The sequence below is a fragment of the Balaenoptera ricei genome, chromosome 11 (genome assembly GCF_028023285.1).
Source record: "Balaenoptera ricei isolate mBalRic1 chromosome 11, mBalRic1.hap2, whole genome shotgun sequence".
NCBI classification, from domain to species: Eukaryota; Metazoa; Chordata; class Mammalia; order Artiodactyla; family Balaenopteridae; genus Balaenoptera; species Balaenoptera ricei.
This window is the reverse complement of record NC_082649.1, coordinates 73,268,508-74,391,537: the sequence shown is the minus strand read 5'-3', so window position 1 is coordinate 74,391,537 and position 1,123,030 is coordinate 73,268,508. Positions and strand designations below refer to the sequence as shown.

Genomic DNA, 1,123,030 nt, shown 5'->3' with positions numbered 1-1,123,030 from the left:
CTTCCTCCAGGTTGGTTTGCACTTCAGTCAGCTACATAGATCTACCCAGAGGAAGCAGTTCATCAGTTGACCTGGAGGATTAGCAAGGAATTAGAAATGGCACTCTGTATCTTTGAGAGCTGATCATCTAGTTCAGGAAACTGGACATGCATTCTAAATAACTTGTCCACTTACGCATACATGTTCACACACAAACACACCTAAATATTAATGAACTGTGTTATCTCATCTGTAGAATTTTGAAACATGTCATCCTTGATGTTCTGTTCATCCCATGTCTATGAAATGGGGATACTGTAAACCCTCAGGACATTTAAAAGGTATGATGTTGTATGTGAAATCACTTTGAAAACTATTAAGAGCTAGCAGTTTTCATTTTTGCTATTTAATAATCACTTTTAAATTTGCACATGGTGTTATGAAATTTCTTGAAAGTATGGCCTTGGCTGGGATCTTTTTCACTCATTTTCTGCATCTTTGGGGGGTAGGGTGGAGAGGGCTTCTCAATCCAGAGAATCTGGAATATTTTCTTGTATTTTTTCATTGGTATATTCCTTTCCACAATTTTCTGTTTTCTCTTTCAGGAACTTCAGAGAGAGTGATGTTGAACCTCCTGGATTTTGTGTCTTCCCTCCTGGATTGGTTTTCATATATTCTTATCTATTTATTCCTACTTTTTATTTCCTAATAGTTTGTTCTCTCTCATGGAAATTTCTTCACCTTTATCTTCTAACCCTTCTATTAATTGGGGGAAAGGGTTTTTATTGCTAAACTTTTTCTATCATTGTTCCTTTTCTTAGAGCATCCCTGTTCTTTTTTTTTTTTGAATTTTATTTTATTTATTTTTTTATACAGCAGGTTCTCATTAGTTATCCATTTCCTATTCTTACTTAGTGAAGGCATTATCTTTGCTAAACTCAGGGTATCATAGTTTTGTTGCATTTTTCTTCTTGCATTGTTCATTTATCTGGGGATAATAGTAACTTATGGGATTGTATATTTTCGCTTACCTCTCCAAATTGCCTCTCTGTCCTGATCCATCGTTTTATGTGCCTGTGGTATGTATGTACTTCATCAATGAACTCTTGCTTGTAGCTTCTGGTTTTATTTGACCAACGGGGAGTCCTTGCATGATATCAGAGAGAGGGAAAAGAGTGAGGTTGGAGTATTTATTCTCCTGGCTCTCTCCTCGAAGAATTGCCTTGGGCTGGCTACCTCTCTTGACATGAAGTCACAGTTCCTCTCAAGGAGTTCTCTCTGAGTTCCAGTAACCCTTCCATCCTAGGATGGTAACAGCCCCACTGTCACTAGCCCCAGGATATTGCCTTGCCTCTACACCCTGCCCACAACTTTGTATAAAGTCCCTTTTTAAAGCTTCTTTGAATTAACGTAATTTGAATATGCTGCTGAGCCTGCTGGGCCTCTGATAGATACCGGTACCTGACGTGATAAACATTATACACATGTGCTCTCAGCATCATTGTCACAGGGATCATTCTACCACCTGCTTTCTATTTTCCTATGTTGTGGTTCAAGGATACAAAGATCTTTTGGAATTATGAAAGATGGATTTCCTGTTTCTGTTTCTTGTTGTGAGAGAGAATTTTCTGAGAAGAGACATGAAAATATCTTTCAAAAGAAAGGCAAAATAAAGACTTTTCCAGGCATAAAAGAGCCTGAAACAGAAATCAACAAGTTCATTACCAGCAGATCTATACTGCAAAAACTGTTAAAGGACTTCTTTTGATAGAAAGAATGCAACACCAGATGGATGTGTGGATCCACACAACAGAAGGGCACCTAATGCAACATGGGGACTTCCCTGGTGGCGCAGTGGTTAAGAATCTGCCTGCCAATGCAGGGGACACAGGTTCGATCCCTGGTCTGGGAAGATCCCGCATGCCGCAGAGCAACTAAGCCCGTACGCTACAACTACTGAGCCTGCACTCTAGAGCCCACGAGCCACAACTTCTGAGCCCATGCGCCACAACTACTGAAGCCCATGCACCCTAGAGCCCACGTGCCACAACTACTGAGCCCACATGCCACAACTACTGAGTGCACACACCGCAACTACTGAAGCCTTCGCACTCTAGGGCCCATGTGCCGCAACTACTGAGCCTGCGTGCTGCAACTACTGAAACCTGGGCTCCTAGAGTCCATGCTCTGCAACAAGAGAAGCCACCACAATGAGAAGCCCACACACCACAACAAAGAGTAGCCCCTGCCCTCCACAACTAAAGAAAGCCCGTGTGCAGCAACAAATACCCAATGCAGCCAAAAATTAAATAAATAAAATAAATAAATTTATGACAAAATCATTGCCCTAAAAATCAAAAAAGAAACAAACAAACAAACAAAAAACTAGTCATGATGGAGTAAGAAGGACTGGATTTACCCTTCCACCTGAAACAACCAAAAAATAAAAGGAAAGACAACATATGTGAAACTATGGTTTTGAACACACTGGACATCAGGCAATGAAGGACAGTGACCCTGAGAGAAGAGAATAAATGACTGAGCCCTGTGTTTGCTCCAGCTTACAGCCTTGAGAGGGTTGTCAGGCAGCAGGGCAGGGAGGGGAAATGCAGCCTAGTCCAGTGAAGTCCCTGAGTGGAAGAGATATGGCTGAGAGTTGAGGAAGAACAAGGCAGCTACAGTTTAGAGGACAGAGGAGAGCACTGCATGGAGAGCAAACCTTGTAGACCTGCAGAGAGGATCCCGCCCCCCCGCCACCTGTCCAAGGTACTCAACTGAATACTGATCAGTGCACACGTGAGAAACTACCCGAGGGCGGGGAGAACTATCCAAAAGGATTAGAAGGAGCTCACACAGTGCTGGAATAGTTCCTGTTCCCACAAACCACACTAGTAGAATATCACATTTGGATAAAGTACTCAGAAGGGCCTGAAAAGTTGTGGGGAATAATTAGCCTGAGCATAAACACTACTTTGGTTCCACCTAACAAATCTTTTTTTTTTTTTTTCATTTATTTTGTTTATTTATTTTTGGCTGCATTGGGTCTTCATTGCTGTGCGTGGGCTTTCTCTAGTTGCGGCGAGTGGGGGCTCCTCTTCATTGCAGTGCGCAGGCTTCTCATTGCAGTGGCTTCTCTTGTTGCGGAGCATGGGCTCTAGGCTCATGGGCTTCAGTAGTTGTGGCACGCAGGCTCAGTAGTTGTGGCTCACGGGCTTAGTTGCTCCACGGCATGTGGCATCTTCCTGGACCAGGGCTCAAACCCGTGTCCCCTGCATTGGCAGACGGATTCTTAACCACTGTGCCACCAGGGAAGCCCCCACCTAACAAGTCTTAAAGACCAAAAAGGATCAAACTATTTCCAAGTAACTTAACTGCATCCCAGAACAAAGCACAAGCATATTTATAGGAATATAAAAATATCCAGCACCTAACAGGGTAAAATTCACAGTGCCTAACATCCAGTCAAAGACTACAATGCATGCAAAGAAGCAGGACAATAAAACTCATGAAGAGGAGAAAAATACAAGAACAATTGAAACCAACCCAGAACAGACACAAATGTTAGAATTAGCAGACAAGGGCATTAAAAGGTATTATAACTGTTGGGAATTCCCTGGCAGTCTAGTGGTTAAGACTCTCTGCTTTCACTGCCAAGAGCACAGGTTCAATCCCTGGTTGGGGAACTGTGATCCCTCAAGGCGCCTGGTGCAGCCAAAAGAAAAGAAAAGAAAAGTTATTATAACTGTATATTATAATGTTAAGTGGAGAAGTGAAAGATACAGAAAAAAGGGCCCAAATCTAAAAATGAAAACTACCATGTGTGAGATGAAAGATACTCTGTGTGGGATTAACATCAGATTAGACAGTTCAGAAGAAAAGATTAGTGAACAAGACCTAGCAATATAAACTATTCAAAATAAAACACAGAGAAAAGAGAATTTTGAAAAGTGAGAGGAGCATAGGTGACCCATTGGACAACATTAAGTGCCATGATATGCAAGTAATTGGAGTCTCTAAAGGAATGGAGAGGAGATTGGTTCAAGATGGCAGAGTAGAAGGACGTGCTCTCACTCCCTCTTGTGAGAACACTAGAATCACAACTAACTGCTGAAAAATAATCGACAGGAAGACACTGGAACTCACCAAAAAAGATACCCCACATCCAAAGACAAAGTAGAAGCCACAGTGAGGCTGTAGGAGGGGCACAATCACAATAAAATCAAATTCCGTAACTGCTGGGTGGGTGACTCACAAACTGGAGAACACTTATACCACAGAAGTCCACCCACTGGAGTGAAGGTTCTTCACTGAGCCCCAGGTCAGGCTTCCCAACCTGGGGGTCCGGCAATGGGAGGATGAATTCCTAGAGAATCAGACTTTGAAGGCTAGCGGGATTTGATTGCAGGACTTCGACAGGACTGGGGGAAACACAGACTCCACTCTTGGAGGGCACACACAAAGTAGTGTGCGCATCAGGACCCAGGGGAAGGAGCAGTGACCCCATGGGATACTGAACCAGACCTACCTGCTAGTATTGGAGGGTCTCCTGAACAGGCGGGGGGTGGCTGTGTCTCACTGTGAGGACAAGGACACTGACAGCAGAAGTTCTGGGAAGTACTCCGTGGCGTGAGCCCTCCCAGAGTCCGCCATTAGCCCCACCAAAGAGCCCAGGTAGGCTCCAGTGTTGGGATGCCTCAGGCCAAACAACCAACAGGGAGGGAACCCAGCCCCACCCATCAGCAGACAAGTGGATTAAAGTTTTACTGAGCTCTGCCCAACAAAGCAACAGCCAGCACTACCCACCGCCAGGCCCTCCCATCAGGAAACTTGCACAAGCCTCTTAGATAGCCTCATCCACCAGAAGGCAGACAGCAGAAGCAAGAAGAACTACAATCCTGCAGCCTGTGGAACAAAAACCACATTCACAGAAAGACAAGATGAAAAGGCAGAGGGCTATGTACCACATGAAGGAACAAGATAAAACCCCAGAAAAACAACTAAATGAAGTGGAGATAGGCAACCTTCCAGAAAAAGAATTCAGAATAATGATAGTAAAGATGATCCAGGACCTCGGAAAAAGAATGGAGGCAAAGATCAAGAAGATGCAAGAAATGTTTAACAAAGATCTAGAAGAATTAAAGAACAAACAAACAGAGATGAGCAGTACAATAACTGAAATGAAAACTACACTAGAAGGAATCAATAGCAGCATAACTGAGGCAGAAGAATGCATAAGTGACCTGGAAGACAGAATGGTGGAATTCACTGCTGTGGAACAGAATAAAGAAAAAAGAATGAAAAGAAATGAAGACAGCCTAAGAGACCTCTGGGACAACATTAAACTCAACAACATTCGCATTATAGGGGTCCCAGAAGGAGAAGAGAGAGAGGAAGGACCCAAGAAAATATTTGAAGAGATTATAGTCGAAAACTTCCCTAACATGGGATAGGAAATAGCCACCCAAGTCCAGGAAGCGCAGAGAGTCCCATACAGTATAAATCCAAGGAGAAACACGCTGAGACACGTAGTAATCAAATTGGCAAAAATTAAAGACAAAAATTATTGAAAGCAGCAAGGGAAAAATGACAACATACAAGGGAACTCCCATAAGGTTAGCAGCTAATTTCTCAGCAGAAACTCTACGAGCCAGAAAAGAGTGGCATGATATACTTAAAATGATGAAAGGGAAGAACCTACAACCAAGATTACTCTACCCAGCAAGGATCTTATTCAGATTCGATGGAGAAATCAAAAGCTTTAGAGACAAGCAAAAGCTAAGAGAATTCAGCACCACCAAACCAGCTCTACAACAAATGCTAAAGGAACTTCTCTAAGTGGGAAACACAAGAGAAGAAAAGAACCTACAAAAACAAACCCAAAACAATTAAGAAAATGGTCATAGGAACATACATATAGATAATTACCTTAAATGTGAATGGATTAAATGCTCCAACCAAAAGACACAGGCTTGCTGAATGGATACAAAAACAAGACCCATATATACGCTGTCTATAAGAGACCCACTTCAGACCTAGGGACACATACAGACTGAAACTGTGGAGATGGAAAAAGATATGACATGCAAATGGAAATCAAAAGAAAGCTGGAGTAGCAATACTCATCTCAGATAAAATAGACTTTAAAATAAAGAATGTTACAAGAGACAAGGAAGGACACTACATAATGATCAAGGGATCAATCCAAGAAGAAGATATAACAATTATATATGCACCCAACATAGGAGCACCTCAATACATAAGGCAACTGCTAACAGCTATAAAAGAGGAAATCGACAGTAACACAATAATAGTGGGGGACTTCAACACCTCACTTACACCAATGGACAGATCATCCAAACAGAAAATTAATACGGAAACACAAGCTTTAAGTGACACAATAGACCAGATAGATTTAATTGATATTTATAGGACATTCCATCCAAAAACAGCAGATTACACTTTCTTCTCAAGTGCGCACGGAACATTCTCCAGGATAGATCACATCTTAGGTCACAAATCAAGCCTCAGTAAATTTAAGAAAGTTGAAATCATATCAAGCATCTTTTCTGACCACAATGCTATGAGATTAGAAATAAATTACGGGAAAAAAACGTAAAAAACACAAACACATGGAGGCCATACAATACGTTGCTAAATAACCAAGAGATCACTGAAGAAATCAAAGAGGAAATAAAAAAATACCTAGAGACAAATGACAATGAAAACACGACCATCCAAAACCTATGGGATGCAGCAAAAGTAGTTCTAAGAGGGAAGTTTATAGCTCTACAAGCCTACCTCAAGAAACAAGAAGAATCTCAAATAAACAATCTAACCTTACACCTAAAGGAATTAGAGAAAGAAGAACAAACAAAACCCAAAGTTAGCAGAAGGAAAGAAATCATAAAGATCAGAACAGAAATAAATGAAATGGAAACAAAGAAAATAATAGCAAAGATCAATAAAACTAAAAGCTGGTTCTTTGAGAAGATAAACAAAATTGATAAACCATTAGCCAGACTCATCAAGAAAAAGAGGGAGAGGACTCAAATCAATAAAATTAGAAATGAAAAAGGAGAAGTTACAACAGACACCACATAAATACAAAGCATCCTAAGAGACTACTACAAGCAACTCTATGCCAATAAAATGGACAACCTGGAAGAAATGGACAAATTCTTAGAAAGGTATAACCTTCCAAGACTGAACCAGGAATAAATAGAAAATATGAACAGACCAATCACAAGTAATGAAATTGAAACTGTGATTAAAAATCTTCCAACAGGGCTTCCCTGGTGGCGCAGTGGTTGAGAGTCTGCCTGCCAATGCAGGGGACACGGGTTCGAGCCCTGGTCTGGGAAGATCCCACATGCCACGGAGCAACTAGGCCCGTGAGCCACAATTACTGAGCCTGCGCGTCTGGAGCCTGTGCTCCGCAACAGGAGAGGCCGCGATAATGGGAGGCCTGCGCACCGCGATGAAGAGTGGCCCCCACTTGCCACAACTAGAGAAAGCCCTCGCACAGAAACGAAGACCCAACACAGCCATAAATAAATAAATAAATAAATAAATAAATAAAAATTAAAAAAAAAAAAAAAAATCTTCCAACAAACAAAAGTCCAGGACCAGATGGCTTCACAAGTGAATTCTATCAAACATTTAGAGAAGAGCTAACACCCATCCTTCTCAAACTCTTCCAAAAAATTGCAGAGGAAGGAACACTCCCAAACTCATCCTATGAGGCCACCATCACCCTGATGGCAAAACCAGACAAATATGTCACAAAGAAAGAAAACTACAGGCCAATATCACTGATAAAAATAGATGCAATAATCCTCAACAAAATACTGGCAAAAAGAATCCAACAACACATTAAAAGGATCATACACCATGATCAAGTGGGGTTTATCCCAGGAATGCAAGGACTCTTCAATATACGCAAATCAATCAATGCAATACACCATATTAACAAATTGAAGGAGAAAAACCATATGATCATCTCAATAGATGCAGAGAAAGCTTTTGACAAAATTCAACACCCATTTATGATAAAAACCCTCCAGAAAGTAGGCATAGAGGGAACTTACCTCAACATAATAAAGGCCATATATGACAAACCCACAGCCAACATCATCCTCAATGGTGAAAAACTGAAACCATTTCCACTAAGATCAGGAACAAGACAAGGTTGCCCACTCTCACCACTATTATTCAACATAGTTTTGGAAGTTTTAGCCACAGCAATCAGAGAAGAAAAAGAAATAAAAGGAATCCAAATCGGAAAAGAAGAAGTAAAGCTGTCACTGTTTGCAGATGACATAATACTATACATAGAGAATCCTAGAGATGCTTACAGAAAACTACTAGAGCTAATCAGTGAATTTGGTAAAGTAGCAGGATACCAAATTAATGCACAGAAATCTCTTGCATACCTATACACCAATGATGAAAAATCTGAAAGTGAAATTAAGAAAACACTCCCATTTACCATTGCAACAAAAAAGAATAAAATACCTAGGAATAAACCTACCTAGGGAGACAAAAGACCTGTATGCAGAAAACTATAAGACACTGATGAAAGAAATTAAAGATGATACAAATAGATGGAGAGATATACCATGTTCTTGGATTGGAAGAATCAACATTGTGAAAATGACTATACTACCCAAAGCAATCTACAGATTCAATGCAATCCCTATCAAACTACCACTGGCATTTTTCACAGAACTAGAACAAAAAATTTCACAATTTGTATGGAAACACAAAAGACCCCGAATAGCCAAAGCAATCTTGAGAAAGAAAAATGGAGCTGGAGGAATTAGGCTCCCTGACTTCAGACTATACTACAAAGCTACAGTAATCAAGACAGTATGGTACTGGCACAAAAACAGAAATATAGATCAATGGAACAGGATAGAAAGCCCAGAGATAAACCCATGCACCTATGGTCAACTAATCTTTGAAAAAGGGGGCAAGGATATACAATGGAGAAAAGACAGTCTCTTCAATAAGTGGTGCTGGGAAAACTAGACAGCTACATGTAAAAGAATGAAATTAGAACACTCCCTAACACATAATAATAAACTCAAAATGGATTAGAGACCTAAATGTAAGACTGGACACTATAAAACTCTTAGAGGAAAACATAGGAAGAACACTCTTTGACATAAATCACAGCAAGATCTTTGTTGATCCACCTACTAGGTGGAAGATAAAAATAAAAATAAAATAAAATAAAAATAAACATAAACAAATGGGACCTAATGAAACTTAAAAGCTTTTGCACAGCAAAGGAAACTACAAAGAAGACGAAAAGACAACCCTCATAATGGGAGAAAATATTTGCAAACGAATCAACAGACAAAGGATTTATCTCCAAAATACATAAACAGCTCATGCAGCTCAATATTAAAAAAACAAACAACCCAATCAAAAAATGGACGGAAGACCTAAATAGACATTTCTTCAAAGAAAACATACAGATGGCCAAGAAGCACATGCAAAGCTGCTCAACATCACTAATTATTAGAGAAATGCAAATCAAAACTACAATGAGGTATCACCTCACACCAGTTAGAATGAGCATCATCAGAAAATCTACAAACAACAAATGCTGGAGAGGTGGGCTTCCCTGGTGGCGCAGTGGTTGAGAATCTGCCTGCCAATGCAGGGGACATGGGTTTGAGCCCTGGTCTGGGAAGATCCCACATGCCGCGGAGCGACTAGGCCCGTGAGCCACAATTGCTGAGCCTGCGCATCTGGAGCCTGTGCTCCGCAACAAGAGAGGCCACGATAGTGAGAGGCCCATGCACCGCGATGAAGAATGGCCCTCACTTGCCGCAACTAGAGAAAGCCCTCGCACAGAAACGAAGAACCAACACAGCCATAAATAAATAAATAAATAAATAAAATTTAAAAAAAAAATGCTGGAGAGGGTGTGGAGAAAAGGGAACCCCCTTGAACTGTTGGTGCGAATGTAAATTGATACGGCCACTATGGAGAACAGTATCGAGGTTCCTTAAAAAACTAAAACTAGAACTACCATATGACCCAGCAATCCCACTACTGGGCATATATCCAGAGAAAACCATAATTCAAAAAGACACATACACCCCAATGTTCATTACAGCACTATTTGCAATAGCCAGGTCATGGAAGCAACCTAAATGCCCATCAAAAGAGGAATGGAGGGCTTCCCTGGTGGTGCAGTGGTTGAGAATCTGCCTGCTAATGCAGGGGACACAGGTTTGAGCCCTGGTCTGGGAAGATCCCACATGCGGCGGAGCAACTGGGCCCGTGAGCCACAGCTACTGAGCCTGCGCATCTGGAGCCTGTGCTCCGCAACAAGAGAGGCCGCGATAGTGAAAGGCCCGCGTCCCACGATGAAGGGTGGCCCCCGCTTGCCGCAACTAGAGAAAGCCCTCGCACAGAAACGAAGACCCAACACAGCCAAAAATAAATAATAAATAAATAAATTTATAAAAAAAAAAAAAGAGGAATGGATAAAGAAGATGTGGTACATATATACAATGGAATATTACTCAGCCATAAAAAGGAACGAAATTTGGTCACTTGTAGTGATGTGGATGAATCTAGAGGCTGTCATACAGAGTGAAGTAAGTCAAAAAGAGAAAAACAATATCTTATATTAACACGTATATGTGGAACCTAGAAAAATGGTACAGATGAACTGGTATGCAGGGCAGAAATTGAGACACAGATGTAGAGAACAAACGTATGGACACCAAGGGGGGGAAGCGGCGGGGGGTGGTGGTGGTTGTGGGATGAATTGGGCGATTGGGATTGACATGTATACACTGATGTGTATAAAATTGATGACTAATAAGGACCTGCTGTATAAAAAAATAAAATAAAATTCAAAAATTCAAAAAAAAAAAAGGAATGGAGAGAGGAGACAGAAAATATATTTGAAGAAATAATTGCAAAAAATTATCCAAATGTGATGAAATTATAAACCCAGAGATCCAAGAAATTCAGTGAACTCCAAACACAAGAAACAATAAAACTACATGAAGGCATCCAATCAAATTGTTCAAAACTGGTAATAAAGTCTTAAAAGTCCAGCTGGAGGAAAAAGACATGTTACATACAAAGAAACACAGGTAAGGATGACAGAAGATTTCTCTGTGGAAACAAGGCAAGCAGGAAGACAGCGGTATCTTTAAAGTACTGAAAGAAAAATAACTGAGCCCAGAATTCTATACCCAGTGAAAATATCTTTCAAAAGCAAAGCAAAATAAATTATTTTCGAACATAGAAAAGTTGAAACAATTCATTACCAGGAAACCAGAACTACAAGACATGTTAAAAGACGTCCTTGAGGCAGAAGGGAAATGATATCAATAGTTGACTTAACATTAAAAAAAAAAAAATCAGCCAATGGGGAATTCCCCAGTGGTCCAGTGGTTAAGACTCCACACTTCCACTGCAGGGGGCACAGGTTTGATCCCTGGTTGGGGAACTAGGATCCCACATGCCGCATGGTGCGGCCAAAACCCCCAAAAAACAGCCCAGGTAATTCATCAAATTAAAAAGTGGGGAGGCACATGGTCATCTCAATAGATGCAGAAAAAGCATTTGACAATATACATCCCCAATAAAAACTTTCAGCAAACTAAAAATACAAGGAAGTGTTCTCAACCTGATAAAGGTTATCTATCACAAACTATGACTAACATCATAATGCTGAAAGATTGAATGCTTTCTCCCCTAAGATGAGAAACAAGGGAAGGATATTCATTCTCACAACTTCTATTCAACATTGTACTGAAGGCCCTAACCAGCACAATAAGGCAAGAAAAAGAAACAGAAGACATCTTTATGGGAAAGGAAGAAGTAAAACTGTCTTTATTTACAGATAACATGATCATCTATGTAGAAAATATGAAACATACAAAACTTATTAAATAAGTTCAACAAGGTTGCAAGATACAAGGTAAACATGCAAAAATTTATTGTTTCTATATGATAGCAATGAACAGGACATTGAAATTTAAAACAATACTGTTTATATTATCATAAAAATACAAAAAACAGATAAATCTGAGAAAAGATGTGCAAAACATGTACCCTGAAAATTGTAAAACACTGTTGAAAAATTATTATTATTATTTTTTTGGCCACAGCACACAGCTTGTGGGATCTTAGTTTCCCTACCAGGGACTGAACCAGGCCCTCAGCAGTGAAAGCGCAGAGTCCTAACCACTGGACCACCAGGGAATTCCCTTTTTTTTTGGAAAAATTTAAGAAACACCAAAATAGATGGGAAAATATACCACGGTCATAGATTGGAAGACTCAATACTGTTAAGATGTCAGCTCTGCCCAAAATTAATCCACAGATTTAACACAATCCAAATCTAAATCAAGGTGGACTGTTTTCTAGAAATTGACAAGCTGATTCTAAAATTCATATGGAAATCTAAGAGACCTAGATTAGCCAAAACAACTCTGAAAAAGATTAAGTTGAAAGACTTACCTAAAACTTACTATGAAACTGCAATAACCGAAACAGTATATTATAGTATGATAGACAGTCAACAGACCCAAATAGAGCCCAGAAATACAACCAGACATATGGTCAGTTGATTTTTCAACAAAGATACAAAGGCACTTCAGTGACAAAAGATCTTTTCAACAAGTGATGCTAGAACAACTGGCTATTTATATTCAGCAAAACAAACCAATAAAGTAAGACCCTATATCACATCTTATACAAAAATTAACACAAATGGATTGGAGAAAAAAATGTAAAACCTAAAGTTGTAAGGCCTCTAGAGAAAATCAGGAGAAAATTTTTGTTGCCTTGGGTTAGGCAAAGAATTCTGCAAATAATTCTTAGATATGACACAAAATCATAATTCATAAAAGAAAAGGATAAATTGGGCTTCAATAAAATGAAGAACTTCTGCTCTTCAAAAGACATTGTTAAAAAACTGAAAAGACAAGTCACATACTGGGAGAAAATTTTTTGCAAATCACATCTCTGATAGAGAAGTTGTATCCAGTATATATAAAGAAATCTGAAAATTCAATAATAGGAAAACAAGCAACCCAATTTAAAAATAGACAAAATATTTGGACAGGTACTTGACCAAAGATGATATGTGGCTAGTAAATAAGTATATTAAAAGACACTCAACATCACTAGTTGTGAAATAAATGCAAGCTAATACTACAATGAGATACCACTATTTACCTATTATATGTCTAAAATTTAAAAGATTGGACTTATCTGGTGGGACAGTGGTTAAGAATCCATCTGCCAATGCAGGGGACACAGTTTCGAGCCCTGGTCTGGGAAGATCCCACATGCCGCAGAGCAACTAAGCCCATGTGCCACAACTACTGAGCCTGCGCTCTAGAGCCCTTGAGCCACAACTACTGATACCGCATGCCACAACTACTGAAGCCCACACTCCTAGAGCCCATGCTCTACCACAAGAGAAGCCACCGCAATGAGAAGCCTGCGCACCGCAACAAAGAGTAGGCCCCGATCACCGCAACTAGAGAAAGCCCGCGTGCAGCAATGAAGACCCAACACAGCCAAAAATAAATAAATATATAAAATTAAAAAGATTAACTGTGGCCAACGACCATGAAAAGATGCTCAAAATCATTAATCATTAGAGAAATGCATTCCAAACCACAACGATACCACCTCACATTCATTAAGATGGCTACTGTTAAAACGAAAATCAAAAAAAAAAAAAAAAAGAAAATCAGAAAATAAGTGTTGGTGACAATGTGGAGAAATTGAAACCCTTGTGCCCTGTTGGTGGGAAAGTAAAATGGTGCAGCTGATGTGGAAAGCAGTATGGTGGTTCCTCAAAAAAATCAAAATAGGATTATCATATGATCCAGCAATCTTGTTTATGGGTATATATCCAAAAGAATTGAAAATAGGATCTCAAAGAAATAGTTGCACATCCATGTTCATAGCAGTGTTATTCACAATAGCCAAAATGTGGAAGCAACGCAAGTGTCCATCGATGAATGAACAGATAAACAAAATATGGTATATACATACAATGGAATGTTATTCAGCCTTAAAATGGAAGGAAATTCTGTCACATGCTGCAATATGGATGAACTTTGAGGGCATTATGCTAAATGAATAAGCCAATCACAAAAAGACAAACACTGTATGATTCCACTTATATGATGTACCCAGAATAGTCAAAATCATAGAGGTAGAAAGTAGAATGGTATGGGACTTTCCTGGTGGTCCAGTGGTTAAGACTCCACACTCCCAATGCAGGGGTGCAGGTTTGATCCCTGGTCAGGGAACTAAGATCCCACATGCCTCGCAGCGTGGCCAAAAAAAAAAAAGATAGTAGAGGGACTTCCCTGGTAGTGCAGTGGTTAAGAATCTGCCTGATAATGCAGGAGACACAGGTTCAAGCCCTGGTCTGGGAGGATCCCACATGCTGCAGAGCAACTAAGCCCGTGTGCCACAGCTACTGAGCCTGTGCTCTGGAGCCCATGAGCCACAACTACTGAGCCCGTGCGCCTAGAGCCCATGTTCCGCAACAAGAGAAGCCACTGCAATGAGAAACCCACGCACCACAACGAAGAGTAGCCCCCGCTCGCCACAACTAGAGGAAGCCCGCGCACAGCGACGAAGACCCAATGCAGCCAAAAATAAATTAATTCATTAATTAAAAAAAAAAAAGAAAGATTGGTAATTGCCATGGGCTGGAGGAGGGGAAATGGGGAGTTGCTGCTTAATGGGTATAGAGTTTCAGTCTTGCAAGATGAAAAGGGTTCTGAGGATTGTATGCACATAATGTGAATGTACTTTACTAAACTGTACACTTAAAAATGGTTAAGATGATAGGACTTCCCTGGTGGAGCAGTGGTTAAGAATCCGCCTGCCAATGCAGGGGACACGCGTTCAATCCCTGGTCCAGGAAGATCCCACATGCCACAGAGCAGCTAAGCCCATGTGCCACAACTACTGAGCCTGCGCTCTAGAGCCCGTGAGCCACAACTACTGAGCCCATATACCACAACTACTGAAGCCCGCATGCCTAGAGCCCATGCTCCACAACAAAAGAAGCCACCACAATGAGAAGACCGCGCACTGCAATGAAGACCCAACGCAGCCAAAAAACAAAAAAAAATGGTTAAGATGATAAGTTTTCTGTTATATATGCTTTGCCATAATTTTCAAAAGGAAACAGTGTCCCACTCACTTTATATTTCTTCTGTACAGCAACCCCTTGAGGTGTAGGTATAATTATCTCCATTTTACAGGTGAGGAAACCTAGGTGCATAGTCTGAACATATTTTTAAAAGAATCCCACTGTACCTTAAACTATGATTCTTTGTAAAAGAGCTGGCAAATCACCAGCAGGTGATCCCACTAAGACATCTAGACATTGTGGCCCACTTTTGTTCCCTCTGGCTATTTCCTAAGGTCCTGTCCATCTAAGAGCCTTCAGCAGTCTCAGAACTTTGCAAAGAATTCTCTTCCGCCTAAACGTAAGTCCTGCAATTCCATTATTCCTAAAAGATAAAGTAATACATATACACACAAATAACATGTTTACATAACTCTTCCGCTGAATATTTTAAAAATACTTTTAGAAAGTGGTATAGAAAAGCTGCTGGGTTTTAAAAACCTGTTTTGTGAAGTTTTGCTCCCCTCTGCTGGAAAGTTTGTGTATATGCTCCTGAGGGTCTGGTTTCTGGCAAAAAAAAGAATCATACAAAGTCAACTTTGGTATTCAGTAGCCAAGTGCTAGATTCTGTTATCCGAACCTAGAGTTTCAAGGAGGTGTCTCAAATATTCTGCAACTGTCTGATTCAAAATTTTCTAAACACATTTAAGCTATTTTTACAATAAAAACAATACTGTGTTTTAAAATCTTACCTGGCTAGTTCCCTGTTGGCCTAGTGGTTAGGGTTTTGGGCTTTCACTGCTATGGCCCGGCTTCAATCCCTGGTCAGGGAACTGAGATCCCACAAGCCGTGCAGTGTGGCCAAAAAAATAAAAATAAAATAAATATTACATGGCTAATTTTGACACACCAGATATAGCCTGAATCTAGTTTGGGGATGGAAAGAGAATGTCTTCTTAAACTAGTCTGTCTACTTATTATCTGCTCTTATACTTTTGTGCTCCATCACTCCATTTCAAACCCTGTGGTCTGTTAAACCATTCCACTAGGAATAATAGTTATAATGTTTTATAGGGGGTGTTTCTGTTAGCTTGAAAATTGTGAACTATTGTAAGGTCTTCTGCATCTGAATTATGAATTGGAAGTGTTTTCGTCCTTTACATGGCTTATTTTAAAACATCTGACAACATCCTTTCATGGTTTACCGTTTGGTCTTTTCAGAGAATTCGAAATTACACATTTTTAAAAAACAATTGTGGTGGTGGGGAGAACAGCAATAGCTTTCTTTATTAACTATTATTAATTTCCTTCATCTCTTTACTTCTTCCCTTTAAAATACTCTCACAAAGTAACAGAACCTTGGTTTGTATATAGGCTGACAATGACCAAGCATGCTGAAGTCCTAAGCCATCTCTTACCTAGATTTTTGTAACAGACTCCTAACTGATCTTCTTGCCTCCATGTTATGTCTTTAAAACTCACCTTCTATAATGAGAACCAGAATGATTTGTCTAAAACGTGCATCTAGGACAGGAATAAAGATGCAGTCGTAGAGAATGGACTTGAGGACTTGGGGAAGGGGAAGGGTAAGCTGGGACGAAGTGAGAGAGTGGCATGGATATATATACACTACCAAATGTAAAACAGATAGCTAGTGGGAAGCAGTCACATAGCACAGGGAGATCAGCTCCGTGCTTTGTGACCACCTAGAGGGGTGGGATAGGGAGGGTGGGAGGGAGACGCAAGAGGGAGGAGATATGGGGATATATGTATATGTATAGCTGATTCACTTTGTTATAAAGCAGAAACTAACACACCATTGTAAAGCAATTACACTCCAATAAAGATGTTAAAAAAATAAAGATATATTAATATGAAAATAAAATAAAATGTGCATCTGACTAGGTCAGCCTCTACCTAGTCTTTTTTTTTTAATTTAAATAAATTTATTTATTTATTTATATTTTTGGCTGTGTTGGGTCTTCGTTGCTGCACGTGGATTTCTCTAGTTGCGGTGAGTGGGGGCTACTCTTTGCTGCAGTGCGCAGGCTTCTTGTTGCGGTGCTTCTCTTGTTGCGGAGCACAGGCTCTAGGCACACAGGCTTCAGTAGTTGTGGCACACAGGCTCTAGAGTGCAGGCTCAGTAGTTGTGGCGCACAGACTTAGTTGCTCCGCTGCATGTGGGATCTTCCCAGACCAGGGCTTGAACCCGTGTCCCCTGCATTGGCAGGCAGATTCTTAACCACTGCACCACCAGGGAAGCCCTCTACCTAGTCTTTAAATTCTTATCTCTTGCCTCAGGATTAGGTCCAAGTTCCTTAACATAGCACAGGAGGGATCCTGTGATTCAGCTCAGCCTGCCTCTCGGCTTCCTGCCTCACCACAACAAGAACCAACTTTGCTTCCCTGCTACATAAACCTTTTTACTTCTCACTTTGGTGTCTTTGTTCCTTTTTTCCCTCACTGTCCTCTCTTCCCAGATTCCTATCATGCCCCCTGCCACTCAACTTCCTCCCCTCTCTGGCTTTTGCTGACTCAGTGAATCTCTGCTAGACAGTGTCAAGGTTGTCTCCTTTGCTTGTCTTCGCCAGTGGGAACTATGTCTTACGTTTAATCCCCTGCATCAGATACAGTTCCTCAGAAACACAAGTTGTTCAATAATTAATTGCTAGGTAATTGAATGAGTTTAGTAAATGAATACCGGTAACAGTGTGGTAAGCTTCAAGTTATCAGTGTCCAAGGGTAAGGGTATGAGACATTTTCCTGTCTTGCAAATTTCCTAGCTTATTGTAGACATGCTGTGTGTGGTTGGAAGTTGATTGAGGCATTGAGACAGACTTGTACGTTATTATGTATTTTTTTTAACCATAAAACTTGAAATTTGACTCCCCTTCAGGTAGGAAATAGGGACATGGAAATTTGCTTGAACAATACCTGAAGTTTAAATACTTGGGATACATTCTCTTGTATGCATTTCTGTAAGAATCTAATTTCTATCTAATATGCTTTTCATAGAAATAGTATCTTCATACTTATCTGTATGAAATATTTGAAAGAAATATTTGGAAAACTTTGGCAGTATTAAATGTCTTAACATTGCTTGTTATATTTATAGGAAACAGGAACTCAGCCAAGGACCATAGGACCTATGATAGCAGATTGATTAGAAGTGAAGAGTTTATTAGCATTTAAAGAAAGAAGCAGCACATAATGGTGAGTGTAACTAATCAACATCTCTGTTATGAATGTGGATAAACATCTACTAAAGGAATTATTTTAATACTATTTTATTAAAGAAATATATAAGAATAGTTTTTATATATTTTTGAGTTTTTTCAAAGCAAAGTGAAACTGATTTTTTTTGCTGTTTCTATTTTTATTTTATTTCATTTTTAAAATTTTATTAGAGTATAATCAATTTAAAATGCTGTCTTAGTTTCAGGTATACAGCAAAGTGATTCAGTTATACATCCACATAATATTCATTCTTTTTTAGATTCTTTTCTCATATAGGTTATCACAGAATATTGAGTAGAGTTCCCTGTGCTATATAATAGGTCGTTGTTGGTTACCTATCTTATATATAGTAGTATGTGTATGTTCATTCCAAGCTCCTAATTTATCCCTCCCCCCCACCCCGCCCAGTTTCACCTTTGGTAACCATAAGTTTGTTTTTGATATCTGTAAGTCTGTTTCTGTTTCATAAAGTAAGTTCATTTGTATCATTTTTAAAAATTAGATTCCACATATGAATGATATCATATTATATTTGTCTTTCTCTGTCTGACTTACTTAACTTAGTATGATAATCTCTAGGTCCATCCATGTTGCTGCAAATGGCATTACTTCATTCTTTTTTATGGCTGAATAATATTCCACTGAATATATGTACTACATGTTCTTTATCCATTCCTCTGTCAATGGACATTTTAGGTTGCTTTCATGTCTTGGCTATTGTAAATAGTGCTGCAATGAACATTGGGGTGCATGTATCTTTTCAAATTATGGTTTTCACTGGATATATGCCCAGGAGTGGGATTGCTATGGTATCATACGGTACCATATGATCATACAGTAGCTCTATTTTTAGTTTTTTAAGGAATTCCCATACTGTTCTCCATAGTGGTTGTACTAATTGACATTCCCACCAACAGTGTAGGAGGGTTCCCTTTTCTCCACACCCTCTCCAGCATTTATTGTTTGTAGACTTTTTGATGATGGCCATTCTGAGCGGTGTGAGGTGATACCGCATTGTAGTTTTGATTTGCATTTCTCTGATAATTAGTGATGTTGAGCATCTTTTCCTGTGCTTTTTGACCATCTGTATGTCTTCTTTGGAGAATGTCTGTTTAGATCTTCTGCCCATTTTTTGACTGGGTTAAAACTGAATTTTTTAACATTACTGTACTCTGTCCCCAGAGAGGCACATTTAGATTCTCAAGAGAATGGACTAATCACCAAATGGCACAAACCACAAGTAGAATTCCTCTGTTTGGGTAACTGAACACCACATTTTCTTCAATTAGATAAATGTCTGGTGTTATGTTTCTATAATTTATGTAAATTGCAACCATAGACCTACCAATTACCCCGTTTAAACTTGGTTTGTTCCCCAAAGAGTTCTTAGAAGAAAACTTATAATAATTATTGCCCATCCTTTCAGAACCACTGGAGGGTACTAAAACTCTAGGTCGCATTTTTTGTAAAGATCTATTTTTGCAAATTTCTTCTAACCAGGGATTTTTTTTTAATAGAGAAATAATTGGGAAAAACATGTTTTTTGGTGTGTGTGGAAATATGGGGAAGGACATTTGAAGTAAGGTGTTTAGAGGCAAACAATAGTGTTGTATTTTAAATAGTTGAAGTGGATTTTTTTTAAAGAATTTGGAGTATTTTATACTGATAGTTCATAATTCACTAGGCCTTCTGTTTAATATTCTTTTTTAAAAAGGGATTAATATTAACTAAATTTAAAAATCTTTAAAATATAAAAATCAAGAAAAGACACAGCAAGCACTCTTGTTACTTATACATTTACATACTGTAAAGGCTGGATATAGACGTATATAGGGTGTTGGTGTCAGTTGCTGCTGCCTTAATTGACTAGGGTACATCTCAGCTATAATATTTAAATTATGCTGCTGCAGTGTAGGTAGAATCCAGTGTTTTTTCTTTTTATTTGAATAAAAAAATGTTTATTCAGTTCTCTCTACATGTTCAACACAAATTTAAGCAGTGGTTGTAGGTCAAATAACTTTGTGTATCACATACCCAAGTTACTAGTGGAACACTAGGTCAATTTCCTTTTTTAAAAAATAGTTTTATTGATACAATTCACATACCACATAATTATTGAAGTGTACAATTCAGTGATCTTTAGTATTATCATAGAGTTATGCAACCATCACCACAATTCATTTTAGAACATTTTCATCACTCTAAAAAAACTCTTTAGCTTTCACCGGTAAATCTACCCATTCCTCCAGTTCTAGGCAACCATTAATACACTTTGTCTCAATAGATTTTCTTATTCCAGACATTTCATATAAATAAAATTATACTGTAGGTGGCCTTTTGTGACTGGCTTCTTTCACTTAGCAAAGTTTTCAAGGTTCATCCATTTTATAGCAGGTATCAGCACTTTATTCCTTTTTGTGGCTGAATAATATTCCATTGTATGGACAATACATTTTTTTCATCCATTCATCAGTCAATGCACACTTGCTAATTAATGTTCTTTTTTTTTAAATGAATATTTTCTTTTTTAAAATTAATTAATTAATTAATTTTTGACTGCGTTGGGTCTTCATTGCTGTGCGAGGGCTTTCTCTAGTTGCCGCAAGCGGGGGCTACCCATCATCGTTGCGGTGCGCGGGCTTCTCACTGCAGTGGCTTCTCTTGTTGTGGAGCATGGGCTCTAGGCACGTGGGCTTCAGTAGTTGCAGCACGCAGGCTCAGTAGTTGTGGCTCGTGGGCTCTAGAGCGCAGGCTTAGTAGTTGTGGCGCGCAGGCTTAGTTGCTCCGTGGCATGTGGGATCTTCCAGGACCAGGGCTCGAACCCGTGTCTCCTGCATTGGCAGGCAGATTCTTAACCACTGAGCCACGAGGGAAGCCCTTAATGTTCTTTTAAAATCAGTACTTACTATGTAGTTGTTAAGGATTCCTGCACCCAATCCCAACATGTGCATGTGTGCATGCAGGCTTCCTCATACCAACAAGCAATTCTCGGACACCAGCTGGGTGTTCAAGAATTCAACTCAATTCTGACACTATCTATTCAGAGATAGAATCAGATTCCACAGCTAAAAGGCTCAGTCCCACAAGATCACCCTCCACCTCTGATGCCAGTAGCAAGCCCGGTTGTTACCTGTGCTTCTGACCAACTGACTACAAATCATAAGTTCCCATGACTCTCTCTTTGGGTTTAATTGCCAGAGCAGCTCACAGAACTTGGGAAAACCTGTTTACTCACGAGATTACTAATTTATTATAAAAGTCTATTAAAAGATAAAAATCTATAGCCAGATGAAGAGATATGTAGGGCGACATCTTGAACAAAGAAGTTTCTGTCCTCCTGGAAATTGGGAGCTGGCAAGATAGCATGCAGAAGCGATCTGGGTCCCCCATGTAGAAGCTCTCCAACAAAGGGTCGAAAAGCTGTCTTTGGAGGATTTTATGGAGGCTTCATTACATAGCCATGATTGACTAAATCATTGGCCAACAGAGATTGATTCAACCTCAAGCTCCCCTTCCTGCCTTGAAATCAGGGTGTAGGACTGGAATCAGGAAAACCAACCATTCACATGGGCTGGCAACCAGTCCATACCCTGGGGTAGGATCCAAAAGCCACGTCTATTAACATAAACCCAATTGTGATGGAAAGGAATTGTTACGAATATCAAGATACCCATTCTGTCTGCAGCATTTTCAGGAACTGAGGACAAGAGACCAAACACTGTATTATAAGAAAAGATGCTCCCATTGCTCTTATCAACCAAAAAATTCCAAGGTTTTAGGGAGCTGTGAACCAGGAACTGTGGATGAAGCCAAATATATCTGAGAAATATATTTTGGTTATCTGAATGCCAAATGTATATATTTCTTATAAATCACAGAATCACAGTAGCAAAAGGTCACATCAACTATATCCTTTATTGCTGGGATCTTTTTTTTTTTTTTTTAGGAAATTTTAGTTTTTATTGCTGGGCTTTTATGAATTGGGGAGAAAATGTCCAAAATTAAAGTAAGTCTGAGTACCTTTCTTGTATTCTGAAGCACCAGATAATAAAGCCATAACCTGAATCATGTGAAGTCAAAGGGAGGCAGGCTCTCCGTTCAGCTGTTATTCAGCCAAGGAGACTGGATGACCGATTTACTTCTGTCTGTCCAGAAATCATCTACAAATTGGTAGGTGCCGAAGGAAATAGTAAAAATGAAAAAACTTGTGTTTGTAAGGGAGTTGGTGGGAAGTTTCCTATTCACTCAGAAGAATAGAGGGACAAAACAAGGGAGAAGAAATGACACACAGGGGAGTGTTTGAAATGTATAGTGCTGTAACTTTGTAATTTTTCTTTATTTCTCTTGAGAGCCTTGATTTACAAACTAGAGATCCCAGAGGCCTACAAGCAAGTAGAATTTCGTATAGTTGCCTGAAATTGGAGTTAGAAGATGCAAATCTGAGTCCTGATGAATCACTTATTGGTGGTATTTCTTTGAGCAAGACAGTTAAGCCACCATTTCTTCCTCTGCCAAAAGTGGCAATGTTTCTCTGGCAACTGCTGTGAAGATCACAGCAGGGTCAGGATGGATCTGTTTGTTTTCACCTGTATCCCCAGAAGCCCAAACTGGGGCCTGGTAGCAGATAGGGTCCCAAGAAATATTTGTGGAGAGAATGAATGGTAAATTTTCTGTATTATTATTCCTTTTCCTTCAACTTATTCACAGTCTTCCAAATTGAGTAGTGAGATGTATTACCTTCTGAATTCCTACATGAATTCCTACAACTTTCTTTTGCCCTCCTTTATTATAAAAGCATAAAATCAAAAACGGGTTTTTTTTGTTTTGTTCTGTTTTGTTTTTGGCTGCACTGTACGGCACGTGGATCTTAGTTCCCTGAACAGGGATCGAACCCACACCCCTTGCAGTGGAAGCACAGAGATTTAACCACTGGACCACCAGGGAAGTCCCAAAAACACTTAATTTGAAAATTTTTTTCACACATTTCACCTCTGTTTGCACTTTTGCAGTACATCACTTCCTCTTGAGCATTCTTTTTTCTTTGTGTAACTCATGTCCTTGGCACCACTCTTCTTACTTAGAAAACTTCACCAACCAACATGTGAAGTTAGTATAAACCTGAGTTTTTCTTCAGGTGGAAATGGCGGTGGTATAAATGATCTTATAACCGGGTCTGTACTGGTTAGCCAGCTGAAGAATCTCTCCCCATTGTTAAATCCTTTTTATTTCAACAAGCGTTGGATTTGGCAAATTATGTTCATCTGTCTTCTCAAACGCAGTGAAAGGCATTTTGAATTTGCATAACTCATTTAAAAGGCATTTGGCAGACACACCCTAATTTATATTTTGGGGTGTGATTTCCATATAATAAAGTTTGCTTAAAGCGAGATAAACCAGTAAACACTTAATGGGGTAAACGCAAATCATGTTATGTGAGACAGCGATTTTCTTGCCAGAAACTATCAGGTAGCCACTCTGTCCTCAGCAGTCAAAACATATTTAGTAAACACCTACTGTGTTCCAGGCACTGTGCCAGGCCCAGGGTTATTGTGGTAAGCAAACCCAGACATTGCCCCTCAGCCCATGGAGTGGAGCATAGGTTCTAGTGGGAGAGATAGATATCATTAAATAATCCCACAAATGAGGGAGTAATGACAAATTGAGAGAAGTGAGAGGTAAATAGTCTGAGTGAAAAGAAGAAGGTTCTATGAAAGCACCACACAGGGAAAGCCAACCTCAAATGGGAGGGGGATGATCGAGGAAGCTTACACAAGGAAGTGAAGCTTAAGCCAAAGGAAGTGCAGGAGCTAATGGGGAAGGGGTTGTCCAGGGAAGATGAGGACAACCATGCTGGGGAAACAATATGTGCCAAGGTTGATCATGTGGCCAGGGGAGCTCGGCAAGTGTGCCAGACATAGGAAATGCCAAGGAGGAGCTTAGGGAAGAGAGGTGGAGATGGAAAGTAGAAAAGGGTCAGGATCAGCAGGGCTCTATAAGCCATGTGAAGAATTCTTATCTTTAGCCCGTGAATAATGAGAACATGCAGAAGAGTTTTTGTTGTTGTTTAATTGAAGAGTAACATCATACAGTAAAACGCACAACTTTCAAGTGTAGAGTTCAATAAATATTTATGTATGTATGTATATATGTATGTATGTATATACTGTCTTTGTATATACATATAACTATCACCTAGATCAAGATATAGAACATTTTCATCATTTCAGAAAGTTGTTTCATGTCCCCTTTGACTCAAAGGGGGCCCTTTCATACCCCCTTCCTCCCCCTGACAGACACATAAGGGAACCACTATTCTGACTTTTATTACCATTTTTGTCTGCCCTTGAACTTCATATAAATGGAATCATACAGTATGTACCCTTGTGCCTGACTTATTTCACTTAACATCATCCCTGTGAGACTCATTCATGGTATTACATGTAACAGAAATCTTAGAAGAGTTTGACTCAGAAATGACAAAAGTGGTGATCACTTTGAAACATATAGAAATAGCAAATCACTCTGTTGTGCACCTGGAACTAACATAGTGTTGTAAGTCTATTACACTTCAATTAAAAAAAAATTAAAGAAAGAAATGAAACCAAAACTTAAACCTTAGTATCAGCTCTTGACTCCTGGGTTTAGTTGAGATTTGTGGTTACCCGAGTCAGCTGTGTAGTTGAAGGGCTACTCACATGCTGGTTCATTCCTAACCTTATTATTATTTTCAGCTGAAGATTACTTGTGTGCCTTCTCTTCTCTTCCTTGCATGGAAGTTCTTCCTTCCAGACATCAACCATGATGAACTTCAACCCAGTTTGTTGTCAGGGTCTTATACTTCCTTGGGACACGCCCAAGAAATATCTGCTCAGTGAGTAATAGAACAAGTTCTTTGGGGGAAAGAAGATGACTCATGGAAGTAGAATTATTGTATTAGCTCAAGCATAATGGAAGGAATGGCAGTTTCATATATTTTTAATGCATCTGAATAGGCCGTGGAGTTGTAGTCTTATAGTACTGTCCTTATTCACAAAATGAACGGGTTGAACTGATTAATCTCCTTAAGGTTCTATGCATTGGATTAGTGGTAGTTTTGTTGATTGGCCTTTATTATCTTTCCCTGCTGCTGATCAATGGAAAGGTTAAAAAAAAAAAGCCTCCTAGCTATATGGTTGAAGCAGGTACCTGTGAGCATCAAATAACGTCGTTTACCTGAAAAAAAAAAACACGCGAAATTGCTTTGCAAATGTTAAAGGCTGTTGTTACTGTTGAATCTTTTTAGTGACTTTGTTCACTTCAAAGGTACTATTATGCTTTTGTTTCTATGTGCGAATCCTGTAACTCTAACTATATACTTACCTAATTGATTTGATCAGCATGTGGGAGCCTATAATTCCTATCTATTGAAACATCGGGATCCTTCTAAAATCTCTGTATTGGATTTCTGGATGATTATTAAGATACTACTGTTTCATTCTTGCATGAACTACTGAGTAATCACAACGACAGCTTCTCAGCATGCTTTTCTATATCTTTTTTCCTTTCTCTTTATTTTTTTAATTTAAAATTTTTTATTGAAATATAGTTGATTTACAATGTTGTGTTACTTTCAGGTGTATAGCAAAGTGATTCAGATATATATGTATATATATATTCTTTTTTTAGATTCTTTTCCATGATAGGTTATTACAAAATATTGAGTATAGTTCCCTATGCTATACAGTAGGTCCTTGTTGGTTGTCGATTTTATATATAGTAGTGTGACTATTTTAATCCCAAACTCCTAATTTATCCCTCCCCACCTTTCTTTAAAAAAATTTTTTTTTTTTTAGTAAGTGATGCATTCATATGCTTTAAAGTATAAAAAGATATGGACTGAGAAGTCTCTCCCACCTCTGCCCTCCAGCCCTGGTTCCCTTTCCACAGGCAACCACTGTAGCTAGTCATTTATGTAGCCTTCCACAAAAGTTTTATGCAAATAGGTGTATATATACATAACTGTATTTGCCCTTTTTGGGGTACAAATGCTAACACTCTATCCATCCTGTTCTGTACCTTGGTTGTTTTGTTTTAGCACTTAATGAGCTTCTTCATCAGAAAGATGGGGAAAATATGAGTACCTACCTCACAGAGTTATTTTTTTAATAAATTTATTTATTTTATTATTATTTTTTGGCTGTGTTGGGTCTTTGTTGCTGCGCACGGGCTTTTCTCTTGTTGTGGCGAGCGGGGGCTACTCTTCTTGTGATGCGCGGGCTTCTCACTGTGGTGGCTTCTCTTGTTGCGGAGCACAGGCTCTAGGCGCCCAGGCTTCAGTAGTTGTGGCATGCGGGCTCAGTAGCTGTGGTTCACGGGCTTAGTTGCTCCGTGGCATGTGGGATCTTCCCAGACCAGGGATTGAACCCGTGTCCCCTGCATTGGCAGGCAGATTCTTAACCACTGTGCCACCAGGGAAGTCCCCTCACAGAGTTTATTGTGCAAATTAAGTAAATTTAACATATGCAAAGCACTTAGAAAAGCCAGGCATTTTGTAGCCTCTGTATTAGTTTTCTATTGCTGCATAACGAATTACCACAAACTTAGTAGCGTCAAACAATATCCGTGTATCATCTCACAGTTTCTGTAGGTCAGAGTATGGACATGGCTTAGCTGGTTTCTGTGCCTGGGCCTCACACAGCTGAAATCATGGTGTCAGCTGGACTGCATTCTTACCTGGAGACTCACTAGGAAAGAATTTGCTTCCAAGATCTCTCAAGTTGTTGGCACCTGTAGAATTTATGGCAGGCTGCTTCTTCAAAGCCAGCAATGGGAGAGACTCCCTGCTGCTTGGAATCTCCATCCTCTGGTAATACCTAGGTCCTCTATTTAAAAAAAAATTCAGACATAATTCATATATCATGAAATCCATCCTTATATACTTTAAAGTGTATAACTCAGTGGTTTTTAGTACATTCACAAAGTTGTGCAACTATCTTCATACCTAATTCCAGAACATTCTCATCACCCCAAAAGAGATCCTATACTCATTAGCAGTCAGTCTAGCCTCATTGCCCCCCTCTCTCCAGGTCCTGGTAACCATCAATCTTCTCTCTGTTTCTATGGATTTGACTATTCTAAACTTTCATGTGAATGGAATCACACAGTCTGTGGATTTTTGTGTCTGGCTTCTTTCACTTAGCATGTTTTCAAGATGCATCCATGTTTTGGCATGTATCAGTATTTCTTTTATGGGTATACCCTATTGATAGATATTTAGTTTCCAATTCTTTACTATTACAAACAATACTTGATATCCCATTACAAACAACAGTGGATATCCTTGAATAAACCTTTCAAATGTGAATGAGCATATCTCTACTACAAATTTCTAGAAGTAAAATTGCTAGGTCAAAGGTTTATGCTTCAGTAACACTGGCAGTTATTGCTGAGTTATAATATTTATATCCTGTCTTTTATAGTACTGTTTGAGGAAGGGAGGTGAAATGGCATAGTGGAAAATGCACTGAGTTCTGGACTTTGTTTTGCTACTAACAAGAGAGGTTAGCCTAGGGTGGTTATTAAGAGCATGGGCTTTGAAGGCAGACTGCCCGGGTTAGAATCTTGGTTCTGCCACTTAAAACTGAAATGACCATAAGAAAGTTAAATAACCCCTCTGTCTCAGTTTCCTTATCTGTAAAATATGGATAGCATTAATACTTTTTGTGGGGATTAATGATTCAATACATGTAACACTCCTAATACCAGTGCCTGGCACACAGAAAGTGCTCAATGAATGTTAACTCTTCTTACTAGCCTGCTATGTGATCTTGGTCCACTGTCTTTTCCTATTTTTAAAATGAAGAGTTGAACTGGATTATTTTTGTGTTTCCAATTTAAAAAGGCAATTGTGGTCCCTGCATATTTAATTATATACTATCTCACTGTTCTCTAGTTTTCCTTGTGTTGTTGTTTTGTCCATTACTTAGGGTAGGGGACAATGTAGGTTTTATTTTATTTTTTAATTTTTAAAATTATTATTTAATGTATTTTTGGCTGTGTTGGGTCTTAGTTGCGGCACGCAGGATCTTTCATTGCAGTGCATGGCTCTTTGTTGTGGCGCATGGGCTTCTCTCTACTTGTGGTCTGTGGGCTTTCTCTTCTCTAGTTATGGCGAGCAGGCTCCAGGGCGCGTGGGCTCTGTAGTTTGCGGCACGTGGGTTCTACTTGAGGCGCACAAGCTCAGTAGTTATGGCGTGCAGGCTGAGTTGCCCCCCGGCATGTGGGATCTTAGTTCTCTGACCAGGGATTGAACCCGAGTCCCCTGCATTGCAGGGCAGATTCTTTATACCACTGGACCACCAGGGAAGTCCCCAAGGTAGCTTTTATATCTTTAACCTTTGGTAGCTCTTGCTTCAGAACCTTGTGTATCAGTGGTAGCTCCTCCCCTTGAACCCCCATCCCCATATACTGGATATCTATATGCATACATGTATATAAACACATATCTGGATACCCTCTGTATCTCACTGTGTGTGTTAGTGTTCCTGAGATAGCAAGTTTATGCCCCCTCTATCCCTTTCCTGTAGCTGATTCTTAACTTTTAGGTCTCTGCTTAGCCATCACCATAGATTCTAGTTTTAGACATATTTTCTGATGAACTGTAAACGTGAAAGAGGTACCCATGTCCCTTGGCTTCAGAATTATATCTTCAGCACACAGCAGTGCTTAGCCCCCAATAAACAACTGAAAAATATTTCTAATACTGAATAGTAGTAATGTTATCCAGCTGAACCTAAACTTTTTAATCTACAATAATTGAATATATAGTTAAAATTATATATTAGAGCTCCCCAATCCTCTTATACCTTATAAGGAATAATACTGAATTCATTTAAAATTTAAAAAAAATAAATGACTTGGAATGAAGAAAAATTTTATCCTCACCGAATTTAAGATTCTATTTCTGTGGAAGACTAATGGTTCTCTCTGGCCTTAGTTTTAGGTACTCTTTATCACCAACTGGTGTGTTTGCCTTATACATATCCTAGGACTTCTACCTTCTGAGTTAAGCTGGCTTTTGCTGACCAAATGAGGAAAGCCTTAGCTGAGTAGTGGCACCAGTATGCAGTTGTTCCTACTTATCTTTAATCTGATAAAAATGAGTTTTTAGAAATGCCTTTAATGAACCAACAACAGAGTTACCCTTTGGAGACCCCAACACCTGTGTTTCTGATAGCCTCTACTATCAAGTAAAGCCTCTTCCTCCAAATTTCGAGGGTAACTTTTAACTTAAAATAATGTAGCATTTTGCCTCAACGTGGCCCTAGTGTTTTCATCAGTATTTTAAAATGTTTTTATATTAACTATTTACTAAAAGGAATAATTGTTTTATACTTTCCTATGACTTACTGAGCTGATTCAAATAGGTTGGGCAAGTCATGATTAGCTTTTCCTATTAGCTGTTAAACAGGTATGATATTTATCACAGGACACTGGAATCCAATTTTGCCATTGCCGTTGGGAATGCTCTTTAAGTAGCAGCCACGTGGCAACGCCTAGGGTTTTATTATAATTATAGGTTTGGTCAGTCAACTCCTGGAGTTTGAAAATTGAGGTCTGGGTCCCAATCCTTATTCTACTGCTTAGAGATGGAGCAAAATGTCAATCCTCATTTCTCCATACATAAAATGCATAAAGGTACAGACCTGCTGTGAAGATTAGGTCTTAAGAGAAGCAGTCAAGGGCAAGTACTTTATTTGGAGTTAAACAGACCTGGCTTCAAATTCTCATTTTGTTAATTTGTTCTATATCTTGCAATACTTATTTTATTTTTTATTTAACTATAGTTGGTTTACAGATCCTTTTCTATAATAGGTTATTACAAGATATTGAACACAATTCCATGTGCTATACAGTAAATCCTTGTTGTTTTACAGTGGTGTTTCTATTAATCCCATACTCCTAATTGCAACACTTATTTTAAATTGTTTAGAATAGTATCTTCCTAACATCTGTTATGAGGATTAAATGTACATAGTATACGTAAATCGCTTTGTCCAGTGCCTAGCGTATAGAAAGGACCCAAGAAATATTACATTTTCTGTATTCACCATAACCCAAATAAATAGTTTCAACCTAATCAGTGTAAGCTATTTTAAAGGCCTTCTACTTGACTGTCAAGTTGTTTTAAGAGAAAGCGATCGCTTGCTGTATATTTTTTAACGTGGCTGCAGACGTTTCTATTTTTCTTTAATACACACGCACTTGAGGAAAACTGAAACACCAAAGGAAAATCTAAAAGCCAGCAGCCCCTCTCTCCTCAAGCTCCCCAGAACCAAATCCTGTTAACATTAGGCTATGAAATCAAATCAAAGGACCAAGGTATCGACTGTTTGCTGGAGGCGTGCCACTGGTTCTAACCCTTCTAGATAAAAGAAGGGGGAGGGTGGGAGTAATCTATTGTAAAGATGCAAGATCCGGTGGGAACTGCAGGTCGCTGAAGCGGGCCCCGACGCTTTCACGCTCTTATCGCTGCAGCCCACTCTCTTATCGCCACTCCAGGCCTTTATATGCACGTAAATATTTCACAAAGCCGAGATCGTCCCACAACCACTGCCTCTGTCCTGTCCTGGCCGATGTGAATCGTGCGCGGAGAAGCCGGGTAATCTTGCCCGGAAACAGGCGACGCCTGCGTTCCCGGGACCTGGCGCAGCGCGCCTCCCTCGCCTGCAACACTGGCCGAGCGTGCTCCGGGAACTCGCAGCTCGTCCTGAGGCCCATCCACCCCGCAGCCGGCCGCGGCGTCGAGGTACTCTCCGGGCGTTGCGGTCGCCCCTTTTGGCGGGCTCCGGCGCCCCAAGGCTCCGCCCCCCGGCGCTGTCTGTCCGCACCCGCGGAGGCGGGCGCCGCGCCCCCATTGGTGGAGCTCTCCGAGATGGCCCCGCCCCCTCCCGGCCCCGACGCCAGCACGTTGAGTGGTGGGGGCCGGCAGAAGAACTGCTCGAGCGAGGAGCGGTTGTTGGGGCCGGGCCGCACGGTTGGGGCGCCCGCTTTGGGGCCCCCGAGAGGCTGCTGGGTCGGGATAGCGGCCAGCGGCCACGGGGGGGAAGGGGGTGGGTGGGCTGAGAGCAGCTCGGCGGCGAAGCTGGCCCGCCACCCCTTCCCCCCACCCCCGTCGACCTTGTAGGCAGAAGCTTCCCGGCGCTCCTCACGCCGGCGCGATGGCGACTGCTGCGGAGGCGGAGGCCTCTCCGCCGACGGACGCGAGCTGGGAAAGTGGCGGCGGCGGCGGAGACGACGAGATGAAGCAGGCGCTTCCGGAGCTTGAGTCCTCCCCACAAAATGGCGGCGGCGTCAGCGTTGCGGAGCCCGGCGGCGGCACCGGGCCTGAGGAGACCGCGGCTGCCGAGGCCGCCCCGAGTCTCTGCCACGAGCAGCCTCAGGACTCCTGTGAGGCGGGCGCGGCCGCTCTGCCCAAAGGCCCCGAAGAGCCCGAAAGACCCGTTAGGAGGAGTTTTCAGATCCCCAGGAAGAGCAGAGAAAAGAAAGGTGGTGCTTCCCCTTTTTCCCAACCCCTCTTTCTCTCTCCCCTCCATCTTTTCATTAGAACCTCTCTGTCTCCTTCCCACACCCATCCGAGACACGTAAACACGCATGCAGCGCCAGCCGCCTCTCCCCGCACTGCCACGGCCGCCCAGCTGCTGCGCTTGGTGCGAGAGGAAAGCGGTGGAACCACGCTCCCTGCTCCCCCTCTCCCCGTGGAAGTTGGAAGTAGCTCAGGTTTGAAGCTTGTCCGTAAGGCTGCAGCTCCCAGAGAGGAAAGATGGTGCTCGGCGCCCCTCCCTCCCAGCCCCTGAAGGCAGAGAAGCTGATGTGTCCTCCTAAGGATGCTTCTGAGAAGTCTCACTGTGGAAATAACCCGTGGCCATGGATTCTGGGGCTTTCTCCAAGGCCACTGCGTTGAGAGGACCACAAGTGCTTCTCCCTGTGGAAATTCTTCAGCTCTATGCGTCTACTTGAAATTTGCTCGATGTCAGCGTCTTCCCTTGTTTAGACATCTCCGTTAGATGTGATTCATGCACACTGCTGTTTTCCATCACACTTCATTTCCATGTAGATTTTTTTTTCTCGTTTTTGAAGCGCTAGATAGGGCTCTCTCTAAATCCAATTTTAGTATGTTTTTTTCTTGTATTTGAGAAGCTTGGGAAGGTAGGTTCTTGGTGCAGTAATTTCCCTATGGAAAAAAATAGAGGTCAGCTTATGCCCAAGAGTCACCAACTTGATCTTGCAGATGAGAGAACTTCAGAAAAAAATTTAAAAGTCCAGTCTGGTTTTTGGAACCAATATGGGAACAGTTAAATGAAGTACGTTACCTTTTTAAAACTTAATGCCATATTGTGACACCTTTCTAATGGAGGAAATTATCGTTTTCAATTCTTAGAAAACAATTTTTGACTGTCCAGTGATTTGGGATACTCTGGATTTAGTCAATTTAAAGCCTCTTTTTGTTTTAGTGCGTGGTTCCGTTTTTCAGATTTACTTTGGAAAGTAAGGAATTTTCTTATTTGCGGAAAACGTTTTTTATTTGTATCTTGAATCTTGGTAAAGAGACTCTTGAGTGAAGCATGTGCTTCCTCTTGCCATGTGCATAACCAGCTACATTTGCACACCTGAAATTGTTAGCCTTCTGTCAGTAAGATACAAATAAAGTCAAATTGTTAATTTCTATTTGGATGATAAAGCCAGGGAAATCCTTGGTGTGAGAAACCATGTTGAGAAAGATGAAGTTACCTTTTGTCCACTGGCATGCAGAATGTTTCTAGAAGTATCTTTTAAGTGAGTTAATGTAATACATTTTAGGGTTCAAGAGAATTCTTGTAAAGGTCAAGTTTATCAATCCTTTTGGTTTAGTTAAGATATATAGTCTATATGAGGAAAATTAGATTTCATCCTAAGTTATCAATTGGTAGAGAATAGGTTGGAAGTAGATTCAGATGGGCTCTGGTTATAGGATCAAAGTAGGAGATTGAATTTTTTTCTTTTTTAAAAATTTTTTAGCTTGATACAGTTTTGAAGTCCGTTTTTTTAGGGTTTTAAGCAAAACAAAGCATGCGGTACCTCCTTTTAATTTTTAATAGGACCAGGAAATTGGCATAAAACCCATTTGGGTTGAAATGTGGGAGGGCACTAGGAAATGTTGAAAGGCACTGTTTGCATATGTGTTGTTTTTTTTTTAATTAGATAAATCCAGAGGTTGCTGTAAAATAGACTTCATTTGAACACATTAAAAGTAGATAATAATTGAGGAATTAGGAAATATAAAACCTAGTTGTTTTTGTTTTCTCCCCTGAGCCTGTTGCTTCTTTGGGGGAAATTTGTTACCTTTCTCCTCTTAGGGACGTTTTGGTAAGGAAAATATAACACAGTGGACTTTTTTCATGTTTAGTGAAAGTGAGTAATTTTTAACTTGTCTAAATATTTGTACACTGAGCAGCAGCTGTTCAAATAGTGCAATAGCGATCTAAATAGCAATTTTAAAACTTAAATAAGCAGCTTTTTACCATCATGGACTTCATCCTGTCCAACCTGAAAGGAGTTAATACTTGGTGATAGAATTTAATAGAAAAATATAACTTTTCATTAAAAAAATGCTTTATCAGAAACAGTGCGGCAGGTACTGCTAGTTTCACACTTGATCCCAAGATAATCTCCTCTTGGAAGACTTGAAAGGTATCACTATATGTATAATCTCCTCTTGGAAGACTTGAAAGGTATCACTTTATGTATAGGATTTGGCTAGGTATTAGTGGTGTGGTCATCTGAGTCTTTTATCATGAATATTAGATCATTTTCAGTAGATAACTCTGCTTGAACTTTTCAGTATCAAAGGTTCTGTTGCATTCGTATTTTAATATGGCAGACCTTTGCTTGTGACTGCTTTTCCAGTGAAATTTAAGATTAGGACTCATATGTTTTTGGTAGCTTAAAGGTAAACCTTTGTGAGTATAACTTGACTCAGTTCTTTTATTGGTCTTCACAGTAGCATAACATCCAAAATACTGCCATTCTAATTAATATTGGCAAACACTTTATAGTGCTTAATAAGTTATAGGCATTGTTCTAAGCAGTTTATATGTACTAACTAAATCTCAGTAATCCTATGTGGTAGGTACTATTCCCATTTTACAGATGAGGAAACTGAACTACTGAGGTAAATAACTTGCCCAAGGTTACACAGCTAGTAAATCGTGGAGTTGGAATTTGCACCTAGGTGTAGAGTACTTCTTATTTTTTATTGTAGGAAGGTTTTAGTTCACTTAAAAAAAAATTTTTTTTGACAGCTATTAAATTTAGTGATGTTTAGTATGTCTTCATCCCTGGGGAATTTTGAGATTCAGAAATTATATTCATTAGAAAATTAACACATTTAATCAGTACTCACAGATTAAGTGATCTGTTGACTGGAAGAGTAAGATTTTACTCTTTGTGATCTATGTGCTATTCTGTTTACTTATTGGCTGGGCTACTTTCTGTACTGTAAGGAGTCACTGTTACATTTAACCAAATTGTGGAATTGCACTTTGTCAGTAGATGTTTCACCATTGCCTTCTTTTACTCTAAAATCTGATAGTGTAAGTCATCAAAAGTAAATTAAAATCAGTAATTGTATTTGATATAATTTTTCCCTCCAAAGGTCTTGGGAAATGAAGTAGTAATGATTCACTTTCTGGAAAATGTTTATTGGTTAATACTTTATGTAGGGCACAAGATTAATTGCTCTCATGCATCTGCATCTCATGCAGGTGCATCGCAAACTAAATGCTCTTACGCACCTGCATCCATACTGGTCTAGTTCAGGAAAATTAAAGGCCAATTCTCCTCCCAAATCCCCAGCTTTTCCCACAAAATTTGGAGTTGTCTTTTTGAAGACTTTGGGGTTGAGTCTCTTTCTTAAGGAAATTTGCATGATGTTCTGGTAGTGGTATATGAATGGCTTGGTTCTAAGTACCACAGTTTTCACTACATAGAAGTAAATCTGAGCAGGAATGTACAGGCAGAATCCAGTCATCCACATAAAACGTTTGATAGGCGCATATAAATTCTAAGTAATGGAGGTAAAACTTTCTTTGACATATTCGCCAGTCCAAAAAAAGTCAAGTTTCATATTTGTTATCTCTCTAGATCTCTGCTAGAATGTTTATTCCTGATTCTGCACTATGTTCAATCATGAGTAGAGATGAATCACCCATTCCTACAGTATTATGTCTGTAGTAATTTTATTAGACTGAAGAAAAATGATTTTTAAAATGTCTAAATTATCATGAGGAACAAATGGATATTCATTGTATTTTAGTCATTAATATCCATAGATATCAGAGAGATGGATTCAGAGAGAATTGCAGACCAATGAGATCCGCAGTCTACTCTTTGCTATTTCCTTTTCTTCCGTGAATTACTTTAAATTGGAATGTATATTTTGGAATTTCCCTTGGTATATTTTGATAACACTGGTCCATCTTTTTTTAAAAGTTTAGCTTGTTTTTACACTTATGATTTTTTTTTTTTTTTTTACGTATACACATAAACAATACAAACACAAAGAGTGGCATTGACACTAAATGAGTTGGTAAAAGTAGTTGAGGAAAAATGTTCCTTTGACTAAGAAACAAAGCTACTATTTGGTGACCTTAATTTTATGTCTATTCCAGCTGCTTAAATTTAACATTTAATTCTTAGTATATTTTGTATGCTACCAGTAATATAAAATACTCAGTTCTAGTTGTGGTTCTGTGATACAGTCAGTTTCCTCATTTGAATTATAAATCTCCAAGTGCCTTTCTAAATCTTTTCTTGAACCTCATAAAAACACATCTATAAAAGGGCCCCCCCATGATGGTCTAATGGTTAAGACTTCGTGCTTCCACTGCAGGGGGCACAGGTTTGATCCCTGGTTGGGGAACTAAGATCCTGCATGCCATGCAGTGTGGACAAAAGAGAAAAAAAAAATGATGAAAACACATCTATCATCATTTTTGTCAATAGAAAAGCCTTGTGAATTATCAGAAATCAACTCAGTAACTATCTTTCTGACATGAATTTGATGGAAGCACTGTAAATAAGCAAAAGTATATATTAACGTCTGGAAGAATTATTACGACTGCTGTTAACCTTTATAAACCAAAAAAAGGGTGTGAGTTATGGCTTTTGGCCCTGTTAAATGCACTAAATGAGAAAGAAATACTAAGAAATGAGATTCAAAAGAAGACATAAGAGGGTAGAAAGAGCATTCTAGACATCAAATTCTTTTATTGCTAATTTCCATATAGCTAATATAATTTCTTGGTCTAAAATAAGGAAACAATTCTGTTTTTCCAGCTCTTGTAATGATTTGTTTCAGCACTTATACACCCACATACATCTTTTACTTATAGTTCAGGAAACAAGATTTGCAGCTAGGGAGCCTGATTTTGAATTCACACCTGCCCTATTCACGTATTAACCTTGGGCCAAGTTAACTGTTAGCTCAGTTTCATTTGTGAAATGGGCATAATGAACTTCATAGGGTGGTTTCGATGATTAAATGAGATAATGCATATAAAGCTTTTAGTACAGTACCTGAAAAGGAATAATGAGCCACTAATTGTTAGACTCAAAAATTGTCAGAATCCAGAGAACAAGATTCTGACTTCCTTATGTGAAATGGATGATAAATATATAAAATGTTCTGTTCCCCTACGGGTAGTTACAGGTTTATTTATTATTATTGCCTCAAATGATGACCCATAATACTGTGATGTGTATATGTGTTCTTTAAAAGAAGTGACAGGATGTGTTGTTGATCAGGTATGTCCTTTAGAGGATGATTAAGGACAAAATAGACCACCAGGGAATGTACATTCAGAACATGAACTGGTTATATTTCTAAACTACTGTTACCAGCACATTGACTTGAAATCTTTAAAAATAGTTACAGCATAATTTTATTCTTATAGAAATTGATAATTGGGAAGAGAAACTAGAAATTATAACTTTGGCCTAACTAGTAAAGCCAACTGAGGTATTTGAAATATAAAATACCTAATAGGACACAGGTATTGTTAGACCTAAAATCTTGCACCTTTTTCTGTATTTTTATTCACAAGAATTTTTTTCACACTGGCAGTCTACTTGAGTACTACTTGAGGTGACTCTAGGACATTGCTTTGGAATGAAACAGAAATGTTAAGTACTTTTTTGAGAATAATTTGAAAGTTAATTTCTATATAAGTTTATATGATTTAACTTGAATCTTTCACTTTTGGTTAGATTGACAGTGGAAATAGTGTTGGAATAGCTTAGCTAAGGAAAATGATTTCATTTTGTAGATTGTAAAATTTCATAGAAATTTAAAGCTACTTCTTTTGATACTTCTTTTTGGCACATCTTTAGATACCTGAAGTCACTTGTTAGTTTAGACACATAAAAATCAATCATACATAAAACCCAACTTTAAGAATCATGCTTGGCTCATTTTGGATGTGAAAGCCTATGAAAACTGTTCCACATGCTGTTTTCCCCTCACAAAATTTTCCAGTTTAGTTGGGGACAGACACAAAGATAAAACGTTTTCTCCTACTGTATTCTATAAAACAGATTTGAATTGAGAGAATGGATTTCTCTGTTTTTTGAGCTTTCATTTTGTTTTATATATCACTGAATGGTTGAATTTTTGACACCTAATTTAAAATGACAACAATCATATTTTGGTAGTTTAGAATATATTTGTATTCAATATAAAAAAATCTTGACAGAGTTTATTCTCATCTTCACTCACTCAGTCATTCAACTTGTGGCCAGTGCCCCAAGAAAAGATAGAGTAATGAACAAGGCAGATATAGTTCCTCCTCTCATGGAGCTTACAATCAATAGATTATTGAGTATATCCATCTGCTATAAATTTTATTATAGAACACTCTGTGTTTAGTAGTTCTTTAGTTCTTTTTGAGTGTTTTTTTTCCTGCTTACTCCTACTGTCTTTATTGCATTATTATAAGTATGTTGATTTTATCCCCACTGCCACCTTTTTTAGTGTGCAATTCCAAAGTAGTGGGAATCATTTGTTCTATATACGTTCTCTCATTGAAAGCTACATTTTTACAGGCACTTTTGTAATATATACATGGTTTGGTGGATGAATGGATATGTCATTTGACATTATAGGGAATACAGTAAAAACAGCTGCTCTCTAGTACCTTTGAGAGTATGTACAAGTAGAACACTGCTTTCAGTAGTGGCCTAAAAGTATTTTGAATGACATTTATTGACTATATATAGTATCTTGAAAGAAATTAAGGTAATAGCATATAACATAAGTTCTATGAATACTTCTATCTACAGTGAAAAATAAGTGGTTCCTTTTGGTTTGGGGAAGGTACATATATAGACTTGATGTTTGAAATTTATAAGTTAAATTATTTCATGCGTAAAGTGGAAATTTGAGGTTATTAGGCTACTGTTTGAAGAACAAATTGTATATTTGACTTAAGTATTTTAAAAATTAAAGGGAGTGTGCAGTAGTTGGTGGAGTGGGGAATAAAAACTTTTTTACTTTGCACCAGGTGCTGTGCTTAGAGCCTTTTCCACGTGTTGTCTTATGTGCCATATGGCATATAGTGGTTATTAGGATAGCTGGAGTTCTCCTTTTTACTGAAGAAAGTACTGAGCTTGTTTTGTTAAGTAATTGATTTACCCAAGGTCTCCCACAAAGCCAGTAAATGCTAGACCTGATATTTGTGTCCTGGTTTGTCTCCAAAGTTCCACATCTTTCCATTTCACCAAGTTTTCATAGTAAATATCCTCCTACTTTATATTGGTAATACAAGAAGCTAATGGATGCAGCATATCTTATTCTAACTTTAGTATTAAAAACCAGATAGAATCATTTTATTGTATAGACAGCTAAGTGTCTTAAATGTTTTTATGCTTTTACTTATGGCATAAGCATTTCATTTGCTGAAATAAATGGTCCTAGACATACTACCTAAATGTAACGTAAAATAGGAGTTGAGGCAAGTTGAGTTTATGCACAGGTTCTTATGAGCGTCTTTAAGCAGTTTAGGTTGCCTAGTGTAGCATCCCCTAAGTTTTGCAAAATTGTAGCTTCCTTTTCTGCATGTGTAATGCCAGATGCTCACTGCTGAAGAGTTTTTTCTTCAATGAATTAATAAGTATCTCTTTCGCATATCACAAAATAAGATAGCCTTGATGCTTTTTTTTTTTAACTTTATTTAAAAGTTACATTAACAAAGCCACAAAAATATAAAAAACTACCTTTAAGATGGAATCTTAAAATTAATACTGTTTTTTATTTTAGCACTTTTTCAGCCATTAACTCCAGGCTCTCGGGAATTTGAAGATGTTTTAAATATTCTCCACTCATCTTACCTTGAACCAACTTCAGTAACAAATTTTAACTACAGACGTGCTTGCTTGATACATAATGAGCTTTTGGAAAAGGAGGTATGTTTTGTTTTTGTTTTAAATTTATTTATTTTTATTTATTTTTGGCTGTGTTGGGTCTTCATTGCTGCACGCGGGCTTTCTCTAGTTTCGGCAAGCGGGGGCTACTCTTCGTTGCTGTATGCAGGCTTCTCACTGCAGTAGCTTCTCTTGTTGCAGAGCATGGGCTCTAGGTGTGCGGGCTTCAGTAGTTGCAGCATGCAGGCTCAGTAGTTGTGGCTCACGGGCTCTAGAGCACAGGCTCGCTAGTTGTGGCGCACGGACTTAGTTGCTCCGTGGCACGTGGGATCTTCCCGGACCAGGGCTTGAACCCGTGTCCCCTGCATTGGCGGGTGGATTCTTAACCACTGCGCCACCAGGGAAGTCCAGGAGGTATGTTTTAAATTGTGCTTTTTGTAAGATTCTTCAGAACCAGTTAATAGCCTGGAATTTGTTTTACTTTCTTCCTTTTCTTTAAAAATGCTAAAGTTCTTAGGAAAGCCAAATTATGGAGGGGAAAAACAAGTTTTAAATGACATGTTGTTTTCCCTAAACACTGTTGATATTGCACTACATTTATCTGTTCTGTTAAATTAACGTGTGATTGTGTAAGATAACTTCTTTTACTAACAATGAATCTTAAGCATAGGGCTAGCTTATTGTATAATGGCTTAATTGTAAATTCATTACAAGGCTTTTTGCTCTTTCAAGCGTATGTTAGTTAGATGGAATCTCTAAGAGCATATTATGTCTAAATTGGAAGGTTAATGAAATAAAATACGTATTTTTTTTTTTTTAGGATATGCTTAATTTTTTCCCCAGTTATTGCCTGGTAATTGAATTATCTTAATATCATTAGTAGAAATTCTTAGTGAAAAAGTGAGAACAAAGGGGAATAGTTGAGCCTGTTAGGTAGTGAATTTAAGTTTCATATACAAATTAGAATCTTTTTTGAGTTTTGATTTAGGAAAAGCCATAATAATCCTGAGGTAATACAAATGAGATGTTTAGAAATATTTGATGTGTATATTGCTTTCTAATGTACATGAAATACTATTAATTTTGTACTTTTATAGGTTGGTTAATCTAGTGCTATGAGAATTTAACTTTGAAAGGATCCCTAAAGTGGATGAATGTTACCGGCTCCCAGAGGATATTAAAACCTTGGTAGTTTGATGTGGTTTCATGATATGATAGGGATTATTTGTCAATTTTATATGAAAATTTAAAGATTCATTAATTATATTATTGAAGATCAGTAATAGCCTGAACATGGCATGTAAATCTGTTAGGTATGGGCTCCATATCTATTTGCTTGTATCTAAAAGTGAAAGCCAGCAGTTTAGGGTGACTTACAGTTCAGATGTACTTAGATCAAGTCACTCTTTTATCCTGGAAATGGGTATGGAGCATGGCTTATGTACTTGGCACTGAAAATATAATTGTAAAGAAATGAAACATTTTTCCTTGTCCTAATTGAGTTTATAGTTTAGAAGTTGGTCATTAAACAGAGATTTATTAAACCACCTATATGCAGTGTTCCGTGTTAGGTAAAATGAGAGATCCAAAGATAATCAAAAAATGAACTTAAAAATCTAGGGGAGAGTTGGAGTGTGGTAAGATTTTAATAGAAATTTAGTTAAAATTGTTTAGCACTAGATGCTTATTTGACTATATTGTAAGGATAAAGAGCCAATTATAATGGGAAAAAATGAAGTGCAGAAATTACAGGGAGAGAAAAGATAATTTCCACTTTGGTAGATATGGATTTTTTTTTTTCTTTTTTTGCCATGCCTCGTGGCTTGTGGGATCTTAGTTCCCTGGGCAGGGATCAAATCCAGGCCCCCAGCAGTGGAAGCGCAGAGTCCTAACCACTGGACTGCCAGGGAATTGCTGATTTGGAATTTCTTTGAAATAAAATTCCTGAAACTCTTAGCTTGAAAAACATAATCACATACTAAGGAGTTGTTATAGATTTAATTTCATTTAGTTTACAGAAAAGCGAAGAGAACTGAAGTTTGATGGTCGTTTAGATAAAGAACTTTCAGAATCCTATGCATTTCTGATGGTTGATCGGTATCAGGTAAGTGAACCCATTTTATAAAAAACAATTTGAAAGTGCTTCCATTGTAAGTTACCTAAATTTGCAATTAATCAATACACTTGATTTTTTTTTTTTAACATCTTTATTGGAGTATAATCGCTTTACAATGGTGTGTTAGTTTCTGCTTTATAACAAAGTGAATCAGTTATACTATACACTTGATTTTTATAAACTAACAATTTTTTGATGTATAAATGGAAAAAATGACTTAGTGCAAGGTATTTCATTGTTTTATAATTTGCTTTTCAAATATGTTCATTTTTTCTTTGATCAAACCTAATTTTCCCCCCTGGAATGTGCTTGATAGTAAATAATTTTTCCTTTATTAAAGTAGGTTATCTTCTATATTACTGATTCTTCTATATTACTGATTATATGTGCTGGGAACTATTTTTTCTCCTTTGATGGAAGATGTTTTGAGGTGGAGTTAATTTCTCTTTAAATACTTTGCCAGTACTAATTCTTTCTAAAAGGGGATATTTATATATATGAATGGCATGAATTCTGAGTGTATGTCAGACCTGGCATAAACAAAAATAGATTCCAACTATGGTTACATTGGAAGTGTAAGTCAGTTTCACATTAATATTTAGTCATAGACTAGCATGTATATGTATAGTTTCTGTAATGTAAAAAAAATATAGTTTAGAAGCTTGGATTTTACTTAAAACAAGTTTACAAACTGTCTTTTCACATTTTTAATGTATTGACTGTAAGATGAAATGTTTTGTTTATGTAGGTTCAGAGCATATGTGAAAAAGGATTACAGGTGGGCCAGTCCAAAATAACAATTCTTGGCAGTCCTTCCATGGGTAATCTTTTTTCATTTACCTACTACTAAGTTGCCCTTTAAAAATATATTATCTAATTTCGCTGTTGTCCTTATAATTAAATTCATGTATGCTGTGTCATGTTCCCAGAAAGAGAGACTAGTTTCAGGTTCTGCAATGAAAACCAGTTTTATCCTTTGTTTCTGATTTTGCATAGTTCCAATTAAACAAGGGTTATCTTTTTTTTTTTTAATGTCTTAGTCTAGTCCTAGTGATTTTGAAAAATTTGGTTTTTCATGTTTTTTCTAGTTTTATTTTTTGCTTTGGTTAAATATCAGCTATCATTACATTTTTTTTAAAAGGTGTCATACCTTTTATCTCTTATTATGTTAAATATTTGGACTTTTTATATTTGTGTCCATATTAAAATAAAACTTTAATTTTTCCCTCTTTCCTAGGTGTCTATCTTTCTAGGTATGCTGATTTATTACAAGCTAATCCTTTGGAAGCTGGGGCAGTGGGCGATGTTGTTATTTTTAAAATAATGAAGGTAATTTCAACTTTTACATTTCATATATCAAAGACAGCATTTGACTTGGATTTCAGTCGACCCTGTCTTTAGGGGTTTGATGGAATTAAAAACCAGTGCTTGCTTGTGTTTGGTGTATAAAGATACTTTGAGAGTGGTTTGCCATCTTTAATCTGAGCTTTCTGAGCTTTAGAGTTTGCTTTCTTTTCCAAAGAAAATACTGAAGAGAGGGAAATATGTTGGTAATGTTATTTAAGCTAGTGAAGTGTTGTGAAGAAAATTTTTATTTCCGTGTATTAAATTCAAACAAGCCTTTTTTTTTTTGGTTAACTTTTTCTTACTGCTTCGATATTAGTAAGAAGTGTTGGGTATTACTTTATTACCAGGTATTAAAGGAAAAAAACTGTTGTTATAGGTAATCTATATTCAAAGAGTTATTCTATAATGTTAATGTCATACAGTCAGTAATTAGGTTTTGGTGGACTTAAAAGGTTTTCTGTATTTTAGGGTAAAATAAAGAGTATATATGACCCCATGGGTGTAAAAAGTTTGGAATCTATATTAAATAAAAGTGCTTTGGACCCAACACCAAAGCATGAATGTCATGTGTCGAAGAATGCCAATAGAATTACATCACTTTTGGCTTATAGAGCTTATGAGCTTACTCAGGTAAGTACCTGGATCAATTTTAGTGTTATGACCTCGTATCAGTTTGTCACTAAATCCTTTAAAATGTCTCCCTTTCAGTTCTCTCTGCCACCACACTAGACTCTGGTTTCCACTTACCACTGCTAGACTCCAGTGTCTCTCACTGCTATTTGTTCAGTGTTTCCAAGATAGCTCAGAAACATAACAGTGGCCCCCCTTAGACTTACAGTGATATTCAGATTCCTTAGCCTAGCTAGCTCTCCCTGCCTGTAGACTGTGACCTCCAGCCTGTTTTTTGTATAATTCCTGCCCTCAACGATCTCATTTCCTCTTGAAGCCTTGGTTTCTCCTGGCCTAGAAAGATCCTGTCTAATAAAATATTGCTCATTCTTTAAGGTAAAGTTAAAGCCCTTTGAATTACCTTAATTCATATCACTTTGTATTATTGATTTGGTAGATATTTTCTATTTTTATTAGTATTTTTCTAAAATGCAAACTTAGAATTCATTCTTTAAATTTTATTCAGATGTAATTGATTTATAGTAAACTACACATATTTAAAAGTGTATTTAATGAATATCAGTCATTGTGTTTTTATATGTTGTTTGACTATAATGTTACTCTTTTTAACAAATGTATAAAAAATGTGTATATCTAAACGGATTGTATGTGAAAAGTGGTGGTGCTAACCTCCCTGGAAATGTTCTTTCTTTTTCTTTTCTTTGATTTTTACTTTATTTACATAAAATAAAGTTTATTCTTGCTCTTTTCTTTTTGAAGAATCTCAGTGGGCAAGACCTATTGTTGGGGGCTTTTAGCAAAAATTATATTCACCAAAGTCATCTGGGCTGACTCATTTGATTACCTTCTGGACAGTAGTATTAGTAGATATGAAATATAACTCTAAAGTAATTACTGGTTTTTCTAGCAGAACTTGTAAATTGGCTTGATGTTTCCAGAAAAATTCCAGGCGTTTTTAGAGCAACAGCAACATTATTGAAATCAGTAGTTTCCCAAGAGAATGGACTTTGAAGGACAGTGCTTTGTTTATAAACTAGGGCATTGTTTTTAATGAAAACCCCTAGACTGCAGGTCAGAAAACCCTAATCTAATGAATGTTGTGAAGGGGCAGGCAGATAGATAGGGTAATAGGAAGAGGTTCAGCTGCCTTTGTCACCTATGTTTGTAATCTCTGCCACCTCCCCTTTGTTGCTTTGTCTGCAGTTGGAGTCAAAAATGTGTTTTTCTTTTGAAATAATGAGCAGAATGCTAGGTTTGCTTGAGATTGTGTTCTTAGTATTTTACTTTTGTATCAAATTGGTTTTTCTGGGCTGACCTGGGAGCTTAGGCTCCATTTGTTTCATTTTCATGAGGAAATTTGTTGCGCATTCCCACTGGTCAGCTCTTCAGAAGTAAACTTTTGGAATACCTATTAGTATCCTGGCATCTGATATATATATAGAAGCAGAATATTTTATATCATAAAATAAATATAAAGTACAAATTATTTTAATTAAATTGACAAGCAGTGCTTAAAGATATCTTTCATTAAAGGTACTTAAGTGGTATTGTGTTTCTCAGAAATCAGGCAGGTAATTGTAAGATTCCACTGTCTACTTCTTGCCTTCTTAAGGAAGTTAATTTTGCATTTTCTTATTTTTAGTATTATTTTTATGAGTATGGCTTTGATGAGCTAAGGCGAAGACCGAGACACGTGTGTCCATACGCAGTTGTGTCTTTTACTTATAAAGATGATATACAAACTCCGAAGTTCGTACCTTCATCAAGGTAAGACTCATGAATTTTAGACGTCATCCAGAATGGTATATAACACGTATCCTGCACTTCTGAGTTAGGAGGAACACTTTGTATTTCTTCCCATTTTCTTTCCTTCTCTTGAAATTAATTAGATTCATGAATGTTGATGATGACTTTTAAGAAGTCAGTTAGAAGGACAGATACTTAACTGTGTGGAAATAAAAACTAAAATTTACTTAAACCTCACTGGTTAACCTTTTTTTCCTGATATTGAAGGTTTGTGTAGCTGCATAAATGCAGTTGGTTTTTTGGGGGTTTTTTTTGGCCATGTCATGTGGCATGCAGGATCTTAGTTCCCTGATCAGGGATCAAACCCGTGCCCCCTGCAGTGGAAGCTCGGAGTCCTAACCACTGGACCACCAGGGAATGTCCAAATGCAGTTTTGTTTGTTTGTTTGATTTTGGTTTTTTGTTTTTGGCTGTGCTGTGAAGCGCGTGGGATCATAGCTCCCAGACCAGGGATCGAACCTGGGCCCTGGGCAGTGAAAGCACAGAGTCCTAAGCTCTGGACTGCCAGGGAATTCCCCAAAATGCAGTTTTTAAAAGTGAAATTTTGTGTATTAGCTCTCCTGGAAATGGGGAGCTTCTACAAATCCTCAGCCCCATCTCAAACCAGTTAAATCAAGTATTTATGAAGGAGCCTAGGCTTTGGTAGTTTTTACACGCTTCCAGGTGATTCTGATGGTCAGTCAGAGTAAATTGCCATTGATGATTTCTTACAAGCTCTAATATGAGGTGACCAAGTACAAATCAGTTTCTTTCCCCCACCCCCCACCATGGGGTGATTCCAGAAAATGTTTTGGCAAAATTGAATAAGTAGATTTACAGAGATGTAGGTGAAACAGTTAAATATCTACTTATTTTTACTTTGAGTTCCCAGATTTAAAGTCATGCATGATATCTAGTAATTTAGAAATACTGCAGTTTTAAAAAGCCACATTTCATGAAACAGACATTTTTGAGGTCAACCTTTTAATCAGTTTTCAGATCAGATTGTCTTGTCTTCATTTAAGTTGTTTGAGATGCAGCACTTTTTTTTGGTCAGTGAATAGCCCTGGAAACCATCCACAGCCACAAGTACTGATTTGCATAATATCCTGACAGTTGTGTTTTTCTTTCATTCTTTTTTTTTTTTTCCGGTGGCTCTATATTTGTGATCTCCATGATACATTTACTATAGTGCCTTTCAACAGTGATTTTTAAAAGACACCCAGCACTTAACTATAAGGTCGTACCCCCAGGAATAATGATTGTCTGTTAATTTTCTTTGCCTCTTTGATTTTATCTGTTGACCCTCCATATCATTTAAAATAAACATCCTTGTTGTACCTTGAATGCTGCCATGAATGCTTCTGCCTCTGCATTTGCTATTCCCCCTGATTCCTCAATTAGCTGCATAGTTTACAGTGTCAGTGAGACCTTCTGTGATTTTTTTTTTTGAAACCTATGTACCCTTAGTTTCTTTCTTCCTTTTCTTCCATAGCACTTAAAACGATCATCATCTGGTAAACTATATACTTACTTTTTTTTTATTTTTTATACTTACTTTTTGATTGTTGTCTGTCTTCCTTATGAGACTGTAAGCTCTATGAAGGCAGGGGTTTTGTTCATCGCTGTAATTGTTACCCAGAACTGTGCCTAGTAAATAATAGAAGCTTAGTAAATATTTAAGTATGATTGAGGCTATTTCCTCAAATCTCATCACCAAAATAAAGTAATTGACAGAGACTTTAAAGGACTATATTCTCTCCTGATGGATATTTTTGGGAAAAACAGCTCCCTTAAATTTGGGAAAATATGGTAATTTGAGCCAAGTAAGTGATTCTGATTTCTCTGAGTAGACTTGGATTTATTAAATGTTGTAATAAGTAATTTGTTCTTCATACTGGGAGGGAAGGATTTAATTCTCTTGTACAGTATCCCATTAAAAAATAGCATTTCTGTCAATGCCCTGAATGTTAACTTTCATGTTGTCAGCAATCAGTAATATTTCTTTTTTCTTTTTAAAAATTTATTTGTAGATCTAACAGCTTTAATGCAGATAGAAACACGGGTAAGATTCTTATATTTCTTTCTTTTAGTTTTATAAATCGAAAGAATAAGTATGTAGAGTAAAAAAATTAATAAGTTAAGTACTTTGTTTTATTTTTATAATGAATGAGAATCTACAAAGTATGAAAAAGCTCGAGGCCATGTTATGATGTAGCATCAACATTTGGTCATCCAAACATAAGGTCTCCTTTGAGAATCTGCTGGTACTGTGAATACACCAAAGAATTTTAGCACTTTGATTGATAAAGGTAAAAAATAGAACAAGTTTCACAACTCAGCCTTTTAAAAGTATTAACTTCATCAGAGGTGTAGAATTTAGAAGAGAGAGAAGATTAAAAGCAATATTGACACTTTCTATCTTCAAGTTTCTCTGCAATGAGAAGAGCGCAAGTGGAAACTGTAAGACGTTGTGAGGGATTCATGTAGTTAACTGGATTTAGTATGGTCTCCTTTGGGGGAAATAGGAGGGCAGTACTGTATTGTCTTTGCTCCTCAGCTTTCTGATATGAGGACATTTAGGCAAATAAATTTGTTATTTTCATCTGGAATAATTTTGTAGGGGAAAAGATACCTGAAACAAAAATCCTAGTATTTGAATTCCCTGTAAATAGAAATGTCAAGGTTTCTTTTGGTGGTTCTACTTAAACTGTGTTTCTGGATGTTTTTCCCTTTAGTTCTAGTAAATATTTGCTTCTGGGCTGCCAAGAGGCTGAGTTGTGTCATTATTCTTTTTATTTAGATAAATTTAACTACACGTTGTGGAAAGGACAGCTTTTAAATAAAGGAAAGCTTTTGTGTTATATTTCTCTGAGGTCAGCCACTCGTGCTTTTTTGCCTATCAAGCTGTAAGTATGTTATATTACAAGAAAATAGCAGTTAGTAGTTGCTAATTATTCAGTTCTTACTTACAATTAAAATTCCTTTTTCTAACTTACATTTAAATTTTACTTTGATCCATAAGAGCTTAAATATAAACAATGGTTTGTTTTAAAAAAGATTGATTTGATAACTTTGGAAACTTAGTTGGCAGAATGAGCCCTCTGCTTTTCTGTCTTGATTTGCAGATGGGCTAAATAGTTATACACATTTATGGCATAAGATTTTTTCTTAGTGATTTTAAATATTAAAAGTATTTTTCAAAGTTTTGTCCTAATTAGATATATTTTTCATTTAGCAATTTGAACATGATAGACTTAAAAGATATCAGTTCTTTGTTGGAAACAGCTTGATGTGGTGAGTTAAGTTAAAATTTATATGCTGTTTTCAGTCCTGTGCAACATATGTTGGAATAGAAAGGTTTAAAATGATCTTTTGCTACCACCACAGTAAGCATTATGGGTCCCCATAAATGGTTGAAGATTAATTTAACTGTTCATACTTGAATTGCATTTAATAAAATGACAACTTTTTATCCTTTGTGGTTAGTAAAATTGGTATAAATAACGGTTAGCTTCTGGCTTAAAGATGGAAGGTTGGTAATATTGCTGGACAGTCTAGCTACCTATACATACCTATACATATATCTGAACTGCCCAAAATGCTCTTCTGTATTCCATCAAGATACTTGTGTGTGTGTGGGTGGGTTTGCGTGTGTGTGTGTGTGTGTGTGTGTGTGAGAGAGAGAGAGAGAGAGAGAGTGAGAAAATTGCTAGAGTTAAAAATACAGGTAAGGCAAATACGCCTTTTCAATTTTCTTTCAGTCCTGAGAAGTTAGATGTTGAAACAGTTATGAGTATTGATCATCTGAAACAGAAAATCCCTCCAGCGCTGTTTTATAAGGAAACTTACTTAGGTCCATATGAAGGTAAAGCAGATTAATTTTACTAAAATATATAAGAAGCAGACTTGATTTGAATATTTACTATGTATTTTTTCCTATGTCAGTTTTGAAGAATGGAATGTATTGCAGCCTCTATGAAGTTGTAGAAAAGACAAGAATTGGAAGTAACATGGAAAGTTTACTGCAAAAACTAGAGAAAGAAAAACTTGTGAGTGAAAGGTTTTAAAATGTTCCTCATTCTCCCTTAGACATATGCATATTAATAAGAGATTATGATAATATTTCGGTTTATTTCATTTTTGCCTCTGAAAATAACGTAAGGTCTCTGTCTTTGTTGCTGCCATTTGATTAACAGTGTTTTACTGTGGCCTTTGGTACTTTTCTTTTTAGCCACGACACTAGATCCTCTATAGACCAGTCTTCCCCATGAAGTATCTTTATTATATTTTGTGACAGTGATATTCAACAAATATTTATTCATTATCACTTTTTTATGCAGGGTATATAGTTTGGTAAAGAATGAGGCAAGAGACTCTGTTTTCCTGGATTATGTGATAAATGGAGTTACTCAGATGTGCTTTGTTCCAGTAGAGACAGTGACATATTTGAAGATTCAAAAAGAACAAGGCGCTTGGTGAGGTTGAAAGGATAAAAACACTAGAGTAGTTGGGGGAAAGTGGTAGAACATGAGGCTAGAGAAGTGTGTAGGGGGCTGTGTTCTGCAGTGTCATTCAGGCAGTGCTCGAATGTTTGGACATTTGGACTTGATTCTATAGCAATGGGTTTTAAAGAGTGGGATGAGGTTTTAATCGTGCATGCAATGTGATCAAATCTGTGTTTTGAAAATTTATCTTGGTTACTCTGTAGAGAGTGAATTGAAGGGGGGAGATGAGGTAGGAAACTGTTACATTTAGAGGGTAATGATAGGTTGGATGAGAAAAGAAAAAGGAGACTGATTTAAGAGATATTTACTAAGTAGTATCTAATTTAGTAGGTATTGAGTATATCGAGTTTGGGTAGAGGGATTACTAGGTCAGGCAGCAGATTGTGATGGATTCAGGAATGAATGGAAAATGAATACATGATGCTAATATGTATAATTTAGCTGAAGGAGAGGAGGTGATTGCAGAGGAGAGTGGCTATTCCAAGGTTTCTGTTAACATGAGGTAGGTGAGCTCATGTTTAAGTGTTGATGGGACATTCCAGTAGAGAGAGAAGTTTTTTTGCACAAGTATGCCATTTAATACAAGTTTTCAGCTGTTGACTTCTTTTTACTCCTCATTTTGTTGAGCCTCGGTTTCCAGGTAGTCACATGGAGAGCTGTATCCGTGATTTTCAGAACCTGCAACTTCATAGATGGCTACGTAGAATTTTGTTGTATGCATATATATTTGCTTAACCAATCCATCGTTTATATTTAGATGGGAGGGTCAAATTATATACAAAACTCATAGGCAGAGTTTGTACACTTGTGAATTGATGGACACCTAGCAGTAACTTTTTGAGACCAGCTAGAAATCTTTAGGTAGGCATCTTAGAACACACACACATGCACATTCACCTACATGTGAACATACTTTTTTATTTATATTTGCGTTTCTTGTTTTCCTCCCAAAATTTGTCTATGATACAAGTATTCCTCATGACCAAAATCTATTCAGTTCTTGAGTTCATAAAGTGAAAGTTTAGGTAGTAGGTTTGGATATGGTGGGATATTGAGTTATCCAAATCTGTTCAGTTCTTGAATTTCAGAGAATGAGTATTGTGGGTCTGGGCAGTGAGGAGTTTATCAGAAAAGTACAGTATCTGTTGAGTGCCTAATAGTGAGAATCAGGATAGGAAGGATACTGGCATTTTGTTTTTCACCTGAGCAAGTGTTATATTAGGTTTGTGGAGGACTGGGTCTTCCCAGAATCAAGAAGTAAAGTAAGATCCTAGATCTTAGAGGGCACAGGCATTCCATAAGGATACACTACATGAATCTAACGAACTGACGTATTTTGTGCGGCTGCCCCCTTTCCTGCAAACCCCACTGGGAATTATTCTAACTATAGCTACTTTCTTCATAGTTGTCATCATAATGGGAGGTGCATTGGGGACTGTTGGGTTCTTAATAATTTTATCCTGAATATGCACAGGAGATGTTCTGGATCAGAGAGAGACTTAGTCAGTACCTCACAGTAATAAATGTGTTGGTTCTCCTTTGCCCTATTTCCTACCCTTAGGGCAATGCATCGAGACTCAGGTCAATTATCCTATGCAAGTAGTTGGACACTCAGTAGGCAAGGGATGAGGAAAATGATTTTTCTTTGCTCATGAAGGGAAGGAGACATCTATCTCCCTCCCCTCCTGGAAAAAGATATCCTTGAAAATGTAATGAATATTAACTCCAACCCTTTGATGAATAAATGAAATCTCTTCAGGAGCCAGTTAGCCCTCTTGGACCTAAAGACATCTCCAAGTTCCTGGGACCCATTTATTCTTCCTTGAAATGTAATACCTACAGAGATAGCTCTCCAGTCTTCTGGAATTGTGGGAGTTAACCTAGGAACCTAATCTGTACTGTAACCTTTTGTGTACTCACTTGGCACTTTCAGGGAGGTAAGAGAAATTTATTCTTTTAGATCAGAGCAATTAACTAGGTAATTGGCTATAGATATAATTCTTAAGGTATGTGAAGAGTGAAATATTTCTGGGGGAAATGTAAACAAACATTTCCTATCTTTATATCATATACATTTCTGCATGTCAGAAGGCTAGGGCTTTTTGCAGGAACACAGAATTCAGGGAAGTGGTATTTTCCCACAGGGGTATTTATAAAATAAGTAAAATACTGAACTCTCTTTCGGTTGGTTGTTAGTCAAATTAACTTTTTTTTTTTTTAATTTTTATTTGAGTATAGTTGATTTACAATGTTGTGTTAGTTTCAGGTATATAACAAAGTGAAGTCAAATGAATTCTTAAAGCTAACTTTAGTATAAGAAAAAGTATAAGAGAAATGTCCCTAAATTTGAATATTGTCTCTGCTGTGAACATTTTGAGTCTCTCCTGATGTACATATACAAGATAATTTTCTCTCAGGTGTAGATCTAGTATATTAGATTTATTATCTGTAAGTAGAATTACTGAATCATAATGTATGACTGGCTTTACAAAATAATGCATTTTATTTCAAGTGGTTGTACCAATTTATACCCTCAGTACCAGCAAGTTCCCATTAATTCACGTACTCATAATTACTTGGTATAGTCAGACTTTGGCAAAATCTTGCCAATCTGGTGGGTATAAAATAGTATCTTATTGTGATTTTAGCTTGTCTTTCCTGAAATATGATGAGTTGATCATCCTTTCGTAAACTTATATCTTTTAATGTTCAGCTGCCTACCTATTTTTCCTTTTGAGTGGCCTGTGGTTTTTTTTTTTTTGCTTTGAAGTATGGTTGATTTACAATATTGTGTTAGTCTCAGGTGTACAGCATAGTGATTCAGTATTTTTGCAAATTATATTCCATTATAGAGTGGCTTGTGTTTTCTTACTAATTTGAGGATCTTAATATATATTTTGGGAACTAATACTCAGCTGTGTGCTACAATTGTTTTTCCATAATTTACACTTGCCTTTCTACTTTATTCACAGTGTTTTTTGAAGAATACATGTTCATAACTCTAATGTAATTTAATTTGTCTGCCTGAATGTTAAGTACTGTTTGTGACTTAAACTTAAGAAATCGTTCCTTGCCCCTAGGTCTTATAGATACTGCCCTATATTTTCTTTTGAATATGTTATGGTTTTGCCTTTGGCACTTAAGTTTTTAAAAAATATATGTGTGTGTATTGTTTTGTTTTTTATTTTTGTTTGATATAATATAGGAATCCAACTTCATTTTTTCCCCAATATGAATAACAAGTTGTTCCTGAACCATTTACTGAATAGTCCATCCTTTCTCCACTAAGAAGTCTTGATACCGGGTAGGGCAAATTGCCCCACTTTTTTCATCCTTTTTGGAGTGTTCCGCTATTTGAGATTTAGCTTCCCCCCACCACCCCAGATTTAAGAATCAGCTTGATTTTTTCAAAAAAATTTTAGGATCAGCTTGTTAGCTCCTTACTCCCCTCCCCCCTAAAAAAACCCTATTGGAATTTTAAAATTGGAATTGTATTAAATCTGTAGATCAAATTCGATACTGTCTTATCCATGAACAAGATTATCTCTTCACTTCTTTAGGGTATTCTTTTAACAGAGTTTTATAATTTTCTGGATACAAGTCTTGCTCATTTTTTGTTAGTTTTATCCCCAGACATCTTATTTATTTATTTATTTTTTTGATGCTGTTGTAAACAGTATTTTCCATTTCAGTGCATTTTCTGTTGTGTATATAGAAATGTAATTGATATTTATATATTGATTATGTCAGATCAGTATATGAAATATGAATAATTTGTTCAGTTTTGTACATTATTTGGGATTACTATATAGATTTCATTATCTGGGAGCAACATTGTTTTGTTTTTTCCTCTCTAATCTAGGATCTCTAGTATGATGTTGAATAAAAGTGGTGATTGTAGGCGTTCTTGTCTTTTTTTTTTTATAAATTTATTTATTTATATATTTTTGGCTGTGTTGGGTCTTCGTTGCTCCGCACGGGCTTTCTCTAGTTGCGGCGAGCGGGGGCTACTCTCTGTTGCGGTGCGCGGGCTTCTCATTGCGGTGGCTTCTCTTGTTGTGGAGCACGGGCTCTAGGAACGTGGGCTCTAGAGCGCAGGCTTAGTAGTTGTGGCGCACGGGCTTAGTTGCTCCGTGGCATGTGGGATCTTCCTGCACCAGGGCTCGAACCCATGTGCCCTGCATTGGCAGGTGGATTCTTAACCACTGTGCCACCAGGGAAGTCCCATTCTTGTCTTCTTGATCTTCAAAAGAACACTTCTAACATTAAGCATTAGTAGGAAGTTTGTACTAGGTTAGAAGTTTGCTTTAGGTTTTTCATAATTAATCTTTATCAGCTTAAATTTTTTCCTTCTTTAGTTTTTAACTGTGAATGGGTTTTGAATTTTATTGAATTCTTTTTTTTTTTTTTTTTTGTATTTATCGAGATGGTTACATGGTGTATTAGTCAGGTTTCATCAGAGGAACAGAACCAGTTGGATATGCAGTTGATACTTTAACAACATTGGTTTGAACTGTGCAAGTCCATTTGTATGCAAATTTTTTTCAGTAAATATGTACTGTGGTACTATATGATCCGTGGTTGCTTGGATCTGCAGATGCAGAACCACTGATATGGTGGGCTGACTGTAAAGTTATATGCAGATTTTCAACTACGTGGGGGTTCCTAACACCCACATTGTTCAGGGGTCAGCTGTATACATATAGAAAGAAATCTATTATAAAGAATTGGCTTGCACAGTTATGGAGGCTGAAAAGTCCCAAGATTTGCAGTTGGCAAGCTGGGGACCCAGGAGACGTGATGGCATAGTTCCAGTCTGAATCCAAGTGTCTCAGGACCAGGAGACCTGATGTCTCCTGATGAAGTCTGGCAGGCTTGAGGCCAGGAAGAGCTGATATTTCACTTAGAGTTCAAATGCAGGAGAAAAACCAGTGTCCCAGCTCAAAGGCAGGCAGGCAGGAAGAATTTCCCTTTACTCCAGGGAGGGTCAGCCTTTTGTTCTAATCAGACCTTCAGCTGGTAAGACTCACCCACATTGGAGAAGGCAACCTGCTCTACTCTGTCTATCCACATGTATATATATTTAACTCATCCAAAAATACCTGCAGAAACATCCAGAATGATGTTTGACCAAATATCTGGATACCCTGTGGCCCAGTCAAGTTGACACATAAAATTTACCATCATGCATAGTATTTATCCTATAAACTTAATAAGATGAATTATATTTATCCTTTTTCAGTATTAAACTATTCCTGTGCTTCTGGTTTTAGAATACCCTCCCCCATTTAAAAAAAGTACTTGGTTTGTTGTGTGAATGTTTTGTTTTAGGAATTTTGTATCTGTGATGATGAGTGAGATCGACCTACAATTTTTCTTTCTCATTATCTTTGTCCTTATCTAGTTTTTATAGCAAGGTTATACTAGCTTCCCAGAATTGTTAAGTGGTGTTTCCTCATTTTACAGAAGATGGATGTATATATGATGAAAGGAATCTATTCTTTGTATGTCAGGTAGCACTTAGCTGCAAAACTGTCTTTAAAATGTTTATGGGTTTATGATTCAAATTTTTTAATAGAAAACTCAGGTTTTCTATTTCTTCTCAGGTCAGTTTGGATATATTATGGGTTTTTTTGTTTTTTTAGGAAATTGTCCATTTCTTCTATGTTTTTAAATTTATTGAGCTAGAATTACTTTTATAGTTTTTTAATAGCTGCTGTATTTTTGCAAGTAGTATTTTCATTAGGCTGTCTCTTACTAGTACTTTTCACCAGAGGTTTGTTGATTTCATTCATCTTAAGAACCAAATTTTGGTTTTGACCCTCTGTTGTACCTTTGTTTTCCTGTTTTATTAATTTCATCTGTCAGTTTTAGTCTACTTGGGGGGGGTGTTATTTAGCTATTTCTGACTTCTTATGTTAGAAAAATGGGCAATGAACTTGAGTTCTAAGTACTACTTTAGCTACATTCTACATGTTTTAATATGTAGTATTTTCATTATCATCCAGTTCTAAGTATTTTTTAGTTTCCATTATGATTTCCACTTTGTCATATGATGTACAGGTGTATTTTGAAATTTCCAAATATATGAGAATACTTTTTTCTTCTTCTAATTTAATTCCATTGAAATCAGAACAGGTAATTATTTGAAATTTATTGGGATTAAAAAAAAAACTCTGTGGTCAGTTTTTGTACATGCCCCCTCTATATTTGAGAAAAATGTGTTTTTTTTTTTTAATTGTTAAATCCTAGGGACATAATTCTGGGTTGACAGCTATTTTCTCTTAGAACTTTGACTGTATTTACTATGATATCTTCTGGCTTCTATTTTTGTTGAGAGGTCCACTCTTAGTCTAATGATGTTTTCTTTGTAGATCATCTTTTTTTTTTTTCTGGTTGCTTTTTCAGTTTTTTCTTTGTCTTTGGTGTTTTGCAGTTACATTAAATATAGCTAGGTGTAGATTTCTTATTTATCTAGCTTGGTATATATTGTCTTTTCATATTTGTGGATTTATAGCTTTTTTTCTGGAGTATTGTTAGTCATTATCTCTGTGATTATACTTCTTCACTCTTTTTTGACTGCCTTTCTAGGACTCTGAAGCATCATGCTGTTCTCAGTGTCTGTTGACCTCTTGTGTTTTCTGTCTTATTCCTTTGTACTGCATTCTGAGTGATTTCATCATAGCTATCTTCTAGATTACAAATTCTGTCTTTAGCTGTGTCTAATTTGCTGTTGATTTTCGATTTCACAGAAAATATTTTTAATTTCTGAAAGCTATATTTGGTTCTTTTTGAGATCTGCCTGACTTTTTTTTTTTTAAACAGCTTCTTGTTAATTCTTTCAGAAAGATTTATTGAGTACCTGTTGTGTGCCAACACACAACTAGGGACTGTTCTAGGAGGTAGAGATTATATTCTGATGTTCCTTGCAATTTTTTGTAATTACATCACATTTTAGCCGTTTTAAAGTGTACAATTCTGTGATTTTTACTAGATTTACAATGTTGTGCAACCATTACCACTTATCTTATTCCAGAATATTTTCATCACCCCAGAAAGAAACCACATACCTACTAAGCATTCACTTCACATTCCTTCCTCCCCCCAGTCCCTGGCAACCACTAGTCTACTTCTGTCTTATGGATTGGTCTATAGTGGACATTTTATATAAGTGGAATCATGCAGTATGTGGCGTTTAGTGCCTTCTTTCACTTAGCATAATACTTTTAAGGTTCATCCTTGTCGTAGCATGTATCAGTACTTCATTTCTTTTATTTCACTGTATGGATAATGCCACATTTTGTTTGCCATTCATCAGTTTGTTTCCACTCTTTGTCTATTAAGAATATTGCTACTGTGAATATTTGTATGACGGTTTCTGTGTGAACATGTTTTCAGTTCTGTCACATTATTTCTTTAAACATTTCATACCTGTTTTATATATTGCATCTTTTGATTCCAGTCTGCAGCTCTTGGGTATTTGAATCTATTGTTTTTGCTGAATCTCTCTTAGGTTAGCTTATTTTCTCTGAAGCTTGGTAATTTAAGATTGTGAGCTTAATATTTTACATTTTTAAAAATACTTTTTGTTTTCATACCATATTACCTGTAATGTTATCTGCAAAGCCAAAATAGCAGAATCAAGTAATATAAATCCACAGACTGGGTTAGTATTGTTTTCTGAGGGAGAAGGAAACAGTAAGGTGTAATAAATAGAGGCATCAGTACAGAGTTCACAGGTGTTTCCTATTGTACAGGATTGAAAGTGTTTCTTTGGCTTAAAGCCACAGATATTACTGCTAGGGCTTCTGTCTGCCTGAGTGTTGTTTCTGGGTGTAGATTCCCTGTGTTCCATGAGTCTCTGGGGACACTGAGTCCCCTTAGGGCACTAGGGTCTTTAGGCCACTAAGCCAGTCAGGTTAAAAAATCTGTTATTTGGAGTGGGTGAGAAGTTAAAATAATCTAATTGTTTTTTCTGAGCAACCACAAAACATGAAGCTCTTACTCATGTCTCCCAACTTTCTGTTCTGACAAATCAAGAGTTGGGCAAAATATTAAAAGAGGTATGATATATAAAACATTTTGGATAAAAGGGTTTGAGTCTGAAACAAAAATTTTGCAGATGCATTGTCCACCTTACTTTTGGGTGTTCAAACAATGTTTTTATTAAGTGTAAATTGATAGTGTAGTCACTTTAGTCCTTTAAATTATTGGTTCTTACACAGACTTTGTTTACTGGAATTGCTTAATAGGAATTTAGGTAGCACAAGTTTTCTTTCAGAATCCAGATATCCTTTTGTGTTTAGCTGCTATAGTCAGTTCTTCCTTTACTTACCCTTTCTTTAATCCAAAAAAGATTGTGAACTATTGCAGTAGTCTGTGAACTGAGTTCTCTGCATTACATTGTTTTCTTCCTCCTCCAGTGCTATCAAGTTTCTTTGGGTTTTTTTTTAGGGAAACACTTAAGCTCAAAAGGGTATACTCTCGAGGGCATTTCTGGCTAACCTGGCATTCTTGTCTTTTTACAATCTAGCCCATGATCTTTCTTTCTAGACTTGTCTTACATGTTTCTCCTAGTCTCTCCTCACCCTTGGCCAGTCGTAAGTACTCTGATGCCTGCAAACTGTCCATTACGTTATAACTCTGCCCTTTGTTCATGACGTTGCCTCTATTGAAATGTCTTTCCCACAACTATAGGCTCTTGGCAACGTACCTGTCCTTCAAAATCCACCTCCCTTATACTCTCAATATGTTTTCCAACCATAGACTAACTGTATTTTTTCCTTTCTGTTGCTTCGTAAATCTTTTTAAGACCTTTCCTGTCTTATCTAATTATTGATATTTCTTGTGTTACTTTCTCCACCCAATTATAACCTTCTTTTGATCAAAGGATCTTGTGCTGCTTGTCTTTCAAGTTATCTCTGGTAAGGCAAATTGCCTTACGTGTGAAAGATGTTCGTTAAATATGTGAAGAATTAGATTACAGCAACACATTTCATTTGAGATTAGCCTGAACTCTTGAAAGGTAGCATTTGTGTCATATTTTGTATCTCCAACATCCAGCACACCACCTTGGCAATTAAAAACATGTCTTTTGAATTGCTGAGGAAAATATTTGAAGTTTTTGTTTGGTTCTTGTATTTTAGCTTCAAGGAAAAATCAACAAGTTGATTTAATAGTTAGAATTCTTTCAGTAATATTTTCTCATTAAAATTATGAAAAGGCATTTCATAATAAAGGCATTCTTAATTGATTGGAATCCTGTTAATCAGCAGAGAGTTGGTGGAAAGAGTTTTTTAGCTAATTCAGTAGCAGTACTTTTCCTAAAAAGATGATCAAAAACTTTTTGCTTTCCTTATAATTAGTAGAAACTGCTATGTTTCTGCCTTATGGTGAATAATAACGCAAATTCAACTTCTTCCCTCTTCCAAAAATGTAGGTTCTTGTTAAACCTTTGGGAGACCGAGGATACCTTTTTCTTCTCTCTCCTTGTCAAATGGTTTCTCCATATGGTAGGTGATCTTCTCTATAATTTTTATAATTCTCCTTTAACTTTTTAAAAGTTAAAATATATTGCTAATGAATTTCACTTTTGTTTTTTTAGAACATCATACTGCTAAGTCTCGAGTCTTACATGCTTTGTTTCTATTTCAAGAACCTAGAGGCATAGTTACTTGTAAGTTCTTTGAATATCTAAATCCAGTTACATATAGATACCTACATTTTATTGAAAATTTCCAGATAACTCACTAAGCACTTTGTCTTTCTTACGTCATGTTTTGGGAGATAATGGGGGTATTAAGAGGTGTTAGCAATATAAAACACAAATTATACGACTTGTTTTTTTAACTATGAAAAATTATCTTGGTTTTTATCAGTGTTTTCACTAAGTAAATGTTGATTGTAATTGTTACAATACTATAGCTTAGTTTTTCAGGGTTTCTATTGTTATATGATTTTTTTTTTTTTTTTAGCTTAGTTCATTTTTGCATTCACGTTTTAGCGACTGTAAGTGCATCATGTGCTAGGTTAAATATTAGGCCATTCACATTAATAAGAATTTTCATACTGTTTTAGAGAACACCATTTCTATTCACCATTTCTAAGAATGAACTTTAATGCTGTCTTAAGGTAAAGTTCTCACTGTTAGGGAATTCCCAAGAATTTCATTTTTAACCTGGTGGTCCGGTGGTTAGGATTCCATGCTTTCAGTTTCAAGGGCTCGGGTTCAGTCCCTGGTCGGGGGAACTAAGATCCCTCAAGCGGCGTGGCACGGCCAAAAAAAAATGAGATTCTCAGTGGTAACCATTCAGTGCCTACGTATCTGCTTATGGGGATAGAGAGATAGAGACAAAGTTGTTACAACAGGGAGGAGTGACATTACTGTCGTTTGCTGGACAGTCTTGCTAGGAGCCTCAGGTCTTTATTTCTCCTTACATTTTGCTTGCCACCAGTTGATGCCTAGGGACATGAAGAAGATCTTCAATGGGCAGGTGTTTTTCCCTTTAAAAATATGTTCTGCAGTTTTCATGTTTTAATTTCTTATTGGCCCATTTTAGGTTCCTGGGCTTAGAAGCATGCTATTCATATATCCCTATATAACATATATGTATTAGGGTACATACTGGTTTGGTCCACCATTAATGTATGGATGTTGTTACATTGCTTTGACGATATGTAGATCTGTACTTGACTAATTTCTTGATTGCTAACATGATTTGCTTTTTTGTTTGTTTACAGCACAGAAAGGTTCAACCAGTGCAGCACCACAGGAGAGACATGAGAGCATGCCAGATGTATTAAAAATAACTCAATTTTTACAGTTTGCTTTGATTCAGTGTCGAAAGGAATTCAAAAATATAAATACTATAAATTTTCATTCTGTTGTTGAAAAGTATGTAAGTGAATTTTTTAAGCGAGGTTTTGGTTCAGGTAAACGAGAGTTTATCATGTTTCCATATGATTCACGATTAGACGATAAAAAATTCTTATATTCAGCTCCAAAAAATAAATCCCATATTGATAATTGTTTGCATACCTATATTTTTCGGCCTGAAATGTATCAGTTACCTATTTATAAGTTAAAAGAGCTATTTGAAGAAAACAGAAAACTTCAACAGTTTAGTCCACTTTCAGATTATGAAGGCCAAGAAGAAGAAATGAATGGTACAAAAATGAAATACGGAAAACGAAATAACTCAAGGGGTGAAACTATTACACCTGGAAAGCAGAAGTCATCTCACTCTTTGGATTATGATAAGGATAGAGTCAAAGAATTGATTAATTTAATTCAGTGTAGGAAAAAAAATGTGAGTGGGGACTCAGACACAGAAGATATGAGAAGCAAAACTGTCTTAAAGAGGAAGCTTGACGATCTACCTGAAAATATGAGAAAGCTCGCCAAAACCAGTAATTTATCTGAAAATTGCCACCTGTATGAAGGTAAAATATCAGAATTGTTTTTATATAGTATAAAAGTAACAACCAAAAACATAGTAAAGTAGTTCTGTCCTTTCTCCTCATACAAGGGTTTGCAAATTATAACCTGAGAGCCAATCTCGGCAGTCCCCTGTTTTTGTAAAGGAACTTTTGCTGCCAATCTCAGCTTCTGTATTCGTTTTTCAAGGCTTTGTTACAGACTGGCCATGTCCAGCCTGGGTAGCCATGTTTCCCACTCTCCTTGGTTAAGGCACTTTTCTCAGAATATGTCATGGTCAGCCCTTTACTTCTTTCTTTTTTCCTGAAGCATCTTTCATTTCTCTCAAGCCTCATATCTTTACAGTTCATATCCCTCCTTAGCTTTCTGGCTGTTCTCCTCCTTGATGGTTTTCATCTCCTTTAGCTTATGCTGGATTTCTGCTCTGTGCTGAACCTGATGGTGCTTACTGATCCATACTGTCTAATACTGTTGACCTGCGTCTTGAGAGTTAAGTGCTTACTATGTGCTAGCTGCTTTACATGTGTGGACTCATTTAGTTCTTGATTGGTAGACATTATTATCCTTATTTTATAGATGAGGAAACCATCTCAGAGAAGTTAAATAATTTTACCTAAAGTTATGAGTTCACTGATCCATGTTTGAACTCACTTCTGACTAACTCCAAGCATTGTTCCTAAAGTCAGCTATATTTCCTAGCACTGAACACATAATAGGCAAGGTACTTAAATTTTGGCACCATTTTAGCTGATAATTGGCAAATTTGTATGTGTGAAAAAATATTTGTGGGTGGAAATCAGGCTTTTTCAGTAATTAAAATGGTGGGAAAGCTATGCTGGTTATAATAGATCAAAGGAGAAATGGGGCAGGGGAGAAGGGGTAGATAGGTTAAAGTAGAACTAGTGATAGTCCGAGTTGCATATCTAGGTGTTTCTCACTTGTGTTTGTTTCTTGTCATTTTGCACACTTTATTTCTGATCCTGAAAGTAGAGATTTAAAGGTTAGATTCTAACTTTTAAAACATTCTGATCTTAATTTGGTGGTGAGCCCACTCATTAAGAGGTAGCCTTCTGTCTCCCCTACTGCCTTTAACATCAACTTTTTAAGGTATGATTTATATACAATGTACTCATTTTAAGTGCACAGTCTGATGAGTTTTTTATAGCTGTGTTACCACTACTCCAATATATAGGACATTTTTCATTACCCCCAAATGTTGCCTTGTTCTTCTTTGTAGTTTATCTCATTCCACTCCACTGCTGATCTGCTGTCTCTATAGATTATTTTGCCTTCTCTATAATTTCATATAATTAGAATCATACAGTATGTACCCTGTTGTTTCTAACTTTTTTTTTTGCCTGTGGTACATATACACTACCTAAATCGGAATCCTGACATCTACCCTGGCTCTACCCTCATGTGCTTCAGTATTAAAGCACATGCCTTTCTGAATGTCTCCTCCCTTTGCAAGTTTTTAAATATACTGGTGGTGCAGATAACCCAGATTTATACCTGCTTGGAGCCATGTCTAACATGTTTTCTCTCATAGTCCTTTTTGTTCTTAGTGCAAGATTGGTGTAGATTTCTTTGGGGTGATTTTGTATCTCTAATATCTCAGCTTTGTTATGAATTAAGTAATCTAGTCATTTAAGATAAAGCTTAGATTATGAAAAGGTTAGCCAGTATTTTAAGTACAGAATGTTATGGGAGAGATCAAAATCAGATAAAGTCATGGGTTTTTGTTGTTTTTATATTTTTAGAAGATTTAAGAGTAATCTGCATACCCTTCTCTAACATTTTGCAAAATCGTTGTGTAGGTATTTTTTCTGTTGTCAAGTACCTCACTGATTTTAGGATTTTGGTGGTAGAGTTTAAGGTAACTACAGTACAGTTATTTATATATTATCCATATTACCAACATAATATTTGAGCTCATTTTTAATAGAATTTTCAAATTATGATGAAAATAAACCTTCATTTAATGGGAATTTTGACCTATGTGCAAAATTTTAGAACCAGTCATATTTGGAAAGTAAGGGATGGATATACTTGTAAACTCTAAGCAGGTGGTTTGATTGAGTTCCTGCCTATAAATGTTATATGATAATTAATTTTTAGGTATGTATATATATATATATTATTTTTATGCTTGCCTTCCAGACTTTAAGAGATGGCTCTTTCTCTTTTCCCTTCAGAGTCTCCACAGCTTGTTGGCTCACTTGGGCATGATGCTGACTTGAGACGGCAGCAGCAGGATACCTCTAACTCTAGCATTGCTGACATCCATAGGTTGTTTAATTGGCTATCAGAAACACTAGCAAATGCACGTCATTCTGATGCATCCCTGACAGACACAGTCAACAAGGCCTTAGGATTGAACTCTGATGATGCCCGTGAAGAGATGAGGCAAAAGCATGAGTATGAGTTGAACTCTACCCTGGATAAGAAAGAATATGAGCAGCCTACTTGTGCAAAAATTGAAAATGCACATTTTAAGGATACTCAGAGCCCACTGCTAGAAGTTGATACATCATCTTTAAAGTATCCTGTTGCTGTTTCTACCAGTGAAGTAGGCACTGACCATAAACTACATTTGAAAGAAGTAAGCCTGTATCTTTTGGTTATCTTTGTTTGCTTTTGTGAATGTGTGTATGAAAGGGAGGATGTGGGGGGAATTCCCTGGTGGTCCAGTGGTTAGGACTCTGCGCTTCCACTGCAGGGGGCACGGGTTCGATCCCTGGTCAGGGAACTAAGATCCCGCATGCTGCATGGCACAGCCAAAAAATTTTTTTAAGAATTAAAAAAGGGAGAATGTGGGTGTGCTTGTTTTTCCTTTTCACAAAGAAATGATACACATTTCAGTAATAGTGTCTGTTCAGGATAGTATTTCTAAGTTATTCCTTGTTAGAGATAAATGCAGAAGTGTTTTCCTTCCTGCTCATAAGCTTTATGTGTAGTCTGAAATTTACCATTGTGATAAAGTGAAGGCTGGACAATCTATTTGTCAGGAATGGCTTACTGGGAGTTAGTTCTCTATCATTTCATAATAAAATTGAGTCCTCAAAACACTGGCTTTCTGCTGGCAGTACCAGAACCCACAGGTGAGGCAGATAAGGTGACCAAAGTCAGTGTACCAGTTAGAAACAAGGTTGAATACTTTCTATTTCTCATGCAATGGAAAATGAGTGGCCTTTAGGATTACCTCTGAGGTGACCCTCACCCGTGCTTGACAGGGCATCCAGTTTATGATACGTGCTTAGAGTACTGATATCTAGCTGAGAAGTAGCCTAATCTCCCCAGCTCCCCCCTTCCCAAGAAGTGGTTGCATCACTTGGGGAACTGTACCAGGATGGCACCATGTTCCTAAAGACTTGTTCCTAATTTAGTTTCTTCCATTTTCTCTTCCCTGTCTTTGAGTAAAAGTCATATGCATCATGGGACTTTCCTGGCGGTCCAGTGGTTAAGACTCTGTGCTTCCACCGCAGGGGGCACGGGTTCAATCCCTGATCAGGGAACCTAAGATCCTGTATGCTGCGTGGCTCAGCCAAAAGAAAAAAAATTTTTTAAAAAGTCATATGCATGTCCCCAGGCTTTCTACATGTAGTTTTGGGATATTTATTTTATGGGGAGGATGATGACAGGGATCTCAGTTGGGGGCATGTGTAAGGTAGGCACTAAGAAACTAACCTATATTGTTACCATTTCCTGACATATTTAAAACTCTAAATTGTGTTGATGGGGGCATGGACCAAACCCAGCCCACTGCCTATTTTTGTAACTAAAATTTGATTGGAACACAGTCATGCCCATTCATTTAGGTATTGTTTATGGCTGCTTTTGCATTTCAGTGGCAGAGCTGAGTATCTGGCCTGCAAAGCCTAAAATATTGGGTGCCTTACTGAAAAAGTTTACCAACCTCTGCTGTAAATCAACCAATTACGTTTTGAGAGAAAAAATTATATTCTAGTTTGAGATTAGAGTATTATAACTTCACCATGTTGATTTTACTTGTTTGTAATGTTTAGGTTGAAGTTTGTGAATTTGCTGTGAAAAAATAGTTGTTTTTTCTTGACATTAAAATTAATTAAAAAGAAAGGTATTGAATCTGTACTCTAATTTTTAGGATCCAGATTTAATTAACATGAGTAATTTTGAAGATTGCAGTTTGTGTCCCACTGTTCCCATTGAACATGGATTCCGTAGACAATCTAAGTCAAATAATGTTGAAGAGACTGAAATACATTGGAAACTGATTCCAATTACAGGTAAGAACAAGTATACTGGGACTTAGGTTTGCTTGGTTTTACTTAGGGACCAGTTTCCTGAAGCGTTTTGTCTTTTCTAGATTCCACTCTTGGGTCTTGCTTGACTCTGACATCTTCAGTGTCTTATTTTTGAGCAATGTGATATTCATCATTGAGTGTTGCTGTTCTTGGTCAGTATCTGCAAAAGAACCTATTAAAAACAGAGGGATTTAAAATATCGTTACTCTCCCTATGGAGTTGAACATGCAACTTGCAAATGAAAATTGTTGTCAGAAATTGTGTTTCTAATAAGGTGAGGTAGCTACAGAGATGAAATGAGGGTCTTTGGGCAGCCAATTAAATGCTGTCTTCTCAAATTATTAAACTTCACAAGCTGTCGTCTAAGAAGTGGTCATGTTAAGGTTCATCTATTTGAAAGAAATTTGAGTTCTTAATATTGGATAATTTGAGAGAAATTGGATCATTGTAGAGAATGGCCTGAAATGATTACATGTAAATATCCCTAGAAAACTTATTGAACGATGAGGCAAGAATAGTTTAGCAGATGTTGAAAGATCATTTTGCAGTATTCTAATTTCTCTGTACAAACACATACACACACATATGCAGATACTGTTAATATTCCAAGTTCTTATTCATCTTCGTTAGCTAAGCATTTGGGGAAATATTTCCAGGGCACATCTTTTCCATTCTTAGATCTTTATTTAACCTTTAAAAAGAAAAAACAAACAGTTTTTGCTAGAAAGTCAACTGAAATATACTTTCTAGCTTGTGACCTAGAAGCTACTGAGACCTCCAAGGACTCTGCAAAGAATTTCTAAAACTTGATGAGTTTCCATGGGCTTCAGCACCATTCTCTACTTAGTACCTTATCAGAGAGGGCAAGAGGCCTAGAAGTGATCGTAGAGCGGCAGCTGGTACTCCTGACCTGGAGAAGTTGGCTTGAGTTGGAAAAACAGAATAAGGAAGTAGTCTGTACAAGGTGATTATCCTAACTTTCCTCATTTAGACACCTTCATAGCTGGTTTCAGAGCCATTTGAAGGCACAACATCTAGGTGTTGATATTCCATCATCACCAGAATGGAAAGGGAAGCAACTTCCCATTTCTTAATGACCCTTCAGGATTATTTTAGGCAGAAGAGGGAATACTTGAATTTGTTAGCATTTGGGGTTATCTGAAAGGTGCTTTAAAAGGTTGTCACCAGTACCTGAAGAGAGTCTACAAATCTAATGGATGCTTTCCCTCAGGAGGGAATGCAAGAAGCCCAGAAGACCAGCTGGGGAAACATGGTGAGAAACAAACACCAGGTGAGAAGGCTCTCTTTGCTTTTCCTCCCAATGTGCCCTTCTTCAGAATTGCTACTTGCAGTTCTGGTCCTCTATCTGGAGGGCATCAGTTTAAGTCTGTTAATTACAGAAAATTTGGACAATATCATATTTGTATTTAAATCATTAATTGATTTATATCAAATATTCTTATACAAAGAATGTATTCAAGGGAGTCACTGAATATTCATAGAGATTAAGTTTTTTTCACCTACAGTAGATTCTATCTGATATGATGACTTTGGAAGACCAGAATATTTTTCTTAATCCATTTCTACAGGACATCTTATGAGAAGCAGTCTTCAAGTTTCTCTTAAATTTAAAAAATACGAGGAGTTGAGGCCATGTATCTTTTAGGTACATTATTCCTAATCTTGAATTTTTTTGACTCAATTCTTCTTTTGCTAATTGTAAAGCTAATTTCTGCAGATAGTTTAAGAGATTAGGAAACTTTTGGATTCCAGAAACATTTATAGATATTACTGATTAGCTAGTTGTAGTAGGTGCCTAGAAGACAGTCTCTTTTGTCTAAACTCAAGTCAATTCAGCATCCCTGCAGGTGGCCATAGGCAGATTCTTCTTGCTTGGAGTTTGGTCTGGGTCTTTTTTGCTTCCATTTCATTTTGTCTTACTCTTTCAGAAATCCTGTGTTGTTGTTTTTTTATTCAGAAGAAAAGCTAAATGACTAATTTTAGTAGATCTTTATGGTTATTCCTCTCTTTTGGGAATTAAAAAAAAGACTTTGAGTTAATAGTTTTCTTCAAGATGATCTTTGTCTCCTCCTAGGAAAAGACAATTGAAAAAAAACAAAGTGGGAAGAACAGATGTATTGATATGACATACAGGAAAGTGCATAAATCTTTAGTAGACAGCTTGATGAATTCTTAACATATGTAAACACTTAGGTGACCACCACCCAAATCAAGATGTAGAACATTCTCAGTACCCCAGAAGGTCTTCTTCTGCATCCTCCCAGTCAGTATTCTCCCTGCTCCAAACCGTAACCACTAATCTGACTTCTCTTGCTATACATTAGTTTTTACCTACTCTTGAATTTAAGATAGATGGAACCTGCTACATATGTCCTCTTTTGGTTTTGGCTCTTTCACACAACAATATGTCGAAGATTCATGTAAGTTTTGCTTCTATCAGTGATTCTTTCTCATTGGGAGAATCAGGTATCTTGTTTATGCTTCATAATGCTCCATCAACATCTTCAGTCTTTATTTGGCATACCATCTTCATATTTTGTGGTTAAAAGTATAAAAATCCAAGTGATGCTACTTTTTGAGAACTCGCCACTCCCCTTGCATTTAAAAGTCAAAGTACCACAATGCTTGAATGATAGTTAGTAGAAAACATGTATTATTATAGATATTGACATGTGTTTCTTTTAAATCATTTATTGAAGACATTTTTAAAATAATAAAGTTGTCCATCTTAATAATAAAAATTATATGGGGGAAATCTGTACAAAGTAAGATTAGATAGTGATCATTTGCATTTTCAAAGGGATTTGGTTTAGAGTTTTTTAATATGGAAAATTTCCCATGTGGATTTAAGTTATATTTCAGCTTAAAAACATTTCCTTCATCCATAGCACTTCAGGAATAAGCTTACTGGGGGACTTCCCTGGTGGTCCAGTGGTTAAGACTCCACACTTCCACTGCAGGGGGCACAGGTTCAATCCCTGGCTGGGGAACTAAGATCCCGCATGCCTCGTGGTGCAGTTATTTAAAAAAAAATTTTTTTTAGAAAAAAAAATTTAGGACTAAGTTTATTGGTCTCAACTATAGCTGAAATATTTGGGAGAATGTATTCAAGTATTTTTAATAATAAACCATTCAGAAGTTTTAAAATTACACGTGGTCCTCCCCAACTCATTTGTTTTACAAGATGCAAGTAAGACATTTTATTTGACATGGTACCTAATTCAAGAAGTACAAAACTACTTCAAAATATAAGTCTTCCACCCCTAGGCCAGACACTTAGTTTCACCCCATTGATCAACCTCTGTTACAGATTTTATTTTTTCGTGGTTTTTTTTTTTTTTTGGCCACGCTGCACAACTTGCAGGATCTTAGTTCCCCAACCAGGGATTGAACTTGAGCTCCAGCAGTAAGAGCGCCAAGTCCTAACCACTGGACCGCCAAGGAGTTCCCTGTTACAGATTTCTTATGTACTCATCCTGACATTTTGTATGTGCACTAAACCCCATGTTGCAGATTTACGAAGGGCATTCAGTATTCCTGAATTATTTTATGGAAGTTGAATTTTCTGGTTTATCAATTTCATACAGTTGTAATTCTTACCTTGGTACATTGGATATTTTGCTCCCCTTCTCTTCTTTGATCTACAGACCTGCTGTATGGTCTTACCATGCTGACAGGTGCCTTTGCAGTACTTAATGGTTGCAGTGGTTCATGGTAACCACTGGGGTTGGTAGCAAAATGTTATAAACTAAATGCTGGTTAGGCTGTTTAAACCTTTAGAAAAGTGTGAGTGTAGGGAAAATCAAAACTGAATTTTTTGTAGAGGGGTTACACTGCTATACCTGGGTGTAGACTTGAAGAGGGAGTTCACTATATCTTAAAAGTACTATATTTTTGAAAACTATACCTATGTGTGGACTTTCCGATCTAGAGGTAACATTTTATATACTACAACAGCAATTTGTTAGGGAATGTTGGCTAAGATTTAAGAAAAATTAGTACTTTTTTAAAGGATAAAATTGTGTAATATGAACTTGTAGGGAAAAATAATGAAATTTTGTTTTTTCGTGAAATAAAGTATTACTCTAAATTGCTGTTAAATGTATTTTCCCCATGTTTTTTAAAAAGGGATTTAGGGTTCCTGTTTTGAAGTGTAGTTTCAAGAACATACTGTGTTTGAATTTAGGATTTGTGAGTGGAAAAAAGTACGATCTTATGGATTGAGCTAGTTGTCAAGAATCACGGGTTATCGTAGTTTCATTAGCATCAGCTAGCTTGATGATCTCTTCATCTCATGGGGTAATAGCTATTATGATTTCTCTTGGAATGATTTCCAAACAAAATAAAAATACTTAACAAAAGTGCTATCAAAAGTATTACTGTTAAGTTAATGCAGCTATGAAATGTGTTCTCTTTCTATATGACTGAGACTTTCTTTTCCTGATAAATTCAAGTCCCTAACATTGTAGCAAATCCACTAAGCAACCCCATATGTAAGAGCAAATCTGAAAACAGATAAAATTAATTATCCTAGATCCTGAATGCAACTCTTGACGACTTATTCCCACAGCATTTCAGCTTGGCATTCTTTCAGTTGCCTTACACTCAAAATTTTCCTATTAAGAGGGTATTACCATAGTGGTAAAGAATTGGCAAAGAATACAGGGGTTGAGCAAGCCATTACAACTGACCATTCTGCTTAAAGCATGTCTGTTAAGGTCAGATCTACAGAAAGGTAGGGAAGCAGAAATAAACAAGTGACTTAATTTGTATTGATGTTAAATTGGCCCTTGTTTGAATACTTCAAAAGCAATCAAAGAAAGTAACATTCAAACTTGTCACTCTAGCTATTGAAATACAAAGACCAGCCATAAGTAAGTAGGGCACATAGGAAATAGGTTCACACCATTATTTGAGGTTTTTATTCTACCTTCTGATGCATAGTTTGTTCTAAATATATACTTGACCTGGCATTTTTTTCCCTTATTTATGAGTTTGTATTTTCGGATGTTATTATTTTGGATTGCTTTTGTAATAATAAACTCTTCCCATATAGGTATGAAATCACCAGAAGAACAACTGGTGTGTCTGCCACCACAGGAGGCCTTTCCTAACGACCCTCGGGTAATAAGTAGACAGAGAAGTTCTGATTACCAGTTTCCATCCTCTCCATTTACAGACACACTAAAGGGCACCACTGAGGATGACGTGTTGACAGGTCAGGTGGTGACAGTGGAGGAGCAGTGTGTGCCAGCAGCAGAACCGCCTGCAATGAGTGAAACCACAGAAAGGACAGTGTTAGGAGAGTACAGTCTCTTTTCTAGGAAGATAGAAGAGATTCTGAAGCAGAAGAATGTTTCATATGTCAGCAGAATTTCCACACCTATCTTTTCAACACAAGAGAAGATGAAACGGTTTTCTGAGTTCATATATTCTAAGACTTCCAAAGCTGGTGTACAGGAGTTTGTAGATGGCTTGCATGAGAAACTAAATACTGTTATCAAAGCATCAGCCAAGGGTGGGAATTTGCCAGCAGTCAGTCCTAATGATTCTGGTACTAAGACAGCATTGAGTCCTTTGGGAAGGCATGTCATACCAGTTTCCTCAAGCGACTTCAACAATAAACACCTCCTTGAGCCACTTGGTAGTGATCCTGTGAAAGACACCAACTCTAATGAGCAGCATTCCTCTTCGACTTTGGGTTTAACTGAAGCAGAAGTGAACCAGCCACACCATGCCACAGAGCCAGTGGTGACTTCTGATCATACTGTACCTGGTCATACTGCCCGGGAACCAGTAGAAAAAGAAACAAAATCGCCCAGTGATGTAAACATTTCTGCCCAACCAGCTCTTTCAAATTTTATAAGCCAGTTAGAACCTGAAGTATTTAACAGTTTGGTTAAAATCATGAAAGATGTCCAGAAAAATACTGTGAAATTTTATATTCATGAAGAAGAGGAGAGTGTGCTCTGTAAAGAAATAAAGGTAACTAACTGAGAAGGTAATTGTAATGCTGTCTAAACTTCTCTTGTTGGCTCTGACCTCTATAAAATGGATTTTTGTTTGTTTTTAGGTGTTGACCATATTATTTTCATAATTTAATGCAGAGTGGAATAAAAGACTAGTAAGTTTAATTGAATTTAGAACTGGTGATCTAAATATCTTAGAATTTTTAATCTTGTTTTGGATAGTGTCATTTTAAAGACCAGTTGTATACATATTGCAGATACCTTTAAATTGTTGATTTAAAGATTTTCAATGTTTCTTACTGGGTTTTTAACAAAGGGGAGGGAAAGATGCAGAGAAATAAAGGAAGTTGTCAGTGTTTACCTCAGGGGGTTTTATCAATCAGGTAGAAAAAAAAAACTGTCCAGGATGACCTAATGATGATATCTTTTGGCATTTCTTGATGCCCTGGTCATGCCAGATTTCCCAATAGCCCTTATTATCAAAAAACATGGTGATCCTGAAACACTTGCCCAATCATGAAAGATTCCTCCTTGCAAGGTATGTTTTTTGTACTGAAGCTATGGAGTAGACAGGCGTTTCAGGCATTTGGTTTAAAAAAATACACACATAGAGACAGGTATGTAAAATCTGTAACAATAGATACGTAATTTATGGGACAATTATATTAGTGGTTTAATGTTGCCAATTAGTATTCACTAAACTGTGTAGCATTTTAATTCCTTAAGGGAATGCCTTAGTTTTTAAAATAAATGCCTGCTCCTATTTATGGAATTTACTTACCATGATTAAGTTTCTGCTTTTTTAGTTAGAGGAAGCAGAGGGGGCTATAAATAAGTGGCATATAGCCAGAGTGGCCCAGAAACTCCATGCTTTGACATGTCCTGAGCCTTTGTCAGTTTGAGGATCTCTTTGACGTCAGCATGTTTCATGTGATGTGCTCATGAGGACGTGAAGAGCATGGAAATGGGGGCAGCAGAGTGCTCAGTGTGCTGCCTTTACCAATTCCCTGTAGTTTCTTGGGAGGATGAAACCAGACTTACCAGGAATTTCTTGGTTGCATTTTTGCCCTGTATGATTGAACATTGAGCTTCTCAACATTCTTCCACCCCCAGCAACATGTTTCCAGCTCTTTGGGGCATAGCTGCGTGGTGGTGTAGGGCTAGATGAGAGAGTGGGTTGGGCACAGTTCCCAGTGTGCTCACCATTACTCCATCTCCTCCCACTGCATTTTAAAAATTGATTGTAACACACTTGTGGGAAATGTGTTTACTTACGAATGGTGCTTTCAATCCATTCTGGCTTAGAATAGATCCTATTTCTGCTATTTATTTTATGTAGAAGAGGAAAAGGATGCTGTGTGTTTTATAAATATGATAGGAAATCAGATCAGAACTTTAATTCTTTTAATCAATATCCATTGGAAATTTTCTAGCAGAAATGTTACAGTATAGTACAGGACTTTATGAATAAAATTTTAAACTTCCTAAATATTTCTGGAGTCAAATTGATTTGTTACTTTATGAGTTAAACTGTCTTATTTAACACAAACTTGCATTTAAAATTTCTTAATGTAAAAAGACCAAAAATTACAAGCAGGCCTATCAGACAGTAATTTACTTTTTCATAACTTGATTGTAAACTGCTCTGAGATTTGCCCAGAGGCTTTAGAAGTTAGAGCAAAATCAAACACTGCAGAAGATGCTTCTTTAGGGCTGCACAGAAACACCCTCTTTGGGTGTGACACTTGTAGACAGCTCTTGAAAGACTGGTTGTGAGGCAACCTTGGTTTAGATGTATGGTTATCTAACCAGCGTGCCAACCTTGAGAAAATTAATCTGCTCCTGTATCTGTGAAATGAGGAATGTGACCTTCAGAATCCTGCAGTTTGCTTCAGAGTTCAGGATTCCCCCAGCAAGCAAAGAGAATTCTGCTGGGACTGGCTATCTTGTGTCCTTTGAAAGGTAGTACCGTGTCACCAGCATGGAAGGATGTGTTAGATGGGAGAGTGTTTTGTTTGAAGGTGTAAACTTGACAGGCATGGCTAATTAATATGTAAGTAACGTTGTACATATTGAAGCTCTGTATGAATGATCCTGGGGCTGTTGTGAGTTAAAGGAGCTACAGTAGTCGTAAAAGTGCTTTTTAACTCTGAAGGAGTATACTGGTAACACTGCTGCATATAATCAAGGGCCTGCTTCAAAAGGAAAGGAAAATGGGAGTGAGGGAGTGGTTCATGACTGAGCTCTGGATTGCCCAGAATAAGTAATAAGAGTTAAGAGCCTGGGCTAATCCATTGCTTTTCTGGTTCTGTTACCCCAAGCTAGCATTTACTTGGCTTTGACTGCATAGCATCATAACATCGTGACTGTGACCATTTAAGGTCTGAGCTTCAGAGTCTTCTCTAAGAGTGGACTTGATGATCTCTGAGGTCCCTAGTGTAAGGGCATCATTAATAGTGGTCTAGTAGTAGTTAAACTTAACCACTTTATCTTGCATTTCTCGTGTTAAATGGATGTTTGCAAAAAAGCTTTTAAATGTTGATTTAGTTTTTTTTCTTTAACAGGAATATCTTATCAAATTAGGCAATACAGAGTGTCATCCAGAACAGTTTTTGGAAAGAAGATCAAAATTAGATAAACTATTGATTATTATTCAAAATGAAGACATTGCAGGTTTCATTCACAAGGTAGACTGTTAAGTTGAATTCTTTACTTACTTTGGTTGTAAAAAATCCTTACTATCTTTGAGACTAAAGCTGTTTGTTTTTAAAATATCCTCATAAGCTTTAAAGGAGATAAAACTTCGAGGTTGGGAGGTTTAGGACTTGAGACCTAAACTACCCTCCGTGAATCAGCTCATGAGATTCATATTTATACCTCTGCAAAATTTTAAATTGTGGCATATCACAGATCTTACCTATTGCTTAAATAGTGAAGACTAAGAATACTGACTCCTTGAATGCCATTGGGTCTGCTGACTCTCTTTATATTGTTATCACCTTCATTTGTATGTCCTAGGTAAAACCTGTTTGTACCCCCCCCTTTGCTGAAGCAGTCCCCCTTTCCCTTGGATTTGGAGGTACCCCATCTAGTCTTAGGAGCCTATCTCAAGTCCTACTGCTCTTTGAAGTCTTTCCTGTTTCAGTCCGTAGGCTGTTGCCTCATTTGAATTCGGACTGTACTCACAGGGCCAGGCAGGTTAGCATTTGTCATTCTCTGTTTCCAGGTCTCTTGTTAAGTGCCTCTTCCTTAGAGTGTTCTGTTCAAGGTAGATAGATAGATGCCCAGTACATAAATGTTGGTTTGTATATTTGGAAATAATGTTGGAAACATTGTTTTTGTGCTTGACTTTGCAGAGGCAACACACTAATATAGGTGAGCCATAGTACATCTCTTGTAGGTTACTTCACACTTGAGTCTGTCTGTCCTTATTTCTATTTTTATTTTGGTATTTAAATAGGTACCTGGCTTGGTGACTTTAAAGAAGCTTCCTTGTGTTAGTTTTGCTGGTGTTGACAGTTTGGATGATGTTAAAAATCACACATACAATGAGTTATTTGTATCTGGAGGTTTTATCGTTTCTGATGAATCCATTCTAAATCCAGAAGTAATCACAATTGGTAAGATTTATTTATTCTTTGTAGCATGTAACTTATGTCTTTTCAAGGTTTTTCTCATTAGTACTCACTCATACTTTTTTAATGTATTGTCCATTCTGCCAGTGGCAGATAACTAGTACATTTCTATCATTTCTTTGAGCTTTTATTACCTCAGATTTCTTTCCCATTCTTTAACTCTTTACGAATAATTTCCTCTTAAGTCTGGTATAAAGCAGGGCTGTCTGCATCTACTTCACTTGGATTACTTTTGGTTTGTTATTGTTATCAACATGTTTTTGTTTTTTTGTGTGTAGATGTTATGTTCTTAGATCTCAAAGAGGATATATAGATCTGTCTCCCTTAGAGGGGAAAAAAGAGAAAGAAAATACTACATAGGAAAGTAGGTGTTCCTACATAGTATCAACAAACACTTCTTCCTTAATTCAGTTGTGGAGTGGGTGACTTGTTTATTGAATTTAAAATGAACTTCATTATCTCTAACAGAGAACCTTAAAAATTTTTTGACATTCCTCGAAGAACTTAGTACTCCAGAAGGAAAATGGCAATGGAAAGTCCACTGTAAATTTCAGAAAAAACTAAAGGAACTGGGCAGGTAAGGTTTGAAAAATAACTATATATTGGTTGTTGATTTTAACATTGTGTTCACAGAATTTTGCTATTTTTTTGTATGTTTGTAAATTATAGATGCTGCTCAGTTTTCACAGATGTCTTTTGCCAGCTGTAAGGGAATGTAGATACTGAATTATTCTAGCCTGTTTGAAAATGGTATTCTTGTTTATGTAGAGGTTTGCTTAAGTTCTAGTTATGTATAGAGATAAAATTGGTTTAAACTTTACCACTTGGGTTTAGAATAATAATCAAAACGGGATAATCAGCATTCTTTATTTTTTTATGGAACTGTATATGCCAAGTAGATCAGGCCCTCTCCTAATTGTTAATCTAATAATATTACACATATGAGAGAAGGATTAATCTTGACATGATAAAGGGATCTATGATTAGGACATTCATTTATGTAATAAGTGATTTCTAACATGCCCAGAAGTCACTTCTCAAAACGTGATTCTTAGAGCACTAGTCCCTTGAGAGGCTCTGCAAATAACTATTGTAATCAGATGAGTTTGGGATACTATATCCTACTACTAGAGTCCATATAATGTACTTATTTACACATTTGAAGATCTGAGAAACTTTGTAGTTAAGGATCCTGTTTTACGTTTTGTCAGTCAGCATTTCCGAAACCTAGACCACAAAACATTTTTTTCTTCTAATACCTATGATATTCCATGGGACACACTTAGGGAAATTCAGGCTTTAGTAATTTTAAATTATTTAACTTTTTATTGTATTTCATTTTTTAAAAACTTGTTTTATCTTCAAATCATGTGAAGGAGGCACTGGGGAAGTCTTATCTTTATATAACAGATAGCAATACTGAGGCCCGGAGGTATAACTTTTACAAATTAGTACTGTCATCTTCCTGACAATAGCCAGTAATTTCTACCACATGTTGCCTTGCATCTGGAAGTATAGAAATAGCTCAGAGCCATGTTATTTTTTGAAGGAAAGACTTATATTTTTTTGTCCTTTTACACCTTTCATTACAGTTCTAAATTAGTGAAGCTGAAGGGAAGTGTAATTTATTTAGTAAGTAAGAAGTTGAGATTTTTGTCTGAACTGAATAGCTGGCCCTCAGGCTTTGTACCCAGAGAAAGCCCCTGGAGTTACCCGTGGTTGCACAATTCCTGCTCTCCCTCTACTAAGAAGCACCTGTACATCAGGCAGTGAGCTAAGCAGTGCGGTTGTCGTTAGTTGTCTCAATTGAGAAATTATGGCTTTAATTTCAAGTGAAAACGTCCATACTAAATTTTAGAAATGCAGATACAGATACTGAACTACTTAATTTCACAGATTGAATGCTAAAGCTCTGAGTCTGTTGACCCTTCTGAATATCTATCAGAAGAAACATCTGGTTGAAATTTTGTCATACCACAACTGTGATTCACAAACTCGGAATGCTCCGGAATTGGATTGCCTTATCAGACTTCAGGCTCAAAACATACAACAACGACACATAGTCTTTTTAACAGGTAAAGAGAGTGAGTGCTCTTAAGCTTTCTACTGTGAATACAGGAATGTGTATGAAAGGATTTTGTGGGACTGTGTTGGGTGTTTCTGAAAATGTGGAGGAAAGGATTTTGTGAGGGCTGGAGGCAGGCATTATCATTTTATATAAGTGTTTTATACTCAACTTTTTCTTTTTTTTTTTCAATTTAGAAAAGAGTATCAAGATGCTTTCCAGTTATACTGATAATGGAATAGTGGTTGCGACTGCTGAAGACTTTATGCAAAACTTTAAAAATCTTGTGGGCTATCACAACTCAATCACAGAAGAAAACCTTCCTTTGCTTGGTGCTAATGAGAATCTTGAGTCACAGTCAGGTAACTTTTCAGTAGTTCTCATTTTCTTTAAGGCAGACAGAAAAAGAATGGTTTTGCTTTGATATCATATAATGAAATGCTAATTTTGAAACTGCTCACCTCAGTGTAAACTCAGCTTCAGGGGAAATGTTTCAAGGCATTTATCATTCTTTTACTTAGCATACACAGAATCTGCTCATTTATTATACTATAGTCAATATAAGCTGTTCGAGTTAATGTAGACTGCATACTATAGAGTAGGCATTTTCTTTTTGAGGGTATGTAAGCTTTATTGGCTTCTGTTGTGAATTAAAGCAGTTTAATTACAAGGTAGTAGAAATATCCATAGCTTTAGTCTTTTGTGAGATGGCCTCTGCTTTGGTTCCAGGTTTTATGTAAAATGAAAGATGTACTTTTGTTTTTGAGAAAAAGCAGAGATGTTCGAACATTTGATACAGCTAACCAGTTTAGTAGTAATCCAATGAAGCTAGATGTCAGAATTTTTATTTTATATTTGTCTTGTCGAATACTGAATTACCGTATAACTTTAGATGCTGTTTTGACATTAACCCCTTTGGAGCTGGGAGTTGGGATTTCCCAACATTAAACGTGAACACATTTCGCAGAAGCTTTTAGCATCGGATTATCTGGACATTCACACCTAGTGTGAGTGTTGTGACTAAGTGAACTTGTGGCAGAAGACCAAGCTTTAAGGGATTGTGGACTTGCAGACCCTGACGCATTATATTGTGTGAGTAGTGTATAATTTTAAAACTTAAACAAATTGTGTATTTCAATAGAGGAGGACTTTTTGTTTTTTAAATGTAGCTCTTTTAGAAAACGATGAAAAGGACGAAGAGGATATGTCTCTGGATTCAGGGGATGAAATCTCACACATAGAAGTATGCAGCAATTTTCATTCAGAAATACTGGAGAAAGAGACCAAAGGATCACGTGGAACAGATCAAAAAAAGAATATTCAAATTGAGTTGCAATCGTCTCTTGACTTGCAAAAAAGTTTATTAGAAGAGAAGACTTATCAAATTGATTCTGAAGAGAGAGCTTCTATTGATATAGTATGCTCTGAAGGAGAGAACAGTAATTCAGCTGAACAGGATTCATATAGCAACTTTCAGGTTTATCACAGTCAATTAAATATGTCCCATCAGTTTAGTCATTTTAATGTTCTCACTCATCAGACATTTTTGGGGACACCATATGCCCTTTCATCAAGTCAGTCTCAAGAAAGTGAAAATTACTTTTTATCTGCTTATACTCAAAACTTGGATAGAGAGAAAACTCCATCTCCATTAAGTTGGTGGAAAAGTGATTGTTCCAGGCCGTTTTCAAAAGAGAAATAATTAATTACAGTAACTTTTTTTTTTTTAAAGTAGGTTGTTGTTATGGACTTTTTTCTGTTTCTTAAAAGTGACTTAACAATTTATATTTCATTCTCTAAACAAAAGGTTTCTTTTCCTTTCGCAAATGTTTTTTTCCCTCTTATTTAAATCATGATGGCCTGTAACAGTTGAAGCATCTGAAAATTGAAATAAATATATATATTTTTAACATATATTGTACTTGAATTATCTCATATTGGCACTTTTAAGTTTTACACTTATATGTCATCTGTACTTTGGCTTCAAATTGAAGCCTGTTTTATATATGAAACTAGATAGTTGCAAAAGGATAGTGAACAATACTGGCTTTACTTTTTTTCCCTCCTCTAATGTCAGATGATCCCAGCTACTTTTGCTGAAATGACATTATCAACTAATGCATTTATTTTAAGCTTTTTTGTATAGTGTTTTTACACAGGTATAAGCCAGTGATGTTAATATTTACAGGATTTTGGCTCTCAATACCTCAAGATTTACTGAACAAAGCCATTTCATTTAGATGATAAAACTATGTACATATAGGACTTAGGACTTAACACCAGGCAGCATTATTTTTTATTTTTAGACTTAACCATGTAAAATCACCTGTTGCTAAAATTTTGGTCAAACTTTTATTTGAGAATATTTGATAATTACAATTTTCAGTGCTTGTGTGGTCCTTGACTTAAACAAAAACCTATCTATCTTTTGAAATATGAAACTGAATTTGGTTATTAAAGGCATTAAACAATTTGAAACAAACTTTTTGCTATAGATTTTTAAATTGTTAGAAAAATGTAAGTATATTTTTCAGGTGGTAAGCACTTAAGTGCTATATACTAAAGCTAACTTTTTAAATTCCCAGATAAAAGTACATGGTGAAGATAAATTTTAAATCCATATGTATTGCTAATTAACTGCCTCTCCATTACTAATACAAACTTTTGTAAATGTTTTTGAAAACTGTGGTTTCTACAATAAAAGAAGTCATTAAAAAAAAACACTTAAAAAAATTTCCACGTAAGCCTAAACTGAATCTGGGCTATTTTAGTAAAAGTAAGTATGTCAGACTTTCCTTTGGCACCTCAAAAGAACTTTGAGTTCTACTCTTTAAAATCTTTTTATAGAGCAAAATATGTAAGTGGTATTTTTAAGCTACATGTAAAAAGTGTGGAAGAACACTGTAAACTCCAGACTCTGTTAAGGTAAGTAGATAAATACCCACATTGTGATGAGTAGAAAAAAAAAAATTTTTTTTTTAACTACTAAGCTTTTTTACAAAAGTGTCTTGTTTTATTGTTTTTAAATATATATATATACACACAGCATTTTACTACATAATGTACAAGTTTTAAATAAGCATTTTAAAAAGAAATCTAGGCTATTTGATAAATACAGTTAAGCAACAACCAACCACATTTTATAATTTGGAAGACAAATCAAATGTAAAGGATTTGATTTTCTACATTTAAAATGAACTGAAATTCTCTTCTTGATTTGCAGCTAAAGGCATGAGATTAGTTTCCAACTCTCTTTGCTTCTGGAGAAGGCCCTGAAATCATATTGATATGTTAGTACGGTGTGCAGCAGAGGGGCAAATTATTCCTATTTTACCTTTCTGTCTTGTTGTTAATCCAGAACTATATTTACTTTGAAAACACGTATTATGCTCAGTTACTTGGCCATAGCTTAAACTTTATCTTTGTCATGTTTAACTCAAAAATTTTCAATTTTTACACCAGACTTTCTCACTTGGATACTGTGCAGCTATCACACATTTGTAAGATTATATTTTTAGCCATACCAATAGAAATGACCTTTCTTAAAACCGTGTCTCCTAACTGTGGGGCTGAACACCACCTCTTTCCTTTTCCCCAGATGCTCTTAAAATGGGCATGAGTCTCCCTTTAACATCCGGTGTTTATCCTGACTGCATTAACCTTAGTGGCTAGTACAAGGCCCTGCTGAAGTAAGATACGGTCACTATATAGGTGAAGGTGTATGTACATCACATTCCTTTCTCTTAGACTCACAACTTTTGTCTCTACTAAGCTAGAATATGCCTTGTCACTTTAAAAAGGGATTTATGTAAAATCTTCACTGTGTGAATTACCAAGCTTGAGTTACAAAATTCAATCTGCATCTAACCAAAGCTACAGCATTTAAAAAACTAAGGGACACTTCATAATCCTGGGTTAGTGGGGGTGATTTTCTAGTTCTACAGAAAGAATTGTTTAAGCAACACTTGAATCAACAATTTGAAAAGCAGGAGGCATTCATAAATGACTGGACATGGAAAAGGGTACTCATAAAAACTACAGTTTATTTTCCCCAAATACACAAAGTATACTGTGAATCAAAGCTAATCGCAAAACCAGTTTTGCAAGTCTTTTTTTTTTTTTTTAAGGCCAGCTGGTAGAGCACAGTTATAGCCTTAAATATTGGATGTGTTACCTGATTTTATTTTTATCTGAGCAGGATAATGAGTCACAATTGGTCTGGGAGAAAAAGTAGTCTGGTAAGATTATACATGTAATTTCACACTGAGTTATATTACTCTTTGGGACTTGTGTCAAGTTCTACTCCAAATACGGCCAACACGTTCATTTAAAAAAATGTGAACTGCATTACTAAGAATTAAAGCATAACTAACTGCATTACTAAGAATTAAAGCATAACTGTATTTATTTTCTGCCTTTGGTTTGAGGGCCTTATTGATCATACTTTGCCATTTCAAATGTATGCATTTTTCATTCAATAAAGTTGTCTTAATATTCAAAATGTCTCATGATTTCATGCTGGAAAGAAACAGTCTTTTAGAGATGGCAATGTGAAAGAAATAGAAGGAAAGTTGTGTTTTTTAAAAAAGAATCAGCACCTGTACATTAAACTGACATGTGGTGAAGTCACGTTAAGTCATGTAACCAACGATGCTTAGTAAAACTGGTAAACACAGCCCTCCACCAGAAAATGGTCACATCCACACTTTAGAAGAGCTCATACCTGTCTCAGTTCTGACAGTCCCTTAAGGATTGCTTGCTGTCGATCCCTGTTTTTCACCAAGTTAGGATTAAGAAGTGGATCCCTGAGATGGTCAAAAAGCTGTTCTTGGTCACAGTCTGAAGCCAGATAAAAATGACAAAATTCAAATACATTTATAATAATATGAAATAGCCCTATGCTATAACATTCTATGGATTCATTAATAAATTTATATCCTAGGAAAGCACCAAGTAAAATTTAAGTAATAAATATTCAATAAAAATTTTAATAATTGACTCTGAAAGAGAGAAATTCTTACTACCGCTCCTGGGGCAATTTGGATTTTTAATTGGGGGGGGGTACACTTATATTTACTTACCATGTGGATTTTGGTACTGAGGATCCTGGGTTAAAGGCCTAGACAATGGTGCATCTGGATCAAGGTAATAGATCTCATTGGTTCGGACATAGGGAATAAAATGAAATGGTTCAGAAAACCCAGGTGAGAATTCTGTTTGACTATCTCCTGAGATCAGATTCTCTCTTTCATAAGTACTGTTTTTTAGTGTCTGAGTTTGCTGCGTTCTGTTCTTCACTGCCGGAACTGGTGGTGATTGAGACCTGTATTTTTCCAAAAAGCACAATAAGGGACTTCTTAAAAAGCATGAATGAAAAATTGTGTATTTTATTTTAGATTAAGCATATTCTATTCTTTAATCACATTTCAATTTATTCTAAATGTACCTATAACACCTTTAGGAACACTATATGTAAGAGGCTTGAGTTCTATGATACCATTTCCTAAAACAGGGCAACAAAATGGGATTAATTTGGGGTTTACTAGTACTTGCTGAGGATATATATATGCTAGAACAGGGAGAAAAATTTACTAGCTTCTGAGGATCAATGCTACCTAATTTAAACCTAATGTTTCTCCTTAGATAATTCACCATAAAATAATATACTTACTGCCTAAACTAAACTTGCTATTAGAGCCACATTCAGAGACAGCTTAAACCAGCTGGTTCGTGCACAAAAGCAGAGAATAAAAATTCTAACAATTTTAAATCTCCCATTGGTTAATTTCTCATTATCCCTACCAGTCATTTATTCCCTCCCCCCTCAACCCAAGCAGAATGTCTATTCCACTGCTGACATATCTGGAAAATCAAAACTGTTAAAGTCTGAAGATAACAAAACGTCACCCACATTCCTGCTCAGGATGCCTAGGTCCAGTCCAATTTGGACCTTCAAATTCTAGGTAAAATGCCGACACCCTTTCCCTTAAACCTCTACTCACCTGAAGTCACAAACTTTCCTGTTACTGTCTTCACAGACATGCATACATGCTTCATCTCACCTATATCTTGAGCAAGTACTTTATATCACACAGAAAGCACTAAGTAGCTATGGAATCCATAACATACCTTTCCTTGCTGAAAGAATTAATTCTCCGAGGTTCTTCTTCCTAAGTGATAGACAGGAGTTAACAGTGTTTCCATACGTCCCCACAAATGTTTTTAGTGGTTACTTGTTGAAATAATCTGAGGATAATATTTGAGTAACATATACTGGATAATAGGATAGGAGAGGCTTGGTATTTCTCCAGAGTCAGAGAAACCAATCCAGTAATTCCTGACCTTGTAAATTATCCTCTGTCTATATGGACTATAAACAAGAGTTTTGAATGGGTATCTGAATAAAGAATAGCATTAATCTATACAGGGTTTAAGTGTAAACTTTTTCTGTAAAGGACAGATAGTAAACACTTGGCTTTGTGAGCCATGTGGTCTCTGTTGCAACTACTCTAAACTCTTCTTGCAGCATGAAGCCAGCCACAGACAATAGGTAAAAAAATGAGCATGGCTGTATTCCTAAAAAACTTTGCAAAAGCAGGCAGCAAGATGGATTTGCCCACTGGCCATAGTTTGTTGACCCCTGGTGTAAATAAACTACAGCAAATTTCTAGAACTCTTATTCAGACCCAGAATAGCCTTGTCAAAACATGCATGTGTGGAACTATATTCTCATTCTAAAAACTTCAATACATGCTTTAAAATATTTTTTAAGACAGAAGAGCTTTACCTTTTTGACTAGCTGCCACCTGAAACCTGGTTCAGTTTCTTGATGAGATGAATGAAGAACATCTGGTGAAGTGACTCTATTTTGAGAAAGGTGTCCAGGATTATTTCTTTCTACCAAATGAAGCAGTTCCATCTGCCTTCTTACTCTTTTTTCTTCTCTCAGCTTTTGAAACTGTTTAGGGTACTTTTCTGATGCTGGAATATACCGTCTCAGTGGTTTATTTATATTCCAATCAGGCCTTTTAGGACACTTCTTCATATGTTTTGTTTGTTTCTCTGTTCTTGTGAACTGATTACACTGGTCATTATACCAACTGTTTTCTTTTTCTAAGCTGGCTCCGTTATCATGATTTACTAGTTCTTGCTTGTTCTTCTTAGTGTTAAACTGTTCATTAAATTCTGCAGGAATCTCAGGAGATGAACAGTTTATAACAGTTTCCCTCTCTATTACCGAGCCACAGCGTGATTCTATGTTGGTAAATATTCCTGCATTTAAGTCATCTAAAAAAAAGTTTCAGATGAATAATTTTTAAAAAATTGTGGTAAAACATACATAATGCAAAATTTACCATTTTAACCATTTTTTTCAAAGGCATTAAAACTGCCCTCTAAAACTTTGGTTTGAAAATTGAAAAAAAAAATTCTATACCCACTAAACAACTCCCCATCCCCCGCTTCCTGCCAGCTTGTAGCAACCACCATACTACTTTGTCTCTATGACTGTCTCTTTTTGTGACTTATTTCTGTTAGCATAATGTCCTCAAAGTTCATCCAAGTTGTAGCATGTGTAAGAATATCCTCCTTTTTAAGGCTGAATACACACACACATACCATAAAACATTCCACTGTATGTATATACCACATTTTTGTTTATCCATTCATCTGTCAAGGGACACTTGGGGTGCCTCCACCTTTGGGCTATTCTTCAAGACCTTACTTTTTTCAGTTCTTCTGACTACACCCAGAAGTGGAATCGCCAGACCATATGGTAATTATAAATTTTCTGAGGAAATGCCATTCTGTTTTCTTTAGCAGCTGCACCATTTTACATTCCCACCAACAATGCACAAGGGTTCCAATTTCCCTAAATCTTCCATTAAACCAGTTTTAAGTGTACAATTCAGTGGCACCAAGCACACTCATGATGCCACACAATTCCAGACCCCATCATCACCTCAAGCAGAAACCCTGCACCCACTAAGCAGTAACTCCCCATTCCACCCTCCTTCCCAACCCTCAGCAACTTCCACTCTACTTTCCACTTCTGATTTGTCCACCCAACCCTAAATTCCTTACACCAGTGGAACTATACAATATTTGTGTCTCCCTGCACAACTGCCCCCTCCCCTCACGTCCAGCTTATTTCACTCAGCGTAATGCCTTCAAGGATCATTCAAGCTACAGGACACATCAGAACTTCAGATGATTCACTCTTTTTTTTTTTATTTTATTTTTGGCTGCGTTGGGTCTTCGTTGCGGCGCATGGGCTTTCTCTAGCGGCGAGTTGGAGCTACTCTTCGTTGCGGTAGTCGGCTTCTCACGGTGGTGGCTTCTCTTGTTGCGGAGCACGGGGTCTAGGTGTGCCAGCTTCAGTAGTTGTGGCACATGGGCTCAGCAGTTGTGGCTCGTGGGCTCCAGAGCGCAGGCTCAGTAGTTGCAGCACATGGGCCCAGCTGCTCTGCGGCATGTGGGATCTTCCCGGAGCAAGGCTGGAACCTGTGTCCCCCGCACTGGCAGGGTGGATTCTTAACCACTGTGCCACCAGGGAAGTCCTCATGTACTTTTTTAATGTCTGTATCTCATATACCATCATGCTGTGCCTCCAGGCCATCCCTGAATCACATACAACCTTTTACTTTTTTCCATTTTGAAAACAGGAAAAGTTCACCATTCGAACAAGACATCTAAAATCTCCTTAAAATTTATATAATGTTCATGATTATATATGTATGTGTTCAGCTATCACAACAATTGAGCAACAAAATTACTTTGTTGCTCAAAAGGCTTTTTTTCACATATGATTAAAATTTTAAATTCACAATTAGCTAATGAAAGGTCTGGGTTGCCCATTAAAAAAAAAAAAGTCCAATTATTGCTGTAAGTTTGTTATTCCAGACTAGAGCTGCTCCAGGACTAATCCTAGTAAGGCTGCCCAGCCTACATCATTTTCATACTGGATATCCTTTTTTGCCACTCCACACCCACTTTACACCTTTCTCTCCCCTGCTCTCTGCCCTAGCAGGCTGACTGGTAAGAACCTTATCAATGGATTCCTGGGTCCTCTGGCTTCTGTTTCTGTCAAGAGTGTTCATATGCAGATTATAGGAAGGGAAAAGAGTGAATTCAGGATACTTATCCCACTGGCTCATTCCCTGTGAGCTGACCTCAGGCTGACTCTGTCCCTTTACCAAAGGTTCCCCTCAAAGTTATCTCTATACAACGCTTGTCTTCTAGGTTCTGGTAACAGGTCAGTTGCTACTAGCACCAGAGTCAAAGCACTATTGCTGTATTCCCTCACAGCCACTCCTTTGAAAATACTCTTTTTAAATAAGCCATCTTTAATTATTCTACTTTGGGACCCTGACTGATTAAATTCCCTTAGAGTCACCCAGTGATAATATACATAATTTCACGGTCTTAAAGACCTAGTTTGACTTCCTCTTTTTTTTTTTTTTTTTTTAGTTTGACTTCCTCTTAAGTGATATGTAGGATTTATATAATTTTGTTATTTATCTGGACATAGAAAAGGGACCAAACCACATTCTTCAAGCTTACGAGCAAACTATAAAAAAAGTTTTGTTTTTTTAATAAACTAAACAGATTGCTTTACCCCACTTCCCTTTTCAAATTCCCTTCTACCTTCCTGTCATATTATGTAATTTGGTGTTGTATTGAAGATCTAAAATTAACTGGCAGAAATAGAGGTATGTTAGAGGATGGATTTCCATTAAGACATTCTGGGCTTGGGGCTCAGTACTAGCCAACTCCAGAGTAGCTTTTTGATAATTCTAAAGGAACATTAATATTATCTCCTAACTTATGGCCAGCCAAATTGGTTTTTGTCTCTTTTTAAGTTACCAAGGGATCCCCAAGACCACAAATAACTGACAGGAGGGTCCATTGGTAATTAGTTTAAAAACTGAAGGTCTGGTTCAAGGTGGTGACCTAGGAAGATCCTGAACTCGCCTCCTACGGACACACTTGAACCTATAGTGACACAGGGAACAATTTCCTCTGAAAAAAACCTAAAGAACTGGCTGGGCGACTCCTACACATTGTGCAAGTGTGTAGACGCACACCATCAAAGCAGGTGGGAGAGGCTGAGACACAGTCAAGCCATAAACCCCACCCCTGTACTGCAACCCACAATTGGGAGGGAACTCAAAACCCAGAGCTTTTCCCCAAGGAGTTAAGGGTTTGAACCCCACATTGGGTACTCCCACTTTTAAGATCTGCACAGAACAGATAATCCCCCAAAACATATAGCACTGAAAACCAATGCGGCTCATGTCCACAAGACCCACAAAGCTATAGCAGAAGGGAGAAACAGCTCTGAAAGGGCTCACTTACCCCAGGGCCCAGTGCAGAGGCAGCTGATTACACCCAAATGTGAAAGAGGCTCATTTAAAAATATGTTGAAGCGTTGGCCCAAGGGGCAGGAATGTAACTTAACACATCTAGGGGCAGGAATGTAACTTAACACATCTAGGGGCAGGAATGTAACTTAACACATCTAGGGGCAGGAATGTAACTTAACACATCTAGGGGCTTGCTGGAATACTCTTGGGATGGGGGTGGGGATGAGGATGGGGGGGCACCACCTGTTTTTTTTTTAAAAAAAAAAACCACTAGGCCTTTTATTCCCACCTTGCCGTCCCCACCCCAGCTGTTACACTGCCCCCCACCCAACTTCAACATGTACAACAAACCCTCAGCAAACATCATTCTCAATGGTGAAAAACTGAAAGAATTTCCTCTAAGATCAGGAACAAGACAAAGATATCAACTCTCGCCACTTTATTCAACATAGTTTTGGAATTCCGAGCCATGGCAATCAGAGAAGAAAAAGAAATAAAAGGAATACAAATTGGAAAAGAAGAAGTAGAACTGTCACTGTTCGCAGATGACATGACACTATACACAGAAAATACTAAAGATGCCACCAGTAAACTACTAGAGCTAATCAATGAATCTGGTAAAGCTGAAGGATACAAAATTAATACACAGAAATCTCTTGCATTCCCATACACTAACAACGAAAGAGCAGAAAGAGAAATTAAGGAAACAATCCCATTTACCACTGCAACAAAAAGAATAAAATACCTAGGAATAAACCTACCTAGGGAGACAAAAGACCTGTATGCAGAAAACTATAAGGCACTGATGAAAGAAATTAAAGATGACACCAACAAATGGAGAGAGATACCATGTTCTTGGATTGGAAGAAACAATATTGTGAAAATGATTATACTACCCAAAGCAATCTACAGATTCAGTGCAATCCCTATCAAATTACCAATGGCATTTTTCACAGAACTAGAACAAAAAATTTCACAATTTGTATGGAAACACAAAAGACCCCACACAGCCAAAGCAATCTGCAAAAAGAAAAATGGAGCTAGAAGAATCAGGCTGCCTGACTTCAGACTATACTACAAAGCTACAGTAATCAAGACAGTATGGTACTGGCCCAAAAACAGAAATATAGATCAATGGTACAGGATAGAAAGCCCAGAGATAAACCCATGCACCTATGGTCACCTAATCTATGACAAAGGAGGCAAGGATATACAATGGAGAAAAGACAGTCTCCTTAATAAGTGGTGCTGCGAAAACTGGACAGCTACATGTAAAAGAATGAAATTAGAACATTCTCTAACACCATACACAAAAATAAACTCAAAATGGATTAAAGACCAGACACTATAAAATTCTTAGTGGAAAACATAGGCAGAACACTCTTTGACATAAATCACAGCAAGATCTTTTTTGACCCACCTCCTAGAGTAATGAAAATAAAAACAAAAATAAACAAATGGGACCTAATTAAACTTCAAAGTTTTTGCACAGCAAAGGAAACTATAAAGAAGAGGAAAAGACAACCCTCAGAATGGGAGAAAATATTTGCAAACGAAGCAACTGACACAGGATTAATGTCCAAAATATACAAACAGCTCATGCAGCTCAATATCAAAAAAACAAACAACCCAATCCAAAAATGGGCGGAAGACCTAAATAGACATTTTTCTCCAAAGAAAACATACAGATGGCCAAGAGGCATATGAGAAGATGCTCAACATCACTAATCCTTAGAGAAATGCAAATCAAAACTACAATGAGGTGTCACCTCACACCAGTCAGAATGGCCATCATCAAAAAATCTACAAACAATAAATGCTGGAGAGGGTGTGGAGAAAAGGGAACCAACCCTTTTACACTGTTGGTGGGAATGTAAACTGATACAGCCACTGTGGAGAACAGTATGGAGGTTCCTTAAAAAACTAAAACTAGAACTACCATATGACCCAGCAATCCCACTACTGGGCATAAACCCTGAGAAAACTGTAATTCAAAAAGACACATGGGACTTCCCTGGTGGCACAGTGGTTAAGAACCCTCCTGCCAATGCAGGGGACACAGGTTCAAGCCCTGGTCCGGGAAGATCCCACATGCTGTGGAGCAACTAAGCCCGTGTGCCACAACTATTGAGTCTGTGCTCTAAAGCCCGCGAGCCACACTACTGAAGCCCGCGTGCCTAGAGCCCATGCTCTGCAACAAGAAAAGCCACTGCAATGAGAAGCCCGTGCACCACAATGAAGAGTAGCTCCCATCGCCGCAACTAGAGAAAGCCCACGCACAGCAACGAAGACCCAACGCAGCCAAAAATAAATAAAAAAATACATGTTTAAAAACAAAACAAAAAGACACATGTACCCCAATGTTCACTGCAGCACTATTTACAATAGCCAGGTCATGGAAACAGCCTAAATGTCCACTGATAGATGAATCGATGAAGAAGATGTGGTACATATATACAATGGAATATTACTCAGCCATAAAAAGGAACAAAATTGGGTCATTTGTAGAGATGTGGATGGACCTAGAGTCTGTCATACAGAGTGTGAAGTTAAGTCAGAAAGAGAAAAACAAATATCGTATATTAATGCATATATGTGGAATCTAGAAAAATAGTACCGATGAACCTATTCCCAGAGGAGGAATAGAGACACAGATGTAGAGAATGGATGTGTGGACACACAGGGTGGGGAAGGGGAGGGTGGGATGAATTGGGAGATTAGGTTTGACATAAATACACTACCATGTGTAAAACAGATAGCTAGTTGGAACCTGCAGTATAGCACAGGGAGCTCAGCTTGGTGCTTTGTGACGACCTAAATGGGCCGGATGTGGGGGCAGGGGAGGGAGGTCCAAGAGGTGGGGATATATGTATACACATAGCTGATTCACTTTGTTGTACAACAAAGTGTACAATATTCACTTCGTTGTATATTGTAAAGCAATTATACTCCAATAAAATAAATATATAAAGTGATAGCTCATAAATTGGCTTTTATGCAGTTTTGGACTATTCCAAGGATTACAAAAGCTTGAACTCAAGACAGGCTCTCCTCACCGAAATGAAGCAGTGGGATGAACTCACCTTGCAGTGACAGTTTAAAAATTTAAGTCAAGTTCCTCCAAAGTTTTAAAGTCAGCAGGTGAAAAATACCTTAGATAAGTTTGAAATAAGGAATACCTTACATTGTACTGTAAGTGTTTATTATATAAGAATGAATAAAAATGAGGTGGGAGAAGTACAGGTAGATGCATACTAAGAACTACTGCCATTTTGAATACTAGCCAAAACTATTTTCCTTACAGATGTTTCTGTAAGGATTTTCTCTAAGCACTCTGTAATTTTAAGAAGTACTTTAATAAATGTTGTTTATACTCAAAAAAATATAAATAAATAAAATTTAAAAAATTTAAAAACACTAAGCCTTTTATTACCAACTTGCTGCCCCTGCCCCGCTGTTACACTCCCCACCCCCAGCTTCAAACGGGCAGGGGGGAGGGTGGGGGGAGGTACCATCTTCACACTCACCCTCTGCCTTGCTATAGCTGGTGCACGCCATCTTCACCCGCTCCCTTTATCCCATTTCAGAGTGCGAGTATCTCCTGAAGGGGAACTTTTAGCGAGTATCTCCTGAAGGGAACTTTTACATGCCTCTGGTGCCCTGGTTTTTGCAGCTGTTGCCCAGTGGATGCCCCCTGATGGCCTGGCTCTGGAGGCAGGGGTTGGGGGGGGGGAAGGGCGGGTCACATTCCTGGGTCCCATGAAACTGTTAACAATCAGAGAAACAGTTCTTGGCAGATTATCACCCCCAGGGCACTGCATGGATAGCAGGCTGAAACAAACCCCAGTCTTTCTGAGAAAGATTCCTATTTGCTTCTCCAAAAGGTTTGGCCTTAAGGGTAGGCTTCTAGTTTGGTACACATCTAGGGGCCTACGGACAAGCTCTCAGGGAATGGAAACCGTTAGATGCAATCTTTGCATTATTTCTCTGCCTTACTCCAGCCTTCCAGTATTTCCCAAAAAGCTTATACCCTTGCAAGGTGCCCCAATTATTGCAGCTGCCACCAGGGGACACTTCTACATCACCTGGTTATAGTGGCCCAGCGCTTATGCTTACAGGACTGTAACCAATGGAGAAAGAGTTCTTAAACAGCTACTACTGCCAGGGCACAGCAAAAGAAAACAGATGCAGGAGTTTAGTCTCTCTGTGAAAGAAGCCTATTAGCTTATCATAGCTACAGCCTGAGGGGAAGGCTCCTAATTAAACACATATCTAAGGGCTGACTGTAACCCTTTCCAGACACCTTAGAGGTCAAGCACCATCTTCATACTCTCAGCTATGCTCTAGTCCTCCATTATCTCTTGGAGGGGAGCTCTTACCTGTCTCTGGTGCCCCAGGTTTTACGTCTTGTGCCCTGGTTTCTGCAGCTGCTGCCTGGGGTACGTCTCTTGATTGCCTGGCTCTGGTGACCAGAGGGGCTTGTGTTCCAGGGTCTCATGGGACTATAACAATTGAAAATTATTGGCATGTTACCACCCCCAGGGCACTACACAAACAGGAAACTGAAACACATACACCCTATCTTTCCATGAAAAAGGTCTACCTGCTTATCCTGGAGCTTTGGCCTGAGGGGCAGGCTTCAGGTTTGGCATGCATCTAGAGGCCTACTGAGGTGCTCTCAGGGACGTAGGCTGCTGGACGCCATCTTTGCACTTATCCTCTGCCTCACTACATCTTGCTGACGTCTCCCAGAAAAGAGCTTATACACTTGTCTGGAGCCCCAGTTTTTGCTACTGCCATCCAGGAGACACCTCCAGAACGCCCAGCTCTGATGGCCAGTGGAGCTCATGCTTGCAGTCCCACAGGACTGTATATACTTGTATACTTTAAAAGACTGCCTGCAAGTCTGGCTTCCAGTCAGCCTGAATCTAGGTGCTTAGATTTGGGACACTGACAAGTCCTGGCACCTCCTCAACCACTGGGAGCTATTAAAAATAGAATATGCTGCAAGGACAATCACAAAGGCTTGAGATACAACCAAAAGCTAGGGTAAGATTGAATGATAAGGTTCATTTCCTACACAAGGCCACTCCTTCAAGACTGGAAGAGGTGGCTGTTCATTTAATGCAAAGAAACCAACAGAGTCAAGAAAAATGAAGAAACAAAGGAAGAACATGTTCCAAATGAAAGAATAAAAGAACCTTAATGAAAAAGTGATAAGTAATCTACCTGATAGAGTTCAAAGTAAGTAATGATCCTAAAGATGCTCACCAAATTCAAGAAAGCAATGGATAAACACAGTGAGAACTTCAAAAGAGATAAAATATAATAAAGTACCAAATAGAAGCCACAGAGCTGAAGAATACAATAACTAAACTGAAAAATAGAGGGGTCCAACATCAGACTAATAGAAGCAGAAGAAAAGTTCATGAACCTGATGACAGGGCAGCGGAATTCATCTAATCAGAGTGGCAGAGAGAAAAAAGAATTACAAAAGTGAAGACAGCTTAAGGGATTTATGAGACAACATCAAGTGAACTAACATTTGCATTACAGGGGGCCCAGAAGGAGACAGAAAAGGGACAGAAAACTTATCTGAAGAAATAATGGCTTAAGACTTCCCTCACCTTGGGGAAGAAAGCTCTGTGGAAACCCAGAGAACACTAAACAAGATGAACCCAATGGACCCACATACCAAGGCACAGTATAATGAAAATGTCAAAAAAGTTAAAGACAAGGAGACAAACTTAAGAGCTGCAAGAGAAAAACAACTTGTTATCTACAAAGGAACCCTCATAAGACTACGAGATTTTTCAGCAGAAACTCTGCAAGCCAGAGGCAGTGGCATAAAATATTCAAAGTGTTTAAAGAAAAAAACTTCCATCAAGAATACTCTATCCAGCAAAGTTATCATTCAGAATTGAAGGAGAGAGAAAGAGTGTTTTCCCAGACAAGCAAAAGCTAAAGGAGTGCATCACCACTAAACTGGTTTTATAAAGGAACTTCTTTAAGCTGAAAAGAAAGGGTACTATAATTAGCAACAGAAAAACATATACAAGTATAAATCTCACTGTAAAGGTTAATATTAAAGGCAGTGGATTATTCACTCATAAATCTCATAAATCACTCATAAAGCTAGTATGAAGGTTCAAAGACAAAAGCAGTAAAAATAAATACAATAAATAGTTAAGGGACACACAAAGTAAAAAAGATATAAAATGTGACATCAAAAACATAAAACATGAAGGGGAAGAGTAAAAATGTAGAGCTTTAGATTGCATTCAAACTTAAGTTGTTATAAAGTTGGTATACGTAAGCCTCATGATAACCACAAAGCATAAACCTATAGTAGATACACAAAAGATAAAGAGAAAGGTATCTAAGCATACTACTAAAGAAAGTCATCAAAACACCAAGGAAGAGAAGAAGGGACAAAGAGGAACTACAAAACAACCAGAAAACAATTAACAAAAGTACAATATATACATTCCTATCCTTAATTACTTTAAATGTGAATGGACTCAATTCTCCAATCAAAAGAGAAAGAATGGCTAAATGGATACTTATATGCTGCCGACAAGAAACTCACATCAGATACAAGGACACACCACAGACTGAAAATGAAGAGAAGGGAAAAGATATTCCATACAACTGAAAACCAAAATAAAGTGGGAATAGCTATATTTATATCAGACAAAATAGACTTTAAAACAAAGTCTGTAACAAGAGACAAAGGAGGGCATTTAAAGAGGTCAATCCACCAGAAAATATAACATTTGTAAGTATTTATGGACCTAACATGGGAGCACCGAAATACATAAAGCAAATATTAATAGACCTAAAGGGAGAAATAGATGGCAATACAGTAATAGTAGGAGACTTTAATACTCCACTCACATCAATGGATAGATCATCTGGAAAGAAAATCAATAAGCAAATAGCCTTTTATGATACATTAAATCAGAAGGACTTCACAGGTATATACAGAACGTTCTATCCAAAAGCAACAGAATCAATATACCACATTAACAAAGTGAAGGATAAAGATCATATAATCATCTCAACAGATGCAGAAAAAGCATTTGCCAAAATTCAACAATGGTTTATGATAAAAACTCTCAACAAAGTGGGTACAGAGGGAAAGTATTTCAACATAATAAAGGCCATACATGTCAAACCCACAGCTAACATCATGCTCGATGATGAAAAGCTGAAAACTTTTTCAAAGACCAGGAACAAGACAAGGATGCCCACTCTCACCGGTTTTATTCAACATAGTATTGGAAGTCCTAGTGAGAGCAATTAGGGAGGAAAATGAAAGAAAAGGCATCCAAATTTGTAAGGGAAAAGTAAAACTGTCACTATTTGCAGGTGACATATCATATACAGAAAACTCTAAAGCCTCCACCAAAAAAAAACCCTATTAGAAATAACAAATGAATTCAGTAAACTTGCAGGATACAAAATCAACATACAAAAATCTGTTGCATTTCTATACACTAATAATGAACTGTCAGAATGAGAAATTAAGAACAAAATCCCATTTACAACCGCAACAATCCCAATTATAAGTGCATAAAAAAGAATAAAATACCTAGGAATAAATTTAACCATGGAGGTGTACACTGAAAACTATAAGACATTAATGAAAGAAACTGAAGACGACTCAAATAAATAGAAACATATTCCAAGCTCATGGGCTGGAAGAATTAATATTGTTAAAATGACCATGCTACCCAAAGCAATCTACAGATTCCATATAATCCTTATCAAAATTCCAATGATATTTTTCACAGAAACAGAACAAACAATCCTAAAATTTGTATGGAACCACAAAAGACCCTGAATAGCTAAAGCAACTCTGAGAAAGAAGAACAAAGCTGGAGGCATCATGCTCCCTGATTTCAGACTGTAATACAAAGCTGTAGTAATCAAAACAGTATGGTACTGGCATGAAGACAGACACATAGATCAGTGAAAAAGAATAGAGAGCCCAGACATAAACCCATGCATATATTGTCAATGATTTTACAACAAAAGAGCCAAAGAGAAACAACAGTTTCTTCAATAAATGGCATTGGAAAAAATGGACAGCCACATGCACAGGAATGAAACTTGACCACTATCTTACATCTTACACAAAAATGAATTAAAAACAGATTAAAGACTTAAATGTAAGACCTGAAATCATAAAACTTCTAGAGGAAAACATAGGCAGTAAGTTCTCTGACACCGGTCTTGGCAGTGACTTTTTGGATTTGACACGAAAAGCAAAGGTAGCGTTAGCAAAAATAAACAACTGAGACTCCATCAAACTAAAAAGGTCCTGTACAGCAAAGGAAACCATCAACAAGATGAAAAGGCTGAATGGGAGAATATATTTGCAAATCATGTATCATGTATTAAGAAGTCATACAATGCAACAGCAAAAAAAAATCCAATTAAAAAATGGGCAGAGGGGGCTTCCCTGGTGGCGCAGTGGTTGGGAGTCTGCCTGCTAGTGCGGGGGACATGGGTTCGGGCCCTGGTCTGGGAGGATCCCGCATGCCGCGGAGCAACTGGGCCCGTGGGCCACGATTGCTGAGCCTGCGCGTCTGGAGCCTGTGCTCCGCAACAAGAGAGGCCGCGATGGTGAGAGGCCCGCGCACCGCGATGAAGAGTGGCCCCCGCTTGCCGCAGCTGGAGAGGGCCCTCGCGCGGAGACGAAGACCCAACATAGCAATCAACCAATCAATAAATAAATAAATCTTAAAAAAAAAAAAAAACCAAAAAAAAAACCAAACTTAAGGAAAAAAAATGTCTTTCCTATATTATTAAAAAAAAAAAAAAAAAAATGGGCAGAATATCTGAATAGACATTTTTCCAAAGACAACATCTAGATGGCCAACAGGGATAAGTGAAAAGATGCTCAATATCCCTGATCATCAGGAAAATGCAAATCAAAATCACAATGAAATACCACCTCACACCTGTCAGAATGGCGATTATCAAAAAGACAAGAAATAAGAGCTGGTGAAGAAGTGGAGAAGAGGGGACCCTTGTGCACTGTTGGTGCGAATGTAAACTGGTGCAGTCACTATGCAAAACAGTATTGGAGGTTCCTTAAAAATTAAAAATAGAACCACGTGATCCAGCAATCCCACTTCTGGGTACTTATCTGAAGGAAATAAAAACACTAACTCAAAGAAATATATGCATTCCTTTGTTCACTGCAGCATTATTTACAATAGCCAACAAATGGAAGCAACCTAAGTGTTTACTGATAGATGAAGAAAATGTACTGTGTGTACACGTACACACACACACACACACACACACACACACGCGCGTATATACACAAAATGGAATATCAGCCATAAAAAAGAATGAAATTTTGCCATTTCCAACAAAATGAATCGACCTGAAGGACATTATGCTAAGTAAAATAAGTCAAAAAGACAGACAAATATCATATGATCCTCAGGTATATGTGGAATCTGGGTGGAAAAAAAAAACTCATAGATACAGAGAACAGATTGGTGCTGCCAGAGAGGGTGGTTGGGACGTGAGCAAAATGTACAACCTTCCAGTTATAAAATAAGTAGGTCTGGGGATGTAATGTACAGAATGTTGGCTATAGTTAATAATATTGTACTGTATGTTTGAAAGTTGCTAAGAGAGTAAATCTTCAAAGTTCTCATCACAAGAAAAAAAACTAACTCTGTATGGTAATGAATGTTAACTAGACTCATTATTGTGATTATTTTACAATATATACAGATATCAAACATTATGTTATACACCTGAAACTAATGTTATGTGTCAATTATATCTCAATTTTACAAAAAAAATGAAAAGATTTATTGGAAGTTATTTAAAAAAAGAAAAAATATTTCCTAGACACATGGGTGGAGGGCTGAAAGGATTCATAGTAAGCATGGAGACCTATGATAATGATACCCAACATGGATATTACCTAATTAGTTATGTAAAAATTTAAAACAAGCACATGAAAAGATGCTCAACATCAGCAATCATAATGAGAGAGCACTTTACAACCATGAGAATAGTAAGTATGGGCAAGGATGTAAAGAAATTAGAATCTTCATACATTTCTGGTGAGAATGTAAAATGGTACAGCTGCTGTGGAACACAATTTAGTAGTTCCTCAATATTCTAAACATACAGTTACTATACGACTCAGTAATGCTACTCTTCTCCCCCAAGAGACTAAAAATTTATGTCTACACAAAAATTTGCACATGAATGTTCACAGCAGCATATTTCCAACAGCCAAAAAGTAGAATTAACCCGAATGTCCTCAACTGATGAAGGACTAAACAAAATGTGGTGGTATATCCATAAAATGGAATATTATTCAGTGATAAAAAGGAATGAAGTACTTATTGTTACATGCTACAATATGGATGAAACTTAAAACATACTAAGTGAAAGAATCCAGACAGAGAAGACCACATATGATATGATTCCAATTATATGAAATGTCCAGAACAGACAAATCTAGAGAGACACAAAGTAGACTGGTGGTTGCCCAAGAATAGAGGGGAGAGAGGAAATGGAGAATGATTGTCGATGGGTACAGGGTTTCTTTTTGGAGACATAAAAATGTTCTAAAATTAATTACGGTGATGGTTGCACAACTATGAATATAAAAACTGAATTGTGCTCTTTAAAAAAACACTGAATTGTACCCTTTAAAAGGGTAAATTTTATGCTATGTAAATTATATCTTAATAAAGCTGCTATAGAGGAATTAAAAACCAAGAAATACCTTTATTTCCTAACTCTTACTGAAAACCTCAAATTCCTTTAAACTTTAAATTAATTTAACTTAATTCTAATTGTGACTTAAATTTTAAGTAAATTTTAAGCCAAATCACAATTTATACAATACCCGTTTGCACACCAGTGTCCTTCCTGGGAGAGGCTGTAGAGCTGATATATGTATTCATTTTACCACTGATTTTATCCAAGCCATGTCTTGAATTTGCAATGTTGTCAGTAGATGCATTATATTCCACTTGTATTGTATCAACTGGCAAGAGAAATAAGTTATGTGATAAAATGACATAGCAGCAACTAAATACACACAAGACTCTTAGTTTAATCAAGCAGTGTAAACACTGCAATAAAAATTTAGAAGGGCTAGCCTAAAGTTTCTTACAAAAGCTATCAGCATTCTTATCCCGTACTGAATTTAGGGAGATCACTTAATGGATATCTCTGTAAAAATGGGTACAAAAGTATACATTTTACCTATTGTGAGGAAAATATAAGAAAATATATGTGAAAAGATACTGAAAATTATACATTATTTAGTTCTACCCTTAAGACAATTTCCCAAGTAAGCGTTATAAATTTACATTAGTTCAAAGTCTGAAATTCCTCAAAAAATATTTAGTTAATAGGTGTTTAAAGGTATTAAAAATAGGCAATTATTTAAAATTTTCAAGAAATATTACAAATAAAATTCTAGTCCAGTGCTTACTGCCAAGATTTTTAATCAATCTAGAAGTGTCATGTCCCTTTTGAGCCAATTCTCGGATTCTCTGTTCTTGTTTCAGTCTCTGTGCCAGCTCCTGCGCTCTCTGCATCGTCTGGAACAGCTCAATTGTCTTAAGAGTCATGATTTCCTATCAATATTGAAGTGCACAAAGTTAATTAAATACAATTATCAAACATATACAGACTTGAATATTTTCTCTCAGTAGATATTTTCTAAGCTCCTACTATGTACCAGGCACTATTCAAGATACTGGGAGTAGAGAAGCCAAGAGAACAAAGTTCCTTCCCTTTTGCAGATTACATTTTAGTATCTTTCTACAGCTGTATTAGACCACAAATACAAACACTCTTTTACTCATTCTATGAAGTTTTCAAAACTTCTAAAACCAATGGTCAATTCCACCTGAATTTTATTAAGATAAAAAAATAGATAATAAGAGGTAATACTCAAGATTTATGGCCATTTTTTGCAATTCAAGCAAATGACACTGATTTTTTTTCATGTATGTAGTTATTTCATAGGTGTAGTTGGCTCAGCCTATTCAACATAATGAAATCAGAACCTAAACCATTTGTACCTTCATCAGCTAATTCTGAAGCAAAGGTTGCAAGTGGGAAACGGCAAGAAAAGACAGTCTCTCAGCGCCACCTCCCAGCTCCAGGGGGAGTGCTGTATGGTCTGCTCTGTAGACCTCATGAACCTTTAGCAATCCAATGTCATTGTATAACTTGCTCTTTGTCAGGTCCACTCAAACATGGCACTTGACATCACCGTACCTATGCAGTCTGTACCACTTAATATAGGGGTTCTCCTAGCCAACCAGACATCTACTCTTTTTAATAGACCCTTACTTAGCACAGAGGAATCCTCTAACACAGCAACAAACTCTATCATCAATCCCAGCCAATGACTCTGCAAGTAAATGCTCCTGTTCACAAGTGGATACAGACAGGAAGGCCAATCATTTCTCTTAACGTATTTAGAAATTTATTAATATAATAATCATTGCTTAGAAAACATTTAAAAATCAAGCAAATGGATAACTTTTGTTTTATGCTGTAATAACTCATCCTGACCTCCTTCTTAGCAGGGAGAAGAAACGCAAGGAGTACAGCATTTGTGAATCAATCATTTGAAACAATAAAACCTCCAGCTTCCCTCCTACTTTCAAAACCTTCTTTATGCAAAGCTTTAATGTTTCTGCATACAGTTTCACAATTTCAAAACACATGCAAATGTTCTCGTTATTTTTTTCTTTAAAAACACACCCAGGGACTTCCCTGGTGGCACAGTGGTTAAGAATCCGCCTGCCAATGCAGGGGACACAGGTGCTATCCCTGGTCCGGGAAGATCCCACATGCCGTGGAGCAACTAAGCCTGTGCGCCACAACTACTGAGCCTGCGCTCTAGAGCCCGTGAGCCACAACTACTGAGCCTGCGTGCTGCAACTACTGAAGCCCGCGCGCCTAGAGCCCGTGCTCCGCAACAAGAGAAGTCACAGCAATGAGAAGCCCACACACCGCAACAAAGAGTAGCCCCCCACTCGCCACAACTAGAGAACGCCCACGCACAGCAACAAAGACCCAACGCAGCCAAAAACAAATTAAAAAAAAAAAACCAAAAAACAACACACCCATTTTTACTCTAAAATGTTACAGTTAGGATATAAATACCTACTTCCTTTTGTTTTTGCTTAAGTATATCTTCTTCATACTGTTTCTGCATCTCTTCTTGTTCCCGTGCTAAGCGACGCTCCTCCTCTTGTTCCTCCTTCTTTCTTTGCTCTTCTTCGAGCTGTTTCTTCTTCCGCTTCTCTTCTACCTGAGCAGTGATGGCTTTCTAGTCATAAACAGTAACATAAATTATAGTCATAAATTTTTTAAAAATCCATAAAGCATCTGGTGTTTCAAAAATGTTTATCAATATATAGAGAGTAATACATATATGAGTTAAATTAAAATGTCAGGTTTCCAATGTATTTTTCCCATCTCCCATCAAGTTCTACATGCTTTTTCTTTAACCCCAGGAGGGCTCGTAGAAGAACTAAGAGAAAAACAACTGAAGAAACAATCTCAGTGCTTAGCATAGTGCCTGGTAAAAATAGCAGATGCGCTATAAATGTCTGTTCACTTAACCGACTGCAAGTAACCATATTAACTAAGCCAAATTCTTCATATAGTAGAGGTTTTGACGAGTTATTAGACATTTAAGTCCCTTTAGTATTAGACTAAAATTAGGACAAAATTTTAATCTTAGTTTCCTTTCTTATATTATCCATTAGATTTCTTAATCATAATTCTACTGCAATCCCTTGTATCTATTTCCCTTTCAAAGAACTAATTCTCATCCTGAACAGAATTCAGGAGAATTGGAGAAAAAAATATCCAATACCAACTTAAGATTTAGTGTCATTTCAGATACACAACCTAAACATTAAAGACCTTCTTCCTTGGAAGGCAGGTGGCTGTACTACATGATACTGTCTGGTTCTCAACATAAGTATAATTCTAATATAATGCCAGCTGGAGTAGGGATTAGATTCATCACAGGACTGTGCAGGGCCTGTGCTGTAAGTTTATACTGGAATTTTAATTTCCATTTACTTAGGTATCTAGGCCATGACTACTAATGATTAAGGCAAAGAACAACATTCGACAATGCAATACCTGATGTTCTAACTGTTTTTGTCGTCTCCTGTCTCGTTCCTCAATTTGAGCTGGGTCCAAAAGAGCAGTCATAGAACGGAGAAAGCTGGCAAGACAGATCCATTAGCTATTTAAAACCCCCAAAAGGTGGGTTTAACAAGGTGCTAAGTCATTTTTGTTTGAAATGTATCTACTAGTCATTTCTACTGTAAAGAAAAACACCAAACATGAAACCAATTAAGATACAAATACAACAACAATCCTAAAGTGGAACACAAACCTCCTTAAACACCAACAGGTGCTGAAGGAGGCACTTACTTCCTTTTCTTACTGCTTTCCACAGCCACGTCTCTAACAGGTCTTGCTACGCGCTCCTCCTCTGAAGGTTCAACCTGGCTTCCCGCTGCAGGTGTATAGAGACTGCTGATATCAGCCAGGTCCTGAGCGTCCGGAGAGACACAGAAGTACTCTGGTTGTGTTTGCGTTGACCGAGAGGACAGCTGAGACTGAGAACCAGGACAGCTCTTGAATGAATCAAAATGTACTGCCCATCTGTCATGTTCCTCACCCTAATCACGACAAATAAGAACTGCTAAGAACTCTTCCAACTCTTCTTACGTTTAAAATCCCAAATGACAAATAAACATGATTTCTAAAAGTCACCACACAGCAGAACAAGCATCATAAAGACTAACAAAACTGTATCCTGTATTGATTCCATATATATTTAGACAACTAAGCTTGGAGAATATGAAAAATTCAAAGAATTAGGACATTTCTAAAAAGTTAGTTACAAGAAGCTATGCAAAATCACACTTACTGAATTCATTCAACAAAAGGTTCACAAAAGCAAATATGGAATAATTTGAATAGTCTTGTCAAATAGTTTCAGGATACTTTTAAGTTTATGATTAGTGACTCTGAAATTATTTTTTTTCCCCTTTATACCGATAAAACTTCATAAATTACCTTTGAAGATATAATTTTTTCCTCTACTTTTTTTTGGCGGTCATCCTCTATTTGCTTGTTCAACTCTTCAATCCATTTTCTCTGCTGTTCTTGTTTCACAACACTGAAAGGGCACTCCATCAGTACTGCTTCCTAAACAACAGTCATCAATACCATCAAAAGTTTACCTCTTTTTCTAACCACTTTATATTTACAAATCTTTCCAAAGAATTTATATAGATTTAACATGGTAAGGTATTTATCTCTAAGAGAAGCAATAATTTTAAACAAAAAAATTCGAGAGACTTCCCTTGTGGCACAGTGGTTAAGAATCCGCCTGCCAATGCAGGGGACCCAAGTTCAAGCCCTGGTCCAGGAAGATCCCACATGCCGCAGAGCAACTAAGCCCGTGTGCCACAACTACTGAGCCTGCACTCTAGAGCTCGCGAGCCACAACTATTGAGCCCCCGCGTGCCACAACTATTGAAGCCTGCGTGCCTAGAGCCCATGCTCTGCAACAAAGAAAAGCCACCACAATGAGAAGCCCATGCACCGCAACGAAGAGTAGCCCCCCCTCTCACCACAACTAGAGAAAGCCCACACGCAACAAAGACCAAACGCAGTCAAAAATAAATAAATAAATAAATAATATATATATAAATATATATATATATTTATATAAATAAATAATAATACTTTAAAAAAATTTGAGTATACAAGAATTAAGTAGATATATTCTAATTTTCAGAATCATATTTGTAACATATACTAGCAGAAGGATATAAGATAACTAAGTAAGTGTAAAGAAAGGAAATTTTCTAATGAAAAATAGAAAATTTTCTCCAAACCAACTATAAGATTTTCAAATTTCTATCCTAATATAGTCTCATTTACTTTGAAAGGAATCACTGGTAACCTGAAATAGATGAATACTGTTTAACACCTGGCTTCAGAATACAAAACACTGCTTTTGGACCAAGAGCCAGGAGGATGTAATAGAGCCAGAGGCTTTCTCTACTGAATCATAATGTCTCTTTTAGATACCTTTTTTTCCCATTTCTGCTGCTACAGCCCTAGCATGATCTGTGACATTTCAATAAGAAAAATATATTGTATCCAGATTAAGTCCTTGAATTCTAAGAAAAATAAAAACAGTAGCATAATAATTCACTGTTCCTTTAACTTATGAGAGTTTAGTATGCTTTAACAAAAAGGAAAGCATAGGGCTTCCCTGGTGGTGCAGTGGTTGAGAGTCTGCCTGCCAATGCAGGGGACACGGGTTCGAGCCCTGGTCTGGGATGATCCCACATGCCGCGGAGCGACTGGGCCCGTGAGCCACAATTGCTAAGCCTGCGCGTCTGGAGCCTGTGCTCTGCAACGGGAGAGGCCGCGACAGTGAGAGGCCCGTGCACTGCGATGAAGAGTGGCCCCCGCTTGCCGCAACTAGAGAAAGCCCTCTCACAGAAACGAAGACCCAACACAGCCATAAATTAATTAATTAATTAAAAAAAAAAAAAAAGGAAAGCATATATTCTACTCAAACTGTCCTAAAATGCAAGAGCTAAGCAACAAAACATTTTGTTACATGATGTAACTACAGGACATAATTTTAAAAATAGTTTGACAGAATAATATAATGGCAAAGCTCATTAGTTTTCAACCAATTGCTTTGATCAAAGGAAATACTTACACAAAAAGGAAAAATCTTAGTATCTCAGGTGCTCCCACACATTTTTAAACAGATAAAAACCAACCCTATTTATTTAAGCCTAAAAGAACCACTTCAAAAGGAGCATTATCTTCAGGTAAGTGATTTAACAGTTCTTCTATTTTTAGAAATGTTATTTTAGAGTTCAAACTGGGGGGGAAAAAAAAAAAAGACCCTTTGAACTCCTTATAAGAAATTCACAGGGAATTCCCTGGCAGTACAGTGGTTAGGACTCGGTGCTTTCACTGCCAATGGAGCAGGTTCAATCCCTGGTTGGGGAACTAAGATCCCAGAAGCCACACAGCATGGCCAAAAAAAAAAAAAAAAGAAATAAAGAAAAAAAACCAAATTCACAATATGGCATTGAATCAACATAGAATTCTGTAATCTGTTTCTTAAGTCTGATGTAACCAGATCTGGTTTCAAATTTTGGTGGGGTTTCAAATTATTCAAGGATAAGACACAAGTCAAAATACCCTTGAAAATTCCTAAAATCCTCATCAAATGTTTTATATAAATGTCTTATATTTACAACCCTGTGGAAAATTTAATAATCAATTCTTCCAATTCAGTCTTCAACTTCTTACTCAAGGATGTCTTACATCCTTGTCTTACTTGCTTGCCACCTGAATAAGTCATTTCACTTCTCCAACCGACTAGAAAACTCTTTAAATTATTACTTTCTTTTTCACAAGTCTTCCCCGCCGTGCATTCAGTTAGAGGAATGAAAGTATAAGGATCTGGGGGATGGGAGAGGTGGTAGGTAAATGTAACCTCCCTTTTGATTACTGAGCTCATTTTACTTGAAACCTGAGTAAGGCAAATGTGTGTAAAATGCAAGACTCACTGTGTAACAAATGTGTTCTGATGATGATCTAGCACCTCCCTTCTGTTAATGCTTCAATATGGCTAAGGAAAGAGCCCTCTTTCTCTAGGTTCACTCACTTTTTCACTTTCTTTCACATTATTGACCTCAGACGTCCCTTCCCCTACATAAAAGCTCCTTTTCTAAACACCTATTTTGAGCCTATTCTCAAGTGACAGCCTTGAGTGAAAACTCATTTTCACAGGTACTCAATACACACTTCCCCACAAACAGTTCCCAATGTTACAGGTTCCTAATGTAAATTTTTAGCTACCTTCAAGTTCTTCTATGTTAGAAAATGTTAGTCTTACTCCTAATATAAATGCTGTATGAATGGCAGCTGCTGTATCAGAACTGAAAGTAGAGGCTTTTCAAATGGTCACCTAGACATGCTTTAGTTCTGTTTCATTTAATTCTCCCCTTAAAGCAGTCTAAAAATGCATGTCTGTGAAAGGAGAACACTCAGTGGTGACTTTGCCATGGTCCAGAATAGTCCTGCTTGCCAGTGCATGATTCCCAAGTCCAGACACCAAGAGCCTCCTCACTTTAGACAGTCTGTCCACCTACTCATCTTGTCCACTCAGCAGGCATAAAAGGCATTCTTCTGGGTGGTGGGTGGTTTCAGGACACTGGGCTAGAAAAAAACCAGATCTTCCAAGAGGAAGAGCAGCACAACTAAGAGCTACAATCATTTTGGAGGGTGGGTTGGAGTACTTTGAACTTGAAAGTAACTAAAATCTCTGGAACCAGGACTACACAGTTGTGCACGTGGCTAAAGTCCTGGTTTTCATGTGCTTATTGGCCATATCTTTGGAGCCATATCTGTTTAGTCTTTTCCTTATTTTCCAATTTTACTAACACAATCGTCCCTTGCTATCTGTGGGGTATTGGATTCCAGGACCTCCTGAAGATACCAAAACTGGCAGATACTCAAGTCCCTTATATAAAATGGTGTAGTATTTGCATGTAACCTATGCACATCCTCACGTGTATTTAAAATCAACTCTAGGTTACTTATAACACCTAACAGAATGTGTATGCTATGTAACTAGTTGCCAGTGTGTAGCAAATTGAAGTTTGGCTTTTTGAAACTTTCTGGAATATTTTTTCCCTGATATTTTCTTCCTTTTTTTTTTTTTAAACTGACTAAATAATTACTTTATTATATACTTTTATAAAGAACTTTATGTATGTTATCTTTTTTAGCCCTCACAATAATAACAATAATAATACGAATTGGCTGACAACACTCTCTGTTACAGCACTGCTGGGCATTTTATGTACATTAATTTCCACGATAAAATTATGGGGTAGGCATCATTTTTATAGAAATGAGAACTAAGGCACAGAGGTGTTAAGTATCTTATTAAAACTCATGGCATCTGGAAGTTTTTTCCAAACATTTTCAGTCCGAGATTGGCTGAGTCCATGGATCTGGCACCCACGGATACAGAGGGCCGCTTGTATCCAACTATTCTGATCTTATTTCCTTCCTTCTACTTCCTTTGGGCTTAATTGTTGCAATTCTTTCTCTAACTTCTTGAAATGAATACTTAGATCATTTATGTTTTGCTTTCAGTCTTTCTCTTCCAAGAAATGCATTTAAGCCTATAAACTTCCCTCTAAGCACAGGAAGCTCATATGTTCTCATATATAATATTTTCATCATCATTCGGTTCAAAACACTTTCTAATTCTGAGTTTTCTTTCACTTAGAAGACTACTGCTTAAATATCAAACATTTGGAAATTTTGTTATTTGTTACTGATATCTAGCTTAATTCCACGGTGATCAGATAGCATATTCTGTGTAATCTGAACCTATGAAATTTGTTGACTTTATGGCCTAGCAAATTATTAATTCTCACTTTTAATTTCTAAAATATTTTGCCCATAGATTCTTTGGGTTTTCTATATAAATGACAAATTGCTACAATTTTATTTTTTCCTTTCCAGTTCTTAAGACTTTTGTCTTGCTATACTGGCTAGGACTACCAATAACAAATAGTAATAATAATATGGGCATCTTATTTAATTTTTAATTTTAAAGGGAATACTACTAAAATTTCTCATTTAGTATGATGTTTGCTATAGGGTATTATTTTTTTTTTAAATACTCAATTGGAAATTCCTTCTAGTCTAATTGCCTGAAATACTGTCCTTAACAAACTGGCTTTGAGTTTTATCAAATGCTTTTCCTGCATCTATTGAAATGTTTTTTGTTTTATTGTGTTAAAATGGTACACTATACTGCGGATTTTTAAAAATTCCTTTAACCCATTATGAACCTTAGTCATGATATATTACCTTTTTACACATTATCAAATTTTACTTGTTAATATATTTTTTAGAATTTTTGTGTGCATATTCATGATTGAAATAAACCTAATTTTCCTTTTTTGTTATTTTTCTGGCTTTAATACCAAGTTTATACTGGGCTTGCAGAATGAATTGGGGGCCATTTCATATTTCTACTGCCTGGAAATCTGAATAAATTTGGGATTTATTTCTTTAAAGTTTGGTAGAAATTGTCAGTAAAACCATGTGGGCATTTTATTTTCCTTGTGGGAAAGTTTTTTTTTACCCAGGTCTACAATTACTTTAACAGTTACATAATTATTCAAGCTTTTTACTTCTTTTTAAGTCAGTTCCTGTAAGTTATAACTTCTCCAGTAATTTACCCACTTCATCTAAGTTTTCATAATTATTGGCATAATATATTAACTTACTAATGATTCACTCTCTACCTGCAATGCCATTTTCACTCATTATATATTTCATCGACTGGTGCCCTTATTTTCTTTCCTTTTTTTTTAATTTTTAAATTTAAGTAAAACTGACCGGCAACACTATGCTAGTTCCAGGTGCACAACATAGTGATTCAGTATTTCTATACATTACAAAATGATTACAATAAGTCTAGTTACCATCTGTCACCATACAAAGTTATTACAGTATTGACTATATTCCCCATGCTGTACATTTATCTCCATGACTCATATATTTTTTAACTACAAGCTCATACGTCTTAATTTCTCTCACCTATTTCACTTATCCCCGTACGCCCCTCCCCTCTAGCAAAACCACTTGTTTATTCTCTGTATCTATGAGTCTGTTTGCTTCATTATGTTCTGTTCATTTGTTTTGTTTCCTAGATCCTACATATAAGTGAAATCATATAGTATTCTTTGTCTTTCTCTGACTTACTTCACTTAGCATAAGTGAAGTAAGTGGACAGACTTCTAGGTCCGTCCATGTTTTTATAAACAGCAAGGTTTCATTTGTTTTTATGGCTGAGCAACATGCCATTATATGCATATACCATATCTTTATCCATTCATCTATCGATAGACCTTAGGTTGCTTCTGTATCTCCCCTATTGTAAACTGCAATGAACATGGGATGCATATATCTTTTCAATTTAGTGTTTTTTTTCCTTTGGAAGAATACCCAGAAGTAGAACTGCTGGATTGTATGGTAGTTCTGTTTTTAATTTTTAGAGGAAACTCCATCCTGTTTTCCATAATGGCTATACTAATTTACATTCCCACCAACAGCTGGTGGGAAAATTCCTTATTTTCATGATCTATTTCTTCTAATTTAGGTTTATTTTGTTCTTTTCCTAACTTAAGAGAGATTTATCTAGGTTTAGTGTTATGGGTAATTGGCGTACACAACTTACTCTCAGTGTTCTCCTCCACCTGTTTAGTTGTTAGTCAGTTCTGCCTCTTATTCTAAAAGGGGATTCACAGGTATATGAAGTATTTAGTACACTTCTTGGATCCTAACAGGCCCTCAAACAAATCAATTTCCTTATTTTATTTAATTATTAAACCTTTCTGATAAGGCAAAGAGACCCACTCAGTTGTTTGCTTTTTTTTTCTTTTCTTTTTTTGGCCCTGCCATGCTGCATGCGGGATCTTAGTTCCCTGACCAAGGATCAAACCTGTGCAGTGGAAGCACGGAGTCCTAACCACTGGACTGCCAGGGAATTCTCCCCCACTCAGTTTTGAATAGGAAGAGGATTTCCTTCCATAAAGTTTAATTTTGGAGGACTGAGATAGGGTTCCTCTGATTCCAAGACTGCCCAGTATAGAGAGGCAAAGGGAAGCTTTAGCTAGGACTGATTCATTTTGGTCAAGCTACTGTATTTCTTTCTTCTGAAATTAGGGCATCAGTGGACTGGTACTAGTTTATAACTTAGTCACAACCCATTTCTGTTGTGGAAAGGGCTTCATAACTCACAAACACTCTTCTCAGAATTCTAAAGTAACCTGACAACAAATGGAATATAAAGGTTCTAGGCATTCCATTTTTATTCTACTGGGTTGTGACCGGCTATTTAAAAAAAAAAAATCCTGTCCCGTAAGTGCTATAAATCTAGAGAAATTCTTGCTGAACTCTGAACCATGCTATAATGAGCTCTTTTTGGTACATGACATGGATAGAAATGTTTTATGGATTATCCTTTATACCTGTGAAAAAGAATAAAGGAAACCTCATTTAAAATGGAGTCAGAAAGCCCTGAAGGGGGAGCTCTCACCCATATATGACTCACCACAGCTTACAGACCCTGCCAAGATTTCCTTCTGACTAGCAACAAGCTTCCCACCACCTGCAGCTACCACAGCCCTCCCCAGTTTCCTCCTTTCCTCTACAAAATCAAGTTCCTCTCCTCTGTTCTCCAAACTTGCCTAAGGTTTGTCACAGTTTGCTTGTCCTGAATTACAACTGTCTACTATTCCCAAATAAACTCATGTTGCTGGTAAAATAACCTGCTCTTTTGTTTTTTAAGGTCAACATATCCTTTTGTGTGTCAGAAATAATACATAATATTTTTAAAAGTCAGAAAGTTGAAATGCCAAAAAAAGGAAAAGATAAATATACGTAATTCAGTGATGATTATCATATATGAATATCTTGGGCATTAATGCAGACTGGTGTTTGTGTATCTACTCATTAAGAAAATATAATACCAAAAGGATCCACATCAAACTCATATTCTGCACAATAACCACCACCTTCAAGAGTCTATACACACACACACACAACGGTTAGAATAAAACAAATTCAGCAAAGTTGCAGGATACAAAACCAGGAGAAAAAAATCAGTTGCATCTCTATACACTAACAATGAACAATCTGGGAAAAGAAAATTAAGAAAACTATTCCATGTACAATAGCACCAAATATTAAGAATAAAATACTTAGGAATAAGTAGGCCAAAGACATGTACACTGAAAACTACAAAACATTGCTGATGGAAATTAAAGACACAAATATCAATAAATGGAAAGATCCTACCTTCAGGGATAGGAAGACTTCGTATTGTCAGGATTACCTAAAGCAAGCTACAGATTCAAAGCAACCCCTATGAAAATCTTGATGTTTTTTGCAGAAATGGAAAAATGCATCCTAAAATTCATATGGAATCTCAAGGAACACTAAATAGGTAAAACAATATTGAAAAAGAAAACTGGAGGACTTAACACTTTCTGATTTCAAACCTTACTACAAAGGTATGGTAATCAAAACAGTGAAACAGTGGCATAAAGACATACAGAACAAATGAACTGAATGGAGAGCCCAGAAATAAACCCTTTCATATACAGTCAAATGATTTTTGACAAGAGTGCCAAGATGATTTGATGGGGAAAGAACAGTCTGGTGCTGGGAAAACTGGATATCCACATGCAAAAGAATGAAGCTGGACCATTACCTTACACCACATATAAAAATTAACTCAAAATGGATCAAAGACCTAAACTATAAAACTCCTTTAGAAGAAAACATAGGGGGAAGCTCCACAACGTTAGATTTGGCAATGATTTCTTAGCTATGACACCAATAGCACAGGCAACAAAAACAAAAAATAGGTAAAATGGACTTCATCAAAATTAAAAACTTTTGTACAAGAAAGGACACTATGAAGTGAGTGAAAAGGCAACTCATGGAAGAAAATACCTGTAAATTATATATCTGATAAGGAGTTAATAACCAGAATATGTAAAGAACTCCTACTACTCAACAAGAAAGAAAATCCAATTCAAAAATGGACAAAGGTGCTCGCTTCGGCAGCACATATACTAAAACTGGAACGATACAGAGAAGATTAGCTTGGCCCCTGCATAAGGATGACACGCAAATTCGTGAAGCATTCCATATTTTTATCCCAGGAATGCAAGGATTCTTCAACATACGTAAATCAGTCAATGTGATAAACCATATTAACAAACTGAAGGAGAAAAACCATATGATCACCTCAATAGATGCAGAAAAAGCTTTCGACAAAATTCAACACCCATTTATGATAAAAACCCTTCAGAAAGTAGGCATACAGGGAACTTACCTTAACATAATAAAGGCCATATGTGACAAACCCACAGCCAACATTGTCCTCAATGGTGAAAAACTGAAACCATTTCCTCTAAGATCAGGAATAAGACAAGGTTGTCCACTCTCACCACTGTTATTCAACATAGTTTTGGAAGTTTTAGTCACAGCAATCAGAGAAGAAAAAGAAATTAAAGGAATCCAAATTGGAAAAGAAGAAGTAAAGTTGTCACTGTTTGCAGATGACATAATACTATACATAGAGAATCCTAAAGATGCTACCAGAAAACTACTAGAGCTAATCAATGAATTTGGTACAGTTTCAGGATACAAAATTAATGCACAGAAATCTCTTGCATTCCTATACACTAATGATGAAAATCTGAAAGAGAAATTAAGGAAACACTCCTATTTACCACTGCAACAAAAAGAATAAAATACCTAGGAGTGAACCCACCTAAAGAGACAGAAGATCTGTATGCAAAAAACTATAAGACACTGATGAAAGAAATTAAAGATGATACAAACAGATGAAGAGAGATACCATATTCTTGGATTGGAAGAATCAACATTGTGAAAATGACTCTACTACCCAAAGCAATCTACAGATTCAATGCAATCCCTATCAAACTACCAATGGCATTTTTCACAGAACTAGAACAAAAAATTTCACAATTTGTATGAAAACACAAAAGACCCCAAATAGCCAAAGCAATCTTGAGAAAGAAAAATGGAGCTGGGGGAATCAGGCTGCCTGACTTCAGACTATACTACAAAGCTACAGTAATCAAGACAGTATGGTACTGGCACAAAAACAGAAATATAGATAAATGGAACAACAGGATAGAAAGCCCAGAGATAAACCCACGCACATATATGGTCACCTTATTTTTGATAACAGAAGCAAGAATATACAATGGAGAAAAGACAGCCTCCTTAATGAGTGGTGCTGAGAAAACAGGACAGCAACATGTAAAAGAATGAAATTAGAACACTCCCTAACACCATACACAAAAATAAACTCAAAATGGATTAAAGACCTAAATATAAGGCCAGACACTATAAAACTCTTAGAGGAAAACATATGCAGAACACTCTATGACATAAATCACAGCAAGATCCTTTTTGACCCACCACCTAGAGAAATGGAAATAAAAAGAACAATAGACAAATGGGACCTAATGAAACTTAAAAAGCTTTTGCACAGCAAAGGAAAACATAAGACGAAAAGACAACACTCAGAATGGGAGAAAATATGTGCAAATGAAGCAACTGACAAAGGATTAATCCCCAAAATTTACAAGCAGCTCATGCAGCTCAATATCAAAAACACAAACAACCCAATCCAAAAATGGACAGAAGACCTAAATAGATATTTCCCCAAAGAAGATATACAGATTGCCAACAAACACATGAAAGGATGCTCAACATCACTAATCATTAGAGAAATGCAAATCTAAACTACAATGAGGTATCACCTCACACCAGTCAGAATGGCCATCATCAAAAAACCTACAAACAATAAATGCTGGAGAGGGTGTGGAGGAAAGGGAACACTCTTGCACTGTTGGTGGGAATGTAAATTGATACAGCCACTATGGAGAACAGTATGGAGGTTCCTTAAAAAACTGAAACTAGAACTACCATATGACCCAGCAATCCCACTACTGGGCATATACCCTGAAAAAACCATAATTCAAAAAGAGTCATGTACCACAATGTTCACTGCAGCTCTATTTACAATAGCCAGGACATGGAAGCAACCTAAGTGTCCATCGACAGATGAATGGATAAAGAAGACGTGGCACATACATACAATGGAATATTACTCAGCCATAAAAAGAAATGAAACTGAGTTACCTGTAGTGAGGTGGATGGACCTAGAGTCTGTCATACAAAGAGAATAAGTCAGAAAGAGAAAAATAAATACCGTACAACGAACATATTTATGTGGAATCTTAAAAAAAAAGGTTCTGAAGGACCTAGGGGCAGAACAGGAATAAAGACGCAGACATAGAGAATGGACTTGAGGACACAGGGAGGGGCAAGGGTAAGCTGGGACGAAGTGAGAGAGTGGCATGGACTTATATATACTACCAAATGTAAAATAGATAGCTAGTGGGAAGCAGTTGCATAGCACAGGGAGATCAGCTCAGTGTTTTGTGACCACCTAGAGGGGTGGAATAGGGAGGGTGGGAGGGAGATGCAAGAGGGAGGAGATATGAGGATGTATGTATATGTACAGTTGATTCACTCTGTTATAAAGCAGAAACTAACACAACATTGTAAAGCAATTATACTCCAATAAAGATGTTAAAAAAAAAATGGACAAAGGACTTACAGACATCTCTCCAAAGAAGATATACAGATGGCCAATAAGCACATGAAAAAATGCTCAACATCACGAATCATTAGGGAAATGTAAATCAAACTACAATGAGACACCACTCCACATCCATTAGGATGGCTATCAACCAAAAAAAAAAGTAAAAAAGAAAAGAACAAGTGCTGGTGAAGATGTAGAGAAATCAGAACCCTTGTGCACTGCTGATGGGAATGCACAATGGCGCAGGAGCTGTGGAAACAGTAAAATAATTAAAAATAAAATTATCAAATTAAAACTGGTAAAAATTTAACATAAAAAGATAAAACATAAAATTACCATATGATCCAGCAATTTCACTTACAGGTGTATACCCAGAAGACTTGCAAATACAGACTTGGAGAGATTATCTGTACATCAAGGTTCATAACAGCATTATTCCCAATAGCCAAAAGGTGGTAACAACTCAAATGTCCATCAACATTTGGATGAATGGATAAACAAAATGTAGTATCATAAATAAAATGGAGTATTTTCAGTCTTAAAAAGGAATGGAATTCTGATACATGTTTACAACATGGATGAACCCTGAAAACATTAAGTGAAATCTGTCAGACACAAAAGGACAAATATTGTGTTAGTCCACTTAAACATACTGAGAATAATCAAATTCATAGAGACAGAAAGTAGAATGGTGGTTGCCAGGGGCTAAGGGGAGGGAGAAATGGGGAGTTACTATTTAATGGGTATAGTTTCAGTTTGGAATGATTAAAAAATTCTGGAGATGGATAGTGGTGATGGCTGCAAGACAGTGTGAATGCACTTAATGCCACTTAACTGTACACTTAAAAATTATTAAAATGGTAAATTTTATGTTATGTATATTTTACCACCAAATTTTTACCACCAAAAATTAAGAGGAATTTTTTGTTGGCTAACTGCAGAACTATGGTCTGGTGGTAGCAATAAGAAGCTAGCAGAATGATAACCTCACTTTCTATCCCATGTTAGACAGTATGCTAGAATATATTCCCTTCACTTAAAAGAGGCTTCCCAGGGAGGGGCAGTCATTAGGGAAAGCCAAGGTTTCATGGAGGTGAGGTATTCTCACAAAGGCTGAGGCTGTAAGTAAATTTCTTAGAAACACAAAAAGAAATTTTAAGCTGCACAGTGTAAAAAAATGTTTGGGCTGAACAATACAGGAAAGAGAATACAGGGCCATTCAACTGGGGGAGGGGGAGTAAGACTGAGAATCAAGAAGAGGAGAGAGGAAAGGAAGATGGTGAGAGAACTGACTCTTAGCAGCCTCAGGGTTCAGAATGGACCTGTGCTTTGTAAATTATAACTAGAGCAAACTTTCATTAAACACTTGTTATATGTCAGCCACGGTCTTATGCACTTTATGTGCATTACCTCATGTTTTAACAAAATTGGCCTTGATGATTCTGCTTGCAACTAAATTTCTCCTCCTCTCAATTACATGAAGAGGTTAACTTAATATTCAAATAATATAAATGGTTGTGGCTAGTGCTGGGATTTATGAAACCAACTGCTTTCAGGTATTTAAAGGGGGATTTTTTTTTGTTACAGTTCATGTCCCCCCAGTAGCACCTCTCCATTATCTTACAGCATTCACACATAAATACATAAAAACTACATTTAAACAGTAAAAATATGCATAGATAATCATACTCTAACCTTGGTTGTCCAACCCTGGATTTAGTATATGATTTCCTTTCTAGTCTTTCTCCCATCCCCAACCCCTATCTCTGACTCCAAAATATAAATAACTTTACTGGTTTTCTAGATTATTAAAAAAAAAAATGACACATGCTATCATTAAAAAAAACTAAAAGTCACCTTAAATGGTTAATTCTTTATTTACATTAACAATCATAGTATGGATTACTCCCAGATAATAAATGACCTAAAAAGCCATGCAAAATAAGCAATAATAAATGATATGCTAACACTTCAACTGACATTTCGGTAACAGAAATACCTAATACTTTTAGCATTAAAGTTTTTTTAATCCTAATGTTGAAAAGTAAATAAGCTTACAACTGATTCTCAACAACATCATGAGCAGTTTTATTTGCAGTTTTTAGTACTATGTGCATGCATCAATTTCTAAACTCTAAAAACTTAGAATTATCATCCAGAACTATAGAGTTTTCCAAAATAACTTCTAGCAAGACTAATTTATTGCCTTTTAACATTTGGTCAAAGTGCTTTTGGGAACATAGAAAAACGTAATTCATATTTCATTCCTTTTGTTAACGTAAAGGTATCAACAGACTATAAACTGATGTAGGCTAGTCAGTCCTCTATGGAGCAGAACAAGCTGCCATGCAAGCAATCTAACTGGCGGGGTTCTATAAGAACTCTACCAGTACTGAAAATGTCTACCACCAGAATCATACCTTTAGGTTACTGCCTTATTTTCAGAATACATTTGTTAAAATGTAAATGTTCATTAGGAAGGAAAAAAAGAAATAGTTAATAACTTTTTTAAAATTTAAGGAGCGGGGCTTCCCCGGTGGCGCAGTGGTTAAGAATCTGCCTGCCCAGTATTTACAATAGCCAGGACATGGAAGCAACCTAAGTGTCCATTGACAGATGAATGGATAAAGAAGATGTGACACATACATACAATGGAATATTACTCAGCCATAAAAAGAAATGAAATTGAGTTATTTGTAGTGAGGTGGATGGACCTAGAGTCTGTCATACAGAGTGAATAGGTCAGAAAGAGAAAAACAAATACTGCATGTTAACACATATATATGGAATCTAAAAAAAAAAAAAAGGTTCTAATGAACCTAGGGGCAGGACAGGAATAAAGATGCAGACATAAAGAATGGACTTGACACAGGGAGGGGGAAGGGTAAGCTGGGATGAAGTGAGAGAGTAGCACTGACATGTATACACTACCAAATGTAAAACAGCTAGCTAGTGGGAAGCAGCTGCATAGCACAGGGAGATCAGCTCGGTGCTTTGTGACCACCTAGAGGGGTGGGATAGGGAGGGTAGGAGGGAGATGCAAGAGGGAGGGGATATGGGGATATATGTATACATATAGCTGATTCACTTTGTTATACAGCAGAAACTAACACAACATTGTAAAGCAATTATACTCCAATAAAGATGTTAAAAAAAAAGAATCCACCTGCCAATGCAGGGGACACAGGTTTGAACCCTGGTCCAGGAAGATCCCACATGCCACAGAGCAACTAAGCCCGTGCACCACAACTACTGAGCCTGCGCTCCAGAGCCCGCAAGCCACAACTACTGAGCCCGTGCGCCACAACTACTGAAGTCCGCGTGCCTAGAGCCGGTGCTCTGCAACATGAGAAGCCACCACAATGAGAAGCCCAAGCACCATAACGAAGAGTAGCCCCCACTCACTGCAACTAGAGAAAGCCCGTGCGCAGCAACGAAGACCCAACGCAGCCAAAAATAAAATAAATAAATTAAAAAAAAATTTAAGGAGCATACTGCACTCAATAAAAATTAACTGGTAATTTAAAAAAGAGTATTTAGATTCACTTCTTCAAGGAAAGTACATTATATAGTCATCAAGTACTAAAGGGCTTATATATTCAAAGTAATGACATTTAGAACTTACCTCTAAAATCTGACTAGCTCTAGGTGGTGAGTGCCCATCAGCCTGGATCACCATTACCTGACTGGGAGACTGTGACAGAATGCTAGAATAGCTAGCAGAAGTCTAAAAACAAAAAGAAAAACAAGGGCACTTTTTTGTCTAGTATTAAATACATGCAAAATTTAAAGGTCCCCAAAGCACTACCCGAGGGACACATGGTATATACTTATGTTTGATAAGCAATCACTTATGTTTGATTTGATAACCTTGTAGTGGATACCACATGGTCAGTGCTAGAGTTTTGTGGTCATCTATAACATCGTGGAGCTCTTTTATAGGAGCCTAAAGGAGGTGCCAGGGGCCTTTACACTCACCTACTAACATAGTAAGACTATTTACAGAATGCAAACAGAGTAGTTGAGGTCATAATTTAATTCAAAATAATGTTGTTTTAAAATACCATATGAAAAGTGAGTTTTAAAAAAATGAATAAGTTTCAAAACTAAGCTTTATGAGGGACTTCCCTGGTGGCAGAGTGGTTAAGAATCTGCCTGCCAATGCAGGAGACACGGGTTCGAGCCCTGGTCGGGAAAGATCCCACATGCCGCGCAGCAACTAAGCCCGTGCACCACAACTACGGAGCCTGCGCGCTAGAGCCTGTGAGCCACAATTACTGAAGCCCGTGCGCCTAGAACCCATGCTCCGCAACAAGAGAAGCCACAGCAATGAGATGCCCATGCACCGCAACGAAGAGTAGCCCCCGCTCACCACAACTAGAGAAAAGCCCATGTGCAACAACAAAGACCCAACGCAGCCATAAATAAATAAATAAATAAATAAATAAATTTATTTTTTAAAAAAGTAAGCTTTATGATATGAACAAGGCTTAGCATTAAAAAATTGCAGTTAAGGTATCTTATATTCCATAAGTGTCTGATTTTGATACTTTTACCTTAGCCTGATCAAGAATTTGAAGTTTTTCCCATACTATTTTATCACTTTCAGATTTTTTCCATGGATTATTCCATTTTTCAGAAGCTTCTTTTTCTTTCTTCTTTAAAGCAACCTGTTCATCTGTAAATAATGTCCTTTTTAAAAAAATATACAAAAACTGTAAAAAAAAAATGACGTAAACAAATCATGACCTTCTTAAAGAGTGCAGATTCCAACACAGATCAAAATTTTTTTAGGAAGGAGATTAACTCACAAGACAGAGAAGAATTTTAAGGATATGGAATAAAAGAAAATGTTTAATCAGAACCAAATTTAAGTATGGCATAAATGGATATAAAAATGTTTGTTTTACTACAATTATAAATAAGGAGCAATTTTTTCAGAACATATTTTATATTATGCTAATTATTGTGAGGTTCTACTGTACAATAATGTTCATTTAATTATTACTAAAAGGCTCAAAAGCTAGAACTCTGGAGTCAGAGAACCCTGGGGTCAAATTCAGGTTCAACCACTTCCCGGCTGTGTGACTGTGGGCAAAATGATGTTCATCCCTCTAAACCCCATTTTTTATTCTATGAAATCAGAGTAATAATAGCGCCTATTTTCAGTATAGGGCCTCACACAAAGTAAATATTTAATAAATGTCAGCCATTATTATTTATAACTGCTGAAAGTACATAAAATCATGTGTCCAAATTTGTACTGAAAAAACATTTAAAGCTGCAATTATGATATAAAACACATCAGATCTCCAAACCTTCTGACACTGCTACCATACATTTAATTTCTTTATTATTCTATTACTTTGACTTCCAACATCAATTCATTCCCTATTTCTTCACTTACCTCTTTTTCTAGATCACCTGTCCTGGAAGGGTTGTGACTAACTGGCAGGACTTTCCAGTTCAGTGGACAGTGAATCCCATCTTCATGCTTTTAGTACAACTATTCCTAAGTACAACTACTACCTCGTGTATTTTCCAAACTCTGATACCTGGACCCTAAGTCTAGTCCAAGAAGTAACAGGAGTTTCTTAGTTATTATCTTACTTACCTTAAGACCCTACTTAACAGAAATTATAACTTTTTCTGTTATGATGTCTACAGACTGAAAAAAAGAAATAAGCTTCTTTTTGTATGGGATATACTGATATCATATTGATGATTCTTGATTAGAATGTTTTAATTTTTAAAATGAATTATTTTTAAATAAAACCATCTTTAACCCATAGAATTTCTGTAATGGAAAAATATGAAAATGGATTCTCAGGAAATGAGAAATGTTTAGGAATTTTGAGCTCCAGAAGGATCCTGATGATATTAATGTTCATCTGTGGCTTTTGGTGCAAATCACAGATCAGCAAACAAAAAGATATAACATAAGGGAATGTGAAATCACAAAGTTTCTTACGCCATTTGCAGAGAACTACTCTAGATGGTGAATGTTATAAAACAAGGTTTTTGATATCATACTGCAAGATGTACTTCATCCTCAATATATATTCCTTAAGCCAACAAAACTATAATAAAAGGTGCAATAATTACCTACCAAGCTCTTTCCTCCACTGGGCTTTTTTTGCTTCCAACAAACCTCTATCACGTTCTCTTTCTCCCAGAGTACTGAATATGTCAGCTGGTTTCCATATATTCTCTCTAAGACAAAACACAAAAAATAACAGAAACCTTATCATATGTTTCTATACAACTTACTCCATAAATATTAAGTAATAAACTTTTAAATAGCTCTAGTCTTCAGAGTAAATATTTCACATACAAGTCAAGGAAAAGTAAAACCATATTCCCAAGATGACCCCACAACAACAGACGTGAGTTACATACGTGGCAATTTTCTGCTCATACTGATTAGATGTCACCTGATTTTCATTTAAAACAGACTTTTTTTCATCCTGAACAGATGAAATGGCCTCAGTTTTCTGCGTAAGTCCCACGATGTTCTCATCCTTTGACTGATCAGGAATATTGTTTAAATTTAGACTATACTGACCTAGAAGGTAAAATGCATGTTTTAAAATTAATACTAAAATTACATCTATTGTAATACCTTATCTTGATACAGTTACACAGTTTTAAAAAACACGGCTTTACACATCATCTAATTAATCACCTCTCACAGCAGCCCTTGCAGTGCGTATTATGATTCCCTTTTTGTCAAAAAAGGAAACTGAGCCTCAGAGGTTAAATGGCCCAGAGGTATGGCCATAGCCATACAAACTTTTGTTTCAAATAAGAAAACAACAACCAAAAAAACCTCTATTTACTCTTGCCAACAACACTTTTACAAATAATATAAATGATAATACAAATCACAACTTAAAGGAGAATAAATGCAAACAGCTTTATAAAAAACTCATTACCTTGCCCTTATTTTTCTCATTTAGCTGGGAAAGCAATCAGTGATGAACTTTTCCATGGACCATTTTCTCTATATCCCACCTATATCTATTCCAAATGTTTTACACAGGGCTCAGATGCTTGGCTCAAAAATCCCACAATGTGATAGTTCTCCCAATGGAGAGAAAGCATATCTAATATGCAGGTCATTATATGATTAGGCAAATTCTGCTTTTAACTTTGTTGATACCATCTCTCATTACACCTAGTAAGTTTTTAGTTTTTGTTCTCTGAGCTAGAATTCTAGCCTTAAAGATAAAAGTTAGCTCCCTGACTTTACAAAGAATAATCTATACCAAGAGAAGGCAAATGACTCCATTTTGAGCCCCTTGGGAGTGCTAAGGAGCTACCTGGTCCCCAGACCAGTTGTGGGGCCTCTTCCTGGTGACTGTTAATTTTATTTTTATTTATTTCACGGTTGCTTAACAAAATTTTAATAATATTTCTATTCATAGTCACAATTCCTTAGATCAAAGCTGAAACTAGAAGGTTTTTAAAAACATAATACAATACCCTGACTAGTAAAACAGAAGGCATATAATACGCCACTACTTCCAAGTCAGTGTTTTACGTTGGTTAAGAAGATAGTGCTGCTAATTCTAAGCAAGGATTGAGAGTCAGGAAGAGCAAAAGCCGGGGCCAGGAAAATAATCCTTTTCAGCAACTCAAGTCAAATCTTCATAGCAAAATTCCCTCGTTTTTCATTAGAAATACAATAACAATTTTTTAGAACATTTTACATAATTAGTTTTCATGTAAGTAAAGCCTCCTACCTTCCAAAATTAGTACAATAGCTTTCTGTACTAAAATCTAGAATCCACAGAAACTGGGTTTCTTAAGGCCATGGTACATGAGAATAATATTCTGAACATTAACCTTAAAACATGGCATATTTTAACTACAAAAGTAATTCTGCCTATGAGAATGTTTTCTAAACGAGTATTTATTTTAAAACATTGTTACATGTTAAATTAGAATTTAAGAGGTACAGTTATGTAAAATCCAATGAAACTCAAATTCTAAAACTTACATATTGATAAAATTAATATTAAAACTTCAGAAAAATCTTACTTGTTTCCTCCCTCTTTCCGTTCTCAGTCAGGGAAACTGATTTATTTCCTTGGTTTACAGTCATCAAAATCTGTTGTAGTTGGTCTTGTGTTAGACACACCAAACTGCTCTTCACATTTTCAGCTGTGATGTGCTTTTTGCAAGGCTTCTGTTTAGCTACTACAAATGCATTTATGCTGTTTCTAGTCTTCTGTATATTAGGGGTTGCAGGTGAAATTTCTTTCTGGATATGAAGATGGTCTTTATCTGCATACTGCTTGCATAAATCCTTAGTGGGTGAAAAAGTCATACTGTTTTTTTCACTTTTTGCCAATGAAGTTTCTGAACAAATTCTCTTCTTTTGTGAAAGTTTTTCACTCCTGACACAAGTATTTTGTGATTTCAGAATGTATCCAGTTTGTTTATTTCTTAAAGGACATTTTGCAATCTTGGTCTTATTTCCCATCTGCTAAAACACCAGAAATTTATTCTTTACAATAGCCCACGAAAAATCAACAATTATCTTTATATAATCAGTGATAAGTCAGGCTTCGAAACTTTTTTTCCCCTCATTTTGCTAGTTAGATAATATACCCATAAGAAACTAACACTTAACCTTTGCAAATCTTCACTTGAAAGCTTCATTAACAACTGGAAATTATTATTTTATTTCAGGATAATGAAGATTACAGAACAACTTTTATTCTAGGTGTTTACAGTTCATTCTGCTTCAGCTTTGAATCTCATGTCATGATTCTAACACCCACACTACCTTTCTTTACAGGCATTTATACACCCGTAGGTTACTAGCCCTTATTCCTTGAATAACTTAGCTTGTGGGTCACCATCCCTCTCTCTAACCTAACTCCTGTCTTAATTATTGGTGCTTTCATATTCTTTCAATACCCTGGCCTCATTTCCTTGACCTCTGTTCCTATACTCTTGTCTTCCATGCTACCTCAGTTACTCATTGCCACAGTGATATCATCTTATACTGACCTTGTAACTACCCATAACTGTAATCCCTCCATAATCTCAATTTCAGTAAGAACCTCCAGTCATAGGCCTTAGCACTAGTCAGTGCCTCTACTTGGGACATTATTCCTTCAGATTTTACATGGCTCATTCACTCACCACGTTCAAATCTTGGCTCAACATCACTGGCTCAGTGAGGTCTTCTCTGAACACCCTATTAAAAATTGCAGGCTTCCTGCTCTAACTTCACTCCCACCTCCCTAGCACTCCTCAGTTTCTCAAGCCTACCGTGCCCCTTCCCTTTCTCTCATGTTTCTCTATAGCACTTTTGTCCTGTAATATTCTATATTTATTTTGATTATTTTCTGCCCATTCCACCTTTTTTTTTTTAATTTATTAATTTATTTTTGGCTGCATTGGGTCTTCGTTGCTGTGCACAAGCTTTCTCTAGTTGTGGCGAGCGGGGCTACTCTTCATTGAGGTGCGTGGGCTTCTCATTGCAGTGGCTTCTCTCATTGCGGAGTGTGGGCTCTAGGTGTGTGGGCTTCAGTAGTTGTGGCTCGTGGGCTCCAGAGTGCAGGCTCAGTAGTTGTGACGCACGGGCTTAGTTGCTCCGCGGCATGTGGGATCTTCCCGGACCAGGGATGGATCCCGTGTCCCCTGCACTGGCAGGCAGATTCTTAATCACTGCGCCACCAGGGAAGTTCCCACCTTTTTCTAATGTAAACTCTACAGGGCAGAGATTTTTGTTTGCTTTGTCTACTGCTGTGTCCCCAGTATCTGAACAGTGAGTGGAACAGGGTAGGTTTCAGTAAATTTTTGTTGAATTACTATCTTCAACCATACCATTTTAAAGACTGAATTCTTTCTCTCTCTCCCCCAAATTAGCTCCCCTTTCCAAAATATCTCATTTCTGTAGCACTGTTGTTCTAATCTTTCAGACCAGCAACCATGGAGTCATCTTTGACTCTTTATCCTCCTTCACAGTCTTCTTTAGCTTACCAGCAAGTACTGGTCATTTATTCCTTCCAAATTATCTTTTTCTCCCCTTTTACATGACAATACACCTAAATTCAGGTTTTCATTACCACACTACTGATTACAGCTTATCTCAAATCTATCCCACTGTATATTTCTGCAAACCCATCTAACATAAAATAATTCAACAGTCATTCAATAAATACTAAGTGTTGCTTTTTAGGTGATCAACACTATGGGAAAAATGTTGGAGGTATAAAATGAGTAAGACAAGATTCTTGTTATCAAGGAGTGGGGCAGATGCCACATGGCTTTCATCTGGCTTATCATATCCCAAACGTCCTTGTCTTTCAAAAATGACATAACACACAACCACACTTTGACCAATGAATCAACCCCATTTTACCTTTCTTTTCAAAATGTACCTGTATTATCAGTAGTAAAATCTCTTTATTACCCTCTTCCCCTCACCTATACCCTTTTATTCCAGGCTTTACACTTTTGATAATACTAATACCACAATCTAAAATGCCCTTTTACCCTCCTATCTCTGTGGCTATTTTTATATAACTAACTCTAAATGAGAGGTGGCAAATTTAAATACCTACCGTAAATTAGCCTGGGTGGGAACTAGGATAATTGAAGAGCACTTTTCTGTCTAAAGGAGGCAGCCATCCTTCAGAAGCAGCCTACATTGCCAAAGAGGAATCTGAGTCTACTTGCTAGATCATCCAGTATTTCAAGAGAACCAAGAATGCCATATTTTACCTTAAAAGTTCCATTTTTTAGACACTCACAATTCATTCTAGTTTTTGAAAACCATTGTGTGGATTAGGTAAATTATCAGCAGACTGCACATAGGTTACAGAGCTAAGCTCTACCACCCCAGTCTCCAACGACTACAGGTATTACTAATCCTACCCTTCTTTGACTCATACTGACATTTTCGGGATCATTAACAGCTGAGTATTTTGGTTCTCTAATCAGTTTCTCACTCAAACTGCTAAGAAGTGTAGTGTATTCCCTTAACGTATCTTAAAAGTCTCTCACTTTTGTCCCCTTCTTTCCATTCTGCTAGCCACCATGCTTCAGGGTCTCATAAGACTCTCCCTGGACTAATATAATTGGCCCTTAAGTAGTGTCCCTGTTATGATAATCTGTCCTTCACAGAATTGCCTGAAGCTCTTTCCTACAACACAAATCATATCTAGTCTACTTTTCAAAAATTCTTTAATGCTCCCTACATGCAAATCAAATAAGTTCAAACCCTCTGTGTATACATTTAAACTCCTCATGATTGTAACCACCCTCCCTAAGTTTTATGTTCTACTTCTACTTTATTGGAGTATAATTGCTTTACAATGGTGTATTAGTTTCTGCTTTATAACAAAGTGAATCAGTTATACATATACATATGTTCCCATATCTCTTCCCTCTTGCATCTCCCTCCCTCCCACCCTCCCTATCCCACCCCTCTAGGTTCTTACCTAGTTTTGATTGTACCAGTACTTTTCCTAATATTAAAAAAATATATAAAGACAGCGTCCAATGCATTTAACGCTGGCCGACTTTACAATTTATATGGGGCCAGGATCCCAATGCCAGAAAGAATCAGAGAAGATTAACATTTTAAAATATAAAATGTGCTACCTAGCACTAATATTGTATACATCTTTTAGTGTGTTACTATTCTCTCACACACAGAAATACCTGCGAAAATTTTAAGATGCTTTATATTTCAACTAATTGTGAGATAATTTTGAGTTTAGAATTTATAAATTACCCATGACACTGAATCATTAATATTTATCTTCCTATAAAAGCTTAAGAAATTAGACTGGTAACCATCTTTACTTCATATTTACTACCACAGATTAAAGAAAAGTACAGGAGAGATTTTGAAAGAATTAAAGTACTCTGACAACAGTTTGTTAAACTTGATGATGATGAGACAGAGTTCACAGTGTTTAAAGAGCACACTATGTACACGACAGTAATTCAACCTATGAGGAAGAGGAAAAACAGAAATGTAGGTAGTATAGTCACTTAGGAGCTTACCCCAGTAGAAGAAAAGCACTATGATGAGTGAATTCATGAATAACTTACAGAAAAGAGAATTCAACATATAGCTACAGAACTGTGAGATTTTGGAAACTAAAAAACTGATTAAAACAAAAAAAGGAAGACAGCACTACTGTTTTTGGTTTTTGTCTTCTGTGAAGAGCAAAGAAAGAAATAAGCATCTCAGGAACCTCTATAAATAAGAGAAGAGAAGCTCCTTGAAATAAAGTCAATATAGAAAGGAGATTTAGGTTGCATCAGTATTTTTTTCCAGCTTTACTGAGATTTGACCATTAAAAATTATATATATTTAAGGTGTAAAATCTGATGATTTGGCATATGTATACATTGTGAAATAATCACCACAATCAAGCTAATTAACATGCCCATCACTTCACACAGTTACCATGCATCAGTATTTTGGAGTCCCAAAAGCAAGAGGAATAAACCCAAACAATCTGCTTTAAGACAATAAATAATTTAAGATCAGCATCAGCACAGACTTATTAGTTACCCTGGAAAGAAGAATCCTAGAATAAAAAAATCCCTAAACTGCTAAAAGAATTTTGTAATGATTCTACCAAAAGTCCAAGACTAGTAACTTTGTTTATTACAGGCATAAAAGGGGATCTCCAGATGTTCTAAGTTGGTTAAAAAGATAATGAAATGTCTTCACAGATGTAGTGACCATAGCACATCCATTAAGGACACAATCGAAGAGGGAACGTGTGCAAGAGAATTGAGGTCAGGTGAAGATAAAAAAAAACTATGTGTAATACTTGATTTCTATCTAGGAGCATGAAAAGGAGCACTGTATTTGTTAATGTGACTCAAATAAGAACAGTTAGTTGCAATATTTTAATAGGGCAGGGCTAGGAAAAAACTATACAATCTGTATTCTGTGATTAAGGGAACACACAAGGTATGTATATACTGTGTATGTATGTGTGTGTATGTAATAATTTTTATAGGTAGCTTGTGGAATTACTCTGATCAGCATTACCCATTTATCAAGTAATTGATATGTTGGGTTCTCAAGCAACTTCTCCACCTTGATTAAATCAGGAAGAAACAGCAAAGCCATCAAGGGTTCAGAGTTGAAGAGAAAAGGGCCACATCACCCAAACCAGTCTCTATTCAAGATATGGAAAGACAGACTTTAAGATGCTGCAAAATAAAATGGGCTACACTAAGTTATAGAGGGGGAGAGTAGAAATTTCTGCTGCTTAATGGAAAAAGAAATGGGAAACAAGAAAAGTAGTGGTATCAAAATTTTGAAGCAGTAATGTATTTTGTAGAAAAAGGCACTGTGGGTTCCTGATAAAGAAAAATAATTTAAAAGGAAAACTATTATTTAGCTCAAGTGTAACCTCTTAGAGGAGGAAGCTAAATGCATGTAAGACTTTGTCAATCAAATACATCTTTTTGGTGTGGGAAAATGCAATTTGAGTATGGAAAAAAAATTTTTTGCTTTAAAGTTTGACTGTTTTTAAAGATGTCACGAGGTGCACTGTCCAGTACAGTAGCTACTAAATTTAAATTAAAAATCAAACAAGTAAATTAAAAATTCACTTCCTTAGTCACACTGGCCACATTCAAATGCTTAATAACTACACATGGCTAGTGGCTGACTATCATATTGGATAGCACTAATTTTAGAACATTTCCATCACTGCAGAAAGTGTTACTGGACAGAACTGATCTAGAGAAGTGAGTTCTAGGAGGCTTTTTAAACTGAAAAATTATGATTCCATTTCTGTAAAAGGACCAGCCTGAAAGCAAGGGTATAATAACTTTTCACCATCATTCCAAACACTTTGTAACAGTTTGACAGGAATTATTTTCAAACCATTGTAAAGTAAACTGCATTTTACATTTGAAAACAAGTCAGGTCAAAGTCATTTGGCTTACCTTTACAGAAATTTTTGATTTATGTTCTACAAAAGAAAAAAAAAATTACTAAACTATCAACCGAAAACATACTAAGGCAGTCACAAAAGAAAATTTTAATTAACATTATTTTAAGAAGATATTAAGTAAAAATATTAACCCTCAAAGCATTAACTTTAGGTCCTGTCTGAGTGTTCTAACTTTTACAGTGTGGTTCAAGTATTTATATTTCATTTTTCTTTATTTTCCAAGGTAAAAGTATAAACAGATCAGAGAAAAAGAAAATAATGTGAATGAAAAGAGTACCAAAGCATACTCTGAGCTTTAAAACTAAAACTAAAAATGACTTTAAAACTATGGTCTTATTATAAATTGAATTTTCTCAAACAACACATTCTCTACATGCACAGAACATAACTGCATAAGTTTTACCTAGATTATTCATTAGGCAATAAGCATATTTGCTATATACAAATATAATAATGTTACAAATGAAATATACTGGAACATTAAATTATATGAATAAATACTGACAGTGGTAAACAATGATGTAATCTGACTTTACTTGGCTAAAAATAAATTTGAGGAAGTTAGGGAAACCAGCTTTTTTTCAAGGTGTCATTTAAATATTCCACTACAAGCAAAAAATCTGTTAAACAACTACACATTTTTCGTAGGAATTTAGAAGTTAATATTTTAGATTTCTAGTAATATAGCATACCATATGGAGACAGTATTAGCTTGGTTTTTCCATCCAATAATTCAGTTTCAAGCTTTAAACCATCTCTGCAAAATAAAAGAAAGTTTTCTGTCATTTTTAAGAAACAGCAACATTTTAAATAGACAGAAATGCTCAGTTGAACCTTGAAAGTAAACTTGTTCTCCTGAATTTATAAAGGAATCTTGTAAATATTAAACCGTTCTTTTTAAAAAAAATTTCTATAGATGTTCATTTTTCTTTTAAAAATTGATGTATAGTTGAAACCATTCTTTTAATTTAAAACACTTTTCAATTCAAAATAAAATTAAAAACGTCATGGAGAAAATTACTGAAACTTTCCAACAATACCAACAATTTATCATGTTTCATCTGAAACTTCATTTTGTTACTGACAAGGAATAAATTAATCTGGTTATCGTAACAACATTTAGTTCTTCTAACTCTAGACTGGAAAAAATAATGCTGTTACAAAACTCCTCACCTATGTTAATGGAGCAAAACACATCTAGCTACCATTTATTAGCTTCATAATGGTCTCATGACTAACACATTCTATGGCCTGTTAGACCAGTACCTGAAAATGAAGCTATAAGATTGCCACCAGGGTTATTAACTGCTTGAGCATGGAGTTCTACTCTATTCTGAATATTTCAACTAATACATATTCACACTTAGTGACACTTTTGTAACTATCACAGCAATACATCTATAATAAACTTTGCCCGCTACACTTTATCTGTGCCTGTCAAACGCAAGAGCACAAAGTTAACAGTAGATACTACCAACGAAACTTGTACGTCTGTTAAGGTCCTAATAAAAATTCCACTGAAAACTAAAACAGCAGTACACACAGGTATTTTACTGTTTTAGTGAGAGAGAGAGAAAAGACGTACGTCAACACATATCAACAGGGACAAAAATGACGTCCAAGAGACAAAATTAAATCCCGCGGGCCAAAAAAAGGGAACACGAAATTTGCGGTGATGCTAAGGTTGGGGAAATCAAACGATTTCAACTTACTAAGATAAAAACACCACAAAGAATGGGTTTTAAGGGTTTCCCGGTAGCACGGTTACAAACAGTTCATGTTTACGTCGGTGAAACTTAAGCAAAAGAAAGACCTTGAATGAAACCGTGAAGTACGTCTATTCAGCACTACCGCGTTGCAAACGCCTTCAGGGGCAGACTGTCTTGTTTCTTACCCCTAGATTCTAGAACACAGAAGCCATTTGCTAAACGAGGTGCACGAGTGTAAGTTTGGTGACTTTTCATCTTCTTAAAATATCAAACTTTCCAGTGATGATAAACCACGCAAAAGTTCTTTTTATTTATTCAACCACTACTTAATGAGGGCCTATCAGGTGCCAGGCACCGGTGATACACGACTCCTCGAGAAGCCTCGGCTCCCGGCACGTAGGCCGCTAAGCTCCTCTGGGCGCTCCCACACTCTGCAAAGAACCCCGAAACAGGGTCGCAAAGCACCAGGGCCCGGGCCAAGATTTCTCCCCAGGAAGCCGCTACGCTTTATCTCTCCACCTGCCCTCACCTTTTACCTCCTCTCACGCCTCTCCTCCCTCTCCCTCCTGAGGTAAATGAGGAAGCGTAAAGGAGGCACGGACAGTTTTCACGCGAGTTATTAACTGGAAAACGGAAGGCTGCGGAGGCTGTAAAGGCCGACCCAGCCCCTCGCCCCTCTCAACCTCAGGGAGTCGGGTACTGCTGCTTGGGGCGCCGCAGGCCTGGAAGGCTCTCCGCGAAGGACTCCAAGAGCCAACCCAGCCTCACCCCCTCGCCACGGACGACCACCTTTCTCTCCGCAGCTTACCCCAAGTTCATGGCGCGACCGGCCACACTCTCCACAGGCCTCTCAAGCCCCTTGTATACGTCGGTTGCCGCCGCCGCTCAACAAGCGCTACGCCGATTGGATACAGTGATGCCGGCGAGCTGGGAGAGCGGGCCAATCAGGATTGAGCGTACTGGCGCTTGCGCTCAGCGGGGCGGGGCTGCTGGGGAGACCCTCTTGGTTCTCCCCACCTGGTCCTGACTCTAGAATGTTGGGGGTTTTTCGTTCCTCGGAATTGTAGCCCTTAGAGTTCACAGGGAGCTCTCAGAGAAGTGCCTCAGCTCAAGTGGAGGTGGCTGGTTAAGCAACTTGCCTGAGGTCTCTATCAAGCTATGTAACCCCAGAGCCCATGTTCCAATCTAGCGTTACATGAGTCTAACTCCTATTCATCCTTCAAATCTCAATTTAAACGTCACTTCCTCCATGAAGCTCCTCTGGAATCCACTAGTGGGTAAATTAGGAACCCATTTTCTGGACTTCCCAGTTCCTGCCCTTTCAATCAGGGTACTAATACATTTCAGATCCTGTGTCAGAGTGAGCTTCAGAGGGGCAGAGTTGATTTTTGACACCTATATACCCACAGCACCTGGAACTGAACAGTACAGACAGTAAATATTTGTTAAACGAATAAACAGCAGAAGTTTTTAATGCCAACAAAAACCTTATTAAATTTGGCAATGATATTTCATGATGAGGATGCCCGTAGATATAACGCAGTTACTAAAAGTTTACGAATTTTCATCTATTTACTCTTAAATGATTTTACAAACTATAGCTGTAATAAATGAGGCACACTGAATTCTTACGGTACATTCAGTGAAAACTCAAAGATATCTTTTAGTATTTATTTATGTACCTGGCCTGTGGAAGATATATTTAAATAAACATTTGTTAATTTATGTGACTGAATAAATGAACAGGTACCAATGTATATTTGATCCTGTATATTTGTTTTCGTTTTAAGGAAGTCATCTGTGCATATTAAAAAAAAGGCTAAAAGGATTTAAACCAACATGTTAGCAGCAGTATTTCTGGGAGTAGTGTGACTTAAAATTTAATTTTGTTTCTAGCTTTTATTATTATGAAAATGTTTAAATAAACAAAAATAAGAATAGTCCAATGAACGCCTATATACCCTCTACCTAGATTTGACAATGGTTAATGTTTTGCTACATTTGCTTTCTCTCTCTCTACACATAGGTGGGCAGGCACACCCATACATCCACATCCATACACTCATACCCACGCCCATGCACACACCCACTTTTTTTTGCATCACTATTTGCAAGTCAGTTACAGACATTACAACACTTTGCCCTTAAACATTAAAGCATGTATCTCCTAAGAATAAGACATTCTCTTATATAACCATAGCACATAAAATTAGCAATTTTATGATAATATTGAGTGTTCCATTCCTATTTAATTTTCCCCACTTGTTCTAGGAATATATTCTATATAGGTGAAGGGGATTAAGAAGTACAAACCTCCAGTTACAAAATAAATAAGCCATGGGGATATAGTATACAGCATAAGGAATATGGTCCATAATATTGTAATAACTTTTTATGGGAACAGATGGTTACTGGATTTATCATGTTCATTTCATAATGTATGCAAATATAAAATCACTATGTAGTACACCTGAAAGTTACAAAATGTTGTATACCAACTATATTTCAATACAAAGTGAATACTTTTAAGATGTTTTTATGTGGTCGACCGTGCATCACATCAGGTTGTTCTACAGTTACTGTGGTCAAGTTTGAAGACTTTTGGTGGTGGCAGTCCTATCTCTCTATTGTAAGCATCTATTTTCCCCTTTGCAGTTAATAAGTAATCTGAGGGCTGGTGGTTTAGCACTGTGCAGATATTCTGTTCCCCAATAACCTTTCACCTAATAATGAGGAATGATTTTTATTTTGTGTTTTCTGTATTTTTCAATAAGTCATCTTTTGCATGGTTTTAAATCCTCCACATACCACTCTTCTCTGCCTGCTTGTTTACCAGGTGCAAGAAATTGGTGCAAAACTATTCCATTTCCCAAGCGTATTGTGAGATAGGAATCGAAGGTCAAGTTTCCAGTTGTAGCATCCCTTAACACTCCATGCTTCTTTATAGTCTGCCTGAGGTCCATTCCCCTGGAAAAGAGAGTTTAGTTAAAGGCTTTGAATTGATTGTTTAAAGGTATGTGAAGGTTGGAGGTACTACAAGCATACCCTTCATTTATATGCAGTGTAGTTTCCTCAGATCTTACTACCCTGTGGGTGCAAAGAGTGTCACCTTGACAATAATCTTGCTCCAAGCTGCACCTGTGGGATCTTGGCCCATGCTAAGTAAGCACTTCTGGATCCCACTCCGAGTGCACTGGAGCCCTTGAGGTATCCAGGCTGCAAGTCATCTGTAAGGAAAGAGAAATGCATGCCTTCTGTGTTCTCTTCTGTTCCAGTGCATAGCGTAGTTTTCCAGAGCTTTGGATCAAGGCTGCCTGGGGTCAGATCCCAGCTTTCTTGCTTTCTAGCTGTGTGATCTTGGGACGTTATTAACTTAACCTGCTTCAGTTTCTTCTTTGATACAATGAGGATGAATACTAGTATTCCACCTCATAGGGTTGTTGTGAGAATTAAATGAGTTTAATCACATGCAAAGTACTTAGAATAGTGCTGGCACATAAATGCCATGTAAGTATTAGCAATGATCAATATTGTTACAGGAGAAGTGCTATTTGAGTCCAATAATTTACAGAGTTTTAGATCACTTGATTTTTTTTTCCTTTTTAAAAAATTAAGGTAAAAATTACAGACAGCCTCCTTTCACAGATGAGGAAACTGACTCACAGAGATGTAACTTGCCCATGATCTTAACTACTGTTCTGTGCTCCTTTCTTTTATAGAACTATGCTCCTTGAATTCTACGTAAACAATTAAGAAATGTTTCCCTACAGATGACAGTAGGTTTTGAAATTTTTTACTGAAGAAAGAAGAGAGCTTGTAAGTCCTTTCATTGTCTATGACTCCCCTGAATTTACTTTAGATTAAGCCAATTTTAAGTATCTAGGTACTGCAGAGACTCTCCTAAGATCATAAAATTTATACATCTTGCTCATCCTAAAGTAAACAAACATGGTTATGATTATTATTGAGTAGAAAAGCATAAGAAAAAAATCTCTATATGTGCTTTATTTTTCTTAGCCAGTTCAATCCCAAATGTGTAAATCATTTCCATTTCTCTAAATACGGTACTTCATTTCTGTATGAGTAAACACTTTTTGTCGTAGGAAACTGCTGCTTTTATCAAGTACCTGATAAAGTATCTTTAAGTTAAAAAGGTGTTTCATTTTCATTTTGCTTCTAAGAGTTTGTATCAGTCTGGGTCCAATCAGGAGAGAGATGCCAGCCACACAGTCATTTCAAGAGTGAAAGTTGAAAACATAGTGAGATACCATTTCACATCCACTAGAACAGCTAAAATGGAAAGCTGACAATACCAAATGTTGGGGAAAATGTGACACTGCTGGAACCTTCATCTTCTTACACTGGGAGTGTAAAATGGTCCAATCTCATTGGAAAACAGTGTGATAATTTTTAATAGAAACTTTTAAACATCTGCCCTATGATTCAGCAATTCCACTTGGAAGGTTGCATCCTTTAGTTTGCTGATCTCTGAAGCTTTGCCTGCAACTGTTCAAAGACTTTTTCAGGAGCACATAAGTGGGAAGGCCTTCCTACATCCTCCATTTATGGGTTTAATTTTTCCGCCTTACAGACCACCACTGTGAAGCAGTGTTGGCCCTCCGTTTGTAAGTGCTGCTCTACAGAGCAAGTTAATTAGCAGTCTTCTCTGGCTCTGGGAGCAGATGATACAAACCATAGGACCAATACGTTAGACAAAAGCAAAATTACATTAAGTAAATTTTTCAGGTGTGATGGGATGAAGGTCTCAATTGGGCAATTCTGAGAAATGTCTTAAGAAATACCAAAAGAGCAGAGGAAGAAGAAAAAGAAAACCACTACAAGAGTAAGTCAATTAAACCTCTCTGACCTCTTCATATAAAAGATTAGACAAGCTGTCTAAGGTTTCTTTCAGTTTGTAAATGGTTGATTCTAAATTATCCTCAATCTCTCTCCATGCCTGCTCCTCCACCAGAGTTAGGGCCCCGCCCATCTCTCCCCAAGGGTATTCCAACAGCCTCCTAAGCAGTCTCTATTCTCTAGCCAGAATGATTTCTAAAATGTGAGTCTGCTTAAGTCACTATGCTGCTTAAAATCTCTCACTAATTTAAGAACTCTGTTGCCCCGATATAAAGTCCAAAGGACTTACTGTGTTCACCAGCTCCATTTTGATCTTTTAAATTTCACCCCTCACCTCGGCCCCTCAAACTTTAAGCCTCCTTTTACGCTGATCTTCTTTCACTTCTTCAGTGTAGCCACATTCACTCCTATCTCCCACCTTTACATAGTCATTCATATCACAGATTTTATTGAGTACCTACTGTGTCCCAAGAATTGTTTTAGCACAAGGGATAAAGCAGTAGCCCAAACAGACAGAATCCCTGCCCTCCAGAGCTGTTTCTTCTTGCTGGAATGCTCTTCCCCATGGCACCCCTTCATTAAGTAACTTGTCCTGCAGGTCTTCCACATGCATGCAAACGTAAAAGCACAAACACCCACATGACTCGGAAAGATGTGGCCTGCTGCAAGTGTGTCTAAGGTCCTCTTTAGCAATAGCGTCCAAAGAGATGGCTTTCTCCTCCCTGTAACCCAGATTCTACTGGCTCCTCTTTGGTCGTGTCTTCTGTTTTCCTTCTAGTTGGCCTGATATTCATCTAAACCAGTTTATTCTTACATAGAAGTATTGAAGGAGGTGGAGAAAGGGTTGCAGATGGTGTGATGTCTCAGGCTCTGTGTCTTTCCTCCTGGGATTGCCTCCATTTGGGTCCATTAGAAGAGAAGGACAGTTAAGAGATAAAACCAAAAGAAAGAGTCTTCAGTTATAGCCCATGACAGCCATCAGGGGCTGGGGAGAATCATAGAGGAGTGTTTTTTTCATTCGAAGTGTGGTGTTTTGCAGCATCTCATTACTGACTCCTTCAGTTTTATTTTCTAACCCCCGTGGCCCCTGCTCTTTTCCTAGGCTCTTGGCTCACCTCTCGCTCACCTCATTCACAGTCTCACCTCTATAAAGGTGGCTCTGAAATCGCCGGTCTCTACTTCCCTCCTTACCTACAAAATCCCCAGTTGCAGGCTACCAGTTCTTTTCTGGCTGTGTGGAACGGCTTCAAATACAGTAGAGGCCATGTCAGATGTCCCATCCTTTCCCCAGCATGACTCTTGTCATCTGAGTTTCCCTTTTTTAAAAAAATATTTATTTATTTTATTTTTGGCTGTGCTGGGTCTTAGTTGAGGCATGCAGGCTCTTCGTTGCAGCACGTCGGTTCTCTCTAGTTGTGGCTTGGGTGCTCAGTAGTTGCAGCACACGGGCTTAGTTGCCCCACAGCATGTGGGATCTTAGTACCCCGACCAAGGATCGAACTCACGACCCCTGCTTTGGAAGGCACATTCTTAACCACTGGACCACCAGGGAAGTCCCTGAGTTTCCCTTCTTTCGTTAAGGGCACAGTGGCTTTCCCAGCCCCTGGTAGTTGGTGTGCCAGTGGTAGGACGTGTCCTCTTTCCCCAGTCTCCTAATGCTCCAGCTGTGACAGTCTATTTATTCTTCCCCAAATATACTTTTTATTCTCTCTCATTCCTGTGTTTCTTCTTTTGTACTCCCCTTACCTAGATTGCCTTTCTCCCCACATGAACTTGTGATGGGAAAGCAGAAGCTCATAACTGATGTAATATCTTAGATATACCAAAAAAAGGGAAGCTCCATGATTGGTATAAGACTTAGTGACAACCAAGAAGATAGCTGGGCAGCACTGAGTCTTAAATTTGAGGAAAATACTCTTGGGAACAAGGGTATCAGAATAGAGTGCTCTCCACTAACTTCCCAGGATGAAGTGCTGCTAGCACAGAGACGCCTTCACTGGTAAACCTTGAGAAAGGTTTACAAAAGTAAAAAGTGAACATACTTACGTATTAAATGTATACATTTGCCTGTTGAAACATTCCCCAGTGATAAACATGACATTGGAGAGTGATTTCTTTGGAGTGGGCATGGGAGTGGTGGAGAATGGGACCAGGAAGACAAAAAGGGAACGTCAATAGCATTGGTAATATTCATTTTTAAATATAGGTGGTAGGGACACAGGTTTTGTTTTATTATTCTCCATTTTTTTATGTCATATTGAAAATACACACACATGTAAAGTTCGTCCCCACGCTGCCAGTACAATTTGAAATATACAACTGCAAGCATGTATTTTCCCTTACACTCATTTCCATAAAGCAAAGTGATGTAAGCTTTTCATATGTATATTTTGCATAACTCAAGTCCAATTTATGTGGGTGATTTTTCACCTAATCCTTTTTTTTTGTTTACATCTTTATTGGAGTATAATTGCTTTACAATGTTGTGTTAGTTTCTGCTGTATAACAAAGTGAATCAGCTATACATATACATATATCCCCATATCCCCTCCCTCTTGCATCTCCCTCCCACCCTCCTTATCCCACCCCGCTAGGTGGTCACAAAGCACCGAGCTGATCTCCCTGTGCTATGGGGCTGCTTCCCACTAGCTAACTATTTTACATTCGGTAGTGTATATATGTCCATGCCACTCTCTCACTTCGCCCCAGCTTACCCCTCCCCCCACCCCATGTCCTCAAGTCCATTCTATATGTCTACGTCTTTATTCCTGCCCTGCCACTCAGTTCATCAGTACCATTTTTTTTTTAAGATTCCATATATATGTGTTAGCATGCAGTATTTGTTTTTCTCTTTCTGACTTACTTCACTCTGTATGACAGACTCTAGGTCCATCCACCTCACTACAAATAACTCAATTTCGGGTTTTTTCTGGCTGCGTAATATTCCATTGCATATATGTGTCACATCCATGTCCTGTCTACTGTAAATAGTGCTGCAATGAACATTGTAGTACACGCCTCTTTTTGAATTATGGTTTTCTCTGGGTATATGCCCAGTAGTGGGATTGCTGGGTCATATGGTAGTTCTATTTTTAGCTTTTTAAGGAACCTCCATACTGTTCTCCATAGTGGCCGTATCAACTTACGTTCCCACCAACAGTGCAGGAGGGTTCCCTTTTCTCCACACCCTCTCCAGCACTTGTTGTTTCTAGATTTTTTGATGATGGCCATTCTGACCCGTGTGAGGTGATACCTCATTGTGGTTTTGATTTGCATTTCTCTAATGATTAGTGATGTTGAGCATCCTTTCATGTGTTGGCAATCTGTATATCTTCTTTGGAGAAATGTCTATTCAGGTCTTCTGCCCATTTTTGGACTGGGTTGTTTGTTTTTTTGACATTGAGCTGCATGAGCTGCTTGTATATTTTGGAGATTAATCCTTTGTCAGTTGCTTTGTTTGCAAATATTTTCTCCCATTCTGAGGGTTGTCTTTTCGTCTTGTTTATGTTCTCCTTTGCTGTGTAAAAGCTTTTAAGTTTCATTAGGTCCCATTTGTTTATTTTTGTTTTTATTTCCATTACTTTAGGAGGTGGGTCAAAAAGGATCTTGCTGTTTTCACCTAGTCTTGACACAGCAGATGGCAGTGTAGGTCCAGTTTCCTATACCATAATAAGATGGACATGTTCATAGATGAAACTTATTTTAGCTGGAAAATTTGGTTTTAAATGGTTAATATAGAAAATATAAAATTATAGAAACTTATGACTCTCTTCCTGGGGATTTAGAGACATATTTTCTAATTATATTTAACTCATTAAAAATACTTCATTAATAAAGTAAAAGCTAATTCTTAAGCAGAAATAGGAATCATTGCCTCCAAAGAATACTAAGCAACACTCATTCTCACAGGATTTGAGAGATTGTCTGAGCTAGTACTTCAAGTTTGACTTTGGCAAGTAAACCCCCTTCATAAAACTATTTATGACTCTTCATGTTTTGTTACGCATGGTATAGGATTACATTTTTGGCAAGAGTTTTAAAAAAAATCAAACACAAAGAGATTTAAATTAAATCAATTTTTATTTAATAACTGCAGATATGAGATAATTGCCAGTACAATTTCTTTGCATTCCCCCCTCCCCCCACCCCTATTTTCCAGATTCTTTTGAATCTGCTGCTTCCCTTCCCTTAGCAAGAACTATAGGGGCAGTACAGCAAGCTGGAGGAGAGTCCAAGCTCTAATTAAACAGAACCAGATTCAAATTACTGCTTTGCTGCTGATTGCCTGTGTGATATAGTGGAAGTTCATTGGCCTCTCTGAGTCTTAGTTTCTTTCCTTGTAAAATGGAGGTAATAATAGAATTTAGCATTTAGGGTTATTGTGATAATATGTTCACAATATTAACACAGATGACTGTTCTTGAGGATTGCCAGACTCTACTCTCTACGTTACCCTCTTGTATATATTCTCTCTCTTTCTCCCCTTCTACAGGATGTGTAGAAACCCCCATCATGGACATCTTTCCTTCACAGCCTTTGGAGTGATGTGTCTCCAATATGCTGCCCATCATTAGGCCCTAATTCTTTTCTTTCCTTCTTCTCATTCTCTCTTCCATTCGGAAACTACACTGCTCTCTCATTTTGCTCACCAGAGTTCTTCTTCATTTACTTCTAATTTCCAAAGAAAGTAGTGACAGACCTTGTTTACTCCTTCCCTACTGGGGACACAGCCATCTTCTCTTCAAGTCCACCCACCTTTCCCCAGGAAAGGCTCAGGAGAACTGAGAATTCCTTGCTTCAGCTAGAAGATTCACCAGATGGGCTTTTCTCCCAACACTAGAAATATTTGATAAGGGGCCATGTTAGAAAGACACTTGAAAGTGTTAAACCATTGTTTTCATGTTGTAGGAGAGATTTCTGTGATAATTTAACTTTGTTAAATTATTTTGATATTCAAAAATTTGATATTTTTGAGACCTTCATGGATTTTTCTAGAACACAAAATATATCAGAGCAAAAATTACCTAACTTTATTTCTATAGAGAATCACTGAATATGAACAAAAATTTTAATCATGACATTCTTCTTGAACACAGAACAAAACAACCAATTAATTAATTGTTTTACCAGTCATATGTTGAAATAAGCTCCAATTTATTGAATATTTACTATATATTAGGCATAGTAATAAGTACCTTAATAGCATTATCTCAGTTTATTCTTAAAAAAGCTAAAAACTCAACTGTAGATACTGGTATTATCTCCATATTACAGATGATAAAACTGAGGCTTAGAGAGTTACAGAACTTGAGTGGGATCAGACAGTAAGTAAGGATAAAGCCAAATCAGTCTAATTCTGGATTCTAAACTTAACGTTACTATTCATTCTTTAAATTATTGACATATAACATTATATTAGTTTCGGGTGCACAACATAATGATTCTGTATATGTATGTATTGCAAAATGATCGCCACAAAAAGTCTCATTAACATCCATCACCACACATAGAATTCTTTTTCTTGTGATGAGAACTTTTAAGATCTACTCTCTTAGCAACTTTCAAATATACAGTACAGTATAATTAACTATAGTCACCATGCTGTACGTTACATTTCCAGGACGTATTTATTTTATCACTGGAAGTTTTTACTTTTTGACCACCGTCACCCATTTTGCTCACTATCACTATGGTAATTAGTCAGTACAAGGCAAATATTCCTGGTGAAATTGGCCAGTTACATTCTGAATAAAATCCACAGCTTCATCTTTTTAAAACTAGTTTTGGGGGCCTTCCCTGGCAGTCCAGTGGTTAAGACTCCGTGCTCCCACTGCAGAGGGTACAGGTTCGATCCCTGGTCGGAGAACTAAGATCCTGCATACCTGCATGGTGCAGCCAAAAAGCAAAAAACAAAAAGAGACTAGTTTTCAGTTGCTAAGGAACTTATCCATACGTGAATTTATTAGGCACCTATCATCTGAAAGACATCCTTAATTTCTCTTTTTCCCTTCCCACTCCCAAGAAATCGATCTACAAACCCTGCTGACTTTATCTCAAGTGGTCTGGTTCTCTTCCTCTTCTCCTCCCTCAGCCTATACTAATATCATCTCTGTTCCCTGTATAACAGCCTTCTAACTGGTCTCTCTTCTGATCTATAAATATGCTATACTCTTATATGTTTATTGCTGCCTCTTTCACCTCCACGTAAACTCCACAAGAGCAGCAGGACTCTGTCTTGGTCAAAGCTGTATCCCCAGGACATAAAACATGCCCGGCACATGGTGAAGAGCTCAGTAAATATTTATTGGTTGGAATTTAACACTGGGCATGCAAAGATGAAGAAAAGCACAGTCTGTACCCTCGTGCAGTGTACTATATATTAGTGGAAACAGACACATAAACAGTACATAATGCAGTGTGATAAATGTTATAAAAGGGGACATACACAAGATTTAGTTCATAGTGGTGCAAAAAAGGCAGGGGAGCAATTCTACTTGGAGGGGATGGGAAGATCTGGGGAAAGTTTACAGATGCTTAAAAAGATCTTCTAGGTTAAAGAAGAGTTCACTGGGTGGAAGAGAAGAAAGAATATTCTAGGAAGAAGAAACAGTGTGTGCAAAGACAGGGAGGTAGGTATTGGTAAGTGCTGGTTAGTGGGTTGGAGAGGATAACTAGAAATAACTTGATATGGTTGGAGCCAATGGTACAACGTACAATGAGCAAGGTCCAGTGGTACAATGTACAATGGTACAATTTGTACAAAGCCAAATGTGCAATGGTACATATGCGTGAATGGTAGGGGATGAAGGTAGAGGGATGGGAAGGGGCCTCATCGTGAAGACATGAAATATGCCATACTAAGCTGTTCAAATTTTATTCTATAAATAATAGGGGTGCTGCAAAAGAGCTTGAAGCAGGGGAATAACAAGAGATTAATATTTTAGGAAAAAACTAAACTCTGGTGATGTGAGAAAATGGATTGCAAAAGTCTTAGATAACATGATCCATTAAGATTCAGTTACAAGACTTCCTCTTCTGGTCAGTATGGAATAACAGGCCTGGATTTATTCTCCTACCTGAACAATAACAACAAACTTCAGAAAGAGATCCCAGAACAGAGATCTGAAGAATGAATGAAGAGCATGGCCAACAGTGTAAACATAAACAGCACGTGCAAAGGGTCTGTGACTGCAGGGAGCCTGTGTTATACCGTAGTAGCCATTCATTCTGAAAATAGGACTTTTCTCTCAGCACTTGGCAAGTTTGACATAAGCACAGGTTTATAGATGACTCCACTTGTTCCTATTTGTGACCTTGGTACACTTCAATTAATGAAAAAAATTTTAATGTAGGTTAATGAGGTCGCCTACTTTTGTGAGGGCACAAATGATTACGAATTTTTACATTTCAGTGATACATATCTAGAGGTTGAATATAAATTATTCAGCAAATTATTATTTTTTATATTTCAGTGATACATATCTAGAGGTTGAATAAAAATTAAGTCAAATTTTATCAATCTGTAGCTTTCTATGGTATGATAATGAGAATCATGTTATACAACTCACAATAAAAAACATAATTTAAAGCAAGTTTAAGAATTTTATTTTAGGACTTCCCTGGTGGTGCAGTGGTTAAGAGTCTGCCTCCCAATGCAGGAGACACGGGTTCGAGCCCTGGTCCGGGAAGATCCCACATGCCACGGAGCAACTAAGCCCGTGCGCCACAACTCCTGAGCCTGCGCTCTAGAGCCCACGAGCTACAACTACTGAGCCCACGTGCAACTATTGAAGCCTGCGGGCCAGAGACCGTGCTCCGCAACAGGATAAGCCCCCGCTCGTCGCAACCAGAGAAAGCCTGCGCACAGCAACGAAGACCCAATGCAGCCAAAAATAAATAAAGAAATTTATTTTTTAAAAAAAGGAAAGGAATTTTATTTTAAAGGGACTATTCTCTGTGGAGAATTATTATGTGAAACTTGTATAAACTGAAAGAGCCAAAATAGATGTTTTCATATCTGTGCATGTAGTCATTCATTAAATATGACACCTTAAAACATGTCTACTAAATAGAATTAAATGTTTACCACAGACATAATTATTTTACTTGTGCTTTAAAAAGTCTAACAATACTATATTGTTAACTGTAGGTAAAACAGTCATGAAAACACAGATCAAATTCTGTAATTGTTCTTCAGGGACATTTGTCATGCAAAAAAACCTATTTCACATAAAAGTTGGTACACGTAAGTATTTTTAATATTAGAACAAAGTTTTAATATCACATTGGGCCTTATTTATTTATTTATTTTTGGCGTGCGGGATCTTAGTTCCCTGACCAGGGATCGAACCCATGCCCCCTGCCTTAGAAGCGTGGAGTCTTAACCACTAGACTGCCAGGGAAGTCCCTGGGCCTTATTTTTAAATTCATAGAATTTGGAGGAAACCTTTGAAAAATCATTTATCACCACCTTTCAGTTTTAGAACACTACCATTACTCCAAAAATTTAGCCCTAAAATTTATGTGTTTTTCTTTTTAAACAACTATAACCTGAAAGAAAGAGTAATTATATGTAAATGACTAGACTGTAAAATGTTTGTTGCTGATTAGGCAAGCCAATCAATCTCAAAAATCCAATTTCAAAAATAAATGACATCCAATCCACACTCTCTTCCCCGCCCCCAGGCAACCACTGATCTACTTTTTGTCTCTATGGAGAAATTTTTGACCTAGTTAAATTCAACTGAACCAGAGAAAAATGTGGGAGAAATTGCAAATACTGTGGTTTAACATGTAGTCCATGGCACATAGTAGGTGTTCAATAAATGGGGTCGTTGGTATATACCATGTATAAATGTCTGCTAGATGTACATATTGAAATTACTTTTAAATATTTCTTTCCTTCTTATACCAGTGTGCAAAGTACTATATCCTCAAGAGTTACAAAGGGGAGAAATATAGCCCGAGTCTATCCTTCTAGATGCTTTGTTCAAATCTTCTCAAATAACGTTTCCATTGTCAATGAGAGCTCTCTGTATCTGTTACCTCATCTACTGTTCCTTTCTGGAGGTATAAATACCACCAGCTAATAAAGAAGGAAAGCCTTCTGGTTATCTCTCTTCAAGTTTGCATGAGCCCATTTGATTTAATATTATTGCAATAGCAAACAAAAGTAGTTTCATTTCATTATACAAAAGTCTTAATTTCTCTTTTCTTCATAAATTTGTTTTTTTTCCCCTGAGTATAAGAATTTGATGCACTTTTTTTGATACTGATTGGATTGCCAATTCAAGAGTAAACATTTTATCATCATTTACACATAATTACTTTTTTTCAGGTTAGCGAGTTCTCAAAAAAGAAACAAATGTAAATTTTAGAATCTGTTATCTAATTGTGGTAAAATACTAATTCTTAGAAGATGAGCTAATATGGAAGTTTCACAATTAACACGTGTTCAGGAATTCACTCTCTGCATCTTTTATAAGTTTAGCTACATATTCCAAAATGACGAGTATGAACTCGAAGATCCTACCATTATTCACTATTTTTTTTTCAGAAATATCATCTGAAATGAATTAACTATGGAAATAGGAAAACCATAAATTGAACCTGAAATGTTCTCTGTTTATAGACTTAAAAGCATTGGTGAGGTATAAGAATTATCCAGGACACGAATTTACTATTTCATTTTAAAGCAATTAAAATAATTTAAAGGGGAATGATAATTTAACAATGAAAAATCTTCAGGGGAACCAAGCACTTTTTAAAAAATTATTTTATTTTATTAATTTATTTTTTTAATTTTTATTTTTGGCTGCGTTGGGTCTTCGTTGCTGCATGGGGGCTTTCTCCAGTGAGCGGGGCCTACTCTTCGTTGCAGTGTGTGGCCTTCTCATTGCAGTGGCTTCTCTTGTTGTGGAGCATGGGCTCTAGGTGCGCGGGCTTCAGTAGTTGTGGTGCGTGGGCTCAGTAGTTGTGGCTCATGGGCTCTAGAGCACAGGCTCAGCAGTTGTGGCTCACAGGCTTAGTTGTTCCGTGACATGTGGGATCTTCCTGGACCAGGATCAAACCCGCGTCCCCTGCACTGGTAGGCGGATTCTTAACCACTGTGCCACCAGGGAAGTCCCAGAACCTAGCACATTTTATGCTCAAACCCAAAGGAATTTCTTTAGCTTCTCTTTCTGTGGATGGAAGGAAGGAAGCATGCATGAGAAGAGAGAGTGAACAAGGGAGGAACCTGATGACAACATTTGAGTCCTAGGAACCATCCATGTTTAAGCCATCTTGACTTCTATATTCTCAGATATTGAGCCAATAGATTCCCCTTGCACTTCAGCTACTTGGTTGGATTTCTGTTGCATGCAACCCAAACTCTCCTGACATATGTATCTCCTATTTTTCTTTTTTAAAAGAAGTTTATTATTGCAAAATTTTCAAGCACACAAAAGAACATATGTAAGGGATACAATAAATGAACACCAGGGTATTCACATAAGAAATAGAGCTTCATAAAGACCATTGGAGTCTCCCATGTGCTCCTTTCTGGGTTCATCCCTCTCCCAGCACCCAAGAAGACCAACTATTTTGATTTTATTTATTTATTTTATTTTTTTGCTTTTCGTTATAGCTTTACCCATATGTATGTACCTATTATTGGGTGAATTGTGTTCCCCCCAAATCCATATGTTGAAGTGCTAACCTCTAGTACTTCAGAATATGACTGTATTTGGAGATAGTCCTTAAAGAGATAAAGTTAAAGCAAAGTCATTAGGGTGGTCCTGAGTCCAGTATGACTGGTATCCCTATAAGAAGAGGAAATTTGGACACAGCCATGTACAGAGGAAAGACCAAGTGAAGACATAAGAAGACAGTCATCTACAAGTCAAGGAGAGAGGCCTCAGAAGACATCAATCCTACTCACACATTGATCTTAGACTTCTAGCCTCCCAAATTGTGAGACAATTAATGTCTATTGTTTAATCCACCCAGTCTGTGGTACTTTGTTATGGCAGCCTGAGCAAACTAATATAGCGTTCTTAACAGTGTATTTGTTAGTTTGTTCTTCAACTTTGTATAAATGGATTCATATTCTAAGTAGTCTTCTGTGACTTGCTTTCTTCACTCAGTGTCATGTTTCTAAGGTTCATGCATGTTGATATGTGAACAGTAGTTCACTTTTTTATCGTTGTATAGAACTAAATTATTTGAATATGCCACATTAAAAAATCCATTTGGGCTTCCCTGGTGGCGCAGTGGTTGAGAATCTGCCTGCCAATGCAGGGGACACGGGTTCGAGCCCTGGTCCTGGAAGATCCCACATCCCGCGGAGCAACTAGGCCCATGAGCCACAGTTGCTGAGCCTGCGCGTCTGGAGCCTGTGCTCCGCAACAAGAGAGGCCGCGATAGTGAGAGGCCCGCGCACCGCAATGAAGAGTGGCCGCCGCTTGCCGCAACTAGAGAAAGCCCTCGCACAGAAACGAAGACCCAACACAGCCATAAATAAATAAATTAATTAATTTTTTAAAAAATTAAAAAGAAAATTCATTTACCTATTAATGGATAAGTAGGTTGCTTACATGACTTTTTGTCTGTTTGTTAGTTTTTATTTTTTCTCTCATAAACAATGCTGCTATAAATAATTTTATACCTGTTTCTGGTCATGCGGACTCAACTTTACCAGACAGGGAAAAACTTTAAAAAATTTTTTCCAATTATACGTCTACTAGCATTTGCCCAGGCATTCCTGTTGTTCCAAATCCTTACCAACATTTGGTATTTCAGATGTGTTAACTTTTGCCAATCTGGAAGATATGTAATGGTATCTCATTAGTTTTAATTGGCATTTTCCTGATTACCCATGAGGATTTTCATTTTTAATATATTTATTAATTATTTATATATCGTCTTCTGTGAAAAGTCATTTATATTGTGTTCCTTTCTATACTAGATTGTGTATTCTCTTATTTGCTTGTTTTTATATGGGGATGTCTTTTTCTTAGACATATTTTTATATATGTTCTGAATACTAATTCTTTGTGGCTTACATGCTTTGCACATATCTGCTCTCAGTTTGTGACCTATCTTTTCACTTTCTTTATGGTGTTTTTTAATAGAAATTCTCAATCTGAATGTACTAAAATAAGTAAATATTGTTCTTTAGTATTTGTATACATTGTGTCTTAATTTAAGAAAAATTTCCCTACCCAAGAAAGTTCCCAAGTTGTATTTTTTTTTAATTTAAAGACTTTTTAAGAGCAGTTTTAGGTTTACAGCAAAATTGAAAAGAAGGAATAGAGATTTCCCAGACATACTCTCTCCCCACACATGCATAGCCTCCCTCACTATTATTAACCTCCATTGAAATGGTACATTTGTTACAATTGATGAACCTACATTGACACACCATAATCACCCAAAGCCCATAGTTTACATCAGGGTTCACTCTTGGTGTTATACATTCTATGAGTTTAGTCAAATGTAACATGTAACCATTATTATAATATCATACAGAGTATTTTCACTGCCCTAAAAATCCTCTCTACTCCACCTGTTCATTTCTCCTTGCCCCGCAAGTTGTGTCTTTCACATTCAAGTCTTTAATCCACCTGTAATTGATTTTTTGTGTGTGTGTGGTGTGAGTTTGAGATCCTTCGACTGCTCTACAATGCCACTTTACTCACATACCAAGGTTCTGTATGTTTGGGGGCCTTTTTTTTTTTTTTTTACCATCAGTATATTTGCTTATCCTGTGCTAATACTTCATTGTCTTAATGACTAAAGCGTTAAGTCTTGATTTCCAGTATGACAAGCCTTTCCAATTTGATTTTCATCTTGTAAGGTCTTTCCTCTTTTGTATATACTTAATATTAGCTTGTCGAGTTCCTTGATTAGAATTGCACTGAGTCTATAGGTCAGTTTAGAAAGAACTGAAATCTTTATGATACAGAGGCATCCTATCCATGAACAGGGCATATACCTTCATTTGAGTTATTTCTAAATGCCTTTCAAAAATTTTTGCAATTTTTTAAATAGAAGTCTTGGACATTTTTTCTCAGATTTATTTTAATAAATAATCTATCTTTATAGTTGCTTTTGCTTCTGTAAATAGTATCTTTTTAAAAACAATGGTGAATGTTTCTTACTCATATCTATTTATTAATCTTATAAGTTGTATCTTGTAACTTTATTAATTTTAGTAATTTGTAGATCCCTTCGGCTTTTCTATGTAAACAATTATATCGTTTTCTTTTTTTAATTTTTATTTTATATTGGAATATAGTTGATTAACAATGTTATGTTAGTTTCAGCAAAGTGATTCAGTTATATATTTAATATATTCATGTAGCTATTCTTTTTCAAATTCTTTTCCCATTTAGGTTATTATAGAATATTGAGCAGAGTTCCCTGTGCTATATAGTAGGTCCTCGTTGGTTATCTATTTTAAATATAACAGTGTGTACTCGTCAATCCCAAACTCCCAATCTATCCCTCCCCCCACTTCCCCCCGTATATCATTTTCAAATAAACACAGTTTGTTTTTTCCCTATTCAATCTCAATAACTTGTTTCTTTTTCATCTCTTACTCTTCTGGTTAGGAGCTCTGGTATAATGCTAAATAGGAGTGGTGATTGTGGTTAGACTTGTCTTGCTCTTGCTTGTAACAAGAATGTTTAAGATTTTGCCATTATGAAGGGTATTTTGTAATTATCCTTTTGCAGATTAAGGGAGCTCACTTTCATTCTGAGGTTGATGAGAATTTTTTCTGTGTGTGTTACATTTTATCAAATACTTTTTCTGAACCTATTGAGTTGATTATATGATTTTTTTTCTCCTTTAATCTATAAATGTCATTAAGTACACCAACACATTTTTCTAATGTTAGACCAATCTTACATTCTTGGATAAACCCAACTTGGTCATGATGATAGTGTATAATTTAGTTTATTTTGATAGAAAATAAACAGTATTTTGTTCAGGATTCTTGTTTTGGTGTACATGAGTGTAATTGGCCTGGGACTTTCTGTTCTTATATATTCCTTATTTTACTTTGATACCAAGGTTATATTAAGTTTATACAAGACGTGGGACTCATTCTTCATTTTTTTATTCTCTGGAAGAGTTTGTGTAAGATTGGAATTATTTAACTTTAATTAAATAATTATTAATTATTTATTAGTTAATTATTTAACTTTAATATATGTATCTTTATCTTACCTATAACCTTCAAAGTTAGGTGTGGAAACAGAGACACGTGGGGACCGACATTTGCAAAGCGGAATAATAAATCAGGATTGAAATAATTAGTGTTAACAACTCAGCCTTACTACAGTACTCACAACATGTAATCAACAAGAGAGAAAAGAGAAAGTAATTATGAATTGCGAGAATCTTCTCTAAGCCTAATGCTTCCTTGGTGAGCATTCATGTAGACAGGAAAGACAAAAATGAAAAGCTTTGAATTTCCATTGAACGAAAGAGAATCCTAATTTACAGAAGACAAATTGAAGCTGATTGGCACCTTTCTCCAGATATACATTTAGTTCTTCTCTTTTGCCATCAGATAGTACAGATTGATGCGTCCTGTCTTTACTTAGAATGTTGTGTTGCCATAGACACTGGTCCAATTCTCAAATCCCCTTCATTTCACACATTTCCTTCACAAAAAGAGTGCTGATTGAGTTCAAACAAATTTATTCCCAAAAAAAAGCATACATAAAAAGGAAACAAAATTAGAATCTGACTGAGTTTCTTCCCTTCCTAAAACCACAGCTCCAGATTCTTTTCTTAGTTAATGGAAAGAGCAGCTTGCTTAATGGCATATACATATACATTTTGCTACTCTTTCTAAATTCATTCAGTAATTCTTGAAATAAAACTAAGATGTAAAAGTAAAGGCCACATAAAAATTAATTGAGAAGTTTTCTGTCACAATTTTCTTATGTAATTGCATCACTCTTCATTTGTTGAACTGGATGGCATTAGTAGTTGTTTCACCTTGTATTAATGTTGCATTTCATAGATTAGAACTACTATTGTTATGTATTATTTCTATGTCTTCCCAATACTGTCGAGTGATATAGACCAGATAGGTATCATTCCTGTTTTACAAACGGTGAATCACACTCTGAATAGTCATGTAATTCCCAATAGGAGTAAGTCTGTAGGTCACCTAATTTTCACCTAGTTAAGTCTACAAGGCACCATGTACTTAAAAAGGGCATTAAAATTACTGAGACCCTGATTAAGATTACTCCATTGATAACTAGGCCTTACTAGAAAAAGGAAAATATTAGACCTTTGGAAAGCAAAAGCATCTTTATGCTATTTAATTTTTTTTTCCTCTTGGCTACAGAAGCAAAATGGGAATAACATCATGAAATTGCCTATCTTTGCCAGTGGTGAGGTTGAGTCTACTTTAATGTTGCACTATTATTTGAAACTTTTATAATCTGTTGTATAGTATAGTTTTGATACTGCCTGTTACAGGCTGAATTGTGTTCCTCCCACATTCATATGTTGAAGCCCTAACCCCTAATACCTCTGAATATGACTATATTTGGAGAAAGAGCCTTTAGTGAGGTGAATAAGTTAAAATGAGGCTGTTCGGGTGGGTCCTGATCCAGTGTGACTGATGTCCTTATGAGAAGAGGAAATTTGGACACACAGAAACATTAGGGATGTGCGTGCACAGAGAAGAGACCGTACGAGGGCACAGCAAGAAGGCACCATCTGCAAGCCAAGGAGAGAGGCCTCCGGGGAAACCAAACGCTGACACCTTGACTTTGGACTTCCAGCCTCCAGAACTGTGAAAAAATTAATTTCTGTTGTTTAGGTCACCCAGCTTGTGGCATTCTGTTATGGCAGCCCTAGCAAACTATTACATTGGCCTAAAAACCTTGGCTCTGAGGAGGAGGAAGGATCAGTCATCAATGAGAAGCATCCCTAGGCTCCTTCAGTTACTCAAGTCACAAACTGGGACTTTCAAAAGGAGTCTCCCCATAAACTAAAAAACAAAGATTAACATTTAACTATAAATACTCCAAGAATCATTTTATGAATATCATCCTCTATTTTGGAAAAATGGCTCCAAATAACTGCTCATTACCAAACACTTGACTGAACCACATTGTGCAAAAGCATGGCAAGGATTCAGCAGCATTTCAAGTTAACAATGAATTATAAACAGCTCCACATTCTTTTTCTGGGCATTTCTCCTGAAGGAATTATTCAATTTGGAATTAATTTTTGTATTCAAATAAATGTTTAATAAAGTATTTTTTTGAAATGGCACATTCACAGGAAAAATATTTTTTAGGTGCTATTTTAAAAAATAATTTATTGAGGTGAAATTCACGTAACATAAAATTAACCAGATTAAGTGAACAATTCAGTGGCATTAATTACACTCACAGTGTTGTGCAACCACCATCTCTATCTACTTACAAGCCATTTCTATCATTCCATAGTAAAACTCTGTAACCATTAAGGAATTTCTCCCCAGCACCATCTTTCCCCAGTCCCTGACAACAACCAGTCTGTGTTCTGTCTCTATGGATTTATCTATACTGGATATTTCATATAAAAGGAATCATACAGTATTTGTCTTTTTGTGTCTGGCTTCTTTCACTTAGCATAATGTTTTCAAGGTTCATCCATGTTGCAGCATGTGTCAGTACTTCATTCCTTTTTATGGCTGAATAATATTCCATTGTATATACCAAATTTGGTTTATCCATTCATTTGTTGATAGGCATTTGGACTATTTTCACCATTTGGCTATTGTAAATAGTGCTGCTAAAAACATGTGTACAAAAAAACAAAAAAAACAAAAAAAAAAACATGTGTACAGGGCTTCCCTGGTGGCGCGGTGGTTGGGAGTGCACCTGCCAATGCAGGGGACACGGGTTTGAGCCTTGGTCTGGGAAGATCCCACCTGCCGCGGAGCGACTAAGCCCGTGCACCACAACTACTGAGCCTGCGCTCTGGAGCCCGTGAGCCACAACTACTGAACCTGTGAGCCACAACTACTGAGCCCATGTGCCACAACTACTGAAGCCCGTGCACCTAGAGCCCATGCTCCGCAACAAGAGAGACACTGCAATGAGAGACCTGTGCACCTCAACAAAGAGTAGCCCCCGCTCGCCACAACTGGAGAGGGCCTGTGCACAACAATGAAGACCCAACACAGCCAAAAATAAATAAATGAATAACAACAAACAAAAAACATGTGTACATGCACTTGCTTGAATGGCTCTTTTCAATTCTTACCTAGGAGTGAAATTGCTCGGTCAAATGGCATTCTATGTTTAACTTTTTGAGGAACCACTAAACTGTTTTACACAATGGCTGCACCATTTTACATTTCCACCAGCAATGCATGAATGTTCCAATTTCTCCATATCCTCCACAACCAAACCTTGTTACTTTCCATTTAAAAACAATTATAGCCAACCAAATGCAAATTATGGTTTAGATTTGCATTTCTCTAATGACTACTGATATTGAGTATCTTTTCATATGCTTATTGGTCATTTGTATGCCTTCTTTGGAGAAATGTCTGTTCAAATCCTTTGCCCATTTTAAAATTGGGTTGCTTGTCTATTTGTTTTTGAGCTTGCAAGAGTTCTTTATATATTCTTGATATTAAACCTTTATTAGACATATGATTTTCAAATATTTTATCCTATTCTATAGGTTGTCTTCTCACTTTTTAAATATGTAAGGTTCTTTGATGCACAGAAGCTTTAAATTTTGATGAAGTTCAAATGATCCATTTTTTTTTCCCCTGTGCTTTTGGTGTCATATCTAAGAATCCATCACTAAATTCATGGTCATGGTTACTTACTCTTATGTTTTCTTCCAAGAATTTTTTGTGTTTATCCCTTATATTTAGGAACTTGATCCATTTTAGGTTAATTTTTGTATATGGAGTGAGTTAGAGGTCCAGCTGTATTCTTTTGCATGTAAAAAGGTAATTGTCCTGGCACCTTTTGTGAAAGAGACTTTTCTTTGCCCATTAAATGGAATTGGCACTTGTAAAAAATCAACTTTACTTCTGGATAATTTCTATCCTGTTGGTCTATATGTCTGTCTTTATGGTACTATCACAATGTACTGTAGATTTGTAGTAAATTTTGAAATTGGGAAATGTGAGTCTTTCAACTTTTTTCTTCTATTTCAAGTTTGTTTTGCCTACTCAGAACCCCCTGCAATTCCATATGAATTTGAGGATAGTCCTTCCAATTTCTATAAAAATGGCTATTGGAATTTTGATAGGGATTACTTTGCAATTGTAGATTGTTTGCATTATTGACATCTTAAGAATATTAAGTCTTGGGGGTAGGGAGAGGGAGAATTGGATGAAGGTGGGATAGCTAACTTGGGATGCAGTTTCCAATTTTGGTTTTTATGGAAGTCATAAGACAGGATGGTAGTGGTATCCATATCAGAGGTGTAGGAAATATTTTTGGATGTTGCCACTTAAATACATCATTGGGCTTTTATAAAAACTTAAAGAAGCAAAATGAAAGGAGTGATTTTGGCCCACTTTTTAAAGATTTATACCAACTCACCTTTTCCTAAGTTGAGTAAGGGCTCTAGTCACCTTTTTGTAAGCTCTAAGAGCTGCCTCTTAGAGGCATTTGGAGCTGGCATTTGGTATTCATTCCTCCAACAGATATTTATCAAGCACTACAGGCTGCTAGGGTCCCAGTGGTGGACAAGAGAGGCTTGGTGCCTGCTCTGGAGAAACTGACAGTCTTGTGGGAGGACAGCCGATTAAACAATCATGTTATTGACTATAAAGTGTAATAAGAACCTCAACAGTGGAATCACATGCCACAAACCCTCTACTCCACTAGAGAAGCAGAAGGCATTTTGCTTACCATTGAGTTCAAATCCCCTACTTTACAGGTGTGGAAACTGAGTGCAGAGAAGGGAAGTGACTCACCTTTTGTTAGTAACTAAACCAGGTTTAAAACTCTTATTTTTTCTTATTTCTCAATTAAGCATTTTAAAAAAATCTGCTATGCTGTCTTTTTTAGTTGGAAAACCTGACCTTTGCTTTTAATTTCTTTTTTTACTCACATTTTGATTGTTCAAAAACCAGGGAATAGTACTGGCAATTGTGTAGGCTATTTACCATGTGCGCTGGTCTTCCCACAGCGCTCTCAAGGCAGCCAGCCCTCACTGGTTTGATCTGTGGGTAGGACTCGCCTCATCTGAGCCAGTTCCTGGGATGAAGTCTGGAATGGTTGAATGATGCACAAATGCTTCCAACAGGCACTGGGTGACTTCATCCCCACTCCTTTCTTCTCAGACCAATCTTAAACCTGACACCCTCAGATTCACTTATACACTCAGCCTCTTTCTAAACCACAACTGCATTTGAAGCCTGGCAAATTTTTATTGCTTAACTGTTGGTTATATGATAACATAAAGAAAACCATATTTTAGTTTTCATCATGCACTGGGTCTAGACCACATAGCAACTGATAGTCCCTTGGATTTTTATTTCATGTGACACGAGCAAGGAAAGCAGAGACATGACTGGTTTTACATGTTAAAAAAAATGGACAGCCACCAGCAAATCAGGGCTTGAGGGATCTCAAAAGATCTTCCTCAGAGGTCATCAAACAAACTGATCATCTTCCTGTCACATCTCTTATTATTCCTTTTCCTCCGTCTCAGATTTTTTCTCCTAGTAGCTCCAAGCTCTCCAAGGTTGGTTCTGAGGGCTCTCACATTCATGTGTGGAATTCAGGTGTGCCCCTTGGAGGCTTGAGGACTCCCAAGCCACTGCCCAGGAGGCTGTTTGCTCCAGAAGTTGCTGCTCCTTTCAGAGCCAGAGGCCTGGCATCATCTTCTAATGAAAGCTGTGCAGTTGAAAAGATACACCCAAATGGCCACAGGCACTTGCTCTTTATGACACTCTTACTCATGCTTCTGCCACCAAACCAAAATTTGGTATATCTATCTGCAGTTGGAAGAGATATGGCTTGAGCTGAGCTCCTGGCACTGTTGGCTTTTGTTGTTGTTGCAGCTGCTGCTCCTGCAGACCCCAACCTAGGCCTCAAAGGCTCCTAAAAGGAGGTCATGCTTTCCCTCTGAGTTACATTTAGGGAGCAGTGCTCTTTGCTGAATTGTTGGGTCCCAGGGTTATAGCTTTCTAGATCCTCTCGTACTGCTAATCCACCACAAGGAAAGATGAATGCATGGGGCAGGTTCTGGTTTTTGCATTTTGGACCTACACTGAAGACTTCCTTCCACCTAATTCCTGGTGCAGAGGTCAGCACACATGTCTCTTCCCATCTTCATTATATTTCCTCCTTAGGACCTCGTTGTCCCATATTCTCATCCCTGTTGCCTTGATCAGGACCATCCCTGAGCTGGGCCAGGCCATAAAAAGTGGACTGAACTTGGAGCCTGGAGAGAAGGATGATCAGATCTGGTTTAAAATTGTCCTGTCTTTGTGGTACCACTGAGCCAGCAAGTACTCAGTGCAAAGAACACACATGTAGGACCCAGTGAGTGGACATAGCTTCCCAATGCCTCCTTCATCTCATAGAGATTCCCCCTTAAAAGTGGAGACCTTAGCATTTTGCATGGAGTGAGAAGTCTGCATTGGGAAGAACCCTAATCTTTGAGTTCACTATCTTTTATCACTTGGCTCAGAGTGGGGCCATTTCAGCTCTGAAATGTCCACCCTTACCATGTATGGAAATTCCTCTATATCAGTTACATATGTAGCTGATCTATTTCTTATCATGCCATTGGGCCCACAGTAGGTCTAACCATGCCCTATTTTAACCCTAGGCTACCAGGTAAGTTTCAAAAACTCTGAACTCAAAGGAGTAGGGGCCTTAGTTCCAGCCTGAGCAGGATTTTCTGGTTGCAAGCAACAAAACAAGCAATTCTGGCTAATCTAAGCAAAATACAAAACAAAAACAAACCAGGATTTAATGGAAAGGTAGACAGTTTGAAAAACAGATATCTAGACAGGTCCTGGAATCTCAGGATCAGGAACAAGTGAATGTGAGGGGGTGCTATTGGAATGATCACACTTCAACTTTTTTCTGTCCCTGTGTTTTTCAGTTCATGATTCAGATTCTAAATAGATCATCTAATTGGTCATGTTTGAGTCACAACTGTGTCTGGGCTAGGTGGGGCTGTAATTGACACTCTACCAAGACTGCTTGCAATGGGTTCTGCAAATTCAAAGGAAAGTCAGGGTGCTGTTACCTAACAGAGCAAGAATGCTCACCAGGCAAGACACCAGATATCCACATGGTCCCTTTCTTCCCAGGTGGCTATGAGTGCAAAGGGATGAGCAAGCCTGGAAGTTAGGTACAATTCCCTCCTCAGCAGCTTTTGCTCTAAGAATCAGTGTGTTGGGAGAGGGGTAGCCAGAATCCATCTTCCTTTAGGGCTGGAGCCCAGGGTTTGGTCAAAATATGCTGTTCCATCATGTTCTTCTAGATTAGACTACATTTTGTAAACTCAGTCCTTTATTTATTGTAGGTCTGAAATGTAAAACTTACATGTTGAAATTTATTTTCAGGGTAATAGCACCCTTCAGAGCTGCAGGTAAGTTTTTTTTTCCACCAGACTGAAGCACTAGAGTATGTTGGAAAGAAAACTTCCTAGGCTCAGGAATTTCCAGAGAAATGGTTATGCACACAATGTATTAGAGATAGCACTGGAGCAATGCAATTTTAAATCAGATACAAAGGTAAAATGGACATGATAAATACAGAAACTAGAATCTATTCATTATAATTCCCTAGTCTCAAGATCAGTGTTCTGCTTATTCACTTATTCATTCCTTAATTAGTCATCAAGTGTCTACTCTGTGCTGGGTGCTGGGGATGGGGATGGGGACAATCCCTGCCCTCGTGGAGTTTGCACTCTAATGGGGACCACATTCTAGTGTTATGTTAATTTAGAAGAAAACTTATAGTTTGAGGATTCAAATATTTCAAATATCCAAGGCATAAAACTATGCCAAAATTCACCAGAGAGTCCAAAAGAAGAATTCACATTTCACATTAGGGAATTAACATACAGTATTTATTTCTCTAACTTCATCCTACATTTAACATACTTGCTCATTTTCCCTAATTTCATTTCTTTCTCTTTAAAATAAAATGGAGAAATTAGAGAAGGATTCTCCAAACATTTGGATATGGGTCTGTTGCCCTCAATTTGTGGTGCATAATTCTTTCAAGGAATGACATTGTGCCCTCCATGAAACAAAGCAGATTTTCTCAGTATTTGACAGACCATATTTGTGTTTAGGGTTGTGTTTTGTTTTTTCTGGAGATATATTAAATTGGCTTTTAAATGCTCCATGGGGTTCAAAAAGAAGCATCAGGAAGCTTTTGGAGCTATTTGGAGCAGTATCTATAACAAGCAAGACTAGAGATTTGTAAGCCTCCTTCTCCCTTGGTCCCTTACTGAACTGCCCACAGGTGGGGCTGCTGCCCGGGGAGCACAACTCTGGGAGGACAGAGATCCCCTCTAACATGGTCTTGTTGGCATCCCCAGCACTGAGCACCAGCGGGCAGAGCTGACACTCGGTAAATATCTGTTACATGAATGAATAAACACAAAAAAGATCCTTAGAGAAAGAGAAGAGAAATTTTAATCCCTCTAGACTTCTAATCAGATTATTTTTACAGCTCCTTTGATTGGTTGATTCAGAATTGCATTTGATATACCAGAGACCTAAGGCCCAATAAAAGAAGACAAGTAGCACCAGGTGCTTCTATGATTATATTTAAAGTCAAAATCAGTGCTTATTTGGCCAGTGCTCTGACTTAATTACAAATTCTTCTTTATTATGAGTTATATTTTGACTTAGATAAGACAGTTTGAATTCCAGATGTGTACACTTGGAAGTTACTATTTTGGGATAATTTTTTGGTATTTCAAACATTTTATTAAGTAACAAAAGTTTCTGCATGTAATAAACTTAACGAAGGTTTTCTTATATTGGTGATGGCAAATGAATTTCATCTCACTTGCCAATTTTAATTGACTGGTTTGCCTGGAGTGGCAGATGGAGAGGATTCTGAGGCCAACCCTGAATCCTGTAGAGAAACTACCACACATAATAGATTATCAATGTCTTCCTTGGCTGATAGAGTCAGGGGATAGCACATATACTACATAATTATCCTCCTTGTTCTATAAACGATAATGCAAGATCAGAAGTACTTCTTCTGTGACTAGAGACTGAACGCAGCCAAGGTCTGCAAGCCAGGGGAGTGATTAGTAAATACATCAGCATAGTTCCATCCTGAAGGAGCATCGTTTGTTACCTTAATGGCAAACGGCCTGAAATGAAATTATTGAGGGAGTCTGGTTCCTTAATAGAAAGATGAAGACCTAAATGAACACAAAGTTGTGAAGTCTGAGGAGTCTGCTGAACCTGGAAAAAAGGTTAATAAACCTGGTGAGTGCAAAAACAGCCCAGGAATTGGTGCCAAATAACCATGGTTCAGCGGCTATTCATCAGCTGTGTGACTTTGGGCACCACAGCCTCTCTCCCTGGGACTATGTCCTCATCTCTAAGCTAAGGATAATAACACCTGCTCTGGGTTTGATAACACGTATATACAAAAAGGCCCTGACACAGAGAACAACTCAAATAATAGCCATTTTTGCCTCAGAGTGTAAATTGATGGATTTCTTTGAAAATTATTCTTTAAACTAGAGTGTTAACATGTTTATGCATGCTTTGGGGCAAGTTTCTACTTTAAAAGATCAATGAGTGCTTCAGCTATTGATTGCTTTGTGAATATTTAAATAAAACAACGTAACTCCCTGAAATAGCTGGCATACATTTTGTCTGGCAACCCTATGTAAAAGGTGAATCTGGAGTTAAGGTAAATTACCAGTGAATTTGAATCTACTCATTTTTACCCTCTAGACTTGATACAAGCTGCCCATTGATGCTCGCACTGCCCAGTTCAAATGCACTCTATTACCTCTTTAACTGCTGTAGCAGTAAAGTACACAGATCAGAAGAAATTATTCAGAACAGATGAATAGCTCAGAAAATAGACAAACTCTGGGTTCAGGGAAAGATGGTGTTTCGGGCACTCTTTCACACGATTCTTGAAATTTTGGCTGCTCTTAGAAACTGATCTCTTTAAGTAGAAGTTGCTTTTTAAATTCAATTTAGGCTTAGACTTATTTCCAGAGGAGTCTTAACAAGGAGAACTATGCAAACATTGTTTATTGAATGGAACTGTTTTCTAGCTCCCTTTAGAATTTTAAAGATGAAAATTCAGGTAGGAAATGAGCATTATCAAAATGGTATGTCTACAAAGAGATTTTATCTCTATTTACCTGCCTATAGGAAAGCAGTCTAAATATCTTCCTGTGACTCCACAGGGAGAGAAAGTTGGGCAGCAGATGAAACTTTTATCATTTGCCCATTGTTTTAAAATATTAAAAAAATTCCAGCTAGGCCCCAAATGTAAAAATAGCTTTGAAAAAGCATTTGGATATAGGAAGATCTAAAATACAGAACAGGACAGAACAGGACAGTTATTTAGACAACCTGAAAACATTTATTATGGAGACAGTAGAAAGAAAACACACACACACACACACACAGTGCTGATTGCTGAGAAATGGTGTACATGTACACCTGAGTAAAGAAAGTTACTTAGAAATATGAGATTTAAAAATTTCCAGAACGATTTAATAGCATTTGCAGTCTTGGGAGGCATAGAATTCAGAGGTTACCAAGTTGAACTAACAGACAAGTGGGTTCAAGCCCTAGCACCCTCCCAGCTCTGTGACCTTGGAGAGGGTACTTCACTCTGTGTCTTAGGTTCATCGTCTGTAAATTCACAGTAACACTGCTACCACTTTACAGCTGCCGTGAGAATTGAGACACTATTTGCAAAGTGCTCACTATGAAGCTTGATACTAAAAGGAGTGGTCAGTAATGTTACCTTTGATCATTTTTGAAATTCTGAGGCTGGTGCAATTGACAGGAGGCTCAGAACTGTGGCTGAGCAGAAGAATCAACACTTCCCAGGGGGTTCCTGCATCGGAGGTGGGGTGCGGGGGCGGGGTGTTGTCCTTCTGATTGAAAAGTTTCTTTTTCACAGGTAGCTTCAAGGTACTCGTTTAGGAATATGGGTTTAATTTTATTCTTCTTAAACTGTATAAGTTACATATACCCTTGTATGTATATTTTATAACTTTGCAAAAGTAGCTCTTTTCATGTACTAAATTTTACTACATTAATTGCTTTAATAGTGCTACATAGTCTCAAACACCCACAGTTCATATTTACTTTTTATAAGTGAAATTAATGACCAAGTTAAATAATATTTCATATGGTCTGCTTGGATAGTGTGGTCTCTTTAAAAATCTTCTTGAGATCCAGCAAGGGAATACTGTTTGCCTCTTGTTTTTGTCTCTACTGTCCTCCTGTTTTCAAATTTAACTAGATAAATTTTTGAATGTCCATATCAGAGGCTAAACTAAAAGACAAACATCAGATTTGGAGAAAACATTTCCTCTACTTATGCTTGCAAAGCATTATGTAATCAAGAGGCATCAAAGAACTCTGGAAGAATGGATTAATATCCTGGCTATATGGTGATGGTAGCACAACTTTATAAATTTGCTAAAAATCATTGAAGTATACACTTACAGTGGGTGAATTTTATGGTATGTAAAATATATCTCAATAAAACTGTAAAAATAAAGTCCTTGATATACTTGAAACTACAAAACAATTTGGGGAAAAAAAAGTCAACAGCAAAACGTGAAAGAGATGTAAGCAGGAGGTTCACAGGAAAGTAAATATGGATGGTTAATAAGGGTAAAAATAAGCTCGATATTACCAGCCTAACTGCACCGCCAGGAGCACCAAGAGCACTTTTAACCTATCATTTGGTAAATTTAAAAATTTTAGGGACTTCCCTGGTGGTCCAGTGGTTAAGACTTCGCCTTCCAATGCAGGGGGTGCAGGTTCGATCCCTGGTCGGGGAGCTAAGATCCCACATGCCTTGTGGCCAAAAAACCAAAAAACATAAAACAGAAGCAATATTGTAACAAACTTAATAAAGACTAAAAATGGTCCGCATTAAAAAAAATTTAAAAATAAAATAAAATTTTAATTCAAATTATATAAATTATTTGAGTAGGTAATACATGTAAAGAGTTCAAAGATAAAAATGAAAAAGGGTGTAGAAATGTCCAGGGAAAGTTCCCTTTCCATCTGTTTCTCCTAGATCTTTAGTTTCACTTTTTCCCCAACACGACCAATGTTATCAGTATCTCGTGTAGTTTTTCAGAGATAGTTAATGTACCTACAGGAAAATATGTGCATTTACCACTGCCACCTTATGCACAACGATCAGGCCCCATATAAACTGCTCTTTACCTTACTTTGTTCCTTCAAGAGCTTCCCCTATGAGTACCTAGAGAGCTCCCTCATTATTTTTTTTATAGTGTGTAGAATTTCGTTATGCAGATATACCACAGTCTATTTAAATGTTTCCCTGCTGGTGGAAAGATTTTTTTCCGTATTTTTCCATGAACACTGCCCTGTACATTCATCACTTCACTTATGTGTGAGTACATCTGAGGAGTAGATCCATAGATGTGGTTTTGATAAATACAGCAAAACTTTTAAAGGTTGATTGCATCAGTGACAGTTCAGGGAAACGGATAGCTCACACTCTGCTTTAGGGGTGCAACCTTGCTGTATATCAAAATTAGAAATATGCATACACTTTGACCCAGAAGTTCTATTTCTAGGAATCTCCCCTACAGAAATTCTTACAAAGGAACACAAAGTTATAGGTTCCAGCGTTCTTTAAAATGACAAAACACTGGAATCAACTTAAATATACAGCAATCTTAGTAAACAAATTATGGTACATCCATACTGTGGAATATTATGGAGAGGTTAAAAAAGGAGAGAGATAGATCTTTATGAATTGACATGGAAAGGCAGCCCTCTTAGATGTGTTAATAAGAAAAGCATGTTACATGAGTGGTGTAGTTCCACATAAGATAGATGGAAAGGATAGATCTATGGATCTATATCTATATCTAGATACCACAAATCCCTCTTATTCAACCCCTTCCTCCCTCCCTCTCTTCCTTTCTACGAATGCATAGATAAAGATCTGGATGTATACACATTAACATTTAGTGTAGTTAACAAGGAGAAAGGGATTTCTAATTCTTATTATATTTCTTGTATCATTGGACAGTTTTTACACATATTCACATATAACTTCTGTAATTGAAAAATGACATTTTTCAATAAATACCAATAAAAATTCTAATGAAAGTTATCACAACCACTCCAAGACCTTCTTTTTCTTTCTTCCCCCACCCTGTTTTTCATTAATCATGAAAAATTTCAAGTATACATAAGGCACAGAAAATAATATAACAGATATTCCTGTACCCACCATACCAATTTAACAGATGTTAACATTTTGCCAAATATGCTTCAGATGTTGCTTTAAAAAAAGAATGAAAATGTTACTGCTATAGTTAAAGCTCTGTGCCCTACCCTCATGGTGGCAATTTTCTTGAAGTTGTACATCATTTACAATTTTTATCATAAAATAAGGTGCCCTTAGATGATGTAAAAGAAAAAAGTTTTAAGCTTAGTTTTCCCACATTTTGTAGAAGACTGCCTATAAGAGGGATTACAAATTGCATCTTTTTCTTTTGGACTACTTGGAGGGTTTTCCGTCTCCTGTTCATCCCCTGCCACCTCCGACCTTGGTCTTAATCCTATCTCTTTGAACGAGCATCTTCCCCCCGCTCTTTGCTTCCATCCTCTTTCCTCTGTTCCATCTGGACAGCTACTGCCAGACTACCTTGCTAAACCAGGGTTTCTCAACTACAGCACTACTGACATTTGGGGTGGGTAATTCTTTGCTGTGGGGGGCTGTCCTTTGCGTTGTATGATGTTTAGCAGCAGCCCTGTCCTCTACCTACTAGATGCCAGTAGCACCTTCCCCAGTTGTGATAACAAAAAATGTATCTAGACATTGCCACATGTCCCCTGGAGGGCAAAGTCATCCTGGTTGAGAACCACTGTCCTAACTATGACTTTTGATATCACGTCCATGCCCAAATAGTCTCCCATTTGCCTATCACGATATCTTCACATTCTCCCTTCACCTCCTCCCGCCCCCAGCTGATTTCAAGGCCAGTCACAATCTGCCCTCACTTTCACTCATTTCTCACTTCTTCCCATCAGTCAAGTAGACCTACCTTCCTGTTTCCCTGCCCTCTTGTGTTAAGGTAATTTTCACCTCTGGACTTTTGTGCATGCTTTCCCACATCTTAAGATGTCTTATCTGTTACTTTCTGCCTGTTCAACTCTTGTTTGCCCTTCAAGGTCAGACTCAAGTCCCATTCCTTCCTGTAATGTTTCTTGATGACTTTAGCCTGTAGCTGTATCTTTCTTTGGAGGCATTGATGTCTGGTGGTTCAGTGGATGGGCTTCAGAATCAGGTGAATGTGGGGACAGCCCTTACCCTCCCACAAACAAGCTGTGTGAGCCATCTTGCTTTGCTGAGGACAGAAAAGCAGAAAAATAGATCTTGGATCTTTGATAATGCCTTCTGGCCCCCAAATAAATCCTCCTGGGGTCAACCACCTCCAGATTTGTTTAATGAGGTTATACAGTTTCTTTGTTTTCAAGCCAGTTGAAGTTTGGTTTTCCCTTACTTGCAGCCAAAAGCATTCTAATTGGTACAATTGAAACCCAGAACAAAACACATTAAAGCAAAATAGGTTCTATAAACCCCTGAATGCCTTCAGGCCTGTACCTAAAAGCATAAACTCCCACATCTAATAAACCGCTCCAGCATAAAATAGCTTTCTTTTGACTAAAGCCCAAGGTCCTAGTGAAGGACTCACTTTTTCAGAAAATTGATACCCGTAGAATTCACATGCCTCCCCTTTCATGTTTCCATGTCACTGAATAGAATGAGTACCAGTGGCCAAGGGGCGTGTTGCATAGCAACTTCAGGGATTATTTAATTGGAACAGCAGTCACATCCCAGCCAGTCACCTTTGAGTACCTATGGAATGCATAACCCAGCATCCTATGCTGGTAAGAAGCTGGGAGACTATGAAGCATAAGGAATTAAGTCCTGCCTGCAAAATGGTTATGTTCAAGGTACGGTAAGACAGATGGGCGGAGAATCCCAAGATAAATAAAGACCATGTATGGCTAAGTAGAAGAGGTAAAAGGGTGGATGCAGTGTTTGCTTTCATTGGAGGAGAGGAGAAAAGAACCAGAAAGTCAAGACTGTTTTCTGGTCCCACATATTTGTAAGTCATTTGCTATTAGTCTTTTATTTCATTCAGGTCCCTTTGCTAATTTCATCTCCATAGAGAAGCCCTTGTTAAGTACCCATCTAAAGTAGGGTGCCCCACCTGTCATTCCCCCAGTCTCTCTTCCATGTGCTCTCACTGCTTTGTTTTTCTTCACAGAACTTAGGCCTACACTGACTTGCATCTATCTAGGGGAGACTGTCTCTTAATCTCTCTCTTCCTCTCAACATCACTGTGCAAATCAACCAGTTATGTGGATTCTAGGAAACTTTGGAAGTTAACTGAAAAGTTTTCACTCTCCTACCGGGAACAGATCTTAAAGAATCACTTACACACAGGCATGGAGACATATATACTAGGGTGTTCATTACAGTATTGTTTGCAATAGAGGAAAACTAGAAAACAATGGAAATGTCCATCAATAAGGGAGCCATTACATAATTTATGATACAGCCACGCTCTGTAATTCTGCATAGCAGTTAATGAGTAATTAATAGTAATAATAATAATAGTAATAGCAGCTGAGAGTTATTGAATCCTTACATATATTTTATCATTTATTTCCCCTAAAACTCCTCTGTGGTATGAACTTTTATTATCCCTACTTCACAGATGAGTGAACTGAGGCACACAAAATTTAAGTGATTTGGCCAAGGTCAATTAGGCAGTGGCAGAGTTAGGATTCGTGACCAATCTTGCCCTAGCACACACACTTTCAACCACTCCTCCATACTGTCTTCCAGGAATATGAGAAGATATGTGTGCTTAGATTAAAAAAACCTAGAAATTCTATTAGCTGAAAATAAAAGCAAATGGGTCTAGAATGAATCTGTTCAAAACACAAAAGATGTTGGTAGGTAAGTATATATGTGTGTGTTGTGTATTATCAGTGCTTACCTCTGAGGAGGGGAGAGTGGGGAGGGTAATGGAAACTAGCAAATTTATTCTCTATATTCTTAAGATACTTGGGTCTTTCATTATTACTAGAGTAATTAAAAAACAGTTGGGTGGAGAAGGAGACGAGACAGCAGAGTAGAAGGATGTGAGTTCACCTCTTCTTACAGAAACACCAAAATCACAACTAACTGCTGAACAACCATCGACAAAAAAATGCTGGAACCTACCAAAAAAGATACCTTACATCCAAAGACAAAGAATAAGCCACAAAGAGACAATAGGAGGGGTGCAATCGCAATAAAATCAAATCCCATATATGCCGGGTGGGCCACCCACAAGTTGGAAAATAATTATACCACAGAAGTTCTCCCACAGGAGTGAAAGTTCTGAGTCCCACATCAGGCTTCCCAGCCTGGGGTTCTGGCAATGGAAGGAGGAGGCCCCAGAGAATCTGGCTTTGAAGGTCACCGGGGTTTGATCACAGGAATTCTACAGGACTGGAAGAAACAGAAACTCCACTCTTGGAGGGTGCACACAAGGTCTTGTGCGCACCAGCACCCAGCGAAAAAAAGTGACGACCTCATAAGAGACTGGGCCAAAGTTACCTGCTAGTACTGGAGGGTCTCCGCGAAGGCAGGGGGCAGCTGTGGCTCACTGCAGGGACAAGGACACTGGTGGTGGTAGTTCTGGGGAGTACTCGTTGGCATGAATCCAGACCAGATGGCTTCACTGGAGAATTCTATCAAACATGCGGAAAAGAGTTAACACCTCTGAAACTCTTCCAAAAAATTTCAGAGGAAAGAATACTCCCAAGCTCATTCTATGAGGCCACCATCACCCTGATATCAAAACCAGACAAAGATACCACTAAAAAAGAAAATTACAGGCCAATATAACTGATGAACATAGATGCAAAAATCCTCAACAAAATACTAGCAAACCGAATCCAACAATACATTAAAAGGATCATACACCATGATCAAGTGGGATTTATCCCAGGGATGCAAGGATTTTTTGATATCTGCAAATCAATCAATGTGATACACCACATCAACAAATTAAAGAATAAAAACCATATATTCATCTCAAAATATGCAGAAAAAGCTTTTGACAAAATTCAACACCCATTTATGGTAAAAACTCTCCAGAGTGGGTACAGAGTGAATATACCTCAACATAATAAAGGCCATATATGACAAACCTACAGATAACATCATACTCAATGGTGAAAAGCTGAAAGCATTTCCTCTAAGATCAGGGTCAAGACAAGGATGTCCACTCTTGCCACTTTTATTCAACATAGTTTTGGAAGTCCTAGCCACAGCAATCAGAGAAGAAATAAAGAGAATCCAAATTGGAAAAGAAGAAGTAAAACTGTCACTGTTTGCAGATGACATGATACTATACATAGAAAATCCTAAAGATGCTACCAGGAAACTACTTGAGCTCATCAATGAATTTGGTAAAGTTGCAGGATACAAATTAAATACACAGAAATCTCTTGCATTTCTATACGCTAATAATGAAAAATCAGAAAGAGAAATTAAAGAAACAATTCCATTTACCATCTTAGGAATAAACCTACCTAAGGAGGCAAAAGACCTGTACTTCAAAAACTATAAGATGCTGATGAAAGAAATTGAGGATGACACAAACAGATGGAAAGATATACCATGTTCTTGGATTGGAAGAATCAATATTGTCAAAATGACTATACTACCCAAGGCAATCTATAGATTCAATGCAATCCCTATCAACTTACCAATGACATTTTTCTCAGAACTTGAACAAATAAATCTTAAAATTTGTATGGAAACACAAAAACCTCGAATAGTCAAAGCAATCTTCAGAAAGAAAAATGGAGCTGGAGGAATCAGGCTCCCCGACTTCAGACTATAATACAAACCTACAGTCATCAAAACACTATAGTACTGGCACAAAAACACAAATATAGATGAATGGAACAGGATAGAAAGCACAGAAATAAACCCATGCACCTATGGTCAATTAATCTATGACAAGGTAGGCAAGACTATACAATGGAGAAAAGAGTCTCTTCAATAAACGGTTCTGGGAAAACTGGACAACTACATGTAAAAAAATGAAATTAGAACATTCTTTAACACTATACACAAAAATAAACTCAAAATGGATTAAAGACCTAATTGTAAGACCAGATACTATAAAACTCTTAGAGGAAACCATAGGCAGGACACTCTTTAACATAAATCTCAGCAATATCTTTTTGGATCCATCTCCTAGAGTAATAGAAATAAAAACAAAAATATACAAATGGGACCTAATTAAACTCATAAACTTTTGCACATCAAAGGAAATCATAAACAAAATGAAAAGACAACCCACAGAATGGGAGAAAATATTTGCAAACAATGTGACCTAAAAGGAATTAATCTTCAAAATTTACGAACAGCTCATGCAGCTCAATATCAAAAAAACAAACAACTCAATCAAAATATGGGCAGAAAACATAACAGACATTTATCCAAAGAAGACATACAGATGGCCAATAGTCATGTGAAATGATGCTCAACATCGCTAATTATTAGAGAAATGCAAATCAAAACTACAATGAGATATCACCTCATACCAGTCAGAAAGGCCATCATCAAAAAGTCTACAAACAATAAATGCAGAAGAAGGTTTGGAGAAAAGGGAACCCTCCTACACAGTTGGTGGGAATGTAAATTGGTACAGCCGCTATGCAGAACAGTATGGAGGTCCCTTAAGAAACTAAAAATAGAGCTACCATATGATCCAGCAATCCCACTCCTGGGCATATATCTAAAGAAAAACATGGTTTGAAAGGATACATGCACCCCAATGTTCATTGCAGCGTTGTTTACAATAACCAAGACACGGAAGCAACCTAAATGTCCATTGACAGATGAATGGATAAAGAAGGTGTGGTACATATATACCATGGGAATATTACCCAGCCATTAAAAAGAATGAAATAATGCCACTTGCAGCAACATGGATGGACTTGGAGATTATCATACTAAGTGAAGTAAGTCAGACAGAGAAAGACAAATATCATATGATAGTGCTTATGTGCAGAATCTAAAAAAAAATGATGCAAATGAACTTATTTACAAAACAGAAACAGACTCACAGACTTAGGGAACGAACTTATGGTTACCGGGGGAAAGGGGGGTGGGGGGAGGGATAGACTGGGAGTTTGGGATTGACATATACACACTGCTGTATTTAAAATAGAGAACCAACAAGGACCTACTGTATAGCACAGGGAACTCTGCTCATACTCTGTAATAACCTAAATGGGAAAAGAATTAGAGAAAGAATAGATACATGTATATGTATAACTGAATCACTTTGCTGAACACCTGAAACTAACACATTGTTAATCAACTGTACTACAATTAAAAAAAAAAAAGTCGTGCAACAACCAAAGCTACCACGAGAGGGCTCAATAAGCTGCTTACCAAGATTTCCCTCTAGAGGTGTTACCCAGAGAGCTGTCCAGGTGCTGAAATATGTAAGATGGGTAAGCTCACAAGAGTGACACTGGGGGATCTAGATAGACTCTTGGAGCTTCCACTGCCAAGCTCTGTGGCTAAGAATTGGTTGGAGTATGGGAATACGTTAAATTCTTTCATCCTCTGTGTCATTCCAGCAATGATCAGCTCTAGTGTGTCAGGGAAGGGTAGGCAAATGATAGTATTTCAATATGCTCCTTGTCAAAGAAAAGAGATGACACTTTGCCATCAGGAATTCTAGTGAGATTGGCAGCCCAGAAACTCAGGGTAGAAGCTTCAGCTAGCAATAGAGAACAGGAATTCCTGCCTAGTTCTCAAATAATTGGGAGAGAATATGGCCTAGGAAAATAAGGTTTTTAAAAAAAGATTTTATTGCCTTGAATTAACTTAAAGAACCCAAACTTTAAACTCCCTTGTCATATAGTTTATAAACAATGGCCAGGTCCTTCATTTTACTGTTTTATAAGAGATTGTAAATGAAAATGTGGAAATAAGAACTTTGTAAAAAATGAAAACTGTCTACAGTGCTCAAAGTTGGTAAAGGATTGAGGAAATAAGTATGGAAACAGTATACACTGTTTCTGAGAGTTTAAACTGCTGCAATCATTTAGAGAAGGATTTCTTTGTCTAATGGAGATTAAATCTGTAGCAATTCTGTGTCTTCTGGGTGAGGGAAGATTAAATCTGTAGCAATTCTGTGTCTTCTGGGTGAGGTCATTTTCCTTTTCTCATATGTGGCTTCAGTACAAAATAATGATAATGATAATAGTTCTCTTTTAATGGAGCACTTACTATGTGCCAAACAATTTTGTCTCATTTTATCCTCACTACAATCTCAGGTTAATTCTATTTAGGAGATAGAATGTATTCCCTTTTTACAGATGTGAAAACTGAGGATTGATTTATCCAAGGTTACACAACTGGTAGCCAGCAGGAACAGCTTAATTATCATTTATTTAAGAAATTTAGATTCATTGAGTGCCCAGAGTCTACATCTTCCTTTTAGACATTTTAGAATAAAAGAGATTTGTATAACCTGATTTTTCTCCTGTTAGTTAATGTTGTGCTTTGGGAGATAAGACACATATTGATGAAGTAATGTGTGAACAAGGGAGCATTAAATAGAATAGGCTTAAATCTGATATAATGACGGAGAACGGGACAATGTAAGCTACAACAGAGGCAGGCCAGGTGGAAGGCTAAAAAACTCTAGAGGAAGTGTTGTCATCGGCTCAGGCAGCCATAACAAAATACTAAAGATTGAGTAGCTTAAACAACAGAAATTTAATTTTCTCACAGTTCTGGAGGCTGGAAGTCCAAGGTCATGGTGTTGGCAGGATAGGATTCTCCTAAGATCTCTCTCCTTGGCTTGTAGACAGCCGCCTTCTCCCTGTGTTTTCACATGCCCTTTCCTCTGTGCCCTGCACTCCTGGTGTCTCTTCCTCTTCTTACAAGGACACCAGTCGTATTGGATTAGGGCCCCATCCTTATGACCTCATTTAACCTTAAATATCTCTGTAAAGGCCCAGTCTCCAAATACAGTCACATTGGAGGTTAGGGCTTCAACATATGAATTTGGGGGTAGGGGACATAATTCAATTCATAACCAGGTCAGTGTGAGCTGGTGCAGTCAGTAAAGGTTTCACAGCAGAAGAGGGCTATGAAAGATAAATAAGGTATGGACAAAGAGAGAAAATAATGAGGAAGGCATTTAAGGAATGGGTGCTGGAACAAGTAAAGGGCTAGTGAGAGAGAGAGAGAGAGAGAGACAGAGACAGAGACACAGGGAGAGAAAGAAACATGGATTAGAAGAGAGGAAGAAACTTTCCATAGTGAAATAGTAGTAGCTTCCTTTTGGGGTGAATGTTAATCCCCTTCCCACCTACACTGAGTGGACTCAAGACCTTTGGGGGAGGCAAGAGAGAAGAGAACAATCAAGGCAACAGGTTGGTTCAATAGTTGATAACACAGGAAAGGAAGCTCTGTTGCTTCCCAGTCACATGAAGGGATCTTCATGCAGAGATGTTAATGCCAAGGATACATGAGATGTGTCCCAAACTTCTTTTTGGGCACATCTTTTCCCCCTTTTATTACTAACCCAAAATATTTTCCATACACCCTCTGCTTGGATTGCTCCCAAACTCCGTATCAGTGCCTCCCCTCTCCTGCAGACTCAAGATCATAAAAAATATATAGACACTTTTTTCATCATGCCTCTTCCTTGGCTGGGCTGAGTTCTCATATTTATTTACTTTTACTGACTTAATGTATTCTATTTCTACCAACAATCATAAAAAGCAAAATGGTTCTAAATACCCATGTCCACATAGTTACACCTTTTTGCAGATAGAACCTCTTTCAAGTCTGAGTTCTCATCAATATCACTTGATTGGTTTCCAGGGCAGAAGTTGAGACACAGATGTAGAGAATGGACATATGGACACCAAGGGGGGAAAACTGCGGTGAGGTGGGGATGGTGGTGTGCTGAATTGGGCGATTGGGATTGACATGTATACACTGATGTGTATAAAATTGATGCCTAATAAGAACCTGCAGTATAAAAAAAAACAAACAAAACAACTAATACTAAACTTTCATTGGGTTATTTGTATGGAAATATGTTAATATAAATGTTTCAGACATTACATGAAATTTCTAAAAATCTTATATTTGTATTTGTATGGAAATATGTATGGAAATATGTTAATATAAATGTTTCAGACATTACATGAAATTTCTAAAAATCTTATATTTGTATTTGTATGGAAATATGTATGGAAATATGTTAATATAAATGTTTCAGACATTACATGAAATTTCTAAAAATCTTATATGTTCTGGTATAATGTTATAAGTAATAATCCTAGTTATTACTTTAAAATGTGTATCTCAAAAATAACTAATTTTCTTGTCAACTGCATTATTATGAACTTTCATCAAATCCTTAACCGTGGTCATTTTAAAGTCTTTTGTCATTTACAGACAGTTCTGGGTGTACTCTGATGATTTTGCAAATATGTTCCTATAAAAGGGTTTCATCTTCAAGAAATTCATGGAAAAGACTCTGACAAGTACAGGTTTCTGGTAACTGACTGTACTGCTGAACTGAATGAATAAGCATTTTCAGAACTCTAATGAAAAACTGATGAACTCATAAAAGTGCTAACAAAAGATCAAGATGAAAAAAAAAATTTAATTACATGGGACTGAGTGAACTGATGAGGATGAGTATAATTTTTGTGACTTTCTGTCTGAATTAAAAAAAAAAAAAATCCCACAAGGACTCAGAGGCAAAGAATATACAAATCAATTTTCACTGCAAAGTAAAGGAGCTGTTACAGTGGAGGATTACTGGACTGAATGTCAATATTATGACATAGTATGAGTGTGTTTCATGTTTGGTAATTGCAATCATTGTTGCTGTTGTTGTGGTCATCCATGTACAATGCTTGGTGTCAGTCTATTTATCTCTTGTAAAAATAAAATACAGTGTGTGTGTGTGAAAAAAAAATATCACTTGATTGAAGAATTTTAATTTGCATCAATATGATATATTTTGCTTCCTGATTATAATCCCTATCAGTGTGATTCAAGGGGGACAAAGGAAGTGATCTAGAATCAGAGTTTAAGCCTTTGGAGAAGCAGAGGTACAGGGAAGTGGCCTACTCAGCAAGTCATGCTTATTGAGACCCCACTATGTGCAGGGAACAGCGGTAGGGACTGGAGATTGGAAGAACAGTAACAGCACATTATTCGTCAAGAAATTTGCTATCAATAGGGAGGAAACAGATGAGTACAGAGTAATTCCAATATGACATGTTAACTGCTGTGTAAGAGAGGCAGCATGGAGAGGGAAGTGGGAATATAGGCTTGAGACCCCTCATACTTGACATGTCTCTGTCATTTCCTAGCTTTGTGACCTTGGACAAATTATAGGAGATCAAGTTTATCCCATTTCCTATGTGATCATACCTATTATGCAGGATTATCTTATAATATTAGATACTTTAGGGCCTCATGCATAGTAGGTGCTCAGTAAGTTGCAACTATTTTTATGATCATTACAATGATAGCATTTGTGGTGTATAAAGTGTTACAGAGACTCGGTGGGGGTAGCAGCAAATTCTGACCGAGATCAGGGGAAGCTTGATAGGGGAGATGGTGCTAGAGTCGTGCCTGCATCTGCAAACCATCTGTCAGGAATATCAAGGAGGAAGCTCTGCACTAGGAAAGCGTTTGATGAGGTGACCTCCAAAAGCCTGTCCAAGTAAAAGATTCTGTGCACGTTAAGTCAGAGAATTCTCCAGCTGGCAGAGACCTTTCGGGAAGAGTGCTTGATATACACTCTTGACAATGTGGAATGAACTGATGAAGCTAAATTGATCCTAAATGTGCATAAACGAATAATTCCTTTTCCCCCTTTTATGCAGACAGTATAGTACATAAGAATCTAATACTTTCTAGGACTTCTATAAATCAGAAGGTCAAGGGTTTGTTTTCTTGGATTAGGATATTTATATCTTCTTTAGAAGGGCATTCATTTTCAATTGGATCTGATTTCAAACTTCTTGAAACTTTGGAACACAAGATAAATGATAGGTGCTTAGCAACCTAATATGAGCTTAGCAACCTAACATGGGCTTAGCAAATACTTAATAACCTATACCAATACACTGATCTCTTCTCCCAAAGGTTTCTTACTTTAGTAAATATAAAGAGTAAAAATGTAATACTATGCCTTCTGGATGTCAAACATCAGATTTTTTTTTAAAGTAAAAAACCCAAGTGTTTCTGGGCATGTTGAGTCTCCCCAGGATAAGCCGTCCAGCTGTGCAGGGAGTTGTTCAGTGATGCCCAGGCAATCTGGACTCATGGGAACAAATATGGCCCACACACAATCTCTTCCATTACCTACTTGACTCTGATTGCTACAGAGGCAGGCCTTGTGGAATGTTGTTCTTTGGCCTTGAATTTCCCGAGGTAATGTGCATTAAAGTGAAAAGTTGATATCTGAAGTTCAAGGGCAAAAGAGACCATAAGGTACTGACAAAATTGGAGTTCTGCAACCCAAGAAGCCTGCTGTGTTGTGCTGACATATCAGGCCACAGCAACAGAGTAAGCCAATTCTTGAGGCGAAAGCCACAGGGAGGGAATTAAAGCAACTCCAAACCTCTTATTCAGCACATGCTGTTATTCATGCAGAAGCAGGGATACCAGTAAGACTCAACGTGCTGACTCAGCATTAGCCTACAATTCGTATTATGAATGGAGAAATCCTTGAAGGGGCTAACTCCTAAGGGATGAAACACCCATAGTACTTTGGGTGAACACACCCAGATGTGACTTTTGCTGTGCACAGTGGAAAGGTGATTTGCCCAATCAAAGGTACAGCTGGAATTGAGAGAAATACTTCCACTTGTAAATTGTCCACAAGCTGTGGAGCCCTTGACAGCACTGGCATGGAGCTAATTGCCGTCTAGCTGTACCCTTGGGCAAAGGGCTTACTTTCTCTATGCCCTCCTCAGTTTCCTTATCTGTAAAATGGGGAATAATTTGGGGAATGGGGAATGCTTGCTTCATAGGTGGCCTGGAAGATTAAATGACATAATGTATATGATGTGGTTGCCCCAGTGCCCTAACACTTCATGAGCACTCAATAAATGTTAATAGTAATCCAGATAGTACCTCATGGTGCCTTGTCTCCATTTGGAACAGCAAACATTACCAGTTGCTTTGAAGCAACGAGACATTATCCCTCATATTTAAATTTCTAGACTTATGCCCATAAAGATTACTGGAAAAAAAATATATAGAGAGAGAAAATTAGAAAACTTATTTCAGAAACAGAAGAAGAAATTCTCATCAGTATTCTGAAAAAAGTGATCAATATTACTCCGGGATCTTAAAATCAGAATCTAACTCTTATGATTCTATTGATGATAATTGTGGACACATTGAAGCACTATGTATTTCAGTATACTAAGGGTTTTGCCTGAAATATTTCATATAACTTTCAAAATAACCATGTGAAATATGATATTATCCCTATTTCACAGACTAAGAAACTGAGGCTTTGAGAGGTTAAGTAAATGTCCAAAGCCCTGACAGCTGGCACACTAGTTACCTGTTGCTGTATAACAAATTATTCCAAAACTTAGGGTCTTAAAACAACAAACATTTCCAGGACTGAGACTAGGGTGAGGTGATTAAGGTATAGGTCTTCAGTGCAAGAGTTAAGGGGGTGCCAAAAAATTCAGCAACAAAGATAAGTAACATTTTTAAAAATCAAAATTAATGCAAAAACATCCATGATGAACAAAATACCAAGATTTTAAATAAAGACAAGATTAGTATTACTGACTTTTCCTTTTGCCTCAGGCTTTAGTATGGCTCATCACGGCACTGTTAGTAATCCTGTCTTGCTTTCAGTTTCCCCATCTCTCAAATAACCACATATTTTCCAAGGTCTACCTCCTCATCTCTAATGTCTCTGCTTATCTCCATCCCCAAAGCCACTATGTTTAGTTTACATTAACTTCTTCTTTCTCTTGTGTTACTGAAATAGTTCTCCCAGATGTCCTTCCCACCTGTGGTCTGGCTTCCCCAGGAAGCAGACTCTGAGATGGAGGTTTGCATGCAGGAAGTTTATTGGGGTGTGCATGGCATCAATACAGAGGGCAAGTGAGGCAAGCAGTATTGGGCAGATGGAGAAAATGAACTGTGATGCAGTCACAACGAAGGCCTCAGCTGATCCCACAGGAAATTCTGGAGGTGTCCCAAACTGCTATGGTAAGGGGCCAGGCCTTTATACCAAAATCTGTCCCCCTCCCACATACATGTTTAGACTTGTCACTGGGTGCAAGATGCACACCCCCCACCCTGGGAGGGTCGTGACCTTAGGCCAGGCAGCTCTCTTCAGCCAAAGTAAATTCCCAGAGAGAGATCAGTTGAGTGCTGTCAGTCATCACTGCCAGCAGAAGCCAGGGAATTGAGTGCTTCAGTCTTGAGGAGGCGAAAGTATCTGGACAGTTTATCACAGCATCCACCACTCCTCCACTCTATCCCCTCATGTGGGGCTCTCCCTTCAGCTCTTGGAAAAGCTGAGAGCTGCCCACCCTGAGCCAGGACTCTACCATCCTCAACCGGGAATGCTCTCCCTGCTCTGCTCTTTGCCTTCCCAACTTCTACTCAGTTTTCAGCCTAAATGACCTTTCCCCCAGAGCTCTTACATGATCCGCAGTTGCTTCTACTGCTTCATATCAAAGCGCTGCTAAACTCAGTTGCTTAAAACAACACGTGTTTACCATTTCTCATGATTCTGTGGAGTGGCTGAATGGTTCTTCTGCTGGTCTAGCCTGAGCTCACTCATGTGGTGGTAGTCAGCTGGCAGGTTGACTTGGGGCTGGGCTTAGCTGGGACAGCGGGTCTCTCTCTCCACAGGGTCTTCCATCCCAGCTTCTTTAGAGTATGGCTTCCAAGAGGGTGAGAATGAAAGCTATTGATGCCTCCGCTCTGTAACCTCCATAACACCACTTCTGCCACATTCTGTTTGTCAAAGTGGGTTACAAGGGCAGTCCAGGTTCAAAAGGTAGGAAAATCCCCTCTGTTGGGAAGAGCTACAATGACTTTGTGGCCATATTTAATCTATCAGACCAACGTAAACTAAGTACCCATGTGAATCTCCCCTCATCCATGCTCTGCTTTTCCTTTGCAGTTCTTTTTTTCACAATTTGCAATCATGTTTATGTGTTTTAGTTTTTCTCCACTATACTCTGAGCTCTGAGAGGATGGATATCATGTCAGTGTTTCTTCACTTATCCCAACTGCCTCGTCCAGTGCCTCACAAATAGTTGGTGCTCAATAAATACTGGTTGAATAAATAAAGGCAAGTTCCATTTCAGATCTAACATGCTCTGGATTTTGATAGCCTGGAAGTTAGTAAAAAATGAACAGTAGAGATGAGTCTAATTCTACGTATCTCAAAGCAGTGGTTCTCAGAGTATAGTCCCTGGATCAGTAACATCAGCTTCACCTAGAATCTCATAGAAATGCAAATTCTTGGGCCCCACCCCAGACCTATTGGATCAGAAATTCCAGGGGCAGTCTGAGAAATCCGTCTCATCAAGCTCTCCAGGTGATTCTGACAAACATGAAAATTTGAGAACCATTGTCCTGAAGTATGTTCTTTAGAACAAGTGTTTCATGGGATTTAAATGAGTGTTAAAAGGCAAAAGGATTCCATGGACCAATAACTGGGGAACACTGAGCTAAATACAGACAGAATTCTATACTGCAAAACTTCATGTGCTAACGAGCACTAGGATTCTCTGAGAGAGTTTCATGGTGTCCAGTTCCTCTTCCAGGAGCGTCTCATGGGACTAGCGTTCCACGGAATTCATTTTGACTCTTGGGGGGAAATGCTGATCTAAATTAGAAGCAATGCATAAATTAGTGAAAACAAAAACCAAATAACAACCCCCTCCCCCCAAAAAACAAACTACAATTGAGAATCATCTATTGAAAAAGAATTTTATAGTTGATCCAGTCCCAAATAACTTTTAGGTCTAAGTCGCTGTGTTGTGTGACGTTGTGTCAATTAGTTCATTGGCAGAACCTTATCTCAGTGTTATTTTCAAAGTTGTGTTATTTCTAAACACACTTTTTTTTTTTTTTAATGATCACAGCTTTAATATTCAGAATTAGCTCCAATTAGGGCATCTAAAGCCTTTTTTTTTTTTAAACATCATAAGCCTTTCCTTCTCTAATGCCTGCCTTAGAGACTTCGCCAAACGCAGGTGATGGTGGTTGATTCCCTTGCTGTAGCAAACTCTGAATAAACAGCTTCTGCTTGTTTTCATTTGGGTGGTCTTCACTGATTTCCACACAGTGAGAAACAGTGTTCCTGCTTGATAGGCACTTGAGAAGGAGATTTCAGTGTGACTGTTTTATAAGCCAAAATACAGATTCAACTATTGCTGTTTTCAGTGGCTGATTCTTTTCAGTAACTTGAGCCTATGCAATAATTTGTTCTGTTTTCCAACTTGAGCCTATGTGGTAATTTGTCCTGTTTTCCAACATATACTGTACTCATAATCCAACTTTACAAATATCTATACGGGGGCAACTCAAGTTCTCTGATGTGTTATTTAACACATGATTTATTTTATTAGGTTATCTCTCATAATACTTGCTTGTATTTTTATTTCTGTTCTTCCATGTGGATTCCAACTTACCATCAATGCTAATATGCTATCAATTGAACTATAAACACATAAGGATTGACTTCTTATTTTTAGTTTGCTCCAAGTTCACAAGGAAAACTAAGGAATTTACTATTTACTAAAACTAAGGGTTTACTATTATTATAACCAATTTACAGATAAGAAGACCAAGGCTCAGAGAGGGCAAGAACTTTCCTGAGGTCATGAAGATAATAAGTATGAAAATGAGATCTCAAACCTGTACAAGACATATGCCCACAGACAAGTTAACATTTACAAACATTGATGTACCTGGACGTAGGCTTGCAGAGCTTTTCTGTCTTGTTTCTTGAAGGATATCAGCAAGTCCTGGGGATTCAGGACATTTCCAACAGCACTGAGCCTCAACAGGGAGCCAGCCAGCTGGAGCCGCTGCTGTTTCTTCCCACGCAGTGAGGGTGCTCAGGCACTTGGGATGCTCCTGGCACTGCCCACCGTTGTTCCTCACTTAAACAAGAAAGGCCATCCCCACTGCAACTTTGTATTCCAGTTGGTGGATGCTCCAACATCATTTTCTTAAATGAAGAAAACCTGGCGTCTCCTGCATGGTCCTCTCTGGGTGCATCTGCATTGCTGGTCTTGCAATAAGAAAGGAGCTAATAAGTCATGTCTCTCTACGTTGCTATTGGTGCTATCATGGCTTTCTGTTTTCCAAGTAGAAGCAGCCTGATATCACTGTATAATGACTCCTGAACCCTCCCCACCAAAGTCACAAATCTAAGCTTCTAGGAAAAAATACCAACAAAACACCCGTCAATGAGAAATGGTTACTTGCAAAGAAGAAAATAAAAAGTTACAATCTGAAATTCAGAATATTTTGCTTATTACAGTTACTTCTCTCCTACTTATTATTAGCAATATCATTATATTACTATGATGTGATAGCAGCTGTCTTTCATTGAGTACCCACTACCTAACAAGAGCTGTGCTAAATGCTTTATATATTATATCATTGAATTCTCACAGCATTATGAGGTGTTTAATATTATCTCTATTTTACTGATGAGGAAACCAAGGCTTAGAAAGGTTCTCCTGCTTCAAAGTCAGCCAGACTGCTTAACCCCTCCATTGTGCTATATATAGCAATGGGAAATGTAGAAATAATTTAAATGTTCCTTAAAAACATTTGTCTGATTTTTCTTTTTGGCATGCAGAATCTTAAAATAATGTACTTTTAAGGTTTAGACCACTGAATTACTTTTAAGAAGTGCCTTTCCTTTCCCCAATCCATTAGTTACAGGTGGCAGCATGGTGTTTTGGGGAGCAATAATGGCTTTGGTGTGAGGAATGCCCAGATGTGGGGAGAGTTACTGTGTGGGATACGGTCCCTCATCTTGCAAATGGGGACTACTACATCCCACCTCCCAGGATGGTGGTGAGTGCTAAATGAGGACATGTATGTATGTAAAGATTTTGGCCCAGCGCCTGGTGCACAGCAAGTGGTCAATGAGCAGTGAGTCCTCCAAGTGCAGCCCAAGAGTCCTCTTGTGTTTAATCTTCCCTCTCCCTGACTCTATAGCTTTCTCATGCATCTTTATTTACTTAAGGCTCATATTCCACCTACTTTCAAAGAGTGTGCAAGAAGGAGCTCTAAGTTAATCTCTGTATAAGCATGGTTGGCTATGAATTTACTGGAGAGGTCAGAGGTCATAATTCTACTCCTAGCCATATAAAACTAGGCAAGCCCTGTGCCTCAGTTTCCTTATACGTCAATGGGGATAAAAGCAGCGCTCTGTTTCTCAAAGGGCTGTAAGGAGGATGATAAGTCAAATAAATGGAAAGCTAAAATGTATTACCAGCAATCATTAACGTCAACTTGTAGTGGCTTGTAAATGCCACAAGGGACATGTTCTGCAACAGGGAACAGCCTCAGACCATAATGAAACCCAGCGATAGAATAAAGCCTTATTTGTTTATCTTTGGGTCTTCCTCTGTGGATGGCCAATGTGAAAGGGTCAGCCATCCTGTTTTCTGCTTCCTCTAATGAACTCCCTGTGGTACAGTTACTTACCTAATGTCAAAAGGCAAGTCTTGAAGGCAGAGATGAGCCAGAAATCTCATTGTCCTCTCTGGTTTACTTCTGACATCTAAGTGCTTCGGCCCCTTGAGGTGAAGGTGCTGTGAATAGGGCTACTTTTCATCATGCACTTTCTCAGAACAATGTATTGAGACAAGGAAGACCACAGAGATACTCAGAAACATATCACACTTATTGTTAATAACCTGGGCAAAGTTTCCACTGTCCAGAAGCTGAGGTTCAAATGTCACTTTATGTTTGAGAAGCTGGTTTCATGAAGAGATGTGTCCTTTAACCTTTGTTCCCACCTGAGACTACTTCTGCTCCCCACCCCCGGCCTTTAAGTGTTTTGTAGCATTTGCTTTGACAGACCACCAGTTGCCTTTTCTCAGACAAAGTAGATTGAATGGCCAGAACTACCTGGGCACCGCTGTTAACAATTAAAATTGGAACACCCAACCACAGCCCACTCCCAGGAGGTTGGTACAAATTTATGTCCTGCAGCTGTGTGGGCAGCACCTGAGAGGCAGTTGTTTATTTGAAGGCTAGGATGAGCATGGAGCTGTAGAGAATGTGTCAGATGGTGGGAGTCTTCGTTGTCTAGCAGTTGGCTAGGAGCTTGGACTTGGGAGGCAGACAACACAGTTAGAGCCTGACCTTACTAGCTGTGGGAGGTTGGGTGAGTCCCTTGACCTCTCTGAGCTTCCCTTTTCTCTTATAGTGGAATGGTAGCTGTTTCAGAGGGCTGCTCTGAAGGTTAAATGAAACTAAGCCTATAAAGCTGTTAGACTAGTGCCTGATAGGCAGTAAGCACTCAATGGATATCAGCTATTGTTATTGTTTACAAGCATGTAAAGTGCTTGGCACAAGTATGTATATTTTTTTTTCTTTTTTTTAAAAATTTATTTATTTTAGACTGTCTTAGGTCTTCATTGCTGCGCGTGGGGGCTTCTCATTGTGGTAGCTTCTCTTGCTGCAGAGCACGGGCTTCAGTAGTTGTAGCTTGAGGGCTCTAGAGCGCAGGCTCGGTAGTTGTGGCTCGCGGGCTTAGTTGCTCCGCGGCATGTGGGATCTTCCCGGACCAGGGCTCGAACCCGTGTCCCCTACATTGGCAGGCAGATTCTTAACCACTGCGCCACCAGGGAAGCCCCACAAGTGTGTATATTAAGGGTGGTTGCTGTTACCATTATTATTGTTAGTGTTGTCCTTTGTCATCTGGACCTTGAATCAGCTTCTCAGCCCCCTGGTCTCTCAGAAACGTATCCAATGGAAGTGACTCCATCACTTCAGGTTAGAGGCTCCCTCTGCACGGAACTCAGACAGGACTTCCTGAGGCAGTGGGTGGACGTCATCACCAATATCTGAAACAGACTCCAAGCTGTCCTTGTCTAGCTCAGTCTTTGACCAAGACTTGTATAATCCTCTTCCTCTCTGTCTCAGTAACCCCCCATCAAATGCCTCTAAATTCTCAGGCAAATCCTGAAGTTCCTTAGGTAAGATTCATTCTTCCTCCTTCTGAAGCATATAATTGACTTGCCACTAGAGCTCAGTCATGTATAGTAGGTGTCCCTCTCCCAGTCTTGGTCAGTGTTTAGTTCAAAACTGTACCAAGGGTTCTCAACCCTGGCTATACATTAGACTTATCTGGTGGGGGGCTTCTTGAACATGTAGGTGCCCCACTGTCGATGATTAAATCAATGTGTGGGGATCATCCTGGGTATCTGCGTAGCTAACACTTCTGAGTATTTACTTTATGCCAGGCTGTGCATAAGAGCAGCTCATGGAATCCTCATCACAACCATGTGAGGTGTTATCCTCATTCTACGGAGTGGTTAAGGAAGCTGGCCAGGGTTACCTGGCTTAGCTAGAGGTGGAACCTGGGTGGAATTTGGGGGTCTCTTGGTCTCCAAAGCCATGGTTTCCTAATTACTAAGCTACTTTCCCCCAAAATCTGTTTCAGGAATGATTCAATATCTGAGCTTCCCTAATATTCTCACACATTTGTTGGAAAGAGCCTCTAGGCCCACTGATATTAGTGGATGCCTGATTTCAACTGTAAGGTTAGAGGAGGAAGCAGTGTTGAGGCGATACCCACCATTTTCACACCCTCGCCCACGCTTCATCTGCAGTCACCGCAAGGTGAGGCAAGTGTTAGTCATGTTCCTGGAGACCCAGGATGTAGTGGGCATTTATTCTAATTAGAAGCAATAAAAGAATTACTCCTTATGGTGTGTATTTCCTTGCCCAAAGAAGAAAGGTTTTGGGCTTTGGCAAAACAGAGAAAACATTTGATTCTTTTCCAGCCTTTGTCTTATATTAAAGATGAGGCGGATCTATGGGTTTAGTCCATAATTAAGTTTACTTTATTTAAGCATTTTGATTTTTAATGGCTTTGAGAATTAACAAAGATGGTTATAAAAATAACTACAGTAGAGTAAGCCTCCAGAATCTTATAAACCCACCATTTATGTTGATGTGGCAAAATACAGTTATATTAAACACATATACCTGCACACACATGCATACACTCACATATACACTTACGCATGCTTGCTCACAATTCACACACAGAATGAAGAAAACTAGAAGTTTACTGTATTTAAAAATAGAGCAGTAAGCCTCATTTGGGTTGCAGAATTAGTAAATATTAATTTATTCACACATCCACTTATTCTGGTTTTGATGGGTAGAATTAGAGTTAGACATGCTTTGGTCTTAATATAGGAAGAAACGACCTAACCCTTTGAACCATTTGATAATGGAATGGACAGCCCTGTCATATAAGTGAGTCCTCTCTCACAGAAAGGATCTAAGCAGAGGCTAGCTGGCTCTGGGAAGGAGAAGCTGTCTCAGATTTCTTTTCTATTCTATGTTGTGCTAAAACCTAACGTAGCAGGTGCTTTGAGAAGGTGGACAGCAGCATCAGGGACTTGCTAGCACTTTGGCTTTTGTCTAGAACCCTCACTTTCAAGTGTGTCTGTGCAGGGAGGTAAGCTATGGCTTCTGAACCCCTCTTATCTAAGTCTCTTTTAGTCCCTTTTTGGACCTAGCCAGTTACACATGCAATTAGTGCTAATCGTTATAATTATCACTTTCTTTTCTGAAACTGATAACCAATTAATTTCATAGACTATGGATGATATGACATCAAATGCTATAGTTTTGTGGGGTTTTTTTGTTACATGGAATAAAGGCATTCTTTTGATCTTCATAAGGAAATCTTCTTAGAAAATTATCTACACTTTGAGTTTCCACTCTGAGTTGAAATTCATAGAATAAAAGATTTTTTTTCTCATACTTTCAACAGGTATCTTTTATATCATGACAGTGGTCCTGACATTGGGGTCGACACACTAGAAGTGGTCTTATTCCTGATAGAACTGAAACATACTGTTGAATGGACAGCACCGACACCATGAATCATCAGTTATTCCATTATAGTTATGATAAGAGCCATAAAAAAGAAGTGCAGGGGGCAATGAGATTTGATAGCACGGGCACCTAACAGAGGGCTCAGGGAGACCTTCTGGAAGAAGTGCCATTTGAGTTGAGGCTGAAAGCGGAATAGAAGTTAACTAAGTGGTGTGGTGGGAAAGGAGGGTGTTAAGCAGTAGAAATGGCAAGAAGGAGCCCATTTTTTTGGAATGTATTAAATTGGATCCCAAATCAGGTTGCTGTATTTCCCACTGTGGATTTTCTGTGAATATTAGTCTGAATTCCTGAGACCTCAAAACCATTAAGGGAAAGGCTTTTGAATTCTATTTCACAAACTATTTGCTTTAAGGCTCTAGAAAATTATCCTTTTTGTACCTGTTTGTACTTTGCAGAACATAACCCAGGGAAAGCCTGAGTGCTATGGGTGTTGTAGTCAAATATAGGACTCGTCTTCCTTCTTCAGCCTGAAACACCTGCTAGAAAAAACCCCAGACGTGCTGCATATGTTCACATGTCATGAGAAGGGCACGTGCCACTCTGTAAACAACATCTGACATGCATCATGTTTCAATAAACTTCATTTTTGAACGAGGTCACAGAAAGAATGAATTCTGATCTTTACTCACAGTATAAATTTGCTTTTAAAAAGAAATCCAACATTTAAAGTCATGCATCTTTTTCTTATTTTTAGGATTGTTTTGATTCCAACTGTATCCTGGCTAGCACCCAGCTTTTTATGTGTGTTCTGAAACTTTAAAAAGAACAGTTTTTTAAAGTTACACTGGCAGTTGAGAAACTTGGAAAGTGGAAACAGCATACAGCCCAGACAACTGAATTTACTGTATCTCATGAAGAAAATGATTTTAGTTTCTATTTATTGAGCATTTACTATGGGCCCAGCACAGTCTTAGGAACTTTCCATACAATTTCTTATTTAATTTTCTCAAATTACTTGTGAGGCAAGTACAATTAATCAACCCACCCTTTTTTTTTCTCTTGAGGAAACAGGCTGAATGGGGTTAAATAAATTGCTCAAGACCACACAGGGTCATAAAGGGAGGGACTGGCTTGACTCTATCATTGTGGGACCACAAAGCCCAAGTCTAACTCTTTATTACAGTTGTTCCATGTCTTGGAAACTGCATGATGGAAACGTTGGGTATCAGATCTTTAGACATTCAAACTGAATAGTAATTGTACTTATGGTTCCAGGCCTCAACAACTAATGCAAACATAGCCTCCTCTCAACTTTCCTTAAAATGTTCCTCTAACAGATGTTTAAAGACCCTTTAAATGAATGGTGAGTTCAAGTTTACTACTAGGTGTAGTGGAGAAACCAGGATGCGTGAGGCATAGTCTTTAGTCATCTAGTAGAGGTGATATTACTATTATTTTTATTTATTAATTTAATTTAATTTAATTAATTTATTTTTTGGCTTTGTCAGGTCTTAGTTGTGGCACTCGGGATCTTTCATTGCGGTGCATAGGCTTCTCTCTAGTTGTGACATGCAGGCTCCAAAGTGTGCAGGCTCAGTTAGTTGCCCTGCGGCATGTGGGATCTTAGTTCCCTAACCAGGGATAGAACCTGTGTCCCCTGCATTGAAAGGCATATTCTTAACCACTGGACCACCAGGGAAGTCCCTGGCAGAGGTGATATTAAATGCCACAAAGTATTCTTGCTACCACAGGTCTGATGAGTACTGCATGGGTGGTTGGGGAATACGTGCTACTTAAACTTTATTAGTGCTGGTCTCTTATTTATATAACAATCATCATCGCTCGTGATGTGGTTGCAGCTCTTCCATCTGAATATAATTTTCTGTGTTTATCACTTTTAAAACCTCCTTATGTTCCTGGCTCTAGAAAAAGATCATTAACATTCATCCATACAATGGACTATTATTCAGCTATTGAAAGGGAAGAGGGAGATGTGCACTGACATGGAAACTGTCCATGATGTACACAATTTTAGCTGAACAAAATCAAATTGCAGAAGAGTATGTATATTAGGACTCACTTGGTTACAAGTGGTAGACAACCACGGAGAAGCTTTTCCATGGCAGTGGAGCCATGGACGTTGCTAACTCTGTTATTACGTCCTTATAGTTCCTTGACTAGAGAAGAACAGAGCTCCAGTTGAAAAAAATCCCAGGACAGGATTCTGATTGGTCTGACTGTGGCCACATGTCTAGCCCTTGGAGCAACCACTGTGGCCAAGGAGGGAAGATGATGTGACAGTTTCTGAAGCCAGAAGAACGAGGTCTAAAGCTAGAAAGAGGAGATAAAGGATACTGAAAGTCAAAAACCATAATTGGGCCCAATTTTTGTTAAAATATACATTCAAAAAAATCCAAGGGAATATACACCAGGCTGTTAAAAGTGGTTGGCTGTTTTTAGAGCAGATTTTAACCTCTTCTGGAATGTTTGAATTTTATTTTATAACCAGTTTCTCTTACTTTTGTAAGTTAAAATTAAAAAATTTTTTTTCATTAGAAGGTTAAGTAAAAGAAGATCCTAAACTAGTAAGTTCTTGTTTATTCAGTTGATAATGTATCTCATTAATCAAACCCAGGAGCAGTCATTCTAATGCATTGTCAATTTGGTACATATTTTTATCATTTAAAATAACTTGTTTTCTTTCATTATTCTCCTTCAAGCAAATTAGTTCCCTTTCATTTAATTGTGTAGTTAAGCCTTTTGTATGGAAAAGAACTCTTTCTCAGAGCTGATCCAAAGCCTGTTTCAAGAAATGGATGAATTTTTGGCAACATAAGTTATGAAGCTTTGTACAGTCTATAAGAGTTGCTTGGTGGTAGAACATTCAGTAATCTGAGCCACTTTTGTAGGTGGTAGGATATATACTTAATGCTTGGAAGGAAAGCCAACACCCTCTCCTGTTTTCTGGGTCCAGGCCCTGTTCTACCTTTATCTAGCATTGGCCTCTGTCCTGAGGCAGGATGATTAATGGGCCCATCACTTTTATCTTTGCAGTACAACTGCGATTCCACTCTTCAAATTTACATGAACAATTCTCCTATTACTAAAAAATGGCTCATATTTATGGAGTACTCAGTGTGTTTATTCAGACATTTATCTCAGTGACTTTTCAAATATGTAGCCTAAAGCAGGTATTTTATAGACCTTCAAGATCCTTGATTAAGTTGGGTAAACAGGACTGTTTTTGTTCCAAGAAACATTTCCGGTGGCTTGTTACCCTTTCTCTCACAAGAATCCACCCCTTGGGCAAATGTTTTTCTCCTGCTCAAGAGAGACTCTGGACTGTAAAGATGAATGCAGGCATTTTCAGCAGCACTGGAACACCAGGAAGTTGGGTGTTAGTTAAAAGCTCCAGTATAAGAAATTCTTGTTTGGAACCCTAGGGTATAAAATTCCTATAACTGAAGCTCCAGACCCTTTTTTCCTCTTTGTTTTCTTTGTTCCTCAGAAGTTCCGATAAAACTTTACTTACAGAAACAATCAGCCAGCCCATGGGCTGTAGTTTGCTGATTTCCATTTCAAAAATATTATATTATATTGATTACTGAGATTTTGGTGTCTCCTTAAATTTTGCACCCAAGGCTAGAGTCTCACCTGCCTCACCCTAGTCCTGCCCATTTAGCGTGGAGTTTCACAGATTCATTTAAAACTCCTGACAATGTTACAACTATTAAATGCTGAACTTTTGCCCCTAAGGAGGAAAACAGAAAAAAGTTTGGTTTTGTTATGTTATGGATATTTCAAACATCTTTCATGTTTCAACACCCTCCACCCAATTTTGTTATTTTTCTCTCACTTAATGGATCCCATCATTAGCTTGCTTAAAATTTTTGTTGCATCCTTTCAGCATCTGCATGGATGGAAGCACAGACAGGATTCAAGGTAAGAACTGTTCATGGGTTCTAGAATAGCTTAACTCTCCAGAATGCCTTTAGCTTTTTAGAAGGAAAAACACAGTGGTATTTGAATGTAACTGCTTTAGTAGCAAAAAGCACAAGTCTAAGGAACCAGGGTTTGGGTAAGGCCAAAAGAATATATAAGCCTGTAGCATTCTGAAATTTTTAAAACCTGCATCTGTAGTTATTCCTCTCCTTAGGGGCTTCTAAGGGGCCTTTTCCACCTTGAAGTTGTTCTTGAAAAATGGGCATGGTTAAAAGTCCTTTTAATTTTACAGCTTTTAGCATAATTTAAAATGTGCTAATGAACTACCTTTAAATAGCCATGTCAGGGAATACTGCAGGAAGAGGAGGCCTAAGGGATGGGCAGTACTCATGGAAAATACCATATAGAAACAGACACAGCCCAGGCTTAGGCCTCAGCATGGCCATCTGCCACATCTTCTCAGAAGCAGAGTAAGGAATCCCCAATGACTGTAATAATGTCTACTTATGAGGTTTCCCCAAGGTCTGTTTTCTTTGGGGAATCTGGTCACTGGGCCAGATTCCGTCACTGGGCCAGATTTGGCCACTGGATTCTAGTGGACTGGAGTGAAGGGCTTTGTCTAAGCACTAGGAAGACGATTTTCCAATTCAGGGAGAACTTGTGTCTGCAAAGAAGAGAAACTCGCTCAGACTACCTGAGACAGAAAAAAGAAAGGTATGTATCTATTGGAAGGACATGGGGGCCTCTCATGGAAACCAAGGACAGCAAAGGTGGCCGGACTTCATGACTAGCCAGAATCATAGAAATGGAAAGTTACTGGAAACCAAGGAACTCAATAAATGGATGTAATTTGGACATTTAATCAACATTCTTTACAAGCCCCTGAAAGACTTACATGCCTTGACATTACAGATATACAGAAAACTGTAAATGGGGAATTAATAGTTGTTTAATTATAAATACCTACAGAACGTAGCTTTATGGCTTTTCATATTTACAAACATTTCATTTCATTTGAAAACAATTGTAGGTTAGATTTTCTTCTCATCTCAATAATTCTTGAGTATGCTTGATGATTATAGACAAAGCACAGCCACAAGTGGATAAAACGAATTAGTCAAATAAATTTAAAAGCAAAGTTAAAGAAAATTTTCAAAAATTTCTACAGGAAAAAGGATACATATTTTGATGGTGCTGGGTTTTGATATGTTTGCTATGATGCTTAGGGCTACCAAGCACTTAAAACATTTTTGGCAAAGAGAATTGGCTCATATTGGCTTAGCTGAGCCAATAGGTTTGCTTCCTAAGGGTCAGGTGATTGGGCCTTTTTTTTCTTTTGTGGCAGCCCAATGATGTTTCTCTTCAACTAAAATCTACCTTGTTAAGGGATATGTACAAACTACCTCCTGCCTAAGAAGGATAGATAATTGTTGAGTTGTTTAGGGATTTTGTTTCTCATCTAACTAGATTCTTCATGTGGTGAACGACTATTCTGGGTTACATATACAGAGTTTTTCCTTTTGTTTCAGATTCTGATATGGCCCGGGGTAGAGCTGACAAAACTGGCTGATGGGGTGGCTATGAAATCAGCAAAAGGAGAAATCAGAGCTGGTCCTAGGTTTGGACCTGAGTAGCTGGTTAAATGGTGGTGCCATTAATCTGATGGGCAACCTTGGGGGAGAAGAGGCTTGGTATATAAAAATCCAGAGTCTTGTTTAGGACAAATCAAGTTTGGGATGCTAGTTAGATACCCACACTGGGGATATCAGGTAAACAGCTTGCTATCCAAGTCTTTTAGGCCTTTAGGAATCTCGGTTTCTGTTTATATGGCTCCCTATTCTCCTCTCCGCAGACCAGCTTCCTTGGCAAAGGTCTTAGAGCTCACTTCTCCATGATCTTTGGCTTCATTGTTTTGGGTGCCATGGTTCTGATTTGGTCCACCACGGTCTACCAGCTCACCATTCAGTACCAGCTGGCTGACTCATTCTCATGGCACAGTTTCAAATACTGTGGAGATATCCTGTGATAGCCCACCCAGGGGCAAGTGCCCACCAAAGATCTGATCTCTGGTGGGGCTCACAGAGTATGCAGGCTGCTGCTCTGGACTGAGCACAGGATAGGGCCGGAAAGCTGGATGTGGGAAGCAAATTTTATGACATTCCCTTGGGAAGTATTTTCTGAACCCCAAGGTAAAAAGTTGGCTGTCCTTCCTTCATGCTCCTACAGTTTCCAGAGCTTTGTCCCTTCTAAGTGGTATTGTAATGGCCTGTTTTCGTGTCTCCCTTACTACACCGTGCAGTCCTTGAGGGCAGAGGCTCTGAACCTGCAGGAATTAGTACAGAGTGGATACTCAGTAAATATTTGTTGAGGGAATGAATGCATGAATATGTGAGAAAAAAATACCTGCACAAAGTGTGCTCTCTCTGACTTGCTGGAAGGGATCACCATGATGAAGAAATATGTAGAAAAAGTAGAAAAACAATAAAGCAAAGCAAAGCAAAACAAAACAAAAACCAACAAAAAACCTGGAGCCACGTAACAGGTTTTGTAAAACATAACACATTTTATAATTTTCTATCCCTAGCCCTCAAGGGCTACTTGTAAGCATTTTGAACACTGTATGCGTTTATATACATATTTAAACATAAAGTTAGAGAATGTTGGCTCTAGAAGGAATCTTAAGATCCTTTAGTTCAGCTTTTTAATTTTTCAGGTAAGAAAACTGAGTCTCAAGAGGGTAAAGATGACTTATTCATGATCCCTAAAGCTTCCAGTCCTTGTTCTACTATATAAAGTTGCTTTCTATTTAAAACAATTATTCTTTACTTTTTCAAGGACCCAATGTGAAAGAATTCTGTTGAGAACCATAGATCTTCTCTCTGGAGGAAAAACGTACATAGGCATATAAAGAAGAAATTGTCCCCATGGAGTCCAAGGATTCCTATTTAGAACCCAAGGATCAAAGGAAAAGAGATAGGGTGCCCAAGAATAGTGAGCCTTAGGCATAAATTTAAATACATTCTTAGCTGGGTATGTTACCTGACTTTTCTGAAAGATAGAAACACCTTACAGAGTTTTTGTGAGAGTAGCTGAGAAAATGTAAGTGCTGCACATAGAAGGTACTCAACAAAACGTTGGTCACATTTCAAAAGACATGGGATTATAGGACTTCTCAAAGGACTCTCGACAAGGCTTTTTTTATATATAACAAGCCTTTTCAGTTGAGGGAAAGGTACATGGGAAACTAAACACAACAGGTGTAGTTTGCTTTTGCCCACAGAGCATCCAGGTCAACAGAATGAGTGCTGATTTCTTGGTGACTGAGAGAAAGAAGAGGATGAGGGCAAAGAGGCCTCAGGGTCTACGGGTCTGTGAAAAACCTTAAATACCAGAGGTGTAAAAGGAAGGTTTAAGGAATAGGGCATTTGGGCTGGAAAAGGAAGCCATCCTCCTCTTGCAGGGGCAACTTCCTTCATTTAGTATTTGAATTCCAACCAGGGGAGGAAAAAAAGAGTCATCCCTGGTCTTGGATGATTCCATTTACCTCTGCTTACCCAGAAATCCCATGGCTGGATTTGCTTCATTTGTCTAAGCTTCCTATAATATAGACTCATCAGGACAGGAAGGAAATCACTGCTCTAGTCCTGCAAACTGACTACTCAGTGAAAGAGACCAAATCTGGAGACTCCCTTGATGTTTGGAGTCCCCTAATAGACAATGGTAGCAGCTGGGGCTCCAGACTTGCTGGGTGGGAGCTTTTTCCAATGCAAAACCTGTCCAACTCCTCGTGCACATTATCTTGAGGTGTATTTGTGTGTGTGTGAATGAACTGACACCATCTTTCTACCTTAAATAGGACGGATGCACACACTTTGCTGGGCACAGATGAGGCACTCAGTGAATGATGGCAACTATGATGATGATGATGGTATTATTTTCTTGCTCCCTTCTTCATCTTCCATTCTCTTTTTCCTTCGGAGGGACAAGAAAGTAAAAGTCTTTTGAAATCCCTTCACCCTCCTAAAGAAGATAAAACTAATGCGAGGGTGCCAGGGTAAGGGAACCTCGACCCCCGCTCTAAAGCTTAACTTGAAAGATAGTTGCACCCCCTCCACCAAGTGTCATCCCTGTCCCTGTCGCTGAAGCCACCTAATCCCCGGAGCGCCTGGCAGCTTTTGGAGGGGGGTAGCCGGGAAGGGGCGTCGGGGACAGGAGATGGAGACGAGATGCTCCGAGACAGCGGCCTCCTGGGAGGAGGCGTTACGAAGACCCCCGTGCCTGTACCTCGCCCGGGCCGGGCGCTCTCTGCTGCCCCCCGCGGAGGTGGCCGCGTCCCAGCCCCGGCCCCCCCACAAGCAGCTCCTCGGGAATGCTGGGAATGTGAGTCAGGGCAGCGGCGAGCGAGCGAGCGCGCCGAGCGGCCGGGCGGGGGGCCCGGCGGAGCGCAGTTTTGGCAGCGCCCGCGCGAGCGCCAGTCTCGAGACTGCGGCGGGTGCCGCCCCCTCGGCCGTCGGCCCCGCCCGGCCCGGCGCCCGGCCTCGGCCCTCGGAACAGCGCCTTTCCTCCTTCCCTCCCCCCCCCCCTTCCCTCCCTGCTCCTCCTCCTCCTCCCGCTCCTGCTCTCTCTGGCTTCGGCTCCGGTGCCGGCTCCTGCTCCTCGCGGCCGCCCGGGGCCAAGGCGACAAGAGGTTGTAAAAATCCATGTGGGACGGCCCCGCGGCGAGCATCGGAAAGGTGAGACGTAGACGCCGGGGCCGCTGGGCGCCCGGCTTCCTCGGGGCGCCCGTGCCCGGGCATCCCTCGTGCCGGTTCCCCCTCACTCGTGGGGAGCTGCAATGCGTTATCGGGGGGGAGCCGAGGGGTGAACCACCCGCCTCCACCAGGGCTTACTGGGGCGGGGGAAAGGATGGGGCGGCCTAAGGGCGGATTTGTCTCGATGTAGAAACCCCCGGATTGGAACAAGTGCACGGCTTCCTCCGGCGCGCAGGGGCCGCTCGCTCGCCCCGGCGGCCCGGGCCACCTCCCGCAGTCCCTCTCCGGCAGCCACCCTCATTGCTATTGCCTTTCTTCTTTCCATCTCCCCCTTTCGCCTGGCTTTCCCCCTCTTGCCTTGAAGGGTGGGGTGTTGGCAGGGGCAAGGGTCTCAGGGAATTCCCAAGCAGAACAAAGTAGAGAAAGGTGGAGCCTCAGACTAGGGGGTGGGGTACCTAGCTGCTTCGGTGGGCTCCGAGGGCAGCGGTTCAAAAAAAAAAAAAAAAAAAACCGTGTCAGAGAACATGAAGCCGGATTTATTGGGGAGGGGTAGAGGGTGGTGGTATATGCAAACGAATACGATGTGAAATTAAACTGAACGACATTCCTTCCCTCGCCTTTCCCATCTCCGAATTATACAAGAAAAGGGATACTTATAGGGTTGTACCTATTCATTTTATTTATTTTTTATTACTGTCGGAGCCTTTGAAAGATCATCTTAGGACAGTGAAGATTAAGGGCTGCTTTGGTGCGGGATAATAAAACAGCGCTCGTAAACTACGATCGGCCCTGCCTTATTTATTTTGTACTTAAGGGTCTCTGTTCTCCTTGCCCGGGAGGGAGGGTCCGCTCTGTTACGAGCGGATCGATTTTAGGCGGCTACCTGCCTTTGCTGGATGAAAGGCAGTTTACTCCCGGAGCGGTGAATTGTCAGCTCCCTCTGTGATTGACAGCCACACCTACCACTTATGTGGGCAGAATGGGGACCGCTGGAACCTCAAGAGCCAATCAATGCTCGAGAGAGGAGGGCAGTTCCCACTGTCAGGGTTAGTTTCCTGGTTGGCTTTTTAAATCAGTGGTTTTACTTAACCATTGGTTTATACCAGGTATGAGGCTCCAGCTGTGAGAGGCAGACAAGCGAGAAGAAAACTTCGAAAATGGGCTTAGAAGCAAGTATGCTTGACTTGTATTTGTCAGCCCCATCCCTTTTTTAGTTGTAGTCGTTGGGGATGCTCAGGCCGTTGGCTAAAAATGAAAATGAAATGAATCTGTGTAAAGAATGAAATGGGAGAGGGTGTTGGGGGTTAGAATTGTCCACCTGTTTCTCTGGAATTGCAGGCTCCTTTATAAGAGATACCATTTACTGTTGAGGTATCTGGAAAAGGGTGTGGCACTTTGTCTCCTATGGTCACTCTTGTCCTTGTGAAGTCACGTTGTTTCTCAGTATACAGTACTTGGCTCTTGGCTCTATTGGGTGGATTTTTAAGATATTTGTGAAGCAGGCAAGCATGCTTTATTTGGATTACCACGAATAGATTCTTTTAGTTTTTGACAGTGTAACCCAACTTCTGGAAGTGAAGGCTGCCTTCTTCACTTCCAGTTTGGGTGTCAGTTTGGAGGTGGCAGTGGGGTCAAGCCAGATCCTTTCTGGAGGGTAGAAGAGTTTGCGTTTAAGGTGAATTTGCTTTTAAGGTGAGCCATCTTGTCGGTCTGCTTCTGTGCTTTAATGAAAGCCTTGTACAGTTTGGGGGTGGTGGTGTGTGGATTGTGATGGAAGCATGGCTTTCACCAGCAAGATTTTCAAGGGTGGATGGATTGTGGGCGGAAGGAGCAGATCCTTCTCAATTCTCTATTAGTGAAAGGCTAATTTTTCAATACTCTTGTCCCTGAATTCAGTGGAAAAATTACTGGTTGAACCAGAAAGCTGTCACCTTATAGAAGTTGTACCTGGATGTGAATATAAAGCTGTGCATTCAGCATTTCATGAACAGATTGTGAGCCAGCGTACACTGATTAGGATGGTCTTCATGTAGGAGACAGGTTTGTCAAGGTAGTATTATTACTATTATCCTTATTATTGTTATTGCATATGCTAGCACTTTGGGGAGTACTTTACATGTATTTTCTTTTTTAAACCCTGCAAAGCCCCTATGAGGTAGGTAGGACTATTATTATCCTCAAGTTATAGATGAGGAAACTAAAAGGAATTAAGTATCTTGCCACAGTTTAGTGTGAGAGTGAGAACTTGAGCCCAGGTTTCTCTGACCCAGAGCCCATGACCTTGGGCATGGCCTTGAATTCAAATTTTGGTTGTGCAGTCTGCATGTGTCCAGTCTGCAGTGTGGGCTCTTCCAGCTTACATAGGGTCTATTCTGTTAAGAGTCCACTGCCATATTGATGGTCTTTGCACTGTCCTATTTGCCCTTCCACTTTGAAAGCTGTTGCCTCCACCAACAGGCAATTTAAGTAATTTTGTGTATTATATATTTCCAGTATGTCAGTTTTGGCCCAGAGGAAATTTGGTTTCAAACTTAACAGTGACTTAAAAAAAGGTAAAACAGAATAGAATGCACACTCTTCCATTTTTCTTGATATCTTAAATTTCCAATTGGAGTTCTGAATAGGTCTTAGTTGAATACATGCTCTTTTCATTCAATTGGCTTGTTTTCTTGTTTTGTTTTTGCTAAAGGATAGGAATTTTTTTTCTCTTCTACTTACAAAGAGATTCTTTTTCATTAGTGATTAAATATAATTATATTTAAAATTATCCTATTAAAACAATATTGCTCTCTTGCTTTATTATGTTACAAAAACCACAGACTTAAGCCCATCAGTGTCTTCTTCCCATTGATGAAACTCAATGGTCATGGTTGGCCAAAACAGGTATCCTGAAAAGTGAGTTTAGATGAATGGTGTTGGAATCCACAAATTCACCTCAACAGATAGTCTTTGATTTTGGTGGGGTTGACTTTGTACAATCAACATTTTCATTTGTTTTACTAGGACTTGCTTTAACCCCTTTTATCAGCTCAGAAGTTAACATTTTGGCTGTCATATGGGAGACCTATGTGCCAGCCAGCAGTTCAGTTTTAGCAATGTTTATGTTATTCCTTGATACTTGATTGTGATTTTCCTTATTTTAGGAAGATAGTAGAACAAAAGGAAAATAGAAAAGCATTGATATTAATGATAATGTAGGTCTCATAAATTTAAAACAGTTGATCCAAAGATAGAAATCATTAGGTGTACCAAAGGCAGAGATGCTTTAACTGGTTCTTTCTTAAGAGAAGAAAAAGAACAAAATGAATGATTATGTAATAAATGTGAAATTATATCAAATGGTAAAAAATAAATTAGTCAACGTTTGCTGCCTAACAAAACTCCCGGACTTACAGCAACAGGTATTTATTCTCGGGACTTCCCTGGTGGTCCAGTGGTTAAGAATCCACCTTCCAATGCAGGGAACGAGGGTTTGATCCCTGGTCAGGGAACTAAGATCCCATCTGCCATGGGGCAACTAACTACTGAGCCCTCACATTCTGGAGCCTGTGCACCTCAACTAGAGAAAAGTGCGCCGCAACTAGAGAAAAGCCCGTGTGCCACAACAAAGAGCCCACATGCTGCAGTGAAGATCCCGTGCGCTGCAACTAAGACCCAATGCAGCCAGATAAATAAATAAATAAATAAATAAATAAATAAATAAATAAATATTTAAAAAAAGAAAAGAAGTATCTTCTTAAAAAACAAACAAACAAGCAAAAAAACAGGTATTTATTTTCACCCTCATGAGTCTGTCAGTTGAGTGTTATTTGGCTCATCTAGGTTGGGCTCCTTGTGGTGACTCTGCTGTAGGCTGTAAGTTGGATTCTGGTCTGCTCCACCTGTGTTTGGGGCCCAGGCTGAAGGGATAGCAGCTACTTGGGGCATGCTCTTATCACGGCAGATCACTGTATTCAAGAGCCTTGCCAAGTTGCACAAGCTAATGTCATTTCCACTAACAGTGTTTTTGGATATACCAAGTCACATGGGGAAGCCCAACATCCATGGGTAAAAGTAGACTCTGCCCATAGTTGGGGAGGGAATATTTGATGAACTATAATCTGAACTCCTACAATGTGTAAGAAGTATGGTGTTTTTATAGAATTTTGTAATTTTTTCTTCTCATTCTTGGGGAATGCAGTCTTCATCCCCTCACTCCTACCCCTGGCTTTATGACATAGAAACCTAGTGTTTTACTTTTGCATTTCAGGAATATACCATGTTTGATTCTAGAGGACTGACTGTAAAAGCAGGTATGAATATATACATGAGTGTATACGTGAATTAACTTAAATGATCAAGGCACTATTTATTAGAACCTACTGTGTTTGAGGGACTGTGCTCAATGGAGTGAGGAGCTCAAGAGTTTTTGTCTGACGTGAGTCCTGTTACCATAGAACTTATTAGGAGTAGGTGTCAGGAAAGACTTCTTGGATGAAATGGCATTTTCCTGGACCTTGAAGCAGTGACAGTTTTAGAGATACAGATAGAGCAGTGGATATAGTAGAAGTGTAAGGAGCACATCTGGATATAATGAGTTATTCCATTTGGCTAGAGGGTAAGACACATGAATAATAATAACAATAATAATTATAATAATATCAATAATTATAGCTTAACTTTTATCGAGCAGTTAACTATGTGCTATGTACTCTGCTTAGCACTTTACGTAAAGTATATAATTTAATATTGGGGTAGACATTGCTGATTGCCTATCCAGTATTCGTTCTCTCCTTTCTAACTAAAAGAACTCCAATTTTGTTTGGGATGGGGATATGCGCATCTCACGCTCCCAAACTCCCTTACATGAATGGCCACGAAATTCAGTTCTTATAATGATGCAAGTGGATGTTGTTGGATGGGGGCCTTCCTTAAAGCTTAATGAGGAGGACACACTTGGCTGGTATACCCCAGCAGCATTTGACCCCTTTTTGCTTCTTGCTGCTGGGAGAATGGGCACAACGCCTTGAGGCGCAGCAGCGACCTACAACAACAAAGATAAGACCATGTATTAAAAATGACAAAGCTGGAACCTGGAAGGCTCTTGGTCTTGATGACATTGTTGAGCCATAGTACCAGCCTAGACTGCCTTCCCCTGTACTTCTTGTTGCTTAAAACAAATAACCTCCTTACTTGTAAGCCACTATTTGTTACTTGTAATCAAACATAATCCTCGCTGATACATACCTTCTCAAGAGCCTTTCAAAGTAGATGCCATCATACCTATTTTAAAGGTGAGAACATCAAAAATCATATTAAGACATTAGCACGAGATCTAGGATTCATCACTATGTCATTGTGACTTTCAGGGACATCATCCTGCCTTTGGCTGGGCAAATATTGCCGCAGAAGAGATTGTGTTGGAAAAGTAATTTGGGGTAAAATTGAGGAGGCAACTGGATTCCAGGTTGAAAAGTCTGAGTTTTAGTTCTGGGCTAATGAGTACAGTTGGCCCTCAGTATATATGGGTTCTGCGTCTGGAGGGTTGACTGTAAGGGACTTGAGCATCCTCAGATTTTTGCCATCCATGGTCATTCTGGGAGCCAATCCCCTGCAGATACTGAGGGACAACTGTGTAAGATGATTTGGAAAAGACAGAGACTGGAGGTTGGAAGATCATTGAGGCTTAAATACGTGACACCAGTGCTTTAGTGTGAATGAAGGTGGAAGAGAAGCTGGGCACAAAGGTGAGCTGGGAGCATGAGAAGAGGATGGAACTGAGTGAACACAAATCATAGTTGGCTGTTTACCTGTAATCTTCTGAGAACAAAAATGAAAGTCTCCTGAAGGTTAGTATTAACTTCTACTAATGGCTTCACATTTACCAGGAAGTAGGGAATGAGTAATGTAGAGAATTGTTAATGGGATGTGAATCATTATTTAGTGCAATAGGTGGGGACTTCTACTTCTTGTCTATATCATTTACTGAACCCTTGACAACCTTGTATGACATGATTTTGGTCTGGGTCTGGCTCCATTGTGCCAAAGGTAGCAGAGTTGAAGGGTATGGCCAGAGAGTGGTGAACAATACAACAAATTCTGTCAGTGGACTTATTTCCACAACTGCTAATCATTCTGGAGCTTTCTTAGGGGTGGGGCAGGGTCAATTTAACTTCCTGGGCCTCTGTTTTTTCTCCTTTCTACTTTTTTAATCTGTAAAATAAAGGATTTGGTTTACATTAGCGGTTTTCAAATGTTTTTCAGCTGTAGAAACTTTTGTTTCCTGAATAAAAACTTGTCTGGACCCTGAGTATATTTACAGAAAAAAGTAGAGCTGCTCTGAAAATTCAGGGTCCAGGTTTGTGTAGTCTGGTATGTCTTTATGTTGAGGCCACTGCTCTGAAATGACCCCTACACATTCTCCCAGGTCCAGGATTATGTGAATCTTAGAGCTGTCCAGATGTTTTATTGGAGCATCCTCTTTAACAAATCCCTTTGTTATTCCATAGCTTGCTGTGTCTCAGTATCATCCAGGGTAGAGGTTGTTAATGTTCGCCACAGCTACTTTTTCTCCAGGTGTATGTGTGTGACCTCTATGCTAGAACATTTAATTTCCAGTGTGAGACCATCCAGTACTCTTTTCTGCTGTGATGATCATGCAAGCACCTGTTGAGATGGAGCCTCCATCTGCCAGGGTCCCTGAGTCACTAAATGAGCAAAGCTTCCAGTCAACTGGCATTGGACATACAATGTGACTGAGAAATACCTTTGTTGTTTTAAGCTATTGAGATTTTGTGATTGTTTATGCAGCACTTTTTATAAAGCTTCTCTTTACTGATAGATCATCTTTTAGCACATCTGCTAAACTTTAACTTACTTTTTAAGTGTCTTCTGGATCAACCTGAGGTCTGACCAACTTGTCCTTACTTTGTGCTTAGGAAAGTAGGAGGTAGCATCTACATTAGCTGTCCATGTAGGTCTCTGTACTCATAGGTTCTATGAATTGGAATACTTATGCTTAATTACATTTGCTGTCATGTTAAAAAAAAAGTCCAAAGATATAGTGTGTAGTGCACCTTACTTTAAAAAAAGCCTTTAATTTAATGTCCTGTTGCTTTTTAAGGTAGTAGAACCTCAGTAGTTTGGGGAAGAATAATTATTATCAGTTACCATAATAATGGCTACTATAGCTTGAGGACTCATTCATTGATTTGTGAAATATTTATTGAGCATCTACTATGTGATAGGTACTGGTGGTATAGGCGTGAACCATAGATAGTTCCTCACTTGGAGCTTACACTCTAATTGGGGGTTGTGGATAAGTTTGCTCTGTTCTATGAAGGACACCAGTTATGAACATTTACTATGTGCTAGATGCTTTATATCCCTCATTTCATAATGCCCATAAAGGTAGGTATATTATCCCCATTTTATAGATGAGGAAACTGAGGCTCAAAGAATTTGATAAACTCTATGAAGGCAAGAGCTTTTGCCTTTTGCTGTATCCCCCAGTGCTTAGAAGAATCTTTGACACATAGTAGCTGCTGAATAAATATTTGTTGATTGAATAAATGAGCAGAGGAACTTGCTTAAAATTAATGCCGTGGTAGAACCGGAACTTGGTTGGGTGAACCCACATCTGCTTGACTCTCAGGCTGTTAAATTATCAATGGGCATAGTAGGAGCAGTGTGTTTACACACAGTTACAACAGAAGCAACAACTGAGCCCCACCAGTGTCAATGCCAAAGGCACCAGCAAGAGCCAGATTATCTGTCTTTTATGACTAGGACCAAGTTCTCTGCATGATTTGCTACTCACTCTGTCTCAGCTGGGGAAACTTGAGGCCACTACCTCACTGACTTAATTGCTGATGTAATTGGTCACCCCTCTCTTGGGCCAGTTCAACTTCTGCTCTATCCGGATTTCCTTAGCAGTTGGCTGGCCCTGTTTCCCAGGTCTGTGCCTCAAGTTTTGCTTTTAGCATTTTGTGCATTCCTTCTCCAATTTCATTTTCCAGATTTGTTGCTTTGAAGTTCCAGGAAATCTCTAGTTGCTGGCACCTAGTGGGCACTCAACAAAATTAAAAAAAAAAAAAAAAAAAAGGGAGAGAGAAAGAGAAGGAAAGGAAGGCAGCCAGCACTTTCAGGAAGGAACTAAGTGATTACTTTTTCCTGGGAGTCAATAGTGAGATTGCAGCCCCAGCAGACGAGGTGTATGGGTTGGGTTGGAGGGCATCTCTGGGGCACACCTATAGTTGGAAGGCCAGTGGCAATGTTCATAGATGCCTTATACCAGCAGCTTTACTTTGCTGTGGTCTGTTCTTCAAATTCTACATTTTGCTCGCTTAATTCTCTTGTATGTGTGCAGTGTGTGCACGCACGTGTATGTGTATGCATGGGGGGAGTCTAATTCTTTCTTCTTGCCTTACAGCTTTCCACCCCTAAAGGTAGTTGTCATTCTGTGATTTCAGAATGTGAATGAATTACAGGCAGCAAAGTGCATTCCCCGTAAGTGTATTAAGAGCAAACTATTAATTCAAGGCAATTTCTTAGTGGCTCAGAAGACAAGAGCTTGAATGGGAATTGAGCAATGTGTTCTTTAAGAATATGCTCAGATCCTTATGCAAACTGTGAGAGGCTTTCCCCTAAAACAGTATGGCTAATTATAGCAAGAAAGGGCAGGGTTTTATGTAAGGAATACTGAGTTGTGCACTGTAGTTACTAGTTCTTTTGTAGCAGATTTCTCTAAAACAAGATGGGTGTGGTCAGGGTGGGAAGTTCATCTTCTGTGGGCCCAAGGTGATTGAAGGTAGGGGCCCAAGGTGATTTGGGGTCTGGGAGCTGCTCTGAGGGTGGAGAACAACCCTCTGAAGGTGGAAGGTTGAGTGGCTCTGTAAGATGTGAGGTTGGTCTGATCCACGGTTTTTTTCTTGGTGACACTGGTAGGCACCAAACTCCTACCGAGATGACCTTCTTATTCCTGGTTTAAGGCAGATTAGCCATGCTGCCTTCCTGCCAGCTGGCTGCAAGCTAACTGCCATCCCTGGAGGACCAAGACTGTGGTTCAAAGGTCAGGATCCTAGTGGAGCAGTGTTGTTGATCCTTTTCCACATTTGGCTCTCAGGAGAGGGCTTCAGATGTGTTTTCTTGCTGTCTGGTGATGTGTGCTTTTTGTTCCTTCTGGGTAAAATTCTCCCTGCTTCCTTCCCCGCCCCCCCTTTTGGTTCTCTAGACATCTTGTTTCTGAAACCTCTCCATGGGGGGTAAGCAGGAGGTTAGGTAGTAAATTGGATGATAGCTTGGTATTCTTAGGAGCTCGTTGAAAATAGGTCCTGTTTGATGCTGGGTGGATACAAAGGCACTGGAGTTTCAGTGACTGCTGTTTATCAGGCTTGCAGGCACAGAGAGCAGTTAGCAGGGGTACATAAGGGAAATTCTTTACCTTTTTTGTTAAGTCTGAGAAAGTACTATCTTTTCATACAGAGCCTTCGAATACATTGACAGGACATCCTTAAAATCAGCAACATGAATAGCTGCTTAGAATAACTTCCGAGCAGATTCTTTTGGATATAGAGATGGGAGCACTGACCTGCGAGTCAAGAGACCTAAATTCCATTTCTGGTTTTGCCACTAGCTTTCTACTTATTTCTCCATTTCTTAATATATATCAAAATCATCTGGCTCTTTTCCAGGTCTAAAATGATTTCTTTTTTTTTTTACAACAGGTTTTTCATGCAAAGGATCAGCTAAGTAACTGTCATTTTATAAGCTATTTTATCCTGGAAAGCAAGAATGTCTGGTGTGCTTTCATGATGGGCTTTATTAACAAAGAGTTAAGCCATTATATTATAATTTCACTATATATGTGTGTGCTTGCTTCATGGCAGCTCTCTGCTGGCACTGGGGATGCAGTTGTAAATAGAGCAGAGTTGTAAACAGGTGATTTTGGGGGGCTCAGGGATTGTAGCCTCTAGGGGGGCACCAAACAAGTAAGCAGGCTACTGTCATGGAAGCTCTTATGGCAGAACACCCAGGCTGTCCTCCTCTAGGAGGACGGGGGGGATTCATGGATGAAGGATGGAGACAGGCTTCTGGAAGAAGGTAACACCTAAGGGGAGGTAGAACACTAAGAGGAGCTGGCTGGGGTAAGCTTGGTTTTTTGTTTTTCTTTTTTAAACATCCTTCCCCTATCACATTTTTTTTGAGTCTTTATTGAATTTGTTACATTATCGCTTCTGTTCTATGTTTTGGTTTTTTGGCTGCGAGGCATGTGGGATCTTAGCTCCCCGACCAGGGATCGAACCCACACGCCCTACATTGGAAGGCGAAGTCAACCACTGGACCACGAGGGAAGTCCCTGGGCTTGATTCTGATGGTACAAATAACAGAGGGAACAGTCCAGGTCCAAAGATGAGCAAGAGGACGGAAGGTTGGGGGTTTGGGGAGATGAAAGCAGACCTGAGGAGATGGACTTTAGCTTGGCTGGGGGTGGGGGTTTGTGAGAGAGGCCAGGGAGAGTAACAGGCATGAAGACCCTGTGATCCACTAAGGAGATGAAGTTCAAGCTTAACCATCAAAGGGTTTCAGTAGGAGACTGACACAACCAGAGATGCTGAATTCTCTTTATTCTTCTTTCATTCCACTTTCGTGGCAATAACTACCTGCTTTTGGTGTTTGTGGGAGTATGGAGTTTGAAATTGGGGTAAGGGAGTAGCAGGATGACCTGGAAAACAATCGAAAGATTATGAATATGGTCTTGGGAATCCTAGCAGTGCCCATTCTGATTTCATTGACCAAACACACTTTATGCAGCCTTAATAACTTTAAAAGACCATTTTCCAGATGAAGATGCTCCTGATAAAAGATCTGTAGTGGGACTCCACGCTGTTTTTTGGTTTTGAGCATCTCTCTGAATGTCATCTGGGACCAGGTCCTTTTCAGTGAGTTTTGAGCAAGGCACAGAGTATGGATCTTGTTTTAAAATGTTTGCAAATGTTTGCAGTTAATGGGTGCAATTAAACTGACTTTGTTAGACCAATAGAAAGCAATAGTTAAAGTAATTCATAGTGTACAATTTCTGAAAGTGGTGTGAGAAAGCTCATGAATGAAAATGGTTTAATTATTCTGTGAAGCGTACAAGATTGAGAGTTATGTGCTGAAACTGCCTTCAGTGCCCCATGTATACCAGCTGCCTATGACTTTACTTTTGTATGATTTTTGTACTCTAGATGGTAACACTGGTAAACTGCCTTTCATACATTCATCTTGACTTCTGTGCTTCAGCTTGTGAACCAACATTTTGAGCTACTATATTATGGCCTTACCTGATAACAAGTAGTTATATTTCAGCAACATCACCATATTTGTATAGCAGAGTCTGTGTAATCATTTGAGTAGTTCTTTAATCTTCTCATTATTTTATAAAAAGTAAGTGGAAAATGAAAAAAATATAGGCAGTAATAAAGGAGAAACATGAGCCTCATAAACATAATGTAATTGAGGCAAAGATGGAAACCATTTAAACATGCCCAATATAGATGGTGTTTACCCAGTCAGATGCTTTGGACTTAAGGTGGCCAACTCTATACAGTTGTGAGGGATAAGAATGAAGTTAAAGTCTATGGACATATGAAATTTTAGAAAAAAGCTTTGTGGGTTATGATAAAGGTCAAGATGTAATTTGGATTTTGTCATTTGTTTTGGGGTACAGAACTTCCCTTTTTTAAAAAAAAAAAAAAATTTATTTATTTATTTATTTATTGGCTGTGTTGGGTCTTCGTTTCTGTGCGAGGGCTTTCTCCAGCTGTGGCGAGCGGGGGCCACTCTTCATCGCGGTGTGCGGGCCTCTCATTGTCGTGGCCTCTCCCGTTGTGGAGCACAGGCTCCAGATGCGCAGGCTCAGTAGTTGTGACTCACGGGCCTAGTTGCTCCGCGGCATGTGGGATCTTCCCAGACCAGGGCTCGAACCCGTGTCCCCTGCATTGGCAGGCAGATTCTTAACCACTGCGCCACCAGGGAAGCCCAGAACTTCCCTTTTTAACATATAAGTGTAGTAAACTTTTGTTTGTTCAGCTTTAAAAAAACGTATATTAAGAAAGGCATTTTCTGCAAAAGTAGTGGATAGAAACTGAGCTTCTCACCAGTCTTATTTAGGAGAGTCTGCCATAGTCAGTAGCATATTCCTTTGATAGGCTAAGTGGCATAGGTGGTCACTGTGCTTAACAAAATTCTCTGTGTATTTTGGTGAACCAGTAAAGAGAAACCAAAGAAAATAAAATGGTACTTAGCAAAGGATGCACCTCAATGGATTTTCATGATTCCATGGTTTCATTTGGTATACTGTGGAACAGAAAAAGACTAAATGCATCTTAGTCCTCATCATATGCCTTAGTGATGCTAAGATGGTACATTTGGAGCCAAAGAGAGAGAAGGGTAAGAATTAAGATTTGTGTACAATTAACCCCACAGCCCTCTTAATTCCCCTGGTCAGGAGGGTATGATGGTGATCTGTCTGCCTTGGAGGATCTAACTGTTATTTGGGAGCTTGTTTAACTTTCTTTGTGGGCTCTGCCCACTTCTAAGCAAAGGATTGAGTTGGATGCAAAATTTCGGTTCCTTTTCATGCCTCTTGTGGTTAAATGTTGAATGTTAAGTCATGGGAGATGTTGATGTAAAAGAAAAGAATATGTATATTTTTAAATATATGTATAACTGAATCACTTTACTGTACACCTGAAACTAACACAACTTTGTAAATCAACTATATTTCAATAAAAATAACATGGGAGGTGTTAATCAGGTAGAAGACGGGAAAGAATAGCTCTTGGGTTTCTAATCTCTTCCTGAAACTGAGACACAGTTTATCAAAAAGGCAAATAACTATTGGACCAGAAGTTCAAGAAACTCATATTAATTACCTACTATATGTCAGACACTGTGCTAAGCACATGCAAGAATGATCTCATTTAATCTTGACAATAACCCCATGATCCAAATATTATTTCTCATGATGAGGAAATTAACATTTAGAGAAGTTAAGAAACTTGCCTGGGTGTCTTAGTTTAGCTTCTCCCAGAATTAGAACCTGAGACAAGTATTCTAGTACAAGTAATTGTTTGGGACATACAGGGAACACCAGTAGGTGAACAAGGATATGAGACAGTGGGGAGAAGGCAGCCTATAGATAGGACATTATTCAGTAAGTTACTACAGTGGCGACTGGAGTTTAATCGCACAAGGAAACTCTGGAGATAGTGTAACACACCTGCCTCCGGATGGTCTCATGTGAGGGGTGAGGAAGCAGGGGTATGTAACCACCAGCTCCTGTCAGTTGTTTTTTGTTTTCTTTTTGAAAATTTATTTTAAAAATTTATTTATTTATTTATTTATGGCTGTGTTGGGTCTTCGTTTCTGTGCGAGGGCTTTCTCCAGTTGCGGCGAGCGGGGGCCACTCTTCATCGCGGTGCGCGGGCCTCTCACCATCGCGGCCTCTCTTGTTGCGGAGCACAGGCTCCAGATGCGCAGGCTCAGTAATTGTGGCTCACGGGCCCAGCTGCTCCGTGGCATGTGGGATCCTCCCAGACCAGGGCTCGAACCCGTGTCCCCTGCACCGGCAGGCGGATTCTCACTGTGCCACCAGGGAAGCCCGAAAATTTATTTTTATTATTTTTATTTTTTATTGTGGTAAAATATATGTAACATTTATCATTTAAACCATTTTTAAGTGTACCGTTCTGTGGTATTAAGTTCACTCACAATATTGTGCAATCATAATCACTGTCCATCTCCAGAATTTTTGCATCATTTCAAACTGAAGCTCTGTGCCCATTAAACAATGACTCCCCATTCCCTCCTGCCCCCAGCCCTTGACAACCTCTATTCTACTTTCCGTCTCTATGAATTTGATTATTCTAGGTACCTTATACGAGTGGAATCATACAATATTTGTCCTTTTGTGTCTGGCTTACATCTCTTAGCATAATGGTTTCAAGATTCATCCATGATGTAGCATGCATCAGAGTTTCCTTCCTTTTTACGGATGAATGATATTCCATTGTATTTCTATACCACATTTTGTTTATCCATTCATCCGCTGATGGACATTTGGTTTGTTTCTACATTTTTGCTATTGTGAATAATGCATCTATAAACATTGGTGTATCCATATTTCTGTCTGTTGTTTTTGAGAATGGTTAATTCCCTGGCAGTTCCATCCCCCACCTTGCAAAAGCAGAGTAGTTTTCCAAGGTTCAAAAGAAATCCTCAGCAGAGATGCTGATATTGGCAGTGTGAACTCCTTTGGGGCACTCTAAAATGTTCAAGTCAGAGGGACATTAGTAGGGCACTTAAGAGCATTTCCTCACATGGTCTTTACCCAAGTAAATAGAGAAGCTAGGATTTGAATCTTGCCTCAAAGCCCATGCTTTTAACTGCTCTACACTGAGTACTACAGTACTGAGATTTGAAGATGAATGAGACGTGGTTATTGCCTTCAAGGACCTATCAGGGTTGAATCATCTGTTTTGCAAAAGGCTCCAGGGAAGACAGTGGCATCACGTGGAGCAATCTGGAACTCACAGAGCCACTGTAAGATGGAATCACACGTAGCAGACGTATGGGTTCCCTTTCTCCTGACACCCTGTGGTGAGGCATGCTTGGGCCGGGCACGACTGGACTGTTCATGGGGCTGTGCTCCAGGACAGGCACTCACACATGTGCTGACCACTGGAGTCATGAGTTCCAGCCCACGCCCATTGATGCTTCCTGGTGTTCACTTGAGCTGTTTGTGCAACTATTGATATGTCATCTCAGCAGGGGTTATCCCTCTATGAGCTTTTCTGACGATTGTCTTCATCTTGATGTCCAAGCATCAGAAGCAGCTATTTGTTAGGAAAGAAATTAGGGCCCAGGAATGATAAAGAGGATACATTTGGAGGCAGTTAAAATGGTTGGTTATGTGTATCTGTGTCTGAAAAGACATCATTTACAAGTGATTTGCATTTATCTAGAAACCTAACATGAGATATTTTGTCCCTGAAAGGATGACATTACCTAGATTGGTGTTGTGGCAAAAGAAGAAAAAAAATGAGAGATCAGTCAGTGAGAAAATGCTGCCCTATATTTTAACCTAAATGTTAAATATTTTGTTTTAGTACTACATTTGTGGGAGCTGGGTGTACTAGTCAGATATTGCTAGGGTATGCTGAGATAACAACTCCAGAGCTCAGTGGCCTCCTTCTCTCTCATGGGTTGTGCATGGCTCTATTCCACCTTGTCTTTATTCTGGCACTCAGGCTGAAGGAGTCATCCCTTCCTTGGATGAGCCATTCTCATGGCAGAGAAGAAAACAACTATGGTTTACTCACAAGATGCCTCTTATAGCTTCTGTTTGGATATGGCGTGTGTTGCTTCAGCTCACATTGCATTCTGCAAAAACAAGTCACATGGCCAAGCCTTATGACAGTGGGGCAGGAAGGATTCTCCTCTTATGGGAGGGAGAGACTATAGGGATGAGCTGACTACAGAGGGACAGTGAATATTTTGAACAAATGAGGCAATTTACTGCACTGGCTAAAATTGTGCTCTCATGTGCAAATTGCTTAGCAACCTTTTTAACCATCTAATCTTTTTAGATTCATTGCAACATGTTTAATATTGTTTTTCTCCTTTTACTCATAAGGAAGACACATATTGTACTTAAGGGACTAGTTCTCTTCCTGGGATCCATGTAAAACCGCCCATGTAGCTAGTATTATTATTCCTAATAATTCAGTCGTTACTGTCTTTCAAGAATAATCATAGAGTTTGAAGGAAACATTGAGACTCAGAATTTGAATGCCTTTTATAGTCATGTGAAATTAATAGGGAACAAAGGACTAATTATTAACAACATGATGATCATCCTTTAAGAAAATAATACAGTGTGTCTGTAGTTAATATTGATGATGAGGGTTGTTGTACTGAGTATTTATCACGCCTCAGGCACTGTGCTGAGTACTTACACTTTCTTTGATTTAGTCATGACTCGCCTTATTTTTGTGAAATAGCTATTGTTACTCCTGAGGCCATTGTTAACTTACTGAGGTACTTACTAAGGCTCAGAGAGGTTTGTTAGCTAGCTCAATGTTAAACAGATAAAAAAATGTGAGTTTCAGGACTCAAACCTAGTATATGTTTAATCACTTAACCAAGGTTTCTCAAAGTTAGATGAGATCCCTTTTAAAGAAGATAATTTCTCATAGAACCCCAGGTATGCTTAAATTATTGTTATTGGAATGATACTTTTAACTGTATAAACATAAAGCTGGTGGGGTTTTTTTTTTTAAGCTCCTACACCTTTATAAAACTTAAATCAATTTAGAAATTAAGTACACATCGTATAACTAATTCAAATTAACAACATTAATTTAACCACATTAACTAAATTGCTGCTTGTAACTGGAATATGATGCCAAGTATTCTGGGCCGGTTCTTTGGCAGTCAGATGGTCTACCCTGCTGTGTGCTGGGTGATGACTCAATTCTCCCACCATATTCACAATATTCAACTTGTGCGAAACTTTGCTTCATGCTGAGGAGCTTGACGTCCCTTACCTTTCACTGGGTGAGAACACATCATTTAGATTCCCAGGTCCATCTTTTTTTCTTTCCCTTTGATGCATAGTGATTCCTTAGGGTACAGCTTGTTGCTCAAACTCAATGGGCATGCCTGCCGTGATGATCAAAAATGTCCTTACATTATTTGTTTTCAGATTATTGAAATAAAAACAACCTTAATTTCTCACGAGGCTTGTAAATTCTCTAATATATGGGACTGTGGATCTGCCCCCCTCCTCCTTAGTTTTTGCTCAGGTTAAAAAACTGGATTTTCTCTCTCTGGTACTACTCTGTCTTTCTTTTATAGGACTTTCTCCATCTGAGACCACACCCTATTACTACCAGAAAGGGTCTCATCTATTTCCAATGTTCACAATACCTGGTAGCCATGCACAATAGCTGGAGTTGCTTGTGTAAACCTGAATAAAGGGGCTATTGTTTTCCTTTGAAATGGAGGAATTTGAGTCCCTGGAAGGTCAGAAACAATACTACAGATTTGTTCTCGAAATATTTGTTGAATAGATTGAAACCATGTCCCATAATTTCCCTTTTAATATATTTTGTTGGATAAGCCTACACTTATCCATGCACTAAGAGGTTTAATTCAGTTACTTGATGACTTAATGTAGTTATTGACTCTTATTCACTATAATTTCAGTTTTTAGAGTGATTACTGAATACTATTCAGCATCCTGAACCTGGCCCTTGCTAAAGTCTCATGTGACTCCTCCATGATGATCAGTCATATTTTTCAGAGACCCCAGAGTTAGGATATAACATTTATTCTTTATCTTCTTTACAGAATACATAGATGAATGCTTGTCTCATTTGCACATTTAAGCCATTTCCCTTCCCTTATTATTGATGGTGTGTGTGTGTTTTTTTTTTTTGGAATAGCTTACAATCTTTTTTTTTAAAATAAATTTATTTATTATTTATTTATTTATTTTTGGCTGCCTTGGGTCTTCATTGCTGCATGTGGGCTTTCTCTAGTTGCAGTGAGCAGGGCCTACTCTTGGTTGCGGTGAGCGGGCTTCTCATTGCGGTGGCTTCTCTTGTTGCGGAGCACGAGCTCTAGGTGCGCGGGCTTCAGTAGTTGTGGCTCGCAGCCTCAGTAGCTGTGGCTCACGGACTCTGGAGCACAGGCACAGTAGTTTTGGCGCATGGGCTTAGTTTCTCCGTGGCATGTGGGATCTTCCCGGACCAGGGCTCGAACCTGTGTCCCCTGCGTTGGCAGGTGGATTCTTAACCACTGCGCCACTGGGGAAGCCCCAGCTTACAATCTTTGCTAAAATTTTTCCTTGTGTATATGATTATGTGTATATTCTTTTCTAGTAAAGGGCTATTTAGACATAATCCTTACGTGTTGATTTTAAATGTAGAAAAATTTTGTGTGATTGGAGTTTTAGGGGCAAAGGGGTAGAGTTGTTATTCTTCTACCTTTCTATCATTTTCTCTGAAACATCTGTTAGTTGACAGATTGAGGATTTTTTTAGTGTAAGACCCAATAATTCCTGAATTTTTTTTGTAAGTACACTATAGCTAGAGCTTTGCCAATTGACGTTTTACGTTTGCAGATTAAAGGAAATGCACAGATGTTTCAAAAACGAATCAAAAACCTTATTTATCTGTTCATAGCAACTAGCTTAATTTGTTACATTTATGAAACTTTATGAGGCAGTGAATAATGTTGTTATAATCAGCATATTATATTAACCATAATTTTAAAAAATTTTGATTTAGCATCTCAAATTATTTTTTTACTTTTACTGGTTGTTGTTTGGCATTTTGTTGTATTTTATATGTGTGGATTTAGCTGTGTAGTAGCTAGTGGTGTATTCCTTTAACAAAAGTTTTTAGGTGCTTCAGATTTTAAATTTAATCCCTTAGAATAAACTGATAGTGTTTGAAATTAAAACAGAAGTTGTCAATGGAAAGTACAATTAACTAATACTTGGTGTACAGAGTCCTTACCTTGCAGTATAAGATATAGTCAGCCTCTTCACTTAAGCACCTTACCATAAAATATAGCCAAGGCAGCTGAACATGTAATCATGCTAAATCTGCACATGGAAAACAGTAATTATAAAATGAGTTTGGGGGGACTAAAGGAGAGAGTAGTGATGTGTGGGTGAGTATGTTTAAGTTGCAGAGAGCTTCTTGGAGAATGATGGAAAAGCATTTTTGAAAATCTCTGCTGGACTTTTTTCCCCCTGATTCATATCATTGTGGTATTTAAAGAGGAAATGGTTTATTATTAGGACTTTCAATACCTATATATGTATGATATTGTAGCCTGCAGACAATGGGAAAATGTCTATTTTTCTTTCCAGTTTTAAAAAATGGTTGATGTCTTGAGCATTTTGAATAGAGGGCTGAGTTTGACTCAGGAGTCTGACAAAGCAAGCTTAATGGACTGAGAGAGTTCTAAGACAACTTTCAGGTTTAAAACCACTGTGCCCTGTTCTGGTAGCCTTGGGCTTATTAAAGTCAGCTTTTACTGAGCGTTAGCTGTGTGCTGGGCATTGTACTAATTACTTTTCTTCTATTGTCTTATTTAATCTTTTCCAAATCACTGTGGAAAGTACCACAGTTATACTCATTTTACAAATGAGAAAAGTGAGGATTGGAGAAGTGAAGTAATTTGCTTAAGGCTACACATTAAGAAATTAGAGATATGACTCCAACCAGGTCTGATATTGAGGTCCCCTCTTTCCTTTTTTAAAACACTTTGTATCACCTCCCTGGCTACAATTACAAAATTATTGCATTAAATGCCATGGAAGTAATTTCAATCATATGATGAAAATGTCGTAATATTACATATATTCTTTCAAATATTCAAAAACTGTTTTATGTATCTCCTGTGTACCCTTAGCTCTGGGCAGGAAGAGTACCTGCACAGGACCTGAGGCTTTAGAGGGCCCACTCTGGCCCTCCTCTGCCTGCACCTTCCCCATGGGGGAGGGGGAGTCTGCGGGACCAACAGGCCTGGGACCTCCCTGCTTAAGTGACCCTGAGTGGTGTTCCAAGGTGCTTCCAAGAAGCTTGGGCTTCTTTGCCAAGTCTGTCTTCCTGAAGACAAACCATGCTACCACTGTGCACACCGTTAGGCATAGAGTTGCTGAGGGGTACCTATTTGTGAAAGTATAGATCAGGTGTCAGGAAACTACTGCCTTTGGGCTAAGTCCGCCTAACACCTGTTTTTATAAATAAAATTTTATTGGAACACACCCACACTCATTTGGTTATAAATTGTCTATGGCTACTTTTGTGCTGAAGTGGCAGAGTGAGTAGTTGTTACAGATACCAAATAGCCCACAAAGCCTAAAATATTTACTATCTGGTCTTTTTTAGAAAAAGTTTGCTGGCCCCTGGTGTAGACAGAGCTAGCTTAGTGTGCAGGCTGTGGAGTTCACATATGTGAGGCCCCTGGGGTGTGATTGAGCCAGGAGCGGGGAGAGAAGGATGTTGGTTGGGGGAAGGCCTGCTTCTTGCCACCATGTTTTGACCAGAGCTCTGAAGAGTCCAGGAATTTTAAGTTCAAAATTCACACCTCACCTTCTACATCTTTATATTTGTCAGGGTAGGAAGATAAAATGCATTTTATTTACCAGTTTGTTACCTCGATTTATAACTGTAAAATATATAGACATGTGGTACTTGGGCCTCTATTTGTACTCCAGCACTGGGCCCCATATATGTTAGAACAAAAGTTAAGCCCTGGGGTACAGTGTAAGGGTTTAAAGTAGGAAGGAAGAGAGACCCCAACAAGTAATCACACAAATTAATATGGAATTATAATGTGTGGAAGTGCTTTTGGGTCATATATGGATGACTCAGAAACCTTACTTCAAGTTTCACTTGTCCAAATTAAACCAAAAATGCTGGAACCCACCTGCCACTTAGCTGGAAGTTCTAGGTCTTTCCACTAGGGCTCCTCCCGTCTTTCTCCACTTCTCCCCGTCTCCCTGCCTGCCCCCTACCCCAGGATTTCACTGCCCTAAAGTGAGGGGGATATGGGTATAGATCCCACACCCAAGCCCAGAGATGTTCTGTCCAACAGTTACACCACATGATTTCATCTTTGTGCCACAAGGTGTTTCTGTTGAGTCTGGTCTTCCTCAGATGAAAGATGCTGTGGGTCCCTCTGTGGTCCCCACTATATGGTCCCACAAGAGAAGGCCAATCCAGTCTCCCAGTGGCCAAGCTCAGCCACTGGTGTGCCATGCGTGGTGCAGCAGATGCTGTCTCAGCACTCATGGCCTGTATTGGAACATGAGGACTTTTTCTTGGTGTCCATGTAGCACAGGCTGGAAGTGCCAGGGGAGCAGCCCTCTGCCAATGATGAACGGGTCCCTTGCCTTTTCCGAGGTGCACCTATGAGGCAGGTTCTACACTGCCTCCCAGGACTCCTTCAGCAGGACTGAGCCCAGTTGTCCACAGCAGAAATTTCCTTGAAAATGCACCCTATCTTCACTTCCTTCACTTCCTTGCCTTAGTACCAAACTCTCCCTTCAGTACTTCCTGGGATTACCTTCTAAATGAACCAGCTGCACCCCAATCCTTGTCACATTGTCTTCTGTGGGGAACCCTACTCGGATACATGGATCTCCTCATGAGTTACAGCCCCACCCCATGCACAGCGTTGTGCCCCACTGCACAGGCTGCACTTGGCATGGCAGGGCCTCTAGGAGCTTCCTGCCTCACCTGCATGCTTTGTCCATACAAGCTTCTCCACAGCTCCTGGGTCACTTGTCTTGAGTCCCAGTCACCAACCTGGACTCCCTCTTATCTTTTTTTTTTTTTTAATTTTTAATTTTATTTATTTATTTTTGGCTCTGTTGGGTCTTCGTTGCTGTGCGAGGGCTTTCTCTAGTTGCGGCAAGCGGGGGCCACTCTTCATCGCGGTGTGCGGGCCTCTCACTATCGCGGCCTCTCTTGCTGCGGAGCACAGGCTCCAGACCCGCAGGCTCAGTAGTTGTGGCTCACGGGCCTAGTTGCTCCGCGGCATGTGGGATCTTCCCAGACCAGGGCTCGAACCCGTGTCCCCTGCATTGGCAGGCAGATTCTCAACCACTGCGTCACCAGGGAAGCCCTCCTTCTTATCTTGAAGTAATTATTTCTGGAAACTCTAGTCTTGTCTGCAACCATATTCATCTCTTCCCACAGATCTCATTTACTCTGAATCCTGGGCATCATGACTGGGGTGTCAACGACTTTCTTCCCTGAAGGCTCCAGAATCTTTTGTGCGTATCCATTCCTCTTCTTCATGGTTTCCTTTTTTTTTTTTTTTTTTTCAAACCAAGAATCTGAGGAGGGGCAGCCTTGATTGGGTTACAAAAGGCTTTCTTACACCTTACCTAGTGGATCCAGGCTACTTGGTCACCCTATTTAGCCTAAACAAGAGAGACACTTAGACAACCCTTGCAGGGTGATAAAGTCAGCTTCTCTTTTTTTAGAAAAATAGTTATTTATTTATTTGGCTGCTCCAGGTCTTAGTTGTGGCACGCGAGATCTTCGTTGCCTCGTGCAGGATCTTTAGTTGCAGCATGCGCAGCTTTTCTTATAAAACAAAAAATACCGTGTCTTTCATATTATAAGAAAAAGCATTATGCTTTGAGACAGCATAGCTGAGAGACTTGATTTGGATGGGATAGACCTTGTGGAGGATATGCTGTCAGATGCTGTGATCTAAAAGATGAAGGGGAATTAGCCTTGCAAAGAGAACAGTACATATGAAGGCTCTGAGACAGGAAGAGACTTGATGCGCTTGAGCAACAGAAAGAAGACCCAGGCAGTCTGTGAAGAAAGCAGCAAGAGAGGATGCTGGAACAAGATCCTGTGTGGCCTCAGACCACGGGAAGGATTTTGGTCTTTGTCCAAAGAGCACTGGGAAACTTTGAAGGGTTTTAAGTGGGTAAGGGGAGACATTCTGTGATCAGAGTTGTTCCTTAAAGTATTCAGTTTGGCTGGTGTGTGAGAAATAGAATGGAGGAGGATTAGAAAGTGGAGATGCTTTAGGAGGATATGGGATAGCTTAGGCAAGTCTTGCTGGTGCAATAGGGTGGTGATAGTAGAAGTGGAAACAAGGAACAAACAGATCGAGAGAGATTTTGGAGGTAGAATTGATAGGATTTGGTGACGGACTTGAAGTAGGTGGTAAAGGAGAGCAAATTTTTATTTAAGATCTTTTATATGAGTAGAAGTAGTAAAATTTAAATGCCTTTAGGGACAAACATGAAAAGCCGGAATCAGACTGTTAAAAGGTAATAGGGAATGGAGGGGGCTGTGGCCAATGTGGAGGATGCAGGCCCTTTCTCTAAGGCGCAGCTGCTGGTTGGTTCTGACCAGTCGTTGCCATGTAGGGAAGTGGGCTTGACATTGTCAGATTTTCAGATTTTTCTGGAGAAGCCAGAGTCTGGATTTTTATGTGAAATGGCTGTCTCTATGTTGGCAACTAGATCAAAATTCTAAAGAACACTGTGCTAGCCATAATACCACACATCTGTAGGCAGCATCTGGCTCCTGGGCAACCACTTCTTGCTTAAGATCTGTTCTACACCATGTCTTCCTCTAGAAAGGCTTTAGAATTAACTGTAATCTCTGACACAAAATATTTTAAAAGTTAGGGATGCCAATAGAAAAAAAAAGATATGTTAAGTTGGGCTAAATCTTGGGAGACAGCGATGATCTCAGCTCACACAGTCTGTCAGCAGGGCTCAGGTGATGGGCTGAGGCTGAGATCTGTGGAAATAAACTTAACCTACTTTAGAGCAGAGAACAGGAAGTGCTTTTTTCTTAAAATAGACCATTCCAGACCACGATAGTCTGAGATACTTGAGGTAGACAGGAATCAAGGCTCTTTCCACCTTTTTTCCCCCTGAGCTACAGTTCAAGAGTCCTTAAACCTTTTAAGAGAGTGAGTGAATGAGTGTTTATTTTACTTATGAATCCATCATATATAATTAGAGAAAGTATTCATATAGGTTCATAAAACCTATAAGATTTTTAATTTTATTTTGTGTTTGAACCTTAAATGAAACCTACCCTTGGACTTCAAATTTTATTTACAAGGTGGTTTAAAGATGTGTAGTTAATTTCTTTGGTGTTATATTCAGCCATATTTGTCTGTTTCTGTGCACAACTTAACCTAATTAATAATTTATCTTTCTTAAGACTGTACCTCACAAATATATAAGAAAGCAGGTGTTTTTAAGGGTTTATGAGAAAGCTCAATGATTGAGCCTATCTTGGCTTCATAATAATAATTAAAACAATAAGATCTTAACTGCTACCTCACTTCCTATAATGTATTTATAGGTGGGTGGAGAAGCATAGAAATGGTCTTCTTGAAGTCAGTAATGGGAAATAAGAGTCATTGCATTATTTTTTTTTTTTTTTTTTAACATACATATTTTATTTTATTTATTTATTTATTTATTTATTTATTTATTTATTTATTTATGGCTGTGTTGGGTCTTCGTTTCTGTGCGAGGACTTTCTCTAGTTGCGGCAAGCGGGGGCCACTCTTCATTGCGGTGCGCGTGCCTCTCGCTATCGCGGCCTCTCTTGTTGTGGAGCGCAGGCTCAGTAGTTGTGGCTCACGGGCTTAGTTGCTCCGCGGCATGTGGGATCTTCCTGGAGCAGGGCTCGAACCCGTGTGCCCTGCATTGGCAGGCGGATTCTCAACCACTGCGCCACCAGGGAAGCCCATCATTGCATTATTGATTGGTGAATAAAGTTGATCTTCTTGCTCTTTCTCAGAGATTCATTTTATAGAACTAAGAAAAAAAACCAAATCAGGATGGATGAGAATTAGGAGACAACAACTAAAAAAAGCCTGAGTGTCAAAACAAGTACCTAAAAATATATCAGGAGACTTAAACACATCTGGGGTGGGGGGTTTGGGAGTGACTCAGTAGAACAGGAAGGAATCACAAGACTTAGGAGGACTTGTTAACCATGGGAGCTGCCTTTGCTTTACCTTGTCAACTGAGCCTTTTCATTTGTGAAATCGACATCACTCTATGTGCTTCAGCTTTAGGGGTGAAATTGTTCCAGGAAACCATCCCTGCTCTTTGTAAATTTGGTGGAAGAGACCAATTCCAAAATAAAGGGTTGGGCCTAGGTTGCTAATTAAAATTTACTGTTAAGAAGCAGATGTATAAGGGTAAAGAAATTATTGTTACCGTTTTGATGTTCTCTGGAGTTCCTATTTGGTTTGATGTTATGTGGAATTATACATAATACCTCTTGTCTGTTGTGACCTTGGAGTAAGAAACATCAACCTGTTTCCTCACTTCTTAGATACACAGGCTGCTGACGATTGACTTGTGTTCCTTTTGACATTCTAGCTTCTTTGTTGAGTGTTTGAAAAAATAAATACAGAATTATATTTATTTCTTGTCCTAGAGGGTCAAAACTCCAAACAGTCATTAGTTTGATCTTCTGTATTTCTTGAAAGACTCATTTCTGAGTCTTTTGGGTCAGTTTCACATCCCTGCCCTTAAAGCAGATTGTAGTTCCCATAATCATCTTCCCCTCAAACTGTGTTAGATCTGAGATGAAGAAAACTCTGAGAAAGTCTATTCTAGTGGGTAAACTTCCCATAGACAGAAGCTGTGTCTATCTTAATCACTGCTTTATCCCCAACTTTCAAGACTGGGAATTAAGCTGATGCTTAAAATATAATTATTACATGAATAAAGTTGAGTGTTCCGTGAAAAGTTTTCAGGTATTCCAAAGGGAAAAGAGGTTCTCTTGTCAAATAAATCTGGGAAAAGCTACCTTATATACTGAATTTTGGAACAGTCACAATACACCTTAGTGTCCTAAAGTCTCTGAGATATCTAGGTGTAAAATCAGAACCCCATTCAGCCTTGTTTATTTGAACATTTACGAACTGTTAAGGAAGCGGTGGCCTAAAGCAGAGCTGGTGTAGCACACTATTGGTATTTAATAAATACTTCTTAAGGTGTATTTACTGAATACGCTGTGATCCTGAGTTGGTTAATTCAGAGATTTTTAGTAGCTTCAGGAGAAAATGGTGGATTCTTGGCTATGTTGAGAGAAAAGACTAGAGGCTGTGGAGGAAAAACAGCCAAGGGTGAGGTGAGTGTCAATATTTCTGAAGGGAATTTTGATAGTGGGTATCAAGAGCCTTTAAATTTCAAAATTTTACTTCTAGAACTTAATCCTAGGGAAGTAACGAGATGTATACAAAGCTTTATCAATCAGAATATTAATTATGATAATTTTATTTTAAAAAGAATTTACCTAAGTGTCCCGTAATAGGTGATTGGTTGAGGAAATGATTAGATAGCCATTCAGTGAAACATTAAGTGACTGTTTCAGTTCTTTTGCTACGTAACAACAGCAACCAAAATCCTCCAAACTCAGGAGGCTTTAAACTACAATTTATTATTTTCCATCACTATGTGGGTTGATTGGGTGGTCCTTCATGTTACACATAACGTTGACTGTCACTCATGCAGCTGATTTCAGATGGCAGCTGGGCTGGGCTGGGCTGAGGTCCAAGATGGCTTGTCTTACCAGTCTGGCATCTTAGTGCTGGCTGTTGGCTAAGATACTTCAGTTCTCCTTCTCATGGTCTCTCTCTCTCCATGTAGTATCTCATCTTCCAGGGCCTTTCTGTGTGGTTTCTCTTTCCAGCAGGATAGCTTGAACCTTACATCTCTGGTTTTTAAGAGAGCAAAAACAGAAGCTGCTAGGCCTCTTCAAGCCTAGGCCCAGAGCTGGAACAGTGTCACTTCTGTAGCATCTGTTGGTCAAAGCTGTCATGAAGCCAGCCCAGATTCAAGTAGAAGGGAAATAGAATCCATTTCTTAATGGAAGGAGAGACAAATGTGTACAGGAAGGGGAGGAATTTTGGTGGCCATCTTTGGAGACTTATGATGGCCATTAAAAATCATGTTCTATCAAAATATCTTATGGCATTAATGTTAAGTGGAAAAAGATGTTAAGAATAAAACATTGAGGAAAAAGATAGTACAAGACTTTATATGGAATATAATAAGGATTTTGTCTAAAATTATACATACACACGCAGTTAAAAGGAATTGGAAGCAACGACATCAACTTTTTAACAGAGGTTGTCTATGAGTGACAAAATTGAGAGTGTTTTCATTTTCTTCTGTACACATATATGAATTTAAAAATTTTCTGTATCATCTATTAGTTGTTTTAATCACTTATTGGGCCATTGAGAAAGTCTTGACAAATTTCAAAGATTAGAAGATATATGTATTATGTTCTATGATCCCAGTGCCATAACATTAGGACTACAAAGTTTTAGCCAAAAACTTCTATCTACTTTGACATTTAAATATATCCTGAATATTCCCTGGGGTAGAAGAAATTTCAAAAGAAAAGCTGTTTACAGAAGAGTTCTATACATAAAACATATGCAGCCAGTGTGTGTAATCTTACATGCATTCATCAGAAAATATGATTGATGATAAATGAACATTTACTGCAAAATGGCAAATGTAACTAAACACAAAGGAAATAGAAATTATTAAGGATAAAGAGATATTGATAAAATGGAAGACAAACTGTAGTAAAATGTATCAGTAAAACAGAAAAAAATGTATCTTTAAAACACTAAAAAATAGACAAGAATTTGTCATATTGTCATCAAGAGAAACAGAAAAATAGAAACAGCATTAGGAATGAGATGGAGACATAACTTGAAGAGATTTTAAAAATTTGAAGGAAAAGTTATACAGAGCAATACCAGGAAGACTGAAAAATCTCGATGGAACAGACTGTTTCTCAAGAAACATTTTAATGATCATTGACACAAAATAGGCAGCAAATCTGAATAGATCAGTAAACATAGTAAAAAGTGAAAAGATAATCAACAACTAAGCCCATTTAATTTTATGGGTATGTTCTACCAAACATTTCAGGAATAGAGAGTCTTTATTATGCTAACTGTTCCAGAACATATGAAAAATGGAAAGCTTCTCAATCCATTCTATGACACTAAACTACCGATACTAAACCTAGAAGAGGAGAATGCAAATATGTAAAGAAACATTATTTCAAGCTAGTTAATATATCTGTGCATGTTATATGTCATGTGTGTGTCATGTGTGTGTGTATTTCCAGAAGGAGCAAATCCACTTTTGTTTGTTGCTTGTTGCAATTCTCCAAAGCCTTGGCCAGCTGGGCTGGTAATATCACTGCAGATTAAATCTGTGTGGGTGTAAATTTTACTGAATTTGGATTGGGACTTCAAACCTGTCTAGGGACCTCAGAAATGTCTGCCTCTAGACACAAGAGAAGAGAGAGAAGGACAAGTTAGATTTTATCACTTCTTGGAAGGTACATCTGTAAGTGGTGGCTTAGCTAGGACCTAGATTCTAAACATAGCAAAAATAACAATTAATTTAACTATTGGAATTATAGAAGGAAAAAATTATTTTCTTAAGTTAATAGTGATGAACAGGTACATTAAGAGAAAAGAAAGGTCTCAGAAAATAACCTAACTTTACACCTCAAGGGACTAGAAAAAGAACAAAGTAATCCCCAAGTTAGTAGGAGGAAGAAAATAACAAAGATCAGAGTAGAAATAAATAAAGACTAAAAAGACAATGGAAAAGATCTTTATTATAGAAAATTTAGAACATGCAAATAAACAAAAGGAAGAAAATGAAAACCATTTTGAACCCCATCACTGTTAACATTTTGATGTGTGTTGTTCCAGTCTTCTCTGCAAGCTAGTGTGTATGTATATGTGTTTTACAATGTGAATTGACCATAAAAATGTTTTTGAGTCTACTTTTTCCCCCCACTACTAGTATGTCATGAGCATCTTTCCATCTCATGATTAATATTTGTTACATATTACATATGTAATATGTATTACATAATAACGTTAAATATTCATGTAACGGTCACATTATTCCACTTTCTGTCTGTCTGTCTCATCATTTTTGTAACTGAATTCCTATTGTTGGAACTGTTGACTCACTTTTTTTAGAGAACAGATTATTCATGCAAAAATTTTAGATACAAAATGGTTTTTGTATATTTTCAAGGAAAACAAAATTAAGCTTTGAGCAACATAAACGTTTGAAACTAAGTTCCTTAGTTAAGAACAGGTGTATAGTTCTTTGGAGGGACTTTTTAGGGAAAGGAGAAAGCTGTATGCAAAATATTTCTTCATACTATATAGAGGACTCTCTAGGGCATAAATGACAGATACCCTAATTCGAATTGCACGTAGCAAAAAAGGAAATTTATGGATGAATGTATCAGTTTTCTGTTGCCTCAGTAATGCTGCAAAACAACCAATCACAAAACATCAGTGACATACTCAGAAGTATTTATTTAGTCTATGAGTGTGTGGGGCTCACTGGATCTCAGCTGGACTTACTCATGCATCTGTGGTCAGCTGCTTGTTTGCTAGGCAGCTCTGCTGATCTTGGCTGGGCTTGCTCAAATGTCTTGGGGTTGGCTGGCTATTGGCTAGGACACCTTGACTCTATTTTATGTTTCTCATCTTTCAGCAGGCTAGACTAGGCATGTTCTAATTGCCATGGCAGAAGAAAATGAGCAAGAGGGTAAACACACAAGTGCTATTTCAGGCCTCTGCTTGCTTCCCATTTGCTATCACATTATTGGCCAAAGCAAGTCACATGACTGAACCCAGAGTCAGATTGGGAGGGCACAGCCAAGGACCCAGATACAGGAAGGGGTAAAGAATTGAGACCATAAATGTAGTCAGTCTACCTGGCATATGTAGCTAAAATGGCCTAGGGATAGATGTAGCGTCAGTGACTGCTGGATCCAGGGTTTCAAGTGATGTCACCCAGTTTGATTTCACACTATTCAAAGTTTGGCTCTGCTTTCCTTTGCGTTAGCTTCATTATCAGGGAAGCATTTTCCACATGGTAGTACTCAGAAGCTCTATCTTGAATCAAGTAATTCTAGCTAAAAAAGAGCTTATCTTTCCCAATTATTCCAGCTAAAGTCATGATAGGGAGTGTTTTTGGACCAATGTGGGTTACATGCCCATCCCTAAACCAGCTATCATGTCTGGTGGATGGAATATGATGATTGGCCAGGACTGGGTCATGTTCTCACCACGGGCAACCTCCAGGATAGAATGGAGGGAGTCAGCCTCACCTAAACCTAATGAATTGTGGGTAGAGAGTTGGGAACAATTTCTCTAAGAAAAATAGAGTATTACCAGAAAGGCGGGGCGGGGTGGGAGAGCTGAGGGAGAATGAATGATAGGCAGGTAAAAAAAGATGTATAATGCTATTAATGCACTTATTGATACTACCAACAAAAACTATTTATTGACTATTCTGTGCTAGGTACCAAACTGGGTGTTTTAAAAGCATCATCTTACCTATTTCTCACAATACTGAGTTAGGTGATTTTACCCACATTTTATTGATTAGAGAAGGGAAGCATGTGACAGTTAAATAATTTGCCTAAGGTCACTCAGCTTGTCAGTGTTAGAGTGGATATTTGAACCTCGGTTGGCCCCTCTCCAAAATCTGTGGTCTTAGTGTTTAAAAGCTGAAGAAAAAGAAAGAACACTAAACATACCTTAAGAGGAAGAGCAGGAGGCCATGATGCACCCCATTAAGGCCATTTGGATCCTAACACTGAAGGGATAATCACAATCCTGTAGCCCTAGCTACATAAATCTGCACCAAAGTACTTGAGTAACCATGACAGGGAGCTTTTCTCTAGGTGTTGTAGGACCAGGAACTCTGACATGGGGGACTGTTTCCCTGTGCCATTTCTGTACAGTTCTAGAGCGGTTAATATGAATATTTATGTCAACCAAACTGGAAAAAATTCTCAAAACACTAGCCTGAAAGATGTGTATGAAGGGGGAAAGGGACAGGACTGCCATGTTCTCTGGTGATAGCATTTAGGATCTGGCTATATGTATAGGAGATTTGTTGGTTGAGCCACCTCTTTTCTTCTAGCTCCAAGATGGCCAATAGGTTCTGACTCATGTGTCAATATCAGTTGATTGGTAAACCATCTAGAGTGTTGTGTTGAGAAGAGTTCTGGATTTTGTGGGAAAGAGAACTGTGATGGATTAGTAGTGTCTGTAATGGTTATAGGAGAGGGAGGTAACAGCCTGCTTGACTATTATTTGACATCCTAAGAAGCAACAACTTCTCAGAGTCACTGTCAAGCCACTTGTGTATGGGGGTCATGTCCCTAGGATGGAGTATGTTATTGCTAGGGTCTCTATGATAAGGAATCCTATGGTGAATTTTTCTGGAGGTTCCAACTGTCACTTAGCACAGACTGAAATGCAGAGCTTCATCTTCCTAAGGAAAAATGAGCTTCTCTTTTGCTCTGAGAACTTTTCATCTTGCTTGGGAGCAGGGTGGGGGGAGTTTACAAAATGTTTACGTGTAGTAAGTAAAGTTTGGGGTCACTATTATTTTTAAATAAGCATGGGTGTGACTCTATCATCTATCATTATCATCAATCTATCACCTATATATATATTTTTTAAAAATATAATGCAATTAACAGTCAGAGTTCTAAAGAAATTTGTTTTTGATTATCTTTTTTTCTCATTTTTCAGATCTGTGATTGGATGCATTTTCTGGTACAGACTATGAAAAGAATACAGTGAAAATTCTGGCCAACAGTGGAAATATTGGCTTAATCTCCAACTTAGTATAGCATTCCTTCTCTTCTGTAGCACCTCATAATAGAAGAAAAATGTATGGAAGTGCAAGAACAATCACCAATCTGGAAGGTAGCCCTTCCAGATCTCCTCGTTTGCCAAGGTCTCCTCGTTTGGGCCACCGAAGAACAAGTAGTGGGGGAGGTGGAGGAACAGGCAAGACTCTGTCCATGGAGAATATCCAGTCCCTTAATGCAGCCTATGCTACGTCTGGACCCATGTATCTGAGTGATCATGAGGGGGTGGCTTCAACAACTTACCCAAAGGGCACCATGACTCTGGGAAGGGCCACAAATCGAGCTGTATATGGAGGCCGAGTCACAGCTATGGGGAGTAGTCCCAATATTGCCTCTGCTGGACTTTCCCACACAGATGTCCTTTCATACACGGATCAACATGGCGGTCTGACCAGCTCATCCCATCATCACCACCACCAGGTCCCCTCCATGTTGAGGCAGGTAAGGGATAGCACAATGTTAGACCTTCAAGCCCAACTCAAGGAACTTCAGAGAGAGAATGACCTCCTCCGGAAAGAGCTAGACATCAAGGACAGCAAGTTGGGGTCTTCCATGAACAGTATTAAGACTTTCTGGAGTCCTGAGCTCAAGAAGGAGAGAGTCTTGAGGAAAGAAGAGGCAGCCCGGATGTCTGTCCTCAAGGAGCAGATGAGGGTTTCCCATGAAGAAAATCAGGTAGGTTATGACTCATCTCAGTGTTTTTCAGCCTTGGCTTCTCACGGAGTAGTTGATGCTTTGCAGATGGTACCATGGCCTGTGCAGAAGAAAGTTTGGCATCATCAAGATAGCTATGGCTTAGTATGTGTTTGAACTTGGAGACTACCAGAGGGCATAGGAAATATAAGGTTACAGCTTGTGATCTCCTTGTTTTCCAATAACCTTTTCACATTGTTGCAGAAGAGGGGGATCACTCCTCATTGGCTAACTTCATACTTCGTTATTTTTGTTTTCTTTTTCAGTAGTCACAAGAGCAGCTCAGATGTACTTCCTTCCGAATAGAAGAGGAAAACGTTGATTTTTGCAAGAGTAGACACTTTAATAGCAACATTTAGAGGGCTACATTTGACTGGTGAATTGATTTTTTTTTTTTAATGCACCAGCAACATTTCCTTCTAGAATGAGGGAAGTTGGTTCACTAAATAGCAAACTGAACAATATTAAATGGGATTGGATAGGATGGGTTTGATGTCATGTTAGAGAAACACAATAAATTTTAACCTGGTCTTTCTACCTTTATTCATTCAATATTAATTAAGCACCTACTATGTGCTTACTCTTTTTTGATCCATCTTCCATGTCATAGCAAGATTAGTTTTCCCATTGTCTACCTGCAGTTATGCCATTCCCCTGCTTTAAAGCTCTCAATACTTACTCATTGCCTCCAGAATGAAGTGTACCTGTGGCTGAGCCTACAGCACCTTCTACTAGAATGCCTGAGCCAGCCTTTCCAGTCTTATCTCATACCACCTCCTTCCACATCTTCTGTGCTACCTGCACTACCACTTGGTAATTCTTGCACATACTCAAAGTTTCCCACCTCCTTTCCCTTCTGTTCCTTTCCATTCGTGGCCTTCTCAGCATCCCCTCTCCCTGCCTCTTTTTGTTCAGTCCCAGCTAGTCTTCATTTTCAAATCCTACCTATACTGTGAGGCTCATTTATATGCTTCTGTTCATAGGGGCTTTGGAGTAAGACATGCCTGGGCTTATATCCCAGCTTCACCTCTTATTAGCAGTGAGATAAATGCTAAGAGATGGGGAGTAGAGGCTGTTGTGCCATTTGGCTGGAAAAAATTCCCAGATGTCATTTAACTTTCTGTAGAAGCTGGAGGTAATTTTAACTTGGCTGAACTAGTCATTCTCTGATAGTTGGTCCTGATGCTGTCCTAAGGAAGCTCTCTGCCTTTCTTGGGGTCATCTGCTGGCTTCTGTCTGTTTCCCTGGCTGCCACCCCTTTGGAGTTCAAGCGTTTGTAGAAGCATTTCTGATCTGTATGAGAATCTGCTCTTCGTTTTCCTTCTATGTGCGGAAAGCAATCGCCTTATCCCTTTGATTATCTGACAGAGCCTTTGCTGGTTTTCAGATGTGGAAATGTGATTTTCGGTTGGAACAGAAAGCTTTGTTCTTCATTCCTAAGTCAAATCAATGCCCTTCACTATCATTTCTGCTTTTTTCTGACTTTGCTGGTTTATGAAGTCCCGTTATCGCTATGTGTATTTCCCCAGTTCTGTACTGGTTTTCTTCCTTTTTTAGTTGTTTTGGAAAATGGTTAAAGCAGTTTAGGAATGATGCAAGTAGTGACAAAAATTTTGGAAGCCATTTTTAAAACTGTCAGCTCCAAAATTACTTGTTTCTTATGGTTTTATCATTAAAAAATTTTTTGAGCACAGATCCCTACTTATACATGTATATTTATTTATAAATTACACAATGTGCTACTGTGCCAATATATTATGTTTCTTCTTTGACATTCACAAAGAATTAATGTGGAAAAGAAAAGATAAAATAAATAATTTATTGAGGTACATTTTAATGACACACAAAACCTTTTTGCTTTGACTAAAAACATTTTAAGCCCCTTGTCTATTTTGTAAGACATAGTTCAGTTTAAAGCCGGTAATATCCACAATTCCACTTAACTGTCCCATGTTACCTTAGCTAGAAGCAAGTGAATGTTTGAGGGAACCTCTTCCTTGTTCTGGAACCTACTATGATCACAGGCTACCTTGGTTACTGTGGGTGACATATGACTATGCAACATATGACCCAGTGAAAGCCCTGGTCTTAATCTGTATATTAAATATAAGTAAACTATAATTATTTTCTTTTTTAGGTTAAAAATATAAAAGGAGGAAGAGGCATGGAGATTTTGAAAAGTCAATTTACTTGCAATATGAGGTAGTATGACAAAGTAAAGAATATAAAAATTGACAAAAAGCAAGTTATTTAAAAAAACTGAAGTGTGCCCCCCCCCCCAGAAGTATATCAGGATCCCTTTCAGGGGTATATGAATACCTGTTGGTCAGAATAGGGTAGATCCTGCTGCAGTAATCAACAGACCTCAAATCTCAGTGGCTTAACCCATCAGAGATTTATTTCTTATTCACCTGAAGTGTGAAGCAGGTCAAGTGACTCGCCAGGGCAGCTCTCCTCCAGGCAATGACTCAGGATCCAGGCTTTCCGCATCTTGGCACGTGGCTTCAAGAGTTGCTACAGCAGAGGAAGAGTGCCTGCGGTGGCACATTGGCTTCTCAGTTCCTTGGACTGGAAGTGACACAAATGCAAGGGGGTGTGAGGTGTAGTCCTCTCTTCTTTCCAGGAAGGAGAGGAGAGTCAGATATGAAGGAGCACTAAAAATTTCTACCAGTGGAGTTTTTATATTTGTCAGAAAGTGGAGCGAGATGAAATAAAGTTTGGGGAAGAATCCAGAGTTCTGCCGTTGCTGCTGTTTCTATTATTACTGCTACTGCAATCAGTAGACATCAGTTGGGGGCTTACTGTGTACCAGGCATTGTGCTTAGAGCTTTGTGTACATCCTCTTATTTAGTGTTTGCATCAATCATCTGAGGTAGGTGCTAGATTTTTTCTCACTTTACAGATTAAAAATAAATGTAGAGAGAATAAGCAGCTTGCCCAAGTTCACACAGCTGGTAAGTGACAGAGCTGGGCTTTAAGGCTTTGGTCTATTTTATGCCAACATGTGAGATCTTAACTTTATGCTTACTACCTCCTTATAGGATCACTGAGCTATGAATAGCATCTTAGTATGATAAGAAGATCACACTTCATATGTTAGGTGAAAAAAATGACTAGTTTTGATAGAATGATTAAGAATGTAATTTAGTTTAATTAGGATTTTTGTTCTTAATTAGGAATGTATTTCTTCTTAAACTTTTCTGTATGGAAGAAAAGAATGTAAAAGAGAGAAACAACACTTGATTGCGGTTTCTTAACAACCACAACAACAAATGTAGTTCTACCACGGGGTGTTTGGATAATTAGAATTTCACTAACTAAATTCAGGTGATCTAAAATGATTTGAATTGTGCTATGTGAATAGAAATGGGAAGCAGGTCCATTATAGTGTGGAGGTGAGGATATTTGAATGCTCTTGTATATGAAATTCATAGTTCTGTGGATTTAATGATCACAGGCATAGACCTTTCACCCTTATGTGCAGTGTTACAGAGGTCTCCCATTCATCAGTTCCTTTGCAGTATATTTTGAAGTCCTTGTGGTTCTGTCAGAGGAAGCTGAACCCAACTCCAGATCTAAGGGAGGATGTTGAACACCCGCCCTGTGTTAAAGGAAGTACAGACCTTGGAGCCAATGGGTAGGTGGCTATGACCAAATTTCTTATGTGTGAAGGGTAGATGCCCAGGATATCCTGGATGGATATTCCACCCCAGACCCCCTTCCCATTCACACTTCCTAGGTTCTCTCCAAGGCCCTACTTCTCAGCCACAAAGATCTGCATGTATAGAAATACATTTGAGATACTAAGAGTTGCAGTACTGATGTGTGGAATTTTTGGTTTGTTTGTAGAAACCAGAGTGCCTGGATACAGAGTTATCTGTATGCCAGCAAATGCGCTTTTTGCTTCACGATGTATTTTCTTGATGGAGGGAGAGTGGGGTGGAGTCTCGTGCTCTCAATGTCACACCTGTAGACTGATTTGGGGAGAGATGAGGAGAAAATATTTAGAATAGATGTTAGGCTGCCACTTGAGGTAGTCCCCTTTTTATTTTTAATGGCCTGTGGGGTTAGAGTGGATGTTGGGGGCAAGAGAATGCAACTGTGTATGGGGAAGTTAAGTGACCCGTTTTTCTCTAAAAGATGATATGGTGGTCTTTTCTTTACAACTCTGTTCTATTTACCCATACAATGGAGATCAGAGAGAGAAAACATGGTAGAAAATACATTTTCAGAAAGTTCATAAGGACTTATATCTTGCAGTTTTGTGCATATAGGTTATTAACTTTTCATATCCCTGGATTTTTAATGCAATTATTAACTTTGTATTTTTTTATTATTATTATTTATTTCTTTATATTTGGCTGTGTTGGGTCTGCGTTGCTGCGCGCGGGCTTTCTCTAGTTGCGGTGAGCGGGGGCTACTCTTCGTTGCGGTGCACAGGCTTCTCATTGCGGTGGCTTCTCTTGTTGCGGAGCCCAGGCTCTAGGCACGCGGGCTTCAGTAGGTGTGGCACGTGGGCTCAGTAGTTGTGGCTTGCTGGCTCTAGAGCACAGGCTCAGTAGTTGTGGTGCATGGGCTTAGTTGTTCCGTGGCATGTGGGATCTTCCTGGACCAGGGCTCGAACCCGTGTCCCCTGCATTGGCAGGCGGATTCTTAACCACTGCACCACGAGGGAAGTCCCAAACTTTGTATTTTTAATGGATTATTTTTTCCAAATTAGGTGTACATAAAGCAGTTTTTAGACATTTTCCTAATTCACGCATGGCTAGTCAAGGATCTGCATGAATATAAATAGCATCATACTCTGGGAGATTGTACTAGATCTAATATTTACCCATCTCGTGTGTGCAGAAGTGGGACAAGGTCACTGGGAAACGTAACCTAAGAAGTGTAAGTAAACCTGTCTGGGGAATGTTATGGCTTTTAAGCAATGGTTATGTGATAATTTCTATTTCTGGCTTAACACAATAGAAAATAATCTACTCTAAATCAATATTAATAAGGGTTTTTGATGAGTTTTAGAGCTAGTTTCACATATGATTTATTGATTCTCATTTTGAGCCTGTAACTTGAAAAGGTCGAGGTGGATCACATTTCTGTGTTTCCTTTATTATTATTTTTTCTTTTATTTATATAACTGCAGGGCCGTTTCAACAGAGGTCATTCAACTCTGTTCTAAAATATTCATTTCACTGTGAGTGTCCAGATATGAAGAGTTGTACCAGTTGGAAGTGGGTGACAGAATTAATTCTATCTCCTGCTGAGAAGGAGGTGAGGCAGCTGCATTGTGAAGGGGTGTCCATTGACAGTTAAATGCAGCTGCAGTAACCTTGAGTACTGAGTGTTTATGAGATCAAGGGCTTATCCCTGGAGAGTCGGGTCCCATCAGGTTTGTGGGTGGTACTTAAATATATTCACTACTCAGATCTGTCTTATCCCTGTATCTTCTTTTGGGCACCATTCCTTCTACTACTCTGAGATCCATGTATCCCTCAAAGCCAGGTTTCCAAAGTGTGTCCAGGGAAATGACACTTTCCAAAGGGGATCTTCTGGTCAAATAAACTTAAGACACAACATACTAGATACTCCTCTCCTAGAAATTCAAACACTATGTTTTGGGTTGAATTGTGTCCCCCCTAAAAAAAGATACGTTGGGGTCTTAACCCCCAGTACTTCAGAATGTGACTTTATTTGTAGATAAGGTCTTTACAGAGGTAATCAAGTTAAAATGAGGTCCTTAGGGTGGGCCTAATCCAATATGACTAGTGTCCTTATTAAAAGGAGAAATTTGGACACAGCCATAGACATGCACAGAGAGAAGACCAGTGGAAGAGACAGGGTGAAGATGGCCATCTATAAGCCAAAGAGATATGCCTGGAACAGATCCTTCCCTCACAGTCCTCAGAAGGAAGAACCCTGCTGACACCTTGATCTTGAACTTCTGGTCTCCAGAACTGCGAGACAATAAATTTCTATTGTTTAAACCACCCAGTTTGTGGTACTTTGTTTTGGCAGTCCTAGCAGACTAATACAACATATCAGCATGTGAAATGCTCTAACTCTTGCAGTTAAAAATATTTATTAAATTTGTTTAACCCAGCAATTTCCCAAACTTACTTGACCATGAAACTTTATCTTAAACTGAGCATTTATGTATTAGGCAGCTATTGCTGCAGTAATGCTGTCTAACAAGCCATACCAAAACTTGCTAGCTTAAAAAAAGATAAGCATTTACCTCTTCCTTACATATCTACAGGTTGGCTGCAACTTAGTTGGGCAGGTCTGGACTCTGAGCACCAGGCTGTAGACTGAAAGTGGGATTCAGGTACGTTCCACGTGTTTCCACATTCTCTTTGGAACAGCAGCTATTCAGGGCTTTATCTTCTGATGGTGGATCACAGACGCCAAGTGATCCAACCAAACCACATAGACGCATTTAAAGCCTCTGCTTGCATCATGTCCACTAACATTCTGTTGACTAAAGCATGTTATGTGGCCAAGCCCAAAGTCAGTGGGGTCAGGGAAATCTACTCCCTGCAAAGCAGAAAGGGAGTGAAGTGAATATATACATATATATATACAAATCCTATCTGTCACAAACGATAAATATTCCTAGAACTAAGGGTATAAAGGCCACACTTTGGGAAAGGCTTCTTTAAGAGCAGCTCTGGAATTGCGACATTAAGTTTGAGACTTCTAAAGTGGATGAACCCTTTCAGTGTGGTCAAAGTTTCCTTCAGTGGCTGGGCCTTCTAATAGCCTAGTGATGCCTGATTAATGGCTCACCTTCAGGCTCCTCCTCCTCTTCCTGTGGTGACTGACCAATGAAACTCAAGTGGAAATCTGGGAGATTCTAGGCAAACTTTTATTTTCCTGATAAAGGAATAAATGTCACCAGCAGTGCTCCTTCCTCCTTCTTTCTGTCTTTAGTGTCAATATGTTGCCTGTTAGTAACCATGGAAGGAAGGACAAGAAAAGCATAGAGACATATGTCTTACCATCTCTGAGCAGTTGCACCAGCCCCAGCAATGGCCTGCCTCCAGACTTAGTCATGTGAGAAAATAAACCCCTAGTTGTTTAAGTCACTGTTGGTTGGGTATCCTATTACTTGCAGCTTAGTACCTTCCTAACTGATAAAACATAGAAAATCATGAACTGATAATTATTATTCTAATTATCACCAGTCATCATAACCATAAAAATAGGTGCATTTCAGTGAGGTGAAATGAGACCTTAAAGGACCTTACATGAGACCTTCATGAGAATGAAGAAACCTACTTACTAATGGTATTGGGCAATACTCTCAAGTAGTGACACGAATGCTACTGCTAGCCTGTATAAGCGAAAATGGAAATTATTAGTTCCTGCAATGAAATTGCAGAAAGGCTCAGGTATGGAGCTTGGGGTTGACTGGATCCAGGGCCTCAAACTGTAGCAGGACTTTGTCTCTCCCCATTGCTTCATTTCTGGTTCTCAATATCTGCCTGTACGTGTGAGCCTCATTTTCTCCTTCATGTGGTAGGTCATAATTGAAGCGGTAAGAGATCCCTGTATCTTCATTTATCATTTAGAAAATGTATGGAAGGACTTTGGTCCTGCCTTGGTTATATTCTTTCTCCAGGACTTAGTGAGTGTGTGTGGCGGCAGGGGACAGGTGTGTGAGAAGGTGTTGCCATGACTGGTGGCCTATTAGAACTGCAGGCATTGGGAGAGGAGCAATTCTCTAAAGAAACTGACATGAAGGGCGAAGGGATGCTCTAGGACAAAAGCAGGTGTCCACTGCACTGACTTGAGCTGTCCTTAGTCACCCTCTTTCTACAAATGTCTTAAGGACTTGTAAGACCCATCAAGAGATTTGAGAAATTAAGAAGTCAATCGTATGTCATATCTCTAAGTTTTTTCACTTTAACTGTGATTTGAAGAGCGAGTGTCTTTGTGTGTTTTGCCCAATGTTACATAGGCACATGGATTTAGAACTAGGGAATATGAACTAGTTTGGCATGACAACATAACTTGGAATGCTGAATCTTAGAAGAAAAAAAAATTTCATCTTCTTCATCTTGAAATAGTCTTCCTCAGCTCTTCAGAGAATAGTAGCTTTTGTCCACCTTTCCAGAAAGGTGGAAAAACTTTGGTCCAGACTTAGGCAATGACCTACTTAGACTGAAACCACAATTTTAATGCCTTTTGTTGGTAGGTGAAAACTTCCTTTGGTTCTGAAGATAGATGAGATGGCACGGATCCAACAGTTGATTTCTTTGTTTGCCAGAATGTAGGAGAATGATCTGAAGTGAGCTATACATCTTTGTCACAGATGTCAGCTGATTTTTGCCTCAGTAATCTCTTGCAGTCAGCCCTAGGATCAGCCATGTGCACTGCATTAGTAGCCTTACAGATTTTTATTCCCAGGTTTTCTTATGAAAGACTTGGCTAATGGGAAGAAAGTAAACATTCTTGCATGCCAGACCTTGGGAGAACTAAATGACTTCCATTTTCCATTTTCTCTCTGGATCACTTTATTTTGGCTATGGGATAGCAACAGCACACAATCAACCAAAGAAAACATTTTGGAATATTTCAATGAATAGATTATTTTAGTCTCACTTGTGCTGAAGGCACTTATTGAAACCAAGCTCTGGGAAGGGAAGGCAGAGGGAATTGGTCACCCCCAAAGTATTCACTGCCTAATAAAATTCCCTATAGACAACATCCTCAGAGGAATTTAAGAAGCAAGTCTATATTGACAGGAGAAAAAGTAACAGAGTGATTTTATCGGCCAAAGCAGATGGGGTGGGTTCTGAACCTGGCCTCTTCTGGCCAGAGTGCAATTTCAGTTTCTATAATTAGTTGCAGGTGGAGCTCCTGTGTTGTTGTTTTGGAGTCCACTGACATCTGTGTGCAAATTCCCACCATCCCCAGTTGGCATTTGGGCTCAATAAGTGGTTTGGCTTTGCAGGAGTAGAGAAAATTGTAAATCTATTTCACACACACGTAGATAAAGCTGCTGTAAAGGTCAGGTTCTGAAAGCTGTGGAAAGCATTTTCAAAAGTTTGGGAAGTAGGTTTTAGGCAGAATGTGGGCATGCAGCCAAGAGCTGGAGCAGCCTGACAAACAGAATTCTGGCACGTGCAATTTCTTCTCTATTTTTCTGTGAAGCCAGCATTTGATTGTATCTTGGAAGTGACATGCAACCATTTTGTTTTTTCAGTAGGAATATTCTGGAGAGACGAAGTAATGACTTAAGCAGCTACTTCCTGTCTTATAAACCCATAGCTGGGCTTGTACTGTCTGACTCTGCAATATACATTGATCAAATTAACTTAGTGGTTCTCAACTGGGGGCAATTTCCCCCCCCAGGGCACATTTGGCCATGTCTGGGGACATTTGGTTGTTGCAACTGGGTGAGGTATGCTGCTGGCATCTAGTGGGTAGGTGCCAGGCATGCTGCTAAACGTCCTACAATGCATGTTTAGACTCCTGCCACCCCCACCATATTATCTGTCCAACAATGTCAATAGATGCAAGGTTGAGAAACCCTGAGTTAATTGGATGGTTACTATATCTTCATTTTTCTTGATACTTTGCCTAAACTCAGTTTATTCACTTAGTGAAGTGATGATCAGAATGTATATATTTATGTAAAAATAATGATTTAAAAGGCAAAACGACTCATCATTGTGTGAGAAAGAATTGTGAAAGATGTCTTTAAAAAAAATCTTGACCTGGACTAGTAACCATGACTCTTCAAATACTTTGAATTCTTTTAGATGTAGACATTTGGTAAATAGAGATCAGTCTTATAAGGAGATGGACAACCTGTAAAGGAAATGAAACTTATTTTTTAAACTGACCTTTTATGGTGCTTTTTGTTTCTGTCTCACATTGATCTTGAAAGGGAGGGTGGATAAGCATTTTTGAGCTCCTTCTATGTACCAGGAACTTACTAGTTGCTTTCCACGTGCATGAGCTCAACAGCCCTGCAAGACGTGTAGCATCCCCATTTTACAGATGAGAAACAAGGCACAGAGAGATTAAGTGGTCTGCCTGAGGTCTCACCATTAAAGAGAGCTGGGATTTGAATCTCAGGTATGCCTAGCTCCAAAATTGTGTTCTTTCCACTGTCTTGAAAGGGAAAACAACAGATTTGCTTAAAAACCAGGGAATTTGGTGCTGAAGTGGAAGACCTAATATAGAGTGTAAGTGGTAGTGTGCTCCCTGACAGTATCTTAAGGATGTTGTCAAGGAGGTATACAGAAAGGATGGAAAGCAAGAATGAGGAAGGGAGTGTGTTGCCGGGAGCAACAGAGGATAGAGAGCAAGCAGGAAGGAGCAAATACGTTCTTGTCAAGTGAATGAGCAGGGGAGAATGCCAAAGGAATGCTCCTATCTTGGAAAGCCATCCAGAAGGCTGAGAGGAAGCAACTCCGGGACTGGCTGGAAAATTAAAACCACAGGTGGCAGAGGAATGAGAGAGATTATCTCTTAGGATGCTCATTAAAGGCCCAGTAGATCCTTTAAGGTGGTTATGATTTTGACAAATTTGCTGGGTCCACAAGAGCAGAGCTTCAGGGATGGGGAAGCTCTTTCTTATGGATTATTGGACGCCAATGAGGATGGTCTCATTAACCCAGTTAGAATTTTCCTGACCTTGTCTCCATCTTCAAGAACTTCAGGGTATATAGATGGCCTCCTGACCTAGGAGTCCCTCAACTGGCATCTCTCAGCTTCCTCTTCAAGTAATTTCTGACCTCACTGGGATGCTCACACCTATTCAGGAATTATCTTTTGTATTGTTCTAAATCTTGTCTCTCAAAGTCAGATCTTCCCCTCTTGGGTCCCAGCATCCCTGATTTCTGCCTTTCTTAGCAACTTTGCCCTATGAAACCTCTTCTTTGTCTTCTTTGAGAATCCAGTTCATTTATTTACTGATTCATTCCGTCACTTCTTGGTTAAGGGAGAATGTATTTGCAAGTAGCAGAAACACATTCAAGCATGCTGAAGGAAAAAAATGGGGTATTTACTAGGAACACATAAGAGTTCCTCCCAGACTCTAAGGGTAAGTAGGATAACCAGGTGTCTTGGGGGGCTGGAATTGAGTTAGTTGGAAAATGATCAGGAATAGGGACAAAGTCTCTCACTCTCTCATTTCTCTCTCAATATCTGGTTTTATATGTCGCTTGTGAAAAAGTGGCCACTAAAGGAAAGCATACATGTCTTCTCCATTCAAGTGCTCAATAGATACTGCTTAGTTTCTCTACTTCAATTTTGAATTCAGAGAAACAATAATCGGATTGGCCCAACTTGAATCAGAGTCTGTTCTAGATCCAGTCAGCTGTGGCCAAAGGAGTCATGAGATCTGTGCTCCCCTTCCCACACCCCACCCCCAGAAGAACTATGGAGAGTCTCTTTGAGAAAGGGCATGTTGGGTAGATTCTCTATCAAGGAAGCCTATGGGTAAGGTGGTAAGGAGGAATGGACAGCTATTTCTGGTAAATATGTTTGTGCAACATATAATTGGGAGATTGCCTTATTTCAGTTATTAGGACAACAAAGACCAATCAAAGAAAGTTAACTACTGTTACCTCTGTCTATAACTAGCTATTTCAGTAGCCCTCTGGAATCTCTTGACCATCGCACCCATCCTGTCGATCCCTGGCTCTGATTTTGCCCACTGAAGAAATTCCAGAAGTAGTATTGACTGATACCAGGTTCATGCTATCTTATCTTAGTGGAACCCATATGGCTCCTTTACATAATGTCAGATTGCATCCTGTATGGAAGTTTAAAAAATTCTCCACTGTTTGTAAACTTCCTTAGTCTCATTGACACTTGGGTCTCCAAACTGGTTGAAATTTTGGTGATAGTATCTGTAGACTTTTAGAACTAGGCATGTTATAATCTGACATCTTCTATTCTAAGGTGTAACAGTTAGCTTGAGTTCTAAAAAATATTGGCTCCTGAGCACATATTATCTAAAAAGGTTGAAAAAAATTAAGATTCACTGATTTGTCCCTTGGAGGAGCTTTCTGAAATACCCATGTAAAATAATATAAAAGTTCCCAATGAATCCTGAAACCAGTAGAAATAAGTAAATATATGCGATGGAAAGTTGGATAGTGCACATGATGACCAAATTTAGAAACTGCTCAAATTTAGAAATGCAGCAAATAATAAATAAAATTTGCCTTCTGAAATTTTTAAAACTTCTATCTGTGATTTTAAACTTTGGGGACAAGGTACTTGCTGAGAAGCTTTTGTTAAACTTTGTAGTTTTCCCTAGGAAACTGTGCATAATCTGAATTGTGCACAACATTTCTCCTCCCTACCCCTGCTCTGAACCCCAAGGGCATTTGGGTAAAACTCTGTCTAGATATTGCCATTTAATATTAAGTACATGTATTAGGAGTAAGTAGTTCCTAGTAGTTAATGACATGACTGAGCTCTTGGTGATATGAGACATGTCTTTGGCTCACTGCTATTCAGTTTGTGCTGAGAAGTGGGGACACGTGCCAGGATTTTGGTGATGGTTAGAAAGTGTGTATTTGGTAAGGTGGAAGCTTGTAGATAGACTGTACCACATTCACTAAATGTATTCAGGTACAATATACTAGAGGTGGTAGATTTTCTTCCACCCTCAGGAATGTTACCTTGAAAGAGTTTGCATAGTGTTGGGTGTCATAGTAAAATATACGTTTAAATATTTCATTGAGGACTTTTAGGTCATTACGTTTGTCTTGGGATACCAAAATTCCCAGTTCACCTGAGAGAATTCTATTTCATTTCTTTGTAATTGCAAATAAATCTAAGACTGCAAATTAAATTATGCCATAGGCATTTGTGATAGAGCAAGAAACAAGAGATTTTGGTGAGTTAGAAAGTAAAGGTTAATTGGGTAACTACTGTGTTCCCCGTTACATGCTCAGGGCTGAAGAAGACTCTAAAGTAGTGTGAGACACACTTTCGGTCCCTATACCATCTCATGAAAATTATTTGAGAGCCATTTTTTTTTTTTATGTAGAATGTGAATAAGGAACATAGCAGTGATATACCTTGTTTTTGACTCTACCTTGGAGCTTGAACATGAAGTTTTAGCTAGGGAAGGAAATTTCTTGCTCAATTTTTTAAACCTTTCTCAGAAGAGTCCTTGATGTGAGCGTTCTCTCTCTTCTCTAGAAGCCTAGCCAGAATCCAGGAGAATGGGCATAGCATCCTCCCAACACTCAGCCAATGTAGGGCCTCTGGAAGGGGTTGGAGAGGGGGAGTTGTGGGGAAGATCTGGGCTCCTGCCTTTCTCAGGCAAGTGTGTGAGGTCTATGAATCACTTTCCCATTTAGCACACCCACCTGACTGCAGTATGTTCCCTTGATAAGAATAAAAAATATCAGTGTAGCTCATAAAGCACTTCCTACGTGTATTCTAAATGGAATAATGATATTTCAAACCTGTGCCAAAGGGTTCACATATGGAGTCTCATTTAATCCCCATGAGGACCCTGTGAAGTAGGTACTATTAGTATTATCCCCATTTTATATGCGAGCAAGGCAAGGCTCAGAGGGGAGGTTACTTGTCCAAGGTTACAGTTAGCAAATGGCAGAGCTGAGGTTGAGCCCAGACAGACTAACTCCAAAGTTGGTTGTCAAAGTCAGGGTCGGCTGAAATATCTAGTGGCCAGCCCTGTGTACACAAGGTAATCTTAGGGCAGGCATGGAGTCTGAATTAAGCAACTTGGAAGCCCATGTTGAAAAAGTCATTGCCTTTTCAAATCCCATCCAGTATTTCTGATTAGCTTCTATAAGAAAGTCTCAACTTGGTGCCAGTCTTAAATGCCTTCTTAACACCTATTAGGTGTTTCCTAACCTTGTTGTAGGATGTGTAGTGGCATTCATACATTATGATTATATTGTAATTCTGGCAGCCACACTTTTACCCTCTGCATATGATATGTTGCCCGTTCAGGGTTTCTGTGAGCAGACTGGTAATGTGGCATTAGTGGGGCCTGCCTTCTTGGTTCTTGTTCGGTTGTCTTTGACAGTGGTTGAGAGCACCAGCTTTGGAGATTAATTTCCTGGGTTCCATTTCCAGCTGTGGGACTTTGGGCAATTTAGCTTATCTGGCTGAACCTGTTTCCTCACCTGTAATGTAGATATAATAATAGTACCTGCTTTAGGTATAAATTTACTACTATAAGGGTAAATTTAATAGGATTTAAGTTTAATAGGATTAAATGAGGGAGTTAATGTAAAAATATTTAGCACCATGCTAGCACGAGTAAACATTCAAATAATAGATTATGATGATAACCATGAGGGAAACCAATTTGGGGACAAAGGCAACACATAAGGGAGTTGGAGAGCTGAGGGAATGGCAGAGAAATGGAACCAGAGCCATACCTGAAGACTGTCCCACCTCTGGATTTCCTGCAATTTGTATAAGCCAATTTGAGTTGAGGTTTACTAATAGCCCAGAGCATCTTGATTGGTAGACAGGGCCCTCTGTTTAGAAGCTTTGTGGTTGCAAAAATGAGTAGGTCCAAGCTCCTGCCATGAGAATGTAGTCTAGCAGGGAAAATGCTGTACTCATAAAAACCTATGAAAAAAAGACCCATTAAAAAAAGGGAAGAAAGTTGTACCTGCCACTAAAACATACAATTAAAATGCTTTAGAAACCCAGAGAAAGAAGGGATGAGGGAAGACTTCATATAGGGAAAGTGGCATTGGAGTCAGTCCTTGAGAATGGACTAATATTCAAAATGGTGGAAGGTGGGAGCAGGGGTGGGTGGTGGGGAGTCCAGACTTTCAATGGAGAGAATGGACAAGAGAAACTAGATGATTAGAGATTTATTTCATAAAGCATTGGGATGAAGGTAGGGCAAAAAAGTAGTTGTCCAATTATTGCACTTATGTTTAAAGAGGAGAAAGAGAAATTGGACCTTGGAGATCACCTTAAAACTTTTTTCTGATTCAAGAGAAGTAAGTATGGTACTTAATATTACATGGAGGCACTGTATTTTGCTTCCATGATTTTTCCTGTGTGTTCCTGGCTCTGTGAACTCCTCTGCCACGGTACAGCAGAAGGATGAGTTTAAGAACACCTCTGTCAATATGCCAATGGTCAAAAGGGAAGGGTGCTTACAGACCCAGCAGAAGCTCTGCGTCTTTTGAGTTGAGAACAGCCCAGTTTTCTTTGGCTCAGTTCTTTGACATGCCTTTTCTGTTATTAATATGTGTGTGTGAGAGAGAGACAGAGACAGAGGCACAGAGACAAAGAGACAGAGAGAGAGAGATAGAGAGAGAGACAGAGAGAGAGGAAAGGAGGGAGGGAGAGAGATGGAGGGGGAGATGCCATCTCTAAAATGTCATCACTGGATGCGTAGGTATTGTTATATGCCAAGGAGATGCCATATTACGGTCTTGGGAATGTTTTTTCCCTATTGTCCTGTTATTCTTCTTCCTTTATAGATTCAGTGGAATTAGAATACCCTGCTCTTGAAAGCAGTTTAGATGAGCTTCTTAGGGATGGGTAGGAGAGTTTTCTTGCCTGAGATTTTGACCCCCTTAGCTGAATCTAAGCCAGTTCATGTTGTTTTACAGGTGGCTACTCTGGAGAATTTTGGACCGTAGTCAGACTTTTCTATTGCTAGAAAAAGGGAGACTCATATTACATTTTTCTGGTAGGCTGCATTGAAATATTTTCTGCAGCATAAGACGGAAACTATAAATTTTTGTATCACTATAGGGAGTAATAGAGAAGAAAGATGAGGATGATTTCCCAATAAGTGCTGTTGTCTAAACTCTCGGGAAAGGCAAACTCTCAAGTTGTCCAAAGAAGATCACATGGCTTCCAGGTCTAGATAGCTCCACACATTAATCCAACCAAGCTAGACTCCCGAGGACTCAGAGGAGGTGTTTGATTGATTGACTTTTTTTAAACTTTGGCCTGTTTTATTAATCTCTGTCTACTGAATCCCTCTGCTGCATAATCTCTGTCCAGCTAAAACTCTTATGATGACACTTTAATAGTTTGTACCAAAGGAATGGTCTCTCATATCAAATTCTCTAACCCTAATCTCTCCACTGGTCTTTAGATGTGTTTACCTACTTTCCACTGGAGATATCACTGCTGTCCCCCAAGGGGATCAAACAAAATGATGACTGAATGGCTGAAATGGATCAAGTCAACAAATATGGAATTTCCACCATTTGCTGGACTAGGTGCTGAGGGTATAGTAATAGTAAAAACTTCCTGCCTCTATGGAGCTTCCATTCTAGTGGAGGAAACAAAAGGAGGAGTCAAAGGTTTTGGCCTTGATCCACTTGGGAAGACTGAGGGTGAAACAGGATCAGGATGCTGTGAGATCATGTTTTTTGATCATGTTTTGTTGCAGAGTCTCACTCATCCAGGTGGTGATGCTGAATAGGGATGTGGGTTTAGTGGAACTGGCTTTTTTTTTTTTTTTTAACGTCATGGCGGTGGTGAGAATGGATGTTAAACTGCAGTGGGTTGCAAGTGGTAATATAGCTTTTTATACTTTTCCTGCAAGGAGCTCGGCTTTGAAGAGTGGTAACTGGAGGGGATGCAGAGTCTGGGGAGTCTTCCCCCACCAATGTGTGACACACTTGGCCATATTTTTAACTTTTAGGGAATGGGCCACTAGAAAGAGGGGTTATTGGTTGAACAAGGTCTGAAAGAGGAGGGAGAAGATGAGATGTCTTGGGCCGGTGGTGTTTCTCTTCCTCAAACCCAGGGAGAAGGTGGTCAGGAAAGGTCCAGATAAAGAGATATTAGTAGGTATGGAGTAAAAGCAGTAACTTTTATCCTAAGGAGATTGCTTTGTTTAACAAAAAGAGAAAGCTCCAGACTAGGGAGCTTTAGACTTAACTTAGACTTGACTTTGATGCCAAACAGGATGTGATGTTGGCCAGGTCACCTCCTCTCCTTGGACCTTCGTTTCCCCTGAGGCAGGGGTCCCCAACCCCCAGGCCGCGGACGGTATGGTCTGAGGCCTGTTAGGGCCGCACAGCAGGAGGTGAGAGGTGGGCGAGGGAGCGAAGCTTCATCTGCCACCCCCATCGCTCGCATTACCGCCTGAACCTTCTGCACCCCCCCTCCGCCCTCCCCCCCGCCCGTGGAAAAATTGTCTTCCACGAAACTGGTCCCCAGTGCCAAAAAGGTTGGGGACCGCTGCCCTGAGGTATCACTGTACTGAGAAAAAAATGTCTCAAAGACAGTTTGGTTGAAACATGCCATAACTCTAAGGCTACTCAAAAATTTTCAGGGAAATTAAAAAGTTCCCTGGTGGCAAAAGAAAAAAAAAGTGCTGTTTTATGACTCATAAGTGAGATTTGATGAGGGGATGGGGCTAGGATGAGGTAGGTGTGATTGAAGTAGACAAAGGTAGATGTTCTGGCGGTCCAGTTTGATGTGCTGGTGGTTTTATTCAGGTGCTGCTGATGGGGCGATTTGCTTGCTGTGAGATGACCCAGCAAGCCCATTACTCTGCTTGGTGGAGACAGGAGCCACCAGCACTTCCCAGGAGAAATTTTACAAGTAAAGGCTAATTTTACTTGTGCTGTTGATGGCATTTCTCAGCTGTACTAATTACTATCCTGCTAGAAACGCTGCAGAAATATACCCCATGCTCCCAAGAGTGCAGAGTGGTTCTTAAATAATCCAAGAAGAGGTTTTACCTGTGGATTACAAAGCTACAGTGCTTCCTTAGTCATGGCTTTCTTAGTGGAAGATGCTCTGGTTTAAATAGAATTTTTGTTTGCCTTTTTGTTTTAAGACTATGTAATCTATTCCCTATTCAATATCAATTGCAGATAAAAGTATTTTAGGGCAAAAAATGGTAGTTGTGGACTGAATGTTGTGTCTCAGTTTTTTAAAGGTATCTTGTAAATTCAGGAACTATGTTTTGCTTTTTCACTTGTTTTTTAAATAAATATCTGGCTGTCCATCCATCCATCTGCTTATTAAAATGATATCCCTGAATATGGCAGTTGTTTTGTAAATAACTGTTGAATAAAATACACAGTTATACACACACACACACACACACACACACACAGAGCTAAGGCCTCTTGGAGGGCTGGATATAATTCTCTGCCACAAGTTGGCCATGTGACCTTGGGAATTAGTTGCCAACGTCAGTAAATTGGGAGACTTCATGAAGAACCTGGATTTCTGAATTTTCTCGGACACCGAGCAGATCCAGTATCTCTGAACCCAGGGAGCTGACTCACTTGGATTGTTGCTTGTCTTAGGTGGGATGTGTCTCTCCACATTGCTCTAGTCTACCCCTTGGCTGACAGATGTACATTCTTAGTTTGAAGATGAAATGAAGAACGTTTTCACATTCAAGATGTTAGTCAAATATGAGCATCTTTTGGCCTCAGCGTCTTAGATGAAAATCCTGACTCTAGCAGTGGGAGTGGGTGGTGGCGTCATCTTAATCATTTTATTGGGTTCAAGGAGATTGAGAACTACCCACACAGGATTGGAAATGGGAAAAGATCTGCTTTTGGATATTTGGGGAAAGAGAAATAGGTAAGGTATATCACACATTGATTAATTCTTGAAAGTCAAAGACAATGCCACTACTGGGCACATACCCTGAGGAAACCATAATTCAAAAAGAGACATGTACCACAATGTTCATTGCAGCACTATTTACAATATCTAGGACATGGAAGCAACCTAAATGTCCATCAACAGATGAATGGATAAAGAAGATGTGGCACATATATACAATGGAATATTACTCAGCCATAAAAAGAAATGAAATTGAGTTATTTGTAGTGAGGTGGGTGGACCTAGAGTCTGTCATACAGAGCGAAGTAAGTCAGAAAGAGAAGAATGAATACCGTATGCTAACACATATATATGGAATCTAAAAAAGAATAGTACTGATGAAAGTAGTGCCAGAGGAGGAATAAATATGCAGACTTAGAGAATGGACTTGAGGACACAGGGTTGGGGGAGGGGGAAGCTGGGGTGAAGTGAGAGAAGCATCGACATTTATATGCTACCAAATGTAAAATAGATAGCTAGTGGGAAGCAGCTGCATAGCACAGGGAGATCAGCTCGGTGCTTTGCATTGACCTAGAGGCATGGGATAGTGAGGGTGGGAGGGAGGCTCAAGCGGGAGGGGATATGGAGATATGGGGATATATGTAGGCATATGGCTGATTCACTTCATTGTACAACAGAAACTAACACAGCATTGTGAAGCAATTATACTCCAATAAATATGTATAAAAAAAAAGAGTGATGGTGGCACCCCAGCGTTCATTGCAGCACTATTTACAATAGCCAGGACATGGAAGCAAGCTAATGTCCATCAACAGAGGAATGGATAAAGAAGATGTGGTACATATATACAATGGAATATTACTCAGCCATAAAAAGGAATGAAGTTGGGTCATTTGTAGAGACAGGGATGGACCTAGAGACTGTCATACAGAGTGAAGTAAGTCAGAAAGAGAAAAATAAATATCGTATATTAATGCATATATGTGGAATCTGAAAAAATTGGTATAGACGATCTTACTTACAAAGCAGAAATAGAGACACAGATGTAGAGAACAAACAAACGTATGGATACCAAGGGGGAAAGGGGTGGGGGTGGGATGAATTGGGAGATTGGGATTGACATATATACACTATTGATACTATGTATAAAATAGATAACTAATGAGAACCTACTATATAGCACAGGGAACTATACTCAGTGCTCTGTGGTGACCTAAGTGGGAAAGAAATCCAAAAAAGAGGGGATATATGTATACATATAGCTGATTCACTTTGCTGTACAGTATAAACTAACACAATATTGTAAAGCAACTATACTCCAATTAAAAAAAAAAAGAGTGATGGTGGAAGTCTGGTGTCTGGCCTGGAGTAAAATGGATCATGTTTCCCAAATGAATGGAGTAAAAGGGAAGAGAGAACTATTAAAAATTCACAATAGATAAAGATGTTACCCCCTTATGCTAAGAAGGCAGATGCTGAGGCTCTTTTAGGGAATTTGCTTTGCAGGAGAGGAGCTGCCTTCGTTTGCTTTTCTGATGACTTGGATTTCTACAGCTGCTCATGGTTCTTGAACTTCCTAGAAAAAGTACAGGCAGATAGAATTCTGATGAATCAGCATCCCAGTGCTACATTTCCTAAGGACACTGTTAATTTCTATAGTATTTAGCTTAATTCCAGCAGCTGGCTTGGATTTTATATTGGGATATATAAGACAAGGCTTGTGGTGTGTATGCATGTGTGTGTGTGTGTGTGTGTGTGTGTGTGTGTGTGTGTATGTATGTATGTAGATCCAGTGCTATAATTAGAGTAGGCTAACCATTACAACAGATTGATGTATTTGGTTTGGGGAGATATGACTTTAATTTCCCCAAGTGTTTCATTTTCTTTGTATTTTTCAAGTGTACATTATCATTCAGATGACTAAAAGGAAGTTCAATACATCAGAGGACACTTTATAATGAACATTATTCTTTGAAAAAACATAGCTTATTATATACATTTTCCATCAGGAAGTAATATGATTTTTTTTTTTTTTTTTTTTAGGTCTTTTGTCTCCCTAGGTAGGTTTATTCCTAGGTATTTTATTCTTTTTGTTGCAATGGTAAATGGGAGTGTTTCCATAATTTCTCTTTCAGATTTTTCATCATTAGTGTATAGGAATGCAAGAGATTTCTGTGCATTAATTTTGTATCCTGCAACTTTACCATATTCATTAATTAGCTCTAGCAGTTTTCTGGTGGCAGTTTTAGGATTCTCTATGTATAGTATCATGTCATCCGCAAACAGTGACAGTTTTACTTCTTCTTTTCCAATTTGTATTCCTTTTATTTCTTTTTCTTCTCTGATTGCCGTGGCTAGGACTTCCAGAACTATGTTGAATAATAGTGGTGAGAGTGGACATCCTTGTCTCGTTCCTGATCTTAGAGGAAATGCTTTCAGTTTTTCACCATTGAGAATGATGTTTGCTGTGGGTTTGTCATATATGGCCTTTATTATGTTGAGGTAGGTTCCCTCTATGCCCACTTTCTGGAGAGTTTTTATCAGAAATGGGTGTTGAATTTTGTCAAAAGCTTTTTCTGCATCTATTGAGATGATCATATGGTTTTTATTCTTCAATTTGTTAATATGGTGTATCACATTGATTGATTTGCATATATTGAAGAATCCTTGCATCCCTGGGATAAATCCCACTTGATCGTGGTGTATGATCCTTTTAATGTGTTGTTGGATTCTGTTTGCTAGTATTTTGTTGAGGATTTTTGCATCTATATTCATCAGTGATATTGGTCTGTAATTTTCTTTTTTTGTAGTGTCTTTGTCTGGTTTTGGTATCAGGGTGATGGTGGCCTCATAGAATGAGTTTGGGAGTGTTCCTTCCTCTGCAATTTTTTGGAAGAGTTTGAGAAGGATGGGTGTTAGCTCTTCTCTAAATGTTTGATAGAATTCACCTGTGAAACCGTCTGGTCCTGGACTTTTGTTTGTTGGAAGATTTTTAATCACAGTTTCAATTTCATTACTTGTGATTGGTCTGTTCATATTTTCTATTTCTTCCTGGTTCAGTCTTGGAAGGTTATACCTTTCTAAGAATTTGTCCATTTCTTCCAGGTTGTCCATTTTATTGGCATAAAGTTGCTTGTAGTAGTCTCTTAGGATGCTTTGTATTTCTGCAGTGTCTGTTGTAACTTCTCCTTTTTCATTTCTGATTTTATTGATTTGAGTCCTCTCCCTCTTTTTCTTGATGAGTCTGGCTAATGGCTTATCAATTTTGTTTATCTTCTCAAAGAACCAACTTTTAGTTTTATTGATCTTTGCTATTGTTTTCTTTGTTTCTATTTCATTTATTTCTGCTCTGATCTTTATGATTTCTTTCCTTCTGCTAACTTTGGGTTTTGTTTGTTCTTCTTTCTCTAGCTTCTTTAAGTGTAAGGTTAGATTGTTTACTTGAGCTTTTTCTTGTTTCTTTAGGTAGGCTTGTATAGCTATAAACTTCCCTCTTAGAACTGCTTTTGCTGCATCCCATAGGTTTTGGGTCGTCGTGTTTTCATTGTCATTTGTCTCTAGGTATTTTTTGATTTCCTCTTTGATTTCTTCAGTGATCTCTTGGTTATTTAGTAACGTATTGTTTAGCCTCCATGTGTTTGTCCTTTTTACGTTTTTTTCCCTGTAATTCATTTCTAATCTCATAGCGTTGTGGTCAGAAAAGATGCTTGATATGATTTCAATTTTCTTAAATTTACTGAGGCTTGATTTGTGACCCAAGATGTGGTCTATCTTGGAGAATGTTCCGTGTGCACTTGAGAAGAACGTGTAATCTGCTGTTTTTGGATGGAATGTCCGATATATATCAATTAAATCTATCTGGTCTATTGTGTCATTTAAAGCTTCTGTTTCCTTATTTATTTTCATTTTGGATGATCTGTCCAATATGATTTTTAAAAAAATTTATTTATTTATTTATTATTTATTTTTGGTTGCATTGGGTCTTTGTTGCTGTGCGCGGGCTTTCTCTAGTTGCGGTGAGCAGGGGCTACTCTTTGTTGTGGTGTGTGGGCTTCTCATTGTGGTGGCGTCTCTTGTTGTGGAGCACGGGCTCTAGGTGCGTGGGCTTCCGTAGTTGTGGCATGTGGGATCAGTAGTTGTGGCTTGTGGGCTCTAGAGCGCAGGCTCAGTAGTTGTGGCGCCCGGGCTTAGTTGCTCTGTGGCATGTGGAATCTTCCCGGACCAGGGCTCGAACCTGTGTCCCCTGCATTGGCAGGCAGGTTCTTAACCACTGCGCAACCAGGGAAGCCCAGGAAGTAATACGATTCTCTTAGGAGTTTGGGTAGGGTTTTGGTGTCTGAATGCTACTGCTCTTTCTGCCTGTCTCCAGAGTCTGATCAAGGAGTCTGATCACCTAAAGACTAGCAGTCAAAAGGGAAACAGAGTATGGCTTTATTAATCGCTGAGGATGGGCTGAATATCTCTCCATGCAGGGATTTTTTGATTAGGTGAGTGAGCTTGCTGTTCCCTCCCCACCAGACCCAAGATGGCCACACCTGCTTCAGGCTGATCCCAGGTAGCCACCACGCTTAGGGGGACATCAAGGTTAGCAAGAAGAGGAGGCTCTGGTGTGCTTACCACATGAATACCCAGAAGTGAAAGGGTAAAGGAGGGCGGACAGGGCCCTGTCCTGCACAGCAGGGAAAGGCATCACCTGCCTTCCTGGTCCCATGGCTGGAGAGCTGTGTGAATGGCAGATGCCTGAGAAAACAATGTTTCCAGGAGTGATCAGGAATGGGAGAGCAGGAAGCAGATGGGAGGCTTGGGGCCAGCTTGCCCTACTGGGGCTGCACAAGTGGGAGAGAGGATGTGAGGCAGGGCTGTGTTCTTTTTGCTCTACAGTGACTCTGTCCACTAGCACAACACATTCCAGTTGATGTCCTGGTCACTGGCCAACCTTATTAGGCACTCCTTTTTGGGGGTTGGGACAGTGAAGAGTGTCAGAGAGATGCAAATCAAGGGTGGTGGATGTGACCTCTTGATGTCCAACTCCCCTCATAAGAAATTGGGAAATAAGATTTGTCACAAATTTCCACACATAATGATAAACCCTTCTAATATGTCTACCACTATTTTTCTAGGCACTGCCATATTCCTGATTTTATAATTTGCCCTTTATCAATAACTCAATAGATATTGGAATAAAGTAATAGTAATAGCTAACATTTATTGAGAGCTACTACATACCAGGCATACGTATTGACTCATTTGTTCTCCAAAATAACACTGTGAGGTAGTTGTCATTTCTTTTCTTTTTTTTAAATATATTTTTCTTAACCATATTTGCTTATTTATTTATTTATTTATTTTTATTTTATGGCTGTGTTGGGTCTTCGTTTCTGTGCGAGGGCTTTCTCTAGTTGCGGCAAGTGGGGGCCACTCTTCATTGCGGTGCGCGGGCCTCTCACTATCGTGGCCTCTCTTGTTGCGGAACACAGGCTCCAGATGCGCAGGCTCAGTAATTGTGGCTCACGGGCCTAGTTGCTCCGCGGCATGTGGGATCTTCCCAGACCAGGGCTGGAACCCATGTCCCCTGCATTGGGCAGGCAGATTCTCAACCACTGCGCCACCAGGGAAGCCCAGTAGTTGTCACTTCTGTTCCCATTTTACAGATGGGAAAACGGAGGTGCACAGCTAGCAAATGGTGGAACAAGGACACTGATGTAGGTGGTCATGTTCTAAAGTGCATGTACGATTCTGTCTCTCAATGAAGTGGGTAAGAGATACTGAAGAAGACGCTGACCCAGGAATTGGGAGACCAGAGTGTAGCCTAGAGCCTGTCTTGGCTTTGTCATGAACCCATTGTGTGATTGATAGCATGCTAATGAATTCTTTGCTCTGAACCTCAGTTTCCTTTCCTCCTGTAAAGTGAGGATCTGATTTCTGTTCAAGGTTTTTGGGTCCATAACTCACTGTATTAGCTTTCTGGGGACACCATAATAAATAAATTACCACTAACTTGGTGGTTTAAAACAGCAGACATTTATTCTCTCACAGTTGTGGAAGCCAGAGATCTGAAATCAAGCTGTCTGCAGGGTTGGTTCATTCTGGAGGCTCTGAGGGAGAATACATTCCATTCCTTTCTCCGAGTTTCTGGTGACTGCCAGCAGCCCTTGGCATTCCTTGACTTGTAGAGACATCAATCCAATCTCTGCCTCTGTCTTCACATCACCTTCTCTGTGTGTCTCTGTGTCTCAAATCTCCCTCTGCCTTTCTCTTATGAGGATACTTGTCATTGGACTTAGGTCTCCCCTAAATCGAGGATGATCTTATCTTGAAATCTTTAATTATATCTGCAAAAACTCTTTTTTCCAAATAAGGTCACATTCACAGGTTAAGGGGGTTAGGACTTAGACATATCTTATTTGAGGGCACTCCTCAACCAGCTACACTCACCCTCCAGCCTTTTTGTTTTTCTGCTGTAATATGACAAGATATTGGAAAAGAAAGGATTAAAGCTAGGTAGTAGCTAAAGCTTCCTGGGCAGTTTGGTGCAGTGGGCAAGAACATAGAATCTAGAGTCCAGAGCCCTGGTTTCAATCATTGGCTCTGCTACCATCAGCCCTGTGACCTGGAAAAAGTCATTGAATGCCTCTGGGCCTCAGTTTTCTACTCTGTAAAATGGAGCTAATAATAGTAACATTGCAGGATTATTAAATGAATGACTATATGTAAAGGGCTTAGAACAATGCTATGTTCCTTAGAACAATAAAATTCCTAATAGTGTCAGCTGCTATTATTGCTGTTATTGCTGTTGTTACGTCCACTTAGAAGTTAAGTTCATGCCTATGATTTTGATAGAGAAATTAATTTTGTGAGGGATGCATTTGAAATATGGCAAGGAACAGCCCACAAGTATGCTATTTTTCCACCAAATTTTAAATTAGGATGTCCAAATGTGTCTGAAATGTGAGGCTGATACTTTCCAGTGGGCTGAAACAATTTTTGGCTTAATCTTTTTAGACATCAAGTAAGCTGAAAACAGAGTGAGGCTGTGCTCACGTTGGAAGAGGCGGGCAAGCAGATGGAAGGTGGCTGAGGGAGCATTTTGACGTGCTCATGGAGGAGGCGTTAATATTTCAACATCTTTCTTGTTATTTACAGATAATTTTTATGAGAGATTTTCGGAGATGCTCAGTTTTTTCCCTTTCCTCTGAGTGGCACACAGTTGTTACAAATCAATCTGTTAATAAGAAGCTTAAGAATTTAGCTGTTTGGGGACTGATGGCAGTTCAAGTTTTGTAACTAACATGTTTCATTTTCAGGATGCTGATTTTTCTGTAATAATTCATCACCTTTCAAAATTCCCCCAATAGCCTAGATTCAGCAGGAGTGATTACTGGCCTAGGTCTTGCATTAGAAATAGACCAGCTAATTTATCTATATTAATATTATGTTTCTACTCTTATCTCAGGCAAAGAGGAGATAGAGGTGAATAGGAGAGTCCATAAACTCTTCGAAGGTGGCTTCATAGTGGAGGACAGGCCTTTAAATAAACCATCACAACATGGTATATGATTATTGCTCTAACTGAGATGCTTGAAATGATTAAGTACAGGCCTCTGGAATTAGATATACCAGCATTTAAAACTTGCCTCTAAAAACAAAACCAGCTACTTCGTCTCTGAGTTTCCATTTTCACATCTGTAAACTGGAGTTATTTTACTATTTTCCCCATAGTGAGGTTTAAATGAGATAATATAAACAGAGCATTTATTTAGCATGATGCCTGGCATACAATAAGTGTTCAGTAAATGTTAGTCATTATTACTATACAAATAAAGTTCCATGAGAAGAGCTGTTAAATTTTGTTAATTTATTCATATGGCTTGATGTTTATGTATCACATTGTGTGGTATATTTAATGAGTGTATGCTTTATTACCTGTCTTTAAATCTTTCACCAAAGTTCATTTACTAAATTTATATTCTATATCACATGGAGCTAAATTAAAATCAGTTTGCTCTATATATATATCCTGAAATTTGACATTTTGGATACAGCTTTGCATAATTTTTAAAAACGCCATCACTCTATAATTACCTGCATGGATACACTGTAAAGTATATTCATTACACCATATAAGAAACAGAGCCTCACTCAGGACAACTCCGGTAATGAGGCCCTGTTTTAAGAAAATGAGAATCGGTTAATCATATTGGTTAACCGCACAGACCTTTGGGGTCCTAGGTATGCCCATTACAGCTTTATGATTTGGGGTACATAACTTCTTGGAGATTTCTTCTTTAACTGTAAAAATGGAGATAATGTTTCTTGCAACACTTGCTAGCGAAGACTATGTGAGATAACATGGAAAGCCCTTAACGCAGAGCACAGGTAAGCGTTTAATAAAAGCATTCAAATGGTATTAAGATGGCTGAACTCTTCCAGAAATCTGATAATAAGAACTGAGGTATAGCTGGGGCGTGGTGACACTGGGGGCTAGGGAGTAGGAGTTTTCAATATTTACTCAAGAGTTCTGTTATTAACATAGCCACAATTACTTCTCTCCCTATGCACTTTTCTCCCTATATCCAACTGGTTTCTTCTTTTCATATTCCCGGTTAAATTCCTCCGAGAATCTGACTGGCTCATCTAATCATATCCTCCCTTTTGCGAGCAGACTTTTTGTACAAGGCGCTGTCATAGGTTGCTGGACGGGAAACCAAGAAATGCTCTGGGTCACGTGCCAACCTCTCGCCCAATGAGGTTAAGGGGGTGGGGCCTCGCTTCAGAGCCCGGCCGCTCACAGCTCTTGCTCTCCTCAGAAGCGTAGTCCGGGAACCGAGAGGAGAGTGTGTGAACCCACTAGGAAGCATTTTGGTAACTAACTTGGTGAAAACATGGATGGAAAAGTTCCTGAATCTGGAGGTGTGAGTTGGGCCCTGCCGGGCTCGTCTGCTTTGTCTCCTACCTCTTCCCCGCCTTCCCTCAGCACCAGCCACACCGTCCTTTCTTGTTTGTGCTTTGGGGTCTTTGCATGCACTGCCTCTGCCTGTGTTGCGTCCACCCACTCGCCCCAGGCCTCCTGGGGGAATAGTTGGCTTCCAGCCCTTTCAGTTTCAGCCAAATGTCACCTCCTCAGAGACTTCCCTCCCGACGCCGACTGAGGGAACCTGCCAGCCCCTACCTCACCAGCCCACTTGGTTCCTTCCGTGCACTTATCACAATTTCTGTGTTTGCTTATTCCTCTATGTTCTGTGTGATAATAGGTAAATATCTACTTCTCATGTAGTTGTAGAATCTCCACATTAGAGCAGGGACTGTTCAGTACATTTGTTATGAACGAATGAGCGTGAGCTAAGGTGTCTATGTGCAAATTGAGTAACTGTCGCTCCCCTGGCATTGTGACCCTTATAAAGCGTGTGTGTGTGTGTGTGTGTGTGTGTTGGGAAATGGGTGAGTCCCCAGGGAACCTCTGTAATCCCTCATTGTGCCTATTTCCCTTTCTTAACCCAGATTGCTTGGGTTCAGATTCTGTTTCGTCCATGAATGACCTTCAACTGTGAGTCCTTGGTGAAGCAACTTAGCCTCTCTGTGCTTCAGTTTCTCATCCATAAAATAGGGATAATAGTCACACTTGCCTCATAGGATTGTGTGAGGATTAAATTAATGAAACCCTATAAAATGCTGAGAGCAGAGCCTAACATAGAGTAAGGTAGCTCAACACGTTAGCATTTATTATTATGAAGCTCGGGAGCAACAGGGCTTACGGTGGTGAGCCAAGGACTGCCCTCTGACTGAGGGGATCCGTGGCCTACCAAGGCTAGTGAGTGGGGTGAGGCAGACGTTATTTCTTTACCTGCACAAAATTACGTCATTATAAAATATGTGACACTCTGAAGGACGTTCAGGGTGCGATGCACAGTGTAAATGCAGGAACCTCATTTGATTTTGCACTGGGGCCTGGTCAGGAAGTCATCCCTGTGAGCTACAGCGTGAAGACAGAGAATAGGTCTTACAAGGCCAAGGGTGAGGGGGTAGCTGGTGGTTGAGGAGTAGTGTATGCAAAGGTTACAAGAGGAAGGGCCCCATGATGGGAATGCAGGGAGATGATTAGTGATGAGTGGCATCTGTGAGATGTTGGTACCGTTCTCATTTTATAGAGACGAAAACTGAGGCTCAAGGGGTATCTACCCACAGTCATATTCCAGGGTGGTGCCTGGGCCCTGTCACAGGGATTGTGATTCACTTGGGATACAGCCTGGGCATTGAGATTTAAAAAACTTGCTCATGTGTAGCCAGGGAAGGAACTATGGCTCTCAGCTTGTTAGAAATGCAGACTCTTAAACATGTACCCAGACCTAATGAATCAGAGCCTGCATTTTAACAAGATCCCTAGGTGATGTGTAGCACAATGAAGTGTGAGAAGCTCTGGTTTGTGCATAGACTCAACCACTTTTGGTCAAAAGAATAGATATCTGAGGCCTGTTCCCAGATATGTTGATTCAGAAGGTCCAGTGTGGGGCCCAGAAATCAGCATTCTTAAGAAAAACCCTATATAGTTCAGAAGCAAAATCTGAGACCAGATTGGAGAACATGCTCTCAAGAATGTCAGAATGGGAGTTAGTGTATGAGAAGGATGTGGACTTGGATTTAAACCTGAAAATAGTAAATGTGTATTAAGAGTCTTAAAAATATTCTTATCCTCTGACCAGTAATTCCTCTTTTAAGAATTAAAAAAAATTTCTTTAATTGAAGTATAGTTGATTTACAATGTTAATTTCTGCTGTACAGCAAAGCGACTCACTTATCCACATATATACATTCTTTTTTATATTCTTTTCGATTATGGTTTATTCTCGGATATTGAATATAGTTCCCTGTGCTATACAGTAGGACCTTGTTTCTTCTTCTAAGAATTATTTGCACACAAAGTAAAAAGATGTTCATCATAATTGTTCTATTTTAAGAAATAAAGTATAGGGACTAATCTAAAGATCCACTAGTGAAGGGTATGCATATTATCATATTATTAAATACCATGCAGATATTTAAAAACAAGACTACTTAATGATATGGGAATCGCTGTATCTTATGCTATATATCATGAATAAACAGTCATTGATACTTTCCCTTCAGTCAACTCTGATAATAGGCTTAGATATTGTGTCAATATTGACTTTGCTGAGGGCCATTGCCCTTAGTCTGGGTCCATCCATTTCTTTTTTCATCATCATCAAACATGTCCACCCCTGGTGCTCTGGCCTTTTCTTCCCGGTTCCCCACCATGCATCTTTTACTTCGGCCAAAGTGGATCCATTTGTATTCAATATTTGCCCTCCCTTGCTCTGCTCCTTTGCTTGGTTGGCCAGGACTAGTCTCCAGATCTCCCCACCCACATGTTGAAATCCCATCCATCTTTCAAACCAGTACAAATACTATTCCCTCTGAGAAGTTTCCCTTTCTAATGATCCCAGCCAGAAATTGAGTTTGAATATTTTATAGCTTGTTGATTGTATTACTTATATAGCATGCTCTGTATATTGCTTTCTAACATAATTATTTATGTTCAAGTCTCCTCTTTTCCACTGGATTATTAACCCCTCAAGGAGGAGATCTTATCTTGCATTTCTTTGAATCACCCAGGTTGCCTCCCTTGTAAGAGTCTTCCGATATATATTTTTCTAGTGCATGTGTTCAATTAATATGCATGGTGGTGGCAGCACAAATAGAGACTTTCTCAGGATGAGACAGAAAGAAAAAACAAAATGAGAAAGGGATAAGAGGGACTGTAAAAAAAAATTAAAATCTCCAGAATTAATTTAGTGGAAGTATAAAAATAATTTCAACTCATTTGCAAAATTAGAGGCCATCTTATGGGTGTCGTCGTATGTCTAATATTTTTCTTCACCACATCCATCATTCATTCATTTATGTGAAATATGTTTGTAAGAAAAAGGAGGAGAACGTTATAAGGCTTGAATCACTGAGTGATTGGGTGTAATTAATGAGATATTCTGTGAGTGGACCACCTTTGTGCATTGGGGAATTGGTCCCATCACAGATACAGGTTAAGTGTTGGCACAGATCACTTAAAATACTTTTGTTTGTTTCAGTGTAGATGAATGTATGTATTTCAGTGAAAAGGCAGTCATTTTGGTAGACCTAATTTGGGGGCTGGATATAAATGAAAGAGTATCATGCTTTTGTCATAAAGTATTGGTAGTAAGAGAGGATGTCTTCAATCTTTAAGACAATATAAATCTAATTTTGCAATTATTTTTTGCTAGAAAAATTATATTGGTTTCTGAAACAACACATTTTGGAGTTAGGAAGTGATTTCAAGAATCAGTACAGTTAGGTGGATTAATAGCTGGGTCAGAACCATACCCAAGAGTCTGAGTATGGCTCATAATAGGCAGGAGGAAGAAGACACTGTGGGACTTCTGGTCACTATTCTGGATTTTCTCCTGTTAAACATTTTCAAGTGTTTGGAAGAAGACATAGGTATACGCATCAAGTTTTCAGACAAATAGGATGAAAGAATTAGGATTCATTAAGAGCTTGGTAGATGAAACCAAGAGGCAGAAGCCAACAAGGTTAAATTTAATATAGATAATTGTACATTTCAGAACATTGGTTCAGACAGTCACCCATAAAAGTCTACGGTACATGTGACCTTACTGCAGTTCCATGAAGAAGGCTCAAGGAACCTGTTGACTACAAGTATATTACGTGCCTCTGGTGTAATCTGGCTGATGGGAAATTACTAAATGACAAAACTAATGCACATTGAGGCTACATTAAAAGGAAGCTGGTGTCTAGTTCAAAGAAGGTGATGGTCTCCATTTCAGACCTCTCTTGAAGCATGGCTTCCCCTTCTGTCTGTCCTTTGTAGACTGGAAGATGATAGAGGGAAGTGAAGAATTGGATCAGTGGAGATTTGGAAACTAGATCATAAGATGAAAAGCTGAGGACATTTAGTCTGGAGAAGTATGGACTTGTGGAATGAGTGCACATTTGATAACCGACCTTAGATGTTTGAGTCTCCCAGTGCAATGCTTCTCAAACTTCAGAGTGCACATAAATTCCCTGGGATCTTGTTAAAATGAAGATCCTGATTTAGTGGGTCCAGGGTGGGGCCCGAGATTCTGTATGTCTAACAAGCTGTTAGGCCAGTGCTGCTGGCCCATGGACCACACTTTGGATGGCAAGGTTCCAGGGCAGCTCTGTCCAAGGGGACAGTCTGTGACGATGAGAATGTTCTATATCTGTGTTGCCCAGTGGGGTAGCCACCTGCTATGTGTGGCTATTGAGCACTTGAAATGCGGCTAGTGTGACTGAGGAACTGAAGTTTTAATTTTATTTAACTTCGTGTAATTTAAATTTAAATGTGACTAGTGGCTACTGTATTGAACAGTATACAGTTCTAGAGGGTATAACTAAAACTAATGATTAGAACTTAAAGGTATTTAGACTTCATTTTACTAATCTGAGTTTTGGAACAACTATAGCTGTTCAGCATTGAGAAGCCTGCCTGGAAAATTAGTATTCAATTTGACCATCTGTAAAAAATATTGAAGAAGGAACACTTCCATTGGTTGGGGAGGCGGAGACTAATATCCAGGAGGCAGTAGCATGTAATTGGAATAGAGGGTTAATCCACTAAGCACAGTGGTTCTCAGCTAGGGGCAGTTTTGCCCTCCAGAGGACATGTGGCAATCCCTGGAGACATTTTTGGTTTTCACAATTGAAGGAAGTGCTACTTGCATTTACTGGGTAGGGGCCAGAGATGCTGCTAAACATCCTACAAGGCTCAGGGCGGTCCCCCCCAACAAAGAAGTATCCAGCCCAAAATGTGAATAGTGCTGAGGTGGAGGAACCTTGCCTTACCGTATACAGAGCTTCTGTAAATCAATAGTAAGAGTAACAACGGAGTAGAAAAATCAGTGAAAAACACAGACAGGCAATTCCCAGGGCAGAAAAAAGAAAGATATTTAACCTTACTACTAATAAATATGTGCAGGTTAAAATAATGAGATTATTTTCAGCTATCATATTGCCAAAGTTTAAAAAGAAAGCTAATGCACAGTAGTGGGCAGACTGGTGAAATGGACCCTAATCATTGTTACTGGGGTTCTAAATTGCCCCAGCCCTCTGGGGGGGCAGTTTGTTGTTATAATTCATATTTTAAATGTGCATACCCTTTGCCCACCAGCTGTTCTACTTCTAAGAATTTATCCTGGAGAAATAATGGGACAGATTCACATAAGTGTGTATATCTGGACATTCACTATAATATTTTTATTATGACAAAGATTAGAAAGAACCTTAATATCCAACTTATAGGATTGCCTAAATAAATTATGGTACATTTCTGTCGTGGAATATTCTGCACTTTGTGTAATAAGGTGGGCCTTGATGAGTGGAAGGATGTTGATGATATAAATAAATATTGATCAGGTTACAGAAATACTAATTTATGTTGAAAAAGGTTTGTATATATGACCATATGTTTACATCTGGGGGAATGGGTGAATATTGGGACTAGTTGTTAAAGGATTTAAATTCGACTCAACTACTCCTTGACTCTTCTCATTTTACAAATCTGTTAATTCAGAGTCTCAGTTTCTTCATTTGTAAAGTTGGGGTAACTCCTGAGCGATCTACTCACAAAATGCCTAGACTGAACTATGCTTTGTTTGCTAAAAGGTACTATGTGTTTTAATACTTCCAGGTTGGCACTGACCTAATTTAAAATTATTGGGCTTTAGTGATAGGTTTAAACAGAGCTAGAAGAGTTCACAGGCTGTCTCCCCAGGCATTGTTTAGATTGTTCAACTTTGGGACTTGCCTGCTTCCCTCTTATCAGGTAATTGCTAGAGGGAGAAAACAAACTGAAAGAGGATGCAAGAGAAGGGCAGCTTTTTCCCCCCACGATTATGGCTAATAAGGCTGATAAAAATTATTTCACGGTATGGCTGTTGAGGTTTCTCACTAGCAACTTAAAAAAAATGTTTGGAGTGTAGATTTCTTAGCTTCTATTAAAATCAGACTAAAGTATCCTTCTCTTTTGATATTTGATTGATGTTTCAATTATATATCAGACTAAAAACTGGACCACAGAATAATGAACATAGTAAAAACAGGTATTAGCAAAATCATTCATTAGGGCTCTATTTACAGTTTGTTAGTAGAAAATAGTAATTGTTTTTTCGGAGAGAGGTCTTGATATTGCTGGCTTGTAGGAAAATTAAATGTTTTTGAAATAATCTTAGTATGTAGTATTTTTCCTCATTTAAATTCATGACAAATAGGTTGAACCCTTCCTTCTGAAAAATATTGAAGACGAAGGGTTTTATCTGAATTAATACATTATTCACAGTGGAATGTGAAATAGTGGGGTTGTTTGAATTTTTTTTTCTGTTGGAATATTATCGTATTTCAGATATTTACAACTATTCTACTCAGGTTTTATTTTAATTTGTTGGAATATACTAATTTTTTGGCATGTACTAGAAATTTTTAAAAAATTATGGAGAATTTCAAACATGCAGAAATATAAACAGGAAATCGTGTAGTGACTTCCTGTGTACCCATCACCTTCCCCCAGTCCACCAACCTGTGGCCACTCCTGCCCCATCCATGTATATACGTAGACTGTCTCTGAAAGAAGAGACAAGACAGGTAACAGTCATTGCAAGGTGAGAATCCAGGATAAGAGGAAGACATTTTAATCTTTTTTTTTACTCTTTGAATTTTAAAGCCAAAACCATTAAAAAAAAACTTAAAAAATAAAAAGTTTCTCTAATTGCTTTAGGTGTAAGGTTAGGTTGTTTATTTGAGATGTTTCTTGTTTCTTAAGGTAGGATTGTATTGCTATAAACTTCCCTCTTAGAACTGCTTTTGCTGCATCCCATAGGTTTTGGGTTGTCGTGTTTTCATTGTCATTTGTTTCTAGGTATTTTTTGATTTCCTCTTTGATTTCTTCAGTGATCTCTTGGTTATTAAGTAGTGTATTGTTTAGCCTCCATGTGTTTGTATTTTTTACAGATTTTTTTCCTGTAATTGATATCTAGTCTCATAGCGTTGTGGTCGGAAAAGATATTTGATACGATTTCAATTTTCTTAAATTTACCAAGGCTTGATTTGTGACCCAAGATATGATCTATCCTGGAGAATGTTCCATGAGCAATTGAGAAGAAAGTGTATTTTGTTTTTTTTGGATGGAATGTCCTATAAATATCAATTAAGTCCATCTTGCTTAATGTATCATTTAAAGCTTGTGTTTCCTTATTTATTTTCATTTTTGATGATCTGTCCAGTGGTGAAAATGGGGTGTTAAAGTCCCCTACTATGATTGTGTTACTGTCAATTTTCCCTTTTATGGCTATTGCATTTGCCTTACGTATTGAGGTGCTCCTATGTTGGGTGCATAAATATTTACAATTGTTGTATCTTCTTCTTGGATTGATCCCTTGATCATTATGTAGTGTCCTTCTTTGTCTCTTGTAATAGTCTTTATTTTAAAGTCTATTTTGTCTGATACGAGAATTGCTACTCCAGCTTTCTTTTGATTTCCATTTGCATGGAATATCTTTTTCCATCCCCTTACTTTCAGTCTGTATGTGTCCCTAGGTCTGAAGTGGGTGTCTTGTACACAGCATATATAAGGGTCTTGTTTTTGTATCCATTCAGCAAGCCTGTGTCTTTTGGTTGGTGCATTTAATCCATTCACGTTTAAGGTAATTATCGATATGTATGTTCCTCTTACCATTTTCTTAATTGTTTTGGGTTTGTTACTGTAGGTCTTTTCCTTCTCTTGTGTTTTCTGCCTAGAGAAGTTCCTTTAGCATTTGTTGTAAAGCTGGTTTGGTGGTCCTGAATTCTCTTAGCTTTTGCTTGTCTGTAAAGGTTTTAATTTCTCCATCAAATATGAATGAGCTCCTTTCTGGGTAGAGTAATCTTGGTTGTAGGTTTATCCCTTTCATCACTTTTAATATGTCCTGCCACTCCCTTCTGGCTTGCAGAGTTTCTGCTGAAGGATCAGCTGTTAACCTTATGGGGATTCCCTTTTATGTTATTTGTTGTTTTTCCCTTGCTGCTTTTAATATTTTTTCTTTGTGTTTAATTTTTGATAGTTTGATTAATATGTTTCTTGGCGTGTTTCTGCTTGGATTTATCCTGTATGGGACTCTCTGCACTTTCTGGACTTGATTAACTATTTCCTTTCCCATATTAGGGAAGTTTTCAACTATAATCTCTTCAAATATTTTCTCAGTCCCTTTCTTTTTCTCTTCTTCTGGGACCCATATAATTCAAATGTTTGTGCATTTAATGTTGTCCCAGAGGTCTCTGAGACTGTCCTGAATTCTTTTCATTCTTTTTTCTTTATTCTGCTCTGCAGTAGTTATTTACACTATTTTATCTTCCAGGTCACTTATTCGTTTTTCTGCCTCAGTTATTCTGGTATTGATTCCTTCTAGAGAATTTTTAATTTCATTTATTGTGGTGTTCATCATTGTTTGTTTGCTCTTTAGTTCTTCTAGGTCCTTGTTAAATGTTTCTTGTATTTTCTCCATTCTATTTCCAAGATTTTGGATCATCTTTACTATCATTTTTCTGAATTCTTTTTCAGGTAGATTGCCCATTTCCTCTTCATTTGTTTGATCTGGTGGTTTTTACCTTGCTCCTTCATCTGCTGTGTGCTTCTCTGTCTTTTCATTTTGCTTAACTTTACTGTGTTTGGGGTCTCCGCTTCTCAGCCTGCAGGTTCGTAGTTCCCGTTGTTTTTGGTGTCTGCTCCCAGTGGCTAAGGTTGGTTCAGTGGGTTGTGTAGGCTTCCTGGTGGAGAGGACTGGTGCCTGTGTTCTGGTGGATGAGGCTGGATCTTGTCTTTCTGGTGGGCAGGTCCGCATTTGGTGGTGTGTTTTGGGGTGTCTGTGAGCTTATTATGATTTTAGGCAGCCTCTGCTAATGGGTGGGGTTGTGTTCCTGTCTTGCTAGTTGTTTGGCATGGGGTGTCCAGCACTGTAGCTTGCTGGTCATTGAGTGGAGCTGGGTCTTGGCTTTGAGATGGAGATCTCTGGGAGATTTTCCCCGTTTGATATTACGTGGAGCTGGGAGGTCTCTGGTGGACCAATGTCCTGAACTCGGCTCTCCCACCTCAGAGGCACAGGCCTGACACCCAGCCAGAGCACCAAGACCCTGTCATCCACACGGCTCAGAATAAAAGGGAGAAAAAAAGAAAGAAAAAAATAAAATAGAATGAAGTTATTAAAATAAAAAATTATTAAAAATTAAAAAATTTAAAAAGTAATAAAAAAAGAAAGAAGAGAGCAACCAAAGCAAAAAACAAATCCACCAATGATAACAAGTGCTAAAAACTATACTAAAAACAAAAAACGGAGAGAGAACCCTACGACAAATCGTAAAAACAAAGCTATACAGACAAAATCACACACAGAAGCATAGACATACACACTCACAAAAGGAGAAAAAGGAAAAAAATATATATATCGTTGCTCCCAAAGCCCACCACCTCAATTTGGGATGATTTGTTGTCTATTCAGGTATTCCACAGATACAGGGTACATCCAGTTGATTATGGAGATTTAATCCGCTGCTCCTGAGGCTGCTGGGAGAGATTTCCTTTTGTCTTCTTTGTTCGAACAGCTCCTGGGTTTCAGCTTTGGGTTTGGCCCTGCCTCTGTGTGTAGGTCGCCTGAAGGCTTCTGTTCTTCGCTCAGACAGGACGGGGTTAAAGGAGCAGCTGAATAATGGGCTCTGGCTTGGGGGGAGGGAGGGGTGTGGATGCGGGGCGAGGCAGGGGAATGGATGCGGGGCGAGCCTGCGGCAGCAGAGGCTAGCGTGATGTTGCACCAGCCTGAGGCGCATCGTGCGTTCTCCTGGGGAAGTTGTCCCTGGGTCACCGACCCTGGCAGTGGCGGGCTGCACAGGCTCCTGGGAGGGGAGGTGTGGGTAGTGACCTGTGCTTGCACACAGGCTTCTTGGTGGCTGCAGCAGCAGCCTTAGCGTCTCATGCCCGTCTCTGGGGTCCGCGCTGATAGCCGCAGCTCGAGCCTGTCTCTGGAGCTTGTTTAGGTGGTGCTCTTAATCCCCTCTCCTCCCGAACCAGGAAACAAAGAGGCAAGAAAAAGTCTCTTGCCTCTTCAGCAGTTCCAGACTTTTTCCCGGACTCCCTCCTGGCTAGCTGTGGCGCACTAGCTCCTTCAGGCTGTGTTCACGCAGCCAACCCCAGTCCTCTCCCTGGGATCTGACCTCTGAAGCCCGAGCCTCAGCTCCCAGCCCCCGACCCGTCCTGGCGGGTGAGCAGACAAGCCTCTCTGGCTGGTGAGTGCTGGTCGGCACCGATCCTCTGTGCAGGAATCTCTCTGCTTTGCCCTCCACACCCCGTTGCTGCGCTCTCCTCCGCGGCCCCGAAGCTCCCCCCCTCCACCACCCGCAGTCTCTGCCCGCGAAGGGGTTTCCTAGCGTGTGGAAACCTTTCCTCCTTTACAGCTCCCTCCCACTGGTGCAGGTCCCGTCCCTATTCTTTTGTCTCTGTTTTTTCTTTTTTCTTTTGCCCTACCCAGGTACGTGGGGAGTTTCTTGCCTTTTGGGAGGTCTGAGGTCTTCTGCCAGCGTTCAGTAGGTGTTCTGTAGGAGTTGTTCCACATGTAGATGTATTTCTGATGTATTTGTGGGGAGGAAGGTGATCTCTGCATCTTACTCTTCCGCCATCTTGAGGCTCCTCTCAATCCTTGGTTTTAAGAACTAGTAGTGTAGTGTGATAGTTCCTAAATAGACAGTTGCACAAATAATGAATTACAATTGTGCTAAATGGCATGGAAAGAGCACATAACTGGGGGCCATAACTGGAAGCCTCACTTGTTTAGGACACAGAAAGCTTCCCTGAGGGAATGACATTTTAGCTATAATATAAAGGGTGACTGGGAACAGTAGAAGTGCTGGACATTCCAGGCAAAAGGAATAACAGCTGTGAAGACCCATGGGAGGAAATGGTGACTGGGAGGAACTGGAACGGAATTTTGGACAAGAAAGAGTTGAAGGGAGGGCAGTGAGATTGTGGTCTTTATTGGAAGCCATTTTCTATTGAACTTTATATAAAAGTCTTGTGTCTTGGGACTTCCCTGGCCATCCAGTGGTTAAGACTTTCCAATGCGGGGGATGTGGGTTCGATCCCTGGTCGGGGAGCTAAGATCCCACCTGCCTCCCGGCCAAAAAACCAAAACATAAAACAGAAGGAATAATGTAACAAATTCAATGAAGACTTTAAAAATGGTCCACATGAAAAAAAAAATCTTAAAAAATAAAAAGCCTTGTGTCCAAATGACACTTTAAAATACACATTCAAGGACTTTCCCCCTCCATTTTACCCCCATAGAAAGCTAGTTAAGTCTTCCCTGTTCTGATAGTTTGCCCTGAAAGAGGATTTTATGCCATGGTGAATTCTAGTATAATGGTCAAGGAAAGAGGGTAGACAGAAGTTGAGTACCAGTATCTTTGGGCAAAATGCATCTCAGTAAGAGAGTCCATGTGAATCATTTTCATCTCTCTAGAGCAGCAGGAATTTTTGAGTCACTGTGCACATGCCTACCACTTCCTTTTTAAATTGTCCTATAATAAGCCCCAACAAGATAGAGGATGCTTTTGTTGGTAGCCAATATCATGGTGAAATAATCATTCCATGAAGTTAACTTGGTTCAGGATCGAGAACCAAAGATATAGGTGAGATAGTTCCACATCCAGGGGCCAGGAAACATTGTAAAGGAAATAAAACCATTGTGGTGGCATTAAATGTTATCGGGCATTCCTATTTACACACATACACACCTTTGCTTGGATGTATCCACTTGCATCTTGATAATTTTGGTATTTGAAACATTTATTTTTTTTGTTTGTTTTCTGGAATTTATTCCTCTTTAATGCTGAATGTAAAATCTGAGATTTCACCAATGCCTTTAGAGACAAATGCATACAAATTGAAATCTAAACACAATAATTTTGCAGATCAAAGTGGGCTCTGACACTTTAGAAAAGATGTAAGCATTTCTAGAAAAAGGAAAACCCTATACAGCAAAATCAAGTTAAAAAACAAAACAAAACAAACCAGAAAGAGGCTTTGGTACCTTTCAACAACAAAGGACAAAAATAAGTTTAGTTCATTATTAAATTCATGTAATATAAAAACATCTATGTGGGAGTGTTGAATAAGTCTATAAAACAGAAACAAATCTAAAATATATTAGAGCCTGAGAGAAAAAAAATCTTCCTTTTCTCCTCTTTGATTTTAATAGAATACCAGAATCTGGAAAAACAAGTACTTCCGCAACTAAATTTTCTTCTGGTCTGCATATACCTAGCAGGATGGCACTCTGTATTTTATCTAATTTTAAAGAAACATTTCTTTAAAATAGTTTGTCTCTTTGAAGTCCTCTTCACCTTTATCTAGCAGAGGAGAACATCTTTGCTGTAATTTTCACTCCAGGATTCTAATATGTTTACTTGAATACTTTGCACAGAATGTCATCTGCTAAACCGTACTTTGTACATGGTAGGTGCACGGTAAGTGTTTTAACTTAAAATTGAATAGCATCCATGGAATGGAATAATTAATCTTCCATCAGATATGATTTGGAATATTATGATGCCCAGGGGACAGAGAAGGTTATTTTTAACATTTTTCCTAAAGCCCAGAGGCCTACTTTAATTCAGCAAATAAAAAAAGTGTCTTTACAGGCACATTCTTCTCTCCCCTAGAGAGATGTTCTCCACAATCTCATTAGTAACACGTTCCTGTGCCTGGTTGCCTTATCAATACACTCTCCCTTATATGAAAACTTAATTTTTACCTCTATAATTATAGCTCATTTTCTTTTATCTGTTTTTAAGTGATAACAGAGAATACAGAGTCATTATTCAGCTGTCACAATCTACCTACTTACTTAAGTTGATAAGACTCACCTTAAGCAGAAGACTTGGCATGGTATTTACCATCAAGGCTGCAGCCTTTCCCTGCCCCCCACTTCCTCTTGCTTTAATCTTTTTCTTTCTCAGTCTCGTTATTCCTAAAACAGGAATGATGGTAATACTTCCAGTTGATGTGAGGGTCTTCTTTTAGTCAATGATTGATAAACTGTAAAGTTCTAGACAGAAGTTAATCACTGACATTATTTTGTTTTTATTCCCTCACTGGTGAAGGAGGTGTGGTCAATGATGCCCACTGAAATTTGTGACCAAGCAACTTAGATGGAGTGACACTGGTGGCTTATTCCAGGGGACAGAGGGGAACTCAGCTTTCTGCTCCTTATGGTAATCTTTCAATGGAGAATAATTTGCAGTGTTGGTATTTGGGAGCCTAATTTAGCATTTATTTTTGGAATGTCTTCTAGGTGTGAGATTGAAAGGTGTTCAAGGTATGTTGAGGTCTCAGTGCTTCACTTAGGTTCTCATTTTAATCCCCACAACATCCTTTGAGATGAGGGCAAGAGCCATTATTCCCATGCAATTGATGGAGTCAGTCTGATACAGTATGAGTCACATTTGGAAATTGAAGCAGGTGCTCTGAGTTCAGTGCTTTTTCTCCACAGCACTTTGCCTACAGTTCTATTAGACTGTCAGAGTCCAAGCTTAAATGGGTGGTCTCCTCCCCGGGAGGGGTCCTTATATCAATAAGTAGTACTTTCTGCTAATCCTGCATGTGAGGTAGGCCCAAAGCATTAGATTACATCCCATGGCATGATAATTCCACTTCTTCATCAAGCCAGTTCAGTGAACTCTTGATTATGTTGCATGTGAACTAGCTGAATCTTAAAAACAAAACAACTTAAGAATCTTCTTGCTACTACTGAAAACATTTCTCAATTCTTTCTTCTTACTTCCAACTAGTATGTATATAGGTTGCCCCAATGACAAATATCATACTGCCACTCTCCATTTTGGTTCCAATGGCAGAAATCACTAATCAATCATGAAAGTTTCCCACTAAACCTAGTTTTGGCTTTAGAACCCTTCTAAATCCAATGTACCAGGCAACCAAGTCACTACCATATGCTGTCCTTTGTTGCTTTTCACTGTTAATGTAGCTTATAACATTCTCATTACTTATTCACTTAGGTGGGGTGGGGGCAGAAGAAAATGACTTAGAGTTAATTAATTTGAAAAGCAAGCTATGAGAAGAAAGTCATGAAATTCTATTTTTGGTGTAGGACTAAGAACATTATTAGAAAACCAATGTTGAGTGGTTGTAATTTTCTCCTGAAACTCAGTGGGAGGATTTCCAAGAAGTTGAGTGATACATCTTTTGTGGAGAGTAAAATATACTTGATGGAAAAACTGATGGAAAAGCTAATTAAGAGATGGTTACTAATCAGGGCATTTTATCCTATTGAGAGAGGTTTTGAGAAATGAATTATTTTTTTCATTTTAGAACACATTATTCCATTCCCGAGTTCGACATGATCATTTATTTTATTGACTGTCACTGGTTTAGAATGGGAAAAGGAATTATTAACTGAGATGATTTTCCATTGTTAAAATTTCAGCACAATTTTAGGCTTCCTTTCAGAGTCAGCTGTAGATTTAGCTACCAAAATTTAGCCACCTTTGTGAAGTTCAATTTATAGAGCTGTTGTTAGTTATTGTTAACTTCCTGTTCTTGGCCTCCATCTGGATGGGTCTAGCTGTCCTAGGTCAAAGCATGGCAGATTCCTGCAGTTTTCTTGAATGCCCTAAACCTTTCTTTGCCTGGAGAATGACATCTATGGGTTCTCAGCTTGGACTTCCTGTTTCTGGGATTTCCTTCTAAGCAGCAGAATCAAAGTAGACGGAATGAAGTAATAGGACCAGGCAATGATTTATTACCTCCACTGATTCCAATCAAGTCGGCTGCAGAAGCAATAGGCCAGATCCCTTGGGAGCACAGGCTTGACCTAATGTGTGGTCTTCCTTCCTAGGACATCATTCTTACTGTGGCACAACACGTGAGGTGGCACTAACAAGACCATGTGTGAACCTCACCTGTCATTATAGGTGGGATGGTTTTATTTCATTTGGAGGTGGCTTTTCTCATTTTCATGCTGTGAACTGGAGTACTGCCGTTGGGTAGCTGAATATTATGCATGTAGCTCTGGGGCTCATGAGCCCTGCTTGGTAGTTCCTTTTGTGCCCCTTACTCTTGCAGTTAAAAGATTACAGATCATTCCATGGTGAGACCTGCTTTTTCTCTGCCTTTTGCTCTCTTTCTCTGTGAAATATGAGTCTGACCTCAAGGTCTGGCTGACTGGCACAGTTTCTTCTGCATTTGTTAACTGAACTTGATATATTTCCCTCCTCCCATGTAATAGATTCCCCCTGTGATCAATATTTTCCACCTAACAGCTATTGCTTAGCTGGCTTATATTTTTTGCTTTTTCCCATTTAGAATGTGGTCAGACTAGAAGTGAGGTATTCTTTGTTCATCCTTACAAGGACAATTCTATAAAAAGTTTATTATAATTTTTTGTAATCCGTGTCTTAATACTATGTGTTCTACTGCCCCACAATTTTCACAAATTCTCTTCCTATCTTTAATTTCTCTTTAGGTTCTGAAAATGTAATTAGTGCTGATTTTAAAGGTTGGCAAATTTATTCTCCCTTGTGTTTTCTATTCAATTCATAATTTTTTGGGGGGGGTTGCCACCTATAAGCAAGGTAGTGAGTGAGGTGCTGTTGTGGTTCAAAAATGAATGTGGGCTTAAGCTTCCTGTGAATGGACAGGATAGAAGAGATATATACATGATTGCCATACAAAGTAGAAAATGGTATGAACTGAAAGTACAGTGTGAGTAAAGTACTGTGAGCATGTAGAGTAAGAAATGGAATCATGGAAGGCCTCCTAGAGGAGGTGGCATTTGAAATAGCCTGGGAAGTCTAGACTTTAAACTCCATGAGGGCAGGGTCTGTGGATTCTCTTGGATACCATTGTATTCTCAGTGCTGAGCATAGTCCTTAGCCCATAATAGGTGCTCCATAAATATTTATTGTGAAAATGATGATTTGGAATTTGGACATGTAAATATGACATTAAAAAAGTCTTACTCAAAAGCAAGGCATGATCATGGACAGAAATAGAATGGCAGATGAAAACAGGAATCATCTGTAAGAATCATGTCTGTCTACAAACGTACAAGAAGATATTCACCTGTTAATTCCAGCTTTTGCTGCACACCAAATTATTATTGTCACAGGCTGAGAGCCTTTGCTGAAAATGAGAGTCCGAGACAGGAACATGGAACTTGCTTTATCCCCTTATCCAGTCATGCCTCTTTAGCACTGATGGCTGGGTCATATACTTCTTGCGAGGACACTCTTGGAAAAGAAAAAGGTGACAGAAGAGCAATGATATTCTTCTTTGAAATAGAATTTGATTAGCCTCTCCTCTGTTCAGGTGGTGAGAAGAGCCCAACTAGAGAGGTTATAAAATCTCATCATCATATTCGAAGGCTTGGATACATTAGCAGAGGCGATGGTGTTGTCATGGTGAAAGAATATTACCTGCACCTGCGTGACCTAATCCCAGGTTTCACAGACACAAAATGGCAGAGACTCTGAATAGTCAAATAAACAAGGGGGGGACAGGAGGGAGGTAATCTTTAGTATGGTCCATTGCCCATTTTATTGGCATGTTCATTTTAGAGGATTTAAAAAATCACTTTGCATTGCGCAGGTTAAAGAGAAATCGAAAACGCCCATGATGTGATGAGAATGCCTAAGGCTTAGGGAAAATTAGACAAAGGCCAGACTGTTGACTTTTGTAACAGAGATCTTGTATATTTTTATGGGGCTCTATAATAATAATAACACATTGCTAAATACTTTCACAATAATTGTAAATGATTTCAATTCATAGCATTTTTGCATTTTCAAAGTTGAGTTGACATTCCTTAATGTCTGTATTTATAATGTAGCTAAAATTTTAACATACTTTAGCTATTAAATTCTTAGATTGGTGAATTTTCTGTAGATGCTATTTCACTATAGCACATTTTTGGTACCTTTTTAATAGTATATATTCTTACATCCTAACGGCCTCAGTTCTGGTTGCCTTACCTTCTGGCTTGACTGTCTCAATTGGTAAGTTCCAGATACAGTCATTGTCTGATCTAAGTCTAGCCCCTGATGTGACTAGCATAATGGTTGGGCCATCATAGTTCTTCAAAAATTATGAGATTATATTAAAGCAAAGCATGTCATTTCTTTTGTTGTTGGGACATTTATTTACAAAATTGAGTCAGGAAAGTTGTGGTAGATACTATTTTCTACCCAACAACTGTTACTCACCTTCTTTCTTGGTAACAGAGTCTAATTTTGTTTGGATCAGCAATATAGCCAGGCCCAGAAGATGAACTACGATTTAATAAAAACTGATCAAGACAATCCTACTTCCTTTGATAGATAGTTAATTTTCCAGGATCCCTCAGATTCACGTGTGGTCATGTAACCCATGGACTACTCAGACATAGAGGAACTTGGCTGGAGAGGGGCTTTGGGAAAGATGGTGACTCCTTCTTTTCCCCTTCCTTTTGCTTTGAATGTGAATGCGATGCCTGGAGCTGAAGTGGCTGTTTTGCTATGGTGATGCAAGTATGAAAATAAGAATAAAGAAAGACTGAAAGAATATGGGTCTTAGATGGCATCATTAAGTGGCACAGACTTCTTATTTTGTGAACAAAAACAAAGCCCTATTGATTGTGACCACTGCAGTTGGGTTTCTGTTGCTCTTGAATTGAAGTAGAAATGCTACAGTGAGGGGAGAATATCTATGGCAGATCTTCTCTTCATCTAAGGGATATCTGTGACAGGAGAACACTTGAAAAACCACCTGAATCCCTCTTCCAGGTGGTTCCAGGCAACTCCTTGCTATCAACAAAAGGCTTCAGGCTCAGTTGTGATCATCTTTATATGCTATTCATGTTAGATGAGAGAGCTTCTGTTGTATCTATTATTTTGCCTAGCCAAATCTTAAGTTACATATAATGCTATATTTGGTGTTTGCTTTATAATTAGCATCTTATTTTATGCACTTCTCCAAGTTTCTATGTGGTCTAGCAATTCATTGTCTTTGGTAACAGTAGCTGTTTCCCAATGACCATGGTGCCTTGTTCATTGGCAGAGCCAATTATTAATGCTGTCTCTCCAGCATAGAAAACCAGTAGAGGCATGGGGTCTTGACCAACAGGTCCTAAGTTCCACTTATTATCAGAATCACCTTGGGGGAACTTAAAAAAACAACAACAAAAAAGCCCAGATGACAAAAACCAACTGTAGAGATTCTGATTTAGTGTGTCTGGGTGGAGACTATACTTTTAAACGCTTTCAAGAAGATTTAGATGACTGTCAGGATTGGGAAGTTGTGGGGATAATTCCATGATCCAGTTCTTTCTATCAAAATTAACTAAGAGAAAAGTGTAATCAGAGCCAATCTCTGTAACCATCATATCACGAACAAGAGTCAGAGAAATCTGGGATGCTGAGGTGTTTCACTCTGACTTAACTATTGTTAATATTTAATTTAATCTAGAATATTTTGACTTTGACATCTTATTTTTTGCTGTTACTGAGTTTTGAGTCTCTCTTGACTTTCCACCTTTAGTCACTTCCCTACCAAGTGATCTGGGGTTTCAAGATGTAGATACAAACCTTTGTTTAAGTGTTTTCATAATCATTTCCACTGAATCTCTAATTTTTATAGAGCTGTGTTCACTCTAGAGAGGCAGTTTGAAGTCTTCTCTTTATTCATAATAACAACACTCTCCATTCTCTCTTTGCTTTGTCCAAAACTGAGATGACTTTGAGGCCATGTATCTATCATTAATTGAAGATATTTTCCCTTCTGGAAAGATCCAAGTTTACACTGGATGCCCCAGGAACCAAGTTATATCTCATACTCTATCTAATCTGCAGCTCAGGCCATTTAGCTGTAAATAAAGTTCTTATTCCTTTTACAGTGGTCTCATTCTTTTTTTTTTTTTATACATTTATTTATTTTTAATTTTAATTTTTGGTTGCGTTGGGTCTTGCACGGGCTTCTCATTGCAGTGGCTTCTCTTGTTGCAGAGCACGGGCTCTAGGCGCGCGGGCTTCAGTAGTTGTGGCACACAGGCTTGGTAGTTGTGACACGCGAGCTCTAGAGCACAGGCTCAGTAGTTGTGGCACTTGGGCTCAGTAGTTGTGGCTCATGGGCTCCAGAGCGCAGGCTCAGTAGTTGTGGCTCACGGGCTCAGTTGCTCCGCAGCATGTGGGACCTCCCGGACCAGGGCTTGAACCCGTGTCCCCTGCATTGGCAGGCAGATTCCTAACCACTGCGCCACCAGGGAAGCCCCAGTGGTCTCATTCTTGGTAGGTAGTTCCCTAGTCTTGGTGCCTTTAGAGAGTCTTCTTGAAGGAACCCAAATGAATGGTAATAAACAAAGTGAAAAGAGCAAAGCATTTTAAAAGAACATGTATGTGTATGGATTTTCCTAGTAGCCAATGCTTTAAAAAAATGCAATGGGATTCTTGTGAAAGTAGTGAGTTTCCCATCAGTAGAGGAGGTGTCCCAATGCAGAGGAAATAACCATGTGGAGATATTTATGTAAAGATTTCAATATTACAGAAAAGATTTGGCATGTGACCTATAAAGCCTTTATAAACTACTCACTATGTTGATTTTTTTCCCCACTGGTTGCTCAAATATGGTGCATTTAGATACATGTGATGGTTGGGGAAATTATTCTTTGCCAATGCTGGGTGGATTAAGGGTGATGTGTAGAAGGATTTTAGCTGTGTTTTGCAGTCACAGATAACTATATGGTTGATAAGGACCTTAGATATTCTCTATCCAGGATGGCCTCACGTTTCAACTTGCGTGCCAACTTTGCCTGTTAGGGGCTGCCTAAACTTTGATTTTGAGAAGGAGTCTGATAATATAACTGAACTTATGGGAAAGAGTGCTATGATTGGTTAGTGATGTCTGTCTTGGGCTTTGTTTGCAGGGATGTGGCATGCGTGGTACGTATCTACCATCCCTATTGGTGGTATCTATTCATTTTACATTTGGGGGAATTGAAGTTGGAGAGGTCAGGAGACTTGCCCAAAGATATAAGTGATAGTCCAGAAATAAACCCTCACAGGTAGTCAAATAGTTTTCCGCAAGGGTGCTAAGACCATTTGATGGGGGAAAGGACAGTCTTTGCAACAAATGGTACTGGAAAAACTGCATACCCACATGCAAAAGAATGAAATTGGATCCTTACCTTACCTTATATAAAAAAATTAACTCGAAATGGATCAAAGACTTCAGAGCTAAAACTAAAAAACATGTAAAACATAGGGGAAAATCTTGATGATGTTGGGCTTGGCAGTGGTTTCTTGGACAGGACACCAAAAGCATAGGCAACAAAAGGAAAAATAGATAAACTGGATTACATCAAAATTAAAAACTTTTGTGCATTATAGGATGCTGTCAACAGAGTGAAAAGGCAACCACAGAATGGGGAGAAAACATTTGCAAATTGTATATTTGATAAGGGGTAATATCTAGAACATATAAAGAAGTCCTACAACTCAACAACAGAAAACTCAAGCAAGCTGATTAAAAAATGGGCAAACAACTTGAATAGACATTTCTCTAAAGAAGATATACAGATGGCCAATAAGCATATGAAAAGATGCTAAACATCAGTATTCATTAGGGAAATGCAAATCAAAATCACAATGAGCTGTCACCTCAGACCCATTTGGATGGCCATTATTAAAAAAAAAAAACAGAAAATAATGTGTTCATAAGTATATGGAGAAATTGGAACCTTTGTGCATTGCTGGAAGGAATGTAAAATGATACAGCTGCTATGGAAAACAGAATGGTGGTTCCTCAAAAAATTAAAAATAGAATTACTATTTTTGAAAGAATTGAAAGCAGAGACTCAAATGTTTGTACCCTTATGTTCATGGCAGCATTAATATAATAGCCAAAATGTGCAAGCAGTCCACATGTCCATTGGTGGATGAATGGATAAACAAAATGTGGTGTATACATATAGTGGAATATTATTCAGCCTTAAAAAGGAAGGAGATTCTGACACATGCTGTATATAACATGTATGAACCTTGAAGGCATGCTAAGTGAAATAAGCCAGTCACTAAATGACTAATACTGTATGATTCCACTTATATGAGATATCTAGAGTAGTCATGGAAATGGAGAGTAGAATGGTGGTTGCCACAGGCTGCGGGGGAGGGAGGAATGGGGAATTATTGTTTAATGAGTAGGGAGTTTCAGTTTGGGAAGATGAAAAAAGTTCTGGAGATGGATGGTGGTGATGGTTACAAAATAATGTGAATGTACTTAGTGTCTATGAACTGTACACTTAAAATGGTAAATTTTATGTTATATATATTTTATAATAATAATAATAAAAAGACACTAGGGACATGACAGAAATGAGATGAACTTTCTAGTCCTCAGATGTGATTTGTTGCTTTTCTTGCTCTCATACTTCCATTTATTCAGCACATTTTATTGAATATCCACTATGTGCCAGGAACTGTTCTAGATGTTAGGAATATAGACGTAAACAAAAACAAACAAAACTCTTGCCTTCTTGGAGCTTACATGTAAGTGGAGCAGACAATAAACAGCAACAACAAAGTAGAATATATGGGATGTGGAGACGGGGGATTAGTGGTATGCGAAGAATAAAACAGAGGGAGAGTGAAAGATGCCAGATTGTGGAGGGCTCTGTTGTCCATTTTAGGGACTTGAATTTTGCTCTTTGTGAAATTCCACTAGAGGATTTCTTGAATAGAAGAGTGATGGGATGTTTTAACAGAATTCCTCTGGCTGCTGTGTTGAGAACAAACCATAGGAGGGCAATGGAAGAAGCAGGAAGACTGGAGGCAAACACTCTAGTCTGGGTGAGAGAGGTTGGTGCTTGGACCAGGATGGTAGCAGTGATAAGGTGGGAAGTGGTCAGATTCTGGATGTATTTGATGATAAAACTGAGTGGATTTACCAATAGATTAAATATGGGATGGGAGAGAAAGAAGAATTGAGAGTGATTCTAAGGTTTGGGGCCTGGGCAATTGGTAGGATGGAGTTTCCATTTACTGAGGAGAAAGTTAGGGGAACAGGCTTGGAAGGTAAAACCAGGGATTTGGTTTTGGCTATCTGAAGCTTGGGATGTCTATTAGACATCCAAGTGGAAATGATTAGTCAGTTGGCTCTGTAAGTTTAGAATTCAAAACATATAAATTTAGGACTGATCAGCAGAAGTATGGATCAGATCATCAAGAGGGTGGGTATAATATAAAGTACATAGTATAAATAAAGAAGAGAGGATGGCCAAGGACGGAGCCCAGTGATAGTCCAACAGTAAGAGGTCAAGTAGATGAGGTAAATGAAGCAAGAGAATATTGTATCCTTGAGATCAAGTGAAGAAAAGTATTCACAGGCAGGGCATTATCAGTTGTTTCAAATGCTTCAGGTAGATCAGGTAATATGAGAATGGAGAATTGACCACTGGTCTTATCTTATCAAGGTCACTGGTGACCTTAATATGGTTAAGAACTCTTTTGGAGAAATGGTGGTAGGGGGAGAGCTTGATTCTAATTGGAGGCCATAACCTTAGACAACTTTTTAAAGAAGTTCTGCTGAAAGGGGGAATGGAGAGAAATGGGACAGCAGGTGGAGGAGGAAGTAGGGATCAAGAAAGGGTGTTTCTGAGATAAAAGACATGACAGTATATTTGCTGATGGATATCACTTGGTACAGAGGGCACTACTGGAGTGATGTCCTCAAGTAGGAGAGAGGGGATGGGATCTGGTACACAAAAGGAGGGGCTGCCATAGATAGGCATGTGGACATGGTATCCAGCATTATAGGAGAGAAGGTAGAGACAGTTGCAAGTTCATGGGTTATTGAGGTGGCAGCAGGTCAAGGAAATTCTCTTCTGCAGCTTCTATTTTCTGGGTGAGATGGGTAGGAAGGCCATCAGCTGAAAGTGAGGATGGGGGAAGGAGTTGGTGGAACTTTGAAGAAGGAGAAGTTATGAAGTATTTGCTAAGGAGAGTAGGAAGATGAATAGATTAAATCAGGAAAGGACTTATTACTCTAAAGAGGTTGAGGGTATAGGGGTTCTCTGCTTTTGAAGACCCTGGATTCCAGAATGCACAGTGAAGGAATTTTGAGCGTTTGACGGGGAAAGAGATGTATTCAGATGAGGGGATATAGAGCTGTGGGAGATTAGAGTCCCACATAAGCCATCAGAAGAGGTCACTTTGGCAGTTTTTTCTTTTTTTCCCTTCCTTTTCTTTTCCTTAAAATTTCTTTTCCCTTCTCATTTTTTCCTCTGCTCCCCTGTCCTCCTTTTCTCTCCCCTTCACCATCTTCTCCTCTCCCCTACTCAGCTTTGAGGCACTAGGAAGAATCTGCTATTGAATCTATTTTCTGCAACTGGCCAACACACTTACAAAAATTAGTGTGAATACAGATCTTCTTCCTTCGTTGGGATAGGGTAAAGGCTTTAAACAGTTCATACAGTTCTTTAAAAATATTGACGATGAGTTGGTTAGAAGAAATTTCCATTTTTTTTCTTTAAAGAAAATTCCCTGTGAGCAATATTGGAATAATGGCCTGTTTTAAGTGTGAGAGTCGTGGGATTTTCCTTGACATAGTCAAAGCAAATCATGCAAAACTTTCAATGCTTGAAAAGTGCTTCCTTTTTAATTGGTTGTGTTTAGTTAACCATTTCTCTTGATTTTCTCTCTTTTTAGCCTTGGGGACTGATGGTTAAGAAACAGAAAGAAATTGACACACATGGAAGTGTTTTTCTTTTCTTCTGCTGTTGTCCCAGTTTCTAGGTGGTTTCAGAGGGATTGTAGGTGTAAATTGCCCTAGTTTGATAGTCAATTATCATTTAAAATAAGTTTTGAATTGTTTAACAGTCAGATTATAAGTAATTTTCACATACCAAAATAGGACAAAATAATTAGCTTCTGTTTCCCATGTGTTTAATATTTCAAGAACAAATTTACAACTCAGAGCAATTTGAACTTTAGCTCCATTTGTGAAGTTTACATTTTTAGTCCCATCTCACTTTATATCAAAGGTGATATGCTGATAGTTTGATTTCTGTATAAAAACATTTGTGGCTTTTAATTGCAGTTGGTTAGATGTTTGTATTAAGAACATGAGGACACATTCTCCATAAGCATGTATTCATGCTTTAAATATTTATTTGTTCATTCATACTATACCTATTTCCTGAAAGGTGATTAACTATGAAAACATGGGTGCAAATAGAGTTAAAAGAGCACAAGACAAAAGGGGACAGCTGCAAGCTGTCGTTTTATTTATATTCCTTTTTGGAATCAGATGAGGGAGTGGGAAAACATGCAAATCCCTGAATGGATCAGAGATGGAAGGGGAAATTGTATTGACCAGCAGTAAAAATATGCTTTAGAATCAGATAAACCTGGATTCCAGTCCTAGCTCTTTCATTTACTAGTGGTGGGACCTCTCTGGTAGGCTGCCCAACCAGACCCTCAGTTTTCTCATCTGTAAAATGAGGGCAATAATGTTGCTTCCTGTAGTGCTGCTGTGAAGAATAAATGAGATAATGAATGTGTAGCACTTAGTACAGGGGTTCATCAACTTGGGGGGGCAGTTTTGCCTCCTAGGGGGACATTTGGCAATGTCTTAAGACATTTTTGATTGACACACCTGGTAGGGTGGAGGACTGTTATTCATCTCTAGTGAGTAGAGGCCAGGGATGCTGCTAAACATCCTGTGATGTGCAGAACAGGCCCCCACAGCCACTATTTGGCCCCAAATGTCAGTAGTGCTGGGGTTGAGAAACTCTGACTTTAACACAATGCCTGGCTTGGGGAAAAGGCTCCAAAAATGTTAGTTCTTGTCATCATCATCATCATCATCATCATCATCATCATCATCATCATCATCATTTGTTGACACAAAAACTTTCAGTTGGTTGCCAGTATTTTTCCCCTGAACATGTTTCTTGCTCTCATCCCTTCCTTACCTTGGTAGGTGAATTTCCCTTTGTACCTCAAGCCTGGATTTCTGTCCCAGCCTTTTCAAATTCTTCCCCAAATGTCTTCTGATATGCACACTCAAATCAGACTAAGATTTCTTAATTATTTATCTCCTGTCCTTCTTTGCTCCTTATTGTTGAGTAAGTGTGGTGGGTAAGAGTGTATGTTCTAGAGTCAGCTTCCTTGGGTTGAAATCCAAGCACCACCAGGGCTAGAAGTGTGCCTTAGGCAGAATAATTTTCTGTGTCTCAGTTTTCTCGTCTGTAAAACAGGGATTATGTTGTACCTTCTCATAGGGTTGTTGTGAGCATTGAATGAAATGAGCTATGTAAAGCTCTTGGCTCAATACCTGACACAAAGAAGGTGCTTGGTATATATTATTTCATGAGCGAATAGAAACTGCACCAGGTTATTTTTCTTTTTCATCTCTATGTGGTTGGACTTTTGTTTAAATTCATGAGAGATGGGCTATCTTGGTGAGTAATAAACAACACAAAAACGTCTCTGCTGAGTAATGAGATAGGAGAAGTGCACGAACCCTGCACTGTCCAATACAGATGCTACTTTGAAATGTGGGCTGTCTGAATTGGGATGTGCTTTAAGTGTGACATGCTGAGTACAAAAAAAAAAAAGAAAAGAAAAAAGGATTGTAAAGTATGTCAGCAGTTTTTAATACTGATTACATACTGAAATTATGTTATTTTTGATATACTGGGTTAAATGAGATATATTATTGAAATTAATTTCACCTGCTTGTTTTTATATTTTTAAATTATGGCTACTGGAAAATGTAAAATTAATATGTAGCTTATGTTATATTTCCATTGGACTGTGCAGGGCTAACCTATGAGGCAAAGCTTCATTTTTTTTTAAACTGAAGCATAGTTGATTTACAGTATTATGTTAGTTTCAGTGTGTACAGCATAATGGTTCAGTATTTTTGCAGATTATACTATATTATAGTTTATTACAAAATAATGTCTATAATTCCCTGTGCTATACAGTATATCCTTGTTGCTTATCTTTTTCATACATAGTAGTTTGTATCTGTTAATCCAAGACTTCTTTAATGGAGGTGTGTCTGCCAGAATCAGAATGCCCTGTTGCTGTGGCGATGTCCCATAACTGTTACTGGCACACTGCGGGTATAGTCATGACTAGGAAAGGATGGGAGCCTGTCTCTGAGCTTGCTTCAACTGGCTTATTTGGTAAAGTTCTAAACTGGGGACACGTGGATGATTTTGAGCTCTCTTTGAAATTTGGAATTATGTGAAAGAAATATTTTCTATCTGTATAAATCTCGAGTATATATGGAGAGTAATTTCAGGTGGCTGCCTTTGTTTCCAAAATAGAAGGTATTGAGTTGCTGTTCTCTGCTGCTTTTGTGATTTAGTCCCATGATTTAGAATAAAAATGTGTAGTTTACACACACACAAAATCGCTTTCTACTTAATTGATTGCATTTGAGGGTAATCTTGTTTTGTAGGTCGGATGCTCCAGTGCATGTTAAGACTGGTTGGAGCCAAGGTACTGTGCAATACAAAGGTTCTCATGTGGTTATTTTTAATACATTGTGTTCTCCCATTTGATACCTTTTTGAGGCCTAAGGTGTGAAGTGATTAATTCTATTTAAAGATGAAAATCAATGGTAACTGTATGCATAATATTGCTCTGCAAGTGTTGATTTCTTAATTTATATTTGAAAGCTGCTACATGGTGCTTAAGAATTCAGTTGTCAGGTTGAAAAATTGACAAGTGAGATGATAATCTATTATAAATAAGTCTTTGAATTTGGAAAGTTAGGGCAGCAATCTCAAGATTATAAAATTGTAAAAATAAACTGCATAGGTCCAAAAGATTTGTTTTATGGTGGTCTCTGGTGTTTCTGCATTAAAGACATTTTGGAAAATGCAGACAAGTTTATCAAAGAAAATGAATAAAGATTATACTCTTCCATTTAGTGGTCATCATTGTTTATGTTTTGATGCATTCCTTCCTGGTCTTTTTCTATGCATATGTCCTATCACAGACGTGGGATCATGTTTTACTCATTTGGCAAAAATATATTGAATTCTTACCAGGCAGCAGGCACTGTACTAGACACTGAGGATGCAGTCGTGCCTGAGTCTGACCTTTGAGACTGACCTTGATTTGCCTGGCATAGACAGTAAACAATTCATTTACAGTTTAGCATATTAAGGGATTTGATGGGAGAAATACAGGATGCTGTGGGAGCATTGAAGTACCCTTGACAAAGTAAATCTAGGGGAAACCAGTTGATCTGTTGCTTCCTAAATGATATTTTAGAAACAGCCTCCTGTTTATTGTGACTTCTTTATTTACTGCATTTTTCTGCCATTCTGGTTCTACTAGAATCCCTCTACTCTGCCCCACTCTTACCACCCAGCCCATTGGCAAAAGAAGGACTTTCTTCTTTCACGTCATTTCTTTTCTGAGAGCAAATGAAATTCTCTACTGAATAGTTGAAGTCAGCTCAGCTTCACCCATTGGGAGGAATGGTTTCCATTTGTTTTATCAGTGTTACCATATCAGAGCTTCTGGACTTTGGTAGTGAAAACCCTATAAACTGTATGTTTTTGTGGGGAACAAGAGAAGTTTGAAAGAAAGAGTGAGGTGGGTATTTTCTGGGCAACCTGGTTTGGTATCTGTATTAGTTTTCCTTTGCTATATAACAAGTTTCCCCAAAACTTAGTGGCTTTAAACAATGATAATTATTTTCTCACATTTTCTGTGGGTCAGAAATTTGGGAGCAGCTTAGATGAGTCCTCTGGCTCAGAGTCTCTAACAGGTTACAATCAATGTGCCAGCTGGGGCTGCAATCTCATCTGAAGGTTTGACTAGGGGAGGATCTGCTTCCAAGCTCACCCATGAGGTTGTTGGCAGTATTCAGCTCCTTGCAGGCCGTTGGACTGAGGGGCCTCAGTTCCTTATGGGCTGTTGTAGGAGGCTGTCCTCAGTTCCTTGCCACTTGGGCCTCTTCATTGGGCAGCTCACACATGGCAGCTGGCTTTCCTCAGAGTGAATATGTAAGGGAGAGGAAGGAAGAGAAAGGGTGCAAAAAAAGGCAGCAGTTGCAGTCTTTAATAACCTAATCTCAGATATGACATCCTGTCTCTTTTGGTATATTCTGTTCAACAGAAGCAAGTTGATAGGTGCAGCCCATATTCAAGGGGAGGGAATTACACAGAGCATTCATACTAGGAGGTAGGAATCATTAGGAACCACTTTAAGAAGCTACTTAACATAGCTTCCTTAATGGTTCTCTCCAAACTGATATTCCCACTGGATTCAGTGTTTCCTCATTTTATGTTTCTCCATCATTATTGTCATTAGTAGACTGCCTTTCATCAATAGCTGTAAACCCAGAGGATGGAAACATTGTCTGGCTATGTCCTTAAGGCTTAGATTTGTGGCACAAAATTATGTTCAGTACACATGTGTTGCCAAGTTCTTCCTCCTGCTGGGTCTCCTGGACCTATCCTGTTTGCCTGACTCCAACCTTAGTCCTGATTCTTGCCTCTCTTCCCACTCCTTCAGATCCAGTGTTTTGGGAGTCCCTTTGGCCCCAGAGCTCACTTCCCCTTGCCTCCATTCTCCCTTTCTTGCCCCTTTCCCACACCTAGCCCTGCCCAGGGTCATGGCATACTCATTTCAGGAAGAGTGTTTGGAATCTCTTTCCCAGAGGGAAAGGTTTTGGTGAGAGATTACTACTTGTACCTCCTTTGTGTTATGGGCAGATATGACCTGGTAACCTTGGGGGCATCCTGGTTCTCCTCCCTTAATGCAAGTACTGAGGAAGAACACACAGGAATGGCTGGTTTCATCCATTCTGAAAAAGGTAAAATATGAAGGTGATCTTGGACACTAAGTAAATGCACAGTTATATTTTGGGAGAATCCAGTCCTTCATACTCAGTGATAACTATTGTTAGATTGAAACTGACAGTTCACCATTAAATAAAAGAGGTAACTGAGACTAGTCATTTTCAAAAGAAGTGTAGAAATAGGAACTTTTTTATTGTATTGGTGGTTGTGACCTTTGCTCTGTTGATGTCTCCTATTTGTTACTCTTCATATTAAGCTTCCTGGTTGACTGTTTTGTTTTTCTCCTGCCTCCTGCCTCCTGCCTCACAGAAACCTTTTTAGGTGGGCATTTAGTAGTGGTGTACTGATAGCAGGGATCGTGGAGTCAGATTGCTTAGGTCTTGCCAGTTTCATGATCTTGGGAAAGTTACTTAACCTTTCTCTGAGTTTTCTCATCTATAAAATGGAGATAATGATGGAACCTACCTTTAAGCTTAAGGAGAGGAATTAATGAAACGATCCACTCAAAGCCCTTTACACATGGCCTGGCATACCTTAAGTTTTAGCTGTGTTTCTTGTTTGAAAACAAATACTGGATGACCTCTGCACAGAGGTGTAAAGTTGACTGAGGATGTGATCATTTAGAAAACCTGAAACCAGGCAATTCTGCTTTAGACCAGGAGTCAGGAAACTAGGACCCAAGGGCCAAGTCAGTCCCACCTCCTATTTTCACATAGCCCATGAGCAAGAATAGATTTTTCATTTTTAAATGGTTGGAAAAGATCCAAAGGATAATATTTCAGAGCGTATGAAACCTGCCTGAAATGCAAATCTCTGTAAAGTTTATAAAATAAATTAAAAACAAATGAAATTTAACACAATTTAATTAAAAATAAAGTTTATACGGTAGACACACATTCATTTAAGCATTGTCTCTGGCTGCTTCATGCTACAATGGCAGAGTTGAGTAGTTGCAATAGACTATCTGGTTGACAAAGAGTAAATATTTACTCTCTGGCCCTTTACAGAAAAACTTTGCTGACCCTTGCTTTAGACCAATATGCTATTGTCTGTATGAAGCACAGAGTTGGGAGGGGTGGGGACAATGAGATGGGGAAGGTGAAAAGCTCTGCAGTTAATATCCTGTTGAGTCTTAAATATGCTTTCTTGATATGGTGATGTCCCCAATTATTCATATCCTATACTCAAATTTAGGAAGTAACAAATCCTAAGGTTGAATAGACTAAATGACTTTAAAATTTCCTCCTCTTTTTAGTTGATAGAAATTGACTCTGTATTAAAATAGCAAGTTATTGAATCTACTTCTTCTGAAATAACACACAATTATTAGTATGATATATAGTTTTTTTGTTGTTGTTAGTATTTCAGTGTGACTTCCGTGTAATTTTATGGGATCATTATGATTAAAATATATTAGTTAAATTTCCATTAATATTAGGCTGAAAAATGCTGATGAAATGCTGGCTTGGTGCATAAAATAGACCGTTACAATATATGAAATTACTTTAGTGGTTATCATCGGAAATAATTTGGAAGGCAGTTGCTGATGCAAAGTCAACTTTAAAACTACAGTAAATTGAGACACTAAAAGGAATTGATATTACATATTTGTCAAAGTGCAACACAAGTATCTAATTAGAATTGAGATAGTATTAATAGCTGACTCCATATAAATTAGAATTTAATTTTCAGTTGCTGAGTAATGATGAATTTTCTCTCCCTTGTCACATTTGTTTTTCTTTATATTAAGCTGTTATGCCTGAGTTGCTAACATGTGGTTAGTCAAATATGGGTTATGTGTAGCCTTGTAAATTAGAGGTTGGTAGCTCAGGGTATGAAGTTTAGCAGATTATAGCTGAGTTCTAGCCCCTGTTCTGCTATGTGACCTTGCTCAAATGTTCTTAGCTTCAGTTTCCTCATCTATACAATGGATTCATTAATAGAACCTGTATCATCAAGCTGATGTGATGATTAAATGAGAAAACACATATTAAGTATTTGATAATAGTGCCTGGAATATAGTGAAAGCTTATTGAGTGATAGATGTATTGTTAGGATATAATTAACCTTAGTAATATTATTTAATGTTGCTAATGTTAATCAATATAACTTGGATGTCCTGCTGTCAGTGGGAATGTGGGAATATTAAGGGTCTCACCTGTTTGGAGTCATGCTGCAGCTTGTAGCTTGTATAGCCCTCAGCATTTGAAAGCATGGAGCACCTCCTAACCAGAGAAGTCTTCAGCTCATTTCCTTGGGTGGTAACCCTCTTACCCATCAAAAGCATCACATTTATGCTCCTCTCATTTTGGGCATCTCGCCAAACCTCCATAGGTCCATTCAGATTCCTTCCCAGGGCAAAGGCTCGCATACAGCATGACAGATCCAAGGACTGGGTGGCATGGAAACTCCTTAGTACCTTCCCAGTTTTCTCAAGCCATGGCAAACACAGAAAATGGTCATGTTCCTGTGTCACTCTAGAGTGAGCAGCTGAAGTTGCCCATGGCTGGAGGTGCCTGGCTGGGATGGTGGTGTGGGAATAAATGACTTATTACCACACTGGTAACCCGTTTGTGGCTGTGCCATAGCATATGGTTAGGAAGCTCCATCTCTGAGCAGAGTCTGGGTGCAGTGGTAGGATGTCAGGCAAGTTTGCCTACCTGGGAAGGGGATATTGGATAGGTGGTAGCAATTACACCTGAGCCCTTGGCTGGTGGGGTGGAGAGGTGAGAATGTGCTACCTCACTGAAGAGTGACCCTCTTTATATGGCTACTGAGATTTCTGAAGTATTCCACATGGCCCTGCTGTGTGTGTGTGTGTGTGTGTGTGTGTGTGCGCGCGTGTGGTTATGTGTAGTGTAGAAATAAATGAAGATCGCCCAAATGAGAACAGAGGCTATTTATTCAGAGCCTGCTATAACAAGGAAGGCAGCCACCATCGCTTGCATTTGACAGAAACTCTTGGAGGCAGTTGGTAGAGTGGGAAAGCTCTCTAGTGAAAAAAGGGGAGCCTTCAGGTATATAAGGTTTGATCGTAGGTAGTTGGCATGGGCAAGTAGCCTAACTGGAAGCAAGGCATCTTACGTGATTGCTTTGGGGGAGAATATTCGGCTTCCTCTCATTGGTCCTGAGTTAGAAGCACGACCGAAAAACAGAGAAGCTAGCAGTCATTGACCAAATCCTGACTGTTGAAGGCTGGTTGCAGCAGATTTTTGGGTCAGAGTTCTGTTGTCATGGTCATATTTGTTTGTATCTTCAGTCTCACAGTCCTCTCTTTTCACCATTCTTTTGCTTTTGAGTGGTTGACCATTTCAGGACAGATTAGAGATCCAGACCTTCACTTGTCAGAGATTATCCAGTTCCCGCCACAGTCAACTGTAGTGTTGCAATATCTTCTTGACCTTTTTGTTGTTGTATCATCACGGCAGTTATTTGACCATTTGGCAAAAATGAGAATAATTAATAGTGCCTGTAAGGTGCTTCAGAACCAGGTACACCAACTGCTCAACCCTGACCCAAAGAACGAATTCCATAGGCCATGAGGATCAACCTTGGAGAGCCAAGTAACTGTTTCCTGAGGGCTGTGTTTAGCCTATCTTACCTTTTTTTGTTTTCATGGATCCAAGTCCAGCAGGCAGCATTAGCAATTGCACAGACACCACGTGATTAGCCAACAAGAAATGTAGAGCAATGCAGTTGTCCATAACTATTTGTGCCAATGAATTGAGACTAATCCATATTCATCTAGGGCAGAAGTGGTAGTATTAATAACTTCTGCCAGAGTTAGTCACTAATTTCTTGCAGATATTTCTGTTTGTAAGATTCCCATTATTGGAAACATTGCTCTGATTGTTTGCATAAACAGTGAGTCAGTCATTTCCCCTGCTAGAGTGCCTGAATAATCAAGGGTGGCCTCATTTTGGAGCTCATGTCCAGCCTTGGTGAATTATAGAAGTGGAGTCTCTGTGCATGAACAGGTCTTGGACTATTATTCCTGAAGTACGTGAGGTATTAGTTTGAGGCTAATAGCATCAGGCATCTTGGCTGCAAAAGGAGTAGTATTCAGTAGGTGCTCATGGATATATAGGACAGTAGGAGTTGTTTATAACATGATATCTGAGCCAAAGCATCACATTAGCTGGGTTACATGTTTGAATCTCTAAGAGTCTCCTTCAGGTGACATTTGGACCATTACTCTAGGAAATCTGTTAAATTCAAATGTGAAATTACCTAGGCTGTGACAAACAGATTGTAATAATTAGTTCTTTTTTCTGGGAGAGAGGGTCATTAGCAAAGTCACAGATTGATTTAAGGTCGTTTGGCCACATAGATGTAAGTGGAAATGCCATCAACTGTAATTCCCTATGGTCTTATTTGATGAGAATGGAATTGCCCGAAGGATTATATCATGGGTATCCAGTGTTGGATGGGGCATCTAGCAATCATTAAGATTGAGGTAGTGGCTACTGTTTGGGTTAATCTAAGAGTGAATGTTTTCTGACCTAACAATTACTATGAAGAGGAAAGAAAAGAGAAAAGGTGCTGTTGTGGGTGGAAACAATCAGGAATCTATAGAAAATGGGAAGAATGATTAGAAGGAAGCAGATGAAAAACAAAACAGGAATTGCCTTGAGTGGAAACTGTCCTCTATCTGAGGTCATCAGCTTGTTCCAAAAGTCTTGGGTCAGCTGTCTATTCTGAAAATTGGCTACTTTTAGAGGATATCTGACAATTTTCAATTTGAGGTCCCTATGTTGGAGTAGTTCTTTGGAATTCTGCTTCTCTAGCTGTGAAGCATGAACCCAGGCATTGACTCCTTGGAATTTCACTGCTGGATTTGTTGTTAACAGTACCTGATAATGTCCCTTCCAACAAGGTTAAAGGGCAGTTTTTCTCTCATGTTTCTTTCAATTGACAAATTTCCTCAAGATCATGAAAAGACTGTTTAGGAAGATGTTGTAAGAAGGGGGCCTTAACCTGTGGGTGATAGGGCTGGGTACACTGCAATATTTTGCCATGTCTGTGCACAGCAAGACAGAATCTAGTATTTGGAATGAAATCCCTAAACATACAGATTCATAGGAGAATAACTAATGTAAACCCAAGGGAGTGGACCACGTGGCCATAAGGGCTAGTGGGAGTACCTTTGGCCAAGGTGAAAGAGCCACTATTATATCAGCACCTTCTTTAACTCCTGAATATTGTTGGAAATTATTTTTCATTCTATTCTAAAACTCTCCTATAGTTTCTTTTCATTTTTTCTCAGCATGATTGAATTATGGTCCAATCTATTTTTATTGGAAAAGTTTTGGTTATGGCTTTTAGAAGATTTTGCCTTACTTTTCAGGCCTTTTTTTTTTTTTTTTTTACTCTCAGGTTTATTGTGGAAAGAGAGATCCTGTAGGTCCTTTTCTGGGACGGTCCAATTAGCCTTTGCTATTCAGGATTTAGATTCCAGAAAACATGTGTACAAGTTGGTAAAAGTCTAGTAACCCTGAGTCATATGCACTCAAAAGAATTCTGAATTCTTCTATCAATGGTTGCTGGTCTTATCTGGATTTAGGAAAACCCTTAATTATAGTTATTCATTTAGCTCAGGTTCAAGGTTTAAATTCTATAGTTGCTTGAATACCAGACTCATGGGCAGGATGGATCTTCAGATACAACTGGCATTTGGAGTCTTAGGAGAGTCATTGAGAAAAGGTGGAGGGCCTGGATAAAGGGAAGAGAAGTTGACAAAGGTGTGGAAAGAGAGAGATCAGAAGGATAGGAGGATGAGGGGGTACTAGACATAGGGGGAGGCACCTGGAGGACAAGGAGGAGGAGTATTTACTAGGGAAATGAGTCTAGTTTGTGGTTGCTCAAGATTGTTAAATTGTTCATTAGCTTTGGCCAAAGAATCTTTTAGTGAAGCAGTTTTTGAATCAGAATTTTGTTTGGCGCCTTCTGCCTGTCAATAAAAAATGGTGCTTATTGAGCCTGAGAAATCTTATTCCTCCCTTTTTTCCCCTAAGGCACCTCTCAAAAAACAATTTTATTTAAGTCAGATATTCTCTAGATTGTCCATTGAAGGTGTCTTTAGTGAAATTAGGTGAGACAGGTGCAAGAATTAGGATTATATGAGAGTAAACATATAAGAATCAGGAGTCTTTCCTGGAGGAGGAGATGACTTAGACTTAGATGACCCCATGAGAGCTGGCAACAGTTGATAGAAAGTGATGCTTGTGCACTTAGCATCTTGGACCCTCAACCTGATGGTTGGCTACTGTCAAAAGCAGACCTGAGAATAGATTGGTGGTTGGCAGAGTGGGGAGTTGGTTGAGATGGTGAAGGGGGTCAAAAGGTACAAACTTCCAGTTATAAAATAAGTAAGTCCTGGGATGTAATGTACAGCATGGTGACTATAGTTAATTATACTGTATTACATATTAAGAGTAGATCTTAAAAGTTCTCATCATAAGAAAAAATAATTTGTAACTCTGTGTGGTGATAGATGTTAACTAGACTTTTGTGGTGACCATTTTGCAATATATACGCATACTGAATTATTATGTTGTACATCTGAAACTAACATAATGTTATAAGTCAGTTATATCTCAATTAAAAACAAACCCCACCCTGCAAAAACAAAAACAAAAACAAAAAAACCCAAACCAACAACAAAAAAACACAGACCTGACAATCTCTGCCCGCCTGGCAGGAAGAACAGGGAGAATGCTCTTTCTGGATTAAAACCAAACTCTCAGGAGAAAAATTAGAGATGGAAGGAGTACTTTATCTGGTTTTATTGGTGACTCACAGAAAAGCTTGTCCAAATGGACACTGGTCCAATGAGAACCACAAAATCACCAGTCTGTGAGACTGACTCAAACAGCAGGTTTATCAGGGCCTGTTTTATGATGGGTGCATAAATTGCCTGTGTTCTATACGCTGTGATTCTTTTTATGACAAACACTTTTTAGATAGTACAACACAAAACAGAAAGACAAAAGAGAGCAAAAAGGGATGAAAAGGAATGATCTGATTCCACCAAACCAATAAGAACTGATACCAAAGCCTAGGTACTACCAAAGAGAATAAACAGCCAAGGAACTCAATGCAGAGAGAGTGGTGTTCAGACCCAGTGCTGACTTATCATGTTGATACAGACTTGACAAGCGGAGAGCAGCAAGGCACAAGGGACCTTCGTGTGTTCCATCCCTGGGAGTCAGCAAACATTTTCTGTAAAGGGTCAGATATTTTAGGCTTTGCAGGCCAAATAGTTTACGTAACTACATGAAAGCAGGCATAGATAATACGGAAATTTATAGGAATGGCTGTGTTCCAATACAACCGTATTTATGGACACTGGAATCTGAATTTTTAAATAATTTTTGTGTGTCATGAAATGTCATTTTTCTTGATTTTTTTCTAAACATTAAAAGATGTAGTTTATGAGCCATACAAAAATGAGTGATGGGTCAGATTTGGCCCTCGGGCCATAATTTGCCAATCCCTGCTCTAGAAGGGGATGGTTAACAGATATTCACACACATGAGTGTAACAGAGCAGCAGCAGCAATAAAAAAAGATTGCAGCTGATAGTGAACTAAACACTTAGGTCAGAGTACTGGATGTCAGACATTGTTTCATGCACTTCATGTAAATTAGCTCATTTACTCTCTTGATGACATTATGAAGTAGGTACCATTATTATTTCCATTGCTCAGATGAGGAAATAGAGGTTCTGAGAGGGGCTTAGTGAGTGGTGAAATCCTGGCAGTCTTCCTCCAGAGTCCCTGGCTGCATTATTAAGCTCTTTTGGCCACCAAGACACAGCATCATAAACAGACACATGGAAGTGACCAGGGGCTCACTCAGTGAAGAAGAATGTAGGCAGCACTGGATGCCTGGGGTCCTCTCTGACACTCCACCACCATGTGCCCTGACCCCCAAGAAGATCATGGCTTATATCTTATTTTTATCTTGTTTAGACTTTTAGCGTTAAAATGACAATTATTCTTCCTCTTCTGGATACAAAGGCAATACAACACAAGCTCATTATGAAAATTTGGGAAAATGTAGAGAAGCTCAGAAAATAGAACCTTCTGCATCTTGCCATCCAGAGTTAATCCCTGTTAGTAATTAGGATTATATCCTCCCTTGTCTTTCTCACACACTAGTATTTTATGTACATTTTAAAATAGCTTTATTGAGATATAATTTACATACAGTACCATTCGTGCATATAAAGTGTACAACTCAATGGTGTTTGGTATATTACATTATTAATTTTTCAAAATCATGGTAAATATACATCACATAAAATTTGCCATTTTAACCACTTTTAAGTGTATAATTCAATGGTGTTAATTATAGGCACAATGTTGGGCAACCACTACCACTATTTCCCAAACTTTTTTTTTTTTTAATTTATTTATTTTATTTATTTATTTTTGGCTGCACTGGGTCTTAGTTGCTGCACACGGGCTTTCTCTAGTTGTGGTGAGTGGGGGCTACTCTTCGTTGCGGTGCGCAGGTTTCTCATTGTGGTGGCTTCTCTTATTGCGGAGCATGGGCTCTAGGCATGTGGGCTTCAGTAGTTGTGGTACATGGGCTCAGTAGTTGTGGCTCGCGGGCTCTAGAGCGCAGGCTCAGTAGTTGCGGTGCACGGGCTTAGTTGTTCCGCGGCATGTGGGATTTTCCTGGACCAGGGCTCGAACCCATGTCCCCTGCATTGGCAGGAGGATTCTTAACCACTGCGCCACCAGGGACATCCCAGGGCTTAACTTCTAAGGTTGAAATATCGTGTGTTTATTTTTCATACTGTGGATGGCTTGTTCCATTTGAAATTCAGCAAATCTATTTTTGTTTTAAAATTATGGCCATTTTTATTCATCAGGAGTTTATTCCTAAGGTTTGATTACACTTTTAATCTACTTCTCATTATAGTCCTTTCTATTATGCTCTACTGTTACTCTACTCTTTAATATATCGCCATCCACAGATTCCATTCTTTATTTCCCTCTGTGTCATAAAAGTATCATGAAGAAATGATGTTTATTATACTGCCATATAGAATGACCACTCTGTTTCTGTACGTGGCTGTCCTAAAAACAAATTGCAACCATCCTGTTTACCTCTTCCAAAGGAGACCAGACTATGAAAAGACTACATCCTCTGTTAGATGTGTCTGCCAATTTCTGGACAGATTTTCAAGATACCTAGGAAGCTCAGGCTTGAAAACCCCAAGAAAGGCTGCACTGTAAATAAGGAGGAACCTCCTCCCAGCTGTTGGACAGAGCTTCCAGAGCAGGGTTCCTCTACTCCAATGGGACAAATGTCCTCCTGGGAGGAGGATGGCATCTGTCAGGAAGAGCCAACTGTCAAGCTCCTTGCAGATACAAATTGCTAATTGTCCCTTCTGAATAGACTTGCATGTTATTGTTCCTGCCTTTTCATAGGAGAAAAAATAATTCGAGGCACACTGGAGACACTCACAAAACAGGAGAGGCTCTGAGAGTAGAACCACCCATCACCAAAATCACTAATTCAGAGTGTTGCAGAACCAGGGTGTTGCTGATTTATCTCTGGTCTTGAGGGGTTTGAGCCCACCCTCAGGGGAGGACAGCTGCTTTATCTGAGGACTTGGGTTCTGGACCCTGGGAAGAGCAGCGTCTTGCAGTGGAAGTTGTGGTAAGCCCTGGTTTTCTTTGTCTCTCTTTCTCTCCCCTGCTCCCTCCCTCCATCCCTCGCTCTCTCTCTCCCCTCCCAATGTGCTATAAGAGGCTGGGGGTATTTTTCTTGTTTTGGTCTTTATTTTCCTAATCTATAAACCAGGAAGTTGAACAGGATGGTTTCCAAGGAACCTGGAAGTTCTAACACTTAAAATCCCTCCTTGATTTCCTGGTAGCTTGGTCCATGGATCTTTCTTCCTGTGTTTACCCTAGTTTTGGTTGACCAATGTCCTTCCTTCTGTTTGACAGGAGATACGGTATTTAGTCTTTATTTTGTCGTATTTGAACTCTCTTGAATCTCCAGAGGATTGGTTGGGCTTTAAAGTTCTGTCTGTATCAATAGAAATATATCACTTTCCTTTCTGTAGAAGTGGTGTGTGTAATTGAAACAGATTTTTTTTGGAGAACCCTTAATTCCCTAGTGTGAGTCATGACTTGCAGCCAGCATCATGGGAGCAATATCGAGAATAACAAGGAAGTTGTGCTGTCATTTCAGGTCTTAGTGTTTCCTGGGTTGTACTCTGCATCCATACCCCCCATCTATATATGATTTATGATGCATTTCTCAGGGGAAAATGCAGAAAGCCACCCCTGTGGGCATGACCTCTGTCCCTTTAGCAATAGTTACCATCTCTACTGCTCAGGTTGGCTTGCTGGACCATTGTCTGCTCTAACTGATGGTGCTGGTTCATTTCTTGATGTCTCCAATGGTACAGTGGCTTCACCTCCAAACCAGACTCATTGCGTTTTGTTGTGGTTGTTGCTTTCAATTTCTTATTCCTTTTAGTTAAGCTCCTCTTGAAACATAGAAGGTTGAGTCCTACTTTTTACATTTTGGGTTCTGTTGATCTCTGTTGGAGACCTTGTGCTAATCTCCATCGCTTTCACTTTTGAAACTTTCCCTTTTTCTTACTGGTCTAAATCAAATATGCTGTGGGCTTGTTCTGTTTTCAATTCTGTTTCCTAAATATCAAGGATCCTGTACTGTTGTTATTTCTCTTGTGGGCTGTTTTTCCCTGGTTGGAACGCCTTTTTTTTTTTTTTTTTTTTTAAATTAATTAATTATTTATTTATTTATATTTATTTTTGGCTGTGTTGGGTCTTCGTTTCTGTGCGAGGGCTTTCTCTAGTTGCGGCGAGCGGGGGCCACTCTTCATCGCGGTGCGCGGGCCTCTCACTGTCGCGGCCTCTCCTGTTGCGGAGCACAAGCTCCAGACGCGCAGGCTCAGTAGTTGTGGCTCACGGGCCTAGTTGCTCCGTGGCATGTGGGATCCTCCCAGACCAGGGCTCGAACCCATGTCCCCCGCATTGGCAGGCAGATTCTCAACCACTGCACCACCAGGGAAGCCCCTGGAACTCCTTTGAGCAGGCATCATCTCTTCTTCCATGTCTTTCATTTCAGCCTTTGATCTCCTCACCTCTCACGCCATCTATAACCCATGAATGAGCCTTTCCTTCACCCCATTGTCCTCTTTCTTCACCTTCTCTACTCTGTCCTGGGGCAACAGCTGCTTTGCTGGTCTCTTTCTGCCTGTAATTTGGCTACAGAATGCGCTCTACACTCTATAGCATGGCTGACAAACTTTTCTCTATCAGCCCCTCGTTTCCTCTCTAGCCTGTTTCCCTTTCCTTCACAGCTCACTCAAATACCTCCCATCTTACTACCTCTAACATGCAAGGATCTTTCCTATCACTGTGCTTCTGTTTGCATGATTACCGCAAGCCTGGATGCCCATTTCCCTCTTTTCTAACTGGCAAACTCTTACTCATCCTTCAATACCTAACTCTTACATTGCCTCTTCATTCCTGGATTGAGTCCCTTTCTCCTTGGATCTCCTATGACACATTGTTTTTAGCCCTGGAGATCATGTCTTATTCTGTATCATCATTACTTGCCTCTGTCCTTCCCATTAGACTGTATGCTCCTTGAGGGCAAGAGCCAAGCTTAGTTTCTTTATATAGGACCCCATGCCTGCCACAGAGCTTGGAGAAGTGGCAGGGACTACTTGGAAGAGTTTTATTACTAGAGAGGGTAGGGTTCAAATCTTGACTCACCGCTTATGAACTAGATGGCCTTGGGCAAGTCACTTCATCTATAAAAGCCTTGATTTCCTGATCTGTGAAATGGGAATAAGAATATATACTTTGCACGTTGGTTGTAAAGATTAGAGGCAACGGCACAGCAGTTCATAGAGTATCTGGTGCAGGGCAGATTATAGTGTTAATTGTGTGAATAATCAAGTGGTGCTGCTCTTTGATTACATCCTCTGATATCCTTATTTTCCTAGGTTTTTGTTTTTCATTTTAATTTTTTTCCTGATCTCATTTCTGAGCTGTATATTCTTGGCTTGGGTAAGTGTGTTCATTTGTGGGAGGTTGAGGAGAAGTGGAGAAGGGAAAAGGAAATTGAAAAACTGCCTTCATTTGGACAGCGAGGATCCAATTTTAACTTGACAGTTGTTCTGTGGTAGACTCCCCAGTCTGGTTAGGTTCACAAGGCATGATGATAATGTGGTGGAGTTTTTAGCAAATATGCCAGAATTGGCACACATGCACATCTTTGCAGGTGCATGCACACGTGCACACATGTTGAAATAAATTTCTGCCAAGTGAGTTAACCCCTTGTCAAGGTGTCACCTAGACCATCCGCCCTTCCCAGTAGTTTTATTGCTCAGCATTCTCTTTCAGCTCTTCTTTCAGAGCTGCATGTTCTTCAGAATTTCCTCAGTCATCATAAGCCAACATTAATAAAACTAATAATCATAACCTACAGGTATTGAATCCTTATAAGGAGTCAGGCAGTATGTTAATGCTTTATATTTAATATGGATTTAATATGCATTTACATGGATTATCTCATTTCACCCTCATAACAAGCTCAGGGGGCAGACACCATCATTCCATATTATAGATGAGGTTAACAGAGCTTGAAGAGGCTAGGGGTTTGCCACATCCACAGTTACTAAGTGTCATGAGTTGAGATGTGAACCAAGTCTTTAGTTCCCATGGCCTAAGCCACCAGCCTGACTGGGCATCTACTGCACATTTAAGGGTGTAGTTACCTTTTGGAAACCAAACTATGTCTGGCCATAACTAGCACTAGGTGTTCGCTGTATTATGTTACCCACACTGACTACGTAAGCTAGATTGAAATATGCTTTTAATCTATCAAGTATTTCATACACTTGACTTTGGACCTAAAAAAAAATCTGGGAAGACCACCACTTTAGATAATTCCAATTTAAATTTGTCACAGTGACTCTTTTACCTTATGCTAATTTAGAAGTTTAAAAGAATGTGTATTAAAAGTAAAACAACAGCCACTATGACAGTTAATCTGTTTTATGTGTTTTTTTTTTTTAATTAATTTATTTTATTTTTGGCTGCGTTGGGTCTGCGTTGCCGTGCACGGGCTTTCTGTAGTTGCGGTGAGCGGGGGCTACTCTTCGTTGTGGTGCGCGGGCTTCTCATTGCAGTGTTTTCTCTAGTTGTGGAGCACAGGCTCTAGGTGCATGGGCTTCAGTAGTTGTGGCACACGGGCTTAGTTGCTCCACGGCATGTGGGATCTTCCCGGAACAAGGATCGAATCCGTGTCCCCTACATTGGCAGGCGGATTCTTAACCACTGCGCTACCAGGGAAGTCCCTGTTTCATGTGTTTTAAAAATAAAATCCTCACATAAGAGAAAAAGAGAAGAGGGTAGGTCTGGTGTTTGGGCCAGTTGCATTAGAAATATTGTTTCATTTATCAAGAACCTGTGCCATTTTTGTTCTTATGTTCTAGATGAGGAACTTGAGGATTAGTGAGGTTCAAGGTCACTCCGACAGTAAACTACATTTCTGGCTCTAAAACTCATGTTTGCTTCGCTGGATGACATATCAGCCCATGGGGAGAGCAAAGATTTATTCTTTTGTAATCAGGATCCATTTCCCCTTTTCTCTCCTCAGCCAGCGTCAGGGCTTGTCTTTATCCATTATTTGCAGAATTAGGGCAGAAGAAGTCTTATGGAGGAGGAAACTTTATATGGATGGCATGGTTTAATATGGCAGGTTGGTGCCTCAGAGTAGAATCAGGCACACTTGGAGTAGGGACTATAAATGAAATGGGCTCTGGGAAGTGATTTCCTTGGTGCTTACAATATTTATTTATAATTTTTAAAAACTGACATTGTGGGACATGATGTATTTGATTCCTTAGATCATTCATTCCACTGAATGTAATGGCTTATTCAAGTTTAACAATGGAATATGAAATCGGGTCTTCTGAAATGACCTTTGATCTTTAGTTATCTGGAATATTTTCTGTCTCTTCAAAGTGGTAAGAAGTGGCATTCCATGTGAGACCCGCCTCGGGAAGCCAGGGGCTGTAGTGGCCCTATATTTCCTGTGGACATACATGGGTAGCAGAGCAGCCAGGAGACCAGGACTCGGTTCTGGGTGGTCACACTGAAGAGGTGTGGGTTCCAGCTTCAACCTGGGCATATATAGGCTGTGGAGGTGGAAAATGCAGCTCTAGGGTCCCATTACCTGGGTTCAGATCCCAGCCCACACACCTAACCAGCAGGGCAACCTTGTGAAGTTCTTTCACTTATTGAAGCACATCTGCTCAAATAGGAATAGTGATGGCTCCTGGGTGGAGGGAGGGCTTTTGTGAGGTCTTTGGGAAATAGGGACAGAGTCTGGCTCCTACCAAGTACCTAGTACAGGTTGCTGTTACTGTGTGTAACTCTAGAGCTGTGTGCGCTGTGGGGGGGAACATTGCCAAGGTGTTTGTAGCCCATTGACTTTACATAGCAGAGGTTTCATACAGGCCCCCAGACCACCTGTTTTCATGCTGCTGGTGAGCTAAGAATGTTTTTTTCATTTGTAAATGTATAGCCTATGACTGCTTTCACACTACAATGGCAGACAGAGTTGAGAGGTTACAACAGAGAATATGTGGCCTGCAAAGCTAAAATATTCAATATCTGGCCATTTACAGAAAAACTGTGCCCTGATTTAGTGCCCAAGACAGACAAGGGCTATACTCTTTACTAGCTGTGTGATCTGGGGTAAGTTGCTTTTCCTCTGTTAGCCTCAGTTTTCTCATCTGTGAAGTGGGAGAAGTGATATATATCTGGCATAGGAAAATTAAATGAGGTCAGATATATATAAAGAGTTGAGCATGGTGCCTGGAACATCGTAAGAGCTCCACAAACAGCTACCCTGATGTCCCCTATTCAGAGAATAATGTGAGATCCTGTTGGCTGGAGTTGGTGAGGTCGGCTTCTTAGAGGAGGTAGAACTTGATTTAGGCCACTAAATCAAGTGGAGAAAGTATAGAATCTGAGTGAGCAGACATCAGAAAAGGAAGGAAAAGTCAGAATAAAGGCCCCATGTGTGAGTAAATGCTCAGCTAATGTAGGTGGAATGAATGAAGGGGTGTAGACATATGCCAACTAGATGCCTACTCAGACTCCAAACCAGATCCTAGCCAAGGGCTCAATCCACTCACATGAGTTCACCAACCCCTGTAGAACCAGGCTAATGCTCAGATGAACTTAAACCCCAGGCCACTTTACCCCAGGCCTTGGTATGTACTTGTATTGCTGTTTGCTGATACTGTTGGGCATGTGCTCAAGCATGTGCCTAGGAAAATTATATTTGAGAAGTTAGATCTGTTGTTTCAAAGAATAACCTTCAGAAAATTCCAAATGTGATGATTAGTGATTTTGGAGTCCCCCACTGCTTTGAATCTCTCCTGCCCCCATTAAAAATAATCTGTGGTTGATTGTACAAAGTGGCCATTGTCTTTCACAATCAGCTTGGATTTGATTCTTTAAGAGGTGGGAAACAGCAGGAGCTAATGGCCTTGGTTTTCCAGCCCTGCTGACTGTGCTGGGTTTCTGATTCACTGGGCTTCTGTGTATGGCCTCACTAATTGGGTGTAATCAAGATGCTCCTGAGGAATTTCAGAGACCCACGTGGTCCTGTCCAGTCTGATTCATCAGCTCCCCCGTGGTAAGTACAGTGCTAGAGCAGACGGAACAGTTTTGGAGTCTTCTCAGCAGTGTGGGCGTGGTCCCAAAGGTTTTAAGTTATTTTGGGATTCAATGGACTTGTTTTTTATTTATTTGAGAGCAAAAGAGGAGCCAGACTGTACCCTGAGATTGGCTCACAGAGGCATGGAAATACACAACATGGCGATTTCCTACTTGGTAGAAAATTTGTTGGGATGGTCCTTTGACTCATTGTCTGGAGTACAGGTTTAGATTTCTTTATCTTGAAAAATAGAATAATGGTTCCTTCTCCTTCTTAGAATTATTATGTATTTTCTGCTTAGTATACACACAACTCCTACTTGTGTTAACAAAAAAGAGGACTCTTCATCATTCAGTAAATACATCTGATATGCTTTAGAAAAATGTTGTCTTCCTTCACAATGATTTGTGATTAAAAAATAAAAAGAATCATTTTTGGAAGGTAGTTCATTTGCATGTCCTTGCCTTTCATACATTTAAGGGGTGAATGGTTGCTTGAGGAAATAAACACCTTCCAGTCCTTGGCATTTGATGATGCTTCTGGGTCTGTTTGTCTCCATCTTGCAAATTGTTTCATTTATCTTATTTTTCTAAACCAGGGAATTGTTTGCTAATTCAAATATACAGGTGCCAGAGGCTGCTCTGGGTAAGGCTATATTAATTCCAGAAGTAAATTAGACTTTAGTAAATTCAAAGGAGAAGCTTTTAATTTGGAGGAAATGTGTTAATCATTGAATAAATTACTCTTGTAGAAATAAAGCCTACTCCATCTTTGAAATAAACTTCAATTCCTATCTCTTAGACACTCATCCTGTTTGGAATTTAGGTGTAGGTTGGAAAGGTGGGTTGATGAGGAGCTCAGATATTTGCTGCTCTGATTGCATGTAGGTTTATCTTGGAGAGTTAGGACATACATATAAAACAGCGAGTGAATTTTATGTTGATATACATCAGGGTTTCTCAAACTTGACATCATTAACACTCTGAGCTGGATAATTTCTTGTTGTGGGGGCTGTGCACTATAAGAAGTTTAGCAGCGTCCCTGGCCTTCATACACTAGGTTCCAACAGCACCCCCTCCCTAGTCATAACCATCAGAAGTGTCTCTAGACATTGCCAAATGTCCCCTGGATGGCAGAACCACTGCTAGTTGAGAACCGCTGATACAGGTTATAATCCCAGTACCAAAACAATGTGACAGGGGCCACTGGTGCCCTGCTGAGGAGCTGTGTGGGGAAGGCTGTGAGGCTCTGCACTTGGTTGCTAATCCTCATCGTCTGTAGGGGGAATAAACATTTGCACATGTAGGTACTGTGTTTCGCAAATATTTATATATTCTATCGTGGGAAAAAACTATAAATATATTTATGGAACTCCAAGTGGCTTTAGGTTATTTTTTATTTTCTCACTCAGAGGATCCTAAAAATGCAAGTGGTTATGTTTAAGTGGCTGGTCTGGCTTTGAGTGTGGGCTCTGGAGTCAGAATGCCCAGTACCCACCACTTAATTAGCTATATGACTTTGGGTAAGTGCCTTGTCCTTACTGTGTCTCCATTTTCCCATCTGTAAAATACGAATAATATTTGCACTTCACTTGGTATCATTTTGAGGATTGAATGAGATATTGCATATATGGTTTCCAGTATAGTGAGTGATATATAGCGAGCATTTAATAAATGGTAGCTATTATTATTTCTTTTGGGGGGTATGCAGTTTTTTGACCCTCAAATTTTGGAAACTATTAGTTTAGATTTTAAATGCTATCAGACCAGAATGGGGTGGGGAAGGAGCAGAGGGGAGAGCCTCCTTGGAAAGATTTCATGGAAGAGATTGAATTGAGAGGGATGGATGGGTCGTGAATCTATAGTTGAATACCACTCAGTAACTAGTTGCTTAGGCAGTGGGGCTGTAGGAGATAAGAAAGAAGGTCCAGGTATTTCCAACTTTTGGAGACCAAATGAAAATGACTGTGGTGGATAGACTCTAAGTTGGCCTCCATGACCCTTACCTCCTGGATTCATGCCTTAGTGTGATCCTCTGCCCTTGAATGGGGGGGGGGAGGGGAAGACCTGTGACTTTATTCTAACCAATAAAACACAGCAAAGGTGATGGTATGTATGTGAATATGTTACATAAGGTTGTAATGCCTGTGTTTCAAGGAGATACTCATTCTTGCTAGATTTAAAGAAGAAAGCTGCCATGTTGTTAGCTGCCTATGGAAAGGGCTTTGTGGCAAGGAGCCTAGGGTGGACACTAATCAACAATGAACTGAATGCTCCAAACAGGCAGATAAGCTGAGAAATGGAGTCTCTCCCAGCTGAGCTTCAGAGGAGAACCCAGCCCCGGCTGACACATTGATTGCAGCCTTGCAGAGGAACCAGCTTAGATATACCTGGACCCCTGACCCACAGAAACTGTGAGATAAATATGTGTTTCTTGAAGCTACTAAATTTGTGCTAATATTGTTATGTAGCAATAGATAACTCAGTGAGTAGGCTATAGAGGCACAGATGACTAGGAGCTCTCACCAGACACAGACAGTTTAAACTCAGTATGTCCAAGTCTGAACTTGTCACCTTCCCCCAGTTTTATCCTGTGTCCCTTTCTTAGGGAATGTTTCCAGCATCCCAGCCCCACCACAACCAAATCACACACTTTGAGGTCATCCTTGACTCTTCATAACCCCTGTCCAAATTAGTCCCCAGTTCCTATTGATTCTTTTCCCCCAAGCGTCTCCTGACTCAGTTCCCTCCTTTTCATTCTCCCCATCTCAACCTTAGTTTAGGTTTCCATATTTCCAGCCTGAACAACTGTAGTAGTCTCATGACTTACCTCCTCTCCTCCAATCTAAACCTCTTGCCAATCTGTTATCTGTATTTTCTCCACATTTTTATTTTTTAATGCCATTCTGGATATGTGTTTCCCCTAATAATGAACATTGAATGGCTTTCAGTTTTCTTCAGGATAAAATATAAAGATCTCGCCATGGCATGCAAAGTCGTATCCCTGACAACCTCTCCAACCCTCCTTCTACTTCTTTCCTTGGTTATCCCTCCTCCCTTCAAGAATCACATGCCACTTCTGAGCAGCCTTCCTCAGCCCTTGCTCCCCTAGGCTGAGTTCCTAGAATCCCTAAGATATACCCCATTATGGGTAGAATTAATTGACTTGTTACTTACCTGAAAATTTCCAGCAGATCATGAGCTTTTTAAGGGTAGGGACTATGTCTGACTCCCCACAGTCTCTTCAGCTACTGTTGATGAGTCAGGCTCATAGTCAGGATGTGGTAATTATTTGTTGCATGCATGCATGTATCCATGAATGAATGAATGAATGAATGAATATGCCAAAGCTACGTCTGTGCACTAGTTCTCCAGGCACTTTGCCACCTCTTCTAACAAACCTCCCCAGAATAGTTCTCCTGCCTTTCTGAGTGTGAGCCTCCTTCCTCTTCACATCTGTCACGTTAAGTGTGATTCTGCAGAATTTGGAAGAGAACACGTGATGAGCTGCGTAGTTTTCTGGGTTGTTGGTTTTATTTTCTTTTTGTCTCGCTCTGTCTCTGAATCTCTCTTTCTCTCTTTCTTTCCCTTCTTTCAAGTGACGATGCCCTGCATCAATTGTCATAGGTAAACTTTTCAGGGATTTGGTCTATAAGTGAAATTTTGTTGCAAAGAGAGCTGTTTCCTTTGCTGATCTTACTGCAAGTTATGTTATCTCAAATATTAAAGGAAAGAAAAAGAAATAGTACAAAATGTCTGTTATTTTACATCCCCTCGTAGTTCTGCTTTATTTTCCTTCCCAGTATTCCATCCGTTGTTTTGACAAGGGCAGTCATTTGGCCTGTCAAGATAACCCTTGGTTTTATCTTTCACTGGGAAAGTTTTCTTTCTTCTCTTTTAGACCAAATGCTTTAAAGAATAGTGGTTTCTTCAACTGTTCAATGAGAATAACAACACCTACATTATAGAATTGTACTATGGAAAGACTCATGTACTCATTCATTTGATACAGAGAGTACAGACCTGGGCCAGATGCTGTGCTAGAGAGACATGTTCCCTCATAGAGCAGTGGTAGATGCAGAGTGCAGAGAGTCAGGGGCATGGTGGGTACCTTGCATACTAAATAGTATCATCCTTCTTCTTTTCTCTCTTCCTCTCTCCTTCTTCTCCTCCCCAGGAGAGCCTTTGGAACTAGGCAGACCTGGAATTCGAATCTGGGTATGCCCTTTCCTCGCCAAGTAACCTTGGGCTTAAACTGTCCGAGCCTATAGCTTCATCTATAAAATGGACATAATACCCAGCTCACAGGATTGTTGAAAGGGTTGAATAAGATAAAGCAGGTGAAGTACTAGACATTGAGCCTACATGCCTAAGTCCACAATAAACATCAGATGCTTCTCTAACAGCTGTGAGAATCATGTTATTTTGCCCCTCTGAGCTATTTCATATTGGTTCTTTTCCTATTGATCTGAGCATATTGTCTGTTTCTGTCTTCTCCTCTTTTACTTGGCTCCAGTCTCTTCTGGACTTTTAAACAATTACACTGTCTTTTTAAGGCCCACTTTTAGAGATGGACTCATGCACTCCTGTTCATTTCTTTAACACATCTCCCCTTCTCTTCAACATTTGGTATCCTCACCATGTGCTCTGGCATTTCACAATTTATATGGCCTTTTTTGGTCCCCAAGTGCCTTTGATTTGTCTCTATACTGAAATTTCCTGAGTCTGATCTGTAAACTTTGAAAATCAAACAGGCTAATTAGAATTTTGTGTCAAGAAAGAGTGAATGGACTGAAGATACAGTAGGTCTCCAAGGAGTCTTTAGGGCATGGCCTTTGTGCCAACCATGTGAACTCTGTAGAGGCCTCTTATGGCTCCTTTCTGGCTTTTGGAGAGTGAGGTTATGGGTTTTAGATGGGCTAGTTCTTATTACAGTTGACAATAAGTGCTTGTGGAGGTGGAGCAAAATAAGTTGGCCGTGGGAAATTGTAATGTTTTCCTTCTGTAGGAATAACACACAGGGACATGTTGGAATAAGGAATAAGAAATTAACCCCTTCTGCCCCCCATCCCCACTCTAGCATTACTGACATCACTTTGTCCCCCAGCAGATGGACTTCACATTGCTCTGTGCTGTTAGACATTCCAGGCAGCAGACATCATACTGCTTTGGAGTTTGCTCTGAGGCTGGTAAAGTGTGGCTGGGAAATGTAGCTAAGCTTTTAAAAGGGCATGCTTTTTTAGTTCACATCTGATAATTATAGAGCCAGTGTGTCTTTTTCTTGCAGACTGGGTAATTTTACATGGGGGGTTTGGGAGGTAAGTGGGTGTGTGCCCTTATGTGTACCCAAGTGGCCGACTTATTCAAATGATGCCTTCTCCATTTCAGAGCCTAGGTGTTGGTGGGATGAGCAGAGGGTAATTTACCACTGGATCAAGCCCTAATTTCATTGTCACCATTTTGGCATGTGTATACCAGGCCTACTCTGTTTGTGTCATTTAGAACTCTAGAACAAACTGTTCTGTAAATATTAAAAAATAATGTAGCACTACCACCTTCTAAAATAAACTTTTAAAGCGTTGCTTTAGAGAACTATTTTCTTCTGTTAATTTTTTTCAAAGTTGAATCCCAGATTTTCTGAGGTGAGGGTTTAAATCAAGTAGTATCTTCTGTTACTCAACTCTTTCTTGCTTTCTTTCTTTCATTTTGGTGGTAACTTTGAAAAGTGGCAGGGAAAAGAATCCTATTTTTGGTTTGCTGTTATAAGTCAGAGCTCTGTAGGTTACTATTAAAAACTAGTTTTAATCGTCAAATCTTTGACAAAAAATGGAATATGTCTAATGCATTTGAGGCTAGCATTGTGCAGTGCTAGCAAACAGGGCATGCAGGCAGGATTAGGCAAGTTTCAGTTAACCTGCACAGAATGGTAAAGAGCCATGTTTAAAAACTCGGAGGTTTCACATAAAAAATCTTGATTTTTTGACCTCCCTTGAAAAATTGAGGCTCTGATATCTAGACAGGCACACACTTTGCAGCCGCCACTGGCACCACAACTTCCAATTTCCCCCAACTTTGAGGGTGAATGTAGTTGCATGACTGTACTTAGACGGTGATGACATTGGAGTCCTAGAGTTCTTATGAGTGGCCACCTTCTCACCTATGTCCCACCTTCCCATGGTGGGCATTTCAGTTTGTAACCTCTGGCATGAGGAAAGGAGCCCAAGTGCCTCAGCTCTGTCACTTTCTGAGACTCATCCTTTTTGCAGACTGGTTCTTGGGATTTTGTGTTGGAGAATTAGGGTGAAAGGAGTTGGGGAGGAAGACAAAAGAGACTAGATTGAGAAGCTAAGGGTGGAAGGAATTTCAGGGGGAGAGGAGACTCTTGAGGAGTCAGGCATGGGAGCAGCTGTAGTATTTGAGAGCAGCAGATGGGATTTTAGTAAAGTTCAGAATTATGTGTCTGCTTCATAGTGCTCGAGAAAAAAAAATTGAGGATTAGAGTTCTTTTGAAATTACTGGACTGTGTATCAGTTAGGGTTGAGTCAGGAGACAGAAATTACATTAAATATTTCAACAGAGAATTTAATATAAAAAAATATCAACCAGATATTAAAGAACTGAAAAGGCAACGAGAGAACACTACGGGATCACGGAAGTAGCAACCACAGGAGGCATTTGCCCCTCCTAGGATTGAGATTATTAAAGTTCAGAAGCTTGGTGGAGGGGCCCTGTGGGACTCGACTCCCATCTCCAAGATAATGTCTGGTGCTGAGGCCTCTGAGCTCAGAGGAGGGAAGCTGAGGGCCTGGTACCCAGACCTCTGAGAGATGGTACTGCCTGATTGGTGTTATGGAGTCTCTGAGCTCAGGTGAGGGGCAGGGGGCTGGGACCTGGACCTGAAGAGGAGTCAGGCTGGAACTGTGGTTCCAGAAAGACTGCTACCTGGATTCAGACAGCAGCTGCCACAGGAAGGAAGTGCAGCTGCTGGAGTGAAGAAGCAGGGCTAGGCCATCCACAGGAGCAGGAAGCCAATAGGTAACAGACAGAAAGGAGCAAGCCACACCTCCCTCTTCCAGCCTCCTAGCTTCCATCCAGTGCCCTCTGTGGGCAGAGCCTAACAGGCAGCAGCTAACAAGGTGGAAGTATGGTTCACAGAGCCCCAGCCCTAGCGTCATAGAGATGGTATGGAAGGATGGGTTTGGAGCTGAGAGGTAGTAGCTTAATAACAGGCTCAGTGTCTCTTTAACCAGTATAGAACTTTGAGACTGAACTGTGGAGGGCTTCACAAGCACTACACAAAAATCCATGGTTCTAATTTTATAAATATAATTTAGGTGGGTTTGTAATCCGGCATTCTTGTGATCACCAGATTTCCATCTTGTGCAATACTAGTTTCCAAATTACTGATTTCTTTTTCTTTTCTTTTCTTTCTTTTTTTTTTTTTTTGGCTGTACTGAGCGGCATGCGGGATCCTAGTTCCCCAACCAGGGATCCAACTCCTGCCCCCTTAAGTGGAAGTGCAGAGTCCTAACCACTGGAATGCAAGGGAATTCCCTAATTACTGATTTCTTTATAATATACCCCAAAGTAGTATCGTTTTTAATTAAGTTTGTCCTTTAGTGAAGGGGTTAGCAAACTATAGCTTATGAGCCAAATATAGTTAACTGGCTGTTTTTATAAGTCACATTTTATTGGAATACAGCCATGCCCATTTGTTTAGCAGAAAAAGTTTGCAGACTCCTTCTGTAGTGTAAATTTCAACCTTTCTTTAGTTCTGATTTAAAACAGAGGACTATGACACATAAGTTTAGAAAAGTAACTCTCACACTGTAAAAACCAAACACACAGGATAGATCTTTATGTGAAAAATAAATGAAAGCATTGTCCAAGTGTGAGTGAGTGCCACCAAAATTTACCTTGGTTTTCTGAGAGAATGTACAAATATGGGCAATTTTTTGGACTTGCTGATAAAATTAAGATAATGCCATCTTTCTTGAACAGATGATTGCTGCTTGAACTGAGCCTATCCAAATAAGACATTCCACTAGAGGCATCTTTAGAAAGAATGTTGAGTTTGGAGTCAGACATCTGGAGGCCAGGTCCCACCACATTCATGCTGCTCTGTGACTGTGGGCAAACCAGTTAACCTTGGAAATTCATTTTTACACAGATGCCCTGAGGACTAGAATTTTCACATTTATCCTTGTAGCTCCTTGGTCTGTGTCTCCTACCCTGATACTTTTCCTGAGCTGTAGCCTGCACATATAATGGCCTTTAGAGGGCATGCTGAAGTTGTCCTACTTCATGTTAGGTGCTTCAGACCTAACATGTTTTTGATGGACATTACTGATGACCACAAATATCTAGTTCTCCTCTGCTTCTGGGCTATTTTGGGCTACATCTAGGAGGATTGCAACTTCTCTGCCCTCTTGAATTTAGGCACAGTCATATGTCTATTTCTGGCCAATAGATTGTGAGTGGAAGTGATGTGTCCCACTTCTGGGCCAAAGTATTTTAATTGTCAGGGCATGGTATGAATCCTTAGCACTCCTTTGTCCTGCTTTTGAATTGAGCAGTGTTTCAGATGGCAGGGTATCCATCAGTCTGCGTCCCAGAGGGAGCTCTGTTGAAGTACAATAGACATGTAGCATGAATGAGAATTTCGTCTTTGTTGTTTAAATCACTGAGATCTGGGGATTGTTAGTTACTATAGTTTATTTTAATCTAGGCTGATCAATACAGTGTTCAACCAAAAGTTACTCTCTTCCTCTTCATGCCTGCTGCCTCTCCTTAGGTCATAGGATGGCACAGCTATAAATTTACCTGCCAGAAACCCAGAAATCATCTTATTTTCTATCTCCTCTTGCTGTCAATATCCAGTCAATTATCAGGTCCCTTAGCTTCTATTTCCTTAATACCATTTGTATTATACCTCTCTATTGATTCCCACCACTGTTGTCTTATTTCAGGGTGTATAACCTCTCACCTGGACTATTATTTTCTAACTACTCATTCTTTTTATAATCTTATTCCAGTCTACCCCATTTCATATAGGAAACTTAAATTGGATCATGTCCCTTCGATTCTCAAAATTTTTCATGGGTTCTTTGCTGGCCCTGAGAGAAAGCAAACTCCTCAGCATGGTGGGCAAGCTTCTCCATAGTCTTCCCAGTCTCCCATTGCATTCTTTGTGTTTGCTGTCCTTACTGAGCTCCCTTTAATGTCCTGTGCCTAGAAAGACCTTTCTTTTTGTCTGCCTGTCCGTCTCTCTTTTAAGTCTAAGTTGTAGCTTAAGCGTTACCTCCTCTATAAGCCCTTTCTGAATTTCCCAGATACACTTAGATATTCCTTTTCTAATATTCTCTTTGTTGTCTGTACACACTTGCTTACATAAACTAACATATTAAATACAATTGCTTGCATGTGTGGTTCTCTTTACTAGATGGTCATCTGCTTGAGGGCAGCTTCTGAATTTTGTTTCCTCTTTGGCCCAAGTAATTAGCAGAATATCTAGCACTTGGATCATTGTAATTGTTGATGAATGATTTACTGTTACTGTAAAATAAGGAATAATTATTTTTATAAAATAAATATAGGGCAAAAATAATTTAAGTTTGATAACAAACATTACTAAGACTACCGTCATTATTCTGAGAGGAAGATGGCATGCACTTTTTGAATCAAAGACCTTATTTTTCAACATAGGCTTAGGTGACTAAAATAATTTTAATCAATATCAAATATCAGTGAAAAATTATTGTCATAGTCTTATGAAAGGATGAGGAATGTTAATATTGGCTGATATCAGTTTTTTTTGTGTGTGTGTGTTGGGTCTTCGTTTTTGTGCAAGGGCTTTCTCTAGTTGCGGCAAGCGGGGGCCACTCTTCATCGCGGTGCGCGGGCCTCTCACTGTCGTGGCCTCTCTTGTTGCGGAGCACAGGCTCCAGATGCGCAGGCTCAGTAGTCGTGGCTCACGGGCCTAGTTGCTCCGCAGCATGTGGGATCTTCCCAGACCAGGGCTCGAACCCATGTCTCCTGCATTGGCAGGCAGATTCTCAACCACTGTGCCACCAGGGAAGCCTTGATACCAGTTTTTAAAATGTTCTAGTTAGGGGACTTCCCTGGTGGTTAAGACTCTGCATTCCCAATGCAGGGGGCCTGGGTTCGACCCCTGGTCCAGGAACTAGATTCCACATGCATGCCGCAACTAAGAGTTCGCATGCCACAACTAAGGAGCTGGTGAGCCGCAACTAAGGAGCCTGCCTGCCACAACTAAGGAGCCCAGGTACTGCAACGAATACCTGACGCAACCAAATAAATAAATAAATAAATAAATATTTTTAAAAAATGTTCTAGTTAGCAAGTAGAATTTTAAAAACACTGACACAGCCATGGAGATCACATTTTAGTCTCTGAAAATCTTGTTAGCAAATTCAGAAAGGGTAGCTCTTTTAATATGCATATATCTTTTTTATTCAAAGTGTTATACTGAATTCTATTCCATAGAGATTTTTAGTAACATAAGAAGCCAAAATAAAATGGACAAAATGTTTCAGAAACCTCAAAAATATTCATATCCTGTGGCCCAGTGATTCTTCCTCTGGGGTGACATCCCTTTGGGATGGTTTTGGCCTCCCTCTCTGGGTTTAGGGGTAGATCTGCAAATAATAAGGAGAGCCAGACTTTGAAAGCTGTACGAGGTCACTTTCTTTCTCCCCTTGGCCTGGCACAGGCAACAGGCAGAGTGGGAAGTGATTCATGGTTCCCAGCTTCCCAGAGGCCACTCAGAGCCTCCATACTCCATGACTTACGCTTACCAATTACACACCTGTGTTTGCTCTACTATCTCATAATATTCCGAAGTATGGGTGTGCATGTGGGGAATAGGTTATCTAAGACAGCAGAAGTCTTAGTACTGCTCTGATGCCCTTTTACCACTCTCACACAAAAGTTCACTGCGGAACCTTCCAGCTGAGCCCTCTGCTACTTTCTGCACAGTTTTCTTTATTGTTCTCTTTCTCTCCCCAAGCCTGCAGTCTTCCTTTTTGTATAAATGCCACACTGTTTTTGAACTAGATAACCCTCCCTCACCTCCACAGTCCCCCAATGCCATTTTCTCTTTTACCGCACAAATGATTGTTTCCATAAACCAGTTGTTTCCATTTTCCTGCCTCAGTTGAACCAGAGCACCTGTATTTTACTTTCATAACCCCTACAACTTTTTCTGGGCAATGTTTGGCTAGATGCTTGCCCTTCTAGCTAAACTGTAAGCTTGACAAGTGCTGGACTGCGCATCTCTTTCTCAGTGTGTTTCTCCAGGGGGTGGCATAAATAGATGTTCAATAAAAGCTGCTGAATGAATAATTGAACAAAACCCATTAAAGGCAAACCTATATTCAGACTTCATTGTTTTCAGAGGAGGTAAGCTGGATCCTTGCTGTGCGGCTTGGTGCTGTTAGTGGCCTTGAGGAGAGCACTTTGGCTGGTATGTGTGCTTTTCATTGACACATCCCTTGAGGACTTTGTTGACACATTCAGTGAAGGTTTGTTGTACATCTCTTCACGTCTGTAACAGTCACGGTGCTTAGAACTGGGAATTCGTGTCCCTGTCCTTGAAATACCTAACAGATGAGTAGAAGGTAAAGCATAATAACCTTTGACACATAGTAGGCACTCAGTCATTGTTGAGTGAATGACCCACCGTCACAAGGGCACCATGGAACTGATGTTCCATTAGTGAAAATGCTCCAATCCCAATTTCTTATTTGCTTGGGGTTGATGGTGTGAGGGGTTGGCTTGATAACAGGAAAAAAGTGACTGACGGAATAACTTAAATCCATTTTCATAGTAAGTGCATTGTACATTGGTGTCAGGGCCCACCTTTTATGGAAGGATGGTATTTTTGTCCTTGCCACTTCTTGAGGTTTTGGTGTGCAGGGAGTGAGGTGGAGGAGTGGAGCTGGGAGAAGCTCCTGGGTTTTCATTCTGAGCGATGCTGCAGGCATTTATTGGAAGCAGACATTAGGGCATTTGGTTACAGTAATTGTGAACTTTGTGCTCAGCAGACCATATGAAGGTGTGTCGCTGTCAAGTTTCCTCTGTGTGCTAATCAGAGAGGGTGGAGAAGAAAAGCAGGAGGAGGAGAACAAGGGAACGGCTATTGGCCTGAGCAGTGGAGGCCTGATTGTGTTCGAAGGCTCAAGTGGCCAGCTTCACCTAAGTTATTAAACATTCCGCAAGACCCTGGGTCCTTTCCTTATGTTTGTTTTGTTTTTTCTTTTTGCCACTTTATCCAGGAGATATGAGCAATGAAATGGTGTTTATTTTACAAATGTAAAAGGATATTTCGTTTTACATGATATTTGAAATATCCATCCGCCTCTCTCTGCCTGTTTACTCTGATAAGTCCTAGTAACACAGGCTTAGCTGAGTTAGGAGCCAGGGATCATGTATTGTATTCTTTGGGGAAAAAAGAATGTTAAATTTCAACAGATAAGATTATTGAAATAAGTAATCCTTTCTTTGTTGTTACCGAATTCTTCACTCTGGCATCTGAATGCAAACAACAGAATCTGCAAAGCTAATGAGGACAAGACTTTGTGAAGGAAGAAAATTTATTATTATTATTATTATTTTTAACATCTTTATTGGAGTATAATTGCTTTACAGTGGTGTGTTAGTTTCTGCTTTATAACAAAGTGAATATATGTGTACATATATCCCCATATCCCCTCCTTCTTTAGCCTCCCTCCCACCCTCCCTATCCCACCCCTGTAGGTGGACACAAAGCTCCGAGCTGATCTCCCTGTGCTATGTGGCTGCTTCCCACTAGCTATCTGTTTTACATTTGGTAGTATATGTATGTCCATGCCACTCTCTCACTTCGTCCCAGCTTACCCTTCCCCCTCCCCGTGTCCTCAAGTCCATTCTCTTACGTCTGCATCTTTATTCTTGTCCTGCCCGTAGGTTCTTCAGAATCAGAAAATTTATTATTAAAAAAACCCCACTATACAATAAGGAGCAATAATTTAATTTAGACAACTCTGTCTTGTGGCCCAAGGTTTGCTATTTATTTAGTGAACATTTCTGGTGCACTTTCTGGAAGCTGGACACTTTTGGTCCTCTATGAGCTTAGTCTTTTGGGGGAGAAAGTCAAGTTATCTAAAAACTAAAATTCTATAATTTGATAATTATCTGTTAAGTGATTATCATGTTGCAGGCACTGGGGACTCAATAACTAGCAGAACAAAATCCCTGCCCTCAAGGAGTTTACAGCCTAGTGGGGAAATGTTGGCCATGGAACTTCTAATCCACACCGTCTGATGTGTGTGTGGTGGGGGGAGTGGGGCTTGGAAGACTGCATAAAGGAGGTGGTTCCTTAAGGACAAATCGGAATGAGCCTGCTGGAGAGAGAAAGAACACATGGTATGAGGGAGGGAAAGCTTGGGGTGGCCTGGTAGTGCTTCTAAAGGAAGGGGTGTGGTCAGCCCAGGGCCTGCACTGGGGCAGAGAGAAGATCAGGCAAAGACAGGCTGAGGGGCTCGAACTTCGTCGAAGTAAATGCCCCCTTGCTTAGAGAATTTATTTTTCCTTGGTGAGCTAAAAGAGAATCCTCATATGACAGATAACTTCGTCATCTCATGGAAAATCATTTCTCAGATTCTTAATGATTTTTCTCTATTCCAGTGTATTCAGTTTTGCATTTCATTTTATTCCTCTTCCTTCGGTTGGATTGTTCTAATAAAGGTGGGGTCTAGAATACACGGGTGAGTAATGGCCCCTCCTTGGCAGTACCTGATACACACGTCACAGAAGCCTTGTTTGTATTGCTTCCCCTCCCCTTCTAGGGTGTAAGTCCTCTGAAAGCAGGGACCAGGGCCACTTAACCTCTGTGTCCATCGTGGTGCTTGGCATAGCCCGGTGGTAAACGTGTGTTGAATGCTACAGAAGGGCACGCTCAAGGATTTGTCATGAGCCCTTTGGAAGTTTGCAGTTATGAAATACATTTTTAAAAGGAGACTGACACATGCCCAGCACAGTAGTTGGCACGTGGAAAATTGTCTAATGAATGGTAGTTTTCTACCTATTTTAATCAAAGCTGCATTACTCCATCATGCTACTCCCCTGTTAAAGTCTTACAGTCCTTGCATTGCTTGGTGAATTAAGAGAAGTGATACACGCTTTGTTATTATAGTATTTTATTGTATGAATATGTTCTCCATTCTGTGATGCCAATAAGTAGTATTGTTGGTTTAAGAATCAGGGTAAGAAAGGGCTTGTTGCAGCATTCTTAAAATAGTCTGGGACATTTGAGGTAAAATGTCAGCCAGATTGCCCCGCACGTATACTACTTGGAAGAGAGTTGTGTTCTGAGACGCTAGAGTTCTGTATTCCTCATGTGGAGAAAGAGGCAGAGCAGCAGGGCCAGCACTGCAGGTTTGCAGAATGCAGTGTCACATGAGCAGACACTAAGATCCTTGCTAACACGATCACACCCTTGCTTCCTGTTGCCACCCTGCCTCTCCAGCCAGCCTTCGGGAGTGTCTGGCTTGGTGGACAGAGCCAGCTACAGACAGCACCTTCACAAACCTTCTAGAATACCTTGCCCCTGAGCTCTCAAACCACTTGCCATGTGGTCTAGGGGTGTGAGATGCCTTGCTTAGGGAACATAAATAAGTGAACATGAAGTATACCTTGTATTTTTAGGAATCACAAATATATAGAAACCAAGGGATTGCAATCAAGAGTGTTTCCTTGGTGGAGCAATGTTCTGGAGGCTGAACAAATGACTCAGGATTGCTAACAGGATTAGAGAAGCTTCTCAGGCATGCCCAGTGGGATGCTGCTTGATGAAAAGTAGCTTTGGTAGCCTTAGAATGGGATGTATCTACCTTGTTCTTTTAACTTTTTTTTTGGTAAAAGGTTGATGAGCTCATGGCACAAGCCCTTCACAGATGGTCACTCTTATCTGTGGTGGTGTTCTGTTCCTAACAGGTAGCTTCCTCTTTTCATGCTAACAGGAAGCTGGCTCTTTGAGGATAATCTAAAGCTCTGTACAACCTCTGCTTTTTCAAAATGGAAGGCTCAGCTCCCAGGGGCTCAGGCTCAGTGCAGTGTTTTTAATTGGCAGAAATATCCCCTAACCCAACAGTGATGCATTGTGTCTGTTCCCAGAATGACTTTTAGTATAGGTTCCAAGAGCTCTATGCTGGCCTGGACCAGTTCACCTTAGAACCTTTATAAGCCTTTATAAGATGGAAGAGGGTGGAGAGGGGTAGGAAGGAGAAGGTCTTCAAGAATAGATCTCATTCTTTAAAAATAACCATGATCTGTTACATTAAGTATTAATTGCAACTCTGTTTCAATTTTTAAATAACATTCAGTTCTTTAAAGATTTACATCCGCTCATCTAAGCTCAATCAAATAGAATTTAAAACAAAGGAAAGAATGATCAACTTCTGGGGTGCCATTCAGTATGTTAAATTAGTTTCAGGATTTTTCCCCCCAAGAAGTGGGACATTTATTTTTAGGACTTACATACTTTTTCTTTTTTCTGTTGAAAATTCTGCACAGAAGTAGAGCAGGTCTGTCTACTTTTAAAGTTTTCTTGTCGGTGGCAATAGGTTTTAACTTTTGTATCATATAGGGGGAAGAGGAAGCTAATATCTATAAATCTGGCTCGTTGAGGATAAGCTATAAAGGAAGCTGTCTGTTGAGTATTTGGAACGTCTGCTTTACAATTTAAAAAAATTCCCCTGGTTGTTTTCTGGGCATGAGTTTGGTGCCACCTTGTGGGCAATTGTTAGACTATTACTTGCGCCATTAAAAGAAAACTTGCCGCAAGGCAATTAATAGTGCTCAAAAAATATGCTCTGTAAATTAGTTAGATTAAAAAACCCCCGGACTTCAGTGATTCTTTCACTAGATTCATGCAGCTTCATCTTAGAGGCAATACTGCTACCTTATTTCAGGAAACATTTGATTTTTCCTCAGGGATTTTGATACCCTGCTGAGGTACCAGTGTCTTATTACCTGTAGAAAACATTGTCGGGGTATCTGTGTTCTTTTTTTAAGCCTTGTGTTTTCACCATATTTTAACATGGTTTTCTTTCTTTCATTTAGAGCTAAATATTAGGTACCTAACAAAATATATCTTCTTAGTGGTAGTATTTAATGCTGACCTTATTAGAGAAAAAAACAAATACAAACAGATTACCTCAAATATAATATCAGACATGTACAGGTATGAGAAATTCTTGTTAATTTACTTTAAATAAAATTTGGATGCCTTGTTTATATAGATTTGCCACATCATAGAATTTATATACTTTTAATTAATAAGAGAACAAATAAACTATGCTATTTTATTTTGTGTGATGCTATTTTGCATAAGGATGCTACTTTTACTAAAGTCCTTTGGCAGGTTCAGCAACGCTGGGGATGTGATTTTTGACCCACTTTATCACATTTCTCACAACAGCCCTCTGAGGTATCTAGAACTGATCTCCTAATCCTTATTTTGCCTGTGGAGAAGATGGGGTGGAAGGCATGGGTGGCTCACCCTGGGTCACAAGGCCTGATAGTGGTGGGGCAGGATTAGAACCCAGCTCTCAGGACAGCTGATCTGCTGCTCTTGTCATTAGCTGATGCTGTTCTTATTATTTACATCATAGGGTGACAAATGCAAGAAATGAACATGTCTGTGCTGATGGGAGTTTTAGAGAATCAGGGTGTTGGGCTGGAGTGGGAGGAAGTGGGGCTGGGGGGGATGGAGGGAGAGAGAGAGGGAGTGAGAGAGAGAGATTCCTGCTGCATGGACTTAGAAAACATATCCTCATTCTTTCTAAAAGGGAAAGTGGACCCCATGTTGGGGTTTAAACATTAAATCCCATGTTTAATCATTGTTCCCATGATTAAAGCTTTTCAAGGCTCTCTCTGCCTACATGACAAAGTCCAGACTCCTTTCTTTAAGTGGCTCTCAGCTCCTTTATGACCCAGCTCCCTGAGTTCTCCTGCCAACCACACGTCACTCCAGCAACACCACAGTGCACTTATTGCCCCTCTACCAGTTCCTTTTCTTACCTTCTTCCCTTTGTTTGAACTGCCCCTCACCCTTGTTGCCTTGACCACCCTTTCTCCTCTGTTTTTCCTAATGAATACAAATTATTCAGTAGGGCTCAGCTCACAGGTAGCCTTCCTTCTCCTTCTCCAGTCTGGTTAAGGTGTTCTACCTCCGTGCACTCCTATAATGCTGTGCAACTATCTGTTGGAATGTCTGTTTTCCTAACTAAACGGTCACATCCTTAAGAGAAGGTCCTGCATATTATTTACCTTTCTGTTATTAGAATTGAGCACAAGATCTGACCTATATTGTCTCACCATAGGTGGGAAGGACAGAATCGAGGCTAAGTTGCAGAAATCGGGGCACGAGAGGTAGAACTGGGGACTCAAGGCTTGCAAAGCCTCTTTCTGCCTTCGCTGGCCTCTGCTCCTCTTGCCCTAAGGCACTGTTCTCAGGCCCTTGCCTTGTCTCTCTCCAACTCTCAGCTCTCCTTCCCTCTTCTCTCAGCCATGTTTTGTCCTCCATGTAGACACGGCTTCCTCCACATGGCTGGAGAAAGTGGCCTCCAGAACACTCATCCCCCTTTTTTTTGTTTCTTTAAGTATTTATTTATTTATTTATGGCTGCGTCAGGTCTTAGTTGCAGCACGCGGGATCTTTTCGTTGGAGCGTGCGGGCTCTAGAGCACGTGGGCTCTGTAGTTGTGGCACTCAGGCTTAGCTGCCCCGCAGCATGTGTGATCTTAGTTCCCCGACCAGGGATCGAACCTGAGTCCCCTGCATTGGAAGGCGGATTCTTAACCACTGGACCACCAGGGAAGTCCCTCCAGACTTATCCTTGTAGCTTGGCAGCCTCAGGGAGAAAAGTGCTTCTCTCCCCCAGTATCCCTGTGGGATTTTGGGAGAAGGACTTTGGTCCTTCCTGGGTCATCCCTGGAATGATCACTGTGTCCTGGCACTTTGTGCACGTTAAATGAATAGTCCATGTGGCATTTCTCTTTGTGTCCCTCATTTCTTGCCTCTGCTGATTATAAGCTTCTTCATTCACTTTTCTTCATTTTTATCATATCTCAAAAGTGATATGATACAAGACAGAGGCTGACTTCACGAGTATCCCTTGACCAGAATGCAAAGGTTAGGCAGTTCTGTCTAGACAGTCGTAGGTGGTGGGTCCACCTCCTCATCTCTCCTGCATCCTCCCTTCCTGTCAGCCCCCACTGGGATTTTGGCTCAAGGAGACAGGGGGTTCGGAAAGGCAGAGCTAACTACGTAGACCACATTCCTCAATCCTCTGACACTCCTGAAAAGAGGGCCTGGATTAGATGGGGCAGGCAGAATAGTTAGTTTTTCAATTATTGTGAAATATCACAAATATACAGACAGAAAGTGTACAAAACCTAAATATATAGCTTAATGAATCAGTATCACGTACATATAACCATCATCCCGGTCAAGAAACAGAACCTCAGAAGCCTCTGTGTTCTCCTTCTCAGTCACAACCCCTGACTTCCCCCGAAAGCCAGCCATTACCCTGACTTCATGGTAATCTCTTTTATTTATTCTTATACCCCCCAAGTATGCATCTTTCAACACTAGAGCTAATTTGATTGTTTTTGAAGTTTATACTAATGGAATCATCTAGTCTTACTCTCTTGTGTCTGGCTTCTTTCATTCAGCATTGGGTTTGAGAAATTCATCCCTTTTGTTGAGTATAGCCCTGTTTTTCATTTTTTGGCACCATGTAGTATTTTATTATATAAAGGTACCATCATTTCATCATTTATTTTTCCATTCTATTGTTGATGGACATTTGGGTTGTTTCCAGTTTTGGGCTATTATGAATGATACTCCTGTGAACTTTTTTGTTCTTATCTCTTGGTGCACATGGGATGTGCTTCAGTTGGGTGTACACTTACGAGGGGAAGTAGTGGAGTGTGGGGTAGGTATATATTCACCATTAGTCTATATGCCAGTTTTTCAAAACAGGTGACCAATTTATCAGCAGTGTTTTCTTTCTCTACCTCTTCTAATCCCCAATTTTGGTGGCATTGCAGGAACCACACAGAGATAATAATCATAACTGCCATTTATTAAGTGCTTACTCCATATGAGAAGTGCTTTATAAATAGTATATCAAGTCATCTTCACAACAACCCTTAGGGACAAGTGAAATTGCTTTCTCCATTTTGCAGGTGAGGGTCCTGAGGATCAAAGAGAGATTAAGTAACTTACTTAGGGTCACGTAACTAGTCTGTGGTAGAGCTAGGACCCAAACCTGGGTCTGAGCTCCTTGACTCCATAACCTGAGCTCTTACCTCTACACTGAAAGGCTGGGTTTTACCTGGTAGCCAGAGTGTGGGAACTGTGGTTTGGCACAGTGGACCCGTGCCTTCCTGCCTACAAATGTGGGTCATGCCTGTTGGCAGTCATTCCTTTAAAGAAAGAGCCTATTTTTCCAGGAGGAAAGCACATGGAAGAAAATGCAGGTATCTGGGAGTTTGAAGCACTTCGTAGTCCCCTTTGGCTTATGTACTATTAAGGCCAGGCTCTGCGGGCCCTAGTGCTGAGACTTTGCCTCAGGTATTTGTCTATTCATATTTGTTTTTCTCATACGTCACAAGGCTATGCCTTGACCATACCTCTCACGCCCCTATTAAAATTCTGAGGTTATAAAATAATCATGTGTTTTTCTAGTAGGAGTTAGAGTAATAAAGATCGATGGGTTAGTATCTGGCTTTTCTATGAAGTTTCTTTTTTTTCATTAGTGATAAAATTGAAATCTTAAACACGTAGAATAATAATGTCATATAAACATTTTCTAAGGCCTCAACACTATCCCCACTGATCTTTTCTTCTTTTTCAGCCACATACCACAGAAACTTTCTTACTGGCCGGCTGGTACATCTGCATTCATCACCACACCCTCATCAGTTGTCCTGATAACTGTCAGTGGGATTTTTAAAAAGACCTAGTCTGCTTATGTTTCTTCTCATCAATACCCTGTGTGATTTGGACCCAGCCTCATGCTCTCTCCCCTTTTCTTTGTATTCCAACCACAATACTTAATAAACGCCGTTGCATGTGCCAGACACTATTCTAATAATTCCATTGTATAGAAATTATTATTCCTATTTTAAATAGGAAGCACAGAGAGGTTAAGTAACTTACTCAGGGTCACCCAGTTAATAGAGGTCAGGTAGAGGTAGGATTCGAACAGGTCCATTGGCTCTAGAGTCCATGCTCTTACCCACAGCACGGTGCTGTCTCTCTTTCCTAGTCTTCTCTAAGTACCTTTTATACACCCTACTCCTCTCCTCAGGGATTTTGCACTTGGTGTTCTTTTGTCTGAGATTCTCTCCCCTCACTCTTTGTCATCTAACTAGCATCTCTTCCCCTTCAGAGCCCAGCTTCAATGAAGTTGCTTGAATTGCTTAATCTTATTATTTTAAAAATACTCAGTGCGTTTTAATTACTTTGAAACTGTAAGCTCCATGAGGGCTGAGGCCCACCCACCCTGTTTATCCCCAAGTGTCCCATGCTTGGTGCACAGCTGCAAACCTTGTGTGTTCATTCAGCAAATGAATGAATGAAAGGATGGCTCACAGCAGAGTATAGAGGCAAAATTGTTTTTCTATCCTCAGATATAGTTTTCAAGTAAGCCCTAACTTAAGTGAACTTAGATTCTAATTATTGTTTAGGTGGCTTCTTTGGTCTGGTGCCTCATTTGATCTGGATTTTTAATATGTGTTTTTAGTTCTCAGTCTACTTTCCTTCAGGCACTGCCTTCTGATTTACAAGGCTCCATTAGCTTAAGGTGTCTTGCTCATGGTTTTTCATTTCATCTTATGGTTTATGGGCCATTAATAACACTTAGGCAAAATGTTCCAATCTATATATAATGCACACTGGAGCTGATGCCTATCAGAATATCCCCTCACTTTTTTTTTTTTTTAAATTACAGCTTTCTCAGTTGACTCAAAACCATCCCCTAGTCATGTATCTGTGAAAATCATGATTTGTTTTAGGTGAAATCATGGAAGAATTGTGACTGACATGTATGTGTCTCGTATGGGCCCTTTATGTGCTAACTTGAGAGAAGGTGGGACCTTGAGATGAAATGAGTTTTCAGTTTGTTCTTTAATGATGAGCATGTTAAATAGTCTTCTTACTAATTGAGTAGAGAATCTACCTTTTAGAAGTCACATTTTAACCTAATGTGCTAGTATTAATTGCCACCCTTCAATAAATATATATATATTTTTATATTCCAATCCTATAAGCTTTCCTCACATTCAAATTTTTTACAAGAGATTTTTATTGCCAATTTTATCATCAGTATCAATCAGCTTGGCAACTTCTCAAGTGTTTTCAGCTATTCTAATAAGTAAGTTTATCAGGCATGGTGTTTCCCTAGTCTCTCAGAAACAAAGCAGTGTGTTTTTTTTTTCTATGCAATATTTCTTAAGGATTCTAACTTAATATTTCATGTTTATAGTTATTAGAGACACCAAGAAGTCAGGACAGTTTTGGTTGCACATATAGATACCTAAACCAAGTCAGCCTAAGAAAAACGGGAATTTATTGTCTCACCATTTCCAGGAAGGACAGAATTGAGGCTAAATTGTAGGAATGGGGTCATCAGGGCTGGAACTGGGGTTTCAAGGCTTTGAGAACTCTCTTTCCCTCTGCTGTCATTGGTCTCTACTCCTCTTGACCTGGACATCATTCTGCAGCCCTTGCCTTGTCTCTGTTCATCTCGCAGCCCTCCTTCCCTCTTCTTGTCAGCCTCCTTTTGTCCTGCCGATTATGGCTTTATAATATGGCTTTTCATATGGAGAAGGGGGCCCCCCAATGCTCTAGGCACCTTCTTGCACCTTGGCCTCTGTGGTGTGTTGGGGGGAAGTGCTTCTGTCCCTCAATATCCCCATGTTGATTTTAGGGAAGGACTTTGCCCCTGCTTGGTCCATATCCCCACTTCTTGAACTGTCCCTGTGTCTGGTCAGGAGGCTGTGAATGACAGACAGCCCCACCTGAGTGGTGAGGAGGGAGCATGAGTTAGCCAAAGCAAAGGGAGACTGTTGCTAGAGGAGGGATAAGAACATTTGAGGGAATAATGAAACCATGGCTTCCATAGTCCACTGGATGGTTGCTCTTGAGATTAAATAAGCATTTACTGCGTGATTCCTCTGTGTCAGGCACCGTGTGACACCCTAGGGATTCAAAGACTAGTGATGACATTACAAAGCAAGTTAAATGATTCTAAATTACAATGGGAGGGAGTGGGCTAAATGTAAGGAAAAGCCTCCTGGGAGTGACTGGAGTTATACTTTGGAATGTGTTTCATCTTATTCTTTAGAATTTTCTGTTTTGTTGTGCTTTAATGATTTGTCACTTCTCTGGGATGATTTGACTGTTATAGATAGCACAAATCTGTTTCCTGGAAGGTGAACATAGATTTTAAAATTCATTCATTGAAAAAATTACGTTTTCTTCTTCTGATGAAAAAAATATATGTTCATTTGGAAAATATAAAGTATAAAGAAGAAAAAAAATAATTCTAGCAGCCAAAGATGGCATTTTCGTTTGTTAGTTAGCATTTTGGTATTTCCTTATGGTCTTTGATATGCATATATGTAAAGACAAAATAACTTATCTAATTTTTATTGTTTAGAAAAATTGGTTTAATAGTGTTACAGTTTTGAGTCTTGCTTTTTTATTTAATGTTTTATTGTGAGCATTTACCCATGCCATAAAACATATGTGAGAGATGGGATTTTTATTATTCTCTGCTTCATAATCCACCAAATGGCTGAACCACAACTTATTTAACCATTTCTCCAGTATCCCACATTGAAGTTGTTTGCTAAATTTTGTCAACATGAGAAACTCAAAGAATGTTCTGCAACCTAAATCCTTGTCTGGCTTTCAGATGATTTCCTTGGGTCGCATTCCTAGTAATGGACTCAGGAGATCAAAGGGAAGGCACACATTTAAGTCTCTGGATCCAGATGGCCACTCTGCCCTTTGAGAGGGTGTTTCAGTTTACAGTCTTACCAGCTGTAGATGAGAGAGAGCATAAGAATTTAATGGACCATCTCTGACAATTAGCTCATGGGTCCAGTCAACTGATTTTATCCTATCTGTGAGGGACTACTATGTGTGAACCAAGTGTGACCATGTGTTGGATACTGGAAAAGGCTCTGGCAGCATGAACTGAAAACTTTACCTTTTCAGTGAGAAATGAACACATGACTTCCTCCAAAGGATTCATCTCTTGTTTCAAAAATGCCATATCCTTACTGTTGAGGCCAAGTAAATGGAAAATGCAGTGTCCACGTTGGGAATTAAAAATTTTTTTTCCCTCTTCTTCCTTTTTCTTCTTTCTCTCTTTCTCTGTCTCCCCCTGTCTCTCAAAATAAAAGAGCCTCTCTGATTATCCTCTTGGATATGATTCCTAGGAGTGCAATTATGGGATCAAAGGGTGTCTTAGTTCAGGCTGCTGTAACAGAATACCATAGACTCGGTGACTTATAAACAACAGAAATTTATTTCTCACAGTTCTGGAGGCTGGAAGTCTGAGATCAGAGTGCCAGTATGGACAAGTTCTAGTGAGTGCCCTCTTCCAGGTTGTAGATGGCCATTTTCTTGTTTCTTGCCTCACACGGCAGAGAGAGAGAGAGAGAGAAAGAGAGCTCTCCGGGGTCTCGTTTATAAGGGTACTAATCCCATTCATGAGTGCTCCACTCTCCTCATGACCTAATAATTTTGAAGGTTAGATTTCAACATATGAATTTTGGAGAGACACAAACATTCAGTCCATAACAAAGGGATATAACAGTTTCCATTGTTGTTACCAAAAAAAATAGGAAGATCTGGTGAGAAGAGCCCTGAAGCAAAAGATATAGTCCTCAATAAACTGGAAATATTAAGAGCCTAAACAGATTCTTTCATTCAGCAGATATTTACTGAGTACCTACTCTGTGGCTGGCGTGTGTTACCGCGTGAAATTAATTGGCTCAGGAAGGGCTTTGACACTGAGACACTGAGTATTGAATCGCACTCACGTGTTTGATAGAATGATTCCAGACGTGAATTTCTGGATGAGGTGGAAGGAACGCTGGTCTTGGAATTGGACAGATCTGGGTAGAAATCCTGGCTCTGCTGGGTGCTGTTGGACATGTTACTTTACCTCTCTAAGGCTTAGTTTCCTCATTGGAAAATCTAGTCAACTCATAGGGCTGTTAGGAGTAAACACAATGATTTAAGTCACTAGTACCCTCTTGGCACCAGCAGGTGTTCAATAACTAGTAGCTGCTATTATTTTTGTCATGGTTATTATCCTTATGGTGATGACTCAGGGATAAGATGTTTGTATGCTTTGACAGTAGTTCACAATGCCTCCCTAAGCACCTTTCCTCTCAGAGCAAAAGCAACTCTATGCATGTGTATATGTGTGCATGTGTGTGTGTGTGTGTAATACAGGAAGTCTCTCCCCTGGAGTCAGTCCCCAGAGCCTGTTTCAGAAGTGTTCTTGTAAGCGGCTATTAGATTCCCATCTTCCCTGCTCTGCTTTCTGAACCCTGAAAGCTCAGAATGGAGGCAATGGGAGTAGTCTCACCAGTAAACCTTCAGCATGAATTAGGTCTTACATAATCTGGGTTTGGGGGTACAGTGAGTACCCTTTTTTGGCTGTGAGTGGGGTGCTTGGCCCCGAAAATCTAGATGTGAGGTTTCATCATCTTTCCTCTCTTAGCTTTTGGGGTCCAGAAGGCAAATGTTGGTGATGGGGAGAGTGAGAAACTGACGTGCCTCAAAGCCACATGCCCACAAATCGTTGCCTGGGCTGGGCTGGGCTGGGTGCAGCTACTGAAGTGTGATTGATTCCACATGGGCCTACCAGCCTTCACTTCCCATGTTTAGGTGCTTGGTGCTCTTGTACTTTTCCCCCCATCACATCAAATACTGATTTAAAATAGTGCATGAACATCTTAGTATGTACAAGTGTGTATGATGAGGCCACCCAAAGTGGCTGTTCTCTTGCTCTCTGTACATCCCCTGCTCGACCAGTGCCTATTTCACCTACACCCTACTCACATGACTGACCGTCCTACATACTTACCGCCACCCCAGCTGGTGATTGTTCTAACCATTAAATCAAAATACCTGCACCTTGATAGCTTATCAAAGAGGCACCTGAGGGGTGTGCGCCTCTGCTGGTTTCCCTGGCAACCAATGAGCCAACCTGACGTCACTTCCCCCTATAAGTAGTAACCTCCCCTTTCCCCGGGAGTGAAGGCTGCTGCCATGTTCTGCCGTGCCGCGCAGGGTGGGTTGTCGCTTCAGGACCTTGCTTCACACGGTAAGCTCCCCCTATCCATTAAACCACTGATATCTCTGTCACTGACTCCAGGCTCTTTCTTCGGTCTTGAAGCTGGGCATGTATAGGCCTTGTAGGCCTGTGGGGTGCAGGTCAACAAAGCTTCAGAGTCCTCTGCATGGTAGAAACTTGGTTCCAGAAGCTCCTGAGAACTGTTATTTTGTTGGAGTATCATTCCTGTGTTCACAAAACAATTATTCTGGCACTTGTTAAAATGGTAAGGAAGACTTTATTCAAGATTACTGCAATAGGGGTATTGCACTACAGGAGAGAGATGGGGCTTAACTTGGAATACAGCAAAGACAGCTGGAGATTATAGCCAATGAGCAGAGTGAGGGGGTGAGTGGGTGGAAAATTACTAAGGGGAGACATCAAGGGTAGGAGAATTCTTGCTAAAGGCAGGCCACGGACTTAGACGTCAAAGGAGGAGGATGAGGAACATCACCAGATACCTAGGGTGGGGGATTCTCTTTAAACTGACTTAACAGGTTCTTGCTAAGACTGGGTTTTGCAGGCCTGGCAAGGACAGAACAGAGGCCAAGTTGAGGTTTAGTTGATGAGAGTGCTCAGAGGAGCCTAATTAAAGTTTGATCAAGGAGGGAGTCTTTGCCACCTGCCATGATTAGAATGAAGCACACGTGGTTAAGGGCTCACCTTTTAATTACCCCTGCTTGATGTGTGACCTTGGGCCTCTATGATCCTGAGACTCTTACTGGAAAATGGATCAAGCAGTAGTATCTCCCTCATAAGGAATACAGTGAGCATCAAATGAGATAATGCATGGGAAGAACTTGTCACAGTGTCCGTCCTAAAGTAAGGGCTCGATAAATGGTATTAGTATTATAAGTTGGGGACTGTAATTAAGTGTTTTTTTTAAATTAATAGCTACTTTATTTATTTATTTTTATTGATTTTTAGCTGTGTTAGGTCTTCGTTTCGTGCGAGGGCTTTCTCTAGTTGCGGCAAGCGGGGGCCACTCTTCATCGCGGTGCGCGGGCCTCTCACTATCGCGGCCCCTCCCGTTGCGGGGCACAGGCTCCAGACGCGCAGGCTCAGCAGTTGTGGCTCATGGGCCCAGTTGCTCCGCGGCATGTGGGATCTTCCCAGACCAGGGCTCGAACCCGTGTCCCCTGCATTAGCAGGCAGATTCTCAACCACTGAGCCACCAGGGAAGCCCTGTAATTAAGTTTTGATCCAGTAATTTAGTGAACACTTTCTAATCTATAAGTTATATAGGAAAATACGTGGTTTAGTGAAAACTGCTCTGGACTGAAAGGGTTTAAATAGCTGGATTTAAAGTCTGGCCACACCTATGTTTAGCATCCTCCCAGAGCTTAAGTTTCTTATCTGCAAAATGGGACAATATCCTTTTCCTTGACTGTCCTGCAGGATGGCAATAAATGAGAAAATATATGTGAAAGTATTTGGACAACTAGAAATGTGTCTAAAGTTGTTCGGTCTCTGTCTGCTAGTGAGCCTGTGCCCCTGGGCTGTGACCTTCACTAGGGCTTCTCAGTTTCATTTTGTTTTTTCCTCTTAGGAGAGACAGGAAGGCTAGAGAAAGTTGGAGTTGGGTATTTCCCTTCCCTCAGTTAGGTTCTGGTAAAATATTGATAGTTTACTTTGAGGGCAGACCTTGTTAAGTAGAACAGAATGCTCTGGGAATACATAATCACTGCTTTCCCCAAACTCCTTGCAGGAAGAACCGAAGGACTTTTCTCCTTCCTGGCTTTATTGTGAAAGCCTGATAGGGCTCCTTGGGGTAAAACTCACAAAAGTATGGGGGTTGGCCAAGACTGGGCCCCCACTGGAGTTTTTATAACATTGTTTATTCAAAAATTAATAAATAAAAGAGTAATATTTTTCTCACTTTGTTCCTATCAGCTTATAGATTGGAGATAGGAAGATGGTTAGCAACCATTTAAGGAGTTTATTGAGAATAATGATAATGGCTGGTAGCAAACGTATAACTGTCTTGTGGTTACAACCAGATGCTTCTAACACAAGTGTGTGGTTGAAAGGAAAAGGGAGTGGATGAAAAGAATATGCTACCTGTCTTTGGCTCTTTTGGAGGAAACCAGGTAGTAAAGTGGATATTTTACAAAACAGAAAACTGTGAGTTGTATCCACTTCAGGTTATGGTGGATCTTCAAAATCTACCGAAAGCTAGAAAGTCATAGAAGTCATTGGCTTACTTTAAATACCAGGCAATTATTTAACCAGTCATTGCTTTGGAAGGTCCTTTAAACTATTTTTAAAAAGTCCTATTGTGCCGAATAATTTTCATTGTTGGACATTTTGTAGAACTGGATTTGTTTCTGATTTATGTTCTAAATGAAGTTAGGGTAAAAGAGTAAAAAATAAATCCTTAGCCTTCTCTCAAAATAGAATTTATACTTTAGTCTGTTCATAACAAAATCTTTCAAATATCAGAAGTCTACTTCCCATGTTATAATTTGTAAAAAATATTTTGCTTTTGATTATTTTCAGGATCCATAAATGTCTTTTTATTGGAAAATAAAAGAAGGTGACCAAGGGGGAGCTAGGGGAAGGCCCATTGGGAAGATACAGGGAAATATCTGAGCTTTGATGTCGATGGATTTGTCTGTTGCTCTGCTCTTCCACCATTTTTATTTGAATTACTTTTAGGATGCCAGTGGCTGGAGCTGCATCCTTCAAGAAGCTAGCTCTCAGAGGAGACGTTCCTGTACTTTTCCAAACACCAAATGTGGGCTTCTTTCTCTCTCTTTTCACAAAGTCTGCTGTTCTTTTTCAAATTCAGTGTCAGATGGTGATGAAGAGTTCAGCTTCTGAGATCAGACTCATTGGGTTCCAGTCTGGCTCTTACTCTTCAGTGTGTGACTTTGGGTGTGTATAAACCTGTGTGATTACTTGACTTCTCTCTACCCCAGTTTCCTTGTCTGTAAAACATGACTAATAACACTACCTCCCTTAGAGTAGTTGGGAGGATTAAATGAGAGAATCCATGTATGGAGCTATTGTAAGGGGTTGGTAAATGTTACTTGATGCTATTATTATTTACCCTCCTGCTTTGCCTCTTTTTTCTTCTTCTGTTCCTTTCTTCTTTGCCTTTGCAAAGGCTATTCTGAAAATTCCCATTTGTACCTTCTCTTTCTCTAATACGGTTGTGGTATATCCTACTCATTTCATTATACACACAAACACACACACATACGTACACACACGTGTACACACGTGCACATATACATATGTTTCTTTACTGTGTACCTATAGTGTGTAAAGCGCTCTGGTGGATACTGAGGATGAGATTCCTGATTTTGTGGAGTTTGCATCTAGTGGCAAAAATATGGAAAATGAATCAGTTATAGAAGTGAAAGAAAGACCAAGGTGCTGTGGGGTTGTGCAGCCAGGGCACAGCCCCAGCCTGTGAGGTCCTGGAAGCCTCTGTGAGGAGGGAGCAGTCAAGCTGAGACTGGAAGCATGAGGACCTTCTCCTTGGAGCCCTTTCTGGTCACATTTATTTTTTACACTCCTGATTAAGGTTACCGTAGCACTTTATTTCTGCCTCAGGTATAACATGTACAGATTCCTATCTTATCACATAAATATGTGGGTCAATCTCACTCCCACTGAGTTACCTTGAAGAGGACATTACTCATCTTCGTATGGTCATAGCTTCCTGTATAACACTGTTGATATTGGCCATCAGTTAGTGTTTTCTGAACTAAACCACATTGTGCTTTGAGAAGGGTAGACCTACAAAGGAATTCTCCGTACTCATGTTTGCCTTATTTGGGCCTGAGGTGTTCCTCCTTGCCCTGTTATAACTCAGTTTCATCATACGCAGACTGGAAGGAATGAATTAGGCTCCTTCTGGTTAGTGTTTCTTTGATTCTCTTGAGGGAATTTGGTGTCACTTTAGAGGGCAGCATGAATGTGTACTTAGAGTAGTGAAATGTAAATAGGGGTCCATTATCTTTCAGTGGTCTTCTAAGGGGATATTTTGACTGGGGCTGAGTTGAATTGGTCAGCAGGCAGAGTTAGGCAGCAGCACTCCCTTTGTATGCTCCCAGGCCGCCCAGGTGTCATGGAACATTTGTGGGGAAAGAACTTGAGCTCTTAACATAAGTGGAATCTAGACCTATGCAGCCCTAGTTTGGTGGACTGAGGCTCACCAAAAGAAAGCCAGATCGCAGAAACAGATCATGGGACCCTTGAGAAAAGAACTCATGAGTGAGGAGAGTTCTCAGAGAACAAAGGAGTCAAGGAGAAGTGGAGCAGGTGCCTCACCATGGCCTGACACAGCCTCTGTCCTGCTGCTTCCTGAGAACGAGAGGGCTGTGGCATAAAGAAAGAGAGATGAGTCACTAGAGGCCCACAAGCTTTGCTGAGGGAACCTACTGAACAGCCTGGCTATGCACAGCCACAGGAGCTCTCCTTCTGGCCAGAAATAGCCAAGAACAGCAGAAGTTGGTGACCTTGAAGGTCAGGAGCGGTGGAGGGAGAAAAATCTGAAATCTGAAACTCTCCTAGCTCTCTCTTACATGTCCAGGATTAGTAAGCAATTCAACGTGGTTCCAGGGAGGGTCCTATTGGATAAGAAGGCCATTTCTCATACTATATTTTAGTCTGGCCAATTTATTACACTATGGTTGTTTGGGTAAGTTGAGATTGTTCAAGCTACCTCAAGAGAAAGAAGCCAGAGGTTCACTGGAGCTGAAACTGAAGCACTACTGGTATCTAAGTTGGCTGTTCCTTTGGGCATTTCTGTGGCTTTCCTGCCCTATTCTTCCCTCTTTACTATCTACCTTCCACAGCCTTCTCCATGTTTATTTTGCTTCCTCAGAACTTGGGCTTCCCTGTGACTTTGGTTTGTCGAAGCCCCATATCCTCCTGAGGAATTCTTTGCAACTTTGCTTCCTCTGTTGACTGCCTCAGGCTCTCAGTTTCCAATTCCATTTTTCTGAGAGACATACGATGGCCCAGTCAGGCCATGGGTGAGAGGCCTATTCTTTGGTCCATTTAGCCACTGGACTGGGGGGAGGCAGGAGCAGGGACATGGAGCTTGGCTGTGGATGGACAGAGTTGCTTGGAGTAGGTTTTGACCAGAGCAAGTCATGATGGACATCTCTAGCTCATAATCCAGTCATTCATTCATTCTGTTTCTTACCTCGGAACGTAGCATTGGGGTTAAGAACTTGGGTCCCAAAGTCAGACTCAAATCTCAGCTGTGACTTTCCTCATCTGTAAAAAGGGGATGGTAATCACACTCACTTCATAAAGTTGTTTTGAAGATGTGAGAAAATGCATATAAAGAGTAAGCACTTTTTAAGTGTTAGTTATTCTTTTTACATATAGTCCATAAATGAGCAAGACAAGTATAGCATCTGTCTTTATAGAGCTTGTAATCTAATTTTCATGAGCCATGCACAGCACTATTGACAACACATTTATAATGTATGGAGGACATCATATAGTTAATAAATTAATTTATGGAACAAATATTTATCGACCATCTACTAGGAGTGTGGCACTGTTTTTGGTACTGAGTGTACAGTTTTTAACAAATAGTCAAATCCCTACCCTCACGGAGCTCATGTCTAGTTAGAAGATAGACACAGTAATTAAAGATAGATGTTGGTAATGTCTAGTGGTGCTGTGTGGTATGAGGGAAAAGAGCAGGGTAAGGGAATAGAGAATGCCAGGGTGAATGTGAGGGGCCTAATTTAGATGGAGTAGTTCATGATGACCTCCCTGAGGAAATGATGCTTGAGTGGGGAACTAAATAAAGTGAGGGAGGGACCCATTCAGCCATCTGGTGGAAGAGCATTCCAGGCAGAGGGAAGGGTGAAAGCAACAGCTTTGAGGCAGGAGTGTGCCTGGCATGCTTGAGGAACAGCACGGAGGCTGGGGTTAGCCGTAGCCTATTCAGTGAAGGTGAGAGTGGTGGGAAATGAGGTCTCAGAGGTAGCCAGGGGTCCGGGGTGATTTTTAATTTTTTACTTTCCAACAGGCTCTTGTGTCTATGGCTCATCTGGGCTTTTCAGATTGGCATGAACTCCTGGCTTGTCATTTTCCTCTGTGACCAAGGGCAGCAGACAGATGCTCATTTTGAAGCAGGCTGACTTGGAGATGCACAAAAGCTCATTAGAGTTTTGAACTATCTTGTGGACTATTGGCTCCTGAGACTGCAGCTGGTATTTCTCCCCGCCGGGGCAGGGTGAGTCATGGGGCGGGGGAGGGTCTTGATAAATGTAAAGCCAGCTTCCTCTGTCATCACTACCACAGAGCTGCTTCCTTAGTCATGCTTTAATCTCTGTGTTCTGACCTCTTTCTCAAGGATTAAAATAGCCCAGCATGCTGCATCCAGTGTAGTTATTGTTGAGGGACAGGAAGTGTGCTAAGTGACTCACCACGAATAAGAGGTGAACTGTTGAGCTGTGCCTGGGGCTGGCTGCTGCTGAGGATAGGAGGCCCCCAGACTACCCTGACATAGGTGTAAGCGCAGGGCTATCTTCAGTGTTCCATGGAAACAAGAGGAAGAAGCGGGTATTTCCATCAGCAGAATCTTGCGAGTGTTTTACAGTAGATGTGACACTTGAGCTGTGATATTTCCAGATTCTCTGATTCAGAATGTGTTTCCAGAATGGTTTTAATTTCCTTCAGGAAGGCTATGATTCTTGCTGTAGTTGGGGCTGGCTGCCCTTAGGTATTGGTTATGCCAGTGGGAGGCAGGGATGGGCCATTTACTGGACATTTATTGCTCACTTTTCTGTATATACAACATTGTTTTAGGTGTCTTTTATATCAGTTATCTATTGCACTGTAATAAATCAGCCCCAAACTTGGGGACTTAAAATAATACTTTTATTTGCTTATAGTTCTGAGGATCATTAATTTTGGCCTGACTTGGCTGGGCTCAGCTCGGTGGTTCTTCTGCTGATCTCTTCTAGGGTCATTCATGAGGCTGCAGTCATCTGGTGATTTGACAGGGCTGTTTGGTTTAAGATGGCCTCTGTCACATGTCTGGTGGTTGGTGCTGCCTTTTGGTTGGGTCTGTCTTTTTTTAAATTTAATTAATTCATTTATTTTTGGCTGTGTTGGGTCTTTGTTGCTGCATGTGGGCTTTCTCTAGTTGCAGCAAGCAGGGGCTACTCTTTGTTGAGGTGCGTGGGCTTCTCATTGCGGTGGCTTCTCTTGTTGTGGAGCATGGGCTGTAGGCACACGGGCTTCATAGTTGTGGCTCATGGGCTCTAGAGTGCAGGTTCTATAGTTGTGGTGCATGGGCTTAGTTGCTCCACGGCATGTGGGATCTTCCTGGACCAGGGCTCGAACCCATGTCCTCTGCATTGTCAGGCGGATTCTTAACCACTGTGCCACCAGGGAAGCCCCTGCTTGGGTCTTTCTTCTCATGGTCTCGTAGTCTTAAAGAGGGTATCTTGGGCTTAATATCAAGAGGGCAAAAGTCTGAGCTCCAAGTATGGTTTCCTCTATCCTTTTGGGTGGTTCTTTCCCTGGCCTCAGGCAGTTTATTCACACATATGTGATGGTTAATAGCTGAATACTCAAGGGGGACCCTCTGCAGCTCTCTGCCCTGTGAACTTTAGTTGCCTTGATCTTTCCAGACTCCTCCCAAACTAGGGAGACTATAGGTCTTTGCCTGGGATTCTCCTCCTTGTGCTGCAGCCTGGACATTGTCTTCAGGCAATAGGCTGGGGCAGTTATAGTGCTCACCTCATTTGATTCCCATCTCTCAGGGATTACTATTCTTTTTTAACAAATTTTTTAAAATAAATTTATTTATTTTATTTATTTATTTTTGGCCTCGTTGGGTCTTCATTGCTGTGCGTGGGCTTTCTCCAGTTGCAGCAAGCAGGGGCTACTCTTCGTTGTGGTGCGCGGGCTTCTCATTGCGGTGGCTGCTCTTGCAGAGCACAGGCTCTAGGAGCATGGGCTTCAGTAGTTGTGGCATGCGGGCTCAGTAGTTGTGGCTCGCAGGCCCTAGCACGCAGGCTCAGTTGTGCACGGGCTTAGTTGCTCCACGGCATGTGGGATCTTCCCAGACCAGGGATCGAACCCGTGTCCCCTGCATTGGCAGGCGGATTCTTAACCACTGTGCCACCAGGGAAGTCAGGGATTACTATTCTTGAAACCATTGTTTTATATGTTGTCTAGTTTATTAGTTGTTTCAGGCGAGAAAATTATTCTGTCTCTGTAACTCCTTCTTGGCTGGAAGCCGAAGTCTCAAGAGGATGAAAGTGAAGTGGCAAGGTGTCTTGAGGCCTTGGCTTGGAACTCACAGACATCACCTCTGAATTCTGTTAATCAAAAGACACCCCGGGGGGGGCTTCCCTGGTGGCACAGTGGTTGAGAGTCTGCCTGCCAATGCAGGGGACACAGGTTCGAGCCCTGGTCTGGGAAGATCCCACATGCTGCGGAGCAACTGGGCCCGTGAGCCACAACTACTGAGCCTGCGCGTCTGGAGCCTGTGCTCCGCAACAAGAGAGGCCGCGATAGTGAGAGGCCCACGCACTGCGATGAAGAGTGGCCCCTGCTCGCCGCAACTAGAGAAAGCCCTCACACAGAAATGAAGACCCAACACAGCCAAAAATAAAATAAATAAATTTATTAAAAAAAAGACACCCAGGGGGTGGAGTAATAGATTGGATTTCTTGATGGGAGTGGTAGCAAAGTTACATTGCAGAAGTACATGAGGATAGGGATGGGAAGAGTGATTGAAGTCCTGTTTGCAAACACTACCCCACTGTGTGTGGGCAGGTAGGATTAATAAGATGACAGCTATCATTTTCCAGGCTGCTGCTATGAACCAAGCCCTGTTTGAAGCACTTTATGCACAGCTTATCCTAATAACATTGTGAAGTGTTGTGAACTTTGTAACATGGTTCATATGTGGAACTAGTGTATAATATTGTAAAGCTCATCCTACAAGTGAGGAAACTGCCACTCCCCCAGGTTAAGTGATTTGCCTGAGGTTTTGTGGCTTCCAGGCCTGTGTGATTTCATGCCTGTGTTCTGAATCCATCCTTTTACTTTCAACTTTTCTGTGTTTTTAAGTTTTAGGCATATTGCTTATAAACAGATATAACAGCATTAAAAAATGCCAAAAGATGATTTTTGTCCTTTTAGGGGGTAAGTTTATTCCATTTACCTTTATTGTAATTACTGATATGTTCGGATTTATTTCCACTGTTTTATTTTGTGCTTCCTATTTGCTCTCCCTTTTCTATGTCGATTTCATCTTTTTTTTTGATTGTTTGCATTTTCTTTATTCTCCTTTCCTACATATTTGGAAGTTATATTCTCTTCTTTTAACTGTTACATTTGAATTTTAACATGTGCACTTGAATTCAAGTCTAATGTTAACCTGTTTATCTTAGTTTTCTCAAAAAAAAAAAAAAAAATCCATGAAGAATTTGGAACATTTTAACACCAACCATTTGCCTCCAGTCTTATATGTTTTTCTCTATATATCTCCCTGGGGATATGATAGTGTTGTATTGAATATTTTCCAGTCCCCTTTGAAATTAGGCATGGCCATGTGACTTGCTTTGGCCAGTGAAGTATGAGAAACAGAAAGCTTCAAGAGCTAGGGTGTAGTTCACCATATGACCTGTAGCAATTGTTGAAGAAGGTTTTGAGATGAGGTCCTTGGGGGGCTACAATGGGCAGAGTCCTCCTGCTAACCTCTGAAGGATATTTAGCATGAGTGAGAAATAAACATTTGCTGTTTTAAGCCAAAGAGATTTTGGGTTTGTTACCACAGCATAAGTTGATCACCTGATTGATAAACTCCTGATTCCGTCCAAATTAGTTGTCATCATTATTATTGTTTTATATAATCAGTGCTTAGAATTACAACATTTACCATATTTATTTGATCACCTGTCCTTCATTCGTATCAATTCTTCCTTCTAGATTTTTCTTTTTTCTTGAAGTACATATTCTAGAAGTTCCTTAATGTTCGTGGTGTGCTTGTAAATGTTTAACAGCTGGTTCCCTGAGGGCAAAAGAGCCTGATTTTTAGTGTTTGCTGTTTTCCATGGTGTAAATACTCCCACCATGGCTGATTTCAAGTAACCAACATATTGTCAACTGACTCTCAAGAGTCCAGAAAATTTGGCTCTTATGAGCTAGTGTAACACACTGCTATTTCAGGTGGATTATGTTAGTGGTAAACTTTTTGTCTCAAGATACCTTTATTTTCTCTTCATTCTTTTTTTTTTTTCTTAATCCCAGTTTCTTTTTTTTTTTTAAATTAATTAATTTATTTATTTTTGGCTGTGTTGGGTCTTCGTTTCTGTGTGAGGGCTTTCTCCAGTTGCGGCAAGTGGGGTCCACTCTTCATCACGGTGCGCGGGCCTCTCACTGTCCCGGCCTCTCTTGTTGCGGAGCACAGGCTCCAGACGCACAGGCTCAGTAATTGTGGCTCACGGGCCCAGTTGCTCCGCGGCATGTGGGATCTTCCCAGACCAGGGCTCGAACCCGTGTCTCCTGAATTGGCAGGCAGATTCTCAACCACTGCGCCACCAGGGAAGCCCTTCTCTTCATTCTTGAATGGCAGATTAACTGGGAGTAAAATTCTAAGGTTGAAAGTGTTCTCTTAGCAGTTTCAATCTTTTGTTATTGAAATGATATTGTTACTTCCTTGAAGTCTATTGTCATCTTGCATTATTCCTTTGCAGTTAATCTATTCCTTCTCGCTCGTTGCTTTTAAAACCTTCTCTTTATGCTTGATGTTCTGTAGTTTTGCTTTGCTATACTTGGGTGTGAGTTTAATTTTACTTATCTTGTTTGGATATATTTTGCTTCCCTCAATCTTTAATGAATTTTAGAAAATTTTTAGTCATTCTTTCTTTGAATATCATTTGATATTTGAGATTCTGCATGATCTGGGTTGAAAGACTGTACTTCCAGAGCATTTCTTTTTGCAGGTATCACCTTGGGATCATTTTTATTTTTATTTCTCCACTTCAGGCACTGGAAAGTGAACCCCATATTCACCTGAAGGTAGACCCTTGGAGAAACTAGTTTTATCTTGTCCTGAGTCCAGAATTCAGGCTGTCATCTACCATTTCACAGATCCAGTTTTATGGAGGGGGTCTCAGCTTTAACTTGCCCAGAGCCTGTTCTGGCACGCTTCTAAGGCTGTGAACCCAAGCTCACTCTCTCTGCCCCTGCCTTGAGCCGTTGACAGACAAACCCTCAGCTCCTTTCACTAATCCGATTTTTAATTTTCCTTTTTGTTTTTGGCTCCCAAGGATTTCTCTTACTTTCATGCATGGTCATCTATGCATGCAAAGAGGTATTTTTGTATTTTCATTTGATTTTGTATTTTCTCTAGCTTTTCCTGGTGTTTATAGTTACCTGTCTTGTAACTTGGATTATTCCAATACCTTCTCATTGATTTCTCTGCCTCTAATCTTCCTTTCAGGCTATCTTCCAACTGTAAAATACCCACCCCTATGTCTCCCCCAGACTTTAGTATACGTGTCCCTTTTAAAGTAAAAATAAAAAAACGTTCTCGTAGACCCTTAAGAATGTTTGTGACAACTGTGGGGAAAATAAATCTTATTTTCTGAAGCTATCTTTCATATATCTTTACTCATATGTCACATTGGTGAGGAAGTATGACTGACTACTTGTCTATCCTGCATGAAATTAATACCCTCTTACCATTTTCATGTTTTGTTTATTGGTTAGGGTTATCAGCACTGTTTCCTGATATGCTATACTTCTGTTTGTTTACTGATTGTCTCCCCTTTTTAGATTCTAAGTTCCATGAGGTCAGGTACTTGTCTCTTTTGCTCATTGTTATATCTCCAATGCCTAGTATTGTGCCTGGCACATAGTAGATGTTCAATAGATATATTTTGAATGAATGAATGAAACATAAATTGTCAGCACAGATAAAAGTTGTGTCTTAATTTTAGATAATTTTATTTGTATTATCATTAAAATTAAAACAAAGGAATTTCAAACTTTTATGAAACTCATGGACCTCTGAGAATGCATTCATAAGTGCGGTTTGTAACATGCAGTATTAAACAGTATTTACATCACTTTCTGAAGTTCACATCCTTTTCATGACATTTGAGTCCTTTATTGATGAGCACTGCCACCTTTGTAGCTACCTCCTGCCACTCTTGATGGTGTATTCTTTTCCTACCCAACATGCCATGGTTTTTCCACACTTCCAGACTTTAGTCATGTCCTTTACCCTGCCTGGAATACCTTCTCTTTTTGCCTCTGGAAAATTCTCCTTTGTTCTTAGTCCCCACTCAAAGTTCACATCTTCTGTGGAGTTTCTTGTGCTCAAACCAGATCAATGCCTCCTTCCACTGTGCTGCCTCAGCACTTTGTATATGCTCCCTTATGCTCACATCCCTTTCTGTCCTGATTATTGGTCTACACATTTGTCACTTTCTCTTGACTAAGAGCTTCTCAAGGCCAAGGACAACGTCTCGTGCTTTATCTGAGCTTGTATCCTCAGTGCCTTAGCATAGTGCTTATCACACTGAATCAATGCTCAGTAAAAGTGAGTTGAGTGAATGTTGCCTGGGAGTGGTTGTGGCAGAAATTAATGACCGCAGACTCTCTGACTGGACTCAAATGAAGGAAGACAGATAGCGGATTTGATGGAAGATTGTGTTAGCATCCTTAAAAAAGCTTCTTTCAAAAAAAAAAAGACTTCTTTCTGAGGAAGTAAATAAATGTTATCTTGCCTAGAGTTTATTGAATGAATTGCTAAATAACCTTTAAAGATACTTTCTAGCAAAATGGTGGTTTTCACTATTAATAGTAACTGTAACATGAAGAGAGGTTGTTTATTGAATTCATAAACTGTACTAAGCTATATATGTAGCCATATATAGGTATAAGTATATATACATTTACATATATACATAAATATAAAATTATTCACAACTACAAGTGTGTCATCCTCATTTTACAGTGGAAGAAACTGAGGGCAAATTATTTGCCAGAGATTAAACAGTATAGACACAAACAGTGGTAAATCCAGTTCTCGCTTGAGTCCAGGACTCGGGCACTTAACTGAAATCCACACTAGATTTCAGTAACTCCTCTAATAACAGAATTTTCCTTGCCCCTTTAAAAGGTGACTTAAAAGCTTATTTAAAGGAATAAGTGAGGAGTCTCTTTGCAGACACTGTAAACTCATCCTGTGTTTATTTTTTCCTCCTTTCTAAAACCATAAAGCCTGCAATTCTTTCCACTCTTATTTCCCTTTGGATTTTTAAACTAAAGAAACAAAACTTTAAAGATACAGCAAAAAGTTCCACTCGTTTCATAGGCCCCCGTCTTCATTGGTTTTGTACAGCAGCCTTTTTCTACTCCACACCTAAGGACTCAAATGATGGTGGGAGGGATAATCATGCACTTTAAATAATGTGCAGATGCATGGATTCAAGAGAGCCATTGGCCTCCCTGTAACTTGCTGAGGGCTCTGGTATGTTGAAATTTATGTAACCCAGAACTAATAGTTTATCTTATTAGGAAAAACGGCAGTAGGACTTGGAGTTACTAAGGTTTTACATTCGAACTTGCTTCAATTTAAATTCTTCTTCCATTCAATAATGCTTTTGTTCAGGGCACCGGCAGTGTCTGCACTGTTGGACACACTTTCTTTATATCCCTGTTGGACTTGATAGGTTAGCTCTGTTCCAGACTCAAATTTGAAAGCCGTTTTCCTCCCTTCCCAACTTTAAAAGTCTCAAATGAATTATAAAACAAAATAAATATCCAGGGATGAAAAAAGTACTTTGCAAGTCCTTGTTTAAAAATAATTTTTACTATCCTTTTGGAGACACTTCTATTCACTTTCACTGGTTTAAAGATTTGAGAAGGGCTTTTAAAGCATATGAAATGTATCCATATGCTCATGAATGTGCTTACATGGGTTTCTGAGTTTTTGCTAGGGAAAACTTTTGTTATTAATAATATGTATAGAATTATCCAGATGAAATAAAAATAACCTCAAATTGATATTATTCAGGATTGGTATTGAGGGATCTTATTTCTCAGCCATATAACATATTCTTCCAGTGATGGTATCTGTAAAAGAACCCTTCCTTCTTTCTGGTTTTTGCTTTGGCTTTCTCAATGATAACATGGATCTCCTGTGACTTATCATTATATTTTCCAGGTTCCTAAGTGGCCCCTTCATTCTTGACATATATCTCACATTTTTTGGGGGGGAAATTCCTCTAAACACTTTTTAAAGTCCTGAAGCTCTCAGGTGGAAGAATGCTAAATCTTTTCAAGTTCTCTAAGGGTATTCTTTAAGAAGTCCTTTCAGAGAGAAGAGTTACTTCATCGTGGTTGGAATTAATCATCTGTTCCAACTCCTGAAGTCCTAGAGCCACTGGGGTATGGAGTGTGGTTACAGCATTGGTGGTATGTGGTGGAAGGGATGTGTCTGGGCCAAACATGTTTGACTCCAGTGTGGAAATCTGGCTCGTGGTAGCTGTTGCACATGCCTGACACTAATTATGTGGTAATGGGATCCTTCTGCAGTTTGGTGACCAAATAAGACTGGTGCATGGGGCTATAAGGGAAAGACCAGGACAAAACAATGTGCTGTGAGTTTGGCATCTGGGCTTTAGAGCTAGCAGTGCTGCCATCTCTGCTATGACTTTGGGTGAGGAGTGGTTCCTCTCTTTGGGCCTCAGTTTATCCTCCTATAAAATGAAGCAAAAATAATTATTCTTCTGATCCCTTTCATCACTAATCTTCAGTGATTCTGTTGTTAAATATTTGCTGTCTTTTTGAAATGCATATACCAGCTTGTAGAAAAATCTAGGGTTATTCTTTCAGAGTATTTTATTTGATATTGAAAGGTTAGCATCTGAAGTGGCCAAGCCAAAAATTTCCTCTGGGTTAAAGGTTTTACTTGTGTATGACACAGCCAAACATAATTTCACACCCCCCCCCCGACCCCACTCTACTATTGTTTCTTTCCATTACATTTTGGGTTTGTATATTCATAACAACGGCTTTTAAAAATGATGGCTTCCTGTGGACTGGAGTGGGACTTGCTAAGTATCTAATATGCATTATCTGTTTAAGTTTATCATGGTTTTGTGAGACGTTTGTATTATTAGGAGCTTTTAAAAGAGATAGAAAGTGAAATCTAGAGAACAGAAGTAACCTGTTAGGGTCCCACTGCCCACCCAAGGCTGTGGGACCCTGTAGCTAGTGAGTGATCTGATTGACCCCACAGCTAGTGAGTGCCCAAGCTGGAGATTGACCCCAAACTGTTTGACATCAAAGACAGGGTTATTAATTGGGAGTATTACTCTCAATCAAATATTTAGGACTTTCACTGTCAAATTAATTATTCCTTTATTTCCTCCCGGAAGTCCATAATTCTCTTTAAGTTTTCCAGTCTCTTAACTCATGTCTGTTGTTGGATGTCAGAAGCTTGAATTGGCATGGTTATGTTTGTACCATGGAGATCACCCAAGTCTTGTATATATTGCCGTTTAGGAATTCCTTGCCCTGAATAAACATAACTATAGCACTATTATGTTGTTCATATTTTGCTTCTTTAATTATAACAGCAATTGTAGTATTGATAGATTCTTCTTGGGGTCTGTGCCCACCTTTAAACAAATATACTTCTCTTTTGAGTAGCTCCTGATGAGCTGTGATGAGTGTCACCTGCCACAACTGATTGATTCATGGTGGACACCTGGCCCATGCCAGGATCATTTTTGTCTTCTGTCCTGGGTATTTACAATTTGTAGCAAAGAATTGTTGAAACCAAGTCACAGCTTCTTGCAGAGATTCCTGTTGTGTACTGCTTGTTCTTTTCCTGGGTTTTGTTTTCACAATTGCTGTTTTGATTCAGGGAGATACCCTGATATCTTTCTCATACATTCTCTTCCTTGGCTTAAGGTAGGCCAGATCAGTTTCTGTTGCTTGGAACTCAAAGAATATTAACTAATCTAGCAGTGATGAGCACATGGCAGGTGTCTTAGTTTCATTCATGCTGCTAAAAAAAAAAAAAAATGCCATAGCCCAGGTGGCTTAGAAACAGCAAACATTTATTTCTTACAGTTCTGGAATCTGGGAAGTCCAAGATCAAGGTGCTGGCAGATTTGGTGTCTAGTGAGGGCCTACTTCCTAGTTCATGGGCAGCTGTTTTCTCACTGTGCCCTCACAGGGTAGAAGGAGTGGGGGAGCTCTCTCAGACCTCTTTTATAAGGCCAGCATTCCCATTCATGAGGTCTCTACTCTGAAGACCTGATCACCTCCTAAAGGCCCCACCTCCCCAAGTACCATCACATTGGGGATTAGGTTTCAACATAAGAATTTTGGGGGGACCTAAACATTCAATCTATAGCAGTAGGCATTCAAAAATTATTCTTGGAAAAAATATTTGCAGAAGGCCTCCATAATGCTCCCACCTGCTGTCATTTTTAACAGTTTTATTAAGATATAACTCATGTATCATAAAAATTCACCCTTTAGAAGTGTACAATCTGGTGATTTATACTGTATTCACTTAAAACATTTTCATCACCTCCCCCCAAAATCCCATCCATACCCTTTAGTAGTCAGTCTTTATTCCCCTCTCCCCCAGCAATGATCATTTTGATGTATTTTCTTCTAGTTTTTTTCTTGTCTCTTCATTTTACTTTCCTATGGTATGTTGGCCATATTTTTATTTATGGGATATGGTATATTCATTCTCTCTGTTATAATATAAAATGTATATATGTATATAAAATATTAAAGATCATAGGCATTGTGTAGATACAGTAGTAATCTTACCTTTACACCAGAGAAAGAAATGAAGTTGTAGGCCTTTTAATAAAATGGAAAAACTTAGGGTGTTTAAGTGATTAGGCTACTTAGGACCCAGTATGTTCACATTTTCCCTATATACTGTTCAAGTTATAGTTTGTAAAATAAGGTTCATCTCAGACTCCTCATGGTTTTTGCAGTCACTTAAAGTTCCACCGAGAGCACAGTAGCATGGATATGCTACTTAAAAGTAAAAATGAATAAAATAGTTGAATGTAAAGCCTAGTACTTGGCATTTTAGATGAGTCTTTAAAGATTCCCTCAGATTGACTTTTAAATAACAATAACAAAAATAATGGTATAGAATTAAATTTCAGATATTATATATCATTTAAAAATAAACAGCATATATAATAATGTATAATCATATACTATATAATATTTGTAACATATTTTATATATAATAAAATAGATATGTATATAATAATAAATATATTTATTTATATTTAACCTGGCAGGCTTTCTTTTTTGACTTGGAAAGGAAACTTAGTATATATGCCTGTCAGAGAGCACATAGTTCAATTAAGGTTGAATGAATGAATGAATGAATGACCCTCTGTCTATTTTATCTAGTATTGTCTTGTATTAAGGGGCACTACTCATAGTTTACTCAGTTTTTATTAATCACACAAACTGACTTTTCAGTGTGCTCCTTAGGACTGTACTACAGTACTATTTTCATGATGTTTTCCTTCCCCACCTTTCAATGACCAAAAATTTCTTAAAGCAATAATAGAGCTGAAACTTTTTCTTGAAGTCCAGAGAAGTACTTCTCAAACCTTTATGTGCCTACAGATTACCTGGTAGTCTTGTTAAAATGCAGATTCTGATTCTGCAGGTCTGAGTGAGACCTGAGATTCCACCTTTCTTTTTTTTTTTTTTTAGTAGTCATGTTGCTTTATTTTTTTTTCTTTTATTTATTTTTTTATACAGCAGGTTCTTATTAGTCATCCATTTTGTACACATCAGTGTATATATGTCAATCCCAATCTCCCAGTTCAACACACCACCACCCCCCTGCAGAGATTCCACCTTTCTTACAAGGTCCCAGGTGATGCTGATGTTGCTGGTCCAAGGGTCACGTTTTGAGTAGCATGGAGGTCAGTTATCCCCCCTTCCCAGGGGTGGAGTGACTCAAGAAGCAGAGAGAAGCAGGAGAGTGCTTAGGCAGAATCTCTCCTCATGAAAACTTGAATAACAAGGATTAGAGTTTGACTGAGCAAACCATGTGGTCAGAGTAGGGAAAAATTAGCAGTTCAATGCTTGCCACCTGGCTATTTGCAATGATATTAATTTAGGTCCTCTTTTTTTAGAAATACTTAGGTGGTAAGCAGTTTTGTTAAGTGAACATGTTGGGGGGTGAAGAGGAGGTGATGGGGAAGGAAATTGCAGTAAAGATTTTAAAATGTCATTTACACTGAAGATTTGCTAAACAATTAAAATGAAAGAACTATCCACTAACTGCATGTGGCTGTGACTATTAATAATTGGAAAAGTTCCAATTTTAACCATCATTTTTATGATTGCATGTTTGGGGTTGCTTCTCTAAACACATTTAAAAAATATCAGTATTTCTTAAATTTGTATCTTTTTTTTTTTTACCTGTAACAGGTTGAGCAGTGTCAACATCAGGGGATGCCACTGTCTTTTAGCTGCTTATATATTACTGGATAATAGTAGGGAAAGAACCCTGACCTTCAAAACAAATCGTTGGTATTCCCTAGAGCCGCTTAAAGAGTTATTTATAGACAAGTTAATAGGAAATCAGTTCTATCCGTCTCTGAGTTGGTCTTAAAACAACTGTTTCCTGTTTTCCCTTATTTAAAAAATGCCAAAGTACTTAGCATTTTGTTTCCCACTGTTGCATGTATTTGATGGTCAGAAATTTATGTTTATTTGTTTTCAATGAGAGGAGGAAGGAGACACATTTTAATTCTGGACCTCTAGCCACCACCACTGTCTCAACAGCAATGACAGCAGTGAACATTTATTGAGCACTCATTGTGTGCCAGGACCTGTGCTTCATGCTTTTTGGGACTTGTTCACTTTGATGAGCGTCTCATGTTGTCTTTGTGCACATCCTGTAAGTTAGTTATGATGATTATTTCCTGTTTATGGATGAATAATTTGATGTTCACAGTACTTAAATAATTTGTCCAAGGTGACATAGGCTGTCATAGGTAGCTACAGGATTCAAAACCCTGCTCATCACCACTGCTCTTGGAAGCCCAGACAAGTTTGGTGATTTTATCCAGATCATGTAATTGGTTAGTAGCAAAGCTGGAATTAGAACTTAAGTCCTTAACTCTCAGCTCAGTACAGTATTCCAATACTGTGCCACCTTATAGTATTGGTCTGTAATGAAAACCAGAACTCCTCACTTACAAAAGCAACTGCCGAGGGCTTTCGCATGTATACTGTTCTTAGTATTATGAATTTTGGCAAAATGTCACATTTTATCAACCAAAGTGGATTCTGCAGTTATCATGGATAGTGCATCTGTGTGAGGATCCCAGGATACTGGTGCTTTGGTGCTTTAAAAAAATCACCTATCAATATTCTCTATTAGCTATGTGCCTATTCTACCCTAAAGGAGAAAGCCTAGACCATATGTTTACATATTAATTTTTTTTGTTTTAAATAAATTTATTTTATTATTTATTTTTGGCTACGTTGGGTCTTTGTTGCTGCGTGCTGCTTTCTCTAGTTGCGGTGAGCGGGGGCTCCTCTTCATTGCAGTGTGCGGGCTTCTCATTGCGGTGGCTTCTCTTGTTGCGGAGCACAGGCTCTAGGCGTGTGGGCTTCAGTAGTTGTGGCTCGCGGACTCTAGAGCGCAGGCTCAGTAGTTGTGGCGCATGGGCTTAGCTGCTCCGCGGCATGTGGGATCTTCCCGGACCAGGGCTCGAACCCGTGTCCCCTGCATCGGCAGGTGTATTCTTAACCACTGCGCCACCAGGGAAGCCCTACATATTAATTTTTAATACTTTTCTCAGCAGAGCAACTTTTGAACAGTCCACTGGGGCCACGTGTTTTTAGCCAATGCCTGCCGTGTGTCTTTTCGCACACATGACGCAGCCATGGAAGGTTTGAAGCCACGAGGAATGCTGCACATCCTGCACGCAGGATTATGGAAAAAGGAATCAGAGAACCTGCCCTCAATATTTGATTTGAGACAAGCTGGAAAATGATAAATAGGAAAATAAAGTCATAGGAGAAGCAGAGCAGGCCAAGTTGTCTGCAAAGAGATTCTCTTTTCTTTGAAAGAGTATGTTAAGCCCTTGCTTGAGAAGGAGTATGGATTTATTTTTAAAAAGTTCAAGACTTTTGGATATAAGCCAATTCATATTTTTATCAAGCTCAGAGACGGTTTTCATAGCAATGAAACCCTAAACTGCTTTGTAGTACAAAACTTTATCATTTTTTGTTTTTTCCCCATAGTGTGGAAAAGAGCTTAAGGTCACAAATTTTTTCAAATCTGCCAGGAACTCATATTTTCCATGTTTGGGGATAAGACACAGTAGATTCTAAACATCTGGCTAGTCCCTACTTAAATAATTGTGTGTTCCATGCACATCATACATATGTAATTATATTTTCATTCTATTTACCTTTTTTGTGTTTCAGACATTCTGAAATCTGGATTAGATTCTGACTCCAGTAGCTATTGGAAGTCAGTCTCCTAAACGTTGGCTAAAGCAAAGTATATTTCCCCCCCCCTTTTCCATATAAACTCAAGTATGCCTTAGTTTCTTATATTTTCATTGTTCTCCTTTTTTCAAAATTAAGTGACTATGGAAGCCTGTAAGAGTTGTATAAAATGAAGTTCTATAGTATTTTTAGAGCAGGAGAGACTTTAGAATTGGCTGGAGGAAATGTCTATTTTAGACCCTGGACCATGGTTGCTAACGATGTGATTGCAGTAGAATCCCTTAAGCCAGTTCAATTTATTCTCTTGTGAAGTGGACATAGTTCTGGCAGCTTTGGAGGAGTATTGTCAGATGAGTGGGCTGGTGGACGTGAGGAATTTTGAATTTTGGGGGAGAGAACAGGACAGAGTAATCTGAGGCCAAGGATACTCTTCCTACTCTCCCCTCTGTCCGCAACTCTCCCCCAACCCCCAGGCTAACAACAGCAAAGCAAAGAATGGAAGCCGTTCTCCCTCACACTGTTTCCCTGTGCTCACCTTTGAGTGAACAATTTCCTTTCTGGTCTTCATCTTCCTATCCATATTTTGCTCGCTATTTATTGCGTACCTATTATGTGCTAGAGTAGGGGGTATGATACAAATTTGGCCCAGAATCTGCCCTTGAGGTACTCACTTTCTCTCTCTTTCTTTCTTGGAGGTTTCCCTTGCTTTTTTGTGAGCACAGCAATGCTTTGAAAGATATATTTGCCTTTATCCGACTGTTGAGTACTAGGAGGTCCTATCAGAAAATTAGCCTGTCATAACACCAGAAACAGAAGTCCTTATGACCTCCTTTATTGTCTGAGACTTGGAATCAATTGGACGGACTCATCTCTTTAGCTCCCATTCTGTTTAACTGTGTTTAACAGACAGAGCAATGATTCTAAACTTTTTTCCTTCCGTGGACTGGAGGTGGGGTTAAGCCTTTTCCAGGACAGAGTTCAAAGTATGTAATTAATTGTGGGGGGAAAAGATGAAAAAGAACTGGGTTAAAGGCCAGGTATCAGGATAAATATGATGCATTCTGTTTTCACTCCTAACAGAGCGACTGCAGAGAGGAGTCTGGATGCCTGTTGTCACAGCTGCTTTTGCTTTCTTCTGTCGTGTCCTCAGTGGTCAGCTGTGGATAAGGGAGTTTGCCTTTTCAGCTTTGATTGTTTGAGGACAACTGGAGAATGAGCCCACAATCAGGGTGGGGAGTAAAAAGCTTTCTGAATATTCATCCAACCATAGACTCACTTTTGTGCTTGAAGGGAATTAGCTGTTTTGCCACCTGTTTCACCTGTGCCATAAGTGCCAAGTGGATAGAATTTTGATTGGGACCCAGGCATGAGGTTGGATCACCTAGTGATGTCCCTTTCCGATGCAGGTGGACATTGGAAGGGCTTCTCTCTCCTAATATGCAGTGGAATGGAAGCAACAGAAGGGTGGTTGATGCTTTGGGAAGTTGAGACCACAGTGATGACTGGGAGATTCCAGAGAGATGGCTCCTGGACACATCCTTGCAAGTTGCGGGTTTGTAGGTACCTGATGTAGGTAACAAACTGAAATGAATGCTCTTGATTATTGATCCAGTGAAGTTTAAGTGGCTGCCTTAAAAGAAATGTGCTTTCGTGGTTGAGAAGTGGGAGACGATTCAATTCCAAGGATGTGAATAATCAAGGAAGCGGGGAGATTGAAACCTGTGCATCTTTTAAAAAAATTTTTTTAAACCTTTTGACCCTTAGAGAAAGTGCTTTGGCTTTGCCAGAGTTTTCACTTGTACTGTTGTATGTTGATCTTTTAGAGAGCATTTTTTTAAATTGAGCTTGTCTTCTAATAGCTACTCAGTAGCTATTACTAATTGCAAGGACTTAGAAAGGAGGTCTCAGTAAATTATCCTTGGAGTGTCCCATGCTATTTAACTATTTGATGGGACCAGTAGTGCAGAGGGGAAATGATTTAGGTTATCTCTTATCCTAATGAGAGATAGGAAATGATTTAGGTTCTCTCTCATCCATATGAGACACCACTGCTATTTCCTAAGTTGTCAAAGTGGAGAGCCACCCCTTTTGGTCTACTCTTAGGGTTATTAGAATTCATACCAGAATGGAGTCCAAGACCCCAGAAAGATTCTGGCTTTAGCAGTGTGTTTGTGTGCTCTTGGGCCTATCATTTAACCTGTGTGGATCTGATTTTTCTCATTTGTAAAATGAAGTTAACAAGCTAATCTTTAAGGCCTCTGTGAGCTCTCAGAATTCTGATTCCATGCCATCAGCATGTCAGGTGGGTTTCATCTTTCAGAATGTGGGTTTTTGTGCTGTTGTCACAGCATACTCTAGCCTATCCTGATTGATATAATTGATTACTGTCTACCTAGTACTTTCTAGAGCTTTATATGTATTAACTCACTTAATCCTTAAAATAACCTTATGCAGTAGGAATTACTACTCTCACTTTTACAAATGAGGAAACAGACAGAGAGAATATTATTTTCAGTGGGTTATTTATTGAAAGTACTGTTTATTATATTTTAAAATTGAAATTGTCTATGTTAAGTATTCAACTAGAGATGAGTATCTGGTAAATAATTTTTGAAACTTGATTGAGTTAACTCTCTTAAAAGTAAGACAATGAAGAGGGGAGAGAAAGCGGAGGGAGAGAGAGCAAGAGAGAGAGAAAAAGAGTGTTTAAAAATCTCTCCCCATCCTCTGAAGCAGAAGGATGATCAGTGTTCTATAAGGCACATTAATTTTGCTCAAGAATCCCTTTTTAGGAACAAGGAGATCCTGCTTAATTTAAATATCTTAAAAGAGAATGAAAACTAAATTACATATGGGTTTGAGAAATTTTTGAACACTAAATTTTAGGTTGATTATCAGATTGTGTTTGGTCATGCTGAAGTCATTCAGTGACTAATAAAATGATTATCTGGAAAATAAATTTTCTTAATGTACAAACTGGAAGTATCCATCATGACAACCTCTGAGGAATAGGTTGGTTAGGATGGCTAATTTTTAATTTTGAGAATTGCTATAACTGTCATAATTGCCTGCCTGTCTGCTCTCACCACTCCTGCCCACCTCCGTATTCTTTTTTTCAGCCATCCTGAAGTATTTATACCAATTCAGAGGTCAGGTTGTGTAGTGGTTCATGCAGGGGTGTTGGGGTCAGACTTTCTGGATGAACACCTGGCTGTGCCACTTACCTAGCTGGGTAACAGTACAGGTTACTTAACCACTTTGTGTGTTCATGTTCTCATTTGTTAAATGGAGTTCATAACAGTGGCTGTCTCACTGGGTGGTTGTGAAGATTAAAAATGCTTAGAACTGGGCCTGGAGTGTGGAAGCACTCTACAGATTTTTGCTATTACTGTTCATTAATAGGTCTAGTCTGTCTTTGCCTCTAGGCTTTTGTACTTTCTCTACTCTTTCCATCTTTCTTCACGAAGTTGACTCTCATTTATTCTTCAAGACATAGTTCAGTGGCAGCTGTTGGTTTGGGGGGTTATTTTCTTACACGTCTGTAGCCTGGGTTACACCTTCTCTGCATTTCTAGCCACCTGGCTATGACTTATGTCGTATTGCTACTATTGGTTTACTTGTCCACATGGATTGGGAGTATGGACCACTTCTTTTCCTTTCTTTTCTTTTGTTTTAAAATTTCATCAGTATGAGGAAGACACTGGGTAAATGCACACTGAACGGATAAATTGAGTGATTTTTTTCCCCTTCCATTCCTCACCTTTTTCTTTTTCTCTCTCCTTCTTTTTCTTTCTTTCTTTTTTTTTTAATTGTCTTAGGCTTCGCTGGGTATTCGTTGCTGTGCGCGGCTTTCTCTAGTTGTGGCGAGTGAGGGCTACTCTTCGTTGCGGTGTGCGGGCTTCTCATTGCAGTGGCTTCTCTTGTTGCGGAACATGGGCTCTAGGCGCGTGGGTTTCAGTAGTTGTGGCTCGCGGGCTCTAGGTCACAGGCTCAGTAGTTGTGGCGCACGGGCTTAGTTGCTCCGTGGCATGTGGGATCTTTCCCGACCAGGACTCGAACCCATGTCCCTGGCATTGGCAGGTGGATTCTTAACCACTGTGCCACCAGGGAAGCCCTCCTTCTCATTCTTCTTTTCTACTTCTCTTCCTTCCTTTCTCTCTACCGAACTTACTCCTTCCCTTCACTCTCAAACTTGGCACTTGATGCATTATCTTAGTTATTCCTCACAGGCACTCTATGAGGTAGGCATTATGATTAGTCCCATTTTGTGGGTTTGGAAACAAAGGATCAGGGCAATAGGCAACTTGCCCATCCAACGGGGCAGCCGCCTTAACAGAGTTATCTTCCAATGTTGCTGTCTTTGCTCAAAGCACTTCGGCAATTTTTTTTTTTTGGCGGGGGAGGGGGGGAATTCCCTTCTGGCTAGTAGTTTATTAACTACATAAAAAATCCAGTCTTATTTTTGGTCACTCTCAGAAAAGATGATTTGTAGTCTGATCATCCTGATTCATCGTGTTTGTCTCCAAATAAACTTGGATCGTCTCAGAAATCCAAGCCACTTTCAAAGGACAAAGATTTGCCGTTGTCAAGAATGTTTAAATGACTTGAAGACAGTTGCACAGTCCCAAGAGGCTTGGCAGCAGCCACATCAATGGGCTGAAGATGGTTGATACTCCTGTGAACTTTGCTGTGGTTTAGGGATTGGGGGTGGTGGAGGAAGGTCACATTACCTTACAATCCCACCTCATGTTTTTTTTGACAGCTTTATTGAGATATAATTTATGTACCATGCAATTCACCCATCTAACATGTAAACTTCATTGGTTTTTGGTATATTCACAAAGTTGTGCAACCAACATGACTGTCTAATTCCAGAACATTTTCATCATCCCCCAAATGAGGGATGGAAGGATGACTACCACACCCTTTAGTAGTCATCCTGCATTCCCCCCCCCCCCCCCCCCCCCCCCAGCAATCACCAATTTATTTTCTGTCAATGGAGTTGCTTATTCTGGATATTTCCTGTGTAATCATATAACATGCGGTCTTTTGTAACTGGCTTCTTTCACATGGCATAGTGTTTTTAAGATTCAACCATGTTGCAGTGTGTATCAGTACTTCATTGCTTTGTATGGCTAAATAATACTCCATTGTATGCATATACCACGTTTTATTTACTCATTCATCGGTTGACTGACATATACGTTTTGTTTCCACTTTTTGACTGTTATGAATAATGGTGCTCTGAGTATTTGTGTATGAATCCACTGCTGAATGGATAAATACAATGTGGTAGGTCCCTATAATGGAATAATATTCATCTATAAAATGAGTGAAATACTGATCCGTGCTACAACATGGATTAACCTTGAAAACATGCTAAGTGAAAGAAACCACTTATTGCATGATTCCATTGGTGTGGAATGTCCAGAATAGGCAAATCCATAGAGACAGAAAGTAAACTAGTTGTTGCTAGGGCCTGAGGGTAGGGAGGAAGATGGGGGGGTGACTTGTAAAGTGTACAGCGTTTCTTTTGGGGGTGATGAAAATGTTTTAAAATTTATTGTGTTTATGATTGTAGAACTTTGTAACTATACTAAAAAGCACTGAATTTTAATTTTACTTTATAGTAATTTTGACAGGGGTGAGTTATATTTTTAAAAATTTATAATCACCATCATTAAATACATACCAGTTTCTTACTCTGCATTCAGTACGCTGGGAGACGCTGTGGCACACAAATGAGAGAGAGTAGTTGTTCCTTGTGCTCTAGGAATTTCTCATTGGATGCTCCTAAATGGAAAGTTGAAGTGGATACCAACGAAGGGTTTAATTAATGCATCACTAGGGGCTAGTTTCTGGGTACAGCCCCCACTCAGAAAAATCTCAACCCCTCTGGGTGTCAGCTGTGGGAATTCAGAAGGATTTCCCAGTGTGAACTGCTACAGTATTTATGTAACTTAGACATAGTATTATCCATGCCTTACAATACTGTGAGTTCCTTTCAGGCAGGACCTATGCCTTACGTCCATCTTGATTCCCGTACTTAGCATTGTGTCTGGTCTGCATGGGGAGAATGTGTTTGGTGAATGGATGAGTAACTGTGTTTTGGAAGCCCCCTTGGTTTCTTCCTAGGACAGAGATGCCTTCAGCTTATGGCTGCCTGCTTTGATCAGCCTGGGGATTGCCCCTGTTGGGAAAGTGTTGCTGAATTCACCACCTGTCTTCATGCAAGGGTTTCTTTTCTCACAAGTGGTAACTATTTTGTTTCTCTGGCACTTTCACTCTGGTTTTGCCTAAAATGGTGACCTGGAATGACATGTGGGTACTTCTGGAGTATTGTGCTTTCCTCCCTGGTAATACAACCAAGATATTGGGTTCTTGGGTCAATGAGATTTAGGAAGACAAAAGGTGGAATAAACCTCATTTTTTTTCTTTTTAAAAATCACGTTTATCAAGCATCAGTGCTATAAATTCTGTGTAGCTTATGGGTCTTTGCTGCAGTAAGAAACCGTTGTTCTTTTTTCTTTTTTTTCTCTGTGAAGGTACTTTGTGTTAAGTTCTTTCTGTTAAATATCCTTTGCTTGCACTGGACTTTTCTTTGTGTTGATTTTTGCTTCATTTTTCTTTCATTTCCCATGCTGTTCAGCTACTGGATGCCAGAAGAACCAAGGTTTGTCCACTCTTTGCAGCTCGTTTGTTTTGCTCTGTACAGCCTCACCCCCTTGTGTGTTTGAGTGTCTCTGTCTGCATTTGTTCCCTTTTGCTTGCAGATGCAGTAATCCTGTTTACTAAACCTGTTCACAGCTTTATTTGTAAAAATAAAGTCCTTGTTTGTGTCTACTTGTAGTGGATGCTATTATTTTTATTTTTAAATGGACATGCACTTAATCACAGAAAATAATGGATAGTAGAATAAAGAACACCTTAGAAAACAAGGAATACTGAGTCTGGAGCATTGTGGGTGTAAAGAAGGTGTGTTTGTGAAAGCTTCCCTCTAACCCTTTCCACTCCTAAATTAAAACCCTGTAGATGTATAATTTACCTTGTGACTGACACTAATATACTGTTTCTATGTATGTGTACATTTCTCTTAAGACATTCAGAAAGCATCATTGAATTAATTCCCCCTCTCCATGTGCTGTCCCATGCTTCTGAAGTCAGCCTGGAGGACTTCACAGCTGGCCCTCTGGACCTCATGATTAACATTCCATCTTCATAGTGCGGTAGCAGCAAAGAGCGTTTGGCATGTCCATTGACTTTTTCCCCCTTCTTTCTCCTCTCCTGCTCCGTCTTTCTCATCACAGCACCTGCAGTTGACAATCCAGGCCCTTCAGGATGAGCTGCGAACCCAGAGAGACCTCAACCACCTCCTGCAGCAAGAGAGTGGCAACCGAGGAGCAGAGCACTTTACCATCGAACTGACGGAGGAGAACTTCCGGCGGCTCCAAGCCGAGCATGACAGACAGGCTAAGGAACTGTTCCTATTGAGGAAGACCTTGGAGGAAATGGAGCTGAGAATCGAAACACAGAAACAGACCCTCAATGCCCGAGATGAGTCGATTAAAAAGCTTCTTGAGATGTTGCAAAGTAAAGGTTTGCCGTCCAAAAGTCTTGAGGATGACAATGAACGGACACGTAGGATGGCAGAGGCTGAGTCTCAAGTCAGCCACTTGGAAGTGATTTTAGACCAGAAAGAGAAGGAAAACATACATCTTAGAGAGGTAAGGACATTCACTTTATTTTCCCAAAGCCGTATTTTACAAGTTAAAATACGTTAAATATGTTATCAAGTTATTACCACAGGTTGAAAGTTATCTGTAGCCTTAACCAAATTGCTGTTGTCATCTGTTTTATAACCTTCCTGTCTGCTTATCACCTTTAAACTGGAATTTCGCATTAGTCTTTTTTTCCTCTGCCCACCACACGTATGTTCCATTATGATTCAACACGTATTCAGGACCCAAGTGTGTGCAGCACATGTCAACTCTAAGGTGGTTTACAATTGCTTTCCTACAGATGGCCATTGTTTCAGGGCCTTTTAAATGCAGTACTGGTTAAATTTTAGATGTTTATTAAGTATCCTCTTTTTAAAGGAGCAAAATGAATAGGTGATTAGCAAAACAATGAGCGTAAATACTTTTATAGCTGAATTGGGGGTGGGGTTTTCAGAAAGTAAAGCCCAAGGATATTTCTGGAAAGAATGGAAAAATGTGCAGACCAATTTTGAACGTTTAGATAATCTTTGCCTGCATTTACATTCATGGACAGAGAGACATGAATGTTCCAAGGACAGAGTGTTCCAAGTTTTCTGAGAGTGTGTTTTGCACTCAGTTAAATCATTTGAAGTTTCTCAGAGGCAGCCTCTCTGGCTTGCCACCACCATTGAATGTTGGGAGGCTCAGATATCTGAGAATATGTAGTCGGATAGATCTTAGAAAGAATGTGGGTGACGGCCAAGGTTTGAAATTTTTATAACAGTTCCTTGCTACTATGGTGGATGTGGATCTCAATAGTACCATGTAGGCAAAATGCTGTGGCAGACACAGATCTCACAGAAAACAGGAAGCAATAAAATGGCATTAAGTATATTTTCAAAATATTCTGCAGCCATAAATAAAAATTCGAAAAGATATTTGCTTTTAGACCAAACTAGATTTCTTGGCATTATGTACCTTTTTGGATGGGCAGTGCTTCCAGTGAGTCATTTGTTTGGTTGTTCAGAAAACATGGCTTTCATGTTGGGATTTGGTAATGCAGGTGCTCCCAGGAGTTTTCTCTGATATAGACTGTATTTGCTTATAACATTTGAGTAGACTTTTGTGTCTTCAGACTTAATATCCTCCATGCTTATTCTCCTCGGTTTTGTTTTCATGAGACCTTAGCTACATGTTTGGGAAGTCAGATGGCTTGGTTTCACATTGAGATGCTTAAAGATATGTTTTGTTGGGCCTGGTCTTCCCATCTGTATTCCAAGACTGTGGAATTCATATCCTTATGTAATCTTCTTCTCTTGAGTTTAGGCTGAACCTAGTGATTTGCTCCTAAACAATAGAATGGCAGAGGTAATGGGATGCCGATGTCACTTCCATGATTAGGTTAGTTCCATCTTGTTAGTACACCCTGTGGCCTTCTCGCCTTGCATGCTTTGATGAAGCAAGCTACCATGTGGCAGAGGCCCGTGTGGTAAGGAACTGAGGGTAACCTCCAGCTGACACCCAGTGAGGAACTGGGACCCTCACCCGAACAGCCACAAAGAACTGAAAACTGCTAACAATCACTTAGTAAGGTTGGAAGTGGATCTTTCCCCAGTCGAATCTTTCAATGTGACTTCAGTTCCTGGGCTGACAACTTGGTTGCAGCTTTCTGAGAGACAGTGAAGCAGAGGACTCAGCTGAGCTGTGCCCAGATTCCTGCTCTACAGGAACTGTGAGATAATAAATGTGTGTTGTTTTAAGCTGCTGAATTTTGGGATAATTTGTTACACAGCAATAGATAGCTAATACAGTGGAGCAGAAACTAATCTCTTCCTGTCTTACTCCATAGACTTTCCATTTAGTTTACAGAAGAGAAGCAATGATTACTGGCATGTTATCATTGCATGTAGAGTGTCTGTGGATTTTGAAATTTTGATTGTGTTATCTGAAAACTGTGGTTGGTAGATTGCTATAGTTTAAAAAAGCTGCTGCTTTATTTTGGGTGCCAAGGGATCATGTTTCATGTATAGCAAGGCTGTGATACCAGAGAAACCTCTATCTGCAGCATTGACCCTCACTCCATTTTGGGATCTTGGGGTCAGGTAGTCAGTCTTAATAGATTCTGCTCACTGGTAACACTTAAATAGATGGTGCCTTGATTCTGTTTTAGTATATCTCCGTTTAAATGAATGTAAACACAATTTGGTTTGTGTTTTATGAGATTAGTTGGTCCTCACAGTGGTCTGGCATGAATATGTCATGTTTAGAGCCTTAAACATTAGTCTAAGAGTGCACAGAGAGTCATACAGAAAACGCAGCCCAACGCATCCAACTAGTTTCCTTGAGCACCCGACCAAAGTCAGTGGATGGCCCTTATCTTGTCTCATCAAGAAGGGAGAGTGTGAAAAAGTTGTCTATAAAAAAAAAAAACTCACTTTAAACTTGAACTCAACAAACAAGATTTGGAGGCCTGAAAGGACCCTTCCCAAGAGAAAGAGTGTACTGGCTTGTGAGAGCCATTTGTTATATTTCCAGGAATTTTGGTAGCTTGAAATTGGTCATGGTGGGAGTATTTACAACGTGGAAATCAGCAAATGCTATTCTCAGGGTCTTCTGCCCACTTCGCCCCATCCCGGAAAGTCCATTTTCCAACACACCTCTAAATAAGTGCCATGAAATGTTTATCCACAGTACACTAGGAAGAGGCAAGTTAAAAATAGTGCAAGAATCATGATTCTGAATCCATTAACCAGTCATAGTTCATCAGATGTTTTCATAACAGCATCTGGATAGATGTTTATGTGTCGGGCACTATGAAGAGTGCTTTACGTTGATTCACATTTAATTCTCACAACCACCTCATTTGTTCATTCATTCATTCATCCACCCATCCACCCATCCACCCATCCACCCATCCACCCATCCACCCATCCACCCATCCACCCATCCATTCTGTGAATACTTATTGAGGATCTGGTTTTGAGTAATGATAACTGATAAAATTTGACTTCATGGTGCTTATATTTTATTGGGGTGAAACAGATAGCAGTTTAATAGTTAAACAGAGATGTATCATGAGAAAAAGAAGAGGATGAAGTACAAGTGAGCTGAGTGGGGTCGACTTCATATTGGATAGTCAGGGAGGGCTCTTTGGAGGGGGTGACATTGTGAACTTGAATGACAAAAAGGAACCAGCCATGTAAGACTCTCAGAAAACTGCTCCTGTTAGATGGAAAGGCCCATGCCTAGGAGGTAGGTGCTATTATTTTGCCCATTTTGCCTGGGGAAACTGAGGGACAAGTGACATCAAAAATCTTGTCCATTGTCCCACAGCTAACAAGCTGGTATTTGAATTAGGCTGCCTCCAGTCTCCACTCTTGAACCATTTCTTATATTCCTGTTCTAGAAGAATCTTTCTCAAAGTGTGCTCCACAGAACAGCTGTTTTGTGGGATATTGTTAGGTGTTATGAGAGAAAAAGGGCTGCAGGGCTAAATGAACTTGGGAAAATGTTGAATTCCATAGAGCTTATTGCAGGACTCTCAGACTCTCTCATATGCAAGTGTGCATCAGTTACTTCCAAGAAGGGGCCTGGGGAAGGCAGAGCCTCGCAAACTTACTTGACTTGCTTTTCTCTTGTTGCACTGATGTTCTTCGTAAAAACACTTTGGAAAAATGCTATGCTAGAAAAGAAAAATTGTGCTTTTAATTTGTGACCTACAAAATATGTAATAATATACAAATAGTTGTTTCCCATGGCCAATTAACTGGGTAATTTCCTCGATTAGTTATTCTAGAAGGTAAAGTTTACTGTAAGCTGTTTCCATATTCTCTACTGGGTTTTAGACTGTTTGTTCTTCTGTCAGGGTATTTTTTTTTTTTTAGTGGAAAAATGTGGCTGACTGCTTTTGGTATTAAACCAGTAAGAATATCCCAGCTCGAATAAAGAAGTCGCCTGAACTCTGTTAATTTAAATGAATCTAAAACAGGATTTAAAATGTACTTGAGGTTTTAAGTTCAGAGTGTTCCTGATTCCTTTTTCATTTTGCATGATTCAACCCAGTTGGGGCTGAATGGTGTAATGCTGGGGAATGGAGTGTTAGTGGTTTTATGATTAATTCTCAGGCAGAGGTGTTGGACCTCATATAAACCCCATCTCCTAGAATACTGGCCTTGTTTAGCCTATTGTTTTAGGAGATTTAGAATTGGCAGGAGTTGCACATGGGAAGGGTCTGGTTGCTTTAGTGTCTTGTTGTCTTTTGGTGGTCTGGAAAAGGCTGAGGGTGAAACCACTTCTTTGCCTGGCAGGAAACAACAACAAAAAGATTATGATCTCAACTTATTTGGAAGACCAGAACTACTGGCCAAGAACTACAACCGACAGGCTAATGTGAGCTGAAGTGTTGGCTAAAATGCAGGCATTACTCACTAGTGTCGTCTGATGCTTCTTGATACAGGTTGATTTGATAAGACATTGTTTGATGTGGTAATAGTTTACCTTGTTCTCCAGCTTTTTCCGCAGAGGACATATTGTTCCATATAAAGGTTTTAGTAATCAAGTACCCAAGGTACTACTGATCTCATTAAAGAAAAAGAGGGTTTACATACTAGGATCCTCCTATATTCACTATCCTCAGTGTTTTCTTGGCTGATCCTTAGAAGAGAGTCAGGAGTCTTTGGATTCATTGCACTGTAAGATGTTTGAAGGGAAAGGATATATGTTCTGCTGACATGCTTGTTGATCTTCTATGCTAATACCCTTGGGCAGCTTGCTTTTCTTTGAAAGGAAGGGCAGAAGAACACTTAAGTCATTGGGAGCTACAATTGCTACTAACCCTGGACAAGTAAAGCCCCCAGGATACTGGGCCTAGGCTTCCCTCCATGCTGTTGGGGGGCAGGGAGGAGGAGGGCAAGGCAACATGAATTCTTGGTCTCCTCGTTTACTTATCCAAGTATACTTGGACAACTTATCCAAGTTGTCCCTAGGCCAGCAGGAGATCCACCAAGGCAAAGTCTATGACCTAGAGGTTCTTGAGCTCATAAGCCTTTTACTGACAGCTCAAACTTCACCTATATAATCAATCTCCACCCCAGTCCCCACTCTCTCAACACCAAATGGCCTTGTTCTCTTTAACATACACTTGTCTCCAATTTGGCTGGCTGAGCCATGATTTTGCTGCTGCAGTCATTTCTAAATCTGACTGTACAGATTATACATTCTATTTCTACCAAGAAAGCTTATCACAGAAAATATTCCCAAACACAAGTGACCATATAAACATAACATTTTACATCCTTTTTTTGCAAGAGTTTTTCCTATATACATATATATAATAGAACCTAACAACTGCTCCCTATTTTAATAAAGTAAGTTTTAACATAATCAGTACCTTCCATCAATATTCCCAGACTTCAAATATCGCCTGCAAGATGCTCAATAAATATTTGAAAGAGTGAAAAAATAGTTTAAAAATACCTTGAGAGTTGCTCTGTGGTTTATTTTGTCATTATTGGACAAGTTTATAATGATTGTACAGAGCCATATTCCTTTGTGTTCTCTCATTGCTCTGTGTTTGGAGTGGAGCAGTAGCTTTGAGGGTAAGCTTAACTGGAAGTTATATTTTTTTCAAAATGTGTGGTACATCACTGGGCACATGTTGAACATCCGTATACAAGGGTGCTGTGGGAGCATCCATGGCAAGTTTGTGGTCTTGTTCAGGGATTCAGATGGGCAATAAGAGAAACAGCTCACACTTATTGAGGCTTATTCTGTGTCAGGTGCTGTACTAAGTGAAAACTGTTGTCATCATCCCCATTACACAGATAATGGGGCACAAAGAGGTAAGTAATTGTACCTCGTCACAGATCAAGCACTGGAGCCAAGATCAGAACCTGGGAAGTCTAGCTCCAGAGTCTACACTTGTCACCACTACACACTACTGCTTATTGGGGTGGTGCACTGAGAGGCCCTCGAATGGCACTTACATGCTGCGCAGCTTAGAGGTAGGAGAGCTGACAACTGGCTTCCTCCATGATAAAGCTGGTCTTGAAAGGCAGGAAGAATTTCAACACGCAGATATGGTTGGAGAAGAGATAGTTGAGCCAAGTGTTAGAGGTGGGAACTGTGGTGGGTTTGGGGCATAGTGAGTTTGGAGCAGCTGAAACTCCACCTGTCAGGAGGGAAAGGAAATAAATCTCAACAAGTGGTTGGAGGTCAGGTCACTGAGGACTCTGAGCCTGTGATACAGGAAGTTGGTCTTTACTTGGTATGCTCTGGGCAGCCTTTGAAGGAATTTTCCCTGGAGAATGGCATGATCAGAAAAGATTGTCCGGTGCTAATTGATAGTAGATTGGATAGGAAGAGAATAAAGGCATGGAGATAAGTTAGAAGAATACTGTTGTTGTTCAGGTGAACAAGAATCTGAATCTGGGTGGTAGCCAAGAAATTGAAGGGCAAGGTCATCCCCACCTGCAGGCAGGACTTTGGCAACTCAGTAACTGAGTGCTAGGGGCTGTGAGGAGCAGACAGTCACTGTGGGCCCTGGTATAGGCAGGTGGTGGGACAAGGGCAGGAGAGAATTGTCAGTAGGAGGGGCTGGGGTTGAGGAACGACTTTGGATGTATTGAGTTTGATGAAATCCTGGTGGAGCTGTCCAGCCAAGGTTGAGAATATGGCTGAGGAAATGACTGAGAAGTTCTGCCCAGATGCACAAGGCATTTCTGACTGTTGGTCACTTTTTACTGTAGTTGTTTTCACACACACTTCATTATTTGTGACCACCAAGCTCCCAGTTTATATGATTGTTCTAAAGGCTGCCTTGTCACTTACTCTTACTATAATTTAGGAGGAGACCCTAGGAACTGCATACTTCTTCATGCTTCTTTTCTGAATAAGCACTTAATTTTGAATATGGTATCTTGAGATTACATGGACTTTTCATTGACTGATGCCTACTTGATACAGATTTCCTTTGTTCTCACTGAGTTCCATTTTCTCCAAGCATTTAATGCAGGATAGATCCCAATGAAGAATCTCTGCAGAAAAGCACTTTTCCTGGACCCTGCTAACAACACATCCAAAAACAGGATTTCATAACTTTTACCCTCACATTTCTGATGACATAGGGAATGTATTCATTTCTGTTTAGCAGCATTTGCCTTATCTTTAAATTCTAATACATTCTTTAAAGTTTAAAGACTGCATGCTAATTTGAAATGGTCGAGGTTTTACCCCATATTGATTTTAATGAGTGTAATTGGTTGCTTTTTACAGTAACAGAGACTGGTGGAGCCCCAGGGGGCCATTAGGCTCAAGGCATATTGCAACCTGGTGAGAAGAGAAAGTGGCAGGGTAAAGGGTGTATGGGGAAGTGCCAGGGAGAGGGGAGAAGTCAGGAGGTTATGCTGGGAGAGACTCTTAACAGGACTCTGTCCTCCTGCTCTACCTTGGGTGTGACTGCTTTTTGAAAAATATTCTTTTGGCAACTGACCTAATTTATCATTGTCATCATTTGGTGAAACAGTGCACCACAAACAAAACCTCAGTGGTGAGAAAGTACTCCAAGCACTGGTACTGCAGGTACTTGAGTGTGTTTCACAAGCTGCAGCAATGGGAAGTTGCTCAGCTGTAACAGAGTCCTGCATGTCTTGGATGGGGATATTAGCTATAATACCGTACATGTGAGAAAGCTTTGTACTTTATAGAACACATTGCATTTTAATGATTTCCTCTGATGCTCCTGGTAACCCTGTGAGGAAACTGAGGCTCAGAGAGATTAAGAAGTGATGACAGGTAACATTTACCAGTTACTCATGAGCTAATCACCTTTCGGGGAGTGCTGTGTAATCCTCCCAACAATACTCTAGGGTAGGTGGTGGTTTCCTGCCTCTCAGATGAGGAGGCTGAGGCCCAGAGGGTCTGGTCCAGGTTCTCAGAGCAAGTAGTGATGGATCTAAAATTCAAAATTGGGCCTGCTGCTTCCAGGCATCTGTCCCTAACCACTCCTTGAAACAGCCAGGGATTTCAACCTGAAATCTCTGAACAGACAAAAGACAAGAATTCTGGTCTACTGATTTCTTGCTCAGGGATATTTTCTCTGTAAGTGCAAAAAGAGGAAAAAATGCAAAAGGTTCTTTTTTTTTTTTTTTTTTTTCTTGCCACGTCTTATCCGGGCGTGTTGAATTGGGGACGGTAAGTCCATGAGGTCACCGAGCAGTGGAAGCTTAAACAGTGCCACATAGAAGGCAGCACCAGGGCTAGGCCTCCTCAGGCCATGTGTGGCTCATGAAAATGAAGGTACTTGCTTAAAATATGAAGCATGGTACTGCATATATAGGCGCTCCATGAATTCCTAGGGAATAGGTGAATTTTTATAGCAGAGAATAAGGAAAAATTGGAGGTGCTTAGAGTTGGACCTTCTCCATTTCATCTGTTCAGTTAGCCTTCTTTTTCAACTTTTTTTACTTCATCATTACCTCATTGCCTAGAAGAAACACTTTGCCTTCTCAAACTGACTTTACTTTTTATCTAGTTTTTGTTGGGTATTGTGGGTTTCTTTCTTTGTCAATTGTGAGATGTTAAAATTGTATTTATAACCTCCTAATAAGTGCCCCATTTCATTGCTCTTCTAATTGGCTAAAATTTGGTAAAGCAAAATCTACTTTCCTAGCCACCTGGCTTGGTTGAAAGGGATAGCTTTATTTGTGTTTCCAGTTTGGCATGTAGGTTGAAGGATGCCTTAAATGTTTTGGGCAGAGTGTTAAATAAGGCAATGAGAATGGTTGCTGGTTGATTCCTTTGAGTGGCTTATAGTTACAGCAGTTGTAAAGAATGAAATAAACCCTCCTTACTAAAGGAAAAATATAATTATATGAGTAGTTTGTAGAAAAAGGAAGAAGAAAGATGAGTGAGACTTTAGAGTGAAAATTCTAAAGAGTCACTCACTGCTCACTTAGATCAAGCGTAGGCAAACTGCATATAGTTGCCTGTGGGACAAATGTGGCCCACCACATGTTTTTTTTTTTTTTTTTTTTTTTTTAATGGCCTGGGAACTAAGAGTGGTTTTTACCTTTTTAAATGGTTACGTTTGAAATGGTTATGTAAGTACCTGTGTAATATCCTCTATTTTGCCTGTGGCCCTCAAAGCCTGAAATATTAACTACTTGACCCTTTAAGAAAGTGTGGAGATTCCTAATTTTGATGATAGGTAAATAGATTTTGAATCAAGAGATTTGGTAAAAAAAACATACGTGCAATTAGTTATATGCAGAGTATAAAAATCTTACTACTTTTATGTGTAACTTTTGAGTTTTTTTTAAATGGGGAGACAATTTTTTTCATCATTTCTGCACATTTTTCTTTTTTTATTAGATCAGTGATTTTAATCTCCAGAATTACAGCACATAGGGTATTGCCAGTTATCACAAAAGTCTGCAGCTCTTTCAGGAGTGGTGGGTGTTAGGAAGGTAACCTGTGTGGATTAAAAAGGGACTCTGTGTGAAGTATTCACTAACCTAGAAAGTACCAGAGAAATGGAGGTTGCCATTAAAACGCTGATAGAATTAGGAATTCTGACCTAATGAAAGCACAGGGTTCCAACTCGTCCTTCTCTTATGTTTTTAAAAATAGTGTTTATTGATACTTTTTAGGCTTATGCAGTTAGTGCTTTAAAAATCTGTGGCTGCTTTGAAGGAACTAGCATGAAAAAGAAAGTGGCTGTGTGTATACAGTTGTGTTAAAAAATATTTACTTATTGTAATTATTTGTGTGCCATAGAATTGCTAGGTTTTCCTATGGGAAGTACTCTTATTTAGGTGAAGCTAGGACCTGGTCAGGATGACAACTGAGAAATCCCCTTACCACTGTCTGTCCTTCCTTCAGCCCCCAAGGCAGTCAGATCTCTTTTGGTGATATGTGGTTGTATGAGTTGGGTTGCCAGTTGTTAGAGCACTTTTAGTGTTGGGGGAAGACCCTGCCTATTGATGGAATTTTGCTTTGTCGATATAGGCCAGGGTTTCTCAATCTTGGCACTATTGACATGGGAGCAGGATAATTCTTTGTTGTGGGGACTGTCCTGTGCATTGTAGGATGTTTAACAGTATTCTGGGCCCCTACCCACTAGAGGCAAGTAGTACCTTTGCCCTTCCCTCAGTTGTGACAATTAAAAACATCCCCAGACATTGCAAAATATCCTCCGGGGACCAAAATCACCCAGGTTGTGAACTCTGGTGTAGAGTGATTGACAAATCCTTCTGGTGGTTGGCCTGTGGACATGGCAAATACAGTAATTCCCAGCCCCACGTGCTTGAAACTCTGTTTTACTAAGGAAGGGCAACCCAGGTCAAGATACTTCTTGACCCAAAGACTGACCGCAGGGGATAGAACTAGGAAACAGATGTGCTTAGGGGAGGTGGGGGTTTAAGCCTGAAAAAAACCCAAAAGTGCGATGTGTGTGTGTGTGTGTGTGTGTGTGTGTGTGTGTGTGTGTGTGTAGGAGGGAGGGAGGGAGGGAGAGAGAGAGGGAGAGAGAGGGAGAGAGAGGGAGAGAGAGGGAGAGAGAGAGAGAGAGAGAGAGAGAGAGAGAGAGAGAGAGAGAGAGAAGCTTTCTCCGACTTCCCCCTCCCTCCCTCCTTTCCTCTCAGAAAAGGTAGTAAAGAAATCTAAGGGAGGGGTTTTGATCTGAGATACCACATGGGAACGTTGGGACTTTGTGAGAATAAGAGACATTTATTCTCAGGAGGTAATACTAATGGATCCGAGAAGACACGTGACCTGACTTTTTGACTACTGGACTCTCACTATTAATTGGCAGTTTTATTTTTATTTATTTGTTTATTTAACATCTTTATTGGAGTATAATTGCTTTAACAATGGTGTGTTAGTTTCTGCTTTATAACAAAGTGAATCAGCTATACATATACATATATCCCGATATCCCCTCCCTCTTGCGTCTCCCTCCCACCCTCCCTATCCCACCCCTCTAGGTGGTCACAAAGCACGGAGCTGATCTCCCTGTGCCATGCAGCTGCTTCCCACTAGCTATCTGTTTTACATTTGGTAGTGTATATATGTCAATGCCAGCAGTTTTATTTTACAATAAATGTTGTCGTCCTTGCTTTCCCCTAAATGGCCTTTGAGTCTCCCTTTCTGTTTTTTAAATAAACATTTCTCCACATGAACCACTATCCCCCCTCCCCCAACCCCAGCTTCACCGAACTTCAGAACAATTTTGAGTGTGGTGATTTTATCATGTGGAAATGTAGTACAGATGTTCAGAATTACCTTTTCTTTCTCCTCTTTAAAACATCATGACCACACATGCTTTGCTCTAAGTACTTTTCTAAGTATTTTTATTATTACTATTAAAAAAATCTTGCCTCAGGCAGAGTCCCAGTAAATCTCAAGTAAAGGCAAATATTAAAATATCAGAAAGTATTTATGCACATCACACTAAAAATCTGAACTCAAATTTGGCTTTTTATGCAACTGAAACTTTTATTTTTTGACCCACTTAACCAAGTCCTCTAGTTTTACCCCTTTTCCTGACTCTAAAACTTTGAGTTCAGACTATAGGATTTTGTTCACCATCCTTCCCCCTTCTACCAGTTTTCTCTAGACTTGAGTTTTTCTCTTTATCCTGCATATATCTTTGAACTCAGCCTGATCACCTAATGAAGTTTGATGGGAGGATTTGGCCTGCCAGCATGAATTAATTAGCGCATGTTTTTAAAACTTATTAATGGAGGGAAGTTTTCTTCTCACAGTCAATCCCGCAGATGCATATAGCACTTAAACAGCCGAGTTTCTGCTGGGGCCAGTGGTCATATACAGAGGAAATGCTGATCAACACCCAACACATCCCCCACTCAGAAACCTATTGATGGAGATTAGTTGCTGTTCCAACCTTAACTTCTTTTGGGTTCATTGGTGCCACTTTCTTTTTATATTTCTTGGCCAGACTTAAATGTATTTCTCCAAATAGTTGTTAAAAAGAAACATTTCGATTTAATCACTTGAACCCGGAATTGAGAGCTCTCTTGTCACTATGTACACTTTTTACTGTGCTGGAAATTAATCCTGGTTTAGACAAATGATCTTCTTTAAGGCAATGCTTTTTCCATGCACATCCAAATAGAAATGCATTGCAAAGTGATTTTCTTTTAAAGGACGGTGGAGATCTTTGTTGTTTTGGCAGGGTCCATACAGCAAGGAAGAGGCAAAACCTGATTATGCCTTAGATAGTAGAAATAATACCCACTTAGTGTGAGTATTCCACCCTACCTTCATGATACCCAGCGGTGTTCCTGCCAACAGGTTTTTTTGCAGTACTTTCATGATGCATGTCAAGGTTTAGACGATTTTAAGGACTCAAGTTTTAGTTCCTTTAGAAGACAGAATGTTGCATAATGATCCTTGCCAATTCCACACTGGAAACTGGAGACACCGTAAAAACCTGCCAGGTGCTAACCTCAGTAGGTATCCTCAGGATGCTTTCTGAGCAACTGTTACAGATAGAGTGATCATGGGAGTTTAGTGGAGACTTGAGGATGCTTGTGCTGAGTGGGGACTGTGACATGTGATGACACAGGATTCTCCAGAGGACATGAAACCTTTTTGGAAAATACGTTCTCTTTTACCTCTTTTCTAGGCTGTGGTTATCTTTACATGCTGGCTTCTTTGTTGCCTTACAGACACAAATGTGTTACTTCTTGCACAGAGAACTCAAGGAGAATGGTCCAAAATGACCACATTTCCTGAAATCACAGCAGCTTTCCAAGGAATCTGTGTGGCACTGACTGAGGGTTGTCATGGGGAAAGAGAAAGGTTCAAGGAATCTCATCTTGGGAGGTCCTGGCAGGGTGTTAATGGCATTAATCATCATGGTTCCTCACCAATAGTTCCTCACCACCACTGTTAAATGGAAGGCTCTCTAGGTGCCAGCCCAGAGCTCAGTGCTGTACTAAGCTACTCCTCAGTGCAACCCTAGGAGGTGTGGGTGCTGGGCAGCTAAGTAACTTGCCTAAGACCTCACTGGGAACTTGACCTCAGAAATGAGAATCATTGTATCATCTACTCTGTAGAAAGTCAAGGTAACTTCTAGTTGTTTCTTCCCATCCAGTTCCTCTCCTTCTCTCTGATTTGTTTTCTTTGAAACTTTCCATTTCCATTTAGGTTTCTCATCTGGTTTCTATTATGACTTCATTTAAAATCTTATCCTGTCTCTTCATATGTTGATTTCTTTCTGTTTTATTTTAACCTCACTCCTTTTCTTCCCTTTCTGTTTCCCTCTGCGTTGTTTTATGGGGTTAATTGTCTGTGTTGTCTTCTCCCAAGTAGCAGTGCTGGGCTTTTGCAAGACACCTAGGAATGCTAGTGAAACTTATAGGAGACTTCTGGCAGGCCTAATACAATTTTAATCAGCAGTTTTCTCTGCCTTCTGTAAAACATTTTCATCCACCTCTGAGTTTATTCTTTGGTTTCCAATGAAATGACCTATGCAAAACACTTTTCCACAGGGCTTGGCTCAACAAATGCCATTTATGTTTCCTTGAGGAAAGGTGAGGAGGGGATAATTAAGAGTTACCTTCACATCAGTTGGTTTCCTTGTAAAGCAAGTCTATGCTCCCTTTACAAAACATTGATTTGTTTCTTAAGAATCAAACCTTGCCTGGTGGCATTTTTTATAGGTCACTTGTTTGGGCACAGGTGTTTGTACTGAGCTGGGCAGACTCAAGAGTGACCTTTGCTTCACCATCCTGGTTTCACTTTGTAATCGCTTCAGAATGTTACAGAGTGAATTATATTGTATGGTAAATAGCTGCTTTGAATACCTTGAATAAATTAACTTGAATGTAATACATGTGATACATGAATTACATGTAATGACGGGCACATACTAGGTTCTCAATAAATGTTAGTTTACCATTCTTTTTATTTTTTCTTTTTATTGAAGTATAGTTGATTTACAATGTTGTGCCAGTCTTTGCTGTACAGCAAAGTGACTCAATTATACACATATATACATTCTTTTAAAATATTTTTTCCATTATGGTTTATCATAGGATATTTAGGATAGTTCCCTGTCCTATACATTAGGACCTTGTTGTTTATCCATTCTAAATGTAATAGTTTGCATCTACCAACCCCAAACTTCCAGTCCATCCCTCTCCCTCCCCCCCACCCCTTGGCAACCACAAATCTGTTCTCTTTGTCTATGAGTCTGTTTCTGTTTTGTAGATAGGTTTGTTTGTGCCCTATTTTAGATTCCACATATAAGTGATATATGGTATTTGTCTTTCTCTTTCTGACTTATTTCACTTAGTGTGATAATCTCTAGTTGCATCCATGTTGCTGCGAATGGCATTATTTCGTTCTTTTTTACGGCTGAGTAGTATTCCATTGTATGTATGTACCACATCTTTATCCATTCCTCTATCAATGGACATTTAGGTCATTGCCATGTTTTGGCTATTGTGAACAGTGCTGCTATGAACATAGGGGTGCATGTGTCTTTTTGAATTATGCTTTTGTCCAGGTATATTCCCAGGAGTGGGATTGCTGGATCATATCATAATTCTACTTCTAGTTTTCTGAGGAACCTCCATACTGTTTTCCATAGTGGCTGTACCAACTTACATTACCCCCAACAGTGTAGGAGGGTTCCCTTTTCTCTACATCCTCTCCAGCATTTGTTATTTGTAGACTTTTTAATGATAGCCATTCTGACTGGTGTGAGGTGGTACCTCATTGTAGTTTTGATTTATATTTCTCTAATAATTAGTGATCTTGAGCATCTTTTCATGTGACTACTGGCCGTCTGCATGCCATTTGAGTTTTGCAGCTTCTAGAGGCCAGCTGCAATCCTTGGCTTGTGGCCCCTTCCTCCATCTTCAAGCATTTTCCTTCCATCTTCAGATCTCTCTTTCTATGACTTCTGCTTCTGTTGTCATGTTTCCTTCCCTCTAACTCTGATCCCCCTCTTACAAGGACCATTGTGATTACATTGGACCCACCCGGATAATCTAGGATGATCTTTTCATCTCAAGATTCTTAATCTTATCTGCAAAGTCCCTTTTGCCATGTAAGGTAAAATATGCACAGGTTTTGGAGATTAAGGCTTTGCCTTCTTTGAGGGGGGGACAGTATTCAGCCTACCATACCCCCTGTATCCAATGTATCACTAAGTCCTGTTTACTGTCTCTACAAACTCTTGGATCTGCCCATGTTTTTTCATTTTCATTGCTCTTACCTTTGGCCTGGTGTTCTTAACTAGTTTCCCAGCTCTGTACCTCTTATAATTCTTCACACTTGTTAGGGTCATCTTTGAAAAATGCTTATCTGTCCTTTCAGAACCCTCGGTTGCTGGGAGGACAAAGTACAAACTCCTGAGCCAGGCTCACAAGGCCTTGCTTTTCCAGTCTTAAGTCCTATTCCTTCTTTCTCCTCAACCTCCCAGTCACCTCAGACTCTGGCTTTGCTCCGCAACCAGCCTCTGGGCTCTGTTCCTATGTTCGTGTGTCTCTCCTACTGTCTGGGAACACTGGGGACACCCTTACTCCTCCATCTTCACTTGACCACTTTTTATTTATACTACATTATTCAGCCTACGTGTTACCTTCTCTAGAGGTCCTCAATTTCACTCCCTTACACTCTAGACTGAATTAGGGTCCCTGCCTGTGCAGGTATTTCTCAGAGAAATTATTAAATATCAATTTACTGTGAATATCCAAGGGAAGAACCCTCTCAACTTCACTGGTGCATCCACGGGACCTAGGACTGTCCTTGGTAGATGATAAGAACCCTATAAATATTTGTGGATTGACTTTGGACTGAGGCTGCATTGGAGTTCTTTTGTGGAGGGCTAACTTTTCAGTTTGAACTACTTCTGGACTTACAAAAAGTTTGCAAAAATAGTGCAGAGTTTTCATAAGTTCCTCACCCAGCCTACCCCAATGTTAATATCTTACATAACTTGAATATAAGTATTAGAACCATGAAGTTAATGTTTCTGCCTGGTCTGGCACAATACTATTAACCAATCTAAGGACCCTATTTAAACTTCACATTTTTCTACCAATGTCCTTTTATGGATCCCACGTTGCATATAGCTGTTATTTCTCCTCGGTCTCCTCCAGTATGTAATAGTTCCTTAGCTATTCTCTATCTTTCATGATCTTGGTACCCTTGAAGAATATTGACCAGTTATTTTGCTGAGTTTCCCTCAGTTCAGGTTCTTCTGATGTCTTCTTATGACTGGACTAAGGTTTTATATGTTCCTGGCAATAACACTACAGAAATGGTGCCGTGTCCTTCTCAGTGCATTGGACCTTGATGCTCATGATGTTGCTGTGCCTTATTACTGCTGATTATACCAGTCTGAGCTCTGCTTTGGGATCCTGGCATATTAAGTGGTCTGTGGTCATTGTCATCAACATGGCTGACATTTATTAATCACCTGTTGTATGTGCCAGGCACTGCTCTGAGCACTTTAGATGGAGGAACTCACTTAATCCTCACAACAACCTAATGGAATAGAGCCTATTAATCTCCCCTTGTTACAGATGAAGAAATGGAGTCATAGGGAAGTGGATTACCCTGTCCAGAGCCTTATAGGGAGTCACAGTCAGGATGGACTCAAGGCCCATGCTCTTAACCCTCAGATGACACTGTCTCCTTTGTGTATGTGGGAGAACCAGGGGGTGGTAGTGCAGCATTCGGGGTCACAAAGCCTTCTTATGGGGCAGTTATAACCCACACTCTTTCTACAAGTGGCCCCCATGCTGGTCCCCTTAGTCCTGCACCCGCCAATTAGGAGCTAGCTTTGAAAGTCCAGGAGGCTGTTTGTGGAGTGGAATTGAAGTGATGACAGTGGGAACAGACCGGAAATAGAAGGGAATGCCTTGAAACGGGAACCACATTGTATGGTAGCTAAGAATGTGAGGATGAAGAGGGTGGAGATATCAGAGAACGCTGGAGTTTTCAGCTTGGGTGACAGGGTCACTGATAATGTTTATGGCAGTCATGAGGGAGGCAGGGTTTTGGGAGGGGAAGATTAATTTGACCTTTGAAAATACATGTTTGCATCTCAAGGCAGAAGACTGGGCTGTTCATGTGGATTTGGGATCATTTGTAAGAGGAAGGGAAGAGCCCTCGTAAAGGGAGGAGGGCCCAAAGGCATATCTGGGGCATATCTGTGTTCAGGACCTAGAAGGAGGAAGGGAAGCAGTGAAAGCAAAAACTGAGAAGGGATTATTTAGAAAGGAGGGAGAACCCAGAAAGCTGAGTGTTCGAGGATAGAGAGTTCATTCATTCATTGATTCAGTCAGTCATTTTATTGAGAGTGTTCAACTCTAAACTATGTTTTGAGGGGGATACTGAGATGACAAAGACCCTATTATGGCAGCTGTGTTAGGGTGGGACCTTCAGGCTAGGTCCCTAGGGATGAGGAAAAGTTCATTGATAAGGTAGGAAAGACAGAAGGATTTGTATAGCCTGGGGGCTTGATATGTTAGCACACGTGTTCTATGTTAGATGCCCACTCGCCCCAAAAAAGCTGTATGAATTTAACTGAACCTTAACTTACCCCTAAATTGTATTCAAATGTACAATCTTCCTAAAGTATATGCTATAATCAAACAAATGACATTTGAAGATTCTCTTAACACCACAATAAGGCATGGTTACTTCAGTAAAAAAAAAAAAAAAATTTTTGAACTAGTTTTTTGGTATTATGAACATTAAAGATTCAGATGAATGACTGGTTTCTTTACTGAGTTTTGGGAATTGGGTGGATGCTGGGTGCAAAGCACTGCAGTATCCCAGCACATTATTGATGGTAGGTAGCAATAGCTAAGGCTGAATAATAAAAGATGGTTTCATGTGATCCTTGTCAACAAGGTAAATGTTTGTGCTACCAGAACAGGAAATTATAAAATTTGCATCTAAAAATAATCTTATCCTTTGCCTTTTCAATTGTGACCTCCAGTGCAAAGAAACAAGGACCTTACAGAAACTCTGAGGAGTGTGTGAAACCCTTCTTTGTAATCAGCTGATTTGATTTTCTTCAGTATAATGGCAGAATATTTGTGAGGAAATTAAACTTCATCATACTCTAGACATTGCTTGCATTTCTATTGGGCTTTCAGGAGAATTTTTGAAATACTAGAGCTACCTTTGACCCCAGTGCAAGTTTGCAAAACTGCAGCAGCTTTGGAAGAAGTTTAAATGAATTTGGGGCCTCTAAAGCAAGATTTCTCAACTGTATCACTGTGACATTCTGAGCTAGGTAATTTATTGTTGGGAGTGAAGGGCTGTCCTGTGTGTTGTAGGATGTTTAGCAACATTCCTGACCTCCACCTGCAAGATCCAGTAGTACCACCACCCCTAGTTATGACAGTCAAGTGTCTCTAGACATTGCCAGATGTCCCTCAGAGGGGCGGGGCCCAAAATTGTCCCCAGATGAGAACCACTGGTCAAACCTCACTACTCAAAATGTGGTTCAACAACCATCAGATCATGGGCATCTTCCGGGAGCTTGTTAGAAATGCAGCATCTCAGGCTCCCCTTAGGCCTCTGGAGTCAGAACCTGCATTAACAAGATCTGCAGGGGGAGGTTTGAGCATATGAAGGTTTGAGAAGCGCTGACCTAAAGCTCTGCCCAGGTCAGTGTGGTGTAGGAGAAAGGCAAGAGCTTTGGAGCCAGCTATGGCTTATCATTAATAGCTGTGTAACCTCAGGCAAGTTGTTGAACCTCCCTGCGACTCAGATTCCTCCTCTGTAAAATGGGACTAAGAAAACCTCTGTGCTCTGAGAATAAAATGGGGGAATCCAGCTGAGGCAGCAAAAGAGGCAGCAAAAGAGGCAGCTGGCCCTGATTAGGATCTTAATTGGGCTGGTTTCCTTCCCTTTCTTTATAAAGCTGTTTTACTTGGCCTTGCTGCTGCTGCACTCACTGTTACTTGTATTGATGATATAAGAGGGGGAAGAAAAGCAGTATGTCTAAGTGCTCCACAAGTAGAGCAGGCTATAAAAAATCTTGTTTACTGATTTTTATTTTTGAATTATCTACTTTAAGCTGTGGCTTTTGCGGTCTGGCCTTCTCATTGCTTGGGAAACTGGGATCCCATTTCTGGAAAACCTATTATTTTGGGCATTGTGAACTATTAATCGTCTCATTTAGAGGCCAGAATCTAAAGGTGGGAAAGTTGAAGCTGATGGCAGCTAAATGTAAAACTGTTGAAAGGAAGAAGAAGCTCACATGGTAAACTTGATTCCTGTGCTATATAGTAAGTGGATTTTGAAAAGGGGCAATTGTTTTTATTCCCATTAGTAAAATCTTCGGTTGTGCAAGATAAGAATGCACATTTTTGCCTTGGGAATAAACTGATTGTTCTGAGACTCCTAATTTTCCCCTTTTCCTCTTTCTCCTACCGTGACATTGCCTTGGTATAGAAGCATATATTTTAAAATTTCTTATCCTTATGTATATAAGAATAGCTGTTTTCATGGCTTTGAGCCAGTAGTCTAATCTGACAGAGATAATTCTTTTTTTTTGCAAAATGCATTAAAAATAACATATAATACAGGTACATACATGCACATGTGCAAATCATACACCCAAACAAACAATATAAGAATCTGACTTGTCAGGACAATTTTTAGGCAAATCACAAGTAGCTAGTTTATTACAGCTGTGATGTTATGAAGATGAAGGGACATTGACCAGAACCAATATACAGTTGTGTAGATTGGGCACTGCACAACTCTGAATGTGCTGTGTATATCATGGACATCACAGATTTGTGTAAATATTATGACAGTTTGTCAGAAGATGGTAACACAGTCCCTTGTTCCAACAAAATCATTATATTGCAACAGTTTTCTGGCATATGAAAGTAAAATGTCCTGAGGAAGGTGCTTTCTTTTCTAATTTGCACAAAGGAGCCATATGGGCTAGTGGCAACCTTGCAATCTCACTTTTGTTTGGAAGCTCCTACTATGGTATGAAAAGCAATACAGATTATCATCCCAGAAGTCATAATGTGGCTGAGAGCCACAGGAAAAGTATAATTTGTTTAATTTTCCCATTTCATGAATATGAAAAATTAATCCTCCAGAAAAGGGGTCCTTGAATACTACTTTCATCTTGAAGCTATTGCTAATGTCTGTGTGTATGTTACCATCCTTTTCAAGTGAAGGAGAAATAATTTAAGAAGTAGAAGAAGTTTGCCCACGTAAGTCCAGCAGAGAAAAGTCAGGTTATACCGAAGAATCTTATCAGCTCCAGTTAGTTGAAGATCAGCTGACACCCTGAAGGAAGGTGGGTGACAGGTGGTTAAGCTGGAGAGATGGAGGTGGCGATATTCTTCTTTACATGAGACTATACCTAGTGTATATTCTTCCTTAAGGCTTTGCCTCTTGGACTCGAGGGCTATTCATGCAACTTAGTATTGGTCACGTGAGCATTTTTGGTTTGTTTAGTGTCATACTTTGAGTTGACACATTTTACACATATTCCTGTAGTTATCCCACTTTTACTTCCATTTCTTTCTAGAGATAGTCTGCAGTTTTACATGGAATTGCATCGGAACAGCCACTGAGGAGGGGAAAAGGTCTCTTTCAACTCGGCCTTTTTAGATGCAGCAGTGTTGGTGGTGCAGATGACAGGGGCTCCTCTAGGTGGGCAGAGCAGGAAAGAGAGAATACAATTACTGACAGGGAACCAGGTGGAGGAAAATCATTTTTGTTCAAGTGGTAAACTTCTGGAGTTATTTTTCTTGGGTCTGGATGTGCCCAAATTGGTCATTTTGACTGAAATGCAAAGAGGGATCTCACCTGTATTTTTTGGTGGTGATGTCACGTTAATGGTTGTGACTGAATTCTCAACTGTGAGCATAAATTGTGAGGTACGGGGGAAACAATTTGTTCTTAATAGTAGTTAAGGTCATGAAATTTGCAAATAATGTGTTAAAACTAAAATATTAAGATATAATAATGATAGAAAGAATAGATGTAATGTTAGATAGCTTATATAATAGAAAGCTTAGTTTGGGTCCATAATCTCACTTAATTCTCACATAATTCCCTGAGGAAAGTTCTGTTATTATCTTTCTTATAGTTGTAGAAACTGAGGCTTAGAGAGGTTAACACTGCCGTGAAGTGGAGAGAATGGGATTTGAACCCAAGCCTGACCAACAGACTCCCACTCACAGTTATGTTTCCCTGAGCTAATAAGATAAGGGGTTGTGCATAACGACATCTCTGGACCCTGCCATGGGGGTGTGTGAATATCACAGTTCCTGTGTAGAATGACCGACTATCCCAGTTTCCTGGGAGTAAGGGGAGTCCCAGGACATGGGACTTTCAGTTTAAAAACTGGAATAGTGCTGGGCAAATCGGAAAGAGCTGGTCACCCTATTCCTGCATGCATTGGTAAGGACGAGGTAAGGGTAAGATGGAAACCACTGGATTGCTTCATCCTCCTTGGAATTGTTATGTGTATTCTGGACGGTTTGGATGAAGGTGTGGTTTTCCATTAAACTTTTTCAGGATATAAAGAAAATGTGTGAAGAAGATGCAGGGCTGGCCTTGTAGGCACCTCGTCAGCCAGGATCCTTGGGGTCTTTCTAGAAGCAGGTGAAGAAGTTGTAAATAAATACATAAATAAATAGCCTGCCTTGATGGTGGGGAAACACACTTACTGTACCTCAGATTTGGCCACGATGGTCACATTGCAGCCAGATGTCTAAGTCCTGTTTTCCACTGAACTGAGGGGTCTTAGTAATTTGGTGCTAGGGGATGGGGCTGGGGTTCATACACTCACACAACCCTGCCCTGAATTTGGGCTGTTTTTCTTCCATTACAGGAGTTTAGAAACTAGAATTTAATGTTTAACTATCATTCACATTGTTGTCCTGGAGAAAATAAAAATAAATATGCTTATTCTAAAATGTAAATTTGCTACTTGGAGGTGTCTACTCCCTTGATGTTATTCAGGTTTGATCATCTCATACTGGAAGATCTGTTTGTGGGCCTGGCAGTTGTACAGGAGAATTTATTTGGTTCCTTTTTTGTAAAAATAAGAATGATTTGTCTTTTTTTTTTTTCAGGTATTCTTGTGTCTTCATTGGAAACTTGGAAATTTGTTTTTTAGCAATTGATAGCTTGCCGATGTGGTCACACAGTTTTTTGTCTATCCACCCCCCCCCCCCACCCCGCCCTCATTAAACAGTTTGGGTGTGGGGAGGAGATATCCATGTCTCTTCAGGACATCTGCTGTTTGTTGTTGTAGCTGACTTTGGAATGCTGTCCTTGGAACAGCTTCTGATGTGGAGTATCCTTTGCAGTGCTTCATTAACTGATGGTGTGGGAGAAAGGAGGTTTTCATATAAGACTGTTCCCCAAGTGACCAGAGCCTCGCCCTTTACATGTCAACACTTCAAAAAATGATTAACCACTTTGAGGGAAATCTTTATAAATTACAGCTATTTGAATACTTCCTGGCTTTCTTACACACAATGTGTCTTGAACATATTGAAGCCTTTATTTTTTTCATAGCTCAGGGTCGAGATGAGCATTATCTATTATTACTCTTTCCTGTGAAGGGGTGGGTCCCTTTGGATGGTCTTGGGAATAGAGGGTTATCTGCCTCTTTCCTAAGTGGTCTCAGGTGATCTCCTTTAATATCCACTTTTTATGTTTTTTTTTTTTTTTTTCTTGTACTTCCTATGCTGCTAGAAATCACCTATTCTTGTTGACGGTGTCTCTAGCACTTCTTTGACATGTTAATTCTGTTTAGATTGGGAATTAGATTGCCAAGCTTTTTAGAATTGTGTAGAGTAACTAGGGTTTGAACAGACTCACCAAGAGTAAATTGAGTGTAACAGAATTTTATTCAAGCTCTTTGGATATTACATGTTTATAATGTTAGCCAAAGTACTTGTATTTATGAAGTTTCCTTTGTTTTCTTTTTAATTATGAATAAGGAAATTTTTTTAATCTTTAATGTTTTAACCTCCTATTTACATGTTTATCCTCGGCCAAACTGGGTGTAACTAGAAAAAAGGAATGACATCACATTACATAACCAAATTTGGAGAAGCCCCAAAGCAGGTTAAAATTCCTATTCCTTAATACCTTGTGGAAGTCAGCTGAGCATAGTGTTGAAAGGTCTGGGAGAAGGCAGGTGAAAATTAGAACTTTTAAAGCCATATGTTTCCCTCAGCCTGTTTTGTTAGACTGTGACAGTAAATTTTACCAAACTGCCAGCCTGTTTTGGTCTTTTAATATTTGTTGGAAATTTAAAAGTGATTAGACTTGCTTTGGATTAAGTGAGAAAGTTAAGCCACTTATACCAGTTAGGCTTAATATAATATAACAAATTAAAAGCTGTTTTAGTTTGTGCATTACAAACTAAAAATTCTCTATTATTCTGGCCTATCAAAAATTTCTCAAGTTTTTACTTTCTATGAGTGTGTAGTGGCCTAGAACAAATATGTGTATGTATTAGAAATCTCTTGTGTTTGTGAGTCAACTAGAAAATCAAAAGCTGACTGAATTAATAGACTAAAAATAAAAATCACTTTGAACTTGTTACTATCTTGTAAATTACATAAGCCTGAGAGTAGAAGGTTAAAGACTCTTCTACCTGAAAGGGCATAAAATGAATGGAAATAGCCTAGTATTGTATTTCTCTTGTTGCTACTCTGAATCTTCTAATTCTGAAAATGCCTTCTCTAGTCAGTCTCCATGTAGGTCGTAAGAGGATAATTCTGTTTTAGGGGAATTAGTTTGTGGCTGTGAAGACATCTAAGGTTATAACTTCTATAGCACAAGTGTGAGACAAAGAAGAAGTGGCAATCTTAGGAATGTTAACTTGTTACAGGGGATTAGTTAAGTCTGTACCCCCATGAAGGAGGTCCTTCTTACATGAAGATACTCATATTGGGACCAAAATTCATATAAATAATGAGAATAAAGTTAGTAAGTTTAGATTGGATGTTCATCTTTCAAATGGAATTAATGGTATGGAATGAGTTTTCAAATCTTACATTTAACAAATTATAAGTGACAAGTATAACTATGTGCTAATTTTTAGAATAGAAAGAACAAGGAATAAAACACAAATATCAGTTTTCATTTAGGCAAGATGTTTCTGAAAAAATTGACAGCTACCATGATGCAATGTCTGTCACTCAGTGTTTGACCTTCACACTACCATTTTTTAAAAAGTCATTTTGCCAAAAATATGTTAAAGAACTTCTTGACATTTCCCAGAAGCCTCTTTAATCTGTTGTTATTCAGGTAATTCTCTTTTGGAGTTTCTATCTTGCTAATCATCCCAGCTCCACTGATCATATCTTGTTGATGGCTGTGTCTAAGATCCAGTGGTTCCTTACCACCTCATCTTCACTGAGTGCAAAATGTGTGCCAGACTTGGTGCTGGGTGCGGGGATGATGTGGCCCCTCCCTTTCCAGTCATGCCGTAAGGGCAGCAGGAGGAGATACACACTTGAAGAGAAGTAATGCCACATATGGTCTTCAAAAGGTGCAAAGAATGAATGATTTCCATTAATGTTGGGAATCCCTATGGGAAGTGGCATTTGAAAGTGGGCAGATTTCAGGAGATAAAATGGGATGGGCTAGCAAGACAGGGCACAGTCAAGCACAATCTCAAGGGTAGGAACACACAGGACTGGTCTAGAGGACAGTGAGTTGTGCAGTTTGGCTAGGGAATAGGAGAGGCAGGGAGGATCAGGGGATGTCCAGGATGAAAGATAGGTAAGGTTTACCCTTCTTGCAAAGCGTTTTACAAGAGAATGAAGTTAGTAGGTGGCAGAGTCTGTTTTGACTGCCCGCCAGGCACTGTAGATGAAGCTCTTCATAGGATAGACAGTGCTGATCCTTATGGGGAAAAAACAGATTGTATATAGTTAAATCATTTCAATTATTAAATATGCCTGGGTGTGTTTAACAGAGTTACTTAACCTAGTCATGGGGGCAAAGAAGGCTTCTCTGGATCATTGGTATATAAGCTGAGACTTGAAAGATCAAAAAGAATTCAAGGAGAGGGTTGGGAAGGGGAAGGTACAGATGTACTGGCGGCAAAAGGATTGGCTTTATAATGGCTGGAGGCAGCAGAGAGCTGGGTCCATAGTAGGAACCAAGGCAGGTCTGGAGCTGTGCTGTCCAGTATGGCAGCCATAGTCACATGTGACTTTAAGCACTTGAAATGTGGCTAGTGCAACCAAGGGACTGAATTAATTGGCCACTCCTGGTGGCTACAGTATTGGACAGCACAGGTTTAGAATACCTGTAACAGAGTGAATAAGAGGGAGAGAGGTTTTCATCAGGCTGAAGAGACCTGGAGAGAGATTTTGTGAGATATGGTAGACAATGGTGAGCAGTCAGGACTTTATTCAAGAGCTTTAGGAAACCACTGAAGGGTTTTATGAAAGAGGGGGACATAATCAAATTGGCATTCTGCAACTGGCCTGGGAACAGGTTGCTACTGCTGGGTTTGAGCAAGGAATTGATAGTAATAAAACTGTCCCTAAGGAAGATTGCTATGGAGTGGGTGGGTTGGACTGGGCAGGGGATGGAGGGACGTGAAGACATCAGAGGGGGAAGAGGTAGAGCATAGTTAATAATGCAGGGTCTGGAGCCTGATTGCCAGAGACAAATTATGGTCCGCTATCTTCAGTTTGCCTAGAAGAAGGATGCTTCAACTGTGTGAGCAGTGCTTGGGCCCGGAGCGGGCCTGGCTCACAGAGCTACAGGGCACATGACAGAGGGGCTGCCTAAGCTTGCAGACTCTCTCTGAGAGTCACTGTGGGTTGCCGTTCTGGGGATCTGGCATGGGGGCGATGTCCTCCTGTTTTTTAATTGGTGCTGAAATTAAGGGCCCTTTGTGACATCTCATTCGATCTTCTTTTACCTTACTTGGTAAGCTTTTCACTAAACTTTTACGGAAAGTCTGTTATTCTCATCTGTTTCCCGTAAGGAAGTGTTGGGCAGTGGCAGAGAGCCCCAGGACTTACGGGGGAGGAGTGGTTTCCTGAGGGTCCCCCTCAACCTTCTCGTAGAGCTTACTTTCCCTGGTTGCAGACCAAATGGACTGACTGAGCAAATTCACTTTCTCTCTGGAGACGACTGAGAGGGGTGGCTAGGCAGATGCAGTGAGAATCTAAGCAGGCAGTGTATGTGGAAGTTAAGACTCTGGTTGCAAGAAATCATAGCTAGCACATTTAGAAAAGGAGTCTTTACTGAAAGGGCAGCTTGTGGAATTCAAGTGCTGGATGTTGCTGGCCCTGAGGAAGGGCTGGAGGTAGAAACCTGAGGGTTGCCAGTGTGTTCCAGCTCCTCTGAGCACTGGCTTCACTTGTGGTGTGTCTTGGTCCTTGTGGTCAAATCAGCCAACCCAAAGCTCTTGAATTTGTTTTATAGATCCAATTGGAACCTGGGAGAGGGCCCAGCTTGGGCCCAGTCAGGTCTCATCTTTGCTCCAGTCAGGCCTGACTTGCAGGGAATGACCACAGAACAAATATAGGTTTTGGGCCCCCCTTTCCCTACCCCCTTAGAATTATGGAGTTCTGCTTGGTTGTTGTCATAATGGTGTTCATTATGGTATCATGTCATAAATAGAAAATTACAGATATAATATCCTAAGCAGTGTCTAGGATATTATATTAAAAATTACTCTAAAACCCAAGTTTTTTCCCCGTGCTGCATCCTTGGCCACCTGGTATAATGCTTGTTATAAGGAAACTCTTTTGACTCTGCCCTGTTTTTCATAATGTCAGCTATTTACACAGGAGAGAGGAGGGGCAAAAACTAATTTTACGTGATCCTTATGAGATACCGTTTTTTGGGAGGAGCGGGATTAATCTGTGCAGTTGCATTCTCTGAGAATGTCTGATCATCTTCATTGCTAGCTGAAGTGATTACCTTGACATGATGTCTCTAACTAAAAAAAAATCCTTGATGGGAATTTGGCCGCCGAGGTGGACCTCTGTAATTACTGACTTGCTGGAAATTGCTTTTAAATCTCTGGCGGCCCATTTTCCATTTTTTGTAGGCAAAGATCCTAAACTTCTTTCTGTGCTACAATCAGATTTTAAAAGGAAGATATGACTAGAGTTGATGAAGGGGTAAAGTTCATACTCACAAGGCAATGGCTGAAAAGTAAAATGTTCCAAATCCTTGATTTTTGTTCTAATTTTTAAGGCATCAATATATTGATTTGACCTTGAACCTGATGTCATGGAAAATGACGTCTGAGGTAACTTCTTCAAGTATTTCAATTTTTATAACGTAAGTGAAAATCTAAATGTGAGTTGCAAGAGTTACTCAGGGTGGGAAATGGAGCCTTGTGATTGGAGCAGTAAGGATGAGGCTATTCAGTGCAGTTTAAGTCACCTAAACTGCAGGTGGTTATTAAGCTTGCAGTGCCTGATAAAGATTTTAAACCACGATGCGTTAAGGTATATACCAAAAGAATCTCAAGGTTTTGCCAATTTATGTGGGCAGGAACTTGGGGCATATGCTTGCAAATGAATTTTCAGGGTGTTAGGTAAGGGAGGGTGGACTTTATAATTAGAACAAGCACAATTTATACATATGGATGCAGTGACCAGAAGGTCACCTAGAAGGGAAAATCCAGAAGGGGTTGGGAATGGGTAGCACTTGTTTCATTTCAGAAGTTTGACAAATATGTAATCTCATTTAATCCTCAAAGTGTCCCTATGAGATGAATATTATTATCCCTATTTTACAGATATGGAAACTGGTTAATTAAACACTTCTCAAGGTCATGCAACCAGTAAGTACTTAAGCATATTGGCCCAGTGTTTTCAAAGGGGATGTAGTTGAAGTTGGAAAGCAAGTGGGTGCCTGGGAAGAGAGCCCCTGAACCCTGCCCCATTTCACGTGAGGGAAGAGAGAATTAGATATGGTCTCCTTAGATCCAGAAAACTTCGAGGGCAATTCAGGAGGCATATAGAGCAGTGGGGGAACTGAACTTGCTTCCCAGGGAAGCCTGGGGGAGACTAGATGATGCACATTTAACTCACCGCTTGAATGAAATGGCAGTGGCTGAGGACAGCCATGTAGGACCCAAGCTCCAGCGTGGTATGGGAAAAGCAGCCAAGAGGACCGAGCCCTCAAGGGAAGCTGTGGTAGATGCTGAGAGGGAAGACTGGGGAGACCTGGGCAGTGAGTGAGGAGGAGGACTCAGAGTGTGTGGGCCTTGTTGGAGTCCATGGTGGGGGCAATAGTCATCAGTAGTTGATGCCTGAGGTCAGGTGGCACCTGCTACTCTGACACTACCTGTAGATGGCAAGTATGCCCCAGAGGCTGCTTTTCCTGTGTCAGGAAGTTAGGGGTAGATGAGAAGATGGGGAAAGAAGAGAATCTCAAAGACTGATGTTAAACTAGTGGTTACCAAGTTACTTCTTTTTTTTTTTTTAAACATCTTTATTGGAGTATAATTGCTTTACAATGTTGTGTTAGTTGCTGCTGTATAACAAAGTGAATCAGCTATACATATACATATATCCCCATATCTCCTCCCTCTTGCATCTCCCTCCCACCCTCCCTATCCCACCCCTTTAGGTGGACACAAAGCACCGAGCTGATTTCCCTGTGCTATGTGGCTGCTTCCCACTAGCTATCAATTTTACATTAGGTAGTGTGTATATGTCCATGCCACTCTCTCATTTCATCCCAGCTTACCCTTCCCCCTCCCCATGTCCTCAAGTCCATTCTCTATGTCTGTGTCTTTATTCCTGTCCCGCTCCTAGGTTCTTCAGAACCTTTTTTTTTTTTTTTTAGATTCCATATATATGTGTTAGCATACAGTATTTGTTTTTCTCTTTCTGACTTACTTCACTCTGTATGACAGTCTCTAGGTCCAGCCACCTCACTACAAATAACTCAATTTTGTTTCTTTTCATGGCTGAATAATATTCCATTGTATATTATGTGCCACATCTTTATCCATTCATCTGTCCGTGGACACTTAGGTTGCTTCCATGTCCTGGGTATTGTAAATAGAGCTGCAGTGAACATTGTGGTACCTGACTTTTTGAATTATGGTTTTCTCAGGGTATATGCCCAGTAGTGGGATTGCTGGGTCATATCGTAGTTCTATTTTTAGTTTTTTAAGGAACCTCCATACTGTTCTCCATAGTGGCTGTATCAATTTACATTCCCACCAACAGTGCAAGAGGGTTCCCTTTTCTCCACACCCTCTCCAGCATTTATTGTTTGTAGATTTTTTGATGATGGCCATTCTGACTGGTGTGAGGTGATACCTCATTGTAGTTTTGATTTGCATTTCTCTAATGATTAGTGATGTTGAGCATCCTTTCATGTTTTGTGGGCAATGTGTATATCTTCTTTGGAGAAATGTCTATTTAGGTCTTCTGCCCATTTTTGGATTGGCTTGTTTGTTTTTTTTGATATTGAGCTGCATGAGCTGCTTGTATATTTTGGGGATTAATCCTTTGTCAGTTGCTTCGTTTGCAAATATTTTCTCCCATTCTGAGGGTTGTCTTCTCGTCTTGTTTATGGTTTCCTTTGCAGTGCAAAAGCTTTTAAGCTTCATTAGGTCCCATTTGTTTATTTTTGTTTTTATTTCCATTCCTCTAGGAGGTGGGTCAAAAAGGATCTTGCTGTGATTTATGTTATAGAGTGTTCTGCCTTTGTTTTCCTCTAAGAGTTTGATAGTGCCTGGCCTTACATTTAGGTCTTTAATCAGTTTTGAGTTTATTTTTGTGTATGGTGTTAGGAAGTGTTCTGATTTCATTCTTTTACATGTAGCTGTCCAGTTTTCCCAGCACCACTTATTGAAGAGGCTGTCTTTTCTCCATTGTATATTCTTGCCTCCTTTATCAAAGATAAGGTGACCATATGTGCGTGGGTTAATCTCTGGGCTTTCTGTCCTGTTGCTTTGATCTATAGTTCTGTTTTTGTACCAGTACCATACTGTCTTGATTACTGTAGCTTTGTAGTATAGTCTGAAGTCAGGGAGTCTGATTCCTCCAGCTCCATTTTTCTTTCTGAAGATTGCTTTGGCTATTTGGGGTCTTTTGTGTTTCCATACAAATTGTGAAATTTTTTGTTCTAGTTCTGTGAAAAATGGCATTGGTAGTTTGATAGGGATTGCATTGAATCTGTAGATTGCTTTGGGTAGTATAGTCATTTTCACAGTGTTGATTTTTCCAATCCAAGAACATTGTATATCTCTCCTTCTGTTTGTAACATCTTTGATTTCTTTCATCAGTGTCTTATAGTTTTCTGCATACAGGTCTTTTGTCTCCTTAGGTTGGTGTATTCCTAGGTATTTTATTCTTTTTGTTGCAGTGGTAAATGGGAGTGCTTCCTTAATTTCTCCTTCAGATTTTTCATCATTAGTGTATAGGAATACAAGAGATTTCTGTGCATTAATTTTGTATCCTGCTTCTCTACCAGATTCATTGATTAGCCCTAGTAGTTTTCTGGTAGCATCTTTAGGATTCTCTATGTATAGTATTGTGTCATCTGCAAACAGTGACACTTTTACTTCTTCTTTTCCAATTTGGATTCCTTTAATTTCTTTTTCTTCCCTGATTGCTGTGGCTAAAACTTCCAAAACTATGTTGAATAATAGTGGTGAGAGTGGGCAACCTTGTCTTGTTCCTGATCTTAGTGGAAATGGTTTCAGTTTTTCACCACTGAGAACGATGTTGGCTGTGGGTTTGTCATACATGGCCTTTATTATATTGAGGTAAGTTCCCTCTATGCCTGCTTTCTGGAGGGTTTTTATCATAAATGGGTGTTGAATTTTGTCGAAAGCTTTTTCTGCATCTATTGAGATGATCATATGGTTTTTCTCCTTCAATTTGATATGATTTCAGTTTTCTTAAATTTACCAAGGCTTGATTTGTGACCCAAGATATGAACTATCCTGGAGAATGTTCCATGAGCCCTTGAGAAGAAAGTGTATTTTGTTGTTTTTGGATGGAATGTCCTATAAATATCAATTAAGTCCATCTTGTTTAATGAATCATTTAAAGCTTGTATTTCCTTGGTTATTTTCATTTTGGATGATCTGTCCAGTGGTGAAAGTGGGGTGTTAAAGTCCCCTACTATGATTGTGTTACTGTTGATTTCCCCTTTTATGCCTGTTAACATATTCCTTATGTATTGAGGTGCTCCTATGTTGGGTGCATATATATTTACAATTGTTATATCTTCTTCTTGGATTGATCCCTTGATCATTATGTAGTGTCCTTCTTTGTCTCTTGTAATAGTCTTTATTTTAAAGTCTATTTTGTCTGATATGAGAATTGCTAGTCCAGCGTTCTTTTGCTTTCCATTTGCATGGAATATCTTTTTCCATCCCCTCACTTTCAGTCTGTATGTGTCCCTAGGCCTGAAGTGGGTCTCTTGTAGACAGCACATGTACAGGTCTTGTTTTTGTATCCATTCAGCCAGTCTATGTCTTTTGGTTGGGACATTTAATCCATTTACATTTAACGTAGTTATCGATATGTATGTTCCTATTACCATTTTCTTAATTGTTTTGAGTTTGTTTTTGTATGTCTTTTCCTTCTCTTGTGTTTCCTGCCTAGAGAAGTTCTTTTATCACTTGTTGTAAAGCTGGTTTGGTGGTGCTGAATTCTCTTAGCTTTTGCTTGTCGGTAAAGGTTTAAATTTCTCCATCAAATCTGAATGAGATCCTTGCTGGGTGGAGTAGTCTTGGTTGTAGGTTTTTCCCTTTCATCACTTTAAATATGTCCTGCCACTCCCTTCTGGCTTGCAGAGTTTCTGCTGAAAGATCAACTGTTAACATACAAGAGAATCCCTATAAGGTTATTTTTTGTTTTTCCCTTGCTGCTTTTAATATTGTTTCTTTGTATTTAATTTTTGATAGTTTGATTAATATGTGTCTTGGTGTGTTTCTCCTTGGATTTATCCTGTATGGGAGTCTCTGTGATTCCTGGACTTGATTGACTATTTTCTTTCCCATATTAGGGAAGTTTTCAGCTTAAATCTCTTCAAATATTTTCTCAGTCCCTTTTTTTTTCTTTTCTTGTCTGGGAGCCCTATAATTCAAATGTTGGTGGGTTTAATGTTGTCCCAGAGGTCTCTGAGACTGTCCTCAATTCTTTTCATCCTTTTTTCTTTATTCTGCTCTGTGGTCGTTACTTCCACTATTTTATCTTCCAGGTCACTTATCTGTTCTTCTGCCTCAGTTAGTCTGCTATTGATTCCTTCTAGAAAATTTTTCATTTCATTTATTGTGTTGTTCATCATTGTTTGTTTGCTCTTTAGTTCTTGTAGGTCCTTGTTAAATGTTTCTTGTATTTTCTCCATTCTCTTTCCAAGATTTTTGATCATCTTTACTATCATTACTCTGAATTCTTTTTCAGGTAGACTGCCTGTTTCCTCTTCATTTGTTTGGTCTGCTGGTTTTTACCTTGCTCCTGCATCTGCTGTGTATTTCTCTGTCTTCTCATTTTGCTTGACTTACTGTGTCCGGGGTCTCCTTTTCACAGGCTGCAGGTTGGTAGTTTCCATTGTTTTTGGTGTCTGCCCCCAGTGGCTAAGGTTGGTTCAGTGGGTTGTAGGCTTCCTGGTGGAGGGGACTGGTGCCTGTGTTCTGGTGGATGAGGCTGGATCTTGTCTCTCTGGTGGTCGGGACTGAGTCCAGTGGTGTGTTTTGGGGTGTCTGTGACCTTATTATATTTTTAGGCATCCTCTCTGCTAACGGGTGGGGTTGTGTTCCTGTCTTGCTGGTTGTTTGGCATAGGGTGTCCAGCAGTGTAGCTTACTGGTCGTTGAGTGGAGCTGGGTCTTAGTGTTGAGATGGAGATCTCTGGGAGAGCTTTCACCTTTTGATATTATATGGGGCCAGGAGGTCTCTGGTGGACCAATGTCCTGAACCCAGCTCTCCCACCTCAGAGGCTCAGGCCTGACACCCAGCCAGAGCACCAAGACCCTGTCAGCCACACGGCTCAGAAGAAAAGGGAGAAAAAAAGAAAGAAAGAAAGAAACAAAAAAAAAGTTATTATAATAAAAAATATATGTATATTATTAAAAAAATAAAAAAGTAATAAAAAAGAAAGAAGAGAGTAACGAAAACAAAAATCAAATCCACCAGTGATAACAAGTGCTAAAAACTGTACTAAAAAAAAAAAAGGACAGACAGAACCCTAGGACAAATGGTAAAAGCAAAGCTGTACAGACAAAATCACACAAAGAAACATACACATACACACATAAAGAGAAAAAGGAAAAAAAATTATATTTTAAAAAAAGAAGAGAGCAACCAAATTATTAAACAAATCTACTTATTATAATAAGCTTTAAATACTAAGCTAAGATAAACATAAAACCAGAAACAAATTAGATGCAGAAAGGAAACCTCAAGTCTACAGTTGCTCCCAAAGTCCACTTCCTCAATTTTGAGATGATTCGTTGTCTGTTTAGGTATTCCACAGATGTAGGGTACATCAGGTTGATCGTGGAGATTTAATCTGCCGCTCCTGAGGCTGCTGGGAGAAATTTCCCTTTCTCTTCTTTGTTTGCACAGCTCCTGGGGTTCAGCTTTGATTTTGGCCCTGCCTATGCATGTAGGTCACCTGAGGGCATCTTTTGGGAAGTCTGAGGTCTTCTGCCAGTGTTAAGTAGGAGTTTTTCCACATGTAGATGTCTTTTTGATGTATTTGTGGGGAGGAAGGTGATCTCCACGTCTTACTCCTCTTCCATCTTTAAGGTCTCTCTCTACCAAGTTACTTCTAATTGCCAAGGTTAAGTCACCTGTACCTTTATTCTCCACTAGGGGGTTGGAATTAGGAATTTATAGGCCACATTGAAATGCGGTTAGATATAACATTCTTTTGTACATCAAATATAAGGTTATATTTTGTACATTGTCTCAATAATTGCTATGATAATTTTTAAGCAGTATCAGCTAAATTAATTATGCTTCTATTTTTTCACCTTAGTCACTGAACTTTCTGAGTATTTAACAGGTGTTGGAAACCATGTTCACTATGCATATTATCTCACTTAATTTGGGAGGTATGTACAATTATTTACTATTGTGAGGCATATACCATTATTATCCCACATTTTACAGTTGAGGAAACTGAGGCTCAGAGAAATTAGTTTAGTTGGCCAAGGTCACACGACTGATAAATGAGTGAGGCTGGAGTTACTGATTTAACATGCATTTTGGATTCTCAGAGCCTGGCATGGGACCTGACAGAAAACAAGAGAGCAATAAATATTTGAATGAATGAATGATTTCTCAGTTGTGTGGCAGCATCAGGTGACCAGTGGTATGTTGGGAATCCTTTTCTAAGCAAGGTGAGGGAAGAAAAATTAATCAGAGCTGGATCCTCCTCTTGATAAATCAGCTATCCCTAATATGCTGTGCATTCTAACTCATAGTCAAGCCTTTGGAAATACTTGTGAGTCCTGTCAGAATATACACAGAAAGCGAAAGAGTTTTAGAAGTGAAAAAAAATGTTTTGTGGTTTAGGGTCTCCTGAGGAAAGTTAACTCTGGGCTGAGTATAGTATGAGGGGAAATATGTGAGGGGCCAAGAAAGTATTTCAGGTCAGTTATGGCTCTTAGAGCCTCTTTACAACATCCCGTTATGTTGCTGTAAGCCATGAGCAGAATAAAAGTGGATAGCCTTCCAGGACAGATGTGAAGAAGTTACAGACAGGTCTCTGGTGCAAAGGAGTGCCAGTTTCAAACTTAGGCACCAGCCCTCTCCCAACGAGTCCAACCTAACTGACAATACTTTCATCTGGTTTCCACTCTGCGCTTGGGTCTCTCTGTTAATCTGATTAAAACACCAATCCTATGTGTAGGTGCTAAATCTCCTGTGAGCACCTTGAGGTTGGGGTCTTAATTAAGAGCCTTTTTTTACCTACTGGAAGCACAAGTCCTTTTGAAAACTTATGGTTTTTGGGTTTGGGGAATCTTTAGAAGTTGCATCACACACATGGGAGAGGATTCTTTATGTTAAAGTCTGAGTGTGTGTGCAAACAGGTGAGTATTTCCGGAGCTTCCCAGTTGCTGTGCATGTTTGACCTGGACTACACTGAGAGTGGTCTGCACCTACAGTTATCTCTCAAGCTTCCTGTTCATAACTGAGGGATAAGAAGTCTCATATTTTGTGTAAATTGGGACAACCATATTGGGAAAAAAGCTTGTCAGTATAAATGAGGCTTAGGCTTTGAATTCTGTAATTCTACTTCTGGAATCTATCCTTTGAGATAATTCTTAGTACAGAAAATGTTTTGTGCCTGAAGATATTGAGAGCAATTTCTCCCTTTTTTTAAAATAAGAGAAAACATAATTTTTAAATTTTTAAAAATTTTTAAAACTTAAAAAAAAATTTATTTTATTTATTTATTTTTTATCTTTGGCTGCGTTGGGTCTTTGCTGCTGCGTGCAGGCTTTCTCTAGTTGTGGCAAGCGGGGGCTACTCTTTGTTGCGGTGCGCGGGCTTCTCATTGCAGTGGCTTCTCTTGTGGCAGAGCACAGGCTGTAGGCACGTGGGCTTCAGTAGCTGTGGCACGCGGGCTCAGTAGCTGTGGCACATGAGCTTAGTTGCTCTGCGGCATGTGGGATCTTCCCAGACCAGGGCTTGACCCTGTGTCCCCTGCATTGGCAGGCAGATTCTTAACCACTGCACCACCAGGGAAGCCCTGTAATTTTTTTAAATAAGAGAAAACTGTTTTAAATAAGATAAAATGTAAACATTTCCAAATATGAAACTAACAGGGATGGAATATTATATAGCCATCAAAATGATTTTGAAAATACCAAACAAGGTACTTTATTACTTGTTTTTTATTCTTAATAAAGAATTTTCACTCAAGTTATTACTATTCCATTTTTCAGTCTGGAGAGAAGAGAGTAGGCTGTGGAGCCAGAGTCTGTGAACATGAATTCCTTCTTACAGTAACCAGCTGTTAAGTTACAGCAGTGACAAACAGTGAATCAAGTGTCGGGAGACTTGGCTGTGGCCCAGGCTGTCCATAGAAGATGTGGATCTGCGGCCCCTTAGCCAGCAATACCCGAACAAAGTACTCTCATAGGAGCTGTATGGCTGGTGCTTCATAGGTTCCTTGGAATACAAAGAAACACAATACCCACAATGGTTTTTTGTTGTTGTAATTATGAATCTATTTCCAAATGAAAATATGTTTTAGTTTTTCAGGATAACTTGTAGCAATAGCCTGGAAGCTGCTTTTGTAATTCCATTGTTATTATTCTACATAATATTTGCCATAGTTGGGATAGGGAAGGTATGTAAGGCCTTTCTTCAAGCTTATCATTTTAGCCTATAATTCCTTGATATTTGATCTACATAATCACGACTAGCTATTGTGGTTGTCCTTCAGGCATACACTCAAATGGGACATGCGTGGGAGACATCAGAAATAAATTTTACACGCTCACATTGTGTTTCTGCAAAAATCTAACTTAAAAAAAAACAAAATTTATAGAGGTGAACTACCACTCATGTTGATATGTAACATTGAGATCAATCTGTAGCCAGATTTAAAAATCATAACCATCAGAACTTGAAAGGGGAATATTTTTTTAAATTAATTTATTTTTGGCTTCGTTGGGTCTTCATTGCTGCATGCGGGTTTTCTCTAGTTCTGGCGAGCGGGCGCTACTCTTTGTTGCGGTGCATGGGCTTCTCATTGTGGTGGCTTCTCTTGTTGCGGAGCACGGGCTCTAGGCACGCGGGCTTCAGTAGTTGTGGCACGTGGGCTCAGTAGTTGTGGCTCACAGGCTTAGTTGCTCCGCGGCCTATGGGATCTTCCCGGGCCAGGGCTCGAACCCGTGTCCCTTGCCTTGGCAGGTGGATTCTTAACCACTGCGCCACCAGGGAAGTCCTGAAAGGGGAATATTAAGTTTCAAAACCAGTATTTAATGTAAGTGCAATAGAATGTCCTTCTAGCCTGATAGGCACTTTAAATGAAGCCTCCAGACCTTCCACAATAGAATTTTAATGACAGAGAAGAGGGGCAAGTGGGAGTGTCCTATAGTCTACCACCCTCAGCTCACTTCCATTCACCCCTCAGATTACAAAGACAGACCTGCTCTGGGGCTTGACAGGCTATAGGCAGTACTAGGTACCAGGTCATTTGCTTAAATTGCTGGAGACCTCATGTGTAACATGTGGAGGCAGGAGTTGGATTAGATCAGCATTTCCTAAACGTTATTTTGTGAAACTCCAGTGCTCTGTGAGGAGTTCAAAGGCATCCATAAGTAAAGAGTTTCCTTGATCAAATACATGTGAGAAATGCCACATCCCCCTTTAGAGTTTCCCAGTGTGTGAGCATATTCTAGGCTGTGAGATATTCTGTAGTAAAAACGTATTTTCCAGTGTTTCACCCAGCATGTCTTAAATATATTTGATGACAGAATCCTGTTAGCAAGGAACATATTTTGGAAAACACTGAACTAAGTTCTTTCTGAGTTCCAGCATTCTGGGGTTTTAAACATGCCATCCAAATGTTGCATAGCAACATTACAGCCACCTGATTTTCCCACTAGATGGCAGCCTTGAATGAGATTTACTTTTTATTTTTGACAGGTTTCGTTTTGGACATTGCTTTTACCATGCACTGGGAGAGGGCAGATCAGTTATTAAATTGATTTTAAGGCCATTCTTGTAACATTTTGCAAGCTATTTAAAATAAAGCAGTTGTGTCAACTGTGAGGATGCATATCAGCCTAGATTGAAATAGTATATGAATTTTTCTCACGAGAGCTAACTTAGGAAAAAAACCCACAATACTCTTTGAACAATACCAGTGTGTCTTATTTTTTGATGTTTTAAATCAGTCTTTAGCCAGACAAAATTTAATTGGACATTTGGGTTGTTCTTTTGATCTACTTGAAACACTGAGCTGTGAGGCTGTCAGGGTGTCAGGAGGCAGTTGAGAATGTTCTTTAGTTCTATGATGGGTAAGAAGTGTCTTCAGCCACTACATATATGTAAGTTTGTTAGGGGTCACTGAAATATTATTGTGTTTAGATGGCCGTGCACCTTTAGAAGGTCTCCCTTTCCAGGCAAACTATGTTAAGTGGTCTCCTAAAGTCTCCTTCATGAACTAGTAAATTTGTGATTGGCTCTGTATTAAAAATAATTTGCTATTAGACATTAAGATTTTGCTGGTCTGTGGGTTCGTCAGTTAGTCCGTCTTTCACTGGGTCTCACTGTTGTAAGCTTAAGCACTTCAGCAACTCCCCGCCACCCTCCCCTGCAACCCCCTGCCTGGAGTTCATGGAATTTCACACGTTGGTTTAAGTGTGCCCAGGAGTTTTGGCAAATGAAGGCAACTTTACTTAGGAATAGTCATGCTTCGAGTTTGTTCAACTGAAGGATGTTTACCTATTAGAAATGTGTACCTTTTTAATGATGGAAAGGGAGCTTTTAAAAATATAATGAGGAGGCTTCCTGACCAGCTCCCTCAATTACCTGAAATCTGTGTATATTTGCAGGGGGTAGTGAGAAGCCACACTCTGAGTGGAGTCTCATCTTGCTCTTTCAGTGCTATCTTTTGAAAGTGAAATCTTGGTAAGGCCTCTTAGATATTATTCTAGTAAAAGATTCTTTCTGAACCCCAGTAGCACCCAAGGACATTAAAATTCTCATACTTCCTTACGGTAAGTTGTCTGAATTGTGATTTTCTTAGCATGACTATCAGGTCTTTTGCTTCATATTTTGCATTTTTTCTTAGCTTTTTCCATCATAATGTTCAGCGTGGCATGGGCCCTAGTTTTTAGTTTATCTTCAGACCTTAGATATTTAGCATAGTTTGTGTGTTGTGCTCTTATTTGGTTAGACTATGTCAGAAATTTGATGCGGATTTTGTGAGTGTGGTTTATAACTGAAATATCAGATAAAGCAGATAATAATAATCATTGTTAATATGTATTGAGTGTTTATTTTTCTAGGCACTATGCCAAACATTTTACACATATCACCTCATTTGATTTTCACAGCAACCTGAATGGGATAGGTGCTATTTCTATGGCATTTTCAGAGAATACACTGAGGGTTAGAAAGGTGAAGTGAGTTAGTTAATGTCATACAGTTTGTAAGTGGCCCAGCAAAGACTGCAGATTTGATCTCTCATGCCTTACATTTTTTTAAAAAATAAATTTATTTATTTTTGGCTGTGTTGGGTCTTCGTTTCTGTTCATGCCTTACATTTTGCCACCACATGAATGATATGAAATATTCACATCCTAAGTGTTTTGTGGAATGTGTGTATGAATCTTTATAAGGTTGAGGCAGGCTATGCTAAGTTGCCACAAGGTAGGAAGAAATTTCCTGATAACGAGAACTTAACTGTCAATTTTTTTCTCAGCTTTAGACACCAAGATTTCTTGGCCTGATGGCTTCATATTCAAATATGTTGGCCGTGTTTCTCAAAACACTGAGTCACTATACTTTGCATTAACAGTGCTTGGCTTTGTCTTTTATGCAGAAAGCCCCTCCAGGCCTCTGTAATGTGCTAAAAAAGATCTTGTCTAAAACTCATGAAAATAAATAACATAAAACTGTTCTGAATAAATTTGACTTAAGTGAACAGAACCCTCTTCTGTGTATGCATATTGCATACATACAGTTGTGTGCGCCTGTGAACACATGTTCTGTCATAGTGCCTAGGACCAATATCCTCCATAGTGAAGGACATCTCAGAATTTCCATTATAAATTATTTTAGAGGGTTATAGCTAATACTGTAAAGAATTCAGCCCCACCTGGAACTTACTTTATTGTGTTTGCAGGATTAGTTATTGCAGGGAAGAATGTAGATGAGAACAGATCTTTGTCTTAGCAGTTGGAGGTGGTGCAAATGTTTGTGTAATTGTTGGAAAGTACGGGAGTGCTGTCGGAATTAGATCAGGGACCTCAAAGATTCAAGTGGCAAAGAGTAATAGATCTGTTGGATACTGGATACCTAAGGGGCAAACACAAAGTTTGATATTTAACTTGCATGTTAATTATAAACAGGAAGTCCATACAGCATATTGAATTCTGTGAATCTCTCTCTTTTTTTTAAGAAATTAATTGGTAAGAATTAAAACATTATTAGACAGAGGCACATAGATTTATTTTTACCATCAAGACCAATTGAGACCAAGAATCAATTCAAAAGTCACTGCTTCTGGAAAGCCTGCAATAATTACTAAAATATATTGAGCACTTGCAGGGAGTGTGCTAAGCTCTCTACATGAGTTTTCTTATTTATTCCTCTGAACGTCTTCATTTTACATATGAAGAAGCCAAAGATCAGAGAGAGGAAATAAGCTGCTCAAGGTCATGAAGTAGGAGTTGGTAGAAGAGCTGATTGACTCTGGGGTGCAAGAGCCTGCAGTATGCATGGGTGTGCCCAGTGTTTTCTGATTCCCCCTTTGCACTGACATTCCTTTAACTCAGTTTTTCTCGCCCCTGGGGCTCATGAGAACAATCCAAGAAGCTTAAAAATGCATGCAAGTTCCACCCCCAGATCTGATTAGTTAAATTAGAATCACTAGAAAGGAGGCCCAGGTGATTCTACTGTGCAGAGAAGGCTGGCTGAGAACTCCTCTCCCCTCTGCCCTTTATTCCTGGTCAGTTTTTTTTTTTTTAATAAATAAATAAATAAAATTTATTTATTTATTTATTTTTGGCTGCGTTGGGTCTTTGTTGCTGCGCGTGGGCTTTCTCTAGTTGCAGCGAGCGGGAGGCTACTCTTCGTTGCAGTGCATGGGCTTCTCATTCCGGTGGCTTCTCTTGTTGCGGAGGAGGGGCTCTAGGCATGTGGGCTTCAGTAGTTGTGGCCCGCAGGCTCTAGAGCACAGGCTCAGTAGTTGTGGCGCACGGGCTTAGTTGCCCCGTGGCATGTGGGATCTTCCCGGACCAGGGTTCGAACCCGTGTCCCCTGCATTGGCAGGCGGATTCTTAACCACTGCGCCACCAGGGAAGCCCCCCCCGGTCAGTTTTAATAGTTGTGATTTCAGTTATTTCTCAAGTAAAAGTTTAATTAATTCATTTAAAATTTGCATCAGTTCGTATTGGCTAGGCAAAAGTTTGCCTTTGCAAAGGATTTGCTAAGCAAATTAATAGATTAACTGGAACATAAGGGAAACATTTATCCTATTAAAGAGCACAAACAGCTTTCAAGAATAATAGAAAACTTTATTCATTATAAACAAATTGATAGGTGAATTTCAGGTCATTTTAATGTCTATTAATAAAATTCTCAAGTACTGTTAGTCCACAACATTTTATTAACCTGATTGATTACTTGCTTTCAAAAAATTGTTTCCAAGAAAAATATTCTGTAATTCTAATTTTTTAATGTAGTCAACTTGGGTCCTCCTTACTTTTAGTTGAAATAGTTATTATTGTCTGATGTGCTGTAAGTCTTCTTAACACCATTTTGTAGCTGGGTGCTTTGCCTTATCCATGAGATTTCAGATTTCTTAAAAGCAAGGATCTCATCTCTTTTTAAAGTACTGATGCCCGTTTTTGGTGTTCTGCACCTTGCAGGGGCCGTATGAATGCGTGCTTTTGACTAAGGCAGTGCTTGCTTGGGCCAAACAAAACTTCAGTTGAGGAAAATGTAAAGCTCATATTCATCCTGTAGGCCTCAGGTGGTCATACTCATAGGGGTTGTTTATGACCTGTGTCCATGGGATTGGTCCATGGCTGAGTCCTACCAGTTGTTCAATAGTTGAATTTTAGTCCTGGGAAGATGCAAGAGCTTCTGCTGTGCAGATATATCCTTAAATGTGTGCTGGATCTCCTGAATGGCTCTGGGTCATGAAGTAGGGAAGACAGAGAGAGATTGTACTTGCTCTGTTGCTGTCAATTTTGTCCATTTGCAGAAAGGCACAGTGGCGCAGTAGTTAGGAGGTAAGGGTCTGACATCAGTGAACTCAGGTTCAATAAATGGTTCTACCACTTAGTAGCAATGTGGGCTTAGAGAGGACATGTACTTTCTCTGATTATTTCCTCATCTTTAAAATGGGATATTATGAGGGTTAAGTGAGTTAATTTAGAAACATGATTGAAATAGTGACTGGCCAGTTGTAAGCCTCAATATATGTTACCTTTTACTATTAATATAAAATGGAACTACTAAGTTTAGAGCCGTGATGATTAACAGGGGATAATTCCGCCTCCCAGGGGACATGTGGCAATGACTGGAGACGGTTTTGTTTATCACAGTGTGGTGTGTTACTGTCATTTAGTGGGTAGAGGACAGGGGTGCTGCTGAACATCCTGTAGTACACAGGCCAGCCCTCCACAACAAAGAATTATTTGGCTTCAGTTGTCAGTGGTGTCAAGGTTTAGAAACACACACACGTGAATACAGAGATGGCAAATTATGTGGAGTATTAATGTAGGGTCATTGGGAAATAACCTCTAATCCATAGCCAGCAGTACATTGGCTGCTGTACTAACATATATACTGGGTCCCTTCTGTTTATCTCAAAATGGTCAAGTTCAAACATTTGAAGATGAGTAGTGGTACTTTTCTTAGTGAGTTAAATTCACATTTTGTTCTGTACTTTGCTATAAATACAGTTGGTTTTAAAGATTAGTGTTAAGAGTGATCACCAATGCCCTAAAATGTGAGAACTTGTTTTAAAATGTATTAAATATGTATATATATTTAATTTATTATATAAATATTTTAAAATATTATAAATACTCTTGAGAATAGACTCCAACCTCTTCGGCCTGGCCTCCCAGGCACGTCACAGTTAGGTCCCCAATCTACCTGTTGAGCCTTGTCTCCCAGCGTATTCCTCACCTACACTGTGCTCTCTTTACACTGGAGTGATGATAATATGAAGTCAACTTTAGAGACAGTTTTTGTGCCTCTAAAGAGAACTTGTCTTGCTCCTAGATGTTATCACCTGGCACAGAATAGGCACTCAGTAAACATTTGGAGAATGCATAATATCTCTCCTTGTAGAGCATGTACAGATGTACTAGACACTGTGTCTCCCTATCTTTGTGCCTTTATTCATTCCTTACTCTGGAAGGTTTTCTTATTGAACTTCATATTTGTTAAAATCTACCTGAAAGACTCTTTCACTTATTTCTTCTCTTATTTTTTCTTTAACCTCCAGTCCTATGAATTCCTCCCTCTTCAGGGGCCTGAAGGACTGTGTTTTTCTTCCATTTGCCTTTTGTTAGATCTAGTCACAACGATATCCTTGTATACAGCTCAAGGTAAGGAGCCATGACTGCACATCTTTCTTTCTGCCACAGGGCCTTTGCACACGGTAAGCATCCATGTCCTCGTCAAATAACTCAGTGGGTCATCCCTTTGTTATCAACTTGAGGTTCTGTTTGCTATCATGCTATTTACAATGTGCTTACTTTGAAATGAGTCTAGGGAGAGTAAGTCAAGGTACTTAGCCCTTTGAGGGTAGGTGCTGTGTCTAATTCTATTCGGTAGCTCCTTATCTAGAGTAGCACAGAGAGCATGACTAACAGATGTCTGGGAAATGATTGATGCCTTGTATTACTGTTAGGTGGTTAATGCCTCTTTATTATATATTGTTTGTGGTGTGAAAGACAATCAATGATCCTCTAAGTGCCTGTTTAATCAACTTAATCAGGGATATAAATGGAGTTTCTCTCTGTATTAATCATACAGCTACTGTGGGACTGATTTATATACTGAATCTTAACTTGTATAAGGAGGGATAAAAAGCAGGGCAAAGGGCTTCTCTAGAAATGGAAATTAGTCTTCAGAAGACCTTTCAGCTTGATTTAGAGACATGCTACTCTTAAATTTCTAAAATCTACTACTGATAAACATACATTAACTGCTTTTTAATTGGTGCCAGAGGCTACTGGGAGAATAAGACCAGTTCAAAATATGGCCCCTGCCCTCTAGGGCCTTATGCTCTAGCATAGGGCTCAGCAAACTTTTTCTTATTTAAAGGATCAGATGATAAATATTTTAGGCTTTGTGGGCAAAGCCTTCAGTTTCTTGTAGTTATTCAATTCTGCAGTTTCTTGCAGTTATTCAATTCTGCCATTGTAGTGTGGTCTCAGCAGCCATAGATAATACGTAAACAAATGAGCATGACTGTTAAAATAAAACTTTGTTTACAAAACTGGCAGCCTGGTTTAGCCTGTGTGCCACAGTTTGTTGACCCCTGCTCTAGAGTGTGGGTGAGGGTGTTTATAAATGGGTATGTGTATGCATATAAAACTAGTGTGCTTTTTACTGCCAACATTGTAGGAACTCTGAGGTAGGAGAGAAGGCTGAGCCAGAGTAGTAGGGGAGAGGCTTGATGAAGGGGGACGTTTTGTCTATATGAACACACGTATAGAAATTTTCTTCATTCCACTTTCCTATCAAAGTTGTTTGTAAAGTCGTTCGTGTTTTCATATATTTTACAAATATTTGCTAAGTGATCATTATAGACAAATTCATTATAGTTTTTACAAGTTTAATGATTTGTTGTATTTTCTGTGTTTTAATGACTTTTTTTTACACTTTAGTATCTCTGAAATTGGGATGCAGCTCCCAATTGATGGTGTTACAAAATATTCCTTTCTTTGCAGATATAAATTAAGATGTGTCAGATAGTCGATGATGGCTTAGAATCTAGAACAGGGTCACTTCCTTTAGATATTTTAGTTTTTATTTTAACATTTACTCAGGTACCTACTAGACACAAAGATTCTGAGGACATTTTAACTAAAGATTGGAAATGCCTTTTTTTTTTTTTTAAACTGATACCTTAAATCCTGACAGAGATTGGTTACTTTACATGTCTCAGATAATGTTCTGTTAAATAAACTCTCATGTCAAGCATGGCTTTTTCTGTGCTCCTTGATGATTTTGGCTTGTTTCACAGATTTCCTTCGTAAAGGTAAAATACGGATCAAAATTTCAGAAATACCTTTCTGTGGCCCAGTAAGGAACCTGGTCGCAGAACTGTGCCTATTACCTATAACTTTCCCTTTGTTAGAAGCACAGAATTTGAGAACAGGTGTTGGAATATGTGTGTTTTTCCCTAATTTATCTCATTTTTATTTCATTGCTCTCAGATTTTCTGAAACTGTGAAGTTCTTTATGCAGGACTGGCCTAATTAGGAGAGCTTGGGAAGGTTTGTAAAAGGTTTCATGTTCCCTCTCTTTCCTGTCTGTATAAATCAATTAAAATGGACTATGAAGGAACTCACACTCAAATACTGTATAGCTCTAGATTTCATTGCTATGTACGTGTTTTCTACGTTCAAGGAGGAGGTTCTGCTTAGCTGTATTTATGATTTACAGTAGCCAGAGATACGTTTCAACCAGTTCCATGATATATGGGAATAAGACATAATATAGAAACATTATTTATGCCTCTGATCAGAAGGGGAAAGCTGTTTCTCATACAGTGCTTATGGGCTAAGCAGTGTGCATAGTAAGCACATCTGTCTTTGTAATTAGTATAAACAAATCAGAAAAATTAAAATTCACATTAGTATTTCAAAGCTGACATCTCTAAATATTTTTTAGTCCATGCTCCTAAGTAAAAATAGTAAACACTCCTCAGTGTTTGTAGTCTTTGGTTCCTTTTGACATGGCTTTCATTTATTTGTTCTCTTAAAACTTATTATTTGAATGCTGAGTCTTGAATAATCTCTCCATGTTTTTTTCCTCTTGTGTATTTTAGAAAAGGTATTCGGTGCAAAAAGGTGGTTAAATGTTAATTGGCAATTGATCATTAGAAAGAGAGAGAGAAACTGTGATTCTTATACCACATGCAGAATTTTACAGTGTGGTAATTGTGGTACTTTTGTGTGTGTGTAACCCAAAGCATTTCAAACCGTAGTTTTACTTAATGACATTCTTTTTATAGGGCATGAGAGGTAGGAAAGGGCAAGCCAGAAGCTGCGATTCATTCAACGATTTCTTCTTGGAATAACTCTGGAAAAATAAATCTTATTTTATTTATTTCTGACACCTTGAATTGCAATTTTTACCTGGCTTTACCTTAAAGTACTTAAGTGAAAAATATAATGACTTTTTAGAGCAGGTCTAAACTGTAGAGCAATTTGATTGAATTCTCTTATTTTTAGTCAAGGAACCAGAGGCAGGCTGCCCTACCTACCATTAGTGGACCCAGGGAAAATGCTAATGGAGCCCCACAGACCAAATAGCTGAATATGCTAAAGGTCTAATTAAGCTATGCCTGCCTTTTCTCCTGGGGGCTTCAGCCCAGTGCCTGGAGACTGCAGGAGCCTCAGTCTCTCCGGGGCCAGGCCTGTGGCCTGTGAGCCTGTGTGGCAGCATGGATCTGCTGCAGCAGGACAGGGTGGGAGGTGGCTTGGCCTGTTCTCTGCCTCCAGGCCCCACTTGTCTGATTCACCATTTCCAGGGGGTTCTAAGTACCTCTGAGACCACATCCTTTGAACAAGGGGAAGGGAGAGAACAGAGTTATCTGGAGGATTCAGTATATCTGGACATCCATTTTGCTCTTGGTTCCCAGTGGCAGAGGCTGTGGTTCACCCTGCCATGGGCTCTCAGCTCAGCATCCTCTGGTCTGCAGGCCAAATTCAGCTCACAAGTTCCTCTTGTTGGTTCAGGCAGTCACCAAACAAAAAAATATACAAAACTTTCTTATGAGACTTAAAAGAAAAAAATTGCATTTTGAGAGTTGTCCTGTATGGGGTCCTCTCTAGTGTGGCCCAGGAGAAGGACCCCTCTGGCCTAGGTCTAAGAGAAGGCAAGGGTTGGGATAACATTACACAGCTGGTGCAAGCATGATAATATCTTCTTCAGAAACTATACATTTGTGCCATCTACTTTATACTTTACAAACATGCTTGCTTCTGATAGAGTGAAAAAAAAGGGAAAAAATGCAAAGGCAGAAATGTTTTAAATGATGTATTATTCTCATTATCGTTATCCCCTCTTAAGTTTTCTTTCTGTGCTAAGGAACCCTTGAAACTCACATGTACGTGACTTCGAAGGAAAGAAAAGCGATCAAAATACTCTCCTATGTGAAGTTTTCCATTTTTTAGGGAATTCAGGTGTGTGAATCACTTCTTCTGTCCTGTCATAGAAAAAAAGAAAGAAATGTGACTTTATAGTTCAGCTGAGGAGGCCAGGGTTGGTGTTTTCTGAGGAAGATTGCTTATCATAGAGCAAAGCTATATTCTTAAATCGATTTCTACATAGACCTTATAGGAACAGTTTGCAGATGTGGACAGCATTCCCAAGAAAAGATTTTTACAGTGACTGACAACCTCAAAACCTTCCCAGAAAAAGGAAAATGTGTCCTTTCCCAGTTTCGCATATGCTTTCTCCCTGATCAAAAGACTGATTTATCCATGGTGGCACCTGAAAAATAAAGTTTTTAACAAGGTTGCTTCACAGTAAAGATGAAAGTACAAGCAAGTATTAGACAGGCCAACTGGAAGGGTTTGAGTATGGAGGATTTTTATTTCTTCTTGCAATAAACACATGTGGAGTCCAGGAAGGGTGATGCCGTCATCTGGTGGTGTGATGGAGATTCCCACTGACGCTGGAAAAATACCAGGTTAATGAAGTATAAAATGTAGCTTTAGGTACAGGCAGGTATTTTGTGGGTTTGGGAGTCTGCTGATGGGAATAAAATCTTAAATCTTATTGGTCTCAAGGATCTGGGAGTGGGCAGAATGGCTTAGGCCGGGAAGTAGCAAGTTGGGTTTGTTTTTGCCTCAAAAACTGCATTTGGATGTCCTGTGAGAGGTCAGTGGAAGAACTGTATGAGAGATGGTTCTCCTGTAGGCTTTATATGTTGACTTGCCTTGATGTTTTTACCAACATGTGTGTTGGTTGTTCATTTAGCACCTGTAACATGTGTCTGTTTTTGCATTGATTGGAGGGATTAAGCTTGTTTACATGTCTGTTGTATTCCTGGGCTGTGAGCTTTTTAGGGCAGTACTTAGTCATCTATAATTTTTCTCTCTATTCTTAAACAGAACTAATTAAGCTTTGGAAAAGTTGTCACTTAGTAGAGGTTGGCTTCGTGGAACCAGAAAATAAGGTCTCCTTTCATGGAAAGATCAGACCTGCTTCCCTATTCTTACCACCAAGGGTCCAAAAATGCCTCAAGTAATAAACAGACCCTAGGACTTGAGAAGCTGTTAGCAAAAACCTAGCTTTTAGCAGCACGGGATCTGAAACAACTCCCAAAGCACATCATTTTCACGGAAGATGCAGGTTCTAAAAAAAATTGAGGATGCCTTCCTCCACAGTGAAGTCACTGTCCTTTAGAAAGGAAAAATATTACAGTGGAATCCACGCAAGAAGAACATTTGCTGTTCCCAGGGAAACGGTCTGCTCAGCAGATGGCCTTCACATTTAGGGCCTTGATAGTTTCAGAACTGGAAATTATCATCCTGAAATGGAGAGGAAGAAAAGTTGATTTTCTGGGTATGTGCCCTTCAAATGGAGATCATTTCTCAAGTGATACTTGAAAAAAGAAGTATGGCACTATTATCTGAAGCTCTGAATTTATATGTAGCCCTCTACTGTTTGGATATGTGCTAACCAAGGATTTTTTTTTTTAGTAAGGAGACATTTAGTGAGCTAAGATCATCAGGAAAGATTTCCATAAAGATAAATTCCCACCTTATATTCCCTTATGCATTGTTCTTTCTGCCTAGATCACTTTCCCTCCAAGTATCTTTAATCAACTAATGTTGACGTGTGAGTTGGCAACGTCATTTGTCTTTCAGATCCCAGCTTTGTGGTCACTTCCACAGGGGAGTCTTCCTTGAATTCCCAGATTCACTTTGGTTCTCATTTTCAAACGATTTCATGTCATCTTATAGTAGGACTTGCAAACTGGTATGCCTGTAGGAGCCAAGTATGTGATGTAAAGAATGAAATGGACTGTTGATAGCAGAACCTCCTGTCATGATGGAAGTGTTCTATATCTGCCTGGTTTATGATGGTATCTACTAGCAACATGTGGCTGTTGAGCACTTAATGTGACTAGTGTAACTATGGACCTAAACGGTTAGTTACTATTTAACTTTTAATTAATTAAAACTTAAAATTAGATAATCATGTGGCTAGTAACACAGGTCTGTAGAAAAAAATAGCAGCATAAATGTGATGACAAATGGTGATAGAACTTGGGCTCAGTGTCGGGGAGACACAAGGGAGTGCTGAGGACTGTGGAAAACCAGAAACCATGTGCCATATCAAAAAAGGACAGCTGTTGCTCAGTTCCAGCCAGTTTTTCAGAGTAGCAGAAAATCCTTATTTTACTGTGAAATTTCCTTATTATTATCATTTTTTAAGTTAGCAGCTATCTGAAATTCTTGGTCAGATTTTGCCCATGTGTAGCCATTTTGTGACTTCTGTGATTTTTCCATAGCAAGTATCACTATTACAATCGTTAGTATAATTATTAGTTTAATTTGTCTCTCCGATAGAATGTAAGCTCCATGTGGACAGAAGCCATGCCTGTCTTGTTCACTATTACAACTTAATACTCAGTTTGCTATTGAATAGGCACTCAGTAATATTTGTTGAATGATTAGTGTATGCATAAGGTGAAAACAAATTAAAAGAGGGGGGGAAAAGCCAAATGTAAGTAATAAGAGTCAGAGAATTTGGCTCTTGAATGAAATCCAGCTTGCTTTTCTTCATGGATAAGCAAATGCCTGGATGGGAGGAACTCTTCTGGATATAACTCAGTACACGGTGGTTTTAAGGAAAGAGACCAGATCTTAGAAGAATGCAGTGTGTGGCCTTGAGTATGCTTGGTTCCCTGAGAAGGGGGAGAGGTGGTATAGACCAAAGGAATCTGGACAGGAGAGGCTCTCTGTGAAAGCAGTTGTTCCCCCTGTAAACCCTAAAGGAGATCAGGAAGAATCAATTGTTTCAAGACAATAGGGGAAAATGCTGTTGCTACTACTTGTCATGGTGTCTATATCCCAGCTGAAACCATTTTGTCTTAATACTCTAAACCGTCTGAATATCCTAGAAATTCCAAGGTTTATGGTCCAGAAATTGTTAAGAACTGTGTATCAAGACCTTTGATGTTAGTAATAGTCTATCTCATGGAATTACATTTTTGGAGTGTTGGTATAAAACTTATGAAGTTTAACTGAATTAAATTCTGTGCCCTCCAATTACCCAGTTGAGTTTATAAAAAAGCCCATTTCACATTTGGCTATTAACACAGTTGCTTTGAATTGAGCAAATCATCTGAGATGTTCATGAGAAATTATTCCAAGAAAAGAACAAATTGTGTTTATTTTCATGCTGCTCTTCTTCGCCTTGTCTATAGATGAGTTTTCATAGTGATTCTCTAAGATATAGAACTGTAATAGATTCTCATTTCTGTTATTGTTGTTGTTAGTATTCTTATAGGGAAATAAGTACATTTAAAACCAATTGTAGGCAGAATGGCCCCCCCAAAGATGTGGACATCCTAATCCCTGAAACCTGTGACTATGTTGCTTTACATGGCAAAAGGATCTTGCAGATGTGATTAAATTAAGGATCTTGAGATGGGGTGATTATCCTGGATTATCCAGGTGAGCCTAAGATAATCACAGAGATCCTTACAAGTGAAAGAGGAGAGGCAAGAGAGAGTCAGAGAAGGAGATGTGATGATAGAGGAAGATACTAGAATAATGTCATTACTGGCTTTGGAGATGGAATGTGCCCAGGAGTCAAGGAATGCATGGACGCCCCTAAAAGCTTGAAAAGGCAAAGGCAGGGATTCTCCCCTAGAGCCTTCAGAAGGAATATGGTCCTGCTGACACCTTGATTGTGACTCGTGAGATCCATTTTGGACTTCTTGGCTCTAGAACTATAAGATAAAAGATTTGTGCTCTTTTAAGCCATTAAGTTTTTAATAATTTGTAAGAGCAGCAATAGGAAATTACTTCACCAATGAATGAAATGAAGTCTGTTTACAAATTATGTTCCACATCAAAAATTATGACATGTGATCTGATAAGTGAATTCATTTATTCAGTAATATTAATTGAGCACCTACTTGAGGAGGACATTATTCTAGCCACTGGGGATTCAATGGTGAGCAAACCCCATCATAGTTCCTGCCCTCAGGAACTATGGAGACAGATATTAAACAACTACACCATAAGTATTTAGTTGCACATGTGGTGTTATAAGGAGAACACACACTTTCTTTTTCCCTTGGCCCTTTTATGTTCATTTCTTGCTAGAATAAAATTTGTAGATAAATAATTTCAAACAGGTCCAGTTGCTTTGTATGTTGGCCTCTGTAAACAGGCTTCATGTTTTCCACCACACCTGCCTCCTTAGTCCTGCTGTCACAGAATCCCTGGATCTTACCTCTGAAGACATACCATGTGCAAGCAGACTACACAAGTGGAAACAAAGGCACATACCGTGGAACTTGACACCCAGGTTTGCCTGCACTTGAACTGCAATTTCTTCAACCTCTAAGTTTTCATTGCCATTCCTACTGATATTAGAGAATATTAAGCAGTTTGCTGGTTTCTGGCAGTGATTTTCAATAGGGGGTGCTGTACTGAATCCTTTGTAAGGCAGTGCATAGAGCCTCAGCTGGGGATAATTCCCCCAGTCCTGCCTGATTATGAGAAAAGAGTAAGGATATTTGCAATCAAACATTTGATTTCTGTTTGTTACCTTTTCTATCACTTTGTGTGAATCTCAAGAAAGTTTTCATACTTGACATCTGCTATTACTATTACTATATTTATGCCTAAATTCTGCATTCTGACAGGGATGCTCTGTTTCCTGTATAGGGTGAAACTTTATTCATTTACTGCTTGTTAAATGTGTGGCAAAGGCCACATTCTTATGGGCTGCCTTTGGGGGTCTCCCTCCCGCTTTAATAGCCTCACCCTTTGCTATACTCCCAAGGGCATCTTCCACTTTTGGCACATTTTACAGCCTTCCCCCAGTATTCCCTGAGCTGTCTCTATTTCTAGAACTTGGTGTTTTCCATGTTCTCACCTGGGATGCCCTTCCGTTCTTACAAGTCCAGGACTGATTTCCCCCGTGTAGTGGTCTGTTTTACCTCTGTGTTCAGTATGGTATAAATATATATATTTTTTCTGTTGTAACACTCATCAGCTCATGACATGGACATCCTTGAGTCAGGGGATAAGTGGGGGGGGGGTATGTTTCATTCCAACAGTGCCTTGTCCAGAATATGCTTTCACTAAATATTTTCTTCATTAAATTATTAATGTAAATCTTGTTGAGTAGATGGCATAATTCTGAATTTTTATTTGTATTTAATAATGTAGAGCAATTTTAACTGAACTTTCTTTTTCTTATTAGTCCACAATCATGGTATAGTTTTTAAAAGAAGTAGTAAGAGTTATTAAAATGTTTTTTCCTGCACTTTGGCTGGGCTGTCTTAGGTTTTCCTGTAGTCAATTTCTAGTATATTTCATATGGCCTTTGCTTATGTCAAAGTTTGACAGTGTTGCTATGAAGTAATTGTTGAATTCATTTTTGAGTGTCTTTACTTCATATCCTCTGGGCTTTTCTTAAGCTTTCCTTTTAGGGAAGGCTTTCAGAAGTGTGTGGTTTGGTGTCCATGAATTCCTGGAAGTTCTGGATGGTTGGAAAATGATTCACACAGTAAATATCTAGGGCTGGATTTGCAGATCATATGGTAAAATCTTTCAGGCACCGTTGGCCATCAATCATTGCCCTGCTGGAAGTAAATAAAAGAGATTAGTGTCCACACAAATCTTCTCAGCTATGGCTTTGACATAACGGACATTCTTTAGAGCAGTGGTTATCAAAGAGTGGTCTTCAGACAAGCAGCATTGGCATCAGTTAAGAACTTGTTAGGAATTCAGAGTTTCAGGGACCACCCCAGACCTCCCAGACCTACTGAATCAGAAACTCTGAGGTTGGACCTAGCAATCCACAGTTTAACAAGCCCTCCAGGTGATTCTGATTCACACTGAAGCTTGATAACCACTGCTTAAGAAGATAGGGAAAAAAATATTAGAAATTGCCCCACCTCATGCTTATACTTGCTAAGTAAGATCTGAAATAAACCTTGGTTTTCTCTTTAGCTCCTTTTCTGAACTTCCTCTGAGAAAGTCATCATCCTGAGATTTCATTTGTTCATTCGTTTGTTCATTCATTCGTTCATTTAGAATTTGGGAATTGCAAACCTCAATGCTATATCTGAAAGATTTATTCTTCATTAGGAAGGCAGCTGGTAGATACAGGCATTTAAACAATTGTTATAAATGGTTGTTTGTGACATTATTTCTCTCACACCTCCTTCTCTAATTGAAAGAGATTTGCTTAAAGGAGGATTTATCTTTGTTCTGTCTTGGACAGCATTGCACCAAAACTGCAGCTGGCCAAAAATCTTGGGTATGGCACTGTGCTTAGGGCTTCAGTATGTTAGAAGAAGAACCCCGTTGCGCTGAGAAGCCAGCAGAGGCTCAGGGAGGGCAGCCACTCATTCAAGGTCCTGTAGCTAATAAGTGGCTGAGCTGGGGCATGCCCATGCCCCCTTCCAAAGTCTCTGATCTTAACTACCCCACACACCGCCTCACCAGTGTCACAGGGCCTTGGGACAGCACCAAGTAATTGCTACCCTCTGGGCCTCTCTCCTGTCACAGGATCCATGCTCTTGAAGCCCTTAAAACCCTACCTCCTCTTCTCTCCAAAGTATAAACTTCCAGTCCACGAAAACTAATGCCTTCCAGGAAAACCTTTGAAAAACTACTCAAGATAGCAAAGGGAGCTGGAGATATTACTTAGACTTAACGGTTCTCTCTCAGGACTTTGGAGTGAAAAAAACGAGATACAGTAAAATAAGTAAATATATGTACAATTGTTTATATGTATACCACCAAACCTTTGAAGATGGCTATAGAGTTGCCAGCTTTTAATTTTTCCAATTTAGCAAATTGAAAAAAAAAAATGACAGCTATCACCGACTACCTTCGTCATTTTTAAATTTTATTTTATTTTTATTTATTTTATTTTTGGCTGCATTGGGTCTTCGTTGCTGTGTGCGGGCTCCCTCTAGTTGCGGCGAGTGGGGGCTACTCCTCGTTGCGGTGCGTGGGCTTCTCATTGTGGTGGCTTCTCTTGTTGCGGAGCACGGGCTCTAGGTGCGCAGACTTCAGTAATTGTGGCACGTGGGCTCAGTAGTTGTGGCTTGCAGGGTCTAGAGCGCAGACTCAGTAGTTGTGGCGCACAGGCTTAGTTGCTCCGCAGCATGTGGGATCTTCCCAGACCAGGGCTCCAACACGTGTCCCCTGCATTGGCAGGCGGATTCTTAACCACTGCGCCACCAGGGAAGCCCTAGCTTCGTCATTTTTAATGTCAGAATTTTTCTCTTTTCTCAGCACTCAGCCCCTGGGTGAGCTCATCCAGTTTATGGCTTTAGATACCATCAGTTTATTGATGATTCTCAAATTTATATCTTTGACCTCAGCATTACCTTTGAATTCTAGAATCATCTGTTCAATCGCTACTCCACCTCTCTGCTTATATGTCTCATAGGCATTGCAAATGCAGTGAGTCCAACCTAGATTTTTAATTCCCCCCATTCCCTTGGTCTTCTTTCAGTGTTTCCCATCTGATGTTCAGGACAGAAATCTTTTCATTATCTTTTGGCCTGTCTCTCACATCTCATATCCAATTCATGAGCAAATTTTGTTGGTTCTCCTTTCAGTATATATCTAGAACTCAACCCCTTTTTACCACCTCAGCTGCCACAATCCTAGCCTAAACCACCACAGTCATCTCTCACCTGAATCATTCAATAATCTCCTAATTGCTTTCCATGCTTATTGCCTCTTAGGAACTCTTCTCAACACAGCTCAAGAATGATCCTTTTAAAAGTGAGGCTATGTCCCTCCTTCGCTCAAAACTCTCCCATGGCTCCCATCTCATTCAGAATAAAAGCCAAGACTCCTTCACCAGTAATAAATCATGTGGCTATCATATCATCACCTGATAGGATGTGATGACAAGGGCAGTTCATCTCTGTGGTGTTCTTCCCCAAACCCATAACCCTAGACTAAACACAAGGGAAACATCAGAGAAACCCATATTGAGGGATAATCTACAAAATACCTGACCAGTGTTGTTTACACTGCAAGAACATGACAAACAAGGAAGGACTGAGAAACTGTCACAGAGCAGAAAGGACTAAAGAGACACGTCTAAATGTAGTGTGGTGTCCTGGATTGGATCCTGGGACAGAAAAAGACATTAGTGGGAGAAGTGATAAAATATGAATAAAATCTGGGGTTTAATTAATTCTATTGTACTAATGCTATTTTCTGTTTTGACAAGTGTACCACAGTTGTGTGAGATGTTTGACGTTTGGGGAAACTGGCTGAGAGATCTGCTCTGTGAACTATCTTTATACTACAAATCTAAAATCATTCCAAAATTAAAGTTTTCTAAAAAAAAAAAAAATCCTTACAGTGTCCAACCATGTCCTATGTAATCTGGTTCTGATAAATGCCCTAACCTCATTTTCTATAACTTACCCTCTTAAGCCATACTAAACTCTCTCGGATATGCCAAGTTTGTTTTTGCTTCTGGGCCTTTGTACTAACTGTGTCTTTTGCCTGGAATGCTTTTTCTTCAGTGCACGGCTAGCTCCTTCACCTCCTTTAGATATTTCCTCAAGTGCAACAGTATGAGAAAGGGCTTCCCTGATCTTTTCTCTCCCCCTGTTCTACTCTCTGTACCTTTTCTTGCTTTATTTTTCTTCTTAGACTTCTGTGTGTATGCTCTGTGTGTGTGTGTGTGTGTGTGTGTGTGTGTGTATGTGTGTGTGTGTGTGTTTCTTCCTCCACTAGAATGAAGCAGGAAAATGTTTTATTTACCCTCTATCCCTAGAATAATGCCTGGCCTATAGAAAGGACTTATAATTGTTGAATGAATGGCTAAATTTCATAAAAATTTAGAGTGAGCATCCAATCTCAGAAGGAGCAATAGTCCTTTAAATGGAATGAATTTAGCTTTATGAAAAATTCATAAAACTTAATTTTTTAGTTTGTTTTGCTATGGACTGTTGAAAACTTGATGGCTGATACTGGCCTACCAGTTGAAATTTTAGAGCCATTAGGCTAGGTCATTTTCCCTTCAAATGAAAGTGGTATTTTAATTATTCTAAATGCATGCTATTCAATACAATAGACACTATCCACATGGGACTGTTTACATTTAAATTAATTAAAGTTAAGTAAAATTAATTCAGTTTCTCCATTGGACTAGCCATATTTCTAGTGCTCAAGAGCTACATGTGGCTAGTAACTACCAAAGTGGACAGCGCAGCTATAGAACATTTCCATAGTTAACAAATGTTGTATTGGCAGCACAGTTTTAGACAGATAAGTCTTTGTTTTAATACCTTCAGATAATAAAAATCAAATGATAATAGCAGGAACCATAACTTACTGGCATTTACTATGTGGTATGCACCGTGCTGTCTGCTTTCTAAATGTTGTCTCAATCCCCAGATTGCTGGCAGAGGTAGTATTTTTATTTTATAGATGAGGGAATTGAAGGTCAAGGAGAGTAAGTTTCCCAAGACCTCACACCTGGTAAGCCAGGTTTCAAACTCAAGACTGCTACCAAAGTAAGGCCTGTGAACACTGCATTTCAGAGAAGTAGCACTTAAAACCATGGTGTGTCTTTGGATAACTATCTCTCATTGACAGGCAGCAAGGTTGTCAGGATATATTTGTTCCTTTCCCATCTTTCCAATTTCATCGATAAACTCCAACTTTATTCTGCAGGATAAATTTTATCCTAAATGCCTCCTCATCATTCTGATTTTGTTCCACATGCTTTGAAGTTCCCCAGTGTGAATGTTGGTTGCAAGCACTGCTCACTGCTGATGGGTAGGGGTTCTCTTTGTGATGTGATGAAGGATGGCAGAGCCATATCATGGCCCTGGCCATTTCACTTTTCTCTTTGAGTTGCTGGTTGAGTATGTTTCCTCTGCTTGTGCCCCAACGGGATTGTGCACATGGATGAAGTCCCAGGCATCAACAGAGCCAACATTTGCACATAACTCCTCTGGAATGGAGGCCATTGGAGCATAGGAGGATGTTTTCTGAACGATAAAAAGAGAAATTCTAGATTGTTAAGAGAAAGCCCTCTGAGAGCAACCCTGCTTGCTTTGGGAGACTGTAGCAAAACTAGTCTTTTAAATCTCATGTATCTAGTTCAGAGGGGATTTTTGTTTCTTATTTTGGATTGTTTTGGCTTACAATTAAGAAATATGTCTAGATCTTATATTCTATAAAGAATTTTTTTCTAGTGTAAATTGTATAGTGCTTATATTGTGTGGTCAAAGGGTATTTTTAGAGGTAACTGAAGAGAGAATTTATTTAGAATGATTTTCCTTTCTTATTTAAGCATTCAATGAGAGAAATGGTCTGATGCATAGTAACTAGGCCATGTGTCTGTTATTAAAGTCACTGTTGACAATTTGAATAATACTGTTCTTGAAGAGAACAGCTAATGGTGGTGATTGACTGCTAAAATTCAGCCTGTCAGACCTGACCTATTTTTCTGTGACTCAAAAGAAGATAGAAATATGTTAATGCAAATAAATGTGTCATAACTGTAACCCCTGCATAATTGCCTCAAGTTCAACCACTTTACTCTATAATGCATTATGTACAATTATGTCATGGACTCTCATGGAGTTTTGACTGGAATGTTCAAATGCAAGGCAGCCAATCAGAGATGCTATAGCATGTGCACAGTTGGTTGAAGGAATGCCACAGAGGTGGTGACTTTTGAGCTAGGTCTTGGGTAATGGGTTGGTTTTTTGGTTTTTTTAAAATTTATTTATTTTTTAAATTTATTTTTGGCTGCGTTGGGTCTTCGTTGCTGCACGCAGGCTTTCTCTCTAGTTGTGTCAATGGGCTTCTCATTGCAGTGGCTTCTCTTGCTTCGGAGCACGGGCTCTAGGCCTGCAGACTTCAGTAGTTGTGGCGCATGGGCTCAGTAGCTGTGGCTTGTGGACTCTAGAGCGCGGGGTCAGTAGTTGCAGTGCACAGGCTTAGTTGCTCCATGGCATGTGGGATCTTCCTGGACCAGGGCTTGAACCCGTGTCCCCTGCATTGGCAGGCGGATTCTTAACCACTGTGCCACCAGGGAAGCCCAGTGGGTTGGTTTTTGATGGGAAGAGATGAACTTGTGGGACATTCCTAAGAGAAGAGTGTGCACACAGGTGAAGGGTTTGGGAAGTCTGTTTATATATTAAGGAAAAAAATACTCAGTTCAGTGATTGAAGTGTGAGAGACAGGTCTTGAAAGATAGATTTGGGGTCAGGGCAGGAAGGGCTTTGAATGCTCAGTAAAATAATTTTTTCTTCATATGGAGGGAGTCATTGAAAGTATTGAAGCACCATGCTTTAGGGAGCTAAATTTGAGTTTAGAGTAGAAGCTGCGAATATGTATATAGTACAGTGTTAAAGACATGAACCCTGGAATCACACTTTCCTGTTTTGAATTCTAAGTAGCTTAAATATGCTTAAGCTTCAGTTTCTACATCTTTAAAATGAGAGTAGTAGTAGTTCCTACTTCTTAGGGTTATTGTGAGGATTAAGAGAAGATAAACAAAGCACATGTCATAATGCTTTCCTTAGCACCTGACACATGTTGTTGTTATCTTAATTTTAATTTTTTTATTATCACTTGGGTGAAATATGCCTAAAAATTATTACAGTAATCTATGTAAGAGGTAGTACATATCCTGGAGATGCTGGGAGAAGTGGCAAAGAACATTTGAATGCCGTTAGTAGTATTTTACTTTTATGACACAATCTTTAGTTTACCTTTTTTCCTACTTTAACAATAAAATGCTTAAAAAACACAAATATTAACTATAGTTAGTTCTATAAAGAAGGTAATATTTTCTGACATACATAATTCTGGCATACATAATTTATAAAGTTTCTTTTTCCCGCCTAATGACTTTGAATTCAAGGATCCCCAGGGAGTATCCTATTACTCTATAATAATTTGGATAATTTTAAAAGCACTTTACTATAATGCTATATGGATGCTGACTTGCCTTATTCAACCACTACTGGGTTTGAAATTGTCTTTATCATCCTTTCAATTCCTATTTTAAAGCGATGGGGCTTATTCTCATTTTCTGTTTATCATTGGAGATGTCTCAGTCAATGTCATGTGTTCTGCTTAAGTTATTAATAAGCATTATAACTAGGAACCTTCTGGAAAAATTGGCAAGGACTGTCACATCTTCCTTGATTGTTTTAGCTTGTTGTTATTGTTTTTGGTTTTTCTTAGATGATACCCTGAGCAAAGACTAAAACCTTCAGACTTTGTACTTAAGTATTGTACTCAAGTACCCTTAGTTCTTACAGTTTGCTTTGTACTTGAAATTCCTAGAGGGGAACCTGGAGACCCCAATTCTATTCAGCTTGATACTCACAGACACTGTGACTTGGGAGGCTATTGTCATTTCTCTGAAACCACCTTTTTTACTTGTAAAATTTGAAGCTTGGCTGAACGTGCCTTCCAAGTGTCTAAAGAATGGTAGAAGCGCCTTTTGTGTGTACAACACTGTGCTTGGGGCTGGACAGAGGACAGACCTTGCCTCATGGAATTTACAGTGCAGTGGGAGAACTGGTGAGAAATAAACACAAGAACATCTCTACCAATTGTCCCACTAAAAAATATCTATCAGTATTTAGGCTCTAGAAAGGCAGGGACTTTTTTGGGTCTGTTTTGTTCACTACTGTACTTTCAATAAACAGAAACCATGCCTGGAACATGGTAGGCACTTGATAAATATATTCTAAATAAATATGTTACATATATTTTTAAGTATTAAAATAAAATACATGCAGTCTTGAAAACGGCATTCGGTAAAATCATGCAGTAAAAGTATTGGGACTTAGGGGAAAAATAGGTTTGGTACAGACTGTTCAACATCTATGTACATGTGTAACCAAAGCACTGGCAAAAACAATAATTGGCATCCCTCCCCCACACCCCACCGGGAAAACATACACAGCCCAAGCAGGCATCTAAGTCCAGCTGGAGGCTATTTCAGGAGATTTTTTTGGTGAGGCTTCTGTTAAGGAGGGCATAGGAAGAAGTTCAACTTGCTACAACCTGAGAGCCAGTTAAGGCTGGGGTGTGACTCTGGGGAGGGCGGAGGACATGCAGGAGGGTTTTTTTTAATTTTTAAAAATAGAGCTGAAAAGGCTTTAGTCAAGCTGACACTTACTTCCTTTCTTTCCTGTAGGAGGTTGTAAATCTACTCCTGTATTCTTACTCCCCATTGCCTCAGAAAAATTGCTTACGAACCAACACAACTTCCATATTATACTGAATTCATTCACCTGTTCACCAGTCACATCTGAGCTAACTGGTTTTGTGAAAATACATCTTGTATCAGAACACACTATGTATGTACATAAAATTAAGAATGGGGTGAATGTTGTGGATGAGAAGAAAGGAGTAGTTACGATGAGCAACTTGGAATCTAAGCAGGGCAAGTGAGGAAATGACCAGGGAGGGCTGATGATGACGCAGTGGGATCCATGCATTGGAGAGCAGGATGAGGTGGAAGTAGTCGAGCAAGCAAGATGGAGGATGGAAGGTGAAGTTAAAGGGTAGGATATTAGCATAAACAGGAGTTAGTTTTTGGTGTTGACAAGGTTTTGAGAGTAATTGTGAGCATGTTGCAACAGGGCAAACTGAAAGATAATCGGAGGTGAGGAAGTCAAAAACAAGAGGCCAGGGAGTTTGGATGAGTCCTCCACAAGTATGTGGAGGTTACCAAAAAGATGTTAGGAGTTGAGATGGATAAGAGAGCCTATGAGCCTAGGAATTCTAGATGGGATTGCTTGTATGCTCTTCCTCCCTGACCACCAGCTGGGAAAGTAGCTTGGGAGTGGGCTGAAGACCCTTCTCACGTACCCATAGTGCTTCCAGCTATCTTCTCATCTCTGCAGACTTTCGCCTTTTCACATCTCTTTCCTGTCTTTTTAAAAAATAACCATTTTCCATGTACTTTAAATTTTATGCAACTACAAAATGTTAGCAAATATTTTGAGCCTCTGTTATGTTCTATACATGGTGCTAGGTGCTGGGGAGATGATGGTAAACAAAACAGGATTCCTGACCCAGGGAAATTGCAGAGAATTAATTTAAAACAAAACAAAACTGAAAAAGTCTTCTTTGCACGTTGGCTGGAGGTATTTTCTCTAACTTGACAATTGCTCATAGGAAAAATCATAAGTAAAATACAGGTCACAGAATTTTTTTATTGGTAGATAATATGTATCTTGGAGGAGAATAATAGCATCTCAGTTGCAATAGTAGTTTAATAAATAGAAAAATGATAGATTGCATGAGGCATAGTTCTCGTTTTTCATAAGTGCTAGTGCTTGGGGTGGCAGAATGCTGGATCTGAGGAGCTGGAGTTCTGGCCAGAGCCCTGTGAGTTGGGGGTGAGTGGCTGTTGATGGGCTGGAAGCATCAGTAAGATGACATTCCATTTTCCTTCAGAACCTGGGCTTTGTTTCCTTTCATGTTAGTGTCAGTGCCATCCAGCCAGGGACCCCCAAGAACACACTTGTTGAACATTTTGGATCTATTACTTTTTGCAGTGAGAGAGAACATGCATTATGGGGAAATGCGAAGTCTCAGTAATAGGGTGTTAGAAAAAACCTATTATAGGACTTGGGCTTGGATTGAGTGATTCAGGGAAGAAGGTTTTGCTCTAGATTGGAGGCTGTGAGAAAGTGGGCACAATTTTGTGACTGAGTAGCTCAATAAATCATATATATAGGAAGGGCAGACTAGATTGAAGATAAAATCATCATTGGTAAGTAAGCAGCAGTCGCTTGTTATAACCAGGGGGGTGTTTGGTATTATGTTGGTGGCACAGTGTCCTTATTACCGTCTGTGCTTAGACAAAATTGTGATGTGGTTTTGTTTTGTCTCACTTTATCATGGTCTCAGAGTAACCTTGTCTGAAGTCGGTGTTCTGTGAGGTCATTTGTGTCCAACAGGAGATTAACACGGCCTCACTGTGAGTGCCAGACCAGCTTCTGGATGTCAGGTAATACTTTTTTTTTCCCCTCCTAAGTATGCTGACAGTTTCAGGACCTCCCCTTGGAGCAGTTAACAAATGGGAAAAAAAGAGGGGGCATGCAGAAAGAGGGGACCAAATCTTAAGAGGGAGGTTTCACTGAAGAACCTAGGTAGGGGATGGAAGGCTCAAGTGAGGGTGGAAGAATGGAAAAAGAGCTGGTGTTCATGAGAAAGGGGTTGCCTGCGGGGAGATTAACAGGATAAACAAGAGACAGATGGGGAAAAGTGAAAGGAAAGGGTGCAGATTCCCTCCCACCAGAGGCCAAGAAATGAGGTGATAATAGGAAATATATGCCAAGTGAGAGAGTTAATTCTCTGGGGGGCTGCCAGCCATTGTGTTGGTGGCCATGTAAAGCCTTTAGCAGGTGTCTGGCTCATAGTGGGTGTACAAAGTCTCTCTTGTTTTTATTAGTATCTCTGAGTCTCCCATGGGGTAAAAGGTAGAAGAGAATGATGTGTGAAGGCTTTCCACATTGTTGGGATGTAGAATACATGTGTATTTGTAGAGTAAGAAAGGGTTTGTAACCTTGGGTATACTTGCATATTAAAACCAGTGTGTGTCAATGAGCTATCACCTCACACCTGTCACAATGGCTATCATCAAAAAGACCACAAATAACAAATGTTGGTGAGGATGTGGAGAAAAGGGAACCCTTGTACACTATTGGTAGGATTGTAAATCGGTGCAACCACTGTAGAAAACAGTATGGTGATTCCTCAAAAAACTAAAAATAGGGGACTTCCCTGGCGGTCCAGTGGTTAAGACTTTGCCTTCCAATGCAGGGAGTGTGGGTTCAGTCCCTGGTCAGGGAGCTAAGATCCCACATGCCTCACGGCCAAAAAACCAAAACATAAAACAGAAGCAATATTGTAACAAATTCAATAAAGACTAAAAATGGTCCACATCAAAAAAAAAAACCTTAAAAAAAACCCCAAAAAACTAAAAATAGAACTACCGTATGATCCAGCAATTCAAATCCTGGGTATATATCTAAAGAAAAGGAAAACACTAATGAGAAAAGATACATGCACTCCAATGTTTATGTGTGTGTGTATAGACACACACACACACACACACACACACACACACACACACACACAATGGAATACTACTTAGCCATAAAAAAGAATGAAATTTTGCCATTTTCAACAACATGGATGGACTTGAAGGGTATAATGCTTAGTGAAATAAGTCAAACAGAGAAAGACAAATACTGTATATTATCACTTATATGTGGAATCTAAAAAGTAAAACAAACTAGTGAATAAACAAGCAGATTCACAGTTATAGAGAACAAACTAGTGCTTAGCAGTGGGGAGAAGGAAGTGGGGAGGGGCAAGACAAGGGAAGGGATTAAGAGGTACAAACTACTATGTATAAAATAAATAAGCTACAAGGATATATTGTACAGCACAGGGAATATAGCCAATATTTTATAACTTTAAATGGAGTATAACCTTTAAAAATTATGAATCACTATGTTGTACACCTGAAACATATAATATTGTATATAAACTATGCCTCATTTAAAAAAAAAACCTGTGTGTGTGTGTGTTTACTTTTTAAGAAAGCCTACTTAGTCCAGGCTTTACATAGTGTCTCTGTCTTGCAACTACAACAATAATTTCAAAGTAGCTCAAAGTTCTATAGTTAAATTTCTCAAACACCACGAAGAAGGATAAATAGACTGTGGCAGTACTTCCTTGTAATAATAAACAAGGACACTTCTTTCCTGCTGTTTCTCTTACCATCCCTGTTCCTATCATTATGAAAAACTCCTTGCCCCTCACCCAAGGTATAGCTCTAAGAATTTCTGATTCTTTTAAGAAAAAAAATCTATTTTGTTTCCTCCTTATTCTAGATTTGGACTTTTTTTGATCATAAATAGTGCTACCTTAGACACCCTTTTACATAAACACTAAGGTTCTTGTGTAAATATATTCATTGGGTAAATTCCTAGCAGTAGGATCGGTGGACCAGTCAATTAAGATTTTGCCACATTACCTTATAAATGAATTGTGCTCATTTAGACACCAATAGGATTTGAGAGGGCTTCTTTTTCCATACTGTGGTCAGCCTTGGCTATGCTAAACCTGAGCATTTTTGCTGATCTGAATCCAAAAATATTATTATTTAGTAAATCTAATTGACATATAGGGAACATACAAAAACTTTAAATCTATATATCACTTTTCATTCTTCTTCTTCTTTGTTGCTATATGTATCTTTCGTATTGATGTAAAGTTATCTAAAAATATAATGCAGAAAGATGTGGGTGAATTAACATGTATTTTGGCAGCCTTCAACTTTCAAAGATGATGTTTTATAGAATGTTTTTAAAACTGTATTTGGTGGATAGGGAGCACTGCAAATAAACTTTAACATAGAAATGGTCTCTCAAGGAGTGAGGACCCTTTGATAAAAAATTTACCCTCTGGTTGACCACCAGGGCTGGGACATGATTAGTTACTACAGAGAGATGCCAAAGAGAGCTTCAGTAGCTAAAGTGCAGGTGCCAAGAAGCAGTGGATTGAAAAAAAGGGTAGATTTACATAAATTGTAGGGCTAAAGTGTCAGCAGAAATAGTGTGGTTACCCTGCCAAGTCAACTGTTGGTTATCATTTTTCAGCTATTTTTCTTTGGTAGCCCTTGAGTTTGTTGTTCTCTATTAATTTGTCCCCTCTCTATTTGACAAACATGGTCGCCATTTTTTAGCAAATGTTGCCTTCAGTTTGTGTGCCATCTTGGTTTTGGGGAGAATGTTTTTCCATCTAAGAGGCATAATTCAGTTGGTGTGATGTGAAATGGGGACAGTGGTTAACAGGGGTCCCACCACAACGCTGACAAGCCTTGCCCTCCCAGCAAAGGAATCTCCTCAAATGGGATCATTCATACTGACCTACTTGGATTCTCTATTTCTGGTTTCCAAGATGTTCATTTTAGGCACAAAGATTCCTTTGAAAAATGAAATGTGAAGCGATGAGGACAGTTCAGATGCCACAGAGCTCCATTTGTTGACATAGACAGCTGCCTTGCGTCTGGGAGGGAATGAGTTAAATTCCGAGCTTGGTCTGTTGGCGGGCAGTGTGTGTCTTCATTGCTGGCATGGCAAAAGGCACCTAGCTGGGATGTGGCTTTTCACTGGGAAGATGAGGGAGAGGAGAAGTATGATGGCTTCAAGTAGAAGCCAACTTGTTCTGGGAACTGGTTGTTCCTAAGACGGGGGAAAGGTTTGTGTGTAACCTGAAGCTTGGTCAGGCTTGAATGAGTCTGTCTGTAGGTCTCCTTTTTTCCCATTTGACATGTCACAACCATGGGGCTTTTGTATGGTTATTTAGGCCGTAGAAACAACATGACTGTGATGTATTTTACCTCGAGCTATAGCAGCTATTCATTCATTTGTTCGTTCATTCATTCATTCATCTATTCATCTATTTAACATTTGTTGAGCAGTTTATTGTTAGAGAATTTGTTGCTGAAGAAGATCAGGTTGGTGCCTGACCTCTGACCCTCCATTCTAGGGGGAGCCCAAAACTGGGTAAGTAGTTAAAAGTGTGGTGATGGTTCAGAAAGGGGAAGGACAGAGCGTGTGGGAAGGGTTATGCAAGGGCACTTAAGCTTATTTTAAATGGTCTGGTAAGGGCTTTGCAAGTAAGCGATGTTGCAGCTGAGAATTGAGGGAGGAATTGCAATTGGCCAGTGGAGTCAGGTAGAAGGAGGAGGTGGTGGTGGTGGTGGTGGTGTGGTGTTTGTGCCCCTGGTGTTCCATGCAGAGTGACATCATCTGCAAAAAGTCAGGGAAAGAGAGAAATTATTTGTATAGGAAACTAAGAGGAAAGTAGTATGGTTAGAGCTAAGAGAACTGAAGACCCTGCGTTCAGACTATGCATTGTAGACATTTCTCACAAATGTGAAAACAGAGGCTGTAATCTATGACCATAAACTGCTATGCCCTTCCAATAAACTACGATACCTTTTGTATTATCTGCCATTCTCAACACAGAGAATTTTCATTTGGCCTCACCACCCTCAATAATTTTTAGCATTTCAAGTCCCATGATGGGTTGTTAGTAACATTGTCTTTTTTTTTTTTTTTTACTATTTCAATTCTCTTTATTTTTTTTAACATCTTTATTGCAGTATAATTGCTTTACAATGGTGTGTTAATTTCTGCTGTATAACAAAGTGAATCAGCTATACATATACATATATCCCCATATCTCCTCCCTCTTGCGTCTCCCTCCCTCCCACCCTCCCTATCCCACCCCTCTAGGTGGTCACAAAGCACAGAGCTGATCTCCCTGTGCTATGTGGTTGCTTCCCACTAGCTATCTATTTTACATTTGGTAGTGTATATATGTCCATGCCACGCTCTCACTTTGTCCCAGCTTACCCTTCCCCCTCCCCATATCCTCAAGTCCATTCTCTAGTAGGTCTGTGTCTTTATTCCTGTAACATTGTCTTTGACCACTAAAAACATTTTAATATGCTCTGGACAGTGAATGACAGTAAAATGGTATCTCTCCTTGCACCAGTGAGTGAATTATCTAAGCTTCTTCCATGATTCATCATAACTTCTTGTGTCCTCGATTTTTACTTTTTACTCAGAAGATGCCAGAGCAACTCATTGTACTGTTGTGTAGATTGTTTCAGGAATTTTGAAATGCTTCTTAGGTTTTGTGCAAAAATGATGGGATATTTCCATGGATGTCAGTAGCATGCCTTGGAATTGAGTGTGGCTTTGGACAAGTCTGTAACCTGTATGTATGGTCTTTGGTTTTCTCTTCTGTAGGAGGTTGCAAAGCTGCTGAACCAGAACTCCATGTAAAGCACTTATCTTCTCCAGGGTGTGCTGCATAGTAGGTGCTCAAAAAACAAGAGTTACTGTTGTTTTTTTGATGAGCTGATAACTTTTGTTGGGCTCTGAAATGACATCCCTTGACTTTTTTAACCAAAGCAGGCAGAATAACATTGTTTAAATTCACTCTCTAGTTTTGCAGAAGTGGGTGGCTTCTGTGTTATTGACACTTAACTTGCTAATGCTTAGTCAATACCTAATGTTAGCTTGACACAAAGCAGAGAAAAAAAGAGAACCTTAGTAACAGATGCCAAATTGCCAAATTAAATTATGGACTTTTGAAATTCCTTACCTCAGTGGGTATCTCTGACAGATATTTGTTCAGAGCATATGCATAAAGTGGACATTCATTTTTTTCTCTCAGTTTCATAACATTGTTTCCATATTCGGTGGAGGGATTTCTCCACCTTGGAGTCTTGATAAGAAGCAGAATTTAACTCCCACAGAGAAATGGAAAATACCAAATGTTTACTTTTCAAGTTTCCGCGCACCTATCCCTCAAGCAAGTGACCTTGACTCAGCCAGTCACATGCATTTGTTCTGGAATTTGAACAGGAACTAGTGACACTTTTCTGTGGCAATGGTAAAATCTGAAGCAGCCAGGCTCTACGGGCAGTTGCAGTGGAGCCAGTGGCAATATGCAGCTGTCAGTGTGTGGTGATGGTTGGGACAGCCAAGCCAGATGCAATGGTGGTGCTTTGGGTTGTGATCCTAGCTGCAAGGCATCACAGCCTGTTTCTCCATCCCTCCCAGTGATCCTGTGAGCTGCCCCATAACCTTTCAATACATTTCCACTTCAGTCGTGAATTTATGGCTTGTCATGCAAAAGCCAGTTGACCTACATTGCATTTGCCCATGCAGCCTGTTTTTCATAGAGCATTTCATGGGATTACTCTGTTAGAAAACATGATGGGAAATGCAGAATAGCATGATGTAGCAAAACTTAGGGATAGTGCTGAATTGTGAAAATGACCATGCTTAGAAAGTCTCTGTGTGTCTGCAGCTGATCTTGTCTGCAGAAAGTTTCATAATTACAGTTTAAGGTATTGCAGGGGATAAAGAGGTAGGCAATTACTAGTACCTCCAAATCACGGCTAGACTTTGTTTTGTTCTTTGTGTCATCCAGAGGAGTCTACTTTTGTTTGTTGTATTACTCTGATTATAATAATGATAAACAATCATAATACACAACCAATTCTTTTATGCTCTTTCCATGTGCCAGGCACTTGCCGTAAATAATTTCCATTTAAATCCTCATAACAGCCATGTGTGGACAATGTTATCTTTATTTTCAATTGCCAAAATGGAGGTTCAACAAGATGAAATAAACTACCCAAGATTATTAGCCATAAAACTGTGATTTTAACCTGGTGCTCACGCCCTTTGGGCTAATTGAAACTAAGCTATTAAAGTGTCTCTCAAATCAGGGAGCAGGAATTCTCTTACCACCTTGTTTTCAAGGCATCACAGTCTTTCTGGCTGGTTCTCTAGCCCCAGCACTGTTTTTCCCTGTTGTTTGCCTCAGTTCAGCTTTCTTGGCCTTCAGGTTTCAGCCTAAAGTTACTTCTGTAAAGAGGCAGTTTCTGACCTTTCGGTCATGTTCGCATATTTTTCTGTCGGAGCACTCTTCGTGGTCTGGAATGGTATGTTGTGTGGCTATTTGGTTTACATTTGTATCCCCCTTAGGGCTGTAAGCTTTGGGAACCCCAGGGTCCATGTCTGTTTTGTTCACCACTGTATACTTAGCCCCTGCACAGTGCCTAGCCCATAGACAGTCCCCAAATATCACTTAATAAATGAATGGGTCCATCACTTGCTAGAGGTTAGGTCAGCATTTCTCAAAGTTTTTTTTTTTTTTTTATTGCCCACCTAGGAAGAAAAATTAAATTAAATTTAAATTCTCCCTAATGAGAGAAATTAAATACTAGGGAATAAAATTTTAAGGGGGTAGGGTTGGCCTTTCGATGGCCACCAACCATTGTAATATCTAAGTTTTTCTTATCACCTAAGAACCAATTTTTGTCCGTTGGTGGCAATATCACCCCTGTTAAGAATGCACGGGCCAAGTTTTTGGTTTCTCGGTTTCAACTTCTACAAAATGGAGCTAGGAACATCTAATTTGTAGGGTTGCTATGAAGATTAAAGAATCAGTATGTATCAGTTCTTGTTGTATTGTAGATGTTCAAATATGGGTACAAGGTGTCCTCCATTAAATGTTAATTGAATATTAAGAATGACTTCAGTTGGTCAAGTAATTTCATGTTGATGTTATGGTTTTTATAACATGCAAATCTGAAAGATGAGACATAAACAAAATAGCATTTACTGAAAAGGCACAGAGGTTTATCCAAGATCTCTTCATTTAATGGTGATTTCTGCCCTTGACAGTTTACTTAGCTTAATTCAATTTTGAGTCTTCAGTTGTGGAATTTCCTAAAGAATGCCTGATAGTGTAACTTAAGCACAAAGTAAAAGCCCACACCTACAGTGTGGATGCATTATTCATTTTAGAGCATAAAACATAATATTTAGTACAAAGCACACCTACATGGATTCCCTCAAGAATATGCTGTCAGGCCAGTAATTAAATTATGTAGAAACAGCTTAGCTGTATTATATATGCGTTCTCTGGGCTTAAAAACAGATTTTGAGTCGTAAATATTAAAGCCATTTGGGGCATGTTTCCTTCTTTTCAATTAGATAGGCTCAACAAATTATTTTTCCTGTAGATAATAACTTTTATTAAAGGAAACATCAGAAATGCACATCTCCATGGCAACTGACTAGAATCCCTTGCCAAGTTCTCAAGTGTCTGATTTATCAGCCCCCAGGTAGTTCACTTTTGCACAAAAGAAAACTATTGTCAGTTAATTAGGAGAAAGAAATTAGATCAGGAACTTTACTTGCAATTTAGTTTACTAGAGTATGTGTTTACATATGTACCATTGATGATATTAGGAAAATATCTGTTGATCGTAAAAGTGCCCTTAAAGTTTGTGCTTGGGATTCGTTTGTGTTTAAAGTATATATTTTTATACTGTACTGTGTTGTCAAGGATGAAATAAGAAGGGAAATAGGCTGCCCCTCAATTCCACAGAGCAGCACTCTTTTGTCTGAGTGAACTTAATGCCATGACTTCATGGAAATTTCAAGTTATTTTTCATGGTTAACTCATTTGAGAATTCTCTTAAGCTTGGAACTGGTGCTTGTTTATAGGTTAATGATGAGGAGGATGACACGAGGGCTTATTGAAACTGCTCACTCACTATGGTAAGAGTGAGCAGCCAAGTTGGGCTGGCCCCCAGGTAGACCTTTGTTTCGTGTCTACTTTTGAGAGGACTTTGGGGCTAACTTCACCAGGCAAGACCCTGGTCGTCCTTGTGAGTCCCTTTGAAAGAGGAACAACGTAGTTTATCTGTCCACTTTTAAATGAATATTTACTGAGCACTGGTTATGTGCTGCATGCTCTGCTAGAAATTAGAATGGTGAATCAACAAAAGTGTTCTACATCCTCATGGAACTTACAGTCTGTCTAAAGGCACCTCAAAGGAAATTTCCATGATGAGGAGTGAAATCAAGAAGTGCACTGATACTAGGAGACCACAATTTAGTCTGGGAGGCCGAGCAAGGCATCTTGGAGACCTGATTAGAAACTGGAAGCAGGCCAGGTAGAGAGGGGAGAAGTGCATAGGAGGGAAGCAGAGCAGGGGAGAAGATTCAAGACAGGGAAGATTCTCGAATGATGTTCTCCAGAAGCTGAAATCAGTTGAGCTCTGAAGCTAGTGAGAGAGGGAGGGGAGTGGTGTGAAGGAGGAGTGGTGAGGAGGAGGCTGGGCAGGATGGCAAAAAGCTTCGAATGTGTGGATTTGATCCATTGGGTAGTGGGGAGCCTTTGAAGGGGAGAGGAGTCTTCAAGTTTGACACCCTGGCAGCTCTGTGGAAACTGGGTGAAGGGTTGTGTGGACTCTGGGGCCCTGCTCCATCACCATGCACACCAATTTCTGAGCCTGAGTTCCTAAAGGGACCAGTGGCTGTGGCTATCCACAATTTCCTAACCTGCCTATTCTAGCCCCTGGTTCCTCTGGCAATGTCAGTTGAAGTTGTTTTAACTTCAGTTTCTGCAGAGGGGCCCCAGTGTTCTTTTCAGTGTCCGAGTTCTTCGCTTTATCTAATGGATGTGCCCCTTAACTATAGAGCCGTCCCCCACCCCATATCACTAGCTGGGCTATACTTTCTTACACCCTGTATTTTCTTTCCTGCTGGAGAGCTTAGAAGCTACCATTTGCCTGTTTCTAATGAGGCACCAGTGTGTTCTTTGCCAATGAGGCAACTTCTGAAAAGTTAGCAGCTCCTGACCATAGCCTAAGGACAAAGAAAGATTTTAAGTGTGAAGAACAGCACAAATTTCCACCTTCCTCAGCTGTTGCTCTTTGTTATCTACTTGACCATTGGGGATTTATAATATCTTACTTAGCACTGTTTGCCATTACATCTGCAAAATGATAACATATAGTAAAGTACTGCTTTAAAACTAGAATTTAAGAAAGTATAGGTAAAACAAGCAGGTGTATTGAATTTCTGACCTGTTGACTCAAGCGGAACTTGCTAGAATTAACTCGTGGCCAACAATTTTATTTTTAAAATATTTGTTCAGAATCTCTATGAATTTCGGAATTACCATCTTTATGAATTCTGGAATACTAAGAACAAACATAGTATTCCTGGCAACAATTAGTGATACATTTGTGGTGATCCCTCTGATATCTTTATGATTCGATAGGCTGAATCATGGAAATTCTACCCTGCCCAAGCAGATGTAGAAGCAGATGTCCCAGAAGTAATTGACTGGAAAATCTGCTTGAAGATGCGTCAGTTTATTCCCACATTGTCTGGATCTGATAAACCGTTATGCATTTTGGGGATCAAATTACCACAATTGACTTTGCAGTGTTGCCAGCTAGTTTGCATGCTGCAAAAGTGGAAGCAGTTTACACTTAGTAAAAATGCCATCTATGAACAGTAAAACATTATTATGTGTGCCAGCCTTTCACTTCTTGATCTCCATTTAATCTAGAGGAGGCTCACAGTCATTGAGGAACTGAGTTTTCTAGAAACCCCAAGTGTACAACTCTCTAAGTATATCCTCCAAACTCTAATGCCTAACCACCCGTTCTTCTTCCTCCCTTTAAGTAAATATTGTGCCAGGGAATCTTCTTGGTCCTGAAGATATCATGGAGTGGACAAGATAGATATGTCCTTAATCTCATGGTGTCTAGACTGGGATGTGTCCTTTTGTTTGCTGTTTACCAAGTAACTGAACACCATAAAAATCATTTTTAAAAGCCTTTTTTTTTTTTTTTAAACAATCACCATTTTTTAAAAAAATTAATTAATTTATGGCTGTGTTGGGTCTTAGTTTCTGTGCGAAGGCTTTCTCCAGTTGTGGCAAGCGGGGGCCATTCTTCATCGCGGTGCGCGGGCCTCTCACTATCGCGGCCTCTTTTGTTGCGGAGCACAGGCTCTAGACGCGCAGGCTCAGTAATTGTGGCTCACGGGCCCAGCTGCTCTGCGGCATGTGGGATCTTCCCAGACCAGGGCTCGAACCCGTGTCCCCTGCATTGGCAGGCAGATTCTCAACCACTGCGCCACCAGGGAAGCCCTTAAAAGCTTTTTTTTCCTGAGAAAATTTACCTTCTCCCAACCGTATGTTCAAAATTCTAAATATAAATAAAAGGTAATTGTGATCTTTAAGATACTTTAAGCCTATGAGATGGAATATTCTAATGCCATTACCTATAATATTTTTGAAAAATAGTTAGTGGGAAATACCTCAGGACATAATGTTAAATGAAAAAGGCAGAATATAAGCTTAATATATCATATGATCCCATTTTTATTTTATAAATAACTACAGAGATATAAACATTTGTAAATAGTTTGAAAAATTAAAAAACACATAGATAAGAGGCTGGGTGGAAATACAGAATATTGTTAATAGTTATGTGTGGGTAGGGGCATAGTGGTTACTTTTTTTCTTAAACTATTCTATAGTTTTCCTATTTTCAAAAATAATATGTATTAATTTTATAATCAGGGGAAAATGTTATTGAAAATAATTCCAGTCTTGAATCCCTATGAAATAGACATTTTATTGCTATAGAGATGCCTGCACCAAACATCTTGAGGTTTTTTTTTATAGCAGAGAGAACTGCAGCTGATGATAATTCTCCTATCTCCTGTTTCTCATATTCTAAATGCTTTACCTCCCTCCTTGAAGTCACCCTTCATTTTGCTTATCTCCATCTAGTTCTTCTGGTTATTTAACTAAATTATTATTGGTATATAGGAGAAATTATAATTCAGGTATAGGCTGATTTATCTAGCTATGTTGCATCTATTTAAATCCCAGCCTAGGCAAGGACTTAGATATGTTAAAAGTGGTGAAATTAAGTAAAGATATGCATGATGTGAAAATCCATTTGGGGTGCCTTTGGAGGTGTAGGGTACTATTGATACACTGTTCATGAAAGGGAGGAAGAAGACTGCTAGAGGATTCTGGAATGCCACACAGTGAAAAGCTGGGACCTTAAGAGGAGTTCCGAATCTGGGTGTGTGTGTGTGTGTGTGTGTGTGTGTGTGTGTGTGTGTGTGTGTGTGTGTGTGTGTGTGTGTGTATTACAAGGTCTGCCTATATGTATGTGCTATGGGTATTTTCTTGTACTCAGAAAATTATATCATATATTTTGGGGATGGAATTATATATACAGTAGTGTATATAGTACTTTTTTTCCAAATGAATGTAGATGCTGTTATAATGGATATGAAATTAATTAACTCATTAGCATCATCAATGTATCCTAAAAGTGCAGTTACTATCCTGAGGTCCTTCATAATAATGCTAATGATGATAACACACCTAACATTTCTTGGTTGCTTAGTATGTGTCAGATTCTATGCTAAGCTCTTCATTCTACATTAACTTATGAAATGCTGTTTTGTTATTGGAAAGGTGTCTTTATCCTTGGAAAAATTGGGAACTACTGGTTGAGAATGTCTGGTGTAAATTCTAAGACCCAAAAGCTTTGGAGGCAGTGTAGTTTAAAGGGTTAGAAGCTGAATCCTGGTGTCAGCAAGACCTGGGTTCAAACCCTGGCTCTGCCCTTTTCTGGTTGTGTGGCTTTAAGAAAGTTATTTAGCATTCCTTGATCCTTCTCCCCATTTGTAGAACAGAAATTACTGTTACAAGATTAAGTAATACAGGCAGAATCCTTAATGGTGCCTGACAAGTAGAGAGTGCTCAGAAATGATACCTATTTCATAATGAGCTTATAGTCACAGGTTAACTTGAAAAAAGACCAGTGAGTGGTAGTTGCTATACGAAGCCACATATGTGATTTTTTTGTAGACTTGAGTCTTATGCCCAGAAAAAAGGAGATAAAATTTATCCAATATTTAAAAGTTTTAAACCTTGACCAAGATAAAATTTGACAAGAAAGCAGATAAAATTTAAGGAAATTGAAGGAACAACTAAACAGAATTAGGCAAATAACTTGAGGTACCACCATCTATATTACCAGCTATTGATTCTCCATACCCATTGGATTTGCTGCCCAGCGCTCTCCTTTGGGAACACAAATGGATTTGTTTTCTTAAGTGAGTGTTCCCTCTGCCTTAGTCTTGTTCTTGGCATCTTTTGCATCTGGCCTTGTGAGCTGATGGTAGTTTTGGTGGCAATGCCCACAGCTGGCAAGACTGTTGTTATTTTAATGCCTTTAAATAGTCTGTCTGAACCACAGCCCTTGAATACCAAAAATCAACATTGTAAAAGATAATGGGCCCTAATGATTTGGGTTGTTAGGTGGTTAGCTGAGTTACAGAGGGTCTTGTTACTGGTCCAGAGTTTGGACAGACATTAATCAGATGCTGGAGTAACTGGGATCCTGCTCAGAATGCAATGTTCTCCAGTGACTCACTTTGTGGAAAGATACTGCCTTTTTCTAAGAGAGCACCCTGGACTTGGGGAAGACAGTTTGGAGATGGGCTTAATGAGGAAAATTTCCATAGTAATCGTAGGTATTTTCATACACAATTATGGAACACAGGCTCTTGCTTGCTCTAATCAAGTATTTAGTTGTCTGTGGACTGAAAAGTAAAATCTGAGAGCATATTCCCTGCTAATTTCTTCAATGAAGAAGATGTTGATATCTGGATGACAGATAGTAAGGATTGGGTCTATTTGTTTTATTTTGTTCTAAGACATGGATATTCTATACAAGACAAGCAGTTATGTTAAGACAAGCTGTTATTTTTTTATGAAGTGTTAAAAGAGTTTATGTGAAAATACTTTTGAAGAAACAATTCAAAGACAACCTGAATCCAACTTTGTGGCTTCATAATGAGATACACACACACATACACACCATTCTTCAAAAATAACTTTTCTTGCTGAGTATAAGTGACTCTGTTGGGGGCAATGTTATGTCATATTGATGTCACTGGAAGATTTTTCAATACTTTCTAAATATGCATCTAATTAAATGTATATGTCACATTAAAAACTTCAGGGGAATTAATTACAAATGTTTGTGTGTCTCTTAATGAAAATGAGACCTTAAGTAGAGTTAGCAGAGCAAAAGTAAAATTAAATCATGCATCCAGTCCACAAATATGTTTTGAATGCCTGCTCTGTGCCAGGCCCTGTGTTGGGAGATGGAGTACACTGGTGTGAGCAAGGCAAGCAACTCCTGCCCTCATGGAACTTAGAGCAGTCTGACTACTACACTGAAGACTGTCTTGTGAGTTTCCCCAAGACAATAAAAAATACCTCCCATCAGGTCCTTTTCATAAGGCTGTTCTTTGGGTTAGTCTATGAGCTTGTTATGAGATGGCATTTACTTAGCACTTACCAAGCTCATTATAAATAAGTATTATAATTCCTGTTCCCAAGTTTTCAGTTTGTCCTTTGTGTTTTCTTTTTTTAATATGCTTTTTTTGGGGGGAGAATAGTCACAAAGTAGTTGGAATGAATCAGGGGATGCTGAATCCCCGGTCTGTCATAAACACAATATGGATAGGGGAATGTGCCTTTTCATCATATCTGGAACATTTTCAGTTGGTATTTTATTTATTAAGTCATTTAAGAAAAGACTTTATGCAGATTTTAAAGAAATTGCTGTAAAATTATATATAATTAGAGAGTATACCATAATTTGATAATTGGGCTTTTCTCAAGTAAGAAATAATCCTTCCTTTTGTCCTAATTAGGTTGAATAGCATTTAATTGTACCCCTTTTAAGCCAGAGGTCAAGAAATAGAAAAGTGATCAGAAAAATCTGGCTTTCTTCATCTTCCACAAATAGCTCTTAGAGTTACTTTAAGGTAAGAGGCTCTCAGGCCACTGTCCTTCTCTCGGGAACTTAATGATAGTTTAATCAAGTCAAGAAGGAGATGCTGGGTGATCTCATTCTTGATAGACTCTGATAAGCTGGTAATGGGCAGAAATGTTTTCCCAAAGAGGTTTAGGTTTCAGCTGCACAAAGAAACTGTCTTTCAGGAAATGTGAGCCCAGGTGCAATACAAACTTGTCTTTTGCCCAAGGGCTGTCTTAGGTCCAAAGATTCTTGGGCCTTCCAGCTAAGACATGTGTGACTTTAATGTCAGTGGTTATGGAATGCATTTTATTTTTCCAAAGCAATTAGTAGCATAAGCTTGGCTGCCTTTTAAGAGCTTGAGTTTAGTGATGCTGAGAACTCTCTGCTGTGGTTGCCAACTGTCCTTTATTCTAGATTGCAGTACAATCGTACATGAGTTCCTCAGTCAGGACATTTTGGGAGGCTTTCTAGAGACACAAACTCAATTATAATCAGATTTTGTAATTTTAATTTACCGTTACAGCTATTTATAAGAGTGGATAATGTCTTTTGGATAACTAAGAGAAACCAATTTTCATCCTCAATGTAAGACATTTTTATATCCCCCTAAAATGCACTGCAGTTCATGGATAAGGTATCTTGAGGCTTTCAAAGTGGAAAATAGAGTTTTCACCTGAGGACAGTCTTGGTTACAAGTGGTTATTAGGGAAAGTGATTGCAGACTTCGGATATTGCCAACAGGCTAAATCCTCCTGTTCCACTCAGATGTCCTGCGGTATTCTGCCTAATGGTGGAATACAAAGATGGCCAAACCAATGTTCTGATGGCTGTTTTGATCCAGGCATTGGAAGAAGTTATGTTTTTGCAATCTGACTCTGAGTTAATGGCAACATTTGCTTCTTGTGTAGCCAAGCATGTTAATAAAGCACCCTTTCTGAAAGTGGTCCAGAAAACCGGCTTCTAGAAGCAAAGAGGAATTCTCTAGAAACATATTAAGACTTAACGCTCCTAGTGTTGTAAAGAAGTTGTTCCATGAGAACGAATTTATTGTGCGTAAGAGCATATTCTTAACTCTTTATTCTTTGCTGATAGCAAAATGTATGCACCTCGTGGTTAGATATTGTCTTACTGTTTTTTTTAAGAAGTCACTTAACAATCTGGGTTTCTACTTAGGGTATAGCCTGTTGTACCCACTGAAGCAAATGGCTTTGATCAGTCCTCCCCTGGTGGCTGGGCTGTGTATGGATAGATAGAAGATTATGGAGTGTTGGGAAGGGATACATAGCTAGGCTTGTGTTTTAAGAGATGCTTAGAATTGCTTTATGTTCTCTTTTACTAATTCTATGCCTAGTTCCTTACAAAGGAAAAGAATATTAAGGAAAAAGAGCTTGGTCCATGCTGATTTCTCATACTCCTGGAATAAAGTTTTGGTTTACATACAGTTCTCTTAAGAAGAGAAGACTGACCCCAAAATGACTCCATCCCATGTTTTTTAAGTAAAAAAAAAAAAATGAGTATGAGAATTTTCATATAGTTCAAATAATAAATAATGATAAACTTCCAAATAATAAACTTCCATGGGAGAAGTCTGTACATGGAGCAGAAGGGACACAGAGGAAGTGGTAATTCTATTTGTGTGCTGGCCTTGGTGCTGAGTGATGTACACGATATATTGTTCATCCCTTACGACAACCTTGAGAGATAGATACCCAATCCACTCAGTTGCTCAAGCTGGAAATTTAGGAATTATCCTTGATTGTTCCTCTCACCCGCTACATCCTATTTATAATCAAGTACTGATGATTATACCTCCACTTATATTTCACAGCCATTTGACTCCTCTCCATGTCCCCATCTAACCCCCTGGACTAGGCCACTATCATTGTTCACTTCTTATCTGGTATCCCTGAGTCCACAGTTTCTCCTTCATCCTTTTTCTACATGGCATTAAGAATGATACTCTTAAAAGTACATTGCATATCATGTTATTCTCCTGCTTAAAAACCTTCTATAGCTCTCTATGACGTTTACTGTGAAGTCTAAATTCCTTCCCATGATCTAATCCTTATTAATGACGCCCCTTGCTTTCCAAGCTCCAGAACACTGATTTGTCAGTTTTTCAAACATCCAGTATCTTTCCTTTGCCTTTGTCTAAAACCCAGTTCCGTTTGCTTCCTTTCCCCCTATCAGGTTCTTTCTCATCCTTGAAGTCTCTGTTTAAATACCACCTATTGAGGTCTCTGTTTAAATACCTCTGTTTAAATACCACCTTCTTTGACCTTGTAATCCAAGTAGGTCCTTCCCCTTCTATGATATTCTCTCTCTTGTCACCCTGTTTCCTTCATAGCATTCCCTATTTAATTTTTAAAATTTGCTTACTTATTTTTAGCTTTCTTGCCCACTAGACCACGGGTGGGTACTATGTCTCTCTTGTGTATCATGGTTTCTTCAGTCCCTGGCACTGTGCCTGTAATATAGTACATGCTTGATAAACACCTGTTGAATGAATAAAGAAACTGTGTCAAACCCAAGGTCACTTGGGTTTTATGCTATTGACTGTTCTCTCTAGTGAGCACCCAAGGTCATTGCCATTTTCTCTGCCACCCCCCACCTTCTGTTGTACAGTGGGCTGATGGTGCTGGGGGTTGGGGTTTGGCCTGTGGTGTCTTTATAGCCTAGATCCAGTCCCACGGTTACCCCCTGACTTTAACCATCATTCATTTGCTGGTAGTTCCTAAATCTGGGTCTTCACAACATTCTTACCTCACCTCTAGCCTACATTTCCAATGCCACCTGGGCACCTTTTGACTGAGCCCCCGGTGTCTCAAACATAACTTGTACAAAACTTGAATTCATCAAATTCTCTGGTTCTCTTTCTGTGTTCCTCATCTCAAACCAATGGCACACTTTCATCTGCTCAGTTGTCCAAGTTAGAAACCTGTGCATCTTCCTTGGGAGATTTTTCTTATCTCCAAGTCAGTCAGTAAAACCTACCACTTTGAACCTCTGTGTATCTTCTGACTTAGGGCCCTTCTTCCTCTACCTACCATCTCTGCCTTAGCTCAGGTCACTGTCTTCTCTGACCTATCACTACAGCAGCCTCCTCGTGGGTCTCCCTACTTCAGGTCAGGGCAGCTCCAGTATATCCTTAGATATCTATTGGAAATGCACGTTTGATCAAGTCACACCCTTCTTGAGCCCTTACATAGCCTCCCCATGGAGGTTGAGAGGAAGTTTCAAATCCCTTAGCACATTAGAAGGCCAGGGAAGTACATTGTACTAACTTATGCACAAGTTGTGGGGAATATATAGGGCAAGGATATGAAGAGCAAGACCTGATGTATCACTTGTACACTTTTTGATATAGTAATGCCTGTGCTTACTCTGGGCTCTGTGCTTGCTATTGTGTATTCAGAGAGTACAAATCTCTTGTCATGGCCCCTTCTTCTTTATGTTTTCTCTGATCTCTTTTTAGTGGTCATTTTTCATTTGTATGTACACACACACACACACACACACACACGTGTGTTTATTTCTGTTAGTTTCTACAATGTATAATTGTAAGTTATGTTTTCCTCAGGCAGCCTGGGCTCTAGGAATTGATCAGTGTTTCTAGGTGCATGTTTCAGATTCCTAATACCTTAAGTCAGAACCCAAGCATGTCTTTGTTGTGAAGTCTTGTGAACCCAAATGCCAAGAATTTTCTGAAAAATTTGAAAGTATCTAGTTTGTCCTTTTGTTCACTGTTGCTGTCACCACCATTGTCAATAACAATTAATACTTACTGAGCAAATGGTGAATTGTGAAATACTAGTGGATTTTGAAAATCAGCTAATTGGGTCATGACCAACATGTTTTAAATAAAAAAGATTAGAATAGAGCAGAGTGGAATAGAATCAGAGTTTCTCATGTTTAGTAAGTAGAGGAATTGTTTCATGAAACTTTCTGTTAAATCCATGTTGTTATAGACTGCTGTTGCCACCAGCATTCCATTCCCCATTTCTTCATGGATACACAACTGGACTGCATTTCCCAGATGCACTTACATATTTGGCCATGTGACTAAGTTTTGGCCAATGGAACATGAGCAAAAGTGAATATACCACTTCCAGGCATGGCCTCTAGAAACCTTGACTCAACTTATCACTCAAGTTGCTTCCTGTAGCCTATACTAAAGTGTATTTCAGAAAATTGCAATCGAAAAGTTTAGAAGCTTTTGTATTATTGCATTTAATTCTAATAACCATGTGAAGCAAGTACTATTACCATTCCTATTTTACAAATACTGAAGCTGAGACACAGAGAGGTTAAGTTACTTGGTCAAGGTCATGGAGCTGGAGATTAGTGGAGCCAGGATCTGAATCCAGGCCATTAGTCGGCAGAGCTGGCATTTCCATCATGACATTGTGCTCTCTCATGATGATGCCTGTCTCAGGTACAGGCACAGCCAACGCCAAGAGCTTTTCTCACATAGGTGACTGGAGCTCAGTTTCCAGTTATCCTTTTTCATTGTTTTGAATCTGTTTTTATAAACATGATCTCCACAGACATTGTGAAAATACTATTGTGAAATATGACTCTGAAGGCTTCAAAGTGTCATGCTGGGGATTAGCAGTGTTATTCCCAGGGATTCTAATGTGAGTCTGGCTGCCAAAAATCCCTTCCACTGTTTTGGAAAGGACAAAGGGTGGGGGGTATAGTCCCATTTATAGGGGAGGAAGGGTAATTTCTAACATATGGCTCATGATTTACTATCTTGAAGAAACTTTTATCTGTGGCTTGGTAGCTAGGCGTCGTCAAGCCAAAGATGATGAAAGTGTTTATGAGGAATGGACTTACTAGTTCAATTATTATTTCAAGGGAATGGCCAACAGGAAAATTATACCAATACAGTTTTTAGAAGCTAAACTCCAATTGTGTCTTTGTGGACAGCTTGATTGTTTTAGAGCAGTTTATTCAACTTCCATTATATCTTCTCAATAACTGATCTCAAGAAGTTTTAGTCTTAACCAGGGAAGGAGGGAAGTCATCTGTCTTGTCACTCAGCAGTGAATTTAGATGGGAACTGCCTGACTGGATGTGGTTGTCTAGACTCCTTTGAGGATGGGCTGTATTTTTAATATACTTTACCTTTTCTAGTATTTCCCACAATGTATAGTGCTGTCCTGTTTTAATTAAAGAAGACACACCGCCCCCCCAACATATCACATTTATACACATTCATGGAGAACAGGTCTGGAAAGCAAGTTTATGGCAGACTGTTGATGGCAGTCATCTCTGATACTGGGATTACAGGTAAATTTCACTTTTCCCCCAAGCATTATGTGAACCCCGCCCCCACCCCCCCAACCAAAACCCTCCCAAAACCACTCACCACTTTTGGAGGTGGCTCTTATGATCAGCATTTTTTTTTTAAACGTATGCCCCCTCCACCCAAAGCTGCTTACCAGCTGTAGTGGGACATGCGGGCATCAGAGTTAAGTGTCAGTTCAAGGCCTGTCTCCTTTGCTCCAAGCTGGGTACTTCAGGTGAGTGCCTCAGTTTCCAGATCTGCATTTTAAAATGGGCATAATGCCGGTTACCCTGTGAGGATTAGAAATACAGTAATGCCTGTCAGCAGTTGGCATGGGGCCTGCCCGAGTAGGGGTTCAGTAAACAGCAGCTGTTGTTATTTTTCTGGATACATCAGTGTGGCTTGCTCGTCCCTCACATTGTCCCTCTCCTCTCCATGCTCATGGCCCCCCTTCTCTGCCAGCCCCCATTTCCTCAGTTATCAAAATAGCTCCCGATGATCCACCTTCCTTGAACTCCCCAAGTTAAGGAAGTCAACTAGACTTAGCAAACAGTGGTGAGTATCAGCAGTGGGCAGGCACTGTGGAGTTACGTTGGGGATTGGGAGGCCACCTTCTGCTGCACTTTCCCAGGGCCCCACGGAAGACATATACGTACACATGCAGAAAGAGTATTGCAGAGAGCTAGGTAATAATGGCTAAGAGCACAGGCAAGGAATTGAATCTGAACCGTATTATTGTAGGCCGCTCAGTTCCTCGGTTTCCTTGCCTGTGAAATGGAAAAAATTCTGAAGATTGAAGGACAGAATATGTACAGTTTAGCACAGTACCTAGTACATGGACACTACTCTAAAATGTTAGCTGTTGTTATCTGCGTTCTAATGGAAATAAAAGCATAGTGCAGGACAAGAAGGAAGAATTAATATGTGTGTGTGTGTGTGTGTGTGTGTGTGTGTGTGTGTGTGTGTGTGTGTAGCCTCCTGCAGTACATGGGATTTGAACTCTGCCTTTGAGAGACTGCAATGAATGAAGGGTGTATGATAGAAGGGACAACCTGGGGACTATGTTGGGGGGAGTGTGCATGGATGAATGTGACCGTAATGGCAGGATATGGGGGCGGTTATGGTGGGGCATGAAATCAGAGGGTGATGTGTAGCTTCTTTCTGGGAAATGCCTTCTGCCTTAGGTTTGAGACCATGTTGTCAATTTACTTCATCTATCCATCCATCCGTCTCTCCCTTATCTGAGCACTTAGCCTAGTCATTTTATCTCTCTGGGCCTTAGGCCCCTCATCTGTAAAGTGAGGATAATCACAGGACTTTGGGGAGTTGTGGTTGAGGGCTGTGTGAGAGAGGTGCTTGGTAATGGATGTTAGGTGCTCTTGTTTTGGCCATGTGCTAGAGGGTGTGCTGTGTGCTAGGGGTTAGGTAACTACTCAGAGTGTGCCCTCACACAGTTTGCTGTGTAGCTCTTAGACTGGGACCTGGGTTTTTTCCTCTGGACCTCCTGAGGACCACAACTTGCCTCTTGGTTTCACCTTGCTGCCAGCTTGCTCAACAAGGCCTCTGCAAGGGCCTCCCATTTACCAGCTCTGCCTGTGAATGAACTCCACATGTGACCCATCATTGCCCTTCTGCCTAGGCTGCTTCTCACCTGTTACACTTTTCCAAAGGGACCATCTGCCATCTTGGGGGCATCTTATTCTTGTGACCATTCCTGTCCCCTCCCAGGATGCATGCCCCTTTTCCAGCTTCCTGCCTTTCCTGCCCTTCCTGCATTGGCTTGTCCTAATGCCCTCCGAACTCCAGATGGTCATGAGGAGTGGGTCGCACCATTAAATAAATGTTAAATAGCCAACATTTATTCAACTATGTTCCAGGTACTCTTCTAGGCACCACTGCATACTGGCTTTATACCTGTTAGCTTATTTCATCCTTGTAACAAATGGGATGGGTGCAGTTCTTGTTCCCATTTATAGATGAGGCCATGAGGCACAGAGAGGTCTCCATCCTGTCTGAGATTTTACAGCTGGTTGGTGGTAAAGCCTGAAGTGTTTGCAAATCAGATGTCCCAAAATCAGTTATTTATATGTTTTACAGGAGAAAGAGACTACTGTTCTTAGAGATATGAAAAAAATTCTAAAATCTCAAAAGTTTTTTTTAAGGTACAGTCATTAGGAATCTCTGGCAGTATTAATAATTTTGTTACTCAGCCTCATACTTGAAAGGTAGTTGCCTGGCTAAAGTGTCAGATTCATGCTAGAGATGAGCCATTTTGAGATGTGCACTAGTGCCACCTGCCTCAGTTCTTTGATTTGTGCTTCTTGTCACTTATGTCAGTCTTTTTGTTTCAGTTTTCCACTAGTTTTAATACAATAACAAAGGCAAATGCAATGAAACATTCTAGAGTTGCACAGAATCTGCTGCAGAGAAAGACTAGATGGTGAGCATTTTGAGCAGATTTAGGGTTGACTTGCAAGCAGCACCAACAGGTTTTGTTCACCATCTGAAACCCTAAAATTCTGATTGAGTGCATGCATGGTGGTTTAAAAGGCTCCATCTGTGATGCCTGAAAGCCAAATGTTTGCAAGTCCCACAGGGGAAGCCAAGGAACACCTGTATATAGGGCACTTCTCTTGGGGGTGGGGGGTGGGGATTGGCCCTGGGCTCATTCATGTGAGCCTACCTTGTCCCACACAGGACAATGTCACACCATTTCTGATTCAGGAGCATCTTTGCTTGATGCAAAACAGCTCACAGTGGCTGAAATGGCTGACTAAGTTTTGGCTGCTTTAGAAGATGGGTAAGGATGGATGGACTCTGCCATTGTCAGATTGCTTGCGTGTGGAATGGCCAGTTCTTGGCACCATGTTTTAGGAATGAGATTAGAAGCTGGAGCTTTTCCAGGGAAGGGTCATCAGGGTGGTTCTTATTTGGGCTCTTACGTTCTACCAAGAATGGCCAAAGGACCTGGAGATATTTCAGGTAGAGAAGAAAATTCCATAAGAGATAGATGTGGCCTGGCTTCCCATACTTGGGCTGCCTTCTTATGAAAAGGAGCTAGGTTTGTTCTGTGGAGGTTGCATGTCAAGAGTTGGCTGAGTAGCTGTGGGTCAGAATCTCAGCTTTGCTTCTCAGTGGTCTGATCTTGGGTTGCTCCATTATCCTCTCTGAGGCTTGGGTTTCCTCATGACAAGTGGGGATAAGATTTGTGCTTATCTCCCAAGTTTGGGTTGAGGGTGAGATGAGGTATTTTATGTCATGTACTTAGCACAATGCTTGGGACATGTCAAGACCTCGATGAATGGCCAGCATGGGTGTTGTTAAATTCTGTGTAATGAAGAACCAGACCAGATGGAGGAGAGTTAGAGGGAGCAGATTTTGAGTTAACATATGTAAAGAAAACTTTCCAACTATCAGAGTTGCTTCGTGGAGTTGTGACTGCCCAGAGGTAAAATTTTCAAACTTCAGCTCCGTGACCCACATCAGGGATAGGAAGAGATTCACACTGTGAGTGAGAAGCCACACCAGCTAGTTCCTGTGGTGCTTTCTGATTCTGTGAGCCCTCAGTATCTTACACTATAAGGTTTTACTACAGATGGGTGTTTGAAATGAAAATCTGTTTGAAAAGAAAAACTGTGTCCTTTTTTTGTAAAAATGTCACCACCACTACCACAGCGTGTTCCCTTCATGGTCCAAAGTATGGCGTGTGTTTCCAGCCAGGGAAGTCTTCTGCGTAGGAGCCGCCCTCTCCTCCTGTGACGTGCAGCCATCTGGACCGTGGGGGTGTGCAGGGAACACGCTGTTGATTCATATGCCATCCCCTGCTGGCATCTCTAAAATGGGCCCTCTGGTTGGAGCTGTGAAGCAGCCAGACCCACCCTCCCGCACGCCTTCTCCAAGTACTTGAGAAAGAAGGGGACATGACAAAAAGTGTATAAAGATCCAAGAATGTGGAATGATGGTTGGGTGGTCCCTGAGGGCAACTGGACAGAAAGCCAGTGACTTTCTTCAATCCAGTTTTAGAATCAGTGACCAGAAGTATGATACCCAGATTTATGGCTCTCAAATGACGTTTTAAGGAGGCCTGGAGTTCCCAGAAGGTGCTTTAGGGATCCCTGCAATGGAGTGGGTGGGCTCCAGGCCTTTCCTCTCCTCCCACCCCATCAGTCAGAATAGATCCACTTTTTTCCACTTCTTCGTTCTCTACTTGAACCACTCTCCCAACAGGTGTTTGCATGGCTGGCTCCTGCTCATATCCTCCAGATCTTAGCTTGAATGTTTCCCACTCTGGGAGTTCTTCCCTGATCACTAGATTAAAGTTAAGGGGTAGCTAGTGGGAAGCAGCCGCATAGCACAGGGAGATCAGCTCGGTGCTTTGTGACCACCTAGAGGGGTGGGAGAGGGAGGGTGGGAGGGAGACGCAAGAGGGAGGAGATACGGGGATATATGTATATGTATAGCTGATTCACTTTGTTATAAAGCAGAAACTAACACAGCATTGTAAAGCAATTATACTCCAGTAAAGATGTTAAAAAAAAAAAAAAAGTTAAGGGGAATGATAACAGGGAAAAATAAAGTACCTTAACTGATACTACAGTTCAGAGCTAAAGAATTAGAAATTTGACCGCATGTTCAGCATGGCTCTGGATCATAAATTTCCCTCCCCCATTATCTCCATCTCAGCATCCATTTATCACTGTTTGTACAGCACTTATCTTCTGTATATATTTGCAGTTTTTAATTTGTTTCCTTTCCTATTTCTTCTGTCTCTCCTACCAGACAGTAAGCCTCATGATGGCAGGGACAAATCTGTTTTACTTCCTCCCTATCTCTAGGATCTGTCACACTGTCTGAAACATACTAGATGCTCAATTTTATCGTCTGTGTGTCTGTGTGTGCTGTAGAATTTTGTTTGGGAACAAAACAAACTTTTACTGTTAAAATGAAAGTTGTAAAGCCAGTCATCTAGAATAAGAAGAAATGGAATCCAACCCTACGCACTCCGTGCTGCTTCACACCAAAGCTGGAGTTCTGTGCACGACCTCTGAATCATGAACTATAGCAGATGCTAATTTTGCCTGGCTCAGACCCCCTGGCCTCCCATTTACTGGGCAGGTGTGCACATCTTCTAGTAGCTGTGGGTGCTGCTGCCAAGACTCATACCTGTGATCTTTCCCAGAGGTGTGCCTTCATGTGGCTAGAGTTGCCAAACTTCCTCCTGTCCAGAAGTGTCCAGGCAGCCCCCACGCAGTGACTAACTAGAGCAGAGTTTCAGAAGCCCAGCTTCCTGGAGTCAAGTGGGGTAAATTCTGGGGCAGAGTGGACTCCCCAGAGCTCCTGCGGGCTTAGGCTTAATTTTCTTTCTTTTTTTAAAAAATGAGATATAGCACAATATGATATTCGGTTTCAGGTGTACTACATAGTAATTTGACATTTGCATACACTGTGAAATGATCACCACCATAAATCTGGTAACCATCTGTCCTCATACAAAGCTATTACAATATTATTGATCATATTCCTTTTGCTGTGTACTATATCCCTGTGGCTTATTTTATAGCTGGGGGGCTGTGCTTTTTAATTCCCTTCACCTGTTTCACTTCTACTCCTACCCACCTCCCCTCTGGCAACCATATTCTCTGTATCTATGTCTCTTTTCATTTGCTTTGTTTTTTAGATTCCACATATAAGTGAGATCGTATGAGATAATCTCTGTATGACTTATTTCACTTAGCACAATACCTTCCAGGTCCATCCATGTTGTTGCAAATGGGAAGATTTCACTTTTTTTGGCTAACATTCCGTTGTATATTTATACCACATCTTTTTTATCCATTCATCTATTGATGGACACAGGTTGCTTTCATATCCTGACTATTGTAAATAAAGTTGCAATGAACATTGGGGTGTATATATCTTTTTGAATTAGTGTTTTTGCTTTTTTTGTGTGTGTGTGGGGGTAAATATCCAAAAGTAAAATTGCTGGATCATATGGCAGTTCTATTTTTAATTTTTTGAGGGACCTCCATATCGTTTTCCACAGTGGCTGCCTCAGTTTACAATTCCACCAACAGTGCACAAGGGTTTCCTTTTCTTCACATTCTCACCAACACTTGTTATTTGTTTTCTTTTTGTTGATAGCCATTCTGACAGGAGTGAGGTGATACCTCCTTGTGGTTTTGATTTGTATTTCTCTGATGGTTAGTGATGTTGAGTATCTTTTCATGTGTCTGTTGGCCATCTGCCTGTCTTCTTTGGAAAAACTTCTATTCAGGTCCTCTGCCCATTTTTAAATCAGGTTGTTTTTTCGATGTTGGATTGTATGAGTTTTTTGTATATTTTGGATATTAATCCCTTATCAGATATATCATGTACAAATATCTTCTCCCATTCAGTAGGCAGCCTTTATGTTTTCTTTTTTTTTTAATAGTTATTTGTTTATGTATTATTTATTTTGACCGTGCTGGGTCTTAGTTGTGGCACATGGGATCTTCGGTGCAGCATGTGGGCTTTTTTTTTTTTTTCATTAGAGTATAATTGCTTTACAATATTGTGTTCGTTTCTGCTGTAGAACAAAGTGAATCAACTATATGTATACATATATCCCCTCCCTCTGGAGCCTCCCACCACCCATCCCACCTCTCTAGGTCATCACAGAGAACCCAGCTGAGCTCCCTGTGCTGTATAGCAGCTTCCCACTAGCTATCTATTTTACACATGATAGCGTATATATGTCAGTGCTACTCTCAATTCATCCCACCCTCTCCTTCCCACCCTGTGTCCACAACTCCATTCTACATCTGTGCCTCTTCTCCTGCACTGCAAATAGGCTCATCAGTATAATTTTTCTAGATTCCATATATATGCGTTAATATACGATATTTGTTTTTCCTTTTTCTGACTTACTTCACTCTGACAGATTCTAGGTCCATCCACCTGACTACAAATGACACAATTTCGTTCCTTTTTATGGCTGAGTAATATTCTATTGTATATATGTATCACATCTTCTTTATCCATTCCTCTGTTAATGGACATTTGGGTTGTTTCCATGTCCTAGCTATTGTAAATAGCACTTCAGTGCACATTGGAGTGCGTGTGTCTTTTTTTTTTCACGTGTTTATTGGAGTATAATTGCTTTACAATGTTGTGTTAGTTTCTGCTGTACAACAAAGTAAATTAGCTATACGTATATATATCCCCATATCCCCTCCCTCTTGAGCCTCCCTCCCACCCTCCCTATCCCACCCCTCTAGGTGGTCATGAAGCACCGAGCTGATCTCCCCGTGCTATGCAGCAGCTGCTCATTAGCTATCCATTTTACATTCGCTAGTGTGTATATGTCAGTGCTACTCTCTCACTTCTCCCAGCTTCCTCTTCTGCCCCTGTGTCCTCAAGTCCATTCTCTATGCCTGCGCCTTTATTCCTGCCCTGCCACTAGGTTCATCAGTACCGTTATTTTAGATTCCATATATATGTGTTAGCATACAGTATTTGTTTTTCTCCTTCTGACTTACTTCACTCTGTATGGCAGACTCTAGTTCCATCCATCTCACTACAAATAACTCAATTTCATTCCTTTTCATGGCTGAGTAATATTCCATTGTATATATGTGCCTCATCTTCTTTATCCATCCATCTGTCGATGGACATTTAGGTTGCTGCCGTGTCCTGGCTATTGTAAATAGTGCTGCAGTGAACATTGTGGTACATGTATCTTTTTGAATTATGTTTTTCTCGGGGTATAATGCCCAGTAGTGGGATTGCTGGGTCATAATGTAGTTCTGTTTTTAGATTTTTAAGGAACCTCCATACTGTTCTCCACAGTGGCTGTATCAATTTACATTCCCACCAACAGTGCAAGAGGGTTCCCTTTTTTCTACACCGTCTCCAGCACTTACTGTTTGTAGATTTTTTGATGATGGCCATTCTGACTGGTGTGAGGTGATACCTCGTTGTGGTTTTGATTTGCATTTATTAGTGATGTTGAACATCTTTTCATGTGTTTGTTGGCCATCTCTAGGTCTTTGGAGAAATGTCTATTTAGGTCTTCTGCCCATATAAAAAAATTTATTTTTATTTACTTATTTTCATTTTTGGCTGCATTGGGTCTTCGTTGCTGTGTGCAGGCTTTCTCTAGTTGAGTCGAGTGGGGCTACTCTTCACTGCGGTGGCTTCTCTTGTTGTGGAGCATGGGCTCTAGGTGTGTGAGCTTCAGTAGTTGCAGTACGCAGGCTCAATAGTTGTGGCTCGCTGGCTCTAGAGGTCAGGCTCAGTAGTGTGGCACACAGGCTTAGTTACTCCGTGGCATGTGGGATCGTCCTCGACCAGGGATCAAACCCGTGTCCCCTGCAATGGCAGGCGGATTCTTAACCACTGTGCCACCAGGGAGTTCCATTCTGCCCATTTTTTGATTGGGTTGTTTTTTTTTTTTTTTTGTTATTGAGCTGCATGAGCTTCTTGTATATTTTGGAGATTAATCCTTTCTCCGTTTGCAAATATTTTCTCCCGTTCTGAGGGTTGTCTTTTCGTCTTGTTTATGGTTTCCTTTGCTGTGCAAAAGCTTTTAAGTTTAATTAGGTCCCATTTGTTTATTTTTGTTTTTATTTTCATTACTCTAGGAGGTGGGTCAAAAAGGATCTTGCTGAGATTTATGTCAAAGAGTGTTCTGCCTATGTTTTCTTCTAAGAGTTTTATAGTGTCTGGCCTTATATTTAGGTCTTTAATCCATTTTGAGTTTATTTTTGAGTTTTGTTTTGGTATTAGGAAGTGTTCTAATTTCATTCTTTTACATGTAGCTGTCCAGTTTTCCCAGCACCACTCATTGAAGAGGCTGTCTTTTCTCCATTGTATATTCTTGCCTCTTTTGTCAAAGATAAGGTGACTGTATGTGCGTGGTTTTATCTCTGGGCTTTCTATCCTGTTCCACTGATCTATATTTCTGCTTTTGTGCCAGTACCGTACTGTCTTGATTACTGTAGCTTTGTAGTATAGTCTGAAGTCAGGGAGCCTGATTTCTCCAGCTCCATTTTTCTTTCTCAAGATGGCTTTGGCTATTCAGGGTCTTCTGTGTTTCCATACAAATTGTAAAATTTTTTGTTCTAGTTCTGTGAAAAATGCCATTGGTAATTTGATAGGATTGCATTGAATCTGTAGATTGCTTTGGATAGTATAGTCATTTTCAGAATATTAATTCTTCCAATCCAAGGATATGGTACATCTCTCCATCTGTTTGTGTCATCCTTTATTTCTTTCATCAGTGTCTTACAGTTTTCTGAATACAGGTCTTTTGCCTCCTTAGGTAGGTTATTCCTAGGTATTTTATTCTTTTTGTTGCAGTGATAACTGGGATTGTTTCCTTAATTTCTCTTTCTGATCTTTCGTTGTTAGTGTATATGAATGTTAGAGATTTCTGTGCATTAATTTTGTATCCTGCTACTTTACCAAATTCATTGATTAGCTCTAGTAGTTTTCTGGTGGCATCTTTAGGATTTTCTATGTATCGTATCATGTCATCTGCAAACACTGACAGTTTTACTTCTTTTCCAATTTGTATTCCTTTTATTTCTTTTTTTTCTCTGATTGCCATGGCTAGGACTTCCAAAACTATGTTGAATAATAGTGGTGAGAGTGGGACCCTTGTTTTGTTTCTGATCTTAGAGGAAATGGTTTCAGTTTTTTACCATTGAGAATGATGTTTGCTGTGGGTTTGTCATATATGGCCTTTATTGTGTTGAGGTAGGTTCCCTCTATGCCCACTTTCTGGAGAGTTTTTATCATAGAAGGGAGTTGAATTTTGTTGAAAGCTTTATCCATCTACTGAGATTATCATATGGTTTTTATCCTTCAGTGTATTCATATGGTGTATCACATTGATTGATTTGCATGTACTGAAGAATCTTTGCATCCCTGGGATAAATCCCACTTGATCATGATGTGTGATCCTTTTAATGTGTTGTTGGATTCTGTTTGCTAGTATTTTGTTGAGGATTTTTGCATCTGTGTTCATCAGTGACATTGGCCTGCACTGTCTTCTTTTTTTGTGATATTTTTGGTTTTGGTATCAGGGTGATGGTGGCCTCGTAGAATGAGTTTGGGAGTGTTCTTCCCTCTGCAATTTTTTGGAAGAGTTTGACAAGGATAGGTGTTAGCTCTTCTTTAAATGTTTGATAGAATTCGCCTGTGAATCCATCTGGTCCTGGACTTTTGTTTGTTGGAAGATATTTAATCACAGTTTCAATTTCAGTGCTTGTGATTGGTCTGTTCATATTTTCTATTTCTTCCTGGTTCAGTCTTGGAAGGTTGTACTTTTATAAGAATTGTCCATTTCTTCCAAGTTGTCCATCTTATTGGCATATAGTTGCTTATAGTAGTCTCTTATGATCCTTTGTATTTCTGCGGTGTCAGTTGTAACTTCTCCTTTTTCATTTCTAATTTTATTAATTTGAGTCTTCTCCCTCTTTTTCTTGATGAGGCTGGCTAATGGTTTATCAATTTTGTTTATGTTCTCAAAGAACCAGCTTTTAGTTTTATTGATCTTTGCTATTGTTTTCTTCATTTGTTTTTCATTAGTTTCTGCTCTGGTCTGTATGATTTCTTTCCTTCTACTAACTTTGGGTTTTTTTTTTGTTGTTGTTGTTCTTTCTCTAATTGCTTTAGGTGTAAGGTTAGGTTGTTTGAGATTTTTCTTGTGTCTTGAGGTAGGATTGTATTGCTATAAATTTCCCCCTTAGAACTGCTTTTGCTGCATCACATAGGTTTTGGGTCATAGTGTTTTTGTTGTCATTTGTTTCTATGTATTTTTTTGATTTCCTCTTTGATTTTTTCAGTGATCTCTTGGTTATCTTGTAGCGTATGGTTTAGCCTCCATGTGTTTGTGTTTTCTACAGGTTTTTTTTTGCCTGTAATTGATATCTAATCTCATAGCGTTGTGGTCAGAAAAGATACTTGATACAATTTTGATTTTCTTAAATTTACTGAGGCTTTATTTGTGACCCAAGATATGATCTGTCCTGGAGAATATTCCATGGGCACTTGAGACGAAAGTGTGTTCTGCTGCTTTTGGATGGAATGTCCTGAAGATATCAATTAAGCCCATCTGGTCTGATGTCTCATTTAAGGCTTGTGTTTCCTTATTAATTTTCTGTCTGGATTATCTGTCCATTGGTGTAAGTGGGGTGTTAAAGTCCCCCACTATTATTGTGTTCCTGTTGATTTCCCCTTTTATGGCTGTTAGCATTTGCCTTATGTATTCAGGTGCTCCTATGTTGGGTGAATAAATGTTTACAATTGTTATGTCTTCCTCTTGGATTGATGCCTTAATCATTATGTAGTGTACTTCCATGTCTCTCGTAACATTCTTTAAAGTCTATTGTGTCTGATATAAGTATTGCTACTCCAGATTTCTTTTGATTTCCATTTGCATGGAATATCTTTTTCCATCCCCTCACTTTCAGTCTGTATGTGTCCCTAGATCTGAAGTGGGTCTCTTGTAGACAGGATATATATGGGTCTTGTTTTTGTATCCGTTCAACCAGTCTGTGTCTTTTGGTTGGAGCATTTAATCCATTTACATTTAAGGTAATTATCAATATGTATGTTCCCATTACCATTTTCTTAATTGTTTTGGGTTTGTTTTTGTATGTCTTTTCCTTCTCTTGTGTTTCCTGCCTAGAGAAGTTCCTTTAGCATTTGTTGTAAAGCTGGTTTGGTGGTGCTGAATTCTTGTAACTTTTGCTTGATTGAAAAGCTTTTGATTTCTCCATCAGATCTGAGCGAGATCCTTGCTGGATAGAGTAATCTTGGTTGTAGTTTTTTCCCTTTCATCACTTTAAATATATCCTGCACTTCCTTCTGGCCTGCAGAATTTCTGCTGAAAGATCAGCTGTTAACCTTATGAGAATTCGCTTGTATGTTCTTTGTTGTTTTTCCCTTGGTGCTTTTAATATTTTTTCTTTGTGTTTAGTTTTTGTTAGTTTGATTAATAAGTGTCTTGGCGTGTTTCTCCTTGGGTTTATCCTGTATAGGACTCTCTGTGCTTCCTGGACTTGATTGACTATTTCCTTTCCCATGTTAAGGAAGTTTTTGAGTATAATCTCTTCAAATATTTTCTCAGTCCCTTTTTCTCTTCTTCTTCTGGGACCCCTATAATTCGAATGTTACTGCACTTAATGTTCTCCCAGAGGTCTCTGAGACTGTCCTCATTTGTTTTCATCCTTTTTTCTTTATTCTGCTCCTTGGCAGTTATTTCCACCATTCTATCTTCCAGCTCACTCATCCGTTCTTCTGCCTCAGTTATTCTGCTGTTGATACCTTCTAGTGTATTTTTCATTTCATTTATTGTGTTGTTCATCACTGATTGTTTGTTCTTTAGTTCTTCTAGGTCCTTGTTAAACATTGCTTGCATCTTCTCCATCCATGCCTCCATTCTATTTCTGAGATTTTTTTATCATCTTTACTATCATTACTCATTCTTTTTCAGGTAGATTGCCTATTTCCTCTTCATTTATTTGGTTTTTTGGGTTTTTACCTTGTTCCTTCATCTGCAAGATATTTCTCTGTCTTCTCATTTTGTCTAACTTACTGTGTTTGAGGTATCCTTTCCCCAGGCTGCAGGGTCGTGGTTCCTCTTGCTTCTGGTCTCTGCCCCCGGTGAGTGAAGTTGGTCCAGTGACTTGTGTAGGCTTCTGGGTGGGAGGGACTGGTGCCTGCGTTCTGGAGGGTGGAGCTGAGTCTTTTCCCTCTGATGGGCAGGACTGTGTCAGGTGGTGTGTTTTGGATTTTCTGTGAGCTTAGTATAACTTTAGGCAGCCTGTCTGCTGATGGGTGGGTTTGTGTTCCTGTCTTGCTTGTTGTTTGGCATGAGGTGTCTAGTGGTGGGGGCTGCAGGCAGTTGGGTGGAACTGGGTCTTGGATTTGGATGGAGGCCTCTGTGAGAGCTATCACTGTTAATATTCCCTGGGGCCAGGAATTCTCTGGTGGTCCAGCATCCTGGACTCAGTGCTCCCACCCCAGAGGCTCAGGCCCGACTTCCGGTCGGGGAGCCAAGACCCTGCAAGCTACTTGTCATGGCAATAAAGGGGATTAAAGAAGAAGAAAAAAAGACAAACAAAACCCCAGACAGATGGTAAAAGCAAAATCAAAGATCGAAGAACAGAAACAAAGAAACACACCCAAAAGAAACAAAAACAGAACCAAAGAAAACAAAAAAGAAGAGAACAACCACACAGACAAAAGAACTCCAAAATGAAATCAAACAATTAAAAACAAAACTAACAAAAACACAAAACAAAAAACAAAACCAAAGCAGAGTGCCAACTGGAGAATAAAGCAAAGAAAACAAAAGAAACAGACAGAATTGATTAAAAGGAAAAAAAAAAGGAAAAGGGGAAAAAACCACAGGACAACAGAAGAGCAAAGTAAAAATAGAAATATAAAAGATTAAAAATATATTAAAAAAAGAAAAAAACAGAACAGAAAAGCAAAGTAAAAATAGAAATATATAAAAAGATAAAAAATATGTTTAAAAAATCCCCATGGACTACATGAAAATAAAAATTTAAAAAACCCCAAAAAAACAGAACCAACAACAGAATGAATCAAAACATAGTAAAAATAATAGTAGTAATAATGTTTTCCTGGGGTCTCAGCTGTCAGTGTCCTTGCCCCCGCTGTGAGCCACAGCCCACCTCTGCCTCCCCAGGAGGCCCTCCAGTGCCTAGGCTGGTCTCTGGATCTGCTGTGGGCCTTGTGGGGACAGCTTAGACTCTGATCTGGCCCTATTCCCACATGTGCTTGCCCCCAAAGCCCACAGCTGCCAGAGCTAGACTGTTTTCATTTGTGGGAACACTCGTCCACTCAGATATTCCGTAGACGCAGGGTCTACCTAGCTGATCATGGGAATTAAACCTGCAGGTTGTGCAACTGATGGAAAGATTTTCACTCCTCTTCCTTAGTCGCCCCACCCCTGGGGCTTGTCTGTGGTTTTATCCCCACCTCTGCATGTGGGCCACCCACAGGAGTCTGCTACCAAGGCTGCCCTGGAGCACTTGGGTCTGCCCTGGTGAGGACAGGGCGTGGAGGTGGTATGGCTCCTTGGATCATGGGAGCCCTGGCGGTGCCAGGTGTGTAAGGAAGCCAGCAGCCATGGGCTCAAGAGATATGGCCCTAGTGGGAGCCTTTTCTGTCACCTGGTGGAAGTTGCTGAAGGCCAGCCTTGGCCAGGCTTTTTCTAGTGCCTGGTGGTAGGCGTGCGAGGGCCAGCCCTGGCTGGGTTTTTTTTAGCGCCTGGTGGCAGGTGCATGACAGTCAGCCCTGGTAGGACTTTTTTTATTGCCCGGCTGCAGGTGCCAGTTTGTGGGGAGACAGAGGCTACGGTGGTGGCTCCGTGTGACTCAGCAGTAGTGCCCTGCTTCCATCGCAGTCTGGTTTTCCTTCATAGGCATTCCCTGTTGTGGATTTCCTCCCTCCTGTCCCCTCAGGCCATTTCCCCGCAGCCAACAGCAGTCCTCGCCCCGAGTTTGCTCTCTAATCACCATGCACCAGCTCCCAGCCCCTGTGTGCACTGGTGGACCCACGTCCCTGCCTGGCGCCCGCAGGACTGTGGTACGGATCATCTGTGTAGTTTTCACTCTGTCCCGTCTGCCACAGATCGGTTGCTTCAACCTCCTCTGACAGCCTCAAATGTTTCCCTTCTGTCCCAACCTATTTTGCCGTTGGTGAGGGGACTTCCCCAGATGTGGGAATCTCTCCACTGCTTCATTTCTCCCCTCCACCCCCCAGGGTGCAGGTCCTGTCCCTCTTCCTCTCCTCCTCCTTCTCCCTTCTTTCTTTTGTCCTACCCAGTTATGCGGGGATCTTTATAGTCCTTTCTGGTGTCCAGGGTGTTCTGCTAGTGTTTAGCCGGTGTTCTGTGAGACCTGTTGCATCTTTAGATGTATTCCTGATGCATCCGTCCTCCTACTCCTCTGCTATCTTGGAACCCCCTGCATGTGGACTTTTTAGTTGCGGCATGTGGGCTTCTTAGTTGAGGCATGCAGACTCTTAGTTGCAGCATGCATGTGAACTCTTAGTTCCCCAAACAGAGATCGAACCCGGTCCCCCTGCATTGGGAGCATAGAGTTTTACCCACTGGGCCACCAGGGAGGTCCCGTTTATGTTCTCTTCGTAGTGTCCTTTGCTGTGCAGAAGCATTTAGTTTAATGTAGTCCCATTTGCTTATTTTTGCTTTTGTTTTCCTTGTCTGAGGAGATAAAGCAAAAAAAAATATTGCTAAGATAGATGTCAAATAGTGTACTGCCTATATTTTCTTCTTGGAGTTTTATGATTTCAGGTCTTACTTAAGCCTTCAATCCTTTTTGAGTTTATTTTTGTATATGGTGTGAGAAAGTAGTCCAGTTTGATTAGTTTGCATGTAGCTGTCCAGTTTTCCCCACATCATTTACAAGGCTGTCTTTTCCCCATTGTATATTTTTGCTTCCTTTGTCATAAATTAATTGACCATATAAGCATGGCTTTATTTCTGCACTCTCTATTGTGTTCCATTGATTTACATGTCTGTTCTTGTATCAGTATAATACTGTTTTGATTACTGTAGCTTTGTAGATGTAGTTTGCAATTAGGGAGCATGATACTTCTAACTTTGTTCTTCTTTCTCAAGATTGCTTTGGCTCTTCAGCGTCTTTTGTGTTTCCATATAAATTTTAGGATTATTTGTTCTAGTTCTTTGAAAAATGCATTGGAATTTTGATAGGGATTGCACTGAATCTGTAGATTGCCTTGAATAGTATGGTCATTTTAACAATATTCAATACAGTCCATGAGTGTAGCATATCTTTCCATCTGCTTGTGTCATAATTTCTTTCATCCCTGTGTCACAGTCTTCTAAGGACAAATCTTTTACCTCCTTTTTTTGGTTTATTCCTAGGTATTTTATTCTTTTTGATGCAATTGTAAGCGAGATTGTTTTATTACTTTTTCTTTCTCATAGTTTGTTAATGAATACAAATGCAACAGATTTCTATATATTTTGTATCCTGCAATTTTACTGAATTCATTTATTAGTTCTCATAGTTTTTTGGATTTAAGATTTTCTGTATATATTATCATGTCATCTGCAAACAGTGACAGTTTTACTTCTTTCTTTGTAATTTGGGTTCCTTTTATTTCTTTTTCTGATTCCTGTGGCTAGGATTTTCAGTACTATGTGTCTTGCTTAACTTAGACTCCTGATACTATGTTGAATACAAGTGGCAAGAGTGGGCATCCTTGTCTTGTTCCTCACTTAAAGGGAATGCTTTCAGCTTTTCTCTATTGAGTATGATGTTGGCTGTGGGTTTGTCATATATAGACTTTCTTACATTGAGGTATGTTCCCTCTATACCCACTTTGTTGAGAGTTGTTACCATAAATAGATGTTGAATTTTGTCATACGTTTTTTCTGCATCTATTGAGATGATCATAGGATTTTTAGTCTTCAGTTTGTTAATGTGGTGTATCACATTGATTAATTTGAGGATATTAAGCCATTGTTGCATCCCTGGGATAAATGCCTCTTGATTATGGTGTATGATCCTTTTAATGTACTGCTGAATTCTGTTTGCTAATATTTCATTGAGGATTTTTACATCTATGTTCAGCAGTGATATTGGCCTATAATTTTCTTTTTTTGTGAAAATCTTTGTCTGTCTTTGGTATCACAGTGATGCTGGCCTTGTAGAATGAGTTCAGAAGCATTCCTTCCTCTTTAATATTTTGGAATAGTTTGACTAGGATAGGTGTCAGCTCACCTTTAAATGCTTGGTAGAATTCACCTGTGAAGCTGTCTTGCCCCAACTTTTGTTTCTTGGGAGTTTTTTTTAGAAGTAACTGATTCAGTTTCATTACTGGTAATCTGTCTGTTCATATTTTTTTATTTCTTCCTGATGCCATCTTTGGAGATTGTATGTTTCTAGGAATTTATCCACTTCTTCTAGGTTATCCATTTTATTGGCATATGATTGTTCATAGTAGTCTCTTAATCCTTTGGATTTCTGTGGTGTCAGTTGTAACTTCTATTTCATTCCTCCCTCCCTCCCTTCCCTCCTTCCTTTCTTTTTTTTTTTTTTTTAACAAACTTTTAACATACTTTATTGATTTAGGGGCCAAACAAGGCATCATTTGGACAGTTAAGAAAGGCACCTCATTGAAAATAATACATCACAGTGCTGTTGAGTGATCCCAATCACAGGATTTGAGGATGGAAAGGACAGTCTTTGGATAATGTTGCTTAGGACACTTGCTCATTTATTAAAAAGGGGTCTTTCACATGACATGGATGGAGGAAGGCAAGAGTGTAGGAATGTGGCATATGCTGGGTGGCTGCCGAGAGCTTACCCACAAGAGCAGGTGGGCTGGTAAATCAGTGATAAGTCGGGAGGGGAGTGAGACCAGCCTGCCCCACCTGCCCCATGACTCCAGTAAACCTGATGTGCTGAGCACTGCTCCCATGTGCATACTCCATATCTCTTTCAAATGGGGAGATGACTTTTTGATCTCATGGTATGGGGAACCAGGGTTAGTAGTTAGCTCCTGCCCTATTCCAAGTTACAGGGCAGACAGGACAGCAGTGTGATTTCCTGCATTCCTGGGCTGGCATGAGGTTCTGATAAAAGCTGAGGTCTTAGGGCACTGGCTTTAAAAAATACTGTCACCAGTCTGGAGTAAATGAAAACGTGATTCCTTAGAACGAATACTGCCTCTCCCTGTTTCTATTTATACCCTCCAATCAGTGTTTTAAAAAATTAATTTTTCCCTTTGCTTATACTTTTTAAGACTTCTACTCCATGTAAAAGAAATCGCTTCACTACAGCACTGCTGCTCTTCCCATTCTCATCTTGACCCCTCACCACTCCTCCCTCTCCATCCTTACCCTGACCACACCTGCCCTCGGCCCAGTATCTAAGAGCAGGGATCATGCCGTGGAGTGATGAGCAGTGGTGCAGCCTTGGCCTTCTGTTACTAGGATGTAGTAACATCCTACAGCATCCTTGGAGAAGGCTGCTAGGATGCTTGCAAACATGACATCGGGGGTCTGGGATGCATCAGTGGCAGAGTGGATCCCCCGTTTACTGTAGTGAACCAGTGGGGTTGTCTGAGTGTGGTAGGCCTCCAGGCAGATTTTTAAGGCCTTCTCATTATCATCTGATCGGTGGACCAAGGGTTCCCCTGTGGTATCATTTTTCATGGGCTCCTTTGGGAGGTTGAACTCCTTGTGGTAGGAATGGCCACTCTGGGGGTGAATCTGTCATCCTGTGATTCTCCAGATCAGCAGAGAGTCTGGAATGCTGAATTCAGTCACAGAATCAAGCTTCTGTTTCTTCTTTTCCATGAGGGCATCAAGCATTTCTGCCTGCCTCACAGTTCAAGGGAAACCATCTAGAAGAAAACCATTTTTGCATGGAGGGGTCTCCAAATTCTTCTCAATGCGCTCCACGACCATTCCATCTCTCACCAGTTTCCTGGCATCCATAGTTGCCTTCAGCTTTTTTCCCAGCTCTGAGCCAGAAGCCACCATGGCTCTCAGAATGTCTCCAGTAGCCAAATGGCAGACACAGAAGTTTTCAGCGACTTTGGGTGCCTGGGTACCCTTGCTGGCTCTGGGCGGCCCTAGCAGCACAGACCGGATGCCTTTAGGACACTCCTGGGCGCATTTGGCTGTGGGCACGTTGGGAGCCATGGCTGCCGAAGCCTCTCACTCTCTCTTTCATTTCCGATTTTATTTATTTGGGCCTCTTTCATTTTTTTCTTGATGAATCTGGCTAAAGGTTTATCAATTTTTATCAATTTTATGTTTGCTAAGAACTAATTCTTAGTTTTATTGATTTTTTTTTCTATTTTTTTCTTAGTCTCTATTTCATTTGCTTCTGCTCTGATCTTTATTATTTCCTTCCTTCTACTAACTTTGAGTGTTGTGTGTTCTTTTTCTAGTTCCTTTAGGCATAAGGTTAGATTGTTTATATGAAATTTTTCTTGTTTCCTGACGTAGGTCTGTATTGTTATAAATTTCCCTCTTAGATTTGCTTTTGCAACCCATTCATTTTGGATCATTTTGTTTTCATTTCCATTTATCTACAGGTATTTTTTGATTTCCTCTTTGATTGCTTCAGGACGCACTGGTTGTTTAGTAGCATAGTGTTTTGTGTTTGTGTTTTTTGCAGTTTTTTTCCTTGTAGTTGATTTCTAATCTTATACCATTGTGGTCAGAGAACATGCTTGATATGATTTCAGTCTTTTTAAATTCATTGAGATTTGTTTTGTGGCTTAGCCTGTGATCTATCCTGGAGAATGTTCCATGTGCACTTGAAAAGAATGTTTTTCTGCTGTTTTTGGATGAAATGTTCTTTATGTGTCTGTTAATTCCATCTGAGGTATCATTTAAGATCAGTGTTTTCTTACTGATTGTCTGGATGATCTGTCCATTGATGTAAGTGGGGTGTTAAAGTTCCCTACTAATTATTATATTACTGTCAATTTCTCTTTTTATCTCTGTCAATATTTGCTTTATGTATTTAGGTGCTCCTATGTTCAGTGCATATATATTTACAATTGATGTATCTTCTTGTTGGATTGATCCTTTTATCATTATGTAATACCCTTCTTTGTCTCTTGTTACAATATTTGCTTTAAAGTCTGTTTTGTCTGATATAAGTATAGCTACCCCAGCTTTCCTTTTGTTTACATTTGCATGGAATACTTTTTTCCGTCCCCTCACTTTCAGTCTCTGTGTGTATTTAGCTCTGAAGTGAGTCTCTTGTAGGCAGCATATAGATGGGTCTTGTTTTTATCCATTCAGCCACTCTTTGTCTTTTGATTGGCAAATTTAGTCCATTTACAATTTAAAGTAATTCTTGATAGGTACGTACTTATTGCCATTTTGTTGATTGTTTTCTAGTTGTTTTTGTATTCTTTTTAGTTTTCTTACACTTATTTTGCTCTCTTCCCTTGTGATTTGATGACTATCTTAAGTGTTTGGATTCCTTTCTCTTTTTGTGTGTGTTTCTATTATAGTTTTTTGGTTTGTGGTCACCATGAGGTTCATATAAAACAATTTTTATATATGGGGTTATTTTAAGTTGATGATCTCTTTAGTTTGAATGCGTTCCAACAACCCTGTGTTCCCCCCAACCACATTTAATGTTTCTGACATCATATTTTATATCTTTTTATTTTGTGTATCACTTAACTACTTACTGTGGATATAGATGTTTTTACTACTTTTGTCTTTTTGCTTTCCTACTAGCTTTATAAGTGGTTGATCTACTACTACCTTTACGGTATGTTTGCTTTTACCAGTGAGATTTTTTCTCTCATAATTTTTATATTTCTAATTGTAGCCTTTTCTTTTCCACTTAAAGAAGTCCACTTAACATTTCTTGTAAAGTTGGTTTAGTGGTGCTAAACTCTTAGGTTTTGCTTATCTGTAAAACCTTTTATCTCTTCTACAAATTTGAATGATAACCTTGCCAAGTAGTGTATTCTTGGTTGTAGGGTTTTTCCTTTCATCACTTTGGATATATTGTGCCACTCCCTTCTGATCTGCAAAGCTTCTGTTGAAACATCAGGTGATAGTCTTATGGGAGTTCCCTTGTACATAACTAATTCCTTTTCTCTTGCTGCTTTTAAGATTCTCACTTTAATTTTTGCCATTTTAAATACGATATGTCTTGATGTGGCCCTCTTTGGGCTCACCTTGTTTGGGACTGTCTCTGCTTCCTGGACTTGGATGTGTTTCCTTTCCCAGGTTGGGGAAGCTTTCAGCTATTATTTCTTCAAATAATTTCTCTGCCCCTTCCTCTTAACTCTTCTCCTTCTGGGACTCCTACAAGGCTAATGTTAGTATGCTTGATATTGTCTCAAATTATCCTCATTTCTTTGATTTCTTTTTTCTGTTCAGTTGGGTGATTTCCACTACTTTGTCTTGCAGATTGCTGATCCATTCCTCTGTATCATTTAATCTACTGTTGATTTCATCTAGTATATTTTATTTTATTTTATTTTTATTTATTTTATTTTTGGCTGCATTGGGTCTTTGTTGCTGTGCGTGGGCTTTTCTCTGGTTGAGGCGGGTGGGGGCTACTCTTCGTTGTAGTGCGCAGGCTTTTCATTGCGGTGGCTTCACTTGTTGTGGAGCATGGGCTTTAGGCACAGGGGCTTCAGTAGTTGTGGCACGTGGGCTCAGTAGTTGTGGCGCATGGGCTTAGTTGCTCCGCTTCATGTGGGATCTTCCTGGACCAGGGCCTGAATCCATGTGCCCTGCATTGGCAGGCGGATTGTTAACCACTGCACCACCAGGGAAGCCCTGGTCTAGTATATTTTAAAATTTCATTTATTGTATTTGTCAGCTCTGTTTGGTTCTTCTTTATATCTTTAAACTCTATTGAAATTCTCACTGTGTTCATCCATTATTCTACCCCTTTTTAAGAATTACCTTGAACTCTTTATTGGATAGATTGCATATCTCCCTTTTTTAGTTTATTTTTTCTGGCTTTGTCTTGATCCTTCATTTGGAACATATTTCATTGTCTCCTCAATTTGTCTAATTCTCTGTGTTTATTTCTGTGTCTGAGGTAAGTTTGTTACATTTCTCGATCTTGGGGAAATGTAGCAGAAATGTAGAAGACATCCTATGAGGTCCAGCAGCATGCTCCTCTCTGGTCATCAGAGCTCTATGCTGTAGGGTGCCCCCTTTGTGGCCTGCATGTACCTTTCTGTTTTGGCAGAGCCAACTTACTCATCATGCTGGTAGATGGGGTGGGCCCCTGGCTCGGTTGGCTACAAGGCTGTGCCTCATATGGTGGCTGTGGGTCTGCCAGTGGGCAGGGTAGGCTTTCTGCGCCATTGGTTGCATGGCCTTTGGAGCCTGGTGTTGGTGCCAGACTTCTGGTGGGTGGAGCGGGCCCCCATGTGGTTGGGTGTGAAACCTGGGGGGCCTGGTGCTGATGCTGGCCCTCTACTGGGCGAGGCCAGGTCCTGGTGTGTCTAGGTGCACAGCCTGTGGGTCATAGAGCTGGTGCCAGCTTACTGGTGGCTGGGTAAGACCCCAATGCTAATAGGCTAGAGGGAGGATTCCAGACTACTGCTTCTGTGCTGGGACTTGGAGTGTGTGAGATTTTGCTCATGCCCTCTGAGAGCTGAGTCTGTTTTCCATAACCCTCCATCTCTCCCAAACATAAGCCCCACTGGTTTACAAAGGCAGACATTCTGAGGGTTTGTCTTCCCAGTGTAGGAGCCCAGTGTGGGGTTTGGACACCTTGTTCCTTCGGGAGGTCCTCTAGCACTGTGATATTTTTCCCATTTGTGGTTGCCTCCCTGGGGTTGTGGGTCCTGACTAACCGTGTCTCTGCCCCTCCTACTTGTTTCATTGTGCTTCCCTCTTTATATATATACTTAGTTGTGGAACATCTTTTCTTCTAGTCTTCAGGTGGTTCTCATAGACACTTGCTCTGTAAGTAGTTGTAATTTTGGTGTGTTCATGGGAAGAGGTGAGTTCAGGATTTTCCTCCTCTACCATCTTGGCCTGGATCAGGCTAGACTTCCTGTACAACAAAATCCTTGCTCAACTTTCTTCTCTACTTCATATGGGTTTCCTCCCTCTCTTATGGGTTCCCCTATGAACTCTCCCTTAAGAAATCACTTACATAAAAGTCCCTGTCTCAGACTATACCTCTTAGGAATCTGACCGAAGATACAGAAATGGACTAAGGTAAATGACCTGGGTACTGCTGAGATCACCTGACACTGTGTCATATAAGAAACAGTGGGTAGAATAGGACTCTTTAGTAAGAAAGACTTTGTACTGGGAAGCTGTCATCATGGGATAAGAACCTGTCATCATGGAAGGAACCTGATTTGTTCTTTTCTCCTTGAAAGAGTAGAACAAACGTCTGTATATAGAAGCTTCAGAGCCATGTATGCCACCTCAGTGTGGAAAGAACTGTCTAATAGGGGATTCCAAAGGTTAGTAAAAGATTAACCACACTATATTAGTTTCTATTGCTGCCATAATAAATTAGCACACATTTAGCACAACACAAATTTATTAGCTCATAGATCAGCAGTTCTGGTACATCATGGCTCAATTGGATTTTTTGCTTTGACTCTCATGAGACCAAAACCAAAGTGTGCTCCTTTCTAAAGGTTCTTGAGATCAATCTGCTTCCAAGCTTGTTTAGGTTGTTGGTCAAATCTAGTTCCTTGTGTTTGTAGAACCAAGGTCCCCATTTCCTTGTTGGCTATTAACTGGGGACCATCCTCATTCCTTGGAGGCCCCTTCTGGTCCTTTCACATGGCCCCTATATCTCAGAACCAACAGTGGCACATCGAAACTTTCTCATGCTTAGCTGTCTCTCTGGCTTCCCCATCTGCTACTTCTGTCTTCTGCCTCAGTCAGAGTAAGTTCTGAGCTTTGAAAGGGCTCATGTGATTAGATTGGGCCCACCCAGATTATCCAGGATAATTTTCCTATCTTAATATCTATAACCTTAATTACGTCTGGAAAGCCCCTTTTACCATGTAATATAATGTATTCACAGGTTTTGGAAATGAGTGGACATCTTTGTTAGTGGGTGTTATTCTGCTGACTGTAGTTTGCCCTCTGCCCCCTACAGATTCACGTCCCTCCCAAATAAAAAATACATTTGCCCCATCCCAGAGTCTCAAAGGTCTCATCCCATTACAACATCAACTCAGAGCCCCCAAATCTCATCAGTTCAAAATTCCTATCATCTAAATCGTCTAAAATTACGTACGAATGAGGCTCTTGGTATAATCTATTATGTACAACTCCTGAGGCACAATTCCTCTCCATCAGTGGACCTATGAAACTAAAGAAGCAATTTATCTGCTTCCAATAGACAACGATATGTCAGGCATAGGATAAGTTACAGACGTTCCAGTTTAAACAAGGGAGAAATGGAAGGTAAAAGGGAGCTACTAGGTCCAAGGCAGTTTCAAAATCCAGCAGGGCAAACTTCACTAGGTTTCAAGGCCTGGAAATAATCCTCTGTGGTTCTTGGTTCCACGCTAAAAACCTATCGCATCCGTTTGTCTCAGGCGCTCTCCCATTCAAGTACTAACCAGGCCCAAATCTTGCTTAACTTCCAAGATCAGATGAGATCAGGTACACAGGTAGAGGTGAATGACCAGGATGCTGCTGAGAGCACCCAACATTGTGCCATATAAGACATAGTGGATAGAATAATGACCGCTTAGTAAGAAAGACTTTGGACAAAGAAGCTCTCATCATGGGAGAGATGGATCCTGTTTTCTTCATGTTCCCAAATGAGTAGAATAAAGGCCATTGTATATAAGGTTCAAGGAGAAGTATTTCAGCTCAGAAAGAGTCCTCTGGTAGATTTCTGTTGGAGTCCAAAAACAGTTAAAGACTAACCACCCACCTGTACTTTTCCATGAAGCTTTCCATAGTCCTTCCTTCCCTCATCAGGCCTGGATGCTTACCTCTCATTCTCTCCCATTAGCATATTGTTCAAAACTGGTGAGGGCCTAACAGGGGACTGAAAAACAAACCAGAAGTCAGGTTCAGTTAGCTGTTAAAACCATAGACATTTGCAGAGCGTGAAGGAAACACAAATAGCAATCTAAACCAAGTGTTATGTTAGTAATTAAGGGTGTGAGTTTAAGAGTCAGATACCTTGGTCACACTCTCAAGTTTACTAGTTCTGTGATCTTGGGCGTATTATTTAACTCTCTGAGTTTGAGTGTTTGCAGCTTTGTCATGGGGGTGGTAACTCCTACCTATAGGGGTGTTATGCAGATTCACCCAGGAGCTAGATGGGAGGCATGGAGCTTGTCATATGGTAAGCATTCTGTAAATGGTGGCTGCTATTATTGTGGTCTGGTAATCTAGTTATGTATTCCCTCTTCCACTAGACAGTCAAGTTCCTTGAGACCTGACATGTTACATAGTCACTGTGTTACATCTATCTTATTTTAAATTATTTTTTATTTTTTTTAATAAAAATTTTTAAAATTTTATTTTATTGAGGTGTAGTTGATTTACAATATCATATAAGTTGCATGTATGCAACATAGTGATTCACAATTTTTAAAGGTCATACTCCATTTATAGTTATTATAAAAATTGGCTATACTCCCTGTGCTGCACAATATATCCTTGTAGCTTCTTTATTTTATTCTTTGTAGTTTGTACTTCTTAACCCCCTACCCCTATCTTGCCCCTCCCTGTTACGTTTATCTTTGATATCTCCATATTGTTTATCATGTATTAGGTCCTTAGTAATTATTGAATTAAATAACTAAACTTTATTATTTAGTTTATTTGGGACAAACTTTATCCCAAAAAACTTTGGACATCGCTAACACCACTGGGCAAATATTTGAAAGCTGGCATCTCATTCTATTAATTTCTATTGTTCCCAGGATCATAGTGTCCAAAGGAACAAGATAAATCTGTCAAACAATCTTTAATGAAGATTTCGCAAAAAATCAGTTATATATCAAAACAAATTAAGGGAATTGTGTATGTGCAGAGATTCAGATGGTATGGTCTTATGTTCCCAAATATCCATTTTTTGTGAAGACTAAAATAATTTAACAGTAAGTTTACTTCGCTGTACAGTAGAAACTAATACAACATTGTAAAATAACTCTACCCCAATTAAAAAAACAGTAAGCTTATATCATTTCTACATATTTCCATGGAAACTGCTTTCCCATATCTCTGGAATTCGAAGTCTTCTGTATAAGACCAAGATCTTCATGAGGACCTAAATGGCCTTACACAGCCTGTCCTCTTCCTAGCCCTGACCTCTTGGGCCTCATCTCCCAGCACCTTCTTCATCACTCTCTCCACTCCAACAGCACTGTGCAACTCACCATCTCCCGAAACCTCTAGGCATGATATCACTTCCGTTGAGAATGCTTGCACTGGAGTGTAAGGCAGGTATATTCTGTGTTTTACCTGGCACATAGTGGTCCTTCAGTATTTCTTGAATTATTCAGACAGACCCAGTGGCGACGATAGCCAGTATCAGATCACAGAACAAGTGGCAGGGAAGGCATTCTGCCAGGCTGTGTTCTCTAATATACTTTCAGGAATACTAATAACCATTCAGGGGCAACAAGAAAAATAAGGATGAGTTTCAGTGATTGAGAGTGTGCTGAGTGCCAGCCCAGCCAAGCACTACACATGCTTACCTCAACTCAACTTCACCATCCTGAGGATCAGAAAACATTCAGGAACTTGCCTAAGGTCACACACCTAGTAGATGGAGTGGACAGGATCCGTTTAACTGTAGTGGATGAATTTTAAAACTTTTAAGAGCTTGCCAAATAGTGAGGTTTCATTTTTAACTTTTGTTATTGTTTTATTATGTGGGCAAAGAATGTGTCCTATATCACTTCTGCCTTTTGGAATCCATTTGAGATTTTTCTTGGTGGTCTGGTATGTGATAAATCTGTTTAAATATTCCATGGAATCTTGAAATGGAAATCTACAGGATCCAAAATAGAATTGTCTATTAATTCAGTCTTACTAATTATATCACTTAACTCTTTTACATAGTTATTTTTTAGTACTTGATCTGTCAAACATTGAGAATGATGTTAATATTTGAAAGCAACTGTTTTTTATCCACTTCTGTGTGCCTAACCATGTTTGCCATTTGTTTTAATATCTAATATGGATATCAGTACCAGACAACTGTTATTGAGAGTAAGTTTCTGTATATTTTCAAGTACTCAAGAAAAGATTGAGAAATGGAAGACTGAATCAAAGGAAAATTACGGAGGTGGCTGCAATGAAAGAAGCCAGTGGAGATAAAGGTGTTACCTTTAAATATCAAATCAAAGCCAAGTGGTGAAACATGGGCAGTAAGCGTGGTGGTTAGAAGCAGAGACCCTGGAACCAGACTTCCTGGCATAAATCCCAGCAGTGCAATTCAGTAGACTGGGCAAGTTATTAACTTCTCTATGCTTCCATTTCTTGGCGTGAAAAATGGTTATAATAATAGTACCTACCTAAGGAGGTTATTGTGATGATTAAACAAGTTACTATTTATAAAGTGCTTAGAAGAGTGCTTAGCACATAGCGGTGTATAAGTATCTGTTAGCTATTATCATCCTTCACATCCGACTCCTTTTGGTCCAAAGGTATTCTAGAACCACCAGGCTTATAAGTATAATGTCATTTGTACTGTTTCATTCAATGTGTCTATATTAATTGAGCACTTACTCTTGGCAGGCACTATGTTAGTTACTGGGAGTATAATGGACATACAGGGTCCCTATCTATGCTCATGGAATTTACCACTCAATGGTGAATACAGACATGAAGCTATTAATTGCAGCCATATCCAATGATACGAAGGAAAGGTACACAGTGCTATGAAAGTCTAAATGAGGGTGGAGGAGGATGTAGACTAGTCTGGGGGGTCAGGTAATGGCTCTTCTGTGACATATTTGTAATCTACGGCTTTAAAATAAATTACCCCAAACAGTGTCTTAATACAGCAAATGCTTATTATCTCATAGATTCTGTGGGTCTGGAATATGGGAGTCATTTAGCTCAGTGGTTCTGGCCCACAGTACCTCAAGAGGTGGCAGTCAAGCTGTTGGGTAGGGCCACAGGCATCTGAAGGCTTCACCGAGGCTGGACCTTCCACTTCTACAATGGCTTATTCACATGACTGTTGGCAGGAGGCCTCAGTTTCATGTCATATGGGCCTCTCTTTAGAGCTTGAATGTCCTCATGATGTGGCAGCTGGCTTCTCCCAGAACAAGTGGTCCAAGAACGTGAGCAAGAAGGATGCCATAATGTCTTTTACGACCAAGCCTCAGAAGTCACACATGTTACTTCTACTATATTCTCTTTGTTAGAACTGACTTATTAAGTCCAGTCCACAGCCAAGGGGAAGATATTTAGGCTTCACCTTATAAAGGGAATATACAAAATTTGTGGACATATTTTAAATTACCACACAAGGAGATGGCTAGATTGATTATTGAAGATATTCTAGACCAGGGGTTGACAAACTTTATGTAAAAGGCCAGGTACTAAATATTTCTTGCTTTGTGAGGCCATATTGTCTCTGTTATAACTACTCAACTCTGCCATGAAATGAAATGAAAGCAACCATAGACAATATGTAAGTGAATGGATATAGTAGTGTTTCAAAAAAACTTTATTTACCAGAATTGATGGTGAGCTATAGTTTGCTGATCCCTACAGATACAAGAGATGAAAAGGGTAGAGGATTATTCCAAGCAGAAGAAACAGAATGTTTCAGAAAAACAGAATTATTGGGCACTTAAGAGTAAAGGTACTAAAAAAAGGTTTTTTTTTCATGTACTAGGAGGTTTACTACAAAATTGTTTGTAATAGAAAAAAAGAATAGAGAACACTTATTTACACACACAAATTCTAAAAACATAAATATTGTTGAGGTAAAAACCAAAATGCAAAAGCTTTGTGCAATATGGACAGCTGTCATTTATGTAAATGAGAAAACAATGTACTCTCTTGTTAGATTTTACTATTTATGAGGACATACATATGTAATAAAAGCACAGAACATGCATGAGAAAGACACCAACTTTAGATGATGGTTTCTCTCTAGAAGAATGGAAGTGGTGAAGGTTGTGGAACTTAAACAGTTTCTGTTATATATTTATGGTTTAAAATTTTTTTAAAAATTGTGATGAATACACACAACATAAAATTTACCACCTTAACCATTCTTAAGTGTACAGTTCAGTAGTGTTAAGTATATTCACACTGTTATGCAACCAATCTTGAGAACTTTTTCATTTTGCAAAATCGAAACTCTGTACCCATTAAACAACTCTCCATTTCCCCCTGCCTGGCAATAATCATTCTACTTTCTGTTTCTATGATTTTGACTACTCTAGATGCCTCATATCAATCATACGGTATCTGTCTTTTTGTGACTGCTTTATTTCACTAAGCATAATGTCCTTGAGTTTTGTCCATGTTGTAGCAGGTGTTAGAATTTCCTTCCTTTTAAAGCTGAGTAATACATTGTATGTATACACCACATTTGATTATTCATCCATCTGTTGATGGACATTTCAGTTGCTTTCACCTTTTGGCTATTCTGATAATGCTGCTATGAACATGGGTGTACAAATCTAAAACAGAGTTTTGATGAAAGAAATGATCAGTAAATCATTGTGCAATATAGCAGCCTGAGCAAATATAGTAGCCTGAAGGTCTTTTTTCCTTCCATTCTCCCACAGCACATTCCAATCACACTTTCACTCACACTATCCACCTACTGGATCGTCAAGGTTATTAATGCCCTGCATGTTGCTAAGTCCTGTGGTCTTTCCTCTGGCCTCATCCTATTAACTTCTCAGCAGCAATTGATAAGGTGGTCATTCCTGCATTCTGGGCTTATTTTCTTCACTTGATTTCCAGGATGCTACTCTCCTGGTTCTCTTCCTACCTCTCTGGCTATTTCTTCTCAGTCTCCTTTGCTGCTTCCTCCTCACTTCTCAGACCCCTTAATGTTGGATTGCCCCTGGGCTCAGTCCTCTGATTTCTCCTCTCCTCTCTATGCTTAGTCCCTAGTTGGTTTTATCTAGGTTCATTGCTTTAAGTGCTATCTATTCACCGATTCCAAATTTGTAATTGTAGCTTTTACTTCTCACATCCAACTCATCTATTAAACCGCCTACTCAGCATCTCCACTTGAATGTCTAATAGCATCACAGACTTAACACAGGCAAAACCAAACTCTTGATTCCTATAACTCCCACTTCTCCTCCCCCGTCTTGCCAATGTTGGTATTCCACCTCCATTATTCCTATTGCTCAAGCTAAAAGCCTTGAAGCCATCCTTTACTTGTCTCTTTCTCTAATCCCAGGCAATCTATCAAGAAGTCAAGTGAACCTCACCTTCAAAGCATATCCAAACTTAATTCCTTCCCCATTGCCTCCACTCTGTCACTGTGGTCCAAGGTTCTGTCATCCCTTGCCGGGGTTATTCTAGTTTCTTCTTACTAGGCCCTATGGTTCTTCTCTTACCTCCCTCCTCAATCCAAAACCATACTTCAGTCCAATAGCTGAATTAATCCTTTATGAACGTGCATCATATCCATATCATGGTTTGTCTTTCCTCAGAACCTTCCAGTGGCTCCCCATTTTTCTCAGTAAAACCAGTATCCCTACAATGGACTCCAAATGTATACCTATCTTCCCATCATCCCCCACCCCTGGACCTCTCCGACCTACTACTTTCCCCATCCCTTATGCAGCTCTAGCCATGTACGTAAATATTTACTATTCCCTCTGCCTGGAATATCTGCACAACTGGTTCCCTCATTTCCTTTAGATCTTTGTTCAGATGTCACCTTTTCCTGAAGCTTTCCCTAATCACCCTATTTAAAATGGCTATCAATCCCTCACCTCCCAAATGTCCCACTCCACCTTCATGACTTATTTTCCTTTACAGCACTTATGACAAACTGGTTTAGTCACCTTTTTAAATTGTTGTGCCTCTCTCCAATTGGAATTTGAAATGAAAAAACACATGAGGGCTGAGATGTTTGTCTGTTTGGTTTACTGCTGTATTACCTTTATCCCTTGCATTAAATTATTTTTTGAATATATGAAACTCTGCTGTATCTTAAGACTGATCTGAGTTGATGCTGAGATTATAGTGTTTCTTTCCTGTTGGTTTCTCCAGTTGGTTTTGTTCCTTAAAAGAGGCAATTTAAAAATATAGCTTCAGGATCTTTGGCACTTTTCCTTGAAATTTGAGCAGGCTTGTGACTGCTTTAATCAACATAACATTGCAGAAGTGATGCTATGGGACTTCTGAGGTTATGTAATAAAAGGCCATGCAGTCTCTGGCTTATTTGCTGGAACACTTGCTCTTGGAATCTTTACACCTCAATGTAGGAGGTGGGGGTACCCTGAGGCTGCCATGCTGTGAGGAATCCCAAGTCACAAGGAGAGGCCATATATAGTTGCTCAGATTGAGAATTCCAGCTAAACCTAGACTTAAGTTATTTTTCAGCCAAGGCACCAGACATATGGGTGGAGAAGCCATCTTGGAAGTGGATCCACCAGCCCCAGCTGTTCCAGCCCTCTGACACCATGCTTTAGAAACAAGCCTTCCTTACTCTATCCTTTATGAATTCCTGACCCAGAATTCATGAGCATAATAAAATGGTGGTGGTTGGACACCACTAAATTTGGGGTGATTTGTTACATAGCAGTAGATTACCAGAACGGTAAGGTGGAAAGGCCAGATAAAAATAGTAAATTACCTTTAGAGAGAAAGTTGAGTTTTGAATTTTTTTTTTTTTTTTGTCTACTGGAAAAAGTATATGGTATGTGCAAACATTATTCTGTCAAGCTTATCTTGTATGCTAGTGTCCATCCAGATTAACTCACTAGACTTCAGATTCTCATTAACTGCCAAGTAATGTCATCCTGATGAACCACTTGAGATTTCATGCTCAAAATTCTGGGGTCTTGGTATATTTCCATGCTGAACACCTGGAGGAGCTGGCAGTTTTAGAACAGCTCAGGCCAACCTAATCATTAGATTATAGGAAAATAACCTCGGTATCAGTGTTGCAATGAGATATCCAATTTTCTTCTTTTATTTTTATTCTGTTTTTGAAATGGAGAATGAGTGTGATTAGAAATATCAGCCAGAGATCAGCGTTTCAGAGATCAGCTTTTCAGAATCAGCTGCTATTAAAAATCTGGATGTTCTCATAGCTGGAAGGGCCGTTAGAAACTCACTCATAAAACTGCTTATTTTACTGATCAGAGAGGGGAAGGGGCATGACCAAGGTCTCAGGCTGGGTCTGGACAGGGTCCTGGCTCCCCACTCCCCATGCGGTTCTCTTTCATCTCAATAAGTGGTTTTTAGCCTGTAGTCTGGTTCAAAGATGAACTTCTTGGGTGTTGGGCAAGGCGCTCTGAACCAGCTCTAATGGTACAACATTGTGTTTATGCGTGCTTTTGTGCCCATTTCTGGAGATAATCCACAGCTTCCGTCTGATTCTTACAGAGATCAGTGGCCCAGAAAAGCATAGAACCACTGCACTTGATGGTTTAATACTGTCATTTAAAAACTTCTAGAGTAAGTTAAATCTTGTCTTCTCTCATCCCTACATCACAAGCTCCTGGGGAAATTCTTTAGTTATTTAAGATTAGTGCCTAATGGGTGCATCTTTCAGATGGTTAAGGATAGTTGGAGCACCAGCAACCAACTCATCTTACTCTCAGTTTAGAAGAATTTGACACTCACTCACACGTTAACATCACTTTTGTAATTCAAAAGCAACAAACTATACAGGACTAGATACGTATTATTTTTCCTTCCAGCCATTGCAGTAGTTAAAGCAGAGAGCCCTGGGATCTCTACAGATAAAGCCTGAAAGCGCAGAGACTAACTTAATAGAAGTTTATTTTTCCTGTGCACCACCATCCAATGTGGGTGTTCAGCAGACTTTTCACATGGCATTTCAGGAACCCAGGTTCCTTTTATCTCGGGGTTCTGCCATCTTCTTGGGTCTTGGAGTCCTTTACTTCTAGTCAGACAGGAAAAGAGGGAGAGTTGAGGACAGGGTAGGAGGTTTTTATGGACTTGAGTTCTTCATTTTTACCCACATTCCACTGGCCAGAAATAGGTCACATGGTCTCACCTGGATACAAGGGTGGTGGTGGTGGTACTTCCTAGCAACAGCTCTACACTGATGAAGAGGCACACAAATCTTTTTTGGGCAACTGGTCCTCTCTGCCACAGTCAGAGTGTGCATTTTAAAGATCCTGAATCTCAGAGATGGTTAAAGTGTCTGAGATGGGACTTTCAGACAATCCATAAAGTCTGCAGGTGGCTTATACTCTTCACTTACCTGACACATTAAGAATTAAGGTGATCCTCAGAAACTGTGAAGCCAGAATTGATTGAAATATAATGTAGTTAGGGTAGGAATATTGCACTTCTTGGGTAATTGGAGATTTTATTTTTTTAAGGAGTGACAGAGAGGGTGAGGGCCCAATCTGGATTTTGAGCTGGTTTATATTATAATAGAACACATATAATTATAGCAATGAGAACTCTGTTTTCATTTTTGCAAAACTATTGCTACAAGTTTAGCTTTGTTATTGCATGTTTGCCCTTAAAAATCTTTTCATGCTTGGCAGAAATTATAACGGCACATGTCTTTACCCTATGGTTTTTATTTTTGTTGTGTTGCTTAGTTGCTTCATGATTATTTTTGTTTTATACAATCTTAACCTCTCTCCTCAAATTATCTTATGATTTTTATTCTGGAACTTGACTGGCTATGGTATGAAATTATCATGAATTTCATTCTCAGCTTTTTTCATTAAGATGTTTTTGATGCGACATGGTATCAGAATTGGTGACCTATGAAATGTGTTACTCCTACCACTTACTGTGGAACAACTCTGACAAGTGACTTACTTTCTGTTTTGTCATCTATAAGATTTTATTGGTCTAGTGAACTCCAACAATCTTGGAAGTAATGTTGAGGGCTAAGTAGCTCTGTTTTTTAGCCTGAAGTCCTTATGTGAGGTGCCCAGTGGTGTGCTGGAACTGGAGTCAGTAACACTTGACCTCATCCCTTCCAGAAATACGTTAGGGGCAAAAATGTCCTAACTGGTGTTGATTTTGAACAATGAGGAAGCACTAATTCTAGTTCTGCTCAAATTGAAGTCTGAGAAGTAGTTCTGTGTGCCAGTGATGACTTTGAAAAGAAAATATGCTACAGTCCAGAGCTGTAGCAGTAATTCCCCAGTACTGATCCCTAGACTTATGCACCATGGTCCATGACCAAGTCTTCTTCGACTGCTGGAAAATAAGAACAATGTAATAGGATATGGGTGAAAGGTTGCCTGTTTTCTTATCCTGGAATCCAGGGAAGGACTATCTTTTTTTGTGCAATTCTGTTCTTCTGACAATTTTTACATAAATATGTTCTATCTTAATGAAATGGTGATGATAGTAGATGGTAGTGGTGGACGTAGGGTTAATTTTAATGTCCTTACTTAGATAAAGCCAGAAATTTTGTTGGTCCTCTTCTTTAACACCCAAGGTTTTTCTTATCTTTTTTTAAATGCTTGCGGTCCAAAGGAATAGAAAGACCTAAAACTACTCCATGTTGACTTTAAATGACTTTTCAGGAAGCAAATAAATCTTATGGAATTATCCATAGGTGACTTATAAGTCAAATAAGTCTTAATGGAATTGCTCCATAGGTGAGTAATTGTATCAGCAGTGTGGACATGCATGAGCATTTTTGTTTATTCCTGTCATGGCCTACTTTCATAAAACTGTTGATAATTATCATTAAGAAAATCAAAGCATGAACTGAACAAACTTTATCTCTTCTCTTCTGCCAAAGCAATCTTTCAAAGTTTTGACAGACTTTTTTTTTTTTTTGAGAAGAGGCATGTAAAAAGTAAGCTTTGAAGCTTAAAATTGTAATGTTTTTGCTTTTTACCTAAAGAAGTTACTGGGTCTACATCTGGATTTAACCATTTTTTCTCCCCTCTAACCCTGTTGATATTAATGCCAGTTTTAATTTCTTGGCATCATGAATGCATAAGCATATCACATACAGATGTGATTTTGAACAAGGGCTGAAACTGTAAATTAGGAAGCAAGAGATTCATAGGGTTTCATCAGACCAATTTACTCCAAAAAGTGACACAATTGTACTGAAAATGTTTTAAATTGCTCATTTCAAACCTACTTCAGTAGCAAAATGCCACCCGTGCAGCGGATTTGCAACTACGTTAGTCATTTTCTTTCCTCCGTTTCCTTGCTGTGTTTGTATTGGGAGCACGGAGTAATGTAATTTAGTAAATTATGATTTGATGGCTGGGCAACAGCCCCAGTGTTGAACAGTATTTGGACTATGATTACTTGCTGGCTTTGTCACAGTTGACATTAATTATTGATGGAAGTTTCAGAAATAGCGCATGTGCCAGGAGCTTTTCACCGGAACACAGGCTCCAGGCAGGAGGGATGCTAAAGAGGGTGGGGGAAGAGGCACCTGTGGCTTGTTTATGTCTGTACACAGCGAGCCTGGACCTGGTGGGCTGAGTGGTACCTGTGTAAAGGTCATGGTATAACGGAAGGATGAACCGTCAGGCTTATTTCTATCGTGTTCCTCCCCAGGAATTACACCGAAGAAGCCAACTTCAGCCAGAGCCAGCCAAGACGAAGGCTCTCCAGACTGTCATTGAAATGAAGGTAGGAGCTGTTCACATTTCTCAAAAACAGCTGTTCCCCTGGAGTTTGTTCTAAACTTGATGGTGCCTAACACAAACATGTGAAATGAACCTTGTGTTTTTCTCTAGACACCCTGGTGGGTGCTTTTCTTCTCAATTTTTTTTTTTTTTTTTGGCCTTCTCTGGTGCATTTAATTTATTGGCCCTTTAATTAGGATGCCTTTTCTGGGCAAAAGAATAAAGGGCTCAAGTATCCCTTGGCTGAAAGGAGCTGGGTTCATTTCCAGAGCATAGCCAATGCTTTCAACCCTAAGGGAGGTTTTGTGTGTGCTTTAAAAGTAAATTTCTAAAGCTAGAGTAATTCTTTTTTTCCTCCCATTCACATTACAATGAAAAGATACCTTGAGAAACTAAGATTTGGCAAAGAGAAGTTGTTGTATATGCAATGGAGGCGTTAAATGATTAAAATTATGCTATCAGCAAAATTTACTTTTCAAAGAATAATACTTTCTTATGACTCCAGTATTTTCTCCTAACCAAGTCTGAAATTAATAATAATTTATTAAATACTCACAAGGTACTCTATTTAGCGGTGGATGCATAGAGATATTTAAAAGAAGCAAAGATCCTCCTGCATGGATTTAGGGCATTTAAAGAATAATGAAGTAAATAATGATGAGCAAGCTGTAAAGAAACAGATCTAAATGAAAGCCAGTTGCTTTGTCAGTTTATAGAAATTTTAAGTCTTTTTACTTCTAGTTTTTGCCAGAAAGAAGCAAATAGTATTTATCTTAAGAATAAATAATTCTTGATTTCCATTGTTCCCTGAAGAAAAAATATTTATAATGATGATGTTTGCAATCTGGTTATTACATGCAAAGTTTAACATTCGAGAGTTTGCTGGTCACCATCATCCTACAAAAGACTTCTGAAACTTGCTGATAGGGTAATGATTTTTCTGTCTTGTAGCACATGATTTTGAATTGTCTGCCCCAAAATTCCCAAGTCCTGGGGAAAAAGAAACTAATACGAGCTACTGAGTTCCTGGTGTGTACAATTCTGACTTCGTATTTTTTTTTCTAGTCAATGACAGTGTCTTCATCCAAGTGGATTTTTGTGGAAATAATGTAGAACATTTGCTTTAAAACTTTATGTCCCCTAAATGAGGTTACATGATTCAAGGCACTTATACTGCATTTGCAGCAAATTGGTTTGAAAAATATTATCAAAGGGATCAAATGATAGTAAGATTAAAAAAAAGCTAACCTTGGCTCATCAATTCATTTTGAATTTGTGTAATTTTTACTTAGCAATATTTTGAAAATAAACTTACCATTCTATACTTCTGGGGGAGTGTAGAATCTCATAACTGAGATTTCATCCTCACTTCACATTGGAACCAAACTTGAAACTTGGCTAAGGCTTAAAAGAAAAGAAAAGAAAAGAAAAAAAGGCAAGACAAAAGATTTTATTTTATTTTTTTTGCAAAGAGTCATTTAGTCCTCCTTCTACCCACCTCCATACCTACCTCCCCAGTTCCAGCACAATTAGTAATAGAAGAGAATGTATATGAAACTATTTCCAAATTATCTTAAAAAAAAAAAAAAAGAAGTAAAGATTGAGTTTCAAAAACCTTTGGAGAAACCAGGAATGACATCTCTCCCAGAGCAGTGGGCATTTTCCTGATAAAGGTCTCTGTACAATTAGTACTTTTTTGTGACTTTTATAAGTAGAAACTCTGATTATAGCTTACTCTTTTTTAGCATCATATGTTTTATTAGAAAACAAAAAATAGTAAATAAAGCACTCATTTAGGCTATCTACATGAGAAGGCATAAAATATAATTTTTAGGGCACATTCACATCCATATGTTATCAGTAAATTGAGTCCAGAGGGTTTTTTTTTTTTTTTTTTAAATGGATGCCAATGACCCTGATTTGTAGAAGAACACATTTATTTTTAGGACATTGATAGTCAATATACTTATATACTTGTCAGGGAACTGAGCCTGGAGTTTTTCTATTGTCTTTTGGATGCGTGTTAATTTACAAAGCACTGACTTCTGTTTTGTCAGTGGAGAAGTCTGGGTCCCATTAGCATCTATACTTAACATGCATAAATTGAGTTATAGAGGCAGCTGGTAGAGGGTCATCTCCTCAGCCATGTGTGTAGGTTGTGACAGAGCCTGTGATCTCTTCTGATTTTGTATATTATATCTGTTTGAAATTGGAGGGAATATTGGAAAGCCATATTTTACAAGACTTAGGGTTGACTACCAAATAGAACTGACCCTTAAACCTGATGGGTGGGACTTGAGACATTGGTTGTATTTTAATTTAAACACCCTGGGTAAACATCAGTGTCATCTAGTGCCTTGGCAAAATCTGAAGTTAAAAGGAGCCTTCCTAGAGTAATTTGGACCTTTAGTTTCAGGGATATGACACGAGTTAAGGGTTTAGAACTTACCCCTACTTTTCCCTTGCTTCTTAGAGAAACTGAGGGTGAAATTCTGACTCCTCATCTTCTCCAAAAATATACTTTGCATCAACTCAAGAAAGGTGTTTGTTGTGAACATCTGTGAAATCTTGTCCAAATGAAAGCACTTTTAGAACCACAGTCTGGTAGTTCTAGTAGATCTCTATGTACCCCTCTGGGCTTTTAGAGTTGTGAAAATATGTCTGTCAGGGAGGGCCATCTGCACACACCAAAGTGGGGGCAATTCGCTTGCAGCCATCACAGCTGATGCCAGCCAGTTGAACCAGGGGGGGCTAAAGTCACCTGAATGAAAATAAAAGGAAGCAAAGTGAATGAAGTTATTTGTGATTTATCTTCTTGCAGGAAGCTCCAGGTTTTAATTTTGATCTTGGTTTGGTCTGGCAGGTATGTTCCAGGTTTGCACTTAGAACATTGCATGTGTTTTTCAGAAAAGTTAGTTTTCTCGTAAATGTTGCAGTGCTCCTCTGTTTCTTGCTTTTATGTCTAAAGATTGTTAGCTTCTCCTTTCTGCTCTTATGGAGAACTGTCAATAAAAAGGTAGTTAAAAAGGCTTTTTTCCTCTTTTTTCTTTAATGTTAATTCCTTTGAAAGAATGTGTTTTTAACCTACTTTTATTATAAATTTGACATGACATAAAAGTTTCACTTTCTTGGGTTCATTCATAAAGCTCTATCCAGTTTTTTTTTTTTTTTTAATTTTATTTATTTTTGGCTGCGTTAGGTCTTCGTTGCTGTGCGCGGGCTTTCTCTAGTTGTGGCGAGTGGGGGCTACTCTTCATTGTGGTGCGCGGGCTTCTCACTGCAGTGGCTTCTCTTGTTGCCACTTGAGCACAGGCTCTATGCACACGGGCTTCAGTAGTTGTGGCTCACAGGCTCTAGAGAGCAGGCTCAGTAGTTGTGGCGCATGGGCTTAGTTGCTCCGCGACATGTGGGATCTTCTGGACCGGGGAATGAACCCATGTCCCCTGCATTGGCAGGTGGATTCTTAATCACTGCGCCACCAGGGAAGTCCCCCCACCACCCCCCCCTTTTTTTTTTTTAAACAAAAATGAATTAGAGTAGTGACAGTACTTGTCAGATAATCTCAAAAATTATTTTCTTTGTTAGTTAAAACTTCTAAGTGGGGGCTACCCTGGTGGCGCAGTGGTTGAGAATCTGCCTGCCAATGCAGGGGACACAGGTTTGAGCCCTGGTCTGGGAAGATCCCACATGCCGCGGAGCAACTAGGCCCGTGAGCCACAATTACTGAGCCTGCGCGTCTGGAGCCTGTGCTCCGCAACAAGATAGGCCACGATAGTGAGAGGCCCGCGCACCACGATGAAGAGTGGCCCCCACTTGCCACAACTAGAGAAAGCCCTCACACAGAAACGAAGACTCTACACAGCCATAAATAAATAAATAAAAGACTTTCTCTCTATTTCAGTCTTTATAAAAAAAAACCAAAAAAACAAAAACAAGAAACTTCTAAGTGAATGAAAATCTAATTCAGAATGGCTAAAGCCTAAAAGGAGTGTACCCTTTCCACTTAACTGGGAAAACCGGTATTGCTTCAGGCATAGCTTGATCCTGGGGCTCAAAAGATGTTAACAGATCCCATTTTCTCTCATTCCATCTCTTATTTTAGCGTTCTTCACATGAACTCTGTTTTCAGACGGCCCCTTTCTGCCTGTCTGAACAAGATGGCTGCAGCATCTCCAATAATCACAGAAGGAAGAGACAGGGAGAAAGTTGTGTTTTTAAAAAATGCAAAAAAACGAACCAACCCTAGAATAATAATAATAATTACTGAGAATGGAGCATAAACCTTCACTCCAAATTTAACAGCTCAGGATGTAAGAAAAAGCATGGAATTCCCTAATTCTCATTTGCTTAATAAATTAAATGACATTCATTAAGAAAAACAAACTTTATGCTAGCACTGAATTCAGCAGAATTTATCAAATGGGACATACATCAGTGACATAAGGGTTTTAGTAAGAGTCGCAGAAAATGTACTTGATCTGGTGAACTTGTTAACTAAAGTGGATTAAGAAGTTAGGGGCATAATGTGACTATGTGACAATATTTCTGTGGTAACTGAAGTGAGAATTGTAGCTATTTAGGTTTCTCGTCACATGACCAGTCACTGCACTTGTGTGTCATGAGTGGTGGTTCTTGTGTAACACTTACCCCAATGAGCTTTTCTATGGAAACTGAGTAGTAAGCAATTCAAGATTGAGCTTGACCAAATTGCTGCCTTGTAGATGTGCTATTGATGAAAGAATATGACTTTGCATTCAGGTGCTAACTCTATGGTGAGGTTGATCTTTTGCTTTTAAAACTAAAAAGCAAGCCTTATCTTTGTGTTCAGGCAGATGTCTGCTGTTCTGCATGGGGTTGACTGACCTGTAGTTGAGTTAATTTTCCCTTAAGAGATCACTTGGTGTTTGATCAAATTCAGTCAATTCAGTTTCACCAGGCAGGGAAGGGATACACTGGAACATGGAGAAGGCAAGAACTACTTGGTAACTTTTCCCAACATCTCATAGCTAGGAAGAGAGAGATTTCAAATTCAAACCTTGGTCATTGAAAGTATCCCACTTCCCAGTGTGAATTTAATTTGAGTCTTGGGATCTGGTCAGGAATACCATGAAGTGGCTGAAATGTTTTCTTTGGCTCTAGGGCCTACCCCGGTTTATTTCATCCATCTTTTGAACTGTTACTTATCTGAGTCTAAACACTGCGCTCAGCATTGTTTCTTCTCCCAAGGTGATGTGTTCGTAGCATATTGGTGTCAAGCCTCGTTTTTTCTAATCAAGCCAGTTTGATGGCTTTTAGGCCTTAAAAATAGGCCATAGCTCCTTTTGTGGCTACTAAACAGAATAACAGCAATAACAACAAAAATACCACCTGCATCACCAGTGACAGCTATAGCCCGAACACCACTCCACACATGTGGAGCCAGGTGCAAGGCATCTGACGTATAATAACCCATGAGTAGGTAAAATTAGCCCCATTTCACAGATGAGAAAGCCATGGTTTAGAGAAGATGAGCAGCCTGCCCAAGGTCGTACAGCTGGTAGGTTGACAGCTGAGATTTGAACACGGGTTTCTTCTCTGAAGTTCTTAGACTCTCTACTCTTCCAGTCTGCTTTTACTGAAGATGACCCATCAGTTCAACTAGTTTTTCTTTCCACACTTTGGAAATTATGCACTGAGTTTTGCATCATAGAACAGGTTGAGGCAGTTCATGAGAGCTGGAAAGTTCTATTTGATATATTTGGAAAGGGGCAATATTGTACATTGTGCTATAAGGCCAAGATTCATCCTTTTTACATGTATATGTTATCAGTCCTGCACATGGGGCTCCAAATATGTACCCTACAGCCAACATATGCCCTGTTTTTTTCCCTTGAGTTTTAAGTCTTGCCCTGAAGTCTTTATAGCAGTGTGGAGCATAACTCACTTAAACTTGCAAAGCCCTGTGTTTTTGATGTGCCCTATCCACTTTTGATACCAAAAATTATCCTTTAGCTTTTTTTTTTCTTGAGAAAATTCTTCATTTTCTCATCTTTCAACTTAAATGGGACACGGTTTTGTTTTTTTTTAAAACCATTTTCCTTAAATAAGGGGAAAAATGTGGGTTTTAAGTGATAGCCAGAAAAAGCAAAATGTCAAGTTAAATGTTAGCTCTGGATGGTATATGGTTGTCATTTAGAAGCAAGGAAGATTAAAAAAGTGAGACTTTTTTTTGCCCAAACTCTTCTTATATGTGTTTGAATCTAAATGTTTGAGTTGCTAATTGATAATTCCTGCTATAAACAGGTTTATTTTGTGTGACTGTAACTCCTGAAGTTGAATTACAAATACCAGTGCTTACCAAGCAGCTATATTGTATACAGCACCATGGTGGGCCTTTCAGAAAAAGTGAGCGCTCAGTCTTTAAGGGGCTAGTGGAAGGAAGTATATAAGCCTGGATCTAAATAGTGACCTAAGAACAGCAAAATGGGCTGCAGAGACTCAGAGGATATCAAATAAGAGAAGGACAGGGAATGCTTCTTGGAGGAGATAGCATTTGGAGAGGGCCTTGAAAAAATGGCATGATTTTGATAGTGGGTAGAGGGATTATTTATAAACAGTGGGAACCATATCAGCAAAGGCAAGGAGGTTGGAAATTATGAGACGTGTCGGGGGAAGAGCAAGTCATTCAGTTTGGTTGAGAGAAGACTTTTTAAATTTAAAAAGCAATGGAAGATCAAATGAAACCATAAGAATGTGGGAGAAAAGAAATAATAGAGATAAAAGCTGAAATTAATGAAATAGAAACCAAACATATACAACAGGGGAATATAAAAGCTGGACACTGATTCTTTGAAGAGATTAACAGATCTCCTGGTCAGAATCATTGAGAAAAATAGAGACAGACAAATAAATAATATCAGGATTGAAAGGGGGCATCACTATCACTCTTACTGACTTTAAAAATATCAGGGGATTTTATTAACAACATTGTGATAATAAAGTTGAAATTTTAGATTAATTCTTTCAAAAATACAACTTATCAAAACTGGATGAGAAGAAACAGAATATCTAGAATATCTGAGTAGTCCTGTATATTAAAGAAAATGTTTCTATGATTTGAAACCTTACCACCAAAAAAATATCTAAAAAACAAACCAAACGAAAAATCCCGTAGTCCCAGATGGCTTCTTTAATGAATTTTACTAGACATTTGAAGAAAAAACTATATCAGTCATACAAAAACTATACCAGAGAATAGAAAAAGAGGAAACACTTCCCATTTTATTTTATGAGGCCAGTATAACCTTGATATCAATACCCAACAAAGCCATTACAAGAAAGGAAAATTACAATCAATCTCTCATAAACATCAGTGCAAAATATTCTAGTGAACTGAATGCAGTGACAGTGACCAAGTTGTGCTTATTCCAGGAAGGCAGGGTTGGACTAATATTTGGATATCAATCAATGTTATTTACCACATTAACAGGATAAAGGAGAAAAATTAATTTCAATGAATGCGGAGAAAGCATTTGATAAATGCTTATGCTAAAAAAAAAAAAGCTTTTATCAAACTTAGATTAGGAGAGAATTTTAATCTGATAAGAGGTAGCTACAAGAAAGCTACAGCAAGTATCATATTTAATGGTAAAATATATAAAGCTTTCCTTATAATATAAGGAACAAGACAAGAATGCCTATTACTATCACTTCTACTCAACAATATTCTGGATATCCTAGGTATAAGAATTATAAAGGAAGAAATAAAACCCTTTTATTCACAGGCACCATAATTTTGTGCATAAAAAATCTCAATGAATCCATATATAAACTACTAGATTAATAAATGAACTTAAACAGCTGGTCAGTATATAAAAATGAATCATCTGCATACCAGTAACAAACAATTATGAAATGAAATTTAGAAAACAATATAATTTAGGATGGTATTAAAAAACCCAAAATATCTAGGAGCAAATCTAACAATGGTAAGCAAGAACTAATTTAAGTAGAAAGTACAAAACATAATTACATATGGAATAACCAAAAACTTGAAACAAATGAAATAGCTATCAACAGTGGAGTGGATAAATAAACAGTGAAATATTCACACAATGAAATGCTATATGGCAATGAGAAGGACCAAGCTATTGCTTCATGTAACAACATAATTGAATAACTCCAAAACAGTGTGGAAAGAAGCCAGACACAAAAGAATACATACAATATGATTCTGTTTATATGTGTTCCAAAAATAGACAAAAGTAATCAATGGTGTTAGATGTCTGGATAGTGGTTAATCTGGAGGAGGAGGGAGGGTGGGGAGGTTGGGAGGGGGCGTGAACGAAGCTTCTGGAGTAGAAGTAATATTCTATTTTATGATATGGTTTGTATGTAATCAACCGTGTTCACTTTATCATAATTCATCACGCTGAAAACCTGTGATTTGGCTACTTTCCTATGCGTAGTATACTTTAATTACAAAGTTCATTGAAAAATAAAGGAAGAAAAACTCAAAAATAAAAAGACAAATAATGCTATTAAAAATTGGGCAAAGGATTTGAATAGGCATTTCTTCAATGGAAACATGCAAATGGCCAATAAGAACATGAAAAGATGTCCAGTGTGATTTGTCATCAGGGAAATGCAAATCTAAACCACAATTAGATAAAACTTAGCCCCCACTAGGATGGCTAAGATAAAAAGACAGACAATAACAAGTGTTGGGAAGATATGGAAAAGCTGGACCCTCATATATTGATGGTAGGAATCTAAAATGGTTGAGTCCATTTTTGAAAACTGTTTGGCAGTTCTTCAAAATGTAAAATGTAGAGTTACCATATACACCCAAACAAATTGAAAACGTGTACACACAAAAACCTATACACAAATGTTCATATTATAATTGTTAATAATAGTCAAAAACCTAAAGCAACCCAAATGTTCACTATCTTGTATGAATAAACAAAATATGGTATATCTATATAGTGGAATATTATTCAGCAATGAAAAGAAATGAAGGACTGATACATGCTATAACATTGATGAGCCTTGAAAACATGCTAAATGAAAGAAGCCAGTTGCAGAAGGCATCTTATATGATTGCATTTATATGAAATGTCCAGTATAGGCCTATCCATAGAGATAGAAAGTAGATTACTGGTTGCAGGGAGCTAAGGGGAGAGGAGAAAAAGGAGTGACTGCTAATAGGTACAACAATTTGGGGTGATGAAACTATTCTGGAATTAGATCGTGGTGATGGTTGCATAAACCACTGAATTGTACACTTTAAAAAAGTGAATTTTATGGTATATATATTGTATATCAATAAAGCCATTATTAAAAAATGAAGATATTATAAAAGAAAGGGTCAATAACTTTGGTTACTCAAAGATTAAAAAATAAAATGAATTATAGAATAACCAACTAGGAGATGCATTTCTAAGGTGTATAGTAGTTAGAGTCTTAATAATATATAAAGAGGTTATATTTATCAGTGTGCAATAAAAGCTTGGGGAAAAAAAACGTACCAAAATGTTGACACTAATTCTAGAAGGGGAGATTAGAAAGGATTTTTTTCTTCTTTTTCCCCCCTATATTTTTATGTTTTCAGTAGTGTGCATTCATTATATAGGGATGATCAGGAATTATAATTTAGGAAAAACATCAATAAGTTTGTTGAAAGAAAAACCATCTATCAAAAGGCTTAAAGATACACAATTTCTTCTATTCTGGTTTCTTTTGCTGAACTGAAAAGGCTCCAAAGTGGAGAAAGTTATGTTATTTATGGAAATTGAGAATCTGGTCCTGCCACTTAGTGCTTCTCTGAAGTCCAGCTTTCTCTTCTGTGAGATGGGACCATGATACCAGGCTGCGCAGAGTTGCAGTGAGAATTAAAATGGCTTAAGGCACGGGAAAATCCTGGCATACAATAGATGCTCAAGGAATTCTCTGCTCCTCCATCCCTTCCTTTTCAGTCTGAAAATTGAATTTTACCTGTTAAAAAAAAAAAAAATAGAGATGGTACCTTTGAGCAAGGACCACCAGAGAGAAAGAATTTAACAAGCTTACTTCAGAGTCTTAGCTCTGAATACACACACAGTTTGCATGTGGAAAGACTTTACAAGTGTCTTTGAAATGAGAAACCAGTGGAGAAAAAAATAGCAACTCCCAGTAGGCCTGTGGTATAATAAATGACCCAGGGACTTTGTTGGGTCCTTGGCAAGTCACTTGTCCCCTCTGGCTCTCACTATTCTCATTTGGCAAATGAAGGGATTGAACAAAGTGTCCTGCTTTAAAAATTCTACTGAGTCTGGAGGCTTGGTGACTGGCAATTTGGACTCTCAGAGGGCCTGCCTGGGGAGTCTGAATTGACATGGCATTCTTGCAAAGTTTAAAGCTTTGTTTTGTTTGCTCCATCTTGGCCAGCTCTGCTCAGGCCAGCAGCCCCTGCCCTCTCCCTTGTTGGTGCTCAGGTTCCCAGCTTATTGTTTATTTAGGCATTGCAGTTTCCTTATTGACGTGCGCACCCCGCTCCAGCGGAGTTGAGAAGTCAACCACAGGCCTCAAGTGAACTCCCCCGTCAAGTTTCAGTAATGACAGTGTACTGGCCGTCACATGCCTCATCCCTAAGGCATGGTCCACTTTCCACATCCCTCAGGCCTTGTTGGTGACTTGGGGTGGCCTGAATTCCTCTGCCGCCTGTTGCTTTTTCCATGAGACAAGCTTGTTGAACATAGAAGGATTTGCAGTATGTTTTGGAGATCCTGAGAATGAGGCCCCAAACCAGGGCTGTTGGGGGCTTTGGGGGAGTGTTAAAAGGAATTGGAAGAGCAAGTTCAGGTTGCTGGAAGGCCAGTAAGGAGAACTTCTTCACCTGATCTTTTTCCAAAGAGTGTTGAAGAGAATAGGAGTGTCAGGTGTCCGTCTTTTTATTATTCCCTGAAATGCATTCACAATTTTGCAAAGTAGTATTTCACTGAATTTCTGGGAATTCAAGCATTCTTTGTATTCAAATGTTTGTGAAAGATGACATGGATCCAACCTTGGGAGGGCAGGCTGCACACACCGAGGGGCTACCCTGTCATCTGGAAGCAGTTTCTGAAATTTCTTCCTCCTTTTCCTCTCGTCCCAACATCTTCACTGTTTTCTTTTGACCTTGCTCTGTGATCTTTAAAGGCTAAAAGTACTGTGTGGAAGAAAGGACCAAAAGAGCCCAGCTTCTAGGTGGCTGACTGTCGTTGAGGCCAGTCTGTCCTGAGGTTGTCCTGGGAACAGCAAGGTCACAGTGTGTGGCCTTCTCACTCCTATTCAAGGGAAGGCTATGTGGAAGGAATCATTCCAGTTTATGAAAGGTGTTTAAAAAATGATTAGAGAAGATAATTACTCTGATACAAACAAACACTTCATGAAGTGTTATCATGAAGCAGGCAGTCTTCATGTGGAGAACTGCAAAATGGGGTGGAAGGTAGGAAGCTTTTACAGGATAAGGAAAAGAGAACAAGGAAGAGAAAAATAGAAAGCATCTGATTGGCTGGGGCGGCATAGTCAACCTTGTTTGAGGTGAAAAGGAATAAGGGAATAAGTACCGAGCCCAGAGTTGGTTTAGTGTTTGGGGATTGGCTGACTGGGTATACTGTGTTTCTGGTCTAGTAGAACATTTACAGGGACATGAAAGTTGTAAGTTTTGGTTTGTTGATATGGCACCCTCTTGAGCCCAGAAAGTTATTTCAACAAAAGAGAAAATCTTAGGTAAGTTATTTCCCTTTTGTGGATATCCTGACCTATAAAGTGGGTAAAATAAATACTTAATTCATAGGGTTATGGGTAAGATTAAATGAGATTTTCTAGCACAGTGCTTGCCTTAGTAATCAATACACATTAGCTGATGTTGTTATTAATCCATTTTTAATACCAGAATGGAGAAACATTGTTTGCTTCTGTCCTGTGCTATTCCCATCTGTATATTCAGATAATGCAAATGCATTTATATTGTAGCATAAATGGGGAAGAAAATGTAGGCATAAAAAAAAATCTTTTGATGTGTTTTTCCCCAGCCCAAGGAACTTGCAAATAGGTACAAATTTTTGTGTCACCCTGTCCTTAAAGGGAATGTCTTTAGAGGCCAAGTCACTGTTAGTTAAAACACAAACATACACACACACACAAACAACCACAAAAAACTAGTTTGTGATGCACCTAGTCCACAGGTTGGTACTGGAGAGGTTCTGTATTAGGCTGTCTTACAGGCACATGGATATGATTTTGGATTAGCCAGTGCTCCCTTCCATGCATTGGAAACATAGGAAACTCTCACTATTAATTGCAGCAGCTTTCTATGTAGGGTTGATACTCAACTGAGAGGCATAGGTATAGCTATACTGATTGTTAAAATATTGAAATAGTTCTATGGTTACCCCAAACCCTCAGAGTACCTGTCGCACTCTAGCTCTTACCCTGGGACCCCCCAAATCCAGCAACTAAAGAGTTAACCCCTGTCCGCACAGGGACTTCCCAGACCTGGTTTCTGTGCTCCAGGTGGCATCTATTCTGGTTGGTTCTTGCCCTGTGCAGTACTGTTGTTGAATGACTCAGCAATCACCCCTGACTCTGGGATTTAAAACACTGGGATTCAGTTTCCAATTAAGATAACACAACTCCATTGAAACCGCCCTTATGTCCCCAGTGATATCCTAATTTTTTTTCTTAGTCTTTAGTGTCTTCAAACCTTTCTTTGAGTCCCTTTCTTTCTTGAAACTTCACTCTCTTATTCTCTGCAAACTTTTCATGATTTCCATCAATTTTTACCCATCTTTCTTTTGGTGATTCCTCCACTGTTTTTTCTATACTTGATTCTCAACTATATCTGAGAATTCTTTCACCACTAGGCTGATGACTCATCATTTCTACTGTCACAAGTTCCATTTTAGCTTTGGTTTTTATTATTAACTTCCCCAAAGCCATCTTATTGCCTTCTTTTTACCAGCTTGTAAATGATTCCCAGATTCAAGTACAAACTCCTCACTTGATTCTGAAGAGTGCTTATCATTCAGCCCCATCTTCCTTTCATTTCCTACTTCACTGCAACTAAAAGTGATCTATACTTTTTAATCAGTCCTGTCTTACTCTTCTTTGATACATGGTCCATACTTGTTCTGTTATTCCTTCAACTTATATTAATTAAATATTATGTGCTGGACATCACATTGAGTGCTCTTGACTTTGCGTGTATTATTACTTCTGGCTGGAAAACATTTAATTTTCTTGATAATCTTGCTCTTATCTATCTCCATATCCCATATTAGAGTCCTGTGCTTTCTGGAGATTTCTTGACTCTTCTGTGGTGGCCTTACCCATTTCTGACTTGCCTGTGTTCTTATAAAATATTATATCTAACTATATTTTTTGTTATCTTTCACACTGTTTCTTGTGTATTATACTCTTCTGGTTACAAGTGAATGAAACCCTGCTACTGTATTTTGATGTTATGGAGAGTAGATGATTCAGATACAGCTGTATCTAGCTGTTCAAATGATATTATAAGGGCCCCATCATTTAGGCAGATTCTTAATACATGGTATCACAGAAGGCCACAACCAGCCACAGGCCCATATTTCTCTTATCATTCATAATCTCACATAAGGAGAGGTCCTTGATTTTGTGTCAGTCCCCTCAAAGAACTCTGACTGGCCTTGATGGCTTAATGAATTCACCCCTGGATCAGTCAGCGTCCAGAGGATCCATGGTGCTTGCCACTGTGGGTCAGACTAGAAAACCCCACTAAAACCACAGGGAGTTGGGGAGATGTAGTTCCTAAAAGAAAAAGAAGTTGAGCAAATAGACAAAAAAGAAACAGATACTGCCACAGCTGGAAACAGGAAGGAAGGAGAGAGCACGTAGTGTGTGTTAGGTATTACACTGGAAGGTGTACATGTTGTCACTCATTTAAGTCTCATAACAACCTTAGGTTATAGGATTAACAAGGTTAGGAACACACGAAGATTAAACAGGGTGGACTAAAAATAGAAGCTACTGTCTTTTACATGTGTACCTTACCGAACTGGGGGATGGATAGGGGCTTCTATACTATTGTTGGCTTATAATGGCAACCCTTTATTCTCTTGAGGGAGTTCCGGGATAGGTACTTTTCATGCATTACAGATCACTTGTAATTTTCATAACATGCTCTTGAGCACGGTCTTATTTCAGGAAAGCTCAGTATCTTGCCCAAAGACATAAAAAACTGATGTGCATCCAGGTTTGTGACTTTCTAAGGGTCAGTTGCATTGTTTTATCTTTAGCTCTTTTTGTTAGACATGAGTCTGTTAACAACAACAACAAATTAATACATGGAGACCAAAACCTCAGAGGTCACATAGTGTCCAGCAAGAACCACTAGAGACATATCTTCTCCCTGTGTGTCATTAGTAGTGTGTACAGAGACAGGACAGCAGGATGCATGCCTGGGGCATGGGCTTGATGAAGAATGAGTCAGAAGTAGGCCATTGAGACCATGAAAAGAAACATCAAAACACTGTAATTGGGCTTCCCTGGTGGCACAGTGGTTAAGAATCCGCCTGCCAATGCAGGGGACACGGGTTCGAGCCCTGGTTCGGGAAGATCCCACATGCCGTGGAGCAACAAAGCCCGTGCTCCACAACTACTGAGCCTGCGCTCTAGAGCCTGTGAGCCACAGCTACTGAAGCCTGGGCGCCTAGAGCCCATGCTCCGCAACGAAGAGTAGCCCCCGCTCTCTGTAACTAGAGAAAGCCCACATGCAGCAACGAAGACCCAATGCAGCCAAAAATAAATAAATAAATAAATGTATTTTTAAAAAAACCCAAGAACACCCTAATTGCTTTTAATTTGAACTAGCCCAACCTGATTCTGCGCTTGTACATTTTGCTCTAAAGAATTAGATACCATCTGAATAAACAGACAAACACAAAAACAGCAAGACGAAAAAACAGCATGTCCCATGTCATCTTCTAATCTAGGTCATCATCTTTTTATAGTTTGATAAAGGCCCAAGAAGAAGAGTTTTTGGTTTTTTGTTTTTCCTCCTAATGTGCCTTAGGCCCAAGTTGACTTCTTTGTGGAGCGCTTTACTTGGGCTCACATAACCACGGTGAATTCCACACAGTAAATCCTTCCAAAGGCAAGGCATTACTCAGATAGCTGGACCAAAGACTGCTCAGTTATGTTTGCAACTACAACTAGATGATTTTTAAAAGTGAAGCCTTCAAGAGCCTCTGTGGTATCCAGTAATAATAGTCTAGAATTTTATTCTAAATAAAGTGTAATATAATTATGTAGGGATGTTTCCTGAACATTAGATCACGTCTTCTCTTTAAACCAATTGGCCCTAAGTTTGTTGATTAATGTCCGTAGACCGATATGTGATCACACCGAATTCCATGCTCTGTAAAAAAATGCTTGTATTTTCTTTCTTGGCCTGATATTAAAATGAAACCAGTAATTCTTCCTGTATTTGAAAGGAAAGCACATTGTGACACTCAGCAGTAACATAATTGTTACTTTTTGTGACTAAATGATACTGCTTTTTTTGATATTCCACCCACTCACCATTTCAGTGTCCACAGTTCCTAGAGAGGAATTGAAAACTGTTTCTTGCTGTTTAAGGGGAACATAAGGTTTGGCAAACACAAAAAGGGTAGTAAAGGCATCTTTACTGGCAAAGTTTCTCCAGAGAGTTTACTCCTAGGGTTGCTGTACACTTATGCCAAGTTGGATAGCTCTTGAGAGTAGCTTCATGTTTTTCTAAATGTACTTGGCCAGTAAAGTTGTCCTAGTCTCTTTTGCACTGATCAGTCTTGTCCCTTGTATATGTTGGACACCTAAAGTCATTTAGAACACCCAAGTCACCTGAGGACCTAATGAAAGTGGAGATTCAGATTCAGTAGTTGGCTGAGTCGTGGCCTGAGATACTGCATTTCTAAAAAGCTCTCAGGTGATGTCAGTGCTGCTGTCTGTGGACCACACTTTGCATAACAAGGATCTAGACTGTGCTCCATGGTAGAGAGGTATGCCCATGAATCTTGTTCATACCTACTTGGTATCTCACACACCTGGCAAGGTGAGCGGTACCCAATAGATGCTCAGTATATATTTATTGAATGAATGAGAGAACTTCCTGTATCTAAATTTATTATCAACTATAGCAGACATGTCATAGAAAAATCCAGAGATTATTAAAAAAAAAAAAAGATAAAAGCAGAGATAAAATAAACTTATTTTAGTCTTTCCACCTGACCTTCATCCTCATTGCTGTAATCCCTGCACTCGTTGGCTTGCTAATATTCATGGCTGATTCCAGAATCAGCAAGCTGGGCCCATTGGGTAGATGGTTGCTAGGGGTTCGATTCCAGTGATTTATTGTTTGCCCATCAGATACCTATTTTGCATCTTTTGGATGATGTATATAAAATAGTCTTGGGTATGAATCTTTAAGTAGGAGTTATAATCTGGATGTACAAAATGAAGTATTATTACAAGTATTATTTTATGAATATATGGAAAGGAGTAACTTAAAGAGATACTCAATTCAGATATTTTTTCTTACTCATGGGGAATGAAGCAAACACACTTAAGTTGTTATTTTTACCCCCCCCGAAACTTTTTTCCCCACATTCTTGCAATCTTTAACCAAAATATGTTAATATTATAAAAGCAAAACAACTTCGTGCTTTTCCTATCTCAAGACTATTTGAAGAATGTCACCTGAGACGTGGAGTGCTGAATCAGAGAGCATGGGAGTCTGTGTCCGTTCTTTTATTGCTCTGGGCTCAGAGCAGGCTCTCAGTAAATGACTTGAGTGACAGAAGCTGACAAGGTGATCTGGATATTTAAGCCCTCAATTATTTTAAATTGGGGGTAATCATGGCAAGTTTTCTCTTGAAGAATCCAAATCATTGTTTTGACTCTTCACTTTAGTATATAATCCCGAGCTTAACATCATTAAAGTTCTATTTTTTTTCCCCCAAGAATTGACTTCTAGAGGAATAATATTGGAAAAAATCAGAGTAAATAGAATACTTTACTGTAGGACTTCCCAGAGTGATTAATGCTAATATGCATTGGGAATCCCCAGTAATCATTTCTCAAACTTATTTGACCCTGCAAGCCCCTTTTCACAGAGCATTTGGGTTCTGTGGACTTTGGGAAAAGCTGTTTTATGTTGTATTTCACTTACCCCATCTCTAAGGAAGGCCTACAGTTATCTGCTTTGAGAGCTTGCTTATTTGTGAAGCACAATCTAGATGAGTATTTGAAGATCACTACATAACTTATTTTAGAATACCTGTTAGAAATAACATTTAAAGATATTCTGATGAAGATTCTTTGGCGATTGGGAATAAAATGTTGCTCTGCCTTCTAAAACTCCACTTTTCAGGGTGTTACAGCATATGTCTTAAGTTTTTTTACTCTCTATTCTGGACCAGTGCTTGAGTTATTGAGCATGTGCATTTAGTATCTATTTTGAAAGGCAACATCCGTGTACAACATTGAGCCATATCAGGACTTGTGAGATAGTTTCCTTCTGTAGTCCTCCTTAAATATATGTTTTTAGTCATTTATCTTAGTTTTAGAGGTTTTAAAAAAAGAAAAAGATAAAATTTATTCTCCCTGAATTCCTCAGACTGAAGCGGTAGAGAAGGTGTGACCATGCCAGTCATTTTCTTTGCCTTTATTTTTCATGCTTATATTTCCTCATGTCTTTCTCTGGTTCAGCATTTTGAATATCTTCTTGGGCAGAATCAATAGATCATCTAATATGTCTGTGTATTTTGCATCTCTTCTCCTCCCTAGATCTTACTGATATTCTCCCATTGTCTTTTCTCTATGCTTATGATTTTAGGTATGAGTTCTTGAAATTGACTTCTTATTGTAAGAACAGAAATATAAATAAGGACAGAAGAAATAGATCCTTATTAAAGTGACTTCCACAATACCCATTTTTCTTTCTTTCATCTTCTTTTTTTCTTTCCTTTTTTTTTTTTTTTTTGGTATTTTGGGACATCTGTGGCTAAAGGAAAATAAGTTTGGGAGGAAATACAAAGGCTGGTTAATTTAAGAAAATTAGTAAAAGTTAAAATATTATTTTTAAAATGTGTTTCACCATTTGGTGAAATTTTAACTCGGATATGTATAGGTCAATAGGATTTTCTATGTTTCTAACTCCATTCTGATCTTTCTTCAGCAGTATGTAATTTTTAGAAGTTCAGTGAAAAGCTCCTTTTTAACCCATTTAGAAGTTGGCAGTTGTGGTCATTGCTAACGTAAAGCCTTAGAAATTGACTGAGAGGAAAGCCGAGGGTTTCCTTTCCTGTTGCCTACATGATTGAGACCTGAAATTTTAACAAACGCTATCAAGAATTTAAGGTGTAAAATATGGGACTACAAAGCGTATTGCAGTACACAACATATTTATACATGTATATATACATACGTATATACATGTAAATATAGTTACTTTAGACTTGAATCTGAAATCTCAGGAGATTTTGGCCGCTGGATCACCGTGGGCAACTGCCTGCACAAGACCACCGTGCTGGCGGACACCGCCTGCCTCTTCACCCCACTGGCGCTGCCCCTGGATTACTCCCACTATATCTCCCTGCCCACGGGCATGCTGAGCCTGGCCTGCTGCACCCTCTACGGCATCTTCTGGCACTTCGACCCCTGCTGCAAGTACCTGGTGGAGTACGACGCCTGCAGACTGTCCCGGCTGCCCCTGCGCACACTCACCTCCTCCTCCCGGGTGGTGCTGGTCCTGAAGGACGACTTGCACAGAAAGAGACGGCACAACGCGAGAGCACTGGCGGCCCTGGTGTACTATGTAAAGAAGATTTTCGAGCTCTGCGCTGTATGATCGGGGCGGAGTAGGGGGAGCAGGCAGCCCGGCCGGCGAGGTGGCATAGCACCTGTGCTGCTCTGTGAGGCAGCGGAGCCCGGGTAGGCATCTGGCTTCACGTTTGTTATTTTAAAGAAATAACAGATCACAAGTGTACCAGGGTTTTTTTTTTAGCTCATCACACTAAGATGTGGATTTCCGTAACCCACGGGGGCCTGAGGCTGTGGAAGTCCGACCAGGCAGCAAGATGTGATGGAAGCAATGCTACAGAGGGGATGTGAATGCGCCTGGTTGGGGGCGGGGGGTGTCATTAAGTATGTTGTTTACCTGTACCATCCAGAGCCAACCAGAAGCTATTGACCATTAAAATTATGAGAATTTCAAAAAAAAAAGGAAAGGAACGTTGGCCCTTTCACCCTTAATTTACAGTTAACTCTTGTAAAGATTGCACTTAGATATTTGTAAATGCTGAAAGATTGTATCTCAATAAAGAGGGGAAATCTATATTATATTGATTAGTTTTAATAGAGATCTATCTTTTACTATGTTTTAAAGAAATCATGTAGTCTTAAGGCCTTCTTGGGGATAAATAAAATTGTTACTAGTGGGTAGATTGGAGTGATGTGATCGGGGTGGGCACCATAATTATCTATGTGGCTTTTCAAGTTTTCTATAATGAGCATGTCAATTTTATAGTCAGAAAAAATCTTGATTTAAAATGACATTTATTTATGAAGGCTCTTATGAACTTCTGGAAGTTTTTTTTTTTTTTTTTCCCCATAGCCTTCTCATTATTGTTGCTCTTTTTATCTACAGTTATCACAGCTTAGAACTCAAATGAGTCACTAAGGAAGACTCCCTACATTCGTCAGCTTGGCCTGCTATAACAAAATACCACAGACTGGGTGGTTTAAAAAACAGAAATTTATTTTCTCACAGTTCTGTAGGCTGGAAGTCTGAGATCAGGGTGGCAAAATGGTTGGATTCCTGTGAGAGCTCTATTCCTGGCTTGCAGATGACTACCTTCTTGCTGTGTTCTCACATGGCAGAGAGAGAGAACAAGCTCTCTGATATCTCTTCTTATGAGGGTGCTAATCCCATCATGAGGGCTCCATTTTCATGACCCCATCTAATCCTGATTACCTTCCAAAGGCCTCATCTCCAAATATAATCACATTAGGGGTTAGTGCTTCAACATATAAATTTTGGAGGCACGTTGACATTCAGTCCATAACATTCTCCTCGCTCAAATTGTCAGTATAGAAGATTTCCAGATATGCAGCTAAAATAGGAAAGGACTGGCCGGCGATGCATAAAAACATGATAGTTATCACTGGATGGTAGAAATAGGGGAGATTTTTCTCCATTTACTGTGAATTTAAAGTATATTATTATACTTTCATAACTGAAAAAAATACAATAAATATTATTTTTAAAGTAAAATGAAATACTACAGAATGTAACATTCCATAATAGTCTTGCAGATTTCAGAATTGTTTTCTTTCATCTTCCTGGGGGTTTTCCTGAGAATTAATAAAAGTGTCTTCAGCACTTAGAGCACCCAGATATGGGCACACAGTGGAGCTCGATAAGCAGCTGTTGCTGCTTCTCACTTTTTCTCCTTTAACAGTGATGGCGATGTCAATGATAATAATAATGATTATCATGTTGCCACAGGAAACATGCCATTGGGCATATAATATAGGAAAATAAAATAGAAAATAGCCACAAAATCAGGACAGACATATTTGTTGAAAAGCTTTTTCTATGAGTTGTTATAAATAGAATGCCCCATTCATTGTCTTTACTTCTGGAACTCTTTAGTCTTTTAGATTCTAAAAAATGAATTGGTAAAAAAAAAATGCATTGGTGGCTCATTTTTTATTAAATTTCAATTACAAATGTAATATAAGCTCCTTGAATCTGCGCAATAAAATGTCAGGTAGATGGTGACAGTCAGGAAACTTGAAGTCAAACTTTCAGTGTGTTTCATTCCAAGGACTGATTTGAGTCTAATACCTGAGGTTTGAAGAAATGTTTTTTTCCTCTATAAGAGTTTTCTCCTCTCTACTTTCTAATGCATCATTTCTTATTACGCTCTATCTTGTGTTTGGAGTCTGTCATTTCCTTTTTAAAAAAAATTCTCTATGGTTTTTCCTCAATTAATCCCACATTTCAGTGTAATATTTCTAGTTTTTTAACTCTGTAAATCAGTGGGTTAGAAATGCCCTTCAAGGTAGTAATGCTTTTTGTCACGCAGTCAGCTGACTGCTTGCCAAATAAATCATGATGTGATATATTATTTCCAGTTGCTATAAATTTTCAATATTTAGTGTATCAGTCATACTAAGTCTGATTCAGTTATTTAATTTCACTTATGTCTGTATTTTAGATGAGAATCCTTTTCCCCATTAGTAGATTTTAATTTCCTTCTCTTTCACAGTCAAATTCCAAGCATGCCTTATAAAACCAGCCACAGAATACACACATGAACAAACCGTTTTGTATTTGCAAGTAGACTCAAAAATATACACTGGTAAACTATATCTGAAATTACAAATTCGTCTATTTAAATGACGTTTTTGTTTTCTAATACTTTAGATCACTTTTATCACTATTGCTTTGGTAATTTGATTCCCAGATATGAGACAAACATATCTAGGTAACTCTCTGTATTGTATTGACATATGCTGTTTATTAGGAGCTTAAAAAAATCTCACAAGTGATCTTCAGAAGTGAAAAAAATAAATTGTTCTGAATTCAGGGCTATGTCTACACCATGATTAATGTATTACTACTGAAACTGCTTTCTGAAATTCTGTTTTGATAATATTAAAAAAACAATTTTCTTTCTCTTTTCTTTTTTCTTTTTTTTTTTTTTTTACCAACAGGACACAAAAATCGCTTCATTGGAGCGAAACATAAGGGATCTTGAGGATGAGATCCAGATGTTAAAAGCCAATGGTGTGCTGAACACTGAGGACCGCGAAGAAGAGATAAAACAAATAGAGGTTTACAAAAGTCACTCCAAGTTCATGAAAACCAAGGTATGGTCCACAATTATAAACTTTTATATTCTTAGTGTGACTGGAAAGTTATGGTTTAAATACATGCTTTCCCCAAATACCCACATAATCTGCTTTATGTGATATATGAAATATATGGACAATAAAGAAGAATGAAGAAGATTTTTAGTTCAGAAGCATGGATTCCAGAAAGAAACCAGGGAAAGCTTTTGGTAGAATTTCTACTTACTGAGGGGTTCAGGATTTCCTAATGAGTTGTTTGGTGTCCCTCTTTCATGGAAATTAACATTTATTTTTAATAGTCCTCTCTCTTCCAAATTTTTTGAGTTTTCATAAGTTTGCTATTTTTAAAAATTTCAATCATTGACCAATTTTTGGCCCATCCCTGGAAGGTGATTGTCTTCAAAGTTGTTGATCTTGGAAGCCAGTTTAACTGATTTCAATGGTATGAAGACATTTTGGTTTTAATGTAGTATTTAAGACAGAACTGATTTTGAGTCCCAATGCTGAAATTATTCAACCTCTGTAATCCTCAGTTTCTTCATCCGTGAAATATGGATAAGAAAAAGAGAATACCTTCATTGTTGGGTTGCTTTGACAATTCCAGGAGATTATGCATTTAAAGCACTTAGTCCTTTGAGTGATCTCTAAAACGCATTCAATAAATGTCAGGCATTGTTGTTGAGAGTGTTGTTATTATTACTGTTATCTGTTGGTGTGGAATATTTATGAAATATTGTTAGAGTAATCTGTTCCATTATTTTATATCAGTATTGCCAGTTTTAAAGAATTTGGCTTGTATTTTTCAAAATGAAACCTTAGATTGCAAATGGACCAATCATCTGAAAATCTATTATTTTTATATATGCATAATTATTAAATTTACGAACAGCCTAATAGGCCTTTTGAGACTTTGAGATGCTTTTATTTATTCCTCTATTTAAGCTATTTTCTTTCTGAAGACAATAATCACACCAGTTAAAAATTTTTTTTCTTATTTTTTCTACCACTTGCTCTTAAATACCCCTGTTCTTGTTCTAGGTTTTACTACTGTTTGTTGCTTTATAAAATACTACAGAGTTAAGAGTGATGCAGACTTCTGTGAGAAAGCAGTGGGAGTTGAGAGGAAAAATGCTTAAATGATGGTTATGATTTTTATCAGTTGTGAAATACATGCATAGTCATTGCAGAGAGTTTTCAAAATTATAGAGCGGAAATAACATCTAGCGTCTGCTTCACTGTGTGTGTTTGTGTGTGTGTGTGTGTTTGTATGTGTGTGTGTGTGTGTGTTTCTCTAGGAAAAAAACAAAAACAAAAACTATGCTTACTTCTGCCAGCTTCCATCTGTAAGTTGAAGTTGAGATTGTGACTAAAAATTTATATCAAGGAGCAGAGATAAGAAGAATGTCCAGTGTATTTGAATATAACCCCTTCCTTTCAGGGATGGCCACAAAATGGAGAACGGGTTTCCCTGCTCAGTCCTCCCTTCTGGTTTCTTTATTGCAGTCCTTCCCTCATAGAGAGTTGAGCTGATGTGCAGCAAGCACAGTAGTAGGGTGGCCTGCAGACAATGACCAGATCACTCTAGGAATGAAGACCAGATGCACAGATATGAGTGAACGCATGAAGTTTGGGGGAAATTATTGTTTTGGCTGAAACTTTTCCTCCCCACCCTGTCCTGTCATTCAGCAGTGGGAGATAGTTCAAGCCACTTCTACAACTGAAAAGGCAATGAAATTTGTTAACTCTGCCCCTCACCATAGATTGTGCCCAGGTGAATAAAACATGTACATGGTCTTCAGCAAGCAAGTCATGACCTTTATTAGCCCATAGTCTTCTCAATCCTTGAGCTAGTTTGAACGTTTAATGGTTAGTTACTTTCAAGGGTTCCCAAAGTGGTTAGGTCAGAAGGATGTTTGAGGAGAGAAATAGAGTTAGGTGAAAAGAGTGCAAGCTGAAGACTAAAGCAGACTCTGGCAAATCTCTAGCCTGCCCTTTAGCCCCATGGCCTTGAGGAGTGACTTAAGTCACTCAGCCACATTTTCCTCTTCTGTAAAGTGGGGGCAACAATGTAAATCTTAGAGGGTGACTCAAAGTGTTAAATGAAATAATGTAGTTAAAGCACCTGGCTCAAAAAAGTAGCTAATAACAGTATCCATTATTATTGAAGACATATAACCAAATATAATAATAATTATTATAATAATAGTAATATAAATGTTATATTTAACTTGACTAACAGGGAAAAAATGGATTTCTAAGAAATATAAATAAAAATGATTTCTTATAATATCATGCAGATATCCCTTATAGACTGATAAGAACATTACCTAAAAAGTACTAGTAAGAGTTAGTTTTTAATATTTTCTCCATTGAAAGAATGTTTTTATTGGATTGAGCTGTAACATTTATTGCTTATACCTCGTATCATTACTTCAGTTGCTTTTTTTTCTTACCTTTCCTACTTTTGAGAGGGTAGTGTGATTCCTTATTTAAGCCTGGGTATGGTTGAGCAAGTCTATTAAGACGTAGTTATTGCTAAGCATTTAGTCCTGAGTGCTTGTGTTTTGTGCTTTGTGAGATCCCTTAGGCTGTGTGAACTGATTCTAGTTGGGTAAATAATTTATCATGGAACTTGTTAAATTTTAGAGGCATAGACTGATATCCTCTAAAATTGGATTGCTCTCATAGTTCATGGTCCATTGTAGCCTATTTGGATAACTTTTCTACGAAGCTTATAGGAATATGTTGCTTGTCAACATCATCACACATATCCGAGGAGTTAATTTTTACAATAGTTGGTTACACACATTGACAAGAAAACTGTTTAGTGTCACCATTGGAGTCTCTTGAATTCTTTTGTTTGTTCAGAGTTATATGGATAAAGCTTTCAATATTGGATTTTGAGCTCTGTGGTCCCCAAAGGGGCACTAAAAGTGGTGCACGTTTAAAGTATTTCCCATTTTCCAATACTGACCACTTAGTTGGGAAGGTAAGAAATGTACTCAAAATACTACCCTGAAGATTTGATGGGAGGAGAGTCCATTTCTGGCTGGAGTAATGCAAGTTGTGTAAGTTTAGTGTTAGCGTTTTTTTTGTCTAAATAATCAGATTGGTAAGACTACATTGACAGGTCTGGTGAAGAATGCAAACTCAAATCAATGTCTGAGCAAACCTAGAAGGATAAGTGAAAATACCATTCCACCCCCAACTCCACACAGATAAGGAAGTAGGAAGAACTTAAGTCTATATGAAATGATAGGCTTTTCCAAAAGAGAAAAGAAATACTAGATTTAAATTGCAAAAATCTAGAGGCTCTAAAACATACACGGGAAATGGAAATGTAGTTGTTAAACTCATTGGGTTTACTGGAGCAGTGATAGAAATGGAAATCATAAGGTGACTTTGGATCCTGTCTGGCAGAAAATGCTAGGTTTGAGGCAGGGACAGTTGACTTTAGAAACTGTTGTTTTAATAGTTCATAAAGACTCGAAGGGTCATGGTAGACGAACGTTTCAGAAATTCTTATGAAATGCTGCACAAGAAGGGCAGTGGAACTCTTTGGAAACCAAACCTGAATTTGCAGCTAAATATTGTTACTTCTTCTTGCTGCTTGTAGTGAATACGTAGAAAGCTTTTGAGTGCCCCAGAGAATTTTCTTTCACCAGGTCCTTTGGAGAGGCACCTTCAGGCTGATCACTGTTTATAAAGGTGCCAGGCTTGGAGGTGCTCTTTAATCTGAGCATTTCTTTAATAGAGGTCTAAATGTTTTCTATCATGATTACTTGGAAGCTTATTATTTTTTTAAATTGAAAAAAGGTTTAAAAATTCAACCTAATCATAAAAAATAGCTCCTATAATATCTATGTTCTCATTTGCTTATATTTTTGAAGTTTTAGCTGAAAATTATTTTTATGACCCATTGGTGATAAAATTGACTCAGCATTTGATTCCTCTTCATTAACAGGGCATGATCTCAATCAATCTCAATCTCAATATGCAACTATTTGCTCCAAATAGATAATAAAGGCAGCTAATAATAATAATTCTTACGTACAGACTCATTTTCAGAAATAGAAATAAGTTGAAATAGATAATTTTAAATGTTTCAATGAAAATTTGACATGGAAACAATGTTGTGGTATGAAAAGGGAGTGCTGCTTGCATTAATTATTAAAATGAATAAAGAATGTAGCTGGAGGGAAAGAAAGTATTTTAAGTAGCATGTGAAATGGCATGCGCCTCCAGTTTGATGTTGAGCAGATGGCTGGGACTGGTAGGTCCTCTTGAAAGCTTTGTGATTAAATTAAGTAGCAGTGAAGACCTAAATTGCTTTTATAAATATGACATCATAGAATAAACATGACATAACATTTTTGGAATAGTGGAAGGTGAATTGCAAAAAATGTAAAAACAGAGTTTGGAATCTCAGCTTGTGCAAAGGCAGGGATACCAGACATAGTCAGCCAGGATTGAAATCTGTGCATCTTGCAAGCCCTTTGGCACATGCACGTTGTCCCTGAGCACTGAGACTCTGGGAGACCTTCCTAGCTGTGCAACTCTCCCCTGTTCGAAACTCCAGTTTCTACCCCCTACTCCCAAGGCATAGAGGAATCAGACTGTGAGGGCAAAATCTAAGAGGCAGTGGAAAGCATGAGTTACCTTCAGGAGCACTGTTAAGACTTTAAGAATGGAATGTACCATATAAATAATTGTTTTTCTAGTAGGGAAAGAGTGATGGCATCCCCTGTTCTATACAAGGCTTTGTTCCTAGTTTCACACAGTTTTCATCTACTGATCCCAGTACTTCTACATTAGCCACTCCCTCTGTTTTCAGAGTTTGCCAAAGATGCCACTCTGCTGTCTTAGATCTCCCCCTTTATTGTGAATATGTAACACATTTTCTTATTAACCTCTGATGGATTACAAACCTCACAACCCAAACTGCATGATAATAAGCATATCACTTTCTAGACATGAGGGCCATATCTGCAGTGAAAAAGAAGCTGTTTTCTTTGGCAAAGTAGTTTTTTCAGGGTGTAAGTTGTGTCACAGGCATAAGTGGTGGAGGAATTTTCAGACGAGATGAAGTGTGCCTGATGTCCACATGGACTTCATATAAACCATGTGATGTAATTCCGATAGGCTTTTCTTCTTGCCATCACGGAGACAGACCTTCCCCAGCCTCAGTTCTCATGTGTGTTAGATTGCGTCACTTTCCATTTTTATTGAGTTTATGGTTATAAAAGAAGCCAAAGGCATATTTTTATGGAAGAATATTTTTTACCCTGTAACTATGTTCCCCTTAGAAAAGCCTTTTTCTGTTATTGTCTGCATAAAATATTTATTTAAAATTTACCTCATGGTAGTGATAGTCTGAAAGCTATTTAAAGCAACTGCCTATTCAATATTTATAGACTGAGATAATTTTATCATTATCAATCTATTTTTATTGAATGAAGTAGGTGTATATAGACCCTGCCATGTCGTCCTTCCTATTAAATACCATTCCATTGATGTTAATTTCATTCAAATTCCTCTCTCAGTACCCTACTCCCACATGAAGTTTCTACTCTGATAATTTGTAGAAGTTAGCACAAAACAGGTTTGTTTGTTTGTTTTTACTATAAACATTATCTTTGTTAAGGCATGTAGAGTTGAAAGTTTTTTTAGCTTTATTTTCAGATAAATCAGTTTCATATGTGGAAACTGATTTATATATAAATATATACAACTATATATACAACTATATATAGTATATATATAGTTGTATATACTGTGCTGTCAACTACAACTGCATATGATCCGGGGCTCTACCCCCTGAGAAGAGTGCTGACCACAACAGATTTCATTTATATTATAATTTTCTGTAATCCTAATCCTGATTTTCCCTCATTTTATTTATATTCTGTTCTTGTGTGAGAGAGATAAAGAGAGGGGTGAGGAGAGGACTTATTTTGTTCTAGCTAAAAATCATAGATTCATGATTTGTTAAATTATAAAGAAATAATGTTATTTCATGGATTGCACAGACCTGAGCAGTGCCACCACCTGGTCACACATACCCAAAGCATGTTGGTAATCTATCACAATTCTTTTTCAGTGAACCTTTTAGCATACTCAGAATCCTTCTCAAGACTGACTTCTGGCCAGCCATTACCAAACCTGTAGATTTGGCAAGCAAGATGAAACCTATTTGTCCCCCGATCTAGTCTGATTTCTCCCTGCAAATGGGATTCCATATCAATCTTTCTAGTAAATGCTGCACCCTGAAAACTTCTGAAGATGGGGGGGTCTCAGTTCTTTTTAAGCATGCCACTCTGTTCATGCTCAGTAGTTATTGTCAGTAGCTTGCTTCTTATTTAGCTAGTTTTAGTTGTTGAAAACAAAAATGCTGGATCAAATAGAGTTTAAAAACATACAATTTAAAATGTACTTATGAACTTTCAAGTTAGAAAGAATCTGAAGGGCCAAAATTAAGCCCAGGCAGGAGGCTGGAGTGATAAGTAGAGCACTGATTCTGTCTCCTTGTTGGCATTTGCTAGACAGGTGAACTTGAACTTTAGTTTTTACAGTCACAGGGACACTAAAGGAAAGTGACAGAAGCCTGAGTCTGCTCAAGATGAGGAGTCAAATAGGAATCCCACTACCACATAAAGCTGGGATCCCAGACAGCTACACTCTTAGTGCAGGGATAAAGTAAAAATAAACTCCCCACTCTCTTCTCCTCCCACCTAGACTAAGGGGTTCCAGGGAAAATTATTTATTTATCTATTTTAAAACTTTGAGCCAAGAGAAAGGTGAAAAAACTAGCTTTGAGAATCCATAACCACAGCTGGCTCTTACACAGATGTGCAGTGTGAGGTGATCCAAAAACTTTTAAGTATCGAATTTAGTTTAAAGGGGCCTTTGCTTGGTTGTGCCCCAGGTATTGGCAGAGACAAATGCTCTCAAGGACCACATATTCACCTTAGACCTCAGTGGTTTTCTCCAGATAAAGTTCCAAAACATATGAGTAAAAAATTTTTAAAAATTACAAAACCTGCAAGAAAGCAAGCCACCATAAGTGAAAGCCAGTAGAAAGAATAAACAGCAGAACCAGAAAGCAGGGAGTTCAGAAATTGAAATTTTAAGGCAAACACTGTGAAATAAATATATTTAATATGTTTAAAATATAAAAGGAGTTGAAAATATGAATAAAGGGCAAGACCAAGCAAATTTAAAAAGAACCAAATAAAATGTCTAGAAATGGGAAAATATAAAAATGGAAATTTAAAAGTTTGATAAATAGGTATAACTGCGGAGTGGTCATAGCAGAAGAGAAATTTAATAAACTAGAAAACAGGGCAGAAGAAATTAAATAAAAGATAAAAAGATGAAATACATGAAAGATAAGATACATAGAAGATAGAATAAGAAGCTGTAGCGCAAGTCTAATCTGAATTCTCCAGAGAAAGAGAGATGGAGTGTAGGGACAGTCACTATTCAGAAGCCATATTTGAAGAGATGAAAGCTGAGAATTTTCCAAAACTGATGACAGGTATCAGTCCACAAATTCAGGAATCTCAAAATACCCCAAATAGGATATAAATAAAATGAAATCTATTTGCATAAAAATAAAGCCATAAAATCTTAGAGGCAAAGAAAAAGTCTTAAAAAGCAGAACATTTGTCCAAAGGAGGTGTATGAATGGCTAATAAGTGTATGAAAAGATGTTTGATAGCATCTTAATCATTAGAGAAATCAAAACCATAACGAGATACCACTTCATGCTCACTGGAATGGTGATAAGTAAAAAGACAGATAATAACAAGTGTTGGTGAGAGTATGAAGAAATTCAAACCCTTGTGTTGCTAGTGGGGATACAAAATGGTATAGTCACTTTGGAAATCAGTTCAGAAATTCTTCAAAAAGCTAAGCATATAGTTACCATGTGGCCTAGCAATTCCACACCTATGTTTATACCCAAGAGAAATAAAAACATATGCCTCCACAGACTTGTACATGAATGTTCTTACCAGCATTATTCATAATAGCCAAAACATGGAAACAACCTAAGTGTCCACCATGTGATGAATGGATAGAAACAATATGGCATCTTCATACAGTGAAATATATTCAGCCATAAAAAACAATGAAGTATTGATACTTGGTACAACATGGATGAACCTTGAAATGTGCTATGTGAAAAAAGCCAGTCACAAAGTACATATATTGTGAGAGTCCATTTATATGAAATTCCCAGAAAGGGCCAATCCATAGAGGCAAAGTAGATTATTGGTTGCCTAGGACTTGGGCATAGGCGGTGAGGAAAGGAGAGTGACTTCTAATAGTTACAAAGTTTCATATTGAGCTGATGAAGAGGTTCTAAAATTTGCTTATGATGGCTGCACAATTTTGTAAATATACTAAAAACAATCACCTGTATGCTTTAAGCAGGTGAATTGTATGGCATATAAATTATATTTCAATAAAGCTATTAAAAAAGGCAACTAGTGGAAAAAAGCCCCATTACCTTTAAAGAAATGAATTTGGAGTGAGAGCTTGACTTCTTAATAGCTTCTGTCAGGCAGAAGGGGGAATAATATGCTCAATGTGCTGAGAGAACATATCTCTCAACCTAGAAAATTACTTTTAGTAGTCAGCAACAATATTCATAAAAAAAGAATAAAGTTGAGATATTTTTAGACCAAAATTGAGTTTGCCACCAAAGGAAATTTTAACTGATGCATTTCAGGCACAAGGAGATTCCTAAAGGAATATCTGAGATGAAAGAATGAATAATGAACAAAGATAGTGACAAATGTGGGGGTAAATCTAAACAAACATGGACTGTAAAAAAAAAAAATGATGAGTGAAAAAACAGGAAAGAGCTAAAATATATGATGACAATAATGTGAATGTCAAGATGATGGTGACTGGACTTAAAGTGTCTCAAGATCCTTATATTATTCAGAAAGAAGATAAGCGTAGATTGACTTTAGACTTAGATAAATGTAAGCCTGCTGTGATTTCTAGGGTAATACCCTAACAGCTAGAAATAAATAAAACAAACACATTAAATAAGTATAAAAGTATAACTTTTAAAAGAGTAGAGGCAAAAAAATAGAATGAGAAAAAAAGTCATTCAAAACAAGGCAAGAAAGAAAAGAGAAGAAATAGAAATGGTAGCATATATAGAAAACACAAAGATGGTTGAAATAAATTCACATGTATCCACAATGATAATGAATGCTCCACTAATTTTATAAGATAGGATAAAAGAATCTGGGTATATGCTATTTACAAGAAACTTCTCCAATATAAGATTAAAGATACACCGAAAATGAAAAAAAACACACTAACCAAATACCAATCATAAGAAAGCTGTTGTAGACTTTGAGGCAAAGAAACCATTTGAGAGCTGAAAAATTTGCAGAGCTACAAGGAGGAATTGATTATTTCACCATTACAGTGGATGGTTTTAACCCACTCTCAAGTAGTCAACAGATGAAACACATTGAAAGATCAAAATACAGAAGACTTAAACTACCCAATTAGAAGTATTATCAAATGTCATGCACATAATACAGAATATCGCACCCAACAATTGTTGGATCCATATTCTTTTCAAGCACACAGTAAACAGAGTACATTTATGATAACTGAGCACATACTGTGCATTAAGCAAGATACACCAAATTCCAAATGATTAGTATAGAACAGACCATGTTCTCTGTTCACAAAGCAAGTAAGAAATAAAAACCACAGAGATAACTAGGAAACATCTCTATATTTGGAGATTAAGAAACATACTTCTAAATTATTCATGGGTCAAGAAATAAATCATAATGGAGATTGGAAAATATTTAAGACTGAACAATACTGTCAATATTACATATCAAACTAGGGAGAGTGAGCTAAAATGATACTGACAGGAAAATTTATGTTCTGAAGGCTTATACATGGAAAGAAAAAAGTATGAAAATTAGTGAGATTAGATTCCAACTTAAAGTTAGGAAGAGAAAATAGAATAAATCCAAGGAAAGTAGTAAGAAGAAAATAATTTAAAAAGGAGAGCAAAAATTAATGAAATAGAAAATAAAAATGTTGGATGATCAACAGAACCAAAATTGGCTCTTTGAAGAGGTCATTTAATGGGACATGCTTCTGCTGAGATTCATCAAGAAAAAGAGAGTAAAAATGAAGACTATTAGGAATGAAAAAAAAGATAATCATAGATGCCATAGATATCAAAAGATAAATGGGTTTTATGAAAACTTCCTGCCAATAGAGGTGAAAATTTAGATGAAATGAAAAAATTTTAAATGAAAAACAACTTCTCAAAATTGATTCTCATAATTAGAAATATGAATATTCCTATAATCATTAAAGATGGATGAAGTAAGTAATGGTCTTTGGAGAAAGAAAATACCAGCTCTGGATAGTTTTTCTGGTGATTTCTAGTGAACATTAATGGGAAAAAATTTGCCATTTTACATAAACCATTTCAGAACACATTAAAAGAAGGAACACTCCCTACTTTATTTGGAAGGCTAAATTGATACTAAAACCTGACAAGGGAAAGCTACAAGATAGGAAAATTACAAATCAATCTTACCCATAAACATAGAAAAGATTCTGATAAAATATTAGCAAGGTGAATCCAGTAACATATAAAAAATATACTACATCATGATGAAGTGAAATTGTTCATAGTAATGCAAAGGGAGAGTAATATTTTTAAACTCCATTAATATAATTTATTATAACATATTAAAGGTGAAAAATGTGATAAATCATGAGATGCAGAAAAAATGTTTGATAATATTGAACATTCCTTAATGATTAAAAAAAAAAAACAACTCTTGGCAAAGTTGTAATAAAAGGGAACTTTCTAAAACTTAAGAGTACGTATAAAAAGCTAAAGCAAACATCGAACTTAATGATGAAACATTGCAATTCTTCCCTTTAAGACCAAGAACAAGACAGAGGAGCCACAGTTTCCACCAGGCCTCTGTGTCTTTCTGAATGGCTTGATCATGGGCTGGTATGGGCTTCCTCGCAACCTGGTGGTCGCAGGGTGGTTGGACTCCTGTCTTGGTGGTTGGCTTCCAGTGGGAGGAAGCTGAAGCTGCCAGTCCTCCTACAGGCCAGGGCTAGAACAGGCATATGACACATGCTGCATTTAGCTGGTTGAAGCAAGTCACAGCCCAGCCCAGGTTCAAGAGGATGGTGAACAGACTCCTCCTCTAGTTGTGAGGAGCGGCATGTGTGTACAAGTAGGAGGAAATTGGTGGCAGTCGTTTTTGGAGATCATCGACCACAACTCCTACGAGAATGGCAAAAATGTGAAAGGCCAGTGACATATGATATTGTCAAAGGCATGGAGTGATTGATACATTTACACACTGCTTGTGACCATGAAAATTAATATAACTGCTTTAGAAAACACTTTGGTGTTATCTGGTGAAGTTGAAGATGTGCATACTATGTGGTCCAGCAATTTAACTCCTAGGTTATTTTTACTATGTGTACCAGATGATATTCAGAATAGCACTTTTTGTAATAGCAAAAAACCCTGGAAGCAAACCCAAATGTATATCAACAGCAGAATAGACAAATTTTAATGAAGTCTTACAATGGAATACTGTACTTCAATGAAAATGAACAAATTGCACATGCAATAACTTGATATAATCTCCAGGACATAAGATTGAGTAGAAAAAAGCAAAGTGCTAAAAAAAAATACACAGTGCAAATAAAGTTAAAAACCATGTAAAACTAAATAGTGTATTATTTACAGATGTAATAAATACATGGTGAGCCTAAAAGACAAGCAAGAAAAGGACAAATACAAAATTCAGAGTGGTAGCTATTTCCAAAGTGGGAGAGAAGGAGATAGAAATGGGTTGGGATATGGGTAATTCTAATGATCCTTTTGGTGAATTGAATGATAGATGTTTCTTGTATTATTTTTCTGTGTTATATGTATTTTATGTTCGTGTCTTTTTAGTATTTAATGTAAGGAAAAAATTCCTCAATGCTTACTTTTTTTGGGGTGAGGATTCTCTTCTGTCAAATGATGCCCTTGAATGATCATTTCCATTGTGGAGTAGCAGAGAAGGTCCAGGTTCTGTCTTGGGTAATTACCTTTGTCAGCTCCCTGTTGACACTTCTGAGGACCATGGTCAGTAGACTTTGTGGTTTCTTGGATGAGTTGTAGGTTTGGCCAGGAAGCCTTCGTTCCACTGTAAACCTTGGTTCTCAGTGGTGTGGAAGGTAGAAGGCAGGCTGCTGACCTTACCTTTCCTATTTTCTACTCTGAGTCACCTTTAAAGAGCCTCCCCAGACCCCTAAGACTGAGTGACTCTCAAGGCCATATTTTTAAGCAAACTCATGGTCTGCCTTGTTGGGTGAATGATCACTGGTTCTTGAAAATTAAGAGAATTCAGTCGTTCTCAAATGTAAAGAGTAGGAGCTGCGGCTCTAATTTTTTGTAATTTCATTTTTCACAGATTGATCAGCTGAAGCAGGAGCTTTCAAAGAAGGAGTCAGAACTTCTTGCCTTACAAACAAAGCTTGAAACTCTTAGCAATCAGAATTCAGATTGCAAGCAACACATTGAAGTGCTTAAAGAGTCGCTTACTGCCAAAGAACAGAGGGCTGCCATCCTTCAGACCGAGGTAAGGCACTGTTTCAGGATTCCGGGCAGCAGACATTGAGTTGATAGAAAATATCCTATCTGAACAGCTTTCTTTTCAAGATCCCTTATCTAAATCCTTGGGGCCAGATACATCTTGGATATCAGATATCTTGGGGATTTGGGAAAGGTCAGATCCATTGCATGTATCATAGATTGTATAACACTCCCAGTGGGGTTGCAGCAACATCGCATAAGCAAACATATGGATATTTCTGCAGAAAAAATTTTTCTTACACTAAAGTAGAGTAAATAAAGACTATATAAGGAGCCTTCTGTTGGTTCGTGTTAGGTTGTGCCACCAAAGGAACTTCCTTCACACTTGGATTTTTTTTTTTTTCATTTTTCAGAGTTTTTTCGCAGTTGGGAACCATAGATAAATGATTGGATCTGAAACGGTTTCATTTTATCAAAAATCATAAAAGTGTCAGGATGTCATCTACCTTACTTTACTGTGTATCTGTGTAGGCCCCCCTCCTGGCACCCTTGGGTTTCTCACTTCCTAAGGAGTATCCTCAATTTTCAAGATTCTTTTACCCATTGAAGAAAGTTGATATTGTGTTAGTTTCTTAAATGAAATGTGGCTTGTTATTTCTTATTCATACTAAGAAAAAAACCCAAATACATGTTGCTATCCTATTTTCTTGCTTCTTCTCATTGGATTATATCTCATTGCTAAGAAATGCAAAGCACAAGCTAGTTATTATGTAACTGAAACAGTTGCCAGAAAATAAATTATTAAATGGGGCCAATAGCAAAGAATGCTGTGAATCTCCCTGATTTTTGTGTTGAGGCAATGTGTTATGTGGATTACTTTAGGAGAAGGCAGTCTAATTGAGTTGCATGTTCTCTCTTGTGTTCTTGGAGCCATGTCTTCGCATGTATACAGTTTTGGGTCTGTGGGTAGGTTTGGATTTTCTGTAGGAGTTAATGGGGCCATGCCAGTTAGTAGGTCTGTGCCCTCAGTCAAGGTGCAGGACAATGTCCAGAGGAGAAAGGAAACAAGTTCCAGGTTGGATAGGTCTTGGCATGGACCTGATAGGTCTATGCACTTGATTGGCCAATAGGCAGTTAATTGATTGCTTCGAATCAAAACTGTCATTTTGGCTTCAATGATGTAGATATTTTACATTTAAGAAATATCATTTTCTGTTGTGTATAGTTCCATTGTGAATGTAAAAGCATGGATATTTTATTTTTTAAGGCATAAATGCAAACTATGCCATAAATTGGAGGTTGGCTTGTATTTCCTTTGAGGAGGCAGCAGTGAATAGTATCTAGAACTGTGCTAATACTGTTGCCACTAGGCACATGTGGCTATTCAAATTTAGATTAATTAAAATTCAGTTAAATTTAAAATGGAGCTTCTTAGTCACACTGGCCACATTTCATGTATTTAATAGTCACATGTGGCTAGAGACTAGTGTATGGGACAGCACAACTATAGACCATTTCTACCATGTAGGACTTGTCTAGAATACGGGTGGAAAGCTATGGCTTGTTGGGACAAATCCTGCCCTCTGCCTGCTTTTGTAAATAAAATTTTATTAAACTTTTTAATATTTAAACTTATTTAACTTTAAACTTATTTAACTTTAAATGAGTTTAACTTTAAACTTATTTAACGTTAAATAAGTTAACTTTAAAGTTAAACTTATTTAAGTTTATGGTTACACCCTTTCATCTATGTGTTGTCTTTGGCTGCTTTTGTGCTACCAAAGCAGGATTTAGTAGCAACAGAGACTGTAAGGCTGAAAAGCTGAAACTATTTACTCTCTGGCCCTTTACAGAAAAAGTTTACCACCTATGGCATTGTGATTTCCTGGGAAGAGGCTTGAGTGGGAATTGGAATGCCTGGCTTGTCCTTACTCTAACAGGCTTACTCTGAACAGGGCCAAATTTGCTGACCTCCATTCTAGAGCACAAGTTTTTCTTCAAAGTGGTCATTCACACTGCAACAGATGGTACTCACAGTTGTCTTAAGTTGGCAATAATACCAACATTACTAATAAAGTTACTGTAATTGTGTTGCTGTGTATTGGGTAGAAGGAAATTTGAGAAGCAAGGCAGTCTGCTGAGGTATTGCCCAAACAGGTAGTCAGGCTTCTTGATAGTTTCTCTCCAGAAGGAAAGAATGAGAACAGTCAGCTTGGAAAAGCTTACTACCTCTCACCTGTACTGATGAGTGCTGTATTCTGTGGCCTCTTTCCCTTTTCTTATTCTTTCCCCTGTTTTTTACCTCTCTCGAATTAATGTAGTCCAAATTAGACCTGTACATATTTCATGAAAAAGACAGAGGTGACATTATGTGGATAGCTTCCATCCCACGTTCAATAATTAAAATGACCCAATAAAGAGACAGCACTTTGAAGCAGAAAAAATTACTCTCCATGTGCAGAGAAAGTGAGATGATTCTCTGCTTTTCTGCTTTGAAGTTGGGATTGTGAGATTAATGATTTTATCAGCTGGAAATATCCAAGGAATTTTCTTTTGCCTTTTTTTCTTCTTTTAAAATCTTTGTAAATGGAAGTGAAGAGAATTATCTAATGATTTCCATCTCATAGAGGAAGCAATTTAGGTTGAAATTAGCTCTAATTGTTGGATCATAGGCAAGGGATTTTTGGCAGCAGGGTAAAATACATTGAAGTGATTTTCCTGCTTCTTGGAAAAACAGGGAAATAAAAGTCTCCCTACCTAATGTGAGTTAGTGGGTGAGTATTCAGTAGGTAAGATATGTTATGTTTCATTGTGCCCTACAATGAAAGAACTGAATTTATGTTCATGTGAAAGATACTGTTTTCATCTTTAGAAGAGGTTACATGTGATAGCTCTTTCCAATTAGATCCCTGAGTCATTGCTGAACACTCTTGCTAAAACAGAAGAGGACTCTCTCTGGAATGGAAAGATCCCTACTGGTTTCTCTGGAAAATCTGTGCCATCAACTATCTTTGGCAACTCTTTTAGAATATGGTAAAAATGACAGATGTCACTGACTCAACGGTTAATCTCTGCAAGGAAGGCTTTTGCCACCACAGAATTTGCGTTTGGGAGGTAGTAGGTTGAAGACTGGGGTGAGGGGGGAGGCAAGTTGTCTGGGTTTGTGGCTATGTGGCTTGGCTCCTGGGTAGGTTTGTTTTAACTCGTACAGATGCCCAGATGCTCTTTGACATGTGTGCAATAAATCAATGGAATAATAATTACACACACACACATGCAGACACCACATAGATCTTAACATAACATTTTACTTTTTAAAATAGCTTCAAAGGACCGTAAGGCCAAGTATCTTATTTTGCTACTTCCCTTGATGTTTCCCACGTACCAATTTACCCTTATCCACCAACACATTAATTTCATGTGAGTAGAGATAATAATAAATAGACTTCAGCACCTTGACTTCTATGGATTTCAATGAATAATTACCAACATATCCAGAAATCAGAAAGAAGAAAGGCCTAGCTATTATTTTATCATCTGAAGTAAAATGTGATATGAGAAACACAGCATTTAGAAGTGGGAGATGTGTGGACATGCCTTAGCCTCCCCATTTAATCACTATGACGTGAACAAGACTTACATTTCTGAACCTCCATGTCTTGATCTGTAAAACAGCAGTCATTGTACCAGCCTGATGCATCTATATGAAAAGTGCTTTGATTCTACTAAAGGGTTTTAGCTATAAATTGTGTTGATTATTATCATTGTTGTGATTGTTATTACTATTGTATATCAGGATGTTTGGGGAATACTCTACCTCACTTCTCTTCTTATGGGTCTACCTTTGTGGGTCTCCTTTGAATTTTTGGTGTCTGCTTTTACTGAGCTCAGACTTTTATATTTCAACTGAGTCACATTTTATGTCCTAGAACGATGCGGAGAAATGAAGATACTACGAAAGTGCCATCTATTTTGTTCTAGCTCCAAATTAAAAGATTCCTTTCTGTTTTCTTGGGAGTACACTTTGCCCCAGCCCAGCATGATTTCTGAACTGCCAGGCATGACATCTCTTTTTGTATTCTGGAAGATATGTTATGTGACAGTGGTATATGATGCAGCTTTTATACTCATTTCTGTTCCAAATAGGTTAGGGAAACATTCTACTTGTCTAAGAAAAAACACTTGACAACATGTTAATTAAAGAATGTAGGGGTTTTGTGTTCATGAAGGCTAGAGGCAACACATGCAGGTTAGGTTAGTGGCAGCTCCATAGTAAGGGTCCAGAACATTTTTGGTTTTGTTTTTTAAATGTAATCAATATAAGAAAATCTCATGCGATCTATTGGCTCAGTTCCCAGAAAATTCACCTCGGCACATACATACTTATATTCATGTGAAATAACGTATATGCCCTCAGGTAGTTTACAGATACCCTGAAGCATTTCCAAGAGTTTCACATTAAAGATCCTTGCCCTATAGATTTCATGCATTTTTCATTCAACATATATTTTTTAAATGACTACTATGTGCCAGATATGGTTCCTGCCTTCATCCAGTCAACATTATATTGGGTATGTGGATATATGATAGAGAACTGATCACAGTACCATAAACACTCAGTGAGTTCATTATCACTGGTTAGTAATAATTCCACACAAGGTCTTAATTGGACTTCATCTTTCTTCGGTTGTTTAAGGGCAGATAAGTAAAGGAAAGAAAGAAGATAGAACTAGATGTTTAGCTCTTTTGAGGACTAGAGTATGCAAGGTGTATGAAATGTCTATTTAGGGACTTCCCTGGTGGTGCAGTAGTTAAGAATCTGCCTGCCAATGCAGGGGACACGGGTTTGAGCCCTGGTCTGGGAAGATCCCACATGCTGCGGAGCAACTAAGCCCGGGCGCCACAACTACTGAGCCTGTGCTCTAGAGCCCACGAGCCACAACTACTGAGCCTGTGTGCCACAACTACTGAGGCCCACGCGCCTAGAGCCTGTGCTCTGCAACAAGAGAAGCCACCACAATGAGAAGCCCGTGCACCACAATGAAGAGTAGCCCCCGCTCGCCACAACTAGAGAAAGCCTGCGCACAGCAGCGAAGACCCAACACAGCCGAAAATAAATTAATTTTTTAAAAAAGGTCTATTTATACCTCTTATAATTTAAGGCTAATATTGCTAAGGTGATTACTCTGATAATGTTAAGATTTTATGTTTTGATTAAAACTGATCCTCTTTGAGCCTACATCCAAGCAACCTGGCTCTCCTTGAGAAAGGGAATGGTATTTATAGGCTTACAGATTATTTCAGGAGTTACTGCATCTAGTTAGAAATGCTTCAGTCAGCTATACTTTAGACAGGCCCTTCCCTCAACTTGTCTAAACAAGCAAGGTATCATTTGATAATATTTTATTGAGCATCTATGATGTGCAAGGTGCTGGACAAGGTGGGACCCATAATCTCAGAAGCTGTTGGTCTTGGACTTATTAATTTAATTTTATTGCCCAAATGTCTACTGAGCACAAGACATGGCAGCTATATTGTTTTCCAGGAACTGTGGCTAAGTGTTTTCCATGCAATACATTATTTTAAACTTGACTTACAACTTGTGAATTTGGTATTGTTGACCTTTTTTTTTTTAAGACAAGGAAATAGAGGTTCAGAGAGGATGTGTATCTTGCTCAAGGTCACAGAACAGTGAGTAACAGGGCTTGGGTTCTCAAGTTCTAAACTCTTAACTAGAAATCTAGCACTTTTCATAAGAGTCCTACTGGCTGAGGGCTTTCTTTGTGTCAAGAAGCTGACATACATTATCTCATTTAATCTTCATGGCAAAGGTTATGGCAGGTTTTATAGTTCTTTCTTAACAGGGAGGTTCACTAGGGATTCAAGAATGCTCACTAGCTAGTTACAACCCTCTACTGGCTATGAAGAGGGATAAGAATGAATAACTCTGAGATGTAAATTCTTACAGTAACATTGTGGCTATAACAGTGGCACTGTGGCCATAGTAATGAAGGATGTCACCTAAACTTTAGGGAGGGTACCATTTTTCATGAAGACTAGAATTCTAGTATATTAAGAAGAATTTATTGTATAATATTTAGTTTTTATTTCTTTAAAGATGTTTGTGATATGTATATATATACATATCACAAACATGCATGCACCCTTTGTAGAAAAAAAGTAAAAGAATGGACAGCAGTATCTTACTGTGTTTTCTTTTTGTGTTAAACTCAGGTGATCTTTAAATGGCCTATGATACACATGCTGTACATTTGTAATGTAAAAATTAAATGCATTTTTAACAGAAGTGATGGTGATCACTTCTTCAGGGAGGTTGTGCAAGGTACTGGTGGTGGAGGAGGTGTTTTCTGAGCCTGTGGCAGCATTTTTTGTTCCTCTGAGTCATGGATGATTCAGTGTGATAACACAACTAGAAAGCAAAGTTGGGCTGTCAGTTTTCAAGATGAATCATAAAACCAAGCTTTTGACAATGAAAATGTTGTTACGTGGAGAAAAAGAACAAGTTTTATGAGTCCTTGTTTCTTGGTTTGTTTCTCATTGAGATGGGCCCTCTACCCCACTGCATGGTGAGGCCGGGATTCTTGGATATAAAAAGTCACCCTGACAAGGAGTCGGGAACGCTTTGTGGCCTCCAGGGGCTGCGGGACCAGATGCATTCACATAGGGCTTTGCAAACTATTCAGATACTTAAGGAACTACTCTTTCTTCTGAACTCACACATGTTGAGCAAAGGAGTTTTTTAAATGACTGGAAATAATATTTGCCACAATACATAAGGTGGGATTTACAAGGAGTTTTCCTTTACTTTAAAACAATAATTTCAGTTTTCCTTTTTACCTCTTGCCTTGGTTGACTGGCAAGCAGTAAAGTCCTTTTTAATCACTTTATTCCAGCCTTCAAAGGATAATATTTAAAGTGTCCTTTTTTTTTTTTTTTAATTTATTTTTGGCTGCATTGGGTTTTGTTGCTGCACGCGGGCTTTCTCTAGTTGCGGTGAGCGGGGGCTGCTCTTCATTACGGTGCACGGGCTTCTCATTGTGGTGGCTTCTCTTGTTGCAGAGCACAGGCTCTAGGTGCACGGGCTTCAGTAGCTGTGGCATATGGGCTCAGTAGTTGTGGCTCGTGGGCTGTAGAGCGCAGGCGCAGTAGTTGTAGCACACGGGCTTAGTTGCTCCGCGGCACGTGGGATCCTCCCGGACCAGGGCTCGAACCCATGTCCCCTGCATTGGCAGGTGGATTCTCAACCACTGTGCCACCAGGGAAGCCCATGAAGTGTCCTTTTTGAGATAGACTTTTGTTTTATGTCCTTCATAATCACAGCATTTAAAAGTGAGGGGTTTTTTTTCAAAAAGTTAGTAGCATATGACAAAACCAACTTTTAAGACTGTCAAAATTCCCCAGTGCCAAATCAGGGTGCATTGTATCACTTTTAAGACTTGCAAGGAATGTCTTTAAAATTAATAAATTAAGGGGGTTGGTGAAAAAATATACAAAACAAAATCCCGGTGTCACTTGTATTTTTCCATTCTAATCCCATCGTTGGCTTCACATTTTAAAATGTTTTTATTTAACCAGGAAGGGCATCATTGGAAATTTTTATTGATAACACTCTTAACTGCAAGAAAAAGACATAAACCTGCAAAGCTGTAACTATCATGGTGGCCACAATTGGGAGGTCTGCAAGACAGTTTATTACCAGTAGAAAAAAAAGTCTTGGGAAACACAGTCGTTATAGGGGTCACCACCTCTGCTATGTGCATTTTATTTTTTTCCCTTTTCATTTTGAGGGTATGTACGTTGGCAGTGCCAAACTACACACTTTCCCCTCTCCTAATGTCTGTGGGCTTTGTTTTGATTCTCTCTTTATTAATGATGCGAAAACTTTGGGGTCACATAAAAATGAGCCAGGGTCAGACTTTGTGGGCCCCAGAATGCTGAAAATGTCCTGGTATCTAGCTAGTGAAGACATTGTTTAAAGGGGCCAGGCTTTACTTCCTAAGATTTTTGCAGATTTTAGATATCCGGGTGAACTTTGCAAGGTAACTTCATACTCTTGCTTTCCTAAGGTAAAACATGAAAGACATGTGGTGGAGAAATTAAAATGTGTTATGGCTGTTGGCTGCAATTTTTTTTTTCTTTTTTTTTTGGCCTATTAAGGGTGGTACAGGTAGCTATAGACATTATTTTATTCCATAGGACCAGAGTCTAGTGCTTTTGTTGTTGTTATTGTTGTTCAGGCTTTCAGAAAATGCCATACTTAACACCTTGTTAGTATAAAATTGCTTTTGACTTCATAAACACAGGTGTTCAGTTTGAATCTTAATGAACTGTGAAATAGGTAGATGTCTAAAAGGAAATTCTATAAATTGTGAACATGGCTCTGTCAGCACACTAAATGGATTAGGAAAATTCATTGTCTGCCGTGTAACTGAACACCAGTGTGATGCATGGACAGGAATTAGTCCTGAAAAGCCAATAAAACGGAGGAAAAAAGTAGTGCCTAGGAGATGTTGATTGTCTGGGTTCCCCCCACCACAAATGAATGCTGGTGCAGAAGGACTCGGAAATCAGAATGGCTATTCCGAGGACAGCCAAGAAGGAATACATATGAGCAGACAACACAGAATTTATAGAGTAAAACCACAAACACCTTATTTTCCATTGTACTAAAATAATGATATTTTACAGTACTCATTTTATATGTAATTCTGCTTTCAATTTTATATTGTTACTGCAGCTCAAATCTCATTATAAGTGTTGCAACAAAAATCCCTTTTTAATCAAAAACTTTCCAATCCTTAGCCCATTGTCAACTTATTTTGAGGAACTTATTTTTCTAGTGAAACAGAAGAATTTGGCCCTTCTTTTTGAGCTCGTTGGGATATTATTTGACCTGTGTAGCTAAACATGTAATTAAGATAACTGATTCATTTTATTTTCTACGTTAAATCCCTTCATAATCTGTATGCATTGTTTTGGGGTATAGAGATATGGAGTCAGAGCCCTTCATATTCTTTGAGAGAAAAGAAGTAGATCATTAGTGCTTTTGTTTGGTTTTACTTCTGTTTGCAAAAGACATTGTCTATACTATATTAAGCTGCAACTGAAAGTGACAACATCCAATTAGCTAGTCATCTATGAGAGAGTGCATGTCCATGGTAAGTGTTACCATGGTTTGCAGGAAAAAAAGAATATATTTTTGTCATGTCTGTGGGAAGCTGGCTTGCCACTTTAGAAAAGGAGATGACATAATTTAGGAGGAGGGAAATTCAACAAAACTCTCACTGACCTCCAAGCTCACAGTCTTTCTTTTTTTTTTTGTATGAATTTTATGGAAAACAGAATTTATTAAGTACTTCCATTCATTTTTTTCCTTTTGGGGAGCACCATTTGGAAATAACCAGTGTACATTGTGATTATGTTCTCCCTGACACTGGACCCACATTTGTAATACTTGCTTTCATTCCTCTGGAAAAAGTCTAACATTTACTGTGGTTGGGTTTCTTTATGTGTATATTTACATATCAAACCAAAATGTAAAGAGTGAAGTTAAATTGCAGGGCTTCTGCAAGAATATTTTACCCATTTTCATATGAACTTTATTCTGTTTAAATTAAATACAGATATTTATTCCACACAGACATGTACTTCCCCTTCTTATTTTATTAAAAAAAATAAAGGGAGAGAGAATACAACTTGAGGTAATAAGTTGTGATGATGAGGATCATTTTAACCCTAGCAGTTTGTTTTTGTGGCCAGCATTTCTTTTTTGAAGTGCGTGAAATTTATTTTCTTGCATTTATTTTTTATTTTATCTTTAAAATTTCAATGTGAGTGATTTATTAAGCCCTTGTTATTATAGCAGAATGATGTTTGGCCTCTAAAATACTACTTGGCAGTTGTTAATTTGAAACTGGACAGATGGTAAGTTCTGTCATTAAGATCTGGTCAAATGTGAAGGAAAAAAGAAGATCCAGCTCCTCATTTACTGAGTGTGACTTCTTAGCCTAGTGCCAGCAAAGCTGGTTGTCAGAGTGTCGGTTCTCTCCGTAGTGATGACCGCCTTTGACAGCTCTTCTGAGAGCAGTTGAGGAAAAAGGGAAATGCACATCTAGGAGAACTGCTTGGGACTGCCAGATATCTAGACCTTAGGATTTGTCAACTCTTTCAACCTCCCTCCCATCCAAAGTTAAAAAGTACATTTGCGGAAAGATGTACATGAGTTTTAAAGATTTAATTTGGAAAAATTGAATCATATTTGCTCTTTGCTGTGTGTGTGTGTGTGTGTGTGTGTGTGTGTGTGTGTGTTAGAAGAGATAGCACCAAGGTATGGAAGCTAGGTATACAGCATCATTTTGGTAACCTTCTTTGTTGGATCTCCAGTAGATTAAATAAACCTACTAAATAAAGTACCTACTGTGTGTTAGGCGTAGTGCTAGGTGCCAGGAATACAGAAATAAATAAGAGATAAATGTTGCCAATATTACACTCATAATATGGTTATTCAAAAATGTTTAAGAATTGTGTGTAGTTCTTTTTGTCCCTGAGTATCCACTAGGATTGACTCATGGAAAATTCAATCTAGTGGACTGTTGGTTGCTTATCAGAGCAACCCCATAGAAACTTTGGGTATATAACAGGGCCTCTGAGTAAGCCCATGAAAGCAACTAACCAGAAAGAGAACTTGTTTCAATGCTTGGAGCCCTTTTCATTTACAGATCTTTAAATTTTCAAGTGTCACTTTCTTGGATAAAGTCTCTAATACAGGTTGTATAGGACACAAAAATAGAATCTTATTCCTCAGGGACATTGTGGCCTAGCTGGGGTTTTCACTACTGTGCTGCATGCACTTGAGTATTTATTTTAACCCTTTGTTAACCTAATATTTTTATGGAAGGAAAACTTCATCACAATATAAATTTCTTGAAGAAAAGGGTCTTTTGGCTTATTTACTGGAGTATATGAGCTCTGAGAGCAGTGCCTAGCACAATATAGGAATTCCAAAAATATTTGTTGAATCTATTGTTGATCTTTGGTATCATTGGAGATATAGTGGGAGAATTAGATGAGATATTGTATCATGGTAGCAATGGAAATATCCGTTCTTAGGTGATGCTTTAATGTTAGTATTATGAGAAAACATGGATTAACCCTTCTGTAACTTAGTTATGGGGAAAACTTTCCTAACTATGAATCAAGATCTGGTAGCAATAATATATAGGATTGATAAGTTTGATGATATCAAATAAAGAATTTTTGCAGGGCAAAAATTATCATAGATAGAGTAAAAGGCAAATAATTTGGGCAATATACTTGCTAGTTATGCTGCAGAAAGAGGGTTTATAAAGTTTTTAAAAAGAACCCTAAGCGCCAACAACTTATAGAACCAAAGGGCCAACAACCCTATAGAATAATGGGCTTGATATATAGATAATACACAGAAAAATAAATGTGAATGGTGCTTAATTTATGATGCTCAACCTGATACATGATTAGAGAAATGCATATTAAAACTACATTGAAAAATAATTTTTTTATTTATTAGATTGGCAAAACTTCAAAGATTTGAAATGTATGCTACTTATTGGTGGGGAAAAATTAGCCCTATAATAACATTGCTGTTAGGAATGCAAAATGGTATATCCCCTTTCAGAGGGGAATTTGGCAACATCTAGCAAATTACACAAGTTTGCCTCTGACTCAGCAATCCCAATTCTAGGAATGGATTCCAAAGAAATACAAAATATCCAAGATTTTTCATTACAACACCATCTGTAATAGTAAAAGACTAGAAACAACCAACACGTCTGCCGGGATGGGACTTACTGAATAAATCACTGTGATCTACAAATGGATTACTATGTAGCTGTGTAAAAGATGAAGCATGTATATACTGATATGGAGTGACCTCTAGGATATCTGGTTAAGTGAAAAATAAAAAGAGGGTGGTGAAAAGTGTTTAGGGTATGCTAGTGTTTACCTAAGAGATTGAGGGAATGCAAATATATATGTATGAATGTACGTATTTGTTTATAGTTTAAAGAAAATGATGGACAAACCATAATATTAAAAAACAAGTTTTTTTTTTTTTGGTAATAGAATGAGTGAACATGGAGAGAACCTAGACTTCTTTGAATATAGTTTGTTTTATAGATTTGACTTTGGAACCATGTAAGTATTTTACGTAATTATAAAGCAAAATTAAATCCAAATAGGCAATCTCTAAAAAGTTAAAGGAAAATGAAACAAATGAACCTATCTGTGTATCTGAGTAGTGTTATAACCACACTGAGAGGATCTGTTCCAAGTGACTATAAAATACGTATTTTGAGTGTACATCTTAGTGGGATGTAGTCCAGGAGGAAAAAACCTGCATAGAATCTTAAACTTTTTTCAGTGATTATATTATTGGTTGTAGTTATGGATATTATTTATTCTAAGACAGGTGTGTGTGAAGAATGTGGTAAAACAAATGAGTGTTTCTGTTGGTGTCAGTAAGAGCTTGGATTTTCAAAACTTAGGAGAAAGAAGATACAGATGCAAGATTGATGAAGTTAAGTAAAAATACTGTAGTCTTATGATGTATATTTAAAAAAATCTATATCAATATATCTATATCTGTATTTATATCTATATCTATCAATATCTATTATATCCTAGCTGTGTCCCTGAAAAGTCCTAGAAACAAGAGCCAGTCTCTGGTAGCGATAGCTATTCCTAGTGTCAAATTTGCTGTTTTCTCACTAAAGGCCTTTGTAGAAATGGATAAGTCTGTGTCTGGAGGCAGGAAATGATGACATCTTGTCATTCCAGAAAGTAGGGAAGCTATCAAAGATTGATAGGACATGTCAAAAGGACTCAAGAGCAAATTAAAAAAAAAATGTGCCCACTGAACAAAGAATTTGAGCATTAATAGCCCAGAAAATATGCTTCATTCAATCCATGAGATCAGAATGAGAACTATTTAAAAAAACTTTTTTTTTTTGGTAGATTCTAGGGAGCATTTGAAACTAGTAAATAAAGGGAAAGAAATGAGCATTCATCATAACTCTTTTGTATAAATTGTACCTCGGGGTAGCAAAGAGTTGATGCAGAGAAGATTCTCTTTGTAGAAGTATTCCAGCTAATAAATGAAGAGAGAATGCTAGACTCTCACCATTTTGCAACCTCTAATGATTTAATGGATCTGGGGATTGAGCTTTAATGGATACCGTATCAAATATTACATGTTTCCTGATAGAAGTATGCTCTGTTGCCAATGAAGTAGTCTTGCCAGAAAAATCAAACCTGAGTCTTACTGGAAATACAGAGGACAGAGAGGAAGTTGGCAAACAACTCCAAGGAATGCAGTGAGGAAGCTCCCCACCATGGGATACTCTTGCAGGATACATGACTCCGTGGTTTTTTTGTTTGTTTGTTTTTTTGTTTTTTAACACAGCAACAAAAGTTTTCAAGGAAGAGGAGAGAGAAAGGTAGAGAGGGAAACCATGGATTAAAAAACTTGAGACATATGAACCAATTATAATGTATGAACCTTATTTGGATCCTGATTCAAATAAGCAAAATGGTAAAATTGTGAGCCAACTAGGGAAATTTGAAGGTTGAACCGATGATAGTAAGGAATCATTGGTAAATTCTTCTTAGGTGTGATGATAGAATTTTTAAAAATATAGACTCCTTATCTTTTAAAGTTACATACTAAAATATTTACAGATGAAATGGTATAATACCTGGGATTTGATTTAAAATAATCAGGGGCCTGGGGAGGGAAAGATAAAACAAGAGTAGCCATGAGTGGATACTTGTTGAAGTGGGAAATGAGTACATGGAGATTCATTATATTATTTTCTGTACTTTTGTATGTTTGATATTTACGTAAGAAAACATTGAAAACAAAATAAAAATAAATGTCAGTGACTTGCATAGGCGCTTTGAATTTCATTCCCAGTGACATGAAGATGCCACAAGATGTCTCCCACCTACCTATCTTGGGACTTTATGTTCTCATTTATACAGATGCTGTTGCAGCTAAATTATTCTAAATTTGTTGGTGACCCTGAAGATGATTTCAGACCTTTTATCGAATCAACCAAAGTATACTCTTCAGAGGGAAAAAGTCTTGTTTTAACCTTTTGTAGTTTTTCTAAGTCTTTGTTTTTATGAGAGTGTAATTTGGATGTAAAAGACCTAGAAGAAAGCATTGGGAAATCTGATAGGGAAGCCGAATCAGTTGGGCTTTTTATGTTGAAGCTTTTTGAAATCTTTTTTCAATCTAGCCAGTCACTGTAAGACTTTGCAGCTGGCTGATGTCAGGGACCTGCTGATGACTCACTTCATTTAGGCAGGGTCAGTCCTTGATAACTTCCTTGGGAATGGCTTGGGCTGCCAGGCACAGACCACGGCCACATGATTTTTGCTTGACATCATTTCTTTTACCCACAATGATGGGTATCAGTCATCAGAGGATCTAATTTCTATATTACTCTCAGTCTAGAAGTTTAGAAGACTTTATTTTGCCTGCTTGGATTCTTCAGTTAATCTTACAATCGGGCTGTTTTCCGATTAGTAAAACAGAAGTCTGACTCAAGGAATCCTAGATATTTATCTTACATATTTAAGAAAGAGAAAGTATATAAAAGGTGAAATACAGGTAGTAAAACCTTGTTAATTTTATTCTTTATCCATGCTGATTTTTTTGGAATCTTCTTGGATACTACAAAAGGAGAAGCACTTTCAATATGGACTTGCTAGAGTGTGCCAGTGTGTGTTTTGTAAATTGAGTTTATCTAAATCCCAGTCTAGAAGAAGTAAGCCAGTTTTCTCTAGTCTTTTTCTAGAAAGTGAATTTTAAAGTAATACCACATGTTGGATGAAATACAATAGAGCTAAGATCATCATCAAGATATCTTAATGTACTTAAAAACATTGACAACCACAGAATTGATTCAAAAATGTGCATAGAGGAGTTTAGTATGGGGATTGTTACTTCAGTAATAACCTTTGTTTGGTGAAAGTTGGAGAACAAAAAGTTACAATTGTAATAATGTTTCCTATATTAATTACCTACATGCACAATTTCAGTGAATAACGTGTATAGTTTTTGCAACAGTTCTTTTTTCCTATTATATGTTCGATTAGATTATTGAAATGTGATCTTATGTCTGTTGAGTCTAATAATAAAATGGTTCTGGTTTCAAAAAATTCTTAATGTACCGTAGAGTGGATTTGCAAACATAAAAAAGGATGCTCATTAATTTGTGAAGATTTGAGAGAAAATTAGGACATGGGCGATTTGAAAATATTTCTTTTGTCCAGTTATAGGACTTGTATAGGTAAGTTCCTGGCAAGCTCATTTTCAATTCTTTCTTTCCTTTTGGACATATTTCTCATCTTCATTTTTCCACATATCTTTAGGTACTGGCAGACATCTATTTGTGCTCATAATCCCTGGATGATGTGGCCGCGATCACTTTCTCTCTTGTCTCTCAGCACAGTACTTAACATTGAGTTTCCAGAATTGTTCTCTAATTTGACTGTAAGTTTGTTGAGGATGGAGCTATCTTGTCTTATATATTTTTTTCCTTTTGCAGTGTCTAGTTTTGCTCAACTCCCTCTATTTAGCCACTGTGGGTTTATCTCAAAGAATCTTTACAAGTTTTAGGAATGTTTCAGAGCCCAAGATTTTGCATTGACTGACCATTGTGGGAAAGTGAATTCAGCTTTGCATTTATTTTCATTTTTATAGTACTTTGCTATAATGCCAGTCTTTTAGAGAGAAATTATTACACAAAGCCTTATCCTGGGCAGTGTACTATCTGCAAGCTGAAATTTGTAATTCAAATTAGGAAGATTTCTGAAGAACATGGTTCTTGTATTTATTGGCAAGCTAATGCTTTATACTGATGATTAACAAAGTTAGAGTGATTTTCCCTTAGGTGCTTACAATTGTAAAAATCAGTGGAATGAAGTTACTTATGGCATCAATGCAATTTGACACATTTTGCCAACAGGAAGTCTTTTTTTTTCTTAGCATCTTTATTGGAGTATAATTGCTTTACAGTGGTGTGTTAGTTTCTGCTTTATAACAAAGTGAATCAGCTATACTTATACATATATCCTCATATCTCTTCCCTCTTGCGTCTCCCTCCCACCCTCCCTATCCCACCTCTCTAGGTGGACACAAAGCACCGAGCTGATCTCCCTGTGCTATGCAGCTGCTTCCCACTAGCTATCTATTTTACATTTGGTAGGGTATATATGTCCATGCCACTCTCTCCCTTCGTCCCAGCTTACCCTTCTCCCTCCCCGTGTCCTCAAGTCCATTCTCTACGTCTGTGTCTTTATTCCTGTCCTGCCCCTGGGTTCTTCAGAACCTTTTTTTTTTTTTTTTAGATTCCATATATATGTGTTAGCATACAGTATTTGTTTTTCTCTTTCTGACTTACTTCACTCTATATGACAGTCTCTAGGTCCATCCACCTCACTACAAATAATTTCATTTTTTTTTTATGGCTGAGTAATATTCCATTGTATATATGTGCCATATTTTCTTTATCCAGTCATCTGTCGATGGACACCTAGGTTACTTCCATGTCCTGGCTATTGTAAATAGAGCTGCAATGAACATTGTGGTACATGACTCTTTTTGAATTATGGTTTTCTCGGGGTATATGCCCAGTAGTGGGATTGCTGGGTTGTATGGTAGTTCTATTTTTAGTTTTTTAAGGAACCTCCATACTGTTCTCCATAGTGGCTGTATGAGTTTACATTCCCACCAACAGTGCAAGAGGATTCCCTTTTCTCCACACCCTCTCCAGCATTTATTGTTTGTAGATTTTTTGATGATGGCCATTCTGACTGGTGTGAGGTGACACCTCATTGTAGTTTTGATTTGCATTTCTCTAATGATTAGTGATTGCCAACAGGAAGTCTTATATACCATTAACTGAAACAATAGTAGCATACCATCTTTATTGAACATTTACCAGGTATGAAGCCCATCTGTGATGCCAAATAATCCTCATATCAATCCTATGAAGTTGATGCTACCTGATTCTGATGGACTTTCTTATTTTATAGAACTTTTATATGGGCAAAGTAACCATAGTTAGAATGGCTTTTAATAATTATCTGTAATACATGTTGACTGAGAAACTTTAGAGTAAGTTAGATGACTTTAGGATCTCCCCACGTGTAGACGCAGAACCAAAAACAGCATAATGGAACACATTCAATAATAAAGGCAGAAACAAAGAACTATGAAACCCTGGGAATTAATGTGCCTGTGGGGGAGGGAGTCCAGACAGGCATTAAAGAGGAGGGGACTTTCAGATGGACCCTGAGTATGAAAAGTGTTTGCTATGATGGAAAAGGTGGGGCGAAAAGGGTATTTGAATCATAAGATATAATACAGACGGTGAAAGTGTGGCCTGTAGAAGGCATAGTGAGTAAGTAACTGTGGCCGGAGTGCCATTTGGGGTGTGTGTGTGTGTATGTGTGTGAGAGAGAGAGACATGGGTGGGTGGGTGGGTGGGATGGATAGATGGGACTGTATAGCATAGTGATTGAGTTCATCAGTTTGGGGGTCAGAGGCAAGCCTGGTTTAGAGTCCTAGGTTTGTGTCTTCCTAGCTCTGTGTCAACTGAATTTGCTCATTCATTCATTTATTTATTCAACAAATACTCATTGATGTCTTCAATGAACCTGGCATTACCCTAAGTGCTAGGGATGGAGCAGTGAAAAAAACAGGCAAAAATCCCTGCTCTCAGGGAGCTTTACATTCTAGTGTGTGTTTTTTCAGGAGAAAGTGTGGAGAAATCAAATATGAAAAGGACCATCTAATGGCGAGTACAATAGATCAGATAATGATTCCAGGTGGAGGGAGGAGTCACTGCCCAGGCCTCAGGCAGGAATGAGCTTTTATGTATACAGAGCAAAGAGAAAACCAGTGAGGCCTGAGGAGAGTGGGAGAAGGTGAACTTGGAAAGATGGGCAGAGGCCAGGCCAAGGAGGGTCTAGTTGACCACAGTAAGGAAATAAGATTGTGCTCACAGTGCAGTGAGAAGGCGCTAGAAGGATTTAAGCAAGGCAGCAGGTGATCTGATTTGCATTCCTAATAGACCACTCTGGCTGCTCTGTGGCGAGTGGCCTGTATTGTGCCAGAGAGGGGGCTGAGAGGTCACTGCAGACATCCTGGTGAGGAGTGATGGTGGGCTAGAGAGCATGTGGAGATAGAGAGAAGAGGATGGTTTTCCCATCCATTTTGGAGGGATAGTTGTCAGGATATGTGGAGGAATTGGATATGGAGGGAGAGTGTGAGGAAGGAGAGGAAACAAGGACAAATTCTGAGGTTTTAGGACTAAGTTGGATGGGCAAGTCATGTATTCCTTGAATTCCAGAGAGCTATTCCAAGGATTAAATGGGATAGGAGAAGTATATGGAATGGTAGATGAGTTCATTAAATATGCTTTGTGTTCTCTTGGGGTGTTTGGACTCAAGGTATAAAGACACAAAGCTCATAGAGTGACAGAGAAGTTGAGAGAGGGCTAAAGAAAAGGTACTTAGCAGAAGCCATGTGGCAGCCGAACCCAAGAAAAAGCAGAAGTCATGATGTGGAGAGAAAGGAGGGTGGTGGTTACAGTAGCAGAAGCAGTGGCAAAAGAGAGATTGAATTATATACCCAGTGGGCTGTCTGGTGTCGCTTCTGAGCCACCTGGTCTCCTGGGATATCAGAAAGGGAATTTCTGTTCTCTCCCAGACCTGGTTGTACTGTTGCCCACAGTTTTCTGGTCCTTCTTTTGCTCCCGCCTCCCCACCACGAGCCCTCTCTACCTGGAAAAATCCAGAGTTGTCCACTCATTTAACCTGAAGGAGCCAAAATAAGATGAGTGAATTTCTTTCATGTTGGAGGGCCCATCTTTCTTATAAATGGATTTTTATTTATTTTTAAGTTATGAAGTAATGCAAAAATGTGTTTGTATTGTGATTTTAAAAAGTAGAATAAAAAAATTTAACATGTAGAATAAATTCCTCTTCAGTCTTCTGAACACAGTGAAGTTGTGTCCTCTCCCCAGGGATAACCACCGTTATCATTTTGGGGGTGTACCCTTCCATATATTTTCTAAGTAGTTACATACTTATCAAATATATACATATATTGATATTGTGGGGATTTTCCAAACATAAATGAGATTATATGGGATATTAAAAACAATAACTTTACCAAAAAAATAAAGTAAAAACAGTAACTTCCTTTTTTCACTTACTGTTTCTTAGAGGTCCTTCTGTGTCAGTACACACACACCTGCCTCACTGTCAACAGTTGCCCATTACTCCACTTACCATGCTTTAGTCACTCTTTCTCCTATAGATGAACAGTTGTTTCCAAAATTTGTTTCCAAAATTTGTTTATTGTTGTTTCAATAAATAAATAAATTTCAAATTATTGTTTCCAATAATTCTGCTACTACAGAATTATTTTTGAGAGCGGGCCTGTGTTACCATGCAACCTTTCACCCATTTGGGCAAAACCAAAGTGATCTTGGTGAAGTCCTTTGTCATTTGGTGGCTGCGCAGTACATCTCAGCCCTAGGGTTGGGCTGAGCTGCAGGCGGAGTCCATGGAGCTTGTGTGGATTGCAAGTCAGGCACATGTGGCAGCAATTTTCCTCTGTTGCTGCAGGGAGGAATTAGAACCGCTGGGCAGGGTGAGCCTCAAACATTGCAGTATCCTCAAGAAAAACTCGAAGTAAACTACCCTATTTATTTTAACACCTAGTAAAAGAAAATATTAACTTTGCTAAAATAAACTTCTAAATAGACAGGTTTAATGAGAATTTCTGAATTAAATTTAAGGGTTTTAATTAAACATGCAAAGGATAAACAGTATCTTCAAAGTTCAGCCTTTTAAGAAGTAATAACTATTTCTTCAGAAGGAAAAATATTTAACGGCATTGAATGCCTGGATGTTTGATCTTTGAAAGTTGGAGCCTTTGTGTTTTTGAAAATTCATATAAAAACCTAAGTCATAAGGGCACTCACAATTTGTGTGCTTTCTGTAGATAAGTTCGTGGAAACTATGGATATCTTTGAAGTAATCCACCTTTGTTTTAGAGAAAGACATTGTACTTGCTGAAAACCAGTGAGTGTTCTAATTGTTGTCATCATACTATATATATCTTGTGAATACTCGCAAAAGTAAAGACAATAAGACAATGCAAATGGTTAACCTGTCTGTGCCTGTTTCAGGGAGAATGGAGGGCTGGGAAATAGTAATGTGTGTGTTCTAGGGACTTTACAGACCTTGTCTTCGTAAATTGTTATAGCAATCCTGCAAAATGAGGTGCTGTCCTCACTTTCCAGGTGAGAAAACTGTGGCCCAGAAAAGTAAAGTAAATGTCCCAGAGACATACAGCTAAAAAGTAGTAGTGTAGGATTTCAACCCAGCATTGTCCTGACTTCCCTGCTCTTTCAGCTGTGTGATTCTGGGTTTATTTTTGCTTTCCATTTTGGATTTGTCAGTACTTTTACTACCAGGAACTGAAACAAGCTTCCTTCATGATACTTATGAAGTATCATGATTGTTAAATTCACTGGCCAGCCTTGACTCTAAAATAGACCTAAAGGTCCTGAAGGTCTTAGGTTAACTCCTAAGGTTACCAGAGGGCCTGGCAAGCAAAATGGTGGACACCTGTTTACGGAGTAGTTTGCTTTTACAGGGTAGTTTGCTCTTAAATGCCAGATGTGGAGGGGTTGGATGAAATCGTTGCTAAGATTTTTGCGCACGGATAACTCTCCTCAGGTATTCAGAACTGCTTGCATCATATGATACTAAATCAGATAATTCTAATGGGAATTGCTGTGGATATTCCCTCCATCACTGCCATGTACTCTAGGAACTGCTTTCTCTTCCTGCTCCCATCCTTTATTTGGACAGTTACAAAATTACAACCAAGGTGAAAACCTCCCACCTCCTCAATAATTCTATTTTGGCTTCTAATTTCAAGATTATAATTTCTTTCCTTTTTCCTTCTCTGCCTTCCTCACTCTCTTAATTCCTTCCTTCTTTCTTTTCAATATCCTTTCCAAAGGAAAGGAAACAATCACTCTCTCCTACTTTCTACTCAGCTTGTAGCCCTCTTTCCTTCCACTGAGTCCATATAACCCAGGGGTTCCCATATCAACGTGATGGGATCCAGACAGGTGTTGTAACTCAGGGAAGCCAGCTGAGTGGAGACTGTTGTAACTAGAGAGCAGAGGCCCAATCTAAAGCTGATTCTTGCCCTCAGGAACTAGGAGTCCAGTGTTGCCCGATCTTCTGACTTTAAGAGAAGCAGGAAATCCAGACTTTTTGGTGGAATCTGTTTTTTTTTAATGCTGGCAACCAATTTGAAAATTATTTTGCAATAGTGTGCAGTCAAGCAGAAGACATGTGTTAGACATCACTTGGAATTTCTTAGTAAACCAAAGAAAAATTTCTAGCTTTCTTATTTTGAGGGTTATCACACAACTTCTTCCATACTTCCCTACGTTTTGACTGCGGTGATCTTTTCTTTGGTAGGTTTATTTCCCACAAGTGTCATCCCCAGATCACTAGGAGGCAGTGGAGTGTACTGTATAAGATCCAGACTTGAGTATCAGCTGAATCTAGGTTGAATTATAGCTCTGTTGCATAATAATTTTGTTACCTTGGATGGGTGATTGCAGCTCTGTGAGTCACCAGGAAAAGGTGACTACTAATGATCTGTCTTAATTGCTTTACAGTACAACAGATCCTTATTGAGTGCCAACTATGTACCAGACACTGAATTAGGTATTGGGGATGCCACAGTGAACAAAATCAGACATGGCTTTGGCATTCCTGATTTTGGCTCTGGCATTCCTGGAGCTCACTGTCCAGTGCAAGAGAAAGATACTAATCACATAGTCTCAGTAATACAATTATAATGAGAAAAGGAGGTTAAATGCTCTGCCCGGTGAAAGGTGATTCTAGGCTGGGCTTCCTGGAAGAAGAGATGCTTCATCTGAGATCTGAAAGATGAGTTGGAGTAAACCAGGTAAGAAAGGGATGGAATAGTGTTTCTGTCCAAAAGGCCAGTGTGTACTTCCTTTCCAAGGTATTGAAATCACACTGATATTATTTAACCAGATTGAATAATGATCTGAATCCAAGTCAATTTTACATGGTCCCATTTTAACAAATATTTTCAAGGAGAGACACAAAAGTACTGTTAATTCTCTGCAGCTCTCTAACAAAATTCCCTTTGTCAAGTGTAGTAGTAGTTAAATCAGATAGTATAGTCTAGGTTATGCTGCAGTAACAACCTCAAAATTGCAATGGCTTAAGGCACAGATCGACAAATTATGACCTATAGGCCAGATCTTGTATATGCCTGCTTTGGTAAATCAATTTTTATTGGAACACAGCCATGCGCATTCATTTACATATTGTCTATGGCTGCTTTCCCACTACAGTGGAAGAATTGATTAGTTGTGAAAGAGGCTATACAGCCTGCAAAGCCAAATATATTTACTACCTGGCTCTTTACCAAAGAAAAAAAATTACCAATCCCTGTTTAACAGTATTGGTGGGAGCTTCTTTAATGGGAAACTGGAAATTATACTGCCTACACATGGGGCTGTGTAAAGGAACACATTTGTTTGCGGAAAGGACCTAGCTTGGTGCTTGGCATGTAATGTACTGATTCTGCTATTTGTTATTATTCTTAATACTATCTTTCTGTTTTTTTGCTCTTCTTAGAAACCCGTGCTCTAATTGCTAAGCCTTGTGTATGTTATATCAATATTATTACTGCCACTACTAACAGTAACGCTTTACATTTAGTGCTCATCTATGGTGTTTAAGGTATTGTGCTGGGAACTTTGTGTGTCATCATCTTGAACTCTTACAGTGGTCCTATGAAGGAGAAGTATCCCCATTTTATAGACCCTGCTCTTATTAGTAACAAACACTACCATTGACTGAGCATTTACTCTGCCCAAACATGGTGCTCACATAAGTACTAGGTCCTTATAAAACCATCCCATTTTACAGACGAGGAAGCTGATACCTAGAGCGGTGAGTAACTTGCTCTGCTCTGAAGTGGTAGAGCTGAGATTCTAACTGCAACCCTTCTGACACCAAAACCTTGAACGTACTTTCCATTACTGTACCATCCCACGTCCCATGAGTAATCAGGGTAGAGTGGTTAAAATGACAGCTTCAGTCACCTCTTGGCCAGGCTGGCCCATTCCTTGTCCCGGGGACAGCTTCTCTGTTGCATTTCCTCTGCTCAGAGTAGTCTTGCCTTTTCCTTCCCAATGTGTACAGTCTGCTCATCTCCAAACCCCTTTGTCTTAGAGAGGCTTGTTCTCATTGCTTTTGTGACCTCTCCTTCCTCTGACCTAGGTTGAACTTTTGGATTGCTCATTAGATGCTAAAGTGACAAAACAGAGTAGACTAGGATGAGCCCCTTGCGGAGTAGGCACTCATTTAGTGTGTTTTTTCCTGTGGATTTAGTGAGTTACACCTATCATTTCTCTTCCTCCTCCTTTTTTTTTTTTTTTTTTTTTGAATAGCTTACTGAGCACTTTATATATGGCAGTCTTCATGCCACACACATCATGCCATTTTCATAGCACCCCTGTGAGGGGTTCCTCTTATTAACCTGATTTACAGGTGCAGAAACTGAGGCTGGCCCAAGGTCTCTTGACTAGGGAGGGAATATCCAATAAGGATGAAGATGTCCATTGGACGGACCAGTTGTCTTGTCTTAGCAGCTACTTATATGAAATGGAGGCCAAGTGGTTCCCTTCTAAGGATTATATCAAGTTCATATTGACATGGAGAATCCAGGCAATGGCTCACTACCAAATAAGTGGCAAAGCACAATGGATGAATTTATGATTTTCAAACATAACTAGAATTATTTATTCAGTTTCTCAGGTATTAAGCACTCACTATCCACTGTGAGTGAGCACTGAGCTGAGCATAGTGAGGGCATTTGCAAATGCCTGAGGCAGTGTTACCCTTCTAGGCAGTATGTAGCCCTGGAGGAGGCAGCATCAGCTATTAAGAGCTCAGGCTTTGTGTCTGGGGACTCAAGTTCCAGTCCAGGCTCTGTCACTTGACTAATATTGGGATCTTGGGCAATTTGCCTAACTTTTCGGAACTTTAGTTTTCTTAACTGTAAAACAGGATGATGGGAATACCTGCCTTAAAGGGTTAGCATAAGCATTCACAGATAGGATGTAGGTAAAACATTTAGCACAGTGCCTGTTATATACAGACCATTCAATAATGTCTTAACTATTAATAGATGTAATCTATAGTAGAGAGAAACATGGTCCCCAAGAAAGTACAAACAGGCAAACATGAAAGAGGTATTGGAGAGGAGAAGAATAATTCCTTCAGGCTAGGGGGTGTTGGGAAGGCTCCACTATGGAGGCAAACTGGAACTTGAGGGATAATAGAATGCTGATGGGCAGAATGACCAGGAGAGGGAATGGCATTCCAGGCTGAGGAAACTGTGTGAGCGAAAACATGGAGACAAGAGAGTCGGGTATGTTCAGGGAATTCTTCGTGGGGTTGGGTGGCTGGAAAGGGGAGGGCAAATGAAAAGATGTGGAGAGTCTGACTTTATGAATATTGAAAACAGTATTTCTGGGACACGTGACTGCGAGTATGTGCTGGTGTCCCAGGGAATGTGCAACTGTTTCTTCTGTGGATGCCTGCCATTCCTGGAGGCTGCAAAGTGATCCCCTTCTCCTGCAGGAAGATAGAAAGGCTTGCTATTCTGCTCTCAAGACATCAGTGCCTTGACTCCGCATTACTGGCAGGACAAGTTGTCCCTCCCAGGTTCAATACTAGAGATACATCTGCTCTTACAACTTGTAATTCCATGGCAGAAAACAGGTCCTTGATCATAAATGTTCTCCTTGATCATAAAGCCGGGCTCCTGGGCCACACTTGCTTAGGTGAAGGTAAAATAGAGTGAAGCATGGCTTTCTTATTATTTTAAAATGCAGATTTTATTTTATTCAGGTCTGGTGAGGCCAACAGATCAGGAGAAGACTGCCGTTGAAAAGATAGTTTGTACTCACAGTTCCCAAGAGGAGGGGATATGCTGTACCATGGCGGGGCCACGCAAGGAAGCATTAGAGCTGGTCAGGAAGTAGAGGGAGGGAGGGGAAAACATGGGCAAGAGCCTTTATTGTGGTTTCCACGGGAGGGAATGGTTGAGGCAGGGTAAGCATGTTTAGGATTGGCTAGTTTGAATAATTTCAGCAGGCTCTGGAGCGTATGGGCTGTCCCTAGTTTTCTGGTACCTGGCCTTTGGGTGATAGCGTCCCTGAGTGTGAGACTCTGACTGTAGGCCATGGTGGGGGTGTGGGATCTGGATTGATTGGTTTGCATATGAAAGGCATACTTATAGGTGAGCCCTTTACTATCTCTAGGAATTGGCCAGCCCTGGGAGGGGAAGTCTCTTCGGGGTCAGCAAGGCCACACATGTCAAAGCATCATAATACAGAAAATAAAAAGGCATGATTAATATAGTTATGTCCTTGATTATGCAAGAAAATTGTCCTTCAGGAGTTTACAGGAATTCTGATATTTCTAATACATACACGCATACATACAGACACACATACACACACATACATCACACCACTGCAAAGCATGTAGAGCTTCAGTAGGTGGGTGTTACATCACAGAGGCCTGCTACACGAAGGCATCTTTTTACCTGCTTGCTCAACACCAGGGATGAGGCTTTCTTACGGCTAGTGGACTGGTGGACTGAAACACCATGAAATCACCCGATTCATCTTTTTCAACATTACTCACGTGACTGTTTTCATAGAAGCTTTTCAAAGTAATGTTCTCAACTTCATTCCTTCATTTATAATCACCTTTTCCTAAATGCACCCCTTCTTCCTATATTCAAGAAGTTAAGAAAGAAAACTCGTATTCACACAAGACACTAGTACAGCAGCTGATGTCTCCTATGGACTGGAGCTTGTATGGTGGGCCCTGTCAAGTCGTTTAATTCTCAAAAAGGATATTAACACCCTCATCTAGAAGATGGAGAGACATATTTTTGGAGTTGCTCCGTAACTTGTTCAGGGTTTTATACACGAGAGCCAGAGAAGCTTTTCCTGATTTTTCATATTGCCTCTTTGGGAACCACTTCCCTAAAAGAACAAGTGGTTTTGGTCTGTTTTTCCTGCCCAGGTAGCTAATATCTCTGATGATGGGCCTTTATCAGATACTGCTCAGGTTTATTTGTTAGGTCATGTTTGCAGGAATCTTAGAATTTTGCAGTCAGAGGAGTGGCAAGTTGACCTTCTAGTGGAAATGGGAAATTTAGTTTCTCTCCTCCCCTTCCCGCCCCAAATCTTAAACATGTTATCTTTATCATGGTAGACTACTTTGTAACCGTCCCTCCTGGTTTTCTTTATAATGTATATAGTTAGCTAAATGCATGAACTCTGCTTTCCGGTTTATCCCTGAACTTACATATTTCAAATTGTGATTTTAAAACTCCAGGATCATCTTTTAGTAATAACAACCATCCAGAACTAAATTGTTTAACGTGATAGTCTCCTTAGAGACTAAAGAGGAATTGATAGCCTCTCTAACAGCAGGTGTGTGTGTGTGTGTGTGTGTGTGTGTGTGTGTGTGTGTGTGTGTGATTCTCTCGTTCAAGGCTTTTTACTCTTTGCTAATATGCTATTGCCCAGGATTACTTAATTAAACATGACTTAAAAGTTTGCATTATACTTTAAAGTAGTGACAGAAATTGCTTAACATGATCTTGGTTATATGCTGCCTTTGGAATGGCAAGAAAGCAGAGTCAAGAAAATACATTCACTCTGTTAAATCTTTATTTATTTTCTAAGGAGTGAGAGAACATTTTTATCCAAGTGGTGAGAACCTCCTGGAGTTGATTGACTTAAATTAGCTTGATTGCTTTTTATCAATCGCAGCTGCACTGTTTAGCATAAAAATGCAAAACATCTAAAAAGCATTTGCCTTGCAGCATACTAGAAAGATGTTTTTAGTTAGTTTTAAGATGTTTCAAATTTTTATTCTGCACAGATTCTCTGAGAATGTATCCAGAACATATCTAGTTACAGAGAATTAGTACAGATATTGTAAACTTTGAGAAAATGAATTAAAGAAAATATGCTGTTTTATGAATTACATATTTAGAATTTGGGCTTTTTAGCTTTTAAATGTCTCTCATAAGTTAAACAGTTCAGCAATATTTGTTGCAGTGGCCGAGCCAAGCAAACCGCTGCTAAACATTAAAAAACAGTCATTGGAACTTTTCACATAATGAGCCATTTGGCCTTTCTTGTGGAGCTGTGACATGGTTCAGTAGAAACTGGCTGTTGCAAAGTTAGGTAAAACCAGCTTTGTCTTGAAATCCTATGATTGAATTTCAGACCATCATCTTTGTTTTCTCCCTAGCTTAGATACTTTAATGATGGGCATGGCTGACTTAACTGAATGTCTTCTTGTGTGGGTGCTCCTGGGAGTGGTCCACTCTGGAAGGCACTCTCGTTCTCTTTCTGAATCAACTGCTGTTTTTCTGATTTCCCCCCCGTTTGGCAGAGTTTTGCTCTTTGGTGCTTTTTGGACATTATCAACATCAAAATCAGAAGAAGGCGCACTCTCAGAGGTGCGAGGTGAGAGGGAGGGAGAGGGAGAGAGAGAAAGGAGAGCAAACTGGTTGCTTTTCTTCTTATTTTTGTCAAAAATCACCTACTAGTCTTGGTTGATAGAAAGTAAATCTCTTGAAGACCCTAGGACTGAAGACAGGACTCGAGTTCATAGACCAGAGCTTCTTGGACACACCAGGGACATGTTCCTTCAGCATGGGCTCTGGGTGGCAATTCAGGCATGTAAGACAAATTTTCCCTTTAAATCTGTTTTTTGAATGGAGTACCAACATTTCTTTGCTGGACATTATAGAAGTCCTTTGTGTGAGAATGGCACATACCTATCGTTACTTGGCCGATTTTTCGTCTTTTAAAGGGCGTGAAGAGTCATGCTCTTGGGTCTGTAATGCTTGGGCCATGTGCCCTCAGTTCGAGAGAAAATTGGAGTCCTTGAGACATTGTCAGGCTGTGGGCTTCCCCCTGCCTTTGTGAAAGCAACTGCTTGGTAGTGATCAGTTCAACAATCAAACGAGGCACAGGAATTCCATATGAACAGGGGGGGCCCCTAATAAGAGCAGGTGTATGTCCTGGACTCCAGAGGTAAACTTGGCAGATATGGGATTAACCAGTTCAAAGGCTTTTTCCACAGCTTTTCATTCTGGGTAAGTCTCTGTTATCCATTTAGATTTGTAGAATCAAATAAGCCACATCATTCTGGGGAAATTTTTGAAAAATTCTTACCTGTTTAAATACTGCCTACAGGGTACTTTACAAAAATCCTTCTTCCCCCCACTTTTAATGTATTATTAATATGCTCTAATGATATTATTGGTGTTTAAATCATTCACAATTTTAACATTATGACAGAATTTTAAAAATTGTTTCCATATTCCCTTCTCATCTTTGTTATGCTGTGTTCACATTATTTATCATATAATTGCTTTTATAATATACCTAAAATTTAGGGTTTTGAGTTTTTAAATTTAGTATAATGTTAATAAAAGTGTGCCTATGTGATTATAAGCCTCCTGATTTTTATTGTTAATCTCATTGAGTGCTCTCATTTCCCCAGCCACACTTCTACTTTTCGTCACTGCAGTTGTTTATAAAAATTTTCACTGGTTATAGGTGCTATTTCAGTGTGGATGTCTTTGAATATTTGGCTTGCTGGATCAAAAGAATGTAACAATTTTTATGGCATTTTATGTGCACTTCTGAATTGCTTTTTGTAAATAAACCAAGTATAATGCCTCAGCAAAAGGCTGATAAAACATTCCCCACAATCTTGACAATACTGGGTCTTTTAATGTTAAAATGTTCAGCATAGCATTATTACGCTTTGTTATGACTTTAATTATTAGACAGGGTTAAAAGTGTTTACTGGGCTTATTTTCTCCATGAGTCTCATGTGGTGGATTCTTACTTACTATAGTTATACATTAGAGATATTAACTCTCTTAGTTGATGCAAATATTTACTCCATTTTATTGCTTGCCTTTTAAATTTTGGTTTTGTGAGTTTTCATCAAGTTTTTGGCTAATGTAGTTGAATCTGTCAAGCATTTTTGTCATCACTTTTTTGGTTCTCCAAAGATCAATTTATTTAAATGGTTTTTCTTCATTGTTCAGTCTTGATGCAGTCTTCATCTTATTTCCCATATAAAATTGGTGTTCTTTTGGGAAGCTGCTTTCCTCTCAGCCTGGTTGTTTGTGCTATATCTTGCATCAAGCTCCCCTGCTTTGTGTTCTAGATAGAAAGGGCGACTGCTACCCTAAATCCAAAATTGATTTTTCAGAATAATATTTGATATGCTTATCTGATTTTTTCCCCCATTTTATTGCTAGAACTATTTTTTATTTCTAAAAAGAATCATCTATGGGGTGCACTCAATCTGCAAATTAACTGGGGACAAATTGATTAAATTAAATAATTAAATTAAGTGAATGATATATTCTGTCAGGTATTTCTCTAATTTTAGTGTCTTTTATGACCCTTATTAAGTTTATTCATATGTGCTTTATCTTTTGTAATGTTATGAAATATTTATATGAAGTAAATATATGTATATTTGTATTCAGACCACTTACTCTTTTATTGTAAGAATTACGAAAAATTATTGGTCATTTCAATTTTTGTACTATAATGTTAAGGCAAATAGTAGTGTTTTTATCCCTTTAGTGTCACTATTTATTTTTTGAAAAACTTTTTGTTGGTTCTTATGCAATAGGCAAACTTCAAAACAGTATTAAATCTTTGTTTCTACTGTCTGTAGGAATGCCTAAAGAGTTTCTCCAGTAATGGCACTGTGTTTCTTTGCTATGGTGATACTTTTCCTAATGTTGAGAGAGCTTCTATTTCCCTTTAAAAATGTTATGGGAATGAAAGTTGTGTTTTCTTAAATAATGTTTTAGTATCAATTAAAATTCTCATCGGTTTTTCTTACTTTGCTTATTGATAAGGTGTTTCTATTAACAAAAGTTCTTACGCTGAAGGATCCCAGGTGAAAGCCTATTTGTTGTGGTGTGATTTTTAAAGTATTTTAAGTACTATATGCTAGTTTCATTTAGGACTTTTTTATATATATTAATAAGGAATATTTTATACATATACAGAGCTAGATAGGTTTTAAGATCAGAATCATATTTTTCTTGGTAGTGTAAATTAACATTTTTTCCCTATGTTCTTGAGTAGTTTATTTAATCTGGAAATTATTTGTTCCTTGAAAGTTTGAAAAAATTCACCAGTTGCTGTCTTAGAAGGAATAACTATCAATTTTGGTATTTCTCTTCGGGTGGGCTCACATCTCAAGTTTCCCTCTTACTTTGTTAGAATGAGAAGTTTGGACACTTACTTCTTTAGTAAGTATTTAATCTTCCCCAGTGGATTATATTTTATTTAGGTTAAATTTTTTTTGGTATTGTTAAAAAATCAGAAAGGTGGCTTTGGTGATGGGGAGAAGTTTCCCAGTACTTTAGCCCTGGTGGCTGCCTGCATATTTTTAGGGTGAAAGCACAGTATCAGTGGTGGACAGGATCCTTGAGATCCCCTCATTTTTCAGATGGGGAAGCTGAAGGATAGATAGGTTATGTGGCTTGGCCAGAACAAATCAGCAGGTGTGCATCCTGGGAAAAGTGGAACTAGTACTTAAAGCCCCTTAGTCTTTATCTAGGCATTTTTCTATTATACCCTGCTGTCTTTTGTGAACTGAGAGGGTACAGAGTTGAATTTAGGGCTACCAAAATGTAGGGAGAATGAACTTGGAATCCCATGTCGACCTTGAGAGTTAAACCTCTGAGTCTGAGATTATTGTATCAAGCTTGAGGATTTACAGTTCATTTTAAAGAAGGGTTGGGAAGTTTAATGGACTGCATAAGTAACTGGAACCCATTTCAAATTAGTTTAAGCAAAAAAGGGGATCTAGTGATTTGTACAATTGAGGATTTCAGGATTGCATTGACTTCAGGCATAGCTGTATCCAGGGACTCAAACATTCTCATTGCACTTCTTTCATTTTTTCCCTGCAGCTTCTTGGTCTTTGTTCCTTTTTTGGTTATATTCTGTAAGAAGTTAGGGCTCTCAGCCAACCCAGAATCATATCCTTCCATCTTTGCAACCTCAACAGAATAAAACAGGTTTCCCTGTTAGGTGCATTGGATGGTTCTAAGAAGGACTGTAATTGGCTGGGCTTAATCAATCACCTGATTATCTCTGATCTAATCACGATGGTGATTAGGTCACAGTCAATGAAATACCTCCAGCAGCCAAAGTAATTGAAAAGTAATCTTTTCCTCTATATCATAAAGAATATTACAAGCTTTCCAGTTTATAAACAATAGCAGCACTCCTCGCATTTTGAAAGAATACCCAGGGCTACTGCTACTCTATCCTTGTTACCCTCTGACCTCAGTGACTTCTCTCTCTCTCCCTCTCTCTGCCCTTTCAGCCCTTTTTTTTTTTAAAAAAAAAAAAAAAAACATGGACCTAATCTCTGGGGCTGTTTTTATGTTCCCTCCATTTTGCATTGTCTCTGGAGTCCAGGAGAGCCCCAGAGACAACCCAGAGTAAAAGGCTGCTCCCCCTTCAATGCTGGGACAAGGGGGGAGGAAGTGAAACATTTTGTCCAAGTGAAACATTAATAATTTTGGTTCCTTCTTCCCAGTTGTAGACCTCCACAAAAGAGAGATCTAATATATAATTGGATTATTCTGGTTACAGGTAAACACCTATCTTTTCTCCTCTTTCCATAGGGGCCAGTGTAATTTTCCTGTGCATCTGGAGGTACTGCCATGCTGAGCTTGGTTGTGTTCATTTTGATTCCTCGTAAGGAACCTTCCATCTAGATAACAGGCCCTTCTCAAGGGTCCTACCCACCCCTAGTGCTGAAGGGACCCTACTTTCTTAAGAAGCTGGGTGTCCATAGAGATTATAGTAAAATTAATATACAGTTTGGAATTTTATAAAGGAATTTTGAAAAGTTCTCTTAGTGAACTGAAATCATGTCTTTTAAGTTTCTTTCTGTACCAGAAACATCCAGTCCTGAATTGTATGTTCTTTCTAAAATCACATGCCGGCTTTAGATCATTTCCCCAAATCTCTTTGACTTTGAGGTTGTATTTTAAGGACAAGGACTGCTTGTGTTTGATTGACCCTGATATTCCTTTATATCATGAGTCCAGCAGTTCAGCAGTCATGTTAAAATGCCTGCTTAGCTTGGGTCTCAACTGCTCTTTTGCTAGTACATCTGTCAATCAAAAGGATGTGAGGACATCCTCTTGGACCTTCCTAGAACTGGTCCACTGTTCCTCATTGCCACTAAGAACTGTCTGGATTGTTGCCGTTGCCTCCTAAATGGTCTTCCTTCTCCCAGTGCCTCCCCAGAGTGAGCCTGTTAACATGTGAGTCCAGTCCTATCCCTCCTCTGCTCAGAACCCTCCAGGGGCTCCTCATTTCACCCAAAGTCCTCACAGTGACATCAGGCTTACGTGATCTCTCTTCACTCCTGCCCTCACCCCATTACTTCATGACTTTGTCTCCTAGCCCATGTCCCCTTGCTCACTCCACTCCAACCACACTGGCCTCCTGGCTGTTATTCCAACATGCCAGACATGTGCCCACTCTTGGTTTTTTGTACTGGCTCCCTCTACCTGGAACACGTGTCCTCTGACTCACCACATTGCTAACTCTCTTCACCTCATTTACCTTCTAAGGTAAGGTTACCTTACCTTACCTTCTAAGAGGTCTACACTGGCCACCCTGTTTAAAATTGCAGCCCCCTCCAACTGCAGGATTCCCTTTGCCCTGCTCTGTATAATTTTCTAGCATACTATAATTTTAATTATTTTCTATGTTTACCATTTATTGTCTTTCTCCTGTCCTCTTCCCTCCTCCTATTAAACTGAGAGCTTTTTGTTCACTAATACTCCTAAGATCTAGAAAACAGTAGAACACGGTAGTACTCTATGAATATTTTAAAATAAGTGAATGGAACTCTGTAGGGATGTTTTAAGATATGCTGCGGCTGGATTCTTAAGCTTTGGTTCAAAATCCCAGACAGGTCCTAAAATATAACTCAGAAAAACCCCCAAATCTAGGATCTCATATGACCCAGTCCTGTCACATTCAAAGACACATAGCCAATAACTACAGTAATTAAAAAGTAATTCTATTCTGTTGAACTCACTAAAATATCACCAGCTAAGTTTATTACAACTTATTTCAGTGAGGGAGAATGCCACCTTGACAAAGCCTTTGCAGTTTCTCAGAAGGGGAAATTAGAAGTAGAATATTTATAGGGCTTTGAGGTTTAGGTTTCAGTATTTTAAGATGGGTCTTTCAGGCAGTACTAATTGGAATTGGCCAAAGTTTGTGATATAATAATTTAGGGTTGATGGACACAGCAAAGTGAGGGTCTTGAAGAGAGTCTTGATAAATAACTGTGGTGGACAAGAGGATGGTTTGACTAGGTGAATAGATTTTTTTTTTAACATCTTTATTGGAGTAAAATTGCTTTACAATGGTGTGTTAGTTTCTGCTTTATAACAAAGTGAATCAGCTATACATATACATATATCCCCGTATCTCCTCCCTTTTGCGTCTCCTTCCCACCCTCCCTATCCCACCCCTCTAGGTGGTCACAAAGCACCGAGCTGATCTCCCTGTGCTATATGGCTGCTTCCCACTAGCTATCTATTTTACATTTGCTAGTGTATATATGTCCATGCCACTCTCTCACTTCATCCCAGCTTACCCTTCGGTGAATAGATTTTTATCCGTAGTAAATTGATTAATGGGAATTTCCTGAAGCTAAAAGTGAATTTATTTATTGGTTTCCAGCCTTGTCTTTTCTGGGAAAAGATTTCCTGGAACAAACAACTAAGATGTTGACATGGTGGTCTACAATCATATTGAAGTTATAGTGACAAAGGTGGTCTCAATTCTCAATTCTTTACTTGTGTCTCATTAAAGGAAATGCACTTCATTCATTCATCAGCTTGTTTATTGATTCATCTGAAAAATACATATTGATTTCCTGCTTTTCTAGACTTTAAAAAATTATTTAAAAATTTTTATGCAGTTTTTAAAGGTTACTTTCCTTTAAAATAACTATATAGTTATTACAAGATATTGGCTATATTCCCCATGTTGTACAATACATCCTTGACCCTATCTTACCCCAGTAGTTTGTATCTCCCACTGCCCCACCCTATATTGTCCCTCCTCTCCCCCACTTGTAACTACTAGTTTGTTCTCTATATCTGTGAGTCTGCTTCATTTTTGTTGTGTTCACTACTTTGTTGTATTTTTTAAATTCCACATATACGTGATATCATACAGTGAGTCGACACCAGGCTAGTAGTGCAGCAGAGCTTCCCATCAACCATTCTTTCCTTTTATCTCAGGTTCCTTCTTTAACACTCAGCTATTCTGCATCTTCTCCCCTCTTTTAAATCCCTGCAAACTCCTTTTGTTACCAAGGTCATACAGCATTTTGGAATCTCTCCCTCTCTCTCCTCCTGTCCCTTTAAAAAATGTATATAGATAAATAGATATAGATTGACTTTCAGTTTTTCTTAGCTTATTCCAGAGTTTCTCAACCTTGGAACTATTGATATTTTGAGCTGGATAATTCCTTGTGGTGGAGGGACTTCCCTGGATGCTATCTACTAGATGTTAGTCACACCCCCTTATATCCCAATTGTGACAATCAAAAATGTCTCCAGACATTGTCAAATGTTCCAAGGGAGGCAGGATTGCCCTCCCTAGGTTAGAACTGCTAGCTTAGTCCCTTGCTTGGATTTTGGACAACAAAGGGGAGCCTGAGAGCTGACCCAGCAAGTGAAAATTCATCCCTCCTAGAAAGAGGACGGAAGGTTGTGTCTATGCACCCAGTAATACTTTGGCCCTAGCACATCCTTGCTGAGTTCTCCTTCTCAAGGGCATATCTGATCATGTCACTTCCCATTGCCATCAGGATAGAAGCCAGAATCCACAACATGGTTCAGTTCATCTTTCTCATCTCTCACTGCCCCCCCCCCCCCGCCCCATCACTGGTAGTTTGATAGGGTTTGCATTGAATCTGTAGATTGTTTTGGGTAGTATAGTCATTTTGACAATATTGATTCTTCCAACCCAAGGACATGGTATATCTCTCCATCTGTTTGTGCCATCTTTTATTTCTTTCATCAGTATCTTATCGTTTTCTGAGTACAGGTCTTTTGCCTCCTTAGGTTGGTTTATTCCTAGGTATTTTATTCTTTTTGATTTGATGGCAAATGGGAGTGTTTCCTTGATTTCTCTTTGTGACCTTTCATTGTTAGAAAGAGATTTCTGTGTAGGTTCCCCACCAGTAGCTCTATCTCCTGCTTAAAGATTTGAGGTATTTTCTATCTGAAATGATCGTCTCCCTTTCACTGACCTCTGTCCCTTTAGTCTCAGCTTCAGTGTCTCCTCCTTGAGGCAACTCTCCCTAATTCATCCTAGACTAAAGTAGGTGCTCTAAGCCTAAGTTAGTAGCACTCTCTACCTTCTCTATCATAACAGGTAGCCAGACTTTATTGGGATTGGTTATTTAACTGTCTTTCTTGCTAGTTTATCATTCCAGTGAAAAAGATAGGACTATCTCATACACCATTGTTTGTTTCCTCAGAGCTCAAAGTAGAGCTTGGTCAATGTTGACAAAAAAGTTGTTAAATAAATTTTTGGAAATAGTGCTAATATACCAATTTGGTGAATAATAATATGTTTTTGACAATTTTTTAGTTAGAGTCCAAAAGATAAAACCAACTACTTATCAGAATTGATGGGTTAATTGGAAGAAATTTAACTTAATTTCTGCCCTTCTCCCCAACCTTTTAGAAGTTCAGAATATCAACATATCAATAGAAGGGACACAAAATTGCATGTTATTCTTTGTCTTATTATAAATTCAGAGTAAATCTTTTCTTAAGAAAACATAACATTGTTAACAAGCTGTCTCTGCTGTTCTTTTAAATGAAATGATCTTAACTTACTCCTCATTCTTTAACTCCATAATGTTTAGCAGAAGTTTTACAAGCTGGAGACCCACAAGGTGAATCCAATCCACAGATTTAGTTTAATGGACTCACCCAGTGTTCTTTTTTTGTTTTTTCCTTAAAGAAATTTAAAAAAGGTGCTAGAAATAAAAATATCAGGACGTGTCACATAATAATGTAGATTTGTAGTTTCTCTTAAATAAGGGGAAGTTCTGCAGCACTGGCATGGTTCCCTCTTGGCAACCTTGCCCAGGGGCTGAGAGGGTCGCTGCCCCTTGGGATGAGATGTGTTTTCCCCAGTTCACCCATTCCCCACCCAGCCAGAGTTACTCTTTCGTGTCACTGGCTTGACCTCCTTGGCATTTAATTTGCAGCTCCAGTCTGCTTTGTAAGTGAAATTCAGGGAGGGAAAGGTTAGCCAGTGAACAATTGAATAAAATATGAGTGTAAGAACATCCAGGTGACAAGGATCTGGTAACGATTGTTATTGAAAGTGCCTGCCCCATCTTACTGGATTTGAAGTTTAATTCCGAAAGGAAGCCCAAGCAAAATCCATTTTTATGCCCCCAAAGCCAACACAGGTTGCAGAGGATGAGGGGAAGCTGGGATGCTTCTTGGCCAAGACATATATAGCCTACTTTCCTCAGCTCAGAAGGTCTCGGCACAAACGTCTTGACTCTCTCCCCTGAGGCTTAGAGCAACCCAATTTCCTCTTGCTGAGTGGAGTATTTCCAACTTAGTACATTTTCTTCTCTAATGAATGACTTCCTCCCCTACATTACTGGGACACTGAAACTATAAGGGCTTCTCCGGGCCCTGATGTGGGAGGCAGAAAAGCTGAGTTGTTGAATCCTGTTTGTCACCTAAGCCCTCCAGGTCCATAGTGTCCAGGCTATTCTGATGCGCAGATAAGGCTCAGTTCTGACTTCTAGTGGATGTGGGGTCATGCGCTAAGTCCTTCACTTTCCTGAGGCTCACTTTTTTTCTCTGAAAACAGGAGGAATGATACTCTCTGCTTCATCATCATACCCTTAGGCTGGCATGTAGTACTTAAGGCATTCAATAATTAGCAGTAGTTTTGTTACTATTACAATGTTGTTGTTTTAAAGAGGGACTGAAATGAGCCCTTCAAAAATCATATGGGAATAGTGAAGGCATATATATGAATAATGTGAACTCTTTGAAGGAAAACCGTTGCTCTCTTTTGTTAAATTACAATATTGTTATTGTCCAATGTGTAAATGCTCTTATCTTCATTGGTGACATAAAGCAGCTCTTGCGGTGTTTGTTTTCCTGAGGTATGAAAAGGATTATGGAGGTGCAGTCTGGAGGCCTACATGGCCACAGCTCAAAGAGTGCAGGTTCTGTCCACTCATCTCTAATCACAGCAGAGAATGGCTGCTTTTCAGAGCAGGCATCATCCTTTCCAATGAAATGGATCTTTATTTTCATAGTCTTTACGGAGATTAGAAAGAGCAGAGTTTCATTCATCTTTGCCTGGAAAATAACTTTGCATTCAGAACTGTACCAAGAAGAGAAAAACAGAGGAGGATTTTTTTCCTCCATAATTTGATTTACCCCAAAATTTCTGTGTTGAGGACAATTATCAGAGGTAAGAGAATGAATTTTAAGGCTCCCTTCCTTGTAATTCCATCTTCCTTATAATTTTTATAGCATGTGCAGTCATGAAATAACCAAGAGATTATTTTTACAGCTCTTAACTTTACCATGATTCAAGCATAAATATATTGCAATTTAATAATGTTAATGAAAGTAACTTGTGATGATGGGGAATATATAGAAAGGAATGGAATGAAAGCACACTTTAGCCCTGATCTTCTGAGGGAAGGTATTTCAGAAAATGTCTTTTTTCAAGTTCATGGGGATTCTTAACAAAATTTGTCAAGACAAAATTTGGCATTTGAAAAATGTAAATTTTATAGGCTATTTTACTCCTTTGTATAAACAATACTTAGAATTGCTAGCAATCAAAATGAAAAAAATTTCCTTCCAGTGGGACTACTCTAACCCACTTTTAGTATGTGACCATTTTGTTAAGTATAGATTTAAATCATGTTGCATTATGTGTGGCCATATAAGCTTCTAAGGGAATCTTCTAAATGTTATATTTCTAAGAACTGCCACTGTGCCCTGGACTTGGGTGCTTAGTCCATACTGCTAGTGCAGTATTTTCCACAGTATGTTCCCTGGGATATTAATAGGATGTTATAAAAAAGAGTGTTGGAGTTAAATAAGCGTGGGAAATGCTGATTAACCAAAGTTAAAGTGGACTTCACAGAGCATTTTGCAAATTCTAGAAAGAGGATTTCCCAAATTAATTTTACCTTGGAACATTTCCCCCACTTCACTCCCAGTCCTTTTTCCCCCAACAAGAGTACTTGTAGAACGGGTTTTCTCTGGAAATACTTTTGGAAATGCTAGGATTACACATAGTAATAAACTACCACAAAATTGGTGGCTTAAAACAACAAAAATTTATTGCCTGACAGTTCTGGAGGCCAGTTATCCAAAATCAAGGTGTTAGCAAGGCTGCATTCCTTCCAGAGGCTCTAGGGGAGAATCTTCCCTTGTCTTTTCCAGCTTCTAGAGCTCCAAGCATTCCTTGACTTGGTCTGCATAACTCCAGTCTCTGCCTCTATCTTCACATGGCCTTTTCTGTCTTCAGAGTCTGTGTCTCTGATCTGTATGTCTTTTATAAGGACGTTTATCATTGGATTTAAGGTCCACCCAGATAATCCAGGATGATGTCATCTCAAGATCCATAATTACTTATGGAAAGACCCTTTTTTCAAATAAGGTCACATTCACAGGTTCTAGAACATGGACGTATCTTTTTGGGAGCCACCAGTCAACCTACTGTAGATACTATGAAGGTTTTTCAAGATTGGAGGATACTTAAGAAAAACCTAATTCAAGGACAGGGAGCCAGCTGTGCACATGAGGGTGAAGGTTCAGGGTTGGGTGTTCTAGATGCAGAGATCCAAAATTGGCATACAGTTGTTGTGCCTAGCAGACATCACCTCTTTATCTTGCCAATCTCCTCACCAATTCTGGATGTAGCCTCAGGATCCTTCTTAACAAAGGGCTCTATAAAGCTACTTCCGATCAGCTGGAGTGGGCATGTGAGGCAAGAGAATCCCTGAGGTGATAAACAGGGCAGGTACTCTAAGAGGCATGAACAGACAGTCTCATTGAAGGAGTTCCATAAGAGGCTGAGGAATTCAAACTTAATGGACATGGGGGCACAAACGTATTATTTTGTCCAGCAAAACATGTATTCCTCTTAGGGAATGCTTTGGGGATAGGGTGGAGGTGTTTGTGCATGCTTCTGGTCCTTTATGTGCTTTGCCGCGGGATCCAAAGTGCCTGGTGAGAAGAAACTTAGGAGGGAAGAATTGCCCTCCTGTATGCTCCACTTCTAAATCTATAGAAGAAATTGGGACTATTCTGGTTAATGGTGACAGCTTCTAAAAGACTCAAATTCTGCTTTCTACATGGATATATGTGAATCTGGCAGTATGTTTGTCCTGACAACATCCTTCCTCGTCTTTTGTGTAAATTAGGTTGTATTTGAAATGCAGTGAAGTGGCAAGCTCACTTGGTGCATTTGGTTTCCCCATCATCAGAAGGTTGTAGTTTCTAGACATATTTTCCCCCCTCTGGCTCAGACAGTACTTCCTTTTAGATTACTGCTCTCATTTCTGGGCATTTCTTGTGTTTCAGCTAGATAGGATGCTGTCAGCACATTTCTCTCCTCTCTCTGTAATTGGTAATTGTGAAAGGTAGGGCTATGATTTTTAGTTATTTTCTATCCAAGACACTTCTGTTTGCAAGACTAAAAGTGATGCAAAGTGCTGTCTTTCCCCCTTCCTTATGTTGCAATGAAAATACTGTTTAAATGGGTAAATGCCCAGTGACCAGGTTTGCCTATAGGATATCAGGCTGCTCAGAAATAATAGTCCCTTAGTTTGTGGGTGGTTTGATGCATTCCAGTGTTGTAGAATATGAACTAACAAAATAGAATCATAAAATCACAGAATGTCAGAGTTGGAACTAGAACAGTAAGTTCAATTTCCTCATTTTGCAGATGTTGAAAATGGTGGGAACTCCCAGTCACCAGTTGTTACTCTTTGAGCAGCTCACTTGTGATTTCTGTCATAAAATTGTAGAACTCTAAACAAAGAAACCACTGCTGGAAGAAGAATACAGTAGAATATTATTGACTCATTGCACACATGGTAAATTCACACACATACACACGAAAATTTACATACCAAAATGTTCCCTGCCATAATAGTGCTGTGATCACGGTAGATTCTTTTCAGGAGCAATGATGGTGAACCCAGAAAGAGATGGTTGTTTGTTTCCCTTTAGGGGAAAAAAATGACCAAAGAATGTATGTAGCATGGTTTTAATTTTTAAAACATCGTGGCGGGTTTTGCTTCTGGTTTAATTGGTTTTTATAGCGATCGTCTTCACTCCTGGAACTCAGTTTATTTCCAGCTCCATGTTCCTTAGTAACAAAATGCTTCCAAGTTGGAAGAGTCTATAACAAGTCCCAGCAGAGAAACAATTGCTTACTCTGGCCAAGGTAAATTTGCACAGGGTTTGGTGGTACCACCCATTTCACAATCATTTATGCTCTACCTAAAAGTCAATGATGTGAAGCCTCAACTTGGCTTAAAAGCGAATGTGTTCCTAAATTCAGCACACACCCTAGTGGGGTGTGTTACAGTGGAACTTCAGTAGTGAACCTTCCTTTCCTTCAGCTATCTGTGTGTGTAAAAGACCTGTCTGAATATCTTAGGATAGAAAAAGTGTTTTCACTATTTTGAAAAGCAAACCTATGAAAACTATTTCTGTAGTAAATATTGGGCTCATGTTGAAACATCATAAGAATATGTAGATGGAATGGTGTATACCTATAGGTTGCATTTTGCAGGATTTTCTCACTGATGACTTTTCATTAGGAATTTGTTTTTGTCATGAGGAATTAGGTAAGGATTTACCTTTATTATTATTTTTCTGAATGGGTAGTCAGAGTTTAGCCATTATTAATTGAATAATCTATTTTTTTCTACGAATCTAGTGCTACTATTATCATATACTAAATTTCTCTAAGTATGTGAATCTATTTCGGATTTCCTCTGTCTTTTTCTTCCTGTATCAATACCAGACTGTTTTAACTATCAAAGCTTTAAAATATGTTTTAGTGTCTGGATCACTCATCTCCTGACATCATGAAAGTTTGGAGTAGGTGATGACCTTAGAGGTTATTGAGCAAAGTTTTGTTGGTTTATAGAGGAGGTAGATGAGTCCCTAAGAAGCAAGTGACTTTCTTGAAGGTCTCACCCTCAGGTTTTGGCAGAGCCAGAAATGAACTTGGGATGTAGGCTGGAGTGGATCTTGAACTAGAAGATAGGGCTTTAACACAGTCTACCACATTAGCCCTGAATGCCCTCTGAGCTTCAATGTCTTAACTTGTTAACAATACCTACCTCCTAGATGGCCCTGAGGAATGCATGAGACACCCTGGTTCATCACCTAACAAACTGCTAGCCACAGAGGACGTCTCACATGTATCTATTGACTCTGAGCCAAGGCCTTCTGAATCTAATCCAGTGGTGTGTCCCCATTTCACCAGACTCAAACGTTTCATATCTATGCCATGCCTTAAAAATTTGATTGCTAAAAGATACTCGAGAACAATCTTTCATAAAATTTTCTGAAGGGTATCGTTGTGTTCTTAGAAAAATACGGGTTCTGTGGTTAAATTGATTTGGGAAAAGTAAGTAAGGTCTCGGCTATGGGACTTCAGAACCTTTAGTATGATAATGTCTACCATAAATCAGGAGAGCTAGCTGTGTTTCCCAAGTTGACTTGATCATAGAACGAACCTCCACTCCCCCAATTAATTTTTGCACAACACCCAGGAGGGTTTCAAAGAACAAATACTGTTTACTTCAGAGCAGTATGTCTCACACTTAGGAAGAAATTCCTTTTAAAAGAAAAAAAGAACATTATAGACACCCAGTATTGTTTTATGTAATAATTATTACTTACATTACTTAATTAGGTACAAAGATAAGACTAGGTATGCTTATAACTCTTACAGAACTATGAAACCAACTCAAAATTACACACTAAATTAAAATACAATGTCAAGGCCTGTAAAATTTAAATGAATGATATTAACTTTATATGGAGAAGAATTGTATTTGCTGGATGTAAATTTATACCTGATATGAATATGGTGCCCACTGCTATGGCTCAGATGCTAGCTCAGAAGTCTGCATGGTGGTGTGCTGTGTATTAATCTAGTTTCCTCACTGATTGCTGTTTCTGTAGTGCTGATAAACCCCTTGTTTGCATGTTCACCGTGATGTCCCGTGGCCAAGATTTGGAGGAGGGAATATATCAGAGAAATAAGATATATTTCTTCTATGCTTTCTCCATTTCATTCCCAAAGAATCTTAAGTGCAAATACAAAGGCAGGTATTGAGATCGTTTAACAGTCCTTGATTATAAGGAGTTATTTACATGATCCAGAATAAGTTCACTTTAACTTTTGAGATAATCATTAAAAAGAAAATATAACATAAAATATGTCTTATAGCAAACTCATGGATCCTTGAACATAGGTCCCCATCCTCCAGGAGTATGGGCCCTGATTTGAGAGACATGACTTCAAAATATGGGTTTAATTCTCTTTTAAATAAAAGGACTGTGGTTTCTAATTTGTTAGTCAGTTACAAACATGTCACGCATACCTGGATGGAGGTTACTTATTTGAATTTATTGAAAATAACTGACCTTGAGATCACAAAATTATTACTTATCTTGGTACTAAATTATCAGTGATTTAAGTTCTTTGGGCTTCAGTGATAGTTTAGAAAGTTGACGGCATATCTAAGTAGGACCAATATTTAAAAATTTTCATGTTTAAACTTAATGTGCTTACTTGAAGGGAAAGTGCAATATGAATGATACATGGTGTTTTCTTAAACTTGTTTTTTTTGGTAATACTAAATGTTTTGAAGACGGGCTTTTCAAATGCTAGGAGGTACTAAGATTGATAGCTTTGCAAATTGGTTTTAAGTATTTTGAATTTATAACTATCATCATGTTGCAAAATAACATTGACTTTGGAATGGCTTACTTCCTTTTGTAGTAATTCAAAAATATTATGACAGCTATAGTTTTATAGTGAGCATAAAAACCAGTGAGGTAAGTTCAATGAGGTAAGGTTAGTGTTGGAAGTTTTATTAACAAAAACTTTAAGTATTAACACATGAGTTACAATTCCCATGTGTTTTCAGAAATTTGCTGGAACTGAACTAAACATTAAATTTTGAACTTTGGACTAGTCACTTAAAACCACCTAATTTTAGTGTAAGAAGTAGCCAAAAACTTAAGTATGAAAACAGGCTTTATAAAGTTGGCTGGATTATTAACCCACATATGATATGAATCCTTCCATGTAGGTGATACAAAGCATTCTTAACCCAGTAGTGTTTTCTTCAAGTAGGTGGCATGTGGGAGTTGGGTATAATTTTTTGACGGGTAGGTAAGACAAAATGCATCTTTACAACCTGAAAATTTTAACTGTGTTAACAAGTCGGTGATTGTAACTTAACTTTTATAAGCACAGCATGTGTTTATGCAATACTGAATATACCTGAATTTTATTTTTTGGATTGAAATTGTATGAAAGAACAGACTTATAATTTAAGAGAAAAGTATATTGTAAACTATGAAGCAATGTATAATACAGCCATTATTGTTACTCTTTGTGCTATTTAAATATCTTAAAATATAGTATAGATTGTTTTTCCTTGGTCAAATGTTTAAGTTTTGGGTTGCTAGATGAAAGCCAGCACACGGAATTGGGATTATCTAGTCTTTTTTTCCCCAGTCAGTATCACTCCATTGATCAACAGGAGGGTAAATACATGATTGACATTAACTGGTCATCTTGAAGAGCTTAAGGGTGTAATTGATAAGATCAAATCTCTTGTTACTCATGACTGTGACGGGTAGGGAGACCTTTTAACTAAGACTGAAAACCAGGGACCCTTTTAGGAAAGGGATTTCTCTCGGTTTTCAGTTGTGTAGATGTCCTCTCCTCACAAGTTTTTGTTGACTTGATCTCAGTGGGAGTAAACGCATCTATGTGGAAGTAAATCTGTAAATATGCAGAAGATGTCCTCATTAGTCTTCTGGAGGAATGTTGATATAATTACAGGACTGCTCGCCCACAAGTGGGTTAGACTCTAGTCCAGGTTCTGTTGTCTCAGGAGCTTCCAATTCATATAGCCATTTACCTTTTTAATGTTTCCTAGCATCTCAAGCTACATGTACCTAATCCTGAACTCTTGATTTCCTACCTCAAGTCTGATTCTCCCTAGTCTTTCCCATAACAGGCAATAATTCCACTGTCTATTCCAGCCAGTAACCCAGGAGTAACCTTTGATTCCTTCCTTCCTTCCCCCCTGCCCATAATTGCAAACCCGCAGTTCTCCCAGCTGCCTCCTGATTGTTTCTCAAAATATATCTCAAACACAGCCACATTCCCCTTCTCCACCACCTCCATCCTAGTTGTGGCAGCCAGTGTCTCTCCTCTGGTTGACTGCCTGTCCCTGGCCTCCATACCCCCCACCCCCACCCCCGCAATGTCTGTTCATACAGTAGCATCAAATTGTCCCATCCTTGCCCAACAAAAAGACTATTGTTTTTTCACAATTCCTTGCTTTCTGGTTCAACAAGGTATTCTATACTTACTGTGTACAGTTTCTTGCCACAGACCTAAAATCAATCATTTCTACAGTGAAACTGATTTGTTTTAGTTAGAAATGGTTTTAAGAGACAGTATTTGGGGTGGGTGATCATTGTTACTGAGATGGTCGCTTTTTTCTAAGCTTTTTTAATGGACAAAACTAGAAAATAATATTTTAAAAAAGAATACATACCATGTGTTCATCCTTACTAGTATTACAAGGCTCTTTTTTAACGACTTAATTTTGGATTTTAATAAATTTATCTTGAAAGCAGAGGAGCGTGTATAAAGCACAACTTATTTAAAGATCAATAAAGACCATTTAGGGAATTCCCTGGCGGTCCAGTGGTTAGGACTCCAAGCTTTCACTGCTGAGGGCACGAGTTCAATTCCTGGTCGGGGAACAAAGATCCCACAAGCCGTGTGGCACAGCCAAAATGAAACAAAGCAAAAACAAATCAATAAAGACCATTTAGTGTTCTAAGATGGGATAGTAAAGAGTAGCCGTCAGTTAAATAAACCATTTTAATGAATATCAAAGTGTCAGTCCAAGTCTAATTTATAATAGCTGATAGACATTTGCTAAATCATGAATTTTATTATTTTGTATGTACCCAAACACACAATATACATTTTCACCAATAAACACAGATATCCACATATTAGCCTTTTTTCATCCAGTTTTTTTTTTTACAAGGCTTTTACATATGTTCTTAGATTTTATATTTGTATTACTTTCCTCTTACCCTAAAAGTCATGTTTACTGATAATATTTACGTAATACTTATTTGCTCTACCTCACCTCCAACTTCACAAATATATGGTTCAGTAAGTCATGACCTGACAGTCTTGTTAAAAGGCTGTATCTCTAAACTAGGACAGTGCCTGGCACAAAATCAAGTCTTCGTATTTGTTGAATGAATGAATAAATAATTCTAGTTATTGGAGATAAAAAGAGCACCTACAGAGAAGAGAAATATGAAATCAAAATAGCTGCAGAAGTCAAAGAGTAGAAAGACATAACCTAAGTATAGGGAAAGAGATAGACACACCCTCATCTGTAAGTTAGTTTTTAATGGTGCAGTTGCTGAAGGTCATTTTTTTTCTGAAAGGCAACTTTTGCTATAATTAGAGATTTGTATGAAAGAGCTTTTAAAAAGCAATGATTATTCTGAATTTTTCTTTTCAGCAAGACTCCAGAAGGATCATGCTAACTAAATCACCAAGCCAATTAGGTGGTTCTCTTTGGTAGAGATCAGTAGCCTCTGATGGTGAAAGAAGGGAAGGCTATAGGACTCCTGCCCATGACCCTGCCTCCAGTTGTATCAGTCATACAGCCTCTCTGAGGGCTCCTTGAAATTCCAGCTCTCTGTCCTTTTGAGATCATAAAAGGTTCATGAGAGGTCAGTGTGACACTATTTCCTGTGGCAAGGCTCAGCCAACCATGTTAGCTGTTGGTCCAAAATCCTTCCGGAAGTGTCTATATGTGGGGAGATCAAAATCTAAGGGTTGAAACTTTGGGGCTTATTAGAATCATAGACCTGCATGGTCCAATATGGTAGCCATGAGCCATATGGGACTATTGAGCACCTGAAATGTGGCTAGTTCTAATTGAGATATGCTAAAAGTGTAAAATAAATGCTGAATTTTGAAGACAATACAAAAAATGTAAAATATATTATTAATTTTTAAATATTGATTACATGTTAAAAGAGTAATATTTTTGATATAGTGTTATCAAAATTAGGGTTTTGATATAGGGCTAAATTAAATATATTATTAAAATTAATTTTACCTGTTTCTTTTTACTTTTTAAACTTGGCTGCTAAAAAATGAAAAATTACATATGTGGCCTGCATCATATTTTCATTGGACACACTGTCTTCAGTCTTGTTTCTGGAAGGGTGGAAGTGTCTGTGCAACATTTCTAGCCAATCCACACATCTCGAGCACCGCCCATTTCACCAAGGAAAAATCACGCCTCACATCAATTATGTTAATTGACCAAATTTCAGGTACTCATCAAATATAAAGAATATTGAGGCACTTTTGGTAGTTGACTCTGGCATCTCAGCTTTTAACTGAAATCTTTCATAGGCTAATTAACTACCCCTGGAGAATTTTTTTGCATTTGGGAAATATACCCATCCACCCACCCACCCAGGCACCACCTCCACATAGACACATATATCATACTGTGTATGCTGAAATATTTTAAAGTAAATGACAGATTACCAGGTTTATGGTAATCTCTATTGTCTGTCATTTATAACACTCTGGTACATGTTAGAGCACAAAACCTTACTTGCTGGTTCTTCACTTTTCCTGAGGGTTGTTGATTAGCAACCTTTATTGCATTCCTACAGTATATAAATCATTGGGTTAGAGACTGTGGAAAGCAGAATAATAAAATATAATAACAATAGCAAAAATTTATTGAGTGCTTCTAGGTGCCAGGCACTGTGCTAAGTGCATTATATGTGTTATTTAATTTAATCTTTAACATAACTTGGTGAAAGAGGTACTCTTATTATCCACATTTTGGTGAAAGAGGTACTCTTATTATCCACATTTTGCTCATAACACCTTAGTTTTGTTCCCGACATTTGGAAGGCCTGTGGGTAAGTCCTTGGCCATTGCCATGAGTTGCTTGAACACATATATTTGCAATGCAGAGACTTTGCAAAACAGAGTTGTCTACTTGAGCCACTTGTTGATATTGATACAAACTGAAGTGCAAACCAACGTGCTTAAGGAGACTCTTCCTCTTCGATCTCTCTTTCTTTTCTCCCCAAGGTCTTGATCTTTAACCTCTGTGTTCACTCCCTAGGGTTCTGCTACTTCTTCCTTTCAGCTCTGGCCTTGGCCCTCTGACATTTCCCCCCCTTCTTTGGAATCGGAGTGAAAGGGTAGGGGAAAGTAGATTTTGAGGTCTTAACACACATGGAAGGAGTAGAGGGAAGTACAATGGCCCAATTTCGTTTAGGTTTATGGTAATCTCTAAGACAGACCTTTCTAGCTTTAAGGCGCACACTTTTTCGTAAAACCAGGGGAAATTATTGTAATTATTGATGAGCAGTTTAACACATCATACTGTTACGTCCAACCCATGTTGGGGATTGGGGGGCAGGAGGTTCGGGGTGATCCTGCTTCTCTTGGTCACTTGAGGATCCAGGTTTATGGAGGTTCTGCCATCATCTAGCTCCACCATCTGGAAAATGTTGGCTTTAAGATCTCTGAGGAAGGGAAGGAGTGTGGGGATGGCATAGACAGGAAATGATGTATGTCGCTTCTGCTTACATTTCATGAATAAAACACATGGCCTCATCTTCCCACAAGGGGGCTGGGAAGGGAAATTTTTCCTGTGTTCAGGAAGGAAAGGAGAATTGGATGTGAGTGAGAAGTAGTGGTTTCTACCACAGCAACTTTTAGATTTTAGGTTATTTTTAGTGTTTGTGTCTTTGGAAGCTATGTACTTTATGCATACTTCCAACTTTGAAACTGTCTCCCCATTTGAATGATTGCAAGTTGAATCAAATTCAAATATACCCTTAACCCAAGTCTACTATTCGGAAAAACAAACAAACGACACTTTGAATGTGAAATAAAACTATATTGGGAGCTTTTGTGTATGTTGCAGTTTCATTTCCTTTTAAACTTGTTCTTTGTGATAGCATGTTTATTCAATGCCTGAAGTGTTGTCAAGTAAGTAGTATTCAATCTGTGAAAATTTTCAATGACCCCTTTTTCTCTCTCAAGTGTTTTTTTTTTTTTTTTCTCAAGTGTTGCTGTAGTCATTTTAAGATTGAAATGAACCATTTGATTTTTAAAAATTATTTATGGCACATCAGGTAGCACTTCGTGTTTTGTCACAATATTGTAACCGTTTCTGAAGGCCCTATGTGACCTTATGGGAGAAAGGTCAGGAGGCTTATATATAGAACTTCTAGAAACATACCTCACCATTGGAACTGGTTATAATTCCTGGGTGATGACAATGAAGATTGAGAATGTTTAACTCTGATTTTGGCAATTTTTGACAATTTCATTGCCATGGTCCTTTTCTTTCAAGTTATTACCTGGAACAGAAGTGATAACAAATGTTTCATGTTTTATACTGCCAGGTAAAAGGTTAAATTTTCATACGTTATATGCTTTTAAATATACACACACATGCACCCACATATACACACAAATACACACACAACTGGATCAGAAGGCAATGAGTAATTCTCCTAAAATGAAAAGATTGTCTTAGTTTTAACATTAGGTGACTAGTTCCCATGTGTTTAAGTCATATGTAAAAATTGGAAATTCAACCTATGGATCTTTGTGCACTGACTGTATCATACAGTTTTAATTTTCTTTTTTTTTTCTGAGAAATGATGGTGCTCTTTGCTTTGCCAAGTTTTATTATTGAGTCAACTGCCAAAGTTTGAGAGAGAGTCAAGGGCCCTTAAAATTATTTGGTGTTGAGTGATGAGGCAGAGAAAGGTATTTCATATTCCCAAACATTTTAACTTTTATGTCTATACCTGATGTTGGAATATAATCTACACTTCAGGGCTTTTCTGATTCTTTTAAAAATGATGTACACTGTCGAGTGAGGTTCGAGTATTAGCGAGGGGAACTTTAATCCTACTCATTGATACTCAGTTTGGAACTACATATTCTAATTTTTAATAGACTATGTTCTTTCTGGCCTGATCTTCCTTGTATTTAAACTTCTGTGCATCAGAAGGTCTGTGTGCCTGCTTGTGGTTTTGCACCATCTGGAAGTTAAAATTTGACTTTAGAAATGATGTCATGCTTGCTTACTACAAACTGGGCTAATGTTGGTTGAGAATTGGATACAGTTCAGGTCAAAGTTTTGTCTTAAAGAAAAGACCCTTAAGCTTCATTTCTTGATTCTAGGAGACTGTGCAAAGCTGTAAAGATAGAGTGAAGGTGGCTGAAGGGCACAATTCAAATTCCTTTGAAGCTAAGAACATGCTGTCAGGCACATGGAAAATAAATTCCCAAAAAGAAGACCTTAGCTGGCACAGACTCCCTCCTGCCATGTAGAGTTCGGGTGTTGTGAGTAGTGTGCTGATCACGACCATCTTTGCTCTCCATTTTATTCCTGGAGAAATAGTCTTATGGCTGAGGTTGCTGTTTATCTCTTCTGGGCTCAGTAAGATGGGGCAGGACACTGATAGATCACACATAGCCAGAAGGCACTACAAATGTTAAGCTTATTATTCATCAATAGAGAGTCTCTTTTCCTAAACTCTCTCTAGCACCACTCAGTACCTCCCATATTGTGATTTATTTATATCATGGTTTTGGATATTGGGTGTTTCCTTCGGTCCAGATATAGACCATTCATCTTTGATAGGTAGAATGTGGGGCTAATGGGACCACAGTTTTTTCTCACATATACACTGAATCCTGGTCAGCCTGTGTGCAAATCTCTACAATTGACTATGTCACCCCTTCTAACCACTGCTGTAATCTAGAGTGCTCAGCATGTTCCACCAGTTTCCAAGGAACCCACTAAATGCCATCCTTTATGTATAAACTAAAAATCATATTTTTTCCACCAGATAAGAGGAAAGCCCGAAGAGAAATATTGATGTTACTCCAGGTTGGTAGATGAAGATAACTTTAAACAAAGATAAGCCACTTGAGAATCTGCGATGTTTAAGCTTTAGTGCAACTGGCGTGAATTTTCACTTAGAAAAGGGGAGATCCCCAGGACATGAGTATCCCCTTCACCCACCCGCCCCAGACCTCTATGGCCATTATGTAAGAAGACGCACAGCTATCAGATGTCTGAAGAATCTGCAGTTCACACCCTCTGCAAGCACAGAATGTCCATCCTCTCTCATAGTGCAGTCTGGGTCATTCGGCCAACTGGGCTTCAAGCACTTGTCATCACTTCTTCCCTTGCTGGGACCTCCCAGCATCATCCTCCTCTCTGGGACAGAAACTAGAAAAACTCCTCACCAACCTCCCCATCACCTTTGACCTTTAAAAACACAACTTTGGCACCCCTTTCTTGGAAGGGGGTAAGAAAAGGAGATTCTACTCGGATAACTTTATCTCTAATATCATCATCCTTCCCCGATGTATTCTGCCTATGACTGATTTCTGTCTTTAAAATCATAAAATGTCAGGCACTTAGAGACAGTCTGTTCTTACCACTTTGTTTTATGAATGAAGAAACTGAGGCTGGAAGCCTGGGTGTGGGGAAGTGAGAGTTACTTGTCCTGATCCTCACAGGTAGAAGATGGAAGCAGAACCTGGCCTAAACCGAAGTGTCCTCTTTCCGTTGTTCCAAGTTGCCTTTGACATAGTATTTACATATCTATTTATTTTGGCGTATTACAGTATTCTTGCATCCTTTTAAAAAAACTTTTGTTTTTTTCCCCTTTCATCCAAATTTTACTATCAGCTCATTACGCTGATAGTGTAATGAGCAAAATGTTCAACAAGAATTGCTATGAGATGCAGCAGCCCCCAGCTCACCCCTGTCCCATTCTTTTTCCTCAAGACCACACGTTTAAACTCTTTATGCCTGGTTATTTTGATATCTCTGAATAACATGCTTGCATCATTACTTCCTGAATGTTGATGTAGCTTCTATCTGTCCAATTCTTGGTACGGAAGGTGAAGATTAAAGTCTTCCATCACCCCCACGCCCCACATCACCCATGTAAACTTTTTTTGCGCATGGTTTTTGGAATGTTAACATTTAAAAAATAAAGGTTATGTTTCCTCATTTTATTACCGACACTTGAAAAGCAGAAATTGTAATAATCTAAGTTTTGAGCTAAGGTAGAAATAGGAATTTTATTGTATGCTGTGTCTTTTTTTTTTTTTTTTCTTTAGTATTTGGAAAGCAGTCTTTTTTTTTAAATTTTTTATTTATTATTTATTTATTATTTTTATTTTTGGCTGTGTTGAGTCTTTGTTTCTGTGTGAGGGCTTTCTCCAGTTGCGGCGAGTGGGGGCCACTCTTCATCGTGGTGCGCGGGCCTCTCACTATCGCGGCCTCTCTTGTTGCGGAGCACAGGCTCCAGACGCTCAGGCTCAGTAGTTGTGGTTCACGGGCCCAGTTGCTCCGCGGCATGTGGGATCTTCCCAGACCAGGGCTCGAACCCGTGTCCCCTGCATTGGCAGGCAGATTCTCAACCACTGCGCCACCAGGGAAGCCCCTGGAAAGCAGTCTTTCATAAGCTGGAGAATGAGTGTCATTTCCACAGCATTTTCTTCTAGCAGCATTTACTTCCTCTTGGCAACGCGTCTTTTTCTAATTTAGGAGTGTTTCTCAACGTGTCAGTCTTGTTCTCCCAGATATCCGTGGCGTGGCTCATTGTATTCTCTGAGGAGAACATGAGCATCCCTGGAGGATGCTGCATGAGACATGTTGTACCCTCCCTGGGCTCTCAAAGACACAGAGAATTAGTGTGCTTTGTTTCCCAACCTTTGGTTTTACAACATGAGACATACTACTATTTTATAATATCTTATTTCATATAAACCTTATATTTTAAAAAATGTATCACTGTTCGGGTACACATGCAACAGGACTTTAAGGTAGAGGTAGGCTTTAAAACACATGGAAGTGCCCATGAGCAGTGTTTGATCACACTGCTCAGAAGGTATACTGCTGCCCCACGCTCCTCCCAGGGCAGGACTGATGGTTACTGATGACCTCTCTGTAAAACTACAACCCTTTTTCTTTTTCCTGATTTCAGGTAGATGCACTGAGATTACGACTAGAAGAGAAAGAATCTTTTCTCAATAAAAAAACAAAACAGCTGCAGGACCTCACAGAAGAGAAGGGGACACTGGCTGGAGAGATTCGAGACATGAAGGATATGTTAGAAGTGAAGGAAAGGAAAATCAATGTTCTTCAGAAGAAGGTGAGTAGCTGACATAAGCCCTTCATGTTGAGAATTGATATCATCCATGTTTTGTCATTTCAGAGAAACTTTTGAGCACGTGGAAAAGAAGAAATTATTGTTGGAAGAATCTTAGATTAGGGAGTATAAACTTTAAATTTACTGGTGTTTAACTTACTGATGGTTGTACTATGTCATTTTTAGCATGACCTGTTGAATTTTCTATTTGATTACCTGGAAACTAAATAGTGATGATTTTTTTTTTTTCATTTACCATCTTAAACATAGAGATAATTGTACAAATTTAGATATAAAACTAAAATTTATAGTTAATTTTTCCTTTTTCCTTACTGAGAATTGAGCAATGTGTTTTGTGGGTCTTAAAGGTATTTTAGATGCATTTTGTATTTACATAAACTTTAGTAGCTCTTATCCTGTCAAACCCATACAGATTTTAGTGCAAGAGGGGTAATGTTTACACCCATTACTTAATTGGAATCAGTGAGAGAATGTATAATAAGTTCTAATACAGTGACTTAACCCAGAAGATGCTTGACCTGGTTAGGGCTCTTCTTTCTTTCCTGCTTTCAGCAGTTCATTTTCTCCGTTGTAGGGGAATGAGATTTGGGGACAGCACCCAGATTTTTTTTTTTTAAGAATTCTTATTTGCTACTGTGTACAATTTTGGTGGGACCATAGGGTCCCTTGCCTTCCCTAAGGAAAAGTGTAGGCAAAAAGAGAAACCAACACCTGCTCTTTTAATAAAAAGAAGCTGTTGGGAAACACAGGGGTCTCAGATTAACAAGCAGGCAGCATGGAAACTGGGCAGGAACCAGTGGGGGGAAGCACGAGCTGGCTGGCCAGGACACTGCCGTAGACAGGCATGTTGCCGGGCACCAGTGCTGCAGCTGCAGGCAAATGGAATCTAACCGGCCCTCCTCTTGGTGTCATTTGCCACCATCACCTCTCACCTTGTTTATATTGACAGCATCCTACCTGTTTTTCCTGCTTCAACTCTTACCTTTACTACAGGCTGTTCTTAACACAAGCTGGAGTAATTCTTTTAAAACATAATATAATTCTTATCACACTCTGACCAAACCTCTCCAGTCACAACCAGGTACCTAATTTGTGGGGCCCAGTGGAAAATGAAAACGTGGGACCCCTTGCTCAGACTTTATTGAGAATTTCAGGATGGTAAAGCAAAGCATTAAACCAAGCATGGGGCTCTTCTGAGTATGGGGCCCTGTGACCCTACACAGGTTGCACGCCCATGAAGCCGTGTCCCCATCCTCAGTGGCTTCCATCCTCACAGGATATTGGTGGTCTGATAGATCATATTATTATTTTTTTTTTTTAAGTAAATTTATTTATTTATTTATTTATTTAATTTATTTTTGCTGTGTTGGGTCTTAGTTTCTGTGCGAGGGCTTTCTCTAGTTGCAGCAAGCGGGGGCTACTCCTCATCGCGGTGCGCGGGCCTCTCACTGTCGCGGCCTCTCTTGTTGCGGAGCACAGGCTCCAGACGCGCAGGCTCAGCAGTTATGGCCCACGGGCCCAGCCGCTCCGCGGCATGTGGGATCTTCCCAGACCAGGGCTCGAACCCGTATCCCCTGCACTGGCAGGCAGATTCTCAACCACTGCGCCACCAGGGAGGCCCAGATCATATTATTAATTCATTTCTGTTAAGATTTTACAGACAAGGCCCTGGTCACCATTACAGCTCCAGCTAATTGATACAGGTGATTAGAAGAGGGCTGGGAAGAGATGACTGAGGACCCTTTGAATCAAAGGACTGTCTAGGGCAGGTGGGACTAACAGAGAAATAGTTAAAGTGGCAGTTCTTGGAGCATATACTAAGGATTCAAAAGAAGACTTTTCATTTAGAATCACCACCAGCAAATGATACCAAAAGCTGGCATTTATTGAACTTAACTTATGTTGAACACTGTATGCTAGATACTCTGCTATGGTTATTACGTACACTATTTACTTACTTTTGACCATATAACCCTGTGAGGCAAGCACAGTTATTAACCCCAGCGATGCTGAGGCTTATGGTAGGCTTACCCAAGGTCAAACAACCTAGATACAAGTTTATGTCTTTGGGAGTATAGAATAAAATGATTATTGCAAATTAAGAGAATAAGCCTCCTTTTCCTTTGGCCCTCAAGTTTATGATGACACCAGGTGCAAGAGCAAATCAAGTAAGAACATCACAATTGCACAACCAGGAGTTGAGACTAAGCTCTCTCGTTCTTTCTTTCTTTTTTTAATTGAAGTATAGTTGATTTACAGTGGTGTGCCAATCTCTGCTGTACAGCAAAGTTACTCAGTTATACACATAGAGACATTCTTTTTTTAAATATTCTTTTCCATTATGGTTTATCCCAGGAGATTGTACTATACAGTAGGACCTTTTTGTTTATCCAGTCTAAGCTCCTTCATTCTTGAGGAATAAATGGCAACAATTTTCTCAGTAAAGATTTTGGGACGGCACTTTCTTTTTATCTTTTTTCTTTTTTTAAAAAAATATTTATTTATTTATTTGGTTGCTCCAGGTCTTAGTTGCAGCAGGCAGGCTCCTTAATTGTGGCTTCAGGGCTCCTTAATTGCGACACATGAGCTCCTTAGTTGTGGCATGCGAACTCTTAGTTGCAGCATGCATGTGGGATCTAGTTCCTTGACCAGGGATTAAACCCAGGCCCCCCTGCATTGGAAGAGCAGAGTCTTATCCACTGCGCCACCAGGGAAGTCCCTGGGAAGTCCTTTCAATGCAGAAGTGACAGTTGACCACTTTTGCTGATGTGAGTATTTTGCAAAATTTTAAACTTTCCCTCACAGCCAGATTCAAAGGTTTGGGAATCAGTTTGGGAATTCTAGAACAAAGCCAGTTGTGTATTATGGCTCCTTTGAGCAACAGGATCACGATCCCACTTATTTAAGCCACGCTGATAATGGATTTGCGAATATTTCATGTATATTTGGAGAGGTTGTTTAGCTTCAAGTTTTTTTTTTTCACTCAGTGTTTACCAATACATTTGGCGGAGGATATAAAACCACTGGCAACATAGTGATAGGGCAGGAGTGCTATTATACCTGCAGTGTGAAAGAGAAATAATTCCTAAAGAAGTGATGCACACAATTCAGAAACTACTACTTCAGAATGTGGAAATAATACAGAAGCTGACGGGCTAATGAAACACTGTCTTTGGGACTGGGGACTCCTTAGAGTTTTGACCACATTCAGCATAATTGGCTGTTTTAGGGCAGGCCTGGACTGGGACAGCATAAGCTTTGGACTAGGGTGTGTTGGCATGGAAGAATAATAAACTCATGTCAATGTCAGAGGTGCAGTGTTACTTAATATTTCTTTCTTGTAGACTCTTTGGCAACCAGCACTGTATTTTGATGCCAGCAGAACTGGGTATGCTCCTTCCCTAGCCATGTTTAACCTGGCCAAGCTAGGCTTGCACCTCATATCTGTCAGCTTTGCCTTCAGAGCCTTGGGTCTCAGAAGTCTTGTGTACTCCATAAGCCATGTGCACAGGTCACATGTCTGGGCAGCAGACACGGGCATAATGCTCTAAGCATTTTGTTACTTGAGGAAGGAAGTGAAATTGAATAAACAGAGAATCCCAGGTGGCATAATATCTCTGATCAAACTTGTGTAGGAGAACAAAAGTCATCGAGAATGGATTTGGTCCTACTACCATGTTTCTGGCTCTACTCCATAATTCCAAGAAATGGAATTCTTTTAGTAGGGGTCAAAAAGGTGCATGTATGAAGATTGTATAGTGGATTATCCCTGTGTGGCTATGATACTGAAGTCAGAGAAGCAGCACAGTTTTCATGCTACAGCCGTAGCATTCTGTTCCCATACCTGAATTCAAGCTTCCACTGATGAAGTGCTACCTGACTATTGACTTTTTGTAGTAAATGTCATAAAACCTTGATGACATTGTACATTTGGAAAGTGTATAATGCCTAGGATTTTAGAACATGGTAGCATTATTTGAACCAGATCAAATTCAGACTGTTATGTAGCTCATAGATTCTTGCAGCATAAACTTACTACCCAAGAAATTTTTTTTAAAGCCATTAAATTGGACAAAAATTCTATCTCCATTTTCATTCTAGGTCTCAGTCCCACAAGCAATGTGAATTTATAGAGCAGAGGTACTTTATTTATTAGGGGTAGAAAAACAGATGGTGATTTCTCTGTACGCCAAGTTCACTAGCTGCCTACTGAGCTTCATAGATTGCCCCGTGGGTTGGAAAGGGCAGGGACAGGGGAGTGTAGTTGGCTCCTGGGAATGGTATATATGGACCTGCCCCTTTAGCAGTTTTATTCTACCCATTTGGAGGTATGATGGTGAAAATTCTGAATGACAATAGAGGAAAGAATGCTACAGGAGTGTGGTTATTAGCATACTGGATTGCTTCATGAAGTTTATATTAAAAAGTTAAATTTGAGAAGATGGCTAGGGAACGTAGAGATTTCCACGTGAGTGTAAAATTGACGTAAGGTATGGAGGACTTTTTGACTCAATTGAGCTCTTTCTCAGTGTTAAACATCCAGTTGGACTTTTATATTTATTATTGGCAAACCTCCTAATTTTTTAAACATGTGAAAAATCATATTCATTTTGCATTTACTAGTATTTCCTACGTGTCAGTCAGTCACTACTGTAGGCCCTGGAGGTTTAAAGAGAAATAAGACATTCTCCAGTCCTCAAGAAGCTGACAGTCTGGTTGGGAAGGTAGGCTTGTATAATGTGGCATGTTACCAGAAACAAACCACATGATGGATGTAAAGAGCAGAAGCTAATTCTGGCTACCTTAAGCAAAAGGAAATTTACTGCAGGAATATCCAGAGCTCCAGTATCTGGCTGGTAGAACCAGATTAGGGATGATCAAGAACCAGGACAGCTCTAGGAGACCAAGAGAAAGCAGACAGTGCCCTGACCTTGTAACCCGGAGTGTCTGGTCAAGTGTCTTCTCTGCTGATGGCTGCCCTCACCCCTCTCCCGCTCCCCCGCCCCACACCCTTACATCATGCTGTTGGTCAAGATTCAGAGTCCTGGGACAGAGCTCCAGAGTTCACACAAATGCCTCTTATTAGCAGGATCTAACCAGACCCTACCTAAAAGGAATCTGGGAAATGTGGTTCCAAGCTTTACATCTGAGCTTTCCACTCAGTTCTTGTGTCACTTAAGGAAGTCTTTGCTGACACTGCAGGCTGGGAGAGGTTTTACACTCTTAGATAACCATTTCTTGGCTCACTTTGAAGTTATGCACCCCGTTAATGAATGTTGGCTTCCTTCCAGGGCTAAGCTCCTTGAGTGCCCCAGCCGTCATCATTATCAAGATACCTCCAGCTCCTTGCAAAATTCTTGGCAGGTGATGGTCCTCAGTCAGTATGCATTTGATGAATCAATTATGTCAGTAAATTCTGAATGAATGAGAACTTGGGAGAAGAGAAATCACTTTGAGATCCACTCCTGGCCCAAGAATATTGTTTGCTGTGAGAAGAGTCATTTGCCCCAGTGAAATGTCAGACCCACTTGTTGTTCCCAGAACAGTGTGTTCTGTGTAGGCTGCAAGATGGAACCATCCTATGAGTAATAAAGCACAGATAAGGAAATGATTATTGCTGCACCTGCATCTAACACCTCCAGCCTCTGTTCCATTACCCTGGGAAGGTAAAAATGGATGAAACCTTGAGTAAGGGAGCTTAGCCACTCTTCTTTAGTTTTCCCTTTTAATAAAAAGAAAATGTGGCATTTATAGAAAATACTGTTTTGTTCCGCAAAGAGAATGCTTCTTCCTCCAGTTCTCACTTCTAACTTACTGGATTGTTAGAGTCATGGCATTTTATGAGAGTGATACAATGAAATTGCTGATTATCCATGGTAATTTCCAATTATGACCATGCAAATGATAATTTTTATAACAAAAGGATAATCTACAATTGATTGAATCCTTACTATATACCAGACACTGTGCTAAGGGCTTTGCATTCTTAGGTCGAGTCCTTATAACAAACCTAACGGCATGTAGGTACAATCATAATCGCTATTTTTAAAACGGGAGACTGTGGTTTAGAGAGTGACTTGCCCAGAGTTCCATGGCAGGGAGGTGATAGAGCTATTCTTAACCACCACACTATTCTGGTGTTTTTCTATTTATGGTTCTGCTTCCCTCATGAGACAAGTGGGATCATTAACTTTTAGGGATTAGCTAAACTATAGTCTGAGCAATTTACCTGAGATCGATACACAAGGATGCCTGTTTTTAATACCAAACTGGCAGAGATGCAGCTACTAAATAATGTGATGAAAAATAGGAAAACAGTTAAATTAAAAAGTACGACATCAGATCTGGATTTTTAAAAGTTTATGTTAGTCTGTATTTAGAAAAAAGAAAGATTGTGGTGACCTTCAGTTTATGTTTATATTTTCCTCCATGAGATTCTTCACGTACCATTCTAAGCCATTGGACTGTTTTGCAGCTTCCTTTTCAAAGGATTGCACCATTTTTGCTCTCTTAGTAGTTTCACTTTGTTTTGGTTGTTGGCTTTAAGGACTGAGACCTCAGAAGATGATCTGAGACATCTGAGCATCTTTCCTGGACTAGTGGCAGATGAACTCATGATTCAGTAGACTCCTCCCTTAGTCCGAGAGGAAGTGGTCTGGGAAGCCATTCCATTTTGCAGGGAGCTGTTCACCCAAGGTCAGACCTCCATGTAGTCAAGCTCACTCTACATCTGAAGCCAAGAACTGGGCTGGCACTCAGGGGTGGAGCCACAACCGAGGTGGCTTTGAGTCTCAGGCAGTGGTTCTCAACTGGGGTACGCTTTACAAGCCCCAACCTCCCGAGGAACAGTTGGCAATGTCTGGAGGTAGTTTTGGTTGCCACAGCTGGAGGACTGCTGCAGGCGTCTGGTGGGTAGAGTCCAGGGGTGCTGCTAAACATCCTCCAATGCACAAGAGACAGCCCCTTGGCCTCTGCCAAAACAAATTACTATCCAGACCTAACCCTGGTCTATTGGGGTCCTTTTCTTCCTGTGTATGGACCACCCTTCTCATCTTGGATCTCTCTGCTCCCTGCCTTGAGATAGTATTCCTTAAAGTGATTTTTACTTAGTATAACAGACATTTCTCTGTAACATTTTTAGCTACACCTTTTTTCTGGCATGATTATAGGCAGTTTACAGAGGTAAACATCTTGGGTGGGTGGGTGGGTGTGTGTATGATTGAACTATTAATATTACTTTCTCTTTTATAATTTTCACATATATTAATTAATCTATAAAGAGTATGTATATAGCACTCTTGAAGTATTAAAATTTTTAGAATTATTAAAACTGATCTGACCATACTGATCAAATCAACTAACTTGGAGAGGGGTGGTGGTCAAACTTCAGTATAGGGAATATATGATAGAAATAAAACATCTGATTTAGACAGAATAGAGATGAGTCACCTATCAGTTATCACCCAGTTTAAATTTTTTAGCTAAATGCCAGCATTTCAGTCATCTGGAAAATACCTTTAAGACTAATTTTTTTTTTTTTCTGACAAAAAATGCACTTTATTTTAGCAGCCATTTGGGCTGAAAATACGATTTCCATAGTCACATTTAATGCATTTTTCATATATTTTGTCTAGTCATTTGGGATAAGGTAACATCATTTGTTCATGTTGACTGATCGCAGGTTAACCTACGTTGCTTAAATATTTGCAACTAAAAAATGTATTGTCTAGGTTAGCGTTTGTGATTTGCCCGTTTTCTTTTGAAACTGCCTTCTTCAGTAGAAAATATTGGAAAAAGCTAACTTATTATATTATAGTATAATAAAGTCTCTGCGTGTATTCTATGTTTGTAAGGTAGCAGTATGTCATTGGGTCTAAGCAAAAGCATCTTTACTCTGGCATCATTTAATACATTGTGTCTTTATTATGGCATGTGGTTGATGTCAAGGGTCCTAGGGCAAATTAAATTCCACAGGACAAACAATCAAGCATTCATGGATGCTACTCTTATCTGGAATTATTTGCCCAATGTTAGCAATGGCCTAGGGAAGAAACAGCTTGATTTTAACCAGTTGATCCTACTGATCATTTTGCCCCAATGAAGTGGTATTTCAAAGGTCACTTTGTGTCTCTTGAGTAGAGATTGTGGCTTCCTTGGTAAGCCTTAGCTTCTTTGATAAGCAATGAATTCACCAGCCTCCTCCATTGTGTAATTGCTTTTTTCCTAAGGGAGTTGAGGTTGCCTTTCTCTTAGAGATGACACTGATGAAATGACATTTTATTATCAAAAGAACCAAAGCTAAAAAATTTACCTTCTGATGGAGCAATTAAAGAGATTTAGGAAGACTGCTCATTTATTCATGCATTCAGTCAGCATCTATAGGCACTGTACTCAATTAGCTGCATCTTTCTACCCCCTCACTCTATTGAACGCAACTGAATATTATTTGACTTTAAAAGACATGTTAAAATGGGTATGCTGATAAAGCATGGGCAGTCCGGAAGACAGAAAGATATGAGAGAACATAAATCTGGAAGAGACTTGATGAACCCTCCTAGTCCAACCTTTTTACTTCCCCACTCGGGACACAGAGGTTCTCAGAGATGAAGTGACTTGTTTAGGGTCAAAGAACTAATTAGTGACAGAGCCTGGGCTCTGATACACTTTTCCTTTTTCTTCTCTCCATTCCCCTGTAATAGCTGAGGCCTGGGGCATCATTGCCCTATTCTGGCCAGTTTGCCTTCCCTTCCTTCCTACCATTCAGTCATCCAGCAATACATATTCAGCATCTGTAATGGTCTGGATGCTCTGCAGGCACTGGGGGACACAGAGGCTATTGGAGAAGGTATAGTTTCTGTCCTTTGGGAGCTCACACTCATGGAAAAGAACACTGAACAGGCAATTGCAGGGCAAAGTGTGATATGTGCTATGCCAGCCAGGTACATGGTGCATGTAGGAGGGCCACCTCACCTATTGTGGGGAATAGGATGGTCAAGGAGGACTTCTGGAAAAGTTGATGACTAAACCGGGATCTGAGGGAGTAGGAAGTGTTGTCCAGTCAAAGTGGCAAAAATAGTATTTGCAAAGGTTTGGCTGGAAGAGGCAGCACAGTGCATTTGGTGGAATTAGAAGTAATTTAATGTAGATGGACCACACTCCCCTGCCCCATTTAGGAAACAAATTTCAGAGAAGTTTTTCTATTCTTTATGTCTTCTAGAAATCAAATATATTTTATAATTAGCTTTGGGAGTCATTTTGACTTCCATATTATGAACGTTCTCTTCCAATCCCTTATGACTTGCTAGTGGCAATAGTGATTATCTGTGTTATTTCAAAATGCAGTTCAGGGCCAGATCGTACTGAGAACTGATTCTTATTCAATGAGAGAGCTGATCCTGAGCCAGGGGAGGCAAATTCTCTTTTAAATAAATATTTGCTTCTGGGTTAAGACCTTATATTCTGTACTCAATTTCAGCATGATGGATTTTTAAAAAGTTTGTTTGTAATTACCTGCAAAACCCCTGAAGATTTAAAATAAAAATGCCCAGAGTGCCCTGACTGTGGCTGCTACCCTAATGGGTACAGGCATCTTGACACATTTGTCAGTCTCAGCTGCCAGCTGTTGTTGTTTTGTGGTATGGAATTAGAGGTGTTTGAGCTTTTACAGATTTCATTCTGGAGATGGTTCCATTTTTCCTCCCACATACTCCCCAAGCCATTTAATTTAAATCAACCTTAGGTATGTGGGAAGGAACATTTTCTGTCTGTCTTTTTTACTTATCCTGTGTTTGACAGTGGATTCTACCTTGCTGTGAAGAGTTTACACATATCTATATTAGCATTTATCATGTTATATTGTACAGAGAAGTCCATAATTCAAAACTTTTATAATATGTGTCTTAAGTTTCCCATAAGGCTAAATGTAAATTAGAAGTGATGCATTCTTGGGGCACATAACTCCACAGTTATTGTGGGAAAGGGGCACCTTAATATTGTTCTGATATTGCAGTCTTGTTGCCATTTTTTTCCCCTTTATCCTTACTTGATTATACTATACCTTTTGCAAACTAAAAGATATAACTGCTTTAAACAGACTGTTTTCCCAGAAGTTGAATTCTAAACTAATGGCACAGGGTATATGGCAGTTTGGGGTCTTCAGCATAGCATTATATCACACTTACATCCTTTTAAGATTGCTGGTTTATGAGAACCAGCAATAGCAGCGACATGGGGACTTCCCTGGTGGCGCAGTGGTTAAGAATCCACTTGCCAATGCAGGGGACACGGGTTTGAGCCCTGGTCTGGGAAGATCCCACATGCCGCGGAGCAACTAAGCCCGTGCACCACAACTACTGAGCCTGCTCTCTAGACTCCGCAAGCCACAGCTACTAAGCCTGCGCGCCACAACTACTGAGCCCGCACGCCACAACTACTGAAGCCTGTGTGCCTAGAGCTCGTGATCCGCAACAAGAGAAGCCACTGCTATGAGAAGCCCACACACCGCAACGAAGAGTAGCCCCTGCTCGCTGCAACTAGAGAAAGTCCGCACGCAGCGACGAAGACCCAAGGCAGCCAAAAATAAATAAATTAATTAATTAAAAAAAAATCTGATCAATTTATCTAAAAAAAAGAAAAAAATAGCACCAACATGTACTCGGCCCTTGGATAATATAATTAGTTTATAAAAGTAATTTATAATTTTAACAAAAGTGCTATGGTAGGTAGAATTCTAAGATGGCCCCCAAGATTTCCCACCTCTCCGGTATATATTCCTTGAATAATGCCCAGGACTGTGAATATGATGGATTTAACATAGATTATGTTATATGGCACAGATGACTTTAAGAAAGAGATTATCTGGGTAAGCTTGACCTAATCATATGAGCCCTTTAAACCTGGATTCTAAGGTCAGAGTCAGGGAAGTCACAGATTCAAAATAGGAGAGAGATTCGCTGCATGAGAAGTTCTCCACTGTTGATTTGAAGATGGAGGGGACCACATGGCATGGAATGCGACATCCCCTGGAGCTGAAAGTGACTCCCAGTGACAACAGCCAGGAAGCAAGTACCTCAGTCCTATGACCACAGGAAACTGAATTTTGCCAATAACAAGAGTAAGATTGGAAGTGTTTTTCTTCCCTCTAGAGCCTCCAGACAAATATTTATTCTGACCAACACCCCGATTTCATCCTCAGGATACCCTGAATAGAGACCCCAGCCACACTGTGCTGGAAATCTGACCTACAGAATTGTGAGCTGATAGATGGATGTAATTTTAAGCCACTGGATTAGTGGTATTTTGTTGCACAGCAATAGAAAACTGATACAAGTGCATATTAATATAACTGTTCAGTAGTAATAAACCTCTCACAGAAATCCAGAGGCAAGTGGAGAGTAGTGGAGTTCACAGGATACTTATAGGGGGTGTTGGCTCACTGAAGCGGTATCGCTTGTAACTGTAATGAAAGCAGTTTCCTGTGCCTTTGCTCAGTTTAGAAACCATGGAAGTTTTGATGAATTTTTATAATTTGAGGGGGATTTGCATGATTTCAAAATGTATGCATAGCAATGAACCTTTATTACACTTCTCAGGTTGTATTACTTCAGGTTGCATAACTGAGATTTCTTGAAGTATGATATTATGTGTTTGTTTCCTCATTAAATCCTGAGCTCAGCCGAGGAAGCCACTGGGTCTTACTCATCTTCTTATCCCTAGTAACAAGCACAGTGCTTGGCACCTTGTAGGTGCTTAATAAGTGTTAGTTGGAAAGTTGAAATGTAATGGCATGAATAAACAAATCTCTCCAAAGTTCTGGTGATATTCAGGATGAGTAAACAAATAGGAATGGCTGTGTTCCAATAAAACATTATTTACAAAACAGGCAGTGGATCAGATTTGGCCCATGGGCTATAGTTTGCTAAGCTCTGGGGTAGATCACAAGTTATTATAGCCTAAAGGCAATTCTAACATATAACAACCTTCATGGCAAGTTTGAGAATTTAAAAAAATATACTCCAAATATTTAATAGAGCTGAACAAGGTATACTTCTTTTGGGGGCTTTATTTACTGTTTGCCTCAGACATTCCTGTTGGTGCAACGGAAAGTAAGTCACTTGCTTCCAAGGATGAGTTCTTCCCAAGTTTCTGTTGCATTCTGTAGCTTTTTTGTGAGTAAAGTCTGAATGAAGCAAAGCTAAGCAAATAGGATGCTCGAATGAATAGCACTGATTGACTTGGGGTGGGAATATTTCTTTAGTATTGAAATATGAAGTTAAATTCTTTAGGTTGCATGTGGCACTTTGACTTATAAAAGGCTATAAAGGGTAGCACATACATACACTGAGGCTTTCTCCAAGTTATGAATGTTTGTGAACTTGTGAACCAGCTGGAGGCATAGACAAGGGTGGCCAGATGGGAAGGTAGGAGTAGAGGCAAAGATTCTTTGCTGCCGTTCTGTGTTACCAACACTTTTCATTAGAGCTTGCAGGGGAGGGGTCTTTGAAAAGAAATAGAGGCAGGTATAAAGTGTCAGGTAGCTGGGGGAAAGACAAATATGGGGGTAGTAGACCAAAGCTGCTTCATCTACTGATTCTTCACCTAGGAATTCATTCTAAGAAAAAATTAAGGAAGTAGGCATAGATTTAGTCACAGCCTTGTTCATAGCATGGTTCTTTAATTTAAAAAAAATTTTACCTGAAGAGTGAAAATATTATAAAGTGGAGGAGTAAATAAATAAATGATGGTATATTTCTACATAGAAATTCAGCCAATAGAAATGACATTATAGAAGAATATTTAATGACATGGAAAGATTCACATTATTTTGCTAAGTGAAATAAACTGTCTACAATACGTATGTATGGAAAATGAGAATGCCTGTTTTCTCACACCCTCACCACCATATGACCCTATTTTTGTTTTTAAAATTTTTTTACACACATATACATATATGCACGCATCAGCAAAATTAGTTTTTTAAGAGCATGGACTGTGTCAAGCCTGGCTTTGAATCTCACCTTAAGGACGTTTTAACCTTAGGCAAGTTACTTACAATTTCTCTGCCTCATTTTCCCTATCTTTAGAATGAGGATGAGCTGACTTTCCGTCTCAGTTCTTCTCAACATAGTAGTAGGTGTTCAAAGGAGTATTGTTGAATGCACAAGGTGCCCATTACTGCTGCTGCACAGGTAATTATTATTTTATATTAAAAATCAGAATTTAAATGTTGGATCCATCAACTCTTTCAAAGAGCTTGGAAAGAAAACTGAATTACTTTGTAAGGATTACTTAAAATTGATTTTTAAATTTACATACAGTAGGCTTCCCTGGTGGCGCAGTGGTTGAGAATCTGCCTGCTAATGCAGGGGACACGGGTTCGAGCCCTGGTCTGGGAAGATCCCACATGCCACGGAGCAGCTGGGCCCGTGAGCCACAACTACTGAGCCTGCGCGTCTGGAGCCTGTGCCCCGCGACGGGAGGGGCCGCGATAGTGAAAGGCCCGCGCACCGCGATGAAGAGCGGTCCCTGCACCGCGATGAAGAGTGGCCCCCACTTGCCTCAACTAGAGAAAGCCCTCGCATGAACCGAAGACCCAACACAGCCAAAAATAAAATAAAATAAATAAATAAAGTAGCTATAAAAAAAAAAGAAAAGTGCTTTAAAAAAAAAAAAAAAAAACAAATTTACATACAGTAAAATTCACTCTTTGTGTTACAGTTCTGTGGGTTTTGACAAAAGCATAGAGTTGTATAACTACCTTCACACTCATGATACAGGACACTTGTGTCACCTCAGAACCTCCCTTGTGCTGCCCTCTCTGTAGTCAGCCCTTCTTCTCAGCCCCCAATCCCTGGCAACCACCAGTTTGTTCCCCATGCTGATAGTTTTGCCTTTTCCAGAATGTCACAGAAATAGAAGTATACAGCATATAGCCTTTTGCATCTGACTTCTTTCACGTGGCATAACGCATTTGAAATTCATCCATGCTATAGCCTTTATCAATAGTTCATTCTAAAGATAAAACTTCTAAAGATAATGCCTATTATTTATGAAACATCTGTATCATAGCCACACAAGTGTTTTTCTTTGTCCCTGAGGTTGCCCTGAAGCCAGAGTTGTGACAGTATAGAATGTTAGCACTGAAGAAGACTTGAGAAGCAGCCTGGTCTGATTCAGCCTGTTGAGGAGGTGAGGGTTCTAAGAGCCAGAAATCAGATACATAACCTCAGGTGAGCTCAAGTCAGAGTTAAGACCAGAATTCAGAGCTTTGATGCTAAACTAGCAAAATTATATTGGAGGTCAGATAGGGGAAACCATTTTAGTGATGAACTAGTGGAAAGGTCCCTGAAGGGCAGTGAGATGGCGGGGGGGCGGTGGTGGTGGTGCATGCGTGCGTGCATCTGATGTGATGTTTTGCGTTGAAATGATGACCTTAAATTGCTTTTAGAAAGAGAACAAACCAGCACTTTTTTGTGTTTAGGTTGAGAAGAAAGGACCTTCTATCATTATTATTTTTTTAAATGAAGTATAGTTGATGAATAGTATTATTTAAGGTATAGGTGTACAATATTGTGATTCACAATTTTTAAATGTTATACTCCATTTATAGCTATTATTAAAAACTGGCTGTATTCCCTGTGTTGTACAATATATCTTTTTAGTTTATTTTATACATAATAGTTTGTAACTCTTAATCCCCTACCTTCGGATTGCCCCTCCCTGTTCCCTCTTCCCACTGGTAACCACTAGTTTTGTGCTTTATATCTGTGAGTCTGTTTCTTTTTTGTTATATTCACTAGCTTGTCTTATTTTTTAGATTCCACATATAAAGGATCTCGTACAGCATTTGTCTTTTTCTGAGTTACTTCACTTAGCACAATACCCTCCAAGTCCATCCATGTTGTTGCAAATGGCAAGGGGTGAGTTTGTGTAATCTACCTCAACTTTCTATCGTTCATAGTAAGCACTGGTTTGGAGAATGGCCATCAGGTATCACAGTTGTTTCTTTCACCCCAGGGGTGTGTAATATATATGGTAATTGGCAGGTTAGCAGACATTTGGTCTGTCCAAAATGTCCAGTAGACATTTAGTGCACGCCAAAAGGTCCTTGATATTTGGTCCTGTCCAAAACCATTTGGCATGGACCTAATATGCTCATGGACATTTTGGGTAGGACCAAATTTTAAGGACCTTTTGGCATGGTCCAAATGTCTTTATGGATATTTTGGACAGGACCAAATATGACCAAATATCAAGGACATTTTGGCATGGACCAAATGTTTTTATGGATATTTTCGACAGGACCAAATACGACCAAATATCAAGGATGTTTTGGCATGGACCAAATGTCTTATGGACATTTTGGACAGGACCAGATGTCCTGCAACTATTGGCTAAGTCTTTTAAACATGTAAGCTTGGTTTGATGAGCGCCAGATCCCCACAGAAAGCTCACACCAGATCCTGAAGTGTGCAGAGGTGTGTAGTTTGCTTTGAAGCCTAAATTGGAATGAGTCCTTTTATTGTCTATTATTTATCCTGTTTATGTTTTATTTCTAAAGGCATAGTACTACTTTATCTAAAAATAACTAGATAACATATAAGTACCATATTATATCTCTGTCTTTAAGAAATAAAAATAGATTTTTATTAAAAATTGAATTAGGTTTTTAAAAATTGTATCTCCTGAGGGGAAGAACCAATATGGCAGAGTAGAAGGATGTGCTCTCACTCCCTCTTGTGAGAACACCAGAATCACAACTAGCTGTTGGACAGTCATCGACAGGAAGACACTGGAACTCACCAAAACAGATACCCCACATCCAAAGACAAAGGAGAAGCCACAATGAGACGGTAGGAGGGATGCAATCACAGTAAAATCAAATCCCATAACTGCTGGGTGAGTGACTCACAGACTGGAGAACACTTATACCACAGAAGTCCACCCACTGGAGTGAAGGTTCTGAGTCCCACGTCAGGCTTCCCAACCTGGGGGTCTGGCAACAGGAGGAGGAATTCCTAGAGGATCAGACTTTGAAGGCTAGTGGGATTTGATTTCAGGACTTCGACAGGACTGGGGGAAACAGGGACTCCACTCTTGGAGGGCACACACAAAGTGGTGTGTGCATCGGGACCCAGGGGAAGGAGCAGTGATCCCAGGAGAGGCTGAACCAGACCTACCTGCTAGTGTTGGAGGGTCTCCTGCAGAGGCGGGGGATGTCTGTGGCTTACTGTGGGGACAAGGACACTGGCAGCAGAAGTTGTGGGAAGTAATCCTTGGCATGAGCCCTCCCAGAGTCTGTCATTAGCCCCACCAAAGAGCCCAGGTAGGCTCCAGTGTTGGGTTGCCTCAGGCCAAACAACCAACAGGGAGGGAACCCAGCCCCACCCATCAACAGTCAAGCGGATTAAAGTTTTACTGAGCTCTGCCCACCAGAGCAACAGCCAGCTCTACTCACCACCAGTCCCTCCCATCAGGAAACTTACACAAGCCTCTTAGATAGCCTCATCCACCAGAGGGCAGACAGCAGAAGCAAGAAGAACTACAATCCTGCAGCCTGTGGAACAAAAGCCACATTCACAGAAAGACAAGATGAAAAGGCAGAGGGCTATATACCAGATGAAGGAACAAGATAAAACCCCAGAAAAACAACTAAATGAAGTGGAGATAGGCAACCTTCCAGAAAAAGAATTCAGAATAATGATAGTGAAGATGATCCAGGACCTTGGAAAAAGAATGTAGGCAAAGATTGAGAAAATGCATGAAATGTTTAACAAAGACCTAGGAGAATTAAAGAACAAACAAAGATGAACAATACAATAACTGAAATGAAAACTACACTAGAAGGAATCAATAGCACAATAACTGAGGCAGAAGAACAGATAAGTGACCTGGAAGACAGAATGGTGGAATTCACTGCTGCGGAACAGAATAAAGAAAAAAGAATGAAAAGAAATGAAGACAGCCTAAGAGACCTCTGGGACAACATTAAATGCAACAACATTCTCATTATAGGGGTCCCAGAAGGAGAAGAGAGAGAGAAAGGACCCAAGAAAATATTTGAAGAGATTATAGGTGAAAACTTACCTAACATGGGAAAGGAAATAGCCACCCAAGTCCAGGAAGTGCAGCGAGTCCCATCCAGGATAAACCCAAGGAGAAACACGCTGAGACACATAGTAATCAAAGTGGCAAAAATTAAAGACAAAGAAAAATTATTGAAAGCAGCAAGGGAAGAACGACAAATAACACACTAGGGAACTCGCATAAGGTTATCAGCTGATTTCTCAGCAGAAACTCTACAAGCCAGAAGGGAGTGGCATGATATACTTAAAGTGATGAAGGGGAAGAACCTACAACCAAGATTACTCTACCCGGCAAGGATCTCGTTCAGATTCGATGGAGAAATCAAAAGCTTCACAGACAAGCAAAAGCTAAGAGAATTCAGCACCACCAAACCAGCTCTACAACAAATGCTAAACGAACTTCTCTAAATGGAGACACAAGAGAAGAAAATGATCTACAAAAACAAACCCAAAAGAATTAAGAAAATGGTCATAGGAACATACATATCAATAATTACCTTAAACGTGAATGGATTAAATGCTCCAACCAAAAGATGCAGGCTTGCTGAATGGATACAAAAACAAGACCCATATATATGCTGTCTCCAAGAAACCCACTTCAGACCTAGGAACACATATAGACTGAAAGTGAGGGGATGGAAAAAGATATTCCATGCAAATGGAAATCAAAAGAAAGCTGGAGTAGCAGTACTCATATCAGATAAAATGACTTTAAAATAAAGACTGTTACAAGAGACAAGGAAGGACATTACATAATGATCAAGGGATCAATCCAAGAAGAAGATATAACAATTATGAATATATATGCACCCAACATAGGAGCACCTCAATACATAAGACAACTGCTAACAGCTATAAAAGAGGAAATCGACAGTAACACAGTAATAGTGGGGGACTTTAACACCTCACTTACACCAATGGACAGATCATCCAAAATGAAAATAAATAAGGAAACAGAAGCTTTAAATGACACAATAGACCAGATAGATTTAATTGATATTTATAGGACATTCCATCCAAAAACAGCAGGTTACACTTTCTTCTCAAGTGTACACAGAACATTCTCCAGGATAGATAACATCTTGGGTCACAAATCAAGCCTCAGTAAATTTAAGAAAATTGAAATCATATCAAGTATCTTTTCTGACCAGAACGCTATGAGATTAGAAATGAATTACAGGGGAAAAAAATGTAGAAAACACAAACACAGGGAGGCTAAACAATACGTTACTAAATAACCAAGAGATCACTGAAGAAATCAAAGAGGAAATCAAAAAATACCTAGAGACAAATGACAATGAAAACACAACGATCCAAAACCTCTGGGATGCAGCAAAAGCAGTTCTAAGAGGGAAGTTTATAGCTATACAAGCCTACCTCAAGAAACACGAAAAATCTCAAATAAACAATCTAACGTTACACCTAAAGGAACTAGAGAAAGAAAAACAAACAAAACCCAAAGTTAGCAGAAGGAAAGAAATCATAAAGATCAGAGCAGAAATAAATGAAATAGAAACAAAGAAAACAATAGCAAAGATAATAAAACTAAAAGCTGGTTCTTTGAGAAGATAAACAAAATTGATAAGCCATTAGCCAGACTCATCAAGAGAAAGAGGAAGAGGACTCAAATCAATAAAATCAGAAATGAAAAAGGAGAAGTTACAACAGACACCACAGAAATACAAAGCCTCCTAAGAGACTACTACGAGCAACTCTATGCCAATAAATTGGACAACCTGGAAAAAATGGACAAATTCTTAGAAAGGTATAACCTTCCAAGACTGAACCAGGAAAAATAGAAAATATGAACAGACCAATCACAAGGAATGAAATTGAGACTGTGATTAAAAATCTTCCAACAAACAAAAGTCCAGGACCAGATGGCTCCACAGGTGAATTCTATCAAACATTTAGAGAAGAGCTAACACCCATCCTTCTCAAAGTCTTCCAAAAAATTGCAGAAGAAGGAACACTCCTAAACTCATTCTATGTGGCCACCATTACCCTGATACCAAAACCAGACAAAGATACTACAAAAAAAGAAAATTTCAGACCAATATCACTCATGATTATAGATGCAAAAATCCTCAACAAAATACTAGCAAACAGAATCCAACAACACATTAAAAGGATCATACACCATGATCAAGTGGGATTTATCCCAGGGATGCAAGGATTCTTCAATATACGCAAATCAATCAATGTGATACACCATATTAACAAATTGAAGAAGAAAAACCATAGGATCATCTCAATAGATGCAGAAAAAGCTTTTGACAAAATTCAACACCCTTTTATGATAAAAACTCTCCAGAAAGTGGGCATAGAGGGAATCTACCTCAACATAATAAAGGCCATATACGACAGACCCACGGCAAACATCATTCTCAATGGTGAAAAACTGAAAGCATTTCCTGTAATATCAGGAACAAGACAAGGATGTCCACTATCCCCACTATTATTCAACATAGTTTTGGAAGTCCTAGCCACGGCAAACAGAGGAGAAAAAGAAATAAAAGGAATACAAATTGGAAAAGAAGAAGTAAAACTGTCACTGTTTGCAGATGACATGATACTATACATAGAGAATCCTAAAGATGCCACCAGAAAACTACTAGAGCTAATCAATGAATTTGGTAAAGTTGCAGGATACAAAATTAATGCACAGAAATCTCTTGCATTCCTATTCACTAATGCTGAGGAATCTGAAAGAGAAATTATGGAAACACTCCCATTTACCATTGCAACAAAAAGAATAAAATACCTAGGTATAAACCTACCTAAGGAGACAAAAGACCTGTATGCAGAAAACTATAAGACACTGATGAAAGAAATTAAAGATGATACCAACAGATGGAGAGATATACCATGTTCTTGGATTGGAAGAATCAATATTGTGAAAATGACTATACTACCCAAAGCAATCTACAGATTCAATGCAATCCCTATCACATTACCAATGGCATTTTTTCGGAACTACAACAAAAAAATCTTAAAATTTGTATGGAAACACAAAAGACCCTGAATAGCCAAAGCAGTCTTGAGGGAAAAAAACGGAGCTGGAGGAATCAGACTCCCTGACTTCGGACTATACTACAAAGCTACAGTAATCAAGACAATATGGTCCTGGCACAAGAACAGAAACATAGATCAATGGAACAAGATAGAAAACCCAGAGATAAACGCACGCACCTATGGTCAACTAATCTATGACAAAGGAGGCAAGGATATACAATGGAGAAAAGACAGTCTCTTCAATAAGTGGTGCTGGGAAACCTGGACAGATACATGTAAAAAATGAAATTAGAACACTCCTTAACACCATACACAAAAATAAACTCAAAATGGAATGAAGACCTAAATGTAAGACCGTACACTATAAAACTCTTAGAGGAAAACATAGGAAGAACACTCTTTGACATAAATCACAGCAAGATCTTTTTTGATCCACCTCCTAGAGTAATGGAAATAAAAACAAAAATAAACAAATGGGACCTAATGAAACTTCAAAGCTTTTGCACAGCAAAGGAAACCATAAACAAGACAAAAAGACAACTCTCAGAACGGGAGAAAATATTTGCAAATGAATCAACGGACAAAGGCTTAATCTCCAAAATATATAAACAGCTCATGCAGCTCAGTATTAAAGAAACAAACAACCCAATCCAAAAATGCGCAGAAGACCTAAATAGACATTTCTCCAAAGAAGACATACAGCTGGCCACGAAGCACATGAAAAGCTGCTGAACATCACTAATTATTAGAGAAATGCAAATCAAAACTACAATGAGGTATCACCTCACCCCAGTTAGAATGGGCATCATCAGAAAATCTACAAACAACAAATACTGGAGAGGGTGTGGAGAAAAGGGATCCCTCTTGCACTGTTGGTGGGAATTTAAATTGATACAGCCACTATGGAGAACAGTATGGAGGTTCCTTAGAAAACTAAAAATAGAATTACCATATGATCCAGCAATCCCACAACTGGGCATATACCCAGAGGAAACCATAATTCAAGAAGACACATGCACCCCAATGTTCATTGCAGCACTATTTACAATAGCCAGATCATGGAAGCAACCTAAATGCCCATCGACAGACGAATGGATAAAGAAGTTGTGGTACATATATACAATGGAATATTACTCAGCCATAAAAAGGAACAAAATTGAGTCATTTGTTGAGACATGGATGGATCTAGAGACTGTCATACAGAGTGAAGTAAGTCAGAAAGACAAAAAACAAATATCGTATATTAAAGCATGTATGTGGAACCTAGAAAAATGGTACAGATGAACCCGTTTACAGGGCAGAAGTTGAGACACAGATGTAGAGAACAAACGTATGGATACCAAGTGGGGAAAGTGGCAGGGGGGTGGGGATGGTGGTGTGCTGAATTGGGCGATTGGGGTTGACATGTGTACACTGATGTGTATAAAACTGATGACTAATAAGAACCTGCTGTATAAAATATAAAATTAAATTAAAAAATTTAAAGAAAGTTATCTCTTGCATCTATATCAAATATTCATCCATTTTTATTACATAATGCAATGAACAAAATAAATATTGAATCTTAAGGAAAATTCAGAGTTACGGTTTATAATATAAAAAACTTCTATAAATAACATTAAGCATTTATTTGCTAATTTCAGTTGGTCACAGTAATGCAAGTTTTTACCCATGTGCATATCAGCTCATTTTCCTCTACCTTATTTTAAACCTTCTTTTTGATATTTTTATAACAGTTGGTTGAATGTCATAGATACAGAACTTAGTTAGGCATCCAAGGTGATTTATATATTGTTCTTACAATAACTTCAACTGAAATCTTTGGTAAACATGGCAATTGTCATAAGGAAATATACGTTGTTTGTCATGTTTAAATCTGAACTCTTGGAAACAGTTTTTAAAGGGACTGTAATTGTGTCTTTAGTTTGGTATTTTATTTTTGTTTAAAGTTCAAACATTTGTTGTACATTTCTGTGTGGTTTATATGTTTTTTAACATCAGTGCCCCACAAGACCTTCACTTAGAATTTTAAGCTAAATGTTTTTTTCTTTGAATAATTTATCCTGTAAAGTCCCTTCTCTCCTTCTGTAGCATCTCTACCATCAAGGATATGGAAAGTTGCAGAGTGTGCTAAGTGTTATGGTAGTTGACAAACTAGTTCGGTTAGATAAGTCTCCCAATTGGAGTGTCAGCACAGATTAGTCTAGTCCATGGAGAGAAGAAAAATGTAGAAAATATTGTCCAAATGCTTACAGAAGCAATGAGCTGTGACAGAGAAAGGGCCTGATACACCATCCTTGTGTTGAATTGGAGGAAAAATTAAAAACATCGATTTCCGCTATTGAAATTGCCTTACAGTACATGGGAGGTGCTAATTTGTTCAGACATCTTTTGGCAACCTTGCATGTAGAATCTGCTCAGTCCTGTTGTTATTTATGTGCAATAATGCCTGCAGCCAGAGAACTATATTTCTGGACTTGGCTCTTTCTAACTGAGAATAAAGGCTTGAGGAATATGGGAGATGTCAGTAGCAACAAGCAACTTGAATTCCTCAAGATAAAGACCATGGCTGGGAAGAACTGAGCAGGCAAGAGAAGGTTACTGACTCCACATTAATAATAAATTTACGAGAGTACAGAACAAATCATGCCAGGCCATCTTTATCGTTTTCTAGGTGGACGTGCAAGATTAAAGAAAGGAATTCAATAGCTTTAATATCTGGAATTGAGTAAATCATCTAATTCAGTGCCTCCACAAATCTTTGGGGGCTGTGGGGGTGATGGCAGGGGATAGGGAGAACCTCAATGAGAATTGGCTCAGAGCACTGTCATGTGGATTCAATTTGGCTGTTGTAATAAATTACAATGGAACAATGTCCACTGGGACGATGTTGGGATCAATAGAAGGTCAGGCTGTAGCATCTCCAGCAGTGGTCTGCAAGAATGGAAAACACACTTTATTAAGCTTGGCAGGCCAGGAGGTTTTGGTACTGTTGTGGTCCACCACTGTCATTAGCCTTTATGAAGTACCTGTTGGGTATGGGGCACTCTGGAGGCTGCTAGTAGAGAGATAGAATGTGTACAATTGTCCAGATGGTCAGCCTGTTTTAAAATGATGATAACAGGTACAATTTATTGAATACTTACAAGGCTGCCATGCACAGTGTTGAGCCTTTTTTCATGGATTATTTCTTTTAATCCTAGTGGCAATACCTGAGGGGGTTTTCTCTCTTAATTTTGTGGATGGGGAAAGTGAGGTATAGAGAATTACTGTAGGTAATGAAGATGGTATGTATAGTAATAGGTTACGAAATGAGGTAGTCTGATTTTTACTCTTAACCACTCTTTATGCGTATAGTATCACTATGTGCTCATGGGGAAAAAGTATGTTCATTTGTTAGTTCATTCATTCGTTTGTTTATTCATTCAGCAAACATCCTAAATATACTTAAGATGTTCTTGGTAGCAGAGGAGACAGGACCCATTCAAAGACAATTTTCAAAAATTGGTAATATCATGACTCTGATATAGATATAAAGTGAATATGTGTTCAAGATTTTACTTAACTCATTAATCGATGAAAGAACCAGGCAGATATTAGAACTGGATAGAGAATGTCGAGGTCAGAAATATTTATAGATCAGAAATATTGAAATGAATATGCAAATGGGTGCAAAACTGTTTTTCCCCAAGTGGAGAGAGAAGTCAATGTAACCTCTACTGGACAGGTCAGAATTTGTATGATTATAGGTGAAAATTATTTTCTTTGCTATAAGTTGTCTACAATTTACCAAGTTGCAAAATAGCTCAAAGAAAATGAAAGACTAGAAATCAGATAACCTGAAAGAGTATGATCTAAACAATAGTTTTTACTGAAGCACAGTTTTTACCTACAAGACTAAAGAGAGAGAATTGTGATGCAGCACAGTAGGGTATGATTTGGGATAAAAGACCTAAATACAGAGAATAAGTCCAGCTCTCCTAAGTTGTTCCGAAAGGACTTCTGGGCAAATATGGGAACTAAAATGAGAGTCTCTAAGCTGGAAGGCATCTCATTTTTCACATGGGGAATTTGAGGCCTAGAGAGCTAAAGGAAATTGTCCAACGTCACTAATCTCCTTAGCCCAAGAAGTTTTGTAACTTTCTGCCTTTCCATGATCCCTTTACTGGCCTTTGGCCAGAGAAGAGTAGGAAGGCCCCAGACCAAAGTGTCTGCGGTGGTGAAGTAAAGACCAAGTGCATTACTTAGGATTCTCCAGAGAAACAGATCCAATTGAATGGGTAAAAACATACACACACACACACACACACACACACACACACACACACACACACACACACACACACCTTTCTATTTATAAATTTAGAGAAAGATTTATTTTAAGGAATTACCTCATGTGATCGTGGAGGCTTATGAATCCAAAATCCGATGAAGGAGGTGGCAGGCTGGAGACTCAGGATAAAGTTGCAGTTTTGAATCTAAGGCAGTATTCTGTTGAACCAGAAAGAACTGATTTAAAAGGTGAAGTTCGAAGGCAGTCTGCTGGAGAATTCTCTTACTTGGGGGAGATCAGTCATTTGTTCAATTCAGGCCTTCAGTTGATTGCATGATGTCCAACCCACTTTATGGAGGGCAATCTGCTCTACCCAAAGACCACTGATTTAAAGGTAAATCTCATCCAAAAACACCCTCACAGCAACATTCTGAATAATATTTGACCAACTATCTGGGCATTATGGCTCAACCAAATTTACATATAAAATTTACCATCACATCAGGTCAAAGGGCAGAGGGTCTTTGCCAGTCCAGAGAGGTAATTAGGGGTGATGGCAGAGTTGGTGGGGGAGATACTGGATACCAGGTACCTGGAGAGTGGTAGGGTCAGCATTAACAAAGTCATAAATCTGAAGGTAAAATTTTTTCAGCTTCACAACTTTTGCAAGAGCCAGTCCTTGAAGTAAGCCCATGGGTCACAACAATTACGGACACCGGTCACGGGTCTGTATACCTTCCTTGTCAGGGTATGTGTCTCTTTAAATGTGAAGGAGAGGTGTAGGTTCAGGATGGGTTTCCAGATAGTCACTACTTTAGAGTATGTTTGGATATTGGGAATTATAACTGAAGGATTATAAAGTATAGGATATTTTAATACAGAAATTTGTAATCTGAATTGATGATTTGTTTTACAAGAGCTTGTCTGAAAATCATATTGATTACATCTCTATGAGTATACCCGCTAACTAGAAATCAGTTATTTAGAGAAAAATTTAGTGTGAACATAATGCAAAGAAAAGTAATAAATTTTTAATTTTATTTTTCACTTCTGTAGCTTTATCAGACCTCCTAGGGGCAAGATCAAGAAGATATTTATGATTGTTATCATCATTGTGATTATTATTTTATTTCATAATAGCAGCTAATATTTACTGAGCTCCTCTGTGCTGGGTGTTAGATACTTTACATGTTATAAAGGTAACTTCCTCACCACCTCCAAGTCTTTCCTCTACTGTCACCTTCTCAATGAAACCCTCCCTGAACACCTCATGCAAGTAGTGCATCCTGCTTGCCCCCCACTCCAGCAGTCTTTATCCTCCTTATCTTGCTCTCTTTGTTCTTTTTTTCCCCATAATATTTCACCTTTCAATACACTCTATCATTTACTTACTAATTATGTTGCTTTGCTGGATCTAAGTTCCACAGTGGCAGGGATTTTTGTGTGTTTTGTGTACTCATGTAGCCCAAGTGCACAGATCAGCCTTTGCCAGGTAATAGGAGCTGAATTAATATTTGTGGATTATATTGAATGAATATGTCATTTAATCTTCATGACACCCTCATGACAGGTACGTACTGATCTTATTCCAATTTAACAGAAGAAGACAAGGTTCTGGGAAGTTACTTTGGTGCTGTATTTTAGGCATATCAGAGAGACGCTGAAGAATCACATAGGTAAGTCAGAAGCCTACCCAGTCAGCTGAGGTCTTGCCATAGGCTTTGCAATTGAGAAGAATCCAGCAGTTCTGAAGTAAGGCCAAGATGTGCTGAGGCACTGTGGGTCCTGATGCTGACAAATTAAAAGAAAAAAAAAAAACAACCAAAAAGTGTTAAGGTGAGAGTTATTGTTTAATAGGTACAGAGTTTTAGTTTTTCAAGATGAAAAGAGTTCTGTGGATGGATAGTGGTGATGTTCACACAATAAAGCAAATGTGCTTAATGCCACTGAAATGTACACTTAATAATGGTTAAGATGGTAAATTTTATGTGGTGTGTGATTTACCAGAATTGAACTTAAAATATAAAAAATTAGAAATTTTTTTAAAGTTAAGATTTAATAGCCATTGTTTACGATATGTGTTTGTGTTGGAGGAAGGAGGAACAGATGAGAAATAAAAAACATTTCATTGGAACAATGGGAAGCAGAAAACACCTGTAATTAAATTTTGGCTTCTGTTATTTTGACTCTGTGGCTTAGACCAGTTCTTTAGCTGCTCTCAGCCTCAGTTTCTCTAATCTTTGTGATAAACATGATCGTAGTACCCACCTCAGAGAGAAGTTGTAAGGATTCAAGAGAGAATGTGTGAAAAGGGCCTGGCGGAGTGCCTGGCTCCTAATGAATCCTTTTTTGAGGAGCATTTCTAACCAAATGATCAGGGTAGATACCTTTATTCTTGCCAAACTCTTACTATATTGATTAATTCTTTTTATAAGACAGTGAGTGCAGGATTGAGAGCTCTGTGAGACCAACACCAGAGAGTACTTTCCACATGGTCCTTTCTATTTTCTAATGGGATGATAGTAAGTAATGACCAATTATTACCAACAGTGATTTCTCAGCTCTTGAAGGTTGATGCCCTTTTGTGTGAGTTTCTTCTAAGTCTGGGCAGTGCTAGGAGACCCGGTCAGTATTGTTCATTTGTATCTTTCTCTTATATCTGAGATGGTTGACAGTGAGGCCACTGAGTTGTAACTCTTCCTTTCTTATTTGGGGCATTGAGAAGTAGGTTTCTCCTGTTTTTCAGGAGAAACATCACCAAGTTGTAGCAAGCATGCAAACATCCTTATGACTTTGAGAAAGCTATAGAGACCCAATGACGTTTCATGTCTTCCTTCCCTCCCCTTACGGGAATCAGTGTAAGTTATATCCTAGGAATGGAACAGACTAACCTTGTGTCATCTAAGGACAGGTTTTTAAAAGTATTTGTCTCCAGGTGAAGGAAAGATTGTCACATGGCAAGTAGTTAAGGTGTTGCCTGGCAAGGCAGGATGATCTGAGGGTTTTCTGGACATTGCTCAATAAGCATTAGTTGTTACTTAACAGAGATGAATTTATTGGGAACCTAGTTATGCTCAAGTTTGTGTCCCCTCCCTTTTGCAGGTGTCTTCCAAAGCCCTGGGAGTGTATTCTCATGTTACGTTTTTTTAATTTGCAAAACTAAGATATTCCTGTATTTCTTTAATGAGCTTTCCCCACTCCCACTCAATTCAGGCCCCACAAAATCTCGATCCACCCCTGTTGTTATTGTTGTTGAAATGTGGGCAGATAGTAGCAACCACAAGAGGGCAACCCTCAAAACAGAGGGACAAGTGCAGGTAGAAAATGCTCAGAGCAGGGTGGGCCAAGAGGTAGAGATAGAATGAATTCAACAAAAATAAGAAGAGTCTCTGCAGCTGGGTTGTGCTAGTAATGGGGCTAATGGGCCTCCAGATAGTGGCAGATTTGGAAGCCAGCATCCCGTACCTCGGCAGTCTGTCCGTCTCGCCTATTACACAGGATGTTCTAGTAGAAAAGTACTGCTTGAGCTCTTTGGGGCGGACTTGATGACTAATGTCTTTTAATGTCTTCAAATTTTCTCTGAATAATAGAAGCTAAGGTTGCATATTAGAACCAGACATAAATATATTTGGCCACGGATTACAATAAAATTTACTGGTGCTAAAGATAATCAAACCATTTCACTTTCCATGAGTTTTATTGTCTGAAAAAAGTGATATCACTTCTTGGAAGGGAGGAGAATAACTTGCTTCATTTGCTGTTCTGCTGGGAGAGAAAATCTCTGAAACTTGACAGCAACTGATGCCTGTCTTTTCTCCTTATGTCTGCCCTCCCCATCAGGGAACACTGCCATCTCATCTAGAATGCATAAGCTCAGGTTGTTCGCTTGGCCTATCCCGGCTTTATAGCAGGGAGGACGTATCACATTCCCTTTGCTGGCTGGTGCAAAGAGGCAAACTGTTAAGCAGATGTTGATTAAAGGGACCCAGGTTGCCATGTTTGGCCTTTCAGTTTAAGTGTAGTGGGGCTTTGATAGCTTATACACAGAGGGTCTGTGTCTCGCCCGAGGTAACGAGTGCTGCAACCCAACACTAGCATTGTCTTTGGTAGCCCCTGTGTTGGAATATTGAATTACATTGCACTGCCACGAGTGCTGTGAACCTCTGAAGACCAACATTTGGCCCATGTCAGATCATAATTGCTTTTTAATAGAAAAGTGCATATACTGAGCATGAGGGCAGTTTTGAATGAATGAATAAAAATTGAAGCATCTTGAAAACAGGCATTTGCTTATGTTACTGTATTGATTTTTCCATCTTGCTTGGTTGGGTATTGGCAAAACCACTTGATTTTAACCATTATTCTAGAAGATCTGGCCCATGTTTTTATTGATAGACAGTGTCTTGAGCCAGTGATCTAGCTGGGTGGACGTAGTCAAGTTATTTTACTCCTTTAAGCCTCAATTTTCTCATTGTTAAAATAAGAACACGTTTTCCCCCATAGGATTGTTTTGAGAGTGGAATGAGATGATGGGTGTTCAAAATACCCAACAGAGTACGTGGGGCGTAATAAACACTTAATACACAATAACCCATTTTTATATATACTGAGGATCATATTATATATACAAATGGCACTTATTCAGTCATTTACTCAATATTATTGTTCACCCACCATGTTCCATGTCTAGAATTCATTCGTATGTTATCTCAAAATAAAATTGGCTCTAGTGGTTTGAACTGGAGTTTCTCTAGAATTTTTATTTTGAAACCCTTGAACCCCTTTTTCCCTGTTCAGCAATGTTTGCTTTCCTATTTCAGTTCAAAGCAGGTTCATCACTTTGGGCCATGCTTGGGCATAGTCCTGCTATTTCTCTTTAAGCGCCATCTGAAGCACTATCCCCTAAAGAAATAGCTCTATAGCCCCAGGTCGGGGCGCAGGTACCGTATAAAACTTTATTTAAAGGATGACTCTATATTATTCTCACCTGTTTTCCTAAAATAATATGACTTACTTCTACAAGACAGATGGATATAATGACTGCCGTACAATTGATAGCTGTTGCAAAGTTTAACTTAGTAAGAACTTGAAGGTAGAGTTCACAGATGGTTTAAAGGCACACTTTTGAATAAATGATCTCAGGCTAAGGGAAGAAGGTACCATGAACTGCAGTTGGCTTGCCTGTCTCTTCGTATCTCCTACTGCAACTTTGAGGAGGTTACCAGTTTTATTTCCTGGAATTAAATGGGGAGAAAATGTAAACTGCTTCTAGATCTTTGAAGTTTTGGTTTTCAGGGGGTTAGCCTTGTTAATGTTTTACCCAAAGAGTCAACTGCTTCTTAATGTTGTCACATTACATTGGGATAGGGCTTTACAGTTTTCGTAGGGTACATGTTGTCCCATTCAGTCACCTCCACAATCCTGTGGGGTCATCAGGACGGCTATTCTTATAGATGAGGAAGCGGAGGTCTAGAAGTAGTTAAATGGTTTGATTGAGATTATGAGATAGAAAAACAATGGGAATCAAGTTTTCTGACTACCAGTAAACAACAACAATAATCACAATGGCAAGAATATTTGAAAGATCGACAAGTGATCTTTTGTATCAGCTCCTATGCTAAGTTCCTGATGTGTGTAATAAGTCAGGTACCAGCTGAGGTCAGCCTGTCCTTTGAGATGAGTAAATACAGCTTTCTTGTCCTGTCCCACATCCAGTAAGAAGCCCACCCCTTCCCCAGAGTCCTCACCATCCCTCAGAGTCTCCTGTTCTCAGGATGCCCTTCAGTTGTGAATTTCTACCCTTGTTGTACTGTTGAGCTCACCTATATCTCCTTCCTTGCGGTCTGGTTGTTCTGTTTACCTGGTCATGGAACACAACTGCCCTTCCTTAATTTTCACTCTTACCACTCACATAAGGCATGTGGGGGCTGAGGAGCCTTTCCTGAAACTTTGAGGTGGGAGAGCAGGTCACAATCGGGCAGACTTGAGTAAACAGAGCCTCAGGCTTCCCTGATTCTTCAAAAATCTAGTGCTGCCTCATCATGTGGAGTTTCTCATTGGTCACCTTTGTCTGCTCATTTCAGCAGCTTGCCAAGAGGCAGTTGCTCAGCCCTGTCTCTTGCCCACTTCTCTCCCTGGCCCACCTGACTACCTTTCTTCTCATCTTGGCCATAGCCCACCTGAGTGTAGTGGAGTTCAGGTCTCTGTGCTCCTGCTTCCCTGTAGACTACACCTTTAGCTCCTCATCTTTTCTACATAAAAAGGACTGTGTAATATTTCATATTTCCCAAAGGAAAGGCAATTTTATCCCCCATATGAAATTCAGGTGCCAGCTCTAAGAAAAATCCCATTTCCTCCCAGCTTTCTACAGTTGTGTTAACTCCTGTAGCCACCATATTTATCCTATGGGATAGATATTCTTATTTTCTCATTTTACAGTTGATGCACCCAAGGCTCAAAGGGATTAGCTAACCTGCCTAAGGTCACGCAGAGATCTAATCTCCTCCTCATGTCCACTGCACTGGGGGTTATCAAGTATTTTCTTAAAGGACTAGATGGTCTCTACTGCAACTACACAACTCTGCCATTTCAAACAAAGCACTAAAGCAGGTATAGACACAAATGGACATGGCTGGGTTTCAATAAGTTTTGTTTACAAAAACAGGTGGTGGACTGGAAACTGGCCTCTGGGCCAGAGTTGCCTACCCTGCACTTTACTGCCTTTTTCCATAATACCGGCTCTCTGTTTAATGTCTCTAAAGCCTAGAGTGGATTGAGAACAGAATCCAGAACAGAATCCACATGGGTCACATCATTTCAAGTTCCTTTTCATTTTCTTCCTGAAAGCAATCTGTAGCTTTGCACAGAGCAAACAAGTCTGTGATAATCGTTAAACTACCCACAGGATATCCATGATGGTGCTGCCTCTGACCTTGGTTGGAGACATGCTGGAATTTTAAAGTCTGGGTAAAGGACACATTGCTGGAATTGTGTGACTTATTTATACTTCTGTTTAAGCAAAATGGACAGTGCGTGAACTGCCCACATTTCTCAGAGTCTGTTTTTCTCTCCAAGGCCATAAGGGACCTAAGAGAGCACAGTTTATGCTCAATTTATTGTATCTAAAGAACAGCAGGAGTTGCTGTTTCCTACATCTTGGGACACTGAAAAACAAATGTTATCAGATTAAATTTGTGGGTTTTTAAAAAATGGCTGCCCAGTGTACCATGGTGATGGAATCAACACCCGATTTTTCTGAGTCAACTTTCCCATGAAACCACTTCCCATATTTGTGCAATGGTCTCATCTCTGATCACCGGTTCTGAAAATTAATGTTGAAAACGAAGGTATTTTCTCTCTTACAAGGATGATTTAAAGAAACACTGAAAACTGCTTTTCAGTTTTTCTCTTTTTGGCAATTTAGTAACTTGCTAGTGGCCAAGGGTTGGACTTTTTCTCTCTCTCTTTCTTTCTCTTTTTCTTTAAAAATATCTGTGAATACAGTCTATCATTATTTGGCAAGTTTCAGTTCAGAATTAAGTTTTACAGCTGACTTATCGTATAAGTCCCTGAAAATAGGGGTTTATAATGGAAATGTTGAAACCACCTTAATCTGTTGGTAAATGTTTTCATTCTAGCACTTATCTGAGTTCCAAGAGGGCCATGGAAAATTATTTCTGTGCCTCTTACTGAATCTACAAATCAGGAGTTGCATTGATTCTGGAACAAGCAGAGCAAGGTTCCCATTAAATCTACAGCCTAGGGAAGCACCTCATTCTGAACTGTAAATAGGTCCTGCATGTGTCTTATCTTGAGTATTTCAGCTGCGTGCATCAGGGAAATGAGTGGGGAAGGAGCTTTCTTCTCTGTAAAAGTCTTACGAGTGTTTCTCACCTGCTTTCCGTAACTATTAATTTGGAAGAGTCAGGAAGATGTTCCAGAGCATCTTCAGCAGATCTAGTATTTCTAATGAGCAGCTTATTGAAATTCACTTAACACATATGTATTGAGGGCCTACTATGTGCTAGGGGCTGGGAATACAGCAGGAGATGAGAGAGAGAGATGGATTCTCTGCCCCATGGAGCTTCAGTGGAAAATGGTAGTCAATAAACAAAAGTCAAGCTACAATTATGAATATGGAGTTAATGACCTGATGTAGTTGCAGAGAGTGTCATGAAGAACTGCAGGTGCTGAGAGCATAAGAGAGCAGGAGTTGGGGTGGGGAGGGAGGGAGGGCACTCGTCTGTCAGGGGCAGGAAGGTCTCAGGGAGACCAGGGGAAGAGGGAAAGAAGATAAGGTATTTGCCAAGCCAGAGAGGGCGGAGCTGGGGGAGCTTAGCAGTTTGAGGATACAGTATGACTTTAGTAAAGAGGAATGGTTGAGAGGAGGCTGGGAGTTAGGCAGGGCCAGTTTGCGAGGGTGTGTGTGTGGGGGGGGGGGGTATCTTGTAGGCATGCATGTATTTCACCCTTGACCCCAGCACTTTCCCACCTCTTTTTGCAAGTGAAGCAGAGACAAGGGAGTCTCAACAATCTTCCAGCTGGCTTCTACCTTAGTCCCCTGCAGATCCCACACCCAACTATGGGGTGTTTCAGAGTGAGGAAGTTGTACAGAAACAGATCCTGGAGGCCATGGGCTCTGCCTCTCCCTTGAGTCTTAGTGGTACAACCTTTAGACCTATAAGCACTTCTTAGGGGTCCAGTGACTTAAAATATATGATATATAATTTTTATACAGTAAGGTATACCCTCTTTGGTGTATAACTATGCATTTAAAAAAAATGCATACAGCAACACTTTGGAGACAGTAAAAAGACAGTGGTTGCCAAGGGTTGTGGGTGGAGAGAGGGATGAATATGTGGAGCACAGAGAATTTTTAGGACAGTGAAAATACTCTGTATGATACTATAGTGGTAGATACTTGTCATTATATATTTGTCCAAACCCATAGAATATATAACACCAAGAGTGAACCATAATATAAAGTATGGACTTTGGGTGATTATGATGTATCATTGTAGGTTCATCAGTTGTAACAGATGTACCACTGTGATGAGTGATATTGAGAACGAGGGAAGCTCTGCATGTGTGGGGGCAGAGAGTATATGGGAAATCTCTATGTCTTCCTCTCAATTTTGTGTAAACCTAAAATTGCTTTAAAAAACAGTCTTAAAATTTTTTTAAAATTCTTTAAAAAATGCATATAGTCATGTGACCATCACTACAATCAAGATATGTAACAGTTTTATCATCCTGCAAAATTCCTTTGTGCCCCTTTGCAATTAGCCTGAGCTGCTGTCAACCACTGATCTGTTGTTTTGTCCTTCTATGTTTGCCTTTTGCAGAATATCATATAAGTGGACCCATACATATGTAGCCTTTTTGGGCCTGGCTTCTTTCACTTGGATAATGCATTTGAAGTTCATCCATGCTTTGGTGGGTATCAGTCTGCGGAGTATCAGTAGCGTTCCATTGCATGGATGAACTGCAGTTGTTTGTCCATTGACCTGTTGAAGTTGTCCAGTCACTGTCACGTTGGATACCCCTTCACAGTATCTTGCCTGCATGGCTGTGGGAGCTTCTTGCCCATCCTGCTTGCGTTCAGCCCCTCCCATACATTGACCCACAGCAGCCAGCATTATCTTTATCAAACACAAGTCGAGTCATGCTGGCCCCATGCTCCCAACTTTAAATACTCCCATTGCCCTTGGGATAAAGGTCCCTAGAATTATCATAGCACCCTATAAAATATGGGCCTCCTCTGTCCCACCACCCTTCTTTACACTCTTTTCTCCTGCCATTTGGAACTACGTTCAGGTCCCAGAACAAATCATTGCTCTCTCTTTCCTCTGCTCCTTGCAAGGTTTCCTCCCTCAGTCTGGAACATTCTCCTCTCCTGTCATCTCATTTCCCAGCTTGCTAATTTTTACTTGTCCCTTGAGTATCAGCTTAGTTGTTACTTTCTACAGGACATCTTCATCGACCCCACAGAATGAGGTCGGTACTCTCTCTTGGTGCCACAGTGGCTCTATACTTACGTGTAACAACACACTATATTGTAATTCCCTGTTTATTTCTGGGTCTTCTCCCCTTAGACGTGAACCTTGAAGATAGGAGCTGTTTGTTCACTACTGTGTTCCAATACCTCATGGTGTCCAGTGCTCACCTAGTATTTGTTCCATAAATGAGGATAGCTGGGGAAACATTATTATTCCAGTTAGGGAAATAAGAACCCTGAAGCTTGGGATGTCCACATGAGTTGCTTTATGTTGCTCAGCTAATTGGGAGAATTCCAGCTTCTCACAGGCCTGCATATGCTGTCATATGTGATATGACTCCTGAGTGCAGGAAGCCTCTCCAGATTTCTGTAGCACAAAATGTCTTGTTGCTGCAGATACGTTTCTTCCCCTTTCAGCCTTGATTGAAACCTTGTAGTGCCCCTAGAAATAGAATCCCAGGTTCTCTGAAGTTCAAGAACATGTTCCAGCATCCCACCCAGTGTGTTCGAGACTGAATACCGCTTGACCAGCTTGACCTCAGAGGATTGCCCAGTCTAATACTGAGTTCCCCTTGGGACTGTCTGGATTTGGGGGGAAGGTTCTGTTTGGGTCTCCAGGCATCAGGTTTTGCTTCTCTTCTCTCTCTCTGGTATCTTCTCTGATAGGCTGTTGGTGAATTGACCCCTAGGCTAGGAGTCCCACAGTAGTTTACGTATCTCTATAAATCATCTAACTAGATAGCCCTCATGTAGTAGACAGTCATAACAAAAGAATAGATGACTGCCTCAGTTTTTGCAGAGATTTCAGTCACATCTCTTTGGAGAGTAAAAGCTTTGTTACCAGGTGATATGATGCTTTCTGTTGGCCTGTGTTTGTGAAGCCTTCTTGCTGTTCCTGAACTCCCCTGTCTCCTTTTCACCTCAGAGCCTGCACTGCTGTTCTCCTCAGCTGGTTCTTCACAGCATTTATGTCTCTGCTCAGATATTATCTTCTCTAAGAAGTCTTCCTAAGCGCCCTGTCTGACATAACTCTGTTCCAACTCCCATCATTTTCTATTCCCTGGTCTGATTTATTTATTTTTTCCCCATAGGACTTCATACTTATCACTATCTGAAGTTACTATGTTTTATGAGCATTTGTTGACATGTTTATTAATTTTGTCCCCTAATGTGCATATAAGCTCCATGGGGCCAGGGAGCTTGTCTGGCTTCTTCACCAGGTCTGCAAAGGTACCTGGCAAACAAATATTAGCTCAATACTGAATAAATTTAAAAAAATATATAAAATCAGACATATCGGTAAATAAGATGCCTTGATTTTCTTATTAATGAACAAGTTACTGCACACTGTCTTATCACTGGCCTTTACCGAGACTGTATCTGGGGGGTGGGGTGGGGGCAAAGGAAACTGCTAATCGTATGTAGTCAGGCCAGTCTGGTATAAGTGCTTAGAGAAGAGCCGTTCTTGAGCATGCTGTGTCCGATTCACATTAAATATTAAAAACTAAAGTGGTGGCTAGGTGACTATGGTTAAAAAAAAAAAAGAAAAGCAGTGTTTAGAATCTGACAGACTTGAGTTCAAGTATTACTTCTCCATCTAGTAGGTATGTAATGGTTTCCTTGGAATAGGGATTATTGTCACGAAATCATAGGGTCGTCATGAGGATTCAGTCAACAAACATAGCACCTGGTGTGGGAGGCCTCCTTCTGGACATACGGTTTCCTTCTTGTTCCCTTCCTTCTTGAATTAAAAAAAAGACTGAGGTAGAGTTAGGCCAAACACTGAAGGAAATTAAGGCTTAATATTTAGACCAAGATAAGTATCGTGAGCAGATTTAACTTGCTTATCTGAATATAATTCTAGTTTTTTGGTGGTTCTTATTTACTTGTTTTAAAGAAAATCACCAAGGTAGCACATTTTGGGGGACTAAATAGAGCTGTACCTCATGTCTATCTACTGCTGGGTTATTGTGTTGCCTCTGTTGGAGTTCCACTGCATTTAGGCCTCTATGGTATAGAAACTGCTGCTTTTTTTGTGGGTACAGTTCTACATCTGCAACTGATTGAGTTTGCAGATGGGCCTGTACAGAAATAATTAGCCACTTGCCCCTTATTTTGAGGTGCAAGTGGCCCCTCTTGCCAGCAATTACTGAATCATGGAAAAGAGGAAGCCTTAGGGGAGAGAGCCTGTGGAAATTTAAGTATGAGGGCAAATTTCTTTTATTTTTTTTTAAAGTTACAGCTATCTTTTTCTTTTAAAAAAGCACTTGTAAGTATGTAAAAGCCACCTTAGAACGGACCTATCAGTAACTCAATGTACCTTTCCCAGAGTGAAATACTTCAAATATTTCCCATTTCCCTCCCCCTTAATTTTATTCTGAGGGGTTATTTAAATATGCCATGTGCTTTAATTGCTACATTTGGTTTCACAGTTGGTTCACACTACACATTAACTAATTATTGGTAAAATATCTGGCTTATGAGCTCTGATCCATTTTCCTTTGGAAAGATCCCTGCTGCTTTGCAGCAGCCCCTTGCATTTTACTATACTTTTGTGGAGAATTTTGCAGTGATCTGTAGTGTTGCACCTTTGAATACATCTAGATTTGAATCACTAAACCTTACTGTTTCCTCTGATTAAGGACAGCACCCCGTGGTATTAGGGCACCAGAGGAGTTTGTTAATAAAGGATAGAAGTTGTTGATGGCCATCTAGAAACATCAATCCATGAGATTCAGAAATTACGTGGGGAAGATGCCTTGGACAATAAAAGAACAAAATGCATTCTAGATCTTAATAGGAAACAAAAGTGTATAAACAAAAGCAGACTGCTTCTTTAAATATCCAATTTCAGAACAAGACTAGCCTCCTAGGAAAGTTTAAGGAACCCTGAATCTAATTGGGAAAAGAAGCGGTTTACGTTTTCCTTAGTGTCAGACTAGCAGACGAGATTGAATTTTTGACACTTTGCAGAAGACAGACCCCTTTCCATTAGCTGAATAAATCTGGAGCCTGAGTCATTATTTTATTCTGTAAATTCTGCATGTGCTGTAATCAGACCTCTCAAGCACAGATGGTTACTGCTGGAAGGAATGATGTTAAACTTTGAAGGGAAGAAAATGAAAGGGCTGCTTACCCATTTCAGCTCGTCTATCCAACCCCAGGGTTTAAATCACAGGCCTGAAGGTTTACTGTTCATAATCTTTTTGTGCTTCTTTTCTCCCAATACATTTAAGATCCCGTGAAGTTCTTTTACCAGGAACTTGAGAGGCAGAGAATATACAGAATCTGTTTCACTGATGCTGAAGCGCTGTCTGCTAGAATTTGCCAGGTCCTGTTGTTTTTATGAGTGCTTGTTATATCTTCATCTCCTTAGTTATGTCTTTGGCCTCCAGTGGGTACTAAGTGAAGATAGGTTGTGGATAAGGTTTGCCATGTAACTGGTGATTTCACGTGTTCAGAGTCTTTTAGGGAGACTGGATCTTCACAGGGCCTTGCTTTCTCATAGAAGATGCTCCTATCAAATGCAAAAACCACTTACGTATATTCGATTCACGAGAAGGAAGGTACAAGGGAAAAGGAACCTTCTCCCCCGGCCTCTACCTGGATCCATATTCTGGAGATGCTTTTTGAATTCTCAGACCTCTGAAGAATAACTTCAGTTATGAGGGACTAAGGGAGAATATTGTCCATTTTTCTTGAAGAAGATGATGATTAAGGGAGAAATGGGTAGTTACTATTCATTTTGGACTCAGTTTGATATAAAAAGGTTTCCCGTTCGGTGTTTCTAAAACTTTGGTCCATGGACTGTTAGATCAAAATCACCTGTGGCACTTGTTAAATATGCCGATTACCAAATCTCTCCATGGACCCAATGAGTCAGCACCTCCAGTCCTGGGACCCAAGAATCTGCATTGGCAGGTACCTAGACGATTCTTGTATGTGGTCAAGTTGGAAGCCACACTTGTTTTGGATAATTTTTATATTTTAATAATTGATTATAGTTTTTGCAGATGTGTGACTCATCACAACACAGTGAGTGATAGGAATAGATTATTCCTTTGGGACCTCTGACAGTATTTAGTTGTTTAAATCATTTGGATGCTAGTGTCTCAGAGGTTGCTGAATTACATTCTCATGGGCGTTTTGTCCACCCACTCCTTTGTTCCAATGAAGAACATAACTCATTATGTCATAAAAAATTCTCAGGAAGGGATTTGGCCTTAACCTCATGAAAACTCTTCATTTCCAGAGATTCTTTCATGCTTAGTTTCCAAAATATTTGAGATAAATGTTAAAGATGCTCAGAATTACTGTATAACATTTGTGAGGCTCAGACACAACACCGTGGCTTTAGTAAGAATGACATGTAAGATTATGTGTCCCTGAAGATATTCATCTGAAGTGAAGGGAAGCTGGGGCACAGGTAGGATCTATCTTTGAGGTCCTGCCAGAGCCATTTATGACTGGGCTCTAGAAGGTTTAGGCTGGAGCAAGTCTTGCCAAGTATAGATAAAACACATTGTTTAAAGAGTCAAATGTAAAAACCAAAGGTAAAAAAACCCCACTAAGATACAGAGTGATCTTTTAACAGGTCATTCTGCTCATGTATCTATTTGAAGAACTGTTACTTTTTATACTTCATGTTGTTTCTAAGATGAAAATAAAGAGTGAATTTGCAAGTATCTTGTCTTTAATACTTGTATATAACAGAACTCTCTTTTATAGGTAGCCTGGTGATGGTGAAATATACTTTAATTTCTATTTCATAAAACTTTTATTCCAACTGACAAAGAATTTTGATATACTGTTGGGTTATTTTACATATTATATTGATAGTGAAATTCATACATAGTGAGCTTCAGTAATAATGTGCATTTTTCTAATCCACCACAAATACATTCTATAGCCACCAGAGGTAATTCTTTGGTGGTTTCTATTTCCAGCACATGTTACTATGTTTTTGAAATGGGACATTTGCTGTAGGGGACAGAACATTTAACATGAAGGATACTAGCCAGTAACAAAATAAATTGTCTGCAAATAATGATGTAGGGTGCTTTGACATAATGTTTCTATTTTTCAGTCTAGTAGTTCATCTCCCTGTCCTTCCTTTGGGTTTGTATTTGATTTGGGGAGAAAGAGCCAGGATTTGTTTATTTAGGAAGTAGATTCAAGAGTCCAAAAATGGACCATGTCCTAATCCTCCCCACAGTGGCTGGTAACAACATGGTGGGGGAAAGTTTTGAAATGCTATCTCTTCTTAGGAGGAAATTTTCTGCAATGTGAGTATTTTATCCTATTAAGTATTTCTTAAATTAAATTAAAGAGCATAGATAGACTACTTTAAGTTGGAAAATAGTTTCTTGAGTACTAGAGTGTTGTCATTTCGCCCCCAAATGCATACATATTTTAATCTCAAATTCAGTTTCTTCTAGTATTTCATTTTTGAACTCAAAAGATATAAATTTTATTCTTATCCCCTCCACGGGTTTCAAATGTTTAGCTCATAAAATTATATAACCTCTTAAAAAAGCAAAAGACCCTAAGCCAAATTTAGAGTTCAAAACAAGGACTATAAACAAAATAATTTTTTAAAAATAAAAAGCCTCTTAAAACCCCAAGAAGACAGTCAAAATTGTGAAAAGACATCAACTTGAAGTAATTTAAATGACACAGTTTTATGGCTGTCTTAGAATGACCTTGAGAAAATATTTCCCGAAATGAATTCTCTCTTAAATAATTCTTTTAGACAGGGTCTTGAAGAACAAACTCTCTTGAAGTGGATTGTTTTCTTTGATGCTGCTATTTTCCTGCAAATTCCAGAGGACAGAATCTTTGGTTTTAACATAAGATAATGAAAGTAATTTTCCTTTGAGAACGAGGTTTTCGGCTGAATTGTAAAGCCTGTCTGCAGGTGAGATTTAATTTAATCCTTTGAGTACTTAAGAAGCATTCCTGAGACAGTGGCCAAAAAAGTGACAAGATTAGCACTTTGTTTATTGACAGTGTGTGGAGAAGAAAAGACTTTTATCCTGAAGAGTTTAATGATTTTTTTGAGTGATCTTAATGGCAATTTTTAATTACTAAAATATTCATTATTTAAATAGTCAAAGATTAGATGATGCACTTAAAATTTAAAGCTAGTTGCAATTGAATTGCAGCCTAGGAATTAAATAGCAACAAAGCAAGCATGAAAGGCAGGTAGTATCCTGCGAACTAAATTTCAAGTTTAGAATACAGAGTGAAAAATGAATATGTAAATATTAAAAGAAAATACATAACTGAAAATCTGCAGAAGATCAGTTACATTGATATCTTTCTCAGAATCATATATAAGATTATGAGATTTTAAAGATTTTTCTATTTGTCCCATTATTTCTTTTTTAATCCCTCTTTTCCATGTGAGTTTTGTGTGTTCCAATAAGCGAATTATTTTTTGTGATGTCAGATACTATTAGAATAAAGAAGTCCATAAAAATTAAAGGTATATGCATTGTTGAAACTTGATACAAAAGCTATATAATGTGTATAGCTATGACTTTCAGGTAAAATCAGTGTTATATAAATTTTAAAACTATTTCCTGTTCAATGTGTGTGCAAATGTACTTTTGCTGCATATAGTGATTCCCCTGTATACATTTTTCTTTTCTTTTGGGGAGTACAAAATATGAAAAAAAATTGCAATATTTTACATTCTCAATTTGATGGGTTTTCAGTTTTTTATGTGGAAAACAAAAGTAGAATCTTTTTATCATGACGTTCAGCAGAAATCAGTTTGCACGACATTAGGAAACTTTTCTGTTTAGGAGGCTCCAGACCTCTTAACCACCCTGCCATCCTCTCAATAAGTTTAGCTATGGTTAGCAAACCATGAAAGTAGAGTTTACAACAATTATTTATTAATATTTTTACATCATGAGAGTTTCTAGGAGCTCTTTTGGACCTTGCCTGTCATTTTCTCATTGGACATTTTTGGGATGTTCCATCTTAGAACAATTTAGGGATGTTTTAAATTTGCTGCCTATTCATTTTATGTCTAAAGGAAAATTATACAAAATTCCATACTATTTGGGAACATGCTGTCTTGGTTAGGGTTTGGATCACATTTTAAAATTAGTTTTAAAAGAAAGGAAATCATATAAATGCTCTGGAATTCAGATAAGCACCAAGCATGGGAAGCAGGCACTTTTATTTGAGAGAGCTTATCCATTGGGGTCAGACTGCTGATGATAAAAGAACATTCTAGACCTTTAAATACTGATTATGCGCTTTGCAGAGCTGTTTTCTCTTCTGCTTTCTCCCTGTCCATTTGAATTTGGGTGTTGGTAGAACTTGCTGAGTGCAGTGTCTCAAGTATTCCACAGGGTGTCATGATGTGGTTATTTGTTCTCAGGAACACTGTTGTGGGAGGTAATTTGAGCCAAGGCTCATCTAGAATTTAAAAGGACTGGTTCATTTTGGTTACAGTCAAGGAATATTTACCGAGGGCCTACTATGTGCCAGCCTCGTGATAGGAAACGTAGATCTTAGTGGTATCATGCAAGTCCCTTTCTTCACTTTGTGTTAAGCATTTTCGCTGAGGGAATATTTACCAACACAGTGAGTTTGTTTGAGTTTCTTTGAACTTATTTGCCATGTAACTTCATGCCACTTGGGAGTGAATCTCAAATGGAGTCTGATTTGGAAACTTCTCAACCCTCCAGTTAGACTCTGGTTCCTTTCCATCTATCATCTGGTGGGAATTGGTCCCTAGGTGTGCTGATATAGGAAGGGGGCTGAGAGTCTCTGCTCTGAAACGCTCCTGAATAACCGTGGGGAATCTGAGGCAGGGCAGGGGTCTCTAGAGTCAGACAGTCTGAGTGTGAACCCTCCTTTCACCACTAGTTGTTTGGATTACCTTAAACAAGTTACTTTGCTTCTTTTCATTTTAAACCAGTGATGGGATTTTGAAGAGCAAGTTAAATAATCCATTTCTAAAAAAACATTTAGTGGCTTCCAGTTCTGGGATAAGATGGCATAAACTCACTTATTCCTGCTCCTTCTCTCTAAATACAACTTAATTTAGATTGTCTGGAAATAATTCAACAGACCATCATAAAAGGACCCTGAAAGGTGGAAAAGAAGAAGGAGGACTGGCTATGGGCCTCGGGAATTGAAGGATGCCTCATTGAGTTCCCTGGGTTATCTTGTTATTCCTTATATATCCCTGACTGGAGCTGGAGAGCCCTGCAATTCTGAACTGCCAACAGAAATAGATGAAAAGAAGGAAGGGAAGAAGGAAAAGAGAGAGAGACAGGCACAGTGAGAGATACAGAGAGACAGAGGAATGAGGGTGGGAGGAAGAGAAGAAGGGAATGCCTGCTTTCCCTTTGGGAAAGGGGAAGCCCAGCTGGGACTTAGCAGTGGCCCAGTCTGCCCACAGCAGCATTGCTAGCAGAGCTCCAATGAGCCGATCCATCCTCCGTCTCACACCTGCCAGCAGTGGTGGGCTCAAGTTGGCCACAGCAGCTTTATCAGTAGAGCTAGGGCAGCCTAACCCATCCCCAGCCCCAAAACCCCTAGCAACAAGCTACTCTGCCCCTAGCAGTGATGTCAGCAAGTCAAGGAAGCCAACCAGAGGAAGCCATACTAAACTGAAATAGGGTGACTGCCTGCTAAAATCGAAGATATAAATAGGAAAACAAAACAAAACAAACCTTTTAAGGTATATTCAAAATGTCCAGGATGCAATTGAAAATCTCTCATCATACCAAGAACCAGAAAAAAAAATCACAATTTGAGTGAGAAAAGAGAACTAATGCCAACACCAAGATGAATCAAATATTGGAATTATCTGATAAAAAATTTAAAACAATTATCATAAAACTGATTGAACAAGTACTGAATCCTTCCAGTGAGGTTTTCTACTTTTTGAAAACCTCACTGGAAGGATTCAGTAGTAGAGTGGAGACAACAGATGATAGAATCAAGTGAAATTGAGGACAGATCAATAGAACTTAGTCTGAATAACAGAGACACTGTAGACTGGAAAATAAATGAACACAGCTCAGGGACCTGTGCAGTAACAAATATCTAACATGTTACTGGAGTACCAGAAAGAGAGGAGAAAGAATATGGAGCTGAAAAAGTATTCAAAGTAGCAATAGCTGAAATTTCCCAAATTTGGCAGAAGGTATAAACCTACAGATTCAAAAAGATGAGTGAACCCAAAATAGGATAAACCCAAACCCAAAGAAATCTATACCAAGACACATCATAATTAAATCTCTAAAAACTAAAGATAAAGAAAAAAAATCTTAAAGCAATCAGAGAGAGACCACTCAATATTTATAGGGAAATAAATACCAATTAAAATGATGGTAGATTTGTCGTCTGAAACTATGGAATCCAGAGAGATTTGGCACATTTTTCAAGTGCAGAAAGAAAAAACTTTCAGCCACAAGTTCTCTATCTGGTGAAACTATCCTTCAGGAGTGAATAGGGAACTAAAGACATTTTCAGATACTGGGAAACCAAGAGTATTTGTCACTAGCACATATATCCTTTTTTTTTTTTTTTTTTAAATTGAAGTAAGTTGATTTACAATGTTGTGTTAATTACTGCCGTACAGCAAAGTGATTCAATTATACATGTATATACATTCTTTTCTAATGTATTCTTTTCCATTATGGTTTATCATAGGATACTGAATGTAGTTCTCTGTGCTATACAGTAGCACCTTGTTGTTTATCCATTCTGTATACAAAAGCTTACATCTACTAACCGCAACCTCTCATTCCATTTCTTCCCCAATCCCCTCCCCCTTGGCAACCACCAGTCTTTTCTCTATGTCCATGGTTCTCTTTCTGTTTCATAGATAGGTTGATTTGTGTCATATTTTAGATTCCACATGTAAGTGATATCATATGTATTTGTCTTTCTCTTTCTGACTTACTTAATATTATAATCTCTAGTTGCATCCATGTTGCTGCAAATGGCAATATTTGGTTCTCTTTTATGGCTGAGTAGTATTCCATTGTATATATATACTATATCTTCTTTATCCATTCACCTGTCAATGGACATTTAGGCTATTGTGAATAGTGCTGCTATGAACATAGGGGTGCATGTATCTTTCTGAATTATAGTTTTGTCTGGATATAGGCCCAGGAGTGGGATTGCTGGATCATAGAGTAATTCCAGTTTTAGTTTTCTGAGGAACCTCCATACTGTCTCCCACAGTGGCTGCACCAACTTACATTCCCACCAACAGACTAGCACATATATCCTTAAAGAAAGACTAAAGAAAGCTCTCTAAAAAGAAAGGAAATGATAACAGAAGAAGGACTAGCACTTCAGAAAAGAAGGAAGAACAGTGGAATGGAAGAAAATAGAACTGAATGTAATAGACTATCTTTCTCTTTTAAGTTTTTAGAATCATATTTGATGGTTGAAGCAAAAATCATTAACAGTATCTGTTGTGCTCAATGTATATAAAGGAAATAATTTGATAACTGTATATTAAAAATGGGTAAGGTAAAAGGACCTTAATGGAAGTACAATTTCAATACTCCATTTGAAATGGTAAAACATTTATATCAGTAGGTTGTGACATGTTGCATATGTAAATTGCACCACATATGGCAATTTCTAAGAAAATATGCAAAACTATATACTCAAAAATTGTTTAAATAATTGAAGATGAAATCCTAAAAATACTTCAGGTAGCTCTCAGGAAAGCCAGGAAAGAGAAAGAGAGGAATGAGAAACCAAGGAAGTGAACAGAAAACAAATGATAAAATAGCAGAAGTAAGCCCCAACATATCAATAATTACTTTATATAAATGGTCAAAATATACCAATTAAAATACAAAGATTGCCAAAGTGGATTCAACAACAGCAATAACAACAACAAAAATGTGACACAACTATATACTGTCTATAAGAAATTCACTTCAAACACAATGTCATAGGTAAGTTGAAAGTAAAAGAATTGAAAAAGATATCATGTTAAGACAAATTTTTTAAAAGGAGGAATGGCTATATTAATGTCGGAAAAAGTAGATTTAACAGCAAAGAAAATCACCAGGGACAATAGGTGACATATAATAATAAAAGAAGTAATCCACCAAGAAGACAGCAAATCTAAATGTGTATGCACCAGCTAAAAGAGCTTCAAAATATATGAACTAAAACCACATAGAAATGAAAGGAGAAATAGACAAATTCACAATAATAGTTGGGGACTTCAGCACCCCACTATCAACAATTGATAGAACTAAATACAGGAATTAGCAAAGATATAGAAGAACTGAACAGCTATCAACTAACAAGAACTATTTGACATATATAGTACACTCCACCCAACAACTGCAGATTATGCATTACTTTCAAGTATGCATGTAACATTCACCAAGATAGACCATATGCAGAGTGGTAAAACAAACCTCAACATAGTTAAAAGAGTTTAATTCATAGAATATGCCCTATGACAATACTGGAATCAAACTAGAAGTTAGTAATAGAGAAGAGAATCTACAAATAATTCATGGTTCACAGATGCTAAATAGATAATAATCCATGCTTCAAAAGTGAAGTCTCAAAGAAAAAATATACATATAACTGAATGGAAATGAAACTACAACATATCAGAATTTGTGGAATGCAGCTAAAGCAGTGCTGAGAGGGAAATTTATAGTGTTAAATACTTACATTAGAAAATAGGAAGGGTAGCAAATGAATATTCAGAGTTCCTACCTCAGTAAACCAGTAAAAGAAGAACAAAATAAACCCAAAACAAGTATAAGTAAGGAAATAATAAATACAGAGCAGAAATAAATAAAATTGAAAACACAGAAAAAATAGAGAAAATCAATAAAATTAAAAGCTTCTTCTTTGAAAAAAAATCAATAAAATTGATAAAAAGATAAGAGAGAAGGTACCAATCAACAATATCAGAAATGAAACAAGAGACACCATTATAGATTCTGTAGTCATTAAAGAGTTGAGAGAGGAATATTACAACTTCATACTCATAAATTTGATAGCTTAGAGGAAATGGTCCAATTCCTCAAAAACTGCAAACTACCAGACTCAACCAAGATGAAATGGATAACATGAATAATCTTATAACAAATAAGTTGAATTTGTAATTTAAAAGCTCTTGAAAAAGAAATTTCCAGGCCCAGATAGTTTCACTGGAGATTTTTACCAAATAGTTAAAGAATTAACACTAATTTTACTTAATCTCTTGCTGAAATGAAAAAGGGATCTGGGAATATTTTCCAACTAACTTATAAGGCCAGTATTACCTTGACACCCAAAACAAAAAAATAATATTAAAAAAAAAAAGCAAAAACAAAGAAAAACCCTCCAGAACAAAACTACAGACCACTATCTCTCATGTGTGTTGTCCTGTATCCTGAGACTTAACTGAACGCACAGAAATTAACTACATTTGTATAAGCTAACAATGAATATGTGGAAGCTAAAATTAGAAACATAATACCATTTATAATAACTCCAAAGAAAATGAAATACTTAGATATGAACTTACCAAAACATGTACAGGTTCTGCATGCTGAAATTAACAAAATGTTAATAAAAAAATCAAAGAAGACCTAAACAAATGAGATCTGCACTGTATTCATGGTTTGAAAGACCCAACATAGTAAAGGTGTCAATTCTCCCAAAACTGAGCTGTAGGATAAATGAAATTTCTATCAAACTTCCATCCAGGGTTTTTATTGAAGTAGACAAGCTTATTATAAAAATTTTTCGGAAAGACACAAGCCCTAGATTAACTAAAGCATTCTTTGAAAAAAAGAATAAGGTAGGAAATACCACTTTACTGGTATTAACTCTTACAATATAAGTACAGTAATCAAGAGAGTGTTGTATTATTGGAGAGACAGAGACATAAATCAGTGGAACAGAACAGAGAACCCAGAAATACACCCACACAAATATGCTTAACTGATATTTTGCAAAGGTGCAAAAACATTTCAGTGAAGGAAGGATAGCCTTTTTTTTTTAACAAATGTTGCTGGATCAATTGAACATCCATAGACAATAAAAATGAACATTAACCTAAATCTCACACCTTATGCAAAATTAACTCAAAGTAGATCATGGACTTAAATGTAAAACATAAAACTATAAATTTGTGAGAAAAACTATAGGATAAAATCTTCAGAATGTAGGGCTAGGTAACAAGTTCATAGAATTGATATTAAAGGCATGAACTATAGAAAGAAAGGGTAATAAATTGGCCTTTCTGTTCTGTGAAAGCAAGTATAAGTGGTGCAGCCACTCTGGAAAACAGTTTGGCAGTTTCTTTTACAGCTAAATTACAACTCTCATAAGACCCAGCAGTTGTACTCCGGCAGCAATTATCCCAGTGAAAAGAAAACTTATGTTCATGGAAAAAACTAGTGCATGAATGTTTATAGTTGCCTATTTGTAGTAACTAAAAACTGGAAAAAATCCAATGTCCTTAGATAGGTGAATGGTTAACCAAGCTGATGTATCCATACCATGGAATACTAGTTAGCAATAAAAATGAATAGATTATTGGTAAACATAACAACTTGGCTGGATCTCCAAAGAATCATACTGCGTGAAAAAGAGCCAATGCCAAAAGACCATACTTTCAGGGATAATTTCTATAGTATATGGTCACCTTATCTTTGATAAAGGAGGCAAGAATATACAATGGAGAAAAGACAGCCTGTTCAATAAGTGGTGCTGGGAAAACTGGACAGCTACATGTAAAAGAATGAAATTAGAACACTCCCTAACACCATACACAAAAATAAACTCCAAATGGATTAAAGACTTAAATATAAGGCCAGACACTATCAAACTCTTCGAGGAAAACATAGGCAGAACACTCTATGACATAAATCACAGCAAGATCCTTTTTGACCCACCTCCTACAGAGATGGAAATAAAAGCAAAAATAAACAAATGGGACCTAATGAAACTTAGAAGCTTTTACACAGCAAAGGAAACCATAAACAAGATGAAAAGACAGCCCTCAGAATGGGAGAAAATATTTGCAAATGAAGCAACTGACAAAGGATTAATCTACAAAATTTACAAGCAGCTCATGCAGCTCAATATCCAAAAAAAACCCATTCCAAAAATGGGCAGAAGACCTAAATAGACATTTCTCCAAAGAAGATATACAGATTGCCAATAAACACATGAAGGAATGCTCAACATCACTAATCATTAGAGAAATGCAAATCAAAACAATGAGGTATCACCTCACACCGGTCAGAATGGCCGTCATCAAAAAATCTACAAACAATAGGTGCTGGAGAGGGTGTGGAGAAAAGGGAACCCTCTTGCACTGTTGGTGGGAATGTAAACTCATACAGCCACTATGGAGAGCAGTATGGAGGTTCCTTAAAAAACTAAAAATAGAACTACCATACGACCCAGCAATCCCACTACTGGGCATATACCCTGAGAAAACCATAATTCAAAAAGAGTCATGTACCACAATATTCATTGCAGCTCTATTTACAATAGCCAGGACGTGGAAGCAACCTAAGTGTCCTTCGACAGATGAATGGATAAAGAAGATGTGACACATATATACAATGGAATATTACTCAGCCATGAAAAGAAACGAAATTGAGTTATTTGTAGTGAGGTGGATGGACCTAGAGACTGTCATACAGAGTGAAATAAGTCAGAAGGAGAAAAACAAATACTGTATGCTAGCACATATATATGGAATCTAAAAAACAAAAAAGGTTCTGAAGAACCTAAGGGCAGGACAGGAATAAAGACACAGACATAGAGAATGGACTTGAGGACACGGGGAGGGGGAAGGGTAAGCTGGGATGAAGTGAGGGAGTGGCATGGACATATATACACTACCAAATGTAAAACAGATAGCTAGTGGGAAGCAGCTGCATAGCACAGGGAGATCAGCTCGGTGCTTGGTGACCACCTAGAGGGGTGGGATAGGGAGGGTGGGCGGGAGATGCAAGAGGGAGGAGATATGGGGATATATGTATATGTATAGCTGATTCACTTTGTTATAAAGCAGAAACTAACACACCATTGTAAAGAAGTTATACTCCAATAAAGATGTTTAAAAAAAAAAAAAGAAAAAGATTCATATGGAATCTCAAAGGACCCTGAATAGCCAAAACAGTCTTGAAAATGAAGAATGAAGCTGGAAGAAATCACACTTTCTGATTTCAAAACTTCCTGCAAAGTTATTATATTCAAAATAGTGTAGTACTGGCATAAACACAGACCATGAATGGAGAGTCCAGAAGTAAACCCTCACATATATGGTCAAATGATTTTTGACAGGGGTGCCTTTCAGTGGGGAAAGGAGTCTTTTCAACAAATGGTACTGGGAAAAAACTGGATATCCATATGCAAAAGAATGAAGTTGGACTTTTACCTGATGCCATATACAAAAATTAACTCAAAATGGATCAAAGACCTACATGTAAGACCTAAAACTCTTAGAAGAAAATATGGATCAAAAGCATCACAACATTGGATTGGCAGTGATGTCTTGATTATAACACCAAAGGCACAGGCAATGAAAGAAAAAGTAAACAAATTGGATTTCATGAAAAAATTTTAAAATTGTGCATCCAAAGACAGTATCAGCGGAGTGAAAAGGCAACCCATAGAATGGGAGAAAATACTTGTAAATTATATATCTGATAAGGAAATAATATGCAGAATATAGAGAGAAATTCCGAAACTCAACAACAAAAATCAAACAACTTGATTTAAAAATTGGCAAAGGACTTGGAGAGACATTTTAAAGAAATACAGATGGCCAGTAAGCACATTAGAAGATCACACAGCATCATTAATCACTGGGGAAATACAAATCAAAACTACAATTAGATATACAAATCAAAACTACAATTAGATACTATTTCACACCTGTCAGGATGGCGACTATCAAAAACAAACAAACCAGAAAATAATAAATGGTGGGCAGGATGTGGGAAAATTGAAACCCTTATATACTGTAGGTGGGCATGTAAAGTGGTACAGCCACTGTGGAAAACAGTATGGTGGTTCCTCAAAAAATTAAAAGTAGAACAACCATATGATCCAGCAACTCTGCTTCTGAGCATATAACCAAAAGAATTGAAAATAGGGTCCCAAAGAGGTATTTGTACACTCATGTTCATAGCAGCATTTTTCACAATAGCTAAAATGTGTAATCAACCTATGTATCCATCAGCAGATGAATGGATAAGCAAAATGTGGTATATACATACAATGGAACGTTATTCAGTATTAAAAAAGGAAGGAAATCCTGATGTATGCTCTGGATGAGCCTTGAGGACATTATTCTAAGTGCAATAAGCCAATTACACAAAAACCACTGTATGATTCTACTTGTATCAGGTACTCAGAGTACTCAAAATTGTAGATGCAGAAAGTAGAATGGTGGTTGCCAGGGGCTGGGGGTAGGGGGAATGGAAAGTTATCATTTAATGGGTAGTTTCAGTTTTATAAGATGGAGTTTTAGAGGTGGTTGACGGTGTTGGTTGTACAACATTATGAAGGTATTTAATACTACACTGCTGCTGAAGTATACACTTAAAAATGGGTTAGATGGCAAATTCTTTGCTGTATGTATTTTACCACAATAAAAAAAAGAAAAGGTATTTCTGAAGCATTATGAGAGATTTGCAGTCCTGTAAATTCATGCTTCCCAAGCTACCTGTTTCTTTTTTAAAATATCTAATTTGTCATGGAACAATATGCGGTCCTACTGTGTATGATCATTGTGCGGTTCTGGCCACATGTGACTCATGCGTTCAGAAACATCTCAATTTGTCTATACACTGCTCACGGTGACAAGTCCATCAGTCTTGTTCTTGAATATTGGTGTGATACATAGGCACTCTCGATTTTTGTAGTTATCTTATCATAGACTGGCAACAAAGAGTTGCATGGACCACATTTGGACAAGTGTCTAAGTCAAATCTTAGCTTTATATACGTATAGGAACTTGAGAGAGAGAGAGACAGTTGAGAGAAATTGTTTCAGGATGGTTCAGTTTCCAGGTTCGGGAGCTAACAAACACGCTCTCCCTAGGTGGGTAGATATGGGTTCTTTTTCTTTCTTTCTTTTTTTTTTTTTTTGGCTACCCATATTTTGAACTCTCTTCTGATCTTATGAAGGACCTTTCCTGATGGAAGGTGAAAATGTCAACACTTGGTTTCTCAGCCTCCTTTGCAGCTGGGCTGTGTACCCCACCCTGGCTCTGCTCATTAGATGTAGCTGCCCCAGAGTTGCTGGAATGTTGAGAATGTGACGCGCTCTCTGCTGCAGAGCCTGTAAGGTTGAGGCCATGGCGCTGCACAGCTACAGGGCTAGTGGTGGTGTTCAGTGGTCCATGGCAGCTGGGTTTGTGCTGTAAATCTCAGTTTCTGGTATTCTGCAGCTGGGGCAATAGTGTCTGCACTAGACCAGTCGCATCAAAACTATGAGCATTGTTCTGGGTTATTTTCCCCAACCCTGGTTCTCCAGTATTGCTGGTGGTTTGTAAATCCTCCTCCTTTTCTGCTTAAACCAGACTGCGTTGTTTTTGTTGATTCAGCTGAAAGGTTTGACTGATACCCTAGATTTGGATAACAGAAACTACAGAGATATGTGATATGGAGAAAAGAAAATTTTTTTTTAAGTAACTGAATTTCAGGACTCTATAAAGAAAACAGCCAAAAAGATACCTTTGGGTAATATTTGAAAGCATAAAGATGCTTCAGCATGTTTTAGGTACTCTGGCTAAATATGGAGCTTCTCCATGCTTTTTCTTCTTTGTAGGATCTAAGAACTGAAGGGACTCAGCTATCACATGCTCTGGTCTCTTTCTTTCATACAAGACACTCTCTTTAGGGTTCCTTCCATTGTTCTTTCATTCATTTAATAAGTGAATATGTGGTATTGCCAACACAGTTGGGTGCTATGGCCAGAAATACAACAATGAGTATGACAGAATTCTTGTCTTAATGGAACTCACAGCCACATTGTAAAGAGACAAGTAAAGAGGTGATTTTAAAAGTGTGTGAAAAGTAGGAGACTTAGCCTGGGCCAGAGTGGGTGTTATGGACAGAGAAGGCTTCCTGGAGGAGGTGAGGAATATGTTGATACCTAAGTATTTGAGTAGGACTAGGGTAAAAAATTGGGATGAGAAGAAACTCCCAAGCAGAAGAAACGAATAGGCAGAGATGGAGAGGCTATGAGAAAGCCTGGTCCTGGGAGATAGCAGGAGTGGTTTGGCAAGGCTGGGGTAAGGCTGGGGATAGTGGAGGGCCAGGTGAGCCTTCCCGTGAAGGGCCTCGTGTATGATGTCAGGGAGTTTGGGCTTTATCTGGAGGCAATGGGGGAGCAGTTGAAGAGTTCTAAGAAAGGAAGTCATTCAGTCAGATCTGCATTATAGGAAGGATAGTTGTGCTGCAGTTTTGGAGACCAGATGGGAGGGGAGCAAATGTGGAGTAAAGGAGGCTGCTGCTGTTTAGTCAATGACAACTCTTCCACTGAGGGCTGCATTTGTGTGAAAACTCACTAAAAAACTCCCTCTTGGCATTGCCCCTTCTCAGGCTTGGCAAGCCTGGAGCTACAGAAGTCAGTCTGAAGCCATTAGGATTAGGGCAGCCTGGTGACCTCCAGGGCCTGAGCTCTCCCTGACCCCTGCCCCCTCTCCAGTGGTCTCCTCTGAGAGGTGCAGGTACCACTTCAGCAGAACTGGCTCCTGCTGAGTCTGCTCAGCTGTGATGAAAAGGCAGCTCAGTTCAAAGGCAAGGACAACCCTGTGCTCAGGCCCATCTCTTATTTTATCAAGTCCCAGTGACCAGTGAGTTGATTATGTTGCTTAGGTGGATTCAGTTTTTTGCAGCATGTGGAATTTCTCACAGAATCCTCACTTTCCATCCCCAATCCTAAACCCTGGTTTTCAATTTGCTTATTTTTCATTGCCTGCTATTTCAACCTAGTACAACCTCACCCTTTGAAGAAAAGTTTCTACTTTTTTTCTTGTAAATGTTGTTAATAATTTACAAATATTAGAAAGCTGCAAAATAATTTTTTAAAAGCTACAGAATTTTACATTTGCTCCAGTCTCCTAAATTTAAAATTTTAAGAATTGAGTCCTCCTTGGAGTAACAAAGGAATATTTCCTCTTACAATGAGTCCTTTTAAAAAGCACAAACTTACTGTTCAAAACACATTTAAAGAACCATTCTTATATTTTGTAGTTGGTCTTAAATATCTTTTATTCTGTCTGTTATGTTCAAGGAGAACAAGCTGGCAGATGCAGTAAAGTATAAAGAAGAAAAGTAAAATCATCAGTCATACCACTGCCAAATAATATTTTAGTGAGTTCCATATATATATTTTGTTGTTGTTGTTGTTCTATGCTAGAATTTTCTCTTTTTACAAAGAAATGTCATATGATTTTACATTCTACTCTTTTTCCTTCTCATTCTCCGATTTCTACTTAGTTATCAGTTGTATGCAAACATGATTTTAAATACTTGCATAATGGTTTAAATTTTTATATACAAATATAAACTAAAAATTACACGTAATTTTACCAACCAGATAATCTTGGTTGGCATTAAAATTGAATAAAACCCACATGGTTAGAAAATTCAAGCAGAGAACTACAGAAATGTTCAAAAACAATAAACAGAAGGCCTCTTCCACAGTCTTGTACCCTAGACCCTTTCCCCCAAAGTTAAACACTATTAAAATTTCTTGTGAATTTTTTTCCAGAAAAAAATTTTATATTACTAGCTGTGTATATGTATCTATTTATAGGCTTATTTTTTATTTACACAAGAGGCTATGTTCCCCACCCTGGTCTGTACCTTGTGTTTATTAAGAATCATTCTTGGTGATCTTTGTGCAACATTTTTGAAGTGGTGTATCCCTACCTCTATAAATGTCTCCAGTTCCAGCTCTGTTTTTCAATCTTGTCTGTGGTATAATTGGCTCTTCTGCTGAGCTCTTAGATGTGAGATAATAGCTATGTCACTCCTGTGTCTCACCAGCCCACGTTTCTCCAGCTCTTATCTCCTACCTGAAGTATTCCTTGGACCACTGACCCTCAACATCCTTAATCTCCCCAGTAATTGAGGAGACCCCAGGGAGTCTCAACAGCAGTCTTCTTTAGCCTCTATTTGCAGCTCCCGAAGTCCCTTGAAATCAGTGATGCCACTACACCAGGGTTGATGCCCTGAGAGAAAGTCCCCTTTCTTCTGTCCAGGGCACTGTCTCGCAGGGTGAACACGGGGAACTTAATCAGTTTGCTTGGAGCCACCATGGATTTGCACACGTGTGTACACAAATGTGGGTGTGAGTGTACTCAAAATAATAACACACACTCTCTCAAGAGTCAGTCCTCTCAGCTGCTGGTTTCTTCTATGTAATGACTACATTCTGATATGTAACCATCCATATTTTTGCTCACTCATATATTTGCTTATTGTTTTGTGTAACCCCATGAACACTTGTCTGGAAAGGAGGGAGCCTTTGTTCTGACTGCAGATGATTATACCTTTTGAGTTCCTGTGTTTTGCATGGAGGGACAGTTCTTACAGTGGTAGCTGAATAGGAATACAATGCATTTTGATGAAAGAGAAGGTTAATTATTTCCCCAAACCAGGATGTCTGTCTCAAGGCAGAAAACATGTCTTATTAAAAAATACATTGGCAAAAAAAGGAAGGAGAAGAAGGAAGGGGGAGGAGAAAGGGAAAAATAAAACAAAGAAGGAAGGAGCAAAGGAAGGTGGGAAGAATGGAAGGTGGGAAGAATGGAAGGAGGAAATGTCCATCTCCATTAGGCCACATCTATTTTAATCATTGGAAAAATTAGCCACGTCCTCTGTCCTCAGATTGAGGGTCAGCAGGGTCGTTATCTTTGCATTCAGAGCTATTTTGATGCTGCTACTGCTGCCATCTCCACTGTCAACCTTCCTCCTCCTCATTACTGCTTCTACTCTTGTCATTATTTGTATTGCCATTCCAGATTCATGCTACGTGAATCAAGTAATCCCCAAATTTGTTTGAGTCACACATTGTGAAACATGCATTTGGAATGATTTCCTGAGAAAGCCTGGGTGCAGAATACAAATATTTTGAATGGACTTATCTTAGAGTTGTACTGCTTTTTTTCCTTGTCAATTTAAAACCCTTAATATGAATAAATTGTTTGTACAGTGGGACTTTTTTTTAATCCTTAGATAAGAAATACATGGTTTGAAAGCAGAGAATAAAAACATGAATGATAATGTACGCAATGCCCAAGAGAAGGTCCTTGCTGTTGCTCCTGGGCAGGCGTTACAATCGGCTATTTGGTGTGTTTATTTCAGGCTGCAGATAGTGGATAAAAGTGGCTGGTTGGTTGCCAGCACATGACTTATTTGCCAGATGGAGTGTTTAGTACTTGTTACATTTGATTTATATCACAGGTTCTTCCCATTAACAGTCTACTGGTGATAACCTACTTGGCTTTTCATGTGGTTACTTTGAAACAGCCACTTGACAACATTTGGCATATCACAAAGTTTAATACTGAATAAAGGAGTGAGTGAATGACTACATAGGTTCTGCCATATACTGATATGGTGCTCAGTGCAGAATGAGCACCCAGTACGTGTCTGTTCGTTGAATAAAGGAATCCTGAATATGTGTTTCTCTGATTCACTGCACCAAGATTAGGCTTATGGACTTGAGACTTAAAGGGCTGGTGAAAGAGGTAGAAATAGATAGAAATAATAGTGCTTACATGTCTGAAGGGCTTGCATTTGCATGGAGGGAGATATTCTGCTCATCTGTATTGCCATTTAAACACGAAGTTGAATTACGTGGAAGAAAGAAGGTCTCATCAAAATGGCCTTGATTCTGAGTCAAAGTGTAACTTCATAATACTGACAATTTCCATAATCTTGGGTCTTTTTTTTTTTTTTTTAGATAGGTCCACTTCAGGGACCTAGGCACTGAATATGTAATAAAATGTGCATTAAATATGGTGATCTTTACTTTCAGATTGAAAACTTGCAAGAACAACTTAGGGATAAAGACAAGCAACTGACCAATCTGAAAGACAGAGTGAAGTCCTTGCAGACTGATTCCAGTAATACGGATACTGCACTGGCGACGCTTGAGGAGGCTTTGTCAGAGAAGGTAAGCTTGGACTAAAAATTAGCGGGGGTATCAGGATTTAGGGAAACATGGTTGGGAGGAAATGATCCAAATGCATTTCAACGTGCTTGTTTTTCTCCATGCACCCACACTAAGCCTAGTCCCAGCTGGGCCTCGCACTCCCGTGCTCGCCCTTTGCAGTAGACTTGGCACACTGAAGCCAAAGGTGTCTTTTTGAAATGCATACCTGGTCACATCACCCTTGTCCCTGATTAAAAACCTTCACTACCTTGTCATTGTTTTTAGGATGATAAAAACTGAAATCTTTAACCTCACCCATAGGGTCCGTCCCTTCATCTGCTTTGGCTCTTATCTGACCAGCCACTTCTCTGCCTGCCTCACTTCCCTCCCCTCCCCTCCTCTCCCCTCTTCTTCCCTCCCCCCCTCCACCCCTCCCTCCCTCCCTTCCTCCCATCTTTCCTTCCTTCCATCTTTCCTTCCTCCTTTTCCAACCTCATCCCCCATCTCTCTTCCCTCATTCTTTGTGCTCTAGGCATACTGGCCTTTTGGGTTTTTTTTTTAATTAATTTATTTTATTTATTTTTATCTTTGGCTGTGTTGGGTCTTCGTTGCTGCGTGCAGGCTTTCTCTAGTTGCGGCGAGCGGGGGCTACTCTTTGCTGCGGTGCTCAGGCTTCTCATTGCGGTGGCTTTTCTTGTTGCAGAGCATGGGCTCTAGGTGTGCGGGCTTCAGTAGTTGGGGCATGTGGGCTCAGTAGTTGTGGCTTGCAGGCTCTAGAGTGCAGGCTCAGTAGTTGTGGCGCACGGGCTTAGTTGCTCCGCGGCATGTGGGATCTTCCCGGACCAGGGCTCGAACCTGTGCCCCTTGCATTGGCAGGCGGATTCTCAACCACTGTGCCACCAGGGAAGTCCCGGCCTTCTAGATTTTTAAGTGCACCATTGTTCCCTTCTGCCTCAGACACTTTGCACATGCTGTTACTGAGCCTAGAATGTTCTTTACTCTCTGCAGACTTAATTCCTCTTCTTCGGAGAGCTCAGCTTCCTGAGAAGCTGTATTGCACAGTAGTCAAGAATGTGGACATTGGAGTCAGACTGCTTGGGTTCAAATCCTAGGTCTGACACGTACTACTTTGGACAAGTTACTTAACCTCTTGCTTTCTCAGTTTTATCATTTGTAAAAGAGGATAATAATAGTACCTACTTTAGTGGAATATGTTGAGGAGAAAATGCATTAATATATGGAAAGTGTTGAGAATAATAGGCATAATAAGTTATAGCTGTTATTATTATTATCAATCATTTCCTCAGGGAAGCCTCCTAGGTAAAATCCTCTCTTATGTTCTCATGAACACTGTGAATTTCCCAGAGCTCTTGTCACAATCTTAATTGTTCATTTATCTGTTTTAATGTGATGAATTGGTCTTCTCTGCTAGACTCCAAGCCTGAGCAACATACCCGTATATATGTGTTATTTGTGTGTGTTAGCTTACCTTCCCCCAGTGCCTAGCACAATACCTGCATGGGGGAGTGCTCAGCGGGTGTTGATTCAGTGAGTTGCCACCATATGACAGGCACTGCTGTGGGTACTGGGGGTCCAGTAGAGAAGAGAATGGGTGAAAATCCTAGCTCTCGTGGAGGTTAGATTCTAATGGGACTGAGGAGACACAGACAATAATTAAGTAAGTAAAACACATGGGACTTCAGAGGGTAATAATTTCCATAGAAGAAAGCAAGAAGAGGGTACAGGGAGTGCTGAGGTGAAATGGCCAGGTAGAGGGTCTTACTGAGAAGGGGGCATTTGAGGAAAGTGAGGGATGAACCATGAGCACTTCTGGAGGGAGAATGTAGTGGAGGGGAGAGCAAGTGCAGAGTGGGAGGGGGAGGGGGGGAAAAGAGTATCCCTTGAAGCCCCTGTGAGAAAGGATGAAAAATTTTGCCTTTCACTCCGAAGGGGATAGGAAGCCATTTGGAGGGTTTTGTTCTGATTGACATTTAAAAGGATTATTTTGATTAAAAGAATGAACAAAATCTATTAGGCAAATAGGTCATTCTGATGTTTACCGATTCCTGAAATGATTTCTAGCCCATTTCATTCTAGTTAAGTTAGTTCGTTCATTCTCTGGGCACTTTTGTAGGACTCATACTGTGCAGAGTGTGTGTAGTGTGCTCAGTCTTAGCTCTGCCACTAACTAACTGGGTGACCTTGACAAATAACTCTCTCTCCCAGGGCCTCAAATTTCCCATTTGTAGGATGGGAGAATTAGATTAAATAGCCCACTGGTTCCACAAGTCAGCGAATCTTAAAGAAGTCTTCTCTGGCCTCTACTTCAGAATCACCAGGAGTCGTCTGTTGAAAATATAATTATTAGGCCCCATGTGTACCTACTGAATCAGAACCTTGAGTAGTGCCTAGAAGTCTGCACTTTGGCAAGCTCCCTAGGTCATTGTGATATATACTGTAGTCTAAGAACCACTTCTCTATGCTAAAAATATAAAAGGTAAAAAAAGGAGCCATAATTCTATGCCTAGATAGTCTTAATGTTCCTATTAAAATTATAAGATTATAACTTTAACATTAAATTATAAATAAGAGACAAAATTTTATGTGGAAACATAAGAATAAATAAGATGATTTTTCAGGGAAAAATATTCTTTTTACAATTTTCAAGAATTTAGTACCAAAACTTTTTTTTTTTTTTTTTTTTTTTTTGGCTGTTTTGGGTCTTCGTTGCTGCGCATGGGCTTTCTCTAGTTGTGGCGAGCAGGGGCTACTCTTTGTTGCAGCGCGCGGGCTTCCCCCTGCGGTGGCTTCTCTTGTTGTGGAGCACGGGCTCTAGGCATGCGGGCTTCAGTAGTTGTGGCACGCAGTCTCAGTAGTTGTGGCGTACAGGCTCAGTAGTTGTGACTTGCGGGCTCTAGAGCACAGGCTCAATATTTGTGGAGCACGGGCTTAGTTGCTCCACAGCATGTGGGATCTTCTTGGACCAGGGCTCAAACCTGTGTTCCCTGCATTGGCAGGTGGATTCTTATCCACCACGCCATCAGGGAAGTCCCTCAAAACTTTCTTGTAGTAATTTTGTTTGTAAAATTTGAATAAAGGAATGTTGTTTCAAAAACTATTAATAATCATGTATCCCTTTTGCAGTTTTTGAGTGATACGATGTCAGTCCATTTGTACCCTTGATTTCTTTCTCCAAATATACAGAAATAAACTTATACCATATACATTTCCATATCATGTATTCTTGGCAGCATTTTATCCTTTTCCCCCCTACTAAGATTTGATTTATTCTAGTTTAAATCCCAAAACAATTCTCATACCTGAAACTACTCCCTTTACTTAAGTACTTCCTTTGAGACTGAGGAGATGTTCAGGAAGGAAAGCTGAGGTCTGTGGGAGTCTAGCCCCATCAAACTGTCCCCACTACTTGATAACTGCATCACGTGGGGCAAGCCTCTTCTCCTCTCAGGGCATCTCAGTAACTTATCTTCAAAATGTGCATTTAAACTAGCTGACCTCTAAATTCCTCTAAATCTTTTGGAATTACCTTGACAATAATTATTCAGTTTGCTGATCCACAGTCTCAGGCATGTGAAATCTGTACTGGACCATAGATGCGCAGTTGAGAACTTAGATGCCATGAAGGGCCATGCAGGGAGCAAAAATGAAGGAAGTGGGTTTGGTGTTAAGCAGTAGGGACTGCTGATGACTATGGCAAGATGGAGCGTCTTTGACTTACCGCAAAATATTCAAGTTCAATTTTATAATATGATGCTCAAGCCAAACAAAATAGCTCTTTGGACCAGCTGTGGCCCATGAGCTGTTAGTTTCCAAACCCTGTTTGCCTCTGATTTTTAGCCTTTCACCTGATGAAGAATAAAAGCAAACACAGAGAGAATTTTCTAAAGGTGCCAAAAATCAGAGCATTAGTGTATTTGAAAAACACAGACAAAAACATTGGATAGGAACTGGCAAAGTTCTCTATCATGGGACAAAGAATAGTAGATTTATTTTAATTATTTATTCCAGTGGGTATCAGACTTCTATCTGTATCTAAAAATAATCTTATCATCTAGAGAGTGTCTTAAAATACAGTTTCCTGGGTCCCATTTCCTAGTGATTCTGATTCAGTGCTCTGCTGTGGGCTCTGCTCTGGGGAATCTTTGATTTTTAACAAGCATGCCCAGTGATTCTGATGCAAGTGTTTGGAAGACCACACTTTGAGGAACAGTAAATCCATGCTCTTTCATTTTAAATATGGGAAGTGGGCTCAGTGAGGTAAAATGACATGCCCAGAAATGCAAATCTGGGACGTGTGCAGCACTGTTCCTCATCTCTGGGCCCTGGGCGGACGTCATTAATCAACCGTGGCACCAGTTAGCTTCTCAACCCAGCACTCTGGGAAGCCACTTCTGCTCTCTCTAAGTTAGCCCTTAGCTGGGACTTTATTGCCTCCCCAAGGCCACTCAGCTCATGGGTGATGGAATGGGACTAAAACTTAAACGTTCTGTTCTTTGTGTGTTTGACAATGCAATCTCTTTTAATAGCCTTCCCCTCACAAGTTCCATTTTTATCCACATGTAAGTGGACAGATCCTCTGCAACAAGACATGGGGCAAAAAATAAAATGATTAATTAAAAATCGTGAACTTATAAGAGCATTTAATTATTTGCTGTCCTTTGGCTGATGAATAGAACCCATTAGGCACTATTCACCATTTCACTTGGATTATTCCTTTTAATTTCTGGGAACTTATTCAAATATCCAGAGTGTGTAAAAATAAATAAATAAATAATGCTGCTTGGTGAGTTAAGATTGAGTATGACTTAGCTCTAGGAATGACACACAGAAGCTCAAGGAACCCACAGTATTTATAAAGCTGGTCTCGCCAAGCCTTGCTGTGGCCACGTAGCAGATAAGCAGTTGAGAAAGCCAGATAGCAGAGCTGGAGGCCACTGCAATGCAGTTCCCACCCAGTGATAAAGCACAAATAGATTAGACCTGTGCGCAGCCAGATGGGTGCACAAGGAACACTTGCCAATGCAAATAAGACTAAAACAAGAACACATTGTTGGAATTTCTGCAAGTTGGTTGTTAATCAAGTAGATCATGGCATATTAGGACCTTTTAACACATGTTTTTGACATCTGGCCCTGCGCGGCTGACAGTTAAATTAGTTTTGTGATTGACGGAGAAATATTTTGTAGTATTGAATCATCAATAACACTTAAAAACATTATACTGCTTGCTGATTTTCTTTGTCATCGATGCCCAGTCAATAGTACAAGTGCTTAGAGCAAATCAACCTAATTTCCAAGTGACTCTGACACCTTCTGGATGTTAACATGCATACTTAATTCCCCTTCCTTTGAAGACAGGATGATCCCTAATTTGAATTTTGTTCCTTCCATCAGCCTTTTTAATTGCCTGTTGTATGCCAGACAGTTTGCCCAGCCCTGGGTTAAGAGATTCATAAGATTTGACTGTTGCCTTTTGGAAAGCTAGGCTGAGAGAGTGGACATGCAATAAAACCAAGCAAAGGGTGCCTAGTGAGAATAAATGCATGTTTATGTTCTGGCCAGAGTGATTCCTGGGAAGGTTTCTAAATAGTGATGTGACATGGTCAGTTTGGGGCTTTAAAAATATCACTCCAACAGCCATGGGGTGGAAGTGATGGGATGGAGATGGCCTGCTCACTGGTTGACCAGTTGTGAGGCTTTTGCAATAAGTGCAGGCGAAAGGCAGTGTGGGCTCAATTGCTGAAATTGTTAAAAGTCCTTGAGAGACTTACCGTGCACTGAGGCCATTTCCTTCTTCTGTCAATCACATAATCATCTACTCTACAATGACACAGACAGAGTAAAATAGCACAGTAACTGAAATCAAGAAGAAACAAATATAGGCAATGTAATAGACTCATTTGTTCTATTTCTACCCCCACTGTTATAGTAATAATATACTTCATTTTAAAGTGCTTTTGAGTAATTACAAAACAACAATGGTACTTTTTTCGCCCTTGAAAGCATTAGACATAAATTATCGTCATTGGGGTAGAACAGTTGCTCCCCTGGGGGAACTTAAATCACAGGCTAAGTGTTCAAACTAACTTCCCTCTACATTAAACACCGTTTTACAGTTGTCTTATATATCAGGCATCATCTTGTACTATATACTTGTAAGAATATAAAAGACAATATTCTTAAGAATCGTTGCACCAACATTTTTTAACATGACCATCCAAAAGGAAATTCAAATATGTGTTAGGTAATTTGAAACAAGTTTCAGAAATCGAACTTAAATTTTACCCAAGCAGAATTTTCCTTAAAAAAAGAAGGTTCTGGGACTTCCCTGGTGGCGCAGTGGTTAAGAATCCGCCTGCCAGTGCAGGGGACATGGGTTCGAGCCCCTTGGGGAAGATTCCACATGCCGCGGAGCAACTAAGCCCGTGCGCCACAACTACTGAAGCCCGTGTGCCTAGAGCCCGTGCTCCGCAATAAGAGAAGCCACCGCAATGAGAAGCCTGAGCATCACAGCGAGGAGGGGCCCCTGCTCGTCGCAATTGGAGAGGGCCCGCGCGCAGCGACGAAGACCCAACGCAACCAAAAATAAATAAATTTTTAAAAAAATCCTTAGAAAAAAAAAAGTTCTTATTTTGATATCAGTAAGATTTCACACTTTTGGAAAACATGTCTACCAGAGTAATGTTTTTATTTCAATATAAAAGTCAAGGGCAGACAGACCCTCAGATCTCCTTGAATGGCTCCAGGTGTATGTTTGTGGCAGTGTGTTCTTTTTGGCGTGGCTAAGACTCAGACAGCCCTGGATGCCAGGGTGGGCCTTCTGTTTATGAGCTGGATCACCTTGGACGAGTCAGTCAGCCTCTCTGAGCCTGGGTTTCCTCTGCACTACTCTGTTACCAGAAGTACTGGTTCAGATCTCACAGATGTGATGAGGACTAGATGAGAAGGGTATATCACAGTGCCTAGCATGTAGCAACCTCTCAGTAAAAGAAGCTGCTGTTTGAACTTTGCTCAAATTCTAGCAATGTTTTTGAGTCTCTACTGATTGCCAAGAAACCATTGAAAAAATGTGGAAGTAAATAAACACCTCCAGACACATTGGAAAATCACTTATATAAGGAGCTTATTCTTTCTTTTGTCTCAAGTTTTCACTGTGAGTCCAGCTCTAAGTCCCAGAGGGGTCTAGGTCCTGCCCCACTTTGATCCCCTTTCTAGTGAGAAGACTCTTCAGAAACCAAGGAAAGTTCTTTGGCATCAAATGGGAAAGCCAAGCAAAGAGGGTTGATCCAAGAGGTTAGTTCTGCCTCTTCCCCTTACCCATACAAGACTTTAGGTCTTGGTGCCTGAACCTCCCTCTTCTGGAATTGCTCTTGGAATTTTCCTGGTACCACCATGAACTTGAACATTGAGATCCCTTGCAACCCTATGATATTAACTTTGATTAACAAGCTGAAAGCTTTATTGACTGTCTTTCCCAAATACTGTTATGCACAGCTTCTCTTCACAAACCCAGTTTTGAATATCTTGTGTTTGTTGATTCCTCTAGAACATTTCTTATGTGTATTTCTTCTTATTTCCTTTCATAGCATGCCTTGGCATGCACACTGATCGGTTCTCACCTCTTTTTTTGGGCAATTGCCTCACAGGAAAGAATAATTGAGCGTTTGAAAGAACAACGGGAGAGAGATGATCGGGAAAGACTTGAAGAGATAGAATCATTCCGAAAAGAGAATAAAGACCTGAAAGAGAAGGTCAACGCTTTACAAGCTGAACTGACTGAAAAAGAGGTGAGTCTGGAAAAACAACCACACTGATAGTACTCATAAACCCATATCCACGTAGCCTTGAGAGACTAGAGACTTAGTTTGAGGGACTGTGTGAAGGCTTGGGGGACCTAGTTACCTTAGCTTTGTAAAGCTATCTGAATTCAAAGAACAATATTTACTATAATTCCCTACATCCAGTGATGCTCTGTGCATATCTTCTGTACTCTACTGACCACATACCATTTAGCTCCTTGAAAGTTTTCTTGATGTCTTACCGTATTCATACGGCTTGGAGGATTCCAAGCCGTATTTTTTTTCAATGTCTCATGATCCCTTGTTTTTTTCAATGGGATTGAAAAAATTTTTTCAATGTCTCATGATCCCTTGTTTGAGATAACAATAACAACAACAGCATTGATAATAATAACAATAGCTCCACTTCGCTGAGGGCCTGTTATGTACTAATCCTTGTGTTGGGTGCTGTACGTTCATCTGTGCTTCTCAAATGGACCACTCAATACCCCCAGGTTAGGAGATATGGTACCATGCTGGACACATAGGTATAGACTGTGGCTGCTCTTCTGGGACATCATTTTTACATTACGGTAAATAATTTGAAAGAGTATTTTAATGCTAGCGCAAACATGGATACAGAAAACAAATCTCACCTGCATTTTTTAATGTAAAACAATATGCTTTAAAGAAATTTTTTGTTTGGTGGTTATGGAGAGTACCCCTATTCTGAGGGATGGCTATAACCCCTTTAGTTTACTTAGGGATACTTCGGTGGAGAAGTTTGAGAAGCAGCAATGCACGCTCTTTTATTCAGTCTCCGAAGCTCTGAGATATGTGCTATTGTCCACACCTGGTCACCTCACACTTATTTTTGTCTGTGGAAAATGTCTATCTCCTTTATGACATGTCAATCCTTTTGCTCTGTTGGGTTGTATCACAGCATAGTTGTATATGTCCCAGCTCCAAAGTATCACCTCAGACCTTGGGTTTTGATAATTCTATACAAATTAAAGTACTGTCTAAATTAGGAGTCCAAGAAGGGAACAATTGATGAGTAATAGGAATTTTGAGGAAACTTAGAAGCAAAATTTATATTCTCTAAAACTTAAGCTCACTAGTTTTTAGAGAAGAGATTATTTCTTTGATATGAAAATAAAGAATGTAAATCCTGGAGGATCTGTAATTACTGTAGTTAGTATGTAACAGAAGGCACAGAAGCTTCTATCTCATTTGCAGCATTCTTCACAGATCGCAAGTGTTATTCATGGGTTTGCACCTTAAAAAAAAAAAAAAAGAAATATATAGATAGATATGCTTCTAATTGAAAAGAGATCTTGATGACATGGTGGACCATAAGCTTTAAATGAAAATAATTTTGTAAATAATGCTTACATTGTATGAACTTCAGATAGGCATTTCTGCAAACATTTATTGTTCCTGTGTAATAATGTGCCTGCCACTGGGCTAGGTGTGTCAGTCAAGGTTCCACCAGAAAAACAGAACTGTACCAAGGAATTTAACCATATTAAGAAATTTACTGCGAGGAATTGGCTTACATAATTATGGAGGCTGGCTAAGCAAGTCCAAAATTCAGAGGGAAGGCCATCAGGAAGGGCGGGCTGGAAACTCTCAGACAGAAGCTGATGCTGCAGTCCACAGGAGGAATTTCTTCTTCCTGAGGGAAACCTTAGTCTGCTCCTAAGACCTTTCAACTGATAGGATCAGGCCCACCCAGATTATGAAGAATAATATCCTTTACTTAAAGTCAACTGACTGTAGATGTTAGTCACATCTACAAAATGCCTCCACAGCAACACTCAGATTAGTGTTTGATTGAATAACTGGAGGCTATGACCTAGCCAAGTTGACACATAAAGCTATCACCCCTGGCAATTTTAAATTTATAAAGGAAAACAGTGTATAATTGTTGTTAGCATGGAGCTTATAATTTAGTTGAGGTGGTAATAATTTTCACCATGACAGAGTACCTGGATTATAAGATTCTTCGTTATTTCTGTGGTAGTTACATGATAATGACCACTGAAATTGGAGTCAGAGACCTGGGTTCAGACCTATATCTCCCATTAATAGCTTGAGAACCTTGGAGAAGACAGGGCCTCATGTGAGCCTCAGTTTCCTTACCTGAAAAATGAGAATGGCTAACCTGTCCCTCAGAGGGTTGTTAGGACCTGGGTGGTTCGCTGGGTGATTGTGGTGGTATCTTCTTCAATAAGGTTGTTCCAGTGCCCATGAAGCAGTAAAGTGTTAGACCACATCATTTACTGAGAAACTGCTGTGTGCTTAGTGTTTTCCTAGGCACTGCAAAGGGATATAAAGGAAATGTACCCTGTCTGATTTTGGATGGAACCTGAACAATTTAGTCACATAGTTAGACGTTGCTAACCATTTCGTGTTTGCTGGTGGGCATTGCTCTCCTAGCTAGCAACGTTGTGTTCTGTGGTATATGCTAGTATTTACTTCTTTACCTTCTGGGATTTGTACTCTACAGGGAAGCTCTTGGTTTCTGGGCGTGATTAATGAATGGAACAACTTGGGTAACCCCATGTCAGAGTTGGAGAGATTCATTATATTGCTGAATCTGAATTTACAAAGCACTAGGCCGTAAAGTCTACTCTGAATTTTTAAGTAATTTTATCTTTGATTCTGTAGAAGATGTTTGAGAAACCATTGGTCATTTTTCATTAAAGAAATGGAATTTGTTAAAAACTTAATAGGATTCTTCTTTTATACTTGATTTGCCCTTTTGGGGGAGAAAAGAATTGAAGTTGGTATTTTCTTTCATATTTTTCTTAGAGTTTGTGCCACCTGACAGCAATAAACGTAAATGGAAGGTTCAGGGTGTCTGTTTTGTCATGACATGTAAAGACCACCTTGGGACTTAGATCATTAGCATAACTTTGAGACATGAAACATGCATTTACTGACCACACCATTTGGTCACATTTGATTTTACTGCAATTAGATCCTGCTTGGTTCTGTAAACTGGCCAACTTTAATTTCCTGGCCAGGGCCGACTATTGTTACCTTAGTAAGACTATATTTACCCTCTCTGTCTAATGCACACTTTATTACTACGTATAGAATCAATGTATTCAAATTGAAGACATTACTAGTAGAAATTATAGTGTTCTACTTACTAGTGTTCTTTTCCTTTCAGTCTAGTTTAATTGACCTCAAGGAACATGCATCTTCATTAGCCTCAGCGGGGCTGAAAAGGGACTCCAAATTAAAATCTCTAGAAATAGCCATTGAACAAAAGAAAGAAGAATGTAGCAAATTGGAAGCACAGTTAAAAAAGGTAAGTGAAGTCTAAGAAAAAACATGCTCATTTTACTGAATTTATAAAATAGGAAAGGAAGAGACATTTTTCAAAAAGTAAAAACCCCTTATCTTTTGTCATCTGGTGATAAAAGGATTAATTAAGGAATCTTTATTCCTCAGAAGTCTGCATCAAGTCTGTCTGTGAACCTGAAAAGTTATCTTAGGTTTCTTGTCTGGGGAAAAACAAAACAAAACCAAACCAAACCTTGACAAACAGATGAAAATTGTAGTAGAAGTGAAAAATATTATAAAAATCAAAAACCAACCATTACTCTCTGGGCAAATCTCAACTATCAAAAAAAGATAAATGGAAGTGTTTGCAATAAACCAAAGAATCCAGGGGTCCCATTATACGTTGATAAACTTTTACTACTTTCAGAAGTAGGTCAATTTTTTTAATTGGAACTTTGCAAAACTTTACCCGACAATGTTAAATTTCTAGAAGTTCACCAAAATAATCAAGTCCTTGTAAGATGTATGGATTGACTATTTATACTTGACCAGAAATGGCCTGAATGTCTAAGCAAGTTTGTATGTAGAAGGCTTCAGAAAAGAAAGCAGGATCTTTGCATTGCAGCATTAACATGTTTTCTCTGAACTGGACATTTTTGTGGAGTACATTTCCAGTCATGCATTGTTCCTTTGACTTTTTCCCTGTGTTGTTTGGTACGTCTGCATTCATTGTTCACGTAAAACTCATAACATTATGAGTTTAAGCATTTTGTTTCCCTTTGACAACTTTATAAACTTATTCAAAAGAGATGATAAGAATCTAAACAATCAAACGAAGCATATAATAAAATTTGACTGTATAATTCATAGCATATTGGAATGGGGATTTATTTGCTAGAGTTATGAAAATATATGATATGGATGATAGGGATGTGAAAGCATCATATCTGTGGAGAAATTCTGGATATTTTAAAATTTAATATACTATTTTGTACGTATGATGCAATATATAACTGAAATGTGATTATACTGTGTTCACTTTACCACAGAATTTTAGGGAATTGTCATGAGATTTCACACTAATAAAGTCTCCTTACTAATACAGAAAAAGATAAATATACAGGTCAAATCTCTTTACAAAAAAACAGCCAGAAAATCTCTATATTACAAAGTCTATTTCCTAATCCACTCAACATCTCACTTTTTTCAAGCAACATCTAGTTAAGCAGAAATCTTGAACAATAAATAGAAGAATTTAAACTGCCTATTTGAGGGTGTTTACATGGAGACTGACTTGGCTATTTATGCATTGGGTGTATGATACATATTCTTAACACATATATGAATGTTTTCTGCAATATGTTATACATGCATATGCATATCAAGAAATGAACCTAAGAAAGGTACTTTTTATTTAAAGAACAGTTTTGTGATCATAAGGCAGACTCTCAGATAACTCTGTTGAGAGAACTTCTTTGGCTTCCTGTGGTGGTCTTTGAGTTATCTTACCTCACTTGCAATGTGCTGAGTCCTGAAGGAGGGCCCCAAATAGACCTGGGCATGAAAGATGCCCTTCATCAACTCTGAGGAGCCATTGTGGAGTTGAGGGCATCCCATATATTATTTCTGCAGATACATACTTGACACCCTCCCTTTTAGTGTAAGTCATCTATGGAATTTGAAATCCTCTAAAAATTAAAAGAAAGAGGTTCATGTATTGATGCTTGTAGTTTCCATGTATATGACTTAACTAGTTTAATAAATGAGTGTCTATGCAATTGAATTTAGTTTCTTTCAACATAGTTATGGTTAACCCCCGAAAGTCAATTAGAACATGTGGTTTCCTTAGACTCTCAGATAGACACCATGTTCTGAAATTCATAGATCAAATCCTATAAATATTTTAACATTATTCCTGATGACATTTTAACATTCTGCTACATCACCAGAATTAAAGTAACAAATACGGTTGTCTTGCTGTAAAGGACCTATTTAATTTATGAAAAGATAATTTGTTTCTAAGTATATAAATAATCTTTGCTTATACTATCTCCTAAATGCATAGTACAGTGAGATTAAATAAGGTAATTATAATTTAAATATTTTTATACCTAACCTGCAGATGTTATTTTGTTATTTTTGGCCCTCTACATCAACTAAATTCGAAAGTTCAAAATACTTTTTCTAGTAGTCTTTAATTTCTGCTAATAAATAGTTCTGTAAAAACCTCAAGTACCCATCACCTTAAACAGAATTGAGATCTACATGAAATATTTGAAAATATAAGCCAACAGTATGTGAATATACATAAAACACATCATTTACTCATGGAAAAATAAGCAGCTATAAAAGCTTAAGGAGTGTCTGGGCCTCCTTTTTAATAAAAGGGTATGTGACTTGTGAATAAAATATAAGGGGTTACTAAATGAAAGCTGAAAACATAATAGTTTTATTATGTCATAAATAAACCATGAGTTCCCAATGGAATTTTGCTTAAGATTTGTGAGCGTCCAGGTATTTTTATCATAAAATCCATACAGCATTGTAGATGTGTTTAGCTAAACAGAAACCTTGTTTGCTAGTGACAATGGAATCCAAATGGCACTTTAAATTTGCTTTTGTCTTATAAACAATGCTTGAAATTGGTGAGTTTTAACAGAAAAGTTTGTGGAGAACATTCATACACATAGTTGCTTTGAACCCTTTACTATACTATGTCAATTTAAGACATTTCCAAATACTTTGTGTCAAAAATGGTTACTATAGGCAGAAAAGGAGCTATTCCTTACACATTCCATCCCACCTCTTAAAAACAAACAATCCAAGATTCACTTGTAAGGAAATCTTTACTGATATTAGTGAGGCTGATAAAATGATATTAACCAAATAATTCTTAAGTACTAGCTATGAGTGTACTTTATAACTTAGTGCATTCATTAATCTTAATTAGACACCTAGGGGTTGAGAAGAACCTAGTGGCATGTGGATCATTTTGTCTTTCAAAAGAGTATTTAGTGTTCAATATGTAGAAGTAAATTTACCTTAAATTACTAGAAATCATTTGAGAAGCAACAGCAATTCAAAATGTTTTGATTTGTCTTATTTGGTAATTTTTCCAATTAATATCGTTTTGAGGAGGGTGTTTTTTAAAACCACAATAAAACTATCATTTACTTTATCAAAGTTGAAGAAAGAAAAAATTCATGTTCTTCAAAGACATGTCTTGGCTTAAAGCAAATGAAAAGATCCTACAATATTTCACCTTCTACACCTTGACATTGAGCCCCAAATTAATGATGCAAGTATTTAAGAAATATAACTTGAAGATGCTATTTAAAATAATATTTAGTACATTTAAATCTGCAAACATTTAAATCTTCTACACAAAATAGAAGAGCATTACAGATTCCAAAGGACTTGGAACATAGTAGGGTAGACACAAAAAATGGTATTTTTTGTTATTATGAACTACGAGTGGAAACTGGCAGTAGACAATGGATAATACTGTATTTGGGTTCCCTTTAATCTTCCTACTGACTTAAATTTTTTCTTTTCCCATTTGCTGTTAATCCTGTAATGTCTTGCTTACTGATATTTTGCTATTGCTAACCTGCTGTTTGCTGATCTATATTTTTCTAAAGTTAGACTGAACAGCAAATTCAGGCTTGTGTTAATATAAAAGAAGAGGTATAAATTCAATGATAAGAGTTAATTAATCTTTTATTATTACCATCTTTGAAGTTCAGGTAACAAATTGCAGGCTTGGCCAAAAGCACTTCCTCTGATTCACTGTTGGAGGCCAGCACTTCATGTATCATCAAAAGTGGACAGCTTTCTTTATTTCATGGGTTATTTAACTTGAGAAAGGGAAAGTAACACAAACCTTAAATTTCTTATTCCAGCTATTCTTTTTTAGGAGCCAAAGTCAACATTTCTGTTTCCCTAGAGCCTCTCACTTTCACTGTGGAATGTTTAGAAACTGAAATTTCTTCCTTTTAACCATGAGTTTGTCTGTGCAAATGCACTAGATTTGTTGAGCTAATGCTGTGTTTCTGGATCTTTCCTTCTTTCCCTGTCTGTGCTTCAATGCCTCCCCAACTTTGCAATGTAGCAAGCTGAGCAGTTGTTCAATCAGATGTACAACCCAGTAAGTCATTTCTGAAAGTTCCCGCTGTAACATATCAAAGCATGAGGATCCATTGATCACGTCACAGTGTGCCATATTGGGGATGTTTCGAAAATATTTATACGTCTCTTCCCATTTCCGTTCTGTCAAAAGAAATGACCTGTGCAGAGGCCACTGCCATTTCTTTTGAAAGTGAAATTTAAAAATTAAGAACTCAGGGAAATATTGCCAGCTCTGATATTACCTCTGTCTTAACTTCAACCCTAAGGCGATAGAAAAACAGAGGTCAGCTGCAGATCTAGGCTCATAGGATTCTTTCCCAGATCCTTCAAACATAGAGTTATCTATGCCAAAAGGGATAGCATTTGTAAAATAGCAAACAACTCAATGTATGTTATATTCAAGGGATAGAAGTTAAAGTAGGTTTAGATTTTAAAGTAGGGCTATGCCCTTTGAGACTAGTAAATGCCTAACATTACTGTGGGTTTTGTAAGAGTTAAAAACATATCATTTGAGAACAAAGTAAAATATAGTCTCCTAATAACAGATAGTAACAATTCTGATTATAGCTTAATGGTACAAAAAAACAGGTAACTAGTAAAAAATATGTGTAAAACAGCCCAGATGCCACCACTGATTTTTTTATCCTCATAACAAGTGTGTGTTTATATGAAGCAGTTTATTTGTTTCTTTAACTTATTAAAGAAGAAGGGCTTTTTTGTTTTGTCAACTTAGGTGACTTAATGGGAGAAATAATACATAAAGGTGACTGGGATTTGTTATGTGGCAGATGTGATCTGTGCTATCATGCATTCTAATGATCTCTTATTTATAAATTCCCATCATGGGAAAAAGGAATAGCAGGGATAAAGGAAACAATTCAGCCAACAACTTTTTGTTAAGCCACTGCTCCAGGATACATACAGCATGATACACAAGATGCTTGGGTGTATTTCATTAGATTCAGCTCCACCCTCCATTCTTTAAAACAAATTGTACTTTTGCAAACAGAATTCCTCAAGCCTCGTTGGAGCATCTTTATTAACCTCTTTCCCCATATGTGATTTTTAGCAGAGCAACAAAAATAACCCAAATTTCCTTTCCCTTAATATTTGAATGGTTAATAATCAGGTTTAGGACAGTGGAGATGTGAAGAAAGACAAATTAAGATTGGGATATCTTCAAGCTTGAAAATTGACCCCGGGAAAAATAAGTGTTTTCTGTAGATCATTTTAAAGAGGTGTAAAGTAATCCCACTGAAATTGTCTCACACTTACTACTTAAGGACAGGAGAAAAACCTAAGTATGTCATGTTTTCGGTGTGCAGGGCAAATGGGGAGGGCTTTGTTTCTGCAGCAGCTATGATTTATCAGGACCACAATAGGAGTTCACCATCCCTGTTAGGATAGGTAGGGCCAAAGAAATAGTTCTGTTAACTTTTAGACCATTTCCAGAAATATTGATGACATGGCACATATTGGATTTTGCCTTCATTTTAACCCAGTGATGGGTCTCTAGGATGCAAAAGCAAACTTTTCAGTCCTTTAGGTGACTAATTCAAAAGTCGTTGACTGATTTTTCTCCCTGAGTTAATTAAGCTAACCCATTGTTTTGGCATCCTGGGAATATAGCCAATTATTAATATAGCCAATTAATATAGCTCATTATTATTTTTTTTTTAAATTTATTTTATTGAAGTATAGTTGATTTACAGTGTTGTGTTAATTTCTGCTGTACACTAAAGTGATTCAATTATACATGTATATATTCTTTGCCATTTTCTTTTCCTTTATGGTTTATTACAAGATATTGAATATAGTTCCCTCTGCTATACAGTAGGACCTTGTTGTTTATCCATTCTATATATAATAGTTTGCATCTGCTAATTCCAAACTCCCAATCCATCCCTCCCCACCCCTCTGCCCCTTGGCAAGCACAAGTCTATTCTCTCTGTCTGTGAGTCTGTTTCTGTTTCGTAAATAAGTTCATTTGTGTCATATTTTAGATTCCCCATATAAGTGTTATCACATGGTGTTTGTATTTCTCTTTCTGACTTACTTCACTTAGTGTGGTAACCTCTAGTTGCATCCATGTTGCTGCAAATGGCATTATTTCATTCTTTTTTATGGCTTAGTAGTATTCCATTGTATGTATGTACCACATTTTCTTTATACATTCATCTGTTGATGGACACTTAGGTTGTTTCCGTGTCTTGGCTATTGTGAATAGTGGTGCTGTGAACATAAGGGTGCGTGTATCTTTTTGAATTATAGTTTTGCCCAGATATTTGCCCAGGAGTGGGATTGCTGGATCATATGGCAACTCTATTTTTAGTTTTCTGAGGAACCTCCATACTGTTTTCCATAGTGTATAGCTCAGTATTTTAACTCCCCTGTCTGCAGATATTCTCAGGGTTCAATTCTTTTTTATTTATTTATTTTTGAATTTTTAAAAAATGTATTTATTTACTTTTGGCTGTGTTGGGTCTTTGTTGCTGCTCACGGGCTTTCTCTAGTTGCAGTGAGTGGGGGCTACTTTTTGTTGAGGTGCGCAGGCTTCTCATTGTGGTGGCTTCTCTTGTTGCAGAGCACAGGCTCTAGGCATGCGGGCTTCAGTAGTTGTGGCACGCGGGTTCAGTAGTTGTGGCTCATGGGCTCTAGAGCACAGGCTCCGTAGTTGTGGCGTGCGGGCTTAGTTGCTCCGCGGCATGTGGGATCTTCCCAGACCAGGGCTCGGACCCGTGTCCCCTGCATTGGCAGGTGGATTCTTAACCACTGTGCCACCAGGGAAGCCCTCAATTCTTTTTTAGACTGATAGAGATGCAGCATGATGAATTTTCTATACTTTAGAGTGTTTTAAAAAATGACTATGTTTTTCTGGTTATAGAAATAAGGTATGGTCTCAGCGGAAAGTTTGCCAAAGTATAGATGGATATAGGAGAAAATAAAAGTAACAAGACACCTTAGTGCACAGAGATGATAACTAGGAACATCTAGGTTGTTCCACACCCAGACATCTTTTGATTGATTGTTAGTGTTCTTTCATCTCCTGTCTCCTTTTCTACCCTTTTCCTTCTTTCTTTCCTTTCTCCCCCTTCCCTCCCTTTTCCTTCCTTCTCTCCTTCCCTCTATTCTTTCTTCTTTTTTCTTTTTCTTTTTTCTTATCTAATATCTATTTCTTTTCATGAAATTGTGTCAAAGTGTTTGTTGAGTTTTATATCCTATTTTTATGACATAGCATCAGAATTTTCTCATGTAATTAACTGTTCTTCTAAAACACCCTTTTAATGGCTGTATGATATTCCACTCTATGTTCTCATTCTCCAAACGTTAATCATTTCTTCCCTCTTTTTTTTTTTTTTGCCAGTATAAATAATACACTGAAGAACATCTTTCCATATTAATTTTCCCACATTTCTATTTTTTTAATAGAATAAAATCCTGGGCCAGTAACTTTTAAAAGCTCCCAGTAGTTCCTGCTATGTTGCATTTTAGAGAAGTTCTACTAAGGCATGGTTCTTCCAGCACTGAATAAAGGCATTCTTTCTGTAACATCCAGACCAACACCAAGGACTGTCATTTTACATAACTTTGACAAATGCACAGGTGGAATATTTTTTCTCATTTTAACTTTCCTTTCATTAATTACTAGTGTGGTTGAGGTTTTTAATTCATTTATTAGCTGTTTGTATTATTCTTCTGTAAATTGTTTCTTTAAGTCATTTAAGCACTTGTTTTTGAGTTTTCTGTTTTGTTCATTGGATTGTATGGGTTATTCTGTGCTTTATATGGAAACTTTGTCAGATTTGTGGCGAAGTTTTATTTACTTTAATTTTTTTCTATAGAGAACTATTTTTACATTCTTGACCTGTGTTTCCCTTTAGGATTTCATCATTGCCTTTATGCTTAAAAGTCATCCTCTGATTTCAAGCATAGACACTCACCTATATTAAATTTTTTAAATGTTACTTTTTATATCAATTTAACCACCTTATCTATCTTTAGATTACTTTGATTCATGTTGAGTGGTGGGGTTCTAACTATATTTTTCTAAATGATCAACTAGTTATCCCAGCACCATTTATCAAGTAATTCTTTCTGTATCCACTGATCTTGCTACTGTTTTACACTAAATTCTTATATGGATGAATATCTTAATTTCTGAGCTTCTGTTTAGTTTTATCAATTTCCATTGCTTGTTGAGTCAGAATTTTATTTATTGTGGCTTTATAATATTTTTAAACATCTAGTGCAGCAAATTCCACCCTACTTCTCTCTGCTTTTTATTAAGTCTCGGTTTGTTTTAATGTTCTTAGCCTTTAATTTTCTGTCATTCCAAGTAAACTTTAGGATCACCTTGTCAATTAAAAAGCACAATTGTTTATTTTAATTTGAATTATATTCAACCTATAAAATAATTTTAGAATGATTGCTATCTTTCCAATATTTTTTTCCCCATTTCGTGAACTTGATACAACTTTTATCTATTTCAGTTATCTTTTACAGTAAAGTTTTGACGTTTTCCTATTATAGGCCTGTGATGTTTCTTTTTAAGGATAGCCCTAAGCATTTCTATGTATATAATTTTTAGGTTACTGTTGTGAATGCTATATTTCTCCTTTTATTTTCTAACCAGTTACTGGTACCTAGGAAATTTATTTTATTCTTGTTTATTTATTTTGAATATGGCCACCCTACAAAACTTGGTGAATTATAACTTGTTTTTGTTAAATAAGATAATTTTACAGTCAGTCCTATGTACATCAGTCTAAACTAAATCAGAATAAATAAAAATTAAGCTTTGAAGTCCTCCTGGGAGTATTCTTATCCTAGAGTAGAAATAAACCTTCTACTTTGAAAAACCTTTTACATTAGTCACTCTGTTTTACTAAATGATACTCTAATGCCATGTCTTAGGAGTCTAAAATGTTGTCTGTGTATCCTTATTACTTCTTATAGTAATAACCTTTCTTCAGCTTAACTACCAGTCTCTACTCCTGAAGGAGTTTTGTCTTGTCATTATAAACACTGTGCAGGTTATCTTCAGGTGAGTTCTCTTCTTCCTTTAGTTCTTAATTCTAGACAAGTAATATCATTTTTTCATCAGTCTCCAATACCTTCTTTGCTGTAGCCCTAATGGTTATTGTGCCCAGAGATGGTATCCAGAAGCCTCTTATAAATTTTTAATAAATCTTTAGACTTTCTGGGTCCTAAATTTAGTGCTTCATTTAATACCATCATTGCTGCAGGGCAAATGTTTGATTTGGAGGTACTGGGGCAACTTTGCTACTGGCTAAGATGCACTTGAGACCCCTCTGTTGTTCCCACACATATGAGTCCCCCCTGCCTGGTCACTATCTTTTGAAATCCCATCTCTTCTACAAATTCACCTTTTGTGGGACTCATATTTTATGTAAGGTTTTACAAGAAAAAGACCAAGCATTTTTCCAGTCCAAAGGGGAAAAAAAATTTGTTCATGTTCAGTGTACTCTTCCTGATTTATATGTCATTATAAGACTGCAATCCCAGGGACATGATAGGCTGAATTATAAATACTTTCACAGTCCTTGTCTAGGTACAGTGGTTTCTTTTTATGATTTTTTTTTAGCCAGTGTCTGAAAATTATTTGATTCACTCATAGACTAGCTAGCTCCCCTGACACAATGGAAAATTACAACTATTTAAGAGATAATTCAGAGCATACATGTAGCATGTACAAACACACATGTACACACAAACAAACATACCTCACACTGAATCTAGGCTTTCAGTACCTAAAGAATTCAAGTTATATTTGAAATAACACTTAATATTTGAAGTCACATGTTTTGTATCAGACCATCCAGATAATTACTCAGTTCTCTACATTGCTAATTTTAGGAAATTCCATAGTTAAAAGGTATTACATTAATAATTATATTTTTGTGTGAAGGGTCTTAAGAAGTGTTAAGCGTACAGTTGGTTCTTTTTATTTTGTATATGTGGAACTTAAACAAATGTTCAAAATAATTTTTCTTATGTTTATTATACATATCCTATTTGTCTCATCTATGACAAGAAATTTCTTTTTGGAATGGTTGTTATAATATTCAAATTGTGAATATTCTGGATGTAGTTAGCTGGAATTGTGAAAGAATAATTTCCTTTAACATTAAGTAATGTAAGACTCAAAGGTACATCGTTATTAGTTTCCAGACGTATTTTTTAGACTCACCTATTATATTTGGTATTAATTAATTGGATTTAAAATAAAATTTAAATTTTATAACATGTTAGAGTTCTAAAATCACCCTAAAAACTCTATTTTAAAAAGTAATATTTTGTTTATAACTCAGAATTATGTGAAGATTGGAACTTCCTGTAGCAGATTGAAATAATGTTTAGAGTAGTTTATATACCCTGTTCTGCTGTTAAGATATGAAAGGACCATTAAAGTGTTGTTAACAGACACTAAACCCCCAAAGTGCTGCAATGGAGAATCATATTTTTAAAGTACATAAATTTAACAAATTATTGCTAAAAGCATAAGCAGCATGAAAAAAAGTCCTCAGATTCATTAGTTAGTGTTCTGCTTGCACTGTATGGTCATGACTAAATCATTTGTTTATTTTGAGAGAAATGATTTTTCATTAAAATTGTTAAGGCCCATTTCAAAGAGAGAATGTTATTTAACATTATAATTGAATATTCCCTGCCTAGTTTCACATCAGGTTTCTGGACCAAATTTAATGCTTTCCTTTCTAGGCACTTGGAATGACGAACTAACATTTTATTGAAAATAATCAATGGCTAACTTTCACACAAGGAGTGTAAATAAACTTGTGATTTGTCATATTGATACTATCAATCCTGGTATGGTTTTAATCACGTTTGCTCTTAACTTTGATTTAGATATAGTATTAATCTGTAATTTTGCCTTATTTCCTGAAATAGTTCTAAATTGTTTCATTAAAATAACCACTAGGTATTGTTGTGTACTCCTTGTCCTAAGTCATGACCAGATTTCTCTTCTGTGCTTGATTCAGGCTTTCAGAACCAGTTCACATCAAAATGCCAAGCTTGCCCACATCTGTGAGGCTCCAAACTTTGTTTTGATTGTTCCCATTTGTGGGGAAATTTCCTTACATATGGAAATGCAAGAAACATAATTGAGGGACCATCAAAATTTACTGATCTAATATGTAATACAGACATTTTTGAAATGTTCTTTTCTCAATTTTCTGTGTTTCTATAAGATGCTTGAAAGTTGCTCTAAAAGTTACCAGAAATATTTTGAAGCAGAACCAGATACCTGGATTTGTTTTTAAACTGACCTGTTTAATCAGAAAAATTAAATCTCTACATTAGGAAAAAAATGCTCATCGGTATTCCTTTGGTTTTAATAACTGGTGTACGTCTTTGAAAGTGACAATGTGCTTCACTATATTTATGATACATAAGTTCTGAAATCATTAAAAGAAAATCCACACCAATCTGCATTTTTCAAGAGCTAGATTCCTGACTAGTTAATGAAGTTGATGTGTCTTAGATGAATGGAATGGGCAATTGCTTCCTGACCTTTTGGGGGTACTAATTTAAAACCAACAGATTCATAAGGGGAAGTACTTATTGTATATTTTCAGTCTAAACCTTGAATAGGTCAGAATGCCATGGTAGGAATTTGTTCAGGTAATGATTTATTCAAATGTATTTTTATGTTTTTGCAGTGCCTAAAGTACATTAGGGCCAAATCTGTTGTCTACTTTTGATCCCTATCAGGAACTACCAGTCCAGATTAAAGAACCCATGTTTTAATTTGAAAAGGCAAGAGTATTGCCTAAATGCACAGAAAGTGCTTCCTTCTCTCTATTTTTAGAGGAGGCTCTGGCCTTACAATTTTGAAGGAAGCATTGGCTTTGTAAGCTCAATTTCCTCCTGTTTTTCTTTAGTATAGTATCTCCCCCATGTCTGTAGATCACAGTATAACACACTCACGCTACACTAGTTAACAGTTTCAGCCGATCTTCTGAAAAGTTGTGATTCATGCTGAGTAGAGCTGGTTAAATTCTGTGGAAGACTTTTGCCTCCACTGCTTAGGTTGGATCAGGGATCACCAACCTACAGTCATGTGAAACTCTCTCTTCCCTTGGGTCTTCACATGGACCCTAGTGATTATCCAAAAGCAGCTGTTACTCTTCCATCTCTATATGACTCTTTCTTGCAGCTTTCTATTGACTTAAATTTTTTAAAAATGATATGTATCTACACCTTTATTTAATAACCTTTCCAAGAATTCTGGCACCAATATTGAAGGTGATTTGACATAAACTCTTTTGCCCAGAGATCAGTAGACATTGATATGGAGATAAATAGATATATTTAACTCATAGGTGTTCTTCAGGTTGTCTCTTCCTTTTAAAAGGAAGAATCATTAGCACCTACAAATTATCTAACAGACACCAGGCCAGCTGTAAACATGGCTGTGGTCTTTATTTTAATAACATGATCTAACCGTAGCATCACACACAGTGGTCAACATGGTCTAGATTCAGGATTGTTTTTTCCTAGGCTTTCTGTACCTCTAAACATCCCATGAGTCCCTTAACCATACTCACTTGGTAGGTTTAAAAGATTGCCAGCCCATTGAATTTCACCCTGTGCTGAAAACTTGCCTTGGTTTATCTTCTTCTCTTCAAGTAGCTAAAATAAGGAATGTGCTTACATACCTATCACCAGCAGACTGCTTTCTCTGAAAACCTAGCAGGAGGCTTCTCTAAGGTGTATGCAGTATCTTGTGAATGAAAATTAAATAAACATATCAACTTAGCTGTATAACAAGCCCCACTGATGGGATGCATATTATAAAATAATAATCACAATAAAAACACAAATGAATAATACCTTCCCCATGTTTGTCATTTTATAGTTTTCACTGTCCTTAGAGAGGCTTATTCATTTGCCCATAGTCATAAGACACAAGGCCATATTTAGAATCTAGGTCTTACAACTAGTAATCCTATACCCATTTATTAAAAATCGTGATAATAATAATCTTAAGAATAAAAACAACCAAAATAAACCACAGCAGCTAACTGCTAGCTCTTTGTGAATCTTCAAATCTGAGTCAAAAAAGGAATTTTCACTCATCAGAAATAAGCTACAAAACATTTATTCATTTATTTTGAGTGTTTCTAGCTGGTCATTACTTAGTTCATTATTTCTTTTTTTTAAAGATCTTAATGTCACTGTTTGGTTAGTTTGAGAAAACTGCCATGGAAAGGTTTTTAGCTGCCATAAAATAATGGTAATATAGTATAAAAGTAGAAGAGAATTAACGTGAAATTTTTGTTTTCTTTCTCATAGTAATCGAAAAGCTGTATATTTTAAATGCTTTTCTGTTATAAGAGTAATGAGTTGATTATTATTATCACAAATAGAAGTAGTTATATGGAGTATTTTGTTTTAAAATAGAATACCTGCTCTACATTTTTTGATGGGAGATTAACAAATTAATATTCATTACCTCAATTTAAAATAAAATTATTAGATGAATAAACTCCTAAAGGAATATTAGCTCAAGATTCTCTTTCAGATTATTTTAATCATACTGAAAAGCTCACTAATTCTATTCTATTCTATTCTATTATAATGAAACTCAGTGTACGCACTAAATAAATAAAAATAAATATTTTCTGAGAAATTTGGATGACAGGCTGCCTGGTACTGTGTTGAATTGATATATTTTTTCCAAGTTCTTTTGCGTAGTTGAGTTTATTTCTTGAATAAGGAAATCTTAGATTAAAGAATGTGAAAGCAAATTATTCCCCATCTATCCTCATGCTTAAATAATATGTTACACGCAAAAATATCCTAAAAATAATTAGTTTGTCATAAATAAGAAATTTATTTTTATTTATACTAATTTTTGAATTTTTTCTACTAAATTATTGCAAAGACTGTCAACCTCCTAACAGTAGTATTAGTGTTAATTTTTCTAACCATGCATGATTCATTTGACCCCACATTAGTTGTAGCTTGCTTGCCTTGTTTTTTCCCTGAAATTTTTTTTAAAAAGTGTATAAAAACACAATGGACATCTGCTCTACGTAGAAGACAGCAGGATAATTTAAGTCCTAATAAATTGTTAACATTTTATTAGTTCACACATGGATTTTGGAGATATATACATTTATGACCTCTCTGAACTTTCTATGTTGAATGTGCACTGTTGTTAAACTACTTGTTTTTTCCCTGCCTGCTCTTTGAAGAAGTCAATTAGGAATAATGGGAAACAAGGGGTAGGCAAAACATTGCAGTGCAGTGTTATTTCCATCTGTCTGGGAATATTTCAGCCAAAAGTTTATTTTGGGAAAAAAAAAAAGCCATAACGCACTGTCACACATACAAAACCACAAATACTTTGGCTGCAAATTATTCTGCAGTGTTGTTGCTGTGTTGTTGCCTGTGTCTGTTCTCCTGTGTAAAGCTGCCCCCCACCCCCCATGCATGTGTTTGCAGATTCTCGTCTGTGTGCTTGCTCATGAATTAGCTCATCCTCCTCCCGGTTCAGGTTTATTTAATCAAAAGAACAAGAATTTATGGGTATGACTGTTAGCTGGAAAACCCTTCTGCTTTTTCAAGGCTTTGTTTCATTCTACATCTTCTGCTGAAATTTCTCAGTGGGATGAAGTGTTCAACGATCAGTCAGCCAGTCTCTTATATGTTACCTGGCTTTACATATACCCTTGATGGTTCCTGGAAAAATAATTTAATATTGTTTTTTCTCAGTTTCTCTGTATTGGAAAAGGAAGCTGTTGGTATGAGTCACTTACGTAACTGTGAGGAGTTGAATTGTCTTAGTTCTGTTTGCCAAAACACCAGAAATAAACACATCACTGTCTCTACCTCCACCAAGCCCCCGTTTCTTGTGGGGAGAAAAAAGCAAAAAGTAGCATCATTTAATGAGATAAAATATTAACAATAAAAGAAACTCCCTTAAAAATCAAGATAGTTCTAAGGTAGCTGAAATTTGTGATTTTTCTATTTTGCCTTTTAACTGACAGTATACCCATAATTCTTGATAGTTATTATTTTTTTTCTCCAAAGTTAATTTCTGGGCCATTGGTGACTGCACTATCTATTGTTGTTCTAAATTGTTATCTTAACTACATTCTTTAAAAATATAATGTTGAAGGCTCATAATATTGAAGATGACTCCAGGATGAACCCAGAATTTGCAGACCGAATAAAACAGCTTGATAAAGAGGCATCTTATTACCGTGATGAGTGTGGCAAGGCCCAAGCAGAAGTCGACCGGTTGCTGGAGATCCTCAAGGAGGTGGAGAATGAAAAGAATGACAAGGACAAGAAAATTGCAGAACTTGAGAGGTAAACTTTGCATTCATGTTGTGAATTGTCAACAGTGAGTGAACATTGATTGCTTAGTTGCCCTTCTCAGGTTGCAGTAAATTTGGAATGCACATTCATATTTCACGGAGGAAACAAGTTATGCATGAGGAATATGGCCTGTAGGGTTGATGTTGTGTTTCTGTGGGATACTCGGAAGTCAGCTGGCTTATCTTTTGAGGGCTTATGTACTTCTTCAGTGTTTGAGAAAATAATGGTCAACTTTCTTGAGTGATAGCCATGATCTAACATTTGTGCCAGCAAAGTGTGTAAGAGACTGAAGCTTTGACTGCCTGGAAAAAAAAAAATCACTTAAAAAGTCTTAGTATTTGATGGTAATCTGATTTTTGTTCAGTGTGACCCATTTTAGAAATTACGTCAAGCTGTGTTTTTTTTTCTGATAGGCAAACAAATTAAAATCCTTAAGGGCTTCATTTTAATTTTAAAGTGTGGAAATATTCTGCCAGCCTACTGGTTCTTAAAAATACTGTTAATTTTAGATGTATCTACATGGTTATTTTGGAATGATATTTTAGGACCAAAATTTTTCTTAAAAAGATAGTGTGAAATCACAGTGAAGTTATGATCATATTTTTCTTATTGCTGAGAAAATTGAGACCCTGAAGGGTTGAATGACCTTCTGAAGATTGGTCCTGTGGTCAGAAAGAGACAAAACTGTAGTGTAGGTTTCTTGACTCCTAGTCCACTTCTCTGAGAAGAAGGGAGCCATAGTGAGGATGCCCTAGATAATATTACTAATAGTAATTATGATTCATAATAGATTATGTATATTTTATGCTCACAGTGTAACAGGTGCTCTGCTAAGCACTTGACCTGCAAGTACTGTATACCATTTAAGTCTACCCACAACACAGAAAGTCTCATTATCATCATTTTATAGATGAGAAAACTATGACTTATACAGATTAAGTAACTTCCTCAAGATTGCAGAGTTTATAAGAATCAAAGTCAGGATTTGAGGGCTTCCCTGGTGGCGCAGTGGTTGAGAATCTGCCTGCCAATGCAGGGGACACGGGTTCGAGCCCTGGTCTGGGAAGATCCCACATGCCGCGGAGCAGCTGGGCCCATGAGCCACAATTACTGAGCCTGCGCGTCTGGAGCCTGTGCGCCGCAACAAGAGAGGCCGCGATAGTGAGAGGCCCGCGCATCGCAATGAAGAGTGGCCCCTGCTTGCCACAACTAGAGAAAGCCCTCACACAGAAACAAAGACCCAACACAGCCACAAATAAATAAATAAATAAAAATTTAAAAAAAAAAAGTCAGGATTTGAACCCAGGTCTGACAAATGAGTGACTGAGAACAATCCCATCCAACAATGGGCCAGAAAGAAGGAGCTAGTCCAGTAGCACTCAGTGGTCACGTAGCTGGCAGAGAGGCATCGCTGCTGGACCACAGGAGATCTGCCTCATCTTTATTAGCTTTCATGAGAGAAAGTGATGTGCCCCACATTTAGAAGGCATTTTTCTGCACTAACCAGCCCTTCAGAACTGTAATTGAAAATCAGGATCAGCTACTATAAATATTTGCATAAAATAGCATAATTGTCTAGTTGGACAAACAGGTCTTAGCTGAACGCTATTGCCATTAAATCATCAAGAATATTCACGTTTTTATTTCCGCAATATGGAATGCATTAAAACAACAGTGATTTTACAGGCATTTATCTTTATGTACTTTCTGCACATTTTCTTTATCTCTGCCTTTGCCTCCCCTTAAAGCTGATGCCTCCCAGGCACTGTAATTCATAAAACGTGTGGTGGGACTTGACTCTGTCCCAGTTCTCTGCCTGCCTGTGTCTTGCGTCCAGCAGCAGAGCATAGTCTGGGAAATGTCTGAGCCCCAGTCCCAGCCCAGACAGAGAAAGGGGTGGGAGTGGAGATCAAGAGGGGAAGTTTCTTGGGAAAAGGAGAGCTCAGCCTTGACCTGTCTTTCTGAAGCATTATCTGCTGGGCTACATGTGTATTCTGACCAAAGCATCTTCCTCGAGTTGTCAGGCAACCCTTTTCAAATTGGGCAGTATCTCCATTTGCTGGCTTAAACTACAAAATTCATACCTCATAATGTTGGGAACTAAAGATTTCTTAGCAATGTGACATATAGCTCCATTTTGGAGTCATGGAGGAGTGTTTGCAATTAAGTTTGTGATTTTGAAAACCAAAAAATTGAACTCGAAATAAATTTGTGGTCTCTGGTCTGTAATGTGACCTACCAGAGTCAGTAGACCTTTTTTTAAAAGCAGCTAGTGTTCTAAAATATTCCAGAACTTCAGTCATGTGCAAGAAAAGGTACGGGGTTAGGGATAACTCAAACTACACTGACACTTGCCTACTTCTCTCTCAGAGGGCAATTTGTGTTTGCTTTCTATTCCATTAATATTCCCATTTTTTATTTTCTCCACAATATATACATTCTAAATAGCACATGCCTGGCACTTACATGGATGCATTTACCTCTTAAATTCTACATGAATGATGTTTTTCATCAGCCATTAAAGATTCTGCTTTTCAAAGTGCATGTTGCTCCAGTGTGGTCCCTATGTGCAGTTCTGCCTATAAACCCTTGCACTTGATGCTGATGGCTCAGCAGGGAGCTTCTGCCTTGGACTGCAGGCTGCTCTGGGGGAATTTGACACAATGTGGTCAGGGGACCTTGAGCAAGCCCCTGAGAGCTGGTCCAAATCAGGCTGAAGTCATTATGAGATCACCAGTGCTAGATATCTTGTATGTGCACAATCAAGTAGCTAGAGGCAACATTAGAGGCAATGAAATATGTAGTCTTTCTGTGTCAGTGCTCATCAAGGTCTCTGATTTTTATTTAGAGTTTCAGACTTAATCCTTTAGTGCCTTAGGGGAAGGAGAGAGGTTAACAGAGTCTGTCAAACAAGGCTTGCTGCCACTGGATTTCTGGCATCTCACCCATGGGAAGGAATCAGTCAGGTGACCTTTCATGTAATTATCTTAAATATATTAGCGGCTTTGTCAGCATTGGTCTGGAGGGCAGGGAATGCCCAAATTGAGCCCTCAATCACATCCCTCCCCACTGTGAAGAAGAGAGTGGGTCCATCAGGGGGTTTTACTCCTAAAACATAAAATCAGAATAGAAAACAAGGTAGCAGTGTGCCCTGGGATAATCTAGGCGGTGCTGGAGCTCCAGTCTGAGAGGCAGCCCTGACCCTATGTAGTGGGAAGCGAGGTGTCAAACTCCATCAAGTGGATGCTGTGACAGTTCACATCTTTGGCTACGAATGAAATACTTTGGATAAAAAAGCAAGTGTATGTGTCAGAATCTCTCCAGTTCTACCAATGTACCTACAGACAAGACTGAATGAATTGAAATGAAGTGTTCTCTGCACCACTAAACTGGGGTCTGAAGGAGGTGTGTTCACCATTTGGACTCATCTCTAATACTGGAGATTGCAAGCAGAACCAGAGGAAATGAGGAGCCCCTGAAGAACCTTCGTGAGATGTGTCCAAAAGACCTGGGCACACAGTTGGCACTCACTGTGTGCCTGACAGAATCTTGGTGCTCCAGCTGGGTGTCAGGCCTGAGTCTCTAAGGTAAGAGAGCTGAGTTCAGGACATTGGTCCACCAGAGACCTCCCGGCACCAGGTAATATCAAACGGCAAAAGCTCCACAGAGATCTCCATCTCAATGCTGAGACCCAGCTCCACTCAATGACCAGCAAGCTACAGTGCTGGACACCCTATGCCAAACAACTAGCAAGACAGGAACACAACCCCACCCATTAGCGGAGAGGCTGCCTAAAATAATAAGTTCACAGACACCCCAAAACACACCACCAGATGCGGTCCTGCCCACCAGAAAGACAAGATCCAGCCTCATCCACCAGAGCACAGGCACCAGTCCCCTCCACCAGGAGGCCTACACAACCCACTGAACCAACCTTACCCACTGGGGGCAGACACCAAAAACAACAGGAACTATGAACCTGCAGCCTGCAGAAAGGAGACCCCAAACACAGTAAGTTAAGCAAAATGAGAAGACAGAGAAATACACAGCAGATGCAGATGCAAGGTAAAAACCCACCAGACCAAACAAATGAAGAGGAAATAGGCAGTCTACCTGAAAAACAATTCAGAGTAATGATAGTAAAGATGATCCAAAATCTTGGAAAGAGCATGGAGAAAATACAAGAAATGTTTAACAAGGACCTAGAAGAACTAAAGAGCAAACAAACAATGATGAACAACACAATAAATGAAATGAAAAATTCTCTAGAAGGAATCAATAGCAGAATAACTGAGGCAGAAGAACAGATAAGTGACCTGGAAGATAAAATAGTGGAAATAATTACTGCAGAGCACAATAAAGAAAAAAGAATGAAAAGAATTGAGGACAGCCTCAAAGACTTCTGGGACAACATTAAATGCACCAACATTCGAATTATAGGGGTCCCAGAAGAAGAAGAGAGAAAGAAAGGGACTGAGAAAATATTTGAAGAGATTATAGTTGAAAACTTCCCTAATATGGGAAAGGAAATAGTCAGTCAAGTTCAGGAAGTGCAGAGAGTCCCAAACAGGATAAATCCAAGAAAAAACACACCAAGACACACATTAATCAAACTAACAAAAATTAAATACAAAGAAAAACTATTAAAAGCAGCAAGGGAAAAGCAACAAATAACATACAAGGGAATCCCCATAAGGTCAACAGCTGATCTTTCAGCAGAAACGCTGCAAGCCAGAAGGGAGTGGCAGGACATATTTAAAGTGATGAAAGAGAAAAACCTACAACCAAGATTACTCTACCCAGCAAGGATCTCATTCAGATTCGATGGAGAAATTAAAACCTTTACAGACAAACAAAACCTAAGAGAATTCAGCACCACTAAACCAGCTTTACAAGAAATGCTAAAGGAACTTCTCTAGGCAGGAAACACAAGAGAAGGAAAAGACCTACAATAACGAACCCAAAACAATTAAGAAAATGGTAATAGGAACTCACATATCGATAACTACCTTAACTGTAAATGGATTAAATGCTCCAACCAAAAGACATAGACTGGCTGAATAGATACAAAAACAAGACCCATATATATGCTGTCTACAAGAGACCCACTTCAGACCTAGGGACACATACAGACTGAAAGTGAGGGGATGGAAAAAGATATTTCATGCAAATGGAAATGAAAAGAAAGCTGGAGTAGCAATTCTCATATCAGACAAAATAGACTTTAAAATAAAGACTATTACAAGAGACAAAGAAGGACACTATATAATTATCAAGGGATAAATCCAAGAAGATATAACAATTGTAAGTATTTATGCATCCAACATAGGAGCACCTCAAAACTTAATGCAAATGCTAACAACCATAAAAGGGGAAATCGACAGTAACACAATCTTAGTAGGGGACTTTAACACCCCACTTTCACCAATGGACAGATCATCCAAAATGAAGATAAGGAAACACAAGCTTTAAATGATACATTAAACAAGATGGACTTAATTGATATTTATAGGACATTCCATCCAAAAACAACAGAATACACTTTCTTCTCAAGTGCTCATGGAACATTCTCCAGGATAGATCATATCTTGGGCCACAAATCAAGCCTTGGTAAGTTTAAGAAAATTGAAATCGTATCAAGTATCTTTTCCGACCACAATGCTCTAGACTAGATATCAATTACAGGAAACAAACTGTAAAATATACTGACACATGGAGGCTAAACAATATGCTACTAAATAACCAAACGACCATTGAAGAAATCAAAGAGGAAATCAAAAAATACCTAGAAACAAATGACAATGAAAACACGATGGCCCAAAACCTATGGGATGCAGCAAAAGCAGTTCTAAGAGGGAAGTTTATAACAATACAATCCTACCTCAAGAAACAAGAAAAATCTCAAATAAACAACCCAACCTTACACTTAAAGCAATTAGAGAAAGAAGAACAAGAAAACCCCAAAGTTAGCAGAAGGAAAGAAATCATAAAGATCAGATCAGAAATAAATGAAAATAGAAATGAAGGAAACAATAGCAAAGATAAAAAACTAAAAGCTGGTTCTTTGAGAAGATAAACAAAATTGATAAACTATTAGCCAGACTCATCAAGAAAAAAAGGGGAACACTCAAATCAATAGAATTAGAAATGAAAAAGGAGAAGTAACAACTGACACTGCAGAAATACAAAGGATCATGAGAGATTGCTACAAGCAACTCTATGCCAATAAAATGGACAACCTGGAAGAAATGGACAAATTCTTAGAAAAGCACAACCTTCCGAGACTGAACCAGGAATAAATAGAAAATATCAACAGACAAGTCACAAGCACTGAAATTGAGACTGTTATTAAAAATATTCCAACAAACAAAAGCCCAGGACCAGATGGCTTCACAGGAGAATTCTGTCAAACATTTAGAGAAGAGATAACACCCATCCTTCTCAAACACTTCCAAAATATAGCAGAGGGAGGAACACTCCCAAACTCATTCTACGAGGCCACCATCACCCTGATACCAAAACCAGACAAAGATGTCACAAAGAAAGAAAACCACAGGCCAATATCACTGATGAACATAGATGCAAAAATCCTCAACAAAATACTAGCATACAGAATCCAACAGCACATTAAAAGGATCATACACCATGATCAAGTGGGGTTTATCCCAGGAATGCAAGGATTCTTCAATACACGCAAATCAATCAATGTGATACACCATATTAACCAATTGAAGGAGGAAAACCATATGATCATCTCAATAGATGCAGAAAAAGCTTTTGACAAAATTCAACACCCATTTATGATAAAAACTCTCCAGAAAGTAGGTGTAGAAGGAACTTACCTCAACATAATGAAGGCCATATATGACAAACCCACAGCCAACATCGTTCTCAATGGTGAAAAACTGAAACCATTTCCTCTAAGATCAGGAACAAGACAAGGATGTCCACTCTCACCACTATTATTCAACATACTTTTGGAAGTTTAAGCCACAGCAGTCAGAGAAGAAAAAGAAATAAAAGGAATCCCAATCGGAAAAGATGAAGTAAAGCTGTCACTGTTTGTGGATGACATGATACTATACATAAAGAATCCCAAAGATGCTACCAGAAAACTACTAGAGCTAATCAATGAATTTGGTTAAGTAGCAGGATATAAAATTAACGCACAGAAATCTCTTGCATTCCTATACAGTAACGATGAACAATCTGAAAGAGAAATTAAGGAAACACTCTCATTTACCATTGCAACAAAAAGAATAAAATACCTAGGAATAAACCTACTTAAGGAGACAAAAGACCTGTATGCAGAAAACTATAAGACACTGATGAAAGAAAGGAAAGATGATACAAACAGATGGAGAGATATACCATGTTCTTGGATTGGAAGAATCAACATTGTGAAAATGACTATACTACCCAAAGCAATCTACAGATTCAATGCAATCCCTATCAAACTACCAATGGCATTTTCCACAGAACTAGAACAAAACATTTCACAAGGTGTGTGGAAACAAAAAGACCCTGAATACCCAAAGCAATCTTGAGAAAGAAAAACGGAGCTGGAGGAATTAGACTCCCAGACTTCAGACTATACTACAAAGTAATCAAGACAGTGTGGTACTGGCACAAAAACAGAAATATAGATCAATGGGAAAGGATAGGAAGCCCAGAGATAAACCCATGCACCTATGGTCACCTTATTTTTGATAAAGGAGGCAAGAATATACAATGGAGAAAAGACGGACCCTTCAATAATTGGTGCTGGGAAAACTGGACAGGTACATGTAAAAGAATGAAAGTAGAACACTCCCTAACACCATGCACAAAAATAAACTCAAAATGGATTAAAGACCTAAATGTAAGAACAGACACTATAAAACTCTTAGAGCAAAACATAGGCAGAACACTCTATGACATAAATCACAGCAAAATCCCTTTTGACCCACCTCCTAGAGAAATGGAAATAAAAACAAAAATAAACAAATGGGACCTAATGACACTTAAAAGCTTTTGCAAAGCAAAGGAAACTACAAACAAGACGAAAAGGCAACCCTCAGAATGGGAGAAAATATTTGCAAACGAATCAATGGACAAAGGATTAATCTCCAAAATATATAAACAGCTCATGCAGCTCAATATCAAAAAAACAAACAACCCAATCCAAAAATGGGCAGAAGACCTAAATAGACATTTCTCCAAAGAAGATATACAGATTGCCAATAAACACATGAAGGGATGCTCAACATCACTAATCATTAGAGAAATGCAAATCAAAACAATGAGGTATCACCTCACACCTGTCAGAATGGCCGTCATCAAAAAATCTACAAACAATAGATGCTGGAGAGGGTATGGAGAAAAGGGAACCCTCTTGCACTGTTGGTGGGAATGTAAACTGATACAGCCACTATGGAGAGCAGTATGGAGGTTCCTTAAAAAACTAAAAATAGAACTACCATACAACCCAGCAATCCCACTACTGGGCATATACCCTGAGAAAACCATAATTCAAAAAGATTCTTGTACCAAAATGTTCATTGCAGCTCTATTTACAGTAGCCAGGAAGCAACCAAAGTGTCCATCAACAGATGAATGGATAAAGAAGATGTGGCACATATATACAATGGAATATTACTCAGCCATAAAAAGGAACAAAACAGTTATTTGTAGTGAGGTGGATGGACCTAGAGACTGTCATACAGAGTGAAATAAGTCAGAAGGAGAAAAGCAAATACTGTATGCTAACACATATATATGGAATCTAAAAAAGACAAAAAACAAAAAAATGGTTCTGAAGAACCTAGGGGCTGGACAGGAATAAAGACGCAGACGTAGAAAATGGACTTGAGGACACGGGGAGGGGGAAAGGGAAGCTGGGACGAAGTGAGAGAGTGGCATGGACATATATACACTACCAAATGTAAAATAGATAGCTAGTGGGAAGCAGCCACATAGCACAGGGAGATCAGCTCGGTGCTTTGTGACCACCTAGAGGGGTGGGATAGGGAGGGTGGGAGGGAGACGCAAGAGAGAGGAGATAGGGGATATATGTATACATATAGGTGATTTACTTTGTTATACAACAGAAACTAACATACCACTGTAAAGCAATTATACTCCAATAAAGATGTTAAAAAAAAAAAAAAGAAAACAAGGTAGCATTTAATTATCTGGATCGGGACTAATGCTACTAGACAATTGGACAATGAGAAATCATTTTAGATGCCTAAAAGCACCTTATCTAAGGTTGAGAAACAGACTATTATTTTTCCCTCTGAATTTGCTCAATAACGTGCTGACATAATTTCTTTGCTGCCTTTCAGAACTCTTTTCACAAAATCTAAACTTAAGCTTTCATTTTTAAAAAATTATGATAATGTGATCTAGAAGTCTGATGGTACGTGGAGAAAACTTGATACCAGTTGTATTTGTTTTGATATAAACTCTTGTTGCTAAGTAATTCCCATTTATGTTTGTAAATGTATTTGAAGGAATTTCTTTAAAACAAGTGACAGACGGTTTTATACCATCCCTAGTAGCTTTTTGGGGAAGGTCATGGATATCATAGATGGCTTTGAGTTGGCAAGGGAAACTAGGGACCCTTGGAAAAGGCAACTAAGTCTTAAATGTTTGCTTGCTGTTTCAGTTTAGGATTCCCTAAAGTTTGACCATGGACCTCAGTTTGGCTTACCTCTGCTCCAGACAGATTTCAAACCGCAGCAGCATCACTAGAGTCCCCACAGAGGCCATGGCCTGACTTAACTCTTATTTTTCATCAGTTGTGCATTCGTTATCATGAAATACTCTGCAGGGGAATTTCAGACACGAGGGATTATTGGATCAATGCTTTCACCAAGTGTTTAATCTTGAATTTTCTACTTGATTTGTATCATTATAGTCAATGCTGTTTTCATCTGAAATGTTTTTGTTTAAGCTTTCTCCTGAGGATTTGTTGTGCTTTTCCTTTCTTTGTGAAATGCTTAAAACTACTTCTTAATAGTATGGGATGGTGGGGTCCCACTGAGCAGATGGCTGATGCAGTATGTGTTAATCCACTTGGTTTTTTGCAAAGGGCATTTTATAGGTTAACAAAATGAATGTCCACTATGATTTGTGTGGTAGCCTGAAGAGGATATGACTTTTAATTTTTGCTTCGCATTAGAGACTTTATTCTTTTGACAAATTAGAAAGACATGCTACATATTTTTCTACAAATTAGTTATCAAGTGTTTGGATATTTTCAATGATGAAGTTTGATCTTCATTTTCACAACCAAAAAAAGTTACTCTCAGCTTTGGAAGTTAATCTGTCTTTTCTTGGGAGGCTGATAGGCAGGTGGCACCTGACCTGAAGCTGTCCTCATAGTCCTTGATCGTTGCTAGATGCAGTGCTCCGTGAGCATGTAAAATGGAAATCTTTGAACAGAAAGCTCAATTGCTCTGATCCTTTTGGTTTTTAGCGATGAAGAAAAAATATCTCATAGGATATATTCTTCCAACTTACTGGTTCTAATAAAATCTTTCTGACATAAGTGCTTACCACCAGTTCTAATACCTTAGTAATTTTCATTTCAGTTTATTAAATAATAAAATTTTACATGCACACAGATAGGAGCTTTCTCTATAAATATTCCTCCAGAAAAGAGCAAATTGTGCCATTGGGTTGCTGGAACACACCTCTGTTTCACATCAGTGCTTGTAATTATGTGCATGAGAGCAGATACTGGTTTCTTATATGTAATAATTACTGTAACAGCTTAGAGTGTATGCCCAGGCTTTTGGGGGGTAATATCAGATAGAAGTTGCTTTATTGTCTTTCATTTGGTTATGAAACCTGCTAATATAACATCTGTTGGCTGTATGTTTAAAACTAATGCATTTACTTCCTTTTATTCTCTTTTGCTATCCCTTTTCCTTTCTGCTTATCCTCCAAATTGCTGCTTTCACCCTTGCTCCAATCAGCTTGACTCTCAGGTCAGTACTTTCAGTTTTTCTTCTAACCGCCCTTCCCTCCTAAGCTCAATTTATTGCTTGCACTTGTTTAACAAATACATTTCTGAAATGGTTTTCCTCTGGCCACCACATTTTTTTTTGCATTTCATCCCATGCCTAGGGAAGGTTTATTTTATGAGAAGGCTGTATAGGTGGGAAAAGGAAAAGAAGAAGATGAAAATAAATCATAGTTGGATTATTTGATAACATTCTCTTCCTGGATTTTAAAATCAGTAAGAGAAATCATTGTGAAAACTCCTGAGTGCATTTCTCCTGAGCAGCTCAGAAAATTGGCTGCATGTTGATAAAACATGGAGCAGTGGAAAAAACAAAATTGCAGGATGCTAAATTTAACCTAGGAGAACAAAAGATTTGCCCATGACACAGCAACTTAAAAGCTAAATTTAATAGTGCAAATCGTTTAGAATTTTCGCTTAATAAATCACTGTGTTTTGAAAGATTTATAATACTTTCTTTTTAAAGTCACTTTTGAAAATTATCAGTGTGTTAGTAACATATTGTACACACATGTTATTTCCTGTCATTGTTTTGGTTTTAACCTTTTTAACTTCATTTTTATTAGCCATAAGACATACTTTAATTACCTAGCATATGGAACAAAATGTAAAACTAGATTCATTGTTGACTGTGTGCACCCCACTATTAAGAAGCGAAATGGACATTTTGTTTGAAAATGCATCCCAGGTTTGATTCCTCTAAGGCAGGGGGCCCAAGTCAATAATTGGTTCTCCTTTAAGTCAAGCTAGACTTCTCTTTCCAATAACAACATAATAATATCTAGTGATTTCTTTATAATTCAATCAGTGAGTTTACTACAAGATGCTCATTGTGTGATCTGGGCTTACCCAGACTTAAAAAAAGATTCAAATTAAATTGGTAGCCAATATAGTTGCTCTTTTCAGAGGCAAGCTGTATTATTTTCTTCTCTTTATTCAGGGTCTGCACCTCTTTATTCTGTCCACTGCTATCATCTAAGCCAGCAGTGAATAATTTCAAAACAAGGCCTCCTGCCCACACATCAATTTTGCCCCCTCCACCCACCCACCGCCTGCTCCCAACCCGGTGGAGGGGCTCATAGTCCTTCAAATTGAAACCACTTCTCTGCTGTTCCCACATACCACACTGGGTGTCCCACAGGAACTGCCTTGAACTTCATCACGCTGAAGGAAGCCCATTCTCAATAGTTCCCAAAACAGAGATCTAAACAGAGATTAAAATCACGGCCCTACAGAACTGCTCTCACCAAAAACCTAAAGACTGTTAATTCACTTTCTGGTGCCCTTATGTGCAGGAACAGACATCATAATGAGGGTGGGGAGGAGGGCCTTGGCCACATGGCATCCAAACCCTTCCTCCAAGTTTTGGATTCGCTCATTTAAGAAGCTCTAAGCTTTTCTCCTTGCCTGTCTTTTTTTGTTTTCTTTCTCCTTTTGCCTTCCCTTTGCTACCCCTAATCTGCACCTGTTGATATTTAAGCCCTTGAGACCAGGGACCCCTTTCATTCTCACGCCTCAGGCTCCCAGCCTTTAGATGCTATCCACAGTTATTCTACTGTGTCTTTTCTGTGCCAGGAACTGTGTTGTTCAGTATTTAGTTTTTTCCTATTGTGTAGTGGACGAATGTGATCTTAGACTGTCAGAAGATGGGCTGCAGGGTTAGGGTTTGGGGAGTTTGTGGGTAATAAAGGGTTCTCTGGACAAGGGTGTGCTGATTGGGTTTGATAAAATGTTCAGGCCAAGTCTAATTGGGAGAACTATAGTGGTCAAAAGAAGATTCAGACCATTTCAATATCATTTAACCTCTTGCCTCAGATGAACACAGTGGAGAAAATGTACAATCATTGCAAACCGTGTCTAGTTATACTTTCAGTGTAGGAAGAATTGGGCAGCCCTGCTCTTCTGGAAACAAGTCTATGGAGTCCTAGAACCTTTCTGAGCTTTGACAAGTTTTCAGAGCTGACTATGCTTTTTGTCCAACCACTTCCAGGTTTACCAGCTAAAATAAAATGAAATGTAACAATTGAATTGAATACACGTTCTTTGGCCATTGTGCTTTCTTTACATAGCTCACAACTGAGATACATATATTTGTGTATGCATACATACATATATATGTGTATACTTTTATCATATATATTTTTTTAGATGTCTGATCATTCTTACCGTAAAAGTCTGTAGTCTGCCATGAACCTCTTTATCTCCCAATCTGAAATTGGAAAATTTCACTAACTCTTGGGTCTTTTCTATGTGCTGTGGACTCCATGAGAAATTCTCTCCTCCAACTACTTTTTAAAGTGACCTCATTTCTTTTTCAAACTCTATGTAGTCTCTCCTGCTTTAAATTCAGGTAGACAGATGTTAAGTATTGGTTTTGGTAAAATGCAAATGTCATATGCTAAACCTGTTAGGGTCTCACTCCAGAAAACTCCACTTTTGTCTCTTTACACGCAAACCAGTGGGAAGCTGGAGAGGTATAGCAGGATCCCTGCCTTGCACTTGGGGAGGGTTTATGTGAAATTTGCTCATTTCTATGAACTATTTGTGAGATTAGTATGTGACTTATGAGAGATGAGGTTATCTAGATAAATGTATGCAGCAGTTGACCAAAAAAAGGAATAGCATCCTTTGGGATTCAGTCCAAAATCCTGCCAGAGAATCAACCAAGTAAAACCAGAAGGCGCAGGCCTCTCCTGGGCTCTCCCAGCCTCTGATTCGCTTTGGATTCTGGGTCGGCTGCTTTCTTGTTTGTGCCTCAGTATACCCTCTTGGAGAGGAAGTAGCTGTCTTCGGAGTGGGTGTTTTGGGATCCTCCCTGCACATGTCTGGTGAGGGGCTGTTGGTGAGGGGCTGTGTGCATCTCCCTGGCAAGCAGGCTTGAGCTGATGGTTGGCGCCTGGCAGCAGGCGTGAGCTCAGTGTTACAGAGTCACTTCAAACACTTCTACCAAAATCAACTCTTTGTGATGTTTCCCCAAAGCTGAACACTGCACTCTCAATCCCTCATTCTTCTAGCAAAAGATGAAGTCACTACTCCCAGACCTCAGAGGCCTGTTGCCCAAAGAAATAATGAAAAACACCTTGCCCAGAGCATCCTGCAGTTTGCTCTTTGCTAGGGTCAGTTCTTGGCTCCATTCCCTCCACAAAGACAGAGTAAGCACCTCCTGTGTGTTAGGCTGGGCACTACATGCTGGCGTGGCATTTCCAAAAAATAGCTGACGAAAAACTGACCAGACTGTTTTTTTTTTTTTTAAACATCTTTATTGAAGTATAATTGCCTTACAATGGTGTGTTAGCTTCTGCTTTATAACAAAGTGAATCAGTTATACACATACAATATGTTCCCATATCTCTTCCCTCTTGCATCTCCCTCCCTCCCACCCTCCCCATCCCACCCCTCTAGGTGGTCACAAAGCACCGAGCTGATCTCCCTGTGCTATGTGGCTGCTTCCCACTAGCTATCTGTTTTACATTTGGTAGTGTATATATGTCCATGACACTCTCTTACCCTGTCACATCTCACCCCACCCCCTCCCCATATCCTCAAGTCCATTCTCTAGTAGGTCTGTGTCTTTATTCCCGGACCAGACTGTTTAAGAAATGCTATGTATTACATTCTTCATTTTTATGTTCATGATGCACATTGATCCTAGTAATAATCGGAATAAGTAGCAGCAGCAGTAATAACATTGAACGTTAACTAAATACCAGCACTGATTTAATCTTTTTTTTTTTTTTTTGTAGTATTTACTTCTCATAACAGCTGTATGAGATCAGGACTGTCATTTCTTCCATATTAGAGAAGAGGAAACTGGAGTTCCTAAAAGTTAAATATTTTGCTCCAGTTAATATAGCTAGTAAGTGAAGGTATTGGGGTTTTTCCCCCAAAAGCCAATCCTTTCTGATTTACTTAAAAAAAACTTTTTTTTGCTACTTCTGCTCCAATTGCATAATAAAAACTCTGAGAGGCCTATAGGAGGGAAACTTAGTGTGAAACTTAGTGTGCAATTGTGTTTAATCTATGATTTCCCAAACACAGTATTTGTAGATTATATTCCATGAAGCATTTTGGGGGACTACTGTCTGCCGTGCAGCCGGCCTCTTCCTTCATCCTGAGATTCATGCCCTCCCTCCCCCTCCACCTCACCTCCTCTACCCTGAGCTGGTTCCTTGTGCACAAATCCTGCTCTGGCAGGGCCACCTCAGCTATCTTCTCTTCCCTGAGTGCCTTAGGCAGAAGCACTTTCTCCCAGTCTTGATCTCCTCAGAGCTTTATCTAACCCTTTTCCTTGGCTCGTGTCATATCCTACCTTGAATTAGGGCAGTCAATCAATGCACTGCCAGTAGACTGTCAGCCTCCTCTAGCACTGCATGGGTCTCTAGCTGCATGCGGTGTTGTGTCACACACTGGAGGTGGCAGTCATACTCCTGAAGGTTGTTGAATGCATGACTGTTGAAGAAAGGAACTTCTGTTAGCTTCGTCTCACCCCTTCTACCTTTTACTTGGTCCTCACAGAGATTTGCTATTTGCTGGTGGGCTCTTTCTGGAGGTTGAGTTGACTGCCCTGGATATCATATCTAGCTTCAGACAGGAAGCTCTAAGAAAAGATATGATTGGTTTTCTATCAAGCTGGATGCTTGAAAATTCAAGAAAAATTAAGACAAATAAAAGGAAAAGGGAAAAGATCTCTTTCTGAACTTACCTCATTTTCTCCTTCTCTTCCTCCCTCCTTCCTTTGTTCCCTCTTCCCTCCCTCCATCTTCCTTTTGTCTTTCCTCTCCCTCCCTCTCTCCTTCCCCTTCCTCTCCTTTCTTGACTATTCATTAAAATCCTTCTCCATGCAAGGGTCTGTGCTGGGTGTTGAGAATATAGAATGACCCCTCCCCTCACTGAATTCAAAGACCAGTACTTCCTATAAGGAAGGATTTGGCCACTTAGGAAAAATAGTTTGTGCCATTTATACTAATAACTGGAAAAACTGAGTTTCGGGTGTTTTTAAAAATTCCTTTTCCTGTTGGCTTTGAAGGGGGTTATCCACAGGTCAGAAAATCATTTTCCTCTTTAAAACTGCCTTATACTAACGCTGACATTTCTGGTGAAGTGTCAGAAAATTTTATGCCCAAACAGAACTGGTAGAAAGCCAGAAATCAATAGATTTTGCTTTGGGTGCAAATATTTTATTGGGGATGGAAAAAAGTTGCTTTCTCTGATTTACAGCTCCTGCAAATATAAAGTGGGTTCTATATTTAGAAATGGTTTTGAACCTTTGCGATGTAGCCAGGGGTTGGTTCTTGCACCTTTCCGACCTGGCCTTGGTGGGACTTGCCATGGCTAATGTTTTGCTGAGCCAGTTCCAGTTTGTAGAACTAAGGCTTTAAGCTCTGTATTATTTTTACTTTTTAGCTTCTGCTTAAGTTGCTGCTCTGGCACTCTATCCGTACCTTCCAGAATAGTGAAAAAGATTGAAGGAACACAATTTGCATTGTAGTTGAAATATTTTTGTAGTGCAGTGTGTTTCTGAGGTTCCTTGAAATGAGTAAAACCATTCTCAACTTGCAAATCTGTTAAAACAATGACAACAATAAAACAACAGGAAAATCAAGAGAGAGTGCCAGGTAAGCCTATTAAGTCCAGACCTCTGAATAAGAGATGTCAAATTGGTAGAGGTAATGATTCATTTGTATTTTTTTCAAAATCTTTTCTTTTCCCTTTTCTTCCCCTGCTCCTGGCTTTTGGTTGGTGCTACCATATGGATGAATATCAGCAACTAGTAAATCTCTCAAGATATGTTAGCCTTTTCTGTAAATGTTGAGAAGGGGAAGGAATTTAAAAAAAAATAGTTTCTCAGTATTATTATAAATCACTTTCTAGAAAAATAATACCTTGTTTCCTTTATATGGCTTTTCTTATGAAATGTGAATTTTGTCACTTCATTACCCACAATACCAGCTTGAGTTGTAGGGAAACCTATCCAACTAGTGCCTGGGACTTTCTTCCATATTGGGTAAAGGTGCTTGGGCTTTGCACACTGCATAATGTCACGTTTTTGTGAAGCCTACGTTTTGGCGGTACCTGTTTAAAAATGAGTGGGTACTGTGTGTGTTTCTCTGAAGAAACTAGTTTGTTGTTGGTATATCTCATAAAGGCTTTGGAAATTTTCTTTTTAGGGAATTCTGATGATTTCAGTATTTGCCACTCTTTTTTATTTTACTGTAAATTTAATGAATACTATATACATGAAAATTATTTATAATAGTAAACTAAATAAATATGAAAACTAGAGTAGAATAGTAAGGCAGAAATTGGCTGACTTTGCTTCGGGTGCAACTATTTAGTAGAGATGGAAAAAAATTGTTTTTCCTAAATCACAGCTTCTGCAAACATAAAGTGGGTTGTATAGAACCATTTTTGTGGAAAAACTTTAATTCTAGAAACTACAGAGTGGGTTGGGAAATGGAAACAGATTTCCCCTTGAAGAACCTCTTTTTGCTCCTTTTTCATTCCAAGAAGAGTGAGACTTATATATTAACTCCAGCTTGCCCATTGATCTTTTCTTCCAGTTTTTTTTTCTAGTTGGTAACATTGTTAATATAAGTATTAACATTATTGGTATATACAGCTGAGTGTGCAATAACTTAAGATTTACAGTAACTTTTTCAGGGAAAGCTGAAAGTGTGTGATTCTCACAGTGTGTTGAAGAACTGTACTGTTTCTTGTACGACCCCACATACAACTGAGACGATGTAATGGTGAATATAAGCAACTCTTGAGACATTTTAATGTGGGGTGGGGGCAGAACTTCATACAGAGAGCTGCTTTGCCAAATTTTACTTCATGTCCTAGGAAAATCTCTTTAGAAAGTTTTGAGAATGTAATCACCACCTTTCTCAGATGGGAACGTGAAGTAAGGGAATATTCTCTCCCTGGTCTTTGGTATTGGTTAACTGGAATATTCCCATGGCTGGACAGATCTCAGTGTGATGTGTGAGTTGAAGTGTAAGAGAGTGGTTTTAAATTTAACTTCAGAACCCTCTGCTATTTAATCATATGTCAGTTTGATGGTTCCAAGGACAGCATGATATGTTGCTCACAGATAATTACCGTGGAGAGAATGAGTTGGTTATAATAACGAATAGCTGGAGAATCTTCTGATAACCTGCGATGAGTGGGCCTTGGTGAGAAACACTCACTGGGCAATTGGCACATAGGTGTCCTATCACTTTGGTGAGTGTGGGTGCTCTTCTGCTACCTAAACATGCAAAGCAGGGGCTTTTTAGGGATTCCTGAACAGATAAAAAAGCACTATTCTTGGATTTTGTGTGTGTCATCTATCCAAGACCTGTTATTACTTTTGTTACCATTTCACTTATAATCCAGGTTATTCAAACTGCTATTTGTTGTCAGAATATTACATGTAGAAAATTAAATAAACTCCATCCTAAGAAACAACATCAGCATTTCTGTGGCATGCCGTACACAAGTCCACGTGTCTTTAAACCTATCCCTGTGTCTGTAAAATGGGGACAATCATCTTATAGCTCATCTCTCATGAGCTTATGGTCAAGATACATGTTGAGTGTGGAGCACAATCTGGCACATAGTAGATGTTCATTAAGTGGTGATGGTTGTGGTTTTCATGCTTACGGTTGTGTTGAAGGTTTTCCTGGTGAGAGTAGCAGGGAGTTCGTGCAAGAGAGAAGTGGGAGATGATCCTGTCAAGGCTTCCTTTGCTTTCCTAGTTGTAGATAATTCAGTTGCTGGAGTAAAGACTGTAGACTTCTTTTCTCCCCTAAGCCACTGAGGGATTTTGAGGGAAAGGTTGAAAACAATATCATCCTTCTGAATGCTGAATGCTTTATTCCTGAGAGATATGAACACGTGAACTAGAAAATTCATGTCATGCTTATTGAAAAGTAATTTATCTCTATATATACATACATACAAGTTAATTTATTGAATACGTTTGTCTCATATAAGGATGTATTTTAGGTTTTTCTGGAACTAGGGAACTAAATAGCCAGGATTCGGCCACAACCTTTTTGTATCCATGTATTAAAGTACCTGATATTGAGTTTAGAGGACAGGCCCAAGTGTGTTCCTTCATCCATTTATTTTCTTTATTCATTGATCTATTCACTTTCATCAAATATTAATTGTATATCTGCTCTGTTCCAGGTACTGTGGTGTAACTAAAACTATTCCCGGAAGTAGCATCTAGAGAGATGGAAGCAAATTGATAGGATTTGTAGTATGATATTTATGCATGTGTCATAATGTAATACACACTGTTCTGCACCTCAGTTTTCTTTATTTTAAACAAAATATCTTTACAGATCTTCCCGTATTCATACATGAAAGTTTTCTATTCTTTTTTTACCTCTATGTACTGTTCCGTTGTACCTCCTAAAGGACTTATAGATTGTTTCCGATCTTTTCCTCTCATACAGACCGCTATAATTAATAAGTGAATAGACTTAATTTCATACATATATGTATATATATGAATATATCTGTAGGATAAGTTTCTAGATGTGGAATTGCTAGGACAATGCATTTCTAGTTTTGCTAGATTTTGCTAGTTGCCTTCTACAGAGACTAAACCATTACAGTCCTAGCAGCAGTATGTAAGAGTGCCTTTTTACACATTAACTCTGTCAGTGCAGTGTGGTTTGCAAGCTTTTTGATCTTTGTCAATATGGAAGGTGAACCATGGCATTTAAATGCCATGTGAAGTGTGCATCTTTAAGTATGTTTATAATTTGTCATATTCTTTTGTTGGTCTTTTTCTTACTTATTTGTAGAAGCACTTTATATATTACAAAAATGACCCATTTGTCTTTGATTTGAGTTTTAAATGCTCCCCTCTGCTAGTTTGTCTTTTTTCTTTTTTTTTTTTTTTTGCTAATAGTGGTTTTTGTTACACAGAAATGTTAAAAATATTTCTATGTAGTCAAATGTATTCAGTCTTTTCTTCAATGTCTTCTGAATTTTGTGTTGTAGTTGAAAACCTCTTCCACACAAAAGAGTATAAGAACAATTGTCCTGTGATTTCTTTTGGTATTTTTATGGTTTGATTTTCTATATTTAGTCTTTAGACCATCTGGAATTTATCTTACTCTAAGGTATGAAGTATGGATATAACTTAATTTTTTTCTAGGTCAAGTGAAGTTTAAATATCACTTCCTCCGTTTGCCTTTAACTGGAGCTAGCCCAGCCCAGGTTAGGTTTGTCTCTTACAAATTCATGTAACTTCCCACTAGAACATGAAGCACAGTCTTAATTCTTGTTCAACGTTTGTCTTTTAGTCTAGGGTGGAACTTCCATCTGGAAAGGACCTGTCTTTATTCATCCAGTGTCTGTAAAATAGTAGACACTTAATAAATATTTATGGAATGAATTAATAACACGAGTTGTAAAGATCTGAAGTTATGAGGAGGTAGAAATTATGACTAACCAGAAGCTATGGAAAAGGCGTGCAGAGTGGAATGTGAGCCATGGAGGCTCACATAGAGGGGAACCGAGTCAACAGGGTGGTGGAAGATTAGCCAGCCCTTGCTATACAGGACAATAAAACAACCCTGTGTCAAGAGTCACCTTGGACCTCAGATGGCTTTCCCTTACCCTGCTTTGTGAGACCCAGCCAGGATATCTTTTTTTTTTCTTCATAAGAAGGCTAACTTCTCAGCGTTCCCTGGGTTCAGTGAGACTTACCTACATGATGGAGACCCCTGCCTAACTGTTGCAGGATGTAGGAACAGGTGTGGAAAATATGTCAGGAGCTAAGAACAGAAAGGTTTTGTCCAGGCTGTGTTTTAGATGCTTTAGGATAGCTAGGTAGGCCTGTCCAGTAGGCAGAGTGGAATGAAAAATCTGGAACTGGACAGTTGAGGCATTACCCATGGAAGAGTGTGGCAAATTCTATACGAATGTCATGGGCATTCACAAGAGGTAGGGGTCGGGGAAATTTCTATGAACACGATGGTATTTGTATTGGAACAGAAAAATGGAAAAAATTTTATCAGATGTAGAACTAGGTGGGGAGCATGATCAAAGATAGCAGAGGTGGGAAGGTACAAGCCATGCTCGGAAGAGAGAATGGGGTTCTATAGCTTAGGCTCTGGAGTAGGGGGAAGAGTGAACAATAAGGGTTTGCTTGGACAGGGAAAACCTTGAGTACTTAGATAAAGATTTTGAATTTTTTGAGCCTGGGAAGAGCATAGTCAGGAGTATCTTAAAGAATGATTACTTCTGTAACATCTCTGTTCTGGAAGGGTAGGCAGTAGACCAAGCTAAAAGGAACAACAGCACTGAAATAAGGTGGTGGCACTAGAGGTTAGGAGGAGGCAACAGGATAATTAATAAAACAAGGAAACAGACAAAACACAAAAATCAGCAGCCTGTATAGTTTAACAAGAGCCAGCAAGACAGGAAAAACCAGCAGATAAAACCTAGCTACTATGATAGCAGGAAGAAAATAAAGGTGTGTTGGCAGATATTTTGCTCAAGCAGTCTGTAGTTGTAACTCTTGCTGTTACAGCAGCAGAAATAAGAAAAGACGTAATTGGCTACTTACTTGGTGCTAGGCATGGTGCTGTACATTCTTCAAGGTTTATCTCACATTTTCTTTATAGCAACTCCAAGACAGTAGGTGCCATTTGTGAAATTATTCGTCTCATTTGTGAAATGAAGACACTAAGGCTCAGAGAAGTTAAGTAACTTGCCTACTATCACACAGCTATTGGTGGAGCCAGGATTTAAACTCAGCTGTTGTGATTCCAGAACCCAGAAATCACTGGACGCAATCACTGTGTCCTGTTCTGCAGCGAGACTTTTTGTGCTAGGATAAATTGGTTTGGCCCAAGAACTCCTGATACCATAGGGACCTCTCTTTAATGTGCTTCTTTTGGGATGGAAAGCTATTTCTATAATACAAAGGATTCCAAGCACTGATGAAAACGTCTTACAATGGAAGTTGAGAAGCTGTTTGTGTTGGCAGTTCTAGCAGCCTTTTCTGAGCTGCTGGTCTGAGTCTTCACCCTCTCTTGAGCCGGAATGTGGAATTCCTTTTTGAAGTGAGTTTGAGGGGGCCTGGTGACTTCGCCTCCACAGAGGCAACAGCAGCTTTGTAGGTTGGAGACAGTCATCAGCTCTGGACAGCTTTCAAGAAATGTGGACAGCAGAGATGGGGAAGACCTCAGGCCATCCATCCTCCTGCCTACTTAAGACAGTTCCTGGTGGGGAATTCTGGGGAAGCAGCCAAGAGAAAAGATGTATTTCCAAGAGGGGTTTTCTGCTTCTTCCAGGAATCATTCTTGGGACAGTTTTTCATGGCCCCACACAGTATAATCAGAGAATCCCAGCAGCATAAAAGCTGAAAAGAAATGAAGGCCTTTTCTGTGATATATGATGATGTTCCTTTTGGAAAACAGAACAACTCCCTGATAGAGAGATGGTCTTCTCTGCAGCACAATATCTGCATCTCCCTTGATCTTGTCTCAGACAAGTGGGAAGGTTGGCAGCACATAACAGAAACTGAGAATTCAAACTCATGTACTAGTGCCCTTGTCCAGGCAGTAAACATACTGTGGAATCATTTCTTCCTCATCATGTTAGGTCAGGGTAGATATCATGCCATCAAAATGCAAGGTCTTCCTCCTACAGAGCTCAGATTTTTTTTTTTTTTTTTTTAACTTTTAAGCCTTAAACTTTTAAGCTTTAATGACTTCATCTGATAGGATCTGTGTTGGCTTCTCAGTTCTTATAGCTGCTGGGGAGAGGGGAATTTCTTTTCTGCTTGTTGTTTGTCAGTTTATTTGGTTTACCTTCTCATCTCTCATAGACTTTTTACTTTTGTCCAGTCCTCTAAAATTAAGAAGTTTTGGATAGAGTGAATAACATAGCTTTCTTCAACTTCTCTAAATTTTAAGTGTTATTGGCAGATTGTTTTTTATCATACAATCAACTAAGTTTTAAAAGCACATTAGACCTTTAAAAGACCCTATATTTTTAACGTAATTTGGGAGAAAGATAATTCTAACTGCCTTTCTTTGAAAACTTTGCTGCCATTCATTCAGTACTTTCCATGGGGCCAGGTTCTGTACAAAACACTGATGTGAAATATTTTTTTAGATCTCCACAACGATGCTGTAAGAAGGATAGTAATAATTTACAATAGGCAAATGAGTAAACTGTGGCTTAGTGAGGTTATTGGTAACCTTCTCAAGGTCACTCTGGATTTGAACCCAGAGTTCGTGTTCCTCAAGAACAAAGGACATGTGGATACAAGCACACATGGATGCTCCCTTGCGTGACAGAATAAAAACAATTAAAATGTTTTCATTGTGAAGGCAATGGGGAGCAGGATTGTGTTTTAGAAGGATGCTTACCTTGTGTTTCCAATATAACCACAATTGGACTCATCACCCTTTCCTTCACCCATCCTCCCACTACTCCATCTACTTAGCATTTACTCTTGGAACTGGTACAACGTTCGCCTGTGTTAAGATAGAAACCTTGCCTCATGCCTCATCGTGCCTCATCCGTCATCGTGTCTAATCCATCACATTTCATTTCTCTCATTTCCTCTCTTCCTTCTCGGCGCTGTTATCCTCATGGGTCATTTGGACTATTACAGTAGCCTCCACAGAGTCACAGTCTGCCCCCGCCCTCTCTTCCAGATAAAATCAGTGAGGCAGCACCCCCTGCCTAACAGCCCTTGCTGCCTCCTCGCACACTGGGCAAAATGGCAAACTCTATGCCTGGCTTATAAAGTCCTCCACACTCTAGCCCTGGGTTGCCTTCAAGTCTTATCTTAAAGCCCAACATACACACACAGCCCCTCCACCTCCTCATTTTCCACCTGCTTGCATTACTGAATTTTTTCTTATTCCCTACACTTGCTAGACCTTTCCCATCCATCTACATTTGCGCATACTCTTCCCATTACTTAAATGCCCGTTTCCTCCTCATTTCGTGCAAAACTCCTACTCATCTTTGAAGTCCCAATTCACATGTCACCCTCTGATTTCTCTTAAAAATCAGTAGTTCCACCTTGTGTTCTGACAGCACTTATTTAATGTTGTAAAAAGCATTTTGTTATTTTCCAGCTACACGTTTCTCCCTTCTACTAGACTTTGAACTGTCTAATGATAAAGAATTTCCTTTTCATCTTTGTGTCTTCTTTTCCTGGCACATGGTTATTGCTCCATAAATATTTGTTGGATGAATAGATGGATAAATGGATGGAAGGATGGGTGGGAGGACAGATAGATAGATTGACAGCAGAGAAGCCAGATAGGAGCTATTTCAGTGTCTGGATAAAGAAATCAAAGGCGTGAGCTAAGATGGCAGCAATAAGAATAGAGAGGAGGTAACTGTTTTGATAGACATTTTAAATTAAACGAAAATGGCTGATTGCAGTGATGCATTGCATGTGAAGTGTTAGGAAGATGGAGGACTTGCTCCTCCTTGACTCCCAGTCTTGGATGACTTTGATGGAGAAGAAACTGCAAAAGAAGTAGGGTGATTTTGGACTCTGGAGATGGGACAGTTGAGAATTTAGTTTTGAATATATTGAGATTCTGTGTGGGGTATCCTGGCAGTGTTGTTCAATGGACATTTGAAAATTTGAGAAACTGACAGATTCTTGCTCTTCCAGAGGGTGGGATTGCAGGTTGTTGCCTGGCATTCCCTCTTTCAGCTCCACCATCTCACTCCAGTCTTTTATCCACACCCCAGTCTATATGTTCCTTACATGGAAAGATGTCCAAGATATATTGTAAAATATATAACATTGTCTGTTGTATTTTCAAAGGGGGATATGTGTCTATTTGTGCATTATGCATAAAAAATTTCTGGGAAGACTGGCAAAACCCCCTAATAGTGGGAGTGGTTATTGGGGCAAGTGGAGAGGGAATATAACTTTTCTTTTTATAAATTCTTTTGTACTATTTAATTTTTTAATTACTAGCATGTGTAATTTTTAAATTAAAATATAATTCATATACCATAAAATTTACTCTTTTAAAGTGTATAAATTCAGTGGTTGTTGGTGTATTCACAAGGTTGCTCAATCATCACTCTTATCTTATTCCAGAATTAAATTTTTGTCACCCCGGGAAGAAACCCATATTCATTAGCAGTCACACTCATTTCCCCAGTTATTTCCTCCCTTCCCTCAGCCCCTAATCTACTTTCTGTCTCTGTGGATTTGCATATTTGAGACATTTCATATAAAGGGGATCATATAATATGTGGTCTTTTGTGACTGGCTACTTGCACTTAGCATAAAGTGTTTGGAGTTCATTCATGTTGTAGGATGTTTCAGTACTTCATTCCTTTTTATTGCTAAATAATATTCCATTGTAGGTATACCACATTTTGTTTATTCATCAGCTGATCAACTTTTGGGCTGTTTGTAGTTTTCAGCTATTATGATTAATGCTGCTATGAACATTCATGTGCAAGTTGTTTGAATATATGTTTTCATTTCTTTTGAGTATATACCTAGGAGTGGAATTGCTGTGTCATATAGTAACTCTGTGCTTAACTTCTTGAGGAACTGCCAAGTTATTTTTCACAGTGGCTGTGCTATTTTTACATTCCCACCAGCAACATATAATTGTTCCAATTTCTTCACATTCTCACCAACACTTGTTATTGTCTGCCTTTTTGATCATAGCCATCCTAGTATTATGAAGTGGTATCTCATTATGGTTTTGATTTTCATTTCCCTAATGACTGGAGATATTGAATATCTTTTCATGTACTTATTGGCCATTTGTGTATCTTCTTTGGAGAAATGTCTATTAAGATCCTGCCCATTTTTAATTGTATTTGTCTTTTTATTGTTGAGTTGTAAGAGTTATTTACATATTCTGGATACTAGACCCTCATTAGATATATGATTTCTTATATTCTTTTGTGTACTGGTAATTTTACATTTATATTTGCTGTGTTCTGTTTAAAAAATTGTCCAATACACAGTAGTTGACATTTCAAATAAATAAGTGATATTTTAAATAATAAAATGACAATTTAAATAATAAAGTAATAGCTTTAAAAATTAGGCTCTCAGGGAAAGTAAGTGAATTTGTACTATTATAATTAAATATGTTGCTTACAAATAAATTACCAGTTGACAGTTTTACCTTGGCACTGCTTTTTCAAGGGTTCCATGAGGTAGGATTAGGAACGCTTTACCAAATATTAAGAACTTATTCAAAGTGTAATCTAGACCCCAGATATTCATACTCCTACAAACACACATGTGACCACTCATATCAAATAAATGCTTACCCTCTTTTGGTGAAGTCTTAGTAGCTCCATTTGAAATGGACTTTATCTTGAATATTCACTTAGCTTTTGTGTATTGATATGACTGAACTTCAAAATTTGAGCTCCTTCCAACCAAATAATTTGCCCATTTAAATGCTCAGGGTATGGCCTTATTTTATAGTGCCATAAAATGAAATTTAAAAAGCCTCTCCAGAGAGCTGTGATTACCATTTTTTCTTTAGTTGTTAGCCAAGCTAATAAATATTCTTAGCAGTTCTGTCATCACATGTCATATAAAACTAGATCTAATGATCAAATCTAAGAGAGGATCCCAAGCACCACAGCCCTCTCTGCAGCTTGAGAGGGAGAAGTGATCCACCTGATCCATTAGACACTTGGATTTTCAGAAGCAAGGCTTAACACACCCTCCGCCCACTCCAAGAAGGTGTATGAAGGGGCCCTTGAAAAACGTTTGGCTTGCTGAGGATCGGCTGGCTGGCTGGCTGCTCAGAGAAGTGAAGTTATAACTGCATGGCCCTGGGGTGCGGTATGTCCCCAGTTCTTACTGAGGAAGCACTTGGCTGTGATTGGAGATAGTCACATGAGCCTCTCCTCCACCATATATATGTATTTATTTTTCCAATTCCTGACCAGGGGCTTTCCAGTCTTCCTGCTTTTCTGGCTCCCGGCATCCCTCCTTGGGTCCTCCAGTACGTGGTCTCTCTTTTCAAAGGTCTCCATTAAAGCCTGGGACCTTTCTCAAATTCTTGACAGCCAGTAATTCATAAAGGAAAAATGAATTAACTCCATTTTAGCATAGCTGTAGGGCAAGAGAGTTGTTCGGAAGTGATTGCTGCAGGCTGTTAAGACAGCTACTTAGCTTTCAGGGCTGGCAAGAGAAGGATGAAAAGTAATGAGTTAACCTGCTAAGAATTTGGCCATTTTAATCATTAGAGTCTGGGTATACTTTGTCTCCATTTATACCAAGGGGGGAAATAGTTATCTTGATAAGCAGGGATTTATCTCACCCCACCTCTCAGTGGCTGCCTGGATTCAGAGTAGAATGGACTCCTTTATGTAGCAAGGGGAATGGGCATGCTTTGTATGAGTAAGAAAAAGGAAAAAAAAGCCATTGGTATTTTTTCAAAGTTCTTATCAGCAAAGAGCATTACCGAGAAATCCAATAGGGTAGTGATGACATTCAATTTTATTTGTACTAGGAATGCACAGATGGCTGGAGTTAGCAGCGATTCATTTTTAGCACATATCTCTCATTAATGTTAGTGGGAATTACAGCAGACCTATCAAAGGGGCAAAATAGAGGAGCGTCTGTTGTATCAAATAAATGTACATCATTTTTGTGCAAAGGTCACATACTTTGAATAATTCCTTTCTGTAATTGTAACTTCCCGTAGTTAGTTTATTCTTCTTGCTGAATTTGTATGTTGTCATTGGTATTTTTAATGACCTGAAGAAAAGCATTTCAGCAAACTGCCCAGGTCTGAGACTTATAATTAGTCATTGCAGCTTGTGGGATCTTTTGTAAATAGCTCAATCGAGATGTGTTTTTACATAAAAGTTCCCCTTGATTAATTGCCCAGGAAATGCTTCCAGTTCGTAGAGATTTGTAAATCTGTATCATAAAATATTCCATTCCCAACAGTTCAGTCAGTGAGAAACTTGTGATTTTTTTTTTTTTAACCAGCATGTGTTCAGGTATTGCCAGGACTTTAATCAATTTCTACCAAACAACAATATACAAATTAAGTGCCAACAGCCAGGAAAGCTACAGTTCTTATTAATTATTTCACTTCCACATTCAGGATGGAAACAAATAACCTGGCTTTCTAGAAGATCCAAATTAAAATGTAGTATTAAAAAAAAAGAAAAGAAAGATCAGATGGAAAGAAAATCAATTAATGAAAAATGCAAGCAACACAGGACTTGAATTCACTATAGTACAAAAATTTAGTAAGAATTTAACACATTATTTTCTAATAGGATGTTGCTTTCCTCATGGAGTGAACTTTGGATATGTTGAATTTATAAGGGCTTTCAGTTTCTTCCATTGGGAAAGAGGTAAATCTTTTTTGCTTCTGATCTCTTTGGATAAAGAAGAATTCTGATTTTATAAGGTGCAACAAGAAAGATTTTAGGATTTATACCAGCCAATGGACTTAGTAATAAGAATCGCTGCATGGGGTGTAAAATACAAGCTTGAGACCACTTAGCAGAGCAAAACACCTACTTTTTGCAAGTGAATTTATTTTTTTTAATGCTTTATCTTGAATCTTAAGTATTTTTACATTCATCTAATTAATATTGAAGGTGTTTTTCTCATAAAAGTAAAAAAAATAAGATATTACCTATTTGTGTAGAAAGATCAGTTTATACAGTGTAACTTTAGTTATCCTTTCTAAATTACACTATAACTACATTAAATAGAGTCATTCATCACTATCCTGTAGGAATTTTATAAAACTATAAAACTTCAGTTATTCCCCAAACCTTAGCCATTCGCTGGGTAAATGGTTTCCTTGGATGCTATATGAGGAATGTTAGAGCAGGCTTCCTCTAGTCTGTTCATCTGTCTTCACAGTCTTAGATGGTTTTTAGTCTCTTGTAGTGTCTTTTTATATAGCAGATAGAGCCTTTGCCTAAAGGAGAGATGCCTTCCCAGGCACTTTGCAGGAGTGTGTGTGTGAAATAAATAAATATGTATGTATATTGGTGTGTATGTTTATGTGAAATAAATATAAGTAGTATGTGTATGTGAACTAAATATTTATGTGTGTACATATATATGTAGGTATATGTGTGTGTGTGTATATATGTACGTGTGTATCTTCTGATGTGGGAAACACATATTTGCTGAGTTTTTTGTGGTGAGAGGAGAAGATGCTTGGAACTGCTGATGGGGAGTGGTGGTGACGTGGCTTTGGGAAAACAGTCTTACAGCTGGGTAGTGGTGTTTTTGGTAGAAGGATTATCCTTGTTAGCTATGATACGAAATTAGCAAGTGAGGTAAATGCAAGAATAGCCATGATAGGTTAGGAAAATAACATGAGTTTCGGAGTATAACAGATTGGGATGGAACTTAGCTCTGCCTCCTTCTAAATGGAAGAGTCCTCTAAGCATGTTGGTTACCTGCTCATCCTCATATTTCTGGTCTGTAATAGGGATAACAGTACCTACATCACAAAGTGGTCTTGAGGATTAAACATGCACATTGTCTAGTCCAGAGAGATGCTGATGAAATGCTACCTTCTATAGCATGCATGCTTATGACCCTGAGTGTTGGTGGCTGCTCTGTGGGTTTTAGATGGGAGAACGTTCCTAAAAGTTGGGCCACCCTGCCTCTGGGAGCTCCAGAAGCATTGCCATCCAGATGGAAACTAGAAAGGAGATGAAAAACTGGATGCTCAGGATTTTCCTGCATCCCTCCGAGTAAAGATCCTATCACAACTCTAGTATGGAAGATGTATCCCTTGAGGAAATAGACTGTGTCAGAAAAAGGGAAGCATGAGAAGGAAGGTTGATGATCCTGTGGTCAGGAATCTGCAGATAGGTTCTGGAGGAGGTCTGAGAGGTCACTCTCTTTCAGAATCTTCCTGAAATGACAGAAGTCTAGGCTGGATCTTGGTATTCTCTGATTGTTTTGGTTTGAGTAATTGTTATCAAGTAGAAGACCTTTTCACAGGGGCAATTGAGAGAACAGGAGTGTATTGATTCACAAAGAAGGACAGATGGAATAAAAGCTGCCCAAATGTATTCTATGATTGTGAAGTGGCTGGGAGTTGTTCTAACTTATATAGCAGAGCTAAGTCCTGCTCCATAAACGCACGGGGTCAAGAAATGCCACATCTTTATATCGTTATTGCTTTTAAAGCAATTTAGATCAGACCCCAGCCTTGAGGCACATGACCAATAGGGGCAGAGGCAGACGTGTGGCCCAAATGCCACCTCCAGAAGCCTTCAATAGTCCCGTCACACTGCCTCCCGAGGTCTGAACTTTTAACTGTGAAGCTGAGATAACCCAGGACTTCAGATAGGTGCCATTTTCTTGGTGCTTTGTGAGTCCTGGGGCATGGGGTTGAGGGGATAGGGGCCTTCTTTCCAATAGCTTAGTCCAGCACACAGTATCCTTGAACAGGTGTCACTGAGTAAAGGTGTCTGTCCCTTACAGTAAGCCAGCCTGGATGCATGGAGAACCTAAGCCACTCTTATTGTTATTATTCTTTTCCTTATCATTAAAATTACTATAAGGTGGCATTTATAGATCCCTTACTATATGCCAGGCATTCTCCATGCCTTATCTCTCTCTTAGTTCTCCTTTGAGTAAGTATTGTTTTACTGTTCATATACTATTCTGCAGATAAGGAAAGTGATACAAGAAAAATAATTCACCTGTCCCAGGTCCTTCAGTGAAGAAATGGTTGATCTGAGATTTGAACCCATGCAGTCAGGTGCCAAGGCATGGCTCTTAAGCTCAATCTGTCCCACTGTCACTTTGGCTTTATTGCTACCTGAAGCTACTAGAGCTGACCTAGGGCCCTCCGGATTCCACCTGGATGGCCTTTTGGTGCTGCTTTTGAAAAGCAAAGGAGAGGCATTGTTCTGCTTTCAAGCAGAATCCCCAGGTTGGTCAGGGCTGCAATTTCTTAAGGAGAAAGTGAAGGTCAGCCATCTGCACGTCCCTGGGAATATGAAGATGTTGAACTACAGCAGAGGGTGTCTTGCCTTAGTACTGAACAAGGACACATTTCAAGAAGCTGTAATTGATGAAACCTGGGGACCAGCTTAGTGGCAACCAGACATAACTGCTTTTACCTCATAGCTCATCTGGCAATTCCCATTGATGCTGAGGATCTTAGACATGAGTGAGTGTGTGCAAGTCACTTAACTGCTCTGAGCAATAATCTCATCAGCCATACCGGGAAGACAGAGACATGGTTCTTGTTCCTCTTGTTCTTAAATGCTGTATCTATCATTTTTAGCTGTGGCTTTACTAGTACCCAGGAATCTTTGTTGTCTTTAGTTATGTGTTTAAAAATTAGGATGCTTTTAGGTAGTACAGATGAATATTTATATATTTTATTAGCTATGCCTCTTTGTACTAGAACATCATAACTTGCAGATCAAACATATGGTTACACTAATTCTTGCTTAGAAAGAATCTAAGGCTAAAAGGTATGTAAGGTAAAAATATTTAAAGAGAAATATTAAGTAAGTAATGCAGGTAGTGCATGGTATAGTAAAAATCATTGAGATGATACACTAATGACTAAAGTTTGGGAAACCCTGATTAACACTATTATTCCTCGGACTTTGTACTTCAGAGCAATAATTCAGTGGGAAGATCCTGGGGGAAAAAGGGTTTGGATCAAATAAGTCTAATAAACATCCTACCATGTCCCTTTTGGGGATTCACAGTGCATTTTATAATAGTAAAGGCTCTGAAAAGTCCTGCAGCATAAGAAACTAGTTCACATTTATTTTTGTGCTCTCAAGACTTATTTAATCCTAACCCTTCTTTTCTTGTTTTGTTTTCTGTTTTTGTTTTGGTAACAATTATTAACATCCTGCAGGGTTAGTGCTGACATAACACTTTGTAAATCACTGAGTTAAGAAAAGCATCATCAAGTGAAACTGAAATAGGTGGCATTACAGTGATGGATTTTGGAAGTGGTTAATTGTGTTGAGGCAATTGTGTGGGGAAGTGGTTCATTCTGTCTTCTCATACAATTGGGGAGAAGTGGCTTACGCCCTCTTTGTTGATAATTCTGCCACTTGGTTATCCTTCATTGATTTTCACTTCATCCACCACCCACCACTGATTCTGTTTTACTCATTGACATTAGACTAAGAGTTACAAGAGGTTTGAGTTACGAGACGAAGAGTGGAAAGAACAGGCATATATTTTTGCAGTGTGTTGTCATGGGGATAAATACTTGGGAAAGTATAAAGATGCATAAATTTCCATAACCCCTCATTGGCCATAAGTTAGGCCTTCCAGATGCCTTAGGTTACATTGGTGAAAATGGTTTGGAAGAAGTTTGGGAAATGGAAAAATGAAGTCTGTTGGGTACATACTGAAGTAAATAGTCCCCAAGAAATGTTTGAAATTGGCAGTAAAAAATTGGGAAATCTTTTGAAAGATTAGCACAAACAAAATAAAATAAAGGTTTAAAAAGTTTTAAAAAATAATTAGCATATAATCTGGACATTGGTTAATGTCCAAATCTGTGCTGTCCAGCATGGTAGCCACAAGCCTCATGTGACTATTTACATTTACATTAACTAAGATTAGATGGTCTTGAAAAGTCAGTTCTATAGTTGTGCAGTTCTACTAGCTGCGTTTTAGATATTCAGTAGCCACACGTGGCAAGTGGCTACTATATTGGACAGCATAGAAGTAGAACAGTTCCATAATTGTGAAAAATTCTATTGGATAGGACATATGGTAGACAGAATTCTAATATGGTCCCCATAATCTCTGCCCCCTGGTTTTCACACTCTTGAATAATCCCCTCCACTTGAGTGTGGGCAGGACCTGTGACCTACATCTCGCTAATAGGATATGGTAAACTGATGGATGCCACTCCCTAGGATAGGGTATGTTATATGGCAGAAGTGATGGGACAGCACTCCCACGATAAGACTCTACCTTAGCAGATTGGAGAGACAGATTCTCTTGCTGGCCTCCAAGAATCAAACAGCCATGTGAACTGCCTGTGGTGAGGGCCATATGGCAAGGAACTACGAGCAGCCTCTAGGACCTGAGGACAGCCTACAGCCAAAGCCAGGAAAGAGTTAGGAATCTCATTCATACAGCTGCAAAGAAAGGAGTTTTTCCAACAACCCGAATGAGCCTGGAACCACGTTCTTCTCCATTTAAGCCTACAGATGAGAAATGCAGTCTGTCCAACATCTTGATTTTAGCCTGGCAAGACCAGGAGCCGAGGGACCAGCCAAGCTGTGCCTGGGCTTCTGACTTACAGAAGCTGTAAGATAATAAATGTGTTGTTTTAGGCTGCTAAATTTGTGGTAATTTGTTAGGCATCAACTGATTTGGTGTTAGTCTATCTTTGGGAAGGTCTGATAAGCCATGCCTCAGATGGTCCAGATCCTAAAGAGAGTACAACTTACTTATTGAGGCTAGTGCTTTGCTCCCTCTTAGAAAAAAAAGATTGTAGCTCTCAAAAAAAAGGAATATCTTGGTCTGGCCGGAATGCCCCATGTACTTTTGTGGCAAAGATTTCCTAATAATGTAGAGTAATATTTTATGATTTTTATATAGCATAATAGATAAGACCATAAGCTTAGGCATCATAGAAATGATAGTTCAAATTATAGATCCCCTGCTTATTAACTGTATTATGTTGGGCCAATTACTTAACCTCGCTAAGCCTCATTTTCTTCATCTATAAAAGAGGGATAAAAATACTTTTAATATAAGGATGTTGTTTTGTTTAACTGAAATTATATTTTTACAGTTCTTAGCACAGTGCCTGACACATGACATCGAGAAACAGAGGGTGCTTTTATTGTTTAGCAATATTTTAACATTGCTTTCTGACAGGAAATAATATAAATTCTGACACATTATTTCTGTACTCTAGTTTGGAAAATCAGCATGTAAGATTTTTATCTTCTTATGCCTTTGCTTTATTTTATGTCTGGGCTGCTATAGCCCTATTCCGGGTTGAATGCAATAAAAATAGGTCTTGCATACATGAAGTGCCCCTGTGCTCACAGGTTGCTTTCACTGTATATTGTCTGGGCAAATCACCTCCAACCTCTGGCCAGACTGTGGAATGTTGGTTTCCTCCAACATTAGTCTCCCAGTGTTCAATTTTCACAGTTTCCATATGTTTTTTATAGTACCCCAAACTGTAAATACAGCTGGCACCCTACCAAACTGGCTGTAATGTGCCTATGTCTAATGGCGGAATCAGAGGCTTTTATAAGAATACAGTACTCCATGGAATTGTGGCAACTATACAAACGTTTTGTTTTTAAAATGTTCAGATTGCATTTTTTTAATTTGAAAAGAAGTGAATGATATGCAAGGAGAAAATTTGAGGAGGGAACAGGGCAGGAGTTTTAATCTTAGGTCTGGGCTCTGTCTTGGGTTTGCCCCCATGGTCCCAGAAGTTCTGTCCTAAGATCTGTTACTATCGTGCAACTGTCCTTGCCTCTTTGTTTTTCTCTTACTTTCCATTTTTGTTGAGCTTCTACTTTCATCTTCACTGACTTTATCATCTCCAAACTCTTAGTCTCTGATTAAATGTTTGTACAGGAAGAAACACCAAGCTCATTATGAGGCAGTGAAGTCCCAGGATATGAAATGCACTAAACATTTCTACTTGTGGAGGTAGACTCATCCATAAAACCTAATAATTTGTTCAAAAATGGTCACATTGAGGTTAACAGGTCCAGAGACCAGAAATTAATAGGGAAATTGCATGGCGTCCTTGTTGGTTTTGTGTTCTGCTTCATAGCTGGGTCTTCATTTCAGTAACTATTGCTGCCACCATGAAGTTTGAAGCTGTTAAACTCCCACCTTGCACTCCAAATCTCCCCTGGTGGAAAGCTAATATTCTTGGGTAATTATCTCATATGTATCTAGCTCTCTACAAGTCAACCAAGTTGCTGCTCAGGGCATGCTGTGAAGTTTGGTGTGGTGTGCCTTAAAGTAGCTGGATTACAGAACAGAGGTTGTATCCTGAGAATGTCTGTTTCTACTCACTAGAGCTTTCTGGGGCTGCTTGGGAGAAGAGGTGGTGGGACAGTGGTGTGAAGGGACTCTGCAACACTCTCCACAGTCGGTTGGCACAGCACAGTAATTAAAGGGCTGCGGGTGGCCTCTGGAGCCAGAATGACTAAGAATTCTGCCTCTGCTGCTCAGTTACTCTGTAACTTTCACCTGTAAGAGGAATAATCAAAGGACCCACTTAATAGGATTGTGAGGATTAAGTGAGCTAATATATGTAAGGTGCTTAGAACACATTATGTGACGTGAGCATTTGCTGTTGTGATTATCATTACCTGGGTTCAGCAAACTCTGGCTCATGGACCAAATCCAGCCCTGCCATCTGTTCTTATAAATAAAGTTTTATTCGAGTACAGCCACACCCATTTGTGTACATGTTAATCTGTGGCCGCTTTCATGCTACAATGACAAAATTGAAGCAAAGTTGAATATTGTTTACAAAGGCTATATAGTCCCCAAAGCCTAAGATATTTACTGGATAGCCTTTTACAGAAAAAGTTTGCTGATCCTTGTTTTCACTTTTATTTGTTTATTTATTTTTTAATAGATCTTTATTAGAGTATAATTGCTTCACAATACTATGTTAGTTTCTGTGGCACAGTAAAGTGAATCAGCCATATGCATACACATGTCCCCATATCCCCTCCCTCTTGAGTTTCCCTCTAATCCTCCCTATCCCTCCCCTCTAGGTTATCACTAAGCACCAAGCTGATCTCCCTGTGCTATACTGCTGCTTCCCACCAGCCAACTATTTTACATTCAATAGTGTATGTATGTCGATGCTACTCTCACTTCACATCATCTTCCCACTCCCAGCCCATGTCCTCAAGTCAGTTTTCTATCTCTACCTCGTTATTCCTGCCCTGCAACTAGGTTCATCAGTACCGTTTAAAAAATTGTTTTAGATTCCATATGTATGCATTAACATACGGTATTCCTTTTTTCTCTTTCTGACTTACTGCACTCTGTATGACAGAATCTAGGTCCATCCACCTCACTACAAATAACTCAGTTTAGTTTCTTTTTATGGCTGAGTAATATTCCATTGTATATACGTGCCACATCTTCTTTATCCATTCATCTGTCGGTGGACATTTAGGTTGGTTCCATGTCCTGGCTATTGTAAACAGTGCTGCAATGAACATTGTGGTGCATGTCTCTTTTTGAATTATGGCTTCTCAGGGTATATGCACAGTAGTGGGATTGCTGCGTCATATGGTAGTTCTATTTTTAGTTTTTAAAGGAACCTCCATACTGTTCTCCATAGTGGTTGTATCAATTTACATTCCCACCAACAGTGCAAGAGGGTTCCCTTTTCACCACACCCTCTCCAGCATTTATTGTTTCTAGATTTTTTGATAATGGCCATTCTGACTGGTGTGAGGTGATACCTCATTGTAGTTTTGATTTGCATTTCTCTAATGATTAGTGATGTTGAGCATCCTTTCATGTGTTTGTTGGCAATCTGTATATCTTCTTTGGAGCCATGTCTATTTAGGTCTTCTGCCCATTTTTGGATTGGATTGATTGTTTTTTTGATCTGCATGAGCTGCTTGTATATTTTGGAGATTAGCCCTTTGTCAGTTGCTTCGTTGGCAAATATTTTCTCCCATTCTGAGGGTTGTCTTTTCGTCTTGCTTATGGTTTCCTTTGTTGTGAAAAAGATTTTAAGTTTCATTAGGTCCCATTTTTTTTTGTTTTTATTTCCATTTCTCTAGGAGGTGGGTCAAAAAGGATCTTGCTGTGATTTATGTCATAGAGTGTTCTGCCTATGTTTTCCTCTAAGAGTTTTATAGTGTCTGGCCTTACATCTAGGTCTGTAATCCATTTGGAGTTTATTTTTGTGTATGGTGTTAGGGAGTGTTCTAATTTCATTCTTTTACATGTAGCTGTCTACTTTTCCCAGCACCACTTATTGAAGAGGCTGTGTTTTCTCCATTGTATGTTCTTGCCTCCTTTGTTGTAAATTAGGTGCCCATAGGTGCGTGGGTTTATCTCTGGGCATTCTATCCTGTACCATTGATCTATATTTCTGTTTTTGTGCCAGTACCATATTGTCTTGATTACTGTAGCTTTGTGGTATAGTTTGAAGTCAGGGAGCCTGATTCCTCCAACTCCGTTTTTCTTTCTCAAGATTGCTTTGGCTATTCGGGGTCTTTTGTGTTTCCATATGAATTGTAAGATTTTTTAGTCTAATTCTGTGAAGAATGCCATTGGTAGTTAGATAGGGATTGCATTGAATGTGTAGATTGCTTTGGGTAGTATAGTCATCTTCACAATGTTGAAACAATCCAAGAACATGGTATATTTCTGCATCTGTTTATGTCATCTTTGATTTCTTTCATCAGTGTTTTATAGCTTTCTGAGTACAAGTCTTTCATCTCCTTAGGCAGGTTTATTCCTAGGTATTTTATTCTTTCTGTTGCAGTGGTAAATGGGAATGTTTCATTAATTTCTCTTTCTGATTTTTTGTTGTTGGTGTATAGGAATTCCTGAGATTTCTGTGCATTAATTTTGTATCTTGCAACCTTACCAAATTCATTGATTAGTTCTAGTAGTTTTCTGGTGACATCTTTAGGATTTTCTGTGTATAATATCATGTCATCAACAGTGACAGTTTTACTTCTTCTTTTCCAATTTGTATGTCTTTTCTTTCTTTTTCTTCTCTGATTGCTATGGCTAGGACTTCCAAAACTATGTTGAATAAGAGTGGCAAGAGTGGACATCCTTGTCTTGTTCCTGATCTTAGTGGAAATGCTTTCAGTTTTTCACCATTGAGTATGATGCTTGCTGTGGGTTTGTCATATATGGCCTTTATTATGTTGAGGTGGGTTCCCTCTATGCCCATTTTCTGGAGAGTTTTTATCATAAGTGGGTGTTGAATTTTGTCAGAAGCCTTTTCTGCATCTATTGAGATGATCATACGGTTTTTATTCCTTAATTTGTTAAAGTGGTGTATTACATTGATTGATTTGCATATATTGAAGAATCCTTGCATCCCTGGGATAAATCCCACTTGATCATGGTGTATGATCACTTTAATCTGCTGTTGGATTCTGTTTGCTAGTATTTTGTTCAGGATTTTTGCATGTATGTTCATCAGTGATACTGGTCTATAATTTTCTTTTTTTGTAGTATCTTTTTCTGATTTTGGTATCAGGGTGATGATGGCTTCGTACAATGAATTTGGGAGTGTTTCTCCCTCTGCTATTTTTTGGAGGAGTTTGAGAAAGATCAGTATTAGCTCTTCTCTATATGTTTGATAGAATTCGCCTGTAAAGCCATCTGGTCCTGGACTTTTGTTTGTTGGAAGATTTTTAATCACGGTTTCAATTTCATTACTTGTGATAGACCTGTTTATATTTTCTAATTCTTCATGGTTCAGTCTTGGAAAATTGTACCTTTCTAAGAATTTGTCCATTTCTTTGTGGTTGTCCATTTTATTTGCATAGAGTTGTTTGTAGTAGTCTCTTATAATCCTTTGTATTTCTGCAGTGTCAGTTGTGATTTCTCCTTTTTCATTACTAATTTTATTGATTTGCATCCTCTCCCTGCTAAGTGTTTATCAATTTTGTTGATCTTCTCAAAGAACCAGCTTTTAGTTTTATTGATCTTGGTTATTGTTTTCCTCATTTCTGTTTCATTTATTTCTGCTCTGATCTTTATGATTTCTTTCCTTCTACTGACTTTGGGTTTTCTTTGTTGTTCTTTCTCTAGTTGTTTTAAGTGTAGGTTTAGATTGTTTATTTGAGATTTTTCTTGTTTCTTGAGGTGAGACTGAATTGCTATAAACTTCCCTCTTAGAACTGCTTTTGCTGCATCCCATAGGTTTTGGGTCATCATGTTTTCATTGTCATTTGTTTCTAAGTATTTTTTTATGTTTCTTCTTTGGTTTCTTCAGTGGTCTCTTGGTTATTTAGTAGTGCTCTGTTTAGCCTCCCTGTATTTGTGTTTTTTACAGTTTTTTTCCTGTAATTGATTTCCAATCTCATAGCGTTGTAGTTAGAAAGGATGCTTGGAGGCTTCCCTGGTGGTGCAGTGGTTAAGAATCTGCCTGCCAGTGCAGGGAACACGGGTTCAAGCCCTGGTCTGTGAATATCACATGCCACGGAGCAACTATGCCCATGTGCCACAATTACTGAGCTTGCGCTGTAGAGCCCACGAGCCGCAACTACTGAGCCTATGTGCCACAACTACTGAAACCTGTGTGCATAGAGTCCGTGCTCTGCAACAAGAGAAGTCACCTCAATGAGGAGCCTGCGCACTGCAACAAAGAGTAGCCCCCACTCGCCACAACTAGAGAAAGCACACACGCAGCAACGGAGACCCAAAGCAGCCAGAAATAAAATAAAAAATTTAAAAAAAATAAATGTAATTTAATAAGAAAAAAAAACCTGCTTGATACGATTTCAATTTTCTTAAATTTTCCAAGGCTTGATTTGTGACCCAAGATGTGATCTATCCTGGAGAATGTTCCATGTGCACTTGAGAAGAAAGTGTATTCTGCCACTTTGGGGTGGAATGTTCCATAAATATCAGTTAAATCTATCTGGTCTATTGTGTCATTTAAAGCTTGTGTTTCCTTATTTATTTTCTGTTTGGATGATCTGTCCATTGGTGTAAGTGGGGTGTTAAAGTCCCCTACTATTATTGTGCTACTGTCGATTTCTCCTTTTGTGGTTGTTAGCATTTGCCTTATGTATTGAGGTGCTCCTATGTTGGGTGCATAAACATTTATAATTGTTATATCTTCTCCTTGGATTGATCCTTTGATCATTTCGTAGTGTCTCTCCTTATCTCTTGTAACAGTCTTTATTTTAAAGTCTGTTTTATCTGATACGAGTATTGCTGCTCCAGCTTTCTTTTGATTTCCATTTGCATGGAATATCTTTTTCCATCCCTTCACTTTCAGTCTGTATGTTTCCCTACATCTGAAATGGGACTCTTGTAGACAGCATATATATGGGTCTTGTTTTTGTATCCATTCAGCGAGTCTATGTCTTTTGGTTGGGGCATTTAATCCATTTACATTCAAGGTTATTATCGATATGTATGTTCCTATTACTATTATCTGAATTGTTTTGGGTTTGTTTTTGTGGGTCTTTTTCTTCTCTTGTATTTCCTGCCTAGAGAAGTTTCTTTAGCATTTGTCATAAAGCTGGTTTGATGGTGCTGAATTCTCTTAGCTTTTGCTTGTCTGAAAAGCTTTTGACTTCTCTGTTGAATCTGAAAGAGATCCTTGCTGGGTAGAGTAATCTTGGTTGTCGGTTCTTCTCTTTCATCACTTTAAGTATATCTTACCACTCCCTTCTGGCCTGCAGAGTTTCTGCTGAAAAATCAGCTGATAACCTTATGGGGATTCCTTTATAAATTATTTTTTGTTTTTCCCTTGCGGCTTTTAATATTTTTTCTTTGAATTAATTTTTTATAGTTTGATTAATATGTGTCTTGGCGTGTTTCCCCTTGGGTTTATCCTGTATGGGACTCTCTATGCTTCCTGGACTTGGGTGACTATTTCCTTTCCCATGTTAAGGAAGTTTTCGACTATAATCTCTTCAAATATTTTCTCAGACCCTTTCTTTTTCTCTTCTTCTTCTGGGACCCCTATAATTCGAATGTTGGTGCATTTAGTGTTGTCCCAGAGGTCTTTGAGATTGTCTTCAATTCTTTTCATTCTTTTTTCTTTATTCTGCTCCTCGGCAGTTTTTTCCACCATTTTGTCTTCCAGCTCACTTATCCATTCTTCTGCCTCAGTTATTCTGTTATTGATTCTTTCTAGTGTATTTTTCATTTCAGTTATTGTGTTGTTCATCTCCGTTTGTTTGTTCTTTAGTTCTTCTAGATCTTCTAATCATTTCTTGTATTTTCTCAATCTGTGCCTCCATTCTATTTCTGAGATTCTGGATCATCTTTACTATCATTACTCTGAATTCTTTTTCAGGTAGATTGCCTATTTCCTCTTCATTTATTTGGTCTTGTAGGTTTTTACCTTGCTCCTTCATTTGTAACATATTTTTTTGCCGTCTCATTTTTTTTTTTAATGAATGGGATTGTGTTCTTGTCTTACTGGTTGTTTGGCCTGAGGCTTCCAACACTGGAGTTTGTAGGCTGTTGGGTAGAGCTGGGTCTTGGTGCTGATATGCGGAACTCACTCCGGTGAATATTCCCTGGGGTCTGAGGTTCTCTGTTAGTCCAGTGGTTCAGACTCGGAACTCCCACTACAGGAGCTTCAGCCTGACCCCCAGCTCATGAACCAAGATCCCACAAGCTGTGTGGGGTGGTAAAAAAAAAAAAGAAAAGAGTGAGAGAGAAAAATAACAAAGTAAAAAATAAAATTAGACTAGGAAACTAACAGATATCTTAGAAAGAATATAAAAATAAAAATATAGATGAATCAAAAACTGGAATGTACATCAGTACCACAATAGTGAAAAAGAGGAGGAGGGAAGAGGGAAAAGAAAGTGGGGGGGAAGGCCTTGGCTGTGGAGGGTGGGGCCTAAGCAAGGGTGAGGTTTGGGCGGTGGGTGGGGCCTATGCCTAGTACCCACAGCGCTGGAAAAGGCCCTGCGGGCTGTGGGAGTGGGGCTTAGGCTCAAGGAACAGAAGGGACCCAGGCGTGCCCCCCAGCCCTGGTCTCAGAGGGCAGGGGACCTCACCTGGGAGCCCAGCAGGCTTCCTGGGCTAGAGTTGGCAGGGCAAACGCCCTCCTCTCCTCTCCTGCTCCTCCGGTCTGGGAGGTCCCCTCCCACCTGCCTTTCCTGGTCTCCAGGGCCTCCTTCCTGTGCCCCCAGGGACCCACACAGCCTGGAGGGGTCTTTGGAGGGCTGGGGACCGGCCTGGGAGCTCAGCAGGCTCCCTGGGCCTGAGTGGGCGGGGCAAACATGCTCTGCTCCTCTCCAGCTCCTCCTGGATGGCTCCTCCCGAATGGCTCCTCCTGCCTGCCTCTCCTGATCTCCCAGGCCTCAGAGGCGCCAATCCTGTCTGGTCTCCACTTCTCCCCCCTCAGTCCCCCTATGTCCTACCGGTTCACTTTGGGGTTCCTCCCATTTCCTTGGGCATCAGAGTACCCCACCAGCAGCTGGCAGGCACCCTAGGTGTGGGGAGACGCTAACTCCGTGTCTTCCCACACTGCCGTGATCCTTGTTTTTAGACTTTAGAAAGCTTTTCTCAGCAGCATAAATGAAAACAAGCCATCAGCCTGCTGTGAACTGTGTAGATTTTTAAAAACTGTCTATTGAATATAAATTAAATTAGGAAAGAGAAACACAGCTCATTTCTTTTGGACTCAACCTTTTAGATTTTCAATTTACTTTCAAGAATGACTTTATAGGAATGACAACTCTAGGTTGTTATTGTGTTTTTACTGGGTAATAATGCCCTGTTTATATTTGTCAGTCCAATTTCATTTTATTTCTTTCTACTTTGACTGGGTACCATTTCACTGACAATAAATTGATATTCATTTTATGAGATTGAATTCTTCACTGTAGAAGAATTCTTGTTCTCAGGCCTACATGACCAGGCTGTGCCCTCTGGGTCACCAGACCTATTTGGGAGACCAAATGATGTGAAATTTACTTGGTAAATAGTAAATTGGAGCCAAGCTTCTTAGATAATCATGTGATCCTTACAGCTGTATATGGTCTACTTGACAAAAGGGTGCCTTATTATTAATTGCCCATGGATTGAACATTGAGTTCTGAGACAGATGAAGAACAGGCCTTGCCTTTTCCATTTGAATTTCCTGTGGATGCCAGTCCTACCAAGTGCATCTAGAAGAGGGCAAGGGGGCATCAGAGAGGGCTGGCTCTCTCTGCACTCTATCCCTGGGGTCTTCTCTAACAGGCCCCCGTCATCTACTCTCTTTAGCTTAGGCTGTCAGTCATTGGGTTCTGTTCATACTTAGGGCAGTGCTCCATTGATATTTGGACGGAGGAGATTCTTCAGGGCTGGAGTAAGGGAGAACAGTTGAAACAAGTCAGCCCTTTGAAACCTCCCCCAAAGTGAAATATCTATTAGAAAAACAAACCCTTCTCTTGCTGATTGTGACCATCTTCTGCTGTGTAATCTGTTCTCTAGGTTTTCCTGGCTCATGTGGGGAAATCAGCAATGAGGGGAGTAGATACACACTTTAGAAGAGGGTTGGGCTTCCCTGGTGGCGCAGTGGTTGAGAATCCGCCTGCCAATGCAGGGGACATGGGTTCGAGCCCTGGTCTGGGAAGATCCCACATGCCGCGGAGCAACTGGGCCCGTGAGCCACAACTACTGAGCCTGCGCGTCTGGAGCCTGTGCTGCGCAACAAGAGAGGCCGTGATAGTGAGAGGCCCACGCACCGCGATGAAGAGTGGCCCCCGCTCGCCGCAACTAGAGAAAGCCCTCGCACAGAAACGAAGACCCAACACAGTCAAAAATAAATAAATAAATAAAATAAATTTATTAAAAAAAAAAAAAAAAAAAGAAGAGGGTTATTTGGGTCAGGGGGATCAGGCTGACATTTATAAGTTACCCACTGTGTGCGAGGGACTGTTTTAAGAGCGTTAGGCTTATGAAATCATTTAATACCCCCATCCCCCAGTGAGATAACTTGCCCAGGGTCACATGCTTAGTAAGGGACGCCTCTGTGATGAGAATGTAGCTAATCTGGCAGCAAAGTCCTTGGTCTTGGGCATCTTACTGTCTTGTTTCTTCACCTGATTTGTCTCAAATGATTCTCATCAGACTGAATGAGGAATAGCCTTATTGAATCATCTCCTCCAAGGAGAGTTTTGCTGGTGGGACCCAATACTATACGGTGAAAAGCTAGGACTTTCTTTGTCTCTGGGAAGATCCACTTCTCAAGTTTTCAAATCTGAACACTCCCTGCCCTTTAACACCTTCTTTCTTTAGCTGTATTATCAGGTTCTGGGTATATCCAACTGTCCTGGTAAATGATAAATGATGTCACTTTAAGGTGTGTTGGCATCATGTGCTTTAACTGAAGGTGGCCTTGTCTCTGGAGCCTTGTGCAGCCCCAGACACCACAGAGGAGGTGGGAACAGAAGAGAGGGAGATGGGAGGGTACTTACCTCCAGGGAATGAAGGGAGAAAGGACTATAGGTAGGGAGGGGACGGGGAATCTATTGAGGAGGGAAGTCAAGAAGGAAAGCATGGGGAGATAGTGGGCATCCTGCTGAAGGGTTTTGGCAAGGACCTAGGCAGTCATCAAAGCTAGTGGCCAAACTGGTCGGCTGCTCTTGAGGGGATGCTGCAAAATACAAAGTCCAAGAGATCTGGCTCGTTCTGGAACTAAGTCCTAAGACCTTGACCCTACTTGTTGCTCTTTGTTGGGGGGTGGGGAGAGCTATATTCAAGCAGCCACAGCTGGCCAGATACTTTCTCTTTCAGGAAGGAATATCATGCTCATGATATTCAGCACATTTGTGCATGCTGTAAAAATATCTTTAGAATATTTATGATAGCTTTCTAAAATTTATAGCTATGCTGAAGTACTGAATGGTATTTACAAGCTTTAAAAAAAATGGGATCATCTCAGTGGTTAAAAGTAAAAGCTTTTATTATGGGAAATTCTGCATGCAATACTCATTGTCAGCTTCCATTGTGTGTGTGTGGCCCATCTACTTGTGCAGTCACTTCAGGATCCCAGCTCACTTACCCATGCTTGTCGTTACCTTCCTGCAACACTTTCATTAGGATAACCTTCCAAGAATGTAACTTATCTTATTATTAAGGAAATCACAAGTGGAAACTAAATGTATGACAAAAAAGGGTTTAGTAATGCATTCCAAAGTCCATTGCCTGAGGTATTTGGAATACCTGCTATTCTGGTGTGGGAAGCAAGACACTAAGTATGTGTTCACAATATTGCACAAGACATGATTACATTCATATTGTAAACCAAGTGTGAGAGAGAGTAGTCTGCTCTAAGCATTTCACCTGTACTAATTCATCAACTCTTCACAATAACTCTATGAGTTACCCACAATTATTTCCATTTTATATGTGAGGTACAGAGAGGTTAAGAAATTTGCCTGTGGTCACACAGCTATAAAGTAGTGGACTTCTGATGGAAACCCAGGCAGTCTGGCTCCAGAGTTTATGCTACTAGCCCCTGCACTGCAGCTGCTCCTGGAAGATTCATAAAACTCAGAAATTATCTTCCACAGCGGTTGTACCGTTTTACACTCTGAGTTAGACCTACATCTAGTTATTTATCCAAGAGAAATGAAAACATGTCCACAGGGGAAAAGAAGAACTGGTACAAGAATGTTCATTGCAAGCTTATTCTTAACAGTAAAAAATTGATAACAGCCTAAATATCCACTTAACAAGCGAATAGCTAATCAAACTGTGGTAAATTCATAGCAATGGGATACTATTCAGCAGTAAGGTGGAGCTTACATACAACAATAAGAGTGATACCAAAACCTTACCTTGAGTCAAAGAAGTCAGATACAAAAGAGCATGTACTGCATGATTCTTTGAAGTTCAAGAATAGACAAAACAAATACATGTAGATAAAAGTTAGAACAGAGATTACTTTAGGGCAGGGGGAAGGGACGTGAGGCTGGGTGATGGCTAGGCTCTATATTTTGATTAGTCAAAAATCATTGACTTATGCACTTAGTATCTGTGCCTTTCCTTGTCTGTATTTATACCTCACTTAAACACATATAAATACATACAGTAAACTGTGAAAGCTCCCCCTTCTCCAGTCCAGTTACCCTTCTCAGCGATAACCATTGTTTACAGACTGGTGTGGAATTTCCAGGAGTATATATACTTGCCATTTCCATTTGTGTGCCCATACACATCCCAGTAGGCTTTTATATTTTAACATAAATAAGGTCAGACTATATGTATTATTCTGCTACCTGCTTTCTTTTTTGATTAACAATACATCTTGAACGTTTTTCCATGTCCATACTTCAGTTTTGCCTTAATGTCCTTAGCTAGCTTAGGATTCTGTAGTATGAATGTACTTGATTTCTTCAGCCAGTTTCCTTCTGATGGACGATTAGGCATTTTTCAAATTTTTACTTTTACCGTGCTACTATGAAAATTGTTGTACACATATATTTGTGCACATGTGCAAGCATTTTTGTAGGCTACTTTCCTAGAAGTGGGTTTGCCTGGGCAAAAGGTATGTACACTGTGGTGGATACTTACAAATTGGTTTCCAAAAATGCTTTTGTCAATGACACTCCTGACCACATGTGAGAGAGCTGGATTCCTGCATTCTCTCCAACAATGGATGTTATCAATCTTTAAAGCTTTTGAGAGCAGATGGGTAAAAAATGACATCTTGTTTCTGCCGAGATTTTAAAAGGGAAGTTTTGATCTTCTAGTTTATATGCAAATGTACACTTGCCCATAGAGAAACATATGCATCTCCTGTCCTATGCTCCAGGCTATGTAATTCTAGAGAACAGTTCTCTTTCCTTTGGGAAGAAAGAAAAAGAAAGAAGAGAGGTACTAAGCCCTCAAACACAGTATGGTAAGTGGGAGAAAGTATGGTATTAAAGGCAGGAGAACTAAAAATCATAAAGGTTTAATTAAATGAAAGAGATCTCAAACCTGGTGAAAGTAGTATTTATTCTGAGTTTCAGAGAAGGTGTAGGATTTTTGAGAGTATTTGATATGGTTTCTAAGTTCAAACAATATTATAGTATCTATTAGATATTAACAGAGAGATGACAGTGACATAGGTGCAAGCATTCATTCATTCAAATAAATATTTTAGAGGGCCTGATGCTCTCTCAACAGCAAGTTAGAGAATACTTTCTAATTTTAATTTGATGGACTATTTTAGTGAAAATAGCAAAAGTCTGCTCATTTATTCCTTTTTTAAAATTTATTTTATTTGAGGTATAATGTACAATGTTATGTTAATTTCTGCCATATATCAGAGTTACTCAGTTATACATATATAGACATTCTTTTTTTGTATTCTTTTCCATTAGACTTCATTACAGGATACTGAATATTGTTCCCTGTGCTATACAGAAGGGCCTTGTTGTTTATCCATTCTCTATATAATAGTTTGCATCTGCTAATCCCAAACTCCAAATCTATTCCTCTCCACCCTCCCTCCCCCTTGGCAACCACAAGTCTGTCCTCTATGTTTATGAGTCTGTTTCTATTTCATAGATAAGTTCATTTGTGTCATATTTTAGATTCCACGTCTAAGTGATATCATATGGTATTTGTCTTTCTCTTTCTGACTTCACTTAGTATGATAATCTCTAGGTCCACCCATGTTGCTACAAATGGCATAATTTCATTCCTGTTTATGGCTGAGTAGTATTCCATTACACACACACACACACACACACACACATCTTCTTTATCCATTCATCTGTCAGTGGACATTTTGGTGGCTTCCATATCTTGGCTATTGTAAATAGTGCTGTAGTGAACATTGGGGTGCATGTATCTTTTGGAATTATAGTTTTCTCCAGATATATGCCCAGGAGTGGGATTGTAGGGTCATATGGCAACTCTATTTTTAGTTTTTTGAGGAACCTCCGTATTGTTGTCCATAGTGGCTGCACCAATTTGCATTCCCACCATCAGTGTAGGAGGGTTCCCTTTTCTCCACACCCTCTCCAGCATTTGTTATTTGTAGACTTTTTAATGATGACCATTCTGACTGGTGTGAGATGGTACCTCATTGTAGTTTTGATTTGCATTTCTCTAATAATTAGTGATGTTGAGCATCTTCTCATGTGCCTGTTAGCCATCTGTATGTCTTCTTTGGAGAAACATCAGGCATTCATTCTTAATTTGGTAGCCATTGTTGATCTTGATACCTGTTGGAATTTTTAAATTTAGTCCAAATTCGTTAATGATGGCTGAATTTTGAAAAGTGACATGACTTGCTTTATGAAACTGGTCAATTTAAGGCAAACATTGAAAACTGACCCTATCACTGTGTTCTCCAACTAACCTCTATCCACCCCCCGATCCCGTAACTGCTTTTTAAAAGAAAAACTGTGTCTTGGATATATTTTTAATGGTGTTTCCTTTCAGAAAAAGTTCACTCCAAAAAAACCTTCTTTTTCCAAACATGGAGTAGGTCAGTCTCTGGCATAACCTTGGAATGCTTGAGTTGCCTAGGGGGTGGGAGTTTGGGAAGTGGGTGTCAATGACACCTTCCCCTGAGGCAGTATTGCCAGAGGGCTTTGCAGTCTGTACCCCCAGGAGCTCTGCCTTCTTAAATTAGAGACAATTGAGATCTGTACTGAGTTTAGCACTATTTATGCAGTGTGAATTTACTCTTGCTGGTGGTAAGAGGACTGTTAAGTCACTTACAGATTCTATTCTTGGAAATGTCAAATTTATTAGTAGCAAAAATCACTATGGTCATTCCTTCTAGTGAGCGTCTGTGGGTGCATTTACTCTTCTCCAAGGGATCTCAAATTTTTAAATTTCATGACTTCTCTATCTGCCTCCCTGTCTCTCCTCCTACTCTGTAAATTGCTGTTTCTGACCTGTGCTTCAGGCAGACTTATGGCTTCCCTGAGGGGCACCTGAGAGAGATTGTCTAGTAGATGAGGTGCTGATCACCTGTTCCTAGGTCCCCCTACTCCTTACCTCTATCCTACCTCTGGCAGAGCAATTTTTCCTTCCCTTTTTAACTTTCAAGTAGGCTTTTACTAGAAGAATCACTTCCAATGATAGAAATACATTTGAAAACCATAGCAGTCCTGCAAAGGAGTTTGAACACTGTGTATGTATCTCTTGATGTTCACGTGTACAGAGACAAGATGGTCATTCTTATCACCTTTCTCTGCACTGATCTAATTGGCCCAAATCCTAAGCAGTGCCATTCAAAACCCAGCTTTTCTTTTCTAATCACTGGTGTCCTAAGTAAGACAGTATTTGAAGGAATGGTTGGAGAATGCTGATGATCAGCCTCCATCACAGAGTCTGAATTTCAGCTTCTCGTTTTTCTTAGCTACTCATTCTTAATTCAGGAAAGCTTTCAGGGATGCATGGATTTTGAATTTGTTTTTTTCTTTTTGGATTGAAAAAACACGCAGTATCCCAGGAGGTAAGGTCTAATATGTTCAAACTGCTCCAAGAACTATGTGGGAGTTTTTTAACAGTGCAAATGATGTTTGTAATAATAATCAATTTTATTTATCACTGGTACTTGCAGGGGAAATATTTAGCAATTAGCTCTGTGTGAGTGTGTATTTCAAAGTAATAAAAATATTTCTTTATAAAGATGTTCTCTAATTAAACAGCCTCACTAATATTGCTGACCTCTCCATCACATTCTGTTACTGAGCACTGATCTTATTTCCTTGGCAACTAGAAAATGTGCTTGCCCTGGGTTAGCATGAGCTTTGGAACTACTATATTCTTATTCAGTTAGGAAGCAAGAGGTCATTCTTAACATCTTTATAGTAACCAAAAGACAATCTCCTAAAAGTAGATTAGTGAGTAGACTTAGTTCATAGTTTCATATGTATGCATTACTGTATCCTGTAAAAATGAGAAATATCAGGCAGTGATTATCCAATCCAAATAATGACTAAGAAGATGGTTATTCGATCTCACCTTTTACCCCCTTAATAAGTGCCACCAGGAATATTAAAATCACTGCTTCAGTTGGTTCTGTAAATATTTATAAGGAGCCAAAGTGTTCTGAATATTTTTATTAGCAGGATTTCTAATAGATTTTTTGGCTGAATAAACAATTCTCTTGAACTTCGTTTTCTTGGAGTGGGAGGGAGTAGGGGAGTATATAATTTTATGAGGACTAGAAATAAGGGTTTCTCGTTGAGCGTGACTTCCACCTGGTTATGAATGGTTTCCTCTGGACATGTTTGCTGTTTATCATCTAGTTTTCATCTCATTCATAACTTTGCAAGAGCAGTGATTCTCAATACGCTTCTTTCGGGAGTCAGGGCTCAGTAACAGCCGCTGACTCAGCAATGCTGGGGAGAGGGCACAGAGGGATTAGCAAGGACCCCAAGTGATTCTGCTCTGTGGCTCTCCTCTTTTGGAATCACTGCTTCTGAGCTCTCTGTACTGCCCTCCTGCCTCCTCACGAGTTGGATTAGATTTATAGCAGCTGCTGTCGACATGGTTGCCTAAATCTGTGGAATGTTTTGCTAAACACTACTGGTGAAATAGTCCACATTAAGTCTGTAACTCCCTCCAACACACACACGTTTTTTTAACCTGTCCTCTGTCTTTAGTCTTTTACTCACTTGATCACTTTATGATTTTGCACTTTGACATCCTATAGATTCATTAAGATCTTTTATTCCAAGCACCCGGGCTTTATTTAACATGGTGATTAGCCAAAGTGTTATTCTGTTTGAGCTAAGTGGTGACAGTGTATTTGATTGGAGCCTTGTAATTATTATTTTAAAATCAAAGTAATAGATTATGACCTCGAAATAGGAATGTGATCCAAAAGAATAATAGTAATTAGAAAAGCAACCACTTAGAAGAAAGTAAATGCCCCATCACAGACCACAGGGGCCTCTGTGCCCTGAGTCCCACCTACCTTTGCAGCCCCATTTCCTACCTCACTTCTCCCCCAACCCCGTACCTTCCTGCCCACGCTCCCACCCCACCCCACCCCCGCCTTGCCTGGACTAACCTCACTGCAGCCTTCCAGTTTGTAGAAGTAACTGTGTTCTTTCCTGCCTTGGGAATTGCACCTGCTGTTCTCCCTACCTGAGGAACTCCTCCACTAGTGTCTCCTTGGCTGGATCCTTCGAGTCTCACCCATAGTCTCGTCTCCTTAGGGAGGCTTCCCTGGCCGCAGTGACTGCAGTCATTCCCACACCCCACTGCCTGTCCACACATAATGCACGTCATCATCTCTCACAGCATCCTATTTATTTCCTTCAACATTAGGAATCCTAAGTTGTGTCTCCTTGGTACTTGTCTGTCTCCCCCACTGGACTCCAAGCTCCGTGAGGAAGATGAAGACTTTACCTTTCTCATTTACCACTGCAGCCTCATTGCCATTCTGGCACCTGGCATTGAGTGAGTGCTCAAGACGTACTTGTGGTTGAATGAATGGAATGTTCTGAGGTCCTAAATTTTTCTGAACCCATAGCAAAATATTCTATACTTAGTACTTCTATTATGATAACACATTATCTTCCAGTGGTTGAATTTAACCAAACTGTGCTGACTTTTCTCAGGCATATGAAGGATCAGAATAAGAAGGTGGCCAACCTCAAGCACAATCAACAGTTGGAAAAAAAGAAGAATGCCCAGTTACTGGAAGAAGTCCGCAGGCGAGAGGATAGCATGGCTGACAACTCGCAGCATTTGCAGGTGAGCCCAGCCTTCTCCTCTTAACCCTTAAATAATTGGAGATTGACTCCCTCCAACATGTACTCCTTGCTGTGGGAAAATATGCATGGAAATGGTGGACTTGCCTTTGCTCTGAGTCTAGCACTAACAGGGTACTCCCAGGGAGCCCAATAGGTCTTTCCGAGTTCAAAGCATCATTTTCAAAATAGTGCCCAAGAAAGGCCGGCTACGGTGGAGACTACTAATGCTACACACAGTGTCTTGGTTCCTGTACCTCACCTTAAAAGGCAAGGGCTGCAGTTATAGATTTGGCAAGAAGCTTCAAACAGAAATGTCTTCCTTTTAGAATTATATTGAACTTGTTTTGGTGTCAGAAGGGAAATGTATGAGTATTATCACAGAAAGTATTTGGAAGAGGATGCATTAAACTGACTTCAGACAGCTTACAGAACTGGTTTTGTTTTGTTCAAAACTCCAAGGCTGTGATCATTATTCTGTCTTTTCTGTGGAATATAGTTATCTCTGAATGGATGGCCTATCTCGGAAACCAACCGGCTGATGGAAAACACCAATTTTTCCTCATTAACCATCTCTGTTTTTGGCAAAAGAGCTCTCCCCATGTGTTCAATAAAACATTCAAGCTAAAACAGGGCATTTGCTTTGAAGTCCCTTTATTTATTCCAGTGTGCCTTTAAACAGAGCAGTTCAAGTTCGAGTTGGCCAGAGTTCATGTTAAATTCTGCTTATTAATTAGTGTCTTTCTCTAGTTATATATTAGGTTTCCTCCTTGGAGATAGAAGAAGTTAGATAATTTCAATATGTACTCATAATTCATTTTTTTAATTGACCAAAAGAGAAATAAATAATTATTCCAGAGTAGGAAATCTAAGGAAATGTCTTGCACAGAACATGGCACAAGGTGGTTACTTAGTCAGTATTAGTTTCTTTTTTCTCTGTGTCCTGGAGGTGCCTTAATGGTGTCAGTGAAGCCCCTTTACATCGATGCCTGATTTTGGATAGCATGATAGTAGCATCAGGTCCTTTTTTCACTCCTGGGATCGTCTTAAGATGGGCTCGTAGTTTATTTGAATCCATGGCTTCCTCAATGTTTTTGACACCCAGGGTTTTGGGTGTTAATTCTCCCATGAATCTTATGAGATGTTATATTAGAGCCTACAAACTGAGATAATAATAACTAAAATTTGCAGAATTTTATTGCCTTGTCAGACATGTATTCTTATTTATTCCTCAACAGTAATGTTGGCAACTTTATATAAGGTAATACTAGAGTCTCAGAAAAGTTATGAAGTGGCATCCTAGTAAGGGGTGGACATAGATCTGACTTCAGGTCTTCCTGCCTTCAAGAAACTAATGTAGAGGAACAATAACAGTAGTGGATACCATTTATTGAATTTTCAGTATGCTGTGTACTGTGCTCTGTACTTTATAGCACCTATTAAATTCTTATGTCAACTGGGTTAGTTGGGAGTCTTATTTCCAAGTGACAAGAACACAACAACCTGAACTAAGCAAAAAAAAGAAAAAAAAAAGTGGGGGGGAATCTGTTGGCTCAATAAACTGAAAAGGCCAGGAGAGGAATTCAGGTCTGACTACATGCAGATATTCAAGCAGTGGCATCAGGAATCTGTCTTCATTCTACTCACAGGCATGCTTTGCTCTTTGTTGCCTTGAGTCTCAGGAAGGCTGTCCACAGTGATGCCAACTATGGCCACCAGCAGCCAGCCTACGTTCTATAAGTGCAGCCACCACAGGGGGAGGAGAAAGGTTCTTTCTGAGTAGTTCTAGCAAAAATTCAAAGGCCGATAGAATAAATAAATTGGGCAGGCCAGGATCAAGTTATATGATTACCTGAAACCTAGGGGGAAAGGGTTAACCCAAATCTGCTGGGCTGAGATTGAGGACAGGTGATCTCCCACAAGAAAGAGAGGAGTTCTGTTCAGAACAGGTGCTAGGCAGGTAAAATCACAGAGATACACTATAACCATAATAAGGGGTATATTCACTACCATTTGTTACATGAGAAGAAGAAGGCCGTTAGAGGTTAAGTAACTTGCCCAAAATTATTTAGCTAATAAGTGGCAAAGTCAGGACTCAAATCCAGATCTGACTGTCTTCAAATAGTGAGAGTTCTGGAGAATTAAGAGAGGAAGGTAAGAAAACTGTGGAGCGGCAGAGAGACTTCATGGGACAGATGGGATTGGAGGTGAATAAGTTTGACATGGAAGGAACAGAGCAGTAGGGAAGGCTCACCGGCCAGGAGAACTATCAGAGAAAGTACAGAGGCTGCAGAGAGCAAGGTACAGTCAGAGCACAAAACATAATAGACCAGTTGGTCATGGTGGCAGTGAAGTTAAGTGTTGTTATCTTTCTTAGCTGACTCTGGAGCTAGAATGCCTGGGATTCAAGCTTTAAAATTTACTAGCTGAGTGTCCTTGAGCAGGTTACTTAACTTCCCTAAGCCTCAACTTCCTCATCTGTAAAATGAGAATAGTAATTGCATCTACTCCAGAGTTATTGTGAGGATTAAAGAGTTAATGCATATAACGAATTTAGAACTGTACTTGGCATAAGCTATGGTAAAAATAAGTGTTAATGATGAACTGTTATTATAGTAACAAGGAAAAGATAAAAGAAACATTTTTTAGAATGTTTATTACATGCATGGGTATTTATATAGTTCTACTCTGATATGCACTGAGCATCAAAGTTTTTGTTTTTTCTATATATAGTATTTTTTTCTTTTCTAAGGACACATCTAGTTATGGAAATTAATGTCTTGTTTTGGCCCATGAACTTTTGTATAGCAATATTTTCATAAGGGGCCTTGATAACTACCTCATAGGCATATTCATAAAAGATAGCATGGTCTGGAATTGCTTAGTTGCATTCCTGACCACCCCAAATAAAGGATAGCATTTGAAATGCAATAAAAAGTAATCACGATTAATTTTGATGAAAATGTCTCTGGTTAAGGTTAATAGAGAGTGAAACTCCCACTTTCCTGGATTGTTAAGCAGATGTACTCAGATGCAGTAATTACTGCCTTCTGAAGACAGAACTTTCCTTTCTGGGGGCACTTGATTTTTTAGTATTGCTGTTGTTTTAAGTACTTCCTGTTTATACGTTAGCCTATTAATCCCTTTAAGTATCAGTCAACTGGGATCTGGTTTGGTTGGTTGGTTGGTTGACTGGTTGGTAGATGTGGGATTGGCACTTACTAAATGTGATTGATTCTACACCAGCATTTTGTAATGGTTGGACACCCTGACTTCATGATTTCAACCAACCAAAGAGGTATTACATCCAGAAAAATCTCAGGTAAAGTACTACCTGCAATAATAATAGCTGTTCACTTAGGCTCCAAAGAGAGATCAAAGAGATTCATCCAGTTGGTATGAAAATTGGAGACAAATTTGAATGTAGATAGAGTGACCATGTTATTTATTGTCCAAACCAGGATGTAGGCAAAAAGTGGGCCATTTCAGTCAAACCTAGAAATATAGTAATGCTAAGAAACATTTCACAAACTCACCCTTCTTTAGTTCCTAAGTTTATATTTTTATGTCAGGAATTGCAAACTCAAATGCCTTCAGGGTCCAGGCTGTTCATATAAGTAAGAAACAGATTTGCATCTAAGAAAATTTATGACGTCTGGTTCTTTCAGCTTGTATTTTTTTTTTTTTTTGGTAGAGATGTATCAGTTAGCAATTGCCATAATAATGCTGTGTAGCAAATCACCCCCAAACTCATTGACTTTAAAGCATCAGTAGTTATTCTCACAGATTTTTAGGTGAACAGAGTAGCTCAGTTGCTCCAGGGTGGGCTAGGGTGGGCATGTCTGCTTCTCACTCAGGTCTGTGGGTGGCCAGGGCAGCTCTGTTCCACGTGTGTTTAGTCCGAGACTCAGGCTGGAGGGGCATCAGCAACCCAAGGGAAACTCTTCTGATGACAGTAGCAGAGGCACAAGATAGTAAACAAAAACATGCTAGGCCTCATAAGGCCTAGTCTTTAACATTATGATTTTTCACCCGACTTCAAGGCACATGTATAAGCTAATAGTCAAGGATTGGGGAAGTACACTCTGTCCATGAAGAGAACATTGTAAAGAAGTAGATACAAGGAAGGGTGAAGAATTGAGACCAGTCACTCAATCTGTTAAAAGAGATAAGGTTTGGAGAAACATTTCTCTATTATAGGAAAAACAGTAACATAAACATAATGAAGAATTACAGCTGCAGTGGCCTTAGTTTATGGATGTAATTGAGAGTGATGGAGACTGCAGGGAACTCAAGAGCCCATGCCTCATCTAAAGGAGTTGGGACCACTAAGCTTTGGCTGGATGTTGCCACAAAGGTGGACCTTCTGTTTGTCATAAAATGTGAATTTTTATGTGAAATCCATGGATTTTAGAAAATTGGTTCAATTTTTTTTTTTCCACACACACACACTGTATTTTATTTTTACAAGAGATAAGTAGACTGACACCAAGCATTGTACATGGATGACCACAACAAAAGCAACAATGATTGCAATTACCAAACATGAAACACACTCATACTATGTCATAATATTGACATTCAGTCCAGTAATCCTCCACTGTAACAGCTCCTTTACTTTGCAGTGAAAATTGATTTGTATATTCTTTGCCTCTGAGTCCTTGTGGGATTTTTTTTTTTAATTCAGACAGAAAGTCACAGAAATTATACTCATCCTCATCAGTTCACTCAGTCCCATGTAATTAATTTTTTTTTCATCTTGATCTTTTGTTAGCACTTTTATGAGTTCATCAGTTTTTCATTAGAGTTCTGAAAATGCTTATTCATTCAGTTCAGCAGTACAGTCAGTTACCAGAAACCTGTACTTGTCAGAGTCTTTTCCATGAATTTCTTGAAGATGAAACCCTTTTATAGGAACATATTTGCAAAAGCATCAGAGTACACCCAGAACTGTCTGTAAATGACAAAAGACTTAAAAATGACCACTGTTAAAGATTTGATGAAAGTTCATAATAATGCAGTTGACAAGAAAATTAGTTATTTCTGAGATATACATTTTAAAGTAATAACTAGGATTATGACTTATAACATCATACCAGAACATATAAGATTTTTAGAAATTTCATGTAATGTCTGAAACATTTATATTAACATATTTCCATACATATTTCCATACAAATACAAATATAAGATTTTTAGAAATTTCATATAATGTCTGAAACCTTTATATTAACATATTTCCATACATATTTCCATACAAATACAAATATAAGATTTTTAGAAATTTCATGTAATGTCTGAAACATTTATATTAACATATTTCCATACAAATAACCCAATGAAAGTTTAGTATTAGTTGCTTTGTTTGTTGTTTTATACTGCAGGTTCTTATTAGGCATCAATTTTATACACATCAGTGTATACATGTCAATCCCAATCGCCCAATTCAGCACACCACCATCCCCACCCCACCGCAGTTTTCCCCCCTTGGTGTCCATATGTCCATTCTCTACATCTGTGTCTCAACTTCTGCCCTGCAAACTGGCTCATCTGTACCATTTTTCTAGGTTCCACATACATGCATTAATATACGATATTTGTTTTTCTCTTTCTGACTTACTTCACTCTGTATGACAGTCTCTAGATCCATCCACTTCTCAACAAATGACTCAATTTCGTTCCTTTTTATGGCTGAGTAATATTCCATTGTATATATGTACCACAACTTCTTTATCCATTCGTCTGTTGATGGGCATTTAGGTTGCTTCCATGACCTGGCTATTGTAAATAGTGCTGCAATGAACATTCGGGTGCATGTGTCTTTTTGAATTACGGTTTTCTCTGGGTATATGCCCAGTAGTGGGATTGCTGGGTCATATGGTAATTCTATTTTTAGTTTTTTAAGGAACCTCCATATTGTTCTCCATAGTGGCTGTATCAATTTACATTCCCACCAACAGTGCAAGAGGGTTCCCTTTTCTTCACACCCTCTCCAGCATTTGTTGTTTGTTGATTTTCTGATGATGCCCATTCTAACAGGAGTGAGGTGATACCTCATTGTAGTTTTGATTTGCATTTCTCTAATAATTAGTGATGTTGAGCATCTTTTCATGTGCTTCGTGGCCGTCTGTATGTCTTCTTTGGAGAAATGTCTATTTAGGTCTTCTGCCCATTTTTGGATTGGGGTGTTTGTTTCTTTAATATTGAGCTGAATGAGCTGTTTATATATTTTGGAGATTAATCCTTTGTCCGTGGATTCGTTTGCAAATATTTTCTCCCATTCTGAGGGTTGTCTTTTCGTCTTGTTTATGGTTTCCTTTGCTGTGCAAAAGCTTTGAAGTTTCATTAGGTCCCATTTGTTTATTTTTGTTTTTATTTCCATTACTCTAGGAGGTGGATCAAAAAAGATCTTGCTGTGATTTATGTCAAAGAGTGTTCTTCCTATGTTTTCCTCTAAGAGTTTTATAGTGTCCAGTCTTATATTTAGGTCTCTAATCCATTTTGAGTTTATTTTTGTGTATGGTGTTAGGGAGTATTCTAATTTCATTCTTTTACATGTAACTGTCCAGTTTTCCCAGCACCACTTATTGAAGAGACTGTCTTTTCTCCATTGTATATCTTTGCCTCCTTTGTCATAGATTAGTTGACCATAGGTGCGTGGGTTAATCTCTGGGCTTTCTATCTTGTTCCATTGATCTATGTTTCTGTTCTTGTGCCAGGACCATATTGTCTTGATTACTGTAGCTTTGTAGTAGAGTCTGAAGTCAGGGAGTCTGATTCCTCCAGCTCCATTTTTTTGCCTCAAGACTGCTTTGGCTATTTGGGGTCTTTTGTGTCTCCATACAAATTTTAAGATGATTTGTTCTAGCTCCGTAAAAAATGCCATTGGTAATTTGATAGGGATTGCATTGAATCTGTAGATTGCTTTGGGTAGTATACTCATTTTCACAATGTTGATTCTTCCAATCCAAGAACATGGTATATCTCTCCATCTGTTGGTATCATCTTTAATTTCTTTCATCAGTGTCTTATAGTTTTCTGCATACAGGTCTTTTGTCTCCCTAGGTAGGTTTATTCCTAGGTATTTTATTCTTTTTGTTGCAATGGTAAATGGGAGTGTTTCCATAATTTCTCTTTCAGATTTTTCATCGTTAGTGTATAGGAATGCAAGAGATTTCTGTGCATTAATTTTGTATCCTACAACTTTACCATATTCATTAATTAGCTCTAGCAGTTTTCTGGTGGCAGTTTTAGGATTCTCTATGTATAGTATCATGTCATCCGCAAACAGTGACAGTTTTACTTCTTCTTTTCCAAGAAAATTGGTTCAATTTTTTAAAGCACTCTATGGGTCCAGTGAAGCACATGTGCTGGTGAATTGACCATTGGTTTGCAGCCTCTGTTGCACAGCCTCATGCTCTGATCCCACTGGTTTCATGTGGTGTAAATAAAGAGACTAAGAGTGCACCCTAGCTAGATCAGCTTGACCCATCGAAGACGGATGGCAGTTCAGCGTGTTTGTGTGAGTTTTTTTTTTTGTCAGAAAATACCTTGAATAGCTTGAGTTATTGTTCCCCAGAGGAATACCCACAATCTATAGGAATAGAGAGTGTTCTTAATTTAAGTTCTAAAAAAATTTTTTTTTGAGAATTGGCAAAGAGAGCAGGAAGGGAAAGATAAAGACCCATGGAGCTGAACTGTCCAGTGTTCCAATAGTGGCCCTTATTATTTTTAGCTCAGGACCTTGAGTAAGGCAGAGAATCTCTCTGACCCTCACTTTTTTCATCTGTAAGTGGGTATTACACTCTCTACATCCATGGGTGGGTTAAATAAGATGAGGTTTATGAAAGAGACTAGCATAGTACCTGATCTGTGTGGCGTTCAGTTATTAGAGCTTTCTCCCAGAGAGACTGATAATGAGCTTTTAAACATAGAAGACAGTGACCATTGGGAGTATCACCCAACAAATACTTTGCAATTATTTTATACTGATGAGTAATACAGATATAGAGCACACACTAGTAAATGAAAGTTTCCAGTAAAGCATTAAAAAAACATTTTGGGCAATAAGGAGGAAAAATTAAAACATTTTTCAAGTTTATGTTGAATTGTGTGTGAAAGTAAGATGTGAAAGATCATGATTTTCTTGTATAATTCTTTAGAACTGTTCCCCAGGACACAGATTATAGAGCATAATATTTATGTCTGGCCTTGGGGCTTTGGGCTTCTGTGTGTCCCACTAGAGCCCACATGAACATTTTTCAACAAGGTGTTTTGCCGAAGATTCACCCTAAATCGTCATTACCAGAATGGGGTGCATTCCCCACCCCCCAGACTCTAGCTATTTCTTGCTGAGTAAATATGCCAATTTGAAGTCCCAGTGGACATCTTTGTAGATTTTGGCTGCATTTTTCCCTGTGCAGCTTATCGAGTTAATGAACTAACATTCTAAGAAATACATGCGCCAATATTTTATGCTTCTTTTCTGTTGTATGTCTGCAGAATTCTCTTCAATTTATTGCTTGAAAACTAAAGTCTGTTCTTGTATGCTTCCGTTTCCAAATTATAGGTTCCCAGGGAACTGTAAAGTTTCTTCTCTGCCAGTGGTTAAACCCAAGTGTGATCAGTTTAAAAAGCAAATGAATGTTCCCATTTGTTCTTGTCCTTTTAGTAAAGTTCTAAAAAATAAAAAAACCTAGAAAGACAATTTTATTTTTCAATTTGTGCAACTCTGTGCATCCGTATCTTTTTTCCAGCGGGACTTCCTTTACTTTGCTCCTCCAATTGGAGTTGGAATCCGCTAACAGAGGAAGTGTAACAAACAACATAAACCTCAAAAATGCGTAGATTTCAGCAAAACATATAGTTCTTTATGACGTTCCCAAGCTTTGCTAAGTTTTTTCTTCACAGAGGGACACGTATGTTTTAAGCAGCAGTTTTTAAGCCTCATATCTATACGTTCATCTCTCTAAGTCACTGAGTTAAGTTCAATTCCCTAAGCTTAAAATTGTTACTGTAACTGTGATCTATGTTCATGTGTTATGGTACACTTCTAAGTACTGCCATTGGAAGAAACCTGACCAGCAGAGTTAAGAGATTCATCATTGTCAAAATATGATTATTTAGTTCCTAGTTTTCCATGGCTGTTCTGTTGGCATGGTGTAGAGTGATTTAGGAAGGCTCCATTTCAGCCGTCTTGTTCAACATATGGAAAGATGAGAAAAGTCATCCTAACATAGGTTTAAAAGAAAAATCCACATTTGTTCAAATTTTCATTAGAACTTAATATGATTTTTTTTTTAATACTCCGAGGTGTTTTATTTCTTTTGTCTTGTGATTTTCTACCTTGATGGGTAGAGATTGGGAAGTTCCATTAAATTATGGATAAATTCCATCGTGTTGTTGACATGTGGACTGAGCTTCATCCAACATTTCCAAACTCTGTTCATGGTTTCAGACGATGAGAAATACTCAAGTATTTCCAGGTCTGCGGAGGACACAGAACATTGGCGAGGGTGACTGCGGGTTAGTACAGAAGTGCTTTCTTTTCTTGGGGATTTATTTTGACATTTGTTTTTCTTTTACACTATAATCCCCCACGAGCCAAAAAATGACTTTTGTTGTAGCAGGTCCCTGTAGGCATTCTCAGAAAATCTTATTTGACAATCAGTTTCTAGTAGCCTTGAGTTGAAGTCAGTTACTCTTTGTAGTAACTCATAGACTGTCAGGGGTGACAAGGCGTCCTGTGCAGTGTATTTGGGAGCTAACCATTTGTTACACATGTTCCAAGAAACCAAGTGAAATCATGTAAATAAGACTGTTGTATGTGGAGTTTTTCTTCTTTCCTCCCAATAAAGTATTACTTGTTTTTCCAAACGTGCAGTAACTTGCATATTTCTTCTGAGAAACGTCTTCTACTTTTTCCTGAGGATTTGTGACCTAATCCTCCACTTCATATAGCCCCTCTGTACAAACACAATATATTTCTGTGGAAAAGAGAGGTTTACCCTTAATCAAGTGTTGCCTAATCTACCTACTAAATTACCCCCTGGAGACAGAGTGGAGTTCATTATTCTTTGCTGCAGGGTTTTCATGTTTCGCTCCATTTGTGCCTCTTCGGCAGTCCTCAGCAAAGTGGATGTTTGTCAAAGACAGAAGATCCTGCAGAATGAAATGTAACATATTTGTCAGATGAAATCACTGTTATAATGGGAGTAGAGTCTTGAATGCTCTGGAATAACAAAGCTTGAGGGGATGGGGGCTGGAAAAAGAAATCTTGCTAGAATGATCTTATAATCTTATTCATTTAGGTGGAGGTTCCTTAGGAGGATGAGACTTTTTTTTTTTTAAATACTATCCCATTTTTGTGCTTTTGGTCCCAGAAATACAAATTGATAAGGGGAAGGCAACCTGCATCCTACTATGATCTCCAGTGAGAATTAGAAGCAGACGTAGATGTGCCAAAGGAAGGGTGTGCTTCAGCTCTCGGGAGAGGGGGGCTTGCTTTGTAGAGCCTGCTTTTCCTCTGTTTAACTTTGACCTCTGGGTTTATTTTGAGGTGAGGTTTGGGCTGTAAACTGGAGACATCATTTTTATATGTTTATTAAAATCACTGCTGATGATCAAGTTAGCCAATAATAACAATAATGCAGCTCAGCTAGAGCCCTGTGTGCTTCTCAGAGTGCCTTCATGGGGTGATATTCCTTTCCCAGGTGAAAGTTTGTGAACCAGAAATCATGCTTTAAAAGCCACTGAGAAATGAGACTTTTAAGGTGTGTACTTGGGAGTATGTTTTTCTTCTATTCTGCTTGAATCCATACCACGTGCAGTATAATTTTCAAGGTAGACACAATGAAGGCATTACTGAAGAACCTACACTTTGAAGGCAAGGGGACTGAAAGAAGCAAAAAGTTCTGATAGCACACCTTATTATTTTTTCAAAGGTAGAACTTACATAATAACTCACACACGTGGGATTCTGGGATTCGGTAATCCCTAGGGGCAATCGTGTTCAGCATGCATCAAAAAAGCCAGTCCAGTTAAACCAGCTCTTCCTGGCCAGGGTAATTATGGCAGGTTTACCCTGAGATATGGCTACCAGAGGTTAGTCATGGGGGCACCTGCAGATCGCAGTGCATGTCACCCTGACATCAATAACCTCTTTCTAATAGATGTTGGTATTTCAGACCATCGCTGGCCAAGGTGGAGACCTGGGCATGGTTAATTTTTTAAAAATGTTAACTTTGACTTATGGCTTGTCCAAAGCATTGCTAAGCTGTATATTCAAACACTCCAGATTATGGAAATGACAATCAATGACATGGGCAATGATTTAGATGGAAATCTTGCAAAAAGAAAATACAACTCTAAAATCTTGTTCCTATTCACTTAATAGTCTCTCCTGTAATATGTGTTTGGGAAGTTGGTAATCTGGATTTATGACATTTTTAATTTCTTCTCTGCTATTACACTCTCCCTCACTTCTTATTTATGTTGCCTGAAAAAACCCTGCAAGGTTAAGCAGTCATACGTTTTTCTTACTAGAAAGGACCATAGACTTTGTTTAATACAATCCCCTTGTTTTGCTGATGAGGAAAGTAGGGCCCAGCAAAGGCAAACGACCTGCCCAATATCCCAGGAGTTATTGGCCAAGGGGAGACCAGATCCCAGGCCTTCTGCATTCTTGTCCAGTGCTGTTTGTGCAGACCTCTGGTTCCATAAGATACATCTGCCTTTAGTAGGATTTGAACCATTAACCCAAAGGTCCAAAGATCAGGCCTGTGCTCCCTCAGTGCTGGATTTTAGATTGACTGTCTAAGACAACATAAAATTACCCCTCACAATAAACTAAGCTTTATACATACTTTATAAACAAGATAGTCTGTCTTCTCCTGTTCTCTCTTATGTTTTTAAAATAGAGTAAATAAAGAAGTGGCAAATTGGCAGCGAAGAAAATTGCTATGAGAACTGTCTATGAAGCTTAGGATACTTTAGATGATAAATAAAAATTGGTTTAAGTTTTTCTATCTTTGCCACTTTTTCTCATTCACAGAGTCTGGTCCCCCATAAAGAGACTCAGGAAGTCTCTTATCATGGAAAACAAGTGTGGATTGCTTAGAGAATTCAACAGTAACAACGATAGCTGCTACTTTTTATTGAGCAATGAACTAGGCCAAGGGTAATGTCTTTGGTTGAGTTCCTTGGGAAATTTAGAATCTGAGATTAATACGCAGGGGGTTGGTTGGGAGTGCTCTCAGGAAGGGAGGGAAGCAGGATTGGGCACGGGAAGAAATTGAACTGTAATGTAGTTGCAGCAAAGGCCTCAGCAGTTCCTATCAGTTCCTCTGGAGTTGGGGTGGCCTTTTGGACGGAGTTGAGCCCAGTTGAGATGAGAGTGCTGGGCCTTTGTAACCCCTCATCAACAATCAGTGGATGCACACAACCCCTGGGGAGGGCAAGGCAGCTCTCAGGGAGGGCATGTCCCCAGCAGCTGGGGAACGAGTGCCTTAGTCCAGAAGAGGAATCTGGGCAGCGCACCACTGCATCTACAGCAAGTATCCAGTATGTATGTTGCACTCTCCCCTTTGACACCCACAACAGACAAACACATCTGATCTCAGGACTCCTGCCCACCCAGCTTCATAATTTTCTCAATACAAGCAGCTGTTAAAAACCAATCCTAGTTGGCCAAATTGCTCTGTATACACATTGACTTGTTTAAACTTCCCAACAAACAAATCAGGTTGCTACCATCTTTGAAGCCATTTTTACAGGTGAGAAGATTGAGACTTGGTGATGTTAAACAAGAGAAAGAGCTGGCATTTTTCCTCAGGTCTCAACTACAGTAACTATAGCAACAGTGAAAATAATGGTCAGGCTACTCCAAAAACAGGTAGAAAAGTTAGATGACATAACCTTGGGTAAGGAGGCTTCACATGGATTTTATAGGGTACTGGTTAAACTTCTTTTAATTAATGGGATAGACTTAAATGCTTCTTAAAAGCTTCTAAAGCTCTGCCTTCATGTTGCCTCAGTTCAGCAAGCAGTCCCACTGATGTTTTTTGAGGACTTTTGTGTGCCAGGTGCTGTGCTACCTGCTGGGCATTTAACAATCAGTATGATAAAATTCTTTACCCTTGAATATCTCAAGATCTTTTCTTCTGACTAAAGGTGTCTTCCCAGGCATCTTATTTGCAGCAGCTTCTGTAAGTAAACTAGAGAGTGTGTTCCTGGGCTGTTGCTTGTTCCGGGATGGAAGGTTTGAAAGAGGTAACAATGAGGATGTTTCTGTAGCTGGAGACTTGGTGAGCCACAGCAGAAGCTCCAGAAGGCCTTATGTAGCACAGCTTTGCAGTGGGGCTTCTAGTGTCTGAGTGAGTGAGAGATGAAAGTAGCAAGGGAGTTGAGGATCTGGATTCTATTCTAGGCTCAGTCTCTAATTAGCTGTGTGACTTTGAGCAAGGGATTTTTGTTCTCTCCGAGTCTGCTTTTTTGTCTACAAAACAAGAGGCTTATATTGGGATAAGGGCCCTTTCAACTCTGAAATCCTGGGGTCCTGGGACTAACTGAAGGATGCATACATGTGATGAATTAAAAGTGCCACCTGAGAGGGTAGTTCATGGTCCCACTGTCAATGCTGCTGCCCAAATAGAGCATTCATGTCAGTGGTAGGGGTGTCTTCGAGTTGGGAATCCAGGAAAATGGGGGAAATTCGTCTCCTTCAGTACCAGCCCTGTAGTATAATACATGGTTTTAAATATAATTTATTCGAAGAACTCATTCTGTTTTCCATCTGAATTGCAAGGACTGCCATTTTTTGAAGACTTTTGTAGGGTGCACTAAAACATTGTTTTCTTTCTTTAGAGTAGTTGGTTATAATAATACATCCACCAATTGTTACTTTTTTTGGTATAAGATAAAGATTAGCACTGTGACAGTCTGGACACAAGATAAACAATGCAGGAACTCCTCAGAATTGACCTACTTGGGTTACAGACTTATTTCTCAAGGGCAGGAGCTATGTGGCTTTTAAATGTAATTATTTGTGAAGTAGACTATTATTTTAATAAGCCACTATGTCAATAGAGGCTATTTTCGCCCCTCAACTGTGTGGGTCATAGTGAGCTGTGGGAAAATAGGAAGAGGATAATTTGACAAAAACCTGGTTGATATTATCTAGGTTTACATTTCCCAAACACATTTGTGAAAGTGAAGTTCTATGAGATACTATTAGAAAAAAGTGTTCAGTTTGTCAAATGCCTTTGGAAAATAATAGGTACTCTCTCCTTCACTTGGAGAGTCACCATGCATATTAGCATATTAAAGACACTGAGAAGTGCTGTGATCAAGAAAACTGTTTAATGTTCTTTAAAATTTCTCCTCCCCTCGGGCTGGTGAGCGCTGCTCGGCGCAGAGCCTCCATGCGGGAGTCTCTCCGCTTTGCCCTCCACACCCCTGTGGCTGCGCTCTCCTCCGTGGCTCCGAAGCTTCCCCCCTCCACCACCTGCAGTCTCCGCCCGCGAAGGGGCTCCTAGTGCGTGGAAACCTTTCTTCCTTCACGGCTCCCTCCCACTGGCGCAGGTCCCGGCCCTATTCTTTGTCTCTGTTTTTTCGGGGTTTTTTTGCCCTACCCAGGTATGTGGGGAGTTTCTTGCCTTTTGGGAGGTCTGCGGTCTTCTGCCAGCGTTCAGTAGGTGCTCTGTAGGAGTTGTTCCACATGCAGCTGTATTTCTGATGTATTTGTGGGGAGGAAGGTGATCTCCGCGTCTTACTCCTCCGCCATCTTGAAGCTCCTCGCCAGGATTTCAGTATTAACCAGCTGTGGATTTGGACCTCAGATGCCCAGAGTATCCTGAATTTTGAATTGAATGCTGACATCTGAATGAAAAAAGGGATTTCTCCCTGGGCAGTTTCATGTTGCTTACTTCCATTCCCCCTCAAACAAGTCAACAACTCATGAGATGCTGCATTTAAATTGGAATGGACTAAGAAGACATACAGATGGCCAAAAGGCACTTGAAAAGATCTTCAATATCACTAATTATTAGAGAAATGCAAATAAAAACTACCATGAGTATCACCTCACACCAGTCAAAATGGCTATCATCAAAAAATCTACAAACAATAAATGCTGGAGAAGGTATGGAGAGAAGGGAATTCTCCCACACTGTTGGTGGGAATGTAAATTGGTACAGCCACTATGGAGAACAGTAACGAGGTTCCTTAAAAAACTAAAAATAGAACTACCACATAATCCTGCAATCCCACTCCTGGGTTTATATCCAGAGAAAAACATGGTCTGAAAGGATTCATGCATCCCAATGTTCATTGCAGCACTGTTTACAATAGCCAAGACATGGAAGCAACCTAAATGTCCATCGACAGAGGAATGGGTAAAGAAGATGTGGTACATATACACAATGGAATATTACTCAGCCATTAAAAAGAATGAAATAATGCCATTTGCAAGAACATGGGTGGGCCTAGAGACTGTCATACTGAGTGAAGTAAGTCAGACAGGGAAAGAGAAACATCATATGATATCACTTACATGTGGAATCTAAAAAGAAATGACACAAATGAACTTATTTACAAAAGAGAAACAGACTCACAGACTTAGAGAATGAACTTTTGGTTACCGGGGGAAGGGTCGGGGGAAAGGAAGTGTGGGAGTTTGAGATTGACCTGTACACACTTCTCTATTTAAAATGGATAACCAACAAGGACCTACTGCATAGCACAGGGAACTCTGCTCAGTATTCTATAATAACCTAAATGGGAAAAGAATTTGAAAAAGAATTGATACATGTATATGTATAACTGAATCACTTTACTGTACACCTGAAACTATCACAACATTGTTAATCAACTATACTCCAATATAAAATAAAAAGTTAAAAAAAAAATAAAATAAAATAAAATTTCTCCAAATCATTTGACAAAAGAAGTACCCCCCCACCCCGCCCCTGAACATCTATTAACATTGCAAAGAATTAGTATTTTATGAAACGGGCAAATGCTGATCTAGGCAGTTTACAATGCTGATAGCTGAATTTTGCAGTCAGCTCTTTGATTACAGGTTGAGGTTGAACACACTCTATAATGATGCTTTATTAAGCATTATATTATCTTTGCTGAATAAAAATTCACCTGGGCATCTTAAAATGGCTTTACACCTGCTACTTGATTAAAAAATAGTTCTGTTAGAATGATTGGCCAAGAAAGTTCTACTTCTGATATAGTTTAAAAAAAATTGCACCTCATTAAAAATGTTGACGTGAAGCAAACTTGAAAAATGTTTATGACAGGCATAATAGTATTTCCTTCTCTCACCCTGTGACTCTGGGATCTGCATTGACTTCTGATTATAAGCTCACATTATGCTATGCCCCAAATCCAAATGTGATAAAGGATATTTTGGAGGAAGAGGTGAAAATTATTCCAGCCTTAAAATATAAAATTGAATTTTTAAAGTATCCATTGTGAATTCTCACTTGGATGCAGTTTTGCCCTCTTCCTACTAAAGCAGTTCATTGGCAGTGTGCAATATAGTGCTTTAGGTTCCTGTCATGCTGTCAAAATCAATTATACGGGTTGAAAATGAAGCACAGAGCGTCGCTGTGTCATTAGTAGCAGGCTTGTTTCTATTTTGGTTGTACATTTTTGGCTGTGAAAGGATCCTTATGAGAAATTAGAAAACTGCAAATTTAAAATGTTAACAGTTAAACAATATAACATTGAATGTATGTCTCCTGGATGCCTGAGTCTGATCGTAAATGGGCCTATAATCTCTGAATGAACTGCACCTCTCTTAACCTGGCTTAATGATGGCTTTACCCTTTTACTCATCTTACAAAATTATTTACCCCCGTAACCTAAATGGGGAATTAAGGCCATACGAGACTGTGGCTTCGTTCACCTGATTAAAGTTTCACTTCACAGGAATCACCACCGTCCAATGTTTGAGACCAGGGTTGTAGTTAAAATTGCATCTTTAGTGACTGTGGTGTCTGGGTGATATATTACAAGAGGAGGGAGAACCCTCTTTTCAGTTTTAACAGATTCTATAATATTTTTAATTCTTAAAGCTTTTTAACTATATAAAAATAAGGTCATTTCTCTATATTTTAAATGCTGATGAAATGGAAGTTTCATTCATTCCACAGCCATTTGTGTCAGGCTCTTTACTAACCTCTTGGGTTTCTGAGACTAGGTTCTTGCTTCTTCCTCACCCTGTGTAATGGACAGATATAACCATGACGACATAATCATAATGTAAGATGTACTAGGAGATGGGGGAATACAACCCCAAGAGATTTTTTTTTGTAGTTTAGACTAGGCAACAGTACAAGCACAGCAGATGAACATTCTAAGCAAAAGCAGCCTGAATTTGTTGACCTAAGGCAGCTCCTGCAGCTTTGTTGGGGTTTCCTGCAAATGTCCCCAGGATGAGGGCTGGGCCCCTTCCCTGTTTCTGATGAGTACTTCCAACATTTATGAATCTGGAAATATTATCATATATACCCAAATATAGCCACCCTGATTACAAAGCCACCTACTATTTCTCAAAGAGAAGTTTCAAAAACAATTTTCAAGTTTGAATATATAAACTTACAGGGGTATAGATAAAATCGTCAAGATGTCTACTTATGATGTTTTTTTTGTTAATTTAGTTACATCCAAAATCATTTATTACTTTTTGCCACTCTTGTATTTAATGGCATACTCACTCACTCTCCACAAGTATCCTCTGAGAGTCAATGACATCCCTGGAGGGACTTTTCCATCAGCTGGTACAGTCTTCCCAGTCTAGTTGCCTTCACCTCTGAGTGGTTTGACCCTTTTATCTCTTTCTCATGCAGATTGCTTTTTTTAAGGTGTGTTGTCACACTGGTTAAGGTCATGGACTTCTGGGTTGACTCCCAGTGTTGCCATTTGCTAGCTGTGTGATGTACGGCAGGTTAAGTTTCTGGATCTCAGGTGATGACAGTACCCACCTCCTAGTACTGTGGTCGTTTAGAAAACAGCACACAGCACAGAGTAAGTGTTTGCTGGTGCCGTGATGATGCTGATGAGGATGTGGATGATGTCACGTTGTTGTTCAGCACTTACACTTCTGAGGGCTCCCTGGAGGCCTTACCAGAGCCTGCAGTGCCCTGTGCCATTGGCCCTGGCTTTCTCTGGGAACCCCTCTCCTCCCACTGGCTCCCTCTCTGACTACTCTAGCACACCAGTCTCCAGCCTGCCCCGCCCTCAGGTCTTAGAACCTGCTGTTCCCTTGACTAGCACATTCTTTCTTCAGGTATGTGTGTGACTTACTTCTTTACTACTTACAGGTCTCTGCTCAAATGTTATCTCCCCAGAGAGCCTTTCTCTGAATGCTCTCTCTAATTCATTGTTCTTGTCATTCTTTATGTCCCAACCTTACTTTATGTTTCTTCATCATGCATATCACAGCCTAAATATAATAATGTACATTTATTTGTGAACTTGTTTCCTAGCTGTCTTTCCTGTGACCACATGGGACTTTGTCCATCTCCCTCACTAGAATGGAGGATTCTCTTATGTTTCCAGAACAGTGTTGACCCATGGTAGGCATTCAGTAAGCATTTTTGACTAACTGAATGAGTGAATGATTGTAAGTAAGCAGAATGGATGAAAAGGTCCCATGGCGTTTCTGTGGATTGTGAGTGGCTGCCTGGCACCGAGTAGAGAAGGACTGGGGAGTTGCGTCCAGGAGGAAAGAGAAGAGTGCTAATGCTGCTCAGCAGCGGGTGCAGGGGGCTTGGGGGAGAGCAGGGGGCGGGTGTGCTGAGTGAAATGCAGTGGTGACCTCTTTGGAAGTGAGGACCTGTGTCTTATTCAACTGGGTCGTTTCAGTGCCATTAAGTAGTAAGATCATCATAATGTATTAATTATTAATAAACGTGGGATGAATGAACGGCTGAATAATCAGATAGGCTAACCATAAATAGAGGCTGCACCATTTAGATTTTGTCCTGAAGTTTGTCGGAATAGGATTTTCCTGCAAGAAGCATTCTTGGTGGCATTTGAACATGTGCATCTTTAGAGATCAGTCCTGGTCATTTTTCCTTTCTCATTTAAGCTGCAGGGGGCATCATCTTCATTGGAAGCTGCTTCGAGTGGCTGTCAGCGTAGGGAGGAGCAGCTTAATGAGGGGGGGCCAGTGGTAACATAATTCCCACCCTGCTCTCAGAGCGACTGCCTGTGTGGCAGGCACCCTGTATGCACAGGTTTGGGAAACAGAGTCTGTAGACTGGAAACATCTGGAGAAAGGTGGAAAAATCAGCGGCAGATCCTTACAGCAGGTTTTTCTTCGTATTTTAGTTCTCCAACAAAGCCATGCTTTTGTGAGTGTTTAGGTTTTTGACCCATTAACCGTTGTATGAGCAAAGAATTTTCTCATTAGCAAAGAGTTTGTTCTTTGTTTAATTGACCGATGGGTAGAGTCACTGAGTCATTTACAACCGTGCAGTGGGCACCTGCTGTGTGCTGGGCACTGTGCAGGGAGCGCCGAGCCTGTGTAAGCACGGTAACTACATCACTACCACCATCTTAAACAGTCTAGTTTTTGACACTCTCATTTTCACATGAATGTTTCCCTGCTCAGCCATCACCCAGTGGAACTTGTGTACATTTCTCAGCATGGCGGCTGTTACTCAAGAGCTTTCTGGAACTCCTCTGGCCACCTTAGGAGCCACACAAGAGACCTTACTCTTTTGTAATCACAACTCATTCTTTTCTAAAACCAGAGTTTCCTCTTTTGATCAGTAGCCTTATTCCCCAGATTTGGTTCTAAAAGACTTTATAAAGTTATGCTGCTGGTATGACACTTTGTCACAAAAATGTGCCAGACTCTGGGGATGGTTCCAAAGGCAGGTTTCCCAAAATGTCTTGGAGAATAAAGCCTGCCTCTCTGGAATAACTAACAGCCTCCAAGGCAACTGCTTGGAATAGGGATGATGTGCATAGAAATGGGAACATTAGGGCATATTTTGTAACCTTGTTTCTTTCAGACCACTTAATTCTGTTTTGAAATGATGCAAGCTGGCTTTTAGGCAACATATAAGTAATACACTGATTGGGTTTCCAACTTTTCAAATGATTGCTTCTGTACTATGAAAGATTCAAACTCATTTACAACCACACAAAAACTTTGTTGCCAAAATTATGTTGACACTGAGGACGACATTGACTCCTTGGAGGCCTCAATTATCCAGAAAATTCCCTGATTTCATCCCAGTTTTCTTTCTTTATCTAGATCTGTGTTTTGTTCCTTTCCCATGGGGAGGCTGCATATCATTGGTTGTCACTTTTCATTCTTTAATCTGGGGATGCATAGGCCTGGAATCCATTCCCTCTTCTGACACTCTACAGCTGTGTGATGTTGAGGTTTTTTAATCTTGCTCTGCCTCAGTGTTATCATCTTTAAAATGGGGATAAGAAGACTAGCTACCTCACAGGTTTGTGTGAATTAATGACATCTCAACGTAAAGACATTACCACAATTCTTTGTGCATGGGATGTGCTCAGGAATGGCAGACACCATTACTTTTGCCGTCATCATCATTATTGTAGTTAGCATTGAGCAAATAATGTGTCATTTTCTGCTATGATTGGTGGAAGCCATTTGTTAATTTTAGGTTTTTTGTTAAACTCTCAGTTCCTTGGGTTATACTGTTTTAAAGATTTGTATGTCTGTTCTGGTAGTTTAGCGTTGATTAGGAGAAAAATCTAAGATTTATGTTTTCGTATACTTTTTCCCAGCATCGTAAATTTTTAAAACTTTTCTTAATGCTTGGCAGCAAGCCATACCCTCATTGTTCTAGCACACGTGCACATATGGTATATATGCATGTATAAAGATATAGACACACGTATGTATAGCCATTCCCAGATTGTTTTATTTTCTTGCCTTGAAACATCATAGCCTCCTTAATTTTGCTTGCTGGCGTTAGATGACTGTATTTTCCACCTCTAAATTAAACCCCCAAAGAATTTGACGCGTAGGCACCAAAGTGGTAGCCTTTAAAAAGCCACTGACTTCACACAGACAGATACTTGAGACAGAAAGCCCTTTCTTTCTTGTGCTCACTTGGTGTTTGGCTTCACTTGGTTCAGTGAAGTGAACCCTGGGTAGGCTGAGCTAAATATGGCCTTGCGTACCCACGCACAGGAGGCAGGGAAGGGGTTCCCGTAAATTGAGAGGCTGGACACCATCTCCAGGCTGGAGGCCACAGGAGCCAGGAGACTGAGGAGGAAATGGCATGGCTCCTGTGGCCAAGAGGTTTGCCTGCAGTGGGTTTGGGCCACAGAGCGCCCTCCAAAAAGACTTTGACGGCTACTTGGTTAATTTGATTGATGCTGTGGGGCGTGGGAGGGAGGCAGGACCCCTGAAGAGTATTTATAATGCCCTGCACATACAGGCTGCAGAGGCAGCCACAAACCAAGCTAAACATAAATTTTAGTTATAAAATAAATTTTAGAAACACTCTGTATACTCCCCCATTGGACTAAGCACGTGTAGCTATGATTATTCTTTCTTCTCACATCTGAAGGATTTTGTTTGCCATCTTTATTGTTGCTTAAAGTTTGCAATTAAAACTTGACCTAACGAAACCCATGTACAGCTGACTAAGACTCTTTTCCTTGGCTTTATCTTTGCATGGAGGGCAGGTTTTCTCCTTTCCGAGCCTGAAGGTTGGCGCTTGTAATCAGGCACCGTTATTTTCTTTATTTTTCATAGTAATTAACAAGAGCATTTTTTGCTGGCCAGCCCCATGTATTAATTGCTTGCTTTTTCATGGCTTCTTGTCGAAAGGAATGCATATCTCAAGACAGATTGTCTCATTCTAGCTGAGGATTTATTGAAAAGAATTCCAGGACGGCTCGGTCATCAGGATGGTCTGTTACTTTCAGAAGATTTTACTGTAATTGTGAGCAAGAAATGAGGAATTGGATAGTTGTTTTTCTGAGTGCTAAATGGGTTAGGAATATGTTTTAAGGGGTACTAGCAAGGGGAAGAAGGCTAATTGTGGAATGAGGAGTGTATCACATTTAAGCTAAAACCTGAAGGAGGAGCAGGAGCTAGCCGTGCAGAGTTGGGGGAAGAGCATTGGAAGTAGAGGGAACCATTCGCAAAGGTCTCCAGGGGTGAGAGTGGACTTGACTTGTTAGAGGAATAACAATACACACACTGTAGAATTATTAAGGTAAATAATATCTATCTTTTACAGTTGTTGTAAAGATTAAATTTGATGAAGTACATTAAATACTTAGTCTCAGGCACACAATAACAATAGGTGGCATAATAGTAGCATCTTTATTGCCTTCATCTGCTGTAAAGTCCTTCTCTGTACATAGTAATTATTAAAAATGCTCTAACAGACATAAAAGGAAAGGGGTATTATATTTTTAGTGACTACTCAGGGCTTTTTTTCTTTAAGTTGTCCATCATTCAAAGTTTTCTTGGGTCTAGCTTTCCTTTGACATACTCTCTGTCTTTAAACTGATCTGTTCTGATTCATGAGTGGGGACAAGCAAGTGGAAGTTTGATGTGAAATATTTATTGCAGTGATGAGAATTTGCTGAAACATGGGAAGAGATTTGTACATTTTTTTTGTTTATAGAAATCTAGTTGGTCATTATTCCTTAGCTAAGTTGTACAGTCAAAGAGGATGCGAACTTTAAAAAAAAAAGAAAAAAAATTATTGTTAAGTATAATGCAAATACATAAAACAGCTAAAAACACATGTACAGCTAGTGAATTTATAAGGCAAACACCTTTGAATTTACCACTTGTGAAAGAACCTCAGACTTTCTAGTTATTCCAGAAGTTTTCCAAGATCCCGCTCAAACCAACTTATTTCCTTCCTCCCAAAATAACCACTCTCTTGACTTCTATGGTAATCACTGCATGACTTTCCTTCATACGTTTTCTTAGCCAGTTGTGTCTCCCTACATATTATATACTAGCTTTGTCCACTTTTTTGTTTGTCTATTTGAAAGCAAGCTCTAAAAACTTCCACATTGGAGGAACTGGAATGAAATAAAAGTGGCCATGTAGGGAAGACCAAAAGTCAACAGGGAAAAAAAAAATATGCAAAACTTGAACTCAACCAGGGTTAATAGCAAGAAGGAAGACTCTGGGAGAAATTGAGGAGGGCGGGAAGGCACCTGGGAGGGGCATGGCTGGCTCAGAGCCCCTTCCCAGGAGAATCCCTTCTGCAAAGTGAGGAAGACTCGCCTTGGAGGCTTGGAGACTGCACAGCAGGAGGCAGCCCCCAGCAGGGAGTTTTAGGGTGAGATGTCTATCTATACTAGGCTGGTGCTAGTCCTTTGAAAGATCCACAGCCTGAGGATCTTTCAGGACCTGAGGCTCAGGGGAGGGAGATCACCAATCAGTGCATAGAAGTAATGAGAGAAAGTTAAGAGTGGGAGTCTTCCTCTGTTGGCTGAGGAAGAAGGACACTGGATAAGGAAATGGGGAGGAAACCAGAGGGTTGACTCTTCACTACAGGAACAAAGGGATGGTGGAATTCCCTGGGGTGGGTCATTCCCTATGGATCTTTAAGAAGAGAAAGGAATTGAATTGAGACAAGGCTTAGTTCTGAGAAGTTACTTTGAGATGTCTTACCTTTTTAACTTCCCTAGTATGTGCCATTTTAAAAAAACAAGTTCATCCTCTTTATAGCTTTTAACATAAAATTTGAAACAAACCTAAATGGAATTTTTGTTTCCTTTTAGAAGAACCAGGAAGCTCAGGGAAACAGTTTAGGAACATGGCCCTTCAGGGCCTGGTGAGAGAGAAACCAGCTGGGAAAGCCTCTGATGAGGCAAGTTCCCAAATGATCTGACAACAAAGAAAGGATGGATAGGCATCCAACTTGGAACTGAGTTGTCCTCCATTCCCAGAGGGCATATCAAAGGATCTGGATTTTACTCTGATACTGCTAGTAACTAATTACAGAAAAAAAAATAAATAAATAAAGGGGGTTGGGAAGTTCCCTGAAAATATTTATTGAACTTCTGAGTGCTAGGTACTTCATTAAGCATTGGGTATACAGAAATCAACAAGATTACAAGATCCCCATCCTCACAGAACTGCCTTCCAGGCATGAAGACCAACATTAAACAGGAAATTAATGATAAGCTTGTTGAGTCCTGTGAAGGAGAGGTTTTAGTGCTACGTGGGAGGGCTAACCATGGGCGCCTAGCTGGAGGATCTGGCTGGAAAGGCCCCTGGTGATCTTGTTCGGCCTTTTCATTTTCAGTTGTAGAGATGGAAGGTGAGGGAGTAAAGGAGGATGCTTTATTCAGAGCTGTGTGCTTAGCTAGTGATAGAACCAGGATTCAAACCTGAACCTCACTTGTGTTCAGCTGTTCCATAGTCAACGGAACACCGGTATGTTTCACTGTGAAACTGGAAGATCAGGAGTCTCTATTTCTGAGAGTAACTTGTTTCAGTCCCTATCAAATTACATAAAATCCTTGTGTGACCTCCAGCTTGTAGGCCTTTTGCTCTTATAATTTTTATAAAATGTTCCATTAGGACAGCAGTTGGAATGTAGAAGCCAGAATCCTGGTGCTTGGTTTGAATTTAGACACAGCCTATAGTCCTTGAATTACCCTCAGGGAACAGATTTTGCTAAGCCTCTGGACCTTTCACTGCTCATTTTCATTTTTTCTACCCTACATGCCTTTTTGAATTTAGTTACTCAAGACTTGTGGTAATTGAAGTGTCCAGCAATTCCATGTCATTTTCCATGTCATGTCAATAATTTGACATTTGCTTAATGATGTGTATACTATTTAAGACAGCTTGAAAATATTTTAAAAGTTATAAGAATAACAGTAATTTATAAACCTAAACAGTAAATGGGTGCCCACCCACTCAAATCTTTTTTCTAGGCAGGTAATTTGAAGTATACACTTACTAAAATTTCTTCCAATTGTTTAAAAATGCTCTGTCTAATGAAATACTACAGGACAGAAAGTGTTCATCTGAGGCATGGTGTGGTTGTAAAACACCCAGACACGCATGTGATATACATTTTACAGCTTTGTGTATTTTGCAGGCAAAACATTGAAACATGGTAGAAATACTACCGTGTACAGTGAAACTGGCTTTAAGAGTAGCATTGCATAGCCGTTCATCTCTGCTGGCCTTTTATTTATACGTGTGTAATTATGATTTCCAGTACTTGTTACCAGGATACTTCCAAACTTGGTTTTGTCTTTACATCTTTCCTTCTTGGGAACTTTTTCCAGATTGCCTATTTTCTGGGAGAATGATTCTCTCTGTAGTTGGAAACATCATGTTAGGGTGTGGCGTGGTCTGGACTCACAGGGATACAGCCTGGCCAGAAATCTGAGAGTCACCCTTCGTTCCTTCCTATCCCTCATGTCCCCCTGCCCTCAATGTAATTGCTCACCAGGTCTCTCTTATTTTAGCCTCTAGATGTTTCTTAAATCTACACCCTCCTCTCCATCCCCTCTATCCCCCAACTTTGTTCTGATCTTCTTTTGCTTGTCCTATCCAACAGCTTCCTGACTGGCTCCTCTGCCTCCAGCCTGATTGTTTTGACACTCTCTGCATTTCCTCATCACCGCCATACCTAATACCTTCAACATCTCTGCCATCACACAGAATAAATTGTGCTCTTTATTGGGACATTTAAGGCCTTCCATTGACTTGCCCTGGCCTAACCCTCAGCCTCACTTTGCACTAGAACCTGCCTCCAGCTTTAGGGCCTGCTAATAACATTGAACAGATCCACTCCCTACACACATTTACTCTGCTGCTTCTCTCTCCTGGGCCTTTGTCACTGTGTTTCTTCATGTTTAGAATGCCCCAGCTCCCACTTGCCTTCCCCAGCTAACTCCTGCTTATTCTCACATCCCTAGCTTATGTGTCAACTTCAACAAGAAGCTATATGTAGTTCTTGCAGACTGGCGTAGGTCTGGTCTTTGTGCTTCTATAATTCCATTCTCAAATCACAGTTTTTCTCCCTATCTCCTCCTCTGCATTCCTGTCTCTCCCACCAAGTACCTTTATCTCTTTCAGTCCCACCTTGTTTTGAAGGCAGATCATCAAAACTTTGTAGGATGAAGGATTATTTTTCCCTTTATTAGATGTTATCTTTTATTAGTCTGAATGCAGATTACCTGGAATGTGTACCCTTGCTTATCTGTGTATGGAGCTAGCATTTGGATTCCCACTCTAAATACAGGAAACAGACCTTAAGTGACTTTCCAGGGTCAGTGAGTTACAGCATGCCCAGGACTGAACTACCCTGGCTCTGACCTGCTCTATACTTACCCTGTTTATCTAATTGTTTTGGGGCAGACTTTGTTGGAAGTGGCGGTGGATTAAATAACCTTATCTTAGCTTTGAACCTGCTTCACACCACTCTTTAGAGTGATCTAAGTATATCACTTGCAGTACTACCATTAGCAAGGTAGTGCAACCCATAACCAAACTGGCCCCTGGTCATGTCAAGTTCACACACAGAATCCAAGAGCATACCCAGAAAGGCTTCGATGGATTTGAATACCATGTTACACTGCATCCAGCTTTTGCAGATAGGTAGAGATTGGAGAATGGCTCTTCTACGCTACTCATCCACCCTTCAGCCTCTCGCTGGTAGAGGGCCTTAGTTCTTAACTTTTAATTCTTAACTCTACATGTACTGCTGCCCCCCTGCCCCTGCCAGATTTCAGCCCTCTTAGATCCTCTCTTTTTGGCCCTCTCACCTCTAGCTTGATGTTCTGCCTTCTGTGCCACTTGTCCTTCATTAAGCTCTATGGGAGAGGTGGGTGGGGAGTGCTCAGATGGGGATAGAAATGGATTTAAATTCTGAAGGTAGATAACAAGAAAGGTGAAAGCAGCCTCAGTGAGATCTGGACTGAAGATGGAATATCTAGAACACTGGTTGGCAAACTGTGGCCCATAGGCCAAGTCCCACCTGCTACCTGTTTTTGTAAATAGTTTTATTGGAACACAGCCATGCCTATTCATTTAGGTATAGTCTATAGTTGCTTTCATAAGGCAGAGTTGAGTAGTTGTAACAGAGACCACACGATCAACAAAATCTAGAATATGTACTATCTGGCCCTTTACAGAAAAAGTTTGCCAACCCCTGTTCTAGGAGACAATGAGGTCTTTCATAATGACTGTACTAGCATATCTCCTTTCTATTATTGTGCTAGAAGAATCTCTGTCTCTTTGGTCATTTGAGTTGTATTACCTGAGGTGCTTTTCTTGTACCCTGGCCCTGTGTGTGTCAGAATCCAGGGCAGTTAAAAGGCATGGACAAAGATTGGGGCAAACCTGTCCCCTTACATCTGTAATCTGGTGTGCTCAGCTCAATCCATTGTAACCGGTTTGTAATGGGTAAGATTTTAGTTTGGGTAAAAATAGACAACTGTGGCAAATAGACTTCATTTTGACCACAGCTCTGATTAATTGGTGGCTGCCTGAACCCAATGTTGGGAAGGATTATGAAGTCCCAGGGGCCTCAGCAAAAAGCAGTGCTGTGATTGATTAGTGATGTCTGTCAGGTCCTGGGCATAAGTGAAAACTGATCCATTTGTCTTAAGCTAGAGCCTCCTTCTTAAAGCTGTAGAAAGTTTAAAGGCATGAATGACAGTGGTTCAGTCCACCACAACCTAGTCTCCAATCTGATGGTCACTAAAGAAGAGTCTCTACAACTCAGAATCATCATATTTATAGCCTAGCAAGGAGCTGCAAAATGGCAGATTGGCAGATTATTGATTTATAAAAAAAAAAATAGTTGACTGAGAATCATTCTGTGTTTATACCCTCTGAGTCAACTTTTTTATTGTGGTAAAAGGTAGATAGTGTAAAGATTACAATTATAACTATTTTTAAGTGTACAGTTTTGTGACATTAAATACATTCACACTGATGTGCAACCATCACTGTCATTCATCTCTAGAAGTTTTTCTAATTCTTAACGGAAACTCTGCCCATTGAACAATAACTCCTTATCCCCCCGTACCCCAGCCCCTGGCAACAACCATTCTACTTTCTGACTCTATCATTTTGACTATTTTAAGTACCTCATATGTGTGGAATCATACAATATTTGTCTTTTTGTGTCTGGCTTATTTCACTTAGCGTATGTCTTCAGTTGTAGTATGTGTCAGAATTTCCTTCCTTTTTAAGGATGAATAATATTCCATTGCATGTATGTACCACATTTTGTTTATCCCTTTAGTGGTCAGTGGGCATTTGAGTTGTGTCTACCTTTTGGCTACTGTGGATAATGCTGCCATGAACACTGCTTGAATCTGTGTTTTCAATTCTTTTGGACATCTACACAGAAGTGAAATTTCTGAATTGTATTATAATTTTACAATCAATTTTTAAAGGAACTGACACACTTTTTCACAGTGGCTGCACCATTGTACATCCCCACCAGCAATGCACAAGGGCTCCAATTTCTGTACATTCTCGCCACCCCGTTTTTTTTAAAGATTTATTATTTATTTATTTATTTAATTTATTTTTGGCTGTGTCGGGTCTTAGTTGTGGCCTGTGGGATTTTTGTTGAGGCACGAGGGATCTTTCCTTGCAGTGCGCAGGCTTCTATCTAGTTGTGGCATGCGGGTTTTCTCTCTCTAGTTGTGGCGCGTGGGCTCCAGGTTGCGTGGGCTCTGTTGTTTGCGGCACACGGCCTCTCTAGTTGAGGCAAACGAGCTCTGTAGTTGTGGCGTGCGGGCTTAGTTGCCCCGTGGCATGTGGGATCTTAGTTCCCTAACCAAGGATCAAACCGTGTCCCCTGCATTGTAAGGCAGATTCTTTACCACTGGACCACCAGGGAAGTCTCCTCACCACCACTTTTGACAATAGTCATTCCAGTCAGTGGGAAGTGGCATCTCATTGTGGTGTTGATTTGCATTTCCCTGACGGGTAGTGATGTTGAGCATCTTTTCATGTGCTTATTGTATATCTTCTTTGGAGAAATGTCTATTCAAATTGGGTCAACTTTTTAGTTAGTTCACACTGCTGGTTTCTTTAAAGAGCCAGAGACAAAGTCAGTTTCAGCTGGGAATTTCCCTGTGCGGGGTCTGAAAGGTCTCAAAGACAGTCCTGTAGGGAGCTCCCCATGATTGTAATTATAAGCCAGGGAAATCTGAGGGGGGGGAAAGGCTAAGTAAAATGGGGGTGTTTTGAAGCCAGTGTAGAAATGAAGACAGAGAAAGAATGGGGTCGGGCGGTGGGGGGATGTGGAGAAGAGCTGATTGAGTTTTTCAACTTGTAACTTCTCTCCTTCCCAAGAGTGAGAGAAAGGGGAGGGGAGACAGAGAAAGATCCAAAGTGTGTTGCTTCCTCTCAACTTCTGTTTAAAATAGGTCCCTTTCAAGGCTCCAGAGCCTCAAAACCCACAAGTGACATTTTTAGGACAATTTTCTTTTTCAGCGTGGAGGCCTTTGATTACCTCACCATAATTACTATGTTTATAGTGTTTTTCTCCCTTATGGCTATATTTTAGAGAAGCAAAGTTTGAGTTGGTTTGTTAGAAACATCACTCTGGGAGCATTGAATATACTTTGCCTCCAGTAATAGAAATAATTTAAATTAAAATGTTAATGTACTTTAAAGTCACTGATTTGGACTATATGGATCAGAAACATTCTGGGACAGTTGACAGAAAATTCTAGTCAAATTTGAAGACTAACTGCCTGTAGGAGGTATGTTCGGGGAGTCTTCTGAATAAATGTTCTTTTTATGAGCTAATGTGCAGGGTGAGACAGTACCTCTGGACTGATCCTATACAATTGTTAGAGTTTAGCAAGGAGACACAGATTTGTGTCTGATCTTATTTAACAAAGCTTATCTTAAATGAGGGAAAATATTAAGTATATTCATAGTAGAGATTATCTGAAAGAAGTGATTAACCAATAGTTAAGATTTTTTTTAATGTCCCACCAAAAAACATTTTGATGTTCCCTATTGCCCATAATTTCTAGCAAACATGTTTTTCCAGTTGTTTCCAGTTAAAAGAAATAGTCTTCTCCATATATGGACTGCATACATATTTAATCTATTACTAAACAAAATCTAGTATAAAAGTGGTATGCTAGTTCTTTTTCATTTTTGTGGCTAAAGGTAAAGCAAAACTATTTACATTTTTCAGCTTTGGTTTTATTGATCTTAAATGCCTTTGCATTGTGTTCATTTTGTTTTAGCATCTCTCTCTTTTTTTTTTAAATCTTGTTCAGTTTTGACCATTCAGTTTGTGGTGACAGAGAATTTTGGCCTGCCATGTTGAGAATTCCCAATTGAGATGCAATCCCCAAACTTTGCCTAAAGAACTCCGTAGGACTAATATATATGGAAATATGGCTTTTAGGGAAATAAATATGGTTTTCAGAGAGAATCAGGAGGCATTTCTCAGAGCTAAATTGGACCCCACCCCCAACTTCTCCAAACACCGTGTTAAGGATGATAACATTTATAAGAGTTTGAAGGGTCATAACTATTTTGGATGCAATTTTATTTACAAGAGTCAGCAAGATTTCAAATTCAGGTTGGTGGGCAATCAAGGTTCACATTGATTCGGTTGAACCCTGTAATCCCATCAGTTGAAGCAAATATGAACCATATAGTTAATAATTTATTGCCAGTCACACAAACATATTCACAGTTGGTTTTAACTTTAGTGTACAAGCTGTGAATTATGGGAGTGGTTTTAGGGTGTGGTTAGAGGTTTCTGCCTTCCCAGCAGAGCTTAGTGGTTAAAGTTCAGCCTCTGCCATCAGACAGGCTGCTAAGTTTGAAGCCTGGCTTCATCACTTCCCACCTGTGTGACCTTGGGCAAGTCAGTCACCTCTGTACCTCTGCTCCTCAATGGTCAGCTGGGAGTAATAGCAATCCCTGCCTCATAGAACTGTTAGAAAGATTAAATGACTTAGTATACTTGGAATCTTGGAACTAATATACTTGAAAGTTAGAAAAGAGGCTGAGTGCTTAGTAAATGTCAGTGCTCTTATTGTCATTATTATCATTATTATTAACCTCTTCCTGTCCAGTTTTACAGAAGCACCTGCTCTTTTATTTTGATGTAATTTTACATATAAATGTTACTTTGAAATTAGATGTAGATAGAGAGGCACTTAAGGGTTAAAGAAGAATCCATGTTGGTGTTTGCCATCATCAAAATAGCACTGCCGTAACTATATGTGGGTTAAGTCCTGTGTAATATTATGTGTGAAATGTGGTGGCTATTACCTGTAGGGAGAGATTGTGTCCTTCCTAGTGACAGCAAATACTCTTCTCATTTAGTGTGTATGTGTGTGTGTGTGTGTGTGTGTGCAACTATGTCTTCTCATTTAAACAATTGCTAATTATTGATTAAATATTTATTGCTTCATTTCCTTTTAAAACCAATTATGAAATATTTCAAACATACTAGAAAATACAGAGAATATTGTAATCAAACCTATTTACCCAACATCCACACTGAATAAATTTTACTTAACAAATAATTAAACACATAAATAAATAAAATTTGCCATATTTACCTGATATTTTTAAAAGATAGGCTATCATACCCCATCTTGATTCCATTTACCTCCATTTTCCCCAGAGGGACTCCTATCCTGAAAGTAATAGGTCTTTTTCCAGGCTTTTTTTTTTTTTTTTAAGATTTTTTTTTTTTTTTTGATGTGGACCATTTTTAGTGTCTTATTGAATTTGTTACAATATTGCTTCCGTTTTATGTTTTGGGTTTTTCTTGGCTTGAGGCATGAGGAATCTTAGCTCCCTGACCAGGAATCGAACCTGCACCCCCTGCATTGAAAGTGAAGTCTTAACCACTGGACCACCAGGGAAGTCCCACCAGGCTTATTTTTATACTTTTTTGACATATGTATGTATTCCTAACCAATATAGACTGTTTTTTATAATTTTACCGGATACTTATGAATTAGTAAATGACACATACTATTATTTTGTGCATTCATAAAGTACAACATAAATGGTTTCATACTTTCCTTTTTACTTCTTAGGCCAATTACTCATTGACCTCCTACCTAGTCCTTGAAAATACCAGTGGTCCTTCCACTTCAGGGCCTTTGCACTTGCACTTCCCTTTGCCTAGAATGCCATTCCCTGATGGCGCGTGGTTAGTCCCCTACTCCTCTCAAGTCTTTATTTAAATGACTCTGCCTAAGGAGCCTCCTAGGTTACCTCATCTAAAATTGCAGATCCTTCCAATGCTGCATCTCCTTTCCCTTCTTCATTATTCTTTAGTACTTTTCACTATCTGGGTTATTAAACATTTAACTTATTTTCTATTTTATTGTCTGTCTCCCTCCACTAGAATGCAAGTTCATTGAAGACAGGATTTTTTGTTTTTCTTTTTTTGGTCTGTTTTCATAACTGTTTTATCCCTGACACCTACATAGTGTTCAATAAATATTTGATGATTGAATAAATGCGTATCACTGGGTAATTCAGTTTCTTTTCTGAATAGTACATTTTTGAAGTTTATCCAAGTTGATACCTATAGCTCTGTTTTCACTGTTGTATAGCATTCCGTTAGATATCTAAATCGTACGTTAAATATCCATCTTTTGTAATGGTTGACATATTAGTTTTTTCCATAATTTTCCTTTTATAAACACTGCCACGGTGGGCATTCTTGAACATTTTTTCTTTTGGCAAAAGTGTAAGAAGTTATCTTTAATATATACTCAGAGGTGAAATTCCCATTTGTTATCAGTTATCTACTGCTGTATCATAAAACATCCCACATTTACTGGCTTAAAATAATGATTTACACAATTCCGTGGGTAGACACGGTGGTTATTCTGCTAGTTTTTCTCATCTGGGTGCAATCAGATGAAGGCTGGAATGGCTGAATAGTGCAACTGGCCTTATTTACATGTCTGGCCATTAGGACTATCTGTAGACTAGGGCACCTCAGATATCTACCATGTGGCTTCTTCTCCTCCAGCAGGGTAGATCAGCTTCCTTGTAGCGTAGCATTCTTGAGCATCACTCCAGAGAGAAGCTGCAAGGCCTTTTAAAGCCTAGGATCTGGAATGCGCACAGCGTCTCTTCCATCACATTCTACTGGTCAAAGCAAGTCACAAGGCCAGCCCAGGTTCAAGGGATAAGAGAAGTTGCAAAATATTGTGGCCAGGTTATTCTAATCTATCTCATTGGATCATAAATTTCACATATCTTCAATTTTACTAGATGTTGCCAAATTTCTTTCTGAATTAGTTTTATCACTCTATTCTCCAGTTGTTACCAACTACTTGTTAAGAGGAAATATCTTTGGCTCAACAGTGTGTGTGACAAAATAAATGTTCACAGACCCCTCCCAAATCTGTCTCTTCTTTAGGTAGTAAACCCTACTTTATCTCTGCTATATGTTCAACAGAACCTGATTTCTCTTTCTCCTGGGTACCCAGATAGATTACACTCCCCAGATTCTGTTGTAGTTCGAGGTGGCCATATGACTAAATTTTGGTCAATGAAAGTGATCTTTGCCATTTTCAGACTTGGCATATTGCCAAAGTGTAATTTACTCTACCCTCTGTCCTTGTCTACTGGCCAGATACAGAAGATCCACTGGAACTCTGAGACCCAGACTAAAGGATGACCCAGACAGAAAGACAGAAAGAACCCAAACGACTGCTTGTAGTGAACGTCCCACCCCCTACCCCAATCCTGCTGTTGATTGGGATTTAATTCAGCTAGAAATAAACTTACAATAAGCCACTGAGATTTCAGAGTTTATCTATTAGAATAGAACAGCTGACATTTCCTTAAGCAATGTAACCCTGGATGAGCAGAGAGTGTCTTTATTTGTAGACTTTAGGTCTAGATGAGAATTAATCATCCAGCTTTATCTCCAAAGATATAATTGGTATCTACCAATTATATATATATATATATACACACACACACACACACACACACACACACACACATATGTGATAGCTTTATTGATATGTAATTCGCATACCATCCAATTCACCTATTTAAAGTGTATCATTCAATGATTTTTAGTATATTTACAGAGTTGTATTACCATCACTGCAGTCAATTTTAGAACATTGACATCACTCCAGAAGGAAACCCTGCACCCATTAAGCAGTTACTCCCCATTTTTGCCCTCCAGTCCCCAGCTCTTGTTAACCACTAATCTGCTTTCTGTCTCTATGGGTTTGCCTATTTTGGACATTTCATATAAATGAAATCATATAATATGTGGCCTTTTGTGTCTGGCTTCTACTTAGGATAATGTTTTCAAGGCTCATCCATGTTATAGCATGTGTCAGTACTTCATTTATTTTTAAGAATAAATAATATTCCATTGTATGGATATTTGGTTATACCACATTTTATTTACCCATATATTAGTTGATGACATTTGGGTTGTTTCTACTTTTTAGCTATTATGCATAATGTTGCTATAAACATTCATTGTACACTTTTTTTCCACATGCCATTTTTTTATCTTTCAAAAATTCTGATAGAAGTATTTAAAGGCATATTATCAATTTAATAGAAGAAAGTTTATTTGAAAAGCAAACTCTTTTAAAACACTGACATGGTGGAAGAAAAAATTCAACAGGGTATCTTCATGATGGATTTTGAGAACTAGTAAATTAATATAATCCCCTTTATTCTGCACACCATGAACTTGATCTTAATGGAATAGATCTTGTTTTTATAATGATGGAGTACTTAGAATATAATACAAATCATACCTTATGGCTTTACACTATAATTTAGTGCAAAATCCTAGTTCTTTGGATTAATTAAACTTTTTACTTATTTATTTAGCATACATTTTTTGAGTGTCTACTCTGCCCTAGGTGTTGTTCAAGGTATTAGGGATGTGACTGTGAATAAAGAAGATGAGGCCCTGCCCTTATTAACAAGGAATACATTTTTAAAAATGAGCAAGCAATTGGAGATTGTTATATGTACTGTGAAGGAAATCACCAGGCCATGTTATATACAGTATGGCTTGGAGAGCCAGGAGGGCTACTTTTGAAGCTGAATGATGACCAGGAGCAAAGCACTGGAATGAGCGGGCATCAGGTGCAGGAACAGCAAATGTAAGGTTGCTGCAGTGGGAACAAGCTCAGAGGGTTTGAGAAACAGAGGAAATACCAGTGGCCATGGACGTTACAGAGCGAGGGTGAGCAGGAGGTGTAGTTTGTATAACTTTGATGCTGCTGTACTATCTCACATATGATTATTAATTTAAGAAGTATTTTTACTTCTTTGCTTACACAGATTCTAGAATCTGTTTGATTTGACATCAGCTGAAGTCTTAGAGACAATTTTGGCCCAATGTTCTGGATTCCTAGTGGTGTGAAAATCACCTGTTATAAGCACCAGTCTAAAAATCTGTCAGCGAGGCAACAATACTCTACGTTTGGAAACCCTAGAGTAAATCTTTGCAAAATCCTGGATTTTTGTGTAAAGTAAGCCCAAAGTCAACTGGCAGGCCAAGCATTTTGGGGGAATAAATTGGGTGCTTTGTGAAGTACACTCATTCTTCTAGGCCACTGGAACAGAAATACTCACCATGCTGTTGCCACAGTGAATTGAATGGGTCTGCAGCAGTTGGAGGATTTAGCACTTCTTTCAGAATCACCTGGCTTGACCTCAAGGTGGAGTTCATGCTCTGGGTCAGTGGCTGTGGGTTGGGATGACCTTATACAAATACTAGGGATGTGTATGTCCTATTTAGAAGACGTGAACTACTAGGAAGTATTTTAATGATATTTTATTTTTGTCCTGCAATCTAAAAATGTCGTAGTTTTAAAAATAGTCAAATAATTTTTCTTTCATTTTTATTGAGATATGTGACATACAGCACTATACATGTTTAAGGTGTACAGCATAATGATTTGACTTACAGACATCAAGAAATTATTACCACAGTACATTTAGTGAACATCCATCATCTCATATAGATATAAAAGAAATGAAAAAGAAATGTTTTTTCCTTGTGACAAGACCTCTTAGGATTTCCTCTCTTAACAACTTTCCTGTATAATGTACAGCAGTGTTAATTATGTTTATCATGTTGTACATTATATCCCCAGTACTTGGAGGTTTGTACCTTTTGACCACATTAGTCACCATACAAAAATATTGCATTATTGTTGACTACATTCCCCAAACTGTACATTTCATCCCTATGACTCCTTTATTTTGTAACTGAAAGTTTGTACCTCTTAATTTCCCTCATCTATTTCATTCATCTTCCTCCCCTTTGGCACCTACCTGTTTGTTCTCCATCTATGACCCTGTTTCTGTTTTGCTGTGTTTGTTCATATGAATGCTGTTCATTCAAATGAACAAAAATAGTGAAATAATTTTTGAAATAATCTATAACTTCTAACTTTTTAGGAACTTACTTATCTAACATTCTCACTGTCTGCAATACAGCTATGAATAAAGAAGTGGATACCAAGCCTCTGACAGGCCAAATAAATTAATAATCAGCTCTCCCCAATAACTTCATTAGAGCCTGTTGTCTTCCTGCATATGCATATGTTTAATGAGGGTGGTTATCTTGCTTCCAGCCCCTCAGCCAACAGAAAACAGGAAGGATGTTATTTGTAAGTAGGTGTGTTGACATCAATAATACATGGGATCTTATTGTACATCCCTCATATCTCAACTATTATGTGTCTCTCATTAATCCAAACCAATTCAGCTTAACTCTTCTCCCAATGAAAATTACAATTGTCAAATGGCAGAATTTTATCAAAAGACCCAAAAATATTGGAAACAGCAATTTGTTTCCTGAAGCCAAGGCATGTTATAAATTAATGTAAGTGGCTCTTGCTTTTTGTGTTAGATTTTATATCCTACGTACCTCTCCAACAGCCTCTTGTGTACTGCACTGAGAATTTTTCTTTTTAAACAAACTAAAGTGATCCTTTCTGTCTGTTCTATGGGAATGTCTTCTATAAGCCGACAACAGTATCACACTTTTGTTGGTAGAGCAAATCGTTGTGCAGTTATATGAGCTTCTAAATTTCATACTGCAGGTATGGTTAGCACTTAGAAGGAAGCAAGCATGTATCTGTTTCCTTTCCTTTCATCTTCCAATGGTGGGTATCTAGTTTTGTGGGATAAACTTCAAGAAAGTCCTCAAAATCAACCTGACAAGTAGCTGTTTCCTTTCTGAGTCTAGATTCACATGTTTGTGCACTGCAGTAAATGGACAAATCATTTCTCCTGGTCTGAGGTAAAACTTAGCAGCAAGTCACTTGCATCAGCGGAATTCATGAGCTCCTCAGACCTTCCTTATGTCTAAGTCATAAGACATAGTGATGACTAGGACCATTAAAAGGACTGGATACTCAACCTTGCTGATCACTGCATTCTCTACCAGTAGATGACCATGAGTGGGAAGGTAGCATGATGGGCATGAGCAAGGGGAGTGAGTTGGGTGAGTTTAGTGGACAGTGGCATGAAGTTAGAGAGTCCTGTGTCCACGTCTTCCTTCTAGGCAAGACCTGTCCCATAGATCAGAATTCTCTGTTGGAAAAAGTCATCTTCCAATTATCACTTTTCTTTTCCTTTTATTTTTCCATGAACTATTTTTTTTCCTTTTACGCAAGCAATTTTTAGCAAAATGTAAGTTATAGAAAACATCAGCAGGAAATACAGAGAAACAAACAAACAAAAAAGAAGACAAAATATGCTCCTCATTCTGGATTTGTATAGTCTTTCAGTAGGCAAATTTGTTGGTGGGTATTCTGAGCCTTAAAAATATGCGTGGCCTTTGACCCAGCAAGTGCCTTTCCAGGAACTTACCTTAAGTAATAACTGGATCATGGGTGGAGGATAATGTTCAGAGGTCATTTCTGTACAGTTATTTATACAATTTGAAAACTTGGAAACAACTCAAGGCCCATTGGGAGGGGAGTATTATAGATTACACTGTGGCCATTAAAGAATGAATTAGATTAATACTTAATGATAGGGAAAACATTAATGGTATTTTGTTAAGTTAAAAGGAAGGCTGCAAAGCAGTATGTGTAGCATGATTGACTTTTGTTAAAATGATGAGCATAGTTGGAAAGAAGTTTGGAAGGCTATAAAAATGGTCATCAGCAGTTCTGTGGGTCCTGGAGTTGTGTTTTTATTTTTATTTTGTTTTTCTTTCTCTCCCTAATACTTTCCTGTATTTTCAGAATTAAAAATATGTAAGCATGTATTATTTTTATAATTGAGATCAAAGTATCAATAAAGCTATTTTGGGTTTGGATCATGAGAAATAGAAAAAAAATCCATGATTCACAACCAAGGAAAACCACTTTTACTTCCCTGGTGCATTTCTTTCTAAATAGCCTTCTCTCCTGTGTGTGTAAATACATACATATGTGTATATAATTTTGTTTTAGAAAACCAGAATGTCCCTTTATTAATTTAGAATGATAGATATGACCATCAAGCAGGTTGGTTCTCATGCAAAAATAAATATACACTCATACATGCATACATATTAGCACCATTAATATGTACTTATTAACATGTAATTAAAATATTATAATTATTAATTAATAGGTAATTATTAATACTTACTAGTGTAGTAATAAAGATAAGACATTTGATCATTCTTCAACTTAAATGTTTTTCATTTTTTTCTTGCTTAATTCCTAAATTACTTTCAGTCACCAAATGAATAAAGTTATTTCATGTCATCAAATGATTAATACTATGTTTCCTATTTAAAAAAACATTTATTTTTATATCTGTTGGTTGCCTTCATGGTCATCATTATCTTTCTTATTAGCATGGCAATTATGAAATAACTTTGCAGGCCTGAAATATAGGGCCCTGGGATGTCTCCTCTGAGGTTGCTTATCTCTCTCCTCCCCAGTGGACACTATAACTTTTCACTACATACCACACAGTATGCCAGCCCAGTTTAAGCCAGTTTACACCAGTTCTTCAAAAAAGATATCTGATTGGTCCCTAACACCACCAATGAAGGACCTTATATAATCTTCCAGATGATTCCAACATGCGGGGGTCCATTTGGACTCGGTTGCTTTCTTTGGATATCTGTGTATCCCTTTAAATCCTGTGTCCTTGCTGGTAGAAGGGCCATTCTTTCTTCTGTCTGTGGTCTATAAAGAGCACCCACAATCACATTGCTCCTTTGACCTTTCAAGTTTGAGGGGAACAAGGGAGACCATTCAGCTAGAATTACCTGAAAATTTGGTCACATCTACATGAATGTGGCATTATGACATGGTATTTTCTACTTTCAGTCCTTAGTGGTGTTTTATTTTGTGGAGGCGTTAGCAAAGGAATTCACCTCATTGAAGAAAAGGAACTTTAGTGTCTTAAATTTTTCCCTCCACATATGGGAACCCGAAATCTCATTCATACTCTGTGAAATTGAAGAAATTGGATATTTGGGAATGGAAATTGGTGGTCCTCCAAGCAATATGGGATCTAAAAGTGTTAAATCCTTTCATAAATAAACCTTGATTCAGACTGGAATGTCTTGGCTTGATCTTAAAGGTGATATTATAGGAGACATATAGCTGTTGACTGGCCTTAAAGATAATTATCAGCACATTCCAGTCTTAGTCTGCTGTCAGCAGGGCCTGCCTTGCGATGAAGTCAGCGCTCTTTCCCTTGCAAGAATATTACATTTAATTGGGCCTCCAACCCCAGAATGTTTATGAACCACATTCAGCTCATGAACTGTGAACGCAAAAGAAATCTTTTAATAGTGGCAAATGTTCTCTATCAAGCCTTCTAGATTTCCATGCTACATGTCTTGGTAATTTGGGTTTATTTCTAATAGGACCCTGTCCTGCTGTCTTTGGGTTGTGAGATCAATATTTGTGATTTGCTTTTCTTTTCTTTTTTTTAAGTCTTTATTGAGTATAGCTGCTTTACAATGTTGTGTTAGTTTCTACTGTACAGCAAAATGAATCCGCTCTACATATACGTATATCCCCTCTTTTTTGGATTTCCTTCCCATTTAGGTCACCACAGTGTATTAAGTAGAGTTCCCTGTGCTATACAGTAGGTTCTCATTAGTTGTCTACTATACATAGTATCAGTAGTGTATATGTGTCAATCCCAGTCTCCCAATTCCTCCCACCCCTGCCCCTTTCCCCCTTGGTATCCATACATTTTTTTCTCTACGTCTGTGTCTCTATTTCTGCTTTGCAAATAAGATCATCTATACCATTTTTCTAGATTCCACATATATGCATTAATATACAATATTTGTTTTTCTCTTTCTGACTTACTTCTCTCTGTATGACAGACTCTAGGTCCATCCACGTCTCTACAAATGACCCAATTTTGTTCCTTTTTAAGGCTGAGTAATATTCCATTGTATATATGTGCCACATCTTCTTTATCCATCCATCTGTCGATGGACACTTAGGTTGCTTCCATGTCGGCTATTGTAAATAGTGCTGCAATGAACACTGGGGTGCGTGTGTCTTTTTTGAATTATGGTTTTCTCAGGGTATATGCCCAGTAGTGGAATTGCTGGGTCATATGGTAGTTCTATTTTTAGTTTTTTAAGGAACCTCTATACTGTTTTCCATAGTGAGTGTATCAATTTACATTCCCACCAACAGTGCATGAAGGTTCCCTTTTCTCCACACCCTCTCCAGCATTTATTGTTTCTAGATTTTTTGATGATGGCCATTCTGACTGTTATGAGGTGATACCTCATTTAAGTTTTGATTTGTATTTCTCTAATAATTAGTGACGTTGAGGATCTTTGCATGTGTTTGTTGGCCATCTGTATGTCTTCTTTGGAGAAATGTCTATTTAGGTCTTCTGCCCATTTTTGGATTGGGTTGTTTGTTTTTTGATATTGAGCTGCATGAGATGTTTGTATATTTTGGAGATTAATCCTTTGTCTGTTGCTTTGTTTGCAAATATTTTCTCCCATTCTGAGGGTTGTCTTTTCGTCTTGTTTATGGGTTCCTTTGCTGTGTAAAAGGTTTTAAGTTTCATTAGGTCCTATTTGTTTATTTTTGTTTTTATTTTCATTAGGAGGTGGGTCAAAAAAGATCTTGCTGCAATTTATGTCAAAGAGTGTTCTGCCTATGTTTTCCTCTAAGAGTTTTACAGTGACTGGCCTTACATTTAGGTGTGATTCGCTTTTCCAAATTTGCAAATTTAGCTTTCTTTAGACCCATTCAGCTGTGTATTAGATTCACCTACATCACCAGGGTATGTGCATGTGAGTTTTTGGATGAAGTTGTGAAATGAAGTCTGCTCACATGGGTAACTTCCTTGGGACAGAGAGAGTGAGAGAAGGAGGGAGGGATGAAAGGAGGAAGGGAGGGAATTCAGAGGAAGATCCTTGCTGGACCGTGAATACCATGAGTGCAGGTACTGAATCCCTCATACTTGGCATAGTGCCAGACATAATTTTGTTGAATTAATGAATGAATTTATAGAGAACTTGAAAAGTGCTATATGTTCTACCTTCAATCCTCCCAGCAGACGCTAGGAAGCAAAGTACTCCAGAGCTCATCACAGACTCTGGAGCCTGACAGCCTGGGTTCAAATCCCAGCTCTGCCATTTATTAGCTATGCTACTGAGGGCAAATAACTTAACCTCCAGGTGCCTCAATTTTCCCATCTATAACATGGGACTATAACTCAAAGGAGTACAGTAAGAAATAAATGGGATTATAAACAGTTATTCTCACTTATGCAGCTTAGATCGATGCCTAGCACAGGGTAAATGCCATATAATTGTTAATTAGTATTAATACTTACTAGTTAATTAGTTATTGGGTATTAGCGTTAGAGCTTAGGGAAACCCTTAGAATATTTGGTTTGTCTCTCATTTCAAATGGAGATAGAAATGAATATTTGTGTGTCCACATACAGTCACATACATTAACATTTTTAAAAATAGTTTTATATTTATCTTATAGATTAGCCATTGATTCAACCTAAAAATAGAGTATTTAAAGAGAAAACAATCAGAATATATAGTGTATAAGTATATAAGAGAGAGAAAATTTTCCATAATCAGATGATCAAAATTTCTCAAACATATGTTGTTCTTAATATAAATATTTTTCCATGTACATAATTGTAATTGGCCAAATTAACCCACTAATATTTGGGTGCAAAAACTTTTTTTCTAAGTCAAATTAAATGTTAGATCACAACTCCCCTCCCAATTAGCCATGGTTGGCAGAAGATCAAATCTCAGACATTATGGGGGTCCCTCTCCCTTAGGGTTCTTATAAGAATCCCGAGGTTTATTTACCAGGGTCCTTGAGGCAAAGCCTCTGGTCTTTGGTGCAGGTGGCTGCCGCTGGGATGCTCAGGGTCCATGCCAAATGTAGTTGTTAACATACTCCTTCCCATGGCTTCTGAACCCTTCCCCTTAGTATTTGGTCCTGGGTTCCTGGTCTCCCCACTCTGGGGAGCTGCTTGGGGTGGGATGCAGGCCCCTGCCATCTGTGAAATGTACCACCCCTTTAGCTGCTTGAGGTAGAATCCAAATCTCTTAATCCAGCAACTCCCCACTCATCCAAATTCATTCTGACAATTTGACTTCTTGGACCAAGAGTCCAAGTTTTTGGCAACAAAGTCCTTTAACCTCTTTACCATGTCAAGAGGAATAAAACTCCTTAGGACTGAAACCCTGGGCCACCCTCTGGAGCAAGAGAGGGAACCCTAGTCCTTAGCCTTTCTTGATGTACTTATAGCCAGGGAACATTCCCAGTTGGGTTATCCTGCCACATAATTTTGGCACAATTGTTAAAGGAACACAGAACCAAAATACAGATTTTAAAGACACTGGAAGGGAGACAGTTTGATGGAGTGGCTGGGATTGAGGGTTCTGCATCAGACTGACTGCTGGGCCTAGCTGCTCCTCCTGTGATTTCTAGCTATTTGACCTTGGGCCTGTTTAACCGTTCTATGCCTGATCTGTAACATGGAAATAAAAGTAAGACATGCCTCATTTAATGAGATAATTCTGTTCAGTAAATAGACTGGGGTCTGGCCCAAAACATGTATTCAGTGAAGTTGATTGTGTTATCATTTGAGCTGCTGCTTCATCTAGGGATGAAGTCTATGCTTAAGGCCTCTGGTTCCCTCTGCATGGCTCAGGTCAACTTGTCTTCTATGGCTAGTAAAGGTGGTCCCTGGAGCAGACCTTGACTCCTTTTCCTCCTGGTGGTGAGCTGCAGTGACGTCCGCCACAGCCTAGAGCACAGAAGCTGCGCGCAGTGTCCCTAGGAAGGGGAATTGCAGTGGTGCTCCTGAATGGTGCGGAAAGGGCTGGAAGAGGGCTCACAGCTCATCATATTCAGGTGCTCACTTTAAAAAAGGGAAAACTGAGCCCCAGAGAGGGGAAGAGAGTGACCTGGTAGGCTAGCTGTTCTTCTGGCATTTCAAAGTCCTTTCTTCTCCACGTCAGCATTCCCAGACCTACCCTGTCAGCCCGGCCCGTGCCTCTCCCTGAAAGCCTCCTCCAGCTGCTCGTCGTTTCCTGACCGTTCTGTTCCTCATCCTCTCCCTTTCAGTCCCTTGGAGCAGTGTTCTGCTTTCCAAACACTCCCTGGCCTTTGCTGCCTCCCCTGCCTTCCCTTTCACTGTTTCCTTGCTAGAATGTTCTCCCCACCATCCCTGCTTGACAAAATTCTACCCGTCCTTTAAAGTAAGAGGTCAGAACTGGTAGCCAGTAATCCATATGTGGACCACAGATGTATTTTGTGAATTCAGGTAGGTTTTTTCTTTTTAATTGAGGCATCATTTGAAAATATCAGATATAACGAGAAAACTTCAGACAGTTTTCTCCTGTGATAAGAGGATCTTGTTTCATGGAACCTGCATTTTTGCCTGGTAGAATTAGTGGCTGCTAAGGAACATTTTCCCTGCCTGGCCAGCATTACTCCTTGATGATAACTACTTCGCTCTTCCAGCATTTGGGTTTGTGACCTGGTTTTAAGACGTTGTTTAAATGCCATCACTTCTGAGAAGCTTCCCCTCCCCTTTTCTTGCTTTTCCGAATGTGTCATTTCCTGCTTGTTTATGCCTCTAACATTCTGCTTATGCTTCTTCTTATGGCAGAGATGGAATGTTGTCCTGCTTATTGTTGACTTTAGTAAATAATACTTATCATCTATCAAGTGCTGACTAAGGACAGGGCACGGGGCTGAGTGTTTCACCGACATTTTAAACTCTGGGCCTCACTATGACCCTGTGTAAAGTGTATTATTATCTCCAGTCTACAAATACAGAAGCCCAGAGAGTGTAACTGGCTTACTCAAGGTCACACAGCTGGTAAGTGACAGAGGAGGGATTTGAGCAGTCATCTACCTAACCTTAGCACTTGTGTTTCCTCCTGTTTTATACTGATGGATCTCTTTCATCACATTGAAAGCAATATCAGAGGCACAGAACTCTGATCCATTTTCCCCAGTTAAACATTTAAGCAATAATGATAATACAGGTCATGACAGTGTCTTGAGCACTCACAACATGCTTGATGCTGTGCTGGTCATTTACCCTGCAACCGCATGTAATCCCCATAACCACAGGGCGTATAATCTCATGTCCAGTTGAAAAGTCAGAGGTCACGTCGGAGGCCAAAGACATACAACAGCAAGTGGGCAGGATTTGAACCTGGATCTTTCTCAACTGTGAGTCCTGTACTTTTCTTCTCCACCTACCACCAGTTCTCTCATGTTTCTGAACCACTTGTATCATATTAAAGCTATTAGCTCATTAATAAATCCAGCAAGCAAAGTTCCCTTGTTTGTTTCTTCCCAGCCATACAGGTGACATAACAGCCACTTGAGCCACTGGTTCTGCAGACACTTTCTGGTGGGAGGGGGCAGGAGGGATGCTATATGTGTACATGCACACACACACCACGTGCAACTCCAAACTGTGAGCAACAAGCTGGACGCTTTGTCTCTTTATTTTTCATGTTTGGAAACTGGAGCTGCTTTTGTTAGATTAGAAGGGTTTCATCTGGGTAGAAAATGTTCTTTACATGCTCACCTCCGCCTTTGAAGAGGTCAGCCATGTTGCCAAACATTGTAAGTTAAATCTGAGCGGGAATGACTATAAACCCAGACTGAGCCACAAATTGCAACGGGAATTTGTATGATTAGCTGTCATGCTTTTCTTCTGTCTGCATCAAGGCAGAAGATGCTAGGGGGCCAGCTGTCTCTGTCCACACCTCAGTGGTCATGAGTGCCGAGGAGTTCATGTGGCCGTCTTGTTCAGAGCTGTGTACCCCAAGACGTTCTCCGTCTTCACTGTAGAGTGGAGTAAGTTAAGAGCTTTCAGAATCATCCAGTTGAGAACACGTTCATGATGGTTTCTACAGCATTGAAAGTTCCTGCTTTTTTTGGTCAGGTCTGCTAGAATTGTAAAAGGAAGCCTTCTGGACATTAACTTTTTGGCAAAAAGGGGTAGAATGAGGTTGGCAGGGGAAGAAACAATTTCGATGTAATAAAAATGGGATTGTTTAGAGCGGAGACTTTTCTTACTGTTTGGTATTCGGATGAAATTTAGTTTGGAAGTCACATCAGCAAATATTATATTTCTTCAGAACCTCGGCTGTGTTTTCGATCAGAGGGCATCTTTATATTGCTTAGCTTGTGCAGCAAGTGGTAAAACCATAGATGGCTTCAACTTTGTTTTTTTTTTTTAAACCTACAGGTACTCTAGCCATTAAAATATGTTTTCAGTATCTATTTTGGAACCTTAAAGAAATGATTTGGGACAAGGGCAAACATTTTGTGCCACCTCGTCCACACAGTTCCTTTCTTTTTGGTGCTTACTTGCAGTGGCACTTAATTTGTTATCATGTATTAGAACATTTCCCCATCGCCTCAGAAACTGTCTCATAGGCCAGGCTTTTAGAACCTGAACTTTTTAAACACAAAACAGGATTATGGATTAATCTCAGGCAGGGAAGTCCCTGGGGGCAACGTAACCTGACAAGTGAGACTCTGCTCTTGGCAAGCTCCTTGCGGGGTCGCCCTCTGTTCCTGCCGTTGACCCAGTGGACGCAAGAGTGGATGTGTGTGTGAGTCTAGGCATGACTTCTCTAAAGATCAACATTTGTACACACTGGAGTCACCTTTTATACATAGTGCTACTGACATTAACCAGAGAAGTAGACCTGACAGCCCCGGCCTCAGAGCCAGCACAAGAGTGGCCCGGCTGTGTGTGCGTGGTTTATCTGAAGGGATTCAGCACAACATTACACAGCCTAATTGTTTTTTGTCCAAAAGGAACTATTGCCCAGATAGAGGCGCCTCTAAGGTTACTGAGTGTGACCCATCAAAATGGGGTTTCATTTCCATGTATGTATACTTGCTAGTTATTTTGTTTAATTTATTTTTTTATTATATGATAACATAATATAACATTAATTAACATCTATTATTAACATTAACATTTTATTTATTTTACTGTAGTTTTTATTTACTATTTTTTAAATTTAATTTTATTTATTTTTATACAGCAGATTCTTATTAATTATCTATTTTATACAGTGTATTGCTAGTTATTTTAAATACCCAGTTATTTTAAATGTTTCTCCTCTTGAAGTCCAGATAGCATGATTTTCTTATAGCTAGTTATAACAGTATTAATTCTTGAAGAAAAGAGAGGAGAAATAAGGGGAAATATTTGTAAACAAAATAATTTAAATATTTGAGAAGTCATAAAAGAGAATCCCAGCTGAAGCAATCAGATCCTTGAGTGAATATTTGGCGTTCAAGCAAGGAATCCAATGTTTTCACTTATGTTTTTCTTGAGACTGTTTAATACCAGGGTTATGTTTGTTTCAGGCTTGTGTTTAATCACTTTACATGGGACTAGACTATAATCTACTGGTAATGAAAATGGCTGAATTTTTTTGAGCTGAAAAGAACTACTAGGAAAAAAAATCACTTATTTTGAAAATAGAGATCAAAGGCATCAATTGTAGAAAATGTCCTTTGGGAAAAACATATAGACGTCTGCTTCTAAAGCATGATACAAGTATTTGGTGAAGTCTGACATTTAATATGTGAGTATAAATTGTTCCATCCAACAGAGAACTTTTCAACACAATTGTGGAGTTTTGAAGAACTGAGTGTCGCGTATTAAGATCTGATCAGTTTTGGTCTCTGCTCAGACCAGCGGTGAATGCTGCCATGCATCAGGGTAATCGGGAAAAACAAAATTTACTGTTTTTAAGCATGAAAATTATGCTCGGCAGGGCATGTACTCTGAGTGTTTTTATAGTAGTGGACAGCATTTGACCCTTGCCATCCACCCACTCTCTGCCCGGCTCCCTTAGGGACCAATACACAGCCCTTAGCAGCAGTTCAGGGACAGTCTCTGGTGCAGAGCCAGGTGAAAAGCAGAGTAACTGGTCCAGGGAGCTCAGTGTCACAACCCTACTCTCATTAGTTCAGCCGGACGGCCAAAAAGTAGAGTCTCATTCCCTGGAGTGCAAGGAGGATGTTAGGCAGCTCCCTGACGACTGCTAAGATCAGAAGAGAGGCAGAATTTAGCAGATCTGTTGTTGTGAAGGGATGGAGACTTATTCCATTTGGAGAAGGAAAGAAGGAGATAAACTCTCTATTCAACTTGAAAGTGCAGCGAGGTTTGGTCTGTCTGCCTTGCTTATGTGGGTGCCTCGTACTCATTGCCAGTCACTTTGTATATGGGGAGAACTGACTGGGTGGACGTCTTTGTTCCGAGTCTTCTTTTTATGAAGTGATTTTCCCAAATTTAACCAATTGAGAATTGTTTTTTTACATGTAGCAGCAATCACTCTGAGAGGAGAGAGCCAAATTGCTCTGGGGGATGCTGTGCCCCAGGGATGCATTTGGGAGGATTTCCTTCTCCTGAAGCCACAGGGTCAACATAAAGCCCCTATAAAATGTTTTAAACAAAGGAGAAATTGAAGCGGAAGATTTCATTCTGGCACTTCATGTCTGGTTTTTGCTTTCCTCCCACTGAGAAGCTGACCAAGCTAGCGACCTGGAGGATGTATTTAGTTTGAGGATAATGAAGCTTTATTATGATTTTTTTTACTTACCTGGATTTTAATTATAAAGAAACCGCTACCTGCCGGTGGCCTTTATGGATCAGCCTATGATGCACTAGTAGCTAAGCTATTGTTGAACATGGCACTTAAAAATGTTTTATTGTGGGACTTCCCTGGTGGCACAGTGGTTAAGAATCCGCCTGCCAATGCAGGGGACACGGGTTCAAGCTCTGGTCCGGGGACATCCCACGTGCCGCGGAGCAGCTACGCCTGTGCGCCACAGCTACTGAGCCTGCGCTCTAGAGCCTGCGAGCCACAACCACTGAGCCTGCGAGCCACAACTACTGCAACCCACACTCCTAGAGCCCGTGCTCCGCAACAAAGAGAAGCCACTGCAGTGAGAAGCCCACACACCGCAACGAAGAGTAGCCCTCGCTCGCTGCAACTAGAGAAAGTTTGTGCGCAGCAACGAAGACCCAACACAGCCAAAAATAAATAAATAAATAAATAAATAAATAAATAAATAAATAAATAAATAAATTTTTAAAAAAGTTGTATTGTGTGTATATGTGATTGTTTGTTTTATAAAAAGGGGACTACGATCATGACATTTTTCTCATTTGAATCTTGCGGAAGTTGATTTTGTATCCTAATTCAGTAGGTGTCAAGCCATTGATCTGAATGCTGATGGTTTTACCTGGGTATGTAGTTGTCCTTGGGGATGGAAGTCATTTACAGCACGAAAATTCTCTGTTGAAATCCTCCTAAGCTGTAACATTTTGGGGAGGATTCTTCCTGAAGAGCATGGGAGTGGCCTAATTGACCCTATGTGAGCAGCTCCCTTCTTCTCACCCAGCATTTGCCCTGGCTGTCCTTCTCCTGTGGAGATAAATGCCTAACACACGTGGCATGTTCTTCATTTTTGAAGAACTTAAACCTTTTATTTTTAGATAATTGTAGCTTCATTTGCAGTTTTAAGAAATAATAGAGATCTTGTGTACCCTTCACCAGTTTCCCCCAGTGGTAACATCTTGCAAAACTGTAGGACAGTATCACAATCAGGGTATTGACAATGATATAGTCAAGGTACGAAACAGTCCCAGCACCCCAAGGATCCTTCATGTTGCCCTTTATAACTGTACTAAACTACTCCCCTATATCCATCCCCTACCCCTGGCAACCAATAATCTGTTCTCCATTTCTGTAATTTTGTCATTTTAAGAACATTATATAAATGAAATCATATAGGATGTGACCTTTAGGGATTGGCTTATTTCAGTTAGCATCATTCACTGGTGATTCCTCCAAGTTGTTGGGTTTATCAGTACTTTGTTCCTTTTCATTGCAGAGTAGTGCTCCATGGTGTGGATGCCCCTCAGTTTGTTTAACCATTCACGAGTTGAAGGACATCCAAGTTGTTTCTAGTTTGGGGCTATTGTGAATAAAGCTGTTATGAACAATCATGCACAGCTTTTTGTGTGAACATAAGTTTTCATTTCTTCGAGATAAATGATAGAAAGAGTACAATTACCAGGTCATATGGTAGTTGCATGCAGAGTTAAGAAACTGCCAAGTTGTTTTCCAGAATGGTCGCACCATTTTATAGTCCTATCAGCAATGTATGAGGGATCCAGTTTTTCTGTATCCTCACCAGCATTTGGTATTGTCATTAGTTTTTATTTTAGCCATTTGGATAGGTGTATAGTGATGTTTCATTGTGGTTTTAATTTGTTGTTCTCCAGTGGCTAAAGATATGGAACATTTTTCCATGTGCTTATTTGCTGTCTGTATGTCCTCTTCAGCAAAATGTCTGCTCATGCTTTATGTCTGTTTTCTAATTGTATTGGAAATTTTACTGTGGAATTTTGGGAGTTCCGGTTATTTGTCAGATATGCGTTTTGCAAATATCTTCTCCCAGTCTATAGCTTGTCTTATTATCCACTTAACAAGGTCTTTCACAGAGCAAATATTTTTCAATTTTGATGAGGTCCAGTTTACTAATCTTTACCTTTATGGTTTGTGATTTTTGGTGTCAATTCTAAGAACTCATTGCGTAGCCTTAGAGTCAGAAGATTTTTTCCAATTTTTTTTCTAAAAGGTTTATAGTTTTATGTTTTACATTTAAGTTCATGATCCAGTTTGTTTTTGTACAAGGTATAAAGCTTAGGTCAATGTTCTTTTCTTTTTTTCGTCTATGGATGTCCAGTTGCTCAGCACCATTTGTTGAAAAGGCTATCTTTGCTCCATTGAATTTTTTGCTCTTTTGTCAAACATCGCTTGAACATTTATCTCTTAGATATAATATTGTCACAGTATATCTATTTCTGTGTTCTCAGTTCTGTTCTACTGATCTATGTGGCTGTCCCTCTGCCAATATCACGTTCTCTTGGTTACTCTAACTATACAGTGGGCCTTAATATTGGGTAGAGTGACTCCTTCCATTTTATTCTTCTTTGTCAGGATTGTTTTAGCTATTATAGGACCTGTGTCCTTCCATATAAATTTTAGAATAAGCTTGACTATATCTATAAAACACTTGCTGAGATTTAGATAGAAATTACATTAAACCTATAGATCAATCTGGGAAATATTGACATCTTTACTATGTTTAGTCTTTTCATCCATGAATACTTCCTGTCTCTCCATTTATTTAAATCTTCTTTGATTTCTTTTATCAGAATTTTGTAAATTTCCATGTACAGATTCCATCCATGTTTTAAGTTTATACTTAAATGTTTCATTTTTTTGGAGTGATTGTAAATGGTATTTAGTTTTTCATTTTGGTTTCCATATGTTCATTTTTAGCTTATAGAAATGCAGTTGACTTTCGTGTGTTGATCTTGTATCCTGCAACCTTGCTGAACACATTTATTACTTCTAGGTGTTTTTTTGTAGATTTCTTAGGATTTTCTACATAAACAGTTATTTCATCTGCAAACAGGGGCAGTTTTATTACTTCCTTTGAAATTTTTGCGCCTTTTATTTATTTTCTTGCCTTATTGCAGCATCTAGAACTTCACATATTATGCTGAATAAGAGGGGTGAAAGCAGGTATCCTTGCCTTGCTTCTGATCTTAGAGAGAAAGCAGTCTTTCACAACAGGTAGCTATAGATTTTTCAGTAAATGCTCTTTTATCAAGTTAATGAAATTTCACTATATTTGGGATATACATTTTGAGATGCAATTTTATATCTTTTAAAATAGAACATAGGGCACACAGTTGTTGTATGTTAGATGTTGTGTTCAGGGCTGGGCATACTGAGGAGAATGAGCCATGGTCTTTCCTTGCTGTTGAGGGTCTCGTGGCCCAGAGTTTCCTCCCAGATCCTCTCAGTATATGTAGTTCCCTCTAACAATTGTCCCCTTATATTTGTACTCAACAATCAGGTTCAAATCTTGGTAAAGAGTAAGCCATCTGCAATTCTTGGGTCAATCCCTTACCCTTTTTGAGTTTGAGTTATCCATCGGTTAAGTGGTATGCTCCTTTGGGAGTAAGTGAGGATCAAATGGGATTTAGGAAACCACATTATTTAAATCAGACGTAATGATTACCTCTCTAGAGTATGGCTTCTTTTCTTTTCTCCCTCCCTGCATCCCACCCACAATCATCTGTTGACAATCTACTGTGTGTTTGCAAAGATGCCCCAGTGAACCCATTCAAGGACGCATTCGACATACAGCGAGGCCACTACCTATTGCTCAAGGTAGATGGAACTGCGGTGCAAGGATTCTGAGGGGATCAGGAAAGGGCTTGGAGGCAGGCCTCATTTGGCCTGATTGAAATTTGCCATCATCAACAGGTATCTCCTGCAGAGCTAAGCCAGCAGGAGAATTCGGAGTAAAAGAAGCCTCCTTTTTTTTCATTTTTCCTCCTTGGAATTGCCTCAGCTTATCCTTACATCACAAGAAAGAAGGTCTATTTGAAAACACTGCCCTGATTTGTTGAATGGGAATGAATAAACCTTGCTAATAGAAGTGGTCAAGTGGCATGGACAAATGGTTCTGATTTTGCAGGGCCTGCCCAGGTATTTTGAGTGCTGCAGAATCAAAACAATAATAACAATAATAAAATTAGAAAATGCTAAACAAGCACAAAACAAACAAGCAAGCCACCATACTGGACTTTAAAATGCATAAGAACTTCATTAGGGAACAAGTTGAAATGAATGCAGCAACATTCAAACACATTGTGGGGCCGGGTGGAGGTGGCAGGAATGGCTGTTGACAGCTGTGGAGTCACTAACACTCAGGCACTCCCTGGTGAACCCGGATTATAATCAGCATAAATCTAAGTGACTGTCAGGGGCAAAGAAACCATGCTACAAAGTGTGGCCTGTCTTAAGGTTATTTTGGCTGACAGTAGTTGCCACCATAACTGCCACCAGAGGGCCCCACCCTGCTCTGGGTTTCTGCTTTATTACTATCCTTTGGAGGCCATGGTCTACCAGCAACTAATTTTTCCATGGGAGCAGAAGTACTTTCTATGCAGACCTTCCTTTGTTGCAACTGTAAAAAAAATTTTTTCGAATTTCATTGAAGTATAGTTGATTTACAATGTTATGCTAATTTCTGCTGTACTGCAAAGTGACTCAGTTATACATATATATATTCTTTTTCATATTCTTTTCCATTATGGTTTATCACAGGATATTGAATATAGTTCCCTGTGCTATGCAGTAGGGCCTTGTTGTTTATCCATCCTATATATAATAGTTTGCATCTGCTAATCCCAAACTCCCAATACTTCCCTCTCCCACCTCCCCTCCCCCTTGGCAACCGCAAGTTTGTTTTCTATGTCTGTGAGTCTGTTTCTGTTTCATAGCTATGGTTGCAATTTTTAAAACTTACTCTCTTTTACATTAGTGATTCATATTTACATCAACAAGTACAAAGAAGAATATAATAGATTACCTGAAATCTCTAAGCTTAGAAACAAACCTGTTATGCATATTTTGATGCCTTTCCTTCTAATCTTTTTTTCTATGAATATTCATTTAGAAACCTACATATAGTTGGGATTGGATTGTATTTATCATTTACCAACCTGCTTTTCTCAGTTAGGATTTCATGAACATCTTTCTTTTCCATTAAATCTTTCTACTTAGTGTTTAATGTCTGACCAACATCTCAACAATTGGATGCCTGCAATTTACTATCCACTTTCTTTGCAACACTTACACACACACACACACACACACACCGTAATTTATTTAACTAATTTCTTTGAAAGGTGAGGGTACATATGTGTATGTTTGTATATGTATGTACTTGTGTTTATATATATGTTTGTGTGTATATCTATACATATAATATGTATATACACACATGCATAATTTTTATTGATGTTTATAAACAACACTCTGATGAATATGTTTATTATATCCTTGGAATAAATTTCTCTGGACACATCCCTTATTATATCCTTAGAATAAATTCCTAAAGTGAAATCACTGGATCAAATGCTAATTCATGAGATACACTGAATGTAAAGGAATTTAAAAAGTTTTTCTCATATGTTCAAAAAAGAAACACTTTCCACAAAAATTGAAATAATGTCTAAACATCACCGTTGGACAGTAAAAGTTATAAAATTTTGATGCTCTGGCTCTTTCCAATACAGTAGCCAATAGACATATGGATATTTAAATTTTAATTTTAATTAATTAAGATTATATAACATTAAAAATTCAGTTCCTCAGTGGTACCAGTCATATTTCCAGTGCTCTATAGCCACATGTAGCAGTGGCATGTATATGGGAAAGTGCAAATTAGGACCTTGTCATCATTGCAGGAAGTTTTATGGGACCATGCTGCTCTGATATCTTCATGAGTTCCTTTATAATTGTGTTTGGAATTTAGCATATTTTGTGGGTGATTAATTTGATTTGTTATAAATAGATTTCTTAGTAAAATATTTCGCCGTTCCATTGAAGATGAAAAGTGTTGTCTTTCTGAAAATGTAAGAAAATGGAAATTCAGCACTTTCTCTTGCTTACTCATCCTCTCATAGGCTGAAAAGTAAGAGCTAGTGTTCAAACTAACATCACTGTTGATGATTACAGGTTACTGTGTACTTTCTGTGTGCCAAGCATGTAACTATTGTAAGTCAGGTATTCTTCATAAGGACTCTGGGAGGTGCAGCTGTTATCCACATTTTACAGAGAAAGAAACTGATGTACATAGAGCTCAAGTACATTTTTCAGGGTCAGCGCGTGGCTGGATCTTGTTTGGGACCTAAGCCCTCTGGCTTCAGAGTCGGCACAGTTAACCACTCTCTGTACTGCTTCTCAAGAATGTGAGACTCTGTTAGGGAAAAAACCAGCTCTTTGCTGTGCTGCAGAACTGTGCACACATAAAGTAAAAATGCCTCCCAGTTGCTCAGTAAGTATCTACACCAGACATACACAGAAGTGTATATTCACGGCCTTTTTCTCAGGGAGGTTCCACTGAGCCAAACCCGATCTGGAATGAAGAGTGCTCAAGGGCCTTCTGGAGAAACTGTTACTCATCTGTACTCCAACACGGAATCTGTTCAGTCAGAATGTATGTATTTTACACATTTCTTCTCCATCCATCCTTTATTGTGATGTGAAATTTTGTCAATAAGCCTTGGGGGAGTAGGGGGAAAAGGGGAAGTTTAAATTATAGTCAGAATCGAAGAGCTCAAGCCCAAACACCCTCACTTGATGTGGGTATTTGTTTGCAGCTGAAGGATCAGAGGTGACACGTTTAAGCAAAGCTCCCAGAAGTTTAAACTTCAGTGAGGAGAAAACAAATCCCAAACACAATCTTAAGGGTAGCCAGGTCCAGGCAGAAAGCAATCTGGGGATTTTCAGTTTCAACCTTTTCCAAAAGGTGTCACTCTAAGGCAGCAGTGGGGAGGTGGGAGGGAGGTGGAGATAGAAATGTCAGATAAGAGTAATTGGAAAAATAAGATTAGTAGTCCTTGTTTTAACAGATCCTTCGGCCCACAGCATCACTGTCTAAGAAGTTGTTGCTGTTGAGGAGGGAGGGTTTCAGCGTTTATCTTTACCTTCTGATCTTAGTGTGACCTTCTCTGTGCCCAGAGCAGAGCTGGGCCAAGTCCCAGCTATTCCCACAGGACCAATTCACATTCCAGTTTTGCTGTAACCTGGGATACGGGGATTTCCTTGGCTCTGTGTTCTGGTGCAGACTGAAAACTACCATCTTCTTGCACTCAGGATGTAGTGAAGACAGAAAACTAGGATGGATGGTAAGGAGAAAGGCAGAAGAGCCTGTGTATTTTTTAACATATGGTTTTAAAAGCTGTTTCAAAATTCCACATCATTAACACAAAATAGATACTAACTCAATACTGACATATAATTTAAGAAACAAATTGTTTTATCAAAATATTTGAAGATCAGCTCTTGCCAAGTGAGCCTCTTGAAAAGCACTGGATGTTGCCACGTGTCAGGAAGAGACACACAGAACAGGGAGTGGGGCTCTTGGCAGATAACTGAGAGAGAAGCTGGTTTTCAGATATTTAGTTAAACAACACAAATGTATGTGTAAGTTTAAGTCGACACATGTTAATAATTTAAGGTCTTAAACAGGTTTTTTATTTTATTGTTTTAAAGCTCCACTATTCACTTTAAAAGTTCTGACGGTTTCTCCAGAGCTGGGTGTAAGCATTAGACTCTTTAGAAATTCGTTTGATAGCTTCATTTTTCTTAAAGTGTACAGAGTTAAGAATTATTCAAATACATCTGAATAGTCCTTGTACCTTAACCATTTTATAAGAGAGTTTTTATAATCTGCCACATAGAATGACTAATAAAATCAGAAACGACACACAATTACTTAGGGGTTTTTGTTTTGTTTAGTTTAATTGGTGAGACCAAGTAGTCATCTAGCTTGAAGAAACCTTTTATTACTATGTTCTAGATATGTAACACCAAACCAATATATATTTTCAAATGCAATCTTAGTTTTCTAGATATAGGATCAGAATTCCAGTCTTACCATATTTGGGGACCTTTTAGGAAATTCTTTTAAGTGGAACATGTTAAGTATTATAGAAGATTTCTGAGGTTGCTGTGAATCTCTTTTCATCAAGGATGGCCTTTTAGGAATAAAACAGCCTTTCTAAAACTTTTTTACCCCCAGGAAATATTATTGTTGGGTGAATTATTAATAGATGTGCTTCCAAAATAAGCAAATGCTGTGTTGAATAGAGACACATGGGTTGCTTTCCTGCTGTACTTCTCAAAAGTGTTTATTGGCTCATAATCATTGTGATTCTTCAAGTAGCAATTCCCTAATGAACAGAACCACATGGCCCCCAGCCTGGGCCCCCTAGCACATGTTTTTTCCCCTCCTCTTCAGCAGGCCGCTCCCACTTACCTGCCTTAGGGAGGTGGGCTGTGAGGCCTAGGGCAACACTGGCTTTTGTTTAACTCTTGCTCATCACTCAGTCCTTTCCTTTAACAGTTTTTTTTTTTTTTTAAATCACTATTGTAATTAAAAGTTGTTTGATTCAAGCTTGCCTGCCAAACCAGACAGCTTCTGAGGTTGAGCCTGTTGCCTGCATCTAGCAGAAGGCCTGGCACATGGGAGACACCCAGTGAGACGAAGTGGTGGAATGATGGAAGGACTGCACGTCTCCCAGGTCCCGGGCAAAGCGGGTAGAATGCAGAGCGGGATTAAAAGCTGCTTGCTTCTACCCCAGCTCAAAGCCTGGGACATTTTTATTGTGCCGCCTCGAAACTCACGGGTTCCTGGGTGCTCTTGGTGGCTGATGGGGTGGCACTGAGCATAGGGGTTCCATCCATTCAGGAGCTGAGTAACTGAGCCCTCTTGTCTGCATAGCAAAGAGAAGGTGCTTGAGGCAAACAGAGAGCAAGAACTTGAAGGGCATTTGGTGAAGATGGCAAGGGGACCACTGATTTACGGGGTAGGAAAGTATCAAGTTTGGACTTACAGTTCATCCATCATTGCACTAAGTGGGTCAAAGGAAGGTGTTTCAGAATCACATCTTTGCACTCCCCTTCCTCTCATTCCTCAGGTATTTATTGAGTGTGGACACTGGTTCTGTGTCGGGGCTGAAGGGCCTTCCACAAAGAGAACGGAGATGTGGTCCTTGCCCTCTGGGGATTACAATCCAGTTGCAGCAACTAAGCACACACATGAAATAGTTGTGCAGAAATGTGAAGTGGTGTTTAATTAGGTGGGAGAAACTCAGGTGCAGACGGTAAGAACTGAAGGCACTTGGGTTGGGTGAAAATAATGTGGCCAGGAGCCCATAGTAGGGACAGTGGTAACTGTCACGCACTGGTCACTTCCAGCGTTTCTAGCAGAGAGGGTTGGATGCTTTATGGGTATTATCTCCCTTTATACTCATGCCAAGCCTGTGTGGTAGCTTCTGTCTCCTCCCTATTTGATAGAGGAGGACCTTCAGGCTAAGAGAAAGGTCAGCAATGTCCAGGGTTCCCAGACAAGGTTGCACTTTGGCATCACTTTGGAATCATCTGCATCTTTAATTAAATACTGATGCCTGACTCCTACCCTCAAACATTTTAATTTAGTTGGTAGGAGTGTTACCATGGCATCAGGATTTTAAAAATCTTTCTAAAGGATTCAAAGGTGCAACAGAGTTTAGGAAGCATTGGGTTAATATTGTCCTAAGGTCACAGAGATCCTGTTGGTGGAGCCAAAACTTGAATCAGGTCTGCCTGTTTTCAGAGCTCCAGATTTAATCACTGTACCTGTGAAGGAGGCCAGGGCCCTGTGGCAGAGCCTTAAAGGAGAGGCGATTTCAGTAATTGGAGGGGTTGGTATAGGGCAGTCCAGGGGTGGGTGTACGTGTGTGTGTGGTTGACGGTAGGTGACACCAAGCACAAAATCTTGAATTCAGTAATAAGCAAACATACAATGGGTTGAGTACTTACTGGCACTTTATTAACAAGATCTGACACTTCTGTGGCACCAAGTACTTGGCATTGTTCTTAGGGCATCACGCACGTTAACCCATTGAATCTTCACAAAACCCCTTTGAGCTAAGTTCCCACATCACAAGGAAGAAACCTGGGCTCAGAAAACTTTTATAACTGACTCAGAAGGACACAGATAGTTAGTGGTAGGCTAGCTCCTAAGTTCTGTTTGTAACCACTATGCTGTGCTTATCTCTTATGTTAAGAATGTACTAAGTGTTTTCATATTTGCCAGTCCCTGCACTAAGAGCTTTACTTTCATTGCTTCATTTAATACTTCCAGTAACGCTTATGAGACATACCATTGTTATAGATGAGGAAACTCAGACACTTTCCCAAGGCTCTATAATTAAAAAGTGGTAAAGCGGGTATTATTAGTACAGTCTGGTTTCATAATCCATGATTTTAACCATTCTCAGTATTTCAAAATACTTAAAATTTTAAAAATTCAAATTAAATCTTAAGTGGAATGCTATCTATAAAACAAAGTAGAACAGCTCCCTTTGAATGTGAGATAGTGGACGAAGATCTCTGCTGATTCACACTCCTCCCCCTCCACTGATCTGTTTATCAGCTCCCAGATGCCTATTTGGAACCCCTGGTGCACTAGGGAACACAGTCTGAAGACAACTACTTTGGGCATCTCAGGAGCCCCTTGAGATGCTGGAACTAGGCCAGTGATATTTTTGACAAAATATTGATGGTTTAGGCATATTTTCCTGACAGTAGGGAGATGAGTTGTAACAGTAAATCCTGTGAGACGTCTTTGAATCCCAAATTCACAGGGCCCAGTTCAAAGTCACATTGAGACACACAGTCAAAACAGCTGAAAAAAATCAAAAGGGAAGTCTAACCTTCAATTTGTATCTTCGGAAAACATTGAAGGGACCCCAGGAATAACTCCTAGCAACTTTTTTCCCCTTCCCTTTTTCTCTTCCTTCTCAATTATCTTATTCTGCCCTTAAAACAAAACAAAACCTCTGTGTCCCCCATCTCCAGGCTCATTATTCCTCTTTCTTTTCTCACTTGTATCTCCTTCTTTTTTATTATATAAATCATTGTAGCCTGCCCTTAAAAGTATTATACCTTTGCACTCAGTTTTACAGGTTCACTCTGCTACCCATTTCCTAAAATCCAGGCACAGAACTGGCTGAGAGATAACTCTGGTAGGGGAGAAGCTGATCAGGCAAAGCCATGTCCTTATTTATGGTAGGGGTAGAGACAAAGGCTAGGAATACACACAAACACACCCACTTATTTTCAATCCTATCAGAAATGTGGGAGGGGAAGGGATCCAAGCTTGAAGCATCAAAAATAATGGTAGAAAGGGATGATGGGTCCAAGAAGTATTTCCAAAACAGAGCTATAAGACTTGATGATGAATAGAAAATAAAAGAGGGAAGAGACAAATGTGGTTCTGAGATCTTAAACATGAGTGACTGAGAAAAGGTCAGGGCTACCAATGTGTTAGGGAGTGGCAGGTTGGGAGGGCTGGGATGGGTGGTAGGGATTTGGGTTTAGATATGTGTGCGTGGATCACTGTGAATTTAAAGTGATATTATGACATCCAAACGGAAGTAATCAATGGGTGGTTCAGTATATGTGAAAGATGTTAAGTGAATAAAAGGAGACAAAGTTTGGAAAAGTATCAGAGTTGAGAGCTGTGGAGACAAATCTCAATCCTCCTCCTGAGGAGCCACATGGATGAGGAAAATGTCTCTGGGACAGAGTCATAAGGGGAAAGGTCTAGTTATGGACTGCAGGAAGGTGAAGAATTTGCAAAAGAAACAGGGGAGATAGATTACCAATTTAGGAGAGCTTCCGAGAGCCCAAGGGAAGGGTTGGCTTTTAGGAAAACGGGGAATGGATACATCCCCACTCACCCATTAAACCATGTTTCAGAGAGACTATTTAATGAGAAGGAGAACTTTCTAATGATACATTTATTGAAAACTATTTAGAAAATTATATATAGCATCTCAATTATACATACACACAAATAGAGAGAGATGGGGAAATTAAAACAAACTGTTTAGAGTGTTTATCTCCATGTGGTGGGATTTTGGGTGATCTTAGCGAAAAAGAGTGTCATTTAACCTAAATAAAAAGAAACATTTAAAATTTTCATATCTGTATCTTTTAGATTCTGTACGAGTGTACCTTATTATAAGAAAAAGTGTTATTTTATTGATATCAATTAGAATAAATGATGTATAGATTACATCATCTCACTTACTATCCATAAACATCTAATAGAATAAGCAACATAATTTCCTGTTTCCAGATAAAGAAACTGAAGCTAAAAGAGTTGAAGGAACTTGTGTCAGTCATACAGTGAGTGATGGAGACATGATTCAAATCTGGTAGTTTCTAAGGCACAAGTTTCATATACATAGCCAGCTAAAATGTTACTTCAAATGAGGGGAAGAAGTTGGGGAACTGTTTAGCTGTGCAGACTACACATTAAGAAAAGACATATGGCAAGAAGGAAGGTACCAGTGGCCTGCAAAGGTAGAGTTTCCATGGGATAGCAAGAATAAGAAGCACTTCCTCTTGATGAGAGGGGACTGGTGGGGGGAGATGGAGGCAGGTGTTATAGAGCACTTGGTAAGAAGTGTGACAATTCATCAGTCAAGACAGCCCAAGTCAAGCTGGGGGTAACGGCCCCTTATCTCTTGGTGTAGTACAACAACGGTGCATACCTTGCTTATGTGATGTGGGTTGGCCTTGGGCTTCATTGTGGTCACTCAGGGACTCAGGCTGAAGGAGACATCATCTGAAACATGCTTCTGTGCTCATCATGGCAGGGAAAAGGGAAGGTTGGGGTTGACTGCTAGTACTTAAATGCTTCTACCTGGAAATGACAATGATCTTCTTGGCCAAACCCTCACCCAACTTAAAGGGAGAGGGGAGGTGTTGTCCTACCATGTGCCTGTAAGGGGGAGAACTAGAATATTGTGAAACACCCTAATGACTACCACAGCAGGGAAAACATTTCTTGCTTTTTAATGCTCTTGTTTTGATAGCAAAGGAAACAGTTTGCAGAACTCTAGAACATTTAACACAGGAGGTACCACGGGCATCATCTGGGAAACTGAGACGCAAGAATCAAGTGCTTATTTGCACAAAGTTACAGGTAGAAACAGTGGCTGTGCGAAGACTAGAACAGTGTGTCTGAGGCCAGTGCCCCAGGTGGTCCAGTGTGCAGTCCTCAGTGGTCAGGTGAATTAGGAGGAGTGAAAGGCCTTGGCCTGGGAAGCTATTTTGAGACTCTGCTTCCAAGGTGTTGAAAATAGCAGCCTCACCTCAAGCTAAGAATTATTGACGTTGGAAGCCAAAAGCATCTCCAGCAGTCAGAAAAGTCTGGATTACGTCTCTCAGGTGTCCAGGTTTTCTCCATGTTATTATTGCTGAAATGACCAGGGCAGCCTGCAAGTCATTACTCTAAGGTGTAATTGTTAAAGTTGGGTTAATATAAAACTAGTTAGTGCCTGCCCTAAGCAGTCAGGTGGCAGGTGAACTAAGAACTTGGAAACCCAGCTGAGTAGCATACTGTGTCTGTAGATTGCAAGCAGGTCAGTTCAGTTAATGAGAAAGATTCAGCAGGTGAGAATCCTCGACACTCTCCCTCTTCTCTGAGCTAAATAGTACATTTGGGATAAAGAACAATTTATGGAAGGAAACGGGGTCATGAGGACACAGGCCATCCCATATGGAGGGTCAGGCAAACTGTATCTGAGTTGGCACTTGGAATGACCGTAATACTGATATTTTTTTTTAAACACTGCTATTGAGTATATCAACAATAGGGGAAAAAAGAAGACAAAATAAAAGAAAATGAAAAACCACCTCTGCTTCAGCCTCATCAAGTATCGCTTCTAGTTATATTTATGATATTCTATGAACTTATATGAGAAACTAAAAAGTTTAATTGCTTTTTAATTTTTAAATTTTGTATATTTCTGAAGTTAAAGAATAATGCTATTTATCCTACAATTAAACATGTGTAATTCTGTGACTTTCATAGGTTATCGTTTATGTTCCTTGCTTTTTAAACTGTTTTTGGTTTTGGCTTTTATTTACATTACATGGCCATCAAGTTTCCTCTTTCTATCAGGGCAAAATGGAGGGTTTTCTGAATCTTAAAATCCTGTAATTTACCTTGGATATGAACTATAATGCTTATTCTGAATACATTCCATGTAAAACTGCAGAAATTGTGTAGAAAGTCTTTATGAATTGGAACTTAATATATCATTGACACGTTTTGAAGGGCGTCTGTTAACTTTGGTGATAGATGATCCCATTCTGCCAAGTTCAGCTGGAAGGGGTGACCCAAACATCAACCCTGGAACCTAGAAACTTCCTGAAACCGTGGTTTTAAATCAGCAGGGTGGATGCAGCATGCATCTGTGCAAGAGATGGCATTTCACCAGCTTGCTCCACGGAAGTCTCTGGAACAAAACCATAAACATCAGCCCTCTTTGTTGTGTGTTGGCTTTTAAAAGCCTCCAGTGGTTTGGGGAGGATAAGGCCTTGCCTTGGGGCTCCCTGGTCCAATTTTTTGGGACCTGGCTGAAAACCCTGGATATTTGATAGTCTGGCTTATTTCTATGGTGTATTAGCACCCTATAAAAGTTACATGTCATTTATTTCAAGTTTAGAACCCTCTCAAACTTCAGGGGCAAACCAAACTTGAACCTTTTGTGGCTGGAATTCTGTTTACCTTTGGCCAAACCTTGCTTCCTGAATGTGAAACAGGGAGGTGAGGTGAGAGGGAGGCCCCTGAGGCCCTTTGGACACCAAATCGCTTTCGCCAAACAAGGCTTTGATAGGTTAAAACATGAATGAATTTGAAACACATAGAATAACTTCCTGTCAGAATACTCTGGGGCCTACACACAGAAGTATATTGTGCCGGGCAAAATGCATTTTGAGTGTTGCCTTCAGCTAACTGAAGTGAGGCAGTATCCGAGATTTTTGCCAAACAGGTTGAAATTGGGTCAAGCCACTCACCCTCCACTTCTAATAAATATATTAAATAGTTTCTATAAAAGTTAGTGGATAATCCAATTGAATGAGGACCTTGAGAAATTTGGACATTTCTTGTGTTTGAAATATTTATTTTTAACTAGTGACAAAGAAAGAGTGGATGCCAAGATACAATGCCCAGTTCAAGGATGGCTTTGATTCCTTTGTGTGTATTGTCAGAACATAGGCTAGCATGAAATGCCTTGTGCTTGAATGGAGGAGAAATAACACACTGCGTTCCACGTGCTTTACAGATAGAGGAACTGATGAATGCACTGGAGAAGACCAGACAGGAACTGGACGCCACCAAGGCTCGCCTTGCCTCCACGCAGCAGTCTCTGGCTGAAAAAGAAGCACACTTGGCCAACCTCCGGATAGAGAGGAGAAAACAGCTGGAGGAGATCCTGGAGATGAAGTGAGTACCCATTTTTGCTTTCCTACTCTCTCTTTTCTAACTTCTCTTTGGGGATGAGAAAGGGAAGGCTAGAGAAGAGGAAGAAAGCTTGGAGAAAGAATAATTTAGCTAACACTTGACTAGTTATTCCCGTGACTACACTTCTTATTTTTTTGAATTATAGCTTCCATGTCCCAATTTGCACATGTCTCACATCTGTTATTCAAAAAAAAGAATCCAACATTAGGTTTTGTGCCTCTGTGTTTTGTGGACGGCACTAATATTCTTAGATCTGTCGAAAAGGTCTGAGTTGGCCAAAGGACAGAGGCCTTGTTAAGCACAATGGTAATTTAAGTCCTGCTCAGAGTTAAGTGGAAACTTTTCTGAGGAGGTATTTCCTAATTGTGACTATAACTTTGGTAATTATATTCTTTTCACTTGTGTATAATGCTTGGCTTGTGTTGGCGTTCATAGAGTCTCAAGTTTGGCACCTCTTTGTTTAGAAAGCAGGACTCTGATTTGCTGGGCCGATAAAAACAGGCTTGGAAATCCCCCTGCCCCCCTAGGTAAGGGCTGGGGGGAGACTGGAACAAATGTCTTTGATTTAATCAATAAGGTATGGCTGCTTGTCGGGCAGTGGTCGTTCCTGTAGGCCTGTGACACACCTGTCTTCACCTAGCTTTTATTTCGTTCTTACAATGAAACAATATCACCATGGAAGAACATAGTAAAGGTAATTACTCAAAGATTTTAGAGGTAATCAATTGCTGTGGATCTGTTTCTGAAAAAATAGGCAAGAAGCAGCATCTCCCTCTGTAAGTTTTAAAATGAAATAATCACTAAAATATAATTTAAATCCAACCTCCTTCCACAGTAAGGGGAAATGTACAGAATTATGGCATCTTAAGCCTGTAACATAGACTTTGAAATTGGTGGCTAGGTATGGAAGAATAACCTTATCCTGACCCTGCAAGTCTTACACATGGTTAACATTAAACCCAGGAAGCTTAGATCATGGAAAATATGGAATGAAATATTTTGAAGGATTTAATAACGAGGACAAAACTTTTATTCCTCGTCAACTACCTCAGTTTCTCCAAGACCAAAGAGTAAGTAGTTTTATTTCCACTTATAAACTCTCATTTTTCCTAATAAAAGATGATATAATAAAAACAGATATTATTATCCTCAGTTTAGAGGTGAGGGAACTGAGACTCAGCGAGATTTCAAGTAATTTGCTTAAGGACATCTGGCCAGGATTAAAACCAAAATCTAATCAGGCTCCCTTTCTACTACCTCATTTTCTCATGGAGCTTATGTCACCTCCACCAAGTCCAGAACTTTTGTCTGAGTCACTGCAGTAATTATGCTGCCTAGAACAGTGCCTGCATATGGTAGGTGCTCAGTAATTGTTTGTTGAAGCAATGAATAGATTGAATGCTGGAGATTGGATATTATGTACTTAGGAAGAAAAGTATTTCAAGCATTTGGACATTATCGATGTGATCAATAACTTATTAATAATACCAGTACATTGATTCCATCAGCCTTTATTCTTTCTCTTTCACTTATCCAGCTTCTACCTCCTTGTGTGTTGTTATGTGTCAAGTTCAGCCTCGTTTCTCTCGTTGTTCTGCAGCTGTTCCCAAGTTAACTCTACAGCTCCTGGAGTGATTTATTATGCCATTATAAGGAAACTTTCATTATTTCCTGTTTATAAAAAGAGCATATCCTTTCAACGTTTTGAGAGAACAAGTAATGGTGAAGCATGCTGGTTTGGGAGTCATCAGAGCTGGGTTGAAATCCTGTTGCTTCCACTTGGTGGCTGTGTGACTTGGGGGAAAATGACCTTAACATCGCTGACCCTCCAGTTTCCTCCTATGATGACTTTCGTGGGGTGGTTGTGAGGAGAGGCACTCAGAGCAGGGCTTGGCACACAGAAAATGATATATGTGTGTAAATGGCGCTATCAGCCAATGAAAATATGTCATTTGTTTAATATACTTTGTGAAGAGTATCATTTATCTAAAATTTGGGTTTATTTTTCTAAAACATATAAACTTTTTCCATGTGTATGTTTTCCTACTTAATTTCATGATTTCAGATAGCACCTAACTAAGACCTCTTTTGGTGAATTGCCACGTTATTGCCCAAGTGCTTATTAATCTGCTGCCACTGCAAAATAAATACAAAATTCCTATTAATTCCTTTGGTAAAAGTAACAAAGCCCTGCTTCATTAAGCCCAATATGGACCTCATTCACTATTTAACTGGCCCAGAAGCCCCACTTACCGGTGGGCTTCTTCCCAGGACTATGGGGACACAGGTGCAGGACAATTACATTGACTGAGAACCCCAATTAGCTTTATCAGCCTCTTCAGTTGTTCAAGTCAACCAAATGGTTTGGTCAATCTTGATTTTTAAGCTGAGTTGACATATTGGTTACTTGGTGTTAACCAAGTCAGCGTAAGTTAGTGGGAGCAGTCAGCTGGATGTATCACTGTATCTGCTGTCACTCTGTGCCAAGGGCTGTTGGTTTTCATTCAACTGACAGGCATTGTGCAAGCAACTTTAGGCAAGTCTACCCAGTTTCCCAACCCTGGTAGCAAGGGAGAGGCTCTGTGGTGTTAGAGGAAAGATGGACGGGGCCTTGGGTCAAGAGAAAGAAGATGTGGTCTTGTAACTCAACCATAAGGTTAAAGGAGATCACTCTCTGGTTGCCTCAGTTTTTTCTTTGGTAACGTGGAGGTAATAATACTTGCCCTGCCTACTCTATAGAATTGTTATAGGGACAGGATTTTTTTTTTTTTTAATACTGAACTGAAATTATGTAAACCAGCATATGTAAAAGTGCTTTGAAACATAAAAGGGGATTTTGAAATAAGGGGTGGTGTATGTTAAATTCGTTGCAAAATCAAATGGCATGGAGTTTTAGTATTGGGAAGCAGCTGGGTCCAACCTTCCAGCCTACGTAAGCCAGACTCCTGTCCACATAATGACTAATAAGGAATTCATCAGGCCCTGGTGAAGACCACTTCCTTTGGAAGTCACGGGCTCATAAGGTGGTGGTTCGTGTTCCACGGCTCATGCAGGTAGCTCATTTGTCCTTAGATGGAACTGAAATGGCTTTCCATGGAATCTTCCCACTTGTCTTGGTTTTTGTTGCAGGGCTACATAGATTTCACCTGAGCCCCATCCACAGGACAGCCAGCCTTTTAGATATTTGTTGGGGTAAAAGTGTGCATTTTAGGAAAAAAAAGAAAAAAGAAACAGAGAAGCAAAACTTAAAAACAAAACCACCTCGATCCTACCATGCAGAGATGGATGCTGATAGCATTTTGGTATATACCTTTACAAATGCTCTCTATTATTTAACAAAATTAGATTGTACTTCCATATTTTATAAATCCTGCATTTGAGAAATGAAAGGATGAATTAGTTCAAAAATTTATAAATATTCCTTGAGCACCGACTATGTGGTAGGTACTGTTCTAGGTGGAAAAACAAAAATGGCTGTCCGTATCAAGCTTGCATTTTAGTAAAATGAGAGAAGGAAATGAATGAACAAATAAATAAGTAAATAAATGAATAGGTAGATGAATAAAGTAGCTTCTTGTGGAACCAAAGAAGTTTGGAATCCCACTTAGAAATCTGCTTCCATAGGTAAGGACCGTCATGGTTATTTGGGGTAAAAAGGGACATGCCATGTCACTCCCTATAGTCTGAGAACCCTTTTAGGAACTGAGCCCAAAGGAGAGCCTTTGACTCTGTCTTGCGTAGCATTCTTCCCCCCAGTACGCCCTTTTCCAGTTTGATCTTCATTGCTTTGTATTCTAACTGCCAGTCATTATTCCCACACCGGAAGGAACTAACAGTTCCCGGCCATACATTTTCTTAGGAGAACATAATATTCTCCTTCCCTTGTGTATAAGATTATGTTTTTACTTAAAAAAAAAAATCTAAAAAAAAAAAAAAAAATCTAAAACCTCTTACTAAAACATTTCATAATGGTTTGTCTTTGTTACACTTGCTTCTACTTAAAGGGATTTTATCAAAATAATATTAAGAACATCATTCTATATGTTTGGTTTTATTAATGCCGGTTAATGAGCTTACATTCCAGTAACCAAAGCTCAATTATTTAATTTGCGGCAGGTGAATTTGATATCTGTAGCTAAAAGGAATTGAAGGCCATGAGATACCGTACTTAAAATCTATCTGTGTGCATTTGCTCAGACGATTTAAACTAGCATAGTAATTTAACAGGCAGACAGGCAGGCTAACTGATATGTTCCATTTAGTATTAAACACTGAATGAATAAGGGTTTTGAGAGCTGGTTAAAAGTTACGTAATTTGAAGTGCGTGTTTTAGACTTTTTGAGGTGATTTCTCATACTTATGTAAAGATTTTAAGGGGACCTCTGTACTTTATCTCATCTGATGACATTGTGATATCCATCTTAATTTACCGGGTATTGTTGCATTTTAGACATCTTCTCTAGATAGCCTCAAAAGCCTTTGTATACACTGGGCTATTTTAGGAAGTTTACAGTGAGGTAAGACCCCGGCTTATTCCAAGGCATTATCCTGTTGGCCTCTTTGATCTAGGATCTCTTTTGAGAGAGGCACTCATTAGGTAAGTACCCTTCAAAGGAGAGGCATGGTGCAGAAAATGATAAAATCAATTTATTCTTTACTTCATGCCAACATGAGAAAAGACAAATCACATTTCTTTAGGAAGGAATCCTAAGTGCCTGGTAATTTGGACAGGATAAATGGAGCCTGGGAGAGGAGTTTTGAGGGCAACTGTTACTTAAAATTGATAAACTCAGTTGCAAGAGATGTTATGGAGATTGAATGAAATTATGCATTTACGAGAAAGTGATTTATAAGCTGTAAAAGTCATATATGTATAATGTGTGACATATTAATATGTTAGGTAAACTGACTGTAATTAGCATACACTGATCCCATCTTCAAATTCCAATTGACCTCATGCTTTCAACAGTTTTTTATAGGGAGGGGGCTACAGTGCAATTCCTTCTGTAATCAATGAATGGTTTGTTTAGAAAAACCTTGGCATGCACAATTTAAAATATATATTAAATACTATGTTAAGGTGTCCTAGAATGTCCCAGTCTGTCTGTTCTTATTTACCTCCTGCTAAGTTCTAAAAGGAAATTGAGTCAGCGAAAACACTAGTGAAGCTTGTCTCAGCTTTCTAAGTTACCTGCAGTGATTGAGGACGGGTGGCAGAGAGAAGGACTGCTCATTAAACAGCAGTTGTGGTCTGAGCTGCAGGTAGTCACGTGATGGACAGTAGCTTACCACTCAATATTTCTGTTTCTCTCTTGTAACCCTGAAGTTAGTGGCTTAGGGCCTTTAGTGGAAGAGAAAAGTCTTGCTGTACATAAAGTGGGTAGGCAAAACTTAACTACAAAGAAAATAACTTTAGAGTAGTGGAATGGTCTAATTAGCTTCAATGCGAGGAACGGAAAACCCCACATTCCAGAAGCTCATACAAGTAGCTGCATAGTCACCAGGGACCCACACTCCTTCTGCCTTGGTGCTTTGCTATTCTCTGTACATGAGAGGTGTCCATCTCGTGATACAAGGTTTTTGCCTCAGCTCCAACCGTTCCATCCACATTCCAGCAAGCAGACAGGAGAAAGGAGAAGGGAACTTCCCTGCCCTTTAAGTTGCACATACCATCCACTAACATCTGAGTCATTTAACAGTTTATTCGATAAATAGCTGTTGAGCATTCATTGCTTGCAAGGACTGTTCTACGCCTTAGGCACCGATCTAAGCACTGTTCTAAGTGAACAGAAATTGTTTGTCACATGGTCACACTTAGATGCAAGAAGGCAGGCAATGCAGACTGTAGCTGGGTGGCTCTATGTCCAGCTAACACTTAGGGAACCCAAGGAAGGAAAGGGGTGGTGGGGCATTGGGGGCAACTAGCAGTCTGCTGAAGTAAACTGAGTATGAAAAAAAAGTGTCAACTGGTATGTTATCTCACTGAGCATTTAAAAATAACTTTGCAACTATACTTTTAGAGATAGTATTCCTAACAGATACATACTTGTATGCATGCATGTCCAGTATATATCTGAGTTCATTTCTGGGTAACAGTGTTGGTAAACTATGGGAGAGTCATGTGGTGGGTGAACAGGTTTGGAGATACCTGAAAAATCTCATCATGGTTGGGATAGCTGATGGGTGAGGGGTGTTAGTCTAGAGAAGACCAAGAGGCAGATTCTCCCTTCAGCTATTAAAGGGGTGACATGAGAGAAAAGAAATGGACTTGAGTTATGCTGCCTCAGTTGATTGGGCTAGAGCACAATCATCCTTTAAGAGGAGGAAGGCCTTCCTTCAGTGTTTTGTACTGGTCAGAATTCTGTAGCCTTTTGAGATTGTTCCTGAGGTATGTCAGCAAATCCTGGGGGGAGGGGGATATCACCTGCTCTGGGTGCTATAGAGAGAATTCCCGTCCCCAGGGAGGGGACAGAGGGATGATCTCCACAATTCCTTTCAATGTGGAATTCTACCAGTAAATCTGCTAAATAAGTGATCTGGAACATGAATAATATTTAGGAGATGCTGGAATCTTCTTTGTTTCTTCTCTTAAGGAACTCTATTTGAATGTAGGAACTTTTGCCAAAAGCCAAAAATGACTGCTTGGTTTAAGACACTGTCCTCTCTAATAGGACCACAACCGAATTTTCCTGTACTTTTGTACATTGCATTTATTTTTCATAAAACTCTTTAGATGTGAAATATATGAGCCAAGCAGAGATGTGTCTCACAAACTATTACAGAGAAAGAATCAGTGGTTAAGTTTCATGTCAGGTAGAGTCAAGAACCCTTCACTCTCCCTGCCCTAAGGATTGTACTATCTTTGATTAAAATGTCTTCAGAGAATTAAACTAGCCCAGGCATATGTACGATTTACTGCATGCAGACTTTGGCCAGTGGGATTAATATTACCGGTGAACAACTCTTAGGTGCTTATTACATGTCAGGCAGGGGCTCAGTATGTCACCTCCTGTGAGATGGGGAGTATTATTACCTCCACTGTGTAGATGCAGAAACTGAGGCTCAGACGCCTGGAACTCAAAGTCTTTTTGACACTACATTCTATGATTTTAACCGCTGACAGATTGCATCACACTGTCTCCTAGTGAAAAACTCAGGATGTTGTTGTAAGAATTTTTCTTGTAATGGTGGGACCAGTTTTGATTAAATAAAAGGCAGTTGGCAAACAGGTGCTTCTTCCAACTTGCATTGGGGAAACAGGACAGCGGGCTGGGGTGATGATGGGAGGGAAGGGGCAGGAAGAGAGCTAGTTGGAGGAGGCCTTTGAACTCAGCTTCCTTATCTTAAAACAAAGCAAGGGGAGACACTGTCTTCTGGCCAAAAACATGCACTGCATATATAGGTTTAATAGTGAAAACTGTCAGTCAAATGGGTCCCTTGGCCTGGTGGTTTCTAATGGAAATACAAACATTTTCTGAGCTAGAGTGTATAATCTTTCAGCTTAAATAATCATAATCAGCAGTTAAATAATCTAAATGCTTATGAATTGTAGAGTCTAAATTATTCCAAGCACCATACTTCATGTTATCTCCATCTTCACAGCAGCAGCTCCATTGGGGCTAGGGAAGATCAACCATTAAAAAAGGGAAAGAGAAACATACAGGCCTTCCAACCTCCTAAAGTATGGCAAGTCAAAGGGGGCAGTTGTGGTCCTTCTTTCATTCCAAGAGCAGGTTCCTTTGGATTGCTCTGGTCCTCAGTTTGTCCAACTATAAATTATAAATTATAAATTAAGAGTATGAAATTGGCCAGTCCTCCAGCCAGCCCTATAAATTGATGCCCCATTTACTTTCTACCTTTGTCCTTCCTTTCCATTTGTTCTTTTTTTCATCACAGCCCACTGGGTAGTTAGTTCTTTTCCTAGGAACCACTTCTTGCAGTGGTCATTTAGAGAAAAAAGGACAGAAGAAAAATGAGGGCCATACGTGGGAGAATGTATTCCAGAGCAGGGGCATCAATGGGAAATAGACTGTGGCCCAGATGCCAGCTGTCTGCCAGAACTGCGAAGGGCAGGACTCAGGGAAAATCCCAACTGGTAGGGTTTCTCTGCCTCCCTGTAGTATCTTCTTTGTGAAGGTAAAATATACTGTAGCTGTTATCAGGGGAAGCCTCAACCCTGAGGATGTAGAGGGGAAACATCAAGATCTGCAGCCTCAGTGACAGAGGGCATCATAACAAAAGGCTCCCAAGTCACTGAAGAGTTACAGGACAAGGCATAGCATGGAGGTGGGGAGGGCTTTGGATGTTCTTGGTCCCTGGAAAGTACTTAATAAAAGTTTGATAAAGGAATGAATGAATGCTGATGAAAATTTGACTCTTGCTAGCTACCTCTTCCTCCTTTCCCCTACCTTATCCACCCCTGCCTTCTCTTCCACCCAATCTCCTCTTTCTTCTTTTTTCTCTCTTCCTCCTTTCCTTTCCTTTCCCTCCTTTCCTTTCCTTTTCCTCATGTTCCTCTCTCCTCTTCTTCCTTTTTCCACTCCCTTTCCTACCCCTGTTCTGGTGCCCTATAAAGTGAGAGCGGTCAGAATATTTTCTTTATTTTCTCAACATAATGGTTGTCTTGCTAGATTCTCATTTTGACTGTTGGGCAGGAGGCAGAGCGAGCACCTGGGAAGAAGAGTGAGTGTGTGTGTGTGTGTGTGTGTGTGTGTGTGTGTGTGTGTGTGTGAGGGGGCGGGGCGGGGGAGACACACACATGCGTGTTTGGGGGCGGAGAAAGGGCCGGCTCTGGCAATCTTGCCTAAAGAGTGAGATGTAGAGGGGAGGCCACTCAGTTCTTCAGGAGCAAAGCAATTGAGAACTATAGCCTGAAGCCAAGCCGCCGGTCAAGAACCGCCAAACTCTTTTGTTTTCCAGTCATGGAATTTGGGAACCAAGGGATTGTGAAAATTGAAATGCAGTGTTTGACTTGGTCTTTGGGTTAAGCCAATATCCCTGGGACCTTAATTTGAACCTGCAGGAGGCTTTGGCCAACTTCTTTGAGAATCTGTTGTTACTCACACCCAACCCTTCGCTTATTTGAAGAGATTTGCAGAGTACACTGCAGCTAGTGCCAGCCCACAGTTATGATAAAAGTTAAATTGTCTTTCTGTTCTGTTTTGAAAATGGTGTCTGTGTGTTCACTTTTTGAGCCCTGAGCTTGGTGCTTCTTTCTCTTCCTGGCTCTATCTCTGGATGTTTTCCAGTAAAACTTTCCCTTCAATGCATTTCTAAGGTTTTATTCTAAGGCAATATGGGATTGGGTACGCGAAGTGGTTATTCTCTGCTCTCCCTTCCATTCTTTGGGAGGGGAGACTGTGCCCTGGGAAGCTGCTCCCTGTACAGTGCATTGCTGGGGTTCCTTTGCTGGCTGACTTCTGGTTGGGTCCAGGGCCTATAGGTGGCACTGCAGGAGATGGGAGGGTGGGAAGAAAAAAGGCTAGAGAATTTCCTCCCTCTTCCCTGCTTGCACTGGGGCCACATCTCTGGCAGTAGGGACTTCTCTCTATGACTGTAGCTCCTCTTAGCAGTGCCCCATCCATGGTTCCCACTGGCACTGGGATTAACTCATGTTTCCTTTGCCCCTTCAGCCCGAGCTGCAGTAATAGCCACCCCTTGTTGCCAGTTTCTGGGTGCCTCAACGCGTTTGTTTTATTAACCCTGCCCACCTCTCCTCTGTAGTCCTTTCATTGAACTCTCCTTATTGGACTCATCTGTGGTGAAGTCTGTTTCCGGCCAAACCCAGACCAGTACAGTGGGGAAGGCCATGGTGCTGTGGTCACGTGTGTGAGATTTGTTAGGATGATTTGAGAAAGCATTGTTAAAAAATGTTTACATTTCCCATAGTAAGTAATTTTGGAAAAAGAAGCAGATTGCTTGATGCTACAGTCAAAACACTAAAACAAAACTGTCATTCTGTGATTTTTTTTAAAAACGGTTGCTTTTCCAATGACCTTTGAACATGAATGACTGCTGCTGCCCTGACCCCAGAAAGATGTGAAGCTGATGTTCCCAGAGTCAGCCTCAGTCTTAGGACTAATGAAAATAGCCCCCTGCTCCCACCATATACAAGGAAAAAATATTCCTCCCTTATTCTTTAGGCTTAGGGAAGTTGGTTTGACTGAACAAGGAAGAATTTCTTGAGATGGGAGGAAAGAGAGCATTCTAGAGGTCCTAGGCTAGAGCGCAAGTCAGCTGCCTCCAGGCCATGGGTAACATCCTTAGATCCAAGCTCAGGGCATTTGGGGTTCCCATAAAGCTAAAGGCATTGCATCTTTGATCAGCAACTGCTCTAATGCAGGACTTCAGACTGAGGTGCAAGCTCAGCACGCCTACTCATTGATCCAATCGCCTGTTCAATCACTGACTCATTCATAAAACAAATCATCCAGGAAGTCAGTTATTTAGTGAGAGAATGAATGAACAATCTGATGTCCAATTATAGGATTAGAAATCTGAATGTAGAATTACAGCTGGGATAAGTGTGCACAAAAGGAAAGGTCTGTGGAGCCATGAGAGCATCCTAAAGGTAGTAGAAGGGCTCCCTGAAGATAAGCCATGATGTGTTGGATGAGAGTTCATTAAATGAAGAGCCAGGGTTGGTGAGTGGAGTCAGGTTGGGGAGTACATTCTAGAGGAGGAGACTGCCTGTGCAAAGGCCCTGTGGCAGAAGGGAGAAACATGCCTTCCATTAACTCACAGGAGGCCTGTGTGGCTGAAGCACAGAGACAAAGGGGGAAAGCAGGATTGATTGAGGTTAGAGGGATGGCAGAGGCCAGACTACCCAGGACCTTAGGGGCCATGGTCAGATAGTTGGTACTTATCCTAAGAACAGGAACCCATTGGGGTGAAGTAACATGATCAGATTATGATTTGAAAATAATAAAAAACAATTACAGTATACTTTCCATGTGCCAGAAACTTCTGAAGAGCTTTGAAAATATAAACAATATCTTCACAACATCCTCTAAGACAGGTACTGTTGTCATCCTCCTTTTACTTTTGAGGAAACGGAGGCACAAAGAGGTTAAATAACTAGCCCAAGGTCACATAGCAAAAGTGGGATTTGAACCTCTCAGCATTGTCAAGTAGTCTGGCCACATGCTTGACCACCACACCATACAGATGCTTTTGTGCAGAGGATAGATTTGGATGTGGGCATACTACTTAGGAAGCTGCTGCAGTCTTTCGGGTAGGGAGAGCTTGTCCTAAGGTGGTGGCAGTGGAGATGGAGAGAAGTGGAAGATTTTAAGAGACCCGTAGGGAGCTGAATTTACAGGACTGGGTTTAGATTGGCTATAGGAGTGGTAGAGATAGGCGCCCCTCTCTTTCCCTTCTTCCTGCCAGCTCTGTGTTCTGCTCCCCTGAACACTTTCATGCCTCCACGCAGGGGGGCTGTGAGGGAATTGTTGTGGCAAGTATTGCTCTAGTCCAGGGGTTCTCATCAGTAACGCTACTGACACTGGGCTGGTAAATTCTTTTTTGCGGGAGCTTCCTGTGTTTAGTAGCATCCCTGGCCTTTACCTACTAGGTGCCAGGAGCAATCCCCCTCCTCCACTTGTGACAATCAAAAATGTCTCCAGATGTTTCGAGAAGTCCTCTTTGAAGGCAAAATCACCCTTGGTTGAGAAGTGCTGGTCTACTCCTAGCCTGCATACATTTACAGTTTCTCACCTTGGACCAGCAGCCCACCTCCTTCCTGCAATACTATGAGCCTTGAGCCAATGTTAGTGGCACTAATAGAGTTTTAAACTGGCCCATGCCCTGCACATAGGCCTTCTGCCCTCTGGAGGCAGGCAGCCCTAGACCAGGTAGATTCATAAATCTTAGAAAGGAGCCTTCCCACTGTTTAACAGTGTCATCCATCTTTAGTCTTTAGTAGGTAGCCTAGATAATTGTCTGTAATTCAAGGACATTTTCTTTGAAGACACAGACTCTTTAGTTCTATGCAACTGATTTCAATATGAACTTTCTGTAATCTACTCTCATGTTTGGGCATTGCCTGTAATCTTATGTTTCTGGAACAACGGTTTCCTAAATAGCTCCAGAACTTTCCTGTGGATACTTTCTTTCTTTCTTTTTTTTTTTTTTTAATCTTTATTGGAGTATAATTGCTTCACAATACTGTGTTAGTTTCTGTTGCACAACAAAGCGAATCAGCCATATGCATACACATGTCCCCATATCCCCTCCCTCTTGAGCTTCCCTCCAATCCTCCCTATCCCACCCCTGTAGGTCATCTCAAAGCACTGAGCTGATCTCCCTGTGCTATGTTGATGCTTCCCACCAGCCAACTATTTTACATTCGGTAGTGTATATATGTCGATGCTACTCTCACTTCGCCCCAGCTTCCCCCTCCTACCCCATGTCCTCAAGTCCATTTTCTATGTCTGCCTCTTTATTCCTGCCCTGCAACTGGGTTCATCAGTACCATTGTTTTTTACTTTATTTCTTTTTATTTTATTTTACTTTTGGCTGCGTTGGGTCTTTGTTGCTGCTGTGCGTGGGCTTTCTCTAGTTGCTGAGAGTGGGGGCTACTCTTCGTTGTGGTGTGCGGGCTTCTCATTGCGGAGGTTTCTCTTTGTTTCGGAGCACGGGCTCTAGGTGTGCAGGCTTTAGTGGCACGTGGGCTCAGTAGTTGTGGGCTCTAGAGCGCAGGCTCAGTAGATGTGGCACACGGGCTTAGTTGCTCCATGGCATATGGAATCTTCCTGGACCAGGGCTCGAACCCGTGTCCCCTGCATTGGCACATGGATTTTTAATCACTGCGCCACCAGGGAAGCCCAGTAACACTTTAAAAATTTTTTTAGATTACATATGTATGCATTAGCATACAGTATTTGTTTTTGTGTTTCTGACTTCACTCTGTATGACAGACTCTTGGTCCATCCACCTCACTACAAATAACTCAATTTAGTTTCTTTTTATGACTGAGTAATATTCCATTGTATATATGTGCCACATCTTCTTTATCCATTCATCTGTCGATGGGCATTTAGGTTGGTTCCATGTCCTGGCTATTGTAAACAGTGCTGTAGTGAACATTGTGGTACATGTCTCTTTTTGAATTATGGTTTTCTCAGGGTATATGCCCAGTAGTAGGATTGCTGGGTCATATGGTAGTTCTATTTTTAAGGAACCTCCATACTGTTTTCCATAGTGGTTGTGTCAATTTACATTCCCACCAATAGTGCAGGAGGGTTCCATTTTCTTCACACCCTCTCCAGGATTTATTGCTTGTAGATTTTTTGATGATGGACATTCTGACCAGTGTGAGGTGATACCTCATTGTATTTTTGATTTGCATTTCTCTAATGATTAGTGATGTTGAGCATCCTTTCATGTGTTTGTTGGCAATCTGTTTATCTTCTTTGGAGAAATGTCTATTTAGGTCTTCTGCCCATTTTTGGATTGGGTTGTTTGTTTTTTTGATATTGAGCTACATGAGCTACTTGTATATTTTGGAGATTAATCCTTTGTCAGTTGCTTCGTTTGCAAATATTTTCTCCCATTCTGAGGGTTGTATTTTCGTCTTGTTTATGGTTTCCTTTGCTGTGCAAAAGCTTTTAAGTTTCATTAGGTCCCATTTGTTTATTTTTGTTTTTATTTCCATTTCTCTAGGAGGTGGGTCAAAAAGGATCTTGCTGTGATTTATGTCATAGAGTGTTCTGCCTATGTTTTCCTCTAAGAGTTTGATAGTGTCTGGCCTTACATCTAGGTCTTTAATCCATTTGGAGTTTATTTTTGTGTATGGTGTTAGGGAGTGTTCTTATTTCATTCTTTTACATGTAGCTGTCCAGTTTTCCCAGCACCACTTATTGAAGAGGCTGTCTTTTCTCCATTGTGTGTTCTTGCCTCCTTTGTTGTAAATTAGGTGCCCATAGGTGCGTGGGTTTATCTCTGGGCATTCTATCCTGTACCATTGATCTGCATTTCTGTTTTTGTGCCAGTACCACATTGTCTTGATTACTGTAGCTTTGTGGTATTGTTTGAAGTCAGGGAGCCTGATTCCCCCAATTCCGTTTTTCTTTCTCAAGATTGCTTTGGCTATTCGGGGTCTTTTGTGTTTCCATATGAATTGTAAGATTTTTTGTTCTAATTCTGTGAAGAATGCCATTGGTAGTTTGATAGGGATTGCATTGAATTTGTAGATTGCTTTGGGTAGTATAGTCATTTTCACAATATTGATTCTTCCAGTCCAAGAACATGATATATGTCTCCATCTGTTTATGTCATCTTTGATTTCTTTCATCAGTGTTTTATAGTTTTCTGAGTATAAGTCTTTCACCTCCTTAGGCAGGTTTATTCCTAGGTATTTCATTCTTTTTGTTGCAGTGGTAAATAGGAGTGTTTCCTTAATTTCTCCTTCTGATTTTTTGTTGTTGGTGTGTAGGAATGCCAGAGATTTCTGTGCATTAATTATCTATCTTGCAACCTTACCAAATTCATTGATTAGTTCTAGTAGTTTTCTGGTAGCATCTTTAGGATTTTCTACGTATAATATCATGTCATCGGCAAACAGTGGCTGTTTTACTTCTTTTCAAATTTGTACTACTTTTATTTCTTTTTCTTCTCTGATTGCTGTGGCTAGGACTTCCAAAACTATGTTGAATAAGAGTGGCGAGAGTGGACATCCTTGTCTTGTTCCTGATCTTAGTGGAAATGTGTTCAGTTTTTCACCATTGTGTATGATGCTTGCTATGGGTTTGTCATATATGGCCTTTATTATGTTGAGGTGGGTTCCTCCTATGCCCATTTTCTAAAGAGTTTTTGTCATAAATTGGTGTTGAATTTTGTCGAAAGCTTTTTCTGCATCTATTGAGATGATCATATGGTTTTTATTCCTTAATTTGTTAATGTGGTGTATCACATTGATTGATTTGCATATATTGAAGAATCCTTGCATCCGTGGGATAAATCCCAGTTGATCATGGTGTATGATCCTTTTAATGTCTGTTGGATTCTCTTTGCTAGTATTTTGTTCAGGATTTTTGCATCTATGTTCATCAGTAATATTGGCCTATAATTTTCTTCTTTTGTAGTATCTTTTTCTGGTTTTTGTATCAGGGTGATGGTGGCTTTGTAGAATGAATTTGTGACTGTTTCTCCCTCTGCAGTTGTTTGGAAGAGTTTGAGAAGGATTGGTGTTACCTCTTCTCTAAATATTTGATAGAATTTGCCTGTGAAACCATCTGGTCCTGGACTTTTGTTTGTTGGAAGTTTTTAAATTACAGTTTCAATTTCATTGCTCGTGATAGGTCTTTTTATATTTTCTAATTCTTCCTGGTTCAGTCTTGTAAAATTGTACCTTTCCAAGAATTTGTCCATTTCTTTGTGGTTGTCTATTTTATTGGCATAGAGTTGTTTGTAGTAGTCTCTTATAATCCTTTGTATTTCTGCAGTGTCAGTTGTGATTTCTCCTTTTTCATTTCTAATGTTATTGATTTATGTCTTCTCCCTTTTTTTCTTGATGAGTCTGCCTAAGGGTTTATCAGTTTTGTTTATCTTCTCAAAGAATCAGCTTTTAGTTTTATTGATCTTTGCTATTGTTGTCTTCATTTCTATTTCATTTTTTTCTGCTCTGATCTTTATGATTTCTTTCCTTTTCCTGACTTTGGGTTTTCTTTGTTCTTCTGTCTCTAGTTGTTTTAAGTGTTGGGTTAGATTGTTTATTTCAGATGTTTCTTGAGGTGAGATTGTATTGCTATAAATTTCCCTCTTAGAACTGCTTTTGCTGCATCCCATGGGTTTTGGGTCATCGTGTTTCCATTGTCGTTTGTTTCTATGTATTTTTTTATTTCCTCTTTGATTTCTTCAGTGATCTCTTGGTTATTTAGTAGTGCACTGTTTAACCTCCATGTATTTGTGTTTTTTACAGTTTTTTTCCTGTAATTGATTTCCAGTCTCATAACGTTGTGGTCAGAAAAGATACTTGATATGACTTCAATTTTCTTAAATTTTCCGAGGCTTGATTTGTGACCCAAGATGTGATCTATCCTGGAGAATGTTCCATGAGCCCTTGAGAAGAAAGTGTATTCTGTTGTTTTTGGATGGAATGTCCTATAAGTATCAATTAAGTCCATCTTGTTTAATGTATCATTTAAAGCTTGTGTTTCCTTATTTATTTTCATTTTGGATGATCCGTCCATTGGTGAAAGTGGGGTGTCAAAGTCCCCTACTCTTATTGTGTTACTGTCGATTTCTCCTTTCATGGCTGTTAGCATTTGCCTTATGTATTGAGGTGCTCCTATGTTGGGTGCATAAACATTTATAGTTGTTATATCTTATTCTTGGATTGATCCTTTGATCATTTTGTAGTGTCACTCCTTATCTCTTGTAACAGTCTTTATTTTAAAGTCTATTTTATCTGATACGAGTATTGCTGCTCCAGCTTTCTTTTGATTTCCATTTGCATGGAATATCTTTTTCCATCCCTTCACTTTCAGTCTGTATGTGTCCCTAGGTCTGAAATGGGACTCTTGTAGACAGCATATATATGGGTCTTCTTTTTGTATCCATTTAGCCAGTCTGTTTCTTTTGGTTGGAGCATTTAATCCATTTACATTCAAGGTTATTATCAATATGTATGTTCCCATTACCATTTTCTTAATTGTTTGGGTTTGTTATTGTGGGTCTTTTTCTTCTCTTGTGTTTCCTTCTTAGAGAAGTTCCTTTAGGATTTGTTGCAAAGCTGGTTTGGTGGTCCTGAATTCTCTTAGCTTTTGTTTATCTGAACAGCTTTTGACTTCTCCGTTGAATCTGAATGAGATCCTTGGTGGGTAAAGTAATTTTGGTTGTAAGTTTTTCTCTTTCATCACTTTAAGTATATCCTGCCACTTCCTTCTGGCCTGCAGAGTTTCCGCTGGAAAATCAGCTGATAACCTTATGAGGATTCCTTTATAATTTATTTTTTGTTTTTCCCTTGCTGCTTTTAATATTTTTTCTTTGAATTTAATTTTTGTTAGTTTGATTAATATGTGTCTTGTTGTGTTTTTCCTTGGGTTTATCCTGTATGGGACTCTCTGTGCTTCCTGGATTTGGAAAACTATTTCCTTTCCCGTGTTAGGGAAGTTTTCGACTATAATCTCTTCAAATATTTTCTCAGACCCTTTCTTTTTCTCTTCTTCTTCTGGGACCCCTATAATTCGAATGTTGGTGCATTTAGTGTTGTCCCAGAGGTCTCTGAGATTGTCTTCAATTCTTTTCATTCTTTTTTCTTTATTCTGCTCCTCAGCAGTTATTTCCACCATTTTGTCTTCCAGCTCACTTATTTGTTCTTCTGCCTCAGTTATTCTGTTACTGATTCCTTCTAGTATATTTTTCATTTCAGTTATTGTGTTGTTCATCTCTGTTTGTTTGTTGTTTAGTTCTTCTAGATCTTTGTTAATCATTTCTGGTATTTTCTCAATCTGTGCCTCCATTCTATTTCTGAGATTCTGGATCATCTTTACTATCATTACTCTGAATTCTTTTTGGGGTAGATCGCCTATTTCCTCTTCATTTATTTGGTCTTGTAGGTTTTTACCTTGTTCCTTCATCTGTGACATATTTTTTTGCCATCTCTTTTTTTTTTTTTTTAATGAGTGGGATTGTGTTCTTGTCTTACTGGTTGTTTGGCCTAAGGCTTCTAACACTGGGGTTTGTAGACTATTGGGTAGAGCTGGGTCTTGGTGCTGAGATGAGGAACTCTGTGAGACCTCACTCTGATGAATATTCCCTGGGGTCTGAGGTTCTCTGTTAGTCTAGTGGTTCGGACTTGGAGCTCCCACTGAAGGAGTTTCGGCCTGACTCAGGGCTCATGAACCCAGATCCTGCAAGCTGCCTGGGGTGGCAAAAAAAAAAAAGGGAAAAATAACAAAGTAAAAAATAAAATTAGACTAGGAAGCTAATAGATATGTTAGAAAGAATATAAAAATAAAAATATAGATGAATCAACAACTGGAAGGTACATCAGTACCACAATAGTGAAAAAGAGGAGGAGGGAAAAGGAAAAAAAAAAGGGTGGGGGAAGGCCTTGGCTCTGAAGGGCGGGGCCTAAGCAAGGGCAAGCTTTGGGTGGTGCTCAGGACCCTCAGGGCTGGAAAAGGCCCTGGGGGCTGTAAGGGATGGGACTTAGGCTCAAGGAACAGAAGGGGCCCAGGCATGCCCCCCACCCCTGGTCTCAGAGGACAGGGGACGTCACCTGGTAGTCCAGCAGGCTTCCTGGACTCGAGTGGGCGGGGAAAATGTCCTCCTCTCCTTTCCCTCCTCCTGTCTTGGAGGGCCTCTCCTGCCTGCCTTTTCTGATCTCCCCGGCCGCCCTCCTATGCTCCCAAGGACCTACGTGGCTTGGAGGGGGCTTTGGAGGGCAGGGGACCGGCCTGGGAGCTCAGCAGGCTCCCCGGACTGAGTGGGCAGGGCTGTCACCCTCTGCTCCTCTCCCGCTCTTCCCAGAGAGTCCCTCCTGCCTGCCTCTCCTGATCTTCCCTGCCTCAGGGGCTCTGATCCTGTCTGGCCTCCACTTCTCCTCCTCCCTCAGTCCCCCTACCTCCTACTGGTTCACTTTGGGGTTCCTCTCGTCTCCTTGGGCATCACAGTCCCCCACCAGCTGCCAGCAGGCACCCTAGTTGTGGGGAACCGCTAACTTTGCATCTTCCCACACGGCCACGTTGACTCCCAACTCCCCTGTGGATACTTTCATTTCTTAGGAGGCGTTTCATACTCTGGTTTCTTTTCAGACCGAATACGTCTTTCACCTTTTACTAAAGATTTCCATGGAGAAGGCCTTTCAATGAACAATATATTGAAGTTAGATAAGCTTCTCATTTAGAATGATGATGCATTTGTCAAATGCCTATATTTAGAGAAGAGAATTTTAAAGAATTTTGGTTAATTGAAAATTCCCTACTAAAGAATGTTTTTTAAAAAGTACCTTGAGAAGCCTGCCTTTTAATGTAGGACCCATGCAGGTATCTGGGGAGAAACACCCAAATGAGATCTAAGTCTAATATTGATGAGCGCTGGTTTTATCTTTCTTTAAAGCAATGGGTGCTTCCATAAAACAGAGAGGCATACTCCTGTGAGAATCATCTCTTTTCTAATTGATGGCTCAATAGGCTTGGGTAAATTACTGCTAAACCTTTTTTTAAAAATGTCTGTTACATACAAAAGTAAAATGAAACCCCACATACCCTTCACCCAACTTCAGCAATTATTCAACTCATTGCCAGTACTGTCTCCTTCCTATCCCACATTTCCCCACTTCTATCCTTGGGTTATTTTGAAGCAAATCCCAGACATTATATCATTTCATTCATAAATATTTCAATATAAACATTCTTTTTTCAGATAAACATTTGTGACACCAAATTACAAACACTTCAAGATGGAGAACAATTCTAACGAAGGCTTCCCCCATAAGGTTGAAACCCACTGGGACCCAAATGTGAGAGGCTTAGATTCTAATTTTTTTTTTTTAATGTTGTTATAAAGCAGCAAAATGGACCATTTAGTGGTATTATATAGGGAAATCAGAAAGATTTACACCACTTGACACATTCTTCAGTTGATTTTCAGTTCTGTTCATCCTGGCTTATGCCTAAGTCTCAGTGTTCCCAGGACTGATGTGATTACATCATGGGTAGAGTTTTTGTTATCTTTTGGTGATTATCGACATTTCTACACATGACTGGAAGGGTAGGCCTTTCTTGATCTTGTCTCTTTTCAACTTCTTGACTGCATGGTAACTCTTCAGGTTTTTTGAAGAAAGAAAACAAACAACAACTTCCAAAGTGTGACCATGAACTGACGATTGGTTGCATCTTCTATGCCTAAAGTTTCTTGGGTATTGATTAATCGTAGCTTTTCTGCAGGGAATGTAACTGAGGTTAAGCTTTCTTTGTAATAAGATTAAACTCCTGAATCTCTGCTGAGGCCTGAACATAACCATTTTGCTTCTTGCACTATTTTTGTTAATGATGACATCTGCTTGCCCCCAGAAGCTCCATTTCATTGGGAAAAATTTTTTTCTGCAGTTGCTCTAGAGCATTTAGTCATTAATTAATTCAATCATAATTCACTGAGCAGTAACTAGGGTCCACCCACTGCACTAGATGCTGACCTAGTCACGGCTCAGACATAGTCCCCATTTTCCCAGACCTTAACTCTAGTCTTGATGTCTTCATTATTTGAATGTCTTTTGTACATCCAACCTTGGTGATTTGAGGGAGCAATAGAATGGTTTCCATATCCAAATATCATCTTTGCCCTTCTCTCCCTCAACTAGGTTACCATGGGATATCTTCCGGTTGAACCATATTTTTGTCTTGGCCTTGGTATTCAGATCTGGTTACTCTACAGGGGAATGATTCAAGAAGGCATAACATGTGGGCCAGGAACTTGGGCAGCAGTCTCGCCCTGGCTGCAATAGAAGGTGGAGAGAGAAGGTGTCCCAGAAGGATAGGGAAATGTGAAGGCTAGGGTCTCACACCACAACAGACTTTATATCCATCACAGTTTGGTTGATAGTTAGCCTTGAGCCAAGCAAGACTGCGTGGTGACAATTAAGTGTCATCATGGGAACTTAGTGTTTCATATTACCAGCCTGTCCTCTCATCTGGTGATGTTCCCTAAACTCCTCAACAGCATCTCTGAGAAGGAGTCCTCTAACCTCTACCTGGCACCAGCATTGACAAGGAATACATTAGCACAAGGGTCAAGAGCCTGGGCTTTGAGGGGAAAGATGACTTGGATTTAAATCTCTGCCTTGCCACTTACTCTACTGGCACTGTGACATTGACAAGTGTATAAATGACGTTACCTTGCCTGTGGAGTTTCTCTGATGATTAAATGAGTTAATACATATAAAACACTTAGGATAGATCTGATACTTAGTAACTCTTAATAAATCTACTCCTCAGTGTTCTCTCTTCAGAGAACTCTCCCTTAAATGTTTGCCTTTTGTTGTACTATAATAACTTTCTTCATCATTTCACCCTCTTGCTTTTTTAGTTCTTTTACATTTTGCTTTTTGAGGCTGCTTAAGCATTTAGACCTTCTTTATAATTCTTGAGTATTTAAGGCCGTTCTCCTGTCTTGTCCTGTCCCCAGTACCCTCCATGCTGTAGAACCTTCTTATCTCCAAAGTACCCAGTTCTTCCTTCTCTTCTTCTTGTAACAGGTTTACAGGACCCTCAGTATTCTAACCCATCTCCATTCGATATTCTGTGGATTCTTTTTTTGTGTATTCTACAGTTAGTCACTGGGCACTTTCTGTGGACAGGGCACTGAGTCTGACCCTGGTGACATGGTCCCTACCTAGTGAAGCTCATGCACTAATGAGGAAGATGGAGTAAGTACTCTGATAAGGAAGTTTCTGGGGGGTATTGGGACATATAATCCAGATTGGAAGGAAGCATGAAGGTTTAGGGAAGCTTCCAGGAGGAATAAATGGCTGATGTGAGACCTAATGGGTGAGAGAAGTGAGCCAGGTAATGAAGGGGGATATGAGGAGTGTTGCATATGGGACTTACAATCAAATACAATATTTAAATGGCCAATTAAAATAATGCAGTGATTAAATAGATTGGGTCCTGCTAAAAGCCCAAAACAGCTCTGGAAGCTTCTGCTGGAAAATGGCCACTTACATGGGGAAGGGGATCAAAATGTCACCCGCAGAAGTATACAATAATAGCTAACCTTCTACCACATCATCCTTGACTCCTAACCTTATCTTTGCCTTAAAACAAATAGTTTCCCTGCAAGCAGGTTAGAGCCCCCTTTTCCCTCCATTCTCACATTCTTCTTGACATGTGGCCATTGAAAGTTGTCTACTAACCCAAGTCATTTTTCCCAACCTGCCATTAGAGATGCTATCTCCACAATGTATAGTAACATTGTTTACATTCACATTGGTCAACTGTAATTGAATATGAAATTTTCAGCATTACCTTTCCTTCATGATGGTGTTGGAAATAATTTATATGTTTATAATAAGAAAGGATTTTTAAAAAAATAAGGTGCACAATGAAAGCGGTTCCCAGAACTGGTCTGGAATTTTTCAGGGAGATATTGAGCATGGAAAATATTTAAAACTCCAGCTTGGAGTTTGCTGTTTAATGCACCTAAAAGTGTATACATGAAACTCTGTGGCAGCAAACTTGAACCACTTTCCATCGCATAACCAAATGTTTTATTATTTTAATATTTGAAATAATACAAAAAATTTACCAAAAGAATATAAAACCTTAGGAAGAAAAGAGTTGATTCCTGCCAAGGCGGACCTCAGCCAGATTGAGCCTCTACCCCTTAACATCTCGAAAACATGCTTTCTTCTTTAAGCTTTATTAACTGAGGAAATAATGATGATCAAAATGGGATGGTGTTTTTATTCAGCAGCAGCCAGTGGAAGACCAGGAGAGCCTCAGCCTCTGATGTCAAAGTCCACAGGGCAAGGGCTCTCCAAAATCAGCTGGGAGAGAAGGAGAGCTGGCTTCTGTTGCCAGGGATTGCTTTTGTTTTCTGTCTTTGTAAACTGACTGAATTATGCCCTTGTCTCCTGAACTGTCTTAGCATCATTTCCTTGGGCCTCAGTGGCACCCAGAACAGAACTGATCAACTACAGGCTCCTGGGTTCTTAAATCCAACCAACAGACCATTTCCAGGAATGCAGCAGATGTTCCTGCATCTTAGACACAGGTTATATTATCTCCAGCTTGCCACACCTGCAGGGGCAAAGCCTGCCTATTGGAGATGCAGGGCTTCATTGTACATGTGTATTTGTGTACAGACCACACACACATTACTCATGCTTTCTGATAAAACCCAGAGGAGGTATAGAGGCTACTTCATTTATAGATTAAGGAACCACTAAATTCATCTTTAATATGTTGAAATGTACACAGGGTCAGTAAGGCAGGAGAGAAGAGGAGGATGTATGTTATCATCATGGAAGGGTCAACTGAATATAGAAAATTATCTGTAATAAATCAGAAATTCTATGATTGCTACATATTTTAAACAGTATAATGGATTGGGTGATGTAGATTCATTGTGTTATTATTATTCAAGATAAGACTAGTAAATTATATTTGTGTAGAGCTTTGTAATTATAAAAATGCTTTCTTCTTGTATAACATTTTCAAGTGACTAATAGCAGTGAAGTTACATCTCTTTTCATATCTGAAAAATCAAGTATAAGTAATACTTATTTTGAAAGAGACTTCTCTTTTTAAAAACAGAAATTAAATGTGCATATTATGAGAATACTGACTAGCAACAAGAAGAAAGCATTTACCCAAGAAAAAGAGTTGACATTTTGATTTTTTTTTCTAGTCTCTTTTTCCGTTCCTACATTTTGCATAGTCATGATTGTACTGTTACTATTTTCTCTCAATTTTTTTCATTTACATGGAGTAATGCTTCTCATTCTACAGTTAGTATAAATTTTTTTGCAAAATTGAAAATGGTAGGAATAGTGCATATACAGTCACTGTGGGAGAAGGGAATCCTTATAGTTTGGTTAGGAACTATGGACAGGGTTTAACTATTCAAATTAAATCATAAAACACTTATTGAGTACCTACCTACCACATGCCAGGCTCAATTCTCGGCACTGTGTGTGGGCAGTGGGATGGTGGTGGCTTGTAAAGGGCTATGAAAATGACTAAGACCTATAGCAGATGCTTTCAGTGAGCTTACACTTTAGTTAAGAGGAGAATTAAGAAAGGAAATTAATAGGTAAATAAGGGAGGATAGTAGTTAGGAAGGAACTTAGAAAAGAAGGGAGGAAAGGAATTGACCAGGGGGGCAGGGACAAAAGAAGAAAAGAGGAAGGAAGGAAGGAAAAGGAAGGAAGGGAAGATTGGAGAAACCAAGGGAAGGAGGGAGGGATGGAAGGAAGGAGGGAGGGAAGAAGAAGAAATGACACCAAAACCCAAGAAACCATAAACACCTATTGAATTTCAATATTCAGATTATAGAAATCATTTAAGGCAATGAAAAATATCACAGGACAGTATAAAATCAAAATTTCAAAAAATTTATCAAGATTAACAGTATCTTGATGATAAACAGTCATTTTAACTTCTCTAGATTCCTCTGTGTAGAATTCTCAGGACATCTTGAATGCCAGGTTTCTCTCTGAAATACTCATGATAAAGCATACTTGAGTATTGTTGCAATTGAAGAAGAAACTATTGCTAATGTGTATATGAGATATACAAAAAAATGTGTGGACTATCTATTTCTGAAAACTCGAAGCTATGTAAAGGGCTCTCTCACACCATATACAAGAATTAACTCAATATAGATCACAGACCTAAATGTAAGCATTAGAACTATAACACTCCTACAGTAAAATGTAGGTAAAAATCTTTGTGACCTTGGGTTAGACAGAGCATTTTTAGATATGACACCAAAAGCATAGACAACTAAAGAAAAAAATAAATTGGACTTCATCAAAATTAAATACTTTTGTGCTTCAAATGACACTATCAAGAAAAGACAATCCACAAAATGGGAGAAAATATTTGCAAACATATCTGGTAAAGGATATGTAAAAGAATATATAAAGAACTCTTACAACCCAACAATAAAAATTCAAGTAACTCAATTTTAAAAAGGCAAAGGATTTGAATAGAGATTTCTCCAAAGAAGATATACAAATGGCCTATAAGTACGTGAAAAGATGCTCACTATCTTTAGTCTTTAGGGAAATATAAATAAATATAAATCAAAACCACAACGAGACACCACTTCACACCCACTAGGATGGCTGTAATAAAAAAGACAGACAATAACAAGTGTTGATAATGATGTGGAGAAACTGGAACCCTCATACATTGACGATGAGCTTGTAAAGTGGTGTGGCCACTTTGGAAACACAGCTTGGTAGTTCTCTGGAATGTTAAACACAGAGTTCTCATGTGAAACAGCAATTCCACTCCTAGGTACATACCGAAAGGAAATGAAAACATATATCCACACAAAAACTTGTACATGAATGTTTCAGCTGGATTATGAATAATAGCCAAAAGATAGAAACAACCCAAATGGATGAATTGATAAATGGATACACAAAATGAGCTATATCCATATATGAACTGTTATTTGACAATAAAAAGAAATGAAGTACTGATAGATTCTTTAACATGTAAGAACCTTGAAAACATCATGCTAAGTAATAAGAGCCAGTCTCAAAAGACCACATATTGTATGATCCATTTTATATGCAAATATGCAAATGTACAGAGACTGAAAATAGATTAGTGGTTGCCTAGGGCTGGGGGGAAGAAGTGGAGGATGACTGCTAATGGTATGGAGTTCTGTTGGGGTAATGCAAATTTTCTAAAGTTTGATTGTGGTGATGGGTTCACAGCTGAATATACTAAAACTCATTTACTTGTACCCTTTAAATGGGTGAATTGTGTGATATGTGAATTATATCTCAATAAAGCTATTAAAAGGGGGGCTCTGCATAGTGTTGTGAAATCTACCTGACTCAGTGCTAGGAGCTGAAAGTAGGGAGAGAGGATTGCATAACTAGGACATTGTATTATAACCTATACATGTACAAAGGACTTTTTCAGTGGTTCCACAGAGGTGAGAGAGCAATTCATTTAGCCTGTGAGGTGGGGAGAACTTTGAGGAGTGATATTTAAACTAAGTATTAAAGACTGATAGAAGTTCAATGGATAAAAGAGCGAAAGTATCTTAGGGACATGGGTAAAAAGAACTAAGTAAGGACTTATTAAATAGGAGATATGGTGATAATGGTGGTGGTGGTGATGATGACCCAATGATGATAGTCATGGTTGTGGTGATGGTAATGTTGAAGGTAATGATGGTGCTGATGATGGAGATAACAACAATGGTGATGGTGGTAATGGCGGTTGTGGAGATGATTTTTTTTTTTAATGTCTTTATTGGAGTGTAATTGCTTTACAATGGTGCGTTAGTTTCTGCTTTATAACAGAGTGAATCAGCTATACATATACATATATTCCCATATCTCCTCCTTCTTGCATCTCCCTCCCACCCTCCCTATCCCACCCCTCTAGGTGGTCACAAAGCACCGAGCTGATCTCCTTGTGCTATGCGGCTGCTTCCCACTAGCTATCTGTTTTACATTTGGTAGTATATATAAGTCCATGCCACTCTCTCACTTTGTCCCAGCTTACCCTTCCCCCTCCCTGTGTCCTCAGGTCCAATCTCCACATCTGCGTCTTTATTCTTGTCCTGCCCCTAGGTTCTTCAGAACCTTTTTTTTTTTTTTTTTTTTTTTAAGATTCCATATATATGTGTTAGCATACGGTGTTTGGTTTTTTTTTTTTTTGGAAACCAAGGAATAATTTATTTGAACACTGATAATAATTACATTACAATTTTGGCTAAAACATTTTAAGAAGAACATTGTTTTTATGTAGTAGGCACTTTTTAATTTGACTCCTTTTATTTATTTATTTATTTGAATTTTATTTATTTTTTCATACAGCACGTTCTTATTAGTTATCCATTTTATACATATTAGTGTATATATATCAATCCCAATCTCCCAATTCATCACAGCACCACCACCACTACCCCCCGCTGCTTTCCCCCCTTGGTGTCATACGTTTGTTCTCTACATCTGTGTCTCAGTTTCTACCCTGCAAACCGGTTCATCTGTACCATTTTTCTAGGTTCCACATATATGCGTTAATATACAATATTTGTTTTTCTCTTTCTGACTTACTGCACTCTGTATGACAGTCTCTAGATCCATCCACGTCTCTACAAATGACCCAATTTCATTCCTTTTTATGGCTGAGTAACATTCCATTGTATATATGTACCACATCTTCTTTATCCATTCGTCGGTCGATGGTCATTTAGGTTGCTTCCATGACCTGGCTATTGTAAATAGTGCTGCAATGAACGTTGGGGTGCATGTGTCTTTTTGAATTATAGTTTTCGCTGGGTATATGCCCAGTAGTGGGATTGCTGGGTCATATAGTAATTCTATTTTTAGTTTTTTAAGGAACCTCCATACTGTTTTCCATAGTGGCTGTATCAGTTTACATTCCCACCAACAGTGCAAGAGGGTTCCCTTTTCTCCACACCCTCTCCAGCATTTGTTGTTTGTAGATTTTCTGATGCCCATTCTAACTGGGGTGAGGTGACACCTCATTGTACTTTTGATTTGCATTTCTCTAATAATAAGTGATGTTGAGCAGCTTTTCATGTGCTTCCTGGCCATCTGTATGTCTCTTTGGAGAAATGTCTCTTTGGGTCTTCTGCCCATTTTTGGATTGAGTTGTTTGTTCTTTTAATATTGAGCTGCATGAGCTGTTTATATATTTTGGAGATTAATCCTTTGTCTGTTGCTTTGTTTGCAAATATTTTCTCCCATTCTGAGGGTTGTCTTTTCGTCTTGTTTGTAGTTTGCTTTGCAAAAGCTTTTAAGTTTCATTAGGTCCCATTTCTTTATTTTTGTTTTTATTTCCATTACTCTAGGAGGTGGATCAAAAAAGATCTTGCTGTGATTTATGTCAAAAAGTGTTCTTCCTATGTTTTCCTCTAAGAGTTTTATAGTGTCCGGTCTTACATGTAGGTCTCGAACCCATTTTGAGTTTATTGTTGTGTATGGTGTTAGGGAGTGTTCTAATTTCATTCTTTTACATGTAGCTGTCCAGTTTTCCCAGCACCACTTACTGAAGAGACTGTCTTTTCTCCATTGTATATCCTTGCCTCCTTTGTCATAGATTAGTTGACCATAGGTGCGTGGGTTTATCTCTGGGCTTTCTATCTTGTTCCATTGATCTATGTTTCTGTTCTTGTGCCAGGACCATATGGTCTTGATTACTGTAGCTTTGTAGTATAGTCTGAAGTCAGGGAGTCTGATTCCTCCAGCTCCGTTTTTTTCCCTCAAGACTGCTTTGGCTATTCGGGATCTTTTGTGTCTCCATACAAATTTTAAGATTTTTTGTTCTAGTTCCGTTAAAAATGCCATTGGTAATTTGATAGAGATTGCATTGAATCTGTAGATTGCTTTGGGTAGTATAGTCATTTTCACAATATTGATTCTTCCAATCCAAGAACATGGTATATCTCTCCATCTGTTTGTATCATCTTTACTTTCTTTCATCAGTGTCTTATAGTTTTCTGCATACAGATCTTTTGTCTCCTTAAGTAGATTTATTCCTAGGTATTTTATTCTTTTGGTTGCAGTGGTAAATGGGAGTGTTTCCTTAATTTCTCTTACAGATTTTTCATCATTAGTATATAGGAATGCAAGAGATTTCTGTGCATTAATTATGTATCCTGCTCCTCTACCAAGTTCATTGATTAGCTCTAATAGTTTTCTGGTAGCATCTTTAGGATTCTCTATGTATAGTATCATGTCATCTGCAAACAGTGATAGCTTTACTTCTTCTTTTCTGATCTGGATTCCTTTTACTTCTTTTTCTTCTCTGATTGCTGTGGCTAAAACTTTCAAAAGTATGTTGAATAATAGTGGTGAGAGTGGACATCCTTGTCTTGTTCCTGATCTTAGAGGAAATGCTTTCAGTTTTTCACCATTGCAAATGATGTTGGCTGTGGGTTTGTCGTATATGGCCTTTATTATGTTGAGGTAAGTTCCCTCTGTGCCTACTTTCTGGAGAGGTTTTATCATAAATGGGTCTTGAATTTTGTCAAAAGCCTTTTCTGTATCTAGTGAGATGATCACATGGTTCTTCTCCTTCAATTTGTTAATATGGTTTATCACATTGATTGATTTGCATATATTGAAGAATCCTTGCATTCCTGGGATAAACCCCAGTTGATCATGTTGTAAGAGCCTTTTAATGTGTTGTTGGATTCTGTTTGCTAGTATTTTGTTGAGGATTTTTGCATCTATGTTCATCAGTGATACTGGCCTGTAGTTTTCTTTTTTTGTGACATCTTTGTCTGGTTTTGGTATCAGGGTGATGACAAGTTTGGGAGTGTTCCTCCCTCTGCTATATTTTGGAAGAGCTTGAGAAGGATAGGTGTTAGCTCTTCTCTAAATGTTTGATAGAATTTGCCTGTGAATCCATCTGGTCCTGGGCTTCTGTTTGTTGGAAGATTTTTTATCACAATCTCAATATTAGTGCTTGTGATTGGTCTGTTTATATTTTCTGTTTCTTCCTGGTTCATTCTCGGAAGGTTGTGCTTTTCTAAGAATTTGTCCATTTCTTCCAGGTTGTCCATTTTATTGGCATAGAGTTGCTTGTAGTAGTCTTTCATGATCCTTTGTATTTCTGCAGTGTCAGTTGTTACTTCTCCTTTTTCATTTCTAATTCTATTGATTTGAGTCTTCTCCCTTTTTCTCTTGATGAGTCTGGCTAATGGTTTATCAATTTTGTTTATCTTCTCAAAGAACCAGCTTTTAGTTTTATTGATCTTTGCTATTGTTTCCTTCATTTCATTTTCATTTATTTCTGATCTGATCTTTATGATTTCTTTCCTTCTGCTAACTTTGGGTTTTTTTTTGTTCTTCTTTTTCTAATTGCTTTAGGTGTAAGGTTAGGTTGTTTATTCGTGATGTTTCTTGTTTCTTGAGGTAGGATTGTATTGCTATAAACTTCCCTCTTAGAACTTCTTTTGCTGCATCCCATAGGTTTTGGGTCATTGTGTTTTCATTGTCATTTGTTTCTAGGTATTTTTTGATTTCCTCTTTGATTTCTTCAGTGATCTCTTGGTTATTTAGTAGTGTATTGTTTAGCCTCCATGTGCTTGTATTTTTTACAGATTTTTTTCCTGTAATTGATATCTAGTCTCAGAGCGTTGTGGTCGGAAAAGGTACTTGATACGATTTCAATTTTCTTAAATTTACCAAGGCTTGATTTGTGACCCAAGATATGATCTATCCTGGAGAATGTTCCATGAGCCCTTGAGAAGAACGTGTATTCTGTTGTTTTTGGATGGAATGTCCTATAAATATCAATTAAGTCCATCTTGTTTAATGTATCATTTAAAGCTGTGTTTCCTTACTTATTTTCATTTTGGATGATCTGTCCATTGGTGAAAGTGGGATGTTAAAGTCCCCTACTATGATTGTGTTACTGTCGATTTTCCCTTTTATGGCTGTTAGTGTATGATCCTTTTAATGTGTTGTCGGGTTCTGTTTGCTAGTATTTTGTTGAGGATTTTTGCATGTATATTCATCAGTGATATTGGTCTCTAATTTTCTTTTTTTGTAGTTTCTTTGTCTGGTTTTGATATCAGGGTGATGGTGGCCTCATAGAATGAGTTTGGGAGTTTTCCTTCCTCTGCAATTTTTTGGAAGAGTTTGAAAAGGATGGGTGTTAGCTCTTCTCTAAATGTTTGATAGAATTCACCTGGGAATGTGCTTCCTGGACTTGATTAACTATTTCCTTTCCCATATTAGGGAAGTTTTCAACTATAATCTCTTCAAATATTTTCTCAGACCCTTTCTTTTTTTTCTTCTTCTTCTGGGACCCCTATAATTCGAATGTTCATGCGTTTAATGTTGTCCCAGAGGTCTCTAAGACTGTCCTCAATTCTTCTCATTCTTTTTTCTTTATTCTACTTGGCAGTAGTAATTTCCACTATTTTATCTTCCAGGTCACTTATCTGTTCTTCTGCCTCAGTTATTCTGCTATTGATTCCTTCTAGAGAATTTTTAATTTCATTTATTGTGTTGTTCATCATTGTTTGTTTGCTCTTTAGTTCTTGTAGGTCCTTGTTAAACGTTTCTTGTATTTTCTCCATTCTCTTTCCAAGATTTTGGATCATCTTTACTATCATTACTCTGAATTCTTTTTCAGGTAGACTGCCTTTTCCTCTTCATTTGTTTGGTCTGGTGGGTTTTTACCTTGCTCCTTCATCTGCTGTGTGTTTCTCTGTCTTCTCATTTTGCTTAACTTACTGTGTTTGGGGTCTCCTTTTTGCAGGCTGCAGGTTCATAGTTCCCGTTGTTTTTGGTGTCTGCCCCTCATGGCAAAGTTTGGTTCAGTGGGTTGTGTAAGCTTCCTGGTGGAGGGGACTGGTGCCTGTGTTCTGGTGGATGAGGCTGGATCATGTCTTTCTGGTGGGTAGGACCGCGTCAGGTGGTGTGTTTTGGGGTGTCTGTGACCTTATTATGATTTTAGGCAGCCTCTCTGCTAATGAGTGGGGTTGTGTTCCTGTCTTTCTGGTTGCTTGGAATGGTGTGTCCAGCACTGTAGTTTGCTGATCGTTGAGTGGAGCTGGGTCTTAGCGTTGAGATGGAGATCTCTGGGAGAACTTTTGCCCTTTGATATTATGTGGGGCCGGGAGGTCTCTGGTGGACCAATGTCCTGAACTTGGCTCTCCCACCTCAGAGGCACTGGCCTGACACCCAGCCGGAGCACCAAGACCCTGTCAGCCACACGGCCACACAAAGGACTTTGTTTTGGCAGGAGGCAAAAAATGTTCTCTCTTCCCACAAGTAGTCTACATGGTAAAATAGGATAAATTTGAAGTGGCTATTTCCTTGAGTGTTGTCCCACAAATATTGAGTTATGTCTCAGAACAGCTATCATTGGTGAGATGTTCTGGTTCTAGCCATGATGCCAGAAAAACTGCAGGAGGGCTGCAAGATAGAGAAAGCGGGCCTGTGCTTCAAGGTACCTATTTACTGGCAGATAAAGCTGAGGGGCAGAAGGCCTTGGTCCTTAGGTCTCCTCCAGGCACTGACTTTTTTGGGAAAGAAAAGTCTTAACATCCTCTGGAATCCAGGTCTGATTCCAGGAGACGAATGTTTCGCATTTGAAACCCAAGCTTCTGCCCTATGGTCGCCCACGGAAAAGGGCGTGAGAAGGGTGGTGGTCAAACCCACCAGGGCGACCAGCCTGACTCAGAGTCTGGCCTTGGGTAGGCATTCGGGTGCTCAGACCCGGGGCCACCCTCCTCCCGCCTTCTCCTGGGGCTTGGATTAGTGATGTGGGGGTTCACGCGGGGTCCCCGCCTGCTTTGGGACCAGGGCACGTTGCTGGGGCGCTCTCCCTCATCGCCCTCCCTGCTTGGACCCAAGACGATGGTTTTGCAAAGACTGAATTTGAGGAACTTCTGAAGCATCTAAGTGATGTGCTTCTAGGCATCTGCAGCCATAGACCTTGAGCCACACGTGGTAGGTAGCCAGGAACACCTATCATCAGCAAGTGCCTTGCTTTTTGATCAAATATCTTTCAGCCAGACTTGGAGAAGCTGTTTATTAGTCTATAAAAGAGGATCCAAACACTTTAGCAGTTAATGAATTACTGTACCTGGACTTGAAATATGGTGGTTCATACTTTTGTAATCAGAAACTACTCATGACAATGATTTGCTTACTATGGAGGCCTACTGTGGGCCTAAGCTCTGGATCTCACCATGACCCCTTTCATGAAAACTTTGGGTTAAAAATATTAGGTTGAACTACATGAAATTGCCATTTTTTAGGTAAAAAAAAGGTTAAATATCAGCAATTTCACCTGGATTAGGCTATAATATGCCTTGTGCTGATTTATACCCCACCTCTTTTCACTAAATGTGTGGAACGGGTAGGAGGCGTCAACAACTGATACATGTTATTCTGCTAATGATAATAGCCACTGTGCCATTGATTTTGTGTGTGTGTGTGTGTGTGTACAGAATAGGTATATATAAATCAGTGCTATTCAGTACATTAGCCATGAGCCTTCTGTGGCTAATGAGCATTTGAAATGTGGCTAGTCCAAATTGAGGTGTGCTATGAATGTAAATGCACTCCTGATTTCAAAAACTTAATATGAAAAAAAGAATATAAATTATTTCAGTAATAATTTTTATATTGATTATATATCAAATAATAATATTTTGAATATATTTGGTTAAATAAAATATTAATATTAATTTCAGTTGTTTCTTTTTACATTTTTTTTTTTGATGTGGCTACTAGAAAATTTGGCTTGTATTATATTTCTGTTTGACAGTGCTGCTACAGACAGAAAGGATTTTTAAAGTCCTTTTTCAGTGTACTTTTTTGGCAGATCCAGGAGGAAGACCATTCAAAGTGGCTTTTAGAAATTGCCCTTGGATTATTCTGAGCCCAAATCTGCTTCAGTTTCCTCAAGAAAGGAAGGAAAACCAATCTGGCCTCTAAAATCTACTTTTCGAAAATGGCATTATAGACATGTATCCCCTCTCTAATATACAAAATAAATTCTAGCAGCTCATAGTTTTTCCATGTACTTATAGTATTTTCTTTGCTTTTACTTTTTGTTCTCTGTGTTCTTCCTGTCATCACTTTATCAAAATATTGAGGCCCTGGCATCGAGCAAGTAGAGATATTCAAGATACATAAATGCCTCACTTATTCAGTACTGAGTTTATCTGAATCACTTGGGGATTGGCTAAGTGTATAAGCATTCGGATTTCTCTAAAATTGAGACCATGCCACGCAGTGCGGGATTAGTGGGGAGAAAAGTGTGTCAGTCTCCTGGCGCTGACAATTTGAACTGTCAGGGTCAGGGCCCTGTGGTCTCCTTTTGCTCCCCTAATCCTGACTAAGAAGGTAATTTAAGTAGAATCCTGGGGTGCTAAATTAAGGAGGCTCTAATGGGAAAATGGGAAGTGGAGGGTTTAAAGGACACCCATTAATGTGCTCACTTCAAGATGTACTCTCATCAGTGCTTCTTAGGAAGGCACATGCTCGCCAGTAATGCCTTTTCTTTTTGGAACACAACCAAGGGCAAGGATGGAGATTTTTAAACATAATATTTTGGAACCCAAGGGAAGCCAAAATATTGCAGACAGTGATAAAACCACAATTTAGTAATTGTGTTGTGTGATCCTGCAGCATGTGGTGGGGCTGCTAGAAGGGGAAGTGTGATGAGTTTGGGCAGCAGGCATTCTACATCTCAAGTTGCCATCTAATCCTTCCTTAAATAAGTCCAGGCTGATCTGCAGGGTGTCCAAAAATCCTCTTTTCTCTGCAGTCACATCTTCTAGGCCAAAGAGAAATCAGGGTAAGTATCAGCTAGGGATATCCTTGCTTACCCTAACAGAAAACCCCCAAATTAAATAATATGTTTTCTCACATAACAGTAAGTCTGGAGGTAGGCAGTCCAGAAAGTGTATGGTATTTTACTATTGCTATTCTATTTTATCCTCTGTCATGGCCAGCTTTTGTCTTCATGTTGCAGAATTGCTGCTGCAGTTCAGTCATCACATCTGCATTCTACCAGAAGGAAGGTTATGTGCTACACAACTTTACCTGTGGGAAGGTATATCCCCTTCCAAGGGGATAGCTCTATATTATTGGCCTGAAGTGGGTTGCCTCACTTCTCCCAGATGCCAGGGACTCTGAGTTGGTGAAGAAGCAGCTAGAATGTGGAGCCCATAGAGCTTGCCACTCTGACAAAGGAAGATGTAGTCTACATAAATAGCTCCTAGTTCAGTTCTTGGCATATAGTATATAATCAAAAAAAAAAGAATCTTAAAATAACCTTACCTTTGTGGTAAAAAGACCAGATCAAGCAACACTACAACTATATATGCTAAAGTAGTGGTTACTTTGATTAGAGTAGTGTCTAACACTAACTGAGCATGCCCTTAGGCATGTTTGGCCTATAGAGAGAACACAGGGCTCAGTGCTTTACATCTTTCTTACTCCTTGTAACAACCTGATGAAGGAGATATTCTTCCCAGATTACAGAGAGGGAAACTGAGGCTCAAGAAAGCTAAGTAAACTTGCCTAAGGTACACAGCTAATGTGAAGGAGAGCTGGGATGCTAACCCTTGCTTTCAGCCTGTGCCTTTATAACCTCTAAGCTCTCCTATAAGTAGAAGGCTCTTGGTAGGTAGTCGGTTTGCCTAGTAACTTGCTAACCCAGTTCAAAGCCTAGAACCAAAGACCTAGGAGTGAATAGCAAAAAGGACTGAAAAAAAAAATGGAAGAAAAAGTTAGGGTAACTTTGGAGTAGTTGAAATAGGTCCCCATATTATGAGCTGTTAAAGGCCTAAATGATGCCAAATTCTGGACTCTCTCAATCTTGGAATATTTTCCATCAGTTCTCCATTTGGGGGGATTTGCCATGTCCATATGGTAATGGTTTGTTTGGGGTTGTCCAAGGGCATTCTCAGGAACAGTTAGGCCATTTTGTGCTGGGCGCTGTTCCGGAGGAGTGAGAAGGAGCTGTGTGCGTGTCGTGGGGTGCAACCAGCTCTACACGGTGGCCCCTGGCTGCCATGAGAGCCAGTAGCGTGGAAGGAGAGGTAGACTGGAATCGCCTCCAAGGAACAGAGGTTCCCCTAGAATGATGGATCTGCCTTTGATGTCTAGCAGCTTCCAAATAGCACAGAAATGATACAGATACATGCCAAAAGGGGAAAAACAACTTTTGATCTAGTTAGAACTAATTAAACTTTCAATGTGCATGAAAGAAACTTGAGTGCTGGCCAGTTGTCTGCTGTGGATGGATTTTGTCAAAGAGCATAGTTGAAAATAATGAAACTAAAGCAAACCCCTGCCTGGTGTCCTGCTTGGGGGGAGTTAATTTTTTGGTCTTTGCTTCTAAAATGTTGAGGATTTCCCCCCTTGCAGGCTGAAATTACCAGCAGTCTCTTTTTTTCCTTTATACAGTGATATTAAGAGGGATGTTTTTCTTTAATGTTTTCTCAGAAGGCTCTCTCTTCAACCCTTCCTTGTTGTCATATCTTGTTTAGTCTAATGTATGTTTTTTGTTAGTGTGTGGACTAAAAAAGGTAATCTAATTAACAGTAGAAGGCAAGAAGCCCTGCAGGATTTTGGCAACAGAGAAAAATGTGGGCGCTGGTATTTGATCAACAGCTCCCACTTAAGGCTCACAACTCTTGCCTCGTTAGCAGGAGACTTTTTCGCTCTTCATAAGCAGGCTGCAACAGAATATAAAGTGTGTATTTGACAGGACAACAGTCACATCTAAGAGTGGCTTTTGGAAATTTCGGTTGCCTTTATTCAGAGTGACTGGCTTGGTAAATGTTTAGAGGGCCCTAATTATGCTTTGGGATGATTAAAACATTGTGGATTTATGCTGTTTCACTAAGGAGAAAGGCCTATTTCACATACCAAGGAAGGGAAAAAAAAAAAAAAAAACTAAAAGGGAGGAAAGAAAAGAACAAGGGGAGGCGGGTTGGGTGGGGGGCAGTGCACACCGCCCCAGCTTGGAGAGGCGGCCTCTTGGTAGAGCATATGAATCCACTTACATGTAAATTGCTTGTCGCTATGAATTAAGAGAAGGCTATGAAAGAACTGCTTTGCCGTGTTTACTATAGGATTTTTGACAGACTCTTTCCTCTTTCAAGTAAATTTGGCTTAAGTCCATAGTCAGTCCAGTTTTAAGTAAACTCCTCTTTTGTTACATTAACAAGGTTATAACATCACTGGGGCAGATTTCCAGCTGCAGGAACCGAGGCCTAAGTATGGGGCTGAGGGTATAATTAAAACCTTCGGGTGGGAGAGTTAAACTCTCAAGTAAAATTGGATAAAAGGCTAATTGTCCATAGCAACATAATACATGCTTTAAATATCTGTGAAATGAAGATGAAGAGTCAGAGGCTTGGAAAAAATCCTTTTCTACTCTGAATCAAGACCTGAGTTTTTAGTTTAGGATAACGGGCCTTCACTTCCGCAAACACCGTCCCCCCCACCCCCCGAATTTTGAAAGTTCAGTGCCGTCCCCTGTGGCTCCTGTGGCTTGTCTTCTTCTATCTGTGCTAATGATCTACCTGCCATCTTTTGAGGAACTTCTCTTATAAAATGGGGGGTGTTTATAGCTAATAAGTGGGACCCATGAGCGGGGGGCCTAGATTTTCTGGTTCTGTAGGTCCAAACAAAGGTGTCGAGTACTTTGTCCACATTTGCCATGGCTTCCTTTAAAGGAGGGGTGGTGATGGGGGTGTGGGTGGGTTAGAGTTGGAGGGGAGTCTGGGAGAAAGGCGCACATACCTTTGGTGACCTTCTCAAGGATGACATCCAGCCAAGCAAGATGATACATTACCACAACACTAAAAAAACAAAACGGATTGTAATGGCAGCTTGTCCTGAGTGAATGCATCGGGAAGGCCCATTTGTTATTCATTAGGAGCAGCCTGGCTGGGCTGGCGTGGTAGGGAGCCTGGAGACTTAAGGTCATTCTACACCACTGCCCCAGTGGCACGGACAACAGCGAAGACAGCTTTAGCAGCCCCTACACTTCTAGACTTTGCTGATGTGCTGTCTGAAGCTCTGCAGGAATGAAGGTGCTCTAAAACAGTTTAGAGTTACTCCAAGAGGGTGAGAGAGGGAGGTGGGTGGAAGGGAAGAAGAAGAGGGGAAAAAAATAAAAAGAAATGATTTTGTGGGCAAAGTGACTTCATGGAGCTAATAAGCAAAGTGAGCCCAGAGGTGAGAAGTCCTGCAGCTTCCCTCCAGCAACCCAGGAAGTGTACACCCAAAGAGCTGCAAGTCTCTCCATCTGAAGTAGGGACAATCAGAAGAGAGGGTATGTGAGGAGCCCGAGGCTGTTGGAGAGTGGTCAGTGTTTGAGGGCTTGCTGGGAGAGGTGCATGACCTCGCCCAACTAATAGAGCTGCTGGGTGCAGCATGGTAAGGCACTGAGGGTGCACTGGGCTGCCGGAAGGGCAGGACAGTTCTTTGTGAGATGCAGGGCTGCAGCTGGAAGGGAACTGGAGCTGGGCAGAGGGAATGAAAGGGAGGTGGAAGGCTGGCAATTTGGGACCTCAGCAAGTGGATTGATTGAGAATGTAGGTCCTGCATGCCAGGAAAACAGGATCTAGTCCCTGGGCTCTGAAGCACAGAGTGGTACTGAATCTGGCCTAAGCTCTGCCTGCCCTGTCAGCTCGATGATGTGATTGGCTTGAGGGAGAACACCCAGGAATTGTATTTTTGTTATTTTCAGCCTAGTTGTCTTGCAGAGTATTTTTGTCTTGCTGCATAATACGGAGACTTGTGTTTTGAATCAAAAAGTTCCTTCTCACTTTGTGAATTAGAGTGCTTTAAGGTAGGACACACCTACTACTGGAGCTGGGGTGCTTCCCATCAGAGCAGAGATACCTGTCTTCAGTTTCACTGTGGGCATTGATGTGCTTTTATGATATACATTGGAGCCTCCTTTCAATATTTTTTTTGAATGAACTTTAATTTTTTTTAATTGGAATATAGTTGATTTACAACTCTGTATTAGTTTCTGCTGTACAGCAAAGTGAGTCAGAGTTACTTAGATCACACATTTGCTTCGTGGCAGCTTACTTTCAGTAGTGTTGTAAGTATGTTTAAGTATGTTAAATAAGAGCTTATATTATAGAGTGTATAAATCCATTTCTCTTGCTAGCATTGTAAATTTAAATTCCTTCTTACATGTACTAAAGACATGTAATATATAAACCGGGTTATAGCCCAGAATAAGAATGACATTATGAGAAAATAATGCTGAGAATGCTATGTTTAATAGGAGCCAACTCTTATTAGTTCAAACTAAAAAAATTTTAGCCATCTTTACATTTCTTTGTCTTTAAGTAGTGTATGTTTCATTTTTAAAATAGAGGTTTAGTTATCGTGCGTATATACATGCATACATATATTACAAGTTAGTCTAAGTGAAAAATAGTACTGCTCTTTCTGTGAATTATTAAGGCTTAATGCCAAGATACGGAAAAATAGTTCTCTTAAATTTTTTGAAGTTATGTATATTTGGGGAGCAGAAATTGGGATTTTCTTAGACCTGGATTTGATTGGATGACTGTCCATTTTGTAGAGCACATGGTTGTAGGGAGGTTCCTGGCCATTACACTCTCTCTGAGTCAATAAATATTGAGAAATCAAATGTTTCATGATGAGGGAAGGACTTTTCCTACCAAAAGGCTAATCTTACCAGACATCTCTTTCTCCTCATTCCCTCCCCGACCACTTTATCTCTCTCAACACAGAGCTTGAGTGTCCCGTATGACACAAATATTACCATTGTCATCATTAACTCTTTACTGAAGAGGAGAGAAACAGAAGAGTGATATAAGTACTCTCCATACTCACCTTTTCTTTTGTAAATTATTTCTCAGTTTTTCTTGTTTTGTTCTGTTTTCTGTATTAATGACCAAACAAAGAGGAGTAGCAGTTTTCTGTTTGGGCATTGAAAAAGTTGTGGAAATAGATGGTGGTGATGGTTACACAATATTGTAAATAGAAATGACTAAAATGACAAAATTTTTATTATGTATATTTTGCCACAATAAAAAGTGTTGAGAGAGAGATAGAGAATGAGAAAGGAATAGTAGGGAACAAAGCCCCAGGTATCTGTTTGGTTTTTAACCTCATTATATTCAGGTTTCTGTTTCAGTGTCAACTTATCTGAGAAGGCTTTTCTGATCACATTAGCTAAAATAGCTCCTTTCTTGTTACCCTCTGTCTTCTTACTTTGCTCTAATCTTATTTTTTAAAGTATTTTAAAAAATTAAATAAAATTCACAGAATATGAAATTCGTCTTTTTAACTAATTAAAGTGTAACTAATTCAGTGATTTTTTTTTGGTATATTTAAAATGTTGTGCAATCATCACCACTATCTAATTCCAGAACATTTTCACCACCCCCCAAAACCCCATACTCATTAAGCAGTTACCCTCTATTACCTCTTTTCCCCTGCCCCTGGCAGCCACTAATCTGCTTTCTATCTCTATGGATTTGCCTTTTCTGGGTATTCCAAAAATGAAATCAGTATGTGGCCTTTTGTGTTTGGCTTCTTTCATGTAGCATAGTACTTTTAAGTCTCATCCACGTTGTAATATGTATCACTACTTCATTTCTTTTTATTGGCAAATAATATTCCATTGAGTAGATATACCACATTTTATCCATTAACCAGTTAACGGACATTTGAGTCATTTCTACTTTTTGTTATGAATAATACCGCTGTGAATATTTGTGTCAAGTTTTTATGTGGATATATGTTTTCATTTCTCTAGAGTATAGATATCTTCCTTCGTAACAGCACCACTATATACATATGTGTACTGTATGTGTGTATGTGTGTGTGTATTCATTGTCCGTAGGTCCATAGTCCCCATTTTAGAAGGTAAGTTCTGGGAGAGCCTAGACTTTACCTTAGTCTCCATTGCTTAGAACAGTGCCAATTGAATGAATTAGCTAATGTAGAATGAATGGAGTTCTGTATTAGATGAGCCACAAAGCTCTTCCTGAGCTGTAGAGTGTGTCCTTTGGTCTTTCTCTCTTTTACACCATTCTTTGGGTTGAATATGGCCGGGAGGAACACTCAAACAAGAGAGCTGTTACTCAATGTCACAGGAGTGTTGGTAGACTCAACCAAGACTGTTGCCAGACTGATGTCTACAGACACAAAACTGAGATGTCTTAACCAACCACGGCCCCCAAGTTATTTTTGGTGCCGATTACTGCTATCAGAGAATCAGTTCTTCATGCGACAGGCATCCTCTTGTATTTACAATAAAGGCAGAGGTAAAGTTCTTTTTACTAAGTGCCAAGAAAAGCATGATCTTTATCTTTCTCAGAGGCGTGATGTCCATCTCTCCTTTGACAGACATGCCGGAGAGGAAAGAACGGGATGTTGCAGCCTGGGGGTGAGGGCCAAGTATATTTGTATTCACCAGTTGCATTTAAGAGGCCAGAGACATATTTTTACATAAAGCCAAAGTAAAACTTCAATTCCTGCAGAATTTTTGTATACTTCAACAAGAAAAGTATCAGTCCCAGGAGAAGGGAAATAAGGCGTTCTACATTTGCCTTCCCATCTTCAGTGAATTCTGGCAGGTATTATTTTATTTTAGCTTTTAGGAATTCTACTAGCTCCACCTTTGTTTTAATGAACTATATGGTTCCTTTTGAAATACTCTTCATGGATTCTATAGGACTTTGATTCTGTTTGATTAGTTTTTCTTTCTAGTTAATCTGCCTTTAAACATTTGGAGGAAATGGTTCAATTTTTAAAAAATTCCACAGGATGTGATATGTACAGTTTAAATGATAAATCTTTCTCCCCTAAAGAAATGTCAGGGCACAAAAGCAGACATAGTTATCACACTGTTTATTATTTGACTTGGCTGACGTCCTAGATTTGGGTTCTAATTTTAATATATTAGAATATACTTTTCTTGGAGGTTTGCATATAAATAATATATGTTTGGTGAGTAAGTGAGCAGCAGGGTAAATTGAAACTGCATTTGACTGAATTATTTTCTCCATGTTTATTAGTTTTTTCTTTTATCAGTGGATGAAGAATTTCTCACCTAGTGTGTTATAGGTGAGTACATTTCCATCAAGATGCTCTTGTGATAGGGTGGCTCAGGACAAGAGATTTTAGGTTTACTGGGTTGGTTGACATCTCCAAAATGCCTTTCAGTCATGGTAGACAAATCACCTGTTGTTGCAGTCTAGGTGGAAATGGTACAGTTATCTTCCTTTTGGATATTCCCTTGGCTGAATTCTTCTTATTTTTTTTAATGGAAATAAAAATTGGTAAGAGAGAATCTTAAAGGAATTCAAGGTTCTGGGCTGCCATAGATAACATAGCTTAGTACGCTTTGAGCACTTGAAGAAAATTGTAAGACTCACATCAAACAATGAAGAGAAGGCCCCCATTGTCAGCTGAGCTTTGGGGCGGGACCATCCGTTGAAACAAGGGTGGGTGAGTTATCCCGCCACCCCGCCAGCCTCCCCCTGCAGTTTACAGTACGCCAGCCCATAGGAATGTGAATCCCACTTTGGAGCCCATTGTGAATGTGTTTCTGAGTTGTTTAACGTGTTTCTCACAAACAGGACATGACATGTATGGTTTAAATGAAAATAATGGCCTTGCCGCTCGGTGCCAGACCGTCTTTTGTCAAGAGCATCCTGGCAATTGGAACAGCTCTGCGCTGACGTGGCCCACAGGCCGGGTCCTTAGGGGATCTGGACTTGCTGAGTTTCACACAGAGAAGGCTCTTAAATCAGGGGGCCTCCCTGAGGGCCTGCATCCCTGGTGTATGTGTGTGCGCTGTTCTGCAGCAGGCAATAGAGCCGGGCTTGCTGCTGTTACTTCTGGCCATGAAAGCTTGGCCATGAATTAAGAGAGAGATTTTCTTAGTCTTTGGATTCCTTAACTATGGAGTTTATTTTCAAAACAAAACAAAACGAGTAAAATAAAGCAATTACCAAAAAAACAGTTTTTGTTTTGTTTTGTTTTTGTTTTTTTGTATGGGAGTTTTAAAGCATATCTAGGTACTTTAGCTTTAAGCCTTCTGATAACATTAAAAAAAATTTAATTATTTTAAAAAATTGTAAAACATACATGATGTAAAATTTACCATTTTAAGCATTTTTAAGTGTACAGATCAGTGGCATTACATACATTCATATTGCTGTGCCGCCAGCACCACCATCCATCTTCAGAACCTTTTCACCTTCCCAAGCTGAGACTCTGTACCCATTAAACAATAACTCACCATTGCCTCCTCCTTGCAGCTCCTGGCAACCACCATGCTACTTTCTGTCTCTATGAACTTGACTACTCTAGGTTCTTCATATGAGTGGAATCATACAGTATTTGCCTTGTTGTGATGGGCTTATTTCACTCAGTATAATGTCTTCAAGGGTGATGATGTTTGATATAAGCAGATTAGAGTATATTGATTCAGTTTTATTGCCTGAGTTCTTTCCCTGTGGTATCTTTCAATGTACAGCTAATTAATTTGTCAAGTTTTGTGTCCTATGAGTGGCATTGGGGCATGCTGTTGCCATAGATCAGTCGTTCTCAACCAGGGGCTACTGGGCCCTCAGAAATACTTAGCAATAACTGGAGACGTTAATTTTGGTTGTCACAGATGAGGAGTAGGGAGGGATGGTATGGTACTGGTGTCTAGAGGCCAGAGGCCAGGGGTGCTACTAAACGTCCTACAATGGCCAGGATGGCCCCCACAACAAAGAATTATCCAGCCCAAATGTCAATAATGCTGAGTTTGAGAAATCATGTCAAGGGTTAATGAACTTGCGAGTCATTTATGGAAAAAAATCTAGAGAAAACGCTGGGCATATTTTTATTGAGTAGTTTTGAAATAAATTTCCATGCTGCCATCAATTTATTACTAATTCATTAACGCATTAAATATTGGAGGTTCAATACAACCAAATGCAGACTGAGTTCCTGTCTTCCTGGAGCAACTTAAGTCATAAAAAATTGGAGGATTCAAAAGCATCCATATACTTGTACTTTCATTAATTTTGCTATGGGTTCTTTTCGTAATTCTTACATTTCTGTGCAGATCACCTGGTAACGAGGTTGGGTGGCTGCAGCTGAGCAGAGATTGTGACTCATGGAGTTGGAGCTAGGAGACCTTGTTCTGGCCTCTGTTCTGTGATGGAGTGGCTGGATGACATTCAGCAGTTCTCAATACATTTTTCTCACCTGTAAAATGAGAGGGTTGTATTAAAATAAAAAACTATGTCTTTGACAGGAGTAAGATAGAAAATTTTTAAAAAGTGACTGTCCCTTATGGTTGAATTACTGTAAAGTACATTCTGCTACATCAGTGGAGACTAAACATTGCCTTAGTAATAAATGAGTAGGTTAAGCCTGAAGCTGATTGCCAGTTAATGTACTATGTTCTTTGCAAAGGACCTGAGACCCTGGGCTGTTTCTGCTGTTATATCCTCTCTTTATTAGGACAGACTCCCACGGCCAAAATTGATGTGAGACCTATGTGATCCAATGGACTCGTTTTTTAAAAAATACTGTTTTAGATGAATGGATAAAGAAGATGTGGCACATATATACAATGGAATATTACTCAGCCATAAAAAGAAATGAAATTGAGTTATTTGTAGTGAAGTGGATGGACCTAGAGTCTGTCATACAGAGTGAAGTAAGTCAGAAAGAGAAAAACAAATACCGTATGCTAGCACATATATATGGAATCTAAAAAAAAAAAAAAAATGGTTCTGGTGTACCTAGGGGTGGGACAGGAATAAAGACGCAGACGTAGAGAATGGACTTGAGGACACGGGGAGGGGGAAGGGTAAGCTGGGACAAAGTGAGAGAGTAGCATTGACATATATACACTACCAAATGTAAAATAGATAGCTAGTGGGAAGCAGCCAAATAACACAGGGAGATCAGCTCGGTGCTTTGTGACCACCTAGAGGGGTGGGAGGGGGAGACACCAGAGAGAGGAGATATGGGGATATAGGTATACATATAGATGATACACTTTGTTATACAGCAGAAACTAACATAACATTGTAAAGCAATTACACTCCAATAAAGATGTTAAAAAAAAAATGCTGTTTTGTTATGGTCCACTTCAATGAGAGCAGAAGGTTTGTCTAGAATGTTTAAAAGTTAGGTGGATAGGAAAAGCAAAAGATAATAAAACCTAGTTTTTTAAACCTCTGCACAGGAGAGGTGAGGAGCAAGTATCTAAACCAAAGCTCTGGAGTCCAATTATTAACATGCCTTGCACAATGACAGCATGAACCAGACTAAATAAAACTCTGGCGATCCCCAAGTTTGTGAGTTGTACACGTAACCCAGGAAAATTTTATTTCCTTGGAATGTGTTGTGTGTCTTTTTCCAGTGCACTCCTTATAGTTGTGTGTGTGTATTTAAATAAAGACAACTAAAAAAGAATTGACTGTAAAGAGTTGTAGCAAATGCCATTATCTGCAGTGAAGTTTATGTGAAGAGCAGCTTGATTGTAGGGAACACTGAAAATGAAGTCAGGTTCTAAGGAAGCCACATACGAGGCTGCTCTGGTCTAGTACTACCTACTGTCCTGTCACCATGTGAATTCCCATCCCACCTGCAGCCCCCATCATTGGCTTTGAAAAAAATCATTATCTAGTATTTTTTCTTAGCAATTGGAGCAAAGTTTCTTCCTAAGGGCAGAGCTTTCCCAAGCAGCCCGTGCAGTCCCTGAATTTCAAACAAAGTCTGATGGTATCTGGATTTTGAGCCTGGGCTTTGGTCTGGCTCTCCATGCTGTTTGATGTGATCCAGTTTTGCTCTGTCAGACTTGGAAGGTAGTTACAAGTCCTAGTGGGAGGCAGGCTAGAAGACAGGACAGGGACTCACCTTCCAGCAGGAGACAGAAGAAGCCACGCCTCATCTTTCTGTTCTCTCCATTTTTATTATTTATTTAGTTAGTTACTTATTTATTTTTTGTAAAATAGAAGATCCTAGAACCAGGACAGCAAAGAGGTTTTATCCTGAGTGTCACCTTCAACTGATTACTAATAAGTGTTTGGAACACTTGAGGCTAGCTTCAGACTTAATAGGAAGGAATTCTGTGATCAATTAGTGCTGTTTGCCATGGTTGAGCATAAGTTGCAATGGCATGTATACATTACATATTCTCCAACATTGTCTAGTTTGGGGCTCTTAGATTAACAGTGTGACTCTCTAGGAGTGTCCTTGCTATTAATTAGCACACTTTGATTCTTTCAAATGCTTCTGAGGCAGTTGACCCCAGTATGAAGAACGTGAACTCTTGAGTCAGATTACCTGGGTTGGAATACTAGCTGTGTCTTTTCCCACTGTGGGCTCTTGTGAAAATTAACAGGTCTTTCTATGTCTATCTTTCTCATCAATAAAAAAGGGGGAGTGGTTATATCTTTTAGTTATTGTGAGGATAAAATGAATTAATACACATTGTTTAGAATAGTACCTGGCACACAGTAAACTTTCAACCAACGTTGGTATATGGGTTGAATAATGGCCCCCAAAAGATATATCCACCTAGAACCTCAGAATGTGACTTTATTTGGAATAAGAATCTTTGCAGATATAATTAGGGTAAAGATTTCAAGGTGAGACCACTCTGGATTAGGGTGCGCCCTAAATCTGATGACTGGTGTCCTTGTAAGAGATAGAAACGGAAAAGAGACACAGAAAAAGAGGAAGGTCATGTGAAAATGGAGGCAGAGATTGGAATAATGTATCTGTAAGGCAAGGAACTCAAGGACCACGGGCCATCCCCAGAAACTGGGAGAGATACGTGGAATAGATTTTCTCTCAGGATCTTCATATGAATCAACTTTGCTGACGCTTTGATTTCAGACTTCTGACCTTCTGAACTGTGAGAGAATAAATTTCTCTTGTTTTAAGCCACCACAGTGGTAGCTTGTTATGACAGCCCTAGGAAACAAATGTAATTGACTATTGGTATTATTATTGTTGTTATCTTCAAGGCGAGGATCAAGTCCTTGGTTATTTCATAATTTGGGCAGTCCTGGAATTTGTTGACATTGATGAAGTCAACCAGAATCTCAGGTTGCCCAGAGACCTGTTTCCTCTGATGATGGTGAGTGACTTGGTCAGTGGACTCCTTTTCCCCCTCAGTCATTGGCTCTCAGAAGCACTTAGTTTAAAATAATCAGAATGTACAAAATGAAGAAGAGGGGCATGGATCATTATTGAGATAGAAGTAGAATGATTGACAGTAGCCTGGACAAGTCATCTTCCTGGTATGGATACCAGATATTACATCAGAATTTGAGAGAAGGCAGGGAGTTTAATCCTAGGCACAGTGAGCTATGGGACAAAAACCAAAAAAAGTGCAAAGAGGATATATTCTCAGCGGGACAGGACAGGGTCTGAGAGACCACAGACCCAGGGGGTGGGTGATATTTGAGCTAGCCTAAAGCAAACTAAAATTTTGATAACCTGATAAAACATTGATTACTTTCTCAGGAAATTGGATTTTAGGAGTCATCACTTTCTGCATGTTCAGACCAGTCCACCTCCATATGCATTTGTGTAGGAACCCTGGTCAGGAGAGGGAAGGCATGAACTTAGAGGCAGACAGCAGTCCAAGGCTGCCATCTCAAATCTGCCATTACTCCCTGGTCTCTGGCAAGTTACTTAACCTCTTGTCCTCCGTCTTGACCACACAAAATGGGAGTGACTGTGCCCACCACACAGACCATGTTGTGAAAGCAGCTTAATATGGACTCATCTAGCACAGAGCCTGGCAGATAACGGGTGCTCGTAGCATATTTTTTTAATGGTAATGGCCCAAGTGCCTGTGCTAGGAACTTCAGGAGATAAGGGGATAAAAGATAAACAAAAATTGTCTCCACTCACAAAAACAATGTAATAGAAGCTCCACATTGTAGTGGAGAAGACCAGGGCACACTTAGAATAATGAAATATTAATGAAGAAAAGAAATCATTTTTGGTTTTGTTTTGCTGGGGGAATAAGCAAGGGCGTCATAGATGGGGCGTCATTCAATTCGATCTGAAACTTGAAAAATAGGCAGAGCTTCCATAACCAGGAAAGGTCAGGTGCATTTGCTTCTTACTGGGCCAATGGCACAGAAATATAAATATACTTGCTGAGTGTAGAGAATAAGTCATCCCAAGGGCAAGCAATTACTTGGGGTTCAGAATGGGGAGGGTTGAGTTTAGGGGAGATGAGGCTGGAAGTGCAAATTTGGGCTAGCAGATCTGAATGCCACAAATTTGGGGCCAGAGGAAAATTTGAAAGCACAATAGGAAGATGGCTCTGTGGTATGAAGGATGAATAGGAGCAGAAGTCAGTTAGAAACACTGGTGCAATTTAGGAGCCTACATCAGTGATTCAAGGGAGGGGTGAATAACCTAGTGGAGAAGAAGAATTGGGAAAGAGGGGAAGGAGAGAGACACACAGAGAAAATGTGAGTTCATAAAACGCTTATTAAATGTTTAGTGAAAGGGAAATTAATAGGATATGGAAAAAGATTGGCTTTGGGGGAAAAGGCAGAAAAGGTAGGAGAAGACAAGATGGCTTGAAGTGTTAAACCTGTAGGATCTTGCGAAGTATGGTGTGATAAATATGAGCTCCAAGTGTGCTTGAAATGTTTTCAATTACTTAGTTTTGTTATTTTGGGTTATGCATTTGCTTTTTTTAAGTGAAAATATCCTTTTCAATGGTAAATAGAAAGGATTTTCATTGTACTAACATTAAATAATTCAGAAATGTGTAATAATTGAAGTAAGAATCACCCAAATTACCACCATGCAGATAGTCAACATTTAATAATCGATTCTTCCTTTCTCCTTCCCCCGCCTTCCTTTCTTCCTTCTTTTTTCATTTATCCATCCTCTTCCTCCTCCTTCTCTCTCTCTCACTCTCTATTTTTTACACACACACACTCACTCTGTATATGTACATGCTCTTTCATATGAAAGTGGTAACACACTACTTGTTACTATGTAGTCTGCATGGTTCCCTAACAACATCTCATTAATCTCAGTGCTTGTGAGTGAGTACAGATTTACCTCACTGTAAATCTTCGTTATCAGTGGTATTGTGATTTATTTAACTACTCCCTGTACATGAATGTTGAGCTTGTCTCAGGTCTTGCTAGTAGAGATCACACATTTTTGAGCCCTTGCATATAACTGTCCTTATATGAGGTAGTCCATTTCTAAACACTTTTGCCAACAGTGACTTTAGACATTTTTTATGTCTTTTCAATTTGGAAGCCCCTTCTTCCTTCCCAATATAAAGGAGGGGGAGATACCTCATTTTATTTATTTATTTTAAAGTTTATAGTAGAAAAAAGGCTTTGTAGACTTACTGTCTACATTTATCCTTCTTCCTTTGTGAATTGCCTCTTCCTTCACTTTGCCCTCTTTGTTTGATGTGGCAGTTGATAAATCTGTTTGTACAGTAAAGATATATACCCTTTGTTGAAACATTGAAAACATTTTCCCCGTGTGTGTGTGTGTGTGTGTGTGTGTGTGTGTGTGTGTGTATGTTTGCCATTTAGACATTCATGATTTCACATTTACCAATTACTTCTTCATGGTTTCTTGTTTTCAGGTTATGCCTAAAAAGAGCTTCTATTACGTCTACCAAAAACAGGTGGATACATGAATTGGTGGGTCTGGCACTTGCTGAATTGCTGTGCCATTTACCTCACAGCCTACACAAGCTTTCTCCTGAGCTTCCTTGTGGCAGGGCAGGCGAGGATGTCATTATGAGCTTTGACTGTCTTGGAGATGGATGATTGCCTTCTCTCTGAAATCCCTTCTCCCAACAAAACACGTCATGCAAACATAACCTGAAATCACATCAATGCTGAGAGAAAGAGAAAGAGAGGAACGTAAATCCTTACAAGAAGTCATTTCCAATGCAGAGGCTGCCCTTCTCCCTGACAGTTTCCCTCAGTCCCTTCTATCCACAGTGGTGGTTTGTATTAGTTGATATTTCTATTCCAAATTTATTTGTGTTTGACACCCAAGAGGCAGCCTGAACTTCATCAGCTTCTTGCTCTATTAGCACCACCTTTAGCGCAGGTGGCTGCTGTATTGAAAAATTAAATTGGGCTCTTATAAACTGAGTTACCTTTATCCGTGTACACACAGCGAACTTCTTGAATCCAGTGTGCCGGGCATTATAAACCCAGTGGATGCTGGTTTTCAGTGGATAATCTAGATTACAAAAATTATGATGTGACCTTCTTTTGATCTCCATTGAAAAACTGGATTTTAAATAAGTCAAATGGTGAGGTGTAAAAGTGAAAATTTCTACTTGTAAGTAAAACAATTGGTGTTGAAGTCTTATATTGTTGGCATTTGACCCGAAGGTTGTTAGCAGATTTTCCTAAAAGGCAGTGCTTCCTGCTTTTCCATTTTGGCCTATTTGGTATAGTGTTTCTTTTTGTCCTTTGGTGTAACTTATCCATTTTTATAGAAATGGCCATAGTACTTTTTAGTATCAATGTTTTAGATGGATGGTGGCAACAATCTTTTCACACTTTGCTTTGCTTTTGGTATTAGAACAAATCTAATAGTTTGGATTCATGTATTTCTTTAAAATTAAAAAAAAAATTATATATAGTATGCATGCATGAAAGTGCACAAAGCACAGGATTTCACCTTGGTAAATTTTTACAAAGTGAACACACCCACGTAACCAGCACCCAGATCAAAAAATCAGGGCATCTTGTGTACTCTAGAGGTCTTCTGTACCTCTCCCAGTCATGATTTCTCCCAAAGGTAACTCTTCTGATTTCTAACACTGTAGATTAATTTTACCTGGCTTTGAATTGCAGGTTAATAGGTCATAAAATATGCATTATTTTCTTCCTGGATTCTTTTACACAGCATTTTACTTGTGAGATTCACCCATATGGTTGTGTGCACTTGTAGTCAGTTCATTTTCATTCCCATTGAATATTCCCTTGCTCAAGAATACCACGTTTGTTTTTATCCATTTTATGCTTCTTGGTCGCTTGGGCTGTTTTCATTTGGGGACTATTATGAATAGCACTGCTGTGACATTCTACTAATTGTGTTTTGGTGAACATTTGCACACATTTCTGCTGCTTATATACTCAGGAGTAGAAATGCTGATAGGAGGCATATGCAAAATGCATATTTTCAGTCTTTCCAAAGTGGTGGTAGAGAGTATGTATGGCATTTTGCATGAAAGTAGACTATGCTGCTATGCATTTTGATATTTCTGAGGGAATATATTAGTATTTAATATTTGAAAGGAACTGAAAAATGTTCATTTACTTTGGCATGGTTTCCATTATTTGCTTTTATCTGGGAACTCACAAGTTATTCTATAGGTAATATGGTCTGAAGTAAATTGGGTGTAAATGCACAATCTTTGCCCCATTCCAATTTACCAAGCCCAGAGGAAAACATTTGTTACCCTATATTTTTACAATACTTCATTGTGATATGATGAGGCTCCCGGCTTTAAGAAAAGGAAATTGGGAGGAGAGAACTAATACAATCCAGTGTGATTTTAAGATAACAACTAGAGTCTTTGCAGAAGAAGGAGCCAACAGGTCTGACATGAAGCATTTGGGCCACACATTTTTGCAGTGGGATTGAAGAAATGGAAGAACTTATGCTTTTCAGCATCAGAAAGTCCTCTCCCCAAACATTCCACATTTAAAATGTAATATTCCAAGCCTTCACAAAGAAGCTGCAAGGGAAAATTGAGGTGGCTCAACAACTTGACTACATTTTCTAGATTTTAAGTCTATGAAAATAAATCACACTTTTGATCTCTTCTTGATTTATACTGTCTGGTGGTTGGAGGAGGTGGTTCCAGAAGAGTTTGTTGCAATGAAATAAAACCCTTCTTTCCATCAATACAATTTAATATCCTTAACCTAATTATCAATCTCATATAATCTGATATATTAGTTAGGATTCAGATTAGGCTTCTATAACAAAGAGATCCCCAAATCCAGTGGCTTACATAAGATGAAAGTTTATTTCTTCCTTATGTCAAAGTCTCTGTAGGTCTCCTAGGACTATCTTGGTAGTTTGACAATGAAAGAGATCCAGGCTCCACCTTATTATTCTGCCATCCTCAGCATATGACAGTTTTCACCTCATGGCTCAGGATGGCTGCTCCAGCCCCCTCTGTCCAATCTGTGCTCCAACTACCAGAAGAGGAACAAGAGACCGGGGAAGAACATATTCCTTTCCTTTAAGGGCACAGTCTGGATGCTGTGTACATCTCTACTGCACTCATCCCCTTGGTCAAAACTTAGTCACATGGCCACCTCCAGTTGTGGGCAACTGAAAAATGTAGTCCTTAGCTGAGGGCTACAGGCCAGCTAAAATTCCATAACTCTAGAAGGAGAGAATGGATATTGGAGAACAACCAGCTGTCCTTTGTCGGTTTGGAGCCTTTATAAATATGTCAGATATCTTTATTCATGGCCTCTGATCTCTCATTTATATTCTCTCGCTCCTTGTCTTTCTTGTTTTCCTTCTTGTGTAGAACTCATCTCTTAAAGTGCCTCAATGCACTTTTGATCCCTTGGAATTTCCCTATTAACCGTGAAATAGGAAGACAGCAAACCCAGTGATCCTACCTGTTTTACTCAGTCTACCTGTTAATTTCTCTGAGGTAGTTGTGATGGTTCTAGAATCCTGGGTCTAAATACCCTTCGTAAAGTTGAGCTAAAAAAGTGTCCATCGTGATTGCTAGCAATCTATATTTAACCAGAGCACTTGTAAGTATGTGTTAGACAGGGAAATAATAGTTATCAGTCTCCAGTGAATTATAAAGGAAAATAATTAGTTAACCTTGAGATAGCAGGGGTGCTGGACAGCTGAATAGCAGAGCCCTTCCACTCTTCAAGAGGGCCTGGAGCTTGGAATGCATTGTCTTCAGAGACAAGAAAAGCTGAGCATTCATTGTGTGTCCCTGGAATAGGACACCCACATTCCTTTGTAAACTTTTCTTAGCTCATCTGCAGCCATTCAACACCTCTGAGCCACTTGTGGTTGTTTTAGAGGCAGGCAGATTTCTGTCAGGCAGATTTTGAGCATCTCTTTCAGGAGTTAGCCAACCTGAGTTTGACTCCTACTTTCACCACTACTCATTTGTTGCATGGCTTTAGGTGAGTTTCTTAATCTCCCTGTGAGCTTCAATTTCCTCACCTTTAACAAAGAAATTTTGCTACTAACCGTAAGTTAATTCACTTTTAATTCATGCAACAGTTATGATTATGTGAACACCGAGGGAGCATGGACGTGGGTCCCATCTGTGTTGCGGAGGCCAGAAAGTACACATTTAATTAGCATAGGTTTGGTCAGTTTAGGGTGACTCTTATGTCTCTGGCATGATGTTTCCAACAAGGTATGCAATATAATGAAGAGCTTGGGCTCTGAAGCAAGACAGGTACAGGATGAATCCCCAGCTTCGTGTGGCCTTCTCTGAGTCTCAGTTTTTTCAAGGTATTGTCACTAAGATCATTGATTCTGGAACAAATCCTAGCTCTACCCCTTTCTAATTATGTGATTTTAGGCAAATTATATAACCTTTCTGTATTTCAGATCCCCTTTAATAGTCCTTGCCTTAGGTTTTTCAACAGGTGATATAACACATGAAAAAGCATTTAGTGTAACACTTTGAACACAGTAAATGCTCAGTAAAAGGCAGCTGCTAAATTGTTTTGGTTGTTGCCAGTGGGTTTTTTAATTCAAGGATTTATTAGTTGAAATTTAACAGTTTTATTTGGGTATGATTGACATACAATAAACTGCAGCTATTTAATGTGTAAAACTTGATAAATTTTGACATATGGATGCACATGTGAAACAGTCAAGATAATGGACATATCCATTATGTATCCAAATTTCCTCATGCCTCTTTGTAATCCATCCCTCTTTCCTCTCCACAATCTCTCCACCCCATTCCCCAGGCAAGCACTGATCTGCTTTATGTTGCTGTAGATTAGTTTGCAATTTCTAGAATTTTATGTAAATAGTATCATACAGTATGCATTCTTTTTGACTTGCTTTTTTCATTTATCTATGTTACATGAATCAATAAGTCATTCCTTTTTATTGCTGACTAGTATACCAGTAATCTTGGCATAATATTTATCCATTTACCTATTGCAGAAAATTTGGGTTGTTTCCAGTTTGGGGCTATCATAAATAAAGTTACTGTGTTTATTCCTGTACAGGTCTTTGTATGCAGACATATTGCCTCTCATCTTAGGTAAATACCTAGTGGAATGTGGATGGTAGGATGTTTTTGACTTTTGAAGGAATTGTTGACTGTTTTTAAAAGTGGTTTTATCTTTACTTTCCCACCATCAGTATATGAAAATACCAAAAATAATTTTTGCATCTATGTTCTTGAGGGATATTGGCTTATAGTTTTTTGGAATTTTTGTCTGCTTTAAATTGTAGAGTAATTCTGTCCTCAGAGGATGAGCTGGGAAGTATTTACTAATATTCAGTTTTCTTGAAGAGTTTATGTACTCTTAATGTTTATTGTAGAAAGATGTTTACGCATTCAGTTCTTCTATATAAGGTTGTCTATTTTAAATGACTAAGCTTTGGTTATTTGTGTCTTTCAAGGAATTTGTCCATTTTTATCTATGTTGTCAGCATTTCTGGCATGTTCATAATATTGTCCTACCTTTTTGATATCAGTGCAGTCTGCAGTGATATCACTTCTACCACTGTTAATATTGATAATTTGGTTTTTTTCTCTATGTATTCTTTTCCTGATCAGTCTGGAGAGAGGTTTATCAATTTTATAGATCTTCTCAAAGGATTAACTTTTCTCTAGTGTGTTTCTGTTTGTATTTATTGATATTCACTCTGATGTTTGTTATTTCTTTTCTTCTGATTACTTTGGATTTTATTAGCTCTTTTTGTAGTTTCTTAAGGTGGAAGCTGAAGTCATAGATTTGAGACCTTTCTTATTTTTTAATGTAGGCATTTTACTGCTATGAATTTCCCTCTAATGACTACTTCAGCTGAATCCCAAATTTGATTTTTTGTATTTTAATTTTTATTCAGTTCAAAATGCTTCCTAATTTTCCTTTAGATTTCTTCTTTTACCCCTGGTTAATTTAATATTGCCTTATTTTGTTTCTATATATTTGGGGATTTTTAAAGATATCTTTATACTATTGATGTCTAATTTAATCCCATTATAATCAGAGAACATAATTTGTCCTAATTTAATCCTTTAGATTTATTGAGACTTGTTTTATGGCCCCAAAATATGTTCTATCTTAGTAAATGTTTCATGTGCACTTGAAAATAATATGTATTCTGTTATTATTGGGTGGAGTATTCTAAAAATGTCTATTAAGTTGGTTATTAGTGTTGTTCAAGTCTTCTATGTCCTCATTAATTTTCTGTCTACTTGTTCTATATTGAGAGAAGGGTGTTGAAATCTCCAACTCTAACTGTGACTTTGTCCATTTCTTCTGATATATCCATCACTTTCTCCTTCATTTATTTTGAAGCTCTGTTAATAGGAGCATAAAAATTTAGTATTGTTATGTTCTCTTTGTTAAATAACCCCTTTATTATTATGGAATGACCCCCTCCATCCCTGCTAATATTCTTTGTTTTGGTACTAACATAGCCAGTCCAATTTTCTTTTGATTAGTGTTGGCAGAAATATGTCTTTTTCCAACTTTTTACTTTTTATCTGTTTGTGTCTTTATACTTAGAGTGGATTACTTATAGGCAGCATATATTTGGGTCTCTTTTTATCCAATATGAAATTGCTGGCTTTTAATTGGGGTATTTAGACCAAATATATTTTGTGTGATTCTTTATTATGATCAGGTTTAAATGTATCATCTTGCTTTTTGTTTTCTATTTGTCCCATATTTTCTTTAATCTCTTTTTGCTGCCTTGATTAATTGAGGATTTTTAATGGATTCACTTCTATCTTCTGTGTCAGTGTATTTACTGTAGCTCTTTTGTTATTTTGGTGGTTGCTTTAGAATTTATAATATATTAATGTATCTTTAACTTATCACAATCTACCTTCAAATGCTATTATTCCGTTTCATGTATAGTATATGAACTTTACAACATTACAACATTATATTTCCATTTTTCTTCCTGGTTTTGTGCTTTTGCTGTAATACATTTTACTTCTATTTTTGTTATAAACCCCACAATACATTTTTTTATCATGCTTGTTTCAAATGGTAGAATATCTTTTAGAGAGATTTAAATAATAAGAAAAAAGTTTTTATATTTACTCATGTAGTTATCATTTCTGGTTCTCTTTATTCCTTTTTGTAGATTGAGCTATCCATCTGATATAATAGTCCTTGTCCTTGAAGATTTTTACATTTTTATGTAGAGCAAGTCTGCTGCTGCTGAGTTCTTTAAGCTTTTGTTTATCTAGAGAATTCTTTATTTCACCTTTGTTTTTGAAGATATTTTTTATGCATATAGAATTCTAGGTTGACTGATTTTTTTTCATTAATTCTTTAAAGATGTTGCTCCACTGTCTTCCAACTTGCATTGTTTCTCATAAGAAATCTGCTATCATGTTTATTTTGTTTCTCTGTTTGTAATATGTCTTTGTTTTCTTCTGGCTGTTTTTAACATTCCTTTTTTCATTGATTTTAAGTAGTTTGATTATTATGTGCCTTGCTTTAGTTTTCTTCATGTTCCTTGTGCTTGGTGTTCATTGCACTTCTTAGATTTGTGGGTTTATACTTGTTGTTTTAGGCTACCTTCGTGACTGGCAGCGTATATTTAATAGATCACATAGCTTATTTCTTTTTGAGTGAGCTTTGTTAGTTTGTTTCTTTCAAGAAATTGGTCCATTTTAATCAATACTGTCAGATTTATGGTCATAAAATCATAGGTAATATTCCCTTATCAGTGTTTTAAAGGCTCTAATGATGGTCTCTTTTCTTTCCTGATATAGGTCATTTCTGCCTTTTCTTTTTTTCTTGGTCAGCATGCCTAGAGGTTTATCTACTTCAGTGATCTTTTAAGGAACAAACTTTTTGCATTGATTTCTTTTTGTATTTTTTTCTGGTTTCAATTTCATTGATTTGAATTTTTTTCACCTTGTATTCTAATAATGCAAGTTTTCTCTAATCACTGCATCATCTCCTTCTTATATATTTTTATTTGTTGTATTCTTATTTTCATTTGATTAAAAATATTTTCTAATTTCCTTTGTGACTTCCTTTTTAACCGACGGGTTATATAGAAATGTGTTATTTAATTTCCAAATAGTTGGTGATTTTCCCAGGTATCTTTCTGTTATAGATATCCACTTTTATGCTCAGAAGAAATCATTTTTATTATCTCTGTTCTTTTAAATTTCTTAAGATTTATTCTATGGCATAGAATGTGTTCTATTTTGGTGAATGTTTCATTTGCACTTGAAGAGAATGTGTATTCTACTGTTGTTGAGTGGAGTGTTCTATAAATGTCAGTTAGGCCCAATTGGTTAATAGCGTTGTACAGCTCTTCTGTACCAATACTGATTTTCTCTCTTCTTATTCTATTGATTACTGTAAGAGGAGTGCTGAAGTCCTTGCAAAATAATCTGTTCTCTTTTCAATTCTATCAGTTTTTGCTTTGTGTACATTGAAGCTCTATTATTAAGTACATCAATTTTGAATACTGTTATAACCCCTTATTATTATGTAACCTTCTCTTATTACCAGGAAAGGTTTTTTTTCCTGGTAATATTCTTTATCTGGAAGTGGACTTTATCAATATTAATATAGCCACTTCAGTTTTCTTTTCTTTAGTTTTTACGTGGTATATCCTTTCCCTTCTTATTATTTTTAATTTATGTATATATTTATATTTAAAGTGAGTTTCTTAGATAGCACATAGTAGGATCTTGCTTTTTCAATCCAATATAACAGTTTCTGTCTTTTAATTGATATATTTAGACTATTCATTATAATCATTGGTATGATTTGATTTAGGTTTGCCATTTTATTATGTGTTTCCTGTTTGCCTTATCTAATTTTTATTCATCTGTTTCTTCTTTAGACCTTTTAGATTATTTGAATGTGTTTAATATTCCATTTGACTTTATCTGTTGGCTTTTAGACTATATATCTTTAATTTTTAAATAATGCTCTAGAGATTTCAATATGTATATATATACCTAAACTTTTACAGTGTACTTAGAATTAATTTCTTACCACATCAAGTAAAATGAAGAAACCTCACAACCATCTCATTCTCTTCACTTTTTACTTATATGTTATATTTGCCATACATGTTACATACATACATTGACAATCCCACCAGACAACATTATAATTTAAAAGAACATTTAATCCATACATAACTTAAAGATCCAAAGAGGAAAAAATATAGTCTATTATATTTTCCAGTTATTTCCCATTGCTGTTGAACTTCCTTCTTTTCTGAATTTCTGGTTTTTCTTCTGGTTTCATTTCTCTTCGTTCTGAACAACATTTTTTGGTCACAGCAGGTCTGCTGTTGATAAATTCTCTGAATGTGTCTTTGTCAGAGAATTCTCTCTTCATTCCTGAAGGGTCCTTTTGCTGGCTATAGAATTCTGGATTGACAGATTTTTTTTTCCCGTGTCAGGACTTTTAAGAACCTTTTCTACTGTCTTCTGGCTTCCATGATTTCTGATGAAAGATACACAGTCATTCCATTTATTTTTCCCCTTTGTGTAACATGTCATTTTCTGTAGACTTTTTTTCAATCTTTGGCTTTTAGCAGTTTGATTTTGATGTAGCTGTGGGTAGTTTTCTTTGAGTTTATCCTGTTTAAAGTTTATTTTGTTTCTTGAAATTGTAAATTTGCGTATGTTATCAAATCTCAGAAGTTGCAGCCATTTTTTTCAAAATTTTTTTTAGCACTAGATTCTTTTCCCTCTCTTTGTGGGATTCCAGTGGCATAAATGTTAGATATTTTGATATTGTTTCACAGGTCCCTGATGCTCTGCTTATATTTTGTTAAATTTTTTCCTCTCTTTTTTCGGATCAGATGTTTTCTATTGATTTATCTTCAAGTTTCATATCTCTTTCCGTGGTCATTTCCATTCTGCCATTGAGACATCTGGTGAATTTTAATTTCAGATATTTTATTTTTATTGTTTCTATCTCTGCTGAGAATTTCTATTTTTCCATTCATTTAAAGTGTATTAATCTTTATCTCATGCAGCATAGTTATAATGGTTGCTTTAACGTTTTTTTGTTTGATAATCTGGGTCATGTTGGCGTTGGCATCTATTGACTATCTTTTTCTTTGCAAATTTGCCACATATTCCAGGTTTTTGTTTGGCAAGTATCCTGAACATTTTGAGTATCATGTAGTTTAGACTCTGGGTCCTGCTAAAATCCCCTGGAGAATATTGAATTTTTTGGCTTAGCAGGCAGTCAGTGTAGTTATATTCATTGCAAGTTCTGTTTCATCTTCCATGAGTGGTGGTTCCAATGTCAGTTAAGTTTTCAAAGCCTTTAGGTCTATCCCACACATGCACAGCTTAAGGATGAGCCCAGTAGTTTTGCAGGTTCATACACAGAATTATGGGATTGTCTTCTTCAGCTCTTTACTCTCCAGGATTCCTTCCACAATCTCCAGCTTGCAGGGCCCACCTTCCCAGACTTCTGATTAGAAAGTTGGGATTTCTCTTGGTGGTTTAACTGCCCACTACCTCAGCTGTTGCAGCACAGCTCTGTAACTAGGATCCCCCTTGGGGCAAAAGTGGAAGAGAAAAAAAGAGGGGAGAATTGGGGATTTCCCTTACACTCCTTGGATCACAGAGGCCTCTTTCCCCAATTCTGTAGCCAGAAAGATGAGATTTCTCTCGGAGTTCTAGTTATGTGGGCTGCTACAGACACATCAGTTTCAGGGACCTCAGGAAGTTGCTTTTATACAGGGTTTAGCTGTAATCAGTGAGAGAGAGGGGCTGTAGTGGACTACTCCCTTTTGGCCAGCAATGGAAGTCTCAGGGCATTATTTAAAGGGTTAAATATTGCCTGTCATTATGTAATTTCCCCCCATCGTCTTTAAAAGTTAAGTTCCGAATTTATTCTTTTATGCCTCTTAGTGCTTAAGTGATTTTTCTAAACAGTCACAGTTAGTAGCACAACTGTGATCTAAGCTGAGTGTTTAAAATGGCTGACAACTTTCCAGCTGGTTTTAACCGGTTTGTCCACAGCCGTGGATATACTGAACACGGGCAATGTCGTATGGCTTCCACCATTGCCTCCGAATGGAACAGGTTTGTAATGTCACAAATAACATTCTTTCATGAGGAACTCTGCATTTATCATGGATTCTGGAACTTTCTGCTGGTGAGGGTTCTTATTCTTGAGTCATACATATGAGTCATACAGTTCCCATTGATTCCTGACATTTCTTACAGGCTTAAATCCAGGGTTTGTTAGTGTGGGAGATGAGGAGATGTAGAATTCATAGGGACCCATGTACTATGAGAGAGGTAGTATCATGTTTTCCAAGAGGGTTTCTGCTCATTATATGAGAATGGACATATTAATATATTTACCCACATGTGCAATGGCATTTATGAATAATCAGATACAGCATTTGTAGAAGCAAGGTAGGGTTAATTATGACCATGTGACTATTTATAATTTCTTTTCTTTTTTTTTTTTTTGCCCCCTGAGGGAATGAATAAATGTACTGGAATAAGGCCAGGAATGCTCCTTACCCAAGAGGGAGTTGTTGCAGAGGAATCCAGAACAATTAGACCGTGTTACTTCCTTTTGTTAAGGCAGTCATCTGGGGTCATAGCTAATGTAAAGGAGGGCATTGTCAGTAACAAGTAAAGTGAGGCTGTTAAAATGAAACAGGCTGTGCTTTGCTCTGTGACCTCTTACTACAACCAGCTCTTCCATGATAGCCATTGGCGCCAAGGAAAATCGGGCAGAAGAGTTGGAACCCTTCCCAGTCCAGAATATGCATTACCAGCCCTTCTATTTGAAAGCTATTTTAAATCTTTTTAGAACTATCTAAGTAGTTAGAGATAAAATAAGAGAATACATACACACAAGTTTAATAAAGCCTTTCTACAGAATGAACATAGGAGAGAGAGAAAACCAAAATGGAAATCAATAATCTTGGACTTGTTAACTTGACACGGTTTAAGACACTCTCTTGGCCTCAGTTTTAGCCTTTTGTATACGGGGTGGTGGGTGGGGTGGGGTTCTAATAGAGTAAACAACAAATGAAAATTATTAAACAATGATAATTGTCAGGCTTTGTGCTATGTGAATTACATGGATTATCTCACTTAACCTCACAACAACTGTAATATACATGCTATTAAATTCCCTTTTTCCAGGTGAAGGAATTAAGGCTTAGGGAAGTTATCTGATTTGCCAAAGTCCAATATTTAGACTTAAAAGTAACGTATTCTGACTGTAGACTCTGGTAAACTCTTTTTTTTTTTTTTAATATTTATTTATTTGGTTGTGTTGGTTCTTAGTTGCAGCTGGCGGGCTCCTTAGTTACAGCTCACTGGCTTCTTAGTTGCAGCACCTGGGCTCCTTAGTTGTGGCAGGTGGTCTCCTTAGTTGTGGCTCACCGGCTCTTTAGTTGTGGCTCACCATCTCCTTAGTTGTGGAATGCAAATTCTTAGTTGTGGCGTGCATGTGGGATCTAGCTCCTGGACCAGGGATCGAACCCAGGCCCCCTGCACTGGGAGTGCAGAGTCTTAACCACTGTGCCACCAGGGAAGTCCCTAGACTCTGGTAAACTCTTGAAAATTATAACTACCCAGTAGTAGAGGTCAACTGGAGCCCTGATTCTGATTGTCTTTAGTGATTTCCTGGAGTACTGTGTTCATAGTCATTTTGAGGCCCATGCTGGCTAAGTGCATTAGAATAGTCCCTGAGTGATTATTTGTGCCTACCATGGCACAGGAGGGCAAAACGAAGGCACACATGCTCAGTGTGTGCCATCCATGTTAGGTGGTTACTGAGGGCCCTTCCAGCAAAAACACCAAACAGCAGCAAATACAGCAGCTTTTCAGTTTCCATTATTTTACATTAACGTTAGGAATTTATAATGTCACCACAGACACAATATTAGTTTTCCAGAGGAGAGCTCTTCTCTTTAAAATATCTTTCAAGAGATGTCCTAAATTATCATAGGACTGAAAGAACCATTGTATATACATAATGTTCCTAATATAAAGAAATTCAGAAGTAACTATGTTAGTCAAAAAAACCCCAGCATGATATGACCTTAAATAATAATTATGAGGGATTTTTGAGATGGGTGTTTGTGTTCTGAAGAACAGTGATATTTTAAATTGTTAAATAGATACACACACAAACACTTTGTGGCAAGTTAAGTCAGGGAAAATTTATCCATTATGTCCTACTCTTAGAGGTTTAGAGGTTCAGAATATAATCATTAGATAAAGAAATCTGATAAATTTTTCCTTGTATTTCCTAGTTATTTTGACCATGGAACGATTTTATTTGTTAATAACTATTAAAATCCTAAGGAACCATTGTCACACTTTGAGAAATGCAAACCCAAGACTCACATATATAAAATGGAGTAGGAGTATTTTTCAGGGTGACTCATTTCTTCTCTGACTCAGCATGAACCTGAAATTGTGACATTAAGAACTAAGCAACCCTGCTCATAGCCTGAAATGAGTACATAAGGAAGAACTCTCTGGGTAAAATTCTTTGTCAGCCATAAATGAAATTTCGATGAAAGTTACTAAGAAAAATCATAATAATAAACAAATGATAGTTTTAGCTGAGACCTCAGTCCAGTGGTAAGTCATCAAAAGATAGTGATGATTAAAGGGAAGAAAGAATTATTTGTTTTACCTAGAACAGAGAGGAAATAGAAATGAACGTGTTTGATAATTCCATGGAGAAAATTTAAAAACTTATCTCAATAGCTAATCACATTTAGTCAAGAGCAGCTTTGCTATACCCACTCAATGTTCATTTTAAAATTAGAAAGAAACCCACTGGGTAAGCCAATGCTTCTTAAATTTTAGTTTGCATTGGAGTGACATATAGGCTTATTAAAAATGCAGGGCTCCAAAATGCAATGAGATTTTGATTAGCAGGTGTGGGTTGAGGCCCAAAACTCCATACTTTTACAACATTTTGAGAGACACTGATGTAAACCATGTGATAATACTAGAAATGATAAAGTATTTTGAGGAGCCTCAGAATCCTCAACATAAATAATCATTCCACCCAGGCTGATTTTTGGCAAAATGTCAAAAAATGCATTGCCCTTCATCTTACTTCAAGCCAACTAATGCTTTAACACATAGACCCCCAAAACGTATAAGTGCTCAAACATACGGGAGTTTGTTTCTTGCTCATACAGGAGTTTATTTTTTCCTCATGTTAACAGTCCATGGAGAGTACAAGTTAACAGGGTCTAAGTTCCCACATAATTGTTCTGGGACCCAGGATCGTGGAGATGGCCATTTTCAGTTTATGGCCTATAACATCATTTGGATGTTAACAGCTAGCTGGTGGATGGGGAGAGAGCCTAGAGAATCATGAAGAGTGTTATGGTCTGACTTGTGTCCCCCCTACCAAAAATCCATATGTTGAAGTACCTCAGAATGTGGCTGTATTTGGAGGTAGGGCCTTTAAAAAAATGAGGCCCTTAGGGTGGGACCTGATCCAATATGACTGGTACCTTTATAAGAAGAGGAAATTTGGACACAGACATTAGAGATGCATGTGCACAGAGAAAAGACCATGTGAAAACACAGCAAGAATGTGTCAAGGAGAGAGGCCTTAGAAGAAATCAAACATGCCGACATCTTGATCTTGAATTTCTAGCCTTCAGAAACGTGAGAAAAGCATTTTCTGTTGTTTAAGTGACCCGGTCTGTGTTATGGCAGCCCTAGCAGATACAAATGGGGGTTTAAGGGTTGTCCTGGAAATGGTGCACGTTATTTTCACTCACACTTCACTAACTAGAAGTCAGTCACATGGCTCCCTAAGTGCAGTAGGGTCTGGAAAATGAAACCTATCTGCATGCCAGGAAGAAGAGAGAGTAAGTTTAGTAAATAGTGTCTGCCACCACTTTTGCTTCGTCTTTTGAATTTGGACTACTCAACTATGGGCCTAGAGAAAGCTTCCTAATTCCAGTAGACCAGATCATCAACTCCCTTCTCCAGTTCTATCAAAGCTCTTCTTTTGGAGGGAGGTGAGCGGATGTGCACCAGCAAAGGCAAAGGAAAGAAGTACCTGCAGAATGAGGGACAGCCCTGAGCCTAGCATGCCTGTAGCATTCAATACATGGCTGTCGGAAGTGAGGAAAGGCAGAAAGAAGAAAGCAAGACAAATAGATCTGAGAAGGCCGAGAGTAGTAACCATTTACACTGACCAAAACTCAAAATGGAAGAATTGTTTCCATAGCAAGTCTATTAGCTTCAAGAATGTGAAAGAAGGGCAGCTTTTCTAATTTTTAATTTAAGGCTGACATACATACAGAAATGACACGAATCTTAAGTGTACAGCTTGAGGAATTTTACACAAACTTAACTTTACCCATGAAACTCACAACCAGATCATGAAATAGAACAGACTCGTGCTGCAGCAGCAGTCTCTTACACCCTTCCAATCACTACACTCCTAAGGGTAACCCCTATCCGGACTTTTAACACCATGGATTAGTTTTGCCTATTGAATTTTATATAAATGGGATCGTACAGTATGTACTACTTTGTGTCTGTTTCTGTGGCTCAACATTATGTTTATGAGATTCATCCATGTTATGCATATCCAGTTTATTTGTTTATTCATTTTTATTGTGTAGTATTTTATTGCGTCACTATCTCATAATTCATTTATCCATTCTTTTCTTGATGGGCATTTAAGGCTGTTTCCAGTTTGAGGCAATTATGAATAGTGCTGCTATTGGTAATATATTTCTTTTGTGTGCATGTGTGTATGCTAGTCTTGGGAATAGAACTGCTTGGTCATAGATGTGTGTGTTTTCAGCTTTAGCAGATACTGCAAAACAATTTTTCAAAGTGATTGTACCAAAAGAGTTTATTTTTTATTCCATGAACTACTCTTCCCTTTCTGTCCCTCTCTCAGAATATCCTTCCTGCTACTTGCCTGTGGACTTACTGCTGATCCTTGGGACCTGGGTTGTTAGACTTGCCTGTGGGAGGCCTCGTTTAGACCTGCCATGTGCTCCCCCCTTGTCAACATTTGCCTGTTATTTGTCTCTTTCACTTGGGTCCTTTTTAATGTTAAATAAAATCAATTCCAGAGTACTTATGAAGCAGTCTACTAGTTAGTACACTGCAGTTGACAGAAACTCATTGCAAAGTAGCATGAGCCAGAAAGGGAATTAGTTGGTCCTTGTAACTGAGAGAAGCTGGTGAGATGAAGTGCTCAGTCATCAGGGCCATGTCCCTCCTGCTGCCCCTCAGCCATCTTCTCTTGACAGAGAGACCTTCTTCTCTCCTATTAGAGATGAGTTTTCTCCATGAAGTGGGTAATAACATCCCCAAATCCCCTTTGCCTCTTACTGGTTACCACTTGGGCTCAGACACACCTCTGAACCAATTATTCATTGTAGGGGTGAGGAGAAGGAGAGACATTTATTATGAATGACACAGGCTGGGTAAAATGCCCAGCCTGAGGCAGGGAGGAGTAGGACCCATGCATGAGATATTCATGAGGACAAGAGGGCGCAATAAGAAGGCCCCTTGCCGAAGTATGAATGGTACTGGGCCAACAAAACCAGAGCTGTCTACTATGAAGGCCGCCTGTGCTTCCTCTGGGAGGATATTGGTATTTTCAAAGAGCATCACGTGTGGTCCAGTTTGAATGATGGGAATTTAAGGCCCTGGGTCAGGTGAACTCTTTGGGGTCACTTCAAATCACTCAGATGGGTGACTGCCCATGACCAGCTTTCTCATGAGGCCAGCTGGATTACAATGGGCATAAAATGTCTCATTAAAATGGACCCAGTTTTGGTCTGCTAACTCAGCACAAAGGGGCCAAGTGACTACTTCACATCTTTTAAAATGGAAATGAAAGGAACTGCACAGTACCTGACCTCATCAGTTTAGCCAAGATGGTACTGGCAAAGCCGTGTCTGGTTGGTGAATGAAGAGGGGAAGGGAGGAGCTTGCCATGGAGATTTCTGGGCAGCATGGTGGCTGTTAACAATTCCTGCAAGTCAAGAACAGTCCGGCTGTTGATAAGAGCCAGCGATGAGAATGAGAAAAACAATTAAACAGGCTCAGTGAGAGGAGCACTCAGCCCCTACTTTCGCTGCCATGAAATTCATAGTAAGGCAGAATAATTTAACTAAAGGGATGTAACAGGTCTTGGCCCTAATGGAGTGACTTGAAGATTATGTTGTAACAGCATAAATTTCAGGAACAGGCCCCACGTGTTAGTTGACTTTGAATTCTTTGTGGAATAAGTGAGGGTATTAAAAGGAAATTATTTTGGACAACTATCACCATGCCAAGTTCAAAATCTCCTGAGTGACTGCACTATGCCAAGTTCAAATCTCAGGGTATTTTAGAAAGGACAGGTAAAATGTACTCTTGCATGGCTGTATAGTAAGCCAATAGCATAAATGCCCAGCTATTTGATGAAACCAGGAAAGCGAAGTGGACTTTTACAATGGAAATGTCCTTTCAGAAAAAGAAAATATGTTTGAAGTTTTAAGTGAGGTCCTAAGAAACATCAAAAGAAAGATCATTTTCAAACCACCTCCATGTGCACACTGGCAGCAAAGTGTGAAAGCATCTAAGTGCACACATTCTCTCTGTGTCCTGGTACTTGCCAGCTGTGTGATCTTGGGCAAATGCTGGACTTCTCTAAGCCCCAGCCTATGGTAGCTACTTCAAAGGATTATTGTGAGATATTCTCCATCATCAGATAGTCTCCTTAAAGAGCTTTGCACAATGCAGGGCATATGGAAGCTCTCCATATGTATTAGGTGTTACTAGGTTCATAGATTCATAGGTTTGTCATATTCGCATAATGATCCCTGAGAAAAAGTTAGCATGCACACCAGGTCAGCTCTGGCTATCATGACCATCAGGCTCATCGAGAAACAACGGTTAGGTTTCTTTTAGTCCTGGAGCTCTCTCAAGTTCTGTTCATCCTTTAGGAAGCATTATTGCTGATCTTCTGTTTCATTCTGAGACATTTATCCCAACAATAGGTTAATTATTCTGTTAAAATGTGTTGCATTAGAAAGGACAGCATACAGTTGGGTGGTCATTAAGGGAACAGGTCAGTGGAATTTGGCTTTTCAGCACTTGGCCCTGTCACATCTAGAGACTCTTCAAGCTCGTTGCCATGCATTGGATGGACTGTCCAGAACTCAAGCACTCAGAATTAGCCCCTTTGTAGGCCACAAAGGGCTGCACAGGGAGCCTGGGTCCATTTTGGTTTTTAGATTTCAGTGTGAGAACTAACTTTGGCAGTCCCATAGAAACCTGCTCTTGCTGTTAAAGTAAGAAATAGGCATCTGGAGGTACGACAGGGTCTCTCTTCAGCATTCCTCAGTATAATCCCACGGATTGGTTGATGTGACTTCTCCCCCTCCCTTATAAGGAATTCGTTTTTGGAAGAGAAACTAATTCCCAAGGATTCCTTTTCCCCCTTTTCTTCACTCTCTCTAGCTCTTGCCCTCCTTCTGTCTCTCACTCCCTACCTCTCTCCTTTGCTTGCTTTCTATTTCCTTCCTTTTTTCTTGCTCTCTCCTCTCTTTTCCTCCCCACATGAAACAAGCAATGAGGGAAAGTTATAAAACATTTATCTGATGTTATAAATATTATAAAACATCCCTTAAGTAGGTGCCTAGCAGAGTGGTTAGACCCCAGTACTCACTAAATGTTCCTTGAGTTGTTGAGTGGATGAATAAACGGATGACCAAATGAGTCAGCAAATGAATGGTCTTGTGTCCTGCTGAGCAAATCCTTGACTACCTGATTCTGCCTTCTCATTGGAAAATTTTCTCATCTTTAGTGGCAAACTAGCTAGTGCCCTGGCGCTAGCCTGCCTAGCTTTGAGATCTGGTTCCACTACTTACTAGCCTTGTCATCTTGGGCATGTTACTTCATCTCCCTGCGCCTCAATCTATCTTCTTTAAAATGGGTATAATAATTCTTTAAAGTGGTCTCTTAAGAGCATAAATTGATTACACACACATGCGCACACATACACACACACACACACACACACACACACACACACACACTCTTAGGATAACATCCAACACAGTAAGCACTCAGTAAGTGTAAATAAAATTTTAATATTGTAACGTTAGGTGAGCTCACATGAGATGATTTATGTGAAAACACTTTAACTGTAAAGTTTATTGTAAAGTTAATAGCTACTTATTCTTCTCACTGAGTTGCGTTTCTTGTCCTACAAAAGGTTAATTCTATAGTTCTGGTCCAGTTCTCTCTTGGAGCTAGTTTTTCTTGAATTGCTCAATGTCATCAGCCAAGAGCTTTTGCTCCCTTATGCCTCAGAGAACCCACGTGTGGTCCTTGTTCTTTGATGCTGTTTTATAGCTCCACTCTCTTTTATGGATGTGAAGAATCAGAGAATCCCTAGCCCCACCCTCCATGTGGGGTTCTACTTCTAAACCTCAGAAGCACACCTGACACTTATTCCTGAATGTTCAGCATTCCATTTCGTGGAGCTTGATACCCAGATAGCGGTCTACAACGGAGCATTCTGCTCAACCTTGTCAGGAACTGTTACCACCTTGTGGGCACAATTATCCACTTGCCCCCTCAAAGTGATGTGGAAATTTCTAATTACACCTGCAGGAGCCTAATTGGGAACTCATTCCATTGCATGCAGCAGAAATGCACCTGCAAATAATTAACTGCAGACGCCCAAATTGTGCCCACAAGAAAGGAAAGGAAGCCCAAGCTGAGACTCCAGCCCCTCTGAAAAGGCTCATGTTTCCCAGGTTTGCAGTTGGGTCCTTTGAACATCCAAAGGGGCAGAGAAGGAGGTTTCTATGCACAGCCACAGAGTCTGTGCAGCGTTCCAAAGTGGCACGTGTCTTTGCAGTCCTAATATCATCATTATCCAATAGATGCTATCCCACAAGTGGGAAAACAAAAATGGGCTCCAGAGCCTTTCCTTTCTCTTCTCTCTGTGTGTGGTAGAGAATTTCCACTCACCACATGTCCCTCTATTATATCTATATGGTATCTGCCAAAATAAATATTGTAGTCCCTTTATTTTTAGTTGGTACTGCACAGGTCCTTCTCAGATTAAACAGTCAGAGGTCAGGAAAGTTGAGATGAACCATAGATTTAAAACCATTGTACTGTGTGGAGTTATTTATATAGAGGTTTTCATATAGAGACTTGATTAAAAGCCGAGGATATTTGCTCAGCAGAGAGGGGAAAAACCATCATTATCTGATTTTACAAGGAATTCAGTGGCTGCTAATCAAACCCGGGTCTGCATCTGGTTAAGACATACTTGGCACTGGCTTGTCACAAGTAGAGGTTTTGCCATGTCAAGGGGATCTTTCACTCAAAGCAGCGACCCATATTGGACTGAACAAACACATGAGTTTTTAATCGAGAACAATAGTTTAACAAACCACTTCCCAGGACCATCGAAAGAAAAGTATGTGCCCATGGCAGTTCTGGCACCAAAAGATATTTATTTGAGTGCATTTACTTCTAACCATAGCCCCAAATGCCCAGCAGAGGAGGACCATTAAAAGCTAATGCAGAAAACTACATTTCCATGGGGTGACCCACGTTATCCGGCACCAGTGCCAACCTTGAAGTATACGCTGGTCTTTGCAAAAACTCTTCCCTTCCTATGTGCCCCAATGGAAATAGGGACACTGTGGGCTTGCAGAGATAAGTTATATGCATTAAATGCTTTCTATTAGAAAATATAAACCTATTGTTCCTTTTCTAAATCCGTTAGTGGTTTCTTTGCTGAATTTTTGTCAGAAAATCTACGTATGGAGTTTTGAGGCATTTTAATTAGAAGAAGCATTTCTAATAGTTTTGAACATCGGGTGCTGTGCTAAGTGCTTTGTCACACTTAACATATGCAGCAGCCCTCTGAGGTTGATGGTCTTGATATTGCCAAGTTGGAGATGAGGAGAACAAGGCCTGCATAGTTAGGACATCTGCTAAGTAGCCTGGCTATCAAGTAGCCAGCCAGAGTTTAAACCTGGATCCATCTGAGCCAAAGATCAGTCTCTGTGTTCCTGTCCTTTTCTTTGGAAGAAGAAAGATTACTGTATTGATGTAATGTGTGTTTTATAGAAACTTTATCAACGTAGTAACATTTGACAAATTGTTCAGTGTTTGATCCAGAAAGAAACTTTTATATTGATAGCGTTCATCTAGATATAAAAGTTGGTAGACCTGTTTTATAATTATGATTTTTTAGGATTTATTTGCTCTTTCAAGGCCCTCTATGCTCTATGCTCTATGCTGGTAAGACAAAAGGCACTTCCCCATGCTCTCCCTCAACGCAGGGGCCACACTGATTGGGCTGTGAGGCTCCAGCTCTGAGTGTGTGGAGCTTGGCACTCAGAGTATGTTTCATGAATGTCAGTGTAATGAATTGAAACATTCAGGGTATAGCCTCCTTCCAGGGCAGCTCTGGAAAGCCTTGGCAGTTTTGCCAAAAGGAAAGAGGAATTCCACTCAACAGTCCCATCATGCAGATCTTAAATCTTACTTGTGATCCCCCAGAAGTGTGGTGCCCCGTGGAAGAGGCGGTGACAAGCAATCAGATGGCTGACTCAAAAGATGAACAAAGAGAGGCCAAGTCTGGGGCTTTATCCAGTGAGAGAACTGGCAGGCAGTTCTTGAGACCTAACTATAGTTGCTATGTCCTCATCAGCTGGAGGTTTGCCACTAATAACAAACTGGAAAATAATAGGATGATAACGATGATGATGAGACTAACATTTATTGAGGGCTTGTTATGTTCCAGGCATAGTGCGGAGCTCTTTATGTGAATGACTTCATTTGATCCTTACAACAGCCCCATGAGCAGATACTATACAATGGGCCACTTGACAGATGGGGAAACTGAGACTCAGAACTTAATTACCTTGCTTCACAAGCCACTTGGCTAGTAATTGATGGAATCAAATAGGTGGACTCCAAAGTTCTTTTGGCTTCAGAGCCCAAGGACTTAACCACTACGCAATAGTGCCTCAACCAAGGTTTGGGAATGGTTGATGTTTTTCTAAATACATGAGAGTAGATTCAGGGTTATTCTTATAACACAATTATAAGACACATATAACACAATCTCACTTATTTGCAAACTGAAGTGCTTTCCTGAATGGAAGGGGTGTGGTTGGACTTGATAAGCTGAGGACTGCCCTTTCCTTGGGTGGGCTCCCAGAAGTGTCCACTTGTGGATATGCTGTGGCACAAGTCAGGGCTGGAAGGAGGCAGAGGGATGCTCACACTTCCTTCCAGAAAAGCTGAGCTCTTTGGTGCCTGGCAACGTGCATGTCTGAGTGTGAAACACTAAAAGCTGAAAAATGTTTGAAGCAGGGACCAGAGTAGCAAGTCACGCCTGGGTTCAACTCTTAGTTAGGCATGTGACCTAACCTCTTGAAGCCTCACTTTTCTCATCTGTGAAACGGAGATAATATTAATGGCAGAAGATGGTTATGAGTAGTACATAAATGATGTCCAGGCCCTGGAAAATAGAAAACAACACACATGTTGTGGGCATGGGTGGAAACCCCTCATATCCTACCAACCTTATCCTTGAGAAGTGGGACTTGAAGCATTTGGTGTAAGTGACTTTATCCCCAGTATAAGTATTCTGAGGAATCCTGCCACATTTGAGAGGCAGGTGTCTCATCCAGTACTTCCTCTGCACTGCCACATACACTAGCCACCAGAAAATGTTTTCAAGTCCCTTTCATGGTTTGTAGAAGAAATTTCTACCTGGCCAGCTCTGCTTGCCCATGACAATCTACAGGCATTTCCCCCAAGCCTATTCTGCTTGCTTGGGGAACAATATGTTCTATAGCATAATCCAATTTATTCTTGCTGTAGAAAGCTCCTTGTTTTGCAATCACAGCCTTTCATCTGAGGAAACGTGGAATTTGAATTGTCTTGAAACAATGGGAATTATGTGGGAGTGAGATTTCATCTGACAGAGGTGCACTTAGGCTTCTGCTAAGAAACCAGTTCCTGCATGGATCTCCCACATCCTCAGAATGTCCTCACACACTAGGTTTCACTCTTGTTCTTTGGATTTATTACCATCATTACTAGTGCATAAGAATAATGCTTTGTAGGACTTCCCTGGTGGCGTAGTGGTTAAGAATCCGCCTGCCAGTGCAGGGGACACGGGTTCGAGCTCTGGTCCGGGAAGATCCCACATGCCACAGAGCAACTAAGTCCGTGTGCCACAACTACTGAGCCTGCGCTCTAGAGCATGCGAGCCACAACTACTGAAGCCCGTGAGCCTAGAGCCCGTGCTCCGCAACAAGAGAAGCCACTGTGATGAGAAGCCCGCGTACCACAACGAAGAGTAGACCCCACTTGCCGCAACTAGAGAAAGCCTGCGCACAGCAATGAAGACCCAACGCAGCCAAAAATTTTAAAAAATTTTTAAAAAAGAATAATGCTTTGTATTAATAATATGGCTTTCATTTGAGAACCCAAAGTGGTTAAAGATGTGCACAATGGTGTGGGGAAAGGCCACTCAGAACATGGTTTTGATAGGGCTCACGCGTGTATTCACAAAGCGTGTCGCTGGTAAATGCTCAGGGTAGACAAGCCTTGCCAGCATAGTGGGGAATAGGGAGGGAGATGAGGTTGTAGGGAGATGTAGTAGAGAGACTAGAAAAGCCTCTCCCATTGGTACAATCCTAAAATTCCTCCATTTGAGGTTTACTGTTGAGAAGGTCAAATAGTGCCCAGTCTCTTAGTGTAAGTCATCTTTTAGGTGCATAGCAACCCAAGGGGTCATATTTTAGTCTTTAATACTTTCCGAGGAATCCATGTATCAGATTGCTTTTTTCTCCCAGAGGAGAGACTGCAAGGAAGAAGGAAATAGAGAAAGGCCAGACGTGCTGGAGAGTTAATGCCCCTGGGAGCAGGTGAGAGGAGGAGGATCAGTGCCCTGGCTTCCTACCCTCAGAGAGGAAAACCAAGGCTGTTTCTGTAGGTTTCCCAGAGGTTCCCAGTGGTATGAGCCCCAACTCCCACTGTGAGGACCTGCTCAGTAATGCATTTTGTATTGGCTTTCTTCCCTTTGTGGGCTCACTTCCTCACTCCCTTACCAGTTTTTGGTGATCACCTCCCCTGTTAAAAACTTTGAGTCGAACTCTGCCTCAGGGTCTGTTGCTTCTGGAGAAAGCCCCTGTATCAGTTTTCTATTGTTACCATAACAAATCACCGAAAATGTAGCATCATAAAAACATCACACCTTTATTATCTCACAGTTTCTATTGGTTAGAATTCTGGCACAGCATAGCTGTACTCTCCTGCTCAGGGTCTCACCAGGTTGAAATCCAGGTATCAGTTGAGGCTGCTCTTCTTATCTAGGACTCAGGCTCCTCCTCCAAGCTCATTGGGTTTTAGCAGAATTAACTTCCTTCTCATGCTTTTCACATGGCCCCCTCCACCTTCACGCCAGCAATGGCAGGTCGAGTTCTGAATCTCTCTGATTTCCCCCTCTGCCACATCTCTCTGACTTCCTCTTCTGACTTCCTTTTTTGCTTTTAAGAGCCCAGATGCCAAAATCGGGTCCACTGTGATAATCCAGTATAATCTGCCTATTTTATGGTCAGCTCATTAGTAACCTTAATTACATCTGCAAAGTCCTTTTGCCACGTAATGTGACATATTCATGGTATAACACAAGGGAACGAAGGTTACGGGAGCCAAAATTCTGCTTACCACACCCCACTAAGACAGCAGTTGTCTAAGTAAATATCTAAGTGGACATCTCCACCATACCTGATTGGGCTGGAACCACTTGTTAGATCATTTGTTTGTTCATGTATCCATGACATGAACCAACAAACATTACTTCAACAAATAGCTGTTTAACAAACATTACTCGTGACCACTCTATGTTAGACCCAGTTTCAGTATTTGAAGAATCTGCCTGATAGGAGCTAGTAATCTAGTGGCAGAGGAAGACTAAACAGGGGATTAGAAGAGATATCTTCCCAATAATATGGGATGGGCAGCTCCTATGGAAAGGGTCAGGAGTGCTGAGGAGTTAAGGGAGGCTTCTGGATAGAGTAGCACATCTAAACATAGACCTAACGGATGAGAAGGATTTAACCAAATGGGCAAAGGGCAGAGCAGACTTCTTGGCAAACGTCATGCCTATTTTAAATGACTTACTGTCATTGCATGGCGTCCACTGAGTTTCAGCATATACTGTACGTTTGTGTGTTTGAAGGAAAGGAGAGGGCCAGGAAAAATGCTCTCATGTGGGACCTGGAGAAAGGTGAGTAAAATCATACATTCATCCAGCTTTCATGTAGCCTTGTAAATAAGTAGCCCACATTTACCAGCCTACATATATCTTACAACTTGTCACACACTATGTAACTACTTTATAGAGAGATTGACCACATCAGCCAATTTTTCTATTTTCTTAGTTATTTCATGTCCCACCTATGGATTTCAAAGGGCTTCTTTACATAACCCTGGCCACTGTAGGTTTAAATTGAAAAGGAGGGGTACAGGATCTGATTCATGCTTCAGAATGCAAAAATAGGGAAAAATGCAGCATAGTATAGTAAAAAAAATCTCTTCAGAGTTGACAGCAGGAAATCTTTGATCCTATATCTCCAACAATTTTGCTTGAATTGTCATGGTTTTCTTACCTGCAAGATGAACATACTATTATTAACTTTGTGTGCCTTGCAGGCTTGTCAAGAAAATGAAAAGGAAAAATGAACATGAAGTGATCTTGAAGATTTGATTATGCATGTCTAACAACCAATGGACATTTTTCTAACTTACATCTTCCTGAATTTTAGGACAGTTGAATAATTAGGTTCCTAGAAAGGGCATTTGATTGGGATGCCAAAGATACACTTTTATTTTTGTTTTTCATTCTTTTTCATCTGCAGTTTTCTCATGCTGCTGCATTTTCAAAGATGTCCATAAATGCTTTCATCTTCCTCTACGAATTTCATATCTTATCCCATCCCTGGAATCTTTTCTTCTTGGCCTTGTAGATCCTGTTCCCGCCTCTCACATGCTTTGAAGTGGGTTTTGTAGCATTCACAGTAGCCAAGAGGGTTAGATGAGAAGAAATGGAAAAGCGTGTGTTGCCCAAGGCTAGGAGAACGGTTGACTAAACGAGCAAATGTGGCTTTGATGGAGGAGCTCGCATTTAATAGGAGAAATAATTTTGAAGGAATGATAAAAATTTAGCGTTTATAGTAAGGCCAGCTCTTTGAAGGTGTTGTAGCAAGTTTTTATTTTCTCTTATGTAACTATTTACACGTGCTGAACATTTCTGAGTTCCATAAGTTTTAATTTCTCATTTCTTAGGGAAAATGGTCAGTGCAGAGCACGAGGCTAATCCACACGCGGTTAGTGGCTACTATGTCAGATAGCACAGCTAGAGAACATTTCCATATCACAGAGTTTTACTGAACAGTTTTTTTGAACAATACCCATCCTAATGCAGGAATTGTAAGCTTCTGAAGCCTTAAAATATTTTTATTCTTTGGTATGACAATTCTCTTAGGAATTTAGCCTATGGAAATAGCTGGACAGATATGTAGGGATCTAGGTACATGGACGTCCACATCTATTAAGGAATCATTTATGATAGTGAGAGAGGGAAAGGAGACATTCCATTTGTCCAACAGTGGGAGCTGATTAAGTAAATAATGGTGTGTTTGTACACATACATATGTTTATACATACTCAGTGGATACAATATAAGTGTTAAAAGGGATAATACAGATACGCATTTATTTTCATTAAAAGATATTCTACACATATCACTGAGTAAAAAAAGTCAGGTTAATTTATATAATATGCATTCATTTTAGGATGTGTATGTCTGTGTGTTGTGTATATAGAAGATAGCGGGGAGGCAAAAGCGCAGAGTGCATGAGACAAAGACAGAAATATTTGGAGCGATATTTATCACTGTCTGAAAATTGTTTATTTTTAGTTGATGAGATCATAGATTATTGTTTTTATTTTTCCTTTTCTATATCTTCTGAGTTTTCTTCTAGCATATCAATTGTGTGTAACAAAAAAAAAGAAAAGAAAAAGAACCAAAATGTTTGCACGTGACAAAAATGTCAGAATATGAATACATACATGAACAGAAGACCATCAAGATAGGTTTTTAAAAGTACGGTAGTTGCCTGATGATTTGCACACATGCCTGTGTCTGTGAGGAGAATGATTTATCTCCATAAATTCTTGTCATTGTGGATTATTCAATGTGAAATACATCTTTGGTCTTTCTGTGGAAACCTTCCTAGTCCCTTTGGCACTAGGCTCAAGAACTCGCAGAACTGTTCTCTTCTACCTGAGATGTCCTTGATTGTACCATATTTGGTGTATCTGAAAATGTGTAGAAAATGTTTGTATGTGCATTTCCTCTGCAGTTTGGGGGATCAAAAATGTGGCCAGCTGTTGTTACAGCTACTGCCTTACCACAAAACCTCCGTGATTTGAGGCATCGATGCCAACCAACATGTAGGACTTTTATACTTTTGTTGTGTGGAGAGACAAACGGTCATGGTGTCAGCTCCCAGATATTGGATTGCGATCCCAGAACTCACAGCCAACTATATCTTTTAAAATACCAGGCTGTCAAATTTAACTTTTATACATATTTGCTCTAAGTATGTAAAGTATACGGTTTAAGTGAAAATCAACAGCATGGCACCCATGTTCCAAACATTTTCATGCCCTAGTTCTGTCTTTTCAAAGAAGTGACGGCTTATTGAATTTGGGGGCTTTCCCAAGGAGTCCTCCTGACTCCTTGTGTGTCGGTGCCATTCTGAGGAAGACAGGGAATAACTGCTTCCAAGACTCACAGCTCCATGAAGAGTGGCAGCCTGGCCCAGGGGCACGGAGAGCTGGCACGGAGAGCTGTGTTGGCACGGAGAGCTGTGTTGGAATATTTCTTTCTCTACATTTAGGGTGTGGCATAAGATCCTTTGGAAAATAGAGAAGAACCTATGCGAAGATACAGGGAAATTACAAATAAAAAGGTGAATTTTCCTCATGGAGATGCTTTAGCGTCTCAATTCAGGCATAACTAGCAGTTAGTACCTTCTTCCCACATCTTATTTCCGAAAGCCAGAGAATTCAGTAGAAAAAAAAAAAAAGAGGCTGCATTGAGGGACACAACTGTCATTATTTGACAGGAACACATGTAAATACCTTACTTAAACCATTTTTTCTCTAGAAAACTGAATGATGATAAGAAATCAGTCAAAATTCAGGAGTTTTTATGAACTCCAAGTTTCATAAGAGTTTGTCATTTGGTCATAAAAATTTATTTAAAACTGAGGTACCCACATTTACCTCTGGACCTTTTCAATATAGAAAACAAAAGGGTAAATGGGACAGTAGAATTGTATTTTCCTCCCCAATTTCAAACAAATAGCAAATTTCATAGTTTTCCCACCCCAAACCATACAGGTATGTTATTTCTAACTTAGTTTTGTGACCTTGAAAGGTTAACCTCTGTGGGCCTCAGTTTTTTCACATGTGAAATGGGAAAATCAGATTAAACTGGATACTTTGTAAATTCCTTCCAGCTCAGACATCTTGGCAGTGCTACCCCATAGTTAGCTATGGTTAATTTCTAATGAAGGTCAGGTTGCCTAAAATATAGTTGCAGATATAAATGGATTATGAATGTAAAAAGGATTATGACAATTTTATTTCAAACACTTTTGGAAAGAGATCTTCCTAGGACACTTTCACCTTCAAACTTCCCCATCAAAAACAGCTGTAGAGGAAGCCAAAAATAACTCATACCACCAATGAGCTTGGTTCAGAGGCTTACAAGAATTCACCCTTCATCTTACATAAAATTCCTGAAGCCATCTTCCAGCCAGCGTGGCCTGCCATTGGAAGCACCCGGGGTTCATTTGCTATTTCATTGCCTCCTTTGTGTGCTCTCCACTATGATTAAAGAGACGACCAGCTGTTTACTTAGAGTTTTCCAGGAGGACACCAACAGGCATTCAGCAGCCTGAATTAGATAATTTGTTAGGTTTTCTGTAAACCTTCCATTTTTAAATGATGGTGATGTCTCCAGTGTGCTTCCCTCAGCTGGATGGGGACTGAGTGCTGAGAATTTAACTCTGAACCCCTTATTGCTAAAGCATGAGTTCCCTCCAGCCTGAAGTCAGCCTTACTTCCAAATGCCTGATGTACAGGGATCATTTCACCAGAAGACCCTAATATATGTGCATATTTATTGGGTTCCCAGGACAGTCTAAATAAACCCAAAGAGTCCTGAGAAACCCATGTGTTAGTTAAGGCAAGTCTAAGCTGTAGGGCTCAAAGAATATATATGTTTATCTTTTTCTCTCATAACAGTTCCAAGGTGAGGGGGTCCAGGTTGATAAGGCAGTTCTCGTCAATGCCATCTGTCATGAATCCAGGTTCCTTCCATCTTGTTGCTCCAACATCCCTTAGCACAGGAGCCAGCAAGCTGTGGCCTGCATGCCAAATTCGGCCCTTCTGCTTGTTTCTATAAATAAAGTTTGATTGAACTCGGCCATGGTCATTTGTTGTATATTGTAGGCACTTTTGTGCTACAACAGAAGAGTTGAGTAATTGTGACAGAGATCATATGACCCACAAAGCTGAACATATTTACTGACTGAACCTTTACAGGAAAATTTTGCCTACCCAGCCCTAGCATGGCTGAAATTGGCCTGGGCTACATCCCTATTTAGCAGTCAGAAAGGAACAAAAATGTTATTCAGGAATCATGTCCTTTGACCTCCTCACATCTTACTGACAAGAACTTGGTCCATGGCCGTATCTAACTGTAAGGTCTCAGAGAATGTCTCGCCAGGGAGCCAAGTACCTAAGAAGGAGAAAACACAGTTTGGTAAACATTTAGCAGTCTCCACCATATTAAAATGATCCCTACTGAAAAATAGAATCCATTGTATACACAGTGTGCCTCTTTAGGACATTCAGAATAATTCCCATCATGGAATGCTTACATTGTGCTAGGTACTGTAATAAGGGTTTCACATTTGTTATCGCACTTAATCTGCCCCTCTTTGCTTGAGTAACCCTTCACCAGCCTCCGTATGTCCAATTAAATGCTATTTTTACCAAGAAGTCTTCTTTGATCCCTCTTGTCTAGGGTATTTGTTCCTTCCTAGGACTTCTTTCACCTTTAACACATCTCTCCAGTAGCATCTCTACCTCTTTATTATTATTGCTCACTTCTATGCCTGATTTCCATGATAAGTTCCATGAGGATGGGGATTACATTCATTTTACCCACTCTAGTATCCTGGGACCTAGTATAGTGCCTGGCACATAGGACAGGCATCCCCAACCCCCAGGTTGGCAGAGCGGCACTGGTTCGTGGCCTGGTAGGAACCAGGCCGCACAGCAGGAGGAGAGCGATGGGAGAGCGAGCGAAGCTTCATCTGCCACTCCCCATCGCTCCCATTACCGCCTGAACCATCCTCCCCCACCCCGCCCCCAGTCAGTGGAAATATTGTCTTCCATGAAACTGGTCCCTGGTACCAAAAAGGTTGGGGAGCAATGACACAGGAGACCCTTTAGTTATATCTGCTGAATGAGGAGTGGCCATTGTGAGGTAGGCACTACTGGCATTTCCCATTTAACAAATGAACATATCCTCACTGAAGCTCAGTGAGGATATGTTGTTTTCCTCTTGGCTACTAAGTAGCCATTTGAAGTACTTAGGGGCAGAGCTGGGACTCCAACCCAGGTCTCTTTGCCTTCAAAGCTCCTGTTCGTTACTCTAAGCCAAGCTTCCTCATCCTTGCCACTATTGGCATTTTGGCCTGAATAATTCCTTGTTGGGGGGTTCAGGGGGGCTGCAGTGTGCATTGTAGGATGCTTAGTAGCATTCCTGGCCTCTACCCACTAGACGTCAGTAGCACCCCGTAGTTGTGACAGATGTCTCTAGACACTGTCAAATGTCCCCTGTGGGGCAGTCACCCCTTATTTATGCCAGATGAGAACAACTGGGCTAAATTCTACTGCCTCTCAATTTTGCTTTGAACTCCAGGAATCCATAATTACCCTGCTTCAGCTTGGTGGTGACTTTGGGGTTTTGTTTTCCTTGCAGTAGTGACCCTCTTCTTTAGCCCAGGTCACATACCGCCTCCTCCGCTCCCTGAAATCTTCCTTGATGCAGCCTTCACATAGCCAGACTTTCTTTCCTTTGTACTCCTGCTGTATGTTGTTTTTATCATTTTCATGATGCTTCATATTAAACCTAGGTGTTTCACTGACTTTCTCCTTGTCGTAGACTGTGAGTTACTTAAGAACTGGGATGCATCTTCCCCAGTTACCACCTGCAGGTGACACAGAGTGGCCCTGAGTCAGAGTTTGTTGAGTCGAGTTGCGTCCATGTGAACCAGACAGAGGCTGAAGATTAGGAGGGAAGTAGCAAGGAGGAATCGTGGGCAGTCTCCTGCACCTGCAGTGTAATCCCATCAGGGCTGTTTCTTTTAGGGTTTCCTAAATCTGAGGATATAGCTGCTATCTCTTTGATAAACTTCTTTCTTCTTCTTCTTTTTTTTTTTTTTATTGTGAAGAAGCAATATTTTCAGGACACCCGTGGTCAAAGGGTACCATTATTCCTGTGAAATGCACTGCCAAGTGATATCCTTATTATGCTGCCCCAGCCGTCTGTCTCCTGGTGGGACTGTTCAATCATTCACATAGCCCTGAGCCCAGAGTTGGGGTGTTCATGTGGCGATTGGGTACACATGACAGAGGACTAATTTCCAAACTGTGTGACCTCAGGCAAGTTATTGAATCTCACTGAGTGTCCATTCAATCATTCAACCAATATTTATTGGACATCTACCATGTGCCATGCACTATTCAGGGATATAGCAGTAGATGAAACAGACCAAAGTCAGAATCCCTTACTGAATAGAGTCTAATGGGGGTGAGCATGACACAGATAATAAACAAATTAAACACATAAAACATATAGTTGATGACATGGTAATAAAAATTAACCAGAAGATATTAAAAATATATACCTGGTACCTATTGTGACGATTAAAGGAGCTCATGTATGTCACATGAGTATTGACATGTAGATGCATAATTAAACTTAGTAGTCTCTCTCTTCTTTCCTCAATTGTTTCACTTGTAAAGTGAGAGTACAAGTATTGCTCCTGTGTGAAGGTAGGGGAGCTAAATGTAGGTAATCCCGATACTAATTCATATTATGTTTCCTGTGGCTTATAACATTAGTAAAGCTCTATCATCCACTTTATCTCCAGTAAGTTATCATATTTCAAGTGGGAGACTTCTTGAAGGAAGCTGAAGAAACTGATGCTTTCAGCAGACACCTGGTCCAAGGACAAAGTGGATTGCCTGCCTTCAAAAAAAAAAAAAAAAAAAAAAAAAACATGCTCTGACTGAAGCAGTGGGAAGAGTGATGGTGGCTATTTCATTTTGCCGGTTGTTACTGTTGGTTTTCAAGATCCACTCCCACTGCAGAAGGGGACTGGATTCTGTTAGTCATCAGAGGGCAGAGTGGCAGAGAGGCTAAGCACGCTGGTTTTGAAGTCGGCCCTGTCTCTTGGTTGGAGTCGTGTCTCTGTCACTTCTTCACAGTGGGTCATAGGGCAAGGAGCTAACCTCTCTGAGCCTCAGTTTTCTTATGGGACACTGAGAGAATTGAAGGAGATAAGGAAAATAAAACAGGTATTTGAGTTTACCTGACTATTGTGTTCACCTGGAAAACCCAGCAGATTTCCTAATCATTCTCTCTGTCTCTGGGATTGGGTGACCATTCATTGGCCAGAGTGTTCTTTCTCAAGGTAAAATGACAGCGTCGTACCCCATTGTTTTGATAGCAGAGTCTGTTCTCCTAAGCAGAGTACCAGCAGGGCCTAAAGGAACATGGCATGCTTAATGGGTACAATATCCATTAAACCAAAGCTGTAAATAATTACCCTTCAAGGGTAACCTGGATACAAAGTGATACAAAGTGAATAACTGGTCAATCGTGGCTGCTTTGCTAGACATTGTAAGGCAGTGACAGATTAGATTATTATTGTTGTTGAAAATTACTTGTAATTGTTTTCAATCTTTTAATCCCTTTGAGAGTGCTACCAAGCTTTCTAATATTTGAAAATATGCTACACATGAAAATATTTGAGAACCACTACAGGATACAAGATTTAAACACAGAGAAAATAATTTAAGCTTGTACTTCTTCCAGTCAATTGATAGTGACTGCCAGAGTGCTGTGATGAGATCTGTACCAAGGCTGGTCTGAGAACTGAAGAAGTTCTAGGATCATTTAGTGATGTCTGCAACTGTGGCAGAAATGGAGAATGGGGACTCAAGTACAGGCTTTGCTTTCCCTAGACTTACCTGTGTGTTTTAACAGTTGCTAGAAAGAAAGAAACTAAATCATTACTGTGTCTACTGCAATCAACTCCATCATGGAGATGGCCCAACATCTGTTCTCAAAATGAACCAATATTCCATGACTATGTTTATAGTTTGACACACCACTACAGTTCACAGTTGTTAACTTTATAGATAAATATTTATAAATTGACCTCTGTGCAATTTCATTGTGAATTAAAAAATATTGGCAGTTAAAGTGATATAAATCAACAGGGGACCAGATACAAAATATTTTTGATCTTTGCTTGAAAAATAAAAGCAATGCCCTTGCAAAAAACATTACCAGAATCTCATAGTAAATATTCATCTGTTGAAAATACTTTTGATTTGAAGATTTTCATTGGAAACTGGGGTTTCCCTTATCGATTATAATGTTTTAAAAGTCTAGCATAAAGTTATCTTAGCATTCTTCAGTAGCATTCTTCCCAGTAAACTCTTGTAATGTACATATATTTTCATCTTATTTATGTACAAGTGGGGGATAGGAAGGTTGTGGGGAAAAAATCACTTTATTTTCTCAATGTGATTAAAATTTTTTACAATAAAAATTACTTAATTGTACCAAAATTACAATAGAAAGGCAATAAATTCAGCTTGGAATAGTAGGCAGTTAATTATCAACACTCGAGGCCTAGAGAGAAGAATATATTAGAAATTGCAGACTATTGTGCAGTCGGTTGCTGATCTTTCTTTGAAGCCAGACATGACCTTATCAGATTTGTTTAGTATGAGAAATATTTTTCTCTGGCTTCAGAACAATGGATTTCAGAGGTCAAGAATACCTACATTCCACATGAGCAAACTTTTCATCCTTTGAAATCATAATGATGAATAGTCAACAGCCAGCCACACTGTACATCCAGGAGGAGAAACCAGAACACTGAAGCTGGTATGGGCTCTTAACAGGCTGTGAAGCAGGAGGCGTTTGTGAACGTAAATTGTCGGTGGCTTTGTGAGACTTTGTAAGTAACAATGGGGTGATTTAATCTTCTTTGTAAAAGGTGTCTGACTTTTCGCTAATCCTTCAGAAAAAAATCACCCTGGACTCGCCGATTTTCTCAGCTAATAACTTGGTTATTCCAAGTAGAGTATTTGAAAACTTCTGAAGGTTTTTGTGTGTGTGTGTGTTTATACAGTGGGTAGTTCAACATATGATACAAGTTTTTAATTCTTAATAAACTTTTTATAGGTCACCCGTGAAAACCTAATATCTCATCCTTATTTGATATTAGGCATTCTCTACCTTTTAGAAATCACTCAGCCATGATGCATTTTCTATGTCATGTGTCAGTTGATCAGAACTAAGATGGTTTTGTTAAACTATATTTTCTTGATAAGCATACAATAGACACATGCTTATAAAAAATGATGCAGTTTTTCCTTTTTCTGTTTCCCTGCCTGGTGGGGAGGGGGGTCTCCCTCATCCCAACTCTGATCTCCTTCTCCCTGACACTTGAGATCACTATTCTAAATAATATCCTCAATTATTTATGACCTATTCATAGATAATGAATGAGCAAGCATAGTACCCTGGCACATAGTAAACATTTAATAAGCGTTTGTTGAAAAAAGGAATATTTAAATGTGGTATAAGCAGTTAATATTATTTGGGATATTAAATTTGTATCTATAAATTTATAAATGAGTAAATTTAACTTTCTGTGAATTTTTGATATACATACTGTGATATCCAATACAAAATCTATTCATACGATCAGCTTGGGCCTTAAATATATTGGTTATATGTTCATTTCCTCCTGATGTTTTTTTCCCACTTTTATGTTCTCTAGGGTAGTGGTCCTCGGAGTGTGATCCCCGGGCCAGCAGGGCCAGCATCACCCAGGATTTGTTAGGAATGCAAATTCTTGGGCTTCATCCCAGGCTTACTGAATCAGAAGCTCTGGGAGTGGGGTGCAGCGATCTGTGTGGTAACAAGCTCTCCAAGTAGGGCTGGCTTCATAGCCATGTGATTTGTGCAGTCACACAGGACTGGGGTTTTAAAAGAGCCTTGTGCTTGGTTTAATGGTTCTGCTGTCATCTTGGAATTCTTAATAATTTCTTAGCAACAGGCCTACATGTTCATTTTGCTCTGAACCCTGCCATAATATACCCTGTCCTGATGCCAGGTGATACCCATGTATACTCAGAGTTTGAGAACCTTCCTCTTTGAGAAATATTCAGGTTCCCTCTGAGTATCTGATCAGTTGCCCATTTTATTATAAATTACAGCCTATCCAAATTTTTCTAAGCAAGTTGGTCCTCAGGCAAGTTACTACTAAGTTGTGTTAACATTTCTCTTAACTTAGTAATCTGGGCTTTAGCAAACTTTTGGACATTTGGCTTTCTATAGCAACTGCCTTATAGTGGCCAGAAGTAGAGAGTTCCTGACTTTTCATATCCATCTTAGACCTTCTTTTTCCTGGTTACCCAGAAAGTGTTCTTATAGCAACCTTTTCTGAGCCCATCTGGTACTGCCAAACGGTTAATCAGTTTTGTTTCCATAACAAATTGCCCAGGTCTCTGGGTTTATGGGTGTTTAAAAAAAATCTCTCTGTGTAGGGGTTGTTCACAGACATTGTGTTATATAACGTGGAATCACAGTGAGTAGGTCAATCAGGGCCTCAATAGAAACAGATATTTCAAATTAAGATAATTCAAGAAGCATTTATTTACAAAGGAATTAATTCCAAAGGTATGGTATAGGGGAACAATTAGGGCTTGTGCAGTAACCCCGGGCTATAGCGGCAGAAATGTCACCATTTCTAGGCCCAAAGAGACAAGGGAAGGAGAGGTTCCCAGAACCTGGAAAAAGAGAGTCACATGGGGCTGCTTTGAGAGGGATAGTAACCTTCTGTCAAGGGACACAGCTAATCTGAAGTGAACTCACAGGGAGGGAACCAGAGAAATAAACGTGCTGACCTCACTCTCGTGCCTACAATCCAATTAGCTTAATTCTACTGGAAGCCCGGGGGCAGAGAGCACACTGATGTGACCTGAGTACATCAACCTGTGGGGAAGGAAGCAAGGAGAGAAGAATGGAGATGGATCCAGAGGGACAAATGGAAAATATCTGGCATAGTTAATTCCACTCACCTCCTGGCATCTACTCTCAACCTTCCTTCATGTGAAAAGTTAGCAGTCCCAACACAGAATGAAGTCACCTCAGCTCCTGTGTCATTGTGAGCCAATGTCAATTATGTCATATTCCTATCTAAAACTTGAGCTACCACCAGTCTTGTAAGGTAGCAGAGGGTAAAAGGGAGAAAAGAAATGATTTAGTGAAACAAACATAACTGCTGTAGTCCCCATCTCTATAGCTGGCCATGAAGCCTTGTTGGTAACCATGGTTTGCTTCTTCTATCACCTCTTGTACGATCCCCATACCTTCTGCTGGCACTTCAGCTGGATAGGGTTCATGACTTCACTGGGTGATCCATACCTTCTTTCCTGCAAGATCTAAGTCCTTGATGGCCTGGACTTATTGGGTTGCCACAGTTTTACACTTTCATTTAAGGGTATCCCCGTGAATACTTGGGTTCTATATATCTCCTTCCTTTCACCCATTGCATAACAGAAATGGTGACACCCTTTCATTGGTTCAGTGGGATGAGAAGCTCAAAATGGCCATGGGACAATTTAAGCTTCTAATTCATCACACCATGATAATGTTCTTTGGTGGAAGCAACCTTCTTCTAGTGAGTTATTAGGTGGTTAAGTGAGAGAGACCACTCCCACCTCCTCTTCTCAGTTTCCTGATCCATGTATCCTTACTATAGGGGAGATGGCACCATATATTGACCTGTGATTTAAGACATACACTGCATTCCTTTAGGACGGCAACCCAGCCTCCTTGGGTGTTGTCCCCCTGCTTTGGTACTAAATCAGCATTTCTAGGTTATGGGCCCATTAATGGTCAAATGTGTCTCATGGTTGGAGGTGATGTTGTGCAGGCTGTCATGTGATAGATAAGGCATTGTGTATGTCTAAGAATTGTGGTCCTGGAAGAAGTGCTAAAGAAGAGAAGTTAAATCCATAAAGGGAAGATTGTATCCTGTTTAAGTCAAAGCACTGACCTCTTCAAAGCCAGAGACCTCTAATGTCATCAGTATTTCCCTAGGTAGCTTGTTAGTCTACCCAGGGCTCAGTATTGGCCTTTGTTGTGGGCAGATTTGGTACTTGGCTTGGTTGTAGTTGGATAAGCCTTGGTGAGAAGACTGTGTGACTGAATTGTGCATGGCCTCCATCCCTGACTGTGTGGCCAGTGAATTCCCTCTTCTAAGCAACATAAAGATCATAAAACATGTTAACTCTGTTTATCACCCTCCTACTTACATGTTCTTTTCTAGTACTTTAATTATGCTTTTTTTGATTAACATTAGACATTGTTTTAAAAAATTATATTATATTATATTAAGATTAGACATTATTTTTTCAAAAACATTCACAATTATAAACAAACCTTTTTTTTATAGAAAAAATTTTTTATTTTTATATAAAAATATATACAAAAATATTTTTTAAAATAATGTTCTTTGTTCATTTCTTCTTACATCTCAAACTTTCCTTCTTAGCTTATAATTCTTTTTTTTTTAACATCTTTATTGGAGTATAATTGCTTTACAATGGTGTGTTAGTTTCTGCTTTATAACAAAGTGAATCAGCTATATATATATACATATATTACCATATCCCCTCCCTCTTACATCTCCCTCCCACCCTCCCTATCCCACCTCTCTAGGTGGTCACAAAGCACCGAGCTGATCTCCCTGTGCTATGCAGCTGCTTCCCACTAGCTAGCTGTTTTGCATTTGGTAGTGTATATATGTCCATGCCACTCTCTCACTTTGTCCCAGCTTACCCTTCCCCCTCCCCGTGTCCTCAAGTCCATTCTCTACGTCTGCATATTTATTCCTGTCCCGCCCCTAGGTTCACCAGAACCATTTTTTTTTTTTTTTTAGATTCCATATGTATGTGTTCGCATACGGTATTTGTTTTTCTCTTTCTGACTTACTTCAGTCTGTATGACAGTCTCTAGGTCCATCCACCTCACTACAAATAACTCAATTTCGTTTCTTTTTATGGCTGAGTAATATTCCATTGTATATATGTGCCACATCTTCTTTATCCATTCATCTGTCGATGGACACTTAGGTTGCTTCCATGTCCTGTCTATTGTAAATAGAGCTGCAGTGAACATTGTGGTACATGACTCTTTTTGAGTTATAGTTTTCTCAGGATATATGTCCAGTAGTGGGATTGCCGGGCCGTATGGTCGTTCTATTTTTAGTTTTTAAAGGAACCTCCATACTGTTCTCCATAGTGGCTGTATCAATTTACATTCCTACCAACAGTGCAAGAGGGTTCCCTTTCTCCACACCCTCTCCAGCATTTGTTGTTTGTAGATTTTCTAATGATACCCATTCTAACTGGTGTGAGGTGATACCTCATTGTAGTTTTGATTTGCATTTCTCTAATGATTAGTGATGCTGAGCATCCTTTCATGTGTTTGTTGGCAATCTATGTCTTCTTTGGAGAAATGTCTATCTAGGTCTTCTGCCCATTTTTGGATTGGGTTGTTTGTTTTTTTAATATTGAGCTGCATGAGCTGTTTATATATTTTGGAGATTAATCCTTTGTCCATTGATTCGTTTGCAAATATTTTCTCCCATTCTGAAGGTTGCCTTTTCGTCTTGTTTGTAGTTTCCTTTGCTTTGCAAAAGCTTTTAAGTGTCATTAGGTCCCATTTGTTTATTTTTGTTTTTATTTCCATTTCTCTAGGAGGTGGGTCAAAAAGGATTTTGCTGTGATGTATGTCATAGAGTGTTCTGCCTATGTTTTGCTCTAAGAGTTTTATAGTGTCTGTTCTTACATTTAGGTCTTTAATCCATTTTGAGTTTATTTTTGTGCATGGTGTCAGGGAGTGTTCTAATTTCATTCTTTTATATGTAGCTGTCCAGTTTTCCCAGCACCACTTATTGAAGAGGCTGTCTTTTCTCCATTGTGTATTCTTGCCTTCTTTATCAAAAATAAGGTGACCATAGGTGCATGGGTTTATCTCTGGGCTTCCTGTCCTTTCCCATTGATCTATATTTCTGTTTTTGTGCCAGTACCACACTGTCTTGATTACTTTGTAGTATAGTCTGAAGTCTGGGAGTCTAATTCCTCCAGCTCTGTTTTTCTTTCTCAAGATTGCTTTGGCTATTCAGGGTCTTCTGTGTTTCCATATATATTGTGAAATTTTTTGTTCTAGTTCTGTGAAAAATGCCATTGGTAGTTTGACAGGGATTGCACTGAATCTGTAGATTGCTTTGGGTAGTATAGTCATTTTCACAATATTGATTCTTCCAATCCAAGAACATGGTATATCTCTCCATCTCTTTCTGTCATCTTTAATTTCTTTCATCAGTGTCTTATAGTTTTCTGCATACAGGTCTTTCGCATCCTTAAGCAGGTTTATTCCTAGGTATTTTATTCTTTTTGTTGCAATGGTAAATGGGAGTGTTTCCTTAATTTTTCTTTCAGATTTTTCATCATTAGCGTATAGGAATGCAAGAGATTTCTGTGCATTAATTTTGTATCCTGCTACTTTACCAAATTCATTGATTAGTTCTAGTAGTTTTCTGGTAGCATCTTTAGGATTCTCTGTGTATAGTATCATGTCATCTGAAAACAGTGACAGCTTTACTTCTTCGTTTCCAATTTGGATTCCTTTTATTTCCTTTTCTTCTCTGACTGCTGTGGCTAAAACTTCCAAAACTATGTTGAATAGTAGTGGTGAGAGTGGACAACCTTGTCTTGTTCCTGATCTTAGAGGAAATAGTTTCAGTTTTTCACCATTGAGAACGATGTTAGCTTTGGGTTTGTCATATATGGCCTTTATTTTGTTGAGGGAAGTTTGCTCTGTGCCTACTTTCTGGGGAGTTTTTACCATAAATGGATGTTGAATTTTGTCAGAAGCTTTTTCTGCATCTATTGAGATGATCATATGGTTTTTCTCCTTCAGTGTGTTAATATGGTTTATCACATTGACTGATTTGCATATACTGAAGAATCCTTGCATCCCTGGGATAAACCCGACTTGATCATGGTGTATGATCCTTTTAATGTTCTGTTGGATTCTGTATGCTATTATTTTGTTGACGATTTTTGCATCTATGTTCATCATTGATATTGGCATGTAGTTTTCTTTGTGACATCTTTGTCTGGTTTTGGTATCAGGGTGATGGTGGCCTCGTAGAATGAGTTTGGGAGTATTCCTCCTTCTGCTATATTTTGGAAGAGTTTGAGAAGGATAGGTGTTAGCTCTTCTCTAAATGTTTGATAGAATTCGCCTGTGAAGCCATCTGGTCCTGGACTTTTGTTTGTTGGAAGATTTTTAATTGCAGTTTCAATTTCATTACCTGTGATTGGTCTGTTTATATTTTCTAATTCTTCCTGGTTCAATCTTGGAAGGTTGTACTTTTCCAAAGATTTGTCCATTTCTTCCAGGTTGTTCATTTTATTGGTATAGAGTTGCTTGTAGTAGTCTCTTAGGATGCTTTGTATTTCTGCGGTGTCTGTTGTAACTTCTTCTTTTTCATTTCTAATTCTACTGATTTGCATCCTTTCCCTTTTTTTTCTTGATGAATCTGGCCAAAGGTTTATCGATTTTGTTTATCTTCTCAAAGAACCAGCTTTTAGTTTTATTGATCTTTGGTATTGCTTTCTTTGTTTCTATTTCATTTATTTCTGCTCTGATCTTTATGATTTCTTTCCTTCTACTAACTTTGGGTTTTCTTTGTTCTTCTTTTTCTAATTGCTTTAGGTGTAAGGTTACATTGTTTATTTGAGATTTTTCTTGTTTTTTGAGGTGAGCTTGAATTGCTATGAACTTCCCTCTTAGAACTGCTTTTGCTGTGTCCCATAGGTTTTGGATTGTTGTGTTTTTGTTGTCATTTGTCTCTAGGTATTTTTTGATTTCCTCTTTGATTTCTTCAGTGATCTCTTGGTTATTTAGCAGCACACTGTTTAACCTCCATGTATTCCTGTTTTTTACTGTTTTTGTCTTGTAACTCATTTCTAATCTCATGGTGTTGTGGTCGGAAAAGATGCTTGATATGATTTCAGTTTTCTTCAATTTTCCAAGGCTTGATTTGTGACCCAAGATGTGGTCTATTCTGGAGAACATTCCGTGTGCACTTGAGAAGAAAGTGTATTCTTCCGCTTTCAGGTGGAATGTCCTAAACATATCAATTATTTTAGAGTGCAAGGCTGAGACTGGTTCAGTTCCTCTCTCCGTAATTGAATTCACTCTGAAAAATGAATCAATCCTAAACTAGACAGCCAAGCAATAGTAAACATTGTTGGTAGGAGACATAAAAATAGTCATTATTTAAGCAAAATAGAACAGTCTAAGTGAAATGGTTTTTGGAGTTTTAGATTAATATATCTAATAAACTCCTGTAGTTTCACGTTACTGCTAAAACAGTAAAGGAAAATATAATCCGTCGTCCACTGGCCCATGCCAACAGTGAAAGGAAAAACTGAACTACAGAATGCCCTAAAATACTGCACTGAAACAATGTGCAGGGATGCTCCCCTCTACCACCCCCTCCCCCAGTTCCAGGAGAGAAATCAAGTGAAATAATAAGGACAAGCTTTCTTATCCTATAACTTTCTACTCAAGTCCAGTATCAAAACTACCACCAGCAGGGCACAAGCTAGAAAGCTAACATTCCTTTCAAACAGCACTCAAAAAAGCCTTCTGAATTATATAGTGTGTCACTACGTTTAAAGCTGATTTCTCCTTCCTAGTTGCAAATACGTAAAATATACCCAGAGGCTCAAGAGAGGTGGACAGAGCTTTATAAATATTCATGTAAAACTAGCAGTTGTACTTCATATTTCAGTAATTCAATGACAAATCATAAAAAGCATCTGTCTTTAATTTTTGTTGGTTTTAGGAAATAAATGGTAAAATATATACACTGTGGAGTCTTAATACCCCCATCATAGAGTGTGAATGATGGTCCAGTTGCGAAGCTCCTGGATATACTCTTTGGCGTGGGCGACTGCTGTCTTTGGTGCCTCAGTTGGAGGTGGAGGGCCTTCCACAAACTTCACAAAATAATGGCAAAAAACCTTCTCCATAATCCCAAAGCAACCTCTGCCGTGGTGCTGGATGCATTTCAGGTACTGGCCTCGCCCTGAGGTGGACTCAGCTATATATAAATTGGATCTGAATTCCACACTGTGGTCTCTCACTGACATATCTTGTGCTTCTAAGAGAACCTCTTTAATTATCTGGGCCCCTTTTGTGTCACTGAATTCAGCTGAGCCAGAGCCTGGTCAGTGGACATTCCTTGTATCAATTTTGCCAAATACCACATCTTGTCTTTGCTGTACTTTATTTGTCTTTGAGAATAGTAGATTTCCCCAAGGCCAGCTTCCCTCTCAGATTCTGCATCCATAACGCACCCATATGATCCAGTATTGCCACCGCCATCTTTCTCCCTCTCTCTTCAGAAGCCTCTGAGCATAGTGTCCTTCTTTGTCCCTTATAATAGTCTTTATCTTAAAGTCTATTTTGTCTGATATGAGAATTGCTACTCCAGCTTTCTTTTGATTTCCATTTGCATGGAATATCTTTTTCCATCCCCTCACTTTCAGTCTGTATGCATCCCTAGGTCTGAAGTGTGTCTCTTTTAGAGAGCATATATACAGGTCTTGTTTTTGTATCCATTCAACCAGTCTGTGTCTTTTGGTTGGAGTATTTAATCCATTTACATTTAAGGTAGTTATCGATATGTGTATTCCTATTAACATTTTCTTAATTGTTTTGGGTTTGTTATTGTAGGTCTTTTCCTTCTCTTGTATTTTCTGCCTAGAGAAGTTCCTTTAGCATTTGTTGTAAAGCTGGTTTGGTGGTGCTAAATTCTCTTAGCTTTTGCTTGTCTGTAAAGGTTTTAATTTCTCCGTCAAATCTGAATGAGATCCTTGCTGGGTAGAGTAATCTTGGTTGTAGGTTTTTCCCTGTCATCACTTTAAGTATGTCCTGTCACTCCCTTCTGGCTTGCAGCGTTTCTGCTGAAAGATCAGCTGTTAACCTTATGGGGATTGCCTTGTATGTTATTTGTTGTTTTTCCCTTGCTGCTTTTAATATTTTTTCTTTGTATTTAATTTTTGATAGTTTGATTAATATGTGTCTTGGCATGCTTCTCCTTGGATTTAACCTGTATGGGACTCTCTGCACTTCCTGGACTTGACTGACTATTTCCTTTCCCATATAAGGGAAGTTTTCAACTATAATCTCTTCAAATATTTTCTCAGTCCCTTTCTTTTTCTCTTCTTCTTCTGGGACCCCTATAATTCAAATGTTGGTGCATTTAATGTTGTCCCAGAGGTCTCTAAGACTGTCCTCAATTCTTCTCATTCTTTTTTCTTTATTCTTCTCTGCAGTAGTTATTTCCACTATTTTATCTTCCAGGTCACTTATCTGTTCTTCTGCCTCAGTTATTCTGCTATTGATTCCTTCTAGAGAATTTTTAATTTCATTTATTGTGTTGTTCATCATTGTTTTTTTGCTCTTTAGTTCTTGTAGGTCCTTGTTAAACGTTTCTTGTATTTTCTCCATTCTGTTTCCAAGATTTTGGATCATCTTTACTATCATTACTCTGAATTCTTTTTCAGGTAGACTGCCTATTTCCTCTTCATTTGTTTGGTCTGGTGGGTTTTTACCTTGCTTTTTCATCTGCTGTGTGTTTCTCTGTCTTCTCATTTTGCTTAACTTACTGTGTTTGGGGTCTCCTTTTTGCAGGCTGCAGGTTCGTAGTTCCCATTGTTTTTGGTGTCTGCCCCCAGTGGCTAAGGTTAGTTCAGTGGGTTGTGTAGGCTTCCTGGTGGAGGGAACTGGTGCCTGTGTTCTGGTGGATGAGGCTGGATCTTGTCCTTCTGGTGGGCAGGACCCTGTCCGGTGGTGTGTTTTGGGGTGTCTGTGACCTTATTATGATTTCAGCAGCCTCTCTGGTAATGGGTGGGGTTGTGTTCCTGTCTTGCTAGTTGTTTGGCATAGGATGTCCAGCACTGTAGTTTGCTGATTGTTGAGTGGAACTGGGTCTTAGTGTTGAGATGGAGATCTCTGAGAGAGCTTTCACCATTTGATATTACATGGAGCCAGGAAGGTCTCTGGTGGACCAATGCCCTGAACTTGTCACTCCCACCTCAGAGACACAGGCCTGACACCTGGCCAGAGCACCAAGTCCCTGTCAGCCACACAGCTCAGAAGAAAAGGGATAAAAAAAGAAAGAAAGAAACATAAAGTAAAATAAAGTTATTAAAATAAAAGATTATTAAAAATAAAAATAAAAAAATTAAAAAGTAATTAAAAAAAGAAAAAGAAAAAAAAAAGAAAGAAAGAAGAGAGCAACCAAATCAAAAAACAAACCCACCAATGGTAGCAAGTGCTAAAAAGTATACTAAAAAGAAAAAAAACAAAAACGGACAGACAGAACCCTGAGGCAAGTGGTAAAAACAAAGCTATACAGACAAAATCACACGAAGAAGCATACACATACACACTCACAAAAAGAGAAAATGGAAAAATATATATATATCTATATATAAAAAGGAAAAAAAAAAGGAGAAGAGCCACCAAATCAATAAACAAATCTACCAATGATAATAAACTCTAAATACTAAACTAAGATAAACATAAAACCGGAAACACATTAGATGCAGAAAGCTAGCCCCCAGTCTACAGTTGCTCCCAAAATCCACCGCCTCAATTTTGGGATGATTCGTGGTCTATTCAGGTATTCCAGAGATGCAGGGCATATCAAGTTGATTGTGAAGATTTAATCCTCTGCTCCTGAGGGTGCTGGGAGAGATCTCCCTTTCTCTTCTTTGTTCTCACAGCTCCCGGGGTTCAGCTTTGGATTTGGCCCCGCCTCTGCGTGTAGGTCGCCTGAGGGTGTCTGCTATTCCCTCAGGACAGGGTTAAAGTAGCAGCTGATTAGGGGGCTCTGGCTCACTCAGGCCGGAGAGAGGGAGGGGTACGGAATGTGGGGCGAGCCTGCGGCAGCAGAGGCCAGCATGATGTTGCAACAGCCTGAGGCACACTGTCTGTTCTTATGGGGAAGTTGTCCATGGATCATGGGACCCTGGCAATGGCGGGCTGCACAGGCTTCCGGGAGGGGAGGTGTGGATAGTGACCTGTGCTTGCACACAGGCTTCTTGGTGGCTGCAGCAGCAGCCTTAGCGTTTCATGCCCATCTCTGGTGTCCACGCTGATAGCCGCGGCTCATGCCCGTCTCTGGAACTCGTTTAGGCGGTTCTCTGAATCCCCTCCCCTTGCGGACCCGGAAACAATGGTCTTTTGCCTCTTAGGCAATTGCAGACTTTTTCCCGGACTCCCTCCCGGCTAGCTGTGGTGCACTGGCCCCCTTAAGGCTGTGTTCACGCAGCCAACCCCAGCCCTCTCCCTGGGATCTGACCTCCGCAGCCGGAGCCTCAGCTCCCACCCCCCACCCGCCCCAGCGGGTGAGCAGACAAGCCTCTCAGGCTGGTGAGTGCTGGTTGGTACCGATCCTCTGTGCAGGAATCGCTCCGCTTTACCCTCCGCACCCCTGTTGCTGCGCTCTCCTCCGTGGCTCCGAAGCTTCCCCCCACCACCCCCCGTCTCCGCCAGTGAAGGGGCTTCCTAGTGTGTGGAAACTTTTCCTCCTTCACAGCTCCCTCCCAGAGGTGCAGGTCCCATCCCTATTCTTTTTTTTTTTTTTTTTTTCACACACACACACTGTATTTTATTTTTACAAGAGATAAATCGACTGACACCAAGCATTGTACATGGATGACCACAACAAAAGCAACAATGATTGCAATTACCAAACATGAAACACACTCATACTATGTCATAGTATTGACATTCAGTCCAGTAATCCTCCACTGTAACAGCTCCTTTACTTTGCAGTGAAAATTGATTTGTATATTCTTTGCCTCTGAGTCCTTGTGGAATTTTTTTTTTTTTTTAAATTCAGACAGAAAGTCACAAAAATTATACTCATCCTCATCAGTTCACTCAGTCCCATGTAATTAATTTTTTTTTTTCATCTTGATCTTTTGTTAGCACTTTTATGAGTTCATCAGTTTTTCATTAGAGTTCTGAAAATGCTTATTCATTCAGTTCAGCAGTACAGTCCGTTACCAGAAACCTGTACTTGTCAGAGTCTTTTCCATGTATTTCTTGAAGATGAAACCCTTTTATAGGAACATATTTGCAAAATCATCAGAGTACACCCAGAACTGTCTGTAAATGACAAAAGACTTAAAAATGACCACGGTTAAAGATTTGATGACAGTTCATAATAATGCAGTTGACAAGAAAATTAGTTATTTCTGAGATATACATTTTAAAGTAATAAATAGGATTATTACTTATAACATTATACCAGAACATATAAGATTTTTAGAAATTTCATGTAATGTCTGAAACATTTATATTAACATATTTCCATACATATTTCCATACAAGTACAAATATAAGATTTTTAGAAATTTCATGTAATGTCTGAAACATTTATATTAACATATTTCCATACATATTTCCATACAAATACAAATATGATTTTTAGAAATTTCATGTAATGTCTGAAACATTTATATTAACATATTTCCATACATATTTCCATACAAATACAAATATAAGATTTTTAGAAATTTCATGTAATGTCTGAAACATTTATATTAACATGTTTCCATACAAATAACCCAATGAAAGTTTAGTATTAGTTGTTTTGTTTGTTTTTTTATACTGCAGGTTCTTATTAGGCATCAGTTTTATACACATCAGTGTATACATGTCAATCCCAATCGCCCAATTCAGCACACCACCATCCCCACCCCACCGCAGTTTTCCCCCCTTGGTGTCCATATGTCCATTCTCTACATCTGTGTCTCAACTTCTGCCCTGCAGACTGGCTCATCTGTACCATTTTTCTAGGTTCCGCATACATGCATTAATATACGATATTTGTTTTTCTCTTTCTGACTTACTTCACTCTGTATGACAGTCTCTAGATCCATCCACGTCTCAACAAATGACTCAATTTCGTTCCTTTTTATGGCTGAGTAATATTCCATTGTATATATGTACCACATCTTCTTTATCCATTTGTCTGTTGATGGGCATTTAGGTTGCTTCCATGACCTGGCTATTGTAAATAGTGCTGCAATGAACATTCGGGTGCATGTGTCTTTTTGAATTACGGTTTTCTCTGGGTATATGCCCAGTAGTGGGATTGCTGGGTCATATGGTAATTCTATTTTTAGTTTTTTAAGGAACCTCCATATTGTTCTCCATAGTGGCTGTATCAATTTACATTCCCACCAACAGTGCAAGAGGGTTCCCTTTTCACCACACCCTCTCCAGCATTTGTTGTTTGTAGATTTTCTGATGATGCCCATTCTAACAGGAGTGAGGTGATACCTCATTGTAGTTTTGATTTGCATTTCTCTAATAATTAGTGATGTTGAGCATCTTTTCATGTGCTTCGTGGCCGTCTGTATGTCTTCTTTGGAGAAATGTCTATTTAGGTCTTCTGCCCATTTTTGGATTGGGGTGTTTGTTTCTTTGATATTGAGCTGAATGAGCTGTTTATATATTTTGGAGATTAATCCTTTGTCCGTTGATTCATTTGCAAATATTTTCTCCCATTCTGAGGGTTGTCTTTTCGTCTTGTTTATGGTTTCCTTTGCTGTGCAAAAGCTTTGAAGTTTCATTAGGTCCCACTTGTTTATTTTTGTTTTTATTTCCATTACTCTAGGAGGTGGATCAAAAAAGATCTTGCTGTGATTTATGTCAAAGAGTGTTCTTCCTATGTTTTCCTCTAAGAGTTTTATAGTGTCCAGTCTTATATTTAGGTCTCTAATCCATTTTGAGTTTATTTTTGTGTATGGTGTTAGGGAGTATTCTAATTTCATTCTTTTACATGTAGCTGTCCAGTTTTCCCAGCACCACTTATTGAAGAGACTGTCTTTTCTCCATTGTATATCTTTGCCTCCTTTGTCATAGATTAGTTGACCATAGGTGCGTGGGTTTATCTCTGGGCTTTCTATCTTGTTCCATTGATCTATGTTTCTGTTTTTGTGCCAGTACCATATTGTCTTGATTACTGTAGCTTTGTAGTATAGTCTGAAGTCAGGGAGTCTGATTCCTCCAGCTCCATTTTTTTGCCTCAAGACTGCTTTGCCTATTCGGGGTCTTTTGTGTCTCCATACAAATTTTAAGATGATTTGTTCTAGCTCCGTAAAAAATGCCATTGGTAATTTGATAGGGATTGCATTGAATCTGTAGATTGCTTTGGGTAGTATACTCATTTTCACAATGTTGATTCTTCCAATCCAAGAACATGGTATATCTCTCCATCTGTTGGTATCATCTTTAATTTCTTTCATCAGTGTCTTATAGTTTTCTGCATACAGGTCTTTTGTCTCCCTAGGTAGGTTTATTCCTAGGTATTTTATTCTTTTTGTTGCAATGGTAAATGGGAGTGTTTCCATAATTTCTCTTTCAGATTTTTCATCATTAGTGTATAGGAATGCAAGAGATTTCTGTGCATTAATTTTGTATCCTGCAACTTTACCATATTCATTAATTAGCTCTAGCAGTTTTCTGGTGGCAGTTTTAGGATTCTCTATGTATAGTATCATGTCATCCGCAAACAGTGACAGTTTTACTTCTTCTTTTCCAATTTGTATTCCTTTTATTTCTTTTTCTTCTCTGATTGCCGTGGCTAGGACTTCCAAAACTATGTTGAATAATAGTGGTGAGAGTGGACATCCTTGTCTCGTTCCTGATCTTAGAGGAAATGCTTTCAGTTTTTCACCATTGAGAATGATGTTTGCTGTGGGTTTGTCATATATGGCCTTTATTATGTTGAGGTAGGTTCCCTCTATGCCCACTTTCTGGAGAGTTTTTATCAGAAATGGGTGTTGAATTTTGTCAAAAGCTTTTTCTGCATCTATTGAGATGATCATATGGTTTTTATTCTTCAATTTGTGAATATGGTGTATCACATTGATTGATTTGCGTATATTGAAGAATCCTTGCATCCCTGGGATAAATCCCACTTGATCGTGGTGTATGATCCTTTTAATGTGTTGTTGGATTCTGTTTGCTAGTATTTTGTTGAGGATTTTTGCATCTATATTCATCAGTGATATTGGTCTGTAATTTTCTTTTTTTGTAGTGTCTTTGTCTGGTTTTGGTATCAGGGTGATGGTGGCCTCATAGAATGAGTTTGGGAGTGTTCCTTCCTCTGCAATTTTTTGGAAGAGTTTGAGAAGGATGGGTGTTAGCTCTTCTCTAAATGTTTGATAGAATTCACCTGTGAAGCCATCTGGTCCTGGACTTTTGTTTGTTGGAAGATTTTTAATCACAGTTTCAATTTCATTACTTGTGATTGGTCTGTTCATATTTTCTATTTCTTCCTGGTTCAGTCTTGGAAGGTTATACCTTTCTAAGAATTTGTCCATTTCTTCCAGGTTGTCCATTTTATTGGCATAAAGTTGCTTGTAGTAGTCTCTTAGGATGCTTTGTATTTCTGCAGTGTCTGTTGTAACTTCTCCTTTTTCATTTCTGATTTTATTGATTTGAGTCCTCTCCCTCTTTTTCTTGATGAGTCTGGCTAATGGTTTATCAATTTTGTTTATCTTCTCAAAGAACCAACTTTTAGTTTTATTGATCTTTGCTATTGTTTTCTTTGTTTCTATTTCATTTATTTCTGCTCTGATCTTTATGATTTCTTTCCTTCTGCTAACTTTGGGTTTTGTTTGTTCTTCTTTCTCTAGTTTCTTTAAGTGTAAGGTTAGATTGTTTACTTGAGCTTTTTCTTGTTTCTTTAGGTAGGCTTGTATAGCTATAAACTTCCCTCTTAGAACTGCTTTTGCTGCATCCCATAGGTTTTGGGTCGTCGTGTTTTCATTGTCATTTGTCTCTAGGTATTTTTTGATTTCCTCTTTGATTTCTTCAGTGATCTCTTGGTTATTTAGTAACGTATTGTTTAGCCTCCATGTGTTTGTCCTTTTTACGTTTTTTTCCCTGTAATTCATTTCTAATCTCATAGCGTTGTGGTCAGAAAAGATGCTTGATATGATTTCAATTTTCTTAAATTTACTGAGGCTTGATTTGTGACCCAAGATGTGATCTATCTTGGAGAATGTTCCGTGCGCACTTGAGAAGAACGTGTAATCTGCTGTTTTTGGATGGAATGTCCGATATATATCAATTAAATCTATCTGGTCTATTGTGTCATTTAAAGCTTCTGTTTCCTTATTTATTTTCATTTTGGATGATCTGTCCATTGGTGTAAGTGAGGTGTTAAAGTCCCCCACTATGATTGTGTTACTGTCGATTTCCTCTTTTATAGCTGTTAGCAGTTGCCTTATGTATTGAGGTGCTCCTATGTTGGGTGCATATATATTTATAATTGTTATATCTTCTTCTTGGATTGATCCCTTGATCGTTATGTAGTGTCCTTCCTTGTCTCTTGTAACATTCTTTATTTTAAAGTCTATTTTATCTGATATGAGTATAGCTACTCCAGCTTTCTTTTGATTTCCATTTGCATGGAATATCTTTTTCCATCCCCTCACTTTCAGTCTGTATGTGTCCCTAGGTCTAAAGTGGGTCTCTTGTAGACAGCATATATATGGGTCTTGTTTTTGTATCCATTCAGCCAGTCTATGTCTTTTGGTTGGGGCATTTAATCCATTCACGTTTAAGGTAATTATCGATATGTATGTTCCTATGACCATTTTCTTAATTGTTTTGTGTTTGTTTTTGTAGGTCCTTTTCTTCTCTTGTGTTTCCCACTTAGAGAAGTTCCTTTAGCATTTGTTGTAGAGCTGGTTTGGTGGTGCTGAATTCTCTTAGCTTTTGCTTGTCTGTAAAGCTTTTGATTTCTCCATCAAATCTAAATGAGATCCTTGCCGGGTAGAGTAATCTTGGTTGTAGGTTCTTCCCTTTCATCACTTTAAGTATATCATGCCACTCCCTTCTGGCTTGCAGAGTTTCTGCTGAGAAATCAGCTGTTAACCTTATGGGAGTTCCCTTGTATGTTATTTGTCGTTTTTCCCTTGCTGCTTTCAATAATTTTTCTTTGTCTTTAATTTTTGCCACTTTGATTACTATGTGTCTCGGCGTGTTTCTCCTTGGGTTTATCCTGTATGGGACTCTCTGCGCTTCCTGGACTTGGGTGGCTATTTCCTTTCCCATGTTAGGGAAGTTTTCGACTATAATCTCTTCAAATATTTTCTCTGGTCCTTTCTCTCTCTCTTCTCCTTCTGGGACCCCTATAATGCGAATGTTGTTGCGTTTAATGTTATCCCAGAGGTCTCTTAGGCTGTCTTCATTTCTTTTCATTCTTTTTTCTTTAGTCTGTTCCGCAGCAGTGAATTCCACCATTCTGTCTTCCAGGTCACTTATCCGTTCTTCTGCCTCAGTTATTCTGCTATTGATTCCTTCTAGTGTAGTTTTCATTTCAGTTATTGTATTGGTCATCTCTGTTTGTTTGTTCTTTAATTCTTCTAGGTCTTTGTTAATCATTTCTTGCATCTTCTCAATCTTTGCCTCCATTCTTATTCCAAGGTCCTGGATCATCTTCACTATCATTATTCTGAATTCTTTTTCTGGAAGGTTGCCTATCTCCACTTCATTTAGTTGTTTTTCTGGGGTTTTTTCTTGTTCCTTCATCTGGTACATAGCCCTCTGCCTTTTCATCTTCTCTATCTTTCTGTAACTGTGGTTTTTGGTCCACAGGCTGCAGGATTATAGTTTTTCTTGCTTCTGTTGTCTGCCCTCTGGTGGTTGAGGCTATCTAAGAGGCTTGATGGGAGGCTCTGGTGGTGGGTAGAGCTGACTGTTGCTGTGGCGGTCAGAGCTCAGTAAAACCTTAATCCACTTGACTGTTGATGGGTGGGGCTGGGTTCCCTCCCTGTTGCTGTGGCGGTCAGAGCTCAGTAAAACCTTAATCCACTTGACTGTTGATGGGTGGGGCTGGGTTCCCTCCCTGTTGGCTGTTTTGCCTGAGGCAACCCAACACTGGAGCCTACCCGTGCTCTTTGGTGGGGTTAATGGCAGACTCTGGGAGGGCTCACGCCAAGGAGAACTTCCCAGAACCTCTGCTGCCAGTGTCCTTATCCCCACGGTGAAACAGAGCCACCACTCGCCTCTGCAGGAGACCCCCCAACACCAGCAGGTAGGTCTGGTTCAGTCTCCCCCAGGCTCACTGCTCCTTCCCCTGGGTCCTGATGCACACATTACTTTGTGTGTGCCCTCCAAGAGTGGGGTCTCTGTTTCCCCCAGACCCGTCAAAGTCCTGCAATCCAATTCCCACTAGGCTTCAAAGTCTGATTCTCTAGGAATTCCTCCTCCCGTTGCCTGACCCCCAGGTTGGGAAGCCTGACGTGGGGCTCAGAACCTTTACTCCAGTGGGTGGACTTCTGTGGTATAAGTGTTCGCCAGTCTGTGAGTCACCCACCCAGCAGTTACGGGGTTTGATTTTACTCTGCTTGCGCCCCTCCTACCGTCTCACTGTGGCTTCTCCTCTGTCCTTGGACGTGGGGTATCCTCCTTGGTGAAGTCCAGGGTCTTCCTGTCAATGATGGTCCAGCAGTCAGTTGTGATTCTGGTGCTCTCGCAAGAGGGAGTGACAGCACGTCCTTCTACTCCGCCATCTTGGTTAATCCTGTCCCATCCCTATTCTTTTGTCTCTGTTTTTCCTTTTTTCTTTTGCCCTACCCAGTTACGTGGGGAGTTTCTTGCCTTTTGGGAAGTCTGAGGTCTTCTGCCAGCATTCAGTAGGTGTTCTGTAAGAGTTGTTCCACGTGTAGATGGATTTCTGATGTATTTGTAGGGAGGAAGGCGATCTCCATGTTTTACTCCTCCGCCATCTTGAAGGTTTCCCCCCCCCTTGGCTTATAATTCTTTATACTTTTAGAAGTTCTTTTGGTGTAGATCTGTTGGTGATAAACTCTTCAATTTTTGTTTCTCTGAAAATGTTTTTATTTCACCCTCATTCTTGAATCAACTGGTTTCAGGTAGAAAGTTGTTTTCTCTCAGCCATATATTATTTCACTAACTTCAAGGTTCTGCTGTTGCTGTGGAAACGTGTGCTATCTGGCTAATTATAAGTGACTAGCTTTCCTCTGTGATTGTTTTTATTCTTACTATAATATACGGATGTAAATTTTATTTTATTTATTCTGCTTCCTATATGTATGAATTCATATCTTTCACCAATTCTGTATAGTTCTCAGCTGTTCTCTCTTCAAATATCACCTACCATTTGTGTCTCTCTTTATGGGACTGCAATTACATGTGTGTCTGTCCTCCATATTGCTTAACATCCCATACTCACTTTCCCTCTTCTAGTCTCTCTGAGCTGTATTCTGGGTTATTTCTCTATTTATTCCTTCCAGTTCACCCATTCTCTCTTCAGTACTCTCTAATCTGTGACTAAACCCATTCATTGAGTTTTTTTTGTTTTTTGTTTTTGTTGTTGTTGTTTCTCAGCATATCATTGAGTGTTTTTTTTTAAATTTAATTTAATTTATTTTTTATACAGCAGGTTCTTATTAGTTATCTATTTTACACATATTAGTATATATATGTCAATCCCAATCTCCCAGTTCATCCCACCCCTTCTGTACCCCGCTTTCCCCTCTTGGTGGCCATACGTTTATTCTCTACATATGTGTCTCTATTTCTGCCTTGCAAACTAGTTCATCATTGAGTTTTTTAGATTAACAATTATATTTTTTTGTCCTCCAAAGTCCAGAGTTTAGTTTGGATTTTCCAAATCTTCCTAGTCTCTTTTTGCATGCTCTTTTTATTTAATTCTTTTATTTATTTCTTTAAGCATTTTATAAACAGCTATTTTATAGTCTATAGTTAATCATTACAATATCTGAAGCCATTATGTATGTATATCTAAATTCACACTTATTCTCAGGTAATTCTACTGTCTTTCCCTCATTGATGATTAGTTTCCTTATATACTTGGTAAACTTTGTGGATTTATAAATGGCAAATGTTAGTGGGAGCCATAAGTGACTAAAATAGAGATTCTTTTCTCCAGAGAAAATTTGTTTTTGCCTGTTCTGGGAGCAAGGACTGCTACTAGTCTAGGACCACTTAGTTCTTTTAATAATCCTGGTTTAATCAGGGCTTTCAGGTTAAGCCCCTCCAACTTGCCACTGGATTAGTCTCTCAGTTGTACAAGTGACCTTGCTGTTTGCTCTCAGAGCAACCCCGGCTATTTATGTGGGCTTTCAGCACACTATTCTGGTTTCAGCTCAGTTTTGGAGTTTTGTTTGTTTATTTTAGTCCTTTAGAGGTTTTCCTTACTTCCCATGAGCCCAACAATGCAATAAAAATTATGTTTTGAAAGGGCCCTTCATAGCATCATAGTCAGCCATGATGCTGGAAGCAGAAGTTTCTTATTTCATATGCCCAATGTGCACACACTATTAATAGAAATAATTTCTAAAAAATCTTTAAATATTTTGTCTGTCAATCTTAATTTTACAATATTGCTGCATTGTAGGTTTTCCAGGATTTTCATTTTAACCCATCTCCCGAAGATTTTCAAGTGAAATCCCATTACAGATTACCAAGGATATGCAAGATGGTTTACCTTTTTTTCTTTTTTTTTTACTTAAAAATTACATTTATTCACATCTTGATATTCAGAGGAGACTTTATTTGAGTTGCTGTATTTTATGTGGAATCCAAGAAAAAGTAGGTTTGGGGCCTGAATTACAGAGAAAATTACCTCCCCCTCCCCCCACTTTTTTGTAGCAATTAAGTGCTGCTTCTGAAGATCATATTACTTTAAAAAAATAGGCTTTTCTTTTTAGAGCAGTTTTAGGTTTACAGCCAAATTGAGTGAAAAGTACAGAAAATTTCCATATACTCCCTGCCCTCACACATGCATAGCCTCCTCCATTATCAACACCTCCCACCAGAGTTGTACATTTGCTACAACTGATGAACTTACATTGACACATCATGATCACCCAGAGTCCATAGTTTACCTTAGGGTCCATTCTTGGTATTGTACACACTTTGGGCTTGGACAAATTTATAATGACATATATCCACCATTAGAGTATCATACTGAGTAGTTTCACTGTCCTAAAATCCTGTGTGCTCCGCCTGTTCATTCCTAGCTCTCCCTAACCCTTGGCAACCACTGATCTTTTCACTGTCTTCATAGTTTTTCCTTTTCCAGAATGTCATATAGTGGAATCATACAGTCTGGGCTTACTCTATTGTTGTTGTTATATTTAAACATTTATTGAGGATTACTCTGTCTCAGAGTTGGCAACCTTTTTCTTAAAGGACCAGATAGTAAATATTTTAGACTTTCAGGTCTGTTGCAGCTACTCAGTTCTGCTGTTGTAGTGTGAAAGCAGCCATAGAAATACATAAACAAATGAATGTGGCTGTGTTCCATTGGAACTTTGATTACAGAAATAGGCAGTGGGCCCATGAGCTGTAGTTTACTGACACCTGATCTATTCTAAGCTCTGGATCGTGGGTTTTTTGTTTTTTTTTGCATATTGAATCTTCACTGATATTCACCAACCTTGTTTCGAAGGTTCTGCCTTCTTACACAGTCCACAAAGGACACAGTGGTCCACTTTCTTTCTCAAAAAAGCCAGGCTTTGCCTGCTTAGGGCTTTTACACATGCAGTTCCCCTTCCTGGAATGCCCTTCCACATGCCCTATGTCTGCTTCCTCCATTATAGCTTCAGATCATAACCTAAATGCTTCCTGCTCAAGAGGATTTCCTTGATTTCCCTCTGTAAAGCCATTTCCCCCCACTTCTCATTGATACTTGCCAAAGAGTTCTGTCATTTTGTTTTAGAGCACTGACAGAAATTGTAACTATGTGTTTTCCATGATGGCAGGATCCATCTATATTCTGACTGTGTATCTAGAGCCCAGCACAGTTCCTGGCAAATAGTAGGTATTCTGGGTAATTCTTTGCTAAATGAATGAAGCAATCCTGTGAGGCAGGTACTGTTACTAGTATCCACCTTTTACAGATAAAGAGACTTAGATTCCACCAAAGTAAGTAACTTACCCAAAGTCGTCTAGCTAGTAAGTGTCAGACCCCAGATTCAATCTGAGGTGGGTCTGTCTGATTCCAGACCCTGTGCTGATCTCCAGTCCCTCTGTGGCCTCTTGGTTTCTTGTTATGTGCAGAGTTGAAGAACAAAGTTGTCCAGATACTCTTGGAGACCTGTCAAGGGAGTAAGAGGTGGGGGTGGAGAGGTGGGCTTACAGAAGCCTGGTGTTAGTATCAAATGAACTGACTCAAGTTAAATAGGAAAAGGATCAGTTACTTAATTGCAAACAATCTCACTGTTAAGGTACAGCTTTATGATTCAGGGGTCAAAACAGTTTTATGCCAGCAGGATCCCAGTGTTCTCATGGTGGTGAAAGGGAAAGTAAGTAGGAAGGTTCCATTCTCAGTGGAGATCCAGGGCAAAGCAAAGTGCCCCAGCTTATCCAGGAGGTCTGGCAACCATTAAAGAGAAATGACTTCCTAAATTCTAACTGACAGGAGGACTGAATGCATTGTACCATCCAGGAGGCAGAGCCCCCATGCTCAGGGAAATGAATATGGTTTAAAAACTCATGGGATCTTTCCGGTCTGTCCCAAGCTTGGGAATTCAATGTGGAACACTTTTTTAAAACAACAATTTGAAAGAAAGTTAATGTACTTTTCTTGGGATTTTGTAAAGCTGTATTTTGCTTATTAGTCAGTGGAAAAACCTATATGACTAAAATATGTTTAAATGTAAGCTGGCTAATAGAACAGACTCAGGGCAGGAAAATAGACCATTTGAAACAAATCAACCATTAATTTCATATGTATTGCTTAAGAAAAAAGAAAACATTGAAGCAAAGTGAAAATGACATGATGGTCCATTTCAAACATTTGGTATACGTAACATAAATGAATTCTATGCAGTGATTCTGTGAGTTCAGCCAAACCATGAGAGCCAGCTTTAAGGACTTCATTGATAACCGTGAGTTTAACACAGTTTTGCAGAATTATGTGTTAATTCTCTGAAAGGCATCAACTGTAAATAAGAATATATTACTTTGTCAAAGAAATAATCCATAAACAGAATAAAACTTGTCTGGGTGTGACACTGACTAGCACTTAACTTATGTAGAAATGGTTGTTCCCAAAGAGAAAGACAAGATACTTATGCTCACATATATGTGTGTGAAAACTATCTGTACTAAGAAAAAGCATATTTTTACATCTTCCTGGATCTTTTACTTTTATGCAGTAAACATAATTCATCATTTTCCAAATAGGAATTGAAGTTACAATAAAGCCCATGTCTTCAAGTGTGTGCATACACACACACACACACACACATATATATGCACACACACACACACACACACCATGATTAACAAAAAATAAAAATTGAAAATGAAAGCCTTGAAAACCTGGAGGAAGTAACTCTGCTAACCACAAAGTCCATTCTGATTACTATGATTGGTCATCAAGTTTGGCCCTGAACTCCCTGGCAGGCAGGGCAAAAAGGGAAACAGGATAAATTGTACCATTTTTGTTATTAGAAAGGAGGAAATGGACCAGTTCCTGGAGATAGAGATTTTCCTGGCACCAGATATTAAAAACAGTTTCTTGTGTGTGATTTTCTATAGGAATATTGAACCACATAATGGATAATGCCCTCAACAGCCCTTTCCAGCAAATGCAGATGTGGTTTTCATAGAGCTGTCTCCTGCAACAACCCCCAGTAAAAGCTGGTACCATAACATTAAGTGCAACGTAGAGAAGGCACATTTTGTGAGAGTACTGTTTTTTATTTCCATATTGTGAAAGGTACATGGTTTTGCTTTCAGTACATATTTTAAAGGTCCAGAGAGAAATTCTAATTTGTTTGCCTATGTTGCAGAGATCTGGCATTATTCCTATACCTAGGCATTTTCCCATGGATTTTTGCTTGGGCATATCACGTATTAAAACATTTCCAGTCACCACCATCTTCTAAATGTTTTGAAAGTTCTGAGCTAGCACTCAAGTTCTTCTGTTAGTCTGCCTTTCTCTTTATTCATTAATGATGTAGTAAGGTTTTCAGTAATTTGGCTAAGTGCAGACAGAGGCCCTAAATTATATGGTTATTCATAGGAAGAATAGTGTCAACCCTTTCATCAGATTCAGTATAAATTATTTCTGCTTTGTCTAGGCTTTTCTACTTGTTTTTAATTTTAATTTTTTATTAACAATATTATTTTGTTATCATTATATTTATATAATCAATATGTCAAACTAACATGACTTGTATAACAATCAAAACACATTTTTTTGGCCTCCTACTGCCCCTTTATACATTTAAACAGTGAAGGAAACCTTCTTCATGGCACTGGAAAAAAACTTAGCAGGCCCAGTATCTTTTCTGCTCACTCTTAGGCAAAAACAGTCCTATAGACACTCTAAGACACAGACATTCTGTAATTGGACTGTTCACCTGGGTTTTTCATTAGCAAACAATCAACTGAAAGGTACTCAAATGAAGATGTCAAAGATTGGTTAAATCCATTAGCTTAGAAAGGCTAATCGGGTAGTTCTCACCTTTTTGTGTTCACAGCATTCTTTTTTTTTTTTTTTTAATTTATTTTTGGCTGTGTTGGGTCTTCATTTCTGTGCGAGGGCTTTCTCCAGTTGTGGCGAGCAGGGGCCACTCTTCATCGCGGTGCGCGGGCCTCTCACCATCGCGGCCTCTCCCGTTGCGGAGCACAGGCTCCAGACGCGCAGGCTCAGTAGCTGTGACTCACGGGCTTAGTCGCTCCGCGGCATGTGGGATCTTCCCAGACCAGGGCTCGAACCCGTGTTCCCTGCATTGGCAGGCAGATTCTTAGCCACTGCGCCACCAGGGAAGCCCCACAGCATTCTTTTAAATTCTATTATTATGTGGACATATCCATTTACTGCCCAAGGCTCAGACTTGTAGCACTACCAAGCATGGTTTGCCCATGTACCAGTAAGACATGAACTTTTGCTGGTGATGACTTGACATTTGCCTTTCCTCTCTTATTTCTTAATTGCCAAAATGACACTGCCCTCTACATGGTATCCCACAACCCATTCAGCTTTCTAGCCTCTGGAAGACTTGGTGGTCCTTAGCAGTACAGAGCCTCATTTGTGGCCAGTGGAGAGCTGCCAAGGACTTGGTTTTGCCTTGTCAGCTTTGGGAAAAATCATATACACTCATTTGTTAGCTCATCCTATATTTTGGGAAATGATAAATGTGAGAAATTGTCTAAGATTCCAATTTGCATGAAGATGTTGAATTTTATCCAGGTTTCCATTATTGTTGTTATTGGGCATTGTATATTCACGGGTGCACTTCATTGCTGCATCCAGTGGACAACAAATGGAAATCAAAGGAAGTTTCTTCAGCAAATGTTTATTGGATGCCTACTGTGAACTGAGCACAGGGGCGGGTGATGGAGTGTGGGGAAAGAGGTTGGTCAGCTCTCTTCATTTTAGGAGCACAGTAGCCTAAAGAAGACATAAACATTTGTCCACAATAAAATTATCTATTAAAAAGATAGTGGATAGCTTAGTACACAGCAACTTTTCAATGTCTAGCTTCAAGAACTAAACAACACCCTCTCCACCCTCTGCCTTCTTGCCTGCTCCCCTTATTGGAAGAGATGGGATTTTCTTTTTTGATTGTCCAGAGTTTTGCTGAGTTAGCAAAGGCAGTGCAATTTGCCCAGTCTTAACCTCAAAGACTGCAAGGGGAGTCAGTGAAATATTGCCCAAGCCCAGCCTTGGGTTAGCCATGAATTATGCATTGTGTATTTAGACTATTCTACTGTTATAGTCTGTTTATCTGTTGACTTCCACCAAGATTTAGGGTTTTGTTGTACTTAATAACTTGCTTTATTTTGTTTGACATGTATTTTATGTCCTCCATGTGCATGGATACATAAGATACACAGTCGTGGGTGAGGGTCTGAAGAGAAAGCCCAGCCCTGGAAGCACTAACTTTGAGAACTCTGGGGGAATAATTTTCACATACTTTTTACCCTTACAGAGTGCTAATCAATATGATGAAGAATCAGAGTTTTCCCTGTGAACTACTCCTCGCTTTGCCCCTCTCCAGAAAACAAAACAGTTAAAGGAAGGGAAGGAGAATGAGTTTAGGTTTCTCTTATTTCTAAATTTTGATTCTTTTTTTTAAAGCTGGTCCTTAAATTTAAAAGATGTCAAAAAATGTTCAGTTTATTCCATATGGATGTTCGGTATTGACCACAACTAAGAATTTCACTGTTTTAGGCCATATTCTAATTGTTGATTCTTACTCTTTTATTAAGTCCTATATTCAAAATCGTGGTCTGGTGGGGTAATATAGGGTTTGGCATGTCTCACAAAATAAAAACAGCAGTGTGAAGGCACAGATGACACTTGATTTTAGCTTAATCTGAAAAAAAAAATCTCAGACATTTCTCCATTTGTGTTTAGGAATTTTGAAGCTGTTAAAGGAGAAAAACAAAGTAAGAACCATACTGAGAGTGTTTGTATTTGATATGGTGCATTACAGGTCTGAGAGAGAGGAATATAGGCATATCTTTTTATGTCTATTTATATTTAGCAATTATTTCTAGACTTTTCAAAGCCTGTTTTACTTCCTTGATCATATTTCCTTAATAAATATGATCTTTATTAAAACAGAGATTTCAACCTCTAAAAGACTCTCCAAATGGAATTAAGTGTTTACCCAGCCCCTAGTTTCATCAACTTCCTCTTCCCACCACAAGTGTTTATGGTATCTAGGATAAAATCTCTTTCCCCCTATTTAGTCACAAAGAATTACATAAACGCCTAAAATAAGGACAATTTACATAGGTGTAACTCTGCCCAGTTTTAAGAAGCTCTCTGAGTCCCCGAAAGACTCCTGTCGGACAGAAGAGGAGCAGAGTCAGGAGTCGTACCCCTTCCCCCACCCTGCCCCCATGCCCAAGGTCACACTCATCAGAAGTGGAGGATTTCATTTTTTTAATTGAACCCAGGTCTTTTGACTCCAGAGTCTGTGCCCTTTGCTAGGCTCGATCTTTCCTTTAAATAGAAAACCAACAATGAAATAGGTGTTCATTGAGTGTTGTATCCCATTTAGTCAAAAAACATTTATCTACTCTGTGCCAGGAATGTGGCAGGCACTGCGGATGCCCACTGACAAACGAGAGACCTCAGTCCTTAGCTTTGCTGAGCTCACGGTCTGGCTGGGAGATGGGCCAGTGTCTCAGGTTGGGTTTCCCCAGAAACAGGCCTTCAGGCAAGGATTTAGGAACAAGTAACTTATCCGGAGGAGGAGAAAGTTGAGATATTCACTCTCCATCTTTATTCCACCCTTAGCTGCGGGATGCCCCCAGGAGCATGAGGTTTTGGTACACCTGGCCTATATGTGCAGGGCAGGCTAAGAAGAAGCCTTCAGGTGGTGGTGCAGGTTTCCACAGTAGGACTCTGTTGGCAAATTCTGTGGTTGTGATTGCTGAGGGGTTGAGAGTGAGGTGCTGGCCAGAACGTCTGCCACAGGGAACCGGACAGCAATTTGTGATTAGTGTGCTGTGGGAGGCTGCAGGGACACTGTAAAGCCATCAAGGAAACCTTTCCAGAGAAGCCAGCAGTTCCCTGAGACCCGTAAGATGAGCAGAATTAGGCCGGCAAACGCTGGGGTGGAAAGTGTTCTAGGTGAAGGGAACTATAAGAAGTTCCATATTGCTGGAGTATGGTGAGAGATGGGCAAGGCAAGGTAAACAGAGGTTGATCCCAAGAGCCCTGAAAGCCACAATAGAGAATTTGGACTATCCAGTGGGCAATAGAGAATCATGGAAGGCTTTTCAATGGAGGCATGTCATGATTAAGTTTGCATTTGGGGAAGATCCTTCAGGCTTCAGTTCAGAGAACGGAGGGAAGAAGTCACAGTAGGAGACTAGAAGCCCAGTTAAGAGTATTTTGCGGTAATCCAAGCTCGTGAGGCTAAGCCATTGCCTTAAATCTGGGCAATAGAACAGCCTTTCTTCAGGCTGATGAGTCCCAACAGTGTCAACGCTGGCTGCCAAATCAAATCATATTGATGCCAAAAGGTCTCTTGGCCTTGTCAAGGGATATAGATGATGGCTCTGGAACTTCTCTTGCCTTTTTGCATCACCAGTAACCTCATGACCCTCTATGTTTGATCATTTGCTTAAATAGGAAAGTTTTTATTTCCTTTTTCAAAAATGTGGCTAAATTTTTTTTTAACTCTATCCAGTTTATTATCCCCAGATTGCAACCCTGTGCCTTTCTCCTCCAGTGTTCCTTGTGAGTTCTTCTCAGACTAATTGTTTGAAAAAATGATAGCAATTTTACCTGACATAGCCCTGCACAATGCCTTTTTCTTTCTCCTTACACATAAATTATTTTCTTTCATTTATACTGAATGTTTTTTCTTTAAACTAAGTTGTATATTAGGCTTATTGTCAGTGTCTCTATAATTTCTCTATGCATCAGTGTTGTCTTTTTGGCTTAGAATCTCCTAAGGGGCCTCAGGTCTAATATGTATAAATCTTGCGGAAGAGTAGTAAGTACAAAATGTACTGCTCAGGTAAGTTTGGTGCTGTTGACACTTTGTTTTCAGCTTCTCTGAGCATAAGGCTCCTGTAGATTTAGAAAGAACATAGCATCCATGGCCCCAAGATGCAGTTAACAAAGGCTCTCTTAGGCAGTTCAGGTGGGTTCTTCTGTTTTTCTACTTCTGTTTGCAGGACAATCATGGTGGGTCATAAGTTACAGGACAAAATTGGGGACATTTAGTATAAACCACAAATACTACACCTAAGGCTAGTGTTATATTCTAGAGCAATGACAATGAACTATTGTAACCTCCATGACAAAGATAAATCTTACCGAACTGTTGAGTGAAAGAAGCCAGGTACAAAGGAGAAAAGAACATATGATCCCATAAAGTCCAAATAAGCACAACAAATCTATGGTGTTAGAACTCATGACAGTGATTACCCCTGTTAGGAAGTGACTGAGGGAGTGCACAAGAAGGCTTTTGAGTGCTGGTTATGTTCTGTTTCTTGGGATGGGCACTGGATACACACGTATGATCACTTTGTGAAATGCATGGAGTTGTACATTTATGATGTGTGAAGTTTTCTGTATGCATGTTATTCTGTAATAAATTAATTTATTTAAAAACAAAACAAAAATGAAAATGGAAACTTCAGGCCTCAGAACTGAACGGAGCTAACTTTCATGGCCATTTACTCCAGCCTATATATGTTTGTATCTGGGGATCCAAGGCCCAGGGAAGAGGAAGGGTATGTTTAAGGCCTTTGGCCAGCTACTCAGCTGTGGAATTGATATGGTGCCCAAAGGGACTTAGCCATTGCTCCTGTCTCTATATCATCCTAACTACTTGATGGGCTTGGTATATCTAGATGAGAAATGAGGAAGGAGACTGAATTCTTAAGGGAAATAACCTCTAAGATAAAAATTCACAGGACAAAAGGATCAAAATACCTTTGTGTTGCTTTTTGTTTGCTTTGAATTGTCTCCTGTCCTCCCACTGTAGCTAATGATCATACCGGGGAGAAACAGAGGAGATTTCATGGGCCCTTTCCTAGCACATGGCCTGGACTCAAGATACTTTTTGAGGATTGTCTCCTGCTGCCCAGTGTTTAAGGAACTGTGAGATTGTCCGTGGAGATTGTGGACCTTTTAAGGCAGAGATGGCTCTTCATCCCAGCTGGAACTGACCTAACCCCTGCCACATTCTCCTTGACTTTCAGATAAGAGACGGGAGGTAGTAAGACTTGACCTAAACAGTATTTGAAGAAAATGGATTTAACTGGGTCTATGAGGGATTAGTTAAGAAGCTTCTCTTCTCCTTTCTTCTAGGAAGTTTAATATAGAAGGTTCTGCAAGTGCTGGCTTGTTTTGTGTGGTTCACATAATGAAAGGATTGCAAGAATGAATGTGCTCTTGGCGTCATAGTCAATAATACTAGGGGCTGGGTCGACATCAAAAATCTCCCAGGCTTGGAGAGGTCTCTTTCAGACATAGCTTTCTTATCATAGGTACTAAAAGGTCCTAGGAATCAGAAAGCCTCTGTGTTTCAGAAACTACCATGAGCCTTCTTTGGGCTTGAGCTGTGCTCTCGTCTTGAATATTTGATGTTGAGACTCTTTTGAGCCTGTAGGGATAGTATTGTCAATGTGGACTGGTAAATATTCTCCAGTGAGTTCTTATGATTAATAGATGTCTGTTTGGGGTCTGTGTAGATTTACTGGAGAGAGGAATGTTTCTTATCTCTCTTGTTCCTATTTCTCATTTAAAATAAAATGAAATATTAGTGAGTAAAAGTTCTGATATGAGGTAAAATGCATAAAAAGTTAATAGTGAAATATTCATGTAAGAAATAATTAAGATGCCAAGTCAGGCCCTGTATCTGAATGGAGATGGCTGAGCTTGGCTAACAACAATAAAAATAGAAGTTATTTTTTAGCAAGCAAGCACTGGGCTTTATCTAACATATGTCTCATAACAACCCTACTGGGTATTAATAGACATGTACTATTCTTATCTCCATTTTACAGATGAAGAAATGGATGCTCAAGGACACTGAGTACCTTGCCTAAGGTCAAGATCGTAATTAAAGGAGCTAGTATTAAAACCAAGTTGTCTCTGACCCCACAGGTCAAGTTGCATCCATACGTATCTAGGACAAGGACTCAAAGCATTATATTTTCTCCTGGGAGTGACCTTTTTAAGAGCTGAGTAGATCTTTCCTTTTGGATACAGGCCACGGGCATTTTTCATTATTCACCATCTTGAGGGAGATGCTGCCGTTGTTGTCCTTGGGTAAGGCTCATTCAACTCACCCTCCAATCCAGCCACAGCCCAAACTTGGAGCAACATTCCCTCGGACTCTGGCTTAGTGACAGACATTCAGAATGGTAGGCAGGTATTGGTCAAGACTTTGGAGTGGATAAATTTTGGTTCAGATGACTTTTACCGTTCTAAGCCTCAGTTTATTCATCCATAAAATGGGAATAATAATAGTACTTATCCAATGTAACAGACTTACTGGGAAGGCTTAATTAAACATTTATGTAAAATACCTGGCACAGTGCCTGGCTCATAGTAAGTATGCCAAAATTATAGATATGGTTATTTATAATCAGCAGCAGCAGCAGGAGAGCCTTATGCACACACCTACACTCACAGTCACACACACGGAATTAATCGTGAGGCCAAACTCTAGCATGAAGAACCAGAGACTGGACTCTCTTGCCCCTCAGGAATGAACTCAATGGGCATGGACCTTGGCACCAAGAAGGCATTTGAATAATTTTCATGACATTGGGTTCAGTGTGTAGAGGGCTCTGTAATTCCTTCCAAAATTCATGGTTAAGCAAGGCTCTGGCTTTCTCTAAAGAACCCCCCTAACTTCCACCATCCCACCATTCACACATGTTCCACAGAAGGACAGGACTCGACTCATTTTTTATCAGATTTGCAAAAGAAAATTATTCCACTGTATGTTGGCATATTGCAAGCTAAATGTGACATAGTATGGAGAATTTAACTCAAATGATGAAGGAATTAAAAGAAATTCCCACATCTAAAACAGATGTACAGGCAGGATCCATACGTGGTAGTCAATTCATGATTTAAGAAAATAAGTGAAAGGATAAATGCACATTTCAAGATCTAAGTCTTTGTTCAATATTTTAAACACATGGTTGATTTCAAAGTCCCTTTAACCACTGAGTTGGAAAGCAAACCACTCAGAAGTAGCTGGCACCTTGGAGGAAAGGATTAGAATTCCTTGTGTCCTTGATATGTTAAAGAAGTGATCAGAAACAATCAGTCTGAATTCAGTTCAATGGGGCAGGAGAAAAACAAACTCTGTGAGCAGAAGGTGGTAGAGATCTGGCTTTGCGTAGACCCAGTCAAGACAGCCCACCTCAAGCAGAGGCATTGCTGAAAGTCAGGGGCACTTCTAGGCAGCATTAATGAGAAGCTGTGGACTATACAGGTCTCAGGAGGCATCTCTCACTACCTCTTCATTGGCACAAGACAGAGTACCCTTCAATGCTGTGAGAGATTCACAGAGTAGGAAAGAGTTGAGGTTGAGGAACGCAGGGCATTAGGGGGTTGGGAAGTGCGGAAAGACAATCGATGTAAAGACCGTGAAAAGCAGCTATTGCCCGTGGAAACAGGATGAAGATATAGTCTCAAAATTATAGCACAGGGATTGAGGTTAGCTAAAAGAAGAAACTGAGAAAATGTGGGGGAAGAAACCTTGAAACTTTATAAGTTTAATAGCATCTTTTTTTTATAATAATTTGAAGTGAGATTTGGTTAGATGGCAAAGGATGGTGCTGGTTAATTTTCTGAAGACCCTTTCTGTCATCTAAACACTCAAAGGCTAAGCAGGAATATTAAGAAAGTCTTCTGATCTGGATTTATTTTAAGGTTCTCCACGTGTACCCTGAACGATCTCACTTCCCGGTGGTTCTTTTAGTCATTCTGTTTGGGTCAGATGTTCTTTTTTCAATTCCTGTGTAGCAATCCTACCATTCTTTCAAGGCCTAGCTTAAATGACACCTCTTCCAAGAAGTCTTTCCTGCAGCTGGAAGCAACCTTTACCGTTTCCGAACCCTCATAGTGTTGTACTACGGTTCCCTCCCCTGTGATGCTTTCTGTCATAAAAATCTTTGGTTATTCCTTTAAATGTCCTTGTTATCCAGAATTATCCACATATATTAAGTGTTAAGTAATATATGATGAAAGCCTAAATGAACAGCTTTTTCTTTTGTTGGCACTTCCGGCCACATGCAAAGGAGTAACTCCTGACAAATACCAGGAGGCTAAGGGATGTTTCCCAGTTGGCTTCCTGTGGATGGTGATTGAAGCACAATTTGAAAAATCAAGGAAGACTTCACCTGTGTGATTGTGATTTGCGCAGACTTACTTTATTTGTGTAGAACCCACAAAACCTAGAAAAATGTGGGAGGGAAAGGGAATAGTAGATGTTAAAACTTAAAGGGTGAAGAAAGCTTACCAAGGTGTCATGTTCGAAGAGGGACTCCAAACAATGAACAGACCAGGGAAGGCTTTTTTACCTACAGACATAATTTATGAGTTCCTATGAAGTATTTCAAAGTCTCACAGAGCTCTGTTGTTGATATGACTGGTTTGGGTCCTATGACCTCATCAAGGCAGCATTTTTTTACACAGTTACATAAGGTGGTGACCAATATGAAGAACCTTGACAAGCTCTATAGAAACTCTTGAAACTCTTTTTCTGAAAAGATGGAAAATGATGAACCTCCGTGGCAGATCTCAAATCACAGTTCCCTCTCAACCATCATTCTATTCCTCTGTGGAGTTAAAGGGAAAATCACAAAGTCGGGGAGACAAATCAGAGTTCTCTGAACAGAAACAGAAAACACACATGAGCCCAGAAACACAGGATTTTACATAACCTATGAAAAAATTACTCCTCAAAGACAGTGGTCTCTTTCAGCCTATTCAAAATGAATTTTATCTGCTATAACAAGTATTTTTCCCCTCTAGAACAAAAGCATCCTAGTTTAAGATAATATCTTAATCACATGTAATTAATTTTAAAAAGTTTTTTGAATTTAAAGACATGAAATGTGGTAACCTATAGTGGTTAGGGGTGAAAGATATAGAGATGTCATGGAAGCCAATATCATTTTGGATATTCGACAGCTAACCCTAGTTTCTTAGTTACTGTCCAATCTTTTTAACGGCCACCTGTGGCTTTCAGTGTGGGGACTCCACCTTGGGAATGTGTGTTTGGTGATCTTCACGTTATCACCTGTAGGGGCAAAGCTATGATGTTTTGTCACCCAAGGCAGATGAGTATTTTTCCTGTGTTTTCAAGGATGGGCATTCTCCAACCTCAGTAATCCTAAGTGATAGGCACACTGAGAGACGCTATCAGTCTATCTCGGAAGTTAACTTGCAGATAAGCATCATATTTTTAAATGGCATCAGCAGGGCTTCCCTGGTGGCGCAGTGGTTAAGAATCCACCTGCCAATGCAGGGGACACGGGTTCAAGCCCTCGTCCGGGAAGATCCCACATGCCGTGGAGAAACTAAGCCCGTGTGCCACAACTACTAAGCCTGTGCTCTAGAGCCCGCGAGCCACAACTACTGAGCCCACATGCCACAACCACTACTACTGAAGCCCGTGTGCGTAGAGCCTGTGCTCCGCAACAAGAGAAGCCACCGCAATGAGAAGCCCGCGCACCGCAACGAAGAATATCCCTCGCTCGCTGCGGCTAGAGAAAGCCCGCATGCAGCAACGAAGACCCAATGCAGCCAAAAATAAATAAATAAATAAATTTATTAAAAATAAATAAATAAATGGCATCAGCAGAAAAGTTTTTCTTTAGGGCTGTCATTCTAGGGGAAAGAACAAAATATTTCAAAAAGTAAATCCTACATTTCTCATTACTTGAGAATTACTTGAGATTGAATCAGTTTAGCACTAATTGTGATAAGTGGACTGTTGGTATGAGAAAATCAATATTTGTTTATAAAATAGTTTTAAAAGTAACAGTCAATGCTAAGGTAAATATTTATTGTTAGTATAAATATTTGTTCCTTTTTATCCATGGGGAAACTGAGGCCCAGACTGGTTACTTAACCAGGGAGTGGCCAAGCTGACACTTGAGCCCATGCAATTGGCCTGCCAAGCCCAAACTCCTTGCTACTGAGCATACTTCCTCATGTGAAGTGCAGATACTTGTAAAACTGTATGTGAACCCTTCATTTCATGCTTTGGTGAGTATTCACTGCATCACTGTAGGCGCTACTGGGTGAGAATTATTTGATGGCGTGAGTGAAAAGTGTGCCGCTCTGTGTGGGACACCTCAGGGTCCAACTGTAGGATAGGGCCACATTTTGTGACCTCTGCTGTGGCTGGCTACACCAGCTGTTTCTGGCTTTGGAGTCCAAGGTGTGAATTATGACTCTGCCATTTGCTCTCTGCTGAACCTCACTTTACTTTTTTGTAAAATGGGGATAGTAACAGTCCCACCTCATAGGGGTGGAATGCCAATTAAATGAGAAAACTTGAAGAAAGCAATCTATTGTTCAATAAATGGTAGTATTTGTTGTGGTTGATATTGTCATAATGACATGAATATGTGATATTTTACCTGTCTTGGCAGCAAACATACTATCAAATTAACATACACAACGTTATTCTGTTCATTATGTTGATTGAGTACCCTCTGTATACAAAACAGCGTAAGAATATCTGCAGAAAGACTAAAAGCCTGGAAGAGAGCTTGTGGACTAGCTGGGAGGACAGAATTCAACAGTGAAATGGAGCCTTGCTTGTGTTTTGCCATCAAACACTCCTGGTGCACAGTAAATGCTTAATAAATAGTAGCTTCAGTGATTGGATTGTAAGCCCAGGAGGTGAGAAGTATGCTTTATAGATTCCTTCAGTATTTCCAATGGCAGTAACAGGCAGAGTACCAAGTATACAGTACTATTTATTTGTCAAATATTCATTTGATACCTCTTACTTATAGTGACAAAAAATAATAATGGGGGTGATGAACGTTATTTAAAATGTCAGTGGATCTTTCCAAGTAGACAGGTAACTTGATCTGATTTGCATCTTGAAAAGATGGTTCAGGCTGCCATATGGAGAGTGGGGAGGAACTTGGAGAGAGTGGGAGCAAAAGAGCCTCTATGCCATCAGGAAGCCTTTCCTGATGCACCCTACTCGTGACAATAATGCAGTACTTCTCATTCTCCATTCCATTTCCCCTGATGGTTTTTTGTTTGCTTTTTATTTTTGCTCCTATGTTCCCAGAACCTAGGATAGTTCAGTAATTGTTGAATAAATGGATAAAAGTGGTACAGTCAGTAAGGAGCTTATTGGGGTTGTGACATGTGACATGGTAGCAGTCTTCCCAATGGAAATGGAGAGAAAAGTACTGCTTGGGGTTGAGTAAATGGAGTGAACCTGGTGGGTAAGAGAGGGAAGTCAAGGATAATCTGGTCTGTTGGTCTGATTAAATGGCCAGATGGTGGTACCTGTTTCTGAAATGCAAAAGGAAGGAGAGGGAAGAGGGTAGGGTGTGGGGAGCTGGGGATAAGCAGAAAAAACAATGGGACTGAGCGCCCAAGGCACCCAGGAAAATGCTGGAATTACCCCTTAGGTAAGTCACCTGTGGTCTTTTATAGGAGCAAGAGTGTCTGCCTGACACCGGCAGACCTTCCTCAGTGGGCTGTCTCTCCTGGAGAGGTGGGAATGAAAGGAATTCCAGTTGAGGTGTGAGAAAGCCTTAAAATAAAAGAATATATCAGAGTACACAGTGGGAACCAATATGGGGTGCCCCTCTGTGATAGTCCAGGGATATCTGTATGGGAGCCTGAGAGGAGAGGAGCAGTGAGATGTCTTCCCAGGTCCCTTCTTTTGACAACTCGACCATTCCCGTTTTACAGGGAAGCACCGAGGAATGAAGGAAGGTACCTATAAGCTGCTTTTCCAATATGGTCCTTCATCCTTTGTATGCCTCTTCCTTTTTTTTTTTTTTTTTTTTTTTTAATATAAGAGCCATTTCTCTCCTTTGACTTTCTGAGGAAAGAAAAGGGACCAAGCAACCAAGGCATGACAAAAACGTTTTTTGAAAATTAAATGAATGCATTGTATGAACTTGAAAATTCACAGATAACAAATGGTTCTTCCCCCAGGCCTTCATTAGGATCATTTGGAGAAGTCAGGGAATGTTTTCTGAGTACCTACCCTGGAGAGCAGTGCTGGTGGGAAGGGCTGTGGTGTCAGGGATGTTAGTCTTTTTCTTCCCAGTACTTCTCCTTCCAAGAGTTCAAGTGTTACTTTCAGTCTCACATGAAGGGCTCTGGAAGAGGTCTCAAGGGCAGGTCTGAACTTGAAACAAGGTGATGAATATGGGTATCCTCTGCAAAATGTCCCAGCCCTGGACATCCCTTCCTGGGCTTTGCTGTGGCTACCTCGACATTATTTTCAATATTAACAGAGTACTCAGCTCAGCAAAGGCAAACTTCCTTGCTCAAGGTCTTACACAAAGTCTTCGGCAGGAGCTCAGGACAACAGCCATGACTGAGTGTCCAAATATATTTGGGTGACATACTGCAAGCTGAGGCCCTGGAATTCACTGATGGTTTCCTTCAAAGCCTTTTGTTGCCATTCCCCACTTAGGAACTTTTAGTAAATAGTGATGTGGAAAGATTTTGATTCTCATGAACTCTTCCTGGTATATCATTTACTGACACATAACATAGAACTAAAGAACATGGTAAGATGCTCCCAACCCAGTGTGGGGAGATATTTGCCGTAAAACTTGTAATCAGGAACATGGAAGATTTGGCTGGATTTGAATCTAGGATTTACCACCTACTAGATTTGTGACCTGAGGCAAAAGGTACATCTGTAAAATGAATATAATTGTGGCATGTCCTAGCTAAAAGTAAATTGTTGTGAGTAGGAAATGAAATAATGTATGTAAAACACACAGGTAAAATATCACATATTCATGTCATTATGACAATATCAACCACAACAAATACTACCATTTATTGTCTCTTTGAACTGGCAGTACAAGTTATAGGAGAGCTTAGTGAATTTTTTTAACTTGTTACTTTCCTGAATTATTTTATTAGTTCGAGTAGTTTTTTAGCTGATTCTTACGCTTTCTGAGTAGATAATCGTATGACCTGTAAATAATGATGATTTGGCTTCTCTTTACGATAGCTTTGTTTTAATATCCTCTCCTTGTCATATTGCTTACTTAGAATATCTGGAACAATACTAAATACTAGTGACTAGAGTGGGTGTCCTTGTCTTGTATCTGGTTTTCATGGGAATGTGGCCAGTAGTTCACCATTATTATGTTCACTATTCAGATGAGATCATCCTTATTAAAGAGGTGCACTCTTATTTTTAGTTTCCTGTGATTTTATATCAGGAATTTTTCAATTTTTACCAAATGCCTCTTAAGCATTTTTCTAAATCAATGGATCTCAAAGGTATACATAAGAATTCCCAAAGAGCATTTATTAAAAAAAGAAAAAGACCAGGACTTGATCCAGATATGCTGCAGGATAATTTGCCATGTTAAAAATCGGGCCCATGATGCTGATGTGTACCACTGATTAAGAAGCATTGACTTGGATGATCACATATATTGAATATATTTGTCTCTCTTGACTTATGATGTGATAAGTTATATTATAGAACTCCTAATATTAAACCATCCTACTTTCCCTGAATAAATCTTACTTGGCTATGTTTATATTATTCTTTTAATATGTTACTGGGTTTTCTTTGCAAGTGTTATGACTTATGGTTTTTATATCATAATCATAAGTAGAATTAGCCTATAATTTCTTCTTTTATGTATCTAAGCCATGGCAGCTTTGAAGATTAAATTGTGAAGCAGTCTGTATTTCCAAAACTCTTTAAGCAGACAAAAAAAAATTGATCTGTTCTTGAAAGTATGAAAGTACTCTGTTAAGGGACCCAAACCCAGGGCCATGTTTGGAGATAATTATTTTGCAACATATTCCATTTGTTTCATGATTTTTGGGGTATTATCTTCCTTTTCCCAGTGAATTTTATTATTTTTATTTCCAAAGTATTATCCATTTCATCCACATAGAGATCTATTGTCTCATTATGATCTCTTCTTTGTCTATTATATTACCTTGCTTTTTGGTCATTTTGTAATTATTTGTTTGAATTCTCCTGCCGTCCTTTTTTTTTTTTTTTTTTTTGATTAGACAGCCCAAGAAAGAGGGGTTTTGTTGTTTTACTTTTTGTTTCCCTAATATTTTTGTGTGTGAACATCCTTTCATTGATTGGTCGTTTACGTGTGTCTCTCGTGATTTGCCTATTCATATCATTTATCCATATTTCTTCTGGGCTAGTGGATCTTTTTCTTATTAATGTGTCAAAGAATGTGCAGATACTTTATCCGAAATGTGCTTACCTAATTGTCGTTTATCTTATAGCTTTGCTTATGTGAGGTCTTTTGCTATTATTTGTTTTGGGTTGTTGTGGTGGGTGATTGTTTTTTGCCCCACAGAACTTCTATAATTACAGTAAGTCCCCTACATACGGACGAGTTCTGTTCCGAGGGCCTGTTCGTAAGTCGAATTTGTTCATAAGTGTAGGAAAGTTAGCCTAGGTACCCAACTAACACAATCGGCTATATAGTACTGTACTGTAATAGATTTATAATACTTTTCACACAAATAATACATAAAAAACAAACAGGGGACTTCCCTGGTGGTCCAGTGGTTAAGACTCCACGCTCCCAATGCAGGGGTCCGGGTTCAATCCCTAGTGGGGGAACTAAAATCCCACATACTGCAGCTAAGCCTGTGCGCTGCAACCACTGAGCCCATGCACTCTAGAGTCCATGCGCCGCAACTAGAGAGCCCATGCGCCGCAACGAAGACCCAGTGCAGCCAAAATAAATAAGTAAATAAATGTTTAAAAAATACAAAAAACGAAGAAAACATTTTTAATCTTACAGTACAGTACCTTCAAAAGTACAGTAGTATAGTACAACAGCTGGCACATAGGTGCTGGCATCGAGTGAACAGGCAAGAAGAGTTACTGACTGGAGGAGGGAGAGGAGGTGGGAGATGGTCGAGCTGAAGGATTGTCAGCAATAGGAGATGGAAGGCAAGCTGCAATTTTACTCATGCCTGACGTGGATGGCAGAGGTTCTGGTTCCTTGCTGGATTCAATTCTATCTACCCTCTTGAGAAGACGATCCAGTGATGTCTGGGCAGTAGCTCTTTTTTTCTCATCAATGACACAAGTAGCACTGGATTGCATTCTGAACGGCTGCTGCAACCTTCATGTACTGTTGTACATTGGCGTCCTTTGCCTCGAAAACTAACAGTGCCTCCACAAATAAAGAAAATCCCCTTGCCATTTCCTGCATCGTGAATCTCTTTGGTTCTTCAGTTATTTATTCTTCCTCTTATCTCTCTTCGTCCTTTCTCTGGGCCTCCAATCCCATCAGGTGTTCATTAGTAAGTAACCTCTGCGTGTTGCACAGCAAGGAGTTCGATGAAGTTGTCTTCTTGCAGATCTAGCTCCAGCTTCTCTCTGAGGGTCACTATGTTGCTGAAGACCTCTTTGGATTCCTCGTCCACCTTCTCAAATCCATGAAAATCATGGACAATCTGCAGGCAAAGTTTCTTCCAAACTTCATTCATGGTGATGGCCATAACCTCACACCAAACAAAGTCAATGTTTTTTATAGCCTTGTAGGTGTTATAGTCCTTCCAAAATTGTCGCAAGGTTGTTCCTGATTTGTCACTTGCCTTTACTCTCTGATGAAAAGTGTGACGTAAATAATATTTCTTGAAAGTCGGTATAACTCCCTGGTCCATAGGTTGGATGAGCGATGTAGTATTCAGTGGCAGATGCACTATTTTGAAGTTGAGATGAAAGTCGTGCATGAATGGGGGGTGGCCCAGAGCACTGTCGAGCAGCAGAAAAACGTTGAATGGGATGTCCTTCTCCAAGCAATGTTTCTCTACCTCTGGGATAAAGTGGTGGAAAAACCAGTCCTGGAAAATGGCCTGTGTAACCCAGGTTTTGGGATTACTCTTCAACACAACAGGAAGAGAGCCCTTAGCTATGTTTTTAAGGGCTCTTGGGTTCTCTGAATGATAAACTAAGAGAGACTTCAGCTTCGTATCACCGGAAACATTGCCACCAAACAACAGAGTTAGCCCATCCTTTGCTGCTTTATAGCCTGTAGCCTGGCATCAACTTTTCCTCTTTACTGATGTAACTTTGGTCTGGCATCCTCTTCCAATACAGTCCTGTCTCACCCACATTAAAAACTCGCTCGGATAAATACGCACCTTCATCAATAATTTCTTGAAGCATTTCAGGACATTCCCAGGCAGCTATCATATCTGTACTCACTGCCTCGCCACTTACTTTTATGTTGTGAAGGTTGGCTCTAGCCTCGAACCAATGAAACCAGCCACGGCTGGCATTGAAAGATGCACCCTCTGATTCTTGGCTGTGTTTCTTCTTCAGGTCTTCCTAGAGGCTTTTAGCTTTCTCTCGAATCAGCATTAAGCTGAGCGGGACTCCACGCTGATGCTGATCCTGCATCCGCACACTGAGAAGTTTCTGCATCTCCTCCATCACTTTTCCATGCTTCTTCGATATTATTGTCGACATCATCGGCACAGCAGACTTCACATGTTCCATTATCTTGTCCTTGTTCTTTACTACCATCTTTTTACCTCACTCCACTCTCTCAATTATTTTCACTTTTGTTTCCATTGTTATTGCTTGGTGCTTCTTTAGCAGTACCAGCTACATGACTGCTGCTTTTACGCTTGCTTTCAGACATCCTGGCCTTGAAATAAAGATAGTGTACTACTGTACGCTATACAGTACTGTACAGTAAAGTACACAAAAGCACAACCACTTGTAGAGGATGCACACAGGTGACAACATACGCCAGACATGAACTAACTTACACGATTGGACGTGCGAACGCACGTTTGCATCTTTGAAAGCTCGCAACTTGAAGGTTCGTATGTAGGGGACTTACTGTATATGAATCTCAGTCTTCTTTTACAATGCCTGTATTTCATGTCTTTTGAAAAGTCCTCCCAATGCTGAGATTTTGAAAATAAAAAATTGAGAAATGAAATAACTGGACATTATGACTAGCAAGGGACATGAAGCATAGTCCTCCCCATAAATACTCCTCCTCAGCCTCCTCTTCATCCTTCTTTTTTCCCTCCTCCTTACCATACCACTTCGAATGGGGAGGAAAAGTGCCAAAAATAGTCTTAGAAACAGCCATGCTTACCCAAACCATATTTCTAGAGGACCTGGTTTTCACCACAATTATCACTATCAGTAGCCCTCCTAGGATTTAAGGAACACCTGCACATATATTCATGTACATATATTCATGCCCACATGTATTCTTTTAGTTATGCATGAGTATATGCATATACATACACACGGGTTCTAGTGTAACAAATCTCTTTTTTGAAAAATTAAAAATATTTTTTTCCCCACGGGTATTTAGATTTATTCCATTGAAGAAGGATCATGTTGACCATCAGTGAACGTTAATAAACTTACTTAATCAGATGTGAAACATCGTCAAGGAAATATCCTATGCCCTGAAAGTTTTGTTTCTTTTAAGAAACATGAAGAAACACCACAAACATGATTTTTAAAATAATTGCCTCATATAGGAAATAGACAATTATGTCACATTTCACCATGATAAACAGTACACTAAATGGGCACAGTATTCTAAAATTCACATGTGGAAGAGAACCACACAAGTATAAAAAGTAAAATTTATATACAGGATTAAGGGTAAAAGTGTATGTTACAACATGTTTGCCTGATAGTGTATAATTGCTGAGCATTATTTGTCAGTTAGAGAGATCAGCTAAAGCCCGGTGTATAAAAATTCATGCCAGTAGGAAATTTACTATAAATCAAAGTCTAGATTACTCCATAACATTACGTCTTCGAGTTGTAAATTAACTTGCACAAATTTGGCTTTCTGGGTAATAAGCAACATTTCCAGTGGAGCTGGAGGTGGTCTATAAATAAGTTCAGATTACAACAAAGCCTCACGTCTCCTTCTGCTGTCCTGGTAGCATATCTTCATGTCTGCTTTTGTTGCCAGACTTCCATACAGAGATGGCCTGGAGGGTGTCCTTGGGTGTGGGCTAAGGACCATCTTTAGCCCTGTCTGTAGCTAAAATGTAGGTAAATTTCATTTTTACTGTAACAAAGCTGCAACTGTTTCCTGCTCTAGCTGGGTACAGTTCTGCCTTCCAGCAGGGTGTTGCCCCAGGATCTGGTGATGTGTGGGTCTTCAGATGCCACCCTGAAGCCCCACGCCCCTGGCACTGGCACATCAGCACCAAGCGTGAAGCACAGAGTGCCAAGTGCTTCTGCCTGGCAGAGCCATTTGTCCTTGGGGAGAAATGACATGTTACTTTTTGAGATGCTGTATATTGCTGTTTTTTTTTTTTTAATGTGTTTTCAAATGTCCTTGGGGTGAGAGGGGGACAAGGAGGGAGACACTTGGGCCTTGTAAGCGAGAGTCACAGAAAAGATGGGGCTGAGGAGTTACAGTTATCCACAGTGTTTCTTCAAAACCCACCAGCCAAATGGAATCACATTAAACGGAACAACTACTATTAATACTAATACTGAAACTAATACTGATGGTAATTCTAGCCATAGTGCAAATGCCTAATATTTGTATGTATTTGCTATGTGTCAGGTACTGTGCTATTATTCTGTATGTGCTTTCTCTTTTCTTCTCCCAGCAACTCTGTGGGATGGTACCAGTTATAAGGAACCCAAGGATTAGAGAAGTCTAGGTCAAACCTCTGCAGTTACCAGCTTCAGCTTATAATCTCTAGAAAGCTCTGGAGCCAGTATTCAAAGCCACGTCTGGCTAGCCCACAACTTGTCCCTTAACTGGCTCTTTGTGTCCTTCTAGGATATACATCAGAGACTCATGCCATTTCTTTGTGTAGGGATTTTCCCCTCTGCTCCTAGGTTCCTCTGGTTTCGAGAGTCCCCAGTTGATGTTCCTCATGAATCTCTGGACCATCTCCTCTGTAGTCCCACCATATCCACTCAGTGGCTTCTCTGCTCCATCGCTGTCTCACTTACGTCTGTTCCACCCTTAGTCACATTTTGTGTCTGAAGAATTAAATCATCAGTATGTTCTTATTCCGTAGTCTTCTCCATGAGAAACCTCTCTTTCAATTTCCATGCTTATCCTGTCTCTATGGGGCACAGACAGGCCTGCTTCTGACTTTTCCAGGGCCCAGGACAAGTGGGCAAACTGAGGCTCAGTTTGGCTGATGTGTTCTTCTTTGTAATTCTAGTTCACTTGGTCAGTTACTAAACTTTCAACAACAGTAATAGCAACAACTTTCTTAAGAGCCAGAAAAGAAAAAGAAATTCCATGTGGGTGTTTTGATATGCAGGCCCTCAGAGGAGGGGCCTAGGCCAGGGAACCCTCTAGCCCGGTCTCAGGATGGAAGGAGGCTTAGTGCTAGCTCAGTGAGGCTGTGCTGGGGGACCACCACCAGACTGCCTTTCTCATCCTTTTTCTCCTCTGGCACACAGGCTTATTGTCCTTCTTTCCTTTAAAATTGAAAGGAAAATGGATTATGCAAATTATACTGACACACAGACTTCCCCTGAACAAACCTCACGCAGAACAAATCATATTATCTGGAAACTGGCAGAGACTGGCAGAGAAGAGCAGGTTTGAGCTCGTAACTTGTCTGCTACTGTGACTATCGGAAGGTTGGGGAGGGAAAGTATTCTTCTGATCCGATTTTTCTGGTCAAGCTTGGGGAGGGCATTCTTATTATCTTTTCTCTCTGTCTCATCCTCTCACGCTTATTCATGTTATCTTCTCTTTCTCTCTTTCTCACTCTCTCTCTCTCTCTCTCTCACACACACACACACACACACACACACACACACCTTTATTCATCAGGGAGAAGGAGGAAGGAAGGAAACAGAGGAGAAGGGACAAAATAGTAAAGTAAAGACAAAGAAGTTTTTTCCCCTGAAGTTTGGTAGATTGGAAGCTGAGTAACGAGATGGAAGGCAGGATGACACATGTGGGGACTTCTGAGGCATGCCAGGCTCCTGTGTTAGCTGTATAAAGGCCCCCATAAGGATGCTGACTCTTCTCAAATGTCCACTGAATTAAAATTTTTCTCTAGTTAGACCAGGGAGTTAGAATTAATGTTGGTGTAAGCAGTGACCTATAACAATTTAAAATTTAATGAGGCAAGAACCAAATTGGGCTTGTGTTTTATGTCTCTAAAACTTGTAAAACACACCATTCTCTTAACCATGTTAAAATAAATATTGGTAATTAGTTAATATTAATGGATATTTTAATGGAGGTCTTTCTTTTTAAATGGAAAATAAAGCAAATTGACTGGAAAAGAATATCACGTTCCCCCTGGCTGGGCCAGACCATGCTGTTTCCCTGGTGGCGGCCACCCAGCCTCAAGGCTCAAGGCAGGGGGCGTGGGGTGGACGAGCACCTCCAGAGGCCTGGCCTTGTAAAACCAAACCTGCAGAGTGACGACCAATGCCGCCACGTGTGAACCAAGTGTGCGGGAAACCGCTGGAGCAGGACCGGGAGAACCCAACCTGCCAACAGGAGAGCCGGGGGTGGGGGGGCCGGGTGTACTGCAGCATCATCAAATTGACAAAAGACCATTGAGTCTGGGAGTCCCTGAGCGCTTTGTCATCCTGCTCCAGGCCACAGCTCAGGGGATTTCACTTTCCCAGTGTCTAAATGAGTGCTCGGCTCCGAACTTGGGCTGTGGAATTCATCTTAACTTGCTAGAAGAACCAGTGTTGACATAATGCCTCCCTGCATGAGATCCTGCGGGCGCTCTTCCCAGCCAGCTAGGTGGTTCTTGGACTACTGGGAACATTGCGGTTATGTCCCATTGTCTTCCCTTTCCCTAAAGTAAGGACCATGTTTCACCCAGCTCGGTGCGAGACTGAAAGTATCATATTAAAACTGTGTGTTAAGTGAGGGTGTGCCGTGTCTCAAAGGCTGTGGGGCTAATTGCCGCTTTGAACTCAAGCAGGGCAGCCAGAAGGATGTTTTTTTAAAAAAGATTATGATTATGGGGCTTCTGGTTAGAGTGCTTTGGGCATCAGGCAGGAGTAGCAGCCCAAATTTGGGGAAGAGGAGAATAAAATGACAAGAATCTCAAATTGGATAAATATATATACAAGGCAGCCTCCTTTCCCTCTGTAATCTCTGTTCCTTTCAGTATATTCTGGGTGTTTAGTGAACCGAAAAATACACTTAAAACTTTTCCCACTGCACTTTCAGGATGTTTTAACCAAAATTGCCTTTCCCAGGAATACCTGTAAGCAGTTTGATTTTTTCTTTTTTTTTTTTTCATTTTTAACTGAAACTGAAGCACCGAGCCACCATCTTTGTTCATTGAATGACTATTGACGGGGACATACTTTGTGCCAAGCGCTGTTATAGGTGCTGGAAATGCAGTGAACAAAACCAACATCCCCACTCTTATGGAGCTGATGTTCTAGAGGGAGAAAAACAATCAACAAGATAAGTAAGATAAGTATTAGGTTGACCCATATGACATTGTCAGTTTCATAGGTCAAAAAATTTAAAAGTTGGCAATTTTGTAAGTTTCAGCTTAGCTAATGATATTTTGATGGTGATAAGCACTAAGGAGGAAAAACTTTAAAAAGGGATATATGGAATGTTGCGGTTAGGGACTTTCAGTTAAGGAAAGCCCTCACAGAGTAGGTGAGGTTTGAACAAAGGTTGAAGAGAGTGAGGGAGCCAGCCAAGTGCATATCTGGGAGGAAGAACATTCCAGGCAGAAGGAACAGCAAATGCAAAGGCCCTAAGGTGGGATCAACAAAGAGGCCTGTGTAGTAAGAATAGAGTAAGTGGGTAAAAGAGAGTAGAAATTATGTTAGAAAAGTAATTAGGAGCCAGGTCATGTAGGGCTGGTGCCATTAGCATGCCTTTGTCTTGACTGAATAAAATGGGGAGACCTGTGGGAAGTTTCTGAGCAGAGGAATGACTTGCTCCAAGGTAACATTTCAACATGATCCCTGTGTTGAGCAAAGGCTGCGGCGGTAAGGGCAGAAGCAGGGGGACCAGCTAGGAGGCCATCACAAAAATCCAGGCAGTATACGATGGTGAGCCAGACTAGGTGGTGGCAGAGCAGGGTGGTGGTTCTGGTGGTCCACTTCTGGATCTGTTTTGAAGGTAGAGCCAATTGGAAATGCTGAAGGATCAGATGTGGGATATGAGAGAGTCGGGAGGTGGGGGGCGTGTTTTGGGTCAGAGCAATGGGAAAACAGAGTTGCCCTGAGCTGAAATGAAGATGACTATAGCAGGAGCTGCTTATGGGTTAAGGGGCTCTCTCCTTCTTGGCAGATTTTATCATTCCAGTGTGCTGGGCTCAGTTCTGATGAGTGAAAATGCAGAGGGGAGGGAAAGGAAGGGAAATAACCTTAAATAGTCTTTTCAGTAATAAAAATAAATGGCAGTTCCAAGCATATTGACTTTTGGTGGCACACCAGGAGCACCATGCTAAACTCTGGGGCATGGACTTTCTTATCTAATATGCACAACAACCCCTCTGATGGGTGGAGAAGCCCACAGATGTGAGGCTTTGAAGGCCAGAGCCTTTCTGAGGTGCTCTTGGGCTGCTAATGTCTTATTTCACCCCTCCAAAGTGAGTGGCTATCAGTGAGGCTCACCACTGGGTAAGAGCAAAAGACCAACGCAATTGGGACTTCTGATGAAAGAGTAACTACCAATGCGCTAGGTGCTCTGCTCAAAGGTGAATTCCCACAGCAGGTGGAGAACCTGCCTCGTCAGGCACATTGTGGAGCAAGGTGGGAATTGCAGAAGGTACAGTCCCATCACATGTGCAGGGTCGACAGTGTCATCTCAGCTCAGTGGGACTGAGAGTCGTTGCTGCCCCCACAGGGTCCCAGGAGAGGGCGGCGGGTAACTGGAAGCCCAATTCGATGAGGTGGCCTGGGCTCTGTGCCTACACGGTTAGCCAGCCTAGGAGGGCCTGGGCCTTAACACGCAGGTGGCAGTGAAGATGGAGGCCTGGGGAGAAAGGTCTTGTATTCGGTGACATCAGCAGACAGGTCCAGAATGCGGCTCTGTGGCAGGAGTTGATAATTAAAACATCTCAACTAATCTATTGCTTTTCCTGGAATTTACTCCTAATTACTCCTGAGGGAAGCCATTCCTGTAGCCTTCCCATATAATACAAAAGCTCAGGATAAGGATGCCACAGCAAGTGAAATTACTGAGGAAAACAAAGGCATATTTAGATTGTATGAAAGGCTGTTAAGTGAAAAGAAAGCACACACGTACCAGACTTTAGAAAGAACCATATCATCATGTTCTAGTTGGTTGTGAGTGTTTTTTCTGTCTTTCTTTCCACTTCCTTTCATCTTCTCATTTTTCTATTATGAACAGGTAATAAGGGAGGTTAAGAGCATGGAATTTGGAGACTGACAGATCTGGGTTCAAGTCCTAGCCTCACTTTTAACTGATTGTCTAACTCTGAGCAGCTGTTAGCTTTTCCAAGCTTCATTTTCCCCATCTGTACAGCAGAGTCGACATGAACAGTCAGTGAGATAATAATGCAGGGAAAGTACCTAGCAGGATGGGTGTTGCTCATGTCATTCTTCATTTTATCTTTAAGACAAATAATCAAGACAATTTATAATTTGAGTAATCCATTTTGGGCTGGGTATAACAAAAACAACTGTTTAACAGTTGTGATAAATGTGATGAACAGTTGAAGAGACACTAAGGACTAGTAAGGACTGGAGAGCATCTTCCACATTGGAGGGGGCAGGTCCTACTCAGTTCTAAGTGATTTCTGCCATGCAGGAACACAGCCTTGGTATTACTAATTCTTCCAGTTGTTAACGAAAGTACCACATTGGGATTTTTACATAATGGCAACTAATTAAAAAAAAAAACACTTTTAAAATTCCATGCACATCAAATAAAATGTTCCTATGAGTCGGGTATGGCCTGAAGGCTGCCCGTTTACAAGCTACAGTAGTCAGCTTTGCAGTATAACAAGTGACCCCCACACCTCAGAGGTTACACGACAGTCATCAGTCACTGGGGGCTGTGCTCTACTGTCATCTTCACTTGAGGATCCAGGATGAAGTCACAGCCCCCGTCTAGGACATACCATTCTTGTGACAGAGAGAAAAGGGTTGGAGGAAGCACAAAATGGCTCTTAGAGTTTCTTCTTGGAGCTGGCATGTGTCAATTACCTAGCATCTTATTGGCCAAAAGAGATGATAAGGTCAAGTTGGATAGTGGGCAGGGGGAGCACACTCTTCCTACAGGAAGGCCGGGCACATCACCTGGCAGCGGGAGGGGATATCGACTGCTCTTACAGCGAAGTAGGAAGCAAATAATTGGGAATGGTAAAGTAACCTGCCGCAAAAAACTTCTGCCTGGTCCTCTTCCTTCCATTCACTCCCCTGTCCAGAGTCTTGTTCAGCTGTTCCCAGTTATCTTCTAAAATCCAGATCAGAATGTATACAGATTTCCTTACAACTGAGTCTGACTCTGTGGCTTGGGGGATGAATACCCAATCCCTTAACATGACACTTAGGCCTTCCATAATTTGGCCCCTATATATTAGGTTGAACTGAATGAAATTGCTGATACTCAGCTGTTTTTTTAACCTGAAAAATGGCAATTTCATAATATTCAAACAAACATTTGTAATTTTTTATCCTCTGAGAGCTGAAGGCTGGACTATCCAACACTGTCTAACAATATCCTGTAATTTCCACCTGCAGACCTTTGTTCCTGCCGTTCCCTCTGCCTGTATGTGCCTTCTCCACCTCCCACCCACCCCAGGCAGAGACTCTGCGGTTTCACCCCTAAAATGTGTTCAGGCATAGGATCAGTAGGAAGGGGTATAAACTATTAGAGGATAGCCTGGTGTGCCCCAGAGCTCCTAGCCCAGGCTGGGCTGACTTTTAGCCCCCAGCCCACCTCTGAATACATGTTGAATGACTTCACCTCATCAACAGTGATGGTGAGCTCTTAGGTGCAGAAGGGCAGACTTCTTAAATGGCAGGAGGACAGGTCTTATGTATATAGAGAGCAGACATTAATTTAGTATAATATTTACTGTGTGCCTGGCCCTGGGCAGGGCTCCAAGGAGGATAACAGTGAACAAGGCAGACAGGCTCACTGTGGCCCTAGAGCTCAGCCTGGTGCCTCACGGATGTTAGAGTTTCAGAGCCAAAGGGACTTTACAGCCCATGTAGTCCAACACCCCCATTTTACAGACCAGGAAACCATGGTCCTGCTTTTACCCCAGCTCTACAATCCAGCCTCACAGTAGGCACAGGAGTGATCTTAATGCACAAGTTAGATCATGTCTGTTTGCTGCACTACATCTTCAGATGCATATCACTGTATTTATATAATTAAATAAAATTAAAACATAAAAATACAGTAAAATCCCAACCCCTTACTAGGATATGCAGCCTGTTCCCATCCACTGCCTACCTCCCCAAGTCCATCTGGTATCATCTGCCTCTCGCCTCAGAGCTTTTACACTTATTGTTCCCCCTGCCGGGTATGCTTTTCCCTCTAATCTGCCCATGCGTGACCCCATCTCCCCTTCTGGAGCGCAGTTCAAATGCCTCCTTCACAGAGGCTAGCCTAGTTACAGTCTACCTTCTCTCCTCTAACTCTATCACTTTTCTTTATCTGAAGTTATATTTATTTGTTTACTTGTTTATTGTTCTTCTCTTTTACAGACTTTGAATTTCAGGAAGGTAGAATCTAGTCCTTTGGTCTGTGTTCACCACTGTATCCCCAGCACCAAGCACAGTGCCTATTACAGAGTTGGTGATCATCAACTAGTTGTTGAATGAATGAATGAATGAATGAATGTGTGAAGAGGCTGGCAGCCTTCTTCACATCCTGCTACATCTGGTACATAGTAGGTACTCAAATATTCGTTGAAGGAGTATTGAGGGTGTTCATAGCTTGAGTGTCATACAGGATATTGCATTTTCATGTCTATAGCAGACATCACTGATCACTCAAAGCAATAGTTTCTTGTTCAGCCTCAAAACCCTTTTCAACCTTAGTACTCCTGGAGGGCATCACCCATAGATCAGAGCAAGTCTATTTGCCATCCCTGCTTTAGGCTGAGTCTTCATGTATCTGGGCATGTCTGATTGGGTAGGTTCCTTAGAGGTCTAGTGTGTGAAGGACTCCTGCATTAGAGTCCTGGGAATTCAAGCATCGTAAGGAAATCTGGGCTGAGAGAGGAGGAGTGACTCTGAGTGGAGCTGGACATCTGTCAAACAGGAAGTTTTCTGTTTTACTTCCCTCGCACTTGTACCTGAAGGCAACGAGCCTACAGTTAGGACAGTCAGTGAAAATTGAATAGGCTGCCTTGCTGAAGCCTCTGGGGTCTTTGACAGCCCCTGGAACCAGCCACTTTGGAGCTGGCAGATATGTTAGCAATGGAAGAAGGTGCCAGTGACTTGGAATCTGGCACCCCTGGCAAAAAACCAAAGCCCTCTGAGCAATTTACATTTTGTAAGTACTGTGTGCTTATTGATTATGCCACTGGAGCTTCAAACTTTACATTTTATCTGTATGACTTAATTAACGCTTCCCCACTTGTCATTGCCCCCCCTCCACCCATTAAGTCATAATAACTCCATGAATGCATCAGGACCCTTGCCTAATTTTGCTCACCATTTTATCCCCGATTCCCAGCACAGGCCTGGCACACAGTAGGTGCTCAATAAATACACACTGTCTGAATGAATGAGGGAACAAATGAAGCCTTTCTAAACCTCAAGATGATATGACCTGGGGTACGTAGGTGGCAGGAAGGACGCGACAGGAGGAGGAGGCTACAGTGTGGGGGATCAGGCGGGTGGCCCACCCTCACGACTCCTGTTCCAGGAAGTGGAGGTGGGAAGGCAAAAAGGAATATAGTGTGCTTTTTGGCAGCTCTGTCTCCCCCAATGTTGGGCTTTCTGAGAAGATGAGTTCTGGATTATAGTCCCAGAGTTCTGTACCTAACCAATGCCCAGTGTGCCCACGGTCTCTAAGAGGATCATCAACCGTTCCCAGCCTGTGCCAGACATAGAGGTGGGTCCAGAGGGTGAGCACTGCCTTCCAAGATACTCTCCCTTGTGGGTTCTCAGCCTGTCCCCCAAGCTCAGGTCATGCCCCTTCCTTCTCATTGTTTCTGGGATGAGCCCAGTCTGCTTCCCTCCACATCCACTTGAAATGCCAACCCTGCTTGGCCTCTTTAGGTCATTTCCAAGGCTGAACAGGGAGAGCTGTCATACTGTTACTTGATTCTATTAAAATCAGCCACCCAAACACTCCTTTGTCCATTCCTCTTGTATTTTGTTTGGGTCTTTGTTCCCTTTCCTTGTGGAGAGAGCCAGGAGGCATGTTCGAACCTTTCAGTGGAGCAGATGCCCCTTCTCCAAATCTATAGTTTCCTGTTACCAGCCCTGGGAGACAGCAATAATCTTGATTATCTGCTGGGATTTAGTGCTGCTGTGCATGGTCTGGACTTTGAAATCAGCCTGTCCTCCTGGCAGGCCTTGGAAGTAGATTCTCACAGTTCCCTTGGTGTTCAGGATGCGGGACCTGGGCTCACCCTGTGTGGGCTTCGAGTCACTTAACAGATTCCTCCCCTAGTCTGGAGTCCAGCCTGGAGGCAGCTCATTCAAAACCCACATCCAACTCTACTGCCATCTCACACTCATTCTAGTAAAAACTGCTTTTCTCTGAGATTAATGAAAAGTAAAACAGAGGCGATGGGGGTCACTGAATAATTCAGCAAAATGAACTAAAACCAAACCCACCTAAGCAGGCAAGGAATAGCAGCTCTACAGATGCGATGTGGACAAGATTTACCCAGGCTTTTCATCTAGTTTGCCATCCCCTTTTAAAGCAGGCTTTGCAGTGTTTTGCATTAATATACTGTCTGCATGATGTAATGGCTCCAGTGACAGCTACTCCCTAAACCTCGGGGGAAAAAAATCTCAAGTAACAACCCACTCCCTGATGCGCATTCCCTCTGTTGAGGATGTCTCTGCCAGTTTAGATTGTCTAAAAATGTTCATTTTGAGTCATTAGGGCAGAAAGCCATAACAATAGTTGCAAGTGCTACGTCATGGAGTGGAATACAATAGCTCTCTTAGACCCTAGGAAAGATTGATTGCTGCATTTATCTCTAGATTAAATATGAATTTGGGGACCCTTTAGGATCAGCCTTTGCAGAACCATTACACCAGTTTGAACAAGTACCAACGGCTAGAGATGGATGAGCAACTTAATCTGCCAAGAAAAGTAGATTTCAGATTGTTCTTGTGTCTTGGGAGAAAAAAAAAAAGTCTCCTTTATTCAAGCAGGTAATTCTGGTAATTGCATGTGTTTTGCATAATTTGATTTATGAGGATACTACAGTCACGTATGTGCCCTGGTTTGAATTCTCTACCTTAGGAATTTCAGCTTCATTCAGTCGAAAAAAAAAAAAGGAAAGAGATCATGTAGACTTGTGAGGAGACTTGATTATGACTTACTTTTATGACCATTGGAAGAACCAGTAGTATGTTGACAACTTCTAAGAAGCTATATTGAGTTGGATTAAAACCGGTCTCCTAGAAATTGTTCTAATAGGTAATTCTTGAAATTGACAGTTTGGCACAGAGTTGAAGGGCTCTAGAATTTGGCAGCTGTATTCTAACCTTACATGCTGCCAAAAAGAAGAAAAGCCCCACCAAAAATGGGCCTGGCTGGCTTGTGTTCTGTTGGCCGTCGTCACATTCAGCTACACACAGTGGGAAAATGCTTCCCTCATTTAAGAGAAAGGGGAAAGGAGGTCCCCATCTTTATTCTTAGACCTCTAGATTTTATTGGGTGTTAGTTGGTCTGCAAATGAATCCTTGGGAGATATGTGGATAAATATAAGTGAGGATTTATTCACTGATTGCCAAAATGTCTTAGGAATGCCTAGGAAACTATCAGAAAATCTGAGTTTAGAATCTGTTAATTCAGACTTTAAGATCATATGACCTAAGCAGAACTTTGCTTTTGCCCCGTCTAGGAAAGGAATGTTTGACAAACAAAATGACAGCATGATCAGAGCTGTAAGGCATCTTATTCATTCATGTAGTCATTTAGCCAACAGTTACTGTGGGTTTAACATCTGCCAGGCTCTGGATGAGGTACTGGAGACTGATGAACACAGGCCCTGTGTATACAGTCCAGGTGAAAAGAAGCCATTAAAAAGTAAACACAATGCAAATGTCACAGCAGATGCAACAGAAGTCAGTTCTCTTACAGGCAGTAGTGGAGATAAGAAGGAGTGGCCTGTGTTCACCTGGAAGTTAAAATAGCCTGAGAAGGAAAAGAAATTGCTGTAAATGGGGCCAGTAATTACAAATGTGGTTAATAATCTGTCATGACTGTTGTAGAGACATAATTTCAGTTAAAACTGTCTGTCTTCAGAGAGGTAAACACTTTCTGGAGAACATTGCAGGGCTCCAAAGTAAGAACTGCATATTTTTTTTCTGAACTAAAGATGATAAGGGAAACAGTGAATGAAAGTAATATTGAGAATGTTAGTATTTGAGAACTTGTTCGGGGGACCTTAAAAGATTAAAAGGGATAGGTCTGCATGTTTGAATTAGTGAATGCACTAAAATAATGTTCATAGAACTGTATCATGAAAATCCAACATTTTTTAAAAAAAGAGAGAGGCTTAAAATATCTATAATTTTACTCTTTATTTTATTAGGTGTTGTTATATAGGAAAAGGCTCTTATTTTTTAGAAACACATACCAACATATTTAGGAGTGAAATGTCATGTCCAACTCCCTTTAAAATATTTCAGAAATAAAAGATGAGAAAATATGGCGCATCTCTTAAGTCTTGGTGATGGACTTGTGGGTGTTTATTCTATTCTCCTCTCCATTTCTGGTTGTTTGGAAAATGTCCATAATTTAAAGTTGGGAAGTCTATACCTATACTACTTGCTGAATACTTCTATGTGCCAGACAGTTATGCTTGGTACTGGATAGCCATCGTAAAATTTCACAATAACCCTGCAAGGACAATAAAATTATCCTCCCTTCAAGATGGCAGAACTGAAGCCCAGGGTCACCCAGTTGGTAAGAGGTGGAGTCCATCCCTGAATCTGAGTGTGTTTAATGCCGGACACAGCCCACACATCTTCATCATGAGTGCAATGTCCTGCCTAGAGCAGAATTCTCTCCATGGTCTCTGTCAAGATAGCCATTCTTCCCCTTCTTGGAGAATTCAGTGGATGGAGAGCATTCCATCAATGCTTAAGTTGAGCCACATTCCACCTCTGTAAAATTAATACCTACCTACTAATTAGTTTAAACCCTTTACGGTCTCATCAGCGTTCCTGGGAGAGAGTTAATTTTACTAACTCCCCACTCTCTAGCCACATTGAACTTCTTATTGTTCCTTCTACCTGCCATGTTGTCTCTATGCTTTTGACATTTGCCAATGATTTCCCACCTGCCTGCAGACTGCCTCCCACCTCTTTCTTCTGGCCAAATCCTGGTGATTCCTGAAGTCCTTGATAATGCCATTTCCTCAACCGTCCCTTCCCTGATGCCCTATTTAATTATGTATTTACCTCTGTCTTCCCAGCTAGACTGTAACCTACATGTGGCCAGGTTCTGGCTGACCTACTTAGTATGTGTTCATAGAGAATTGTTACATCTAACTGAACTGAACTCTAGTTCTGCCATCTCAAGCTACATGAAAAAATTCAGGTCCCTTAGAACCTATATGGAATAAATGGGGTCTCTCCCCCACACAGTATCACTTTAAATACTCAACCATTCTTCACTGTTTCTCTTTTGTAGCCTTTTCTTTGAATAAATATCCCAGTTTGATTGTATTTTTCTGCCTCATTTATCATTTAGGTGAGCTTCCTGAGTGCATGTCATCTGTCATCAAGACCTTTTCAGGTCCCTTAGTCAGTTTCTTCTACCAACCTTGGTCAAAAATTGCTTGACTCACCTAGCTTACAATATTGATTACCTTTAGTACTACTGTTCAAAAAAAATGGATTCTCATGACCTGGGTGGGAGATCTCTGATGGCGAGGACAGGGTCTCATTCGTGTATCTGTTATAGTTGATCCGATGTTGGAACATGTATGTGTGTCAAATGTTGGTTTTCAATGGCTGTGTTCTCAGGTACATTGTAATGTAAGAAACATTTCCCGGGTGAAATAGCAGATGGGAGGACCTGGGAATTGAACCCAGGCAGTGGCAAAGGTTTTATACTGTTTATACAAATGGGAAAAAAAAAAGTCCCATTCTCAATGTTTAGAATAGTCCATCCTTTTATTAAATCTGGTTATTTTACTCAGTGTAGGCTTAATTTTGAGCTGTGGTGTGGGTCAGGAAACTATTTCCCATGGACCAACTCCTACCATCATCTGTCATCTGCTTTTGTAAGTAAAACTTTATTAGAACACAGCCACATGACATTATTTATGTATTGTCATGGCTGCTTACACACCACAACAGCAGAGTCAAGAAGTTGCAACAGAGAACCCATGGCCTGTAAATAGGGTTCCCAGATAAAATACAAGAAGCCTAAGTTAAATTCACAACTCTGATAAACAATGAACGAATTTTTAGTATAAGCATTTCCCAAAGTATTGCATGGGACATACTTACACTAAAAATAAAAGTATTCACTGTTTATCTAAAATTCAAATTTAACTGGACTCTTGTATTTTTATTTGCTGAATCTGGCAACTCTACCTGTAAAGCCTAAAATATTTACTATCTGGCCCTTTACAGAAAAAGTTTGCTGACACCTGAGCTATACTAATAACAACGATGATGATGATAGGAGTAGCAGGATTAAGAACAACACCAATAATAATAGCAGCAACACCTCTTTTATTTGCATAATCAGTGTTAGTGTGTTATCTCGGTTGATCCTCAAAGCATCTACCTTAATGTTGGTAGACACCTGTCTCCTCATTTGGCATGTTCTGATCCACCCGGGCCTACCTACTTTTTTGGGAGGAGGGTTTGTGGCTTATCATTGTTCTTTCCCACAGGCTTATATCACACCATTTAGGCTCTCCCATTCCAGAAACAAATCAAGGCACCCTGTGAACCACTACCGTTGGCTGTATCTCATTCCTTGGTTAACTGACTCCATATGCTTATTATACGTGTCAAATAATTGTAGCGTTATTTCTGGATTATTTTATCTGAGAGTTGTTTTTATACGGCCCATTTTCATGCACTGAATCACCTCCATGCAGACCAGCAGAGGCACCCTGTGGGAAGCCAGCTTTGATATGAACAAGCATTGAATAGGGATGTCCTCAGGGCAGTCTTCCCAACTTTATCTACAGTTGTGATCCAGTCCTCTGGTGGCAAAGCCGTGTAGTAACTGTGCATCATTGTTCACTCGTTTTTCTCCCCAACATATTTGTGAAAATACTTTAATAATAATGTATTGGATAACAACTAGATTTGGTAACTAAGTTTTGCTACTCAGTCTATTTCAAGTGTTTCTGAACTAAGTAAAAGAGTAAAAGTTAAAAAGAAAGTAAAAAAAAAAGTAAATATTTATGCTCCTATATGCGGCAAATATCAAAGAGCTGATCCATGTATCTTTTATTAAAAACACCACTGGGTTGGGGTCTCTAGCGTGCCCCTAATCAATTTTTTACAACCTAACAGATATTTGCTTACATTACAGACAGTAGACTATTACCTTTAAGGAAGAAGGTGATTGGGAGATAAAACGGCTTCAGAATGTGTTTCTGAAGAATCCAGTCTGCTCCTTGGCTTTGGGCAGTGGGAAGCACATTAATTTACCTCTGATATCACAGGCTCTCTGATGTCAACGTGTTAGTCTGTCAGTGCTGTGAATTTGCCTTTTTCAGCTATTGGAAAAGGACTAGAGACTGAAACCTACAGTCTCTTTTCATGTGATAACCTTGACACTGGACTACTGTTTGGTAGGGGGTCTATGTCAGGGAGGGATGCTGACACTGTAGGAAAAATGGTTAAACCCAATAACAAAGTTTGTTTTATGAAAAGTCACACCGTTGGAATTTACTAACTTTTAAAGAAACTTCAACCAAAACGCTAAAACTTCAGAAGTACAAAGATGAACTCGTTAAAGTACAATTTCATTACTTTTTCCTTTGTGTAAAAATATTCTTCATGTGAGTTTAAGTGCACTGCTCTTCAAAATCAGCTGTAAAACTTACAAGTGTCAGTCATTCAGATAATTGGAAACATAAATTTAAGGAATGTGCAGCTGTAAAATTAACTACTGGATTCATTTAGAAGACTAGATTTACTAAAGGTAAAATCTTCTGTTTTTCAAAACTCCATGATTATGTTGCAAGGGAAGAAAAAACAATCTTCATCATGTATTTAGTGAATTTTAATGTTACATTTTTTTTGTTGTTTAGTCTTTCGTCCTTGAGTATTGAGAAGAGAAACTACCATGTTTATCATACTTATTTTGACCTTAACCTTCTTTTTTTAATGAAAGAGACTTAAAATGTCCCAGCTGGTCAGACTCCCAGTGAGGGGGAGGAGTCAATGGCGAAGCCTTCTTCCTTTGCTAATGTTGAGAAGATGGAGTAAGACCTGAGTGGTTTAAGTGAACTGTGGAAGTAGTCATCTCCTTGTATGCATGAAAAATTTTGAAAGCTGTTTCTGAAGGTTATAATATGATTGTAATTTGCAAAATCACAAGAAGACATGGCACAACAATACACCAACTCAGGGATGGTTTATTTCTTTTAAGATACTGCTCACAATTTGCTTTAATTTACGCTCTGTTGGATTGGTACAAAAGGAGGAATTCCACAGATAGGTAAACTGGGGGAGACTGAAATGTCATAAAACAGAGCTCCTTTTGAGGTTTGGCTTAATTATTAGGGAGTAAAATTTTATTCCAAATTGAAATTCCACTGCAAAGAACTAAAAATATCAAGAATTAGAGTGTATAATCTAAAAAGAAAAAAGAAAAACCACCTTATCTGGTGGAATTTGGTGGTTGGCCCTTACCTTGGCAAGCCAAGTGTTTTGAATTTCCAAAATGGACTCTCTTTCAATATGCTTAAGCCTTATTTGTTGTTGGAGACCTTACTGAAGAATATATCTGATCCATTCACCTGCATTGACATAAACCCACTATAACCTTCTTGGAAAATGTTATATAGTTTGAACTTTTTGCAAGGGAGTTGGTTTGGCTTTTAACATACAATAAGAAGAGTGGAAAGATCCAATATCCACAATTTCTTACATTAAATAGCTGAATTTCTTTTGGCTACAGACATGACCCACCTTGTCTGAATGCCAACCCTCAATGTGCAGGCTAGCAATACCCTAGGACACAAAGAAATCTAATGCAGAAAGCTGTATAATGGGGGTAAGGATCTTAAAGTCCAAAGATTCCTAAAGCGCATATAGGGGCCCTGGAGGGCTCTGAAGGACAGCAGGAAGCCCTCCTCCTCATTAGTCAGCCTCTCAACTTTCATGATTACCAGTCAAAGAAGTGGTTGTGAGAATGACAGATTTCTAGGAAAAGCACAAAATGAGAAGATGCAGGGAGGGGTTTCTGTGATCTTCCTGGGTGAGTGGAGGTCCTGTGGTGTACATGGTTTGGAGTTGAGGAAACCAATTCACATGATTTGGCTTAATTAATTTCAGAGTGCTAGACTATCTCAGATGTATACTCCAGACCCTTAATCTTTCAGAAGTGGATAATTTAGTGTGATACTGTTCCTTTACGTGATAAAACTTAAAATATGGAACTCTGTCTCTTCTTCATGAACTTAGAACAATCCGTGTTTGTTTTGGGGAGAATAGCAGATTACTAGAGTCACCTAGCACTGTACGGGGAATTTCTTGGAAATATTGGATAGACAAAAAATTGGAAAAGTGTTAATATTTCAGCCACTCTTGTAGTGATCAAATGTAATTCTCTCCTGATGAGAAAATGGTCTCTATTGTTATTTGAATACAGAAAATAAGAACTCAAAGACATAAATGTGTGTATGTATATATAATATTTATCTTGATTTGACATAATTGTCTTTTACAAAAGAGAAATATTACCTGAACCTAAAATAAAATTGACTTTTAAAGATATCATACTTACTGAGAACACTTAGTTGATATTAACTAAGAATTGATTACATTTCTTAAATTGTAAGTGAAGTACTTACATTTCTTAAATTGTAAGCTATTTGATAAACAGCTTGTATTTACATAAGCAGTAGTAGCCTAAACTTAGAATGTTCAAAATGAACAATATTTATAGAATTATGATTTCTCTTCCTACTACTACATTCATTTACTGAATGATTACCATGTGCCAGGCACTGTGTTAACTCCTTTATATACAATATTCATTGACTTCTCATATCAGTCCTGTGAGATCATTATTAGACCCATTTTATAGATGCAGAAAGTAAGGTACTTTATTTCTAGGTTGAAAGTGATATTGTCATTTGGAGACTAGAAACTTCATATAGATCCCCCTAATATAATTTTATTATACTGATTTTATATGCATAGTTATAATTTGCATGAATTTGGATGTAACATTGGTCAAACCGTATTGCCAGTATGAACTGCCTTTCCACAAAGCCTGAGATAGAGAGGTCAGGGTGGAAGGCAGTTCCCTGCTACCTCTCAGATTTCTTTAAAAATTCAAATTTGCTTTATGCTCAGTAGTATGAGTGCTCTTTTGTAGACCATAAGTCTTCCAGAACAATTTACATATTATGGAACTGTTAATTAAAGTTGGGGAAAGTGTCACAAATTAAGGAGAAGCCATCCTCGGTTGGAAATGGTAGTAATTCACCATGCTATAACACTAATATCGTTTGACATTTTTTTCTGATTGCCAAAATTCACTTTAGTTTTAAGGGAAATAGTTTTTAGTGCCGTGTGCAGCACTTTCACCAAGAGCATATTGAATTTGGTACATCCGCATATTAACAAAGTAGGTTTTAAGCTAAAATTTGAAAAGGTAAAAGCATATTTTAACATGGATTTGGGCATGCATTTTCTTTTTTTTTATATCTTATTATTTTTAAAAATCAGAGTTAAGAGTAGGTACATTTGCTTTGAGGGAGGGAACTCAGATGGTTTTCTTTGCCTTGGTAGGGGGAGGGTGGAGTGTGGTGATAGGTCAGAAAGATTCAGAGGCAAAAGGACTGACTACCCTTTCTTTCTAAAACCGGTGATCTTCCAGGCATTTTAACGGCTTGGAAACAAACAGTTGCTGGTGCCACTTTGTTTTCAAGCAGATTTGATTTTTCGTGGCTCGGGCCAGTGTTTGGAAATAATTCATCAGGAGAAGTTGTCAGGATGAACAATAGACACATTAAAGTCAAACAGCCTTTGACATGTCATAGCTCTGGTGCTTTGAGACTTTTAATTTTGAAATTTAGGAAGATAAGCTAACTGGAAAAACAGTGATCCACAGCCTCAAAAATACTTACTGTCAAGTCCAATTTCCCATTTCTTGTGTCCCATTGGGCACCTATGGGAAGCTCCATTGCACCTTTTAAAGTGAGACTAGACTTGAATATTTTGATGTCAAACGGCATAAACCAAATTCACCAGTATTACAGTCGCCTAACATCACGTTAGCATCAAAAAGCCTCCTGGTGCCCTCAGTTTTAATAACCACCAGTGCTACTATTATGTAGGTGGAAAAACACTTGAAGATGATAAAAGTATATTTACAAGTATGAGGGTAATGAAAATTATGTCAAGGTGGCTTTTTAGCTTAGTGATTGTGTTTCAATTTGTATATGTTATAACTGTTAAAAAATTTTTTTTTTCTCTAGCAAGCTGCAAACTTTTAAAGACATTAAGCCTGCCAAATTATAGCCACTTATTTCTGCCTGACGTATTTTTCAGCTTAGAACCACAGAGGGACTGCCAAGCCTGTTCCTTTTCATTACCTGTTCTGTGTCTGGCCCAGAGTTTAGATTTTCGAAAATGGAAAAAAGCTGTTTGCAAAATCACAAGGCTCTTGAGCTCTTAGTTTCTTCTTAGTATCAACGTTTATTTATTTAGGTTTGGGCTGGGTTTCAAAAGATTGAAATTGGAAACAGAGAAGGTGACTCTGAACACCATTTATCTGTATATAAGCGAACGTTCGATGTACGTTTAATTTAAAAAATTGCTGTTTCCTACAAGAGGGAGCTATTTTTCACATTGTTACAACATTTTTAGAGGTCACTAGGTGGTCATGTCACCAGCAGGGAGTTTTTGTTTGGCAGGCGGCATTGGCAGTTAGTTACAGATGCCTCCAATGATTCAGTGTTCAAAGGGGCCTGCTTTGCAAGTAACAAATACTTACAACCTGAGAACTGAAGTATAAAAAGTAGTGACAGGGGAAAATGTTTGGAAATGTAAAACAGCATCTTTAGTGGCCAAATTGGGGCGTTCAGGGAGTTGAAGATTACACGTCTACTTTATACTTGGGTTTAGCGTTTACAGAAGCAATAATGTCTTAACTACCGCAGTTGGCCATCACCTTGCTTCTAGTTAGCAAAACTCTTAATCTGTGACTCGTTGGTAACCGTGATTTGGAATAATGTTCAGATTCCTGACAATAATCTTTATTAACCTCATCTCCTGCATTTGCCATCCTGGTGGTTACTCAACCTGAGCCTCTGGGTCATTCCTCATTGTGAGTGCTGGTAATTTAAGTAAGATTAAGTGGGCGGCTAAAAGCACCAATTACTGGGGCTTCTTCTAGGCTTCCATATTTACAGACAAACCAGTATTTCAAATTTGGGATAAGCGAATTATAAGCTGTCTTTATGTGGAAATAAATAAATGAAGTGCAGATGGATCTTCGAGGAAATGGTTGAGGAAAAAAAAGATTAATAGAGCCAATCACTAGAACTCTGAGCATTTTATTCGTAATTAGTTTTTTAAAAGCTTTAAAATGGAGATAGATTTTTGTCTTCTTATCAGGACAATTGCTGTATCTCCTTCATCCTCCCTTTTTTAAACTAAAAAATAACTTAAAGAAAGCAGCTATCACTTAAGAATGTAATGCAGTTATTGTGCTATATTATTACAATAAATTGATTCAATTTGAGCAAAGAATCGTCACCGCTCACTTGGTGGTGTTTAGTATAGAAAAGCCTGAGAATTTCAGACTTCTTTAACAGGACAAAGAAAGACATTTAGCACCTGTTTCTATTTGCAATTCAAAGAGAAACTACAAATAAATTGATGGGGCTTCGTTTATTTGACCATAGCAGTCCATTGATATTTTCCCTGTTAAAATTTTGTGGTGTTTTTTTTTTTTTTTAATCTTTACACAAGAATGGGCAACTGTCACAGCTTCACAGTTGTTTTTTTCTTTGAGTGAATTAAATTTGTGTTCTTAATAGCACTTTGCTACTTCTTTAATCCTTTGCAGAAAGCTTCTTGGCTCTGAAGATCCACTGAAATACTGAGTTTGGATATTCAAAAGAGTCCTGCTAAGTGATTGAAAAAAAAGGAAGCCAAAGTCTAGAGTGGAAATGTTGTCTTGGCTACACTCAATTTTATAATGTGGTTCTTCTTGCACTTATGAGAAAATTCCTTTCCACTGTCCAATTTACATTTGCTTAAGCAAGTGGAAGTGGAATTGTGATACCATGATAAACCCTAGGAACGTATTAAATCTCTAGATACAAATACAGAAAACTGAGAATATTGTTACTCAACATTCCTCTTTTTTATTTTTTTAAATAGTTTTCTCTTTTGGGCTCTAACAGCTGGGAATACTCATATTACTCCCTTGGCAATTGGTGATTTGAACATATTTATCTTGTAGCTGATATTAATAGTAAACTAACAAGCTAACCTAATAATTATAGCAATAATAACTACAGCTTGTGTTCATAATAATAATAACTGCTTGTATCCAAGTAAATGTGCTAAGTGGTTTACATATTTTATCTCATATAATACCCCATGAGAGTAGTAGTATTCTCATCTTATAGATGAAGAAACTGAGATTCACCCAGTTAATTAACTTCCACAAAATCACACAGATGATAGTGGTGCAGAACTAGGATTTGAAGCCAGATCTATGGAATCCCATTCATTCATTCAACGAATATTCATTGACTCTTCAGTGGATTTAAATAATTGATAATTTTAAAAGACTATTTAGAGACAGCATTGTCTTTCCCGTGAATGGATTGTGGTCACTTCTCTAAATAAATCATTAGAGAAGGAAAGCTGCCTTGTGTTTCCTTCAGATAGTCACTTTCCCTCATGGACTTGGGTTTATCCCAGCTGAAACTCCCATCAGCCATTTGGACTGATGACTTTACACCAGCTTAACGGTTTGGCTTAATTGATAGAAGCAGTGCCTAGCTCATAGTGAGTCCATAACAGATACTGCTTGAAATGAATCAATCTACATCATTGCTGTTTGCGCTTTAGGGGCCACAGTTATGTGAGTAGGGACGTTGCTCACCATTTTTGTGAGATTTTGCAGTTTATCAGATGCTTTCCTGTGGGTTGTCTCATTTGAACCTCTCAGTGACATTGGGAGTAGGTAACATCATTTTCATTTTACAGGCCCCACAGCTAAGATGCATAATGTTAAGTGACTTGTCCAACACACACAACTAAAATCAGGTGACTCTTTCTATTAGGCCCCTGCTTTCTGTTTTCCATGCCTGCCTCCCAGTAGTACTAGTGGTGGAGGTAGGTTGAAGGTTCAGACTTCTCTCCCCTTTCTTCCTGGGATTGTGACGTCAGGGCCTCTTCAGGAACATCCATGTGATATGCACTGCCCACTGAGTCCTGAAGTGCTGTTTTCACTCACTTCAGGAGTTCTAGCACTGTACACTGTGAATCTCTCTCTTCTCTGTGGATTTGTAGCAGCTTTTGGATTTGTCTTCGATCCACTGGGCATCCTGGGTAATGAAAGGAATGAACAACGAAGCACTAGTTGGGAGCTGTTCTGGGCTGGTCTCACTGACAGCAGCATTGTGACTGACAGATGATCCTCTTATTGAGATTCAGCCAGGTCCTCACAAGATTCAAAGTAATTGGGTTGTCTAGTTTCTCTGTATCAAGGATATCACAACTCAGAACAATAGTTACACACTGTCTTTTTTATTTTAAGGGCTTATCGAATTAGAGACTGCCTGGGTTCAAATCTCCACTTTGCCATTTATTAGCCATGTGAACTCAGGCAAGCTAATTCATCCCTCTCTGTCTCTATTTCCTTATCTGTCAAATGGGGGAAAGATAGCACCTACCTCTTTAAATTGCTGTGCAGGTTGAATGAGTTAATACACATAAAGAAGTTAGAATAGTATAGTGTATAGTATAGTGTCACAGGACTATAGTGCTTTAGAACAGTGTAGTATTCAGCACAGAAAAAGTGCTGATGAGTGTTAGCAAATATTAGAAAATATTCCCAGTTGTGGGATCTGTGGCATGTCCTCTTGGGTGTATAGCAATCTTGGCAAGATGGTTTCATAATCTTGAAATAGGGCAATGGTGTGCTGCTAAACAATGTCAGTGGGGGGAAAAAAAGCCCTGATTGGTAATACTTGCCAATTTCCACGGTGTAAATACTCCTACCATGGCAAAGGTAAAGACTGACCATGGAGTTGGAAAGAGATGCACATAATTGACTCTCGCTAGCCAGTAACAGACAGCTCTAGCCACCCCACTGAAATAGACCCTTCAGGCTGTAAGATCATTAGAGTAATTGCCAATTAGTAATTGCTCCCAAATCATAGCTATCCCTGTTTGTTTATGTGACCCAATTATTTAGGGTGGGTTCCCAGTGATAGGGATCCCAGGTTGTAGTTTATTGATCTGAGTTGGGCTAATCCATTTCCTTTCCAGAAAGGTCGGACATCACTCTTTTTCTATTAAGCCTAAAGGTTGTAGCAGAGTTTTTATATAAACTTCCTAAGAAAGATTTGGGATTTCCTGCTGTGAGGGTCCTGGAGTGACTTTCTCACTGACCTTCCTAAAACTCCCTTGTTAGCTGTTTTTTTTTTTTTCTTTGTCTCATCCAAGCATCCCTCTAATACATCCTCTCCTTGTTAAGTTAGCCAGAATCAGTTTCTGCTTCTTATAATCCAAAGAAACCTAACTAAAATACAGTTTCAGTCGCGTCACTCATCCTTTGTTAGCATTCTTTCTCTGGGAGTTGCTCAAGGTGGTCCTCTGTTGTCTGTACCAGTACCTTCAGAGATGAGAATGAGGCAGCCTGTGCTACTGTTGGACATCTGTGACTTAGCCAGAGTTCTTCCTTTTATTGAATTACTATCAGCCTCACCTACCTGTGACTTCATCCTTAGGTCCTAATTCAAATATTAGGACCCCCTGGAACAAGCCTTGTCTGTAGTCACGTTAGGAAATATTGGAAGGAATAACTACCATGTTCCTAAGTCGCCCAAGACATTGATTATTCCCACATTCATAGTTTCTATACATATACATATTGCATTAGAAATCCAACAAAATGGACAATGGGAGGGGAAGCAGGTTCGCACTGGACCCTCTGGCCACCTTTAGATGTGGTTTTCCTAAAGACTGATGTTGACCAACTCAATTTCTCTTTCCTTCTATGATCACTGAGGGTCCCCAGAAGGACCTGGACTTTATGCCTGACAAGGCTTATTTGTGAAATAAAAGATTATTCTCCACATATCCTACGGATACGATATCTGAAACAGACTTTTCTGTTGTCAAAGGGGTGGTCACTTAGTAATCACAATTTGAGTTCAACATGACATTTATAAGTTTGTAAGGCAGACTGCTTGGAAGCCTCAGCAACATTTAGGGAAATGTCAAGCACTTTTCAAAAGGAAAGACAAGCGCCCATCTATGTAGAACAATGTGGGGATAAAGGGAATGCCCCAGATATTCCTCATAGATACCCTCATTAGAATAATGTTCGGCAATCAAATGAATGCTTTCTAGACTTTGGATGTCATGGACCAATAATAAGAAAAAATATTTTTGAAAACAACATAAAGCTTGATAACCTAATTAAGCTATTAAATAAGATTCTTCAGATGTTAACTACTATCATCATCATTGCATAAAAGGGTATTTTAACATCAGAAAGTAGGAAGGACATTACCTAATTTCAGAATAAAAGGCTGCTGTTACTTACAAAGCGGTTGGCAATCTTACTCCCGCAATATTTGTCTGTGTCTTCACGTGTGTGTATGTGAATGAGTGTGCAGGGACTTGTATGTGCATGTGTGAGTACGTGCATGTATGAAAACTTCAGTACGAGCCAGTACCAGTCTTTGGGTTGGCACTTAGGAATTACTTAGTTTGGCCACACTTTTCCTTGGTGGTACCCTAACATTCCTGGAAGTTGTGCAGCTGGAAATAAGCATAAATAAGCAAGAGAGAAATAATTTTAAATGGCCGAATCCTCTTAGTGTTTCCTCAAAGACTTACCACCATCTGGAAGCCTCTTTTTCCCTTCAGAGCCCTTCCATTCCAGCCTTCCTTCATACTCAGCTGTCACTCCTGCCCTCTCTGAAGGCTACCCCCCATCATCCCGGACCAAAGGGACATTCCTTACTTCCTACAATCAAACATTTTAGCAAAATAACCAAGTCACACAGACTTGGATTCAAATTCCAGTTCCACCATTTAAAAGCAATGTGGGGGCTTCCCTGGTGGCGCAGTGGTTAAGAATCCGCCTGCCAATGCAGGGGACATGGGTTCGAGCCCTGGTCCGGGAAGATCCCACATGCCGTGGAGCAGCTAAGCCCGTGTGCCACAACTACTGAGCCTGAGCTCCAGAGCCCGCGAGCCACAACTACTGAAGCCCGCGTGCCACAACTACAGAAACCCACGCGCCTAGAGCCCATGCTCCACAGCAAGAGAAGCCACCGCAGTGAGAAGCCCGTGCTCCGCAACGAAGAGTAGCCCCTGCTCGCTGCAACTAGAGAAAGCCCGCGCACAGCAAAGAAGACCCAACTCAGCCAAAAAGGAATAAAAGAAATTTATTTTAAAAAAAAATAATGTGACTTTGGGCAATCTACTTAAAACTTACTCAGTGTACTCAACTTTACAATAGGAATAATAATTAATGACATTTTCCTTGGAGGATAATTTGAGAGGATGAAATGAAATAATGTACTTTACTTATGCCTTGTATATCATACAGCAAACACAGTGATAACTATTAATAATCATTTATCCTTCATCCTAACAATGGAGTCATTCATTAATCAACTATTATTTATCTTTTGTGATTTGAGTTTTCATATGCATTTGCTTTCTTTACCAGAAGCGTTTGCAAGTCTTATCCCTTGCTGATCCCTCTTAGCACCTAGCATAGTTTTTTTGTCTGTAGTAAATTCTTCTCAGATATAGATGGAGATTAAGACACTGGCTAACAACATTAGACTGCTCTCTTATGCCACTACCCAAGAGTGTGTTGCCATTCTCAAAGGTGCTTTTTTTTATTGGGCCTCTCATCAATGAGCCTTTGGAAACCCCATTAAGAGTTCTGCAGCCCCATTCTTCTTTGAACTTCTGCCTTAGGTCCTGTGACTTGAAGTTCAAATCTAAAAGAAGGTACTCCATTGCTGCTCAGTGGGGCTGGACAGCCTCAAGGCTGTCCTGGGAGATAGATGATCTGATCTCAAAGCAATCAGTCAACAGGTCAGTATCTCAGGGAGTGGTAATTAGTGTCAGCTTGGGGTCTGGTCACCAGGATGTTTCTCACTAAGTGGTTTTCCAGGTCTGAAAGGGACTGAGCTCTGTCACCTTTCTAGGCTTCTAATCTCCCTCCTCCCCCTCTGATTTGTGTAGCAGTCTCTCTCCTATGGACTGGATTAATTGCCTCTAGTGGTTAGTCTTGGGTATGTGTGAGATTAAGAGTTGGATATTGTGTACAAGCAGCTCATGCAGCTCAATATCAAAAAAACAAACAACCCAATCCAAAAATGGGCAGAAGATCTAAAGAGACATTTCTCCAAAGAAGATACACAGATTGCCAACAAACACATGAAAGGATGCTCAACATCACTAATCATTAGAGAAATGCAAATCAAAACTACAATGAGGTATCACCTCACACCAGTCAGAATGACCATCATCAAAAAATCTAGAAACAATAAATGCTGGAGAGGGTGTGGAGAAAAGGGAACCCTCTTGCACTGTTGGTGAGAATGTAAATTGATACAGCCACTATGGAGAACAGTAAGGAGGTTCCTTAAAAAACTAAAAACAGAACTACCATATGCCCCAGCAATCCCACTATTGGGCATATACCCTGAGGAAATCATAATTCAGAAAGAGTCATGTACCACAATGTTCATTGCAGCACTATTTACAATAGCCAGGACATGGAAGCAACCTAAGTGTCCATCGACAGATGAATGGATAAAGAAGATGTGATACATATATACAATGGAATATTACTCAGCCATAAAAAGAAATGAAATTGAGTTATTTGTAGTGAGATGATTGGACCCAGAGTCTGTCATACAGAGTGAAGTAAGTCAGAAAGAGAAAAACAAATACCGTATGCTAACACATATATATGGAATCTAAAAAAAAAAAAAAAAAGGTTCTGATGAACCTAGGGGCAGGACAGGAATAAAGATGCAGATGTAGAGAATGGACTTGAGGACACGGGGAGGGGGAAGGGTAAGCTGGGACGAAGTGAGAGAGTAGCACTGACATATATACACTACCAAATGTAAAACAGATAGCTGGTGGGAAGCAGCTGCATCACACGGGGAGATCAGCTTGGTGCTTTGTGACCACCTAGAGGGGTGGGATAGGGAGTGTGGGAGGGAGATGCAAGAGGGAGTGGATATGGGCATATATGTATAGCTGATTCTCTTTGTTATACAGCAGAAACTAACACACACTGTAAAGCAATTATACTCCAATAAAGATGTTTTAAAATAAATAAATAAATAAAAACTACCTTAACAGCAAAAAAAAAAAAAAGAGTTGGATATTGTGGAGAGGGAAATGCCTCAACCTTTTAAATCTTTGAGAGTAGAAAGTGATAAAGAATGAAAATGGGCACCTATTATAAACAAGCAAACAAAGAAACCAGTAAAGCTGCTTTTATTATGGAAGAAAACTATTAGGTTGAACTACATGAAATTGCTGATATTTGACTGTTTCTGAGCTACAAAAAACAGTTCATATCATTCAGTCTAATAGCTATAAATATAAGATTTTGTGTTTCTATTTATTTGTTTGTTTTTGAGCTTCTGGATTGTAGCTGGATTGCATTGGATACTGAGAATGAAGAGGACCGGATGGGAGGGAGCTTTTGAATCAGCTATCCTAGTATTTGATACACATGGGTGGAGATGCCACGTGGATTCTTATTCCCAGCCTTCAAATTGGTAAAAAGGATTCATGGATATCTTCTTTGCACGGTACTGCTGATGATCTGATATTTGTTCCTAATGGAAGTCGAAGGGTATTTCCTTGTGTTTTGTGGCATCATTGCAGGGTCAGCTCATCTCATGACTGTGTGGAGAGAGAGTCTCTGGGGTCTGCTGTGTGGCAAGCTCCAAGGAAGCAGGGGTTGTGCCTGTTGTGTTCGTCCTTTCATCTCTGGTACCTGGTGTGCAGTGGGCACTCATGTTGAAGGGACTGAAGAACTGGGCTCTGATCATCTGGTTGGTTTATTCTTCCTTGTGTGACCACTAAACAGCCACCCCAGAGGAACACGTTCATTTCAATTGCTTCTGGTTGGACTTCATAATTTCACATCAGAAATGTTCCTGCATCTAGTGATCGCTCCTCCCAGAGTGGAAATTTCACTTCCATGAGCCACAGGGCCACCCATACTGTAAATCTGAGACTGCTTTCTATACCATTGTGTCTTGGGCTGGTTCCCCCCACGATTCTTTCCAGATGTGGAGTGCTTTCAGGTAGTTTACCAGACTCTTTCATTCCTCATCCGCTGTCTGGTTTCATGTTCCCTCACCCTCTGAGAAGGAGCCCTAGTAGTGTCTCACATATTGTATTCATGAATACAGAAATTTCAGGAAACTAACAGATATAAATTCTCATTATTTTTGGACTCACTAGCTGATTTTTGCCACTCTTTGTTCTGCATATCTTTTAAATCAGTTGCTTAGCAATGCAGTAGTTTAGGTGTGTGTGTGTTTATAGTTCTACACTTCTTTAATTTGGGCTCTGAAATGAATTTATGGTCTTTGAATATGTTCTTGCATCTCTTTTTAGTCTAGAGGTTATGGTACATTGGTGAAGCCTTACCAAGAAAATGGCCCTGTGCATTTGCTTTCTCTCCCATTGACACATTCAACAAGTGGTTACTGAGTGTCCTTTAGACAGGTTCAGTCTGTTTTCATGGAGGCATTTTAGCAATTTCTTGCCAGCATAGAACTGCGATGAATTTGGTCTCACTTCTTCCCCTCACTACGTTGAAGTGTGTATTTTTAATCTCTGTCATTTGGACTTTTAAGTTATTTCCAAAAAGACACATCCTCCTAATTTTTAGGTACAAAGCCCCATTGGATTTACAATCTATTTTATTCTGTATGTTCTCTTAGCAAATCTATGGCAAGAACAGAAATGCTGAGACTTTCATTTGTGGGCAACTATGTGTCAATTAAGTTACCTCTTTAAAAAAAAAAAGGTAACTAAAACGTACCTATTACCTCTTAATTGACTTCTCAGCAGGCCGAATCCCATATGGAATGATTATTTGATAATTTGATAAGTGATAATTTGATTCTAGGCTTTCATCAAGGAATGAAAAATGTGAGTGGGAAGAGGATTAGAATGTGAAATGTCCTAGCTCCCTCTGCATTGCAGAGCTCTCCTATGGCTAGAGTTCATTTTTTAAAAAATAAGCACCCTTTGTGATGTCTCTTTAGAATATAGATTATAAAGGTGTAACTACTTTGGAAAAAAAGTGGAAAAGGGTAGAATTTATTGCAGTGGCCACGAGATGGCAGACCTAAAATCCAGACTTCTCAAAGAGATTTACGTGCCGAATTTCATCTTTGAGGATGCTTTAAAAGTCATCAGCTTTCCAAAGGAAAACTCCTATTGGTTATCCTGAATTGTTGTTCAGTTCCGTGGCAGGCACAGCAAGGGAGAACAGATTCAAGTTGATGGGAATCTGTTTAGCCCTCCTTTTTATCACGTATCACCTTCCTGCCCCTCCTAGAAGCCTGCTTTTTACCTGGCCGCTACGGTCATCCACAGCACACGTAAACATATCACTCCATGTTTCCTTCTCCCAACACAGGAGCACAGCTGCCTTTTTCCTTCCCATGGATAGGAGCTCTCTCAAAGAAGCTGCTTCCAACAAATTCAATTTTTTTGTATTTCTCTCTACAAAGATCTGCTCCACAGAACCTTAATTCGATTTTCTTCAAATGTTGCATTAACGAAATTCTGGAATGTGCCCCCTTCTGCTTATATCCCTCTTAGAGCAATGACATGACAATCTGCTTTGTTTTTCATTATAGTATAGCCTATGGGAATATTCTGTTCCATGTAAACATAAACAAAAGGAGGTTTGACTTAACACAAAAATTTCAAATTAAGAAGGGAAGTATGTAGTTCAAGATACAGGAGGGCGATTTGCTGCTCTGTGCAAAGGCTCACTAACAAATCTCAGTAGCCTTAAATATAGAGTAGAGGGAAAATTAAAATATACTATCTTTTGGGATAGTTACATAATACACACATGCATACACACATATACATCTTACCAATAAGAAAAAAATAATTGATCAGTTGCCCTGGGGGCCAAGCCTTGAAGTCAACCAAAAAGTTAATGTGATGAGGCAAGTCTCTTGACAGTAACTGATCATCCATGGACAATAGGTTTAGTTTAGGTAGATGCTGGCAAAGCTCTGGCCCACAGTGAAGTCCAGATGTATTTAGTTTTCTTATTATCAATCATCAATAACCTTTCCAGGGAGTCTAGTTGGGTGTATTTTATATAGAAAGCTACCTTGGCAGAGTTAAATGCTCAACATAGACGCCTTCTCAGCACTGAATGGGAATAACAAGAATGAATGAGCATCATAGAACATTACATTGACACAGGGTATTCGCTTGGGTCAGGGAGCCCTTTCATTTCACTTGCCCTCACTGCCTTCCAAATTTACCAGTTTTTTTAAAGATTTGGTCTTTTCTTTAATGAAAGAATTTTTTGTTGTTGTTTTGAAGTTGTGTGACTTTGGTTAGATTTTGCACTTGACCTTGCCGTTTAAAAAGTCACTTTTCAGAATACTTTTCCATTTCGCACACTGCATGAATCACATCTTGCCCACCTTTGTGTGGCCTTTCCTATCAGTTCAGACGGGATGATATTGAACAGTCAGACCGGGCTGGTCTTGGATGCAACTCTTCTATGACGGACATATTCTTCTCCACATTCAAGCTCTATTTTCTCCTTTAAGTTTGTTTGCAAAACAAACATCAGTTCATGAAAGTCAAATGGGCAGCTTAACAGAAACCAATTTCAGAGGCTTCTCTGAGAGTCTGTCTTGAAAATAAGAGACCCATTGGCATATTTAGATATGTTTTCTACAAAGAGGACCCCAGTAGAAATTAATGCAAAACTTTTGAGTCTTTACATTTGGTGGTGTCTATATTATGTAATAATAAGTAATTGCTAACATTTGCGTGGTCCTGTCCGACACTGGACAGAATCTCTACTTGCATAATCGCGTTTAATTCTTACAACAGTCTGAGAGAGTTACTGTTATCCTTCTTAGTTCATTATGAGGAAATTGAAGTTTCAGATGCATAAAGTAACTTGTGCGGGGGCACAGAAACAAAAGATATTGCTGAGATTCAAACCCAGGTATATTCAATTCCAAAACTAAAGCACTAAGTATCTTCCCTTCTAAAGGACTTCAGTGATATTTGTATGGGTAAGTTTTAAAAAATCAAAATAGACTAAGGTAATCAAAAGAAGTATTTTCTTATTTTTTCCCTCCCTCCCTCCCTCTCTCTCTCTCTCTCTCTCTCTCTCTCTCTCTCTGTCTGGATCAGGCACACAGTAGTCAATAATACTTCACACATGTCCTTGCCAGGACCTGGACAGAGGTCCCTCCCATCCCTTATTGCCTTTTTATCAATCTCCAAAGGGCTGGGAATGGAGAAAGCGATTTAGGATGAGGGCAGTACCTCTTCCTGGCACTCATCCTCCTTTGGCCTCAGGCCTTTTCCACATGGGAAAATCAGCTGGCCTCAGACTCACCAATATCCCTTTGTAGCAGGATGCCAAGAGGTGCCGACATCTTTGTATCCTGAAGCACATGATGTTGGCTCTTTAGAGCTTCCTGGACTGGTTACACTTGGAGGAGCTCAAGGATGAGGCAGCTGCCTCCCTGGGTCGCGCCCTGAGATAGTAGTGGGGTAGAAGCCGGTGCACGGAGCAGAGAACTTCCACAAGACTCATGGTCCCTTAAGTCGTGTGCTATTAAGTTTCAAAGACAAAATTCTCTGTAATTGGAGTAAACGATTTCTTGAGGTCAGTTTTAGGTGGGCGACAGAGAGCAAACCACATTAAGGAGTCTGGGCTGCCAAAGCCTGGCCTTTACAAATCTGGTCTGTTCTTTGTCCTTGCTGAAACTCACATTGTTCAAATATATCTCACCCTGTGGGCCCACCTCATGCAAGCTGCTTCACTTTCTGCGTGGGCCTTCTGTATACACAGTACATCATTCTACTGGTGGGTAGTGTTGATATTAATTGATATCAAAAGCCTTTTCTTTCTCAAGATGCCGTTTGAAAATACAGCTTTTAAAATTTAGGCAAATGAGCATCTATCTCCAGGGTTGATCATAGCAAACCTCACCCACCCTCACGCCAGGGGTAAGAGAGAGGCTGTTTTGAACAGGGTCTTTCGTCACCGTCTGTCTTAAGTCACCTCCTACTGAACTTATGGTTGAAGATTCAGGGTCGTGAGGGAAAGAAAACAGTAATTAACTGGGAAAAGTTGATTGAGCGGAATTTTTTCCCCCACATTATGATTAGAACATGACTGTGGGCTGAGCACCATACATAATATAGGTTTTCCCTTGAAATTATCCAAACATGTTTTAATGGAATGCCTTTTTTAAGCATCTGCTTTTGTAATTGAATGTGTTCCTAAAGATGGGTCAGCTAACTAAAGCAAGAGCCCACAGGAAAAACTGTGTTAATGCTTCTCCCCCAATCTAATTTATGACAGTTCCTAATTGGCCCGCCTCATTTACAACTCCTAAAATTAATTTTAGACCCTCTCTCAGAGCCCAAGTCATCATTAATAGAACGACAGCAACAGGGAGTGAAATAGAAATGTTTATAAAGCTCCCTTTTAAATTGACTGTGATAAGTGACGTAGGGATGTATGACCATCAGAGGATTCTGGAACTCTCTTTGTGAAGGCTAGCCACAGGCAACTCTCGAAAGAAGGCATTTATCTTGGCAGGAGATGCCCTTCAGTCCTCTTTTGTTTTATTCCCTTGAGGATTTTTTTTCAGGGTGGCTAAAACCATTTTTTTGGTGTTTTATTAGCTGTATCTTGACTACCTCCTACAAACTGAATGACAGCTTAGGGTTATTAAATGTGTTCTTGCACATATTTTTATCCATTGTTAACCCTGACTAAATGCATGCAAGGGCACAGAATCCCCCCCTTTTTCCCTCCATTGTTGCCCATATTTGTTAAAGAAATTATTCCCCTTGACGTTTGTTTAGGCTGCACTTTGATAAAATGCTGTCTATGGTCCACTTTCTTAGCTTGGCATTCAGCAGACTCTTATAGATTTATTTCTCTTTGCATTATCTTATCTTCCTTTCTAGCGTATTTGGGCTTCCTTTTCATATTTTAAGTTACGTTTTGGGGCATAGACAGATTACCTTAGTAATTGTATACTGCAGCATTGCAGTGTTCTAAAGATAATTCTGCAAGCCTTTGGCATATACTTAACCCCACTAACTATCTAAAGATGAGTATATATGTTCCTTTTTATGTTGTCTGTGAATAAATAAAACGGACAGATTAAGTGCTGAAAGTGACTTCAGGCTTATAGAAACTTTCTTCAGGTTGATGGGACAGTGACAATTTCTGAAGCAATGTAAATCTGGCCTTGAATCTAAAAGGTGGCTTACTTGATGAGGAAATTAATGAGGATTTTTCTTTGTGTTTCCAATTTATAGCCAAGTGTATATACTCTTTATACTTGAGCCTTTTTAAAAAAGATGTAGATGTAAAGGAGGCTTTACAGAAATGCAAATACTTCAGTTTTCTCAGTTTTGAAAGGCTGAGTCAAAAAAAAAAAACAAACAAACCCAGAAGCATTTAATTTAAGCTTCCTAGTTTATTTCAGTGTCTGCTATTTTCTAAAAACAGTGAAGTATTTGTTATTAAGTGCTTTAAGATGTATCAGCGCATTGGCTTATGGAAATTGTAAAAGTTTAGAAGCTAATGTAGGGCTAGCAGCTGAACTTATTCTTAGAGAAAACTTATGCTTAGTATCCCTCACCCTCAAAAAAAAAACTCCTGACTTTCAAAGTAAGGTTCATGAAAATCCATAACCGTGCAGAATTAGCTCATAATGATTTAAACTATTTGTTTAAAAGTATCAGATTAATAAAAAGTTATTTTAAACTCATTTTGTAAAGATTTTTGCTTAAAAAGAAAAAACAAATGTAATGGCTCTGTCAGCCCAGAATTAAGAATTTGCTTTGCCTGGCATCCCTGTACAGATAGGCAATGGCTAGATATAACCTCAACATATTCAGAACATCTCTCCAAATATCCTAAAGTGTGAAATGTTCATATCTCTCTAGTTTTACATACTTCAAAAAAATCTTCTGCCAATTACTCTTCGATTTAAGTAGACTGGAATTACTGGAATGTAGATTTCAATCAAGGTATTTTAGAAGAAATTATCATGAGTTTAAGACCAGTATTTAAATGAGGGTTTCCAAATACGTATAATCCTTGTTACACTAATTTTATTCAGAGTTCTATCATTATATAATACCAGTACTTGTAAAACAGATTCGTTAGCCAAAAGCAAACAAACAAGCAATACAATAAAGAAAAGGTTACAAAGAACAGAATTGTTATTTTGTATGGATATGAGTATTGATGAGTGGTTTTAAATACACTTTTATAAAAATGATTTTAAATATACTTGAGGTTCAGTAATTAAGAATAATTAGATTTGGGGCTATAGATAGTGACAATATCTATAGAGAATTAGGAATTAATATGTTTTTCTTTGATCAAGAGAAAACTGGGAATTATAAATTAATTTATTGGGACTTTTGATGGTATTATAAGAGGAGCAATGCATGTTAACTACATGAAAAGCCCAAGTTATAGAATTGTAGGAGAAAAGGAGTTTAGAAGGGTCATTCTTTAGGTTGATGATGACTTTTAACAGTTACTGAAGCTATCTCATTCTGAATTTTGACCTGGAAGAGGAAAATGGGTTTAAAAGGGTCATGGAACATAGGACTATAAAAGTGGACATAGGGAGCCTGGTTAGGATATTATTGTAATTATCCACGTGGGAGATGATGTGGATTGTACCAGATGTGTATGTATGTGAAAATGTGTGTGTGCACCTACCTGTGTGTAAAGAATGAGAAGGACAGAGAGAACATACATACCTTGATGGGAAAATGAGGAAATTTCAGGTATGCCAAGTATTTGAAGCATGTACCTGCAGTTTATTTGGCGACTGAAAAGCTTCATTTATAATTTTTTAATGTTTACTCTTATGATATTTTGTGGGAGGGAAGGATAACACAGAAAGGTATAAGGAGAAAAAGAGTAAAAACTAGCCTATCCATTCCACCACCATTAGATAATGACTCTTAACATTTTAGTGTATTTCCCTCTCATTTTTTTTTTCTATGCATATGGTTTTATGTTTGGGGGATATTATTGTGTGTACATTTGCAAGTCAAAAACTGTGAAAATCCATAACCGTGCAGAATTAGCTCATAATGATTTAAACTATTTGTTTAAAAGTATCAGATTAATAAAAAGTTATTTTAAACTCATTTTGTAAAGATTTTTGCTTAAAAAAAAAGGGTCTGACATTTTCCCTATTGGCACTGCTAACAGGCTAGCCTGCCTCAGTTTCATGGACGCAGGCAGAAGACCAGAGGCTTTTGGGTCAGAGGCAATGGCTTTATTGCTCAAGGTTCAGAGAATAGCATCAGCATGTTTATGTCCATACCCCTTTCCCCAAGTCCCGTGGAGGCAAGGCAGGTGGGCCAGATGAATAGCTGTATATGCAATGGGTTTCATTAAAGGAGAGCAACCCTGAGCTTAGGGAACTTGAATCTTTTATAATGGGCAGTAACATGTCTGCCTTTTGGTCTGGAAGGAGACACTATTGTACATGGCAGTAAGCATGTTTACCCTTTGATCCTAAGGGAGACACTACATCTATCTCCCAAGGCTATTCACTCTACAAACATCCTTGAAAAACTGTGAGAATAGAAGATAATATCTTTGCTCATAAAATGTGCAGAAATATGAGACTCATAGAGTCTCTCAACAAACATAAATCTTTTCATATATCATTACTTTTTTTTCATCAACATTTTAAATGGCTGCATATAGCTGTAAAGAGTGAATCGTTGGGATATAGCAAAATGTACTATCAACTTCCAATTTTCCAAATAATGATCTTTTAGGTTGTTTCCATTTTAAAAACTTGGAAATTTCTATTTGGGGCAGAGTGGCAAAAAATAATGCAATCACTTTGGGTGTGTTGTAGCTAAGTTGGAGTAGATAGCAGTTGGGTTCTCCCTGATTTGAAGTCCGTGCAGCCTTTTCACCTTGGCCTTATGTGTAAGTATGCAGTGGCTATGAATGGCCAACATGTCTGTTGTCTCAAGATGTTATCCAGAGGGAGACAGGCTCTGTGAAGCCGAATATTAATGCTGTTATTTGTAGTCCAGCCTGCGCTGGTTTTCTTCTGGAAAGTGGAGATATTTCCTGACATTTCTGCTGCTCACATCTGACTGAGCCTCAGACAGAAGCTCCTACTGCCTGGCATGAGTAGGGCCCAGGAAAGTCCATACAAATCCCTATAGTGGAAAGGGAAAAAAATCTGAGATCCAAATAATGACCATCTTGTCCAAATATCTGGAGAGGGCCTGGTCTGGTGATGGGGATTAAAGAAAGGCAAAACAGCATCATGACCAGGTTTTAGTCCTAGGACTTGTGTGCAAGAAAGTACCCAATATGGAGGCTTTCCTGGGTCTCTAGGGTCTTCTAAATTATCTAGAATATTGCTGAAGTGACACAAGTGGTTGAGACAAGTCCTCCTCAGAGGAAAGGAGGACTAAATGAAACATAGCAGGAGAGCCATTTCTTAGTCAGTAATGGTCTCAGAAAATTCCAGGTTAAAATTTGTGACAGATGTTGACAGAAAATTGCACTGTAAAATGGGAGCAAGAAACTGTAATACTTTTCTGAGTGAGCAATGATCAATGATTAAACAGCAGTCAAAGCATTGTAATTTTTTTAAGTGAGAGGAAGAGTTATCCAGTGGTGTCTTCCACAGTTTTTAGAAAGTATAAAGGGAACTTACTTATTTCTTGAAGAAACATTTTTTTTAACATCTTTATTGGAGTATAATTGCTTTACAATGGTGTGTTAGTTTCTGCTCTATAACAAAGTGAATCAGTTATACATATACATATGTCCCCATATCTCTTCCCTCTTGCATCTCCCTCCCTCCCACCCTCCCTATCCCACCCCTCTAGGTGGTCACAAAGCACCGAGCTAATCTCCCTGTGCTATGCGGGTGCTTCCCACTAGCTATCTATTTTACATTTGGTAGTGTATATATGTCCATGCCACTCTCTCACTTTGTCCCAGCTTACCCTTCCCCCTCCCCATATCCTCAAGTCCATTCTCTAGTAGGTCTGCATCTTCATTCCCATCTTGCCCCTAGGTTTGAAGAAACATTTTTGACATCTGCTTTATGCTTAATGCTCTTCTAGAAGCTGGAGAATTGGTGGTGCACAAGACAAATGAGGTTCCAATTCATGGAGTGTCAAGTCTAGAAAACAAACAAACAATAAGTATCTTAAGATCCTTTCAAATAGTAAAGAGTTCCATGAAAAAACAGTGTAACGTGACAGGCCAGTGGCTTGGGTTCAAGGTGGAAGCTGGGAAGACACTGCTAGGGATAGTGGCTGGAGAGGGCTTTTCTGAGCTGAGACATGAAGGGTGCCATTTGTGGCAAAGGTATTCCAGTCAGAGGGAATGGCAGAGGCAAAGCTTATGAGGTGAGAACAAGTGTAACATTTTCAGGGACTAGAAAAGAGATCAGGAACGAAATGTGCTAGAGGCTAGTGATTGAGGAGGGAGGAAGGGAACAAGATGACCTCAGGGAGGTGCTCAGGGCCAGTTGGTGTAACAAGTTGCAGGCATCAGTAAAGGGTCTGAATTTGAAGTTTAATGGGTGATGGAATGGACTTTTCATGCAACAGAATGGTGGAATCTGGATTTATATTGTTTTTAAAGACTACTTTGGTCTCTGTACCAGGGCGGCAAGTGGTTACCAGAGCTACACCAGTGGTTACTGGTGGTTGGGAGAAGTTTATAGGAAGGGAATGAAGGATGACTTCTAATTAGGGGGCCTGGGCTACTTAGTGGATGGTTCAGTAATTACTGAGATAAGGAAGACTGAGAAATGAGAGTGGTTTTTGGTGGAATGGCATGGGAGCGTTACTAATTTTGTTGAAAATTGAAAGGAGACCCTAGTAAATATCTCTGCATGCCTTTCTTCCAAAGAAAACCTTGCATGATAAAAATAATACTTGATATTGCAGTTGCTGCCCAATTTTGTTGAGTCATCTTGGGGTACCTGGAACCTTACCTGGCAGATGGATGGCTGGCTGGATGGATGGAAGGATTGACAGATGGATGAATTGTTGAATGACTGGATGGATAAATGGGTAGATGTCTTAGAAAGGAATGGGCAGATTGACTCCCTCCATTTCTCATATGCAGCTGTGTCTGTGAAACCATCAAAAGATGCGTGTTTCAGAGGACACAGTGTGTTGGTCTCAGGGATTCTGACCCAAACTACTTTGTACATTCTGAGAGTCAAGGAGGTAGTTTTTCTTAAACACTATCCATAGGTCCTCCCCATGAGGCAACACTTCATGGCTCATTTCAACTATAAATGCTGATTTTTTTTCACTTTATAAAAATCATCACAATAATCTTTATTTTACCAGACAGGAAGCGCTGCTGGCGGCAATCAGTGAAAAAGATGCAAACATTGCCTTGCTGGAACTGTCTGCCTCCAAAAAGAAAAAGACACAGGAAGAAGTGATGGCCCTCAAGCGGGAAAAAGATCGACTTGTGCATCAGTTAAAGCAGCAGGTGGGGCCTTTTGCACGAATGGTGTGTTTTGCTGGGTTTGGGGTTTTGAGTGCTTTCTCTGGGTTTAGCTACTCTTCATTTTGCCATGTCCATCCTGCAGGCTCACGCAGCTAAAACCAGGTAGGAGTGAAATGGCCCAAGTTGTCGCTGGAACAACATTTTATTGCTTTTCTGTGTTTTTGTGCATGTGCCTGGGCTTGTGTGGTTTGCAACCAGTGCTGTTTTCCTTTCTTTTGTATTAGCATCATCTCCCCAGAAGTAGCTCTCAGCTCTCTTCCTTCCAGTGGACTTTCTATGACTTCTGACTAAATCCTAGAAAGGACTAATTAAATTCTGGGCACCTTCTTTCCCATTGGACTTGTTACCTTCTGTCTTGCTCACTTTCTGGGCCCAATAATAACTCCCATCATCCAGTTCTTTCGATTTCTTTCTCACCATTCTTCCAACTTTGATTCTTCACCTATTTCCCAGGACTTTCCGGCCAAGGACCCTTTCCCACCCCCTATGCTTGGAGACCTCCTCAGCCATTATTTAGTCAAATATTTTTCTATTACCTGTTTACCCCGTTAACCTGTTTTTCCCTCCTCTCTAGGCCACTATACTTCTTCTGAGGGAAAAGGAAGAAGAGACAAAATCCTAACTTGTGCAGAAAGTTCTTTGCCTTCTGGAGGGTTTTCTAGTAGTGACTTAAATGGAAATATATATACCTGAAGCATATTGCAAAGTCATCCCTGAAATCTTCAGGCATTATTTCTCCTCCATATCTAACTTGAGGGCTTTTGGAATCAATAGTTAAAGATATTCAGTTGGATTCTAGCTTCATTATGAAACCCACTCAGCAGATAACGGCTCAATGGTCTGTGGTCTCACAAGGTGGCCGCCACATCTTAGCTGGGGCCACCTGTGAACGCCACGTGGTACCATGTGTGGAGTGCATCCATATTGATTTCAGCCCCAGGACTGGCTCTCTGCCTGCTAGGGAGATCTGGGCTGAGCACAGTGTGCAAGGTGAATGGAAAGGAAGCCCGAAAGGAAAAGCTCTCTCCCCTCACAACTGGGGCAACTTTTTCCCTCCTCAGGAAGGAAAAGCCATCCTTTGGCCCTGAACCAGAGTCTTATTCTCATGGGGCTGCCTTGCTGTGTGAGAGAGAGAGAAAGAGAGAGAGCACGAGAGCGAGCACTGCCACGCCTGGGTGCCCTCTCCTGCAGAGGGAAGGTCCCAGTCACTGCCAGACATTGGGGTCATTCCACAGAGCAGCATGCCTTGCTAGTGCTGGCCCCGGGGGTCGGGGGCCGCTTACATCTGACCTCTTTGTTTGGGGCTGTGCATCTTCTACACTAGTTTTTCCACCCACTGGGCCACAGAAAGTCAAGTCGGGGCTCCTTTGCTTTCTCTTAATTCCTTCCCTGTGCGCCCTGTGCTCTCCCCTCCTGCACCTAACCATTGTAGCTTTCTCCCACAGGTTTATAGACCTAGGAAACAGCCCCCGAGCTCGAATATACCATGCACTTGTGATGCTGGCTACAGCCCAGATATTACGGCCAAGTACCACGGGTCCAGCTACGATGCATACATGATCCAAAGGTCTCAGGTCAGTCAGCTGCTAAGGAGATACTCTCCCCCACCATTGCGGATGGGGGTGCATAAGACCTACATCACATCTTGACCTTCACCTCTTTTGATGATTTCCAGTATTCAGTGGCCATAAAGTCTGGAACCATAGATGATAGCACTATATCTTGATTTGTAATGCAGTTTCATTATTTTGTATTTGCCAGTGGTTCTAGTTTTGATGGCCACCCTACAGGGGCAGCTCTTCTGAAATAGCCTGGCACTGCTGTAAAGACAAGATTGCCAGAGGCCTTACTGTCAGGCACATTGGATTAAATTTTTCTTTTTGTCTCGTAGATAGTTTCCTCCCCAAATCTCCCTCTACCCTTCCCAATAAGGAATTTTTTTTTAAGGCTGCTTTTTTTCTTTCTCAGCATCATGAAAATGCACTCCTGGATTCCAGGAAGGATTGAGTGTAGCCCTTCAATTTGCTCCTGGGAAACTGTACAAAGCCTTCATTATTCACGACAGGCTTGGTTTTGGGTATCATGGGGCACATTTGGGAAACCCCAGCCATGCACAGTTAGTCTCCCGCCTGGGCTAAAGCAGGGTCTGAAGGGCTGTTGTGGAAAAAGAGGCAGCAAAGGAGGAGGATGGGCTTCTTTCCGTGACTTAGGTTTGAAATTCTTCCCCACACCCTACTGGCCACAGAGCAAGAAAGAATGTGAATTTATGTATCCTTGTTGTAAATGATAATGATTCTAAAAATAATGAGTAATTTGCTTATAAAAGCATGCCCTTTGTAACTGAGGGTTTACTTTGTGCCAGAATGTGAATCCAGTGTCCCGGGGGGGTTTTGTCCCACAGTCCTCACAGCAGCCCTGTGATGTGAGTGTCAAGATTACCTCCTCTTTCTGGGGGCCATAGCTGAGACTCAGAGTGTGGAATAACCAGCCCAACGCACACAGTTTGTAAGTGATAGAGCTCAGGTTTTGTATAGTCCACCTGCGTCCACACATACCCCACCATGTTCAGGAAGTAATTCAGAGTTGCAAGCAGATGGGTATTCCAGAAATTGTGAGGGCCCCTTATCTTTGTATACCTGAAGTAGATGCCAGAAACCCATTTAAGAATGTTCTCCAGCCACTCACAAAGAGTAGGTTCTGCCTAGAGCTCTTGAGCTTAGGATGTTTGATCACATCACCAACTACTAATACTTCTAAGCTCTCAGCATGTGCCAGGTATGGGTCAGAGGGCTTTACATACATTAACTCATCAACTCCCACCAAAGCAGAAGGGCTGATGCTCTTATAGAGAAGGAACCAGAGGTCCAGAGAGGTTGGGTGCCCTGCTCAGGCTTCACAGCTGGACACACCATGATACTTAAACAGATTTTTTTGCCACACAACCTTAAATGGATTTTGTAGATGCCATCTGGAGTTGCACTGTTTAGGTTGAATTTTGTTTCTAGCACTTGTTAGCTGAGTGATCATGAGCAACATATTGAACCTCCCTGAGCCTCAGTTTGCTCATCTGTAAATTGGGCTAATAACATAATTCAAAGGGTTGTTTGTGAGGTGTAATGTATACAAAGTGATTTGCACATGCCTGGCACACCAATGTGCTATATATCTGTGAGCTGCTATTACTACTACTACTACTGCTACTGCTAATTGATTTTATCACCACCAGCCCTCAGAGATAGTTTGATTTTAATTTCAATTTCATCTTTGCTGTTTTTCACATGCCTTGGAGTCGCAGCTTGTTGAGAACATACCGTTGAACTGTGGGAGAAAGAGCAGACAGTTGTTGGCACTAAAGCCTTCCTGGTCCCCCCACCACTAAAGCCCAAGCACTTGGGGAGTGGGGAGCAGACATGTTAGGAGTTCTAGACCCTAGTTCCCAGCCTGCACTGAACAGGCTCCCAGCACTTATTAAGTTTGTTTGGTTTGTGTATGCAGCCCACATGGACGTCCATCAGAGAGGACATCCCCAGGAGGGTGAGTCCCAGACCTCAGTGGTCATCACCTGCATGTCTGATTTGGGAGAGCAGAGCTCTTTTAGGCACCCAGGCTAATGGGAGGGGAAGGTCATAGGTCTGGGTGTTCACCTGCCCAATGTTCTGCAAGGATTTTGAGGCAGATGGGCTCATGAGAGGTGTTACCCTCTTGAGGCTGCCTTTTGAGCTCATTTCATGCAGGTCTCTCTGGCCACATCATTCCCAGTGACTGAACTCGAGTAGCTCATTCAACAATCCCCATAGCTATTGCACTTTGGCAAGCACATAATAGGCACTCGATAAATATTTCTTGTGTGAATGATTGCATGACTTCCATAAGCCAGGTCTATACCAAGTGTTTTATATATACATAGGTTTACAAACGTTATCTCATTTTGTCTTCATAATCAACCAATTACCCAACATATGGCATACCTACCATGTGCCAGGCTCTCTGACAGGTGCTGGGGATTCAGCCACAACAGATATTTTACACACAGTATCCACAATCCCTTCCTCATGGACCTTACTTGTTAAATTAGAGGGGGTAGAGAGAAAGGTAATAAACCATAAACATAATAAGTAAGTTACATGATAGAAAAAAGAAAAATATAGACCAGCATAACAACAACAGGAATGCCAGGGTAGGACTGAGGGGCTGATGACACTGTAAAATAGGGTAGACAGGATGGGCCTCACTGGGAAGAAGACGTGAGCAAAATTTGAAGGAGGTGAGAGAGTGAGCTCTGTGGATATTTAGGGGAAGGATGTTCTGGCAGAGGGAACAGCCCGTGCAAAACCCTTAAGGCAAGAGAGTGCTGGTGTGTCTGGGAATAGCAGGGAGGGCAGTGAGGCTGGAGTGAATAAGAAGGTGAACCATCAGAGCAGTAGTGGGCTAGGGTAGGCTGTGCAGGACCTGCTAAGAGTGGTATATTCTGGAGCAGAAATTATCCGAAGTTAGGAAGCAGAATACACCAAGCGTGTAGCGTCAGAACAGGCAGGACTCCCTCCAGTACCGCCCAGAGTGCCCTGTTTAAGGTTGCTCTAATTGAGCCCACTCTCCAAATCCCCTGGCTCCAGGCTTGAAGGAGTCCCAGTGCTTAGCTTGCATTTTTTAAAAAAGCATTGGTGGGTGAGAGGGAGATGGCGAGAGGGAGGAGATATGGGGATATATGTATATGTATAGCAAATTCACTTTGTTATACAGCAGCAACTAACACACCATTGTAAAGCAATTATACTCCAATAGAGATGTTAAAAAAATAAATAAAAATTTAAAAAAATAAAAAGCATTGGCACTCCATTGGAGCCACAGAGAACTAATGCCAGAATTTGCTTGTTATGGCTATTGAGATTTTCAAACAGAATAGGAACAGGGCCCTTTGACAAAATGCCCTCCCTGACTTCCTGGCAGTCTCAGTAACATATCATTGGAGTCCAAATCCTGCCCTTTCCTTGCTACGAGGAGGTAGGCAGGTGGACAGTGGTGACCACCTCCATGCCATTGGCCTGCTCAGGGTGGTGGCTATGCCTTGGAGAACTGCAGCCAGAGTCCAGGCCAGGCCAGAGGTTCTCAAACCTCAGTGGGCAGAAGCATGATCTTTTCTAAAGATGTCTCATGAAATGCTCATCACTCTCTGGCTCTCACTGCTGAAAAATCTTCCCTGGCTTCCCTTGCTGGTGGGATAAAGACAAATTCAAGCCAACGTGCTCTCTGCCTTATACATGCAATTCCCTTTGCCTGGAACACATTTCCCTCTTTTCCTCACCTAGTTAACACCTACTGGTTCAATTCAATCTCAGTCCAATATCACTATTTCAGGGAGGCCTCTGGGACTTTCTCAACTGGGTCAAATCCCCAATTTGGCACTCTTGTAGCACATGTACATCATTTAATTGCATTGGAACAGATGCAATTCTGCATTTGTTTTGGTGATTACTTGAATAGAAACTATCTGCCCTGCTAGTTAATGAACTCCATGAGGACTGAGAATGTGGCCTCATGACTTTTTTTCTGCTGACCATTTGTCTCCAGGCCTAACACAATTGCTAGCACATGGTAGGCATTCAGCAAATATTAGTTGACTGTATAAATAAATGAGTGAGTGAATTGCCAGGTCAGCTTATTAAAAGAAGAGACTTCTTTGATCAATCGTTACATTAGACAAGACTTAGCCTCGTAATTCTTCTGATATTCCAGGAAGCCACCACCAACTTAAAGGAGTTGGTAGAAGACATGGAGACCTGCTTGCTGAATAATGACCACAAAATTGGTGCCATGTTCTTTCTTGCCACGTTGCAAGACACTTTGCAGAGATGACTTTTACCATGCTAGAATTATTTGCAATGGTGTCCATTTTGAACCTTTCCTTCCAGTCTCTTTGCTGTATTCTAGTTCAGATCCCTTCCAATTTTGGAGGTTCTTCTTGAATTAAATGCCACTGAGTTTCCAGATGTGGCAGAGATTGCTTGCAGTTATAAAGGGAGTCCCGCCATTTCTTCCCTGAAAACGTCTGAGCGTCTTGTAAATTAATTTGCCTAGAAATACCTAAACTCCCATTAAACACCCATCAAGAGAGCCAGAGAAGATGATATGAAATCAGTTCAGAAATTCCAACTATGCTTAACAACAAAAGAATCTTTATGACTCTCTTCAGGTGTTAACATCTGAGTTGATTCTAGGCTGAGCGCTGTATAAATGTAAGAGAGCAGTACAAATTAACTTTCTGTTACTTGTTGCTTACAAGAAGATAAAGGATTAATCATAGTTTGGTAGTAGACATATAAGTCTATCCAATTTTTGTGTTCTTCCCAATTCCATTTCTTCACAAGCACACACCCCTGACACTTTTATTCTACCTCTTCTTAAAAAAATCTTCCTTCCAGATTTTTGCAATATTGGGAGAGGGACTCAATTGGGAATTAGTTAAGGGTTTTTTTGTTTTGTTTTGTTTTTTTAATTTTCTTGTTCTTTCTCTAGGGATGGTAGTTCTAAAAAATATTATTCAAATTTACCATCTTTCCTTCTTCTGTGTCTTGGATCCAATCCCCCCAACTCTTTTCCTCCACCCTTGAAGAAAGGACTGACATCAAAATAATTAATTCTGAAATCATTGGATTTTCCTGCTGCTAAAGGGTTTTGAAGGAAGCTTAAAACTAAATCTTACCCCCTAAGCCTTATTCCCAAACGCTCCCTTGTGTGCTGAAGTAGTGAAATGTACATCCTTGATGAAAATGCCTGTTTAAAATGAGGGCCAGACACTATTGTTTAGTTAAAATTAGAACCAGCTTATTTCTCAGAACCAGTTAGAATACTTTTGTGATCAGAGATAAATTGTGCTTGGTTTTCTTTTCCCCTTCCTACCAGTGCTGGCATTGCTTTTGGTTACCCACTGGTCAGTTGGGAACAGGAAGGCGTTAAGACCAGGAGACTAGTCTACTGTTTCTCTATGTTTTCCCCTAGAGCTTGCAGAGAAGTCCTATGTCCAGGTTAACATTCTGGAGGCTATGCCAGGTCTGCACAGTATAACTGATTTGGGTATGTCTCCCCCTCCCCTATCGTGTCTAGACCATCATAGGATTGTCTCTAAGAATTAGTCAAACAGGTATGGCCAAGAGTGGGAGAAGGCAGACTCTGCCCTGGGAAGTATTCAGGAGAGCTGGTTGTAAGGATGAGATTCTAGCCAAAATTGGATCTCAGCAGAGGTAGAACCATCCTGTCAAGGAAAGCAGGAAGCACCTGAGTGGGATGGTTGACCAGGCATTTCTTTCCCCCTCTACTTGGGGCCACACCTGGTTGTGCTCCCCATTTACACTTCCATTACATGCTATGCAGATGACTTTTAATTACCCTTTATGGTTTAGGAGGTGAGCACAATTGAACAGCAGTGAAGGAACTTCATGCAATAGGGTTCCCATAGCCTCATGTTGTGGTTGGATGAGTGCCAGAAAAGCTTGATTTGATCCCAGAATTGTAATGCATCACAGGCTTGCCCCAGATCAAATTGCTGAAATGCAAACGCATTGGTTTTCACTGTAGACTCACTTTGGGTTAAGCTGTTCATGACCCACTGGTAGAATCTAGCCACATCTCTATTTATCATTGACTTCAATGCCAAGGGTCTTTACAGTATGTTCTAGAGAACCCCTTTCTAAAAAAGAAATACCTAGATCTCTCCTCGGCAGGCCAAGGGCAGGGCATCCTCAGAGAGGTAAAACCTGAACTCCTTGGTGTTACTGAAAACAGTATACTCTTAGTGTCCAAGTGATTGGCCAGGATACTACTCTGCTCTCTTAGCCTGGAGACACTTCTTACTCTGGGCAGCTGGTGCCTCAATCCCAATACTCAGGGAATCCATTTGGTTTGCCAGTTACAACACAAACTAGCACTCAAAGATTGTGGAGGCAAAGTGTTTTCTCTGTGATTCCATATGTTTCTCAAATCCCTGTTAGAAATGCACCTTCCCAAAGCATCAGGCGGACTCTGATGGACCACTTTTCTGAGTCTCTCATTTGAAGGAAGCCATGTTTTAAAAACCATTTAATAAATAAATAAATTAATTAGTTAATTAAACCATTTTAGTTCCCTTCCCTAAACATTCATGGAGCACCTTTGGTGGTGCTGTGTGGGGCACTCTTGGGCTATAGAAGGAGATGTTGATACTGACTTTGTCCTTGAGCCTTGGGTTTTTTATCGTCTCTACCACCTGTAAGGCAGATATTAGCTCAAGAAACAGATGACAGAGCAAATTGCTATTTTTTGGTGCAGAAGTGTTACCAATGTGCAAAAGTCTTTGCTTGCTAGAGGGGGCAGAAATAGGCATTCCTATGGATGTTATAATTGACACTCCGTAGCCCATCTTTTGTGACAAATGACTATCCAACCATGATACTTTCTTAAGTTTTCAAGGATCCTAGTGTAAGTATTGCTACTCTTAGAAAAACTTGCTCTTTGCTTTTGGAGTATACCTTTTTAAGTAGAAAAACTTGAAAAGACCAACTTTACCACTTCATTCCCCCACTTTTAGAAATACGTAAAGGGGGAGATGGGTCTGACTTGTAAGTTTTAGAGTGATTTGCCAGCTTTGTTTCAGTCTTTTGAAGCACCCCCTGCAGTATCTAGCCGTTGGCACAGTACATCAGAATAACAGGCTTAGCTGAAGGTGACCAAAACAGAGAAGAGTATACAAATGCCAAGAAGATCTCTCACGTGCTGTCTTTCTCTTTTTTTTTTATTCAAATTTCACATCTGCGCTCTATTTTTAAACAGTTATTCTTTAAGTGATAACGCATGTTTTACCAAGCCTCTTATTGGATTAGACATGTTTGAAATCCCCTCAGCTTTAACCTGTTCATTCCTGCCTCCAAGAACATTCAGATAGTGTATATGGGGGAGAGTTTCCAAGATGTCAGCCTCCAGGGAGCCATTGTATTTTGGGGAGGGAGGGATCCAGCGGTTATGCTGTGTAGATTTTGGGGGGACCTTAGACTGACATTGCTTTAAGGGGAATCAAGTGTGGGTGTAATGTGTGCAGCATTCTTGCTATTCATCATAGTTTTTCTACTCACATTTTAGAGTAGGAGGAGCTAACAGTTTTTGAGCTCTTACTGTATACCTGGCACTGGGCTAGGAATTTTGAATATATTATCTCATTTAATTCTCATAACAGCTCTGAAAACCAGTTGCTATTAATCCCATTTTGGAGATGAGGAAACTATGGTCCAGGAACTAGGCAAAGATGCCACGGCTAGTGAGGGGTCTCATTCCAAAACTCTTTCATGGTCTTCCCAACAGATGTCCCCAAGTTGGTGCTATACCTCTTAGGTCATAGCCCCCCTGACCTGGGGCTAAAAAGGAACATAAAAAGCAGGCTTTATTCTGTGACCCTGAGCACCACTCCCAGCCTCTCCTGCAGCCCCAGCCAGCTCCTGCCCTGACCCCGGGGTCACATGTGCAGGCTGGGGAGGGCGATTTATCTCTTCCTGCATCACCAGGCGTCACCTACTGCCAAGGGGAGAAAGGGCTGCGGGCTTGATCAAGTGTGTTGCATTTTCTGCTTTCCCGCATGAAATGTTGACATTTGCCTCTTGGAGCCTTTGTGTTTCATTCTCAAGATATCTGCTTGAAAGCCTTTGTCCCTTTAGTTTTCCAGTTTCTTCTTCATCATTTAACATACAAAAACAGGTTCCTCCTGGTCTCTTTCTCTCTCTCTCCCTCCTTTCCTTTCCTTCCTCTCATCATATAATTAAAAGTCCTTTCAGGTTGTCTTCACCTTATCATTTCAATTGAATTGAAAAAAGATCCGACTTCCTGCTCTTGTGTCTTCCTGATGCTGAATTTCAGAATGAAAGAAAAGTCCTTCCCCTGCCCCTTTTTTGCTTCATACTACCCCTTGAATAACTGTGTTTAAATCATGCTGATTTTGTCATTGATCTGCATTGTTGTACGGACTGAGTTTACCCTTTCCTGGCTTCAGAATTTCTTCTTTTTTGGCTTTTTCAAGTAATTAACAGGAAAAGGATTTTTCACCCTCCTCTCTCCTGATTACGGAAACACAGTTATCAAACTCAGAATTTAACATTTCCAGTAGTTTCTCTTTACTCTTACTCAACTCCATATTCTTTTTGGGAAGTGCCACTTTCTTTTGTTATCCTCTGCCACATGCAGAGGTAAAAGTTCCAGAATCCCCCATGTTTACTGTTTTTTTCAATGTAGCACTATATTAAAAAGTAATAAGGACTATATACACTATTGATACTATGTACACAATAGATAACTAATGAGAACCTACTGTATAGCACAAGGAACTCTACTCAGTGCTCTGTGGTTACCTAAATGGGAAGGAAATCCAAAAAAGAGGTGATATATGTATATGTATAGCTGATTCACTTTGCTGTACAGTAGAAACTAACACAACATTGTAAAGCAACTATACTCTAATAAAATTTTTTTTAAAAAGTAATAAGGACTTAATTTTGTAACCATCCTTATTATGTAAATGATACTTTTCATAGTTGAAAGCATATAAATAAATGTTTTATTGTAAAAAAATAATGTATTCTCATTATAGAAACTTAGAAAATGTAAATAAAAACTAAAATCACCCATAATCCTGCCACTCAGAAATAACTGCCATTAAGATTTATACTTTCCTACATTCCATTGTCTACATACATATTTGAACAAAGACATGACATACTACATAATAAAGCTTCTTTAGCTTTATAAATGTTTGATATTGTGTGCATTTTCCGATGTCCTTAAAAGTCTTCAAACACATACATCTTGGTTCTATGATTTCCATCATTGCCATAATTAATTTTGTCATTCTCCTATTGTTGGGATTTCAATCGTTTCTAGTTTTTCACTTTTATAATCACACTTGGTGAACATTTCAATACATAAGTCTTTTTTTCTGTTATTTTCCTTAAGATTAATGCCCCAAAGTTGAAATATTGGAGTTATGGGTATTTTAAGGATTTTAGAGAATTAAACAATAGCTCTCTTCTACAAAGTAGTTGACATTTGAAAATTTTTACATAAATGTCAACTGTTTGTGTTAAGTTTGTTTCTAATAACATGCCAGTCTCATAGATTTGGGAAAGAATATCGCTATTCTAGGACAACTGGTAGGTAAACTTAGAGAGCAAGAGGCAAAGGCAGATTTTTACGACTTCTAAGGGGAGTAGTCATGGGACAAAATGGGCAGTTCATTCAGCAAATCTTTATTGAGCATCTACTATATGCCAGATACTGTTCTGGACATTGGGGGTACCATAGGGAACAAAACACAAAAATCCCTGCCCCGAGAGAACTTGTATTCTAGTGGAGGACACAAATAAGAAACAAAATAAAGACATCAAATATATAGCATGTTAATTGACAATAAACACTATGAAGAAAAATGAAGATGATGTTCTGTGAGGTGTCTGGGGGTGATTTTGAATAGGGCATTCCCAGGATGCCTCCTTGAGAAAGGGACAGGTGAGCAAAGACTTGCAGGGAGGTGGGAGTAGGCCATGTGGAGTACTGTGCAGGGAGGCAGTGGTCAGTGGGGACAAACTGCAGCCAGGAGAGTTGGAATCTGTTCTTCTCAGGTCAGATCCCAAGTGCAGTTGCTGAGTTGACAAGGTGGGGGAGCCAGAACCCCACAACACCAGTGTTTAGATGAGATAAATTTTTTTAAAAAATCAGCACACAACCAAAACCCCATTCTCTTATCTTTGCCCTGATATGGCCATTTGGAAATGCCCAATGGACACAGCCAGCAAATCTTTACTCAGATGATCTTTGCACAGTGGAATTGTGCAAGGAGTTTACAAGTTCAGATTGGACAGAGAGGCGGTCCATTTCAGAAAACAGTGACGATTGACTGAACAGCAGTGGCAACTCAGAAGGTCTCAGTCCAGGCTGGTTCTTATGCCCCCAGAAACCTCCGATTAACCAATCATCTTGAGGCTGGTTTAGTTCCTCTCTCTCATGGCTCAGCGGTCCTAGAATTACAAACAGCTCAGAAGCCAACCAGAAACCCTACTGCTCTGGGCTACCTTGGGTGTGCCAAAGCCCCTTTGGGTGCTAGGGTAGGAAGCAGGTGTGTGGGTCACAAGGTCAGGCAGAGTTTCTGTTGTCAGTCTTCTTGGGTTTGGGGGCCAGATACTCTCTAAGATATCTGACTCAGCAGCCATCCAGAAAGTATGATGTTAAATCTTTAATCTTTAAACAAAACAAGGGAGCCCATCTCACCAGGTGGGCTGCCAGGAACCTAGCCCTGGCAGGTAATAGAAGGTGCAGGGTCTGGGAATGAACCTGGGGGTCAGAGTTTTAGCCCAGCTCTGACCCCCAACACACTGACAACCTTGGGCAGCTCGTTTTGCTTCTCTCTCACAGGCTCGGCTTCCCCATCTGTAAGGTGAAGGGATTAAACTAACAGACCTCTTAGCTCTTCACAGTTTTGATAGTCAGAAACTATTCCAGCACATTCATATATATAGTACATTGAGTACTTGATCTATACCAAGGACTTTGCAGATGCACAGGAAAGTGACAGTATTTGCTTTGATGGAGCCTGCAGTTGAGTAGGGGAGATATATTATTGAGTAAGATATTAACACAGCTATTATTTCTTGAAGAAATGATATTCTAGGCACAGCATTGTACTTTTGTTGTTTTATTACAATCCTCACAAAAACTCAATGAGGTAATACCATCATTGTCTCCACTTTGCAAATGGAGAAACCAAGTCACAGAGTTAGTGAGCGCATCTACCTTAGGGGTAACAGAGTTAACCCCTTTGTTTTCCATTGCAACACAGTTGCCATCTTTCCCACCAAGGAATGTTTGAGAATTCTAGATTTCAAAGATGACAGAGAAGAAGGAAGGCTCTGAATTTTGCTCATTTGGCTTGCGTAATCCCGACTCATCTTCACTTATTAGTTGTATGATGGTGAGCAGGTCAACTTACCTTCCTGTGAAATGGGTATGTTGTTTGCTGTCTAACTCACAGAGAAGCATTGTCATGAAGCATCTTCTCTGGGGAGAGGTCTTTAAAAACGCTGAGGGCTGCACAGATGTGCAGGATGTTGATCTCAGTTCTGAGGTGCAAAGACAGGGCTATGTTTTTTTTCCCCACAGGGTAGCACTGCGCTTTGAGGAATGATGGTCCCAAACAGTCTCTGGTGACAATCCATTGACACAAACCCACTCCACATGACTTGTTCCCTTGACCAAAGAAGAAAGAACTTGAGTGACAATGTTCATAAATAGGCCTCTGTCTTCTGCTTTTCTGGGAGCCAGACCGTGATTTATCCTTAAAGAAAAACAAATAGTGCAGAAGGTGCAGACATCGCCTTGAAAGAACCCAGTTCAGTGTGGGTTCAGACATCTTCCTTCCAGGAAAGAGTATCCAGATCTCCCAGCCCCGGTCTTGCTTGTCCGGGCTCCTGTGAGGTCTGCTGGGGCCAGGGTCTTCTGAGGCTTCTTGAGATGAGGTCGGGCTTCCAGGGAGAGCCTCTGTTTTCCCGAGCTTTCTAGTGATGCAATCCTTGGTGAGGCAGGGAAACAAAAAGCTGATATTTTGGAGGGGGAAGAGCCATCTCTGGGGGATTATTTTTTATGAACCAAAGACACTTAAGTGTTGCCGATATATCTTAATAGCAGATACTCTGAGCAAATGTCCCAGTTGCCTCTTTGTACTTTTTGGCAAGTATGGATGAGAAATGGAATGGAGCAGACCCAGTCAGAGCTGGCTAGCCCAACGTGTAGAAGTCTTAATCTTCCTCCCTCCAGATATGTAACTTAGAAATGTTTCCAAAGTTTTCCAAGTTGCAGGTGGACACCCAGCTTTGGCAAGATGCAAAGCAGGTTCCATCACTAGGTTTTCCACTTCCAAAAAAATTATGTTGGGCTTGAGGGGAGAGACACCTGAATCTTCCCTAGGTAGTTAGTTCTTTAAGCTCAGTTACCGCGTTCTGGTTCTAAAGGTACTATTTCTGTATAAAGAAACCTTCTTTAATCACGCGAAGAGCCCTCCTGCTTGTTGTACACATGATTGGGATTCTCAGAGGACACTGCAGGACTAGCCTGCATATCCTCCTCCATCAGGGCTGGAACAAGACCACGCGGAACCCAGCGCCTTAGAAGTTGGAGTATAAATTATGTTAAGGCCTTGTTGAATGTTGTAACATTTACTAATCCTTATTAGATATGGATAAATTCTCATGGCTTAATTTGGCATGTGGAGCCAGTTGTTCAGATTGTCTTTGCGGACTGGAAAGGAAATGCAACTTTAGTGTAATTTTTCTTTTGTTTCTTTAGAAGGGGACATAATTTTTTATTGTTAGCTGGTGGAAACTTTGGTGAATTGTGGCCAACTGTAGCTCACCCCCACAGGGAGAAAGCATCAGACTTTAGCTGAGAACATATTCTTTGAAACAAACCAGAATATTTGATTTTTGAAATATCTTCCCACTTTAAAAACATGCTGTCCAACAAATATTAATGTTCTGACCCAGACCAAGAGAATTGAGGAAGTAGAAAGCTATAATTTCTCTCTGAGGAAAATTTTAGAGTGATGTGTGATGCTTTAGTTTAATAGTAACTCCACTGAGCATGGAAATAATCTATGAGGATACAGGTACAGCCACAAGAATTCACAGAGCATCCTTCTCACTCTTGGTTCTTACTTTCTCCAAAGTGGAAGGAGCTAGGTGTTGGCTAGGTGTCAGGCATTTCGTATTCCTTTACTAGGTCACCCGCATATACATGACCTTGGGCACCTACTGTCACTTTGCTTCCATATCTGGAATTTGGTAAAAAAAATATACGTGATGAAAGTTCTCCCTTTTTTCTGCCAAACAGTTTTTTTTTCTTAATTGGAGTATAATTGCTTTACAGTGCTGTGTTAGTTTCTGTTGTACAACGAAGTGAATCAGCTATATGTATACATATATCCCCTCCCTCTTGGACCTCCTTCCCACCCGCCCCCCATCCCACCCATCTAGGTCATCACAGAGCACCAAGCTGAGCTTCCTGTGCTATACAGCAGGTTCCCACTAGCTATCTGTTTTACACATGGTAGTGTATATATGTCAATCCTAATCTCCCGATTAATTCCACACTTCCCTTCCCCCACTGTGCCCACCCGTCTGTTCTCTACATCTGTGTCTCTATTCCTGCCCTGCCAATAGGTTCCACATATATGCGTTAATATACAATATTTGTTTTTCTCTTCCTGATTTACTTCACTCTGTTTGACAGACTGTAGGTCCATCTACATCTCTACAAATGACCCGATTTTGTTCCTTTTTATGGCTAAGTAATATTCCATTGTATATATGTACCACATCTTCTTTATCTATTCATCTGTTGGTGGACATTTAGGTTGCTTCCATGTCCTGGCTATTGTAAATAGTGCTGCGTTGAACATTGGGGTGCCTGTGTCTTTTTGAATCATGGTTTTCTCAGGATATATGCCCAGTAGTGGGATTGCTGGGTCATATTGAAAATCATTGCATATTTTAAATTGCTTGGATTGAAATCTATTGTCTTGTTCTTTATTCTTTTTTTTTAGCATCTCACATAGTTTGGTGGTCAGTCAAGCATGCTCAGTAATCACCTTTAGGGGACTCAAATCTTGTCAATTTTGACGAGTTTGATCAAGTTTGGGGGTTATTGAATCAGTTGGTATTATAGCTGCAAAATTATTTAAGTGAGATTCTTGCTCTGTTTGTAATTACAGGTTTGTTCTGACAGATCTGTTTTGCAGATTTTTATGAGCAGGAATTCTCTTGGGCAAATCCACCATGATTCTCAGTGTGGTTAGGGTAGGCGATTTTCCACCCCTGGAGTGGTTTTTCAGAAGAGTGGTCATGTAAAAAAGACCATTTCTGTCCTCTTAGCAACACCCAATTTTCAGCTTCTGCTGAGAGCAGGATCCAAAATTATCCTATCTCCTTATGAAATTCTGTTGAAAAATGTTAGTCCCTGTACACTGTGCACAAAAGCCAAATTACTTTTGGAATGTTCTGTGGAACTCTGGGAATTCAGATAGGGATCAAGGAAACAGCACAACATCTTTTCCCCTCCTTTGCTCAATCTGTTGATTGATTTGTAGGCAATTACTCTCCTTACCTTGAACCCTCTGAAGTAAAGTCTTGGGTCTAAATTCTATTGCTTTTTGTTGATTCCTTTATTTGTTTGTTTTTTAAGTATTATATTTTGTTCCCAAAGTCAGAGAATGCAGAGAAAAGTTCTGGGAAAACAGAGGGCTCATTCTCCATTTAAAGCAGTATTCTGCTAAAAATTTGCCAGGAAGTTAAGGTGTTTCTCAGATCTTTTACACTGCTGAAATGTAAATCAAAGAAAGAGCTTCTGGAACAAACCAAACAAAAACCACACACTTATTCAGGGACAAAGTCAGAATGTGCTCATGCTGGTTTTTATACTCAACAACGCCAAGATCTTTATGGCATATAAGCTTCCCAAAACTTCACAGAGGCATCCCTAAAGAAGTGAGAAAACTTGAAAAAGAGGAAGAAAGGATTCTTTCCTGATTATTCTTCAGTAGTAGCATACCAAGAACAAATAGTGAAAAATACTGGACCTTTTCTAAGTTATTCCCAGCTTGGAACTTCTGCAAGTCTTAATGCTGTGCCCCATAGTCTCATAGATAAAGAAGGAAGGTCACAAATTAGAGTGGAAAATAAAAGGAATTTCTGGTTCTCTGTAATGTTTCTGGCTGTCTCAGGCATAATTCTCAAAAAGAATTTATGTGTGTCTTAAAGTTTAAAATAGTTGCATTAACTGCAGCAGCAGTTCCTAAACCTGGCTCTCTTTTGACATGGACATTTGAGATTCTTCCCCACCTTCACCAAATACCAACTGGAGGGCCAGCCCAATGACCTACACCCTCAGATGTTTCAGAGGAAGGATGCTAAAAGCTGATGGATCTGACTGACAGACCAGCATTTGGGAGGCATTGAGCTACTAAAGGAGACCAGCAACCCTTACTCCCCTGAAGGTGGGAATCCTTGGGTCACCAAATGCTCACTCTCTCTTTATAGATATCCTTGCAAATTCAGCTACTGTAAACGTAAAATGAATCGAAAGGTTTGGGCTGGCTTTTGGCTGCAATTGTGACCAGAAGAGGTGGAACTGGGGGCTGATACAGGACCATGTAACAGGAGTGAGGGTGGGAGTGGAAATAAGTCTGTCAGCACAGGGCACACAATGATAATGGGTAAGAGAGGCAGTTGATCAACAGAGTTTACTCAGCACAAAGAGAATCTGAGCCTTGTTCCAGACATTCTAGGGCTATAAAAAGGAATCAGAAGCCACAGACTGAACTCAGGTACCTAGAGCACCTCTCTTGATATCTAGCAGCCTAGGCTGACGATGCCATTTGCACAGAATCAGAGAGGTTGAGTAACTTGCTGGTAGTTAAACAGCTATTACGTGACTTAACTTTGACCATTTAATCCAGGCCTTCTGACTCTACTTCTAGTTTTCTTTACTCTCCAGGATACTTCCAGTTGTGGAAATTGTCTTAACAGGGTACATTTGAGCCTGGCTGTGACCTGGTTTTGTAGGGAGGAGTCGCTCCTGACAAGGGAAGCACCAGGGTAGAGATGAATGGGTGTGGACATGGGATTAGAGATAGAGCATCCTTGGGGAGAGTATCTGTGGAGGAAGCTGGAAAGAGGTCACTTGTTCAGGAGGAAAGAGAGAGGTTGGCCTTGCCCGGCAGCTGAACTGTTTCTATCTGATAAACAAGATGATAGGGAACTACTCTGTATTCTTCAGGGAGAGTAAGATATGAAAACTGTCAACATGAAGCAAGTTTGAAACCAGCATTTTTGATTAATGATAAAATGGCTTCTGAGATTAGATTGCTGGGTCATTTTTGCCCATGAGATCTTGCCCTGCATTTGATGAAGCTTGGGCACCTCCCAGGCCATGGTCTTGTTTTCTGCATGCTTCAGAGTAGTTGGTCAGTAATGATTTGAGTCTTTCATTAATGCATCCTCACCCCCACCGTATTAAGGATAAAATAATAGCTTCCTTCAATTAAACAGCCCATGAGACATGGACATTCGGTCTTTTCTGTGAAGCACAGATGTCAAATAGTGTCCTATAAAGTTTCAGGACCTGAGAGGAGATCCTTGGGCCTTTAACCTTAAAATTCCAGAACTAAGGACCGTATTTTGCTACCAGTTTCCATCTCGAGTTTGTTCCTAAATGATCATTATGGTGCATGATTCTTTTCATGGTTTATTTCCCAAAATAAGGGGGAAAGAGAGAGAAAGGGGCGGGGTGGGGGCGGAGATAGAGAGTGACTACCGTTTGATTTTGGGTGCTGTTTTTTGTTGTTGTTGATTGAGTAGGACCTGGCCTGAAATGTCCTCAGGCACATGCTATTTCTGAGCTGTAATTATGCTTTTTAACCCACTCCTTTATGTCTGGGTCCTTAATATCCAAGCTCCTATATAATTATCAAGTTCAGTGTGTGGGAATGAGACAAATATTTTTTGCCTGACTTTAGCCTATACATTACTGCAATGCCATGTTATTACAAGACATTTCCTAAACTCAGAGCTCTACTATTAACTCTCTCAACTTGAAAAGACCCAGCAAAGAGATACTCCCAATCTTTGGCCCATGATGCAAAACTCAGACGGACACTGACTTGATCCAGATGAGGGCCCTAGGGCTCTTGGGGGAGGATTTGAATTTGGCACTAGTGCATTGGTCCTGAGCCTGACAGGGACTTGGGAACCCTTCCTTTTCTATCCAACTGTATTGCATAGCTACAGCCAGGACATTCATTCCAATTGTGAAGGACATGCATTCTTTAATATATGATAGGGGCCAGGTTTGTTCGCTGTCTCTCCTGGAGGAAGTTTACTGTGCTAGTTTGCTAGACTAGAGAGAGATTGGTTAAGAGTAATCAGAATTTTAAAGGACCAGGCTGAAAGGAGGGGAGCTGTGGCCTGTTCTGGTTTTTGAAGTTCACCAAAATAGAAGACAGCAGGAGTCTAAGTTCCCCAAGGTCAGTCTCAGGAATCTCTTCCCCTAAACTAAAATTATTTTGATACCATTCCCCCCTAATCTGAGAAACAACTTATATATCAGCATTTTTGTATACGGAGCACAGAAAATTTTTTATTCTTTCATTTATTATTTCCTGTCATTTATTAGACATTCAAATAATATAGAAAGAAATAAAGGAGGAAGTCAACTCCCTGAAATTCAAGCACCTAACAATAACCGTCAGTATTTTGTGCTCATCTTTCTGGACTTTTCTCACATATGCAAGTATGTATGTGTGTATCCATATACACACATTCATATATGAACATGTTGTTTTACCACCTGCTTCACCGTCCATTCAACTATATTTTGTGATACTCTTTCCTTCTGATGAATATAAATATACGTCACTCTTGAATGGCTTCTAAAGATTCTACTATATGAATAATGAATATTCAGTAATTTGATGATGTATGGGTATTTTGTTTACTTCTCATTAATTGCTCCTGTGATCAACATCCAGTGAATATCCTTTTATCCTTTTCATTCCTGTGTATCTGTCCAACTTTCTTTTCAAGAGACTTTTAGACCCCAGGCTGTGCATATTTTGAATTTTAATAGATAGTGCCAAGTTGCCCTTGAAAATGTTTATACCAATTTACAATCCTGCCAACAGTGTACGAAAGTGCCTAAAGAATAGGGAAATTAACTTTCCCTTTTCTTAAGCTTTTCTAAATTTTACCCACCTCCTGAACATTACCACTAAGCGCTGAAGAGAAAAATGTGTTTATGAACTACTGTAGGTTTGATATTGATCCACACCCAGATTCCAGAACAAGTTATTCAGTCGGTGGTTTATGAAACTTGGAATAAATTTGATAATCTCTAACCTTTATTTGTTCACTAAGATTAGGTATTGCTAAACTCACATTGTTTTTTGGAAGGTTAATACAAAGGCAGGATTTCAGCTAAGCATTCAACACAAACGTGTGTGTGTGTGTGTGTGTGTGTGTGTGTGTACTTGTTACCAGATGATTAAACAACTCAACCCTAGGCAGGTTGGTTAGGGAATCCTGTCATGTCAGCAGGGAGGTTGCCAGAGGTGCCCAACTGTCACCATCGTATACAGCCTTTGATAATACACTTTTTGAAAGCTTGATGCCTCAAAGCTGGGAAGGTTAGCTAAAACGGTGGAAGACATGATTAGAATTGACAAATATCTTAGCAAGTTTAGTTAAGATAAATGTAAAGCAAATATTCAGTAATGAAAACAATGAAGTTTATATTTAGAATTAAAATTCAGGTGTGTGTGTGTGTGTGTGTGTGTGTGTGTATGAATGGCAGGGAAACTGCCACCAGGATATGAGTTTAATCAATTGCAGATTTGAATATTAGTCATCATTGTACAGCAGATGCTAAGAAATCAATGAAATGTAAGAATGTATTGATTGTTTTAAAATAGTGTTTAGCACAGGTAAGGACACATGTGAAGACTTGGATTCAGACTCTGTTCAGGGAATTATTCTCTAAGAGGAGCGCTGTCACATTGTAATAACCCCATGTATGCTAGGGTACAGAGAGGGGACTAAAAGAAGTGGAAGCTGACTGGCTGAGAGGGCAAAGAATGGTCAGGCTACGTAAGCTAGAGATAAAGGGCATAACTGTATTTAAATGTCTAAAGACCTGGGTCCCCTCCAAAAGGCAGAATTAGGAAACTGCAACCAAAAAGCTCAAAATATGTACGGAGGAGGAGGAACATCCCATTTAAGCCATTTAATAAATTGTGTCATTAGGTACGGAGTTTCCCATCTCTAATGGTAACGCATCCCCCAGGGCTGCTATGCAGGGAATTCCTGTTTGAGGAAAGAGGGTTATATTAATTCTTTCCAGCAACACATGCATGATGAGTGGCATTTACATACCCACACTCTCCCACGGGTGGGCTAGACTTTGAAAAAACCCTAAGTCTTTCGCAGAGGAGTAAAGGACTGTATTGGCTGCTAACGCTAGGACTCCTGCTAATGGTCCACCAGTAACCACTAGCTGCTAGAGCTGTGGCGCAGAGGGAAGGGGACTGACTCTTTTTGCATTCCAAAACACCAACCAGCTAATATTTCCCCCTTTTCTCTCCTGCTTAAGTGAACATGTCAGATGGTAATGTGTTTGAATGATTGGGTTCCAAGGTATCCTCAAGTCTAGTCTGTCTGTGCATATTTCCTTCTCCTCCCATAGCCTGTTCTTATGCACTTTCTTCCCTTTTGTAGTTAGGCTCTTCCCTTCCTGAAAGCAGCTCCCACAAATTTCCTTTATATATACAATTATTCTCACAACCAATAAGAAAGTGTCCCCAACAACCCCCCAAAAAGTGGACAAAAGGACATGAAAAGGAGGCTCCTCTGATAGTGAAATAGAAATGGCCAATAAATTAATGAAAAGATGCTCAGCCTCAAATTATAATAAGGGAAATATGAATGAGATACAGTTTTTCATGTATTAGACTTTTGAAGATTAAAGGGTTTGAAGAGATTCTGTGTTGGCACAGTGTAGGCAAAGAGGTGCAGACTGGAAGTTGACCAACATTTTTGAAGGGAAATTTGGTAATATCTTTCAAAGTTTAAAATGTGTATACTTTATTCTAGGGATCTCTACTGAATCTCTCTTTTCCTAGTACATTACAGAAACAGATATTACACATTTCAGCATCCATTCTTGTTGAGAACAAGCACATGAGGACAGGCAAAGCTGTTCTTTTGGAAGAGTATTCTTTCAGGCATTGTTGGAATAATGAAAAAGTGGAAATGACCCAAATGTTCATCACTCATTCAACTAATATTTACTGGTGCTGACTATGTGCCTGGCAGTGTTTTAGGCGCTTGGGATAAATCTTTGAACAAAATAAACAAAGATTTCTGCCCACTGTTTGAGTGCATCAATAGAGGACTGCATAGAATGGAATCATACATAACCTTTAAAAATGAGGTATTTCTACATGATCTTGACATGGAAGGATGGCCAAGACATCTTGGACATTTTATTTTTAAAGGGTGTGCATATTTCCTTGCTTGCATTATGCACAAAAATGTTCTGGAAAGACTGGCAAAAATCCTTAAAAGTGGGAGTGGATATTGGGGTAGGAGAAGGGGGAATTTAAAAAAATAAACTACTTTATACTATTTAATTGTTCATATCTAGCATGTTTGATTCCTATAATAGAAAAGTATAGATGTTATATAAAAAGAAGAAATTAGAAAGCTAAATCAGTAGTTCTGCTAGAAAACTAAGGCTCATATTTCAAAGAAGATGGAAAATTCCTTAACCTATCTGTAGGCATTGAGACCAAAGTGATAAGGTGTTTGATGCTGTTCAGACTGCAAGAATGGAAATTAATACCATAGTACTTTGGAATGCAAAATGAAAGACATGAGATGGGCCTGTGGTATTCCTGGTCATGGGCACGGTGGACTTGTCTACACGTGCAAATCAAATGGGAAGGCAGCCAGGGGCAGGGGAAGGGCCTGGGGTCAGCAGTCAAGTATTCTGGGGCTTTCTCCTGGGTTTGTGATTGACTAATGTTCAACCTCCTGGAGACTCATTCTCCCCTTCTGTAAAATAGTGAACTTGGAGTCACTGATTTAAGGTGTGGTCTAGCTTAACTTTACATGAATCTGGATTATTCTGGCAAGTCCTCATTTGTAGGAGAGAGATTTGAGATAGCTGCTGAAATCTCAACTTTCCAGTTACCCACGTCCACCTAGTGCTTTGAAGAAACTTTAGTTATGTAGTACTTTAGTATCTGTTTTTGTTTAGATTCAAGTTTAAATAATTTGGATTTTTTGTAGTTATGCTATTTCAACTCCAGGGTCATGGAAGACCAGGCTTTTTGGAGTCAACCTTAAACTGATAACTAAGAGAAATTGATTTTCAAAATGTATTCTTTTTTTTTTTAATAGATCTTTATTGGAGTATAATTGCTTCACAATACTGTGTTAGTTTCTGCTGTATAACAAAGTGAATCAGCTATACATATACATATATCTCCATATGCCTTCCCTCTTGAGCCTCCCTCCCACCCTCCCTATCCCACCCCTCTAGGTGGTCACAAAACACCGAGCTGATCTCCCTGTGCTATGCGGCTGCTTCCCACTAGCTATCTATTTTATATTCGGTAGTGTATATATGTCGATGCCACTCTCACTTTGCCCCAGCTTCCCCCTCCCCTCCCCACTGTGTCCTCAAGTCCATTCTGTACGTCTGCATGTTTACTCCTGCCCTGCCACGAGGTTCAGCAGTACCATATTTTTTTTTTTTTTAGATTCCATATATATGCGTTAGCATACGGTATTTGTTTTTCTCTTTCTGACTTACTTCACTCTGTATGACAGACTCTAACCTAAATGTCCATCGACAGATGAATGGATAGAGATGTGGCACATATATACAGTGGAATATTAGCTGTAAAAAGAAACGAAATTGAGTTATTTGTAGTGAGGTGGATGGACCTAGAGCCTGTCAAAATATATTTTGATGAATTAATTTGATGTGTTGGGACACACACACACACACACACACACCAAAAGACAACATGAGTCAACACCCTAGGCATTTCCAGATGAAATTAGAATGTAATTTCATCCTTTCTGGAAACTGGCTTGCTTTCAGATCCAAAAACCCAGAAGTTCCACTTTGTCTCTTCTTTGGGGGTAAGATTTCATAGGAGAAGAGGTGATGGTTTTAAATGAGTTTTCATTCTTGTGTGCTGGGGGAATATCAGCCTGGAGGAGGATGTGAGGGGACCTGCGAATGACATGCCTGTGTTGTTTGTGTGTCTCTGGGAAGGTCTATGGAGACCTAGCCAGAGTGGAACATGTGACTCAGACTCTCCTTCCATGTAGAACTAAATTGGTCCTAGTTAGGGTAAATTCAGAGTATCCCATATAAAACTAGTAAGGGTACTGAAATCCAAACGGAGGGAGGACAGCACAGCAAGCAACTCAATGAGAAGATAAACGCCAGAGGGAATGTTTCATAGATTTGGTATTTGGGACACTCCACTGCCATTTCTCTGTTCCCATTTGTTTTTCAACTGATTGGAAAACTACTAATGAGCATGTTTACATTTTCTCCAGTTGTTTTACCCAAGTGTGAGACCAGCTGGGGAGAGGGGTTTGTTCCCTGTCCAAAGCCCTAGCTGTCTCTCCCTCTGTCTTCCTCTCACCCTCCGGCTGCCAGACCCCCTCTGCCCTGCCAAACCCCTCCTGGCTGTCTCACCAGCCCTCTCCCTGGGGTTCTCTCTGTGTTCAGCACTGGCCAGCAGCCCCACCACATGTTTTGCATTGCTCACACCCTCCCTTCTCTACCCGCTTTGTTGTCATTTGTTTTGTTTTGAAGGGAGTGAGGTGCAGAGGAGGTCTTGGGTTTGTGCCCTTCCACTCAGCTTCGGAACTGAAGCCGGCCAGGACTGCATTTGCTCCCATTTCTGCGCTGAGCTCAAAAGCCCCTGTAGGAGAACGTCCTTCTGTACTCTCACAGTTCTTCAGGATGCATCTGCTCCCTCTGAGCTGCTCTGAATTTCTAGCGTCTGCTCTCTGTAACCCAAGTCATTCTCAGTTGCTTTGTTCTTTCCTGCTGAGGAGGGTGTCTGAAGTTTCTGTCATTTTGAAAACCGCCTTCGCAAGGTTTTCCATGTCCTATGACATAATTTCTGTGAATTCTCTGTTGGATGTGGTTGTTATAATTTATTCAAATACATTTTATAGCAAACGCATAACTATGAAAAAACCCCACTTACTCCCTGTGAATCATCTTGCATATCTCCAGGTGTGTGGACTCTTCTTTTCTTAGCCCTCCCTGTGTAAGACTCTCCGTCCCTCCCTGAAGCACTGCTGGGTTGCTCATCCATCACGTTGCCCTCAGAGTAGTCATTCGAGCTGTCAGTTTCCAGTCTGTGGGCCAGTTCTGTTAGGCCATACCCTAAGATAGTTTCTAAAATTCATTAGTTGAGGAGATGATTTGGTGATGCCAGTTCTGCCTAGGCCAGTGATAATAAATATTTGTTGGATGTATGAATTAAATGAAGACCTTTACTTCCCTTGTCAGCACAGTTTAACTTTTTTATTTTTATTTTTATTTTTTCTGTGTCAAACATATTTAATCAACTATAAGTGCAGTATTACATATAAAATTTCACTGGGTCTTGATTCAGAAGTATTGGGTTCTGGTCAGTTCAGCTCTCTGGGTTTTTTTGTTGTTTTTTTTTTAACATCTTTATTGGAGTATAATTGCTTTACAGTGTTGTGTTAGTTTCTGCTGTATAACAAAGTGAATCAGCTATATGCATATGTATATCCCCATATCCCCTCCCTCTTGCATCTCCCTCCCACCCTCCTTATCCCACCCCTCTAGGTGGTCACAAAGCACCGAGCTGATCTCCCTGTGCTATGCCGCTGCTTCCCACTAGCTATCTACTTTACACTTGGTAGTATATATAAGTCCATGCCACTCTCTCACTTCGTCCCAGCTTACCCTTCCCCCTCCCCGTGTCCTCAAGTCCATTCTCTATGTCTGTGTCTTTATTCCTGTCCTGCCCCCTAGGTTCATCAGAACCATTCTTTTTAGATTCCGTATATATGTGTTAGCATATGGTATTTGTTTTTCTCTTTCTGACTTACTTCACTCTGTATGACAGACTCTAGGTCCACCCACCTCATTACAAATAACTCAATTTCGTTTCTTTTTATGTCTCAGTAATATTCCATTGTATATCTATGTGCCACATCTTCTTTATCCGTTCATCTGTCGATGGACACTTAGGTTGCTTCCATGTCCCGGCTATTGTAAATAGAGCTGCAATGAACATTGTGGTACATGACTCTTTTTGAATTATGGTTTTCTCAGGGTATATCCCCAGTAGTAGGATTGCTGGGTCATATGGTAGTTCTGTTTTTAGTTTTTTAAGGAACCTCCATACTGTTCTCCATAGTGGCTGTACCAATTTACATTCCCACCAACAGAGCAAGAGGGTCCCCTTTTCTCCACACCCTCTCCAGCATTTATTGTTTGTAGGTTTTTTGATGATGGCCATTCTGACCTGTGTGAGGTGATACCTCATTGTAGTTTTGATTTGCATTTCTCTAATGATTAGTGATGTTGAGCATCCTTTCATGTGTTTGTTGGCAATCTGTATATCTTGTTTGGAGAAATATCTCTTTCTGTCTTCTGCCCATTTTTGGATTGGGCTGTTTGTGTTTTTGATACTGAGCTGCATCAGCTGCTTGTAAATTCTGGAGATTAATCCTTTGTCAGTTGCTTCATTTGCAAATATTTTCTCCCATTCTGAGGGTTGTCTTTTCATCTTGTTTATGGTTTCCTTTCAGCACAGTTTTAGAGTCTGAATTCTAATGTCTGCACACAGCCTTCTCGTTTTTCTTTCCTCCTTTCTTTTCTTTTTTTCTTCCTTTCTTCCTTCCTTCTTCCCTCCCTCCCTCCCTTCCTTCCTTCCTTTTTTCCCAGCCTCCCTTTTTTTCTTTCTTTTTTTTTTTCTTTTTAGTTAAAAAATTGGGATTTGATTTTGAAGCTCACTTTCTATAGAAACTCGTAACAGACCATGCACAGAATATGTCCTTAGTTAGTAGGAGAGTCTGGGGTTTTTTCAGAGACCCTCTATTGACTCTCTGAGTTGAAACAGTTTAGACTCAACATAAAATATGCCTTGTTTACCCAGGCTCTTCATGCTCTGCATACTGTTACAGTCCTTGAAGAGCTTGTCAGTGACAAGTAAGATAAATGAATGAAGAGGACTTTACAAGTGTTTAAAAGCTAAGTATAGCATGTGTTGTCCACTACTTAATTAAACAGACCTGCGCTAAACTAAGTAACCTTGTGGTGGAAACTTCTAGGGCCTTCCCTTTCTGCAAGACCCCCACCACCTCCAACAGTGCTCAGGATGTTAGAAATTTCTTGGTTGTCTGCAGTTGCTAATGTGTTAGCCTAGGTTTGAAACCATCGTATTGGTTAAAGCATTAAAAATTAGTGTGGATTGTGGATAATGACTTTTGAATTTATATTAGGGCTTGGTCAGTAATATGGACTACCTTGGGGCTCGATCAAGATTTTATAATGTGTCTGAGTTTCATCCTTTTCACAGAGAACTTTAAAAAAAAAAAAAATGAGCTGCTTCTCTCATCAGCTCTGATTGGGGTCAATGTCCAGTGAGTCAGAGCCCATTTCCAACTCAATCTTAATTTTTATAATAAAGGGGTCAGTCTTTATGAATCTGAGCAGTAGGGTAGAGTGGTTACTTAGGAAGCTCTGGCATCATAATCCCAAATCTATCATTTGTATGAACTTGGGTAAGTTTCTTAGTCTTTCTCAGTTTCTTTCTTTCTTTCTAAATACTACCACTGCTATTATTTATTTTACTTTGACTTTCCCTTTTTACCCATGCATTACAAAGGCATTTTTCTCAAACTTATCCCACAATCTCAGCTCGCAATATTGTTGCAAAGAAGGCAAATAGAGCTGTCATACTGGTAAGCCTCAGTTTTTTTATCTGTAAAGTGGGGATAATAGCAGTCTCTAGTAGGGCTGATAGTAAGGTCATATGCATTTGAGTTGCTCTTGGTTCTTATGGGCTTCTGCCCCTGTGATAGCAGCCATTGAAGATTTTGAATATGCCCCTCCCCCGGCAGCCTACATCAGAGCATTGGTGTGACTGACTAGAAGAGATGACAACAGCAAAGTGCTGTGCTTGGCACACAGCAAGGGCTAGGAAAGCCTAGTTATTATCACTGATATTCATGGGAGGCTCTGTCTCACAGTGCCAGCCTTCTTTCTGCTACTGTTAAGGATACTAATCTCTACATCATTAGAAAAGTACATAGAACTCTTTCTCTATAAATAATTCTGCCCCCATGGGCTGCATTGGGTGATAGCAGAACAAAGGTGGTGATATTCTCAGCTATAATTGCTGCCCATAACCCTTTGGGGAATTCCTCAGGTTCCTAAGGTGACAGCAGGAAGTACTTTATCTGAATAATCTCCCTCCCTTGCTTTTAGAAGGGAAAAGAAAAGAAAAACTACAAAAAAAGTGCAATAAGGAAAAAGAACAGGTCATCTATTCATGTGGAGTTTGGTTCATGCTAAAACATTCTTTCCTCTCTTGCCCATTTTATAGTTACAGGAACTGAGGCTCATGGAAGAGTGATTCAGTTTGAGTCACAGAGTGAATATTTGGCAGAAACAGTGTTCGTGCTAGGCCTCTGTTACTTGCCTAAGAAAGGTGAGAGATCTATCTCCCTAGGTAATGAGAAATCTCAGAGCTGTCCAGGAAAAGGCCTGGTAGTCACAGAAATGTTAGTCCTGTGCAGATCTTAGACTTTTGCTGAGATTCCCACAAAAACAGACACAGAGACAGGGATTTGGTGCAGGTAGTTTATTTGGGAGGTGATCCCAAGAAGCATGGTGAGAAAATTGAGAAGTGATACAGGGAAGTGAGAGGCAGATAAAGATGTATTAATGGGTGGTTTCCCAATGTAGTCAACCAGGGCTGCACCCTGCTGGGGACCTACTGAGAGATTCTGGAACACACCATAGTATGGTCCCACTAAGGGACTGGGATACTGGTTATTTATCCATCACCTCCCTCCCTCATAGATTGAGGGTTTTTCTAAGGGCATGAACTGCCCAGCTCTTTTGTCTGTCCTGTTCCCTGGCGAAACCTGACCAGAGGAAGACCTCACGCAGAGAGAGGTACAGGGGCTTGAGGTGGGCAGATAGCAGCACATCCAGGACTGCCCATTCAGTCTACAAGTGACCTCCAGGGTGGAACAAGAGGGTATGGGAGGGGCACTGACTTCCCTATAACAATTAAAAATAAAATAAAATAAGGGTACTTAATGAGTAGGTACAAAAATAGCAGCCAAACCGTCCATGGTGACTACTAATTTTCTGTCTATAAATAAGGACTAAAGGAAAATGGCTTCAGCAAAGTTGGGAGGGAGAGTCTCATCAATGTCCTGTTTGGCTGCAGATGGATGGCAGGAAGGACTGATGAGCTAAATGAGTCGGAGGAGATCAGAGCAGTTTTCAAGGCAGGACTGATGCTGCAGCAGTAGATTGTATGGATATTTGTAAATACATAGATGTCCAGAGCCCGGCCCATTTTCCCAGAGATGTCATAGTTTGACATGTGTGAGCATATGGCTATGGCTCTTCTTAAATTCTTTCCAGAATGCCCCAAGCAGATAAGTTCTGAGAAATAAGATAGGAATTATCATCTCAAATATTTTTCCTGCTCTCCGCACATCCAATAAAGGAATGAGGAAAGCACCTCCCCAACACACACACATACACACACATGTCATGTTTTGGGTTCCAGTTCCCCTCATTGACCTATTTTTCCTCTCATGGTGATTAGAGAGTGAGTTTACCATGGAATCTCCCCAGTCCACTCTTCCTTATACCCATGTCCACACCAACTTTCAAATCTTGGCTCAAGGGACATCTGACCCATGGAGCCTTATTGATGTCACAGCCCTTAGCTAGAGGGGATTTCCCCTGCCTCCAGACACTCATGTAAACCAAGCCTTTCTCCTTGTTTTTCTTCTCATATTGTGTTATAGTCCATCCTCTAATTCCTCATATATTTATCTTTGCTTTGTTGCATGCATCTGGCCTGTGACCTTACCCTTCATACACTACCGTAGGACTCTGGAGTCAGAAACCTCGGTTTAAGTCCTGTTCCTCTACTCACCAGCTGAGTGATCATGGGCTTGGTTTCCTCATCTGTAAAAGACAGATCGTAAGAATAGCTATCTCAGGATTCAATGAATGCATTCTGCTCAGACACTTAGCCTGGCACATAATTGTTCTAGTCTTTATGGTTGCAGGAGTTTCGTAAGTGTTGAATGAATTTCTGTGCAATGTCCACAGTAGAAGGTGTCCCTCCAGTGATTCGTACTTACTCCCATAAGGGTCCCTAATGCAGCATATTCCCCTAATAGTTTCTTCACCCTCCTGCTTCATTTTGTCCTGCAAGAGTGACCCAACCACTGGAACCCAGACCCCACTCAATTATGATTCATTGCCGTGTGGGCCTGGTGGATGTTCAGGAAATCCCTTCCCTTTTCACTGTTCAGTTGTTGTCTGGTTTTTTCATCTTTAGCTCAGAGACAAGAACTGTTGACCTTGCTCTAACTTCACAAAAACATGACCAGAAGAAGAGTTCTGGACTATTTCGGATTTCCCTGGCAGGAAAGAGGGAGAAATAAAACCTGAGAGAAGAAAGTGTAATTGCTATTGTATGGTATTATCTCCATATCCCATAGCAACAAATCTTATTATATATTTTTTCTTATTTAAACCATAGTCATGAAGGTTTTATTGTTAACTTGATTCAGATGACTGATCAAAGCATAGTTCATTATTGCCACCTTGCTAAAATATTTTTAAAGGCAGCTTTAATGTTACACTTTTATAGCTACATATTGCTATTAAGGTATTGAGTCTATTACTAGTCAATCAAGGATTTTCATTTTATTTCAAGAGCTCCTTGGATAAACTCTTCAGAAATGTCAAGAGAGATGGAGTGTATGACACCTTTTCACAGATGGTGTTCATCAGGGATTTTAGTTAATGGATACAGTTTCAGTCTTCCACGGTTGACTTTTGGTGCTGATGAAAGTATTATAAAGATTCCTGCTCTTCCAAACGCTAGAAGATAGGAAGGAAATGAACCCCGTAACACTCCCACACTCTTTATTCTTAATGATGTAAGTACCCAAAGACAGGGAGTATTTCAGTAGGTCCATTTTATTCAAGAACAGAATATTTCTCAAACAAGAACAATTTGACTTTTGTAACAGCTCCGAAACTATACATTTATCCTGCTCTCTCACTCCCAAGAACAACAACAACCAAAAACAAATGCACAATAGGGAAGGTTAAACTATCACATGAAGAGTTACATACTCACCTGGCTCATCATAGATGCTAATTGTGTATTTTTTCCTTTCATCCGTTCAGAAGTGGGCTGTTCATGCCTTCGTACATTTACACATTTATTCCACACACATTTACTTGCTACTTATATACCAGACTCTGTGCTGGGTGGTGAGTCCAAGGGTAATTCACACCTAGTGCTTCCCTCAAGAGAATTTCAACCTAGTGGCGGACAAAGCCCAGAAAGCACGTGACTATTTACCAATTCATTGACATAAGTGCTATGATGGAAGCGGGTGGGGGTAGGTACAGAATTCTGAGAGAGGCAGTAGAGGGGCACTTAATCCCTTCTGGGGTGGACTTACTGAAAGTGGTTCTGGAGGTGATGGTGTTGAAGCTAAGACCAGAAGAACTAATGAGTATAACCCAGGTAAAGGGGGAGAGGATAAAAGGCATGACAGGGCCAGAGATCAGCCTGTCCCAGGGCAGGGAGGGGAGGATAGGCGGCCGAGAGGTGAACAGCAGTTACCTCACAAGAGCTTCACAAGCTACGGAGGAGATGGGGCTCTTTCCTGAGGGCAGTGGGGAGCCTCTGAGGAATCTAAAGCCAGGTAGTAACAGAGGTCTGATGTCACTCTTGACTACAGATTGTGTTCAATGCGAGGCAAGAGTGTAGCAGGAGAACTGTTAGGAACCTATTGCCCCAGAGAAATAAGGTGGCGCCTGGAGGAAAGAGGAAGTAGAAAATGAAATCTGATGAGATTTGTCTCAGCAGTCATGACATAATACAGTAAAACCAATATAACACAGTTAGCCAAAGGTGAACATGTCAGATCAGCAGTTTGGTAAACTCTGAAAAGGAAATAAAAATGGGCTTCAGTGAATTACTAAATGAGGCCATGAGTTGCCAAGTGCAGAGCTGTGGAAAGCTATCTAGTTCCAACACTATATTAGCTTTCCTGGGATTTCAGTTATGACTGACCAGAGGATTTGCTGTGTAAGGCTTTGTGGTGGGCACCTTGTATATCTATCTGATGGCTACAGGGCTGTGAACCATCACCTGGTAAACGTGTCTGGAAATAATTGAGCAAATAGTATCCTTGTTCCAATCCTTCTTAAAATTTTCTGCAGTTTTTCTTCCATCCACCTTTAGGGAATGTTATTCATGGCTTCCTATCCTTCTAGACCATTCTTGGTGTGTTAGGAAATGAATATAATTGGGTGGAGATGAGGATAGGTAGTGTAGAACGAAAAAATTTTTTAAGAGATCCATTTCCAATTTGACAATTAAATGGGCAGGATTGGCCAAACTTTTCTACGGAAGGGAAAACTAGCAACCAGCCTGTAAGAAGTCGGTCATAGTTTAGGGGACGTGCTACAAGCAAGATAAATAAAAATGGTCTAAAATATCAGGCTAAACTCTCATTTTTCATCTCCATTTCACACTCTTCTCTTCCAGCCCAGACTAATCAAAAGAAGCCTCTTCCGCTCACAATTGCTCTGTGTACATTTCCCCCAGATCTGGTATTCACATGAACAACATGGTTTATTTATATTTCAGCACCAAATTGGAAAGATGACATCATTCATTTACAGTCTTTATCCCATGACATGCCTATTCTCCAACACCTCATTTCAGCAGACACATTTAGGACTGCATATAGCATCTTGTTTAGCTTGTACATTCTTTTATGGGATACAGTTCAAAGGTAGGGAACTTTAAGCTTGTCGCTGGTAAGAAAATAATCTCATAAAATCACAGGAGCTTCCCCAAAGGATAAGGGCATTATGATGTTTACAATAGCAGAGTTATTATTTGTTCATTTAGGCTTCATCATTCATTCTTGGGCGAGTCCCTTCCTTCTTGACCATAGCAGATCTTACAGCTCCCTTCAGACTTTCAGAATTCTATTAGAAGAAACAATTCCAGATTTATTAGTTCATGAGTTCAAAAGTATAGGCTCCTGACACTACTGGAATTTTAGGTGTAAACGCTGAATTTCACAATCTCGTGTACAAGAGATTCCCGGTTAGGGGAATCTCAGCACTTGGTCGGCAACAGCTCCACTGACCTGCTCTTTCTCACAAGATGTACCTTGTCCATTGGGTCTTCTGACACTTTAAGTGGACAAGTGAAGGATGGAAATGCTATCAGCTGCCAAAGGTTGCCTGAGATTTTTTAATTAGATTTTTAGGTGGCTCTTTCCCTCTACTTTTATTGTTTTTATCCATACACACGCATGTTTTTACGTCCACTCTGGGGCCTTTCAAATACCGTACACATTTTTAAAAAATGGAGTGAGTAAAGCATGAGACATCCTCTGTCACATAGAATTGCTATGTGAGGTGTTTCCAAAACTTAACAGAACTGAAGCATTTATGAGAAGGCTATTTCTACCTGTTCGGCTGTTTGCCTTTTTTGCTAGCAACACGGCTAAGAGAAAAGCCTAGGGATTGAGAATTGGAAGGCCCGGAAAATCTCCATGTTCTATGTCAAGAAAGAGACTCTGGGGGCTGAAATCTATGCCTTGATTTCCTAGCTATAAATGAAGATAGTAATAATTCCTCCCAGGAAAGTTTTGAGGTTAAGTTAGATCATACATGAAAAATACTATAAGAGTAGACTGCTAGGTCCAGAATTATTATCAGAGTATTATCTATATTACATAGTAAAATTCCAACTGGCTGGAGGCTCTGCCAGCCTCTGACTTCCAGCTCTCTTAAAGTGCTGATGGCTTGGTGTCATGAGCCACCAGTGGTATTGTTATGGCAACTCATGAGATGTCCTCAACTCTTAGTGACCTTCCCTGGCTAAGGACAGTCATGCAGCTCGCCTCTAGAATGGCAGCATCGCTCAAAATTATGGCCCCTTCTTTCTTTCAGTCACTGTTTGCAACAGCATGCATAATGTTATCTACATCTACTTGGCCCTGTGTTAGATTCTGGAGAGAGGCAGATGAAAGAAACAGCCTCAAGTTTACTGACAAATGGACAGATAAATCGGTGGTTGGAGAGGGGTGGTAAGCAGGAGGCACACGTCACCTGCTCTCAAGGGTGGGGTCAGGAAAAGGCCAGACGCAGAAGTTAGAGGCAAGGGAAGGTGGCTGGGGGAGGTGTCACAGGCAAAGGCAACAACATGTATTAAGAAGGAGAAGTGTCTTCCAGTAAACAATGGCAACAATAATAGTAATAGTAGCATGACTTTTATTTCAAGCCCATTATGTGCCAGATCCTGGACTGACTTGAAGTCCATCGTATCATTTTCTCCTTAGAACAACCCCAGGGAAGGGGGTACTATTGCTCCCATTTTGAAGTTGAGGAAACTGGGGCCTAGAAATAGTTAACTCTCAGGACACCACGTAACCAGCAAAGAGGTGGGGCAACACTTGACCCCAGACGGCCTCATCTCCAAACCCACACTTGTCGTCTCTACATTTCCTGGCTTTCTGAGCTGGATATCTTTATCTGCCTTTTTCCATGGTCTTTAGGCAGTTTTCTAGATTCTGTGACCCTGTTAGGTCGATTGATCGTTGGTCTCTTTCTTGCCCCACATAATAAAACAGTACAATTCTATGGCCCTTGGGGTTTAACTATGACACCTAGTTGTCTCATGTGACAAACATAACAGGGAGTAAAGCTCTTTTCCATCAACTTCTCTTTTTTTTGCTTAATTTCTTCCAAGAACAATATCAGTTAAAATGTCCATAGAGTGCCCTTTCCCTAGAAGTCATCATGGTAACAAACCATCCCCATCAGTATTTTTGCATTTGGCAGCTTTTAAGTGGATTTCTCTGCCTTGTCTTGCAAGGCCACTGTTTGTCTGTAGTTCTCTGTCTCCATCCAGGCCTTTTCCATCTTGTCATCCAGGGCTTCCCTCTCTTGCTTGCTCTAGAGTGTAGGATGTGACCATTGACAGTATGTGATTGCAGGCTTACTCCGGATCTCTGTGATCGCTTGATAACATAAAACAAAGCACTTTCGTATGTGTCCATTTATTGCCTTTTAAATCTCGTGGGGGAAGTACACTTATGTCTCTGAATGGAGATCCAGCAACATAGTGGCTTCAAGGATGTGACAAAACCTCTTTCGCCAAAGCTCATGGCATGGTGCATTCTTTGTTAAGTTTCAATGTAACTAAAAATGAGAACTGTTCCTAAAAAAGGAACAAAGGGAGCCCTATAGGTGCTGTAATTATGCCCTGAGTCTCTTTGGCTGGTGTTCTAGCTCCTGATGGAATCTTCCCTGGTTTTTGTTCTGTGCAGACCCAGAACAGAATGAAGCTGATGGCGGACAGCTATGATGAGGACCACCACCACCACCACCACCACCACCACCACCACCACCGATCTCCTGGGAGGTCGCAACATTCCAATCACAGGCCCTCTCCTGACCAGGTCAGTTTCATTGCCGCTTACCTCCAAGACCCCTTTTACCCTTTGGATATTTTAAGATAAAATAAATAATCCTCAAGAAATAATAAACAGCATAAAGTGATACGTTCTTTGAACTGAAACTAATAGCTTTGGTATTTATTTCCATCACTCAAGGAATCTAAATGTTTTCCTTTCTCCTTCCTCTTTAAGGTTTTGTCTGTTCTTGTTTATGTTATGCATTTTCTTTCCTCCTCTCCTTTCTTCTTTCATAGATATGTAGTCTGTTGCTGGCTCAGTATCTAATGGTGACTTACTCTGGAATGTCTCTTTCAGAGTTTTAAGAGAAAGCATTTTGTTTCCATGAGCTTGGCAATCAGAGAAGCCTTGAGTTTGGTGAGGACAGTCCTAGAAAATTCCTTAGTGATGCAAATTAAAAGTGGGGTAAAACAACATGAAAAGAAATCAGTTTCGCTTGCATTTTAGCCAGTGAAGTCAAGGGGTCCAGTTTATTTGATTTGGACCCTATCTTCTCCCTTAACTAAGTAAAGAAGTGAAGAGATGGATTGACAAAAACACAGCCCTCTTGTGGTTTTCAACGATATTCACATTCACCCACCACATGCAAAAACTATTTATGTTTAGCATTAAAACTCTTGAAGGTAAATTTTGTGGAAATTATGAAATTAAATGCAAACTAGCAGGATAATATAGTCAATATTGACAGTAATTCCTCCTTTATTGTACTATGACCTTTTTTTTAAAGTAGTTTACCTTATACAATAAATTTTAAGAGGGATGGGGTCATAGGTAATAGAATGGAATCATCTGGGTAAATGTGAATGCCTTTGTTCTATATTTCTAAATATGTGACGGAAGGGTTTATTTGAATTACCTGTGTGAGTAGGGGTTTACCTGTTTGTTGGAGGAAGGGGTGCTTATTGTACTCCTAAAATTTTTTTTTCAGATGGCTCTGTTTCCTTTTTACCTCATGTCACTCCATCCCATAGGAGAAGTTAAGATTCCAAGTCTCCAAGGTGTTTTCCCAGTAGTACAACTCCAGGGGGCACCTTTTATATAGTACACAACATAAAATATACCCCCTGGAGCTGTGCAGTGAGGTAGCTCCAATCGGAGGGCTCCTCGCCCCCAGCTTGGCCCTATCCTTGTACTGGGAAACATTTGCCCTCGGAGACCTCAACCCTGGAGAAGATGTCCACACAGGACATCTTAGTTTCTGAAGCCAAGTGCAGAAAGGCACCAGTTTATGTCATTAGCTCTCAAAAATGGTTCTCAGTTTGGAGATCAGCAAAATGGAGAGAGAGATTAACTTTATGTCATTATCTCGTATGTCTGTGGTTTGGGTCTGATTTGGTTTTATTTATTCAGTTCTCATCCCTCACAACCACCACCACCTGCCCACACTCACCTGCCCCAGTATACCTGGCATCCTGCTAACTAATCCATTCTCACTCTTGATCCCTGCCCTTTGCTCCTTGACCTTCTGCCATGAGGTGTAAGTGTAAGGCTTTATGGGTGCTAGAAGGCCACCCTGGAATTTCCCCCAGAGAAACAGGAACAGAGAACACTATAGGGACGGAAAGAAGGTTTGGAAGCAAATTGGGGAAGTAGTTTGCACGAGCACCTGCTGAGATAACAGTCTTGTTTCATCACGGAGACACATACACTAATGTGTCCTGCTAGAAACACGGCACCAGTTCAAATTTACCTTCCTTGTGAATGATATTTTTTTACAAAAGTTAGTCTCCGGATACCTTTCCAGAGATCTTTAATTATTAGACTAGAGTACTTGCCTGTTTGGTTGACCCTCTTAAGTTTGTCTACAGACACTAGAGGTTGTCATGGGGCAGAAATAATTGCTCAGGGGTGGTGCCCTCCACAGAAGAATTAGCATTTCTTGAGGAATGTCTGACTAACATACGTGGTCAGGACCTCTGGTACACATTTCTCATTGGAGCTGTTAGGAAGGTGGTGATGACCCTCCGCTTTCACATTCTCCATCTCAGTAACTATGTAAGCAAGCCATGAACATAGAGGCAGAGAGCCTCATCCTCTTCTACAGATGAAAAATCCAGGCCCTGAGAGCAGGGGGTCCTCAACTGACTAGAGTCCTGCTGCTGGGTCTTTGCTCATTCACCCGATACTTGGAGCACATGTTCCACGCCGGCCACTTTGCTGGGCTTGGGGAAGAGGATGATGGGTAATACCCCTGTATTCAAGGGGTTTGCTGTCTGGTTTAGAGCAAAAGTCTGATGTCTCATTCAGTTCTGTTCAGGATCTTGTCAATCAGAACAAGACAGATAACAGGTAGTTATAACTTAATTAGGGGGCCCATGACTTAGGAACTGCAGTGGGGTTCACTGTGAAAGTGAAATACCCTTAATCAGAAGGATAGCTTTGTGGTTTTAAACTGGAGTCAGCTAGGCTGTAAAGTTCCCTTGGTGCACTTTTTCAATCAGAGAAGGAGGCTTAAGTTAGGAGCCCTGGTAGGAATAGGCTGACTCCAATGATGGAGATGGCAAGATCCCCTGGGCTGGTTGCCCTTTCTGACTAGGTATCCCAGGTCTTGGACAGTGATGCCTTCCCCTATACAGGATTTTGAGATTCATATTCACCAACTCATCTATCAATATGTGCACTGTTATAAATCTAAGTAAGTCCCAGACTGTAACAGTTATTGAACAGCTGGAAAGTCTTTCCCAGTTGATTGCAAAAGCTACACATAATTGTGTAAGTATATATACTAATATGTATGGAGTGGAACTACTTCTTTGGAGAAAGTGACAGCTTTATATCAGTATGTGACAACATTAGAGTCTGAATAACGGATTGATTTGGATGAGATTTAAACTAAACGCTCTTGATGTTAATTGAACTGACTTAAAGGGGAAAGGTCTCTTCCAGGGATTCCTGATTCCCTTCCCATGAATCTTCCAGCCCTGACCTTCCTGTGGTCATGAGGCTGACCAACTATATCTTCTAGAAGAGGGGCTACAAAATGTTGACATTGCCTTTTGAGCTTTATTAAGAGGTCAGATACATGTGAAAATGAAGAAATATAAAAAATCAGCCACTTTTCTACTTTTCCAGAGAAACTCATTTTTCCTTAGGAAATTCAGTTTAAGTATTGCCAGGTACTTGCAGAGTTAGATTCTTTTTCCATTTCTTCCCTATCCCTCTCTCCTTTGCTATGATTTTGCTTTCTTGGGAGAAACTGAATCCAAGGGTTATAAGTCTAGACTGGGATTTCCCAAAGTAACGTTTGGAACATTAGTCCCATGAGGAAAGTCTTGAAATAAAGATTTGGTGGGCAAAGAATTTTGGGAAAGTGCTGTGTATTATGACACGATCTTGGAGAGTCTTGGTACAATTAACAGATCAAAGGATCTATAAAGCCGTATAAGAAAGAAAGCTCTCCAATTTTATTTAACCCAGCATCTCCCAGATTTATTTGATCATGGAATTTTTTTTCTTCTTCTTCTTTTCTAGTAACATCTGTGCTCTGAGAAATACTGTTCTCAGAGTATCAGGTGAAGAAAGAGACTACCCAGTTTGAAACAGGGCTGATCCAGTTTCCACCAGTGTTTTTCACCAGAAGGTGAAGTTTTGAGGCAAATTTTCCTTATGCTTTGCATAGCAGAAAATGAGAGTGTTCATTTCTTAGGATAACTTTTTTTCAGACTCTAACATCTGAGAATGAGTTATCCCACCAAAAAAATCAATAGATTGGAATTAAGGGAGCCATTACAAGAATGAGGACCCAGGAAAATGAGAATAATCATAAATACATGGCTCTTCAGAGATTGAAAATGAGTGTCATAAGGGGAAGAGAATATGGAGAACATGTAAGAGAAGTCAGTGGGGTGTGGCAGTCCAACAGCCTAGACCCCCTACCCAAGAAAGGAACAGTTAATATTTGGTGGCCTGTGACCCCCAGGATAGCCACAGTCATTGAATATGTTCAAGCAGAACATTCAGAGAAACACCAGTAATGCCTTAGGAAATCCTTCAAACCAAGAAGTGGGCACAGAGGCAGACAACAAATATTTCCAATGACACAAGCTACTGGTGAGCTTTGAGAAATAATTAAGACCAAAGAATAAATAGTACATGCTGGAGACTCATTAGTGATTTTATTTTATTGAAGTTACCGAGTCTGACTGATTTTAGAAAAGCTCAGTGGAAATGCAACTTCTCCTAAATGCCCTCTGTACCTGTCATTGTCACTCTCTGTCATTTTCTTTATAAGTAGCATCTTTCCTTGTCTTACCGTGATGCCAAGAGTTTTTACTTATTTTTCTAGGCATCGTATGCTTTTTATAGTCATATTTCATTAATCTCCTTCCAGTGGCTCCCAGGTATGGACTAATAACCCCATGGATAAGAAAAGTATGGCATCAGGGTGAACACCACACTTCAGCCAACTCAAAATGCCAGGCTTGTTCAGACTGCCCTTTGGCTTCCAGGACTCACACTTCTGTCCTTGGGTCTTGAGTTGGATGTTGGGTCTTTAAGGACCTGGATCTTACTGCTTTTTTGTGTGCAAAATGCACCTCTGTTTGGTAAAGCATCTGCGGTTCTGATTCTAATTTGTGGGGGCCTAACTGGCAAAAACGTAAACATTCTTTTTGGACTGGAAACCCCAGAATATATGGCCACTTTCCAAGCCTAGAGCTTCCCTCTCCTCTCTCTCCCTCTTTCTTTGAATGGAAATTCTCACTCACAGGGGTTGGAAAGATCAAGGCATTTTGAGCACCTTGAAGACTTTCAGATCCCAACTGAAATTTAAATTTCACATTTTACTTATAGAAATCTTACTTCTAAAGGAGGGCTGCGGAGTCCAGGAGCATGGAGGCATAAGACTTATTAAATTGATTAAGGAAATTTGGGGTCGTATCTTATGTCATATTCATACTCTTGGTTACATATTGCAAAGCACAGTCACACTTGTCTGGCCCACAGTAGGCACTTGATAAATGTCTGTTGAATGAGTTGTTCTCGTAGTACCTTTGGGAAATAGGGCAGATGGGAGTATCCCCATTGTACAGATAAAGACACTGGAGCTTAGAGAGGCTGTTAATTTTTCAGAGTCACACACCTGAAAATCAACAGGCCCAAGAGGAGGGCCTGAGTCTCTGAGTGCTGTACCCTGTGGGCAAACCTCCTTGGATGTCAGTATGGATATATTTATGTAACCACATGTATTAAATATGGTTGCATGGCTACAATATCGACTTCCTCTAGAATGCAAATGTGTGTTTTCCCTTTCCTGTCCAACTGTAGCAAATTTTCTCTTATTTTGATTTATTTTCCAAATTTGAATTAAAATGTCATCCCATCAGTTCTCTTCCCATTTGCCCCAGCCTTCATCGACATTATTTCCATTCTTCTGTTTGTGACCATTCATTTCATTCTCCCCCATTTCCCCTTGCCCCTTACTCTTCTCTATTCCTGCTGTCACTGTGCCAGTGAAAATGTGGCTTCTTACGACTCTCCCACTGCCCTAGAGTCACCAGAGTGAGATCCTCAAGGAGTAGAGAGCCTGGCACAGGGAAGGAGGGGAATTGCTCTAGGTTACAGCGGGCCCTTGGCAGTGGATTGCCAGGATCCACATTCTGTTGCTTACTCATTCATGAGCCTCTGTACACACAAGGCCTGGGACAGGTCAGGCCCCCAGAGCAAAGTAGAGGATGCTTCACTTGGCCCAGGGCTGCCATCAGATCAGCCAGGGCTATTGGAGTACTTTCAGATAGTGACCTTATTGTGGCAGAAGCTGGGTTTTCTATTTTGCATCCTCAGCTTTAGGGTGTCCACTCTGCTAATCTATTCCTAGAAATTTGATTGCCCTAATCCTAAATATTACCCACTCCACTTGGCAATTTCCAGAATCTGCCTGCAGATGTAAATAGTGATCTTTGGTCCATTCTCTGTTGCTCCTGTTTACTGTGTGGTCCCAGCATGTGTTGGCTCTCAGATGAAACATGAGTTTGTACCACTGGACACATTTCAGAGCACTGAATGTCCACTTCCATTTTCTGCTGAAAATTCCTATAGAATTCTGCTTGAGACACATGTTATTTTCCCATAAGCCATCAAATAACTTGTTCACTAGAGAACCCAGACCTAACTTTGGCTTTCTTTTCAAACTAGTGGTCATGAGACAGATATACAGATCGTATTTTAAGATATAATGAAATTATCCCAGTGATTCTCCCCATGCCGACTGCACCTGTGCTCTCTTCAAAGCAGCTGCAACGCTCGCCACGTTGGTTTTGAGATTTCTGGTCTCGAAACATGTCCCCTCTACCCTTTTCTTTCAGGCAAAAAAACCCATAAGGTAGAGTTAGTTCCGAAAATAAAAACAAGGTTCCTGCTCTCTCTCCTTCCCACCTCTGTCCATGCTGCATACTCCTGAGCTCCCAGATTGAATTAGTCAGTGTCCTGCAGAGCATTCGCATAGGAGGAGAACTTCCAGCCATCAGGTCCTCATGGAGGTGTGATTGGAGGCAGGTGACATTTCCAAGCCCCATGTGTTTCTTGGCCCCAGATCTGTCTTGTAACCGCACCCACCCCCCTGCTTTTCTCTTCTTCCTCTTCCTCTTCCTCTTCCTCCCAGGGCCTTGAATTTTATGTTTGGTTAACAGGAGTTGGTGGAGTCTCACTGTCCACCCAGGGAAGGAAGAAGTCACAGCAGTTCCTCCCTGGGCCCTGTTACTTCTCAGAAAGCCAACTCAAGGCCCTGGGATTCCCCCCTTGCCCTCTTTGTGAAATGCTGGTTGGGATTCTGTGATCGATGTCCTGCTTTCCTTGCACTTTCACCAACAGATTAGCCCAAGTGCAGCCCTTTGAATTCTAACAAACAGACGAGGGGTTTAACTTGCTCCATTGCCCCCCAGAAGATGGATTCTGTATATAGAGTTGTTATTCCTAGCTTTTGCTTAGGGAAGGAAAAAAAAAGAATTTATCTTATGTTTTGAGGTTAAATGAATGTGGGATAAATGTATACATAGTGTCCTGTGTGTATATATGTATGTATAGCTATATGTCAGACGAACTGAGGACTTTTCCACATATGGAAGAATTTCTCAAGATCATGTTTAACTAGAAATTTCTCTCCCTAACTTCCCCTGAGTGCATGTTTGAATATACATTGTATATACATATATGTATGTATGTATGTGTAAATACATTTTCATGTTTCCTACATAGAAGAAAAATTAACTACCACATATCAGAACTTACTATAGTTTCAGAACAAACAAAAAAATTTTTGTTCCCCATGACAGTAACCTAATAAGAAAAGTTACATGTCTTAGGGTTTTAATATCAGTTTCCCATCCAAGCTAGTATGTCTGAAGCTTGACTGAACAAGAGACGATAGAGGTTTTTTGCATTGCAAATCTAATTTCATGGACCACCTCTTGGAAGAAGCCTTTGGGTTTTGGCTTCAAGTAGGGATGAAGCCTTCAAATTCAAAAACCCATGAAGAAACCTCTTGTTGGGCTGATGTTTATTGGATGGGATAAGGGTTCAGAGATTTCAACTGTTCCCACTCTTGGGCCAGTCCTCTGAGAATTGGAGTCAAAGATATCCTGGAATGCATTTTGAACTAAATCTTGTGAGCCACTTGCCTCTTTTCTTTTTGTAAACAATAAATTAATTTTCAAAAATCAAAATATAATTGACCTTTACCATTGTATTAATTTTAGTTATACAACATAATGATTTGCTATACGGTTATACTGTGAAATGATTACCAGAATAAGTTTAGTTAACATCCTTCAGCACACATAATTGCCAATTTGTTTTTCTTGTGCTCACTTGCCCCTTTTCTGATGCTCCTTTTATCACAAGTAGATTGGAAGATGCTGTATTTAAAACTCAACAGATTTTTTTTTAAGTACATGAAGTAGAAAGATAGCTCAGATGTCGTTTTTCTCTTTATCCCTCAAAGACTAACAAAAATCCCTAAAGCTACTAAAACACAAACCAGAGGAATATGTGGTTTCTCACCATTGGGAAATAATGGTGGCAGTTTATTTGTTTGCTTGTTTTTAAGAGCAGAAGCTCTGGAATGACCCTGTCATGGCTGTGTGTGAGGCCACAGGTCAGGAAGGAAATGAGGACAAGTGTCTGAACTGTTGAGGGAGGTATTTAACTGCTCCTTCCTCTCCTAGCAGTTATGTGCTCACCCAACCATTACAGCCACAGGAGAGGAAGCAGGGCGGGGCTGCTACAGCCCTTAGGCAGCTGGCTTTGCAGAAGAGCAGGTTTTTGCCAGAGCTCTTTAATCTGGGTGTGATGTTAATTCCTTACATGTAAGCACATGAGGGCACGATTTGATAAACCCTGCCAGGTAGGGTCTTCATGTCTGGGAAGAAGGCAGAGCTGCTTAATGCATCAGGATCTTCCTCTTAGAAAAGGATTTTTCCTTAAAGGAGATTTGAGCCCATTGAAGATTTCAGTCTTACTCTATTTTGGGTAGAGCTGTTTTTCTCCCCTTTCCCTGATTCCTCTTAGTTTTAAACCTTGTTTGCAGTATTAGGGTTTCATTAAGAGATTTGTTGCAGCATCTTTTGAGTCAGCAGGGGTTTTTCAGACACAGTCTACCCTCCCCAGCTTGTAGACGTAACTCATCTTGGCAACATGGAAGCATTGATTCCTTTTCAACTTGCTGCTTTAATCCAGTCACATTTGTCTAAGAGGCAGCTCTTCAGCTCCCCCTTTGAAAGGGGGTGGCCAACCTTGAAAGGTCTGGAAGCAGGGAAATCCATTTTCTATTGCTAAACACCGTTGCCTCTCCTTTTTTCTTGAACTGATGTAATAAGGACCGTGTTGGTCTTCCATACCCCAGGCACTTGCAGCACTCAGGAGATAGGAAACCACAGAAAAGAGAACTGGAAACATTCTTTAAACATTACTGCACACACACAGATTCTGAAAACTACCTTATTTATGGAACAATAGCATTTAAAAAATTGTTTCAGCATCTATATATTAATGAACTGAATAAACCCTAGCTTTGAACAGCCCAGAGATGTTAAAATAACTAAGGATAGTTATTTTACACTATCAGATCCTTTTTACATACACCCTTTTGCCTGTGGTCTTAGGGCAGTATCAAGTAATTTGTTATAATAGTGAGTGACAAACTATCAAATGCTACCAACAGGGATGGTGTGCCCAGTTATATTGTATATGTCTGTAATGTCTACAAGGTAGTTTAATTTACATTCTCCAGTTTAATTCACACAGCAACCCTATGAAGTGTCAGGGTCTTCTGATCCCATTTTCTTTTTGAGGCAACTGAGGAAGTGAAAAGTCAAGAGGCTAGGGGATTTGGTTGCCCACTAGCCAGGAAACAGCAGAACTAGAATCGTGTAAAAAAAACACAATTTTCACTCTGTTTAACAAAGCCAAGCGTTAATGACTGATGGATGAGGGAGTGAAAATAAAGCCTGTCTCCACCCCACCCCTTTTTTATGGCTATCTGGCAGTGGCTCAGCTTTTAGCAGATGTTGACTTTGGGCTCCAAAAAAATATTGTTGGCCAAAGTACAGCCTTCCAGCATTTCCATCTTCAGCTGGGTATCTTGTATCTTTCAGCTGGGAGAGCTGGCACCATGCACTAGAGATTGGTTTGTCAGAATTACTTTTGCTTGAAGGAAATAGAAAACTAGTTTCTTCAAGTCACCTTATAATGATAGTCCAAAAAATTGAGAAAGTGCCTAAAGATGCCACATTAGAAGTGAAGGAGAATGCCCCACAAAGAAGACTGAGATGGCTGCCTGCCTCAGGGGGTCCCTGTGAGGTGGACTTGCTGAAAACCAACCAGGCTGCACCGGCTTGCAGCCTCTGCCTCTCCCTTGAGAAACAACCCCATGTGTCTTTTAAAACATGGATATCGCCCATCATGTTGCCCCTTAGCCAGTGGCGTTCAGCTTTCTCCAACTCAGGTTAGAAGAATAAATCAGGAGTGCCGCTAGCACAATGAGAAGGGGACGGAACCATTCTGGGGAGAAACAAGTAAATGCGATCTTGGCAGCCCTAAGGAACTCTGGAATCCACGCAGCCTTCTCTCTCAGTGGAGTGGAGTCATTCAGAAAAGCAAGGACCGATCCTTATATACTTACTCATTTGAAAATACATGTTAAATTCCCACATATGCTGTGAGGCAGTGTGAAGGGAGTGGAGGTGCTGCCTTTTCCCTCAGGGACCTTGAAATTTGCTGGGGTGCTGCTGATAGGCCCTGTAAGGGACAGCCGCTGTGTGCATGTGAGGTTCTCTGTCTTCCAAGAGCCAGAGAGACCCCACCTAAGTTGTACCATCCAGCTCCAACCAGGACCTTCAACAGCTTGCAAAAGGGCAGTGCAGAGTCCTAAGGACTTCAGAGCTGAGCTAAGCAGAACCATCGGATGTTTTCTGGGGCCAAAATGAGGCTTCTTCCTGTGGCTTCAAAGTTCACATGTCAGGACAGTGTACCTTTGTGGTCAGACAGACTGAAATTTGATCCCGGCTCCACAGCTCCTGGCCAGGTGTCCTTTAGCAAGCTACCTCATCTTTCTCCCTGAGCCTGCCTTTCCCTGTCTGCACAAAGAGCCTCCCCATAACTGTGTCTTGGTGAGACTTAGTGAAGAAACTTGGAAAGCCATCACACTCTCTCTAACCTGGAGCTGGTGCTAATACCCCCTGGCTCATTTCTAGCCCAGGTCAGAAGTAAATTAACATTTATACTTAAACAGAACACAAAGCAGGTATCTGAATCTAGATAGGACTTTTCTATTCTTTGGGAGAACTTGTCTGCAAATGGGTCACACAGGCTGTAACAAATACAAATCAGGTAAGAGTTTACAGCCATTCCTGACCTTATCACCTGAACAGAGACATCCATTTATGGGCTAAGCATTCTAGGAGGCAGGAGAAGTGGAAGAAACAAATGGGAGGTTTCCAGAGGGAAGGTTTGGACTTGACCCTGAGAGAAAACACATTAGTGCCCTGACAAGGCTCGAGGCTTGAGGCTCAATACCCTCGTTTCCAGGTTCACGCCCACTGCTTTCCTTTACACATGCTTTCTTTTGCCAATTCTGGCCAAGCCTGCAGTTTGGAAATGCCAAGAGGAGTTGCTTTGCTCGAACCCGGGCACAGAGCACATCATAAATCCCGTGCTATGGTCCTGCTTTTGTGGCTTGCGTGGCCAAAGTTTGCAGAGTTCTGGGGCTTGAAGTTTGCAGAAAGTGTCAGAGAAGCCATGAACTATAGTAGGAGTAGGGGTGGGTCTGGTGACTGTCCACGCCACACCCTGTAAGTAACCAGGACAGTCTCCCTGCGTTTTCCACAAGGAGGCCAGGTTGAACTTCCTGGCAGAGACAGCTGGCTGAATTCTTACAGAGGCAGTAGGCTGATTTGAAAGTGATGCTTCCATAATTTCATTCTCATTTCCAGCCAGGACAAGTGTGACAGTAAGGTCCCCATTAGGAACCTAGTGCTTCGATTTCAGGAAAAAAGCCAGCTATCAACTCAAAGAAAATTGCAGATGTTTAAAAAAAAAAAAATCCCGTGATGGGCCGGGGCTTGCCTGCTGGCTATATCTAATACTTCAAAATAAAGACCAATTAAAGGTTTACACTGGGCCGTTTATCATGTCATATTATGGAGTTCCTTCCCAGACCTTCTTTGCTGGGGCTAATAAATGTCCCCCACAATGGCAAGTCTCCTGTCTTGTCAGTGATGACTCAATCACTTTGCCCTTAGATCTTGTCATCAACATAGCCCCATGAGCAGCCCATCCGGTGAGGGATTTTGTTTTATCTCAGTACTTAGAGAACCCTATCAGAGCGCAGCATCTGGGACTGCAGGATTTCCGTCATGGCTTCATATCATCTCTGGAGCAGTAGATACATCCTGAGTTTATTTGATAGTTAAGCCTCCCCCCTCGTCAATATCTGCTGTGTTTTGTGGTCACTATGCTCTGGGCTTCAGCCCACCTTGGTTGTTCCATCCCCAGATGCTGTGGACAAAAGCAGGCGGATGACGGATGGACTAGGGAGGCTTTCTTCCCATCCAGATATTTTGGCAACTCCTGGCATAGCAGTCACTCCCAGAGAACACACAAGGGAGCAAACACCAGGCAACATCCAGAAACCCGACTGCAAAGTCGATTTGAAAACAGAAAAACAAGGGAAGGAAACAGACTCTCCCAGGCCTGATAGATACATTTTAAAACTCCAAGAATTTCTAAATAACTTGGCATGAATTTAGGGATCAAGTGACATTTATCTGTTTCTTATTTTTTGGTCTCCAGATTTACATTTCTGTGCAGTAAGGTTGCTGAGGAAATTAACATTTGCATACAAAGATGCAGGCAGTGCAGGAGTCAAACAGCTGCGAACGTTTGGAAATGCTTGGAGCTCCGTCTCTGATTAGCTCCTGCATTTTTGTTTTTTATTCCCCAAGCGGACACTCACTCTGACCCAGATCACTTGGTGATTAGGGTCAATTCATGTTTAAACTTTGAAGATTAGAGAGAACAGAAATGGCCACCACTTCCCTTTCTATTTTCTTTTAAAAACTTTAAACTTTAGAAACTAAAACCTTGAAAGAAATGCGTAATATTCTGAGTTCACTGAAGGAATTTATCCACATTTCTGCCATGTTAAATGTTAGCAAAGTTTATATTGGACTGTCATATTTCTTTATTTTATTCACCAGCATATAAGACGTCGATCTCAACATCTGGCTTTTAATAACCCTCGACATCTGGGAGCTCCTTTTTATTCCTATGGTGGACGAGGCACAGTAGTGATATTGGCAGTGTATATTTTCGAGCTACAACTCCTGTCTGCTTCAATCATAATTAATTACCACTTTTTAATATATTTAATTTGCTAAAAGTGATTTGCATTAGACCACATTTCAGTGTTAAGAAAATAGTGGTAGATTTTGGTGGCAATGGCTTTCTTTCCTGTTTCTTCTTTTTTAAAATTTAAATCATCTATGAATGGATCTGAAACAAACTGAATCTATACATGCTGTTGGGTTTTAAATACAAAATGAAATAAACTGCTCTGTAAGGAGAGTGATTTTACAGCCATTTAGAAGCAGTCAGCAGGGGCTGTGGGCTGCATTTTAGGGAAAACCTTCTATTTTGTTCTGTGACTCTGAGCCTGGAGTTTTCCTGTAGCCATGACTTTGGGGGTCAGGAACCTTATAATGAAGGCTAGGACCTCCATCCAGAGATATATACTTACACACATACCTACAACATTCTGCATTGAATTACAAGGGGTTGCTAGACCCTTTGAAATCCATTTGTGGATGCCTGAGGGTCCCATGCTGTAGACTTTCCTTCTTAATTAGCATAAAAAAGGACATCAACTTTGCTTTTCTCCAGGAACTGAGAGGAAGTTTAATGAATGTAAAAATCCATATTTCTCAAGTTATGTAGGGAAAAGGGAAGTTTATTGCCAGGAGCAATTACTAGACTGTGTAGTGATAAATAAACACAGGTAAATTTTACATGAGAAGACCCAGCTAAGATGATCAATTGTACCTTATTTTTTGCCAGAATATTACTATCCAAACTGTCAGTACAAATTCATACTGAGTTGTCCAATTCAGACTCTGTGCAAATCACTTGATTGACTCAAATCAGTGGGGCATTGTTAATTCTTTGTGGGCCACAGACCCTTTTGGCAGTCTGGTGAACTCCTTTTATCAGAATAATATTTTTAAATGCACAAAATAAAATTTACAGAAATACAAAGGGAAGAAATTATCTGAAAACTCATTTCAAAGACCACAGATCTAAATTCTTGAGTAGATGAAAATTACCTTGACCTGTCGGCAATATTAGGTTGAACTGTATGAAATTGCTGTTTTCTAGATCAAAAATGGTCAAATATAGACATTTTCATATTATTCAACCTAATATTACAACAACTTAAGCCATAAGGATACATATGATGAGAAAATGTTCCAAGTTATTGTTTTTCCTGTTCCAGGTTTTCAAAACAAAAAGCAAATCATGGGAAAACCTGGTTTCGTCAGGGATTTGTTAAAAGACACAGCTCCCAAATTATGTGTGAGACCAGGATATGAACCACGCAGTTTTCTACACTTTGTTTCTATCCTTGCAATAAACAATGAGAATTCTTGTTCAAAACAGGACCTTGTGTTGGTGGATATACTTCTGTCTGCAAAGATTCAATTTCCCTACCTATCGGCTTCTTCACTAAGCGAGGAAAATGTCCTGAACCATTCTGGAAACGTTTTCAACAAGAATTCAGACCAAATAAGTTTCCATTTATCCACAGTTGGACACAATTTTAAGTTAAACAAAACTTCCTTTCTACAAGCATTTTACTGAATTGAAAGTTTACTCTCTTTGCTTTGAAACTTATTTGATTGCAATTGTATAATCATTCCATGCAAATGTATAATCATTCCATGGCGGGCACATCCTCTTTTATGCTGAGAGCAAAATAGAACCTGACAAATCAAGAAGATCACAGCATGTTTGAGCCTTTGTGAAATAACCAATGTGAATTATCGCATGCTACAGGAGTTTGTTCCACCCAAGTCGACGGAGTTTTTTTTTTTTTTTTTTTTTTTAATTCTTCTTCAGCCTTTATTGATACTTTAAGCTTAAGAGAAATTAAGGGTATTTGGTTACTATAATTACTTCTCTGCTTACTTAAAAGGTTTAATCTACTCCTTAGGCATATGCAATTCAGATTGCATGCTTTCCAAAAAAATAATCATCTGCTAATGTAGACTAATTTTAATCTTCTAATCCAATCTTGACACAGACTCAGAGCTGGGTGGGTGGAATGTTTTTGTGTAGGGGTTGCCATAGATACAAAACTCAGTTATGTATTTGACAAGTCAGTGATGTGGCACTTAAGTTACTGTGGATTTTTTTTTTCCCTTGCTCTTTAAGATTAAAAAACAAAGTGAAGATCAGTGTGCCTTTGTAGTGCATCACAGTGTAACTAACCTTCTCTTCTTTCATTCCGGTGTTCCCCTCCTCTCCGTGCACCTCCTTACCCTGGGCCGGCCGCAGGATGACGAGGAGGGCATATGGGCATAGCCGGGCCTGTAAACCAAAGTTCCAGTTTTGTTTTGAGGGGTGAGAAACCATCTTTTATATCATTTTTCTTTTAAAAATTGCATTCTAGTGTGGTATGGTATGTGTGCTCAATTGTGTTTGCTGATGTTTGTGAGTGTGCCCTATGTTTGCTTCTGTGTTTTGTGACCACCCCCAAGAGCTCCCTCCTTCCTGCTCCCCCTCCCTGCAACCACATTATTGTGCTGCCTTGTTGGGGCTGGGTTGAGCACGAGTCGAATGTTTTTATGTTATTTAAAATGTAAACTATGCCCTGGTTAGGATTTATCCACACTTTTTAAGGCATGATTGTGGACTCAGAAATTGTCACGATTCTCCAGTCGTGGTTTTCAGCCAACTGCTTGCTTTTACCAGATATGCCAGTATGGTGTGACTCTCACGTCCTTCTGGTTGTGTCACATGTTTCGCAAGGAATAAGGGAAATAAAACTGTTTATCTTCATGGAGCTGAAACTATCATCTCTAAGAAGCCCATTTAATGGATTGTACTCTCTTCTATGGCAGTTCTGAAGAAAACACAAGGATCAAGGCATAGTAATGGTGCATGGGTAACTGTAGCTCTTTAAGTGAATTAGAATAGAAATATTAATATTGGCAGGTATCATGAGTGGTATTATATCTGTTGTTTTTTGACAGTTGAGCTTCTGTGGAGTTTTGCATTATGTTTCATGCATTGAATTTTTCAGAGGGTTTTGCTCTGTTAAAGGCTGATTTTTAGCTATTAAGAACCCACTCTTTATTTCTGGGCTATCTGCATGATAATTGAATAGTGGTGTGTGTAATTGCTGTGTGTTATAAAATGGAACACTGAACTCTAGGGACTTTTGCTGCTGGGAATCACATCTCTTCAGGATACTGCAGGCTGTATAACACCAAGTTGCAACACTCTGGAGTTGAATATACCTATGGTGATGTAGAATATGCTGTTGAAGTTGGTGACATTGTATATGCCATTGTGTTCAGAACAAGAAATGTTCTGTGTGCCACAGTCAAAAAGTACTCAATGTGCCGTTCTTTTTCTGGGACAAATGTGAAATGTCCTAGGTCTGTGATTAGAGAGGCAGTTCTTTGGGATAACTCAACAGGTGTGCCCTTCTCCAAGTCTTGCCTTCATATTCCGTAACAGTGGTGCTTCACACGAATTTTAAAACAGTAACTGGTGTGTTTTGCCTGTGGGTGACAGTTTCATTGATGTGTTTCACTGCTCACTTGAACCTGTTGTAGGTCCCACCAGTGAGTCAGACTGCTTTCTCTGGTCCTTTAGGGAACACACAGGAGTTTGATTTTCCTTTACAACATCTTCCCACATAGTAAAAATGTAACACTTCCTGGACCCATTTGCCGCCAGTAGAACCTGCTTCCTGGTCACATCAGACTATCGCCTCTCTTCTCCCTTTCCTGGGTAAAGTGGAAAACAACACTGGAATTAACTCTTCCAGAAGCAAAGTGGTTCCAAAGGGAAGCTTATCAATATGGGGAGGTAGAGAAACCAGAGAAATTCCTAAGATTCTGTCTGAGAGACTCCCTATCTAGGAAAAACTTTAAGAGAAACATTGCATTTACTCATACAGAAAAGCTAATAAATATGTAAATTGACCTGAAACAACTTTAAATGAGAAGTAAAGATTTCATAATGTTATAGAGTGACCATGTGAAACCTGCCCACAACGTGCGTGGAATAGGTAGGCAAAGGAAGGTTCTACGAGTTTGGGGTTGCCTAGAGACGTGTAAGTCCTTCTTGGGGCTCTTTTTTGGAGCTACTTCTGCTATCATAAGCGTTAGGACACTGGGCTGCATTTGTGTCTCCTCCTGAATAATAAAAATTTTTATTGCTCTTTCACAAGATTCTTGACACCCGCCCTGCCATCCCCTCAGATAGGAACCTTGTCGTCTTCAGGGGGGAACTGGTGCCAAGGCCCATAGACAGCCTTGCTTTGCTCAAGGTAGATGGAGACAATGGTGTTAAATCCCCATCCTCCTTATTCTTTCATGAAATTTCCCCAAACGCCATGTACCCCAGAAAACAAATGTCTTCTGAAAATTAGTCAATATATAATCCTGCTTTATATGCTGTAATAAATTTTATAGGCTTCTGAGGAAAACTACTTATCTTTCTTTATGACTCCTTTAAACAAGTTTGCTCAGATATCCTCAGGCTTTTAAAACCATATCTTAAGGATTTAAATAATGAGATACTGGGGGAACCTTCTCTTGCTGAACAGCCGTTGCATGTTTTGAGTCGCATTACAATCTGTGGGGCCCAAGGAGACATTAAATTTATAACTAAAGATGGATAATAGTGGCACATTAAAAATTAACTGTTTTGAATATTTTGATTTATGGCCCTTATAAAAGAAACATTACAAGAAGTTATTTTACTAGGCATCAGTAATATGCTTATAATAGCAACAGAAGGCCCTGACTTGAATCTAGTGTTTTGGTGCTGAAATGAATCATAATTTAGGAAAAGTTGCTCCAAAAATTACAACAAATTGGAATTAACATAACAAACCTGACAGCTCCTCCCCTTTTTGGCACCTCTAGATACTAGCCCAGGCATGATTTATTTGTCTCACTGTGATCTTTCAAGGGTGGTGTTTTCTGAGAGCAAAGTGGGCTGGAAGAAGTTTGCTTTTCTAAAGAGTTTTGACAGCCCCTAGAGCTAGTCGTTCCCCCCATAAACCTCACGCCCCAGCCCAGCATTATCAGCATGTGACCTGTGTAGTCCACAGAACCCTGAGCTTGGTTTAATGCTCTACTGTCACTGTCTTAAAACTGTGAATAATTTTTGAACGAGGCACGCCGCAGTTCATTTTGCCCTGTGCCCCACAAATTATGTAGTCCGTGCTGCTTAGATCCACCATATATTCCTATACTCTGCCTCCAACTCCTCTCCAGTCCCCCTCCCTGTTGGCTCATCCCCACTCCTATTTTCCTATGGCTGGAATTTACCTTTGGCCTACCTTATTTTTCTGGTTTTCTTGCAGAGACCCCATAGGGTCACATTTCCAGCAATTTGTTGCCCTCATGGGCATCAGTGAAATGTGTATTCAACCCCTGTCCCCTTGCCTACCCCACCCCCCAGTTTGATTGTGAAAATGTGCTCTTGGAGCCCTTCTGCATTTTCTGTCTTGCTTTGAAAATACAGGAAAAGCAGCTGCTTAATTCTCCGTTACTTTCCTTCAGGAAAATCCACTTGATGTGGCAATCATTTGTGTCAGCAAATAACTCTGCATTTCCACTGAATGAAGGTGCTTTCCTTGGACCCCCAAGAGGCACTTTGGTTTGTGAATATTCAGTGAGGTGGGATAGTGAGGGACCTTGCGAGATCTAGTGCCACATCTGCCTTGACATTTGAATGTTTGAGCTTTTCCTGTGAACTCTCGTAACTGAGCAGACATGGAACACAAGATCATTTTTGTTTCTTAAACCACTAGAAAGGAATAAGTCTTTCTACATTGAAAACATATGCAAATGTTTAGGACCTGATTCGTAAAAATACAGATGTGGGCATTAACAAGTTTTGGCCCAGGGCCATGATGCTAGTCGATGCGTCCTGTCAAAATGAAGAATTGTCGCTCTGTGCCACCAGCACGTGGATAGTGAGTGTGTGTATGAGTCACAGAGCACATAGACTTGAGGAGGGGGTTTTGCACACACAGAAACAGTGCTCGAAGGCCCATGGAACCCCCTGGCATGCCTCCTCTCAGGAAGAATGAGGAAGGAGGTATTTTATTGTGGCTGGGAAGTTTCTACGTTTCGTGCCTTCTCTTAGCAGAGAAGGTCTGGGCACAAGGTCTGTGCTCATCCTGCTCTCCCTGTGCTCAGCCTCCTCAGCTGAAGTCTTGATGTCTCTGCAAAGTGGAGGCTTTCTTTTACATCAACTGTACCAGGATACCAACTAGTGTTTTTGATTCAACCCACATCTCCTATGACTGAGGATCTGATACATCTCCTCCTTGTGCCATTGGCTCCTAAGAATTTTCCTTCATTCATTCATTCATTTATCCACTCATTCAGTCATTTTTCACTTATTCATCTGTTCTTTCATTAAAAAGTTAAATTCTTGGTTAGGTGCTGAGAAAATAGTGATGCGTAAGATAGACACGGTTGCTACCCTGTTGGTCTTACAATCTGGTTTAGGGAAACAGACCATAAGAATATAAATATATGAATGGAAACCTTATACATTTTGATCATTGCTTTGATGGAAACTGGGAAGATATTGAGATTAACAAGAGGAACCTACTTTAGCAAAGGGCCGAAGGTGGGAAAGAGCTTTACGGGCTGAAGGAGCTTAAAACCATAACTCTGGGTAGCAAATAAGACAGTAAGATGAAGATGAAGAAGTGGGAAGGGGCCAGATCATATAGGGCCTTTTAGGCCAAGGTAGGGAGTTTGGGTTTTAGCCTAAGAAAAGTGAAAAAAAATGAAAAGAAAATTAGAGGATCTTAAGCAGGGGCATGACATGATTCGATTTATGTTGTAGAACAATCCAGGCTGCTGTGTGGAGGTTGAACTGTCGTGGCAGGAAGAGCAGAAGTAGGGGCTGTTCCATCATTTGTGAAAAAATTAATGGTGCTGAGCCAGGGGAGCAGTGGGGGAGATTAAGACAAGTGGATAAGTTGGAGATGAGACTAGGAAGTGAAGTCAGCAGGACTTTGATGAAGAGTTAAGAGAGAGGATTAAATCAAGAACTTCCAGATTTCTACCTTGGGTGTCAATGCTGAGACACACCATTATTGGAGGCTGAAGGCTGAGTAGGAGTCCTGTTCTGTTCTGTTTTCCCCAGATGTCCAGTCAGACTGGCCAAGGAAAGGCAGACTTTTGATCCCCTGTTTTCCGTTTGCCTGTATATCAGCAGGGGAATCTTTGGCCTCTCATTGCAGTGACGTGTAGGCTGTCAAGTTTAAAGCATAGCTGGAGTCCAAGTTCCAGAGTGTGTGTCTCCTTTGACTCTTAAAGAAAAGGAGAGAATTGAATATCAAAGACTGCAAAGAAAAATCAGCAGTCATAGAATAGGGAGACATGTGGGCACAGTGGTCTACAGAAAAACCGAGCTCCCAAAGTTGTAGAAGGATGAAAAGGAGGAAGATGCCATTGGTTCTTGCAGTTTTTCCTAAGATCCTCAGTCATCAAGAATTCTGTCAGTTAAGGAAAACCTTGTGAGATTTTGGCTCCTATCTTAAAATTCCGAGTATATTATTTCCTGCAGAAGAAGCTTTCGGTAACCAGTTTTCAGGAGTTAGGGTGAGAAGTAACTAGAAGTAGCTACTAGATGTTTCAGAACCACCATTGACAAGGACTCTGCCTACTTCCAACTGCAGAATTAATTCCTGGGTGAAATGAAATGTTTTTGCTTTATTTCTTCCCCCTTTACCTTCTTTTTTTGGCTTCTCTGCTCCTCTGGAAGATATCTATATATTTAGATCTTCTATTCAGGCTTGTAAAGCTGTTCTTCAGAGCTACAGCTTGAATGTCCTACCCCAAGTTCTTTCAATCAATAATTCATTCAAAAAAAAAAATATTTCTTGGGGCTTCCCTGGTGGCGCAGTGGTTAAGAACCTGCCTGCCAATGCAGGGGACACGGGTTCGAGCCCTGGTCTGGGAAGATCCCACATGCCACGGAGCAACTAGGCCCGTGAGCCACAACTACTGAGCCTGCGCATCTGGAGCCTGTGCTCCGCAACGGGAGAGGCTGCGACCCTGAGAGGCCTGCGCACCTCAATGAAGAGTGGCCCCCACTTGCCATAACTAGAGAAAGCCCTCACACAGAAATGAAGACCCAACACAGCCAAAAATAAATATAATAAATAAATAACTTTAAAAAAAATTTATCTCAGTACTGGAGTTGAGGCAGTGAAGAAAGTACAGTTCCTATCCTAGAGGAATTTAGAGTAGTACACAGATTCTTAAGCTGGTGTTCATGAACCCCCAAGGGTCTGCAAACCCCTGGACATGGTTAACAGACTTTGATGTGGGTATGTGCGCATCCCCCAAGGAGAGAGAGTATCTGTGATCTTCAGCAGATACTCATAGGGGCCAGTGACTCAGAAAAGGTGAAGAACCGCTAATCTATGAGAAACTGGGTGACAGTGTGGCAGTGTGGCTCATAGTGTGGTCTCTGGATTCAAACCAGTCTGGGTTTGGACTGGGCTGAATCCAGAGACTGTTTGGCTGGGTGGCCTTGGGCAAGTGTTGTTCCCTCTCCGCTCTTCGATTTCCTCATTTGGAGAAGGTTATACACACCTTCCAGGGCTGTTGTGAGGATTAGATGAGATGAGGTGAATGAGATGCCTAGCCATGTCTGGTGCACGGTGAGGCCAGTCCTCATGAGAATATCACTGTTATTATTGCAACTGTGCTCAGAAGAGTGGACTCTATATGCCAACTGAAGAAAGTAGTTGATACTGTGGGATGGGTGACTTTGGGGGATAAGAGAAAAGACAGAAGAAAGGAAAATCAAAAGGCGAAATCTGTTTTTATGACCAAAGCTATACGAGCCAGCTACACATTTTCTAGCAGATCTTAAAGCATCGTTACCCTAAAAACACACCCTGTTTAGTTACTTTTGATTATAATGGCACCTAGGTCTAGCAAAGGAAGGTTTGATTGCTGGAGACTCTGGATTAGTCCATGTCTAGCAGAGTGTCTCTTTCAGCTCGAAGAAAAATCGAGTGAATAATATGAAAAGCCAACAAATATTTGATGACCAATTGTGAGCTGATAAATTGAAAGAGAGAAAAGGGTGTTGATGTTGCAGTCCACCATTTTCTGCTCTCAAGTATGATGGACTTGGTTGGGGACAGGGGGAGAAGCTTTTAAGCAGAATCGAGCGCAGCAAATAAGTTCTTATGGGTTTTTCTGGAGCTTGTAAGGGTTACCTGGCAAAGCAATGTATGTTGGCTTGGATATGACCACACTCTAAGGACCTGAAATCTGGCTGAGAAATCATAAACAAACAGTGGTGATAAATGACTGTGGGCCAGAGGCGGGAGGCGTCTAGCGGAGTGTTGCTGCATTACATTACATCCTTCCTGTGCCAGGGCTGGCTCACAGGGAGCTCTTCAGCCTCTCCCACCCCTTTGTCATTTGCTGTAGAGTGTGGTATTGGTCTGGTCTTGTTTAACCTTTTTTATTAATGATCTGTAAAGGAGAGAAAAGAGCATGTGGAGGAAGGTCGCAGATGACACTAATTTGGGATGTGTTGGAAACACTAGGGAGGTCAGAGAAATCACACAAATGGCCCAAAGAAGGTTAGGATCATGAAGGGAAAGTAACAAATCTTGGAGAAGTTCAGATACTCACATCTGGTGAAAATTAATCTGAGACACAGATATCAATGGGTGGGAGGGGTATGGAAACTGAACACTAAAAGAAAAATAATAAGCTGAGTGGACATTGGGAAATCCAGCCACGGGTGAGAACACAGAGAGAGGAGCCAATGGCATTTAGCACTGTCCGGACATTAGCAGGTGCCAGAGAGACGTGCATCACCATTTGTGACAATCGTGCCCATACATTGTCTTATACTTGGGACATCAAAATGTTACACACCCTCTCTTCCAGAAGATCACCCATAGGTCTCATTCCTAGACTTGTAGACCGAGAGTAGACACTGCTTTGGGGAGCCGTCCAGTTGGTGGGCAATGTTAATAAGCTGGACCAGAATTTTCTTGGTGATTCAGGGAGAGGAACCCCAGTCCCATCTCCTTCCAGTCATCTCCACATCCCCAACAAAATGGAAAACCAGACAACATCCAAAACAAGAGTATATACTTATGGTCACCACTGGGTGTTTCAACCAGAATGGTTGAAATATTCCTTTCTGTCACTGAGTCATCAATTGACTAGAAGCCATTGACCATGCCCAGATGGGTCTTAACTCCATCCTCAGGCCTTCCCCATATATGCCTTCCCAGAGGAACATGATCTCTGAAGGAAGCGTGCGGGCCCACTAGGCTATCAGATGATCTCATGAAACAGATACTACGGATCCATTTTGCCTGGGTGGTCACAAGGTCCCTTCCCCATGAACATGTCTATCAGAGACATTGGGATGGTAATGCATTCCCTCTAGCTTTGTTTTCCAGAAAATATAATGCAAATGCTAAGAATAACAGCATAAAGCAACGGAAACTTCTCTCCTGCCAGGCCCTTGTCTAAACTGCCCCCATCTCTCCCATGCAGATCCTGCCCTCATAAACACTAGGCCACACTTGCCTTCCCTGTCACAGACCTGTTCCCATGGTAACAAAATCACTGAGATGCTGAATCTGCATAAGGAGGAGGCCTGCTGTTTCTTTCAGCTTCAGGGAGCTTTCCACAGGCTGAGGATCAGCCTGGCTCATTTGCTACCCCACTGTGTGTCCTAATAAGTCTGGCCCCTCCTGTTATGTCTGTGTCAGTGGTCACAGGTCCTTAGTGCCTCAGTCACTGTGTATATGTGCGGAGTGGTGGAAACAGAGCTCCCGGAAGGATGTAGAAGAGTTTGTTATCATCTTTTTGAGAAAAGACCATTGCTTCATGAAACCTATTAAACTCAGAATAAAAAGACAAATATCGATATGTGGCTGAAGACCCCTCTGGCATACATTGTACCTTCGTCCTTCAGAGGAAAACGTAGGATGAGGCTCTGAAACAAAAACTACAAAGATCACTTTCTCTGGAAAACTCTAAGCTCCTTACAGCCACTGCTTTATTTTCGCCATTTATTACTTTTATGTTCATTGCAAAAAACAGAAAATTTAATGAGGAATCAGGAAAAAAGTTCTTAAAGTCCTCATTCAGAGAAAGTACCATCTTAAAGCACATTTTCCCTATCAGGTATGGTCATGTAAATATATAACTGACAGAGACAAATCCGACTTTGCGTAGTCTTTGGTGCTAAGTGGTTGGTAGCACCCAGGCTCTGGAGTCAGACAGACCCAGTTCAAATACTGGTTCCACCACTCTTAAGTGTTGCTTTAAGCCTTTAAAGTAGCAAAGGCTATATGGTGGTTGTTATTTACTCAGTGCCACAGGATTGATTTTCCACATTGACAAATTGAAATCGGTTTATCATTTTGATTTCTGCCCTTCATCAGGCAGTGGGAAGAGCCTCTGCAGGCTGGGGTGGGCATACTACAGCCCTCTGGGGAGCAGGGGGGGGGAGTTATACTGCCCAATGCATTGGTTCTTGGCAGGGGAATGAGGCTTCATTGTTCTGCACTCAGGTGGCAGCCCGCGTAGCCCGGGTGCCCGTAGCTGCCCTGAGTCAGCATGTGGTGGGGTTAGCAGCCCTGCTTGTTCCCCAGCAGCCATTCTTCTTTCAACACACCTTGATCTCTGATGTAACTGCATTATTTGAGAGGAGTTTCTGTACAAATCCCTCTACAGAAAACAAAAACAAAAACAAAAACCCCTCCATGATTAAAAAGGGAGTCTCCCCATTGTCCCTTGCGTGGCATTGGGTTGTGATTAGGTTCTGCTTGTAGGGCTTTTTGCTGCTCTTATTGGTTACTTTTATGGTTTTGTTTATTCTTTATACTTGTATCTCCTGGCACCATGGCACTAGCTTGGGAGCACGAGGAAACCATGTCAGGGGAAATCTTCTGCGCTCCTCTTTCCGAAGGCAGGTGACACTAGGAAATGAAAGAACACCTGTTTTCTTCTGAGGGAGGAATGGCTTGCCCCACTGACAGCATGTCCACCAGCCGATCAGAAACTCGATTCAGCCTCGGAGGTTGTTCAGTACAATTGTCAGCAGAATGTGGGGACGAGAGAGGGAGAATGAGGAAGTGTTTGGAACCAAAGAGTAATCTTTGTCCCTCCTTGCACAACAGGCTTGGGTCTCGGTGAAATCTGATATGTCAGATAAGGCGGTTACTGCATGTGAGAGTGCAAGCTGAGACACGCCAGATGAATTTTTCGTTGTTATTATTTTTCTTTAAGTTATGAATGCACTAACATGTTTTCAAGGCCAGACTGTGAAGCTGTTTCCACACTTTGTGGGAGACTGCAAGCACCTGGTTTGAGGCTTGGGACTCCCACCCATCAAGGCCTTCTAGGAGCTTTATGTAACTGGGTGTCTGCCTTTGGCATGCCTTTCACCTTGGGCATTGGATGGAACAGGGAAGGACGGGCTCTCTCCATCTCCCCCTGGGATGATCACTGCTTTCCCAGAAATCACGCTGGGGGCAGGGGAGGCTGAAGGGAGGCCTTCAGCCCAACAGCACCATGCCTCGTCCACTCATCGTCAGAAACATCTTCAAAGTTCTGAGGGCTGACATTGCCACTTCTCCCACTTCTGTCTCACTCACACAGCTCCCTCACCAGTTTAGAGAAAATAGACCACGTCTGTCTCTGATTTTCTTCTGATCCCCCATCAGCTCTATGAGGGTAGCAGGCAGGTAGCACCATGCCTATTTTACAAAGTAAGAAAGTTGACTCTCGGTCAGCTGCTCCTTCCCCTGTGGTAATAGTTCCCTAAGGATGTTCATCAGAGCACTGATGGTACTGGATATTAAGAAATACTATTTTAAAATTATAATAAAAGCATTCTATGTTCAAACAAGTTTGAGTAAAACTGGATTAAACAGAATCAAATAGGTTTCTTCACTGCAGGCATTCTCAGAGCCTTTGATGGGCTAGTGTCCTCAGGCCAGTTGTCACATTCTGAAAGAAAGAGAGGTTTGGCTGGGTCTACCATGCTTAGTTGCTCATGGACCTTTTTTCTTCCCAGACCCTCATCTGGAATTATATAGACTCTATCTGGGGAAAATGTATTTTGGGAATATATTTGGGGAAAGGTTTGCTGCAACTTGCTGTCTCTTTGGTCTTCAGGATGGGCTATTTGCCCTAGCAGGTGGAGCTACCACCATTGTTTGAGATCGTTAACTAGGAGCTGGCAGAATCCTGTGCCAAAAAGAACGAATGAATGGGCCTGAAAAGAAGGCACATAGCCCAGCCCCACCATTAAGCTTTTATTTTCCTTACTATGGTTGAGCAGCTATGTTTTATCCAGTATTTATCTGAAACTTGAGGGATATATATGCCCAGTGTTGAGTAAGACCTATAAAGGAGAATTTGGGGCCTTTAGCCAAGTTGCCTTCATGATGGAAATGATGCAGGGCTATGATGTCAGCAGAGGTGAGAACCAGCAGTTCCGCTCCTGTGCTGTTTACCACACACTGGCCACTTTCCGAAGTCAAGGCTCATCAGACTTTTTCTGTAATGGCCAGATAGTACACGTTATAGACTTTGTGGGCCAAAAGGCAAAATCAAGAATATTATATAAGTACTTATATAACAAGAAAGAAAGCAAATTTTCACAAGTTTTTCATTAATGAGATTCAAAATATAATGAGTGTAAATTTTGTAATAACATGTCTACTAATGAGAAGAATTGGATTCTTTGGAGAGAGATTACATTTCACTTAATTGGTGTTCAACATTAGTATTCTCTGTCATCAGAATCTTTTGCAGATGTTCATTTGTAAACAATGCTCCGTAATGGTATTTTATGTATTTCATCTTTGAAAATGTCTATCCACACAGATGGATGATACACATGTCACTCAAAAGGCTGTCACGTTCTCACTGCCTCACTGCCATTTGCAGTGGGCTGAGCAGCAGTGCAAAGCCATGAGAGTGCCACATAGCGTCTCAGTGGCAGCTACTCAATTGCCATTCCATGCAAAAGCAGTAAAAGACAGCAAGGAAATGAATGGGCATGGTCATATTCCAATAGAAACCATATTTATGGACAGTAAAATTTGAATTTCATATAATTTTCATATATCACAGAACATCCTTCTTTTGGTATTTTCCCAACTGTTTAAAAAGGTAAACACCATTTTTAGCTTGTAGGCCATGCAAAACCAGTGGCAAGCTGCACGTGACTCGGTGGGCCATACTTTTCCACCCCCCCCCCACCCCATCCTCAGTGCTTTCACATTGGTCATGCTGTTCAGTCCTCACCTCCCCCTATGTGGTAGGTACTACTATTATCCTGTTTTCCAGGTGAGGAAACTTTGGCACAGAGCAGGGAAGTTCCTTGCCCAAAGTCACACAGATCAGGAATGTCAGAGCTGGGATTTGAACCCAGGTGTGTCTTACTCCAGAGCTGCTCACCAGGACTCCTGATTCTCTGCACTGACTCACATTGCATCCCCAAGGTGACCCTTTCAGATCTCTGCTTTAGCCTTCACACTCCCCACCCAGCCCCCCTCTCACGGGAGAGGGAAGATGGGCCTGTTTTTCTGAGAATTATGATGACAGCCAACAAAGGCTTCATCATTTTCATTTTCTCCACCTCAGGACTTTCCTCTGTAGATCACATCTTCCTTCTCCTCATGCCTGATTTCACCTCATCTTCCTCCTCTTGTTCTTTCCTTTTTCGTGAATAAAATGTCCAGCCTGCTTGTACGAGGAGTCCATGGGATGAGGGTGAGAGCTCTGTTTCCCAGGCCTGCCCCTTAATAACTGTGTAACCTTGGGCACAGTATTTAATTGCTCTGAGCCCCGGTGTCCTCATCTAGAAAGTGGGAAAAATGATGTCTTATTTTCCTCCCTCGCTGAGTTCTTATGAAGATCAAGTGAGATAATGATGTGAAATGCTAGCCCAGTACCAGTGCATAGTAAGCACTCAGTAAATACTAGCCCTTGTTGTCTTTATTTTCTTCTTTATTTTCTTTATTTACTACCACCTCCTCTGATACCTTCTTCATTGGTCACCCCTTACAGTTTGCAGCATCAGTACTTCTGTAATTATCTATCAAGTATCTACTATGTGTTATAAAGACCTAGAAGTTTACTTAATGGATATCTCCTGAATCAGGTTGGGCACTGAGCCACCAGTCTGACCATTGAAACTATTTGGCATCAACACCCGTGACCAAAGGAACACGTGGAACCAGTCTCCCTAGGGGTCTTCATGCTTGAGGCCCCTGCCTGGAGTAAGTTGGATATAACTTTCTTAGGGTCAAGCAAATGATCTAGGCAACAAGAACATATGCCTGCAGATTCAAAAGCCCTCAATACACAATTCCAATAAACTAGCACAGTTAATAGCCAGTTGGAATTAGATGCACGAAGAAGCTTGAAACTTTTCAGTCATTACAAGAAATATCACCATAATGTGAAGTCGGGGGAAACTCAGAGGCCAGAAGGCAAGTGAAATTACAAAGAAAATGCTAAAGCTGCCTTTTTTCCTAGATGTTTGTACTCTCTTATCTTGACTGATCCAGAATAGATAAAGGAAATATTGGATACAACTTGTTGAAAAAGGCAATACTGCATCTTCTTTACCTGCAGAAAAGCAAGTACATGCTTGCAGACTCTGGTGTATTCTTAGAGAGGCTCTTAAGGAATTGTGCAAGCAGGGTATGTTCCAGGAGATTATGAGTCCTTTGTGTTTCATGATTCATGGTTGCCAGCAGCTGGCATCTTTCTGAAATCCCATGAAAAGTGGGCAGAGCTCCTTGTGCAAACTTTTGAGCAGAGGGTTAAGGAGACTTTGTATCTGACTCTTAATCTCGTTGGGAAGTTTTAGGGTGAAAAATGTAATTACATCTGAAATGCCAACAACCAAGGCCAAAGGAATGCCTCCTCTTTGGAAGGTTCTTTGTTGATGTGATTAAAAACTAAGCTCTCTTGCTCCTGCCTACAAATTATTCAGATTATTTGAAAAGAAATGAAAGAAGACACTGGGAAAAAAATGCCACAGACCATATTATGTTAGGACTTAACTAATGCTCACCTGTTTAGCAATTAGTTCAACAAATATTTACCAAGTACCTACTATGTGCAGTTCAACAGAAACTACACAAGTAAGGTCCCTGATCTCCTTGAGTCCTTTTACCCAAGTAAGGTATATTCTTAATTGTCTGTCAGTATAAGATTATAAGAAGAATTCAAGGACTCTGCCATTTAGCACAGGGCAACTTCACACTGTATGATCAATATTGCCATTGACTCTGCATATAAATGGGTTAGCATGGGCAATTCAGTTGGCTGGCATAGAGGACTGTTTGATGTGGCCTGAATACCAGGGCTGGAAGCAGAGAGGGATAGCACATAGTAACTAAAGGAAAGATAGGAAAGTGACACAACATCATTGAAATGTGGGGCTGTAGTCAGTTAACTGACGCCAGCAGAGTCTCATAAGCCTCATAGCCATGAATCCAAGTCATGGTGATGAGCAGAATTTGTTCAGAGATGGAAAGCAGCCATTACCAAACATTTAGTTTGTCCACATGAAACGCCACTTAGTCTTCCACCCTAACGTGTAGCTCTTAGGTTGTCCCATTTTACGCAGAAGAGGTTAAATCACACTGCTAAGGTCAACAGCTAGGAGGTGGCGAGACCAGGCTGGAACCCCGTTCTGTCATTCACTACCCCATCCCGTGTTCTTTCTTCAGTAGTGTGTGGCCACCGCCAGCCACTGTACAGCAAGGGGTTCTTCAGACCCAGTTGCTTAAACCACGTACTGAAGTCTGTCCCCACGTGGGTTGAAAGCAGGTTGAGTTACAAGAATTTATAATATTACCTATCTGTCTGTCTGTCTATCTGTCTATCTTTCACATGTATATGTATATAATTTATTATAAATTGTATATATTCTGTGTATTATTATATAATACATATTGTATGTTAAACAGCGTGTTAGGTGCCCAGGCTAACCCACAAATCCTGTGTCCTGTTGATAAAATCTCTATGCTTGTGGAGAGAGTTGGAACCTACAAGAAGATAACAGCCATAATATAATAGGAAAAACAATAATATTGAATAAAAACTTAATAAGGTATTGGTTAATCTTGGGTGCCGATACTTCAGGAGAAGTGGTTTTGTTTAGAAAGAACAAGAGGAGGCAGTGCCCATCTCTTGAGGTTGTTTCGAGGATTAAATCCATTAAACCACGTAGTGTCTGGGCATGTTGTAAAAGGGATGTAAATGTTAGTTGCATAGGTAAATGATTGAAAAGATTCCAAAGGGAATGTCTGAATACTTCTAAAGATTTTAGAGAGGGATGGCCTAAATTATTTCTCCTGCCTGATTTTACTTTGAAACATAGTTTCCAACTAAATTGCAACTTAGGGTTTGTGCAATGGCAAGTGCACAGGCATCCATAAAACTGAGACTACCCACCTCAGCTAAAATCGTAGAGTGGTACCGCTGAGCAGCTGCTGGAGCCCCACAATCAGGCGCCTGACTTCCAGCTTTGCAAGTAGTAAGGGTGACTATCTTGAGCATTTACACTGTGCCAGGTACTTTACTTAGTCGCTTGCTAGGTACTAACTCATTGCATCCCTCAAACAAACCCATGAGGTGGGTCCTATTGTTAGTCTCCTTTTGAAGGTAAGAACACTGGACCCTAGACAGTTTAAGAAAATTGCCCAGGTTGCAGAACTGGTGAGCAACGGAGCTGGAGATTATATGTGGGCATTTTGCCTCTGGAGGATACACGTTATGTCAGGATTTCTCAGCCTCAACAGCATTGTCATTGGGGGCTGAATTCTTTGTCGTGCAACTGTGCATTGTAGAATGTTTAGCATTTAGCTTCTAGATGTCAGTAGCATTCTAGCACCCTGTTTGTAAGAACCAGAAATGGCTCCAGAATTGCAGATGTCCCCTAGGGGCAAAATTGCCCTTGGTTGAGAACCGCTGCCCTACATTCAGATGCGCTCTAAACGCATGGCTGATGAAAATTCCTGGAACTGACTTAGGGCATCATCAGAGTTTGACCCACAGACTGAAGTAACTTCACAGACTTTATAGCCATGAAGCCATCGTCTGCAGTACTCGGAGGAAGGAGAGCTTTCTTACAGAGCGAGGGAAGGGAAATGAATTTTTTGAAAATGTCCTTGTGAACATTAGGATTGGAAAGAGAGAATGGCATTCAGGATGTGCACAGTGGGTAGAAATACAGAAAGATGATGCCTGCATGGTGACATGAGAGAGGGGCAGTGCTGATCTGGAAAGGGACACACAGCCGCCACTGAGACGTACCACACACTCAGCAAATCTGAGCTCTCTGGGCTCCTGCTAGAGTTCACAGACTTGGTTCAAATCTCAGCTCCACCACTGATGAGCCATGTGACCTTGGACCAGTCATTGAGCCTCATTGCCGCTGCTTCCTCTTCTATCAAATATAGACAATGTTCATTTCCACCTCACTGTGGTGTTAAGAGTTCCTAAAAGCACCTGGCATACTTAAGGAAAGGGCTTAATGATGCTGGTTAGTTGTCTTGGCCACTCTGCCTGAAGTTGTGATGTTTACTGGTTACGAGAACGGGATCTGGACTCACACTGCCCGAGTGTCAATCCAGCTTGGCCGTGTGCTGGCTGTGTCATCTCCACTGAGCAGCTCAGTTGCTGTGAGCCTCAGCTTCATCCTTGCTAATCGCCCTACCTCCCAGATTTGATGTGAGGAAGCTGTGAGATGATGCACGTGAAGCCCTCTGCCCAGTGCCAGCATCAGCATTAGCGCCAAGATGGTACTTCCCACCTCAGGATTTGTATTAGTTATTTATGTTGCTGTAACAAAGTGCCCAAACTGGGTGGCTTAAACAACAGAAGTTGATTGTCCCGCAGTTATGGAGACTAGAAGTCAAGGTGTCGGCAGGGTTAGTCCCCTTTGAGGGCTGTGACACAGAATCTGTTCCATGCCTTTTCCTCAGTTTCTGTTGGTTTGCTGGAAATCTGCAACATTCCTTGCCTTGTAGATACATCAGGCTGATCCCTGTCTTCGTCTTCACATGGCTTTCTCCTGGAGTGGGTGTGTCTATGTCTAAATTTCTTCTTTCTATAAGGATGCCAATCATGTTGAATTAAGGTTGCAGTGCAATCACATCTTAACTAATTATATCTGCAATGACCCTATTTTTAAATAAGGTCAAATTCTGAGGTACTGGGTGTTAGAACTTCAACATATGAATTTTGGGAGGTGGGGGGGGGACACAATTCAACCCATAACAGGATTCTATGAATCTTTTTAAGGTTTCTTCTAGTCCCATGAGGGATTATTGAGGTCTGAATAGTTTGGGGCAACCAAATAAATGAACCTCTATCAGCAGGGAAAGAACATTGTTTTAGGAGTCAGGAAATGTGCCACTTGAGGGAAGTGTCTTGACTTGTTTGACTCTTAAAATGTGTTTACTTGGTTGTGCCTTCTCTGTCATACGAGACTAATGATGGTCACCTTCTACACTTTCACTTCCCCCCAAATTATTCTGTGGACTGAAGAAGAGTGTGTCTCTGAAGACACCTTGAAACTCTCAAGGCTCTATCTGGGTGCATTGTTACTATTCTCACTATTTAGAGGGAATAAAGGGAAATGTTGACTCCCATGTGGGGATTCGGCATCTGTTAACAGGTCTTGCTTCTCCATCCCAGCTTGCCTCTCCCCATCAAAATCCAGACCTGCTGCTGAAGTTTTCAAAAGCTCCCTGTGTTGTGAGATTTGAGCAAACTTGATCTTCCAGGTTTGACTTAAATATTGTTTCCATTTTGAAGCCTGTCATGTGGGTGTACCACAAAGAGCGTTGGTTTTCCCCCCACCCCCCAAGCCCTGGGCCACGGTATGTAGGCAGTAACAGAATACTAGGAAGAAAGAGAGAGCCTGAAATGGATCCTCAGGCTCTGGGCCTGTGCAGAGACAAAGCAGGATGTAAGTAAAACCATTACTTCTCCCTCCTGATCAAAGGCGAGATGGTAACCCCACCCCTCCTCCCCACCACCCAGCAAGCAATTAACACAGCCTGGCGTCTCCTCCGAAGTGATGGGGATTCAGCCTGCAGGACCAGCTCTGGCTGATCAGTGATTGAAAGTGAGCGGTATGCCCAGGTTGGAAAATGCTGCATTTGCAAATAGAATACACTATGAAACCCTCCAATGAGGGAGACATACAAACCAACCTTGTTAATGGATTACTCTTTTCATCTGGGTTTGGTACAGATATGAGATCAGAATTTGCCAACAAGACCTAAGAGTAAAAGATTTAATTCGCAAACAATGCCTCTTGGATCTTATAACCACCCAGAATTTTATTAAATGCGGATTCTGATTTCGCAGGTCTGGATGGAGCCTGAGAGTTTGCATTTCTAACAGGCTCCCAGGTGGGGTTGCCAGATTTAGAGGAGAAGAAAAGCTGGATGCCCAGTTAAATTTGAATTTCCTATATTTTATCTGCCAACCTTACTCTCAGGCGATGTTGATGCTGGTGTGTGGACCACGCTTTGAGTAGCAAGGATGTACATCATCAAAACATAAAACTTTGATGAAAACACGAGGCTGAGTTAGTGGAGGAGCATCTGGTACAATTTAGAAACAAGCCTGTGGCTCACAGGATAGTCACACTAGAAAATGTTGCTCGGTTATTGCCAGAAACAAACCAACAGCAGCAAAGAGTGTGCATGCATCTCTAGAAATGGGGTCCCCTGCATTCCCCCGCTTAGAATCTAGGGGCCAGTGTGGTACTCATGTTTGCTTTATGTATTTATTCACTTAGTCACTTATTTAATGTTGGTGAAGCCAAAGTAAAGTTACTGCTGTAACATAATAAAAAGAGTGAGAGTAGAAAAGGCTTTTTAAGAACGAAAAATTATGCAGTGTTTTATGCTCAGGGCTTTTGGGTGGCATTTTGCCACATTCTGCCTCCCTTCCCAACCTCCCCTTTGAAATGAAAGGGCTGCCTTGACTCTTGCAACGCAGCCCCTGACAGGTGATCTGTGGAGGAGGTGGGGGCCAGGCTTAGGTTTGCTCTGACATTTGACATGCAAACCCAAGGCTCTGTTCCTTTGAAGCTGAGAGAACTGATTCCAGCTCCTTTGAGGCTCCTGGGCCCACCGGAGCAGCCACTTACAGACTGCTGGAGGTTGTCCCTGAAAGGGAGCTTAACAGTCACTTATTCCAGCCCCTGAATTCCACATATGGAGGGACAGAACTTCGGAGCCCCTTTCCCCTTTGCTGGACAGTCTGGCATGCAGCCTGTAAGACCTTTATCCCAGGCTGCTACATACGGTTAGAATCTGGTTTTTAGGCTCTGTTTTTTAGGGGTTTCTTTTTTGTTTTGTTCTATTTTAAAGTACTACACTCAGGATTGCCTACATTCCAAATCTTCCTTGCCTATATTTCGTAATGGAATCATTTCCCTTCCGTCCATTCATTCTTGGGATTGGGTCGAATCTTGTATATCTCTATACAGTACCATGACTTTAGTATGCTTGATTTAATTAATCAGAGGCAGCCACTGTACTTTCCCAAATTGAATCGTTTTGTTTTATTCTTCAAGTATTTATTGAGCACCTACTTTGTGCTAGGTCTGTGGAAGGTTACAGTCATCTGAAACTAGAGAACAAATAGCCCTTTCTCGTCCAGCCTGTTTTATGCTTGGCTCTACTGTAGCAATTAATAAGCATGGGATTTGGAGCTGAAATATTCAGAGATTATTTATTTTAGCACTTTGACAGGCTTTAATTTCTGAAAAAACTTTAAAATAAGATCATTTTCCAAGTCGCATTTGTAGAAGTAATGCACGCCCCCTACTCCTCAGTAGTATGTCCAACCTGGTATATTTCACCCAATTTTTATTTTAGTCTGATTTATTTTAGTCTATGATTGATTCATTATTCAATCAGTTCTCGTTGTAAAAGATTTAAGCTATATTGAAGGAAACAGCTTGAAACCCAGGTGCCCCTCTTCCTCTGCTCCCCAACTTCACACTTCTCAGAAGCAGCATGTGCCAGTTATTCATAGATGTGCCCTTCATGTGCACTTACAAAATATATATGCATTGACACATTTCATTGATAACACAAATTGAATCCTATTATACAGATTCTTCTGTGATTTGCATTTTTCACTTAACAGTTTGTCTTGGTAAGCCTTCCATTTTTGTACATGTGAATCTGCCTTATTCTTTTCTAATAGCTATAGTAATATTCCATGGAATTCCCCTGCCAAGTTTTATTTAGCCACTCAGAGTTGATGAATATTTAGATTGTTTGCCATCTGTTGTTATGACAAACAAGATTGCAGTAAACAATTTCGTGTATCTGTCTTAGAACATATAGGCAAGTATTTCTGTAGAATAGAGAGCCAGCATTTTAAATTTCTATATCAAATGAATCTGATAAGCTGATGAGAACAGGGTTGGGTGCCAACTGGCAAGTACATTTCAACCTGAATCTCAAGTTTCTCAGCCCACACTTTTCAATTTGGATTAATTCAGGATTGTCTAAGAGTCTTCCATGTTTGGACACTGCTGGCTGACATTTTGAAAGTTGGAATTGAGCTTCATAGATAAAAACCTTAGAGCTACATTTTAAAATTCCTTAAAATAGTATGGACTTTATTGAGCAGAAAGTGGAAAAGGAGATGAATAAAGGGAGTTTCCTTGATAAATGGATGAAAAACTCTGTATTGAAAAGAGCATTAGTCTCTCAGGAAAGGAGGTGGACCATTCTTTTAGAAAATAACTTTTTCATGCTTTTCTTCCCAGCTAAGCCAACTCTACAAAATAGCCAAAACTAAATACCTAATGAGTGTGCTGTGTTGATGTGGATTTTGTTGCAGATTTTAAAGTAAAAATAACGGGGTGTAGTAGGTAGAATTCCAAAGGTGTCTCCCCAAGACTCCTGTCCCGGGTTATTTAAACACTTATCCAGGCACTGGGTGAAGGGACTTTGCAGATGGAATTAAGGTTATTAATTAGCTGATCTTGAAATAGGGAGGGTATCCTGGATTATCCAGGTGGACCCAATATGATGACATAGGCCCTTAAAAGTGGAAGAGGAAAGCAGAAGAGTCAGAGAGATGCAGTGGAAGATGAAAGAGGAATGAGAGGGGAGGCAGAAGGAGAGGTCAGAGAGATTACAAGTATGATGAGAGGCTTTGAAGTTGGAGAAAGGGAGCCATGAGCCAGAGAACGCAGGAGGCCTCTAAAAGCTGCGAATGACTCCTAGCTGACAGCTACGAAGGAAAGTCCTATGACCACATGGAACTGAATACTGCCAATGACTTGAATGACTCAGAGCCCTAGAAAAGACAGTAGCCCTGCCAATACCTTGATTCTGGTCTTGGGAGACCCAGAGCAGAGAGATAATAAATAAATTTTTTTTAATATGCGAAATATGTGGTAATTTTTCATGACAGCAATAGAAAACTAATACAGAGGTTGAACCAACATCTGTGTGTTGGACATAGCAAAAATGGACACCTATAGCAGGCTGCTGTGTTTCTTACTTCCTTGCATATGAAGCAGGGTAGGGTCCAATGTTATAATATGACAAAGGGTAGGTCACATTTTCTAAATGCTTACCACGTGATAGATGCTGTGCTGGGTGCTTTATGTGCGTTCCCTACCTTATTCTTTCCAATAGCCCTACAAGAATTGGTGCTTTTATTATCATCTCCATTTTATAAATGAGAGAACTCAGCCTCACAGAGGTTAGGTACATGGGCAGGGATGACATGGCTTATAAATAGCAGGGCTGGGACTCAAACCCATACCTATGGGACATCACAGCCTAGCCTGTACTGCACATGAACACTATATTTCACAATTAAATATGAGGCTAATATGTTTCCATATGCAAAACCACTGACATTTAAACTCTAGCTAAACATTCACATTTAAGAACGCCTTTTGTCACATAAAGCCTACTGACCTTGTTTTAATACCCTTGGAATACTACACCATCAGATGCTGAGCAAGGAGGAAAAAAAATCAAAGTTGGTTGGTCAAGGAAACAGGAGACTCCTGCTCCCCCCGCTCCAGGCTCTTCAAGTCAAAGCACAGTGCACACTCTTGTATTTCTCTTCAAATCCTTGGAGGTCCCACTTGCTCTAGATTGTGTCAAAGATTGCACACTCTTCCCCACACCAGGCACTCAATTCTAGAGGCGAACGCTGTGATGGAGACATTTTTATACCTTGAACGTAAACATCAGGAACCAAAAGGAGTATCAAGTGGAGCAAATGTGGTGCATAACTGACATTTTTTCTAGGGCGGGCCAATGTGCTGACTTGATCTCAGTTGTCTGTACAAAAAGTGTGACTTCAAATTCAGCCAACGGAAAGTCAGAGCAGGCGACAAACTTCTCCTTGCCTTTATTCATTCACATATTCAAACATTTAACAAATATGAACCAAGCTTCTGTCACGTGCCAGAGTTTGCATTGGAAGCTGAGGATACAGTGATGAATAAGACAGGTTCCATGTTCATGGATCTTCCAGTCTAGAGAAGGAAGGATGGATAAGCAAGCAGTTGCAGGCTGGTATAGTCAAGCTGTGATGGAGTAGGTACTGGATGCCATGAGAACATGTGGAAGAGATACCAAACTCAGCTTCAGAAACCAAAAATTGGGGTCCCTAAACTGGGACCTACAGGAAAAATAGGAATTATCCAGGCAAATATGGGGTGGAGGAGAAGGTTCCAGACCAAAGGAATGTCATAATGGAGGTCTGATCTGGAAACATACAAAGTCCATAAGTATATCTGGAGTATGGAAGGCAAAGAGGCAGACTAGCAAAGGATGAGGCTGAAGATGTCAGTAAGGACTGAGGTCAGAAAGGCTTTCTACTGCTTTAGGGAGTTTCAACTCTGTTTCAATGGTTTCCAAGTTCCCTTATAATAAAGAGCTGAGCAGAGACATGATCAGATGTGGGTGCTTTAGAACAGCGGTCCCCAACCTTTTTGGAACCAGGGAGCGGTTTCACGGAAGACAGTTTTTCCATGGGCCAGGGGCGGGAGGGGGGAGAGGGGAGGGGATGGCTCAGGAGGTAATGCGAGCGATGGGCAGCGGCAGATGAAGCTTCACTTGTCGCCCGCCGCTCACCTCCTGCTGTGCTGCCCCGGTTCCTAACAGGCCCGGCGGCTGGGGACCCCTGCTTTAGAAGGATCCCTCTGGTGGAACTGTCAAGAATGGGTGTTGGAGAGTGAGTGGATGAAAGGAGACCCTTGGGAGGCTAGGCAAGTGTGGTATGTGTAGAGGAAGGCTGGGATTAGGGATAGAGAAAGGCAGCTGGATTCCAGAGCTATCTGGGAAGGAGAGTCAATGGAATTTGGTTGTGGCGTGGAGGGAGAAAAGGGAATCTAGGATGACAGCCAGGCCTGACTTGGCTAAATCTTATTCCAAATATTCTTCTCGGCTGACAGGCCCGAGTTGTGGTCCACAGAGGTGAGATGGGGTTATAACCTGTAATTTGTAGAAGGCCTGAGGAGTAGGGGATCAGCCAGGAAGCATGTCTTCCTTCTGCAGCGTGGGGCAGCCAAGAGCGCCTCTGTGGATGGGCGTCTTGGGGCTTTCAGAGTAGGTGACTCCTCTTGGTTGTTTTGAATATGCTGACAAGAACAAAAGCTTTCAAGAAAACAACGTCCCAACTCCTTAGTGAAGCAGGAAATGATAAGCAGTTTCAAATGTTCGCTTTCTTTTCTTTGCTCTTGCTTTCTGCAGAGAAGAATGCCTTTGCCATTGAAGGTGGTGGGTGCAGGTTGCCCTGTGGGTTTGGGGAAGGGTCAGTGCACCTATAACCTGCCCACTCCATGTGTCTTGAGGTGCTGTAATGTCTTGACAGGTGTCCTGACTCTTGGCTTTGACATGTCCTGTCAGGGCTGCCAGTCAGTTGGGACTGGACCCTGGGAAGAGCCTGCAGGCCTGAGACTTGGTAACATTTGCCTGGTTAAACACCTGTGGCTGCTATGACCCCATAGCTAAGCCCTGTCACAGGCTGACAGCTCAGGGCTACTGAGATCCACTTACTGATGATGGTCCTTCAGTCTTCTTATTACTCTAACTCTGCATCAGGAGAGGGAGACTTTTCATGAGCAAGTGTGTGAAATATGTTCAGTGCCTAGCAGTGGTGTACAGCTGCTATCTGCAGCTATCTACTGCTTTGATCTGCCCATAATCGGTCTCCTTCTCTTCTGAAACCAGCAGCCAGATTTTCTTTGGGAAATCCCTTTGTTTCCACAGTTCTGGGGCAGTTACCCTTTGCCCAGCACTGTGTCAGGTATGGGCACTTGGCTCAAGCCAGCCAATCAGAATCCTCGACCTCCAGACCTGATCACTCAGAGGGAGCTGTCCTTTGGGCCACAGTGATTGGCTCAGGGGTGGGCACAGGACCCAGCTAGTCTCATTCTGACTTTAGGACTGTTTGGATAAAGAAATGCTTGCTCTGTAGAACTGCAAGCTGGGATGATGGCATTTGGGGTACCGGGGGCCACAGCCTGCCTGAGAAGGTAGTAAAAAAGAAGAAAGCATATGTGAGTGATAGAGAGAGAGAGAGGGGCAGAGACAGATCCCTAGGGACATTGTCTGAGCCCTTGCATTCAGCTGTGCCCAAAGCCAGCCTAGTCCTGAATGATCTAGTTACAAGAGCTAATAAATGTCTTTTTCAGTAAGCCAGTTTGAGTCCTGATGTGTCTGTTATTGAGTCTCGGTTCAAGTCAATTTAGCAAGTATTTGTTGAGATCTGTGGTGGGAGCTGTACCTCAGAGCTGTAGGGAACACACAAGACATGGTGTAGTCACAGCCATAATTATTATAATTATTATTGTTCTATTAATTGGACATGTCTCCTGTTACCAGACACTCCTTTTCACTTTACACACATTACTTATTTGATCCTTTGAGTAAATCTTTGAATTAGAAATAATTACTTGAATTTTACAGAGGAGGAAACCTGGATCCAGAGAGGCTAAGAAATATATCCAATATAATATCATAATAACAATAGTAAAAAAAAATAGCTAGTCAGTGAAGAGGTAGGATGTGAGTTGTCATCTACTGTGACTCCAAAGTCTGTGTTCTCACCATCTGACTTTCTTGCCTCCTACCCTTGTGTACTCATACTCTGACCAGGGAGACATAAAGGAAATACACTGTGTGCTGCAGGACAGGTGAGATTATTCCCTCCCACCCCAAGAACTTGGAAATAAAGAAAATAGATTGCATGCCCATGAAAGCAACACAGAATGGATCAGAGCAGAGATTTGCCAACTTGCCCTAAAGAGTCAAAATGGCTCCTGGCCAACCAGGCTGGATCTAGCTGCCTAAATGCATTGACAGCAAAGAAGGAATGAGTGTGTCAGGAGAGGGGTCACCCAACCATGGAAGCAAAGAGCAAAGGGGTTGGAGAGGAGAATCTTGGGGACGCCTATCCTAGCACTGTCCAGCGGTTGGGAGCTGTACCCATGGGGCTTCCTGAGGGCTGGTCTATCCTTATGGAGAGACGAGTGAGGAGGCTGTGGCCATAGAATCCAGCAGTCACTCTTCCCATGAAAGCTACTATCTTCATTGTGGATTAGCACACGGGGCCTCTTAGCATGATGCCCTTAAATGCCTGCTTCAGCCAACACCCCTAGTACTGGAAACACCATGCTCCTTTCATCATGATCCCTCCTATTCTCTTTTTAAATCATTTTGAAAACACTGCTTCCCTGCAGGGTGTATCTATAGGGAAAGGACTGCACTTGCCGTACATAGACATTGAAGGTTCTGCAGTGATGGCTTAATATCATTGTAAATGAACGAATTGGCTTTCGAAGTCTAATTTGGCTTCCCCATGAGTCTGCCTATGAGAGACTGGGTTGGTCAGAAGCTGGCAAGCATTGGGGGCCATACATCTATTAGAGTTCTCCGTGTAAAATAATCACCAGGCATCCTGGTGCTGGCAACTTTGGAAACTTCCCTTTTAGAGGTGGATTTCTTCCTTGCACTGACAAAGTGGGTTTTACAACTTCCCAGACTTGAGGCCTGGCCTGTATGATGGAATAGTAACTATTTATTACATCCTGGATAGGGGGTGCTGAGCAGACAGAAAGAACAGCATGCATGTTGGAATTAAGTGAACTTGAACTTGCATCCCAGCTTCAGTGTTACTGGGTATGTGGACAAGTTTTCCAACTCCCTAAGGTTCAGTTTCCTCCTGTAAAACATGAGGATAATAGGATCTACCTCATAGAATGGCTATGAAGACTAAAATGAAAAAGAAAAAAAAAAAGATGCAAAGGTTTAGCAGGCATCTGACATAGTTGTACTCATTAGCTGTTAGCTGCTATCTGGCTACCTACATCATTGCCTGCTCTGGCAGAATACTCCCCTCTGCCCACATACTATTCTAGGTATGGTCCAGGCTTGAGTGAGCAGTACAATGACAGTACAGGCCCTCAGGAAGGCAGGGAGACTCAGAGAAAGAATGCACCTAGCCTTACAGGTAGGCTGGCTAACCCAGCTGTGTACAGGGTCCAGACTGGAAATGTCAATAAGGGAACTAGACCAGTTGAGAAATGGGTTGGAATGGATAGTCAGGCCTGGCTTACGGAGGCATCACATGTCAGCTCCAGCCTCACATGCCATGAGGGAACACAGGCCCAGTATGATCATATCTGTGCATTTTTAAAAGAAAAACCAAGAATCTAGATTTCTTTGTGAAATATCCCATTTTTTACTTTACAGCAACTAATTTGAATTCTTTTTGAAGACTGCAAGCCAAACAATCATCCCATTTGACAGAAACTGGTCTTGGGGCTTTAATTTATGATCTCTACCTTAAAGGCAGGGCAGGATTGGGGTAAGGGAGTCTGAATTTGGGCTCCCCCAGGAGCAGATTCTACAACAGAGATACAGTACAACATAGTTTATTTGGGATGGGGTCCCGGGAAACATCAGTAGGGCAGTGGGGGAATAGTACAGGGATGGGAAAGCAACCAGTAGAGGAGTTGTTGTCAAGTCATCGCGGTGGTTGACTGGTGACTGCAGCTTAATCCTGTAGGGGCCTCTGGGAGCCAATGTAGGTCACATGCCTCAGAGGGACCCACCTAAGGCGTGAGGCAGCTGGGGTAAATGTGCACGCCCTCCCATCAGTCACTGGCTGAGGGCTGCTCCCGGAGGCATCAATATCTTCACGCCCTTCCCCTGCCATAAGCTTGTGCCGGGTGGGCCTTGGGGGCCAGAGAAGCCGGCAGGCAAAGGCAGGCCAGGATCAGCAGTGGGAGGTAGGTGGGACACTAACGGTGTCCATGGGAAAAGGGCAGAAGGAAGCAGTCAGCATTAGCCACCACATTAGCAAGTGTTCAAGAGACCCTTCCAAACATTCCGTCTAGTCCAGCAACTAGGGGTGGATGACGACGTCCCTCACACTGGCTTCATTTGCCCCGTCAGATGAGGCTTCCAGCACAGCTTGTGCCAAAGCAGGAGTTGAGGTTGGAAAGAGATGTGAGCTCCTAACAGGAATGCCCGCTCGCCGCGCTTGCCTCTTGAGGCTCTGTCTGTCTGTCAATTACTGAAAGATCTGCGAGATTCCGTTCTCCTCTACTATCTTCCACAGGGGTCTCCAGTGGCAACTCTGCAACCGTTTTCTGCAGAGTGGTTCAAATTGTTTTATATCTCCTTAGCTGCCAAGTACAATGTCATAAGCAATAAATAAATAAATTGTTGGCCTATATGGAAAGCATATTTTGTCCAGATGCGTCCTTGAAACTTCAGCCCTGAAACATGAAAGTCAGATTGGAAACCACATTCTCAAAGCTTGGGGGAAGTAGGCTCACACAGAAAAGCCATTTGATTGGCAGGTGCTGCCACCCGGCACCCGAGGTGTGTCCTGCAGATAGGCCAGACAGCGCGCCTTCTGAAAAGCTGAGCGTGCGAGTTTTTCACACCAGTTTTCGAGCTTAGCATGGGTAGGCCAGCCGCACAGGCCGGGGTGAAGGAGCACTGGAACTTGGAGGGTTGCTTAGCTGGAGGAGCTGAGACCTGTGTCTTCCTTTTGATATCCTCTTGACCAGCTGGGTTGAAGCAAGCCTTCCTCATCAAGAGGGCTACGTTCAGCACCCTTGTCTGGAGCGCAGACAGTTCTCAGCTACATTGTCTTTGCTGCACGCAGAGGGTGAGGGTGGGGGGAGACCTGGATGGTGGAGAATCACACAGAAAGATGTTCAACGTGTTTTAGCTGGTTTAGCCAGCCCTGAGACCTTGCGATGGAGTGAGCATTCCAAGACAGAGCTGGGGCTGGGTGAATACATGACCCAGGAGAGCAGACATGGCCTTGGTGGCAGGAATTACCACGAGGAGCTCACCAGTGGTGACATGGGCTGCCTGTGTCAGCTGGCAGGGAATGCTTTTAAATGTCATCTTTATTGCTATTTAAATTTAAATGACATGCTCATAAAAGGTTAGACAGACTAGAGATGCATGAGGAGAAAAGTGAAAGTTCCCTCTTTAACATCCCCAATTCCATCCCTGCTGTGTTCTTCCAGAGATTCTTCTAGACTTGTGCACACACACACACCCTCCCACACACACACACATTTTATAAGAAATGAGCTTGTATTATGTAAATTTTTCTATAAATCCCTCCTTTGCACGTCATATACTTTGATCATCTTTCCATATCATATAATCTTTGCCATTGCTTCGTGGTGCTCTTTTGACAGATTATAATAATTTGTTACAGTTTTCAAAATGAATTCTCAGATTGCTTCCCAAATTGCCAACCTGTGGTAAACAACCAAAAATGTTAGCAGCTGATGCTATTATCATTATTGCCAGTAGGAGTAATCTTTTATCTTACCTGTGGAATTTGATAGAATTAAAGTGAACAATGGAGAAATTCATGAGAAAAATGACTCTAGAGATAGCGATTTGAGACATGTATATGCACATGTGAAATATATGTGTATGGGGGGGTGTATAAAGTATAATAAAATTCAGTAGAGATGATTGACTGTCTCAGTAAAACTAAAGATGTTACTTCTGTACCTGAGTTACTGTTCTTGAATGAATTCCTTCACCCACCCGCCAAGAATTAATTTTATGCTTATATGTATTCTTTGACTGGTAGCCCAGCTCAGTAGCAAAGTGTGAGGCTACTGCTTGATACTATAGATTACTAAAAACGTACGCTGTGGGTTCAGATACCAATTTTGATGCTCTCCAGTATACAGTCTTAGTCAGTGTGTTTAACTCTCTCTGTGCCTCTGTTTCCTCATTTCTGAAAGCACAGTGAGGATATGCTCTTCCTAGGGTGGTTGAGAGGGCTAAAGGAGAGAAGCCCTTACCTGGCACTAAGTGCCTGCCCAGCAAATAGGGATTATTAGTAGTAGAAAGAGAGTGTGGTCATTAGCAGACATCTGTCATGTATGTATGCCTGATGAGATATATGCAGTACACACACTATAAATATCCAACCTGATAGGTGCTCCTTGTCTTCTCCCAGCTGGGTAGTTGAGAAAGAATCATGGAAAATAAAATGAGTATAAAATAATCTTGAAAGTCAATAGTCAACTAAAACTATTTCAAAATGCCTTGGAGGTTGTCGCAAACCATCAGCTGTTCTAGACCAGAAACAGAACCTGATTTCCAGTTGTTGATGATAAATAAACACAGTACACTGCCCTTTGCAATGAGTGGCTATTTTTTTAACCCATGCAGATGTGTCCTATTTACATTGAAGCTGTCATACAAATTAGCAAAGGCCCACAGAGTCTGAAAGAAGGCAGGCTTCATACCCTGAAATGTTCACAGGAATGGAAAATGGCTTATCCCGCTCCTCCTAGCTATGGTGCCACAATCCTGGTAGGAATGACTGGGGAGAACTGAAGAGCTTTTCCAGGCCAGTAGAAATGTTTGCTGACCAAGCAGGCTTAGAAGCTCATCTGCAAGGCTGGGTAAAATGAAATGCAATAGGGTTTGGAGCTGCTGTGATTTTGACTTTTTGGCAATCTGGGAAAAGTTCTGACCCTTCAACAGATATGAAAATCCTCTCATTTGGTACAGGCTTGTGCATGGCAGATTAAGTCTGGATTAAAACACCAATTAGAGTGCAATGGATGATCTCCTGTTTCTCTGAGGATAGGATTTTCTTGGCAAAATACTTGTTTGGCTACACTCAGACATACCCCTGTATCAAACTGTATGTATGGGCTGTTAGAGGGAGAGCACAGAGGACTAAACCACAAAGTCAAAACAAGTAAGGGCTAGGAGGGTATTTCAAATTCTGGTTTTTCAACCTCTTCTATATAATAAAGAGGTAACGAAGGCTCGGGGCAGTGAAAAGTCCAGCTCAATATACTCAGTGAGGCCTGAGACTAGAATCCAGGATACAAGGCATCCATTAAATGCTCTTTCTACTAGACTGTGTGGCTTCTAGATGATCTTTCTCTTAGGGGATGCACAGAGACATGAAGATGTAAACAATTTAAATATAAGCTTTAAAACTCCAATGGCTGATCTTTTCTGGAGAGGAAGCAAATCTCTGATTGTATACATATAGAAACATTTGGGTTCTAGAAGAGTGATTCATTAATTCTCTAAGTGGTATGGAGGACCTGCAGAGGGCCAGCCTCCAGCAAAGGCCTAGGACTTATAGTATGGCACACACAGGTCCCTTTCCTCAATGCAAATGTGTGCCCTTGATGCAGTGAGGACAGAATCATATTCAGTGTCCTCTGAGAGGCAAGCAGAAAGGGCTCTGGGGACACAAAGAGGGTGGCTTTTCAGTTCTGCTTAGATGATTCAAGGACAGCTTTACTTGACCTGGGTCTTCAAGGGGTAAGCAGACTCTTTCTTGGCAGAAAATTCATTCATTCATTTAATTGAAATTTAATGAGCACCTACTTTTTGCCAGTGTTTGTGCCAGGTAAACAAGCCGTAAATACGGAACAGTAAATAATACTCTGTTCTTAGGGATTTTTACCTTCTCTTGGGGAGAGTCAGAAATTAAGCAGGTAAATGAAAGACTAAGTAAGATGATTTTAGATAGCTATAAGTACAAAGAGGGAGACGAGGTGGCGTGGTGGAAAAGCCTAAGGGTGAGGATCTGCCTCAGATAAAATAATCTGAAAGGCTGATGTGGTGCTGTGACACCTGGACGGAGGAGAAGCCAGCACAGAGAAGGCCAGGGCGGTGGTGACCAAGTGAGATGGGGAGGGTGGTGGGAGGTGAAGTTGGAGCGGTGGGCACTAGCCGATTTTCACAATACCCAAGCTAGAATAAGTAGACTGAATGTTCTTCCAGGAGAGCTAGGGAGCGTTGGGAGGATTTTGAGCAGGGGAATGCAGTGCTATATGAGTGAGGAGGCAGAGAAGCATAAAAATCACCAGGTGGGGGATGGGCTTGCAGTGGCAGATTCCAGGCTCCCACAATGCCAGGCAGTCGAGCAGAATTCTACCAAGCCTTTCTTTAGGATCGCAAACAGGCAGAACTATAATCAACGCAGGCCTCGTGCTCCACAGTGAGGAAACTGAGGTGTGGAGAGTCAACACGTGTGACCACGTTGGGCAGGGGAAGGGCTGGGCCCAGACCCAGAATTTGGGATGCTGCCTCCTGTGCTTCGTCCCTGCCTTCTTCCTCTGCCTCCTTACCCACCTGCCTGTCTTCCGGGGCCTGAGACTTAAAATCCATTCCCCATCAGACATTTCAGAAACGTCTTTTATGGTCTGTTTTTAGTGTTGTATTAAAAGGCAGTCACCGTGAATGACTTCTGCGTGACAGACGTGTCAGCACTGTCACCGCCTCCTCCACGGAGCGGGGGCACGTGCCGAGGGAGCCCTGGCTCTGTGGGGAAATGAGGAGGAAGGCAGAGAGCTGTTCTCCAGAGCTGGAATGCAGGTTCAGCTCTGCCCTGACCGACTGTGCGGCCTAGAGAAAGTCCCTGCTTCACTGTGGACCTGCACCTTTTTTTATGTATAAAATGAGAGGATTGGCACATAGGCATTGTGAGAAAAGCTACTTTGAGTAATTTTGAACTAAAGTAAACAGATTGTGGCAGGACTTCTCAGAGCCTTTACTATACTAACGAGCACTATCGAACTCGAAGAGGGAAATACAGTCCGATGCACGTCACGGGTGTACTTATGTACTTGGCCCTGGATCGCTTTGGAAGAGGACACCTCGTAGAACTTGTGCTCCTCGGGACACTCTCAGGGAACTGGTCTGTGAGATGAGACAAGGGAGATGAAAGGGAGCCTCCATTCATGTCCTTGCCCGGCCTCGTTCAACAGTGGCACAGAGCGACAGGTTGTCCTGTGTCTCGGTGGTGTGCGCCCTCTCCCCTACAGCACTTTCACCCTCTCTCCGCTGCCCCCCTCCAGAGACCCACAAAGGCTGTCTTCTGAAGGAGCCTGACTGCAGAAACAGCTTCTCTCCCTCAGGGCCCACTGGGAGCCTGGCCTGTGCTCCAGTCTCTGAGGAGGCTACTTCCCCTGCCTGAGGACCACAGTGGCCACATCTCTGACCCTGGATGGTAGGATGGTGATATCCTCCTTTGGTAGACAAACTCTAGGTCCACTGGTCTCTCTTTCTCCTCGGAGTTTTCTCTGGAATGTTCCCTAGGGGCCTTTTCAGTTTTTACATTTTATCTTATTGCTTGTACATCAGCCTTTTCTGCTCATTGGCAACCACGCGAGGTGCCTTAGGAGGTACCAGCCTGCATGCATGATGCGTCTCTAACAGCTCCCACAGGACTGTTATCCTCGTCCTAACATCTGCTATTTTTTTGAGCACTTACAGTGGTCCAGACAGTGTGTAAAGAGCTTTATCTGCACTAACTCATAGTCTCCTGTCAGCAGCCTTATGAGGTATGGGCACTGTTTTTATTCTGCTGAACGGCGAGGACACTGAAGCTTGGTCAGGTCACTCCTCAAAAGTCTCACGGCCAGTGCATGTGGGGGCTGGAGTCCCACCCAAGGCCGCCCCCCAAGGCTTTGAATTGGATGGTTGTACTGCATTGCTCTATTAATGTTTGGATGAGTAGAAGGTGAATGAATGAATGAGTGAATGGATGAACATGTGAGGGAAGGATACCACCCACCATCTCACCCCCAGCCTTAGGAAGCCTACCTGGCCATGGGGGAAAGCAGCCACGCCCTTTTTGAGCCACCGCTCTCTGAAGGTCACATGCTCTCTCTCTGTCTTGTCATCCCCTCCCACCAGGTTACAAGTGGGCACCACCTTATTGTCCCAGCAGCAGCCCACATCTATTCCACCCACCGGTGGGCACACACACACACCCAGGGTGAGGCAGCCTCAGCTGGACCTCAGCCAGGGTTTCAGCCTATTGCAGTTTATGTGCCACTGCTGAGTTTCTCAGCAAGAGAAGGGCAGCTGTTCTGGGACTGAAACATGAAGAAAGATGGACTGAGATTAGATAAGCATCCCTTCCCAAGCAGACGTACCTCCCAATTTGCAGGCCTTTGTCATATTACTAGCAGTTAAGGAATGTTGAAATGGAGCTCTAGCCTTGATCTGAATTATAATCTCCGAAGCTATATTTAAGTCTACCTAAAGATATTTCAATTTGCTCTCTCTCTTTTCCCCCCGCTCTCCTTGGCTCAGAGCATACTTGTATCCCTGCAGAACACAGAAAAGCTGGGACGTATTTCTTAATGTTTTACATTACAGTTGTAAGTCCTTCTTATCCTTTGGTAATCATATTTTAACTTTTAGTCAACGTACTTCTGGGTGTGCCTGTGTCTGTGTTGTATATAAGTTCACATTTATACGAACGGCATTAGCTCCTTTTATCTTTTTTTTTCCCCCAAAGCCGTACTTGTAAGACTACATTCAGCAGCGGATTAATCCCCAAATAACTTAGTTCAGCTTTCGCAGCTGCTGCCAAACAGCCTGTCTCCTGGACGGGTGTAGACTGTGTGGTGGTTATAATTAACAAGTCTTCAGGGGGTTGTAACACAGGGAATGCGAACTGGGCCGGGAGGTCACCAAATACTAGTGAACATTGCCAACGAAAGGAGCCCACGGAGGACTTTTGGTGGAGGAGGACAGGTTGTAGAGGTAGGGGTTGGGTTTTGGTCCTTCAGCAATTGTCCAGTAGTGAGCTGAGGAAGCAGATGAGCTGCGTGGCCTGTGTGTGTGGGGGGGGAGATGTCAGTGTGTTGGTGTGTGTGAATGTGTGGGTGTATGTATGTGTATTGGATGGGAGAGAGGGCATATCTTTTAAGACGGTAGGTTTGGGTATTAGATGTTTGTTTGAAATATCATTTATCACTTATTACCTCTGTGACCTTAGGCAAGTTGCTTAGAATCGGCGTCTCTGTGCCTCAGTTTCTCTCTGTGCAAATAGGGATTCATTCATTATTCAACAAGTATTTGTGGAATACTCTATTCCAGGCCCTGTTCTAGGCACCAGGGATGCAGCAATAAACAAGAAGACAAAAATCCCTGCCCTTATGGAACATCTATTTTACTGGTTAAAAAAAAACTTTCAGGGAAGGTTATTTATTATAAGGATCAAAATAGATTGTGCATATAAAATGGCTAGCACAGTGTCTGGCATGTAAAAAGATTTTGGTAAAAAGGAGCAAATATTAATATTATTGTTTTTTAGGTTCCATTTACAAAGTAACACACCACTCTAAAAAAAAGTCATGAATCTAAATTCCACTACTTTATTTTATAAGCTTTTTTTTCTTTGGGAAGTAACCCATGCGTACTTTGGGAAAAGATGCTCTGTATATGTTTTGCTAGCTCAGTCAAAACAGTCCATCTATGCACCAGACATCTTGAAGGATAAAGATGCTTCTTGAATGGACTTGAGCAAAGGAAGATCAGCTCTCAGGTGATAGCTCAGACATGACAAACTGGAACAGTGCAGAAAGGAATGCGTGAAGGGTTTGGATTAAGAATTGCAGGGCAGTTACTTTCTGCAAACTGATATGCAAGCAAGAAAGAAACACAGGCACACCTTGTTATCCAGAAACACAACAAACAAAAATTCACTATTACAGAATTGCAGAACAGGCGAACCCCTACGTAAAAATGAGTTGTTACTAAAAAAGGGGGTGAACACGCAAAATTGTTTTGGAATGTGGGCCTCATTTTCCACTAGTCTAGAGTTCATGGACTGATCCTCAAGGGCTTACTTAATATGCACTTATCTGAATTGTATTCTTTCCCCCTCACCAGCCGCTATGTGCAACATGGCTCTTATGGGAAGACGCACTGAAAGGCTCTCTTGTCCCTGTACCGACCTGGCACTAGTTTGTACTAACTATACAGGGGTCCCCTTATCCGAAAATTCACTCTCTGAGGCCAGTGGTTTAAAGGTTGCAGGAAAGCCAACATTGTCATAACATGAAAACATTCATGAATTAATTGACCACTTATTAAATTAGCCTCCTTAGACATCTTCCCCATTTCATGTTAGGCCTCCCACTATGTTAAGAGTCAGCTCCTTTGTGTATCTGTCTTTATTGGATTATCCAGCTTCCAGAAATACAGTGAAAATAGATCATACATTACTTGCAAGATGAAGCAACCAATTTTTCAAAAGATGCAAGCATTTATCAAGTTGATGAAAGTGATGTGAGAAACCAAGTTTGTATTACATGCAAATTCATTAATGAATGAAGATAACTTGTATCAGTTAAAAAGAGAAAAGTCAGTAAGCATGATGACACATCAGGGGCTCCAAAGTGAGTGACTGCATGTTAGATGCTGTGACATATCCTTGGGGAAATGGCAGAAGTCTCAAATATTTTTGCAAATGTCACCCTCTTAATGACTGGGCTAATGGAAGTAAAGGATATCAAATCATACACTCATACAACCACGTTAGGCAAAAAATGGGTCAAATAAGTCAACACATTTTATTCTTTGTTCTTTACAGCAGCGGTCCCCAACCTTTTTGGCACCAGGGACCGGTTTCGTGGAAGACAGTTTTTGCATGGACCGGGGGTGGGGTGGTTTTGGGATGATTCAAGCATGTTACATTTACTGTGCACTTTATGTCTATTATTATTACATTGTAATATATAATGAAATAATTATACAGCTCACCATAGTGCAGAATCAGTGGGAGCCCTGAGCTTGTTTTCCTGCAACTAGACGGTCCCATCCGGGGGTGATGGGAGGCCGTGACACCAACGTGTGTTGCTTATGTCCAGTCTACTCCGTGATCTCGTTTTGGTCGCTGTCACTGCAGAAAACCCTGCTTCACAAAGAGAGGATGTTGGAAATGGAAGCAGGCTTTTCAGTGCTTTTGTGGCAATCTCAGGAGGTTCCACGTTGCCTTTAATCCAGAACGTATGGAGATTTGAAGTTGTCTCAAACATACTTTTAAGGCCACCATCATTTGTGGTCTCAAGCAGCTGATCCTCTTCTAGCACGGACAAAGTCGATTTACCTAGCTTATTCACAAACGGGTCACGGACCCATTCCTTCCCAGTTCGGGCATCTTTTGTGGTTGGGAAGTAATGCTCAAACTCTTTTGAAAGCTGAGATAGGTGATCATGCAGCAGCTGGGAGAAAGTAGGCCCTGGCTCAGTCGCTTTCAAAATCTCTGCTAATGTTTGAAACATGTCAAAAATCCCAGTGTTCACTCATCGCCCCCATAATTCCAGTTTGGCTTTGAATGCAGCCACTTTATCTGCCCACTTGAACACAGTTGTCGTTCTCCCCTGAAGTGACAGATTGAGTTCGTTGAGCACGTTGAACATGTCACACAAGTAAGCAAGTTTTGCGACCCATTCTGTGTCAGTGATATGTGCTGCCAGTGGTGACTGTTTTTCTAAAAGAAATCTCTGGAGCGGCTCTCATAACTCAAAAACTCTGGCCAGTGATCTACCTTGAGAAAGCCATCTCACTTCTGTGTATAAGAGAAGACGTGTGTGCTCTGCGTCCATCTCCTCACAGAGCTGCATGAACAGACGTGAGTTAAGGGCACGTACTTTAATGTGGTTGATAATTTTAATCACATCCTGCAAAACGTTGTTAAGTTCAGGTGACATTTTTCGGCTAGCCAGCATTTCTCTATGGATGACACAGTGTGTAGACTCACATTCAGAAGCGACCTCTTTGACCCCAGTAGTGAGACCAGAAATCCATCCAGTCATGGCAGCCACTCCGTCCGTGCATTTACTGACACAAAATGACTAATTCAGTTTTCCTGATACGTAATCATTCAAAGACTTGAATAGTTCTGCAGCTGTGGTGTTGGTTGGCAACAAAAGTGCACATAGCATATCCTCACACACATAACATATCCTCATGCACATCCTCCTAAAAAATATATTGCACAAAACCAAGCATTGTTGCCTTGCTGTCAACATCGTACACTCATCAACCTGGATTGCGTACCACGGTGACTCATTAATCCTCTCTAACAGTTGTGCCTCAGTATCCTCTGCTGTTTCATCAATTTGTCTAGTTATGGTGCTAGCTGAAAGAGGAACACGTGCCACCTTTTGAACTGCAGCCTCTCCTAAAAGTTCATGACAAATGTCTTTAGCAGCAGGCAGGATCAACTCTTCACCAATAGCAAAGGGCTTCTTAGCTTTAGCAATGTGGTTAGCCACTAAGAATGATGCTCTCAGTGCAGACACATTTGATGAAGTGGTGGCCTTCAATAATTGCTTCTGTTCTTCGTGTTCACACTTTTTTCTTGTGAAAAACTCCAAAGGCTTGTCTCTTAATGCAGGGTGCTTGGTCTCCATGTGGCGAAGCAGTTTTGAAGGTTTCATGGCTTCCTTGGGTAGCTGGTCGCCTCATAGTATACAAAGCAGGCTTGGAGAATGTGAATCACCTGTTGCAATTAACCCGTAATTGAAGTAGGACCCTTAGTATTTTCTTTTAAATGCAGCTTTCTTTTTGTTGGCAGTCTTAGAGTCTTCTGCTGTCTCATCATTTGGTCTTTCCCCCTTTTCAAAGAAGCTCTTCAGCGACATTTGTTTTTTACTCATTGTGGCTAGGGTTAGCTTGTGGGCTTACCAAAACTGTGACTGAGACAAGTGTGCAGTGCAGACAAGAGGCACGGAAGGAAGTGGTAAATAAAATAATGGGCAGGCCATGCGCAGACTAAAATAAGTGTCGGATTCTGACTTAAAGCCTGCCACCAGATGCAGCTGTACAATTGAAGTACATCAACTCACTTGCCACTCTAAAGCCTGCCACCAGATGCAGCTTAATTGTCACTTGCCACTCACTGATAGGGTTTTGATATGAGTCTGCAAGCAATTGATTTATTATGGTCTCTGTGCAGTCAAACCTCTCTGCTAATGATAATCTGTATTTGCTGCCACTCCACAGTGCACCACCTCACCTCACATCATCAGGCATTAGATTCTCATAAGGAGCGTACAACCTAGATCCCTTGCATGCACAGTTCACAGTAGGGTTCGTGCTCCTATGAGAATCTAATGCTGCCACTGATCTGACAGGTGGTGGAGCTCAAGCGGTAATGTGAACAATGGGGAGCGGCTGTAAATACAGACGAAGCAGAAGCCAGAAGAACTACAATCCTGCAGCCTGTGGAACAAAAACCACATTCACAGAAAGATAGACAAGATGAAAACGCAGAGGGCTGTGTACCAGATGAAGGAACAAGATAAAACCCCAGAAGAACAACTAGATGAAGTGGAGATAGGCAACCTTCCAGAAAAAGAATTCAGAATAATGATAGTGAAGATGATCCAGGACCTCAGAAAAAGAATGGAGGCAAACATCAAGAAGATGCAAGAAATGTTTAACAAAGATCTAGAACAATTAAAGAATAAACAGAGAAGAACAATACAATAACTGAAATGAAGACTACACTAGAAGGAATCAATAGCAGAATAACTGAGGCAGAAGAACGGATAAGTGACCTGGAAGACAGAATGGTGGAATTCACTGCTGCGGAACAGAATAAAGAAAAAAGAATGAAAAGAAATGAAGACAGCCTACGAGACCTCTGGGACAGCATTAATCGCAACAACATTCGCATTATAGGGGTCCCAGAAGGAGAATAAAGAGAGAAAGGACCTGAGAAAATATTTGAAGGGATTATAGTCGAAAACTTCCCTAACATGGGAAAGGAAATAGCCACCCAAGTCCAGGAAGCGCACAGAGCCCCAAACAGGATAAACCCAAAGAGAAAGACGCCAAGACACATAGTAATCAAATTGGCAAAAATTAAAGACAAAGAAAAATTATTGAAAGCAGCAAGGGAAAAATGACAAATAATATACAAGGGAACTCCCATAAGGTTAACAGCTGATTTCTCAGCAGAAACTCTACAAGCCAGAAGGGAGTGGCATGATATACTTAAAGTGATGAAAGGGAAGAACCTACAACCAAGATTACTCTACCCAGGAAGGATCTCATTCAGATTTGACAGAGAAATCAAAAGGTTTACAGACAAGCAAAAGCTAAGAGAATTCAGCACCACCAAACCAACTCTACAACAAATGCTAAAGGAACTTCTCTAAGTGGGAAACACAAGAGAAGAAAATGACCTACAAAAACAAACCCAAAAGAATTAAGAAAATGGTAATAGGAACATACATATCGATAATTACCTTAAGTGTGAATGGATTAAATGCTCCAACCAAAAGACACAGCCTTGCTGAATGGATACAAAAACAAGACCTATATATATGCTGTCTACAAGAGACCCACTTCAGACCTAGGGACACATACAGACTGAAAGTGAGGGGATGGAAAAAGATATTCCATGCAAATGGCAATCATTTATTGTGTTGTTCATCATTGCTTGTTTCCTCTTTAGTTCTTCTAGGTCCTTGTTAAATGTTTCTTGCATTTTCTCTATTCTATTTCCAAGATTTTGGATCATCTTTACTATCATTACTCTGAATTCTTTTTCAGGTAGGCTGCCTATTTCTGCTTCATTTGTTAGGTCTGGTGGGTTTTTACCTTGCTCCTTCATCTGCTGTTTGTTTCTCTGTCTTCTCATTTTGCTTATCTTACTGTGTTTGGGGTCTCCTTTTCACAGGCTGCAGGTTCGTAGTTCCCGTTGTTTTTGGTGTCTGTCCCCAGTGGCTAAGGTTGGTTCAGTGGGTTGTGTAGGCTTCCTGGTGGAGGGGACTAGTGCCTGTGTTCTGGTGGATGAGGCTGGATCTTGTCTTTCTGGTGGGCAGGTCCACGTCTGGTGGTGTGTTTTGGGGTGTCTGTGGCCTTATTATGATTTTAGGCAGCCTCTCTGCTAATGGATGAGGCTGTGTTCCTGTCTTGCTAGTTGTTTGGCATGGGGTGTCCAGCACTGTAGCTTGCTGGCCGTTGGGTGGAGCTGGGTCTTGGCATTGAGATGGAGATCTCTGGGAGATTTTCACTGTTTGATATTACACGGAGCTGGGAGGTCTCTTGTGGACCAGTGTCCTGAAGTTGGCTGTCCCACCTCAGAGGCACAGCCCTGACACCTGGGTGGAGCACCAAGAGCCTGTCATCCACACGGCTCAGAATAAAAGGGAGAAAAAATAGAAAGAAAAAAAAGAAAGAGGATAAAATAAAATAAAGTAAGATAAAATAAAATAGTTATTAAAATAAAAAATAAAAAATAATTATTAAGAAAAACATTTTTAAAGTAAAAAAAAAAAACAGATGGACAGAACCCTAGGACAAATGGTGAAAGCAAAGCTATACAGACAAAATCTCACACAGAAGCATACACATACACACTCACAAAAAGAGGAAAAGGGGAAAAAATAATATATCTTGCTCCCAAAGTCCACCTCCTCAATTTCGGATGATTCGTTGTCTATTCAGGTATTCCACAGATTCAGGGTACATCAAGTTGACTGTGGAGATTTAAACCGCTACTCCTGAGGCTGCTGGGAGAGAGTTCCCTTTCTCTTCTTTGTTCGCACAGCTCCTGGGGTTCAGCTTTGGATTTGGCCCCGCCTCTGCGTGTAGGTCGGCCGAGGGCATCTCTTCTTCTCTCAGACAGGACGGGGTTAAAGGAGCAGCTGCTTCGGGGGCTCTGGCTCTCTCAGGCCAGGGGAAGGGAGGGGTACGGATGCGGGGCGAGCCTGCAGCGGCAGAGGCCGGCGTGACGTTGCATCAGCCTGAGGCGCACCATGCGTTCTCCCGGGGAAGTTGTCCCTGGATCACGGGACCCTGGCCGTGGCGGGCTGCACAGGCTCCCGGGAGGGGCGGTGTGGATAGTGACCTGTGCTCGCACACAGGCTTCTTGGTGGCGGCAGCAGCAGCCTTAGCATCTCCTGCCCGTCTCTGGGGTCCGCGCTGATAGCCGCGGCTCGCGCCCGTCTCTGGAGCTCCTTTAAGCAGCGCTCTTAATCCCCTCTCCTCCCGCACCAGGAAACAAAGAGGCAAGAAAAAGTCTCTTGCCTGTTCGGCAGCTCCAGACCTTTTCCCGGACTCCCTCCTGGCTAGCTGTGGTGCGCTAACCACTTCAGGCTGTGTTCACGCCGCCAACCCCAGTCCTCTCCCTGCGATCTAACCGAAGCCCGAGCCTCAGCTCCCAGCCCCGCCCGCCCCGGCGGGTGAGCAGACAAGCCTCTCAGGCTGCTGAGTGCTGCTCGGCGCCAATCCTCTGTGCGGGAACCTCTCCGCTTTGCCCTCCGCACCCCTGTTGCTGCGCTCTCCTCCATGGCTCCAAAGCTTCCCCCCTCTGCCACCCGCAGTCTCTGCCCGCCAAGGGGCTTCCTTGTGTGTGGAAACCTTTCCTCCTTCACAGCTCCCTCCCACTGGTGCAGGTCCCGTCCCTATTCTTTTGTCTCTGTTTTTTCTTTTTTCTTTTGCCCTACCCAGGTACATGGGGGAGTTTCTTGCCTTTTGGTAGGACTGAGGTTTTCTGCCAGCGTTCAGTGGGTGTTCTGTAGGAGCAGTTCCACGTGTAGATGTATTTCTGATGTATCTGTGGGGAGGAAGGTAATCTCCATGTCTTACCCTTCCGCCATCTTCTCAAATCCCACAAATGGAAATCAAAAGAAAGCTGGAGTAGCAATACTCACATCAGATAAAATAGACTTTAAAATAAAGAAAGTTACAAGGGACAAGGAAGGGCACTACATAATAATCAAGGGATCAATCCAAGAAGAAGATATAACAATTATAAATATATATGCACCCAACATAGGAACACCTCAATACATAAGGCAACTGCTAACAGCTCTAAAAGAGGAAATCGACAGTAACACAGTAATAGTGGGGGACTTTAACACTTCACTTACACGAATGGACAGATCATCCAAATGGAAAATTAATAAGGAAACAGAAGCTTTAAATGACACAATAGACCAGAGAGATTTAATTGATATTTATAGGACATTCCATCCAAAAACAGCAGATTACACTTTCTTCTCAAGTGCACATGGAATATTCTCCAGGATAGATCACATCTTGGGTCACAAATCAAGCCTCAGTAAATTTAAGAAAACTGAAATCATATCAAGCATCTATTCTGACCACAACGCTATGAGATTAGAAATCAATTACAGGGAAAAAAACGTAAAAAACACAAACACATGGAGGCTAAACAATACATTACTTAAATAACCAAGAGATCACTGAAGAAATCAAAGAGGAAGTCAAAAAATACCTAGAGACAAATGACAATGAAAACACGACAATCCAAAACCTATGGGATGCAGCAAAAGCAGTTCTAAAAGGGAAGTTTATAGCTATACAAACCTACCTCAAGAAGCAAGAAAAATCTCAACTAAACAATCTAACCTTATACCTAAAGGAACTAGAGAAAGAAGAACAAGCAAAACCCAAAGTTAGCAGAAGGAAAGAAATCATAAAGATCAGAGCAGAAATACATGAAATAGAAACAAAGAAAACAATAGCAAAGATCAATAAAACTAACAGCTGGTTCTTTGAGAAGATAAACGAAATTGATAAACCATTAGCCAGACTCATCAAGAAAAAGAGGGAGAGGACTCAAATCAATAACATTAGAAATGAAAAAAGAGAAGTTACAACAGACATGGCAGAAATACAAAGCATCCTAAGAGACTACTACAAGCAACTCTATGCCAATAAAATGGACAACCTGGAAGAAATGGACAAATTCTTAGAAACATATAACCTTCCAAGACTGAACCAGGTAGAAATAGAAAATATGAACAGACCAATCACAAGGAATGAAATTGAAACTGTGATTAAAAGTCTTCCAACAAACAAAAGTCCAGGGCCAGATGGCTTTACAGGTGAATTCTATCAAACATTCAGAGAAGAGCTAACACCTGTCCTTCTCAAACTCTTCCAAAAAATTGCTAAGGAAGGAACACTCCCAAACTCATTCTATGAGGCCACCATCACCCTGATACCAACACCAGACAAAGATACTACAAAAAAAGAAAATTATAGACCAATATCACTGATGAATATAGATGCAAAAATCCTCAACAAAATACTAGCAAACAGAATCCAACAACACATTAAAAGGATCATACACCATGATCAAGTGTGATTTATCCCCGGGATGCGAGGATTCTTCAGTATACACAAATCAATCAATGTGATACACCATATTAACAAACTGAAGAATAAAAACCATATGATCATCTCAATAGATGCAGAAAAAGCTTTTCACAAAATTCAACACCAATTTATGATAAAAATTCTCCAGAAAGTGGTCATAGAGGGAACCTACCTCAACATAATAAAGGCCATATACGACAAACCCACAGCAAACATTATTCTCAGTGGTGAAAAACTGAAAGCATTTCCTCTAAGATCAGGAACAAGACAAGGATGTCCACTCTCACCACTATTATTCAACGCAGTTTTGGAAGTCCTAGCCACGGCAATCAGAGAAGAAAAGAAAATAAAAGGAATCCAAATCAGAAAAGAAGAAGTAAAGCTGTCACTGTTTGCAGGTGACATGATACTATATAGAGAGAATCCTAAAGACTACAGAAAGCTACTAGAGGTAATCAATGAATTTGGTAAAGTTGCAGGATACAAAATTAATGCACAGAAATCTCTTGCATTCCTATACACTAACAATGAAAAATCTGAAAGAGAAATTAACCCATTTACCATTGCAACAAAAAGAATAAAATACCTAGGAATAAACCTACCTAGGGAGACAAAAGACCTGTATGCAGAAAACTATAAGACACTGATGAAAGAAATGAAAGATGATACCAACAGATGGAGAGATATACCATGTTCTTGGATTGGAAGAATCAATATTGTGAAAATGACTATACTACCCAAAGCAATCTACAGATTCAATGCAATCCCTATCAAATTACCAATGGCATTTTTTACGGAACTAGAACAAATCATCTTAAAACTTGTATGGAGACACAAAAGACCCCGAATAGCCAAAGCAGTCTTGAGGGGAAAAAACGGAGCTGGAGGAATCAGACTCCCTGACTTCAGACTATACTACAAAGCTACAGTAATCAAGGCAATATGGTACTTGCACAAAAACAGAAATATAGATCAATGGAACAGGATAGAAAGCCCAGAGATAAACCCACGCACCTATGGTCAACTAATCTATGGCAAAGGAGGCAAGGATATACAATGGAGATAAGACAGTCTCTTCAATAAGTGGTGCTGGGAAAACTGGACAGCTACATGTAAAAGAATGAAATTAGAACACTCCCTAACACCATACACAAAAATAAACTCAAAGTGGATTAGAGACCTAAATGTAAGACCAGACACTATAAAACTCTTAGAGGAAAACATAGGAAGAACACTCATTGACATAAATCACAGCAAGATCTTTTTTGACCCACCTCCTAGAGTAATGGAAATAAAAACAAAAATAAACAAATGGAATCTAATGAAACTTAACAGCTTTTGCGCAGCAAAGGAAACCATAAACAAGACGAAAAGACAACCCTCAGAATGGGAGAAAATATTTGCCAACGAATGAACGGACAAAGGATTAATCTCCAAAATATATAAACAGCTCATGTAGCTCAATATTAAAAAAACAAACAACCCAATCCAAAAATGGGCAGAAGACCTAAATAGACATTTCTCCAAAGAAGACATACAGATGGCCAAGAAGCACATGAAAAGCTGCTCAGCATCACTAATTATTAGAGAAATGCAAATGAAAACTACAGTGAGTTATCACCTCACACCAGTTAGAATGAGCATCATCAGAAAATCTACAAACAACAGATGCTGGAGAGGGTGTGGAGAGAAGGGAACCCTCTTGCACTGTTGGTGGGAATGTAAATTGATACAGCCACTATGGAGAACAGTATAGAGGTTCCTTAAAAAACTAAAAATAGAACTACCATATGACCCAGCACTCCCAGTACTGGGCATATACCCAGAGAAAACCATAATTCAGAAAGACCCATGCACTCCAGTGTTCATTGCAGCACTATTTACAATGGCCAGGTCATGGAAGCAACCTAAATGCCCATCGACAAACGAATGGATAAAGAAGTTGTGGTACATATATAAAATGGAATATTACTCAGCCAAAAAAGGAATGAAATTGAGTCATTTATAGAGACGTGGATGCATCTAGAGACTGTCATACAGAGTGAAGGAAGTCAGAAAGAGAAAAACAAATATCGTATATTAACGCATATATGTGGAACCTAGATAAATGGTACAGATGAACCGGTTTGCAGGGCAGAAATTGAGACACAGATGTAGAGAACAAACATACGGACACCAAGGGGGGAAAGCGGTGGGGGGTGGGGGTGGGGGTGTGATAAATTGGGAGATTGGGATTGACACGTATACAGTGATGTGTATAAAATTGATGACTAATAAGAACCTGCTGTATAAAAAAATAAATAAAATAAAATTCAAAAATTCAAAAAAAAAGTTATAAAAAAAAAAAAATACAAATGAAGCCTCACTTGCTCACCCGCTGCTCACCTCCTGTTGTGCGGCCCAGTTCGTAACAGGCCACGGACTGGTACCTGCTTTACAGGAACTAGTGAGTTGTTAAAATTGTAAACTAAATTTTATGAAAAATAAGATATATGTATTAATTTCCAAAAATGTTAGTCTCATTTTTGACGTCCCAACTCTCTTCTCCAATATTTACTCTGAAATTTTGGTCCCTGTCAAAGGGGTGTTCTCATCCAGGTCCCAATTTAACTCCAATAAGGAGAACCTGGTGTGTTTGCATTGGAGAGGTTCTTACTCTAGATGACTACTGTTTATGTGCTCTGAATTAGGGGCAGTGGGCAACATGGGAACAAAGTATCCATCAGTCGATATCTCTCTGTTTACACTGATGATGCTTAATCTTTCCAAGGTCTTGGACCCTTTGGATGGAGAACATGATAATTGAGGAGCCTCCTTCTAGAAAATACCCATGCACTAAATAAATTTAAGGGGTTCACCTACACTGTTGATGTCTATCCGTGGACAGAGATACTTGATCATAGATATAAGTAACTTTGATCTACACCCCTGTCTTCCCATCATATATTATTTATTTATGACACATACATACACACAAGTACCTTCTAAGTGCCAGAGCACTTTATGTATGTTTATCTTTTTTTGTTATTGCTGACAGTGAGCCTATGGGATATGGGATATTGTCCTAATTTCAACATATGGAAAAACCTTGAGAAAAGTTAGATAACTCACTTAAGGTCATAGTAAGTGTCTGGTATTGCATTTCAGACACCACTAAGTTTTTCTAAGGCCTAAACCCTCACTTTTTCTATAGCATTCAGTCAACTGTGTGTGTTCACATATTACACTGACTTTTTTTCTTAATAAGTAACTTTTAAAAGTCTTTCCTTATTACGTAAGAAATGCATGCTTGTTGTAGAACAGTTACACTTTGTAACTCTTTACTTTTGAAGTACTCCTCATTCTCCTTTTTTCATCTTAAATTGAAGAAAGCGGAGGTATTATTACTATTCTAATTTTACAGATAGTAAAATGCAGGTACTGGGGCTTGATTCTGCAGAATGAATGGCTAATGGGGTTTGGGTGGAAGTGATGGGCAACACTTCTATTCTTCACCATAAAATATCCTTCATGACCCTCTTATGCTCTCAGAACACATTTAAGACTACGTGAATCAAACTGAGAAACTTAATGGAATAGCAAGATGGGTGGAAAAGGTGGCCATATGGTGAATATGCAGTTTACAAAGGCACCAAGATAGCTAAAGTCAAAATTTCTGCTCTTCTTTTAACACCTTGTTCATGACAGAGTAAGTGGTGGAAGGAAAAGGGGGACAGAATTGGGAGGAAAGGCTTCTGTGCTGCAAGGTGTAGTGACATATCCAGGCTATCGGAATTCAAAAGAATATGTAGTAGTCAGGACTCTTGCATCAGTTCAAACTATTTTTTTTAAAAAAAGGAAGAGGGATATATTGGCTCTTATATCTTAAAAATCAAGATGTCATGCCTTCAGGTATGGCTGGATTCAGGGGCTAAAAAAAAAAAAAAATTATTCGGACTCTGTCTCTCACCATCTCTTGGCTTTGCTTTCCCCTAAAGAAATCTCATTACTTAGCAGAATTCCACCAAGAGATTTACCATAAGATAGAAAAACAGCTGCTGACATCCCCAGATGGTTATATAACTGTGTAGATTCCCAAGAAATATGAAAGTCTCGCTCTCCCAATAGTTCCAGCAAAAATCCCTATATGGAATCTCATCACAGCAACTTTTATCACATTCCCGTCCCTGAACCAATCACTGTGTAGCTAAGAAATAGGATATTTTGATTAGTTAAGCCTGTGTCATGCTCCCTCCCCAGGGTCTGACAATGGGGGAACTGTGATGCCCCAAAGGAAAAATCAAGGTCCTGCTACAAAAAGAAACTATACTTAATGACGTGCAGGCAAAAAGAGCATCTGCTGCAAGGGATTTGTTGAAAATCTGCAGGGCACTGTCACAGAGTTGAAGGGCTGGAAGCATAGCCGAGCTGTACAGGGCTGGATCTGGAGAGTGGAAAATCAAGATGTTTGTCTTCTGTTTTCTCATCTGTTCTTTTGTCCCCTCTCATCCAACTTACTCTACCTTCATTATACTCTTGCCATAGCCTGCATGTCCCCACAACCTTTTCCTGGACTGCCTCAGTCTCTTGAAATCCCTCTTTCTCAATCTCTAGGGGAGGAAACTCATTGGTCAATCTCAGAACCAGGCCACAAGCTACAGGTCACTGGCCAGACTTACAGATGAATTTGCCTGAAGCATGAGTCCTCTCTTGGTACAGTCAACTCTAGCAAGTTAGGGCAGATCAAGCTGTTTTTGGGGTTTCTCCTTCCAGGCCTGTAGACAAGGTAGGATCTCTAGAAAAATATGACAGAGAAAGCAATAGTATGTGTTGAGAACAGAAAGAAATTTGGGCAGAACCAGGCTGCAAGGCTATTCCTGGAATGAGAGCCTTGCTGAAAGACCTGGAATGTCATTCCTTGACAAAGATGGATGAACAAAGAATGGGGTGTCAAGGAGGCAGGAAGGCCCTGTTAGCCACCAAAGAGGCAGACAAAGAATCAAAGCCAAGGCTTGGCTGCTCCAACATAGCCACAGACTTCTTCTCCTGGGGAGGTAAAATGCAGCCAGAGGACCTGTGAATTGTGGCATTCTTTAATATCAGGCAGCGCAGGATTTCCTAGGCAATGCTCCTAAAGTCATTTCCTCCCAGTTTGACATGGCTCTCCTTGGGGCTCCAGCCCTCCGTGGGTCTGCCTACTCAACACAGTGATGCAGCACCTCTTCTCTCACAGCCTGAGTCCAAGTGTGAAAACATCTGCTTCCTGCCCTTGATAAACTCAAAAGCAGCCCGGGGGGTTAAGTAAGTAATTTTTTTAGAAACAAAGATTAAACACACACATACCCAACAGGAACAAAAGTACCGTAAATTCATGCAAGTGGATCGGCTTGGGTTTGGTTGGGTTAAAAGCAGGGGAGAGTTTTCTGGAATATATGTCGAAATGAGCCTAGGTGTAACACACAGATAGTCTTTCTTGGCTGATGCAGACTTAAGTTGATGGAGCTTTCAGGCCGAGCAGAATATTAGGTCTCTCCCAATCATCCATCCATTTGTTCATTCATCTAACAAATATGAGTGTGTCCGTTATGGACCAGATACTGTGTTCCAGTATCTTCTTCCTCTTTGGCCCCAGCTTGTGCTTTCTCTCTCTTCTGTGGGCACTCCAGCTTCCCTGATCTCCTGGGTATGAATTCACTGTCTGTCCTGGCCTAAAAAAACCCTCCCCTGAAGCTCTGCAGCTGGGTCCCCAGGATTCATTCCCATACCCTTGCGATAGTTCTCTTCACTGTGCATTAGGTCTGGGGCCGTTCTGATACTACTTCTGAAGATGCAGGTAGTGTTCCTGTCCTAGCACTTGGGCTCAGTCTGCCCAGAGGTGGGTGACATGTTTCCGTGATGTCTGAGCATCAAATTCTGGGCACAGTCTAAGCCCTCTTTTGATCCAACCTACATGGTCCTGTTTTTCTCTTGAGAACTACCTACAGCTCTAGGCTCATTTACAGAGTCAGATAGCTCACTGACCCTGAATCCAATGAGCCATTCACCTGACCTCGAAGGCATTTCTCCAGGGTGTTCTCAACCCTCAAGTATGGTCTAGGGAGATGTAATAGGTAGTGTTTACCAGGGACCATTCATCATGTTGTCTTTGAAACCAGCCTCTATGCTGCCTAGTCTCTAGCAAGATAAGAGGTGGTCCATTTTGTGAAGACTGCAGCTGCACTGTTAATACTATTCTAATATAGTTTGGTGAGTAAAAATGAAGAAAAAAATTTAACGTTTTTCTGATTTCCTTTTTGTTTTTAAAAACAAAGTGGTAGTGATTAGCCAGCCCTATCCACCTTTAAGGAAGTCAATTTAAAACCTGGTAGCCAGCCAAAAACGTAAAATATTTGAATGCTGTGTATTTATTAATGTATTTATTTGGGGGATGGGCAAGGACTCTGGTTCCTGTTCTTATGGTGCCCTTTGGCGAAAGGACGGCAAACTCTAATGAGAATCTTTGGGGAATCTCTCTGAAGTAGTAAGCCATTCATGGCCAACCTTTTAATTGAAGGTAATAACAATTCCAATAATATTATTAAGAACCACTATTAGGGCGGTAAGGACTGAATTCACTGACATCATGTCAAAGCTATGCTCAGCGATGACTGCCGAGCCCCTGGGGGAATAACTTTCATAATCCATTGAAAAGTTATGAACTCCTTGTGTTTGCACCAAGAAATCAGCATTAACCATTTGGGAAGCCATGTAAAAATGGAGAAAAAGCTACTTGTACTTTTAACAACTTAATTAGTGGCTGCAAATGGAGTTAGTTCTCACAAAAACCCTATGGAGGAGGGTGGGATGTGTGTTGACAATGGAAAATTATCCTGATTTTATAGGTGAGGGCAATTTCCAGACACTAGGAACAAACATGGTCAGGGAGAAAGAGAAAAGATGACTTTTTGTCGTGGAAGGAACAGGGCCCTGGGCCAACGGGCTCACTGCCTGGGTTGGGACAAGGGCGATCATTGTGTGGTAGGAACTGAAAGGAATAAGAGGAATCTGGGTTAAGAGATCAACAGAATTGGGTTCAGTTATTGCTTCTGCCATTTGTTAGCTTTCTGACCTTGAGCCACAGGGTTAACCTTTCAGAACCTTAGTTTTATCATCAATAAAACGGGAAAAAACAGTAACTAACTTGTGGAGTTGGAGGCATCGTTGGGCTGATGCGTGGCAGATTCTCCGCCCGGTGCCTGGCCCATAAATAGTACTACTATCTAATATCCTCATTCTCATGCTTTCTTAACTAGTTCTACAAATATGTAATAAACACCTGCAGTGTGCCAGGGCCCATGTTGGGTATACAGACCAATCTCTTTTGAGTTTATAGTCTAGCAGGGAAGATGGCAAAAAACAAGTGAACATGTCTATAAGGAAAATGCTTGCAAATTGTACTAAATTTGAAAGCCTGACCCCAGTGAATACTCAGTGGGTTAGAGCTGCCACGTGTGCCCAGGAGCAGAGAATGGTTTTTCATAACTTGGGCTTTCAAATTGGTCAGACCTGGGTCAGTGCAGCTTTGGTGCCGGTCCTTGCTCCCAGGCTGTGTTTTTGGGCAAGTCCTCCAGGCTTTCCGAGCTCTGCTTCTCCCTCTGTACAGAGGGCTTTGGGGTGGAGGTATGGGGGGTGGGCTCTCGGCAGTGCCTGGAACACGATAGGCGCTCAGCACATAGAAATGTTACCCCAACAAAGCCCCAACCCATTCTTTCAGCAGCTCTGGCCCATGCCTTTCCATCTTCAGCAACATTTCCATCTTCTTGAGATTACAAGGAGTGTGATAAGGAATAGCATTTCCATTTCTTTGCCTGGCTGTGGGCAAGAAGGTTTCCATTTCCATCTCTGAGGATTTGGGGCAAGAGAGGGTTGTCAGTGGTTTGAGTAGAAAAAGAAGGGATGTATTCCCGGGGGGCCTTTGCCCTGCCAGAACCTCACCACAGGACTGGTCCCAGGGAGCAGCTGGATACAGGCTGGTTTGTAGGATGGATGAGTCCCCAGGAGAGGGACTGGGAGACAGGAGGACCCCAGCATAACTGTGAGACCATGATGGGTCCTGAAAATGGTGGGGGAGAGTGTGACAGGGCGCAGGGAATGGTTGGAGTGGAGCTGGGAGGGTCTGACCTCAGATCACCTCCAAGTTTCCCTGTGAATGCTTTGTGCTAACACTGGGCTTCTCAGTCATGACTGAGCACTTATTTTGAAAGTCAGTCTGGTTTATCATTAGAACATGGGTCTCCCAACTATGGCCTGCAGGCTAAATCCAGTCCCCTGCCTGTCTTTGCAAATAAAGTTTTATTGGAGCACAGCCACACCCATTCCTTTATTGTCTGTGGCTCGTCTCTGCTACAAAGCAGAGCTGAAGCTGTAACAGGGACCATATGGCCTACAAAGCCTAAAACATTTATTCTCTGGCCCCTTGCAGGAGAAGTTTGCCAACTAACCCCTGATTTAAAACATTACTGTTTTGGTGGGAATAGATTCATTCATTGATCCATTCATTCATTCATGGAACAAATAATCACCCATCATCAAGGTGCTCTATACACTATGCTAGGCCCACAAAGTATCTCAGGCACTGTGCTCAATCCTTTTAACAACTGTGTGAGTCGATGATGTTATCATTCCATTTTGCAGACAGTGAAATGGAGGCTGAGGGAGGCTGAGTAACTTTCCCAAGGTCATTAAGCCAGAAAGCCACAGAACCAGGGCTGGAACCAGGCCTGTTAGTCTCCAAATCCTGTGCTGTCAACTTTACTCTCTGACAACGTGGCTCACGTTTGTCCTTAATCTCCCCCTGTTAGTGTGGATTACTGTGAGAAGGGAAGAAAGATAGAAAGGTTGAAAATTTATTTTTTTAACTCTCTGATGGAAACTCTTGCCATTTAAAGTGATAAGTGAGTGAAATCGCTAACTCATTTGGCAAAGCCTGTGTTTGAGATGGTTCTTCATTGTGCGTCATCCTGAACTCACACACAGATTGCTTTGGACGATATCAAAAAATCATCTGAAAATATTTTCCTTCATAGTGATATGATTTCACCACTAATGTTGATAAACATTAAAATGACATAAAGCATTTCCTGTTCCAACCTGAGAGAGATCTTGGAGGATTTGTCTAAATATTAGCATACCTTTAAAATAATCAGTGGGTGATTATCTGGTAAGAGGTCAAAAAAAAGGATGTTTAGAAAAAAGAAATAATAAAGCAAGGCAGATTTTCCCCTTCAGAACTCTCCAAACTGCTGTGGGAGAGGGAAGAGCTACCATCCTGCTTTCACAGGTTAAAAATGAACCACTATTAGTGAGTAGAAGTGAGATTTCATTATCCTTCTGATGCTCGTTCTTGACATGGCTTTTGCCAACGTCTCCATCCGAGAAATGCAAACCAGAGTTTCTAACTAGAAATAGGAGGACAGCTGAATGGACCATGCCTCCTTCTAATGACAATTTATGAAGATGGTTTAATCTTACAGTCCAAGTAGAGGTTCTACTGACAAGTTCTCATATGAACTGATTAGGCTTCCCCTGTATACATTTTTATCAGATTGATTCATTCCTCTGGCAGAAAGCTGGCTTTTACATTTTTTTAGAAGAGATTCCAAATGGCTTGTCAAGATTACATCTCGCATGTGAATCTCAGCCAGGATTATGTTACAGCCGAGACTGACAATATTTAATAGGTAGAATCAGGCAGGATGGTAGAAATGGAGCAAGCTGGTCCCAATAAATAGTAGGAGCATGGATGTGTGGTGTACGTACATCCCAAGTAGCTTCAAGGCAGTCTGTGGATTGGATATCCTGGGAGGATGCATGAATGCATAAAATGTAATATTCAAAGGAAATAAATTACTTCGACTTCTGTCTATTACTTCTGGCATGAGCAGATTCTTATAAACGGCATTCATGTCTGGGGCATTCCATGACCTGAATTCCTAACCACCCCTTCAGATCCCCTGTAAAAACCACAGACTTGAGAAGAGAAGGGAACCAGACCCTTTTGTACTAAGCTGGCCTAATGCAGAGGTCTCTGCAGCATTTGATAAGTGTCACAAACTCACCACATCTGAAGGGGCCCCTTTGGAGTGACAGGTCCCCTGCTCTTGGAACACAAATGGAGCCACTAGCGGGCCATGTGGGAGGTAGGCAGAGCAAGAGGCTTTTCCCATCTGAGATCCTTTATTCCCAGGCATGGTATGTTTTATGATGCAGCCTATAGACAGAAAGGAAAGGGGCCTGGAGAGATGTGTATCTGAATCATCTTTGTATTGATTAAAAAGAATCAAGGACAAAATCCTTTAAGGTTTAAATTTGCTTTTGCATGAAGGGTCAAAGGAGAAATGTATTAATTCTTCCTGGACTCAGTAGAATGTAAGTAAGCTCCATAAGGGCAGACACTTTACTCCCTCTCTCTCTTTTTTAAGGCTGTTTGCACCTACTTTCATGTCTGTGAAAATTAGTTCTGGCTGAGGTAAAGCTTGACCTAATGAGATAGCTGGCATAAAAATCACTAATGATTTGCTCTGATAAGCGAGAATGGAGAAAAGTGATACCTGTTTTCTTTTAAAATCCTTAATCATAAAAATTCACATTTGAAACTTCATTATCCTTTGTCCTCAAAGGATAATGTTCTCAAAATCACTTTTTTACCAAGCTGTACATCTCCGTTTATTTCTGCAGATTCTCTATGTGTGTGCTGCCCTGGGCCAGTTATCCAGGATGACGGCTAGTCAGTCATCAGGAAGTAGATGCAGACACAAGTGGTAAATTTGGGGGGTGGGTTGGATTGGTGATTAGTCGACCTGGGTCATTCAGTTGCCAGGAAATGGGGAAGCAGAACCATGTCTAAGAGTTGTTTATCGGCAATGGCACCATGGTCAGTGTCCCCTAAGGTTGTCGGGAGTCACTATGGTGTCAAGTCAAAGGGCGTCAGGGATAGTGTTCTTGCAAACTGGGCAGCAGTCAAGAGTGTGGGTGGAAGGTCAGCTCAAAGGAGTTCCCTCCAGCCTGGAAGAAGAGCAGCACTTCTCAAAGGCTTATGCTATCTTCTGATCACTTTTTGTATTTTTATTTAAATCTTAAATTTGTCATAGGTAATTACATGTGCAAAATAAAATACTCAAAAGGTATAAATGGGTTTATAATGAAAGGTCAGCACCTCTCCAAGCCTTCACTTCCCTTCCCCAGAAGAAATTACTGTGCCAGCAGTTTGTGTATCCTCCTTCCAGAGACAGCCTGTGTATGCATGAGGACAAATGAGTGTGTATAAAGATGATTTTAAGATACACAACCTGGTTTGCTCTTTCTTTTTCATTTAACAACATATCTTGGAGTTCATTCCTTATCAGTACGTAGAGAAGTTATTTATTCTATTTAATGGCTCCTGCTGTCTTTTAATTCTGTTCGTTGCGACTGTTGGCTTAACTTTGTTTCATCTAACTTAACAGATCTTTGCCTTAAACTTAAATATGCATTAAGCATCTAAAAAAACATCCGGCATGGAGCAGGCTCTTCCACTTCTATTTGTGAGACATTGAGGAAGTTGATTGCTCTAAGCCTCAGTTTTCTCGTCTATGTAACGGGGATACTATCCACCTGGCTGATATGGCCAATATGACTGGCTGTCTATCAAGTGTGTGCTCTCTCTTTCAAAGTACAGAATTATTTCTAGGAAGAGAATGCATTTTCCAGCTTCTTTTCTATCTAATGTTACCACAGAACTAAGTTTTGCCAGTGGAAAATGAGAAGTAGTAATGTGTGTCAATTCAAGGCCAAGGTAATTAACACCATAGCTGTACACTAAAGCATATCATTGGAGTAAAGATTAACTTCCATGAGGAAGTTAGGAAGGAAAGGAGAGCATTAAGGAAAGTAATGAAAGTAAGGAAAGCATTAAGACATAGTAGTGCTAAGTAACATCAATTATTATTATTATTGTAATCTGTATATGACTCCCCATATGAATAACGTCTAGTTTTTCCTCTACCAACTTTAGTAAGGACTCAGTACTTGGTCATGTGCTCCAAAGTCAAGTGTACTTCACGGAAGCATTAAGGAGCAATGCAGATTTTTTTTTCTCAATTTTTCAGGTTTTATTAGAATATTCTACTTCACATTAGCTGTCACTTCAGAGCAGAAATAAATATGGCAAGACAGGGATATGGAACCTTCCAGTTTGGAAAACTAATAATTTCACTAATTGACCTTGTAATCCCCCCCCCTTAAATATCTGATGCAGATATCTTGTTTGGACATATTCTATTACAGAAGAGTAGATGACTGATATTAAGCATATGACGTTTACTTGATTTCCCGTACAAATGAAAGTGATACCTTTTCTAAAGTAGGTGAAAAAAGTAAAATACTGATTTAAGAATTTCTAAAGAGAAGATACAGTTTTTAATTGAAGAAATAAAGGAGTAAATTTACGTTGCATACCTCACAGCAAACGGCTTAATGATAATCTCTATTAGATTTTTTTTCTCCAAGAGTGATTCTTTGGCTACTAGCCAATAGGTATACCAACGAATAGACTTTATTTCTTGATGTTTTCCCCATAAATCTCTAAATTATTTTCTATTGTCCTAAAAAATTTAGATTCTACTCAAAACTTAAATGACCTTACTTAAAGAACTACTCAGGTTGACTGGACCCATCCTTCTTAAAAGGCAATTTATCAACAATCCATTGTTATTCAACTTGCCTTTTGGCAGCCTCAGTCATATTAAAATATTCACCCAACAGAAGTGAGTCTTTACGTAGAAGGGGATTTTTCTGCTAAGAAAAATAAGACCCACCCTTCCCCCCGCCCAATTTCATTAGAATTATAAAGGGCTTTCTCATTTGACTCCGAGTTGCGCGCTAGGAAATATTCTTCTCTCAGGGACTGTCTAGTCCCAGAGAAGACTCTCAGGGGAAGCCTTTAGTTACCCCATTACAGGCAGCATCTGTCAGTCCACCCGCCATCTACGCTACAACTGTCCTTTTGAGATTCACTATGGCCTTTACTTCTGAGCCTGCCTTGGCCACCCCTCACCCTCTTCTGCTGAATATATGGTCTATGGACTCTGTCCCTGCGTATGCTGAATTTAGTCCCACCAACATGTCCCTCTTCCCTCTCCTGCCTTAGGAAATTCCACCTTTGTGTTCTTGCTTACGTTCACCTCTCTAGGCTTCTGCTTTAGAATTCAACTTTAGAGCCTACCCATTTCACTGAACCGCAAGAATACTTAATTTCAATCCCTGTACCCCGAACACCACTGGCCCTCTTTATGTGTAGCTGATGAGTCTTGGTTCTTCCACCTAACTAATGGCCAATGTATCTGGGTCTACCAGTATGCTATAGAACACAAAAGGCAAGTGGAAAGATACATGTAATATCTGTGACTAACCAGGGTGCAAATTTGAAGAGAATTCCTTGAAAGTGTTTTATAAGAATCAAAACTTGTTCAATAACTGTCTTTCCCCAACAAACTGTAAATTCTATAGGAAATGAACCGTGTCTAAATTATCCCCTGAAGTATCCTCAGAATGTACCACAGTACCCTGGGTATATTAGGGCCTCAATAATGTTTGTTCAATAAATAAGTTATATAGATAACCTAGAAGGAAAAGATTAAATGGTCAGATATATATTTTACAAAACAAAATCCATATTCCATATTTAAGAAAATATATCTAAGAAGTATCCGAAATTACTAACTATGTAAATTTAGGTAAGGTATTCCTTAGGCCTCACCTTCGTTATCTTTAAAATGAAATAATGGTAGAGTGAAAGAGATTAGATAGAAAAGGTGCTATCTGAACGTTAGAGATTATTGTTTTTACTCATATTGGCAATATAAGCTTGATAATCTAGTTGCTACAGTCTGAGGATATTAATCACCTGGAAGCCTTTGCATTAGAATAAAAGTAATGTGTCTCATCGACAACTTTATAAGAGCTCCTCTCCTGGCTTGTTGCCCCCAACTTGCTGGGCACAAGAGGCAAGTCACTTATTAACTTCATTTACCTTTTAAATGAGAATAATGCATATCTGCCTCCCAGTTAGGTTGTATATATTAATTCACGTGCTTATGATTTACTGTGTATGAGTTCATCTATTTCCATTTTTTCACTGCTATGGCCCCAGGTTCTAGACCAGTGCCTGGCACATAGAAGGTACTCAATAAATATTTCTTGAATGAATGAAAGGCCATTGAGTGTTTATGAATGTATCTGCTCTGTCAACACATGTTAAATTAAACACCTTTTATATGCTAAGCACTGAAGTAAGAAGCAGTCCCTAAGGAACTCATAGCCCAGTAGAGGGAGACACATATGCTTGCCAGTGGTTCCTGCATTTTCAGAAACTCTGTGGGCAAGGGACACAGTTATTTTATAAAATGCCCAAATGTGCCGTCTAACCACTGGATTGATAGATAATATAGTATAGTTGACTGTTTTTCAAATATACGTAGATTTGGTGTGGTTGATAAAATACAAAATAATTTAAAAGGGTTGATGTATCCCTGATACATTTTTGTCATTGTGTAATTTCTCATCCATAGATAATAAAATTATCATCATGAGAGGGTCATGGAGCTTTGTGCCATACAAAGGGCAGGCAGAATGGAGTAGTGGAAAGAGTGACCTGGGTATGTGCCCACTCCCAGCTAGACTAACTGGTTAACCATGGGCATAGGCCTGGCAGAGAAATAAAGAAATAAAGGAAACTCTGCACTCCAGTTTTAAAATGTGTACAGCAACACCTAACTCATGTGGTTATTACAGGGTTATCTGAGATAACATATATGAAATCTCTGGCTCATATTGCTAAAGATTAAAACCTGTTTTTTAATTATGATTATAAATATGATTATGATGATGAAGAATTAGAGATATAGGGCAGAGTTCAGAAGATGACACTTGAAGCAGTGGCTGAATCCTCCAAGGCAAGAAATGCCACCAGAGTTGTCTGGACATCTTGTGCTTTGCCTGGCATCAAATTGAGGTCCCAGACCAACCCGGTCATGCCGTGGATGGAGAAACCACATCATCAGCCTGATGGTGCTATAGGGGCTGTGGGTGGTGAGCATCTAGTCACCAGTGTCCTGGTGCTGTTTGCTTCAGTGAACCATGTCCCTCCTCTAACAAGTGGGTTCAGAGCTATAGCTATGCCTTGCCAGGCTGACATGACCATTTTGATGATCACATATTTTTTTAAGTATTAGGTATTAGTCTTGTGAAAAGTAGTCTTTTGAATCATGTGGGAATAGTGGTGAAAAGGCCATTTATGTTCTCAGGGGACAGGAAGTGAGCCTCCTTTCGCTGTTGGCAAGCAGCATAGCACAGCGACCAAGTGTACGGACTCAGAGGCCAGGCTGCCTGCATGGGACTCCTGCCTTGGTCACTTTGTAGCTATGTGACTTTGGAAAGTCACTTAACCTCTTTGCTGTTTGTTTTCCTTGTTTGTAAAATGGAAGATAATGGTACCTGACACATTGGGTTGTTATGAGGATTGAATGTGTTAGTACTTCCAGAATGCTAAGATAATGCCTGGTGAATAGAAAGTACAAATAGGTAAATAAATGGATGGATGGGCGGAAGGATGGATAAAATAGAGAAGCTTTTAGTTAAGTTTGAAAGAATTCCCATAGGAATTGCTTGTATTTCTTGAGCATTTTACTTTACCAAGTTCTAATCTAGGTTCTGTAGATCAGGCACAGTACAAGTCATCAGTTACTTGTCTTAGAACCCACAAAAGCCCACAAGAGAGTAGAGTTACTTATATTTGCACTTTCCAATGCCTTGCAGATAGTAGGCAATAAGGATTCTCTTGACTGAATGCGTAGATGGACCACTGGACAACTAGTGGATACTCGGGAAAAAATAATGACAGGATGATAAATGGGAAGGCCACATACTAGGAATTTGGATGCTTGCCTTTTTTGTCCTGGTTTTGCCACTAACCTGGTGACCTCTCATAAGTCATTGAACCTCTTAGAAACTTAGCTAGCTAACCAACTTCTTTTCTTCTCTGCTCTAAATTTTATAATCTAAGATAGTTTAGGTGAGTTACATCTCCTAAGTAGTCTTAAAGTTTTAGGTTAGGACTGAAATCACCTCAGGCTGCTAAAGGTCCTATAGGGTAAGGTGAAGGTGGGGGCTAATTAGCCCATGGTCAAGCCAGGTGTCTTTGGGCCACCCCTTGGGCTTTCACCGAAACCAAACAAGAGAATGGAGCGATGGGAATTTGGGCCAATAATCCTTGCCTCCTTACCTTCATCTCACCCTGTCTCCCAGAGCTTGACAGCCTTCCAGCAGTGGATTAAGAGTGAGCAGGACCAGATTCCAGAAAAAAAAAAAAAAGGCTTGAGCCTCACAGTTATTCATGCCCTGGACCTCCTTGATTCTCTTCTCCAACCAATTAGTTCTCTGGTCCACCTTGACCAGGATGGGAAGCCATTGTTCTATGGATCCACCTGTCATTCTCACCATTTGCCAGCTCTGCAAGTTGCTATATAGATGGGCGTACAGGACGCATTTGCTCTCTGGCTAAAATGTTGAGCCTTCCTCTGCTAGTGTGCATAGAGAGAGCCAGCTGATTGGCAGTCCCTCTAGCTCATCCACCCCGTGGGAGTTCACCTAGAGAGTAACTCAGCACAGCATCAGGAGTGAGCAAGAGTAGGTGCAGGCTCCAGGGCCAAGCATCCTTGGTTGCAATCCCAATTCCTCCATTTACTAGCTGTGAGATCTTGGGCAAAGTACTTAATATCTCAGAGCCTCAGCTTCTGCATGTGTACCCCAGGGGATGGTGAGAACGCTGACTGTTCAAAGTTGTTGTGAAAGTTGAATGAGATAATCTGTGAGAAACACCACACACAGCTGACACACGGTAGATACGCAGTAAACGGAAGCACTTTTTGCTGTTGTTGTTCTTTGTGGGGTTTTCTCAGGAGCCAGTAGTGTGGATTCTATAGTGATAAAAATCCCCACGTGTTTGTCCAGCGCCTGTCAGGTGATGGTGAGTGGCCAGCCAAATGCAGTCCATTTGGTCACAGTATTCTGGAAGGAGCATTCCAACCACTCTTCCTACCTCCTAAATTTTCTCAAACCTTCTTTTCACTGCTGGGAATTTCTGACTCAAAATTAGGAAGAAATCCAATGAGAGTTTAGTTGAGCATGCACTGTAAAGATGGTCCATTTATTTGGCAGAGCTAGAGTTTTGGAGAGGGCGTTTGAAAGACTAGCTTATAACTTTCGGTGCCAACCCAGAGGCGTGAGGCAATAATTTGCCTTTCCTCCTGGAAGGTCCACAGCCTCCTCCTAGGGCAACCTCTTGGGTTTCACTGAATTGGCTGTTACGTTTGGAAACCAACTTGTGCATCTGCGCATTTGGGGGAAAGCTATTGACTAACCCTTGCTCTCTTTCAGCCTGCCTCCCTTTTTCCAATATTTAGGAGCCCTAGCCAAAACAAAGAGCCCATTGTGTCCCTGGTGCAAGCACCAGAACTAAATTAAACATTCATTGAGTCTTAATTAATTGTATTAAGGTTGGGCAATTCCCATTGCTTGGGAAAAAACCCAAATACTTAATTTACTTGCGATGTGGTGTATGTCCCTTAGTATTGGACTAAACCACCATGAGACAATCACTCACTTAACAGAAACTGGGGCCTCGGCCCAGGAACTAATTAGCCCCTCTTTCTCTATATATAGCTATCTTCACCACCCGGACCATCTGGAAGTTGTTACCTTCCAAATTCTTTCCATCTATTTTTTTTTTCTCCAAACCAATCATTACTGCCATGATTCTTTCTTTCTTTCTTTCTTTCTTTCTTTCTTTCTTTCTTTCTTTCTTTCTTTCTTTCTTTCTTTCTTTCTTTCTTTTTCTTTCTTTTTCTTTCTTTCTTTTTCTTTCTTCCTTCCTTCCTTCCTCTCTCTCTCTCTCTTTCTTTCTTTCTTATTTTTATGTTAATGTGACTTCCCACACTTAGATTCTCCCGTGTTATCTAGATCACAGCCCAGCTGCCCTGGATATTTACTCTCTGTCTGATTTTCAAGTGGCACACCTATTTTATGTACTTTTCCCAGTGGCAGAGGAAAAAAAATCTTTGTGTGAAATCCAGAGGTGGAAGCAGGATGATTGCCAAGGGGTTTGGGCCTCCCCGAGTTGACTGTGTGCCCACCAGGGAGGCCCCGGAGCTCGGTGAAGCCCCCACAGTAGGGTCTTTGATGGTCAGAGACACATGGGGAGTTCTTGGAAGAACTTGGTTTCTTGCCCAGCTCATTGAGCAAAAAGCACCAATGTAATCTGCCCTTTCTTTGAGGAAAACTCACTCAGATCAGGGTCTACTATGCTTTGAGAGTCAGTAAGGAAGTATAAAACCTGTCTTAGCTGACTGTACTTTAGGAGAGAGGCCTCAAGTATTTCATGAACCTATAATCCAAAGCCCTTACTCTCACTCAAAAGAGCCCCTCCGGTCTGGCCCCTGTATCCCTCGCCCACCTTCTCTCCTACCACCATACCATGGTTCACTGCAGCCCTGGAACCCTGGCTTTCTTCTGCCCCTCCAACATGCCAAGCTTATTCCTACCTCAGAACCTCTGAGCCTGCTGTCTCCTGGGCCTGGAACCCATTCCCCTCCATCTTTGCAAGACTTCTTGTCGTGTAGTTCTCAGCCTGTTACTGCTGAGGTGGCCCTCCCTAACCACCATCCAAAGTGCCTCCCCTGTACCTCCAGACCCTCCCCATCACATTCACCTGTTTTGTACTCATGATAGCACTTGTCACCATGTTATGTTGTTTATTTGAGAACATGTCTGTCTGTCTTCAGTAGAATATCCATCCACGAGAAGTACCTTTATCTGTATGATTTACCATTATGAGCCCTGCCCCTGGCACAGTGCCTGGCACTGTAATTAGTTGTTTAATGAGACAAATTATCAGGGAACAGCTAATACGCGAGTCTGTAACTTTCTAGGTATAACTACATAATGTAAGTGGTTAGGATTCTCTGGCCATTTAGAGTACAATTCAAAAGTAGCAAGAGACAAGGATATTATAAGACACCTTGAAGTACTGTAGTAAAATCACCAGGAAAATTTGAAATCATAGGCTAACTTTACCTGCAGTGCTCTCCAAATCACCATAAGTTTTGTTGTGTTTTAGATTCATTCTCTTTATTTCTGGTGTTTTTGAGTCCCTTTGGGGTAAGCCTTGCCCCTTGCCCCCAACCCCGGCCATCAAAGCAGAAAAAGCCTAAGCCTCCAGAATTCATTGCTCAGTGGCTTCTGATTGTCTCTGGGAGCCGCGGCCTCCCCGTCACCCTGCCTGGGCATCCCTTCTGATATTGAGTTTCACAATATATATTGTATGATGGCACAAAGTACAGCAAGACCTGGAGGACCGTGGAATGGAAGTGTGATGAATTCTTATTTTATGGAGGGTGGCTCTCACCTTTAAGCCTGGAGACTGACTCCCTTTAGTCAGAAGGAGATTTCTTCTCATCCCTTTACAGTGGTTCATCTGTTTCTTTTTCCTGTTGCTTCCATCCTTACTTAGTCCCAAATGGCAGAAATCCCTGGGTAGCTAAGCTCCTGGTTCTCAAGTCTATTTATATTAAAAATTCCCCATATAAAAAAGGCCCTTGGTGTCCAGATTTCAGCAAGGCTAGCAGGACCCTCTCTACAAAGTATCATGTGTCAGAGCCTTCAGTCCCAAGGAGGAATCCAGTTACATGGGTGTTCAAGTCCACAACCTGCTCTTCAAGCACTTTGATTTTCCTTTCAGTGTCACATTGGATTCAACTAATTCATTTTTCAGAGGAGAGAAAATATTCTTAACAGCCAGGTTTCTGGCTTGGCTTTCATCTGGGAGGCCTTCAGCTTTTCAGCTTTTCTCTTCAGTAACCTTTTTCACAGACTTTTTCTACTAAGCCTTTGGGACTTGAATCCAAGGAAGAAGGAATTCAGGTCTCAATAGAGTGCTGCATAGGTCTGCATAGAGAACATCAACGGTAACAAGAAATGATCCAGGAAAAGCTAAATCTTTGAAAAGGTTTTATATCTACCTGTGTTGTCCAATGTGATAACCACTAGCCACATGTGACTATTTAAATATAAATTAATTAAAATTAAATAAAAATTTTAATTCAGTTCCTCAGTCATATTTCAAGGGCTCAATAACCACATTGAGCTAGGGGCTACTGCTGCAGTGTTGGACAGTGCAGGTCTATCCATATTGTACAAGCACATAGTGGAAGATTTCCGTGGTGGCAGAAAGTTCTGTTGGACAACTCTTCTATAGTCTAACCTTTGTTCAGGCCAGACAGGAGAAAGAAAGTAGAGAAGCTACAACATGCTTCATTAGGAAGTAAGATAGAGACATAACTACAGATACAATAGGGACTTGTTTTTATTATACAAGGTGTTATGACTAACTTTGTGCCAATATATTTTTAAAACCAGATACAATGAACAATTTCCTGAAAAAATAAACATTTCCAAAATTGACCCAAAATAAAATAGAAAGTAAGCCTAAATGTATCAGTAACCATTGAAAGAACTGAATCAGTAGCTAAAATATGACCTCAGCCCCTTCCTCCCCATCAATAAATGGCACCAAGTCAAGATGATTTTACAGTCAAGTTCTACTGAAACTCCAAAGAACAGCTAATCTCCTGAGTTAAAAGTGGCAGTGGCCAAAATGTCCCGGACTGAGGATTTTAGTCCTTCCTCTGTCCCTTGCGGCCCGAGGTAAGATACTTTCCCTCTTGGTGTCTGTATCATGAAGCAGTTAAACTAAAAGGTTTTCAAAGTCCTAGGCAGCTCCATGGTCCCATGGTTCCATGACTTTAAGTTACTTGTCCTCCCACTAATCTTGTCTATACACTTATAGCTTCCAAGTATTAAAGTGACAATACTGGATCACCCACATGACTAATCTGATTTGTTGTGCTAAAGATGATTGTTAAAATGGACCCAGAGAAAAGGGAAATTTCTAGAGAAACAGTTGACTCAACAGTATTATGAAGCTGAAGCCAAATTTTTCTGTGTTTCTGTCTCATTCAGGGAGGATTTTTCCACTGATCAGAATTTACTCATAGCCCTGAATAACAACACTGTGTAGTGGGGTAGAGGTGGTTCTTTTCTTGATTTTACATTAATAGCAGTAGCTAATATTTATAGAATAATTCTCACATGCCAGGCATAATCTAAATGCTTTATATGTGTTAATCCATTTGACCTGTATGATGTCCAAAGAGGTAGGTAGATATTGGCTCCATTTTAAAGGCTAGGAACTGGTACTCAGAGATGTTGCTTGGCCAAGGTTACATGGCTCTTACGTGTTGAACAGAACTCCAGGTCTGAGAGGCCCTACAACCTGTGTTCTTATGCACAGATGACAAGTTTAAGGTGCTTGTGGAGCTTCTGTGGTAGCTAAAGGTATTTTTATTTAGGTTTTACGTCTTTGGTGAGCAGTAGCAATTCTTCTGTGCCGTGCATCTGTTAGGGGTTACTTTTCCAATGCCACCTTTTCTGAAGAACCTTGAGAAGCCATTTATTTCCTTCTGTAATGAAAGCAGTCACTGGCTTGGGCTATATCCAGTATGGAAGCAGGGCTGGCTAGTAAAAGCTCATTAGTGGTGTATATTAGCCAGTTGCATGTGTAAAGGCTAGAAAAAGTGATCATTGCTCATCCATGGTCTAGGATGGTCTGTGGACTGGAGCATCCATTCCTTAGCAAATATGCATTAGCAGACGTGGGGGAGTTACTCCGTCATTTCTCTCCTGCTAGTTTCTTGAAGGGTTGGAAGTCCTAACTTTGGTGACCACCAGAGCTGATTATCAGCACTAATCAGCAGCAGGTCATTTTGCCTTATCTCCTTTGATTTTTGTGGCTTTTCTCAAAACTTTGTTTCCAAATACCTTGCAGCTTAACAGTGATGCAAAGGCTCACATGCTCAGGGCTATCAAGGACAGTTCTTCAAGGGTCAAAAAGGAATGCTGATGAAGTGTTTCCCAGTGTTGCCCACTTCCTTAGCTTTTCATTCCAGACTTACTAGGTCAGCATGACTTACCTCTGTAATTTGCATTGTGCAAGATGGACTCTGGGAAACAGGTAGATGAGAAACATTTTCAGGAACTAAAACAAAAGTACATTCAGTTTAGATTCTTTGGAACACACCTACCTGACATAATAAGGCACCCCTTTAAAAGTTTTCTGAACCTACCACGAACCTCCTGTAGAAATGCAGACATGCCTTTCAGTCCCCTTAAGTTAACAGAGGGGCTTAAAGGGATAACGTGCCCTAGATTTAGCTTCAGTTTAAGTCTTTGTGTTGCTGACAGGGCTTAAAATGGGCAGGTAATCACTGGTACAGTGTGTCGTCTTTTTTCCTCCCACTTCTTATGAAATAAAGTACAAAGTTCTTACCTCTTTAGCTATTTCTTTTAAATGAAGCAAAGTTATCACCATTTTCCTTTGGTCTGACATTTTTGGAAAGAGTTGGTTTCCATGGTGAGATAGAAGTATATTAGGTATGTAATAAAGGGGATACAACAAATGAGTGTCTATTCATACTGACACCTCTATTTGTCTACAAGACGTTAAATGGCTCGTGTTAAATGTTAATGAGGTCTCCTGAGGAGGGAACCAGGGAGCCATTAGGACTGTGTCTCTCTCAGTGACTTAGGGACCAAATATAGAGACTCTATTTTCTTGCCCTCATTTTTTCTTTCTTCTTTATCATACCAACACCAAACAAATGGTTAACCTTTTTTGACCACTTTGGTGTGAGCCAGGTGTTGTGCTAAGTCCTTTTCGTCGGTATGAAATAGGCACTCTTGCTTCCGTTTTGCTAAAACTGAGCTTACACTGAGTCAGAGCCCTGGATCCAAGGCTGCTGAGTGGCAGAGCTGGGCCTGAAACCCAAAATATGGGACTCTAGATTCTGTGCATTTCAACCTCAGGTCTAGATGTCTGGTCACTGACCAAGGCGAGCCAGTTCTACCCACAGGGCACCTTTCCCATCCACCACTTCCTATCTGTCCTCTCAGTACAAGTCCATTGTGGGCCGTATCACCTCACCCCTCTGGCGGCATCTTGGTGGTTTCCCTCACTCAGAACTTTCTCAGCCCATCCAACCTGCGTGCCTCAGCCAGGCTTACCTTCCTGAAATGCCACTTTCTCTGCGTCCCCCCCCGATGACAGATTGCCAGTTCCTCCTGTTTCCAACCACATTAGGTTCAATTACCTCTGCCTTATCCTCATATTCCTCCCAAATGGGTCCCCCAGGCAGTTTTTATACATTTTCCACCACTCCAACATAATGAGATACTTTTTCCTCTTCTAAAAATATATAGTGTTCATTCTTCTTTCCATGTCTTTGTATTATTTGCCATTATATGAAATGCCCTATTTTCTGTCTAAATCCTACCTATTGGATTCAGCCTAGATATGTTCCTTTAGGAAGCCTCCCCTAAAATTTTGGAAATGGCATTATCTCCTCCTCTCCTGAACTCCTGAGACTCTTTAAGAATTCTAACTCAATTTTCCCCAGAATTCCCTTTTCCTGATCACCATGGTTTCCCCTATGGTGATCTTGTCTCCAGCTAGACAACAAGTCCCTTATGACAAAGCAATGGTCTATTTCTGCTGTTCTCTCTGTGCTTAACAGAAGACTGGAAAATAATAATTATAGCTAACATTTATTGAGCACTTAATAAGTGCCAGGCACCGTTTACATGTATTAATTCTTACAATCTTCGCAATAATCCTCTGAGATGAAGACTACTATTAGCTACATTTCCAGATGAAGAAACTGAAGAAGTGAAAGGTTAGGTGACTTACTTGCTCCAGTGGTGAAACTGAAATGCAAACCAGGCAGTGGAGCCCGTGCCTCCACCCTGCACTGTCCTAGGGGTCAAATATGTGTAAATGCGTAAATACACATTTGGGCATAGAGACCAATGAAAGAATGTGAATTCTGTATGTGGGATTTCCATGCAGCTGATGAAGCTCATGGTTCCCAGACTTCCTCTAGAAATGGGTTCGTAGCGCCTGCCTGTCACCCAGCAGCTGTAGAATTGTGTATTCAATCGGAATAGTCTGTTATAGAAAAGCTTTGCGTTTCATCAGCACTGTCCAAGTCCCAGTTGGAACCAACTTGACCTTTGCATGGCAGATGTAACTCAAGCCCCCACTCCTCCCTTCTCCAGTAATATGAGCCTCTTCTATGTGGTCTTAGGTGCTTTAATCCTTTTTGGAACAAGGTAGGCTATAAACAAAGTCAAGTATTTTAAAATGTTAATAGCAGCCAAAAACTTCCAAAGGACTCTTGAAAATGAACTACAATTTGATCATGTTGAGAAACTTGTGACCGCCTGGATCATCACTGTCACTTTATGAGCCTGGATCTCTGTCGTACATTTAAGCAGCTAATTTGAGGGAAATTGCCAGTAGCTTGCATTTTCCCATACTGCACACTTTCAAATGCCATTGCTGTAGCGTATTTTCCACAGGAGTGCCCTCCTTTCACCTAGTAGATGTTGTGTTGGTTTTTCTGTTTTGTTTTGTTTTGTGGCCAAACTCAAGCAAATTATCATCAGAATTGCAAGAAAAAATCAAATTATAAAAGACCTTTAAATTCTAAAACCCAGGGTGTGTCACTGTGTACATCCAAATCACACTGCACGCCGAGGTCACACCTCCTCCGCCACATTTCTGACTCATCCCCAGGACAGTGCCTCCTATGGGGTCAGCGCTTGGTATATGTTTACCAGGTAGAATTCTGAATGTTTTACCTGGTTTCTACAAATACTGTTGGTTTGCTAATCAAGAGCAAAGTGTTCTTTCTCTACCAAGGAAGATGTGACCAGAGTTTCAGACAATTCTGTTTGTCATGTTTGGCCGGAGGATTTTCCAATGCCAGCTGTTGATTGAAGCATGGAGCAAAATAGATTTGGGAGAGAAAAAAAAAAAAGTTCTTTCAGCTCCATCCAGTTGGTTTTGTGAAAAGGTGCCATTATACCAGGTCTCCTTTGAACAAGAAAAGTAATAGCTTATGTTACATGAATACAAAGCTCTCCAGGATCTTGTCCTGGCTTTAGCCTCAGCCCTCACCGCTGCCTGTCAGGTATGCGGTGCTCCAGGACACCAGCCTCCTTTGCATTCCCCAGGGGTCCTCTGCCTTCCTCATGGGCCCTGCTCGTGCCCTCCCTGCTGGCAGCGCTCTTCTCCCCCAGCTGGCCTAGCTGTCTCCTTGCATTTCCTAAGCCTCAGACTAGGAATTCTTTTTTTCCAAGGAGCCTTCCCTAAAGAACTCCCTCCCCTCCAAAAGTGGAAATGCCACTTCTCAGGGCTTCCAGAATTTGCTGTGCAGGACTCTCTTGTTGCCTATTAACACTTTGTATTATAATTCTTAATGTGCCTATGTCTCCAGCCAACCTAGGAGTTTCTGGATCTCTGTATTCCCTACCCCCCAGCACAGTGCCTGGAATATAGTGGGTGCTTAGGGTTCTTGTTGAAAGGAAAAACAGCAGGAGGGAGACAGTGGTAGATAAGTGATACTTCACAAGGGAAACGGAGAAGCTGTAACCTGTCTGCATGAAATCCTCAAATATATTCCTTTCTTTCTTTATTGTCACCCTATTCTACTTTTCACGACAGAGCAGTTTGCCCCATGTGAAAAGTAAAACCCACTTGTCTACAGGTACACGTTATACATGTGAAAAAGCCTGGCATTTCCCAGCTGGATGTTTAGCCAACCCACCACTTGGGAGTTTTATCAGTGTCTCAGGTGTTACCTCCCTCTCAGGTCTTTGGAGGAAAAAAGGTGATTAAAGAAACCAACTCTAGGGGAAATTATAGAGTCAAACAGTGGTTTTAATGGGTAAGGAAGGGGTCTGAACTTCCAGAGACAGAGTGGAAATGGGTGCAGATAATCATAATGCGGGGAAAGTGCTTCAAGAGCCTCCTGACCATTTTCGCATGCGGTCATCATTCATATCCTCTATAAGATAAAATCACCCTCAGGGTCATAAACCACTGCCAGAGTATTGGACAAGCCCCATAGGTAGTTGTTCTGAGCCAGTAAAAGCATCTTAATTGACCTAAATGACAACAGTTATGTTATAAATATCTAGAATTTATGACCTGAGAAGGCATAATCACATCTTCCATCAGTTAAGTTTGCATAGGAGAAGCTTGGGGATTTAAGATAGGGCTGCAAGTTGGGGGAAATCTGATTAGCCTTAACTTTATGACAAACACAGAGCTAAGTGAATCGGAGTGCTTTCAAGTTCCTGATCCCTGGGAGTTGAAGGCAGTGGTGTTTTAGAGTCAGAGTCGGTAAAAGCCACCCCGTCCCCTCCGTGCAGCTGTCATTTTATTGGCCTTGTAAAGTCTCGCGTTCACCATGACAAATCCAAGACCATATACCTGTGAAGAGGAGATGTTTTAGATTATGGGGTGCGCAGGAAGCAGACGGTGGGGTTAGAGGGTGAAAGCTAAAGGCTGGTGTATGTGTTTATGCTGCGCTGTCTTTGGAATGTGCAGAGTCACTGTGAAAAGCAAGTAAATGTTGCTCCAAAGAGCACACCAGAGTCTGATGAGATGCCTCAGCCTTTTGGCATTTCAGTAGGTGAAATTCAAGGCAGAATTTAAAAATGAGTTTATGCATCTGAAAACACCACCGATCTTTCAAGTCAGTTGAAAAGTTAAACTTGGGTTTTTAAAACATGATATGTGTCCTAAAGGGTTTTTTTTGTTTTTGTTTTGTTTGTTTTTGTTTTTATTGAGGGAAATCACTAATATCAAGCAGCACTACTACATCTAAAGCAAAAACCCTAACAAAGCCAACCCATGAAAGGATGTGCGTTTTAAAAGAGACACATTATGGAGATAAATTTGATATCATTGATCAACCAGGTGATTGCCCCAGGACTCAGTGATCAGTGGAGGGGAGTCATCTTCATGGTAAAAAGCAAATGGCCAACTTAATCCCAGTTTGCAGAGCTTCAAGGTGAACAGTCATTTTGCAGGGCAATGAAGAGCTCAGGTTATCTATTTAATGCCAAAGTCTGTGAAGTCAGTGAAATTTCTTTAATGAATTTGAGAACATTCCTTCAAAGAAACCTCCAATTGAAACCAGTTGAGAGGCTAGTTGGCTTTAACTCTAGAGATGAAGTTTATCCTAGATTAAGCTGACATTTCAGTTTACTGTTTTATAATCTAGGGACAGAGTTCTGAATTCTGAGAGTAGCGCGATAGTGCTTTGGCAGCCGTACCCATCATTGATGTGGGAACCCTTTTAGTTTCCCATAGCTCCATCCACTGGTAAGGAGATTTCCCAACCAAAGGATCTTTTACACGTGAAATTCTTATACACGTGTCCATGTTCTAACAGTTTCTGAGGGTCAAATGGGTACTGAGGCATGCACTCAATTTGTTAATTCTCAGTGGGTATGAAACAAAACTTCCATTTTGATTTTATTTTTATCATACTTTCCACTCTTCCATACCCTTAAATCTTGCATATCCCAAATCCAGGATTCCATGCCTTACAATGTGAAAGAAATAGGAAATCTGGAACTGATTATGAAATTATGAAGCAGGGAGATGAAGAAAATGTACAGGGATAAGTGTACAAACGAATAAGCCCTGATAAACACAAAGCCTGGTGTGAAGGACACATCACTGTGGGTTTGAACTTCTGTTTTCACGTTTCAACGTAATACATTCTAGCATTTGCTTTGTGTAGTGCTTGGGGAGCTTTTGGTGTTAACAGAATTCTTTTCTAAAGAAATTCCTTTAGATTCCTTCAGAATCTGTCCAGTTTCCAGGTTCCAATAGGAAAAACATGGACGAGATTTTAATAGAAAAACAGTGTTTCAGATTTTTCATTTGGCAAGCACCCTACTCTAGGGCTGCTCTTGTTTTATTAAGTGGAACAGGTCAGCTTAATAGAGGAGCTCTCAGCGTTTTACCCTGATTTAAGGGTAGAGAGGAGCATGGGCCACCAAGAAAATACACCCCCCTGGGATTTTGAGCCCACTTGTAGTTTCACTGTTCATTCTCATCTCATTGGAAAATATACTGGAATAACAACTATATGTGATGATAAATCAAGACCAAATCCTTTAACGTTCTTTACTTGTGTCTCCTTGAGAAAGGAAAACTGGATCTTTCCGTAAAGTTCTTTCAGATAGGGTTCTCTTCCTGGTGATCAGGAGAGTAGTGGTGGTGGCAGAATGTTTTATTTTTTAGCTTTAGTGCTTTAACTGATTTTAAAGGCAATGCATTTTCATTATTTAAAAATTTCAAATAATTCAGAAGTCTTTGCAAAAGAATTCCACCGTCCAGAAATACTAACATTTTGATGAACTATGTGTCTTCCTAGTTCTTTTTCTATGTCAAGCCTCTGGGGAAAAAAAAGAATGAAATCATACTGTACATGTTTTTATAACTTGCTTTTTGAACTTAATGTTGTAGGTTGGACACCTTTTCACACTAACAGCTGTATACCTATATACATATACATATATACATATATATATATATACAGCATCCTTTTTCTAGCTGCAGAGTATAGAATTTTTGCATTATTTAACCAGTCCTTAATGATGAGAATGTAGTTCTTTTTAAATATTTCCTATGAGAATGCTATAGCTCCTTGTGCTTCACCTTTATGCACTTGTCCAATAATTTCTTTAGAATTAATTCCTAAAAGGAAAGTTGCACGTTTATATTGATAAATGTCGTGAAGTGACCTCTCAGAGAGGTTATGCCCATTCACCTTTCTTTCATGTCTTGAATGGCACTACCTCCCTGTACTACCTCCAAGTCTTTTGGTTTTGTTTTACTTTGCTTTTTCCAATTGAATTCCAATTTGTACAGAGTTCTCAGAATTCTTCTTCTGGGTGGTAGGGTACAAATCCACAAAAACAACTCAAATGCTAAACTCCAAAGTCAGTTCAGGGAGGGAGAGATAAAAGATGTCCCTGCAGAACTGACCAGTATGGCCCGTGTGGCTTCTCTCCTGTCATTACAGTCCCCCGAGTTGAATTTTAGAGGTTTCTGGATGAGTTGCCTTTCCCGTTTCTTGGTGAGAACAGTTTTCTTTATTGTAGGTAAAGATTTGTAGGCCTTAGTCAAAAAAAGGGAAATGGCTGATGCTAGAAACAGGCAAGTGGCCCCACTTTCCTTGCACTCGACCTTGCAAACACGTGAAACAAAGTTCAGTTAACGGGTTGATTTTTGCTGGGCATACGTTTTGAATCTGTGGCTTCTTGGCCATTGAGGGGTCTGAGGTTCGGGGCCCTTTTATCCTTTTATTGGTGAATTCACTGAAGTGTAGGCAGACAGAAAATGTTCAAGTGGCAGGCAGATAAACTTGTTAAATCCCTGGGAGTCTTTCCTTCCTTACTCAGGGAGTTTATCATCTTGGCGGAGTTAAAAGGCAATTAGGCCTGCAGGTCTTTGCTGGCTTGTTTATTGGCGTTTTACACATGGGTGTTGAAGAGACAGGGCCGCTTTAAACATTCCTATCCTGCTGGCCGGAGGGGAATGAGACCTCAGCTCAACTCTAAGTCTCCTTGAGAGAGTGCCTTGCCAAAAAGCTGGAGGAAAATCGTTTAAATATAGTACCTGTGCCCCACGATGCTCATTGTTGGTGGAAAATTGCAGTCGGCTAGCTCCATGCTGTGTTACATTTCCTGGGAAATGGTTTTATGGAAGGGCGTTTGATGAAAAAGTTCATTCCTTTTGTAATTGTTAGCTGCCCCCGTGGTGTTAGTTAAGGTAGAGACACACTGGAAATGTTTCTTGCTCCAAATCTCTCGGGCCAGCCCATTCATGAGAAGGGAAGGCTGTCAGTTTGAAGTTGGGTGGGGGACAGGTTCCCGCTAAGCCCCCTGGTCCTTCTGGTTCTCTGAGTCTCCCCAGGCAGGCTAATCCTGTGCAAAATTGTGAAGGAGGTAGGTCCTGGGTTTCTGCAACAATTTCTCCCTTTTCTCACACCCACCCCTCCATCTGCCCGAAGCCTTTCACACTCATGTGTTAGTGAAGTAATAGGCTCCTCATCCCCACCGTCAGGAAATTTGTATTTTTTTGAGAGTGAGCTTGGGCACCCATCTCAGTGGAACTGATGAGACTTTCTAGGGCTCATTATACCACCGTGGTTAAAAACACAGGTTCACGAGTCAGGCACCCCGAGTTCAACTTATGGCTCTATGACTAATTTTGTGGCTCAAATCCCCTTTAATCTCAGGGGTTTTTTTTTTCATCCGTAAAAGAAAAACAAAGAGAATCTCTACCATGCCAGTTTGTTGAAAGAGTAAATAAAATAACACATGAAAAGTGCTTAGTATAGTGCCTGTCACATAAAAGTGCAATAAATAGTAGCTGTTATCATTATTAAAATATGCTTTGTTTATTTAACACACACATATACGTGTGTAATATGTATATAGATATATGTATTATATACACACAGACACACAGCAGTCATTGGAACTCCTTTCCTAAATGGCTGCTCCGTAGCCAAATCTTGGTTACTTAAGAGTTAGGCACCCTGCCTTAATTTTCTCAACTAAAGAAAACACAATAGATAACTGTAGGTTTTGTTCCCAATCTGACCTTCCATGTTCTGAAACTAATTTGCCATAGTGTCTTGCCAGCGTCTGTGCAAGGACTTCCTCTTGCTGAGTAATGTGGTTCTGATTAAGGACATCCTATAAGACCCAGGAGGATCGCCTGGGAAGGAAACTGGTCTGAGGTGCAAGTGAATTTCCATCCTCCAGTCAGATATATGATATTGAAGACCAGAAGGTAGATGGAGTTTATCGTTAGGGGGACTCAGAAAAAGAATTAAAGCAAATGGCTGACAAATTGGTTGTCTTTTATGCAAAAATGACAAGCAAGCTGGGCTTTTACCGAAAGAGGATATGCAGAGCCCTCAGGCCAAATGGCTCGGCAGTCAGCAGGCTTTTTGAAGTCTCTACTTGGATGCCACGACTTTTAACAAGACCTCTGCTGAATTGCCTCCTCATAAACATGTGAAATCTTAAATTTTACCTAAAATATCTGAGATGTGAAAACTTAATTTTCACCTAAAATATCTGAGTTTCAACACCTATAATAATTCATTCCTCTCTTTAGTGCATGTGATGTTAGGGTGAAATGCCTGTGTTATGTACAAACATAGTATGTTTTTTTCCTGTCTACACTTTTATGAATTGGGTCATAAATGCTAAAGCTTGCTCTATTCCACGATGATGCTAGACCTTTCCCTAGAGCCCATTAGGCACCAGCTCACCCCTGTGATAGCCAGGGGGTGACTCTGAGGAACTCTGGAGGATCCCATTTTGCTCTCCCTGGATTCATAGAGGTTCTGTATCCACGGAGGGAAGGACGAAAAGTGGTGTGCAGTGAGCAATGGAGTTTGGAGAGCTTGGAGTTTCTTTACCAAATATCTAAGAATCTACTAATAGTTGTAACTCTAATGTGATTTTCTTGTTAATCTCTGTCAAACCATGAAATCTGATACGTTAGCCATGACTAAGCCGTGAAATTTGTCAACTTTGTCTGTGATTTACACAAGCTCTATTTAAAGAAGAAAAGTCTTAACACAAAGTGTGGAACATTACTTCCCAGCATGTTTTCCTCAGCTTTCCTCTAGTATCTTGTGACAACAAGTAAGAAGAGAGTGTATCTCTTGTGCTGTTTCAAGGACCAAGGATGGATAAGATAAAGCCCGAAACTAAATCTTTATTTTCCTTTGAGATGATAAATATGAACATGGTAGATCTGCTTAGTAGATGTCAATAAGTGTTAAGTAAGGTTCAAAAATAGTTTTATGGTTCATATCATTGGGCATTCCTTAAAGTGATAGATTCTTTGTTTTCAAGAGAAGACAAATGAGTAAAACATGTATTTTTTTTTTTTTTTGAGTCACAAATTGTATAGTTAATCTCTTCAATATAGTAGAGTGGCTATGGGTGTAGGCTCTGGAACTTGAAATCCCTTTTTGTCATTGGCTACCTGGGTGACTTTGTATAAATCACTTAATTTTTTTTCCCTCAGTTTTCTCTTCTGAAAAATAAGACTAATAATACTGAGAAGTACTTTAGGAGTGAGGGCATAAAAGAGATACTATCTCTAATGCACAGAGCTGGGCACACATGTCCTTTATCCACGTGGGCTCCTGTTATACTTAGTATAACATTATCTAATGATATAATAGATAATGGGGTATCCTTGTTGCCCAAAGGAAATTTGATTAAATTAAGTTCATGTACTTGGGAAAAGTATTTATTTTACCAGAGGAAAACTGGGCAGTGTTTGAATGTTCCATATGAAGAAAGGGAGAGCAGCACAAAGGAGGAAAAACATGCTGCTGAACTAAAGAGTGGTGAGGGCCAGGGTGTCTTTCTCTCCTCTCCCTGCCAAATGCCTTTTTTCCCAGAACGCCCAGATCTTCCCCACTGTCTCCTGACCTCTGCTCTATAGAGTCAGAATCAGATAACCAGGTGACTGAGAACCTTGATGACTTTGGTGACTTATAGTCCAGTGGTTTTGAAAGTTTTTTTTAAAACACTAAATCTTGTGCAGTGCTCCAGGGTCTAAAATGACCCTTCTCAGATGCCTTTCAGCTAAGATCCCTGGGACATAAGCTGTGGAAACAGTGTTGGGCCAATCTGTTCATTTTACAGACAGTGACCCTCGAGTCCGTGGAGTTCAGGCGAGTTGCTCCAGTTCTCACCACTGCTGGCTGAGAGCAGCCTGGCCATGTCTTCCTGCCTTACCCAGTTCCTGTGCCATTACCCTGACTTCCCTTCCCGCGTCAACGGGAGGAAGAGAAAAGCAAGGACCATAAGATTTCAGGATAGCTTTCGTCAACTTGCCTAGGCTCTTCCCGCATCCTTGGACCCTTGAGAGGTCCACGATCATTGTTATAGAATCTATGAACCTCCCTTCCCCCTAGAAATTCTATGCAAAATATTGTATGTATCCATACATTTTTCTATGAAAAAGGTCTATAACTTTTATCAGATTCTCTCAAAGGGGTTTATGACCTCAAAAGGGTTAAGAACAATTTCCGTATAATTTGTGCCTGTAAAAGTCACAATTCTAGTTCTGATTGTGAGTTGCAAGGTTAACAATTACATCCAATTTCTTAACCTTTCAAAGCAAATGTGGCATATAAGCCTTTGAGTGCCAGGCTTGCTTGTAAAACAGCAGTTGGGTCCTGAGTTCGTCTGGTTGTTTATGCAGCTTTAGTTTTCAGCCCGAATCCTAGCTGGAACTAGTTTCTAACCGTCTTTGAACCTAGATGGTTCAAATTTGCTAATATAATGTATGTCTTTTTTCAATGCTTCAAAAAAGTGCACTTATTTCTAGACCTGAACTTTGATTTACTTGCTTAGTTCTGCTTTGACCCTGGATTAAGGTTGTCAGATTTCACAAATAAAAATACAGTATACCTAGTTATATTTGAATTTAAGATAAACAATAAATAATTTTTTAGCAGAGCTTTTGAGAAGGGGAAGAAAAATGGATCAGCTCCGCCGATATGCAAAGAGCCTTCTTTCAACCCTAGAACTTGTGTTGCAAAAATTAAAGGAAGTTTATTATAAACGAGCACAGGATCTTTTTTGAGGTGACGGAAATGTTCTAACACTGGTTTATGGTGATGTCTGCACCACAAATAAAGTTGTTCAAGATCCTTGAACTTTACACTGAAGATGAATGAACTTGACAGCATGTAAATTACAGCTCAGAAAACTGTTGAAAAAGATTGCAGGGTAGCTTTATAAAAACTGTTGCTTAATTTTTTATTCAGAGTTTCATACTAATTTGAGAAGATGATGAAAACCACAAATCCACTCCTCAGAATAAAGCATGAAAGTGCTTATGCTAAATTTTGCATACAATTTCTAGATCTGCTGAAGCTCATCTCTAGAAGCCAACTCCTGCCTTAACCCGGATTCCACACACTGTTAACATCCTTTTCTGGAACTTGGCAGTAAGGCTTCTCAATGGCAAAAGCAAGACTCGCTGCTCTTAGAAGTTCTGTTCAGTAATGACTGTGAGGGTGACCTGTGACACCTGCCACCCCAGTGAAGCTGTCTCTCCCCTACTTCACACTGAGAAGGACATGGGGAGGGCAGTACTTGTCTTAGGGTGTATGTAGAACCCTGGATTTTGTGCTTTTAACAGCGGCATATGCCTGCTCAAGCAGACTCATGTTCTCACCCTGACTAACTTCTTTGGTGCAAACAAAATTTTCATGTGCCAGTGTGTGGACTGACTCAGGAGGCACTTCCATCAAAACACAGAAAAATCATCGTGTGATTTTAACACCAGCTGGAACTGGGAAGTGGTCTGCTCTTCTCTTTTATCTCTGTTGATGTAGCCAGGTGAAACATAGGCAGGCCAGGGTGAATGATTTCAGTGGAAAGGGAGTGGGGGGGATGCTCATCCACAGGAAAAGTGTGCCCTGAGACATTCATTCTTTATGTATCAAGAGTTAAAGACCCGCTCCTCCAGATTTAATTTCTAAATTTTACAGAGGACAGTTCTTTTTTTTTTGATTATATAATTATTATTTTAATGGAGAACTCACAACCAAATCTAAAATTATTAACATATAGTTATGATTTATAAAATAAAAGGATATAGAGGAAACTATTTTGCCCATTCCCCAGGATATCCTTTTTTTTTTTTTTAACATCTTTATTGGAGTATAATTGCTTTACAATGGTGTGTTAGTTTCTGCTGTATAACAAAGTGAATCAGCTATATGTATACATACATCCCCATATCCCCTCCCTCTTGGTTCTCCCTCCCACCCGCCCTATCCCACCCCTCTAGGTGGTCACAAAGCACCGAGCTGATCTCCCTGTGCTATGCGGCTGCTTCCCACTAGCTATCGGTTTTACATTTGGTAGTATATATATGTCCATGCCACTCTCTCACTTTGTCCCAGCTTACCCTTCCCCCTCCCCACATCCCAAGTCCATTCTCTAGTAGATCTTTGTCTTTATTCCCGTCCTGCCCCTGGGTTGTTCATGACCTTTTTTTTTTTTTTTTTTTTTTAAGATTCCATATATATGTGTTAGCATACGGTATTTGTTTTTCTCTTTCTGACTTACTTCACTCTGTATGACAGTCTCTAGGTCCATCCACCTCACTACAAATAACTCAATTTCGTTTCCTTTTATGGCTGAGTAATATTCCATTGTACATGTGCCACATCTTCTTTATCCATTCATCTGTCAATGGACACTTAGGTTGCTTCCATGTCCTGGCTATTGTAAATAGAGCTTCAGTGAACATTGTGGTACATGACTCTTTTTGAATTATGGTTTTCTCAGGGTATATGCCCAGTAGTGGGATTGCTGGGTCGTATGGTAGTTCTATTTTGAGTTTTTTAAGGAACCTCCATACTGTTCTCCATAGTGGCTGTATCAATTTACATTCCCACCAACAGTGCAAGAAGGTTCCCTTTCCTCCACACCCTCTCCAGCATTTATTGTCTGTAGACTTTTTGATGATGGCCATTCTGACTGGTGTGAGATGATATCTCATTGTAGTTTTGATTTGCATTTCTCTAATGATTAGTGATGTTGAGCATCTTTCATGTGTTTGTTGGCAATCTGTATATGTTCTTTGGAGAAATGTCTATTTAGGTCTTCTGCTCATTTTTGGATTGGGTTGTTTGTTTTTTTGATATTGAGCTGCGTGAGCTGCTTGTGAATTTTGGAGATTAATCCCTTGTCAGTTGCTGCATTTGCAAATATTTTCTCCCATTCTGAGGGTTGTCTTTTCATCTTGTTTATGGTTTCCTTTGCTGTGCAAAAGCTTTTTAAGTTTCATTAGGTCCCATTTGTTTATTTTTGTTTTTATTTCCATTTCTCTAGGAGGTGGGTCAAAAAGGATCTTGCTGTGATTTATGTCATGGAGTGTTCTGCCTATGTTTTCCTCTAAGAGTTTTATAGTGTCTGGCCTTACATTTAGGTCTTTAATCCATTTTGAGTTTATTTTTGTGTATGGTGTTAGGGAGTGTTCTAATTTCATTCTTTTACATGTAGCTGTCCAGTTTTCCCAGCACCACTTATTGAAGAGGCTGTCTTTTCTCCATTGTATATTCTTGCCTCCTTTATCAAAAATAAGGTGACCATATGTGCGTGGGTTTACCTCTGGGCTTTCTATCCTGTTCCTTTGATCTATATTTCTGTTTTTGTGCCAGTACCATACTGTCTTGATTATTGTACCTTCGTAGTATAGTCTGAAGTCAGGGAGCCTGATTCCTCCAGCTCTGTTTTTCTTTCTCAAGATTGCTTTGGCTATTCGGGATCTTTTGTGTTTCCATACAAATTGTGAAATTTTTTGTTCTAGTTCTGTGAAAAGTCCATTGGTAGTTTGATAGCGATTGAATTGAATCTGTAGATTGCTTTGGGTAGTATAGTCCTTTTCACAATGTTGATTCTTCCAATCCAAGAACATGGTATATCTCTCCATCTGTTGGTATCATCTTTCATTTCTTTCATCAGTGTCTTATAGTTTTCTGCATACAGGTCTTTTGTCTCCTTAGGTAGGTTTATTCCTAGGTATTTTTATTCTTTTTGTTGCAATGGTAAATGGGAATGTTTCCTTAATTTCTCTTTCAGATTTTTCATCATTAGTGTATAGGAATGCAAATGATTTCTGCGCAGTAATTTTGTATCCTGCTACTTTACCAAATTCATTGATTAGCTCTAGTAGTTTTCTGGTAGCATCTTTAGGATTCTCTATGTATAGTATCATGTCATCTGCAAACAGTGACACTTTTACTTCTTCTTTTCCAATTTGGATTCCTTTTATTTCTTTTTCTTCTCTGATTGCTGTGGCTAAAACTTCCAAAACAATGTTGAACAATAGTGGTGAGAGTGGGCAACCTTGTCTTGTTCCTGATCTTAGTGGAAATGGTTTCAGTTTTTCACCATTGAGAACGATGTTGGCTGTGCATTTGTCATATATGGCCTTTATTATGTTGAGGTAAGTTCCTTCTATGCCTACTTTCTGGAGGGTTTTTATCATAAATGGGTGTTGAATTTTGTCAAAAGCTTTTTCTGCATCTATTGAGATGATCATATGGTTTTTCTCCTTCAATTTGTTAATATGGTTTATCACATTGATTGATTTGCATATATTGAAGAATCCTTGCAGTCCTGGGATAAACCCCACTTGATCATGGTGTTTGATCCTTTTAATGTGCTGTTGGATTCTGTATGCTAGTATTTTGTTGAGGATTTTTGCATCTATGTTCATCAGTGATATTGGCCTGTAGTTTCCTTTCTTTGTGACATCTTTGTCTGGTTTTGGTATCAGGGTGATGGTGGCCTCGTAGAATGAGTTTGGGAGTGTTCCTCCCTCTGCTATACTTTGGAAGAGTTTGAGAAGGATAGGTGTTAGCTCTTCTCTAAATGTTTGATACAATTTGCCTGTGAATCCATCTGGTCCTGGGCTTTTGTTTGTTGGAATATTTTTAATCACAGTTTCAATTTCAGTGCTTGTGGTTGGTCTGTTTATATTTTCTATTTCTTCCTGGTTCAGTCTCAGAAGGTTGTGCTTTTCTAAGAATTTATCCGTTTCTTCCAGGTTGTCCATTTTATTGGCATATAGTTGCTTGTAGTAATCTCTCATGATCCTTTGTATTTCTGCAGTGTCAGCTGTTACTTCTCCTTTTTCCTTTCTAATTCTATTGATTTGAGTCAAAGGACAGTTCTTTATACAGCTCATAAAAGTCCCTGTGGACCTCTGCTAGACCCTCCAGACAACTACTTCTATTTTTCTATTATTGTTTATTCTAAATGTTACCTCTACCAAACAAAAAACAGTAAGCCTAAAAGAACAATGGGAGGAGGGCCAAGGCCCTTCAGAGATGCCTTTATTTTTACTCTTTCTCTATTTGAGACACTGTCACACCCTAGCAGTCAGAGCTCACTGGTTGTGGGAGAGAAGTTAGGGGCAATAAGATGGGACAGCTGGATCGTGGTGATAGCTAGAGGGGAAGGCTGCCTGGGAACTCAGGAAGCCGTGGGGCCTCAGCTCTGATCATCTGAACTCCCCTAATACACCTCTCCATGCACTGAGGCATTAGGACTTCTAGTGAGAGAAACTGCTAGAATCCGAACATTTTCATCCAGTGACGCCCCAACAAAGGCCAGGCTTTACACGCAAACCAACCTGGTTCTTTTGACAGACTTGATCAGAAGTCAGTACTTTGGGGCCTCCCTGGTGGTGCAGTGGTTGAGAATCCGCCTGCCAATGCAGGGGACACGAGTTCAAACCCTGGTCCAGGAAGATCCCACATACTGCGGAGCACCTAAGCCCATGCACCACAACTACTGAGCCTGCACTCTAGAATCCACAAGCCACAACTACTGAGCCTGTGAGCCACAGCTACTGAAGCGTGCCTAGAGCCTGTGCTCTGCAGCACGAGAAGCCACCTCAATGAGAAGCCCGCGCACCTCAATGAAGAGTAGCCCCCCACTCACCGCAACTAGAGAAATCCCACGCAAAGTAACGAAGACCCAACACAGCCAAAAATAAATTAAATAAATAAATAAATGAAAAAACAGTCAGTACTTTGAGGTGTGCAGAAGTTTGTGCCTTAAAGCCTCACTGAAATCCCACTACTGTGGAATTCCTAGGCTGGTCTCAGGTACCTGCTAACGTGAAGATATACAGTCAGCCCTCCATATCCGTGGGTTCCACATCTGCAGATTCAACGAACTGCAGATCAAAAATATTTGAAAAAAAATTCCAGAAAGTTCCAAAAGCAAACCTAGAATTTGCCATGCTCCAGCAACTATTTACAGAGCATCTATCAATATGTTCTGTACAACTATTTACATAACATTTACATTGTATTAGGTGTAGAGATGATTTAAAGTATACTGGAGGATGTGCATAGGTTATATGCAAGTACTATGCCACTTTATATAAGAGACTTGGGCATCCACGGATTCTGATATCCACTAGGTGTCCTGAAACCAATTCCCCAGAATACTGAGGGAATGTGGCTAATTAACTCATTGAGAGGGCAAACCAATTCAACCCCTTTCTTCAAGGCTTCACAATGCATATTGCTTATATAATGAATTCTGTCTTCTCATTCAAGCAATCCTGAAGGAAGGACCTCTGCCAGCCCACTCTTATTTACTGCTGGCATGTGGAAGAGAGTAAATGCCTGTCTTTAAAAAATATTCTATTAATCCATCAGTCTTGCCTATTTTAAGTATCTTTGCCCATATTTGTCCAAATAAGTGAGACTACCATTTTTGGCTTTTTCTCTACAGGGTGAGGTTCATTTCTGTTTGAAACCAGACTATTCCACCTTTTTGGCTGAACCTGAATTCAAGAAACCCAGCAACAATCTTAAGGTTTAATTTTCTTTCCTGTGGAAATGAGAAGCCACATACCCACTTTGGAACTCACTGTATAGACACTTGTTCTTCACTTGTAATTTTCTCCTCCACATCCTTTTCCTCTCTCTGATCTTTAGGTAAAATTATTTCTGTTTGATATACCTTTTCCCCACTTTGGTCCTTAATGGGTCAGTTAGTCTTATGTGACTTCCTGGCCCTGATAGAAGGCAGTATTGAGATCCTGGGTCTTTTTGTTCAACCAGTTCTAAGGAGCATGTTGGTTCCTTCACTCCTCACACTTTAATGAGAAGACATCATAATACTCAAAGATGCTGCAAGGAAAATCCAATAAATACCTCAGATGTTCTATTAAAGCAGTGGTTCTCAACCAGAGCTGATATTAGCCCCGAACCCTGGACATTTGGCAGTGTCCCCTAGAGACATTTCTGGATGTCCAGTGTGGAACAGGGATGCGGCTGACATCTAGTAGGTAGAGGCCACAGGACTCTGCTACACATCCTTTAGTGCATAGGCAGTTCCAACAGCAAAGAATCATCTGGCCCCAAACTTGAGGAGTGCCAAGGTTGAAAATCCTGTGATAGAAGAATTCTTGCTCTTTTTTCTTTTCCCTCAAGGCCTGGGATAAGAGAAAAAAGAAAGAAAATGCTCCATTTTGATGAGTGTGTATGTCATCAGTTCTTGCATCCCACGCAGATCCAGGAATTGGAGAGCACAAGAGTACCACTGAGCAGGGCAAAGTGCAAGGTCAAGGCAGATCTTCTTGGCTCCAACAGCTGTCTCAACTCCAAGGAGAGATAACTTTGACCAAAGCAGAGGACCAAAAGTTATAAGGATGTCTAGTATGTGATAAAAATCATTTTGCAGGTTAAAGTGCTTCCTTCTGCCCATAAAATGGTATGTTTTTTAAATAACTCAAAAACAGGAGTCACTTAACTGTGATGTGAGCAGGAGACAGGGCTGCTGCTCGGAGCCACAGTCAATTAATTCCATCCTTGTAATCAAGCCTATCCAAGCTGTAGGTGGTAGCACTCTTCAAATGTTCTCCAGTGTACTATCGACTTACTCCATGTTCTAAATGCCCCTACTGTCAACACAAAGGGATTCAAGGAGTTTCCTGGAACCAGTTTATCTCTCTGCATCTCTTGGCTCCATTATCCCTCACTCCTTTGGTGGTAGCAAGATGGCTGCTCAACTGCCAGATTGTACCTCCTCTTGCATGAAAGCCCAAGAGTAAGACTCTTTCCCAAGATTCTCAGTGTGTCTCACTGGCTTTGGTTGGGTCATGTGCTCACTCCTGAACAAATGCTATGGCTAGGAGAATGCTAGGAGCCGATTGGCTGAGGCCTAGGTTACTGCATAGCCCGGAGCTGGAGTGGAGCCCCATGTCATGCACATGAGCTGCAAGTGGGGTGGATGTGTTACCTCAAAGGGAAATTGGGGTAAGATATGAAAATAGGAGGAATGGATGCCCAGGAGAATAAAGACATGTGTGCGTGCGTGTGTGCGCATGCACACGCACGCACACACACACACACACACACACACACACACTACTTGCTATTAACAGGCTTTGGATTCTGTGGTGGAAGTTACGCAGCTAAGCCATTACCTAGCTGCATAACTTGAGATAACGTCAAACTCTCCCAACCTCCTTTTTCTCCTCTGAAACATGGAAGTAACAACACTATTAGGGTGGTTATGAAAAATCAAGCAAGGATCTTGGGATATTAGAAGGGTTGTGCAAACAAGTGGTGGCAGTAGTGTTAGATGCATTTAGTTAGTGAATTTAGTTCAGCTTCTAGAGTCTAGAAGAATCTAGACCAGCTACAATCCACACAGCTGGTCCATGCAGGCCTTCGAAGCCAGTGTCTAAATTTATCCAATTGTCATTGTTGCAGGTCAGTTTGAAATCTTCTGAGGTCAATGATTGAGGTAATTGATCCACTTGCTGTGGATCTTGAAAAAGTCTCTGTTAAATGACATAATTGGTTTTAATTATATAATTACGGCACTTAAAGTGTGGGGGTGAAAGGTTACTATTATATTTAGAAGTGAGATCCCCAAATGAAGCAAGGGCGTGTAAGCCAGTGTTTCTCCGAATTTCTCTTTTTATTTTTTCAGAGGGAAGTCAGAGTAGGCTGGCCTTGGCCCTGGCCATTTTGGATGATTATCTTGAATGAGGTAGCGCTGGGGCCACTCATGGCATCATAGGAACCTTTGTAAAGAGACGGGAAAGGGCTTCCGTAAAGACCTCATTGTGATCTGAAGTTAATGAGCGGTGGGAACTCAACAGTCAGCAATTGAATCTGATTGGGCAGGGTAATTATATGATTGCCTCGGGTGTTTGCACACGCACAGGGATATTTTTATTGGACAAAACCTAATTGCTTACTTACTTAGTGGAGCGAAAACCTAAACAAATTTGTGTTGTCATAGGTTAAAAAGACATCCTTTCTTTGTCTCTAAAATAGCTGCCTGCTCCTTTCGTTCTGTCTTCAATCAAGGATTTTGTTTGCAGGCCTTGAATTATATGATAATATGAAAATGTAAAGGAAAGCTACTTTGGACTGTGCGTTTTGGTAAAAACGTGCTTATTGCCATGTCTTAAACCATCCCCTACAATGGTCTCTTTCATAATGCACAGGCAGCTAGAACCTTGGGCAACACTCAAGCTACTGGGACTTTCACAGGGTTTTTTGTTGTTGTTGTTTGTTTTGTTTTCCTGCGTGGAGGCCCCTGCAAGATTGGCTTCTTAAACTGTCTGGTTTTCCTTAGCTGCATAAGGCAAGTGGGAGGTATCATGTCTGTGGTAGTCTTTTAGACATCAGAAACACCAAGGATAAGAGCAGCAAAGCAAAGAGCCCCCTCTGTGATTTTCTGGGGACTTGGAGGAAAGGGAAGGGCAAAGTGAGAGAGCCAAAGGGAAGAAGCCTTGGGGCTCCCACTTTGGGGATGCCAACTTGCAGCTGGGCCTCGTGTCATTTCAGCTGTCCTGAGTGAGCTTGGCATCTCACTTTACCTGTAATGCTGGCGTGCAGAAAACAGATTGCTGCAATTGGGTCTATTCTGTAGCACTTCAAGTCCACATTATTGTTTCACTTTTTTTCCTATCTTCTTATAGAACAAACTATTTTCTATGTTCTTTCCTTTCCTGGGATCCTACTTGGAAGAGTGTGAAACACAACTGGATTGTGGGGATTGGAGGAGCACCTTGTGATGAAAGCTGCCGACTCCAGATCTGGTGCCTTTGTTGAGTATAGGATTATGGCCTGGACAGTGGCTGAGAACAAAGGACATTCAGCCCCTCAGACCAACCATGATTTCTCATCTCCGATTCGGACACATGCTGACATATCCCAGTCTTGTCTGGCTAACTCCGTGGGTCCTCTAGGCTCAGCGTTAAATGTCACTTCTTCTGGGAATCCTTCCTTGACCACCCACCTCCAGTCTGGGTTGGCTGCCTTTGCTTTGTGCTCCACTACACCCTCTAGGTTCCTTTACACACTGTCCTTTAATTGCTTGTCTCACTGTCCAGAATAGCCCATAAACTCCGTGAGGGCAGGGCTTGTGTTTATATTTGTCACTACTGTCTTCCCAGAGCCTGGCACAGTGCCTGGTGAGTGTGTTTGGAATGACTGAATGGGGAAAGGAATGGTTGCTGGGTGTCCTCGGGAATCATGCTGTGTGCTGCCTGGGCTTCCCTACCCTTGCTGTTAATACCACTTTCTTGTTGCTTATAATTTTCATTGCCCCAGATGATCCAGCTCTGTCGGAGGCACGGAGGCACAGTCAAATCTCATGCTGTACATTGATCACCTGTCCAACCTTTGCCTAGAGTGGGAGCCCCCAGTTCCTTCAAGAGATCCAACTTTACGTGTCTGTAAAGAAGAAGAGGAGGAGGGAGACAGCGGGGAGGATCCGGTGGCAGTTTAACACCAGAGCAGGTCCCATGTTTACTTTTACCCTTTCGGAGGTGGGTAACTGCAAATGCCATGGGGAGTTGGGTTTTAGGGACTCTGAATATTGATCTTGGATTTGGGGGCTCATATGTACTTTGTGTTTTGCTAGAGTGTAGGGGTTGCTATTTTTGTGGTTAAATCATAGCCAGACTGTTCCATGAATTCCCACCAGCATAGAACAAAAATCCAGGTTCATCATCCACATGAAGTAAATTGTCCATTGGCTTCCGGTTGTTTGTGTCTTGCTATGTGGATAGAGAGTACGGTTCATTCATTGGTTCCTATTTCATGACTATTTATCATTTGCTTTTCAAGGCCTATGATTTTCAACAGACTTTCTTGGTTTGAAACTCTGGCTTTTGATGTTTTGAATTCCTCCCTCCTTGGTCAACCTCTTAGACCATGAGATCCCGAATAACTACTGAATAGATGAAATTTCATTTAGGACCACCCATCTGTGGTGGTCTAGTCCCAAACAGTCCTGGGGTATGTCTAACCAGCTTTTTCCCTAAGCAGAATGTGAATTTGTGACCCTGTAGACCTTAGGCAAAAGGGCTTCCTGTTGAACCCCTCAAGCCCCCAGCCATCCCTAAGTTTGTACTGCCTGTTGTTGGTTGGGCTATGATAACAGTTTCTGGATGGATGGACGTGTGCACATGGAAACTGCAGCCTCACGTGTGGAGAGGCAAGGTAAACCCTCAGAGACCCTGGGTGCTTCTTGCGTAGTGGTCTGTGCCAACTATCCTAGCTCTGAAGTATATTCTCCCTCTGTTGGTTCTTTTTTTTTTTTTTTTTAATTTCTATTGGAATATAGTTGACTTACAGTGTTGTGTCAGTTTCAGGTGTACAGCAAAGTGACTCAGTTATACATATACACATATCCACTCTTTTTTAGATTCTTTTCCCATATAGGTCATTACAGAGTACTGAGTAGAGTTCCCTGTGCAGTAGGTCTTTATTAGTTATCTATTTTATATATAGTAGTGTGTATATGTCAATCCCAATCTCCCAATTTATCCCTCCCCCCCACCTTACCCCCCTGGTAACCATAAGTTTGTTTTCTACATCTGTGACTCTATTTCTGTTTTGTAAATAAGTTCATTTGTACCATTTTTTTAGATTCCACATATAAGCGATATCGTATGATATTTGTCTTTCTCTGTGTGACTTACTTCACTCAGTATGACAGTGTCTAGGTCCATCCATGTTGCTGAAAATGACATTATTTTGTTCTTTTTGTGGCTGAATAATATTCCATTGTATATATGTATCACATCTTCTTTATCCATTCCTGTGTTAATGGACATTTAGGTTGCTTCCATGTCTTGGCTATTGTACATAGTGCTACAATGAACATCGGGGTGCCTCAATCTTTTCACATTATGGTTTTCTCTGGGTATATGCCCAGGAGTGGGATTGCTGGATCATATGGTATTTCCTTTTTTTTTTTTTTTTAAAGTAGTTAATTTATTTATTTATGGCTGCATTGGGTCTTCGTTGCAGTGGCTTCTCTTGTTGCAGAGCACGGACTCTAGGCACACGGGCTCAGTAGTTGTGCGGCACGGGCTTAGTTGCTCAACAGCACGTGCGATCTTCCCGGACCAGGGGTCGAACCTGTGTCCCCTGCATTGGCAGGCGGATTCCTAACCACTGTGCCACCAGGGAAGTCCCTGGATCGTATGGTGTTTCTGTATTTAGTTTTTTATGGAACCTCCATACTGTTCTCCATAATGGTTATACCAATTTACATTCCCCCCAACAGTGTAGGAGGGTTCCCTTTTGTCCACATCCTCTCCAGCATTTATTGTTTGTAGACTTTTTGATGATGGCCATTCTAACTGGTGTGAAGTGGTACCTCATGGTAGTTTTGATTTGCATTTCTCTAATAATTAGTGATGTTGAGCATCCTTTCATGTGCTTTTTGGCCATCTGTATGTCTTCTTTGGAAAAATGTCTATTTAGATCTTCCACCCATTTTTTGATTGGGTTGTTTGATTTTTTGACATTGAGCTGCATGAGCTGTTTTTATATTTTGGAAACGAATCCCTTGAAGGTCTCATTGTTTGCAAATATTTGCTGCCTCTGTTGGTTCTGAGTCTCTATTTACTTTGCATTCTTCAGCTGCATATCTGCTTTGGCATAATAAGCAGGTAAATTAGAAACTTTGGGGGTTCCTTCAAGAAAGAGAGTTTAAACGACCTCATCTTATAGTATGTGTGTCCGCCAGTGCTGTGTGCTTTGAACCAAACAGGGATGGGCCATGGTGAGCTTTATTCCTGAATCCAAGGAAAGTTTAGTTGAATTTTCAGTTTTGGAATAGCACCAACAGATGCCTCACCACCTCATATCCTTTCTGGATTGAGGCAGGTAATTACTGCCTACACAAATAAATCACATACTTTTGCAAAAAAAGAAAAAAATCTTTGAATGACGTTTGATTTATAATTAAACTTGGCGATGCAGTCTCTGAAGTGTCTCGTCTTGTCTAATCACAATGATCTGTTTCCTTTCAGAGTACTTCTGCGTGTAGGGGTTAGTCCTCCTGGTATCTTCACATAATATGGGGATGGGAATAATTTAAGAAAAGAAAAAGAAAAATTAGAATAAATGATTGCCATTGTAGGTCAAAGTCAAACCACTGATTGTTTCTATTTGTGTTTTTTAAAAAACATTTTTACGCCCCTTCGTTGACTGACTGATTCTGCAAACAGATTTAAACACTGGCTTTCTAGGTGCCCTGCCTGCACCAGCAACCTCCTTCCCAGCATCACCTGGGAACTTGTTAGAAACCCAGAGTCTCAGGCCCCACCCAGACCTACTGAATTAGAAACTCTGCACGTGGGGTCCAGCACACTGGGTTTGAATGAACTCCCTGATGATTCTGCTGCACACAAAAGTTTGAGAACTATTGGTTTAAAACTCCTGTGAATGCATGAGGTGAGGGCATTAATAGGCATTTACCTCTAACCCTGTCATCCAGGAGCTTGAAATTCAATCATGGGCACAAAGCATAAATTCATCAGACAGTTAGGCAGCATGATGTTTATAAAATGTAAATTACATCATACACTCACTTCCTAAGTCCCTCCAGGCAGTTCCCTTTGTACTCGAAATAAATGTAAAGGCTTGCTGAGACCTACAAGGCCTGGCATGCTCCCTCCCCTGCCTACCTGCCCAGCTCATCTGGTGCTATTTCCCCCCCACCCCTAACCTGTGCTCTGCCACACCACACTGGCCTTCTTTCTGGTCCTCAGACATGCCCCCTGAGTGTGGTGTCAGCAGGGATACAGAGGAAGAGGAAGGAAGAGAGAAAATTGCTAAGGTTAAAAAGTAGAATTGGTCACTAAAGCATTTTTTAATTCGGTATAATATTTCTAAACCAATATCCCCATTGGGCAATATATTAATATGTTGATTCTTATATACACTGATTGAATAATATGTTAATGTGATAGTATTAGTGGCCCCATCTTGTAGTGGAGCAAAGTCTGAAACGACCCTCTGAATCGTTAAGGAGATATTCATTGTGGTTTAGTTTAACTTTCGTGTCATGGATTTGTATCAGTTTCTCTTTCTGAGAGTTGGCGGGGCAGGCGCAGTGCTCAGCTACACACCACACGCGGGAACTGAATAAACATGCCGGGGACCCCAGCTGCGGGACGTGAAATCATTTGTGTGGCCCCAGAACATTGGTGGAGCCGACGCGTGCATCTTGCTGTCTTCACTTAGTTTTAGGAAAGATAGTGACCATGTTTGTTCGGTTTTGTCTTTGTAAAAAAATTATCTGTGAATGCCAGTTTTGACCTTTGGGATATTAAATGTACCGTGTGATTAGGCAACAAAGTAGATGTTTGGATTTTTATTGAATGTGAAAAAATAGTGTCTCAGGATTCTCTCCGTAATGAGAAAGGGGAAACACATTTTTTTTTTAATTAATTAATTAATTTATTTATTTTTGGCTGTGTTGGGTCTTCGTTTCTGTGCGAGGGCTTTCTCCAGTTGCGGCGAGTGGGGGCTACTCTTCATCGCGGTGCGCGGGCCTCTCACCGTCGCGGCCTCTCTTGTTGCGGAGCACAGGCTCCAGACGCGCAGGCTCAGTAGTTGTGGCTCACGGGCCCAGTTGCTCCGCGGCATGTGGGATCCCCCCAGACCAGGGCTCGAACCAGTGTCCCCTGCATTGGCAGGCAGACTGTCAACCACTGCGCCACCCTGGAAGCCCGGAAACACATATTTTAAATATGATTTGTTGAGAAAAAAAAAAACCCAAAACTTAAATGTGAGGCAAAGGGTTTCTTAAAGATTTTAGAACAGTGGCAGTGGTTTTTTGGTTTGGTTTTTTTTTTTGTCTTGACTTTGTTTTCACTCTCCACAGCTGTTTCACAGTAACGGACTGTCTCGTAAGTGTAGCATCTCTGGTTTGGGGCATTATTTGCTTTTTCGGGAGACTCTCATTTGAGATCTTCAGTAGAGGAGGGAAAGGTGGGTTGGTGGAGCCATCAAGGAGAGTGGGTGGGGGAGGTGTGCTCGGTCCTGGTAACCTTTCAACTTCACCTTGCCTTGTAAAGTTTAAAGTTCTCCCAGGAAACGGAGGCAAGTCTCCTACTGTGTGACCAAGCTCCCTGACTGACCACGAAGCCCTTCCTATTGGAAGACAAAGCTAGTCAGCCTCTTGTGCCTGGGGATGCACAGTGAATGCCCTGCCCCTGCCCTCAGGGAGCCCACAGCCAAGAGGCCGGGAGACTTCAGCAAATATCTACATGAAAAAAGGTGCATTTTCGCACTTTGAAAGGCAATCTGAAGGATGAGAGAGCTATGAGAGCAGAGAACAGAGAAGCAGGCTCCCAGTTCTCTTTGGACAGGCGATTGAAGTTGAGAATTGAAGTTGTTATTTTGGTTGTGTGTCGAGGTTGGTGGCATGGTGGGGGGGAGGAAGAGTGTCCCTGGGGAGCTGGCACCACCACCCATGCTAGCTGGGACTCTGCCTGTAGAGGCTGCCACAGCAGAGAATCTTCTGAGCAACCACATGGGTGAAAACACCCAAAGACTCACTGCAGAGTGAACCCAGGGGAGGGTCTCTTCCCCCAGGAGAGACTTGAGTTTTCCCAATGTCCACTAACAGCACCAGTACCACTGTGCCCAAGTGTGAGGCCAGCACCTTGGCATTTATTTCTCTTCCTTTTGTTGCTTCCTCTAACTCTTTCACTGCCTCTCTCTGAGATCATTCCTTTGGGGGTCAGCCTCTGCTGGTCTCCTCCTTGAGAGCAAAGCTGCCTGTAGGGAACATTTACCATACCTTCGAAGATTCTTACGTGACTTTTAGGGAGGCATTTTAAGCATCTTCAGAGAATCTTACTGGATGTGGCCAGAAGTTCCTAGGAGTAAAGAACTGTCTTCACCCACTGCCTTCTTTGACCAAGAGTCATTACTGCTTGTCCCATCTTTCCAAGCCAGGACACACTTGGAGGGCAGGTTCTCTGTCTGGTTTTGTTTGATGCCTGACAAGCTAATTTTGAACAGATCTGGCACTCAAATAGTTGACAAATGAAAGAAGAGATTGTGCAAATCCAAATGCCCTTGCAGTGCTGAGGCTCGATTTCAGGAGGGTGGAGTAAAATTGATATTTGATTCATTTATTTCTCCATCCACCCATCCAAAAGCAGTTATTGAGGACTTCCTGTTTAATTGTGCAGCTGAAACACAATGCCTGGCATGTGGTATGTTTATAATCGATGCTGGTTATTATAGAGGAAATGCAAAACTAACTCTGGCTTCTGAATCCCTTTGTGCTCTTATCCCACTGAGTTTTACGTAAGTCTCGGCTGTTCATCCTTCTCCTGTCATTTAGGAGTGACAGTCCAGGGTCCCAAGCTCTGAGGGCGTCTGCTTCTCTTCAGAGTGGCAGAATTTGGCCATAGGAGGGAACTCATGGCATGAGCTCTGACATTTTAGAGTGCCGAAGGACAGCTCACTGGCTGTCTGCACAAAGCCTGGGTGAACACAAAATGACAGGGAGTGGTTAAACTTCAGGGAGGTCTGAGTGGCTTTTTAAAAAATTAATGAATTAAGAAAGATAGTCACTTGGAGCAGTGAGGTAGGTTTCTTTTAAAACCATTACTGAATTCCCAGTAGCTTTTTGCCATCAGGTGTTTTTCTGAATCAAAAGATAAGAGAAATAAAATTACTTGGGTGAAGGGGTATGCAAACTTTTTTTGATCTTTAAAAGGAGTCCCTATGGAAATTGTGCTGCTCCTGTCTTCTGCCATGGTAAACTTGAAGTTTGGTTGTGCCCTTCTTCAAGCAGCTCCCAATCCAAGGGAAAATTCTTAGTGCCTGATGGCTCTCACCAGTGGCTGCAGTGTTGGGACAGATCTGGCAAGCAGATGTTTATGGTGAAACTTTCCATTCCAGAATAGTTCCTTCTGAGGCAGGAGGTGGGTTAGGTCAGAGAAGAATGTGCCAGACAATATGCCCTTTTGTTAATCAGTGCTGTCATCTTGGCTGCCCCTCTAGCTGCCTCATCTTCCTGAAATCTTCGGTAAAAAGGCCATTCAACAAATACATGTAGCATTGGCCAGGATTTTTCTAGCTCAGCTCTAACAACAGGGAATGGATTTAATCAGATTCAAGGAGACCTTAAGACTCATCCTATAACTGTGTTACCTCTCTGGAAGAGCTCCGGAAGACAGATTATCAAACACCAGTTTCTTGAGCAAAGCTTGCAAACAACTAATGCCAAAGTAATCAAGTTGACCGTGCAAAGGTCTGAAATCTTAGGGACATTTATCAAGTTCACTGGGACACATACTATATTCAGTGCTTTGATGGATTAATCTAATTAGTCTTCATAGCAATCTATGAAGTAAGCACTAATATCATGACCATTTCATAGATAGGGAAACTGAGGCTTAGGCCTACTAGTTGACTTGTCCAAAGTCACATAGTGATTCCTCCTACTTTAACCACGGGGCTTATAACATGGCCACATTGCTGATTTTAAGTCAACAAGCTGTTATTTTAAGTTTTATCCCTTCCTCATTTCCTTACTTGGCAAATGCAGTCCTTGTACAGACAGACATGCAGTTATTACAAGAAGTGATCATTTGAGTCAATTTTAATAGACTCGGCAAAGGCTGGTATCTATATAACAGTAACAGAAACACTGAGTTTGGTGAAAAAGATATTTCCAAGTTGTCTTCTCTGTCCTCATTTGCAGCCTCCACACATGATAGGATGTGCTTCAGAGGTTGCTTGGAGGGGATCAGTGTGACGCTCACAGTGAGGAATCAGGCATTTTCATTAACAAGATGTGGCTTGAAGCAGGTCATGTGGCTCCTCGAGGTTTCAGACTTCTGGTACACTGGGTGATCATAGTTTATTCAACAGCCATTTATTTGGTATCTATTACATATGCAGATATGATGACAAGCTCACTCTCTCTTACTGAGACTGTCACACAAATAACCTGATGTAATGGGATCTATTCTAGGGGACAGCTCTGTACCTCTGTGAGGGGCTAGAGCACTGCAGGCTGCCAAGTCAGGCTGACATCAGCAAATGTTCATTGAGTGCCTACTATGGCCAGGTTCCATTCTAAGAGCAAGAGATTAAAAATGCATTCCATTATATTTGGGGTTGGAGGCCACGGGGAGAGACAATAAACCAGTAAAGAAACAAATAAGGTGATTTCAGAAACCAGTTAAATGCATGAAGAAGATACAGTAGAGCAATATAACAGTGACTGAGCTTGGAAGGACCTACTCTACCTAAGGTGATCAGAGAAGGAGAGAAGGCTGCTTTGAGGAGGAGACACTAAGAAAAGGCTTGGAAAATGAGAAGAACTTTCTAGGCAAAGAATTGGGTGGAATAGCCTTGATGTACACGGTTCTACAATTTCATTATTCTTTCAACAGAGAAGTTCAGATGTCAAGCACGTGATATCACTTCTTGGGGTTTGTTGGGTTTTTTAAAAGGTCAAGCCCATGTTCAATTTTTTGTAAACATTCCATGTGTACTTGAAGAGCATGTGTATTTTTCCTTCAAGTGCCTATTCTTTGTTTTTTAGATGCAGCTTACAAATTATGTAACTGAAATCTTCTATATCTCTATTAACGTTTTAGCTGTTTAACTTCTCAGTTGCTTGGAGATAAGCATTCACATATTCATGATTGTGTGTTTGCTCATTTCTCAGTAATTCTATCAATTTTTGTTTTATATATTTCCAGCCTATGATCTTAACTGTATTACATTTCATTATCTGATGTTACAGCTCCTGGTGGGTTATTCTTGTTATTAATTAATCTCTCCCTTTATCCCTACTAATGCTTTTACCTATAAATTTTATTTTGTCTGATAATATTGCTATAACAACATCCTTTTGGTTAATGTGTGTGTTTGCTTTTTCCATCCTTTCATTTTCAGCCTTTGTATGTTCCTGGTCCATTTTATAAGCAACATAAAGCTGGAGTTTTGGGGGGTTTTTTGTTTGTTTTTTGTTTTTAATTGGGTGTCTCTGTCTTTTGATGGGGGAATTTAAGCTAATTATATTTATTGTAACTAATCTATTTGGACTTAACTTTGCCTTCTTATTTTGCATGTTCCATGGGTATTTTTTTTCTTCTTTTTCTCTTCTTTACTTCTTTGTTTGAATTGACTATGCTTCCTTTATTTCTTTTTATTTTCTCCTCTACTGATTTGGAAGTTACATATTCGATTTCTCTTCTCATAGTGGTTTGGATAGTATGTAAAGCATAATTTGGCAAACACTCAGAGGCCTTTAATGCATTGCCTTCAGTTGGTTTAACAGCTTTCTCTAGGATCCTGGCTCCCAAGTGGTTGGGTCTTTAATGGGGTGAGGTATAAATATAAGTGCAAATCATGGTCACTGTGATGGTTATATCTTGGAGTGCAGACTTCCAACTTGCCTTTGCCAAGACCTGTGCCATGTTGCCTAAGAGTTCTGGTAATTGACAGACTGTAAAATGCTCTTGGGTTGTGGGTAACATAGCAGCTTCTAAGCAAGGAGTCACTTGGTTTCTTCTGTTGCCCTTCTGCTTGTCTGCATTTAAGCTCTTGTAAGTGATGATAAATGTTAAATAGCTCCTGTAAAACTGTTGAATTGTCAGTTTTTAAACTGCATAAAACACTGACATTTTCATTAGATCCTGGCCCTGAGGAATGTCCGGCTTTCATCATAACGGATTTGTTTACTTCTGCAGAGAGTCTTAATGTGCTGCCTATGGGAGAGATCTTACTGTCACCTGCTCTTAAATGGGAAAGACTTTGTTCAGCCAAAGATTTTTGCAAAAGGATTTGCAAGAGGGCTTTTTCACCTCCCCCTCTCTTCCCTGCTGCCACCTCCCAAAAGGGTAAGGGATGAGAATAAAGTCTTTGAAGAACCTTAGTATTGGACAGGAAAATTTTTAATGTAAAATAATCCTGCAAAGTCCATTAGGAGACAAAATGTTGGAATGACGCTATTAAACCACTATTTAGTTTCAATGTATCCTGTTAAAGATAAGCAAGTCATATCTATGTCTTTTTGACCTCAATCCTTTGGTCTACATTTAAACAGATATCTTGATTTTGGATTAATAAACTCTTTTGTGTATATTAGTAGAGAAAACATTTTAAACTGCTGGGTCCTTCTAAGCAAATAAGAAAAGAGAGGTCTTTTATCTTCTGATCATTATAGTAGATTTTTAGCAGAAGATGCCAAACTCTTCATGAACAAATGTAGAGTCATCCCAGTTTAACAAGCTGGGAAATGTGTGTGCTGAAAGACAGGCTTGTCCAAATGTGACCAAGACTGGGAATGTTAACTTTTCTGGAATCAACATGTTTGCAATTTATGGCAAGATTTCTTGCTTATTTTTTAAAATAACTTCCTCTTCCGTATTAGCTTGTTGAATATGTCATCGGCAGGTTTGTCTACTTTCACATTTCAAGAGAGGCAGCCTGCCATAGGGAAGCAAAATCTCTCAGGCAGATCAGCACTTGGATTCTGATTCTAGGACATACTAACAGTGTAATCATAGGTGAGTTAATGAACTTTTCTGAGTTTGGTTTTATCATCTGTAACATTGAAATAATAAACTGACTTTTTAGAGCTGATATAAACATTAAGTGAGATAATATACATGAAGTGCTCAGCACAAAACATGGTACATACTAAGTACATACTCGGGGATTATTCAATGAAATTTGATGATTATGATGATCACGAAAGTGGTTGCGGTAGAGAGAATGGTAATAAATGTGCTGATGGTGGTAGTGGTGGTGCTGGTGGTGAGAATACTGATGTTGGTGATAATAACGGTGATGAAGATGATATTGGTGGTGGTGATAACCATATGTTAGGAGTTCTTTAAAGTCTGAGAAAGGATATTATATAATCAAAGAACTGGAGAAGAGGCCGAATTTTCTACTACTACCTGACCTAGAGTCCTCCAGTTTTCAATTGGGCACTTTGAGTCACTAGGAGGGCCTTTCTTAATAAAATCCTATTGTAGACCACAAACCACAAAAGCCTAGTTCATTCATGCAACTGTGTTTTCAGGCCTGGATTTGTCTTAGAAAGAGCTAGAAGTGTTACTCTGAGTCATTTGATTTTGTCAACATCTATCTCCTTCCTAAAACTTGCTCATTTCTTGGCTTCTGTGACTTTGGACATTTTGGAGTTCTTCTTCTGTCTCCTTGAACACTTCTCCATCATCTTTTTGCCACCTTTGCTTTCTGTGGTCATTTGGACACATGAGTGTGGAACTCAGGGAAGACAGTGCAGGTTGGGACAGAATCTGAGTGTAGTGTCACAGACGCAGAGAAGGGGGACAATTCCAGGTAGAGGAGGAAGGACAGTGTTTCTTATTACAAGATAAATGATGAGAATAAGGAAGCCTGGGCAAGACCATTACTTTTGGCACTGAAAATTCAGTGTTGGCATCTGACACAAAATCCCTGAGATGGTGAAAGAAGAAGAGTTGAGGAATGTCTAGATGAGGAGGTGGAGGCCGCAGACATTGAAGAGAGAGAGAGAGGAGGTTGTAGTGTGGAAAGACTTTTTTTGGATAGGAGAGAATCAGGCCTATTTGTAGACCAAGAGGAGGGAGCCAGAGGAAGCTGAGTAGGAAGATACAAAAGCAGGAAGATTTCAGATATTTGGTCCCAGAGGAAATGGGAGAGGTAGGAGGATGAGTTCATTAGCTTGTAAAAGCACCTGCCACATCCCCAGTGAGCAGACAGGGAATATCACCAGGTGAGGAAAAGTATAATCTGTCAGGCTCATGTTGAATGACCTTGACTGTCTCTTAAAAGCAGGTGAGATCTCTGATGAGTGTGAGAGATGTTTGGAGGCATAAGGAGAAATTTTGACAAGAACCACTGTCTGAAATGGGAGAGGAAGTTAGCCAGTGATCAAAAGACTTGCCAAGGAGCATTGTGACGGGTAGGAGGTGTGTGTTTCTGGATCTTCCCATACTATCCTCACCCTGGTTTCTATCCCTGGGATATTCTGTGCACCCTAAGCATCCATGTGGAATCCCATGGATGGCCCTCCCACTCCCCCCACCATGGGGCCCTTCTTTTCCATCTCCCCAGGCCCAGCCCTGTTCTTAGATGGCTATTACACAGAAATGAACCAGTGGACTGATTTGCATCAAGGTGAGGAAGGTTGCAAAGGTGCAATGTCTCATACCACCCAGGCGTTAGTGTGGCAGGTAGTCAGATAGAGGAGCACAGGATCAGGAGTCAAGGGCATGGAGTGTGGTCCCAGGTCTAGATAGTTAACCCGTTATCGTGTCCTCCTGTAGCACAAGGTATCATGTCTTTCTAACTTGCCATTCCAATACCAGCATGTTATCAAGTAGGGGCTCGATAGCCCCTAGCATACAGTAGGGGCTGATAGAATTTATTTGACTAGGTTAATGCAAGAATATGAGAGATCTTCAAACACCTCATCCTTTGCAAATATGAGGGACTGTTATTCTGATGTGCATTTTAACAAGCACTGTATCAGTCCAAAGAATGACTCTCTAATAGTAGAATGTCAGCTACCACTGGTGGGCAGGTGAAAGGAAATACTTTCAGCAGAGCTGGGTGGGGGCTGTCCAGAATTGCTCAGATTTAACTACCTGGATGTCTACATCTGTTGGTTTGGCTTATTGATAAATTAGCTCCTATCTCTTCAGTGATCTGATCCAAGGTGATTTAGTCTTTTTTTTTTTTTTGGCTGCATTGGGTCTTCGTTGCTGTGTGCGGGCTTTCTCTGTTTGCGGCGAGTGGGGGTTACTCTTCGTTGCAGTGCACGGGCTTCTCATTGCGGTGGCTTTTCTTGTTGCGGAGCACGGGCTCTAGGCGCGCGGGCTTCAGTAGTTGTGGCACGCGGGCTCAGTAGTTGTGGCTCGCGGGCTCTAGAGCGCAGGCTCAGTAGCTGTGGCACATGGGCTTAGTTGCTCCGCAGCATGTGGGATCTTCCCGGACCAGGGCTCGAACCCTTGTCCCCTGCATTGGCAGGCGGATTCTTAACCACTGCGTGACCAGAGAAGCCCTAGTCATTTTTCATTCTTGCTATTAATGTGTATGTATATACACTTTGTCATTATAGACAGGAAGCTGGGGTCCCAAGAAGGCAAAGAGAGATGAAAATGGGTTTCAAATAAAGAAGCAGAGTCCCCTTCTCACTCACTCTTTCTATCCTCTCCCCCTACCCCCTCCTAAAATAGATATTTCTCTACCTTTCCCTATGACTCCACCAGCATGGAGAAATGGATTGTCAGGTAAATCCCAAAAGAATAAAAGAAAAATATCTCTTCAGGAGGAGAGGGCAGAGGGGAGAGATAGGAGCATCAATAAAGGTTGAAAAGATTGGCCTAGAGAGTGTGGAATCCAAGAGAGTGTTTATTTTCAAAACAAAAGCTTACCAATCAGGTGCTTTTTAACAGACGAGAAAAATGGATTGAGCAAAGCTTGTGCCTGGCCTTAGGGACATGCCCACAGTGGCCTGAGCTACTGAGTCAGCAGGCGTGGCTTTTGTTCTCCTGGCTCTGATGGCAGCCTTTGAGTAAGCAGGACTCATCAGTGAGCTACCATAAGCTCCAGGAAGCCTGCGTCTGGCCTGGCCGCCCTTCCCATTTTGCTGGGTCACTTAGAATCCCAACTTCCTGCCTTGCCCACACATTGGAACAGCCCAAGAAAGCCTCACCAGCCATTCCTCGGCAGACAGCCTGGCGTGATTGGAGAGCTGTCCCTCACAAAGCCCGCTTTTGGCTGGCATCTTTTTGGGCACTGCTCTTTTTCACAAATGCTTCTTCCAAGAAAGCCTTGAGACAGGGACGTCATGTTTTCTTTAGAAGCTGTGTGTTAGGGCATTAGACAGACATAACTGGATTTAAAATCTGCCTCGGCCCTTTATATGCTGTGTGACCTTATGCAACCAGGTTATTTTTTCTGAGCCTCAGTTTCCTCGTTAGTAAATAGGATACATCCAACCTGCCTCAGAGGCCATGGTAAGGATGAGGAAAACGGAGAACAGGTGCTTGACAGAGGGTCTGGCAAAGAGAAGGAGGGCAGTGATGGGCAGTGAACCTGGCAGGAGAGACCCCCCAGCACCCACTCAAAACCTGTGCTTGTTTATCCTTGTTGTGGATGTTTGGTTTGGGCTTCAGTCAGCTGCTTCTTCCATCAGAACCACACAGGCTTATGTTTTGAGTTCTCATCCTCTTTGTAAATAGTTCCTGGCCTGCATGAGTAACAGCATGTTCCAGGCCCAGTGTCTGCGTCTGGAAAGCAAAGGGTGCAAACTCGATTTTGATTCATGTGAAGCAGCTTTGAGGTTCAGGTCTGAGGACTCTCCACTAGACTTTCTGCACCAGAGACCTCCCCTCCCTGTCACATTGCTGGGTCCCACCGGGGTAGAACTGTGAGGTCATACATGGCGTAATGCAGTCCTAAGTGAGAGAAGAGACGGATACAAAAATGAAGAAGTACTTCTCAGTATTTCCTAACTGCTCAGTAATATAGAGCATGTGCTTTTAAAATCTTGTTCGAAAAAAAAATTGCTAAAATCACAAGTGAAAATCACCCACAGTTCTTAAATAGAGATATAAAGTGGGAAGTCAGTGTTTTGCACCCCTCCTTTTGGCAGTTGGATCACACGCCCAGATGCTACCTCGGTTGACAGTTTGGTGTTTGTCCTTCCCGTTTTTTCCCTGAGTTTATAATACATATCCCTATTTGCATGTATGCATACATATATATGTAATTTTTACAGAGTTGTGGCCTGCAATTTGCATTTTTGGGTCATTGTGGTTCACTTGATACCATATCAATTTCATTCCTTCAGATCTGTATATATAGACTTACCTCCTAAGTTTAACTCAGCATATTGTTCCAGACCATAGAAAAAAAAACATACTTATTCGGTTATACCTTTTTGATGGGCAATAGGTTGTTTCCAGTTGTTTTTTTTTGTTTTGTTTTGGTTTTTTTGGTGGTATCAAGAAGACTGCAGCAAACACATCTTTATGTTTTGCTCTGTATTCTGGTGCTTTTATTTCTGTGGAATCAACTCCTAGAAATATAACTTCTGAGTCAGAGGATGCTCTCTTTAAATTTTAATAAAGTCTTCCAAACTGGTTTCCACAATGTTTGAAAGCACCTTATACACCCACCAGTAGGATGAGAAGGTGCCCGTTTCCCCATAATCTTAATAGCTTTGGACAACATCAGTCAATTTTTTTTTTCCCAGTCTGATGAGTGGAAAATTGCCTCACTGTTTTAATTTTTATTTCTCTTATATTTAACTTATTTTCATTTGTTCAGTGGCCATTTTTTTGTCCTAAGAATTTCCCATTTGTATCTGTGGCCCATTTTTTGAGTGAAATTATTGTCTTTTAAAAAAAAATTGCCCTAATTTTATAATTAGTAACAAACAAACCCCAATAAAGTGATCTTTTTTAAAGGTACGGTGAAAACGCAGGACCTCCCAAAGCTGTTGGGAGGACAAGGATTTCACGGACTGGAGATGAGTGAGCAAAAGGTAGTCATCCTTCGGCAAGTCGTGCAGTTCACGGCATTTTCTTTCATGTGTATTATTGCCCCCATATGCTCCTCAGTGCAGTCCTGGGAGGTAGGCTGAGCTCTGGATGACCTCCTGGTTGTCAGACCTTCAACTTGCCCGTGACTGATGAGGCTCGCCTCTTGGGCTTGACCTGAGGATTCTGAATCCTCTGCTTGCCTGTCTCCTGCTGGGACTGTTGCCTGACAACCTTTCATTGCCCTCCCCACACCACCCTTCCCAAACCCCTCAACCATGAGTTCTGTACGCTTCTTGGAGTCCTGGGAACTCATTTACAACTTCCTTCAAGAATGAAGTGCCAGCTGAAAGACTCCTCATAGATGTCTTGGGTGATGGTAATTTTTATTCTGACTAATAAAGTATTCGTTTATTAGTATTAGTTTATTGAGCACTTACCATGTGCAAGGCCAGTGCTTATGGTTGTGCAAGTTGTCGACTGCACAACTCCAGGGGGCACCATTCATTGCACAGTAATTGTAGATTTGCAGGATTATTTCTGCCAGATGGCCATCCAGTGTCTTGAAGAAGAGGGGGTCTTTTTTCTAATTCACACAGAACCACCACAATTGAGAGAAGCAGAGTTAACCATGTGCCAGGCACTGTGCTGTGTGCTCTAAACACTTCATGTTTTTTATCATTCCAATAACCTTCTGAGGTTGGTGATATCACTGCCCTCTCTAAAGCTGAGGAAACTGAGTCTCAGAGAGGTTAAGTTGCTTGCTCAAGTCACACAGCTAGTAAGTGAATTCAGACTCAGGTCCAGCTGACCGCAAAGCCTGTGCTTAACTCTTGCCCTGCTCTTCCTCTGTACTGGGATCTGGTTATCCTCAGAATCTTCCACAGTACCCCAAGCCATGGTTATGGCACAAGCACTGGGTTCAGTCGGCCTGTCCACCACTCTGGAAGGGCTAGGTGACCAGTGGGCCATACTGAAACAATGAACTTGAAACAACCCAAGGGACCCTCATGACCCGACAGCACCTTTCTGTGAACAAAACCAAAGCATTAGAGCACAGTTCCTACCCACAGCGATCTCATCAGGAGATCAGCATCTCTGGATCTCACTTGGGAAGGAGGAGCCACTTTTTCGATGTACACTCTTCCCAAGTCAGGATTTCCTGGTCTCTGTCCCAGAATCAGTTTCCTTTGACCACACTCAGAGTGTGGGTAACATTAATGCAGAGGTGCTAAGAGTGAGAGCCAGCATTTCCCATCTTCTGACTCTGGTGCTGATGGATGGGGACCAGGTGAAAGGGTTTTTCTGCAATTGATTCATCAGGCCGAGGGGATTTCCCTCTCGCTCTCTGCTTTCACTTCTGAGGTTCATGTGTCTTTTTAACATTTCGTCAGCTTACTGGGGCCTAATTTGAAAGTTGTCTTTAAGATCCATTTGTTCTGATTCAGTTGCTGAGACTTTATGATGTTGTTCCCTTTCTTGGAAAAATGCTCCAAATGGTTTGCGTGACTGATGCATTCCACGGCGCCCTGATTGATGGTGGGGAGGCCCTGGCTGGAGGACTGCTCCTGGAAGGAGAGGCTGGGGTCTGTGAACACTATTACAGCTAGGCTTGGGAAGCGGAGATGTTTGCCCTTGATGCCACCCAGCTTGGAGCCTTCTGTGGTCCCTTGGGGAAAACTGTTAAGGAAGCAACCTTGACATTTACACCAGCCTCAAATTGGGAGTAAGGAGTCCAGGAGACTGGGTTCGGCCTAGGGATGCATAGCAATTTTTTAGTCACTTGGGTAACTTTATTGTCTCTGTGGTTTAAAATCATGGGTCTGGTCAATGAAAAAGGATGTTTTTGCAGTTTTGAAGGCAGTGATACTTACTTTTTAAGAGCTCTGGAGCCAGACACAGCTGGTTGCTATGAGCAACCCACCACTCACTGTTAGCTTGACCATGTGTAAGGGGCTTGTCCAGGCCTCTGATTCCTGTCTGTGAAATGGGGTTGATAAAACCTCTTTTACAATGTCATTGTTAGGATTACATGGGATAATATGTTTGAAAAGCATAACACAAGGCCTGGCACATAGAAACCACTGAATAATATCATTGCCAGCCTAGCAGACAAGGTAAATGATACTTTACAGCAAAAGTGGATTGCCCTGACTCTGCTGGTATGGATTTTATAACCACTTTGGAGTGCAACTCAGCAACATCTAGTCAAGTTTATGTTAGACAGTCACTAACAATTCGACATAGCAATTCGACCTCTAGGTATATACCCTAGGGAAATGCTTGAATCCATGTACATGAGGGCAGGTGTAATTAGCATCATTGAAGCTTTGTAATAGCAAAAAATTGGATGCAATACAAATATTTATCAATAGAAGTTCTGGTATATTTATGCAATAGGATACATCACAGCATTAAAATGCACTTGAGCCAACTACATTAAAATGGGTAAATTGCAAAAGCATCATATTGAATGAAAGAAGCAAGTTTAATAGTGATAAATGCAGTATGAAAATATTTGTTTAAAAATTTTTAACTTGCAGATTTATACTACATTTGTTAATGAATGAATACATAGAGCACAACAGTATTAAAAGCATAACAAACGTGCATAGAAATAATACTCACCAACTTCAGTTTAGTGTTTACTTCGGAATTAGAGAAGGGAGGGGAAGAAAATCAAGAATGGGGGATTTAAATTATATCTGTATTTTTTGTTCCTAGCAAAAAAGATTTGAAGGGAATACGGCAAAATGTTAAGATTTATTTATTCCACCGGATATAAATATAAGTGGGTATATAAGTGCTTAAAACATGATTTTCAATTTTATTCTGCATGTTTGAACTATTTCGCAATAGAATTTTTAATAAATAAAATTAAGTTTCCCGCAGAAGAGAAGGAATAAAAGGATAAAAACACTCCTTTCAAAGAGTTTGTATCTCTTTTTCCTATAGTACAAGCCTGGGGCATTAAGGAATTTCGTGTTATGTCACAAAATGTGGAAAAGGTTAGAGCAGTAAGAGATTTAAAAAGAGTTTGAAAATTTTACTAAAAAATATGCGCTCTTTTTTTAAGGACAATTAGAAACTACAGTTGTTTTAAATGCACTTTTCTTTAAATTAATTATGGCTAAATGGGTCACCAGCTAGGTCACCAACTCAGACTGTGTTTCTGTGTTTGTAAATGCAGAATGGGGAAATCTCCCAGTAAGATGCTTTTAGTAATAGTTGTGTTTTTTTGCTGTGATGGTCAAATGCAGTAATATAAAGTTACACTTTCATCATAAAATCTTTTCCCCAAGTAACATGGGATCTATGAATAGCATATCTCTAAGCATCATGACCAGAATCCACCTTTGTGCTGGGCAAGGAGGGTTTGGAATTAACAGTGGAAATGCAAAAAAAGACCCACAGCCCAAGGGCCGCTCCACATGTCTTCCCAGGGCTTCTTTGGGGCAGTTAAGTGCCAGGGTCCTCCTCTTCCATCTGAAGAGGGCTTGTGGGCATCTGCTTTACCCTCCTACAAGCAGGTTATTCTCTTTTGGAATATGGTCCCATCCACCCAACCCACTCTCTTTTGGGAAATATCAACCTCGCACTTGGTTTCATCCTGGTCCTTCCCCTACCCCCCCATAATTACTGTTCCTCCTCCGGCCTGGGGTCCCCTTGGGTGTGCCAGTGCTCTGGACAACAGGCCTGCAGCCGGGGCCTCTATGTGACCCAGGACACAGCTCAGGGCTCCCAGACTCCCTTCCTGGAAGCCCTGCTCTCAAACACTGCCCTTTCCAAAGCTCCCTCTAGCCTCCCTCCCACATCTACAGGCTGAGAGGAAAAAGGTTTTCTTTTCTTGTTTTCAGGCTGGTTTTTGATTTTCGTTCTGCGGTCCTGCTCTGCCTCGCTTAGCTTATCGGCATCAAAGCTGAAACCAGCTGTGTTTGTTTGTGGGTCTTTCATTTCCAGAAACCTGCAGACTTTTCTAGGTCACTTTGTGTTCTTAATAATCAAGAAGGTGATTCACATGGCCACAAAGGAAGGACTGGGGTCAAAAAACCTCAAACCCACAGACATCCCTCAGTAGCCATACAGTTGGCCTATATGACTGGGAGTAACAATTAAACATCCTTATACAGTTTGGAGTTTTATTCTCTTCCAGAGAGGAGTCCCCCAGAGAGCTCTCTCTGACAAGCAAATTCAAGTAGAACTCTTGCTTATAATTTTTCAGCAGCACCCTGTGACAAAGATCACATTTTTAAAAGCCTAGAACCATAGCAGTTGCAGAAAGAGGAAGGGGGGTATGTAGGGAATTTCCTTCGTATCTTAATAACTCTTTGTTGGATTATTATGGGCTCAGCAGCTACCTGAGGTCACAACTGTCAAGTTGGTTATTGGAGGAACATCTGACTGACTGGAGCCCCAGGTCAGTGGTGGTAAGCCTAGCCATTTAGCAGGCCACTTGATGCCCAAGGACACTTAACAGTGCAAAACACAGGAGAAATGAGAAACTGGAAGGAGGCACCTTTTAGAAATTTAGTCCTTAGGCTGTTAACCCACCCTGCTAAGTGCTGCCCAGTTGACAGCACAATCAGCTATGGAGACCATTCTGGGTGCTCTCTATCTCAGAACAAGCTGGGGAATCTGGACTTAATAGATGGTACCACTTGAGTTTTACGGTAAACAGAGGAACTCAAAGAACCGAATCTCAGGGACCACAGTGGCGGCAGAAGCCAGCTCAAGAGAACCCGGTTTCTGCCTGAGCTCCTCCCCACCAAATGGACAGACATACATCAGGCTCCTGAAACAGCAAAGACAAGACCGTATTTGGATTTGTAACTCCCCGGGCATTTGCAGGCAAGTCTGGTTCTTGTTGTCCATTGACTCCGTGATAAAATCAGGGCCTCTGCTCAGCTTGAGACAAGCCATTCGTTTGGACACCTCCCTCTTTAGACAGGAATGCCCGAGTGCTACATGTGTGATTCCAATTTGCTGGTGGGGTTCCCCTGTCAATCTTCCCAACTCAGTGAGGAATTGCTGCTGTCTGTCTTATGTTATCCTTCCCACACACATCCTTCTATCCCCACCCCATTTGGGGGGGTCTTGTGAAAAAGACGGCCTTAGCAGGAAGATGTGGGCTGTGGCTGCTTCCACTCACCAGAGGAGGATGGCACAGCCGTAAAGAGGAAAGTTGTAAATAGCCCATTCACAGGACATATCAAGTGAGAGGGTTTTTAGCCTCTACAAACAAAGTCCACCCCATGCCTCAGGGTCTCCGCATTATATAGAGTGAGTGAGAAGGTAAGAAAACGTGTGGTTTTAAAACCTCGTCTAACTGAGGGGAATGGCCTTTCCTCTGAGTCTCAGCAAGACAGGGGCAGAGCCAGGAATTGAGCCCAGAACACCTGGCATGAATAGTGAAGAGTGATAGCAGCCATCTTTAGTGCACATTGATATAAAGCAGGCATAACTCTGAGGGCTTCATGCCTATTGATTCACTGAGTCCTCATCAAAGTTCCAGGAAGTGGGTGCTAGTCTTGATTCCATTTTGCAGATTGGGAAGCTGAGTCTGCAGGAGATTAAGCACCTTACCCCAGGTGGTGTACAACTAGGAAGTGGCAGGCCCCGTCTTGAAACCCAGGTCATCTGGCTCCAGAGTGAGCTCATAACCAGTAGGCTACACTGTAGGGTCTCTGAGAGTGCACTATTATTACTGCTAATAATAATAATAATAGCTGTCTACTGAGCGCTTTCCCTGTGCCAAGCACTATTAAAGAAGCACTTTGCCTGTATTATCTCCTTTGTTCCTTGCAGTCAGTCTCAGATGTTGCTTATTACTCTTTTATACATAAGAAAACTAAGACGTGGGAGGTTGAGTGACTTACTCAGAGTCATGTAACTAATATGTGGAGGGGTCAAGATTCTAGCCCAGGAAGTCTTGAGAATTTGGACCGTTAGGATGGGGAGCAAGAGAGTCAGGGTGTAGTTGGACTTGCTGGCAAGGACTCCTCCTAGGCCCTCTGCTGCCCTTTGAAGGCCACAATGGCAGGAGCAACTCAGTGAACCCTTGGATCACTTAGAAGAGCTGGGACTTTTCCATCATATACTTGGCCGGTTCCATCACCTGTGCTGAGCAGGTCCCCCAGCTTCCACTAGCCCATACTGTCTGATACCACTGTCGCTCTGAGCATAGTTGCTGGCATAGAATTGTACTCAGTAAATCATTAGGGAAGCTAATAATCACCCAGTGCATCCTTGCTTTCTTTCCTGAATGAATGGATGAATGGAATGAGTGCTTTTGCATTGGAAAGTAGCCAATAGCTAACAGATGCCTGACTTCACATGTGATTTTTCTAGATTCTTACTCGCTAATGCAAAGAGACTACAGGCCATCTTTTGGGGGGTAAGAATCTGACAGTTTGCTTTGGACTCTGGGTACTGTTGAGGAAACGACCCAAGTCCTCTCTCCTTGACTTCGCTGTAGGAATAGCTGTCTTATTATTCTGGTCTACATAGCATATCAATAACTATGAAGATAATATAATTTCAATACTAGCACAATAATTAGTACTTACCAAGTTCAGTCTCTGTGCTAAGCAGTCGATATTTTTTGCAGTAAACCTCTTTTAGTCTCATTTCGTCAGATGAGAAAACTGAAGCCCACAAAGTTTAAGTAACCCTCAGGTTGCCACTCAGTTGGCAAATGTTGAGTCATCATTCAAACTCAGAGCTTTGCCTGTGAAGTCCCATGCTCTTAACCACCATGAGTTGATCACGTGCAGGGAAACTGAGGCTCAGAGACACGAGATGGCTTACCAGGGTCCCTCAGCTGGTTTATAATAAAGTCTCAATTTGAACTCAGGCTACCTATGTCATCCTGTCTGTTTTAACAAAGGCTCTCAAGGTCAGGCTCAACATTTACTCCTTCAGGCAAGGGAAGGCTCAGCAGGAAGCCCTGAAGAAGTCTGTGAAGTGTGAAGTGGTACAGAGGCAGAAGGAGTTTGGGCTTGCTTAAAAACTCACTCAAAGTGGGAGTCAATCCACTGTGCAAAATTCAGTCCTTGAGGTAGAGCAAAAAATTTTTAAAAAGAAGATTCTCTCATAAAAGTTTGATAGCCAGCTTCAGGGTGTAACTACTCAATCCATGAGAATCAGAAGTTGTAGGTTGTAGTAGCCCATTTCATGGATCCTGGCCACCGGTTGGGGAGTAGAACAGGTTGTTGTCCAAAAGAACTTACCTCTCTGCTAAGAGTAATTGATCAGTACACCCATCTGTCCATCCATCTGGAAGTACCTATTGGGTACCTACTAGATCCAGGGCCCCGTGGCAAGGGAGAGAGCCCCAGTTCCTGCCCTCCCAGGGCTTACGTCCTAGCGGGGAAAGCTTCTATGAAGCCAGAACTCACAATAAACTCTGATGGGATGAGATAGGAAACATGCAGGATGCTATAGGTGTTCACAGCCTAGTCTACCCACCAGGAATCGCCTCCTATAGGAGATGTCATTTTACTGAGACCTGAATGACATGTGAGCGTTAGCTATGTGAAAAACAGGGAAGAGTGTTCTAAACAGAGGGAACAGCATGTGTGGAGTCCGGGAAGTAAATGAGAGCCTGTGTACAATTGGAGGACTTGACAGTGCTCAGACCAATTAGATTATGGGAAGTCAATGGTTCTTTGTTTTGGAGGAGGTCATGCAAATTTCTGAGAGGCTCTGGACCCTTTTCCCAGAAAAAAGCACGCAGCACCTATGAGATGTTGTATATCATTTTAGGAGGTTCACAGGTACCTTCTGAAGCCCATGTGTGAAGTGGGGCTGAAAGGACCACTGGTCAGGAACCCTGCTGTTTTCACTCTCACCTTGACTCTCACTTAGAAACAGTGCTGGCCACACTTTCCTGCACATGTAGACTTCTCCTTACACATCTAAAGTCCCTACCTCTGGGTAAGTTCCCTGGGTTTATCAGCCATCAGTGTAATTACTGTCTTAAAGAAGTTACAGTCTATAAACTCACCTTGATGGATGACCCTGGACATTTCATCTTTTCTCCCCATGGCAGGACTAAATAATATTATTGCATGTCTATTTTTAGACATGCTGTTTTCTTTCTCACTTACTTTCCTCTTTAAAGGAAGTGGTAGTAGGAGAACCAGGGCTTAAGTATTTGAAAAGGAAAAGATTGACAATACCTTTGTTTCCCTTCTGAATTGCTCATCCTAAAATTGACTCCTTTGAGGAATGATGGAAATCACCGAGCACTGCCTTAGAGGAACACATCCTTAAAATCGGTGTCACACGGGTCCCAGTACAGTGTGTCCCCTTTACCCCACTCCCATCACTCTCCTCCACCACTGGCCTCCTGGAGGCTCCTCAAACAAGCTAGGCACTTACTGCCACAGGGTCTTTGCACTGCCTGTTCTCTCTGCCTATAATTCACTTCCCCCAGATAACCACAGGACTTAACTCACTCACCACATTCAAACTCTTGTTGACACCTACTCAGTGAGGGCTCATCTAACCACCATATTTCAAAATAAACCCCACCCCCTTCCCTGGTGTATCTGGCACTTATCATTATCTAAATACTATTGTATTTCATTATTGATTTTGTTTATAAGCCTCATGGAGGCAAGCATGTAAGCTCACTGTTCTTAGAACAGTCCATGGCACGTACTAGGGGTATTCAATCTATACTTAATGAATTGATGGACAAATAACGTGCCTGTGTGGGTTTGAGGAAGACAAGCATCTCAGGGATCAGAATGTATATGTAGTCAGTCTACAGGTTTACATTCCAAAACTCCAGCATCATTCAGGCCCAGAGAAATGAGAACATCACACTTGCCATGCTCCTGGGTTCCACTCCAGCCAGCACCCTTAAGAAAGCAATTAGCACCTTTGATGTGGAGAAGTGATTTCAGGGCTCTCGTGGGAGTAGGTAACAATCTGAGGACCCCTGACCCAGACAGTGATTTCCAAAGGAAATGAATTCGGCCTCTCTTGGTTTCCATCCTCAGATTTCCCTGACATTGAAAACCCACGGCTATTTTGGTGGCTGAAATAGGTCTCTTGCCCTCAGGTTTTCAGCCAAGGGATAGCCTTTAGTCTTTAGCCTCTAGCCCCCTCCCAAAATGGAACCCTGTAAAGTTCATGCTTCCCAAGAGAAAAGATGTCCTTGATGTTGCTATCAAGTGGCACTTACATTCACTTTTGACAACTGTGGCCAAAACTGTGCTTGCTTTTTGGTCTTTTTTGCCTCATCTCAAATGTGCTGTCATCCCCAAACTGTTATTTCATCTTTTGAGTTCTCCTCCTGTGTCCCTGAGGCTGCAAGCTCCATTGTTTGAAACTCTTACCACTGCTGTGGAGATATTAAATTAAGCACTGCAGCTTAGCATGGAATGTGTAGATACTTGAAGCAGGATTTAAAAGACATTCTGATTTCCTAGAAATGTAACAGCACATTGCCTTGGAGCAGAGAGCGATGCAGGAAGGAGCCGCCTTTTCCGGCACCGAGTCTGAGTCTGCTGCTCCTCAGCGCAAAGGAGGTTAAATCACGAGCCGAATGCAGAGCACGTGAAAGGCTGGGGATGTGTTCTGTTCAGGAGACCCTGTAAACGGGCTTGTTTTGCTTGGTGGAGGAATGAATCATTTCAGCCGTGCACACCAGCTGCAGCCCGTGGAAGTAAACCGAGGGCTTTCCCACAGCATGCGCTGTATATTTCATTGTTAGAGCTTTGCATTTTGACAGGTAGTTCTTATCCTTCTGGAAAGAGAGGTCTGAAGCCAGCAGCTGGAGGAAGACCTGGCAGGGCCTGCTGTCTAAATTGAGAGCAAGCATGTGCAGCAAAACCTCGTTATAACATGACCTGTTATTACGTGGATTTTGATATCTCAGGGGGCAAATATGTCTCCCAGCATAGGACAACTCCATACGGCAGATGCCTGTTGTAACTTGTCTAACCCAGATCACAACCTTGTCCCAGAATCCAGTGTTACAAAGGAGTTTGCACCATTTTTAAAAAATTGACACACACACCAAACACAGATCGTGAATTATGTATACTATGTGAATGGTTAAAGCTGTGTATGGTGCATGGCAAGTGCTCACTGAGGTCCTTCCTCTTGTGGAACTTACATGGAGAATGTGCTAGATTGACTGCAAAAATGTCCCCAGTTTTTCAGGATCCATTTATCTGCATGCTCTGCAATGTAGTGTTGCAGATTCTCCCAAAAAAAGGTAGAATTCTGTCTCACCTCCTCTTGAATCTGGACTAGTCTTGAGACTTTCTTTGGCCAGCAAAATGTGGCAGAAATGACAGTGTGCCAGTTTGGAGCCTAAACCTTCAGAGGCCTTGTGAACTCCTGCTCTCTTTTTCTTGTTCTCTCTCTCTCTCTCTCTCGCTCTCTCTCTCGCTCTCTCTCTCGCTCTCTCTCTCTCTCTTTCTGTCACACACACACACACACACACACACACACACACACACACACACACACACACACACACACACACCCAAACTCTGCTAATCATATTAAAACAAGCCCACACTAGCCTTCTAGTAGATAAGAGGCCGTGCATAGGAGACCCTAGTTGTTCCAACAAGGACCATCCTAGACCAGATCACAGCCAGTCAACTCCCAAACACGTGAGAGTACCTAGCTGAGATCAGCAGAGCCACCTGACTAACCCCTGTAGACACATGAATGAGCCCAGCCAAGACCAGATGAATCATCCAGTTGACCTATAGACTCATGAACAACAATCATTCATTGCTATTTTAAGCCACTGAGATTCAGGGTGGTTTGTTATACAGTAATAGCTAACTAATATGGGAAGATTGGCAATATGTAAGTAAACAAATACATAAGGGAGAGTAAGCAGTTCAAATAGGGACAACTGCCATGAAGGAAATAAGACAGGGTCACATGATGGAGAGGGACTTGCACAATCTACTTTATATAAGAAGCTAAGTGAAGGCCTTTCTGAGGAGGAGACAGGTGGGCCAATATCTGAATGATTAGAGGATGCTGACTGTGGGTAGGGTCGAGGCAAGAGTTTTCCTGGAGCAAAGAAAAGCACGTGTGAAGGTCCCAAGACAGGGCTGGGGGAATAACAAAGTAGAAAGGGAATAGTGAGCAGAGGTCTGCAAGAGAGACAGGAGCCCGACTGTGGTACACGTGCTGGGAGAAGCCGTGGAGGACATTGACACAGGGGAGTGACACCGTATTTTTTTCACTCTCTGGCTCTTGTGTGGTGGCCGTAAGAAAGCAGTTGACAGACCGCGGCAGAGGTCAGATGAGTGGCGCTGGTGACTCAGACGAGGATGGCCCTAAGTGAGCAGGCCCGCTCTGCGCCTGCCATAGCACGCACCCCATTCTTCCTTGTTCAGAGCCTGCTGTTTACCCAGCAGTGCCGCCACCAGGGGATGGTGGGCTCCCTGAGCGGGGTGCCCGTCTCCTTTGTCTCCCCACCTCTGGTGCCACGCATACAGTAGGGCCTTAGTAAAGGCTTGCCTTAGGAAAGTTCTTCTCTGAATTTATGGTCCCTAACTGATGCAGTGAAGTCCTATCCAATCTCTTCCCTTTCCTTTCACTCCAGTGGCTTGGGAGGGGTGCTCTCTTCCTCTTTCACAGGACTGTGGAGGCCCCATGAACCGCTCCAGGACGTGGTCTTTGTTATTACAAAGCATCTCTTAATGGCCTGTGGCCACCGCCCAGTGGGTTCCTCTCCAAAGTCTGGAGTGCGTGCCTGGGCTCTGTTTGGGGTTCAGCCTGACTCATCAGGTGACCATGGGGAAGTCTTTAGGCTTTTTGGCGCCTCTTTCTCCTGCTATAAAATTCCTCTGGTTCGCGCTTCCCACCAACCCACGTTGAAGGCCCTAGACTGCTAGGATCCAGTGTTTATGGAGCACCCGGAGTGATGGAGGCAACCACCGGGAGCAGATGCTGCATCTGGGGCCCTGCCCTGATGAGCTAACGCTCCCCAAGTGCCTTGGGAATCACAAATAAAGGAACTTTATGAGGATATAACCTTATTATTTTTACCCTGTCTCTCACTGCCCTTTTATTAGTAGAATTATTTGGGGCTGGCCTTCTCCTTTCAACTGGCATAAATTTTCTTTGACTCAGCTTGGCTTTTTTTTTTTTTTTTTCCTTTTTTCCCTAGGAAGGGTGGGTGGAATTTAGAATTAAAAAGTAGCAATGCAGCAGGAATGCAGGCTTGTCTTAAATTTCACAGCAGTTCATGAACTTCAGGAAATCTGAACACACAGCATGCAATTAAGAGCAGGAGGAGGGTTTTTTAAAAAATCAGTTGTGAAAGAGAAGGTGGCCGGGTGGAGAGGGGCTGCTCGCAGGCCGCCGAGGCCTGGAAAGTGGCTCTGGGGACAGGGCAGACAATAGCCTGTTGCTAAGCCAGCAGCCTCGGCTTGTCTTTTGATCTTTTATCACCTGACCTGTCTAGGACCGAGTGTGGCAGTTCTCGCCCCTGAAGAGAGAGACCAGAGCCCAGTTCAGGAAAGGCCATGGGGCCCTGAGGGTGTGACATCATCTCCCGCAAGAAGATTCTGCCCTGAGTCTCTGGTGATGCTGTGTGACTAACGTTTGCCACCGCTTTGGAGCTGCAGTTCTCCAATATGGTGCAGTGGGTCACAAGCTGAGGGCTGAGAACTAGGAGGAGGCCATCAGCCAAGGCTGTAAAGAGACCAAGAGGGCTCTTGGCCAGTGGAAAGGCCCGCAGGGCAGTAGACTTAACTTGGAGGCTGGTTCTCTACTCCTCGTTTTGGCTCAGAGCTGGAGAGGGCATGCCCGGCCCTTGCTTCTGCTCTGGGGACTGGGAGAAGCCCCAGGGTGATGACACAGAAAATGCCTAAGGGCTAGTGCCTGGAGCCTAGCAGACCTGGATTCCGGTCCTGCTGCATTGTTGCCCTTGGGCACGTCCCTTCGCCCTCTGAGCCTCAGTTTACTCAGCTATAAAATTATATATATATATATATTCTTTGAAGGGTATTACGTATACTAATTTTTGAGGAATAAGTGAGTGAATTCCCTCAAATCTAAAATGCCCCTTCCACTTATTAACAGCTCTTTGGTGATGAGGAGAAACGCTAAATCAAGTGCACTCATTTGGGACATTAAATACGCTAATACACCAGCAGGAGTTCCTGGTGCATGATAGGAACTTCATAGATGTTTTTATTTTGGAGTAGGATGTATAGAAATGGGCCTTTACATTCCCACAGACCTGGGTTGGAATTCCAGCTTGATTGTTAAGTAGCTGTGTGACCTTAAGCAGATCACTTCGCAGGCTTTCTGAATCTCCGCTTGTTCTTTTGTCAAATGGGCCTAGTGAAAGTACCTATGTGATCACTTATGGAGAGGATTCGGTGCAATCAGATAGGTCTCACGCACAGCCCAGGGCTTAGCACACAGTTCCAGCAGCGTTTGGCTGCTCCTGCTGTTCTGATTTTCCTCTAAAGTTACGCTCTTTTCAATCAGAAGGCCTTGGGAGGGTAAAATTTAGCCTGGTGACGTCCTGATGGTGCCCATGCGCCTTCTCCTTGCCTTGCACTGAGCCTCCAGTGGGACTACAGAAGCTCTTGAGCTGAAGCAGCCTGGGAGGCTCATGGCTGGCTGGTGGGGGAGGGCGCCGGGGCCAGGAATCAGGCCTGGCATCCTGTTTGGTGAGTTCAGAATAACGATAGTTGACTTCTGTGTCCATCCTCCCCAAAGAATTCTTATAACAGCCCTGCTGGGTGGTTTTGTTTCCATTATCCCCCTTTTGCAGATAACTGAGAGGTGACATAATTTTCAAGAGGTCACGTGGGCTAGTCAGAATGAGACAGCGCAGATTTGAACCCAGGCAGCCTGACTGCAGAACCGCAAAGTATCCACTGTACTCTGTCAGTCAGAAGAACCCTGGGTTGGCCAGACCAGGAGAGGGATAGGGAAATAGACCTTCTGTGAGCCAGTAGTTCAGAAGAGGGACCCCAAAGCCACCACTCCTTTGGTGTGTGGTTCTCTGTCATGAACAAGTGGGGGCTCATGTGGCAGTGGTGACCAGCTAACGCCTTAGTACTTCCTGGCCACAGGGACAGAGAGGGCCCGTTCCGCCCTGCGGGGACTGGTGACAGCTGATCTAGGCTCTCATTCTCTGGAGAGAAGTTATGGATATCCAAACCCTTTGGCTATACAGCTATGCAGCTTTGAGTGAGTCACTTCACCTCTATGAACCACAGTTTCCTCATTGGTCAAACAAGATTAACAGAACCCACTCTTCAGAGCTCTGTTTATAAGGGATTAAAAATATTACATGGAAAGTCTTGGGCATTTTTTAAGAACTCAACACAAAGTGGCTGCTAATAATAACAAGAACAACAATAATAATAACAGTTGTTGTTGTTATTACTACTACTACCAACCCTAGCAGGATAGTATTTAATTTCTGCACAAAACGCAAGGATAAGTGAGTGTATTCCCTCACCTCTAAAATGCTCCTCCCATTTATTTACAGCTCTTGGGTGATAAGAAACATTACATCAAGTGCACTCATCAAATGTAAACTCTATTCTAATTTCTAAAAAACTTAAAGGTAGGAAAATAATGCATCTTAGGAGTATGGAAATTCATGGGTCCTCCTCACTCCAAAAAAGTTTGTAGACAGAATCATTTCTACACAGGCTTCTTGCCTATGGCAGGCTTCATGGATGCCTGAACTGTGTGCGTGCAGGGTGAAGACGAGGCAGGGACGCCTGGGCTCGGGAAGGTCCAGGCAGTTGGCTCAGGCAAGCAGAGGTCTGAGGGACGGACAGACCTTGGCTGTGCAAATAGAGGAAGAAATAATGACAACTGTGAGGGACTACCTGAGAGCAGCCCAATGGGTCGTCCAGCTAACCCAGTCTTCCCTTTTATAGCCTGTCTCCAACTAGCTGTGACATTGCCTCTTGGTGCTGCATTTCTGCTCACTACCAGATGGCCGCTGTGGTCCCCGCCATCCTGACTGCCCTCACATCTGTTGTTCTTCACATCATCATTCCAGATGTAGGAGGCATGCAGAGAATAGAGTAAATCATAAAGTTCAACGATCATATTAATGGCTGACATTTATTGAGTACTTGCTGTCGGCCAGCTTCATGCAAAATGCATCATCTCAGGCAATTCTCACGTAACTCTATGGAACAATGACTACTGTCGGTGCCCATTTTACAGATGAGAGAATTGAGGCGCAGAGAAAGCTAAATATTTCCTAGGAAGTAGTAGAGATAAGATTCAGTAACATTAAGGCCTAGCCCTTTCCCATTCCTCTATGTGTCATGTCCTGTAATTCCATAAGATTCCAGAAATATGTGCCTTGACGAAGGAATACTGGTGAGGAAGGAGGTGGTACAGGTGGAGAATACTTGGAAAGAACTTGGGGTTTGGGGGTCAAACCTGCTTGGGGACTATTTTGTTTCCTTTCCTGTATCTCAGAGAAGTTAAGCAACTTGTTCGAGGTCACAGCCTATGAAGGGGCTTCAGACACCCTGCAGTTTTCTCAGCAACAGAGGAAAATCTGTGATGCTTGGAATGTCGCTTGTTGAATCAAAATAATAGAGCATAAAAAGCCCCTGAGTGGCAGCATCTGGGGCAACTGCTTCAAAGTAAAGAGGGAAACTGAGGCCCTGAGAGGCCACCCAGCTAAGGCTTTTGAACGCTTAGAATTTGGCTGTTTGAAAGCTACATATTGAAAGTTTAAACCTGCCTCCCCACCGACTTCGTGACCTTGGGCAAGTCCCTTTACCCAATCTCCACGTTTCTGTCTGAAAATGGAGATGGTGATACCCCTTGGCAGGGTTATTGTAAGGCTTGGCTATCACACAAACAAAGTGCTCAGAATGGTGCTGGCATGGAGGAACTGCTCAATAAATATTACCTATCATGTTGTAGAAGATTCCAAATATCCCCAAGGGGTCAAAGAAAATGTCACTGGTGTTATTTAAGTAGGGAATTGCTTCAGTCCTTTCTTTCTGATGCCCACGCAGGTGTGTATGGGAAATGATTGGGGATGGGCATGAGGAAAGCTGATTTCCAGGAATGGTGTCCCCCTCAGCAATTGCATTCTCACTTTCAGATCCCTGCACCTCTTGCAGTGGTGAGTGTTTCTCTAGCTGGAGAACCGGTGGCCTAGGAGCACATAAGTGGGGAACAAAGCCTGACTGGCCCCACACCTACATGCTGGGCTGTTCCTGAAGTGCTGCCAGGACAGAACCATAAAAGGCGAGGTTCCCTGGCTGTTGTCTTTGTTCTCGTTGCTAGCTGGAATGTCTCACAATGACAGGCGGCCAGGAAAAGCCCTTTCAGTGTCCCAGTGCCATCTCCCTTCAGCAACACCATCAGGCTTGCCTTCTTGGGCCACACAAATCCTGCCAGGGGAGGAAGAACAGCACTCCCTGGGTTGAGAGGGACCACCTGAATTTTGGCCAAGGTGGGTGGCCTGGTGTTGACATTATCTTGTAAGGAAGGAAGAAGCCCGGAGAAGCAATAGGCAGGGAATTTGGGGGGACTTTTAAGTTTGGAGGAAGGGCTGGAAGAGCCATCCACTTAGTCAGTTATTGAGCACCTTCTCTATGCCAGGCACTATGCAAGTGTTTCAAATGTAGGTGTTATTATTATTCAGGGATGGTGAGGCCAACAGATAAGGAGACGATTGCCATTGAAAAGTTAGTTTGTTAACCCACAGTTCCCAAGGGTAGGAGGCGTGCCATGCAGGACCACGTGGGGAAGCACCGGAGTCAGTCAGGAGGCAGAAGGAGCAAGGGGAGAAAGTGGGCAAGAGCCTTCACTGTGGTTCCCACGGGAAAGGAAAGGCAAGACAGGGCAAACAGGCTTAGGATTGGTTGCTTTGAGTAATTTCATTGGTCTCTGGCAGGTACAGGCTGTCCTGAGTTGTCTGGTACCTGGCCCTGGGGTGATTAGGGCAGGGCAATATTAGCCCAGAGCAAGTATATGAACCCTGTGAGTGCCCAGTAAAGGAGGTGGTTGGGGGAATTGGCTTCTGTTGGGTGCTTTGCTTATGAAAGGTACGCTCAAAGGCAAGTCATTTCCTGTCTCTAGAAATCAGCTAATCCTGGGATGAGCAGTCTTCCTAGGGTCAGTAAGGCCCTAGATGTCAAAATATCAGAATAAAAACAAAAATGTTCAATGCACCTAGGCTCTGGGGAGTACGTGGTACACAAAACAGACCTGAGCCCTGTCCCCATGGAGTTTTCCATCCAGCAGGGATGAAGACATCAGATCACTGATCATTCTAAAATGTATTGACAGATGAAACAGAGAAAGAACAGGCTTCTGTGGGATTTTTCATAAGTAAATATCCCTGATGACCTGAAAGAACCCTCTGCATAGAGAATGGGTATGGAGAAAGGAACATCACTTCTCTTTATTGATGTTGGTCAAAATTGGCCAACCTGATTAAGAATTGGCACACGTCGAAAGCGAGAAGAAAACAAAAAGACTTGTGCAGGGGAAAGGCAGGAAGTGAGGGAAGGGCAGAGAAGAAAAGGGAAGCTCCAAGGTTTAGAGGTTCCTTGGACTTCCTTATCACATACCGGTCTTTATGGCTTATCTGAAGATAGACCATCTGTTCTATCACTATCGGCAGTGTGTTAGAGAATATTGTCAGAACTCTTTGAACTCCTGGGAAAGATGTCCTGCAGAATAGCCACCTCTTCCAATCCGTGTGTCATCTGGCTGCTGCAACTCCTGCTGGCCTTCCATCTACACTCACCTTCCAACCCCAGACCATTTGGAACCAACCTGGAAATCATTATCTCATCAAGTTACATTGTCACATCAGCAAGTGGGAAACTATGACCCTAGAGATAAGACCTGAGATTTGCTTCTCCTCTGGCTGAGGTTCATATGCAAACCACACGGTTATTATGCTCCTTTCCAGTGTCCAGTACAGCATTCTTCTCCGTTCTGTGATGGAAATGGGACCAGTAGCACCAGGACAAGAACCATTTTGGAGCATGAAATTGAAACGGGGTGGGGGGTGATTCAAGGCACCATTAATTCTTGGGAAGAGAGGAGAGTCAATGAATATAAGAAATGAAGCCATCTTGGAAGGCATCATCTAAAAGTAGAAATTTAGTGGCTGTGTTTCCTTCTATCCTCAGACTTTGGGCACCGCAAAATGATAATCAAGCCCAATTAATTACTTGCCATGTTATTAAAAAAGATGAATAGTGAAATGTTTTTAAATTCTTGACTTAATTGAAATCAGTGTTTATATGACTTGCCAAAGTTTTAAAAATGTGTGTGACGGGCTGAAAATGTTAGCATAAGAAGAGTTTCAGGCACATCAGATGCAAAAACATTGAAAACCATTCGTCTAATTTAATTGTCAAGTTGTGCCAAAAACGCTAACATGATATCTTTGAAGAGTAATTGGTACAAAGAATATCCTCAAAGAGAAATATTTCTACACGTCTGGCTCTTATCTTGCCCTCGTTAAAATTTTTTTCCTCCCCATTGGCAGAGTGAGTGCATGCTCCTTCCTTGCCCTTTCCACACTGGGACCCAACTTGTTCTGCAGATTTTTCAGCCACTGAACTTTAATGTGTTATTGGAATGAGTGCAGATTCTTTCTTCAGATTCAGCCCAAGATAATCATGGAGGGATTTTTAATCCTTTGTTGCCGCCAAATGTGGTCTTTTCATCTATTTGTTTAATCAGATAGGTTGGAAAGTTGCTGCCTCCCCAGCTCCTTGGAGACAAGGGTACCTGCTCACTGAAGTGTGATGAATTCTGGGGTTTCAGTGGCATTTCCTTGAAGTGGGTCCAGAGGCAAGCTTTTAGCCCCTCTCCCTCAATCATATTACCCAGAAGTTCCTGGAATGATCCCAATGAGAGATGAATGAAAGGTGAGGAAAATGGACAGCCCATTCCATTTTCATCACTCTAAAATGAAGAGGATAAAAAGAAGCAGTGGTCCCTGGCTGATGGGGTGATGAGAGCCACCCACAGCATCCCTGAGACACTAGCTTTCTATTTGGCTTACCTGGGCCACAGGTGACACGACAGCTTACCGTAATCTTCTGCATCACCTTCCTGCACAGTGATTGTATTCGCCATGGCCTGGAACAACAGATCCACCTCCAGCCACATTCCAAAGCTCCCTTCCTCTGCTCCATGTCTATTTTCACCATATCGCTTGGCATCTTCCAACATGATAGCATTTTATCTGTTTCAATGTCTGTCACCCCTGGTAGAATTTAATCTGGAGGGCAAGGAGCTTCATCTTGTTCACTCTGTACCTGACACACAGTAGATACTCAGTAAAAATTTGTTGAAATGATGAATGGAGATTTAAGGACTCACAAAATTATTGACATAGTAACACCTCTATTAAAAGGAATAGCGAGGGAAACGGGTATAATTCCGCCAGCCTAATAGTCTGGTTAGACATCACAGATTCCATACATTTAAAAGGATAATCTAAATAGATTTTTTGTTTTTTTTTTTTGAAGGCACAGGATGCCAAAGGGCTGGATCTTCCCCTGATCACTTTAAGATCTTGGTGTCAGGGATGTGGAAATCAGCGCCAGTGCTATGTTCTGGCTAGTGGGCAGGAGGCCGTGTGCCCGTGCTACTGGACGAAGCTTTATAACTTGTGAGTTTTACCGGCCTTGCCCTTCAGCCAGCCGGCTGAAAAGGTTCTGGCTTTTCTAGCTGAGTTACCCCCACCCACCTCACCCCTGCGGGGGCCGTCCCTGCAAAACCAGGTCCTTGGCTTCTTTGACGCAGAATCTGCGGAATGATATGTGTGTATGTCCAGGGGAAGAGTTAGAGCTGGAAAGGGACATGCCTTGAAGAAAGAAGGAGAATTGTGTTGGAGGAGCTTTGGGGGATGAGGGGACAAAGGGTGGGAGGAACTGGAGAGGCTGCAGGGACACAGATGAAGAGACTTTTACTGTGTTCTGCTAGACTGGGGTAGTTATTTGGGCCCTTGACCACCATCACTCTGGGTACAAGGGGGGATTTCACCTCCCTTCCTCCTGAAGTCAGACTTGAGCTGGTGTCTCGCTCTGACTAATGAACTGTGAACAGAGGCAATGTGTGTCACTTCTGTGCAGAAGCTTTTAGAGCCATGTGTAGTTCACCTTGCTCTCTCCTCCTTACCTCTCCGACTGTGGGGCTTTTGCTGGGATGGATCCCAAGTAACTATGACAAGCAGAACCCCCTGCTAACCCACTGCAGACACAGAGCATGAACAGGGAATAAACTGTGCTGTGTAAAAACCACTGAGATTTCAGTTTGTTACTGCAGCACAACTTGGCACATCCTGACTTACATGTGACCAAAGCCCTTCATAGTGGTAAGGTCAATGTAATTAAAAAAAAATTTGAATTTTTAAAGAATGTCTTTTTATTCACTCATTCATTCATTCAACAAATGTTTATTGAGCACCTACTCTGTGCCAGGTGCTGGATGAAGCACTGGAGATACAGCAATCAACAGAACAGAAATCCCTGCCCTCAGTTCAGGGAGACAGGCGATTTGAAAAAGATAAACATGTGAAATACTTGCTGATGGTTCTGCTTCCTATTGTCGAGAAGAAGAACAGATTCAGAAAAGAAGAGGCGATGAGAGGTGTGGGACAGTTGCAGTTTTTAAATCGGGATGCCTGGGAAGGCCTTGATGAGAATGTCATATGTCATATTTGAGACCTGAAGGAGGTGAGAGAGTGAGCCTTGCTTATATCTGGGGGAAGAACATTCCTGGTGGTGGGAGGAGTACTTGCAAAGCCCCTGAGGTAGGAATGTGTCTCATGTGTTCGTGACATTCAGCATGAGTGTGGTGAGCATTGGGAGAGCAGCAGGGGATAAGTTGAGAGGAAACAAGGCCAGACCATGTAGGGCCTCAGAAGCCACAGTAAGGACTTTGACTTTTGCTGTTTGTGAAAAGGAAAGTTATTGGAAGGTTTTGGGCAGGTGCTTGTCATGATCTGACTTCATTTTCATGGGAATTCTCTGGCTGACTTGAGAATAGACAGAATGTGGACAAGGGCAGGAAGGCTGTTGAAACAACCCAGGAAAGAGATGTTGAGGGATTTGAACCAAGGTGGTAACAGTGGAGGTGAAGGGAGGTGAAGGTAACAGTGGCTTTTTGATGGGTTTGGAAGGGAGAAATGACAGCACTGGCTGAAAGATTGGATGTGGAGTGTGAAAGACAGAAGTCAAAGAAGTCTCCAAATTTTTGGCCTGAGCAGCTGGGGGAGCAGAGTTGCCACCACCTGGAACAGAGAAGATTACAGAACGGAATGAGTCGATAATGATCAGGAGCTCCGTTCGGGACATGTTAATTTTGAGACACCTACTAACCACGGCTTGCTGCGTGATTCTCCTCTTGTTACTTTGCCCTCTGAGCTTAGACCTCATGGGTCCCAGCTTTATAAGCATTGCCAAGTTGAACCAGGACGATGCTTTAACTAGTGCTGACCCAAACTGTGGGCCTCTTGTGCCCACATGTGATTCATCACAATTCAGGGAGCAGCCTTGTGGGAGATACCAAGAGAACATGAGATTTCTCTCTCAATAAGAGCTCACTCTTATGAAATGTACTTGGCTAGTGGGGCCCATACACTTGTAATGAGCTGAATATAGATTCGCTGAGCTATAAAATAAAATAATAACTATTTTAATATATAGCATCTCCCTGCCAAGGCAGCTAAAGAGAAGGCTATGAGCAATAAAATTAGTCCAGAGAAAGAAATGAAAAACCACTGAAAACAGCCACCTTCTAAAAGGAAACAGATTAGAAGGGTCCAAAGAGGGAAACCATCACCAGGGGTGAAACTCACCGGATAGTGATAAAACAGTTGTGAGGGAAAAGGCCGGAAGGAAATTTTCCCAGCTGCTGTATGTTGTTCCACTAATCACCAGAGTGACCTCATCCATTCCCCTGGCTTCATCTTCCATCCATGGGTGATGACTCTAAAGCCTGAAGCAGGGCTCCAGACCCCTGTTTCTATCCCCACTGGGAAATCATCTTCTCAGTGTCTTCTCACTGTCTTTCCAGATCTGGTCCTCCTCCTGAAAAACCTTGAAGTCATTGTCTCCCCTTCCTTCTCTCTCACTTCCGCCACCCAGTGTGTTCACCCCACCGCTGTCCGTTTCTTATCACCTTACCATTTAGCACCCAGTCCTCCATCTCCCAGCTGGACCACAGCAGCCTCCTAGCTGGTCATCCTGCTTGCACCCTAGTGTCTATGCATTCATAAGGATCAGGTTTTAAACTGAAAATCAGATTAAGCTCTTCCTTAAAACCTTCCAGTGAGCTCTCCTTTCATTTGGATAAAATCCAAAAGATTTACCAGGGCTTCTAAGTTCCATCTGATGAGGGACTTACTTGCCCACCTCTCCAACTGTACTTTATGCCACTCTTCCCTTTGCTTCATTGATCTTCTGTCTGTTCCTCTAACATCAAGGCCTTCCTGGCCTCAGGGTCTTTGCACAGGCCCATCCCACTGCCTGGAGTGCTCTGTCCCAGATCTGCCCATGGTACTTCAAGCAATCTTCCCCTGACCACCCTGACCCATATTATCACTTTGTCATATAACTCCAGCTAGTTGTTTTCATGGCATTTATAATCATAGGAAAGGATCTTGTTTTTATATTTATATATTGCCTGCCTTCTCCACTCATATGCAAGTGATATGGGAAGAAGGACTTCTTGTGTTTCCCTCTGGATTTCTCACACCTAGAATGTGGTCTAATATATGTGTGTGTGTGTGTGTGTGTGTGTGTGTGTGTGTGTGTGTATATTAGAGACACACACACATACACACAATATATGATCAGAATAATAACAGCAAGCTTTAATTGAGTAGTTATTTTGCACCAGGCATAATACATACATGGTATTTGTCTACTTTATTCCCTGCGCAGTGAATAGTACCTGGTGCATAGTAGGTGCTCAAAACAAATTTTTTCATGATGTATGAATGAATTAATTCTTCATGTAACCAATTTTGCAGTTGAGAGGTTACATATTTGCCTGAAGTCCCACATTTGGTAAGTGGTGAAGCCAGGATTTGAACCCACATATTCAGAATAGAGCAGATGCTCTTGACACACAGTAGGAAGTTCAGTGAAGGAATAACATAAATAGAGTGAACGTCAAGTATACTTAAATCCAGAGCCAGAAAACTCAATAGCCAGGACATTTTCCCCTAGGTTTAGGGACCTCCGCCTCCACCCAGATGCAACAATTTCATTTGAGGCATAAGGAAGAAGAAATGTGGAATTTGAGAGAAGTGATTTTTGGATTTGAAACTTGACAGCAAAAGTCTTTTGACTAACCCTGATTTCAGTTGCTATTGAATGTGCCTGTGAAGACAGAGTATTTACATTCAGCTCAGTGAAGCCCACAGTTTAGAGTCTGAAATCAAATGATTATTCTGAAAGTATTTTATTTTAAAAGCCTTTGAGTGACAAATGATTTAGCAAGTTTTCAACACTGTGCTTCACGTGGTTTCGGTTGCCAGAGGGTGACTTACGGCCACGCCTGGGTGCTCTGACCCAAGTGAGCTTACGTGGGCCTAGGTAGTCACATCTTTTTTATTACGTTTAGTAAAGTTTAGCACTTTTTCTTTTCTGAGTGGTTTATTGTCATCCTGATGGCAGCATCTCAGCAGGCTGGGAAGGAATACCAGCCCGATAAAATAGAGGAGAGCAGATTCCCTGACCCCGTGCAGAGCAAGAGGTGCATGCAAGGGCAGAAGGGTTAATCTGTACACTCTGTCTGTGGCCCAGACTCTTTCCCTCTCTTCCAGGAAGACTTGATATATGTTGGTCACTAGGTCCCCAACTTGGAGGGAGGTTAAAGGTTTTTTTAAATATAGCTATCTGCTTAGTATTATGAAATACCCACTTTATTCAATATTCACTTTAATGTTTTTTCTGGATGTTTTACATGTATCATTTACTCATTCCTTAAACAACTATTTTAGTTAGAATTAGGTTTGGCTTATAATGACAGAAATTCTAAAACAATCATGAAATTTATTATTTTTTTTCTCATATAAAATAAGTCTTGTAGGAGGCAGTTCATGTGCAGGTAAGGGGTGTCATGATGTCATCAGGGACCCTGGTCCCTTTAACTTGTTGCTCTTCCATCTTAGCAAACTGTGGCCTGCAGCCCACTACCTGTTCTTGTAAATACAGTTTTATTGGAACACAGCCATGCTCATTCATTTACATATTGTCTAGGCCTGCTTTTGCACTACAACAGAGTTGAGTAGCTGCCACAGAGCACATATTGCCCACAAAGCCAAAAGTACTTACTATCTGACCCTGAAAGGAATACATTTGCTGATCCCTGTCCTAGGATAGGACATGGTTTCTGCCTTCTGATTCAAAGTGGCTGCTCAAGCTCCAGCCATCATGGCTGTATTCTCAGCAACAGGAATACAGGCCTCCTTCTCCCTCTATGGACATGTCCTAGAAATTGCATAGGACCAGTCTGCTTGCCTTTCACCAGTCAGAATTTAAACAAATGGTCACACATAGCTGCAGGAGAGGCTGGAAAATATGGTCATTATTCTAGTAGCCATGTGTCTATCTAAAAGTCAGAGATCCTGTAACTAAGAAGAATGGTGAACAAAAAGTAGCGTGGACAGCTAGCAGTGTTTCTGTCCCAAGAATTCTACAACATGAATATCGTTATCCCACATTACAGTTGGGGAAGCTGAATCTCAAGCACTCAAGCGACTTAGAAGCTGCACTGCAGTTTCGTAAATGATTACAATGTGAAAAAGAACAAGGCCACTTAGAATTAGGGGATTAGAAGACATCAAGGGAGCATCTCTCTTCAATAATTTTCCAGTCTTTCTTTAATGATTTGCCACTGTACTAAAGCACTACAACTGAACTTCCGAGTCCACATTCCCCCAAGCTCTCCTTCTTCCCCTATACTTTGCTCACGTTTTTCCAGAGCAGAATGGTGCTTTCCTGGTTCCAAATAGTCACAAATGTCCCTACCTTCAAAACGCCAAGAAGAAAGCCACCTCTTGGCTTGAGAGAGCGATCCTTTAGGATGAGACCTGTGTCATCTTCATCTTAGGATCACCCAGCACCTCGCACAGGCCTTGGAACAGAACAAATGCTTAGCCAGCCATTACCAAACTGAGCACAATTCGATTGTGAGCTTCTCTGAAGTAAGAACCGTGTCATCCTTCTCTTTTGTCCAACTTCTTTTATGGTCTTGATCATGCTGCAAATATTGTGGGTAACTGTATCAGTCAAAATTAGTTCAGTTCCAAATGGCAGAAACCCAGCTCAAACTGGCTGAAGCTGAAAAGAATGTTTATTGGCTAACATTACTGAGAAGTCCAGGCAGGGGTGGTTCTGTTTGCAGGCACAGCTGGATCTCAGATCTTTCGACCTCTGTCTCTTTCTCTCTCTCTGTCTCTATCTCCATCTCTATCTCTCCCACCCTTGTCGCATCTATCTTACTTCTCTCAGCATGTTGACCTCATTCCCTTTTTCTACAAAAGGCTAAGGAAAAGGTAGCAATTTCTCCACAGCCCATGGTCTTTTCTGCTGAGGATCCTGGAAGAAAAAGATTGGTCTCCCTCCCTGCCTCCCCTTCAGTGTTCACTTGTCAGATTATATGGAAGGCTCAGATGGAGCACTCATCACCCTTGAACCAGTCACTATCACTAGGGTTTGAATAATCTGATTATTAATAATCAGACAATCTGACTGGTCAGGTCCCAGTCAGGAGCGCTTTTGGGACTGAAGGAGTGAGTCAGCCCCTCCAGTTCATGTTGAGGTGGAGAGGGTCTGCATGCCAGATATGCAAGAGCAATCTATTGGACTCTTTTTGCTCCTTTTACAGACATGGTCCTTGAAATAAAAAACGTAGACTCTAAGGATGCATACTCATCAGTCCATTAGCAAAATTCTCTCCGAGGAGCAGAATTCAGATGGCCATTCAGCACGCAAGAGTCCACCCCACTTATTGCTAAGAAGTGGTTATTATTTCTTTTTAAACACTGATGAAGGTTTAGAAGCTCAGCCTTCCAAACAAACCTCACCACCATCTTCTTCACATGTGTGTGTTCTCTCTGGTATCCAGGGCTGACATTCAGGCCTTTTCCTTGTACATCAGTTACTGTTTATTTGGGATTCATATGTTTCTTTGACCTTCCGTCCAAGGTTGATGGATGGGTTTTTAAGCATCTTTAAATGAATTACAATATATGCCAAACTTATATTTTTGTAATATTTCTGCCAAACTGGACTACAGTGGATGGCTTATTTCCACATTCCTTTGGAATGTGCATGTTCATAAAATTTTACGCCTGTCAGTTGGTAATTTGCCAACATTCATTTGCTATCACATCACGATCATTTTTTTAAACACAACAAAGAAATTTAAAGGCAGGTATTAGCATGGACAGAAATGTCTTCCAATAGCATGTCATTTTGGATGTCTTGGCTGGAGAAAGATGAGCTCTATAAAAGAAGGTACAGCTGGAAAGAAATGGGAAGAAAAGGATGTGAGGGCAACCGGGCTGGGTGAGCTTGGTGTTCTTTGGTGTTGCACAAACTCTCAGGCCACCAACATTGGCGGTTGCTTTCTCTGCAGGCAAGGTACGCAAAACACTCTGACTTTTCTCATACGACATCCCCAGATTCAATTAAGCTGTAAGTACTTACTCTGTTAGTTGAGACGCTTGGTTTCAAGTGACAAATACCCAACTCAAAATGGCTTAATTGAAAAAGAAGGGGGAGAGCAGGATTTTTCAGCTTAAATAACCAGAAGGTCCAAGAATCTATTGACTTCACATGTAGCTGGGCCCAGAAGCTCATATGATGCCATCAAGATACTGTCTCTCTCCATGTCTTGGCTCTTCTCTCCTCTGGGCTGGATTCATTCTTAGGCTGGCTTTCACATTGAGGAGGCAAGATGGCTGCCGTCAGCTCCAGCCTGGCATCCTACAACCCCGTGAAGAGATGGTCACTTTTCTAACAGTTCTAGTAAAAGTTCAGGGCAGACTCTCATTGGACTGGTTTGGGACCCGTGCCTATCCATTGCTGAAAACTATGTCATGGCCAAGAGGATGCTGCATTGTGATTGACCATGTATGGTCATATCCTGCTTAGACTGAGAGTACAGGAGGGGTGGTTTCCCAAAGGAAATTTGGGCGGAAGCGGGTCGATACTGTGCAGGGAAAAAAAAAAAGAGTGGCCCACAATGCCTACCTTTCTGAAAGGTACAGTGGGGAAATAGGTGCACAGACTGCCATACCCGCTACCCCTCAAAATTAAGAACAGAGAATTTAGGGATGAGGATTCTAGAAGGACCCTTACAAATCACGAAGACTGGTGATATTCAAGAATGTTTTTAGCTTTCATTTTCGAATTAAACATTCCACTTAATGCTAGTAAATTCCTTTGATTGAAATGAAGCTGGAGGACCCAGATTACAGTTTGCTGAGTTTTCCCTCTTGCCTGCTTCTAACCCACATAAACATACCCAGTCTCTGAGGGTCTTCCGTGCACTCCCGAGAACTATATATGAAAACCTGTGAGCTTGTACAAACCCATAGTGGACATATGGAAAAATTAAAAACCAGGGATGTCAAGAAATTTTCCCAAGGTCACAAAGCTTGTCACTATCCAAGGTGACAGAGCTTGTTCTAAATCCCAGAATGTATGATTTCTAGCACAAGTTTTTCTCTTCTCTTTTTTTTTTTTAATTTACTTATTTTTATTATATATTTATTTATGTATTTTTGGCTGTGTTGGGTCTTCATTTCTGTACGAGGGCTTTCTCTAGTTGTGGCAAGCGGGGGCCACTCTTCATCGCGGTGCGCAGGCCTCTCACTATCGCGGCCTCTCTTGTTGCAGAGCACAGGCTCCAGACGCGCAGGCTCAGTAGCTGTGGCTCACGGGCCCAGTTGCTCCGCGGCATGTGGGATCTTCCCAGACTAGGGCTCGAACCCGTGTCCCCTGCATTGGCAGGCAGATTCTCAACCACTGCGCCACCAGGGAAGCCCCTCTTTTTTTTTTTTTTAAAGTGAAGAAGCAATAGCTTGGTGGGAACATTCCAACATCATCTAAACCTTCTGCCTGAACTGATGAAGTCATATTTGCCTTTAACCATTGATCCATTGATAAGCCAATCTTTCAAGTTTGCATCCCAAGCCATGGTGGGGGGAAAGTGTGGAGTGCCCTCCCTCACTTGGTGCCCTGAGTCTTGCTGGGAGACAAGGTTCAGTGAACTCAGAAAAGGAATGTGAGGGGCTTAATAGGCCAACAGCCTGCCAAGACACTGACCTAAATACTCTGCCCCAACAGTGGGTTTCTGATCATTTGGTTTCTCCTTGAGCATATTTCTAACCTGAGTTTCTAAGACTTTTGACCAAATGATAGATTTTCCTCATTCTTCTCTGAAATTATTCTAATAGTTTTCTCTCATTGGATAACAAATTACCCCAAAACTTAGTGTCTTAAACAACCATTTTCTTATATCTCACAATTTTGGGGGTCAGGAATTCTATTAGGGCTTCACTGGGCAGTTCAGCTCCATGTGGTGTGGATTGAGGTCACTCAGTGATATTCAGTTGGTGGCTGGACTGGGCTGGAGAGTCCCAGAAGGCTTCAGTCACATGCCTGGTGCCTTGGTGGGCATGGCTGCAGGCTGGGCTCAGCTGGGGCCCTCTTCTTCATGTACTCTCAGAGCCTTCCCTGTGGACTCTTCACCTGGGTAGTCTGATTCCTTACATGACAGTTTAGGTCTCCAGGAGACCAATGCAGAAGCTACTAGTTCTTTTTTTTTTTTTTTTTAACTTTTATTGAAGTATAGTTGACTTACAATGTTGTGTTAATTTCTTCTGTATAGCAAAGTGACTCAGTTATATATATATAGATATAACTTTTCCATACTCTTTTCCATTGTGGTTTGTCACAGAATATTAAATATAGTTCCCTGTGCTGTACAGTATGACCTTGTTGTTTACCCACTCTATATATAATAGATTGCCTCTGCTAATCCCAAACTCCCATACCTTCCCTCCCCTACCACCCACTCCCCGTTGGCAACCACAAGTCTCTATATCTTTGAGTCTGTTTTTGTTTCTTAAATATGTTGATTTATATCAGATTTTAGATTCCACATATAAGTGATATCATATGGTATTTGGCTTTCTCTTTCTGACTCACTTCGCTTAGTATGATAATCTAGGTCCATCCATGTTGTTGCAAATGGCATTATTTCATTCTTTTTGATGGCTGAGTAGTATTCCATTGTACATATCTACCACATCTTTATCCATTCATCTGTTGATGGATAGTTAGGTTGTTTCCATGTCTTGGCTATTGTAAATAGTGCTGCTATGAACATAGGGGTGCATGTATCTTTTCGAATTATAGTTTTGTCTAGGTATATGCCCAGGAGTGGGATTGCTGGATCATATGGCCACTCTATTTTTAGTTTTTTGAGGAAACTCCATACTGTTTTCCATAGTGGCTGCACCAGTTTACATTCCCACCAACTGTGTAGGCAGGTTCCCTCTTCTCCACACCCTCTCCAGCATTTATTATTTGTAGACTTTTTAATGATGGCCATTCTGACGGATGTGAGGTGGTACCTCATTGTAGTTTTGATTTGCATTTCTCTAATGATTAGTGATGTTGCAGAAGCTACTAGTTCTTATAGAATCTGGGACCTAGCATCACTTCCACTGTACTCCATGGGGCAAAGCAGTCACAGGCCAGAGCAGATTCAGTGGATGGAAAAATGGACTCCGCTTTTTATGGCCATCTTTAATCCACACAGTAATATATTATAGATCTAATCCCCTTAGAACAAATGCCGTTGCAGTCTACAGAAATTTCTGCATAGCCAAAGGATCTCCCAACTGCAGCTTTGGATTGACTTAGTCAAAGCAGTGTCCTGTTTCCAGTGCAGGACCTCCCAGGAGGGTACAATAATGTGCATTCCTGCATCAGAGGACCCCTAGAGCACAGCCACTCAGACTTTTCTGGCATATGCTTCTCTTGGGGTGTCTCATGAAAATGCAGATAAGGACTGACATTCTGCAAATCTGATGATCTCCCAGGTGAGGCTGGATGCTGATGTGCTAGTTTGAGGGCCACACTTGGAGAGCAAAGCCCTAGAGCGATGGTGTTTAGCTCTATTTAGTAGCTGAGCCTACTTTACAAAAGGAATCTCAAGTTGAGGCTCAATGTGTACAAAAGATAAAAGCAGAGGTGCTCTGGGTAAAGGGCATGGCACAAGGGGACCTGGAATCTGGCTAATTGCCACTCTTCGAAGAGTCCCAAAAGAACCTCTGAGAAGGGCTTAGGGATCCCAGAACCCAAAATGAAAAATGCAAACTTAGAAGGAAGCTAGAGAGGGAGCCAGTCCAGAAGTAGCAGCCACGCTATAGAAAGAGATCATCAGCCCAGTAACAGTAATGAATCCAATATGTCTATAGAGCTTTGTTTTGCCAAGCCTTTAACCTACATTATCTTTCTGGTCTTCCAGCAGCCTTTCAAGGGCAATATGATCATTCTCACTTCACTGACATATGAGGCTGTAGGAGGATGGGGCACGGGCTCAGGGTCAAACAGCTAAGTGTGGACCTGGAGGAGTCTAGCTCTTGTATCTACCCTGCCCTGCACAGGCAGAGAGTGGGCAAATCTCCATTCTGAGCAGACAGGCGGGACGTCAGATACAACCAACTGGCCCCAGGCCCAGCCAGTGTTAGAAAAAGTCTGGGTGAAGAAGGCAGATGGAGAAGGCTGATATTAGTTAACATCGGAATGACTTGGAGGCAAAGGGCGTGGTCTTCTGGTCTCGGAGCAGATGGGCTAGGGGTTTGAATCCCAGCCTCTGCACTTGTTGGCTATGTCATCTGGGGTCCATCTAGCTTTACTCTAACGTGGGATCAAGCAGTACCCACTTCATAGGGTTGCTGTGATGATACACATGAAGCACACAACACAGAGCCCGGCTTGTTGGACGTACTCAGTAAGTAGGAGCTGTGGCACCCTTTACATCATCTGATTCCAGGTAGACTGTTCTAAGTGAGAGTATCCAGTAGCCCTCTGCCTGCAGGTGTGCCAGCCGAGCCTGGGTTACCCTGGGCAGGGACCACAGTTGAAAGGACTCAAACATCAGGGTCTCTTTAAGTTCCCTCCAACCTAGTAGCTCTCCACTTCTGGCGATTTTGCTCCCCAGGGGATATTTGGCAGTATCTGCAGACATTTTTGATTGTCATGACTTAGGGGGAAGTGCTGCCAGCATCTTAGGCAGAGGCCAGGGATGCTGTTAAACAGGACACAGAACAGCCCTCACCGCAACGACTGGGCCCCAAACGTCAATAGCGCCGAGGCTGAGAAACCCGCTTCAGTCTGACAATTTTTTGAGCAGGAACTCTCTCTCTGGCAGGCCTTATATACTAAGACAGCGTTAACAAGCTGTGTCCCGTGAGCCAAACACTGCTTTTGTAAATAAGGTTTTATTGGAACACAGCCATGCCCACTCATTTACATATGAGTTTGTTTCCACCGTGCTGCCTGGGCCGGGAAGAAGAGTGGCGCTGTTGAGAAGCTAAGGAGGGCTGGCCTGGGCATCACTCCTAGTGCCGCATGATTCAAGAGAGGCACCTCGCCTCTGGGCTAAAGCTCCTTCCCAGCACCGCCAAGATGAAGCTCCTTGTCCCCACCTTGCTCTGGAGGGCGAGGATGAATGACTTCATGTCTGAGCAGCCCCCGTGGGCCCTTGTGAGATAGGACAGCCATCCATACCCCACGGGGTGGTACCTTGTTCCCCTAGAAACCGATGATTTGGCGTGAAATATGGCCTTGCCCGGGACAGAGCTGAAACAGGCCAAGCCAAGTGGTCAGGCCCTTGCTCGAAGGGAAGGATTAGAAAGAAATTAATCTCTCTCGTTCTCTCTTTGTTCTCCATCTCCAATGGAGAGAAGCCAAAGACAAGGAGGACACTGATGGATAGACGGGAGGCGTTGTCCTCTGAGGCCCCTCTGTGTGGAGTTTTGCAGGGATCTAGGTTCACCCCTGAAAACCTAGCCCACCTCAGTGCTCGGGCCCCATCCACTAGGGCCTCCTTTCCAGCCTCATTTCACCAGCCGGGTCTCTCAGGGACACACGTGTTGTGTGATGCAGCTAATCTGATTTCTAGCATTGATTTCTAACAATTTAGTTGCTAAACAGGTAGATATGAGACCTAAAACAAGGTAACAAAATAGGACCCCCAGAGAGGTGGGAGTTCAGGTTGGTAAGGTCTGAGGGGCTATGGCTTCAGTCCCAGGGGAGGTGTGTGTGGGTGTCGGGTGTATGCATGCACTTATGTCTCTCTAGCACTTTCTTCTATGTAAGAAGCCATTGTGAGGGGAGAGTTGTGGCTCAGAACTGCACTCCGTGGATGCTGCGTGAATCAGAACCTCAGAGCTGGAGAATCATGTCTTTGGAAGGAAGGAAGAAAGATGCAGAAAAAGTTTCAGAAGGCTGAATAACTCAGGAAGGAAAACATCATCTCTGTGGTTCAGACCTACAGAGAGATGCATGAAGTGAGCCTTGCTGGGCTGGCTCAGGCACCTGGGACAAGGGAAAGCAGAATAAGGACCCCTGCTCCAGGGAGACCAGTGCCCAGATGGAGCTGCACGTCAAAGTCCGTCCCAAGGTGAAGCTCTAGCATCGGGCTCTCTTGCCTGCATTTCTGTCCGGGCTCACTTGGCATCTGCTTCTCCAGACCTTGCTGTAGGACTAAATCGATGAGTTTCACAGGGGGAAATGTGAATGTCCCCACTGCAAACCATGCTCACTTTTGGTCATTCCCATCTGAGCCGCCCTTTCTGGAGGACCACGGAACAGGATGGATCAAAAGTTTGGCATGGAAACCACTATTTACCCCTGGATCTATAACATATTCCATACTTTGGAGATCCAGTGTGGATCTCAGAGGAGAGTTTGGCCCATTATATAGTATGAGGCACATATAGAAATGTACCCTAAACATGTAAACTCTCAGATGCATTACAGAGCAAAGCATAATATTATTTAAAATCTGGGCCAAAGGCCGCAAACACGGAAATTTCTCGGCCACTGTTAGGGGTGCTAGAGGAGGAATTATAGTCATTTGATGCACGTTGGACAGACTTGTGCTGAATTCACAGTGTTGCATCTGGTTGGCTGGCTACGTTTACTCTGAGCCTTGTATCCATTTTGTAGGAGGAAATGAATTGCTGAAGGGGAATTCGGTGGCTGGAGCATCTTCTGGAACCTGTTTTCTTCATCTTTTTAAACAACAGATGATTGCAACTTCAAGATCTTGCTCTTGAGTTACTTGGAGGGACATGTTGAGATCAGGGATTCTACAAACGATAAGAATATTTGGGATCTCTCTTTTTTTTTTCCACCTGGATTCTTTCATTCATAACTGCATTCCTGAGGTATTTAGTAAGCACCTACTATATGCCAAGCAGTGTACTAAGTGGTAGGGATATAACAGCAAAAGCGGACATTACCCCTGCATCATGGGGCTGTCAGTCAGTTGGCAAAGACAGATGTCAATCAAAGGATCACATGAATACATTAAGTTACATCTGTGAAGAGGCAAAGAGGCAGAAGAGTGTGGTGCTCCGGAGCCACACGGTGATGACTCCTGTCTATTATGTGTCTTTATGCGCTAACGCTATTGCTGTTGTTGAGCTTCTCCATTATTACGCCTATATTACAGATGAGAAAACAGAAACACAGAAAGGTCACACACCTAGTAAGCATTAGAGCTGGAATTCAGACCCAGGCATTCTGACACAGGAATCCTGGCCCTTAACTCATACACTAGGAGGAGTTGAGTTCTGGAGGTCCAGCAGGGCTTTTGTGAGGAAGTGGCAATTGAGTCGTGATCTGCAGGGTAAGTTGGAGTTGATTTGGTAAAGAGATGGAGTTCCAGGCAGAGAGAACAGCGTGTGCAAAGGCCCTGTGGCTGGAGGTCGTATCAGAATGCAGAAAGCCAAGAGACGGGTGGAGTGAGAAGGGGTTAGTATGGCCAAACCATGCAGGGCATTGACTGGTGTGCTCCTCCCAGTCTTCTTCCAAGTGGATTTCCTGCCCACATTGCATGGCTTTATGTTAGAAGCAGCCTTTGGAGAGTGCCAAGTGAACTGTTTAACTTTCAGAGAGAGCAGAGCTCACGTGGCAACTACTCTACACATAAAGAATTCCCTCCAGAGGTGGCCAGAATAGCAAAAGCTAGAGTCCTTTGCAGGCTGAGATCTGTTGTAGAAACCTTTGCCTTCAGCAGCCCAAGGTGGCGGAATTTCAGCCAGAATGGTTGCATGATGGAGACAAAGACACTAGAGGTGGGCTGAGAGGGAGGGCGGGCCCTGGCCATGTCCCCACAGGATTCTCATCTGCTCCTCGTTTTCCCTGGTACTGGCCTGTCAATGGGGACAGTGGTATCTGCCGTTCCAGAACATGTGTCCCTCACCTTTGCTCACACTGTCCCCTCCACCAGGGGTGCCATCTGCCACTTCCCATTCCAACTTCTGCTCATGAAATTCTACCTCTCTTCAAAGTGGTACTAAAATGCCGGCTCCGTGAATCCTGCTCCTGGCCCTTAGCCAGAGGAAGGCTCTAATTCCTCGTGTGTCAGCAGAATTTTTTACCCCTTTCTTGCAGCATTTGTCACATTTTTCCTTATATTTCTGTCACTTAAGCTCGTATCTCATCTCTCCTAAAAGACTGTAAACTCTAGGTCTGTGTGTGTGTTTGGGTCCTGGTGTCCCATAGTGTACCTCGCACAGTGCCAGGCGCATAATAGATTTTCAGTAAATATTTGTTGGGTGTTGTTAATAGGCTTTGCCTCTTGTCCATCACATATTTATCTCTTCTCTTTTTCAACTCTTTCAGTTTTGAATGAAAGAAAAACCAGCTCAAAATCTCATGAGCAAATAAGAGAATGTATTGGCCTGTGAAATTAGAAGATTGAGATCCCACCCTCAGGCATGGTGGGAACCAGGGGCTCAAATGATGTGGTCGGGATGATTTCTCTTCACCCTGTGTCTGTACTTTCCTGTGCACTGTTTGCCTCCTCAAGCTCCACCTGGTAGCAAGATGGCCACCAGGTTCGGGTCTGTTGGCAAAGAGAAGGCACATTTCTTCCAATAGTTGAGTAAAACTCTCAGTTCCCCTCACTGGATCTGACTGAGTCATTGTAGGCCAGGGAGTGTGCTATACTATGATTGGTCAAGCTGAGTCATAGGCTCTACGGCTAGGGCTGGGGGTGGAACACGTGGACAGAACTGCAGGAGGTGAGAATTTGGGCTACCTTCCTGGAGGTGAGGTGACTGGATGTCAAAAGGCAAAACCCTATGCCCCCTCTACTCCTCCTAGAGGGCAGTAATGGGACCCTATTGGGTAGGTGGGAGGGTGGACCTCCCTGCTTTTGAAAGGCCAGTGCTGACATTGTTAGTGTGGGAATATGCAGAGAGTGAGAGAAAGGATGCTTCAGCCCCTGATTTTAGGTCCTAACCCTTCTCCCCAAAGACTTGCAAAGGAAATCCCCCAGTTTTTAAGGCTGGATGAAGAGTGAGGAAATGCAGTTAAGCGAGTCCTTGAGGCGTCTTCCTTGCTCTTTCTCAGCCAAAATGAAATGTTTGTCTCCAAGGGAGGACTTCCATCCTCTGATTTAGAAGGCAGAGATTCCTCCTGTCCTAGGAATTTCCACAGCCGGGGTGGTCATCAGCGTGCTGATGAATTCTGGGTGCTGTGAATTCTGGACTGGGATTTGGGGGAAAGGCATTCAGGGTTCCACAGGTCCTGGGACACAGTCATGTTGGAATTGTTGAAAGGGCTGCTCCCCACCTGCTGACACCTTTCTGACCCGCTTCCTCAGTGAATGGGGGCAGTTTCAGCAACTCTAGGGGTCTTTACTGATGAGGGTTCAGAAGGGCTGCCAAGAGATACCCCAGAGCTGGGGACGAGTATCTGACTAATGCCGCTTCTCCGCCTGGCCCATCAGCTTCCTGAGGGGAGAGACCATGCCAGCTTTGCTCTCTGCCAATGGCTAGGGCTTGATCTCAATTAACATAATGATCTTTGAAGAACCTGAGACTCACAAAGTTTAACAATTTTGTCTTGGATCACCCAGGTGATAACAAGTTGACCCCAGTTATCTGATTTTAGAACTTGTGCTTGTAACCATTTTGCTGGGCAGCCTAATCCATTTCTGAGGTGTCTGTGATCCTCCCCCAAAATGTTAGCTACCTCTGGTACCCATTTCTCTTTCTGGCAAGCACTATGGCTTTTGCTCTGGCCTAATTCCTCACATAGGTCTTGCCCAGGACTCAGCTTTGCTCGCAGGCAGGTTGCCCTTCTTAATTTAAAGCTCAGATGTGCTCAAGCTGGGGCTGATAGGGTTTCTCCACCAGTCAAGACAATGAAAACGCATTTCTGGCATGGTTTGAATTAAACGAGAATTTCCCGTTTTTCATAAACATTTACAGTAGTTGTGGATGCAGAGTTGAAAGGTTTAGGGTTTTGGTGTTTAATTAGAAACAGATGCCCTTTATGGTCCTGTTAGCAAGGACGGCAGGTCTCAGATTATTAGGATTATTACTATTATTTGTGCCTGCATTTTTATTTTTTTCCACGGTATCCAGGGCCGATTTCTCCAAGGCAGCTAGGTGTGGTGAAATGGTATCCGCAGAATCACTGGTGAAGTTTCTGTCTGAGAGCCAGGGCTCTGGGCCAGCTTCAGGCCCCACGTCACAGGCAGTCCAAGGCTCCCTTCCTTACTTTCCAGGGGTGGGTGAGCTGAAGACTTAGCGGGCAGAGCAGCTGCAGCCTCTCTTGGGGCTTGGGCAGAAAGAGATTTGCCGGCCTTGAGAACCCAGGCGCTCCAAGGTGAGGTTGGCTGTGCCCCTGGGCTCAGCCCTCACTCTCGATTTGAAACAGGGGCAACCTGCAGCATGGGGCACAGGCATGGAATCCCAGCTTCCTGGGAAGCAACAGTGAAAATTCACAGCCATGCAATTTGCAAGTGGCTTTGTTTTGTCACTAATGGAGAGTTCACGGCTGTCCCTGCAGAAGCAGGAGAAGAAAGCCAATCACAGCAGCCTGAGACCCTTCATACCCCAGGAGAGGATGTCATCCATTTAATATCTCCTGAAAACAGGCCCGTGTCTCCTGTCACAGTCTCTAAGAGGCCAACTACAGCCTGGCTATTAATCCCTTGGGGCCCTCTCCGCATCTCTGTCTTGAAAACATTAACAAAAGGACGGAAAATACCTAAAAGTTCCTTCTACCTGTTAAGGATATCATGAGCTCCCATAAAGCATTGTCTTTGAATATTTGGTGACAAAGAGCCATCTAAGTTATTCGTAAGCAATTAAAGAGGTCGTAGAAGTTTACAGCCAGAAGGGCCTTGAAAGTATTTCAACCTATCAGTCCCATTGTACACATGAAACAACTGAGGCCCAGGGAAGGGGAGGAGCTCACCCATTTAATCACAGGGAGGAGTTGGGCAGCCAGCACAGTCTGGGTCCTCTGTGTCCTGAAACTGCATTTTATCTCAGTATACAAAGAATCAGGCATATTTTGTATTATTTCCTCTCAGATGCATTGAGACACCTTATAGAAGACATTCAGTCTTCCCTTTACAAGCCTAGGCAGGATTACATTGTTTCCCCCACAAAACCTTTATAAAAGCACTATTCCATGATTCATTTTAGAAACTCTAAAAATTTTAATAAAGTTTAAAGAAGAAACTGAAAGTCACCCAATATTCCAACCTCTTTCAGACAATTCCATTATCATTAGTATGTCTTGATCTCCAACCCTCTTTTTTTAACTTGGAAAATTAGACTTTAAATGATGCAGAGGTTTGGCTGTAAGTTTTGAGTCTGAGTGCTGTCATTTCCTAGCTGTGAACTGGGGCCTGTTACTTAACCCCACAAAGCCTCCGTGTCCTCGTGGGGCTGTTGTCAGGATAAAGCAAAATTACTAACGTAGGGCGTTCAGCACAGTGCTCAGTGCATTTTAATAACTCGTTGTTATCATCATAAGAAAAATAGAAAAATCTGGAAGCCCCACAATCATAACAACACAAAATTATTAAGTTACAAAAATGATGCTAAAGTAGAAGAATGATTACAAATTATTCCACCACTCAAGAAAAAAATTTATTCAGTTGGTGGGGTTTGTTTTTTTTTTTTTCAGACATTTGCATGTTCTGACAATCTCCCAACAGGTCTATTTTTTTCTTTTTTTAATTTATTTATTTTTGGCTGTGTTGGGTCCTCGCTGCTGGGCGCGGGCCCCCTCCAGCCGCGGTGAGCGGGGGCCACTCTCCCTTGCGGCGCGCGGGCCTCTCACCGCGGCGGCCTCGCCCGCTGCGGAGCACGGGCTCCAGGCGCGCGGGCCTCAGCAGCCGTGGCACACGGGCTCAGCAGTTGTGGCTCGCGGGCTCCAGAGCGCGGGCTCAGCCGCTCCGTGGCATTTGGGATCCCCCCGGACCAGGGCTCGAACCCGTGTCCCCTGCACCGGCAGGAGGACTCCCAACCACTGCGCCACCAAGGAATCCCAGTTGGTGGGTTTTTAACCCTACTTCCTAAATCTGTTTGGACAATTAAAAAAATTTTTTTAAGGAAGAGATTATTAGAAGGCAACATAAAATGAGTCCCTGTATTTCATGCTTACAGAAATAGTCCATTCATGTGTTTTTAAACCAACAAATGATATGAATGTTGGTGTGGAATTTTGGGACATAGATACTAATGGGGCATTTCCAGGGGTCCCTTTGTTTTCTCTCTCTCTTTTTTTTTTTTTCAAATTCGCGGGGTAGGGTTAGTCACACCAGGCCATTTAATAGAACAAAGCCATATAATGAACTTCTTCACATAAAGTACATTTTTTCCATGATTCGCTCACTGTATCTTGTTTACAAAGCTTGTAGATACAGTAGATTAAATGGGTCCCTTTCTCTAGTGTGCAAAAGTCCAGACCTCTCAAAGCCAGAGGAGGAGAGTGAGGGGGAGGAAGAGAGGGAGGAGGAGGAAGGAGAAAGCAATAAAGGGATGGGGAGCGGGTGGGCGCAACTTGAAAATGAAAATATTATATGGCTGTGGAAAAAGGGAGAGTGAGTTTCCGGAGTAGAAGGTGCAAGCCTTGCTACCTGCCCCCATCCCCACCCCATCCCTGCCCAGCTCAATTTACGTGCAGACTTGCTGGAACGTAGAGGAAACTTCTCACTAAGACCCTGGAAATTGTCCCACAAATCAGACCTTACCTTCCAGGTAGTGGAGATTGGGCCCTGAGCCCTGGGAAGCCTCCTCTCTGCATTTTGAGAGGCCAGGTTGCTCCAAGTTGAGGACGGGACCCCGCTCTTGGAGGTGCAGGAGACCGTGGGCAGGCATTGTCATTGGGTAGGCTTGAGTTACAAAGTAGGTTGGAGTATAAAGATAGAGGGCCAGCGACATGTTTCAAAACACTCGCCAACAGAAAAAAAAAAAAGGAAGGAAGGAAGAAAAGAAAAGAAAGAAAGAAAAAAAGAAAGGAAGGAAGAAATAAAGAAAGAAAGAGAGAAGGGGAAAGAAAGAAAGAAAGAAAGAAGAAAGAAAGAAAGGAAGGAAGAAAGAAAGAAAGAAAAGGAAAGGACAAAAGGCTAGCTGAAGCAAATGTAGCAACTTCTTGAACATTGCTGAATCTGAATGATGGGTGAATGGAGGTTGTGATGCTTAATTTTACATGTCAACTTGTCTGAGCCACAGTGCCCAGGTATTTTCAAACATTATTCTGGATGTTTCTATGAAGATTTTTTTTTTTTTTGGATAAGATTAACGTTTAAATCAGTGGACTTTGAGTAAGGCTGGTTACCCTCCATAATGTGGGTGGGTTTCATCCAGTCAGTTGAAGACCTTAATAAAACAAAGACTGACTTCCACTAAGCAAGAAGGAATTCTGCCAACAGATGGCCTTTGGACCCATCTTCAATTTTCCCCTGAATTTCCAGCCTGCCGGCCTCACCTAAAAGATTTTAAATCCACCAAGCCTCCACAATTGCAGGAGCCAATTCCTTAGGGTCAATCTCCCTCTCTCTCTCTTTCTCTCACATACACACACTGCACACATGCTGTTGGTTCTGTTTCTCTAGAGCACCCTGACTAATACGGAGGTTTACTATACTATTTTGTTAAATAGTCTATGTTTGAAAATTTGGAAATCAGGAGGACCTCTGGCTGAATCCCACCTGCATCTCTTACTATCCGTATGACCTTGGGCAAGTCACTGACCTTCCTAGACTCTGTCTCCCCACCTACAACAAGGAACAATTCATAGAATCTACTTCATAGAATTTGGAGAGAATGAAATGAGATAGTGAGTGTAGCCTAATTCACATACTTATTTATGCACTGATTCAACAAATATTTACTGTACACCATCCTTGGCGTTGGAGTTATGATGCTGAATACAAAGAGATGAGACCACTGCCCTCCAGCAGCTTAGATTTCAGTGGAGGAGATGGAACTAAATGAGATCATCACACTCCTGAACGTATACTCACAAATTGGGATAAAGCCTTTGAAGTAAAGGACCATGCATGATTCTATGAGAGATCTGCGCGAAGGAATATGACCAAGAGTAGGGGCTTCAGGGAGGGCATGCTGGAGGCAGTGATGCTTGAGCTGAGGGGGGGACAGGTGGTGCAAAGGCCCTGAAGAGAGAGGGAAGAAGGCAAGTATTACTGCAGGAAGGCCAGGGGGAGAGGGGAGGAACAGAAGGCAAGGGAGGATGGCAGAGGCCAAAGGTGCATGGACATCAGGCGGGGCCAGGCCTGAAGCTGTGTTGCAAACAATGTGATGAGTATGGTTCAGACCGTGATGGGCAGTAAGAAGCCATGGAAAGGTTTTCTAGTAACAGTGTGTGTGTGTGTGTGTGTGTGTGTGTGTGTGTGAGTGTGAGAGAGAGAGAGAGAGGGAGAGAAATGTCTTGCCTTTAGGAAAGATGACCCTGGACTAAGGTTTAGCGGGTTGGTAAAGCTGCAGAGGGCGCCCAGTGGGTGTCGTCAGTTCTCCAGGCTACAGGCTGCAAGAGTGATAGTGGTGGAAGCAGCTGTTGCTTTTACCATTGTCACTCCTGCCGCTGAAAATGAAATTTACCAAGATGCTTCAGCTGCCTTAGTGCTTGCCGAGGGCAGGACCGTACATGTTAAGCCTGTATTTAGAAAAGTATGTCTTTTGCAAGCAGCCAGCCACCCAGAAAGGATTGCCAGCCAGAAGCAGTCTAGGCCACAGGGTCTCCATCTTGTTCCACTTACTTCCTCTGGGACCTTGGCCCAGTCATTCTTATCTCTGAGCCTCAGTTTCCCCATCTGGAAAGTAATAATACCTGATCTAACAGCCTTGCAGAGCAGCTGTGAGTTTAGTGATATCAGAGCTCATGAATGTGGAACGACTTTGAAAAGTTACAAAAGCACTGAAAAAAAAAAAAAAAAAAAAAGGTAAGGCGGTGTTCGCTCCGCATCTGGTTTCCATATTGTCTCAGGCATTTTGCTTAGGGAGAGCAGCCTCTCCTCGCAGATGACTGCTTAGTTCCAAGTTTAGGCCTCAGGGTCCCCAGTGGTGAGAAGAATTTTAAATGAGAATAGCCAGGGCATGGCACCCTACCCTTTATAAAGTCCTTCTGCACAAGAGACCCTATTTAATCCGCACGCCGCGCTGCAGGAACAAAGGACAGGCAATCTTGTTCCGTTTCATAGACAAGGAGCTCAGACACTGGAGGTGATGGGTGCTTCGGGTAAGTGGTGAATTCAGGACTCCAGCTCCGCTCTTGTACAACCAAATTCAGCTCTGTTTTACACACCCTCTGCTTTTTGGTAATAAATGAGTATGGATTATAGAGTTTTAAAGCCAGGGTTACTTTAGAGATCAACAATTGGATTTTTTTTTTTTTTTTACCTGTGTGCATGGTATTTGAAACATCTGATTTTATTGCCAAGATTTAAGAATTTGGTTGTTCCCATAAAAAATCTAGATTTTTAGTTCCTTTTGAAAAATGGGCAGTCTGGCCGCTAAGAATCTCCATGTGTGGAAAACAACATGGGCTGGAGCGGAGAGCCGGCCGCCCCTTCCGTCAGTGCGGGAACGGCTCCCAGTTTGCCACAGTCCCTCCCACTCCCACGACAGGACTGTTGCCCGCCTACTGCCCAAGCAAACACCGTACATTTGTGACCCCTAATCTGAACCAACCTCCTCTTTCAGAAATGGGAAAAGTGTTCTAGAGAGGCCGAATGACCTATCAGAGAACACACAGCTTTGGGATGCTATGATAGGAACAGAGAGAGAGCCCGGCTGCCTCGTCTCCCAGGTCATCCCCACCCCACATCAACATCTGTGCTGACATAGCGTCTGTCAGGTCCACAGGAGAGGCTCCAGCGCGGCCATTTCTTTTCTGCTCTTATTTTTCCTGCCCAGAAGAGAGGGCTCCAGTGAGAGCAAGTGTGGCAGCTAGAGTAATGGGCAAATTAGAAGTAAGTGTGGAGACACATTTAGGGGAAAAAGTCCATGTCGCTTTTGCAAAGAACCCAAATCAATCAGCTATTCTGAACCCTTTTATCTCCTGCAACAATTGACAAAACAATCAATTGGTAGAGTAGTTCCAAAATGATTTATTACCACAAAGGTAATTCAAAAGGAGAAAAATAGCTGTATCTCCAGGAGAAGAGCATTGGCTATGCTGTGTACGTCCTTTCCCATGCGGCATGTTTGGGGAGAACCAGATCTCGCCCATGGGTGTTTATATCAGCTGGTAACCACCAGTGCCTGGGCCCCAGTGCATTCAAGCACATGCATCTGAAATCCTTGTGTTTTATATTCAGAGGAGGCCTCCTGCTGTCTGTGAAACTGTACTCGAGCTACTTCCAGCCCCTATTGCAGACCTGTCAGATCTTCATCATATATCCCTGATCCTAGCTTAGGCCTGACAGCCTGAAGGAGGTCCCCTGGCCCTGGCTCATGGAGTCCTCCGCAGGAGAACTGGCTTCTATTCCCAGCTCTGCTCCAACTAACCGAACTGTGCTGTGTGATCTTAGGTCTTTCACTTCCCTGGACTGCAAGTGTTTACTGAGGGGCTTAGAGACTACCCCTTCGTAGAGCAAAAATTCTTTGGTCTGACAATTCCTTGAGAGGGGACGAGGAACCCAGCTCCATTGCCTTTGTCTGCAACGTTCAGGATCCCCAGGCTTCACCTCTCCTCCCCCCCCAGTAGAGGCTGCACTGGATTGTTTTTTCTCCTCCAGTCTTTGAAACTTCCTGGGGACAGAGCATCTCCCGCGGCTGAGGGTTTGCTGCCCCAAGGGGGGAGCGCTCACCTTCATGATTTCCAAAGAGGAGCTGCAGGGGCAACCCTGAGACATTTTATGAGAAAGAAGACCTTAAACTGGTTTTCATTAAATGTGGCTTGATGGAGGCGAACCGGAAACATCCACTGGAGCAGTGGCAGCCTTTCAAAGCCCCCCTGCAGAAACGATAAGCTATAAAAACAAATGGCCCAGCAACAGAACAAAAAACAAGGCTCTAGGAACATTTGCCGGGCTGCAAACATGGCCCACTGGGCCCTACCCCGCCTCTCGGAGGCTGAACCATTAGGACCTGGCTGCTTCAGAGGATAACAGGAGCGGGGTACTTCCCTGCCCCAGGAGATTCAGTGATGGGGAGCTGGACAGAAAGAAGCAGGGCGGGGGTGAGTAGGGAGAGGGTCCTAGGCCTCGGCAGACCGACCGTGACATTCACTTTGTGCAGGGCACCGTGAGTGCCCTTTACATGCATCTTGGCTTCTCGATGACTCCCCTGTAGAGATGCACTGTTGTCCTTCCCATTTTGCAGCAGAGGAGCAGAGGTTCAGAGATGCTGAGAAGGGTACCAAGGTCCCAGGGCTGAGTAGGGAAAACAGGACTCAAACTCTCATTCCTTAAACCACTTGTGACTCCACCTTCTATGAGGAAATGATTATAGACTTAAACTGACTTTGACAACTCAGGAGAGGGAGCCTTAGAAATCACCAAGCCCAAACTCTTCTTTTTCCACATAAATTGGAAGTGACAGAGTTGGGGGTGGGGAGGAGACTGCTCTCAAGTATCAGAGAGACCTGGGCACACATACATCTTCCTTCCTCACCACTTACTAGCTGTTTCACTTAGGCAGTTCCCTGCCTTCATTGAGCCTCAGTTTTCTCATCTGTGAAATGGGAAGAGATACAACACCTGGTTTTATTAGTGTCATTGTGATGGTTAAGTAAGATTCATTCAGCAGATGTCTCAGCAAATTCTATGTACCAGGCACTGTGTTTGGCCCTAGAGATAGAGCAGTGAACAAAATAAACTAAAATCCCAGCCCTCATGGGGCCTGGATTCTGGTGGAAGAGACGAGACAGACAGTAAATATGATAAATAAGGAAATGATGTCGTGTGACAGAGGATGATGTAAATGCCTTGGAGAAAAATGCAGTCCAGAGAAGGGGTGGGAGGGTGAGGGTGAGGAACAAGATTAATGGGGTGATCAAGGAGGGTCTCATTGGAATGTGATTTAAAGACTTGATGGAGGTGAGGGAACAGTGCTCCTGGCAGAGGGCACAGGGAAGGCAAAGGCCCTGAGGTGGGAGCCAGCTTGGTTTATGAAGGAACAGCCATGAGGCCAGGGTGTGTGGAATGAGATGGCAGTGAAGTGCCTTGCACAGCACCTATCTCCTGGGTAGCTGCTGCCTTTGTTATTCTTGCTTTCATTATATAAATTGATAATAGTCAGGCGTCTGGATCCCCACACCCATTTGAAGCTTTTCCTAGGCTGCCCCTTACCTACATAGTTGCTGACGCTGCCTGGCTGCGGGCCACCGGGTCCTCACTTCCTGCTCTACCCTCCTTCCACCTAGTCACTGCTGAAACAGTTACTGAGGGCCCCTGTGTGTGCTGAGCCAGTGAATGCTCAGAGCCCCTAAGGAGGGCACTGAAAACAGGGTGAGGGGACTCAGGGCCCCCTAATGGGCCTGACTCCCCTGCCCTTGGATTCCTTCAGGAACAGGGGGCGGGGACACCTAGCTGTGCCCCCGCGCTCTGAACCACACCCCAGAACTCTGGGCTATGCTTCTGACAACACTGGCGAGAGGACCTCGGCCCAGTGGGCCACAGCTTGGCCCGGTAGGTGTGAGCACAGCTTGCTATCCTCTGTTTGCTTCTACCTTTGACTACTTTCTCTTCATCCCATCTTTGTACTGTTTTTGCTCCGTGTGACACGTACAGAAACTCTTTCCTGGAGGGCAGAGATTTGCTGACACTGAATGCTCCTTGGGGAAGAAAGTTGCCCGTGGGAGCAGGTTGTCCTTGGCAACCCCACCGGGAGGAGGATGAGCTCTGCTCCTCAGGTGCCCAGGCTGCTGCGCTCTGTTCCCATCCACCCGGTCCCAGGCGTGGTGGCCCCTGTCCTTCCGCAGCTCTGTGGGAATTCAGCAGGACGTCAGTGTTCACTGCACATCCTCAGGGCTCTCTGCTTCTTATCGCTCCAGCCTTCCATCCCTCCCTCTGGAGTCATATCGTCGGATCTCCCCCTTACAAGGAGCCCTCTGGTTGCCGTTTGGAATTTGCAGTGTGGCTGGGGAGGGCGCCGTGACTGGAGGCAGGGAGCCCTGTTAGAATCCGTGAGGGAGTCTAGGAGAGAGATGTGGCAGCTGTGGCGGTGAGGATGGGAAATAGGACCACATCCCAGAGACATTCTGAAGATAAAAGCAGCAGGACTTGGTGACTGATTAGATGGGAGAGGAGAAGTCCTTTGGAGAAAGCACTCTTACAGCCATAAAAATGATAACAGTACAAATGAAGGTGCAGTACTACAGTGGAGAAAAGCAGGAGCTATTTTATACTACGTAACAGTCACATAGCAATGACAACCACAGAAGTTGGCCAGATCTGCATTAAGAAAAATGTGAACAGCCCTCCCTAATGATTGTCGGGGGAGGGGGTATGTGTGTGTTTCTACTTTTTATTAAGTGTACAATGAAATAGTAAACCGTGCTATACAAAAAGAAAATCTTGACCTACAAAAGTGATACACCTTTAGTAAAGACTAAAATGGATGTCAAATCTCACGTCTGGCACTAATCACAAGACCTTGGACAAAGTAGTTAAACTTTCTGAGACATATTTCTTCATCTGTTTAATGGAGATAATAATGAATCCTTTCTCCTGGGGCTGTTTGAGGCTCTGATGAGGTGATAGCCATAGCATAGTGTCTGGCACACTGTGACGATCTGTATATTGTTGTGGTGAATAATGGTGAGTGTTGTCTCCCCCATCCCCCAACCCTGTTCGTCAGCCCTGGTAAGGGTCTCAGAAGTGGTTCCTTAACTTTAAGCTGAATTCTTTAATAAATCCAAGGAGAATCAAGCAAGGAGCCACTATTTGGCAAACATTTTGGAATTCAGATTTATCCTAAGTGACTCTGATAAGTGAGAGGAAAACAACCCCTAGGAGACCATTCACAGAAGGATGCCCCTCACTACCCCCTCCATTGATACGGGGAGGTGGGGGACATCATAGGTGGGGAAGGATTGGCCTCTTCACAGCCAGAAGCAAAGGGTAGATGTGGCAGAATTGGGGGAGGGGGAGGGGGAACAAATGGCACATCCGTCACTGATAAAAGGCTGTTGTTGAGACCCAATAAACCCAGTAGCCACTCACTGGGCCATATGTGTGAGTGGGAAGGTCGCCTTTTTTCCATCTGCTGAGCAGTCGCCCAACCCAAGCAGGAGGGCCTTGGAGCTCAGGAGGGGGTCTAGCTCTAATGGGGAGACTGAAACCTGGAGCTTGGAGGGCTGAGTTATGTGCTTGAGATAGGGGAGAGGGAGTCCCAGACAGGTCTGGTGGTTTCTAAGGCCCACATCACTTTCTAAATCCCCCGCTCACCCCCCATTCCCCATCCACGGCTCCTACCACCTAGGCAACCATGTGTAGACCCCACTGCCCAGCCCCACCTCAGCCATCACTAACTGGATGAGGGCCGGGCACCTGGTTGCTGACCTGTGAGCTGGCCTTCCAGGAACCAATGATATGGGCCCGTCAGGTTCTTGCTCTTGGGACTCTGAATAGAGGGGAGGTAGAGTTGATGAGCCATGAGGGTAAGGCTGCAAGGCTGGCAAGGCAAGAGAGACCAGGTCAGCCACTGCGTGCAGGCTGAGGTTATGTGGATGCAGAAAGCATGAGGAACCAGGAAAAAAGTGTCCACAGAGAGGGTCAAACGGCAGACAGGGACAACACACGCAGGAGAGAGGGGTTTCGTGCTGTCCTAGTTCCTGACACTCGTCAGATCCTCTTTCAGTCCCAAATATGACATATGACATTCTCACCAAGACCAGCAGAATGCTTCCCCAAACTCCCATTTTCTTGATTTAGCTTAAGTGCCTCCTGATTCTTACAACCAAGGTTGGCCACACACTGCATGATCTACGTGCCCCACCTCCGTGGTCTTCTCCAAGGGAAAGGAAACTGGAGGGAGGCCAGGCTCCAGCTCGCCCGAGGCAGCACGGCCTTGTTTATAACCCGCCGGAGCTGAGCGCAGCAGTGACCTGGCCACTCACTCATCTTTATGAGAACATCCCCCACGTGGGAGCCTTCCCTTTTCATCAGGATGTTTTTCTTGATGTCCAGCCGAAACATTCCCATTTTTATTTCTTCCTATTAGTCTAAGCTCCGGCCCTCGATATTACTGGCTGATATAAACCCTGTCTCCCTGAAGCTCTCCCTCCAAGTTCAGATACTTGACTGCTTACGCGTGGACAGCCCTCTGCTGCTGCTCTCCTCCCAGACAACTCCCCAGCAGCCCCTGTTGTTTTTTCAGCCTTGCTCCTGCGTTTCCTCCAGAGATGAGGTCTGATGGAGTTCAGGGACAGATGGAAGGACAGATTAAACACAAAGGACTCAGGAGGTCAAGAAGACAGGCCAGGAGAAGGGATCATCTTGGGCTTGCAGAGGAATGCCATCGATTCAGCAGCTTTGAGCAGATATGGGAACTAGGAAACCGTCCCAACAGCCAGAGCCCTGGAGGGATCTCTAGAGAGGGTGCCTTACCCTAAGGGACAGAAGACGAGAGTGACTGTATATGATTGGGTAGGAAGACCAAATGCCTTTCTGCATGGAAATACGATGCAAAAGGAAGGCAAGTATGGGCCACAGTGGAATCCATTAGAAGACTCGGAGAAGTCTTTGAACATTCCTTTTGGTGTCAGGCAAGAGAGACCTGGTCTGCCTTTAGGCAAGCTGTGAGTCACCTTGACATAGACAGAAACCTGAATGAAAAAGGTGACCCAGAGCAGCTGTCAGTGAGAAGGGGCAAAAGGGGAAATGATTTGGGGGGCACTCAGGGCTCTTCAGTTTTCTATGAAAGAAGATCTGTGCCATCTTTTTTTTTTTTTTCCCCCCCTGTTCTTGACTATTTTACTGCTAGAGTAATTCCCTGGGGGAAGTAAAGTTTGGTGGAATATGTCATGGAGTCACTGATTGTTGCTTTTTCAAGGCATGAGAGAAAGAACAAGATTGAGAGAAGGAGATGAATTTTGGTCCTGATAGTATCCTGTAGCTCAGAGTCAGAAAATAGATGATACAGATGCCAATACTCTCCTCTCCCACGGCTGGTATCACCAAAACTGGCCAGCTTTCTTTTCACTGAGCCACAGTGAATACAGATCTCCAGGCAGTCATTAGCACTCTAATGAGCCACACTGACCATCTTGGGCAGTGTTCTCTTTTTGATACAATCTTCCATGGCCTTAGAATTTTGGCATTAAAATGGCAAAGGGAATGGTGAGCGCTGCCCTAGCTGTAGTAAAAGGAACCAGACCTGGCTTCTCCTACAGAATATAGGGGAAAGAACCCAGCTCTGCAGACTTGGATTCAAATCTTGGCTTCATATAACAAGTCTTGTGCTCTTGGATAAATCTTTAGGCTTTTTGAGTCTCAATTTCCCCAACTATAAAATGAGTTTTAAAATATGGACTATGCAGGATTGCTGTGAGGAATTAAAGATGGTACATGTTACTGCTTTTCATAGTGCCTAGAAAATAATAGGTACTCAATAAAAGGTAGCTTGGTATTGGGAAAATTTAAAACTCTTTTAAGTCTATCCACTCAATATGTTTGGGGCTGAGTTGATTCAAACAAAACTGACTTGGTGTTTAGCACATTGACTTGTCTATTTCCAAGGTCCATGAAACTAACCAGGGCAAAAACATTCCTGCTGGTATTATTATCTGGAATCTAATGACCGTCCTTGTCTGGCTTTCTAAACAACCCATTTTGTGTAGATGTACACAAAATGTACAGTTTTGCTGTACAATTTTTGAATTCTGTGAATGGTATGTGCTGAAAAATGACCAATTTTTATGTTGGAGAAGGCAGTATAAAGATTATGAAAGTTGCTCTTGATGAATCATTAAACTGTCCCGTGAACTTTCCTTACCAGAGATGATCAGTTGCACAAGCTAGTTAAGAACAAAAACGGGAATGATCATTCCTAGCTTTTGTTTAAAATGAAAAGTCAATGACTTTTCCTCTAAGAGCCCCACCACCAGGGGTCTTGTCAGCCTGGGTGCAGGGTCCAAACCCAGGCAAGCACCCCTGGCTCAACTCGACAGTCTCAGACCTCTCATCAAAGCTGTGGTTTTGCTGGGACCTAAGGGGGAACCGGACTGTTTTCGGCTGGCCCAAAGTGTTTGTAAAATAAGTTGTTTGTCATCTTAATTTGTAAAAGCATGGAATTTGAAGTTCTTGCCAAAAAAAATTAGCAACCTTATTCATTGCATGTAGCTTGCATAACAGATGGCGGTCTGGGAGGTTGATATTCTTCAAAACTTGGTGACTTCACGGCTTGATGTCCTGAACGAAGTTGTTTTCTCTCAGATAGCATTTCAGGAATGGAGACTTTTGATCAGGAGGAAGACCTGAGCTGAACTTGGACTTGGGACCTAACTTTTCTGAGTTCTGAAATTTTCTTCCAAAGAAAACTTTATATATATATGTATTTGTTGGCTTCTGCACATCTGCACCTCTTGCTTTTCTTCACAGGGAGTGAGAGCCAGACTATAACAAGAGAAGCTGTTATCTGAAAGTCTCTGCAGAGTAAGGAACAGCCAGCCCTTACAGGATTGCCCTAGTGCCTCCCAGAAAAGGCATAAGCTTTGCATAAGCATTTGGTCTGTGGGGTGCTGGTCTGAACTGACCTTGCTGTTTAAAGAAACAAAGACGATTCTTTCTCAGAGAAGACGATTTTGACTTTAAAAGCAGCTATTCATGGTATAGTCATTGTGTGAATGTGGCTTTGAGTGTCACTCCCAGGAGAGTAGGATAAAGAATGTTAAAGCTGGGAAGGGCCTTCAAGATACTGGGGTTCACCTCCCTCATTTTACAGATGGAGAATCTAAGACCTCATTAAAAGGCATGTCCTAAGCAAAAATGAGTCAGTGGCAAAGTTTTCATTAAATCTTATATTTTCTTCTCCCAAGTGAGCATGGGCTACCTCTTACCCCTACTTCTGCCCCCAGCCACCTCAACATGCATATTTTGTAGCAAAGATCAGCCTGAAATAGCACCAGCCTAGTCTCCTAGCTCTTAGTCTGGAACATTCCTACCACTCCAAGTTATCATTAGCCAGAGTAGAAGAGCACAACATGAAATGACTCCCGTGTGAGAAGGAGGCACCTCTTCTGATGAGCTGGAACCCCAGTCTCCCAAGTGCGCATCACCCCAATTCCCCCAAGTACCTTCTGTCTTCTCACTCCAAGAGCACATTCTTTTGAGGATGTCACAGAAAGGCACATTGACTTATCCCAATCATGGCCTCGAATCCAGTCTGTCTCAGTGGTATATTCTCCTCTCTCAGGTAGGGCATCAATGAGCTCTGATCCAGAGGGCACTGGCCTGGGAATATTGTGATCCACCATTCTCTTCCTCCAAGAACCCCTTTAGATGCTCTTTCTGGGACTCAGTGTCTGTTTATAAGGCATAGAATTCATCCAGCATTTTCTAAAGTGTATTTGGAGAAATTCAGGTTGCACAGGAGCATAAAAAGTTTACTTAAAAGAAAAGAATTCTCCCCAAGATGTATTAAATCAGTGTTATTTATTTAAAATAAGTACTTTAAAATATCTTTGATTTTGTTTCAATAAACATTACTTAAATAAGTATTCTTTTTATAAAATCACATAAATTTGGCCAATTTTGGAGTAAAAATTAAATATGTTGTTTCATTGCAGGACTTAGCAGAGCCTTCAATATGAAAAAGACATGCCTTAGAAAATTGGCAAGCAGGGGTGAAATATACACTATTTCGCAAATGTGTGGTCTCGTTTAATCAAGCATCCTGCCTCAACTTGACAAATATAGGACAGATGATCTCTCAAACCACGTGGAGTTCGAGCACTGTTTTTCTGCTGTGGAGTCTTCCTTGATATATCTAGTAGCTTTATTTTCTAAAATAATAGATGGACCCACTTCCAGGTTTTTCTCTCTCATTATCAGTGTGATTCTGTTTGCGTTTTCTCAGCTTATGTTTTTTCAGATGCCAAAAATTAGGTAATTAGCTGCGAGGTCTTAGGCCATAATTTGGGAAACATTTCCCACTTAAATTAAAGGCTCTGCACGCCCACCCAATCCGTAATTGTGTGGATCTTTCAAAACTCTCCGTTGGCTTCATTTAATTGTCAAACATTAATTTAGTGGGGGGAAATCTTCAAAGAAGGGATAGAGGGATAGAGGAAGCATGGCTGGTAGGACAAAATATTAATAGGTTGGTTAAAAGCAAAACAGTAATTCTTCCCGTCTAAGCTTGCAGCCTTTGGTCGGGTGGAAAGGAAACTATCGGTTATTTCGGGATTATATAGGTTTCATTGATTTAAAATGACCTAATTTAAAAAGCAGCCAGAGGGAGATTTACTTTGTCTTTATTTTTTGCCTGAGGAGACAGAAGGAAAAACAGGGTTTTGTTTTTTAAAATCTGAAAATGCCCTTTTCCATGACCGTTTCCAAATGTGTTCGTTAAAGAAGGCGATGCTATTCGACAAAGACCAAAATTAAAACGGAAAAATCCCATTTTGCCAGCAGTGTTGCTCGTATAGCCATTTAGCTCGGCAAACTCCAGCCCCGTCCCCAGCGCAGGGCAGGACTTGACACCTTCGTGGGCATCTGAGTTGAGGCTGGAGATGTGTGGAGTTGCCATGGTGATGGTTGTCAACAAAGGTTACCCCTGGTGGAACCTCTTTGGCCCTATGACCCACACACAGAGTTGGAATAATAGACTCTGTAAGTGGCTTCTGCTCTGCAAATAGAGACAGGGCTGGAAATCAATTATTAATGAGCTGGGTGACATTGACATTCATCCACATTTAATAAGCACAGCGCAGCAACCGGAGGAGAACTGGGTTTTGCCCAACGAAGTCCCACGGGTTGGTGGGGAATTCAGAGAAAAAGGAAAAGCTAGGGACAGAAATGCAAAGAGAAAGAGATGATGTCTATAGCCACTAAACAGATTTTAATTATTTAGATTTCATTGCTTGACATTCCTTTTGATACAAGTTTTTATCCTACATGAACTCAAAGGATCTGACAGGCTGATCCTACAGAGCGTCTCCTCTGTGCTGCGTCCCGCATGCCAACCAGAGAGACAAATCGAAGATGGTAGGCTTGTCCACAATCTGGGGGTGGGGGGGTGGGCGCGGTTTTCAGTGTTCTGATAGACTAATAGGCAGCACCTTCATTCGCGATTCTAAAGCCCTTTGGTTCATTTTTGGACTTCCTTGCAGGAAAGTACAATGCTAATGTAACATTTAAAAAAAAAGAAGTTGAAATATGTGTCCTCATTGCCTGTGCTCTCCATGCAGAATAAGCAGGACTTTGGTTTCTGAGGCTTTCTGGAGGAATTACTCTTGTTTGTCTTTTTAATTTCCTTCCAAGGCAGCCTGCGATTTCTTTATATCTGAAATAGTGCAAAGAAAAGCTGCATTTGCACTGAACTGGAGGCTGACTGAAACTACATGTGCAGTCTTTCTGAGAAGAGGAGGTCTTGTTTTATTTAAAAATATGCCTGTGCTCTAAAGTGGGAGTGAAGGGCAGAGACACAGATAATTTTCTAGAACCACTTCACAGATTGGTAAACTAGGACCCAAAGGAATGAGCTGACTTGTGAAATTTGCTCAACTGACCTTTGAATTAAAAATGCCAGCCAGTCAGCCTCCCTTTGGCCCGGAGTTTGTCAAGGGCCAGGCCTGGCATCTCACCCTTTGATGTTCTCGTGGTTTTTCTGGAGTCTGTCACTTCAAGGGGTAGGAGGGAGGACGGCACCGTCCTCTACCTCTGTGCTCCAGACCCATCCCAGCTTCTAAGACTGTTCTTTCCGCAGACTTGTCACTTCTAGATGTTGATTGCTCATGGCCCCCAGCATGGCAGTGAGGAGACATTTCTCCGGGAGATGTGTCTGCTGGCCGGGCGTGTCTGCTGGCCGGGCGTGTCTGCAGCGAGTTACCGGAGTCCATGGAGGCCAGCCCACCTCCCAGCATGCTGACAAAGAAGGCCAAGGTGCTCAGCGGAGACTGGAGTCAATTAAAGGCTACGACTTGGGAAAAGCCCTCCTTGCATCTCCCTTTTTAATCTGGACCCCTTTACCTTTTGATATTCTAGATGCTTTTCTTTTGCCCTCTGTCAGCGCAGAATTTTTGAAAGTGACTGATGTCTCAGGCCAATAATTAACATGTGGCAAAAGTTCTTAAGCTACAGGTTTAGATGCCTCTAATTTCAAGGCAAGAGCTTGAGGTTTCACAGTCCCTTCCTGTCGGGCAGGGTTGAGGCATTGGACAGAGGGGGCTGGGAGGCCATCAACATGCTGCTGAGAGCAACCCAGGGCCTGCCTCTTGATATCTGCGTCAGATGGTAGGGGACTCCCCTCCTTCCACCATTGCCCACACCCCTGTGTTTAGTTCCGTGGGAGGCAGGAAGTTTGGATTCATTGCTACCAAAATCTTTTAAGTTTCAATTTTTATATTTCACAATCTGTCAGTTTATGACTTCAGCTCCTTAGACAGAGGCTGATAAATTTGGATTCTATAAGACCTTACCCCAGGCCCTATATCAAGTCAGCTCAGTGGATCCACAAATACTTCTTGGGCATATACTATGCTTTGGGCACAGTGCTAGGGCACAGCGATGGACTAGAGACAGGGTCCCTATCCCCATGGGCATGTGCTGTAACTGGGAAGACCAGCCATAAACATGTGAGAAGCGCCAGGAGGGGTGGGTGGGTCGGGGGGCCTTGGGAGCAAGGGCGAGGGTCATCTAACTTAGACCAGGGGCTCAGGGAAGACTTCTTAGAGGAGGAACTGCTGTCTAACCTGAGATGAAAGGGTGAATTTGAGTTTGTCAGGTGACAGGGAAAGGAGAGAGCTAGGTCAGAGAGAGGCAGCTAGACTATGAAAGAAGCTGGAAAAGGTGAACTGGTCTGTCTCCTGAAAATAAGGGGCGCTTCGGAAGGGTCTTACACAAGGGAGGGGCTTAATCTCTTTCTGGTTTAGTAAATTCACTCTGGCTGCACTGGGGACAATGGTTTGGAATTTGGCACTTAAAACTACTGTTTTGTTTAATTGTAAGAAGTGGAAACGGGTCCCTGTGGGCTGGGGGAGAGGGTCTCATCCCCTTCCCCAGACCACGGGGCAGGGAGAGGGTCTAGACGGCCCCATTCATGTGCCTGAGCCTCACATCTATTTTAGCCCCTCCCTCCCACTGTCATTTGCTGCC

General features: G+C 39.9%; 4 protein-coding genes, 2 non-coding genes and 3 pseudogenes across 16 annotated transcripts; 6 read left to right on the top strand and 3 right to left on the bottom strand.

Moving 5' to 3' along the window:
• The first annotated feature begins 31,274 nt into the window (after positions 1-31,274).
• On the top strand, positions 31,275-80,077 carry TASOR (transcription activation suppressor). Of its 8 annotated transcripts, none has more exons than XM_059939942.1 (24): positions 31,275-31,888; positions 39,693-39,838; positions 41,808-41,900; positions 42,661-42,733; positions 43,150-43,241; positions 43,728-43,889; positions 45,532-45,656; positions 47,707-47,738; positions 48,477-48,582; positions 49,438-49,541; positions 49,622-49,725; positions 59,621-59,693; positions 59,786-59,857; positions 60,922-61,623; positions 63,814-64,220; positions 65,742-65,883; positions 67,133-67,192; positions 71,102-71,907; positions 74,456-74,578; positions 75,352-75,511; positions 75,995-76,103; positions 77,423-77,601; positions 77,789-77,953; positions 78,761-80,077. In XM_059939942.1, exons 1-24 carry the CDS (start codon positions 31,561-31,563, stop codon positions 79,291-79,293), a joined length of 4,896 nt encoding a protein of 1,631 aa, XP_059795925.1. In that variant the 5' UTR covers positions 31,275-31,560; the 3' UTR covers positions 79,294-80,077. The 8 variants fall into 8 exon arrangements, with proteins under 8 accessions (XP_059795925.1, XP_059795929.1, XP_059795926.1 ...); XM_059939946.1 differs by having other exon boundaries at positions 78,484-78,853; XM_059939939.1 differs by having other exon boundaries at positions 31,276-31,888; positions 70,979-71,907; positions 78,761-80,075.
• Positions 80,078-80,602: 525 nt separating this feature from the next.
• CCDC66 (coiled-coil domain containing 66) lies at positions 80,603-130,825 on the bottom strand. Of its 4 annotated transcripts, XM_059939948.1 has the most exons (19): positions 130,757-130,825; positions 128,932-128,996; positions 128,232-128,257; positions 122,328-122,775; positions 120,684-120,849; positions 120,390-120,497; positions 118,841-118,976; positions 117,910-118,011; positions 103,076-103,207; positions 102,425-102,675; positions 102,128-102,212; positions 101,139-101,300; positions 99,444-99,588; positions 98,850-98,990; positions 84,379-84,878; positions 83,721-83,761; positions 82,673-82,914; positions 82,315-82,430; positions 80,603-80,863 (listed from the first exon to the last, which is right to left on the bottom strand). In XM_059939948.1, the coding sequence occupies exons 1-19, from the start codon at positions 130,765-130,767 to the stop codon at positions 80,780-80,782; spliced, it is 2,961 nt and encodes a 986-aa protein (XP_059795931.1). In that variant the 5' UTR covers positions 130,768-130,825; the 3' UTR covers positions 80,603-80,779. The 4 variants fall into 4 exon arrangements, with proteins under 4 accessions (XP_059795931.1, XP_059795932.1, XP_059795933.1 ...); XM_059939949.1 differs by lacking the exon at positions 117,910-118,011; XM_059939950.1 differs by lacking the exon at positions 117,910-118,011 and having other exon boundaries at positions 118,841-118,962; positions 120,394-120,497.
• Positions 111,688-111,794, top strand: LOC132375522 (U6 spliceosomal RNA). Its single transcript, XR_009506066.1, has one exon. It is a non-coding gene; the product is annotated as a U6 spliceosomal RNA (small nuclear RNA).
• A 92,309-nt stretch (positions 130,826-223,134) lies between the features above and the next one.
• ERC2 (ELKS/RAB6-interacting/CAST family member 2) lies at positions 223,135-966,584 on the top strand. The gene is made up of 17 exons (XM_059940600.1): positions 223,135-223,872; positions 349,302-349,718; positions 466,581-466,655; positions 488,396-488,551; positions 501,028-501,195; positions 553,885-554,052; positions 610,475-610,612; positions 618,258-618,398; positions 621,571-621,711; positions 625,798-625,833; positions 636,985-637,178; positions 648,152-648,163; positions 688,423-688,558; positions 751,856-752,016; positions 915,945-916,092; positions 951,369-951,500; positions 966,435-966,584. Exons 1-17 carry the CDS (start codon positions 223,216-223,218, stop codon positions 966,582-966,584), a joined length of 3,030 nt encoding a protein of 1,009 aa, XP_059796583.1. The 5' UTR covers positions 223,135-223,215.
• LOC132374158 (adenylate kinase 2, mitochondrial-like) lies at positions 449,587-450,089 on the bottom strand (annotated as a pseudogene).
• LOC132374239 (transmembrane protein 11, mitochondrial-like) lies at positions 478,453-485,522 on the top strand. The gene is made up of 2 exons (XM_059937757.1): positions 478,453-478,456; positions 485,149-485,522. The coding sequence occupies exons 1-2, from the start codon at positions 478,453-478,455 to the stop codon at positions 485,520-485,522; spliced, it is 378 nt and encodes a 125-aa protein (XP_059793740.1).
• LOC132375512 (U5 spliceosomal RNA) lies at positions 770,773-770,890 on the top strand. The gene has a single exon (XR_009506056.1). It is a non-coding gene; the product is annotated as a U5 spliceosomal RNA (small nuclear RNA).
• LOC132374157 (large ribosomal subunit protein uL22m-like) lies at positions 842,789-843,369 on the bottom strand (annotated as a pseudogene).
• A 23,419-nt stretch (positions 966,585-990,003) lies between the features above and the next one.
• Positions 990,004-990,667, top strand: LOC132375338 (uncharacterized; annotated as a pseudogene).
• Positions 990,668-1,123,030: the final 132,363 nt, after the last annotated feature.

Bases quoted from the DNA above. Each gene is read 5' to 3' on its own strand.
- TASOR (XM_059939939.1), top strand. From the start codon at position 31,561: ATGGCGACTGCTGCGGAGGCGGAGGCCTCTCCGCCGACGGACGCGAGC. The intron at 49,542-49,621 runs GTAAAGCAGATT...TTCCTATGTCAG, and splicing joins TTACTTAGGTCCATATGAAG to TTTTGAAGAATGGAATGTAT. The intron at 77,954-78,760 runs GTAACTTTTCAG...TTTTAAATGTAG, and splicing joins GAATCTTGAGTCACAGTCAG to CTCTTTTAGAAAACGATGAA.
- ERC2 (XM_059940600.1), top strand. From the start codon at position 223,216: ATGTATGGAAGTGCAAGAACAATCACCAATCTGGAAGGTAGCCCTTCC. The intron at 625,834-636,984 runs GTAAGTCATTTC...ATAATGTTGAAG, and splicing joins TCAATCAGATGTACAACCCA to GCTCATAATATTGAAGATGA. The intron at 688,559-751,855 runs GTGAGCCCAGCC...CGTGCTTTACAG, and splicing joins ACAACTCGCAGCATTTGCAG to ATAGAGGAACTGATGAATGC.
- CCDC66 (XM_059939948.1), bottom strand. The intron at 102,676-103,075 runs GTAATTTATGAA...TGTCGTGATTAG, and splicing joins AAAAAATTATATCTTCAAAG to GGTGAGGAACATGACAGATG. The intron at 82,915-83,720 runs GTATGTTATGGA...GGAAAAATACAG, and splicing joins AATTCTTTCAGCAAGGAAAG to GTCTCAATCACCACCAGTTC.